This window comes from Lissotriton helveticus, chromosome 3_1 (assembly GCF_964261635.1).
Source record: "Lissotriton helveticus chromosome 3_1, aLisHel1.1, whole genome shotgun sequence".
Lineage (NCBI taxonomy): Eukaryota > Metazoa > Chordata > Amphibia > Caudata > Salamandridae > Lissotriton > Lissotriton helveticus.
In genome coordinates this window covers 1,034,858,409-1,035,900,502 of record NC_136061.1, presented here as the reverse complement: position 1 = coordinate 1,035,900,502, position 1,042,094 = coordinate 1,034,858,409, and the positions used below count along the sequence as shown (strand labels likewise).

The 1,042,094-nt window shown below is 46.2% G+C and overlaps 2 protein-coding genes and 1 pseudogene across 2 annotated transcripts; 2 read left to right on the top strand and 1 right to left on the bottom strand.

The window, feature by feature from the left end:
* Nucleotides 1-71,580: 71,580 nt before the first annotated feature.
* Nucleotides 71,581-1,024,882, top strand: METAP1D (methionyl aminopeptidase type 1D, mitochondrial). The gene is made up of 12 exons (XM_078681565.1): nt 71,581-71,681; nt 269,972-270,037; nt 454,725-454,772; nt 577,813-577,982; nt 600,283-600,432; nt 600,805-600,953; nt 602,205-602,247; nt 737,064-737,227; nt 1,022,694-1,022,791; nt 1,023,359-1,023,406; nt 1,024,095-1,024,173; nt 1,024,293-1,024,882. The coding sequence occupies exons 1-12, from the start codon at nt 71,675-71,677 to the stop codon at nt 1,024,360-1,024,362; spliced, it is 1,092 nt and encodes a 363-aa protein (XP_078537691.1). The 5' UTR covers nt 71,581-71,674; the 3' UTR covers nt 1,024,363-1,024,882.
* On the bottom strand, nt 891,680-942,464 carry LOC144825321 (zinc-regulated GTPase metalloprotein activator 1A-like; annotated as a pseudogene).
* A 2,323-nt stretch (nt 1,024,883-1,027,205) lies between the features above and the next one.
* On the top strand, nt 1,027,206-1,034,245 carry DLX1 (distal-less homeobox 1). Its single transcript, XM_078683839.1, has 3 exons — nt 1,027,206-1,029,717; nt 1,030,961-1,031,160; nt 1,033,213-1,034,245. Exons 1-3 carry the CDS (start codon nt 1,029,390-1,029,392, stop codon nt 1,033,465-1,033,467), a joined length of 783 nt encoding a protein of 260 aa, XP_078539965.1. The 5' UTR covers nt 1,027,206-1,029,389; the 3' UTR covers nt 1,033,468-1,034,245.
* Nucleotides 1,034,246-1,042,094: the final 7,849 nt, after the last annotated feature.

Below are 1,042,094 nucleotides of genomic sequence, written 5' to 3'. Positions count from 1 at the left end.
GAGTGGAATTTGTGACTGCTTACATGTGTTACTGTCGCTACCACTCCTGCCTCAAGTTCTCAAGAAGATCAGGGCCAACCAGGCCTAAGTGATCCTAGTGATTCTGGATTGGGCCCAGAGAGTCTGGTATCCATATGAGCATATGTCCTCTGATCAGGCTGCCCTTCCGGGAGGATCTCCTGTTGCATCAACAGGACAGAGTTCTGCATCCGGTCTATCACCTTCATTTTTGGACACTGAGCAGCGACAACTGAACACCTTCAATCTTCCCCCAGACATAGTTGATTTCATCTTGGCAGCCAGCCATCACTTGACACCAGTATATGCCTGTAGTTGGGACAAGTGTGAGGCTGGGTGCAACGCTCGCCAGATTGACCCCTTGTTCTGTCTCTTGCCTGGAAAGGCTGTGCTCTGAGCATGGTTAAGAGTTATCTTTCAGCCGTCTTGGCCTACTTATTGTTGCCTGATCAGCCCTGTTTGTTTAAATCGCCACTTGTGATGCGATTTTTGAAAGGGCTGCAATGTGTTTTCTATTCTCGTTTTTGTCATGCCTCAATGGGACCTTAATCTAGTCCTGACTCATCTGATTTTCCCTCGATTCAAGCTGCTTCACAGTTGTCTCCTATGCTCCTTACTATCAAGGCCATGTTTCTCATTGCCATCACTTCACCACAGAGTGTGAGTGAGCTTCAGGCTCTGTGTCAATCCCCCATAGACTTTCTTCTTCTCAGACAAGCTGGTTCAGTGGACAAGAGTATTCTTTCAGTCAAAAGTTGTGACGCCATTCCACATCTACCAAACCATCACTGTGCTGGCGTTTTATGCTCCGCCTCTCTGCTCTTAGGAAGGGGAAAGACTTAATCGATTAGATACTAAGAGAACCCCGAGCTTCTACAAAGGTTGCTCCAAAGACCACCGGGTACTGATCAGCTCTTTATGGTGTTCTCTGGAGCGAAGAAAGGCATGGTAGTGCAGAAGATACCATCTCCCGCTGCATAAAAATCTGATACGCACTGGATTAAAAGCAGTCTCTGGAAGGACTGCATGCTCATTCTACCAGGGTCAAAGCTGCTACCACTATGATAGCATGCTGAGTCCCTGTCCCAAACATATTCCAGGCGGCTACTTGGGCTTCCCTGTATATGTTCACGAAGCACTATTGTCTGGATAGTCAGGTTTGCCGAAAAGGGCATTTTGGTCCTTCAGTCTGGCAGGACTTTCTGGTTTAAGTCCATTCACAGACCTGCCTCCACATAGGTACTGCTTTGGCACCTATTCTAAAGTTGAGGAACCTGCAGCTGAAAATCTTTATCAGAATAACAAGTTAGTTACCTTCAGTTAATGCTCTTTCTGGTAGACACTCTAGCTATCAATCAATTAGATTCCAAGTATAGGAATCTACATTTGTCTACCGACTTGCATTTGGGGCTCAGCGTCTAAGCGCGAGGACAGTCTTATAAGAAACTGATGTCAGTGCGTTGGAGTGGTCGTGTCATGTCTGGACCGGAACAGGGTCAATGGTGCGCCGCAAGGTACAACCTTCCGGCACACAGAGGTACTGCTGAAAAATTTCCTGATCCGGTCTGATTGGTGAATATTCTAAATGCAGGTAATCTTCAGCTAGATAGAATCTCTACCAGAAAGAGAGCAACCAAAGGTAAGAAACTTGTTCATCCTCGCATTTCTTTTACTATCATTCTTTTTTTTTTTGTAAACAAATTTTATTCAGTTAATTCTCATCACATAAGTACCATAGCAAGGATGAAATAGTGCTCCCATGTTGGTAAAGCAATTATCGATAATGACGTTAATGCATGTACATTCTTATAAACATCATCATGTAGCGCGTCTCCGCTTCTTAAAGTGTTCCTGTGTACGTTCATCTTTATAACAGGCTCACGATAGAGTGGTCTAAATCTCTATCTTGGGTATCGATTTCATAGGCACCGACGCTAACCCTCACTTGCAGTCAATGAATTAACAATATGCCCCCTCCCTTACCTCCCTCCCCCCAACGCTACCCACCCCCTTCAACGCTACCCAACCCCCTCCCGCCGTCAGACATGTCACTCTATCATCTAGCTCTCAGTTTTGAGTAGTGTTTAACCTCGTAGGGCATCTCTTTTACTATCATTCAAGTGCTCCTACTTCTTTGCAATTCTTTTAGGCACTACTTCCTAGTTATAATTTATACCACTTTCCCAACCTATTTTTTTAACCACCTTGGCTACAGTTTAGTAACTAGTTTTCTCCCTCTTAGTAAGCAGATGACTTATCTCAGTGGGTGAAAGATGAGTAACTATAGAACCACCATTTTACTCAGAAAACCTCTGCTCACTAATGTTCGTACATCTACTATATTATTTTGCGAACACAATGGAATCTCTCAAACTGACATTGTGGATCTTACAGGGCAGAAGTAGTGTCTTTATTTCCACAATCAGAAATGTTTCCGTCTCTTGTGACTTGAGCTGGACACGATTATCAGTAACCAATGGATTAGGGTACACTTCCCTGCTGAATACCTCTTTTTAAAAATCAATCACAACCCTATTAGTAAGCCTTTGCCATGCATGTTACTTGATACCACTTGGAATGTTAGGGGAATTGCCTGACACAATAAAAAGGGCCAGAGATGTCAAATGGCACATTTTTCCCCCAAGAATGAGGTGGGCATTGTACAGGAGTGAACGGCCCTGGTATAACTTTCAACATCTTGTCACTATTAACCTCTTAGCAGTTCCTCACGAATCTATATGCCATTCTATCAAGCTCAGGCCACCAGAAGTGTTCTCTAATTCTCTTTTCATGGATGAAATTCCAGGATGGCCTTCTTGGACTACCTCTAAAATTCTTTGAAGCATCTTCCATGGGGGCACATATTTGCCATATTTGAATAAAAGCATTTGTACTACTTCTAATTCATTGGCAATATTCAAGAATGTTAACAGTTACTCTTGAACATTTTTTTTGTTGCCAAACCATCTACAATCCACATTTAATTTTACAATATGAAGAATTTTGTTCCTCTGCTACTTCCCATTCCGATACTACTTTAGAAAAAGGAGAAATTACTCCACTGAACGATAGCACCAGTTCTACTACTTTGTCACAATCGTGTTCCTCAATTGAAACATCCAACATTAATTTTGAGAGCTATTCAGTTTTTTCCCTGGACATATTCTACACCTCTAAATTCTCTTGTGATCTAGATGCTAGTCTAGCAATACGGGTAGTGGCATTTCTTCCACCTCCAGGTGACAAAATCCCCACAAGGTTTATACTCCGTGTGCAAAAGGAATCGAGTGCCCCATATATAAATCTGGAACTTTTCCACTGCCCTAACACACCAGCAATTCTCTCAATAACAGCATACCTTCTCTGTGATACTGAACCTTCTTGATGCAAATGCTACATTCCACTCCTCCCCCCCCCATTACGTGATAAACTAACACCCATTTCGACTAGCATCTAGTGCTATTAGTCACTGTTTACCCATATTGAAACATTTCAAAGTAGGAGCTTCAATAATATCTTTTTTGATTCAAACAAAAGCACTTTGTTGTGCTTCTGACAAAACAAAATCAACATTCTTGACATTTCTCAACCACATTCTCTTTGGTTCCATTTTTGTCTGCAACATTATGGACAAGCTTCCTGTAATATTCACATAGACCAGTGAATGAGAGCAGTTTCTCCTTGTTTTTAGGAGGTGGCACATTTTTAGGTTTCGCCTGGCGAAAGCTGCGCACCGCGCAGCTTTTCGGCGCAGGCGAAAGGAATCCGCCCTCTGTTCCATTGGCTAGCTCCATAAATGGAGGCTAGCCATTGGAACAGAGATCTGTCCGTCAATTGCGGAGCAGATTCGGGGGCGTTCCGGACTGTTAGACCTTGCATCTTTGGCGTTGTTTCCCCTATCTTTTTGCCTCTACCTCCTGTATTTTTGATGCTGTGCTGGATTTCGTTTTTGCTGGTTTAGATGCTTTGGACACTGCCACTGCTGATCAGTGCCAGAGTGTAAGTGCTCCCTATGTAAAGTGTTATTCTGATTGGATATACATGTTTGGCATATTTGTATCACCATGAAGTCCCTAGTAAAGTGCACTGGGTGTGCCAGGGCTGGTGATGACAAATGCTACTAGTGGGCCTGCAGCACTGATTGTGCCACCCACATGAGTAGCCCTAAAATGGTGTCTCAGGCCTGCCACTGCAGTGCCTATGGGCAGTTTAGAACTGCCATGTCCTCCTGGCCAGTGTCCCCACTGACCAGGCCTAACCCTTCCCTTTTCGTGCACATCAGCCACCCCTATGGAAGGCCCAAGGTACCCCCCTGGGCAGGGTGCAGTGTATGTGAAAGGTAGAGCATGTACTGGTGCAGGTAACATGTTCTGGCAGTGAATTACAGCCATTTTCGTTTTTCACTATTGTGAGGCTATCTTGCTCCATAGATTAACATGGGGGATGCTGGCTACAGTGGTTAACAGCATTTCTTCCCATAGGAACAAGATAGGACATAAGTATCTAGTATCCCTGAACTCAGAATTTAATAACACATCTTTTAGGAAAGGTTGATTTTAAATCCTGTGTTTGAGAACAGCACTTTTAGAAAGTTGCTGTTCTCTTGTCTGACCCTTCTGTGTGCCTGGGCCTGTTTGTGTATTGACTGTCTGGTTTGTGAGTGACAGGGGCTGGGGAATTCCCCAGCAGGATGGATGAGTCAGCACTAGGCTGAATGACTGCAGTTGCAACTGGAGTGGTGGGAGGAGTTAGCACCTGGGCTGAATAGGGCTGTGCCTGCCTTCCACAATGCTGGCTCCACCCCCCTGCTGGGCGGCTGAGGACCCTGCCCCTCACTCTGAAAGGAAAGATGCAGCCAGCAAAACAAAGTGATCAGGATCCACCCAGAACTGGTTCAGACCGGGCTCAGGGCCCACATGCACCAAGAGAACAAACACTTTAGGGGTATAAGTACAGGACCCCTGACAACAGAAAATTAGATCATCCTGGAAATCAAGAAGGAACCTCTGCCAAGGAGAAAGCTGAAACTGAAGAAGGAAGATTGTCCTGCTGTTGCTCTGCTGGACTGACCTGTTGCTTTGCTGCCAAGGAGAGGGGAAGGACTTTGCTGTGTGCTATGTGCTGTGTCCCCTGTCTTGAAGGAATCTCCAAGGGCCTGAGAAGAGCTGGCTCCCTGTTTTGAAGTCCCAGGAACAAAAGGACTTCACCCCCAGCTTCCCTGAACTCTGCTGAGAGAGTTCTGTCCCTCCTAGAGTGCTTGATCCAGTTGTGGGGCCTCTGGAGGTTGTACCTGTGCTGGGAAGCTTGAGACTAAAGCTTGAGAGACTTTTGAAACTGAAAAGTGTCGCATCGCTCGCTTGCGGAGCGCATCCCCGACAGTGCGAGAAGTTTCCCGCCGCTACGGAGGTTGAGATCGTCGCAGAGACGTCGCATCCTTCGTTTGCGGGACGCACCAGACCGGTGCGGGAGAATCGAACATCGCTGCGAGTATCGTCGCAGAGCCTGTCGTCGCTGGGTGAGAACGCCGCACCGCTTGCTTGCGGACCGCATCACGTCGCTGCAAGCATCGTTGCAGAATCATCGCATCGAGGAGCTGCGAGAGAGAGGATCACCGCTGGACCGCGCATCGTTGCCCCGGAGATCGTCGCAGCACCTACGAGATCGTCGCATTGTGCCTTTGCGAGAACAGACTTCCTACGGAACCTACGCACCGGAATCCATACAAGTGGCCTTCCTCCCCATACAGACCGGATTCGCCGCAACACGTCCGCTGCTGCAGCGGGGCTGTCGCATCGCCTCCCCAGGGTCTCAGGAGCAACGCATCGCTTGTTTTCCACCGCATCAGCTTCTGCTTTTGGAACTTTGTTGCAACTAAAGGTACTGTGAGTAAACGTGACGCAACTGTGAACTTTTCACGCATCTGTGGTTTATTTTACCGCAACTTGAATTTTAACGCAACCTTAAGAACTCTTTTTGAAACCATATTCTTGAACTGTGTATGTTGGATTTTTGTCGTTTTGGTCTTGTGTAGTTTAGATTAAAAATACATTTATTTTTCTAAACTGTTGTGGAGTCAGTTTGTGGTGTTTTCACTGTGTTACTGTGAGTGTTGGTACAAATACTTTACGCATTGCCTCTGGTTAGCCTAGACTGCTCGCGCCAAGCTACCTAGAGGGTGAGCGGGGGTTATCTCAGAGGGTTATCTCCTTGCCCTGACTAGAAGCAAGGGTCCCTATTTGGACAGTGGTACCTACCTCTGCCAACTAGAGACCCCCAGATCTAACACGGACATTTTTACTCATCCTGCCCCTTTTGTCACGTCAGTGCGGCGGTGGGCGGGGTTTAATTTTTTTGCTCGTCGAGGTTTCGTTTGGCCATTCTGCGGCCGACTGCCGCCGGAGGAAGTCCAGGTCCAGGTGAGTGCTTTAGTCGTTTCCCCCCCCCCCCCCTCCTCCCGCTGTCCGTGCATTTCCCGCCCCCCTCCCGCTGTCTGTGCCTTTCCCGCTCGTCTTTTACTCGTCTCGTCTTATGTTGCCTGCACAGCCCCCCCCCCTCTCGCTGTCCGTGTGCCCGCCCGGCCTCCCCCTCCCGCTGTCCGTGAGAATCTCTGGGTGCCAGTGTGTGTTTGGCCACGCGGAGCTTGTTATTTTATGCTTTAACGGGGAAAGCGGCAGTGTGTGCACGCGTGGCAACCTGTTGTATGCTTTCTGCATACCCCGTGAATAAATCACTATTGCAAATTCACTAGAGTTATATTTATTAAAATTGACACGCATTCGACTGTAGGCCTCAGCAAACAGCACATGCATTCAAGAGACAATCCTCTGCTATGTAACATGCATTCATACAGCTTTTGTAATGTAAGACGCACATTTTGAGGTGGATGGAGCACTTCACTGTGAATGTGGTTTTTCGTGTGTATTAAAGTGTGGTCAGTGAGGTGTGTGCTTGCCTAGTAATGTTTGTCTCACTGTTCTGGAAAGAACTGAAAACAAAATATATATATATAGCAATCTGCCGAAACGCGGCGGTCCGTTCTGGTATGGAGCATGACATTGTGTAATGCCTAATATATGTAGAGCATGAGGACAATGAAAACAAAAATAAAGAAGTGAAGATCTTACCCGAATAGGTGTTGTTGTCTGTTGGCCGTGTGCCGCTGCATGTGGGGCGCTTAACTGTATACCCTAGGGAATATATTTACATATATAGATCAGAAGTTTAAACCAGTAACTGGCATTTGCCCCATGAACTGCATTATAAGGAAGTTACACGTATTGCCCAGATATACAGGTACCAGGTGACTTCCTGTTCTTGGGGACTCCGTTTCCCAGACACTGTTTTTCGTAAATAACGCATTGGATTCTGGGATCACATTGGTTAATCAATTTAACGAAGACACAGATAGCAATGATTTGAAAAAGGGAAGGCCAGGACAGAACACGGTGTCCCTGAGCAAATTGGATCATCTGGTAAATTGACCCTATAATTTTCTGCTAATATAACCCACTCTGAGCCATGCTTTCCATCCTCAGAATCTCTACTTCATGAGAAGTGGGCCACGCCGCTGAGTAGGTTTGCCACTTGGCTTGCATTCTACCGGCACCACAATAAATTCAGGTCAGGGACCGGTGTCGGTAATCATTGAATAGCGTCAATGCATTGCTGGTATATCTTTGTCATTTTCCGTCTGGGATCACGCGCCCTGCTGCTGAGCCCCGGGCGGACCTGCTGCTGCAGCGGCTGCAGGCCATCACACCGCTTGCTGCTTTTTATATAATTATCGGGCAGGACAGTTACTTACGGTTGGGCACACTCTGCTGTCTGCGGAGAGTTGAGGCTGGTGAGCCTCACAGATAAAGCGAAGCGTACATCGCCTAACCCGGGTATTGGTCTTCTGATGGAAGCCGGTTAAGAGCAGAGCTAGTCTGAGGCAAGGAGTGCAAAGTCATTTCAAAACCACTGTGATGTTTCAAACATATCCGTAACACTCATGAAGGTCACCCGTTCTGTGTAAATTAACAAGCTTGCAATCGCTTTTCTTCCGGACATGTGATGCCAAGAGCTGCCCGAAGGGCATCATTTCATTAGTTAACATCTGAGCTGCACAGACATGTTGCCAAGAACAGCAGCCAGGATACATCAGTGTGCTTCCTATATAGGCTGACACGGGGAATTGCGCACTTGATCACACAGTGTGGCAAAAGCTCTCTTTACAGTGTCTGGACACTTTTTCCAGCCAGTCACTGTTTTGCTTCAAACTCCTCCTAAAATGTCAGTTTGTGGCTTGGCTCGCAGTGTTTGTCATTTCTGATGGTGGTGGGGAGTTACATTGAGGCATGTGAATATCTGATATGTGCACCTCCAGGCCCTAGCCCCCTTAGAGCACTGGGTCACTCCAACCTTCTGTGTTTTTCCCAGTGATTTATGCAGATTCTGTGACTTAGCAGAGAAAGCACACAGTCACTAAATCTCACAGTTTTGCTTTATTTTGAATTTACCCATGTGACATGTACATGTGATCGTCTCATTTTATTCACACTTTGTCCTTGCGTACTTATCCATTTGAGACAAGTCTGGGCTCATAATCCTACCAATTTCCACCTACGGAGTGCAGAGTGACTACGGAGTGCAGAGTGACTATGGAGTGCTAGGGACTGCAGAGATTAAGCTAATGGCAATGCCATTTATTTATCTGTTTTCAAAACCAACACATAAATACAAATTTTGTCATTTACAATGCCAATAGGTCTAACTTTTCCAAACCATTGCATTGTTAATGCTTGTTGTATCGCTTCAACCAGGGAAGGTTTGGGTACAATGCCATTGCCCGACAAACTATGTCCCAAGTACTCTACTTCCTGCAGAACAATTTACATTAATTAGTGAATGTTTTTTAGACACATGCACACCTCTTTTAGATGTTCCAGGTAATTCAAAACATGCTCCACGGATATATGCCAAAAATGTAGACAGACTAAGCCCGTACACACGTCGGGGACCCGGCAGGTGGTGCCTGCCTGATTTGGGTGGGGCCGCCTTCCCATTGATGAGGGGGACAGCTGCAGGCGTGGGGCGGCTGGCTGCCTGTGATGCACTGAAGCGGAGTGCAGTAAGAGCCTCCAGGACACGATAGCGGGGGTTCGCCCTGGAGCGTATATCCGGACCCGGTGGGATTCACACGGACACCTGCACACACACGGTGGGGCCTGCTCTGTTGACAGCAACGGAGTGACTGCATTTATCGCTGGTGCCGGCTTGGGAGCCCAATGCCGACATCGCCACTGGCTCCCAGGTGCATAGCACGGCAAGGCACTGAAGGTTTAGAACGGAGGGTAGCAGCACCTATCGGGGGGGGGCTTCCTGAGCTACGAACTGTTGACGGGCACACGAAGGGAGAGCACACAGACCCTGGGCACTGGCATGCCCTAACAAGGACCGGCCCCATTTGTCTTTATAGTATGGGGCGCACCAAAGGGAAACTGCCGGAGTCTGCTGCCACATGCCCACCACAGCAGGAAGTCTCGGACAGCTCGTCCCATATGCCCCAAATGAGCTGCATCCCGCCGACCAACTTGGAAAATCCCCGGACAAGCTGGGCTTAATCCTGCAAGAAGTGAGAGAATCTTGCAGGGCCATAGAACAGCAAATTGGCTCCCTGACAGCCGGCCTAACATTGCTGAAGGCAGATACATGACAAACTGGCCACTACAGTGAAGGATAATTGGCAACTCTTGACAGAACTGCAGTGCTCCCGCAGCACAAGGAGCACGCAGAGCAGATTTCACAATTGCAGAGTCGGGTATCTAGCCTACAGGACAGAGTCGAAGATACTGTGGGCAGGGCTAGAAGAAACAATCTATTCAAAGGAAGGGAAACTAGGGCTTTATTTTTATCCAGGTCCAGCATACATGCTCAGTAGTACGTATTGACAGAAATGGTATGTCGTTCCTATTATGTAGTGCAGGTAGTAGTATGTGATCTGAGGGATTTACATGGAGATGTACAATCAATAAACAGGAGAAGAGGTTCCTCCTTTCGGAAAAAAACCCCCACACACCCAGTCAGCTAGGTGTCTTGCTCCATCACCGGTCGGCGCTGCAATACCCGATAGGCACCCGTGATGGGGCCTTCTTGGCAGCGATCTTTATTCCTGATGCCATTGGGTGCAGTGTGTGTGAGGGCCCTAAAATAGTGTAGGTGAAGATGATGCGTAGGGATGTGAGATTAAAACAGGGAATGGTGGTCCACTCAAAACAATTTTAATGAATTGTGGCCACCACCATGACTAAAACGAAACAAGCATTGGCATAGCCAATAGGTCTCGCTTGTGGGACCTTATAATTATTTTGCAGCACAATATCCTTGTAACTAAATACTTTTAAGGTCCCACAAGCGAGACCTATTGGCTATGCCAATGCTTGTTTTAATAGTTTGTGTTTTGTGGGGTTCACAACACCTTAAAGGAAAGCAAAGAGAAGAACTTGAAATAGAGGGTCGTGTGTGATGTGACTTACAGAGGGAAGGGGGGACACACCACAGTGGCAGACAAGTGAGGAGGGGAGATTGGGAGAAAAGAGGGAAGGGGAGGTGAAAATTCAGAGCAGATTCAACTAGAAAAGTGTTATGGCCGATGTAGCAGGGCGGTGCGTATTCTTGCGTGTGGTGTCGAACCTTGCCGGACACCTGAAATCCCAGCTCTCCCACCTGAGCGCAGTGTGTGATCCTGGGTTAGCATTCCCGTTGATGGCAATACCTTATCTCCCCAGATTGGGAGGGCTTAACAAGTTTACCATCTAGTGTGAAGGAAAGTATTAGCACCTACTTGTAAATAGGTTTGGCATTATGTTATCAGGGAATAATTCTGCCGCTGAAAACAGGGAGGGCTAAGGCAAAACGGACAGATATATTGATTTTACCGCTTTTCACTGTACACCGCACTCGGTTATTCTTACCGTTAGCTTTTTTTTCTCTCAGTTGCTCTGGGTTAAAATCTGGTTTTAACTTTCTTTTCTGGGGCAAATAATACCACCGTTTTCATTTTTCAAGCTAAGAATTGGACAATTATTTATTGACTATATCAGCTGCTGGGCAACATACGCAACTGCTCCCCTCTGATTTACTTGGGATCATTTTGTAGTTTTATAAAGCGCTGAAAGTGCACGGCCACTGCCTCACGGCGCTGAGGTCCTGCTGTTGTATTGCGGTTGGATTGCAGTGGTTAAGCGCTGCCTGAGCTCTTGGTTCCACGGTGGCAAGCCCCTCGGCCCGGTATGTAAGAGAGCCCTGCGGCTTGTTTGACCCTTAAAGCGATTCACGATACAGCGCCAGAGCGCACGGAACTGTTTCTAGGCGCTGAAGTGGTGTTATCGTGACCCATCGCACTGCTGCTTCTTTGTACCAACCTTGGGAAGATGAGAGGCTGAGTGCAGCAGGTTGGTTCGGACTACACCCTGCACTATGCTATTTTGCGTAGTGTCAATCTCAGCTCTCGACATCGTGCGCTTTGTGCAGGGTGAATGTTCACGAGGAGGGGGCCGGAGAGATCCCTACAGTCTGCATTCCGAGGTTGGTGTCTGTTCTCCGGGTTCAGTGGGTGTCTGTGCTTGACGGTCCTGGCTGCGCCGATAAATTACAAGTGAGCATGTTACAAAAGCAAACGTTACGTTACATGAGACAATAGTGACAGTTGTGCAAGTATCAAGAGCAACAAAATACAAGAGGTAGCAAACTATATGCAATAGCATATCTGAGGGAACACGGCCTGGGGGAAGCTGGCTGGGGAGGGGGAGGAGAAATGAAAGGAAGGCTGTGTTTGCGGGGATAGAGAGGGGAGGTGCTGGTGTGGGGGGGGGGGAGGTGCTGGTGTGGGAGGAGTGCTGCTACGGCAAGGCTGTGTTTGCGGGGAGAGAGAGGGGAGGTGCTGGTGTGGGAGGAGTGCTGCTAGGGGAGGAGAAGCCCTGGCCGTGAATGCTCGTGCATGTTGACGTGAACTGCAAGAAAACGCTGGGCTGGGCTGAAACCCCTTAGTTTGAAGAGGATTTTGCCGACATGAATTCGATCCTATCCATTCCTGCGGAATGGGACAGGCTCGACCTAAAAAGGCACGTACTCTCACTCTGTGTGTGAGGTTATACGCTTGTGAAATGGGTCATCCTGTTTCTTGCCAGTTATCTATTAGATGGCAATTTTCCAGGACCAAATTTGGATCTACCTACACTTTTTGGTGGTGGTCAGAAAGTAAGTGAAGTGAAATTAAGACCACCCATACAGCACCCTAAAAAGTGGTACCTGTAGGTCAACAACAAAACCTGCAAAAAACTAATATGACAACATTACTATATCGCCACAAAGTGCTTCAGTTATTTACAATCTAGTTGGTGCACCATTCAACATCCATGCTGCCTCACACGCTTGCAGAACACAGTTGAGCTATTTATTTATTTATTTATTTAGTGTTTTGTAGAGCGCACAGCTACCTCCAACGGAGGTGTCCCGGCGCTGATGACACTGACTCAGGAGGGTCAGGGGAGAGTGAAAGGAAGCTATGACATGCATCATCTGTGAACTGGGTATAATAAAAACATTAAAAGGCAGCAGGGAAAAACAAGGGAAACCAAAAGCATCAGTCTGTTGGTGGCATAGTCGTGGAACTCACCCTATTTTGGTCAAGAACTTGCGGCATCGTGTACTAAGGTGTAGAGTCCTGATAAACAAGGAAAAGGAGGGTTTGAAACAACAGACCTCAGCCATGGTAACCTGTGGGCAACGCTAGGACCAGAGGCAAAAGCACAACTTCGACCTCCCCTTCTGTGTCTTATGGTAGAGTAATGGCGTCAAAGAGATGCTCTGAGTTAATCTTCTGTTATGGTAAATATATTGGCAGTTCAAAACAACCAGCGCCAGCAAGTTACATCTCCGACACCATCAAATAACGCTGAGCATTGCTCCAAAGTCCTTACGCGGAGGATTAAAAAGCAGATGCAGATCCCAACAACCATTGACAAGTAGTCTGATTTGCTGGGACGTGCAACTGCTGAATAAAACCACATGTAACCTGGCTGCAATTAACAGCGGCGGCATAAGAGTCCTTCTAGACCACCTCTACGGCCGCATGAACCGAGTCACTCAGGAGGGTAGCGTCTTGACCCATACTACTTACAGTTTTGTAGACGAAGAAACAGCAGTAGTCCTATCCCTCACTCTACCGGTCCGGGTGATGCCGAGTACGTTGTGGCTCGGTCAGTTATGCCCGGCTGCCTGAGTGGAAGGGGCGGTACTTCCGGTGTTTCCGGGAGAGACTGTCCGAGGGACTAGAATGCCAACCCCTTTCCGCAGGCGCCATGTTGGAGTGACCCTGTGTGGTAGTGCTGTCACTAAGCAGATCAGCCATAACCGGGGGCACCGTATTCAAAGTCGTGAAAACTTTGTGCCAATACCCTAGGGTGGCGTGTGTCCATGAAATAGTCAATTAATATTGACAATTTGCCAAAACTCGCGGAACAATGGAATGAGGGAACTTGACTTAGTGCAAGGGTGTAAAAATTCTGCAGTAGTAATAGGGTGTCAGTACTGGATGTACATACCAGGTTTCATGAAAATTATTAATCTGACATCAGTATTGGGAATTTCAGAACGGACATCCCATTTATAGGGGGTTCTCATATGATGACCAATACGGTATGCAACTAAGTGTTGAAAAAGTGCTAACTGAAGGAAGGAAGTTCGATCAGCTCAAAAAACAGGTTTAAATCAGGAGGGTCCAGGGGATCTCTTCCTTTAGCCCTCCCTTATCAGTAGCGAATCGTAAAACCCACCGCTGTTCTAGGCGGAACAATGACTTCTTTGGCATCCCCGGGTGTGTTTCAAGTATGCCCCATTGAAATGAGTCAGGGGCGTGTTTTGCCAGTTGGAAGTGTGCAGTCATTTTAGTGTTTGTTTTCTGACATCTGAAGTTACTTCTGTGTTCCATCATACGGACTTTAACCTGCCTTGTGGTCATTCCTATATACAGGAGTATGCACGGGCAACTCACTATATAAATGCAATTGGATGAGTTGCAATTGGTTTGTGTTGTAATTTCCCAGGTTACTCCGTTAGGGAACGTCAGTTCTTTAATGATCTTGGTCTGGGGGCACACTGAACAAGAACCACAAGGGTAATGTCCCCTGATCGTTGGAAGTTCCCATAATGTTCTCTACAAATTATTCTGTTGCTTACTTGGTCTTGTGTGTATGAGCATATCCTTTAGGTTGCTTGTTCGTTTGAACGCACATCTTGGTGTGGGTAAGCTAAGTGTCCCTGTATTGAGAATGTTCCAATGCTTTCGAATGATGTTCCTCATTCGGTTGGAGTCAGGGGAGAATGTGGCTACACATGTGATTGTGTTGTCTGGCTCTCTATGTTTTCCAGCAGGCTTTCATGGTTATTATGTTTACGCGCGAGAGCAACCACTTGTTTAGGGTATTCACGTTTTCTCAAGATCTCTCATCAAGGTGTCTGACTCTTTCTGGTAGTCTCAGCGTACTGCAATTTTTTTTAATACGAAGGAATTGCCCAAAGGGTAAGTTCCTTCTCTGGGCCCTAGGGTGATGACTGCTGAATAAAAAAAAGGCTATTCTTGTTGGTTGGTTTCCGATAGAGTAGTGGTGATCCTGTCTTCCTCTAGTTTAATCAGCAAGTCAAGAAATGGGATCTCCGTCTCTGAAATAGTGTTAGTAAATTTCAGGAATGGGTTCAATGTATTGATCCATGTGCAGAACTCCTCACATTTAGTGTGTTCTCCTTTCCATTGGATCAGAATATCGTCAATAAAGCTTCTCCACAACAGCACGTTCGCCCTGTATGGATTTCTGGGGTTGTTAATTTCTCTGTCCTCAAATGCTGACATGTACATACATGCCAGACTCAGTGCGAACGTGCTGCCCATTGATGTGCCCTGTGTTTGGTGGGAGAGTTGTGTGTCGTATTCGAAGACGTTTTCAGTCAATGCCATGGTGGCACACTTCACTATGAAAGCCACTGGGGTTGGTGAATCCCACTCGTTGCTACTGAGTGCGTCCTCAATTACCTCAAGGGTTGCCCTTTGGGGGATATTGGTATAGAGGGCCTCAACATCCAGGGTGACCAGTAGATCAACTTCTTCTGGATGTTGGGCCCCCTCAAGTAGGCGGAGGACGTCTGTGGTATCCTTGACAAAGGGGGGTGTTGATTTGACCAGTGGTTGAATGAAATAGTCAACAAATCTAGAAAAAGGTTCCAGGATAGACCCGATCCCTGACACAATGGGGCGTCTGGGGACCGGGGTGATCCCCTTCTGAATTTTAGGCAAGCAGTAGAAATATGGGGTCCTGGGTTCTTTAGCTAGTAGGAACTCTTCTTTCTGTTTGGTGATCCAACCCTCAGTCTCTGCAGAGAAGACCATAGGAGACATGGTCCTACTGAATCTGGGAGGTGGATCTTCCCTTATAGGAGTATAGTATCTCCTATCACTCAACTGTCTGCGACATTCCATATCGTAGTCCACTGTGGACATGATCAGTCGCCCCACCCTAATCGGCCTGTTTGATGGTATTGTTCACATAATTTGCCAGGCCCTTTACGGCGGCGGTTTCTCTAGATGATAGATTGTGATAGGAAGCAGGGGTAGTCATTCTGTTCAGATCCTTCAGTACTGCTTGCTCTAACGTCAGCACTTCATTGGGAACTACTGTTCGGTGTGAAAGTAGATGGTCTGCGTAAACCGGAGTCGCCCATTGTTGGTGGCGGTCGGTCCTGAAAGAATGTTTGTAATCTAATCTTGCGGAAGAAACTCTGGATCTCACAAAAATCACAAAATGCATCAGTTTTTGGTGTAGGAACAAAACTCAAACCTTTCTGCAGGACCTCCTCTGTTGGTGAGAGGGCTCTCGGGGAGAGGTTGATAATTAATCTCTCTTCCCCCTTGTCTGGCTCCTGGTCTCTACTGATTGTGCAGGCTGTTCCTGCCATTGAACTCTTTTTTGCCCTCTTCTGCGCCCATTTCATCTGCCCCAACCTCTGTCTAAAAAAAAAAAAAAGGTGGCTCAGCCCCATGTTGGAAAAAGGGAGGAGGGCCTTGTTGGTACATCGGGTATTGCCAGAACTGGGGTCCCTGGTATGGGGGTATGTTGTAAGGAGGATACACAGGAGGTTGATAAGGTCTTATTTTCCTAGTGTTCCAGCTCCCTGTACTGGAGTCACTGTTGGATGAAGGGCCCCTTCTAGATAAACCGGAGCTGTCATCCGAAGAGTAACCAGTAGCTGATGCTGTCTAATCAGCTTTTAGGTAAGGGTAGACCTTCTCTTTGCAGAATTTCTGAATATCTTTTTGGAGTTTCGAAATCTTTTGTTTTATTAGGTATTCCCTATTGTCTGCGATCTCTGCGTTGATCTCCGCTAGCTTGGTTTTAAATGCTGTGGTTTGGACAATGACTTTGCACTTTCTGCTGTCTGTATCCTTATCAGCAGTGCGTCTGCTATTCTTTTTGCCATATTGATTATAAGGATGAGCCAGTCCTAGTACATTTCCATGCTACTAGGGACCATTCTTTCTTCAATACAGCAATCTTCCAAAAATAAACGTGCAAAATTGTTCGCAGTCAGGCCGTTCGGGGCTATGTTAGCCCTTAGGTACTCTGTCATCATTGCACCATGCAGGGTCACCTTTAGCCATTCACGTTTCATGTTAGACAGTGAGGTCCAGTCTTCTTACTGGCTGCCTGAGGCAGAACTGCCATCAGGCCCCAGCAGTGAGGGTGCTCTAAGAATTTCTGCTGCTGCTTTGTCACCAAAGCTAAGTCCCTGGTAGTCCTCCATACTATTAGTCAGAGGTCCTAACGGACTTGTTAGGGGATAGTCATAATCAACATATTCCTCCTGTCTGTCGGAGCGGGCCAGGGGAACCAATTGCAACTACCTGGTAACCTAACCTATATGTTCCCACTGGTAGAACCCGTGCAGTCAGTCTATTCAAAGGAAGGGAAACTAGGGCTTTATTTTTACCCAGGTCCAGCATACATGCCCAATAGTATGTATTGACAGAAATGGCATGCCGTTCCTATTATGTAGTACAGGTAGTAGTATGTGATCTGAGGGATTTACATGGAGATGTAAAATCAATAAACAGGAGAAGAGTTTACTCCTTTCGGAAAAAGACCTTCAGACTCCCAGCCAGCTAGGTGTCTTGCTTCATCATCGGGTCTGCTCCTTATCGGGTCAGTGCTGAAATACCCGATCGCCACCCATGATGGGACCTTCTTGGTGGAGATTTTTTTTCCTAATGCCGTTGGGTGCAGTGTGTGTGAGGGCCCTAAAATAGTGTAGGTGAAGATGATGTGAGCTTAAAACAGGGAATGGTGGTCCACTCAGAACAATTTTAATGAAATGTGGCCACCACCCTGACTAAAACCAAAACAAGGCGCTTACTCTCACTCTAAGGTGTGTGAGGTTATACGCTTGTGAAATGGGTCAACATGTTTCTTGCCAGTTATCTATTAGATGGCAAATCTTCAGGCCCAAACTTGGATCTACCTACACTTTTTGGTGGTGGTCAGAAACTAAGTGAAGTGAAATTAAGACCACCCATACAGCACCCTAAAAAGTGGTACCAGTAGATCTACAACAAAACCTGCAAAAAAACACAATATGACAACATTACTATATCGTCTCAAAGTCCTTCAGTTATTTACAATGTAGTTGGTGCACCATTCAACATCCATGGTGCCTCACACGCTGAGAAATACAAGGGAAACCAAAAGCACCAGTCTGTTGGTGGCATAGTCATGGAACTCAACCTATTTGGGTCAAGAACTTGCGGCATCGTGTAACCGCAGAGGCAGACACTAAGGTGTAGTGTCCTGATAAACAAGGAAATTGTTTACAAGCACACGAAGGGAGAGCATACAGACCCTGGACACTGGCACGCCCTAACAAGGACCGGCCCTGTTAGAAATGGGGATCTCTGGTTGGCTAAGGCTTGCGCCAAAGCCAGGCAGAGACCATCACTCTAGTCCGGGAAAGGGAGTTACACGCCAAAGATAACCCCTGCTCCCCCCCCTTGGTAGATTGGCACGAGCAGTTAGACTTATCCCGGAGGTGATGTGTAAAGCATTTGCACAACACACACAGTTGCAACATACCAGGCACACCACACATGGTTATATATAAAAATAGCCTTTGTATTATCATAGAACACATTAGATGGTAGTCACACAATAGACACTGTGCCCAAAGCAATATTTACACGGGATTATTTACACATGAGCGGGCCACTTGCAGAATTATCACTTGGTAAAAATAGTACAAGTAAGAATAAATCATGAACTCAGAACACAGAGAGTAATCACTGGCAGGCACTATACTCAGGGTCAACCGGTAACCTAAATCATAACATGCACAGTATCACATAAGGCGATAACTCTCATCTGCGCCAACATCATAAGCCTAAATATAGTAGACCATAATCTTCTAGGCATAACTGGCATTAGGAAATAAACTGACTAGCATAAACTGCCGTAGGGAACAAATCTAACCTAGACCACAGTAGGGAATCAAATAAAACACAACAGTAGGTAAAACCTAATAAGCATAATAGCACATCTATAAGCATAAATCAATGTGTATAAAACAGGGGTCTTCAAACTGTGGGGCGTGACCCCCAGGGGGGCCGTGGAGCGATGCAAAGGGGGTCGCGCCTTCACAGTGTCACTTCTGCCCTGGCCTCCAGGGCTTCAGCCCCCCTCCTCCCCCATCCTGTGTCTCAGCCCGGGCTGCTGCAGTGTAGCTCGCGCTCCTGGGGCCTCGGCTGGGCAGTGTCTTATCTCCGGCCCGAGTTTTTCACAGGTCTTTAAAGACCATTAGCATATTTACATGCCTTTGTTAACTGATTACCAAAGCTTGGTTTTTATATGCTTCCAGTACCCCCTCGGCCCCCACTCTGCCTATTCCTTACATTTGTATTTTTACACTTACTGCTGTAGTGTGAGAATGCATTTAATGAAAAGAAATATAAAGTTGGGTCGCCAAAAGAAACATACCTGCTATGTGTTGTTTAAAGATCCTGCAGAGACCTGCTCTTGACACTAAATTGAGTTATAAATAAAAAAAGTATGTATTAATTAGTTATGTGACTTTTCTGTCTTTATTCTCTTTAATTATTAGTCATGGATCATTGAGGCATCCCTAGAACACAATTAAAAGAGCTTTCTTTCTATTTATATTTGCTGTTCTAAGTATTCACAGATAAGTGCAAAAAATACAGCTGTAGGTGACTGCTTATTTCTGGGCCATCAAAATAATGAGCTGGTAACCCTAATCATTAGACTGGAAGTTTGTTGCAGGATCAGCACATTATTTATTTCCTCCACCCTCGAACCCTGATTAATGCCATTATAGCAATAGTTTAACTTATATCTGAAACCCTACGCTTCAAGTTTCTGGGAATGCACCCTGCTTTCAGACTACTCACTTCTCATTCTCGCCTTCACGTTCACCCTGCACTCCCAGCGATCACCATGCACTCACACTGATCACCATGCACTCATAGCGATCACAATGCACTCACACTGATCACAATGCACTCACACTGATCACCATGCACTCACAGCAATCACAATGCACTCACACTGATCACCATGCACTCACACTATTCACCCGCTCACCCTGCACACACACTGATCACCATGCACTCACACTGATCACCATGCACTCACACTGATCACCATGCACTCACACTGATCACCATGCACTCACACTGATCACCATGCACTCACACTGATCACCATGCACTCACACTGATCACCATGCACTCACACCGATCACCATGCACTCACACCGATCACCATGCACTCATACCATTCACCCGCACACTCCCAGCGATCACCATGCACTCATAGCGATCACAATGCACTCACACTGATCACAATGCACTCACACTGATCACCATGCACTCACAGCAATCACAATGCACTCACACTGATCACCATGCACTCACACTATTCACCCGCTCACCCTGCACACACACTGATCACCATGCACTCACACTGATCACCATGCACTCACACTGATCACCATGCACTCACACTGATCACCATGCACTCACACCAATCACCATGCACTCACACCAATCACCATGCACTCATACCATTCACCCGCTCACCCTGCACTCACAGTGATCACAATGCACTCACACTGATCACAGTGCACTCACACTGATCGCTATGCACTCACAACATTCACCCACTCACACTGCACTCACAGTGATCACAATGCACTGACACTGATCACAATGCACTCACATCATTCACCCGCTCACCCTGCACTCACACCAATCACCATGCACTCACACCAATCACCATGCACTCAGTGATTACCATGCACTCACACTGATCACCATGCACTCACACTGATCACCATGCACTCACACTGATCACCATGCACTCACACCAATCCCCATGCACTCACACCAATCACCATGCACTCACACCAATCACCATGCACTCACACCAATCACCATGCACTCACACCAATCACCATGCACTCATACCATTCACCCGCTCACCCTGCACTCTCAGTGATCACAATGCACTCACACTGATCACAATGCACTCACAGCAATCACAATGCACTCACTGATCACCATGCACTCACACTGATCACCATGCACTCACACCATTCACCCACTCACCCTGCACCTACAGTGATCAAAATGCACTCACACTGATCACAATGCACTCACAGCAATCACAATGCACTCACTGATCACCATGCACTCACACTGATCACCATGCACTCACACTGATCACCATGCACTCACACTGATCACCATGCACTCACATCATTCACCCTGCACTCACACTGATCACCATGCACTCACACTGATCACCATTCACTTACACCATTCACCCGCTCACCCTACACTTACCGTAATCACAATTCACTCACACTGATCACCATGCACTCACACCATTCACCCGCTCACCCTGCACTCACAGTGATCATAATGCACTCACACTGCTCACAATGCACTCACACTGCTCACAATGCACTCACACTGATCACCATGCACTCATAGGAATCACCATGCACTCATAGCGACCACAATGCACTCACACTGATCACAATGCACTCACACATATCACCATGCACTCACAGCAATCACAATGCACTCACACTGATCACCATGCACTCACACTGATCACCATGCACTCACACTGATCACCATGCACTCACACTGATCACCATGCACTCACACTGATCACCATGCACTCACACTGATCACCATGCACTCACACTGATCACCATGCACTCAGACTGATCCCCATGCACTCACACCAATCACCATGCACTCACACCAATCACCATGCACTCACACCAATCACCATGCACTCACACCAATCACCATGCACTCATACCATTCACCCGCTCACCCTGCACTCTCAGTGATCACCATGCATTCACACTGATCACAGTGCACTCACACTGATCACCATGCACTCACAACATTCACCCACTCACCCTGCACCTACAGTGATCACAATGCACTCACACTGATCACCATGCACTCACAACATTCACCCACTCACCCTGCACCTACAGTGATCACGATGCACTCACACTGATCACCATGCACTCACACTGATCACCATGCACTCACACTGATCACCATGCACTCACACTGATCAACATGCACTCACACTGATCACCATGCACTCACACCGATCACCATGCACTCACACCGATCACCATGCACTCACACCGATCACCATGCACTCACACCGATCACCATGCACTCACACCAATCACCATGCACTCACACCATTCACCATGCACTCACACCATTCACCATGCACTCACACCATTCACCATGCACTCACACCAATCACCATGCACTCATACCATTCACCCGCTCACCCTGCACTCTCAGTGATCACAATGCATTCACACTGATCACAGTGCACTCACACTGATCACCATGCACTCACACCATTCACCCACTCACCCTGCACCTACAGTGATCAAAATGCACTCACACTGATCACAATGCACTCACAGCAATCACAATGCACTCACTGATCACCATGCACTCACACTGATCACCATGCACTCACACTGATCACCATGCACTCACACTGATCACCATGCACTCACATCATTCACCCTGCACTCACACTGATCACCATGCACTCACACTGATCACCATGCACTCACACTGATCACCATGCACTCACACTGATCACCATGCACTTACACCATTCACCCGCTCACCCTACACTTACCGTAATCACAATTCACTCACACTGATCACCATGCACTCACACCATTCACCCGCTCACCCTGCACTCAGTGATCATAATGCACTCACACTGCTCACAATGCACTCACACTGCTCACAATGCACTCGCACTGCTCACAATGCACTCACACTGATCACCATGCACTCATAGCGACCACAATGCACTCACACTGATCACAATGCACTCACACATATCACCATGCACTCACAGCAATCACAATGCACTCACACTGATCACCATGCACTCACACTATTCACCCGCTCACCCTGCACTCACACTGATCACCATGCACTCACACTGATCACCATGCACTCACACTGATCACCATGCACTCACACTGATCACCATGCACTCACACTGATCACCATGCACTCACACTGATCACCATGCACTCAGACTGATCCCCATGCACTCAGACTGATCCCCATGCACTCACACCAATCACCATGCACTCACACCAATCACCATGCACTCACACCAATCACCATGCACTCACACCAATCACCATGCACTCATACCATTCACCCGCTCACCCTGCACTCTCAGTGATCACCATGCATTCACACTGATCACAGTGCACTCACACTGATCACCATGCACTCACAACATTCACCCACTCACCCTGCACCTACAGTGATGACAATGCACTCACACTGATCACCATGCACTCACAACATTCACCCACTCACCCTGCACCTACAGTGATCACGATGCACTCACACTGATCACCATGCACTCACACTGATCACCATGCACTCACACTGATCAACATGCACTCACACTGATCAACATGCACTCACACTGATCAACATGCACTCACACCGATCACCATGCACTCACACCGATCACCATGCACTCACACCGATCACCATGCACTCACACCAATCACCATGCACTCACACCAATCACCATGCACTCACACCAATCACCATGCACTCACACCAATCACCATGCACTCATACCATTCACCCGCTCACCCTGCACTCTCAGTGATCACAATGCATTCACACTGATCACAGTGCACTCACACTGATCACCATGCACTCACAACATTCACCCACTCCCCCTGCACTCACAGTGATCACAATGCACTCACATCATTCACCCGCTCACCCTGCACTCACACCAATCACCATGCACTCACACCATTCACCCGCTCACCCTGCACTCACAGGGATCACAATGCACTCACACTGATCACCATGCACTCACAACATTCACCCACTCACCCTGCACCTACAGTGATCACAATGCACTTGCATCATTCACCCGCTCACCCTGCACTCGCAGTGATCATAATGCACTCACACTGATCACAATGCACTCACACTGATCAACATTCACCCGCTCACCCTTCACTCACAGTAATCATAATGCACTCACACTGATCACAATGCACTCACACTGATCACAATGCACTCACAACATTCACCCGCTCACCCTGCTCTCACAGTGATCACTCTGCACTAAAAATTTGGTTGCATTGTTCACTCTGTACCTCACCCTGCAGTCACACGAGCATACTTCTCACCCTGCACTCTTATGACACTCCACTCACCTGTCCCCCCCTTACTGCTCAATCTGTAGCTCACTCAAACAAGGCCATCACTAACCATGCACTAATTCGTCCCACTCTGCACTTACAGCCGAACCCAAATTCATTTGGTCACCTCACTCACCCTGCAGTCACTCCTTTTACCCTACTCGCACACTGTTGCATTGCTCACAGTGCAGTCACATGGGCACTCTTGTCACCCACACAGTGCAGAAGGTTAAAGTGCCTGGTACAAAGAAGATGTACCATGCACATCACAGAACTGAGTGTGAGTAAACTGAGTAGCGCTATAAAAAAAATGAAATGTTTGTCAGACAGGTGCTATAGAGAGATGAGGTGTATTGTTGGTGAGTGGTAGTGAGGGAATTCAAGGAGAAGGTGGAATGACTGTTGCACCGTGTGCGACCAGTGCTGGGGCCAGCCCTGGCTGGAAGTGTTAACACCCCCCCCTCCGAAGTTCGGGTCTAGTGGATCCCCTGCTTCTGCCTGTTATTTACATTTGTAGTGCGCTACTGTTACCAAAAGGTGTCCTGGGGCTAATAACCATCTGCCTGCAATGTGAGAGAGGGATCTGGGGTTGGGAGAGAAGAGAAGAGAGGGATGGAAGGAAGGGGGTGAGAGGAAAGGGGCATGGGTAAACTGCTTAACTCTGCACAAGACCACCAGGGATTGAAGGCACCCTTGCTGCTCCCAGCCATGGACAGGTGAGCTTCTAATGTGGCAGCGCATATTCCTGCGGATTGGGAGGCCCTTCACGGAGGTTGACTAGACATCTTTCTGATGTTAATTGCTGTATTTTGGTTATAAACTGGTACTGATGGGGTGAAATCTTTCCTCCCTATTACTGTGTTTAAAAAAATTCTAAATAATAAAGCAATGCTATCCCAAAATACGCATCACAGAACATTATTTACATTTTCTACTCACACAATTTAGTCAAGCCTGTCGCATAATTTGGTCCTCACCTTCCTCATAACCTAGAGGTTTAGAAATTTTTGTCAGGAGGGGGTCCTTACGTTTGAAAATGTTGACAGGGGGGTCTCAGCATCCAAAAGTTTGAAGACCTCTGGTATAAAACGTATAAAAATTGCATTTCCTAGCACCTATATAAATCACACTAGGGCCTGGTGTCTTATAAATCTAACAGCCCCCTTGGCCAACTGGCCCACCTCTACCGGGCTCAAAAGCCCTCTGACCAAAAGTCCGGGCGCGCTGCCAATGCAGCGACGGTCAGGGGTGCGCACTTGGCGCAAACCTAAACGTTGCAGCTGCCCACTACTTGCTGGGCAGCTGGGAATCTTAAAGGCAGGCCCTAAATGTAGCAGCTGGCACGAAGTGCTGTGCAGGAAAAGGTGGGGGCGAAGGAGTCCAAGACCTGTCCCCTAAAAAGAAAAGACCTAAACGGTACAGCTGCCCACTACTTGCTGGGCAGCTGAAAAACATTCAAATGAGGCATGGGCTCTCAGTGGCCCTTGGAATCACTATGCGAAATGTGGGAGCCACATGGGCTCTGGGAATAATCCTGTCCCCCAAATACTGTAGAGCGCGCTGGCGCTTTAAATAAATATGCACAATGGAGGGAGAGAACTTGCCCCCAACGTTGGAGCCACACAGGGCTCTTAAAAAAAGGGGCGAAGCGTGGGAGCCACTCAGGCTCTAGGTATAATGATGCCCCCTCAGCCCTCACTCACCGGCTATGCGGGGGCTGTCTCCGTGGCAGTGATCTCCATGCTCCAGGGACTGCCATAAATGTGGCAGGGTATGCTCAGACGTGAGTCCCTTGCTCACTTTGCCACTGGATTCAAGCAAGCCGGGCTGAAGACGGCTGTAATGCCTGAAACCGGTCCTCAGAAGCTTGTTTCCGGTCCAGGGAAGGCATGGCTTGGCAGTTCGGGCTGAACTGTTCCCATGAGGCACAGGGTCAGACTGATTTGCATATGGCCATGTCTGAACTGGGGTAGCAGAGTGGGCTAAAGAACGGTGATGGATTAATCCCAGATCTTTTGACTGGGTGTGAGTGTTTGATTGGTTCAGATGCTCCGTCCATCACCACCCCCTTTTGTACCGCTTTGGCCGCCATAAGTGTGGCAGGGTATGCTCAGACGTGAGTCCCTTGCTCACTTTGCCACTGGATTCAAGCAAGCCGGGCTGAAGACGGCTGTAATGCCAGAAACCGGTCCTCGGAAGCTTGTTTCCGGTCCAGGGAAGGCATGGCTTGGCAGTTCGGGCTGGACTGTTCCCATGAGGCACAGGGTCAGACTGATTTGCATATGGCCATGTCTGAACTGGGGTGGCAGAGTGGGCTAAAGAACGGTGATGGATTAATCCCAGATCTTTTGACTGGGTGTGAGTGTTTGATTGGTTCAGATGCGCCGTCCATCACCACCCCCTTTTGTACCGCCATGTTCCAGGGACCGGCATTGCGGGGGCACTCTACTAGACTGCTGATGCCTGCGGGGATCTCCCACCTTACGGGAGCCCCACCTAACCTCTGCGACATTCTTCACTCGGTCCCCCGTCATGGGACCTGGACTTGAGATATGGAGCTCACGCGGCTCCGGGCTCATTCTTCCTCCGGGGCTCCCTCTCGCTAATGGGAGCCCCGCGGAGCCCCGCAACTCTTGTGCTACTTCCGGCCCAGCCGCAGGCCCCGTCCATGTCATAGGTGGACTTGCCTGACTTCCGGGCGGCCGCGGCTGGGCAGCAGCGGCAATTCTCGACTTGGGGTACAATGAGGGGTAGGCTCCCTCTCCCCACAATTAAAATGGAAAGCGGGATGGGCACCCACTCACTCAAACGAGGGCAAAGTTGTGGGGTGGGCACCCACGCAATTAAAGGGACACACAACGACGCTGGGTGGGCACCTGCTTAATCAAAGCAACAAATAAACGCCCATAAGCGGGGTGGGCACCCGCGATTAAATAAGGCAATAACCGGGGTAGGCTCCCGCCAAAGATAAAGAATAAGCAGCCAGGCGGGGTGGCACCCGTAATCCTGGCAATTTCGGGGGAATCCCCCCCGGCTCTCCCTCCCTGGGGGAACATCCAAGGAATACAGCAAAGCGCTCACAGGGCACTAGGGTAGCCTAAAATTCCTAAGGCTTGCAAAGGGAGGCAGAAAAAAGGATCCAAGAAGACCTGGAACATCAGAGATGGAGCAAAACAGCTCCCAGCAAAGGAGAGTCCTCCAGGCATCTAAGGGCAGGGCAGAGCCCACGGAGGCAAGCCTTCCCCTGGGTCCCAGCAGCAGCACACCCCTGTTAGATTCAAGTCCACAAATAAGAACATTTTACATGGGGTCACAGCCCCTTCGTATACCACTAAATCCTTTGTCTCAAAGGTGCAGGCAAGGGGAGAACCAGATACAACTGGTTCAGGAGTACTTTGTATTGCTCAGCTCATCTCTGCCTTTCACAAGACAGGCCAGGGACATCAGACGCACCACAGGAGGTGGAGCCAGCATTGTGGAGGGAATGCACAGCCCTATTCAGGTCCCAGGTGCAACTCCTCCCTCCCATACACATGCAGATCTCCCTATTCACCACCGGGCAGACTCATCCTGGCTCCTGGAGCCAACTACACCAGCCAGCTCCTGTCACTCACAAGCCAGACAGGCAATTCACATCACACAGAAATACCAACTTCTAAAAGTGGCATTTCTAAACTAACCACAATAAATCTGCGCACACTATTGACCAGCATTTATTCTCACGAATTTGCACATACTAAACTTGACCCTGCACTCCCCTCATATCAGGAATTACCATGGACACATATCCCCCATGCATTCCTATGAGAGGGCAGGCCCATCTCAACACACGCACTTTACACTGGGCCACAGTGCTAAAGTGCGCAGAGGCCTAAAATCACTCCCACCATGGTCGAGTCTAAAGGCAAAAAGTCTAGGGGTGAACCTGCCAAAAAGGCCCAAGTCTAACTGGCCCCATTTGTCTTTATGCTATGGGGCGCACCAAAGGGAAACTGCCGAAGTCTACTGCCACATGCTCACCACAGCAGGAGGTCTCGGACAGCTTGTCCCATATGCCCCAAATGAGCTGGATCCCGCCGACCAACATGGAAAATCCCCGGACAAGCTGGGCTCAATCCTGCAAGAAGTGAGAGAATGTTGCAGAGCCATAGAACAGCAAATTGGCTACCTGACAGCCGGCTTAACATTGCTGAAGGCAGATACATGACAAACTGGCCACTACAGTGAAGGATAATCGGCAACTCTTGACAGAACTGCTCCCGCAGCACAAGGAGCATGCAGAGAAGATTTCACAATTGCAGAGTCAGGTATCTAGCCTACAGGACAGATTTGAAGATGCGGAGTGCAGGGCTAGAAGAAACAATGTCTGTATAGTTGGGCTGCTGGAATGCTGTGAGGGCCGATTTGTGGAGCAATAGTTGCATGAATATGTCGCCCCAGAGGGCCTGTCTGACCTTATGTGTGGAGAGTGACCACTGAATCCTTATGAGAAAACCAATAGAGGGTGCACCTTCACACCCAATGATAGCCCGGATACGCAATTACAGGGATCAGGACACACTGTTATGCCTTACTAGGGAGACGTCCAACATTTAATACGAAAATCACCGGATTGCATTATACCTTGATTTCACAATACTGGTCCAGCATCAGAGGGCCTCCTACCAAGCAGAAAAACAGAAGCTTAGAGCCCTAAATCTACAGTATGCCCTTCTGTTTCCCACCCAACTAAAGATCATGTACGAACAGAAAACACATTTCTTTGATAATCCAGTGGCAGTAGGAGACTGGCTGGATGTCTCATTCCCGCAGCGCATGTTTGAGAAATCGGTGCAGAACACGGACTGCGGCCCTTGACCAGGAGGGGCACACACCGTACCAAATCGACTCACAAAATTGGATCAAAGAGCCCATCACCTGAACAGGCCAAGGGAAGCAAAGAGGTGGCACTCGCCACGGCTGCAGCCTTTTGGGACTGTGGGCCTCACTCCTCGCTGGAGTTGTCTGAACATACCACCATGCATTCTGACTCGGAGAACAGTCTTACCTTGTTCCCCACTGTCACGCTGCAGACTGCAAATGATCTTTAATGTCGGTCTCCCACGCACTAGCACATTGTTTAGCCTATGCCAGTTTGCTTACAGGATGGGCTGAGGCCCCCGTGGCTCCCATCATCTCCCCCCCCAGGTTTGCCATCTCCCTCATTAACAACCACAGTCCGGTCATCAACACTACTGTGAGTAAGAGAATCGCACAAGGTGATGTAGCCGCCTTCCCCATGGCGTTTGCACACTGAACTCCGCGAACTGTTCAACACGTTGTGTATTCTGTTTGGTCCAACATAGTCTACAGGTTGGACTTTGCATTGGGTGTTAAAATGGTTTATTGGGATTCTGGATCACCCCCCCCTCCACTGAGCTAGGGCGGATTTCAGCTCTGTACGCATGCACATATGGCCATGCTGGGAACACATACTGTAGTCACTTGGAATGGCAGGGGATGGGGCAATACACAAGCGCCATAGAATGCATGCTCAACTAAATAGACTCAAAGTACAGATTACTCTGATTCAAGAAATGCATCTCACAGAATCCGAAGCCACAAAATTATGCAAGAAGTGGAGAGGCCAAGTGTTCACCACATGAATTCTGCATTTGCAAGGAAGGTGGGAGTCTGGGTACGGGGAGGAGTCCCATTTGTTGCTTTAGAGCAGCTCACGGATGCAATGGGCAGATATGTCATTATTCACGGCACACTCTATGGCACGCAGTAGTATAAGGTAGCATATATGCCCTGAACTACGACCATGACAAATTCATAACTAGTCTCAGCACGGTGCTGGCAGACTGGGCGGCATACCCATGGGTACTGGGTAGAGACTATAATGTGGTTATGGACATTCACCTGGACCATTCCCACCCCTTCTCAAAGGAGCAGCTCTTTCAAACAAGCAGACGCCCTTCGCGGGTAGTCTGAGGGCTGGTCACTGGGAGACGTCTGGCACCTCAAGAACCCAAACAGCCAAGAATACTCCTTCTATTCACCACCGCACCAATTCCATACCCCCCTAGACCGATTATTCTGCTCCCTTGCCAATACCACCCAGGCAGCCAGCGCCACCTACCTGGGGAAGACCTTTTCTGACCATAACTCTCTGGAGATCAAAATGAAATGGGGCAGAATCCCTACGCCTGTTCCTACCTGGAAGTTGTGGCCGCAGATGCTGGAGGACACTGTCTTCTGAGCTACTATGGCATCGGCCATTACCAATTATTTTGCTGAAAATGCCTACACGGCATCATCACGCCTTGTAGAGTGGGAAGCGTTCAAGACGGTCATAAGGGGCATCACCATTAGTGCTACTGTGGGGGCTAGGCAAGAAATCCACATGTGCCTTAACTCCGTGGAGGATTCCCTGAATAAGCTAGAACAAGAGGCAGTTAGCAACCTCACTAAAAAGGAGGAACTACAAGAGGCAAGCATACAGCATTCTGAACTACTGGAACGCCTCCGAGTAAGGGATTATCAATCCTATACTCAAATGAAACATACGGAGGCCGATAAATTGGGAGCGCTTCTTGCACGACTGCTACGTGACACGCGGCCCCCAACCCTTATACACGAGATAGCCTTGCCAGACAGTTCCAAGGTACACACACAGCATGATATAAACTTAGCCTTCTGTGGATATTACGAAGCACAGTATGTGGCAACTGTAGAAGCAGCCCATTGACACTTTTCTGTGGGACCTACGCTACCCCCAAATTACTCAGGCCGACAAAAAATAGCTGAGTGGCCCCATACCCAAATAAGAAATTAAAGAGGCTATCCGAGAATTCCCTCGTAACAAGGCTCCAGGTCTGGATGGCCTACTGGTGGAGTTCTACGACACCTTCTTGGATGCATTGGTTCCCCACCTGGGACGTCTGCACCAAACAGCGATGGAGGCTGGTGCCCTCCCCCTCACCACCATGCAGGCATTGGTCACCCCAATGGCCCGTTCTGGTGCCCACATGTTGTGCCCTTACCTAGTGCTAGAGCCCCTGGCTATCTGACTCTGGATGGGGGCGGAAGAAAGTTGGATCCAAATGGGCAACAAAACACATGTAATATCGGCATATGCTGATGACCTTTTCCTCAATACACATAATCTAGCTAGTGATCTGGAACCCTTACCATACATTCTCGAACATTTTGAATACATCTCAGGTCTTCCTATCAATGAGAAGAAATCCCAAGCATTCTTTTCCCAGCCAGGAGAACTCCCAGAGGCCATTCGCTTTGGGCAGCTAACCCTAACAGTAGCGCCAAATACCTTCAAATATTGAGGTATCTAAATATATAGGCGCCACAAGACCTTTTAGAGGGCCATCTGATGAGGGTGATAATGTGCTTTGATCCCAGATTTCCTTTTGGGTTTCACTGCCCCTTTCGGTAATGGGTAGAATAGCTATTTCCAAACTGCCATGCTGCTGCGCCTTTTATTTTTTTTCACAAATTTGCCAGTAACGATCTCTACCTTCAATTTTAAAACATTGGACACACTGCTTACGGACCTCATTTGGGGGTGGGGTGGCAGAAGGGTGGGACTGGCCAAATTACAGTTGAGGATGGACAAAGGAGGCTTACCGGTGCCGGATTTTAGGGACTATTGCTCTGCCAGTCAACAGCAATGGTTATCGTACTGGCTGGTGGGGTGTAACCTACATGAATTGGATTACGCACCACGGCTCCTGTCCCGTGGCACCCTCCACACTTTATTATTGCTACAGAGTAAAATCCCCTCCGGGACCCCTTGCTGCTGTACACAGCTCTCACTTACTGGAAGCAGGCACTACAATTCACGAACCAAACACTCCCTTACGCCCCTAACACTCCCCTATTGGGAATCCCTACCCCCACTGGTTTGGTCACTAGGCGAAAAATACTCACTTCGGGAAGGGGTCTCCACAGTTGGAACACTATTTGCAGATGGGATGTTGATGGACCACGGGAACTTCTCCTGGGAACAAGGGGTCCCCCGCTCTCTCTTCCTGTTGGATGCAGCACTGGTCAGATATGTTAAGAAGCACTGGACACCTACTGGTGTTGAGTCTCCGACACATGAGTTGGTATATGCAGAGTATCTTATGGGTAATGAACACCACCTCATTAAATGGCTGTACAGGGGTACCCGGGCACATGCAGGAACTCCCCCCCACAACGCTTAGGGAGAAATGGGGGAGGGACTTATTGGACAAATAATGGGCCTCTTTTTTGGAATACCCTAAAAGAGTATCTTGAAATGCCAAATTCAAGCTAATTCAATACATGCATGATCCTAAGTAGGGCTTACCTTATGCCACACCGTCTCAACTGCATGTAACCCACTGCCCAGGTTTGCTGCCCACGATGCCAGGCAGAAGATGCAGACATAATGCACATGTTATGGAGGTGCCCACGGTTAAGGGAGTTCTAGCTCGTAATTTCATTTGATAGGAACCATCACAGGTATCACTAACTGGGACACAGTGCGGCGGTGCTCATTGGGCCTCTACCGCCGCCCCAAGACACAAAGTACAGCTTTGATTTGCTAACCTGGCCCATCTAATAGCGAAGCGCTCAATTACTATGAGGTGGAAGCTGGCCCTCTCCCCAACAATACATTTGTGGCACGGTGAGGCGGTCCGATGGGGCAATGCAGAAATCACAGCCATCGGGAGGGAAGAATATAGGGGTCTGGAAAAATACTGATTTCCATGAAATGGGATCTGATGCTGGAGGCACTTCAAGCAATCAAACCCTCTGTTCAACAACGCACATAGTACTTACGTCTCCTCACACTAAAGAGCAGCTATAGTTGCCCCACTAGTCGCAAGGCCTGGTGATTAGGAATGTGCCCTACTGAACGAGACCCCCTAGCAAGGGACAGATCGACGACGAGTCATGCCTCTGACCCGCAACAACTTCATCTGGGTGAGCCAGAAAGGAGGGAGGTGGGAGGGTATTTATGGGTGGTTTTGTGACTTTAATGTAGCGTTTAGACATTAACTGACAGCCTACGGCTGTAAAGCCATAACAGCTTGAGGATGCAAAATACTGATGTATTGCACAGGCAGTAGCCTGGATTCTGAATGTTTCCTGTATGAATAGATATTTTGTCCCCAACCTATTCCCTGCTGAACTGTCTATGTATTGGATAAATCCACGCGTACCTTGGCACTTTGTAAACTCAATAAAGTCTGTTTTTTTTTAAAAACAAATGAAGGAAAGGTGTGACTGAGTAACCCTCTAAATCTCTAAATGATGATGGGTCATCCTGAGCAGAGTGGGAGGAGGAGCTGACACATTACACCTGAAAGAGTTGTGTCCTGTCCCCCCCACAAAGGATTACATACCTTCCTGGGGTGAGTCTGGAGCTAGGGCAGGAAAGGCAAGGTCGTATGCCATTCAAAAAGTCTCCCTACCTCAAAGACCCAACTAGGTAGAAGTACTGGACCTCTGACACCACCAACTCACAATACCTCTGGAACTGAGAACATTCTACAAGGAAGAAAGACTGCTGTGCTGCCAGGAGGGACTCCCACTTTGCTGAACTGCTGCTTTGCTGTGTTGGCCTGCAGCTTCTTGCCTGGGAGTGAGAAGGACTAGACCTGCATCCCTACATCAAAGACCCTAAGTTCTCTACAGTGGCTTTTTGGCTTGCCTCCTGTTTCTGAAGTCTCAGGGACATCAAATACTTCACTTTCATCTTGAACTCAGTACCTGGGCTTTACTTGCTGTAAGTCTTGCTCTGCCAAGTGGTGGCAATTCAGTCCAGGGCTCTTGGAAGTGAGTTTAAAGTGTTACATCGGCCAGAGGTTGCACATTGTCACCAACGCACCTCCCGCTGCCAGATCGGGATCGACCTATCACCACTGTTGCAGGGACCAGAACCTGCGCATCAACGCCATTGGGTCGATTGGAACAGATGCATCTCCTGTTGCAAGAGCGTGATTGACGCATCACTGCTGTTGCAGGGGCAGATTGGCGCATCTCACTCGGAACGGACGCATTGCCTCCAGAACCACCGCATCAGAACCCACTCATTGCCGTCACTCTGTGGAGACGATAGACGCATCACCCCTGCAACATGGATTAACCTGGCCCATAGCATTCAAAAACACTGTTTCGCTCTAAGGAACCAACGCATTGCCACAGTAGCAGGGAGGAATCCGGTGCAACACCCCAACTGTGTGAGAATCAAAGTCTCATCTCATGCTACAAGGATTAAGTACTTTTGTTCAGCGGGCACTCTGTGGGTCCTGTAGCCGCCCTGTGCTCCATTGCGGGCAGCCTGAACTCTGGACTTATATATGCGAACAGTGGTCCTTAAACAAGTAATCATAACAGTAGGATAAATATAGATTGGAATCAATGCTATATTCTGAATGTCCAGCCGGACAAACAATTTAATAATATAATAGATCCAATAACCAAGGTGGAGAACAAGAATCAAGTGGGACACAGTCCTGTGTCCTTCAGAGAACAAAACAGTTACAATTAGACACAACACAAAAAGACATTTCAGGCAAGACAAATATAGCTTGTAAGATGTAAATTAAGTCAACCTTAGAGCGAACAGACAGTGCACTTTTTTTTACAGTGGATTAATGTGCAAGCTGTTCCATAGCGGTCGACGACATTTCGATCCTTTAAAACAATAGTAGGATCATCATCAGGACATTGAAAAGTGCATGCCTGATATCCGAGAATTGCCTTTACATCCATATAATGTTCAGGAATTATTTGCAGCGTGCGTCACTCAGCGGATCGCCCAGGATCACGGTGAAGTACTGGTAACAAACGTGACAATGCACTTTAAATTATTCTCAATTTAGGAAACTCAAACTTATTCAAGGTAATCGGGAGTCGATGGTAAAAAAAACAGTGTCCTGCGACGTGACGATGCACGGTGTGCCGCGGTATCCTCATAGAAGCATGCCGAGTGGCTGTTTACACAGTTAGACTGAAGGCAACATAAACTGCATGCAAGTGGTTCTTGAATTTATCAGTTGAAATTGAAAAAGCGCGGGGACACACCAGCGGGTGTAACCAGGCGTCTCATAAACCCAAATTAAACTAAACCAAAAGGTGCTGCTGTTCTTCCATCTCTCTTTTCTTTCCTGCGACCAAGCTGACCTTTGAAGATCATCACTCCTGTTTGGAAGACTCCGTTCCTGGAATTTAGAGCGCTTGTTAACCTTGGGCTGTAGTTCACCGGTGATGATGAAGACAGCATACACTTAGACCAAGCAAATCATGAACACTTGTTGTATAAAGAACTATCCTGCAACATCATTACCAATTGAAAGGAAAAGAATTTATTTGCATTCATAAACCGGACCAATAACCTGGGTGGGTCGTGATTCATCAGAGGGTGGACTAATCATTGCCTCCGAGTCTTTAATAGAATTGAAACCTTCCATTATAATAGGAAAGCTGCTATGGAGGAGACTGGTTTCAAATATAACCTCTTAAAGGGTGAATTTGAGGACCAGTTTGCTGCGTTTAGGAAGTCCTTCATGGGAGCTTCAAGAGCGAAAACTTTTGAGGCCATCGTACCTCGGGCAGAGTGTGCCCCGAAAATTTGTGTGTCCATGCTTGCCTCTTGCATAACCCATCTTGCGATGGTCAGTGAGAAGACTCGCCAGAACGGATTCCTTAAAGCAGTTAACAGCTGCTTCTCCCCGTGAGAATGAAGCTCTTCTGTCATAGACTCATATGTCTTGATGCATCGTACAACACACCACTTGGGTGACTCAGGAAAAGCTCAGTAGGAAATCAAGCGGGAATGGCATTAAGTCTGACAGGTGACACATGGAATGTGACACTGGCTGGAGTAAAAAATCATCCCGTAATGTCTAGGGATCTTACATCTGATACTCCTACAGCAGATAAAACACAAAAGAAGGGCCAGCTTGGCTGCCAACTGCTTGTGGGAGAGATATCTGTTACTTGGCCACAGGGAAAGAAGGTTTAAGACCTTATTAACGTCCCAGAAGACCAAGTATCTAGGTTCCGGTGGAAGGGACCATCTAATGCACGGTGTGGCCCTTGGAGATCACCAATCTAAATATATTGCCCGATCTATAAACCAGTGCCTCTGAGGCCAAAGAAGCCAGGAAATTCAGGATCTGGACAATGTCTGTCCACACAGGATCCAAACTCTGTTGCAGACACCAAAACATCCATGGAGACCAGGTCGATCGATACCTTTTGACTGTACCATTCACTCATGCTCGTGAGAGGAGATCTGCTGCATCTCTTAAAAGGCCAGGTACTTTCCATCCAGACCTGTAATTCTCCACACCATAAGGTGGGGGGTTCCTGATTGTCACCAGATGATTGGGATTCCTGGAAAGATCGCTCAGGAGATGAGAATTTTGGTTTAGACTGATTGGGGAAGCCCAAAAAAGTTGCACCAAAACCGGAAACCATAATTGCAACTTCTCACCAGGGTGATCACTACCAGATCTACCTTCGGCCCGCGCACTTGAGCTACTAGTCGCATGATCATGGAAAAGGCATAAACCTGTTGTGTTGAGCAATCATGGAGGAAGGCATCAGTCGCTACTGCCCCATGATCCAGTCTCCAACTTTAGTAACGGGCAAGCTGATGATCGACTCTACATGCAAACAAGTCAATCCAGAACGGGCCCCAAAGGGCGGAAAGGGCCTTAAACACTGCTGGAAGAAGCCACCATAGGCCTGAGTATTGATAATAGGCACTCATGTTTTTCATTTATTTATTTATTTAATGCTATTTATAAAGCGCGGGCAATTACCCTTAGGCGTCTCGGCGCTGAAATTGCATTAAAGTCTCACCCTAGACAGAAAAAAGCAGGAAGTAAGTTACTGATTAAAAAGCCATGTCTTCAGTTTTTTTCTAAACTGAAGAAGAGTAGAACTGGTCCTAATATCAATGGGTAAGGTGTTCCAGAGTCTGGGGGCCGCGATTAAAAAGCGGCGATCACCCCAGGAAACTGTACGGCTACGTTGAACCACTAGCTGGTTAGAAGATGTGGATCTGAGCTTTCTCACAGGATTGTACGGAATCAATTGTTTTTTAAAGAATCGAGGTCCTAAATCCTGAAGTGATTTAAAAACCGTGCACAAAGATTTGAATTTGACCCTATTGTGAATGGACAGCCAGTGGTATTTTTTTAGCGTGTCCGAAATGGGGGCAAATCTGGGTTTTTTTGCAAGTACGCGGGCAGCAGCATTTTGAACATAAAATAGATGTATGTGCACAATATGCATAGCATTTCAATGAACTTAGATGTGTTTAACAATGTATATATAATTCCTGATGGATTGTTCTTAAATTATATTTACCCATGACAAAGGGCTGTTGCCCAAAATGCATTGGGTGGATTTTAAATCTGGTTACTCAAACTGACGTGGAAAAAAGCCAGGATGGGCACTCTTGGAGCATTAAAAGGTTTTCAATCACATTGCCTCCGTTGATCTTTATATTGAAGATGACAAAACTGGATGAAAAGGATTACTTACATGTTTATTGGATTGTTTACTGGGATTATGGATTGTCAGTAAGCAGTGCGGCTTCAAACTGGTGTGTGATGACGCACCAGGTATTTTGTTATTGAATCCGTGTCAGTGGGACAGCGCACTTTGACGAGCATGCATGCAAAAAATTGGCCTTGAGCATCATGTAAAATTGTTCAAAAGTTGTTGAAAATAAAAGGGAAGGAGTGCAGACTACTGACCCCTTGTCTACAATTTAATATATGCTGTCCCTTTGGATGTCTGCACCCCACATGTCTTAAAAGAAAAGACACCATCTTGGAGGCCATTTGAGAAAACCCTATTGGACTGAGCTCAACATGAGCCATATTATGATAACAAACATGCCGTATTTCTATTTTCAAAACATTCTATTTTCAAAATATTGTGTTTCCTTAAAACAAATTGTCTTTTGTTATAAATTTGTTTCGGTGAGGGCGTGGCTATGAGCATCAAGATGGCGGTCGCACCTTAAGTGCGCCTGGATCCCTCCGGCAACCGTTCATTGCTATTGCCAATCCCTGGAGCTAGAACCACATCGAGATACACCCAGGGGCTCCTGTTTACCCCAGGGAGGAAGTATCACTCTCCGAGATCGAAAACGGACAGTCGATCTCTGCAGCCAAGATGGTGAACCCGTGCTGCTGACGGGGTCCCAGCCCGCATTGGTAGGGTCTGATCCGGTGCTACACTGGAGGAGCTGCGCTGCGGAGCGGTTCCCGGGCTGTGACTACCCTCGCTCCCTCGCTGGAGTGCATTAGGACCGCAGGACCCCATCTGCTGGAAGCAGAACTGCCGTGTTCCCTGTCCTGCACTGAGGCCAGAAGACTGGTGACTCCACACCCTCGCCCGCATCGGGCCAACCAAATCCCCAGGTCAGTGAGGCAGGAGCAGTGTGGAAGTGTTAGGGGTGGCCAACAGCTGAGCCAGGCAAGTCATCCTCTGTTGCGAGGGAGAAGGTCAGACATCTCCTGCAGCAAGCAAAATGGTGTATCTGGGGCGCTAAAGGAGCCAAGACCCACAAAAACTCCTGTGAGGGACTGACAGGGCTGCGGGGCTGTTCCCTGGCCTGGTTCTGCTCTGCACCTGTACCACCTGTTGGGTGGAGAGAAGCAGAACCAACGCCCGAGCGGAGACACCGGGGTCCACCCTGCGCAGAGTATTGCTGTCTGGGCCAGCTGCGGGATCGTTTGCCAAAGTTGAATCCCCGGAGGGCCCTCTGTGCAGGACCTCCTGGCTCGAGCATCTCAAGACACAAACACGTTGGTGGATACCCTGGTATGCGCCCCTGCGGTCCAGTCAGAAGTGACCCAGCGGACTTGCGGTGGAGGCCCGGAGGAAGAACAGGAGCAGACCCGGCCTTCGAAATATAGCCCAGGGGCTCGGTACAACCCGGCCCCGCCGTGACCGCTCCTGCAGCTCATTGGTACTTAGGGCCTCCATGGGCATCATATCCTGTTGTGTTTCACCACAAGAGCAAATCCACAAATAAGAGGGACCTGCCCAAGTGGGGTCCAGAGGCGGCCTCATCTGCCTGAACGGGGACACCCAATTACGGATGTGGGCTACGCTTCACCCACCCAAATCCAGGGAACATTACGACTGGGTTCTTAGGGCCTATGGGGAGGACGTTTAGGTGGAACAGGCCTACAAATAACCGCTACCTGCGGCCTAGGGTGAAGGCGGCAAGGAGGAAGCCAGAAGGGGCCTGGCGATTCCCAGCAGGGAGAGTGAGTGTGAAGCGTGGGCCAAGTAGCTAAAGAGGAACAGGGTGGAACGAACTTACCGCACTCACAACAGGGACATACACCAACTGTGCACCTGAACTCCCTCGGTCCTGGATCGCCCACTTGGGAGCGGAAAAAGTAATTTTGCAGCCAAAGAGGTGAAAAAGGAGAAGGAAATACCTGGAGGAGTCTCCAGAGATTCCCTAATCGAACAGGCAGCGATCCCAAAAGGGCCAACGCCTGCAGGGCAAGGGAGATAGAGGGCCCAGACACAAGGCAACCCAGCACATGTTCTACTGCAACCACACATTTTGGCGACCAGAGCCATACTGGCCACTGGATGAGGGAGAGACCCACCCATCCCTTCACAGCCTCATAGCAGAACTGGTTCAACTCCCTAACGGCGGCAATATTCAGTAGCCCATGGGCAAGAACAGACCAGCAAATCCCCCTCCCTTCTCAGACATGAATGGAGCACTTTACAAAAACTGTTGCGGCCTCCAATGCCGTTCCCAGCAGTGTTATCCTATCATCCTGGGGGACTTGGCCACCATCCTTCAAGCAATCCGTATGTCCCAGGACTCAGTGGAGACTAAAATTGGGGAAGTACGAGTCAATTTGGCTCTCATACGCCAGGATCTTCGCAACGCCAGAGCTAAAACCACAGAGGCGGAATCTCGGCTGTCCTCTGTAGAGGACGAAGTCACTACCATGAAGTCTCAGATCTCAAAGCTTCTCTCTTAAACCTCGAATCTCGGAGCCGAAGATGCAGAAAATCGCTCACGCAGAAATAACCTCTGTCTGGTGGGCCTTCCAGAGGGCACGGAGCCCGCCCAAGTGGCCCCATTCATAGAAACCTGGATTAGGTCCTGGATGCCTGAGGGCCGCCTATCTGCATGGTTCATGGTTGAGAGGGCACACTGCACACTCGCGCCTCGCCTTCCCCAGAAGGACCGCATAGACCCATCACAGCACGCTTCCTCAATTTTAAAGATCGAGATGCCACTCTGCAAGAAACCCACTCCCAAGCCAACCTTTTCTTCCAAGGAATAAAGTTATGATCTTCCCGAACTACACTAGTGAGGTACAGGCACAGCGAAGATCATACACTGCATTTAAACAAAAGCTACGCGCACTCGGCCTCTCGTATAGACTTCTGTTCCCAGCCCGACTGAGAGTGATCCACAACAACATGAGTTTTTTCTTTGATACCCCGGAGTCAGCGTGGAGCTGAGCCACAGAAGAACACCCCTTGACCAGAGGGGCCATGACTCCCTCCGCAGCGCTAGATGGCAGTCCAATAATGATAAAAGACAGGCTTCCAGACCACCAGGCCATCGCACTATGTCTCACAGGGGGTGTCCAGCAAGCAGGAAGAAATCATTGTCACTGGAACAATGGCCAGAACTGACTCTGTATCTTTGGCTGGGGGGAGGCTGCATGCCCCCTCGGCCAAACAGGACTACACCCCTGAACGACCCTGGACCCGCGCCCCGACACTGGTAATGGAAGAGATTCCTGACTCTGAACTTTCACGCAGCCCAACGATTTGAACTAAGGCCCTGTGTGCAGCACAAACAAACATACTAAGGTCTTTGCATAGGCAAGGAATCCCATACTCCTAAAATTGGAAACATTGTCATTATGGAGGGGTCCATCACTCTGTCCTGGTTTACAATGTTTGCTGTTGTTTCACTTCTCTTTTACAGGGCGACAGATGCTTCTGGGGTTGAAGTATGGGGAGGGGGGGATGGTTGGAGGGCCTCTCGGTTTCGTTTTTTTACTTGTTTAGGGTTCTTTCGACTAGGCTTTATGCGAGAACACGACAAGACCGACCTGGACCAATCACACACCACTCCTCCGTGTGCACTGTTTCTACACCCCACCCACACGGTGTACTCCCGTCAGGGCCCCAACACACCCTGGCCCATAAGCAGCCACCGTTCTGGCATTCCCACACATTGCCGCCACCTGTCAAGACCTACAATCCCAGCGGATCCTGTCCTGGAACGTTAACTGACTCCTGGACAAGGTGAAGCGTACCGCGGTCCTGAAGACCTGCAACCGCTCTAGGCCTGATGTGCTTTTGTTGCAAGAAACTCATCTCGCCAGACAGGGTTGTGCCACAGTGTACCATGCAGGCTTCACAAGGGGTCTCGCGGGGTGATGATCCTCTCCCGCACACTCCCATTTTTTCTGAATCAAATAATCTGTGATCCCCATGGGCACTTTCTGGCCCTCTCAGGCGTGGTGGGAGGATGCCATCTCAACATGATCTCTGCCTATAGCCTCCAGCAGTCCTAAGCCTCTGTCTCCACAACCTGGGAAACCTATTGTCTTCTCCGCCCCAGGGTGTTACAGTGGTGGGAGGTGGATTTTAACGCAGTCATGAACCCTGAAAGTGACGCATCTGGCACTCCTTCCCCACAGGGGATTAGCTCAGCTAAGAAACTCACTGGCTGGGTGTCCTGTTTGGGACTATGTGATGTTTGGAGAACAAGGCACCCTCGCCTCCACCAATACACACACACATCAGCTGCTCAAAATACTCATTCATGTATTGATATGCTGTTTATGCCTGCCCCCGACTGTAGACAGATTGCTGATGTCCACATGCTCGCTCAAGGTCTCTCGGACCACTCCGAGCTACTATTAGACATAGGGCAGCCCACCAGCATCCTCTGCCCTAAATGGCATCTAAACGCCTGGTTCATGCAAGATAGAGACTGTAAGAAAGCCCTCAAGAGGGAGGTATGCCAATACTTTCTTGAAAAATGAGGGATCAGTGGTCTCGGAGAACACCCTCTGGGCAGCCGGTATAGCCACGATTGGAGGCATCGTCAAGGGATATGTCAGAAAGAAATACCAGGCCAGGGATGAACATCTCGCCCACCTGGAAGCACGAGCTATGTTATTGTAGGGAGCTGGGGGCACAGAGACCGCCAGCTCGATCTCATCCATGATGAAATACAACACATCTCTCTCGAGTTGGCTAAGCAAATGTGGTTTTCAAGATAGCCTGGCTGATGAGGATTATGAATCCGAAACCGGTCCCAGGATGCTTGTTTCCGGTCCAGGGAAGACATGGCTTGGCACTTCGGGCTGCACTATTCCCATGAGGCACAGGGTCAGACTGATTTGCATATAGCCATGTCTGAACTGGGGTGGCTGAGTGAACTAAAGAATGGTGATGGATTAAACCCAGATCAGTTGACTGGGGGTGAGTGTTTGATTTGTTGAAACGCTCCGTCCATCATCCCCTTTTGTATCGCTTTGTTTGCCCTAAGTGTGGCAGGGTATGCTCAGACGTGAGTCCCTTGTTCACTTGGCCACTGGATTCAAGATAGCCTGGCTGATGAGGATTATGAATCCGAAACCGGTCCCAGGATGCTTGTTTCCGGTCCAGGGAAGACATGGCTTGGCAGTTCGGGCTGCACTGTTCCCATGAGGCACAGGGTCAGACTGATTTGCATATAGCCATGTCTGAACTGGGGTGGCTGAGTGAACTAAAGAATGGTGATGGATTAAACCCAGATCAGTTGACTGGGGGTGAGTGTTTGATTTGTTGAAACGCTCCGTCCATCATCCCCTTTTGTATCGCTTTGTTTGCCCTAAGTGTGGCAGGGTATGCTCAGACGTGAGTCCCTTGTTCACTTGGCCACTGGATTCAAGATAGCCTGGCTGATGAGGATTATGAATCCGAAACCGGTCCCAGGATGCTTGTTTCCGGTCCAGGGAAGACATGGCTTGGCAGTTCGGGCTGCACTGTTCCCATGAGGCACAGGGTCAGACTGATTTGCATATAGCCATGTCTGAACTGGGGTGGCTGAGTGAACTAAAGAATGGTGATGGATTAAACCCAGATCAGTTGACTGGGGGTGAGTGTTTGATTTGTTGAAACGCTCCGTCCATCATCCCCTTTTGTATCGCTTCGAGGTCCTCCTCTGCCCTGGTCTATGGATGGGGTGATAAGAATGATAAACTCCTCTACTGGCTAGCAACCCGCCCTCTCCCCAACAGGATAATCTCTGAAGTTACTGACTTGGAAGGAAATGCACATCGGGCCCCAGAGGCAATTGCCCAGACATTTGCATCCTACTACAAAAGGCTCTACTCCACTACCCAGTCCCCAACTGCCAATCTTATCAAGCAATTCTTGGGAGGGATCCCACTTACCAGATTGTCCGAAGCGGAGACCCACTCGCGTGTTCAGCCAATTACATTGCAAGAGATAGAACAGGTCATTTTGTCACTGGTCACAAATAAGACCCCGGGTCCTGACGGGTACCCAGTAGAATATTAACTGGCCTTCAGAAACCTACTGGCTCAGTATGAGGAGGCAGTGGAAAGGGGTGACTTCGTGCATGACATTGATGTTGCAACAATAGTGGTAATACCCAAAACTGATCCTCCCTCCACCGAGTGCTCGGCATACCTCCCATTTTCACTCATTAATACAGAAGTTAAGTTATATGCCTCAAACCTAGTGAGGCGACTCAAAGGGGTAATTACGACCCTCGTGAACCCTGACCAATGTGGGTTTATGCACCGCAGAAGCATAAGACACTGTCTGCGACACCTACAGGTCACGCTGGCCCATAGACACCTGCTCCCACCGTACCTGGCTCTCCTGTTAATTGACTTTGAGAAGGCCTTTGATACAGTTGACTGGGGATAACTGGAAGCCGAGCTGGCCAGCCTGGGCCACGGTCCTTACTTCAGAGGTTTGGTCAGAGTGCTATATTCCAACCCCTTGGACTGGGTCATAACCAATGGTATCCTATCAGAGGAGTTTCACATCAGATGTTGCACACAGCAGGGGTGCCCTATTTCTCCCCTATTATTTGCCCTAGCCATTAAACCCTTGGCCCGACTTATTAGATCAGACGACCAACTCCAGGGATGGAGGTGGGGCTCATCTCATGAAAACCGCATAGCTTTATGTGCGGATGATGTGCTTTTATACATGGCCGATCCTATGCGCTCGAGCCCCCTGCTTGCAGATCCTTTAGCGCTTTGGATACGCCCCAGGTCTGAAACTCAACCCGGCCAAGTCCTTCCTGGTCCCTCTTGACCCGTCCGAGAGTAATTTGACTGGCAGACTTCTATACCCATCCGTCGTCTGAGCTTCCGATACCTGGGGATATGAGTAGTGTTGCGCCCGAAACTCACTTGGTCCCTGAACTTCACGCCGCTACTTAAGAGGACCAAAGATGAGCTGAGGAACTGGCAGACTCTTCCTCTAAATCCAATGGGAAAAATAGCACTGTACAAAATGATGATCCTTCCCCCTTTTCTCTACGTCCTACAAAATACCCCTCTGCACCTACCTAGACACTGTTTCCAGACTCTTGACAGAATGTCAAATGCATTCCTGTATGGGCAAGATGCTGCCCCGCATGGTGTGGATACTCTGTCAGCTTGCCCCATATGATGGTGGTATGGGTATGGTAAACCTATATCTGTATTACATAGCCACACGCTTACTGGTGATCAAGGAATGGATGTCAGGAGAGAGGGCTGATCCGGCCTAGCAGCTGGAACTTGATAGGCTGGGGCTCCCACAGATTCAAGCAATGCTATACGGTTCACCAATCCCTCGGAGGACTCTGCCCGTTACCAGATCTGTCCGCTGGGCCTGGTGATCCGCGCTTCGCTGCACCCGATGGCACCTCAAGCTGACACTGCAAACACCCTTCCGGCAGGGCTCGTGGTTGGGGGAGGTGTCACGACTAGAAGGTTTAAAAGAATGGGATTTGATTGGTATTTCCCAAATTGGGGACATCTGGAAGGGAGAGCTCCTCCTAACTGTTTAGGACCTCCAGCACTCATACCCATAAGATTTCATAAATACCTGCAGCTCTGGCATGCGCTCACAACACATATAGCCAAAAACATCACGCTCCCCGAGTTTAGCCCCCTGGAGGCAAAGATACTTATGGGGTATTAGGCCAAGGAGGCGTCTCCCAGGTATATACAGATCTCTCTGGAGGTTCAAAAAGACCTAGCCTTGAGAAAGTCAGGTTCTCGCAATGATCCCTGTCACCTCTGAATTATGGCCCTCTTAGCTAAGAGTTGTGCACCAGTAATTCGTGACATCTTTAATTGTTCCATCTCCACGGGCATTATCCCATCTCCCTGGAAAGAAGCAGTGGTCCGCCCTATTCTTAAAAAACCTACGTCAGACCCCGCAACCCTGAGTAATTACCGTCCCATCTCTCTTACCACTACTAGGGAAAATGCTGGAGAAAGTCATAAACAAACAATTGAGCTGCTACCTAGAACAGAATGAGATCCTGGACCCCTCACAGTGGGGCTTTCGCTTTCGCCTGGGTTTCAGTACTGAAAACCGCGGTTTTAGCAGTCACCGACTCACTAAGACAGACCATCAATTCAGGCGGTTCCGCGATACTCATCCTTTTAGATCTTTCCGCAGCTTTTAATACCATCTCTCATTCCAAGGTAGCGGAGAGACTATCGGAATATGGTATCAAAGGAACAGCCTTGAAATGGCTACAACATTTTCTCTCAGAGAGAACTCAGATGGTCACCCTAGGCCCTTTCTCCTCAGATAAGCTACCTTTAGACAAAGGGGTGCCAAAGGGCTCTTGTTTAAGACCTACACTCTATAATATATATATATATGGCCCCGTTAGCCCAGATAGTGGAACAGTTGGGTTTTGAAATCATCTCATACGCGGACGACACACAGCTCATATTCGCTATCGGGAACTGTCCAGAACTAGAAAAAACTCTCTTTTCTAATGGCATGAAGCTGATCTCAGACTGGATGATGATGAATTATCTCCAGTTAAATCCAGGCAAGACCGAGATCATGCTTATGGGAAAAGCACCAGCTATCTGGTCAGAAGACTGGTGGCCTATACAACTAGGTGCTGCCCCTATTCCCAAACCATCTGTGAGGAACTTGGGTATAAAAATTGACTGTTCCCTGTCTATGAAAGATCACATTACCACTACTACTGGCAACTGTTTTTACAGTCTCCGGCTTCTTCTAAAAATATTTCCTTTCATCTCCACCGCTCACCGCAGAACTTTGGTTCATGCGATGGTGACAAGCCCTTTAGATTATGGCAATGCCTTGCTGGCGGAGGTGGGATCAACCCTTTTGTGAAATTACAAACTGTTCACAACACAGCCGCGCGAATGATTCTCAATCGTCCTCCGGGCTCTCCTTCTGCCCCATAACTAAGAGAATTGCACTGGCTCGCTGTTAAAAAGAGATCCTTTTTCAAAATCTGTTGCCTCACTCGTAACGCTCTCAGGAAAAAAGGCCCTCGGTATCTGCCAAATAAAGTAACTAAATACTGCCCCAGTAGGAGGCTGAGATCCTCTACTCAAGAACTATTAAGAGTCCCCAGAATTCACCTGACCCGGACGGGTTGTCGAGCGTTTTTCTATCTAGCTCCCAGATATTGGAACCAACTACCGCAGACCCTACGCGCTACTTCAAATTATGGCTCCTTCAGGAAACAGTTGAAAGCCTTTACTTCAGTAAATAGACATTCCGGCTCCTCTCACCTCCAGATATAATTGCTAGTCAGCGCCGAGATGCCCCGGGGTGATTTGAGCACTTAATACATTTTAACCTAACCTATCTCTCGTTATGAATCCCCCCGCCACGCTAGACCACTTGCGAACCAAATGGGAGGGTTGTTTGGGCCCGCTGGAGAACGACAACTGTAGATATGCTGTTATGGCCCCCTGAGTGATTACCATCTCAGCTAGGCTGAGGCTAATCCAGCTTTACTGCCTCCATGGTGCATACCTCACCGCTGTTAGATTACACCACGCTGGCTGTCTGCCTGCCCCGAGCTGCCCCCGTTGTGCAACAGAACCCACAGAGTTTTTTCATATGACCTGGACCTGCGCTTCCGTGGCAAATTACTGGGGAAGGGTGCTGGAAGAATGGAGCAAAACGTTGGAAATGGAACTGCCTTGCAAACCCCAGGTTGTGCTCTTGGAGGACATTCTTGGTCACGGCCCTGATGGTGGCCAAAAGGGATATTGCTGCTAAATGGAGTGGCTCCTCCCCCCCGATGACCCTATGGCGGGGGGAGGTAGACTGGTGTGCCTCGCAGGAGCAACCAGTATATCTGGCACAGGGATGCCCAAAGAAGTACAAGAGAATTTGGGGTTAATGGCTGGGTCTGCTGGACACATCGGACATCGGACTGTGAGGGACTTCTGTTTAGTTTATTTTGATCTCATGCTTGGGGCTTGGTAGCTAATAGGTCCGAGAATCGTTTGGACTCAGATGTGGGGATGGGTTATTAATGTATAATTAGAAGTATGCATATGCATTTACTGTACCAACGAGGTCATGTCTTGTTTCTTTTCGACTACAAAAACGATCAAATTTGAGTATTAAAAAATTATAATAATTGCTTTGGTTTGTTTTGTGATTAGCAGTTTCCGTATTGATTTTTTATTTTCATTAGCAAAAGGATATTTCTTTGTTAGTTCAAGTATGATGACTCTGTCACATAGTTTTTACGTTTCACGATAGGTGAACGTCAGGTTTGAAAAGGTTGCACGTGCAGAGTTCACTAAGGTCATTTCTTTTAACTGGCTTATGGGTGATCATTATTGAGCAAGTGGTCCCAATGATGGCTGCAAGTCTGAGTCAGAGGTGAACCATACAAAACGTTTGCAGAATTATTGAGGTGGGTGTTTGGGGCAGGTTTTTTATACACAGTGTTTGATTATAGCACAGGATTTATTCACTTTTTGTTTCATCGACCTTTTGATGCTTTATTAAATTTGCGGTGTAAAGGCACATGTGCACAGCGTGGTAAATTCTTTATTAATTATCATTTTCAATAAATTGATAATAGGCATGCATGTTGTTGATAAAATAGATGTTTGTGCACAATATGCATAGCATTTTAATTAAACTTAGGTGTGTTTAACAATGTATATATGGTTTCTGATGGGTTGTTCTTAGATTACAGTTACCCCTAACGAAGGGCTGTTGCCCGAAATGCATTGGGTGGATTTTAAATCTGGTTACTCAAACTGACATGTGACATGCTGAGCTGTTGGAAAAAGCCTGGATAGGCATTCCTGGAGCATTAATAGGTTTTAAATCACATCGCCTCTGTTGAACTTTATATTGAAGACAAGGAAAATGGATTAAAAGGATTACCTACAAGTTTATTCGATTGTTTACTGGGATTATCAGTAACCAGTGCAGCTTTAAACTGGTGCGTGACGATGCACCAGGCATTTCTTGCCATAGAATTCGTGCCAGTGGGACAGAGCACGTTTACGAGCACACACACACAAAAAATTGACCAGAAGCATCAAGTAAAACTGTTCAAAATGTGTTGAAAATAAAAAGGAAGGAGTGCAGACTACTGATCCCTTGTTTACTATTTTTGAGATTGCCAATCTTCCACCTGGTTGTCTGACCCAGGGAGATGTTCTGCCATCAACCGAAACATGATGCTTCAGTCAGTACTCCCTAAAGTTCTTGACCAGATACAATAGGGCTCTGGATCCTGTACCCTCCAGACGGTTGATATAACAGACAGCAGTCACGCTGTCCATTTTCAGAAGGACGCAAGATTGCACCCGGTCTCTGGTTCAACATTTTAGGGAGGGGTAGAGTAGGAGAGAGTCTAGAAAGGGTTATTTTGCCAATCATGGGTTTTAATTGTATGGTGGGATTTTGAGGCGAGATGCTCCTTTAGAGCGGAGGTTCCTTTGTTGAATGTGTTTGGTGATTTTATTCCTGATAAAGAGTGGTCCCATTCCATGTATTGCTTTGTGGGTGATACAAAGCAGCTTGAACGTGGATCTTCTGGCAACCAGTAACCAATGCAGGGCTTTCAAGGCAGGGAAGATGTGGTCTCGCGGTTTGATATGCAAGAGTAGTCTGGCAGCAGAGTTCTGAATCCGTTGTAGCCTTTTCATGGTCGTTAAAGGTGATCCGAGGTAGAGGCTATTGGCGTAATCAAATTTGGACAGAACAAGGGAGATGGTAGCTTGGACCTTGTGTGGAAATCCCAAATGAGGGAAAATTAGTCGCAGCGTTTTTATAGTAGCAAAGCTTGATCTTGCTAGTTTATCCACTTGGGCATTCATCCACAGCTTGGAGTCCATGGTCATTCCGAGGTTTCTTACTTCCTTCCATACTTTAGGCAGTGATCCCAGTTCATCAGGCCATGCGGCAAGCGGGTTGTAATGTTTCCAATCGCCACACGTGAGTATTTCAGTTTTTGAAGCATTCACTTTGAGATGGCTCCAGGTCATCCACTGCTCTGAGACAGCTGAAAATGAGTGATTTTCTAATGTCTTTGGGGCATTCCAGTTGAAGGAGTATTTGCGTGTCATCTGCATAGTTATAGCACGTAAGGTGAAATTTATTGATCAGTTCTGGTAATGACTTCATATAGATGTTGAAAAGCATGGGCCAGATGATAGAACCTTGAGGGACCCCTGCTTTTGTGGAGTACGGTTTGGACGAGAAAGGTGGGGTATGGATGACATTAGTTCTGTTTCGAAGGTAGGACGCGATCCAGTCTAGAGCAGTTCCTTCTATGCCGGCTTCATAGAGTCTTTGTTTCAGAGTGTCATTACCAGTGGTAACCACCTTTGATCCTTTGTCCACTAAAATGAGACAAATTATAAGAAAGCACTGGTCCATTTTGGATACCAATGCAAGTAAGATGTCGATGCCACGCTTTGCGTTTAAAAGAGCCCCCAGCCTCAAGGATAAATTGGTCCACACACGTATACCAGTGATGCCCCAACCCAATTCCCTCCCAGTGGGTCATCATCCATGTGGAGGATGCTCAGTTTGCAGTCTTACACAAGTGAAAAAGAGTGTAATATTACATGATGGCAGAATCTGGTTTTTAAACAGGTTCAGCAATTGTATTATAATACGCCCAATGTGATTTATAGGTTGACCTGTAGTTGTGGATTGTATTACATTGGTCTAACCTCCCGTAAAGTAAAAGTGCGTATACAAGAACATCTCAGCACAATTAAGGAGAAGAAATTAACAACACGCTTAGTGCAACACTTTACTGAAAAGAGACATGACTTGAGGGACTTGAGATGGACAGTCCTTGAAAAGGTGGTGAAACACATAACCTCGAAACGATATTAGCAAGAAAAGAGGCTAAATGGATTTTTTCCGAAAGAGCAGACCGGGAGGGATTGGATGACTCCATTGAATGGAATATGGTCAGCAAATGCTGAGATTGGCAGTCCTATGCATGAGAATAGTGTGGCTTGCAGGATAAGTAGAGTACTCATCGTCTATTATCACCTAACCTCATTGACATCAGTACACAGTGACTATTTGTTAGTCACAAGGAGATCTGGTCATCTGGGGAACGCTCACAGTATATTAGAGAAATTATATTGATGGGCAGAGATTTGGGTCTAATTCTGAGTGTGGGTTTGACTTCAGCATACAACCATGAGAGTTAACATAACGCATTTGTCCTTCCCCTCCCTTGTTCTTTTGTCAATGGGCATCCATCATGATCGTGACAGATGAGTTGGCGACACATTCATTGATATGTGTGGAATATCACTAGGATTAGTGAGTTCGGTCCATTAATTTTGATATCAGGACAATGGAAGAAAACTATAAAAATGGAGATGTTATATAACGTCCAGACATACTCTGCATGATGATGTTAGAATGACGTTGTAGGTGTCTGGATTAACGGTTGTGCTAAGTATCTACTCATAAAGTGGACAGCTCTTGTCTGACTTTGCATAAATTGAGCTTTCCTCTGCAATGAGGTAACAGCACCAGCTAAGAAATTTGAATGTTGGCGTGAGGAATTGCAGTATGAAATAAATAATTTAAATACACACCCTGAGAGCAATGTAGGATGGCGCCACTTCGGAATATGAAGGGACGACAGTCTGTTTGAAAAACTTTATTCAGCAGCGTAGGACGCACTTTGCCTGTTTTAAGATGTCCGCCACCCAAGCAACAAAAGCGTGCTTACGCTGTGAGCCGACGCGTAGACAGGGCGTGGCTAGGAGTTTTGTAAATCCCACGGGAGTATGAGCCCAGTGTCGGAGCTCCATACACACCGGTGGAACTCAGCACGGGTAAGGAGACGGGTGTCCGAGGGTCCCACAGGTATGTGGGGCGTGAGTGTGGGTTAGGCATGGATAGCAGGAACAGCGTAGATAATCGCGTGGTTGCTATAAATGTGTGCAAAGCTCACGAAGGTTTTGAGAACCGAGAGGAATATTGAGTGATAACATCAGTGATTTAAGTAATATCAGAGACTGAAGGGTTTGCATGAGGGCATATTTTGCGGGTTGTAATGTTTCCAATCGCCACACATGAGTATTTCAGTTTTTGAAGCATTCAATTTGAGATGGCTCCAGGTCATCCACTGATCCACGGCACTGAGGCCGCTGAAAATTGGTGATTTTCCAATGTCTTTGGGGCATTCCAGTTGAAGGAGCATTTGCGTGTCATCTGCATAGTTATAGCACCTAAGGTGAAATTTATTGATCAGGACTGGTAATGACTTCATGTAGATGTTGAAAAGCATGGGCGAGATGATAGAACCTTGAGGGACCCCTGCTTTTGTGGAGTACGGTTTGGACGGGAAAGGTGGGGTATGGATGACATTAGTTCTGTTTCGAAGTTAGGACGCGATCCAGTATAGAGCAGTTGCCTCTATGCCGGCTTCATAGTCTTTGTTTCAGAGTATCATGGTCAACCATGTCAAAGGCAGCTGAGAGGTCCAAGAGGAGTAGCATAGCAACCCTGTTGCGGTCAACTGTATTCTTTAGGTCATCCCAGATGGCAAGGAGGGCATATTCAGTGCCTCTTCCTGGACGGAATCCTGTTTGGAAGTCTGAAAGTATGTCATTCTCTTCAATGAATTGTGACATCTGGGCGAACGCTGCTCCTTCTATCAGTTTGCCCAGGAACGGTCCATTTGTAATGGGTCTGTAGTTGTCAGGGTTCAGCGGGTTCAAGTTGTTTTCTTCAGTAAAGGGCGTATGTATGACTTTTTGAGTTCTTCTGGAAATATTCCAGTAGTTAAGGAATCGTTGATGATTCTGCTTACTGGAGTAGCAGCAGAGGTTGTTAAAAGAATTTTCTTGAAAGTTTGTGGCGGACAGGGGTTAGAAGGGCTGCTGGCAGGCCTGCTTGCTTTGACCAGGTCTATAAATTCATTGTGTGAGATGTGTTGGAAGGAACGGAGAGGCTTGATTAGAGCATTCTTGGATTGTTGTTTTGTACAAGGGTTAGTGCTGGTGCATTGTTTCTGTTTTAAGTACGATTCCAACGTGTCTGCTTTGTCCGTGTAAGGATTTGCCACTTTATCTAGGAAATCTTGAGTAACAGGATGAGTTCCTTCTAGGCATTTTGGTTTGCGAAATTCATTGAGTATTTTATAGAATTCTTTATTTGCACATTTAGCGTTTTTAATTCTGTCTGAATAGTACCGTTTCTTAGCTTTTTTGATAGCAGACTTGTATAATCTGTTAATTTTCTGTAGGGGAAGTTTGTCTTGTTTGGCGTTTGTTTTGAGCCAGGTACGTTGCAGCTTTCTAATTTGTTGTTTTATGTCGTTTATTTCTATGTTTCTCCAAGGCGCTTTTTTCTTTTGTTCTGTTGTGTGGTTTTGAGTGGTATCAGGATGTCAAAAGCTTCCTGTAGCCACTCATATAGCTTTTGAACAGAATTTATGGTTTCCAGATTTGTACTGGATGTTAGTTGTGTTTCCAAGTGTTCCAAATTGAGTTTGTTCTACGGCCGATAGGTGGATGGATGTAAGGTAGTTTTAGGTGAGTCGCTTAGCGTTGTTTTATGTTGGAAGGCAAGCAAGTGGTGGTCTGACCATGTGACTGGAGTTATAGTTTGAAAGGTAACTAGTTCAGTATTAGCAAAAATGACATCTAGGATATGTCCAGCAGTGTGTGTCGGATTGTGGACAATCTGATGCAGGTTCAATGCGGCTAGGCCGGTGATTATAGTTTTTGGATGGGTCATATTTGGTTTATCAAATCAAATGTTAAGGTCACCCAGAACGCATAGGTTGGAGTGTATCGTTATCAGGTTTGAAACAGTGTCTAGAAGTGCGTCTGGGAATGTTGCCTTGCTAGGTGGAGGTCTGTAAAGGAGCAGGAAGTTACAGGAGGAAGACTGAGTAGGATTGCATCTTGTTAGAAGAGCCTCACAATTCTTTATGAAGATGTTGTCAATTTTTGTGATATGTATTGTTTGCCTGAATACAACAGCTAGACCACCTCCTTTTTTGGCTATACGATTGTGGGTGATTATTTGATAACCTAGAGGAATGGCTTCATGCAGGACTGGAGCCATATCTTCTCTCAACCATGATTCGGTTATGAATAGTATGTCTGGTTTTGCATCGGTGAGAAGGTCGTAGATGTGATGCTTGTCTTTAGAGAGGGGTTGAGCATTTATTAGTAGACTGTTTAGTGAGTGGCTTTTGGTGATAGGGGGACTTTGTTTGGTAGAAGACTGATCAGTATTGTGTGGGTTTGTTGCAGGTGTGTTATTAGTGCTGGTATTAGCTGTATTAGGATAGCAATCGTGTAGCTGTTCTGTATCGTGTTCCTCATCCAGCATGCTAAGAAGGCATTTTGATGGGTCTGCATTTGTATGTGTTGGAGATGGTGTTTGAGAGTGAGTTGGAGTGCTGTATTGCTTTCGTGGTGTAACATTGTTGTGAAGTAGACATTCGGAAGCAAAGTTGTGAGGTGTGGCATGTTGCTGATATTTTTTGCGTGTGTTTAAGGCGGAAGGTGTATGAATCAGGGGAGGTGGGGCAGCATGTGGGTCATGTAGTAATGTTCTAAATTATCCAATGGATGAGAGTCAGTTAGAAAAGAGGTGCTATATTGCTGTATCTGTGTTAGGTGTGGTGGAAGAGTGAAAGCTTGGTATTGGAGTTTGTTCCTTTGTGTGGTTTGAAAGGTGGGTATATGTTTGTATTTTGTGATGGTAAGTATTATGAGGTGTTGTGCTTTGTAGATCGTGTTGTGCTGGTGTGTGTGATATGTTTTGCTCTTGAGGAGTAGTGAAAAAGAGTGCTGAAGTATTTGTTTCATGCAATAGATTTGGTTGTGAGAGGAGGTTGTGACGTAGTGGGGCTGGTGAAGTGTTTATGAGTCGAGTGTATGTTGTGTTTAGGAGGGAAAGAAGTAGAGGTGAGAGTGTTTATCTTAGACTGGTTTGTTGCAAGAGTAACAAAGAGTGGTGGTGTGCAGTGTGTGTGTTGTGTGTTAGTGTTATTATGGTAGAAGGGAGAGGAGGGTGTTTGTTCGACAACTGATGGAAGGATGATTATATGTTTGTTAGTGATAATAGGTGGTCTGTTAGGTGTAAGTACAGCAGGGAAAGTGTGTCTGAATGAGATGTAGTTATGTATGGTGTTGATTGGCGTTGTATTAGTGATGAGTGTATTGGTTAGTGGTATAGGATAGAGCTGTGTACTGTTTGTAGGTGATGGTGTATATGTGTGGTAGTTGGGATAGTAGGGTGTGTAGATGTGGTTTGGTTGGGTTTGTAGTGCATGGTGGTACATTAATCTGTGCATAGTGTTGTGCGTGGTGTACATTTGGTGTGAGTGTGTTGCTCTGTTTGTGGATGTGGATGGTGTGGGCTGGGTATTGCTAAATGTGAAAAAGGGCAGCATTTCTGGCCCTAGTTCCGACCAGTCTCGAACAGGCTCAAACAGGCAAGTGCACTTGTCCTCTCTGCTCTTAAGAGGGTCAAACAGGCAACTGCTCTTGTCCTCTCTGCCCTTAACAGACTCAAACCTCTGCCCTTAGCCTTGACGCCCGGGCTGAGACGCCCTAACCAAGGCCTTTTTTATAGCCCTAGTAATCAGGTGACCCCTTCAGCCAATGGGAACCCTAGCCCTATCCAATCACAACACTAGCCCTAAAATCTAGAACCAATAGGAAACCAGGACCTTACAGCCAATATTAGCCCCAGTCCAAGCACCCAATCAGTTCAAAAACCCTGATCTCTACGTCCAATAAAGGCCCTAGCCCTACCAGTAGTCCCAAAACAAGTCCATGCAACCAATGGCACAGGTAGCCCTAGTCCCTACTTCCTATAGAAAGCCTAACCCTAGTCCCAACCCTACAATGATTGAATCACAGACCCAGCAACCAATCAGAACCCTCAAATACCCAACCAATGAGGACATTAACCCTAATCCAATAGAAACACCCAATACAACCACCAATCAATGTAGACATGTACCAACCACTAGCAGACCATATAAGGTCCAAGTGACCTCAGACAAGGTTTATGGCCAGGGAGTTGGAAGCTGCTTCCTGGACTCTGCTCTCTGCAATCTGGGGCACAGGTAGGCTGCAACTCACAAGATGAGGAGAATTATTTGGGGGTGCACCCAGCAAGGCCTTAAGGGGCCTGGGCAGGTGTGAGAGGAAGGCTCAGACTTGCCTGGTAGCTAAATAGCCAATGGTCTGCTGGCCTGGGGTTGGGGGCTGAGCAGCTGCTTCTCCTGTTCAGAATCTTCTAGGAGACATACAGGCTCAATCCACACTTTGGACGTCAGCAGGTAAGGGCCTCGCTAACTGGAAATCTAACAATACTGTTTGAATAAAACTTTACTCCCTCAGCTGACCAAAAAACGAAGTGCACAGGCCCTAGTAATCACAGTTTAAACAGCTCACAGAAGCACCCTCTGATGTAGAAAATCCCTGTTGCTGAAGGGGGGGGGGAGGCAAGGGGGCTGGTCTCACTGGCTTGTGAACACAAAATGGTGGCTGGGAGTTCACTGTTTTAACATACAGGTCTTAGCACAGAGCAAATGAGAAATTTGGAGGGAAAACAGAATTGTCACCAAGGAATGAGAGGGACGAACTACAGAAGTTGGACTGCAAATCCCACAATTCAACACGCTAAGTGCAGTATGGGCACACACATTTGGACATCAGTGGGAAGAGGTTTTTTCGAGAAAACCTGTAGTTATATTGAGTTAATCCTCATTTACTCACTGAGATATGTGCTTTCCACATACTGAGAGGGAGAGAACCAGCTAATAAACTAAACCCATGGTGTCTAAAACACTGATTATTCAAATTACGGCCCGGTGGACGCATGCATCCCTCCTGACCTTTACATGCGGCCACCTGGTCCACTGCAGTACTGATCTGCTGTTTACCCGACTCAGCATTAAACCTTAACACATTTTAAATAAACAGGCAAGTATTTATTTAAAGTTTAATTGATGTTAAAAAAATAAGTAACTAGGGAATGCTGCACCGCTGAACTTTAGGAACACCTACAAGACATCTAGCAGCAAAGGTGTAAAAATATGATAGTCTCTGCAAAATTCAAATAGTGTATTTCGTTAACATGCAGAACCATTTGACTTTAGTACATCAGATTATATCGGTGCATTGAGAATTATTATTTTTCTTAAAGTGATGGTTTTTAAACAATAGTTTAGAAACATTCATTCTCTCTCTCTCATATATATATATGTCAATAGTGAAATAAGATGCAAGTCAGTTGTTATGTGTACTCTTTGGGTGGTCTGGGTTATTACTATACATGAACATTATATTTTATTAAATCAAACATAGGAAAAGGTTTTGGACAGCACACATCCTGAAGTCCTGTATTTCGAGGTCCTCATATATGTGATAATGACGAAAAAGGAGGGAAAGTGAAGTAAAACAATTGCCTAGGATCACACAGTTTGGTTATGTGGGGAAGCAGGGATTAATTCAAGGTTTTCTGGTTTCCCAATATGCAATTCAGCCACTAGATGTATATGCTTCATTCCCCTACATGCAAAACCCTGTTAACCCACTCCCACCCTACTGCTGGCATCTGTGCGGCCCTTGGTCACATCACAGACCAAACATTTAGGCCCCTGGGAAAATTTTAATGGGTAGCCATTATCTAAAAGAATTGAGGAGAAGCAACATTGAGGTAGTGTCACCAGGGCTTTAAGTGGAAGCTTTTTCAATATTCTATACAAGCCATAGTTGCTGCTTAATTATCTTATGCAACTAACAACCACTGACAAAGCCAATAGTCCTGACTTATAGGTATGATGTTACTTGTTGTCTCACATATCTGGATGCAATGACAGAAACAGCAAAATACAAGTCAGGCGGCACAATATGCTAAACACAGATTTTTAGCTTTACGTGTTAAGCCACACCTTTAATTGCATTGACCACGCCCCTCTGAGAGACCCCCCACCCCCTGTTTTTTCATCCCACTTAAAGCCCCGACAAGGGTGAGTCCAAGGTTCGGAGATCGGTCAGGGTGGTAAAAGTCAACTCTCACATTGTGGTGATCCAAGATGATTAGGTTTGGAATGTCACACGATTGAGGTGTGTAGGAGATGACAAAATTGCCGTTGGGGAAAGAGGTCTGTACAAGTTCAGAGAAAGGAGCTTCCCACTTAAAACTTAATCAACAAGATGTTTCCAGTAGAAGAGAGGAGAGACATTTGCCTGTGACTGTAAACAAAGTGGTGTAGGTTTAGATGACATTGCTGACAGTGTCAATGAACATGTTACATTAAAAACAATCCACCGTAAAATGTAGCTGGTATCGGTCCAAGTTGGTAATGTACTTTTTAACTGGCAACTTATGTTCAATTTAAGCGGAATTACTGCACACATATTAATTATTTTTTTCATTTCTTCGTTCTATTACTTTATTTAACCGTGTTTGTTATATTGATAGAAGAGGGGGAGCTGTGCTATATTCTTTTTCCTTTTTGGACATATATCTTCTATGTGTTTGCTTCAAACTGGACTAGCGCGAGATATGTACAGTATGTAGGTGCCTCGCGCCCCCAGTGCGAAGTAAAACATAAAAGGGTGTACACATAATATATAACATGGATTTACAAAGCTGCATGCAGAGAAAATAATATCTGAATGCTCTATAAGCACAGCTCAGATCATGGCACGTTGTTTTTAGGTCTCGCCTGCCGATGCGCTTGCGCATTCGAGCTGGCGAGAGATATAGGGGCTTATCCAGAGTTTAACCAAAGTGGCGATTTGATGCAGTGCACGTGCACTTTTAGGTCAATGCGCAAGCACAATGAGTTAAAATGCGCGTGCACAGCATCAAATCGCCAGCCATCTGTTCCCCAGCTTGGTGCCGCCAGCAGCTCTTCCCGCTCCGCCCCCTGCTGCATCAAAGGCTTTCACGGCCGGCCGTGCTTTCAGTTTCACGGCCGCCAGGCCGTGTCTCCTTTTCTTTTAACTTTCCGAGTTATTCTTGCCACTCGAAAAAGGCAGATTGTATTTTCCCTGTTGTGGAAAATTGGACTTTAATTAGTGTCTGTCGTGTCTGCCGTACTTTCACTTTCACAGACGCTATTATGCTTAGCTCCAGAAGCCTTTTAAAATAATTCCTGCACCTCAACCATCGCTAGTGACCTGTCTCTCTCATCATCTTTTGTTTACTCTCTTGAATCTCGTCTATCTCGCCTTTCCAGAAATTTACTGTCCAGATTCTAATGTCGGAAACATCTTTTTAGTACAGCTGCTTGTGAATTCTGTGTTTTTAACATCCGTGCAAGGCGCTTTAAGACTCTGCATTTTAGTATAACTAGTCGTCTTTGACCAATTTCCCGTTTTTAGAACGTATTTATAGTAATTAAATACCCTTATGCTCAGCTCTGGAAGCTTTAGACTAACAACAGTAACTCCGTTAGTAGATCTGCTGTTACAGTGATTGGAATCTGCTATGTGATTGGATATCCAGGGCACAGTCTGATTTTTAGCATTTAATGTAAATTCACCGCAAAACGTCTTGCTACTCGACAGCCCTCCCACAAGCTTCTCCCAGCGTGCGCTCTGCCTCAGGCTTTTTTTTCTCCTCCCCTAATTATTCACTGCCACGGCCGGCCGTACTTTCACGGCCGCTATTATGCTTAGCTCCAGAAGCCTTTTAAATTAATTCCTGCACCTCCACCATCGCTAGTGACCTGTCTCTCTCATCCTCTTTTGTTTACTCTCTTGAATCTCGTCTATTTCGCCTTTCCAGAAATGTACTGTCCAGATTCTAATGTCGGAAACATCTTTTTAGCTGCTTGTGAATTCTGCATTTTTAACATCCGTGCAAGGCGCTTTAAGACTCTGCATTTTGTATTTGTATTTATGGTATTTATAGAGCGCAAACAATCATCCCCAATGGGATATCACGGCGCTATCCTGACAGTAGTGAATAGGTAACAGATAACAGAGTGGGGATTGTGTTTAGTCAGATTTTGGAAAAAGAAATGTTTTTAGTTGCTTCCTGAAGGACAAATAACAGTCTGTTAGTCTGAGTTCCTGCGGCAGCTTGTTCCAGTTATTTGGCGCCAGGTGGGAGAACGCCCGTCCACCCATCCTAGCTGTTTTCACACAGGTGTTGCTTGCTCTAGCAGCCGTACAGGAACGCAGGTTCCTCGTTGGAGCATAGAATCTGATTTTATTTTTTAGGATGCAAGGGCCCGTATTGTGCAATGCTTTATGTGTTATGCACATTAGCTTGAAGATAGCTCTCTGTCTCATTGGTAGCCAGTGAAGCTCACGCAGGCAGCTTTTGGCTGGGTCGTACTTCCTTTTATTGCAAATTGCCTTTGCTGCAGCGTTCTGTACGACTTGTAGTTTCGTGAACAGATAGTCCGCCATTCCCATAAACAGGGAATTTCCGTAATCCAGCCTACTCATTAATAAAGACTGGACAAGTATCTTCCTACATTCAGTGGGGATCCATGGAAAAACTCGCCGGAGCATCTTGAGTATTGCAAAGCCTTTGCCACAGATTGTGGATACATGGGTTTTCATACTCAGGGTATTATCTAGAGTCACACCTAAATTTTTGGCCGTTGATGCTGGGATAGGGGCGGTGCCCAAAGTTGTGGGCCACCAGCTGTTATCCCATAGGTGTGTATGTCTACCAAACAGCAGAATCTCAGATTTGTCTGCGTTTAGTTTGAGACAATGGCTATGCATCCAGTTGGCTAGTTCGGTCAGGCAGTTCAGTAGCCTATTCTTAGGGTCGTCGTCTTCATCTAATGAAATCATTAGTTGGGTGTCGTCTGCGTAAGAGCAGATCCCAACACCCCACTTTCTCCCTATATCGGCTAGTGAGGAGACAAACAAATTGAATAGGGTTGGGCTCAATGAGGCCCCTTGTGGGACCCCATACTTGATGTTCAGGGGAGGGGAAACAAAATCACCCATTCGTACTGACTGTGTTCTGTCTTGCATGAAAGACTGCAACCATCCTAATGCCTTATCCCGGATACCCTTGGCTGCTAGGATCTCCAGGAGTCGGTGGTGTGGGACGGTGTCAAATGCCGCCGAGAGGTCTAGTAGAATCAACGCGACTGTCTTTCCCTGATCTACCTTGGTTCTGATATTGTCTGACACTGCCAGGAGTGTTGTCTCAGTGCAATTGTTAGCCCGGAACCCTGTCTGGGAACTATCCAATAGATCATAGGTCTCTAAGAATTTGGAGAGCTGCCTGTTGACCAATTTCTCCAGCACCTTAGACAAATAAGGAAGTTGGGAAATGGGCCGATAGTTTGCCGGGTTATGAATATCAGATCCTGCTTTTTTTAGTAAGGGAGTAACTATGGCGTTTTTCCAATACTTCGGGAATTCAGCAGAGTTCAATGATAGATTGAAGACTTTGGTTACAGCTGGGCAGATTGTTGATGTTAATTGTGAGAAAATATGATGCGGGCATGGGTCCAGTGGGGAGCCTGATTTTACTTCCAACATAGCTTTGCCCACTTCCTCCTCTGAGAAAGGGCCGAATCTAGGACAGCTAGCCAGAACTGGGGATGTTACACAAGGTTGTGGTTGCTTTGATTCGATGTTGGAAAAAGAGGCATAGATCGTATCAATTTTTTCACAGAAATAATAATTAATTTTATTGCAGCCTTCCTGCGAGGGGGTAAGATCCACTGATAAATTAACTGGGCTGCATAACTCTTTGACTATTTTGAATAGTTCTTTTGACGAATTTTTGCTTTCTGTTATCCTCCGTGAGAAATAGTCTTTCTTTGCTTTCCTAATAGCTTTGTTGTAGAGCGCAAGTTCCCTTTTGTATATGGCTCTTGTTTCTAGGGTTTTATTGAGCCTCCAATTGTGTTCGCAAGATGTACATTTCCTTTTTAAAGATTTTAGTTCAGGTCCATACCACTTCTCTGAAACTGTGCCTCTCCGTTTATGTTTAGAGAGCGGAGCTGAGCAGTGTTCCAGCGCACACTTGATATTATTCTGGAGCTCTTCTATTTCATTATTAATATTGGTGTTTCCTATGGATACCTGTGAAAATGATTCTGGAATTTTTCCACAGAAACTTTTTTCCAGCTCCTAGCTGATGCTGTTGATGGGGGCATGGATTTAGAGAGTTTGGTAGGTACTTTAATAGTGAACAAAATCATAGAGTGGTCAGTCCATATCAATGGTTTAACTGCATTGATGTCAATGGCTCCTATATTGGAGAAGATGAGATCTAAAATATGTCCAGCCCTATGTGTTGGCTGATTAATTATTTGTGTCAGCTGAAGGATATCCATGTCCTCCACTAACTGTTTGGTTAATGGGTTGCTGCAGCTATCAAAGTGTACGTTAAAATCTCCTATCACAAGGATATTCTTGTTTTTGAGACAAACCGGTAGTATTTGGGTAAAAAATTGGGCACTAAAATCTAAAGTGCTTGCAGGGGTGTTATAAACTATCACTCCCCCAAATATAATATTAGTGTTTACGGATACTGAAAATGCCATTGCTTCATGGCTGTTGGACTGTGTGATCGGTTCTTGTCTACAGGTAAGGGATTCCCTAAATAGCAGGGCTACCCCTCCGCCTCTTTTCTTCACTCTATTCAGATTGAGTATTTTATATTCCGCTGGAAGGGCTGTCGCGATGTCTGGGGTGCTGTGGGTATCAAGCCAGGTCTCAGTAATAAAAACTAAGTCTGGTCTGATTTCTGTCAATAAGTCCCATAGCTCTATCGCATGTTTGGGTAGGGATGTTGCGTTGAGATAGATGCATTTAAGGGCCAGAGTTGGGGTATTTTTTATACAGACTTCTGTCCCTATATCACTTCCCCATTGACAGTGCCGACAGCAAAAAGGGCCCATAGCATCATATGGTCCCAGTCGAGCACAATGTGTTGTATTTCTTGCCCCTACTTTGTTCAAACTCCTAAGCTCAGCGCTGGAGTACGAGATAGTGCAGTTAATATCTTCTGTGGGTAATTGGGCATGGAGTGTGGTCCCTAGTCCCGGCCTGTCGCGGACGGGCGCAGACGGGCTTGCCTTTGGCGCCCTGTCGGCGCCCCCGCTGCGCCCGTCCGCTGCGCCTCCTGTATGAGGGTGCCATTTTATCTAGAAAAGGGCGGGAGGGCGGGAGGGGCTTAGCGCTAGTATGCTAGCTCTTCTTCCCTTTCCTCACCCAAAATGGCGGCCCCAACCAGCCTCTACTCGGCTGTAATCAGGTAAAACAGAGTGCAATTTCCTTTTAAAACATAGTAATCAGTTTTAAAATAGCAAGCAATGTTTAAATACAGGTCCCGGCTTTCCGCCTCAGGACACTGTCTAATTATTTAAAACGATTTTCTGGAGTGCAAAAAACAGTTTGTGCAAATAGCAGTTTTTAAAACAAACAACAGCGCTCAGTTTACCATAACACACACACTAGCAATCAGTGGGGGAATGGTGGTTTCTGAGGTTTTATCTAGAAAAGGGCGGGAGGGCGGGAGGGGCTTAGCGCTAGTATGCTAGTTCTTCCTCCCTTTCCTCACCCAAAATGGCGGCCCCAACCAGCCTCTACTCGGCTGTAATCAGGTAAAACAGAGTGCAATTTCCTTTTAAAACATAGTAATCAGTTTTAAAATAGCAAGCAATGTTTAAATACAGGTCCCGGCTTTCCGCCTCAGGACACTGTCTAATTATTTAAAACTATTTTCTGGAGTGCAAAAAACAGTTTGTGCAAATAGCAGTTTTTAAAACAAACAACAGCGCTCAGTTTACCATAACACACACACTAGCAATCAGTGGGGGAATGGTGGTTTCTGAGGTTTTATCTAGAAAAGGGCGGGAGGGGCTTAGCGCTAGTATGCTAGCTCTTCCTCCCTATCCTCACCCAAAATGGCGGCCCCAACCAGCCTCTACTCTGCTGTAATCAGGTAAAACAGAGTGCAATTTCCTTTTAAAACATAGTAATCAGTTTTAAAATAGCAAGCAATGTTTAAATACAGGTCCCGGCTTTCCGCCTCAGGACACTGTCTAATTATTAAAAACGATTTTCTCGAGTGCAAAAAACAGTTTGTGCAAATAGCAGTTTTTAAAACAAACAGCGCTCAGTTTACCATAACACACACACTAGCAATCAGTGGGGGAATGGTGGTTTCTGAAGTTTTTATCTAGAAAAGGGTGGGAGGGCGGGAGGGGCTTAGCGCTAGTATGCTAGCTCTTCCTCCCTTTCCTCACCCAAAATGGCGGCCCCAACCAGCCTCTACTCGGCTGTAGTCAGGTAAAACAGAGTGCAATTTCCCTTTAAAACATAGTAATCAGTTTTAAAATAGCAAGCAATGTTTAAAAACAGGTCCCGGCTTTCCGCCTCAGGACACTGTCTAATTATTAAAAACGATTTTCTCGAGTGCAAAAAACTGTTTGTGCAAATAGCAGTTTTTAAAACAAACAACAGCGCTCAGTTTACCATAACACACACACTAGCAATCAGTCTATTCGTCTGAGTCGTCTTTGACCAATTTCCCGTTTTTAGAACGTATTTATAGTAATTAAATACCCTTATGCTCAGCTCTGGACGCTTTAGACTAACAACAGTAACTCCGTTACTAGATCTGTTGTTACAGTGATTGGAATCTGCTATGTGATTGGTTATCCAGTGGGGCACAGTCTGATTTTTAGAACTGGCCATATGTACACGGCGACACTGCTTCTTATGTATTTGATTGTATTCTTTTTTATGCTGCTGTCACTTTAGCAGACTTGATAAAGTATTGTTATGTCAAATTCCGTCCACTTCCAGAAGCTTCCTGCTGTCTGTGCACCTGTGAGGCAAGATCTCCATTGCTAAGTGGATGTGCACTGGAATAATTTCTTATTTGGAACAACGTGTTGGGATTAAAGGGACACACTGAACTTTTAACCAGGAGCACCAAGGACGTCACTTCCACCTCTCATTTCCTTCCACCTCCCTCTACTGCCACATGGCCAGAGTGTTCCTGATCTGAAGAGTGCCGTCTGCTCCCTGTTCCAAAAACTTCATTTCACCACTATCCATGCTGTTAAGTGTGTTAAGGCTGCCAGAACAGTAAATAGTATTGAAAACCAGGCGCGCGCTTGGCCTCACTCACACCCCATAAGCTTTCCCTCCCACTCGCTCTCTCCCCCCCCCCCCAGGCTCTTGAAGCACGGCGCTCCGCTGGTCATAAACAGGACCATCTGCTCATTCCTTAGCCCTTCTCGCAACCCCTCCCCCTTTCATGTTCTCACCCATCCACCTTCTCTCCCGGAGCCCTCTGCTATTGGCTTTGGATGACCCGACTCTGCCTTACAAGCGCCCCGCTGACACAACCAGCAGATCACCTATGCGTGCATTTCAAAGGGCTTCTATCAAGGGACAGCAGTCCTTCATGAGCCCCACCATTTGGCCGAACATTCACAAATGTGCACTTCAAGATTTCATGCTGCTGAGGTCGATTACATGCTACGGTGACCAGGGATCCCACTTTTTCACGATCTAGGCCACTTTTTAGGTCTCGCCCTGGAATTCGCATCCGAAGGATGCGTCCAGGGACGGAGACTTAAAGCTGCCCGATGCCGGGGAATGAGGGACAAAAAACTGTCACGAGCTTTAGCAGGCGGATTTGGCTGCGCGAACGCGCACGTTCCGTCCTGCGCCGTGCACTTCCCTCCCATACTCCCAGCAAGTCAGGCTAACGCGCATGCATGCACACGCATTTACACTTACACGCAGGCACCCAGACAGGCAACCCCCCACAGTCACACACACACACGCATACACACAGACTCCAAGACACATACACACACACGCACGCACGCTCACACACATACACAGCCCGCCACCGCACGCGCGCGCGCGCGCACACACATGCCCCCCCCAACAAGGCGAAGCCCCACTCACCGGCTTCCTCGGCTCTCACCGGCAGCAGGACTCTTCCTTCCTTCTTCGGCACCGGGGCGCAGGGTAGGCTCCTGCCTGCTCCGGTGCTCAAAACAATCGCGGCTCTTCCGTGGGAGGCGGGGTAGGCTCCCGCCCTCCTACTTCCTGTTTCCGGTTGTCCCGCCCGGCCTGCCTGACTTCCTGGTCGCAGGCCGGCGGCGGACTGCAGCACGCGCCATGCTTGTTCCAAGGAGAGGCCGGCGGCTTGAGCAGGGGGATGGGCAGTTTGGTGTTTGCGTGGTATAGGAAGGTGAGAGCCCAGCGGGAGGACGACAACTTGGAGTTTGTTCTCATTTCATTATATTTAATTACACCCCACACTTACCACGTACTGGCGCCCCTAGCACTCACATGCCACCTCTACACTCGCACATTAAGCGCGCATAGCCTCCCCCCTCCCAAGTTGAGGACACCCACGCTCACTTTAGTGCCTGGATGTAGGTTTTTCGGCGGGGATACGGAGGGTGGGTGAGGGTTTTCAGTGGGTTTATGTGTTGCAATAGCAGTCTGTTACGATGTGCCTAACCCCCTGTAATAATGTCACATTATTGAATGTGAGAACATCAGATATCTCATTTACTTGTTCTTGTAAGCAGGAAATTAAACACTGTGCCATCCTGAAATGTAAGTTCCTCGATTGTGAGTATTTGGTGCTTTTTGATGTTTATCACCATGGCAGTGCTTGTTGTATTCACATGCAGCTTGTTACAACTCGCTTGCTGACTGATCTATTCCCTTTGCGAAACGCTGCAGAGAAGGCAATCGGTCTAACTTCCATTTAAGAACCTGGTGGTAAAGGGCGGTCATGTGGGATAGCAGACTAACAGCAGCGAATGGCCTTGTCGATCCTTCTCGATCCCGGGTCCAAGAAATTCACGGAGCACAAGTTCTCGGTCTCGTGAGTGGGTTGATAGACGGATAATGAATGCCATCTGTGTGAGCTGCTACATTCAGGCGGGGTGCGTTAATCCTGTGGGGGGTGCCTGTGTTCGCGCCCCCGCCCTCACACTCCTCTTCTGCCCCCACTCTCCGGAACGCAGCCCCCAGGCCGCCAGACTTGTGTAAAAGCAGAAAGTCTGTCCAAGTCACAAGTGCGTAGCGCACGTGGCAGCCATTTACTGACACTTCCAGCAGGATAGTTCGGTGGGTTCGTGTGCCTGCCGCACAAGGTTTGCCTCGCCAGAGGAAGCTTTCATCCTCCCCAGGTTGATACATTCCGAGCTGCTGTGCCGTGTAATATTAACCCTGCCGTAACCACAGATCATCAGACACAACCCACCCGTGAAATTGCTCAGTGGGTTGAGGCACTGCTGCATGTCTGCAGTAAAAAAAAGTGGTTCCCTTGTTTGGCACCGCGGATAGCCAGTAGTAATCTGTATTCATGGTACAGTACGGCATTTGGCATTAATTTAATGCCATGATAAATTGCAACTCTTCATTTCTGAGCTGATTACCACAAGTGTGAATGAGCACTGATTTTAAATGACAGCTGCTGTTGTACTAAGGTTTACATATTTTGTATGTTTATTATTCGTTAAGTTGCAGTCTACACACAACATTGTTATTGCCTCTAGAGATGGTGAGTGTACTGATTTATAGTCTAGCCTGGATCATAAGGGTCAGGTATACAGGATCTAATGTACTCGACCAAAGTGCTTGCCATCCCTGCCCCATGGAAAATAAACCCTTCCACCTGATAAAAACCCAACATGGTTTGTCCCATATACATTATAGCATACAAGGCTCTTTAAAAAAAATATATATATATATATTATATACACCTTTACAAAAACAAATACAATATAATGCAGTTTTACCTTTTATGGGTTTTGTTTTCTAGACTGTTGAATTTTTACTGCGCACAAGCTGTGGCAGTCGGGACCTATATGAAATAACTTCTGATGAATGCACACAAATATGTATGAATTCTTAAGTTTTATAAAACGTTATGTTACCACTGTCAGTTCTTCCGTAGAGTCCAGTGCAGTCAGTCAGTGGTATCATTTCAGGATTAGCTTTTTTGCAAGTGTCAGTTTTTCATACACAGTAACTTTCCTCAAAATCGAGGCAGGTGTTACACTTGATTTGTTGTGTGTCGAAAGCCTCAGATACGTATAAATTGACATTCTAGCCAATCACAATGCATTGCCGATGATCCAGTATGCAATAGTGTTTAATATTGCTTTTCATTTACAGATGACTGCATTCAATTCTGGAGCAGCAAGTACATTTCCTGATTTTCCTCTATTGTTTATTTCAGCATTCATTTGCACCCCACCCACTCCCCCCGTTACTTTCAGACTTTTCTTTCTTAAACACTGCAGGTCCTGTCTGGCTTCTCCTTCCTGTTCGTGCTACTGAAGTTCAGATGCAGGATTGGAAGTTTTCTTTGCGTATTTGCATAAATGTGTTTTAAATTGGCTGCTGACTCCTGAAAACATGTAGAACTTCAAATGCCCGTGGGTCTTTTGTCTTTGTGTTACAGCTTACTGGTGGGCGTTTCAGTTGGCTCAGGATTTCAGCCTGATCCAGTGAGTGAAATCTGTAATTGTGGGCATGTGAACTTCTGAGGCCAAAATCAGTTGGTTACATGCTAACATGCAATCCACACCATGCACAGTTACCCCAATACGCGCACACACACAAGCACAAACCCACACGTTCATGCAGTTACATTCATTACTGTTACATATATGACCGCACAAGCACTCACGCACATATGAGCTAATTCAGACATGTACAGATATAAAAAAAATAAAGCAAAGACAGACAGATACAAGTGAGTGCAGAGTGACAGTGAGTGCAGAGTGACAGTGAGTGCAGAGTGACAGTGAGTGCAGAGTGACAGTGAGTGCAGAGTGCGTGCAGAAACAGTGAGTGCAGAGTGCGTGCAGAGTAACAGTGAGTGCAGAGTGACAGTGAGTGCAGAGTGACAGTGAGTGCAGAGTGACAGTGAGTGCAGGGTGAGTGCAGAGTGACAGTGAGTGCAGTGACAGTGAGTGCAGTGACAGTGAGTGCAGAGTGACAGTGAGTGCAGAGTGACAGTGAGTGCAGAGTGACAGTAAGTGCAGAGTGACAGTGAGTGCAGAGTGCGTGCAGAGTGACAGTGCGTGCAGAGTGACAGTGCGTGCAGAGTGACAGTAAGTGCAGAGTGCGTACAGAGTGACAGTGAGTGCAGAGTGCGTGCAGAGTGACAGTGAGTGCAGAGTGACAGTGAGTGCAGAGTGACAGTGAGTGCAGAGTGACAGTGAGTGCAGAGTGACAGTGAGTGCAGAGTGACAGTGAGTGCAGAGTGCGTGCGGAGTGACAGTGAGTGCAGAGTGACAGTGAGTGCAGAGTGACAGTGAGTGCAGAGTGCGTGCAGAGTGACAGTGAGTGCAGAGTGACAGTGAGTGCAGAGTGCGTGCAGAGTGACAGTGAGTGCAGAGTGACAGTGAGTGCAGAGTGACAGTGAGTGCAGAGTGACAGTGAGTACAGTCACTCAGCACCACCACATTATCACTCAGAACCACCACAGCATCACTCAGAACCACCACAGCACCACTCAGCACCACCACAGCATCACTCAGCATCACTTAGCATCACTCAGCACCACCACAGCACCACCACAGCACCACCACAGCACCACCACAGCACCACCATAGCACCACCACAGCATCACTCAGCATCACCACAGCCCCATTCAGCACCACCACAGCATCACTCAGCACCACCACAGCACAAATATGTTCTCTCAATGTTTCAAGCTTTATTACAAATGTCACAAAAAGATGTTAATATTTCACTTCTGTTCTTGGATTTCGTTACAATAAAATACACTGAACATAATCTTCACAAAAGTTATTTACAAAAGTTTAAGCTATTGCCATTATAAATTACAATCACTTTTATTAAGTATTAAAAAAAATTAAAAGCCATTGTTATTTGTAATATCAATACATCTAAGTCACGTAAATACAAATGTTGCATTACAAATGCTATAGGTGTCACATTTGCGAAAGTTATAACTATTGGCATTGTAAATGACAAAGCTATTAATTTAGCTATTTTCAAAACCAACACATAAATGAACATTTGGTGAATTACCATTAAAATATTTGACTTTTTTACTAAGATATTATTGTACTCTTTTATGCAAACAAAATTTAGATACTGCATAAATAACTTTAATAAAACATATTTTATATGTAGCTTTTTATGTAAAAAAAAAACTATAGCACAAAGCAAAAAACAATTGCCATTTACAATGCTAATAGCTCAAACTTAAATAATGCGAGACCTATTGCATTGCAAATGCTTGTTCACTTGGTGTATGGCCTATTTCAGGGACATCTTAACTCCAGTCCTCTGTTTGACAAAGGGGCAATTACATAATGTTGGAAGTGTTGCTTCCTTAAAGTGGAGTAATGCCTCTGTGATTATTTTTTAATTATGCATCAAGCTCCTAAACCAAACGTGCCTTCCTGGTATTTCATGGTGCTGGAGTCGATAACATGGTTCTCACTCTCTCCTCCTCTATCCCTCTCCCTGCTCTCCTCTCACTCCACTCCCTCTCTCACTCCACTCCCTCTCTCACTCCACTCCCTCTCCTCTTCCTCCTTCCCTCTCGTCCTCACTCTCTCTCCCTCCCCTCACTCTCTCACTCTCCCTCTCTCCGTCTACCTCTCTCCCTTTCCCTCACTTTCCTCTCTCCTCTCTCACCCTCTCCTTCTCTCTCTCCTCTCTCCCTCTGTTTACCTTCCCCCTGCTATCCTTTTTCTCCCATCCCCATCTCCCACTCTGCTTGCTCTCCTCTCTCTCCCTCCCCTCTCTCTCCCCTCCGTCCTTCGCTCTCATCCTCCCCCTCTCTTCTTACCCTCCCTCACTCCCTTTCCCTCTCTCCCTCTCCCTCACTTCCCTCTCCCTCTCTCTTCCCTCTCCCCGTCTCCGCCTCTCTCTTCCGTCTCCGTCTCTCTCTCCTCTCTCCCCCTCTCTTTACCCTCTCCCTGCTCTCCTTTTTCTCCCTCTCCCCATCTCCCACTCAGCACCACCACAGCATCACTCAGCACCACCACAGCATCACTCAGCACCACCACAGCATCACTCAGCACCACCACAGCATCACTCAGCACCAATACATCATCACTCAGCACCAATACATCATCACTCAGCACCACCACAGCACCACTCAGCGCAACCACAGAACCACCACAGCACCACTCTGCACCACCACAGCACCACTCAGCAACACCACAGCATCACTCAGCACCACCCCAGAATCACTCAGCACCACTCAGGATCACCCCAGCACCACTCCGGATCACCCCAGCATCACTCAGCACCACTCAGCATCACCACTCAGCGCTACCCCAGCATCACTCAGCACCACCACATTATCACTCAGCACCACCACATTATCACTCAGCGCCACCTCAGCGCCACCCCAGCATCACTCAGCGCCACCCCAGCATCACTCAGCGCCACCCCAGCATCACTCAGAACCACCACAGCATCACTCTGCACCACCACAGCATCACTCTGCACCACCACAGCATCACTCTGCACCACCACAGCATCACTCTGCACCACCACAGCATCACTCTGCACCACCACAGCATCACTCTGCACCACCACAGCATCACTCAGCGCAACCACAGCATCACTCAGCGCAACAACAGCATCACTCAGCGCAACCACAGCATTACTCAGCACCACCACAGCATCATTGGTTCAAATATGTTCTTTCAATGTTTCAAGCTGTTTTCAAGCTTTCAAGCTTTATTACAAATCACAAAAAGATGTTAATATTTCACTTCTGTTCTCGGATTTTCATCACAATAAAAAACACTGAACATAATCTTCACAAAAGTTATTTACAAAAGTTTAAGCTATTGACATTACAAATTAAATAAATTATTTAAGTATTAATTATTTTAAAAAATTAAAAGCCATTGTTATTTGTAATATCAATACATCTAAGTCACGTAAATACAAAACATGTTACATTACAAATGCTATAGGTGTCACATTTGCGAAAGTTATAACTATTGGCATTGTAAATGACAAAGCTATTAACTTAGCTATTTTAAAAAACAACACATAAATAAAAAAAAGTCATTTATAAGACCAATAGCTCAAACTTTCCTAATGTGAGCCCTATTGCATTTCCAATGCTTGTTACGCCAGGCCAGCACACACACTCATTCTCCAGAGCCAGCTGGTTTGTTTTCTTGGGCACCTCCGGAAGTACGTCATTCGGAGTCCGGAAGTGGAGCTTGCGCGGATGATTCGCTCTGACTGGCTCTGGCTCAGACAGTACCTGCCAACGAATTCAAATGGCGGGTAAGTCCCCATTGGGGTACATAGAAGGATACTGGCCGTGGGGTGGCTCGGATATATTGAGAAACTCTGATTCCGCCAATTTGCAACTACCCCTGCTCGGAAGGAATGGGCGCTATAGAGCTACCGGCTTAAAAGAGAACGAACTACACTACTCCAGCCGCCGTCTGTCCCCCGCGTTGGCTCCACCCCTTTCCGGTTGCAACCGCTACTCCTCAGTCTGCATGTAGAATGTCAGGGGCGGGTGCACCCAGACACGACTTGTATCGCGTTCGCTGGCACCCGAGCCGCCCGTCTGACACTCGTGAAGTTCACCGACCCACGTCCCCTAACCTAATAACCTGTGCTGATTCTGCCATACAACTGCTGTTGAGCTGCAATTGTCATTCATACAGGGTGTCCCTCGACTTATTGGGGCCCCTCCTGCTGTTAAGCACCGTGTTCCTTACCATTGCGACTCACGTGCGATATCTCCATTGTCACTGCCCCGGGGTCTTACAGCTGTACCCCCTACATTACCCTCCGACTCATCTTGAACGTTCTCCCCCACCCGTCAGTCACTCGCATTGTAACTCTTCGCGTGGCAGTTGAGCTGCAGACTCCACAGGAGCGGAGCCCATACCCTGTAGGCACATTCGGGGTATCCACGCCAAATACTACCCATTCCCCGACGGACTCCTCTTTACTAATCTGTTGCTTCTCATTTTTGGATGCCTTTTCTACCGCCTGGTACCTGTAGAGCAATCACCGCCAGGGGAGATATGCACATCTTTTCGAGTTGCACTGCTGACATTGGAGTCGAACTAACATTGGTGTGCAGATAGTTGAAAAAAGTAGAGTAGAATTGCGAATGGTGAAATAAATGTATCTGAGATTAATTCTAACTTTTAATTCGTCCACACCCTTTTTTATTTTATACGATTCCCGATTACATGTCTGTAGGCAGACTTATTGTTTCCAGTGCACATCATATACGTGTAGAAGACTTTAGGTCAGACCCTTGCAATGAATGGATGGCTTTATCTAATTTGCTTGGTTTCTCTTGAATTGTTGGCTTTCCTCAATATTCGTTTATTTTGTCCGGCCCAGGAGCATTTCTGTCTGTGTTGTAATTGTGCAAATTGTATCCTCGCACTGCAGACTTTAATTAATCCATTCCGTCTCCTACATTACAGTGCAAAAGTTGTATTTAATTATGTGTAGAGCCACGGGAATTATGCGGCAGGGCTGACTAAATTATGTGGCAAGAAAAGGCAAATTATGTGGAATAAAGCGGCACTTTTTTAGTAGTCATTATTTTATAATATTTAACCAACGTTATACTTCTGGGCAAATATTTCACATCATTAGTACCAGTTTAACAACTAGGTACAGAAATAAGCTACTGAAAGGTGACCAGTTAACCTTTGCGAAGGGTCTTCCACTGCTTTGGAACACATTGCAATATTTTTAGTAACTTTTAATCCTTACGAGCTAGAAACACATTTTTAATCTTAATTTTCAGATTATGTAGCAGACAATGGATTATGTGGTAAATGCGGTAAATCCATACATAGGCAAAACAAAGGTACGGCTGCAGAATCACATAATTCCAGTGTCTCTGACCAATTGGCAGTGACATCTTGCTAAATGCAGCAACCATCTTGAAGGGAAGGCTTCTCACAGTAGATGCAACCCATTCCTAGTGATAAATGCTTGCTTCAATATATGCATGCACTGCTATACTTTTTTCCTAAGAAAATGTTTGGGTTGAGCAATTATACTACATAAATAAGATCATATGAGATCTGGCAGTCACGTAGTGCTTGTATACTTCTATTGATGATACTTGTGGTATGACTTCTGTATTGTGGAAAGAGTTATACCATTTATTTTTATGAGGTGTTTAATGTTATAGTTGAAACGGCACTCTGACAGTTATTCACATATATGTTCATTGAGTATGCATACTACGGTTTAATTACTCATGCAAATATAGCTAAAGAAATTGAAGGGGAAAAAACCAACCCAAGGCAAAGCAACTGAGAAATATTTATATGTGACTAAGAGTTTTTAAAAAAAGTGAACATAACCTTGGCGTGCCTGAACTGTAGACAGTCCAACTACAGCCTGAAGGGAATGCAACTATACCTGACAAAACTGTTACAGAAGAACTGTACTATATACAACCTTTTTCTGTTCCATCTTTGTCAATCTGACAGTATACATAATTACCCTTGACTATACGTACTTGGTAAGGTCCTCCTGAATTTTTAGAGACCTACACCACATATTCTAGTTTTTATTGAGCTTTAAATTCTCAACTCGTTCTAATTTTAAAGTGGTAACATGTTTCAGCCCACACCGAGTCCGACCTGGTCTGAGACTTTCTTCAGAGCTAAGTGCGTATCCTTGCATAGCTATGCATGCATTCCATGCATATACGTGAGGCCTAAGGCTCTCACCGGAGTCAGCGCTCCATCAGTTAGGGATACCCTATCTATAGATTGTTCAAGGGTCATGCACGTTAGGTGCCCGGTGCCATCCTAGAGTCCATCTTGCGTCAAGGTACTAGCACCTCACCTTCTATAAAGGGTTGTGGTCAGTTTTTAGGGTTACATTTATCTCCTGTACATATGTCCTAAAGTACTTCATGGGCCAACAGCTGCTAAGTCCTCCGTCTCGATGATAGAGTACTTCCTTTCTACATCTGTCATTGACTAGGATGCAAAAGCCACTGTATTTTCCATGCATCTGGGAAGGACTACTCCCACACTAAGTGCACTTGCATCTCCTGTTACCCAGTTTTTTTTTTGTTAATGTCAATTTGTTAGAAATGTTGCTTTCACTATGTCTTTCTTAACTGCTTCAAATGCCTGTTCATGCTCACCCAGCCATACAGACGATTTGCCCTTTCTCAAAAATGACCTCATAAGTTCTGTCTAGTCAGCAGATGTTTTCACCAATTTGGTGCAATACACCACAAGACCATAAAGGACCTCAGTTTGTCCTTATCTCGTGGTCTTGACGCCATTCTGATGGCTTTGACTAGGTTATCCTTTGGCCTTATACCTTGGGCACAAATAATGTAGCCTAAATATTCCACCTCCTGCTGTAAGAATCAACACCTGTCCATTCTCAGTATTAGCTGTGCTTTGCTTAACTTGTGCGGAGCCTGTTTCAGGATTGAGCAGCTTTCTTTCACAGTGTCGTCCTGGAAGAACACCACATTGCTCTGGTACCCAAATACATGCGCCATCATATGCTGAAACACCCTGCCACACTAGCAAGACCGAACAGAAGTAGATTTAATTGAACCCCTCCTCTGTTGTTATGTATGCATGTAACACCTTAGACTCCTGGTGTAATCTTATCTGGTGGTATGCACTCTTGAGGTCTAACTTTGAACACTATCTTGCATCTTTCAAAGTGAGCGGGTTAAGAGATCATAGGTCAACACAAAAGCATAGCTTCCCATCTAATTTTTAATTATAACAACTGGTGAGATCCACTGAGCTGAGTTCACTAGCTCTATCGCAACTTCTTAGACCATAACCCTCAAGGCCTTCACTTCCTTTTGAAACAACACTGGTATTCTCCTTGCTCTATGCTTCACCAAAATCACTCCTTTCAAAATTATCTTCTGAAAATAACCCTTCAATGCACCCAACTTTACTTTGAATACACCCTTGAACTCATCCAACACCCTCTCCACATAATCATCTACCACTTCAACCACCATCACTTGATCTCTGCCCCTATTCAAACCATACTGGTGTACCCATCCTAGCAGTGGGGGGGGTCCCTCTTTCGTCACATAAACCTTCTCTTGTATCATCCTGTCTTTAAACATGATGTCTGGCTTCATGAATCCCAACACTTTAATTGAATTCTTGCAGGTTTTCAAGGGAATTATGTCCTTTGGCTCTAACTTACATCTTCCCCATGTCCTCTCTCACAAAGTCTCAGGCTCAGTGGTAAACATAGAACCAGAGTTTGCCATCAGCTCTACCAATTTGTTGTTTATCACAATTGTCGCTTTGGTTCTTTTCTTCCTTCCCTGCTTCTCATCCTCATCCCCTGCACTCAGCACTTTCTCCTTCATCTACTGTCTCCACACTGCCCTTCACCTTTCCCCTGCACAGTCTAACAAAGTGCCCTCTCTTCCCACACCTCCTGCAATCTTTGTCCAAAGCAAAGTAATTCTTAAAGTCAGACTCCCACCATGCACACGGTTTTGTTGTCACCACCCTTTTTCCAACAGCACCAGCCCCTCTATTTGTTCCACTCTGGTAGCTGTTTTCATTCTTCTCTATAAATTTGACATCACTCTTCATGTTCTCCATTGCTGCAACTTTTTCTGGTTATATGTTTTTTTTCTGTTCCGTCTCCTTCATGCATGCCGATTTATTCTTTCGCAGTCTTCACAATTCATATAGCTTCCTTTTTGCTTTGGGTTCCTGGCAACCCCAACATCTTTGTTGCACCTACTTATGGTAGCATTCTACAATTAATCGGTCCTTTTATTAACTCATCCATCATTTCTCCAAATTGGAACTTTATGGCCAATTCTCATAAACTCCTCCACCATCTTATACGATCTCTGTGGTTGGGCATAAAACTTGTATCATTATTGCACATTTATTGTCTTTTCAAATCTGTTCTCTAGCCATTATTTGTGTTCCTTATACACATCCGTCATGGACTAACCACGTGTGTCTACTGCAACTGGCAAAAATGTTAACATATGTTGCCCTTCTTTCCCCAATGCATTTATCAATAATGCTTTTTTCTTCTCAGGGTTGAAATTCTGGCCATCCAACTCTATCACTTCATTTTCAAAAGTATCAATCCCATCCTCATCGCCAAATAATTGTAGGCAAAACATGACTCCCACAGGTTTTCACATATATATTTATTGAGTAGGCAGAATACAAGGGATGAGTGCTGTCTGCCAGCCAGCAGCCTCACTGATCTTGTTCAAAGGCTCCATGGCAACTTTCTCAGAACTCAGATGGTAACATTCCAGACCAGTATTACACATCCATTTACAGTAGCATGCTTTTTCAGTGTGATGCAAGCGGTAATATAGCTCCTATAAAAACCAAGAATATGATTTTCAAGTGAAAAAGTCTGAGACTTCATGATCCAGCACCCATTTACAAGCACTCTAAAGGCATTTCTGACTAATGTGAAATGCCAGGCATATTCTCACTTGCTTTTCACAAGACTACAAGGCCTACTTTTTCTGCTTTAGCATCTGCAGACTGCTGGTCTGTGTCTCATTTCTCCCTCCTGACTACCTCCTTCTCCAAGCCTCTGGTTGCCTTTGTCCTGCATTGTCTTACAGCGCCAAGAGCATATAAAGAGTAAATGGGTTTGTGGTACCACTTATGCAGGAGCACCTAGCTGGTACACCAATCCCATTTCCTTATGTCAATACAAAGGCTATAGATGGCAGCTTGTTGTGTTTTAGTATATTTCTTTTTTCTGTACATGCCGGATTTGAAAGATAATCAATGGAGTAGGAAAGCTGCATGTTGTAACGTTTCGTTTGTGCTTTATAAAGAATGTATCCTTGCCAACCCTGTCAGAAGTGCTTTGATAAAGATCTATTATCTTCAGCACTGCAAGTGAGAAGCTGCAATGTGAAGCAGTCCTATTGCATGGCCACACAAATTAAAGTTTGTATCTATATATTTCTCTTTTCCAATTATCAGCAGATAATTCACTGCCAACTCACACAATTTCTTTAGAGTTGGCAGGTAAAAATCTACTGTGTGCACCCAGGTTTTTTAATCCACACAATTCAGTATCACTGCAGTTTGAATGGAAAATGTGAGGAGAAACAAACAAAGCAACCAATTTGTCAATAATACAAGCATTGGCAAACCAATCAGGTTAGAAGGCGGGGCGGGACTCTTGATGAAGGTTTGACTACAGAGCTACCCCTACATGGCCACACGGTCCCTTGAGAAACGTAGACTCCACAAAATGTAAATGGAGACCTACATGTGATAGACAAATTATTTATCACACACATAAGGAGCAGCTACTCTGCCCTTTTTTCACTGACAGGACAGGGAACCCCCTTTTCTGTACCCCAGGGAGGCCAACCCGAACCCCGAAGAAAGTCCAGGACCTTTTTTTGCCACATATGGACTGAAACATGTTGGCACTAGGGTCTTAGGACCATAATACTTCTACATCGACCCAATTTTTTAATAGTTTTAACAACCCTGACAGACCCAATAATAAAGGGAAACCAGGGATCTTTTGGAGGTTTTTTATCTTTATAGTCCCCCTGGCCTTCTACAAACTTCAAAGAGCTCCCAACACTGTGGTCGAGCCCACCCCAACTTATAGGCGTCGGGGTGACCCGATGATGAAGCATGACACCACTAGGGTGTGTGAGGGTAACTAAACAAAAAGGAATTGTTTCCTTGCTCACCTATTGGTGAAGTTACACGATTTCCCTCACACTTCATTCTTCACGTCTTCCCATTTAAGTGCATTTTGATTGACCATCGTCTGGTCATTTGGAGTATTTTTGTGGTTTTGTGATTTCATGTAGGAGGTGTTACTCCGACCCAGTTTCCTTTCTACCCTTCAGGCACTGAAAACGTTTTTCGAGAGCCTTCATGTGTATACAAATCAATAGGTCTCACTTTAGGGACCTATTTGCTGTGCCAATGATTTTTAACAGTGCTCCACAGCATCAGCTGGAAAGAAAAATGCCCTGCTGCATTATGACGGTTACAAAGATTTAAGAATAGTTACGGAGGACCACCCATTGAATTTCAATCCAATGTGGTTGATATGATTAATGAAAAAAGAATGGCAGGTAGCAAGGGTTATCACTGTGCCTCTTATAAACTCTTTTGCCAAAAATGCTGGTAATAGATTTTTTCTGAATGCTGGGAAAAGGGACCATAAGCAGAGAATCCAGATACGGTTGCTCTCTGCTGCTGAGCATCCCATCCCACACTCGGAGGCTGAGAAGTCTCTTCTCAGTGTGAAGATATTGTTTTTGAAAAGTAGTTCAGCCACACCTTCGTACTTTATTTTAATATTTTTCCTCAATAAACCACCAAATAAATAAATCCACTAGTAACGCGCCCTATTAGAAATGATTTCCTAATCAGCCTACAGGCTTGCCGCCTTTCCTGGTATTGGGTGTAAATGCCTGTGATGTCCTGATCGTTTTCTGCATCAATATGACTGCGGCGCAGGCAGCATGGAGTGCGCTGGCGTTGCATGGCATGACGGTAACTTTACATCCCTCACATGCCTCTTTCACAGCAGACACCAGGTGTGGGGAGTCTCTCTGCGCCCTCACACAGTTATATTATCTTACACTGCTCCTGGCTGTGACCTAAGTGCTGGGAGGAGCCGGCAAAGTTGTGCAAAGGGATCTGGCATTATGCTGCTGGTAAGCGCTTCCTGAAGAGGCTTCAATGATACGGCCCCCTATACATGCCAATGTCCCCTCCACCCCAAGCTGACCTCTGTGGCCTTAGATGCCAATGCCTCAATTTACAGCTGACAGTGAAACTTCTGGTCGGCAGCCGCAGACATGAGCACTTTACTTGAAACAGCTGCTGCCATTATGTGAGGGGAAGGTGTAAAAGGCAAGAAAATGAAGCAATTTGCTTCTATAAATAGCAAGCAAGGAGGGGGCAAGCAGCGAGCGTGAGGTTTGGTTGACGGGTTCTCTCACTGCAGTCAGAGAAAGAACAGGCACCCTTGTAACAGCATCTCACGTTTGATCTCGGTCTTTGAATGAACAGCAAATGTGATGGATAAGAACAAGAATTTCAGCCCTGTTTACAGTAAAGCTCAGAAGGAGTGAAAAAACGAGCGCTTGTGTGAAGTATTCTTAGATAAAGAAAAAAGAAGTTCCTAAAGCAGTTTCTAAAATGGGACAAGTGTAAGGCTACAAGTAATGGGCAGTGCTCCATTGGAGGGAGAAACCCACTAAAAGGAGGGACAAATAGGAAAGATTAACCACTTTGATGCAAGGCATTTTAAAGGATACTTGAAGAAACACATGAAAAGCAGTGGAAGGGCTGTAAGCCCACAAAGTATATACAACATGACTCGAAGAGACAGCACAAGCGATGTCTAGGCGAAACCAAAAAATGGTGTGGCAGTTTGGTTCCTTGAATATGTGCTATGGTTGTATGGGGTAACCCCGTTTTAGATGTCGCCTACCATACAACACAAGCTGTCTGGCTGGAAAAGACCTATTGTGGTCTTACCCAGAAGTTACAGTGGGCTTACAGGACATCCATTGTTTACCATTCATTGGCTTCCTTGTCAATATTATTTGCTTGCTTTCTTATTCAATTCCTTTCCTTATCCATCTTGTGTTTGTCCCTCTCCCAGAGCACAGCTCCATTACCATCCTTTGGTTTGGCAAACTTGTATCCTTTCCCTGCTTACTTTTACTGAACTCGTTTTTCCATTTTGCTTGAGCAGTCCGCGAGAGTGCATGTGTTTTCCAGATCTCTTCTTTGTGTGCTACTTCCCAAGCTCATTTTTGCTTTCTCGCTCATGCGCTTCTCTCTGCACCGCTGCATTGCTCTCCATCATTTGGTGCTTTACTGTGCCCCCTCTCCTTTGTCCCCCCGCTCCATTGTCCCCACACCCTTGCACTTTTATTTATTTTTCAGGGGGAAAGGGAGACCAGTCAGAAAATTGCAGGTGGCCCTCTACCTTTAAAAAAAGCTCCTTCACACAATTTCCATTTTAGACAAAAATCTCTGATGTCACAAAGGTGTATATTTTTGTAACAGTCAAAGTAATTCATTAACAGGTCTCCGATTATTATTGCAAAGCTCTCAAGTGTTCCAGGTTCATGTGAGTAGTTCATTTAGTCCAGGTTTTTTACCTTTCTATTCTGGGGTTTGTTGTTTTATATCCTATTAAAAAACTAGCATTGGAAATGCCAGTAGGTCTGGGTTATGAATTAAAGTGCCTCTTGTGTCACTAATGGGTTTAGGCTCTCCATAAGTCAAGGTTCAAATAATCTTTATTTGGTCAACAACATGACCCTAAAAACACATATTAAACAAGCATTTACAATGCAATGGTTTTGCCTTTGTTAAAGTTAGAGCTATTGGCATTGCTCTTGACATTATTTTTATTTGTTTTTTTTAACATAAATGGCATTGTCATTTACAATAGCAAATTCAACCACTCATCTAACCCATCTGAACACCCAGCCACTGATCCACCCGCTCATCTATCTACGCATGCGCTTGCCAATCTCTTCATTCACCCACCCAGCTGCCCACTTGACCATTCCGGTACCCACTCATCTATCAAAGCAGGCGCCCGCCGACCTCATCATACATCCGCTCCCTCGTCCCTCCCTCCAGCTGCCCACCTACTCATCCATCCACTCATCCTTCCACCTATTCATCCATCCGCTCACACATCCATCCGCCCACTCATCAATCTGCTCATCCTTCCACCCGCTCATCCATCCTCTCACTCATCCATCTGCTCATCCTTCCACCTACTCATCCATCCACTCATCCTTCCACCTACTCATCCATCCACCCACTCGTCCATCCGCTCATCCTTCCACCTACTCATCCATCCGCCCACTCATCCATCCGCCCACTCATCCATCTGCCCACTCATCCATCTGCCCACTCATCCATCTGCCCACTCATCCATCCGCCCACTCATCCATCCGCCCACTCATCCATCCGCCCACTTCTAGGATGGTCAAACAGTTTGGAAAATGTTTGCAAAAACTCACACACTCCTGAGCTTGTATTTTCTCACTGCATGTTGCACGGACGGCCCTCGCAATGCTCCTTTCCTGCGGTGGTAAATGCGCCATTCTGGCAGATTTTCCACTATTGTAAGAGCAATTTATGATCGAGTTTTCTATTGCAATGGCATTTTTTGGGTGCCCACGGTCTGCTTGTTTGACTCTGGCCTTCTAGGTGCCTTCATAACCTGGTCACAACAGCATCTCTGGGTCTCAGCAGCCCTTTAATACTCTAGTGTGCAATGTATCGATGCAGCGCCTGCTCACGCCCTGTGCACTGACGATGATTCAATGCAGTGCCTGCCCACGTTGCTGTGCACATGCAGGGCCTGTCTAGCCCCTGACCTTACATGCCATTGTGTACAGCTTTACAATGTATCAATGCATTGCCTGCCCACACCCCTGTGCACTACCTTCGCATGCTATTGTGCTCTGCCTGACAATGTATCATTGCAGTGCCTCCTCACGGCCCTGTGCACTGCCTTTCCATGCCAATGCAGTGCCTGACATGTATCAATGCAGTGCCTGTCTATCCCCCTGTACCCTGCCTTTACATGCCACTGTGCACTGCCTGATAATGAATCCATCCAGCGCCTGCCTACGCCCCTGTGCACTGTCTTTCTATGCCCCATGCTCTGCCAGTCCGTGCCTCCGTGCCGTACCTGGCCATGCCCCATGCTGTGCCAGTCTGTGCCCCCATGCTGTGCGTGTCCCGTGTTGTGCCAGTGCGTGGCCGAATGCTGTGTCAGTCCGTGCCCCGCGCAGTATCCGGCCATGCCCCCATGCTGTGCCCGTCTGTGCTCCCATGCTGTACCGGTCTGTGCCCCGTGCAGTATCCGGGCATGCCCCTTTCTGTGCCTGTCCGTGCCCCCTGCGTGCCCCCATGCTGTACCGGTCCGTGCCCCCATGCTGTACCGGTCCGTGCCCCCTGCGGTGCCAGTCCGTGCCCCCGTGTTGTGCCAGTCCGTGCCCCCATGCTGACAGTTCGTGCCCCGTGTAGTATCCGGTCATGCCCCCATGCCGTGCCTGTCTGTGCCCCCTGCGGTGCTCGGGCAGCAGGGCACAGTGTGAGGGGCAGGAACCGAGAACTAGGAAGAGAGTGAGGGACAGTGAGAAGGAGGTCGGTTGGGGCGAAGGAGGGGAGAGTGTGCAGAGCGCCAGGACTGACAGTGAGGAAGGGGCAGACAGGCGGCAGCGAGCAAGAAGGGAGAGCGAGCAACAAGAAGAGAAGGAAAATGACAGCGCAAGGGTGAGAGGGGCGGGCAGAGAGGGAGTGGCGGAGGGCGGGGAAAGAGAGAGAGGGGCACCGAGGGGAGAAAGAGACGGATAAGAAAAGCATTAAAAAAGAGGAGCGGGAGGGCCTTGGCGAAGGAGAGGAGCTGCCACAGAGACAGGGTGAGGGAAGGGTTAAGACTAAGAGAGTGCGAGGGGACGAGTGAGCCACGGAGAAACACCGAGGCAGACAGAGAAGACAGAGCACGGCGTGTGTATGAGAGAGACAGAGAGACTCGGAGAGCTGCTCTCAGACGGGGGAGTGCGGGGGTCCCACAGCCCCCATCCCTGCGGCCCGGGGCGGAGCTGAAGCCAGCGCCGGAGGAGGACAGAGGGAGTAGTAATCCGAAATGTGGTGTTGATTTAAAGACTTCTCTGTTCCTATTCTCCGGCGAGCCCTGCCAATTACAGAAATCTAACTGGGCCAGAGCTCAACTCCAAAACAGTGCCCCGGAGGCACGGGCCAGGAATGCGCTTGGAGGAATGTGATGTCAGCACCACATCTGAGGCGCCGTGGCGGGGGTGAAGATCGGAGGTTGCGTGTAACTAAACAGCACTCATGTAAACAACTCTCAGTCACACCTCAATCCCGTTCCTCCGAACCACTGCTCATCGAACCCAAACCGCACTCATCGAAGCCACTCTCGGCCAAGTCACACTCATGTAAAGCACTCTCAGCTGAACCACAATCGCATTTATCCTTCTCCTGTAACCAGCACTTAATTAAATTACAAACATCTCCTTTGAATCGCTGCTACATTCTCAGCCATACCCCTGTCATCCATACCCCTCTCATTTGAGATACTTTCAATTCAGCCGCAGACCAGGCACTCGTCTAATCCAAACTGCACCAATCTAAATTACTGCCCATAAGGCCCCCTTGGATAGTCCTCAGCCAAGCCCCCTATTTACATTGCTGGAATCAAAGTGCGACCACGAGGGTGGAGAGCGGGAGGGGGGACGGCGGGAGGAGGGACACGGAGAACTTTAAAACTCACCGGACTGCTTAGGCTTTCATTACCAGGCTCCGGGAGGAAGACAAGACCACACGGAGAGCGGGAGGGGGGAGAGCGGGAGGGGGGACGGCGGGAGGAGGGACACGGAGAACTTTAAAACTCACCGGACTGCTCCCAGGAGGCGGACTTTACCCGAAGGCATCGAACACGGACAGTGGGCGGGCGGGAGAGAGACGGCTAAAAAAAACAAGTCAGGTCCCGGGCCGCGCTGTGATTGGCTGACGTCACGGGGGTGTCCCGGGCCGGCAGCCAATCACAGCGCGGCCCGGGAATGACGTCACGGGGGTGTCCCGGGCCGGCAGCCAATCGCAGCGCGGCCCGGGACAAAGGGGCGGGGCTTAAAAAAAGCACCAGAAACGCCCCCGAATCGCGTTTTCAAGAGAAAGCGCGATTGACAGCCTCTGTCTCCCAATGGCTAGCCTCCATTTATGGAGCTAGCCAATGATAGACAGAGGCGGGTCATCACCCGACATAGAACTCAAGAGGTTTTGCTAGCGCATGCGTACTTCGTACGCATTGCTAGGCAAAACCTAAAAAGAAACATCATACAAATCAGAATCACAAATTAAAAGGACAAAAATTACATCATTATTGGCTTTCATATCATCATAGCTAAAATCATGCTACATATTTTTCCCTTAAACTTATTGCATGAGTTATGAAATTTAGCATTGCATAACAGATTGTTTGGCACTCGAGACGTTGTAGAATCAGTAAACCACCTTGATGTGTTTTAAGACATTTCCCTGATCAAATAGGACATACAAAATTGGTTCTAAAACCAGAGTATAAATTGCAAAATAACATAATGCTTAGTGGACTGTGTGGAGATACAGTCGTACGGACAACAGAGTAAAGAATCAAGTTCCACAAACGGGAAAAGCCACTTTAAAATCTTCTTTACGAGTTAAATAAAATCTGTGCGCTGGTGCCTTTTTCCAGACGCCAAAAGTCATTATACATATACTCCGTGACTCATCTTTGCACATGCATGCATTCCTCCATTCACGACTCTTTCTTGCATTCATCCTCTGTCATAGAAGTTCAGGTGACAGTTACACTGTCAAGGCAGACTTAAAAATCCATGTAGATTCGTGTTGCACTGGGTATCATACACACAAACGCAAATCTGCAGTCTGTAGCCTAAAGTTAATGATGGACTTGGAAGGTACTGGGACTGCAATCCTCCATGGCTGCCCACTTTCCATATGTGCTGCTGCCCAGGAAGGACACACACCATAAATTATCTCGTTATCTTGGACACATTCACAACATTACAATGCCCTGTGTGCACCTAAAAATTGAAGCTCAGGTAGCAGGATAAATAAAAAAAATGATCACAGTTGACTGGAAGGCAAGCACTTTTGTGTGGAAGCACACAACTTCTATCCACTCAAAATGTGTACTCCTGGCTCCCAACAGGTGGACTGAGCCAAATCCACTCAAATGATGCTCACATATTTGACTGGTGACAGCTGCACTGTCAAGCCAGACCACAAAAACTTTCAAATCCCATAATAGAAAGTAAAATCCTGGCCTGGATAATCTAATGACAAATGTAACTGGAAAACTTCAGAGCAGGTTATTTTGCTTCCAAGGGTTAATTGGCTATTAAGCACCCTGGTTAATACAGGACCTGGGGTTACATAAACTGCTTTGGGGCTGGTATCTTACTGGATGAGAGCTGCTTCATAGTTATTTACATTTGTTTTTATTGACGGTGAAGGTTTTGGTAAAGCGGGATTGTGCTGGAACCCACTGCTGCCTTACACCCCCCTTCCTAACCACTATGTAAACAAATGGTGTCCACCAGCAGGCATCTCTATCGTATGTTCACTTCAAGTAGACTGAAAAACGAGAGAGGGGCATTGTCAGGCCTCTCAAGGTGTCCCAAAAGGTAATTTGAGAGATTATTTCTATGTTTTGTCCTCCATACAAAATGCAGGGTATTCAGCGTTGTCCACCAGGTGTGTGTTGGACACAGGACAGACAACATGTAAGCGGAACAATCTCGCTGAAAACTGGAAGGAAATACAACCTAGTCTGATTTTCTACTAGCTGTACCCATTTACATACTGGAATTGTTTCTGATACTTGCAAAATTATTAAACCACCTTGGTTAAATGGTGCTATGGTTGCACACACTGAGCACTAAAGATTGTGTTCTGTCCATATGTATCTCTTTAATCGAACTCCAATATCCAACACATGTTTTGTCCAAAATAGATGCATAGAATATTGCGAGTATTTAGGTATGTCTGTGTGTGGTGCCACTTTGCCCGCTTAAGGAAAGTAAACAATTGATTGTGTATTGTCATGTTACGATGGTATGAGGAGCCATTGGTACTCTGCAGCCAGTTGACAGGCTCAGAGGAAGGACGTAGGGCAACTTGTTATGGTGTGTGTGTGTGTGTGTGTGTGTGTGTGTGTGTGTGTGTGTGTGTATGTCTCGTGAGTGCGTGCATGCTTGTTCTACTTTGGAATGTGATTTACAGAATGTTAGGCATGACGACACTCGACAGTGGCAGTTGCACTGGACTGTCGAGGTGGTCTGTTGCCAGGTTGTGTACTATGATTAAACTTACCTGGAACTTGCTCCTGCGTTGGTGTTTATTCAAGAAAGCATCACAACATATTTGGCAACGATTGCTTGTTGTGTTCTGGCGCCTTCTTGATGTGCTTTCCGTCTTCAAACACAACCTGGTGATCGGTGACTCCTCGTTTTGCCTTTTCCTGCGCTTGATGAGGCTCCTGCTGTTTTCTGTCGATCTCTGCTTATTTCCTGTGGTCCAGGTACTTTTATGGGGCATTTTGGCTGTTTTTGCTGGATTTCCGTTACTGACGAGTCGCGAGCCTTCTCAAAGGCCGAGTGCTCGTTATTCCTACGCAATACGTCCTGCTGAAATGCACGTTTGCTCGGCTGTGGAACGCAAGCGTGCGTAACACATTACGTCATCAACGTGCCGCCATATTGGTTCCTCATTGTTCTTGCATATGCGTCTTTTGCCGGTGAGATTCTTTGTGTTCCTGGTGTGAGGTACTTTCTTTCTTGGAATTTTATTTTAAAAACTGTGCGTGCCTCCGATCTTACTCTTCTTTGCACGCTGGATTCATTCACATTGGTTAATGTCTCGTGCAAGCTCTTCTCGGTGATTTGCACACCTTGTCTGTTATACTTTGGTCATGGACATTTGCTACAGTGACTTGCACACCTTATCTCCAATAACTGTTTTACTACGCAAGTCATTTTTACTGTGATTTGCACACCTTAATTTCGCTTTGATATTTATTCATGATATTGTTTTTTTTGTATTTTCAGTGCTTTAGGTGTGTATTTTGGGCGATTAATTGTTTTCTCATCATTTAAAATGAATACAAATGTGGTTGTTCCTCCTATGTTTCTCCCTCTCCCTAACACTCCTACTATAGATTGGGTGGAAATGTTAGATAACTATATTGTTGCTCTCGATGGGAAGAATTTTCACCCTGAAAGGAAAAAGGCATTACTTCTCAGTACCTTGGGAAGTGAGGGACAGCGTATTTTTAAGTATTTACCAGTGGCTATGGGTCCTAATGGACAACCAATGGACAATGCCTATAAATAAGCTCGTAAAAGACTTGAAATTGTTTGCTAAGGAGGTAAACTTAGTAATGGCACGATACAGGTTTTACACGCATCCTCAGGCTGAAAACAAAAGTACTGATGACTTTGTTTCCAGGTTGCACGAGTTGTCCATTAAATGACGGTTTGGCAATATGACCGACGAATTAATTCGTGATCAGCTCATTGTTCAATGTCGTCATAGGAAGATTCAGGAGAGGCTATGGGCTGCTTAAGATCCGTCTTTAAAGGATGCCATAGATATGGTCAAAGTTATAGAAGAATCCCAGAAATGCATAAAAGAACTTGGACGAGATAAGAATTCTTCTCAGATTGGTAATGTTGAATCTTATGCCACTGAGGACACTGGTGATGTGAATATTGTTTCAAAACGTGTGAACAAAAGTAACAGTGCTGTGAGTTCTTCTCTTAAATCTAAAGGAAAGGAATGTTGGCGCTGTGGTAGTCAATTTCATATGAGGGAATTCAAGAAGTGTTATACTATTGAACAAATTTGTAGGAAGTGCGGAAGCAAAGGTCATTACTCTAGAATGTGTAAACAAAATGATAATTCAGAAAAGAGTAAATCTAAAGTTAATGTGTTACAGTCCTCCGATACTTATACGCAAGTAGAGTGTTGGTGGTGGAAGGAAACACAGATCGTTTTGTTCCTGAAGTTGATGACGATGCTCGTAGATTAACGAGACCTTCTGTTGAGTTTACAGTGTGTGGACAGAAAGGGTTTTTAATGGTTAAGTCAGGGTCCCTGTTCACAATAATTCCTGAGTCCTTGTTCACTAATTTGTGGAAAGGAGTGATTTTATCTGATAAGGACATTAGTCCTGTGGGCTATCAAGGTAAAACTATTGATATTTTGGGCTACATGTTTGGGACCATTACTTTTGGAACCAGGAGTGTTGAGGGAAAAGTATACATTGCCAAGGATGGTCCACCAATTTTGGGGTGGATGCACCAGTTTGATTTGCACATAGGCATCAATCCCAGATCACCTAATTGTGTTATGGTGGTTGATGATGACATGCAAATTGGGGATATTTTGGATAATGCTTCTGGGGTTTTTGTTGGGTTGTGTTAAAGATTACTTACACAAAATTGTTTTGAAACCCAATGCCACACCTGTGCAACACAAACTTAGGAAGGTTCCATTGTCAGTCAGACCGGGTCTCAAGGATTTGCTTCATGAGTTTTAAAATAGTAAAGTTATTGAGCCCGTAGAAGCATCCCCATGGATTTCTCCAGTTGTTTTGACACTTAAACAAGATGGCCGGCTTAGATTTTGCATTGATCTCCGGTCACTTAATCGTGACATAATTGTTGACACTTTTCCTCTGCCTAATATTAATGAACTTTTACAGTCAGTGGGTGGGGGTAAGTTCTTCTCGAAGATTGATCTTAGAAGTGCGTACCATCAGATCAAATTACATCCAGAGTCTAAATCACTTACTGCGTTCATCACAACAGAAGGCACCTTTCCGTTTACGCGTATGCCGTTTGGCTTAGCGTCGGCCACGAGTGTATTTCAACGCATGATGTCGAATAGGTTAGGTGGGGTTGTCTATTTTCAGGACGACATTTTAGTGTCTGGCAAGACTGTAAGTGAACACAATGCAATTTTATGTCAGGTTTTAGGGAGATTGGAAAGCACTGGTTTGACTGTCAACAAAGACAAGTGCACATTTTTGTCTGAAGAGATTGAATACCTGGGGTACACTATTTCTAGTGGTGGTATCTGCCCCAAAAAGAATTTGTTGTATGCAATTGAAAATGCTCCTCCCCTAAAGACAAGGATCAACTCAGGTCGATTTTGGGCCTGGTTGAATATTATTCGAAGTTTAGATGTTTTGCTGATATTTCTGAGCCTTTAAGAGTCTTGTTGCGGAAAGGAAGTAGGTTTGTTTGGGAATAGGCATAGAGTGATTCGTTTTGCTGTATTAAGAATGAGATTTGTAATGCTGGGATTTTGTCTCCTTTTGATCCTGCATGTGAGTCCTATATCACAGCGGATGCTAGCCTTACTGGAATTGGTGTGGTTTTCTCTCAGTTGCAATGTGGTATTGAAAAGACTATTGCATTTGCGTCTAGGCCTCTCACACAGGCCGAAAGGAATTACTCGGTAATTGAGCGGGAAGCGCTTGCAGCAGTTTGGGGTGTGGAACATTTCAGGGTGTATCTGTGGGGAGTGAAATTTGTGCTAAGAACGGATCACAAGCCATTGATGAAAATCTTATCTGCGGGTGGTGCAGGAAAGGGGTCTGCACGTCTGGCTAGGTTTGCAGCTAGACTGCAAGAATATCTTTATGATATTGTGTTTATTCAGGGTTGGCGCAATGTACAAGCCGACTGTTTATTTCGAATGTCTATTGATTGGAAGTGTGTTGACAAAAATCTTGTGGAGAGCTTATATGATGAGGAGGCTGTTGCTGTGGTAGATGATGTTTGTGAGTGTTCCCTGGGTGTGTTCTCCAGAGCTCAATGGATGAGTGAGATGAAATTTGATTCTACGTTACAGGAGGTCATTTCTTTGATTAAAAAAAGGGGCTCCTCGTGAGAGTATGGTACCTATTTCACTTAGACCTTTTTGGAAGTTGCTTGATGAATTGTCTCTATCTGGTTCCGATGTAATCATGAGGGGTGACCGGTTTGTGCCACCTTGTGGGTTAAGGTTGCACATTTTTAATTTGGCTCATGAGGGCAACTTAGGGCAAGGCATGACTATCAGAAGAATCAAACGAGTTTTGGTGGCCAGGTATGGATGAACAGATTAAAGGTTGGGTACAGGCTTGTATTCCTTGTAAGGAGAGCAAGAAAAGGTTAAAAGTTGGTAGTCAGAGTGTTATGGGCCAAATCACTGATCCTGGAAAACCTTGGCGCAACATCTGCTTAAATTTCATAGGTCCTTTGTCTGGTTTGTCGGCTGATATGCGTTATGCTGCCTGGGTGGTGGATGTTCATTCTAGATGGTTATGTGTTGAGTTCATGAAGCTCAGACGCGAGTCCCTTGCTCACTTTGCCACTGGATTCGAGCAAGCCGGGCTGAAGACGGCTGTAATGCCAGAAACCGGTCCTTGGAAGCTTGTTTCCGGTCCAGGGAAGGCATGGCTTGGCAGTTCGGGCTGGACTGTTCCCATGAGGCACAGGGTCAGACTGATTTGCATATAGCCATGTCTGAACTGGGGTGGCAGAGTGGGCTAAAGAACGGTGATGGATCAAACCCAGATCTTTTGACTGGGTGTGAGTGTTTGATTGGTTCAGATGCTCCGTCCATCACCACCCCCTTTTGTACCGCTTTGGCCACCATAAGTGTGGCAGGGTATGCTCAGACGTGAGTCCCTTGCTCACTTTGCCACTGGATTCAAGCAAGCCGGGCAGAAGACGGCTGTAATGCCAGAAAACGGTCCTTGGAAGCTTGTTTCCGGTCCAGGGAAGGCATGGCTTGGCAGTTCGGGCTGGACTGTTCCCATGAGGCACAGGGTCAGACTGATTTGCATATAGCCATGTCTGAACTGGGGTGGCAGAGTGGGCTAAAGAACGGTGATGGATCAAACCCAGATCTTTTGACTGGGTGTGAGTGTTTGATTGGTTCAGATGCTCCGTCCATCACCACCCCCTTTTGTACCGCTTTGAGTTCATGAAGAACATAACCACAATCTCTACCATTAATGTTCTTGAGGGGCTTTTTCTACATGAGGGAGTTCCTCATATGATTTTGACGTACACTGGTACTCAGCTAACTTCCAATGACATGAAGTGTTTTTTTAAAAAGTGGGGGGTGAGGCATTCGTGCACTTCACTGTACAATCCTATGGGCAATGGGATTGTGGAAAGGTTAAATAGACTTGTTAAAGGTACTATCCAACTTGGTGTGGCTAGTGGGCTATCACTAAGGAGAGTCATTGTAGATATGATTTGGTCTTATCGTACTATGTCTCATAGTGTCACGTCTATGTCTCCTTTTCACCTCATGCGAGGACGCCTTCCAGGTTCAAGGTTAGTACCCGGATGGCTGGAAGATTGGGTGCATTCTGGTGGCGTGAGTGTTCCTGAAGTGGTTGGGGACAAAATTGAAGTCGGTGACTGGGTCAAAGTAAAGTCTGGCAGAGTCAAAGCTGGTTCCAACAAATTTAGAGGACCTTTTCGTGTGGCCAATGTAGGGAAGTTTTTTGTGGTTTTGGAAGGTGGTGAGAAATGGAATCTAAGGAGAGGGGCCTTGTATCAAAAGAGTGGTGTGTGTGTTAAACGTGTTCATTCCTGATCGTTCTTCTGATGATTGCTCTTCCAATGGTGGTTCGCAACAGTCCATTGAAGTTTTGTCTCAATTGCCTCAGTGTTCAGGTAGTGGAAATGAGAGTGGGGTCAATACTGAACCTGAACGTAGATTGCGCAGACCTCCTTCTTATCTTAAGGATTATATTACTCATTAAGGTTGTTTCTTTGGTTGCTTGTCCTTACTTAAAAAAAAAGTATCTGTTTTTTTTTCTTTTTGTTCTCTATGGAAGAAGATGTGTTATGATGTGTGTGTGTGTGTATGTCTCGTGAGTGCGTGCTAGTTGTTCTACTTTGGAATGTGATTTACAGAATGTTAGGCAAGATGACACTCGACAGTGGCAGTTGCACTGGACTGTCGAGGTGGTCGGATGCCAGGTTGTGTACTACGATTAAACTTACCTGGAACTTGCTCCTGCATTGGTGTTTATTCAAGAAACCATCACAACACAATTCTACCTGTTTTGGGATAGAACATGTAAAATAAGATAAACCTCCATATCTAAGGTCATCTATTTTTGTTTAATTTATAATTCAATATGCTAGGTGGAAGTCTTTGTAAAATAAATTCTATCATCACGCACAGTTAATAAACATACCTTCCTCAAAAAAGTCCATATGAGTAGTCGCTGTAGCAACGAGGATTAGTTGAAATACCAAGACAACATGATTGTGTGGAGTTTGGCTCTGTGTGACGTTTCCCGTAATTTTCCAACACCAAGATTATGTGAAAGACATGAGTAATAGGAACCATGATGAATTATAGTGGACTTATATATATTCCATCAGTGTCTGAAGCTTTTAGAGATATAAAAATATATGGGTGAGCTATGGATATCAAGATTATAACTCTAGCGACTTTTAAGTGATGTGATATCAAGGTGTACACGTCCTATGTACTGAGACTGCATCCCTCATTGGTCGACAGAACTACATTTCCAGTGATCCCATGTTTGCCATATGTTTATAAATAAGATTTTATAGTGATGTTTCCAAGAGACATGTCCGGCTTCATACATCTTCCATAGATTAAATCTAGGGTCTGGTTATGATTGTGTGTGGGGTCCACATCTTTTTTGGTAAGCCGTATTAATGTCATGGCAGTAAAGGTGATTTCACACTAGTGTTAGTCTGCCTCTGCCCATGTGTTAAAGTGCCAAAGATCTTTGGTTTTTGCGATGTCAGGACTTAAAGGTAAAATGAAGCCTTCTATATCTTCTGCAAATTGTTGTTACTGCCTGTGGTCATTACACCAAAGCATCAGAGGTTAAATCGGTTGTAGGAGTTCAGCATTTCAAAGCAAGAGCTACATAGTATTTGTGTTCTAGTTACACCATGTCTTTTATAATTAGTGCTCACTAACCTGCATTTCCTGTGCGCAGGGCCATTTTATAATTTTATAGCCATTGTAAATGGCAGTGGTGGTAATCAGACTGTCATCTTCCTTCAGCCAAGTTCTGGTGACAGCCATAATATTCGGTCTCTCATTTTGAGGCATAACACGTCCAGTGCCTGCATGACGATGTACCTCACATTTACCAAAATACCTGTAGCAGACGCTACATTTGGAAACTTAACATCAGGCGGACTAACAGTATCTAGCTCAAGGTGAGGTCAAGAGTTTGTCGATAGAGCAGGGATAACAGAGTGTTAATATTTGAAGGTAATATTTTGACTAATAAGGCCAATTCCCAGCCGGCGAGGGACATGGTGGCATCCCAAGTGTCAATGCTTGGCCTGGACCAATATACTTTTGGCAAGCCACTTAGCGCTTACACACAGCATTCTTTTTTTTTTTTATGGTTGCGGCTGACATTTCCTGCTTCCAGGTATTGGCCCATTAGAACAAGACTTGCACCCTGAGTGTCCATCAATATGTTAAACGGGCCTCTGTTTATCTGTCAGGGCAATGGATCAATCAGTGCAATTGACTTGGGGGTAGGGCGGTTTGGTTGTGGGATTTCTTAACAAAGCTATAGACTAACTGCTAAAGAGAGCACTACTCTATGCTGAAGCTTAAAAGCACAGTTGTAGGTAAAAATAAAACAGAGCAAACTAAATTTCATGTTAGGTGATTGTGGGGCATATGTATGAAGTTACTCAATAGAACGGAGAAGCACTCCTTTTGTATCTTCAACTTCTTTGTTGTTTCTATAAACCTCTTTTGAACTGGTCTTATCAAGCTTGCTGCAATGGTGGCACGTCTTGTCTGAACCGTGCCTAAACTCAAACCACCTTACCCCGATTCTTTCAGGCTCGACCACTGCGCACTGTTGCTAAGGTCTGTTATCACCTTAATTTTACAAAATGATTCATGCGTAGGGCTCCCGGTTTTATGGTATTTATTTCTTGGCCATTCCCGTCTGTATTTATCCATGTTTATTTTTGGGCCATTTTATCTGTATTTATCCATATTTTTGTTGTGTTTTGCGTATAAATGAAGTTGTAAAACTGTACATTTCCATATCTATTTAACTGATAGACAAGCACTCATACTTTGATGTCGGTCATGTTTTAGCTATTTAAGCTGCCAAGCATTACATAATACATTCACTGGTAAATAACAGCATTATACTATAAATGTATGTTAAGGTATTCCGTTATTTAAAGAAATGTCATCCTGTTTTTTAATTTCCCATGCTGTCTGTCCATCTCCTTAGCTGCTGGCCTATAATTCATCAAAGAAAGAATGGAGAGTCGCTTACAAGAGGCACAATTTTCTGTATTTATCCACTTTTAAAAGTAAATGCAGACAGACAACACATTGTTTTCTGCCTGTATTGATCTGTAAAAATCTGTAAAAACGGAAAATCAGGAGCCTTATTCATGTGTAAATAACAACTGAAATGGTTTACTAAACTCTTTTCCTGATTTCCATAATATAAACACAACACATTTAAAAGCTTCTACTTCAGCTTTTTACTTATTTTCACAAATGTTCGAACGATAAATTGGCTTTCAACAATTATATGCATATACACATTGATTATACAACAATTAATCATAAAAACAATTGTTTATTATATGTATCCGCTTGCACGAATTGGAAGCAGCCGTGTCTCAGTTTGTTGATCAATTTGTTTAAATACAATTCTTAAGTTAACCTATGTCACATATATTGTTTGTAGATTCAAGGCCCCGAAGAAGGGCCGGTTGGCCCGAAATGCATTGGGCAGTCATCGGAAAGTTGGAATAATTCTGGATTGTTGTATAATCAATGTGTATATGCATATAATTGTTGAAAGGCCATTTATCGTTCGAACCTATGTGAAAATAAGTAAAAAGCTGAAGTAGAAGCTTTTAAATGTGTTGTGTTTATATTATGGAAATCAGGAAAAGAGTTTAGTAAAGCATTTCAGTTGTTATTTACACATGAATCATTTCGTAAAATTAAGGTGGTAACAGACCTTAGCAACAGTGCGCAGTGGTCGAGCCTAAAAGATTCGAGGTAGGGTGGCATATGTATGAAGCCCTTTTCCCGTTCTCAAACGGGCCGATTCTCAGAATCGGCCCGTGTGCGAACGGGAAAAAGCCTTTTGGGATTTATTTATTTATTTATTTAGGACGTTTTCTATAGCGCTGTCAAGACCCGGAGGTAGCAGAGCGCTTTACAGTAATAGAATGACAAAAATCTGTATAAACATATACATAACATAAACATGAACATGACCATAACATATGTAAGGTATAAGCATTCAATGAGTGACATTGTAAGCGGAACATGGGTGGTGAGTTGCCGAGCTTCTTTGGTTATGGGATTCACTGTAGTCACATAGTTCAGGGGTTGCTTGCTGACCCCGGTTATCCACAGCCAAAGGAGCGGATCAGGAACAAGGATTTGAGTTGCCTTTTGAATTCCACAAAAGAAGGAATAGTTCTGATGTGCGGGGGTGTGGAGTTCCAGATTTTGGGGGCGTTTCCAGTGAAGGAGCAGTCCGCTGTTCTTTTCTTTCTAATTTTGGGTAGGATGAGCAGGAAGGAGTTCGAGCTTCTCAGATTCCTGGCTTGCCTGCTTTTTTGCGTTTATTTGCCAGGTATTCGGGTTTGCCGGTATGGAGGGCTTTGTGGGTTAGGCAGGCCGTTCTGAAGTTACTACGCATTTCTACTGGGAGCCATTTGAGTTCCTTGAGTGCTGGGGAGATGTGCTCCGATTTTTTGATGCCGCTAATCATTCTAGCTGCAGCATGTAGTGTTGTTTTGATCGGTGCCAAGTTCGATTTCGGGATGCCTGTTAGGATTGCGTTCCCATAGTCTAGTCTTGACAGTACTAGAGATTGAGTGGCCAGTTTGAGATCCTTCTTAGGAATGTAGGGTTTGATCTTGTTCAACAATCTGAGGTTAAAGAAGGCACCTTTGGCTGCATTCTTGATGTGTTTTACCATGTTTAGTTTGGGGTCTATGATGATGCCAAGAGATTTAACAGAGTGGGCTAGAGTAAGCTTTCCTTTAAGCGCATCGATTGCTTTTAGCCATTCGGTGATTTGAGGGTTGTCTTCCTTGTTCGAGATGAGGAGTGTCTCAGTTTTGTCTGGATTCAGTTTCAAGTGATTGTTTGTCAGCCATTGTTGAACATCTTTCAGGACATCATTTAGTCTATGTATGTCAGTGAGAGAGAAAGTTTCCAGATAGATTTGTGTATCGTCCGCATAGAGGTGAAAGCGGATGTTGGCTTTTCTGAGTAGCTTGGAGAGTGGTTCCATATAGATGTTAAAAAGCTGAGGCGAGAGCACCGAACCTTGGGGGACGCCCTTATTGACCTGTTGGATTTCGGAGGTGAAATTCTTGATTTTTATTATTTGTGTTCGGTTGTGTATGAACGAGGAGAACCTTTTGAGAACTACTTCGCCGAGGCCAGCTCTTTCTTGAAGAGCCTTGGTGAGGAGTTTGTAATCCACCGTATCGAATGCTGCAGAAAGGTCAAGGAGAATGAGGAGGCAGCATTTGTCTGAATCCAGAGATCCGTGGATATCGTCTATGATGTTCAGCATCGCTGTTTCTGTGCTGCATCCTTGTCTGAAACCAGACTGGAGGGGGTCTAGGAGATTGATGTTGTCCAGATGATGAGTCAGTTGCCGGAGTACACAGCGTTCCAATGTTTTGGCTAGTAGAGGGAGGTTAGATATTGGTCTGAAGTTCTTCAGGTCTGTTGAGTCAAGACCTGTTTTTTTCAGCAGGGGGGTAACTTGCCCAATTTTTAGGCAGTCAGGGACCACTCCGTTTTTTAGGGAGCTGTTTATGATGTTGCCCCATACAGGTGCAAGAGAGTGTTTCATTTTCATGATTAGTGAGGGAGGGATGGGGTCAGAGATATGAGCTGATGGTTTGGAGGACGAGATCAGCGAGATTATCTCTGCGTCTGGGACGGGGCGGAAGCTAAGCCAGGGGGTGCTCAAAGAGCCGGGTTAGAGAGCCTGAGGAGCAGCCAAACTGGTCTTCTTGGGGTGTGAATTGTTGGGATCAAGTGAAAGTTCAATTTTTGTGATCTTTTCGTTGAAGAAGTGGGCGAAATTGTCGCAAAGATCTTTGGACGCTAGCACAGAAGAAGACAGTGGTTTGGACGTTTGTTGCCTGATGATGCTGTAAAGTTGCTTCGGTCTATTTTTGGCTTTGTCCAGTGCCTCGCGGAAGAAGCTGGATTTTTTGTTTTTGATGTGGTTGTTGTATTTCCTTCGGGCTGCTTTCAGTTGATCACGAAGGATGGCCGTTGGGTTGTTTCTCCACTTTCTTTCCTTGGCTCTTAGAGTTCTCCTTTCCGCGTTGAGGTCAGCGCAAGTTTATCGAGTATGGACACTAGCTCGGAGTTGTAGCAGTCGATGAGCTCATTGGTGGAAAGGTGCGCTTTGTTGGCCGGAAGAAGAGAGCTTACCTGATCATCCAGGGGTATTTGAGAGAGGTTTCTTGCCCATTTGGGGGGTTCTTGGGGGGGTTTATGTGAGGTAATGGGGTGATTGATATGAAAGAGGATCATGTGGTGGTCTGACCAGTCGACGGGAAGAATGTGGTTGATCGTGATTGATTTCTTTTGTGAGATGATAGTATCCAGTGTGGCTCCTTTGTAATGAGTCTCCTCGGTGCAATGTTGTTGCAGGTTGTTATCGTGAAGGAGGCTGGATAGCGATTGGATTAGGGGATTGTGTGTCTCATTCCAGCGAAGATTCAGATCCCCAAGAATTAGGTTATTGGAGTCACCGAGTGCGCCCTGTGCAATCAGGTCGGAAAGTTGTTCTCCAAAAGGGTTGTTTTTACCTGGGGGGTGGTAGAGCAGGTGACACCGTAGAGAGTCTCATTGGTCTTGATGATGGTGGATAGGCATTCGAATGAATCGTAGTCAAAAGAGGTGGTTTCCGAGATGTCCAGGCTGTCCTTGTGGATGATAGCCACCCCTCCTCCCCTATGCTCTATCCTGTCTTCGGTAATGAGGGAGAAGCCAGGTGGTACCAGCAAGTCAAGGCAGGGAGGGGATATCTTATTTAGCCAGGTCTCTGTGAGGAACGCAATGTCAATATCGTGAGTGAGGATGGCTTCAGCTAGTTCTGTTGCGTGCAGTGAGGCCGATCTACAGTTGATTAGCAAGCAATTGGAGAATTGCTCTTGAATGCTGGCCGATTTATCTTTGATCTCCCTTGGTATGGCGGTGAGAACCGGGTATCTCTGAGGTTTAGTGCTGGGAGGGACTTTCCGGTGACCTGTGATTACTTGGATTTTGGATTTGGGAGAATCTAAGGCGGGGGTGTTGTATGTGGCGGCTAGAAGGGCTGCTTCGCTGTCTGACATAGGTGCTGCTGATATTAAAGGCCTTGAAGTCAAGTGTTTTGTGTCTGATAGGGGGTTTGGAGGAGTGTGGGAAGGAGTATGATTCTTGGACCTAGGGAAGGGGTCTCCGGATTTTGCAGTCTGCTGTAGGCAGGATTCCGAGATCTTGAGGGGGGGATAGTGAAGCTGGGTACTAGAGGTTTCTGTGGGCCTGGGAGAGCTGTTAGCTTTGCCGGAGTGAGCCGTCAGCGGGGGGCATTTGGAGGGTCTGCGGGCTATACCTAGGTTAGAAAGGATCTCCAGTAGGCCCTGGGTGATTGTGACAATCTGGTTTTCGAGAGCCGCGAGGCGTTGTGACACAGAAATGAGGGAGGGGATGGGGGTATCTGGGGTAGCGCCAGGTGTGTTGTGGTTCGGGTTGGGGGGTTGAGGGGTCCGGGGAGAGGACGGGGGAAGGGGAGGGGAAGGTGCAGGGGAGGACTTTGAGTGACTGTGAGCTGGGATGGGACTCGAGGGGAGGGGGGTTCCTGAAGGCGGAGGAAGGGGAGGGGAAGGGACAGGAGGAGGCTTTGAATGACTGTGAGCTGGGATGAGGCTCATGGGATCAGGTTGAGGGATCAGGGTGCGGTTGATGGGATCAGGTTGAGGGATCAGGGGATAGGGCGGGGGAAGGGGAGGGGAAGGGACAGGGGAGGTCTTTGAGTGACTGTGAGCAGGGATGAGACTCGAGGGGAGGGAGGTTACTGAAGACGGAGGACGGGGGGGAAGGGACGGGGGAGGCTTTGAGTGACTGTGAGTTGGGATGAAGTTTGTGGGGTATGAGGTTCCTGGAGGCAGGGAGTATTGTCAGTAGGGGGATGAGGGAGGCGGTAACTGGGGGAGGTGTGGCTGTTGGAAGAGGGGATTGAAGGAGGGGTTGGAGTTTCCTGTTGTGGCTGATTGGTAATAAATGCCCGTTGTGAGACAACTGGGCGAGGGGGGGCGTAGCAGGCAGGAAAGATTTCACGGAGGAGAGAATCATAGTCTTCTCTGTTAGTAGTGAGGGAGGGTGGAGAGGGGGTTGCGGCGTGGTGAGGTAGGGTTGGGGAGGTTGATCTTAATGTGGGGAAAAGGACGTCGAAGGCTTCAAGGTTCTCGTTATTGGCCTGGATAAGGACCGTGCCGTTGGTGTAGATGGTCACCGTAGTGTAGCCTCTACCGACCGATCTAAAAGGGAGTATAGTGGTAAGTTTGCAACTATGGGGAGTGGATGTGGTTTTGGCGATAAATAGTTGCGTTCTGATCACGGAGATCCAGTAATCCGGTTTCTCAGTATGGAATATAAGGTCCATCTTAGTTGGGCCATTTGCAGACGAGTGGTAGATGTCTGTGATTAGGGTTTCCCTATGTTGGCAAGGCCCTCGCAAAATAGGGAATCGCAAAATTTGCGATTCCCTATTTTGTGAAAGCATTAAAGGAATTGAAAATTGCGACTCCTTAAATGCGATCTAAAAAGAAAAGAAATCGCAAATTACCACCAACTTCAAGTTGGTGGTAATTTGCGATATCTTTGAAAAATTCACTTTTTGGCATTTTTCAAAGTGCCATGTGGCGCTCATACATGCCCTTAGGGCATGTATGTGCACCACATGTGCACCCATGCTCATTTCAGGGGTGCATCAGGGTGTCCTTATGACACCCTTGCACTCTTAAAATTGCATTCGCAATTTCCGAGTACCTAATGGGTACTCGCAAATTGCGAATGTCTTCCCATTCATCTAGGCCCATAGGAATGAATGGGAAGCCATTCCTTAATTGCGACTCGCAATTTGCGAGTCGCAATTATGGAATACCAAGGAATCGCAAAATATTTGCAATTTTTTTATTACATCTCGTTTTGCGATTCTCAAATAGCGAATCTCAAAAAATCGCTATTTGAGAATCGCAAATACAGTATTTGATACATATGCCCCTGTGACTTAGGTTTCATCAAACAAATGTTCTTAATTTCACCAGACACATGTCAAATCGTAAATCAGATTTATTTGGTTAAAAAATAATTTGGTAATTTCAGCCCAATAATCAAGGCTGGAAAATATAGTCTAGTCCCTCATTAGTAAGCACGTTCTAAATGATCAGCAGAGCTGGGGATGTACATGAATTCACCTTTAGGGCTGCTACAGGCATTTCCTGCTTTCACGTATGGCCATTTAGACCTAGACTGAAGTCCTGAATGCACCACAGTAAACTTAGTGTGTCTGCCGTTAAAGGGAAAAGTGAATGTGCTAGTCAGTGTAACGGACCTGCTAGTGACTTGGAAGCTATTATTGTTAATTAACGCAAATTCATATGAAGGGCCTTATTTCACATGTCTTTCCTGTACTTTAGGCCAGGGGATCTTACATAGTTTATGGTAGCTTGAGCTTTTTTAATTTAACCTTTTCATAGCTATATTATAATATTTGATTAAGTTAATGTAAAGAATGCTATAACCATATTAGCTTTCCTGGAGAGTATAATTTGTACAAATAGAATAGAACTCGGGTTGTGGAATTTTATAAAATATCTACTTGTCCAAGGGATGGTATGCTTCAGAAGTCTTGTTGTCCTGAAAAAAAAATGAAAAATCCACTTGTCCCGTTTGGTGATGTGCAGTCAGGTGACAAGTTAAGTTGCATTTTCGTTATAACTGCGCTCTTTGCTAATCTTTCTAATACTACTAGGACTCTTACTATATCACTGTTTGCTTTCTAGCAAGGCACTGCTTTGCCACGTTTCCACAAATCTACATTAATGGGCTGGCTGTACACCAAAAACAGTAGATGCAGGAGTGGAATGCCGCTGAGTTTGCAGGGAATGCAACTGACTTGCAGAAGGGTGAAGCAATGTATTATTAGACCAGCATTGACACTTAAGACATGAAGTGCGCAGTTGACACGTCATGATACTTTGAAAAAGATGTATGTTCTTACTATATGAAACCTCAATAAAATCTGTTTTAAAAAAAAAATGCAGGAGTGGAATGCCCCGTGAGTCTGGGCACACCTTCATATTTGGGATGTTTAAGGGTATTTGCACAGTCTCGACCTATATTTGACATGATTGAAAATTGCGATTCTCCTATTAACATGACCAGAGAATCTGGATTTCATTAAAGACACGGAGGCTAACATTATGCATTAATCCTTTAATGCAACTCACAAGCAGCCGCTTACATCATGAAACAAGAATTAGAATGCAGTGACAGCATAACAATAATATAAGCCATGAGCAACAACAGAGCTGCCTCTTTTAAATGCAATGAAGCAAGGAGAGAGTCGGGAGATCCAAGATGAAACTTGTGCTGGAGAACGATGAAGAAGGGAAATGAAGAGAAGACCAGGAAGATCCGTTATGACGAGTTATCTGAAAAGAAAGTGAATCATTAGAAGGGCTCTTTGCAAAGAAAGAATGCAAATTGTAAACAACAACAAGATTAAAACAATGTAGATATTCAATAAATCATGAGAATATAAATAAGTACTCCGTCCAAGGGAGGGGCGGGTGGGATAATGTTAGCCTCCGTGTCTTTAATGAAATCCAGATTATCTGGTCATGTTAATAGGAGAATCGCAATTTCATTACAAGACAGGAGGCTACATTATGCATGTTGGTAGCCTTGAAGAACAACGTCGGCTATATGTTCAATAGGTTTACAATGATGATGAGCAAAGGTGGAGGCATTGGACCAATCAGTAGCTTTAAGGATAACATCTAACTTACCACCAGACCAGAAGGACTAGCACCTCTGAGAGTGTGCTTGAAATTTCGAAAGATCAATGCCAGCAAGACTCATGGCTAACTTAACCCAACTGGCAATTGAACAGGAAGAGATAGGTTTAAACGGTTTGACAAAAGAAATGAGAATTTGATTGGCACCTGGAGGGCTAAGGTCTTTCATTCTGGAATAATATTCTTTCATACAATCAACAACACAAAGATTTTTTACAGTAGTCAAAACAAGGGTAAAAGATAGAATCTGACAGGGTTTTAGTTCTCCTAAAGATTTCAAACTTAACACCAAACATGGCGTAACATCTATTAGAAATATCCAGAGATTTACCATCGGATACTCTTCGACAAGAAATTAAACATAAAAGAGAAGCAAGTTTAATGGAATGACATTTCCTGTTAAGAAGAGAATTATCAGGCCATGAGCAAAAAAGGTCAAGCATAAGTTTGACATCCCACAAAGATTGGTATTTAGGCCTAGGAGGTCTTTTAAGCCTAATACTCTTTAAAACTCTACAAATAATAACATTGTTACCTACCGTCTTACCATTGACAAGAGAATGTCCAGTGGAGATAGCCGATCTAAAACAATTAATAGATCTATAGGAGAGGCTATTGTCGAAAAGTTCCACAAGAAAATTAACTATGTTGACGATAGGAGCCTCCACGGGATCCAAGTTCCTTTCCATGCACCAACGAAACTATTTTTTTCCAAATGTTATTGTATCTGTAGTGAGTTCCTGGAGCCCAGGACTCTCCGAGGAGAGTGAGAGCTGACGACGAAAGTCCAGACAATTCGTTAGATTGCCTGACACTTTCCAAGCAAGAAGGTTCAAACTCCCTGAAAGAACCAGGTGGTGATCTTCTCCGTTTGAAACCAGACCTTGCGTTGCAAGAATCAGGAAGGGAATGTCGCACGACAGTTCTAAAGTTGTGGGGAACCACGCCTGAGAAGGCCAGAAGGGAGTTATCAGGACCAGGGAGCACTGGTCCTGTCTCACCTTCTGAAGAACCCTCTGAATCATGGGGAATGGGGGAAAGGCATAAGGTTGAAGAAGGGACCATGGCTGGAGAAAGGCGTTCACTGCAAGAGGGCCCGGATCTGGCATCCAGCTGAAATATTGGGGCAGTTGGAAAGTCAATCTGCTGGCAAAAAGGTCCACATCGAAGGGGCCCCAAAAATGAAACGGAGAATTGAAAACGTTCACATTGAGTTTCCAATCGCTGAAATCTTTAAGGAATCTCGAATTCCAATTTGCGGAAAAATTCGATTTCCCGGGGAGATATTCCACCTTCAGTGAAATTTTGTGTTCCACGCAGAACATCCAAAGTCTCTTGGCCAAGTCGGAGAGGTCTGCAGACCTCGTCCCACCAAAGCGGTTGATATAAGAGACTGCGGAGATGTTGTCTATCTGCCCTGAAGAGAGTGTTTGAAACTCATTAGGGCATAAAGACCGGCAGGCAACTCTAAAAAGTTTATATGGTGAGAGGACTCGGCCCGAGACCAGACGCCACCTGTGTCTTGGTCGAGGAGGTGCGCTCCCCAACCATGAAGCTGGCGTCTGACTCCAAGACAAAATCTGGAATCGATCCGAAGATAGCTCTTCTGTTCCACGCATCCAAATTGTCCAGCCACCAAGAGAGTCCCGACCTTGCTTGGAGATCCAAGGTTACAAGGTCCCCGTTCCACAGTCCGGACCTGAGGACATTGGCTTTCACTCTCTGGAGGGCACGATAGTTGAGAGGTCCGGGGAAGATGGCCTGAATTGACGAAGAGAGTAAGCCCAGAAGTCTGGCCAATTCTCGAAGAGTGAGGGACTGCTGTCTTTGAGCAAACCTGATCTCTTTTCGAATCTTGGCTATCTTCTTGTTGGGAAGCAGGAGGAGACATTTCGAGGTGTCTACGATGAAACCTAGGAACTCTAGAGATTTTGAAGGGTTAAGAATGGACTTTTCCCGGTTTATAATGAAGCCAAGATCCTCTATGAGATTCATGGCGATCCTGAGATCTTCCAAGAGTTGAGTGAGTCTGGGACATGATGAGAATATCGCCCAGATAGATAATGAGGCGGATTCTTTTCGCTCTCAGGAGAGAGACGATTGTCCTCATGATCTTAGTGAAACACCAAGGAGCGGAAGAAAGCCCGAATGGGAGGGCTTGAAATTGAAAGGGGTGATTGTCCCATATAAATTTGAAGGAAGGGCTAATTTTCCTCTGCCATAGGAATGGTAAAATACGCGTCCTTTAGATCCAGTTTGACCAGCCAATCTCCCTGAAGAAGAAGGTCTCTGAGGAGGTGGATGCACTCCATTTTGAAATGTCTGTACACTAGGTATTTGTTTACCTCTCGTAGGTTTATAACCGGTCTCCACCCTTTCTCCTTTTTCTGGACTAAGAAAAGTGTGCTTACAAATCTCTTTTGAGACCAAGGAACCTCGATAATGGCGCCTTTTTGGAGCATAGAAGAAATTTCCTCCTTGACAATTTCTAGATGTTCTATTGGAAGAACCAAAGGATTGGGTGTATGTGTTTGACATGGAATATCTACAAACTCTATTCTGAACCCTTGAACTGTCTCGAGAACCCACGGGTCTTGAGTTAAGGATCTCCAAACGTGATAGAAGTGTTTGAGTCTTCCCCCGACCCTGGGAGGGGGAGAGGAGAGAGAAGGACTTACTTGGAGGGTTGCTGTTGGGAGTTCCTCAGGATGAGAAGCCTCTGCCGCGAGAACCTCTTCCTCTCTGTGGGTAGAATTGTCGATTTGAGGGGTAGAAACCTCTGCCAGTAGCACCCCTGCCTCTATTGGATGAAAAGGGCCGGTAGTTTCCACGGCCAGAAGAACAGCCCCTTCTTCCGGCCTGTCCAAAAAGGTTAGTAGAGGTTGGGGGTCTGGCAGACCTTGTCTTCGATGCATGGCCTCGGGCATTCTTTGCGAGTTTCTCTCTCTAGAGAATTTCTCTGCCATCTGGTAATAAACTTGGCGACATGATCATGGGGAAACCATTTAGAACTATTAGGGTGGGAGATGTTATTCGGGGAAAACATTTCGCCACCCATAGGGTCAAAAATGGCGTCCCTAGAAGAGGGAGAAGAGTCAGCCTCGGAATGGATATTAAAATCCAAGTCATTCAGATCCTGGTCATCTAGGTCAAAAACGAACTCATCATAAGGGTCATTGAAGACTTCGTCCGAGTCAGAGTCTGCGTCAACACAAGCACTATTAACAATTGTGTCGCAAGGGACACCCTCCAAATTAGTGTTGCTAGGGACACCCATCCTATTTGTGTCACGAGGGACACCGATACCTTTTGAGGCGCGGGGGCCTCCCATAGAGCGCGAGGTGCTAGGACCTCCCAGGTCAAGTGAGGTACCACGACCTCCAATAGTGCCTTCACAGTGTTTGACTTTTTTAGTAGATTTTGAGCATATAGGATCACGAGGAGTGTCGTCGTCTTGTAGGAAGGATCTTTTATGTGACATGACCTCCTTCAGGGTGTCCATCATGCAGGACCTCATCTCCCTTTGTAAGAATAACTTGAAAGAGTTATTGGTGTGGTTAGGGGCGCTAGCAACAGCGTCATCTGATTCCATATCAGACATAGGAAAATAAGAAAATAGATTAAACTATTAACCTATAAATAAAGCCTTGAAATGCTCCCTTTTCCTTCCTTTTTTTATTTATTGATTGAGTCTTAATTAAATAATTGTATATAAATATATAAATCCCTTTTTTTTAATTATTATTTTTTCTGTAACCTTAGAGATCGAGTGGGTATTAATAAATAATTATTGTTAAGATTATTATTTAAATTAACACAGTATCTGTAAAGAAATCAGCAAACACCTTCAAAAGTCAGATGAAGGGTGCCAAGACAAAGGGAACGATTTGGGGGGGGGGGGGGTGTAAGGGGTTAAATGCCCAGAAATGCGTCCAAATGAGAGGCGTAGGGGGTTAAAGGCCCAGAAATGCAGGCGAAGGAACAGCTGATCTACTCCCGGCAGCGGCTGCCAAGCGCGATGTAACTGACGCGCTCGAGCCAGCCTCTGTGGGAAGATTAGAGGAATGAACCTTTAGAGGCTGGGGGCATAAGCCGCCGCTGCCGAGGTCCATTCCTCGGAGCTCGAGGAGAGAGAAGGAGATGCGCTCGCGAGGAAGAGAAGCATTAATGCGGGCATACCATAAGGTGGAGAGGCGCCGATAACAATAAATGCGCCAAAGAGAAGAACAACGAGGGGGCCCTTGGAAAGGACCGAGCGCCCGAGAATAAGAGGTTATTAATCACATAGGTGAGGAAGGGAGGGCGGAGGGTAGGAAAAGACGACCACAAATTGGAAGTCGAGGGAGGGTAGGAGGGCCTTGGGAAAGGGACCAGAATGAATCCAGAGAATGCCACAAACAGAAACGTTATTTCTATTTCCAATCTTTATTTCGGCCATTTGGCCATAAAAGATGAACAATACACATATACATCACAGATAAATCAATTCATAAAGGGATAAAACCATTAGAATGCATATACAAGGAATACTATAATAACTGTGCATCTAGAATTTTAAGAAGGACCCAACATCTTTAAAATACGGTTACGCGTATGCCAAACCTTAGTAAAAAATGTTGTTAATGCGAAAACAGTTGGGCCAGAGACATCAGATTTTAAAATCCTATACATTGGTGCATATTCCCTACAGCCCATGTTCCTAATCAATGGGAGGAGCCAGTATTTTCTAGCTACCTTGTAGGCTGGGCAGAAGAAAGCCACGTGTAGGTCGGTTTCCTCCATGGCATCACAAGCCGGACACTGCTTAGTGGTGGGGGACGATGACCAAGTGCTTGTAAAGGACCGGAAGGGCAGCGTGCCGTATCTCCATTGGAGAAACAGCTTTCTAGCGAGTACAGGGGAAATGGGATCCAATACCTTCTCAAACCTATAAAGGTCCTTGCTTTGCAAAAACACAGAAGATAGAGACCCTTCTGCCTGTGTAGCTTGGGCCCTAGCCAATTTTTGTTCATGGTATATATTAGCCAGGGACCTTTTAGAGATGTTTAATGCGGCATTCGCTGGCTCCGTCCATAAGTCAGGGAGCCCTAATTCCATACAAGTGACTTGGATGTTTTTGACCCAGGGGATGCGTAGCGCTTTTGGATGGTTCAATAATTCGACCAATTCCGCCCTGTATTCTGCAAGGTCATTACTGCTCCACAGCCTACGCCAGAAGGCTATAGGTCTCAGGCTTATTTCATCGGCTAGCGGTCGTAGGCCCAAATCAAGCCTCAAGGGGAGGAGCGGGGTACTGGGCGGGAGTGCGGCTATCTGTCTTAAAAACTTGTTTTCCGTTAATGACAGACTCCGACAAGGTGTATGACCCCACAATTCCGCCCCATACATAATCGCTCCCCTGGCCTGGGCCTTGTATATCTGGATTAGTGCCCCCAATGGGCGGTATGATGAACCAGTCATCATCCGGGCAATACCCCCAGTAGTTTGTGTAAGTTTGAGGTTTGCCCTACTCTGGTGGGATCCCCAAGACATGGTTTCGTTAAGAGTCACACCAAGATATTCGAAGGTGGCTACTCTCTCGAGTCGTACAGCTCCCAGTTGCGGGTTCGACCGCAATTTTTGGTTCGGGTTCAAAACCATGAATTTGGTTTTTGCCGCGTTAATTTCTAGCCCCCTGTCAATACAGAAGGCTACAAAGGAATCAAGGATCCTCTGTATCCCCATTGGGGTTTTGGATAGCAGCAGGGTGTCGTCCGCAAACATAATTGCGGGCACCCTGCTGCCATTCAATTTGGGGGCGTCAGTATAGTCAGTGGCATTCAGGTGGGCGATTACCCCGTTGACGAAGAGGCAAAACAGGGTCGGTGCCAACACACAACCCTGTCTTACCCCCCGGTCAACGGGGAATCTATCGGTCAATTCCCCCGACCTCCCACATCTCACTCGGGCGTAATTATTGTGATGCAGCCTCTGTAAGATTAGTAGGATGTCCGGGGGAACGCCCATCTCTGCCAAGACGCTCCAAAGTTTCCCCCTAGGCACCAGGTCGAAGGCGGCCCGTAAGTCCACAACAAGCATTTACAATGCAATGGTTTTGCCTTTGTTAAAGTTAGAGCTATTGGCATTGCTCTTGACACTCTGAAGCTCCACTCTGAATCTGCACTCTGAAGCTCCACTCTGAAGCTCCACTCTGAAGCTCCACTCTGAAGCTCCACTCTGAAGCTCCACTCTGAAGCTCCACTCTGAAGCTCCACTCTGAAGCTCCACTCTGCACTCTGAAGCTGCACTCTGAAGCTCCACTCTGCACTCTGAAGCTCCACTCTGCACTCTGAAGCTCCACTCTGAAGCTCCACTCTGAAGCTCCACTCTGAAGCTCCACTCTGAAGCTCCACTCTGCAGCTCCACTCTGCAGCTCCACTCTGCAGCTCCACTCTGAATCTGCAGCTCCACTCTGCACTCTGAAGCTCCACTCTGAAGCTCCACTCTGAAGCTCCACTCTGAAGCTCCACTCTGAAGCTCCACTCTGAAGCTCCACTCTGAAGCTCCACTCTGCACTCTGAAGCTCCACTCTGAAGCTCCACTCTGCACTCTGAAGCTCCACTCTGAAGCTCCACTCTGCACTCTGAAGCTCCACTCTGAAGCTCCACTCTGCACTCTGAAGCTGCACTCTGAAGCTCCACTCTGCACTCTGAAGCTCCACTCTGCACTCTGAAGCTCCACTCTGCACTCTGAAGCTCCACTCTGCACTCTGAAGCTCCACTCTGAAGCTCCACTCTGAAGCTCCACTCTGAAGCTCCACTCTGCACTCTGAAGCTCCACTCTGAAGCTCCACTCTGAAGCTCCACTCTGAAGCTCCACTCTGAAGCTCCACTCTGAAGCTCCACTCTGAAGCTCCACTCTGAAGCTCCACTCTGAAGCTCCACTCTGAAGCTCCACTCTGAAGCTCCACTCTGAAGCGCCACTCTGAAGCTCCACTCTGCAGCTCCACTCTGCAGCTCCACTCTGCAGCTCCACTCTGCAGCTCCACTCTGCAGCTCCACTCTGAATCTGCAGCTCCACTCTGAATCTGCAGCTCCACTCTGAATCTGCAGCTCCACTCTGCACTCTGAAGCTCCACTCTGAAGCTCCACTCTGAAGCTCCACTCTGAAGCTCCACTCTGAAGCTCCACTCTGAAGCTCCACTCTGCACTCTGAAGCTCCACTCTGCACTCTGAAGCTCCACTCTGCACTCTGAAGCTCCACTCTGCACTCTGAAGCTCCACTCTGAAGCTCCACTCTGCACTCTGAAGCTCCACTCTGAAGCTCCACTCTGCACTCTGAAGCTCCACTCTGCACTCTGAAGCTCCACTCTGAAGCTCCACTCTGAAGCTCCACTCTGCAGCTCCACTCTGCAGCTCCACTCTGCAGCTCCACTCTGCAGCTCCACTCTGCAGCTCCACTCTGCAGCTCCACTCTGCAGCTCCACTCTGCAGCTCCACTCTGAAGCTCCACTCTGAAGCTCCACTCTGCACTCTGAAGCTCCACTCTGAAGCTCCACTCTGCACTCTGAAGCTCCACTCTGAAGCTCCACTCTGCACTCTGAAGCTCCACTCTGAAGCGCCACTCTGAAGCTCCACTCTGCAGCTCCACTCTGCAGCTCCACTCTGCAGCTCCACTCTGAATCTGCAGCTCCACTCTGAATCTGCAGCTCCACTCTGAATCTGCAGCTCCACTCTGAATCTGCAGCTCCACTCTGCACTCTGAAGCTCCACTCTGCACTCTGAAGCTCCACTCTGAAGCTCCACTCTGAAGCTCCACTCTGAAGCTCCACTCTGAAGCTCCACTCTGAAGCTCCACTCTGAAGCTCCACCCTGAAGCTCCACTCTGCACTCTGAAGCTCCACTCTGAAGCTCCACTCTGCACTCTGAAGCTCCACTCTGAAGCTCCACTCTGCACTCTGAAGCTCCACTCTGAAGCTCCACTCTGCACTCTGAAGCTGCACTCTGAAGCTCCACTCTGCACTCTGAAGCTCCACTCTGCACTCTGAAGCTCCACTCTGCACTCTGAAGCTCCACTCTGAAGCTCCACTCTGAAGCTCCACTCTGAAGCTCCACTCTGCACTCTGAAGCTCCACTCTGAAGCTCCACTCTGAAGCTCCACTCTGAAGCTCCACTCTGAAGCTCCACTCTGAAGCTCCACTCTGAAGCTCCACTCTGCACTCTGAAGCTCCACTCTGAAGCTCCACTCTGCACTCTGAAGCTCCACTCTGAAGCTCCACTCTGAAGCTCCACTCTGAAGCTCCACTCTGAAGCTCCACTCTGAAGCTCCACTCCTAAGCTCCACTCTGAAGCTCCACTCTGAAGCTCCACTCTGAAGCTCCACTCTGAAGCTCCACTCTGAAGCTCCACTCTGAAGCTCCACTCTGAAGCTCCACTCTGAAGCGCCACTCTGAAGCGCCACTCTGAAGCGCCACTCTGAAGCTCCACTCTGCAGCTCCACTCTGCAGCTCCACTCTGCAGCTCCACTCTGAATCTGCAGCTCCACTCTGAATCTGAAGCTCCACTCTGAAGCTCCACTCTGAAGCTCCACTCTGAATCTGAAGCTCCACTCTGAAGCTCCACTCTGAAGCTCCACTCTGAAGCTCCACTCTGAAGCTCCACTCTGAAGCTCCACTCTGAAGCTCCACTCTGCACTCTGAAGCTCCACTCTGCACTCTGAAGCTCCACTCTGCACTCTGAAGCTCCACTCTGCACTCTGAAGCTCCACTCTGCACTCTGAAGCTCCACTCTGCACTCTGAAGCTCCACTCTGAAGCTCCACTCTGCACTCTGAAGCTCCACTCTGCACTCTGAAGCTCCACTCTGAAGCTCCACTCTGAAGCTCCACTCTGAAGCTCCACTCTGAAGCTCCACTCTGAAGCTCCACTCTGCAGCTCCACTCTGCAGCTCCACTCTGCAGCTCCACTCTGCAGCTCCACTCTGAAGCTCCACTCTGAAGCTCCACTCTGAAGCTCCACTCTGAAGCTCCACTCTGCACTCTGAAGCTCCACTCTGAAGCTCCACTCTGCACTCTGAAGCTCCACTCTGAAGCTCCACTCTGCACCTCCACTCTGAAGCTCCACTCTGCACTCTGAAGCTCCACTCTGAAGCTCCACTCTGCACTCTGAAGCTCCACTCTGAAGCGCCACTCTGAAGCTCCACTCTGCAGCTCCACTCTGCAGCTCCACTCTGCAGCTCCACTCTGAATCTGCAGCTCCACTCTGAATCTGCAGCTCCACTCTGAATCTGCAGCTCCACTCTGAATCTGCAGCTCCACTCTGCACTCTGAAGCTCCACTCTGCACTCTGAAGCTCCACTCTGAAGCTCCACTCTGAAGGTCCATTCTGAAGGTCCACTCTGAAGCTCCACTCTGAAGCTCCACTCTGAAGCTCCACTCTGAAGCTCCACTCTGCACTCTGAAGCTGCACTCTGAAGCTCCACTCTGCACTCTGAAGCTCCACTCTGCACTCTGAAGCTCCACTCTGCACTCTGAAGCTCCACTCTGAAGCTCCACTCTGCACTCTGAAGCTCCACTCTGAAGCTCCACTCTGCACTCTGAAGCTCCACTCTGCACTCTGAAGCTCCACTCTGCACTCTGAAGCTCCACTCTGCACTCTGAAGCTGCACTCTGAAGCTCCACTCTGCACTCTGAAGCTCCACTCTGCACTCTGAAGCTCCACTCTGCACTCTGAAGCTCCACTCTGCACTCTGAAGCTCCACTCTGCACTCTGAAGCTCCACTCTGAAGCTCCACTCTGCACTCTAAAGCTCCACTCTGAAGCTCCACTCTGCACTCTGAAGCTCCACTCTGAAGCTCCACTCTGCACTCTGAAGCTCCACTCTGCACTCTGAAGCTCCACTCTGAAGCTCCACTCTGAAGCTCCACTCTGAAGCTCCACTCTGAAGCTCCACTCTGCAGCTCCACTCTGAATCTGCAGCTCCACTCTGAATCTGCAGCTCCACTCTGAATCTGCAGCTCCACTCTGAAGCTCCACTCTGAAGCTCCACTCTGAAGCTCCACTCTGAAGCTCCACTCTGAAGCTCCACTCTGAAGCTCCACTCTGAAGCTCCACTCTGAAGCTCCACTCTGAAGCTCAACTCTGCACTCTGAAGCTCCACTCTGCACTCTGAAGCTCCACTCTGCACTCTGAAGCTCCACTCTGCACTCTGAAGCTCCACTCTGCACTCTGAAGCTCCACTCTGAAGCTCCACTCTGCACTCTGAAGCTCCACTCTGCACTCTGAAGCTCCACTCTGCACTCTGAAGCTCCACTCTGCACTCTGAAGCTCCACTCTGAAGCTCCACTCTGCACTCTGAAGCTCCACTCTGAAGCTCCACTCTGCACTCTGAAGCTCCACTCTGAAGCTCCACTCTGCACTCTGAAGCTCCACTCTGAAGCTCCACTCTGCACTCTGAAGCTCCACTCTGAAGCTCCACTCTGAAGCTCCACTCTGAAGCTCCACTCTGCACTCTGAAGCTCCACTCTGCACTCTGAAGCTGCACTCTGAAGCTGCACTCTGAAGCTGCACTCTGAAGCTGCACTCTGAAGCTGCACTCTGAAGCTGCACTCTGAAGCTCCACTCTGAAGCTCCGCTCTGAAGCTCCACTCTGAAGCTCCACTCTGCACTCTGAAGCTCCACTCTGCACTCTGAAGCTCCACTCTGCACTCTGAAGCGCCACTCTGAAGCGCCACTCTGAAGCGCCACTCTGAAGCTCCACTCTGAAGCTCCACTCTGAAGCTCCACTCTGAATCTGCAGCTCCACTCTGAATCTGCAGCTCCACTCTGAATCTGCAGCTCCACTCTGAATCTGCAGCTCCACTCTGAATCTGCAGCTCCACTCTGCACTCTGAAGCTCCACTCTGAAGCTCCACTCTGAAGCTCCACTCTGAAGCTCCACTCTGAAGCTCCACTCTGAAGCTCCACTCTGAAGCTCCACTCTGCACTCTGAAGCTCCACTCTGCACTCTGAAGCTCCACTCTGAATCTGCACTCTGAAGCTCCACTCTGAATCTGCACTCTGAAGCTCCACTCTGAATCTGCACTCTGAAGCTCCACTCTGAATCTGCACTCTGAAGCTCCACTCTGAATCTGCACTCTGAAGCTCCACTCTGCACTCTGAAGCTCCACTCTGCACTCTGAAGCTGCACTCTGAAGCTGCACTCTGAAGCTGCACTCTGAAGCTGCACTCTGAAGCTGCACTCTGAAGCTGCACTCTGAAGCTGCACTCTGAAGCTGCACTCTGAAGCTCCACTCTGAAGCTCCACTCTGAAGCTCCACTCTGCACTCTGAAGCTCCACTCTGCACTCTGAAGCTCCACTCTGCACTCTGAAGCTCCACTCTGCACTCTGAAGCTCCACTCTGAAGCGCCACTCTGAAGCGCCACTCTGAAGCGCCACTCTGAAGCTCCACTCTGAAGCTCCACTCTGCAGCTCCACTCTGAATCTGCAGCTCCACTCTGAATCTGCAGCTCCACTCTGAATCTGCAGCTCCACTCTGAATCTGCAGCTCCACTCTGAATCTGCAGCTCCACTCTGAAGCTCCACTCTGAAGCTCCACTCTGAAGCTCCACTCTGAAGCTCCACTCTGCACTCTGAAGCTCCACTCTGCACTCTGAAGCTCCACTCTGCACTCTGAAGCTCCACTCTGCACTCTGAAGCTCCACTCTGCAGCTCCACTCTGCAGCTCCACTCTGCAGCTCCACTCTGCAGCTCCACTCTGAAGCTCCACTCTGAAGCTCCACTCTGAAGCTCCACTCTGAAGCTCCACTCTGAAGCTCCACTCTGCCATGGTTGTAGAGGCGTCCCGCGGGGACCACCGAGTATGCAGGAGTTGCAGGTGAAGGGAGCGCTGAATAGCGCCACCATTGCCGCAGAGCACACAGATTGATTCCGTGGAGTACCAAGAAACAGCGGTACTTTTACCGACGGTAAAGGAAGTCGAAAATACTCTACACGTGGAACTAGACCCATTAAACACGCCATGCGGTGATGAGGTGGCGTAAGAATAAAAAATGGTGACACTACGGCCCACTTGTAATTCACAGCGCACATAAACGGCGCTATCTAAAACAAAGTGGCACTGTTATTGCCCATTGCACCGGTCCCTTGCAAGAATGTTAGGACCGAAATAAGTGCTCTAGAAGGGCACTGCCTGTGCTAAAACAGGTAATTTGAATTTTCTCCTTGAAGGCGGTAGGTTCCTTGTTAATGCGTGACACAATCAGGCACTCCCTATTTAACCAACTGTACCAAGCATGGTAGGTATTTTGAGGCACACAGCTAAGAGAATCGTTAACTATAAACCCAAACATGCTGAGTGATGTATTTGAAACATCGGCTAAATTCACAGGTGAGGCTGCACTCCCTGCAGCAGCAGCCAATAGCTGTAGTTGTGAACATCACAGCACAAACCACCACCGCTCTCAGTATGCGGGCATAGTGGGCCCTTGTCAGATGTGTCAACTCCAACCAGTCCTGCTTATTATCCCACGTTCTATGAGGGGATGGTTAGCCCATGTTCATGTTATATTGAAACTACAAGTCCCAGAATGCAACGTCCTGTAGGCTATAAAAAGATACGACTGGCTAAAAGAGGCGCACGTGACAATATGAGCGGGTTCCTCAGAGTGAGAGAGAAGTGAACCGAAGGAATGACCGCAGAAGAGGTAAAACGCAGGCAGCAGCACGCGAGGCTTGTTGCAGCAGCACACGCGCCAGGCAGGGCGGACTTACACTGCTCGCCGAGTCTCCTGAAGGCCACGCTCCTCAAGGCGGCCGCCATGTTAGTGCAGTGGGAGTACATTCCGTTGGAGCTGGCAGAGGCCACCTTCTCCTCTCACTGCCCGGGACCAGCGTCCAGCGCGTTCCCCCTCTAGGACGGTGTGCTTCTGTTATTGCCACCACCGGTCGCGTCAGGGATAGGCGGAGGAGGAGGCAACCTTGTTCTGGGACCCGCCCTCCAACTGGCAGGCAGCAGCCCGCCCAGGCACGCGCCATGTCTTATTCACATGGCCGAGTACATGGCTGGCGTGCGTGTCATGTGTACGAGCTTCCAGGTTGTACACCTTTCGTCCCTCCCCTGTCCCCGAAACACCGGCCCAACAAAGTGATCTCTACTTCATAACAAGCACGGCCCGGCCGGACCAGACTCGGGGGCGTTCCCGGCGTCGCGTGACGTCGGCAAAAGCCAAAGAATGTCGGGAACGCCCCCGTGTCTGGTCCGGCATTGACGGACAGCCCCTCGTCCAATGGCAAGGCTCCATTTACGGAGCCAGCCAATGAATGAGGAGGGCCGACCCAAAGCACACTACAATTCTCATCAGGTTTTCGCCTGCGCGAAAAAGATGCGCAGAGCGCATCTTTTTGGCGAGGCAAAACCTAAAAATTGTGTACAGACTACCGCCCTCGAATTTTGCTGCCCTCCAATAAATAAGGTTCAATCTGAAAACCTGGTCCACTGTGGATACCCCCCTCCTAAATCCCGCCTGGTAGGGACTAAGGGCACCCACCTCCTCCATCCAATCCTGGAGCCGATTCAGCAAAACCCTACCAAACAGCTTCTGTGCTACGTCTATTAAACTGATGGGTCTGTAGTTGGCTGGGAGCAGAGGCGAGCCCTTTTTGAAGATGGCGACCACCTCTGCCCCCAGCCAAGTACTAGGGATCTCCATGCCGCCAAGGACTCCATTGAAAAGGGCAGTGAGGTAGGGTGCCCAGACAGTGGGCTCCTGTTTAAACATATCCCCAGGTAAGCCATCCAGTCCCGGCGCCTTTCCAGAAGCCAGACCTGAGATGGCAGCAGTAACCTCACCCAGCGTTATTGGCTCCCCCTCGTAGCCCGGCCAGCCCACCTCAGTGACGGCAGGAGATTCACCCGGCTCAGAGCTGTATAAAGACTGGAAGTGTGCCTGCCACACCCCTGGAGCAATGTTGGGCTCTAATGCCGATTGTAGGTTCCCCGACCCCCCGCTCACTATCCTCCAAAACAGACGGTGGTTTTGGATCGCTAGGGCCTTGGTGAGTTCTTCCCACTGATTTTCCTCCCATTCGGCCTTAGCGTGGGCAACAAGTTTCTTGTAAGCTCGCCTACTTTGTTTTAGGCTATCCCCCCCCTAGCCCCTCCTTAATTAGTCTGAGGAGTTCTGCTTTTGCCCTTCTACATGCTGAGTTATACCATGATATTTTGCCTTGCCGCACCTCTCTTGGCTTTCGTGAACTACAAGAGAGATGAGGGGCCGCAGTTTTTATAAGGTCCTCATGAGCCTTGTACAATTTGGCCTGGGAATCTTTGTTGTTTGCCTCGGTATCCAAGCACCCCACAGTTTCCAAGATGGGAGTTATCCCATCATAGAGCATGGGGAGTTTGTTCTTGCTTGTAACCAAGTGCTCCCACCTGATTCTTCTCCTGCTATTATCCAGGAGAAGAGCAGGTTTGTTCCCTTCCGTATTGATCGCGGGAGCTTTGGGACCAGGGTGGACAAGGTCAAGCTCAAGCGGGTTGTGGTCACTATCGGTCCATCACCCTAAAGTCCTGTATTGTCGGCCACTTCACTATTTGGGCCAGGACATAATCCAGGCGGGACTCTCTTCCCAGTCTGTTATAGGTGGTTTTACTGGGTATGTCAGATTTCATTCGCCCGTTACAAGCTCTGATTCCAAACTTTAGGGTGAGGGCTGTGATTTGTAGTGCTAGTGGGGTCCAAGCCTTCGGGGGGGGAGCTTCCACTAGGGGCACTGCCCATCTGGCCTCTTCTTCCGATGAGAACCCCTCCAAAAGACCAGGTAGTGGCTCAAAGTGAGAATTAAAATCCCCTCCCACCACATAGGATGAATCACTCGGTAGTTCAGATATATAATTCGAGAGTTCATCTATGGTCGGTGATTCCTTTGCAATTCCCACTGGCCTAGAATAGATGTTAATAAACACCAGTTTAGCTTGGTTAGGCCAGGATAATGAAACCACAAGGATGTCTTCGGAGTTAGCCGACAACCGTGTTGCCACGCAGCCCAGATGAGATGCAACCCAGGTCGTAAGCCCCCCTGATGGACGGCCTTTGCCTTCCCACCTAGCTGGAATGAAAAATGACATGTAGCCTTGGTGACCATAATCCTCTCTGGCCCAGGTTTCCTGGAACATACATACGTCTCCAGTCTCGATATAATTTGCCCAGTCCGGGTCACCCAATTTGTTGGCCAGTCCAGCAACATTCCAGCAAATTAACCTCAAGTGTTCAGGGGTGTTAGTTGCCGTGCCAGAAGGGTTGGAGGGGATGGTTTCAGACACTGTTTGAATGAGGAGTTCTGACGCATTACCAACAATAGGGGCAGGTGGCTCAGGAAGTCTACAGGAGCCATTATCCGCAAACACTGGCTCATTCAATATTCCAGATGCATTGTCAACGTTGTGGGCAGATGGATCAAAAAGTCCGCTGGTGCCATTATCCGGAATCACTGGACCATTCAGTGATCCAGGAGTTTTACCAACAGTCGGGGAAAATGGCTCGAAAAATCTGCAGGAGCCGTTATCCCGAGACACTGGGTTGTGAGCGGAGAGTCAATCAACCCCATCCAAGCCATTCAAGCAATTAAAACGGTTGAAGTGGAAATAGGGTGTATCCGGCAATTGAAGATTTGGGCGTTGTGCATAATCCTTGAGTCTGCGTCTATGTTCCACCCTTATCCATTCATCATGTGATGGAGCATAGTGCATGCGAATAGGAGGGAAGAAGAAGGATACTGGAAGGGTCTGAATAGTGGAATCCAGTGAACGATTTACGCCTTCACAAATATGCAAAACAGTGCCCGGATCTTTAAAAGTTACCAAAATACAGTCCCCTATTATTGTTTTTCTGGACCTCCCTAACCAAGGGACCCTTCTAACCATAATGATCTCATTATTGAAATGTGATGGTAGGGGTCGGTTCCAATTTAGCCATTTAATGACCTTTTTCTTTAGGGATTGGTAATCTTCATGTTCTCCTGTTCTTAGATGGGGAGCGCCTGCTAGTACCACCGTTAGGCTATTGGCTTCTGGCGGGAGATCTGGTCTCCGTGGTCTTGGGGCTGGCTGACCCGGGGGGAATGCAAGGGCGCTGCCAGCTTCTTGGTGGCCATCATTAGTCCCCATCTGGGAGCTTTGAGGGGCAGAGTCTGTTGGTTGTAAAGGCCTACTGGATGGATTATTGCGCGGTGCCTCGACTGAAATAGCCATTAGTGGCTGCAATAAACATTGTTTAAAAACGCTAAAAAACAATACAGTAATTATAGATGAAAATCTTAGGTTTAAATAGAAGCAAAGTAGGAAGAGTAAGGAGAGCCAACTTATCTGCTTGCGAACCGCATTTAAAAGAGGCAGCTCTGTTGTTGCTCATGGCTTATATTGTTGTTATGCTGTCACTGCATTCTAATTCTTGTTTTATGATGTAAGCGGCTGCTTGTGAGTTGCATTAAAGGATTAATGCATAATGTAGCCTCCTGTCTTGTAATGAAATTTACTCCTGGACAAAGGCAGGAGTCCAGCTTTTTTAAGGGTGTGGAAAAAATTTAGTGTAGTGAAAGTGGGTTTGCCATTGCTCCACCTTTTTTTTTGCATGAGCAAACATACGTGAGTATTGCTGTTCATGTCAAAATGGGATTCACGAATGTTTGCCAGCCTATGTCTGTAAATTCTTGTGAATTTCTCATGGTCTTAAAATGCAAACACATACACAATGACTAACGCTGGATCAGAGATTCATTCCAAAGTAACCATCTTTTACATACTGGACTCTGACGGGTAGAGAATTATCGGTGTGAGCTCCGGCTCGTTTCCAAGACCCCAACCTGCTGGTGGTGGTCGACTGCATACCTGCCAAATTATTTATTATGAGACTCCAACTGGATGGTGGATGTCTCATACTATACTATTGATTCCTTCATTCACTACATAGTTGGCTGTCCGTCTCGCACTTTACAGTCCTGAGGAAGACCCGCCCTTGACGCACCCCAGATGCACTGTCATTGGGGTCGAAACGTCAACGTTAACATCATACCTGTCTATACGGACTCCTTGACTCCATCACAGAGTCACCATTGTGTCTAGGATTCATGCAGAAACCACGACACAGTATATGTATAGAATTTTTTTTTTGAATCCAGTTTATTTATGTCACCTATGGACGTTTTGTATATAGTGTACCACCATTTCACTGATCACCACGCTTCACTTATTTTCACCATTGTCACTAACTCTTCAACAATTGAATTGTATTTATGACAGCCCTTCATTGAAAAAAACAAAAGTTAAAAAAAAGATTCTGTCTTTGAAAGATTTTCTTTTCTGGTGTGTTTGTATTTGTTTAGCTTCTATTTCTTTTTTCATTTGATAATTTACATTTGTTGAAATTGTTGCTTTCTGTTAAAATATTAATATGCTTCCACAGCAATTGTATTACCCGACAGGACCAATTGTTTTTTGTATTGTTAATACCCAGGTACTGAGGGACATAGGGTGACCGCATTAACTTTAAAGTTATCACAATGTTTTAACTCTGATTCTCCATTATTGTTTTTTAATATAGTCCTGTATCAAACACATGTTAACGAATGATAACTGAGAGAAATGATTTCTAAAGTTGCTCAACATATGAGCACTAGTCAATAAGAAAAATAGGAAAGAAATAAAGGCCTGCAACCTACAAATATCCTCATGATGGATTATATAATACCAACGATATAACAAAATTGTCCATAGCAGTGGGCGGGAGGGCAAAGATATAGACCGTGAAATAGAATAAAGAAAGATTCGGGTACTCAGACATGAGGGGCCTGCTTACCCCAATCACAAATTGCTTTGAATGGATCTTTGCTCCATCGAACCATTAGTGACTACTAAATATTATCTAAAAAAAATACTTATTTTCGCTTTTGTGGAAGAGTGTTCCAATATGAAAACAAGGAATTAAGTGGGCAAATCATAACAATTTTCACGTTCTAAATAGAAATTGATGCTGCACTTTGGAATTAAAATGTCCGAAAAATACGACATTTCCAGCAAAAGGGTCTTTTATTTTTTGGATCCATTTCAAGGGAAACAAATCAAAGAAAGGAGCGGAGAGTGTGAAGCAGCCTTGCCCCTGCCCTGCCCCTGTCCTGCCCTGCCCTGCCCTGCCCGTCCCGATCACAGCCCTAACCAGGCCATTTGCTTTTATTTCGAATTCTATGTCGGGACCCGAGGCTCCAATTATGCTTTCTCATTTCTTAATTAGAAATGCTCAGCAGCCAATTAGAAAACAGTAAGGAAAACACACTACAATACCCATGAACACCCAGAGTATCACATGGTAAACCATAGAGTAATCAGTATAAAACGCCCCACAGAGAATACCATATCCTCTTTCTTTGCTGCTCCGCAGCCAGTTGAGTGCTTTATTCTATCTCATGCATTGTGCTTGTTGATTCAATATTGCTATGTTTATTGCTATATGATTGCCTTTTGAATTACTGTTGTTTGCTGCCTGTGTGTGCGCTCTGTACGCGCTGCTTCTCGACAATTTTTGTTACCGGCCGTGCTTGTGCTGCACGCGTCGGTGTCTTGCGAGTGTTCTTCACTTCTCAGCGTTCCTCGTTCTGCTTTTTGTAGTGGGGAGCACGCGCTCGCCTCCCCGGTTCGGGCGCTTTGCGCCCGCGCCTGTTCTTGTCGTGGAGAGGGAGTTTGGGGACTGCGAAAGGCTATGCGATTGCATCGCGTAGTCCTTTCTTTGTATTCTGTTGGCAGACGGCTGTTCTGCGCATGCGCGGCGGCCATTTTGAGTGTTTATTTCCGTTTTCACACGGATTACAGCGTCGGAGCCCGCAATTAAGTGCTCTTTGCCCACCAGCCTGCTTTAATGTCCCCATTTACCCCCAAATGTACATAATTCCACTTTTGGGCTGTATAATTATAGGCTTTGCCTAGAGTGGCTGTTTACAGGAAGCCCTCCCTCCACTTTGTACTCAAATTTCTTTCTGTCAGGTTCACACCTGTTTCTTTTGGCTTGCTATAGGGGCCTTTGGCCACTCCCCCTGACTTTTGCCTTCGGCATTGCTTTGTTCCTTCCTCTGGTGGGCATTATTTTTTACACTTGGTGTACACATTGAAGAATACTATGAGGAAGATGAATATTATGACGAGGATGCTTCTGGTTCCATGGAGCGGGATTTAGTTGAAGCTCTGGACCAGGGCGTTCAGCATTCTGTAAATAAAGCGCTAGTTCTCGCAATTGCACCCTTGAAGCGCCACCTCTCGAATTACGCCTTGCCACAGGGTGGTTGCCTTCCACGTCAGGCCGTGCTTCTTCATCAAAATCACCCCACAATTCTCATAAATCTGACTTTCAGAAGTTGGCTAAGGCTTTGGCCAGTGAACATTCTGGTGGTAAATCCTCCAAGAAGGCTTTGGCCTCACACGTTTCACAGACAGATACTGATGACACAAACTCAACTTCACCTTCAGATCAGGATGGTCCTCTTCCTTCTAAGAAAGCTCGTAAGGAGCATTTTGTTGATGCACCAATGCATCCTCAACTTCTCACTTTCGAGCCATCAGATATTGTACACCCTAACTCCTCCTCTTGGCTTCCGTCACCAGCTGTGGCTGAATATGTACAGGCACATATTTGTCAGCCATTTGAGAAGGATGTTAGAGTTCGCCTTCAGTCAGTGTCCGCGTCCTGATTTGGCAGACAAATTGGCCGACACTCCGGAGGTAGACCCTAATATGGTCACATACCTTAAAAAATATGCAAAAGACCCAAAAAAGGGTATTGACAGGGCATGGCGTTCCTGCCAGGATAAATTGTTGGATTTGCTGGGTCCCCTTACGAAAATCTTGGACCTGGGTTTTCAGGCCAAGGAATCATCCGCTCTTGTGGATCCAGACGAGTTAATTGAATGGTCCCAGAGGGCTATTTGTCAACTAGGGAATGCCAATTGTGCAATGTCCTGCGAGCGTCGCCGCTCCATTCTACTTAAATTGGATCCCAAACTAGCGGAACTGTCCTCGTCCGAATCTGGCCCGTTAGCTCAGGGTTTGTTGTTTGGCCAGCCATTCCTGAAAGAATTAACAACATTTGTTGCGACCTTTAGTGGGCTGGATAAGGCTCAAGCGTCCCTTCACCCGGTTTTTGCTAGGGCTGGACGATACAGGGGACGATCGTTCGGCCGCATGTCTAACCAGAATACCTAACGTGGATTCCAGTCCCATCGTGGTGGAGGACAAGACTCTGGCTACAATTCCAGAAACTCCTTCTATCCCTCTCGTAAAGGGAGAGGTCAATACAAAAAAGGACGCTACGGTGGTACCCAAGGAGGACATCATGATTCCAACGCTTCAGGTGAGATTGATCCCAGCTTCAGAAGTTGTCTTAGGGGACAGGATTCAATTTTTTCTACCAAATTGGCGTCTGATCTCCAGCGATGCATGGGTGTTAGAGACTGTCCAGGGTTACAGGATCGAGTTCTACGATTCCCAACATCAGACCCATCCACCTACTCCCCTGGTTTTTTTCCCTTCAAGACCAAGAGTTCATTTCAGCGGAAATCGATTCCCTTCTGCAAAAAGGGGCCATTCTTCGAACTTCTCGCCACCCTCAGGGTTTCGCAAGCACAGTTTTCCTGGTCCAGAAAAAAGGGGGCGGTCCCGCGTGGGTACTCAATCTCAAAGATTTCAACGGAGAGGTGGTTTATCGCCACTTCAAGTTGGAAGGCATCCATCTTCTGAGTGATCTTCTTCGGGAAGGGGACTGGATGGTCCGTCTCGATCTGAAGGATGCGTATTTATCGATCCCCATTTATGGTCCTCATCGTCGGTTCCTGCAATTCCAATGGCAGGGGAGTTGGTTCGAGTACAAGGTTCTCCCGTTCGGCCTCTCGTCGACACCTTGGTGCTTCACAAATCTTCTGAGGCCCGTCGTAGAATCTCTGCGAGCCCGGGGTGTTCGTCAAATTTTCTATCTGGACAATATTCTAATCATGGTTAAATACAAAGGTGGTTCTGTTGGGAAATGATAATCACTTTGACAAAGGCTTAGTGCGCTCAATACAGATTGAAATATTGGTGAACAAAGTGCTCAGTGCATTAAATACAGTGACACATTTATACAGATTATACGGATTATACACAAGGAATTGGGATGGCCAGAGTGTTAAATTGAACTCCAAGGAGACAGGGGGTACATGTACATGCTCCTGAGCACTTTGTTCACCAACAGTCACATTCCTCACACGTGTTCTTAGCGGTCTTACAATTTACTGAAACCATTGACATCATTGAATGAATTAATTCTGATGTAACGTGTTTGCTTCTTTATAAATATAAAGAATTTCTTTATAGGTCATTGTTTTCAGAGAGTTTATTTCAATGTGAATTGAGCGCACTAAGCCTTTGTTAAAGAGACTGTCATTTCCCAACAGAACCACCTTTGTATTTAAACACGTTTACCCAGGTTCTGATGGACACAGGGTCACCCCTTTTTATGTAAACAACATTCTAATCATGGCAGATTGCCTCCGAACGCTGATGACACACTTCGAATGGTCCATCACTCTTTTACAATCTCTGGGTTTTCTGGTAAATCCTCAGAAATCGGTCTTCCTTCCCTCTCAATCGATAGAATTTCTGGGTTTCCAGGTCAATTCCCTCTCTTGCCAGCTCCTCTTGCCCAATCAGAAGATCCGTTCCATCACGAGGGAGTGAATTTAGTTTTATCCAAACAGAGTGTGTCGTTGAGGTCTATAGCTCGGATTGTCGGTCTGTTAGCTTCTTCGATTTAGGCAATTTTCCCGGGCCCTCTTCATTACCGGGCGCTTCAGCGCCTAAAGATCCGTCATCTCCAGAAAGGCCTTCGCTATTCAGATCTGGTCCCTCTTTCAGAGGAAGCGAGGTGGGAGATCCTATGGTGGTTGGAGCACATGGAATACTGGAATGGGCGAGCCCTGTTCGGAGGTGGTGATAGAGTCCGACGCCAGTCTTTGGGGATGGGGAGCCCGTTGCGGTCCATTGTCGACGGGAAGTTGGTGGTCTCAGGAAGAGTTGTCTCTCCATATAAATTGCCTGGAACTACTAGCGGGGTCTTTTGCGATCCGTTGTCTATCTCCGCGCCAGACCAACTGTTGCACACTCCCCCGCATGGACAATGTTTCGGCGGTCCGGTATGGCAACAAGTGGGGGGGGGGGACAAAGTCCGGGATTTTGGCGGAAATCGCCAAGGATTTTTGGCATTTTTGGCTTCAGAGCAAGATCACAGTTATTGCAGAGTATCTTCCCGGTCGCAACAATCTGATTGCAGACTGGAATTCGCGACATCTTTGGGATTTCAGCGATTGGAGGCTTCACCCTCGAGTGTTCCGCTCTCTCTCCGGGGTTTGGGGTCGGTGCCAAATCCATCTGTTTGCATCCCGTCTCAAAACTCAGCTTCCCCTGTTTTTCAGCTGGCGTCCGGATCCGGAAGCCCTGGCCACGGATGCATTTCTGCAAACCTGGCCATCGCTCCTGTGTTATGCCTTTCCCCCGTTTATGATGATTCCAAGGGTCCTGGCTCGCACAAAGCATTATCAGTCGGAGCTGATTCTGATCACTCCTCTATGGAGGGCTCAAGCTTGGTTCCCAGTTCTCCTGGAAATGAGTTGTGCAGTGCCGCTCCTTCTTCCCCAGCGGTGGAATCTCTTGCTGGACCCTCTCATCAATCCGCATCCCCTGATCGGGCCAGGTCATCTTCTCCTAGTGGCATGGCGAGTTTCGGGGATCGCTGGCAAGTCCCAGGCCTTTTGCGAGACGCTACCAGATTTATCAGCGAGGCTTGGTCCCCCAACACACACAAACGTTATGCAGGGGCTTGGAAACGATGGTGTGGTTGGTGTGCTCAACAGGAGGTGGATCCCGCTTCAGCGGATGTCTCTCTGATCGTTAATTTTCTGGCTTCTATCGCCTCGTCCGAACTTGCTTATCGAACGGTTAATAATTTTCGTTCTGCCATTTCCGCAGGTCATATCACTATTGATGGCAAGCCTGCTTGAGAATATCCTTTGATTTCTAAATTGCTTAAAGGTATTTGGCTGGTGAAGCCACCTTGTCCAAAATATGTTGACTTATGGGAAGTTTCCATTGTTTTGCGATTCTTGGAGGCCTGGCCGTCCAATTCTTCTTTATCCCGCAAGCAACTTTCAGGGAGGCCTGGCCGTCCTATTCTTCTTTATCCCGCAAGCAACTTTCAGCGAAATTGACTATGCTATTGGGTCTTGTTTCATGCAAACTCTTTTCTGATGTTTGTGCATTGGACCTAGCAGGTCGTAGTTTCTCACCTGAGGGTGTTACTTTTGCTATCTCCAGACGCACTAAGTGTAATACGTCTTCAGTTACCTATCCATCTTTTCCCAATAATCCAAAGCTTTGCGTGGTTCAATGTGTTAAGGATTATGAGGTGAGTTCTGTTCTTTTCTTCAAGATATGCAGGGTCAATTATTGATTGCTCTACAGAAGCCTTTTTGTCCTGTGACCCCAGCTACGTTGGCCTGTTGGGTCAGATGTCTCATGAATGAGGCTGGTATTGATGTTTCCAAATTTGGTGCACACTCAGCACGTAGGGCTATGGCTTCTAAAGCTTTTTCTATGGGAGTGACTCTGATTGACATCATGAAGGCCGCTGATTGGTCGTCTGATTCTATTTTTAAGACTTTTTATTATAAGCCTATTGCAAATATTGCTTCTGTTGTGGTAGATCAGCTTTAAACAAGCATAATCGGAGCCTCCGGTCCTGACATAGAATTCAAAATTGGCGAACATACGTGACAAGAATTTTCAATTCTATTAAGGACACAGAGGCGAGGATTATGCCACCCGTATTTCTGCATTTCGCAACTGTTGACATTGTTATTGATTATAGCAAATTGCATATTGTATTTTGTTTCTTACTGTTCCTTGTTTTCCCCCCTGTTTATTGATGTTTTTTCTACACAGAAAGAATGTGTATTGCGCTTTTATATCTCTTTTCAGGTTCTGATCCTAAATAAAGGCTTCTGTCTAGCTCGGTTTGGCCTACCTGACAGTTCTCTTCGGTTTCCAGTTTGTCTACAGCTGCAGGCATCCGGCCTTTCATCTCAGTGGATTTCTGTTTGCCGCTGGTTTAATCCTTCTACGACCTTCATATTGGACTGACCATTTTTCATTTTGAACTGTTCTTTAGGCGCCAAAGAAAGAGGATATGGTATTCTCTGTGGGGCGTTTTATACTGATTACTCTATGGTTTACCATGTGATACCCTGGGTGTTCATGGGTATTGTAGTGTGTTTTTTCCTTACTGTTTTCTAATTGGCGGCTGAGCATTTCTAATAAAGAAATGAGAAAGCATAATCCTCGCCTCCGTGTCCTTAATAGAATTGAAAATTCTTGTCACGTATGGTCGCAAATTTTGAATTCAAATCCAGCCCAGCACCTAAGCCCAGGCAGTGCCCCGCCCCATGATGAATCCTGATTACAACAGCATGCAGGCCTGACACTCACAGCATGCATTCCAACTTAAACGACTGGACCGGACGGTCCAGACTAGACTCACCCTTGGGGTGGCAGAGTGGGCTAAAGAACGGTGATGGGGTTGGCAGAGTGGGCTAAAGAACGGTGATGGATTAAACCCAGATCTGTTGACTGGGTGTGAGTGTTTGATTGGTTCGGATGCTCCGTCCATCACCACCCCCTTTTGTACCGCTAGACTCACCTGCAGACAGGGGCCAGAAATAATTACATTTCGTGCCTCGCTCTTTTTCTCTGTGTCGACTCGTCTCTGCCTCTGTGATCACAAGCTCGAGCCCGGCCCCAATGCGCATGATCCTAAAATACAGACCCACACGCGCAGACGCGGGGGCCGGGTTGATGAGACATCTGAGGCTGTGCGCGCAGTCGATCTGCCTGAGCAGCAGCAGGCGCATTTATTTATTAAATTATACATGGAATAATGCCAGCGTTAAGCACATTGCATTAATTATGCAGCAGATTTAGCTGCTACTAAACTAACTCGGGTCACGGTTAGGGTCCGTCACCAGGGCCAGGGTCCAATTCCAAACCGGCCCAATGGCACACAACCGGTCCCCTGGCACAAAACCGCCCCCCACCCCATCCAGCCTACCGGGCGATTGCCCTGTGCCCGGACTTACCAGTCCGGCCCTGAAAGGCACACAGGTTCTGGAGGAAACCTTGGTGAATTCAAGGGCAAAAACAACAGAGGGTGTTGTAGGGAAACGAGGCTGGCAAGAGAAATATAAAGGCAGCCAAACCAAGGTGTCTAGTAAAGAAAAGGTCAGATAATCTTAGGATAGGGGGAGAGCAGGTGACGGGATGACAGCACAAAGAAAGCAACCAGAGTTGTTTAGGCAGAATCAGCAAATTGGCCTTATGGCTCAGTGGGTTAATATTTACTCCAGACAACTGCTGTGGTCTGCTAACTACTAGTTCAGATTCTGGCATTACACTTTTTGCTTTCCCTCCATTTAAGGATATCGAATTGAGTACTATTACGTAAACAATAATCTCCATCATTTATAGTGCTAAAAACAGAAGAAAAATATTAAGCATCATCATTAAAACCAAATTATAGTTAAGTTGTAACACTCCTTAGCACACTTCTATCATAGTAATTATAAGTGTTTCCACATTTTTGAAACAATCACAATGCGTAGATGATATTAGTACATCAATATGTGTTTATTCTTGTTCACTTTGAAGTTTTCCACACAGCCGACACGTGTTTCGTCGCAACTGGGATAATACCCCACGACTTTTTCAAGGCTGCAAGATTTTAAAATAAAGAAAACAAAGATATATTGCCATCTGTATGTGTATATCAAGTCAAAGTTTCTAATTATAAACATCCGTCATCTGATCAATATGTTTATAAGTGTGGCCCTCACCGTGATACATTTCAGTGGTATGTATATACCGTGGGTTCAAACAGAATCATAATGTACACCATTTCTTCTCATTTAGAAGAAGTACTCCACACCTTGATAAGCTGTCAAAGTTTACAGTTTGAGCGCATTATGCATTTTCCCAGTAGAAATCACAATTTGATTAGACACAATTCCATTGTTGTGTAACACAGAATGTACCTCTGTTTCTTACAGAGGTCTATGAACCTATATACGATGGAGAGATCCAGAACTCGGATAGTCTTATTAAGGCGTGATTTATACCGTGTATTAATGTGATCATTGTGCATATTTTGTTCTCCAAACACCCTAAACCAGCACCATGTGACAGGTTTTTTAGGTACTATAGTGGTATGTAGTGCTCATATTTACTCTCAAGTGCAGATGATTCATGCATCGCTAGTATAACATTAGGTGACTGGTATATATTTGTAAATACCTATTTCCAGAACTGTTCTTTTTTTAGCTGTGGGAGTAATATATAAAAGTTTCTTATAGTCTATGTATTCTTATGTTTTATCATTTATCCCAAAATTCTGTTTTTATGCTTATTTACAGTTGTTGACTTACTCAGTATGCGGTGATAATTCCAACCCGCATAGGGGTTCTACGGGGGTCTTCTGTTTTTCAATATTCAGCGTATGTTGTCCACAAAGGCTCCAAATCTTAGTTTATATAGGAGGGCTGAAAGGAACATTATTGTTAAAGCTTTTATTATCTAGTAATTTCTCTTTATACTACCTAGATTACATATTATTTTATCCATTTTTTCATCACGGTAGTTTTATTGGTGGGGATTGTAATATACCTCCAAATATATTCCCATATTCTATTTTTGTTTAGCAATAATTACTAATGTTCGTTCATGTTAGCTACATAAGTGTAGTGGCACGTCTGGTCTAAAGTGCCAGAATGCATATTTCAAAGTGGTGTGAGAGGTTTCCATTAAAATAGAAAAGCTCTTCTTTGCTTCCTCCCATTATTTTATATTTAACATTATATACTTATAAGTACTGTTAAATCATGCTGCTCGATAGGGCTTAATGATTCCAGGTTTGTTATATTCATTTGACATATCAGTATGCTTTGAGAAATGGTACTATGTACATGTCTCACTAGTTTTGTGTTCTTCTTACCTTTCGCCCGTGTCTCCTCGTTCGTAAAGGCTCCCCGTTTACAATCAGCGTGTCCGCTCGATTGTCGTCTTTCAAACTCGCCGCGTATTTATTGCAAACACTTCCGTGTTCTAGCAGCATTTGTGATAGGCTGTTACAACCTCGTGACTCTCGCATCATCGTTGCTATGCCGATTGGGGTAGAAAGAGCACGTGAGCTTACTCGGTTTAGGTTTACTGGGTGTTTCTGATAATGAAACGCGGTCGCCATCTTAAAGCATCTATGCTAGAGACAATATTGGTCTATTTTAAAGATTTTCGTATAATTGTAGTCTATTTCCTCGGATTTGTATACCAGTAATGGCACTTGTTTTTAATACTCAGATTGTCGCTTTTTATCATTATTTCAAACGTATGTATGTGTAATTTCTATTGTTAGTCTAATTAAATACGTAATATATTTAAGAATAAAGCTATCCGTGTAAATATTGTGTCTGTTATATTTTGTTACTAATAAAGTACCGTTGCTATTCACTTCTATTTATTCCAAACCACCTTCATTAATGTCGAATTTTGATGAGATATAATTATACTGATTTAGTGAGGAGGCTAATATAAGAAATCCAGAGCGTCTCTAAAATTATCTTTATCGTATATACCGTTAACACCACTTATATGATGTGATTTATAGTGACGGTACATATTTTATCGTGATAAAAAACAGTAAGTAGATGTTTCTTATCGATTTTCCTAGTCGATTGCCATTAGTACATTAATGATATTTTATTTATTTATTTTCCTGTTTGGCGTGAGCCGTGAGTGCCAGATAATGCAACGGGACTTAAAGTGAGTTTCTGTATTCCTATATAGTGAATTCAGTGAGTGGTCCTTCACTGTTGGCAGTGTGTACCAGTTTTTACTATCATACACGCAATTGTGTATATAGTGATACCGACTAATGAACGGGATTTCAAGTGACTTTGTGTATCTCCATATAGTGAGTTCAGTGAGTGGTCATTCACTGTTGGTAGTTTGTCCAAAGTGTTACTATCAGATTCACAATTGTGTATATAGTGATGCATACTTGCTTGAGAAAATAGACTTCTCAGGTAATAGGTGACCTAATGGTCTCTCCATCATGTAGGGTCAGTACAAAGACTTGGTACTAACATTTTCTAAACAGATATATTTATCATAGAACATTTTTATGAGCCCCTTCATGGGATACAGTTATTTATACATTCATATGCGAACCTCATTACAGAATTATTTTACAGGCCGGTGTGTTTACATGTGAACGTATTATGTATGGAGTTTGTTTCTTTAGTCAACTATCTCCCTAGGAAGTAGTGTAGCTCATGGTCAATGTTTAAGCCCTGTTCTACGCTTCGCATCTTCATAATCCACAGGGCTTCTCTTTGTCTAAGGGTTAGCTCCCTGTTACCTCCCCTAGGATGTCTCGGTGTGTGTTCTATTCCAAAGAATTCAAACATTCGATGTGTCGTTTGTGCAGGGCAGATTGACATATGGGCAGCAACTGGGTATCGCATATCACCCTGTTTAACTGCCCTAATGTGTTCATTAATTCTTTCCCTGAGTGTCCGTATTGTGCTGCCTATGTATTTTTTACCACATTTGCAGACCAGGGCATAAATTACAAATTTTGTCATACAGTTGATGTTGGTGTATATGCGGTATTTTCTCCCATAAGGGCCCTCAAATTCTGTCACTTTTTTGTAGGCCCATTTGCATGCACTGCAGTTGTTACAACTATAGAAGCCCTTTGTGTGTTTATCTAACCAATTGTCCCGAGTCTTCTCACTTGTGTAACTTGGGCTCAGTAGGTTTCTAATTGTCTTTCCCTTTCTGTATGTAAGTGTAGGTTTCTCAGATATGTGTCTCTTCAATAAGGTATCTGTCTTTAGGAGATGCCAATGTCTGAAAAACAGAAGACCCCCGTAGAACCCCTATGCGGGTTGGAATTATCACCGCATACTGAGTAAGTCAACAACTGTAAATAAGCATAAAAACAGAATTTTGGGATAAATGATAAAACATAAGAATACATTGACTATAAGAAACTTTTATATATTACTCCCACAGCTAAAAAAGAACAGTTCTGGAAATAGGTATTTACAAATATATACCAGTCACCTAATGTTATACTAGCGATGCATGAATCATCTGCACTTGAGAGTAAATATGAGCACTACATACCACTATAGTACCTAAAAAACCTGTCACATGGTGCTGGTTTAGGGTGTTTGGAGAACAAAATATGCACAATGATCACATTAATACACGGTATAAATCACGCCTTAATAAGACTATCCGAGTTCTGGATCGCTCCATCGTATATAGGTTCATAGACCTCTGTAAGAAACAGAGGTACATTCTGTGTTACACAACAATGGAATTGTGTCTAATCAAATTGTGATTTCTACTGGGAAAATGCATAATGTGCTCAAACTGTAAACTTTGACAGCTTATCAAGGTGTGGAGTACTTCTTCTAAATGAGAAGAAATGGTGTACATTATGATTCTGTTTGAACCCACGGTATATACATACCACTGAAATGTATCACGGTGAGGGCCACACTTATAAACATATTGATCAGATGACGGATGTTTATAATTAGAAACTTTGACTTGATATACACATACAGATGGCAATATATCTTTGTTTTCTTTATTTTAAAATCTTGCAGCCTTGAAAAAGTCGTGGGGTATTATCCCAGTTGCGACGAAACACGTGTCGGCTGTGTGGAAAACTTCAAAGTGAACAAGAATAAACACATATTGATGTACTAATATCATCTACGCATTGTGATTGTTTCAAAAATGTGGAAACACTTATAATTACTATGATAGACGTGTGCTAAGGAGTGTTACAATTTGTTTGGAGGCTTATGCCTACTTTTGGGAAGGATCAAAGTGGTACCTTCTACCTTATAGCACCGTTATATATAACGTTTGGAGTTAATTGAATGTGAGAATTTCTAAGTGGCGCCAGACAGCCTATACAAAACCACTGCTTGTGCCTGACAAATTATAGTTAAGGATGGACTGCAGAAGCAGAGGAATAGGTATAGGAAAAGTAAACAGTGATACAAAATAAATTGGAAACTTTGTTGAAAGAGGAAAAGCTGTGTCGAGATCAGAGGGAGAAGTACCAGAGGACCTAGGTCAGATAAGCACTAGGAAATGACCTCTGGTGATTAGCAGAGCTGTACAAACGAACCCTAAATAAAATAATGTTAGCCAGATGAAGAGCAGATAAGTAGCCTGGAGGACAAGGGGAGCAATGAGAGCTTTTTCTTTTGGTCCAGTGAGGAAAGGTAGTCTATAGAAGCGGCAAAGTCAGAAAAGCAAATGTCTTTGTGAGCCAAAACGCCCTGCTCTTAATATGTAAGGTCATGAGCAGTTCTGGAATTGGAAAAACTTTACTTGGGAACCCATAAATTAGGGGATCAAAGTGGGCAACAAAAAGAGGACGAAGTCCCACGGGGCTGAGTCCTGAAAAACGGTCAACTTGTAAAAAAATGTTTTAAACTGTCACAAAAAAATGCCACAAAGAGTAAACATGACAGAAAATCTGTTCTGGCTTAATTGGTTGCAACGTCTCTATTTTGCATATTGTATGGGTTCAAAGCACGTGCTGCAGCGAGCTCTGTGTGCCTGGTAAATCTCAGGGAATAATAATACCAAGACCAAGGCGGAGCGGCAGTCCTTATACTTTTAGATCTGTCTGCCGCCTTCGACAAGGTCGATCATTCTATATTGATCGACCGTGTCGCATCTTTGGGGGTTAACCATTTGGCCAAAAACCTTCTCACATCTTTCCTGGCCAACCGCACGCAGGCGGTCAGATTGGGGGAGTTTTACTCACCCTTCTTCACCTTACCCTGCGGTGTGCCCCAAGGCTCCTCGCTAAGCCCGACATTATTTAATATATATGTAGCGGACTTGGCGAGGGTCATAAAGGCACACGGGTTGTCTCTAACCACCGACGCAGACGACACTCACGTGGTGCTGGCTGTACATAAGAATGGCCCAGCAGTTGCCTCGAGATTCCAGGAGGGGATGCTTGCCATCTGCTCCTGGATGTCGGGGAACTGCTTGAAACTTAATTCGGATAAGACCGAGGTGATGACTTTTGGCAACCTTTCTCCGGACTGGTCTCCCATTTGGTGGCCTAAGCAAATGCCCCCCCCCACCCCCAGTCCCGGTTGCCAAGGTCAGAAACCTGGGAGTAATTTTCGATAAGAAGTTATCTTTTAAACATCATGTTAACTCGGTGGTCTCATCCGCTTTTTTCATGCTGAGGAAAATTAAAAAACTACTCCCATACCTCCCGGCCTCAGCAGGGAAAACATTGGTTGCCACCTTGGTCTTCTCCAAAATGGATTACAGCAACGCCCTCTTTCTTAACTCACAAGAACAAATCCTAAATAAACTGCAGTCGGTCCAAAATGCGGCAGCAAGGGTCCTTCTTGGTATTCCTAAACATCATGCAACCTCCTTGGCCATACTACATCTGCACTGGCTACGAGTCAGGAGCAGAATTAAATTCAAGGCACTCTGTATCGCCTATAAGGCCATACATAAGAATGGGCCTCGCTTCCCCAGGGACGCCTTTAGGATCTATGCCCCCAAAAGATCGCTGCGATCAGCCTCCACCTTCGCATTACCTGTCCCCCGTACTAGAACTTCTACCTGGGGAGACAGACGCTTCCTGGTGGCAACCCCTAGACTCTGGAACTCTCTTCCTATAGCTATTAAAACTTGTCCCACGCTCATGGCTTTTCGCAGATCCTTGAAAACCTGGTTATTTGATCAATGACTCCACCAGCTGGCCTTTGCCCCATAAAGTATTATATGCGCCGAGACACCTCCGGGTATTTGTAGCGCAATACAAATCTCGAAAATAAATAAATAAATAATGGTAAGGAAACTCTGGTGGTTAAAGCACTTGCTGGAGAGAGCTCTGTTTTGTTTAGTCACAGTTTTGACGCATAAAGTAGTATAAAGGGTTAATGTGTCTCCTGCAAAGCACATCAGGTCACATGCAGATGACATATTATGTTGTGTAGACAGGGAAGTGGGCCACTGTTTTATTACTTGCAGTACATAATTTGAATTCTTTCTAATATAGCACAGTGATCTATGACCCGGCATCAAACATCTGCATGTAAACTGCAATACATAGATTGAGAACAAACATGGTTCTAAACCAGTTATTATAAGGCTGCTAAAAAGTTTTTAGGAGTAATAATTATGGACCCTCCCAGGCACTGTTATATTTTAAACCCCACCTTTGTAGTTCTACCAGCTGTACAATCTTGGCATATAATCCCTACCAGTAAAGACTATTTGTGACTCCTACACCTTGAAACCTTCTTTGTATTATGCCTCATTGTGTACCTTGATTTACACTACACACCTGTATGATTAATGGTCAGTGTATAATGTGTGTGTTTTTTGTAAAGCGCTCTGACACCCTACAGTTGGATGAGTAGCGCTATGAAAGTATTATATTAAAAAAATAAGGAATTGCTATTTAAATTGTTCTTCATGTTAATACTCATACGTACTTATACATCTGACATTTTTACAGTACATGCGTATGTTACATATAGGAGTTGCCGAAAATCAAAAACCAGCCTCCAAATTGCAGATTCTTTTAAACAAGTGATAACAAGCTGTGTGCCTTTGTTTCCCATTACTTTGACATTTAGGTGTTAAGATCCATATAGAGTATAATCCTTGCTGCACGCTAACAGAAAGAGGGCTGATGGCACTTTAAATGTTCTCCCAGTTTTGGGCTCAAGAAGGAAGAGAATATTAGAAACCCTGGCAGGGCAGCTTCCGCCATCCATTCTTTTAAGGTCGTTGAATAGCATCCTATTAAGTAGTGGTAAAGTCTGTTTTTATAAACTTGAAAAGAGCACAAGTGAAGTGTGAAGCACTATAATATCAACAACAAGTACTGGCTAATAGGGAGGAACTAGTGAACAGCTGGGATACAGCACTATAGAATATGGTGCTAAAAGTTCAGTGAGTGGTGGGATAAAAAGACAGGCTGGGCACAAGCAACTGAAGGGATTCAAAGCAGATATAGGGGCATTAGAGAACAGCCTGAGGTGGGAATTTATGATTATGGTGTGGCATTCAGTAGTGGAGGTATTTAGAGAAAAGGATCCAAATACCTGAGCAAAGTGGAGGGAGAGAGAGCGCAGGTCAGACTACTAGCGTTTGTCCATGGGAGCCTGATAATCCCCATGAGAGTCTGGGCTCCGGATCAGGATAAGCGAGCCACGCATGGTGAAACGCAAACTGTAGCAGCTGATTAGTTAGGTTACTTGAATGGGAACAGAATACAGTGAATTTAGGAAACTGGGTAAGACAGGGAGAAGGAGGAATGGGCAGCTTGGGGGGCACAGTGGGTGCACTTAACTCCATCATCGAGCTCCCACTGAAGAAAGGAAGGAATGGTACTCTTTCAGTACCACCTCCACTCGGAAATAAATACCTTTGAGTCGAGGCGGTAAAAGAAGCCTTGAGCATTCCTGCCTGCCTCTTGGTTGGGACTTGGTTCCCACTAGTTGAGTTTTTGTGCTTTCAGTAAGTGCCTCCTGGGACCTCCTGCCGTGCACTTGGCATTTCATTTTTATTAACCTTGACACTGTTAATCTCTAGCGGCCTGAGGAGGAGGCCCCTATCCTCCCACACATCACTTTGTCTCTGCTGCACCGTATGAGCCAATCTGGATGCCTCTGAAAACTGTTGGAGCCATAGATGCCAACAGAATCGATTCGCAGGAGACTCCTGGTTTAAACAATTTTATTTTATCAGTTTGCTGCCTGAAAATGCCTCTGCTTCAGTGAAGGCCTATGGACAAAAGATAGTGTCACAATCTTTTATTTATTTATTTTAAACCACCCTCTTTATAATTTCCGAATGTTAGCATGTATGGTCGCAGCCACGTTGAGGAGTTCACATATTATCAGTTACTGGTGCGATGCTTACTATCGGCTCATCGTTGTGCCCGCAGGGGCAGGTGAAGTGATGAGGGGCCTCTTGTGCTCTTAATTATATTCTCCTTTTTTTTGGCCTAGACTGCGTGTGCTAGGAGTTCTCCTAGAGTTATCCAACTATCCAACGCAAATAAGTGCAATTCTTACCTGCAGTGCTGTGACCTGACAGGTGCCCGTGTATCTCTTATCTCTACCATAAATGTTTCTACAAGCCTGTTATTTTCAGTCTTCAGAGCCTACTACAGAAATGAACAGATCTATTCCTTTAGACAGAAAGGGCTTTCCTGTGGAAAACTGCGTCACAAATGGCAGCATGTCATCTTTCTGCACAGAAATAGAGGAACGTCCCAGGGGTCCTTGAATCAGGAACTTTGGAACGCTATACATTATTGGTTTTCAGGCTCTCTGGTGTTATTTCACACGGAACTGACTTCAGGGGCTTTTAAGCAGTGAGGCATGTGTGTGTGTTTTATCAAACAAGTACATCTTATATCCTTAACCTTTTACGTAATTGATGGCATCAAGGGTCACCACATTCTCCTTGTTCAGCTTGCCTCAACTTGAGCTCGCAGGGCTCCTCTGACTACTCTTTCCGAGAATTTCAATACACAGCATTCCTGTCCACTCTTAAGGATTCGTAATGCGTGACATGCACCTTCTCTGACCCCACACACACAGGCCTTTACCACTGCAGGGGAAATTTGCACGGCACCACTAGTGGCATTTTTTCATTGTTTCATCAACTTTTAGCACCCGGAAGCATAACTAATAATATGGAAGCCGGCATCACTCACTGGCATCCTAGCAGTGCGAGGTGTCTGCCTCTCGGATTGACGGTGAGTACCAACTTGCTCACAGCTGCAGCCAGGCTTACCGTAATGACCTACAAAGAGGCGCATTTACTAAGATTTAAGATTACAATTGAAAAAAAACAAGTATGTAATTATATTAGACGCACAAGGGTTAAAGAGAATGCTTACTTGTCCGGAGGACTAAGTAGACAATAAAACTTCTTGTCCGCAACAAGAATCCTCATGTCCAGGGCGTCGGGCGAAACAAATTTCCCACCCCTGGTATGTCACTGGAAGATCATATGAAGCAATGAAGGAGAGCTATTGTATCAGGAGGTTTATATCCAGTGTTAATGGCTGAGGAAAAGTCAGGGAGCAAGTGTAAGGAAAAAACAAAGCACATGAATGTGACAGGGTATGGTGAGTCAGATGATGATTTATTGGAGGACATTTTAACTAAAAACCCTCCACCGTATCCAGAAGGACCTAGTAGTGTCACCCCGAGTGCACCAGTAATGGGAACACCCTTAATTCCACAAATTTTGCATGATACATCAGTTAATAGGGTGCTTTAAGACAGAGAGAGTGAAGCGTTAAGTAAAAATAGGGAAGTATTAATACAGAAAATAGGCCAATTAAGTTTGAGCCCTGAAGCATTTACTGTACCAGTGACTATAGGTCCTGTCATTCCATTATATGGAGATAAAATACATTGCCCAAAAGCCCCAAGTTGTTACAACTCCTTTGAATAGTTCTAGAAAGGAGGTAATAATAGATGATGATGAAGCCAGTGAGTGTGATTCAGTCATTTCATTAATGCATCTGTGGAAATCAAAAATAATTTCTGTTAGCATAAAGCTGAAGCCATCTTGCTTGTGGCATCCATTTTGTTAGCTATGTAAATCTTCTGTCTTCACTTTTGCTTGCCCTTCTATTCTGCTTTAGTCATCAGCTTTAGTTAACTCTTTCTGTACTGGTCCAAAGCAATAATGTGCTGAGCAAAGGCCTGTACCGGCTGAAATGCACATGGCCCAAGATGTAACTGTCATCTATTTCTGGCTGCTGTAAGCAGATCTGTTCCCCCTCCCACTTTGCTGACTAAGTGATCTCCCATCTGCCCATGTTTATCGGTAACTATTCCTGTGTAGGCCTGTACCTTCTATTTGTAACTACATGCTTACTCTGCAGCAAAGTCTGTATATAAGCACCATGGTCTGTGTATTCAATGCACTACCTCCTGGAACACTTGAGGGTGTTGTATGGACGTAGTCCTGCTCATAAGTGATTAATAAACTTGTTATTTGAATTCAAACTTCAGTGCCAATCTCTATTTTGTTGGTCTGCGGACCCGTGGACAGAGAAGGTTGACCCCTGCACCGTTGTGCTTATTAAAAAGCACATTTCCACAGATCTACCTATAAGAGAACCAGTAAGCGAAACCCCAAAAAGAGTTACACCTAGTAGTTCAAATGAGAAAAGATCTGTTATACCCTCAGGAACTAGAAGCTCAGCAACAGTAACTCCTGAAGATTTGGAAAGATGGGCACAGGCAATAGAAAAGCTAAGTACACCACCAAAGATTTTAGACATGTATAAATTGAAAGTAGACTTGGAAGAAATGATAGCTGGAAACGTAGGAATAGACAGGTTGAATCATTACAATGAAGAAGAGCTGTTTGTGTGCGGGAGCATAACTAGAAATGCAAAATTGTCTCATGAAAAATTGACAGAGCTTGCTTCGGAGATGGGAATAGATATAGGGAGATCAAAAGTATTATAAAACCCATATCAAGTGGAAATTACTGATCAGGATTTGGAGAATATGAATGTGTCTGGTAAGAAACTACAGGTGAAGGAGTTAATGAATATTTTGCAAAAATGAAGAGACATTGACAAATGAAGAACTAGGTGGACAAGAAAGAAGGAGGAAGCTCGGGCGAAGGAAGCGTCGTCTGCATTTTTGTTGAAAGAATCAAAAAAAGCAAAAAGATTGTGTCCCATGAGAGAGGTACCTGGTGTTGGATATGGGTAAAGATAGAAAGAACAACTCAAGAGTCAAATGAGTCTGTACATGCATACTATGAGCGATTGCTAAAGTGTTTAAACAGTATAGTGGATTTGAGAATATTGGAGATAAAGATATGGGACATTTTGTGTATAGGTTTGTGTATAGTCTGAAACCGGAGATTAGTCAAATGATTCTGCAGTACATGTTGTGTTGGCAGGGAAAACCGATAGATGATATTTTGAAATACACAAAGTATTGTGGAGCCGATATTGAGGCCAGGCAAAGAAAGTTAAAGAAGAAAATTATGTGGGCACAAGTAAAATTGGCAAAACAATATTGGAGATAAAGATATGGGACATTTTGTGTATAGGTTTGTGTATAGTCTGAAACCGGAGATTAGTCAAATGATTCTGCAGTACATGTTGTGTTGGCAGGGAAAACCGATAGATGATATTTTGAAATACACAAAGTATTGTGGAGCCGATATTGAGGCCAGGCAAAGAAAGTTAAAGAAGAAAATTATGTGGGCACAAGTAAAATTGGCAAAACAGCAGGAAATTAAGTTAAAGGGTGAAACTGATGGTCAGATGAAAGAACAGACTCAGAATGATCAAGTGGCGAATGGCGGTAAAATGAGAGGACGAATGAATAGAGAGGATGCGAAGAAGAAATTTCCTTGTCATGGGTGAGGAAAGCTTGGACATTGGAAGAACAAGTGTAAGAATATTCAGAATATTAATGGGCCAAATCAAAATTTAAATCCACAGACGCAGGATGAAGTACTTATGAATCAGTCTCAGCTGATAGGTAATCCACAGTGTCAGGTGCCTCCAGCTCCTATGCCAAATTTTTCGGGCCAACCAAAGTACAGTGCAGATGCCGGATTTCAAGGAGGAAGTGGTAAGAAGAATTCTGTGGTTTCACAATATATTTTACAGAATAATGAAGATGAAATTAGTAATTTGCAGTGACGGTGCCTGAGGGGGGAGGAAGAGGAGTGTTTACTTGACGCATCCTTGCCAGTAGATCAGTCAAGTCCATTTGTTGATGGGAAAGTCGAAGTTAATGATCACTTTTCTATTGGATACTGGTGCTACCTGTTCTACTGTGAGAACAGCAGACATCCCAAACCTACCCCTCTCTGGAAACTCGATCCAAGTTGTGGTGTATCGAATGAACAGATTAGATCCCCAATCACAGAGCTAATGGAAGTGCATATTGGAAATTTTAAAGACATGCATAGATTTGTAGTTTGCGACTCTAGTCGAGTGAATCTGTTAGGAAGAGATCTACTGTGCAAGATGAATTGCACAATTTATTGCACACCGAATGGGGTTGCATTCCAAACCCTTGTTGAAGATATTGTATATACAATCATGCTAGCTAAACAAGGCATAGAAGTAGATCAAATATATTCATTAATGACAATAAATGATTTACCCAAAGATCTGAGAACGACAGTGAATCCAAAAGTATGGGATTTCACAGGAAAATAAATTGGCTTAATGTCAAACCAGTGAAAGTGACAGTAAAAGAAGGTGCAGTTCATCCCAACACCCGACAATACAAGATAAGTCCAGAGGTGAAAGCAGGAGTTATTTCAGAAATTGATTGAATGATTAGACAAGGCATTTTGAGGGAAATAATGAGTAGTCCTTGTAATTTGCCTATAATGGGACTTAAAAAGCCTAGCAGAAAATACAGGATAATGCAGGATCTGAGAAAGATCAATAAAATTGTAGTACCTTGTTGTCCTGTAGTACCAACTCCAGCAGTGATCAGATACCCTGGAATGCAGGCTGGTTCACAGTAATTGATTTATCCCAAGCCTTATTCTCTATTCCTTTGCACCCAGATAGCCAGTACCTTTTTGCCTTTAGGTTCAAAAATCGTATTTTGGCATGGTGCCGAGTTCCTCAAGGGTATACAGAGAGTCCCTCAATTTTCAATCATATTCTGAAAAAGTGTCTGGAGACATTAGTCATACCCATAAATTCAGTTCTAGTACAATATATTGATGACCTACTCGTGGTATCAAAATCAGGAGAAGATTGTGTTACAAATTCTATTGCATTACTGAACCATTTAGCTGATGAAGGATACAACGTGTCACCAGAAAAATTGCAATTCTGCCAAACAGAAGTCAGATATTTAGGCCATAAGATTGAAAGAGGAGTGAGAAAAGTGACCCCAGAAAGAAAGAAAATTATCAAGCAAATGCAGTTACCGCAAACGCAAAGAGAGAGCAGAATGTTTCTTGGAGTGGTTGGATACTGTTGGCTGTGGATTGTTGGGAGTACCCTGCTGGCAAAGCCCTTGATTCAGATGACACGAAAAAAAAAAAGATCCAATTGTCTGGTCTGATGAGAGTGTGGAAGAGTTTGTCAGATTGCAAAATTTTCTGTGTGAGACCCCTGCACTAGGAATGCCCGACTATGGGAAAGAGTTTGCACTATTCTGTTGTGAGAGAGAAAGTTGTGCACTTTGTCTTGACCCAATGACATGGATTAAGCCGTCGTCCAGTGGCATATTTTTCTGCTACTTTGGATCCTGTGACTTCAGCTTTACCTGGCTGCTTAAAAGCAGTAGCTGCTACCTGTGTGAGTCTGGAGCAGAGTGAGTCAATTTTGATGGAACATCCAGTTAAAGTCTTTGTCCCACATTCAGTCGAGAATCTTTTAACAAGAACTCAAACACAGCACCTTACCCGTAGTCGGATGACTAAGTATGAAAGAGTGATTCTTGGAGCAGAATATGTTACTGTAATAAAGTGTACAATGGTAAACCCAGCCACACGATTACCAGACCCACGTTGTGAAGAAGTGAAGGATGAGGTAGATCTTGATTGTTTGGATGCGACTGAGATGTACACCAAACCCCGCCCGATATAAAAGAAGAACCCTTGAAAGACCCAGACAACAAATTTATTGTAGATGGCTCATGCCTGAGATTGGAGGGAGGAGGACTCAGTGCAGCGTATGGTGTATGCAAAATATATGGGGTTGTTGAAGCATCCTATTTACAGGGAGTCCAGTCTGCACAAGTAGCAGAATTGGTGGCCTTAACAAAGGCATGCAAAATTGGCAAAAATTGGAAAGTAACCATATTTACAGACAGTCAATATGGTTTTGGGGTTGTGCATGGCCAGTTATGGATGCAGATGGGATTTCAGACTTCTTCAGGATCCCCTATCAGAAATGGAAAAAATGTTAAAGAATTATTGGAAGCAATACAATTGCCAAAAGAAATAGCAGTGGTCAAGTATGCTGTACACCAATCAGGAAATGACTATGTGGCGGCAGGTAACCGATATGCTGACCAGATTGCTCAATATTGTGCGAGAAATAATATGGCATTGAACAGAAAAATTGAAACACGTGAAATCAGCTCCCAATTTATGTTTTTCTCAGCCCTAGAAACATGGGATGAGGTGAGACAGTTGCAGGATGAGGTGGAGGTAAGCAAGAAGGAAAACTGGATAAAATCAGGCTGTGAAAGGAGAACAGAGGATAAGGCATGGGTGTACACTGATGGCAGACCAGTCGTGCCAGACTGCTTACTCTCTCAAATGGCAAGAATGTATCATGGAGACACACATGTAGGTAGGGACGCTATGATCAGTTCAGACAGAATTGGTACTATTCAAAGTTTAGGGCAGTTGCAGAGAGCCTTTGATAGAGATGCTTAATTTGTCAGAAGCATAATCCAGGTAGGACGATTTGATCAGCTGGGGAAAAATTGAAAAGGCAGAAGGACCATTTACAAGATTACTGCTAGATTTCATAGAATTACCCCCAAGCAACGGAAAGAAGTATGTCCTTGTCATAGTGTGCTTGTTTCCACGGTGGGTGGAAGCATACCCCATGAGGAGAAATGACAGCCTCACAGTTGCCAAACTACTGTTGAGGGAGTTGATTCCTTGATTTGGTTTTCCAGTCACTTTGGAATCAGATAGAGGACCTCATTTTAATAATAAAATAATGTGTCTAATCTGTGATGCATTTAAAATTGATCAAAAACTACACTGTGCATACCGCCCAGAGGCTCCTGGAGTGGTTGAGCAATTGAATGGCACATCAAGTCAAGGTTAAGCAAAGTGTGTGCATCTATATCACTGAAATAGCCGGATGCATTGCCTCTTGTGTTGATGGGACTCCGAAGTTTTGCTGACAGAAAAATGGGATTGAGTCTCCATGAAATCCTCATGGGAAGAGCAATGAGAGAAGCATTTATTCCTGATCATAAATTAATGAATGTAACTGATGATCTGGTATTGGATGATTGTAAACAATTGGCAGACCTAGTGCGTTCTGTCTCACCAGGTTGGAGAAGACGCAGTTGCCAGGCAGCCAGCACAAGCGCATGATTTGAATCCTGGAGACGGTGGTAGTGAAGAAACATGCCAAAAAACATGCTTAGCACCCAGGGGGGATGAACCACAACAAGTCATACTGGTCACTACTACAGCAGTGAAGTGTGCAGGTTTATCCAATTGGATTCATGCTAGACACACCAAAAGCTATCAGGCCCCATTGAAAAGAGACAACTGAATGAACCAGTTGAAATAGATGAAGATTGTGACGTCGAAGAAACCAGAGCAATAGACTGAACAAGTAGACGAGGAACAACCAAGCACAAGTCAGGAGGGCTGGACACCAGTGGTTAACATACCAGAAGTCATTATTCAAACAAGAAGCAGAACAAGGTTAGACAGACAGGAAAGTAGTGAGGACCAGATAGGTGTAGAAGAACACGCTCAGGTAGAAGCGAATCAGAACACTTGAGACCCTGAGCAGGACCAGACCGGGAAAGAAGAACATACTCGGGCGAAAAAACATACCAAGGGTCCTGAGCAGGGACAGACGGGAGAAGAAAAACACGTTCAGGCAACAGAAAAGCCAATTGTAGTAAGACCTGAACAGGATCAGTTAGGAGAATAAGAACAGGTTCAGGTAGAAGAAGATCAATTTGAAATAAGACCTGAACACGATCAGATAGAAGGAGAAGAACAAGTTCAGGTGAATGAAACAACAAATCCAGGACCTGAACAGGAACAGGTAGATAGTGACTCCCAAGAAGAGGAAGAACGGATTGTGCCTAAACATAATGAGAATAAAAGAGCTCTAGAAAGAGACAAAGAGGGTGAAAGTGCAGTACAAGTTAAAAGGGCCAGAAAGGGAGACAACTTGCCAGGTGGAGTCAAAAGATTAAAATACTATCTGAGAAAAACAAATGAAAGACCTGAGCAAGTAAATGAGATTACTAGTCAAACTCATCTAACCAGTCGATTGTGAAAAAGAAGTGCAAGACTGAGAATTTTGAACAATAAATTCAAGGGTCCTGAGTGGCCCTACGTAATATTAGAAGAATTTGAAAATTTAGATTTGAGTGAAGAGACAGAGGAAGGAATAAATGCTTCACAGATTGATAAGGAAAAGGGAGATCCCCTTGCAATCTAGAGTTTGAGCTTGCAAACAAACAAAATAAAAGAAGAGAAATCTTCTTAGACTAAAATGGCTAAAGACAGGGTTACTGAACGACCAAAACGAAATTGCAAACAAAATTGCTGTAGAGTTTGTATGTGTAGCATTTTGTTAGTAATTACATTAACCCTGTGTGAAGTACTAAGCTACACTCACGTAGTTTGCGCTACTTCGCACTACGCGAATTGCACGTAGCACAGTGCAAACACACGTAGCGGTCATTTTTTGCTTGCGGTCCTCAACGTCAAGTAGGCGACCGCGAGCAAGCTAAATGACATCCCGGCGAGTCTTTTTCCTTGTTCGCGGTTGCAAGCGTGGAAAATAAACCGCCCGGCGAGATTCTCAACGCGGGGAGGTCAGGTTTCTCACTGCGATTGGTCGCGAATGCTCGCGCCGCTCGCCATGAGAAACTACCAGTCAGCATTGAGAAAGCTGCTGCTCGAGTGGACATCTACTCGAGCGGCAGAAAACGACCCCTTGCACTGTGCAAGATGCGGTTTGCACTGATTGCACAATGCTTGATGCTTGTCCGCACTGTGCAATCAGTGCGAACAGCATTTTGCACAGTGCACCAAGCAGTTCGCGTAGTGCACTTCGCGTAGCGATACTACGCGAACTACGCCCAGGGTTAAATTACAGTATGGATATTTCTAACCGTAGCAGTGCCTTATTTGATGATAGCTAACAGAAATAAGCATTGGCATTGCCAATAGTTCTCGCTTTTTGGACCTTATAAGTATTTAGTTATGCATCACAATATTCTTGGTGCAACAACAACTGTTGCATGGCTAAACACTTACAAAGTACCAAAGGCGAGAACTATTGGCTATTCCAATGCTTGTTGCTTTTTGGTGCTAAAAGAGAATGTTTATGAACCCATAATGACTGGCAAGACAGGATAGGTAGATAGATGGCATCAATTTGAAGTGGCATAGCCAATAGGCCTCGCTTTTGGGACCTTATAAGTGATTAGCCATGCAACACTTGTTGTTTAATCAAGGATATTGTGCTGGATAACTAAACACTTGTAAGGTCCCAAAGGCGAGACCTATTGCCTATGCATTGGGGGTGCCTTATAAGTGTTTAGCCAGAGCTATTGACTTTGCCAATGTTTCTAAGCTGTGCTGTAGAGAAGGGTGGCGGCTGTGCAGCATGCTGAGAAGTTGTAATTAAAAAGTGTAAAGAGCACTGAGTGATACTGTGTTGTTGTTGAGAAATGCTGTGCTGGCCCTGAGTGATGCAGTGGTGGTGTTAAGTGATGCTGTGCTGCCCCTGATGCTGCGGTGGCCCTGAGTGATGCTGTGGTGAGGCAGACTGATGCTGTGGTGATGCTGGTTATTGCTGTGGTGCTGCAGAGTGATGCAGTGGTAGCGCATAGTGATGCTGTGGTGGTGCTGAGTGATGTTGTGGTGGCGCTGAGTGAGGCTGTGGTTGTGCTGAGTGAGGCTGTGGTTGTGCTGAGTGAGGCTGTGGTTGTGCTGAGTGAGGCTGTGGTTGTGCTGAGTGATGCTGTGGTTGTGCTGCGTGATGCTGTGGTGGCTGCTGTGGTGGCGCTGCGTGATGCTGTGGTGGCGCTGCGTTATGCTGTAGTGGTGCTGCGTGATGCTGTGGTGATGCTGAGTGATGCTGTGCTGGCTCAGATTGGTGCTGTGATGCTGTGGTGATGCTGAATGTGTTATGTAGTGGAATTATGCAGTGTGCATTTGTATGTTGTGGTATTGCATAGCAGTTAAGTGTGTGGCGGTGTTTTTTTTAATGAAGAGTTGATTGCTTGTCTTCTTAAGACAGCTGAGTGCAGGAAGCAGCCTGCATCAGTTGGCTATATTGTCCATGTATCCGTCTGAGCTAGAAACAATTATTTTTTAACAATCTGTAAATTATGCAGCAGATGATGGCAAGATGTGTGACAGTAAATTGGAGTGCAGTAAAATAGCACAACGGTTAATGCTCGACCAGTACATTATAGCGAAAATACCTGGCGTATGAAACACATGTTGAGATACAGCGTGCATCTCCACCAAGGACACGCAACACTGAAAAAGAAAGAACCTACTCAACATAGTTCAGTCCAATTCATTGCAATACTTTGAATTGTTTATATCTAAATGTATGCGTTAGTAAACGGCCAATATAGAAATGAGCAAATACAATGTCTCTGCTGCCCCAATACTGCCCTCCAAAAACAGACAAGACCTATTTTGTGCCACCTGCAGGCCGGCAAGGTGGGGTGGGGTAGCAGAGTGCATGAGCTGCTATTTTAGCTCAAATACATCTACAGTAATCACAGAGAATGGCAGCAAAGGGAACCCTACCATAGTTAGGTTTAAAGTACACTGTGAAAGTGTCTAATTAAACAACAGTTTAAAATATTAGAACTGTTAAGCTGCCTTCAAAACTGCAATAACTAAAACTGAGACCTAGTTGCACTACCAGAGTAAGACGGTTGTTCAGCTGCGATCCAGGGAAACGTTTAAAACATACTGTAAATGTGAAGCAATGTTAATCAAAGGTGTACAAGATCATGATTCATTGCCAATGACGGTTACAGCGAGAGGGGCAACATAAAGGATGAAAAAACACGCTCCACAATGACATTGACTGTCTTCACGTAAACAACAATCTCTTAAAATCACTCTTCATCCCTGACAATTACATCAACGTCACGACCCCAAGGCACCTGCTGCAGTCGTCTCGCAAAAACATTACATAGACCCCATTTCATGCCTGTTGTCAGAAAGAAGGCATCTTTAGAATGGTTGTGTATGGTGTCCAAGGCGTGATAGTGAATCTGCATTAATGCGCCTACTTATTATGAAGGTATTTTTACTGTTAATTAAGAGATATGCCTAATTTCGAACGCCATGACCTCACATGCGTCTTATTTATATCGAATCCAATAAGTTACTATGCATTCTCCAGATCAGGCCGCACCATAGGTCCAAAAGGATGGTAGGGGCTCATCAGACTGACATATCTGGTTACATCTCAATGTACAACACTATATAGGCGCATATGAATACCGCTGTTGCCATTTGACCCCAAAAGGCAACTAACTATATGATAAACTAAACCAATCACCCTCAGACCTTTCCACATATGCTAATGCAAAGGTGCGCAAACTAGCAGTACCGGACCAGTTCACGCTTCGAGTATTAGATTCCGCTCCCCTTGACTAGGAATTATATCAAGCAAACGAAGCTATACAGCCGCTTGCTTCCCCTGTGCAAAAGAAAGCAAGCGAGGTGAAGACTGCTGCGCCCAGTAATTGTAACCTAGACGGAAGCCAGGTCCGTCGTGGACGACTGACAGCGCGGTCCCGGAGAGCTTGGCAGCCAAGTCTCCCTGAATGCGTCAAATTGAGGCCACTCCCTGCAGAGGCCAAACACACACTACGCTATGTCACCCAGCTCTAAGGAGAGAAGGCGGTGACAGGGTGACATCAAAACAAAAGACCAACAGGAAAGAGCCGCCTCTTCCGGCCAGCGAACATCTGGGCCCCAAAATGTAGCCTCCGGGCAATAGTACACATACTTGACAGGCAGGACATTGCACTAACGACTACACACTGGTCACCATAACACTTTGCTTACAGAAACAAGCGCACACCTCGCGCTGCAGCAGGGGGAGGGGGCCTGCGCGATTCCCTTGCCGGAGTTTGCAGCAAGACGCGATGATTGCGACAATATGGCGCCACCATATGGTGCCGCGTGCCCCCGCAAGAGAATCGCCAGATGTGCATGTGTTACCATTGCAAGCATAAAACAGGAAATTTTCAGTATTATTATTCAAACTTAGATGTAGTATTTTCAGAACTTCCCATTCGAAAGAATATGAATCCAGTACTTAGTAGTCAAGATGCACAGTTTATGGGTGAATTTTTCTTAAGAATGAAGTCAATAGTCCATAATAGATATATGCCGGACACATAACATCAAAGATGCTTGGAGACATATGCACCCAGCTGTGCCTGGTTTTACATATTATTCCGCACCCCACAAGGTATGCACTAGAATAGATTTGGCCCTAATCAGCGACAAATTATTACAGGCCGGCTCTATGATTCTTGGTCCCCGGATAACATCTGATCACAATGCACTAATAATAACTTTTGATACACGAAGCACGTGGACACCACCCAGGCCTTTTTCCTTTCCAAGACATTTACTCTCAGATCCAAATTATGTGATGCAACTTAAAACTCATCTCAATGAATTTATAACCATTAATAGAAATTCAACTGGGTGCTGCATGATATGGGACTCTTGCAAGGCAAGTATTGGAAGGTTTACTCAAGCTTATGTTTTTAGGCAAAATGCAGAACTGAAGCAACACAAGGTTACATTGCTAGATAGTATAATCAAACTAGAAGACTTACTTGCTAAAGCATTACAGCTTAACTCTCCAGCAGTCATGGAAATCAATCTAAAACTTAGCACATTGAGAACTGATACAAAATCTAATTTTATTAGGAAAAACAGTGCCAGGATCCATAAATTTAAAATGACTCAATATGAGGGTGGAGACAAAATTGGTAAAGTTCTAGCCTATAAAATAGCAGAAGATAGAGCAGATACTTTAATTTCTGAAATCCGAGGACAAGGGAATAAAATATATAGTCAGCCACAAGACATACTTGATCAATTCGCCGAATATTACAGAAACTTATATACCCCAGATAACCCCGCCGATATAGAACTAATTGAGGACTATGTAGAAGGACATCCAGTGAATACAGGGAATTTATTGGGCTTGGGTGCACTATCTACTGCCATATCACTGAATGAATTACAACAGGCTATTAACTCGTTACCAACAGGGAAAGCGGCAGGAGAGGACACAATACCCCTGGAACTCTATAAAATTTGCAGCCTAGAATTAGAACAGCCATTACTAGAAGTTATACAATCGATTGGACCAAATGGAACGGCTCCTAAATCCTGGAACAGGACAAAAATAATCTTTTTTTTAAAGAAAGGAAAACCTAAGGAAGAGAGAGGGTCATATCGACCCATCTCTCTGATAAACACTGACGCGAAGATATTTGCTAAAATCATGGCAAACAGATTAGCCCCACTTATGCCCAAAATTGTCAATCCACAACAACATGGCTTCATTTCTGGGAGAGACACAACAGTGCATGTAAATATGGCAATTACAGCGTTTGATATCGCGGAGGTTAAATCCACTCCACTCGGCATGATATTATTAGACGCCGAAAAGGCTTTCGACCGAGTGGGGTGGACATATCTTTGGTGTGCACTATCTAAAATGGGTTTTGGGGGATATTTTTTGAAGGGTATAAAAGCACTTTATGATAAACCCACTGCTTGCATTAGCTATGGGGGCCTGACCTCAACAGAATTTCCTATTATGCGTGGGACTCGGCAAGGTTGTCCTCTCTCACCTCTTTTATTTGCCCTTTCACTCGAACATTTTTTACTTGCCCTCCACTCTCAAAATGTGATTATCCCATTCAGCTTCAGCTCACAGGAGCTGAAAATGACAGCGTATGCTGACGACATTGCTATATATACCATGGACATTACTAAAGCACTAAAAGGAATCTATCTCGAGGCTGAGAAATTTGGGAAGGTTTCAGGTTATAAGCTTAACGTTCAGAAGACGCAAGTCTTATCGAATTATTCTCCAATCGTCCCTATACCCGAGATTTGCAAAGAGGCCACATATTTAGGGGTTAAACTAACAGTTAGACTACAAAACATTAACAATATAAACTATAATGATTTCATCAAAAAAACTACTCTTATTATGAAAAAATGGAACAAATTGCCCTTAAATATGATTAGCAGAATTAACCTTATTAAAATGAAAGTCCTGCCAAAATTCGTATATCTATTTCGATCTATTCCGCTGGCATTAAATAATACATTTTTTCAGCATCTAGACGGGCTCCTGAGTAGCTTTATATGGGGCTGCAAAAGGGCCAGAAGGTCATTAAAAATAATGAAAAATAATTTAAATAAAGGAGGGCTGAATGTCCCAGATTTCAAACTATATTTTTGGTCCTCATTCTTTACTCGCATTCGTTCTTTATTACATGGAGATAGAACTCTTTTTTTTCATTCTTTTATGCTGAAACAAGATTCCCTACTTTTCCTGTTCAGAATCAATGATCCGAACTACTACAAAAGGGTAAAATTCAAGACTGCCAGAGATATTGTTAAGATTTGGAATAATATACTAAAATTCTGCAAAACAAATTTCTATCATCCAAAACTCCCGCTGTGGGGTAACCCAGGTCTTCCGGCTATCTTTACAGATTCTATCACTAACAGTTGGGCATCTTCTGGGATTAAGACTTTGGAGGATCTATACGGCACGCAGGGGTTTTTAGAATTTAATACACTTAAGCAGCTGTATGACCTACCGGAAACTTCAAGGTTCAAATACATGCAGATTCACGATTATTTGATTAACAATAAAAAGATACAAAACATTTCTGACTGTGACATATGGACATGTTTCTATTCAAATAAGAATAAAGCAGTTATCAGCGAATCTTATAAAACACTCAGTCTCTTTAGAACAAATGATAGCGATAAACTGGCTGCGAAATGGAGTACTCAGTTAAATCTAAATATCACCCCTAACCAGATAGAACACTCTCTTACTAATATAAATAATCTTGTACGATCATCTAGCCTCCGGCTACAACAATACAGAACGACATGCATGTTATATCACACACCGGAAAGAATTACCAAATGGTCCTCAAATCCTTCTTTTAGTAACCGTACTAAATGCCCCAAGTGCTCGCTGGAAGCAGCTAATTTAGCTCATATTTTGTACTTCTGCCCCAAACTTAAGAACTTTTGGGGCGATATACTGAGTGTACTTAGATTAAAAAATATTTCGTATCCCATCAATACGGCTGCTTCGGTCTTACTAGACCTTAACACCTCTTTATCCTCACAATCATCTCTAATCACTATACTTTTTTCATGTGCTAAACTAACTCTGGCTAGGGCTTGGATAGACCCAGAACCCCCGACGGTTTGGAAGTGGTGGATTTTAGTAACAGAAATATATGCTATGGAGTTAGCCTTAGCAAATCTCAGGGGAACACGCTCATTGATTAAGTTTAACAGAATTTGGGGTACTTTTCTAGATTAAACAGTTTATGTTGTTGTAATTTTGTATGATTCTTAAGTCTTCTTGGTTTAATTCTACAAGGGAACTTCTTTTTTTTTTTTTACTGTGTTCTATTTCATAATCATTTTGTTTATTGCAATTATAATTTACTGGTTTTTAATATGTACTTTTTCGTGAACTTGTCTATGAACTTTTTGCTGTCTTTCGCTTTATTTTGTCATCTTGCACATCAATAAAAATATATAAAAAAAAAAAAAAAAGAATGAAGTCAATAGATTAAGTCAAGGCTGACAAGAATAACAACCTGTACATTACGTGAAGAAGAGAAAGTGTTTTTGAATTTAGTTGAGGAAAGGATGCAGGATTTCCAAAAGAAAGCTGCTGAACAGAAAACCTGTATGCCACCGTGGACTGGGAAAGACGGAATTTATGCACAGGGCTCATGTTGCATTGTCGCTAGACTTCGGAAAGAAAGGGAAAACCTGCCTCCAAGGTTAAAGACAGATGTTAATAACATATTCATTGGTTCCAGTGAATGTGAACAAAACTTCCTAATTTTGGGAGGTTGGGGACTAAAAGGGGGAATTTCCTGGGGTTTATTACGTGTGTGGGAATAACGATTACTATAAGCTGCCTGCACGGTGGTACAGAAGTTGCTACTTTGGCATCGTATTTCTGAAAATATATCACGTAAAAAGAATCACTGGAGGCAATGAAAGCACTAATGAATTAACAAGAAGAAAGCAAGCTAGTTTTTCAGAACTAATAGGTGACATTTTCGGTGCATTGATACCTTCAGTGGGAGTCATTCTAAATTCACATTGAATTTGCCATTTATCAACAGTGGTTGATCGTCTCTCGGCTGATACTGCTGGGGGTTTCTTGATGATTAATACAGAAATGGTTGCAATTAGAACTATGGTTTTGCAAAATCGACTTGCTCTTGATATTTTATTGGCAAAAGAGGGCAGAGTCTGTAGAATTTTGAAAGTCCAACATTGTTGCACTTACATGCCTGATAAAAGTAGGGAAATTGGAGGATATATTAAAAATATTACAAAACTTCATGAAGATTTGAAACCACTAGAGGTTGAAAGACTAACAAAGAGTATTTCTTCAATAGGGACTCAGTTTTCTGATTTAGGGAACGTTTTATTAGGTCAAATAATCTTTCCTTTAGTTGGTATAGCAATCATAGTCTTAACAATAATGATATGGTGTACATGTTGCAGAAACAAAAGAAAAGGAAGCTATGAAGTGAATGAAAAAAAGAAAGAAAAGAAAGTATGACGAGATTCAACTGGAGGAAATTAAAGGAAAATTGTATAAAAGGATGAAAGATGGGATCAAGAACCAGAAGGGAGAAAAAGAAACTGAGATATGCTAAAATTGGCATTTGATTGGGATGGGTAATTTTGTGATGGCTCAAAAATACCATCAGAGAGGGGATAGATGGAGCAAGGACGTGTAGAAAAGAGACTTGCTCGGAAGCAATCCTCTCATTTAACTTTCTTACATGTTCTTAATTACGTATTGTGTGAAACTAATGAGCACCACATCAAAATAAGGATCAGAGAAGCTTGCCTATGTGTTTCCTAACGTAAGTAACTCTACCGAAATTCTAAAATGGCTGCTAACATTGCGCGTGCATCAACTGCATCTACGCAGTATGATGAGCTGTCACTTGGAGGGAAATGATTGCGCTTGAGCAAAGGGTACTAAAATGGCTTCTTGAAGTCTCACAAGCTTTGCATCTGCGTGCTTGAAACTAAGTGGAGCTATTTTACCAATGCTAATGCGGGTTAAGTATTGATGAATAAAGAGAAATTGAGTAGAGATGGGTGGGATACAGTGAAACGATTTATTCTTAAAAGTAACGTTTGTTTTTCTGACTTTATTACTAGTGCACATTTGGGCCTCTCAAGTATGACAGAAGTAAGAAGAGCCATGTGATTGAATCGTGCATCTGCACATGCCTATTGAGAGTGAACCCGGAACTATGACTAGAAACTTGAATACAAGCCAAGGCCACAGAGTGCTCTGGCCTGGGAATTGAGCGGTGAAGAGTTCACTGGAATTAAAGAATATGAGGAAGTTATTATAAATGTTACAAATATAATGTGAATACGGGTGGGAATAAAGTTTGTGAATAAAAATTAAGGGCATGAATCTATGAACAATGGTGAGACTGAAAATGGTGACATGTAAGCACGGTGTGATGATCTTTCCCCCTTGTCTGACCAATCAGAGTTAGTATTTTATGATATTGGAACATTAATTGGTGGTACATGAGAAAAGAAAAGGGTATAATCGAGGTAGTTTATCTAGTTAAAAACACACACACAGACCGGGATGCTGTCTGAGAGGACCAGAGACGTCGATGCTGTGAGCCGTGGGTGCTGTCGGAGAGATGCTGTGAGATACTGATGAAGAACTGAATCCAGAACCTGCTGTCCTTAGTAGGCTTAGAAAGAAGATCGCGGAATAATCTCGAGGAGGAAGAGTGTGTCAGAGAGGGGTGCAACATGATCGTCTGTGTTAAAGAGGTCATCTATCCTGTCCTGAAGTCTTTGTCTACTGATCTATCTAAGGGGACCCCTACCAGCCCTTTGGCCAGGGAGTTGGTCTTCACACCATCCTAGGTAATTATCGATTTCACGAGGTTGCAGATGTTCTTTTCTCTCTGTCCTCTCCTTTCTGAGCATAAGTCATTGCAAGTTTAAAGTATGTGTTGATGATTTGATTAATTTAATTTTCTCTCCTATGAGTGATGGTGAATGCACTGTACTTTGGAGTGGTTCTCACGCAAGAATTTAGATAAAGATTTAAAACTATCTGTGATTATTTTGCTTAAAATATAAAAGTTAGAATTAAGTTAGAAATGTTCATCAACTAGTTCAACTAATGGTCAGAGTTGTCACAGTGATATCCAGTCTGCTGTATGTCAGACCCATGGTCTCTCCGCACAAGTAGATACTTCGACGGAATGTATGACTTAACCAAGCCTACCAATTGTCATATCCTCTAAGAAACATTGCCAGCGAACGTATCCCAATTGAGGAATGTGTACACAGGAATAGCCGGGAGACAGGGTGGGGGGGCGGGTGGGATCTGAGGGACGGTTTGAAAGCAGATGATAATACATTTGATTGTTACTACTTATTGATGTGTTGAAACCATTTATGGCTAACGTAGGAAGTGATGACCATCTGGATGCGATTATAATATGCCTAAGTTTAGTTACAGAAAACGGAAAAGACTGATGCAACGTAACCTATACACATGTACCTTGTAATAACTGTCACAGTCATGAATAAAGAGTTTTAAAAAAAACTAGCTCAACTAATGGTCCATCGACCAGAGGAAATAATTTTTTGATCAGTGAAAGGTTGGTTAGTTATAAGGAATAATCAATCTTGAGGTATAAGAATGAATAAACTTTTGACTCCAGTGGTTTACCCAAAATTGTGAGCGAGTCTTTATGGGCCCAGGTGAGTATATGGTACTGGAGTATCTGTGGCTGGTATGCCACTGGTTCATTAGCATGTTGGTACAAATGAGCTTTGAAACTGCTTAAAGCTTCAATAGTAGCAATTGTCCCTTTCTTTTAACTTCCTGTGAATCATTTTAAACAGCTATGGAACCAGCTGTCATTATTAACAGCATCAAAGATCACTCAAAATAACAATTTTCTGTATTTTCTCCATATTTGAAAGCCAATACATAACGAGAAATAGGTGTTCTGTGTAAAATCATTAAACATTGAAAACGGGAAGCCTTAATTTTTATTCGGGATCCTGGTTTTATTATATTTGTTTTCTTAGACTTCTAGGCCTATAATATGCCATAGTTATTTTCTGATGTTTTTAATCTGTATTTTGTGTTTTGAAAAAAAATGAGCCTTAAACTATTTTTTATATTTATTTAACTAACGAAGGTACACTAGTAGTTGGGTTACCAATGGCAATTGGTGCTAAATGAAGCACATACAATGCATTACTCTTATACAATGCCGTAACATGACATTCACATTGTAGTGCATGTGGACATCTACAACTGTTTAACTCTTCAATATGAAAACCTGTCCGCTTAATAACTTTTCTGCGTGTCAGTCTGCAAAGCTATTGACCCAGCAGCCATGGTTGATGCTTGACAGCATCAATGGTCAGTCAAAGGAACACCTACTTTTTGTATTTTCCCATATTTACAAATAAACGCAGTCGTGGAAATAGATGTTTTTCTGTCTGTAACTAGCTGTAAAAGTCAATAAAATGCTGAAAACTGCAAGCCTGAATTTTAAGTAGCCTCTAATTTTTATATTTTGGAAACAAGTGAACATATTTTTTAAAGTGGAAGTACAGTCAATAATGCTATAATACAATAGTGTAACAAAGCTCACTACATTTCCTTCTATCACTTAACCATATAGTATATATGCCTTGTATTAATGAAGTGAGTTTGTATATTTCACCCAGTGTGTGAAAATAAACATTTTAAATGTAGAAACCTGTCAGCCCAAAGTTACACTGTCACACATTCCACTTTATTTTCTTCCTTTATATCTCTTGTTAAACCTACACCCCAGTGTCAATATACTTAATAGAAAAATCATATTTTTGAATAAATGCTTGTGATTTCATTACAATGGGCTTTGCATTTAAAATGTTATTTATTATAAAACACATCCTAAATATTATTAGCACGTTGTCCATACAAAAACACAGATTTCTCAAAACATTGACAAGCATTTCTGTAGTCTCAGGGAAGCATAGAATTCTGAGTGGATGACGCTCACATTCTTGAATTCTTTCTATAGGATAGTAAAATCAATGAATAAATCATGCCATATGAAGACTATATAATAAGTAACATGTTGCCATCTCTGGGTTCAGGTAACTCTCATAAACCATTCTGCCTTCGGTCTTATGGTTTGTAAATGCCACTGGAACCCTTTAACAGCACTATAGGCACTTTATATATGAGTGTGTGTATGTGTGTATATATATATATATATATATATATATATATATATATATATATACATTCACAAAAAAAAACATAGGTTTCACAATCGTTATAGTTAGGAATTAGCATTTAAAAAACCTTTGAAATTATCTGAAAAAAACATAGGTTTCATACTCGTTATAGTTAGGAATTAGCATTTAAAAAACCTTTGAAATTCACTGAAAAAACCATAGGTTTCACACCAGTTATAGTTAGCTGAACATTTTACTCATACAAAACTATTGAAATTCCCACGTTATAGTTAGTTGGACTCACTATAACTCGCGCACCCGCAATCCACTGCTGATGTTGTCACATATTACATCATTCATGACATGGTCAGTGACATCACTGATGACATCTCAAATGACATCACTGATGACATCACTGATGACATCTCAAATGACATCACTGATGACATCATCCAGTGAATGTGTGTTTCTGAAAAGTAAAAATATGTTTTATATAAGAAGAACGAGTGGATGTATGAGTGTCTGGATGAAGGATATAGTAGGTGCTTGACTGACTGTATGAGTGAGTGATTAAATGTGTCTTACTGAATGCATTGGTTAGTGACTAAACTGTCTGAATGTGTGTATCAGTATGTCTGTTGTTGTGTAAGCTGCTGCATGTGTTGATCAGTAGCTATTTGAGTGGCCATATGGGTTATTGATTGGTTGCCCAAGTATTTGTATGTGAGGGTGAGTGTGTGTGTGGGTGGCTGGGAGGTGTGTGACTGTGCATATATGTGTGAGCAGTTGATTCACTTGGTATATGGGTTCAAGAGTGCATGTGGAAAGAGCTGTATGGGTGGTTGACTGTGTGCATGGGTGTGTTGGTGAGTGAATGGCTATCTCAGTGCTCCATGTCCAAGTAAGTACATATGTAAAACACAGTGCATGCGAGAGTTGGCATATATAAATGACTATACATGAGAGCCTGTGATTGCGTAAGTGACTGTATGGATCAATGTGTACTTGTATCAGTGATTGTAAAAGAGAGTAAGTATGTGTTAGTATATGTTTGAATAAGTAAGGTTTAGTGTGTATAACTGTGTAGTTGAGGAAATGCGAGTGTGATTGATTCTTTGCATAACTGACTAGGTGTGTGAGTAACTCTGTGGATGAGTGTCAGCGTGTGAGTGTTTGTATAGGTGTATGAGTGGATATGATAGTGTTCTATTGATGAGTGACTGTATGTATGAGTGATTGTATGGGTGAATGAGTGGATGTGTGTGTAGACCTAGAAATCAGTGAGTGCGTATGTAGTTACTGGTATTGGTGTGTCAATAATTTCAGGAATGGTAGTTTGTATTTAACACTGGGTGTATCAAAGGTTAGATTAGAGTGTGAGGAGGTGCATCGTATTATCACATGGATGATGTCATCAGTGATGTCATTTGAGATGTCATCAGTGATGTCATCAGTGATGTCACTGACCATGTCATGAATGATGTAATATGTGACATCATCAGCAGTGGATTGCGGGCGCGCGAGTTATAGTGAGTCCAACTAACTATAACGTGGGAATTTCAATGCTTTTGTATGAGTAAAACGTTCAGCTAACTATACCTGGTGTGAAACCTATGGTTTTTTCAGTGAATTTCAAAGGTTTTTTAAATGCTAATTCCTAACTATAACGAGTGTGAAACCTATGGTTTTTTCAGTGAATTTCAAAGGTTTTTTAAAAGCTAATTCCTAACTATAACGTGTGTGAAACCTATGGTTTTTCAGTGAATTTGCAACTTTTTTAAACAGCTAATTCGTAACTTTAGCGAGTTTGAAAACTACAATTTGTAAGTGAAATATTGTTTTTTAATGATAGGTAATTATTATATCTATTTTTTTATTTTTTTATAATTATTTCCTAATTCTATATTTGTAAAAAAACTATTTTTTACATGTTTTTCAAATATATGTTTTTTTTATTATTTGTGCACGGGTGCGCTCACGGTAAACGTACCGGCGCGCGCACCGGTACGCGTAGCGAGAGCGCTCTATTGCGATTAAAAAAATATGAATTTATGTATTAAAAGTAAATAATAATATATAAAAGTACTATTTATAATATTTAAGAACAGTATTTGAACTTTAAACGCATTCCCGAAAAACTAGCAAAACGTCACTGCTATGTGCCGCGTAAGCGCCCCCGGAAGCGCTCCAGGAAGCGCCCACGTACGTGCCGCGTTAGCGCCCCGGAAGCGCTCCGGAGCGCGTAGCGTAAGCGCGTCAAGCCATGTGACCTTAAAATAACACTTTTTATTGGTTCAGAATTTTTTTTTCTCCAAATATTGAGAACCCCACCCATTTCTCTCACTATTGCTTTGTACTTGGAGAGAGCAAGAGGTGTTCTGTGCATTATCTGCTTCTCAAAGTTTTCTGATCTACAGCAATGGCTGCAAGGGAGTCATCCAGCAGTGATTCTGAAGGTTTTTTTGCCTGAGGACCCTCCTCAGCACAAAGTAAAGGACCACTTAATTTGGAAGTTTTTTTCCATCCCTGAAGGAAAAAAAAGGTTAATGCTGCTAAGGTAACCTGCAAGATATGTGGCACTACTTTATCCAGAGGCAATCCTAATAGGAAATATAGCTTTGGAAATGCCACTTTAATTAGGGATGTCCAGAGAAGACACCCAAATAACTTTGCCAGGGAGAGTGTCAGGGACCTGGCACGGAATGCACCAAGAAATGGCGGCAGCACCTCCACTGGTGGAGCAACAGTTTCGGGAACACCACGTGGAAGAATGGTCCATAACATGCAGCCGGTCTTTGCAGACATAAAATTTCTATGCGTGGACTGTGATGAACTGCTCTGTTATGGGGAGCAGAGCATTGAACTCATTAGATTTAATGTACCATGTGTGTCTCTACCAACAGTATGTGTGACTCTGCCTAAGATTACAGTGATGGGTGAATCAAGCTTCACTTACAGTGTGATCTTAGGCAGATTAATATGATTTTAGATATAATGTACCATGTCTGTCTCTGCCAACAGTATGTGTGACACCGAGGGCGAGATCTATTGCATTTTCATTGCTTGTTTACTTTAGTTGCATCAAGAAGGCATTCAGATGTGTCACACATTTGCCATAAATTCTGAATGTTAGCACTCTAGTTGCTCATTATATCAAGCTGCACTCATAGTGTGATCTTAGGCAGATTAATAAGATTTTAGATATAATGTACCATGTCTGTCCCTGCCGACAGTATGTGTGACTCTGCCTAAGATCACAGTGATGGGTGAATCAAGCTTCAGTCACAGTGTGATCTTAGGCACATGATCAGAATGTTAGATGTAATGTACCATGTGTGTCTCTGCCAACAGTATGTGTGACACCGAGGGCGAGATTTATTGCATTTTTTATCTTTTTTTATTTTTTAATTTATGAATTTGCCATTAAAAGAAACCTTTAAACATATCTCTGGACCAGCATTACAAGCTGCGTGCGCAATCTTTGACATAGCTGTGTGTTTATACGGTAGACTTCTTTATAAATTGCGCAAGAGTCTTGTAAATATGCTCTTCTTTATCTTATATTCCATCTCAATTGATACCATTACTGAAATACTTTATGCATCTCCCACACCATTTCATATGGTTTTCTATCTGCTATTCCTATCCCTCTCCATACATTCACTGCTTCCACCCATGCTAAAGGTTGCACAAGGCGCTTCAAAAAAAGGAGCATATTTACAAGTCCAATGAAACCATTACACAATTTCTAAACCAGCATTGAATCCAAGCATAAAAAACAATTTATAAAGAAGTCTACCTTATAAACACACAGCTATGTCAAAGATTGCGCACGCAGCTTGTAAATATGCCTCTCTTTTTTTTGTATATTCTATCTCAATTTATGCCATTAAAAGAAACCTTTAAGCATCTCTCACGGCATTTCATATTCTTGTCTGGGGATCCAATTTTATTATTCTGCATGCATTTTCTGCTTGCACCCATGTCAAACATTGCGCAAGAGTCTTGTAAATATGCCCCTCTTTATCTTATATTCCATCTCAATTGATACCATTACTGAAATACTTTATGCATCTCCCACACCATTTCATATGGTTTTCTATCTGCTATTCCTATCCCTCTCCATACATTCACTGCTTCCACCCATACTAAAGGTTGCACAAGGCGCTTCAAAAAAAGGAGCATATTTACAAGTCCAATGAAACCATTACACAATTTCTAAACCAGCATTGAATCCAAGCATAAAAAACAATTTATAAAGAAGTCTACCTTATAAACACACAGCTATGTCAAAGATTGTGCACGCAGCTTGTAAATATGCCTCTCTTTTTTGTATATTCTATCTCAATTTATGCCATTAAAAGAAACCTTTAAACATCTCTAACGGCATTTTATATTCTTGTCTGGGTGCCAATTTTATTATTCTGCATGCATTTTCTGCTTGCACCAATGTCAAACATTGCGCAATAGTCTTGTAAATATGCCCCTCTTTATCTTATATTCCATCTCAATTGATACCATTACTGAAATACTTTATGCATCTCCCACACCATTTCATATGGTTTTCTATCTGCTATTCCTATCCCTCTCCATACATTCACTGCTTCCACCCATACTAAAGGTTGCACAAGGCGCTTCAAAAAAAGGAGCATATTTACAAGTCCAATGAAACCATTACACAATTTCTAAACCAGCATTGAATCCAAGCATAAAAAACAATTTATAAAGAAGTCTACCTTATCAACACACAGCTAACATTATGGAAAAAGTAAAAAATATAATTCCTTAATTTACAAAGACACTCACTGTGATACTTGTCAAAAATCTTTAAGCTCTCTATCTTTTTAAAAAGAATCATTACTCACCTTTAAAAATGCTTTGAAAGATGTAGAACAGTGTCAGTCACACTCAACAGATTTTCTTAAGCAGAATCTCTGAACAATGCTTCCTTCACTGGAGCCTTTCAATAATGGCACATATTCTTACTCATTTCAGACCCATATTCTTGTACGTAGCCAATAAAAATTGTTCCCACACAAATTCAAAACCAAACTGCTCATTTTAATTGGTTGTACATTTCAAGACTTTGAAACTCACATAACATTCATCCATCCCCCCAGTGCTCATTCACCAAGTAACCATGGTAACTCCCTCTTAACCCAGCACACAGTTCACAAGTTCATCATACTATGTTGCAAAACAATCCATCAAGGCTGTTTGACCTCTCAATCTACTAGCTAATCAGTGGAGATTTTTAACAAAGCTCCAATCATTTCTGGTTATTCATCTGCACTGATTCTCAACCACTTTTTTTCATAATCAAACTGCCATTTCATTTCCACAACTCATCTGACTAGAAGCACATCAACCTTCAAAATGACAAAAGTCTGGTTTGTGGGTCATAGCTATGTCCACTGGAGTCAAAAATACGCAGCTAACAGAGGTATTTACAATCTTGATTTACCAAATGTGGACATTATATGGATTGGACAGAGAGGATTGAGGAGTCACCAATTGATACCATTGGTAAAATCCTTTATGCATTTACCACACCCTGACCGTATAATTGTGCACTGTGGTGGAAATGACTTAGGCACTTTGACTGGGGTAGGTCTGGAAATGCTTTTAAAGGACATATTTGGGAAATTGATGTCACTTTTTCCAAAAACTGCCTTGGTATTTTCTAATATATGCCAAAGGCAAAAATGGAACTGGTCCAACCAATTTTGTCCACATATTGAGAAAGCAAGGAAACATGTAAATAAATCTGTTTCTGCTTTCCTCCGAGACTATGGTATGGGTTCCATTTACCACAACAACTTGCGTTACAACATGCAAGACATCTATAGGAGAGATGGTGTGCATTTTACAAATGAGGGGAATAGAGTTTTCCTCTTGAATATAAGACTCTGCATTGGTACCTACTTGTAGGTACAAAAAACACCCACTTAACACAACAGCTCTTTTCAGAGCTAACTTACCTCTAAACACTCTACATTATTTTTTTACTCTATTTTTTTACACTGTTTTTCCCCGTGGTGCGCTTAGGGTGCGCGTACCGGAGAGCGCACCTGAGAGCGCACCCAGTGCTTACCCCGCGAAAATAAAAAAAAATAAAAAGTTTTTTTGCCCTTCTAGGTCCTTTTAGGCCCCCCTCAGAAAACCTAGGGGGTTAGGGGGTGTCTACTCTGCCGCCTTTTAATTAAAAAAAAACATCAAAATCAAATTGACTTTATTTCGGATATATTGCAATCCATAAAAGTACACACATAAAACAGTTCATAATAAAACATCACAATTATCACAAAGTCAATCTAAATTACATACAACTCAAATGTATCTTAAAAAAGAGTGCATAGACAGAGTCAGAACAGTAAAAAGTGCAGTAGGGTCCTTATACAGAAAAAAGTGCAGTAGTGCCTTGAGCTGCAGTTAATGCACAATTACTCATCCAAACAAATCCTTAGTCTCATAGTCAATTTTAAAAATTCTAACACCTGGAGGACACTGTCAGAGTACAGCAGCTGTAAATACATAAGGGCGGGTCTGATTTGATTAAAATTTAATTTCTTTAAAAGAGTAACCAGATACCGCTTACGGGGATATTCATAAAATGGACATAAAAATATAAAATGCAGCATATCCTGTGGAGACTTCCCGTCGCAGCCACAGGGAGCTGCTGGTTTCTTAAAAACATCCGACTTGGGTCTAATTAAAAGCTGATGAAAGATGTTAAACCTGAAGCGAGTCAGCAAAAATTTCTCATGGGTGGTGAAGGAGCATGTCAGATACATTTCCATTGAATCACAAGTTCTCAACATGATATACTTTCTGACATTGGGTTTCAAAAGCTCAACTTCATCTCTTAAAGCATTACGGTTCAGGAAAAAAGCACTCTTAATTGCAGCAACATCACCCTTAACTATATCCCTCGGGTTATCAAACAGGTTCAGGCGGCCAAGCTTAAAAAATTGGGACTTCAAATATTTAAACCAGGGTACACACATTGCATGATCAAGAGACACGAGATCCTCCACTATCAGGTGGGTTAGAGGGATTGCATCACTTAACCATAGTTTTACCCACCACAACAGTGGTTTCAGTCCAACAATGTCCGATAAATGCAAACAGCCAAGTTCTTCATGAGCAGCTAGATTTGATGTGCTCCCAGGGACACACAACAGACGTTTTAAAAATTTATTTTCAACTATTTGTAGTTGTTCACAGTTTGTGAAGCCCCATATCTCACTTCCATATACTGCTGTGGCTATGGATTTAGCGTTATATAGTTTCATCATAGCCACATTTGGCTTTTTCCCCAACTTAGAGGCAAAATTAAAGATGGAGGCATTTACCCTGGACATTTCCCCCTTTTTCTTGGCCAAGTGTGGGGCCCAACACATCTTAGTATCAAATAGGACACCCAAGTAAGAAAATGTCTGGGTGATGGGTATCGGGACATCATTCAGTTTAAAATTGAACTTCTTTTTAGGTTGACGGCCAACATGCATTATAAAGGATTTAGAATTGTTGACCGTAAGATCCCTATCAGACATAAATTTATTAAACCCATTCAAAAGTGCCTGAAGACCTAATTCTGTTTGTGAGATTAAGACCGCATCGTCGGCATATAAAAGCAAAGGAATGCACCTCGCACCAGCTCTAGGACAATCAGATTTTATCTCTTGTAACTCAGCCTCCAGGTCGTTTATATAAAAATTAAAAAGGTAAGGGGTCAGGATGCACCCCTGGCGTACACCTTTATTAATAGGAAAGCAACCCGTAGTTTCCCCAGTCGATGAATACCTTACGTTGGCTTTTGTGTCATTGTGCAGATCCGCGAGGAACTCCACAATCCCCCCATCTATTCCCTTATCCTTCATGGTCCGCCACAGCCTCCCCCTGTTGACACAGTCAAACGCTGAGGACAGATCCATGAAGGCAAGGTGAATAACTCCCTTCTGTACGACAGTATATTTATTCAAAATAAGGAACAGGTTGAGACACTGGGTTATAGTTGAGCGCCCCTCACAGAAGCCGTATTGAGAAATAGACAAAATGTGGTTTTCATTCGACCAACTTATTAGGCGTTGAAGTATAACCCTCCCCATAATCTTAACCATTGAATCAATTAGAGATATAGGTCGATAGCAGAGTGCACTTCCCCTATCTCCCTTCTTGAATACAGGGACTATAGTTGATAGTCCCCACGTTTCCGGACATCCCACTATGGCCGCCGCATTAAATACGGCTACCAGAATGGGAGCCCAAAAAACTGGATCAGACTTGTAAAGATCCGGGGGTATTCCGTCAGGACCTGGCGCTTTATTAGCAGTGAGGCCCATAATGGCTACCAAGACCTCACTTTTGCCAAAAATAATAGGGCTATCCCTAACATGGGGGGCAACAGCCACAGATTCCGGGATTTCAGAATAGTATAAACTTTTGAAATGACCTTCCCATTCCTCTTTGGTTATACAGCACACGATTCCATCACCAGGGTCCTCTGTCAAGAAAGGTTTCTTGACCAAAGCCCAAAATTTGGTGCTGCTATTCAAGGTAGAGGGGTCAAGCAATTCTTCCCAGGCCTCTCTCTTCAGTAGCTCCTTACGAGAGACAGTAATAGCCTTGTATTCCCTTCTACAAAGTTTAACAACCTCCCTATCCCTCGGGGAAGCTGACAGAGCTAGCCTCAATTTGCGGGCAGCTACAGTGCAATCATGGCTAAACCATCTCGGTCCTACTTTAGCCTGGGTTTTATTAGGAGCCGATAGAAACACTGACACCTTCTCCGAAATATTTTGATAAGCCTCTAGAACCGATTGAGGTACACTTCCCCCATTGATACAAACGTCAATGTCCTCTGCACACCCTTCAGTAATGTTCTTATAGAGTAAATCCGCAGAGACCATTGACCATTTTAGCCGCCTCCTCCCATCTGTTGTGCCCAGTCTTCCTTGCACAGTACTCTTATGACCTTTTTTTACCCATGGACAGTTCAGACAGATTGTGACAGGATTATGGTCACTAAATTCACTAGGAAGGATGCAGAAAGAGTCTAAAAAAGTTTGCATAGTCCTTGATACAAGTATGTGGTCAATGAAGGTACCCCTTCTGTGCCCCTTAAAAGTAGGGATGTCAAAACGGTATGAGGGGTCCTTTAATGACATAGCCAAAGAGAGGTCAAAATCATTCAGTAAATCGTTGCACAGTTCCCCCTCTTTGGTATGCTCCATGTGCAGACAGTCTGCGCTAGCACAAGTCATTTCTGATAAACACTTGTGCAATGGATCTACACAAGGATGCAGATTAAAATCCCCCAAAATCATGAGGTTATGGCCCATTTTTCCCATAAAATTAGAGACAAACGAATTAAGAACATGAATATGATTCATACCTGCACTATCAAAAGCAGCATTGTAAAAGTTCATCAGTCCCACGAGAACATTGCCTCCAGATAGAGTTAATCCCATGACCCCTGGATGGTGAGCTTCAATTCTCCGTACTTCACATGGTATCAATATGGACACAAAGATTACAAGACCCCCCTTAGGCCTTCCCCGCAAAGAAGGCAAGGCTGGCACAAAGAAGGCCTTATATCCTTCTAAGAAGAGATTACAGCCCAGCTCCCAAGTCTCTTGCAAACAAATAATAGAAAATTGTTTGATGTAAGTAACCCAATTTACATCAGACATTTTAGCTGCAAGACCAGCAATATTCCATGAGACGATAAGATTTCCTACGGTATTAATCACCGGGTTAACTGAGTTTGTAGATTCACCTGAAGCCCTAGTCACCTGAGCCACAGGTCCCCCCAGTCAATCACACTGCTCAAGACCGGATAACATTTCAAATCTGTTCTGTATATTTATGTTCGACCCATATTGATACTGGCCGACACTCGGACTCCTAATGTGAATTCTAGAGGGCCCACCTGACCCACAGGGATTAGTAACGTTGTAAAGAAACTGAGATTCCTGCACAGGAGTATAAGGTTCAAGCCCCCGCCTGGTTAAATTCTGTTGTGGTAAAGGTTTACACAAATGCGCATAAAAATAACCCAGGGGGCGTACACAAATACTGTCCATATTATAAACCAAAGCAGAAGCTCTCAAAAGGATAGTTGCCACGTGCTGGGGGTGTTTAAAGTTTACGACTATACAGTCCCCTGTCCCAGTCTTGTTAGACGGCCCTACCCAATTTACACGTCTTACTGTCATAATTTGATCCGAGTAAGAGACTGGGAACCCACAGTTTTTATTGAGCCATGACACTGTTTTATTTTTCAAAGAGGTTTGGGATTCGTCAAAAGGAGATGCGGGATGGGTGCCACAGGAGGGCACATTAGTTAATACTACCACAAACGGGGCACAATCAGGTGGTAAATTAAGATAACGGTTGTACCTCGGGGGTCTGGGAGCTCTGTTGTTTATTTGCTTTGTAGATGGTTGCGGCTGAGCAGCTGCCACAGGGATATCAGGACGGATAGGGGCTACAGAGCCCGAGGCCACTGCAACAACAACATTCCCCCTTGCCTTATCACATGGATCATTAATATCGGCAAGTTCTCTCCCTTTCCTCCCAGAGTGTACACTTCCACTAGGTATGACACTATTCTGTGATAATAACAGAGCGCCCAACCTTGTCACTTCCTTAGCTAAGTTATCTATCTTACTAGTTAATGGTTTAATAAGCTCCTCCATTTTAGTTGTCAAAGAAGCTTCTAGATTTTTTATAAGCGAAGCAAAAAAATCAGGAGTTATATTTACCCCATTTCCATTACCATCATTACTAGTTCCCGTAAAAACAAAAGGGGTTGGTATTGCAGGGTTGTTAATTGCCTTACCATCCTTTTTTTTAGACTTATCTTGCTTCCCATTTACCCTTTGAGACAAAGTTCTACAAGTTCTTATGGCCCTGGTTTCTGGTTGGGTCTCCTGTAACACACTAGTATCAGGACATGATAACACCTGTGGATCAGAATGAACCTCCACGATTACTGACATGGGCACTGGGGGGTCAATAGTGATGACATCAGTTGAGTTAATTGCACTATCTTGTGATAGGCTAATAGGGGCATTTTCCAGTAATGTCTCCCCTGCCACAGTGCCTTTCCCCAACGATGCGCGTCTGTCATTATTAATCTGACTGACTTTCCTGACCAGGAAATTATCAAGAGTAGCAGGACCTACCAGTACCTTATCATTTTTGGGTTTCGACATAGTAAATACAACTGGAGCTACTTTTTGCAGACTAGTTCCTTCAATCTAAGCACTCTTAATTATAATAAAAACAACCTATAAAACAAACAAGTATTAAAAATTATCAAATGTCTTACAAGCTCCTGGCGCAATAAGGTCCAACAGAAGGAGGCTAAAAGGACCTGGCCCAGTCCAGTCTCCTCAGGCCTCTGAGGGCCACAGAGGGCCTGCCCTTTGCCCGGGCTTAGCCCGGCACACGCCCGCGCGCGTCCCGCGGGACGGTGAGGCGTGTTCTCCTTTATGCGCCTTCCGGCGCTGCCCTTCTGCGTGAGCGTGGTCCAGAAGCGCTGGGGCAGCTGGGGATTGTAGTCAGGGCGTCCCCCTGGCGGAGCCAAGCCCGGCCGGTAACACCACGATGCAGGAAATGCCGGCGGAGCCAAGCCCGGCCACAGTCACCACGGCGGAGCAAAGCCCGGCCGAGTACAACAGGTGAAAGTGCCTCCCAACACACCCCGGCGGCGTGCTCTCCTTTATGCGCCTCCCGGCGCTGCCCTTCTGCGTGAGCGTGGTCCAGAAGCGCTGGGGCAGCTGGGGATTGTAGTCAGGGCGTCCCCCTGGCGGAGCCAAGCCCGGCCGGTAACACCACGATGCAGGAAATGCCGGCGGAGCCAAGCCCGGCCACAGGCACCACGGCGGAGCAAAGCCCGGCCGAGTACAACAGGTGAAAGTGCCTCCCCTTTTAATTTTCCCCTTTCTTTTTCACCTCTTGTGTCTCGATTCTACCGAGACACAAGATGGCGGACTCTCCGGACTGTTTAGAATGTTGACAGACACCCGACAGCCAATCAGCTTTCCGCTCGCGCACTCCCGTAGCGCGCCGGGTGCGCTCCCCGGTACGCGTACCTGTAAGCGCTCGAATCGCGCATATAGATATATATGTGTTTTTGAAGTTAATTTTCAAAAAAACCACCGGAGCAATTTTCAGCAAATATAGCAAAGGCACATCTGCGTACCAGTCCCTACAATTTTGCCAAGTTTGGCGTAATTCCGTTCAGCGGTTCGGGCTGTAGACTTGTCAGATCGTCCTATAGAAATTAACATGGGGAAAACACGTTTTGGGACCCCCCTTTTTTCTCAGCCCCCACTTCACGAATCCCCCCGAAACTTTCAGGGAAAGAGTGCAGCGGAGCTGGCCAAAATTTTGGAAAATTACACACAAATTCCTCAACCGGCGCCAGAGTTATTCCCAATAGAATGTTGCGGATTTTCTATGGTAGCCAATCCTAACTATAACTACCTACTGGCGACCGCCAGTAGGTAATATATATATATATATATATATATATATATATATTACCTACTGTCGCCAGTAGGTAGTTATAATTAGGACTAGGTTTCCATAGGAAGAGCATTTTTTGTTTTGCTTATAACTTTGGCGTCATATGATGAATCTTCATGAAATGTTCCAAACAAATTCTTTGTTCATATCAGCTCCTATGTTGAAAGTTTGGAGGTGATTAGTCAAGGGGAGGCCGAGAAAAAAGGCGGGGTCCCAAAACATGTTTTCTCCATGTTAATTTCCATTGGAAACTTTAGACAAGGCTACAGGTCGAACGGGTGAACGGAACTACCCCAAATTTGGCATTGAGAAGGGTCTTGAACTAGAAAGCACGCCTTTGTTTATTTGGTGTAAATCCGTTCAGTAGTTTTTGAGAAATACGGAAATTTACAGATATCGGTATTTGGGAATTCTGCCATCTGATTGGCTGAGGGTTTACGAGCACGCGCTTGCTGCTGATTGGCTGCGTGCGGTTGCAACTAGGACGTGTTGGACGCCATTTTGTGATTCCTTTGAAGCGAGTAAGAGGAACAAAAGGGCATAAAAAGTGGGAAAGAGGAGGGTAGAAGCACTGTAACCTCTGTGGGGTGTTTAGGGTGTGCTATAGAGGGGGTGCGAAGCGAAGTATTCACCTGTACCGGTGTGAAAGTGCTGGGCTACGGAAATTAGGTGAGGTATTGCCTAGAGTGTGATGCTGCTACGGTGAGCTGGTGCGGGACTCGGGGATTAAAGCGTGAGCCCAAACTGTGGTTCTTTTGCTGTGAAGTCATATGTCCTGGCCGCTGCAGTACAGCTGTGGAAGTACTGTCAGCATGTGTTTTTACCTACTAGGATGAACTATTGACCCGTACTGGTCTGAAAGTCCTGTGGTACGGAAAATATGTGAAGTATTGTCTAGAATTTCCTGGAACTAGGAAGTGTTGGCCGCCATTTTGTGAGTCCGTTGAAGCGAGTAAGGGGAAAAAAGGGCGCAAAATGTAGGAAAGAGGAGGGTAGGAGCACTGTAACCTCTATGGGGTGTTTAGGGTGTGGTATATAGGGGGTCCAAAGCAAACTACTCATACCTACCGGTATGAAAGTGCTGGGCTATGGAAATTAAGTGAGGTATTGCTTAGAGTCTGATGCTGCTAAGGTGAGCTGGTGTGGGACTCAGGGATTAAAGTGTGAGCCCAAATTGTGTGCGTTATGCTGTGAAGTCATGTGCCGTGGCCACAGCAGTACACCTGTGAAAGTAGTGTCAGCATGTGTTTATACCTAGTAGGATGATCTACTGACTCTTACTGGTATGAAAGTCCTGGGGTACGGAATATATATGAGGTACTGTCTAGAGTCTCATGCTGCTAAGCTGAGCTGCTGCCGTACTCGGGGATGACAGTGTGAGCCCAAACTGTGTGTCATATGCTGTGAAGTCATGTGCTCTGGGCGCTGTGCCATACCTGTCCAAGTAGTGTGAGCATGTAGTTATACCTACTTGGACAAACTTTTGTTTCGAACATTGTAGCTTGTGTATTGTGCTTAGGGGGTGTTGTAGAGGGAGTGCAAAGGTAAATTCGCGCGTATCAAATCAATTTGGTATTTGTGAAGTGCTAACTACTCACTCCTACGGGTCTGATGGTGCTGGGGGCGTATGCAGAGCAGCTGACGGACTCGGGTAAAGCCGTTGAACTACTGACCCCTACCGGTCTCAAAGTGCGGGGTACGGAAATTAGGTGAGGTATTGCCTAGAGTGTCATGCTGTTCAATTGAGCTGCTGCTGGACTCGGGATAAAACTGTGAGCCTAAACCGTGTGTGCAATGCTGTGTCATGAGCTCTGGGCTCTGTGCCAGTCACAGACGTGGCTGAACACTATAACATTTTAATAGAAAGTCTATTCTACACCAAAAATGAACAATAACTAGCTCCCCTTTTAGATTATTTCGAGGACACCTGGGTGGGGAGACTACACAGATCAGGCCGTAGACGCCAACCAAAATTCCAAATCGCTTGGTGGAATGTAGATCTACCAACGTTAAACCAAGAAGCCAAAACAAACAATGCAGTGGAGGGTTGGCATAATGCCTTCCTAGCTTCAACTGGCCGAACAACTCCTACCCTACACAAACTCCAAATGGCAATACAAAATGAACAAAGTTTTCAAGAGTTCAGAATGGAGCAATATGTCTTACAATTAAAACCTAAACTATCTCGACAAACTGCTCAAATGTACCAATATTTACAACAACAAGTACAACTTTATCCTACAACAAGAGGACTAGAGTACTTAAAAATGATTGCCAAACCCCTAATCTAAACAAACAAACTATATAAACTAAAAACAACCCCCAAAAATATGAAATATAAACATACACTTTTCCTTTAATAAAATTAATTAATATTTTGTCTAATGTATATAACATTTTTTTAATGTATAGACAAAATAATTACATAACAAAACAACAATTATATAAAAATAACACATTTTCCCACCCACAATAAAATACATTTAAAAACACTTACCTTTTGCAGTGATGTAAGAAGAAAATCCACATTCTCCAAAATAATCCAGGTAATTATAAATCCATATTGTATAAAAATTAGACCCCAACAAAATGCAAAAATACAACTGTGCCAATCAATCAATCAATCAATCAAAGCATTTATATGGCGCACTACTCACCCGGAGGGTCTCAAGGCGCTGGGGGTGAGGGGGGAGGGGTGAGGGGGGTCCGCTACTGCTCGAACAGCCAGGTCTTGAGCTGCTTCCTGAAGACGAGGTGGTCCTGGGTCAGGCGGAGGTGTGTCTGGAGGGAGTTCCAAGTCTTGGCGTCGAGGTAGGAGAAGGACCTTCCCCCTGTGGTGGCTCTCCGGATGCGGGGGACGGCGGTGAGGGCGTGGCCGGTCGATCGAAGCTGGCGTTTGGGGGCGTAGAAGTTGAGGCGGTTGTTGAGGTATCCTGGACCTTGGTTGTGTAGGGCTTTGTGTGCGTGGGTGAGGAGGCGGAAGGTGATTCTCTTGTTGACCGGGAGCCAGTGCAGGTCTCTCAGGTGTCCGGAGATGTGGTTGCGGCGGGGGATGTCCAGGATGAGTCGTGCTGAGGCGTTCTGGATCCGCTGGAGTCTCTTCTGGAGTTTGGCGGTGGTTCCGGCGTAGAGGGAGTTGCCGTAGTCCAGACGGCTGGTGACGAGGGCCTGGGTGACCGTCTTCCTGGTCTCGGTGGGGATCCACCGGAAGATCTTACGTAGCATGCGCAGGATGTTGAAGCACGACGAGGAGACAGCGTTGACTTGTCTGGACATGGAGAGGGAGGAGTCCAGGATGAAGCCCAGGTTGCGTGCGTGGTCTGTTGGTTTGGGTGCGCTGCCCAGGGCGGGGGGCCACCAGGAGTCGTCCCAGGCGGAGGGTGAAGATCCCAGGATGAGGACTTCCGTCTTGTCCGAGTTCAGTTTCAGGCGGCTGTTCATCATCCACTTGGCTACGTCAGTCATCCCTTCGTGTAGGTTGGCTCTGGCGGTGGCGGGGTCGTTGGTGAGGGAGAGGATCAGCTGGGTGTCGGCGTAGGAGATGATGTTGAGGTTGTGTTGGCGTGCGATGGCTGCGAGGGGGCTCATGTAGACGTTGAAGAGGGTTGGGCTGAGCGAGGAGCCTTGATGAACGCCGCAGATGACTTCGGTGGCTTCTGATCTGAACGGGGGGAGGCGGACTCTCTGTGTCCTTCCGGCGAGGAAGGAGATGATCCAATCCAGTGCCTTCTCCTGGATTCCGACGTTGCTGAGGCGCTGCACTAGGGTACGGTGGCAGACAGTGTCGAAGGCCGCGGAGAGGTCTAGAAGGATGAGGGCCGCTGTTTCTCCGTTGTCGAGCAGGGCTCGGATGTCATCGGTGGCTGCGATCCGGGCGGTCTCGGTGCTGTGGTTGGCCCGGAAGCCAGACTGCGAGAGGTCGAGGGATCCGTTCGTCTCGAGGAAGGCGGCTAGCTGCTTGTTGACGGTCTTCTCGATGACTTTTGCGGGAAACGGGAGCAGCGAGATGGGGCGGTAGTTCTTGAGGTCGGTGGGGTCGGCTGATGGCTTCTTTAGTAGAGCGCTGAGTTCGGCGTGCTTCCAGCTCTCCGGGAAGGTAGCGGTGTCGAAGGAGGTGTTGATGATGTCCCGCAGGTGGGGTGCGATGACAGCGTCGGCCTTGTTGAAGACGTGGTGAGAGCAGGGGTCGGCCGGAGATCCGGAGTGGATGGAGTTCATCATGCGGATGGTGTCTTCGGTGCTGATCGGGGTCCAGGCGCGGAGGGTGGTGGTGGGGGGCGGTGGTTCAGTCGTGGCGAGCGTTGGTTGAGTGCTGAAGCTGTAGTGTATGTCCGCGATCTTGTTGTGGAAGTAGGAGGCGAGGGAGTTGCAGAGGTCTTGCGAAGGGGTGATGTCGTTGTTTCCGGCGTTGGGGTTGGAGAGCTCTTTAACGATGTTGAAGAGTTCCTTGCTGTTGTGGGCGTTGTTGTCCAGTTGTTCCTTGAATGCAGTTTTCTTGGTGGCGTGGATTAGTTGGTGGTGTTTTCGGGTGGCGAGCTTGAGGGCAGTCATGTTGTTCGGTGTTGGGTCTCTGCGCCAGGCTTTCTCGAGGGCTCGGCAGTTCTTCTTGGAGCTCTTGAGTTCGTCGGTGAACCATGGGGCTTTCTTGCTGCCGGGTCTGCTAATCGGGGTCTTCAGGGGGGCGAGGTCGTAATCCATATTGTATTAAAATAGACCCCAACAAAATGCAAAAATACAGCTGTGCCAATCCATCGAAAATCCAGAAGAAATCGATAATCCAAAATCCATCGAAAACGTAAAAAAATAAATAAAACCTGCTACAGGAAACCCGAATAATAAAGGAAGTATAAAATTAATATTAGTTGAGACAACTAAAATACACTTCGTTTTAGTAAAAAAACGCAAAACTGCCAAAAACGAAAACACTTTCTCCAAAAACCTAGAATAGAAAAAAAAACATTCCCACCCAGATAAAAGTTAAAACTATACAGTTTAAAACACCATTGCATACATCATTAACACACAAAATAACTAAATACATACAAACACAAGGATTCTAACTAGGCCGTAAATCTAAAACACGCCGATAAAAATAAATACCTAAAAAAACGACTAGAAACACCATAACTTCGAAAACATAACTCCACACACCCTAAATACAACACTACTACCTTCCAAACACACTTAAAATAATTAAACTATAAAGAAAATAACTCTTACCTTCTCAGACGCGAAGCAGCTGCCAACCGCGAGCTTGAATCTTCCCAAATGACCCAAAAAGACAAGGAGCGGTTACAAAATAAAAGACCCAAATAATGATATCACCCAAAATAGTTAAATAAATGACTAAATAATTAATTTAACATTAAATAATATTTAAATTTTCAAGAAACATTTTTCCAATTTTTTTTAAATTGTATATTTTTTTAATCTATTTTCTGCATGTATTGTACAATTATAATATTAAATATTATTACATCATATGTAATATTATAATTATAAAAATTATGTATGTAAAAAATAAATTACAAAAGCAATGTATACACTTTATTTATTTCAACCAAATAAATATGCAAACATTTAAACATTATTAATATTAATAATTAAATATTAATAATATACAAATGTACTTAATTAACAGTATATAATGTAATTCATTTTCTTTAAATTTATATTAAAATGTATACCATGATTTAAACATGAATCTAATATGTTAAACATATAACAAAATATGCACTAATGTAAAAAATGAAAAATAATAATGCATCCAACTATATGTACAAAATATATTCAAATGTGAAATATATTTACATTCACTATATTATTTCTATGTTGTTATAATGTACTTGTCTCAACATCTATACAAATGAAAATTAATTTATATAAAATAAACAAATACTTATATATTGGTATGACATTTATACTTTTCTTTATACTAAATATTTTCTTTTACTTATGTACTCTGTGAAGTAGTGTGGCTCACTGGTTAGAGGCAGCAGACCCGAGAGCAGAGGACGGCCCGGGACCAGGGTTCGATTCCCGGCGCGGCAGGTTTCTGGACCAGGGTCAGCGGACTCGATAATTCTCTCGCCTCGGTGCCCACTCTGATCAGCGTTCACACTCGGCAACTCTGGGCATTAGCTTGCCTCATCTTCACTAACGGCCCCACCAGACCGCCGGGGATGCCTGGTCTCACCCTGGAGATACCCATTAAGGGACCATCTCTCAGGGAAGCCAGGAAGGGTTTCGCAGCGGTCGAAGCGCCTTGGGACCCTACGGGTAAGTAGTGCGCTATATAAATGCCTATACATTTACATTTACATACACTCTATGAATTATATAATAAAAAATTTACAAATAAACTGTGTAACTTCTTTTGACTACCTTAAAAAGACTATTACTTCCAACGTAGTGAAACAATTTCTCTTTTTACATTTAAAATATATATTACAAAATGTTAAAAGAAAAAATAAATCTTTTTTTATTTAAACATAAAAAATATGTTTTCGATTATAATTATCTTAACACATATAACATTATATTTATAAATTAATATGTTAAATATTACTTACAATATCATTTAAATTAAACATAAAACACTTTATATACTTAACTAAAAAAAATATTTTTAAAAAATCCTAACTAAAAAATTACTCCCACTACAATCTAAACTTAATACTTACTGGACACTAAAAATAACTAATTTACTATTCCCACTCCAATATACATTAAATTGGAGTAGGTGCTGGACACTGAACCTAATTAATTTACTATTCTCACTCCAATCTACATTAAATTGAAGTAGGTGCTGGACACTGAATCTAATTAATTTAATATTCCCACTCCAATCTACATTAAATTAAGGTAGGTGCTGGACACTGAATCTAATTAATTTACTATTCCCACTCCAACTCAACATCCCACTCATAAAATTTCTAAATAATTTTAAAATTCTTAAATTTAATTTCTTTTTCAAAATTATATTTTTCATAATTAAATATAAATTTTTAAAACACTCCCCACCCTTATCCCCTATAAACCCAACATCCTGCTCCTAAAATGTATAATTAATTTAGAAATTAAAATTTTTAATTTCCTATTTCACAATATTTTTTTAATAATGAAATAAAATGTTTTAAAACACTACCCACCCTAATCCCCTATTAACCCAACATCCCACTCCTAAAATTTAAAAATATTTTTTAAATTTTAAATTTTAATTTCCTATTACCCCAAACATGTTTTCATAATTATATATACATTTCTAAAACACTCCCCACCCTAATCCCCTAATAACCCAACATCCCGCTCCTAAAATTAAAAAAAAATCAAAATTTAAAATGTTTATTTCCTATTTCAAATTTATTTTTTTCATAATTAAATATACATTTTTAAAACACTCCCCACCCTTATCCCCTATAAGCCCAACATCCCGCACCTAAAATTTATAATTAATTTCTAAATTAACAATTTTAATTTCCTATTTCACAAAAATATTTTTGAATTTTAAAATTTTAAATTCCTATGTCCAAATTATTTTTTACATAATTAAATATACAATTTTAAAACACTCCCCACCCTAATCCCCTAATAACCCAACATCCCACTCCTAAAACAATTATAAAATTTAAACTTAATTAAATACATCTTAAAAAAATACCAAACATCAAAATTACAAAAATATAACATATAAAACATACTAAAACGATATTTTTACTTTTCGATATTTTTAATTTTGACATTACTTACCTCGATATTTTACAAACTAATCACAACCGACATTTAATACATCGATATACAATGCATCGATATTTCTTACCTTCGATATTTAGGAGTCGATATTACTGCATATCGACATCATTGACTCGATATTTTGACTGTGCACCGGTGCAACCAGATCACCCTCCCTTGCCCCCCTCGTCCGTTTTGGATCCTCTCACTAGGATTCTAAGGGATGTACCAGAGAGCCCTGTGTCCAGTCCCCTTAACACTGCTACTGATGTATCTGTCTTGGACCTAGACACTAATTTGCTAATTCTCAGAGTCCCGAAAAATGGCAGGCTGAATGTTGCTGAGAAGAGAGCAAGCTTCAAAAGCAGAAAAGGTTGCCCTGTGTACAATGTCAATCATGTCCTGCAGAGTCTTAAACTCGATAGGGGACCTGGTATCCGGGGTTCTCTCCTCGCCCAACCCTTTAGTGCCGCCCTGATAATGAATGACTTGGTAGGATCAGCCTGGCTCCTCAACTTAGCATAATGGCTTACTACTACCAGGTGGCCTGAGATCCAGGAGTGGCTTGTGCCCTGTTCCTTGGCCCACACAATAAAGGTATGTACCCTGTGGTCCAAGTATATTGACTCTCCCTCTCAGGCCCCCACCACCATGCAGAACATCACAACGCAAGCCTTGTAACACTTCCTGTTCCTGGGTGCTAAAGAAAGTTTGCCTAGTTCCGTCAGTCGTCGTTCCACATGAGAAGGAACCAAAGGTGCAGCGGGAAAGGGGTCATCTCCTCTCTCACTCTCCAACACACCTCCCGGAAACGGCGCCACTGAAAACAAGAGAGAGCATCAGCTGCTACATTCTGCACCCCCTGGATATGTCTTGCCCTGGATTCCACATTGGTGTATAAGCAAGCCCGCACCAGTTCGCTCAACACGCACAGCACCAAGGGATAGTTCGCCATTTGTGTATTGATAGCCTGCACCACCGCCATGTTGTCTGACCAGAAAAGCACCCTTTTTGCTGCCAACACCTTAGGCCAGAGATTAAAAGCGACCACTAGTGAAAACAGTTCCAAAACCGTTACATTGGCCGTGATCATTCTTTTGTGCCACAAATTCAGCCATCTATCAGCACACCACTCGCTCCCCAAGGTTGCACCAAAGTCCTCCCTGCCTGCTGCATCCGTGAACAGGGATAGCTCAGGACTGCCCGCCCAGGGGGTTCTCCAGATGACTGATCCATTGAAATTGGCTAAGAACTCCGCCCACATACTGAGGTCTTTCCTCATACCTTAGCTCAACTTTACCATATGGTGCTTATTCTTGACTTTGGCAGTGGCCCTGGCTACCCTCCTTGTAAAGACCCTGCCAGCTGGTATCACTCATCCAGCAAAATTCAATTTCCCCAACAAGCTCTGGATGAATCCCAATGAGGCCTTATCCTGTACCAGGGCTGCCTGAATGTGCTGAGCTAACTCCTGAACCTTGTCTGCTGACAGCCTAGACTCACCAGCAGTGGTGTCCAATTTAATACCCAAAAATGTCAGCCGGACCCTCAGTCTTCCCTGGTGCATGTGGGACCCCCCAAGTGATTGGATAGTTTCTCAAAATCCCTGAGAGCATTCCTGCAGTCCTGCGTGCCCTCACCCCCAATGGAAAGATAATCATCCAAGTAGTGTGTAACCTCTTTCACATTGTAAGTCACCTGAAGTGCCCACTGCAAGAAGCAGCTGAAGACCTCGAAATATGCACAGGAGACTGTGCATCCCATCTGTATGCATCTGTCATAATAGTACATGCCCTCAAGTTTGAATCCTAGTAGGTTCTGGCTACTCGGTGGACCGGTAACAAGCGGAAGGCTGATTCGATGTCGGCTTTCGCTAACCAAGCCCTCTTCCCCGCCCTCCTGACCAAGTCTAATGCTACATCCGGGGTGCAATAAGTCACAGAGCAGGTAACCTCCTCCAGCCCATGATTCACTGATTTACCTTCCGGTTATGACAGGTGGTGTCTCGACCTGAATGACCACCGGGTCCTTCTTGGGCACTTCCCCCGGGGGGAGACAACAAAGTTGTCTAGCGGGGTGTGGGGGAAGGGGCCACCCTACCTAGGGCCCGTTCTTTTTCCACCTTGGCCTGCACTACTGCTGGATTCTCCTTCGCAGATTTAAGGTTGCCTGCTTCCCTGCTTACCAGGGGGGCGACATAGGGGATCCTAAATCCTTCCGTAAAACCAGCTCGCAGCAGCTGACCATCCTGCCTGTTGGGATACCGCCTGAGTAATGGCATGAGGTGGTCCAGGGCTACCGGAGATGGGCCCTTGACTGCGCACACGGATTTTGGGATGTCGGCATGGATAGGGAGGCCAGCCTGATTTCGGGGGGCAGGGTGAACAAGGAGAGAGCTGTGGAATGGTGCCAAGGGAGGAGGGGGGGGTGTGTGACCAGATAACCCTCAGTGTCCTGCTTGTTCTTGCCAGGTGGCTGCTGCTCCTGCTTGCTATAACAGGACGCTGCTGTTGTGCGTGAACATACATGTTCTGCCCCAGGAGCAGGCTCCGGCATTAAACAACCTCCAAGTCCCTGAGAACGTGCCTTTGAAACTTCTCCTCTGGCTCCATCCCCTCTGGGCCCCCCGAAATGGGTGTTTGAAGTTACGCCTCCCCGCCTGAAACAAACCCCTTCCAGCTGAGTACCCGCCCTGGTATTTGTTGTGATACTACTTGCTCTGCGGAGTGTGTTTGCCCATATGTTCCATCCAAAGTTGGACCGCTTTCTGGTCCCAACCCATCTCCAGGCACATGGCCATCTTTGTTCGAAACTCCCTGTGATAGTTATACCATCCCAAGCCTCGACACTTAATGGCCTCGTTATGAATGGTCCTTGAATGTTGTATCAAACCCGGGCCCATTTCTGGGTGTTTCTCCATTATAACTGCCGCCAGTATTGAGAAAGCCTCTAGCCAGTTCTCGATTGTTTTGTCATGCCAAGTTTAATACTTAACCTTCTTTTACTCATCTTTCCCTTCCAATTTCCACGTGTCCAGCCCATCTTGCCCATGCATTATTAGGGTAAAGATATCGATGAAGTCCTGCCACCAAATCCATTTCATGGCCGCCAGGGGGACCTGCCACGCTAGGGAGCAGCGACCAGACAGCAGGGGGGCGGAAGTGATGGTCTTAGGGTGACTGGTGGCGGTCCCCTCTGGGAGTCCTCGGGGCGGCAGGGGTTGCAGAGTCCTGAGCAGGAGTAGCAATGGGGGCACTGCGGGAGGGGTGGCTGGCGTGCCCGCAATTGACAACATCCATGGAAATTGCCAGCCGGGCAGCTGCTGGGACAACACCCTGTATTTGGGGCTCGCTTGACTGGTTCGCCGGTACTTTCGCAGTTGCTTCCTCCCCTGCCCCCCACCAATGCTCGGGCTACTGTGACTCTGCCGGGGGCCTTGTCCAGCAATACTGGATTTAAAATCCGCCATGAAACTCATCATTGTGTACATGAGCTCTTCCCATCTTGCCCATGGTAGCAATTTTGGACGAGACAGCATCACTGTCTGTCATGGCTACTGGCCCCAGCGCCGTGCAAGGGGGTAAATGTTGGGGGAGCGGCTTCTCGGGATGTCGATTGCGCTCTACCTCTGGGTGAGAAAAAACACTGCACCTGCATAAATGACGCCTTTGGCTGACCATTTGTGTGCCCCGTGTGTACTGCGTCCTCGCTCCACACCCCGTCTCGCTGTACTTACTTATTGAGTAAATTGACTTTGTTCGTGACCTGATGCGTTCAACCTACTGAAAGATCGACGATTCTCTGATTGCGAGGATGAAAACAAAATGTTAGCCACTGTCTCCTGCCCGTATGCACTCAAACTGCATCTACCCTGACGGGTTGGCAACCCCCCCCTAGTTTGTACCCCCCTCGCACACCTGCCCACCCCTCTGGGATTTAAGGCGATGGGCTCTCCCTTGCAGCCTCCCTGGTCCCGTGCACCATGCGTAGCGCATACCTGTTCCCGTTCACTGCAATTCCACTCTCCTGGGATATTGCCGCCTCGACACGAATCTCTCCTCTTAGCTGCAAGCTGCTCCTGTAATAGATAATTTGTTACCACCATTCCCCAGGTCCGCTCAGCCGCCCCATGGCGACCCTTTACACTTCCGCTAGAGCCACTGAGTGTGTACCCATATACCTTGTACCTGCTGGCAAAAAAACCTGGTACTCTTGTGCCCGCTCTCAATGCTGCAATCATGATGGGTTCGTCTTTGAGTAGTTTGCTGTGAACACACAACTATACAATGAACATAATTTATTGCCCAAGTTGGTTCCTTATGTGCTACAAACATCCTTACATACCAGTGCTCACTATCCACTTATTGCACTCTTTTCCACACATTCATGCCCATATATCCAGTTCAGCTCCTGTGTGCCCTAATTCAGACATGCCCAGTCTGTGTATGAACAGCTCTGCAACCTCATCTACTCTGATGGTAAACTCAGTCACAAGTAACATGGAATCCGGAAGCTGAAATTCCTTCCCATCAAATTTGACTATAAAGGGTTTATGTTAACAGCTTCCCATTTGTTTCACCAACTTACAGGCAGGTGCTTTCCAAGCCCTGGTGTGTTAAGCACGAAAAGTACCTGGGTTACAGAAAGTGAATTTTGTAAGCATGGACAAAAGGCCAGAACTTGTTCAATACCACACATGTGTGTGCCTCAGGCTCTGACCCCGCTAACGAGTCTGAGCCTTCTGTGCAGGGCGAAACTCGGTCTATAAACTGCCCTTGGTTGTTCCCTGCACCAGCCCCCCTCGTTGTAGTTGCGTGGTGCCTGGAAAGGTAACCGGGGAGTGCCCACGTGCTTTGTGACACCCCTCCCCTGCTCACCGACCTCACGACCTGGAAGAGACCCATAAAAAGTGGCATCCCTGGCACCCATTTGGCCGCATCGCATCCACGTGAGTTTGCAGAAGCGCCCCCAGGGTCTCCAGCCCCTCCCGGAGGCCCTGACCGCAATCTCATCCCGCCATCAGAGGTTGTGGCAAAATACGCCAACCCTGTATTGATGTGTGTACACAGCAACTGTTCGCCGTGCACACTTGCCTGGCAATCCACCAATTGCCGCCACTCGTGCTCCACTGGGGGGTGGAGAAAGTCTGGCCCTTGATGCACTGGGGAGGGCCCGCAAGTTCTCGTAGCACTCTGTCCGCGCCTGCTGTCCTGTTCAAATAGACCCAGCCATACCGCACCCAAACGTGATGGTTCTCCATGAATTTGTTTCCCTCCCCACCGCACATGACCGTGGCGGTGCACCTCTTGAGTACCTCCATCACAGCCACGAAGCTAGGACTCTGAAGTGTCTCCCCGCCACCGATGCTCCGCCTGGACACGGCTTACGTCGACCCCGCTCTTCCCATTCGGAATCGCCTGCACTGCCGAAATATGCACGGCACAGCGACCGCTGAGTGCATCCTGACACGGGCACCCACGGCCCCTTCAGCACTGCGATAAATTAACAACCCTGTCCTGATGATGATCCAGAGTCATTGGATCGAAACGCCGTCGACCCTTCAGTGCAACTAAAGGCGCAGCATTCGTGGTTCCAACCAAAGTGTTCTCAATTATTTTGTCAACCATACATTTATGTCTAGATCCACCCCAATCACTGTACATTATTGCTCACAATTTTGCGCCGTTCTCTTTCGCTGATACACCAATTGTCACTTGCGTCGCCACTTCATGTGTCACTTTCACATTCCCGCACCAAGGTCAATTTGCGTTGTTCACGCATTTTAGCTTACAGTGATGTTATAACTGTATGTTTTCTTATGTGATTTTTTTTCCCTTGATCTCAAATATATGATGCTGTTTGCTCATTCTAAAAATCTACCAAGAGTCTCCTGGTTTGTCCTCCTGTGTAAAGTTTTTTACTTACATACATAAACGTCCTCCTTAACTACACCAGTTGAGATATTGTTGTTTGTTTCAAATAGACCCACGGCATCAGGCACCCTCGCCACCCCAGCGTGTTTGTAGCTGGGGCGCGGCAGCTTGACTTCACCAATGCCAAGGCACCCTCTCCGCTCATGATGTCCCGTTAGTCGGGGCCCACAACACTTATATTTGCCACTCCAGCCTGCCATTTGCTGGGGCGGGGTGCAGCTTTACTCCTGTATATCCGGGGTGGTGTCCGCACGCATCAAGCTTCGGTGTGCATTCTCCCGACTAAACTTGGGCAAGGTCAGGCTTACTGCGTTGCAACACATCAATTTACACTCCTTTTACCTTCGCCCGTCATGCTCGGTCGTGCCTGAGGGCCGCTCAATAAGACGGGCCATCCTGCCCCCGCGACTTTTCCCGTGGGGTGTGTTGGTTCTTTGAATATTGGGTGATTTAGAATTGTTTTTTTGAGATTTATTTTTCTTCGTTTTCAGATTTTATCATAATTTTTATTTATTCAATTATTGTCTTTCTCCCCCTGTAGATATTTAACCTTCTTCATTTTTTTGTACGGGAGCGTATTAGCGTTACCTGTTTATCAGCTGCATGTAGGATATGTTATTCTTGTGATAGAAAACACGATGTCAGCATGGTTTTTCCCTCTCGGGCACCTTATGGGTTATACATCTTGTAGGCTGTAGTCCTTTTTTAGTCACCGCGCATGTTAGGGCCGATCATGTGATCCGGAAGGAACGATCACGTGGGACGCTGAGCGTTTAATGTTAGCTGGATCTGACAGAGTATAGAGGTTTTACGTGCATAACTTTGGAACACACAGGTTCGAGACCACTGCGTGTACGGTTACTTTGGGAAGACAGTGATCTGTTAGTAGTCAAGTCAAGTCAAAAACCACTTTATTCGATTATTGAAAATCATAAAAGTATGCTTCAGAAACTCCACAAAATACATATAGTTTCAAAAAAAATAAAAACATTAAAAACAGGTTGAAAATTCATTCGAGATTAAAATACATCCAAGAATTCATGGTACAATTGTGCTAGCCAATCTTAATTTCCTATTGCGAACTGACGCCACAAAAAAATTTGGCAACGCTAATCATAGTAAAAGGTTGATCTAATAATTGCAGGTACAGTAGTGCTGGCTTGGCCTGGACAAACCCTTTATCTTTCAACAAAGGTAATATATATCTCTTCCTAATACTAGAATAGAAAGAGCAAAAAAAGGTAAAGTGCATAGTGTCCTGGATTGACTGACCATCACACTTAGAGGGGGCCGCATCCTCTGGTCTGCACCAGACACTTTCTTCTCTAAGGATAAGATGGATCTGATTAAATCGAAAGCGGGTTAATAGCCACCGATGAAATTGATTTGTTACGGTTCTAGGTAAGGCTGCATGAATAAACATGTAATCAACAAATAGTGAGCCCTAACCGTAGATTTTCTTAACTGTAAGGCTTCACGCTCTTGTTCCCTATGCCTGACGAAATTAGTTTTCGCAAGACCTCTGCAACTCCCTCGCCACCTACTTCCACAACAAGATCGCGGACATACACAACAGCTTCTGCTCTCAACCAACGCACGCCACGACCCAACCACCGCCCCCCACCACCTCCCTCCACGCCTGGACCCCGATCAGCACCGAAGACACCGTCCGCACGATGAACTCCATCCACTCCGGATCTCCGACCGACCCCTGTCCCCACCACGTCTTCAACAAGGCCGACGCTGTCATCGCACCCCACCTGCGGGACATCATCAACACCTCCTTCGACACCGCTACCTTCCCGGAGAGCTGGAAGCACGCCGAACTCAGCGCTCTACTAAAGAAGCCATCAGCTGACCCCACCGACCTCAAGAACTACCGCCCCATCTCGCTGCTCCCGTTCCCTGCAAAAGTCATCGAGAAGACCGTCAACAAACAGCTGGCCGCCTTCCTCGAGACGAACGGATCCCTCGACCTCTCGCAGTCTGGCTTCCGGGCCAACCACATCACCGAGACCGCCCTGATCGCAGCAACCGATGACATCCGAGCCCTGCTCGACAACGGAGAAACAGCGGCCCTCATCCTCCTGGACCTCTCCGCGGCTTTCGACACTGTCTGCCACCGCACCCTAGTACAGCGCCTCAGCAACGTCGGAATCCAGGAGAAGGCACTGGAGTGGATTATCTCCTTCCTCGCCGGAAGGACACAGAGAGTCCACCTCCCCCCGTTCAGATCAGAAGCCACCGAAGTCATCTGTGGCGTTCCTCAAGGCTCCTCGCTCAGCCCTACCCTCTTCAACGTCTACATGAGCCCCCTCGCAGCCATCGCACGCCAGCACAACCTCAACATCGTCTCCTACGCCGACGACACCCAGCTGATCCTCTCCCTCACCAACGACCCCGCCACCGCCAGAGCCAACCTACACGAAGGGATGAAAGAGGTAGCCGAATGGATGAAGGACAGCCGACTGAAACTGAACTCGGACAAGACGGAAGTCCTCATCCTGGGATCCTCACCCTCCGCCTGGGACGACTCCTGGTGGCCCCCAGCCTTAGGCAGCGCACCCAAACCATCAGACCACGCACTTCATCCTGGACTCCTCCCTCTCCATGACCAGACAAGTCAACGCCGTCTCCTCGTCGTGCTTCAACATCCTGCGCATGCTACGGAAGGTCTTCCGGTGGATCCCCACCGAGACCAGGAAGACGGTCACCCAGGCCCTCGTCATCAGCCGTCTGGACTACGGCAACTCCCTCTACGCCGGAACCACCGCCAAACTCCAGAAGAGACTCCAGCGGATCCAGAACGCCTCAGCACGACTCATCCTGGACATCCCCCGCCGCAACCACATCTCTGGACACCTGAGAGACCTGCACTGGCTCCCGGTCAACAAGAGAATCACCTTCCGCCTCCTCACCCACGCACACAAAGCCCTACACAACCAAGGTCCAGGATACCTCAACAACCGCCTCAACTTCTACGCCCCCAAACGCCAGCTTCGATCGACCGGCCACGCCCTCACCGCCGTCCCCCGCATCCGGAGAGCCACCACAGGGGGAAGGTCCTTCTCCTACCTCGCCGCCAAGACTTGGAACTCCCTCCCGACACACCTCCGCCTGACCCAGGACCACCTCGTCTTCAGGAAGCAGCTCAAGACCTGGCTGTTCGAGCAGTAGCGGACCCCCCCTCCCCCCTTCCCCCAGCGCCTTGAGACCCTCTGGGTGAGTAGCGCGCTATATAAATGCTTTGATTGATTGATTGATAGTTTTCACCCAGTTTATATCCGCTTTGACCAACCCCTCTGGATTAAAAAAGATCTCTGGGTGCCCCAGGGTCAGGGAGGATGCTTTAACATAGGACAACCACTGTATGTCCTTTGATTTCTCTAGGTTCAAGCAGTCCCTTATAATCTTGTGATTCAGCGTGAGTTCAGGGTTCAACCAGATTTTAATCCAGAATAAAATAGGTGCCATGCTTATTTGTTAGTAGGATATAATGCCGTGGGAGGGCGACAGATAGCGTTTAGTCTAATATGGGTGCCCTGTGTTTATAGAGTTGGCGGACATCGCAAAAACGACTTAAGAGGACGGTGGGCCACCGTGTTAGGGACCAGCAGTGAGTGTTTACTAAGGAATGTCACAGTTTAACTTGGTAAGAGAGTGGACTCGATGTTTAAACTAACAGGCTTGGTTGAGTATACTGTTTAGGATTTGACCATCTTGTTTATTAGCACTACTGACTAAGTAATCTCTTCCACTGTATCTTGCTGGATTCTAATAGGAGGTTATCTAGTCACCATGATGTTTTCTGGAGACCACGCTTCAGTTGGACCAATAGTAAGTTACTGGCCCTGCCCCGTCTGTCTGGGTGCTGGTACTTTTTATGCTGTCCAGGGATAGCCTAGATGCAATCCACTTGTGAAGACCTTATTGGGCGATGCTTGAGTTGTGTGTTCAGTCTTTGATTGTGTTGGTTTATTTGTCTTACTAATTATTTCCGTGCATGTACCTGTGTGAAGGGCTTAAGGTAGCGCTTGTTCGTGGTTTGGTTTTAGTTTGATTTATTTTTCTCACTTGGAAACACAGTTTTTTTTTTGTGGGTTTTTTTGAGTGGTTAAATGACACTGTGGTTCTTGATTCTTCCCTCTCGTTCTCACCTCTGGTGTTGGTGGCAGTTACCTTGCACTAGGGTGGCGCAGAGACATTTTTTTTTTTGAACTAGATAGCCCTGACACTTTGTGGGCATATTTTTTTGTGTATGTATAGGTTCTCTAATCACCCTTGTCCTGAGGAGGCCAAGATTCCTGGAGGTCGAAACTCGTCCGCGTCGACACGCCATTTTTCGACAAGAGGAGTCTGTTGATACGTTGTACTTGAGTGAACATTTTTTGTTGAACACAATCTGAAATTTTGATTAAAAAAATTGTAGAATCGATTGTGTTAGTACACACCTTCCTCTTAGTGGACCCCTGAGTGAATAGGGGGGCACTCTCTTTAATTTAATAGTTTTTTCGTTGGGTGAAAAAAAGAAAAAAAGAATTGCTTCCGTGTAATAGAGTGTTTTTTTGTATTCAAGAATGTGTATATAGATATTCCTTTCAAACTGAGATGTATGTATGTATATATGTGCATTTGATACGATAAAATGTAAAAAATATAAATAGACTGATTACTTTAAAGTACGGATTACTACAAGTACATTTAGTAATCACTACGATGACTAGGCATGTGATCTTTTGTATATAAAATAATTCGAAAATAATATTGAGAATTGTGTTCCCTCAATCAGTTGTATAGGATTTCGGTATTGATCCCTCCCGACCATTCTTTCTCTTTGAAGCATCCTAAAGCCCCAGCGGTACTAACCATCCACTATAGGGCTGCCAGGTATGGTGGGTGAGGGGGTTGTGCGCTCAGATGCCACACGGGAAGGGGAGATTTTGTGAGGAAATGGGGGGAGGGTAGCACTTTCCTGGTGAAGCCGCAGCTGAAACGCGACCTGACAGGACTGTACGGTGAGAACCCATCACGACTGGACCAAATGGCTTGAAGGCTTGGCAAAAAGAGAGCACCAGCCAGTCTGTGTCTTGTTTTCGTCTGTCAGATGCCTTCTGACAGTGGTGAGTTTTGGGATACCGAGTCGGTAGCCTCATTACTCCACATTCATTTTGAGTTTTTTAGTCGCTGTTTAGGTTGTCAGATTGATGTGTGACGCTTTGTCACAGTTGAGGTTGGATAACGAGCTCAGCGATGTGATAGTCTGTGGGTTGCAGTCAATTGGGCTTGCAGAAGTGTCAGCAAGTTTTATCGCAGAGTCTTTTTTTCGTCTGTCAAATGTCTTCTGACTTCTGGCTCCCCCGCCCCCTGGCGCGCGGGAAATGACGCGGTGCGCTTGGACTCCGAGAGGGTCCCAAACACTAAGATGTAATTGTGTGCCATCATGTGGCACTAAGGCGGCCACCCTCCTATTGGGGCCCCCTGCGTGGGCCACAGGCAGCCACATTGCCTATCATTGTCAGTGACTGGTTAGGGGGGGAGCGATATGCTGAAACAGTGCCGCCCACATTGAAGAACGTGATAAGAGGGGGAGGCACTGACCACGGGGGGCCATACAATCAGCCCCCTCACAGTGACCGCAAGTCAGTCTTGTTCCGGCGCCAGCAGTATTACATACTACCCTTTGATTCTACCCTTTGATTTGTGCACCCTGTCCGACTTGTCTCTGCAGGCGCTGCATCACATTCATACTCTGCTCGTGCCCAGCAGCGGAGCCCAAGCTGATATTGGAGGCACTGAGGCCACCTTCCAGTGCATCTCGATTGCTTATTGCTGCAATGCAGGCGCAAAGGATGTGAGTTTGCTCCCTGCCTTATCTATTTTGGAGCAGTGCATCAGCCCCAAAAGTGTTAATTTTGGGGTGTTGATGTGGTGTCTGCCTGTAATGTATGTTATGTAGTCACAGACTTCACTCCAGAAAGTATGCAGTGTTGTGCACTGCCATGTCTTTTGGTAAAGGTCTGTGTAGTCCGCACTGCAGCATGGCTTCGAGCTTCCATTGCAAACATGTGGGAGTCAAGTATGTGCGATGTATGTAGTTGAATTACATCAGTTTCAGGTGCAAGACCAGTGAAATAAGACCCCAGAGCTTGTTCCAGTCCCGTGGCGACTTATAAGGTCAAGTTGCAAGTCTTAACTACAACAATAACTCCATCTGGTCAGTGTTGGTCCCACTGCCCAGCCAACTGCCATGTACACATTGGCGACCCTGTGCTTGCGGAGCTCCACTGTAAGCAGCGCGTGGAGTGCTGAGTGAGTGTCCTGCTCCCTGCCTGGATCTCCCCTCACCTCTGTCACCGCCCCCGTCTCCTCTCCCAAGCGCCGCGTGTGTCAGGAACTGATCTGCTGGGATAGCATATGTGCCTCTAAGTTCCTCAAAAGTGAGGTTGACCGCCTGCGCAAAAAGCTGACCCTGGGGTAATGCGTTGCTGCTGGTGTGGCGTCAACTCCACTCTTAGAAAGGCAGGTAAGCATCACGGGGGAAAAGGGGGATTACGCAGCACTGTCAGCGCAGATAACAGGACCAGCGCTACCGGACCACTCGGAGCAAGGTCGGCACCTGTGTGCACGAGGGTGCCCTCTCAGTACGTCCCCGAAGTACACACGCTCACGTCACCCTAGGCCACAGACACTTCACCTCAGGCAGCGTCTCCGGGGTGAGCCATGTCATCAGTAGGGGTCCCCCAGGCTGCCCATCACCATGGGCAACGTCAATCTCTCTAGCAACGCAATGTCTGCCCGTCACCCGGATCAATTTGGAAAGCCATCCCCACAAATCAAGGCACACCGCTCAAGTTAGCAGCATGGGTACATTGGTGAACACATATTTGAGAAGTAGTAGGCCACCAATTTTTGCGAGTGCTGTGCTGTATGACTCATGGGTGTAGCGGCAATTCACGCAAAAAAGTTGACTAAGCCTAGAGACAGGCTACCCAGGTCTAGATACTCAGTACCAGGTACTGTTTGACACTATCGCCGCCCTTTCCCTGACCCATTCTAGACTGCTGCTTCTAGGAGACTTTAACCCTATGGGACAATGGGACCCTAGGGAGTCACCTGAAGAACCTACAACACATATGTGAGAACTGCGGCCTCGATCAGCTGATACTGGAACCAACCCACTCAGGAGGACATGTACTGGACCTTGTGTTCGCAAACCAGACTGAGACAGAGGTGATTGGCATACTACCCCAATGTTGGACTGACCATTCCCTGATTAACTTTAAGATCACTATATCTACCCATGTGAATAAAAACCCCTGCCCAGCTACCTACCGAAAGGGAAGGACCAGGTCTAAATTACCAAAAGATAAAGCAGATCCAATCTTTACCAACCAGACACTCTTTGCTCCAGGTGATTCGGTGGGCCAGAATTATCAAACTTATTGTAATCATATCATTGATACCCTTGATAGACTTGTCCCCTTGAAAAAGATAAAGAACAGAAGGAAACCTTCAGCCCCCTGCTTTAGTGAGGAGATGAAACTTACGTAATCAGTGTAGACAAGCAGAAAGGAAGTGGCGAAGACTCTTTCTAGAATCAGATAAGAGACTGCTGAAGCTAGTGCTGGCTAAATATAAAGGGGCCATTGCCAAATCTAAAGCTCTTTTCTATCCCACCTCCATACTTCAATCACCGAACAGCACAAAAACTCTCTTTAACATCATAAGAGACCTTTCCAACCCGGCCTGTACGAGCAATAGGGTGGTCGCAACACAAAAACTTTGCGATGAAATCGCCATCTTCTTTGAAGAAAAGATTGCCAAAATTGTTGGGGGGCTTGTCCGGGGTAAGGTCAACAGTCAGGACGCACTACTCCAGACTGCAGAGGAGGAACCACGGGTAGTATCATCCATTGAGAGATTTCAACCTCTTACTGAAGAGCTTTTTAACAGCCTCGCTCTCAGTGTGTCCTCTGGCTCCCCCTTAGACCCCCTTCCTCATAAGATCTGGAAGGAGTATGGACCAGAGATATTTCCCTGGATGCGATTGATCTGCTGCCAGTCCCTGGAGGAAGGAGTAGTGCCGGAGGCTTGGAAGCAGGCAGTGGTAACTCCCTTACTCAAGAAACCCTCGCTGGATCCAACAAATCCAGCTAACTTTAGGCCTATATCTCTCCTTCCCTACCCCGTAAAAATTCTGAAAAAGGTTGTAAGCAAGTCTTTGTCAAGTTATCTTGAAGATAACCGTTTACTGGACAAGGATCAGTTTGGGTTCCGCCCAGGTCATGGGACAGAAACTGCACTGGCAACCATGCTGGACACACTGCGAATGCGAGCCGACAATGGTAACTCATCCGTGCTAGTGCTATTGGATATGTCGGCCGCATTCGACACGGTTAGCCACGCAGTTATGTTATGCAGACTGGAGAAACTGGGTGTGAAAGGCAAAGCTTTGAAATGGCTACAATCGTATCTGTCAGATAGACAATAGGTAATGATCATGACTCCGTATGCCTCCCCCACGTCCCTGGCTCATCACGGAGTGCCACAGGGTTCGTCGATCAGCCCTATCCTGTTTAACATATACCTGCGGCCCCTGATCCCTATCATAAAATCCTATGGGATCGACCTGATCAGTTACGCCGACGACACCCAATTGGTGTGTTCCCTTGAAGGGAAACATGCGGTGTCTATGGACACCTTTCAGGATTGCATGCGTCTGGTCTCCGGCTGGCTCAATGCAAACTCTCTGCAATTTAACGAGGGGAAAATGGAGGTAGTCTACTGCTCGACGGCTAAATTGAATCAGCAATTAGCGTGCGAGCTCAGGTTTTCCCCGGGGAACGATTTTTGTGTCCCAGTTAAAACAGTGCATAATTTGGGAGTACTGTTTGATGATAATCTTCAAATGGTATCGCAAACCAAAAGAACAATCAGCGTATGCTTTGCCCTGCTAAAAGCACTTAGACAGATTCTCCCTCTCCTACCCAATGAGTCTAGACCCCTGGTGGTAAGGAGCATAATCTTGTGCAGACTGGATTACTGTTACTCCCTATATTTAGGTGCCCCATCATACATTCTGCAGGGGCTACAAAAGGTCCAGTCTCTAGCGGCTAAGCTGGCACTCAATAGACCACGCAGTTCCTCCACCACAATGGCTTTGAGAGATCTCCATTGGCTGCCGATAAGGGACAGAGTTACCTTTAAATCAATGTGCATTGTATATAGAGCACTGCATAGCATGGGCCCTTTATCAATGCAGGAAAGATTCACGTGGTACAAGCCCACTAGGCTCCTCCGCTCCTCCAGTGTGAGTCTGGCAACAACCACCAGATTCAAGAAATCCAGGATGGGAGGCAGGGCTTTTAGTACAGTAGCATCCCAGTTGTGGAACGAGCTGCCCCAGAACATCAGGTAAGCCAAATCTCTGATATGTTTCAGAAAGAGTCTAAAGACCTGGCTATTTGCTAAAATCTGAGACTCCTGTGCCCAATACTCAGACCAGCTTTCTGCCTTCTCCATCTCATTAGGTTTTCTAAAAGCGCCAGGAGACCCGTAGGGTGGCAGTTTGCACTATACAAGAGCAATATACAATACAATACAATACAATACCCACCCTGTCCAGATTACCCTCCCGTACATCTGCAGAGTTTCTGTATAGTCCAATGCCCGGATACCATAATGTATGCGGATCAATCGGGCTCCTGTAAGGACTAGACCCCAGCAAAAAAGCTATGCACGAGTCTGATGGGAGAAGAATGCTTGATTTCTATTTATTGACGCGGAACCTTGAGAGCACACCAAATGAGATAACATCATTTAGTTCTATGCCTCTAATAACTGCAACCCGAAATTCCAGGAAAATAATTAGAAAGCAGGTGTGAAGCTACCACTGATAGCTTTATCCTGGGAGCGGCATTTAATCAAACAGGTAAATTTTTGTTGTTTTTTTTCTCCAACAAAATGTATAGTCTAAGCTTCGTAGTTATGGTATAAGTACAGATTAACACCATAAATCTGACTACCCTTTGGTAAATGTTGTGTAATGAGGTCGATCACACATGAAAGAAGTTAAAATGATTATGGCTAATCAAATGTGTTAATCGTTTTACTACCTTCAAACAAGTGATTTCAAATTAGCAGTCACTTTTACATCTACTTTGATAAAATGGAATGCAGATGGAGACTTTATGAACAATAGAATCATTATTTCTAACGTTTAAGAAAATAGCAAATCTATAACGTAGAAAATTATTCAGGAGAGGTCCCTTGAGATCACCCTTGCTCAAAATAGATAACACTATAATCAATGACAATATTTTAGAAAATACATTTATTTGTACATAGAAATCAATACTGAGTCATGCTGAAAGCACTCAAATGGCATGGTTGTTGCAGCAGATTTCTTTATCTAGTCGACATACTTTACCCTAATTCCAAAGTTAGTCATCGACAGTTAACTTTCCCTAATATTTTAAATTCAAAAGAAGCACTTGCATGGACATTTTTACAATATTTTATGTAATTTCTTTAGATTTTGAAACCCTCCAGGGGGGAAATATAACAATTGTGTGGAATTGAATGTAACCCTAATGGGTGGCGAAGAGCTAAGTATGCAATATTTTGAGACAACATTCTTCTCTTATATTCATGTGTAATACTTGAAATGCACACATAGCGTTGTATACATGTACTCCAGATGGTAAATCTGTACAGCCTATTTCTTTCCAATTTGCCACGCCTATAACTTCTAAGACATCATTCTAAGGTGGGATGAGGGTCTGTTCTTTCATGAGCACTTTCCTTATACGTAAGCCTGGTGCTTTCCGAAATCTGTTATTTAATCCTGGTTTTTCTGCATTATAGCCATGTTTACTCGAAGTCCTCAGCATTCCCTTTTTGTCGGGTATGGCATTTATCAGCATTAAGATTTGGTCTCACAACTCCAATGTTTGCCCTTGTGGTTCTAGTAGTTTGGGCTTCTCTTTAATGATCTGATCATTTTGCCTTGAATTTTACTTGTGCAGAATCACTGTCCTGATTTCTACCTGATTTCCACCAAGTGAATGTGTGTGTAAAAGCACTATGTTCACATTCAGAATAGGGGTAAAGCTTTTTTTTATGATCAAATGTTTCAATCAGGAAATGCTTTTTTGAAAATATAGCATTAATTCTACTCCAGCGTGCAAATAAAACTCATTAGTTTAATATTATTGCATAAACTATGTTCTACTAAATTCAGCATGGCAGTTTCTTTCCAGAGGCATAGGTTGGACAAGCAAATATTGGCAATTTGACAAAGGCAGCAGATCTGGCATTTATTGTCTGCTAGCTTTTTTATCTGTGTCAATGATTATTTTGTTATGTTATGGTTTTCGTAAAACTTTATTGTTGGGGGAGGTGCTGGTCCCGTTCCAGCATAACTTAAAAATATTGACTGAAAGAAAAACTTTTTTTTTGTCTAAAAAAAGCAGACATTGTCATATTAATCCCTGTCACTGAATGACACTAATTTGTATGCGGATGTGCTTCTTGTGAAAGAGCAAAATGTTGTCACTCAGTCAAGTTAATCAACAGATGAAGTTTCCTGAGCCTTGCCCCTTGCTGTATGCTGCAGTGGGTTCAAGAAAAATTAGAACGACACAACAACATACCAGTGGCTAACAAGGGCTGCGTGAAAGCCCCTTGAGTAAGCATACTATTTATACAATTGAGTAAAATCAAAAGGTCTTGACCAAACCCATACCGAGGAAAAAGAGTATATTGTGCATATTATTTTCATTAAACTTTAGTTTTAGTTAACACTTTTGCGCCCCAACACCTTTGGGTCATGTTCGCGCTATATAAATCTGCGAAAAAACGGGAATAAAAACACAGCTAAGAGAAACGTACAAGATTCCAGAGTTCTTAATAGACACAGTACATACAGTTTGGTGGAGTTGATATTGACAGACTTGTGGGGAGAGTGGGGTGGTGGTTTTGGGAAAATGTAAATTTGACTTTATTGTGTTAATGAGGTTAAAAAGTCGTATTGATGGTGATCAATGGTGAAGGAGGAGGTGGTGGCGTTAGTAGGATGAGGTTTGTAGGAAAACGAGGTGGGTGTTTTTGTCTTATGCAGCCCTTTCCAACCTAGGATGGGTAAGGATTTTGGTGGCAGATCATTAAGTGTGTTTGCACATATTGAGCTAGCCGGATTATTGTGCTGCGCGAATGCCCTGGTTAGGGGTTTTCTACATCATGCCAGGCTTGCCACAAGGGTGTGATGTGTAGCTCTTGTGGCTAGGGGTTTTAAAGATCATACTTGGCTTTCCACATCCTCTAGCTGTACAGCAGCGATAGTTAAGGATTTTCCACATCATACACTGGTTTGCTACTCTTTCAGAGAGACTGCTGTTCCAGAGCAGTCATACAGTGAGGTGATGATGAGATTTGGATAATTTGGACTCTATGCAGTCTTCTATGTGATGGCAGGGTTCCTGCTGTATGTAGCACTGGACCCCCAAGGGGAGATTGTATTGTGCGGTAGGTACGTGAGATGCAGATATTTGAGTCTGTAAATGCTCTGAGCTGCTGCTTTCACTTCCTTCTCTCTTAGCCACTGTGCCTCCTCTAGGAAGTGACCCATGTGGAAAATAACTTCCTCGAACACTTTGGACAGAAGTTAGATCATTGCTGGATTAGCCTTCCCAACAGCAGAGTTATTTACTGCAGCCAAAATGGTGTTTTTTCACACTTCATGGCTGTTTCTTCATAGGTTAGCAAAGTAAATTAATGGGGGGGTGGAGCTTGCCAGCTTGAAAAATGGCAGCACGGTAGCGGATCTCCTCTGAACCACACCACATATCCTTCATCACCCTGGCAATACTGTAACCTGCTCTTGTCCGCTTTGTGAGGGCTGGAGTGCAGAGGTTTTCCTGCATCGCCACATACCTTGGACAGGCTGGTGAGAGCAGCGGGGGCCACGTAGTGGCCACCGGAGCACGAGTCCTGCATCGCTCGAATTGGCGGCCAGTGGCGAGGAGTGATCCTGATTCCGGTTGATGTGGTGAGGACTGCGCTCCTGCTCACCAGCCTGCGGCGACGATCTCTGTGGGGGAGGCTGCCTTGAAGAGCGCGGGCCCTGCCAGGGGCGGTGAGGCCTGGTGATTGGCCCGGCCCGGCTTGCCTGGTGCCTAACCTGAGCGTGTCTAGACCTGCTGTGCGCTGTTCAGCGATTCGGCCGGCGTCCCTGAAGTGCGGCCTGCTGGTGTGGCGAAGGTTGGTGGTGCGGTGATGCCGACAATCTCAATTAACTCAGGAGTTAACCACACCTGACCTTGAGCGCCCTGAGAGGAGGGCGTGGCGACGCTGGGAGAGAGCCCTAAGTGAGAGTTGAGGCATGAAAGTCAGCGGCTGCTAATCCCTATCGGCTGTACACTGGGCTTGCTTCGGCGAGTTTCCCTGTCAGTCTGTGGGCAGAGCACACGCTTGGGAAGGAGCTGCTGCCCCTGAGCTTGGACCATAACGATAGCCCTGTCGCGAGTGTCTCCACGTGAGTAAGCCCCAACAGGGGGAACAGCAATTCCGACCTGCCGTGTGGGGTCCCCTTATGAGGGAAGTGCTGTCTGGTGCTCCCTCCGTACTGTATCTGCAGGGGATGGCTGCGCCTGTCTTCTCTCCTTTCTCCAGCTACTAGCTGCATGTGGCGGGTGGCGCATGGAGTGAGAGCTCACGAATCCTGGTGCTGGCAGGCACCATTTTAATTAAGTTCCTTTCCACATCGGGGCTCCCTGCTGCGCTGGCATCGAACCGTCTGATGGCGGGCTACGTGGTCTCAAGGCAATGGGAAAGGTAGACAAAAGCCAGACCAAACTCCAATTTGAGCAGCGCAAAATGCGCTGGAAGATTCGCAGCCCCACCCAGAGCAGATCAAAGCACCTGACGAAACGCCCTTGGATCTGCGAAAAATTCTGGCCACCATTCATGCAAGCCTCGGCTCAATTGATGGGAAAATTGACTCCTTAGTATACCGCATGTCAGAACGCCTAGATAAGCACGCTGAGAGATTAGACATGTCGGAGAGGAGAGTTCCAGAAGTGGAGGAGGCCCACACCGAAATCGACGAGGCACAAAATAAGATGTCCAAAGCCCTCGCTCTCCTGGAAGATAAAGCAGAAGATTTGGAAGCCAGGTCCCGGAGAAGCAATATTAGAATCACTGGCCTTCCGGAGTCGACTGCCACAGGAAATATGGAACTGTTCTTAGAGTCCCTACTAGTCACTCTCCTTGGACGAGAAGTCTCCTCTATGTTTGTAATTGAACAGGCGCACCGGTCCCTGGGCCCCAAGCCCCCTCCAGGTGCGCCCTCCTCGCCCTATCATAGCGAAACTCTTGAGCTACAGAGATAGGGACGCTGCCCTAAAAAAAGCCAGAGAACTTGGCAATCTGCAGTAAGAGGGCTCGACCATCTTGTTGTTTCTGGATTTCACCGCCAGGGTCCAGGAGGAGCGGAGGCTGTTCGCTCCGCTGAAGCGAGCTCTGCGGGCCCTAAATCTTGACTACACGAAGCTCTACCCTGCGCGCCTTAGAGTGATGATGAACGGCTTCTCAAAAATTTTATTGGAGCCTAAGTCTCTGCAGAAAGCATTGAGGGAATACTCCAAAACTCAGCAAAGCCGTTTGGAGTCTGAACAATTGCAGGGGGTTTAGGGGGAAAGATGGATGGAAATGACTGAACTGATAACTTAAGTTAGGTAGTTCTGGTAGATCCAGAATGTTGTGATGGAGGGCGGGGAGGAAAAGTTGTTGGGATTGCGGGAAGGATTCATTTCCTTTAATACAAATGTCCACTGTATTTTGCATTCCCTGGGCCCTGGTTATCCTCAATGCTCACTTTACCATTTTCTACTAAATGTCATGGGAAAAGGGCGTAGGTGATCTTGACAAACAGTATGGTTTATACCAAGGGCATTAATGAGAACTGGCTGGAAAAATGTGATTGTTGGCTGGAAAATGGCGCTTACATGCCAGTTTTATACTCTCTTGGTTGCAGAAGTTGTACAGAATGCCACCATTTGATTTTTTCACTGGCTTACACACACACTTAGCAGTTACAGAGAGGAAAGTCACTGGAGTGGCAACATCCGCCCCTGTGTGTGGTCCACTTGATGGCATTGAGCTGTCATAGTTTGTTGTTGGGGAAGGGGGGAGGCCATTCGTGTCCAGTTGGGGACGATGTGACGTGGAAGGGGGAGGGTTCTTATTGTTGATTGTTCGTTGAGTCACAGAGGGAGTATTGGTCTTATGGAATTTTTCAGACTTGACAGTCATTTGGCATGCGTGGACACCATGAGTGTGTTTTCGCACGTTCTAGCTCCCCGACTAACCTGAAGATAAGCCAATCCGACGGCAATATGCTCAGAGCTTTGACTTGGAACGTCAGGGGGCTTAATAACCACCAGAAGGTGCGGAATGTCATAGCGTATCTCAAACGTTACACCGCAGACATTGCCTTATTGCAGGAAACCCATTTATCAGTCAACAGCAGATTCCTAACACAGAAACTTCTACAAGGTCCCTTCCAGCTGGGTTCTCGACACATGCCAGGGGGGTGATCACGTGGGTTAATCTGAAATCAGGCATCAAACTTGCCCCGGTCTTAGAGGATGAGGAAGGGCGGTACGCGATTGCTAGGTGCACTGGGAAAGGCCTGGACTTGTTTGTCATTAATGTATACGGGCCAAATTACGATCACCCACAGCTCTACCGCTCCCTTTCCACATGCAATTTGATAGACACCGCCCTGCTGCTGATGGGGGGTGCGATCTTAATTGTGTTTTGCACCTGGCATTGGATAGATTGGGAGTCCAGCCTGGTGCGTCTCGTCTTCAGCAAATACCATAGCGGATGCTTTGACCCGCCTAGACTTGATTGATGTTTGGCGCACACTGTTCTCAGAGCAAGGGGGGTTCACTCACTACTCCGCACCGCACAAACTTCACACGAGAATAGACTACTGGTTACTGGCTTGCAGACTCTACCGAGAGGTTCTGGACTGTAATTTGCACCTCCACACTCTATTGGATCACGCCCCAATATTATTGACATTGCGTTGCCCGCAGAAGAGGCCCGCCCCTTTTACTTGCCGATTCCCCCCATACTCGTTGCTTGATGACGCTTTCAAGGCTGATATCTCTGAAGCTAATATGAATTTTTTTGATAATAACGTGGTTTCTGTTCCAAATTCGTCACAGTTTGGGAAGCCTTCAAAGTTTATAGCAGGGGCATAGCTATCTTGAAACACTCAGGGGTACTGGGCTATTAGGGGTAGACTGAGCACCCTGGAAAAGCACCTAGCCGATCTCGAGTTGGGTTTACAGCAAGAAGGGGCAGCCTGAGGGGCTGAGGAATTGAAAGAGGCAGTGGAAGAGTACCAGGCTGAGGCTGACGCGAAGTTAAACCTCTGGGTAAATATGCTGTAGCTAAACGCTATGGGGAGAGGGAGCATCCTGGAGCAACACTAGCAGCATTGCTACGCCATAGAAGAGAAACGTCATCAATTACGGCAGTTAGAGCAGAGGGGGGAGAGCTGCTGACCGAACCCGAAGCTATAGCCAACCGATTCAGGCAGTATTACACTGAATTCTACCGTTCCCTAGCGCTGGTGGACGAACATCAGACACAGGACTACCTAGAGCGCATTAAACTGCCCTGGCTCACAAACCAGCATTGCGAATACTTGATGAGGCAACTGGAGGCTTGGGAAGTGCACGACGCTCTGAGACCGATGCGCTCGGGCAGCGCTCCGGGTCAAGACGGCCTCACTGTGGCTTTCTACAAAGAGTTCAGAGACCTCTTAGTCTCCCATATGGTGATGCTCTTTGAAGAGATTAGCGAAGCAGGGGAGCTACCCCCAATAATGAAAGAGGCCATGTGTCACAATCCTAAAGCCAGGCAAGCCCTCGGACGCTTTCTGTCGCTTTTAAACAAGGATGTGAACATATATGCGAAGATCTTGGCCAATCGCCTTGCCCCCCTAGTCCCATAGTTGGCCAGCATGGAGCAGGCGGGGTTTGTGCTGGGACATATAATATCTGCACTTTTTTATGGAAGCTACAGCACCTCAACCCAGAAGTCAGAGCTACTGCAGTCTTTTTAGACACAGAAAAGGCGTTTGACTCGGTAGAGTGGGCATTCATGGGAGCGGTACTACGCAGGAGTGTGATTGGCGAAGTTTTTGTCAAATTGGTAGCGGTGTCGTATAACTCTCCATCTGCCAGAATTCAAATCGGTGACATGGTAACCTCCCCTGTAAAAATTTCCAGAGGCACCAGGCAGGGGTGCCCTTTGTCCTCCTTGTTATATGCTATAGTTGCAGAACCACTAGCGTGTGCGTTTAGGGAATACTGAGGGTTCCGGGCCATCCGCTTCCCAAATTAAAATCTGGTTGTGTCATCATATGCCGATGACACTCTGCTGTATGTTAGAGGTCCGGAGATCAATCTGTCCCCGGTCCTCAGAGAAGTGGTGCTCTTTGTAGAGCTCTCTGGTTTAAAAATAAACTGGAATAAGTCCATCATATTTCCCTTGACCACATGCACTCCGCCAGGGAAAACTATGGCAGGGCTACTACTAAGCTCAAGGAGGATGTGGAACGATGGATATGTCTCCCTCTCTCCTTACTGGGGCGAATATCACTAATGAAGATGTTAGTCCTCCCACTATGGCTGTTTCTGTTTTTAAATATCCCTATTGTCCTCCCGGCCCATATTTTTTAAAGCAATCACTTCTATTCTGACGAGGCTGACTTGGGCGTTAAAACAACCACGTGTTCAGTGGAAGGTGCAAACTCTTCCTTATGGTTTGGGGGGTCTGGGTCCCCCAGATATGGATCTTTATTACAGAGTGACCCAGAGCTTACATGTGTTTCATTGGATCCATCAGCACTTAGACCCTCCACATCTGCACATAGAAAAGGTAGCTGTCTCCCCACCGAGTATTCCTACATGTTTGTATCGCGCTCCTGATCGTCATACGGGTGTATTGGACTCAATTAACTCCAAGGTGCATGCTTGGCATGACCTCCTAAAAAGACAGGCGTGCAGCATACTGTATTCACGGATAGCCCCACTAGTGTGGTGCACTTGGTTGCCTCTGTTTGCTGACCAGGCAGTGACTTAAGCATTGGACACCGTTGGTATAGCCAAAGTTGGAGACCTCTTCTCAGATGGGAGAGTCTGAACGTGGGCGGGGGTAGGCACTAAGGGCCCAGCTGCTGCCCCCTTGGTACACTTCCAATATATTAGGGTGCGGCATGCCCTACATGAGCTCCTCGGCGATGAACTGAAGGAACCACCAGAGGTGGCGCCTTTCCCATTGCTGCTGAAATTGCAGTCTCCCTGCAAATTGGTGTCTCGCATCTATAGCACAGTACAAAATTAACGCAAGAATTTTTACACTAAGTCAAGGTTGGAGTGGCAAACTGATCTAGATATGGTCCTCGACGACGACACTTTGGGCTACTGCTGTGCTGCGTCGCGGCAGCTATCCCTTAATGTTCGCCACCAATTGATTCATTTTAAATACTTACAAAGGGTTTATTACACGCCTGACCGGCTATTCCGATATGGGCTTCGCGAGACAGCTGAGTTCGAAAGGTGCAAGGCTCAAACGGCAGACTTCTTGCTTGTGGCCTGGTCATGTCCGGGGGTTTCGCTTTTTTGGAAAAGGGTATTCCAGGAACTGAGTGCAATCACTGAGGTTGCGCTCACCCATGACCACTTCCTCGCTTTGTTGGAATATTCTAAGCGAATTAAGAAAGATATCCGAAGATTGGTTGAAATGGGCATATTACTTGCGAAACAAAGGGTTGCAATGCAATGTTCATGCGGCTCTCCTCCCACACTACAGGAGTGGTCACAAGATATGCTGTACTGCAGTACACAATCTGAGCTGTACAGTGACCTGCTCCCTACCCACCCCCCGGAATCGACCTAAGAATTTTTGGGGATTATAGCAAACGTATATAGGGGGGGTGGTTCTTTCAACTGTAGATCAGCCCACTGATATGGCGGATACCACATCTAGTTAGGCAGTCTTGTTGTAGAGATGTAAAGTATGCCTGATGGTTAACTGAATGAATCATCTGTAGTGAACTCTAATGTTTGCAAAATGTACTGTCATTCCTACTATTATCCATTGTTCTCACCACTGTGGCTCGGATATGTTTTGTTGTACTCTTTTTGCTTTGATTTTCTTTCTTTCTTTATTGGTTTGAGGTTATGATATATCCTATGATGTAAGCTATCCAGGATACTGATTTGCAGTGACGAGATGTACATTACTGTGATTAAAATCAATATAACAAAATAAAGTGAATTAATGATTCACTCTAGCAGCACTAGCAATCTGGATTTGGCATCTCTTAGCTCAGAGCGCTTTGAGGGGAGGAGAGTTACTGTGTGCCATTAGAAACAGTTTTGTTTGTTGTAAATTAATGTTTGAGCTTTTTTAGGTGGCCCTGCATGTGTTTAACTTGCCAAATTCTGGCCAAATTGCTCCTTTAAATTCTGTGGGCTCTATTGTGCTTCAGCTGCAGTTTCAGCAGTATTTTAGCTTGATTTTTCCCAGGGTTGGTGGTGGGTCAATTAGTCGGTTAAGATTGAAGCTTGTCAGTGCCTTGTGCAGCAGTAGTATACAGCTACCTTGAATTTTAGGGCTTTCTTCCAAACATTATCGGCTAGTTGCTGAACTTTATTTTGATGGTGCCCTGCAGTGGCATTCTTGCAGCTCTCTCTTTTATGTAAGCATATCCTAAGTCTGTTTCAAGTAAGACTGTGGTTGTTAATTGTGCAAGACTGAGTGTTTTTCTGTATACTTCTCTCTAATCAACTTGTGAGTGCTAAATCCACTAAGGTTCCCTATTTCTCCATGTAGTATCATGCCATTTTTGTCCTGCAGTACTTCCTCCAGCCTTTTTTAGGTCTAGCCTGGGCAGCGCATCCACTGCTGTGTGAGCCATGCAGTATAGGAGTATGTACTTAAAGCCCTGCACACTCTCCGCCCATATTTGTCATTGGCTTGTGTCATTGTCCTGCGTAAATGCTGCAATCAGATTCGTTATTAGGTTTGTTAGTCCCTCCTTAGTACCACATTGTCTTCATTTGTAATCTCCCAAGAGGACTGGCTCTTTTACATCAGTTGTTACACGATATGTCTTCTTCAGTCTGGAAGCACAATTTTTTTTAATGAGTTTCTCTTACTGCAGGAGGATCTCTCATGCACATTTGTGACCACCGGCTTGTTTATTTAACTCTTAACAATGCCAATAGCTCAAACTCGTGTAAATGCAAGACCTGTTCCATTGAAGATGCTTGTGTTTTCGTGTTGCTATGTTTGTTTTAGAACCTTCTTATTTTTTTGGGTAAACTTGTGTTATCCATGTGTTTTTGCAGGTGGGCTTTTTACACATTGTCAGGCCAAGATATCTGAAGGTGTTTTCTACTTTGATGGCCTAGTTTCCAAATGTTAGATGCTTACTGAGAGTTTTCTTTCTTTTGAGTGCAAAAATCATGAACTTGAGTTATGAAGGGGTGATTTTTAGTTTGTTCTTCAGCAAAAGGTTTCAGTTGAGGCCAGTTACAGTTAGTAGGTGTTTCGGGTATTTGCTAGAAGATCTTTACCAAAGCCAATAGCTCTCATAGGCCAGACTAATTGGCCTTGCCAAAGCTTATTATAGAGTGGTACAAACAAACTAATTTTCTCTGACCATCGGAAATGAGTTGTTGGTGAAGAGCGTGTATGAGTAGGCTAGAAGTGCTGACCACTCAGCCTAGTTTTTGAAACAATCTGTTGTTGTGTTGGGACTTGTTGTTTTGTTATTTTTCAGCCATTTTTTACGTCATTGTCAGACATCCACCAGTTATTAGGTTTATCCATGTTTCCTGTGGCAGGCCTGATTTTCTCAGTTTAAATGTTAGGTGGAGGACTGTCTGAGTAGAATATATTGTGGAAGTGAGTTATCCATGCTCCTGTTGGGATCTTCTTGTTAATATTTGCTTGAAGGCAATGTTTTCCCTTTGCCAACGGAATCCATTAACTTTTACATCATGTGCTGTGTCAACTTCTATGAGTAAAGATCACTACTCTTCATGGTACTGCTAGGTCAATGAATTGTTTATGATGTTATGATGGTGAAGGTAACCTATTACCACAAGTGCTCTCTCTAACGTAAACGTTTTTTTTTTTGCGCTGAGCTTTGTGATTGCTTTCAGGTCGCCTAGTCCCTCGTTGATGAGGAGAAATAGGTTTTGCATATCCTGCATTCTGTGTGGGGCTCCCTCATGGTTACTGTTTGCTGATTTTCCCACAATTGAATAACCCTCAATTAGGCAGGAGACTGGAATTTGGGGTGGTGTTGGGCCCATGGTCACGATATTATGCTTCTATCTGGGGCTGTAAGTATGTGCATTTTGTTGGAGACTCTTCAGTTTCATAATCAATATTCCCATTGATGCCTGGTGTGTTTGACAGGTCTAGTTGTGCTTGAATGCATATTTCTATTGTGGCGTAGTGGACTCGTGTTTTTAGTGGCAGTTCACGGTGTTAAGTTTGGGTAGGATGGTTACTGGGCTTGCTGGGGAGTTTGCTCTCTTTTCTTGGCCTGAACTGGTGGCGATCTGAGGCACACCTCCTTATTCAATTGTGGGACCAATTCTGTTTGGTTCCTTTATTAACCAGTTTCCTTCTCATGTAATGCTATTTTTGTGCAACATGCTTGGCTTTTGTTATGTTGCACCTGTGGGCTCTCTTTCATCTGTGGTTATGATCCATTATCGTTTAGCCCCTTGGCTGGCTGATCCTATTGGAGTCTGATTTCTTGTTCACAAACCGTCTTGGTACAGGTGCTCTGATGGGTCTTCCTCTCAATGATAAAGGTCTGTATGTGTAAGATTTTGGGAAACTATGTGACCTATACATGTTAGTTGGTCTTGCCTCGTTTAATAGCACAAGCTTATTAGCTTTGATACTCTTTTTTTTTACTCCGCATTGAACTACCACAGGCTAACCAATGCTGGTTGTAGCTGGATGGAGGTGTTGTCTTGTAGTTGCTGCTGGCATCCATATGTGTACTCTGTGTTTAATCTGTGGATCCACATGGGCACTTGCCCGGACATGACTCAGTTGAAACCAAGGAGAATTTCTTACATCTTGTTGTGTTTGTGTCTGCTTCACAATGCCCCATCATCGTAGTTTTGTTCATCTTTTGGTTTTCTTCTTCTGTCACTGTTGTGCCTGGTACTTGTGCCATACCGGCATGTGTTTTCCTGCCCTGTTGTTTTCAGATTTTCTAATTGATGTTGAGCTGCTTTTTCTGACCGAGGCTAGCTGCTGTGTCTTCTGTCAGTGATGGGGTGAATATTTTTGCTGGTGTCTGTCGTCTTGCACGTTCCACCTGTCTGGACACTGGCTCCTGTGCTCACTGATACATGTGTCTGATTGTGCCCTGCTGGCAATTCGGCATTTGTTCGGCTGGATTGTTTATTGTCAGCATGCTTGCTCTGGTATATCCTTTTTGAAACAATGTTGGTATTTTGAGGCTCGTTTTAACATTGATCCTGGATTTTGTTTTCAGTAACATTTAAATCCTGTCGTACATTTGTCTCACCACATTGGGCTCAGGGTACTTCTGTGGTAAGCTTGGATGTGCTTCTGAGTGAGTGGATGGACATCACTTGAGACCGGTGGGAGTTAGATCATTTTTATTTCATTCTTTTGTTAAAGATTGGACGGATTTGTTAGCATGAGCTGAAAGCCATTTTGTATTTCTGGCAGCCATCTTGTTTGCCATGTGCTGCCACGTGCTTGCCATGTGCTCTGTCCTCCCTCAGTGTTGACTGCTCTTGTAATCTTCCTAGAAACTAACTATATTTAGCATCTTCCACCTTAGCACATGCTCAGAAGAGCCTAGCTAGTAGAATGCAACTGCTCATCTTGTAGAACTGTCAGGCTATTTTTGCTGCTGTATGGAGAAGTAACTCTCCTCCCACTTTGTTGAGCAAGCAGATCTTGCATGCCCATATTAGACATTTTGCATGCTTACATGAGCCAGGACTGCCCCTTGGTCTTATGCTGACTATGTAACCCTAAGCATATATAAGGCCTCTGTTTTCTGTACTCCTCAGACTGCCTCATTCAGTTGCTAAGACTTCTGTGTGACGTAGTCTCCCTCATTTGAGGTTAATAAAGATGTTCTTTTTAGGGCTCGGCTGAACGCGCGGAAGCGCGTCTCCGCCGAGGCTCTTTTGTCGGCATGTGTGCTTCCCAGGAGACAATCCTGGCCGCGTGCATCGCCTTGGAGGCGATTTCAAACTGACACGCGAACGAGCGCTGCGGCCTGGCGCTGTCTCCTGGGAAGCACACACGCATGCGCATACACACACACAAGCGCCCACGCACATACATACAGAGACATCCACCCCACCCCCCCTCCGCACACATACACACACACGCGCGCACCCCGCCGTCGCACACATGCATACACACACAGCCACACACACAACGAGGGAACCGAGCCCTCCCCCCCCCCAGCCCTTTGTAACTTACTAGATGAATTCGGAGGGACTCCGCTCTCCTTCTGGCGTCGCGAGACGCTTTCACTCCGCCTTCTCTTCCGGTTACGTACGCAGCCCCGCCCCCGTCACAGGCGACTTTTTTTTCCCTTCAGCTCTGTGTGCGCGCATGAACAGCCGCCCGAGCAGGAGCCCTTAGACTTTTTTTTGAATGACAAACTCTTTCTCCCATGCTGGAAACATCACATTTTCAAATCAAACGAGCACGCTTACGTCCGTCATCAGTACAGCACAAACCCATGCGGACCTGCGTCTAGGCGCTGTAAGTAATGGATGTAGGAATATAGGTAGCACTATTCAGCTGAACGGTACTCCTATTATCAACCTCGAATGGATGAAAGGCTGAGTCGCCTCCCCTGGTAACTCATGCTGTGTTCTACAGGGTATGCACAGATGTGCGCAGCAGGAGCTTGAACCCCGCGATCTATTTCACTGGCATTAGGGTATGTGACATGGAGTGCTCGTTTTTTGTTTTAATTGATGCTTTCTGACGCCGCACACTGTGCCATCTCAGCCCACAGCCGGGGGTGCGTGCCCTGTTTTCTTTAATAAACACAGACCCCGCGCATTTTTTTTAAATCTCTCATGCCTGGCTGCCCTTTCCATCTTTAGCATTTATGACTTTTAGTAACTGTATGCACCTTTTGGTATGCGCTGGGGATCTCTCAGGGGAATTTCATACGAGGCTCTTTACACAATCAGTCTTAGAGATTGTACGGCTCTAGGAGGATAAAAGCCTGAGTCAGCCCTGCAAGGGCTGCACTTGTGACTCCAGGCTGTTGAGGGCGTCCACAGCCGTAGCTTAAAATAACCGATCCTTCCCCCAGGCACAATCCTCCTCAAATGTCTATTTTTTCAGACCAGAAGAACACATTTCCGTCTTGCAATTATTTGCACTGCTGACAGAATCTTGTACTTAAGGCTGCGCGGGCGATTCTTCATGGCTGGACATTTGTGGTGTTTGTTTGCTTGCAGTTTTATGATTCTCCGTGGTGACCTGTTGTTCTGCCTCGCTGGTACCACAGCCGGCTCGTGCCTGAATCACCACTTTTTTTTACAGCTTTCCTTATGTTTTTTAGGGAGATGAGAACGCTCTTCTGCCCTTCACATGCTGAGGTCATTCTCTGCCCTTTCCTTCTGGTCCTTCTCCAAAGCGACAACCATCACCTAGGATGAGAAATGGCGCTTTCCGTGAGGGTGGTACAAATCACCTACTGAAATAACAGGAACAACCAAAGTTCAGCTCTACGTTCCATACATTTTTTCTTTTACTAAGCGTTGTCAAAGGGTTGCTAGTAAAGGCTGACGAGTGGAATTGTAAGTGGTGAGTGTTTTTAAGGGTAACCTCGTGCCTTATTTCCGTTGATTTAGTTGCATATGCCGCGGTACGTTCCCCATGGATGTCAATAATGGGCAGCCACGTACAGGGGCGTAGCTCCCAGTGGTGCAGCAGGTTCATTTGCACCGGGGCACAGAGGTCTTAGGTGACCACTGAACCCTGATTATTTCTGTATTTTAAAATTCAAATATTTCATTAAGGTCTTTGAGCCTAAAGCATGTTCTGACTGGCATATGCGTCTCTAGTAGTGCACCAGAAACCATAGTAGACCTTCATTAGTAACTCCCCACATGTGAATCTTCAGGTTTTATAGACCGATTAACCAGGTGGCCCTAGAAAACTCTAAAATAAAGTGGTCTCTGGCTATTGATGTACTAGTGCAGTGCCTTCAACCTCACTGGACTGCTCCGGTGGGCTGCGTGGGTTGTGGGTGTGTGGTTGGGGAAGGGGTAAAAAATGGGCTGGTATTGTCCTCACAAACTGCACTGTTTCCATTATGAGTTTGCTTCAGAACTTCTACAAACAATCCTCCCCTTTCTTCTTGGATTTCCAGTGCTGGTGCTCTGCTAAGAGAAAAGTAGGGTATGCCTGTGGCTCATAAGCCTTTAGCGTTCCTTGCAGAGCCCTTGGACTATACCATTTCACGCTAAAGGGCAATATTTCTCTCCATGAGTTCCCATACCTGGCGCGTCATACAGTTTGGTGCAGATTGAGAGTGCAGATTGAGAGTGCAGATTGAGAGTGCAGATTGAGGAGTGCAGATTGAGAGTGCAGATTGAGAGTGCAGATTGAGAGTGCAGATTGAGAGTGCAGAGTGCAGATTGAGAGTGCAGAGTGCAGATTGAGAGTGCAGAGTGCAGTTTGAGAGTGCAGATTGAGAGTGCAGATTGAGAGTGCAGAGTGCAGTTTGAGAGTGCAGTTTGAGAGTGCAGATTGAGAGTGCAGATTGAGAGTGCAGATTGAGAGTGCGAGTGCAGATTGAGAGTGCGGAGTGCAGATGCAGAGTGCAGATGCAGAGTGCAGATGCAGAGTGCAGATGCAGAGTGCAGATGCAGAGTGCAGATGCAGAGTGCAGATTGAGAGTGCAGACACACGGACACCACCACTGCCATGCACACACGGACACCACCACTGCCATGCACACACGGACACCACCACTGCCATGCACACACGGACACCACCACTGCCATGCACAAACGGACACCACCACTGCCGTGCACACACGGACACCACCACTGCCATGCACACACGGACACCACCACTGCCATGCACACACGGACACCACCACTGCCATGCACACACGGACACCACCACTGCCATGCACAGACACGGACACCACCCGTGCTTAATTTGTAAAAAAAAAAGTGCCAGGGCTTTCATTTGTAAAAAATTAAGTGAAAGGGCACTCGTCAGGAGGCTACTGTAGTTAGCCATACACATTACGCGACTTTGAGCTATTGGCATTGTAAATGACAATGACTTTTATTTATGTTTTGGTTTTTAAAACATAAATAAAAGACCTTGTCATTTACAATGTCAAGACCTTAAACTTGCGTTCATGTACAATGCTAATAGCTCTAACTTTTGCAATGCCGAGACCGTTGCATTGTAAATGCTTGTTATATTTCAGCTTCTGTGCCAATTTCTTCTTTGTTGGTTTAAAAGGACCAGGTATCAGTGAGACCACAGAGAAGGTTTCTATGTTCTACACTTTCACTTTACTTTGGCTCATCTGTTGCTATAATGTCTATTCTCGTAGTTCCTTAAGCTCAATCAGTTTGACCTGACCTCTCCAATTTTGCTGGATGTAAACCTCTGTATGGAATTCTGTGTTCACTAGTTGCTTGGCCATGCATACCAGGGATCCCTGTGTCACTCTTGTTTTTCTGGAGGGAAGGAAGCTAAATATGTTGAGCTAGTCTTTAGCTGCTAAGATATATGTGTTGGTTGTAGGCCCCAAGCTGTATATTTCCTTATGCGTTCCATTCGGTGCCAGCCAGTGGTTGTAGGTTTAAGCTGTGTAATTGCCTGAATAATCCAAATAAAAGGAATTGTTCCATAAGATGTATGTGTTCTGTTGGGGATTCTGTTGTGCTTTTATAGAGATACTTTTTCACTTGGTTACTTGGTTGTTTAGTTGAGACCCTCACACCGAGACATGTCGGCTAGGAAGTTGGACCTGCCCTGGTAAACCCTGGAACTCTCTCCCTTCTTCCTTAAGACTAACCAGGAAGGACATGACTTCAGCGCTGGGAAGCCCGTTGGGTAGCCATCTACTTTATAAATGCCTAGAATAGCATAGCATAGCATCATTTGGTCTTAAATTAATTTGTCCTTTTTATCATCTGTGTTTTGTGGCTAGTGTATCCTCTTCTTTTGTGGTCCTTCTTGCCATTCTTCTTGCACTTCTTGTTCTTTTGCACTTTTCCACACCTGATGGTTCTGCAGTAGGTTGTGAGACTCACCCAAAAGCTCAACAAGGTGGCAGGGCTAAGGTCTGAGATGTGTGCTGCTGTATTATAGAAGTCAAGCTGGTGTTCAGCTGTTTTGCTGCTAGCAGGTAGGCCATTGGGCTGTTAAGCTGTTAGGATGTAGCATCTTGGAGGTTTGGAAGTTGGTGACAAATGACTGATGTGTTGGAAGTAGCTGGAAAGCATGGATGACATGACTCACCTCTCTGCATACAGCTCGATCAGCACAGTTTGCATGGTTCCTGTTTATTTCCTCATTCTCTTTGTATATTTTGTTTCTCCACTTATTGCTTGCTTTTACCTATTTTTCTTATTGCTTGTCTGTGTTCTCCCTGGCACTCATTACCTCCCCTGCTCACTCCCTCAGCTAGGATCTCTCTACTCCATGCCCTCTAGACACTCCATCTCCCCTTGCATCCTCACATAGCAATAACTGTTTGGCACCTAGCATTTAATTTAATTCTTTGTGCCCTTGTTCCTGCTCTGGAGTTGCTAGCAGGTCAGATCCTGGTCAAGGAGTGAAATGGGCGTTCCAACAAGGGGTTTGCCTTGGAAGTTTGGAAACGTCTACAAACACGCATGTTTGTGGACTTTCCCAAACCCCAAACTAACCTCTTCCCACCCTTGAAAATGGCTTTACTCCAGTCTTCAGGTGGTGTAACTCCCCTTACAGGTAAGGAAGTGGGACATGTACAGGTGTAGGGTAAGAGCTTTGGCCGTATGGAAATTTTGTTTCCATGCGGAGAAAAAAAATGATAATTTGCATAGGCGGCTTCATTCCGGCTTTGGAGATTTCTCTGTTATGTAGAATTCTGCACAGGCCACGTAGGACCCAGTGAGACGTCATATGTCATTCCCAATAGTAGGCCTGGAAACCTGTGCCTGTCACAGCTTTACAGGTGTACCACTGGGATATCTATGAACTGGAAAAAACCTGTAAAAATATGTTGTAGCAGAGATGTGAGTCTCTACACGTATTTTTATGTTTTTTTTCCTGAAAAGGGTCCAAAGTGCTTATATGTTAGGAAAAATAAAGATTGTAAAGAAAAATAAAATATACACAACACACATAAGTAATTATACGTTATGTACATGTCTTTGATATTAAGAATGATATGCGTGTATAATTGATGATATATTTTGTCTCCTAGGCACACAAAGTGCAGCCTAGTTGAACCAAAATAACACATTTGTCTTCCTTTTATTTTCATTTATTTCTCTCTTCGTGGTTGTTCATGAAGTATTCATCTGTAAAATGACAGAACAGGACACAATCAGTTACCCAGAAGAAACTATTTTGCCATCATTAATGCCTCTTTCCTTAATTAATGCTGAGAATATAGCTTGCCTGGAGTCAGAGCAAGCAAATCTTAATAAACTGTGTTTGAGAACGAACAAATATGGACTGTTCCATGACCCAGCGTTTGTTAACCTGCAATCTTTAAGTCGCGTAATATAGAGGAAGATGTAGTGAATAATACCAGACTAATGAAATGTTATATTTTGGTGTATAAGAATTTTCTAAAAATATAGATTATATATTAACCATTTTCTTACTAAGTATTGACCTGTAGAAAGATTTATGTTGGTTTAGCAGATCATTTGCTTGTCTGCTTTTCTGGCACGAACATTTTTTCATCAATTAATATTCAGTCTGTTATATACCAGCACGCGGTCCTCAGCGTCTGCTAACATGATACTGTTTTTAGGTCTCGCCTAGCGAATGCAGCGCATGCGCTACTTCGCCTTGGGGAGACTATTGTTGTCGTTTTGTTGCGCGAAGGGACAGGCGATGTGCACGCACACGGCGACAGGATATGTGCTCTCCGTACGCGTGCACATCTCCTGTCCCCGTGTAGGGCTGGCGTTACACAGCGCGCGCATCGTGCTTTTTCACTTTCCCTCCCCCCGTCGGCTCCACGGAGACAGCTTGTTTATAAGCTTTTGCAAAACTGTCTCCATTTAGGGCTGACGTTACACAGTGCACACATCGCGCACTTTCACTTTCCCTCCATCCCTCACTCCCTCACCCCGTCGGCTCCACGGAGACAGCTTGTTAGAAGTAGGTGCTCTCATCTTTTTTAGAAGACGTCCTACTTCCGTGCAGTAGGCGCACTGCTTTTGGCTTTCCTAGCAAAGCGCTAGCTCTTTCTCTCTGAGTATGCGTATTTTCGTTCCGGCTCATCCTGAAGTGACGGTCTAGTTGTTTTTTCCCCATTGCTTAGATATGTACAAGACCTACGTTCAGTGTTTTTCCGGTTTCTCGAATAATATCGAGATTCATGTGATGTCCGAGATCTGCGTGTCTCATGCTTTTCATTAGTGTTTCTAGCTGTGCACAGTCCAAGAACCCTTTCCAACACGCCGGCAGGTAAAGGATGTTACTTGTTTAACCTATACCTATATCTTTCCAGATCTGACAGTTGTGTTGACACACTAGCAAGTGAATTCTAGCATTATGGTGTCAGTGATCCCAACATATTAAGTATTACAGATCCGGTCTCTTGTTGTCTTAAAAATCCACACCAAACCATGAAGAATTCAAGGTACATAGTTTGGTGACATAAATATGGAGCTAACAAAAAGAGCTGGGCTTGATAGGATAGCACCAAGCAGTCTACTTGCTGGTTATTACACAGGGGGGTGATATCCATTCACTCAGCACGATTTAGATGGCTTTTCAGCATGTATTTTGGGCATGAATACTGAAGGAGCATTACTTGGATGGTCTAAGGAGTTCTTAGAGTCCTTCTTTTATTTACCATTTTGAAACGTTTGTCACTACATACACTATGCACGTAGTACGTGTGGTGGGAATTTCTCAGTTTTTCATGAAAATAGTTTTTCAAGTGATTGGTGGTTTCAATCTATTCCTCTTCAGATTCTCAGACCCTTACTTTTTGGATGGTGTCAGATACAGACCAGAAGTAGATTGGCCAGGTGAGGGTAGTTCAGTCTATGGTTGCTCTCCCTCTTGACCTGTATTTAGAGGTCTGACAAGATTTATGTTCTGTTTCTTAGGTTGCTATCAAGGTCACATCTGTCCTGTATGATTGTCTGTAAGCAGTCGAAACCTAGACATTTTTGGGTTCCCACCACATCATTCATTGACAGACTATCAAAATCCAAATAATAACTGTGTCGTATTCATAGAAACCTGGATTAGAGAAACATTGAAACCAACTGGGCTCTTCTCTTTTTTTTTATATTTAGCGTGCACACAGGGCGCTGGCCCGAAGCCACAGCTGGGGGCCCCGCCTAAGCATTCATCAAAAGAGTGCTTAACTATAAAGACTGAGATGTTATTTTAACAGCTGCCAGGGAGAACCCGATCCCCCAGTTCGAGGGCCGAAATGTTGCTATATACCCTGACTATACTCATAAAGTGCAAATACACCTAAAGGCATTTATTGAAGTGAAAAAATGCCTTAAAATGATGGGTGTCCGATATATGCTTCTATACCTGGCAAAACTGAAAGTCATGAAGGAAAGTCCCACTTCATTGAGAGTCCGGAAGAGGCATGGTCATGGTTGGATATGGCGAATCCCACTGGAAAAGGTCCCTGGTTGACTGCAGTAAAGGCAACAGCCGTAGGCTGCGGCCTAGAAAAACAAGCATTTTCAATGCAATAGGTCTCCCATTGACGCGAGTTCAAGCTATTGGCATTGTAAATGTTAACCCCTTAATTGCTGCCGTCGGCCAACGGTCGTCACGGCCACTACCTCCCCAGTGCTGCGCACGACCGTTGGACGTCCAGTTCAGCACTGGATAATGGACAGCGCAGCACTGGGGAGGTTTGTTTACAAGCTCTAAAGGGGTTAATGCCTTTTATTTATGTTTTAAAAATGAAAAAACAAAAATAAAAGGCATTGTTATTTATGTCAATAGCGCAAACTCGCATAAATGCGAGACCTATAGCGTTGCAAATGCTTGTTTAGGTCGGCTTTAGCCAGGACCGTTTGTTTTTCTTTAAAAACAATCCCTGTCTATATTTACATATAGTAGTTGTAGAGTCATTCACTTTTTGTTTCGCCCACCAGAGCATGCTAGCATGAACCAGTGTGTCAATCCACTTTAGCTATTAGTTCCCTTCTGTATGAATGACACCATTCTGCCCAAGCACAGTGTTATCACTCACATAGAAAATAAACAACGTTATTGCCAGAGAACGGTATTCCCCTTTCTCCAGTATTAGGGGTGTCTTTCATAGATTCACATGCTTGAATATTCCCCGTCGTCGAAGTGGGAGTCCCACGGTAAATAAAATAGCAATAATGCTAAATATATACATTAAGGTCCCAATAATAATGTTCGCCGCCGACACTCTTATTCTATCAAAGACTCCGAGTGGCCTGCAGTGTGCCCTCAACATCTTTGAGGAATTTTGTGGGGAGCATGGTCTTGAAGTTAACGTGGCCAAAACCAAGTTAATGGTTTTTAATCCTCGCCGTAATTTCCGTTCCAGGCTGACTATGAACCAGCGCCCCCTGGAGGTAGTCAAAGCTTTTACCTACCTTGGTATTTATATAACCAATGATCTCAAATGGTCCCAGCATATTGATCTAGCGACATTAAGGCATTAAGACATTAAGGCATAGACAATTAGCTGGAGCCCTAGGGGCAGAACACAGAAAATCAAAAACTAAACCAATCATGTCAGCCCTACAGGTTTATGAGGCAAAAGTCCTTGGCTCAGCACTATACGGGGCTGAGTTGTGGGGTTTTGGAAAGCTCGATTCATTACAGAGGTCCGAAAATAATTTCTTTAGGACAATTACTGGTCTTCCCAAAAGTACCCCCCTTCTCCCCCTTAGATATGAGCAGGCCAGAAATGCAGTGGTTGATTTGGCAATGCTTCGCCCGATATTGTATTGGAGACGACTCTGGACTACTCCAGAACTTAAGCATTATGCTGAAGGCTTTTTGGCGTTAATCAAGGGGGATGTTTTCCACAAGATCAAATGGCTAAAAGACCTTAGATCCTTGTTATGTTTGCTGGGTCTCCAAACCCTTTGGGACAACCCGCCAGGCGCACTTTTTCCTAGTAAAATTATTGTAAAGGAGTTGTATTGGGACTATGTGGCTGAGCGGGTCTGGAGAAATACTGACTCTAGATCTATGGCAGGATGTTATCTGGACTCTAAAATCTCTCCTGACCATGAACTTTATTGGGACAAGATAACAAAGCCATGGGATAGGAAGCTTCTATGTCAATTGAGGATAGGTGCTCTTCCGCTCAGGTCCCTAACTGGCAGGTGGCAGGGTTCATCAAATACTTCCTGTCCCGCTTGTGGATCTGCAAAGGAGACCATTGGACACTTTCTATTCGCCTGTCAAGCCTATGCCATCCCTAGGCAAATCTGGTTAAAACCTGCATGTAAAAACTTAGGTACCAACAGTAGCATTGTAGCTCTGAGAATGCACTAGCTCTTACTTGCCACTGGCTATAGCAGTAGCAACATTTATGGGGTGGGCTTGATCTATGAGGGAAAAATTGTTAGCCAAGTAACTGTTTACATTGGGATGGTTTTATTGAAGCTACCTGATGTAGTTTGTATTTTATATCTTATGTATATATATTTATGCCAGTCATAAGCTTTTATTCGATATGCAAGATATCTTGTAAGCACATTTGAATACAAACATTACAGTATCAAAAATAGAAAAACATGCCGTACAAGAAGCCAGTATAAAACACATTTAAGAGGGATAAAAGGGCGTGAAATGCCCGTTAATAAATTAGCTAAAAAATGAATTAAACAGCTACTGACAATCTCTTACAACGAATAAGCCAAAACTGCTTTAAAAATTTTGCTATTCCACACACTAAAGGGGGAGAAGTGTCTGTGGTTAGGATACGCAAGGCTACTAGGTGGTTACGCGTGCCCATTTTACGACATAGAGGTTTCAGCCAAGAGCTCCTAGGCCTTGCATAATCCGGGCATTCGAATAGAACGTGGGCAATGGACTCAACCCTGCTCGGGCAGCATGCACAATTAGGGGAAGTGCGGCCCGATGATGTCCATTTCGATACCACAGCACCTACTGGAAGGGATCCAACTCTGAATTTAAAATAAAGTGATCGATCAAAAGGGATGGTGATCATGTCCAGGTAGGGTTCAAAGGCAACAATGTCTTTAATTTGTAAAAAGGCAACCGTGGATTTGCAATGGTTGGAGTTTGTACTTAAGCGCTCCGAAATCCATTTCCAGTAATGTTTCTTAACCACTTCTTCTTCATATATATTTATGCTTTTTATGTAAAGTACTTGCTTTTATTTGTTCGAGGCAACCATTTAATACTGTTTTAATATTTTTGTATGTATTGTGCTTTTATGAGAAATGCTCGAATAAAGCCTCTTTGAATATATATATATATATATATATGAAAACATAATACATAATAAAAGAAGAGGAAATACAACTGAAAACCTCCAAAACGATTCCTACATAGGAATGCATGGTAAAGAGAAAAAAACTACTTGTAACAGATCAGTGTCATTATGTTAGTCCAAATCACAGCCAATCAGGCGCCAGCACCCTCTAGAACCTTCTCCTCAGAAGCTCAAGCCCTCAGATTTTCTACCGCACGTCGTGTGAAGGGAGTCTCCCTGAGCTCTGCTCAGTTTTTCACCTCAAATCTTCTAGTTCCTGTTTTTCTCAACATGTCAAGTAAGAAGTCTTTATTCAGACCTTGCCCTTCTTGTGGGAAGCTGCGCCTTTTTGAGAAGGACCCCCACCAAAAGTGTATCTATTGTTTATATCCTGATCATGAGGCTGGCAGCTGCAAGTTCTGTAGAACTTTTTCTACTAAGACTCTCAAGGACAGAGAAGGCCGTCTTCTCCTTTGGCTCCAGCGTCTAAAGGACAAGGATTCTGCCCTGTTAGATGCAGAAAGTTTTCACTCTGGTCCTTCTTCAGTAGCCTCTAAGCGTGGTAGTGTACAGGATTTTCCATCTCCTTTCCTCAAAAAGAAGAAATTAGCCCTGCCTCTGGCTTCTGTGGTGTCTCCTACCACTCCTACTACCACTACGCCCACGAGACCTGGCTCTCAGGCGTCTTCTGCTGCCTCTCGGTGTGTTTCCACACCTCTTAGAGTTCCGTCGTCGACGGGAGCGTCTACAAGCGTTCCGACGACGAGAACCGCATTGTCTGCATCATCGACGACGACGCTGACGACGGCATCAGCTTTTACTTCGTCGACGGTCTCATCGACAGCATACACGTCGACTAGAGTTTCCTTACCTTCTAAGCCTGTCCCGTCGACGATTCCCATCACCTTGTCGACGAAGAAGATAGAATCCTCGTCGACGAAAGTCGCAAAGAAATCTTCGTCGTCGACTACGATTCCGTCGACCAAGGCCTCGTCGACGAAGACTCCGTCGACCAAAGCCCCGTCGACGAGGACTCCGTCTACGGATGTTCAGCCTGCGTCGACGGCTGTTCCGTCGATGACTTCGTCTACGATGGATCGCCCGTCGACGGTGACCCTGACGACGACTCCGTCGACGATGAGTTCTTCAAAATTAGCTTCGTCGACAGTCAAATCAGCACCGTTGACGGTAGCGTCGACGGCGCCGTCGACGGAGGCACCGGCTTCCTTTGCCTCATTGCCGTTAGTGCCTTTGAAGTCCTCAGGATCCTCTGCTCACTCATCCCATCGTCGCAAGCAGGCTCCGTGCCAACAGCTCTCTGCTCCAGAGCCGCAACCACCTTCTCCAATGTTTGCCACTACCTCTGAGCATGACACTGACTCTGACAATGAAGGTGACAAGTTTGGGGCGGCCCATAGTCCCTCTGATTTGATTATCAAATGTCAGGAGTCTGACACTGACGAAGATGGCGGAGACCAAGAGTCTCAACTTGAAGAACAGTTGGTCCAAGTACCTATGGCTACAATACCATTAACCTTGATCTCAAATCTCCAACATATGCTGGATGATTACAACCATCGTTTCCCAGCAACGACGCAAGGTACTCCTGTACAATCTCCTGTCCCGTTGCTCTGCCTCCACCGTCTCTTCCGCCAACGTTACCACCCACAACTTCGTCTCAGGTTCAGACATCAATCAGAATCCACGCTACTGTTTATCCGCAGGATGCGGATGATGAGGCGGTCCCAGAACGTGAGGACAGAGAGGTCCCTGACAATTCGGACGAGGATGCAGGCGACCAGGATATGGCGGAGTGGGACGATTACCGAACGCAGACGCCCTCTCCTCAGCCAGGATAGTCTGGTGAATCACCTCCTGTAGATATCGCCAGTTTTCATCTACTAATGGACAAAACGGCTCAGCGTTTTAAATTGCCAAGATCGCAACGTGAAGAGGATTGCTTCCTCTATGATTTTAAAGATAAGCCTTATAAGCAGGTCCACACGATTCCAATAATCGATTTTGTTTGGAAGGAGGGAATTAAACTTATGCAAGCTCCAAACTCGTTACCTGCTCAAATACCGCGCCTTGAGAAGAAATACAAGGCTCCTACCGGTTCTCCGGCATGCTTGATCTCTCACCCTAAGCCAGACTCAGTTGTGACTCAAGCTGCACAGCGTCGAGCACGGAACCCAGCGTCTCCAATCACCGCACATCCCGATAGAGAGTGTCGACGTCTAGACGCTATTGGCCGCAAGTTTTCAACCATGGCTTCCACTTCTGTCCGAGCAGCCAATGCCTTAGCCATTTTGGGACGCTATGACCGGCAGATGTGGTCGGACATATCTGCTCTAATTGATCTAATACCTGAGGCTTCCAAGGCGGACGCTCAGCAGATCCTTCACAATGGGTAGAGAGCATCGGAAGAAATGATTGACTGTGCAGTCAATATTGCTGGTACAGGTTTCCGTCTGCTTGCAAGTGCAGCTGCCCTCCGACGCCAGGGTTGGTTAAAATCCACCTCCTTCTGGCAGGAAGTACAATCCAAGATACTTGATATGCCGTATGATGGTGAATCGCTATTCGGATCTCACATCGATGATGCCCTGGAGTCCATTAAGAAGGACAGCGATACGGCTAAGTCTTTGGGCACGTTGCAGTTCCGGAAGCAGTCCTTTCAAGGTAGGCGCGGACGCGGCACTTCTTCCAATTTTCGAGGAGGGCAACAGTACCGCTCCTTCAATCAGGGCAACCAGCGTTACGCCGCCACTCAGCAGAGTCGTCAGCAGCCCTCCAGACCCTATAGGGGAAAGTCCTCCTATCGCGGATCCACCCCTAAACGCCAATGACTTTTCTCATCCCCAAAGTGTTGGAGGTCGAATCTCTCTGTTCTATTCTCAGTGGTCCTCCATCACTTCGGACGCTGGGTTTTGGACATTGTACGGCGGGGTCATTCCTTAGAATTTGTCGAGATTCCTCCTCGTACTCCACCATTTGGCCCGCCTCCTCCACACCTCAAGGAGCTTTACCATCAAGTCCGTCTTCTTGTTTTAAAGGGTGCAGTCGAAGTGGTCCCGAAACATCAAAGGGGAGAAGGGTTTTACTCTCGATTCTTCCTCATACTCAAGAAGACCGGAGATTGGCGACCCATTCTGGATTTGAGGACTCTCAACCAATTCCTAAAGTGCCAATCTTTCCGCATGCTGACATTACTGGAAATCCTGCGTCTTCTATCCAGCGAGGATTTCATGACCACCATAGACGTTCAGGACGCGTACTTTCATGTCCCGATTATCCAACAACAACGCCAGTACCTGCGTTTCAAAGTGGGACAAACGCTCTATCAGTTCAAGGTCTTGCCCTTCGGGCTGCGAACAGCTCCTCGTGTGTTCACGAAGGTACTGGCCCCTGTGGTGGCTCACCTGCATCTCCAAGGCGTTCAAATCTTTCCATATTTGGACAATTGCCTCCTCAAGTCTCAATCCCACCATCAACTATGTCAGGACACTTGTCTTTGCCAGCAGGTGTTTCAGTCCCTGGGGTTGACCATCAACGTCGAAAAGTCACAGTTTGCGCCTCTGCAAACCAGAAACTTCTTGGGAGCGATCCTAGACACTAAACTTTCCAAAGCGTTCGTCTCGCACGAGCGACGACAGAAGATCCTACGTCTAGTCTCCCTCATTCGAAAAAGACAGTCCGTTTCTGTTCGGACGTTAAAATCGTTTTTGGGGTTGGCATCATCTTGTATCGCACTGATCCCAAATTGCAGATTGCGAACCCGTCCCATTCAGGAGGAAATGGACTTACAGTGGCGTCAGGTCTCCGGGTCCTTCAACGACCTAGTTGCTGTCACAGCCCGCATGAGAAGAAGCTTGCTTTGGTGGGCGCAGCCAACCAATCTGGAGACGAGAACATCGTTCCTCATTCAAGCACCAGATCTCACGCTCACGACGGACGCCTCTCTGGAGGGGTGGGGCGCTCATCTCCAAGGCCTGTCCATCAAGGGCAAGTGGTCTCGGCCCCAACGCACGTGGCATATCAACAGGCTAGAGTTGATGGCTATCTTCCTAGCGCTCAAGTCATTCCTACCTGTAGTTCACGGGGAGTTAGTGCTTATCCAAACGGACAATACCACCAGCATGCACTACGTGGACAAGCAGGGAGGAACCAAGTCTCCACATCTGTCTCGCTTGGCCCAGTCGATCTGGGATTGGGCTCTCCGTCTTCAGATCACCTTGACAGCTGTCCATCTGCCGGGCGTGTCCAACATCCTGGCGGACTCTCTAAGCAGATCCACTTCCTCAACACACGAATGGGAACTGCACCAGCCGACTCTGGATCTTGTGTTCCACCGGTGGGGTCGCCCAGCTCTAGACCTCTTTGCAACACCGGAGAATCGAAAATGCCAGTCTTACGCAAGTTGTACAAAAGGGGGTGGAGATGGACGGAGCAGACATGGCTATATGCAAATCAGTCCGACCCTGTGCGTCATGGGAACAGTCCAGCCCGAACTGCCAAGCCATGCCCCCCCTGGACCGGAAACAAGCCTCCGAGGACCGGTTTCTGGCATTGCAGCCGTCTTCAGCCCGGCTTGCTCGAATCCAGTGGCAAAGTGAGCAAGGCACTCACGTCTCAGCATACCCTGCCACACTTATGGCGGCCAAAAGTGGTACAAAAGGGGGTGGTGATGGACGGAGCATCCGAACCAATCAAACACTCACACCCAGTCAAAAGATCTGGGTTTAATCCATCACCGTTCTTTAGCCTACTCTGCCACCCCAGTTCAGACATGGCTATATGCAAATCAGTCTGACCCTGTGCCTCATGGGAACAGTCCAGCCCGAACTGCCAAGCCATACCCTCCCTGGACCGGAAACAAGCCTCCGAGGACCGGTTTCTGGCATTGCAGCCGTCTTCAGCCCGGCTTGCTCGAATCCAGTGGCAAAGTGAGCAAGGGACTCACGTCTGAGCATACCCTGCCACACTTATGGCGGCCAAAAGCGGTACAAAAGGGGGTGGTGATGGACGGAGCATCCGAACCAATCAAACACTCACACCCAATCAAAAGATCTGGGTTTAATCCATCACCGTTCTTTAGCCCACTCTGCCACCCCAGTTCAGACATGGCTATATGCAAATCAGTCTGACCCTGTGCCTCATGGGAACAGTCCAGCCCGAACTGCCAAGCCATGCCCTCCCTGGACCGGAAACAAGCCTCCGAGGACCGGTTTCTGGCATTGCAGCCGTCTTCAGCCCGGCTTGCTCGAATCCAGTGGAAAAGTGAGCAAGGGACTCACGTCTGAGCATACCCTGCCACACTTATGGCGGCCAAAAGCGGTACAAAAGGGGGTGGTGATGGACGGAGCATCCGAACCAATCAAACACTCACACCCAGTCAAAAGATCTGGGTTTAATCCATCACCGTTCTTTAGCCCACTCTGCCACCCCAGTTCAGACATGGCTATATGCAAATCAGTTTGACCCTGTGCCTCATGGGAACAGTCCAGCCTGAACTGCCAAGCCATGCCCTCCCTGGACTGGAAACAAGCCTCCGAGGACCGGTTTCTGGCATTGCAGCCGTCTTCAGCCCGCTTGCTCGAATCCAGTGGAAAAGTGAGCAAGGGACTCACGTCTGAGCATACCCTGCCACACTTATGGCGGCCAAAAGCGGTACAAAAGGGGGTGGTGATGGACGGAGCATCCAAACCAATCAAACACTCACACCCAGTCAAAAGATCTGGGTTTAATCCATCACCGTTCTTTAGCCCACTCTGCCACCCCAGTTCAGACATGGCTATATGCAAATCAGTCTGACCCTGTGCCTCATGGGAACAGTCCAGCCCGAACGGCCAAGCCATGCCCTCCCTGGACCGGAAACAAGCCTCCGAGGACCGGTTTCTGGCATTGCAGCCGTCTTCAGCCCGGCTTGCTCGAATCCAGTGGCAAAGTGAGCAAGGGACTCACGTCTGAGCATACTCTGCCACACTTATGGCGGCCAAAAGCGGTACTGACTGGGTGTGAGTGTTTGATTGATTCAGATGCTCCGACCATCACTACCCCCTTTTGTATCGCTTTTGGCCGCCATAAGTGTGGCAGGGTATGCTCAGACGTGAGTCCCTTGCTCACTTTGCCACTGGATTCAAGCAAGCCGGGCTGAAGATGGCTGGAATGCCAGAAACCGGTCCTCGGAAGCTTGTTTCCGGTCCAGGGAAGGCATGGCTTAGCAGTTCGGGCTGGACTGTTCCCATGAGGCACAAGGTCAGACTGATTTGCATATAGCCATGTCTGAACTGGGGTGGCAGAGTGGGCTAAAGAACGGTGATGGATTAAACCCAGATCTTTTGACTGAGTGTGAGTGTTTGATTGATTCAGATGCTCCGTCCATCACCACCCCCTTTTGTAGTCTTACGCAAGTTGGCATCCCTACCCCGGGTCGTGCGGGAATGCCCTTTTGATAGATTGGTGCGATCTATTCGCTTACGCTTTTCCGCCGATTCCGTTAGTGCCGCGGGTGCTGTGGAAGATGCGGAGGCAGCCTTGCCACATCCTATTGATCGCACCTCGTTGGCCCAGACAGGCATGGTTTTCTGAATTGCTTCTGCTGTCCCAGTGCGAGCCCATTCCGCTGCGTCCCCGTCCAGACCTTCTAACGATGGACAGGGGCCAAGTGTGCCATCTGGACCCCTCCACGCTACAATTGTCGGCATGGAACCTGAGCACCTTGAATTCGCAGACTTGAACATATCTCAGGAATGCAGGGCCGGGCTGAAGATGGCTGGTATGCCAGAAACCGGTCCTCGGAAGCTTGTTTCCTGTCCAGGGAAGGCATGGCTTAGCAGTTCGGGCTGGACTGTTCCCATGAGGCACAGGGTCAGACTGATTTGCATATAGCCATGTCTGAACTGGGGTGGCAGAGGGGGCTAAAGAACGGTGATGGATTAAACCCAGATCTTTTGACTGGGTGTGAGTGTTTGATTGATTCAGATGCTCCGTCCATCACCACCCCTTTTGTATCGCTTTTGGCCGCCATAAGTGTGGCAGGGTATGCTCAGACGTGAGTCCCTTGCTCACTTTGCCACTGGATTCAAGCAAGCCGGGCTGAAGACGGCTGGAATGCCAGAAACCGGTCCTCGGAAGCTTGTTTCCGGTCCAGGGAAGGCATGGCTTAGCAGTTCGGGCTGGACTGTTCCCATGAGGCACAGGGTCAGACTGATTTGTATATAGCCATGTCTGAACTGGGGTGGCAGAGTGGGCTAAAGAACGGTGATGGATTAAACCCAGATCTTTTGACTGGGTGTGAGTGTTTGATTGGTTCGGATGCTCTGTCCATCACCACCCCCTTTTGTACCGCTTTTGGCCGCCATAAGTGTGGCAGGGTATGCTCAGACGTGAGTCCCTTGCTCACTTTGCCACTGGATTCGAGCAAGCCGGGCTGAAGATGGCTGCAATGCCAGAAACTGGTCCTCGGAGGCTTGTTTCCGGTCCAGGGAGGGCATGGCTTGGCAGTTCGGGCTGGACTGTTCCCATGAGGCACAGGGTCAGACTGATTTGCATATAGCCATGTCTGAACTGGGGTGGCAGAGTGGGCTAAAGAACGGTGATGGATTAAACCCAGATCTTTTGACTGAGTGTGAGTGTTTGATTGATTCAGATGCTCCGTCCATCACCACCCCCTTTTGTAGTCTTACGCAAGTTGGCATCCCTCCCCCGGGTCGTGCGGGAATGCCCTTTTGATAGATTGGTGCGATCTATTCGCTTACGCTTTTCCGCCGATTCCGTTAGTGCCGCGGGTGCTGTGGAAGATGCGGAGGCAGCCTTGCCACATCCTATTGATCGCACCTCGTTGGCCCAGACAGGCATGGTTTTCGGAATTGCTTCTGCTGTCCCAGTGCGAGCCCATTCCGCTGCGTCCCCGTCCAGACCTTCTAACGATGGACAGGGGCCAAGTGTGCCATCTGGACCCCTCCACGCTACAATTGTCGGCATGGAACCTGAGCACCTTGAATTCGCAGACTTGAACATATCTCAGGAATGCAGGGACATCCTGGCTCATGCTAGGGCTCCGTCTACCATCAAAACTTACAAACTCAAGTGGAAGAGATTCTGTCATTGGTGCGTGGCAGCGAATGTCCATCCCATCCATTCCACTCCGGAGCAGCTTCTTCCGTTCTTCTTAAGTCTCGCTCAGTCAGGGCTTTCACATGCTACCCTGAGAGTTTTCCTAGCTGCAATCTCTCGTTTCCGACACGATGGCTCTTCTTCCCTCTGTTCGTCCAGAATCATACGTCAATTCTTCAAAGGGCTCTTCCGCAAGTACCACCTGTTCGGCGCCCTCCTCCATCTTGGCACCTCAATGTTGTCCTTTCTCAACTTATGAAGTCACCATTTGAGCCCATCCATAAGGCGGATATCAAATTCCTCACCTGGAAAGTTGCGCTGCTTTTGGCTTTGACTTCATCTCGTCACGTGAGCGACCTTCGCGCTTCGCACCAACCCCTCTTTCCTACCTAAAGTGCCTACGGATTTTCATCTGAATGAGCCCGTGTTCCTACGAACTTTCTTTCCGGACCCAAAGTCTCCGGCGGAGCAGCGCTTACATTCTTTGGACATCAAACGATGCCTTAAATTTTACATTGCCAGAACTGCCTCCTTCCGCAAGTCCGATCAACTGTTCATTGCTTACGGACGACTGCGTAAGGGGCATCCAGTCTCCAAACCAACTATTGCCCGTTGGCTTTCTTCAGCCATTACCTACTGCCATCAACAAGCTGGCAAACCATTGCAGTCTTCAGTGAGGGCTCATTCTACGAGGGTGATGTCTTCATCCACCGCCTTGTTTGCCGGTGTGCCACTTCGTCAGATTTGCCGTGCAGCGACATGGTCCAGCAGGCACACCTTCACCAGGCATTACTGCTTGGATGCCATCAATGAGGCGGATACCGCAGTGGGACAGGCAGTGCTTCGTCATCTTTTCAAATAAGGTGAGCCTCTGTTCCCTCCTCCTTTCTGTTTTCTGTGATTGCTAATAATGTTTACATGACTGTATTATTACTGTCTTTGGTGTTTTCCATATGTGCCTAGCAATCTCAGCTCTACGGAGGTTACTGCTCTCTATTCTATTCAAGCATGTGAATCTATGAAAGACACCCCTAATACTGGAGAAGATCAATAGTTACTTACCTGTAAACAGGTGGTTCTCCAGTATTGGTGTCTTTCATAGATTCACATGCGAACCAACCTCCTCCCCTCAGAGGCTCTCTTCTCCTCATATACTCTTGGTCACTTTGGTGCTACGAAAATCTGAGGGCTTGAGCTTCTGATGAGCAGGTTCTAGAGGGTGCTGGCGCCTGATTGGCTGTGATTTGGACTAACATAATGACACTGATGTGTTACAAGTAGTTTTTTTCTCTTTACCATGCATTCCTATGTAGGAATCGTTTTGGAGGTTTTCAGTTGCATTTCCTCTTCTTTTATTATGTATTATGTTTTCATATATATTTAGCATTATTGCTATTTTATTTACCGTGGGACTCCCACTTCGACGACGGGGAATATTCAAGCATGTGAATCTATGAAAGACACCAATACTGGAGAACCACCTGTTTACAGGTAAGTAACAATTGTTCTTTTTATTTAAACATTTGTGAAGACTCGAAGCCCCAACACACTGTAAATGGTCCCTTACTACCACAGTCTGTGTGCTGAATCCCTCACAGGTACTGCAAGCGACACCCATCTTTCAAGGGTCTTTAAAGCAATTCAAAGGTGCTTCTTTGCTGTGCGTGTACAAGCAGGGCCGAACATTTGAATGGGCTGTAAAGCCATCCTTGGATGTTTTTTATCCGTGCCTGTAGACTTGCGTGTAGACATATTTGATTGGTCTTTGTAAAGCACTATGCAAAAAGATTCCGCATGACCATCCGTGGGTATGAATGTGGAATGTGTTTTGCAATACAGTTGTGCAAAAACTATTTCCAAAGAAAACACGCATTGGGAAAGACAATTGGCCTGCAGCCAACTTCAGAACTATTTGCTTTGCACATCTTTCTTGCATTTGTTTCCTCCATATTGGCATGCCCTATCATGACATCCCATATGCTGCTACTTAAGCATCATTTTCATTTTAATGCACACAGCTAGCTCACTTTTGCTTGTTTACCTTTTGTCCCATTGTTGTCCAGATTACATAGGATTGTCCATGTACTATAGAAGAAATGTTGAAGCAGGAAGGAGGAAATGGTTTAAAATTATGTTCAGCTAAGGGAACTGAACCAATTTTGGCAAGGTTATTTCTTATAAGCTTGTGTCTGTGTTTTGAAAATCACACAGTGGCTTAGTTGTGGGGACGTGTTCGGTGCTTGAACGTCACTATGTATTTACCCACGAAGTTTAAAGCCAGTACTAATGATCTTCAGGATTCTAAACAATATACTCCTGACACTTTTATCTGACTTTAAATGAGATTAAAAGAGTACAGATTATGTATAAGGTGGCAAAGTTACCCTTGCCATGACCTTTTTTTAACAGTTCGAAGTAAACTACTTCAGAATGTATGAAATGTGTAATTGTATGGACAGATATCACCAGGAGTGAAAGCTAATGGAAGGAAAACAAAACAGAATAGAGTCACTCTCTGTTACTTTTTCTTTCTTCAAATTATTTTCATTATCCATAACACAAAATGTTTTGAGTCACTTCCCCGTTACCTATAATGAACTCCATTATAGCTCTCATCAGAACATCTTTTCTCACTCCCAGCTATCCAACAGTACAAATATAGAATGGTGAACAGATCTTTGCAACAAATTGAAGGTTCATTTTCACATTACTTCAATGTCAGAAAATTGACGTTTTATAACTGTGATTATTGTTAAAATGCTGCGTAAATTTACTGCTTCCAAAAGAGTAAAACACTTTTAAAAGAAAGATGTTTAAAGGCCACGGAAAAAAAGCTTTGCAGCAAAACACGCTTAACAAGTGCAACATTGTTGTGTCTTTTCTATCTAATTTAATGCGTTTTAACAGATTAGAAACAGAAGTAAACCTATAGTGTACTCTAATAAAGATACACAATGTCCTAAATTCACCAAGACTAATTGTAAGTAGTTTTACAAATCTGCAATTGTGCTGTGAACAAGAACGTTGCATATTTTTAGAATGTATTAACTGTATTTACTCTCGTGAGCATTTGCCCACATTTGTACAATTATGGGATTAGGTATTTGCATAGTTGAGCAGATTGTGTCCACCTATATTTTTGTAACGGTGTAGAGCAGAATTATTCAACTCCACCTTTAACAATAATGTGTGTGGCCCTGGGGTAACCTTAAGGGAGTGTGCACAACCCATATTAATGGTTCCTACTCCATCATGCGGTGCAAGCCCACTTTGTACCTGACATGATGTGCATCATCGGCAATACTCACTGAGGCTCGTAACTATATAAAACAGATCCTGGTGGAAAGCGAATCATTACCGCGGGTATCTAATCAAGACATAGGAAAGGCCTTCCACAAGTTTTTCCATTCTATCTATACCAATGATACGATTGATGATCCTGTAATAAGGAAAAGATGGCTTGATAAGATCTGCCTCCCTAGTCTCACGACTGATCAAGAAGATGGTCTGGATAGGGAAATTACTGAAGAAGAAGTGAGTCAGATGATTGACCTCTCTAAAAGAGGGAAGGCGGCCGGGCCAGATGGCCTTCCAGGAGAGTTATATCGTTCACTTAATGATATTGTCATTTCAGTGTTGGTGAAACTTTTTAACTCTATACTCTTGAAGGGTGAAAGCCCTCCTGGGTCATGGAGTGAAGCCACAGTCGTCCTAATATTAAAACCTGGGAAATCTCCGACTGACTGTGGCTCTTATCGTCCAATTTCACTTTTAAATAATGATTACAAACTCTTCGCCGCTATTCTGTCAAAAAGGTTGGGGGGAGTTATGGATAACATCATTCATAGAGATCAGAAAGGTTTTATCAAAGGACGCCAATAAGCAGACCTTGCTTATGATCTCATAGGCGCTATCGATATCGCGTCCACCTTTACTCTCCCACTGGCTGTCCTAACTTTGGATGCAACCAAAGCCTTTGACAGGGTTAATTGGACCTACCTGTCTGACGTAATGAAGAAGTTTAAATTAGGAAAAGGACTCTGTCGTGTTATAGAATTGCTGTATAAGGCCCGACAGCTAGACTACTTGTCAATGGGTCATTAACAGACCCATTTATGATTACTAGGGGTACGCGACAGGGCTGCTCCCTCTCCCCTCTCCTGTTTAACCTGTATATAGAACCATTTGCACAGGTGCTTAGAGAAGACCATAACATCGTCTCATTTAAATTAGGAAAGTGGGAGAGGAGAGTGGCTCTGTACGCAGATGACATCCTGATTTTTACAGCTGTTCTTGACACAGCGTTTTCTACGGTCATTTCCTGTGTGGAAGAATTTGGCAAAATTTCGGGATACGAGATAAATGCCAATAAGACCGAGGTAATGGCATGGAATATGGATGCCATACACCATCAAATCTCCTTTACTATGAGATACTTAGGTATTATAATAACTCAGGATGTTGGGAAGATCCCTGAATTTAATCTTGATCGTACCTTTAAAGTCTGCCAAAAACAGCAGAAATCTTGGGCCCACTTTCCTCTATCTATTCTGGTTAGGATAAATTTGGTTAAAATGTCTATCTTGCCCAAGCTAACATTTCTCTTTAATTCCATTCCACTAGCATGCGACACCAAGCAAATAGCGAAATGCCAGGGAGAACTAAATTCATTTGTTTGGAAATATAGAGCCACCAGGTTAGCTTGGAAAAAGCTTAGGCGGAAGAGGGAGAAAGGGAGGACTGGCAATGCCTGATTTGCAATATTATGCGTGGGCATTCCAGTTATCTCATTCCAGAATGTTGTTGAAAATGCGTACTATTACAACCGTGGGAGAGATGTTCAGGGCCATGTTAAAGGGAGTTGGATTGTCGGAAGCGGGTTATTTGTTTAAGTTCGGGGACCAGAAGTTTAAAAAAAAAAGTCAAATTGAAAGTCCTTCAGTCATTAGCCCGGAGTTGGCTAGCAATAAGAAAGAGAGTACGGTTGGGATACTTCTCAAATCATGCACCTTTATGGGACTCTCCGGGCACCCCTGCATGTTTCCAGGACAGTGTGAGTATCCCGTTGCGAGATTCGGGGATCTTAACATGGGGGGACCTGTTGGAAGGGACCTCTCTGCCCTCTTGGGAAGTTCTCCAGGAGTAAGTGGGGCCCGCCGCTCTAAATTTAAGTACTATCAAATGAGCAGCTGGATACAGTCACAGGCTAAGCGCAACACACTAGTAGGGAGGGATAGTTACTTAGAAGAACAGCTGGTGACTAAGCCGGTAGGCAAAAAGGAGGTCTCATTTTGGTATTGGGCTATTGAGGATGAAGCAGGCGGAGAATTTAAACTTGCCGATGAACTGTGGGGAGTGCAGTTGAATATGCAATGTGAGTCGATTTGGATGGACTCTTTTAACACTTAGAATAGTTATACCTGCTTGGCTTAGGCGAAATCACATTTTCACAGCCCACAGAGCGTATCTCTCCCCGCTCAAGTTATCGAAATATCAGCCCGGCAAAGTATGTAACAAATGTGGATTGCCGGAAGCATCGGATATACACATATGTAAAGACTGCCCCCTCATAAGCTATTTTTGGGATTGACGAGAGAATTGTGGGCCCTTCAAAATCTTTACTCTTTTATGCAATTCTTCTGGCAAGAAGGCAGATATGCAAGTACTGGGTTGATTCAACAGCACCGACCCACTCAGAATGGCTGACCTCTTTGTATGAAGTATCTAAGGTAGATCTGGCTAGATCCTGTAATAAGAACAAACTTGCATTTTGGGATCTGCTGAGGTATTGGAAGTTTGAGTCGTTCCCCCCCCCGTAGAGAGTAAGGGGTAGAGAGAGGTAGAGGTAGAGGGGTAGGGGTAGAGAGAGGTAGAGGGGTAGAGAGAGGTAGAGGGGTAGAGAGGTAGAGATGGAGGTAGAGGGGTAGGGGTAGAGAGAGGAAGAGATAGAGGTAGAGGGTTAGGGGTAGAGAGAGGTAGAGGGGTAGGGGTAGGGGTAGAAAGAGGTAGAGGGGTAGGGGTAGAGAGAGGTAGAGGTAGAGGGGTAGGGGTAGAGAGAGGTAGAGGGGTAGGGGTAGAGAGAGGTAGAGGGGTAGGGGTAGAGAGAGGTAGAGACAGGTATAGAGAGAGGTAGAGAGAAGAGAAGAGGCAGCTAAGGGAAAGAGCAGGAGAGAAGGAAAGAAGGGGAAGGAAAGCGTGGGAGAAGGAAGGCAGGCAGGTTAAGATGAGGACGGGAGTGTGACAAGAGGCAATAAACCAATTGCGAGGGGTGGGGGGAGTGCGGCCCAGAGCACACACAGCTTTTCCCTTGCGGGAGCGAGCAGCCCCATCTGTTTGAAAGTTAATTACAAACAGATGGTTTCAAAGCTCGCTACCGCAAGGGAATTGCCAAACGTGCAGGCGTTGCCAATGAAAACAATGCAATGTGTGCACTTTTGTGGCCTCAAAACCGAATCAATTACAAGAGGTCTCCTCCTATGCAGCGCACGCGCGCCGGACACCGGAGGCGAGACCTAAAAAGGAGGCTCTGTGAATAAATTGCTACCTAGGCTCACACAATTTGGATACGTAGGGAAGCTGGTATTTATTCCAGGTTATCTGGTGTCACATTTTGAAATTCAGCCACTAGATGGGTATCTGAGTCTCTGTCTCTCCTGTTGTCAATGAAAGGTCACTGTTTTGGCTTTTATTATTGTAGCACAGAGCGGAAAATCCGGCTTAGAAATAGCAGACCAAATGCCACCATGCCAAGCCCCTGTTGAGATCCTGATGGCTTCCAATGTCAGATGATAATCATTCTGGCAAGCCCTAGTTGGGTCATGTCTCATACCCTAGCCAGACTGCTGCCCTGCCATGTTATCTGTTCTATGTGCTGCAACCTCTGTTTCCTGGGAAAGGTGCATAGACAGTGGTTATCCACCGTCGCTCCAACAAATTGTATGGCTTCATAGGGAAGCAGAGAATACTTCTGGGAGTTATTGGAGTGGCATAATCTTTGTATAAGCATCGTCACAGATTTTGGAATGCTGCACGGTCATGTCTGGTTACGATGCTTTCACAAGTCAGTCGTCCAGGTGTGGATTCACATACGTAGGTCGCTATAGATGATTAAGTGCATTTTACAGGGCTGGTGTGGGCATTTATGCGGTACTAGATGGACCATGGTTGTATCCCCTGTAAAAGTGCAGGTATACAGAAATATGCCTCATTAAAATGCCAGGTTTAAACAACTTGATTACTTAAGCCAGGCGGGATAGGGAACCAGCTAGTTACAATGGACCCTAGCAGCCCGCCTTGTAGCCGAGTCTGCTGATGTCTATAGCACATTTTACAAAAGTAGCAAACACGCTGATTTCTGCTCATTTCGTTTTGAAAGAGAAAGGCGGAGGAGGAAAGATGGGGAACTAAAAGGTTTCTGTGCCTGTAATACTGCCAGCGAGGAGCAGGATTAAAACAAAAATACAATTATTAAGAACTATGAATTTACGACAATTACGAAGTGAAGTAACTGTATGCCCCTGCAGTTCAATGGTTGTTGCAGCAGCGCGAGATCCAAATAAACGAACAGTTGCAATGCAATAGATCTCACGTTCCTGAACGTTTGAGCGATTGGAGTTGCAAATAGTAATGCAACACCAATAGCTCAAACTTTCAGTAATGCAAGACCTATTACATTGCAAATGCTTGTTTTCCGTTGCTGCCAAGTGGTCCCATGCAATGGGTTTCTCGGTCAGTGTGTTCTAAATTTCAAGCCAGCGACGGTTTGCATGCTCAGATTTCGAACTCACATTAACGTTGTTAAAAACGAAACTGTAAGTTAAAGGATACAAGTTGCTGTAGGCGAAATTGCTGGCGTCACATGACATTAGAGCTCACCAGCCATGCCCGTTGTAATGTTGAGCCTCAGACACAAATTGCAGAAGGAATGGACACGGACTCCCAGTGAGGTTAGGTCAGTAACTAGCCACGAGCACGTGCACCCGGGCATTTTTATTCGCGGGGTCACATCACTTGTGACCAATGTTCCCTCTAATTCTTTTCCTCTGTGTGCGGCAGTGAAAGGTCTTTGTGCGCTGCAGCCTATGCTATGTGCGCCAAGACCCGGATCACGCACATGGGTGCAGCAACAAATATCAGTGCAAATATCACTCCAAACGTTTGCTTAAAAAACTAAAATGCAGTGCATTCCACACATACAGCGCCACATGATGTGTCTTAAGGCAGGTTTGCAATTTACATACACACCATTACATGAATTGGTTACACAGGCAAGTACACTTCAGCTTTAGAAAAGCACAGGACTCTAATAGTGGTACCAATATAAGATTTCACTAAAGATTACCAACTAGAGGTCTGTTCGTATGATAGGGAAATGATGGGAGCCTATACAAGATCGCATACCTGGGGATACATGCAGGGGGCACATGTTATGCCCCCCTGTGTGCATGCCCCCCCTTGTTCCTGCAGGCCATTTCCTCCTTCTCCATGAATTCCCTCACTACCACTCGCCAACAATGCACCTCATCTCTCTATAGCACCATTCTGACAAACATTTCATTTTTTATAGCGCTGTTATAGTTTACTCACACTCAGTTCTGTGATATGCATGGTACACGTTCTTTGTAGCATGCACATTAACCCTCTACGCTGTGTGGGTAGCAGGAGTGCCCATGTGAGTGCAGGATGAGCAATGCGACAGTGTGAGAGTAGGGTAAGAAGTGTGACTGCAGGGTGAGTGAGGTGACCATATGAATTTGAGTGCAGATGTAAGTGCTGAGTGGGACGAATGAATGGCGCAGATTGGTTAGCTCAGATGCCTCGTGCATTGAAATATGTCAGCCATCTTGTTTCTGAGCACCTCCGTGGTAGCAGTAGCATTCTTAGTTCATGTTGTGACATTTTTCAAAGTTAGTAGTTTACTCAATTGAGTATCTCTGTCTAGTCAAATGTTCTTTATCTACAATCTACTGTTATATCCGATCCTGCTGCCTAATTTGTGGCATTGTTTCCTAATGTAGGGGGGACGAGCAACCAGACTGAGGGAGGAATGAAGGAATTTTCACAGGGTCACACAATTTGCTCAAGTAAAACAGCCAAGATTTTCTCCTTATATCAATTATCTTTCCTAATAATTTGCCATATGTTGACAAAGCCTAAAACCACCCCCCTCCTGTCCCTGAACACCACTGCTGCAGGTGGTGGGCAATGACGAGTCATTTTTTAGAACTCATTTTTCATTATTCAACTATGTTCCAAAGCTCGATTGGCAAACACCACCATTGATTGTAATCAGTGTAGAGGATGTTTAATGGGAAATATCACACAGTGAGAGAGAAGACGAGCCAGAAAGATCTGCACAAAAAAGGGTTATATGCTCAAATGTGGAGACTTAACACAGTTGATGCTCATCAGGGATTTTGCAACCTCCCCGGCACACGGGTTTCAGGTATAGAAGCCTTGGATTTTTCGGTTGGAGGTCATGAAAGTCTGCTCAGATAAGTGCCCGAATCTAGCCTTGCCCACTCGCCTCGCCTTGTCTTTTTGCAAGGGCCTTCTTTGGTTTGGTATGGCAGTGACTGTTCCAAAGCCATGCCCCTCTTTTCTTGGCCCGCCCCTCTCCAAGGCCTCTAATCCTTTCACATGGTGGAAATATTTTAAAGGATGGCAGGCCTGTTTGTGGTGTGTTTTTTTGAGGGATGCAGGCAGTGCTTAATTTGAGCCGGTGGTTTCCGAAGCTCAGCACTGGCAATTAATCTTCAACACCGGCGCTTTTCATGAGCACCAGTTAGAGACACATTCATTTACGGGGAGCTAAAGTGATTTGCCAAGAATCACAGGATGTTAACCCAACGCCAAGACTCAAACCTGGATCCCCGGCCCTGAAGTCGGCAGCTCTGGCCATTACACCACATCCTTTCCCCACTTTCATGGTTAGTAGTTGGCTTTGTTTTAGGCGATGCTAACAAGAGAAATGGGCTGGTGCAAGCTGCCTCCTGATGAGAACCCCGGCACTTATTTCTTTACATATTGACCACCGAATGCAGGCTTTTTTCACTTCATCAATTCATTGAGGTGTATTTATCACCACTAGATCTGAAATTGCTGTAGCCCTGTAGCATTTTGAGGCAGGCAAATGTTTGTCACAGTGTTGAAAAACAGCCCAATACCAAACTGCCTCAGGCAAGTTTTTTTCTGAAAGAGTTAAACAATGGTATGCTTTAGGAAAATTCAAAATATATTGATAAATAAATAAAAAACAAATAGTGAAGGCTGACACAAAAATGCTCAACTGCTCTGTCCATCAATCACAATCTGTCTGGTTCACAGATCTTATAAATCTGTGCAACAAGTCCTTCAATCAATAAGATTTGTTTTTCGGTTTGCAATCCTGTTCTGAAAATGAGCTTGCATATATCACACTTTGTAGACACACCTCAAACGTCAATTTTCCCCAAAGCTTTTGACACCTTTGACCAGTCTGCACCAAATCAGAAAGGAAGAACCAGAAGTGGATAATATAGGATGCTGCCAAATAAAGTAAAGTTCCGACAATCAACTGAAAAAATATTTAGCAAAACAAAAAAGTGCATTTTCTATGGCTAGGGGTTAGAACCACAAATGCAGAGTCACATCAACACCTGTACCACTTTACAAGCACAAAAATGACTTGACTTTTGCACGGCTGTTAATCTCCTAGGGAAGATAAGACCGAGAAAGGTCTGTGAATACAGCCACCGAGCTAATCTACAAAACACAAAGATATTCCAGCCCTGTGTTCTATAGACCTTGTGTGACGTGTTGATCGAGGACATGTTCGAAATCACACTTTTTACGCAAAAGGACCCGTATCCACTCCGTTAGTGGCATGCTTCATCATCGTGTATCATCCTGGTATACTAAGTAACAGAAGAGGCTCAACCTCAGTGAAGGCAGCACTTAAATATTTCTTTTGTAGAGGGAAATATCTAGTTGCTTCCATCACATCTCTATGGATGTCCTTACCGAAGCATCCAGTATGTCAGCTTGATTCAGCCATCCAAATCAAGGCCATTACTTAGCCGGAACGGTATGAACATATTTTCATGCCTGTTGGGTAAAACCAAAGGGAAGATATATATTAATGCAGACACAGCACAATACGTTTCCTAGTTTCTGCCCAGTATGAACAAGGGAAACGGTATGTAACTTGCTACATACAACATATAGAGACACCACACATAGCATACAAATTGCTCGAGTGGGGCAGACATCACTGCAAACACACTTGTGTTATTTATCTATCACCCTGAATCTAAACATACAAAGCCTCATAGAAGTAACAAGCATTTGCAATGCAATCGAGTCAGGATGTCACATAGCGCAATAATGTGAGGAGAAGAGGGAAGGCCACATGCCAGGTAAAAGCGCCAAGAGGCTTCACCCCAAACCCACTCTTACCTGTGAAGCGCTCACTGGGGCAGGGTGCGCACCTGGAAAAGGCTCGCAAGCCCTGGGGCAGGGAGAAACTCATGGGAAACAGGTTAGGAGCTTCAAAAGTGTGGGCGGGGGCTGACGGTGTCAGCCACTGGCGGAAGCTGAACACCTCCGTGATGGCACAGCTGCAGGTCAGATAGTGTGCCTTTTGTCAAAGTAATCATGTTAATTGCAGCGCATGACGGGGGCTGCAATTAACACGATTACCTTCACAAAAGGCTTACAATCTGACCGTTTTCGCGCCGCACGCATTTTAAAAGCGGCGGCGCAAAGGTCCTCTGATGTCTGTGCGCGCTCTACATTTTTAAATGCGCGCTAGGGGAGGCATAAGTGCGCGCGTGCCCAGGCGCGCGGCTTAGAGGGAACAGTGCTCGTGACACCCGTGATGGATGGGTGTCAGGGTGCAGTGTGTCCAGCCCTCGAGGAAGTGGCTGGGATTACAGCTTCCTGCGGAACACTAGAACATGTCCCGCAGGACACTACATTCCTTACCAACTTTATTAAAGAACAAACAAAATGTTAGTCCAACCTGTGGGGACAAAACAATTAACTAAAACACCAAAGGGTCTATCAGTCTTCTGAGACAGGTGGCAGGAAGACGTCATACGTGGGCTGATGACTCTGCCTGCAACAGGACCTTCTCGGTTGGCACTCATAGTTTAACCTGAAGGGTTCAGGACACGACCGCTGTCTTGGAGACGTCCGCTGTATAGCGACAGTTCACTTGTGATGCCATGTCTTGCATGGCTTCCCTTTTATTGACGTCGGTGATGGTCTGTGGTGAATTCACACAGTTCTTTCAATGGGATGCGTCATGATCATGGATGGAGTTCATGATGACGGTTTGTGGAGGTGTTGCCTAATCAATTGTCTCTGTGGAACCTTTTGGCTGCAACAAATGACCTGTCGGTGGGGCAAAGTCTCTTTTCACTCTCCCGCCTGGAGAGGCCCATTGCCGGGGTTGCTGCGGGACTGCAGGAAGGCTACGCTTGGGCCGCCTGTGTGCCGACTGGGGGAAGCTGCAGGACCACTGAGGAGCTGTTACTTGGTCGCACACACAACCCTCTAGGGTGGAGATGTCTTGGCCGATGGGAGTGGTGTTTGACGCATGTGCTGTTGGCTGGCAGTTGCCAGCCATGTGGTGACTCAGGATGGTAGGTGGTGGTGACTTGATGGGAGAGTTGGATGTCAGGAGGGACTTGGCAGCGCTGTGCCTCCGCCTTGCTGAGGTTGAATTTCAGTGGTGGCATGACACGTAGAGTGTGTGGATCCTCTCCTGTTTGACTTGTGGCCACTGCCGACTCTGTCTTGAGGCGGTGTGAGGAAAGACAGTCAGTGCTGATCTTCACCCATGGCATCTGCAGTCAGGAGCAGGGATGCCGTTCGACTTAGACTACTGACACTCTGGGGTGGACGGTCGACTGGGGAAGCGTTGGGATGATACACGGTTTGCTCTTGCTGCGGCTTACTCTTGGTTCTCCTTTGAGGCTGTATCCAGGGATGCTGATTTACGCTCACCTGGGGAAGCGTTGGAATGAGACTCGATTTGCGCTGGCTGCGGCTTACTCTTGGTCCTCCCTTGAGGCTGTATCCAGGGATGCCGATTGACGCTCACCTGGGGAAGCGTTGGGATGAGACTCGGTTTGCGCTTGCTGCGGCTTACTCTTGGTTCTCCCTTGAGGCTGTATCCAGGGACGCTGATTGATGCTCACCTAGGAAAGCGTTGGGATGAGACTCGGTTTGCGCTTGCTGCGGCTTACTCTTGGTTCTCCCTTGGTGGTTGTCTGGTGTGTCAGGATGTGCTCTTGGTTTGCTGTACAAGTCCTCGGTCTTCTCCCGTTGTTGGTCTGTTCAGCCCACCTGTGTTCATCCGGTCTTCGGGGTGACAAGGCTGTAACTCTCTTTTTCTGCGAGGGCATTGCGCTTGGACCTTGAGGAGGCGCCGGCTTCTGCCTTCGTTTCGGGGTGCTTGTCCGGACTGGTCAGTTGAGGTGACGTGCTCCTTGCTTGCTTGGTGACTTGATGTCCGGTCACGTGTTGCCGGTTGTCTGAGCTCCTATTGCTGTGGCAGCCTGCCACGTGGAGTGTGCGACTCCTCTCTTGCCTGGCTTGGGTCACTGCCGACTCCGTTTTGATGCAGTGCGAGGGAGTACACTCTGTGTGGTCTTCAGCCTACTGCAGGGCTTCGCTGGTGTGATGGAGATGTGGATGCTCTCCCTGCGTTCCGCAGTACTTCTTCGTGGAGCTGTCTCTATCTCCTGGGCGCCTGCCCGTGCTGTCACGGTCACTGGCGTGGCCTTCTGTGTGCCTCTGACTGTGCGTGCTCCGTCTTCTTCTTGGATGCCTTCTTCTGGCACTTCGTGTGCCTGTGGTGTAACTTGCAGTTGTGCTTGTTTACCAGTAGGAGCGGGTGGTGCTATCTGTTCTCTGGCAGTGGCGTTAGGCCGCTACTTGTGGTGTGCGCTCTGCACCAGTCTCTCTTGTGCCGTTGGTGTGGAGGGCTACCTTGCGACGTTGCTGTCTGGCTGGTCTTCCCTTCTTGCTGCTTGTGTTGGTGCGGCACCAGGTTGGGCTGGAGAATCTTCCGGCTTCGTGAGGCCCTTGGGGATGTGCAACTGTCTTTCTCTTTTGACAGCCTAGGCAGCCCTCAGGACCGGTGGTGCATTCATCATCCGCCCTGGCTGTGTCATTTCTGCTGCTAGTGCGTGTCGCAGCAGTGCTGTGTCTACCGCCGTGCTCCTGCAGTGGGGGTGTCGCCGTCTGGCTCGAGCGGCCAGTCTGTGTCCCGGGGAGCTTTGGACTTCTTGGGGTCTGTAGCTGTGCCGTGTGGGTGTACCTGGATTCCTGGCCGTTCTGCAGTCGTGGTATTTGTGGCTTTCCTGTGACCGTCAGAAGGGATTTGCATCTCTCTTGCGCCGTCGAGGGGAGCGCGCTCTTTTCCCTTGGCGCTTCTCATGTACAGTGGTACCTGGGAGATAGGTGGCAGGTTAGTACGTCCCTGGACTGGCGCCTGCACAGCTCTCCTGTTCCTGTAACTACTCCAGGAGGTGGCAAGGTTTGTGCAGTGGTGGCTCCCGGACGGGTATCAGTGCTGTGCTACTTTGTAGATCAGTGTGGGCTTGTGGCTGATGTCAGACAGCGGGGCTAGCCTTACTTTGTAGAGACAGTACTCTATTGCAGACTGTGGGGCGGGCAGGGAGCCTCCTCGGGCTTCAACAGGTATGGGGGCATGGGTCTGTGCTCTGCACTGCTGCGTCTCTCCCGCGTCTCCCGGCCTTCTCTCGTTGGCGGCGTCACTTATGGTCTCCGCCGAATGTGGCAGCTCTCACCCTTCCTGGATGAAGCTCAGGGCTTGTGAAGCGATATTTGTGCGGGTGTCTGTCCGCTGGCCAGCGGGCCCTGTCATTCCCTCCCGGGGCAAAAAGCAGCTGCCCGGGAAGGCGAGTGTCTGTGGGGCCGTGAGGCAGGGTCGCACCAGACTCCTCTCACCTGGGCGTCCTGCGGGTCCTAGGATGGCGCTATCTTCTCCCCCCCCACGCTGGTGGTGCTGTCGTGGGCAGAGGCACTACTCCCGCTGCGCCAATCGCAGCACACACGGTCGCACCAAGCCTGAGGCTGGCCGTAGCAGACCTCACTCTTCCGCCGAGGGTTCGCTGCTGGGACGGCTAGTGTGAAGGGCAAGCACCAGGATGGCATGCGGGCGAATGCAGTGCAGACTGGTGGGCTTGTGTTCAGGAGTGTCAGCTCCACTTCTGCCCCGATGAACCATGAGGCTGCAGTCTTTGCACGCGTGGGATAGGACCCACTCTTGTCGCCAGTGTAATGTTGGGCCTCAGGCCCACATTGCAGAAGGAATGGACACGGACTCCCAGTGAGGTTAGATCAGTAACTAACCACTAGCACGTGCACCCGGGCCTTTTTATTCGCGGGGTCATATCACTCGTGACACCCGTGATGGATGGGTGTCGGGGTGCAGTGTGTCCAGCCCTCGAGGGAGTGGCTGGGATTACAGGTTCTTTCGGAACACTAGAACGTGTCCCGCAGGACACTACACCTGTATCTGCCAGTGCTGCTACAGCTCACATACGGTGTAGTTTTAGATATTTTTAAGCACTGCGCAAACTGGTCTTGTCACATTTTAAGGGAGAGACCGATTCTGCTGCTACGCTTATTTTGACCATTACCTGTTGCCATTTAAGAAAAAAAAAACATGCCAGCCGTTATGCATATCACAAGCTTCCTTTCTGGCTTTTCAAGTTGTGTGATGTTACATTCTTTAGTCTGACACGCACGTATAGAAAGAGCTAATACATTTATTTACACAGAGCAGCAATTCCACCTATATGTAGAGAGACCCTGTCTGTCACATTTAGCTAACAGAGGCATTCTTCTCTGAACCTGCATCCTGCCACTGGTATAGAAAAATCAATGGATGCTGCATAAAGTGAGATTTGTGGTTTGTACACACCATGGCTTGAAAACATTAAGGGTATCTTGAATGCAATTCTCTGTAACACAGGCTAGCTATGTAACCCACTCTCGTAGGGGCATGCCTTTTCGCTTGCTACTGTACTAGACACGTTTTGAGTCTCTATTAAGTGACACTCAACAAAAGCTGGTAGCATTTAATTTACAGGCCCTGGTTACATGTATTACCATATACTAGGCACATACAAGTAAATAAATATGACAATTAGGCAGATGCCAATTGTACCATGTGTTAGGGCGATAGCATAAGCACTTTACCACTGGTTAGCTGGGAAAAGGTGTGCTAATGCGGGTTCAGCAACACAAGGCAAAAACCTTGGGTAAACCCTACAAAAAGGGCCAGGTCCAACAATGTTTTATGAAACAGATCAACAATAAATTGAGTAGTCACACAGCAATGGTATTATCTTATCAATTCTACCTTTTCAGGTATTTTGAGCAATAGACAAATATAAGATAGACAACTGTAATTAGAACTAAAAACAAAACTTTTCAGGCCAGATGTATCAAGCGTTTTTCCCATTCGCAAACGGGACGATTCACAGTATTGGCCCATTTGCAAACGGGAAAAAACCTTTTCGGATGTATTATCTCAAAAGACATTTGCAAAATAGGGAATCGCAAAAATTGTGATTCCCTATTTTGCCAATGCATTTAAGGAATCGCAATTTGCCTTTATTCATTCATTCCCATTCATTCATTCATTCCTTATTTGCGACTCACAATTTGCAACTCGCAAATAAGCAAACGTCGACATGGTAGCCTTCACCACATGCATTAATTCGGTTCCCAAGAATAACCATGAGTCTTTTAAATGTTTTATTTATATTTTCCAAATGCTGCAATCTTTGAAATATCTGCCACAAAGTGTGTAGTCAGATACTTGATACATGTAGAAGACCAATTAATGTTTAAACTTTACATATGCCAATTGTGTCAGGTTTAGAGACTAATAACATTTTAGACTGATTGAGTTTGTAACTTTTCGCACTGGCTGTACATTTCAATCATGTATAGAGTTTGTACTACTGAGGTAATAGTTATTGAGACAAGAAGCGATACTACATCAGCATAGGTTAATGTTTTGATATCAGATGGATTGGAAGATACGCCTTCCAGGACAGGATCATCTATCAAAACGAATTATTAGGGGCTGCTAAATTAGGTCAAAGAGAATAGGTGATATTAAGCAGCTCTGATGAGTCCTTACTCTAAATTAAATTCTGAATATAATTCAATTGATTAAAGACAGTGCCTTAACTTATGCATGCAGTGTAATGAAAAGAGAAATTAATTTCTTCAGAAAACCTCCATCCAAGTGTTTTGTACAAAAAACAGCCATCTCTCTTTATTGACTACCTTTTCACAATTGATCCTTAGAGCGAACTTTGAACTTCTGAGATACTTTACAAATCTAATATATGAAGTAAAGTATGCATATATATCCAACCCTTCATTTAAAAAGAGTCTGACTGTGATGAACTGGGTTTGAAACGGTCTTTTCTAATCTTAGTGTTAAAATGTGGGTTGGAAATTTAAAGTCTGCATTAGGTAAGGAAATGAGTCTAGAAATGTAGAAATGGAACACAAGTTTAGATAGTTCAATGGCCTATTTCATTGTGATCAGTTTACAACTGTCATGTGGCGGCTTTCTGCCGTTCCAGGCGCCACAGGACACATGCAGGCGTCGGGAATACTCACTTCCGCCCGGAAGTGGTGTCCCGGTCTGGTCCTCCGCCTCACTAGCACTTCCGGGGGACTACGCTTAAATGCGTGAAGCACCGCCGGATCGGTGCTTCTGAATCCGAAGTTTAGTACGGAGCCCAGCAGACGTCGGAGGACTATTCTTCTGCTCCTCAAGACTCCTGGAGGTTCCGCTACACTACGAGTCACGGTAACGCCTTCCCTGGGCCATTACGCGTTACGTGACTTTTCCTTGCCGCTTTTGTTTATTCTTCGTTACAGCCGCGCAGGAGCGCTGCTGCATTTCCTTACTTGTGTTGCCCCTCATTTGGCAGCCGCGCAGGAGCGCTGCTGCATTTCCTTACTTGTGTTGCCTCTCATTCGGCAGTGGCGCAGGAGCGCTGCTGCATGTTCTCTCAGTAAGCGCAGGAGCGCGGTGACGCTCTTTGCTGGTGTTGCTCTTTCTTTTGGCAGTTGCGCAGGAGCGCTACTGCTAGTAACCTTGCGCGTGAAGCGTAGGAGCACTGTTGAACTATTGCATGTGGCGCAGGAGCGTTGAACAAACATGCACTGGGCCGCGCTATAGCGCTTACCCTGGAGTCCTGATATTGTACCCTTACGCGCAGGGGCGCATTCTTCTTGTTTGTTTTGTACTTTGGTGGTTCTTGCGCAGGAGCGCTTTATTTCATTTCCTCACCAAGGCACCTGGACGCTAAGTTGCTGACCTCTTCCTTGGTTCTGCACGAACAGTGTGTCTTGGTAAGTACCGGAGACAGGGGCTCCGGTCCTGCATGTGTTTTCTGGGGTGTTATGCTGCAGGAGTAGTACCTCGTCCTAATTGGGTCTTTTGTTGTTCCCTCAGCTGTGCCAAGACCCTACCCTACGTCCCTTCCACCAAAGGCCACTCCTCTTGCTTATTTGGCCCCCATCCCTGGATCCATCTTATCCTTGTCGGGTGTCACTCCCCGCGGGGGTTAGTTGGGAACAAGGGCGGTGGTTCGTGTCGTCTCTGCAGAATCGCTTCACAAGCTCAGGTGAGTCTTGTGGGGCGCCTGACAACAACTTGTTCGTTGCATTTCAATATAAATGTTTGCAAGAAGTGGTGATAATTCCATGTTACATTTTCTATCAAATTAATCTTTGGGCTTAGTCAGCTTTAATGTTGCATGCAGAAAGAATCCCAGTGGTATGTTGCTTCGCTGTCAATAAAAGGCTGAGGCAGAGAGAGCTGGCAGTGAAGACCTTTTTTATATTTTTGTAGGACTTGCAGTGCTCAAAAAGTAAAAGTGACTGACTTGAAGAGGAATGAAGTGATTTTGCTACTTATTTTTTGAGGAGCCAACTATTTCTAAGTTCTCATAAGCATCTTTAGCAAAACCTGCCTTTTTAGCTGAGAAAACTTTGCATGTGATGACTTGTGTACCTTCACTTTAAGTTGAAAAACTAAAATCAAAATTCCCGCATCCAATGTAATGTTACCTATAAAGTCAGTAAACCTGGTTACCCCTCAATGGATGTTAGATCCTATATGCCATTGTCTTTGCTCAATGTAGATTATAAAATTCTAAGTCGTATTCTGGTGAGCAGATTCTTACCACATATGCCTTTTTTAATTCATACTGATCAAACGGCCTTCATTCCATGGCGTAATACGGCATATAATATTCGGTGCTCATCTCTCTCCTACATTTTGATTTCGTGGATAAGGAGATGGCAGTTGTCACGGCAATAGACATTGGGAAGGTCTTTGACATTTTAAGCTGGGAGTTCTTATATTGTAAAATGGCTCGAATGCGTTTCGGTGCAAGATTTATTCGATGGATCAAACTTCTCTATATAGGTCCTAAAGCGCCAGTGCGTGCTGGGAGAGTGGTATCTGAACCCTATTATGTGGGACTCGTGACTTGATAGGGTTGTCTGATGTCCCCCTTATTATTTGTTATCGCAGTGGGGCCACTGGCCAGTTGTGCCCAAACCAGAAATTTTTCTCATGGCATGGAGATCCATACGGAAACCTATTCTGCAGCATTATATGCTGATAATATGCTGCTCTTTCTCCGAGATGCTGGGTTGGATTTGCCCGGTTGTATAGACCTATTTAACTGCTTTGGCATAGTATCTGGGCTACATATTAATTAGCAGAAATCTCACTTGTTTCCACTCTGCCAAGAAGCCTCACAACTCTTGAATTTACATGGACTCAATTAGATCCCTACCTGCATTAAATATTTAGGTACTACTATATATCATAGCGATCAAGATTTATTAGATGGGAATATTGGAGCAGTTGTTCACACTTAGCACAGATATTAATTTTTGGACGAGTTTTCCATTATCTGTGACTGGCAGAATAATGATAGCAAAGATGTTGGCACAACCAAGATTGCTCTATTTCATTAGCACGTTGCCATTGGTGGTGCCTCGTCAATTGTTTAGCAAACCGGAATCGCTACTACTGGAATTGTTTTGGGGAACAGGTAGGCGTAGAGTAGCACTAACAAAATTACAAGGCCCTGTAATGGAGGAAGAGTTTGCGGATCCTGATCTTCAATCTTATTATCTGGCGCCTCAACTACAATGGTTGAACAAGTGGCTTTACTGTCTAATGAACCCTGAGGAGGGTGTTATTGGCTCCATGCCTGATTTGCAGGATTTATTGAAAGTCTTCTTGCTTCCTCGGCGTAGACTTCCAGCAATTTCTCAAGAGCTCTAGTGATGCATCAGTGCTGGCGACGTTGCATGCACCGAACCCAGATCCAGGTACCTATTTGCCTGATATGCCATAAAAATGGATGAAAATAGTGACCTAGGTAGGAGTGTTAGTCGGGATTGAAAGGTGGACTACCTTTGGGGTTTAACCATCTTAGGGATTTATAGCAGGATGAAGTATTGCTTAGGTTTGAAGACCTGACTGAAGACTTTGATATGCCTAGAGGACACATTTTAGTGCACAGGGAATTGAGTGCAACAGTAAGGAATTATTGGAGAAATGGAGATGCTGAACCTGCCTGCATCAGGTGTCAACAGCTATATACAACAACAGGGTGTGTAAGAGCTGTCACATATCTATATCGTGATATTCGCCCAAACATTCTTTCTCCTCTTGCAGAGTTGAAAATAAAATGGGAGAGAGACTTAGAGCTCCAAATTAATGATGTGGACTTGGAAGGGATTGTAGTACATATACCAGCTATCTTTAGAAATGCTAGGTTCAAATTAATTAATTTCTATATCCTGCATAGAGCTTATCAAACACCTGGCAGGATTATCAGGTTTTATGTGAATGCTGCTGCAAAATGCTTATATGTGGGGAGTTGGGGCAGAAATGTTCAACATGATATGGTCCTGCCCTTCATTTACGGAGTTCTGGAGGGAAGTAATAGAATTTATTAATGGAATAACCTCCCGGGATGTCCCTTGTACACCCTCCATCTGCCTCCTAGGGGGATACCTTGCCCCAAAAATAACAAAAACACTACTAAATTTACTGAGCTAGGTTTGATTCTGGCAAAACGAGTATTGACTGTGCACTGGAAATTGGCACATGGTCCTCAAATTACTAGATGGTGTAAGGAAATTGTTAAATGGGCAAGTTGGGAGAGTGCTGTGTTGTTTTGTGAGATAAAGAGAGGGCGAGGAAAAATCAAAAGGGTTAAAGCATGGGAAACCTGGGGGGTAGTTTGTTGGCCCCGGAAGTAGATATCGATTTGGTGAATAGCTCCCTGACTCATTCCAGGTGAAAGAAAGGAAATCTAGTTTAATTCAGATATATTAGGTGAAAATGGGTACTACTGTGATATACTTGTTTATGTGGAATATTTTGGCACTATATTTAAGACTGTTTTACTTTCTTAGGGTAACTGTGGGTGGTGGGGTTGATGTTATAGTTTTATTGTAGAGGTTTTAGTGGACCTAATATATGTATGAAATTTACAGTAGTTGAAACATATTTGAATGATTGTGGATGCATGCCATATGATGTATATTGATTATCACTTTTAATCTATTAATTAAAGTTATCTGGGTATTTTTCCATTTTAATCTATTTATTATAATTATCTGTGTATATCTCCTTTTTAAAGCAAATAATTGTGTGTATAGTACACATCATTATTATCTGTATAATATGCCTATCTCTATTGTACTAATGTCTATTTAATGAATCTAACTAAAGCTAGCACTAGAAAAAGGTAATGTTGATCATGTGTGGTGAGATTGTAACTATGCATGCCTCTGTAAAAGGTGCATTTTAGATGTGTTCTTTGGAAAGTGCTGTGATGCAGGGTAACAGTCAGTCATTTTTCATGGTTTTGCCATTGGGAGGCGCAGGCGAGGGATAGCCAGTCACACGTTTTGATTTAATTTTCATGACTCTCTCTAGATACATGTCTGACTCTCAAAGTGTTTGAGACTGAATATATGTAATGCTATCCCTGTGTATTTTATGCACCTTTGTATGACACTGTTCCTGTGTGTATTGTTAAGATTGGCCACTTTCTGAAAGATGATGATCTGAACCTTCAAGGAAACAAGCAGAGAACCATGCTAATGTTACAATATCAATAGTACTTCCTTGTCAGCATGACCTTTCCTTCTGCACCATTGGCAAAGCCTTCATCAGTGCCTACTGGACCCTTTATTTATTTATTTTGAAGCTTGTAAAGCGCGCGGCTACTCCCAGTGGGAGTGTCCCGGCGCTGCAGACGGTAGGCTAAACAGTAGGGAGGTGACAGCTAAGGGCTGGAGAACAGCCAGGTTTTCAGTTTACTCCGGAACACAGACTCGGAGGAAATAAACCTAAGATCTGAGGGGAGGCTGTTCCAGAGTTTAGCGGTCACAACTGCAAATGCTCGGCCCCCCATTCTGGACCGGCGGAAGCGTGGGGTAACCAGGAGGCGAAGATTGTTAGACCTAAGAGCTCTGGTCGATTGGACAAGTTTGAGCCTCTTTCTCAGATAGCCTGGGCCCAATTCATTGATGGCCCTAAATGCAAAGACCAGTGCTTTAAACTGAATGCGTCGGGTCACTGGCAACCAGTGTAGCTTCCTCACGTATGCAGTAACCGAGTGGCAATAGGGGATATTGCCAATCAGTCTAGCAGCCGCATTTTGCACGATCTGCAGACGATCGATTAGGTAAGCTGGGGCGCCCACATATAGGCTGTTTGAATAATCCAGATGTGAGGTAATCAGGGCGTGTATGATGGTCCTGCGAGAGTCCAGAGGAAGATACGGAAAGATTTTCCTAATCATACGCAGCTTGCCAAAGCAAGCTGCCGTAACTTTGTTGATGTGAGTTTTGCAGGATAAAGAGTTATCAAATTGAAACCCCAGATTGCGAGCTGCTTGAACTGGTACCAGAGGAGGATTGAGCTCCGGAGGCCACCATAGTGTGGCTGAAAGTGGGGATTTCTGATTGAAAAATAAGACCTCCGTCTTATCAGTATTAAGTTTAAGATTATTGGAGGTCATCCAAGAATAGATGTTAGTAAGGCAGTGGCGAAAACTAGCCAGACTGCCGTCAGAGTGATCTCTAAAAGAAAATACCAGCTGAGTATCATCAGCATAAGAAATCACTCTGACCCCCCAGGATTCAACCACTTTTGCCAACGGAGCAAGGTACACGTTGAAAAACAGTGGGCTCAGTGCAGAGCCCTGCGGAACATCACAGAGCAAAGGTTTTGCTTCAGACTCAAAAGGTCTGAGAAAGACCTTCTGAGATCGCCCCGTAAGGAAGGATCTTACCCAGGCCAATGGAGTGCCCCCAATACCAACATTATGCAGACGGTCCAGCAGTATGTCATGTGAGACAGTATCGAAAGCTTCAGACAGGTCAAGGAGGACCAGCATGGCCTCCTCGCCCATATCCACACACTCTCGGATAGACTCAGATACCTCTAAGAGTGCCGTCTCAGTGCTGAAACCTGGTCTAAAACCAGACTGAGAATCATGCAATAGTTGTTTGGCTTCAAGGTGTTCTGCCAACTGTTCCTGTACTGCCTTCTTTAAAATATTTGGTGGCTTGGGAAGAAGAGATATCGGTCGATAATTACTAAACAGAGATGGATCAGCATCTGTCTTCTTAATAATTGAAACCAACATGGCCTGCTTCCACAAAGAGGGAAAAAGGCCTAAGCGTAAAGAGGTGTTCCAGATGGCAAGAAGTGGGCTAATCACAAGGGAAGAAAGTTTGCTAAACACCTGTGCTGGGGCAGGATCGAGAGGGGACCCGGATTTGCACCGGTCAAACAGAGTCAAAGCGGACTCCCTAGTTAGGTTTTTAAATGAAGCAAAGGTCCCCTCCTGCCTGACATTAGAGTCAGACGAGGGTCGAGCCCTATCTTGATTAAACGTGGATGAACTCTTGACAATCTTGTCGTGAAAGAAGTCAGAGAGGCCATCGCATAAGGACTGACTGGGGGTAGTCTGTGACACCAAGGCGGGAGGATTAGAAAATTCCTTAATGATGTTGAACAGGGTTTTAGCTGAGTTTTGTTTTTTTAAAACTCTTTTTAATGAGTGACCGCACATCAACTTAGCACTACGTACCCCGGAGGAACTACAATGGATACAACATAGCATAATCAGCGATCCAAATAGCATTTCAGAACATAACCCCGAACCCCCAACTCACCCAAACCCCCCCTTTAAGGCCCCCACCCCTCCCAACCCGGACCCCCCCCCTAGCACAATGTCTCCTTACGTCTGTAGAAAAGTTCGCAGATACATATCAGTGTGTACAATATTCCCCCGGCCCCCTTCACATCTGCCCCTCTGTGTCCCTTAGCTGCACAGGTGGTTCCAGCCACAGTCCCCTGTAGTCCGCCCATCGTTTCCAAATTTTGTAGTGTTTCTTAGGACAGCCCCTGGCTTCGAAGACTGGCCGCTCTAACCCCATACAAAAATCAAGGCCCTTTTTCCATACTACCACCTTGGGAGCCCAGGGGTCCTTCCAAGCCTGTGCCACATCTCTTTTTGCAACTGTTAACCCCACTAAGAGTAGGTGCCTCTTATAGACATTGCCACCCACGCCTTCCAGGACATGAAGAAGCGCAAGCTTGGGGGAACGAGACAATTCCCATCCCAGCACCTCCGACAAACAGTTCCACACTCCGGCCCAAAATCCAGCCAAACCATCACAGTTCCACACCGTATGCAGGAAGGTGCCCATCTCATGACCACATCGCAGACATGTAGGGGAAGCAATCAGACCAGCTCGCCACAATCTCTCCCTGGCATAGTACACCCTATGTAAGTATTTAAACTGGACAAAACGCAGGCGCATGGCTATAGCTGCTCCCCTGGGGGCTTCGAGGGCCTCCCGCCAATCTTCCTCCTCTAGGTCCCCCACATCTCTCACCCAAGAGTCCCGCAGCGATTGTAGAGTGGAGGAGCAATGTGTGACCAGCGTTTGGTATATGCGGGAAATCTTTTTCTCTGCCAGATTTCCCATGAACACCTTTGCCTCTATCGGGCTGAACTCGGGCAAGGAGCCCAGTCCCTCTAGCGTAGGTGCCAGGGCATGGCGGAACTGTAAGTATTTAAAGAACTGCGTTCGGGGCATACAGTATTCTTCGCTGAGCTCCTGAAAGGATTTAAGGGTCGTGCCCTTCAAAATATGTCCGAGTGTGGAGATTCCTATAGAATCCCAGCCTCGGAATCCCGGCAATGACGCCAACGCCGGCAGCTGCCCGTTGTGCCAGAGCGGGGTCTCCTCCGTAAGTTTACCCCACCAGCCCATGCGACGCAACGCTTGTCTCCACACCTGAAAAACCACCTGGGTAGCCCTCGGCAGCCCCTTCCTCAACCGCGCGGAGTATAAAATCGTATGCAGCGTATCCGGGTCCATCAAGTATCTCTCGAGTGCATATGCTGGGTCCCCCCTGTCTCCATACCACCATTCATTCAAAACAAGGAGGTGGGTAGCTTGATAGTAGGACAAAATATCCGACGACGCCAGCCCCCCACAGTACGTAGACAGAAAGCAGGTGCGCAAGGCAACTCGCACCCCCCCCCCCCCCCCCCCCCACAGGAACCGACCCAACGCCGAATTGATTTGCCGAAACCAGGATGGCACGATCGAATAGGGATGATTCTGCAACTGATACAGAAGGCGCGGAAGGGCAACCATCTTGAAGATAGCCGACCTACCGTATAGGTTGAGGGGCATGCGAGACCAGGATTTCATTTCGGTCTGAACCCGGTCCCAGACCGGCACTATGTTGCGTTCCCAAGCAATAGCGGGCGTGGTTGTCAGGAACACCCCAAAGTACTAAAGCCCCCCGATGCTATCTGCAGGGGTGAGGCCCAAGGTCCTACCTCGCAACGGTTGCCCAGCACCCAGAGGGTAGACTTGCGCGGATTGAGATACAATCCTGACACTTCTCCAAAAATTCGCATGATTTCCAAAACTCTTGGTCCCGTTTTATTCACCTCCGTAAGGAAGAACAGGACATCATCTGCATACAATGCAATCCTGTCCGATGGGCCTGCCTCCCACTCGAAACTCCGCAGTTGTGCGTCAATCCGGACCCACGCCGCCAGCGGCTCCATAGCCAGAGCGAACAGGTACGGCGAGAGGGGGCAACCCTGCCGTGTGCCACGCCCAATGGGAAAGGCCGCTGACGTGGCCCCTGCCACTCTCACCGAGGCCGTCAATCCCGTATACAGCAACTTCAGATATGACATTAATTGCGGCCCAAGATTAAGGCGCGGGAGAAGTGAAAAGAGGTAGACCCAACTCAGGGAAACGAAGGCCCTGTCGATGTCTGCTAGTAGCAGCGCCGCCTGGGCCCCAGTTTTCTCAATCGCCTCAACTGCTACATGCGCGCGCCTGATGTTATGTCTCGTCGCTCTACCAGGCATAAACCCGGCCTGATCCGGGTGGATCAGCTCCGTAATATAGGGAAGAAGCCGGTTCGCAAGCACCTTGGCCAGTATCTTGGCCTCGACGTTAAGAAGAGAGATTGGCCGGTAAGACTCGTGCTTATCTGGCGGCCGTCCAGGCTTACAGAACACAACGATTTCGGCGTGTCGCCAGTCCGCCGGCAGGCGTCCATTTTCTCTCGCCACCTCCAGGGCTTCCTTATAGTGTGACCCTAGTTGAAGATTATATTTCTTAAAAAACTCGTTTGGAAACCCATTGGGCCCAGGGGCCTTACCAGTGTTAAGCTCCCACAGGGCCGTGCTCAGTTCCTCAGCCGACAACGGGGCCACTAGGCGTTCTCGCACGTCCTCCGGAAGTGCACGTGGCGGGAGGTCTGCAATAAATTTGTCAATATCCAGCGCTGAGAGATGCTCCTGCGGAGCATATTGGGCCGCGTAATACTTGGCGAAGCTGTCCGCTAGCGCCTTTGGGGCCGAGATTGAGGCCCCAGTGTCGTCTCTGAGGCCCGGTAGTGCCTGCGCCCGAAGATTATGTTGGCAGAGTCTATGGAGCATGGTACTGGACTTGTCCCGCCATTCATAAATCCTGCTTCGGGTCGCCAGCCATATCTGTCGAGCTTCGTCTAGCAGCAGGGACGCATAGGACTGCTGCGCCAGGAGCAACTGTCCCACTTCCCTGCCATCCTGAGCTATACCGCACTGAGTCTCAAGCAATTCCACCGCCGCTGCAGCCTTCACCAATTCCTCTTTACGTTTCCGACGAACCGCCGCGCACCAGGCAATATCCACCCCCGAAGCGTGGGCTTTAGGGCTTCCCAGAGCGTTCCTACATTAGTCACTGTGCCTATGTTATCTGTCCAATAGTGGGCTATGGCCTCCCCCATGTGATGTTGATATGCTTCCTGCTGCAGATTCCATACTGAGAGGCGTCACCGAAACGGCTGCCTCCCCCTATCTAAGGTGACATCCACCGTAATCGGAGAGTGATCGGACAGCCCCCGCGGTAAGATAGACGCCGCTTCTACCCTCCCAATAGTGGCATGAGGGACAAAAATGTAATCGAGCCTAGAAAAGGACTTATGGACTGCTGAAACGTATGTGTACTCCCGGCCATGGGCATGGAGATAGCACCACGTGTCCACCCATCCCATTCCCTGCACCATGCGTCCCAATTTGGTGGGAGTGTCTGGAACTTGTCCATCTCCCGGTCTACAGCGGTCCAGCCGGTTCTGCATAACATCATTCCAATCACCCCCTATCACAGCCATATCCTCAGGGATCTCCGCCCACACCGTATACAACTTCTCAATCAAAGACCACTGCAGCGGGGGCGGGGCATACACACTCCCAATTATTAGCGCCTCCGAACCAATCATACCTTTTATAAACACATATCGGCCCTGTGGATCAATCCAATGTTGCGAGTGGACGTAGGACAGTCTGCGGTGGACCAGAATTGCCACTCCTCGCGACCCCCTTACAAACCCAGCATGATAGAACTGGTCATATCCGTATCTCTGCAGGCTAAGTGTTTTATTACCCGACAAATGCGTCTCTTGTAGCAAAAGAATGTCGGCGCGCTCCCGTTTCCCCAGCCTCAGGACCGCCCCCGCTTTATTTTATCAAGCATCCCCCGCACATTCCAGCTCAACACTCGCATAGAGGCCCTAGGCATCCCCAGACCAAAAGTTTCAACCGCCATCCAGTCGCAAGCACATCACAGGGTACAGCGACGGGCAAGGTAGGCATTTACACACCAAGAATAACAAGCGAAGCGACATTGTGCAGTGCAATCCACCCCCCCCCTCCCACACCCTCCTTCTCACCCCCAACCCCCAACCCCCCCTCCCTTTCCATCCCAACGCACTCTCAACTACCCAACTTCCCCCCTCCCCATACCTCAAAAACACTGAAGTACCTGTCGCGGAACAGGATATCGCCAACCCCCTACGGGAGGCTGGAGACCATCTATTCCAATGGATCCCCATGAACTACCCACTTAACCCCCTTTGACCCCCCTAAGAATGAACGCCTCTAAACTCGGGGATGGCGTCTGCCTTTAGATTTCCCTCCCCCCCACCCTCACCCACATCCCATATCTGCTAAGCAATTGTCAAGCACACGTCTCTAGCAGTGATTCCTAGGGCATCCACCAGTCCCCGCCGGAGGATCCATGGCTGCTCGAACCTCTCACGCAGACCTGTGTTACAATTCCGCAGTCCGTGTCCTCCAAGCCCTCATGGATCTGGCTTCTGGTTGTCGGAGGTAGCAGTCCCTTCAGTTTCGGCCTCTTTGGAGGGAGAGCGTCGCTTAGGTCGGGTTCTCCAGTTGCTCCTACTGCGCGAGCGTCTCGGGGTCCGCGGTTGCGCTGCGGCCGAGGATGAATCAGAGTCTCGAGCCGGCGGCGTGTGCACCCTAATGCGAACAGTCTCATCAGTCCAGGCGAATACATCTTCCGGAGTATTGAAGAACTGTGTGCGGGACTGGAACATCACCCGCAGGCGGGTAGGGTATAACAAAGTATATGGGATCTTGAGGTCTCTCAGGCGCGCCTTAGCCGCTGTAAATGATTGCCGTTGTTGCTGCACCAGCTTGGTATAGTCCGGGAAAATCAGAATCCTCTGATTATCGTACATGAGGGGCTCCTTCACTCGTGCTTGTCGCAGGATAGTGTCTCTGTCGTGATAGTTGAGTAGCCTGGCTATCACCGGCCGGGGGCGAGCGCCAACGGGCGGCTTCTTGGTAAGCGCCCTATGTGCCCGCTCAATTATGAAGCAGCGCGAGAGGGACTCCGGCGGGAGCCACCCCTCCAGCCACTGGGTCAGGAAGGCCTCCATATTTCCTTTTTCACAGTCCTCCGGAAAGCCAACGAACCGTAGGTTGTTGCGTCGAGCTCACCCCTCCGCATCTTCTACCCGGAGCGCCAGGCCCCTCTGTAGGCCTTCCATGTTGGCCACCTTTTTCTTCAGGGTCGCCACATCGTCTTCCACCCCCGTGAGTCTGGTCTCAGCTTCAGCGATGCGGGCAACGGCATTCCGTAGGTCTTGGCGTAGTAGAGTAACATCCGCCCCCACCGCCCCAATCTTTGCATCCAACATGTCCCTGGATTGCGTAATGGCCACCATGAGAGCTGCGTTGTCCGGCCCCGGCGCCTGCTGGCCTCCCGAGGCCCGGCACCTCCACTCGGCCCCGTGAATTTGTCGATGGGCCCTTGCTTCGAGGTTCCGCCGCCATCCCACCTCTGGTCATGGTCAAAGGCCGCGTGTCTCCGAGTTCTCGGTAGCGTGCCTCCGGAGGAAGACCACTCGCCCACACTCCAGGCCCAAGTGGCCCCGTCAGTTGCCCCTCCCGCACCCCACACTACGTTACTCTGCCACCATGCACCACGTCGATCTTCCTCACTCAGTGTCCCATGTGGGCTGTACCACAAGTTAGAGTCTGCACCAGGGGTCAAACAATGATATGTGTGGCCACAGCCGCCTACCGTCCGGGCTTGGTGCAGTGCCGCCGCCGGCACCTCCTCCGTCTCCCTCGAATGTGTGGTGCCAACGCCTTGTGCCCAGGGTGGCTGGTCAGGGCCCACGGGCCTCACCTCCACTCAACCCCGTTTTGCCCTTCAAATACTGGAAATAGGCCGTGTTTTCTGTGGGCAGGGCGCCCTCCCAGGCCCGCGCCGAAGTCCGGCGTGACCGCCGAATGAGAGGCGCCCCTAGCCCAATGCGGAAATCCCCGTGGTCCAAAGTGGGGTCCCCAGCTCCGACCCCCAGTCCGTCTTGGATGGCCCCACACGCCCCCACAGAGTCAGGGGGGGTGGGGGGGGAGAAGGATGGCCGCACCAACCGCTTGCAGGGCCAAACTGCCGCTGCCTCTTGCTTCTGCCGCGGTCCCGCTGGCCGCCCTGCCACTCCCCCCGCTCCACTGGGCCTCCACTCACTGTCTCTGGGGCTGCTCACCTTCTGCCAGGCTCCCGCACGCCACCAGCCGCGCCGCGGAAGGACCGCCTCGGGGGATCGCCGAAATCCAGGCCCCGGCTGTCCCTCGTTGTCCAGGCCGCCACTCCGTCGCGTCTTGGGGCGGATCTCCCGATCACAGCAGCTGGGCGCACTCCGGCGTCTCACGCTGACGATGCGGAGACAGCTTCATCCGCGCAGCGGCCTCCGGCACCAATTCTTCCCAGCGCCTCTCGCTCGCCACCGCTCACCGTTGGTTGGCCGTTACCGCTGGGGACCGCGAGATGCGAGGTCCCCGGTGCCGTTTCTCTGCCCAGGCCGCTCCGTCGCAATTGCCAGTTCCCGGCCTTCCGGATCTCCGACGGAGCCCAAAATTCAGTCGGGGCCCGCCTGTCACCTTCAACAGCAGGACGCTTCGTCGGGACCCGGGCAGGTGAGGGAGAAGCAGGATAATTATTCGGAACGGCGGGACGGAGCTCCACTAAGCTGCGTCCGCCATATTGGCTACCTTGGCCACGCCCCCCCTTAGCTGAGTTTTCAGCGCCTTTAATTTTCTCTACGAAGAAGTTCCTCATAGTGGTCCGTTTTAATTTGTGAAAACTCTTTAATGCAGCTTTGTAAATAGTTCTTGCATCCAAGTTATACGTCAATCGCCATTTGCGTTCTAATTTTTTGCATCTACTCCTTTCCTCACGTAGAGTGGAGGAGAACCAGGGCGCAGACGGTCTTGACCTGGAGGAGACAAGTGGTCGCAATGGGGCAATGTAATCAATAGAGGAAGAGAGGGAGATATTAAATTTGGCTACATCTGCATTTAGATCATTAGAGGGTTTGTCCTATCCGTTTGGAAAAGATAGGCTCCAAGGCGGCAGAGGTGACCTTGTGCCAATTTCTCCCTAGATCCCTGCCTAATGTTGAGGGGCCAGATGGTTGAGGTAAAGTTAACTCAAGTGGAATTAGGTAATGATCCAGCCAGGTAAGAGGAAGTGGGGGGTAGGTAAGAAGCCCAGGGTGATTAGAGAAAATTAGGTCAAGGGTGTGGCCAGCTGAGTGTGTGGGACCCTGGACCAGCTGAGTCAGATTTAGCCCACACATAGTATCTAACAGATTAATGGCCCGTGTGCATGAGATATCATCGATGTGGAGATTGAAATCTCCCAACACCATGAAATGCGAGTGTTTAAGTGACAGATCTGCAATCACTGTTACCAGTGTGGAGAGTGAAGCGGGAAGAGCGCAGGTGGGGTTATACATCAGAACGCCTGCTAGGATAACTGTAGAAGTATCCGAGATGGTAAAATACATGGCTTCAATAAGCCCTAACTTAGGAATTTTCCTGGTAGTCATATTTAAATGAGATCGCAGGATAGCGGCGATACCCCCATGCATCTTAGAGCCCTCCCGATTGATTCCCACAAAACGATAGCCAGGCGGAGTAGCTAAATAAATATCAGGGTTGGAGGAGTCTTTTATCCAAGTCTCTGTTAGAAACAGGATGTCCCAGGCGTAGGTAGAGAATGATAGCCAGATCTCACTGGCATGTCGAGGAAGGGAGCGACAATTAATCAATCCAGCCTTAAAAGTTGCAAGGCATTTAGCCGGTCTGGAGTTTGTTGTTAGCAATTTGGTCAATTTGGTGGAGGGTTCTAGTACATAGGAGCAGTATGAGCAGCTAACTGACTTATTATCCAGCATAGAAGGACAACACCGTAGTGTCGAAATGCAAGCCCCGTGTCTCAGTTTTAAAAGCTGAGATCTGGTGCTGGCGCTGGCTCGGTGGGCCAGGCGCGGACGGGCGTAGACGGGCTTGCCTTAGGCGCGCCCGCTGCGCGCGTCCGCTGCGCGTTGCGAACTGCATGGGATTAAGTAGGTTTGCCCGCTAACCCCTGACTCCACCCTCGCGACCGGAAGTGTAGCGCGGTCGCCCTCCCTACCCTCCACAACAATCGGGCGGAGCCCGTGGTGGACCGGGGTAGGAGGGAAAGAAGAGAGCGCTCAGGTTCGGGTAAGTGCAAATAGGCAACAGTGCAATGATGCAGTTTTAAAAGCAGTTTTAAAAGTTTTTAAAAAAAGAAATAGAGCAGTAGCAGCTAGCGCAACCAACCAACAGAGTAGCGCGCGACCCTTGTGTCAACATTTCCCCATCTCTATATAATAGTAGCAGGTGCCAGTGGTCGTAAAAACATCCGTGTGATAATCCGGAAGCATACCAACTAATTCTGGTACCTACCAATTTTGTTAAAGTACTTTCTGCACATATCTAAAGTGTCTTGTATATTGTGAAGAGTATAGCAGAGCATGTTAATCCCCGTTTTATTGATTATACAAGAGTTTATGAATCGGGGGACAATATGTGCCCATCATCTAAATTAGAGAATTAGATGTGATATCGACTGACTAAAGGTTACTCTCTGTGTTTCTGCCTCGTGATCAAAAACATGAACGTAGTTAACTAATAAAGAGGATGGGTCATTGATAGTAATGAAACTGTCTGCAGTGACTGAAAACAAGTATGTTTGTTTCAATATTGTAACATATCTTTAGCTGATATGCAGTTAGTACTGATGGGCCTTTGTGCAATTCCTTTGAGGTCCAAAGGGTGTCCATATCATACACAAGTGATGTTGCGTTAATGTATGAAAAATTAGGGTACCGCAGGCCAGAATTACTATCAGGAATAATGGTTCTTGACAGGGCTTTAAGTGGGCCGGTTCTGTAAGGGTCTGAGCACCTGCAGTTATTTTCAGGGGGCCTCAAAACATGTCTCTATCGGGGTCTATTATCGAGCCTCGCAGAGGTAGTCCGTTTCCTTTTTTTTTTTCTTGGACTGCAGTGAGAGCATGCACACGTGTGCATGCTCATTTTGCACACTACTGAGTAGTGGATGTCAAGGCATGACGTCATGCCAGGTGAGCCGCGTTGCTGTAGGAGGACTCTGTGGCATGTTTTGACGGGGTGCTGGCTTTGTTAAAACTCACCCCTGTGAAGCCGCGTTGCCTTCTGGGAGCAGTGCTTCTAGTACACTCAGCCTCACGTGAAGCCACCCGATACAGGAGGTGTCTGCCTGGGCATTTCCCGGGATGATGAAACCGGTCTTGGGGTACTGGAGAGGGTGTATGGTGTTATCCGTACATAGCCGTGCTGTAATAAGGAGGGGAGAGAGCGAGCCTGAGCGGGGAATTCCAAATCTGATGACACTCTGAGGAGTCCTAGAGCTGACGGCTTGTCAGAGCATGGGGTACTGCTACACTAGTTATCTTTATTTAGACCCCGCCCCTACTTGGATGGGCCATTCCCCTTTAAGAGGTTTGCCCCGCCCCTTTTAGAGCACCTCCAGTTTTTTTCCTACTTAAAGTCCTAGTTCTAGATTAAGAGAGTTTTATAAGGGTAAGTGCTGCCTTATACATTATTTTTGAACAAGTATCCAAATATACAGGCCTGCAGTTTGGTGCTCCTGGAATGCATACTTGAAGTAACAGTACTTCATCATCATAATCATTTATAAAATGCTCTACCATCTGAAGTCATCCAAGTGCCAAGTTATTGCAGTCGTTAAATTAAGGTGCAATTATTCAGAAAGCTTTCTCTTGGGATTCTTGTAGATTCCAGTAGAAGTATGAAACATTTCCTAGCTATCGTAACCGAAAGTTTCAATTCTATTGAGGACTCGGAAGCGAGGATTATGCTATTCTTACTTCACTTAATTGAATAGCTGCCATTGTGAAGTCAAGTAAACAAACTACTATTCCCATGAACCATAGGGAATAAACAGACAAAAACAATAGAGAGAGTCCATAGCTAGAGTGTCTTCTCTTTTGCACCAATTACAGGTCACCAAGGTGATGATAGTCCTCTGTCCCTGTCAACTCCTCTGCTTTCGTCGCTCGGTCAGCCATCCAGGACGCTTCAAGAATCTTGTTTGTTGGAATCGCCTGCAAGTAGCAAAGTCATAGCGTAAGTGACAGAAATGGTTAAGGAACAACCCTGCAGGAAAAACATCACTGGTACAGTCACAAGAACATGTTAACAGACCAAAGTAGGTGAAAGCAAAAAACCTTACTTACTCCAGTACGAGGGAGGGAAACTGCAAGGAACTTGTACCCTGGGTGGGATAATCTTCGCCTCCGAGTCCTTATTAGAATTGAAACTTTCTGTTACGATAGCTAGGAAATGTTATATTCTATGTCAGGACCGGAGGCGAGGATTATGCTCATTTAAAGCTTGCTCACCACCAACTGAGCCTTATCAATAACCGGTTTAAAGTAAAACCATTTAAAGGTAAAGTCTGAAGACCAATCTGCTGCATTCAGAATGTCTTTGGAGGCCATCGCCCCTCTAGTAGAATGAGCTCCAAACACACGGAGATCTATCCCAGCCTCCTGTATCACCCACCTGACCCAACAGGAAATCGTGGGGCGGGACACAGCCTTGTGAGGCCTTCTTAGTGCAATGAGAAGCTGACGCACCCCAGGAGGTCGAAATTCTTCAGACATCTCCTCATATGCCTTGAGGGAAAGCAGGATAAGAGATAGATGTCGTCCCACACTTGGTGCGTCTGCGGATTGTAAAGGTAACTCCTGTAGGTGAGAATATCCTCCCCAACACATCCAGGGCTCTGACATCCGAAACTCGTCTGCAAGAGACCAAACAAAGGAGCATGGCCAACTTCGCAGAAAGTTTCTTCCTAGACAGGAATCTCTTTGGCTGCCAGGACCGTAATATGTTCAAAACACGATTGACATCCCATAACTGAGAATAGCGCGGTTCAGGAGGCAAAGAAATGCGAATACCGCGAAGGAGACGACAAACCAAAGGGTGTTCCCCAACGGGAGAGCCGTCCACCATGGTGTGGCCGGCTGAGATGGCGGAGCGGAAGGTATTAACAATTCTGTAAGCCAAGCCTTCTTCCGCCTGGGCCGCTAAAAAATTCAGAATGGAAGTCACATCTGCTGCCACGGAATCGACACGCCGTCGCAGACACCAATGACACCATCTTCTCCAGGAGGAACGATATCGCTTAACAGTGCTGTAAGCCCAGGCCTTGTACAGCCGCTCCCGAAAGGCCTGGGACCGCCCATCGCCCCCTGTATGGCCATGTCATCAGGGCTAGTGATCCCTGTTCGATCAACGGGTGAGGAACTCCGTCGGGACTGAGAAGCAGCATTGGAAAGCGGGGAGAGGGATTGGAAAATCCCAAGAAAGTTCCAGAAGAACTGGGCACCAAACTGGTGACCTCCATATCGGCGAAATGAGCACCCCATCCACTCTCTGCCGCCTCACCTGAGCCGAGACTCGGGTAATCATGGCAAACGGAGGAAAGGCAAAACCCGCTTCCTCCTGCCAGTTCTGCAGAAACGCATCCGTTTTCTTCGCTAGGGGATCTAGTTTCCAACTGAAGAACCGGGGAAGCTGGTGATCCAGGTGGGACGCGAAGAGGTCGACTGAGAAGGGGCCCCAGAAGCTCTGGAGATCTGCAAACACCCCTGGAGGAAGTTTCCAAAGACTCACGTCGTGGAAGTGGCGGGACTGGAAGTCTCAACAAAAACAAACTTCCCTTTTCTTATTTAATTTAAATGGAAAACATTTCCAATGTCTACAAACCCGAACACCAGGTTGAATCTAGTCAGGCTTTTCACAATATTCGACTAGAAAGTCGGCATGTAACTCCGTTCTAATTACTTTTTTCTTTAAATTCCATAGATCCTTCCATTGCTCTTCATTACTGTCTGTCATTGTAATTGTATTTATAGTTTTCACTGAGCCATTTATAATTTTATTAAAATGATCTTCTGAAAATCCGAAGATCTTAAATGTATCCATAATGAATTAGGATAATTCCAACAGTCAATTCACTCTTATGGTGGGATGGAGAAAAACTCCCCAGTTTACAAGCTGTACTTAGGTAATACTAAAAATATGGGAGTTACCCTGCTTTTCGAAAAGGGATGGGTATAGGTATCAACACAAACAAACTTCCCTTTTCTTATTTAATTTAAATGGAAAGAATTTCCAATGTCTACAAACCCAAACACTTTTGCAGTCCGGGCTAGATACACGTACAGACGTTTTTGTTAGGTCTAATCTAGTCAGATTACCAAATTTACATTACAATTTGCATACAGTGCCCCATGACTTAAAACACAACAAATTCTAAGGAATGTTATCTCAACCTATTTTATTTGTCAGCAAATACTTATATATAAAAAAATTTATATCACAAAATTTGTTTGAGGGGATTACACTAATTACGATAAAAAGCCATTTGCCTTGCGGCATATCTAAAATGACCAAAGAAGCAAAATAGGAATACTCAACAATACAAAATCGCCTTACACAAGATGTATTTATCTTGAAGGTATTATGATTCAGAGTTCTATTGTTGTATTATGAACAGTGTAGATAAATCGTCTGATTTAGGCATAACTAGTAATGAATGAACTATCACAAGAGGATCCAGCAGTATATAATGCCATCCAACATAATACTGCCACTAAAAGGATCCGAGGCAATAATAATACTTACCACACATCAGTAATAATAAAAATCTTTTCAGAATTGAACCATACTTTCAAACTTAATCTTCGAAAGGTTTTTAATTGAATAGCTGAAGCCAATTGATAAAGGCCCATATCAGTAATGATTCAGGTATGTGATGGTACTCAGTAACTATTGTACTGATTATCCATTTTTTATAGAAAATAAATATAGTGTAAAAAGCTGACCCAAGTTTGGCCGAGGGGTTTATCTACAGCTTACCAAATATAATGATTAGAGATGTAATATGAATAATGCCTCACAGACGAGATTTATGTACTTGTACAGAAATGGTTTGGACTAACAACAAGATCGGGAAAATAAAGCTGCACTGGCTATATGAAAGATCTACAGTGGGATTGCATTATATGTTTTTTGATTAGCAAAGGGCTATTTTCCATAGACTATTATAACAGCGATGATATAAGCAATGGGGAAATTATGCATAAATTTACCCAAAAATATATCTTATGGTTTAACAAAACAAAGGAATGTGAATAGAGGTTGGATTCCAACATGATGTTTGTATTCCATTTAGTTCCAATTTGTATATAAATCTCTTGAATATTTTGTCCTGGAGAAGGTGATGATCCGTTGTGAACACCGAAACGCCGCGTCAACAGTCTTTTTTTTAAATTGATTACTATGTATAACGTGTATTTTAAATAAAATTGATGACTAATTATTTGTAATAGATTGTATTAACCATTTTTGTGATATAAAAATTGTTTTGATATAAGAATTTGCTGACAAATAAAATAGGTTGAGATAACATTCCTTAGAATTTGTTGTGTTTTAAATCATGGGGCACTGTATGTAAATTGTAATGTAAATTTGGTAAATTGACTAGGTTAGACCTAACAAAAAACTTCTGTACGTGTATCTAGCCCGGGCTGCAAAAGTGTTTGGGTTTGTAGACATTGGAAATTGTATCCATTTAAATTAAATAAGAAAAGAGAAGTTTGTTTTTGTTGATACCTATACCCATCCCTTTTCGAAAAGAAGGGTACCTCCCATGTTTTAGGTATTACCTAGGGACTGGAAGTCTGCCACCTGGTTGTCCTGACCGGGGAGATACTCCACTGACACGGAGATCTGACGGTCCAGGCAATACTGCCATAGGTTTGCCGCAAGGTCCGAGAGGGCCTTCGAGCGCGTGCCCCCAAGATGATTTACATATATCGGACCGCCGAGATATTGTCCTTCTTGAGGAGGACACAGGACCTGATCAAATTTTTGTTCCAGCACCGGATCACAAACGAGCCCGCTTAAAGCTTCAGACAGTAGATGTGCAACTGTTGCTCTCGCGGAGACCACACACCTCCTGTGGTAAAGTCGCCACACCTTGCGTCGGACTCGATAATTATATCTGACACGGAACCAAAAATGGCTCGTCCATTCCAGGCTTCCATGTTGGAGAGCCTCTACTGGAGTTTCTCCCTGGCGTCCGCTGAAAGATTCACTTTGTGAGAATAAGAGAGGCCCTTGCGTAGGTGCATAGTCTAGAGGCGCTAAAGGGCTCTGTTATGGAGCGGACCCAGGAATATAGCCTGTATTGAAGCCGAAAGAAGGGCCACTATGCGAGCAATTTGTCTGAGCGAGATCTGATGCTGGGCGAAAGCCCTCCGAATCTCGTGACGGATTTTCATCATCGTGTGAGAGAGAAGGCTGAGGGTGGACTCTACAGAGTCGATGGAAAACCAGAGAAAAACCACTGTCTGAGAGGGAAGCAGAGTGGACTTGACCTCGTTGATCAGAAAGCTGAGGCTCTGGAGAAGATTGTTGGATGTCTGAAGGTGGCGAGAGAGGGTATTGGGATCTTGCGCCATCAGAATGATATTGTCGAGGTAGACAATGAGTCTCATACCCGAGGCCCGTAGATGCTTAATGACCGGACGGAGAACCTTGGTGGAACACCAAGGGGCGCAGGACAGGCCGAACGGAAGAGTGGAGAACTCTTATATCCTGTCCCTTCAGCAAAATTGTAGAAACCGCCGGTGGGGCTGGAAGATTGGTATCGCGAGGTAGGCGTCCTTGAGATTGAGGCGCGCCATCCAGTCGTTGGTACGAAGAATATCACGAAGCAGATGGATACCCTCCATCTTGAAGTGGCGGTAAACCAGCCACTCGTTGAACTCGCGCAAGTTGATGACCGGTCACTGACCCCCATCTGGCTTGTCCACCAAGAAGAGGTTGCTGAGAAAGCCTCTGGGGTGCAGCCACGATTCCGTAATCGCCTTCTGGAACAGAAGGGACTGAATCTCGAGGTCGACTAAAGCGGAGTCTGCCGCTGAGAAGCAGAGCGGGCGTGGTGGCACTGGTTACGCAGGTTCCCAATGAAACTCTATATCAGTGTTTCCCAAACTGTAATCCGCGGACCCCCAGGGGTCTGTGGCACATTCCCAGGGGCTCCCCAGGCAGCAGTTTGAAAAGCACTGCAAAGTTCCTGGTAAAATTTGCAGTTTTCGAGCAACAATAAAAGTGTCATGAAAATGCCAGTGATTAATGTATCTGCTGGAGAGAGTTGAGAGTTTTGTTCAGTGGCAACTTTGACTTATCTAATGTAGCACAGAAGGTTAATATACCTACTGCAAAGAATGTGTACCATGCATTTAAAAACAACTAACTGTATTTTATGTGCATAGGTCAGTGGGTTACTGCTTTTGTCACAGATATTCTTTTGTTACTGTGCAATTCATAAGGGACTATTGTAATCTAGCACAGTGACCTATAAACTCTCATCAAAGAGCTACTTGCAAACTGCATTGTCCAAGTTAGTAACTTATGTTTTTCCCAGTCTATAATTATCCGGATGCTGCTAAAAAGGTTTATTTGGGTGGAAATACATTTTTATTGTTAAAGTCAATGCTAACCACTGTGTTATATTCTGAATCCTGAGTTTGTGCTTCACCAGACCAAGCACTCTTTAAAAATGCCAACCAGTATGAATGACATGTGAATAAAACACCTTGTAGTCCCCTTTGCCTTTTGTAACATTTTCTAAATGCTGATTTTCACGTATGATTCATTGTCTCTATGTGTGTGAAGTAAAGTGCTTTGACATCCTACAATGGCATGAGAGATGCTATAAAACAAAGTAAATGCATGTGACAGATGGGCTATGTTGGCCCTGTTGGAGGGTGATAATAAGGGAATCATAGAAGAACTCCAACAAAAATTGTTGTATCCTGGTGTATAGTTAGGTCTTCATTTACTATTTTTGAAAGCTAATACAATTTATTGTATAATGATAAATGTTTTGTAGACTGCAACATTGTTTCCTACATTTTGTTTGGGGGGTGAGCCTCCCAGAGCCCCCTTTGTAGTGGCGAGGCTCACTCACTGCACTTGGTGTGCACCATATAGGGACTGGTCTGAGAACATTTCCCAGGGCTGCTTTGGGTTTCCAGTCTGGCCCTGGCAGGAGCCTCGTACTGCAAAAAGAAAGCAACCATTCAAAAGTTAGTCTTGGAGATGCAGCACCACCCTTCCCATTAAAATGTTTTTTGCAATTTCTTTCAAAATAGAATATTAAGGGGATATTTACGCAGGGCTGCATCAAATTTACAAGAATATGGTGCAGCCCTGCGTTTCCCCCTGCACTGGCGCTACACTTAGCTACACTTAGCAGTGTTGTGCCAATGCAGGCACCCTTGCACCATAGAGTGTCTGCGTGCAGGGGAAGATTATTTATGTGCAGGAAGTTCCCACTTCCTGCACATGAACAATTTTGAAATGCTGTTTTGTCACTTCTATGTGTGCTGCCTAATGCAGCACACATGGAAGTTATCAATTTTTTTTTAAAGATTGTTTATGTGCCAAAAGGGTCACCTTCCTTCACATAAACAATCCAAGGCGTTTTGCTTTTTCCTTGGGGAAAAGCAAAATCGAGGAGAAATAACGTATTTCTCCTCGTTTTGCCAAGTTAAGACCTGGTTTTCCATGGTCTTAATCTTGGTGCTGCCTCCTATTTACTCTGCCCCTGTTAATAGAGGACAGCGCCAAAATCAATAGGTGTTGGGGTGGAAGACCCACTGCAACTCCCACTGCCCACCCCTTTCACGATAAGCATTGTGTGAAAGGGGGGCTTATTTACAAGGCAGCGCTAAGCCACGGGAACATCACAAAAACTGACATTCCCATGGTGATAGGGGCTTGTAAATATGCCCATAAAATCCTTAGTAATTTGAGTATTTTTTTTTAATTAGTTATAATGTTTGAAAATTAAATCCTACAAATTGCTTGGGGGTCCCTGGCGTCCAGTGGTGACTCAATGGGGGTCCTCCGCAGTCAAAAGTTTGGGAACCACTGCTCTATATGAAACCCTCACACAGTTTGCCAACTCAGGCGTCCCCTGTGACTGAAGTCCAACCTTGAAAAGATGCGCCAGACGGCCCCCCACTTTTAGAAGGGAAGAAGGGAGAACACTCACTGGAGGAACTGGAGGCTCCACCACCTCTACCGCCTCTGTTCTTGCCTGGTCGTCCACGCATGGGGTAAAAGTTGCCGAAGAGGGCCTGGTCTTGATATTGCCCAGAGGAGCCTTGACCTCTATGTTGGTTAGGGCAGCCGGACGAGCGGCCCCGTCCTCGTCCAGCTCCTCGGAAAACCTGAGGGCGAAACTCCTTCCTAATGGAGGATTTGGCCTTGTTCGCCGTGGCGGCCACTTTCCCATCCAGGGAAGGGCGGGGGCACTCCGCTCGAAGACAATTACGGGTAGAAGGCTCAAGGGGGCGACAGATCCGACTGGCCATGTATTGAGCAACCTTGTCGAAGGGGGCCCAGTCGGAGGACCTTGGGTGGAGAATGTCATCCGGATTTAAAATGTCCGCACAGAGGTTTCGCTCTTTGGTGGAAGAAGCATTCTGCCCATTAGAGGCAGGAGTGGGGCAAGACGGGCGACAAGGGCCTGAAGGCTCAGCATCACCTCCATCATCACCCTGGTCTCCATCACCAGTGGTGGCGACCGACACAGGAGGAGTAGTGCTGGCCTCGAAAGCCTTTTTAAGGCAGTCAAACGCACCGGAATCCACTCCAGCATCTTTAGAAAGTTTGGCTGGAGGAGGTTGGTGATCCACGTGCGAGCCACTAGTGGAAGGAACAGCTGGAAGGGCTTGAGCGGCCCTAGAGAGCCTGTCACAGGCCGGGTCAATTTTGCGGGACAACCTCTCCGGAAGGGGTGTCATAGCCTGCTCCACTGCCTTGTATATGGAGGCGTCCACGGCATCATAAAAATCCTCATCCCATTGGAGGGCAGAAAGCGGGTCCTCCTTCCACTGGTTGTCCTGATTGACGTCCTTTTGAAATTCCGCTCTACTGCAAGAGGTAGGTAGGTAAACAGGTAAGTAGCTAGTTCAACTAGTGTAATTGCAGGTAGGATAGAACCACGCAGGTAAATAAACAGAGGTGGAGTGCCTCAGTGAAATGGGGGGCTGGGTGTCAGCCGAAAATATGGGCGGGCAATGCTCGCAATAACTGTAGGGCTTGAAGGCCAGAACCCAACAGCTCAGGTGCCAAAGTGAATCTACAGGGCGGTCTGCTCAAAGGGTTCCAGCAGGCACTGTCTGCAGTACAGACTCAGGAATATTAGAGCCTCACAACCCTAAAGTAATACTGACCCCCCCAGGGGAGGGAAAACTGCCACACTCTGCCTAATGGCAGAAATACAGACCCACTAAAATGGGCGTTCAACAGGGGTGTAATGAACAAACACTGCCTAATGGCAAACAACACAGAGACAGACCCGGGTCAGGGGCGTAGGAGCAGACAAGACCAGGACAAACCCTGTGGCGATGCGGCTCGGGACTCTGCGGTGCACTGAATGCGCGGAGTCGGCACGCACGCCGCGGTTTGGGGCGTACTCCTGCGCCCTCTGGCGGTAAACGTGGGTTACCGCAGCCAGCACCACATACGCAGCCGCTAGGGAGCACTGTCGCTCCCATGGCTGGAAGCGGGTCGCCGAGTAGCGGTATACCTGCAAAGAAAACCTGTCATATGATATAAATGATTTGGATCAAGACTGGCAATTAAGACAGGCGTGTGACCACAAAGGCACAGTGGCGCGCGCCGCAGACACACGAGCCATGAGGTAAACGCCGCCGATCCAAACACGGGGAATATGAACACAAAACCCCCCACAGCGCAGTGCGCTACTTTCAACACCGTCGGAACCGCCATGAAACACACTAGGCCAGTAAGCAAACTACTAAGCCAGTAAACAAATAAGCAAGTAACAAGGTTATTAGGAGAACAAACAAATAGGACGTATCTTGGCTACAAGCAGTGAAGAAAGAGGATGAGTTGACAGGGACAGAGGACTATCAGCACCTTGGTGACCTGTCATTGGTGCAGAAGAGTGGACACTCTAGCTAAGGACTCGCTCTATTGTTTTTGTCTGTTTATTCCCTATGGTTCATGAGAATGGTAGTTTGTTTACTTGACTTCACAATGGCTGCTATTCAATAAAGTGAAAGAATAGCATAATCCACGCCTCCGGTCCTGACATAGAATTAATATCCTAGCAGGCCTCGAAAAATCTACTACTATGGCCAAGGAACTACTCACCAGTTCTGGGGAACAAAGAACAGGTGTTCTGTTCAGTCAGAGAGTGAAGGTGCAATAAATAACGATGGCTTCAAATCTTGTTTTTATCTCCTCACATTTGCTCTGTGTTTGAAAGACAGAGGTCAGAAGTCAGTTTACAATTACGTTTCCTTCTCTGACTGCAGAGTTCCAGGTTCTAGTACAGTGAACTGTCTGGCCTTCTGTACAAAGTTTTCCCAACACACATTTTAAATAGTTAATAAGTCAACTGTACAAACATTTCAAAATATATTTCAGTAGTTAGTAAAGCCAATTTTTGTGTTCTTCTGGGTGATGAAAAAATATTGTAATAGGATGAAAAACAAATCAGAACATTTGATGTGCAAATGATAAATATGTTTTCTGAAACCCATTTTTCACAGATGATTGTTTTTACACTAAATAGTTTCATTTGTAAATCTGTAAGATAGTGGGAAGGTTTTTAGCCATTTCTTAGAAAATTAACTGTCTGTAAATGAGAGTGTGCTACCACATCATGCTTTAATAATATCTGTATTAATAGTGAATATTTAAACATGAGCTGAGAAACACACCTGCTCCTGCTCTGATGGCAATGCTATTAGTAAACTGAGAGGCAAGTCAGGGATCATGTGTACCCTATATGTGGGCTAGATTCTTATTGCACATGGAGCAAACATTCACTCTGTTTAATCAAACAAAAGAGTTTTGTTTTGTGCAGCAGAAATGCTGAAATCACATATTTGATGGTGCATGCATTTGTGAGAATGAAGGAAAAGGCCACTCTGTAAAATAATATATTTGCCAATGATCAACCGGTTTGAGACCAGTTTACGGGTCAAGTACATTACAGTTAGGTCGAGTAGCTTATTCAAGTATGATTTTTCGAGGCCTGTCTGAGTGGAGCTAACATTTGAGGCTTCAAATGCACCAAGAAGTTGAATGGTCTGGGCATGTTATTACTGGAATGTCCTCCCTTACTGAGATAATTCGCAAAATGTATAGTTGCACAGGTGCAAGCTCATCTCAATCACCATATTGCTGTCCAGTCACAATTCAGACTTCCATACTGGGCATGTACTGCTCTGGCTTGCACGTTGGGCACAGACTGGTCAGCCTTGCATGTTGAACACAGTGAACTAATAAGAACTTATTTTTTATTTATAGTGGTGTACCTCCTTCCACTGGAAATCTCTACAGCTATCAATTCCATCAGCCATGCTGCTTCACTTAACCACCTCAAAGTGATGTATAAGGAAAACACAACAGAGTTTCACGCATTCCCTAGAAGAAGGAAACAAAAAGTAAAACCGCACAATATGTCCCCCTCTTCTTCAACCCCAGTCGCCATCTAAATGGCAACGAATAGCTGGATACTTTAAAATGGGCACAAAGTATCAAGTTACACTTGATCTTTTTATTAGGGATGTGCAAAAATATTCTGTGTAAATGTTGCAAATTAAATGAAATCTGCAGATATTGTTTTTAAATTGCAGCAGACAAAATCAAATTAAAGATGTTATGCTGGGAAAAAATCCCCACCAAAGTACAGCCTGTTGATCCACTTCCTTCTTCCAAGGCCATTCTTCATGTTCATATTTAAAGAGGTGTCTTTCATCATTGCTTTCTTTATTCTTCTAAAAAAAAAATAGGCGAAGAGCATATTGTCTAACGCTTTCTTTTTCTTTCAGCTCACTTGCACCACTTGGGAGCCTTGATCAACAGTCAGCTACATAAGTATTCACTCTTCCTCAAAGGTATGTGCTTGCAATTAAGTCACCTAACTGCAGTTTCTTGATCAAATCTTTTCCGAACTCTTGTTTGTGAACAACTTTTTTGTTACTTATAGTCTGCCCTAATCTTAACGAAAGTATTTGACACAATCATCCTCAACTTTTTTACATCCCTAATAAAAGCTCTTCCTTAGTGAACAACTGTATCAATCTATTCTGCCTCATCAGCAGCCTGGACATCATAGGTTGGTGATCCACTGCATGGTCTGAGTCAGCACAACCACATACACTAGCATATGTGGTATAAATCTTTCCCTTTGTAGAGTCAACTTAACATAGGCACTTCATCATGAACATTGATTCATTAAAATGCCTGGGGTAGTGGAAGTGACCTCACACCTCAATGACATCTCAGGAAGTAGCATAATATGTCCTTTGACCCTTAGTCCTATGAAATGATGCTTTAATCCTGATGACATTATAATAATTGATATCATTGAAACCTAGTGTATGCCTGTTGGACTTGGCCCTTTCTTCGGGGTCAACATGTCTCAGGCCTGCCATTGCAGCCTGTGTGTGCAGTTTTAAACCTCCATTTCAACCTTGCAAAGTAAGCCTTTTGCCAACCCTAAACCTTTATTTTAATACATATAAGCCAACCCTAGGGTAGTCTTTAAACAGCCCATACAACATGGTTCAGTGTATTTAAGAAGTTGGACAAGTACTTAAATTTGTTTTTCACTACTGCACAGCCTACCTCTCCCATAGGATAACATTGGGCTAACTTAATATATGTAATAAGTGATAACTTTCGATTGGGAGCAAGTAGGAATGTCGAGTTTGGTGTCTAAAGAATTGTGATTTAAAACTCTCTTTCATGGTAAAGTCAGATTTATAAGTCACAAATCAGAAAATGCCTTTTTTAGAAAGTTTGTCCAAAAAGTGCGCTGGTGCGCACCCATATGTCGCACTGCTACATAAGGAATGTATCCTCATCAACAACTTTTCTTTTCCTTTTTAAAACGTTATCCTTATTCTTCAAGGTAAACCAATCTGTAATGTTTGAAAAATTATTCCAAATTCATCCTTCATTACAACATCACAGAGAAAGCAGCGTGATTCTAGCATGAAACTTTTACATTTTCACATATCTCCTGCATGCCCTCCAGGCCTTCAACAACGACACATAGAAAAGAATCATAGAGGCAAGTCAGCTCACAAAATGTTTTATTTCATTTCACTCAATGCATTTCAGGCCACATGGGCCCTTCGTCAGGGTCACAGAGATGGATAATAAGAAACGTCTCCACCATTGTTCAAAACACACTCTGCTTTATAATGATATAAAAATCAGAATATGAATAAAAATAATGCTGCAAATATAAAAACAATCCCACCTATTTAACCTAATTGCTATCTGAACCCAAAAACTCCCAATACTAATCCAGTCCCTCCAATAATTTTACTTCTGTGCCAGCATGTGAACATTAAATGGTAATCCCACTAATACACTGCCCGTCCTCCCGTTCCCTCGAACTGCATGACTTCCCACTGTTACTGGTTAGAAAAAGTCTATAGCCGAGTAAACACTAAATAAAAAACCAAGATGATTAAATATAGCTGTAACTTACAACCCACATCACAAAGGACTTATCACCAATAATGTGGATGTATTCTTTAATTTTATTTTTCAAAAATATATATATTTTTTGTTTTTATATATAGCAGTTTTTTACACAGTTGGATCTATTTTATTTCCATGTGATTCAAACTTTATATGGCAGTATTTACAAGAAATTCATAAAAAACACATAATAGACACACAGTTTGCATTAGACAAAATGGACGATGGAGGCAATGCGGTAGATAAACACACTACGCGCGTTTCGGCTAGGTAGCCTTCATCAGGTGACCCGTCTATTGCACTATAATTTAAAAACATATAGGTGAAAGTCAAAAACGGAATATATATAGTGGGTTTCTGCGAACAACAGTGTAAGTGAAGACACAATAAATTTTGAAGATATAAAACTATAATCATAAAGTTTAAAAAAAACACATGATTATATATATATATACTGGACCTGTTGTACTGTATTTAACATTGCCACATATATAGTACATATACCTTTATCTAGTATGTACAAAGCATACGTTTACTCGATAGGAGCGAGAATATACTAACATTCTTAGCATGACTAAAATAGCTTCACTCCAGCCGTCTATGAGGAAATGCATCATATAATCATCTGTGCACATATCATCTCAGACATAGTGAATAGAATAAATGTAGCTAGTAAGCACAAATAATGCACATTATATTGTACATGAGGAAAAATGCATTGAAGGATTTTAGATGAATGGAAGCACATAGTTGCCACAATTGTCTATATAAGGAACGCAGCTATGGATCAGAATTAAGATCCACTACTAGTAGGTACTTACATATACAGCCCAGAAATGGGTGAAAGACTCACTCAATCGTTAACGCCTCATTTTCCTGTATAGCTATAGAGAAGGAAAAATGTAAAAGGGACGGGACATGGTGAGGGTATAAATGAAAAGAAGATGTCTGGGTGAACCATCGAAAATATCGTGACATTAGGAGTGACAAAGATGAGAACATATTCACGTGATATTGATCGTATTACAGTGAATACACAGTAGTGATTGCTATATGGATAATAGAGCGCACAAAGGTTCAAAAGAACATGAAGCACATAGATCAGAGGTGTAGTGGGAGGATAAGAGAGAAACATCATAATGATGGGTGACTTCCCAAGAGTGAAGAAAAAATCAAGAAAAAGTAGTGAACCATAGGGATAAGGTATATTATCTCCCATCGGTGTTGTTAATCACCATAATTGCGTCTAGCGATACTTACCATCCGTCGGTATCACAACGTATACATTAAATCAATTGATAATGTAAATGTAAATGTATGGGATTTGTAAAGCGCACTGCTGCCCGTAAGCGTCCTGGCGCTGAAGACCGCTGGGGAACCCGTCCTGGCTTTCCCTGTGAAATGGTCCCTTCTGGGTATCTCCAAGGTGAAACCAGGCATCCCTGGCGTCTGTGGGGGGCCGTTGTAGAGATGAGGCAAGCTTAATGCCCAGAGTTGCCGAGAGTGATCCCTGGTTAGAGTAGGAACCGAGGCGAGAATTATTGAGTCCGCTGACCCTGGTCCACGACCCTGCCGCGTCGGGAATTGAACCCTGGTCCCGGGCCGTTCTCTGCTTCCGGGTCTGCCGCCTCTAACCAGTGAGCCACACCACTCCTAAGCAGATGGGATAATGTTCCTAGTAAATGAGAAACGATGAGACCAGTTAAATGTATATATGTCAGGTAAATAAGTGTGAACTATACGGTGTATCATGTCCGCACATATAGTAGACAGCCATATACCTTAGATGCAGATTGATGATGAATAATATCCTTTCTGGTAAATCTAGTACTCCAAGGCAGGAGAGGCACAGCGTATTCAGAAAAAGAGCCTTAGATGAAGGCATACGATCTATAACAAGAACAGCACTACTGAAGATTTTACATTGTAATATAGCAGAGGGATTAGTAAAAGATAACAAAGGGCGATTTAGATACCTGAGTGACACAGGTTCGCGCCGACCGGCGGCCAAAGAATAATGTTGTAATGTAGCACGGATATCTGAAAGATCAACCAGGTTCTGTAAGATGAATCAAGTATCTGAAGTATCTACATATGTACTAGAGATAAAGTCTAAGAACAAAACCGGCCGTCTTAGAACGCATATGCATGTATTAGTTATAGACCCGCCGCTTATATATCAACATCTAAATGTGATATATATCAGGTGTATATTCACATAATTTATCCAGTCTGGACATGCAACCAGGGATCTACCGATTTTTCCTTCATTCTCATAAACTGATAGAATTGCTAGTGTGTGTAAAGCACAACGGCTTCATATTATCGATGTAATCTAATATAGATCAAAGCGTTCTGTGTTGCTCAATGGGCGTGCCTTAAAATGCCCATATGTGGACGATAAATAAAAGGGAATACGCAGAGGTTCACTGTGGTCAGATGGTGTACATTGCTATCTAATACTTTAACACATAAACAATTGAATTAGAGGGGGAAAAGAAAGAGGAAAGGGAGATCGGGCACGGTAAACTACTGATAGCTCACACTATAAAACGTAGCCCAAACCAAGGGAGGGACTACTAGCATGTATCTTACCATAGCGATAACGCAGTGATGGCGGGATATGGCCCTCGTGCTTTCGGACATTCAAAGGAAGCCAGCGTTTTGCGCCGGCCGAAGTCGACGCTTGCACATAAAAGGCCGCCATTTTTATAGTGATGGCCCTGTTAATTAACTCGAAACATAGATGACGGACTTCAGTGATGATACGGGAGAACGATAGAGACAGAGAGCAGACTATTTTTGACGGCAACGTCGATGGTTAGAGAGGTATTATCGTCCGAAATCGGTTTTCGCCCATAGTAGGGGCCGAAATATCCTAGGGTTTAATCCGAAAAAGTAAAATAAAGACAAATAGTGTGAATAATATAAAGAAAAAGAGAGGAAAAAACCAAAGTGCTTATAAAAAATAAAATTAAAATTAAAATTTGAAACAAGGAAGATAGAAGCAAATATATAGCTATATCGGAAAAGTTGAAGGTGGTAACGGAAATTAGACAGTAAGAAACAAACTGAATGTGCTTTCATCCAACATGATGGTTTTTACTCTGACAAGTAAGATGAATGGGCATTACCATAACCTGTCTATGTGTATATATAATACAATACATACAAGTTTAAATTTTTTGCGGTACCTAACACTGATTCATAGAAGAATGCTAGATGTATCCTACAACATTGTCACAACCGACCAGAGGTAAATAGAACAAGATAATCAAATAATAGCCTGATCCCAGGGTATCATTGAATTTAATCCTTTCGATACAGTGTCTAGTATGAAGATAAAGTATACCTCTCGCTTTTTTCTTATTTTGTCACAGCAGATCCCTGCTGTGGGTCTGATCTTTTCAAGTATATACCACCGTATGGCCTCAGGTGAATGACGGTGTTCAAGGAAGTGGCATACCATAGGAGCTGCTAGTTTCTGGGTACGAATCGCTGATCTATGCTCTGTAAGTCGGACATTCATAGACCTAGAGGTTTCTCCAATATATGCTTTCTGGCGCGGGCATAGTAGCAAATACACAATGTTTTTTGATTTGCAGTTAGTGATGCCCTGACTTTCCACCGTTACTCCATTTTGGCAAAAAGCTGTGGTTTCTATTGCTAAAGGGCATGATTTGCATGTTCCGCTTTTAAAGTTTCCATGAATTGGTAGCAGGTCAACAATACTTTGTTGTGACATTTGTTTTGCAGGGGGCATGCGTGATCTGACTATCAAGTCTGTAATGTTCTTATTCTTGCGGTAAGCGAACATGGGCTTTTGAATGGTTGCATTCTGTGGTTTGTTCGTGTTCAATATATGCCAGTTTGAGCATATTATTTGTCAGATTTGTTCATTGAGAACAGAGTGTCTTGTGACAAAGACCAAATTGGTATCTCTAGTGTTAGAAATGCCGGCCAAGAGGTGCTGGCGATCGTAGAATCGGGCACGTTTATACGCGTCACGTACAACGCGGTGAGGGTACCCTCGGTTCATGAATTTCTGTTTCATTTCACAAGCTCTTTGGTCATAATCGTCTAATTTAGTACAGTTGCGACGTAGTCGCAAAAATTGACCAAACGGAATCCCATTTTTCTGTTTCAAGGGATGAAAGCTTGTATGGTGAAGGATGGTGTTGGGAGCTGTTGGTTTAGTGTATAGGTCAACATAAAGTAGATCATTTCATGCTTAATCATAATGTCCAAAAATTCAATTTGGGCATTGCTGCTGTGAGAGGTGAACTGAAGGTTGTCATCACAGAGATTTAACCATTGGATGTATTCTGCCAGGGTATCTTCATTATTATCCCGGATGAAGATGATATCATCTATATATCGTGACCATTTGTGTATGGTCTCGAAAAAGGGGGCCTCTTCTCTGAATACAAATTGATGCTCAAAGTGTGCAACATAAATATTTGCTATTGTGGGTGCACAGGACGCGCCCATGCTTACACCTTTTGATTTTTTGTACAAAGTACCACGAAATTCAAAGATGTTCTCTTTGAGAATAATGTTTAAGCAGTCAATAATGAATTTAGGGTTGCAATCTACTTGATATGTCTCAATAAACCAAGCTACTGCTGCAAGGGCCCCTTCATATGGAATGTTAGAATACAAGCTTTCTACATCTAAGGTTACTAACCATTGTGTGTTATGGTTATACGGTGTTTCTTCCAATAGATTGATTACTTGGCATGTATCTTTTATATAGCCAGGTATATGTTCAATATAGGGACATAAGATGGCATCAAGGTACTTGGAGATTGGTTCAGTGACCGTGCCAATCGTGCTTACAATTGGCCTCAGAGGGGGATCCGAGGCGTTCTTATGGACTATAGGCGTTCCATATAGGCAAGCCAATTTAGGGTTCTCTACATTCAGATAGTCGTTTTTTTTTTACATATGATGTCATTGTTCAAGGCTTGCGTGGTAAGGCGAAGTATTTTGGATTTAATGCTGGAGGTGGTGTTTTTTGTAATTTTGGTATAAAACCTAGTATCCTGTAACATGTCCTCAACTTTAGTGATATAGTTATGGGTATCCATGATAGCTATTCCGCCCCCCTTATCACAGCTTTTGATGGTTATGGATGTCGAATTTTTGAAGGTGGTTAACACCTTGAACGCTATGGGGATTTTTCTCCTGTGCTGGAACTCCTTGAACCCCATTATTCATGACGAGCTGGGCTCGTCATCAGCGTAGCAGGAGGCTACTGCATGACGAGCCCAGCTCGTCATGAGCGTGGAAGGGGTTAATGCCTCAGGTTCTTCATGTGAAATATTGTAGGGAGTTCTAGGAATATATTTGGTAGCTTGAAGAAGTTTATTGTATACAGCCTTTTCAAATATTTTCACCTCCGGTGCCACTTCATCCAAGGTAGGGGTGAAGTTAGATTTAGGCGCTAGACCTGATTTGTTGACCTCTTGGTTAATTGATGTATTCTCTGTGAAGAAGAACTTGAGAGGGATCTTGCGGAGGAATGCCATGAGGTCTGAAAAAAGTTCAAATTTATTAAGACCCGAGTGGGGGACAAAGGACAAATCTTTGGATAATAAACTCAAGCTAGGTTGATTAAAACTTCCCACTGTTACTCACTTCTGTTGAGCACCCTCATTATTCTAGTGCAGATTACCATCCCTTCAGTGTATTTTGATGAGAAAATCACCTGAAAACCGTAAAGCGGCTGTCTCATCATAACGTGCAACTTCATTCGGCTTTACCTGCTTTTGGTCTGAACCAAGTCTTTTCAACCGTAGTTTTAAACTCGTACGCTATAGGAATCAGGTGTGGTTCTACCCCATGACCAGGCCAGATACAGATTCAAATTCTTAAAGAGCCAGCTCCCAAAAAGCTCTTGTAAAGCTGTAATGTACTAAAATATTCCCAATTGAATACCCCTAAATCACGTCACCTGATTAACCCAACCCTGTAAAAACGTGCTCAAATAAAATGTGCTCAAATAAAATGTCGACCCTCCTGCATCAAAACCTTAAATCAATTAAAAATACATAAAATGCAACCTAAAGAACATTTAAAAATACTTTCCTTCTTTCTTTCTATTTCAAACTGTAACACTTTTAGAAAGTTGGCATTTTCTTGTACCAACCATTTGGTGCCTGTATCCTGGGTCACATGACTAGGTGAAGCTGGCAGTTGGTCTTTGTGTATTGCGCCCTTACAGTCAGACAAAGGAGCAAAGGTTTTGGCTGGATGGGCCATCTCTGACTTGATGAGTGGGAGGAGCTGTTACCTACCACACTTGCACATCACAAATGCGCTGCCTGACCATACTCACAAAGGTATTTCCACTAGTCTGTTGTGACCCCAGACAAGCTGGGACCAGGACAAAGAGGCAGGAAATTCCAAACAACTTTGAAGTGGAAACTTCCAAAGCCTTCTCCTTCTTCAAAGTCGGCACTAGGTATTAATAGTGGACCCTCAGATCCAACTCTTCAGTACACCTCTGGACCTGGGGAAGACTCAGGACTGCTGTGCTGCTTTCTATGAAGGATGGCTACTTTGCTGCCCTGCTCCCTCAGTAAGAAGGACTGGATCTGCATATTGATCTAAGGACCACCAGAGTGACTTCAAGAGATCGTTGGCTGTCCTCCTGATCAGAGTCTCCAACCACCTTAAACCCAGTACCTGCACTATAATTGTTGTGTGTCTTGCTCTCCGAGTGGTGCCACCCTAGTAGTGGGCCCGAAGGTGCTCTGCCAGTCAAAACTGCTGCATCTCCTCGCAGCTGCATCTGAACCGTCGCAGTGCTCCGCATCCCTGATGCCGGACCTCCCACCGCAGTCTCCTCAGAATCGCCACTGTGCGACACTTCTTCACCGCACACCTTAGCATCGCAAGCCCCTCATCAACGGCATCCTTGACGGTGACGTGGTACTCCGCATTACAGCTCTGCAGCTTCTTCGGAACCACTGGTGCATGACCTATCTTCGACGCAGGACTTCGCATCACAAACTCTTGTTGACAGCATCCTTGACAACAATGCAGGACTCTGCACCGCAGCTTCCCCGGAATCGCTGCTGCATGTCGCATCATCGACGTGGAATCTCGCAATGCTCTCCAAACCAGGATTTAAGGTACTTTGTTCAGTGGGCCTAACTTAGCCCTTGTATCCGGCCCTCACTCCATCGCTGTTGACCTTAACTTGTGACTTAGTCGCGTCCCGGTCTGGCGTGACCTTATAACCACAGTTTTATTTATTTATTTATTTATTTATGCGATTTTCTATAGCGCGAACTTTACTCGAAGGTGTCCGAGCGCTTTACATGAGCACCAGTTGAAAAACATAAGGATTTAGGATTACATGCGTTACAAAAAGGATACACACGGAAAAAAATTGCAAATGTACAAGATGTAAAGTCACACAAGGAGGAGATACACGTGGATATACTCTAAGAGTCACATAGGAATGGTAGATAGTATAAAGGTCTACTGCATATACTAGTGATTAGAGTTATCTCTATATACATAGGGAAGGGATATGACTGGATATACTCTAAGAGTCACATAGGAACGGTAGATGGTACAAAGGTCTACTGCATAAACTAGTGATTAGAGTTATCTCTATATACATAGGGAAGGGAAACGAATGGATATACTCTAAGAGTCACATAGAAATGGAAGAGAGCGCAACGGTCTACTGCATATACTAGTGATTAGCGTTATCTCTATATACATAGGGAAGGGATACGAATGGATATACTCTAAGAGTCACATAGGAACGGTAGATGGTACAAAGGTCTACTGCATATACTAGTGATTAGAGTTATCCCTATATACAAATATATACACACATAGTAGATATCCTCAGGCAGAGTTCCCTTAAGTGGGGTCGTAGGGGGAACGTGGTCACAACACCAAGGGAGGGTGGGAGGGAATCAAGGGTAAGGAGAGAAGGCAATGCAGAAAAGGGAAGAAACATTTGAGGAACATCAAGGGGGAAACAAGGGTAAATGGTAAAAGACGAAGGAATGGACAAGAAGACAGGCCGGGGACCAGGGAAAAAATGGCAGAGAACAGCAGCAAAATGGCGGGCAGGACAGAAGGAAAAGTGAGGGAGTCCAAGAGTCTGTGGTCCACAAATGCAGTGCCTCAAGTGTTTCCCGTACCGGGGTCTGTAATTATGGTCATCCGACTCTCCGATGCGTCTTATAGGAGTGCCCCTGGATTCAGAGGGGGGACGCAGCATAGGACAGGATTCCCTGGCGAGGAACTGGCTGTTGAGATGGTCCGGAGTTATCACGAGGCCTTATGTCCTCCGCAGGCACCATTTTAGAGTCAGGCGGCGCTGATTTCAGAGTTCAGGCTCAGTTAGTATAAAACATTGTCCTGCATGTCTCGCCCGTTTCTGTGCCCGCGCTGCTGCGGGAGGCGGGATGTACTACAGTGTCCACGTCCCCAGCTGGGCACCTCGTTGTCCCGGCAGTGCCCATCCTGCAGATTTCCACACATCCCGAACTCTTTTTTGAAGGCAAAAGTCGGCAGATATTCACTGCCGTGGTAAAATGTCGGAGGTGCGGGGTTAACCCCAAGACAGGCCAGTGGTTTCTTCAGCTCAGCTGCAGCTTAGGCAGAGGGGCAGCAGCTCGTGGTAACAGATGCAGTATATGTTGTGGGAGAGGCAGTAAGCGCTGGGCCCAGGTCATCAATTAGAGGCGCCGATCGGCATTTACGGGTCACCTCCGGGCGCCATTTTAAAGTCAGGCAGGCGCGGGAGAACCGATTGCGGCGGGGCCGTCTCCGGTGTAAAGCCGTTACCGAGGCCCCCGGGGTAGTGTTCCACTAGTGGCAGTTACTGTGTCCCTCGAAATGCGCACTTTAGACATACCTCCTACAGAGGGATGCAGCCATCGGCGCTCTCGGCAGGACTCCGGTCGCCATTTTGGCCACCGCTGCCGTCTCTCCGCACCACAAATCTACGCCGCTCCAGTGGCACCAGCAGCGATCGGAGCAGCCCCGCAGGTGCCCCACACCTTCCGCTTCAGGTAGGGAGGGTGAGCATCGCGGAGGGTTTCCTTCAGACGCTGGGATCCAGGCCTGAGCAGCGGGTGGACCGGGAGCCGAGACGGTCCACGTCCCGTCCGTCTCGGCTCCTGTCTGTCTACCTGGGTCAGTCGGAGGGAAGAGGACGAGATGTCTACCAAAGAAAGCAACCACAGTTGATGCTTTGTCCTTTAGGCACTATTTTCACTTCTTAAAATTGCATATCTCCGGTTCTGATAATTGGATTTTTGTCGGTTTGGTGTCAAATAATCTATTTAATTTTACTCTATTTTTCAAAATTTGTGTGAGATTTCTTTGTGTTGTCTTTTCACTTTTTTACTGTTTGAAGTGTTGCAAAAATACTTTGCACATTGCCTCTAGGTTAAGCTTGACTGTGTTGTACCAAGCTACCAGAGGGTTAATCACAGGTTAATTTTAGAGTTTGCTTGTGACTTTACCCGAACAGAAATTGTGGTTGCTGCCTGAGTAGGTGTTGGAAAGTGGGTTATTGGTAGGGGTAAGTATGCACCTACCACTAGTATTAAGGCCAACAACACAGTATAGGATCTAGTAATGGTCTCAGTAATTTAGCCCTTTGCTCAATCCTTGGTAGCTGACAACGAGCAGTCCAGCCTAACTTAGAAAACAGGAGTGTAAAGGATTTGAAAACATGAATTCATCAAACAAGTAAATCACAAAACACAATAAACATCCCACAACAATTTATAAAAATAGGAAATCTTTTAATTAACAAAAGGACACCAAAATGACAAAAATCCAATGTAGGGAACCGGAGATATGAATTAAAAAATATTAACCAATCTATAGTGCTTAAAAACATATATTGCCACTCTGAGACGTCTGTTTGCGCTTGACCCGGCCTCCATGCTCCATTATATACTAGAGACTTATAGGCAGATTGTACCTCTGGCCCTATTATCTACTAGACATTTATAGGGTCTTTCATTGCCAATTGTAAGTGTACCCCATTACATGTACCTTTTAAAACATAGTACTGGCCCTGGTTAGCAGAGCCTAGGGTACAGTCAGAGTCAGTTACCACCAGCATCCTTCCGCAACAAATGGGGGTGAGCAGAGTAAAAGGATGACTTTGTAACAGTAGGGTTCTACCCTCCCAACCAGTAAACAAATTTCCAACAATACCCCAAAGGGGAAAACATTGCTAAATCACAGGGAGAGGAACAAAAAAAGAGCACAGTCAGATGGCTAAAACATGAACAAAAAAGAGGTTGAATAACCCACTAGTAGTAAGTCTTAGGGACTGTGAATGGCATGCAAACTGTGTTGTTAGCTTGATTTACTTTTTATTGATAATAAGTGTTAATGTATTATTGTGTTTAAGGAACTGTCAGAAATGTAAAACACAGAGGTGACGATTCTATTATAAAAAAAAAATCAAAATTATTTGCAGTCATGGACAATAGCAACAATTTAAAAAAAGTGTATTTTTTTATTTGTATTATGCTATTTTGTATTCTATCGAGTGTGTATTCTGCAGCTAAATAATCCTGCTTATCATCTCATCAAGCCTTCACTCTGCACTGAATATACAGGCATTAGTTTACTGGAACCTGGCCAAGAAAAGCCACCAAACCTGAATCTTTATGGTTCACACTTTATGCCGGTACTTGATCTGCTAGACCTATAACAGGTGTATGTACTCACGCGCAGCTTCCCATCCTACTTCTGATGATTTAAATTTGGAGCAAGAACTATTTTGTTTATTTGCTTTTTCACTTAAGTTTCATTAAAAAGAAAAAGAAAAAAGAGAGAGATTACAATCAATCAAATCCAGCGAATCACAGGCAAACACACTTTCCTAGTCACATTATTTCTGTGCACAGATTTGGCACACAATTTTATTCCAAAATGTTACTACAATGTTTTCACTTTCCCAGTGAAGAGAAATGTACATTCATTCAAAGCACGTTTATGGGAAATAAAACCTATGTGTTCCCTCTGTATATAATTTTCGAAAATATGCATGGACCTTGGCATGCACTGTGTACAGCACTGCGTACAGCAAAAGCAAAGAACAACTTAAAAATGTAAACTCCCAATGGGATCTGCAGAAGGTAAACAGTGTTCATCAGAACACTATTTACTTTCTGTGCTTGGTACTGCTTTAGCCACCTCTCAGGCCAGGGGTCGCAAAAGCAGTGCTAGTGGGTGCAGAGAGCAAGGCAGGGGTCGCAGCTGCGACCTCTTAATGATGCCCATGTGCTTCATTCAGCCATTAATTTATTTATCATCCCATGAAATTATATTTTCTTCTTGACCATTGCCCTCACATATATTGTCAAATCTACGATACTCTTAACTTTGGCATCAACCTCTGCCATCACCAGAACAGACTTCAGTTTGGGCATCAGAAGAACGTTTGGAAACTTTGAAAAACTTTTCCTTCATTGCTTCATAGGAGGACCAGCGGTTACAAGTATTTCACCCACAGTTCCACAGCGTCTGATTCAATTTTAGCTTTGTACTGTTCAGGCTTCTAGCACTGCAGAAAAAAAATTCCCATTCTTCAGAGCTCCAGCTGGACCAACCTGCCTCAGTTCCACGGAGGCGGTCAAAATTTCAGCAGCATCCTGCGCATGGAGATTTTTCTTCTGAAAGAAAAGTGACGAAGACCCTTCCTGTGCAACGTAAAAACTTTTTTGAGTGCCAGATTTTTACCGGGACCAGTCCAGTTGCTGAATCCAAATAGGGCTGTATTGCGGTCGGCCTTACATTGCAGCCAGGTCCTGGTCTAATGCTTCTATAGACTATGGTTGGATTTTGTTTTTTTGGTGCTTTCTTTTAAATATTTCAAGATTCATATTTGTGGTTCAAATATTGGATTTTTGTTGTTTTTGTTTTTATTTTACTCGTAAATTTCTCTCTTTAAAAAAAAATTGATTGAGGACTTTAATTGAGTTTTGTCTGACTTTTCCTGCTGTATATGCATTGCTTAAATACACATGGCCTTTTGCTTTTAAGCTTGACTGCTCAGTGTCACATGACCTGGGATTGAGCAGAGGTTTATTTTTTTGTAATTTGTGTGATATCTAGCCGGTGGTAGCCTTATCCTTTGAAGTGGTCACTTGTCCAGACGGATTAAGTTTCCACTTTCCTACCATGTTTATCCCCTTAAAATGTTATATTTTAACATTATATGTCACTCGCCACTATGATACTGTTATTTAGACTGCTCAAGTCTAGTTTCAGCCTTGCATTTGCTCGCCACCAACATGGGACATAGCTGTTCTTCACTCTGTAGGCTCAATGACATCTGATTCACAGAGCTGTTTCATACCTTCCCTCTGAAGGGTCTGAACCACATCTTTCACACTTGTGGGATAATTAATATTTTATGCTCTTGGAACGGAACAATCCTATAAGCTAAGAGTTCACAAATCTTCACCAACACCTGAAATCTTTACTGAAAATGTCAGCAAAAGTCTCCTTTAAAGCATTAAAAACCACTTTTCCAAAAATAAAATCTGCATCACTTGAGGATGACCTTAAAGACCAATTTTATGTGTAGCTCCTTTTAGTATGTCTACCATAACACTTCTCTGAAAACAACTCATACATTTGGTACTCTTTGATTTGGATTACTTCCCCCTACTATCTGTTTGCCTTTATAACTGAGTCCTGAGAAAAGATTCAAGGTCATTTCACAGCAGGAAAGTCACTGGACACATGCTCTGTCAGTGACTGTCCCATGGTGAATCTGCTACACTGTTCGCCTCCCTCCTTAGTCCCCTGGCATACGTTTTTTCATTGTAGTGCCACTTTTCTCCCGAAGTAATGTATGTTTGGGCAACAGCTAGGGTGATTAGATTTTGAAAAACACAAACTGAAACAAGTCTGAAAACAATACAAGAAGGACTAAAATTTTACACCAACCTAGGAGCCAGTGCTTAATCTGAGTCTGTGGTTGCCAGTGGGGCCCACTGCACCCATTTTTGGGAACTGGCACTTATTTTCCTCATCTGACCAAGAGCAAAAGCGAGACAAACACACAAAGTGGAAAGAGTGAGGAAGACAAAGATTGAAAAATAGTCACATGGGAGAAAGCGGGAATCTGAAAGAGTGATTGAGGGGCAGGGAGTGTCTAATAGGGAATGAAAGAGATTTGAGATGGATTCAAGACAGGGCAGTCTTCGTATTCGGAGCATCAACATGTAACAGCTCCGACCGCGGACTTCTGAGCCGATCGGTCGCACCGCCACTCAGTCGCTCTCAAGTAAAGCCCTGCGAGGAGCACAGAATTAATTAAATGACAGCGCTCATCAACATAAAAACACAAAGAACGAGGCACTAAGTGAATACATTAAAGGCATCTTTTAAACCCAATATAATGCGTGCCAAATTAATTTCTTTCTGATAAGAGCAACTACCTGGCTCTCCCTTGAAACACATAAGAAAGTGCATCCCGTTGTTTTCAGTCAACACTCTCTAAAAACCAGGACAGGTGCTGAATCTGCCGGCGCAGCTTGTTAAAAACCTGGTCGCTTTGTTCTAGGAACAGTGGCTTCCCGAACGAGAGTTTGGAAGCCGCTCTCTTTTTGGTGTACTGCAGATGGGAACATGTCAGGTGCTGTCCTATCTGCAGCTGGAAGCCAGCACACCCTACGATGCCTCTGCCATACTAAGCATTTTTTGGTCTCGCCTACGCAGCGCTGCATTGGAGAGAGACTTTTAGCCATCGGCACAGCTATGGGTGTAATAACGTGCACGCGTTGCATTGCTTGCAACCGCAACGCGTGCACGTCTGGTGATTCCCTTGTGGGAGTGCGAGGCTCCATATGGTGGTGCCATATGGTCGCAATCATCGCGCCTTGCTGCACGCTTCCGCAAGGGAATCGCACAGGCCACCTCCCCATGCTGCCAAGCGCTTGTGCTGGTTTTACAAGTCTGGTAAACCTTTGGCCTGTCTTTCCGAGTACAAGGTTCAGCCGCTTGACCAGATCATATTTGCCTCATCTTGATTTCCTTTCAAGACATTGCATTGTTGTCATTTTAAGGTTCCTAATATCCTCAGAGGGCTAGGGGTAGCAGTGCTATGAAGCTGTGAGTTTCACCTTTTCCCTGGGTACCCACAGCTGCTGTCGTTTCAACAGCACATACATTGTTAACACACCTGAAACGCACTTTAATTTACTGAGGCGGAAAGGTTTCTGTTGTACGTAGTAATGATGACTGAAGCAGGTTGAGGCTTGATAGGAACAGGTTTATTCGCAGCACAGGATAAACAGCTTTACACCATCTGGCCAAGCATCAACTGACCCACCTATGATTCTTACTTAGAATCATAACATAGGAACACACTAGGAATTCCAAGTAATAAACAGAGAAAGCAGACTAAACACAATAAAGCTATTTACAACATATCTCCCTCCCTTAAACCCATAAGAAATCCCCTCCCAAAAAACCCATAAAGAAAACAAATAAAACAGCTATTGAATATAATCACTAAGATATGTAGTCGGGCGACGAAATCTAACATTTCTAGAAGTAGTCTCATTTGTAGAAACAGATTCATTGGAAAGTAAAGGTGTAGAAGAAGAGACAGTGTCACCAGAGCAAGAAGGTGTAGAAATAGGGACAGCCACATCATTAACAGCAAACGAAGAAGAGAAAGTATCACCACTACCTACCTCCCCCCTTACACTGGTTTGTGAACTAGAAATTCCATCAGAATGAGCAGACAACATGTAACCATTGTTAGAAGGAACAGAAGAAGGTAGAGTGGTTTTCATATCAAGCTCACAAAGCCTCTTGTACAAAGCTACCCTCCTAAAATTCCACCACTCGCCATTGTCCAGAAAAACACTGTGAGGACAAACACGTTTAACAGAAAAAGGACCCCTAAATTTCGAGAGACCCTTAGAGAATCTCCCCGGCTTTACTTTGACCAAATCCCCCACACCTATTGACACAGAAGTGCCATCTAATGGAGTCTTCATCGGGGAAACTTTGTCCAGATGTTTTAACCAAGAAGGTGTCAGTTTAGTAGTTACAGGAGGACGACCACGCATCAACTCAAAAGGGGACTTACACCCTTGTTTGTGGGGAGTTGAACGGTACGCCCAAACAAGTTCTTGAACTTTATCATTAGAAAAACAACCAAACTCAACAGACATCTGTATGATCCCTTTAATCAACATGTTGACCCTCTCACACATTCCATTACTCTGTGGGTTATATAAACTGGTTCGGTGATGACGAATCCCACACTCTTTTAAGAATGAAACCATTTTTCCAGAGGTCAGCTGTGTGCCGTTATCGGTTATTAACACAGAGGGAAAACCCTCATCCAAGAACACACTTTTCAAAAAAGTTGATGGTAGAATCAGTATTAATGTCTCTAACAAACCGAACTGTAAGCCACTTAGAAAAACAATCGATAATTACAATGGCAAAGCGTTGGTTGAACGGCAACTCATTCATGGGTCCAATAAAGTCTAGAGACACAGTGTGCCAAGGAAAATTCTCAAAAGAAATATTATTTTCATTCTGAGAGCCAATCACTTTCAAGCGTTTCTCCCCCTCTTTGCAAAAACAACATTGCACCACACAGTCCACAGCATCAGCGTCAATGGAAGGCCACCAAAAATTCTCTTTAACTCTTCGTTGGGTGAGAGTTTGGCCTAAGTGACCCTCATGAGCTAAATCAAGTATTTTTTTTCTAAGAGAAAAAGGAGGAATAAATCTGTCACCACGCATCAACACGTTGTTGTCAGACACAGACAATTCATCTAGAACTCTAATGTAAGGCCTGAAAGAGGGTTCAACGGTACTCTCCCTTCTTGACCCCTTGATAATGAGATCCACAACCTGACTCAAGACGACATCCATTTCCATACCCTTGGACCATTCATCGAGCTTAAATGACTCTGCACATAGAAACAAAATGTCCTGTGTAAAGGCAATCACACAGTCATCCTGGGGTATCGCCAAAGGCCTCCCACATTCACTGGATTTCATGGGTAAACGAGACAAGCAATCAGCCTGAATGTTCTTCCAACCCTGAACAAATTGTACATCAAACTGAAAGTCTTGTAGGCGTGAAGCTAATCTTGCCAATCTGGGTGATCCCTTGCCAGTGCCACCGGGAGCCAGGATATTCACTAAAGGTTTATGGTCAGAACACAACACAAACCTAGAGCCCCACAAGTACGTCCTGAAATAATAGGTGCCCCACACAGCAGCTAGAGCCTCGCGTTCAATAACGGAATAATTGGATTCTGACGCAGTCAAAGGCCTGGAGGCAAATGCAATGGTCTTTTCGACACTCCCATGCCTTTGTAAAAGTACAGCACCCAACCCAACTCCACTAGCGTCAACAATTAAGATTGACGAACGTCTGGTATCGAAAGGAGTGAGAACATTGGCAGAAGAGAGCTATCTCTTAATTGATTTAAAACAAACTTCTTGCTCACTTGTCCATGAAAACTTTACCCCCTTCTTCAGTAAACTCCTTAAGGGTGCAGTCTTACTAGAAAAGTCCCTCACAATTTTTGGAATAAAATTCAATTAAACCCATGAAGGATCGTAATTGGTCCTTGTCTACAGGAGAGGGAGCAAGATCTATTGCCTCTAACAAATTTCTTTTAGGTTTAATACCTTCAGCTGAAAGAGAAAAACTTAAATATTCAATCTCAGATACTAAAAATGCACACTTCTCCTTCCGCAAGGTGAGGCCAGCTTCATCTATCCTGCGCAAGACCCTTTGAAGAATATTGTTGTGTTCATCAATTGAGTCTCCAAAAATCAAAATATCATCCTGGAAATAGATGACTTTTTCCAACCCTTTAAATACCTCAGAGACCATTCTCTGAAAGACACTCGCGGCTGAAATCAGCCCAAAGGGTAATCTTGTGAATTGAAACGTTCCTTCACCAGTAATAAAAGCAGTTAGATGCTTAGACTCTTCCTCAAGTCGAATCTGGTGATAGGCATGTTTCAAATCAAGTTTGCTGAAATATTTAGCTCCTTTCAAGGTAGAAACTAGTTCTCCAATATTTGGCAAAGGAAAGACATCTGCTACAACACATTTATTTAGTGACCTAAGGTCCACACAAAATCTAATTTTGTTATCGGGCTTCTGGGAAATGACCACAGGAGAAATCCACGGGGATGCTTCTACCGGCTCAATAATCCCTCCCTGCAGCATTTCTTCCAGAACAGCCTTCACTTCCTTGCGTACTGTAAATGGAACCCTCCTTGCTTTGTGTTGGATGGGAACACTACCTTCCTTCAAAATAATTTTGTGAGAATAACCTTGTAATTCCCCTAGCTGTTTTCTAAAAACATTGCTGAAACTTGAAAGTATGTCATTCACATTAAAGTCATCCACAACCATTACGGGATCTTCTGCTCTGGGATTTATAACTATGTGTAGATCATATTGATGAACACGACCTAGTATTGCCGGTCCATCAACAGACACATACATTTTACCAAGTGTTGATCTATTTTTAAAAAGGATTTCAGCTTTGAAATATCCAAGAAGATCTATCTTCTCCCCTTGATAACCAGAAGGGAAAATATCCCACTCTAGTAAAGTCTTATGACCCCAATGTTGTTTAACCAAAGACAAGGGAATAATGGTCCACTTAGAACCAGTGTCAACCATAAGGCTAATAGGTTTTTCTTGAATAATAAATTCAGCCTTGGCAATTCTTTCCCTTTTGTCTTGACAAGTAAACACCGAATCATGCAGAACTAGTAATTTGTTGACGTCACGATTCAGATCACCATAATCATTCACAACAGTCACCCTAGGGTTGTTTCTATTCTTGCACATTTTTGCAAAGTGAACTAGTTTACCACACTTTAAACATTCCTTGTTGTTATCGAAACAAAACTTCGCATCTGAGGAATGGGTATCACTACCACACCTAGAACACACTTTAGATTGTGGCTTGGTGTACTGCTGAGCATAATTCTTCTTTTGAACAGTATACCCTTTCTTTCTAACAAGAGCAACAGCACAACTGTCAGTGTCACTATTATCACTCGAAACACTTATTTTGTTGGAAACTTCTGCAACCTTGAGATCAATACCACTTTTCTGTAATTCTTTCATGCATTTCTCACTTTCCTCCACAATTTTTGCAAGTTCAATGGCAACTTTTTTTTTTTTTTTTTTTTTTAATAAAACCTTTATTGTACAAAGAGTGCTCACAAATACGGGCCTACAACCCAGCGGGCTGGCCACCACATAGTAGAAGCAAAATTCGCAATACAAGTTTGTCCACAGGATATGACAGCAAAAACACAGGAGATAAACCAAAAGCCATAGAGCAATCAGCAGGGACAGGATATTGGAAGGTTGATTTTCTTTTACGGGAACGGGGAGTACAGGATCATGATGGGCAGTGAGTCAAACAACAAGGGAGGGGCCGTGGTGAGCCGCGATCCGGCGATCAGAAAAATACAGGAGAAGGCCAACACGAAGTAAACATATCGATAAATACAAGCACAATTGAAGCACCACAAGGAGAGGCAATGGCGTTCGCCGTCCAGCGCCCACCCACCACAGCAACAACCCGACTTAACAAACCTAAGTAAAAAGACCCCATCGTAAAAGCAACACGATACGCACCCCAACAAAAGGAAGGAAGTCCCCCATGAAGAGGGAGGGGAAGGAAAAAAAAAGGGAAAAAGAAGGGACTCCTACCCACCCACGCGCCCCCCGGCGACAAAGCAGGAAAACAGAAACCGGTACACGGCATACATTAAAGGTCGATGACAGAACACATAGCGAACCATAATCACAATACGACCAGAAAATCAATGCATCAGAAACACCCCAGGGGGACACATGACGAGACAGGGTCCCGAAAAAGCGAATACTCAAGAGCCATAGAACAAAAAAGGGGAAGAAAAAAGGGGGGGGGGGAAAGACCCCCCAAAGTGACAGACCCCCCCACCCACCCCTCAAGCCCACCCTGCACCCCTGCAGAAGGCTATGGCCTACCCCCCAGCAGCGTGCCTGTCGCCCTAAGTAGAACCCGAAATATAGAAGAGCAAAGAAAGACGGAAACAAAAGACAAAAACGGGGGAGGGGAGGGGAAGGGAAAAAGGGAAAAGAACACACACGGGAGAGGGCCAAGAGACATTATTATCTGCATCCACCCACCCGCCTGAGACAAAGGGCAGAGCCCTCGGGAAGTCAAAAAGTATCAGGATACATTCCAGGAGTACCATAAAGTCACATATAAGCATACCGTTACATGCCGATCATCCAACCAGTACAAGACTACCGCACACAGAGGCAAATTTGTATCAGCCCTGTCCTTGTCTGTCCAAAGTTGTAGCGGTCCGATCCACTGAGAACCAGACCGCGAAGAACCGAAGGCATAGAACAGGGAGATCAGACGGCAGTCCAGATAAGACACGTGGAGTATAACACGGAAGATCCAGGAAAGTCATGGAACATCGCACACAATGCAGGCACAGTTTCAGGGACAGTTCAAAAGAGGCCGACCCAGCTGGGTTGGCACAGGAACCATGGCCGGTCGGTCGAGGCGAAAAGAGCCAGGAAGAGTCATCGAGTCCAGGCCAGACGGAATCCGGCCCCCGGACCAGCGGCAAAGGAGACAGCACAGGACAATGAAGGGCAACGGAACTCCGCACACCCACAGACGCAGCTGTCGCCGGGGCCACTTTTCCTAGGATAGTTCCAGCCGCACCCTGCAACGGTGAAGCCACACCCGGTTTTGAGGGCCCGAACGGCCCGAAGAGAGGATCCACCTCCAGGGTGAAGACGGGTGCAGCCACAGAAACTCGCCAGGAGTGCAGGGCGTCCAGGATATCCTTAAGTGTAGGAAAACCTTTACAGTATCCGGCACCCGGGCCATGCGGCGGGCCTCCAGCGCTCGTCCAGGCCCGGCTGAGACACTCAGGGTCGGCCGCCATCTTGGAAGCCCGGCGAGGCCGCGGCGGCCGCCAACCTCCGTCGGGGCAGCAGCGAGGCAAATGAAGACCAGCCGACCGGCGGCAGGGCACCCCGGGGCAGGAAGAGGGGCCACCAGAAGATGGGGACTCGCCGGCTCCCCAATGCCGCCGGTCCCGTTTTCCGAGTCCGGGCGGAGGAAATCAAAATGGCCGGACCGGAGAACAAAGGGGGAGCAAGCCGGATATACGAGTAGCCCCGTCAATGAAAGGCAGCGCCTCCACCCATGGCCTCCGGCCCACCGGAGCCGGCCAGCAAGCACAGCCGGCCTACACGCACAACGGCCTCCACGACCATGTCCACTGCGCCATCAAGGGCCGATCATCGCGCTCCGTCCCATCCGGGCGCCGCCGAGAAGGTCCAGGCCAGCCCGCCCCGGAGGCCCCGAGGCGAGCGGGAGCGCAACACAGGATCCACGGCACCCAGGACCACCGGAGCAAAAGGTGAGTGCCTGCAAGGCGTCTTAGCACTACAGCACAGCAAAGAGGGCTTCCCGGGGCAGGATAACGGCAGGATAAATGAGAAAAACAGGTTGGCGAACGGAGCCGAGCTAAAACGCGGCCATCTCGGACGCGAGCTTGGCTCCTCCCAATGGCAACTTTTAAAGTCGGGTTTTTCGCTGCCCAAAGGCGTTCCTGTATTTTCCGATTGTTGCATTGAACAATCAATTGGTCGCGAATGTGTTCATCTGTCATCTGGCCAAAGTTACACTTTACCAAAAGTTCCCGTAGGCGCGCAACAAAATCATCTATGGACTCATCCTCACGTTATTTGTTTTTGTAAAACTTAAACCTTTGTAGAACAAGATTCTCTTCTTTGGCAAAGCGAGTCTCAAGTCTAGCGACAGCCTCTTTATATTCGTCGAGAGGGGACTGTGAACCAGAAGGTAAAACCTGGGGTAAATACTTGAAAATTTGCTGCCCTTCTTTCCCCAAAGTTGTCATTAAAAGTGCTTTTTTCCTCTTAGGAGAAAAATCTTCTCCGTCCAATGCCTCGATGTAATTGTAAAACATTACAATCCAATCCTCCCAGGAAGTGGAGGGATTCCCTGGCTCAGATAGAAATTGTGGAGGAAGTGCCACATTGACCTGCTGTGACACCGTAGATTGTGATGAGGTAAGTAATAATGTAAAACAACACAAGCAGTGTATACCAGGGATTTTTTTTTTTTATAGACGATTTTTCACACTACATTTAGTAAGGTTCATAGGTTTGAAGGGATATCAAAATTACTAAGGCAGAACAATTAGACGCTATTTGAGGCTGACAGAGGTTTCTAGCAATGATTTTTCACATAAAACTCAACAGGGCTCATAAATGTTACTCTTACTTATTTTCTTTAAATACAGGAACTTGTAGACTTGTAGAACTTGTGTGATCTTGTCACACGGCGAGATTGTGCTGACGATTACCGGCTCCGTAGTTGTGGCTGGGGCGTACCGCGAGCACTGTCACACTGACATTGACAGATGACCCGCACGCAGCGTTCAACATGCGTGTGACGATCAGCGTCGGCTCAGGAGTGACGCAATCTCAATCTCTGTTGTGCGTTCGGTGAAGGCAGCGCTGGGGATAGCTCGTGCAGGGAGCAGGCGGGAGAATGAACAAGAGAACGCTCGCGGCAGCTAGGCAACAGCGGCAACCGTTGAGTATGGTCGACGGTATGTGTTGTATTTCCAAAATAAGTAACAAGCGCTCACCTTCCCAAATAGTTAACGCGACATCTGTTTTCTATCGAGATGAGATACTGGTGATTCATAGTATGCACACGGAGTTCTTTTGCGGTGAAAGCCGTTCTTATCCTGTAAACCACTGATTATGGATTCCACTGCGCTGTAGTCTTTCTGGCCAGATACTAGTCCTTGTCGCCAAAATGTTGTACGTAGTAATGATGACTGAAGCAGGTTGAGGCTTGATAGGAACAGGTTTATTCGCAGCACAGGATAAACAGCTTTGCACCATCTGGCCAAGCATCAACTGACCCACCTATGATTCTTACTTAGAATCATAACATAGGAACACACTAGGAATTCCAAGTAATAAACAGAGAAAGCAGACTAAACACAATAAAGCTATTTACAACAATTTCACAACCTCCTTAGGTCAAAATGTTTAGGAAGGTTCGGCAAACGTGATATAGGGGCAGTCACGGCAAAAATACGACGAGGCAAAACTGTTATTTTTTCACTTTCCCGTTATTCCGCTTTGCTTCCAGATAACATCAATATAGACTTATGTTTTCGGACGGAAACCTTTTCCATCACGTCTCTTTGTGACTGTAAACTAATGGCATGCAGGGCTTAGGTGGAGGCGAGTATGGGCTTACACCTCACAGTATCCGAATTCTATTACCTGGTTTGAGTTAGCGGTAGAGTGAAAGGTTTGAGTAAATAACTGAAGACCTCGATCTTCGTGCCTTGAAGTTGGGTTGGCATGAAAAGGGTTGTGAAATATCGTTCGTCCCCAAAGACACATCACGGCAGGTTAGCCTAGAGGGGGAGGCTGTCAGGCTGCAGGACACATGCTAAATACGTTTAACTTTGGTCCAGGCATCAGATCTGAGACTGCTCGCCACCGCAGCACCGCACACTTCTCTCTCTGTCCTCCCCCAGGCGTCCCGTGAGGAGGGCAGTGAAAGAGAGTCCGCCTCGGCAAGGGAGGCCGGTCTCGCGGCACCGGAGCCCTCTGCAGCATCGCGCGCCAGGAAGGACCCGCTCTCCAGCTGCAGGCGCACGAGGCAGGGCTGCGTTCATTCAGCTGCGGGTGCGCACGCTGGTTCCTCTCAGAGCCCCTTTGAGTCTTGCCTGCCTGTAAAGTGATGGATTCCCCACGCCTCCGGAGGACCGGGCTGCTGACGGTCCTGCTAAGACAAGGTGAGAGAAAGAGACTCTAAGCCTCTGGGACTTCGTCTCAGTGCTTAATTTGAGAGAAAAAAGAAATGAAAAGTGCAGGTTTCTTATGAGCGCAAAGTCGGTGCTGTCGAATGGTTAGCTAACGTTAGCTATGTAGCTTTGATTTCACCCTATGCTTCCTTTCTTCCCTACGATACCAAAGGAAATGATGGACGGAGCATTGGAGCATATCAAACACTCAACCCGAGTCAACTGATCTGGGTTTAATCCATCATCATTCTTTAGCTCACTCCACCACCCCAGTTCAGACATGGCCAAATGCAAATCAGTCTGACCCTGTGCCTCATGGGAACAGTCCAGCCCAAACTGCCAAGCCATGTCTTCCCTGTACCGGAAACAAGCATCCTGGGATCGGTTTCTGGCTAATCCAGGATTGGTGCACTTCCCCACTTAGGGAAAAATGCTATTCAAAGAAAGATGAGAAAAGAAAAGTAGCGCTTCCTTGGCAAACGCTGTAAAGTGCTGCTAATGTGTTTGGGGGTGAATATAATCAATCAGGCCAATTTGTGACCACTCTCTCTTGCTTTATTTAGTTATGTATTTATTGTTCAAATTGTAAACCTTTTTTCTCTCCTCCCGAGGCTGCATAGAAAAATGTCAGAAAAAAACATTTCTAGCAAAAGTGTTTCCTCTTTTTTTGGATCCATTTCGCAGGGGAACGAATGAAGGAAAGCAGAGGAAAGAAAAGTCACGGTTTTCAATAAGTGACCTGGAGCACAACAAAAAGGTAGAGAAAAAGAGAAAGAGAGGGGGGCGGGAACGAATGAAGGAAAGCAGAGGAAAGAAAAGTCACGGTTTTCAACAACTGAACTGGAGCACAACAAAAAGGTAGGTAATAAGAGAAAGAGAGGGGGGCGGCTGCTAGTGGTGGAGCGTGAGAGGTGGACACTGTACTTGACTTCTCTGGGCAAGAGGGAAACAACAGCCCTTTTCGTTCTGTGCCCGCCCGTCCTTGAACAGCCATGAACGGCCGGGCTATTTCAGCCGTCCTGGGACTCATATCTAAAATAATAAAGTAGGGGAATGGACTGCATTAAATTAAAGAAGTAGGGGCATGCCATGCCCTGCCAATCCCGCCCACTTCGACCACTGCCTGTACCTCGGTTCTCTTGTCCTTTCGTTCCACATTGCACATTATGTCTAGCTTCGAATCAGGCGAAGGATTAGTAGCCTCCCCATTATTTTGTGCCTCAGACTTTCTCTCAACGTCTCAGAGGTCATCCAGCTCTGCTTGCGTTTCTATCTCGGCTAGCACATTAGCCTTTAGTTCCATTCCCTGTTGCGCGTTTCTCTGGCCCCTGCGTTTAACTCTAGGAGCTGATGAAGGGGTAAACTGGTCTGGCATTTCGTTATTATCTTTCTTCGCTGTTCTAGGCTGTTTTGTGCACATTCTTTATTCTCACCCCTCAAAAGAGGCAGCAAACAAGCCGGAGCAAACAGGTACTGCCGAGGATCATTAATCTTTCAGGGTTTAATAGTCTTATGGCATTTCTTGGTCATGCAGAAATTCTTAAATGCCCCCCTTCCAGCCACTTCACAAATACCTACAAATGGCTACCCCCTTGCTTCCTGCCTGGTAGTCCTAGCAGCCACAGCACTGTAATACCTCTCTCCTGCAACCGCATTATAACAGCGCTGTCTTGACTGTAATATGTGAAATAGTTGAGAGGAGAGCACAGGTTACAGGAAGCCGCAGGGGCCAGGAGTGACCGCGTAGTTGCAGTAACTTTGCCTAATTTGGCCCATCTGTTTTCGACTTGCCTTCTCTTTAGATCCATCGCCGAGGTCTCAAGAGGTTATCTCCTTTTATCGAACGTGGTTGCGGGGCACGTCTCTCGCGCCTCTCCTGCAGTCAAGTGGAGCCGTCACTGATCCATTTCGGTTGTCACCGCCATTTAGCCAGCCCGCAACCACGAGTTATGGGTCACGGTGTGTAAAGAAGCGAGGGAGTCGTAGATAGGAAAATTCTTATTTATTCTAGTGCCATAGAAAGACCCACTGGTGCACAAGCTCAGGCGTCCTGTCAGGTCAGCTCCAACCGCTTCTCTGACATTCAAACCAAAGCTCATACCTCAGCAAGTTTCACATTACACAAAATAATTCTAAAGTGATGAAACAATAAAATTGACATCATACATTCTATCTCTATCATGAAAAGTGAAGAAAGATATATTTACTTCATGTATCTTTTCACAAAAAAATAAACAAAAGTTACTCCAGAATATAATCATCTACTTTTTTTAGGAAGTCTGGTACACCTTTTCTACAAAGTAGAATCATCATGAGTAGAAAGATCACTATTAACAATAACATCAGAATGAAAAGAATCAGGATCACAAGAATTACCTGAATGAAAAGATTCTACAGAGCATAATTCATCAACCAAACATTACCACCATCACCATCCCCCATTTCTCCCAAAAATCATTCTTGACCTTGTTTGAGAACAGTAATAGAACTTTTACTCCACCATCCTTTGTCCTTCAACAAAACAGTGGAATCAGAGACTCTTTCAACCTTAAAAGGAACTGTAAATTTAAAGCAATCAACCACCTTTACATTTTTGCTCCTAGAATTGTGATAATTGTCATGATAAGATTTCCCATAGATTTGAGAATCAGTTATGTTGTTTCTAGCTTTAATGATGGAAGACTCAAAAGTATCTCCCTGAATATTCTTTCTAAAGAAAGGCATTATCAAAGATCTAGCTTGTCTGCCTCTCATTAAAAAATACGGAGAAACTCCTGTGCATGTGTTAGGAGTTATATGGTAACTCCAAATCTTTTCTCTGAGGAACTCAAATACATCAAGATTGCTTTCCAAAGCAGCCTGAATTCCTTCTTTTATAAATCTGTTTGCCCTCTCAATGTGTTTATTTGAACGAGGACTATAAAGTGGTGCTCTTTCAGCACGTACATTAAACTTCCTCAAAAATGTTTGCATTATACTTGAAATGAATTGCATGCCATTATCTGACAAAATAGAAACAGGTGCCCCTTCAATCCTAAAAGCATATTCTAGAAAAGGAATAACCTCATCAGTTACAGGATGTTCCACAAAGGTGTAATATAGCCACTTAGAAAAATCATCAATAAGTACAATTACATTTTTTTTGTCTTTACCTAAACATTCGTACGGCCCCAAAAAGTCAATAGAGAGTTTTTCCCAAGGACCCATGGGAGCATCTCGGATTGACAAAGGTTCTGTAGAAACTTTCCAGTGTTTGTCTGATTTAACACAAATTGAACAGTTATCCACAAATCTTTCAACAGATACTCCCATTCCAGGCCACGAGTAGTGTATTTTAAGCAATTCTTTTGTTCCAGACATTCCCGGATGTCCAGAATGGGCTAATTGGATGAGTTTATTTCTAACACCAAGCGGTGGTACAAACAAATCCTGCCTCAATAATATATCATTTCAATGCTAAGTTCACTAGCAACCTGTGCAAAGCTCCTGAGGGGAATTTCTAGCTTCTTGCACGACGGCCACCCATTAATCACAAAATGTTTAACTTTAGACAAAATGGTATCCATAGTTGCAAATTCATTCCACTCCTTTTCAGAAACAGCTAGGTTACATGAATCAACGGCATCTATTAATGCAACAACGCATTCATGCTGATCAATAATCTCATCTCCTGATTCAATAACCGGTGGAAGTCTAGATAAATAGTCCGCTGTAAATTTTTTCCCACCAGGAATATGTTGAATTTCAAAATTAAACTCCTGCAATCTAGCAATTAACCTAACCAACCTGGGTGAAGCTTTTCCACTCAAGACTCCATCCATCATATAACAGGTGGTTTGTGGTCTGTGACGAGAACAAAAGGTCTTCCCCATAGAAATCTTTTCAACTTCTCTACAGCCCACACACAATCTAGAGCCTCCTTTTCAATAGTGCTATAATGTACTTCCGCACCCCTTATACCTCTTGAAATAAATTAAAGGATTTTTTCTTTACCCTCAACAATCTGTGTGAAGACAGCACCTAATCCTATAGCACTGGCATCAACAGTAATGTAAGATTTACCTTGAGGATCAAAAGTGTTAAAACATGGTGCCTTGGCAATACGCTTTATTACGTTCTTAAAAGCTTCATCATGGATATCTGTCGAAATGAACGGAGAACCTTTTTTGAGAAGTTGTCTAAGCTGCTCAACAACCAGAGTGTAACCCTTTACAAACTTAGCATAATACTCACTCAACCCAAGAAAGGAACGTAAAGAATCTTTATCTTGTGGGTTACTCGCTTACTCTAAGGTATTGATGAGATCATCCTTAGAAAAAATACCATCAGGAGTAATTCTGTGACCCAAATAATTGATTTAATTAACCAGAAATTTACATTTGTCCCTGCTCACAGTCATGCCTTTGCTGTCCAAGATTTTTTAAACTTTTTCTAATAAGAAATTGTGCTGGTCACTCGTCTTGGCAAAAATGTAAATATCATCTTGGAAAGACTGCTCTCCTTTTAAACCTTGAAATAAACTTTCTATTAGTTTCTGAAAAACGCTGGCGGCTGAGGCCAGCCCAAATGGCATTCTCAAAAATCTATAAAGCCCGAAAGGAGTAATAAAAGCTGTAAGGTCTTTTGAAGATTCGCCAAGAGCCACTTGATGATAAGCAGACTTCAAATCTATTATCGAAAAATATTTTGCACCATTTACAGCAGCTAGCATTTCTTGAATTCTTGGTAAAGGATATGTATCAACTACAATGTTTTTATTGGGTGACCTAAGGTCCACCCATAACCTGAGATCTGAATTTTTTTTAAGAGCAATAACAATAGTAGAATCCCACTCAGAGCGGTCAGTGGATTCAATGATGCCCTCAGCACACAAAGAGTCTAAATGTGTTTTCAGTCTGTCCCTTACTCCTAAAGGTACCATGCACACTTTATGTTGAATGGGTGGAGCTCCTTTTTTTAGTTTTATTTTGTGCGTGTAACCTTTCACTTGACCAACCACATTAAAAAAAACATTTTTGTACTTATTAAGAATTGTATCCAAAGAAGATTTCTCTAAAAAGATATCATTAATTGAGATATCCCTCAGCTGGATGGGACGATCAGACCCTGGACATAAATTTACACCCAACTTACCTAAATCATACCACCCAACAATGTTTTTACCATCAACAGCCACATAAATCTTAGTAAATATTTTGCGGCTTTCAAACTCCAAGGTAACTTCAAAGAAGCCTAACATTTTAATATCAAAATTGCCAAAAACCTTCGGATTATTATCCGAAACAGTGAGACTGACACCCACCCAATTCTCATTAAAGAAAACATCAGACAAAATGGTCACAGGTGAACCTGAATCGGCCATGGCTTCAAAAGCTACATTACCAATCAAAACAGCTCCCAAAGGAGCTTTAAAAGGAACAGAAAGATTATTGATAGATCCCTCGAATGAATCATCATAAATGGTTAGAAGCAATTTTTGCATATCCTGCTCAACATTTGAAATATTATTCACACTAGTACTAGGACATCTCTTAGGTGCTTTCCATACTGATGAAAAATGCTCAATTTTACCACATTTAGTACATTTCTTTTTTAGAGCAGGACAATCATAAGAATTTGCCAAATGTGATTTGGAGCCACACCTATAAGAACTCAAATTGTAATCTCTACTTGTTTTGACATTACTCTTATTATGAGATTGAATAGTACAAACAGAAGTATTGTTAGTAGTTTTCATTTCTTCAGCAGAAATAATCTTTGAAGATTCAATAGATCTTTCAATGCCTTTGGTTAAATCTATGACTTCAGCTAATGTAGGATTACGAAATGCAAGAAGCCTTTCTTATATTTTTTTTTACACACAATTGAATACAAATTGATCTCTAATGGACAGATCAACATTCGCTCTAAATTCACAATTTGCAGCTAAAACCCTCAGGGCTGCCACATATTCTTCAACAGTTCCATCAGACAGATGTTTTCTCTTATGAAAAGCATGTCTCTGAATCATGACATTTGGCTCATATTCAAAATGTTTCTCAAGCTTTGCTACTGCCTCCTTAAATACATCCCAACCATCTCCTCCGTCACTTGGTGGCACTATAGGTACAAGATTTTTGAAGATTTCAATTGCAGCTGTGCCAAGATAACTAAACAAAATGGCTTTCTTTCTTTCAGCTGAACATTTTGTGCCAATAAATGGCCACTATATAGTTTTCAAAAGTTTCAAAGCACTTCTTCCACCATAATTTAGGTTTTCCTGGTATTTGCAAAAATATTGTGGTTTGGTTACAAATTTGAGAAGATGCCATGTCAATTTTTTTGGGGAGAAAAGAGAATAAACAATAAATAAATAAAAATAATAAAGAGATAAAATAGAAAATACAGGTAAGTATTAGGTAAGTAGACAAGTGTGCATATCACTGTTGAAGAATTGTTGTGTAAATATGCACTTTTAAAGTAGGTAAATATTAAGTAAGTAGACAAGTGTGCATATCACTGTTGAAGAGATCTTGTGTAAATATGCACCTTTAAAGTAGAGCAGTGTGCATATCACTGTTGCAGAAGTTCATAAAGAAGAAGTGCACCATAATGTAGTTACGATGTGAATTGCAGTAAAATTATGTTTTTCATCAAATTCCTTTCTTCGTTTTTTTTTTATAAGAGGAAGTGTGCGAATCACTGAATTTGTGAAATTGCCAATGACAGCAAAATTAAACGAAGCTTGTAACGTATGCAGTACTTAAACAGTTCTTAAATCAGCTGTTCTGTAATTCAGTAAAAATCATATCCAAAATGACACGACGTTGCGTGTGCACGTAAAAAAAAACGTCCTTCAAATATGGCCGCTAATGACGTGTAACTGTGGCTAAAGTGACAAATGCTAAGCGCTCACCTAGAACTGTAGTCAGGCACACGTCACAAACCTTCTCGTGTGAGGAGCTTTGAGCGCGTGGTGAACATCAAGCGCGAGCAAACTCACGAGCGAGAGCGGCTCTCCATGCTCATAATAAATAGGTAACAGTACCTTAGATTTTCCAGGACTAAATCAGAGCTGCTTCAAAAACGTGAAAACATCAGAGGCAATGACGTAGCAGTAGCAGAAGTATTCAAGTAAATGCAGATTGATATCTTCATCAGGAAGTAGATGGAAAAATCAAAACTCGACACAGTGGGTCGGCACAACTTCAAAGGAACCTCGTCGCCATTGTAAAGAAGCGAGGGAGTCGTGGATAGGAAAATTCCTATTTATTCTAGAGCCATAGAAATACCCACTGGTGCACAAGCTTAGGCGTCCTGTCAGGTCAGCTCCAACCGCTTCTCTGACATTCAAATCAAAGCTCATACCTCAGCAAGTTCCACATTACACAAAATAATTCTAAAGTGATGAAACAATAAAATTGACATCATGCATTCTAACTCTATAATGAAAAGTGAAGAAAGATATATTTACCACGGGGTGGCTCCGTGCTTCATTTACTTGAATCACTGCAGCCAGCTGATTTTGCCGCCCTTTAGCCACCGTCTGATCAACTGCGGCTCATGCCTCCTCGGCATCTCAGCGTCGCCGCGGAAGAGGGATTGAGTGGAAGTAGGGGGAAAGCTGGAATGCTTTGCGGCTACGTGTGTGGGCCACGCCTGCCGCCCTTTCCCAAATGCACAAAAAGACTCTATGAGATGTTTGAGGCCCCTCCTCCGATGGGAGTGACTTACAGAGGCACGGAAGTGACAGTCATTCCCTCAAGTGAGACTTATTCTTTCCAGAGAAGAGTGTTGATGGGTTTTTTGTCCTCTCCATTGTGCAGATCTCCTCTCAGATATAATGGTAACATTGGTCATGGCACCTAAACTGTGACATAAAGAACTTTTTCTTGTGTACCAAACCTTAAGCCTTGAGCCTTTCAGCATCCTATTTCATCTGCTGCATTTCACCACTGTGCGGGGACAAATGAGGATGGACCCCATCAAAGGCAGATTCATAATTTTGAGCAACTTTAAGAATGTCAGGTGCACCCTTTTAAGGCTGTTTTAAGGAAATGCTGTTGCAGGACTCCCTCATTCCACAATCACTAAGTCAGTGGAAGTGCTCTGGTTGGCTGTTCACTGCCATCATTTATGCACAACTTAATTGAAATCTTCTGTGTTTTTTGGGAGGGCCTCCAAATATCTGAGAAGTGTCTCCCACAGTGCTCTATAGTTCCTCCGTAGAACAGCTTTTGTGGTAGCTGTCTTAAAAGCGGTTGACTTTCTTCCTGCATTATCTATGTGTTTGCTGCCCTTGTGAGAAGAAGCAGATGTCTTGGAAGCCAATGCATTTTTCATCCAAACGGCTGATGCAATCTCAGAGTCCAGCTTGGGTTCATGATGCAGGTACACAGGTGATCCAGTGGCGTACCAACAACAGATACTCCAATACCATATACTCACCTGGGCCCATATACATACACAATTTGAGTAAACCGCTGGAGTCAAAATTTATTCATTTTTATACTTCAAGACTGATTATTTCTCACTCTTAACCAACCTTTCACTGATCAAGCAGTTCTTTCCTCTGGTCAATGGACCATTAGTTGAACTAGTTGATGGTGAAAATTATAACTTAATTCTAACCTTGACTCTTAAAGAAAATAACCACAGACTCGTGTAAGTTTTAAATCTTTATCCAAATTAATTGCCTGTGAACCACTTCAAAGTATAATACAGTCACCATCACTCATAGGAGAGAAGATTCAATTAATCAAATTAACAACATATACTCCAAACTTGCAATGCTCAGAAAGGAGAGGACAGAGAGAAAAGAACATCCGCAAATTCACGACATTTATAATTACCTAGGATGGTGTGAAGACCAAGCCCCTAGCCAAAGGGCTGGTAGGGGTCCCCCGGGATAGTTCAGGAGACAAAGGCTTCAGGACAGGATAGATGACCTCTCTAATACCGATGGTCACGTTGCACCCCTCTCTGACACTCTCTTCCTCCTCGAGATTCTTCCGCGATCTTCTTTCTAAACCTAATAATTTAGGATATTAAGCTCTGTTTTCGATTCTTCATCAACATCTCTCTCTACTCCGACAGCATCCCGAGCTCTGCAGCATTCAGCATCGACGTCTCTTTAACTAACTAAAAACGATCTCAATTATACCTTTTCGTTTCTCAAGTACCACCCATTAATGTTTCAATATCGTAAAAATACTAACTCTGATTGGTCAGGCAAGGGAAGAAAGATCATCACACCATGCTTACATATCACTTTTTTTATCTTCAAACATATGTTAATTGGCATTTCGTAAAACATACATCGCTAGGTTCACAACAACCGGAATATCAGTGTCATAGAATACAATACACATTGTCACAAGAAAAGCAAGGCGGAGGGCACTTATGCGAACAATGTTGTGCCTATCTGCTGAAAAAAGAAGAGTCTATAGTGAGCCGTACAGTTTCAGAAAGTTCATAGGCACAGAATGTCATGTTCCCCCAAACAGGTGTTCATAGTCCATTGTGTCGTGACCGGCTTACATTTCAACCTTCCAACCAGGAAGGCACTCCTAGGAAAAGATAATAATCCAAATGACTAAACCAGAAGAACCCCCAATTCCCTATCCCTCCCCCCACCCCCAATAACTAGGTGGATGGTGGCGACATTGCGCAAGGAAGTTGGGTGGTCGATGGGGGCACACCGCCAATGGCAGGCCCTTCGTAAGAAAGGCGACTAAAGGTGCCCATTTATATTCAAAACTTTTATAATCGTCACAGAGTATTCTTTAGTAGCCTTTCTTTCCAGACACAGACGTTTCCATAGTTGTGAGTGCCATACAGAGAGGGAAGGAGCCGTCTTCTTCTTCCAGGCTCCCACGATTGTTACATTCGCCGCTCCTATACAAGTCCACATGACGGCTTTATCGGCCCTGGTCTGGTGTTCTAGGGAGGGGCTCACAAAGTCTTCGAAGGATACCCTCCATAGTGGTTGGTATGGGGTACCCCAATACGGGTTTGATTTGTGCTAGAATTTCTTCCCAAAATGGACGTATGGTGGGGCAGTCCTACCAAACATGTTGGAAGTTCCCCAGTAACCCACAACCCCTCCAGCATCTGTCAGTCGTGTTCGAAAAGATTTGCTTGAGTTTGGAGGCAACTCTGAGTTATGGGGAGTGATTGAATTTTTGATATATTGGACCAAAGGGCCGTCCATTCTCAGTCCTGAATATCACGTTGTAATATCCCTTCCCACATAGACATGTAACGTGGTTGGGCTGAGTGTGTGTTGGAAAGCAAATAGTTATAAAGGAAAGAGATCATTCCCTTCATGGAGCCCACCGTTCTAACGTACTTCTCGAATCCCGTTTTCTCCCTTGTGGCTGTGTCATGTATGTGGGGGTTAAGTGCCCAGTGTCTAAGTTTAAGGTAATGGAAATGTTCCTCTGGTGGTAAGTGGAAATCCCTTTTGCACCTTTCAAAGATGGGGATGTTGGGGTTGTGGAACAGGTGATCCAGCATGAGGCAGCCACCCTCTCTACTGGCGTCGAATGGGCCTTCGTGTAAGGCTGGAGGAAAGGCTAGATTGAAGTGGATTGGTGTGTATGGGGAAGGGAACGTGGTACATCCCTCGCCCCCCTGACACAGAGTCCCAAACTTTCAGTACGGTGTCTGTGGGGGTGCTAATGTACGCATTTGCGGGACGGTCTTTCTTGGTTTTCCAAATGAGATCCTATATTGTTCTCCCCGCCACTCCCCTATCCATATGGAGTCAATGCTTCCCTTACTCTTTTTTAAACCATTCTTTCACAATCCGCAATTGGGTAGCTTTGTAATATAGCCCAACGTCGGGTAATCCCACTCCCCCGTTTGTTCTAGGATGCCGCAGTATGGAAAAGGATAAGCAAGCCGACCCCTCTGCCAAATGAACTGTGTAAGCAGCGATTTGATTTTAGGGAGGAAGGTAGCATTTAGATTGATAGGTAGGGCTTGAAACAGATAATAGTTTGGGCAACAGTTTCATCTTAACTGCGTGAATGCGGCCAAGCCAAGAAATAAATAGGGGCTTCCATTGTTTTAGATTGTTATCAATTTGACGAAGGGCTGCCGGAAAATTGGCTTTATAAAGCCCCTCCACCCGTGGGGTTAGCTGGATTGCCAAATATTGGAGGGAGCGGTTGGTCCACCGCAATGGGGATTGAGACTGGAGGGCCTGTGCCTCAGTGTCTGGCAGGGTGAGATTAAGGACATAGGACTTGTCAAGATTGGCCTTAAAGCCTGCTACCACTTCGAATTTGGCTAGTTCTGTTTCCAATGCTAGACGTGACCGAGACATGTCCGCGAGTATCAGGAGTACATCATCCGCAAAAAGCGATATTTTGTGGTCATCCCCCCAAAGGGAATCCCCTGAATCACCAGATTGTTTGTAATGGACATTGCAAATGGCTCAATGCTTAATGCAAAGAGCAGGGGTGACAAAGGGCACCCATGCCGTGCCTCTCGTAAGAGAGAAGGAAGCTGACATCACTTCATGGACCTGTACCCGAGAGCGGGGCTGTGTATAGTTAGCCTGGATCATGCAAATTAATTTGTCTGCAAAACCATAGGATTTGAGGACGCGAAAGAGAAATGCCCAATCCACCCGATCAAAGGCCTTCTCGGTATCAAGCCCCACCAAGACCGCTGGTATCTCCCGTTTGGTGGCTTTTTCAATGAGATTAATTATACGCTTGATGTTATCGTGTGTTTGCCGCCCTTGTATAAAACCAGATTGATCGGGATGGATTAAGTCAGGCATTAAGTCCTGTATCCGATTGGCAAGGATAGTAGAGTAGAGCTTTGCATCTAGGTTTAGAAGCGCTATGGGGTGGTAAGAGGCACAAAGTTGTGCATTCTTCCCAGGCTTAGGGATAACCGTGATAACCGCTCCAGCCATCGAGGGGGTCACCTCTCCCGTCTCCGCCATCTGGTTGAATAGGCGTGTGAGGTGGGGAATAAGGTAGGGGGAAAAGGTTTTATAGAAGTGGGCTGTGAGGCCGTCTGGTCCCGGCTCTTTGTGTAGCTTAAGGTCTGCAATAGTCTCGCCTACGTCCTCCCTGGTTATAGGGGCCATAAGTTGATCATTTGTGGCTTGTGAGATACGAGGGAACCGCAGAGCCTGGAGGTAGTTATCTTGCAATGTCGAGTCTTTTGATACTATGGTACAGAGTGTTTCATAGAAGGAGCAAAAAAGGTCAGCTTTGTCTCTATCCATGTGTATCACTCCGTTATTCCCATCTCGTAGGCCTCCAATGTATTCCCACTTGCGCGTCTCCCGTAATTGACGCGCTAGGTGCCTGCCTATTTTATTCCCCTGCGTGAAAGAGGTATGTCGTAGTTTTAAAAGGGTATATTCTGCCCTGTTATTGTAGATTGCTTTCAGCTTGCTACGCAATGCCGTAAGGGGGCGCAAGGTAACCTTAGAGGGTTTGTTTTTATGTGCTAGTTCCGCCTGTTCTAGCTTGTGGAGTTAAGCTTGATACATTTCTCCCGTAGGACTGCCTTAAAGGCATCCAAATTGTTGCTCAGGGAGGTGTCTTCAGGCCTGTTGGTTTTAAAAAACTCTGTGATCACTTCCCGCAGTTCAGTACGGAGTACCCTGTCTCGTGTGAGAGAAACTGGGAAGTACCATTTAGGGGTCGTAGAGGGGGCCAAGCCCCACTGTAGGCAAATCACTGACGGACAATGGTCCTAGATGGAGAGGGGAAAGATCTTAGCCTCCTGAAGCGTGCCAAGTAGTCTTTGATTAATATAGATATAGTCCAATCGGGAATAAGTGTGGTGAACGTGAGAGTAGAATGTGTAGTCTCTTGTCTGTGGTTACTGGGTCCGCCATGCATCTCGTAGACCTAAGTCAAGTAATCTCTGCTTTAAATCTACAGTGAAGGAGCCAGTGTCAGATCTGTGTGGGTGAGTGCTATCTAAGTCCGGTTGCCACGTGAGATTGAAGTCCCCCATCAGAATCGTAGGCCCTTCTGCAAAGTGGTCTATTTTGTCTAGCAGGATATTGAGAAAGCTTGTTTGCCCCGTGTTAGGGGCATACGTAGCAATAAAGGTGCACGGTGTGCCCCGCAGGGTCCCCTTAACCAAGACCATCCTACCCTCCTTATCAGATTGGATGTCCAAAGGTTGAAATCTCGTTGAGGAGTGAAATAGGAGCGCCACCACCTGTGTTTGGTAAGCGCTGATGACCTATAAATAAGGGGATATTTTTTGTGTTTAAGCCTCAATTCGTCGGTTCTCCGGAGGTGAGCCTCTTGGAGCGCCACTATGTCGAAATGCTGATCTGTGAGATGCTTCCATACTTTTTGCCTTTTCTGCGGGGAGTTAAGGCCCCTGACGTTCCACAAGGCTATCCTGATTACCATCTTAACAATTGGGACTCACCCCTCCTCTCTCCAGACCTGCCACCCGCGTCCCTCCGTAGGAATGTTAAGGACAAGATCACCCTGCAAAAAGCCATAGTAGACATGCAACTGCCCTAGTCTCCTTGTGTTCAATAGGTATGTAGTGCCCCACCAAATCCCTGTCCCCCCCAGCAAAGTAAAAGAAAAAGGAAAAATAACCAATCCCCAACAATACCAACTGAAACTCATGTTGGATGGAAGATGGTATCCCAACTGTAGGTGAGATCACCCACATGGTAGGGTTGGCGGATGCGTGACCAGAAATCCCATCCGCGCCCATCTCAGGGTGCTGTCCTGCAACTCAGGTTGTCGATAGCATCAAACTTGGACCTTGGGTGGAGGCCGAGTGCCTCCATCATGGAGTCCTCCAGAAATCATAGACCGGAGAAGTCCTGGTATTGCAACCAATGGATTTACCATTTGGAGGCTAAAGTATGCAGTCTTTATAGATGCTTGAGAGCAAGAAATCCAATACTGTCCTCATTTGTGATTCCCTCTTGAGGTCGTGGCCCATCCCGCAGAGGAGGAGACTACACGGCCGGATCCCCGTGTACTGTCAGCTGTAGATTCAGGATCAGTAGCAGGAAGACCCAACAGGTCCAGACCCTTTCGAAGCTCAGGCCAATGGGAAAGGTCCAACGGTATCTAATGTTGTCGTCTTGGAGCCTGGATGTGATGGGCCGGTACTGTTGTTGCCTCATTAACGTTGCGGATGCCACGTCTTGATATATGCTCTACACTCGTGCCCCTGGAAGGAGATTTAGTTCTTTTGTCTGGCGGCTGCAAGTATGGCCTCCTTTAACTTGTAGGAGTGGAATTTCGCCAGAATATCTTGTGTGCTTCCGGTCCCCAGTTGCTGGTCCTCCGACCCTATGCAATATTTCAAGCTTGCTTTTTAGAACCTGTGGGCTAACAATTTCTGCAAAAAGGCCTACTAGGCAGGCTTCTAAGTCTGGTCCTTCTGCCCCCTCCTCCAGGTTACGGGTCCTTAGGTTGTCTCTGCGTGCCCTATTTTCAAGGTCTTCTGCTTTCAGTTGGGTGTGGTGCAACTGATCCTGGAAGGTGCAAATTGTATCCTGCATTTAGGAGGTGCACGTGTCTACTTCCTTGGTCTGTTCCTCAAGCTCTAATACTCTTACCCCCACAGAGTTCACATCTTACTGTAGGGAGGCCATTTGATCATTCAGGTCGCTTTTCAACTGGTCGATAGAGCCCTTAATGTCTTGGCTCATTTTCTTCCGAAGCTTCATCTTGAGGACACGCAGCGAGGCCTTGAGGTCTCTTTGGTAAAGGCCATGTTGTCATCGCGTTCTACGGAAGGAGGCTTATCTGTTAGAGGGAAGAAACGGATGACCCCAGTCGCTACTTTGGTGACAGTTTTCTTAGGCGGCATAGAGAAGAGCCCACCGATCTCCACTCCATCGCCGCCCCAGTCCTCCCCTGCTGCCGCGCTGTGGACCTTTACAAGCTATGGCAGAGTGATGTCAGCAACTCAGCTCGCAGGCTCCCTCAGCCACTCCGTTGCACATCCAATATCTCAGTCCTTTGACTCACTGTTCATGTGGGGTCTGGGGTAGGCCCAGTTCTTCCTTTCACAGTGCCCGAACACCTTGCTTGAGGGTCGTGGCGCACCTCCCCGAACAACACCAGCCTCTGCTACTGCAGGAGGCAATTGCAAAAACAACAAGTGATGGACTGAATGTGGATCAATGTCACACACTCCCCCAGTCAAAAGATCTGGGCCCAAATCCATCGTTTTTTTGCACTCCACACCACCCTGGGTTAGACAATGGCGATATGCAAATCAGCTCTGACCCTGTTGCCCCATGGGAACAGTCCAGTCCGAACTACAAAAGCCATGTCCTTCCCAGAACGGAATCAAGCATCCGAGGACCGGACCGGTTTCGAGGTAACACCTCTCTTCAGCCCGGCTAGCTTGACTCCAAGTGGTGTGGAGTGCCTGGGACCCACGTCTGGGCATCCCCAGCGCACTTAGGGCGGCAATTGCAAAAACAACAAGTGATGGACTGAATGTGGATCAATGTCACACACTCCCCCAGTCAAAAGATCTGGGCCCAAATCCATCGTTTTTTTGCACTCCACACCACCCTGGGTTAGACAATGGCGATATGCAAATCAGCTCTGACCCTGTTGCCCCATGGGAACAGTCCAGTCCGAACTACAAAAGCCATGTCCTTCCCAGAACGGAATCAAGCATCCGAGGACCGGACCGGTTTCGAGGTAACACCTCTCTTCAGCCCGGCTAGCTTGACTCCAAGTGGTGTGGAGTGCCTGGGACCCACGTCTGGGCATCCCCAGCGCACTTAGGGCGGCAATTGCAAAAACAACAAGTGATGGACTGAATGTGGATCAATGTCACACACTCCCCCAGTCAAAAGATCTGGGCCCAAATCCATCGTTTTTTTGCACTCCACACCACCCTGGGTTAGACAATGGCGATATGCAAATCAGCTCTGACCCTGTTGCCCCATGGGAACAGTCCAGTCCGAACTACAAAAGCCATGTCCTTCCCAGAACGGAATCAAGCATCCGAGGACCGGACCGGTTTCGAGGTAACACCTCTCTTCAGCCCGGCTAGCTTGACTCCAAGTGGTGTGGAGTGCCTGGGACCCACGTCTGGGCATCCCCAGCGCACTTAGGGCGGCAATTGCAAAAACAACAAGTGATGGACTGAATGTGGATCAATGTCACACACTCCCCCAGTCAAAAGATCTGGGCCCAAATCCATCATTTTTTTGCACTCCACACCACCCTGGGTTAGACAATGGCGATATGCAAATCAGCTCTGACCCTGTTGCCCCATGGGAACAGTCCAGTCCGAACTACAAAAGCCATGTCCTTCCCAGAACGGAATCAAGCATCCGAGGACCGGACCGGTTTCGAGGTAACACCTCTCTTCAGCCCGGCTAGCTTGACTCCAAGTGGTGTGGAGTGCCTGGGACCCACGTCTGGGCATCCCCAGCGCACTTAGGGCGGCAATTGCAAAAACAACAAGTGATGGACTGAATGTGGATCAATGTCACACACTCCCCCAGTCAAAAGATCTGGGCCCAAATCCATCGTTTTTTTGCACTCCACACCACCCTGGGTTAGACAATGGCGATATGCAAATCAGCTCTGACCCTGTTGCCCCATGGGAACAGTCCAGTCCGAACTACAAAAGCCATGTCCTTCCCAGAACGGAATCAAGCATCCGAGGACCGGACCGGTTTCGAGGTAACACCTCTCTTCAGCCCGGCTAGCTTGACTCCAAGTGGTGTGGAGTGCCTGGGACCCACGTCTGGGCATCCCCAGCGCACTTAGGGCGGCAATTGCAAAAACAACAAGTGATGGACTGAATGTGGATCAATGTCACACACTCCCCCAGTCAAAAGATCTGGGCCCAAATCCATCGTTTTTTTGCACTCCACACCACCCTGGGTTAGACAATGGCGATATGCAAATCAGCTCTGACCCTGTTGCCCCATGGGAACAGTCCAGTCCGAACTACAAAAGCCATGTCCTTCCCAGAACGGAATCAAGCATCCGAGGACCGGACCGGTTTCGAGGTAACACCTCTCTTCAGCCCGGCTAGCTTGACTCCAAGTGGTGTGGAGTGCCTGGGACCCACGTCTGGGCATCCCCAGCGCACTTAGGGCGGCAATTGCAAAAACAACAAGTGATGGACTGAATGTGGATCAATGTCACACACTCCCCCAGTCAAAAGATCTGGGCCCAAATCCATCGTTTTTTTGCACTCCACACCACCCTGGGTTAGACAATGGCGATATGCAAATCAGCTCTGACCCTGTTGCCCCATGGGAACAGTCCAGTCCGAACTACAAAAGCCATGTCCTTCCCAGAACGGAATCAAGCATCCGAGGACCGGACCGGTTTCGAGGTAACACCTCTCTTCAGCCCGGCTAGCTTGACTCCAAGTGGTGTGGAGTGCCTGGGACCCACGTCTGGGCATCCCCAGCGCACTTAGGGCGGCAATTGCAAAAACAACAAGTGATGGACTGAATGTGGATCAATGTCACACACTCCCCCAGTCAAAAGATCTGGGCCCAAATCCATCGTTTTTTTGCACTCCACACCACCCTGGGTTAGACAATGGCGATATGCAAATCAGCTCTGACCCTGTTGCCCCATGGGAACAGTCCAGTCCGAACTACAAAAGCCATGTCCTTCCCAGAACGGAATCAAGCATCCGAGGACCGGACCGGTTTCGAGGTAACACCTCTCTTCAGCCCGGCTAGCTTGACTCCAAGTGGTGTGGAGTGCCTGGGACCCACGTCTGGGCATCCCCAGCGCACTTAGGGCGGCAATTGCAAAAACAACAAGTGATGGACTGAATGTGGATCAATGTCACACACTCCCCCAGTCAAAAGATCTGGGCCCAAATCCATCGTTTTTTTGCACTCCACACCACCCTGGGTTAGACAATGGCGATATGCAAATCAGCTCTGACCCTGTTGCCCCATGGGAACAGTCCAGTCCGAACTACAAAAGCCATGTCCTTCCCAGAACGGAATCAAGCATCCGAGGACCGGACCGGTTTCGAGGTAACACCTCTCTTCAGCCCGGCTAGCTTGACTCCAAGTGGTGTGGAGTGCCTGGGACCCACGTCTGGGCATCCCCAGCGCACTTAGGGCGGCAATTGCAAAAACAACAAGTGATGGACTGAATGTGGATCAATGTCACACACTCCCCCAGTCAAAAGATCTGGGCCCAAATCCATCGTTTTTTTGCACTCCACACCACCCTGGGTTAGACAATGGCGATATGCAAATCAGCTCTGACCCTGTTGCCCCATGGGAACAGTCCAGTCCGAACTACAAAAGCCATGTCCTTCCCAGAACGGAATCAAGCATCCGAGCTTGATTCCGGTCTGGGAAAGATATGGCTGTTGTAGTTCGGACTGGACTGTTCCCATGGGGCAACAGGGTCAGAGCTGATTTGCATAAAGCCATTATCTGACCCAGGGTGATGTGGAGTGCAAAAAAACGATGGATTTGGGCCCAGATCTTTTGACTGGGGGAGTGTGTGACATTGATCCACATTCAGTCCATCACTTGTTGTTTTTTGCAACTGCAGGAGGCAGCCATCCAGAGCGTCTCCCCACCCAGGCTTCTCCACATTGCTATTAGTCCCTTCTCCGTTCAGGCCTTGTCAGGGGTGCGGTCACACAAGAGGTTCCCCTCGGAGGAGTAGCCCAGCCCCCGTGAGAACGGACGGCCACCACACTCGCCCCAGCAATAGCAGGCCCTGTGGTCTCCAGTGGGGAGCGGAGGATTCTCACCAAGGCATTGGTGCAACGATTGGATCCGGGAGTTAAACCATGCGGCGCTCAGTACACATCATGAGAGGGGCCCGACATGTTACTAGTCCGCCATCTGAAAGTCAGGCACCAGTTCCCCTGCTCTCTCAGGCCCACTCAGTACACGCTGTTCCCCCGAGTCCTGCAGAAGTACTCCTGTCTCTCTCCCCCCGTGTAGTAGGTTCGACGGTACTGCCAAAACTATTGAGGCACCAAATTCACACTCGCACCTCTCATACCTCTAGCTCGTGGCCGTAGCGATTATTCTTCCTGCGAGCCGCGGGTGAGAGGCGATTGCTCCTCTGAATTTGCTCACTACGCGGTGGTGTCTGGAAGAGGCACTCAATCTCAGCACTATCCGCCGTGCCGGTATCACCCTGTGAATGGTCCCCGATCTCTCTGGATGCAGTGCGAGGTCACAAGATGGCTGCTGGCACTGCGGGGACCCAACGGCACTCCGGCGTCGTCTCAAAATAGTCGTTACGCTAGAGCTGAATCGTCATGCTGGGGCTCCTCTAACGTTCAAGGTGTTGCAGTTTCACTCGGCATTCATGAAATGGGCTCCGTTTGCGTGATGCGGCCAATATCGCCTGAGACACTGGCGCAGACCGGGAGCCGAGAAGATCACGTCCGTTCGGCCATCTTGCCCGGCCACACCAGGCATATCACTCTTTTTAGTTAGCCCTTTGTTAATAAACCCATCCCCTTAATTTTTATTCTTATTTTATTTTCCCACCGCATTCACATTACATCTGTTACAAATGTTTAACTTTAATATGTGGTCTTATTCATTCAGTTCTTGTACTGCCGGTTCTCAGGCTTTAGGCAGGCTGTGGCCTTGTAATCTTCTTGACCCACAGGTCATCCTTCCGGGCTGACTTCCACTTGTCATGCGCAAAAACCATGTGACACGGCTCACTCCAGACATATCCAAGAGGCCCAAATGCGCACTAGTAATAAAGTCAGAAATAAAGATGTTACTTTCAAGAATAAATGGTTTCACTGTAAACCACCCATCTCTACTCAAATCCCTTTTACTTATCAATACTTTCCCGGCATTGGCATTAGTAAATTCACACAATTTAGTTTCAAGCAAGCAGATGAAAAGCACATGACTCTTCAAGACTCCATATTAGTATCTTCTGCCCATGCGCAATAATTTCCCTCCAAGCGACAGCTCGTCCTACTGTGTAGATGCAATTGACGCACACGCAATAAAGATTTCCCGTTTGCAGCCATTTTAGAAAACTTCTTGAATTATTCATGTTAGCAAACACATTTGCAAGCTTCACTAACCCTCGTTTTTATGTGGTGCGTATTAGTTTTACAGAATAAGTAATTAATAACATGTTAGGGAGTTAAATGAGAGGATTGCTTCCGAGCAAGTCTCTTTTCCATGAGTCATTGTGCCATCAATCCCCTCTCTGATGGCATTTTGAGCCATCACAAAATTACCAATTCCAATCAGATGCCAACTTTAGCATATCTCAGTTTCTTTTTCTCCCTTCTCGTTCTTAATCTCATCTTTGTTTTCCAAATCTTTTATCCTTTTATCTAACTTTCCTTTCATTTCTGTTAACTGAATCTCCTCAAACTTCCTTTTCTTTCCCTTCCCATTCACTTGATATCTTCCCTTTCCTTTGTTTCTACAACATTTACACCATATCATTATTGTTAAAACTATTATTGTTATACCAACTAACAAAATAATTATTTGACCTAAAATACTTTTTCCTAAATTAGAAAACCAAGTCCCTATTGAAGAAATACTCTTTGTTAGTCTTTCCCATACACTGTCAACCTCCAGTGGTTTCAAATCTTCATGAAGATTTATAATATTCTTAACATACCCTCTAATTTCTCTGCTTTTATCAGGTATGTAAGTGCAACAATGTTGCACTTTCAACATTCTACAGACTCCGCCCTCTTTTGCCAATAAAATATCAAGAGCAAGTCGATTTTGTAAAACCATAGTTCTAATCGCAACCATTTCGTATTAATCATCAAGAAACCCCCAGCAGTATCAGTCGAGAGACGATCAACTACTGTTGACAATTGACAAATTCTGTGTGAATTTAGAATGACTGCCACTGAAGATATCAACGCACCACATATATCACCTATTATTTCTGAAAAACGAGCTATTTTTCTTCGTGTTAGTTCATTAGTGCTTTCATTGTTTCCAGTGATTCTTTTTAGATTGTATATTTTCGGAAATACTATCCCAAAGTAAGAAACCTCCGTACCACCTTGCAGGCATCTTATAGTAAGCATTATTCCCACACACATAGTAAACCCCAGGAAATACCGGATCAGTTCCCCTTTTAGTTCCCAACCTCCCAGAATTAGGAAGTTTTGTTCATATTCACTCGAACCAATAAGTACATTATTATAATCTGTCTTTAATCTACGGAGGCAGGTTTTCCCTTTCTTTTCAAAGTCCAGAAACATTACAGCATGAACCTTGCCAGTTGCATAAATTCCTTCTTTGTCAGTCCATGGTGGTACATGGGCTTTCTGTTCAACAGCTTCCTTTTGGAAATCCTGTCTCCTTTCCTCAACTAAATTTAAAAACACTTTCTCTTCCTCACGTAATATACAAGTTAAGTTATTTTTGTGAGCTTTGACTAAATCTTTTGATTTCATTGTCAGAAAAAATTCTCCCATAAACTGTGCATTTTGACTACTAAGAACTGGATTCATATTCTTTCGAATAGGAAGTTCTGAAAATACTACAGCTAAGTTTGAATAATAATACTCAAGTTTCCCTGTTCTATAGAACAAACTTGTTAATATACTACATGAAATACCATATGATAAAGGTAAGTGGTGATATGGTAGCACTTCTGATACTGAAGCTGGTAATTTCATACATACATAAGAATAACTAATCTCCATTGTATCTACGTATTGGAATAACAACTTTGTGAAGACATTTAAAGATGTGTCATTATCTGATACTGTGTGATGCACATCTATCTCATCTGCTGCTTCTAATTTTACCCTATCCCCTTTTATTGTAGCTATCTTTCCACTATTAACTGTATCATTCTTTCTGTTAGCTATCATCAAATAAGGCAATGCTACTGTTAGAATTATCCATACTGTGATTACTAATAAGATGCTACATATACAAGCTCTACAACATCTTTGAGTGCAACTTTGTTTTGGTCGTTCAGTAACCCTGTTTTTAGCCATCTTAGTATAAGAAGATTCCTCTTCTTTCTTTTCTTCACTTGCAAGTTTAAACCCTGGGTTTCAAGGAGGCCTTACTTTCCCTTCATCAATCTGTGCAGCATTTATTTCTTCTTCTGTTGCTTAACCCAAATCCAAATTTTCAAATTCTTCCAATATTACGTAGGTCCACTCAGGACCCTTAAATTTATTGTACAAAATTCTCAATTCTCAATTTTGGACATCTTAGAGTGTTTTTCTTAATCGACTGGTTAGACTGAGTTTGACTAGTAACCTCATTTACTTGCTCAGGTCTTTCATTTGTTTTTCTCAGATTGTTTCTTAATCTTTGACTCCACCTGTCCAGTTGTCACCTTTCCTGACCCTTTTAACTTGTACTGCACTTTCACCTTCTTTGTCTCTCTCTAGAGCTCTTTTATTTTCGTTATATTTAGGCACAAAACGTTCTTCCTCTTCTTCAGATTCACTATCTACCTGTTCCTGTTCAGGTCTTAGATTTGTTGTTTCGTTCACCTAAATTTGTTCTTCTTCCTCTATCTGGTCCTGTTCAGGTCTTATTTCAAATTGATCTTCTTTTGCCTGAACCCGAACCTGTTCTTCTTCCCCTAACTGATCCTGTTCAGGTCTTACTACAATTGGTTTTTCTGCTGCCTGAACGTGGTGTTCTTCTCCTGTCTGTCCCTGCTCAGGACCTTTGGTATGTCTTTTAGCCTGAGTATGTTCTCCTTTCCCTGTCTGGTCCTGCTCAGGGTCTCGAGTAACATTGTTCACTTCTTCCTGAGCGTGTTCTTCTATACCTATCTGGTCCTTACTAGTTTCCTGTCTGTATAATCTTGTTCTGCTTCTTGTTTGAATAATAACTTCTGGTATGTCAACCAATGGTATCCAGCCCTCTTGACTTGTGCTCAGTTGTTCCTCATCTATTGGTTCTGAATCTATCACTCTAGATTATTTGACTCTGCAAACTTCAGCTATTTCAACTGGCTCGCTCAGTTGTTGTGCCTTTTCAGTGGGGCCTGGAACCCTTTTGGTGTGACTGGCATGAATCCAATTGGGTAAACGTGCACCCTTCACTGCTGTAGTAGTGACCAGTATGACTTGACGTGGTTCATCCCACCTCGGTGCTAAGCACGGTTTTCTTGCGTGTTTCTTCACTACCACCCATTCAAATCATCCGCTTGTTTTGGCTGCCTAGCAACTGTGTCTTCTCCAACCTGATGAGAGACAGAACGCACTAGGTCAGACAATTCTTTGCAATAATTCAACACGAGATCATCAGTTATATTCATTAATTTGTGACTAGGAATAAATACTTGTCTCATTGCCCTGCCATTGAGGATTTCATGGGGACTCAATCCTGTCTTTCTGTCAGAAATACTTCGGAGTCCCATCAACACAAGAGGCAATGCATCTGGCCATTTCAGTGATTGGATGCACACACTTTACTTAACCTTGATTTGATTGTGCCATTTAATTGCTCAACCACTCCAGAAGCCTGTGGGCGGTATGCACAGTGCAGTTTTTGCTCAATTTTAAATGTTTCACAGATTAGACAAATTATTTCATTATTAAGATGAGGTCCTCTATCTGATTCCAAAGTGACTGGAAAACCAAACCGAGGTATTAACTCCCTCAACAGTAATTTGGCAACTGTGAGGCTCTCATTTCTTCTCGTGGAGTATGCTTTCACCCATCGTGAAAACAAGCACACTGTGACAAGGATATACTTCATTCCGTTGCTTGGAGGCAACTCAATAAAAACTAGCTGTAATCTCGTGAATGGTCCTTTTGCCTTTCCAATTTTTGCCCTAAACCTTGGATTGTACCAATTTTGTCTGAATAGTCATGGCATCCCTACCAACGTGTGTCTCCATGATACATATTTGCCATTTGGGAGAGTAAGCAGTATGGCATGACTGGTCTGCCATCAGTATACACCCATACATCATCCTCTGTTCTTCTTTCACAACCTGATTTTATCTAATGTTCCTTTTTGCTTATCTCAACTTCATCCTGCAACTGTCTCACCTCATCCCATGTTTCTAAGGCTGAGAAAAACATAAGTTGGCAGCTGATTTCACTTGTTTCAATTTGTCTATTTAGCGCCATGTTATTTCTAGCACAATATTGAGCGATCTGGTCAGCGTATCTGTTACCTGCCGTCACATAGTCAATTCCTGATTGGTGAGCAGCACGCGTGACCACTGCTATTTCTTTTGGCAATTGTATTGCTTCCAACAATTCTTTAACATTTTTACCTTTTCTGATAGGAAATTCTGAAGAAGTCAGAAATCCCCTCTGCGTCCATAACTGGCCTAATCCATGCACAACCCCTAAACCATATTGACTATCTGTAAATATGGTTATTTTCAAATTTTTCCCAATTTTGCATGCCTTTGTTAAGGCCACCAGCTCGGCTACTTCTGGAGACTTGACTCCCGGTAAACAGGATGCTTCAACAACCCCAGATACTTTACATACAGCATATGCTGCACTGAGTCCTCCTCCCTCCCTTCTCAGGCATGAGCCATCTACAAATAATTCATGATCTGGGTCTTTCAGAGGTTCTTCCTTTATATCAGGGCAGGGCTTAGTGCACATCTCAGTCACATCCAAGCAATCGGTATCTACTTCATCTTTCACTTCTTCACAACGTGGGTCTGGTAATAGTGTGACTGGATTAACCATTGTACACCTAATTGCTGTAATATTTTCTGCTCCATGAGTCACTCTTTCATACTTAGTCATCCGACTAGGGGTAAGGTGCTGTGTTCGAGTTCTTGTTAAAAGGAACTCGACTGAATGTGGGACATAGACTTTAACTGGATGTCCCATCACAATTGACTCACTCTGCTCCAGACTCATACAGGTAGCAGCTACTGCTTTTAAGCAGCCAGGCAAAGCTGAAGCCACGGGATCCAAAGTAGCAGAAAAATAGACCACTGGACGTCTACTTAATCCATGCCTTTGTATCAAGACTAAAAGTGCACAACTCTCTCTCTCACAACAGAATAGTGCAAATTTGTTCGCGTAATCAGGCATGCCCAAAGCAGGGGCCTCACACAGACAATTTTGCAATTTCACAAATGCTTCCACACATTCATCGTTCCAGACAATCGGATCCTTCGCTCTTTTTCATATCATCTGAATCTATGGCTTTGCCAGCAGGGAAAACCCAACAATCCACTGCTGACAAAATCCAACCACTCCGAGAAACATTCTTATCTCCCTTTGCGTTTGTGGTAACTGCATTACGTGATAATTGTAATTCTTTCTGGGGTCACATTTCTCACTCCTCTTTCAATCTTGTGGCCTAAATATCTAACTTCTGTTCGACAAAATTGTAACTTTAATGGTGACACTTTGGGCCCCATTAGGATGGTGGGTGGATCGCCCCCGCTGGGCCGGCGGTAGCCACCGACGGGGCGATCCAGCATATTACTATGGCTGGGGGTCCGCGGCGGACGGAAAGACCGGGCGGAAAAGGGTTCAATATGGTGGTGGTGTCTGTTAGACACCGCCAGCCATATTTGGATGTGGCCTGGAACATGCCTTTCTGTGGGGGAAGGCATGCAGAGTCTGCTTGCGAGGGACCATTTGCCGGCCCCCAGGGATTCCGGGGGGCTCGGGGTGCACATGGGGGGGTATGCAGTTCCATGCACAACATGGCAGGCACCGTGCGGTGCCTGCCATGTTGTGTATGGAAGTGCACAACATGCCTTCCTGGCATTGTGGCAGGCGGTGCTTAGTGCACCGCCCGCCACAATGTCAGGAATGCAGGATGCGCCCGCCTGTGTGGCGGGCGCATCCTAATGTATGTAACGGGAACCCTGCACCGATGGCGGGCGGTAGCATTCCACGGGAGGAGTCCGCCCGCGATCCTAATGGGCCCCTTAGTGTCCTCCCTCCACTAAATGGTTCAGTAATGCAATGGAATCTGTGACACAATCTTCTTGCGATTTTGATGCCACTAATAGGTCATCAATATATTGTACCAGGACTGAATTTCTGGGCATGACTAATGTTTCAGACACTTTTTCAGATTCTGGTTGAAAATTGAGGGACTCGTTGTATACCCTTGAGGAACTCGCCACCATGCCAAAATACGTTTTTCAAACTTGTAGGCAAAAAGATACTGGCTATCTGGGTGCAAAGGAATAGAGAAAAAGGCTTGACATAAATCAATTACTGTAAACCAGCCTGCATTCCAGGGTGTCTGATAAAGAATTACTGCTGGATTTGGCACTACAGGACAACAAGGCACTACCATTTTTTTGTTCTTTCTCAGATCCTGCACTATCCTGTATTTTCCGCTAGGCTTTTTAAGTGCCATTATAGGCGAATTACAAGGACTACTCATTATTTCCTTTAAAATGCCTTGTTTTGGTAAATTTCTGAAGTAACTCCTTCTTTCACTTCTGGACTCATTTTGTATTGTTGGGTGTTGGGATAAACTGCACCTTCTTTTACTGTCACCTTCACTGGATCTACATTTTGACATTAACCCAATTTATTTTCCTGTGAAATCCCATACTTCTGGGTTCACTGTCGTTTTCAATTCTTCTGGTAAATCATTTATTGTCACCAAAGAATACATTTCATCTACTTCTGTGCCTTGTTTAGCTAGCATGATTTTATATACAATATCTTCATCAGGGGTTCAGGGGTTTGGAATGCAACACCATCAGGTGTGCAGTAGATTGTGCAATTCATTTTGCACAGCAGATCTCTTCCTAACAGATTTACTGGACTAGAGTCGCAAACTACAAATCTATGCATGTCTTTAAAATTTCCAATATGCATTTCCATTGGTTCTGTGATTGGGATTCTAATCTGTTGATTCCAAAACGCCTACAACTCGGATAGAATCTCACGAGAGGGGTAGGTTTGGGATGTCTGCTGTTCTCACAGTAGAACTGGTAGCCCCAGTATCCAATAGAAAAGTGATATCATTACCTTCCACTTTCCCATCAACAAATGGACCTGGCTGATCTACCGGCAAGGGCGCGCCAAGTACGTATTCCTCTTCCTCCCCCCTCAGGCACCGTCATTGCAAGTAACTAATTTCATCATCAATATTCTGTAAAAGATATTATGAAAGCACAGAATTGTTCTTACCACTTCCTCGTTGAAATCCGGCATCCACACTGTACTTTGGTTGGGTCACAACATTTGGCATAGGAGCTGGTGGCACCTGGCACTGTGGATTAACTACCTGCTGCGTCTGATTCATAAGCACTTCATTCTGTGTCAGTGGATTTAAATTTTGATTTGACCCATTATTATTCTGATTACTCTTACACTCGTTCTTACATTGTCCAAGCTTTCCACACGCATGACAAGGAAACTTCTTCTTTGCATCCTCTCTGTTCATTCATCCTCTTAATTTACCACCATTTGCCGCTTGATCACTCTGAGTCTGATCTTTCATTTATCAGTTTGACCATTCAACTTAATTTTCTGCTGTTCTGCCAATTTTACTTGTGCCCACATCATCTTCTCTTTTAACTTTCTATGCCTTGCCTCAATATCATCTCCACAATATTTTGCGTATTTCAAAATATCATCTATCGGCTTTCCCTGCCAACACAACATGTGCTGCTGAATCATCTGACTAATCTCCGGTTTCAGACCATACACAAACCGATACACAAAATGTCCCATAAACTTATCTCCAATGTTCTTGAATCCACTATACTGCTTAAACATCTGTAGCTGTCGCTCATAGTACGCATGTACAGACTCATTTGGCTCTTGAGTTCTTCTATCTATCTTTACCCAATCTGTTTCTTTGGGTGGGATTTTTCCTTTCGGAAAAGTAATTACTTGATGATATTTCTTCATCACCTCCTCTGAGGGTGCTCCTGTTTTCGAGTCCCTTGGATACTCCTCACTTGGCCAATCAATGGTAATCTTACATTTCGTCCACAAATCAGTAGGCACCACTATGTCAAACAAACCATCCAGATCCTTTAACAATACCTTCGAAACTTTCACAAATCTTTCAGCTTGTTTGTACCATTCAACTGGTTTCTCTCTTAATCTCGGGAAATCGTTCGTAAATGATAAAATATCCTGTCTGCTCCATGGAACATGAACATATCTACCACCAGGTACCTCTCTCATGGGGCACAATCTTTCTACCTTTTCTGATTCTTTTAACAAAAATGCAGACGGCGCTTCCTTCGCCTGAGGTTCCTCCTTCTTTCTTGTCCACCTAGTTCTCCACTTGTCAATGTCTCCCCATTCATTAACTCCTTAACCTGTAATTTCTTACCAGACATATTCATGTTCTCCAAATCCTTATAAGTAAACTCCACTCTATACGGTTTTTGTAATACTTTTTATCTTCCTATATCTATTCCCATCTCCGAAGCAAGCTCTGTCTATTTCTCATGAAACAATTTTGCATTTCTAGTTATAGTCCTGCACACAAACAACAATTCTTCCTCATTGTAATGATTCAATCTTTCTATTCCCATGTTTCCAGCTATCATCTCTTCCAATTCTACTTTCAATTTGTAAATATCCGAAATCCTTGGGGGTGTGCTTTGCTTTTCTATTTCCTGTGCCCATCTCTCTAAATCTTCCGGGGTTACTGTTGCTGAGCTTCTAGTTCCTGAGGGTACCACAGACTTTCTTTCTTTCGAATTGCTAGGTGTAACTCTTTTCAGGGTTTCACTTACTGGTTCTCTTATCAGTAGATCCATTAATGAAATGACTGAATCACACACACTGGCTTGATCATCAGATATTACTACCTCCTTTCTAGGATTATTCAAAGGAGTTGTTACAACTTGAGGTTTTAGACAATGTATTTTATCTCCACATAGTGGAATAACAGGACCTATAGTCACTGGTACTGTCAATGCTTCAGGGCTTAAATTCAATTGGCCTATTTTCTGTATTAATTCTTCCTGAATACTACTTAGCTCTTCCTTTTCTCTGTCTTGAAGCACCCTATTAACTGATGCATTATGTAAAATTTGTGGAATTAAGGGTATTCCCATTACTGGTGCACTCGCTGTGACTCTACTGGGTCCTTCTTGATACGGTGGAGGATTTTTAGTTAAAATATCCTCCAATATTTCATCATCTGACTCACCATATCCTGTCACATTCATGTGTATTGTTTTTTTCTTACACTTGTTCCCTGACTGTTCCTCAGCCATTAATACTGGATATAAACCTTCTGATACCATAGCTCTCCTCCATTGCTTCATCTGACCTTCATGTGACTCACGTAAATATCGAGGAAAAGGTCTCAAATATCTCCCACTCCTGTTTCTCTCTTGTTCAAATTATTCAGTCTCCCACTCTTATAAAGCCTCATACTGAGTTGACCTAGGTCTTGGTTCCAACTCATTCATTTTTATTCTCAAATTCTGAAAAATTCTTCCATTAAACGTACCATTCTCTGAGAAAGCTAGAACTCCATCACCTTTGGTATATTCTATCCAATTCTCCACCCAGACACAAGTATGATATCCTCTTTCCATCATCATAAATGAAGCAGGTGTTTTCGGCGGTGGAATAGGAATTCCCTCTCTAGTCAACACAGGTTTATCTTTCTAAAATAAGTTCTTAATTTTCTTTATTAATGACATCTCTCTCTTTCCTCCGTACATTTTGGATACACAGTGTTTAAAAGAATGCTCCACAAACCATTGAAGTCTCCTGAAAGTGCGACTCACACCCGCAGTCAAATCAGAATCTGACATATAATTTTCCTTTTAACCAATAGTAGTGCGGCTTCTATCTAACAACCAACCAGACTCAGGCTTACCCTCGTGGTCTGACCAATGCTAGCGCCTCCTTTTTGTGACGTCAGTTTCACTCCTTACTACTGACTCCTCCTTTACAATATGCTTCCTTTTCACGCCCGCTGTTTCAACCAATCCCAGCCCGGCTCCCTGTGACGTCAGTACTACTCCGGCGACTGACCCTCCCTTCAGAAGGTAATACAAAAACGTATTTCTTTACTTTTCTTAAAATAAAATCCGCTAGTAACAACATAAAAACATTCGCTGCTCTGCTTGTTCTACTAAAACAAAGAATAGATCTTCGAGTATTCTGGAGTCTCAGAATTGCTCCTTCCCTTATTGCTTGTAAAAACCTCTGTTTACCCTTCATTGAAGCTCGAGAGAACCTGTTACTCCTTCAGTGTTACCCTTACTAGGTGATATATGACCAAAGATTCACCAGCGAACGTTCGACTATCACTCACACTCTACTCTTATACGAAATAGTCCCTAATTTTAACACTGCCAGCCCTGCATAGCTTCTCAGTGCTATTCCAACAGACGAGTAACCTCACTGCAGTGTGGCTTCGATCACCACCCGCTTTTCATTCCCCGGGAATTTTCCAGATGACATAAAGACTCGAACTCTTTTTGTTAAACATAAATCAATAATTAAGAATCAATATTTATCACCAAACTAGTCAATAATAACCATAGCTCTGCTACCATGAAACTGATCCAGCGGTGTACAAACAACAGATTTGAGTAAACCACTGGAGTCAAAGTTTATTGATTTTCATACTTCAAGATTGATTATTTCTCACTCTTAACCAACCTTTCACTGATCAAAAAGTTCTTTCTTCTGCTCGATGGACCATTAGTTGAACTAGTTGATAGTGAAATTGATAACTTTATTCTAACCTTTACTCTTAAAGTAAATAACCACAGGGGGGCGTGGCCAAGATGGCGACCTGATCGGGCGCAATTCCCGGAGGCCCCTCGCTGAGGGTCCCCCTTCCCCGGTTACCTGTGCTCAAGATCCCCAATTGTGCACCCCAAAATTATGGCACAGCTTGAGTGCGCGAAGCACCATCACCGGGAGCGGCCTGAAGGTTCAGGGGCGGCTCGGTGACTCTTATCTCGGCAGGGCGCCTTCCGACTGAAAATGGCGCCAAGGCCGTGATCACCACGAAAAGCCACTGCGGCTGGCAGCCAACAGACCCTGGTGGTGGAGAGATGCGGCCAGACTAGGTACGAGCTCCTGTGGGGGATGCCTGCAATCCAGTGAAGGCTAGCGGCTGAGTGGGACAATGAGCTCTGGCCACGGCGGGACGGCAAGCAGGAGACGGAGGGCTGGGAGATGCCGAAATGAAGTCCGAGGCTCAGGGGCCCACATCGGCGAGTGCTGGGTGCCAGCGATGGCCGCAGACGGCAGCACCGCAGGGTGGAAACTTGGGGACTGTCTGTGAGCCAAGAGGTAATCCGTGATGCAACCCTGATTCACGGCACCCTTGATGGGAGAAGTGGTGAGTGCGCACCTGCGGGCCCCTAACTAGGACAAGGTCCAAAGCACAGGAGAGCGTCGGGAGAGCCTCTACAGGCTGAGATATCGACCTCAGCCTCCCACAGCGCTCGTCCCGGAAGAGTGAGACTAACAGCAGCTGAGTTCCGCAGAACCTGTAACCTGGCCCAATTCTCACAGTCCCAGAGGGGTAGAGCCGACTATCGGGGCCTACAAGCAGCGAGTAGAGCGCAGCCCACGTGTATGGCGTGCCTCACAAGCGGGCCCTAGCAAGAAGCAATACAGCGGCCTGGAGCTGGGCTGCGCACTGCGGCCTGCACTGTATTCCCACGTCTAGACAGACCGGGCCCGCCTCAGCAGCGAGAGCCGGCTGCCACCGCTGGGCACTTAACGGCTGGGCCCCATTACATGCAGCTGGCCAAGGAGACAGAACACATCGGGGGCCCGACAGGGTGCACATTGCATACCCAGCAGTGGGAGAGAATCGCCGAAGTAGACAGTTTGCCCGGCTGAGGCCTACCAAGACACCTATGCAGACCTCAGCAATGTCGCTGCGCATGGGGGGTCACAGGTGAGGCAATCGGATACGTGGAGCGGCCTGGTGGGTGGCCCGGACCGGAGAGCTCACGCACATTGTCAATCCCACACTGAACTGTCACCAGAGCCCTTGGAAGAGGGCGGGAGAGCCCCTTGGCCCCTTTTCTACAACTAGGCGGGATCGTCAAGGTAATTTAATGCTGGGGGGCCCAGTCAGTGAGGCCTAAGGTGGATGAGCAGACACGAGAAGGTGACGCAGGAAGACCCTTGCAGGACAGAACGTAGTGGGGGAAAGGCGATCTAGCCTCGTTCTTTGGATAGCTGGACCCCTTGGGACCCCCTGCGCAGTTGTGCAATTGCAGATCAGCAGGGCTAGTGGAGGGCCGCAAGATGGCGAGTATGAGGAAAGAGGAGGAGAGATCGCTCAGAGAAATGCTCACCAAAACCCCTACAACAGGGAACAAAGAGGTTCTTGCCTCGCCGGCATCCCAACCCCATCCTGAATGGGAGCCAAAAGACATGCCTATCACCAGAAAGTTTCTGGAAATGCTCTCTAACACGCTCCGGTACGTTTTTCAGACACTGAAACAGGAGGTGGCAGGCGAAGTAAGAGAAATACTTCGGGATGTTGATGAACTCGGGGAGCGCATAGCCGCCATTGAGAATGGTGAACATTCCAAAAACGAGGAACTAGAGCTCCTACAGCAAGAAATCATCCGCCTTAAGGATCAGCAGGTGGACCTACAGGCGCACGCTGAGGACTTGGAGAATAGGTCACAACGCAATAACATCCGCGTTAGGGGGGTTCCGTTGCGAGAAGAAGGGGCAGACGTGGCCAGATACCTCCAGGGCCTCTTCAGAGAAATCCTAGGTGAGCCATCGGACTTTGAGATTCGCATCGATCGAGCACAAAGAGTGTGAGCTGGGAGGCGTGCGCCGGCTCCGCCGCCTGATATCCTTGGCTTCCTGTCGGACTTCCTGTTGAAAGAACGTATACTGCGGTAGGCAAGGCTGAAACAACCTCTCAAATACCAGGGTCACCCCGTAGCCCTCTACCAAGATCTGGCCTCCATCACCCTGCAGAAGTGGAAAGCATTCAAGGAAGTGACAGCATACTTAAAAGACAAAGAAGTTCTGTATTCATGGGGACATCCCTTTCGCCTAATCTTTAAATGGAACGATAAGATACAGAAGTTGCGCTCCCTCCAAGAAACTTGCGAACTTCTGGGCCTAGCACGCCACAGCCAGGCGTCCTCCCCAAATCCCTCACAGCAGTCGATGGGGAACGGATGGCAGAGAGTAAGACGTATGACCCTCCCCCACAGCTGGATCAAAGCCAGGTCCAGTCGCTATATCCCAAGAAAGGGCATCTGCCCTAGAAGCGGTGCTGAGGGACACCTCGACTCCCGAGTGAAAGTAAAGAAGCAAATGGGGATCTCACAGCACGGAACTATGGCTGACCAGTGGACAATGGTGGTTTGTTGGGATTGTTTTGTTGGGGTTAGAGTGGAGGTAGGTAGGGCAGTGGGGGGGAGAGACAAGAGAAGAGGGGTGGGGGAGATGGTTGGGGTTTGGGTTGGGTAGGGGGAAGAAGGGAGGGACGGGGGGACAGAACCGGTGTGTTACCCGGGGTGTGATTTCAGGAAGGGCGTGTAACAGTGTCAGAAATCCGCTGACAAGGCTGCATCACTTCACACTGACACTATGTCGAGATCCACTATAAAAGTTGTTACCCTTAATGTAAAGAGGCTAAATAACCCCATCAAACGAAGAGCTATTCTGTCATATTTAGAGAATATGGGTGCCTCGATCTGTCTCCTACAAGAAACACACTTGTTGTCTAGAGACTGGCATAGAATGAGATTCCGGGGTTTTCCCCAGCAATATTACTCCTCTACTATAGACAAGAAAGCAGAGGTGGCTATACTGGTTGCTAGACACTACCATGGCACAGTGGGTGATAAGGTGGCAGAGATCAAAGGCAGACTACTGGCACATACGGTGAGTGTGGGTGGAACGACTATGGTTATAGGGTCTCTCTATGTCCCTAATTCAGGCCAGGAAACCTTTCTCAAGGGCGCACTGTCAGAACTTCTAAGATCTCAGGATAAGCACGTTGTCGTGGTGGGGACCACAACCTTGTTATGGATTCAGAATTAGATAGGTCGGGCCACAGCTATGGCTCTACAGGGGCAATTTCAACCGAGGGGAGTAAATGGATGAGTCAGAGGGGACTACTGGATCTTTGGCGGGAGATCCACCCTAGGAGGGCACATTACTATTTTTCCTCACATGTGCACCACTCATATGCCAGGTTAGATTACTTTATTGGTTCCTCGGAACTTAACGCACTAGTAGACGAGGTGGACATTGTCCCAGCAGCGCTCTCCGACCATGATGCTGTCTCAGTGTCTTTCACAGTCCCTCACAATAAAACATCTAGAGGGAGGTGGCGATTAAGGGAAATCTTACTACACAGAAAGTGGTTGATCCAACAGCTGCATAAATGCATTACGGACTATCTCACAACAAATGACAAGCCTGACACACCTTTATCCGAGCTATGGGGGGCTCTTAAGGCGGTGGTTAGAGGGGAACTGATAGCGATCTAAGCAGTAGAAACCAGAGAACGAAAAGAAAAAAGGGAAACACTTACGTCCAACGTAGTGCAACTCGAAAGAGTGCATAGTCGCACAGGCGCTCCCAGGATTTGGAGGCAATTAAAGGCGGCCAGGGCACAGCTCGTAGGCCTAGACACATATCGAGCTGAGTATGCGGCCATGCGGCTCAAGCACACATATTATGCAGGAGGTGACAAAACAGGGCGTCTCCTCGCGAGCAAACTCAGAGCTCCCATTCAATGCTCCAAAATCGCCGCACTCCATGGCGCTTGTGGAATAAGTTTGGGAGCGATGAACAGATAGCAGAGGCATTTAGGGACTTCTATGCTTCTCTCTACAGCAAAGACCAGACCATCGACCCGGACGGAGAGGCGACTACGGCCATAAATGCATCTGGAGCAGCAGCTCTAGATGGTCCAATTCGGATCGAGGAAGTGATTGGCGCGATCTCCCGCCTCAAACCCCTGAAATCTCAGGGGCCTGACAGCTTCTCAGCTGGCTTCTATAAATCATTCTGCTTGCTTTTTAGCACCAATTTTAACTTGACTCTTCAATTCCTTTCAGGGGCCAGGTTCTATACCTTCGGACATGCTAGAGGCAGACATAATTGTACTGCCTAAGCCGGGGAAAGACGTCACTCAGTGTGCCACTTATAGACCGATTTCCTTACTTAACCTGGATCTAAAACTTTTCACAGGGGTCCTCGCGGCCAGATTGGGTCAACGGCTACCTTGCATCATTGAGCCAGATCAATCTGGTTTTATTCCGAACCGACAATGCAGCGATAACACTAAACGCCTCATGCACCTAATCAATAAGGCCCGCTACAATGAGATGGATGCTATGCTACTGTCGATCGACGCTGAAAAAGCGTTTGATAGGGTTGACTGGGAGTTCCCAGACAAAACGCTGGTACACTTTGGCATTGGAGAACGCTTTAGGGCCTGGGCCGCGAGCTGCTATGATAAACCGAGGGCGTTGATATGGGTGAATCATATAAACTCACGCCCATTTGACATAAGGCGGGGCACGAGGCAGAGGTGCCCTCTGTCGCCCCTCCTTTTCGCGTTATACATAGAACCCCTAGCCCAGAGGATCCAAGATACCCCGGACATACTAGGTATTCCTTTTGGAGGGGAGCACCATACTATCATTCTGTATACAGACGACATCCTTGCAGCTTTAGATGCGCCCAAGTGGTCAGTGCAGGCTTCCTGCGAGAGTTGGAGTCCTTTGGGAAGGTGTCTGGCTTCAAAACCAACACGGGGAAATGAATGGTCCTTCCCCTTGGGTGCAACGTCCTGTTGCCACAAAACGCATCTCCAGAATATGGGGTTCTAAGGTCGTACGCTTCGATCTCATACCTGGGGATTGCTCTGATCCTGACTAAGGAGCAGACAGTCTCCCTGAATTACGCAAAACTCACCTCTCAAATACAAGGAGATCTGAGACGATGGCAGCAACAACCACTGTCGCTACTTGGCCGCATTTCGGCGATAAAGATGTCCATCTTACTCAAAATATTGTATGTTTTTCAAACCATCCCAGTCGGGCCCCCATGGGAACACTCCGAAAGCTACAAGATGCCATACAACAATTTATATGGGCTGGGAAGAGGCAGCGAATGTGCAGGGACCTCTCTCACCGGCCTCCAGACGTGGGAGGGCTAGGGATCCCTAACATCCTAAAACACTTTCAGGGAGCCCAACTTCGGTACTTAGTGGAATGCAGCCGGCCTGAATCAGAAAAGAGATGGCTCTTCCAGGATAGAGCGATGGCGCAGGCAGCCCTATGGAGCTCCCCGAGCTTTATCAGATGCTCTGTTCACCGACTCTCAAGCAGCGCTCAGCAGGTCAGAAACGCTGGGATAGGGAGCTGGGGAGGGTTCTTTCTGAACAGGACTGGCAGGCCACAGGGTACAGAATTTCGCTGCCAAATTAGCATTTTCCCGTCGATGTCTTGACTCGTCATCTGCAGCACTTAAAGACTTGCACTGGCTGGCTATTTCTCAGCGGGTTGAGTTTAAAGCTTTATGCTTGATCTTTTGGTCTTCCGGGCCCTTTATGGCTTGGGACCGCTGCCCCTACAGGAGATGTTCTCTTGGTACATCCCTATTAGATCTCTCCGCTCTGCCTCAGCCTACTTGGTAGTTGTCCCCAAGATCCGGAGAAAGCGGATGGGTGGCCGCTCCTTTGGCTTTACGGCATCCAAGTTGTGGAATGATTTGCCACTGCCGCTCAGATGTCTAGGAGACCTTCTCTCCTTTAAAAAAGAACTAAAAACTCACCTGTTCCCTAGGATAGTGTAGTTTGCTGATATAGTATTGACTGTGTTTCAGGATCTGTTAGATTACAGCGCCAGGATGCCCGTTGGGTGACAGGAGCGCTTTATAAATGTGTTATACATACATACATACACTATAGAGCAAACCACACCGCTAGAAACACTGCGAGCAAGGAAGCGGCGGTCAAAATAGCACCTTATTGGTACATAACACCTGTCCGACTCAACAGGGGTAACCCAGACCGCAGTCCGACTTGCTGGAGGGGGTGCGACGAGGAGGGCACACTGACTCGTCTGTTATGGGAGTGCTGAGAAGTGACGGGATACTGGACGGAGGTTCTAAACGACATCAACAAACAATATGACACTGAAATTCCTCGTTTTCCAGCTTATACACTCTTGGGGCTGCCCAACGCACTTACATTTCCATTGAAATCAGTTAGGGGAAAACAGATGGGATTGGCAATGGGGGCGGCTGTTCAACATATCCTATCGCTCTGGGGTACACAGACTCGCCCTTCGCACAAGGGGTGGCTAGATAGGTTATGGTACATAGTTGGTATGGAGCGCATCCAGGCTACTCTCACCCAATCCATGTCCTCTTTTAACACTATATGGCACCTGTTACTAGATCTACTGGTGCTGGAATTTAATGAAGTCACATGCCCGAAATATCTTCGCCTCCTGCGACTTACATCATCAGAGGATGCCAATGAAGAATAGATATACTTTGACTATGATAGACACGACCACACTCGAAACAACTACGGCACACCGGTTCCGAGAGGGGGTGGGTTGAGGGGGTTAAGGGGTCTGGCGTTTTATTCTTTGGTCAAAATGAGTTTGCTTTGTGTGTACCTAGCAGGGGCCTTCGCCCTGCCGGCAGCTTTGGACATTTGCCTCACAGACGAACTCTAGCTTCGAACTGCGAAGACGTTGGGTGGTTGGGCCGGGACTGGAGAAGGTCCTGCTTCCTCAGACAGAAATATGTGGGGTTTATACTATGTTTACCTTAATGCCTGAAACTCAATAAAACAAAGTTAAACAAAGTATATAACCACAGACTCGGGTAAGTTTTAAATCTTTATCTAAATTAACTGCATGTGAACCACTTCAAAGTACAATACAGTCACCGTCACTCATAGGAGAGAAGATTCAATTAATCAAATCATCAACATATACTCCAAACTTGCAATGACTTATGCTCAGAAAGGAGAGGACAGAGAGAAAAGAACATCCGCAAATTCACTAAATTTATAGTTACCTAGGATGGTGTGAAGACCAACCCCCTGGCCAAAGGGCTGGTAGGGGTCCCCTGGGATAGTTCAGGAGACAAAGGCTTCAGGACAGTATAAATGACCTCTCTAATACAGAGGGTCACGTCGCACCCCTCTCTGACACTCTCTTCCTCCTCAAGATTCCTCCGTGATCTTCTTTCTAAGCCTAATAATTTAGGATATTTGATTCTTCATCAGCATGTCTCGCTACTCCGACAGCATCCCGGGCTGTGCAGCATTCATCATTGACGTCTCTCTTACTAACTAAAAACTACCTCAGATATACCTTTTCGTTCCTCATGTACCACCCATTAATGTTTCAATATCGTAAAAATACTAACTGTGATTGGTCAGGCAATGGGGGGAAGATCATCACACCACGCATAAATATCGCTCTTTTCAGTTAGCCCTTTGTTAATAAACTCATCCTCTTTATTTTTATTCACATTTTATTTTCTCACCCGCATTCACATTACATTTGTTGCAAATGTTTAACTTTAATATGTGGTCTTATTCATTCAGCACTTGTACTGCCGGTTCTCAGGCTTCAGGCAGGCTGTGGCCTTGTACTCTTCTTGAACCACATGTCATCCTTCCGGGCTGACTTCCACTTGTAATGCGCAAAACCCATGTGACACGGCTCACTCCAGACATGCCCAGGAGGCCCAAATGCACAGTAGTAATAAAGTCAGAAAGACAGATGTTACTTTCAAGAATAAATGGTTTCACTGTGTACCACCCATCTCTACTCAAATCCCTTTTACTTATTAATACGTTCCCCGCATTGGCATTTGTAAATTCACTCCATTTAGTTTCATGCAAGCAGATGCAAAGCACATGAATCTTCAAGACTCCATATTAGTATCTTCTGCCCATGCGCAAGAATTTCCCTCCAAGCGACAGCTCGTCATACTGCCTAGATGCAATTGGCGCATGCGCAATAAAGATTTCCCGTTTGCAGCCATTTTAGAAAGCCACTCGAGTTATTCATGTTAGCAAACACATACGCAAGCTTCACTAACCCTCGTCTTTATGTGGTGCGTATTAGTTTTACCGAATATGTAATTAATAACATGTTAGGAAGATAAATGAGAGGATTGCTTCCCGAGCAAGTCTATTTTCCATGAGGCCTTGCTCCATCAATCTCCTCTCTGATGGCATTTTGAGCCATCACAAAATTACCCATCCCAATCAGAAGCCAACTTTAACATATCTCAGTTTCTTTTCCTCCCTTATTCTCATCTTTGTTTTCCAAATCTTTTATCCTTATATAAGTTTCTTTTCATTTCTTCTAACTGAATCTCCTTAAACTTCCTTTTCTTTCCCTTTCTATTCACTTCATATCTTCCCTTTCCTTTGTTTCTACAACAGTTACACCATATCATTATTGTTAAAACTATTATTGTTATACCAACTAACAGAAGAATTATTTGACCTAAAATACTTTTCCCTAAATTTGAAAACCAAGTCCCTATTGAAGAAATAATCTTTGTTAGTTTTTCCCATACACTGTCAACCTCCAGTGGTTTCAAATCTTCATGAAGATTTGTAATATTCTTAATATACCCTCTAATTTCCCTGCTTTTATCAGGTATGTTGAACTTTCAACATTCTACAGTATACGCCCTCTTTTGCCAATAAAATATCAAGAGCAAGTCAGTTTTGTAAAACCATAGATCTAATCGCAACCATTTCCATATTAATCATCAAGAAACCCCCAGCAGTATCAGTCGAGAGACGATCAACTACTGTTGACAATTGACAAATTCTATGTGAATTTAGAATGACTGCCACTGAAGGTATCAATGCACCAAATATATCACCTATTATTTCTGAAAAACAAGCTATTTTACTTTGTGTTAGTTCATTAATGCTTTCATTGTTTCCAGTGATTCTTTTTCAATTGTATATTTTCGGAAATACTATCCCAAAGTAGCAACTTCTGTACCACCATGCAGGCATTTTATAGTAAGCATTAGTCCGACACACGTAGTAAACACCAGGAAATACCGGATCAGTTCCCCCTTTTAGTCTCCAACCTCCCAGAATTAGGAAGTTCTGTTCACATTCACTGGAACCAATAAATACGTTATTATAATCTGTCTTTAATCTATGAAGGTCGGTTTTCCCTTTCTTCTCAAAGTCCAGAAACATTGCAGCATGAGCCTTGCCAGTTGCATAAATTCCTTCTTTGCCAGCCCATGGTGGTACATGGGTTTTCTTTTCGAAATCCTGTCTCCTTTCCTCAACTAAATCCCAAAACACTTTCTCTTCTTCACGTTACATACAAGTTAAGTTATTATTGTGTGAGCTTTGACTAAATCTATTGATCTCATCGTTAGAAACAACTCTCCCATAATCTGTGCATCTTGACTACTAAAAACTTAATTCATATTCTTTCGAATAGGAAGTTCTGAAAATACTAGAGCTTAGTTTGAATAATAATCTGAAGTTTCCCTGTTCTATGGAACAAACTTTTTAATACACTACATGAAATAACATATGTTAAAGGTAAGTGGTGATATGTAAGACCTTCCGATACTGAAGCTGGTAATTTCATACATACATAACAATCACTAATCTCAATTCTATCTACGTATTGGAATAACAACTTTGTGAAGACATTTAAAGATGTGTAATTATCTGATAGTGTGTGATGTACATCTATCTCATCTGCTGCTTCTAATTTTACCCTATCTCCTTTTATTGTAGCTATCTTTCCACTATTAACTATATAATTCTTTTGGTTAACTATCATCAAATAAGGCACTGCTACTGTGAGAATTATCCATACTGTGATTACTAATAAAATGCTACATATACAAGCTCTACAACATCTTTGAGTGCAACTTCGTTTTAGTCGTTCAGTAACCCTGTTTTTAGCCATCTTAGTTTAAGAAGATTCCTCTTCTTTCTTTTCTTTACTTGAAATTTCAAACCCTGGGTTTGAAGGAGGTCTCATTTTCCCTTCATCAATCTGTGCAGCATTTATTTATTCTTCTGCCTCGTAACCCATATCCACATTTTCAAATTCTTCCAATATTGCATAGGTCCACACAGGACCCTTGAATTTATTGTTCAAAATTCTCAATCTTGGACTTCTTAGAGTGTTTTTCACAATCGACTGGTTGGACTGAGTTTGACTAGTAACCTCATTTACTTGCTGAGGTCTTTCATTTGTTTTTCTCAGATAGTGTCTTAACCCCTTCGACGCTCATGAAGAGCTGAGCTCGTCATGAACCGCGGGTTTTTAAAAAAGTCAGCGCACAGCGGGAAAATGCGCCGCATGCATGGTGTTAATCTTTGACTCCACCTAGCCAGTTGTCACCTTTCCTGACCCTTTTAACTTGTACTGCACTTTAGCCTTTTTTGGCTCTCTTAGAGCTCTTTTATTTTCGTTATATTTAGGCAAAATCTGTTCTTCCTCTTCTTCAGATTCACTACCTACATGTTCCTGTTCAGGTCTTAGATTTGTTGTTTCTTTCAACTGAACTGGTAGTTCTTCCTCTATCTGGTCCTGTTCAGGTCTTATTTTAAATTGATCTTCTTCTGCCTGAACCTGTTCTTCTTCTCCCAACTGATCCTGTTCAGGTCTTACTACAATTAGTTTTTCTGCTGCCTGAACGTGGTGTTCTTCTCCTTTCTGTCCCTGCTCAGGACCTTTGGTAGGTCTTTTCCCCTGGGTATGTTCTCCTTTCCCTGTCTGGTCCTGCTCAGGGTCTCGAGTAACCTTGTTCACTTCTTCCTGAGCGTGTTCTTCTATACCTATCTGGTCCTCACTACTTTCCTGTCTGTTTAATCTTGTTCTGCTTCTTGTTTGAATAATAACTTCTGGTACTTCAACCACTGGTATCCAGCCCTCCTGACTTGTGCTCGGTTGTTCCTCGTCTATTGGTTCTGAAGCTATCACTCTAGATTCTTCTACTCCGGAACCTTCAGCTATTTCAATTGGTTCGCTCAGTTGTTGGGCCTTTTCAGTTGGGCCTGGACCCTTTTGGTGTGACTGGCATGAATCCAATTGGGTAAACCTGCACGCTTCACTGCTGTAGTAGTGACCAGTATGACTTTACGTGGTTCATCCCACCTGGGTGCTAAACACGTTTTCCTTGCGTGTTTCTTCACTACCACCCAGTCTCCAGGATTCAAATCATGCACTTGTGCTGACTGCCTAGCAACTGTGCCTTCTCCAACCTGGTGAGAGACAGAATGCACTAGGTCAGCCAATTCTTTGCAAGAACACCAGATCATCAGTTATATTCATTAATTTGTGACCAGGAATAAATGCTTGTCTCATTGCCCTTCCCATGAGGATTTCATGGGGACTCAATCCTGTCTTTCTGTCAGAAATACTTCGGAGTCCCATCAACACAAGAGGCAATGCTTCTGGCCATTTCAGTGATTGGATGCACACACTTTACTTAACCTTGATTAGATTGTGCCATTTAATTGCTCAACCACTCCAGAAGCCTTTGGGCGGTATGCAGTTTTTGCTCAATTTTAAATGCTTCACAGATTAGACAAATTATTTCGTTATTAAAATGAGGTCCTCTATCTGATGCCAAAGTGACTGGAAAACCAAACCGAGGTATCAACTCCCTCAACAGTAATTTGGCAACTGTGAGGCTCTCATTTCTTCTCAAGGAGTATGCTTCCACCCATCGTGAAAACAAGCACACTATGACAAGGACATACTTCATTCCATTGCTTGGAGGCAACTCAATAAAATCTAGCTGTTGCCTTGTGAATGGTCCTTCTGCCTTTCCAATTTTTCCCAACTGACCACTGTTTTCCTGCCTGGATTTTGCTGCTGACAAATTAAGCATCTTTGGCAAAGGCTCTCTGCAACTGCCCTAAACCTTGAATTGTACCAATTTTGTCTGTATAGGCTAATCATGGCATCCCTACCAACAGGTGTGTCGCCATGATACATTCTTGCCATTTGGGAGAGTAAGCAGTTTGGCATGACTGGTCTGCCATCAGTATACACCCATACATCACCCTCCTTTCTTATTTCGCAACCTGATTTTATCCAATGTTCCTTTTCGTTTGTCTCAACTTCATCCTGCAACTGTCTCACCTCATCCCATGTTTCTAAGGCTGAGAAAAACATAAGTTGGCAGCTGATTTCACTTGTTTCGTTTCAATTTTTCTGTTTAGCGCTATGTTATTTCTCACACAATATTGAGCAATCTGGTCAGTGTATCTGTTAACTGCCGTCAAATAGTAAATTCCTGACTGGTGAGCTGCACACTTGACCACTGCTATTTCTTTTGGCAATTGTATTGCTTCCTACAATTCTTTAACATTTTTACAGTTTCTGATAGGGGATCCTGAAGAAGTCAGAAGTCCCCTCTGCATCCATAACTGGCCAAAGTCATGCACAACCCCAAAACCATATTGACTATCCGTAAATATGGTTATTTTCCAATTTTGCATGCCTTTGTTAAGGCCACAAGTTCGGCTACTTGTGCAGACTTGACTCCCGGTAAACAGGATGCTTCAACAACCCCAGATACTTTGCATACAGCATACGCTGCACTGTGTCCTCCTCCCTCCATTCTCAGGCATAAGCCATCTACAAATAATTCATGATCTGGGTCTTTTAGAGGTTCTTCTTTTACATCAGGTCGGGGCTTAGTGCACATCTCAGTCACATCCAAGCAATCGGGATATACTTCATCTTTCACTTCTTCGCAACATGTGTCTGGTAATAGTGTGACTGGATTTACCATTGTAAACCTAATTGCAGTAACATTTTCTGCTCCAAGAATCACTCTTTCATCCAACTAGGGGTAAGGTGCTGTGTTCAAGTTCTTGTTAAAAGGATCTCGACTGAATGTGGGACATAGACTTTAACTGGATGTCCCATCACAATTGACTCACTCTGCTCCAGAGTCCTACAGGTAGCAGCAACTGCTTTTAAGCAGCCAGGCAAAGCTGAAGCCACAAGATCCAAAGTAGCAATAAAATAGACCACTGGACGTCGACTTAATCCATGCCTTTGCGTCAAGACTGAAAGTGCACAACTCTCTCTATCACAACAGAATAGTGCAAATTTGTTCGCATAATCAGGCATGCCCAAAGCAGGGGCCTCACACAGACAATGTTGCAATTCCACAAATACTTCCACACATTCATCGTTCGAGACAATTGGATTATTCGCTCTTTTTCGTGTCATCTGAATCAATGGCTTTGCCAGCAGGGAAAACCCATCAATCCACTGCCGACAATATCCAACCACTCCGAGAAACATTCTTATCTCCCTTTGCGTTTGTGGTAACTGCATTTGCCTGATCATTTTAATTCTTTCTGGGGACACTTTTCCCACTCCTCTTTCAATCTTGTGGCCTAAATATCTAACTTCTGTTTGAAAAATTGTAACTTTCCTGGTGACACTTTGTGTCCTCCCTCCGCTAAATGGTTCAGTAATGCAATGGAATCAGTGCCACAATCTTCTCGCGATTTTGATGCCACTAATAGGTCATCAATATATTGTACCAGGACTGAATTTCAGGGCATGACTAATGTTTCCAGACACTTTTTCAGAATCTGGTTGAAAATTGAGGGACTCTCTGTATACCCTTGAGGAACTCGGCACCATGCCAAAATACGTTTTTTAAGCTTAAAGGCACAAATATACTGGCTATCTGGGTGCAAAGGAATAGAGAAAAAGGCTTGGCGTAAATCAATTACTGTAAACCAGCCTGCCTTCCAGGGTATCTGATAAAGAATCACTGCTGGATTTGGCACTACAGGACAACAAGGCACTACCATTTTATTGATCTTTCTCATATCCTGCACTAGCCTGTATTTTCCGCTAGGCTTTTGAAGTCCCATTATAGGCGAATAATAAGGACTACTCATTATTTTCTTTAAAATGCCTTGTCTAATCATTTGTTCAATTTTTTAAGTAACTCCTGCTTTCACTTCTGGACTCATTTTGTATTATCGGGTGTTGGGATAAACTGCACCTTCCATTACTGTCACCTTCACTGGATCTACGATTGACATTAACCCAATTTCTTTTCCTGTGAAATCCCGCACTTCTGGGTTCACTGTCGTTTTCAATTCTTCTGGTATTCATTTATTGTCATCAAAGAATACATTTCATCTACTTCTGTGCCTTGTTTAGCTAGCATGATTTTATATACAATATCTTCATCAGGGGTTTGGAATGTAACACCATCCTGTGTGCAGTAGATTGTGCAATTCATTTTGCACAACAGATCTCTTCCCAATAGATTTGCTGGACTAGAGTCACAAACTACAAATCTATGATGTCTTTAACATTTTCAATATTCATTTCTATTGGTTCTGTGATTGAAGTTCTAATCTGTTGATTCAAAACGCCTACAACTTGGATGGAATCTCACGAGAGGGGTAGGTTTGGGATGTCTGCTGTTCTCACAGTAGAACGGGTAGCACCAGTATCCAATAAAAAAGTGATATCATTACCTTCCACTTTCCCATCAACAAATGGACCTGACTGATCTACCAGCAAGGATGCGCCAAGTACGCATTCCTCTTCCTCCCCTCTCAAGCTCCGTCATTGCAAGTAACTAATTTCATCATCATTATTCTGTAAAAGATATTATGAAACCACAAATTTTTTTACCACTTCCTCCTTGAAATCCGGCATTCGCACTGTACTTTGATTGGTTCACAAAATTTGGCATAGGAGCTGGAGGCACCTGACAGTGTGGATTAACTACCTGCTGCGGCTGATTCATAAGCACTTCATCCTGTGGCTGTGGATTTAAATTTTGATTTGGCACATTATTATTCTGAATACTCTCACACTCGTTCTTCCAATGTCCAAGCTTTCAGCACGCATGACAAGGAAACTTCTTCTTTGCATCCTCTCTGTTAATTCATCCTCTTAATTTACCACCATTTGCCGCTTGATCATTCTGAATCTGATCTTTCATCTGACTATCAGTTTGACCATTCAACTTAATTTCCTGCTGTTCTGCCAATTTTACTTGTGCCCACATCATCTTCTCTTTTAACTTTCTATGCCTTGCCTCAATATCGTCTCCACAATATTTTGCGTATTTCAAAATATCATCTATCGGCTTTCCCTGCCAACACAACATGTGCTGCTGAATCATCTGACTAATCTCCGGTTTCAGACCATACACAAACCGATACACAAAATGTCCCATATACTTATCTCCAATGTTCTTGAATCCACTATACTGCTTAAACATCTGTAGCTGTCGCTAATAGTATGCATGTACAGACTCATTTGGCTCTTGAGTTGTTCTATCTATCTTTACCCAATCTGTTTCTTTGTGTAGGATTTTTCCTTTCAGAAAAGTAATTACTTGATGATATTTCTTCATCACCTCTTCTGAGGGTGCTCCTGTTTTCGAGTTCCTTGGATACTCCTCACTCGGCCAATCAATCGTAATCTTACATTCCGTCCACAAATCTGTAAGTACCACTATGTCAAACAAACCATCCAAATCCTTTAACAATACCTTTGAAACTTTCACAAATCTTTCAACTTGTTTGTACCATTCAACTGGTTTCTGTCTTAATCTCGGGAAATCGTTCGTAAATAACAAAATATCCTGTCTGCTCCATGGAACATGAACATATCCACCACCAGGTACCTCTCTCATGGGGCACAATCGTTCTGCCTTTTCTGATTCGTTTAACAAAAATGCAGACAACGCTTCCCTCGCCGGAGCTTCCTCCTTCTTTCTTGTCCACCTAGTTCTCCAATTGTCACTGTCTCCCCATTTTTGCAGAATATTCATGAACTCCTTTACCTGTAATTTCTTACCAGACACATTCATGTTCTCCAAATCCTTATCAGTAAACTCCACTCAATACAGTTTTTGTAATTTTTTTTATCTCCCTATATCTATTCCCATCTCCGTAGCAAGCTCTGTCAATTTCTCATGAAACAATTTTGCATTTCTAGTTATACTCCTGCACACAAACAACAATTCTTCCTCATTGTAATGATTCAATCTTTCTATTCCCATGTTTCCAGCTATCATCTCTTCCAATTCTACTTTCAATTTGTAAATATCTAAAATCTTTGGGGTGTGCTTTGCTTTTCTATTTCCTGTACCCATCTCTCTAAATCTTCAGGAGTTACTGTTGCTGAGCTTCTAGTTCCTGAGGGTACCACAGACTTTCTTTCATTCAAACTACTAGGTGTAACTCTTTTCGAGGTTTCACTTACTGGTTCTCTTATCGGTAGATCCATTAATGAAATGGCTGAATCGCACTCACTGGCTTGATCATCAGATATTACTACCTCCTTTCTAGGATTATTCAAAGGAGTCGTTACAATTTGGGGTTTTGGACAATTTATTTTATCTTCATATAATGGAATAACAGGATCTATAGTCCCTGGTACTGTCAATGCTTCAGGCCTTAAACTAACTAAATTGGCCTATTTTCTGTATTAGTTCTTCCCTATTTTTACATAGCGATTCCTTTTCTCTGGCTTGAAGCACCCTATTAACTGATGCATCATGTAAAAATTGTGGAATTAAGGATGTTCCCATTACTGGTGCACTTGGATTGACTCTACTGGGTCCTTCTTGATACGGTGGAGGGTTTTTAGTTAAAATATCCTCCAATAATTCATTATCTGACTCACCATATCCTGTCACATTCATGTGTTTTGTTTTTTCCTTACACTTCTTCCCTGACTGTTCCTTAGCCGTTAATACTGGATATCAACCTTCTGATACCATAGCTCTCCTCCATTGCTTCATCTGACCTTCACGTGACTCACGTAAATATCGAGGAAAAGGTCTCAAATATCTCCCACTCGTGTTTCTCTCTCGTTCAAATGATTCAGTCTCCCACTCTTTTAAAGTCTCATATTGAGTTCACCTAGATCTTGGTTCCAACTCATTCATTTTTATTCTCAAATTCTGAAGAATTCTTCAAAAGCTAGAACTCCATCACTTTTGGTATATTCTATCCAATTCTCCAACCGCACACAAGTATGATATCCTCTTTCAGGAAGCAGGCGTATTCGGGGGTGGAATAGGAATTCCCTCTCTAGTCAACAAAGGTTTATCTTTCTTAAAGAAATTCTTAATTTTCTTTATTAATGACATCTCTCTCTTTCCTCCATACACTTTGGATACACGATGTTTAAAAGAATACTCCACAAACTCTTGAAGTCTCCTGACAGTGCGACTCACACCTGCTGTCAAATCAGAATCTGACATATAATTTTCCTTTAAACCAATACTAGTGAGGCTTCTACATAACAACCAACCAGTCTCAGGCTCACACTCGTGGTCTGACCAATGCTAACGTGGCCTTTTTGTGACGTCAGTTTCACTCTTTACTACTGACCCCTCCTTTACAATCTGCTTCTGTTTCACTACCGCTGTTTAAAGCAATCCCAGCGCGGCTCCCTGTGACGTCAGTACTACTCCGGCGACTGACCCTCCCTTCACAAGGTAATACGAAAATGTATTTCTTTACTTTTCTTAAAATAAAATCTGTTAGTAACAACATAAAAACATTTGCTACTCTGCCTGTTCCACTAAAACAAAGGATAGAACTTCGATTTATTCTGGAGTCTCAGAATTGCTCCTTCTCTTACTGCAAGTAAAAACCTCTGCTTACCCTTCATTCAAGCTCGAGAGAACCTGTTACTCCTTCAGTGTTACCCTTACTAGATGATATAGGACCAAAGTTTTACCAGCGAACCTTCTGCTATCACTCACACTAGACTCTTATACGAAATAGACCCTAATTTCAACAGTGCCAGCCCTGCGTAGCTTCTCAGTGCTATTCCAACAGATGAGTAACCTCACCGCAGTGTGGCTTTGATCACCACCTGCTATTCATTCACCGGGAATTTTCCAGACAACATAAAACAAGACGCGAACTCTTTTTGTTAAACATAAATCAATAATCAAGAATCAATATTTATCACCGAACTAGTCAATAATAACCTTAGCTCTGCTACCAGAAAACTGATCCAGCGGCCTACCAACAACAGATACTTCAATACCATATATTCACCTGGGCCCATAAACATACACAATTTCAGTAAACCGCTGGAGTCAAAGTTTATTAATTTTCGTACTTCAAAATTGATTATTTCTCACTCTTAACCAACCTTTCACCGATCAAAACGTTCTTTCCTCTGGTCGATGGACCATTAGTTGAACTAGTTGATGGTGAATATTATCACTTAATTCTAACCTTTACTCTTAAAGTAAATAACCACAGACTCGGGTAAGTTTTAAATCTTTATCTAAATTGATTGCATGTGAACCACTTCAAAGTACAATACAGTCACTGTCACTCATAGGAGAGAAGATTCAATTAATCAAATCATCAACATATACTCCAAACTTGCAATAACGTATGCTCAGAAAGGAGAGGAAACAGAGAAAAGAACATCCACAAATTCACGAAATGTATAAATACCTATGATGGTGTGAAGACCAACCCCCTGGCCAAAAGGCTGGTAGAGGTCCACGGGATAGTTGAGGAGACAAAGACTTCAGGACAGGATTCAGGACAAAATAGATGACCTCTGTAATACCGACGGTCACGTCGCGCCCCTCTCTGACACTCTCTTCCTCCTCAAGATTCTTCAGCGATCTTCTTTCTAAGCCTAATAATTTAGAATATTAAGCTCTGCATTCGATTCTTCATCAGCATCCCTCGCTACTCCTACAGCATCCCGGGCTGTGCAGCATTCAGCATCGACGTCTCTCTAACTAAAAACAACCTCAATTATACCTTTTCGTTCCTCATGTACCACCCATTAGTGTTTCAAAATCGTTAAAAATACTAACTCTGATTGGTCAGGCAAGTGGGGGGAAGATCATCACACCATGCTTAAATATCACTCTTTTCAGTGAGCCCTTTGTTTATAAACCCATCCCCTTAATTTTAATTCATATTTTATTTTGCTACTCTCATTCACATTACATCTGTTACAAATGTTTAACTTTAATATGTGGTCTTATTCATTCAGGTCTTGTACTGCCAGTTCTCAGGCTTCAGGCAGGCTGTGGCCTTGTACTCTTCTTGAACCACACGTCATCCTTCCGGGCTGACTTCTACTTGTAATGCGCAAAACCCATGTGACACGGCTCACTCCAGACATACCCAAGAGGCCCAAATGCGTACTAATAATAAAGTCAGAAAGACAGATGTTACTTTCAAGAATAAATGGTTTCACTGTATACCACCCATCTCTACTCTAATGCCTTTCACTTATTAATACTTTCCCCGCATTGGCATTAGTATATTCACTCAATGTAGTTTCAAGCAAGCAGATGCAAAGCACATGAAGCTTCAAGACTCCATATTAGTATCTTCTGTCCATGCACACAATTTCCCTCCAATCAACAGCTCTTCATACTGCGTAGATGCAATAAAGATTTCCCGTTTGCAGCCATTTTAGAAAGCCACTCGAGTTATTCATGTTAGCAAACACGTACGCAAGCTTCACTAACCCTCATTTTTATGTGGTGTGTATTAGTTTTACACAATTCATAGTTAAAAGCATGTTAGGGAAATAAATGAGAGGATTGCTTCCGAGCAAGTCTCTTTTCCATGAGTCCTTGCTCCTTCACAGGGTCTTGTTCTGGTGACTTATACTTCATCAGAACCTTAAAGTCGCAAGCTTAGTTAATAAAAGGAGAGACACATTTCTCTACCGGTAGCTCTGTGAAGCTAAGGACTAAAGAAAAATTTAGGGGTGGAATAAGGTTGTAGTGTCTCCATAATAATTAGCACAGATTTCTGTATTACTTCCACCAGAAAGTTCAACATAGCTGTTCCTCTTAGCAGACCATCCTAAAAAGTTGTGATGTCAGCTATTGATGACAACTTTGATGGAGAACCCGTTAGTGGTATATGAAGAAAGTGAGAGTGTACAACGAGTATTATAATTCTGTATCTGAAGTATATTGGCTATTTGGAGAAGTTGAGGGATATTTTTTCTTCTTGTGACTTTGAGGAAGTTTGATGGCAATGACTGAACAACAGGGATCTCCAGAGGAGAATGACCATGCCTCCCAGAAGAAAGGATTAAAACAACTTGGAAAATAGGCATCTTTCTGATAGAAGTATGCCTTTGAACTATAAGTGGTTTTTGAGGACGAAGCAGAGGCTGCAAAGGAAACTGAAGTGGGTCTTCAGATTTTCATCATTTGATGCCTTAGTGATAGTTGTCCTGACAGAAAGTGAAAAACAACTTTCAATGCTAAAAGCACCAATGTTGATGTTTTTGCTGTCAAGTGTGTCCACGTCAATCTCCTAGACATTGAAAACTTGATGCTGAGTGGTGCTCTGAAGCATGCCTTTACGTAGGGTATTTCAATGTTGTATGCCCTCATGGTGTGGGAAGAGTAGATGACTCTTTTGGTGGATATCTTTTTGATTTGGCATTGCTGTCGTATTTGCAGCCAGTAGAACGGGTCTTCAGTAGCAAACACTTCGGCATTATATCATGTCTTTTTTTTTTATAAATCTTTTTATTAAGTATTGTCAACACTACACATCATACTTAACTTGGTGAGGAGTCAGTACCTTTCAAGCAACTTAGACTTCCTATTACATAGAAGAAATTCAAAGTGTATGGTGTGGGACAATTAGAGGGGGGTGTGGGACTATCGTCTGCAGTCCTGTGTGTTGGTGGGGTACATATATCGCCACAGTAGGAATTCCAGGACCCCCAGACCCTGCTCCATTTTGTAGGGCACCCCCTGGCAACGTAAACTTATTTTCCTCTGAATATGCACCAGTCTAGATCTTCTTTCCAAGGGTATTATATCATGTCTTGAAGTTAATGCGCATAACATCAAGCAGGAGCCTCGGTAATGGCGGCAATGGCCCGAGCGTTGGTGATGCTGCACCTTCTTTTCTTCAGATATCCCTCTTTAAGTGTTTTAAGCAAAGTGGGCCAAGTAACAATGAAAGAGACTCCTTCCCCTTCATTTCTTCTTCTGTTCTGAAGTCCTCTGAGTTTTCCCCAAAGGCGAATCCCTTTTTGATCCTTTAGAGCTTTATTTGCATTTGTTTTTAAATAAATTTCATAGCCTATAGAAGAAGGCAAAGATGGTAAACAGTAAAACAGATCGCATACATATCATGTAGGTCAGGTGCTGCCCTCATCCTGTCCGAGCAGGGGATTTTGAAAATGTAAAGGCATATTAAGAAGATTTCCATTTTTTCTGGTGGAAAACAAAGAAGGTTGACACACTTAAACTATTGAATAAAATGATAAAATGTCGAAATCTGAGGAAAAATACTCATGGAAATAGAATAAGAAACCCTGTAAGTATTCTGAGATTCTCTGAGCAAGAGCCGGAAAAACAGATCCGAGGCTTGGAGGCAGATCTAGTAGGAGACATGCTAGGTGAAGGAAGCTACTGGTTCAGTGCATGTTTTTCACTTCTCTGTGCATTGAGGCAGCCAGTCTACTCTGCTTGGATGTTGCTCTGATAGCACGTATGAGATTCATGCTGCACTGCTGCCGATTGTGTATATGTATGTATGCATTATTTACAATAAAACAACGAATTCGAAAAAGCGTAGTCTGTTAAGCCATGAATGTTATGCTTGCTTTTGCAAAATGACAGTTTTATATCTCCTACAAATATAAATGTGAATTTTTGGGATTTTATGTGGTACGGTATCCCTAACATATGCACCGTGGTGTAAACATTCTATGTGAGTTTTTTTTTTCTGTGGTGATAATTCTACCATTGCAGTCCTTTTCCCCGTCCCCCCTGTGCCTGCATAACCTTTTTTTATGCCGATCTACTGTGTCTTTTTTAATAGTGGGCTGATCTCAATGGTATGTGTAAATGGTGACCCTTATATGATCTCGGCTTCAGCGTCCACCTCCTTTCCTGTTTCTTTTTTTACTGTTCAGTACCCTACCGTGTCCCTGTGTTGTTTGCTCCTGGGATCGACTCAGTCGCACCCCTGCTAATATTTTTCCTTCCTTTGCTGCGCTCTTTGTTACTGCTCTGTAGTGCAGCTGGCGAAATGTCCATCCCAGTGTAGTACGCAGTAGAAATGCTGCATATCCCCCCCCTGCAGTCAGGATTTTACTTTTTTCCTAACTGCACTGAAGAGACCGACTATGCGGTAATAGGATTCCAAATAAGTAATATTTCTTTCTGTTAAAAGGACAAGAGCTGTCAGTTGTCTTCTTTAAAGCTTAGTGATGTTAATTGTTCTCCCAAAAAGACATTTTTTGTTTATTCTACTGATTTTTTCATGTTATACGCCCCGGTGATTAAATGCAAGCCATGTAACATTTTGCTATGGTGTCTGGAAATGTTGGACCCTTTCTCAATCTTAAACTCTTCTCCTTATACAGCATGTTTCCTCTATATAACAAATGATGATTTAATAGCGCCTGCACTTAAGTGGTCAAATTCGTAGAGTCCCTTCTCGAGCTTAAAATGTGTAGTTGTATGATTTAGAAGGGCATTCGTAGTTGGAATTTAAAAGATAGGCAATGAGTTGTCCTTCTGCAGATCATTTCCTTTACCCCTTATTGCTTTTTGTAGAAAGAAACAATTTGGCAAAAGGATTGTGTTAATTTATCTTTTTTTGTTTGGGTTATCCCATCACTGTCAGTCTCAGGACCATTACATTTACCTGGTGGCGCCTATGTTTCATCAAACTTAGACAGGCAGACTACCTGGATGCTTGCCCAGATGAACTGTTGTAACTGGTAAACATGATACTCCTGTTAAGGAATTCGAGACCTTTGGTCGCTGAATTCCCAAGGGGCCTGAAAGAAAGCTGTGTTCAAGCATGAAATGCTTCTTGGCTATTCTGTGAGCTGTTGTTCTGCTGTCTCACCTTATTGCCACGGGCTAGTGTACCTCATAATCAGTAAGAACTCTTTGGCTCATTTGCAATTAAGGTCAAGGATCCTTTTAAAGATAAAATCAACCAGAAAGGCAGGTAAAAGCAAATATAGTGGCAGAACTTGGGTTGTCATCTTTTTATTGTTACTGCTTACAAAAGACGAGCTGCAATTACCCAACAAAAAAAGATGCAGTTACCTGGGACAATGCTGTTAACCTGTTCACTAGGCAGCCTTTGTTACCAAAAATTCGTTATCTATCTATGTATAGATATAGAGCTCTATACATCAGGAACAGAGACTACAGCACTTACACTACATTTTCCTCCTTCTGCAGCTTTAATTATTTCATCACTAGTTCAGTGACTAATAAATTCACTATTTTTGGTAAAATTGTGGTATATTTAAGATTTATTTCTTGAGATATTGTTTACTCAGTTGTTACGAGAAAACGAGAAGGGTTGCAACTAAATACAATGATTGAAAAATAATGAATGAGCTCGGGACTGCTTGGGATGGAAATATGATTTACGTATTTGATTTAGACACTATTTAAAGCTACTTCTATAATATTAGTTTTATGTTGTAGGCACATCAAACCCTCCCAACAAGTACATTGCACCACAATACAATAAAAAATGTTTTATTGTTTTTACTTTAAAATTCATCCTTTCTTTTCAGATATTTTTAAACATTTCCATTACATTAACTTGTGGCCTAGCAGTTTCTAAATGCCACATACATATCTTTTTTAAAACGTTAGGATCTTTTAAAAGGTAAATGTTTCAGTCGGACATACCTTTCCCTATACTTCACTGGAATTACTAGGAACGGTGATTAATTCTAATGTTGGAAATGCATAATGCAAATAATAAATCAAAACAACCTTCAAATGCACTTTGCACGTTTACGTCTAACTGCATTGTCAAATCTCTTATCCTACGATACACATGTTCCCTTCTTATCCCCTTTGGATACTGTAGGTAAATGCATTGATGGGGTTCATATGACCCACTTTTGTGGACTTTGCTTATTGATATATAGTTGCTGGTGCATAGTATATGATTATTTGATGTAATGGCAATGAAAGTGCCAGAAATCCTTAACTGACAGCACTTTCATCTAGCATACTCCGTAATTAACTGTCGCATAGCTCATTGTAATGATCACAGTTGTATCGAATGTTGACTTAAATTATTTAACACAAAACCTACATCTACATTGTTTGAATCAGTCAAACAAATTGGAGGCACGTGTACGTTTGTATATACATCTCTAGAGAAATTAGTATACATTTTATGTTAAAATAACATGCAACTATATCAACACACCTGAAGTTTTTGCTTTCTCTTAGACCTTGAGATGTCACTTTGTAGAGGCATATCCATATAAATTAACAGTTAATTTGCTTTTGAGAGGACCTTATGTCTTAAAAGCCTATTTCTAAATATTAACGGCCCGTATTCACTACACATATTTTTATTCATTTTTTCTCAGTAAGCAGCCATTCTAAGCTACACATTAGTTGTACAAGTTGATCCATATATACTTAACCTTTTTCTCACAATACTGTGGATCCTGTATGTTTCACCTTCACATTTCCTATACACTTCACCTGGAAATGTCGGCTACAACAAGCAGGCAAAATACGAGGGAGAAAATAACCAGGGGAATCTTGACCATATTCTCCAGCTAATTCCTCATTTCTAAGTTGGACCACTATCCCTCATATCAGTAACTTCAGTATGAAAGGTGAATTCCCAGAGTCATTACCAGAATAATCGGTCCCATACTGAAAAATGTTTAACATTTTGCCTTTAAAGCCATATGCCACTTCTTACATAAACATTCAAATTTGCAATGCGTCTGAAATATGATTCTGATGGATACTTCCAACAGCGGATTCCTCAGCTTTTGAATACCCCTTGGCGCCTGACTAGGTCTGAAAATGTTTCTCAGTAACTCTCTCATGCGTTGGTCGGTCGTGTTGTGTGCCTCTGAGTCAGGTCCATCCACCTCTGGATGTGATATAAGGGCCCCTATATAGCTGCCACCTATGCCTGATGACGTCAGTTCCCTTCTTTCAATGCCTTCTGATGAGGACCCAAAGCTCGCTTCCTCAAATTCTGTCAGATTGACAGACCATTTTTCTACAACTTTTCCAGTGTGCAAGAGATGTCCCATCCAAAAACTTAACGGTTCAAACTGTGTAAGAACTGCCACAAGCAGATGTTGGTGACAGCCCCCACGAGGTCTGTCACTGGTGTCTGGACTCTAAACATGACTATGGGGCATGTGACAAATGCACGCAGATGAACCCAAAGGCTATCCTTGACCACAAACACCGTCAGAAGTCCAAGAAGACACAGTCTTGGGCAAAGCCGACTACCATACACATTCCCACTCCTGAGGCTGCTGTCTTAAACAGTCTTCTTTGAGGTCAAGGTCATCAGGTAAGTCAAAGAAGCATAAGAAGTCGAAAGAAGGCTTCCTTCGTCCCACAGCTCTCAACGCAGGGAGCCGTGCGACTCCCCGATACCACAAGGCCGCCAACTGAGTTTCCGTCTCCGGAACCAATGCTGCCCCTCTTCCCATTGTGCCCCAAATTCCTGGATCCAGCTGAAATGTCACTACAACTATATGAATTCAAGGAGGGCATGGACAAAACTTTAGGATCTGTCCGGATCCCTCTAGAATGCCTTTAGGCCCCAAGGATCATAGGTAGCCTCCAGTCGGGCTGCCGATTTGTCCCCAAAGGCCAACTGTTCCACTTGACCTCTCACAATGAGGTCACCCCTGACCTCTGGCACAACACTGAACCTTCCACATTTTACAGCGCTGCAACCCATGTCACAACCCCATGTGTGAACATCTGCACCAACGCCAGTGGGGAGAGCCGATAGTGTTATTTTAGACTCCAAAACTCACCCAGAGTGACCTCCATCGATGTTGCATCCACCCAAACATCTTTCCCACTCCAATCCCAGAAATACTGTATGATGATGATGATGATGATGATGATGATGACAGTAACTTGTATGAAGACGAGAACCTATTTTTCTTAGCATGTGTGGCTATAAATACACATGCTCTATATACTCCTGTGTTGGGCACGGACAATTGCAACGTTTATCTTTGAAGAAGTTTTTCTAGTCACAAGGTTTCTCCTCTGGTCTTGGATGCCATGCACACAAACTCCATTGTAAGATATCTTTTCTCCACCATCTCGTTTGGGCATGATTCATGATTGTCGATTCTCATTGTGGTCTCGAATATGTTGCCTTCCACTTCTTTGCAACAAGACTTCTTTCACACAGCCTCCACCATCAATGTCGATCCAATTTCTTGTATCAGCATAGCATGCTTTGGCCTATCATTTGAAGAATGAAGATGCATCTAAGGTAATAGAATGGATGCCTTTTAAGAGATGCCCACAGTGACACTCTAAATCCCCAAGGCCGATCTCCACGCCATCTGCAATCTTTCCCTCTCGCCAGATCATTACAGGAACCTCAGCGACTGTTGCTTGGTGTTTCGCACCAACAAGACTCTACTGCAAGACCAAGACCAATGGTAGGCCCACAGCAGGATGGCAGAATCCTCTTAGAAAACAGCAGACATTTTCGGCGAGGCTGATTCCCTCAGCGCCAAAGAAGAGAAGCAAGCATTCACTGCTTGACCTACCAGCACACCAGCCCAGTCCTGTGTTCGTCAACTTCGACATCTGACCCATGCATGGAGGATATCTTGGAGGAAGAGGAAGAAGCTCCTAAGGATGTTCCATCCACCACAGTCAGTTCTGGTCCATGCTCGAAGACCGCCACGTGTGAGTACTGTCGATGCCCCAACCCCCCCTGAAACTGCATCACACTGGAGCAGAGCACCGCACCTCAGGGAGACTGGCGTAGAGCCCTGTGCTGAAGCCAATGCCACCCTTGGGTGCACCACGTCCCCTGAGTGGTGGTCGATGCCGGAGCTGAGGAAAGACCCTTCCAGGGTCTGGCCCCGAGCCAAAGGACCCTGATCAGCATAAAAGCATCGAAGTTAGCTCAGTCATCGAACCAAAAGCTATCTCCGGCTCTGGAGCAGTTGCCAGCGGCACTGAAATCATCTGAGGCTCCGAAGCCCTTCACGGTCGAACACGAGGAACGCCCAATCCTTGAGAGGCTACAGCAGAAGCTGTATGAACCTCAGAGGAGGCCCACCCAGGCATTGGATGGATCTTGGCCTCAAAGAAAACTCTACCCAAAAAGCACAGGCTTTCCTTTGCTGATGTTCTGCCTCTGAATGCTCCTAATCCCTTCTTACCTCCCAAGAGTTCGAGAAACAAGATTCCTCCTCTTACGCCTCCTCCTCCTCCGCCACCACCTCCACCATTCCCTCCATCTCCTATGCATTCTTCCCGGGGTTCCCCAGATGCCAACTCTGATACTGGCAGTCCTAGTTCTTATTCTCCAGCTGGGGTCTCCGAAGCTGCATGGGAGGACTATGACATTGATCTTCGGGCAGACCCAGGCCTAGAGCATATCTCAGTCAGGGCCTCTCCTCCGGATGACATACAACAGCGTAATTCAACTTGCTGGTGCCCACAATTTGGTGGAGATGTATCCCACCCCCAGGAAGATGACATTTTTGTAGAGACGCTCTTGAAGATGGAGCGCTCCGTCTAATATCTCCCCATGCTCAAGAATATGATTAAGACGGCCTCTGAAATTTTTAAGGAAGCAGATGAAGCTCACGTGGTCGCACAATGCATTGAGAAAAAATATAAACAGGTGACTTTTGACCTACTCTACATCAGGGGTCATGTCCCACCTGTTTCCCTAGTAGTTACTCCTGTTCGGAAGAGCACAACAGGCCAGGCCACCGAGGACGCTCCGCCTAAGGAGAGCAAGTGAATAGACTCTTCAGGGAAAAGTGTGGGTATGGGTCAGCAATTGTTTGTACGATAGAGATCAGAGATGGACCTTCGGGCATTGCGCCTTTTTTAGAAATTTCGTAACTTGATAAGCTTGATCAATGCCAAGAAAGTGTGACAGAGGAAAGTATTCTTAGCGTTGCCACCAACCTTGGTGAATTAACGCATCAGCGGATTGGTCCGTGCTGTATGTTATGGATGACGAATCGACGATTGATTTATGCTGTATGATATGGATGGCACTTTGTCGAGTGCCTTTTACTAGTGGATCTCTGCACCATTGAGGTTATTTGGGACATAGACAGACTTCCAAACCTTTATAGTGATCTGCACTTGGATACAAGGTCTTCCTACATTCCGGGCATACCACATCATGGTACTGAGCCAGATGACCTTTGTCCTGAGGGGACACTGCAATTTATAAAAGTTCCAGATCAACAATATTTTACTTTGTTCTCTGATTATTGACTAAACCTACATACTGCTGTGTCATATGCACATGCTTTTCTGAGCTAAATCATTTTAAACCAGTTAGTACTTGTGTGTATCTTCTGTATATGTTTTAGTACTTATGCACAAACCTGAGCACTGTTTTGCGTGTACTTGCTTGATTAGTGTTTGTACCATTACCTGCATATACATTGGAGGTTGATATAGATCAACAACAGAAACATCTGTCAGCTATTTGTTGTTATTTATAGAAAATGCAACCTGAAGGAGAGTTGACCACCTGGGGGTCATTACGTATGCGGCACATTTTCCTGGTTAGCTTTGGGCGCATCTTTCAAAATGTGCACCCAACACTAACCAGGAAAATGCGCTGCGTTATAGTGAATATGCCGCCCACAGGGCAGCCGCAAACTCATTCAGGTGAAAAATGGAATGGCTGCTTTGAAGCCGCTCCGTGTGTTACTGTGCAGTCGGCAAACCGCCTCCACTTTGAAGTGGGATTTGAGATCCCCTTGCAGGTGGGTGTAGTGAGTGACTGCTCCTGCCTTGGACACAGTTAAGGGGTATCAATTAACCTTTTGTTCTTCTTACGGTTGCCAGATCAGCCCTCGCTGTTTAAGTCATTGGTTCTGATGCAATTTTTAAAAGGGCTACATCATATTCGTCCCTTCTCCTCTTGTGAAGCCCTGGTAGGACCTTTATTGGACCTTGACTTATCTGATCTACACTCCATTCAAGCTGCTCCACAGTTGTCTCTTACAGCTCCTTCCCATCAAGACTGTGTTCCTTGTAACCATCGACTCAGTACGGTGAGTGAGTGAGCTTCAGGCTCTTTGTGTTAATCCCACTTACAAAACCTTCTTCCCAGAAAAACTGGCTCTGTAGACCCAGGCCTATTTTCTGTCATAGGTTGTGACGCTGCTCCACGTTGGACAAATCATCACCCTGCCTGCATTCTATGTCTCACCCCTTAAAGGAGGAAGAGGAGAGACCCTTGGACCCAAGAGAACGCTCAACTTGTACATAGATCGTATCAAAGAACACTGGCTGGACAATCAACTCTTTGTGGGGTTCTCTGATGTGCAAAAAGGCATGGCAGTGCAGAAGAGAATCATCTCCAGCTGGATCATGCTCTACATAAAGATCTGCTATTCATTGGCCAAAAAGCAGTCTCCAGAAAGATTGTGTGCTTATTTGACTACGGCCAAAGCTGTTATCTCTGGATAGCCAGACAACTAAGGGATGTAGCTGCCAGGCAGCTACGTGGGCATCACTCTATATATAGCCACGAAGCACTATTGTATGGACAGTCATGATTGCAGAGAGGGGTATTTTGCCCTCTTGGTCCTGCAGGACTTTCTGGTTTCAGTCCATTCACAGACCCGCCTCCAAATAGGTACTGCTTTGGTATTTATTAACAGAGTACAGTTATCATCGTAAAACATGAGGGATATTCCAAACAAGTTCCATATCAAACGTATCACCAGGGTGTCACGTGATCCTCAGTGTAATGGGAAAGTTAAATTATTTAATTACATTTTTGAAGGCTTTGTTAAATCGGCATTATTAATTAATGCCCCTTATATTAGCACCATCTGAATAAGACTGAAGGTATACAGGATAAGTCCACCTGCTATGACAAGTGTCAAACCAAATGGGATCAATTACTTAAGTGTGTGCTTTGTGGTTGCAGAAGCAACTGCCAGGTCAAATCCAAGGCAATGAGGGGATGTGAAGAACCAAATTCAAGAGACGCAAATGAAGTCAAAGGAAGGATGCAACAGAAAACACAAAACCTAGAACTCTTGAGATCGACATTGGCGATTATTATCAGAAGAATCAAAATTGCTGGCTACATTGAAACAAGTCTATATTTTACCTACCTCTGAACATTTTCAAAGATAAAGGCAGTGTGGGAACTCGTGATGCTAATTTTTGGACTATTACAAGTGGTTTGGAAGCCCATAGAAGAGTGTGGAAACAGCATTAAATATTGGAACATGGCTACTCAAGTGTTTTTTTTTTAATGGGACGCTATGGCGAATCTGCATTAAATTCCTTTTTAGTATGTGTTGGGATATGTATTGTGATTTACTGTTATTCATAGACTCAACTCTTACCCGAGGGTGTGCCTAGCCTCTTTCCACTAAACTATGAAAATCTAAATGAAATAACTACTGGGGGGAAAGAGAGCTATAAGGCTCTCACCATAATTGGATTCCTCTCAGATCAAAGAAAGAGGTAGATTGGCTGCAATTCACTATTTTATCGATTGTATGTATTTTATTATGACTGCAGCCCGATGATGGAGATTAATTATGCGCACATAAATCCATAAACGTGAGCAGTGCTGGGGAGTTATAGGTACAGCCAATTAACATTTTATCTTACTGTTGGAGAGGGCTTTAAATATGTTTTGTTACTACTAAATTATTGCATGTGCTGGCCAATACTTTTTTGCTGCTGATTTCCTTTTCCGCAGGGTTCCACTGTCTCCCTTTTCTTTCCTATTTATTCCATCTTCCCATATTCTCTGCTAGGCAGGGAGGTGGAGTGTACCGGAGCATATTGGAATTAACATTAAAGAACATCCCTTCGAGTGCTTTGCTGCAGATATGAGAAGTCTAATTTGACAATTTTTAGTCCCATCGAGCTTGCACTTGCAGTGCTCTTCTCTCCCCATTCTTGTACGTTTTCCTTTCCAAGCATCTACATAGATTATGGCATCTTTTGTGTAAAATGGGTCATCAATATTTGCATTAATGTGCAACATTTCGATTTGAAAAATTACTAGTGACATAAGGTGTAATGTAAAAAGGTTGCACTGGTAAAATCGATGATATAGAGCCAAATGTTACAAGTACATTTTAAATGTTGGTGATGAACTCAGCTTTTTCTATTTTTAAGTTTCGTCTTTCCTAGCTGCCCACATGCTTAATTTGAATAGAAAGTACTGCTGACCCATTGAAATGGTGTCAAACAACTTCCACTGCTCATCTGCATAATGAAATACACACTGAGAATTACATCTTAAGTATAGGAATCAGTGAACTACAAACTAATGTTTCGCTCATTTAGATTATGAAGTAAAATACCAGACATTAGTGCTAATCATAGTATTATGTATTGAGCCATGCAAATTACTATGTCAGTCAGAAAGAATTATAATCTTAAAAAGCTACTGGTATTTCACATTCAGCTGTTAATCTGTGCGGCTCACAGCAAGGTGCATACAGGTGCACAGGGATAAAACACAATTTATTTTTATGCGGCTTGATACGTGTCCATTAATTAAATAACTATGAATAGCATTAACTGCTTTACTTTGATGTGCATACAACTTATGTGGCAAAAAATGATTTACGGACTCCTCAGTAGTAGCACCTTTGCGCGCTTCATGACTTGATTTTAGTTTGCATAATTTTTATGTTTCGCCTGCACAGCGCTTGCGCTGTGCTTGTGATTAGATTTCGCCTCCACAGCGCTTGCGCTGTGCTTGTGAAATCTCTTGTTTTTAATAATCTTAACAGGGGGCTCTTATCAGTTCCCAAATTCCAATTTCTCGTGTTTATTTGCTTTGGTGTGGAACTTTTTTTTTGTTGACTTCCCCTGGCTGCACGCATTTAAGATACTTTGCCTAAAGCAGTGGCGACTCCTCCGCTATGGTGGAGGAGCATCGCCCCACTGCTTTTAAGCAGTGCGAAGAAGAAACATAAAATGATAATAACTTTGAGTTATAATAATTTTATGCTTCGTGCTGCTTTGCGGGTGGGCAGGGTTGCTCTGCTCTCTGAGCAGGGCAGGGGAGGAGTGGTTTGCCCACTCCTAAGTGTGTAGTGACTCGGGCTGCCCAAACCAGTCATGCGCACTTTCCCTGTTCTCCATGCAGGCGGCATTACAGCCTGTGTGGAGAACAAGCTCAGACCCCCATTCCCTGGTTGAGTGTCGAACCAGGACACTCAAAACCACTCACCCCCCCCCCCCCCACCCCCCCCCGCTCAACATCCCACCCGCAACCCACCCGTCACACGCCACTGTCCTAAAGCTGTTCACACTGTTTAAGCCCCATTCACCGTCAAGATAAGATCTCTTCCCACAGAAAAGGCAGACAGCTTCTAACAGTATGCTGTGCAAAGAAGATGCATTATCCTTAGAACATTTGTGGAATTTCCTATTCATGCCTCAGTACCTTTCTTTGCACTTTGTAAGCATTATTGGATTGTTTTTTCAACTTAATCTATTTGGTCACTATGATCAAATTCTAAATGTTGTAATAAACATTGAGCGTTAAAAATAAAGTTAAATACAAGAGCTATGCTATATTTTACTACTAAAAAGGCAGGCGCAACAGGGTCATGATTTGAATTGTGTAGCATTTTCTGAAGCACCGGCCCAACAGTTGTTAGAACTCCTCTAAACACATAATATTGATATATGACTAATAAAAAGGCAGTCATAATTCCAGTTATCTTGCAATTGAAAAGGAATTGATGTGAATGGTGCAGCAGGTGCAGTGGCTCTGGCGCCAAAAGCTCTACGGACCCCCAACTAAACCCAGATTATTGCTAATTGTTACTACTAAACAAGACAGTCACAAGTGTATTTATTCAGCAGGCAGTAGGGTCATGATTTGAATGGTGCAGTAGCACCAGGATCAACAGCTCTAGGCACCCCACTAAACACCTAATATTGTTATATTTTACTACTAAACAGGCAGTCACAAGTGCAGTTACTTCGCAGACAACAGGGTCATGATTTGAATGGTGCAGCAGGTCCAGTGGCACCTGGCCCAAAATTTGTCAGAACTCCTCTAAACACCTGATATTGCTATATTTTGCTACTAGACAGGCAGACACAATGGCAGTTATCTTACAGTTAAAAGGGGCTGGATTTGAATGGTGTAGCAGGTGCAGTGGCACCGGGGCCAAACGCTCTACGGACCCCACAAAACACAAAATATTGCTACATTTTATTACTAAACAGGCAGCCACAAGTGCAGTATCTAACAGGCACTAGGGCCATGATTTCAATGGTGCTGCAGGTGCAGTAGCACTGGAGCCAAAAGTTCTCAGAACTCCTCTAAGCACCAAATATTGGTATATGTAACTACTAAATAAGCAGTCGCCAGTGCAATTACCTTGCAGGCACTAGGATCATGATTTCAGTGGTGCAGCAGGTGTAGTGACACCTGGGCTCAAAGCTCTAGGAACCCCTCTAAACACCAAATATTACAATATTTTACTACTTAACAGGCAGTCACAAGTGCAGTTACTTTACAGGTCATAGTGTCATGATTTGAATGGTGCAACAACAGCAAAAGAAACAAATCACAGAGAGAATGCTGAACAATGCAAACATTCACCCCCAGTCACAAAGATCTGGGTTTAACCATTGTTCTTTTGCTCTCCACGCCTCGCCAGTTTGGACACAGCCATATGTAAATCAGTCTTGACCCTGTTACTCATGGGATCAGTCCAAACTGAACTGCCAAGCTAGGTCCTCCTTGGACCAGAAATAAGCATTATTGCCCCAAAACTGGTCCTCGGATGCTTGTCTCCAGTCCAGGGAGGACCTGGCTAGGCAGTTGTTTATTTATAACAAAAAGCATCCTTGCTCCGAGCCAAGACCTTTAGTCGGGCCACCATTGTTTATGTTCTATGGATAGCTTCGCAACTGCATGGACGAACGACAAACAACCGCATTTGCACAATGTGTGTTCAGACCTGGTACAGAATGTTCAATGTGTAGTGATAATGTTCTTACTAAGTGGAAATTGTAAGCATTGTAGTTTCAGAGAAACTAATCCTGCATTGTCACGCACGCAAATGTGTGTTAAAAGTCATCGTATGAAAGAGAAGTCATGCTATTAAACGTGTAAATGTTCAAAATGGCAACGTTCCTCCCTGGGCTTAACTAAGACATAACACACACCCCGCAAACATAAGTCGACTGATAAGCTAGCTAAATTCAAAGAAAGCCATGTTAATTAATGCTACAGTATTTATATAAAAACATTATTTTAAAATCCTACCTTAAAATTAATTGAAAAAGGCAATCATAAAGTTTGAAAGCTAAAGCATACAGAAAGCCATTACTAAAAATATAAAACCTAATAAAAACCAAATTTAAAATCAATTTAAGAAGTTAAAAACGGGCCGAATTAAAAGCTCCCACCAAATGGGATAGCCAATTGTTTATGTGTTCCGAGTGGTACAAGAAACATTTCTGTTCCTAGCAACCGCAGACGATTCTAGAGGCAAACCTCGGAACAGGTTTATGGAGCAAATTTTTCTCATCCAGCCCCCACAACAGCTGCTGAGGGAGTGACCACAGCTAGTGGTGGTTACACCGACTCAGAGCCTAGAGCCAAGTCACCTGGAGCAGAAGCTTCCCAGTAAGGCTTGTAGAACACTGGCAGTAGCAATAGAATATGCAGTGGACAGCCTCACAAATGGGCCCATAAGAGGTCCATCGGAATTTCTGAAGGCTTAACCAATTGCAATCCCAGGCATATGTCCAAAGCACACTCAAAAGTGCACGGTAGACAGCGGAATACAGGCTGCGCGCAGTGAAGTCAAACAGGCTGAAATGATAAGAACTAATGCTCATTCAGTTCCTGAAGCAAAGGTCCAGAGCAATGTACCATGCGTTCAGGACACAGTAACACGTGGTAGTTCCAGCTTCATTTGGTTTCTAAATAGGACATCCCTTGCGGAGCAGAAAAATGTAAATGAAAGTCCCGACAATCAGGAGAAAACAATACTTGTGTACAACAAAGGACAATGGAAGAAACAACCGTCACAAGATTGGCAACCCTTGACTTCATTCTACAGCAGCCTTGACTGTTCAACATCAGGTAACTCCCATTAAAGAGCAGTCTGAAAGCCGGACACATCACGGTTGCTGGGGAACCTTTCAAGTAGCAAGATAAGTTTGCCACGGAAGCATTATAGGTCCCATATTGCGAAACGTCCTTGCACACTAAGGATCCACTTAAAGTATTCTCACAGTCTGAACTGCTGAGAAAAACTTTAGTTTCCCTATTTCGACACTGAAATTTGAAAGGTAGTTCCCAAATACTCGTTTAAAAACCCTTCTCCTAACGCTTCATATCTGCCCACTTGATGGTTTTGCAGACAGTACTGAAAATGAAATGTTGAAATTGGCAGGGCGATGTACCCATGCCTTATCCAATCCGCTGATGGTGTTTCAGCAATGGGAAAGGTATCCTCTCTAGTTCTTCTATGTGTAACTTGTAGCCTGCATCTTATCGTGCTATGAGTATTTGCTATTTTGTAAAGTGGTAAGGAGCAAACAGGTTTGTGTCATTAACATGTCACTACGACACGTGGCCAGGATGAAGTGTTTTTAATGCTTTGCTAATTAGTATAATAGACCTATGCTGTGATTGTCCATGTTGTAATGCGGACATGTCTTGTTGAACAATGTGTATCGCTGATGACACTGTTACCCAAAGAGTATCTTCTAGATGATAAGGTGGTCATTCTGTTGTCAACCACTGCCAGAGCTTTTCCTAAATTGGCCTTGTCAATTTCTCACAGTCTAGCAGCTGCTTCCTGCTGAGAGACATTCCATATTTCGTTTTACAATATGCCATATAAGAAGTGTTTTTGATGTGGTTTACGAGGACCTAATAAAAAGTCCCTGAGTTCCAGGTTATCAGATACAAGGGACAAGTGTTGTTTTACCTGGGACAACATTGAGGTTTTTAGCCAGTCAAGGCACAACTTACCAACACTGTAAGTTTTCACCACCCCGAGTGTTCAGACTGCACCTACCGCATGTCAGGACTGCTTGTATTCAATCCCTCAATGTCCCCTAAGAATCGTCCCTGACATCGGTTCGGGCCTGGCGGCCAAACTAACTATCCTTTCCAGTTAGGATCTGATGAATTGTTTGTGACAACGCGTATCATGGTATCCCATGTATCTTCACTGAATATTGCAAACTTTTGCCCGTTTTCAAAACGTGCGAATGTGGGTATTCGTGGTGTGTTTAAATCCGTAATCTCGGCTAATCCAAGACATGTGGTTTGTTGCACAGTTTTCTTCAGGAAAATCATTTGTTGTGCTCTAAACAGGGCCTCAGTTCCCTGAACCTGCCAGTGCTTTGCCCCCACTCGATTTTACATCAATAGTTTCCCTCCAAAAGTCAAAACCCTGTTCAGACATCTAGGAAAGAAAAGAAGCAGAGAATATCAGCTTGGTGTCTGTTTGCATATTTTTCTTTGCAGGTTATGGTGCAAGCCTGTAGTAATAAGATGCATGTGCCGCTATTTACTTTATCTACACTATTTTTTCAAAACATCTGAGCTAAAACAACATGTTTCGTGTGTGTTGTCACTTTTTTTATTTCTTTTGTTTTTCTATTTTTTAGAATCAACAATTTGGTATATTAATTTTCCAAATTTACATTTTTAAAGACCTTATGTACACAAAAGAAAACATTCATATTTACATCAACAAAAAACAATTCCAATTCTACAATTCAAAAAAGTTAAACATTCAAGCCACCATTCATTCGTCTATCATACCACAACAACCAACAAAAAACAATATGCTTTTTAAATAGACTTTTCATTAAGCCAAATAAAAAAGAAAGGGTTCCATGAACTACAAAAAATAGATCCCCTTTTGAGAATACTAACTGAAGATGGCTTAACTGAGAATAATTTTATTCCAGTATTTAAAAAGCATATTGTTTTTGCAAAAGAAATAAAAAAAGTGACAACACACACGAAACATGTTGTTTTAGCTCAGATGTTTTGAAAAAATAGTGTAGATAAAGTAAATAGCGGCACGTGCATCTCTTTTGTTTATTGTAGCTTGTGGCAAGCTGTGCCGTTGGGAGCCCAGACCCAGTGGTGGTTTCTCTGTAGTAATAAGAGGCAGGGTCAGATGTATAATTTCCAGAAAAATAAGCAAACTTCTGTGCAAATGTTTTTGAACTATGCTGTGGTGGTGTAGGGCAGTGCTCCCATTGAGGGTGTTCATAAACAGCACGCAGAATATTTGCTTAATCCAGAAAATGATGATCATAATATTGGAAACAAAACATTTAATCGTAATTAGATTTACCTTCATACAATTAATTAGAGGAAAACACCGTAGAATGCTCTATATCTTCCAGCATTTCGTGTACTGTATCAATGTCCCAATTGTCAGAAACAGTACTAGGGTTAATGGCATCATTTAATGACAGGTTTGGAATTTGAAAAAGTTCAGTGGGGCCATACACATCATATGATGCCCCATCCCAAACAATCCCATCAGGAACTGGAACAGCTGAAATGTTCACCAGGGAAAGGTCTCTGTACTCTTGGTGTGTAGATGAATTTAGTTTAAGAACCAAGTTCACCAGTTGTATTGTAGACCATTCTGGGAGATACTGTTCATTCAGAATTAGGAAACAGACAGTCACAAATCCGATCAAATGGACCTGGAAATCTAACAAAATTGTAATCAAATGTTGGCCATGGGAAAACAAAATATGTGCTGGTCTGCCAAATATAGAAGACACACACTTTCAGAATGAATGGTAGAGGTGGCAGTGGCGATGGGTCTGACGTATCTGAAGAGTTGATGAAGTAGCCAGAGGCAGTTGGATCTATTTTTGGCAGCTCAGCAGGTTTTGTAGAATGGGGGTGTACTCGATCCGTGGTACATTGACGTGCATTGTGTTCTTTTCAGGTTTCCGATTTGAAATGTGTTGTCTGTACTAGTTAACTGTACAGTTGTAATTGTAACAACAGGTAGAAGGCATACTTTGTTGTTGTTGATTGTTTCTCGTTGGAAAGAGAATGCTTCTATAGTTATTAAAGTTTGAACTTCCTGTACAGTAGTAAGAGGAGTCGGGTAGCAACCCAGGAGCCCACGTGGCTTACTGTTGAGGAATCGCCAGGACAGGTACAGGTAATCTGTAAATGGCTCAAATTCATTCTTGTCTACAATTTTTCCCTTACCAGGTCCCTAACCTTCGGGGCCCAGACAGGTCTTGCTGGCACTTCCTTCACTACCCCAGTAGCGCTGCGTTTTACGTAGACATTGCTATGTTGGTCCCGGAAGTCATTCAGTTCCTGCAAAACAGCCAAACGTTCAGTGATATCAAGCGGTGTCTCCGCTGCCACTGTGCTGGGATTGTTGAGGTCTGGGACCCACATTTTAGCTCCATAAAGGATTTAATGGGGAGTCTGAACACCCAGGGATTTTCTAAGGCAGGCTGTTGGGTGCCCTCTGGACCCCATATTAGTGATGGACCCAACTGCGACCTGAGCCTAGTACTCTAGCTGTTAAAGTCAATGTTTTTCCTCCCCACAACTGAATTTCCCTCAGGATGGTATGGAGAAGAGGAACGCAGCATCACACACAAACTTCCGATGGCCTCTTTGTAAGCCCAAGAGCTAAACACCAGACCCTGGTCCGAATGTAATGTGCCTACTGTGTATGTTCCGATGAAGACTTGCAGATCCTTTATAACAGTTTTAGTGTCAACCCACCGCTATGACCATACCCATGGGAATCGAGAGCAAGAATCCACGGTTGCCATAATGTACTTGTAAACCTCTTCTGATGACAAAAAGTGGTCAAAATAAAGACAAGCCAATGGCATGTTTGAAATCGGTAGAGGTTTCATTGGTGGACGTGCCACGGTGGAACCATTCATCTGCTTGCAGATATCACAGTTAAGGTTGAATTCCTTGGTCTGTTTGTAAAGACCTAGCCACCAGTAGCATTGGGGAAACATCACTTACAACGCAACTTTTACCACGCAATGCTTTTACATCGCAGCTATTACAACGCATACCATTACAACGCATTGCGCTGGGGGTCGCTCTAGGATAGGGAATAGGTTAATTTACTATCCAATAACCTTCCCTAGTGTCCACGGGGACTGGAGTTGGAATAGTAAATTAAACTATTCACTATCCAGCACCCAAAAGCGCTATGCGTTGTATTGGTATGCGTTGTAAAAACCGCGATGTAAAAGCATGCGTGGTAAAAGCATGCGTTGTAATGTCGTACATCCGTAGCATTGTGCAATAATGAAATTATAGCAGCCCCCCCTGAATGTGCAGGTGCCAGAACCTCATGTGCAGCTAGTATGAAACCCATTCTGTGATCGGTGTTTGATATTACTCTTCCCTCCCTCCAAGAATATGAGCATATGGAATGTTCTGTGCATCTAACTTTTAGGAATGCTTGAGTGGGAAGCCTTTCTGCAGGTGAGTATCGTTGCGAGCAGCATTAACAGACACGTGATGTCTCTGTCTGTCATCGTACTTGAACGAGTAATTGCAGCAACTGCAGCAGTGCAATTTGTAGCTTTTGCTGCTTCATCAGCCGTTGAATTCCCTGGAACGTGAATGCCAGTATGTTAATGACTCAATGTGTGTATTACATGAGTCCGCTGCAAGCACTCTTTCAGCTTTGCCACTTTTTCCCAAAGTATCTTGTGCTTTATTGTGCGATCCTTTGAGTCTCTGATTCCATTCGTTGCTCCAATAGTGTAGATATTCATTGTGAGACTGGACACACTAATACTAATCACACATGATGAGTGTGGGGAATCCGGGATCCGTATTCTCCTGTACTAGAAGTAGAGCCTTCAGCTGTGTGGTGCAGTCACTAAGTGACTGCGTGTGTTCTTTCTCTGGATGGAATTCTCCATCATATATGCGCCCTTTCACAATTGCGCACGCTGCTAACTATTGGTGCTTTGTCCCTACAGAAGGCTGGGCTGAACCATCATTTTTTGTGATGTAATCATAGCGTTATAGAAGCATTATTTCATTAGGCAGAGGATAGTCTTGTTTGTACTGCAAAAAGGCTTGTGTTTATAGTGTAGAGTCAAACTTGTAGTCGACATCCGTTGTTATGAGCGAGTTAGCCCATTGTATCCTTCCTGGATTAATGCTTTAGCGTTTGAAACGCTTTCTCTGGTGACAGCCTTTAAGGTTGGCGCTGAAGTAATAACAATCATGTGTTTCCCCTGAGCAAGGGCTTGCTCTCTCACCATAGCAGTGTGTACCACTGTCAGTATTTTTATGTAGGCGCAAAACACATTTAAGCATTTGTGTATAAGTGTGATATATATGCAATCGGTAGTGTGTCACTTTCATTGAACGTGTGACGTAGGTGTACCCTGATGTCTCAGCGAGGACGAGGATCACCAGATTTATGGTGTTTACAGTGTATGTAAGTGCTTTGAAGCTATCATGTCAGCTTGTACAAATTGTAAGATATCTATAAGTGTGTTCCTGAGTCCAATGTGTACTAGAAAACCTGTATTAAGTCATAGAACAGTCTAACTCATTCTACGTAATCTGGAATGTAAATTCTGGCAACATTTACGAATCCCATTATGGATTGTAATCACTTACACATAGTTGGAGTTTGAAGCAGCCCACACTTCTCTAAGAAGTGGGACGCAAGGTTTTTGCCTTCACTAGATAAAGCATATCCCAGAAAAAGGACGTTGAGATAGGCAACTTTTAATTTTTTTAAATTACATTTATAGCTCATGTGAGCAAACCCAAAAGTATACGGTCTACTCTTATCAAGTCTTCCATGAGGTCATCATCCGTCAAGTAGATGTCATCGACATATGACAGTGCCTTGGCATCAACATTTTGTAATAGCTCTATTACTCTGACCGGAAAGAGCTTGCGGTTATTTTTATACCCGTGGGGCAATCAATAGAATTACCTCTGAGAGCTTAGCGCTGAAAATGCAGTTCAATATCTCCTGCCAGGCACTATATTTTGGCAATAAAATCCATTCGAGATATCAAGTGTTGTTTTGTATTTCTCCCACACTATTTTGTTCATTAGAGCTTCACTGTGTGCATTTTATACTACAAATGTGCGAGTAGCTGTGTTTAAGTGTCTGTAGTCTAATACTTGATGTTATGATTCATTGGGTTTTATTACAGGAAACAAGGGATTATTCATTGACGAGATGCAATTTTCTATTACACCTTGGTATATGAGTTGTTGGAGGATTTCTCTAACTTGTTTTTTAGCTTCATGCTTAATTGGATATTGTCTTTGAGGTTGTGGGGTTGTCTTCAGTGGTATTTCATGGTAAGTGGAAACCTGGCCACATGGTTGTGGTATAACGCAGGAGCTAGGGCCCACTCCTTCGTGTATGAGTGTTTGATTCTGGAACGAGGTTCGAAAAAACAGGTAGGATTACAGTTACCCCACTTGGGCATTCCATCCTTCTCAGCCAAAGAATATCGTAACATTGGGTTAAGTCCTCCCAAAAGAGAACATTCATGTTTCTGGGTATGCCCCCCACCAATTGGAGTTGTATTTTGTATAGATGATGTGGGACGCTCACCCTAGTATCAGGTGTCTCCACCACGATATACTCACTCAGCACTACTCCCACCAGACCATCAGGTTCTGGCAAACTATCGCGACTTCTGATGCGTTGTCCAGCATTGTCACTGCACATTCTCCACTCAGAAGCAGTTTCCTCAATATCCAAGGCGTGCCTGAACCTAAGTCCGTCTACCCTCTACTTTTTTAATTGAGGCTCGGATGGCTTCGATATATGTTCTTGTTTAAAGATGTAGTCTGATGAGCATTGTGAGTCCTTCTTCATGTTAATGTGCTCTTCTGATCTTCCCTGAGCCCCATGATCTTTAATGTCTATATGGAGCCATTAGCTGGGATAGTGCTTCCTTTCGGCATCGGACTTGTCACCTATGCAGATGACACACAACTGGTGGTGGGTCTTAACCACCCTGAGGGATCATCTAGCACTTTGGGCATTTTCCTTGAAGTGGTAGCCGAATGGGTGGCAATTTCTCATCTTAAGTTAAATGGGGACAAGACAGAACTGATGTTCCTGGGTATGTCTCCCTCACCCAGATCAACTTTGGTGTGGCCTACCTGTCTTGGCACCATGCCGGTTCCTAAAGATCAGATTAGGAGGTTGGGCATGTGGCTGGATAGTGCTCTTTGTTTTAACCACCAAGCTACCAAGCTTTCCGCCATCTGCTTCGGTCTGATGAGGTTGCTGAAGAAAATTCTGCCTTTACTCCCCTTCCAGGCTCGTAGGATTATGGTGCAAGCTCTCATCTTGTCCTGCTTTGATTACGGGAATGCTTTGTACTTGGGCGCACCACTGGCCACCATCAAAAAATTGCAGGTGACCTAGAACTGTGCGGCCCGCCTAATTCTGGACCTTCCCTGGAGGCACTCAGTGTCATCTGCCCTGAAGAAGCTCCACTGGTCGCCAATCCAGTCCGAATTCTATTCAAGGCTATGTGTTTAGCTCATAGAGCCATGTGGATATCAGGTCCTGCTATGGTTTGTTCCTTAGTGACCCCCTATCAACCCTCTAGCATTCTGCGTTCTAGTACAGCCTTCCTTGCAACCACAAGGAAAGTACGACGAGCATATGGGGTGGACGCTCTTTTTCTTGGAATGCCGCCACTTTTTGGAACTCTCTGCCACCCATTTCGCGCAGCGAACCCGATCTACAGACTTTCCGCAGACTCTTGAAAACCTTCCTCTTTCACTAACTTGTACAGCATGGCTTCGTTTTCCGCCTGCCTGGTCCAAGCGCTACGAGGCCTCCGGGTTGAAGTGCGCTATAAAAATCAAATTTTCATTTCATCTGTGCTCTGACCATCCACCTCTCTCGAACGTTTAGCAGAATACCCCTGAAAGCAACAGGATGAACGTGTATCAGTATCCTGATACCTATCAGGCGGTCTAATGTTGTCACGGTTACGCAGATTATAGTGCTTTTCAGTGGCTTTCTGTGTAGGAGAAACACCCTGTGACTTTATTTTGTCTTTGTTTTTCTTATTCTCGGGTGCTTGCTTAGAGTTATCCTTCTCAGAATTACTCTTTAATTGTGGTTTCCCATATCTGGCTCCCAAATTATGTCTACCCAGCGTAGAATAGGTTTCTTCAGTAAGTTTAGGTAACTCATGTTCCTGCTACGCAGGAGACAAATCCTGTATGTTCTGGTGTATAGCCAATGCTGCTGTTTACTTAACATAATGGCGGATACTACAGCAACATTGACCATCAGTTTACGTCCTAGGTCCAGGGCAGGTGCTGCCCTGTACTCAATCTGGATCTGTTTTAGCACTTTAGGTAAACAGCTAACAAAGGTGTACCATGTGTTCTGGTATATACGGCAGCAAAGACTGTACCGCAAGTTGCAAAGTCTTGTACCAGGGGAGCCATCCCCATTGGCAAGCAAATTGTAAGCATTCTGTGTTTTCCTGCAGGCCTGTACGGGGAAACATCGCCTCAAGCTAGCCTATTTTTGTGCAACCTAGAACGGAATCTCCTACTGTCTGAAGGAAATTTTTCCCATTACTGCATTTAGTGTTTGTGGGCGGATGCCCGGAGTGACCAATTGTGGTTGTGAAGCTTGGGCAGTCTGCGCATGGTTAGGTATAAATGTTTGCATAACGAACTGTGTAAGACATATATATATTGTTACAAAATCTTTGTATAGTGTCCCAACCTGTGCTGCTGTTAAATTATCAACATTAGGATGCGGTATGTAGCCAGCTAAGAATGGCCATGTGTCTCCCTCATTGCTAAAGGGGTTGAGTCTAACGTTTTTTGTTGTGTGTGGTAGGGAGCCATCAAACCAATTTATATGTTCTTGATATTTCTGTTTCTTCATATGGTGCACAATTTTCTGGTATTTTACCCTCTTTATAGGTGCAAATACCCATGTGGTGTTATCTGCAGCTGAGAATGTAACCCAAGAACAGAACATCTCTGTCCTGTTTGCTTTGTGAGCCTCAACCACAGAGGTGATATCTCCATCCGCAACTGCAAGACCGGTTGTAGTAGTTTCTGAATAACCGCATGTCTGCGGACCTCTGCAATGTTTTTTTTTTATAACTCTTTATTCATAGCTGTGCAAATCAGAAGAAAAACATTTACATTTCAACATACTTGTACATCAGCCACCTTTTCCGTTTTTCTCCCCAATCATATCGCCCTGCAGCCTCAGGGCAACCCTCGAGGAACGTACTGTGTGATGCGTAATATATTGTCCTTAAATGTCTGTAACATGTTACATCTTTCCATCTCGTAGTACAATTCAGCAGTATACCTGCTACATTATCCGATAATACATTAGGAAGAGAACAAAATAACACACCCAACTTCCCGCCTCCTTCTCCAACCCCCTTCCACAGTCAATCCCACCCTCCTCCTGGTGGCAACGGGGTCCTCCTTGAGCCGACCTCAACCAAATCTATCTAATATGTACACTGTCATGTGCTGAATCTTAGTAAGTCGTGTGGTTACTCGGGCACTACCAGATCTCGCCAGATTGACCTCTATAATGTTCACTGTCCCTGCGATCCGTGCCCGGGTCCCGGGACTAGATCTATTTCTTCCAGCGCCATTAACATAATCTCCCAATCTTGTGATATAGGATATTTCCGTAGACCCCGCGCCTCCTCCCTCCGGAGAGCTATCCACTCTGCTCGTCCCCATTTCACTACTTCCACCTGCCACAAGGGTGTCCCCGGTGATCTGGGAGATTTCCACCTCATTGTTAATGCTCTGACTGCCAGCAGTAGTGCCAGATCAAGGAATTTCAACTAGGCCCTCAGTGACTTAGGTCGCCTACGAAACCCCATTAGGCAGGGCAGTGCTTCTTCTGGCACTGGCAAATGTGTGACCGTCCGTAATGTCCGGCACACCTCCGACCAATACCCTCATATTCGAGTACAGGACCAGACCATATGGAGGAACCCAGCCTTGTCCTCTCCACAACGTGGGCAACAGTGGGGGGAGATCGGAAACATTTTGTGTAGCCTTTTGGGGGTCAAATAGGCTCAATGCAGGACCACCACCTGTATAAATCTGAACTTAACGTTTCGTGAAACCCGCCTAGGGTGTTCCAGGATCAACTGCCACTCTTTATCTGTCAGCATTGTGTCTGTGTCTTGGACCCAGGTGTTCTCAAGTGTCGTGATCGAGATTGCTGCATGCGTTCTGATCCCCGTATATAGTCAACGGACCAAATGTCCCCCTGCTCCCATGTAGTATAATAAATGAACCAGTTCATGTTGTGCAGGTTGGAGTCATTGTGGCGCCCAGATGGTTCTGATGTAGTACGTGACAGTGGCATGCAACAGGTAGAGTCTGGGGGGGGTGCCCGTGACCTGCAAGAAGGTGTCGTGATCTAGTAGGTTATCGTCACCAAAAAAGGCACCCACTCCCGTTATCCCGGCCGTTTCCCAGTGGCGCAATACTCTGTCCGTGAGCCTACCCTGTGGTGTTGGGATTCCCAGTAGGGGGATGTTTGCTGCATACGCTACAGTCGATGAAGTGTATGCCAGGGCTTTCCGCCAGCACATCAAAGCCGTGCGCAGAAGCGGATGACAATCTCGGGAGTAGGAGGGCGTGTAGTTCTCCTCGTCTCAGCCTCTCCAGTGTATAGTCAATTTCATAGAGATTCCGACCCTCCGTCCAGTAGGACAACCACTGGAGTTGGCTAGCATAATAATAGCCTTGGAAATCTGGGGCGCCTAGTCCCCCCCGATCTAGTCCCCAGCTGCAGCTTTCGTAGACTAATCTGTCTTCTACCGACACCCCAGATGAGGCTAACTAAGAGTGCATTGAGTGTATCAAATATTTGTTGAGGCAGGATTACAGGGAGATTAACGAAGAAATACAGCGTGCGGGGGAGCATTACCATCTGGGATATCGTGATTCTGCCCATTACAGATAAGGGCAAAGAAGTCCAGAAGCCCACAGAGTTCCGAAGACGCGTAATGGCTCGTTTAATGTTCCCGTCAATTTGGTCGTCCGGCGACCTATATACCTGGATCCCCAGGTACTTAAATGTAGTCTGTGCCACTGGGATTAGGTAAGCTCCAAAAGGGATGGAGACAGGGCTTGGCGTGTCCCTGAAATAGAAGCCATGCGATTTGTCTGGGTAGATCGATATCAGGTTATGTGTACCTCTAATCGGGATGCCCATCTGCTCACCCTGGGCACACAAGGCTATAGCCAGAGGCTCAAGGGCGAGTACAAATAAGAGTGGGGACAGGGGGCAACCTGTCGGGTGCCTCGGTGTACTGAATAACTATCGGAGACATGCCGTCTTGTGCGCGTCTTAGCCGAAGGATTGGTATAAAGCAGTCTGATCCACGCCAAGAAGGAATCTGGGAGTCCGAACCTCTCCAAGGTTGCAAACATAAATGACCAAGACAGAGAGTCAAATGCCTGTCTGAGGTCCAGCGCAATACAGCCAGCCCTGGGGAATTCCCGCGGCGTAGTCGTCATGAGTGCCTGCAACCTCCGTGTATTCAAGGAGGTGCACCGTCCCGGGAGGAACCCACACTGGTCACAATGGACAAGGGTAGGAAGGTAAGTTTGCAGCCTCAAGGCAATTGCCTTGCTAAGTATTTTATACTCCGTGGAGAGCATCGACAGGGGCCTATAATTCGTCCTATCCAGGGTATCCCTGCCAGGTTTAGGTATAGAGATAACTAATGCCTGCATCGTCGATTCGGATAAGTGTCCCTCCTCGAGCACCATCCGGTATACTTTTTCCAGAACAGGCACCAGGGTGTCGGAGTAGGTCGCATAAAATGCCAGCGGGAGCCTGTCTATTCCCGGTGTTTTATTGCGGTTAAGAGATTTGATGGCAGTCCGTATTTCATGCTGTGTGATGGGCCCTTCTAGTTTCCGTTGGGCGTCAGCCGACATAGTCGGGAAGGGGAGGTCACTAAGGAAGTCGGACATTCGGTCCGGATCCTCCCGGCCAGAGGGGGCGTATAGCGTTTTCAGATGGTCATGGAATTCTCTGTTGATCTCTAATTGCGTACGAACCAAGTCGCCCGATTGTGCACGTATTTGGGTTATCACCGGAGGGTCGGGTTGGTCCCGCACCAAGCGGGCCAGTAACACCCCCGATCTGTCCGCCTCCGTATGTTGTTGGCGTAGATATTCTTTGTGGTCTATGTCCCTCAATGTCCCTCAATGTTTCCAACGTGTCTGCATGATCTATATTCTCCTTTTGCAGCTCCACTCTCTTCTCAGGGTCTACGCTCGCTTCCCTTTCAAGTGTCTTTAACCGATCTTCTATCCTGCAGAGTTGCAGGTGAATTTCCTGTCGGGCTCCCACCAGCTGGCCTATTGCCGCACCTCGCACTACGACCTTCATGGCGTCCCACACCACCAGATTAGAGGTGGCGGAGTCCCAATTTTCCATAAAATATTTACTCAGGGTATCGGACAGGGTCGTCCGGAAGGGACCGTCCTCCAGGAGAAGCGGGTTTAATCGCCAGGTAGGAACCGGGGTCGGAACTCGGACCCAGAAGAGGCTGAACGACAGAGGTCTGTGATCCGAAAAGGTTTTGGCTAAATACTCCGGGTTCCCTACCTTCGAGACAAGTGACGCGGAACACATGAACCTGTCAATCCTAGTGTGCAACAAGTGTATATGTGAATAATAAGAGTATTCCTTCAGCTCCGGGTGTAGTGCACACCAAATGTCTGTCAGGCCCCAACCTTCCGCCCATGCCCGGAACAACTTCATCTGCAATGTTAATGCCACTATCTTCATACATTATTGTATATGTATAAAAAAATTACAGAGAGGGTGACACAATGGAAGTAGATTTTTTGAAGAGTTCAAGCTTGAACAACCTACAGCCAATACCTACAGGTTACCTGCTCAGCAGAGGAGGATGGTCATTACAAACACGAATGTCTACGGTTAGGAGATAAGTAGGGGCTCCTGAGAAAGCACAAAACAGGCGATCCATCTAATAAGAACCTAATCTACCAATGTTGGAAGCACCATGTTGTGTAGTTTTCACTTTCCAGTAGGATCTGCAAGTTTGTTGGGCAACATATGACATCGCGGTAGCTACTTAGATGCCGCCCTCGCGCGCTGACGTCAGTTCTGTACACGACTGTCCGCGCAAGAAACACAGAGCCATGCAAGACACTGACCTCTGGTGCACAAAACTAGGGCTCTAAAAGGATATCCTTAACCCTAGAAATCAGTTCGTAGAATGGGGAGGATGGGTGGGGCGGTAAGGAATCTCTAAGTAACCTATGTTTCTTACAGATATATCGTTACCGAAGGTAAGTAACTTGTTCATCTGAAAGAAACAGTTAGTTATAGATTTCTTACCTTAGAATAGATACCCCAGCATTACCTACCCTGGAGGTGGGTCTGCGCACCAAGTTCACACCAGAAAGTCCTGGATAACAAAACCTCCAAAGAAGCCGTCTCTCCGGACTTGGCTGACAAGGCAGTAGTGTCTCGTAAACGCGTGCAGCGATGCCCACGTGCTGCCTGACAGATGTCATTTAGAGGAACTCATCGTCCCAAAGTAGTAGTGGCTGCTGTCGCCCTGGTGGAATGGGAGCGCAGCCCCAAAGGAGGCTCCTTCTTTGCTAAGGAATAGCAGTTTTTAATACACAAAAAGACCCATCTGGAGATGGTCCGTTTGTGTACAACCCGAACTTTCTTGGCAGCCATGTAGCCAACAAAGAGCTGGTCATCCACCCAGAACTGTTTGGTGCGATCCAAATAAAAAGAAAGCGCACGTTTTGGGTCCAGACGCTGGAGCCTCTTTTTCTCTTTCAAAGGATGCAGAGGCGGAAACAAGGTGGACAAACTGATGGTTTACCCAATGTGAAAGGAGGTGACAAGCTTTGGAAAGAAGGATGGACGAGTCCTGAGGACAACTTTGTCCGGATGCACAGACAGAAAAGGAGGCTTTGATGAAAGGGCCTGAGCTCACTCACTCTTCTGGCAGACGTGATGGCCACCAAGAATGCAGTCTTAAGAGTTAAAAGACTCAAAGGACAGGTGTGAAGCGGCTCAAAGGGAGCACACATGAAATAGGTTAAGACCATATTCAAGTCCCACTGAGGCATAACGAAGGGAAGAGGAGGAACGAAATGCGTTGTGCCTTTTCAGAAATGATTTACAGCCGGGGACTTGAAGAGAGACAGCTGATCAGGAAGCCGAAGAAAGGCAGAAATGGCCGAAAGATAGCCCTTGATGGTGCCCAGAGCAGAGCCCTGCTGGTCCAAAGAGAGCGGTAACACAAGATCTTTAGTAAGAGGGGCAGAAAGGGGATCCACAACCTTTGTTGTGCACCATGCCGCAAATTTGTTCCATCGGCAGGCGTATACCGTCTTAGTGGAATGACGCCTGGCTGCCAAGATTACATCACAAACTTCAGGAGGTAAGTCAAATGACATCAATTGCTGATGCTCAATCTCCACGCAAGGAGGTGGAGGCTGGAAAGGTTTGAGTGGAGGACCGTCCCCTGCTGCTGCGACAGAAGATCTTCCCAAAGAGGCAGTCGGATCGATGGCCATGTTGAGCAGCTCGGGATACCAGACTCTTCGTGCCCAATCCGGAGGCACAAGAATGACTTGGGCTCGGTCGCGCTTGATCTTCTTCAGCACTCTCGGCAGTAGTGGTATAGGCAGAAAGACATACAACAGACCGCAATTCCACTCACGAGGAAAAGCGTCACCTAGCGAGTGCCGCCTTGGAAACTCTAACGCGCAGAATTGATGACATTACGCGTTCTCTTCGTTGACGAATAGATATAACCAAGGCTCTCACCACTGTTGAAAGAGACCTTGCACCACCTCTGAGTGAAGACGCCATTCGTGATCCTTCATACATCTGCGTCTGAGTTCGTCTGCTCTGTCGTTCAGGGAACCTGCCAGGTGTTGAACCACCAGGGAAATGCCCTAATGTTCCAGTCATGTCCAGAGGCGAAGGGCCTCATGACATAGGGTCCACGACCCCACCACGCCCTGTTTGTTGCAGTACCACAAGGCAGTGGTGTGGTCCGTGAACACATACACTACTCTTCCCCGGACAGAGGGAAGGAATGCCTTCTGTGCAATACGAATTGCCCGGAGCTCCAGAAGGTTGATGTGGAGCCCGGACTCCGCCGGAGACCAGAGGCTTCTGATCTCCGCATCTTCCATGTGGCTGCACCATCCCAGAAGGGATGCGTCTATCACCACTGTGTGCTCAGGTTGGGGAAGGGAGAGGGATCTGCCATTGACCCTACCCTGGTTCGTGAGTCACCACTGCAGTTGACGTGCAGTGCCCTCCAAGATCTGGACGCAATCAGACAGATTCCCCAGATTCTGCGCCCACTGGAACTTCAGGTCCCACTGGAGAGCCTGCATATGCCAACTGGCATGATCGACCAGCAGGATGCAGGAGGCCATGAGGCCTAGCAGCCTCAGAGTCATCCTGACCAAAACCCGGGACAGAGGCTGAAAGATCGGAATCATAGCCCAAATATCCCGGACTAGCTGTTCGGGAGGATAAACCCGAAACCGTGTCCTGAACCGCTCCGATAAAGAGGAGCTTCTGAGACGGGATCAGGTGTGACTTCGGCACATTGATGGAGAAGCCCCGCGAATGCAGGAGGTCGGCCGTCGTCTGGGGGTGGGAAATGATAGTCTGGGGGAAGCCTGCCTTCAACAGCCAGTTATTGAGATAGAGGAAGACTGGAACCCCTGATCTGCGCAGATGAGCTGCGACCACCGCCATTACTTTTGTGAACACCCGAGGGGCGCTGGTAAGGCAAAAGGGGAGCACGGTAAACTGAAAGTGCTCATGATCTACCGTGAACCACAGGTAACGCCGGTGGGCCGGTAGGATGGAGATGTGAAAATAAGCGTCCTGCAAGTCCAACGCTACCAACCAGTCTCCAGGGCCAAGGGCAGACAAGACCTGAGCGAGGGTTAACATTTTGAACTTCTCCTTCGAGAGGAAGCGGTCGACGTTCCTGAGATCCAAGATAGGACGCAGGCCCTTGTCCTTCTTGGGTACTAGTAAGTAGTGGGAGTAACAACCACAACCTACTTCTGGGACAGGAACGCCTTTGATGGCTCCCTTGGCCAGGAGAGCTGTAACTTCCTGTTGGAGAAGGCCCAGGCGATCCTCCGACGTGCGGTGGTACTGTGGTGGCATGGCTGGTGGGGTAGCCTCGAAGAGGAGGGAGTAGCCCCTTCAGACTATCTGCAAAACCCACCTGTCCGACTTGATGGTGCTCCAGTGGGGGAGGTGATGGCGGATCCTGTCGCCCACTGGTGTTTGGTGGGCCTGAAATGTCGGACTAGGAAGGCTTGGAAGCTGCTGCAGAGGGGGAGGGGTTGGTTGGACTGGCCCGCCCGCTGGCCTCCTAAACCACGACAGTGGTTCCCACGTCCCCAGCCGCGCGAAGGTTGGGGATCTTGTGTCAGCCTGTGGCTCTGGGCGGAACGTTATGGGGGCACCCCTTCCGTAGCCACAAAAAGGGTGAAAAGCAGACTGCGCTGGGTGGCTGGAGAGGCCCAAGGACTTGGCCGTAGCCCGTGAGTCCTTAAAACGCCCTAGAGCGTTGTCCGCTTTGTCACCAAAAAGGCGATCAAAGGACATGTCCATTAGAGTTTTCTGGACATCCCCAGAAAAGCCAGTCAATCTCATCCAGGCGTAGCGTTGAGGGGCTACCGACGTGGAAATCGTCCTGCCTAGAGAGTCAGCATTATCCAGGCCACAAAGGATGGTAAACTTCGCCGCATACCTCCCGATGGCAATAGCCTGGGAGAGCACTGTCCAGACCTCCTCTGGACACTGAGGCAGCACCTGCGCAACCGTATCCCACAGAGAGTGGGAATAACGGCCCAATAGACATGCACTGTTTACTGAACGCAGTCCCAAGCTGGCGGAAGAGAAAATCTTCTTCCCAAGATGATCCAGCTTCTTGGATTCCCTCTCCGGTGGAGCAGTAGGGAATGCGCTCTTTGAGGTAGAGGCTTGGACCACCAAGCTCTCAGGGGTGTGCTGTTGGGAGTGGAAAGTGGGGTCGCCCAGAGCCGGGCTGCGGTGTCCGGCAATCATCCTATCCACAGGAGCAGCCTTGTTGGGCCTGGACCAGGTGCCCAAAAGTACATCGGTAAGGGCTTAATTAAACGGCAGCAGGGGCTCCGAAGAGCTTGCTTGCTGTTGAAGCACCTCTGTCAGGAGGTTAGTTCTGACCACTGTATGGAGTTTGACGTTGAGAGCCTTGGCCGACCTACGCAACACCACTGCGTATGACACTCCTACCTCCGTAGCCACGGTAGGAGGAGACAACATGCCAAGGTCAGGGGAGATGTCCAGACCACTGGCATCTCCCAGTTCCTCTCTCCAGTCCTGTTTACTGCCCAACTGGTCAGTCAGAGGGTCACCTGACCCTCCTAGTCCTCCTCCTCTTCCTCTGGGAGCCAATCTAGCCTAAAAGGGACCCCAGGAGCACAAAAAACCCTCTCGGCGCCGGATCCGGCGTTGGACGATGGCAGTCATGCTCCGGGTTCACATCAGGATGGAGGCTGTGGTGGAAACCCTGAAACCAGTCCTAGGATACTTGTTTCCGGTCCAGGAAGGACCTGGCCTGGTAGTTCGGGCGTAACGGTTCCCATGAGGCACAGAGTCCAGACTGATTTGCATATGGCCAGGTCCAAACTGAGGTGGCATAGTGAGCAAAAGAATGATGGATTTAACCCAGATCTCTTGACTGGGGGGGTGAATGTATTGATTTGTTCTGCATTCTGTCCATCAATTGTGTGTCTTTTGCTTTCTCGCCCTAAGTGCTTCAGGTATGCGCAGACGTGGGTCCTGGGCTCACTGTGCCACTGGACTCAAGCTATCCTGGCTGAAGAGGGTTGAAACCGGTCCTAGGATGCTTGTTTCCGGTCCAGGGAGGACCTGGCTTGGCAGTTCGGGCTGGACAGTTCCCATGAAGCACAGGGTCAAGACAGGTTTGCATATGGCCAGGTCCAAACTGGGATGGCATGGTGAGCAAAAGAATGATGGATTTAACCCAGATCTCTTGACTAGGGGGTGAATGTTTTGATTTGTTCTGCATTCTGCCCATCAATTGTGTGTCTTTTGCTTTCTCGCCCTAAGTGCTTCGGGTATGCGCAGACGTGGGTCCTGGGCTCACTGTGCCACTGGAATCAAGCTATCCTGGCTGAAGAGGGATGAAACCCCGAAACCGGTCCTAGGATGCTTGTTTCCGGTCCAGGGAGGACCTGGCTTGGCAGTTCGGGTTGGACGGTTCCCATGAGGCACTGGGTCATGACAGATTTGCATATGGCCAGGTCCAAAATGGGATGGCATGGTGAGCAAAAGAATGATGGATTTAACCCAGATCTCTTGACTGGGGGTGAATGTTTTGATTTGTTCTGCATTCTGTCCATCAATTGTGTGTGTTTTGCTTTCTCGCCCTAAGTGCGCCAGGTATGCCCAGACGTGGGTCCTGGACTCACTGTGCCATTGGAATCAAGCTATCCTAGCTGAAGAGGGTTGAAACCCCGAAACCGGTCCTAGGATGCTTGTTTCCGGTCCAGGGAGGACCTGGCTTGGCAGTTCGGGCTGGACGGTTCCCATGAGGCAGAGGGTCAAGACAGATTTGCATATGGTCAGGTCCAAACTGGGGTGGCATGGTGAGCAAAAGAATGATGGATTTAACCCAGATCTCTTGACTGGGGGTGAATGTTTTGATTTGTTCTGCATTCTGTCCATCAATTGTGTGTCTTTTGCTTTTTCACCCTAAGTGCGCCAGGTATGCCCAGACGTGGGTCCTGGGCTCACTGTGCCACTGGAATCAAGCTATCCTGGCTGAAGAGGGGTGAAACCGGTCCTAGGATGCTTGTTTCCGGTCCAGAGAGGACCTGGCATGGCAGTTCGGGCTGGACTGTTCCCTTGAGGCACAGGATCAAGACTGATTTGCATATGGCCAGGTCCAAACTGGGGTGGCATGGTGAGCGAAAGAATGATGGATTTAACCCAGATCTCTTGACTGGGGGTGAATGTTTTGATTTGTTCTGTATTCTGTCCATCAATTGTGTCTTTTGCTTTCTCGCCCATCCAAAATGGGACAATGTCGCGCCAGATACTGGCAGTGCACTTGGTCGAATGCTTTCTCAGCATCGACCGTTAACAGCATTATTTCGCTCTCGACCTGGTTGGCTTTATTTATGACATGGAGGAGTCACTTTGTGTTATCCTCACACTGCCTCTGTGTGATGAAGCCAGCCTGATCAGGGGCTACGAGATCCTGCATAAAGGGATTGAGACTGGCTGCTAGGACATGGTGAATATTTTCGAGAAATGGGGCGATAGTTCAAGCGAAGCCGGTCATTTTTTCCAGACTTAGGAATGACGACAATGGTCGCCTCCTGCATCGAGGATGGGAGTGTGGCTGCATACAGTACTGAATTAAAAAGATTTGTGAGAATAGGCGCTAGTTCAGGGCAAAAGATTTTATAAAAGCCTTTTGCGAAGCCTTCAGGGCCTGGGAATTTAAGAGGCTTCTGTCTGGTGATAGCAGCTATGGCCTCCTCTATGCAGTGAGGCCGCCTGCACTTTAGTCAGCCCGTCGTGGTACGGTTTGGAGTTAACGGCCCGTATTCCCAAGGGGGAGGAATTGCTTGTATTAGGCATTGTAGAACTCTCTGATTTGGGATGAAATTAGATTGTCTCCCTCGACAAGCACCCCCTCAGTGGTCTGCAGGGAAACAACCCTTGCCGACTGTCTCTGGGCTCTAAGCTTGCTTGTCAGGAGCCTCCTGCATTTATTCCCCCCATGTAGGAGTGATTTAGTCTAAGGAGGGAGTACTCTGCCTTATTTAAGTCCAACCCCGCCAGCTGTTTTCTGCCCATTTCCAACTTGCGCCATATCCTCGGAACCCGATGCGGTGATGGATATATTCCAGTTTGCGCACCTGCCTTTGGAAGTTCAGCGCTCTTGGCCTTCCGCAGCTTATTCTCTGCCGCTACGAGCACAATAAACTTGCCCCTAATAACTGCCTTCTGGGCATCCCAGAGTATGGACACAGACATGTCAGATGTATAATTGAGTGTAAGATAGTCAACAATGGCCTTCCTAATCTGGCTCACCACCTCAGGCCTCTGAAGCCGCTTCTCCTGGAGTTTCCACTGTCGAGGAGCGTCTCCTACCCATGGCGTATGCAGCTCCAGAATGAGCGCTGAGTTATCAGAGAGAGATCTCGACTCGATCTCCACAGACTTGACTAGACTCTGGAGTTCCCAGGAGCCCAGAAAATGATCTAGGCGGGTGTAAGACTGTGCATGTGAGTAGAAAGTGTAGTCATGTGTATGAGGATGATGTTCTTTCCACAAGTCCACCAAGCCCATCTCATGGAGCCAGGCTGCGCTGTCCCTTGTAAGGGCCCATACCTCCCTCTCTCTGAACCGAGGGATCTATGTTGTTATTGAATACCATGTTGAAGTTGCCCCATACTAAGACTATTCGGTCTTGTGAGGTAAGGATGTCTGCTATGGCCCCCCTAGGAAATGTTCCTGGCCTTCATTGGGGGCATATAGGCAGCCCAGGGTGAGTGTCTGGGTGCCTAACTGAATGTGATAAGCCAGGAGGCGCCCAGTGAGCTTTATCAATGTATATCCAACCTTTTCCTTAAAAGTATTTGAAACCGGGATGGCCACCCCTGCCCTCTTTCGACCTGTTGAAGAGAAAAATTGGTGAGGGAATGCTCTAGGTTTTAATCTGTACCAGCACCCCTGCAATCAGATGGGGCTCCTGGAGAAGGCGGATATCTGCCACAGAACGCTCCATTTTCGAAAGGACTGCCCACCTCTTGACAGGGTTGTTAAGCCCCTTCACTTTCAGGGAAATCACCCTCAACAGTTCACCTGACATCCAAGGGCAGATGCATGGTAGCTCAAAATTCCAAGACCCCAGCCCGCTTCACCCAGTAGTATGAACTAGCATCAGAGTGTCCCCCTATGTGTGTTAACCTCATCATGTATATACTAGAAGCTAAGGATATTGGTATTGTTTGAACATCCCCAACGAGAAACAGAACTAGGAGAAAACTAAGAAAAAGGCATCAGAACAGAGTCCCTGGAAGTGACATGGCATCCAACAGCGTCTGCATCAATTCAGGAAAAAACTGAGAGTGGGGTCCATAGTTATCCAGTCTCCAGTGTGGAGGTGTGTCCCCCTCTCTCGCCCCCGCCAGCATCCTGGATGTGTGCAATAACACCGGGGAGCCCCCTCAGGTGGTATCTTGTAACACCGGATCCACCACAAGGCTCTCTAGAACTGCCTTTCTTTCCTGAGCTGTCGTGGTTGTGTCAGGCCTCAAGAACCCTGTTCCGCAAAGTTTCTTCTTCCAGCACGAGCATCTTCAAGTTCCAGAACCCATTGTCGCTGCACTGAGGGAGGAGCCATCAGGAGCATCGATTTGCAGCAGGTCACAGGGCGCCCTAAGAGAGCGGATCTGGTGAAGCTTCCCCTCCCACGTAAAGACCAAGCGAAAGGGATGGCCCCAGGAGTGCATGATATTCTTGTCACAGAGAAAGGAGAAAGGGTGGAACTCTCGTCTTTTCTGCAGCGTGATTGCCGAGAGGTCCTGGAAAAGCTAAAGTGCATGCTCCAGTACCCCAGTGGGATTCCCTCACGGCCCAGGGAGCACCGCAAAGCTGGGTAGGCCTCCTCTCCAGGCAACAAGGGCCCGGGGTCAATGCAGGTTCTTCTGGACCAGTCTTCGATAGTGAGCCCAAGAGTCCCAGGGAAGATCAGGAGCCGCCCCCCTGGGCAGTCTACAGCACTCCTCACCAGTGCAGTTCCCTAATGCCTCATTCAATTGTCCTTGTGGCGTGGGGAGGGGGTCTGCACAAGTATCAAGTCCATGCTGGTCCCAGGGGCAATGAAGGGGGCCCCCAGGATATCCTACTGGCCTTGTGCCCCCCCTCTCCCTCTAGTTCACTCCCTGCGTCCCCCAGGTCCACTGCAGAGCGTGCTCCGATGCTGTCCTGCGCTGGCTCCGCCATGTCCACATTCCGCACCCGACCAGGCTCCGCAGGCCCCATGGCAAGCCGGCCTACCCCGGGTCCGCTGCCGTAGACATTCCCCGACACAGGTGTCTCAGCTGGATGAACTCTGAAGGGAAAGAGGGCAAGCCACAAAACAGCTGCTCCCTGCGGGCCTTTCACTGCTGCAGTCAATCCGTGGCACCAAAGTTACGGCGTGGGCCTACTCTCACCGCCGCAGCAATCCACGCTGCATACTATGCCTCAAGGGCGGCGGGTCTCTGCCAATGAACCCCGCAGCAGCCGGTATCCAGCCCACTCAAGGCGCCACAAGACGGTGGCAAATTTTCTCCAAGGCCGATCGCCCCCCAGGAGACGTCTCGTCAGGGGCCGGACACCGCCCCCATGATCCTCAGCCCGCAGGCTGCCCTCAACTGCAGCTTTTCTCACAGCCCCACCTCGCGGACTGGACTCGGCACGCTCCGCTGCGTCGTGGCGTCTCCGCACTCCACAATCCATAACCTGTCCACACTGATCTAGTGGAACCCTCAGCGTCCCAGGACCCAACAAGCACTTGTTTGCACTTGGGCACCGAAGCAGCAGGATAAATTGCTGGGGTTGGAGCATAAGGACCACAAAGTACGTCCGCTTACTCTGCCATCTTGGCCACGGCCCCCGAAATATTTTTTAGAGATGCAAATAGAAGAGGTGGAATCCTACCTCTATTTCGGTATGCATTTCTCACCTAAGTTAGAATGGAAAACACATTGCGAGCTGGTGAAATCCAACAACATGCCCACCATATTGGTGGTTAATAAGTTTAGGAAGGAATATGGTGATTCCAAGTTGATGCCAGCTGTGCATCCCATTCAAATAAAGTAATCTGGCACCATACAACCATTTTGACTGCATCATGGCTTTAAACGCATAACTGTCGGTTATTACTGCGTTTAAAGCCATAGTGCCGTCAAAATGGTTGTATGGCCAGATTACGTTGTCTGAATGGGATGCACAGCTGGGAAGGAATTGAAGGGCAGGGCCTGAAAAGGGTGTTGAAGATGCCAAATCGGCAATAGTACAAGCACTGAGGCTGGAGTTAGGTATAACTTCATTGACCTGCTTTTCGGAGAGGGCTGTCCTAATCTTCTGGAATAAGTGGAATACGTTGTTAAAGCCAAGTGAGCTCAAGATATCTCAGTTGTGCAAAGATGACATTCTAAGAATTGAAATGAACTGGGCTGCAGGTGTAAGGAAGCTACTGTCATCATTGAAAGAGGGATAGCTACTGAGCCCTCCCAGTTGTGATGTCTTGTTTCATGTTTCCAAAAAATAAATAAGGGATAGAATGGCAGGAATTTCAAGAAAGAGGGATATTAAGTGTATTCTAAAGAAGAAATCTACCACATTTGTTGCGCTTCATGGCAAATTGATACAGCATTTGCCTATTTGTCTGATCTGGCCAATCCAGTTATGAGCCAGGAACTTTTACGGTTTCGAATTGAGATAAACTCCATGTATCAAAGAGCGGGTTTGGCCAAGAGACTAAAGGCAAATGGGGGCTTATGTGACTGTGGTATAAAAATGAAATCCAACAATGAGCATACGCTATTGGATTGTTTGATTTTTTTAAAACTGAGCGTAGGAAATGTTAAAAACCATTTAAAGTAAATATGGAATATCTAACCGTTGGGAAGCCTTAAAATGTCTTTCTTACATGTAAGAGGGGACCTCTGTTGCTGCCTAAGGGGGCTTACCGACATTTGTCCGCTCTGCTGACAGGACTGCTAGAACTCCAGCCGGGACTCCAGCCTCATTCCAGCCTTCCTTGCCTTCCCTGCTGCCCCCGCCGCCGCTGACCAATCGCGGCCGCCGAGAGGGGCCGGGGGAGGAATAAACTACATCTCCCAGCGCCCCCGGAGCTGCGGGGACGCCGCCTGACACCAGGGACTTCCGCCGGAGGCGTACTTGAGAGCGCCCTTCCCCCCGCGTCGCGGGACGCGCGCGGGCGACGCCGGGCGGAGCCCGGGCAGAGGGCGGGCCGTCTGTGGCCGTCCGTGGACGACAGGGGACGGGCGGGCCACCCCCCTAAGAACATCTCAACCGTAAGTGTCATACCTAAGCGCAAATATGGGTGATTCCACTACCATAAACACCCACATTGATATATCCTCCCAGGATGCTGACACCTCTGCCTCAGTCTCCCTGATTACATCTTTTGAAACATTAATTGACACCGCTTTCAATGAAATTGTAGAGACAGAGAGGAGGTTTTCAATGGGTCCCTATATGACTAATAACATACCAAGTGCTTCTGGCAACACCCATATTACCCCCGAGATTACAGTGGTTAAGCCACCTCTTCCACCTGCAGCCGTGCCTACTGTATCGGAAGACGAAAACACAGTTATATATATAGCTACAGATTCTGCTCTATTAAGAACTACAGCAGTTAGCCAACTGGCACCTTTGTCTAAAGAAACCACCCCTATTAGCATACCTGTTTCCCAGGGGGATGTCATTACCCTGGATGTTACGGAGCCCAGCAGTAACAAACCAGGAGGGTGGAAAAGGAAACGATGCATCACTAAGCAAAGTACCAATAAAAGAAAACAACCCTCATCAAACAAGCGTCAGCCTACTCCCCAAAGCCTGTGGAACAAACAAAAATCTCTGGGGGTGGCAACTGTACCCATGGAGGAAAAAGACTCTATGGATATAGACAATACATCTTTTTCACCCATAACCCACCCTGATGGGAACGGTAATACTGTTTGGACCCAAACAACACTAATGGGAGATAATTATAACTTTTCCAAGCAGAATGGGAATTTTATTGAAACAATAGTAGACACTATTTTTAATCGAGTAGAGAAACTTATGATCAACCAATTTAATAATGTTTTTAAAAGACTGGACAGACTGGACAACCTGGTCAAAAATGTTGAAGCCAAAAGAAAGGGGTCTATTAGCCTGGACCAAATTAGAGCCGACCGTCTTTTAAAGGATCTTGAATCCTTAAGTAACACCCTTTCATCAAAAACACAGGCTGCTTGCATTGTATTGAATAGGGGAATAAAAAACCAGGAATCATCATTATTATCGCCCATTACACAACCTCCAGCCCAACCACGAACTGTTAATGCAGGGGCTAAGTGTGTAAAACCTAGTATGGCTGTTCAAACCATCCCTACCCCTGCACCAAGAAAAATCACCCCTTTGGCCACTACTAACAAAAGTGTAACCAGCAAGGATGACTACCTTACCCAACCTATTACAGCCACAACATCAGCTGTAAACGACAACATAGGTTCTACCCAAGTAAGGTTAAATAAGTCCTACAAAAACGAAGGGTCGGTGCGTCCTTTACACTTACCACCGGATGCCTGCCCATTTGTTCTGATTTTGGCAGGAGTACCAGTGCTGAGGGAGGATCAGGGGGAAACTTGGGTTCAACTTCGAAACAAATGTATAGACTGGCTAACTAAACATAAAGGGGTCGGATATGACATATCAAGAGAAATAATATCAGCCCGTAGGGTGCCTTGGATTGGACCTCTACCTAAAGATAAGGACGGAGATTGTGTAGTTCTTAATTTCAAAAATCCAGGAACTGTAAGATATCTGCTTAATATAAGTGGTAATTGTTCAGCAATTTCTACGGTTGTAACTATGCTACCTTTAAGCTATTTTTACAGACAGCCACCTATGCAATTCCAACCGCCTTTAATGCATTTTTATCCTCCACCAAGGCACCCTCAGCCACCAGCCATGCATTTCCAGCCAGTTGCTTTCCCCTTCAATACATTTAATAGATTTGCAGCCCTGTCAGGTTTAGATATGTTGGACTGACCATCTCTAATTAAGCCAGCCTACTCAGTTGCTTCCTTATCACCTGCCACCAACGGAAACCAGACAGATATAAATTCCCTGATAGGAAAACCTGTAAGAGGCCAATCTACGAATCATAAGTCCTCGGACTCTGTACTTTCCGTTGTGAGTTGGAATATAGCGGGTCTTAACTCCAAACTGAAAATTAAAGAATGGCTCGACTGGGTGAAAACTAATTGTGACTTGTTGTTGCTCCAGGAAACTTGGTGTTTAACTGACCCTACAATGGAGGGCTTCTGCTGCCATAACTCAAAGGCCTTAGCCTCATCTATGGGACGGCCAAGCGGGGGGCTATCCATTTGGTCAAAGATAAAACCAGGGGTACAAATTAAAACGATACCAACACCAGGCAAAAGTTTTATGGCTGTAAAATACATTAACAGGATGATTTTATGTATAATTAACTTTTATAATAATGATTTTGTTAATCATCCCAATGGAAATTTTTTGTCCTTGTTTGGTTTTATTGATGATATCGTTGAGGGTTCGAAATATGGTCATTATGATGGTATTTGTATAGGGGGTGATTTTAATGCACATATGTATCGCACGAGTGCTCCGTGTCAAAATGGTGAGGAATTAAAGAACATATTAGCCTCACGTAACTTAGTAAATGCCATGGAAATCGCTGGTACTAGCGCCGAAACAAAATTCGCACCCACCTATATAGGCCGAGGCTCCGCCTCAACGATTGATTATGTATTTCTTTGTCCATCTCTGTGTAATATAATTAGAAAAGCTGAGGTTATTTGTAGCACATATAGTGACCACTATCCGCTAAGAATACATCTAGACCATCCTCAGACAAGAAAGGCTGCATTAAAGGTTGAGAGTGGCCCACAAAATCTGGTACTGTCTACTGACAGACTTAGACTAATATGGAAAGGGGCGGACAACAAAGCTATTCTAGCCAATGTAATCAGAAAGCACCCAGTGTTAATAGACATCTGTCTGTCCTTTGGGAGCACCGATGAAGTGTTGATTGGGGCATTTGGTAATCTCTGTGGGGCAGTGAGAAGGGAATCCTCTAAACCATCTAGGCCCAACACAGACCACAGCCCACGCTGGTTTGATTCCGCGTGTTCTAAAGCCAATAGGGAATTGAGGGCGGCCTTACAACTAAATCCTAGGGATTTTAACCTAGTGAGAGAACTAAGAACTAAATATAAACTCGCCCTACGGACAAGAACAGAGGCTTTAGTGGTTAATCATTGGGAGTTACTAATACGGAATGTCTCTATAAAAGACACCGCGGGGTTCTGGAAAGAAGTCAAATCACTCAGGTCTTTTGGTTCTAACATCCAACCAATTAACTGTAACATCAATGGAGAGGACTGGGTGGAGCACTTCTCTAAAATCTACAACATAGCTGCCCCTAGCATAGATTCTATCTTCCCTATAAACAATAATGATCAACTGAACTTCTCAATATCTGAGGTGGAGGATGCAATCTCTGACAGTGCTAGTAATAAAGCCCCTGGCCCTGATGGTCTTTCTATCGACCAGATCAAATCGGAAATTAACTTTTGGGCTCCCTTATTATGTAACTTATTTAATCATTTGACCGATAGCTCCATCCCCGAAACTTGGTCGAACAGCGTCATCGTACCAATATTCAAGAAAGGTGACAGGGCCGATCCGGCCTGTTACCGACCGATTTCGCTGATCGACAATACATTAAAAGTCCTTGGTAGGGTATTATTTAAGAGAATAAGGGATTGGGCCGAAGATAATAATGTGTTACACTGCAGCCAATTGGGGTTTAGAAGCCATGTGGGCACTGTTGAGCAGTGTCTCAACTTGAACCTAATCATGGCCAAATATATTATCGTTAAAAAGTCCCCACTTTATTTAGGTTTCATGGATCTGAGTTCCGCTTTTGATTTTGTTAACCGCTCTAGGTTATGGTCACAATTGCTGGAATATGGTTTAGATGATTCGTTAGTACATTTCCTTTCATATTTACACAGGGATCTCAAGGCAAAAGTACGCATTAACAACGAAGGTGAATTATCTGGTGACATTTCCATCCAAAGAGGAGTCCGGCAGGGTTGTGTACTCGCCCCTTTACTTTTTATTTTATATATTAATGGGCTGAGCCCTGCTCTGAGTAAGAACACTAAGGATGTCCCAATTATTAATGGTTCCCCTATCACTACCTTACTTTACGCGGATGACGCTGTATTGATGGGGCGTACCCCAAATGCGTTGCGCTCATTAATTACAGGGTTTGTTGTTTTTATGTCTGATTTAGGGTTAAATACCAATTTTAAAAAATCATTTATCATGAATTGTGGTTTAAAAAGATATAATATCCTTTCAATCAAAAGTGGCGAAAATGAACTAAAATGTACAAGTACCTTCCCCTATTTAGGGTTATTATTCTCTAATACTGGCTCGTGGCAGCATCACACTGCCCTCGCAAGAAATAAGATTGGCAAATCAATTAATTCAATTCTATCTCTTCGCCAACCGAGAGTGGCAGATGTGATTACCCCATTGATAAATATTTATCGTACCCAATGTCTGCCAACTGGGACATACGGATCCGAAGTGTGGGGATATTGTAATAGCTTGCCTCTGCAGCTAGAGGAAAACAGATTTTGCAGGAAGGTATTGGGTGGTATTTCTTGCACGCCTATTTTTATCTGCCACCAAGAACTTAAGCTGTCGTACATAGCTGATTTCATAAAGTCAAGGCCTACGCTTTTCTGGTTAAAAACCTGGACAAACCCAGCAGCTTCCTTGACCCGTAGTATAATTTTGGACTGTTTATCTCATGAACGATCCAACCTTATACCTTGGCTAAATGCGGTCAAGAATAGTCTAATTAGTGTTGGACATGGTTCCCTGTTTAGCTCACCAAATACCATTGTGCCCGCCCATAAGAACATTGTAAAACGGGCACTATATGAGTTATACAAAGAGGAACGCTTGAGAATTGAATTAATGAAACCAGCTATTATTAAATATCTTCCACTAACTGTGACTAATAATATTGTTTTAAATGAATCCTCCAAACCCTGTAGATATCTGACATTACCGATAGGTAGATGGAATCGGAGCCTCTTATTTAGGTTCCGTGATGGCAGTATTGTAAATTTATTGAGCTTTCCACTCGGCTATAACAAAAATCTAGAAGAGCTTGAATGCCAGTGTTCTGTCGGTGGGAAACAAAGTTTATTGCATTATTTTATTTTCTGTGGCCACTATAAATTGTATATCCATCATTACCTACTGCCAATTTTCAGAAAATACAATCTAAGAGATTTTAAATTGGCATTTAAATTTTTGCAAATGCTACCAACCGATGATGTCACATTTACCGTAAGCTGTTTCATAAAATCCTGTGTTAAATCGAGGGCAAGTATGGAACATGCATAACGGTCTTCGGACGCATAACGCACTTTAAACTTAAATACAAACTATATAGAAACTTATGAATGTTTTTCTAAACTGTTTGTGGTATAACTCTATGTAATATGTACTTTTGCCATATATGCTGCTCATGTCTAATTGGGATGTATTTTAACATTTTTAACTTTGTATATGTCTTCACGTATTTTAAAAGATTCATTCTGTATGTACTTTTATGGATTTTTCAGAATCCGAATAAAGATCATTTCATTCATTCATGTAATTTTCAGATATGACTTGTGCAATAGCTGTTTTCTTATTAGAAGCAGGAAACTATGGGAGGCCCTTTAAATGGGGGCAGTGATATGTGCGTGCAGTTAGTGGGAACACTGTGTGATACCAGTGGAATCAGGAGCGCTATGCCGATGGATAGCTTCTGTAAACAATGTTAAGCTGCTCCTTTTTATGAGTAACATTTGGCTATTTAGGTGATGTTTTATGAGATTGACCGTAATGCTTTGTTCGAGGCATGTGGGCTGCTAAATTCATATCTATAGCATAGATCCCCACCTAGTGTTGGGTCCGGATGATTGCACGTTGTTGTCCTGGAAGAGTCTTCGAAGTATCACGAGATAGGTGGCTCCTCCCCTGGACTACAGTGCGCATGGGCATCGACTCCATCCCCAGATTGTTTTTTTCGCCATTGGGTTCGGATGTGATTTCGACATCTCCTGTTCGGAATCGATATAAAAACACCTTCGTTTACCCCGTCGGTATTGTTCGCGTTCGGTCTCGTGTATACTCCAACTCGTCGAGTCGGATTTCTGGGGAGTCGGGTGACTCTTCGGTGCTCGAGGCCCAGTCGACGCAGCAAGACTTTCAACAGTATGGAACGGAGTCCGTTCAAGAACTGTCCCGTGTGTGGTTCGAAGTACCCACACATCGACGTACACCCTGTGTGCAACAAGTGCCTGTCGCCGGACCACAACAAGACCAACTGTATGGCCTGTTCGAGGTTTAGATCAAAGAAGACGATCAAGCTTCGGCGCGTGGCGCGCCTCGAGGCCCAGCGGTCGGCCCCGGCACCGGTGGACATCTTCGTAGATCCCGAGGCAGGCGAGCAAGAGCTTCACCTGCAAATTTCACCTACATCGGCGGAGGTCGAGCACGATTACGGAGCAGACGTCGAAGGCCAAGACCTAGAGGAAAACGTCGATGAGGTAGGGGACGACGACGAAGCATATGGGGCCATGGAAGATAGCTCGGAGGAAGAGCTATGCCCCGTTCGTACTCTTACAATGGCTCAGGTCACGGGATCGCCACGCGGCCTTACCCAAGACCTTACACCTCGATCCACGGCCCCGTCTTCCGGCCCGGCTACGGACACCTCAGCGGAGCCGCCATTAACAAAATCGAAACCGAAACCATCGGTATCGACGAAAACAAAGATGGACGACGCGCCATCGAAACCGAAGACGTCTGCTCCCCCATCGACGCCGTCGTCTTCGGAGGCCTCAAAGTCTACAAAGGCTGTCGACCAGGCAAAGGTGCCGAAAGTGGTCAAGGAGCCAAGCTCGAAGACGGTCGTCGTGCAGATGTCGAGCAAGGTGGTCGAGTCGAAGTCGAAGAAGACTGTCGAGCCTGCAGCGGGCAAGGCTGCCGAGCCAAGAGGCAAAAGGGCCGTCGAGACGAAGTCGGCAAAGGGCACCGAGCCGAAGTCTGGAGTGCCGTTGCAAAAGGCAAAGGCTGCCGATCCGAAGCCATCGGCGGAAGGTGCGCGAAGCGCAGTTGTCGATGAAACGCCTGCGCCTCAGGCGGCCACACGGAAGTCATCGACGCTCGGGTCTTCCCCTAAGGGTGGACCGCGGTCATCGGTTGGGTCGACGAAACCATCCGCTTCCTTTACGAAGCAGGTCTCGGACTCCCTCAAGCGGATACGGGACAAGGCGTCGACGTCGGAGCCGAATGCGCCTTCGGTACCAGCGCCGATGGCCCCGCAAAAGAAGACTTCCATGCCGATCCTCTACACTCTACCGCCTAAGGTGGTGCCGAAGGCCTTTGCACCACGGTTGGTGCCCAAGGACTCTGAAGTGTCGAAGCAAACTCACCCGAGTGGAAGTTTAGGTCATCGACAACCTTTACTACAGGAGCAGTCGGCGCATTTCATCGACGCCGATACGGGAAAACTCACGCTCTACAAGAGGAAAATTACATCACAGCCTCTGGAGTCGTTTGTAATTCCTCTGAAGCGGAAAAAAACGGCACCAGAAACGCCAGTACTTGTTGAACACTTTATTCCACAACCTCAAAGGGGTGCAACACCTTCACCCACTTGCTCAAATGGAGATGAGGATGAGCAAGATGAGGAGTATAATTTTCCAGCAAACACGGACCCTGATGAGTAACAGGACTCGTGGATGGACACTGGGGATCAAGGGGACCAGCAGGCTGTCCATGACCCTCAGGTTTATTGTGTGAAAACATCTCCCACTGAAGACTCTGCGGCATGTAATGCCTTGATTGAACGGGCAGCTACAAACCATAAGGTGGAAATGCATGCTGACCCCGTGGACGTTGATTTTCTATTTGACACTTTCTCAGCAGCAGAAAAAACTGTGAAATCTCTTCCTATGCTGAAAGGGGTCCTTAAGCATGCCGCAGACATCTTCAAAGAACCCACGAGAGCAAGGGTTGTCAACCCCAGAATAGAGAACAAATACAAACCCGCACCTGGCGACCCAACTTACATACGGGGCCAGTTGCCTTTAGACTCTTTAGTGGTCTCTAATGCCCGCAAGAGGGCGAACTCCCAAACAACGGGTGAAGCTCCTCCCCCGGACAAAGAGTCAAAAGTGCTGGAGGCATCGGGGAAGAGGGTGGCAGCTCAGGCAGCCAACATCTGGCGCATCTCAAACACGGAGGCTCTGTTGGCCAGATACGATAGGGCACACTATGACACCCTAGAACAGCTGTTACAACACCTTCCAGACCAGTTTAAAGAGAGAGCTGAGATGCTTATACAAGAGGGCAAGCTCATCTCCAACGCTGCGATAAAATGTGTGCTCGACGTTGCGGACACGGCAGCGAGAGCGATCAACACTAGCGTGATGTTGAGGCGTCAAGCATGGCTCCGCATCTCAGGGTTCAAGCCAGAGATACAGACTACTATCCTGAACCAGCCCGTTAATCCAGACAGGTTATTTGGCCCAGAGGTTGACACCACCCTCGAGAAAATCAAAAAAGATACTGAGACGGCCAAATCCATGGGTGCTCTCCAGTCTCAGCAATTCAGAGGGAACACTTTTCGTCGCTCAGGCAATAGAGGTGTTACCAGAGGACACTTGGCACAGCAAACGCCATTCAATAAAGGTGGGGCGCAATCCTCGTACCCCAAGCAGGGTAGAGGAGGTTACCGGGGAAACAGCGCCAAGGGCAGAGGCAGAGGCAACAACAGCTTCCGTTCCTCCGCCACCAACAAACAGTGACTTCCTGTCACTGCCCCCCGACCATCCAACACCTGTCGGGGGGAGACTCCAACAGTTCCTGCCGGTCTGGAAGTCCATCACCACTGACAGGTGGGTAAGGAAACTTATCCAGTACGGCTATTGTTTGGAGTTAACGTCCACTCCACCCAACATACCACCAAGGCACCGTCCTATGTCAGCAGAGCATTTGCACTTATTGCAGCAGGAGGTGCTCGTCATGCTGCAAAAAGGCGCAATAGAGCTCGTGCCAGTGGAGGAAGAAGGCACAGGGGTGTATTCCCTGTACTTCTTAATCCCAAATAAGGACGGCTCACTCAGACCCATTCTGGACCTCAGGCCTCTGAACCTCTACATTCTTTCGGAACACTTCCACATGTTGACACTGCAGCAGGTTCTTCCATTGTTAAACCAGGGAGACTTCCTAGCAACCTTGGACCTCAAGGATGCTTACTTTCACATACCACTCCACCCATCCCACAGGAAATATCTCGGGTTCACCATCCAAAACAGGCATTACCAATTCAAGGTCCTACCCTTCGGAGTGACCACTGCCCCCAGAGTGTTCACGAAATGTCTGGCGACAGTTGCGGCGCACCTCAGGAGACAGAACATACATGTCTACCCTTACCTGGACGACTGGCTCGTTCAGGCCAAGTCTGCACAACAGTGCGCCGCAGACATGTCCCACACCATTCACCTCCTTCACAGTCTGGGATTTTCTCTAAACTATCCAAAGTCGCACCTTCAGCCAGCCCATGTGCGGCAATATTTGGGCGCGACGATAAATACTCTGGCTGCCACAGCTCAGCCGAACCCAGCGAGAATCGACAACATCCAGTCGCTCATCCAGAGGTTCAGTCCGCAACACTCCCTTCCAGCGAGAGTGTTCATGCAGTTGATAGGCATGATGGCCTCCTGCATCTTCATAGTCCCGCACGCACGGTTGCATATGCGTCCGCTCCAAGAATGCTTGGCACATCAGTGGACTCAGGCTCGAGGACAGTTGAACGACCTAGTGTTGGTGACCGGTCGGGCATACAACTCTCTGCATTGGTGGAATCCACACAACCTTTGCAAGGGCCGACCGTTCCAAGAGCCTGTGCCACAGATTATCCTGACGACGGACGCATCTCTCCAGGGATGGGGAGCTCATGTGCTCCACTACACGGTGCAGGGACTATGGACAACGCAGCAACAGAGGATGCACATCAACTACCTAGAACTGATGGCAATCTTCATGGCACTCAAGTCCTTCAAAGTACATCTGTGCAACAAGGTCGTGTTGATCCGGACGGACAACATGACGGCCATGTACTACATCCAAAAGCAGGGAGGTACACACTCTCCACAGTTGTCTCATCTGGCTCAGAGCATGTGGAAGTGGGCCATTCAGAGGAACATCTTCCTCATGGCGGAACACCTCCCCGGCAAGGACAATCAGATGGCGGATCTGCTCAGCAGGTACAGCCACCAGATTCACGAGTGGGAGCTACATCCATCGGTACTCCGCCCGTACTTTCAGCAGTGGGGTCATCCAGAGATAGACCTGTTTGCCACGAGGGAAAACGCAAAATGCCAAAGCTTTGCCGCCAGGTTCCCTCACCCACAGTCGCAGGGCAATGCGATATGGATGAACTGGTCAGGCAAATTTGCGTACGCTTTTCCCCCAGCACCTCTCATTCCGCTGGTGGCAAGAAAGCTAAAGCAACACTCGATGACGCTCATCCTGGTTGCTCCAACATGGGCACGCCAACCATGGTACACCACGTTTCTAGAACTCTCCGTGGTACCGCATCAAAGGCTGCGCCTCACACCCAGGCTTTTGACGCAGAACCATGGCGACATTCAGCATCCAGATCCGCAACAGCTCAATCTGGCGATCTGGCTCCTGAAGTCTTAGAGTTTGGCTACCTTAATTTACCTCCCGAATGCATGGACATCATACGGGAGGCAAGGAAGCCCACTACCAGAGCCTGCTATGCAGCAAAATGGAAGCGGTTTGTCATCTACTGTACAGAATACAATATCAACCCGCTAGATGCATCCATTCCTAACATCATCTGCTATTTGTTACATCTTTACAAATGCAATCTAGCATATGCTTCCATTCGGATACACTTATCCGCGATAGCAGCTTATCTTCAAAACAGGCAGCATCTCTCTGTTCTCAGGGTGCCTGCCATCAAAGCCTTCCTGGAAGGGTTGAAACGGGTCATTCCTCCCAGGACCCCGCCAGCTCCTGTATGGAACCTTAATGTGGTCCTCACCAGGTTGATGGGCCCACCTTTTGAGCCTCTACATTCATGTGAGATTCAATTCTTGACATGTAAAGTGGCTTTTCTCATTGCCATCACGTCTCTTAGACGTGTTAGTGAGCTACAGGCGCTCACGATACAAGAGCCATTTATACAAATTCATTCAAACAGGGTGGTGCTCCGCACTAACCCCAAGTTTCTTCCTAAGGTGGTGTCGCAGTTTCATGTCAATCAAACCATTGAACTGCCCGCATTCTTTCCCAATCCAGAAACAGTAGCAGAAAGAATGCTCCACACGCTAGACGTCAAAAGGGCGTTAATGTACTACATTGACAGGACGAAAGATTTTAGGAAAACTCAACAGCTCTTTGTTGCCTTCTCAGCCCAGCACAAAGGCAACCCCATTTCCAAAGCAGGAATAGCCAGGTGGATCGTTAAGTGTATTCAGATTTGCTATCAGAAAGCTAAGCGCACTTTAACGGTCCCCTCCAGGGCACACTCCACACGCAAGTTGGGGGCCTCCATGGCATTCCTCGGTAACATTCCTTTGGAAGACATTTGTAGAGCAGCCACATGGTCTACACCACATACGTTTACCAAACATTACTGTGTAGATGTGCATTCCAAACAGCAGGCAGCTGTAGGGCAGGCTGTTCTTAAAACACTTTTTCAGACTTCTGCAGCTGGCACGGGCGGCCGCCGTTAATGGAGGGCCTGCTATGTATTCTATGCTATAGATATGAATTTAGCAGCCCACATGCCTCGAACTGAATATGCTACTTACCAGTATGCATCTGTTCTTGGCATGTAGGGCTGCTAACATTCATATCGCCCGCCCTCCTCCCCGGCGCCCGTAGCGGCTGCAGACTTTTCTTGCATTTAACCATTAGCATGGACATCGCTTACGCTATTACACTCCATCTTTGCCACAATGGCTAAAAACAATCTGGGGATGGAGTCGATGCCCATGCGCACTGTAGTCCAGGGGAGGAGCCACCTATCTCGTGATACTTCGAAGACTCTTCCAGGACAACAACGTGCAATCATCCGGACCCAACACTAGGTGGCGATCTATGCTATAGATATGAATGTTAGCAGCCCTACATGCCAAGAACAGATGCATACTGGTAAGTAGCATATTCATTATCGTGTTTTAGGTGTATATTATATCATGTGCCATGTTTTATGGACCACGGTCTAAAATAAACATATTTATAATGATGACTAGGGTGACCAACTGGCATGGGTGCAAATTCAGGACGGTGAGTGTAAAAATTCAGGACAAAGGGTCAAAATTCAGGACAGAAATTCAGGACAGGAGGTCGAAATTCAGGACAGGAGGTCAAAATTCAGGACAAATGTTAAGTTTTACAGACACATCAGAAGAGGTCGCGCAATAGTATATAAGTAAGTAAATAGACAACCACTTAAGTACAAGTGAAAAGAAGTTTATATTAGGTTGAGACAATTGTGCACTTCATGGTTTTTCAGTATGCGTGCAGCTTTGAGCAAATTTGTAGGTCTTCTCTTTGTCTTCTAAGTTGCAGACAGAAGAGGCCCATCAAGGACTTCACCCCTGCTGTATTTTCTAAAGCAAGGGGTGGGGCAGGGGAGGGCTCACAATGCCCCTGTACATAGACGAATTGAAAAAGTGGAAGTCATAAGTCATGCATGATGCACAGTGCCACTGTAATATTGTGTTGTTTCAGGGCTTTAAGTGGGATGAAAAAACTGGGGAGGGAGTGGGGGGTCTCTCCAAAGGTGATATTCGATTTAATTAAGGGCATGACTTAAAACATCTAAGCTTAAAATCTGTGCTTAGCATAGTGTACTGCCTGGCTTGTAATTTGCTGCTTCTGTCATTGCATCCAGATATGTAACACAACTAGTAGTGTTCACCTACAACCCAGAACTATTGGCATTGTCAATGGTTGCTAGTTGCATAAAATAAAAAAGCAGCAATCATGGCTTTGTTGAATATAACGTTGAAAATGTGTCCGTTTTAAAACGATGAGACAGTGAAAGACCCATTACCGTTTTTTTAAACTTGTTTCACCACCTTTTCATGAACTGGATTCTCACCTAGCAGCATGGGCATTTTTGTTTATTTCTTTCACCTGACTGAATGTCCTGCCCTAGACCGAGGCAGGAGGAGGCCCACCACATGCAGTAAGAGGGCCCGTTGTCATTCTGTATGTGGCAGTCAGCTCAGAGGAGTGGCAATCTGCTCAGAGGAGTGCGAGGTGGACCCATCAGGGAGCTGAGGCTTCTGGCAGGGATACAGTGACGTTCCCCAATGCCAAAAATTACGGACAATAGGTGTCCCTAAAAGGGATCCTCCTGGACAACGGACGTGAGATCCAAATTACGGACGGCCCACAAAATTTACAGATGGTTGGTTGGTCACCCTAATGATGACACTGAATCCTGTGAACTGCAACCTGCTTGTCTTACCCTAATTAAACAACTAACATATGACCCTGACATTGATACCCTTGGGTCTGCTGTTTTTCTCTACCGCTTTTTTTTCAGCTCAGAAAGCTTTTTATGCTGAGTTCCAGCTTTAAGACAGGCATGTCATGTCAACAACTCTTCAAAGCTATAGATCTGCATAGCCTCTGTATTTCATATTGTGGAAGTCATTCTATGCACTGTTTTGCTTCCATTCCTACGTGGTGGCTCTAGAACTGCCTGGCTTGCATGCAGAGTAGGGATTCACAAAACTGGGACCCTTTTGGATGTCGTCATTAGTTGCTGACGAATTGGTGAGTCATTCAGGCTGAGAGTCCTCTCATTCTACTCGGCATTCCACACCCACCACCCCTGCCACCATTCTCAGATCAGCTTACAGAGGACTGCCTCTTCCCTTGTTCTAGTAGATGGAGGCTCTTTTGACCATAGGAGTCATCAAAAGGGTGCTATCATCAGATGTAGGTCGTGGTTGCTACTCCTCTACTTTCTGTCTTAGATCTGTGCTCTCTTTGTGTCTTCCTGAGGAAGGAGAAATGAAAGATGCCAACACTGGATGGTAGCATTGGACCTGCAGGACACCTACTTTCATATCCCTGTCCTGCAAACCCATCAGCGTTACCTGAGGTTTACGGTCAGACAGAAGCGTTGTCAGTTCACTGTGCTCCCCTTTGGCCTCACCAATGTCCCACGGGTGTTTATTAAAGTGATGGTGGTGCTTACAGCACATCTGTGGAGGTCAGGGGTCCTAATTTTCCCCTACCTCGAAAACTGACTGTTGAAGGCGGGCTCGCCTCAGGCAGTAGTCACCGACTTCCAATTCCCATACATATGTTGAAGTCAACTCTGACTCCTTAGACCCTCCCTTTCATCTAAGCCATCCTGGACACTGCAATTTCGTCCCATCTTCCGGTATGGAGATTCCAGGACATTTGGACTATGATCCCAATGTTTCAACCTCAGTCCTGTATTTCAGCGAGACTGACTCTGACACTGCTGGGTCTGATGGCCTCCTGCATCCTGTTAGTGAAGCACGCTTGATTGCTTATGCAGGCTCTACAGTGGGATCTGAAGTCACAGTGGGTGCAACACCAGGGGTATCTCTCCGATCTGGTCCTTATTTTGAAGGAGACTGCAAAAGACCTGGAGTGGGAACTAACTGACCACGATTGGGTCTGCGGCAGACCCCTCTCCCTTCCCCACCCAAAGCTAACAGAGGTGACTGATACATCGCTCCTGGGATGGGGTGGCCATCTGGAGAAGAGGATATCAGAGGCCTTGTGTCTTTGGCAGAGATTCAGCACCATATCAAACTGCTGTAGTTGAGGGCAATTCGCTTTCCTGTCCTGCATCAATTCGAAGCAGGTCCAGGTGTTCACGGACAACACTACTGCCATGTTTTACTGTAGCAAGCAGGGCGGAGTGGGGACTTACACCTTGTGCTAGGTGGTTCTGCATCTCTGACTTGGCTGGAAAGTCAGGAAATGTTCATGGTCCTATAGCATCTGGTGGGATTTCTAAACACCATGGCAAAGGATCTCAGCCATTGATGCCTCATGGATCCACAAATGGCATCTGCATCCTTAGGTGGCTCAAGGTCTCTTTCAGGACTAGGGAGCACCCTGGCTAGATCTATTTGGCACCACCAAGAACATGCAATATCAGCAATTCTGGGTGCTGGTGTATCCAAAGCCTCTCTCGCTCAGAGAAAAATTCTGATTAGACTGGAATACGGGACTCGTATACATCTTTCCGCCAATATCTCTTCTCCCTGAAGTTCTGAAAAAGATAATAACTGACCAGACACAGTAATCCTGGTGGTTACGAATTGGGTGAGGACAGTATGGTATCCAGAACTCCTGAGCATGTGTATCTATCCTCCGACCAGGCTGCCTCTTTAGGAGTATCTCCAGTCGCAACAACAAGGGAGGGTTCTGCACCCTTACATGAGCAATCTCCACCTTCATAGATCTTCTTTAGATTGAGCTGCTACAGCTGAGTGTCTTCTATCTCCCCCCGAAGTCTGTGAGGTCATCTTGGCAGCCAGGCATCTATCAACAAAAACTGTATATGTGCCATTGGGACAAATTTGTCCCACTTTTTGCATTCTTGTCAGAAGTGATGTTGTTTGTTTTGAACTTAGCCCTGCAAGGCTTTGCTCTGGGCACAGTTAAGGCTATCTTTCAGCCATTTCTACATTTTTGTAGTTTCCGGACCAACCCTCCCTGTTTAAGTTACCTTTTTATGACCCGTTTCCTGAAAGACCTTCAGCACATGTTTCCTCTCAAACTGTTTTTTATGCAGCAATGGGATCTTAATTTATTTTTACCTATTTGATGTGTCACGCCTTCAAACCCTTGCATAGCTGCCCTCTATGTCTTCTGACGATCAAGACAGTCTTCTTGGTGGCCATCACATCAGCCAGCATGGTCAGCAAGCTACAGGCTCTTTCTGTTAACCCTCCATACACCAGCTTCTATTCAGACAAACTGGCTCTCTGAGCAAGTGGCTCTTTTCTGCTGAAGGTGGTGACACCTTTGCACGTTAGCCAAAACATCACGCTACCAACTTTCTTTGCTCTGCCTCACTCCTCTAACTAGGAAGAGAGACTCCACATTTAGACCCTGAAGGGGCATTGTGTTTCAATATCGATCACTTGAAAAGAACAGTGGGTGGACGATCAGCTCTTTGTGGGGTTCACTAGAACGAAGAAGGGGAAAGCAGAGCAGAAACAGACCCTCTGCAGACGGATTGTACTTTGCATCAAGATCTGTTGTGCATTAGCCAAGAAGTAAACCACTGAGGGTCTTTGGGCTCATTCCATCGGAGCCAAAGTTGCATCTACTTTGTTAGCTCGTGGAGTCCCTATCCTTAACATCAGTCAGGCTGCTGCATGGGTATCCATGCTCACAGTTACCAAACTCTACTGCCTTAACAGGTCTATCATGATGACCATTTTGCCCTTTCAGTCCTTCAGGATTTTTTCTTTTTTAATCTTAGCCAATTCACAGTCCCACCTCCAGGAAGGTATTGCTTTGGATCTATTATCTGGTAGACTGGTAGAGAGTCTTTCTAGCTGCAGATTCCTTATCTACCCACCCCCAGCCTCCCTGTCCTGCGAACTGGACTTTTCCACCTAAAAAAGTCCTTATAGCCCCTTGGAATCTGCATACTGGTCCGTCAGCCTTCTGACGTGGCTCTGTGCTTCTGCGCAGAAATAGACTCAGAAAGAAACTGATGTCAGTGCTCTGGGGTGGCACCTGTATAGGCACCGTGCATGTCACACCTGGCACGGACCACACATACAACGCCGATGCAGAGCTATTCAATACCACCTACCGGTGTGTAGGGGCACTCCTCAAGATTTTCCGGATCCAGTCTGATGCCCGGGGAATATTCTGAGGTAAGGAATATGCGGCTAGATAGAGTTTCTACCAGATAAGGCGGTAACCAAAAGTAAGTAACTTGTTCTTCTGGTTCTAACAGATAATCACTAATCTTGATGCTTACTGATGGATGGATGATACTATTGTAATTCTGTCTCATGGGTCCCTACTTGCAAAACGGGTCATCTTGTTGGAGTGGGACACTGACCTGGAAAATGGTACTAATGACTACAAGGGCTTGCATCCTAACAGATGCTACCACAATGTCATAACCAAGGCTTTGGAAGCAATGGCCATTGAAACCTGAGCACCTTGCTACAGAATGTACCAGGAACTCAATAATCCTAGGACCTGACCTGCAGTTTGTCTAGGTATTCGAATCGCAGCTTAAGTTCTTAGATCTTATCTGTCTGCCGAAGCCGCACCCTCCCCACTATTCTTTCCACTTTTGGAAAGATCTCGGGCCTTGTTATCAATCAGAGGAAATCGCATGCTTTTTACTTTCAAGAGGGACCCCACACAGATGAGTTACAATATGGTACCTATACTCTACCTGTAGCACACACCACATTTAACCCCTTCACTGCTAGGTTTTTTCCCCTCCTGTGCTAAGCCTTTTTTTGGCTATTTGGGGTAGTGCGTGCTTAGGCCCCTGTAACGTTTTGGCCACATAAGGTATCCACGCCAATTTTGCGGCCTTTTCTTCCAACATCATGGGGATTCTAAAGGTACACAGGGTTTGTGGATTCCCTTGGAGGGGTCCCAGAAATTAGGCAAAATCAGTACATTTTTTGTTTTTTTCAGAAAAATGGGAAAAACGGGCTGCAAAGGAAGGCCTCTGGGATTTTCCCTGCAAATGTTATCAAAAAAGGGTTTGTGGGGCTGAAGTCACAATTTTCCCAGCTTTTAGGGAATGACAGTCTTTTGTCAGAGAACCAACATTGTTCACACAGTTTTGGCAGTTTTCTGGGACATAGCCTATTTTTGCTATTTGTAGTGCTTCCAACCTCCTTCCAGTTAATGGTAAAAATGAGTATGAAAGCAATAATTCAGAAAGGGGTAATTTGTCTAAATCCATGAAGGTTTCTTTATAGAAACGAACAGTTACATTTTGGAAAAAATGAAATTTAGTTGCAAAAAAACAGCCTTTTGTGTCAACGTTTTCCCCTGTAACTTCTTATAATTATGACAGTTATTTGCAAGCAATATACCGTTACATTTGCTGGACCTTCCTGGTTGTGGGGATATATAGGACTTGTAGGTTCACCAAGAACCCGACGAACCCAGAGCCAAAAACTGCGCAGCAACTTGCAATGGAATTTTATTATGTACCGGGTTTAGAGCAATTATTCTTCGAAAATGTATACATAGAAAAATCGGTATGAAAGACACCTATGTATTTCTGAAATGGGTACAAATTACAGAGTTTAGAAACAGTACATATTTGCACATTTTCAACATTTGGAATACTCATACTAGCATGAGAATTATTGGTCATTTTGCAAAATGACTTATTTTTTACACAATGTCTTTCATTTGGAAGGCAGAAATGCATCAAAACTCAAAAGGTAATAACAGTTGCTTTACAGATCTGATTTACCCTAAGTCTCCCGATACAAATGGTACCTCACTTGTGTGGGTCGGCCTTGTGCCTGCTACAGGAAACGGCGCAAAACACAACGTGGTCATACCTCAATTTTCGCAGTGCAAAATTACCTTTTTTTGGCAGTGTGCCTAGCTGTAGTTTTTGTACCCTAGCTCGGCCGGTACCTAGGGAAACCTAGCAAACCTATACATTTTTGAAAAGTAGACACCCTGGGCAATCCAGGATGGGGTGACTTTACTGCTTCCAACCAGGTTCTGTTACCCAGAATCCCTTGTAAACCTACGAAATTGTTTAAAAAAACGCATTCTCCTCACATTTCTGTGGTGGAAAGTTCTGGAATCTGCGTGGATCAACAAATTTTCACCAACCCAGCATTCCCCAAAGTCTTCTGAGAAAAATGGTACCTCACTTGCGTGGGTCAGCCTAGTGCCTGCGACAGGAAACGGCACAAAACGCAACGTGGTCGCACCTCAATTTCGCAGTGAAAAATGGCCCTTTTTTGGCAAAGTGCCTACCTGTAGTTTTTTAACCCTAGCTCTGCCGGCACCTAGGGAAACCTAGCAAACCTATACATTTTTGAAAACTAGACACCCAGGGGAATTCAGGATGGGGTGACTCGACTGCCTCCCACCAGGTTCCGTTACCCAGAATCCCTTGCAAACCTAAAGAATTGACCAAATAAAACGCATTTTCCTCACATTTCTGTGGTGGAAAGTTCTGGAATCTGCGTGGATCAACAAATTTCCACCCACCTCGCGTTCCCCAAAGTCTTCTGAGAAAAATGGTACCTCACTTGCGTGGGTCAGCCTAGTGCCTGCGACAGGAAACGGCGCAAAACGCAACGTGGTCGCACCTCAATTTCGCAGTGAAAAATGGCCCTTTTTTGGCAAAGTGCCTACCTGTAGTTTTTTAACCCTAGCTCTGCCGGCACCTAGGGAAACCTAGCAAACCTATACATTTTTGAAAACTAGACACCCAGGGGAATTCAGGATGGGGTGACTCGACTGCCTCCCACCAGGTTACGTTACCCAGAATCCCTTGCAAACCTAAAGAATTGACCAAATAAAACGCATTTTCCTCACATTTCTGTGGTGGAAAGTTCTGGAATCTGCGTGGATCAACAAATTTCCACCCACCTCGCGTTCCCCAAAGTCTTCTGAGAAAAATGGTACGTCACTTGCGTGGGTCGGCCTAGTGCCTGCGACAGGAAACGGCGCAAAACGCAACGTGGTCACACCTCAATTTCGCAGTGAAAAATTGCCCTTTTTTGGCAAAGTGCCTACCTGTAGTTTTTGAACCCTAGCTCTGCCGGTATCTAGGGAAACCTAGCAAACCTATACATTTTTGAAAACTAGACACCCAGGGGAATTCAGGATGGGGTGACTCGGCTGCCTCCCACCAGGTTCTGTTACCCAGAATCCCTTGCAAACCTAAAAAATGGACCAAAAAAACGCATTTTCCTCACATTTCTGTGGTGGAAATTTCTGGAATCTGCGTGGAGCAACAAATTTCCACCCACCCCGCGTTCCCCAAAGTCTTCTGAGAAAAATGGTACCTCACTTGCATGGGTCAGCCTAGTGCCTGCGACAGGAAATGGCGCAAAACGCAATGTTGTCACACCTCAATTTCGCAGTAAAAAATGGCCCTTTTTTGGCAAAGTGCCTACCTGTAGTTTTTTAACCCTAGCTCTGCCGGCACCTAGGGAAACCTAGCAAACCTATACATTTTTGAAAACTAGACTCCCAGGGGAATTCAGGATGGGGTGACTCGACTGCCTCCCACCAGGTTCTGTTAACCAGAATCCCTTGCAAACCTAAAAAATTTACAAAATAAAACGCATTTCCCTCACATTTCTGTGGTGGAAAGTTCTAGAATCTGCGTGGATCATCATTTTCCACCCACTTCGTGTTCCCCAAAGTCTTCTGAGAAAAATGGTACCTCACTTGCGTGGGTCAGCCTAGTGCCTGCGACAGGAAACGGCGCAAAACGCAACGTGGTCGCACCTCAAGTTCGCAGTGAAAAATGGCCCTTTTTTGGCAAAGTGCCTACCTGTAGTTTTTGAACCCTAGCTCTGCCGGTATCTAGGGAAACCTAGCAAACCTATACATTTTTGAAAACTAGACACCCAGGCGAATTTAGGATGGGGTGACATGACTGCCTCCCACCAGGTTCTGTTACCCAGAATCCCTTGCAAACCTAAAATATGACCAAAAAAACGCATTTTCCTCACATTTCTGTGGTGGAAAGTTCTGGAATCTGCGTGGATCAACAAATTTCCACCCACTTCCCATTCCCCAAAGTCTTCTGAGAAAAATGGTACCTCACTTGCGTGGGTCAGCCTAGTGCCTGCGACAGGAAACGGTGCAAAACGCAACGTTGTCGCACCTCAATTTCGCAGTGAAAATGGCCCTTTTTTGGCAAAGTGCCTACCTGTAGTTTTTGAACCCTAGCTCTGCCGGTATCTAGAGAAACCTAGCAAACCTATACATTTTTTTTTTTTTTTTTGGTTAAAGACTTTTATTGCAATCTGCATTACTTACACAGCATTTACCTACAACCCGGAGGCCGGCTGCTATAGAGAGACATTTTGTTACACATTTCAGTCATTATTCGCTCTACAGCGTCCTTGGTCGTCATTTGCACATTTCCAATCAGCAGAAAATATACGATTACTTTCCCAAATAGTTTTGTAACAGTCTTATTTTTATATTTTATAACTATAACTAAACGTGTGACTCAGATAGTAGAACAGGTGTTTGTCTTTTTGGACACTTATTACTTCTCAGTGCATTAATTGATGCAGGTAGCAAACATTCACATCTCAAGATCCCCAGTTCTTAGCATTCCTTTTACGGGACGTGCGGCCAACCCATCAGCGCTATATCAACTCTATTTGTATGTGATAATTCAATCTAAGTGCGTCTCATTCAACATCCCCCTCCTCCTCTGAGCTGTCTATATCTTCTTCTGATAGGGGCTCACATATATCCCCTCGATAAGTGTTCCATGGCATCCATATCTTGTTCCATTTCCTGGGGTTTGCTCTCATTTTATAGACCGCTCTTTCAATCACTAATAGTAAGTCCATATTTCTACACCATTGCGCCAGTGTCGGCGCCTCTACTGCCCCCCACTTTTGCGCTATATCCCGCTTGGCCACCATTATCCCTACGATTGCCCAATGCTGCCCCTGACGAGTCAAATCATTCTGTTTCCATACATTCAGTAGACACACACGAGGGTCTGGTGTTAGGGATACTTCCAATGTTTGTGAGATGGTGCGCAGAACCTGTCGCCAGTAGGTGGCGATAATTGGGCACTCCCAGAGTGTGTGAAATAGTGTGCCTGGTTCTCCGCATCCTCTAAGGCAGGTGGGATGGTCAGCTCTGTGCATTTTGTGTAGAGTAGTTCTCGTATAGTAGACTCTATGTAATATTTTAAGTTGCACCAGCCGATATCTCGATGAGATACCCGCTTCTTTTGGTGATGCCATCGCTGCGTTCCAATTTGCGTTGTCCATCTCACCTAGCTCATCTTCCCATTTTGCTTTCAGTTTTACTAGCGGGTCTTGCAAGTCATTCATTATTTTACGATAAGTCAGGGAAGTCGCACTGGCTTCCATAAAATCAGTCAATAGGTGGTCCTCCAGCGGGGACGATTCCGGCACCTTTGTACCTATCTCGATGGCTGTCATTAGTGCATGCCTGATTTGTATGTATCGATATGTTTCATTTGGGCCTAACTGATATTGCCGCTGGAGTTGCTCAAACGGAACAACTCCATCTTTTGTCCACAGATCTCCTACTGTGGAGATCCCGATGTTGTCCCACTGCGTGAAACCCCTACTGTGTCTTAGCTGACCCAGTGCTTTGACATCCCACAAGGGAGTCATTTTGGTTATGGTGCCTCCCCATTTGAGTCTTGCTTGTGCTTTGTGCCAGAGTGCCACTGTGTAGTTCGTAGGTCCTATCAGCTTTGCAGCGATGCCCTTGTCGTATAGTGGGGCCAATAAGCTGTGGGTACCCAGCTGCGCTCTGTCTGCCAGGTATGCTGGTTCTCCCTGTGGGGCGTGAATCCATTGATTTATGACCTTTAGATGCGCCGCCCAATAATATAGCTGCACATCCGGCAGCGCTATCCCCCCGTCGTACCAATCTCTGACCAGCTTCACGTTCGCTATGCAGGCGGGTCGATTACCCCATAGTAGTCCAGTTATCGCAGCCGTTACTTTTCTAAAATATTCAGGCGGTATCAGGATTGGGGTATTTTCTAGGACATAGAGAAAGCGCGGTAGCGCCATCATCTTGAACAGCGCTGCCCTTCCTAGTAGTGTTAGCGGAAGTGCCTTCCAGTGCTGCACGTCCGCCTTCAGTCGAGTCAGTGGCGGTAGTAAGTTTAGGTCGTGGAAAAGCCCTTCATCTTTTGTAACATGTATCCCAAGATATTTAAAGGAAGAGTCCGCCACCGCCAGTGGGCAGTTCGCGGACATAGGTGGGAAAGGGCCCTTTAGTACATAGAGGATAGATTTCGTCCAGTTAATTGTATATCCAGATGCTCGGCCATGTTTGTCACAGAGTGCTAGAAGTGCCGGTACGCTCCTCTCCGGTTCTGACAGATAGACTAACATATCATCCGCATAGAGGGAGATTCTGTCCTCCCAGTTATCTCCCCAGGATATTCCCTTCAAAAGCGGGGAGGTCCTGATCACGGCTGCCAGTGGCTCTAAAACCACTGCAAATAACAGAGGAGATAGTGGACATCCTTGTCTTGTTCCTCTAGCCAATGGTATCTCGCGTGAGATATGTCCATTTGCTGTTACATGCGCCACCGGGCTCGAGTATAGGAGTTTTATCCATGAGAGAAATTTGGGGCCAAACCCCATGTGTGTCAGCACCGCGAAGAGATACTGCCATTCCACCATGTCGAACGCCATCCTGGCGTCTAATGACAGAATGGCCGCCGGTCCGGTCAGTAGGGGGGCCCTAGCCAGTGCCCCGTGCACTCTTCTAAGGTTTAGAGCCGTACTCCTATGCGGCATGAACCCTGACTGATCCGGGTGAATCAGTTGCTCCAGGTGGGGCATCAGTCTGTTTGACAAGAGTTTCGCTAGAATTTTGGCCTCTGCGTTTATTAAAGATATCGGCCGGTATGATGTACACTCTTCCAGCGGCTTGCCCGGTTTCGGGATTGCCACGATCGTTGCCATTCTCTGGTCATAGGGTAGGACTTTTTTTTCTAAACTGTCAGTGTACATAGCCAATAGTGGCTCACTTATGACCTCGGATACGGCCTTGTACCATTCAATGGGGATACCATTTGGGCCTGCCACCTTCCCCGAGTGGAGCGCACTAATTGCTAGCTGTATCTCCTCCTGTGTCAAATCTGCTTCCAGCTCTTCTATTGCTTCTCGGTTTAAGGATTGCGTTGGTACATTGCTAAGTGCCATCTCCGCCATCTCAGGTGTTACCCTGGTTTCAGGCGTATATACCTTTAGGTAGTAGTCCGCTAGAATTTCAACTATCTCCGACGGTCGCGTATGTAATTCACCATCAGCGCTACGCAGCTGCAGGATATGCCTGCCTTCTGCCTGCTTTGTGTCTAACCATGCCAGAAGTTTGCTTGCTTTGTCTCCTATATTGTAGACTCTATGCGCCGTTTCTTCTATATTTCCTACTACTCTGCGCTTTAGATGATCAGTGTGGAGCCGTTGACTTAGTTGCAACGTGTGTAGCATGTCTACCGTCGGGTTGCTCATGTGTGCTAGGTTTGCACTGTGTAATCGCGTCTCTAGGTCCACTTATTCTTTTTTCTGTTCCCGCTTGTGTCCCGTGATAGTTGCAATGGCCTGACCCCTCAATACCGTTTTATAAGCCTCCCACACTATCGTTGGCGACTCGACTGAATGTGTGTTTTCTGCAAAGTAGTGTTGAGCCACCTTCCTCAGTTCTTTTCGTATGGGCCGTACCTGCAAATATCCCGGGTAAATCGGGTAGATTCTCTTACGATTTTTTTCTGGGCAGATCAGTGTTAGTGTAAGTGGCGAGTGGTCCGAGACGCCCCTAGGTTGAATGTGAACGTTGTCTATGGTGAGTGAGCCCCCTCCTAACGTGAGGAAGTAGTCAATACGTGACAGGCTATTATGTACTGTAGAGTAGTACGTGTTTTGCTTTTCATCTGGGTGCAACTTTCTCCAGATGTCCACCAGCCCCTGTGCTTCTAAAAAATCATGTAGTTTAGAAGGTCTCACCGATTGCACCGATTCGGGAATCTGTCTTGTGTGTCGTGTGCCACTGCTTTGAAATCACCCCCTATGATGAGGTCCCCGTCTGGCAGTTCAAGTAGGAATTTCCCTAGGTCCGGAAAAGCAATTGCGTGGAGTGCTGGAGGGAGATATACCGAGACTATATTGACCGGCTTACCTTCCCAATATCCATACACTGCCGCAAAGCGGCCTTGGTCGTCTGTCTTTGTGGATTGGACAATGAAGGGTGATGACCTCCGCAGCAGGACCCCTGTCCCACGCGACCCGGAGGTAAAGGCTGAGTGTACTATCATCCGATAGCCTCTCCGGTTCAGCGCCTGCGTAGCTGTGCCCTGCAGGTGTGTCTCCTGTAGTAAGACTAGGGCTGGGTTTATCCTTCGGATGTTTTGCAGGACCAATCCCCTTTTTATCTTATCCCCCAGTCCTCTAACATTCCACGACATCAGGGTCAATGGCGTTATCGGTCCCACGTGTTGCTCATCATTTCTATCACTAACCTGTGAATCTCGCGCCATGTTCCCTTTGTGTTAGGTGATGTGTGTCTACCAACCCTTCATGTTCCAGCGTTGCTTGTCGGCCTATCCCTTCCCGCCCCTCCAACCCTTCCCCTCTGGCTTCATGCTCTCCAGGAGTCGATGCCGTCGGGCCATGTGTGTCCCGAGTATCATAATGAACAGTACTATTGCATCGCGCGAGAGTCCCTCTGGATGTCAGTGTGCCTATTTCCCACCTCCCACCTATCTGAGTCAACAATGTAAGAAAAAGAAAAACAATCCCGTCCCTAACTCCCCCCCTCCCTGCCCCCCTTCTGTACGGGCTCCCAACCGCCCGCCCCCCCCAACTTAGCAGAGTGCTTGACCCATCCCCAATACAATTTACTTGCTCGTCGGGGTGGAAGAATCTCCGGAGTCGTCGGCCCCTTTCCTCCTCTCTGGAGGACTTTTGCCCAGTGTCCGTCGGCAGTCTTTTCAGGCGGGCATACTTCTCATTTATCTTTGTAGTTGCCGGGCGGTCATTGTTCGTCAAGTATATGTTCGTCTACGTCTGATCCAGCTGGTGCCACTTCTTCCCTTTCGCTCCTTGACTGTTGTGAGTTCTGTTATCGACCATTGCTCTGTGGCCCCCGTGTTCTATTCGATCCACGAGGTCTATTGGTTGGTCTCCATCCCTCCAACCAGTCCTGGGCGATCTCCGGGGTTTCAAAGAACCAGGTTTTATTGTCCGCTACAATACGTAACTTGGCTGGGAAGAGCATCGAGTAGGGAACCTCTCTTTTTCGGAGTTCTTTTTTTACTTCTATAAACGTTCTCCTCTTGCGCGCGACTTCCGCCGTGTAGTCCGGAAAGAAGGACACCGTTGAGTTCATGATCTTGACCGGAGGGGAGACTCGTGCTGCTTGTAGTATTGCGCCCCTGTCGCGGAAGTTAAAGAGGCGAGCTATGATAGGCCTCGGGGCAGCGCCCGGTTTTGGTCGGCCTCCCGGGACACAATGTGCCCTCTCCACTGAGAAATATGAGGACAGTCCTTTAGGTTTGAGTTCTTGCTTAATGAGGTCTTCGATATACAGGTCCGTCGCCCTAGTGCCTTTCGATTCTGGAATTCCAATTATGCGGATGTTGTTCCGTCTGGAGCGTCCTTCCTGGTCGTCCAGTCTTTCCCTCAGTACCTTGTTCTCCGCCGACATCTGTACCATGGCTGTTTGCAGCTCTGACATGTCTTCCACTAATGACTTTGTGATCACCTCCATTGAGCTGACTCTTTCTGACATCTTATGGAAGTCTGCCCTGATCAGAGTTATTTCGGTAGAGATCGTTCCGACCGTGGTCTGTACCTGCGCCAGTGCTTTCATGACATCGTCAAGCGTTGCCTTCTTTCCCCCATTGGCCTCTGCTGTTTTTTCGTCTGCCCCTTTGCCGGCACCCGGGGAAGAGTTTCCTTTGTCATATGCAAATTTGTCAAGGCGAGATTGGGTAGTGCCGCCTTTGGTGCTTCTGCCCGCCATCTCGATTATTGTTTCCATGTCATGCCCAGCAATACATTCAAGGGTATCTCTGAGGGTAAGTCCTGCCGTCCTCTTACAGTTCTTTTAGGTGTCTCTTTGCCCACTTGTCATCCGTCCGTCTCCGAGCCAGTGTGCAGGCCGCAGCTTTGTCGTGCTCTTCTTATCGCCCCCGTGGCTGGCTATCGGAGGGGGTCTGACCCTAGTTGTCCTCGCATCACCCCCTGACATCCATGTTGGCGTGACGTAGATGCATTTTCCCTCTTTAGGGTCAGTGTTCGTGCCCCTCACTCGACTGGCCCTGCCTCTCAATTTCTCCCACAGCAGTTCGTAGTGTGTGTGTGTGGGGGGGGGGGGCTGGAGGCCACGGGGTAGCCGGGGTCAGCTGTGTTGGTGCCGAGTCTTTGGCTGATGTCCTCCGGCGTCGCCGTCTTGCTTGGCGACCTGCCGTCCCCCAATATATGTCGGAGGTCTCAAGGTGTCACCGGCTGGCTTCAGGCATTACATGGGGTCCCTACTGACCAGTCGGCTTCTGCACTGTCTTGTTCTCAGCCCTCAGCACGAGGTTGCAGCCTGATGTTTATCGTGGGACTTCATTAGGCTCAGTGTGCTTCCGTCTGCCTATAAGGCTTCAAGGGGGGGCCTCGCTTTACCCTGGCCCTCGTCCGGCCGTTGCGTGATGGTTAGGGTGCTTGCGGGGCTCAACTAGTGGGTCTCGCTCTAGGGGCCGATGTACTGGGCCCTGCTCCGGTGAATGCTAGTTGTCGGCCCCCACTCACAAGCTGCTCCCGACGGTCCCAGCCGGGGGGTAGTCCTCTGCTGCCGTGGATTGTTCGCTGGTTCTGCAGTGCAGGCGATGCCCTTCTGTCCCTTCCCGGGGCCGGCGCCGGAGAGTGCACGCCAAGATGGCGGATGCGTGTCGGGAGGCTTCCCTCACGCGTCTGTGGAGCCAGCTGCCCAATTTCTATTTAACTACGCAGAGTCTTAGAGGGCCGGCGTGATCTAATCCCCTGTGCTTCTCGGTGCGGGGTTCTGGGGGTCTGTGCGCTGTTGCAGGTCGCGGCCGGGTACTTCCGGTGATTCTTACCTGGGCCGACTTCACTTCCTGTCGGGTCGCGCTGGCATGCGACCTCCCGGCTTATTGCTCCGGCACAGGCCGCGATTCCCCGGATCTCGTACTCCGCCTCCCGGCCTCGGATTTGAACCGGAGTCACCGCCGTTCTGTTCCGCCTGGCTCCGGGCATCAGTCTCTCCAGTTTGAGGTGTGTAGTAGCTCGGATTACGTACCGGATTGATTCAGAGGCCGTTCCGACCACGGAGCTCCTCTTTTAAGCAGCCGCCATGGTTGGCTGCTAGCCACGCCCCCCCAAACCTATACATTTTTGAAAACTAGACACCCAGGGGAATTTAGGATGGGGTGACACGACTGCCTCCCACCAGGTTCTGTTACCCAGAATCCCTTGCAAACCTAAACAATTGACAAAAAAACACATTTTCCTCACATTTCTGTGGTGGAAAGTTCTGGAATCTGCGTGGATCCACAAATTTACTCCCACCCAGCGTTCCCCCAGGTCTCCCGATGACAATGGTACCTCACTTGCGAGGGTAGGCATAGTGGCTGCAACAGGAAAAGGCCCAAATCGTATGGTGGATACTTTAAAATTACCTATAGCAAAACTACCTGCTTTTTTGGGGGGGACCTGAGTTTTTTGCCCCGGGCTCGACGACCATCTTGGGAAACTACAAAACCCAAACATTTCTGAAAACTAGACAGCGGAGGGAGTCCAGCGAGGTATGGCATGCGTGGGTCCCCCAACGTTTTCCTACCCAGAATTCCCTGCAAACCTCTAATTTAGGTAAAAAAACACATTTTCCACATATTTATGTGTGAAATCACCGTGCCGGCACAAATTTCCAACCCCACAGCGTTCCCCTTAGTGTCCCGAGTAAAATGATACCTCACTTTTGTGGGTGTCCAAAGCAGAACTGGCTAACTATGTATTTTTAAAAAAATGTAGCGTTTAGAATTCTTGGTGCTATGTTGTAAATACCACTGTTTTGGGCTCTTCCTAGTCACAGGCCTTTGGCCCACCCACACAAGTGAGGTATCATTTTACTCGGGAGAACAAGGGGAACGCTGGGTGGTAGGCCATTTGTGCCGGTACGGAGATCCCACGCAAAAATGTATGGAAAAAGGTTTTTTTTTTACCTAAATTTGAGGTATGCAGGGAATTCTGGGTAGGAAAACGTGGGTCAGCCTAGTGCCTGCGACAAGAAACGGCGCAAGACGCAACGTGGTCACACCTCAATTTCGCAGTGAAAAATGGCCCTTTTTTGGCAAAGTGCCTACCTGTAGTTTTTTAACCCTAGCTCTGCCGGTATCTAGGGAAACCTAGCAAACCTATACATTTTTGAAAACTAGACACCCAGGGGAATTCAGGATGGGGTGATTCGACTGCCTCCCACCAGGTTCTGTTACCCAGAATCCCTTTCAAACCTAAAAAATGGACCAAAAAAACGAATTTTCCTCACATTTCTGTGGTGGAAAGTTCTGGAATCTGCGTGGATCAACAAATTTCCACCCACCCCACGTTCCCCAAAGTCTTCTGAGAAAAATGGTACCTCACTTGCATGGGTCAGCCTAGTGCCTGCGACAGGAAATGGCGCAAAACGCAATGTTGTCACACCTCAATGTCGCAGTGAAAAATGGCCCTTCTTTGGCAAAGTGCCTACCTGTAGTTTTTTAACCCTAGCTCTGCCGGCACCTAGGGAAACCTAACAAACCTATACATTTTTTTTTTTTTTGGTTAAAGACTTTTATTGCAATCTGCATTACTTACACAGCATTTACCTACAACCCGGAGGCCGGCTGCTATAGAGAGACATTTCGTTACACATTTCAGTCATTATTCGCTCTACAGCGTCCTTGGTCGTCATTTGCACATTTCCAATCAGCAGAAAATATACGATTACTTTCCCAAATAGTTTTGTAACAGTCTTATTTTTATATTTTATAACTATAACTAAACGTGTGACTCAGATAGTAGAACAGGTGTTTGTCTTTTTGGACACTTATTACTTCTCAGTGCATTAATTGATGCAGGTAGCAAACATTCACATCTCAAGATCCCCAGTTCTTAGCATTCCTTTTACGGGACGTGCGGCCAACCCATCAGCGCTATATCAACTCTATTTGTATGTGATAATTCAATCTAAGTGCGTCTCATTCAACATCCCCCTCCTCCTCTGAGCTGTCTATATCTTCTTCTGATAGGGGCTCACATATATCCCCTCGATAAGTGTTACATGGCATCCATATCTTGTTCCATTTCCTTGGGTTTGCTCTCATTTTATAGACCGCTCTTTCAATCACTAATAGTAAGTCCATATTTCTACACCATTGCGCCAGTGTCGGCGCCTCTACTGCCCCCCACTTTTGCGCTATATCCCGCTTGGCCACCATTATCCCTACAATTGCCCAATGCTGCCCCTGACGAGTCAAATCATTCTGTTTCCATACATTCAGTAGACACACACGAGGGTCTGGTGTTAGGGATACTTCCAATGTTTGTGAGATGGTGCGCAGAACCTGTCGCCAGTAGGTGGCGATAATTGGGCACTCCCAGAGTGTGTGAAATAGTGTGCCTGGTTCTCCGCATCCTCTAAGGCAGGTGGGATGGTCAGCTCTGTGCATTTTGTGTAGAGTAGTTCTCGTATAGTAGACTCTATGTAATATTTTAAGTTGCACCAGCCGATATCTCGATGAGATACCCGCTTCTTTTGGTGATGCCATCGCTGCGTTCCATTCTGCGTTGTCCATCTCACCTAGCTCATCTTCCCATTTTGCTTTCAGTTTTACTAGCGGGTCTTGCAAGTTATTCATTATTTTACGATAAGTCAGGGAAGTCGCACTGGCTTCCATAAAATCAGTCAATAGGCGGTCCTCCAGCGGGGACGATTCCGGCACCTTTGTACCTATCTCGATGGCTGTCATTAGTGCATGCCTGATTTGTATGTATCGATATGTTTCATTTGGGCCTAACTGATATTGCCGCTGGAGTTGCTCAAACGGAACAACTCCATCTTTTGTCCACAGATCTCCTACTGTGGAGATCCCGATGTTGTCCCACTGCGTGAAACCCCTACTGTGTCTTAGCTGACCCAGTGCTTTGACATCCCACAAGGGAGTCATTTTGGTTATGGTGCCTCCCCATTTGAGTCTTGCTTGTGCTTTGTGCCACAGTGCCACCGTGTGGTTCGTAGGTCCTATCAGCTTTGCAGCGATGCCCTTGTCGTATAGTGGGGCCAATAAGCTGTGGGTACCCAGCTGCGCTCTGTCTGCCAGGTATGCTGGTTCTCCCTGTGGGGCGTGAATCCATTGATTTATGACCTTTAGATGCGCCGCCCAATAATATAGCTGCACATCCGGCAGCGCTATCCCCCCGTCGTACCAATCTCTGACCAGCTTCACGTTCGCTATGCAGGCGGGTCGATTACCCCATAGTAGTCCAGTTATCGCAGCCGTTACTTTTCTAAAATATTCAGGCGGTATCAGGATTGGGGTATTTTCTAGGACATAGAGAAAGCGCGGTAGCGCCATCATCTTGAACAGCGCTGCCCTTCCTAGTAGTGTTAGCGGAAGTGCCTTCCAGTGCTGCACGTCCGCCTTCAGTCGAGTCAGTGGCGGTAGTAAGTTTAGGTCGTGGAAAAGCCCTTCATCTTTTGTAACATGTATCCCAAGATATTTAAAGGAAGAGTCCGCCACCGCCTGTGGGCAGTTCGCGGACATAGGTGGGAAAGGGCCCTTTAGTACATAGAGGATAGATTTCGTCCAGTTAATTGTATATCCAGATGCTCGGCCATGTTTGTCACAGAGTGCTAGAAGTGCCGGTACGCTCCTCTCCGGTTCTGACAGATAGACTAACATATCATCCGCATAGAGGGAGATTCTGTCCTCCCAGTTATCTCCCCAGGATATTCCCTTCAAAAGCGGGGAGGTCCTGATCACGGCTGCCAGTGGCTCTAAAACCACTGCAAATAACAGAGGAGATAGTGGACATCCTTGTCTTGTTCCTCTAGCCAATGGTATCTCGCGTGAGATATGTCCATTTGCTGTTACATGCGCCACCGGGCTCGAGTATAGGAGTTTTATCCATGAGAGAAATTTGGGGCCAAACCCCATGTGTGTCAGCACCGCGAAGAGATACTGCCATTCCACCATGTCGAACGCCATCCTGGCGTCTAATGACAGAATGGCCGCCGGTCCGGTCAGTAGGGGGGCCCTAGCCAGTGCCCTGTGCACTCTTCTAAGGTTTAGAGCCGTACTCCTATGCGGCATGAACCCTGACTGATCCGGGTGAATCAGTTGCTCCAGGTGGGGCATCAGTCTGTTTGACAAGAGTTTCGCTAGAATTTTGGCCTCTGCGTTTATTAAAGATATCGGCCGGTATGATGTACACTCTTCCAGCGGCTTGCCCGGTTTCGGGATTGCCACGATCGTTGCCATTCTCTGGTCATAGGGTAGGACTTTTTTTTCTAAACTGTCAGTGTACATAGCCAATAGTGGCTCACTTATGACCTCGGATACGGCCTTGTACCATTCAATGGGGATACCATTTGGGCCTGCCACTTTCCCCGAGTGGAGCGCACTAATTGCTAGCTGTATCTCCTCCTGTGTCAAATCTGCTTCCAGCTCTTCTATTGCTTCTCGGTTTAAGGATTGCGTTGGTACATTGCTAAGTGCCATCTCCGCCATCTCAGGTGTTACCCTGGTTTCAGGCGTATATACCTTTAGGTAGTAGTCCGCTAGAATTTCAACTATCTCCGACGGTCGCGTATGTAATTCACCATCAGCGCTACGCAGCTGCAGGATATGCCTGCCTTCTGCCTGCTTTGTGTCTAACCATGCCAGAAGTTTGATTGCTTTGTCTCCTATATTGTAGACTCTATGCGCCGTTTCTTCTATATTTCCTACTACTCTGCGCTTTAGATGATCAGTGTGGAGCCGTTGACTTAGTTGCAACGTGTGTAGCGTGTCTACCGTCGGGTTGCTCATGTGTGCTAGGTTTGCACTGTGTAATCGCGTCTCTAGGTCCACTTATTCTTTTTTCTGTTCCCGCTTGTGTCCCGTGATAGTTGCAATGGCCTGACCCCTCAATACCGTTTTATAAGCCTCCCACACTATCGTTGGCGACTCGACTGAATGTGTGTTTTCTGCAAAGTAGTGTTGAGCCACCTTCCTCAGTTCTTTTCGTATGGGCCGTACCTGCAAATATCCCGGGTAAATCGGGTAGATTCTCTTACGATTTTTTTCTGGGCAGATCAGTGTTAGTGTAAGTGGCGAGTGGTCCGAGACGCCCCTAGGTTGAATGTGAACGTTGTCTATGGTGAGTGAGCCCCCTCCTAACGTGAGGAAGTAGTCAATACGTGACAGGCTATTATGTACTGTAGAGTAGTACGTGTATTGCTTTTCATCTGGGTGCAACTTTCTCCAGATGTCCACCAGCCCCTGTGCTTCTAAAAAATCATGTAGTTTAGAAGGTCTCACCGATTGCACCCGATTCGGGAATCTGTCTTGTGTGTCGTGTGCCACTGCTTTGAAATCACCCCCTATGATGAGGTCCCCGTCTGGCAGTTCAAGTAGGAATTTCCCTAGGTCCGGAAAAGCAATTGCGTGGAGTGCTGGAGGGAGATATACCGAGACTATATTGACCGGCTTACCTTCCCAATATCCATACACTGCCGCAAAGCGGCCTTGGTCGTCTGTCTTTGTGGATTGGACAATGAAGGGTGATGACCTCCGCAGCAGGACCCCTGTCCCACGCGACCCGGAGGTAAAGGCTGAGTGTACTATCATCCGATAGCCTCTCCGGTTCAGCGCCTGCGTAGCTGTGCCCTGCAGGTGTGTCTCCTGTAGTAAGACTAAGGCTGGGTTTATCCTTCGGATGTTTTGCAGGACCAATCCCCTTTTTATCTTATCCCCCAGTCCTCTAACATTCCACGACATCAGGGTCAATGGCGTTATCGGTCCCACGTGTTGCTCATCATTTCTATCACTAACCTGTGAATCTCGCGCCATGTTCCCTTTGTGTTAGGTGATGTGTGTCTGCCAACCCTTCATGTTCCAGCGTTGCTTGTCGGCCTATCCCTTCCCGCCCCTCCAACCCTTCCCCTCTGGCTTCATGCTCTCCAGGAGTCGATGCCGTCGGGCCATGTGTGTCCCGAGTATCATAATGAACAGTACTATTGCATCGCGCGAGAGTCCCTCTGGATGTCAGTGTGCCTATTTCCCACCTCCCACCTATCTGAGTCAACAATGTAAGAAAAAGAAAAACAATCCCGTCCCTAACTCCCCCCCTCCCTGCCCCCCTTCTGTACGGGCTCCCAACCGCCCGCCCCCCCAACTTAGCAGAGTGCTTGACCCATCCCCAATACAATTTACTTGCTCGTCGGGGTGGAAGAATCTCCGGAGTCGTCGGCCCCTTTCCTCCTCTCTGGAGGACTTTTGCCCAGTGTCCGTCGGCAGTCTTTTCAGGCGGGCATACTTCTCATTTATCTTTGTAGTTGCCGGGCGGTCATTGTTCGTCAAGTATATGTTCGTCTACGTCTGATCCAGCTGGTGCCACTTCTTCCCTTTCGCTCCTTGACTGTTGTGAGTTCTGTTGTCGACCATTGCTCTGTGGCCCCCGTGTTCTATTCGATCCACGAGGTCTATTGGTTGGTCTCCATCCCTCCAACCAGTCCTGGGTGATCTCCGGGGTTTCAAAGAACCAGGTTTTATTGTCCGCTACAATACGTAACTTGGCTGGGAAGAGCATCGAGTAGGGAACCTCTCTTTTTCGGAGTTCTTTTTTTACTTCTATAAACGTTCTCCTCTTGCGCGCGACTTCCGCCGTGTAGTCCGGAAAGAAGGACACCGTTGAGTTCATGATCTTGACCGGAGGGGAGACTCGTGCTGCTTGTAGTATCGCGTCCCTGTCGCGGAAGTTAAAGAGGCGAGCTATAATAGGCCTCGGGGCAGCGCCCGGTTTTGGTCGGCCTCCCGGGACACGATGTGCCCTCTCCACTGAGAAATATGAGGACAGTCCTTTAGGTTTGAGTTCTTGCTTAATGAGGTCTTCGATATACAGGTCCGTCGCCCTAGTGCCTTTCGATTCTGGAATTCCAATTATGCGGATGTTGTTCCGTCTGGAGCGTCCTTCCTGGTCGTCCAGTCTTTCCCTCAGTACCTTGTTCTCCGCCGACATCTGTACCATGGCTGTTTGCAGCTCTGACATGTCTTCCACTAATGACTTTGTGATCACCTCCATTGAGCTGACTCTTTCTGACATCTTATGAAAGTCTGCCCTGATCAGAGTTATTTCGGTAGAGATCGTTCCGACCGTGGTCTGTACCTGCGCCAGTGCTTTCATGACATCGTCAAGCGTTGCCTTCTTTCCCCCATTGGCCTCTGCTGTTTTTTCGTCTGCCCCTTTGCCGGCACCCGGGGAAGAGTTTCCTTTGTCATATGCAAATTTGTCAAGGCGAGATTGGGTAGTGCCGCCTTTGGTGCTTCTGCCCGCCATCTCGATTATTGTTTCCATGTCGTGCCCAGCAATACATTCAAGGGTGTCTCTGAGGGTAAGTCCCGCCGTCCTCTTACAGTTCTTTTAGGTGTCTCTTTGCCCACTTGTCATCCGTCCGTCTCCGAGCCAGTGTGCAGGCCGCAGCTTTGTTGTGCTCTTCTTATCGCCCCCGTGGCTGGCTATCGGAGGGGGTCTGACCCTAGTTGTCCTCGCATCACCCCCTGACATCCATGTTGGCGTGACGTAGATGCATTTTCCCTCTTTAGGGTCAGTGTTCGTGCCCCTCACTCGACTGGCCCTGCCTCTCAATTTCTCCCACAGCAGTTCGTAGTGTGTGTGTGGGGGGGGGAGAGGGGGGGGGGCACGGGGTAGCCGGGGTCAGCTGTGTTGGTGCCGAGTCTTTGGCTGATGTCCTCCGGCGTAGCCGTCTTGCTTGGCGACCTGCCACCCCCAATATATGTCGGAGGTCTCAAGGTGTCACCGGCTGGCTTCAGGCATTACATGGGGTCCCTACTGACCAGTCGGCTTCTGCACTGTCTTGTTCTCAGCCCTCAGCACGAGGTTGCAGCCTGATGTTTATCGTGGGACTTCATTAGGCTCAGTGTGCTTCCGTCTGCCTATAAGGCTTCAAGGGGGGCCTCGCTTTACCCTGGCCCTCGTCCGGCCGTTGCGTGATGGTTAAGGTGCTTGCGGGGCTCACCTAGTGGGTCTCGCTCTAGGGGCCGATGTACTGGGCCCTGCTCCGGTGAATGCTAGTTGTCGGCCCCCACTCACAAGCTGCTCCTGACGGTCCCAGCCGGGGGGTAGTCCTCTGCTGCCGTGGATTGTTTGCTGGTTCTGCAGTGCAGGCGATGCCCTTCTGTCCCTTCCCGGGGCCGGCGCCGGAGAGTGCACGCCAAGATGGCGGAGGCGTGTCGGGGAGGGAGGCTTCCCTCACGCATCTGTGGAGCCAGCTGCCCAATTTCTATTTAACTACGCAGAGTCTTAGAGGGCCGGCGTGATCTAATCCCCTGTGCTTCTCGGTGCGGGGTTCTGGGGGTCTGTGCGCTGTTGCAGGTCGTGGCCGGGTACTTCCGGTGATTCTTACCCGGGCCGACTTCACTTCCTGTCGGGTCGCGCTGGCATGCGACCTCCCGGCTTATTGCTCCGGCACAGGCCGCGATTCCCTGGATCTCGTACTCCGCCTCCCGGCCTCGGATTTGAACCGGAGTCACCGCCGTCTGTTCCGCCTGGCTCCGGGCATCAGTCTCTCCAGTTTGAGGTGTGTAGTAGCTCGGATTACGTACCGGATTGATTCAGAGGCCGTTCCGACCACGGAGCTCCTCTTTTAAGCAGCCGCCATGGTTGGCTGCTAGCCACGCCCCCCCAAACCTATACATTTTTGAAAACTAGACACCCAGGGGAATTTAGGATGGGGTGACACGACTGCCTCCCACCAGGTTCTGTTACCCAGAATCCCTTGCAAACCTAAACAATTGACAAAAAAACACATTTTCCTCACATTTCTGTGGTGGAAAGTTCTGGAATCTGGGTGGATCCACAAATTTACTCCCACCCAGCGTTCCCCCAGGTCTCCCGATAAAAATTGTACCTCACTTGCGTGGGTGGCTCAAGGGCCCGCAACAGGCAAGGGCCCAAAACCTAATGAGGCGACATCAAATTTACCTATCACAAACCAACCTGGTTTTGCAAGGGGGTTCCCATGCGTTTTTGGCCCGGGGCTCGGCGGCCATCTAGGGAAACCTACCTAACCCACACATTTCTGGAAACTAGACACCCGGGGGAGTCCAGCGAAGTATGGCTTGCGTGGGTCCCTCATCATTCTCCTACCCAGAATCCACTGCAAACCTCAAATTTTGCAAATAAATTCACTTTTTTTCTTACATTTCTGTGTGGTAAAGTTGTGGAATCTGCGTGCTTCCTCAAATTTCCTCCCACCCAGCGTTCTCCCAGGTCTCCCGATGACAATGGTACCTCACTTGCGAGGGTAGGCATAGTGGCTGCAACAGGAAAAGGCCCAAATCGTACGGTGGATACTTTAAAATTACCTATAGCAAAACTACCTGCTTTTTTGGGGGGGACCTGAGTTTTTTGCCCCGGGCTCGACGACCATCTTGGGAAACTACAAAACCCAAACATTTCTGAAAACTAGACAGCGGGGGGAGTCCAGCGAGGTATGGCATGCGTGGGTCCCCCAACGTTTTCCTACCCAGAATTCCCTGCAAACCTCAAATTTAGGTAAAAAACCACATTTTCCACATATTTATGTGTGAAATCACCGTGCCGGCACAAATTTCCAACCCCACAGCGTTCCCCTTAGTGTCCCGAGTAAAATGATACCTCACTTTTGTGGGTGTCCAAAGCAGAACTGGCTAACTATGTATTTTTTTTAAAATGTAGCGTTTAGAATTCTTGGTGCTATGTTGTAAATACCACTGTTTTGGGCTCTTCCTAGTCACAGGCCTTTGGCCCACCCACACAAGTGAGGTATCATTTTACTCGGGAGAACAAGGGGAACGCTGGGTGGTAGGCCATTTGTGCCGGTACGGAGATCCCACGCAAAAATGTATGGAAAAAGGTTTTTTTTTACCTAAATTTGAGGTATGCAGGGAATTCTGGGTAGGAAAACGTGGGTCAGCCTAGTGCCTGTGACAAGAAACGGCGCAAGACGCAACGTGGTCACACCTCAATTTCGCAGTGAAAAATGGCCCTTTTTTGGCAAAGTGCCTACCTGTAGTTTTTTAACCCTAGCTCTGCCGGTATCTAGGGAAACCTAGCAAACCTATACATTTTTGAAAACTAGACACCCAAGGGAATTCAGGATGGGGTGATTCGACTGCCTCCCACCAGGTTCTGTTACCCAGAATCCCTTTCATACCTAAAAAATGGACCAAAAAAACGCATTTTCCTCACATTTCTGTGGTGGAAAGTTCTGGAATCTGCGTGGATCAACAAATTTCCACCCACCCCACGTTCCCCAAAGTCTTCTGAGAAAAATGGTACCTCACTTGCATGGGTCAGCCTAGTGCCTGCGACAGGAAATGGCGCAAAACGCAATGTTGTCACACCTCAATGTCGCAGTGAAAAATGTCCCTTCTTTGGCAAAGTGCCTACCTGTAGTTTTTTAACCCTAGCTCTGCCGGCACCTAGGGAAACCTAGCAAACCTATACATTTCTGAAAACTAGACACCCAGGGGAATTCAGGATGGGGTGACTCGACTGCCTCCCACCAGGTTCTGTTACCCAGAATCCCTTGCAAACCTAAAAAATTGACAAAATAAAACGCATTACCCTCACATTTCTGTGGTGGAAAGTTCTGGAATCTGCGTGGATCAACATATTTCCACCCACCCTGCGTTCCCCAAAGTCTTCTGAGAAAAATGGTACCTCACTTGCATGGGTCAGCCTAGTGCCTGCGACAGGAAACGGCGCCAAACGCAACGTGGTCGCACCTCAATTTCGCAGTGAAAAATGACCCTTTTTTGGCAAAGTGCCTACCTGTAGTTTTTTAACCCTAGCTCGGCCGGCACCCAGGGAAACCTAGCAACCTATACAATTTTGAATACTAGACACCCAGGGGAATTCAGGATGGGGTGACTCGACTGCCTCCCACCAGGTTCTGTTACCCTGAATCCCTTGCAAACCTAAAACATTGGAAAAAAATGCATTTTGTTCACATTTCTGTGGTGGAAAGTTCTGGAATCTATGTGGATCCACAAATTTACTCCCGCCCAGCGTTCCCTCAGGTCTTCCGATAAAAATTGTACCTCACTTGCGTGGGTAGCTCAAGGACCCGCAACAGGCAAGGGCCCAAAACCTAATGAGGCGACATCAAATTTACCTATCACAAACCAACCTGGTTTTGCAAGGGGGTTCCCATGCGTTTTTGGCCCGGGGCTCGGCGGCCATCTAGGGAAACCTACCTAACCCACACATTTCTGGAAACTAAACACCCGGGGGAGTCCAGCGAAGTATGGCTTGCGTGGGTCCCTCATCATTCTCCTACCCAGAATCCACTGCAAACCTCATATTTCGCAAATAAATTCACTTTTTTTCTCACATTTCTGTGTGGTAAAGTTGTGGAATCTGCGTGCATCCTCAAATTTCCTCCCACCCAGCGTTCTCCCAGGTGTCCCGATGACAATGGTACCTCACTTGCGAGGGTAGACATAGTGGCTGCAACAGGAAAAGGCCCAAATTGTACGGTGGAGACTTTAAAATTACCTATAGCAAAACTACCTGCTTTTTTGGGGGGGGACCTGAGTTTTGTGCCCCGGGCTCGGCGACCATCTTGGGAAACTACAAAACCCAAACATTTCTGAAAACTAGACAGTGGGGGGAGTCCAGCGAGGTATGGCATGCGTGGGTCCCCCAACGTTTTCCTTCCCAGAATTCCCTGCAAACCTCAAATTTAGGTAAAAAAAACAAATTTTCCACATATTTATGTGTGAAATCACCGTGCCGGCACAAATTTCCAACCCCACAGCGTTCCCCTTAGTGTCCCGAGTAAAATGATACCTCACTTTTGTGGGTGTCCAAAGCAGAACTGGCTAACTATGTATTGTTTAAAAAATGTAGCGTTTAGAATTCTTGTTGCTACGTTGTAAATACCACTGTTTTGGGCTCTTCCTAGTCACAGGCCTTTGGCCCACCCACACAAGTGAGGTATCATTTTACTCGGGAGAACAAGGGGAACGCTGGGTGGTAGGCCATTTGTGCCTGCACGGAGATCTCACGCAAAAATGTATGGAAAAAGTTTTTTTTTACCTAAATTTGAGGTATGCAGGGAATTCTGGGTAGGAAAATGTTGGGGGACCCACGCATGCCATAGCTCGCTGGACTCCCCCAGGTGTCTAGTTTTCAGAAATGTTTGGGTTTGGTAGTTTCCCAAGATGGCCGCCGAGCCCGGGGGCAAAAACTCAGTTGCCCCCCCCCCAAACAGGTAGTTTTGCTATAGGTAATTTAAAAGTCTCCACCGTACGATTTGGGCCTTTTCCTGTTGCAGCCACTATGCCTACCGACGCAATTGAGGTACCATTTTCATCGGGAGGCCTGGGAGAACGCTGGGTGGGAGGAAATTTGAGTATCCACGCAGATTCCACAACTTTACCACACCGAAATGTGAGAAAAAAGTGCATTTTGTAGCGAAATTTGAGGTTTGCAGTGGATTCTGGGTAGGAGAATGATGAGGGACCCACGCAAGCCATACCTCGCTGGACTCCCCCGGGTGTCTAGTTTCCAGAAATGTGTGGGTTAGGTAGGTTTCCTTAGATGGCCGCCGAGCCCAGGGCCAAAAACTCATGGGAACCCCCTTGCAAAACCTAGTTGGTTTGTGAAAGGTAATTTTGATGTCGCCTCATTAGGTTTTGGGCCCTTGCCTGTTGCGGGTCCTTGACCCACGCACGCAAGTGAGGTACCATTTTTATCGGGAGACCTGGGGGAACGCTGGGTGGGAGGAAATTTGTGTGAGCCCAGTGATGGCGCGCTTTCCCACACAAAATTGTGTGAAAAAACTGATTTTTTCCAGCTAAAATTGAGGTTTGCAAGGGATTCTGGGTAAGGGAACGTTGGGGGATCCACACAAGCCATACCTCCTTGGAAGCCCCTGGCTGTCTACTTTTCAGAAATGTGTGGGTTTGGTAGGTTTCCCTAGATGGCCGTCGAGGACGGGGCCAAAAACCCAGGTGACCCCCCTTGCAAAAGCAGGTGGTTTTGACATAGGCAATTTTGAGGTCGCCTCACTACGTTTTGGGCCCTTGTCTGTCGCGGGCACTTGGGCCTCCAACACAAGTGAGGGCAAGAACAAAGGTTAGGGTCCTGTATCTGAACTCGCTTGGACCACTCAAATATGCTAAACAAACAGAATAGCCAGACAGATTTATTTTCGGATTTTTTTGATCCCACCCAGCCAATTAGTTCTGGAGGGTCATCAATTTTATTTTAGATTTTTTGTATTTTTAGAAAAACATTACACAATCTCATTTGTATATATCATCAAAAAGACAGTCAGCAAACAGTGAACATGTACATATAAACAAGTGAAGTGTGCAATAATATACAAGTGCTATACAAGTGCTTGAAAATAAATATTGTCAGTTGGTACAAGCAACACCAAGAGCAGTAAATCAAATACCTAATGATCAATTCACATTAGAAACCAGTCCTTTATATTAAGTACAAGTAGATAGGCGGACAAAACAGTTCAAAAGCAATGCCTGCGTGTCTATCTAAGCCAAGGATAGGAAAATAAATTGATGGTTTACAAGGCTAGGGATAACACTGTATAGGTTTAAACAGCCCTAGTGGCACCCTTGTTCTGTTTCCAAGGCTCATGGTCAACGCGTTTCGAACCACGACGTTATTACGGGTTCTCCTCAGGACATGGACTGGATGAAGCCCAAACTGGGAATGACGGGAAATTGTCACTCAGAGATTGTTGCAGTGTGATGGAAGGCCTCCCACGTGTCGCGGTTCTGTGTGGAAGAGCTTTGTAAACGCAAGTTAGTGGTGGAGTATCAAGTGGAACAATGATTTAAAAGGAAAGTCCAGCGGGAGCCAACAGTTTTGTAGGGGACCCGCGGCGTGGCTCAGGGATCTCCCATGCGTCTCAAAATAGATTAACTCGATTCGTGGGGCTCATATTACTGATTGTTCAGCGCGGATTTGCTGTGCGGCTGGCACGATCTGTTCTCCTCACTCCGCCCGCGAGTGAGGAGTGACAATTTCCTGTCATTCCCAGTTTGGGCTTCATCCAGTCCATGTCCTGAGGAGAGCCCGTAATAACGTCGTGGTTCGAAACGCGTTGACCCTGAGCCTTGGAAACAGAACAAGGGTGCCACTAGGGCTGTTTAAACCTATACAGTGTTATCCCTAGCCTTGTAACCCATCAATTTATTTTCCTATCCTTGGCTTAGATAGACAGGCAGGCATTGCTTTTGAACTGTTTTGTCCGCCTATCTACTTGTACTTAATATAAAGGACTGGTTTCTAATGTGAATTGATCATTAGGTATTTGATTTACTGCTCTTGGTGTTGCTTGTACCAACTGACAATATTTATTTTCAAGCACTTGTATAGCACTTGTATATTATTGCACACTTCACTTGTTTATATGTACATTTTCACTGTTTGCTGACTGTCTTTTTGATGATATATACAAATGAGATTGTGTAATGTTTTTCTAAAAATACAAAAAATCTAAAATAAAATAGATGACCCTCCAGAACTAATTGGCTGGGTGGGATAAAAAAAATCCGAAAATAAATCTGTCTGGCTATTCTGTTTGTTTAGCATATCCAACACAAGTGAGGCACCATTTTTTTCGGGAGACCTGGGGGAACGCTGGGTGGGAGGACATTTGTGTGAGCCCAGTGATGCCACACTTTCCCACACAAAAATGTGTGAAAAAAACTATTTTTTCAGCTAAAATTGAGGTTTGCAAAAGGATTCTGGGTAAGGGAACATTGGGGGATCCACACAAGCCATACCTCCTTGGAAGCCTCCGGGTGTCTACTTTTCAGAAATGTATGGGTTAAGTAGGTTTCCCTAGTTGGCCATCGAGCATGTGCCAAAAACCCAGGTGACCCCCCTTGCACCACCAAACTGTTTTGACTTAGTTATGTTTTCAGTGCTACAGCGTGAGATTTTTGGCACAATATTGCATGGAAATTGTGACAGAAATTGTCAAGTTTACTGGACATTGTGGATGAAAAAATAACTTGATATTCACAAGAGAGACATCACCATGTACTCCTATGGGTTAACAATAATATCTGCATTTAGGAGGTTATTCTTAGATGGAATGTACACCTTGACAGAGAGACTCAAAAGACAAAGATTCCAACACAGCTATCAGTTTTTCAAACACATACACATACTGGTTGGATTTGGCACGAGGGCGAGTGATGGTTCAGTACCTTTAATTTGATTAACAAGATATTTCACAAAAATGAAATGCACTGTCAATTACATGGACAAAAAAACTGAACCAATGACTCGCAGCTCGTGAGCTGTAAAGCCACGACAAGGCACCAACCGTTTTACAGGCCATTCACGCGCCTTTCATACCTGATACACACAAGACCGTTCATAAAACCAAGACATTACAACATTTACAAAAAGGGACAAAGTACAACCTGCTTCAAAAAGACAAAAAAGACAAATATTAATGCACAGCCATCTACCCCTCAAGCACACACACATACTGGTTGGATTTGGCACAAGGGTGAGTGAGGATTCAGTACATACAATTGTATTAGCAAGTCATTTCACAAAAGTGAAATGCACTGTTAATAATTGAAAGGACAAGAAACTGAACCATTGACTCACAGCTCGTGAGCTGTAAAGCCACGACAAGGCACCAACCTCTTTACAGGCCATTCATACACCTTTCATACGTGTGACACATACAAAACATTCACACCGCCAGCCGCGGGCCCATCACATTACAACACTCACACCAGCAAGGCGGCGCCTTCAAGGGCCCATCACTTTCACAAGCCCACATTCCAGACACAGCAACTACACAAACTGATGGATTGTGTGGAGTGGCACTCAGCTAGCAATGTGTGTAGTGACCAGCAGCAAGTCAATACTCACACACCGCCAGCCGAGCACCAATCCACGCACACCGCCAGCCAAGTGCCAGTCCACGCACACCGCCAGCCAAGCGCCAGTCCACGCACACCGCCAGCCAAACACCAGTCAACGCACACCGCCAGCCAAATGCCAGTCAATGCATACCGCCAGCCAAGCGCCAGTCCACGCACCCCGCCAGCCAAGCGCCAAATCACGCACACTGCAAGCCAAGCACCAATCCATGCACTTCGCCACCCAAGTGCCATTCCACGCACACCGCCAGCCAAGTGTCAGTCCATGCACACCACCAGCCAAGCGCCAGTCCACACACACCGCCAGCCAAGCACCAATCCATGCACATCGCCACCCAAGTGCCATTCCGCGCACACCGCCAGCCAAGTGTCAGTCCAAGCACACCACCTGCCAAGCGCCAGTCCACGCACACCGCCAGCCAAGCACCAGTCCACGCACACCGCAAGCCAAGCGCCACTCCACGCACACCGCCAGCCACGCGCCACTCCACGCACACCGCCAGCCAAACACCACTGCACGCACACCGCCAGCCAAACACCACTCTACGCACACCGCCAGCCAAGCGCCAGCCTACGCACACCCCCATCACATTTTGATTTTTTTTTTTTTACAAAACAAACACAAAGAAATTGCAAATATATACAAATCTAGTAACACAAAATCTGTAACTAAATACATTGCACAAATGGCAACCTTTAAACAGAATACAAATTTCAAAAAACCAGACCAGGCAGCTCATTTTACCACTCATGGATACTCCCAAAAATTATTTTGTGTGTGGTAAGCTCTATAACAAGCAGGCACACACAGCCCAGGGTTAGAAGGACACCCAGGGCAGAAAAGACGAGTCTCCTTCCGCAAACCTCTTCGCCAACAGACTCTACATCTCCTAGTGGGAAAGTCTTTTGTAGATGTGGGAGGAATGTAATCAGGAAAGTGGCGATCTTTCAATCGAGCCACATCCCCCACCACTCCAAATCTAGGAACACTTACTTGTTTCACAACAACAAGGCTAGATATCACAGAGTGCTGAAACTGAAGAAATGTCAACTTGGACGCAGGAGAACACTCCTTGAACACAATAAAAGCATTGAAAGTTGCTAAGTTGAAAAAATGGATGGGCAACTTCTTATACCAAACATAAGCCTTCCGAATAGCTGTGTAAGGTTCCAACCTCTGATCTACTCTGTCAACATCACCCATGTACTTATTGTAGTCCACAACGCACACAGGTTTGTACACATCAGCAGCCTGGCCCCAAACAGGCACAGATGAAGTACTCTCATAATGGATAGTAGTCAGCATGTTTTTTTTTTTAAAGGAACTTATAGAGCGCACTAACACCGATTGGTTTCATGGCGCTGTAGAGAAGGCAAGGAGCAGGTTCCGGAGGGCTTTAGTTGTGTGCTTAGTTTTAGTGATATGCTTGCCTATAGAGCCAGGTCTTAAGTGCTCTTCTGAATTTCATGAGGTCTGGGCAGGTCCGGATCTCAAGAGGAAAGGAGTTCCACGGGCGAGGGGCAAGTGTCGCAAATCGACAGCCGCCTGTGCGCTTCCGTCTGAAAGAGGGGGTGTAAAGAAGGGCAAGATGGGCTGAGCGCAAGTTGCGGGAAGGGTTGTGCCTAATTATCAATTTATCAATGAATTTGGGGCTTTTGCAGTGCAGGGATTTAAAAATCGTGCAACCTGTTTTAAAGGTGCAACGCTGGGCCATGGGGAGCCAATGAAGTTTCATGAGTAGTGGGGTGACAGATTGCCATCTAGGTTGATTCAGAATCATTCTGGCTGCATAATTCTGGACCATCTGTAGTCGCTTCAGTAAATAGAGAGGTATGCCAAGATATATAGAATTGGCGTAGTCCAGGTGAGACAGCACCGTAGCTATCACCACCTGGGTGACGGCCTCCGGAGTAAGGAGGCGGCGTATCTTCCTAATCTTCCTGAGTTGGAAACAGCACTTGGAGACCACCTGGCCCACTTGTGTTTTCAGTGAGAGATCGCCATTTAAGGTGACTCCTAGTGTCTTTGCCGATGATGAGGGAATCGGAGATGGCCCCATATCCGGCGGCCAGTAGTGCAGGCCCCAGTATTTGACACTGTCCCCTGTGAGTACCAGCTCAGTCTTACCCGGGTTCAATTTCAGGTGGTTTTAGTCCATCCAAGCTTGAATGAACCTCATGGTAGACTGAAAGCTGGTAATAGAGATGTCGGTATTATCAATCGTAAAGAGCAGTTGCAAATCGTCTGCGTAATTGAAGACTGTCACTTGTCTATCTCTGAGTAACTGAATCAGGGGAAAGATATAGAGATTGAACAAGTGAGGAGACAGGGAGGAGCCCTGTGGGACACCGCAAGAGATTGTCTGTTTGTGGGCAGCCAGGTGTCCAAGGCGGACTGCCTGAGATCTGTTCTCCAAGAAAGATTTTAACCAACAGACCGCCGTGCCCTGGATACCGGCCTGGATGACACGGTCGATCAGGATGGTATGATCGACCGTGTCAAATGCTGCCGAGAGATCCAGGAGCACCAGGGCCTGAAGGGAGCTGTTGTCCGCTCGATCGCGGAGTGTATCCAGTACCGTAAGTACCACAGCCTCCGTCGAGTGCACGGGCCGAAAACCTGCCTGGTGGGGCTCAAGGTAGATTGACTCCTACAAAAAGTTGGACAAACATTTGGCTACGTGGGCCTCCATCACCTTTGCTAAGAAGGGGAGCAACGATATCGGGCGGTAGTTAGCCATGTTGGATCAGCCCCAGGTTGCTTCAGCAAAGGTACACCTGTCCCGTTGATAAAAAGTCATTCAGAAGGGTACAGGCAATTTCAGGGAAGGCAGTGAAGCAATCTTTTAAAATATGAGGGGGGCTACTATCTGAAGGGGCACCGGATTTGACTTTCACAAGCAGCTCTTGGAGTTGCTCCGGGGTAATAGGGGGGAGGCTGCTAAGTGTGTCGTTATTTTTGCCAGAGGCAGGGAACGGAATGATGGAAGTGGGGGATTGTGAAATGCTGGCTTTGATATCCGAGATTTTCTCAATGAAATAATCATTAAGTGAGTCACAAAAAGTCTGGGTGGGGGTCAGTTTAGGGCGGACACTGTCTAGATTGGTTAGTTCGTCCAGTATAGAGAAGATGTCCTTCGATTTGTTGGTCGAGTTAAGGATACGTGAGGAGAAGTGAGCCAATTTCTGCGCTTTCAGCTCGGTCGAGAACCATCTCTGGGTGTCTGCCCGCCGTGACAATTTTACTTTCTTGCAAGGGGCATGTGCATCACTAACTGCTTGCAGCCATCCGGAGAGGTTGGCTACATGTATATTGATATCAGGATGGGGGATGGGATGGTATTAGTAAGTGTCTGCAAGAATTCTAACTTGTCTAGTGCATTCCATTTCCTAGCCCACCCTCCAGCCATTGTGGTGGCTATCTTGGTGGTAGAGTAAACAAGATTAAATTTGATTAGGAAGTGGTCGGACCAAAGGCAGGGGAAAATAACCGGGGTCGTGATCAGCGGGGAGTTGGTCCAAACTTGGTCCAGGATATGGCCTTTTGCGGTGGGTTGGCAGAGAAACCTGCTGGGTAAAATTCAAGTTTGTGAGAAGCTCTGTGAGTTCACTAGAATGTGGGCCTTCCAGAGGGTCGTTGAAGCAGTAATTGAAATCCCCTACCAAGAGCACCCTGTCGTGGTCCATAGCCAGGTTTGCGATTTGCTCGCTTAGTGTAAAGGGAAAGGATGGCATATGATTGGGAGGTCTGTAAATGAGCACACATGCGCAGGTTCCATGGGAAAGATCGAGTTTTAACACCAGATTTTCTACATCCGGAAGATTCAGACAAGTGAGAGCGTTTACTTTCAGGTTGGAGTGGATAATTGCCGCGACCCCCCACCAGGTTTGCCCGGCGGGCGATCAGCGTGTATAATATAGTAGTCCGATGGGAGTGCTGCTAGTATGTCGGGGGCGGAATCAGGTGTCAGCCAAGTCTCAGTTAGTAGAAGGATATCAGGTCTGTCTGTAGTTAACAGAAGAGAGATATCAAGCTGATGTTTCACTAGGGAACGGGTGTTAAGATAAAAGATAGCAAGGGAATGGGAGCAAGGCTCAGTCTGTATGCTGTGGTTAGATCTCGTAGGATGCGTTGGACCCATAGGTTCCAAAGGGGAGGTGCAGTCTACTAGAATTCCCTGCCGCATAGCCCGATTGCAAGTGTCCCTAGCCAGGTGATCTTGGCCTACCTTGTATTTGATAAGGTCATCGCGAGAATATGTGATCCGACAGGCAGCATGGCAGGCCACCGGCCTCGTCCGGTCGCGGACGGGTGCAGACGGGCTTGTACACATCCCTCCTGTCCACAAATGTCACTGCTAGTAGTTCTTCACTACGCAAGGAACTGCACTGACCCCTCTGAAGTTTCTTGCAAACAATCTCTTTCGGAAAACCTTTGCGGTTAGAGCGGATTGTGCCACATGCAAAAGTGTCCACTTTAAACAACTCCTTAAACAATTGCACAGCAGTGTAGAAGTTATCAAGGTACAAATGGTGACCTCTGTTGAACAGTCTTCTAGCAAGATCCCACACAATTTTCTCTGACACTCCAAAAGTGGACGGACAACCAGGGGGGTCAATAGTGATATCTCTACCAGTGTACACACGAAAATTAAAAACATATCCTGTCTTACTCTCAGACAACTTATACAGTTTAATTCCATAGCGTGCCCTCTTGCTAAAGATGTAATGCCTAAAAACCAAATGACCCTTGAACAAAACCAAAGACTCATCAATAGATATTTCTTTCCCTGGAATGTAAGTTTCTGAAAAACGATCAACAAAGTGATCAAGTGCAAGCCGAAACTTAAAAAGACGGTCACAGTCAGGGTGACTACGTGGCAACGCCAAAGAATTATCCACAAAATGCAACATGCGTAGCAAAAGTAAATACCGATCACGAGTCATAACTGCTAGAAATATGGCTGTTGCCATCAAGGGACTGGAAGACCAATATGAAGCCAAGTTCGGCTTCCTTACCAAACCCATCAATAAAGTCAAACCCAAAAACTTCTTCAGCTCTTCCAGATTTGTGGGAGTCCACCGGGTAGCTCTAGAGTGGGGCCTAAGTTTGTCACTGTTGTCCCTCAAAAACTGTTCGGCATACAAATAGTCTGCTCAACAATCTCACCCAAAAATACATCATCCATAAATAACTGAAAATATTATATGGGCCAAAAATGTTCACAATCCACTCTACACCCTGCATCACCGATAAAGGCAGGCAACACCGGCTGCACCATGTTAGGATCAACCCAGAGTCCAGCACTTCCAGTAGGCAGGCTAGCAGCCTCAGGCTGCAATCCAGATGCCTCTTGCACCATCGGCACAGCAGTATCCTCCTCTAAAACAGGCCCTTCATCTGTACTGAGAGAACCTTCATCATCGGATGATTCCATGTGGAGAGAAAACTCACTGCCAGAATCTTCACCTCCCTCCTCTCCCTCAGACGCACTGTCAGTGTCATAATCCGGCTCAGTGGAAGATTCAAGAAGCATACCTACCACCTGCTGAGCAGTCATTCTATGGCTAGCCATAATGATTACTAATAAAGGTAACTTGACACACAAGTCAACAACTACAATAACTATGTAAAATAAGCAATGAACAGAATTCACCTTTATCAAAAATATCTATACATTGCAAAACAATACCACTCACTTGCCAGAAGCAGCTAAACTCACCACCACGTAGTCTGCACAGACACAGTATGGATCAACAATATCCCACTAAAAAAGAATGAGAAAAAAATAGACATAAGACAATGCAAAACACATCACAAAGATTTTCATGCTCAAAACACTAACTAAATGCCGCTAAGACACCACTTACAAAAAATAATTCATACATTGCAATATTACTCATTTGGAGTACATACAACGAAAATATTTTTCTTACCTAAAAAATGCAACTACACAAAACTACAGAACAACCACTGTCGAAACCGCAAACAGGAATCAAAAGCTTTAGACTAGATTAAAAAGAAGAAAAAAACATTAGAATCACATATACAAAAAATACACCAGTCCAACCTGCCAAGGTAAGGGGTAGGTGGGCCTAGCAGTATAACATCAATAGGGGAGCAACCCTTGCCCTTGAGGCCACCCCCACCAAGACAAAAATTAAAAAAATTCTGGTGTCTACTGGCTTCTGCCCCCCTTGGGGACAGATGGGACTAAACACATACTGCTACTCTGCCACTCAAAGAGGGCAAAAAAGGCCACAATCATCCTCCCATAAAGGAAGGGGAACGACCCATGACCAAGGGGCGGATGGATCCCCAACCTAAAAATAAACCCTGGTGCCCTAGTGGCCCTACAAAAAAAAATAACAGCAGAACTGCCCTTCAAGGTGATACCAAAGGGGATGATGGACGGAGCGCATGAGCAATTCTAACACTGACCCCCAGGCAACTGATCTTGATTTAATCCATCATCATTGTTTAGCTCACTTCACCAACCCAGTTCAGACATGGCCATGTGCAAATCAGACTGACCCTGTGCGCTTTGATTGCCCTAAGTTGGCAGACGTGGGTCCCTTGCTCACTTTGCCACTAGACTCAAACTAACCTGTCTGATAACGGCTGATTAGCCAGTAACCGGTCCCATCTTGGTTGTTTCCGGGCCAGGCCAGGTAAGATATGGCTTGGCAGTTCGGGCTGGACTGCTCCCAAGAGGCATAGGGTCAGACTAATTTGCATATGGCCATGTCTGAACTGGGGTGCTGCAGTGAGCTACAACCTAACAACATGGGCATACCAAAATGGCAAGGCAAAATATTTGTTCCAAAAAAGGGTAGTGACCTTTGCCCAAGGGGCCACTTCCCACTACATTTACACAATTGGCACAGTGTGTCAAATAAATTATTAAGGAAAATGTATAGGCCCCCAAAAGGGGAGCGACCCTTGCCTAAGGGGTCGCTCCCCAAGACTACATTTTAAAAACTGGGCTCCCTAAAATGGCCCCCATGGAAGTGACCCTTGCCCAAGGGGCCACTCCCCAGCACATTGGCCAAATTAAAAAAAATGTTTAATTCTGCCCCTCCTGGCGATTTATATTGCCCCCAAAACATTTAAAATATAGGCACCCTAAAATGGCCCCCATGGGAGTGACCCTTGCCCAAGGGGCCACTCCCCAGCACATTGGCCCAATTTCTTTAAACAAATTTAAATTCTGCCCCGCCGGGGGCAGACTAAGCAATCTACATTGCCCCCAAAAGGGGAGCGACCCTTGCCTAAGGGGTCGCTCCCCAAGACTAAGGGCCCGATGTAGGTAATTTTTTTTTACCGGTTCGTAAATACCGAATCATACCGAATCGGTATTTATGAACCGGAAAACCACATGTAGGTAAATAATCGGTAAAAAAATACTGATTCGGTAACATTCGGTATCCACACTCGGTAATTACCGAATCGGTAATCACCGATTCGGTAATCTCGGATTGGTAACACCCATTCAACCCTATGGGCCTCCAGTCCCATAGGAATGAATGGGAGACACCGAATCGGAGATTACCGAATCGGTATTTACCGAATCGGTACATTCCGATCTCGAAAATTCGAATACATGACATGTGAGCCAGTGAACCAATCAGGGACACCCACCACACCCCACAACAAAGCATCAGAGAAATCAACCAATCAGATGCGAGTTGGCCACACCCATGCAGGTGCAGAGCAACAGAACTGCAGAGAGAGCTGGAGGTGAGACAGAGGAGCAGGCTGCACTGAGCCCAGCATAGCTATACCATGGAGTCCCAGGAGGCACAAAAGGATGGAGGTGACAGAAAGAGGAAGGTGAAATTCAGCCCAACTGAGCTCCAGGTGCTGGTGGAGGAGGTTGTGCTGCATTACAGTCAGCTATTTGGGAGACAGTCTCTGCAAGTAGCAGAGTCTGTAAAGAGGAACACCTAGCTGGCAATACAGAGCAAAGTCAATGCCCTAGGAGTGACTCATCGCGAAATCGATGACATGAAGAAAAGGTGGTATGATCTGAGGATCACCACCAAAAAGAAGCTTGCCACCCAGAGGAAGGAATCAGTAGCCACAGGTGGGGGGAACAACGTGCACCAAGCCTCACTGAACTGGAGCAGCTTGTGGAATCCACCATGGAGCCTGGGAGCATACACAGGATTGGGGATGCTGATAGCTCAGCCAGAGCTGCAAGAAAGAAAGGTAAGATGCAGGGAAATGTACCCCACCCATTCCCTGGCCCCTTCCCCAATGTGGGTGACTCACTCACAATCCAGCACACATGACAGTAGTCACCAGAAATGCATCATGGTAGTCGTAGTCATAGGTACATTCATCAAAGCTGCCAACACTGAACACTGCATGCCATGCCACACTACACTTCCCATACACAACCAGTCGAGGCATATGAAAATGTGTTTTAGGATTTTGAGTGATGTAAACACACAGCTGATCATTGTCCATGTCTCTCCACAGGAGAGTCATCGCGCAGAGCAGCGCAGGGAGGGTAGTCAAGTGCACCAACAACGGCAGCGAGGGAGAAGCCCACAGACACAGCAGGACCTAGCACTGTCCCTGAGGACACAACGCATGCACCCACAGCAACGGAGCAAGACACCACTGCACAGCCACTGTCGCCCCTGCTGTTCGAGACACAGACTCCGGCAGCACCTGCTGATGCCACTACACCAAGCTCAGGGTCCCCTGTGCATGTGAGGCCAAGGAGGCAGGACGTACCACCATTAAGAATCATGGAAAGCTCGGATGAGGAAGTGGTGGAGGCTCCCAGACCGAGCACACTACCACTGGCTGGCGATGCAGGCCAACAGGGGTCAATGGGATCTGGCCGTGCAAGTGACCGTGGCCGTAGGGCACGTGAGCAGGATGAGGGGCAGAATGTGCAGGGGGTCTTTGCTGGGCTGGAAGCCACAATGGTTAAGGTCCAGCGCATGCAGGCCAAAGGGATCATGCCAGTGCACAGACAGGTGCGCATCCTGAACAGCAGGATGTCAGACATCGATCGGTGGATAAGTGCCATGGCAAAGGGAATGGAGTCCATGGGCAAAGGAATGGAGGCAATGGGCAAAGGAATGGAGTCCATGGCAGAGGGGGTGAGGGACATGGGTGTGCGCATGGGTTCCCTCTGTGACAGGCTGGAGAGTGACCACCAAGAAAGGCGCAGGTATAGGTGCGAGGTAAAGCAGCTAAATCTGTCAATTAACTGTCTGGCTACTTCTACCACACTGCTATGCCGCCGGTCAGTGAACATGCAGACTGAAATTGTGCACTGCTGCAGTGACTTGTCCAGGGGGATGGGGAGGGTGACCTCTGCTATGGAGGTAATGCTGACACAGCAGACAGCCACTGCTGATAACACGTGTGTTGGGGACACAGAGGAGTCCACAAGCAGGAGTGGAGCCAGCACGCCTGTACAGGACATTCGTCGGAGCAGCAGACTCCATGCAGATGACACCGGTCCCACTGCACAGGTTGACCCCCAGTCCCGTGGCTCCCACAACATCATGCGTAAGCGCAAACATTAAGAGATCATAATGAACACAGGACAGGTCACAGTGAAATGAACTTTGGCCACCCAGTGTGCAAAGTGAATTTAATTTGATAAATGTGGTCTTGAATAGTGCAATAGTGCATATTAAAGTGAGTGTTTCAAGACATGAACATGCCTGTGTGTCATCACTCTATTAAAAGTATCTGCTGGTGATTTCTGCGCGTCGCAGTCTACCATCTGTTGCAGGTGCTGCTCCTGCTGCAGTGTGATCGGCTTGTACAGTCCCATCATCTATGTCCTCATGATATGTTAGTTCAATCTCTGTGCCCTTTTTGGTGGCAAGATTGTGCAGCATGGCGCAGGTCGCTATAATCTTGCAACAGATAATTGGCGTGTATTGCCGTGCACCTCCACACTTATGGAGGCACCTAAATCTACTTTTCAGCAGTCCAAAAGTGCGTTCCACCATGCAACGTGTTGTTCTGTGTGCCACGTTATAACGCCTTTCGCTCCTGGTGGATGGGTTCAGGTAGGGGGTGAGCACAAATGACCGCAGGGCATATGCACTGTCACCTGGGTGGACTATCAGGGTGTCTCACACATACTTTCCCAGCAGGTATCCATCACCAAAATCACCAGCCACAAGGCGTCTGTATATCCCACTGTTCTGGAATATGTAGGAGTCGTGGGTACTCCCTGGATATTTGGCTACAATGTACGTAATTATGTTGCCAGCGTTGCAGATCACCTGCACATTGATAGAATGTGTGGACTTCCGGTTTCTATTTATGTGTTCAGTTGCTGCAGGTGGGCATAGTGGGATGTGCGTCCCATCGATACAGCCTATGATGTGCGGGAACTGGGCAAGTTGATAGAAATCGGTTTTCGTCCTTGCAAGTTCTGCAGGTGTGTCAGGGAACTCGATGTAGTGTTCCATCCTCTGCATCATGGCGTCTAGAAATGTTCTGAAAAACCGTGACAGGCAGCTCTGGGACACCCCACCTACTGTGGCTATCACGTGCTGGTAGCTACCAGAGGCAAGAAGGTGTAGGCAGCACAGCCCCTGCACATGGGGTGGGATGGCGTGTGCTCTTGGGGTTGGGTGTTCCAGATATGGGTGGAGGTCCCCAATCAAGTCCAGGATGGTTCTGGGGTGGAGTCTGTACCTTTGCAGGATCTCAGCTTCAGTCAGTTGGAAGAGGGTGATCCGATGCCTATACACATGCTCCTCCCTTAGCCAGACCTTCTCTCCTGCTGCCTGTATCCGTAGCCGCCTTGCAATAACGTAAAAAGCCGCCATTGTGGTTGCACTGTTGCATTTTGGGGCCTTTTTATATATCCTGTTCCTGGTTTCCACCTGCTTCCAATCCATGGTAAAAACCGATTCTAAAATACCGAATTTCATGGAATTCGGTATTTTTTGGATTTGCTACATCTCAACAGGCCATTTTTACCATTTCTTACTTACCGACTCGGTAAATATGAATTCGCTATTTTCCGAATCGGAAATGTACTATTTCTTAATTTCCGAATCGGTAAATATGAGTTCGGTAAATTCCGATTCGTTTAATACCGATTCGGTGTTTTACCGACTGGTATTTACCGATTCGGTACGTTTTTTGTCACATACATCTCGATGCTCATATACCGGTCGGTAATGGCCGGAGTTACCGAATTTCGGCCGTTACCGACCGGTATTTGGCTACCTACATCGGGCCCTAAATATTTTAGCTGGCATCCCTAAAATGGCCCCCATGGAAGTGGCCCTTGCCCAAGGGGCCACTTGCCAGACCAATGGCCGAATGTGCGCCGATTTCTAAAAAATAAATTAATATTCTGCCCCCCCCCCGGGTGGCAGAGAATGCGAATGTATGTGCCCCACAATGGGGAGCGATCCTTGCCCAAGGGGCCGCTCCCCGAACTAATAAAATTTGCCAAAACTTTTTTTTAAAAATCCCTGCCGTCTAGTGGGCATTCCTGCTGTACGATCGCACGATAGTGCAGCAGGAATGCTCTAAAGAGGCATCGAGGGAAAGGAAAACCCTTTCCTTTCCCCTGATGCCTCTTTAGTTACAATCCCCCCTCCCCAGCCCCCAAACTTACCTTGTTTCTCCTCCGATGCGCAGGAAGAAAATGGCTTCCCTGCGCGTCGGAGGAGAAAGGGAACCTCCAATGACGTTAGCACGGCTCGCGCGCTGACGTCATTGATGACGCGGGCAGGGGGGCGGGCGGAGGCAGGGGAAGGTCTTCCTCTGCCTTCCACGGGGGGAGCAGCGCCAGTGCTCCCCCCGTGGGTGGGGCTCATGACGAGCTGAGCTCGTCATGAGCACCCGAGAGATGTATGCCATGACGAGCTGAGCTCGTCATGAGCATACAAGGGGTTAAATACCTAGGAATACAGGTTTATAGGTCACAGGTGGACCAACTGGAAGGCAACTTACTGAAGGCCATCACTGCCTTTCGCTAGAGTGTGACCTTTTGGATATCCCTACCCCTTTCGGTGATGGGACGGATTGCCATCTTTAAGATGGTGGTGCTCCCCGGGCTATTATAATTTTTCTTGAACCTGCCCATAGTGGTCCCGCATTCAATATTCCGCACCCTGAACACTATCCTAGTAGAACTCATTTGGGGTACGGGTTGCAGGAGAGTGAGCCTCCAGAAACTACAATTAGAATCCCACAAGGGAGGCTTGGGGGACCCCGACTTCAGGGCATACTACTATGCTTGTCAACTCCAGTGGCTGTCCTACTGGACAGCGGGTAGGAATCTGCCAGAAATTGCATATACACCAAGAGATATCGACCGGGGCACGCTACATTCCCTGATCCTGCCTAAAGCCAAAATCCCCCCGGAGTGTCCCCCACTGCTGAAGACCGCTTTACAATGTTGGAGGAAAGCTCTGATGTATACCTCAGGAGCAGCTCCTTATTTAACCAATATCCCATTATTAGGTATTCCCACCCCTGGGGGCAGGCTTACTAAGGTAAGAATACACGCCTGGACAGAGGCAGGTGTGGAGGATGTTGGAGCTTTCTTTGGCGATGGTAACCTCCTTGACCACGACACCTATGTGCAGATCACTGGAGCGCCTGAACGTTTATATATAGATCATGCAGTAGTATCACAATATATCAGGAAAACATGGGCGTCACAACGCATGAAACCTCCACAACATGTCTTAGTCCATCTACTATACTACATGGGGAAAGGAGACCATCTCGTCAAATGGTTATACACTGGCATCAGGGCACATGCTGCAATCACACTCACTTTTTAAAGACTGGGGCATCCAAGTCTGCCCCTACCAACCTCCAGCCCACCCAGCACTGCTATTAAACTCGAGCGCAAGGTCAGGTACCAAAGATTGCTCAAGGCCCTCAACCTCTGTACTAAGAGGGGCAGTTGGCTACTCAGCGCTGAGAAGGGCTTTCAACCAAGGCACACAGCATGGATCTCCTAGGGCTGAAAGGACACGCGGACGCAACTCCTGGAACGCTGATCCAATTACAAGAACCATAAACCTTGCCACAGCAACTCAATGACATAATAACAATCTAGACCCCGGCAACAATAGACAAAGAGAACCGGCGACACGTCTCTGCTCGTGGAATGTTAACAGCTTAGCGTAAAAAATTCAAGACCCAGAATTCCTGCAATATCTTAATAACTTTGATATTATCATGCTACAGGAAACATGGCTCATGGAACCACTATACATACACGGGTTCCTTTGCTTTGACCGTCCAGCCGTTAAGGGTAGCAAAACGGGCCATTCTTCAGGGGGGCTAGCAACCTACATCTCAACAACATCCATATCAACAGCTGTGGCAACTGGCCCGGAAACAGGTGTAACTTTAGCTGTCAAACTCACTCTTTCCCTAGCAGGGGCACAAAACAAAGTAACTCTGTTCAACGTATACATCCACCCAAAATGGACAGCAATTGACTCAGCAAAGTTAACCGATCAAAGAACTTCCTATATAGGGAGCGCCAAAATTCGAAATCTCATACTATCGGGGGGCTTGAACCTATATCTAATGGGATCATCCAAAGCAAAGGAAGATTGCCTCCAATCGTTAAATTACAATTAACCAACACAAGGATCCTTTACGCATGGGAAGCCTAACAGGGTAAACAGACTCCTCTTAGGGCCCTTAATGGAAGAACAGATGGTGATACTCCTCCAGTAGCAAGCTACCATACTGAACTAACAAGCTTGCTTTTAGATTATACATTTGTCAGCCTCTCGTTGTTTCCACATGTTTAGAATCATAGGCTTTAGAATGGGCGACAAAGGGGACAGCGACCACCGTCCACAAGAGACTATTCTAGCTGCAACTGCTCCGACTAGCATTTATCCTGCTCCACATGTAGGCTCAAGCTACACAACGAATTATAAGAGGATCAAGTACACGACAGAAAGCATAGAGTCCTTAACAGACTCAGCAATCAATCTTTTACTCGCACAACCGCTCGGAAAGAATCTGATACAAACCTGGGAATGCTTCACAACTAATCTCAGCAACTTAAAGGCTACAGACATAAAAACGAGGAGTTTTCCAGTGCAGGCAAAAGAGAAAAAGATAACCAAGGTTCAAAGAGCACAAATAAAAGCACTTAAGAGAATCATAAATGGCTCTATAAGATCTCTATGCCACAAACCAGGGGACACTCGGCAACAAAGAACTCAACTGAAGAAGCTGAAATGGAACATCAACAATAACAATGAACAGGTCATCTGGGCAAAACTCTTGCACAATATGAAGCATAATGCCAGCGATCGTTTCTGGAAAACAGTAAATACTATCATACACCCGCATCATGGAGGACTTACTTCCTACATTATGGAGGAAACCTGGGCAAGCTACTTAAACTCCCACTTCAATAGCCAAAGCAACAGTCAGCCCATACCGGAGCAGAGCAGAGCAGACACGGACTGATATTATACCAACATCAGATGAAGGGAAAGAGGCAACAACAATTTCCCTGACTGCTCCGCCACTATCCGATTAATGGCAAGTGACATATCCAATTCTCTCGACTTAATCCATCATGAGGAGGAAAGTCCAATCGTCACTGATCATCTAATAATCAGGAAACAGATCAGGAAGGGAAGAAAGGAAGGAGCGCCGGGCCCGAATGGAATTCCACCAGCAATGTTTAAAGAAAGGCCGGAAGATTGGGCAGAAATACTCCATCCACTATTTCTGGAAGTACGACGACTGGGCACCATCCCAGATTCATGGAAAGGTTCAAAGATTATACTGATCCATAAAAGTGGCAGCAAGGCCCTGCTAGCCAATTATCTGTTAGTAGCACTGATCGATAATGAGGCCAACTACTTTGCGGGAACACTGCTGGAGGAATTGACTACTTGGGCAGAAAATAATGAAATAATCCTGCTAAATCAGACAGGATTCCGAAAAACTCCGGCACGATATCCAACATCCTGGCAATCTCTTTGATAACGGACACAACAAAATTGAGGAAAACCCAGTTGCATGTCTGTTTCATCAACTTCAGCGCCGCATTTGACAACGTGGAGTGGTCGAAACTGTGGACTAAGCTAGCCAGATGGGGCATCCCAAACACCCTTCTATCAATGACAATGCTTTTACATACCGATACCTGGGTACAGGTCAAATTAGGATCAGGGTCTCATCTCTCAAGAAAAGTTAAAGCAACGAAAGGACTTAAACAGGTCTGCGTGCTGGCCCCTATCTTATTTAACTTATTCATGGCAGACTCAACACGACACTTAACACCTGTAACGCACACCTGCCCAGACTAGGGTGCACCTCATTGCCAATCTACTATACGCTGACAACGTAGTCCTACTTAGCCATACAGTAGTTGGCTTGCAACATCTTAATGGTCTGCAGGTCTACGTAGAAGAAAATAGCCTGTCAATAAACTTAAATAAAACCAGGACCATGACAATTAACAGCAAACGAAAAAAGAGCTACCTATGGCACCTGGGCGGCAAACACATTGAACCAGCGGAAACTTATAAGTATCTGGGTGTCTACTTAGATAAAGAAGGATCATTTACCCACCAACAAGGGATCAAAAGGAAAGGGATGATCCTTGCCTTAATTATGAAAGGTCTATCAGCCAAACTACTGGGCCCTACGCTGAGCCCTCTTTTAGTGGCAGCACGGGCTAAAATCCTACATACAATCACATATGGTAGTGAAGCACTGCACGGGAGAGATACCAATCTTCTGGACAAGACGCTTCTAAAAGCATACAGAACTATGTTCAGCCTCCCGAATTATACCTCCCCGGCGCAACACAGACTGGAGTTTGGCCTGATAAAGCAAACCGGTTCCAGATATGGAGTATACATCAACTGTTGGAATAAAATCAGAATATCAAACCCTAACTCATTAAACCACCTGCTGTGGCAAGATCTCCAACAGAGGGAGAATTTGCCCGCAAGACTGTACCTTCAGGAGGCACTGGCAAACACAGGCTTATCGCCCTTATGGGATACACAGTGTCACCATTCAATTCTAAAAAAATTAGTGTGGAAGTCGTTGAAAAAACAGTCACTGGTGGAGGACAAAGCTGCTTTTTCTGCCAGAGCACATGCTTGGATGACTTTGAATTCGTACAAGACCCTAGCCCCGCAACAATACTTTAACCTGGGCTACTCAAAAGCACTGAAATTAAAATTCCTAAAGCTACGACTCTGAGTGATACCATGCACGCAGCATCTTCCACCATAGAAAAGGGTGCAGACTTTCACAGTATGCAGTCTGTGTAAAAACGGCCACGGGGACATCATCCATACCATTTCTTCTTGCACGGAGATGCTTCAAGAAAGGAGGCAACTGCTAAAAAAAACTTTAATCAAAGGAGGTTTCGGACAAGGAGGCAGGAAGTTTTGGCCTGCTTCGACCCAACATCACCACAATGGAATACTAGAGTAGTTAGATTTCTCGAAGCGGCCAGGGCAAAAATGCCAAACTGACACTAAAGTTTTTTGGGCAAAGGAGTCTTTGGACTATTATTTTCACAGGGGGAGCATCAATGGATGCATGCGACTGGGTCACTTACATAGGTTGCTCCTGCATGTCTAAATCTGTACTTTTTTTAACTTGTAAGCAACAGAAGTGTATCATATTTGTATTATGAGGACATTTTATTACTGTGGTGGAATATTTTATATATGGTTTTATTTTTTGCATGTATTGCAATGGTTTTAAGTAACTCTGCTAAATAAACAAACGGAACTGAACTGAACAGCAATCACACTCACAACTCTTAGAACAAAGTGGGCGGAGGACGCAGATACAGAACTCCCCGACAAAGCTTGTGCGAGCATGCTTGAACATCCCAAGAGGGTATCCCGTAATGTTAAACTGAAATTTATTCAAACAATGATCCTACATAGATCCTACTTAACCCCAAAGAGAGTACACCGTATGTTCCCGGAGGCCCAACACTGCTGCCCCAGATGCAAGGGAGATGAGGCGGATTTTATTTATATGCTGTGGGCCTGCCAGCGTATACAAGATTATTGGTACGGGGTTCGCCATTCCCTGGAAGAGGCTACACACATAACAGTCCAGGACAGTATCCTAGAGTGCCTCATGGGTCTCCGTAGGCACACTAAAGCCCAGAAAGTACAACAGCGATTCCTGGACCTTGCTCTTATACTAGCCATGAGGGCCATCACTATGAGATGGAAATCCCCTAGATGTCCGTTATTGTCTATTTGGCAGGAAGATATGGTACTATGGGGCAGTACTGAAAGCGCAGCACTTAGAAGAGAAGAGGCAAGATGGTTGCAGAAACAGCCTTTCTCCATGGAACGGGACATCATGTTAGAAGACTTTAAACAGCTAGATCTAATACCTACACAAGGCAATCCCACGCAATAATCCAATGTCACACCTTACAAATAAGGGGCTAGACCTTTACAGTCGCCAGACTTCATACCAATGAATGCAAGCAGAGTATGGCCAGTACTGGTATATTAATAGCCCTAATAGGCAACTATACGTATCTGAAACGGCAGACCAGGAGGGTGGGGGGTGGGGTAGGGAAAAATGTTCTATGTTACAGTTAGATTAAATATAAACTTGCTTGGTATTACCAAACTCGATGCCATATTGTCTAACATGTATACAGACGGTCCCTTTCTGTCCGCAAGAGCGGACATCAGACAAACCACATATGTAACTGAAATGTATAAGATGACAGAAAATGTATTATGCATAAGTTGGAAAATCAACAAAAGATAAAATGCCAGAAGCATCAATAACGTCACTATATTATGCAGCCATGGTTCTCAATAAAATATGTTTTAAAAAAGTCCTTAGATCTTAGGCCAGGAGCACAAGAGAAAGAGATCAAACTCCCCTTTCATGCCAAGAATGTGTTTGGTTCCTTCATAAAAAGAGGTCTTACAGCATTACAGGAGGGCTACAATTACAACTAAATTGCTGAGTGTCCTCCAAGCAGTACTATCTCCACTCCTCTAAAAGCAAGTGAGTAAGTACCTTCTAGTCTTTGAAGGAAAAAGGTTCCAGGAGCCCTGCTACAGAATCCTCATTCTCTGCGCACCAGCAGTCAAAAAGAGGTAGGCACTTCAGAGAGAACAAAAAACCTGCTCCATTGATCTCAAGAGGCTGTTAATATGGATGTATGTCATCACAACGCATGCTTTTACTACGCATGCCTTTACAACGCAGGTTTTACAACGCAAGTCGTTACAACGACTTGCGTTGGGGGGTGCTGGATAGTGGAATAGTTTAATTTACTATTCCAACTCCAGTCCCCGTGGATAGTAGGGAAGGTTTTGGATAGTAAATTAAACTATTCCTTATCCTACAGCGTACTCCAGCGCAAGTCGTTGTAATGACTTGCGTTGTAAATCCTGCGTTGTAATGGTAGTGCGTCGTAAAAGTTGTGTTGTGATGGATGTTTCCCGTTAATATACCCAGCCATGTTGTTGATTTAGAGATGACAGGAGATGGAACATTTGTAAGTAACTGCATTCATCCCACACGGCCTTCATGTTTGTCAACATGAAGTTGGTTTCCAGACGAGACAGGTATAGTTGCAGGAAATCCCGCTGATTTCTGGAAATTATCCCTGCATTCAGTCACAGATTAAACACATAATTTTGGGACATTAGCGCTTGGACTTAATTCTCAGCGCCACATCTTCCTGTTATTTTAATTGTATATGCTCGGCCCTGAGTCCCACCCTGTTTAACCTGTATGTCTCCCCGGTGGCCACCATTGTTGAAGGCTATGGAATCCAACTAGTGTCATACGCCGATGACACACAACTGGCCATCTCACTGTCATGGGCACCGGACGTTGCGGCGGTCAGCTTCAGTGCCTGCATGCAGGAGCTTGCATCCTGGATGTCTGACAACTGCCTGAGGCTGAATGGGTCCAAAACTGAGGTGCTCGTGGTAGGGGGTGGTCCGAGTGTGTGGTCATCGGCATGGTGGCCGGCTTGCCTGGGCTCTACCCCAGTGCCTTGTCAACAGGCAAAAAATCTTGGGGTTATGTTTGACTCTGCCCTTACATTTGCTCCCCAGGTAGACCGGGTAACCGGGATGTGCTTTGGTATACTCAAGAGTCTACGAAAGATCCTGGATCTACTTCCGGTCGGTGCCAGACAGACTCTTGTGCACGCCTTGGTTACATCAAGATTGGATTATTCCAATCTCCTCTATCTGGGAATAACAGCAAAAAGCCTCCACCACCTCCAGGTACTACAAAATGCAACAGCCCGGCTGGTGCTAAGGCTCCCAAGAAGAACTGCTTCTAGAGCTGTTCTAAAAACCCTCCATTGGCTTCCGGTAAGGGAGAGGATAACTTTTAAAGCACTATGCGTATGTCATCGTATCATCAATGGCAAAGCACCTAATCCCCTACTATCCCTCATCACTCCCTATAGCCCTGGACGCAGGCTTAGATCCTCTGACACCGGGTTACTCGCTGTCCCCAAAATTCATAAAACCCGAATGGGTGGCAGATCCTTCAGGCTACTGGCGGCGAAGAGCTGGAACACGCTTCCGAGGGAGCTACGTCTTGAACCCTCCGAAGTAAAATTCCGCAGAGCTCTAAAAACACATCTTTTTCGCTCAGCTCTGATATAGCCTCCCCGTCGTGTCTCTTCACTCTCTCTCCTAACGCGGGGACACGCCGGTGTGCGTAATGCCATGTGCTTTATAAAACTCCAAAATAAATAAAAAATAAATAAATTTCAAGTATGAACACAATGTCACTCTGTATTACGTTTAATTCATGAAAACGTTTATGAAAATGAATGTGATCTATTTTCAAAGAACGACAACCAGTGTACATGTATGCACTACATTTTTAATAGAACATCTTAAAGTTCTTTAGTGAAAATTGTACCCGAGCCAACTCTTTCTGAAGGTTCGACATCTGTTGAAACCAGAAGTGTAAGACTGCGTAGACTTCCGGTGTATTTAAATGATTTCTTATGTTAGTATTATTTTTTAAGTGTTAAGTCTCGCTTTGAGTTAGTATGTATTTTTCATCATTTTTCTTTTATTTGAAAGGGGGAAGATTACTTTTTATTTATTTATTTAAATAATTTTTATTGGTATAACAGTAAAGTACCAAAGTTAGCAGAAAAACATAAGATGGAACAGTAGAGTGATAAAACGTATTTCATCAAAAGATATTATAGCAAGGAACAATCTGATACAGAGATAATGAAAACAAGGGGTAAAGAAACCATCTCATGAATGAGAAAATGAGTAAGAATAGTTATGGGTACATATTAAAACAGGTGGTAATGGAATAACAATTTTAAAAGTAAGGAGTAAGAAGAAAGAAAAATGTGGAGAAGAGAGAAGAAAACAAGAAAAGAAAAGGAGAGAAGAGAAGAGGGAAAGGGGGAAGAATGAGACAAGTAATTAATGTATGGAAGGGTTGGAAGATGGGAAAGTAGTAAAGGGAATCCAAAGTAAGTCAGACTTGATTTTCTGAGATAACGTTGATGATGAGACAGTAGGGATTCTATGTTCATTGCAAATAAGGTTCCACCACATTAACGTACACATTTTAGAATTATCTTTCCAACAAGTTAAAATAACTTTAAATACAAGTGAAATGAAAAGGTCAAACAGTTTCAACTTTGGTGAGGAGTCCAAAAGATCATCGGACATGGACCCAAGAAATACATTTTGAATTGAAAGGGGATATTACAATTAAATATCTTAGAGGATATAGACCAAGTGGATTTCCAAAATTTAAGAACATTGGGACAGTAATATATTAAATGTAATAATGAGCCATCCGAGGAGAGACAAGACCAACAAAGGCGAGAATAAGAGAGATTATTCTTATGAATATGAACCGGAGTGCAAACCGCTCTGTTGTAGAGAAAAAACAAAGATTGAGTGATGTTAGCAGCTTTGGAGGTAGTGAAAATCTTATGCCATAGTTTATTCCATCAGTTAGTGGAAAGGGATATAGAGAGGTCTTGTTCCCAAGCTAATTCTATAGTGGATTTTGGTCTATCAGATATGGGAGTAGACAAAAGCTTATATATAACAGAAGCTTTGGGAGTGGAGTTGGGTAGAATTGTGGTCAAAGGGGTCAAGGAAGTAAATGGAGTGGTATCATCAGAAAAATGTTTGGATGACAAGAATGGCCGTAGGGCATTGGATATTTGTGAGTATTGGGGAAAGTAGGATAGCGGTAAATTGTAACGTTCTTGTAATGCAGTGAAGGGAATGACAGAGTTATGGGATACTAATTGATGGACATAAAAAATACCCTTTTCTTTCCAATGTTTGAAGTAGAATGATTTGTGTCGAAATGTTATGAATTTATTATACCAAATGGAAGAGACAAGAAATGCTTGCTGAAAGGTAGCACCATCTGTAAACAGTGAATGTATCAAATGTTGGGAGTATTTTAAAATGGGGTATTGAGAAATGAAGGGACAATTGGACATAGAGCTGATGTCGGAAAAGGAAAATTCATGTAGTAAGGAGCGCTCAAAAGCCATCCATCTGGGCAGTGGTGAATCATGATCCTGCTTATTAAAAGCATTGAATTGTCTAAGTAAAAAAGCGGTATGATATAATTTAAAATTAGGAAATCGTATACCTTCAGTTTTTGGTTTAATTAATTTAGATAAGGCAATACGAGGTGGTTTATTATTCCACAAGAATTTAATACAAAGAGAATCAAGTTGTTTAAAATAGTAATTGGGAATTTTAAATGGTAACATAGAAAGTAAAAAAGAATGAGGGGAACAATCATAATTTTGATGTTATCCAATCTACCCCACCAAGATAGAAAAAGAGGAGACCAGGAATTAAATGAATTTTGAATCTTAAGTTTTAGTGCATTAAAATTGTGTGAAAGAGTGTGAGGGATATTAGAGGAAAACCATACCCCCAGGTATTTAATTTTAGAGGGACACCACTTGAAATTGGTGTCAGAAAACATGTATTGATAACAGGTGGAGTTTAAAGGTTAGACCTCAGTTTTGAAAACATTTAGTTTATTGCCAGAAACTTTAGAGTATAAATCTATTTCTTGTAAAAAAAGGAGGCAGAGAGGTAGGAGGGTTAGAGAGATAGACCAGGATATCATCTGCATATGCAGACAATTTGATTTAGTTGGATTTATGTTGAAAACCAGTTATTAAGGGGTTATGACGAATGCGTTCAAGGAAAGGTTCAAGACATAGAAGAAATAAAAGAGGGGAAAGTGGACAACCTTGTCTAGTACCTCTATGTAAATTAAAATATGGAGACAAAAGACCATTGACCGAAACAGATGCCCGGAGTTCAAGATATAATAATTTAATAAGTAAAATAAATTTAGAACCAAAACCAAACCAATGAAGAGTTTTGAACATGAAAGGCCAATTTACACGATCAAATGCTTTTTCTGCATCAAGGGATAATGCATCTAGAGGATCAGGATACCTTTTCCCCAACGCAAGAACATTGGAAAACATCCTAGCGTTATCTGAGGTAAGTCTACCTCTAATAAAGGCAGATTGGTCAGGTTTGATTAGTTGGGGCATAACGTTATCCAATCTAGAAGCAAGAATTTTTGCAAACATTTTTCAATCATAATTGATTAATGATATTGGCCGATAATTTTTGCATAGGGTATGATCTTTATCTGGTTTGGGGATGATTATAATAAGAGCATCTAAAAAGGATCCCTCAGGTTTTGATTTAGATATGAAGGAATTAAAAAGTTCAAGTAGATAAGGAGCAAAAGTAGAGGAGAAAGAAGAAATTAGTTCAATGGAAAAACCGTCCGGGCCAGGGGCCCTGGCCCTCCTTAAAGATTTAATGGCATCAAGGATCTCCTGAAGAGATATATCTTTTTCAAGAAGAGACATAGCATCAGGCACAGACGTGGGAGAGGGAAGATCATCAAAAAAAGACTGAGTATCACATTCAGAGGGATGTGTATCATCCATATATAGCGAATGATAATAGGATTGGAAAGCATTAACAATATCAGAATCCGAATGAAGTAATGTATTAGTGATAGTGTTATGGAGAGGACCGATGGTTTTCTTTTCCGTTTTAATTTTTAAATAGTTGGCCAACATTATACCTGCTTTATTTTGACCCCTGTGATATTTGGATTTTACTTTAAGTATAATATTGCACGCATCAGCTGTAGCTAGTTTATTTAAATCTGACTTGCCTTTATAAGGTCTCGGAGGTGAGACGGAGAATTAGATGTGAAGAAAGAGTGTTCGAGAGATTTAATATGTTTAAGAACTGAGAGATATTGGGAGTTCAGTAATTTCTTTTTTTTTGGCCATGTATGTAATGGTGAAAGCTCTAAAGGATGCCTTAAAGGCGTCCCAATTGTTATGGATTGAAGTATCACTGGCTTTATTAAATAGAAAAAAATCATTTATGAAAGAGGTAGCCTCAGACATGTAGGATTGGTCAGACAAAAGTGAGTTGTTAAATCTCCACCGGGCATGTTTAGAGTTGGTATGGGATAAATCAAATGACGAGGAGACAGGGGCATGGTCAGAAATAAATATGGATCCAATTTCTGAAGATTGAACAGAGGGTAAAAGGGATTTTGAAACCAAAATATAATCAATACGTGACATAGTATGATGAACATTTGAGAAAAATGTAAATTCATATTTATCAGGATTGCAGGTTTTCCATACATCAAAAGGTGGACTAGAGGCAATAGCAGATTAAAATGATTTGTGAGACTTATCAGGTTTAAATTGGCATCTTAATTTTCTGTCGGAAAAAGGATCAAGCCAATTGTTAAAGTCTCCAGCAACGATAATATTGGGGTTGGTAATGGAAGATAATTTTAAGTTAATCATATTCCAAAAATCAGGGTCAGGTTTAACTGGTCCATATATGTTGAAGAGAAAGGGAGAAGATGTGTTGTAAATGTTTTAACTATGTATTCCTCTCTTGTGGCCCTTCCTTTGTGCCCTTCCCCATTGCTATTCTAGAACTTAGGTTAGTTCTTAGCTTGTTCCTTTGACCAGCAGCATTCCAGATCTGGCAGTTACCAGTCTGGTCAGCTGGAAGTTGTATGCTGTATTTGATTGCTCCAGGAATAAATCCACACTTACGATTTGAAGACGACGGTGTCCTGGTTCATTTATGTACCATGCAAACCTATTCTTAAATCTACTAAAAACAAAAAATGCTGTTTAGAATGAAAAAACGAAAAAGTGCGATCTCAAGGGGGCCGCTTTTTTTATTTATTTTTTACTTGTGGGGAGATGCTCTAGTTAAAGTTATTCTATGGTGTGTCCCACTGAGGGGTTAGAACCTACACAATGGTTCTGGCCCCCTAAGGTTGCTCTTGGTTCTCCCCCTGCACCTGTATGGCATTGGGTTGTATCAGGCTACCACGGAATTCTGAGATATCAGAGCCTAAATCTCTAGCCCAAGTCCTGTCTGAGTTAAGGAACTCTGAGGTAACTGATGCGATTAGGGCCAGTTCAGTCAAACCGAAGACCACGTACATGTTCTTGCTATAAAAAAGAAGCATGTGTTTTTACGTCTGGTCATCTGATTAGCGAGATGACAACAAGGTGGTATCAGCGGTTCTATAGACAGCCCTCAATTCTTGGGACATGCAAGTACATGTTACAAACATGAGGCCTCCTTTAAAAGAGTGCATTTACTGAAACTCTACAACAAAAATGTAGACATCCTGTACACCTCTTCTAGGTTCTGATGCCTCAATATGAATGAAGGTGGTAGAAGACATGCAAGCCAAGGATGGAGCTCCGCCATACGTCAGTGTTGATGCTGCTGAAAGCGATGCAGGACCCGTTGCCGATTTAGGGTGATCAGCTTGCCACAGTATTTGCCAGCTTCAACATCGAGCAACACCGCCATGTATTTCTCCTTGGTTGTGTGCAGAATGGTACACACGTATTCCCGACTTGTTAAGATAAAGCTCTCAGCATGTCAGAGATGCTTTTTGTGTGTTTTGGCACAGTATATTCCTAGTAACTAGGACTTACAAAGGGCGCAGGTAGAGCTGCTGCATTTCCACTGTGCCAAACATACATGCTGGAATTGCCGCCACTGAATTCCGATGAGGCGGCTCAGGCTTTTGGTGTTCGCAACCACCACTGGAGAGAAACACCCAGTGCCATGGTGGCTTTTCCACCTAGCCGTCTGTCTGTAATCTTTGAAAAAGACCAGTAGTGGAACTCAGCTTGTGCATTTTGATGTGTATCCATAAACCACTACTTCCTTTGTAGAAAAAAGGAAGAAGGTTTTTTTTTTACAATAAAAGCATTTTAATGTCTTACCATAATGTTTTTATCAAGTATTAAACAGGGGAAGTGATATATGTAGTCAATTAGCAAAGTTGCTGCCCGTCAAACTTTGACCTGGGTTCTAATTGTGGGTTTGGTACTTGTTATAAGCATTGTGTGGGTGTAGGCAAATCACTTTATTATGTATGCCTCTCATTGGTGTGAATATGGAGTTCCAAATCCGGTTCTATGACTTAGCAACAGTGGGAAATAAAAGTTGTTGTTATCTAATAAAGGGAGGGCTGGCTTTCCCTGTGTTCACATGTTTTGCCTGTGTCTCCAGACTGGAGCACGGACGCAAAATGGCGGATGTTGAACTTTACTCAATAAGACACCATATACCTTGGTCCTGAATGAGCAGCATCACAGAAGCTTCTGTCCAATAAAAGCTCCCAGCAAAGTGCTCCTTTACTTCAGATGCACTCTGCACCTCCCGCCCCCGCAACTCTCCCCCTGCCCCCCCAAAAAAACAAATCCGCACAAAGTAGTAGCCCAGGTAGTATTATGTATATGGAGGTCATGATAAGATATGCTTAAAATTATGTTTGTATTATTCTGCCTTCACTGTTCAGGTGCACTCAAAATCGATGTATGCTCGTGGATGGAGAAGGGTATATGCATTGCCATTGTTTAAAAACAATTCTCTGTATTGCTCTTTGTTAAAACAAATAAATAAGGATTTTTGAGAATATTGTATTTAGGCTGTCAAGTTTCTTTGGTTTCCATGGTTACACACCTAAGCACGCTGCCTTTTGAAATTTCAAACGTGGAACTCTTGAGTCACTTATAATTGTTTGTTTTGTTGTTTATTATAGTGGTAATTCTGTGTTTAGTTGAAATCTGTTACGGTTCACACCACAGGCTTTGGTTTATGTATATTTTACTTTGAATGACTGACAGTGATTGAACCTTTCCGATGGCGTGCTTGTTTTTTGTCACAAATGATGCACGTCGCTTGTCCTGGAAAAGTAAACAATTTCATTCTGTATCACTGTTTTATAAACAGGGGCTTTACATCTGAGACGAGAATCGTTTTGTAATTTCAGGAAAGAAGGTAAGACATATTTCAAAATAAAATTTTACAGTTGATTATTGCACAACAGCAGCTGGCCATGTGAATCAGACACATGTATAAGAAGAAAAATACGGCATGTGTGTTTATGGTGGAGTGCCTTGCAATGTGAATTGCTGCCGGGGACCAAATATTTACTATGGCAATAAATGTTGGTAGCATTGTGTGGAACACCCCCTGAATGCCTTTTATGTCTACTGCACAAAGATTCTTGGTGTGATCCCCTAGTCTACCCCAATGGTACTGCTTACAGTTTCATCACCAGGCATATGAGAATGGCAAAATCATTTAACTTTTTTGCAAGTTGTATATCTATCATAAATTGACAAGACTCATTGAATTAACAAATTGGTTCACCTTTACAAAGGAAACCACAGAGCCGTGCCGTACAAAGCATTACCCGGAGGACCTATCTGTAGCCCCTGGATATAGCCCTACACTCTGAGTCCTTGTTACATTGGGATCCCAACATATATCTTATGCTTCTCAGATTTCAAGTGAAATGCAACAGCCAACACGTGTTTCACCCCCTCTCGGCACGGCAGCCTGGGGCTTTCTCAAGGTTGTTGGAGTTAGCAGAATAAAAGTAAAACATCTATACGCAACAGTGGGGAAATAATCAAACAACATAAATATAAAGTTGGATGTGCAGAACAGAAACAATAAATAGCTGGTAGGCAACCATAGACGGCATGTAGCACATTGCACATTAGTACTGGCAGAGAAAGTTTCATGTTTATTTTATTTTATTTTATTTTGAGAGTTTTATAGAGCGCGAACATCAATGATACTAAAATAACCACAGTACACAAATGCATACACATTACATGAGTATTAATAATACAGTGTATCCAATATGTATACATATGGCAAATCGATATTAAGTTATAAGATGTGCAAGAAGAACATGGATACATGTGGAATCCAGTAGGGTGCACGTATACCATGGTTCACAGTAATATTGAGAAAGTTGTATGGAAAGAAAAGAGGGCAGAAGAAAGGGGGGGGGCAGGGAAAATATAAGAGGGAAGAACACATGTCAAGTAGTGTGCATATTACTGCAGCCTGTTTTATTCGTGATTAATCCCTTAATTATTAGTATGTAGGATGCTAAGTGCATTGAAAAAAGAGGGGTGGACTGGCCCCAAAAGCAGTCAGTGAGTAAGAGAGAAATAGCAAACTACCTTAGAAAGTAGATGCCCGGTAGTCTAGCGTGCCGTGCAATGGACATACTATGTTTAGTACCTCCCGTGAATATCCTTATGTAGGAAGCTATGTGCATAGATGGAGGGGTGGACTGGCCCTGAAAGCTGTCTGTGAGAAAGAGACAAACAACAAACAACCAGATGCCCGGTAGGCTAGCGTCCAGTCCAAAGGACATATTAGGCTTAGCACCTCCCGTGTACATATCCTTATGTAGGAAGCTATGTGCATAGAAGGAGGGGTGGACTGGCCCTGAAAGCTGTCTGTCTGTGAGTAAGAGACAAACAGCAAACAACCAGATGCCTGGTAGTCTAGCGTCCAGTCCAAAGGACATATTATGCTTAGCACCTCCTGTGAATATCCTTATGTAGGAAGCTCTCTGCATAGAAGGAGGGGTGGACTGGCCCTGAAAGCTGTCTGTGAGTAAGAGACAAACAACAAACAACCAGATGCCCGGTAGGCTAGCGTCCAGTCCAAAGGACATATTAGGCTTAGCACCTCTCGTGAATATCCTTATGTAGGAAGCTATGTGCATAGAAGGAGGGGTGGACTGGCCCTGAAAGCTGTCTGTGAGTAAGAGACAAACAACAAACAACCGGATGCCCGGTAGTCTATCGTCCAGTCCAAAGGACATATTATGCTTAGCACCTCCTGTGAATATTCCTATGTAGGAAGCTCTCTGCATAGAAGGAGGGGTGGACTGGCCCTGAAAGCTGTCTGTGAGTAAGAGACAAACAACCAGATGCCCGGTAGTCTTGCGTCCAGTCCAAAGGACATATTATGCTTAGCACTCCGTCAGATGGGAATCAAGCAGTAAGAGGTTTACCAGCAAAAAGAAGAAGAACTATGCAACATCAATGTTTTCGGGGAGACGTTGGGGGGTCACAAAAGTCGTAACCTAAATTATAGGGTATATTCCATAAGGATTGGTACGCTTAAATGAACTAATGTGTCCAAAAGCAATATAAACTTGACTCAGCAAGATACCTGCTTCTCTGCAGGTGAAGTATTACTTGTGGGCCCAGTAACGATCAATTCAAGTGCAGTCCCGATCGGTGAAATTCGTATTCCTAGTCAAGACCGCCCAGTGTTACTGAGGAGACTATCACAGGAATCAAACCCTAAATGTCACAGTATAATCTATAAATAAAGATACTTCTAAAAGAATAATTGGGAGTTTGCAAATAGTAGAAATGTGTGTCATCGAGGTACCTCTATCCCAGCGCATGGTCCCAGCAGAAATCAATTCAGCAATGGTCTAGGTCGGCAAAGTCCATACGGGAACAAGACCGCCAAAGGGTTTACTGAATTTTACTTCCAATTGGAAGTTGGGGACAAAATAAGACATTGAACTCCAAGTCCGAGCCCCAGCTGTCAGGTGCTGGAAAAACACTGCCGCCATGTTATGTGTAAAGTATGAGAAGGAAATAACAAAGCAACAAAATGGTTGAAAAGAGAAAGAAGCAAAGCAGGGAAATAAAAAGATGGCGAAAATCAATCAGGCTCTGCTGGGTGGTCAGAGCGCATATTTAGGATGCGAAAATATCATAGGTCTCATATTTATAGTGTGTGAAAAGGTGTTTTGCTGTAACAGGAATCCATAACAGCCATATCGGTAAAGGAATTCACTTGATAGGCTAGTGAGTGAAAAGTAATAGGAAGCAAAAGAAAAAATTTTAATGGCTCAAACACGGGTGCAAAGAACATGGTCCTGGGGAGCATCTCGGCCATCTTAGATATAGTAGACCATACAAAATAAGTAAAGAAGGTAGCGAAGTAGCTGTGGCGTGAATAATAGGTAGGTAAGGTTGGGTCATGAATTGCACAATTTAGGTATCGAATATGGAATTCCTAATCATAATCAAAGGTTTTAGGTGAAAGAATCATAAGGATATAAAAGATGTCTTCAAAGAGGCTGGACTATAGCAGTACATATATCTCTACAAAGGAGAAAGTACCATTTATTTAAAAAAAGCTAAATATATGAGAAGTAGCATGAGTTGGTCTAAGACAACAAGCCCATTACGAGAATATGATTGATAAACAGATCAACTCCTAGCTGTGAAAAAAGGATTGAGCAAAGTGTTAATTTGTACAAATTCACTACACATAATGGCAACAGGCAAGAATTGTCAATGAGAAAGGTTTAGTAATCATATAGCCAATAGTGCATCTCAGACGCTTTGTTAAGGCCACCAATCACTGTGCGATGTTTGATTATCAGTTTGCTTTCTCTTTGTCGTAGTTTAAGTTTGCGGTTGCTACTACATTTAGATTTGGGAATCAATTCAATTCCTGCAAATGAGAAATCATGTTCTCGTAATAAGCGTGTATTGTTTCTGTTATGCAAATCCAACTTCATATTTATGTTGTTTGTTTCTTTCACCACTGTTGTGTATTCATTACATGTTTTACTGTCATTCTACTAACTCCAACAGCCTTGAGAAAGCCCCAGGCCTGCGCACTGAGAGGGGGCAAAACACGTGTTAGCTGTACAGTTTCTCTTTAAACTTTTTCAATGTACGATCCTGCAACACTCATCTACTAAAATAAAGCAGTGTGTTTGAAATTTCAATTGGATCTACAATTTTCATGCAGCGTGTTACCAAGGATATCAATAAGCCCAATTTGATCTCTCAGCAGCTGCGGATCCAGCCCAAATCAGGATCTATTGTCGAAAGCTGGGTGTCAGCATACTTTTGCAATACCAAGTAGACCTAGTTATGATACTTTTCTCTACTTTACACATAATTTTCCATTGTTATTGCTTTATAGTGCTTTTTAGGTCGATGTACATGCTCATTGCCCAATGGATGTAGATGTAGGTGTTGTGTTGTGGCACATATTGGCTTATCGTGGCAGCATTGGATGTTAAAAACTCTTTCCATTGTGTTTTTGTTTGTTTCTATCTGGCAGATCAATGTGGGAGGTGCTACTGCGAGCATGGTGATAGTGTTGTGTTTAACGTTTTCTTTTAGAAGTTAATGTTTGTTGCTACCTGTGCTGTAGCCTTCCTTAATGTTTGGTGGGAAGTATTTGTAATTCTAATTTGACTTTAAGCATTTACAATGTCTAAACCTAGCAAGTTTGGAAGCAGAGCACTGAGTATGTTTACACCGAAAGAGTGTGATCGGAATCCGTGCTGTAAGTCAGTAGATAACATGATCAGAACTTGTGCAACCTTGTCCCCATCCGGGTGCCGCCTACTCCTATCCTTTTGCAACAAATGAGCAAAATAACTATTGAAACATCTGTCCAAGTTGTAGAGGTTAGCAGGATTTCACCTATTTCGTCTAGGCTTAAAGAGACTAATTTGAATAGGGATTCAGGTCCCAATTGATCCACAGTCTGACAAGTCCTAATTGGGTCATGGCTAATACTCTTACCATACTGACACCCTGAAGATACAAGGGTGGGACTTAGAATGGCTATAGGAACAAGACTGATCAGGCCTGCCCCATAGCACTGTCCTGGCTCACACCTCCGTTCAAGCTTATGCCTTATTTTATTTATCTTATAGACCCTTGCTCTTTTGTGGGTAAATTAGATGGTATCTAGAAACCTTTTAGGCCTGGCTTAAAGACAGCTTTAACTGTCTTCCCAGCCTCATTTTCCAAAAAATATCATGCAAAAAATATATACATTTTAGGGGCTTCCAATCAATACTCTTTCACCATTGGTCAGTTGACTTGTCACTCAAATTATACTCCCTCCCACCCTAATAGAAGGTATTTATCAACACACTAGCCTACTTGAGCCATTCAATGCTTTCACTTTGAGTGACTGCATTTTACCCTTGTATATATGCACATACACCTAATAAATAGCTCTCCAAAAGTAGAAATTGTTAGACATTAGCACTTCCCAATGACTGATAGTCCTATGTATGGTTAGGTTACATCAATTATTTTTATAACTCTTAAGACATTTATTGTAAATTCAAATGTTAATTTTTCACTATAAACCAGCTTTGGCATACTTATTTATCTGATAGAGACTTCTAGTTGGAGATTCCTTACTGTAGAATTAAACCAAAGTGTCAGACTGGACCCTAAAAACGTTTGTGAGCAGTTCCCTTTCACACCTGTAGGTGACGTAATTTGGCTCCGTGTGGCATCCTCCCGTCGGAAGCCATGTTTGCAGTGCCTATGTAGGTGCTTCCGCAGCGCACTGACGTCAGTTCTTTTCTTTCGCTGCCAGTTAAAGCATATGCAGATAGAGCTAATCCTAGTCAGTCTTTTGAGAGTTTTTATCAGGGTGTGGCGAATGTCATCTATGAAGGCCGGCTTCAAGCACTGTGGCGCCTGTCACTGATTGATGTCGATGATGGACCCATCCCATGTTAGTTTCTGGTGCCAGGACGTGAAGACCTGCGTCGACCTTCGCGTGATGACTCCGAAGGCTTTAAAGGAGCCATCCCAGGGGCTTGGCCATGCGGCGCTCCAGAAGACGAAACCCAGGATGTAGGAGAACCTCCCCGGGAGCCGGCAGAGCACTGGTCACAGCTTCTTATTTATTTATTTTATTTATTTATTTATTTTTAAAATTTCTAAAGCGCACAAATACCTTACGGTGTCTCGGCGCTAGGCTGAACAAGGCCAAGCAGGGAAAGCCTCCCCGTCCCGGGTGTTTGGCAGTGCAGCAGGCCGGAGGACAGACCCCAGGGCAGGGGTGTACGTCCAGTGGCTTTGCTAAGTGGTGGTCCAGAAGACGGACCCCAGGTGGGGATGCCCCATTCAGAGCTTCTGAACCAGGCCAGGGTAGTGCGGCAGGCCGGAGAACAGAGCCCAGGGTAGGGGAGGCCTCACTGGGCCTGCAGGAGTCAATCCCAGGGGCTTGGCCATGCGGTGGGCCAGAAGACGGAGCACAGGATAAGGGGCCCTCACCCCGTGGCCCCCCTGTGCCGATTAGAGATTTAGAACCAAGCCAAGCAGGGAAAGCCTCCCCGGTTCCGATGGACCCTGTCCCAGGCCCTAGGCAGTGGGGAAGGACGGAGCACAGGGTGGAAGCACCCACCCCAGGCCTCGGGGGCCCCGGGCAGAGTTCCTGGACGCGCCGGCACAGGGGAGGCCTTCCCGGGCCAGCGGGACCCCGTCCCAGGCACTCTGCCATGTGGCAGGGCTGAGGGCGGTAATCAGGATAGGGGTGGCCCCCACCCCAGGTCCCGCCGTGGGCCCAGGTCCTGGCAATCTGGTCACTGGCTGAGAAGAGCCAGACCACAAGTGGGTATCCTGTCCCTAGAAATCCAGAGAAAGACTACACTCCTTTCTTGTGATCCAAGCACACTGAGTGACAGAGGGGGCCGGAGGCGCACATTCACCCGGCCTCCTGGAGCCCTGGCTGGGTTCAAGGAAACAAATGAGCCCTGATCACGACTTGCAGGGCAGCCCAGCCCTCTGGTACCCCCCCTAGTGGAAAGCATGGTGTGCGACCATACGGCCAGGCTCAGGGGACCTTGCGGCCTGGATGCTCGGAGCCCCAGCTGGGCCTGAGGCACGGGGCTGCGAGGAGACACCTGACGGAGCACTGACCTGGGGCCTGCAGGCATCCTATCACACAGGCGAAGCCGGGATGACTCCCCCGGTCCTGATGGAACTCTACCCTGGGCCCTTGGCGGTGCAACCGACCGTAGAACGGATCCCGGTCGGAGCTCCTGGACCCAGCCACTCAGGTGAAGGCTCCCTGGGCCCGGAAAATTGATAATCACACTTGTTCTGCCATTTTTGTTCCCTTAGATTTTGGAACCTATCTCAGCCATCACCCAGGGAAACCTAGCCAAACTAAGGCTATCCAGGGTGGGCTGACTTGTGTGGCTCTCACCATGTTTTATTACCCAGAATGCCTTGCAAACCTCAAACATTAACTATAAAAAAACACATTTTCCTCACATTTCTGTGATGGAAGGTCTGGAATCTGCAGGGAGCCACAATCTTCCGTTCACCCGGCATTCCCCCAGGTCTCCCGAAACAAATGGCAGGGGCTGAAAAATGTACCAGAAATATGACATCCTATTGGTATAAAAAGCAGCGGGATATCCTGGACGTGCGTAGAGGGGGTAATGGTTACATCCTCCGCATGCGGCCATTGTGGTGGAGGACGTAACCTTTACATCCTTTTTCTTTTTTAGATATATCCTTATTAGTGTTTTCTGTTTTTCATAATTGCATACATACAGGTATTAGTATGAAATTGTATATTACCATATACAGCATTTTTATCCTTACTTATATCAATACATCTTTGGGAACTCTGTGTGTATTCACAATTCTGTCCACAAGCTTGTTTTCAAAACAGTGTAATGGCACCATAGTACTTTCAAATCGTTGTTCCTGTTCTAATGTAGCGTCATATATACTGAGGAGTGAAACATTTCCTAGCTAATGTAACGGAAAGTTTCAATTCTATCAAGGACTCGCAGGCGAGGATTATGCTATTCTTTCTTCACTTTATTGAATAGCAGTCACTTTAGAGTCAAACAACTACTATTCCCATGAACCATAGGGAATAAACATTAAAACAATAGAGTATCCAGAGATAGCTTGTCCCATCCGGAGCACCAATCAGGAGTCCTCTGTCTCTGACTATGCTTCCTCTTTCGTCGCTCAGTCAGCCAGCAAATTCACTTCAGGAGTCTTGTTTATTCAAATCCCCTGGAAAATTAAAAGAAGGCGTAAGCGACGGGAGTGGCTAAGTTTTAGCCCTGAGGAGAGAATATGTCAAAGCATGTACATGAGCACAATACAGTAAGTCAAATCAAAACATGGTACTTACTCCAATACGTTGGAGGGAAGTAGTCAACCAAGTTGTACCCTGGGTGGGATAATCCTCGCCTCCGAGTCCTTAATAGAATTGAAACTTTCCGTTACGTTAGCTAGGAACTTTTTTCATTCTATGTCTGGACCGTAGGAGAGGATTATGCTTGTTTAAAGCTTGCTCACGACAAAATGAGCCATGTCAATAACCGGTTTTTCAGTAAAACTGCTTAAAGGTGGAGTCTGAAGACCAGTCTGCTGCATTCAGAATGTCTTCTAGACGAGCTCCCAGGGTAAAAGCTTTGGAGGCCATAGACCTCCTGGTAGGATGAGCACCAAACGCTCGTAAATCGATTCCCACTTCCTGCATGATTCCACGAACCCAATGGGCAATCGTGGGGGAAGACACCGCCTTATGAGGCTTTTTGAGCGCAATGAGCAACTGGCATTCCCCAGGAGGCCTCAAGTCCTCCGTCATCTCCTCATAAGCTTTGAGACGGGCGACTACACATAGTTATGGGGAGTCTAGAAAAGCAGGATAGGAGACAGAATTCGTCCCACACTTGGTGCGTCTACGTATGGTAAATGTTACACCAGTGGGAGAGAAAATTCTACCAGACACATCCAGAGCTCTGACGTCTGAGACCCGTCTGCAAGAAATCAGTTGATTGGGAGATATGATTGAGCCCTAGACCTTGGCTTCTTCCGCCATATCTAAAATTTTGATATCGGGCCGCAAGACATCCAATAATTTATCTTGACAGGCGCGCAGGACCTGTCTATGCCCTTTTTAGGGTCTTTGACTAATTTTTGTAGGAAGGTAGCCATTCTGGGGTCAATCTCAGGGGTGGCGGCTACTTTCCCCTCCAAAGAAGTGCGGGGACACTCTGCCCTCTGGCAATTACGAGTTGTAGGTTTGAGCGGACGGCGGATCCTACTGGCCACATACTGGGCAACTTTCTCGGAGGGTGCCCAGTCATAGGAACGTGGGAGTAGGACATCGTCCGGGTCCAACATGACCGCACATAAGTTTGTCTCGCTAGCGGCTGGCGCCAACTTGGAAGGGAGCCAGGGACAGGAGAGGTGTCCGCGTTGCCCGGGTCCCTGGGGTCCCTGCCCGCCGAGGTAGTGGGGATTGCTGGTAGCACGGGAGAGGGGGTTGCTGGGGAACACAACTGGCAAGGAAACCCTGTTTAAGGCAGGAGAATGCGTTGGGATCCGCCCCAGCGTCCCTAGCACGTTTGGACGGTGGTTGGTGTGTGTCTGTTGCTGGACCACTGGGTGAAGGGCCTGTGGACGAGGCTTGCGCTGCTCTGGCCAGGTTTTTCACAGGCTTGGTCAACCTTGCGGGATAGCCGCTCCTCAAGAGGAGTCATGGCCTGCTCCACCGCCTTTTGTATAGATTCATCAACTGCTTCATAAAAGTCATCGCCCCTGGGAAGAGCCACAAGAGGGTCCTCTTCCCATTGATCGTCTTGATAGACGTCGTCTTGAAAGGTCTCCATGGTGAGGTAAGTAAGAGACCACGTATCAAGTATGACCAGATATAAGATAACAAGGTGGCAAACCTCAATAAGGGAGGCTGGGTGTCAGCCAAAATATGGGCGGGCAGTGTTCGCAATGAAAGGCCAGAGAGCCTGGGACCCCAACAGCCCTGGTGCTGAAACTATATGCGCAAATAACTGTAGAAGGGTTTGGACCATAACCACTGAGTTTGAGCCCCAATATCTCAAAAACAAAACAAGTGCCAACACTGATCTAGAAAAACTAGATAAAATACACTGTCACATCCCTTAAAACCTTTTATAAAGATAACTCATCCTCATCACACAAACATACCATTCCTTTACCTTACATTCCTACAAATGTAACATTCACATCATGTTCAACACTCATTCAACCCACTTATACCATACCAATTGCACGATATTCTCAATCACACTTCCCTAACATACGACCCAAAACCCTAGCCCACTTCCCAAAACAGTTTGTCCAAAAACGTTTTCACAATTCAATCACAAAAGCAATCAAAAAATCAAAGCCAAAGATCCAACATGTTTAAAACTATTCAGAACTTTTTCATTCTTCGAATGACATGCACAAAACAATTGGCCACAAAACAAAGGTCGACGCGTTTCGAACCCTTCCGACTCCAGGGTTCTCTTCGGACCAGAAAGCTGTAGAAAAAAAAACAAATGACACATTTCTTTAATCTCGGAGTCATCGCATAACTCCCCTCTGCCTCTATATCTCACCCTAAAAGGGTGTACCTCTTACCTTGCATAATTATCACTGCCTGATCAGCCGATACATACCTTGTAAATACAATGTTAAATGCCTGCAACAACAATGTAAATTCATAAGGACCAATCTCATAGTCTTGAATGTGGAGTCACTACAATTATAAAAATACTGGATGCTTACAGTTCTTTTTTATGATGAGGACATGCAATTTTCAAGATATATATCTCTCTCTCCCACAACTCCCTCCTTGGTTTTGTACTGCAGAAAGTGAATCTAAAAATATACATACAGATGAGGATTTGTTCCATTTCAAAAAGAACTGATAGATTTCGCAAAACATCAAACGGAAGGATCATACCTTATTTATTTTGTGGAGCCTGACTGCTCCGAGCCTGTTTCTAAGCCGTCTCAGCCGCTTCTGGTTTCCTACGACGGAAAAGCGAGTGTTAACTTAATAAGCGATCGGGCTAGGTTCTTTGTGTAATTCCTATCATGCTTTGTGACTTCACTCACTTGGAAGATACATGCTGTTCTCTTCTAAACTCTGTCTTAGTGTAGTGTTGATGCTCTGCTTATCAGCTCCAGTACCGTTTATCATCTGTAATCAAAAACTATCAGCATTGACAAGGAGGGATTTTTTCTACTCTCTGTGGCTTCTTTCTCCTAACTGGGACCCTCTTAAGAAGACACATGACACCTTTCACATGTATATTAAGTACAGTGTAGCACTGGGGCCACAGGGACATACAGCCTTTCCTCAGGCAATCAAGAAATAACCAAAGAGACGTTCACACCATCCAGTACTTAACAATATTAGATAGCCCATCTACACCTTCACTTACACAAGTGGGCATCAAAACAAGTAACAGACAAAGAACCACTGCCCAAACATCCCATCCACGGGCACATAACTAGCTTATGTAACATTAGCATACTTTTAAGGACACTTTAGACACTCAGTCAGTATTTCATGCACACAGCATTGTTAGAAAGTGTGCATCTCAGTTGGCATGGCAATGACACGTCTTTTACTTCACTTTAGTCATGAAACAGAGACATTTTTAACAATACAGTTCAATTACCTGACACTATCATGCATACAAAACCACCTCACTGTCAGCTGTAAGTCTGTTTAATAGTAAATTTCATCACAAGAGTGTCAGTGAGAAAACAGGTACCACATAAGATTAGATATTTTAAAATGTCCTATTTTCATGCTTATTTGACACAAACACATCCTTCGGCTACTCCAACTAGTAGTGGTTATTCCTTAAGTTGGCAAAGTCATCCGCAAAGTGGAGCATTGGAAGAAAATAGTCTCTAGTGGAATCATTTGAGATATAAAAGAAATGTTTGAGTTGAGTTGTAGATCCTCTAGCTTTTACATATATTTTTCCAGATCTTTGCCTGTTGAGTTGAAGTTTAAAAAATATATATTTTATTGAATTTTCACATTACAGGTAAATCGAAAAACATAGCAGTGGCTTTACATTCCTCTATATCTGCCAGAGGTGAGTTAGAGCCACATTCAAGTACATAAGATGTACATACGTAAATTCACAATCATAATTGTATCAACATTTAGAACCCTTCATGTGCATGGCAGTGCGGCAGGCCGGAGGACAGAGCCCAGGACAGGGACGCTCATCCCGGGACCCGGCTGGCCCGGTCAGAGCTTCAGGGCCTGGCCGCGGTGGGGTGGGGGTGCCCCTCCCCTGGGCCTGCTGGGGCCCCAGTCAGAGCTTCTGAACCAGGCCAAGAAAGGGAAGCCTTCAGGGCCCAATGGACCCCTGTCCCAGGTGTTTGGCTGTGCGGCAGGCTGGAGCACAGAGCCCAGGGCAGAAGTGTCTGCCTCGTGGAGCTTGCGGGGGCCCGGTCAGAGCTCCTAGGCCCGGCCGAGCAGGGGAGGCCTTCCCTGGCCCATAGGAGCCCGTCCCAGGAGCATGGCCATGTGGCAGGCAAGAAGACGGAGCCAAGGCACACACCCCGGGGGCCGCCGGGGCCCCGGTCAGAGCTTCTGAACCAGGTCAAGCAGGATAAGCCTCCCTGGGCCCGATGGGCCCCTGTCCTGGGAGTTTGGCAGTGCAGCAGGCGGAGGACAGAGCCCACAGCAGGGGTGTCCGCACTGGGGCCTGGCGAGGCCCCGGTGCCCAGTCGGGGTTCTAGACCCGGCCATGCCAGGGAGGCCTCCCCGGACTCACGGGAGCCTGTACCAGGAGCTTGGCCATGCAGAGGGCCGGAAGACAGAGACCAGGATGGGGGGCCCCACTCCTGGGCCGGCCAGGGCCCCAGTCGGAGCTTCTGAACCAGGCCATGAAAGGGAAGCCTCCCCTGGCACGGTGGACCCACGTCCCGGGTGTTTGGTAGTGCGGGAGGTTGGATGACAGAGCCCAGGGCAGGGTTGTCTGTCCTGGGGCCCGGTCGGAGCTCCTAGGCCTGTTCGGAGTCCCTGGACCCGGCCGTGCCAGGGAGGCCTCCTCGGACCGATGGGAGCCAGTGCCAGGGGCTTGGCAATGCAGTGGGCCGGAAGACGCAGACCAGGATGGGAGGCTCCACACCTGGGACCTCTGGGGCCCCAGTCGGAGCTTCTGAACCAGGCCAAGCAACAGAAACCTCCCCAGGCTCGAGGGACCCCTATCCCGGGTATTCGGCAGTGTGGCAGGCCGGAGGAGAGAGCCCAGGGCAGGGGTGTCTGCCTTGGGGCCCGGTCAGAGCTCCTGGGCCCAGTCGTGCTGGGGAGGCCTCCTCGGACCCACGGGAGCCTGTGCCAGGGCTTGGCCATGCAGTGGGCCAGAAGACCGAGCCCAGGATGGGGGGCTCCCCACCCCTAGTACTGCTGGGTCCCCAGAAAGAGCTTCTGAACCAGGTCTTGAAAAGGAAGCCTCCCTGAACCCGATGTACCTGGTGTTTGGTAGTGCAGCAGGTCGGAGGAAAGAGCCCAGGGCAGGGCTCTTCGCCTTGGGGCCTGGTCGGAGCTCCTGGGCCCGGCCACGCTGGGGAGGCCTTCCTGGGCCTGCAGGAGCCTGTGCCAGGGGCTTGGCCATGCAGTGGGCTAGAGGACGCAGACCAGGATGGGGGGGCTCCACCCCTGGGACCGCCGGGGCCCCAGTTGGAGCTTCTGAACCAGATCAAGAAAGGGAAGCCTCCCTGAACCCTATATACCTGGTGTTTAGTAGTGCAGCAGGTCGGGGGAAAGAGCCCAGGGCAGGGCTCTCCGCCCTGCGGCCCGATCTGAGCTCCTGGGCCTGGCCACACCGGGGAGGCCTTCCCGGGCCCACGGGAACCCGTCCCAGGGGCTTGGCCATGCGGTGGGCCAGACGGAGCCCAGAATGGGGGCGAGACACCCCAGGGCCTGCCGGGGCCCCAGTTGGAGCTTCTGAACCAGGTCAAAGAAGGGAAGCCTCCCTGGGCACAATGGACCTCTGTTCCTGGTAATTGCAGTGCGGTAGGCCGGAGGACAGAACCCAGGGAAGAGGTGTCCGCCCTGGGGCCTGGCAAACGGAGCTCCTAGGCGTGGCCAAGCAGGGAGGCCTTCCTGGGCCCGTAAGAGTCCATCCCAGGCGCCTTGCCATGTGGCCGGCCAGAAGACGGAAACCAGAATGGGGGCGCTCACCCCGTGGCCTGCCGGGGTCCCGGTAAGAGCTTCTGAACCAGGCCAATCAGGGGAATACCGGGAACTGTGCCAGGTGTTTGGCAGTGCGGCAGGCTGAAGGACAGAGCCCAGGGCAGGGGTGTCCACCCTGGGGCACGGTCGGAGCTCCTAACCCCTGCCGAGCAAGGGACACCTTCCCGGACCCGCAGGAGCTTGTCCCAGGGGCTTGAACATATGGTGGGCCAGAAGACAGAGGTCAGGATGGGGGGGCATCATCGCAGGGCCAGCGGGGGCCCCGGTCTGAGCTTCTGAAACAGGTCAAGCAATGGAAACCTCCCCAGGCCCAATGGACCCCGTCACAGTATTTGGCAGTGCGGCAGGCCGGAGGACAGAATCCAGGGTAGGGGTGTCTGCCCTCGGTCTTGGCGGGGACCCAGCTGGAGCTCCTGGGCCTGGCCACGCTGGGGGGCCCTCCCTGGGCTCCCGGGAGCCCATCCCAGGGGCTTGGCCATGCAGTGAGCCGGAAGACGAAGCCCAGAATGTGGGGCCCCGGTCAGAGCTTCTGAACTAGACCAAGCAGTGGAAGCCTTCCTGTGCCCTATGGACCCAGGCCCTTGGCAGGGTGGCAGGCAGGAGGACTGAGACTGGGTCCGGAGGGCCCGTCCCTCCCTGGGGCCCGGCAGGGGCCCTCGAACGGGCGGAGCTCCTGGACCCGGTATTTTACTGAATAAAGTTTTGATGATGATGATGGATGGATGCAAACATGGTTGCTAATCTGGAAGCTTGGGCTTCTACCTTTCTAGAGGTTAGGTGGAGGAATTCCAAGATACTATTGTTCTGCCAGATGAGTATTTTCACACATCATCACCATACATTGAGGTGGCGGAACTGCTTTGTTCCCATCACAGGAGCCTCTGCTCAACTTTTACTGGGCAATCAGAGTAGGAAAATGTCGACTTCTCATATGGAATTCTGAAATTCTGGTTCTCAGAATCCATATTTGTGAAATATTCTGTCTTAACTTCCACTCGCCACAATGGAAGATCTGCCAGTTTATGTATTTTCCATTGTTTTAGGAATATGCAGTCATTTGAAATATTGATATTCTATGGGAGTGGCATGGGGGTGTTCATTGATATTGTTGGAAACACCCACAAAGTAAGAACATTGTGGATTTGCACAATCATTCCCAATGTATTTTTCCATCGTGCTGACATTTAAATTTCGATCAGAAAATGTTGTAGTAAGCGTGCATCTGTGATGTGATAGTGGCAAAAGCAAATTATTTTAAGACATCTAGAGGAAGTGAATTTCTCACCAAAAATGCGGTTCCTCTAAAATGGCAAAATGGCCACTATCGACAGAAGACACTTGTGTAAAATGTCTATGAATTTTGTAATTTCCATGTGTAAACCTACGATTTTAGTGAATCACAAACAATAAATAACAGTACTAAATTCCTTGTGTATGACTTGCAGCTGTATTAATTCTTTTGTGAATCGTGCCCTACATCAGCTTCAGTACTGGTGGGGTTGAATAAACCAATCCACAATGAAAGGATAATGAGTGTAACAACAAGGTGGGACTACACTTCCAGGCATGCCAGGTTCCAATTGCTACTTTCTGAGTCTGGTTGAATTTCTAACAGCATTATGAAAACATCCATTTGAGGATGCAAGAAAATAATTTACATCAGTGGTTCTTATCTTTCTGACCTCAGTTGACCCCCAATGAATCACTGTTTGAACTCAGGGACCACGTCGTAGCAATATCTACTTTTCGAACGCTAAAACAATAAACAGTGGCGACTGGTAGGAAACGGTGGCGCGAGGGGTTTAAAAAAACGAGAAAAGGAAAAAGAAACTTACCTGCTCGTTGTGCTGGTCGCCAGCTGCCGACTTTCCTCCACACAGGAACCAGGCACCAAGGCTCCCAGCCAATCGCAACGCAGCGTTGTGATTGATCTGAGCGCGATGCAGTGCTTAGACCTGGAATGGGAGCCTGGGCATGTTGTCCACTCAGGCTGTAATGCAGCCTGGTTGGAGAACATGCAAAGTGGCCTGAGAGGGCCGGCCAAACCTACATGCGCACTTAAGGTGCAGCCACCACTCCTCCCTGTGACGCGGGGAGCCCATCCCTGCCCCGCCGCTTCAACTGTAACCTCAATAAGAAACAATAAAATGATAATAAAGGAGTGTTGTTATCATTTTATGGTTTATGTATTGAGCTTGCATCTTGAAGCAGTGGGGCAACGCTCCTCCACCTTAGCGAAGGAGCCGCCGCTGACAACAAACAATAAAATCTCAAAAGAAAGAGAGAGGCCCTTTTTAGACCAAAGAGGTAGGGCACCAAAACGACCAAGGTCAAATAATAAAATCCTCTTTGGCACGATCAATCACTCAATTTTCATACAACCTATATCACCAAAACATAAACTACAACTAGAATACAATAAAAAAAACTAAAAATGAGTGAGAATATCTGCACTCAAACAGAGCCAAATTTATTGAGCCAATATTATATGTGTATTTATTTAAAAAAAATGTCACATATTCGTTAAAAAAATCAATACACACAATTACAAAATTCCATCATGCCAAAGAGGATGTTATTATTTGACCTTGGTAATAAACAAAAAAAATACAAACGAGTATACATCAAGCAAATACTCAAATTATGAAGTATTTTATTTAATTCACAAACAAACAAATATTTTTTTTAAGTCTGTATTTTTATTTTAATCTGATTGCTGGATTTTAATGTGATTGTATTTCTTAAGGACGAAGACTCTAGTATATGTCTTTGTCTTTTTGCTCCTAATACAAGCTCTGTTTGTCACCACATACCGGTGCTTCAATTGATGCAACCAATCGTCCATACTAGATTCTGTTTGCTATACTTGCACTGCTCCCTTTATTAAAATTTAAGGATTTTACTTAATTTTTGGTCCCTAATTTCAAATCCTTTAACATTTGCAGAGCATTTTCAATTGTAAATGTTGCTTTTTTATGTATATATATTGTTCTAATCTGATAATGTTAATTGTCTAAACAGTCGCAGACCCCCTCAGTAGCCCGACCCCAGATTAAGAACTGCAGCTTTGCATAGAAGATTCTAGACCAAGGACTTTAAATATAGTGATCTTAAAAAAAATATTCTTATTTCTTTGAATTAACCTCGTTTTTGGTCGATAGTGAGAACATATTCTTTAAAAAAAACTGCCACATTATCATAACTTGTAATTTTTCTCATTGAACCAAACTCTACTGTATTTCCTATTAATCATTTCGCTGACTTTAGTTGGAACTGTTACTCCATTAAATGAATTGTGCTGCGCAAACTGTAACCTTCTGATACTTGAGACATGCCTTGTCCTCCTCTGGTTGAGTGTAAATGGAAGACACAATCGGCGGCTATTGATGAGGAGCGGCTCGGTGCCAGACTCCTGAATGAGCGATAGGAAAGGTCAAGCCGTGCCACGACCTGGGCACTATTTCTTGAATGTTGTTATTATTGGCCGGGAGCGCCCTAAGGTCGCCGTCCTTCCGGTCTACAGAAAGAAGAGCGCCGAGTCCTTCCTGGGTCTCCTGACCTCGTTCAGGCCTGGCATGGCGCGCGCTAATGGTGACACAGGCTTTCAGAACTGCGCCTTGTTTAAGTTGTTAAATATTACCCTTGTGAATGGCTGTACTAGAAGAGAGCAACGATTTACGAGACTTCGTTTGTGTTACCTTTCAGTTTTATAGCACAAGTACACATTATGTTCAAGATTTTAGGGACGTTTTGCACAGTGCATTGTGTTGCTTAGCATAGGGTGCCAAAACGATGAGCCTGACAACAAACTGTGAGTTATCTTTACCTTGCCTCTAGCAGATGACGGTTTTTGATACTCGTAGACAGAAAATATTTATTTGGACGAGTTTTAAGGTGAGCAATGTAATACGTTTCAGCTATGTGATGAGATTAATCGTCTGTGCATTTAAAGTGTAACTGCTCAAAAGGTGATAAGAGAGAGGTGGCGATACTACAGTGCAAAGCTGTACTTTCCATAGCTGCCAAGGTTTCAGATTGCTATGTGTGACATTTTCAGAATGTCAGTGTAATCATGAGTGACATTTCAACAACTATGAGTGACACCTTCTCGTGGTCAAAATCACGCAATGAAGAAGACGGAAACATATACATATTAGAAATTACACCTATTTGAGCAACTAGAAACTCTAAGATCTTGAAACTGGTGCAAAGCAACTGATCTTTGCAAAATACATTGTAACCCTCTGCGCTACTTTTTGGTGAATCAAAACTGCTACTTGACAAGTAACTCTCCAGCAGGAGCTTTCACACCCATAAATTATGTCTAAGCACAGCCCCCTCCCTCAGCTCAGCAGGTGCGGCCGAACCACAAGTAACTAAAGGATCTCTGTGGCAAAAGCATTAACCTGCTGAGCTCTCTACGTAAATTACAGTTCGGTGATGTCAAAGTACACCTTCTTTGTTGCAGCATTTTAACCCTCTGCACAGGCAGGAGCATTTCGCTCTGCACCTGCAGTGGTTATAGAAAGATCAGAGCTGGCCAGATGTAATCTGAAACCAGTTCTGCTCAGTGAAGGTGCACTGTGTCTTTCCATAAAGATAATGCAATGGGACTCCCTGCTTTCCACGGCCTGCAATTTCCATCCAAGATTTATGGCTTCCCTTTCACTCCCCCTGATAGATTCAAACCCATACAAAATAAAACCGCGTGAGAGGCAATTTGGATTATGTGTTTTAGCTTTCAGTAATGAATTAGACTCGCAGCTCTGCCAAGTATCACGCATCATGCGTTAGACTAAAGCATTTCAGTGTGGTGGTCCGCATCACCGCACTGAAATGCTAAGTCACGCATTTCAAGCAGCTCCTTGAACCTATCAAGCCAGAACTATGTAATTAGCACAATCGGGAAAGAAAGCAGCGCATGGTCACGCTGCTCTGGCAGAGTCTAACAGAGACTGACTGTTGCAGGCGTGGGGCCTGGCTTATCTGCGCTCGGCTCGCTGATTCACGTGACCTGAGGCATGTCAAGGAGACTGCAACAATTGTGCAAACATTCGCGCTCAGCGCCAAGACAGGCCTAATGAAAGGGACCGGTGTACAGGGGGCAGTTATGAAATTGCTTAAAATTTAAGTTTGACTTAAGTCCGTGGAGCCTGCCGCTGCTCGCATCTCTGTTGTGCCGCCCTCTTATCAAGGAGCCGCTTGCATGATCCGGAACTGAGTTGGAGGATCGCGATCGCTGCAAATTGTAGTTGGTAAAAATATTTGGTTGCAAACCATTAATACATACCATAGCAAATCGCTATTTGGAAGGGACACCTTAAATTCCGCGTTCCAAATAGAAGTTCCTAAGGTTCAGTAAAGTTACCAAATCACTAAATGGGTTTAGGACATTCTTGTTGTAAACCCTTCGATTTACCTAATAGCAGGGTTTGCAGCCAGACAATGCACATGTACATCTTGCCCTAATTTCTTTTATTTTGCCTGTTTCAGATAGGATTATCTTAATACCTCTTGAACTAATGCTAACATACACGCCAAGTATCTGAATTGTGCTTTCTTAAAACTACCTCCTTAATTGATTTCCTTTTGCATTGGTGTTAAAAATGTACCCCCCTTAAATCAATTACAAAATGAAGATCGTATACAGTTAAAAAACAAGTTTGTTAATTGGACGAATGATAACATTAGTGTACAAGCGCTACCGTGTGTTACACAAAGACACCAATATGATGAGAATGGTGGGATAGGCCGCTCAACTAAGATTTCTTTATGTGATTATGTTCCTATTAGTTTTAGGCACCCTATGTTGGCTGGTAATTTGCTTACTCACTTCAGGAAGACTTCTTGTTGCCTACTTCCATGCAAGTTGCTCCGCCAAGATACTTTTATAGATCACAGATGCTCAAGCATCACTCCAGAGAAGCAGCCATCTGAATACCCAAATTGAAGCAGCTTGCACCATTTTTAGATGATTGTAACTCTCCACCATCCTTATCTCTGAGCATTATTCTCTATCTCTAAGGGTATGGCACAACTATGAATAGGGCAGTTTCTCCTATACCATTTTCCTGGACTGCCGCCACCATTGATCAGTGTTAATTCATGGAAAACTACAAGCCTGGGGTTAGAGCATAGTGATAAGCCTTGCCAGTCTTTCACCTCACAATATAAAAAAATCTCTTCAGCTTGGATTGCCGTTCTAGTAACATTGTCTTTGTCAGGAAAGCCAAAGGATGGATTGCATTAGTAATGCATTGTGCTGTGACAGATAGATCATTGGGTGCAGGTAACGGCCAGGTCTTGGAAATGAATTGCAAAAAGAAAGGGAATTATCTTTTTGCTAATGTTTACAATGACATTTGTAATCCTACTGATGTTACTATTTTTAAGTTATCTCACGTTTTGGAACATTTTATATCTAATGATTTATTCCATCATGGTGACAGGTGAATTAATGTTAGGTTGGATGAACTTTCTGCAGATTTGCTTAATCAATCTAGATGTGAACCCCTCATGAGATGTATTAATGTTACCTTGTGTAATATGGTCAATCAATGATCTGTGCTTTTGGGGTTGATCTCCACTTGGAAATTATGTAATGCTCAAACCAATTTTTGACCAGCTGTGTTGTACAATCTGGTTAATCTATTATAGAGGATTATGTGTTTGTTTCTAGCCACTTGATAGGACACATTCTCGATTACAACGTTGAGGAAAGCAAGCACAGGTGATCAAAATCAAATTATGATTTCCTTGTCTCTACGGTGATGTTAGGATTTGCATTGAGAAGGTGATTGAAAGGGGTATCGAGAAGGTCCTTGAAAGCGGTAGACTGGGGTGAGAAACGGTCAAATCCTCTTCTGTCTTAAGGAGGCTTATTAGTATTGCTATATCAATATTACTGCCTGTTTGCAAGATGTAGTTTCAGCAGCTGCTGTCTTGAATGCTTTTAATTCGATAGCATAAGGGATTCATTTTGAATTCCGAGTTTCCCCTCTTAGCAGGCTTTGCAAAGTCCCATGTAAATGGTTTGACAATGGTTGCAGTAAGGCCAACCGCAATATGAGGTTTGCTTTGCAATGCTCTTCTTAAGGCCATTATGAAGTGAAGAGTTGCAGACATGTTTAAAGGAGAGCAATTAAAAACACCAACTTTCTCTTCAGGAGAAGCTCGGGAGAATCTGTGTAGTACTAGTGTGGCTAAAGATAACAATGTAAGATGATTAGCCAGAGGTACTTTCAAGCCCAGGAGCCTGACAGGGTTCAATAGATCTTTTTAAGCATAATATGAATTTTTGTGGGCTCTCTCATTGGTAACATTTTTATATTCTGCCAGCTACAAGGGGATCTCTTGATCCTGGACCTCATCCATCAGCATATGGGTTTCTAAAAAGGGTACTAGAGGTGATCCAAAATGTTATCTCTTACCACATTAATCGATTTAGCTATTAAGTGGTCAGAATTCTGATGGGTAGAATTCAGGCATGTAGCATGGGTGGCTTAAGAATAGGACTAGGCACTGTGCCTTAATTCACACCTATTGTGTCCCCGAATACACTGTTGCCCTTAGGAGCTCTCTGCATCAAGCCTTTATGGACCTTATCTCTGCATTTGACCAAGTCACTCATCAAAGCTTTGGTCTATTTTAAATATCATGGGAGTAGAGCTGACAATCTTTGCCTTTTTATGTCTTCTCCATAGTAGGTTATAAGCTAAAATCTGATATGGACCAGGAGAAGAATGCTCTCACACTTTTGACTTGGTAAGGGGTATTCATTAAGAGTGTGTGCTGATCCTTTGTAGTATACACCAATCAATTAGAGAGCCACCTTAAGGACCCAAAACAAGATAAGCCCTGAATCCAGGTTCCAATGTAGTACCATTACTTCTGTATGTGGATAATATTGTTTCTGATGGATACATCCGCCTGTGGATTCCTCACCTTATGAATATGAATATCCCCTGTGCCACAATTCCGCAGAAATTTTTCTGAGCTCTCTGCGCCGACGAGGTCTTCATAGCGTCATGTCTCCGCATGCCGTCCCCGGAGCCATAAGAAGACCACGTCGGCGTGATGACGTCAGTTCCCTTTTTTCCGCGCTGCCGACGCTAACGGGTTTTTGTAGGACTCTCCATACTTTCTTTGGATACTTTGTATTTTTGATTGTATCTCTTCCTCTATTGTCATGTCTGCTCGGAGGAAGTCAGGTTTAAACCTTGTAGAGAATGCGGCAAACATATGTCGATTACTGACCCGCATGAGGATTGCCTTTGGTGTTTGTCTTCGGACCATGATGTCGAGGGATGCTCATCGTGCAGGAAGATGAACCCGAAGGCCTTAAAGGAGAGAGAAGCCAAACTTTACATGGCTAAGGTGAAAAAAGATAAAAGGAGTCGAAAAAGATCAAAGTCTAGTTCATTGGCGTCGCACAACTCCAAGAGGAAGCATCAGAAGAAGAGGAGACATGCTTCTCGATGTCGTTCTTCGAAGTCGGTAGTGTCGAGGTCGCCTTCACCTGCTCCTTGACGTTGAGAGAAGGACTTTGTTTCACCTTTTACGTCTCCTCAGGCAGCTCCAGTTCTTTCTCCTTCTTATGTGGGTACTCCAGAGCAGGCAATGACGCTGAGATTCTCTCCATCGAATCAAGCTGGTGATGACGAGGTTCCTTCGGCTCCGGCGTTTCCACCTGTGGCTCCAGCGGCTCCGATACCAGAGGTACCGCGATCGGATTCGGTACCGGCATCTTACCCTCAGTTTCCGACGCCGGGTTCCGATCCTTGCCATTTTTTGAATGCGATGCATGGTGTTTTCACCAAGGCTTCGTACCCCTCTGGAGCACCTTTGGGCCCCATGAGTCCGTTGGCTTACAGTTTGGGTGTGCCTCATTATTATCCTCAGGCCCACTTTATACCGTTTATGCCAGCGACGTCGTCCTGGTCTTTTCCGGCTCCGAGGATGTCGACGCGTATGGGCAGTCTCCGGCTCCATCGCGTGAAGTCTCTCGGATTCGCACGGCGCCACTTATGGATCCACCTTTGATGCCGCTCCCGGAGCCGCCGACGCCGCAACCAAGAATGCGCTCGAGAAGAGAGGCGCAGAGGTTAGTGGAGGAAGAGCAGTGCCGGTATGAAGAGAGAGAGGAAGGAGAACTGTATGATACTGAGGATGCTTTTGAAGACTTGTGTGAAGCAAGTGAGCTTGACACTTCCCCAGAGTGGGACTTTGCTTCTCAAAAAGCTTCTCCCTCTTAGGATGTTGCACCATATCACACAGTTATTAGGAAGGCTGCAGAACTTTTGGATTTGCAGCTTCCTGTAGCAGAGTATAAACCTAATATTCTCACCGAAGTGCTTCATTCTCCGTCTTCGGTGATTGAGCTTCTTCTACCGTTTAATGATGCTCTTACTGAGCCGATACTTGAGGTGTGGCACAATCCCCTTTTATCACCTGCAGTTTCGAGGTCGGTCTCAAGAAGATATAGACCTGCTCCAGGAGATCCGGTATTTCTATCTTCTCACCCTTCTCCTGAAAGTCTGGTGGTGCAGGCTTCTTGCTTGAAGCAGTCAACAGGGACATTTTCGCAGGCCCCCACAGACAGGGACTCTAAGAAGCTAGAGCAGTCTGCGAAAAAGGTATTTTCTTTAGCAAGTATGGCATTAAAATCTACCAATGCCACTTGTCTCTTGGGCAGGTATATTCATGCTTTAATGGACAAAGCAAATTCTCCCTAAGTTATCTGAGGAAGATATGGGGAATCTGAGTGAGGTGTTGGTCGATGCTCAAGCGGCTGCTCGCCAGGTCATCCAGTCTGGTTTGGATACAGCGGATTCTGTTGCCAGGGTTATGGGCACGTCTAATGTAACAAGGAGGCACGCTTGGTTGAAATTGTCAGGGTTCTCTCCTAATGTGCAGGCTGCTCTTATTGATTTACCATTTGATGGTTCCAAGCTGTTTGGTGAAAAGGCGGACTCTGCTCTGCAGAGATTCAAGGACAATAAAGCGACTGCAAGGTCTTTAGGTCTGCAGACTCAAACAAGAGGCTATGGATATAAAAGATACCGTGGTTTTGGGAAGTCTTCCTTTCGTGGATCCAGGCAGCCTCAGCAACAGCAACAGCAGCAAAACCCCTTGTATAAGAGCTACAGGGGCAAAGGCAGAGGTCGCCTTGGTGGAGCCGGACGTCAACCCTCTTCCTCTTCCTCCTCTACCTCCCCAACCCCTGCTGGTAATGCAGGAAAGCAGCCCTAGATCCGCCATCCTGGATCATGTGGGTCCAGTGGGAGGTTGGCTTACCCATTTTCTGCAAGATTGGAGGTTAATAACTTCTGACCTTTGGGTTTTAGATCTTGTGGAAAATGGGTACGCCCTTCCCTTCAGGGAATTCCCTCCTCCTTACCAGGGGTTTTGCACGGAGGATCATTTGCTTCTCCTTCAGAAGGAGGTTCTTACCCTTTTGCAAAAAGGTGCGATAGAGGTGGTTCCGGAGCAGGAAAGGGGACAGGGATGCTACTCCCGGTATTAACTGATCCCCAAGAAGGATGGCAGACTGCATCCCATCCTGGACCTCAAAATCTTGAATCTGTTTCTCAAGCAGGAGAGATTCAAGATGCTCACCCTAGTGCAGGTTCTTCAGGCGCTGCAACAAGAGGACTGGATGGTGTCCATCGACTTGCAGGATGCGTATTTCCACATCCCAATCCTGAAGTCGCACAGACAGTCTCTCCGTTTCACAGTTGGGTCGCAACACTACCAGTTTATGGTCCTTCCGTTTGGTCTTACTACTGCACCTTGAGTCTTCACCAAGGTGATGGCAGTGGTGGCTGCCCATTTCAGGAGGTCGGGGATTCCAGTTTTCCCCTATCTGGATGACTGGCTGTTAAAGGCAGAGTCTCCAGAGATGGTGAGTCATCATCTGCAGGTTACAACCTAGCTGTTGTGCAAATTGGGTTTTTCCATAAAAGTACTCAAGTCTCACCTGGTGCCCCCTCAGCGCAACCTGTTCATAGGGGCAGTACTGAATACCACTGTGTGTCGAGTATTCCATCCTCCTCAAAGGATTATCGACATTCAGGCAATGATTCCCTTGTTTTACAATGGAGCGGTTGTTCCAGTTCTGAAGGTCCTTCGTGTGCTCGGTCTATTCGCTTCCTGCATCCTGCTGGTCAACCATGCACGCTGGCACATCAGGGCGCTCCAGTGGTGTCTCCGCAGGCAGTGGTATCAGCACAACAGACATCTCAGGGAGTCTGTGAGGATCTCCAGAGAAGCTGCAGCTGATCTGTCTTGGTGGAGAGGGGAGGGGCAATCTGTCTCAAGAAAAGCCCTTCCATCTTCCTCTATCGGTGGCCACAGTGATAACGGATGCCTCTACCTTAGGGTGGGATGCTCATCTGGAGGATCTGGAGTTCAAAGGTCTTTGGCCTCCAGAGGAAAGGTTGCTTCACATCAACCTTTTGGAATTGCTGGCAATACTTTTGGAGCTCAAGGCCTTCGTCCCTTCCATCCGCGGTCAGTCGGTTTAAGTCCTGACGGGCAAAACTGCGTGATGTGGTATGTCAACAAGCAGGGAGGAGTAGGGTTGTACCGTCTCTGCAGAGAGGTGTTACGGCTCTGGTCCTGGGCTCAGAACCATTGGGTTTGTTTGATGGCAAACCATTTGGCCAGGGTGCTGTACGTGTGTGTGGACAGTCTCAGTCGGCAGTTCTCCGCCGACCATGAGTGGAGGCTTCATCCGAAGGTAGTTCGGCATGTCTTCCAGACGTGGGGAACTCCTCGGGTGGACCTGTTTTCCACTCTCGAGAACGCGCACTGCCCGTCATTCTGCAGTCTCCAGTTTCCGAGGCAGGGAGTGTTGGGGGACGCGTTTCAGTTGAGTAGGACTCGCAACTCCTTTACGCGTTTCCTCCCATACCCTTGATTCCTCAGGTTCTGAGGAAGATTAGCCAAGACCGGGCCCAAATTATATTGATTGCTCCGGATTGACCAAGAAGGGTGTGGTACACGGACCTTCTTCACCTTTCGTCGCACCCTCCGCTCCGTCTCCCTCTCAGGGCAGACCTCCTCTCTCAGATGGAGGGGCAAGTTCTACCCCCCACCTCCAGAGCCTGCACCTTCATGCCTGGAGATTGAACGGGGCACCTTGAATTCTTTTTCTCTCCCGCCAGACGTGGTGGACGTTATACTATCGGCCAGGCGACACTCCACCAAGTTCATCTATTGTTACAGGTGGTCGCCTTGCTACAGTGAAATTAGCTTTTGGTGTGGCCTTTTTATTATACTGTAAGGACATGATATCAGTAAGCAGAACATACAGGTAAAAGGGACAATTATATAGAGAATAATAAGTTCAAAATAAGGGCAGCATTGCTTTGGGTGCTTCAGAGTAGTAGTATACATAAGTGGTTCATAAGGCAATTAGGGTCTACAGTTCACAACACTTTTAACAGAGATTGAAAAAAAAAATTTAAGAAATTGTGGGATGGTGATTCAGACTAGACATTGGTACTAGGGTCCACCGTGCATCAAGTAGGCATGAGCCAATTCAATGGTTTAATGCATCAATTCAAATAAAAAATGTACAAATATTTTGTTTTACCTACATGTGGATTCCTCTCTGATTCCACAGGAGGAATGTTTGTTGTCAAATCAGGTATTGTGGTGCAAAGTTTAGAATATCTTTAATGCTGTTACAGGGCTTCAATCCTGGTGTCTCGTGAGACTTTGTCTGGACTCTCATGAGTAGGATGAGCTCAAAGCCTAAATCTAGCGGTTGATGAAGAATGGGTTTTGATGTTGAATGGGTTTAGATGTTTCGAATATTCCACTGGACAGTAATCAGTGCTTCATGATTCTGTGGGTGCACTGTGGCAACAAATGATGGACGAAATGCTGAATGAATCAAACATTCACTCCCAGTCAAGAGATCTGGGTTGAATCCATTGTTCTTTTGCCCAGTTTGGACCCGCCATATGCAAATCAGTCTTGACCCTGCTCATCAAGGGAACAGTCTAGCCCAGACTGCTAATCCGGGTCCTCCCTGGACCGGAAACAAGCATCCTGGGACAGGTTTTGTGGTAACACCCTTCATAAACTAGGATAGCTTGAATCCAGTGGCATAGTGAACAAGGGGCCCATGTCTGGGCATACCCATCCCACTTACGGCAAAAAGTGCTGAAGCGAAAAATGATGAACGGACTGCTGACAGAATCAAAACATTCAACCCCCAGTCAAGAGATCTTGGTTTAATCCATCGTTTTTTCGCACACTACGCCACCCCAGTTTGGACCCAGCCCTATGCAAATCTTGTTTCCTGTCCAGGGAGGGCATGATTTGCATATGGCTGGGCTTAAAATGTAATGATTCAGAAAAGGGGGTGGTGATGAACAGAGTGTCTGAATTAAGCAGACCACTCTTACCCAGTCCAAAGATCAGGGCTTGATCCATCACCGTTATTTATCTCACTGCCCCATCCCAGCTCAGAACCTGGCTATATGCAAATTAGTCTGTCCCTGGCCCAGTGCATCATGGGAACAGGGCAGACCAAACTACCAAGCCAATTCTTCACCAGAAAGGAGACAAGCTACCGGGGACCGGTTTCTGGCATTTCAGCCTCTTCGGCCCGGCTTGCTTGAATCCTGATGGAGCAGTGAGAAAGGGACTCATGTCTGAGTATACCCTGCCACACCTATAGTGGCCAAAAACGATTCAGAAAAGGGGGTGGTGATGAACAGAGTGTCTGAATTAAGCAGACCACTCTTACCCAGTCCAAAGATCAGGGCTTGATCCATCACCGTTATTTATCTCACTGCCCCATCCCAGCTCAGAACCTGGCTATATGCAAATTAGTCTGTCCCTGGCCCAGTGCATCATGGGAACAGGGCAGACCAAACTACCAAGCCAATTCTTCACCAGAAAGGAGACAAGCTACCGGGGACCGGTTTCTGGCATTTCAGCCTCTTCGGCCCGGCTTGCTTGAATCCTGATGGAGCAGTGAGAAAGGGACTCATGTCTGAGTATACCCTGCCACACCTATAGTGGCCAAAAACGATTCAGAAAAGGGGGTGGTGATGAACAGAGTGTCTGAATTAAGCAGACCACTCTTACCCAGTCCAAAGATCAGGGCTTGATCCATCACCGTTATTTATCTCACTGCCCCATCCCAGCTCAGAACCTGGCTATATGCAAATTAGTCTGTCCCTGGCCCAGTGCATCATGGGAACAGGGCAGACCAAACTACCAAGCCAATTCTTCACCAGAAAGGAGACAAGCTACCGGGGACCGGTTTCTGGCATTTCAGCCTCTTCGGCCCGGCTTGCTTGAATCCTGATGGAGCAGTGAGAAAGGGACTCATGTCTGAGTATACCCTGCCACACCTATAGTGGCCAAAAACGATTCAGAAAAGGGGGTGGTGATGAACAGAGTGTCTGAATTAAGCAGACCACTCTTACCCAGTCCAAAGATCAGGGCTTGATCCATCACCGTTATTTATCTCACTGCCCCATCCCAGCTCAGAACCTGGCTATATGCAAATTAGTCTGTCCCTGGCCCAGTGCATCATGGGAACAGGGCAGACCAAACTACCAAGCCAATTCTTCACCAGAAAGGAGACAAGCTACCGGGGACCGGTTTCTGGCATTTCAGCCTCTTCGGCCCGGCTTGCTTGAATCCTGATGGAGCAGTGAGAAAGGGACTCATGTCTGAGTATACCCTGCCACACCTATAGTGGCCAAAAACGATTCAGAAAAGGGGGTGGTGATGATTTTTGTCCACCCTAAGCGTGGAAGCGTATTCTCAGATGTGAGACCCTTGCTCATTGCACCATCAGGATTCAAGCAAACCGGGCCGAAGACGGCTGTAATGCCAGAAACCGGTCCCCGGGAGCTTGTTTCCTTCCCAGTGTAAGAATTGGCTTTTGTAGTTTGGTTTGCCCTGTTCCCATCATGCACTGGGACAGGAACAGACTAATTTGCATACAGCCAGGTTCTGAAACTGGGATGGTGCAGTGAGCTAAAAAACGGTGTTGGATCTAGCCCTGATCTCTTGACTGGGTGAGAGCTTTCTGCTTAATTCAGAGACTCTGTCCCTCACCACCCCTTGTTGTAAATATTTTTGTCCACCCTAAGCGTGGAAGGGTATTCTCAGATGTGAGACCCTTGCTCATTGCACCATCAGGATTCAAGCAAACCGGGCCGAAGACGGCTGTAATGCCAGAAACCGGTCCCCGGGAGCTTGTTTCCTTCCCAGTGTAAGAATTGGCTTTTGTAGTTTGGTTTGCCCTGTTCCCATCATGCACTGGGACAGGAACAGACTAATTTGCATACAGCCAGGTTCTGAAACTGGGATGGTGCAGTGAGCTAAAAAACGGTGTTGGATCTAGCCCTGATCTCTTGACTGGGTGAGAGCTTTCTGCTTAATTCAGAGACTCTGTCCCTCACCACCCCTTGTTGTAAATATTTTTGTCCACCCTAAGCGTGGAAGGGTATTCTCAGATGTGAGACCCTTGCTCATTGCACCATCAGGATTCAAGCAAACCGGGCCGAAGACGGCTGTAATGCCAGAAACCGGTCCCCGGGAGCTTGTTTCCTTCCCAGTGTAAGAATTGGCTTTTGTAGTTTGGTTTGCCCTGTTCCCATCATGCACTGGGACAGGAACAGACTAATTTGCATACAGCCAGGTTCTGAAACTGGGATGGTGCAGTGAGCTAAAAAACGGTGTTGGATCTAGCCCTGATCTCTTGACTGGGTGAGAGCTTTCTGCTTAATTCAGAGACTCTGTCCCTCACCACCCCTTGTTGTAAATATTTTTGTCCACCCTAAGCGTGGAAGGGTATTCTCAGATGTGAGACCCTTGCTCATTGCACCATCAGGATTCAAGCAAACCGGGCCGAAGACGGCTGTAATGCCAGAAACCGGTCCCCGGGAGCTTGTTTCCTTCCCAGTGTAAGAATTGGCTTTTGTAGTTTGGTTTGCCCTGTTCCCATCATGCACTGGGACAGGAACAGACTAATTTGCATACAGCCAGGTTCTGAAACTGGGATGGTGCAGTGAGCTAAAAAACGGTGTTGGATCTAGCCCTGATCTCTTGACTGGGTGAGAGCTTTCTGCTTAATTCAGAGACTCTGTCCCTCACCACCCCTTGTTGTAAATATTTTTGTCCACCCTAAGCGTGGAAGGGTATTCTCAGATGTGAGACCCTTGCTCATTGCACCATCAGGATTCAAGCAAACCGGGCCGAAGACGGCTGTAATGCCAGAAACCGGTCCCCGGGAGCTTGTTTCCTTCCCAGTGTAAGAATTGGCTTTTGTAGTTTGGTTTGCCCTGTTCCCATCATGCACTGGGACAGGAACAGACTAATTTGCATACAGCCAGGTTCTGAAACTGGGATGGTGCAGTGAGCTAAAAAACGGTGTTGGATCTAGCCCTGATCTCTTGACTGGGTGAGAGCTTTCTGCTTAATTCAGAGACTCTGTCCCTCACCACCCCTTGTTGTAAATATTTTTGTCCACCCTAAGCGTGGAAGGGTATTCTCAGATGTGAGACCCTTGCTCATTGCACCATCAGGATTCAAGCAAACCGGGCCGAAGACGGCTGTAATGCCAGAAACCGGTCCCCGGGAGCTTGTTTCCTTCCCAGTGTAAGAATTGGCTTTTGTAGTTTGATTTGCCCTGTTCCCATCATGCACTGGGACAGGAACAGACTAATTTGCATACAGCCAGGTTCTGAAACTGGGATGGTGCAGTGAGCTAAAAAACGGTGTTGGATCTAGCCCTGATCTCTTGACTGGGTGAGAGCTTTCTGCTTAATTCAGAGACTCTGTCCCTCACCACCCCTTGTTGTAAATATTTTTGTCCACCCTAAGCGTGGAAGGGTATTCTCAGATGTGAGACCCTTGCTCATTGCACCATCAGGATTCAAGCAAACCGGGCCGAAGACGGCTGTAATGCCAGAAACCGGTCCCCGGGAGCTTGTTTCCTTCCCAGTGTAAAAATTGGCTTTTGTAGTTTGGTTTGCCCTGTTCCCATCATGCACTGGGACAGGAACAGACTAATTTGCATACAGCCAGGTTCTGAAACTGGGATGGTGCAGTGAGCTAAAAAACGGTGTTGGATCTAGCCCTGATCTCTTGACTGGGTGAGAGCTTTCTGCTTAATTCAGAGACTCTGTCCCTCACCACCCCTTGTTGTAAATATTTTTGTCCACCCTAAGCGTGGAAGGGTATTGTCAGATGTGAGACCCTTGCTCATTGCACCATCAGGATTCAAGCAAACCGGGCCGAAGACGGCTGTAATGCCAGAAACCGGTCCCCGGGAGCTTGTTTCCTTCCCAGTGTAAGAATTGGCTTTTGTAGTTTGGTTTGCCCTGTTCCCATCATGCACTGGGACAGGAACAGACTAATTTGCATACAGCCAGGTTCTGAAACTGGGATGGTGCAGTGAGCTAAAAAACGGTGTTGGATCTAGCCCTGATCTCTTGACTGGGTGAGAGCTTTCTGCTTAATTCAGAGACTCTGTCCCTCACCACCCCTTGTTGTAAATATTTTTGTCCACCCTAAGCGTGGAAGGGTATTCTCAGATGTGAGACCCTTGCTCATTGCACCATCAGGATTCAAGCAAACCGGGCCGAAGACGGCTGTAATGCCAGAAACCGGTCCCCGGGAGCTTGTTTCCTTCCCAGTGTAAGAATTGGCTTTTGTAGTTTGGTTTGCCCTGTTCCCATCATTCACTGGGACAGGAACAGACTAATTTGCATACAGCCAGGTTCTGAAACTGGGATGGTGCAGTGAGCTAAAAAACGGTGTTGGATCTAGCCCTGATCTCTTGACTGGGTGAGAGCTTTCTGCTTAATTCAGAGACTCTGTCCCTCACCACCCCTTGTTGTAAATATTTTTGTCCACCCTAAGCGTGGAAGGGTATTCTCAGATGTGAGACCCTTGCTCATTGCACCATCAGGATTCAAGCAAACCGGGCCGAAGACGGCTATAATGCCAGAAACCGGTCCCCGGGAGCTTGTTTCCTTCCCAGTGTAAGAATTGGCTTTTGTAGTTTGGTTTGCCCTGTTCCCATCATGCACTGGGACAGGAACAGACTAATTTGCATACAGCCAGGTTCTGAAACTGGGATGGTGCAGTGAGCTAAAAAACGGTGTTGGATCTAGCCCTGATCTCTTGACTGGGTGAGAGCTTTCTGCTTAATTCAGAGACTCTGTCCCTCACCACCCCTTGTTGTAAATATTTTTGTCCACCCTAAGCGTGGAAGGGTATTCTCAGATGTGAGACCCTTGCTCATTGCACCATCAGGATTCAAGCAAACCGGGCCAAAGACGGCTGTAATGCCAGAAACCGGTCCCCGGGAGCTTGTTTCCTTCCCAGTGTAAGAATTGGCTTTTGTAGTTTGGTTTGCCCTGTTCCCATCATGCACTGGGACAGGAACAGACTAATTTGCACACAGCCAGGTTCTGAAACTGGGATGGTGCAGTGAGCTAAAAAACGGTGTTGGATCTAGCCCTGATCTCTTGACTGGGTGAGAGCTTTCTGCTTAATTCAGAGACTCTGTCCCTCACCACCCCTTGTTGTAAATATTTTTGTCCACCCTAAGCGTGGAAGGGTATTCTCAGATGTGAGACCCTTGCTCATTGCACCATCAGGATTCAAGCAAACCGGGCCGAAGACGGCTGTAATGCCAGAAACCGGTCCCCGGGAGCTTGTTTCCTTCCCAGTGTAAGAATTGGCTTTTGTAGTTTGGTTTGCCCTGTTCCCATCATGCACTGGGACAGGAACAGACTAATTTGCATACAGCCAGGTTCTGAAACTGGGATGGTGCAGTGAGCTAAAAAACGGTGTTGGATCTAGCCCTGATCTCTTGACTGGGTGAGAGCTTTCTGCTTAATTCAGAGACTCTGTCCCTCACCACCCCTTGGTTTAAAATATAATGGCATGGGGAGGAAAAAAACGATGGATTTAGGCCCATAACTCTGTAATGGGGTTACTCTTTGACATTGTTCAGCATTCTGTCCATCAATTGATCTGTTTGCATTCATGATTCTGTGTAGCACAGCACACAGACCTTCTCAAATGAAGACAAACACTCAGGGGGGGGGGTTCAAGAGGTTCAACGTATTGAGAGCAGGCTTTATGTGAGCATCACCAGCGGTAAGACAAGTTTTGAAGGGTGCCCAAAATAGATGTCCATGTAACGTAGTCTTATGTCCGCACGTGTAAGATTGTGGTGGTGTTCCACCTGAAATAGGATGTGCTGCCATGTAAGGCTTGTTTAGCTGTTGCATGGCCACTGTTGCTATTTACATATTTTCATTGTATGCAATTCCATACTAAGAAATGCGTCAACTGGGAGGCACTATTTTGTGTCACTTCCACCTTGTCGAGCTCTTCTAACAACCAAGCTCCCTAATCACCTTCTATTAAAGTTGACCCCCTTCAATCCATGCTTGAAAGAATATAGCCAGATGGTTTTCTAATTATATGTAATGGGTTTTACTCCTAGGATACAGAGGGAGTTTCCTCCAACGGTCATCCCTGCCGTTTCGATACCGACCGACCTCGGGTTGGCGGTCCGAAACTGCAATTACAATGCAACCGCACATGGTTCGTTCGCAGACTCCCATTTCCCTATGTGAGCTTGTGAGGCGGTCGAAAACCAGCCGCAGCACAAGATCCCACAGAGAAATTGGGGTCACTGTGAATCCCTGCAGCGTGTGGCAGGCACGTCAAGGTGCCTGCCACATGGTGCAGAGATTTAAAGGGGGACACCATAGGTGCCTACTCGGCCCCCAACCGGAAGCTGCTGAAGAAGTGGGGTTCTACTAGGGGTTTCAAAGTCACTTTCCGCCAGGCTTTCCATGTCGGAAAGCCCGACATGAAAAGCCTATCGGAAATGAACATAATAATCCCAACTGCAGAAACGCTGTCCTTATGGAATTATGGTGGCTATTCTGAGTGGTTGACAGGCTCCTTTTATGCAGATTTGGCAACTTTGGGAGATCCTTTTTTGCTAGGTACTTGTCCATGAGTCCTGACCGAGGATATACAAATTTACTTTTGAGATTAGTTTAGCAATTTATGAACTTTTTAGCCTCAGCAGATGTGTTCAGTTCTCTATCTTCCTTTCACAAAGAAAGGATGTATACCTTGTTTAACTCTTACACCTGTCACGTGGCCGATAAGGACATTGTCGACATCGCTAAGTTAGCATGAGCCCAGCAGCCATGATGCGGCTTTTGAGCATGTTACTACATGGCTTTATTTTTGTAAGACTCTGTTTATCCCTTTCACATGAGAACCGTCTGCTTTGTTCGTTCTCGGCCTGTTCCTGGAGTTTAGTCTGAACACTGTGAGCAAGGTCGATAAACAATGGCCCTTGTTATTCTGTTCTGATCAGTACCTAGCACCTAGACAAAACATGCTAACACAGCTGCTGCTGGAAACTCGTGCTTTGATATTATGGGGATGCATGTTTAGGTAACACACACATGGAGAGGGACCTTTCCAGGGAGAAGAGCCATGCGGTTCCTATGATGTAGATATATCAGCTAGACACTAAGGTGTGTGGTCTGCTGACAAAGCCCAGAGATCTTCTATTATATAATAAAGCTTCTTCTTACCAAGGGCAGGGTGGTTAGGCCTGATAGTCCTTTATCCACTGTCTTTATATGATGATATCTCCTTTATAATATATTGGCTTCCTGCAATGCTAACTGTGTTAGGTGTGTGCATTTTGCTGCTGGTTTTGGCTCGTATACTGCATTTTAGAGCAAAATAATTAAAATAAACATTTTAAACTATAGTCGTGTTTCTATCAATTCTTATTGTGGACATGTACGAGTGAGTGAGCAAAAAGGTGTGTCTTGTTACCGTGATTCCTGAGAGATCCGGAAGTGTTGTGTTTTGGGGTGTCTAATCATTTGCTTCTTCATAAGTGTGTAGGATAGCAAGTGAGACACTATAGCTAGTCGGTCCTGGGTTCGGGGCACCAAGGTGGTGGGAAGGCTTAGCCCCCATACACCGAGGTCCCATATTCCTGCGCATAGTTCTGTGTATGTGCAGAATCCCTTCAACATGGCGCACCAACGTTTGGTCTGGTACTTATTCGCGAGACCCCTGAGTAGTGCTTGTGTGTGTCCACAATACCCTGTCACCACCTTCCGGAGGCGCCCGTGGTGTGAGGGCTTAACCTCCTATATGTCATTTTTTTAGGTTTTTAAAGCTTCAATTTTAAAAGGTTCTTCATTCAGTATTGACCCGCTTTTTCAACTACCATTCTTTAGTTCATTATTTTACTCTTTACTATTATGGCGGTCGCTATTACGGCACCCAACTGCGCTGCGATCACAGCCCATTTAGCTCAAAATGGGGTCCCTAATGGTGGGGCTGATTTTATTTTTGTAGTTTAGGAGGATGCAGCATATCGCTTCGAGGTTTTATTTTCTTGGGTTACCTTTCCGGCAGTGGATGGGAATGACAATTTGTTTCACGAATAAACTGCCTCTGCGGACCCGCAGGATTATCGATCTTATAGATTACTTGAAGTTCTGTTGACGGCTTGGCATCACACCATATGGTTTAATGGCTCCCTACCTCACCCTGTTTATGTGGTCTGTTTAGGCCCCATATCAGTTGGTGGGGCCACATGGCCCATTTTGGCTGGGTTTACACCACATCCAAATTACCTTAATGTTCCTTTCGCAGAGCTACGTCAATTACATACGTCGTTGATTCATATACATAGAGCTGTAATACAGTTTATGTCACGTAATATTCAGGTGGCTCCGCCTGGAGCTGCTGCACAACCACCAGGGCATGATAGTGGTCTTGTTATTAGCCCCATCATGGTTAAGAGATGGGTAAACGTCCTCAGTATAAGGAAGATTTCCCTTATTGGCTTGAAGAAATATTTGAGCAGCTCTAAGCTGTCTTTCCGCATACTACCCCTCTTGAGAAACACAGGATCCTTACCATGAGTTGCACCACATGTGGGAAAGTGGTTGCGGTGGTATATTCGCTGTGCTTTGGCACCCCCTCCATGACCGTTCTTCCGTCTGTACTTAAAAATGTTCAAGATGAACACAGGGCTGAGGCTGCCCTTGAATTGGGGATGAGAGTGGTCGGGGTGTTCCCCATTATTTCCGATATGATCCTTACTAACATAAAGGGGAAAGCTGTTAGCCTACAGGTGAGTCAGCGTCTAGAGGGAGTTGCTGACGTGGATAAACAACGTTGTTGTATTTCGATCTAGGACCCTAAATTCGATATTCCCAAATTATGCCCTAGTATGGCTATAATAAATAATATCCTTATAAAGGCATAAGAATCATATCCATATTTAGTCGTAGCCGAAGCAGTCCAAATTAATAAAGGCTACTTCCCCAGACTCCTAGAGAGTACAACGCGTTCTTTAAACAAACCAAACCTCCAGCAACCTGGGAATTTCCCATGCTTCTGTTTTGATTTGTCCTAGAACTCCTGCGAGCACTGAAAGAACGGCCAGTTCTTAGTGACATCTTTTATTGACGTCTTATGTCCAACCTTACGCCAAACCCGGCACCTTTCAGGTATAAATATACCAACGTTGCCTTAAGCAAACACACGGTGGTTTGGAGCAGAGCGGCTATCTACTTGCCCGAGAGCCCACGGACGCCGCCCCTCCCTTTTGACGCACTGAGAGAGACGCTGTCTTTTCTCCTGCCGAGAAATCCAGCTCCGGTGTTTCGAGTCGCCCTTGCGGGTTGCTGGGATATCGAGTCCTGAGAGAGAGATACCAGACCTCCTGCATTCTATTACCCAGGTACGGAGCTGACTAAACCCTTAAAGAGAATTCTTGATTCAGATTCTTGGCAAAACCAACTTAACTTAAACTGCTACTTACTTACTCCTTCCCACGTATTAGGCTTAGGTCAGGTACACCGGGGTAGGCGTATTTAGAAGCACCAGTTGAGCACGTTAGTCAATGTTTTTATGTATGTATATATTTTATCTATTTTAAAGTATCATTTTTTTTTGGTAAATATCTTTTTATTGCAGCAAGATGGGTGATACAATCAAAGCATTTGTGTCATTCCCTCTGTTGCCCATTATAACTAGTAATCTCCAGTATGCGCGCCACACAGCCGTTTAGCTCACACCCCGGAGGTCGAGCGGCGCAATAGTGGATAAAGTCTTGAGAAAGGAAATACAGCATGACTCAGCGGCAACCAGTTACCTGGGAGATGGCAGTGCTACTTTTCGGTTCTCTCGTTCCCCCCTCCATGCGCAATGTCCAGTAGGATCAGTAGTTCCTCTTCCTCATTGCTGAACAACAACCCCCCGTCCGCTCATCCCTCCCAACCCCACCCAAACCCCTCCCCCCCTCTAGAACTACCGCTCCCGCCCCCAACTCTGCCCCCCACCCCCCCAGATGTGCCAGCGTATCACCAGTGCGAGTCCACATCCATCCCGACCCAACCAGACACGAAGCAGACCATCAGGAGCAATCAACAAACAACTTGAAGTCATCACCTAGGAAGTAGGGGAGCAAGTGAGGGAGTCTAGGTCCCCCTCTCATCAGGCGGCTGGTCCGCCGGAGCAGGGCTATGCACCGGGGTGTCCTCCTCATCTAGGCCCAAAAGTGTGAAGTCCAAGACCAACCCCTCCCACGCCCTGGCCCCCTCCAGAGCCGCGTCATTGTCTGCCCTAAGTGCAGATTGCATGCGGAGCTCCCCCTCACACCGGGCCCATTTGAGAAGCTCAGACTTCCACTTCTCCACCGTGGGGCTCCTATTCGCCTTCCATTGGGAGGTTATGGCCCGCTTCGCTAGGAGTAGACCCAAGTCCAGGAACTTGCTAGTAATCTTGTTCTTCGATGTGTGTGGGAACCAGTGTAGTATGCAGTGTGCCATGGTGAATTGCAAGTCTCTCTCCGTAACCTCCCTCAGGCTGTCCACTACCTCCCGCCAGAAGGATCCCAACTCTGGGCAGGACCAGAACATGTGCTGGAAATCAGCCAAGTCCGCCGGACATCTTGGACAGGCCGCCGGGTGGGCCGGGAAATATTTATACAGTTTGTCAGGGGTCAGGTAGGCCCTGTGCAGGACATAGAGGTGCACCAGCTGAAACCTAGCGTTGCGCGTCCCGTTGCGGACCCGTGCCACTATGCCATTCCACGCCTCCTCAGGGATCTCCGTCGCCAGGTCCGCCTCCCATTTCGCCTTCAGGGTCAGCAGTGGGGTAACCGTCTCCGAGACCATGCGTCTGTATAGGCCTGTGACTGCCTTGACCGTCCCCGCCATCATCACCACGTACTGGAAGCCCAGAGACAGTGGCGGCTCCGTCATGCCCGTCTTCCAGTGTCTGTGGATCGCCGACGTTAGTGCCGCATGAAGGAGGAAGTCTCCCCCCGCCAGCTCAAAGCGGTCTCTCAGAAGGTCAAAAGGCAGTAGTACCCTGTTCTCATAGAGGTCCCCTATGGACGTGAGTCCTTGCAGCTCCCATCCCCCTAGCCCGTGCCACGAGCCCCCATGCGGCAGCGCCCCGCACAGCCTGAGCGGGATCTCAGGGGCATAAGGGACCGCAACACGGCCCCTCCGGCGATATCTATTCCAGCATTTCCGGCCGTCGCAAATTCCTGAGTGAGGTGGAAATCGGGAGCCCCAGAACAATCCAGGATAGCACCTGAACTGGGCCCGCCGGCTCCCCTAATCCATCCTCCCCTCTTCTGGCTCTCGCGACCCATTGCGTCAGCCATTGCAGCTGTGCCGCTAGGTAGTATAGCTCGTAATCTGTCACCGCTAGCCCACCTTCCTCTCTAGGGCGGAGAAGCGTACTGTGTGCCACCCTGCGTCTGCCCGCCCCCCACAGAAAGCCGATTACCATCGACCTCAGCCGCCGGAAGTAGCTCGCCGGGATCCAGATCGGGAGGGTCCTGAAGAAATAAAGCAGCCGCGGCAGGGTCACCATCTTAAGAAGCGCCACTCTCCCCATTAGTGACAATGGGAGCGTGCTCCAAAAGTCGAAGTTCTCCTTAGTGTGTCTAATCGCCGATCCAATATTCCCCTCAAGGATATCCGCCGTATCAGGGAAGATCGAGGTCCCTAGGTAGCGCAGACTCCTTTCTTCCCACGTCACCCCCTCCGTGGACTGTGGACACATTCTACGCGGGCGGGCCGGGAACAGGTAGGACTTCGCCCAGTTTACTCGGAGGCCTGACACCCTGCTCAATGATTGGAGGAGGCTTTTAGCTCCCCGCAGCGATTCAGTGGAGTCCGCTAGGAACATCAGCAGGTCATCTGCATATAATGCGATGTGATGCACCTGCCCATAAACATCCAGCCCCAAATATGCCCGACCCAACCAGGCTCGCGCCGCGAGGGGCTCGACGGCTATGGCGAACAGTAGGGGGGAAAGAGGACACCCCTGGCGGGTGCACCTGCCCACCGCACACATCTCAGAGACAACTCTCCCAGTTCTGACCCTCGCCGTCGCGTTCCGGTAGAGCAGCTCCGTCCAATCCACGAAGCCCTCGACCAGGCCCAGCGTGCGCATGACATGGAAGAGATAAGGCCACTCCAGGCTGTCAAAGGCCTTCTCCATGTCTACTGCAAACACCACCGCCTCATCGCCGTCATAGGTATCAGCCTCTAACACATGTAGGAGCCGTCGTACGTTAAGCGCCGTGTTGCGGGCCGGGATGAAGCCGGACTGGTCTGCGTGGATCAACATGGGCATATGGGGGAGCAAACGCATCGCCAAGATTTTACTCAGAATTTTATAGTCCAGATTGAGCATGGACAGAGGGCGATACGCCGTCCGGTCCCACGGTTGTTTGCCCGGTTTTAATAGGGGGACTATGAGCGCTTCGCTAGTGGTCGTCGGCAGGTTGCCCAGTCGCTTCGCCTCATTGTAGAGCCATGTCAACCTGGGTGCCAGGAGGTCAACATAGGTGAGGTAAAATTCCGTCGGGAGCCCATCAGAGCCCGGCGTCTTGTTCCTCGCCATACCCTTGATGGCGACTCTCACCTCCCTCTCCTCAATTTTGTCCCCGAGTCGCTTCGCGTCCTCCTCCCCCAGCTCCGGCAAGTCTAGCCCCTCCGTGAAGCTCTGGAAGTCGTCCACCGACGGCAGGACCCTGCTGCGGTATAGCTCCGTGTAGTAATCATAGAATATCTCATTAATCCCCCCTTGGTCAAACCGCGCCACTCCTGAGTGGTCCTTGAGCTCAAGGATGACCGAGCTCCGGCGAGCCGGATTGGCCAGCCAGGCCAGAAGCGCTCCCGACTTATCACGCTCCGAGTGTGCACGTGTGAGGTAGGGTTTGTAGTCGAAGCACCTGAGGCGCTCCACTGTCGCCGCCACTACTTCCCGCGCCTCAAGTAGTGCCTCATGCGTGCCCAGCCGCTCAGGCCTTGCTCTTTCCAGCCCCCGCAGCTTCTCGACCCCCTTCGTGATGTCATCTAGCAAGGCCCTCCTAACTCCTTGAAGGCGTCCCATTCAATCGCGGCTGAGCCCGCGGAGCCCGCATTGACCTGAAAGTACGCCTCGATGTTCGAGGCTATAGCGGTTCGGAAGAGCCGGTCGTCCAGTGCCTCCGGGCGTAGCTTCCAGGCAGGGATTCTCGGGCGACACTGCGACCAGCGCAGCTGCACAAGTAGCGGGTTATGATCGGAGATCGTGCGCGTGAGATATTCACTGTGGCACACCTCCGCATGCACGTCCTGGGAGCTCAGGAAGGCATCAATGCGTACGTGGAGCTCGTGGAGAGCGGAGAAAAACGAGTAGTCTCTGTCCGACGGATGGTTAGCCCTCCATGAATCGACCAGATCCCATTGGCGTTGCCAAGCAGAGCGCGCAAGTGCCAGTTTGCCAGCTGGTGCGTTAGGTAGGGGGGGTGCGATCTGTCCAGGGTAGTGTCAGTCACGCTATTAAAGTCCCCGCCAAGGAGCAAGGGCTCCACCAAAAACGGGGCCAGCTTGTTGGAAAGCAAGGAGAGAAACGCAGGCTGGTCTACGTTTGGGGCGTACAGGCAACCCAAGGAAAGGTCTCTCCCATCTAATTTGCCCCGCACCATGACATACCTCCCCTCTGGGTCAATTAGTTGCTGAGTGCACTGGAAAGGAACACCTGCCCGCACCCAAATGGCCACCCCCCTAGCATATGCGGAGTAGCCAGTGTAGTAGATCTGCCCCCTCCATCTCCGTTGTAGTGCCTTCCCTTCCTTAGCTAGTAGATGTGTTTCCTGGAGGAAGGCGAAGTGAATGCCCCGTCTGACTAAACAGGAGTGGATCTTGTGGCGCCTGTGCATAGTATGCATCCCCTAACATTCCATGTGAGACATTTGTAGCCTAGGTCGGGTCCCATTGTAGATCCCATCGCGCTTCATTCACTCTCTCAGTGACCCCCCTGGCACGCCCGGGTCCCACCCCCATTCCCCCCCCAATCTGGTCAAATAAACTTCCCCAACTCCCACACCCCAGGACAGACAACCAACGTGGAAACCCCATCCAAACTCAAGCAACGAAAATGTACTTCAATAGAATAGGGCTAGGGTGGCCAGTACGCCTACCCGAACAGGTCCGAAGCCCCCCGCCCCCGCCCCACCCCCACCCCCCCCCGGAACATTCAGGAGGAACCTCCCGGCTCTACCCCCTCCACATCCCGGTGATGAGCCTCAGGAGGTCTCCGCCCCTTTCCGCAGAGCGTCCGAAGGCAGCTTCCACCCGCAACCCAGTACCTTACAAATTTGTCCAACGGCTTGTCGTCCACATCAGCCAAAGATGCCGTCCGCTGTTTGGGGAGTCACCACCGGCAGGTCCGACTCCGAGAGATTGTGTCCACTACTGGAGCCAGGACTGGGAGCACTGACCTTCGATTGCTCCGACGCGCCGCTGGCAGGGCTGGCGCCTCCCTGGCTGATGGCCGCCACTGCCAGCACCGCCTTAGCTCTTTCCTGCTGCCATCCCGATGGGGAACCAGATCTCCGCGTCGGCGTCGTCTCAGTAGAGTGCCTACCAGGCGAGGTCTCCGGCGGGGCGTCCACGTCCGACTCCCCCCTGGTATCTAACCAGCTCCAAGCCTCCTGCGGTGTGGGGAAAAAGTGGGAACGTCCTCCAGCAATGACCCGCAGCCGAGCCGGGAACAAAATAGCATAGGGCAGTTGCAGTGACCTCAACTTCCGCATGACCGCCAGGAAGGAGGACCGTTGTCTTTGTACGTCTCTGGTGAAGTCCGGGAAAACCATGACCCTGCTATTATCAATTCTCAGGTCCGGCAGGTCCCTGACCCTTCGGAGGATGTGATCTCTATCTCGGAAGTGCAGGAGGCGCATCACTATTGGCCGCGGCGGGCCTCCCAGCTTGGGAGGGCGCGCCGGGACTCTGTGGGCCCGCTCCAGGGCGAAAAACTGGGAAAGTCCTTCTGGAGCCACCTCAGTCCGCAGCCAGTCCTCCAGGTAGGCGACCGCATCCTGGCCTTCCACCTTTTCTGGAACCCCCACGAGGTGGAGGTTGTTGCGTCTGGAGCGCCCTTCACTGTCCTCGGCCCTGAGTTCCAGCACCCGGACCTTCTGCGCCACCTCCGCCAATGATGCTCTCAGAGTAGCCACATCCCAAGGCAAGTCTTTCAAGGTTACCTCCGAAGTCGCCACCCGCTCCTTCAGCTTCCTGTGGTCATCCTTCAATAGGGTCAGGTCCGAGCCGATGGTGTCTATACGCTTTTCAAGAGCTTCCCGTGACGCTACTATCGCCTGCATTATGTCGCTCAAGGAGGGATCTCGCTGGCTGGTCGAGCTGCTCGCTCCAGCCGTCGGCGCACCTTCCTCCACTAGGTGGCCCGGGTCGTCCAGCTTCAGTGCGTCGAAGCCCTTCTTTTTGCCTCCTCGCGCCATTCTGCCGGTCGGGAAGGCTTACGTATCTCAGCGGTGGCCACCAGTGAATCAGGGCACTCCCGGGCCCCCCTCCGGTCCCGCCTCAGTCGCTCGGCTCCGCGCCTCCAAGCCCTCGTCAGACCAGGCTCCAGTCCAGTGGCCAACTCAGGGAGCGAGCTTCCCTCCACCAGGTCGACGAGGCACCAGGGCCCTCACTCCAGTTTCTTTGTTATAAGTGGTGACCGCCCTCATGCGTGTCTCAGGGCAGGTTCGCGCCTTCAAGCGCCAGGCCCAGGTCAGCGTCCGGCACGCAGGTGCCCCTGGTTAGGAAGCAATCTCCCACCGCTAGCAGTCCAGGTGCCCCTGCGGTGGCCACCAGCGAGGCGATGCACTCTCGCCCTCTTCTCCGGTCGCGCCTTAGTCACTCGGTCCTTCTGCGCCTCTGGGCCCCTGCCAGGCGGGGCCCCAGACCATCGACCGACTCAGGGAGCAGATCTCACTCCGCCAGGACGGCGGGGCATCAGGGTCTCCGCTGCAGTCGCCTGGTGAGTCCTCCCACTCCGGGGGTGTCACAGCCTAAGTACGCGCCTTCGAGTGCCAGGCCTAGCGCAACTTCTGGTGCGCGAGTGCTCCCGGCCAGGAGACAGTCCCTCTCCGCTAGCAGCCCGGGTATCCCACTGGGGTGGGTGCCAGGCCCCTCCGCTGCCGCCAGCCACACCGCCGAAGCTTGCTCACCGCTTATCTCGATGTCACTGCAGGCGCCCCGCTTCCCAGGGCGGAAGGGGCACCAGGGATATCCCCCGCAGCGGCAGGGTGAAGTCAGTACACCGCGAGGCCGCAGGGTCTCCACTGCCGGCAGCGAGGGCAGACTCTGTCACTCGCGCGGCGCCATCTTGGGGTCAGGCAGTCTGTCGGCCCCTCAATCTCCGGCCTCGTCCGTTCTGCGACGCCAGGCGATGCCTCTCACCTCTCACAGGCCCGAGGGATCTCCGTAGTCAAGAGGGGAAACTTTCGGGGTCTCACTGGGTGCTCTTCCGCTGTCCGTTCACCGCCGCCAGGCACATCAGGCTGAGACAACGGCCGCCATTTTGTCCGCCCTTCGCTCTGGTCACCTCGCCTCTCGAGAAATATTCGGCGCAGGCAGCTGCCGGGGTTCTCGGATCACCAGAGTCAGTCCTTGTGCTCTCGAGACCCTCCCACGTGAATTCAGGGGTCCGGGGTTCGAGCCGGGGTACAGGATATGCTGTGGTGCGAGGCGGGCGCGGAGGAGCTCCGGAGTCCCGCTTCCACCTACATCGGCGCCTTAGCCACCATCTATTTTAAAGTATCATATGGCTAAGAAACCATATCAATGCTTTTACAGTATTATTTCAAAATACTCCTTTTACTGTACGCACTTTACTTTACTATAAGTATTGATATTGTGGCAATTCATTTCTCTTGCATGAGAAAGAAGACTGCTCAATAAATAACACCTTTTATTGAAAAACACCCGTCTCTCTATTTCTCTGCACTCTGGTGAAACTAAGTACACACGATTGACTGAGTGAAATAGCTGTCTATTGTTTTCACACGACTCTAGAGATACACTCTTATTCTGAGGGAGAAAAGTTGTCATGTTATATGGTTGTCAGAAGCTAATCCCTTCTTGTCTATCCAGGGAAGTTAAACTCCTCCTTGTTTATTTGAGAAAGTTTCTAGTGACCTCTGAGCTAGCTGGCAAAACTAATTAAGTCTAATATAGTCAGTAGAGACCTAGTCGACCTCAGTCCTACGTCTACACTGCTGTTTATATTATTCCAATGCGCAGAGCCTATTGGGAATATAGGAACTACACTACATGGCGCCCAACGTTTGGTAAGGCGATAATCTAACGCAAGACACTAGAGTAACCTAGTCGTGCTTTTTCACACAGAACCCTTTTTCCGTAAAAACTCCAAAAGACGTCTGGAGTGGGTAAAAGGTTAAAATCCGCCGGAACTTAGTAGGAAGAGATTCCTATGTATAGTTTTGGTTTAGTCAACGTTGAAGGATACAGTGTTCCAAAATATTGTGCACCTAATCTTTGTTTCCTTGAAACTTGATCTGCAACAAAAACCTTTCAGTCAGTAAAATGCCGGAAGGCGATGAAGAAAGAGATGCTTTAGCGTCTCCACTGTTGTTAGATGACACAACTGTCCAACAGAATGACCCGGATGCTATACCCATCCCGGCAAATATAAGAAGAACTATAACTATTAAACTTATAGAAAAAGGACTGACATCACGAGGTGGTACAGTCATATTCGTGGTAGAGGCCCATGAATATCGGCAGACAGAGGTATTCTATTCATGGATAAACTTTCCAGCAGCAAACGCTGTAACACACAAATTCCACTTTTACAAAATAGAGGAACCTCCGGATGAATACACTCCTTTCGAGGATGTTGAAATCCCACTAAATTACCAAGAGCACCTGCTCTGGATCAAAGGCGCCCTAAAACATCATAATCACATCACCAGGCTCGGTCCACTAGGTAGACCAGGAGCAACGTGGCCGGTTCTAGCCAGCTACACACCACATCCAGACATTGATAAAATGTCAGACCGGGAACTTTTAGCTCAGCTAAAATTATTAATTAAAATACATAGACAATTAGTCCAATATGTAATGCGGACTTCAACAGTCCAACCAGCGATTAACATTCCTCAGCTGACCCCTCATCAGGGGAACACAAACAAAATTACACCACAGAACATACAATCATGTCTTGGTAAAATACCCGCAAAACGGGAACAAATTCCATTCTGGTTAGCACAAAAAATAACTCAAATTGAGGCAGTATTTCCTAATACTACAGCTCATGAAAAACACAGAATTCCGACTATCTGTCTTCCAATGGGGATCGCACCACATGTGGAAGACTGTGACACTTGGGGCACAGTCTTTGCTTCCATCTACACAAAAACACATGGTGTTCCGTCCATGGCGGTAATACCAGATGTGCTAAGACAGATTCAAAATGAATACGGTCCAGAACCTGCTTTAACTCTGGGTATGAAATTACTGAAAGACTTCAAGCAGGTCTCGGCTATATTACTAGCCAACATAAAAGGAGAAGCAGCATCTGTGGCGATCCGCCAGAAATTGAAAGAAACAGATATAGCAGAACAACCATTTGAACTTGCCAGAATCATAGAAAAATCCTAAGAAGAACTAGGAAGAGATAGTTTGGGTGGGAAACCAGTAAAACCCCAACTAACTGAAAATCCTGAAAAAACCTTTATTAAAAATAATCTAAATACTCCAAAAAAGAGTTGGGATGGAAATAAACAATCCACTCCCAAAGAAAAACGATTCCAGTCCAGAGGAAGGTCTCCTCAACGGAGAGAAAGATCTCCTGACCGAGGAAACAAGTCTCCCCAGAGGGAGCCCTCTGAGAAAAGATACAACCTTAGAAATAGGGATAATTTGAAAAAACCTGATAGATATCAAGATATTGATACACGTCCCTCTCGATCTTTTCAGACTTCCTCGCAGAAATCGGAAAGAAGAGGACGGTCAGAACACAGGGAAGAGCACGTCAAGTCCAAAGACAAGGAACCTGCTCATCAAAGTAAAAAATTACAATTTCCAAGAACGAAGGTAGCCAGTATTAAAATAATTAAACATGCCGAGGATACTGAGGACACAACTGAAAAACGGAAAGTGTGCCCAGACAATGCTAGACAGCGCAGCAGAAGTGACCATAGCTTGTAAGATCCTGATGAATCTTCTGGAGACAGTGGACACGAATGAATACATTCAGGTGGAAACTGCAGATACCAGGGTTAGCAAACCTCATAAAATATACGAAATACCATTGCGTATAGAGGGAGATAAGACTAGGAAAGTAAGGGGTCTATTTTGGGATAACCTTTCAAAAGGCTATGACATCCTTTTAGCTGAGAAAGACTGGCCACCAGAGTTTGTCAGGGAGTGCCCTCATGGCGAAGAAATGATTATGCCTGCCTTCTCAAATCATATTTCAATTCATAAAAAATCCATATATGCAAGAAAATGGGCAGTGGCCCAAGCTCCTGCATTATGCAAAAATCATGTAGGATGGGATGAGGATTCTCCTCCTCACAAAATCCAGTTAAAAAGTCAACCCTCTGCACAAAGGCAGTACCCAGTTAAACAAGAAGCTAAAAAGAAAGTCAGGGAGATCTTAGATCAACTTGAATACCAGGGGGTGATTGAAACATGCACCTCACAAATGAACAATCCTTTGTTTCCTGTCTCCAAGCCAGACGATTCATATCGTCTAGTTTTGGACTACAGACACTTAAACTCCTGTTGCAAAACATTTGCAGTACAAAACTCACACAGTGCAGCACTAATGAATAACATTGTGTACAAAAAGTACAAAACGACGTTGGATATCTCTAATGGATTCTTTTGTCAAAACATTGCACCTGAGAGCAGGTATTTGACCGCGTTCTCAATAATGGGGTCGCAGAAACACTTCTGTCGACTCCCACAGGGATTCAAGAATAGTCCAGGATTATTCTCAGCAAGGGTAACAGAGTTACTACAAATATATGATGATGAAGCATTATCTTATGTCGATGAAATCTATCTCACAGATGACGACCTGGAGACTCACTTGAAAAGAGTGAACACCATAATACTGGGGTTCGCAGCTGAGGGTTACAAATTCAACGTTGAAAAGTCATGAATTGCCCATCTAACTGTCCTGTTTTTAGGATATGAATTATCAAGTGAAGGCAAAAGCCTAGCAGACAACTTCTTAGAGAAGTGTGCTGTACTCCAAGCACCAAAAACGCTGAAGAACTTACAATCAATACTAGGTTTCCTGAATTTCGGAAGAACATACATTCTAAATTATGCAGAGAGGGTTAAACCTCTCTATGAATTAATAAAACCTGATTTCAAACCAATCAATTGGACTCAGAAACACACAGAAATTTTAAGATCATTGCAAACAGACATGTTAGCTAAAACAAAATTACAAACTCGCGAAAACGTACGCAACCTTGTAATCCGAGTCATCCCGGGAAGATGCGGATTCACGTACCTGACCTCTAATGAGGGAGAAACGGTACCAATAGCTTACAAGTCACACTTGTACACACAAGCTGAAATGAAATTCAGTTCTACTGAAAAAATTCTAATAGCGGTTCAAACTGCTGTAGCAAAAGAAAGAGCCCAAGCACAAGTTAGAAGAATAACTGTTTTAACAGCAGAATCAGCCCTTGAAGCATTAACAAGCCCACGCAATTTGACTGCTGTGGCATTAGATCCAAAATGGATACAATGGGAAAATTCTCTTGCTGCAGAAGACGTGGAATACTATTTTGACCCGAAAATGAAAAAACTAAAAGATCTAGAATATGAAGAAGAATATCCTCTGCCAATCGAAATTCTACCTCTCGAACAGTACACATGTGTAATCTACATGGACAGATTTGCACAACATTACGATGTAGAGAAAAATCCTACAACGCAGCGTGCGCGATTGTTAAAGGTCGCTGGCGCTTTGGTAAATTTAGACCAATAGTCACTAAAACTGAATCACTCAGAAACTGCTCAACTCAGCGAGCTGAAATAGGATCTTTAAAGATGGCGCTTGAAAATGCCGATCGCGAATTCCCCACACTAATAGTGTGCGATTCGCATTATTGCGTCAAATCTTGCAATAATGACTTGCAGAACTGGGTTCAAAACGATTACAAAGATGACACAGGTGCCACAATAAAGCATAAGAGGCTTTGGGAACAGGTAGTTCTTTTGCAGAAAGAACTACAAAAGACTCACGTGATACATACACTGAGTCATCAACGTGATGGCGTTCACGTTGCAGAGAATTCATTGGCTGACACAGCCACAGCGGGAGCAGCTCAACCGGCTTCCGTAGCCACAAAAAAGCGTTCAGAAAAATACATAGACGGGGAAACCATGCTAGACGGGGAAACCATGCTGGCGGTAAAAGCGTCTTTGAAAGGCGACTATGCAGCATTACCTGTGAACTATCCACTCAATAATACATACATAATAGATGCAAACTCCGTTCCTTTTGATCAAATCCCTGGAGTGGGGGACAGAGTAATTCCAAACACGAATAGGAGAGTCTTATTAATAGCAGACGCACACATGGGTGAAGGTCTAAGGCACCAAGAGATCAAGGAATCTCTGAAAGAATTACAATCAGAATACTGGTGGCCGGGGATGAGCCTGCAACATTACAGATTTGCAATGAGCTGTCCAAACTGCAACAGAGATTGCAGTCATGAACCGACCGGAGTATTGCCAGGACCCTTTTATTAGAAAGCATCAGGCTATCTATACGAAAAAATCCAGCAGGAGAAATGCGTCCCCATAATATTTAAGACTAAATTCACTTAAAATTTAGACACCAGCGCTCGGCTGACTCCAGAACTGTTATACAAAGATTTGCGAGTCCTTATCGGCACATACGCAATTGGCATGCTACATTCTGACCAGGGTCCTGCGTTTAGCTCTAGGGCTTACAAGGAGGCCATGGCCAGCATGGGCATTGCATTGCGGTACACTTGTCCCTTCCATCCTGAGGGAAATGCGGTAGTGGAAAGAAAAAACCGGGACATAAAGCAATCTATAACGGCGAGGGTATTAGGTTCGGGTGATGGGTGGGTCCAACATTTAACAAGTGTCCAACGTAGGCTTAATAATCTGCCAAGAATTTCTCTAAAAGGTCTCAGTCCGTACGAACTATTGTTCGGTACTAAAATGCATATTCAGGATCTTGATAGTCACACTTCAGTGGTAGAAGAAAAATGCTTTGATATCAAAGACCGTTTGGCTGTTTTACAGGACTTAAATGAAACAAGACGAAACCTGAGCAACATAAAGTTAAAGCAACAGCCAACAGCCACTGAAGAAAAACCACCTGTCCCAGCAAGACCTGTCTGGATTCCAAAGATTGGGGATCTGGTCAGAGAGAAAATCACGGTGAAGAAGGAATTTGGGCCTTCTTACAGAAAAGCAGTACCTGTCTTAGCTGTCAGCGGAACAAGATCAGTTGTACTACCGCCCCTTGCTGGTAAAAAGGAGAACCGAGTTGTATCCATCGACCTGGTAAAACCACAATCATGTGGCCAATAATAAGTAGTAGGCCCAGTGGACTCCCAAGAAATAGCAGAGTACCAAAATTTGCTACAATACAAGAGGTTCAAACTGAGAGACTAATCACATTTGATAAACCTGCAGTGAATAAAAAAGGACTATGCAACAAAGCCATGGAACTTGTGCCTCTTGAAACCCAAAGTGCAACAGTTCGTGAAGAAACACCAGTCTACAACGATGTAGCCTCGGACTATGCTAATGAAATAAAGAAAAATCCAAAGGCAAATGAAAATCCGGAAGCAATTCCAACAATTGACAGAACTGCATTTGGCTACTTCATCAATTTCGATGACTTTTCTGAGGATCCAAGCGAGCCTGAATTAACGCCAGCAACAAAAACTTTCGAAGACAAAGTGACTGAACTCCTTCATCAACTGACAGAAACCTATCTGATTTCTCCATGGATTGAATTTTGGATTGTGTTAGGTGTACTTTTCCTCCTGCTTTGGCTCATCATGGTTCTATGTTTGGGAAAATTAATTGAAGGAAAATACAGTACAATGGACACAGCAAGTCAGAACATCAACTTGGTCCTAAAGTCTCACAAGTAATCTCACATCGAGAAAAGAGAACTGTCATCAGTGAACATCACAGCCAATCAAAAATCCCCGGTGGGGTAGCATGGGACAAAACGGATTATGAAATCTATGGCCCGATTGAGCTCTTGAAATATCCACACATGTTCAAGGTTTCCTTAAGTGACTTTGTAACACCAAGTACTTTTTCTGATGATTGGGACTTTGAAAACATTAATAATATGATGTCAGATTAAGTAATGTCAGCAAAATTTACAGAACATGATTATTTACCGGGTTCATCAAATATGAAGAAATGTATTGCTATAATCATTTTGGTCATCACTATTTGCATAAATCTGCTCAACCTAGAAATGTTTTTAATTATAACCAATGGGAACATTGTGCAACACCGCCTAAAAGCAGCTCGAAAACATTTTATGAGAAATTCCCATACTTCTCAGGTTTTAACACAAGTGATGCAGAAACGTTTTATTTTAAAATGTTAAATAAGACAGGAATGAAAACAATGTTGACAAATACTAAATTGATTTATTCTGAAACATTTTATGAAAAAATGACTACATTTGGTTTTGAATTCTGGAAAAACAACATTGAAACAAAAACCATCTGGGGTACAAAAGAATGGCATGTCCAAGGTTTAGAAGCATTATTTAGAGCCTGCATGATCCCAGAACAACTAATATTCTTGAATGACACCATTCAACAGACTACTTGTCTTAGCTTAGCTAAGATAAAAGACTTAAACAAACCGTCTATTCCGAAACCCATACCTGATAGTAATAGCACTACAGACATGGAGATAGACGTATCCCATATTTTATACCAAACCAGAACACATCCTGATTGGAAAAAATGGTTGATCTGGCCCACTGACACAAATAACTGTCAAGATAGATTCCTGAACAAAACACAGGGGTTCAAAATGACCAGGCCAGACCCAAGATAATCCCAGAGACAACATCCAGGGATAGTTACAACATACAGTGTAGGGAAACTATGCCTCGAATGTCTACAAAAATCCACACTGGCAGAAATTAAGCAACACTTGACTTTACTTAAAGACGGTGCTGACTTGCGTGATTTCATTCTGGGACCACGGAAACAGCGTCAAAAACGTTTCATAGCGGCCGTATATACGCTGCATACAACGAGGCTTGGAAAGTAATGCTAATTGAAACAGCAGAAAAATACGAGAAATTGATCGTATTAATTTGGAAAAATCACTTTCTGTTGTGGACAATGGGTTAATGACTCTGTCCTCCAGAATATATTCACTGGACAGTATTGTATCATCTGCTATTGATATAATAGAGCAGGACTTGCTAATGTTACAACATGGTCAGTCCCAATTGCGTTCTATTGTACAGCTTGGCTGGACGTTGCAAAATCTGCGTTCAGGCTACGTGCCATGGCGTTTAATCAACACCACGTCATTATTCTCTATCTTTAACCTTACTGATAAACAAATCAGTTTGGCACAAAAAGGAGCAGACTATACGATTCTGAGCATTGAAAAACTTGAGAGATTACCATTGAAAATGTCAGAAAGACCGGTCATTGAATGGATAATACACGGAATAATTACAATTCCGATAACAACTTTCCAATTTAAATATTGCCAAGAGTATAGACCAGCGGGCCAGTATGAAAGGTTGGGTAAAGGGTACATCAAGTCCACATGGAAATTACCTTATACACACACATGTTACAGTGAAAAGAAAAACAAAATATTTCTTAGTGGTAACAATTGTAAAATATCACTAAGCGGTACACTTCTGTGTCAAAGTATTAACTTGCATGGGGCCTGCGAAGGGTCTTCGAATAACCTTTCATGTCACCTGCACGGCACTCCTGCAACACAGAGAGAGACATTCTTTAGACAGCTTTCTAACAGGAGCTATATTCTAATAAATGACCACAGCTGTTGTGGCATGGTGCCAGGAAAAGCCTATCTCGTGAGCGTTAGTTCCATGGTCACTTGCTGTATGCAAGTATTGTATCCAAACAGCACTCCAGACATGGAGGCGGCAATATGGCCTTATTTGAATATCTCTTCTATTCGAATTGATACTTTAAGCAGAATGAAGTCTATTCTTTTACAGACAACTGTGCCTTTGGCCTCGTCCAAAGAAACGTATGATCTGCAAGTAGCAAGGACAACGGCAGAGATACATTCCCTATTATCAACAAATTGCCCCGTGCATTTCGTAGAAATGTTAAGCCAAATCTTGAACATGTCAGATACCAGTGGCATCGCACATGTATTTAAGACAATTTTTTCGGGACTGTTAACACCCTTTGAAACAGTTCTGGGCATCTTTCCTAATTTTGTCCATTCTGTCTTTGGCGGCCTACCTCTACTTTTGGGACTCGTGGCAGGAATTTTATTTTTGATCCTTCTGCTTCTATATGGCAAGCCAAGCCGCAGACAAGACTCCAGCAACGATGGAAGAAACGATCCTAGCTATACGCTATCAGGACCGCATAACTAAAGTCCTTGGATTAGCCCGGCTAAGAGATCTGAATATGACCTGGTTTCTTTCATTCAGACCTATCTGGCAAAATTGCATCTTACCTGTGCTACGATGTATGCAATGCGGAGCAGAATGCGTGTTGGACTACCATCAGCAGTACCAATGGATACAGATACCTTGCTAGGTCCTGTAACGGCTCATGCATTGTGTTGTCCCCAGCGGCTACCTATTCTGAATACGGCATTCGTTGAAACTTCACCACTACGAGTATGTGGCAGTGGAGTACGAGATGAGAGCAACATCACACAGGTACAACCTTCTGTGAGCATTGCTGATCCTGACATCGATGATAGCAATCATTCTCACACATGCACTGTTTCGGCATTTTCAAACTTGGTCGAACTTTCACCTGATGTTGTAGACCAATTTTTTGCGAGTCTGTCTGATATGATGTTCTCCCCTGAACAACGGGGATAACTTTTGTAAAGCAACGAGCACACAGCGTTCCCTGAACTCTTAATTCGGCCTTCAGCTTTGATAAACAAAAGCTACTGAAAACATTTGGTACGATTTTTTGCCCTGAAAGCGAAATTATTTATTTTTTTTCACTTCCAAAATATTTACCCTTTTCTGGCACACAGTACTCTGCTTAAAATAGAACTATTCTTAGAGAACAGAGCTTCTATTTTAGGAACTCTAGAGACAATATTTTACCTCAGCCTCTAGCACATGTACAGCATTTGTATAAATATGTGATGGAATGGGCTCGACCTTCTTTTCTGTATTCAGAGCCATTTCATGTGTACATTTTCGCAATTCATTCAGCTGATATATATATATGCACTTAACTGGATAATACAACTGCTTGAAAAGCGTACAGTACCAATACTCATTTTTCATGTATTTACCATATACCATTTCAAATGCGATTATGTATTTTGGGGTGGGTTGGAAAACACACATGCATCGTTATATGTTTACTATTGCTTAGTTTTAGTAATGATGGACATTAGATCGTGGAGTGGGTGTTGTATTTCGATCTAGGACCCTAAATTCGATATTCCCAAATTATGCCCTTATATGGCTATAATAAATAATATCCTTATAAAGGCATAAGAATCATATCCATATTTAGTCGTAGCCCATGCAGTCCAAATTAAGCAAGGCTACTTCCCCAGACTCCTAGAGAGTACAACGCGTTCTTTAAACAAACCAAACCTCCAGCAACCTGGGAATTCCCCATACTTCTGTTTTGATTTGTCCTAGAACTCCTGCGAGCACTGAAAGAACGGCCAGTTCTTAGTGACATCTTTTATTGACGTCTTATGTCCAACCTTACGTCAAACCCGGCACCTTTCAGGTATAAATATACCAACGTTGCCTTAAACTGCTACTTACTTACTCCTTCCCACGTATTAGGCTTAGGTCAGGTACACCGGGGTAGGCGTATTTAGAAGCACCAGTTGAGCACGTTTGTCAATGTTTTTATGTATGTATATATTTTATCTATTTTAAAGTATCATATGGCTAAGAAACCATATCAATGCTTTTACAGTATTATTTCATAATACTCCTTTTACTGTACGCACTTTACTTTACTATAAGTATTGCAATTGTGGCAATTCATTTCTCTTTCATGAGAAAGACTGCTCAATAAATAACACCTTTTATTGAAAAACGCCCGTCTCTCTATTTCTCTGCACTCTGGTGAAACTAAGTACGCACGATTGACTGAGTGAAATAGCTGTCTATTGTTTTCACACGACTCTAGAGATACACTCTTATTCTGAGGGAGCAAAGTTGTCATGTTATATGGTTGTCGGAAGCTAATCCCTTCTTGTCTATCCAGGGAAGTTAAACTCCTCCTTGTTTATTCGAGAAAGTTTCTAGTGACCTGAGCTAGCTGGCAAAACTAATTAAGTCTAATATAGTCAGTAGAGACCTAGTCGACCTCAGTCCTACGTCTACACTGCTGTTTATATTATTCCAATGCGCAGAGCCTATTAGGAATATAGGAACTACACTACAACGTGAGTTGCCAAAGATTATTGCTAAAGTATATAAGTCCTTAGGACAAAATAATCTGGGAATCAAGCATTTTGCACAAACTCAACAAAAGGCCCAACCTGAGAAGGAAGGACGACCAGTCTTACCTAAAAACAACTGCAATAAGAATCGGCGGCAGCAACAACAGAAGCAAGATTTGCATGCTGGTTCATCGACACCTGTTGCTTCTGAGTGTAAATATGATTTGCGTGACCGCCCTAAAATTAAGACACCGTAGAGGTTTCAAGTTCCTGAAACGCGCTCTCCTCGTTCCTTATAGGACTCGTCGGATTCATAGTTCGGTGGAGGAAAGCGCCAGGATCGCAGACAAGGCGAGACCACTCAGCAAAGACATGATCCGCCACACCAGTTTGACGTAAAAGCCAAACTGAAGGGACTGCCTCCTCCGACGGTGAGAATCCTGCTCCTCGATTGGAGATGGGCGGTGACACTCCTCGACAGCTCAGCGGAAATTACGATAGTGCGGGAGGCACTCCATCCTTGTCTGGAGGCGAGAGCAACTGATACTTTCATCACAGTGGAAACAGCAGACACACAAGTTGCACCCCCGATAGGCTTTATGAGATAGACTTCCAAATTGAGGGTGATGTTAAACGTACAATTAATGGAATCTTTTGGGACATCCTTACCTCCTCCTATGACATTTTGTTGGCGGAGAAAGATTGGCCTCCTCCATTTGTTTTGTCTTCTTCCCAAGGGGAAGATATTATACTCCCTAGTTATCCTGTTACGTCTCTGAGGAGGCTAAACAAGCTTACGCTGCGGAATGGGCTATGGCCCTAGCGCCGGCTGCGTATCATAATCAGGTGTGCTGGGATAAAGATTCGCCGGCACATCAAATACCTTTACGTTCTATGCCCCGGCTGCAGGCGCAATATCCGATCAGACCTGAAGCTAAAGCGTCCGTAAGTGAGATTTTGACCCAGTTGGAATATCAGGATGTCATTGAATCCTGTGTTTCATCCATGAATAATCCTCTTTATCTTTCGTATAGTTTTGGATTTCAGACATTTGAACAGTCACGTTCATACATTTACCAATAGCTCTGCTTTAGTGAATAATATTGTTTGTAAAAAATATTAAACACTTGATATTTCCAATGGTTTTTATAGTCACAATTTAGCTCCTGGTAGCCATGACTTGACCGCATTTACCAAGGTCGGCAATCAGAAGATCTTTACGCGTTTGCCTATGGGCTATAAGAACAGTCCTGGGGCTTTTGCTGCAGGTGTTGTGTCTCTATTACACGACATAGACCGTGATGCGTTGTTGTACGTTGATGACATTTATTTGACGGATGACGAAATGATCCTGCATCTGGTGCGTGTGGATCGCATCATTCTCTACTTTGTAGACTTGGGTTACAAATTTAATTTTGCCAAGTCACACATCCCCTGCTTGGCGGTCCTCTTTTTGGGCCATGAGCTCATTAATGAAGGTTGGCCCCCCACTTTCTGGAGAAGTGTGCACAATTGCAGCCTCAGTCTACTTTGAAAAAATGACAGTCGTTTCTGGGACTTTTGAATTTTGAGAGGATTTATATTCCTGATTATGCCCAGCGTATCAAACCGCTTTATGCGTTGATACGAACCCTCTTTTTCATCTGCCAGCTGGCTTCCGGAACATACCTCTATTCTTCGCTCTTTGCAGTCTGATCTGTTAGCGACCAACTTATTGTTAATACGTGATAAGTCTACGAACTTGCTCATAAGAATTGTACGAGGGACAGTGGGTTTCACTTATTTGACATTCAATGAAGGTGACACAGTACCAATAGCATATAAATCACATTTGTACACATCAGCGGAAATGTGATTTTCCATAGTTGAGAACATTTTTACTGTGGTTCACATTTTTACTGTGGGAAAATGTATTCTTATGGTTTCGCCTGTATCTACTTTAGAAGTAGTAACTAAGGCAAGTGTACCAAATCCTAAAATGTTGCATCCCCGTTGGATACAATAGGCGAGTTCTTTGACATCTGCTGATGTCACATTAATTTTTGATCCCTTATTTCAGACACAGGAGTTTTTACAATATGATCATGTTCATACTCCTCTGTTGTCGTTGCTTCCCTTGGATCAATACAGTTGTATCATCTATACCGACGGATCTGCTCAACCAGCCGTCGGGTCAAAGCATGCTTATTCAGCGGCTTGCGCTATTGTGGCTGGTTCAATTGTAAATGGTGAATTTAAGTCTTCTATAGTCCTTACGCAGGTACTTGGAGACCTTACGGCTCAATTGGCGGAGCTGCGTGCTTTGATTTTAGCTCTAGAATTTGCAGACCCTGATTGTTGTGTGCGACTCCTACTACTGTGTGCAAGCTTTCAATGACAACTTATTCTTTTGGTCTCAGAATGACTATCAAGACTCTAAAGGTTGTGCACTAAAGCATAAAATGCTTTGGGTCAGAGTGGCAGAACTTAAAGAAGGTTTGCTGCTCACACAGGTTATTCATGCTCTTGGCCATAAGCGTGTGGGAACACATGCTGTTGGTAATTCTTTGGCTGATGAGGCAGCCAAATCTGCAGTAGCCACATGTTCAGTAGCAGCAGTTACTAGGTCCATGACTAAGATTGATAATGATATTCTTGCGACAGTAGCTGCTACGATGGGTGGGACAGACTTCCCACAAGGCCACTCGGCTGGACGGACCTGTGAGAGGGAGCTGGAGGAATAGGGGTGTGGAGGGCTCTGACGCTGTGAGGTTGAGCTCCTTAAAGCACCTACACAACACGCCCTGGGTCTTGAGGGCCTTGCAGATCCACGGTTACATGTGATTGACCCTGAGGGACATTTAGGTGAGTCGCGCACTGAGGTCTGCACCTTATCCCACCCCCTAAGACATCACCTGCTCTTCAGGCTATACCACGTCATAATAACAGCCTGAACGTGGCGAACAGTACTTGGTTTTATACCATGAGCACATGATTTGATGACACTGACTGAGCTGGAAATTGGGCCCTATACATGTATTGAAGCACTGTGCCTTTTCTTATTTGGCCTACCCTAGTTGGCACTCAGGTCAAAGGTGTGCTATCTACAATTCTCTACACTATGCAACACTACGCCATTGGTAGCCGGCAGGGTGTCCGATCTGGAAGATGGGGCTGCGCAATCCGTCAAGAGATTGGACCAGGTGGAGAAAATTCTGAAAAATGTGGCAATGAAGAAAGAAGATGTGGAGGCAAGAAGTAGGCGCAACAATATGCACATTTTGGGCGTCCCTGAGTCTACCAATACTGGCCGCATGGATATTGTTGTAGAAACCTTACTCGCAGATTTATTTGGCAAAGAGTCATTCACTGCCACCTTTCTGGTTGAGAGAGCGCACCCCACGCTCGAGCCTCGACCTAACCTGGCGCTCCACCGAGACCGATTATAGCTCGCCTCTAGAACTTTCATGACAGAGACACCGCATTGCGTTTGGCACGAGAAACTGGCACTTTTTCCTGGTAGGGATCCACAATTACACTATTCCCAGACTTCACCGTTATGGTTCAGGAAGCGGGGAGGAAGTTTACCGGAGTGAAGGCCACGCTTCGAAATCTAGGTCTCAGGTACGTCATGATCTACCCAGTTAGACTGCGAGCGGACATTGCGGGGAGGTCTTGAGTGTTTGACACAACCACAGCGGTCCAGGAATTTATAGAGGGACTATAAAGGTGCTGGTGGTACCCAAGGAAAAGATCCCCCCAGAGTCTCCTCCCCCACCCCCCACATAGCGGCTTGGCTACCAGTGTGGAATTCTTCTCAACGGAGTGATCCGACATGTTGAATTATGCATGGTCGGTCAGACTAACACTGAGCTTTGCTTTTCAGGGCAAATGATTGTTTATATTTGTTTTTACTCCTCTACAAAGTTGGGTAAGATGGTGAGGCATTGCCTCCCCCCAAGTGTATATCACATTGGATCGGATATACTGTTTAGAATGTATGATGCTTCATTCCCCATAATTTGGGGTTGTTTTCTATTACATTCCACTTATTAGGCATTGGGGTGTTTCCCTGAGGTTGGGTGTGCAGGGATGGGTGGATGTGGTTTGTATGATGTACTGCAGGTGGCGTGCACAGTCTCAGTTTCAAATCTTGTAAATGACTGTATGGGGTAAATTGACAACCTTTCTGATCTAACACTTCTCTCTTGGAATGTCAGGGGCTTAATAACGCCAGGAAAGGGAAGCAGGTGCTGAACTATGTACAGAGGCACCAGGTAGATACTGCGTTTCTTCAAGAAACGCATTTGCCGAAAACAACAATAACGCAGTTTGCATCTTCCTGGGGCCCCCATAGATACTTTGCGAATTATAGCACGTATGCTAGAGGTACAGCTGTCCTTATACATAGGCGCCTGCCTTTCCAATTCTCAGGAGTTCGCACCGAAAGTCAGGGCCGGTACACTATGGTGGTGGGGCACCTTTTGGGACGCCAGATGGCATTTATCTGCATCTATGCGCCTAACATAGATGATCCAGATTTGTTTCACACATTACATTCACAAATCCTTCAATTAGACATGGATTACATTTGCATGGACGGAGACTTTAATCTCCTATTAGAACCTGCTCACGACGGCACATCAGACTCCCCCGATACAAAGCTTTGGGCACGCCGCGCCTTGCTAGAGCTGTGCGATATACTAGGCCTCATAGATGTGTGGCGACATTGTCAACCTGAAGACTCAGCATACACATACTATTCCGCGCCCATCTCACTTGGACATAATTGGATTTTTGGCTTGTGACCCCAAATTTGGCTGCTTGGTATAATGCATCCCAACATCTACCCAGAACCCTCTCTGACCACTTCTCGGTGGTATTGACACTGCGGGTCCCGCGGTTGGAGGAATGGTAGAGGCAGTGAAGGTTTCCTAATTAGTCCTTGCTGGACGAAGTTTTCCATTCTAAGCTACACAAGGCTATTATTGAATATTTTTATATACATAATGGATTGGTTCACTCCTGGGCCACACTTTGGGAAGCATTTAAAGCGTACCTATGAGGGATATGCATCTCCAGGCATGCTGGAGTCCTGCTTGACTTGAGGCGCACATTGACACGCGTTGAGCAGCAGCTGACTTCACTAGATCAGGAACAGATGGAACGACCAGGACCAGCCCAGTAGGGCTGCCATTCAACACTCTTGATGGAGTTCAGGGAAGCTGCGGAACGCGAGGCATGCCTTTTAAGTAAATATGTTACCTCGCGCAGGTATGGGGAAGGTGATAGGCCTGGTCGCACCTTGGCGCGAGTCTTGAACCTCTCCGTGGGGCGATCATTTGTCGCCAGTCTCTGCTCCTCACAGTGGCTGATTCTGACCAGCACCCCTGACATTCGGGAAGAGTTTCTTGGCTATTACTCTCAGTTATATTCGACGCGAATAGCACACAGTGAAGAAGATCGTAGTGCATATTTAGCCGAAGTTGCATTAGTGTGGCTTGAAATGGCTTTGCAACAATTTTTGGCTGAACTATTTACCTCGGGTTGAAATAATTTGCGCCATTGACGCCATGAACGGCTCGACCGCACCAGGACTTGATGGGTTCACTGGAAACTTTTACAAGGCCTACAAAATAATATAAGCTCCGTACCTGTTTGAGGTCTACAATGAAGCTCTCGAACGGCGGAAACTTCCCCCTACACTGTGGGAGGCTGTGATCATATTGCTCCCTAAGCCAGGCAAAGACCCGCTCCTCTGTGGGTCATATAGGCAGGCCACTGTCATTATTAAACCTGGATTATAAGATTATGGCAAAAATTATAACACTAAGACTGGCTCTGCTGCTTGATCGGATTATTTCACCTGCCCACACAGATCCACAGCCTTAAACCGCCATACCCTCTTTGCCAACTATTAACAGGATAGACCCTGAAGTTCTGGCAGCTGCCGTCCTACTTGATATGGAAAAGGCCTATGGAAAAGGCCTTCGACTTCTTGGAATGGCCTTTTTTTTTTGCCTTCATGAGAAAGATGGGGATGCCGAAAGGGTTTATTGAGCTCACTGCGTTGCTTTACACTTTGCCCACTGCTCTACTCAGGCTGAATGGTATGCTATACCCCCAATTTCAACTTACCCGCGGCACCAGGCAGGGCTGCCCACTCTCTCTGTTACTTTTTATTATGGCACTAGACCCCCTGGTTAGGCAATTGCAAGAACGGCACGTACACAGAGTGTTTCAATTTAAAACTGGTCCTCTTCTGATTTCCCTCTATGCAGACAACATTATAATATATGTTCGACACCCCCAAGAGAACCTGGACCCTCTTGTTAGGGAGGTTATCTGATTTGGTGGATACTCGGGTTGGGTATAAATTGGGGTAAGTCAGGAATCTTTCCAATGACGCCCGGCATTGCTAGGTGGGAGTGCGAATTCCCGCTGATGTGGTGGAATGACTCCACTAGGTATTTGGGGATACAAATTCTTATAGAGGCAGAGCAGATTGTTCTGCTAAATTACAGCCCAGCACTACACACGTTAGACCAGCAAGTGGAGTGTTGGATAAAGCTCCCCCTCTTTCTGCCGGGAGAGGAGCAATCATCAAAATTGTCATGCTCCCCAAATTCTTGTACTTATTTCAGAACATACCCAATCCGTTACCCAACAGTTTTTTTTTTAACTCTTCGCTCACATCTCATCAGACTGACATGGTTAGGACGCTCTGAACCTGCCATATGAGAGGGAAGATCTGGGGGTCCTAAACTTCCAGATATATTATTTAGTTGCACAAAGCAGTTTTGCACACTCCGGGTATCATTCAAACGCACATATCCCTTACTCCAAATTGAAGCGGACCTAGGACATCCTGCTCCGCTTAAAACGGTTTTGCCAAAGGGATTCCCCAGAGACCCCCGAGACATACAGACCATATCAGCCACTTGCTGGGCCTGGAAGAAACTAGCACGAGAGACTGGCAGTTGCACACTATACTCCTCTGCACTGCCGATAGTCAACAACCCATGGTTGATCATCACAGAAGAAAAGCTGGTACAGCGCACACTTATTGCATACTCTTTAGACACTAGTGGAGATCTATTTCCGGGTGGACACGTTTTCTCTAGCTCTGAGGACTTTAGGGTCAGTGAAGCATCTTTTATGGACCACTTCATACTTAGAAAGCTTAGCAGCGCACTAAGAGCTCTGATCACTGAGTTCCCGTGGGAACCGGAGTCATTTCCACAACTGACAAGGTTTTTTTTTTTATAAATCTTTTTATTATTTTCAAAACAAAGAAGGGATAGACATATCAGGTGCCATACATTCCGACATGATAATAAGGCGAACAGGCGTATAAACAGGATAGATACTAAGCAACGAAAAATGATTGAGACACATACGCTAATGTATGAGAAGCAGGATATGCAACAGTACAATATACGATTCACATTAAGCGCAAGTCCTCAGAGCCTGCCCACCCATAAATCAGGATAATAAAAGAAGCATGAGCACCGGATACTAGAATACAATCAAAGTCAGGATGTTACACCAACTACGCTTGTGAAAGGAAGTAAAAGAAAATACGAAGAAAAAGAAACCATACAAACAAAAAGAGGATAAAACAATAAACCCATCCCCCCACCCTGCACCCCTGCATATAGCTATCGGCTAACCCCAACTAGCAGTGTGCCTGTCGCCCCTACTAACTAAATACTAAAAGTAGAAAATGGAGGAGGGCATCTACATACATGCCCCCGGTCTCCTCTCCCCCCCCGCCAGAAACAAGAATCCCCAGACTGAAGTCAAGAAATCTAGTAGGCTGCAATTACGTATCACAAACTGGGGAAACTTCAAACACCGCCCAGCCTCCCGAAAGCATTATGTTGGCAAACCCCATGTCCAGCAAAAATCAATGTCGAACTCAGTCACTCAATCTCATCCTTGACCCTTCCGATCAGACGTGTGAGTCCCTTCCGGACGAATTGCGGCTACCGCAGGATAGTCAAAACACGAAGAAACTGCAACAAAGTTCAAACCAAGAGGCAGCGGAGAAATGAAAGTGTTGAGAACTCCGGCAGGTCCAGAGACTCCCCTAACCGTTGTGAACTCCCAACGTTGTTTCGTCTGCCATCTTAACGGTGCCAATGAATTGGGAAGGGGCGCAATTTCAAAACAATAGCAGTTCTCATCAAAAGTCTCTGGAAAGGGAGCATAGGGTAGTCCTTCCTTAGTCGACAACGATCGTAGGCCAGACAATCCATTTGCGACAGCAAGCTTGCTCTCATCACCAAAAACACTGGTCAGGGGTTCCGACACCTCCCATAGTACGGGGTATGCTTCCTCCATCGAAGTGGCCATCTTGGGTATCTCGAGTCGCTTCATTTCTCGTAGTGGAGCAGGGTCCGGTCCAATCCACCCAATTTCAGACAAATGCGCTATCATTTTATGAATGTGGGCAAACATGAAGTGACCCTATGACTGCCAACACAGTTCGTAGTGACAGGTCACTCTCGGTCCGTCCCACCACTCCTCGCTCGGTTTCGGTCATATTCACGTCCCTAGAGAGCTCGGTCTCCCCGGGGGTAATAGATGGATGGGGGAACGGACAGCTGCAGAGGGGAACTTCTCCTTGGTCACAATAACAATCCGGACACAGCCGCCGCAGGCAGAGATCCCAACCCAGCGTACACCGGCGGGGCCCAAACCGGGCCACCGGGCCAGGGATCTCGTCCTCCGATTCGATTGTGCGTCGTCACCCCTCCTTCGATATTCACCAAATCAGCCAATTGTCGTCAACATCAATGCAAAAAATCCTCCACTTCGGTAGACCGGACCCTGTCACACAACTACAGCCGATGTTGTTCAACTGAAACTTGTCTGGGCCAGTACTCGAGACCCCGGCTTCCAAGCTAGTCTAGGCCACAAACTTCCACTCGACGTATCTTTGTCTACCAAGATGGTAGAAATCTCGGGCATCGCACCATTAAACTCTGGTACGATTCATACACCCGGAGGCAGGGCGCAAAAACAGGATAAATATCAGGATCTTCTGGCAGGATTCGGAGGTCGGCGGAGCCGGGAGTCTACGCGGCCATCTTGTTTGCTAGCGTAGCTCCTCCTGACAACTGGCAAGGTTGATTATAAACACAGGGGGGACAACCTAATTTCAAAGCTATACAAAGCCTGCATGACATTTAACCCCACTAGAGACGCCAAAGTCCGGGAGATCTGGGAGCGTGACCTCGGACACTCTATTGAGGACTCACATTGGTCCTTTTGCTGTACCCAGACTAAGGAAGTCTCCCTGAACAGCTGACACAAACTGAACCATTTTAAGTTCCTATGGAGGGTATACATGTCCCCTGCTAAACTCAACTCGATAGATCCTTCTCGACCACACTTATGCCCTAAATGCAGAGCGCGGTACAAAAGGGGGTGGTGATGGACGGAGCACCTGAACCAATCAAACACTCACACCCAGTCGACAGATCTGGGTTTAATCCATCACCGTTCTTTAGCCCACTCTGCCACCCCAGTTCAGACATGGCCATATGCAAATCAGACTGATCCTGTGCTTCATGGGAACAGTCCAGCCCGCACTGCCAAGCCATGCCTTCCCTGGACCGGAAACAAGCTTCCTAGGACCGGTTTCTGGCATTTCAGCCGTCTTCAGCCTTTTTTGCAAATCAGTCTGACCCTGTGCCTCATGGGAACAGTCCAGCCCGAACTGCCAAGCCATGCCTTCCCTGGACCGGAAACAAGCTTCCTAGGACCGGTTTCAGGGTTTCACCCCTCTTCAGCCAGGATAGCTTGATTCGAGTGGCACAGTGAGCCCAGGACCCACGTCTGGGCATACCTGGTGCATTTAGGCCGAGAAAGCAAAAGGCACACAATTGATGGACAGAATGCAGAACAAATCAAAACATTCACCCCCAGTCAAGAGATCTGGGTTAAATCCATCATTCTTTTGCTCACCATGCAACCCCAGTTTGGACCTGGCCATATGCAAATCTGTCTTGACCCTCTGCCTCATGGGAACCGTCCAGCCCGAACTGCCAAGCCAGGTCCTCCCTGGACCGGAAACAAGCATCCTAGGACCGGTTTCAGCGCATCATGCTGACTTTGTTCACATGACCTGGAACTGTGAGAAAATAGGAGGGTATTGGAGAGCAGTATATACAATCCTTTCACATATGACACACCTTGACCTCCACCCCACACTAGAGGTGGCCCTGCTGGGGTATGTACACAACATCCTCAAACAGTTGCGCCGATTCACTTATATTGTGTTCCTGCTTGTTAAACGTGAAATAGCGCTACACTGGGGCAATAAGTTCATTCCTACCACAAAGGCCAGGCTGAATAGCTTCATCTATTGTAATACAAATTGTGAGCTGTTTGCATCAACCCATTCCGTGACATCGAGGCCCAAGGACATATGGAGCCCTCTGAGGAATTATCTGCTGGAGATTGAGTCGGCCACACCGTCGCAGCCGCCTGCAAGGATAGTTCCCCGTGGGGTGGTTTGACCCCAGCGCCCGCGCTACTATATGTTACTTGAAAATGCACGGGGACCTTCAAGAATGGGATAGATGATTAGAACCTAGGTAAATCCATGTACAAAGTGTCACTCTCTGAATGTGTTTGTTTTGTTTTTTAAGTTGATAACCACCTATTGTGCTGCATCTACTGTATCGCTACATTGAGAACATGCCTCATATTGTTGTGATTTTGCATGAAAATGGTAAATAGAGGTTAAAAGAAAAAAGGATATGGAATTTCAATATTCATGATTTTGGCTCTAGGCAGTGTCCACCAGTAATCCCATTTTTCTCTCCTTTTCATAAATCAGGCAGCATCACAGCTTGGCTGGCAAGCAGCTCTATAGTCCGACCGCATAATATGACCAGAGCACAACTATTTTGACATATGAGAAACAATACCTTAACATCAGCTTCTTCACTTGTAGAAAGTTCCATGTAGCCCCAATTTCTTGCTGCCTAATGTTTAGCAGTGAGACCTGCGAGTTGTGTTGTAGTGGTAACCTAAAATACCTTACTGCAAGTTTATACCGTTGCCTGGTTGTTGGCATCTTGCAATTCTCAAAGCTAGTGAGGTACTTTTATTTATATGACGTGTATCTTGGCCTAAGAGCTCAATACAGACCACATCTTTGTGTTATTCTATTACTGAGCACAATTAGAAAACTTAGATTTGTTTTACAAATGTCTCACGTATGATTTCTATAAAGGTTCGTCGTAAATGCTGTCTAATGAATAAAAAAGTAATATGAACATTTTGAACAGTTCAAGACTGACTAGCTACAGCTGGTATTCCCATGACCCTGGAGCTCGGGTTATAAAGAGAGCTCTCCCTCCAAGATAAGGATCACAGTGGGAGAGAAAAGGGAAGAGGGCAGAGCAGGTATCAGTCATGTGATGACTATCAGAATGGTGTAGCCCCTCCTCTCATATTTGACAAGCCTGATCCAGCATCAAACTGTCTTTAATGTTAGCCTTCTCTCTTCTTCCCGGGGCTCTATTAGACCCTCTGGAGGTCAAAAGATGAAGCAAGGTTTTTGAAGCAATGTTCTTCGAAGTGGAACGGGAGATTCTTGAGTGAAATAGATGGGCAAGCATAAAGGCAGACTAAGGCGGCTGTCACAGACCTGGAATATAGACTACTGGGATAGATGTGGCTGTAATGCAAAGGAAAGAGTGGAAAAGTTGGAGAGGGTAACTCAGCTAGGATATTCTGAGTTTTAGACCAACTGCTGCTGGGTACATCTGTCCATCAATTGTTGTTTTTGCATTTGTCACCCCGAGTGGGATGGGTATGCTCAGAAGTGAGTCCCATGCTCTCCACACCACTGGAGTCAAGCTATCCAGGCTGATGACGGCTGATAGCCAGAAACCGGTCCTTGGATGCTTGATTCCGGTCCAGGAAAGCCATGGCTTGGCAGTTCGGGCTGGACTGTTCCCATGAGGCACAGGGTCAAGGCTGATTTGCATATGGCCATATCTGACCTGGGGTGGTGTGGAGTGCAAAAAAACGATGGATTTAGGCCCAGATCTCTGTACTGGGGTGAATGTATGACATTGTTCTGCATTCTGTCCATCAATTGTTGTTTTTGCATTTGTCACCCCGAGTGGGATGGGTATGCTCAGGCGTGAGTCCCATGCTCTCCACACCACTGGAGTCAAGCTATCCAGGCTGATGCCGGCTGATAGCCAGAAACCGGTCCTTGGATGCTTGATTCCGGTCCAGGAAAGACATGGCTTGGCAGTTCGGGCTGGACTGTTCCCGTGAGGCTCAGGGTCAAGGCTGATTTGCATATGGCCATGTCTGACCTGGGGTGGTGTGGAGTGCAAAAAAACGATGGATTTAGGCCCAGATCTCTGTACTGGGGTGAATGTATGACATTGTTCTGCATTCTGTCCATCAATTGTTGTTTTTGCATTCGTCACCCCGAGTGGGATGGGTATGCTCAGACGTGAGTCCCATGCTCTCCTCACCACTGGAGTCAAGCTATCCAGGCTGATGACGGCTGATAGCCAGAAACCGGTCCTTGGATGCTTGATTCCGGTCCTGGAAAGACATGGCTTGGCAGTTCGGGCTGGACTGTTCCCATGAGGCAAAGGGTCAAGGCTGATTTGCATATGGCCATGTCTGACCTGGGGTGGTGTGGAGTGCAAACAAACGATGGATTTAGGCCCAGATCTCTGTACTGGGGTGAATGTATGACATTGTTCTGCATTCTGTCCATCAATTGTTGTTTTTGCATTGTCACCCGAGTGGGATGGGTATGCTCAGACGTGAGTCCCATGCTCTCCACACCACTGGATTCAAGCTATCCAGGCTGATGACGGCTGATAACCAGAAACCGGTCCTTGGATGCTTGATTCCGGTCCAGGAAAGACATGGCTTGGCAGTTCGGGCTGGACTGTTTCCATGAGGCACAGGCTCAAGGCTGATTTGCATATGGCCATGTCTGACCTGGGGTGGTGTGGAGTGCAAAAAAACGATGGATTTAGGCCCAGATCTCTGTACTGGGGTGAATGTATGACATTGTTCTGCATTCTGTCCATCAATTGTTGTTTTTGCATTTGTCACCCCGAGTGGGATGGGTATGCTCAGACGTGAGTCCCATGCTCTCCACACTACTGGAGTCAAGCTATCCAGGCTGATGGGGGGGCAGAGTGGGCTAAAGAACGGTGATAATTCAAACCCAGATCTTTTGACTGGGTGTGAGTGTTTGATTGATTCAGATGCTCCGTCCATCACCACCCCCTTTTGTACCGCTTTTGGCCGCCATAAGTGTGGCAGGGTATGCTCAGACGTGAGTCCCTTGCTCACTTTGCCACTGGATTCAAGCAAGCCGGGCTGAAGACGGCTGGAATGCCAGAAACCGGTCCTCGGAAGCTTGTTTCTGGTCCAGGGAAGACATGACTTGGCAGATCGGGCTGGACTGTTCCCATGAGGCACAGGGTCAGACTGATTTGCATATAGCCATGTCTGAAATGGGGTGGCAGAGTGGGCTAAAGAACGGTGATGGATTTAACCCAGATCTTTTGACTGGGTGTGAGTGTTTGATTGATTCAGATGCTCCGTCCATCACCACCCCCTTTTGTACCGCTTTTGGCCGCCATAAGTGTGGCAGGGTATGTTCAGACGTGAGTCCCTTGCTCACTTTGCCACTGGATCAAGCAAGCCGGGCTGAAGACGGCTGGAATGCCAGAAACCAGTCCTCGGAAGCTTGTTTCCGGTCCAGGGAAGACAATGGCTTGGCAGTTCGGGCTGGACTGTTCCCATGAGGCACAGGGTCAGACTGATTTGCATATAGCCATGTCTGAACTGGGGTGGCAGAGTGGGCTAAAGAACGGTGATGGATTAAACCCCTATCTTTTGACTGGGTGTTAGTGTTTGATTGATTCAGATGCTCCGTCCATCACCACCCCCTTTTGTACCGCTTTTGGCCGCCATAAGTGTGGCAGGGTATGCTCAGACGTGAGTCCCTTGCTCACTTTGCCACTGGATTCAAGCAAGCCGGGCTGAAGACGGCTGGAATGCCAGAAACTGGTCCTCGGAAGCTTGTTTCCGGTCCAGGGAAGACATGGCTTGGCAGTTCGGGCTGGACTGTTCCCATGAGGCACAGGGTCAGACTGATTTGCATATAGCCATGTCTGAACTGGGGTGGCAGAGTGGGCTAAAGAACGGTGATGGATTAAACCCAGATCTTTTGACTGGGTGTGAGTGTTTGATGATTCAGATGCTCCGTCCATCACCATCCCGTTTTGTACCGTCTCTTTATGTAGGCATATACTGCGTAGCGTTAGCTCGCCATATGTATTCCCCGAACATTTAACGTGATATATTTGATGTCAGTGTTAGGGATTCTCGTGGTCATGTCTGCAGTTGCTTGTATAGAGGTCGCTTCTGCACTGTTCTGTCCTGCTCTCGAGGCCCCTCCTGGTAGTACAGTCGCCCTCCATTTACCTTGTATCGTCCCGTCCTTTTGCTCCTGCAGGGGTTCTAGGGAGATGGTTTAAAAGGGGGAACCTGAAACCAAACTTCGGGAAACATTCCCAACTTAAGGGGCCTATTGCTCGAAACAACAAGTCCAAACTGTACATCTCATACTGTCTCTAGTTCGTTACGCAAGGGGGTGGCAAGGCTTCGTCGTTGGGGGTCAGTGCCGTAGCTGCCAACTCCATGTGTTAGAATTGTAGATGACTGCTGATGTCTGTACTTCTTTTCCGACATGCAGGACGTTCGGCGGTAGGCGACGTCGTGGGATGTTCTGGTTGCTGTTGTGATGTGACCTTTTGTGTTTTGCACATGGTTGCGGACGAGATGGTGTGGACTGCGTTGTCCGAGTTCATCGTGATCATCATATCACTGTTTCAGAGGTTTGTGGGGTCACTAGTGGTGGTGTGACCGAGCCGTCTCAGGAGGTTCGTGCATCACTGAGTTCCTCTTCTGATGTGAAGAGATGCAAGCCTCGCTTTCCCCTGCCTGCCGTGTCACTGCCGCTGCTTGTAGGGCTCTTCTGCACTCCGCTAATATTTGTTCAAGGTAGGGGGAGCTCTTGGTGTTGGGGACCGATCGATGGCTCAGTTGCGTGACAGCGATCCGCTTGGGCTGCTGCCGCCGCCCATTGGGGGGGGTCGTTGATTTTGCGTGTTTCTGCGTCGGCCAGCTCTCCTATGTATTATTCCACCCAATTTCTTGCCTCTGCCAGAACAGCGAAGAAGTGTGTGGATCCTCCATGAATGATCTTGAAGCGGGCCGGGAATAGGAGTGCATATTGTATGTTTTTTTGACGTAAGGTGCGTTTTACCGAGAGGAATGTGGCTCGTTGTCTCTGAACTGTTTGAGAGTAGTCCTGGAATAGCATCACCTGCTTGTCCTCGACTTTGAGTGTTCTCGCTTGCCTTGCTGCTCGTAGCACTGTATCTCTATCCTGGTAGTGAAGCAGTTTTAGCAGAGACGGTCTGGGCGGAGACCCTGGAGGTGGCTTACGGGTCGGAACTCTGTGCGCTCTCTCTACTGAGAAGAATGGTTTTAGGTCCTGCGTTTGGGTGAACGTTTTGATCCATGCTTCCACGTACCGTATGGGGTCTGCCCCCTCCACCCCATCCAGCAGATTTAGAACCCGGATGTTGCTCCGGCGGGAGCGCCCCTCCAGGTCATCTGTCTTACGTTCTATGAATTTCACTTTGGTCTGTAGATCTTTGATGGCCTCCTGATGTGACTAGATTTGTAGTTCCACTGTCTGTAATGTCCTTTCTCCCTGCTTGACTCTATCTGCCAGTTTTCTATGGTCGCCCGCAGCAGGTTGAGGTCCGTGGCGAGTTCGCCAAATTTGCACTCCATGGTCACCGGGGACTGTTCTATCGCTGCCAGGACTTTGTCTAGCTTAGCAGACATGGATTCCGAGTGCAGGGGCTTGCCATTCTGCTTCACTTCTGAGGGGCCCGGTGAGGACTGTCTCACTGCTGCTGGGCCTGGCGTTGTGCCTGTGATCCGTTGTCTCCCCACGTTCGTTTCGGTCGTATATTGATCCCTTTCTACGTTCTCTATGCAGCGACCTTGTGATTGCCTTTCCGATGGCAACGCGGTCTGCCTCCTCTCCCTCTCCCTGTGGATCCTTCTTTTTGTGTGCCGTGAGGACACCTCAGCGAATGCTCGATTGTTGGCGATGACTACTGCTGATGGTATTTGGGAGTGTTCTGTATTGGCTCGCTCAGAATTCTCCCAGCGCTGCAGGGGCCCGGATAAGCCAGACTTCAGAGATGTCGCGTTAGGGGGGGTGTTATTATACTGATGGCACTGGTAACGCCCTTCTCGTGGTCTCACCCGCTGTCTCCTGACTCAAAATTGCTCCCGAATGCGCTGAGGGATCCCACCATGATGGGTGCTTCAGTTCGTGACTGTGCCCTGTAACTCCCGGGCCAGGTACCCGTGTCTGGGGGTGTCCAGCGGAGCCGACAGCCTCCTGCAAGTGTCCCTCTGCTACGGCCCCCGTGCCCTTCTTTGGTTGTTGCCGTTTTGCTGCACTTTCAAGTTCCCAATATCGCGCAGGGGGGCTCAGAAACCGGTCCTTGGAAGCTTGTTTCCGTCCAGGGAAGGCATGGCTTGGCAGTTCGGGCTGGACTGTTCCCATGAGGCACAGGGTCAGACTGATTTGCATATAGCCATGTCTGAACTGGGGTGGCAGAGTGGGATAAAGAACGGTGATGGATTAAACCCAGATCTTTTGACTGGGTGTGAGTGTTTGATTGTTTCAGATGCTCCGTCCATTACCACCCCCTTTTGTGCCGCTTTTGGCCGCCATAAGTGTGGCAGGGTATGCTCAGACGTGAGTCCCTTGCTCACTTTGCCACTGGATTCAAGCAAGCCAGGCTGAAGACTGCTGTAATGCCAGAAACCGGTCCTCGGAAGCTTGTTTCCGGTCCAGGGAAGGCAAGGCTTGGCAGTTCGGGCTGGACTGTTCCCATGAGGCAGAGGGTCAGACTGATTTGCATATAGCCATGTCTGAACTGGGGTGGCAGAGTGGGCTAAAGAACGGTGATGGATTAAACCCAGATCTTTTGACTGGGTGTGAGTGTTTGATTGTTTCAGATGCTCCGCCCATTACCACCCCCTTTTGTGCCGCTTTTGGCCGCCATAAGTGTGGCAGGGTATGCTCAGACGTGAGTCCCTTGCTCACTTTGCCACTGGATTCAAGCAAGCCGGGCTGAAGACGGCTGTAATGCCAGAAACCGGTCCTCGGAAGCTTGTTTCCGGTCCAGGGAAGGCATGGCTTGGCAGTTCGGGCTGGACTGTTCCCATGAGGCACGGGGTCAGACTGATTTGCATATAGCCATGTCTGAACTGGGGTGGCAGAGTGGGCTAAAGAACGGTGATGGATTAAACCCAGATCTTTTGACTGGGTGTGAGTGTTTGATTGTTTCAGATGCTCCGTCCATTACCACCCCCTTTTGTGCCGCTACATAAAGAGACAGCAGGCGCACATAGCCCTCCTGCAGGAGACTCATCTGACAGCGACAGAGGTAGAACGCCTGCGTAAAAAATGGAGGGGTACCATCTGCGCCACAGCGTACTCCAGGGGGACTCTGGTCTGGATTAGTCCGGGAACTCCCTTTAAAGAACAGGTGCAAGTATTAGATAAGGAAGGGCGATACGCAATGATAGAGGGTTTATTAGAAGGGCAACCCGTACCAATAAGGAGCATATATGCCCCTAATGCAGAGCAGGCCACATTTTGGAGTCGCCTCACGGGAACCTTATCTCATCACACGCTCATCCCGTGGATACTCGGCGGTGATTATAACTGCACCTTAGACACTAACCTGGACAGATCCCACCCCCCACCAGCACATTCACGAGCATAGAGGCAAACAGAACTCTTTAACATATGGGTGAAACACTGGGCGTTGACGGATATGTGGAGAGCACGAAACCCCACCACCAAACTGTACTCTTTTCACTCCATCCCCCATAACCTACGAGTGCGTCTAGATAGATTTTTATGCTCTACTGCCCTACTCCCCAAAGTACAACACTCGGATTATCTAGGAAGGGTGCTATCAGATAATGGCGCACACACACTGACCCTTAACCCCTTGCATGCTCATGACGGAACGGTTCCGTCATCAGCGTCGGTGCTCCGGTGCTGATGACGGAACATTTCCGTCATGAGCCAATACGGTTTTAAACCCTTCAGCACTGCAGCGAAATTCACGCAGCACTGAAGGGGTTAAATGCAGACCGCCTCACCCCCCATACCCACCTGGAAGTTTCCGCGAGAATGCCTCACAGACCAGGTGTTCAGGCAGGAACACGGGGAACATATTCAGGAACACTTCACATTGAACGCGGGAACGGCAACATCTCGGTTGATCAAATGGGATGCATGCATGGTTGTAGCGAGGGGACATTGCATACAGCAAATAGTAGGGGTGCGCAGAATCGTAGAGAAGGCGCTACAAGGGGCAGAACACACCTTAGCAGACTTCTCGAAAAAAGCGGATAGAGGCGAGGCTACCTCAGAACAAGTGGCCATGGCCAAGACAACTCAGGCGGAAACGCTGAGGGACCTCTGCAAATGTAATTTTAGGGTATATGCCGCCAGGGTTCATCAAGAGGGCAATAGGGGAGGAACACTCCTGGCCTGGCTCGCCAAACAAGACCCAGAGGTGAAATGAATCACAGAGATAAGGGATCAGATAGGTACACTCCGGCACTCACAACCCGACATTTTGCACATCTTCCATAATTATTATTCTAACATCTATCAAGCCCCAAGACAGAGCAACCCTCAAGCAACCACTAGATTTCTGCACTCATTACCACTGCCCCAGGTCCCACAAGCGAATAAAAAAACGTTGGAGAAGAGGATTAAATCCGCGGATGTAACTCAATCGAATAGGGCGCTAGCACGGAACAAAGCCCCGGGAATGGATGGCTTTCCACACGTATATTATAGCACGTTCTCAGCCCAATTGATCCCGCACATGGTCACCATGTATAACGAAGCACTAGATAGAGGTGAACTACCAGGATTCCTTATGGAATCGATCATAGTCACATTTCTAAAACCACATAGAGATTCATTGCTCCCCTCTTTATACAGACCAAATACCCTTCTCATTGCGGACTGCAAGATACTAGGTGAAATATTGTCAGAAAGATTCGCCGAAATTCTGATACCATTGATCCATCCGGACCAATGCGGTTTCATCCAGCGGTGTAACACATCGCAAAACTTACGCAGGCTATTCAATATACAAGACAGGTCGGGGAATCAGTTCCCAATGCGGCTTGCCTAATACTAGATCTCGAAAAGGCATTCAATACTCTATTGTGGCCGTATTTATTCGAGGTCCTCAGCAAAATTAACATCCAACCGGTCCTGATAGAATACGCAAAGCTCCTTTACACACGCCTCACCTCTCGAGTCAGAATAGGCAAATACATCTCTCCAGGGTTCGCAGTAGAAAGGGGAACCAGACAGGGATGCCCACTATCTTCTCTCCTGTGCGCCCTGGCGGTCGAGCCCCTGGCGATGCGCCTGAGACGGGAGGGTGAGGAGTGGCGAATTCCACTAGCATACACAATGCACTGTGTGTCTCTATATGCAGATGACCTATTAATCTATGTCCGTGACGCCACTCAAGATCGGGCATCTATCTGGGGGGCACTCGGAGACTTTGCGTACGCCTCGGGCCTCAAAGTGAACTGGGAGAAATCCACGATATACCCTCTGAGCCCTCACTTGGCCCCATTCGAAGTACAGATTGGACCTCAGTCGGTTGCGTGGAACGCTGAGGCACCCAGATATCTGGGAGTGAGGTTGTGCCATACCCCCGAGGACTTGAAAGAAGGGGGCCATCGTAAGGTGTTGGCAGGGATTAGATCGGCAGTGGGATTCTGGAAAACATTGCCCCTAGCCCCCCTAGGACGAGTGGCACTGGCGAAAATGATAATGGTCCCCCGACTACTATATCATTTCACTAACCTCCGAGTTATACCCCCACGTTCCTTTTTAAGGAATTAGATAGCCTTCTCACCGAGCTGATCTGGGCGGGAAGTCGACACAGGGTTGCGCTATCAACATTATACTTTCCCACGGCAGAAGGAGGCTTGAGAGCACCATCATTTGAGGCATACTTCCTGGCGGCCCAGCTACAGTGGCTGTCATACTGGACGGCAGTGTGCCATACATGGGAGACCACCACCACGGAGGGGCACACACCACTGCCGGCAATCCATAGGTTGTTGCTACCGGGCACTAAGCCCATGCATACTCGATTACTACAGGTGTCTATAGCCCGTACTTGCATGATGAGAATACATCGCATGTCTAAGGGTAGGCTCCCGTATTCACCTCTCCTTCCACTGGTGGGTTTCCCCAGGGAAGAGAATGGACTGACCTGGCAGTCACGGAGGTAGAATCCCTGTTTGAGTAAGGCTAAATCAAAACATATGCCCAGATGACCGAACAATATGATCTCCCGCCCGGGCAATATTTAACTCATAGACAACTTATAGACAGTAGCCGCCGGTACTGGAACCCAAACGAAGGGGAACCCCCCGAAGCACCCAATGTTACACACCATTTTGCACATGGGAGTGGGACGACATCTGGTCATGTGGCTCTAAAAAGCTGTGCAGGAACTAATTATCCTCTTCCTACAGCCCTTACGTCAAAAATGGGAAACGGACATAGAAAGGATAGTCAATAACAAAGAATGGAACACAGCCTTTGAGTACCCCAAAAAGATTTCCAGGAATGCGCGGTTTCGGAACATACAGTTCAATATCCTCCACAGAGCTTATCTCACACCACGCCGTCTCCATCACTTCTACCCAGACACACACTTTGCATGCCCCCGATGTCAAACCCCCAATGCGGACTTGAAACACATGTTCTGGGACTGCCCCACCATTCACAATTACTGGAACAGGGTCCATCGGACGCTCAGGGCAACAACTAACATCACGACTATGTCCACATGGGAATCATGTGCTCTCTGCATCTTCCGCAGGCGGAAGACTGAAAAAGTGCAGTGCCGCTTTTTGTGTCTGGCCATCCTACTAGCGAAATGGGGAATAGCCATGCACTGGCGGTCCCCAATGGGACCCCCAGAAGCAGCCTGGGTAGGAGCTATGAAAAAATGGGGGAAGGCAAAGGAAGAGACACTCAGGGAGAAAGAGATAAAGGGAACCCGTAAACATCCTATCTCCCTAGAATGGGCGCAATTGTTACATACGTTCACACATGAAGCAAACCCACCGGAGACACCTATAGACTCACAACCCCAGAGCCCGCCAGTCCCTCCTGCCAGCTCCAACGCCGCAAGAGAACCCACCGCTCCAGAGCCAACCATAGGTAGACGACACGCATAAAATTTCCCCCTACACAGCACTGGAACACCGCGTGAATGAGGCTCACATCCCCAACCCTCCCCCGCGCACATACTACTATGCCTCCACACCCTACTAAAGGAATGATACCATCAACACTATCGATCTTATTGATATTTGGTCCGATGGCTCCCCCCCCTTCTTTTCTCCCCACAGTTTACTCCAACAGTTGAAATTTCGCAAGTTCGCGTTAGCGGGCAAACTCCGCCAACAGTTTGTTTGGAACGCATTTAGGCAAGAATAGATATGACATCGGGAAGTCCACACAACAGCGAAAAAGTCATATACACCCATGGGCAACAAGCACCATCCGAACATGAAACAAAGTCGCTGATGAGTTCAGGACAACGAGAAGACGCCTCCCTAACAGTCTTTTACCACAAACTAAACAGTGCTAGCATTGTGAAATAGCAAAATATATGTAGACACGGACTAAACAGTTATAAAATTGTGAAATAGCAAAATGTACGTTGACGATCACAAGTACTTCGCACTCCCTTGTAACTGTGTTTAACACATTGAACTGATGTACAGTCAAAAAGCCATAACAAATGTAAAAACCCAGTAAACAAATTTAAACAAAAAAACTCCTGCTCTGCTCAACAGATGTTTGCCATTTTAGCATTGTTGTAATAATCAATACTTGTTTTTGCTTTTGGCAAAATTTGTTTTGAAATTGTCTCTGATTTAAAAAGAAATTCTCTATTGCTGCTTTGGTACTGTTTGCTAAAATAAATTTCTCGCATTTTCTCTGACAAAAGTGTGTTGCTTAAGCCACTGCTGCAAATTGTAACTGCAAAATTACTCACAGAAACCTTTTTTTACCTTTTGAACACTAGGATGTTAAACTTAGTGGGGCTCCATCACAGCTCATATTAGGACTGAGACTGTGTCCTAAACTTTTTTTTTTTGGTCCAATTTTTATTCGTTTTCCAGTACAACAAGCAGAGTATATCATTGGGGTGCTCTAAGTACAGACATGTATTTGACATTACCTAGTACTGACAGTATTTGGTAAGGGCAAAAACAACAGTTGATGGACAGAATGCAGAACAATGTCATACATTCACCCCAGTACAGAGATCTGGGCCTAAATCCATAGTTTTTTTGCTCACCACACCACCCCAGTTCAGACATGGCCATATGCAAATCAGCCTTGACCCTATGCCTCATGGGAACAGTCCAGCCCGAACTGCCAAGCCATGTCTTCCCTGGACCGGAATCAAGCATCCTAGGACCGGTTTCTGGCTATCAGCCATCTTCAGCCAGGATAGCTTGACTCCTTTGGCTTAGTGAGCACGGGACCCACGTCTGGGCATACCCTTCCCACATAGGGTGAACAGCAAAACACAAAAGATGATGGACGGAATGTTGCACAATGGCAAACCATTCACCCCCAGTCACAGATCGGGGTTTAATCCATCGTTATTTTGCTCACCAAGCCACCCCAGTTCAGACATAGCCATATGCAAATCAGTCTTAACCCTGTGCCTCATGTGAACAGTCCCTTTGTGCCTGTTTTTCCCTCTTTGCATTCCACTTCTTTCTCGGAAAAATAAGTGTTGGTCCTTAAACATGTGTGGTGAATCCCTATCAGCACCACCAGCTAAAATTAAGCACTGAAATCACCATATACTTGCATGTAGTAAATATCTGCATACATACATGCGAAGTTGATCTCTAGTGCCTTTCTCCAAGCTCCTCTTGACTGTGAGTCTAAATAACTTGACTGCATTGTCTAAAACCTTTTCACTTGCCAGTTTGAATGGTATGTTCATGCCTTGTGGAAATTTGTATGGATTGATATACTACGCCTTCCTGACAACATGAAGAAGCTCTTCTCTGATTTAGTGCACAACAGTTCGAGTACCTCAAGACGGATTCTAAAATGTGGCCTGTGGGAAAGCATAATCTAGAGGCAAGACAGAGTTCAGGCAACCATTCGGTAAACAACAAATCGTAATCCAGGGTCTAGTTACAGTGGAGACAACAGATCAACAAACAAAATCAAATCATAATCCAGAGGCAAATCAGCATTCTGGCAAAAAGGTCACGGTACTGTGAAGGGAAACATAGCAACAAAGGTAAGGGATGCGATAACAGTAAACAGACTGAAGCGACAGCAAAGAAGCTGGTGGATCACTGAAAGTTAAAAGGCACCCTGCTAAGGGAAGTGAACTGCTTATAGGACCCTGACCTGGAAGTCCCTTCCCTTGACCTTCTCCAGTGGTAGTTCTGAGGCCCCAGTCGTCCTAGATCAGTCTTCATTAGCCATACTTACTTTCTCATGCAAATTCTATGATGACCATTCGTAGAACCACTCAGTCTCCACATAATTCCCTTATTCCTGACAGTTTCACAGTGGGATCAATATTTGGTCTTAACCTTTCTTAAGGCTTCACCACTCAGTATGATGCACAGTTGCTTAGTTTGCTTACTTACTTTGAAACTGTATTCTTACTGACAATCGCTTTGTCAGTCAGGCCAACCTCCATTTACTATTTTTTTTTACCCGTACAAGCTGGACCATCTATCTACTCATCATTCCTGCCAAAAGTTTTATCTCTCTTCCACTTGAGCCAGTCTAGCATTCTTCCACCTTTCTTTCCTCTTCACTTTACCAAGAAAGAGTAGACATTAATTGGACTTGACAGCAGGAGTGTCTCCTCTTGCTTACTATATTTATCATAGAACACAAGACAGAGTGCACAATCAGCTGTTTGTGGGCTTCCCTGGAAAATCAGAGACAAAACCTTGACCAATCATACTTTTTCACATTGAGTTACCATTTTATGAAGATTTGTTACACCTTGTTTATGTTATGTTCTATTGTGTTGTGTTATTTAAACCTTTCTTAAATTATGATATTTAAACCTTTTCACAACTACAGTGATGTTTTTAATCTTTTGATTTATGTTTATAAGCACAGAACCGTAAACGTTATATTACGCACATACACAATATGGGAAAATCAATAGGTACATTTTACTCTTTGTGTCATAAACAATATTTAACTCTAGGGAATATCCTTTAAAATGGAGAAAAGCTGTTTATGATAATGCGCTGTGTGCCACTAAATGTAAGACTGTGTCATAACATCTATACAAGTATCAATACAATTTTCTGTTCTAGTTGACCCAGGCATCTGAAATACTTGCAAAATATGCTGTTAACAAAGGTGGTTGTATTGTTCAAACTAATGCAGAAGTTCTTCTGCAATAAACATGCAAAGCTTTTATCGTAAGAAAAACAAAGGTTTCAGTATTTCAATCCTCAGTCCTTTATTTGCATTTCAATTTAACATGAGCTTTATGCAAGTGCCCAGCTTGCCTGTACTGTCAATGTGGCAGACACATTTGTCGGAATGTATCGAGACGTGTGTGTATTTGCCTTCAAACGCCATTGCAGCCTGTAATTCGGGAAACGTTAGTGCCTGGTGTCCATATCCTTGACTTCCTGAAACAGAGAAATGGGTTGAAAACATCTGGCGAAAAGGAGTCTCCCTTCACCAGCTTGCTTCCTGTGAGCCAAATTGGAGGGCCTCCTCCATGCAAATAGGTTTCAAAATTGAGTCTGCCCTTTGACTGTCTCAATAATTACATGCCTCTCTCTGTATTATATTTGGCTGCCAGCAGAGTTAACCCCTGAAAGTAAAGGCTGCGATTGGCGCCTGCTGCAAACATCAGCAAGTGAAGGCGCTGTTGTCTGGGGAGCCAAAAGTTAGATCAGATCTTCATTACAATTAATTCTAACGCATTTGAAATGCTCTTTCAAGTTACAGAGAATCTGATTACAAGTTGTCAACGCATTTAAATCCTTCATGTACAGATAAGACAGACACACTGGTTAAAAAATAAATCCTGGTGGTCTGTGATATAAATCAACATCTGTCAACGGAATGGATTTGCTTTAGTTTAGTGTGTGAGGACCCTTTCCTTCCAGTTTCTGTGTTTGCCTGAGGCATTTCCTTGTGGTAGTCTTTTTTTGCAGCATATTGCAAATGAAACCCGATCTCTTCTTTTGCTACACATTTCGTCAGCTCTAGAGAACGCTTTTTAGTGGGCGAAGTGTTCACTTTAAAATTTGACATCTTAGACGCCTGTATTAAGTAAAATGTATTTTTGGACACACAATCCTTGCAGTAATGCAACATGTTGAGCAACCTAAGTGTTTTAGCACACAGAAAAGGTAGTGGCCTTAAGTGACGTTCTCAAACCCTCAAGGTTATGACTAAATATCCAATGGCCAACTTAAGTGGGTGCCAAACCAATACCCTCATAATTGTGTTCCTTTTGACCCAAGGAGATTTTTAGATAAATTCACAAGTTGTAGTGGCAGCGGGAAAACTGATTCTCTACTGATTCTAGTTTGTGTTTCATAATGTGTGAAAAAGACTTGAATTCAACTTCTGTGATCTTGGTACAAACCATTGGGGTTCATCGGAAAGACCCAGTAACCCCTAGATAGTTGGGGGCATTTCGATACTATTTAAAAAATGTTCTTCTCATCTAGAGACAAATATTATATCATTTTTTTAAAGATGAGGACTTGCATTTGTCATGACTACTAAACTCACTTAATGATTATCATTTAAAATTACTCCTTTGTTGCTTTTAGCCAGATAATACTTTCACCAGTCTTAGGAGGACATCCATTTTCATTTGAATAATTTCCCAACAGTAATAGAGGTATAGATAATGAAATAAAAAAATTAAAAAAAATTCTTTACAAAAAGAAATACTGGTAGTCATTGTAATTTTATCTGCTTTACACAATTGTTGCAAGTATATCTCATTTTGGAAGCATATTTTCCAAGTAAGATGTTACACAGTTGCTCTATCCGTTATAATATTCTGCAAATAGTTCAAATTTTAACCATTCCTATATTAGCCTTCTTTTGTACTGTTGACATGTGTCGGCATCTGTAGGACAACCAGACAAGATGCACTAATGCTATGATTACTGGGGGGTAATCCCCATTACTCTTAGTCCTACTCGTCCTCGACCCAGTCATAACACATGAGGTATTCCACACGACAGGAAACAAAACAGGAAACGCTTTCTGACTCCACCCACCCTCCTGTCAGGTGCTATAATACACCTCACCACCAGAAGCAAATCCTGATGTACCAAGCACCAAAGGCCTGGAAAGGGAGTGCGGGCGGGATGTATGACTGGGTCGAGGACGAGTAGGACTAAGAGTAATGGGGATTACCCCCAGTAATCATAGCATTACCTCTACGTCCCTCGTCCTCGACCCAGTCATAACACATGAGGCATACCAAAGCAACCCCACAAAGGCCATTGGCACACCACAAACAAAACAGAACAGACACCAAGGCGTGCAGCAAGACAGATGTTTATTAACAAAAAGACAACAAACAAATCAGACAGGGGGGGAGAACCCCCACAGCTCGCAACACACCAGAACCAAAATTAGGGCGGCCAGACAGAGCACAATTCAAGCGATAATGCCGCACAAAGGTAGACTCGGACGCCCAGGTCCCAGCCCTACAAATCTCCTCAAGGGGAACACCATGGAAAGCCGCCCAAGAAGCAGACACACCCCTGGTAGATCTCGCCTGAACCCCAGACGGACAAGGCAAACCAGAGCCCTGGTATGCCAAAGAGATCACAGCCTTGATCCAGCGACCCAAAGTAAGGCGGGAGGCAGCCTTACCTCTACCGGCCAAACCAAAGGTCACAAAGAGGGAGTCAGAAGACCGAAACCCAGCAGAACGGGCCACATAGACAGACAGGGCCCGTCGAACATCCAAAGAATGGAGCAAGATGTCAGAAGGTGAGGAAGGAGAAGGACAGAAAGAAGGAAGAATCAACTCCTGGGAGGAATGGAAACGGGAACGAATTTTTGGCAAAAACCCAGGGTCCAAAGAAAGGACCACCGCATCGTCCAGAAACCGCAAAAAGGGGGGAGAACAGCGCAACGCCGTAAGCTCCCCCAACCTCCGAGCAGAAGTAACCGCCACCGAAAAGGCAACTTTGAAAGACAGGAACTTCAACTCCACGGACTCCAAGGGCTCAAAGGGAGGGGATTGCAAGGCACACAAAACCAAAGACAGATCCCAAGGAGGAACCGGAGAGCAGACAGAAGGAGCAGAAAGAGAGAAACTCCGAAACAGACGGGAAACCAACAACCCGTCCGAAGGCAGAAGAGAAGCCGGATCCCGAAAGGCCCTGATAGCAGCCCACTGACCCTTCAAAGTGGACTGCGCATAACTCTTCTGAAAGCCCTCCAAAAAAAACTGCAGAACAGAGGAAACAGCACAGGAGGCAGAAGACAAGCCCAGGGCAACACACCAAGCAGAAAAAGAAGCCCAGTGCTTGGAATAGGAGGACAGAGTGGACTTCCTACGAGAAGCCTGCATCACAGTGATGAGGTGATCCGGCAGACCCCGGACTCCAAGAGACAGCCGTTCAACCTCCAGACCGCCAAGGTGAGAGGAACCAACAGGGAGGGAGACGGGGAACCCAGAGGAGACGGGTAGCGGGGCAGGATCCACGGAGGGTCCACCGCCAGACCCAGCAGCAGAGGAAACCAGGAGCGGCGAGGCCAGTAAGGGAGAACCGCCACCACCTGAGCCCCCACCCGCTGAACCTTCAGCAAGAAAGCAGGAATCAGAGGAAAGGGGGGGAATGCATAGAGGAGCCAAGGGGGCCAAAGGACAGTCAAGGCATCCACCCCCCAAGCCCCCAACTCCGGAGACCTGGAGCAGAACAGGGAAAGCAGGGCATCGGTCCGTGATGCAAACAGGTCCAGCACCGGAGTTCCGAATCTCCGGCAGAGCAACCGGAAAATCCTCGGGGCCAGACACAGGGAGAGAGAGGACGGGTGTAAAAAGAGGGTCAGCACCGATCGCACCCGATGCCCAGGCTGCTGGTGCAGGGCGACTCTTTGTTTCCTTCTTGAGTAGTTACCAAATAAAGAGACGGGCACTGGAAGTAGGAAGACAAGGAAAAAGGTTTATTACTCATGAGGAGAGCATGTCCTTTGGGACACTTGCATGGTGTCTTCGGGAGGTGCTCTAACAAGTTTCTCTGAGGCTTCGTCTTTTATACACAGGTTTATGACACACACACATCCGTCATTATAATCAAGGCATTGTAAAGTATGGGGGTATTCCAACACATGGCTACAGTAGGCCCTTATTCTCCATGCAATAGGAGGGGGCTGTCATGCGGCTGAGTGTTCTGCTGATTCCATTGGAATGTGTGCTCCTGATCGAATCTCAGGGGTGGGGGTGGTCATGATCAATAGTGGCTCCTTTCAAGAGAGAGAGACGAGTGCATACAGTAGTGGACAATGAACTGTATCCTCAGGCTAAGGGATGACCAGCGGTCCGTGCAGACATTCAGGCTCAGAGGAAGAGGTCATCGAAGGAGGGGTATTCATGGAGGGACAGGAGGTGTTGGTCAGGCGCGGGGTGCGATTCTTTAGGGACAGAGTCATGCGGGAGGGGAGAGCTCATGACTCGCGCATGTGGGGGAGGGGGCAGACAGGGGCATGGGGAAGCTTGCAGGGTCAGGGAAGGGGCGCTGGCGATCGACCGCAAAATGAGAGACCATGATACCTAAAATGGCTGTCGTGTACGTGTGTGCATGGGTCTATGCTAGTGGGACAACACAGTCAGAGTTTTAGCGGTACCTATTCTGTTTACACCAAGGGGTACTGTGAACATAAATGAACGCCGCTTATGTACATACATATTGCTATTTTTAACAGTCGCCACTTTTTACATAAGCACGTTCAATTTCTACACAGTCGATGTGATAGGCAAAATATAATACATGTTACTTTACATTTGTTGAGTTCTAAATACAAGCCTGAAGATGGGCATAATATTTAGTCAGGGTTTAAAGGGACTTTTTTCTTCGACGACATCAATATACAGTAAAAAGTGCCGTATGTGACCTTTGGGCTTGAGTGATCGATGAAACATTTTTGTAAGCAATAAAATTGAGGGAGAAATGCAATTCGATGTAAACAACTAGTCAAGGGGTGAGTAGAAAGTTCTGGAAGGGGGGGTCTTTAGCGAAAATGTCTTTTTCAACGACGAGCCACCACTGGTAGACTCTGTTAGTCCGTTTTTCTTTTCGTTGGCGCTTTTGAGCACCGGCGGTGGAGCTATAAATCCAGCTCGGAATCATCCCTACGCGTTGCAGGGTGCGATCAGTCCTCTGCTGTTAGATCACAGTCCTGTTTCCTAACTCATTTTCTTAGGGGTGCCTCATGCTGGGCACTTGCGTGTCTTTCTGTTTTTCCGTGGCAAAATCCCAGTCCATAGTCAAAGTTTATATGAAAAAGTTTGTTGAATAACCGAGGGAAGAGAGGGCGGAGTGGGGCCAGACCTTCGAACACACCAAGGGAGCAAAGGATGATGAGCAAGCAAGCCCAACAGTCGGACTCGAAAAAGGGGGGCGGGGACTTTCAGGCACAAGTGGGTCAGCAAGTCGAGGGCTTCAAGACAGCCCTTCATTCTTTCATCTGCCGAGATTGAGAGTTGCGCCTCGTCCCGCGTCTCGTTGCTCTGCGGCTCCACCTTTGGTTGCGGTCACGTGTGCTTCATGATCTGTGGCCAGGCTGTGCGTCGCGTCCAGCTCCTCTCCTCCGGTTATTATATCTTTAAATGAGTAGAAAACAAGTTTTTAGAACAACTGGCAGGAGAAGACATTTATACATCTTAATTCCGTCCCCAATCCTGTGTAGGTGGGGGATAAGTTCATCGGTCACAGTCAGAGGTCGTTATTTATGGAGACTGTAGGAGTGCATTGCTCATGGAATTCATCAATGTACAGTGCTCATTCGTGGCGTTCGTGGAGAGAAATTGGACCTTTACACACAGTGCAACATTATAGACAATTCAAAGTCGAGTCCTTATGTAGAGACTCGTTCTTCCCTGTAACCCAAGTATCGACAATCTTACATTTCCCTTCGGGGTTGGCTAACTCTTGTATGTGGGGCGTTATCGTCATGAAGAAAGGGGGTGGACGTAAGACATGCCCTTCTTGGGGAGTGAACGTTAATCGGAGTCATTAATTTCGCTTTCGAGGGTAGATGACATGAAGCTGGGGTAAATCGGGGGAATGGGGACGTTTGGACAGGGAGCTGGGGTCGATCGGGAGAAGTGGGGTACTCTGGACATCCATGCTTAGGTGCAAGGGGGTGGGGCAATCGAGGCATTGGGGATCGCATTTTCTAACGAGCTGAGAGACAGAAGACCATTGACGCTATAGTTCCCTTATAAAAGGCCAGATTAGGGGACATCCGTCGTCTTACCCGTCCTTTCCTTCATTTCCAACTCGGGTTCTATTGTTTGCAGAAGGGAGAGGTAATAATATGGCAAGTCTCAATCGTTTTGGGTTTGGTCAATTTTGCTGAACACCTTTGCGTTCGAGGGAACCCAATTATGTTTTGTGCCGGAGGGGCACAATGTCCTGGCGTAGGGGGGGGGGCTTTAGAGAGAGAGAGAGTGAGAGAGAGTGAGAGAGAGAGAGAGAGAGAGAGAGAGAGAGAGAGAGAGAGAGAGAGAGAGAGAGAGAGAGAGAGAGAGAGAGAGAGAGAGAGCGAGAGAGAGAGTGAGCGAGCGCACCCTAAATGGTCCATTCAGAACACGTATGACATAGAGAGAGAGAGAGAGAGAGAGACGTGTACAATAATGGGCCGTTCAGTGCGCGCACAACACAGAACAACAAGGGTTAAGTAACACAAAAACACAGGCAGAGGGATGACATATATTCATGCATCATGTACACACAAATTCAGACGGGGGAGACAGCACATGTATCACACACAAAGATCCAAGACAAGACATAAAACAGTTATTGGCCAAAATTATCTTTTCCTGTACGTTTGTGCGCCTCTTAACATCCTAAGCTCTTTTTACCTTTTGTTCTTCTCTTTTATCGTTCGCTGTCTTCACTAGTGGCTTTCTTTGTACACACTCACACCGTTGGCAATTGGTCACGTACTAACCTGGTCGGGCTAATGCTCACGGTGGTTTATCCGAGTCATTTTTAGCAAGTGCGTTTCCAGGCTGAGACAACAGTTGGTGTCAATTGGAGAGCAAGGGGGCAGCTTTTAGTTATATGCCTATGTTATGTGGATGCGAAAAAGGCGGTAGTAGGTTTTCAAATATTGGCAATATCCCTAGTCCTCTCGGCGGGGGATACTTGTGTAACCCCTACCTCGAAATACCCTAAACTTTTCCCTACTTAGTTTAAAACGTAAGAATGCTTAATCATGCGTGTACATTATTCTTCTCTTTTTTTTTTTTTTTTTATTCGGGGTTTGTCGCGGTCAGGTACTATAATCAGACTCTTTTTCCCGTCTCTTCGTCCGCTGGATCACCATTTTCGTCGGCATTTCCGAGGTGACCTGCAGAGAGAGGGAAAAAAAGGGAGGGGAGAGCATGCTACATTGATATGCACTCGCGCGCATAAACCCAGAAGGGTTTTGACTTACTGCGTACTCGGCCTATTTCCACAGGATGCAGTCACTGCCAACCGGGGCGTTTAAGCCCAGGTGGACCGCTAGTGTGATTTTTCTTATACAGGTAGCATATAAAGTGTGGGCTAAATACCTGGATCTTCAGCGGTTGCCTTTGGCTGTATAAAAAGGAAAAATACACAACTAAAATTCGACCCTTCATATTTGCAATATTTCTACGGGTTATACCTTTTCAACCCTTTATGTAATCGAGCTTGGTCATTCCATCTGCATTTCAGTTATATCGAAAAATAGGGGTTATTCATTCAAGACTTTATCAATTTACACGGACACTTATAGTTGCTTTCTCAAAAAATCTTTAATAAGAATGTCGATGCATAAATACGGGCCTACAACCCCGTGGACCGGCCACGGAGCAGGCTGGAGCGGAGTCGGTGGTCGTTTATTTCACATAAAAGGTGCGAAAAGCGCAATAAAATCATATCGAGACTTCAGTGTGAGCGAGTGTCGTAAGTGTTGGGCTTCCAACTTTTAGTAATCATGATGTGCAAAATTCAAACAACAATTCATTGTTCGAATGTTCAATCCATACCCATCTGATGTCAATTTACCGTCTGAACACATAATCAGCACCCATCCAATATCAATTCATCGTCCGAACCTATAACCAGTACGCATCCCATATCAATTCATTTCCCGAACTGACAGTACACATCTTGAATCCCTTAATTATCCGAACACGTAATCAGTGCACATCCTATATCAATTCATGCGGTTAAAAAAAATAAAAACCCTCCATACATAACTCATGACACCAGGGCCGAACAATCGGGGTACAACAAGGAGTTGAAAGTTTCATTTGCATCGGCGCCATTTTGAGTGCAGTCAGGCAGAACCAGGCATAGTCTAAATGTCTATTAACTCGTGGTTGACCCAGAGCTTCCTTTGGCAGTCCAAAAGTTCCGTTAAAGGGCAAAAGAATGGATCGGTGGTTCGAACCATTAGTCAAAAAGGGGAGGGAGGCAACAATGTTCCTACCGGGTCATACTATGCTTTCACCGGAACTGATCCGACTGTGGTCTGCAGGATTCTAGTCATTCAAACTGAGGCTGGCGCCAGCATGGGAGCGCCGACGTCCTGCGGCTACATTTCCATCGTTCCGTGGGCAATCATGGCAGTCACTCCCCATCTGGGGTATTTGCGGGAGTCGGGGACTCCCGCGGCTCCTCTAGAATCTTCAAGGTTGTGGAGAACTATGACGGTGGAGTCAGTAAGTGACCGGGCCATTCCTTCATGCTGGGCCCGCTCTTGCCAGGTCGACCGCCATTTTGAGAGTTCGGCAGCCACCGGCGATCGCGGGGTAAAGTGAGCGGACGGGCTCCACCCTGCCGGGCGAGGCGCCGCAGCATCGCCACAGTGGAAGAACCCTTTTCCGGGCGCCTGGAACGTTGAGGGTGCAGTTGGGAAGCCTCCACCTGAGGAGGCGGGAGAGGCCTGTTTGCACCGTCTCTCCCTCCCAATGCACCCCACGGCGTCTTGCTTGACATTTGTTATGGCCGGACCAGGCGATGAGGACGGGGGGGTCGGAGGCATGTGCAAGACATCCCCCCCAGTGTTGTCGCAGCCATTATAAAAGAAAGAAGTGGCGCCTGGCGTGTTGTTGCTGCCATTACGGAAGAAAAAAGAAAGAAGTGTCGCCTGGCGTGTTGTCGCTGCCATTACGAAGGAGAAAAGGAAAAAATGTCCCGTCCGTCTTTGGGCCGGGCTTCCGGTGGATGTCGGCCGGACGCCCCTTGCTCTGGCCCCATAAACGGGTTCCTTGGCTCATCGGCTGCAGCCGGATCCATCGGCCCCAGCCCCCGGCCGTTGGTGGCCGGACCGGAAGAGCATGTGGCGGGACTACCTGCAACTCTCAAGGGCCACCGCGGCCGGACTGGGAGAGAGAGGGGAGGGTCGAAGACATTCCCCCCCCTGCAACTCTCCGGTGTTGTCAAGGCAATCCCCTGGCCGGGTCCCGCTGGCCTCGGCCTCTCCTCCGGCTACACCCTACGTTAGGATCTCCTGGCCAACTGTTGGCAGCAGGACCCGCCTTATATGGGTTGCTTTCGGCTGGGCGTGGCCGCAACTCTGCTCCACTTTGGAAGGTTCCAGAGTGGGGGCGGATGTTCTGTTGACTTGCATTTTCCCCAGTTTATCGTTCTTATTGTTTTCCGGTTTCTCATTACGGGTTACTAAATAGGTTTTACCATTAAGTATTGTTATCGTTTTACTTGTTCGTTATTTAATAAAAAGTTCATTTTTCATCAGTGGCGTACTGAATTCGTTTTCCTATTCCCTTCTTTCCAGGTTGTTTCATGCTAAAGTTTTTCTGTTAACAGGTTACAGTGATCACTTTATTATCTCATATGTCCTTTTCACTAGGGGTGCTCTCTGGTCGGGCCAGATGATCTTCCTCTAGTAAATGGTCCGGGTGAAACTGGCGTATCAACCAGTGGGGAGTAGATAGGCATGACAGATTACAACGGGGGACAAAGGTCCGCATTACCTACCCTTCACTATTTGCAAAGACTAGAGTATGGCGACTTCTGTGCTTGTTTGCGAAATAGAGAATACCTCCAAAAAGAACCAATTCCCAAACAGTCAATGTTCAGGCAAACAATCAATCAATGAGGAACGAAATAGGTACGACGTGTTAAAGGTTTGCGTTACCCACCCTTCGCTCTCTGCAAAGGGAGAGAGAATATTCCTATTCTTCCCCGTTTGCAGGCAGAGAAGATTCCTAAGAGAACCAACTTCGAACAATTCAATGCTCGATTCAATCAATCAATCAATGGGGAGAAAAAAATAGGCACGACGTGTTAAAGTTTTGCGTTGCCTACCCTTCACTATCTGCAAAGACTAAACAGAGTCTGGCGACTCTGTGTTTGTTTGCAAATAGAGAATCTCCCAGAAGCAATCAATAGGCAATACTAGTATTTTCAAACAATCAATCAATCAATCAATTTCGCAATTTGTCGTGTGTCACGACCTTACCCGGACCGGACCATGTGGGCAGTTTCTTCGCCTTCCTTTTTCCAGCGCCCGATCGTTCTCTTTCTCCATGTTTTTACCGCAGCATTCCTGTGGGATTCCAGTCAGGACAATAGGTCACTCGAGAGAGAGGTCCGTTCGGAATCGGTGAAGCTCATTCAATCGGCAGCCGGACGAGGGCCCTCTCAAGGCAGGTATACTCCAATCATTTAGATGTTCACCCCATCGTCTGGACCTCTCTTACCGGACCCTATGTCGCTGATGGGCCCGCGTTTGGGGCGCCAATTGTAAAAAGAGGGTCAGCACCGATCGCACCCGATGCCCAGGCTGCTGGTGCAGGGCGACTCTTTGTTTCCTTCTTGAGTAGTTACCAAATAAAGAGACGGGCACTGGAAGTAGGAAGACAAGGAAAAAGGTTTATTACTCATGAGGAGAGCATGTCCTTTGGGACACTCGCATGGTGTCTTCGGGAGGTGCTCTAACAAGTTTCTCTGAGGCTTCGTCTTTTATACACAGGTTTATGACACACACACATCCGTCATTATAATCAAGGCATTGTAAAGTATGGGGGTATTCCAACACATGGCTACAGTAGGCCCTTATTCTCCATGCAATAGGAGGGGGCTGTCATGCGGCTGAGTGTTCTGCTGATTCCATTGGAATGTGTGCTCCTGATCGAATCTCAGGGGTGGGGGTGGTCATGATCAATAGTGGCTCCTTTCAAGAGAGAGAGACGAGTGCATACAGTAGTGGACAATGAACTGTATCCTCAGGCTAAGGGATGACCAGCGGTCCGTGCAGACATTCAGGCTCAGAGGAAGAGGTCATCGAAGGAGGGGTATTCATGGAGGGACAGGAGGTGTTGGTCAGGCGCGGGGTGCGATTCTTTAGGGACAGAGTCATGCGGGAGGGGAGAGCTCATGACTCGCGCATGTGGGGGAGGGGGCAGACAGGGGCATGGGGAAGCTTGCAGGGTCAGGGAAGGGGCGCTGGCGATCGACCGCAAACTGAGAGACCATGATACCTAAAATGGCTGTCGTGTACGTGTGTGCATGGGTCTATGCTAGTGGGACAACACAGTCAGAGTTTTAGCGGTACCTATTCTGTTTACACCAAGGGGTACTGTGAACATAAATGAACGCCGCTTATGTACATACATATTGCTATTTTTAACACGGGAACCTCCGACTCAAGGAATCTGCAACCACGTTGTCCACACCCCGAATGTGCAAAGCAGAGAGGGCCACCAGATGACGCTCGGCCCAACTCGCAATCGCACACGCCACCAAGTTCAGGGAAAAACAGCGGGTACTGCCCTGGTGGTTGATGTAGGCCACGGTCACAGTGTTGTCCGACCTCACCAACAGGTTGCACCCCAGAAGACGATCCTTGAAAAGGCGAAGCGCCCTCTCCACCGCAGACAGCTCCTTCCAATTCGAAGATCGGCGCGACTCCGAGGGGAGCCAACGTGCCTGCATTGCCCAAGGACCCAAAGTCGCACCCCAGCCGGAAGCGCTGGCATCCGTCGTCAACACCAAGGGGGGCGGGAGATGGAACCACAGACCCTTCGACAGATTTGAAGAATTCAGCCACCACTGCAGAGCAGCCACCAACGCCGGAGACACCGGCACAGGAATCGAGAAGTCCCGGACAGGAAAGGGCCCCCAACGATGAACATGCCACAACAGAGGTCGAAGATGAACCCTGGCCCAGGGCACCGTGAACACAGTGGCAGACATGTGTCCCTGAACCACCAGCCACTGCAGGAGAGGAGCCGAATCCCGGGCAAGCAAAGCCCTCAGCAAAGACTGAAGACGCAGAATCCTTGACTCCGGGAGAAAGACTTTGCCCAGAACAGAGTCGAACACAGCCCCAATGAAGGTCCTCCGAGTGGCAGGGTCCAGGTGACTCTTCGGCAGATTGACAAGGAAGCCATGATCCTCGAGCGTACGCATGGTCAAGGAAAGGTGGCGAGACATGACCTCCGGAGACGATGCCTGCAGCAGCCAATCGTCCAGGTACGGAAACACGGACACCCCCAGGAGATGGAGATGAGCCACCAAGGGAGCAGCCACCTTGGTGAACACCCTGGGGGCAGACCGGAGACCGAAGGGAAGGACGCAGAACTGCCAGTGTTGACCCTCCAGGCAGAAGCGCACGAACCGCTGATCCTCCAACGCCATCGGAACATGCAGGTAGGCATCCTGGAGATCCAGCGAGGTGAACACCCAACCCTCCTGGATCAGGGGAATCACCTTCTGCAAAGTCTCCATCTTGAATGGGATCTTCTGAACAAACAAGTTCAGGGCCCGAAGATTGATGACAACACGAAAACCCCCCGTGATCTTCGGGACCACAAAAACGATGGAATAAGTCCCCACTCCTCGTTCCAGGTGGGGAACCGGGACAATCGCCCGCTTGTGGAACAGCAACTGAACACCCTCCAGCAACGCCAGACGGCGAGAAGGATCCGAAGGTAAAGGGGTCACCACCACACCCGAGGGAGGAGGAGGAGACAGGAACTCTATCCGGTAACCCTGGGAAAGAACATCCAGCACCCACTGGACGGAGGTCGTCAGCAGCCAAGCATGGAGGAACAGCCGCAGTCTCCCACCAACCGCGGGCTGACCACCAGCGAGAACGGGCATCGGAACGGCGTAGTTAGGAACGAGGAGCGCCAGACCCACCATCCGGCTGGGGCTTCTTCTGGAACCGCCTAGAAAAGGATCCACGTGCACCACGCTGGCCTCTAAACGACGACTGCTGGAACCTGGAAGGCTGGCGAAAGGACCTGGCAGTCGAGAAGGAGGACCCCTTAAGAGCAGGAGCATGACGGAAAGACAATGAATGCTTCCTCTCCTTGAAGACCTTATGGAGCTTGACCTCCAGGGCGTCCCCAAAAAGAAGGGTACCAGAAAACGGCAACCGCAAGGCCATAGAACGCTGCGCAGCATCCGTCTTCCAACCCCGCAGCAGCAAGTTCCGACGGGCAGCAATAGAGGAACCACAAGAAAGAGCCGAAGCCCTGACTGAGTCAAAGGCAATGTCAGAAAGGAACTCCGTTTGACGCTCCATAGACTCCAGTAAATCAGGACAAGAGCCCCCCTCCTGCATAGTAGAAAACAGAGTCTTGAAGTCCGCCAACAAGGACTGCGCAACATACGCACAATACACCCCAGACCTCAGAGCCAGGTGAGAGCCAGCATAAGACTTCTTCAGGGCAGAGTCAATCTTTTTTTTCAACGCCATCCTTCAGGATATTATCATCCGCCATGGAAGGTCTACCAACCAGAGAAGCAACCACAGAATCCACCTGCACCGAATCAGGCAGGGCAACCTCCGCATCTTGCAAGGGATACAGCTTAGACATGAACCTGGGCATAGTAACATGGTCCGGGTCCTTCCACTCCTTAAGGAGGACATCCATGACAAAGGGGTGGATGGGCATGGAAGAAGACACAGGCTTCCGAAACTGCGGCAGAACAGTGTCCAGGGAGGTACTGGGCACAGAATCCACAGGGAAACCCATATTCTCCCGAACATGGCAAAGAAGAACAGGCATCAAGTCCTTCGAAATGTACCTGCCCTGCAGATCCACCGCACCCAAGGTGGACTCATCAGAGGAAGCGGAGGAAGAAATATCCGAATAGAGGGGGGCAGCCACCTCAGAGCGACCCCCAGCACCCTTCTTGGAAGCCTTGAGACCGGATAGCGTCTCCAAAATCAGGCGCTTCAGCCGCCTAGAGCCACCCAAACCAGCACTCCGACCAGCAGGGGCAGAATCACTACTGTCGGAAGAGGAGGAGGACGACCGAACAGGAGAGACATGCTTTCTCTTCCTGTGGTGCTTCCCCATTGCAAACAGCTCCACGAGACACAGCAAACCAGCAAAAGGAAAAAGCACACTGAACGCACAGCAACTCCAACAGAACTTCACTGGAAGCGAAAGAAACAGCGGATTCCCGCCATAAATAGGAGGAAAACACTCACCCCACAGCTGCAGGCCCACGGAAACGAGGAGGAAGAAGGAGGAGCAGAAGACGAGCCTCCCAGGAGCAGCCGGCGAAGGAAAACATCCAAAGTCACCCAGGCCGAAAGAAGAGGATGACGTCATCACCCCGGGCCGTCCAGCCAATCGGAAGTGGAAGCAGGGAACCCGGAGCCCACCCGGGCGCCCGCACAGGCAAAAATGAGGAGGCGAAGCCGGGAACGGCAACCAGCCGACGTCCGACATCCGAGCCCCCGGGGAAGGAAGAAAACGGCCCCACGCCATCCCGGGGCAACTCACAACCGAAGGGAGGACGTGCCAGGAGCCACGAAGGTGAGCGCGCCCTGCCAACCAGAACCGGCAAGAGCAGGACGCGAGGGGAAGCTGCGCGCGTCCAACAGCAGCCAGCCCGCCCGAGCAATCCGCCAACCAGGGACAGAAAGCCCCGGGGCGCCCCACCAACGTGCAAAGACGATCCCAGGATCCAGGAGCACGAAGAAACCCACGGGGGCCCGAGAAGCCCCGCAACCCAGGGCCCCCGCCACGAGGAAAGCACAGGAAGCCCAGCAGCCCGTCTTTCAAGGTCCCACGGAGGTCCATGAGCACCCCCAAGGCCCAGCAAAGGAGGACACCACAGGACAGTCGTAGCAGGTAAGTGCCCGGCACTCACCCAAGCGTCACCCATCAGAAGTCCAACCGACAGGAAACAAAACAGGATTTGCTTCTGGTGGTGAGGTGTATTATAGCACCTGACAGGAGGGTGGGTGGAGTCAGAAAGCGTTTCCTGTTTTGTTGCCTGTCGTGTGGAATACCTCATGTGTTATGACTGGGTCGAGGACGAGGGACGTAGAGGTAATGTGAAGAACTTTGTAGTGGCACAATAGCTTAATTCTATGTCAGAACTGGAGGCGAGGATTATGCCTTCTTTCTTCACTTTATTATTGGCAGCCATTCAAAACAAACAACAAGACTACATTTCCCATGAACCCTGGGGAAACATGTAGTCAAAATAAATGTCCAATGAGAACAGTCCTGGGTGCACCAATGAGGGTCCTCCAGGCTCCAGATAGTCCGCTTTCCCTGGTTTTGCTTCCTCTTTCTTTGCTGCTGCGCAGCTGAGATAAGTGTTCCTTCATTGCTCTGTGTTTTCGTGCTGTTTGCTATGTGACATTACATTGCTTTGCTTATCGCGCTGTTAGCACGTTTTCATGTTGCCTTGTGCTGTGCCATAATGGATTTTGGCTATGATGAGGAGTCACATGGAGGGGAGAATGCCCTGGCCGACCTCCAGTGGGACGACGCGTTCTACGACGCAGTGGATGCGTCCATTTTCAGAGCGGTAGGGGAGGCTATAACCCTCCTGGAGGAGAGGTTGACACAGCAAATTGACCAAGCGCTGGAGCACATAACTAACTTTCCTGTGGCTCCGCCAGCTTTACCTTCCTCTGCAGTGCCAGTCTCCTCTCCCCATCCAGCTAAACGACCTCGAGAAGCAGGTGTGGACACCTTGGTGTTTGACAGACTAAGGCAAGCATTCATGGCCACTCAGCCAAGTCTACCGCAGGCGGTCCCTTCCCCCTCGCTCCCTCAGGGTGTCCCTCTCCCCTTGGTCCCTCAGGGCGCAGGAGATAATGGCGATCCAGGTCCTTCCAGACCTTCCAACCCGGATCCTTTGCCATATGTGTCTGACATGTTCGATCCTGATGAGATCGTTCACCCACGCTCTTCTGACTAGGCCCCAGCGGACAAGGTGGCGGAATATGTAGCCGCCAGCATTAGAAAGCCTTTAGAGAAGCAGGCACGCAACTGTCTATGGGCAGAATGCCCCGTCCGTCTTTGGACGGCAAAGTGGCTCTTACGCCGGAGATTGACACCCTCATGGTGACATTTCTCCAGAAATTCATCTGTGACCCCAAGAAAGGGATAGACTGATCCTGGCGCTTCTGTCAGGATAAGCTTCTTGATGTCCTAGGTCTGCTACGAAGATTCTCGACATGGCAGAGGAAGCAAAGTCTTCTGGCTCGCTCATCTTCCCAGAATCCCTCTTTGGATGGGCGCAAAGAGCCATAGTTTTCCTGGGCAATGCCAACTGTGCCATTCCGACCAAACGCCTCCTCATCAAAGTGGACCTCAAGCTTGGGGGATCTCGCTGACTCGGAGGACAGCGCAGTTGCACTAGGGGGACTGTTTGGCGACCCGTTCCTGAAGGAATTAGGGAAATTCGTCAACACCTTCGCTTCCTTGGACAGGGCACAGTCCACCATAAAGAAGGTCTTTCTTCTGGTTTTCCGGGGGCCAGTCGAGGCAGGGGCCGTTCGACCGGCCGCTGTGCCAACAATCAGCCGAGAGGGCAAGACTCCAACAGAGGCAACTACCAGGACCAGTCCCGCTTTGGAAACTTTTACCCCACGAGAGGCAAGCATGGCAAGGGACGTGGTTATCGAGGAGCTGCATCCTCTTCCAACGGTGAGTATCCTTCCTTTTTCGCTCTTAAAAATAAGGGGGAGACTGGGTGGGGGGTGTTGTCCAGGCCTGGACTTCTGTCACAGGGGATCAGTGGGTTCTGCAGACGAACTAGGGCTTTCGTATAGAGTACCTGGGGGTTCCTTCCCAGTGCCACAGACCCCTCCCCATTCAGTTTTCACTTCAGGATTCGGCTCTAGTGGACAAAGAGGTTTCCTTGCTGCAGTCCAAAGGGGCGATAGTGCCAGCTGTCTTACAACCACAGACAGGGTTTTGTCAGCAACCTGTTCCTCATGGACAAACCGGATGGAGGGAAGCGTCCTGTCATCAATATGAGCAAATTCAACGAGTGGTTGGTTTACCGCCACTTCAAGATGAAGGGCATCCATCTTCTCAGAGATGTACTGCGTTCAGCCGATTGGATGGTTCGACTCGACTTGAAAGATGCTTTCCTGGTGATTCCCATTTTTCCTCCCCATCGGAGGTTCCTCCAGTTTATTTGGCGAGGCAAGCCTTTCGAAATTGCCTCCCTCCCGTTCGGCCTGTCCTCGGCCCCTTGGTGTATTAGCAAGGTCCTCAAAGCGATGGTGGTGTGGCTGAGAGCTCGGGGAATTCGGAAGATCGTGTACCTCGACGATCACCTTCTTATGGACGCCTGAACTTGTCAGCTTCATCGTCATCTTCAGTTGACTGTCGACCTCCTCCAGGGTCTGGGGTTTGTCATCAACGAGGCAAAGGCGATGCTCTCTCCTTCTCAGTCTCTGACCTTTCTGGGTTTCTTGATAGACTCAAGGTCATCTACTCTCAGTCTTCCTCCTCGCAAAGTCGCGAAGATTTGCCACGAGTTGAGTCGTGCCCTAACCCGGAAACAACTTTCCCTCAGAGACTTGGCGAGATAGTGGGCCTGCTCTCTTCTTCCATCCAGGCGGTTTTTCCAGGACCCCTGCATTATCGCGGGCTGCAGCGTCTCAAAGCCTTGTACCTTCGGCAGGGTCGCCCGTACTTCCAAAAAGTGGCTTTGTCGGAAGAAGCCAAGGAGGAGATCCACTGTTGGCTTCTACATATGGAAGCCTGGAACGGTCAAGCTATTTTCGGTAATGCTCCGGATTTGGTTATCGAGTCCGACGCCAGCAACATGGGTTGGGGAACCAGGTGCGGCGATTTTTCTACCGAGGGTTGTGGTCTCTAGACGAACGCAAATTATATATCAATTGTCTGGAACTACTGGCAGGTTCCTTCGCAGTGCGTTGTTGGACCCGGGAGTCCATTCAGTCTTCGGTGCTCCTCAAGATGGACAACATATCAGCAGTACGCTACATCAGCCATCTGGGCAGCTCCAGGTCCAAAGCCCTTTCCGATCTAACGGCCAGCTTTTGGCAGTACTGCCTGGACCACCATGTATCTGTGACGGCGGAGTATCTTCTGGGTTGGGAGAATTTGGTGGCGGACTATCAGTCCCGCAACTTCCGGGACTTTAGCCTTTGGAAATTGGACTTCGGCGTCTTTCAGACGTTGAACAACCGGTGGGGCCCTTTCTCGATAGATCTCTTTGCCTCGAGGCTCGACCATCAGCTGCCTCGGTTTTACAGCTGGAGGCCAGACCCCTTAGCGGGGTCCACAGATGCCTTTCTCCAGGATTGGTGCCTGGAGGCACGGTACGCGTTTCCTCCCTTTGCGATGCTTACCCGGGTGACGGCCTAGTCTCGGCACCAGGGAGTGGACCTAGTAGTCTTCTCTCCCCTGTGGATGTCTCAAGTATGGTTTCCAGTCCTTCTGGAACTTTCTTGGGATTCTCCAATCCTACTTCCCCTTCTGCCTCATCTGTTGCTCAATTCCGACGGAGTACCTCATCCTCAGATCTTTCAGAACTCATTACAACTTGTAGCGTGGAGGCCTACCTGCGACGATGGGAAGTCCCGGGCCTTTCGGCAGAGGCTGAATATCTCATCTCTAAGGCATGGGCGAACAGTACCGTCAAACGATATCGATCCGCCTGGGGCAGATGTTCCCATTGGTGTTTGCGAAGGGGTGCCGTTCCCTTGGACGCTGATTTAGTGTATGTTCTCAACTTTTTGGCTCACTTAGCCTCTAGTGACTTGGCCTACTGCTCTATTAACATCTTTCGATCTGCTATTTCTTCGGGTCATGTCCCCATCAGCAATTCCCCGGTCTGGGAGCACCCTCTGGTCTGCAAGCTCCTCAGAGGCATTCGGCTGTCCCTGCCTCCTGAGCGGCGTAACTCTGCTCTTTGGGACGTTAATCAAGTTCTTAATCTTTTTCTATCCTGGCAACAGGTTTCTCTCAAGGAAGGAGCTTTCTGCCAAGTTAGCTATGCTGCTGTGCCTGAACGCTTGCAGGCGTGTGTCCGACGTCAGAGCCCTTGATATCACCTCCAGGGTGTTTTCCCCCTCTGGAGTGACCTTTACCGTACACCCGCGCACTAAGTGCCATACCAGGGTGATTTCCTACCCAGAGTTTCCAGATCCTCCCAAATTGTGTGTTGTTCGCTGTTTGAACCATGATGGATTAAACCCAGATCTTTTGACTGGGTGTGAGTGTTTGATTGGTTCAGATGCTCCGTCCATTACCACCCCCTTTTGTACCGCTTTTGGCCGCCATAAGTGTGGCAGGGTATGCTCAGTCGTGAGTCCCTTGCTCACTTTGCCACTGGATTCAAGCAAGCCGGGCTGAAGACGGCTGTAATGCCAGAAACCGGTCCTCGGAAGCTTGTTTCGGTCCAGGGAAGGCATTACTTGGCAGTTCGGGCTGGACTGTTCCCATGAGGCACAGGGTCCGACTGATTTGCATATAGCCATGTCTGAACTGGGGTGGCAGAGTTGGCTAAAGAACGGTGATGGATTAAACCCAGATCTTTTGACTGGGAGGGAGTGTTTGATTGTTTCAGATGCTCCGTCCATTACCACCCCCTTTTGTACCGCTTTTGGCCGCCATAAGTGTGGCAGGGTATGCTCAGACGTGAGTCCCTTGCTCACTTTGCCACTGGATTCAAGCAAGCCGGGCTGAAGACGGCTCTAATGCCAGAAACCGGTCCTCGGAAGCTTGTTTCCGGTCCAGGGAAGGCATGGCTTGGCAGTTCGGGCTGGACTGTTCCCATGAGGCACAGGGTCAGACTGATTTGCATATAGCCATTGTCACGGCTGCTATTCCTCAGGGTCGGAACGATGCTCAAATGGGGTCCACCTCCTGACGTCCCCGCACTCTGACTGTTTAACGTCCAGAGTGTAAAGGCAATCAGGCGAGGGAAAACAGGGTAGGGATAGGAACAGCAGGGATAGGGACCTGGAATGACAAGAAGGGACACGTTAGCCCACAACACTCCAAATCCCTTGATCATATCATAAGGGCTATTATGGACCCTCACCTGATAAGACTCAGGAAAAAACGACCCTTCCCTCTGTTGTGTTCTTTCTCAGGCTGAGGAGAATAAATACACGTTATAATCTTTCTACAACCTACTTGTGTCATGTGCAACATTCACCCGCCTTCACAACCCGCATTCACTCACCAGTTGCCAAAAGAAGGGGAACTGAAAAGGAATCCTTAAGAAGCGTCTGGTAGATCAATGTCTCTCCCAGGACCTTATTGTTAGATAAGACAGCAACCACTGTTCTTTATAAAGAAAAAGAAACGAAATCCAAAAGTAGCCAGACGGCTCTTCCTGCTCAAAAGGGGAGGAATGGCACAAGGTCGATAGTTAACAACAGGAGGGTGCAATCCTGCGTCTCCTGTACAATGTTCTCAGCCGAGAACACCGTCTAAGTCTTGGTGTGCGTGGAGGGGGAAATCCAAGCGTCTCCAACGAACACACAAAAGAAAAGTCTAAAGAAAAGCAAAAGCGCGGAGGGTGAAATCCAGCATCTCCCACGCCACCTATGAGTCACAGCACCAGCCGGTGTCTGCAGCGCGGATGAGAGCCGCGTCCCGTGAGTGACAGCGAGGGGGAAATCCAAGCGTCTCCTGTTCACTCACCATTCAGGATAAAACTGTACCACAGGAACGCGGAGGGAGCAATCCAAGCGTCTCACGCGCCTTGCGAGAAGAAACACTAGACAGTACCAGCCGGTAACTGTCTTTACTCGGTAGAACACAGCTTGCTCCACAGCCACAGAGCAAAACGAACCACACCTCCCCAGCAGTTCCGCGGGGACAGGGCGTCCGCAAACATCAGCTCCAAATGGACAAATCACAAGCACCAATAGCAGGCATCCATGGGAAGATATGCCTTCTGAGGCCATCCCCCTTCATGCTAGGCATTCTGGGAGATGTAGTTTTTCACCTAGGTAGGCACCTTAGTCAGACCCTGACAGTACGCCCCCCTGCCCTGTGCCTCCTAGCGCCCGGCTTCCTCGGGTTGCGGGCAAAGAAGGAGCGGACCAGGCGCGGGGCGTGGACGCCATGGCTAGGCTCCCACGAGTCGTCCTCAGAGCCATAGCCCTTCCAGGAAACGAGAAACCACAGCTTCCCCTGCCGGAACTTCGAGTCCACGATACGTCGGACCTCGAACTCCAATTGTCCATCCCTCAGAACCGGCGTCGCGGCCTTGCGTCGCATTGAACCAGCCGGCTTCAACAAACTGCTGTGAAACACCGGGTGTATCCTCATAGACATAGGCAGCTTCAGTTTGTACGCCACCGGGTTGATTTTCTTGATGATGGCATAAGGACTGATAAAGCGGGGATGGAAAATGCTGCGGTATCTGAACCGAATGTTTCTGGTGGACAACCAGACCTTGTCCCCTATCTCGTACACAGGACTCTCCTGTCGATGTTTGTCTGCCCATTTCTTGTATGAGCCTTTTGCATGAACAAGGGTCTTTTGAATCCGCTGATGTGTTTCCAACAGAGCCTTCACATGCGCAGCCACGTTGGGTTGATTCTGGACTTCACCGGGTATTGTCAAAGGCAAGGTGTTGGCGTGGAAGCCTGTATTGGCCTTGAACGGAGATTCTCCTATGGCGCTATGCCATGCATTATTGTACGAAAGCTCCGCCAACCAGAGAAGAGAGACCCATGAGCGACTAGCTTCTTCCGAATAACACCTCAGATATTGTTTGAGCGTTTGATTTAGCCGCTCTGTCTGCCCATCTGTCTGAGGGTGAAAACTGTGGACAGAGCGTCTTCCACCCTCAGTGCCTTACACCACATGTGCCAGAACCTGGCCACGAACTGCGGCCCCCTGTCAGAGACAATCACCCACGGAAGGCCATGAATCCGTACCACTTGTGTTAAGAGCAATTGAGCGGTTTGGCTGGCAGTAGGAAGATTCTTGCACGGTATGAAGTGCCCCATTTTTGTCAAGCTGTCCACTACTACCATTATCGCGTTGTACCCTTGGTCCATGGGCAAACCTACGATAAAATCCAGGCTGATTGTGTGCCAAGGACGAGATGGAGTGGGCAACGGTCTGAGCTTCCCACGACTCATGGAATGATCCCCCTTCGCTCTCGCACAGGTGTCACAGTGTCCTATCCATCTCTCTACGTCTTTTGCCAGAGTGTCCCACCAGAAATGGCGTCTCACGAGATGGACAGTTTTTCTCACCCCAGGATGTCCTGCCAAGGCTTCCCCATGGCACCAGTTGAACGCCTGGAGACGCAGATCATGGGAGGTAAAAACAACTTCCCACCATGTAAGGGTACTCCATGGTGGATGGTTCGGAGACTGTTCTGGATTGCCCAATTCCGCCATTGGACCTGATCTCTGTCTTTCTGTACTTGTTCGATGAAACGATCAGCTGTTATCAGACACACCACCTTTTCTGGGTCGATTATTGCTCTGATTTGCTCCTTTGCCGGCACCATGTCTCCCCCTTGTCTAGAGAGGGAATCCGCTTTCTTATTTTCTGATCCGGGACGGAACGTGACGATGAAATTGTATTCCGCGAAAAACAGCATCCACCTCATTTGTCGTTGAGACAGGTGGCGAGCAGTTTTCATAAACAGCAGATTTCTATGGTCGGAGTACACAGTTATAGGATGTTGTGATCCCCACAGGTAATGTCTCCATTCTTGAAATGCTCGTTTTATGGCCAGCAGTTCCTTTTCAGATATAGTATAGTTGGCCTCGGCAGAGTTCAATTTCCTGGATAGAAAGGCAACTGGATGCATTTGACCTGTCTCCCTGTCTCTTTGTGATAGAACAGCCCCCACTGCTGAATCTGAGGCATCCGCCTCTACTATGAAGGGCAGGTCCAATTGAGGATGTTTCAGGATTGGGGCAGTAACAAACGCTTCCTTCAGTGACTCAAAGGCCTCCATGGCTTCCGTATTCCACTGGAATGGAACCCCTTTTCTCAGCAGTTTAGTGATGGGAGAGGCCAACAAGGAGAACTGGGAGATAAACCGTCTATAGTAGTTGGCGAAGCCAAGGAAGCACTGCACCTCTTTCACACAGGTTGGCACTGGCCAGGCACGCACCGCATCGATCTTTCTCTCCGCCATGTGAAATCCTCTCGGTGTCAGGATAACCCCCAGGAATTCCACCTCCTCCACACTGAACTCACATTTGCTGAGTTTACAGTAGAGCCGGTACTCCAGCAACTTCTGTAAAACCAGGCGGACATGACTGGCGTGTTGTTTTCGTGTGTCAGAGTAGACCAGTATGTCATCGATATACACGATGACAAACTGATCCAGGTACTCTTTCAGTACATCATTAAGAAAGTACTGGAATGCCGCCGGGGCATTACAAAGCCCGAACGGCATTACCAGATACTCGAAAAGGCCATATCTGGTTTTGAAGGCCGTCTTCCACTCATCACCGCTGCGAATTCTGACCAAGTGATAGGCACCACGGAGATCCAACCGTGTATAGATCACAGCCTCCCTCACCTGGTCCAACAGCACTGGGATGAGTGGAAGAGGGTACCGGTTCCGTATAGTCTGTTTGTTTAGCTGGTGATAGTCAATGAGGGTGCGCAGCTCCCCATTGGCCTTCGACGTAAAAAACAGAGGGGACGCTGCTGGGGACCTGGAGGGCCTGATGAAGCCTATAGCACTGAAATGTGCCAGATATTCTTGCAAGTGTTTGGATTCGGGTTCGGACAAAGCGTACACTCTACAAGACGGAACAACGGCTCCTTCCACCAGATCTATTCGGCAGTCGTACTCCCGATGTGGTGGCAGTACCTCGGCTTGACTTTCACTGAAAACCTCACTGTACTTGTGATACCTTTTCCACCGCAGTAGCTATGTACATTGTCTGAGTCAGAGCTACAGTGTGTGATGTGGATGTATGTAAGCATACGCTCCGACACTCATCAGAACGAAAGGCTAAAGTTTTCTCCCTCCAGTCGATAGAAGGGTTGTGCTTTTCCAACCATGGGATACCCAATATTAACTCATATTGTGGAGCCTCTATTATATTCAGTACTATGCTCTCAACGTGGGTTATGGTACTGTTCTCCAACACCAGCACCTATTCCTCCGTACGCTCAATGATGGGACCGGATTTGAGAGGAGTGCCATCCACAGCCAACACGGTTTCTGGGTTGGCGATGGACACCCTTCCCAACCCTAGACGACGCACCAAGCCCTCGTCCACAAAATTCCCCGTTGCCCCCGAATCCACCATGCTCCACACGGCATGTACTTTGCCCTGAGACTGTAGAGAAGTGGGCAAGGCAACGTGCGTAACAGGGGCTTCACCCTCACCCGAAGCCAACGATGTCAGCCTCCATTCCTTCGTTTCCAGCCCTTTACTGGAAGGAATGCTTTCAGCATTTCTTTCGGGATCGGCAGCGGTGAGAGCCACTTTCTTTCCCGAGAAAAAGGTCTTGGATCTTTTGGGTTTAGAAGGACACTCCTTGACATAGTGTCCCTTCTTCCCACAGTACATACAAAGCCCCTGTGTGCGACGGGTCTCTCTTTCTGCTCTGGTAAGGGGGGACCTGATGGCTCCAACATCCATTGGTTCAGGAGTACTATCACTGGTCCGTGGACTGGACGGAAGTACTTGTCCCATGGTTCCAGAAGGCCCGTCATGTTTTCTACGATCGCCTCCTCGCTCTCCCAGACGATGGTCCAAGCGGAGCGTGAGGTTAATCAAATCAACACAGGTTGCGGGTTGTGGGTCAATCTGAGCTATTACATCTTTCAACTCATCCGACAGGCCTTGGTAATACAACGCCATCCTTTTCTCTTCGGGCCATGCTGTTTCGGCCACAAGACGATTAAAAGTGGTCATGTAAGAAACCAAGTCTTTCCTCCCTTGTCGGAGTCCCAGCAACTCCCTGTCTGCGCTCAGTGTTGTTGCACTCCGGTCGAACACCCGTTCAAACTCTCGTCGGAAAGCTGTCCAGTCATTCAAAATGGGATCGTCATTTCTGACAAAGGGAACTGCCCAGTTCGCCGCATCCCCTGATAGATAGGAGATGGCGAACGCTACTCGGGACATATTGTTAGGGAACGACGCCGGCCTACACGAAAAATGAAGGGTGATTTGGGTCAGAAAAGCTTGAATCTTCTGAGGGTCGCCTGAATATCTCTCTGGGCTAGCTAACGGTATCGGTGGAGGAACGGTTACTTGGATAGCTCGGCCACCTGTTGCAGCGTCAAAAGGATTGGCCTGTTGCCGATCCAGCCTTTCCTTTAAAGCAGTGGTCTCTGCTTTAGAAGCTGCCAGTTCCCGTTGTACTAACACCAGGGCCTGAAGCACGTAATCCATAGATGCCATGGTTTGAGCCTCTTTCCGACCAGGAGGAGTATATACGTGGGCTTGTGATTCTGTCACGGCTGCTATTCCTCAGGGTCGGAACGATGCTCAAATGGGGTCCACCTCCTGACGTCCCCGCACTCTGACTGTTTAACGTCCAGAGTGTAAAGGCAATCAGGCGAGGGAAAACAGGGTAGGGATAGGAACAGCAGGGATAGGGACCTGGAATGACAAGAAGGGACACGTTAGCCCACAAGACTCTAAATCCCTTGATCATATCATAAGGGCTATTATGGACCCTCACCTGATAAGACTCAGGAAAAAACGACCCTTCCCTCTGTTGTGTTCTTTCTCAGGCTGAGGAGAATAAATACACGTTATAATCTTTCTACAACCTACTTGTGTCATGTGCAACATTCACCCACCTTCACAACCCGCATTCACTCACCAGTTGCCAAAAGAAGGGGAACTGAAAAGGAATCCTTAAGAAGCGTCTGGTAGATCAATGTCTCTCCCAGGACCTTATTGTTAGATAAGACAGCAACCACTGTTCTTTATAAAGAAAAAGAAACGAAACCCAAAAGTAGCCAGACGGCTCTTCCTGCTCAAAAGGGGAGGAATGGCACAAGGTCGATAGTTAACAACAGGAGGGTGCAATCCTGCGTCTCCTGTACAATGTTCTCAGCCGAGAACACCGTCTAAGTCTTGGTGTGCGTGGAGGGGGAAATCCAAGCGTCTCCAACGAACACACAAAAGAAAAGTCTAAAGAAAAGCAAAAGCGCGGAGGGTGAAATCCAGCCTCTCCCACGCCACCTATGAGTCACAGCACCAGCCGGTGTCTGCAGCGCGGATGAGAGCCGCGTCCCGTGAGTGACAGCGAGGGGGAAATCCAAGCGTCTCCTGTTCACTCACCATTCAGGATAAAACTGTACCACAAGAACGCGGAGGGAGCAATCCAAGCGTCTCACGCGCCTTGCGAGAAGAAACACTAGACAGTACCAGCCGGTAACTGTCTTTACTCGGTAGAACACAGCTTGCTCCACAGCCACAGAGCAAAACGAACCACACCTCCCCAGCAGCTCCGCGGGGACAGGGCGTCCGCAAACATCAGCTCCAAATGGACAAATCACAAGCACCAATAGCAGGCATCCATGGGAAGATATGCCTTCTGAGGCCATCCCCCTTCATGCTAGGCATTCTGGAAGATGTAGTTTTTCACCTAGGTAGGCACCTTAGTCAGACCCTGACAGCCATGTCTGAACTGGGGTGTCAGAGTGGGCTAAAGAACGGTGATGGATTAAACCCAGATCTTTTGACTGGGTGTGAGTGTTTGATTGGTTCAGATGCTCCATCCATTACCACCCCGTTTTGTACCGCTTTTGGCCGCCATAAATGTGGCAGGGTATGCTCAGACGTGAGTCCCTTGCTCATTTTGCCACTGGATTCAAGCAAGCCGGGCTGAAGACGTCTGTAATGCCAGAAACTGGTCCTCGGAAGCTTGTTTCCGGTCCAGGGAAGGCATAACTTGGCAGTTCGGGCTGGACTGTTCCTATGAGGCACAGGGTCAGACTGATTTGCATATAGCCATGTCTGAACTGGGGTGGCAGAGTGGGCTAAAGAACGGTGATGGATTAAACCCAGATCTTTTGACTGGGAGGGAGTGTTTGATTGTTTCAGATGCTCCGTCCATTACCACCCCCTTTTGTACCGCTTTTGGCCGCCATAAGTGTGGCAGGGTATGCTCAGACGTGAGTCCCTTGCTCACTTTGCCACTGGATTCAAGCAAGCCGGGCTGAAGACGGTTCTAATGCCAGAAACTGGTCCTCGGAAGCTTGTTTCCGGTCCAGGGAATGCATGGCTTGGCAGTTCGGGCTGGACTGTTCCCATGAGGCACAGGGTCAGACTGATTTGCATATAGCCATATCTGAACTGGGGTGGCAGAGTGGGCTAAAGAACGGTGATGGATTAAACCCAGATCTTTTGACTGGGTGTGAGTGTTTGATTGGTTCAGATGCTCCGTCCATTACCACCCCGTTTTGTACTGCTTTTGGCCGCCATAAATGTGGCAGGGTATGCTCAGACGTGAGTCCCTTGCTCATTTTGCCACTGGATTCAAGCAAGCCAGGCTGAAGACGTCTGTAATGCCAGAAACCGGTCCTCGGAAGCTTGTTTCCGGTCCAGGGAAGGCATAACTTGGCAGTTCGGGCTGGACTGTTCCCATGAGGCACAGGATCAGACTGATTTGCAAATAGCCATGTCTGAACTGGGGTGGCAGAGTGGGCTAAAGAACGGTGATGGATTCAAACTCAGATCTTTTGACTGGGTGTGAGTGTTTGATTGATTCAGATGCTCCGTTCATCACCTCCCCCTTTTGTACCGCTTTTGGCCGCCATAAGTGTGGCAGGGTATGCTCAGACGTGAGTCCCTTGCTCACTTTGCCACTGGATTCAAGCAAGCCGGGCTGAAGACGGCTGTAATGCCAGAAACCGGTCCTCGGAAGCTTGTTTCCGGTCCAGGGAAGGCATAACTTGGCAGTTCGGGCTGGACTGTTCCCATGAGGCACAGGGTCAGACTGATTTGCATATAGCCATGTCTGAACTAGGGTGGCAGAGTGAGCTAAAGAACGGTGATGGATTAAACCCAGATCTTTTGACTGGGTGTGAGTGTTTGATTGGTTCAGATGCTCCGTCCATTACCACCCCCTTTTGTACCGCTTTTGGCCGCCATAAGTGTGGCAGGGTATGCTCAGATGTGAGTCCCTTGCTCACTTTGCCACTGGATTCAAGCAAGCTGGGCTGAAGACGGCTGTAATGCCAGAAACCGGTCCTCGGAAGCTTGTTTCCGGTCCAGGGAAGGCATGGCTTGGCAGTTCGGGCTGGACTGTTCCCATGAGGCACAGGGTCAGACTGATTTGCATATAGCCATGTCTGAACTGGGGTGTCAGAGTGGGCTAAAGAACGGTGATGGATTAAACTCAGATCTTTTGACTGGGTGTGAGTGTTTGATTGGTTCAGATGCTCCGTCCATTACCACCCCGTTTTGTACCGCTTTTGGCCGCCATAAATGTGGCAGGGTATGCTCAGACGTGAGTCCCTTGCTCATTTTGCCACTGGATTCAAGCAAGCCGGGCTGAAGACGTCTGTAATGCCAGAAACCGGTCCTCGGAAGCTTGTTTCCGGTCCAGGGAAGGCATAACTTGGCAGTTCGGGCTGGAGTGTACCCATGAGGCACAGGGTCAGACTGATTTGCATATAGCCATGTCTGAACTGGGGTGGCAGAGTGGGCTAAAGAACGGTGAAGGATTAAACCCAGATCTTTTGACTGGGAGGGAGTGTTTGATTGTTTCAGATGCTCCGTCCATTACCACCACCTTTTGTACCGCTTTTGGCCGCCATAAGTGTGGCAGGGTATGCTCAGACGTGAGTCCCTTGCTCACTTTGCCACTGGATTCAAGCAAGCCGGGCTGAAGACGGTTCTAATGCCAGAAACCGGTCCTCGGAAGCTTGTTTCCGGTCCAGGGAAGGCATGGCTTGGCAGTTCGGGCTGGACTGTTCCCATGAGGCACAGGGTCAGACTGATTTGCATATAGCCATATCTGAACTGGGGTGGCAGAGTGGGCTAAAGAACGGTGATGGATTAAACCCAGATCTTTGACTGGGTGTGAGTGTTTGATTGGTTCAGATGCTTCGTCCATTACCACCCCCTTTTGTACCGCTTTTGGCCGCCATAAGTGTGGCAGGGTATGCTCAGACGTGAGTCCCTTGCTCACTTTGCCACTGGATTCAAGCAAGCCAGGCTGAAGACGGCTGTAATGCCAGAAACCGGTCCTCGGAAGCTTGTTTCCGGTCCAGGGAAGGCATGGCTTGGCAGTTCGGGCTGGACTGTTCCCATGAGGCACAGGGTCAGACTGATTTGCATATAGCCATGTCTGAACTGGGGTGGCAGAGTGGGCTAAAGAACGGTGATGGATTAAACCCAGATCTTTTGACTGGGTGTGAGTGTTTGATTGGTTCAGATGCTCCGTCCATTACCACCCCGTTTTGTACTGCTTTTGGCCGCCATAAATGTGGCAGGGTATGCTCAGACGTGAGTCCCTTGCTCATTTTGCCACTGGATTCAAGCAAGCCGGGCTGAAGATGTCTGTAATGCCAGAAACCGGTCCTCGGAAGCTTGTTTCCGGTCCAGGGAAGGCATAACTTGGCAGTTCGGGCTGGACTGTTCCCATGAGGCACAGGGTCAGACTGATTTGCATATAGCCATGTCTGAACTGGGGTGGCAGAGTGGGCTAAAGAACGGTGATGGATTAAAATCAGATCTTTTGACTGGGAGGGAGTGTTTGATTGTTTCTGATGCTCCGTCCATTACCACCCCCTTTTGTACCGCTTTTGGCCGCCATAAGTGTGGCAGGGTATGCTCAGACGTTAGTCCCTTGCTCACTTTGCCACTGGATTCAAGCAAGCCGGGCTGAAGACGGTTCTAATGCCAGAAACCGGTCCTCGGAAACTTGTTTCCGGTCCAGGGAAGGCATGGCTTGGCAGTTCGGGCTGGACTGTTCCCATGAGGCACAGGGTCAGACTGATTTGCATATAGCCATATCTGAACTGGGGTGGCAGAGTGGGCTAAAGAACGGTGATGGATTAAACCCAGATCTTTTGACTGGGTGTGAGTGTTTGATTGGTTCAGATTATTATTATTATTATTAAATTACACTTGTATAGCGCTATCTACCCGGAGGCCTCGTAGCGCTCATGACTGACACTTTATTAGCGCGGGCTCAGGGCAGATCAGCGTGCTTTCGCATACAAGTGTGTTTTAAGGGTTTTCCTGAAGGAAAGATGGTTAGTGGTTTCCCGGAGGGACAAGGGGAGGGCGTTCCAGAGCCTGGCCGCGGTATGTGAAAAAGAGCTGCCGCCCCATCGAGCCTTCTTGACTCTGACGGAGGTGGCCAGCTGGAGGGAGCCAGAGCGGAGGGAACGCAAAGGAACATAGGGGGTGACCAAGGTCTGTAGAATTGCGGGGCCAGTGTGATGGAAGGCCTTGTGTAAAATACACATAGCCTTGAACTGTACTCTCGCTGCAATAGGGAGCCAATGGAGTTCTCTTAAGGCATTCCTAGCTGACTGCCAGCGAGGAAGATTGTAGAGAAGGCGGGCCGCACTGTTTTGGGTGACTTGGAGCTTTTGAATGACAAAGGAAGGGGCTCCCATAAAAAGAGCGTTCCCATAGTCCAGGCGCGATAATATCAGGGCCTGGACCAGGATCCTCCTGGCCTGAAAAGGAAGCAGGGGGAGCACCTTCCGCAACATCCTCATCAACCCAAAACAGGTGGCTGCAATCTTAGTGGCTTGTACCGAGAAGTTCAAGGCTGGGTCGAACCAGATCCCCAGGCTTTTTATCTGGGGCTTGGGAGTAGGGGGCTCACCCAGACATGGTGGCCAGATGGATGCAAAAGCGGAGGGGGAAGAATTCCCCAGCAGAATGACGTCCGTTTTCTCTCTCAGATGCTCCGTCCATTACCACCCCCTTTTGTACCGCTTTTGGCCGCCATAAGTGTGGCAGGGTATGCTCAGACGTGAGTCCCTTGCTCACTTTGCCACTGAATTCAAGCAAGCCAGGCTGAAGACGGCTGTAATGCCAGAAACCGGTCCTCGGAAGCTTGTTTCCGGTCCAGGGAAGGCATGGCTTGGCAGTTTGGGCTGGACTGTTCCCATGAGGCACAGGGTCAGACTGATTTGCATATAGCCTTGTCTGAACTGGGGTGGCAGAGTGGGCTAAAGAACGGTGATGGATTAAACCCAGATCTTTTGACTGGGTTGTGAGTGTTTGATTGGTTCAGATGCTCCGTCCATTACCACCCCCTTTTGTACATCTTTTGGCCGCCATAAGTGTGGCAGGGTATGCTCAGACGTGAGTCCCTTGCTCACTTTGCCACTGGATTCAAGCAAGCCGGGCTAAAGACGGCTGTAATGCCAGAAACCGGTCCTCGGAAGCTTGTTTCCGGTCCAGGGAAGGCATGGCTTGGCAGTTCGGGCTGGACTGTTCCCATGAGGCACAGGGTCAGACTGATTTGCATATAGCCATGTCTGAACTGGGGTGGTAGAGTGGGCTAAAGAACGGTGATTGATTAAACCCAGATCTTTTGACTGGGTGTGAGTGTTTGATTGGTTCAGATGCTCCGTCCATTACCACCCCCTTTTGTACCGCTTTTGGCCGCCATAAGTGTGGCAGGGTATGCTCAGACGTGAGACCCTTGCTCACTTTGCCACTGGATTCAAGCAAGCCGGGCTGAAGACGGCTGTAATGCTAGAAACCGGTCCTCGGAAGCTCGTTTCCGGTTCAGGGAAGGCATGGCTTGGCATTTCGGGCTGGACTGTTCCCATGAGGCACAGGGTCAGACTGATTTGCATATAGCCATGTCTGAACTGGGGTGGCAGAGTGGGCTAAAGAACGGTGATGGATTAAACCCAGATCGTTTGACTGGGTGTGAGTGTTTGATTGGTTCAGATGCTCCGTCCATTACCACCCCCTTTTGTACCGCTTTTGGCCACCATAAGTGTGGCAGGGTATGCTCAGACGTGAGTCCCTTGCTCACTTTGCCACTGGATTCAAGCAAGCCGGGCTGAAGACGGCTGTAATGCCAGAAACCGGTCCTTGGAAGCTTGTTTCCGGTCCAGGGAAGGCATGGCTTGGCAGTTCGGGCTGGACTGTTCCCATGAGGCACAGGGTCAGACTGATTTGCATATAGCCATGTCTGAACTGGGGTGGCAGAGTGGGCTAAAGAACGGTGATGGATTAAACCCAGATCTTTTGACTGGTTGTGAGTGTTTGATTGGTTCAGATGCTTCGTCCATTACCACCCCCTTTTGTACCGCTTTTGGCCGCCATAAGTGTGGCAGGGTATGCTCAGACGTGAGTCCCTTGCTCACTTTGCCACTGGATTCAAGCAAGCCGGGCTGAAGACGGCTGTAATGCTAGAAACCGGTCCTCGGAAGCTCGTTTCCGGTTCAGGGAAGGCATGGCTTGGCATTTCGGGCTGGACTGTTCCCATGAGGCACAGGGTCAGACTGATTTGCATATAGCCATGTCTGAACTGGGGTGGCAGAGTGGGCTAAAGAACGGTGATGGATTAAACCCAGATCGTTTGACTGGGTGTGAGTGTTTGATTGGTTCAGATGCTCCGTCCATTACCACCCCCTTTTGTACCGCTTTTGGCCACCATAAGTGTGGCAGGGTATGCTCAGACGTGAGTCCCTTGCTCACTTTGCCACTGGATTCAAGCAAGCCGGGCTGAAGACGGCTGTAATGCCAGAAACCGGTCCTTGGAAGCTTGTTTCCGGTCCAGGGAAGGCATGGCTTGGCAGTTCGGGCTGGACTGTTCCCATGAGGCACAGGGTCAGACTGATTTGCATATAGCCATGTCTGAACTGGGGTGGCAGAGTGGGCTAAAGAACGGTGATGGATTAAACCCAGATCTTTTGACTGGTTGTGAGTGTTTGATTGGTTCAGATGCTCCGTCCATTACCACCCCCTTCGCTGTTTGAAGGCGTACGAGGAAATGACAGAAGAATTTCGCCCTCCGGGTGAGCGGCAACTCCTCATTGCTCTCCGCAAGCCCTTAAAAGCGGTCTCTTCTCCTACCATTGCCCGTTGGGTACGGTGGGTTATGCAAGAAGCTGGCATCAGCCTCCAAGAATTTGGTGCACACTCAACTAGAGGTGCGATGGCTTCAAAAGCATTTGGCTTGGGTACCCGTTTGGAGGATATCCTCAATGCGGCAGATTGGTCTTCAAACTCCACGTTCAAGAGGTTCTATTTCAAACTGGTGCTGGATATGGCTCGCTTCGTTGTGAGCGAGCTTTAAACTAGCATATTCCTCGCCTCCAGTCTTGACATACAACGAAAAATATCCTAGCTAACGTAACAGAAAGGTTCATTTCTATTAAGGACTTGGAGGCGAGTATTATCCCACCCTAGGGATCGCTTCCAGGATACCCCACCCCGTATGGGAGTAAGTAAATGGTTTTTTGTATTTTTTCCTTTTTCACTGGGGTTGAGTTGCTTATCTTGTTATTACATTTTTCCACACATCCTAGAATGTTCATGTTGCATCTGTGTATGCTTTGACTACGATTATGATGGCCCGTTTCTGCCTGTTGATATTTTTTTCTGTTCACATCATTTCTTTCTGTGAATTGATGGCTCCCTTTGTCCTTGTAGGTTCAGACTGGCATAAACAGGATGCCTGAGGTCTGGATTATCGTCTGTCATCGCGCTCAGAAAGAGAAAGAGGAAACAGGGAGGGCGGACTATCTGGAGCCTGGAGGACACTCATTTGTGCACCCATGACTGTTCTCATTGGACATTTGTTTTGACTACATGTTTCCACAGGGTTCATGGGAAATGTAGTCTTGTTGTTTGTTTTGAATGGCTGCCAATAATAAAGTGAAGAAAGAAGGCATAATCCTCGCCTCCGAGTCCTTAATAGAATTGAAACTTTCCGTTACGTTAGCTAGGAAATTTTTCATTCTTTATCTTCAGATATAAACCATAATAGACAATGAAAGGCCCTGAATATCATAGGAGCCATGCATGGTATACAGCTTCTATTTGGTTAGTTTCATCTTCTGGGTTATTCTTTTCTTTCTATGATAGTACTGTCTTTTTGACCCTACAAATAAGGATCCAAGAGAATGGACAATGTGAGATATTTAAATATAATGTTATAGATACTACCTAAAATGCCTGCTGTTTTGGAGATGCTTCAAAGAGGCATACTTGTCATGATAATGGGCAATGGTAAAGGTCTTCTTAGAAGAATGCTATTTTTAGAATTTCGGTACAGTCCTGAAGTCAAAGAGTACTGATAATCAACAAGTTATACTCCATATTAAAGATCAGTAAATGTGACAGGGGTGTTAAAAATATATTGTACTGTATCAATATGGAATAAGGCCGATAGCTTTAAGGAAAGAGTTTCTGTGTAGTGTTCGGGTACCATGTGAAGGACACAGGTTTGATAAATGGACAGAGATCTGCTGATGAATTCCCAGGTTAAGTCAGGGGCAATATGAATGATTAGATTATTAACAAATGATGTGTGCGAGGCTTAAACCATTTCAAAGATTAAGATCCTCTATTTTTTCTTTTTTGCTTTTTAGATCTAGTGTTAGTCGAAACCTTTTGATTTTAATAAAATGATATATGTATACCATACTTACTTTTAGGTCCTTTCAGACATCCCTCTTTATTCATTGGTCAGTTGTTGTGTCGTTCACATTTCTCTTCCACCCACTACAGCATACTGCATGGGACGCTGAGCCAGCATACTTCAGCCATTTGCTGACTTCACTATCTCTGAGTGACCTATTTTGCTTTTGCACGTGTGTGAATCTGCTTGAAATTAGTCTACTGGTCGAATAATCTTTCTTCATGAATAATCCAAAGAAATGTGACAAAATGTTCTACACCTGAATTTCTTTATTTAAGTAACCGAACACATTTCATCCTTGTGAGGTACTTTTTAGGTCTCGGTACTATCCGGTTCGGAAGAACCGGAAGTAGAGAGATCTTATGTTTCTTAGAGGGGCTCTATATCCCGCCTCTAATTTTGGCTCTCTCCCATTGGATTGCTTCCTAAATGGAGGCCAGCCATTGGAGGAGAGAGCCGTCACTCCAAATAGGCTCCGTCTTTTTCGGATTTGGGGGCGTCATTTTTGCTGTTCTTTAGCTCGTGACGTAGTCCGTCACTCAGGCCAGCAAACCACGCCCCCAAATCCGAAAAATCTCAGAGCTTTATGCCGCCATTTTGTTTTCTTCCTCGCTGTTCTCTCCTCGCTGTCCTCTTGTTCTTGTCTTGCCTTCTGCCCGCGCCGTGTCTATTTCCCGCCCCCCTCCCGCTGTCCGTGTCTTTTTCCCGCCCCCTCCCGCTGATGAGGTCGCAGCTCTCACAAGAGCCGGGCACCGGCCTTCTGCTTTATGTGCGCCTGCTCGCATGCCTTCGGAGGTAAGGGGCGACGGATGCGGGACCGCCGTGTGGTGTTCTGGGAGGTTTAATGATGTCTTCTCCCAAGGTAAAACGATTTCCTGTCTATGTATGCCATTTAATTTCTTACGAGTGGTGACGCGCCCACACTGCCTGCTCTGTCCATGCGGCGCTGGAAGCCCCGTGCAGCAGGCGGAGGCAGTCCGAGCCTTGCCCCCTCCATCTGGTTTAAAGAATGTCTTGAGGTTACAGTAAAATCCAATTGTATTATTTCTGTTTATGCTAGTTGTGAGTGTGATGGCATTTAAGCCCTTACGTGAGTGAGTATACCACTTAAGTGCCGACTAGAAGCGGACCTGGGGTGCCCGCTTGTACAGACTGTCGTATTCTGTAGTGGCTGAGAGTCAGCTGCACTGCACTGCAATCCGCTTAGCTGCAGATACTTGTGCACCAGCTCCTGGTATGGAACTGCAACACTTGTGGGCTGCAGCGGGGACGCAGTTGTTGTAATGGAATGGCTGTAGCTTCTACTTCCGCGCTGCTGCTTTGCGCACGTCGACGGTGAAACAGTGGTAGTCACGGGGCTAACGATTTAAGCCCGTTTCTGCACGTTCAAAAAGTACTTTACAAATGTATGTAAAACCTCCTGGGTCCAAACCAGAGCGTACAGCAATTGTAAACACAGCACAGACACTTGCACTTCCTAGAAGTAGAAATGGAACGCGGCAGCCATCTGAGAATGGCGGACCTTCCTATTGGTAAGCTATAAAATAAGGTCTTTGAATTATTTATTGTAAATACTTCTAATTTCTTGGAAGCAAATCATATCACCTACATTCACAAAAAAAGTCTTGCATTGCGAAGAAATTTAATGTAATCATCCCCCATTTTTTTATTGCATTCTTTGAACGTGTCCCCGTTGAATTTGCCTAACTTTACCGATGTTGTAGTTAAACTTGCTCAATTTGACGTCATTCTAACATGGCCGTTCAATTTACACACTAAAACGGAAGGCCAGGGGTCCGAGCATTCTCAGGAAGAAGCTGCCTTGCATAGACATAGAAAAGAAACATAGCAAAGTTGTCGAGATCATTTACAGTGGCAGTGAAATAATATAAAATAAATAAATAAAACACACTTTCGGTGTCCATTTTGCTGTAAGCTCTTCACTTGTGTTTGTTGAAAACATGCATCGACATCAGAGGGCTCAAATACGTCAGGACTCAATGGTGGCTGTCTTACTAGCTGGCACTAAAAGTAGGCATGAAGCCAAGGCTCGATCCTGGTTCGATCTGAATTACTTGCTCTGACTCGGCCTATGCATGCAGCCCTACCAAGTAACACGCGTCATGGGTTACAATAACGCCTTTGAATGCTAGTGTCTGCATCACTGCACTATAAAATGCCTTGTCACGCATTACAGCCTCATACCTCCAGAGTGAGTGTGCAGAGTGAGTGTGAAGAGTGAGTGTGCAGAGTGAGTGTGCAGAGTAGTGAGTGCGCAGAGTAGTGAGTGCGCAGAGTAGTGAGTGCGCAGAGTAGTGAGTGCGCAGAGTAGTGAGTGCGCAGAGTAGTGAGTGCGCAGAGTAGTGAGTGGTGAGTGCAGAGTAGTGAGTGCAGAGTAGTGAGTGCAGGGTAGTGAGTGCAGAGTGCAGAGTAGTGAGTGCAGAATGCAGAGTAGTGAGTGCAGAATGCAGAGTGAGTGTGCAGAGCAGTGAGTGCAGGTGCAGAGTGGTGTGTATTGGCATTGTAAATGACAATGCCATTTATTTATGATTTAAAGAAAAAAAAAGAAATGTCATGAGCAATGCCAATAGCTCTACTTTTAATGATACCGAGACCATTGCATTGTAAATGCTTGTTTTTATATGTTCCTATTATTATCAGCATGCATGATTGCTAGTGCAGCTGTGGAACACATCGCAATGCATTTCAGTTGTGTACTGATAATTGCTAGTTACTGCAGACCAGGTGTACACTCAGTGAACATGATTCCGTGGCAGGACATTTAAACAGGATGGCCTGTGCCGCGTTAGAGGGCGCTACTAGAAGTGCTGGTCAAGACTCGAGGCATGCTGTGGCCTCCCAAGCTACAAGCTCTGAAGTCAGTGCTGTGTTCCCAGAGCACTGTCTCGCCTGTTTCTCAGAGAGGATCTTGCTTTCATACAGCCACATCAAAGAGCTTAGATTTCGGGAGAGAAGTCACCCATTACGCCCCAAACAGTCCGATGCGCGCAGAGACTAGGCCCCTCAGTCCTTACTGAAACTTCATGAGCATGAAGTGCATTGACCAAGGGAGACTTTGCTGTATGTTGGGAGGGCCGTTTATCTTTTCCCCAGGGCAGCCGCGGGCCGTGGAGGGAGTTACGGTGGGGCAGGGAGGCGGGGAGGGGGAGGGGCAGGTTGGAGAGGGCTAAAAAATGGCACCTGGATAATTACAGGTAAGTAAACAATTTGATTAATAAAACGAATTTCGTAGCGCGCACTGCATCGCATTTTGCGATGCAGTGCGCGCTACAAAATTCGTTTTATTATTTAAATTGTTTACTTACCTATAATTATCCAGGTGCCAGTTTTTAGCCCTCTCCACCCTGCCCCTCCCCCTCCCCGCCTCCCTGCCTCACCGTAACTCCCTCCACGGCCCGCGGCTGCCCCAGGGAGCATGAGCTCTACAAGCTGCTGTTCTGGGTTATACCAATGTACCATCACAGGAACGAGGCTAGATGCGGCGTAACCAGAGCCGCCAACTTTGGAATTTGGGGAACCGGGTCTCAGCTGAACACATGGGCGTCCCCCTGGATCCAGGCCCGGTTCTAGAGGATGGGCCCACATACCTGGGCCGACTTTCCTGCTGGGGCGACACCTGAAAGGCTGCTACAGCAGCCCGAGTGTGAGTCCCAGCAGGTCACAGAGTCAGCCGTTCCTTTGTCATGGGCAGTATGACAATGGGCCGGCAGAGGAGGCACAACATGGAGCATCTCCCCCCATCCCAGGCTTAAGGAGATGACGTTGAGTTCTTGGGGAGCTGCTGATGCTTTCAAGAAGCACAATCAGCAGGGGCCGTGAGCTGTAGTCCCTCACAGCAGGTCACAGCGATCAGATAAAAAGCTAAGGGGCGTGGGTGGGGGCGTCGTTTGGGGAGCGGAGTTGGTGCCAACATTCTTAGTTTAAAAACTGTGAAGTGACAGACCGGATTGAAATTGAAAGTTTCATTCTCATGAATTTGTGCAATGCGTAGAGTGCTGTATACAGCTAAGAGTGAAAATACTCTGGAAAAAACACTAAGGACTGAAATAACTACATTTAAAGAACACTATAACTAAAAATGGAAAAAAAATGAAAATTCGATTTTGACAATGTTGTAGTGGAAAAATGTAACTAACCCTCCATGTTGAGGCTAAGGGAGACGTAAGAGCAGAGGAGAGTTAAAAGAGAGAGACAGAGCCAAAAGGAAAAATAAGAGACGGAGTGGGGAATAGAGACAAACGGAGAGGGGGAGAGGAAAGAGGGAGAAATGATTGCCGAGAGAAGATAGTGAAAGAGGCGAGGGGGGGACATTATTATAGATAAGCACAATGAGGCTGGGAGACGGAGGGAGACAGAGGGCGACAGATAGATGGAGACAGACAGAGGGAAGGGGGCAACAGAGGGAAGGGGGTGACATAGGGAGGGAGACAGACAGACAGGGAGACAGATAGAGGGAGATACAGGGTGGGAGACAGACAGAGACAGACAGAGGAAGAGAGACCGAGAGGGAGGGAACGAGAGGGAGACCGAGAGAGAGAGAGACCGAGAGAGGGAGACCGAGAGAGAGGGAGACAGAGAGGGAGGGAGACAGAGAGGGAGGGAGACAGAGGGAGAGAGACTGAGGGACGGAGACTGAGGGAGGGAGACTGAGGGAGGGAGACTGAGGGAGGGAGACAGAGGGAGAGAGACAAAGGGAGTGAGACAGAGAGAGAGAGACAAGGAGACAGAGGGAGGGGACAGACAGAGGGAGACAGGGAGGGAGACAGAGGGAGGGAGACAGAGAGAGAGACAGAGACAGAGAGAGAGACAGGGAGACACAGGGAGGGAGACAGAGGGAGGGAGACAGACAGAGGGAGACAGACAGAGGGAGAAAGAAAGACAGAGGGCGATAGACAGACAGAGGGCGATAGACAGACAGAGGGCGACAGACAGACAGAGGGCGACAGACAGACAGAGGGCGACAGACAGACAGAGGGTGACAGACAGAGGGCAGGAGACAAAGGGAGTGAGACAAAGGGAGTGAGATGGTGAGACAGGGAGAGGGAGGGAGACAGAGGGAGGGAGACAGACAGACAGAGGGCGACAGACAGAGGGAGGGCGACAGACAGAGGGAGGGCGACAGACAGAGGGAGGGAGGGAGACAGACAGAGGGAGGTCAACAGACAGACAGAGGGAGGGAGGTAGACAGACAGAGGGAGGGAGACAGACAGGGAGGGAGACAGACAGAGGGCGGGAGACAAAGGGAGTTAGACAAACGGAGTGAGACGGTGAGACAGGGAGAGGGAAGGAGACAGAGGGAGGGAGACAGACAGACAGAGGGCGACAGACAGGGAGGGCGACAGACAGAGGGAGGGCGACAGACAGAGGGAGGTCGACAGACAGAGGGAGGGAAGGAGATAGACAGAGGGAGGTCGACAGACAGACAGAGGGAGGGAGGGAGACAGACAGAGGGAGGGAGGAAGACAGACAGAGGGATGGAGACAGACAGACAGAAGGAGGGAGAGAGAGGAAGGGAGAGAAAGGGAGGGATAGAGAGGGATGGAAAGGGATGGAAAGGGAGGGGTAGAGAGGGAGGGATAGAGAGGGAGGGAGAGAGAGGGAGGGAGAAAGAGGGAGGAAGGGAGGGAGAGGGAGGGAGAGAGACGGAGGGAGGGAGACAGAGAGAGGGATGGAGAGAGAGGGATGGAGAGAGGGATGGAGAGAGAGGGAGAGAGAGGGAGAGGGGGAGAGGGAGGGAGACAGAGGGAGAGAGACAGAGGGAGAGAGAGGGAGGGAGAGAGACGGAGAGGGAGAGAGCGGGAGGGAGACAGAGAGAGGGATGGAGAGTGAGGGATGGAGAGAGAGGGAGAGGGAGAGAGACAGAGGGAGAGAGAGGGAGAAGGAGAGAGAGGGAGAGAGAGGGAGAGAGAGGGAGAGAGAGAGGGAGAGGGAGGGAGAGAGAGATAGACAGAGTGAGTGAGACAGAGGGAGACAGAGAGGGAGAGGGAGGGAGAGAGAGAGATAGAGAGGGAGGGAGAGAGAGAGATAGAGAGGGGGAGGGAGAGAGAGGGAAGGAGACAGAGAGAGAGGGAGGGAGACAGAGAGACAGACAGAGAGTGAGAGAGAGAAAGAAAGATGTGTGTATGCCGGGTCTGGTGGCTCAGCGGACGAAGGCGTCCGCTGCAGGGACCTGTGTTCAACCTCATGGTTATAGTTTTTTTTGTTGCTCTAACCCCCACCTCCCTCCCCCTCTGACCCCGCCCCCACCAGTGCGGCGCCCGGCCACAAACCACACTGTAAATTTTTTCCGGTCATTTTTAGTTTTTCCCTCTGCTTTATTACTTGCCAGGTTGTCTGATGTGGCGCCTCACAAGATTTTTCTCTTCCCCCTATGGATTTCTTTGTTTATTTAAGCTCTTTGTCTTATTAGATTTTTTTTAATGTATTTAATATTTTTGCTCAATCATGTCGGGGGATGGTGATGAAGTTAAAATGTCCCCCCCCCCCCAAAACATTTCTGCGGATGCCCATGGCTGAACACCCTGTGATTTTGGGCAAATCACTTAATCTCCCTGTGCCAGCAAAACAGAAATGTGTCCTGTGTAAGGTAATTGGTGCTCACGTAAAGCGCTCTAATATCTTTAGGTTGAGTTTCAGCTTTATAAAATGCACACAAAATAAGAGAGCAGGTTACGCCCTCCCTGTGCCCAGCGCTATCTGAAATATCTGCCATTTGCCATTGAATTAATGTATTCTGTGTTGTATTTTTTTGTCAGAATATTTGTTTTACACATCAAAGATTGTGCATTACATGTGTTCTCTCAGTGACAGGCTGGCATTTCATCAAGACTAAATCTTCTTTAAAGACAGTTAGACGGTGGGCTCACAGAATCTGGTTTGCAGCTGAATGACTGCTTTATACTGAGATATTATGTTGTGCAGTTAATAAAGATTATTGAGCAGTGTGTGATTAACTCAAAGGATAACTGAGCATGTTTATTGCTAGTTGTGCCCATTTGGGCTCTAGATGTGCACTCTACAGCGTAATACTTGCACTGGCAAAAAGTGGTAATTACATTAAACTTTTACACATCATATAATATAAAAAAAAGTATTGGCACAGTCAAAAAGTTGGCAGCCAATGCCGGACCTATTGACTTTGCCAATGCTTGTTTAGTGTGTTTGAGATCTACTGTTTCAAATGTCCCTTTTACAATTATTGCGTGTACCTGGGTTTTGATGTAGAGGTGATGAGGGAGGGTCCTTAAACTCATTAGTAGCCAAAGGGAAAGTAATGATGTTCTATGGATATTTTGTTTCCAAACACTTCACTTTCATTGCTTTTACTGTTACTCTGCATGCACAGAGACTCTTTTTGTGTTTTTTTGAGATGTCAGGATGCCCGAGGCATATAATACCCGGAGACTGACCCTGTGTGAGCCCTCTGAAGGCAACTTTACTGTATTTGTCTCTCTTTTTAACATCCCTTTATAAATCTGCGTCATTGAATGTCTGAGGTATTGCCCAAGACTAACCAAGTTAGCCTTTAGTTTCTATCATTATTTTCAACGTGTCTTTGTTATGTCAGTGCCTGGGTGGTATGTCAGGGGCTTAAGGACAATACACTCCGTTTGTCCCACCCCCCTTGTTAGGTTAGTGATCTGGGGCTTGTGTGAAAGAAGTACCAAGCAAACAGAGGCGTGCCTAATCTTTGAACACTTTCTCCCCACACTAAAAAACCAATTTGTAGGAATTTGGGGTTTCGTGAATGTGAACACGCGCTTAGAGTACTTAAATATGATATCCACCCACCGGTTGATTTTGCTGTTTCCCGTTTTTAAATAGCATGTGGATCAAGCGCAGAACTTTTAGAACTACTCAATTCTAGATTCAAGCTTTTTTAACAGTTACTTTTGAATCACTTGATAACTATTTAGTCGGTTTAATTCTTACCTTTTAACTATGACCATTTTTAATGTAAATTATGTGTATATGTATGAAATGTCTTCTTAACCTATTTACTAAAAGTTTTTTTTTGTTTACTGTGTATTTTACTATGTACTTTTATGGCCCACTGTGGTCGAAATAAAGTTATCAATGATGAAAATTGTTAGCCCTTCCGTAAGCCACTAGTCGCCCTCTCCTGGCTTCTCCTCACACAGTAGTTAAAATCAATAGCTGCATTGATTTTTCTCATTAAACTCATAAAGAACGCATGGTTAATTCCTTCAGCTTTAGTGGCTTGGTGCCATTTTTTGCAGAAAGTCCACATCATATTTTTAATCCATTGCCTGTGTCTCCAACCTCAGTCCATGGCCAGGCCCACTAGTGGGGCAGGGCGCTGAAGGAAACCAGAGCTGCACCCGGACACAATGGCAGGCAGGGCTGGCCTGTAGCCCGCGAGTTGAAAAGTCAGTCAGGGATGTTATGAATGGCTGCCTCTGTATAACTCCCCTGCCTCAGCATGAGGGGTGCGTTTCAAGGTCCACTAACCAGTCTACCGACCAGCATTTATACTTTTAAATTTGTGTATGTCACGCTTCATGAGTGATATTTTATTGTATTGTAAACGCTTCCTGTCAATTAATGATAGATGCATTGATCGATTAGTGTGCAGTCTAAAAGAAAGGTCACAGTTGTTTTGCTTTCACCTGCACACTGCACCGTTTTGCACTTTGGGTTCCTCGGGTGCTGTTTTGTAGGGCATGGAGTATCTAGACTAGAGTCTTCTTTTGTAATAGCGAGTGTTACGCTGATTTGCCTGACACAAACCCCTTGCATGATAATTGCTTCAGTGTATTCTGCAAAGCAGGAAGCCAGAATTTCCGTTGAAAGCAATTCACACGAAGCCACTTTTCGGTGAAGTGAACTTAATGTTTTGATTTTGACACATAGATATAGTTAAACCAATGTTTCTTTTCCCCACAGGTTATTTTACTGGCTGTCAGAAAGTTGTCTCTTCTCCAACCAATCACTTCTGTGTACTTGGACACCAAAATATAGAACAAAGAAGATCATTTTTCTTCCAGAGACAAAGAAAAGCTGCTTATAGTATAGTTTATCCAGCCACCGTCTCCTCACCTCATCCTGTGCCCCAGGTATGGTAAAGACCATTATCTGATTCTTTTTCCACTCAATATAAAGGTTGACTGCACTAGTGATCAAGTACGGTCTGTGGCAGCTGGGTTTATAAATCCTAGTCTTGTTACCTGAGATTTGATATATGAACCGTGTTAACAGTTTCCAGGAGCAGGATACTCAAGAGGAGATCCGAATCTTATAAAGTGAAAATTAAACCCACTGTCACAACAGGCAAAACAGTTACAAATTATATGAGCAAACATATGAGTATGTATTCAGTGGACGATCTTGAATCATTCCTCGTGCTTTTGTACAGTATGTAATTGTTTCCCAACTAGGAATATAGCATCTATGGATACCAATAGGTACACACATGCCTCTGTGCAGCGCTGACATGGCATTTCAATTTTTATTTTTACAAATATTATTTCAGTTTCATAACATCTTATGCATCAGTGTACAGTGCCCTGTTCTGTGTCATCATACATTCCTGCTAGGCCGTGTTTCAATACACATGAATATGCTAGTTCAACAAATCAGTGGTAAGCAAATGCGTCGGAGTGTACTATGTGTTCTCATTACCATTTCACAGTAATCAGTGGCACTTTCCCCTATTCCAAAGTTCTCACCTGCACTCAACATGAATGGACTAACATGACATTCAAGTTGCCTGTCAGTTTGGGAAATAGTAGAGGCAGCAAACATAACATTTGTTACCAAGGCAACATTTTAAAAGTGTATAGTTAATGTTATGTACATCCTTGGGATTAGGCGGTCCTTGGTGTTGTAGACCATGGACAGGTCCAGCATGATTGAGAGTGTAGATTTACATTTTTAAGTTGCACTCTCTCAGTCACAACCCTGCCCCTCTGCTTCCCTGCATCAAATAGATGGTGCTGGAGGGGAGCTGTTACTTAAGCCCTCTTCGCTCACCTCCAAACTTAACTTAAGGTGTGAGGAGGGCGAAGAGGGCTAAAGTAACATCTCCCTCCAGCCCATGTATTTCACGCTGATTGTGCGTTATGGATGCCCTGGGGGTTGCGTAGTTATCTAGGGATTCGGGTGATCACAAATAAGTGCCACGGTGGTGGGTGGGTCTTGGGACCTAAGACTTCCAAAAGGAAGCCGGGACATTTACATACCTATAAATCCCGGTCTCTCTCAGTCTGTTATTTTGCTTTGTTATGGACACAGCGAGTGTAGGAAAACACCTCTCCTTTGCCAAGTCTGCCTTCTGGCTCACTGAGGTAGCTCAGGGCCAATAAAGGGGATTTAAAGAAAGGGTTTATTTAAGATTTTTCCGGTTTTTTTTCAAATAAAAAACACAGTATTTTTACAAAAGTCATGATTTCGTGATTTTCTTGCAAATCGCAAAATCCTGGAGGGCCTGCACAATTGGGCCACACCACAGTATCTATATTTGGCTTTTATTTAACAGTGGGACGATGATACCATTCTTTAGTTGCTTAGATATTTCCATTCTTGGATTGAACAATTCACTAGATGCCAGATATGTGGTGTGAAGATGGTGACACTCCTGAAATAACCATGCTGGACAAATGAGTGTCTGTTGATTTTAGAACCCTCGGGATGACTTTTATATCAGCATGGTAAGGGGTGTAATAGAGAGAACTCTGTAAAATGTTGTATTGTAGGAAAAGTAGTAAACCTGAAACTAGACCTTTTAGCTGTCTCTGCCAGGTAGGTATTCAGATATTTTTGTATTTTTTTTGTTTCCATATAAAAATTTTAATAAATCTTTAAAATATATTTATAGTTTCCTAGTGTTCTTGATTGTGCTTTTCCGTGATAAAAAAGGTTTTGGGTTCCACTAATTATGTCTGTGATATCTTACTGGATTTATTGAAATCTAGAACACATTTCCCTCAAGCAATGCTCAGTGAGATGTGGGGTGGTTGTAGTCCATTGGGCTTTCTGTCTTTGGTTAGCACATTGACAAAGCCCTTTGTGTCTAGAAACCCCATTACCAGACTGTTTTAGGAAAGAAATCCTGAAAACATATCAGTTTCAGTATAGAAGTGCAGTTTGTGAATAGCAATGTCATTACTTTTTTGTGGGTGGGTGCATGTCCCTACCTAAACCCCTCCTTACCCCTCCCTAATACCTTTGTTAACCCTCTCTAATCCTTCCTTACTCATCCCTTAACCCCTTCCTTTTAATAGTAAATATTCCCTATTTCCCATCAAATCTCCTGTCTCTCGTCCTTCCACATTTGCATGTCTCAATACATAAATTATAGGAGAGGTTTTGGTGTAGACCTCCGCATGTAGGTTAGCTAATAAGTTTGTTGCATGTTATTACTAAACGTACTACAAAAATACTACAGTTTGTGATAGACCCCCAAGATACAGGTGGGAAATCACACCTGACCATTTTAAACTGTGCATACTTGTTTTTTCACAATTAAACTGTAAGAGTTTAACCCATACATTGACTGGTAGCTGTAATTGTGTATGCCAAAAATATCCCTGCAGACATTGTCATTCATTTTTGAACTCCTCTAATTGTTGTGTAACAACATTCTGTCATAAAAAATATTTGTCCTTTTAGGTAATTCTCCTAAACTCTCATGTGTTAAATTATGCCACACCGCCACTATCTGTAAAATCTTCTCAACATCTTCCATACTTCTTGCAATGGACATGGACGTCACTTTTAGATAATTTGAATGTCTTCCCTTGTCCTATGTCGTGTGGATAACAGTTTTCAAATCTGCATCAAAACTATATAAAAATCCAACCCCAGCCTAGCCCCCCAGTAATCAGTGATCCTAAACCCCTTTTGATATGTATTTTAGGTACTGGTCACATTTGTATTGTACATCTTGCACATGTTGGATCATAATGCCCAATACTACCTTGACTAATATTAATCTGTAACTGGACATGATTATTCATTCCTGTATGAAAAGAACTCTTACATCCAATTATATATCTGACAACAGAATATTTCCCTTGCTATTAATGAGGTTTTTTGCCACTTAAAACATCCCAACTATTGCATTTCTTTGCTGACCAATGATACTACTCACTTTAAAAAATATATTTTTTTTTTATTAATTTCAAAACATTTAAAGTCACATACATTAATTGGTCAACATTTCGGCTGCTTACATAGTATATTAAACTATTAAGGAGAGTATATCAGATTCAGTCACGGTACCTCCAGATATTGCACTCTATTACGTTGTAGTACCATTTCCACTGTTGGGGAAATACATAAGTCACCCAGATACATATTCCACTTGCCCCATTTTTTGTCCCATTTCTTGGGACACCCTCTTGACTTAAACATCTCCTTCTCAGCGATCATGCACTTGTCAAATTCCTTTGCCCACATTCGGTGAGAAGGTTTGTCAGCCGCTAGCTACAGTTTCGCGACCGCCTGCTTCACTCAGGTGTAACCCAACGTGGTTAGTTGTTGTTCCACTTCCGTGAGGTCAGTCTCTTCCCATATATTAAGAAGGCCAAGTCATGGTGTAAGGGTTAATACCTTCCCTAGTTCTTGGATATGTGTTGTGGCCCCCTCCCAAATAGGTCGTACAATTGGACAGTACCAATTAATATGAAAAAGGTTGCTTCTTGATGACAGTCACGAAGGCATAGTGTGTCAGATCTCGAGCTTATTTTTGCTAGTGTAACCCCTGTGAGATAGGATCTGTGTAAGATTTTAAGTTGGAATAATCGTAAACGAAGAGTGATGGCCGCCTCCCTCAGGGACATTAGCGCCTCTTGCCAGTCCTCATAATCAATGGGCCGTAGGTCTGTCTGCATCTCTCTCGGAGTATGTAGTACGGGTCTGGTAGGTTGTTGCACAATTTCCTGTATGTTAGTGATATGGCTTTATTGAGAAGTGGCCTATCCAACAGCCGGTCCTCCAAGGGTGACAACTCTGGTATTTCGTTCATGTCTATGAGAGATGTGGTGAGGGCATGTCGAATCTGCAGGTATCTAAAGATCTCCCCTTGAACCAGTTCATATTTCTCCCTCAATTCCCCAAATTTGAGCATAGTCAATGCGGGATGTGCTCTTGTGTGCATTTGAATAGTAAGTGTATTGAGTTCCGTCTGGCTGTAGTGATCGCCATATATCAGTTAAGCCCATAGCTTTCATAAACTCCTCCATACGTGTATGGGGTGGTGTCGATGGTCGTTGTAGATTTCTATCCCTTAGGTCGTCCATTGTCATGTTAAAGTCACCCCCCAAGATCAGGGTTCCCATGGGGAGGTCCACTAGTATATTACCTAGGTCTACCAGCGCTTCTTTACCTTGTGCCGGTGGGAGGTACACCAATACCACATTTAGTTCTTTCCCCTCCCATTGCACCTCTAGTACTGCAAATCTGCCCCATGGATCTGCCCAGGTGCACATCGGTGTGAGTGCCAGACTTGTTTTAACTAGGATACCTGTCCGACGGGAGCCTGAGGTGTATTCTGCATGAATCAGGAGCTTGTATCCCCACCGTGTGAGGGCTTCGCATTTGTTACCCACTAAGAGCGTCTCCTGCAGCAATACTACGTCAGGGGCCTGTCTTTTGAGATATTGCTGCACGATGCCTCGTTTAATTTTGTCCCCCATCCCATTCACATTCCAGGTTAGCACGGAGAATGATGTTTTTATCCTAGCCTCTCTCATATGTGAAGTGGGTAAAAAGACAGGCGTACTCGAAGTTACCCCTGGGCTCTTCATTCATGTTTCGCTGTCCTGGCATCCCATGCATGCATTTGCCCAGTAGTGTGGCACACAAGCACCCGCATGATTCGTGACTTTCCTCTCTGTAAAGCTAGTAGAAATGGCCGAAATTATGTGTGACTTTTTACACTTTGTAACTTGTGAACATACATAAACCTGTACCCCTTTCCCTCCTCCCACAACTCCTGCACCTCCCCCCTCCCTGCCCCCCTGTTAGTGGATTTCGAAGTACCCACACCCCAACCGGGCACAGTGCCTGCCCAAAATACTAGTAGGTGCTGGCAGTCAGCCCTCACTCCCCCGCCCTAAGCTAACATTGCACAGTGTTTCATTGCGTCTGAGGGTTTGTGTCCGGCCCCCCTTAGATCAGAAATCTAACGTTTGTTTCACAACCATGCTCAGGCAGACGGCAGAGACACCAAATCTCTGTGTAACCAAACCCTTAAATGAAGAGGATTTTCCTGGGAATTCCCTCTGCCCGCCTTGCCATCTCTAAGTCACTTATCTGCGACCAGTGCGTCTCTGTCAAAGTTCGGGAAGCCTTCTTTTCAGCTGTGTGTTGTCACTACCAACCCCGTCTGGGATCGATCTTCGCCCAGTTCAGTCCCCTGGGTGGATCTATTCGATCTGTGGCCGCCATTGCGTTCTTTGTATGGTTTTTCAACTCAGTGCCATCCCTCCAGCCAGTCCCATGCGTCGTCAGGTGAGGAGAAGAACCACGTCTTACCCCCCCCCGACTCTATGCAAAGCTTTGATGGGAAGAGCATGGCATACTTCACTTCCCTGTCTTGCAACTCTCTTTTTACTGCCAGAAAACTGCGACGCTGGGCTTGAACTTTGGTGGTAAAGTCAGGGAAGAACGTGACCACACAGTTTTCCAATTTAAGTAGAGGTCCGTGCTGTTTGGAGTATCAAGTCTCAGTCCCTATAGTTGAAGACGCGGGCGAGCCCTTGGTTTAGGTCGCCCCCCCCCCCGGGACACAATGTGCCCTCTCAATGGAAAATTAGGTCGAAAGCCTCTTAGGCTGTAGTTGCTTTAGGATCAAATCCTCTACGAAGAGGTCAGCTGCTGGCCCTTCCGCTTGCTCCGGCACACCAAGGATGCGTATGTTGTTTCTACGTGCTCTGCCTTCATACTCATCCAGTTGTTTTTCCATCGCGATGTGCTGTTCTTGAAATTTGATCACTTGCTGTTGAAACTGGGAAGTGTCTTTCCGCAGTTCAGTTGTCATATCTTCTAGGCCTGTCACTTTGGTGTCCATTTTACGAAGACCCGCTCGGATGAGGGACACCTCTATGTTCACCGAATCAATGCGGGCTTCCAGGGATGTGCGCACCCCCATGATTGCTTCCATTATGTCATGGAGCGTTAGGTCTTGCTGCGGATGGGGGTTGTTTTGTTTTTCTGGGGCTTCCAATTGCGCCGTGTCCTACCCCTCCCCCGCTTTATTCCAGTTAAATTTGTCCATTTTATTTTGGGCCTTTGGTTTGGGCTCCCTTCCGCTCGCCATTTCCTGGCCCTGCTGTGGCGGTGCTCGTAAGCCCTCCGAGATGAGTCCCGCTAATCCCCGCCGCCTGCCCAGGTGGGCGGTCTGTCCCACTAGTGGCCTGTCGGGTTTCCCGGAATCTGATCCCCGACACCCCCGCCACTCCGCGACTCTCAGCTCCTCGTTCGGTCAATGGCTTCTTGAAATATGGGGTCTTCACCTTCGTGTGCCCAGGCTCCTGTCTTCTTCACCAGGTGCTGTACTGGCTCTTAGTTGGTCAATTGGAAGCTTTATCTCCCGGAGAAATGGGGTCTGTCGAATTATATTCCTCCTCACACTGTGGGCTGAGAGGCCTCACTTGTTTGTAGTCCTCTAATGGAGCTCATCTGGTCCCTAAGCGTTGAATCAGCCCTCGGGTACCAGCCAGCGCCTTACCTTGGGGATCCAGTCTTGTTGCACCCGATGGTGCGCCGTGGCACTTGCGCTAGGTAAGGCCTTTCTGCAGCACCGGAGGGTCTCTGCTCATATTCCAGCCACCTCGGCCCGCTTTAAGGTTGCCCTGCCCCAGGCGTCCGTAGACTCTGTTGCCGCTCGCTCTCTCCTAGATGCGGGTCAGATATGTGAAGGTCCGGCTAATATCCCAACGTTTTAGGGGGCCGCGCTCGAAGCGCCGGTTCAGCGGGCCCTGCAGGCTTCCAGCGCCGTTTCAATTTTTACCCCTCGCGGCTCACCTCTACCTTTCACGCCGCTGCAAATCCAAGGCTGCGATGCCGGAGACCCGGGATTCTGACTTCAGTCTGCTCCTCTTCCCACTCACAATATTGGCACTCCACCAAAGATCTGGGGAAGCTGGGGAGCTTCTGCAGGGATCTCAGTGCCCCCTCCACTTCTCTTTAGATCACCGCCATTTTCTTCTAGTTGTGAGCCGCGTCTGTTCGACTTTGCCTTTATTCACTGTTTTTCGAGCCGATTTAATGTCACTCTCGTCGCCGATGGGGTCAGGGGCTGGAATCCACCTCAGTTCGGAAGATTTGCAGCTTAGGCAACCGGATAAGTGCAGGATATGGGGCGAGGGCTTCGGAGAATCACTAGTGGGCGGTCATTCTTCTCGGTTGCTAGCGACACCTCGATACTACTCACTTTTGCTGTAATTACCATATGACCAAGTGGAATAATACATGTGGACGCACACTTATTCACATTACTTTCATATGCTGAAGTTCTGATTAATGGGAAAATTTTGATCACAATATCTGCAAGTCATATTTAAAACATCATATTCTCCTTGCACAGTCACATTAATTCCCTCCGAAAAACACCCCATTTATGCTGAGCAACATGCCCTAATGTTTTCCAAGAGATAATGTAAGCATCTGTCCAATTGTAATTCAGAACAGATATATTACATGTTGTACTTTTGCAAAACTCATTTATAATATTTGTAGCGCATTCTGCAAATATATTTTTTTAATGAAATGTAACATTCTCTTGCTCTCCTAGTCATATTGCACAAATGTTAACCATTAAATCCAGTGAGCATACTTGGTTTCGCATCGCACATCCCATTTGTTTTCACTGTAAGAATGCAAAAATAAAAGAAATTAAAATCAACATTTTTAAGACCCATTTCATATTCAATTGCGTAAGCTATGACTTTGGCATAGCTCTACAAGGCGACTTTCCTTCCCACCGGTGACGCTGGTGAATTTGGTTCAGTGCATCAGTGATGAATATGAAAGACAGGTTGTTGTAGCCCCGCAAAACACTATTCAATGTGTAATTGAAATAGAGGTATTTGCTTTTGGGATACTAACAATCCTGTTAAAGGATCAGGGGCACCGTGGTATCAGTAAGGAACCTTATTTCTTTATTCACAGTATCACACACACTGTACTAAAAAGAATGAACACTTTTTAGTAAAAAGTATTTATTTCTAAAAGGAATAATCTTTTTCTCAGTGTGTCTAAAACAACTACATAGAATATTATAAAAACAGCAAGATGGCACATTATAAATAACAAGAATAAAATGAATGTTACTAATATGGTTAAAATGTCATCTAAAACCTGACATTTACTTCTAACGCTATATTAAGAGAGCATGGAAGGTAGAGTAACTTGCAATCCAGAGTTTCTTAGGGAGAAGAGCCGCACTGCATCCCTTGTTGATAGCAAAAGCTGTCTTTGTCAGCAGAGGCATGAAGACAGTTTTTCCAGCAAAGGGCGAACACAGGCTGCAGTCTTCCTCTGGGACTCTGCTTTATTGGCTTCAGGTGAGTTGTAGCATCTGAAAAGTGTGCTGGCATTAGGAGAGACCGTCTCTAGCAGAATCTTAGGCTATAATCTGGGCGAAGGACCTCTCCTGACAAGTGGTTCAGTGGCACTCATTGTGTACTAAATCATATTAGAAATTGGAATTTCTTACAAGTTTAGGAATGTCTGACCTAGATTTTGTGCATCAAGGTGTGTGTGGGTCCTAGACATTTCTTTATGAACATATAAGGTAAAAGGATGTCAATTCAGACTACACTATTTCAGCTAAATATCTGTATGTGTTCTTATTCATCCTTGACCTGATGAAAAGTATATTTGACCCAGACAAATGTTGTCTCAAATGTTGTATCTATGTCATTGATCTAATGGTTTGACACTTTCATAGTTAATACGGTCAGGCGACATCTTCGTCAAATGGCAGACATAAAGATTCTGCAAAATTCAAGGAACATGGCAACTTCCACTGTCTAAGATTGAGAAGATGGCGATCTCCATTATACAAGATGCAGTCAAGGCCTACATAACATGGATTTGCATTTTAGGGGCTTTATGTCATCCCCGGCTTGTACGTCTGAATGCGGCCTCATAGGGGCATATATAACCAGTAGGGATTTATCTAGTGTGTGGGGAGATCCATGCTCTCAAATTACTACGGCCTAAAACACCTAGAGTAAATATGAAGTTAAGCAAGCTAGGTATATAAAATTCAATAAGAAAGCATTCAATGAATTAAACATATAAATGAAGCACAAAATGTAGGCAATCAACATATTAACATGGCAGAAAATGACACCTGTAGTGGGAAGTATAGTGAAGCGTGAATATTTCTAATCCTTGTATTGTTTCAGATACTTAATGTGTCTGTCCTACCCACATTGTTTTATGCGTGTTGGGGATTCAATTTACTAGTGATGATATAACATAGGTCATATTAAAAATGTGCAGTATATATACACAAAGATTTTTTTAAAGTATTTTAGAAGGGAAATAGGTCTTCTTTAGTTCATAGTTCACGTAGACTTTTGTGGTATGCTTGCTGAATACTCGTTGTCGGTCGACATCGCCGGGTGCACACACAGCATACATATGATCCTTGCAGGCTCATAGTTGGTTGCTCATGTGAGCAATCAAAGATAATTGCTGCTCCTCTCCAGGGGATTTGAAGGATAACAGTGAAGTCAAGCCACTCATCTAGAGCTTTGTCAAAGTGCCACCGGTGATATTGCTCTGTATATGTTATATCATTTAGAAGGGACTGATGCATTGCTCGGCATTGTCTCTGGTGCTCATATCGAGGCTGAACAATTGTCTCCACAGAGGGATAAGCCACTGGGGGCTGTTCCAACTCTAAATCCAATATGACATTGGTTGGACAGTTTATGCACCAGAACACAGGTTCCACTTGTGTAGCATCCATTTTATGAAATGTGAGTATACAGTGTTTGATAACTTCAGATAGCCAAGCACGTCCTATGTAGCGTGCTAAGTCTCTCTGCAACTGCAGAGAATAAAAAAATGACAAAATCAGTCCAAATACTGCTTTAAATCCAGTCTAAAAAAAGATGCACAACACTTGTTGTTACAGATGAATTAAATATTGTTTGGAGATTATAAACTTCAACCACTGAAGTCAAAGGGACTTCTTTTTGTAATAGAACACTCAATAGCTTGTTTAGATCATCAAAACGCATATATGTCATGTTTATACTATGCCAAGGGCTGTTCCTACTGCTATTTTGAGGTGGTGGGTACAAGGTCATTCCACAACACTGCATTGTTTGTGGAAATTGTTATCAGGTATGGCTTGCCGGGTTCCAACTCACAGCAAGTATCGTTTGTCAGAAATAAATGAGAACCCTTATTCAAGAGTTCATGATGTGTGGGAATGGGTGCAGTGGGGAACTGATAAAACACAACCTAACCCTGGCTTCAAAGCACTACACATTCCATGCAATGAAAGGGTGTCGCACAGAAAGTAGTGTGCAAGGAATTTTTTCAATTTGATGTACTAATGTAATGTACACAGGGTCATCTTCATTTTCATGGAATCCGATATGGGTAATAGGTCATTTCCATGAATGGGACAATTGTGAATTGTCCATAATTTCCTACCAGCCTATGGATTCATATTTTTGACAGTCATGAAAATGAAAAATGGTAACAGGTAAGGAAATAATACCATATATTAACCAGTTAATAGGTGGAGTGTCACTGGCTATAAATGGTGCGTCTTCAACTTGTTCTATACTTAGTAGTGTGTACGTGGATTCTTTCTTAGCCATTGTGTTTTTTTAAGTGAGCATCTAATTATATGGTTTCAAACATGGCTGTTTCATTTAGGAGTTGCCAAAGCACAAAACCTGATCTGAGTGTTTGTATTGCCCAATTTAGTTGTATAATTACTCTTAACTGAGTTTGCTGGTGTTGTAGTAAGCTTAAGTCTTCTTTTAGTCTAAGACTGAGGACGGAATGTGATCTAGCGATTAAACTCTGTTAGAAAGTGTGTGCATTCCATTATCAATAACTTTAAAAACTGTTTCCACATTTTCTTGATCTATTTGCCTAATTCTTTCTGCAGTTTTTTTCTCTGAATATTTGTTTAATTCATTATAAATTGCATTTATTCCTGTGGCAAGGAATCTTTTATTTCTTTTAGAACGTGGTCCCAGAAGAAAGTCAGAAAAACCAATGTTTTAAATAAGAAAGAAAAAGTGTTCCTTTACCGCTGAAATAATAGAATGTTCCAGCTGTCATTGCCATAGCTTACCTACACTATAAGTGGTTACTACTATAGGTGTTTGTGTATTATAATGTGGGTCAGGGCGATCAGATTTAGGTCCAGGAGTGTTGGAAAGAAAACGCTGAATGCAGGTATCAGAATCGTAAAGCTGAACAGGAAATTGGGTTGAATTAGTAGTTACATTTTGTATCATATCATTTATGTGTGAGTCATACATGTTCAGTTCAAATTGCAAATTCTTGAACCTGGTAAAATTGGTTTTTGGTACCAAAGGTTTCTTGAAGTCCTTCATTGTTCCGAATCTCAGAGAGTTAATCTGCTGGTTAATCTTGTTTAGAAAGATTATTTCTTTCGGTATAATACAAGCTCAAAATAAGACTTCTTTGCCTTGGATTTACCAAACTTTGGTTGCGCAAATACTTTTTTCCATGAACAATTGCTTTCCAATACTCGTAGCCTTAAATAGCCAGGTTTTGACTAAAGTCAGTATAGTAAATCAACTTGTTGGGTTTTCAGAAGCTACTGTGGCTTCTGTATGAAATGAAAGGCAAAGGGTGTGATCTATCAGTACTATGAAAAATAAGTTCATTTCTTTAGAGAAATTATAATGACTATCGGGTGGCGGGCCTCACAATGTTCCCACTGTGTGTAGTTGTGAATTTATCTAGAATAGCCAGCCCAGTGTATGAAATAATATACATAGTGGTGATAGCAATACATTTCTTTGTAATTAGCTGCAATCAAATAGGGATCTTCATTAGTCAAACTAGCAAATGTCTGTGTAAATGCCTGTAAATCAGAGATCATTCTTTTAAAAGTCTCAGTGTCTCAATCATCTGAAATAGAACCAGGTATTCTAACATCATTCATTGAAACTTTTATCACAAAAGGCAATGGCAATGTCTCTGTGGGTCCCATAATCTTATATGGAAACTTTTGCCAGGCTGTGCCCTGGGGCACAGGATAAGCTGTAATGTTCACAGTATAGAGACCTCTTCAGGCTCTGTGGGATGAGGAGTGTTGTTGCATTTCACGCAACCCAGCTAAGCAGCTGTCTGTCAGCGATTAAGTGTCCATTCTGTAATAGTAGAATGACAAATATCATTGACAACAATATGATGAAAAGTTCCCAAAATGATCCAGGCATAGGACCTCAGAGAAATCAAATACTTGTCACAAACTCATTGACGAGCGTGAAGCAGTCTCTGGAAGTGAGTGACTGGAGAAGGGGTTGTAAAGTCTTCTGTGAAATATCCAGAGCCATTTTCAATATCATTGGTCTCTTGAAAGAGTACAAGTACAAATGGCGTAGCATCAGGTGGAATTTCATAGTAAACCATGGAATTGAACTGCTGTGTTTCTTGCACTCAGTGTTCTGCGTAGAGTGTTGAGTTCAAATATTCCCAGTTGGGAACTCAAGCAAGAAATTTTACTGCTTTGTTCAGGGGTAAGGTGTTCACAGTAAGGAGAGGCTGGTAAGCACTACTCTAAATGCTTCTTGGTGTCTGTGGCTAGGTCGGCTGCCGAGTACAGGCCAATTAGTGTTTTTAACATGGTTGATAGACATCAGTCTGTTTCTCTTTGAGCCAGGCAAGGTAGGCAGAATAACAATCTTGTTGCATTTTACACCAAGAGCAGTAACGGGTGGTTTGTAGGATGGTTCAAAAGCTTGCTTGTCATGAATTTTCTCTTGAACTAGGTCTCAAACTTTGGGAACCCACCCATCAGCGGCAGCGATCCCTTCTTTCAACAGGTGGTGGCGTCAGAGTGGTTTGTATTAGCTTGTATCTGACTTCTTAGATACTTTGTATAACATTCAAATGTTTCTCCAAGTCAAGTGTATCATCATCCTCCACCTTCCCAGAATTTTCTAAGCTAGGCCCATTCATAGGAATTCCAAAGAGAACTTCGTATGGAGTCATCCTTCCAATACTCGCCTAGGCAAGTAATTTATTGCTCTTTGAACTCCATAAAAGTTATGGTACAATCTATTAGTCAAATCTCAAAGAGATATATTAGTGATAGATTCCTTACCTTAGAATATCTCCAGGCGTCAGACTGGATCCTGGAAATGTTTCACTAGCAGTACCTCTGCGCGTCAGTAGGTGGCTTTGTGCGGCTCAGCGTCCGTCGCTGGCATCGTATGCGCCGAGATGACATCACGCAGACTACTTAGGCACCCCCCATGCACGCTGACGTCAGTTCTTTCTTTTTCCGCACCAGTAAGCGCAGATCTGATTAGACCGCGTACCGTAGTCACGTTTTGACTACCTTTTTGAGACTTTTTGTCTCCTGTAAGTCTCCACTGGTGCACGTAGGGATGCCTGAGTTTAAGTCTTGAGGGGCCTGCCGTCGCAATATGTCGGTGGCGGACCCCCACAGCGTCTGTCTCTACTGCCTGGAGTGCAACCACCACTCTCGGTCCTGTATGGACAGTCTGGCCATGGCCGCGAAGGCCTTGAGGGAGCGGCGCCGGAAGCTGCTTGAGGTCCGGCACTCGTCCCAGCTCCTCTCTCGGTCCAGGGGCCGCTCCAGAGAACACTCGCGAGGCCACTATCATCGCTCTTCGGGCTCCAAGTCTTCACCCTCGGATTTGGGTAAGAGACGACACAAAAAGAAGACGAAGAAGCGTTGTCGCTCTCCGACATCCCCCTGTCAGTCCCCTGATGTAGAGGATGGGAACCCGGTTCTGCCCCTGCAGCTCCTTCGGAGCCAGGGAGTCCCACGGCCTACCCGCCTTATCCGGGTCCGTCGGTGACTCCTGCACAGGTGCAAGAGTTTCTTGCCACCATAGACCGCCTGTTTAGGTCTCAGGCTCCCACCGGCACGCCCTTGGGCCCAGTGGTCCTGTGTCAGGGTCCTGTCGAGGCTCCGGCACCGCAGAATTCTGTGCCTCTGGCTCCGGCCACGGCGCCCAAAGGTCGCAACTTGCCGGCTCCGACCCCAACCTCGGCTGTGCCTCAGGCGCCACAGTGGATACCATTTGTTCCGCCCCAGCTCCCGGTCAATTTTGTCCCTACCTGGGATCCGCATTGGGACACGGCGCCGGTTTGGCCCCGTCCGGCGCCATTTGTTCCTTCCCCGGTCCCTGTCCTGATGCCGCGGTCTGTAGCACATATGGAGGAGGTGGAGGACGACAGGGAGTAGTCCGGGGACCCTCTTGCTCGTCAGTGTGACTCCGAGCAGGACTGGGCGGACGACTTAGAGGAGGCCGGCGGCCTTGATGTCTCCTCTGATCTGGGGTTTGCCTCTCCCCACCTACCATGGAGCAGGGCGCTTCTTACACGGTGGTGCTCCGTCAGGCAGGTGAGGTCCTCAACCTTGATATCCCTACGGTGGGCCTGAAAACTAATCTCCTCACTGAGGTGCTCCAGACGGCGTCCACTTCGTCAGAGCCCCTGCTGCCATTTAATGATGCCCTCACTGACGTCTTACTGGGCACTTGGTCGCGGCCAGCGACAGGGGCCCCTGTGGATAAGAACATCGCCAGGCGTCATCGCCCGGTGCCGGGTGACCCTGCCTTTCTGACCACTCATCCTACGCCCAAGAGCCTGGTCATCCAAGCTTCGACGTCACAGAGTGCTTTTCCCTCGGCTCTGCCGGATAAAGACTCTAAGAAGCTGGAGCAGTTCGGCAAGCAGTTGGTCTCTTCGGCCAGCTTAGGGCTGCGGTCGGTGAACCCTGCATGCCTATTGGGCCGTTATTCCAACGCGTGTGGGATACGGTTGCACAGGTGTTGCCTCAGTGTCCTGAAGAGGTCCAAGCTGTGTTGTCCCAAGCTGTTGCCGAGGGTAAAGATGCGGCTAAGTTTGCCATTCTGTGTGGGTTGGACACCGCAGATTCACTAGGTCGGGCACTCTCTACGACTGTGGCGCTGCGTCGCCACCCCTGGTTGAGATCTACCGGGTTCTCGCCAGATGTCCAAAGCTCACTCATGGACATGCCCTTTGATGGCACCCGCCTGTTTGGCGATAAAGCCGACACTGCGCTGGAGCGTTTTAAGGACTTTCGGGCTACGGCCAAGTCCTTGGGTCTCTCCACCATGCGCCCGGCCACGTCTACCTTTTATTCCTTTCGTGGCCACGGAAAAAGGCGCCCCTGCCAGCCCGTTCAGTCAGAAGCCTGCGCAGAACCAACCTCAGCGTGGCCGTGGGCGTGGAGCCCGCCTTGGCGGCACAGGGGGCTAGCGTGCGGGTCAGTCAACCTCCGCTCCTGCAGCGTCCGCCTTAAAGCCTTCCTAGCCCGAGCTTTGGGATGCACCCCACGCCAGTGGGCGACAGGATTCAACATCACATTTCCCACTGGCTTTCTGTCACTTCCGACAGGTGGGTGCTGCAACTCATCCTGAAGGGTTACTCCCTTCCCTTCAAGTCTACCCCCCCCCAGCCATGCCACTTCAGTTCCACTGCATGTCGGGGGATCACTTCACGCTTATCCAACAGGAAGTTATGGCCCTCTTGGCCAAGGGGGCCATCAAGCGCATTCCTGGGCCAGAGGTAGGATGTGGTTGTTATTCCCACTACTTTCTGGTCTCCAAGAAGTACAAAGGGGGCTTGCGCCTCATCTTGGACCTCAGGAACGTCAATCGCTTCATCCGGAAGGAGAAGTTCAAGATGTTGACTCTGGCTCAGGTCTCCGCTGCCCTCGACCCTGGAAACTGGATGGTAGCGTTGGACTTGAAGGATGCATATTTTCACATCCCCGTCCTGCCGGCCCACCGGCGTTACCTGCGGTTCTCGGTAGGCCAGGAGTTTGCTGTGCTCCCCTTCAGCCTTACCAGCGCCCCTTGGGTAGTAATGGAGGTGGTCGCAGCTCACCTGCGCAGGTCAGGGGTGTCAGTCTTCCCCTACCTCGACGACTGGTTGTTGAAGGGGACTCGCCCCAAGCAGTTGTCACCCATCTTCAGACAACAGCCGACCTCCTGCATTTGCTGGGGTTCTCCATCAACGTGCCGAAGTCGCACCTGAGCCCCTCTGAGAAGCTCCCCTTCATCGGAGCGGTTCTGGATTCGATGCGGTTTTGGGTTTATCCTCCCGAGTAACGAGTCCGGGATATTCAGGCTAAGATTCTGATCTTTCCGCCTCTATCCCAGGTTTCAGTCACGATGACCCTCCGGCTCCTGGGCCTGATGGCCTCCTGCATTCTGCTAGTGCAACATGCCAGATGGCACATGCGGGCTCTGCATTGGGACCTGAAGTTCCTATTCAGGGCAACCTGTCCGCTCACGTCCAGATCTCAGAGGGCACTGCACGACAATTGCAGTGGTGGCTCACCAATCGCGATTGGGTAAATGGCAGATCCCTCTCTCTTCCCCAACCGGAGCACACAGTGGTGACGGATGCGTCACTCCTGGGATGGGGAGGCCACTTGGGAGAGTCAGAGATCAGCGGCCTCTGATCTCCGGCAGAATCCCTGCTCCATATCAACCTTTTGGAGCTTCGGACGATCCTACTTGCACTGAAGGCATTCCTTCACTCTGTCCAGGGGAGTGTGGTGCAGGTGTTCACAGACAACACCACCGCTATGTGGTATTGCAACAAACAGGAAACAGGGTGGGTGGGGTCGTAGACCCTATGTCAGGAGGCTCTGCGCCTCTGGACTTGACTGGAACATCAAGGCATCACCTTGGTGGTTTAACACCTGGCAGGTTCTCTGAACGCCAGGGCGGACGAACTCAGCCGCCGATGCTTGATGGATCACGAATGGTATCTGAACTCGGATGTGGTGCAAGGTCTCTTTCTGCAGTGGGGAGAGCCTTGGTTAGATCTATTCGCCACCGAAGAGAACGCTCAATGTCATCAGTTCTGCGCGTTGGGATTACCAAGGCGGCATTCGCTCTGCAGCGCTTTTCGTCGCGAGTGCAGATGCGGTCTGTTGTACGCCTTTCCGCCTATACAAGGCGATGGCTATAGGATCCACTTTCTGCCCCTCTTTCCGAGGTTCTTCTGTTCCTTCGTTCTTTGGCCCAGCAGGGCTCTGCTCTGGGCACTGTCAAAGGTTATCTTTCGGCCATCTTCGCCTTTCTACGGCTTCCAGATGAGCCTTCTCTTTTTAAGTCCCCGGTTGGTAACCGTTTCCTGAAAGGCATTACACAAACGTTCCCTCCGGTGCCGATCATAATGCCTCAATGGGACTTAAACCTTGTCTTGACGTATCTGATGTGCGCTCCCTTTGAGCCCCTTCATAACTGTCCTTTATGTCTTCTCACTCTAAAGACGACTTTCTTGGTAACTATCGCCTCTGCCAGAGGAGTGAGTGAACTCCAGGCTCTTTCTTCCACACCTCTTTCCTTTCTGTTCATCTGGACAAGGTGGTTTTAAGGACCCGTCCTTCTTTCCTGCCAAAGGTTGTCACGCCCTTCCACATCTGGCAGACCATCACTTTGCCCACCTTCTTTCCGCCTCCGCATCCTTCAAAAGAGGAAGAGAGGCTCTACCGTCTGGACCCAAAACGTGCGCTCTCATTCTATCTGAAGTGCACAGAACAGTTCCGGGTAGATGACCAGCTCTTTGTTGGCTACGTGGGTGCCAAAAAAGGTTGAGCCGTGCACAAACGGACCATCTCTTGGTGGGTCATTCTCTGCATCAAGGCCTTTTACTCGTTGGCTAGGAAGGAGCCTCCTGTGGGGCTGCGTGCCCATTCCACCAGGGCAACAGCAGCCACTACTGCCTTGGGATGCGGCGGTCCCTTGCAGGACATTTGTCAGGCAGCTATGTGGGCCTCTCTGCACACGTTTAGCAAGCATTACTGCCGTGACAGTCAAGTCCGGAGAGACTGCTTTTTTGTCCGTTCTGTTCTCTGTGACTTTCTGGTGTAATCTTGTTTGCAGACCCACCACCGGGGTTGATATTGCTGGGGTGTCTATTCTAAGGTAAGGAATCTATCACTAACGTGTCTCTTTCAGATGCACAAGTTACTACTTGTGTAACGATATATATCTGTAAAAGACATTGGTTAGTGATAGATTCCTTATCGCCCCACCCATCCTCCCCGTTCTGCAAACTGATTTCTAGAGTTAAGGTCTTCCCTTTTAGGGCCCTAGTTTTCTGCACCAATGGTCAGTGTCTTGCAAGGCTCTGCGTTCCTGGCGCGGAAGGTCGTGTACAGAACTGACATCAGTGCGCATGAGTGGCACCTAAGTAGTCTCTGTGATGTCATCTCGGCGCATACGACGCCAGCGACGGAAGCAGAGCCGCACGACGCCACCTACTGATACGCAGAGGTACTGCTAGCGAAAATTTTCCGGATCCAGTCTGACGCCAGGGGATATTCTAAGGTAAGGAATCTATCACTAACTAATGTCTCCTACAGATATATTGTTACACAAGTAGTAGCTTGTGCATCTTGTGTAATCATACCATTGGCATGCTCTACAATGCCATTTGATTCATCTTTGTTCATGTTTCTGAATTACAGACAAACTTTAAGATCAGACATTGAATCCCTGTAAGCCTTAGAAGCGAATGCAGGACCGTTATCGTAATGAAATGAAGGAACTGGTCCAATTGCCACTGGGCACTGCAAATTTTTTACTACTACTGAAGCGCTTGCATTTCTCTGTGGTCAAAGCCATTGCAATCGAAAATAAGAATCAGTCGCAACCAATATGTATTTATATCAGTAAGCTGAGTGGAGGGTACAGATGTGATCCAAATAAATCACCCGGAAGGGGATGTTGGAGATCATGAGAGGAGTTGATGAAGGTCTTTCGACAGTGAAGGGTTTAATCTACTGTCAAATTTCACACTGCCTGAGGTAGTCCTAGTCTGTTTATATAAAGAAAGCCATCAGTAGTGTTGCTGTAGCACAGTTACAGTTGCATTTATTCCTGCCTGGGCAGAAGCCAATCCCTGAAAGGCTTTGATCAAATTTAATCTAGACAGACTATTCGGTATTATTCAGTCTCCCACTCCTGTGTAGCTTAACTTCAGGAATGTTACCTGAATTAAGGGTATAGGAGCATTTGGTAGGAAATCCTCAAAGCGGTTTCACACCTTGCTTGGTTGCCTTTATGGCTCTTACAATATCTGTGTCGATCTTTGTTTGAGATCTGGTTAGAACTGCTACTCTGACAGTCTGAATTGCAGCCTTTGCCACTAAGCCAGCTGCACAGTTCCCTTTGGTGTGAATGCCATCACTTTGATGGCCCAAAGTGTGCCTCACATGTACCAGTGGAAACGTATCTTTTAAGATAGCCATCTTTCCCCAAAGCTGTTTATTCTTTATAGGTTTTCTCTTTGAATCATTGAAGCCGTTCAGAGATCAGTGCTGCAAATTGACATTGTAACCTTGTATTCCGAAGGGTGAATCGACACAATAAGTGTGGGAATTTTAGGTGACGGAGGCATTACACACAATGCACAATTCTCCTTTCGATGGGGCCTTGGCTTATCAGACATCTATCTCTATTACTGCGCAGCCCACCTTGTACCGATAAATGTATGGTTCCCCTGGGGGATGGGACGACCCGGCCTACCGCCTGGAGATTTATTCCCTGAATTTGGATGGTCAAATGAACCTCCTCCCCCTACTACCTACATGCATGCTAGTGTCCCTTAGCTGCTGCAGGGTGGCCCTTAGACCTATTGACTGGGACCGTCGTCTCACCGAGTTGACTCCCTTTTGGAGGGGCACGTTGCTGGGCCAGCTATCTGCTTGGAGGGCTTCACCCCCTGGGACCAGATTGGGATCTTGTACCTAGGCGATGTCTTCAGAAGGGGTCGCCTCAAGACATTCCAGGATTTTAGGCCCCGATATTCCCTTTTCCCAGGGAAAAGAGGGGGGGCTTCTTGTGCAATCCAGCCAGTGGTACTCCCAGATCGCCGCTCAGTCAATCCTCTGGCCAGTCACTGGGCGTGATCGTTGTCCTTCGATGAAGCGGCCTGAGAGGCTGCCGGCAGTAGAGAAGGTATCAGACCCCTTCACAGGAATCTTTGTTAAACCCTTTCATGCTCATGACGAGCTCAGCTCGTCATGCAGTACAGTGCTCGTGTGCTCATGACGAGCTGAGCTCGTCATGACCACACCCGTTTTTATTGCTGTCCAGCACAGCAGGAGAATCTCCCTAGCAGCGATGCGGTTAATCTGAGGATCTTCGGAGTGCCTGTTTGAGGTCAAATCAGGTTCTAATGAAGCCCCGCCAGTCTGCGCTTGACCCAGGCTGAAGAGCACCAGAGAGCAGGCTTCAAATACGGATATTTAACAAAGAGCAACTGCCATGTTCAGCATCGAAGCCACGCCCCGGTCTTTCACTTTTTGGGGTTAATAAAATTAGTCCCATCGACTCATTATAAGTCATGATTTGTATTATTATTATTAACATGGTTTGATAATTCTTTTGACAATGTGTTTCTGTTTTATTAATTTTACTTGGAATGGTTTGTCACATTATGTGCATATTCTTCACTAATTTACAAAATGAGATTTTTCCGTTATTATCTGATGACAGAATCATTTTGTTTACATGTGTGTGGGTGGGTGAGAAAGAGTGTGGTGTGGGGGGCATAATGGATAAAGGTGTAATTTTGCCACCAAGGGGTTCTATAAGTAGGCAGAAAGCCGAGTGGTTTGTAAATGTCACCAGAACGCCAAGATGTCAAAATAGAACCATATTACACATCACACCAATTTTGTATTTTTTATATTACATTTTAATTTGGGACTGCTAACTTGAAATGCTGTTTTCTGCAAGATGCTGTAGGCATTAATTGAAATTTAAATGTTTAGTTTGTTTACGTTTCTAGAACAAATTTTTAATTAACAAAATATTACCATGGTGAGGTCAGTGAATTTGTGTTCTTTTGCTGCAGCATTTAGCACATAATTTTGGATTTACAGCATTTGCAATATATCCTTGATGGATTTCAGATCCAGAATTACCCTTAAAGAGGCCTTCATTTGTTACACTTAAAGCATTTACTTTGTTAACGTGCAAACTGCTTAGATGACCTACAACTTCGTGTGATAAAATATTGCTAATTCTTTGTGCGGCGGGCGGAAAGAGCTGTGTTTACTATTCTTTTCTCTGACTTCCTGTTTTGTATATTTTGTAATTCTAACTATTGAAATCTTGTCAGGGTACAGTTGAAAGGAGAAGGTCGCAGTATTGCAGAGGTTTTCTAAACATACGTAAATAAAGATACGTGTTTGATTTACAAAGTAAAGCACAAATATCGCTAGATATATGTAACCGTCCTGGAAAGAACATTCAAGTCAGGTGATGTCTGGGGTCAGCAACCCCTCTCTAAAAATTGTTCCAGCACCACAGTTTATACCATGCTCACCGATGGTGTGTATTACTGAAAAATTATAGTGTTGAGGGACGCACCGTTTCACAATATTGTAATTAAAAAATCTTGATTTATTGAATCCATCCAAAAGTACATTTTGTCTATTGATAGTAAACGCTTTTATTTAACCCATTCAATGGCAACATTATTCAAATGTCTTTTAATTTAGACCAGCATTTTTCTTTAAGAATTGCTGTGACAACCGGAGCATAAGTGGTGGCATGTAAACATCGTGAAGCCTCGCACGTCGCTTTGCTTGTAAGAGACTTGCGTGTAGCTACACTGGCTTCCGTGTTGTTTTGAAAGTGTTATTCCTACTATTATTTGGGGCAGCGGTGGATTTAGGTAGGTATTTTGCGGATAAAAGCCGAACAAACATGTACCAGATATGTTCACTTATTTTTCCTTGTTGATTAAAGTATGAGTTTGCAGTAGACGCCGGGGTGTAGTTGTCTTTCATACAGCAAGGTACATTTCAAGTCAGAGCAAAGACGTCTCTCCTAATTTGAGCGCGCGCGGCAAGTGCCTCACGAAAACGCGCGCCTATCTGAGCGCGCGCGCGCGGCAAGTGCCTCACGAATTCGAAAACTCTAGGCTAAGAGGATGTCTAAGGCAGCGGTGACACTACTGGCAGTGTTAAGGTCAAAGGGCGGCGGAAGAAGCACAGAGGGCCCCGGGGCTTTCCTCGAAGGCTTAGGAAGGCCGTCCCTGTGTCTGAAAGGGCACGCCGCTATGGGGCACACGGCGCTGTCTGACAAAATGATCCCATTGTCACGCTTGTTTCTGATCTCCGTCTCTTTCCATTCCTTTTCCAAGCACATAAAGAAGCCAGACTATGTGACGACGGGCGTTGTACCCGACTGGGGAGACTACATAGAAATTAAGAGCGAGGATCAGATTCAACGACTCCGTCAGGCCTGTCAGCTGGCTCGCCGCGTCCTCCTCCTGGCCGGCAAGAGTCTGAAGGTATCAGCCACAAAGCCGGAAACTCGGATTCTTTTTTTAATTATTTTAAATGCTGTTTATTGTGTGGAGGGTTTTGTTTGTGCCAGATAAGTGAATTCTTAAATCATTTCCTAAGAGGGCCGCAGCACTACACGGAGCGAGTGTTTGCACCTGGTAGTTTCTCGTAAAGTGCGCACTGCAATCATTTCATAACACTGAGTGTAAGAGCCAAAGGTTGAAATATACAAAGTGCATCAGCGTCACGCACTACATACATCCGAGTATGTCTGAACACACAGCACACACAACTTCACCCAAGCACACGGCCAATCTTCACGTGATGCCGAACCCCATTGCCTTTCCTTACAGGATGCTTTCTGTTTAATGTTCCAGGTTGGCATGACAACCGAAGAGGTGGATTCTATTATACATCAAGAAATAATTGCCCGAAATGCCTACCCCTCTCCGCTCGGCTATGGGGGGTTCCCCAGATCATCGTGCACCTCTGTAAATAATGTGGCGTGTCATGGTATTCCAGACAGGTATTTTATCTTGTAAAACTTATTATTTGATCAAAATAAACAATCTGTGTAATATTCCCTTATGATGTTACGGCCTTATCAAGAACAAAGCTGAATGCAAGCCTTCTCTATTATCCTGCGTCTATGTTCAACTCAGCTGTTTGCGTAGATTACTGTGTGTTGCACACGCAATGTGTAAATGCACAAACCATGATGGCGCCCCACTTATTTGACATTTATTAGTACTGCAGCATGGATCAACATAATATCCCATTAGGCACACATTAACACAAACACTGTGCCATGCACACCCAGTAATGTTAAAAGTAGCGCTATGCCTCAAACAGATCAGGTGTGTAGCTCCTAACACGTGCAGTCGTGCACCGTGCTCCACGTGCAGTATGTTGGTTACTCGACGTTAACACTAGCACTGTGCGCTGCATGTGTCGTGTTGTGAAGAATTCGACCTGGATCAATCTAAGATACAAAGTGCACACCTCAGCACTGTACCCCACACCCAATGTGTTAATGTTAATTGAAGAAAACACAAGGTGATGATGGACAGAGTGCTGAAACTTTTCAGACACTCACCCCCCCCCCCACCCCCGTCACAGATCTGGGTTGAATTCATCATTCTTTAGCTCACTAAGCCACCTCAGTTCATACCCAGCCATATGCAAATCAGTCTTGACCCTTTGCCTCATTGGAACTGTCCAGCCGAACTGCCAAGCCTAGTCTTCCCTGAACCGGAAACAAGCATCCTGGGACTGGTTTCTGTGTTTTTGCATTCATGTTAATTTAAACACTGTGCCCTGCATGCTATTATCTATCTATGTGCTGGAGTGCTGCGGCCTGTGCAAAAGTTTACACTAGTTCTGCGCGCACAAACCTCCACCTCGAAAAGTCACCCGTTCTTTTGCTTGCTAGTTCTGGTAGTGACTTCGAGGTAAATACTCCAGACCAAAAAAACAAGCTTATTTTAATATTTGTTTTTCTCTACAGTTAATAAGACAAAAAATCCAGTAAATATTAGATGAAGCAAACAGTGTGAAATTGTTGGTTAACAGTTAACAGCCGCCATTTCAATTACCTGCGATTATATTTGCTCTTTTGCGAACGGAGCCCTTCGATTTGTAATGACAATCTTAGCCTAATTATGTTACATGCTCGCCTTCTGATTGATTTTTTTCACTTCTGTTATTTGCTGTTTATTTTCATACCTCACTGATTCACGACCAACTAGTGCCATTTATTTTCCTGTTTATGTTTCAGCCGTCCACTCCAGGATGGGGATATTATTAACATCGATGTCACAGTAAGTCATTTAGATAAGACAAATTGTTTTTGATGAACTTGAGAATGGCTGTTGGTGGCAAGGGACAGGACGAATGGCAGTTTGGAAGCGTAAACTGTGCCGCCGGATGTGCTGTTTTCTTTCAGAGCCGAGGGCCGAGCAGCTGTTTGCTGTTTTTTCCAAGTGGACCCCAGTCTGCCTTAAATTTAGGACTGGAGCCGGAGGAACTGAGATCAATGTTGGCCTAAGTGAAATGTCATCCCAATCCTGGGATGTGTCATGTTTCTGAGAAGGTGTAATTGTTATTGATCTAGCGTGTGGTTAATGCAGAGCCCCCAGTCCCGAGCAGCTGCTGAAGAAAGATATGTATGAGATGAGCTAACATGAAGAAAGGCAGCATTTTTCCTTCACTCTGCCGAGATTGATCTTCCCCTTCCTGCTGATTCTGAGTGGGGCCTGTCATTATCTTACACTGTCATTAAAGGCTACATTGGCCTCTGGATGTCAGTCTATTTGGACAGCAACTCTTTTGCTGGCAGTCTTCCTTACGTTTATTAAAATGTCTGAAGGTAGTGGTGTGCCTTTTTTTCTGGCACAAGAATTGTTAACCCTTTGCCAGCGAGTAGCTTGTAGCAGCCATCGGGTAGGGAACCCTCAATAAACATAAATTAGGAGACTTGCCGTACATTATTAGCAACCTTTTGTGCTGTAAATGCTGTCACTATCCGGGTAATTCAGGGTCTGACCTTTATGTTTTCTTATTTGGTGTTTAGACGACATGAAAAAAATGAGATAACAGAGATTTGTGTTCATTTAGGCTCCTTTTATTCTTAGTTTAAATCTCCGCTGCATATTTTCCAAATCGCTGTTATTTATTTCCTTAAAAGCTTTTATAAAACCCTACATGTTGCAATGTGGTCATTTCAAAGCACTTTGCAGTACCGAGATAGCAGAGCTTAATGATAGTGAGGTGATTGGAGACGAGATTGGGCAGGGCACCCTTAGCGTTTGACGCTTTAACTAACTTTGTCTTTGGGAGCACTCCTTGCATTATTGAATGACATTAACAGCTTTACAATCACCAGGACTGTTCTCATTTGTGGGAGCAAAACAGTACCCCAAAATTTGGACACCCTAAAATGTATTCACCCCGATATATTACCTCATCCGGCTCTCCCACTGGTTGAATTGTGTTTTAGGACACCCCTTAAACATTGATTAGCAGAATAAAACAGTTCAAACAAATAACTGAGCCCAGTCAATTATTGAGGTCTAGATAAGTGTAAAGTTAAAAGGTTTTATTACAAAATTAGAAGAGTAAGCGGTACACAATACTGCCATAAAGGCTCTCAAATGCAAAATCATAAAGTATGCAAAATCAGAACTATTATAAGTCCCAAATTAGCAGCAGTTTTTATGTTTCACTGATTCAAGCAGTGCATTTGATTTAGTCAACCACGCTAAGCTGTGAAAGACATTGACAGACATGGGTGCACCACCTGATATGATCTCTTTTTTGTCACAATTGTATGGTCATTTAATTGCCTGGTTACATTTTAGTGTAAACAGTGAATGTACCACAGGGTTCACCGTTACAAGGGGCATACGGCAAGGGTGCGTTCTCGCTCCCTTTTTATTTTTATTGCATTGAAATGGGGTGGATGAGTTCTAAAAAAAATTGCCAACAGATCCTCCTAAAGTTGGCAATCGCTCGACCTCATACTTTTGTATGCAAATGACGCAGTATTAATATCTAGGACAGCTGGGGCATATCAAAGTAAGCTTAACACAAACATGTTATAACTTGTGGTTCAGGAAAAGAGATGAAGAAAACCCATTATGTTAATGGTCAGTCATTAGCGGAGTCAACAAAAAAGAGGGGGGACCAGGAGCCTGTTCAGGTCCAGTGTCCGTGCTCCACAAAATACCGTTAAATCATAAGGGACACTGTTCCGAGTTGAGGGTGCATAGTCTCACCTTCTCAACAACTAGAGATAGAAAGATTAGGAATAGAATAGAAGGTGAGAGAAGAAGGAAAAAGAGAGAGGCAGAGGTATAGCCCAGTATCAAGGATCTAATCCCCAAGGGGAGGGCCAAGTCTTGCCTCTTAGTCGTCCTCACACACCCCGAAGGATGTCATGCTTCATCATCGGGCCGGCTCTGCAATGCCCGACGGGTCCCCCGAAGGGTCTCTTTCGCAGAGATCTTTTAAGAGAAAAGCTGTTAGGTGAGTGCGGGTATGTGAGGTGGATCCAATGGGACGGTGGTGAAGTGCGTGCAGGAGTGGGTAAATAAAACCACGTAGGGGTATCCACAGGAAAATCCTTTAATGGTGTGGTGCCCCTGGCAGATTAAAAAAACAAAAGGTTGGTGAGTTACTATAGGGCTCAATGTGCCCGTGTACCTAAAAAAAGGTCGACATGTTTCACGCCTGGTTTGTCTGGGAGATCAATGGCGTTTCTTCAGGACCTAGCTGATGTGATAGTTGTGCACGATAAAAGTGGGGTTCTGGAGTGAAAATGGTTACCAACATAGGTGAAGGGTGGCTTGGGTGCGACCACAGGGCTAGATTCCCTAAAGTGTGATGTAAATCTCGGCTTGTAGATAAACCCAAGACACAAAGATACCTAGCAGGGATGACAAATCAGAAAAAGGGAAGAAAAAAGAGAGGACTCATGCTTCAGATGTCACATGGCAAAAATGTCAATTCAACCTTTGCACATCACATGAAGTAGCGTCCATGATAGCACAACTAGACTAGAGAACATTTGAACAATGTGACTGAAATTCATACAAAGTGCTTTGACACCAAGTTGCAGTCAATCCCTTGGTGGAGCGTGCAGAGGTACCACTGGGACGCAATGCCATTGGGGGTAGTCATGCAGTATGGCTAGAGCCTGAGGTACCCCGCCCAACCCCCGGTGGTCATGGCTGTAAAGATTGTGTGTACAAGCAGCGAGGAAACCCAAAGGAACAACCAGGTGTCCTGCCTGGTGCGCGTCAACCCTGGGAGGAATCGAAGATGTGAACGTCCTCCGTCGGTGTGGCACACAACCAGTGCTGGAACCACCTTCAATTGTTCAGTTTAAAATGGTTACCAGTGTCGGTAATGGCCAGACATGATAAAAGCATACTCAAGGTGGCACAGATCCACACTGACCCCAACTCCACCCTCAGAGGCACCCTCGTCTACCAACCCCTCGGACCCTGCTCCCAGTTCAGCGACTCCATCTCCGACTTCATCAGCACGCACGCCCTGACCTCCACCGACTACATCCTCCTCGGAGACCTGAACTTTCACCTTGAGAACAACAACGACAGCAACTCCACCACCCTGATCGACAACATCGCCAACCTCAAACTGAGGCAACTCGTCACAACGCCCACCCACTCCGCCGGCCACACGCTCGATCCAGTCTTCTCCTCAAGCCCGCAAGTCTCCGTCAGCCACACCACCAAACTCCTCCGGACCAACCACCGCTGTAGCCACTTCACCTTCCAGAAACCCACCACACACCACCGCACCCAACAGATCCCCCGCCGCCGCTGGAGCAAAATCACCGAAGATCAACTACATGCAAACCTCGCTCTCAGCCCACCCACCGAACCCTCCAACACCGACGTCGCTGCGCACAACCTCAGATGCTGGATCGAGGACTGCGCCAACACCCTCGCCCTGCTGAAGAATCACCCCACAGAGACACCAGCAAGAGGGCCAGCTGGTTCACCCCAGAACTCCTAGATTCCAAGTAAGCCTGCCGGAAACTAGAGAAGAAATGGCACAGTGAACAAACTCCAGACAGCCACGCAGCACACAAGGACTCCGTCCGCAACCACCACCACCTCATCAGGGCTGCTAAGAAGACCTCCTTCAAAGACCGCCTCAACAACAACGCACACGACAGCAAGGAGCTCCTCAACATCGTGAAGGAACTCTCCAACCCCAGCTCCAACACCAACGACATCCCGCCGTCGCAAGCCCTGTGCGACTCCCTCGCCACCTTCTTCCACCGCAAGATAGCAGACATCCACAACAGCTTCAACACCCATACAGCCCCAACAGACAGCTACACAACAGACCCTCCGCACACCATCGACCATGTCCCCTTGCTAGCCTGGACCAGCGCGAGCGTCAATGACACCATCAAGACCATGAGCACAATCCACTCCGGCTCTCCGTCAGACCCATTCCCGCACCACGTCCTCAACAAAGCAAGCAGCTCCATCACACCCCACCTGCGCAACGTCATCAACCTCTACCTTGAGACCGCGACCTTCCCAGAGAGCTGGAAACACGCCGAGATCAACGCCCTACCCAAAAAAAACAAGAGACCTCAACAACTTCCGACCCATCTCTCTGCTCCCCTTCCCGGCCAAGGTCATAGAGAAAATCGTTAACAGACAGCTAACACGACACTTTGAAGAGAACAGAATCCTGGACCCTTGCCAGTCAGGGTTCCGCAGCAACCACAGCACCGAGACCGCCCTCATCGCCGCCACCGACGACATCAGGACCCTGCTAGACAACGAGGAGACTGCAGCACTCATCCTCCTAGACCTCTCCGCCGCCTCCGACACCGTCTGCCACCGTACACTACGCGCACGCCTCCACGCCGCAGGGATCCGAGACAAGGCTCTGGAATGGACCACCTCCTTCTTCTCCGGCAGAACCCAGAGCGTCCGCCTCCCCCCGTTCCGTTCCAAAGCCTCCGAGATCATCTGCGGCATACCCCAAGGATCCTCCCTCAACCCGACACTGTTCAACATTTACATGGCCCCGCTCGCACATGTCGTTCGACAGCACGACCTCAACATAATCACCTATGCCAACGACACTCAACTGATCCTCTCCCTTACCAAGGACCCCATCACCGCTAAAGCCAACCTCAATGAAGTAATCAAGGCCGTCGCCGACTGGATGAAGATCAGCCATCTGAAGCTGAACTCAGACAAGATGGAGGTCCTCATCCTCGGCACCAACCCGTCAGCCTGGGACGACTCCTGGTGGCCAACGGCACTGGGGGCAGCCCAACCCCCACCAACCACGCACGAAACCTGGTAATCATCCTCGACTCAACGCTGTCAATGACCAAGCAAGTCAACGCCTTCTCCTCCTCCTGCTTCAACACCCTCCGCATGCTCTGCAAGATCTACAGATGGATCCCGACAGATACAAGAAAGACAGTCACCCAGGCCCTCGTCAGCAGCAGACTCGACTACGGAAACGCCCTCTACGCGGGAGCCCCGACCAAGCTCATCAATCAACTACAATGCATCTAAAACGCCTCGGCACGACTGATCCTCGATGTACCACGACACGGCCACATCACCCCCACCTGAGAAACCTGCACTGGCTCCCCGTCAACAAAGGATATCCTTCAAGCTCCTCATCCACGCACACAAGGCACTCCACAAGACAGTCCTTGCCTACCTCAACAGACGGCTCTCCTTCTACACCCCCAACCGCCAGCTACGCTCCGCCGACCTCTCATTCGCCACCGTCCCGCGCATCCGAAGAACAACCACCGGCGGGAGATCCTTCTCCCACCTTGCCGCCAAAACATGGAACACCCTCCCACTGAGCCTACGACAGACCCAAGACCTGATGACCTTCAGGAGGATACTAAAGACCTGGCTGTTCGATCAGTAGCGGCACCCCACCCCTTCCCCCCCAGCGCCTTGAGACCCTCGCAGTTATGTAGTGCACTTAAGAAATGACTGATTGATTGACATAAAATATGGAGTGGAGAGCAAAGCCCAGCTTACCCTCACTTGTATGGGAGAGGTCTCCCAAGGCTTTAGTCCGCTGGATGCCCGCACCCTTTTGGCTATAAATACAGAAGAGAGTCCGAAAGCGGACGCATGACAGTGACTAACACCTTAAAGATAGCGGAACAGGTCAAAAGTGTCTATTCTATGGAGAGTTGTCCGTGCAAGCCACCACAGTGACGGTGGATATTACTTAAGGTTGTGTCAATCAATCAATCAATCAATCATAACACTTGTATAGCGCGCTACTCACCCGGAAGGGTCTCAAGGCGCTGGGGAGGGGGGTAGGGGGTTACGCTACTGCTCGAATAGCCAGGTCTTGAGTTGTCTCCTGAAGGTGAGGTGGTCCTGGGTCAGCCGAAGGTGGATGAGGAGGGAGTTCCATGTCTTGGCCGCCAGGTAGGAGAAGGATCTGCCTCCGGCGGTGGCTCTTCGGATGCGTGGTACGGCGGCGAGGGCGAGGCTGGCGGATCGTAGTTGGCGGGTGGGCGTGTGGAAGGTCAGGCGGTCATTGAGGTACTTGGGGCCCAGGTTGTGGAGAGACTTGTGTGCGTGGGTGAGGAGCCTGAACGTGATCCTCTTGTTGACGGGGAGCGAGTGCAGGTTCCTCAGGTGGCCGGAGATGTGGCTGCGTCGAGGGATGTCCAGGATGAGTCGGGCGGAGGCGTTCTGGATGCGTTGTAGTCTTTTCTGTAGCTTGGCTGTGGTTCGGCGTAGAGGGTGTTTCCGTAGTCCATCCGGCTGGTGACGAGGGCCTGGGTGACCGTCTTCCTGGTTTCAGTCGGGATCCATCGGAAGATCTTGCGGATCATGCGGAGGGTGTGAAAGCATGAATAGGAGACGGCGTTGACTTGTCTGGTCATCGAGAGGGAGGAGTCCAGGATGAAGCCTAGGTTGCGTGCGTGGTCTGTTGGCTTGGGGGCGGTGCCCAGGGCTGGGGGCCACCAGGAGTCGTCCCAGGCGGAGGGTGATGGTCCCAGGATGAGGACTTCCGTCTTGTCTGAGTTCAGTTTCAGGCGGCTGTTCTTCATCCACTCGGCGATGTCTTTCATCCCTTCGTGTAGGCTGGTTCTGGCGGTGTCGGGGTCTCTGGTGAAGGAGAGGATCAGCTGGGTGTCGTCGGCATAGGAGATGATGTTGAGGTTGTGTTGGCGTGCGATGGCTGCGAGAGGTCTCATGTAGACGTTGAAGAGGGTGGGGCTGAGTGATGATCCTTGCGGGACGCCGCAGATGACTTCGGTGGCCTCGGAGCGAAACGGGGGGAGACGGACTCTCTGTGTTCTTCCAGCGAGGAACAAGATGATCCACTTCAAAGCCTTCCCTTGGATGCCGGTGTTGCTGAGGCGTTGGACTAGGGTGCGGTGGCAGACAATGTCGAACGCGGCGGAGAGGTCCAGGAGGATGAGTGCCGCTGTTTCCCCGTTGTCGAGCAGGGCTCGGATGTCGTCGGTGGCTGCGATGAGGGCGGTCTCGGTGCTGTGGTTGGTTCTGAAACCGGACTGCGAGGGGTCGAGGGATCCATTCGTCTTGAGGAAGGCGGCAAGCTGTCTGTTGGCGATCTTCTCGATGACTTTGGCAGGAAAAGGGAGGAGCGAGATGGGGCGGAAGTTCTTTAGGTCGGTGGGGTCCGCTGTTGGTTTGTTCAGTAGGGCGCTGAGCTCGGCATGCTTCCAGCTCTCCGGGAAGGTGGCGGTGATGAAGGAGGTGTTGATGATGTCTCGGAGTTGGGGTGCGATGGTGGAGTCGGCCTTGTTGAAGACGTGGTGGGGGCAGGGGTCAGTCGGAGATCCGGAGTGGATGGTGTTCATCGTGCGGGCTGTGTCTTCGGTGGTCACTGCGGCCCAGGTGCGGAGGGTGGTGGTGGGGTGCGTTGGTTCGACGGTTGGGTGCGAGGATGGTGTGCCGAAGCTGTTGTGGATGTCGGCAATCTTACGGTGGAAGAACGAGGCGAGGGAGTCGCAGAGATCTTGTGAAGGGGTGATGTCGTTGTTGCCGGTGCTGGGGTTGGAGAACTCCTTGACGATGCTGAAGAATTTCTTGCTGTCGTGGGCGTTGTTGTCCAGTCGATCCTTCAGAGATTTCTTCTTGGTGGTGCGGATGAGCTGGTGGTGCTTGCGGGTCGCGTGTTTGAGGGCGGTCATGTTGTCAGTGGTCCGGTCGAGGAGCCAGGCTTTCTCGAGGGTGCGGCAGGTCTTCTTGGAGTCCTTGAGTTCATCGGTGAACCAGGGGGCCTTCTTGCTTCTGGGTTTGCTCGGAGGGTTCTTCAGTGGTGCGAGGTCGTCGGCGCAGGCGGTCAGCCACTGCGTGAGGTTGCGGGCTGCTTCGTTGGGGTCCGGTGTGCTGGTGGGTGGGTTCTGGCTGAGGGAGGCGGTGAGCTGGTCGGCGGTGATCTTGCTCCAACTTCTGTGAGGAACCTGTTGCGGGTGGTGGTGGGTCGTGATTCTTCTGAAGGTGAAGTGGACGCAGCTGTGGTCGGTCCAGTGGAGTCCGGTGGCGTGGCTGAAGGTGATGTGCTTGCTGGAAGAGAAGACTGGATCAAGCGCGTGGCCGGCGTAGTGGGTGGGGGTGTTGACCAGTTGCTTGAATCCGAGGTTGGCGAGGTTGTCCAGCAGGGTGACGGTGTTGTTGTCGTTGTTGTTCTCCAGGTGGAAGTTGAGGTCCCCTAGGAGGATGTATTCGGCGGAGGGGAGAGCGTGAGGGCTGATGAAGTCCGTGATGTCTTCGCTGAATTGTGCGCGTGGTCCCGGGGGTCTGTAGATGAGGGTGCCTCTGAGGGTCGTCTTTGGGTCGGTGTGGATCTGGAAGTGGAGGTGTTCGGCGGCGTTGTAGGTGTTGTCGGTGTCAGTCGTGATGCGGATGGTGTTCTTGTGGACGATGGCGATGCCTCCTCCGGTCTGGTTGATTCGGTCCTTCCTGATGATCTTGTATCCATCCGGGATGGCGATGGCGATGTCGGGGGCTGAGGAGGCGTTCATCCATGTTTCAGTGAGGAAGGCGACGTCCGGAGATGTTGTGTCGAGCAGGTTCCAGAGTTCGATGGCGTGTCTGTGGACGGAGCGGGTGTTGAGCAGGATGCACTTGAGGTAGTTGCTGGAGCTTGGCTTAGCGGGCGCGGTGCATGGTCGGAGGCAGGTGAATTTGCAGGTTGTGCAGGTGAAGGGTCCGTGGAAGTGGCTCGGGGCGGCCCGGCAGCAGGCGGGGTTCCGGCCGGCATTGAGTGCGTTGAGGGTGGCGGCGTCGTAGGTCTGTCGGGGTGTCTTCCGTCGGTGGGGGCTAGGGGTCCTGGCGCTGGGCGCGGTCCAGGGGCGGACGGGCGCAGACGGGCTTACCTTTGGTGCGCCTTCGGCGCACAATCGGCGCGCCCGCTGCGCGTACGTGCGGTCGCCATTTATGGCGAAGTGGGAGGGAGGGAGGAGCAGCTGGGAGGCGGGAGCGGGGAGGGCACAGAAAAAAGGGGGCATGGCCGCTAGGACGGCGGCGGGAAGCGGGGAGCGGGGCGGGCACAGGGGGACAGAGGTAACAACAATGAGCCGATAGCAGCAATGAAAATAGCAGTTACAGAACGAAAAAAGAAGGTTAAATACACTTAACAGCAGCAATGAAAATAGTAGTTACAGAACGAAAAAATAAAAGTTAAAAATAAGAAAAAATAGGGTTAAATACAGTTAACAGCAGGCAAAGCACACGCACGCAAAATGCGGAGGGAAGGCAGAGAGGCAGTCACAGCAGGGCTGCGGGCAGCAGCGAGGCAAGGGGGCACACACACAGCTGGTGGCCGTGCGGCGCGGGGGTGTCCTGCGAGCAGGTCACACTTACCTGCGCCGCGCGGTCGCCATTTATGGCCAAGTGGGAGGGAGGGAGGAGCAGCTGGGAGGCGGGAGTGGGGAGGGCACAGAAAAAGGGGGCGTGGCCGCTAGGACGGCGGCGGGAAGCGGGGAGCGGGGCGGGCACAGGGGGACAGAGGTAACAACAATGAGCCGATAGCAGCAATGAAAATAACAGTTACAGAACGAAAAAAGAAGGTTAAATACAGTTAACAGCAGCAAAGAAAATAGCAGTTACAGAACGAAAAAATAAAAGTTAAAAATAAGAAAAAATAGGGTTAAATACAGTTAACAGCAGGCAAAGCACACACACGCAAAATGCGGCGGGAAGGCAGAGAGGCAGTCACAGCAGGGCTGCGGGCAGCAGCGAGGCAAGGGGGCACACACACAGCTGGTGGCCGTGTGGCGCGGGGGTTCCGGCTCATTAAGCACCTACCCTCTGCCAGCGACTGCCTGCAAACAATGCATCATGTGCCTCAGCGTACTATTAATAGTCTGGGTAGAGAAGAGAGGCGTCTTCTACTTCCTGTTTCGCGTACCTGCGGCGCTTAGACATTGCCTTGACTCAAAGCGCATGTACAGGAAGTAGTGTCTCCATCCGTGTTCTCAGTGGATCTATTACTTAAGCGCGTGAGTGTGGAGTTTAGTAGCACCAGACACAGGGTCAAATACCTGATCTAGGTGAGGAGGTGTGAAAAGACACCTGATTGTTTTACGTAGAGAACAAAAATGACCCATGAAGCCTTTTCCCCATGCAGAAATTCTGGTTCCTATGACTTGCACAATGGATTCGGGTGCAAGGCTTAAGTTATAAACTCCACATATCTCGTGTCCCAGGTTATCAGAGGTGCTCTCATTGTCCTGGGTAATCAGAGGTGCGCTCACCGTGCATGTATTCAGTCAAGGTCATTAGGTGTATTGTGACAAATGGTATGCCCCTCGTGTGTTATAGGGGAATATGTATGTCATGTACAGGTGTTAGATTGCGTGACCTGGTTTTCAGATTTACATAGCGTACAGGGTTATAGCTCCACCTAGGGTATTTTATCATTAAGCCCCCTGGTCTGGGTATGTAAACAAAACACCCAGCGTTATTCCAGCCGTAGAAGGGCTTGTGTGTTCCAAGAGGGTCTGGACTCCAGCACTGTCCATGCCAGTTGTTCCCAGTTGTGGCCCACCTCTAGGTAGTGGTTAGTCAGCTTGGTAGCTGTCCTTCCTCGTCGTATGGTGCTCTTGTGCTCGCTAATCCGTGTCTTAATCGGCCGATATACCTGAGACCACAGCGGCATGTGATGAGGTATACACAGTAAGTATGGGCGAAATTTGCGAATTCGCGGTCCGCGAATTTGTGCGAAATTGCAAAAAAAGTCAGCGAGTTCGCGAATTTTCCCGCGAACTCGCGGATTTTTGTGCCACTTGCACAAATATGTGACCACGTGTGCCTGTAACTTTGCCAGTGCGCCAAAAGGCACGAGGTCCCTTGAGTGAGCTGGCCATTATAGTGGGGACGGGCGGGAAGACGTTTCATACCGCTAGTGTGTGGTGGATGGGGCCAAGCGGGCGGGGCTTCTATGCGAGTTCACATGCATCTTGTTTATAAAGGGTCAGAGACCGAGCAGAGCAGCAAATGAGGAAAAAGCAGCCACCTGGTCACAGGAGCTACAGGGGGATGGCGCTCGGGAAACTCATGGATGCAAAAATACGTTTGGCACAGGACCCCAGAATCCTTCGAATGTCCAAGATAGCTCTTCTGCACGTGTTGGTAGAAAGCCATTCTGATCCTGCTCAGTGGGTTCATGGCGCATGCAGCTGCTGTTGCTGGACAATGTCCCATCTAATACTAAACTGCCCTGTACAGGCATATGCTGGCGCTGGGCAGTAGGGTGCAGTGACATGCGGCTGCTCCACGCCTGGAACATGCGCATACCGGTGCCAGGGGGGACACGTGTTTATTGGTGCTGTGTAGAAAGTTATGACTTTACATTTTGACTGCACCAGACGGTGGTACCACCTACACGGATCAGGAGCATCTAGGCACCAGACTTCATGGTGCAAGAGCATAATGGTGCTGTGCGGTATGGGTATATATGTATTGGGGGCAGAGGGACACTTAGCACAATGTGTGCTCACACCCAGAGGGCTCCCAGGCAATTGAGCACAAATGATTTTCACACTGAGAAGGCTCCAGGGCAGTTCAGCAGCACGGGGGCTCACGCCCACTGGGCCCCGGGGCAGTTCAGTAGCGCGTGGGCTCACAACCCCTGGGCAGCTCAGCAGCACAGGGGCTCACACCCACAGGGCTCCAGGGCAGTTTAGCAGGGCCACCCTCTGGTTCATCACTGCCACCCTCTGGTTCATCACTGCCTCCCTCTGGTTCACCACTGCCACCCTCTGGTTCACCACTGCCACCCTCTGGTTCACCACTGTCACCCTCTGGTTCACCACTGTCACCCTCTGGTTCATCACTGCTGCACCCTCTGGTTCATCACTGTCACCCTCTGGTTCACCACTGCCACCCTCTTGTTCATCACTGTCACCCTCTGGTTCATCACTGCCACCCTCTGGTTCATCACAGCACCCTCTGGTTCACCACTGCCACCCTCTGATCCATCACTGCCACCCTCTGGTTCATCACTGTCACCCTCTGGTTCATCACTGTCACCCTCTGGTTCATCACTGCCACCCTCTGGATCACCACTGCCACCCTCTGGTTCACCACTGCCACCCTCTGGTTCACCACAGCCACCCTCTGGTTCACCACTTCCACCCTCAGGTTCATCACTGTCACCCTCTGGTTCATCACTGCCACCCTCGGGTTCATCACAGCACCCTCTGGTTCACCACTGCCACCCTCTGGTTCACCACTGCCACCCTCTGGTTCACCACTGCCACCCTCTGGTTCATGACTGCCACCCTCTGGATTACCACTGCCACCCTCTGGTTCATCACTGTCACCCTCTGGTTCATCACTGCCACCCTCTGGTTCATGACTGCCACCCTCTGGTTCATCACAGCACCCTCTGGTTCACCATTGCCACCCTCTGGTTCATCACAGCACCCTCTGGTTCACAACTGCACCTTCTGGTTCATCACAGCACCCTCTGGTTCACCACTGTAGATTATGGGGAGAAAGCACACCTGCCCAGCCTCAACCGGGGGCTGGTTAATGTGTTACTGAATTTGAGCTTCAAGTCCGGCACCTGCATCCTTATCTGTAAGTGCTTCCTGTTGTGGTTTAATTTTTGTGACAGCCTGGAGCACTGTGCCATACTTGTAACTATTCTCTGACCCTGCTTCGAGGGTCAGAGCAGGGTCAGAGAATAGTTGCAAGTAGGCAACAACTCTGGAGGCGCCGCTCAGGAAGCACTTACAGGGTTACAGCAGGTGCCAAGTTGAAGTTAATTTCTTTGTAACCATTTAGTAAATGGTTACAAAGAAATTAGCTTCAACTTGGCACCTGCTGTAACCCTGTAAGTGCTTCATGTACTTCAATTTTTGAAAATCCGTCCCGAACGCGATTTCGCAGATTTTTCTGCAATTTCGCGAGATTCGCAGACCGCGAAATTGCAGAAAATCCGCAAATTCCGCGAACGGAACGGATTTTACGCCCATGCTTAATACACAGTTCTTTGTGTTACAATTAGAGTGCCCCAGTTGCTCCCAGATGAAGTTGTCAAGGATCAGTGTTTTTGTCTGAGTGGTGGTGGAGCAGGCATTACAGTTGCCATACGGATAGTGCTCTGTAACAGGTGGTAGATTCTAGAGTGTGGCGTTCTGTGGGTTCTTTTCTTGTTCAATGGGCGTGTGTTAATCAGGGTATCTCGTAGGTTAGACGTCCTTTTAAATGCAAAACGTGGTTGTTCCAAGAGCAGTGTGTAGGTATTGAGGGTCTTCCAATTCGGTTTGATAATGTTCAGTCTGTTGGATAGCGGTGTAAATGTGGTAACACACATGATGGTTTTGCTTGGTTCTTTCACTCTTGTTTCGAGGAGGGCCTGTCTATTATTATTCCTTGCTTGTTTTCTTGCCTTTTCCACTACCCTCTTCGGGTAGTTTCTGTTCAGGAGATTCCTCCCAATGTGGTTGGCCTCAGTTTCAAAGTCCTGGGTGGTGGTGCAGTTACGTCTTATCCGCGGTAACTGGCCGGACGGAAGGTTCTCATGTAAGGCCTTGGGATGGTGGCTTTTGAAGTCTAAAAGGCTATTGCAGTCCCTGGCCTTCCTATGTAGTGTTGTCCTGAGTTCGCCCCTTTGGAGGATGATCTTCAGGTCCAGGAATGGGATGGTTGATTCACTTACTGTACCGGTAAACCGGAGGTGTGGATTGAGTTCATTGATCCATTCCAGGAAAGCGTCACATGTGGTCCTGGACCCTCTCCATAGTATCAGGACGTTGTCTATATATCTCTTCCATGTAATGAGGTTCTCTTTGTACGGGTTGTCGTCAGAGAAAATGTTCCTGGCCTCAAAAGATGCCATGTACAGGTCCGCCAGGCTCCGTGCGAAAGTGCTGCCCATACTGGTACTTTGTATCTGGTGGAAGATCAATGTTTTGTAGATAAAGAAGTTTTGTTTCAAGGCTATGGTGGTCAGGTCCACTGGGGTGTTGGACTGTAGGTCAGCTTCCTGCAGTATGTTTCCCACGACCTCGATGGTGGCATCCTGGGGGATATTTGTGTAGAGTGCTTCCACATCCAGGATTAAAAGTGGGTCAATGGGTTCGATATTTTCCTCATTGATGACCTCTATTAAATTTAGCACATATTGTGTGTCCTTGAGGTACGCAGTGGTGGTCTGGACCAAGGGACGAAGGAAGTGGTCTCTAAATTGGCTCAGGGGTTCCAGGAGAGAGTTGATCACGGATACTATTGAGGGAGAGGTGTGGCGCCGCGGCCAGGGCGACTGACGCTGGAATCTGGGGATCAGGGTTCGATCCCCGGCTCCGGCGGCAGGTTAGCCCAGCACCATGTGACTCTGGGCAATAGCTCGCTTAATCTTCCCGACGGCCCCCAGCGCCTAGAGACCCTTACGGGTGATTGTGCGCTTTACAAATGTGGATTATTATTATTATTATTATTATTACTATTGGTCGCCCTGGCGGTGGGGTCACCCCTTTATGTATCTTTGGGAGGACGTAGAAGTATGGCATCCTCGGGTTATCGTTTACCAGGAAAGCCGCCTCTTGAGGAGAAATCCAGCCCTCTGCGCTTGCCTCATTCACCAAAATACGGATCCATTTGGAAAGTTCCTCTGTCTGGTCCTCGTTCAGTTTCCGATAGAATCTGGTGTTGTTCAGTTGTTTGTGACACTCTGCCTCATTGTCACCGATGTCCAGGAGGACTGTGGCGCCCCCTTCGTCTGGCGGTGTGATAATTATGGCTTCATCCTCTTTCAGTGAGTCCAAAGCCTGACGTAATCTGCTTGGTAGATTCTTACAGGCAGTGCCCTGTTCCTGACGGTTAGTCTCCTTCAGTACTGCCTTTTCAAATGTTATGATCTCGCTAGGGACCATTGTGGTAGTAGGAGTGAATTTCGGTGGAAGTCTGAGTTCTGAGTCTTGTTGTTCCGGTGTAGGTTTCCCTAGGAAGAATGCTTGTAGTCGTATCTTTCTGAATAGCTGATGGAGTTACTTGGTTCATTCTGAATTTGTCCTCCTTAGGCGTGAGGACAAAGCCTAGTCCAAGTTCCAGGGCTGAGGTCTCTTCCTCGCTCAGCACTTTTTTAGAAAGGTTGACAACTAGGGTCTTGGGTGTGTCATGCTCCTGGTTTGTCTCTGTTGTTGTTGTCCGGCGTCCTGCCACTGCCCTTGCTTCTGACCTCTTATTTTTCCTCTGCCTCGCCCCTGCCTCTGTACTGAAAAGGAGGTTGCGGGTTTGGGAAGAAAGGTTGTGGGTAGCCAGGTTGTGGATATCCTGGTTGCGGTCCTGTGAACGCCAGGTACCACATGGGGCCCTGGGGTGGGTTTGGTGTGTGATGGAATCCATACATTGGAGGTGGTATTGGTGGTGGCGGAGGGAGTAATCCAGGCTTATTCTGGTTTCTGCCCCAACTCCTGTCGCTCAAATTGCTCTAGCCCGATTGCACTGAGTTGTTTGAAGTCGTGGAACCGTCATCAGAGAGGACATCGGTGTCTGTAGTCTGGTAATCGTCTTTGATATATGGGTAAACCCCCACTCTATCGAATTTCTTCACATCCTTCTGCAGTTTGGTCATTTTCTGTTGGAGGAGGTAATCGCGGTGCTCGTTCATCTCGTTTATCATATCGTGGGATTTGAATGATGATATATTGATACCCATCCTCAGAACGTCTTTGGAGATCTTAATCTTGATGATCAATGCTTCCGAGAGGCGTTTAGTCGTACTGATAATCAGGATGAGCCAGTCGCTGGTGCATTTCCACGCGGTCTGGCTCCATTCTCTCTTGAATACCAGGTCATCAAGGAAGATGCGTGGTGCAGTGCGGATAATAGTCCATTAGGGGCTGCGTTGGCTCTGAGGTATTCGGTAATTATATGGCCATGTAACGCCACCATCACTTGGGCTTTCTTGAGCGAGGCCAGCGAGTTCCAATCCCCCTGGAGACTCGTACCTGCCATGTTCCCATCTGTGTCTAGTAGTGATGGGGTCTTTAAGATTTCTGAAACAATGTCTTTGCCAACTTCATCTGGGAGCAACGGGGGCACTATAATTGTAACTCAAAGAACTGCGTGTACCTCATCAAATGCCCCTGTGGTCTCAGGTATATCGGCATGACCTCACGTCCGATTAAGACACGGATTAGCGAGCACAAGAGCACCATACGATGAGGAAGGGCATCTACCAGGCTGACTAAGCACAACCTAGAGATGGGCCACAACTGTGAACAACTGGCATGGACAGTGCTGGAATCCAGACCCTCTTGGAACACACAAGCCCTTCTACGGCAGGAACAATGCTGGGTGTTTCGTTTACATACCCAGACCAGGGGGCTTAATGATGAAATACCCTGGGTGGAGCTATAACCATGTACGCTATGTAAACCTGAAAACCAGCATACGCAATCTTACACCTGTACATGACATACATGTTCTCCTATAACACACAAGGGCCATACCATTGGCCACAATACACCCAATGACCTTGACTGAATACACGCACGGTGAGCGCACCTCTGATTACCCAGCACAATGAGAGCACCTCTGATAACCTGGGACACGAGATATGTAGAGTTTATAACTTAAGCCTTACTCCTGTATCCATTGTGCAAGTCATAGGAACCAGAATTTCCGCATGGGGAAAAGGCTTCATGGGTCATTTTTGCGCTCTACGTAACATGATCAGGTGTCTTTTTACACTCTTCACCTAGATCGGGTATTTGACCCTGTGTCCTGGGCTACTACACTCTACACTCACACGCGTAAGTAACAGATCCACTGAGCATGCGCACACACGGATGGAGACACTACTTCCTGTACATGCGCTTTGAGTCAAGGCAATGACTAAGTGCCGCATATACACGAAACAGGAAGTAGAAGACGCCTCTCTTCTCTACCCAGACGACTATTAATAGTACGCGGAGGCACATGAAGCATTGTTTGCAGGCAGTCGCTGGCAGAGAGTAGGTGCTTAGTGAGCCGGCACCCGACGCAACCGAAAGTAATATCCACTGTCACGGTGGTGGATTGCACGGACAACTCTCCATAGAATAGACACTCTTAACCTTTTCCGCTATCTTTAAGGTGTTAGTCACTGTCATGCTGTCCGTTTTCGGACTCTCTTCTTTATTTATAGCCAATAGGGTGCGGGCATCCAGCGGACTAAAGCCTTGGGAGACCTCTCCCATACACGTGAGTGTAAACTGGGCTTTGCCCTCCACTCCGTATTTGATGTGCCACCTTGAGTATGCTTTTATCATGTCTGGCCATTACCGACACTGATAACCATTTTAAACTGAACAATTGAAGGTGGTTCCAGTACTGGTTGCGTGCCACACCTACGGAGTCTGTTCACTTCTTCGATTCCTCCCGGGGTTGACGGGCACCAGGCAGGACACCTGGTTGTTCCTTTGGGTTTTCTCTCTGCTTGTACACACAATCTTTTCAGCAATGACCGCCGGGGGTTGGGCGGGGTACCTCAGGTGCTAGCCATACTGCATGACTACCCCAAAGGCATTGCGTCCCAGTGGTACCTCTGCACGCTCCACCAAGTGATTGACTGCAACTTGGTGTCGAAGCACTTTGTATGAATTTCAGTCACATTGTTCAAATGTTCTCTTATCTAGTTATGCTGTCATGGACGCTACTTCATGTGATGTGCAAAGATTGAATTGACATTTTTGCCATGTGATGTCTGACGCATTAGTCCTCTCTTTTTTCTTCCCTTTTTCTGATTTGTCATCCCTGCTAGGTATCTTTGTGTCTTGGGTTTATCTACAAGCCGAGATTTACACCACACTTTGGGGAATCTAGCCCTGTGGTCACACCCAAGCCACCCTTCACCTACGTGGGTTACCATTTTCACTCCGGAACCCCACTTTTATCGTGCACAACTATTATCACATCAGCTAGGTCCTGAAGAAACGCCATTGATCTCTCAGACAAACCTGGCGTGAAACATGTCAACCTTTTTTTAGGTACACGGGCACATTTAGCCCTATAGTAACTCACCAACCTTTTGGTTTTTTAATCTGCCAGGGGTGCCACACCATTAAAGGATTTTCCTGTGGATACCCCTGGGTAGTTTTATTTACCCACTCCTGCACGCACTTCACCACCGTCCCATTGGATCCACCTCACATACTCACCTAACGTCTTTTCTCTTTAAAGATCTCTGCGAAAGTGACCCTCTGGGGGACCCGGCGGGTATTGCAGCGCCGGTCCGACGAGGAGCAGAAGCCCGATGATGAAGCATGACATCCTTCGGAGTGTGTGAGGGCAACTAAGAGGCAAGACTTGGCTCCCCTTTGGTATTGGATCCTTGATACTGGGGATATACATCTGCCTCTCTCTTTTTTTTTCTTCTCTCACCTTCTATTCTATTCTTAAACTTTCTATCTCTAGTTGTTGAGAAGGTGAGACTATGCACCCTCAACTTGGAACAGTGTACCTTATGATTTAACAGTCATTAGCGGAAGCAGAGAGTATTTTGTATGTGGGGCTTCAGTTTTCCAACTCGGGCTCGTGAAGTCCACATCTGAAAATTGGAAGACTGAAATTTATTTGAACCTCGTGGCAATTTTTAGATTTGCATCGAAAATTGGGAATAAACCCATTAAGGAAATGCTACAACTATATAAGAGTAAATGTATCAGTGTTGTAGTTTATGGTACTGCTATATTGGGATGTCTAATTGTAAGGCATTACCAACATTGGAGAACAAGTTTTTACGCAGACTATTGGCAGTACCCAGTTCCACTTCATCCTATATTGTTCATAATGAAGTAACCACTCCTTACATTGAAGACTCCACATCTATGCACTTCTGACTTGGCATAACATTTGGACCAAGGTTGGAACTAAGTTTACTAAAGATATAATCAATGATTGTCTAGCCTTGGATTGCAGAGACAAAATGCCTTTGTTCAAACATGTAAAAAGCCTTTTAAAGGTAATAGACAAGAAATTAACTCTTGTCGACCCTACAAGTATCCTATCCTATAGCAAAAAATAAATAAAAATGCTTCTTGTGGGCCATAGAGAGGCTATTCGGGAATCCAGTGAGAATGCCAAAAGAACAGTGCAGAGATATATTGGAAATAAACTGTGTAATGAAATTCCCAGATACTTATTACTATTAACCAAAACACAGGAAAGATTCTTTCTTACACGACTTAGATTAGGAACACTACATTTAATAATAGCATTCCCAAAAATGGGTTAGTGTAAAAAGGTGTTACCAAAATGCCCTTGTAATTGGATAACTGCCCGATCTACTGAGCATTTTTTATTGTTTCACCATATCAGGAAACGGTCTTTAAAACCATTATTTAAACCACATAGGTTGTTTCATTTTAAAGAGGCTTTTAACTACTTATCCAATTTAAATATCATGGAATTATGTTTTGCAGTTTCCACATTTATTACCTCGGCTATTAAGCGAAGGAAAATATATGTCTATTTAGAAAATCTTTCTTCTTTTTAAAACATATTTTTATTGACAGTTATGAGTTTATTACAGTTGCACAAGCAGTATTTGCAAACATTTTCCGTATAGTTCTTATTTATCACTTAGACAGGTTTACATACATTTCAATCCTGGGGCAGAGCATAATGCCACGAATCTCGTGTGTAATCTTAGTTACCGCCAACCTTTATGTACCTACTAGCCCCACCGCCCCAGTTTGCTTGTGATTTCTGTGACCCCTGCCTACCGCTACTTCCCTGCTTGCCTCGGTGGGAAATTTCGACCGCCGACCAGGGTTCAGGCAATATCCTCATCAATTTATTCATAGTCAATTGAACACAAACTTTTAAACCAATAAGAGGAAAAAAGAAAACAAAGAAAATTCTGCATGCATTTGGGACGGGGAAGCATCTGATTCTGAGAATGCACGTATTAATCTTAACAATTATATGATATTTTCCGTACGGTGTGCGTGTCTCCTGGGGGGGTGGGCTCTCACCCAAAGTCCTTATTCTCCTACCTACCGCTTTTCTTTCGAAAACCTATCTTATGAGCATGATTAATACAAATGTCTATCTTATATTTTTGTATATTTTACTGTAATTTAACTTGATTATTTTAAACAAAAATGGTATTTTATGTATCTTTTATTGATTTATTTCTGAATAAAGATCTATTGAATTGAATTGAGCAGCAAAATCAAAAAGAAGTCGGACAGCATCTCCAATAGAAGACAAAAGCCCTCGTGCTCACCCCCTAAATCTAGGGGTTCTTATACACAGTCCTTGCATAACAAATTAGTAAAACTGCAATATCAACATAGTCCAAGCAAAAAACATTATCTCATTGACAAATCAAAATACAGGAAAAATATACGTCATTACCGCACTACGTAAACACCATCCCTTTTTAAAAACGTTTTCACTTATTCAGTTCTTTGCTAATACCATCCGGAGATGTTCTAAACACTGTGACGTATTAAATCAATGGATCTTTCAGCAAATGAATGGACAAGTATTCACAATGGAAGGTGGCAGAAGCGACCTTGATGTTTCAAAGCATAGGGAACAGGTGAAAGTTAATTGAAAGCACTGTCATCACAACAATGGAATTAAACCATTACACAATAATCTGACAGTGCTGTGTGGAGGCTGTGGGGAGAAGCTGCATGCAAGGGGGAGGCAAGAGTGAGTGACAGGGGTGACATCCATCTTATCCAAGATGGCGTTTAACAGGAAAATGTGTCATAATTATAACACTACTATGCATCACATAACATTTGTATCATCTGTCATCATGTCCATTCAACCAATATATTCACAGAATCAATTGTAAAAAGTCTTATTCATTTTCATTATTAATGCACAAAATGTAAGCCCATGGAAATATTCTACCAATCCCTCACTCTGATTATTTTATATTCACTAAAACAGCTAATAAAACTGTATTGATTAGGAACTGATTTCCTTCTGCATCACGTTTTGGTACTTTCTGTAATTTTCTTCCACCATCTTTAACTGGTTCTATACGCAATCCTTGCTATACTACATCTCAATGGTTTCAGAATTTTTCTCTTGAATTAGTTTGAGTAACCATTATATTTGCAACTTGAAATTAGGCATCCATAGAATTTTAACTTGAGAAACAAAATAATTGCACAATTTATTCTAATTATTACTGAGGTTAGTATTAGGTAAATAGTCCCCTCTCCCAAATTATCAATCTATTCACCATCTTTAATAAAAACCTTTTCCTAGCTCTCTAACCCATGAGCCTACATATTCTAATAAGCCATGCCCTTCAAAAGATTGAAGCTAGCGAGAAATGTAAGTGAGATTCATGATATACGTGTTAATAACAGGACTGTTATCAGGTATCAAAGTACAGCAACTCCGAACTTTTAGTACTTTGCAAACACGGCCTTCCGTCTCAAGAAGCATATCAAATTCTGAGCTGTTCTACATAACCATAGCCCTCATAGCCATTAATTCTCTATTGGTTTGAGTTAGTGCACCCACAGTTCTTAAGGCAACTCTATTCACTAAAGTAGACACATATCTTATAATTAACAGTATTCCTTTCCACATCCATGGGAGGAAAAATTGCACCTAATATATTGAATACTACCTGTCCAAATCCTCTCTTCTCTCTCCTCAGACCAACTGGATCATCTATTTCACTTAAATGATAGACCCTAGGAAACATCAAAGCAAGATAAAACGATCCAACCCCCTTTTGTGACAAATTAAAATAAGGAGTCTTACCACACATGTAATAAATCACTCTCAGAATCGGCTCTCCACAAGTCAAATAATCACCATTCAAAACATAAATTCTTTCACTCACACTGTCTCCCAGCAATTCAACCTTGCTAACTTTAAGAGATTTGCCCCACACCATCAAAATGTCACCTCTTCTTTCTCGTTTCATTCTCAGTCTAGGATGCATTTTTGACATTCTAAATCCCTCCCGTTCATTGATTTGCTCTCTTATAGTTTCTTCATCTCTCCAATCTCTCATAATCTTCACTCTTCTCTCATTATATTCCCTAATAAATTCATGTTTTTCTGCATTCAGATTACACACATACCCCTGTTTAATTATTTTAGTCTCATGCTTAATTTGTGCAATTATTATTAAACATTTATCATATTAAATGCCTTGATTGGGCTCTCTACTCCTCAAAATATGTAATCGTCCAACAACACATTGAAATCAAACAAGTAAGGAGACAAAAAAATCATAGTTATTTTAAAATGCTGACAAACACTGTAAAAAATTGGGAGCTGTGAATAGGTAACTCGTTCAACTACAGAAGAAGGAAGAAAAGTGCACCCAAAACAATTCTAAACCTGCATAATCTCTGAATATTCATGTACCATTTTAGTATAAATGTTAGCTTGAAATCCACTAACTAAACTTTCCCTGTGTTTTTCAATCATGTTATGCTTCACTTTATATGTGCTGTAGTAAATCAACCCTTGTGGAGGCATGTCCCACCAGAGATATTAAGCACAACAACAAGCTAACTAGAATCAGTAATGATATTAGCAGTTTTTAAAGAGACCTCAGGAGCAAACATTGACATTGTGATACCTCCGGAAGATTGGATATCACATTTTGATGGCATTTTTAACCCAGACGCTAAATAAGTAATCAAGGATAAAAAAGGTGATTTTATATTGGGGGAACCCGTCCAATCATCACCTATAACGTTAGAAGAGATTGAAATAGCCCTGCGGAAATGTGCGAATGGAAAAGCTGCAGGCTAAGACTGGGTACCCATCGATGTTTTTAAGTATAAAACTGACTTCTGGACACCGATTCTATTGAATATTTTTATCCTACCCTTGGGGGCATCTTACCCGCAACTTGGGTTGAAAGTATTATTGTACCCATCTTTAAAAAAGGGGTAGAGGGAAGGCACACTGCTACAAGCCAATATCTCTTCTTGATTCCACGTCTAAACGTATGGGTGGAATCATGCTAGAAAGACTCGAAAACTGGGCTAGTGAGAATAATATTCTAACTGATGCCCAGTATGGTTTCAGAAGAGGCATTGTCACGGAGAACAGTGCCTAAATTTAGAACTATTAATAGGGAAATATATTAGCTAAGGAGGGAGCACTACATTTCTGTTTTGTTGATCTTACTAGCGCTTTCAACTTAGTCAATCATTGTAAATTATGGGAAACTTTGAAAGCATTAGGAACACCCATTGATATAATTATTTATTTGTCCCAGATCTACACCCAATTAACATCTAGGGTACAGTTGGAAAAATGGGGGAATGCACACCTGATTTTAGGGTCACGTGTGGCATTAGACAGCGCTGTGTACTAGCACCCTTCCTTTTCTCTTTTTATATAAATAATGTTGACCCCTTTTTACAAAATCTAATTGTGGATGCCCCGAAAATTGGAACTCGCCCCACGCCAGTATTATTATTTGCTGACAATGCTGTCCTAATTTCAAGGACAGCAAATGGCCTGCAATCCCCTATTGAGAATTTTGCTCTGTGCATGACTGATAAGGATCTTAAATTAAACTTAAAGAAAACATTTGTCATGACATGTGGGAAAAACAAGCCTAAGAACAAACTACATTATGTGAATGGGGATGTTTCAACCTTTTCTTAACTGGGCATGCTTTTTAACAGGAGTGGTACTTGGAATACCCATATTGAATTATGTAATATGAAATTCTTAAGGGTTATAGAGAGTATTCTAAGATTTTCAGCAAAAATAAGCAACAACCCCATCCGAGAGATCTTGGCTCTTATTAGGAGTAAATGTATTACTGGGGTTCGCAATGGGGGTGCAATTTGGGGGAGAGCCAATATTGCCCCCCTACACGTTTTAGAAAATAAGTTCTTAAAGAGACTGTTGGCAGTTCCAAGTGCAACAGCTAATTACATAGTACATAAAGAACTTTCAGCCCCGTATATAAGTGACTCCATAAAATCGATTGGCCTCACTTTCTGGCATGGAATTTGGGTTAAGGATGAAACAAAATTTACAAAAGAATTAATTACGGATTGTTTAACCCTTAACCAAAGTAGAAAACTACCGTGGCTGGAATATATTTTTGGACTGCAAAAATATTGGTAAGTTACCATCGATAAGAAGAACCGTATACTTATACAGGATATTAGTAAAACAGAGTTGAAGTCAAGATTTTTAAATGTCGCCGAAAATTAAAGAGAAAAGTGGCAGCCATAAATCTTGTGTTGTTTCCTATTGTGAACGCCCACTTATGAGGGGCACACAACCATATTTAATACTGGTGAGAAACGTACAACAGAGATTTTATTTTACTAGATTGAAAATGGGTTAAATACACTATTTAGTTGCATTTCCAAAAACGGATAACAGGCATAATAAATTACCAAATTGTGATGGAAAATTCAAACAATCCACATTGCATTTTATTATTTTTTGTAATTTTTATAAAGATATCCGGAAATCAGTTTTAAAACCCCTTTTTTATCACATAGACTTTTTAATTATAGATACGCTTTAACCTTATATGCAGTCTGGAGAATATGAAAATTATTAATGCTGTCTCTCTCTTTGTACAACTCGCAATTAGGAAAAGAAAAGACTATTTGTATTTAGACATATTGTTAAAATCAGGATGAATTTGTTGAGTCTAGCTCCTTGTTCCGAGTTAGTAGGTGGAATTTGCACTTTATATATCCCAACGTGCTTTTATGCACAAGCACTTTATATCTCATGTATGCATGCTTTGTAACTCGACAAACTTTAAGTATTATTGATTTTTAAAATAATGGTATCTTTGCATTTTGTACACTAGATGTTTCTTATGTATTAGTATGTGTCCTATTTTTAAATGTTATTGAGTTCTTAAGTTGTGAAAATTGTATACCTTTTTATGACACAATATAGGAATGTCTCTTGATTAGTATGCGTTTGTGGTGGTATCTGCTGCACCGAATAAAGCTAATTTGATTTGATTTGATATTAGCAGTTTAAATTCAAATAATGTTACAGTATCTGCTTTACTCCATTTTCTTCTAAGGCAAAATGTAGCTCACAAAATACAAAATTAACAGAAAGTTTATTGAAAACAAATAAATATCTAATTTCTTCTTATCTCTTTAAAACTGTAATCAAAAACAAAATCTCAAAAAGTCTCTTTTTCTTTTGATACATTTTCAGTTTATGCTGTTCACAATTTTCTTTCATTTGATTTATTTTGGGCAAAACCCAGATTTCACAGTCTTTAAGCATTTCATGGCGGTGGTTCTCCTTTCTCCAATTCGCTTTCAAACTTACATTCAAAACTGTACTGGCAACAATTCACTGGGCTGTAGGTCAACTCCTTCTGACACTGTAGCTAGACATACCCATTCAGGTGATGCATACCTTTTTGTTTGGTGTTCTCTTCCTCACTGGTCGTTTAGCAAAATGTGATTCCCTCCCACTATTTTCTGAGTCCGGTGCAGTTATTTCAGGATTTTCATTGTTTGACTTTAGTCACTCTGATTTCTCTGGCTGTTGGTGTTTTCTTTTGCAGGTTCTTTATAGTGGCTTGTTTTCTTCCGCTTTCTCTCGTTCACCTACTTTTTCAGTCAATGATGAACTTGAATTTTGATCAAAATCAACAGTATGACTCACTGTGAATTGTTTGCTTCTGCTGAGAGTTCTTGTGACTCGAATTTTCAACTGCATGTTTTCATTGTTTGGATCAAAGACTACGTCTTCTTGCTTCAACTCATGTCTTTAACTTTGACATTGCAACAGCTCTTATCCCTGCTTTGGAACTGGACTGGATCACCACTGGGAGAGGTACCAGGTATTTCACCAGAACTCTCACTTTCACTGATCTGGACTTTTATACCTCCATTTTCACCAGTTTCAACACTTTAAAAAATGGTCACCCCCTTCTGGATCCACGCTGCAAACTTGAGCCCAGGTGCCATCACTCTTTTTGTGTTAGCAGCGTGGATCCACTGCAGGATTCTTACACACTTTGCCACAGTGTTTTTTGCCAATATCACCTGATGGTGTCCACGCCAGCAATCTTCAAGACAGTTCTTCTTGATGTGTTTTCGAACCACTATTCAGTCTCTTGCGTTCAGTCCATTGCATAATATGTATTATCCAGGATTTTGGGTGTCTTTCATAGATTCACATGCTTGAATCATTCCCCGTCGTCGAGACGGGAGCCTCCGGTATATAAAAAAGTAATGTCCTAAAGACATACATAGAAAAGAATAGGCCCAAAGGTCTCACCTTAGTAGCCTATCCACGTCCTTTTGTAGGAAGGACCAAACAGAGCAGGGCCCAAGGGTCCCACCTTGGTGGCCAACTGTGTCCTTTTGTAAAAAAGGACCAAATAAAGTACAACAGCCAATCAGCTACCACCTCCTTCTAGAACCTTCCTGCCAGAAGCCCAAGTCTCTCAGATTTTCTACCGCACGTTGTGCTAGGGAGTCTCCACCTGAGTTCTCCTCAGGAATTTCTCTTTTTCTTCAAAAAACAACTTTTATTAGTCTCTAAAGTCATGTCTGATAGTCAGAAGAAAGGTCTTTTCCGGGCTTGTTCCTCCTGCAGCAAGAAAAGACTTCACATTGACGATAAACATGATAAATGTTTATATTGCCTTTACCCTCACCACCAGGCAAAGGACTGCAAAATATGTCGGACCTTCTCCAACAAGACCCTCAAGGACCGAGAAGGTCGACTTCTGTTGTGGCTCAACAGGCTCAAGACCAAGACTGATGACTTGGTATCCGAAGGTGAGAGTGTGTCTGGAGTGTCGCAATTTTCCTTGAAGAGGCCAAGGGTTTCTTCCCCTAGCCCCACAGACACCCCTCCTATGAAGACTTCTAAAAAGTCCTCAGAGGGCAAGCCATCTGTGTCTGGCAAGGACCTGCCTGTCCCAGGGAAACAGCCACTGGTCCCGGCGACGACGACGACGGCGTCGATGGTGCATTCAGCACAGAAAACCGTCTCGACGTCGACGACGACAGTGTCGACGACGATGGCCTCATCGGCTTCCTCCTCGTCGACGAGGACTACGCCTTCATCGTCGGCGAGTAGACCTACGCCGTCGACCATCCCGGTCACTCCATCGACGACGAAGATCTCGTCGTCGACGACGAGACCGTCGTCGAAGGCCTCGACGATGACGACACCGTCGACGAGGACAACGCCGTCGACGAAGTCTACCTCGTCGACGAGGATCATCCCGTCGACGGTGGGAAAGCCGTCGACGACGAGTACACCGTCGGCGGTGGGGACTTTACCGTCGACGAAAATGACGTCGAAGAAGACATCGTCGTCGCAGTCACCGTCGACGACGACTAAATTACCGTCGACGAGCATATCTACCATGGCACCGTCGCTTTCGACGTCGACAGGACCCTGGAAGGAGTCTGCACTCCTCTCCCACGCCATGGATGCTTTTCCACCGCAAGTGAGCCATGTCACTGTGAAAATTACTAAACGGCCTATTACGCCGCACCAGATCTCGCCCGGTAGGATACAACAACTTCCTCCGGCCTGTATACTACAAGGTCAAGAGTCGGACGAGGACTCCTTTACGCAGGCTACTAGTCCATCGGACCTAGTCCTGAAATGCCAAACCACGGACGAGGAACCTGAAGAGGAGGAAGACCTTCCACAACAACAGGACCAGCCTCCGCCCCAGGCACAGGTTACTCCTATGGTGTGTCTCCCCGCATCCATTGTCTCGGACCTACAATTCCTCATACAGGATTATAAGGAAAGGTTCCCGGAGAAGAAGTTCCTCAGGTTTGCGGTGGCAGGACAGCACTACCAATTTCGTGTCCTTCCATTTGGCCTCAAATCGGCCCCGAGGATCTTTACCAAATGCCTCTCACCAGTAGCGGCATTTCTTTGTCAACAAGGCCACCAGGTGTTTCCATACCTGGACGATTAGCTGGTGAAGGCACCGACGGCAGCCGCCGCAGCCTCGTCCTCCAGCGCCTGTCTGGATATTTTCCACCGCCTAGGACTAACCCTCAACACTGCCAAGTCAACTCTGGAACCCACCAAGGTCATCACATTCCTTGGAGCGACTCTGGACACGGACCGTGTCAAGGCTTTCCCCTCTCAGGAGAGAAAAATCAAGCTCATCTCCTTGGCCAAGGCAGTGGCTTCGCGGAAGACTCTTCCGGTCCGCACGTTCAAGTCTCTCCTAGGCATGATGTCCTCATGCATCCTGCTCGTTCCACACTGCCGCCTAAAAATGCGCCCACTACAGGAGGCACTGACAAAGCAATGGACTCAAGCCACAGGTTCTTTCAAGGACCGCATACGAGTCACTCGACCCATTATCAATCATTTGCAATGGTGGACATCTCTCCACCACCTCTCAAAGGTTCTGCCGTTCCTGCTCCCAGCGGAGCCACACGTAATAACTACGGATGCGTCCCTGGAAGGCTGGGGAGCTGTCCTCCAGGACCTCCAGATCAACGGCAAATGGACAACACAGGAAACCAAGCTCCAAATCAATCTGTTGGAGTTACGGGCGGTTTTCCTGGCTCTACAGGCGTTTCTTCCACGCATTCGTCACTCCCCAGTGCTCGTCAGGACGGACAACACCACGACGATGCACTACCTGAACAAACAGGGGGGGACGCGTTCCATCTCGTTATCTCGAGAATCGCAGAGAATCTGGAACTGGCTTCTGACACATGGCATAGTGTTGAAAGCGGAGTACGTCCCGGGCAAGGACAACGTCTTGGCGGACGCACTGAGCAGGGAGAAGTCTCCTTCCCACGAATGGGAACTGGACAGGGAGGTGCTGGACCATATCTTCCAGAAGTGGGGCACCCCGAACATGGATTGGTGTCAGTACAACGCATGTTATTACAACGCGTTCCGTTACAACGCGATTTTTACATCGCAAATACCATTACAATGCATGCCATTACAACGCATGGCATTACATAGCAGATGGTATTACAACGCATACCATTACATCGTAAGTATTGGTAAGTATATTTTTTTTTTTAAAAATGTAATAAAGTTAATTAAATTAATTTAAAATAATAAAAATAATATAACATTTTTAAAACAGTAAGTAAATATTGTTATTAATTTAATTAAATTAAATAAAAATAATTTAATTAATTTAATTTATATAAAGTCGTAATACCCCTGTACCCCAAAACCCATACACTGCCCTAAAACCTAAAAACACCCCTGTACCCCAAAACCCAAACCCTACCCTAAAACCTAAAAACACCCCTGTACCCCAAAACCCAAACCCTGCCCTAAAACCTAAAAACACCCCTGTACCCCAAAACCCAAACCCTGCCCTAAAACCTAAAAACACCCCTGTACCCCAAAACCCAAACACTGCCCTAAAACCTAAAAACACCCCTGTACCCCAAAACCCAAACCCTGCCCTAAAACCTAAAAACACCCCTGTACCCCAAAACCCAAACCCTGCCCTAAAACCTAAAAACACCCCTGTACCCCAAAACCCAAACACTGCCCTAAAACCTAAAAACACCCCTGTACCCCAAAACCCAAACCCTGCCCTAAAACCTAAAAACACCCCTGTACCCCAAAACCCAAACCCTGCCCTAAAACCTAAAAACACCCCTGTACCCCAAAACCCAAACCCTACCCTAAAACCTAAAAACACCCCTGTACCCCAAAACCCAAACCCTACCCTAAAACCTAAAAACACCCCTGTACCCCAAAACCCAAACACTGCCCTAAAACCTAAAAACACCCCTGTACCCCAAAACCCAAACACTGCCCTAAAACCTAAAAATACCCAAACACCCCAAAACATATACATCAGTACCCCAAAACATATACTCCTATAGTCATACTTATTTTAAAAAATACTTAAATTAATATATTTAATTTATAATATTTAAAAACGAAATAAATATTTTTTTATAATTAATAATAATTAAATCAATAATAACATATTAAATAAAATAAAAAAAAAATTAAATACTTACCAATACTTACGATGTAATGGTATGCGTTGTAATACCATCTGCTATGTAATGCCATGCGTTGTAATGGCATGCATTGTAATGGTATTTGCGATGTAATAGCTGCGTTGTAACAGCATTACGTTGTAAAAGATGCGTTGTAGCGGTAACACACCCCCGAACATAGACCTCTTTGCCACCAAAGAGAACGCCAAATGCCCAAGCTTCGCAAGCAGGCATCACCACTCAGGAACCCTCGGGAATGCATTTTCCATCGCATGGCGCAACGTCTTTGCGTACGCCTTTCCGCCATTCCCACTGATTCCCAGGGTTCTCAGGAAGATGAAATCGGAACCCTGCACTCTGATCCTCATTGCTCCGTCCTGGCCGAGGCAGCACTGGTTCACAGAGCTTCATCGCCTCTCTGCCCGGCCCCCTCTTCGCCTGCAGCAGTTTCCGGCCCTGATCACGATGTCTCAAGGGCAGGTTCTCCACCCGAACCTGAGCTCTCTGAAGTTATCAGCCTGGCTCCTGAATACCGAGAATTCAGCCATCTGAACATCCCGCAGGATTGCAGAGATGTCCTTGCGAAAGCTAGAGCTGTCAGCACTAACAAAACCTACTCACTAAAATGGAAGCGATTCTGTTCCTGGTGTGTGGATCAAGGCTTGCACCCCTTCCAGGCCACTCCACAGCAGCTGCTACCATACCTGTTACACCTTGCGCAGTCTGGCCTTGCGCATACCTCCATCAAAGTGCATCTAGCGGCGATTTCAAGGTTCACAAGAACGGCTACAGGCCCATCTTTGTGGTCGGACAGACTCATCAAACAATTCCTAAAAGGTCTATTCAGGTCCTTTCCACGACCACGGCCTATTCCTCCATCGTGGCACCTCAATGTGGTTCTTCATCAACTAATGAAGTATCCCTTCGAACCTATCCACAAGGCTGAGATCAAGTTCCTCTCATGGAAAACGGCCCTCCTCCTGGCACTAACCTCTGCCAGAAGGGTCAGTGAATTGCAGGCTCTATCCATCCAGGATCCTTTTCTTCAATTCAGAGAGGACAGAGTCATTCTGAGGACTAACCCTCGCTTCATTCCAAAAGTCCCTTCGGACTTCCATCTTAATGAACCGGTGGTGCTTAGATCGTTCTTTCCGAATCCTACAACGGCAGCTGAAAGAACTCTACATTCTCTCGATCTAAAGAGATGCCTTAAATTCTACATCGATAAGACACGACACTTTCGAAAGTCATCCCAGCTCTTCATTGCCTTTAGTAGACCAAGACTGGGCATGCCCCTGACAAAGCAGAGCATCTCCAGATGGATCTCTTCTGCGATCACCTTTTGTCACGACAAGGCCGGACGGCCTTTAGACTCACGAGTCAAAGCTCTTTCGACTAGAGCCATGTCCACGTCTGCGGCGCTGTTCGCTGGAGTGCCGATATTGGACATCTGCAGAGCGGCGACATGGAAGTCCCCGCACACCTTCACCAGGCACTACTGCCTGGATACTGAGCTGATGAAGGATGCAGCAGTGGACCGAGCAGTGCTTCGCCATCTGTTCCAGTGAGGTGAGCCCTACTACATCCCTCCATCCTTTACGGGTATGCACATTCTCTTACTGTATTTATATGCCATTGCATTTGGTGATTTGTAGTCATGTGATATGTTTTATCTACATGTTCATACCTGCTCTTCATACAGAATGTGCATAATGTATTGCTCGCTACTCTGATTCAGGCATGTGAATCTATGAAAGACACCCAAATACTGGATAAGAAATGCGTTACTTACCTGTAACTGCAGTTATCCAGTATTAGTGTCTTTCATAGATTCACATGCACCCTCCCGCCTCCCCTGGCAGGGCTCACCTTTCTCTCTAATGAGTTTACGCCTAACTAGCTTGGTGCGTACGAAAATCTGAGAGACTTGGGCTTCTGGCAGGAAGGTACTAGAAGGAGGTGGTAGCTGATTGGCTGTTGTACTTTATTTGGTCCTTTTTTACAAAAGGACACAGATAGGCCACCAAGGTGGGACCCTTGGGGCCTGCTCTGTTTGGTCCTTCCTACAAAAGGACGTGGATAGGCTACTAAGGTGAGACCTTTGGGCCTATTCTTTTCTATGTATGTCTTTAGGACATTACTTTTTTATATACCGGAGGCTCCCGTCTCGACGACGGGGAATGATTCAGGCATGTGAATCTATGAAAGACACTAATACTGGATAACTGCAGTTACAGGTAAGTAACGCATTTCTTTTGTTGCTTTTGTTGCCACATTCACCTGGTGAGAGGCAGATTTCCCCATATCAGCCAGATGTTTACAGTAATGTAACACAATGTCATCAGTTGTTGACACTAAAGCAGCTGAAGGTATATAAGCCAATCTCATTGCTCTACCCATGATCACTTAATGGGGAAACAGACCAGACTTTTTGTCGGGTGAACACCTGATGTTCATTAAAACCAGTGGAAGTGCATCCGGCTACTTTAAGCCAGTTGAAGAACAGACTTTAGCCAAGTTGTTCTTGAGGGGCCATTTACTCTCTCATTCCACACCAGACGATTGAGGATGACAAGTACAACTGATTTATTTGAAAGGCAATGCAGATTATTTGTAAAACTTAATTTCCGAAGTGAGTCACAATCTGTCTCAATAGAAGTTGTAAATGGCCAAATCTAGTAATCAACTGCCTCAACAAGAGTTTAGCAACTGTAATACTATGTTATCTCCAGGTGGAGTATGCTTCAACCTATTTAGAAAACAAGCAGACAGTGACCAAGATATATATCAGATACAGACTTCTAGCCACAGATTCCTTACCTTGAAGTTATGCCCAGGTGCCAGACTGGATCAGAAAACGTTTCGAGCAGTAACTCTGTGCACCAGTAGGTGGCGTCGTACTGCTCCATGTCGGTGTTGTCTGTACTGGAGATGACGTGTGTGGTTCCTTTATAGACGCCACACCAGCGAGCTCACCAGTTCTTTTCTTTCCACACCAGTGAGTGCAAATCCGGAGAGGACCACCTCGACCTGCTCCATCAGGAAGTACAGTCTCATTTGGCAAAAGGAGCTATAGAGAGGCTGCTGGCATCATGAGTAGGTCATAGCTGCCATTCCCTTTACTTTCTGATGCCCAACAAAGACAGAGACTCTGCCCTATTCTAGACCTGCGTATATCAGCTTCTTACTGAAGCAAGCATTGGCATAGCCAATAGGTCTCGCCTTTGGGACCTTGTAAGTGTTTACCCATGCAACAGTTAATGTTGTTGCACCAAGGATATTGTGCTGCATAACTAAGTACTTATAAGGTCCCAAAAGCGAGACCTATTGGCTATGCCAATGCTTGTTACAAATTATTACATTTATTAAGACAGCCCAGGAGGGAGGAATCGTGCTCTCTACAACCGTTTGCAAACAACTGTGTCGAAATGGGTCTCCATAGAGCCCAAGCTGCTTTAAAAGCATCTACTGGTATCCCATCGGAACCGGCTGCCTTTCTGCCTGCACTATGATGTAAAGCGAGGAGAGCCTCCTCATAGTAATATTTTGAGGAAGAGGGCTCCAATGTGGGTCTCCCTCACACACAATTTAGCAATAATCCCCCGGATTCCATTAAAAAAATATCAGACCAATGGGCTACCCATGCTTAACATGAGCCAAAGAAATTAATGGCTGGAATTAAATCTTTTTTTTAAAAAGGGCATTAAAATGTTTACCAAAATAGCATATTATCCTTCGTTTCAGCAGCTTTGGGTCAATTTGGCCATGCCTCTTCCAGCATCACTTCTTCCTGGCAGCTAATACAGGATTTTAATTGTTATGGAGTGAGTTAATAGCCATATGGTAATACCATCCCAACCGGAGCTAGAATAACCACGTCTGCTTCACAGGAAATGGCCATGACTATATATTGAAATTGTCTGCCCATATCAATAAAAAAAGTGACAAAAGGCTTCTACAGGCGGTATCAAATACGTGGTTATAAAAATTGAACACCACCACGTCAGGGCCCCCCTTTGTAGCCAACCACAGGAACTGGGAATGGGGTCCTACGGATGAAAACCTTTAAGCAGTAACAGGTAAATATTAGATATTAATATCTGTAGTCCCCTAACCCCCCTTTGGCCTGCCTTGCTGGGGAAAGCACAGCACCCAGAAAATGTGAGGAAAAACCCTCCACGTGGGTTGGGTTCACACCAGGTTTCCTGTATGCATATAGCATCAGAACCAGAGGCAATACACAGCCAATCTGGAGAGCCTAACTTATTCTGTAACCCACACACATTCCACGTACCAAATGTATAGACTTCTGCAGTCATATTCTTCCATTAACCACTTTAATATTATATTTCAAAGAGGATAAAATGCTGGCTTATGCTGATTTTCGAAGTTTTTTTTACTGGCCTTCGACTTAAAGATACTGGCCATATTGGAATTCCTTTTAATATATCTGTAGAAAACATGGTTCCTATAGGTGTGAAAACGTTACAGTGGAACAGTCTCAGCTGGTAATCTGTGGTCACTTTGTGCACTGTTAGCCATGTACATTTTTGATTAGCGTATCTCCGTACGAAATAGGCATACTTTGTATAAAATGGTAATTCCATACAATTTACATGGTCAGGTTTAAAAATGTACTTTAGAAGACTATTTAGTTGGGTGGCTGAGAGGGTAAACGTGAAAGGCATCATGAAACAGCTGAAAAAGCAATTAGATGTAAGAGGTATATAATTTTTGAGATACCAAATATTTAAAGACAAGGTGTGATAAACGTAGTTTTAGAAAAAGGTTCTGCCCCCTACGGAAATGAGCACAAGTGGCAAAGACATTGTTAAAACTGGCATTTTTACAGGTGTACAAGGTAATATTACAGACTTAAATGCTATTCAGTTACAACCACCGCACGAATCGGGATTTGCACGTAGATGTATTTAGTCCTCACATTATTTAGGGAAGGGGCTTCGTTCCCTCTACCCGAGGCAAAGGGAGGCTGAGCGAAGTCACCCTGTGCCCCAGCATTCAGAAATACTGTAAGCATGTAACTGGCTTCCGTGCATTTTTAAACCCCTTCCCACTGGCAGCACCCCCCTTATGTGCGCGGGAGGCTCAGTATTTTTGAATCTCTTAAAAGAAGCATCAGGGAGCTTCACAACATTTATCACTTTTACGTCCCAATTAACACCAAGCACATCTTATTTCTCTATAAACGTAGTTTAGATGTGTAATACAAAGTTGAAGTTTAGAGGTGTAATACAAAGTTCTGCGTGTCTCTTTAAAAACAGTGTACCTTTCCACTATTTCTGATGTATACTACCTAATGAAATGAGGAAAACCTTAACGTGATTTTAAAAAAAATTGTGAAACAAACCCAAAATGTTCTTTTTAAATGTCAGCAATTATGCTAAATGTTTCGGGAGAATAGGCTGGTTCAGTTCTAAGTGGAGATTATTATTACGGTTTAATAATCCACACTGTGATGTCACTGCCTGTGACAGTATTGCGAAATGACTGCACTAAATGGTCCCTTAGTATTTTTACCTAGACTTGTGCCCTGGTTACAACTAAGCAAAAGGTAGTGGAGTAGGCGTTACGTCCAGTTCTCAGTTGGTCATAAACATCGTGATGTAGTCTCACAGGCATGTTTAAGAGAAAGGTGTTGTGTGAAAAGGGGAGGGGTACATTGTGCTTTCACGGCGGTGCAACCACTACCTTGAAAAAAAAAAGCATTGGCATAGCCAATAGGTCTCGCCTTTGGGACCTTATAAGTTTTTAGCCATGCAACAAGCACATCACATAGTTCGCTCCTTTAATCTGCACTTTGAGGATATAGTGGGCACAAGATCACAAAAAGAGTGAAAGCGTAGTGTGTGTCACAAGGTCACAAGACATACTAAGCATGAGCTCATTGTGTGAGATAACCTAGGAGTGAGGGAGGGGATGCAGTGCGTGTGACGTAGTAGAAAGTAAGAGAGGGCATGATGCACACGTGTTGCATCTCAGGTAATTGTCGATTGCATGGCCCACAGTCTGCCATTAGTTCAGGAAGACTGAGATCATAATGGGTTTGACTGTGCACAGTGGGCACGCAGGCGCATAGGATGGAGGGGTGTGAGGGGGAGGGCTGCGGCTGGCAAGCCGGGCACATGCAGATCATCACACATCACCAAAAGCTCACAACCGGAGGCACTTGCCTTTAGTCAGCGTCGGGTCCTTTCTGTTTTTTGGGGGTTGGGGGATTGTCTGGCTGCCTCTTTGGGAGAGTGCGTGAAAGCGCGTGTGTGGCAGCAAAGGGTAAGTGCGTGTTAAAGCAGCGAGTGAAGCGATTGCGCACTTCAACCTCAGACGCACTGCTGAAGGCCAACAATGAATCACAAATACACCAAGTTGCTCAAATATTTAATCTTTTAGTCCAGGTACTCCAAGATATTCATCTTGATTCATCAAGTTACACGGTAAACAATTGTATAATTAGCTTCTAAATTGGCAGATGTGCCTCAGTCCTCTTTCTATTGCATGCCTTATACAATATTCATATCCTTAGTGATTATTCTCCAATGCATTTCGGGCTTAACTTATAGCCCTTCTTCAAGGATTCACTAAAAGTTTAAAAAGACATGACCGTTAGATTATGCGTCCCAACTGCATTTCACATTTCAACAAATTACTAATTTACGTAACCCTGACATTATCGATTGACGTTTTCCCGCTATACCTATTAACATACTTAAACCAAGCTCCCCTCTAAGTTCCCAACTGTTGTTATGCCTCTTTTTCATACGAACACATTATACCACATTTAAATGACCAGTTTCCCGTTTGTTCACCCCTGTATCACAAGCTTTCAAATGCTACCCAACTACCGTACGTCCTACCTTTTGATATGTCATTACGGACTTTCATTTTCACAGTGCAGCGTTGTGTTTAACTTCTAACGTCCTCATATTTAAACTAATACTCCACGGACTTCTCCCCTTCAATTAGCCAATGGCGTTACCCAGCAGTTGCACATCATTAGCGTTGATACTTCTAGATCTTAGTGCAGCTTTTGACACCGTGCTGCACACAACGCTGCTGTCTCGCCTCTCGGATATGAGAGTGGTAGGATCTGCCTTTGAATGGATTAAATCTTTTCTTGAAAACAGGAGTTTTCAAATGCATTGTCCTCCATTCAAATCCTCCCCCAGGAAGCTGAGACATGGGGTTCCACAGGGCTCCAGTTTGAGCCCTACCTTGTTCAATCTCTATATGGAACCCCTGGCCCACATTGTGCAATCTTTCGGAGTGGATATTGTCACGTATGCTGACGATACCCAACTCATGATTAAACTCACGCACAATCAGGAAGATGCCACCAATTTCTCCAACTGCCTTCTGTCAGTAGCAGGCTGGATGAATAACAACTGCCTACGCCTTAATGGCGACAAGACGGAGCTTTTAGTCATCGGTAAATCCTTTTGTGACTGGTCACCTGAGTGGTGGCCAACTGAACTGGGCGCAATTCCTTCTCCATCGGAATCAGTCAGGAACCTCGGAGTTATGATTGATGCTGATCTCTCTTTTAAACACCTGGTCAGCAAAGTCACGGGTAGATGCTACAGCATACTCAAAACTCTTCGCAAAATCCTCGACCTTCTTCCCATCAACGCTAGGAGAAGCCTCATCCACGCATTAGTCACACCTCATCTTGACTACGGTAATGCCCTGCTTTTAGGTTTAAGTAAGAAAGGCTTACACCAACTGCAGTGTGTACAAAACGCTGCTGCACGCCTGGTTCTCAATCTGCCCCGCAGAGCATCTGGGAAGTTGGCTCTGTCAAGACTTCACTGGCTCCCCATCAGGGAGCGTATTAAGTTCAAAGCGCTTTGCTTTGCCCACCGCATTGCCCAAGGAAAGGGCCCAAGATACCTGCAAAAGCTCCTTACCGTCCATCGCCCCATCCGGAACCTGAGATCGGCCGGAGCAATGCTGTTTAAACTCCCTCGCATTCGCAAGGCCAGGATGGGAGGCCGTTCCTTTAGGTTTTTGGCAAGTAAACACTGGAACGAACTGCCCATAGATCTTCGTATGGAGCCCTCAGAAACAAGATTCCGTTCAAAACTTAAAACCCATCTTTTCCCTGCCAATTACAATTATTGTTTCTAGCTTAATTTTCCCCCTCCCTCCGGTCTTCTGCCTTCTAGGGTCTTACAGCAATTTACAGCGCGGGGACACACTGTTTTAGTGTAACCAGGCGCTCTATAAATGGCAATATTATTATTATTATTATTACTCGCCTGAACCACAACTCCCATAATGCGAAATATGCACCAGCGATCATTTCATGGGTAACCAATGTGTCAATCATTTTAAACTGTTTGAGCTTTAACACGTATGCCCCGCCCTCCCTTAAGAATGTATATCATACGTCAAACCAATTTTTTCAAAAAGTCCAACTCCGATAGGAGCAAATTGTAAATTACACAGCATGTTAAGAAGACGTCTTTTGACACTGCGAGTGTCAACTTTTTATCTCCATGCTCGTCAAACTGCTGTTGAAAAAGGATAGATGATGATTCCGAAGTCTTATCGTGTAACATTGTAACTTAGTTTCATATCCAGTAATTGTGGGTGACACTTGTGTCAGGACAGAATCAATATCATACAGCGAAGGTTTGAACAAGTGCACCCCGTGGTAATATAACTTCATTAATTCAACCATAGTTCAAAGTTAATTGCGTGCAGCCCGACCTTGGCCTGCCCTAGAGCCAGGTACTCCAAGATATTCGTCTTGATTCATCAAGTTACACGGTAAACAATCGTATAATTAGCTTCTAAAACGGCAAATGTGCCTCAGGCCTCTTTCTGTCGCATGCCTTATACAATATTCATATCCTTAGTGATTATTCTCCAATGCATTTCGATCTTAATTTATAGCCCTTCTTCAGGGATTCACTAAAAGTTTAAAAAGACCTGACCATTAGATTATACGTCCCAACTGCATTTCACATTTCAACAAATTACTCATTTACGTAACCCCTACTTTTTGATTGACGTTTCCCACTGTACGTATTAACATACTTAAACCAGGCTCCCCTCTAAGTTCCCAACCGTTGTAATGCCACTTTTTCATATCAACACATTATATACCACTTTAAATGACCAGTTTTCCGTTTGTTCACCCCTGTATCACAAGCTTTCAAATGCTACCCAACTACCGTCCTTCCTACCTTTTGATATCTGTCATTACGGACTTTTATTTTCACAGTGCAGTGTTATGTTTATCTTCTAACGTCCTCATATATAAAGTAATACCCTACGCACTCCTCCCCTTCAATTAGCCGTAATGACAGATATCAAACGGTAGGAAGGACGGTAGTTAGGTAGCATTTGAAAGCTCGTGATAGAAGGGTGAACAAACGGGAAGCTGGTCATTTAAATGTGGTATAATGTGTTCGTATGAAAAAGTGGCATAACAACGGTTGGGAACATAGAGGGGAGATTGGTTTAAGCATGTTAATACGTATAGCGGGAAAACGTCAATCAAAAAGTCGGGGTTACGTATATGAGTAATTTGTTGAAATGTGAAATGCAGCTGGGATGTATAATCTAATGGTCATGTCTTTTTAAACTTTTAGTGAATCCCTGAAGAAGGGCTATAAGTGAAGCCCTAAATGCATTGGAGAATAATCACTAAGGATATGAATATTGTATAAGGCATGCGACAGAAAGAGGCCTGAGGCACATCTGCCGTTTTAGAAGCTAATTATACGATTGTTTACCGTGTAACTTGATGAATCAAGACGAATATCTTGGAGTACCTGGAATAAATGGATTAAATATTTGAGCAACTTGGTGTATTTGTGATACATTGTTGGCCTTCAGCAGTGCGTCCGAGGTTGAAGTGCGCAATCGCTTCACTTTTCTTTTCAAGTTTTCAAACACGTGTCTCCAGGGCAGGCCACGGTCGGGCTGCACGCAATTACCTTTGAACTATGGTTGAATTATTGAAGTTATATTACCACAGAGTGCACTTGTTCAAACCTTCGCTGTAAAGCAGCGAGTGAGACATAGTTGAGGGCGTGTTGAGGTACTCCGACTTAACACATAGCCTTCTTTAAGGCTGTTTTTATTTTTTTTGTTTCACAAGTACGAGTGGTGCGCGCGTGGGAGAGAGGAGGAGCAGGAGGTGAGCCCGCGAGTTGTGCGTGTGCGCGCACGCTTTTGAGAGCAGTCTGCTCATTTTCAAGCAATGCACTCGTGCTTGTGGCGCTCCACTGCTTGCTCCCACAAGGTGGATGCCGCCACAGGCACAAGTGTATGCTTGAAAATGAGCAGAGCGACGGCTAAAGGCCCTCCTCTGCAGCGCATGTGAGCTGCGTGGGCGAGACCTAAAAAGGAGAAGATCAAGATGCTCACATTGGCTCAAGTTCTGTCTGTCGTAGGCCCGAGAGACTAGATATTAGTGCTGGACTTGCAGGATGCCTATTGTCATATTCTCGTCCTGCCTGCCCACAGGCATTACCTGCAGTTCAAGGTAGGCCATGTACATTGTCAGCTCCCCTTTGGCCTTACAAGCGCCCCATAGGTGTTCGCAAAAGTGATGATGTGGTGGTTGCAGCACATCTGCAGAGGTCAGGGGTTCCAGTCTTCCCTTACCTCGATGACTGGGTATTAAAGGCGGCTCATCCCAGGTGACCGTCTCCCACCTCCAGACTACGGTGCTTGCAGCTTACTGACCCTATTGGCTGATGGTATGGCCAATAGAAAAGCCATTTTGATGATGAGCAAACAAAGGGAAGAATTGTCAAGAGGTTCGGATGACACACACATGAGAAAAGATTGAGGTCCCATTGTGCATGGTGAATTGTCATGTAGGGAACAGATGTTGAAGTCCCTTTAAAGGATTAGTTACAATGGGTGACTTGAACAAAGGTGGTAAGTCTGGAAATTGCAAAAAGGCCGAAATCGTTGAAAGTTAATCTTTTACAGTACCCAAAGCAAAACCTTGCTGAGCCAGGGAAAGAACACACAACAAAACCTGGGACAAGAGGGAGGAAAGGGGCTCAATATGCTGAAGTCACACCTGACTCACTCCCAGATGCTCCCTCTCATCTGAGCTGTTCTGGACACAGTGCAGTTTCGGGCCTATCCTCCGGAATGGTGAGTCCAGAATATTCGGGCTATGATTCTGACTTTTCAGCCTCTATCCTAGATTTCAATGAGGTTGACTCTGACGCTGCTGGGTGTCATTACCTCCTGTATCCTGCTAGTGGCGTATGCTTAATGGTATATGCAGGCTCTGCAGTGGGACATGAAAGTCCCAGTGGGCGCAGCATCAGGGGAGTCTTTCCAACCATGTCCAGATCTTGGAGGTAACTCCTAAAGACCTGCAGTGGTTGCTGATGAACTGCGATTGGGTCCGCATACCCCTCTCCCTTTCCCAACTGGAGATTACTGTAGTGACAGATGCGTTACTCCTGTGCTGGGACAGCTATCTGAGAGTGGTGGAGATGAAGGGCCTCTGGTCTCGGTCACACTCCCAGCTCCACATTAACATGTTGAAGCTGTGGACGATCCAACTGACGTTGAAAGTCTTTATTCCTTCCTTGTGGACCTTGTTACAGGAGACGCTGCATCTCTGGGCATGGCTGGAACTTCAAGGCATTCAATGCCTCACAGATCACAAATGGTGTCTCCATCTAGAGGTGGTGCAAGGTCTCTTCAGAGAATGGATAAGAACCTTGGTTAGATCTATTTGCCACAGCTAAGAATGTACAATGTCAGCACTTCTGTACGCTGAAGTTTCCTAGGAAACTCTTTCTTGGAGACCATTTTCGTTTTGATTGTAGCTCATGCCTCCTGTGCACTTTTCTGCTGATGCCACTCCTGCCCAGAGTTCTCAAGAAGATCAGGAACACCTTGACCCAAATCATTCGTGTGGCGCCAGATTAGGTACGGGGAGTATGGTATTCCGAATAACTGAATATCGGTCCTTCAATCAGGCTGCCTCTTCAGGACGATCAACTGTCACAGCAACAGGGAAAGGTCCTGCACCCAAACCTGCGCATGCTCCAACGTCATGCTTGAAGATTTTAGCAGTTGCAGTTGTCAGTTTTCGATCTTCGCCATGTTATTCTGGCAGCCAGGCATACCTCAACTAAGACAGTATACGCCTGCCGCTAGGAAAAATTTGTGGCTTTGTGTGTCTCCAAAGATATTGCTCCCCTTTCCTCACCCTTGTCCCTGGTTTTGTTGTGTGTTCTTTCCGTGGATCATCACGGCTTTGCTTTAGGCACTGTAAAAGATGTTTCTTTCAGCTATTTCGGACTTCTTGAAGATGCTAGACTAACCTTCATTTTTCAAGTCACCTGTTGTAAATCGTTGTTTAAAGGGACTTCAACGCCTGTTCTCTTCATGACAATTCATCATGCCCCAATTGGACCTCAGTTTCTGGTCCTGGCTTTTCTGGTGTGTGTGCCCTCCAAACCTCAACACAACTGTCCCCTTCGTTTTTCTCTCCATCAAAATGGCTTTTCTGTTGGCCATAACATCGGCCTGGACGGTCAGTATTCTGCAAGCACTTTCTGTGCACCCTCACTACACTACATTCTACCTGGACAAACTGGAACTGAGAACCTGTGCCTCATTTCTTTCAAAAGCAATAAAACCTTTTCATGTGGGCCAGAATATCACCTTGCCTAGGCAAGCCTTCTTTGACCTCCCCATCCTTCCAAAGAAGGGGAGAGATCACCCACCTGGATCCAAAAAGAGCGTTGTCGTTCTACATTGATCGTACCAGAGGACGATTGACTTTTCGTTGGGTAAACCGGGGCAAAAAAAGGAAAGGCTGTGCATCTCAAGATGGATAGTGCTTTGCCTTAAAATCTTTTAAACATTGGCCAAGAAGCAATCACTTGACAACTTGCACAATCATTCTACCAGAGCCAAAGCTGCGACCACTGTGTTAGTTCGTGGAATTCCTGTTCTGGATAACTGTCAGGCTGCAATATGAGCGTCTTAGAACACATTTGCCAAATACTATTGCCTGGACAGTGAATTAATGACCAACTCATAAAATGCAAACAAATGCTCATGGGCGTCAAGGTGCTAAAGCGGTTCCACTGCCAGCAGGGCGGGAATATCAACCCCCTACCAGAAACAGTTACCAGGCAAAGAGCACGGTCTTCAAAGACTTACTAAAAGGAAGATGTGCCTCAAGACGAGATAGATATGTGGAGAGTGTTCCAGAGCTTAGAGGCCGCCACAGGAAAGGCTCCTCCTCCCCATGTTGCCCTCCTAAACCTGGGAAAATTAGCCGATGTATGTCGGCAGAACACATCGGTCTAGTGGGGACATAACGTTGGAAGAGCTGTTTAATTCCCTATGGGCCCAAGTTGTGAAGCGCCTTATGAGCTATGCATAGGGCCTTAAACAAGATTAGTTTTTCAGCTGGGAGTCAATGCAATTTCCGAATAGCAGCTGAAATTGAGTGAAATTTCGGAAAATCCAAGACAAGTCTCGCTGCAGCATTCTGGACAAGCTGCAGCTTATTAATAAATGCCTTATTGATGTCCAGGTAGAGTGCATTACAGTGATCCATCCTGGACAAAATCAATGCCACAGCTGCTTGTTTCTGTGCGGGGAAAGAGAGAAACTGAAATATCTTCCTAAGGGTCTTTATAACCCAGAAACAGGATGGTACAGTCCTATTGATTCTGCCGATTAACAACATTTGGGGATACCTATTGCCACTGCAGGATTCCTTGTGTGCGGATTGACTTCGCCGTGTTTCTGGCCCTCAGCGCCCTTCATCTCTGCAAGTAACTCGCCGGACCGGCTACGCGGGTCCCGCAGCGCACTAGACCTTGCGGGAGTTGCTGAAGAGGAGGGGCTGCTCTCACCTGCTGCCAGCGTTGCCAGATCGGGGCTGCGAGCTAGGAAGCAGGGACTCCATTGTCCAGGAGTCCCTGCGAGCCCAAACACCAACACCTGGGCTGCTCTCCCTGATCGCCCCACCCCCCCGCCTACGGAGGTAAAAGTGGACGCCTGGAGCTGACCTACGGGATACCTATTGCCATTGCAGGATTCCTTGTGTGCGGATTGACTTCGCCGTGTTTCTGGCCCTCAGCGCCCTTCATCTCTGCAAGTAACTCGCCGGATCCGCTGCGCGGGTCCCGCAGCGCACTAGACCTTGCGGGAGTTGCCGAAGAGGAGGGGCTGCTCTTACCTGCTGCCAGCGTTGCCGGATCGCGGCTGCGAGTTAGGAAGCAGGGACTCCATTGTCCAGGAGTCCCTGCGAGCCCAAACACCAACACCTGGGCTGCTCTCCCTGATCGCCCCGCCCATCACCTCTCCTATTTAGGGAAAGTATCATCCCCGCTGCGCGGGAGCGCCCGGGGCGAAGCCCGGGCAAAGGGCGGACCCTCTGAGGCCCTCAGAGGACGAGGAGGTCGGGTCGGGTGCACCCCCATACCGACATCATTTTTACATCACGTAGGACCTCTGACTCTGTTTTTGGTTACCATTCTATTGCTTTGGTACTGTATCAGAAGGCTACTAGCCTTGTACTATACTGTCCTGTGGTTACCGGGTCCCTGTAACATTCGTCCCAAATAAGATATTTACAACTATATTAGCATGTCTACCAGAGGTAGTAGAAGTAAGACAGCTGCGGGAGGGGCATCTGTGATTGGACCAATTGATAATTTTATAACAAGGACTAACGAAGCAATCGACCGTAGCTCCTCGAGCGTAGGGTCTCACAAGATTTAGCAAATGCTAAACGTTCTTCCCTTGGGAGCATTATATTAGCAAGAACCCCAGTCAGCTCCAAAAATCTAAACACAGGCTGTACCCGTGATATTCGAGTTGACCTTCACACCATACCTAATGAGATCAACCTATCGGCAACTGATCCCCTAATCGACTCTGACACCGATTTAAGCAATGAATTAGAAAGGACAACAGAATTAAATATAGATTTTACACCAGAAATAGTAGAGGAAAATAATAAGGAGTTGCATTCAAGAGCTAGGCAAGAGGGTGCTATTCGAAAGCAAACAAAACAAATGAGTAAATCCATTCCCCTCGCTGCTAGAACACGTAATGTAACAAAGGGACAACACAGGAAAGGAATAACCAAACATTTAAATGCTAACGGAATAAATCCACCTATAGAGACATCCAGTGAAGATACTCAGGGGATCCTCCATGTGCACGTGGACAAGCCCGATGCAACAACAGAAAATGACCAACTAGTTGAAAGACTTGGCGATTTTCTAAGCATCTTTATGTCGCCAATAGAAACTAGGCTTGCCCGTATCGAAAAACAGCTAGAAGAACTAATAGCCCATAACAAAAAAGCTCCTAGCGCCACTCCAATAACTAGTGCAGGCTCAAAGACAAGTACTAGTAAATCTATATCCTCCAAATTAAAGGTTATCCCAGTTCTAGACACTACGACAAAATCAAAATCTACCATCTCTACAAGTAAAGAAATTGGCACAAATAAACCTGTTCCAGTAAGTAGTTCTACTCTTAGCACTAACATGAAAACAAACATCACAAACACGCAGACAGGGAAGACGCATACAACATCCCAAAGTGGGAGAAAGACACTTCTCCATACCAGTGGCACAATGCCAACTTTCCAAAGGCCCCAGATGCCATACGATCCACCTTATAACTCAAGGCAGATACCTCCATGTATTAATCTGCCACCTGAGTGTGGGGCCTATGTGCTGGTTTTGGTTAATGTCCCGATACTTAGGTATGATCAAGATGAAACCTCCTCACTGAAAAATAAGATCTTACATTGGTTGATAGCCAATTGTAATTTCCCAATGGAATGTTCAGGAGAAATTATTCACACCCAGAGAGTAGGTTGGGTAGGTCCTTCGAAGAAAAAGTTTGAGGGGGACTGCATAACGGTCAATTTTAAGAACCCGCAATGGGCCGAAAAAACTCTGGCTAGGGCCCCCCCTCCCTCTACCTGGGAATTTAATACCACCCTTCTCCCTCTGGGTTATTTTTACAGACACCTGATCACTACCCATCCCATCATGGTAACCAATCCGATTACTCCTTTTTTTGATCAACATCTGATATCTGAAAGTAATTCTCCTTTTTTCCATAAAAACCCCAAATTCACCTACCCAAATGGTTCTGCACAGTGGCATCAAGGCCAAAACCACTCACACTTGATAACTCACCCGTACTTGTCTACAATACCACATAAAGAGCACAGAGACGCTCGATGGCGTCAAGTTGCCGCGGCACCAGGCAATTCTTATAGCATCCCAACTTACAACAGATTTAGTGCACTGTCCGGTTTGGACTTTAATTATCCTTTTTTTGTACTGAGCACTTGTGAAGTATTGGAAAAAATATTGTTTTAAATTCTATGTATTATAATACAAGAAAATCTATCTACCTATATATACAACATGGCAGCCCTTGCTTTTGTTTAGATATGATTTATCTTCTAATTGTATTTGTTTCATTTCAGTAACTGTCATTAGGGTTAATGTAATGCACCCTTTTAGATCACTCAAAACATTTGAAAATATTATCCTGCAACTAAAACATTTAAACAAAGTTTTGAGGATTCAAGTCAGCACTCCTGTAGCCAAATAATTATAACAGTTAGGGCATAAGTAAAAAAACCCTGCCAGTCTCAAAGGAAATTTTCTAAATCAGGCTCTATTGATTCTAGAGCTGTTTACAAATTTAAACATATGGCTTTATAAAGACAGGGATTCCAAAAATGTATAGTCCACTTATTTGTTTTTTTCTCCTTTTTCAATCTTTATTATTTTCAAACAAACAGGTATTTCCAGCAACAAGTAGAAATCATCAGAAATCACCAACACGTGTTTCGTCCTCCACAAGGACTTTTTCAAGGCAAATCATACGTTGTAAGGAGGGCTGAGAATGTGGGTTGAGGAGTATGGGGTGAGAGGATCACCACAAGTAATGGCTGACCCTAGTTTTAACTGAAAGTCAGCCGATGCGCATATAAGATATGCTAGCGCAATCCAATCATAAACAACTGATACCGAGTCGTAGTTCAAATTAACACATATCTACACCCCAAGCAGTCTTGATAGTCGCGCTATCAAGACTGCTTGGGGTGTAGATATGTGACGACCATTACAACTTTTACCATGCTCTACAACTTATTATGGTTGGTTAATTTGAAGCATTAATTCGCGCTGAGTATTCGTATTTGGAATCCGGCAGCACTTTTTATATTCTTGACGGAGAATACTATGGACCGCAACCTTCCATGGTTGTTAATTTGAACTACGACTCGGTATCAGTTGTTTATGATTGGATTGCGCTAGCATATCTTATATGCGCATCGGCTGACTTTCATACTCCTCAACCCACATTCTCAGCCCTCCTTACAACGTATGATTTGCCTTGAAAAAGTCCTTGTGGAGGACGAAACACGTGTTGGTGATTTCTGATGATTTCTACTTGTTGCTGGAAATACCTGTTTGTTTGAAAATAATAAAGATTGAAAAAGGAGAAAAAAACAAATAAGTGGACTATACATTTTTGGAATCCCTGTCTTTATAAAGCCATATGTTTAAATTTGTAAACAGCTCTAGAATCAATAGAGCCTGATTTAGAAAATTTCCTTTGAGACTGGCAGGGTTTTTTTACTTATGCCCTAACTGTTATAATTATTTGGCTACAGGAGTGCTGACTTGAATCCTCAAAACTTTGTTTAAATTCTAAGTGTACCTTTGGGTACGCTAGTGGCACCTCAGGGTGGTAGGTGCTTTGAGGTTTTCTGGCACCCTATTTGGACTATTTGTGTGATAAACATATACATTGTGTACATAATTGTTGGAGATACTACAAGTGTGTGTAGAGTGTGTGCGGACGTTTCCCTCTAGGGAACACTACCACCAGTTCTTTTGTATATATTGTGTTGTGTATAACTAAAACATTGTTGATGTTCCATTAGATTGCCTCGTTCTCACTGAGACATTGAGGTCAGGATGCTGCTACTGCTTTACTTATTAGATCAATAGCAATTTTAAATTCAACATCTTGCTGATAGAATTCTTTCTCGAAGAGAGAAGTGGCATCTTGTACTTCATAAACTTTGGATGAAACAATGTCCCTCATCCTGCCGGGTATTGGAACCTTCAATGAATCCGTATTAGGGTTACATCTGTCTGATCACAACATCTTTTTGGTAAGAAATGATGAGTGCAGGATAAAGTGTGGCTGCTGCCAAAAGAGACACCACAGGGCATGGCCAGGCGGAGAACGCAAACCAGTGCTGGCAATAAAGTCAGACCGGCCCGGCGGGATGGGGGAGCGGGGGAGGAGCTGGTGGGAATCCCTGCTGCTGCTCTTGTTACAGGGGGCTGATATTGCGGCACTTCTGCAAAACTGGCCCACAGTATCAGAAACGGACCCCACCACTCCAATACCGGCCCCCACACTTCCAGCCCACCGTGAAAACATCCGGTGCCCACTACGGCCAGTCCGGCCCGGCCACATTTCTCTCTCACTAGGTTTGGTCTGAGTGGAATTCTAAAAGTTTCCTGAAAGATCAGGACACTCTAGTGTGTACCGGTCTCACATGCCTTAGTCATTAGTTTGTTATCAACTATGACACCAAGACTCATTGCCAAAGCAACGGCACAAGGACATTGTCCAAACTTTCCTATTCACCTTGAATGGGTCCATACAGATTGTTGGCTACCAAAGACCAGACCCTCAGTTTTGCCCCATTCAGTCAAAGGTAGTTATTTACCATCCAGGATGCCACAGCCTGCATGAAGTTGTTCAAGTTGGCTGCGGAGGCCTATATATCCTTTGTGATAGACACAATAATTTGTGTATCATCAGCCAAGGATACTGCCTGCAACCCAAAGGATCTAATCACCTTGGCCAACGGGGAGACATATATAGTGAACAGGGTGGGGCTCAAAGATAAGCCCTGCGGAACTCCACAAAAGGTGGATGAGGGGTCAGAGTAGAAATTGTCCACCTTTACTTCCTGTGATCTATCTGTCAGGAATGAGGACGAGAGCTTCAAGGCAGAGTCTGTCACCCCAATTTCTTGTTGGCGTCAATCAGCCTTGTCGGAGAGATTGTATCAAACGCCGTGGATAGGTCCAAAAGAATCAGCAGCGCGGTTTGCCCAGCATCAACCAAGATGCAGATATTGTTGACTGTGGATATTAATGCAGTCTCCGTCCCTTTGCAGCTCCTAAATCCATCCTGGGAGGAGTCAAGCAAATGCTGTCGTTTCAAATAAGTACTCAGCTGGATATTTATGTTTTTCTCCAAGATTTTGGCGGTAACAGGTAGTAGGGAAATGGGCCGATAGTTTGTAAATTCCAATGGATCAAGGTTGATTTTCTTAAGTAGAGGCTTAACAACCGCTGTTTTCCAGCTAAGAGGGTAGCATCCCGAAGAAAAGGCTGGATTGAGAGTCGAATTAAGATGGGGTTAATAGTGTCCCTTCCCAACTACATCAGCTTCGGGGAGCAAGGTTCCAGTGGGGAGCCTGATGTGATTCCCTGGAGAAGCTGGTCGGTCTGTTTATATGATAGAGGGAGGAAGGCAGGCAAACAGACATCCCTCTTCTTAGTGTGGGAAGGACTAGAGATTGTGGAATTAATGTTTTGGGCAGAGATCAAAAGTTCAGAGTTAAGACTATCCAGAGAAGAGTAGATCTAAAAATCTTTGGAGTGAAAGTATTTAGAAATACCACCACCAAAGTCCTGCGAGCTCTTGTTATATGCTGAAGCAGGCTAATAGATTGATCAATTTAAATAGACCACTAGGGGACTTAAGTGATGCTGTCTTCTGCACAGTAACAATTTCTCTAATTTAATGCCTGCTTTATATTCTGCCAACTTGACTTTATGATTTATTCTTTCAATCGGGCCAGAGTGTTTATACTAGATACATTCTTGGCGGTGACAGGCTTGTCTGAGTGTTCTAAGCTTCTCTGAACACCAGGGAGCTGTGGGCTTTTTCTGCCTACATAGAGGTCTTTGAGGGGAGCAAGAGAATCAAAGGCAGCCATGAGACAATTTGAGTACTTTATGTTTGCCAGAATAGAGTCATTATGTTCAGTCCATTGTTGGTTATTAAAAGCCCAAAGAAGTGATTCCTTGCTTATGCATTTATAATTTCTTTTAAGCACTTTATTATTCCCCTTACTGGCGACTTCACTTATTGCTGGGAAAGGAAGGAAAAATGGAACAAGTTACTAATGCACAAGTTACTTACCTTCGGTAACGATATATCTGAAAGAGACAAGTTAGTGATAGATTCCTTACCTTAGAATTACCCCCAGGCGTCAGACTGGATCTGGAAAGTTTTCGTCAGCAGTACCCCTGCACGTCGGAAGGTGGCATTGTGCGGCTCCGCATCCGTTGTAGGCGTTGTGATCGCCGGAATGACGTTGCTGCAGGTACTTAAAACAATGCCCTCGGTCGCTGACGTCAGTTCTTTCTTTTAACGTGCCAGCAAGTGCAGATCCAAAGAGAGTGGTACCCCCAGTCAATTTTTGACTGAGTTTTTTGGGACTTTTGTCTCTGTCTTATTTGAGTCTTTGACTCCTGGTGTATAGGGTTGCCCGGTTTCAAGTCTTGTGAGGTTTGTCCCCGCATGATGTCGGTGACGGAGCCGCACTGCGAGTGTCTCTATTGCCTGGGGCACGACCATGACCCTGCGTCGTGCCCCGACTGCCGAGACATGGCTCCGAAAACTTTGCGGGAGAGGTCCCGAAAGTTGCTTGAGGCCCGGGAGTCTGCTCCGCGCCATTCAAGGTCCCGGGGGAGGCTGAGGGACAGGTCGTGGAGCCGCCACCATCGTTCAACAAAGTCTTTGCACTCGGGGTCAGGGAAGATGAAGCACAAGAAGTCGAAGAAGCAACGTTGCTCTTCGCCTTTCCCTAGCCTGTCACGCGACACAGCTCAGGGTGCAGGTGGTGCCTCCCCAGCGGCTCCGGTGGAGCCTACGCAGTCGCCGTCGGCCTACCCACCCTTCGCGGGTCCGTTGGCAATTCCAGCCCAGCTGCAGGAATTTCTGTGAGCCATGGCCTGCCTCTTTGGCCCGTCGGGCCCTGCCTGCGTGCCTTTGGACCCCGTGGGTCCGTCTGGGGGTCCTTGCCTTTCTTTGTCGGCGGCTCCGGCCATACATCGTCGAGGGTCCCGGCCTCAGCACCGCGAGACTCCTGATGGATGTATGCGTGGATCAAAGCGATGTCAATTGACCTTGTACGACTTCCCCCGACGTCATCCCCAGCTTTCACCCCGACACGGAGACCGTGCCGGACCGCTGTCGATCAACGCCGATTCCGACGCCAATGGGGAATTTCTATCCCTATCTCCATTCTCCTCCATCTTTCCCACCTGCCCAGCATGTTATGGAGGACGGGGAGGACTGGGAGGGGTCTGAAGACCCTCTCGCAGCCCAATGCCAGTTAGACCCGGACTGGGCAGATGATTTGGGGGACGCCGGAGTTCTGGAATTCTCACCAGAACCTGGCACACTGTCTCCTTCTACCGTGGCTACGGAGGAGGGTGGTACTTATTCCGTTGTGTTGCGTAGGGCAGCAGAGGCTCTTCACCTCGAGCTCCCTAGAGCGGTCGTCAGGACTAATCTCCTGACAGAAGTGTTTTGGCCGGCGGCTTCCTCTGCAGAGCCACTGCTGCCCTTTAATGATGCACTTTCAGATGTCCTTTTGGGCACCTGGTCCAGGCCCAAACCAGTCCTGTGGATAGGAACGTGGCCGACGCCATCGTCCGGCCACGGGCGACCCCATTTTCCTCTCCCAACACCATACCCCTGAGAGCTTTGTTGTCGATGCCTCTGCGTCCCTAAGCGCATTCCCTTTGCACCTCCATATAGGGAATCCAAGAAACTGGAGACGTTTGAGAAGAAGATTTTCTCTTCCGCCAGTTAAGGGCTACCGTCTGTGAACACTGCATGCCTCTTGGGCCGTTATTTCCACTCTGTGTGGGATACGGTGGCGCAGGTGCTACCTCAGTGTCCGGAGGAGGCCTGGACGGTGCTCTCCCAAAATATTGCTGAGGGCAGAGATGCAGCTAAGTTCACGATTCGGTGTGACCTTGACACTGCTGACTCGCTGGGCAGAGCGATTTACACGACAGTGGCGGTTCGCTGTCACGCCTGGCTGAGGACCACTGGCTTTTCAGGGGATGTCTAGAACACTCTGATGCACATGCCTTTTGATGGCACTCGTCTTTTTGGCGTCAAGGCAGATAGTGCGTTGGAGCGCCTTAATTACTCACGTGCTACTGCCAAGTCCTTGGGCCTTTCAGCCAACCGCACTCCTTCGGTGTCTGCTTTTCGCTCCTTTCGTGGCCAAGGAAGGGGCGCCCAAACACGTTTGTTTCAAAGCCACAGGCATGTGCAGCAACAGTCTCAGCACAGCTGCGGACGTGGGACCCGCCGAGGTGGGTCGCGGGGCCAGCGGGCGCGTCAGTCCATCACCTCCCCTGCCACCACTGCCTCCAAACCTTCCTACTCTGGTGTTTCAGGCCCATCAAATGCCAGTGGGCAGCAGGATTTGCCATCACCTAACCCACTGGCGCACCATCACTATGGACAGGTGGGTTTTACAGATTGCCCAAAGGGGCTACTCCCTCCCCTTCAAGACGACCCCTCCAGCCATACCACCTCAGTACCACCGCATGTCGGGGGATCACTTGACACTTCTCCAGCAGTAAGTTGCGGCCCTCTTGGCCAAGGGGGCCATCGAGCACGTTCCGACGCCAGAAGTAGGTCGTGGTATTTACTCCCACTACTTCTTGGTTCCAAAAAAAGACAAGGCCTGCGTCCTATCTTAGACCTTCAAAATGTCAATCGCTTCCTCCGGAAGGAGAAGTTCAAGATGCTCACACTTGTCTGTCCTAGACCCGCAAGACTGCATGGTAGCGTTGGACTTGCAGGACGCTTATTTTCATATCCCCGTCCTGCCCGATCACCGGCGTTACCTCCGGGTCACCATAGGCCACGAGCACTTTCAGTTCATAGTGCTCTCTTTTGGCCTTACCAGCGCCCCTTGGGTGTTCACGAAAGTGATGGCGGTAGTCGCAGCTAATCTGCACAGATCAGGAGTTTCAGTCTTCCCCTATCTCGACGACTGGTTGCTGAAGGCGGGCTCAGCCCAGGCAGTCGTCTCCCACCTCCAGACTTCGGCCGACCTCCTGCATTGGTTGGGGTTATCCATCAACGTGCCGAAGTCACACGTGATTCACTCTCAGAAGCTCCTCTTTATCGGAGCGGTCTGGACACGGCGCAGTTTCGGGTTTATCCTCCCGAACAGCGAGTCCGGGACATTCGGGCTATGATTCCGATCTTTCGGCCCTTGTCCTGGGTTTCCGTCAGGATAACCTTGAGGCTGCTGGGCCTCATGGCCTCATGCATCCTCCTGAGCAATCATGCCAGATGGCATATGTGGGCTCTGCAGTGGGACCTGAAGTTCCAGTGAGCGCAGCATCAAGGGGACCTGTTAGAGTACGTCCAGATCTCGGAGGGCACTGCAAAACAGTTGCAGTGATGGCTCACGAACCGGCATTGGGTCAGTGGCAGAGCACTCACCCTTCCCCAACCGGAGCACCCAGTGGTGACGGATGCGTCCCTCCTGGGATGGGGCGGCCACATGGGAGAGGCGGAGATTAGAGGCCTCTGGTCTCTTGCAGGGTCCTGGCTCCATATCAACCTTCTGGAGCTCCAGGCGATCTACTTGCACTGAAGGCATTCTTTCCCTCTGTCAAGGGGATAGTGTGCAGGTGTTCACGGACAACACCACCACCATGTGGTGCTACAACAAGCATGGCGGGTGGGGTCCTGGACCCTACATCAGGAGGCTCTGCATATCTGGACATGGCTGGAACGTCAAGTCATTTCCTTGGTGGTTCAACACTTGGCAGGTTCTTTGAATGCCAGGGCAGATGAACTCAGCCGCAGGTGCATGATGGATGCCTGTTATTCTCTGACTAAAAAGGAACCTCTGGTGGGGCTACACGCGCATTCTACCAGGGCAATGGCAGCTACTGCTGCATTGGGGCTTAGTGTCCCCCTGCAAGACATCTGTCAGGCAGCCATGTGGGCCTCGCTGCACACTTTTACTAAGCATTATTGCCTTGACAGCCAAGTTCGGAGAGACAGCTTCTTTGGCCGTTCTGTTCTCCTTGACTTTCTGGTGTGATCTTGGTTCGCAGATCCACCACCGGGGTTGGTATTGCTGGGGTATCTATTGTAAGGTAAGGAATCTATCACTAACGCGTCTCTTTCAGATGCACAAGTTACTTACCTTCGGTAACGATATATTTGTAAGGGACATTAGTTAGTGATAGATTCCTTACTGCCCCACTGTAGCGGGGAGGCGGGCCGGGAATCGAACCTTACCCCGGTGCACGAATGGTGGAACATTGACTCACGTCCTACCTCTCTTTCACCGTCTCAGGATCACTGGGAGACGGAGTCTAACAGCTGGTGGACTCAACCCGAGTCAAAAGGAGAGACCTGTTCCTTTTACGGGGCCGGCATCGAGGTAGAGGAACGCCCACCAGTCGAGTCACTACTGTGTCAGCCAATCAGCTTAAGAGTAACCGACAAGCCCCTGGATGACGTGCACCCAATCGCGTCGCTAAGAGGACAGGAAGACGGAAGAGCGGTGTGTCCCGACACCGAGGAGGAGAAGAGCGGAGAGCGAGCCTACGTGAAGAAGACCGGAGGAAGTGCGGAGGAGCGAGTAGCTGAGCCAGGAGGCCAACGATTCTACGCAGCGCCCAGCCACGCTCGCGGAGGAGTGTGGCTCTCCCAGGTGCGTCACCGTGTGGCAGGGTGGCAGGGGAGGCGGGGAGCTTCTATGTAAATTTGTACAAAGTCCCTTTCCATTTCCTTGTTGTTTCCCCGACTTTACTTTCCGCTCCTCTCTCCCTGAACCTTACCGCTTACCTCCCCGACCTCTCCTCACCCTGCGCCCTCACATGCACCGACCACAGTGTGTATAGTCAGCTCACTTGTACCTAGAGGCACCGGTGTCCTCACTCCCCTGGCTACCCCTGGGTAAAGCTAAGCCCTGAAAGCCTTACTAAGAGTGTTCTTTCTCCCCGCATGTGGCGCTGGAACACCACGAGAGACGATGACCGCGTCGCCAGGGAAAAGGAGCAAAGGCGTGCAAGTCCCGGGAGGTCCACGACCTTAGCTGACACCTTGGATCCGGCGGTCTTAGCCAGGGAAAGACTAACTCAGAGGAGAAAAAAGACGTTTATTAAAATAAAACCTTCACTACCACGCTCCAGTCTCAGTGTCCCTCCTTCTGAATCTCCACAACTGGTGTCAGAAGTGGGATCTGACCCTCCCATCCCGGTAATAGAGATGGACCAATTAATCCAGCACATTATAAAGGGTTCAAGAGAAACAGGAATGGGCGGTGGAACGCCAGATGACGTCAGCGCAGGCCGACAGGGAGTCGTTCAAAGTAGCTATGACTGCCCAGATGGAGGGACTACAGAAGGCGATGCAAGAGACGGGGGCTGGACAGCTCGTAGAGAGAAGGGCACCCGTACCCCATCCCTCCGGAGTGTCTCTACAAAAATATACTCCTGGTGATGACCCGGACGCATTCTTAACTAATTTCGAGAGGGCGGCCAGAGCCTGTGGTTGGCCAGAGGAAAGTGGCTGTTTTTTCTGGCTCCCCTCCTGTCTGGTGAGGCCCAGGCGGCATACCAGGTCGCAAACTCCACGGGCACCACCCCCTATCAACAAATAAGAGCACTTATTCTGGATCACCTTGGAATGGACTCAGAATCCTACCGAGTCCGATTCCGTAAAGAGAAGGGTCTGCCTGGTGAAAACCCGAAGACCCTATTCTTCCGCCTAAAGAATACAGCTGACAAATGGATCAAACCGGAAGGGAAAACTAAGGAAGAAATAATGGACTGCATTTACCTTGAACAATTTATGGAGGCCCTACCCTATGGGACCCAAAGGTGGCTACGGCAACATGCGGGTCTTACCCCTGCACAGGCGATCGAAATGGCCTCCACCTATTCAAGGGCACAGCCAAAGACTTATCCGTGGGAAAGTGAGAAGGCGAGACTTCAGACAGCGGCTGTGAAACATGAAAAAAAGGAAAACCAGTACCTGATCTCCCCAAACCAAGACCCTTCAAAGTCGAGTACCCGGTAATGCGGGGTCCCCAGTGTTTTGATTGCGGGGAATGGGGCCATATTGCCAGAATGTGCCCAAGAAAAAAACAAGGAGAAGAACCCATGGAAGTGGGCTACGCCCCAAAAGCGGTCATGTATACGGCAGAGATGGGCCCCTCGTTTTACGTAAGGGTTCTAGTTAATCAACGGTGGGTTAGAGCCTTGCTAGACTCCGGCTGCCGCCAGTCTGTCATACAAAAGGCATTATTATTCTCACACCAACTCATTCCTGGGTCACAAGTCTTCATAAGGTGTGTCCACAGGGACGTAAAGCCCTATGCTGTAGCCAGGGTCACTATACAGCCAGAAGGTAGGAGACCTTGTGTAGTTCAAGTAGGAGCAGTTGAAGCCTTACCGGAAGACCTGATACTGGGGTTGGATAATCCCGATTTCATGGCCTTTTTTATGGATAAGGCTCAGGCCCAAGGGGAGCAGAAACCTAACACCCACCACAACCTGATAGTGGCAGAACCATGGTCTCTAGACCGGAATTTCCGTTTTGCCCAAGCCAATGACACTACGTTATTTAACGCTTGGGAGGCGGCTCATGCAGACCAGGGAAACCCCAATACACCATATCCTAGGTTCAGCATTGTGAACGATCTTCTTTATAGGGAAGGGAAAGAAGGGGATCCCAAACAGCTGCTAGTGCCCAAAGATTTTCGTGAGCAAATACTGTATTACGCCCATTCCCATTTAACAGCGGGCCATATAGGAGCAGAAAAAACCCTTCAAAACATCCTCAAGTGTTTTTTTTGGCCTGGTGTCTACAAAGAAGCAACTGCAAAAACAACAATTGATGGACAGAATGCAGAACAATGTCATACACTCACCCCAGTACAGAGATCTGGGCCTAAATCCATCGTTTTTTTGCACTCCACACCACCCCAGGTCAGACATGGCCATATGCAAATCAGCCTTGACCCTGTGCCTCATGGGAACAGTCCAGCCCAAACTGCCAAGCCATGTCTTTCCTGGACTGGAATGCCAGAAACCGGTCCTCGGAAGCTTGTTTCCGATCCAGGGAAGACATGGCTTGGCAGTTCGGGCTGGACTGTTCCCTTGAGGCACAGGGTCAGACTGATTTGCATATAGCCATGTCTGAACTGGGGTGGCAGAGTGGGCTAAAGAACGGTGATGGATCAAACCCAGATCTTTTGACTGGGTGTGAGTGTTTGATTGGCTCAGATGCTCCGTCCATCACCACCCCCTTTTGTACCGCTTTGGCCGCCATAAGTGTGGCAGGGTATGCTCAGACGTGAGTCCCTTGCTCACTTTGCCACTGGATTCAAGCAAGCCGGGCTGAAGACGGCTGGAATGCCAGAAACCGGTCCTCGGAAGCTTGTTTCCGGTCCAGGGAAGACATGGCTTGGCAGTTCGGGCTGGACTGTTCCCATGAGGCACAGGGTCAGACTGATTTGCATATAGCCATGTCTGAACTGGGGTGGCGGAGTGGGCTAAAGAACGGTGATGGATCAAACCCAGATCTTTTGACTAGGTGTGAGTATTTGATTGGCTCAGATGCTCCGTCCATCACCACCCCCTTTTGTACCGCTTTGGCCGCCATAAGTGTGGCAGGGTATGCTCAGACGTGAGTCCCTTGCTCACTTTGCCACTGGATTCAAGCAAGCCGGGCTGAAGACGGCTGGAATGCCAGAAACCGGTCCTCGGAAGCTTGCTTCCGGTCCAGGGAAGACATGGCTTGGCAGTTCGGGCTGGACTGTTCCCATGAAGCACAGGGTCAGACTGATTTGCATATAGCCATGTCTGAACTGGGGTGGCGGAGTGGGCTAAAGAACGGTGATGGATCAAACCCAGATCTTTTGACTGGGTGTGAGTATTTGATTGGCTCAGATGCTCAGTCCATCACCACCCCCTTTTGTACTACAAAGAAGCAACAGCCTATTGTAGGACGTGCGAGGTCTGCCAGAGAAAAAACCTACAGAGACCCCCGGCTGTTCCCCTCCAGCCTATGCCCATTATAGGAAAGCCGTTTGAGAGGGTGGGCATGGACATCATTGGACCCCTCCCACGTACATTCAAAGGGAACACATACGCTCTAGTACTGGTGGACTATGCCACCCGTTTCCCAGAAGCCTTTGCCCTTAGAGCGCCTACAGCCAAAAACATAGCCGAAAGATTCCTAGAACTCTTTTCACGAGTGGGGTTCCCCAAAGAGGTCATAACAGACCAAGGAACCCCCTTTGTATCCAAACTTATGAAAGAGGTCACCCAGATGCTAAATATACAACAAATACGCACGTCTGCATACCATCCACAGACAGACGGCTTGGTGGAGCGCTATAACCGCTCTCTTAAAACCACCCTAAGGAAAATGTTGTCCCTAGAAAGTCAAAACTGGGACCGGCTACTCCCATTGGCCTTATACGTTCTGCGAGCCCAGGTCCAAAGCTCCACTGGCTACTCAGCTTTTGAGTTGCTCTATGGCCGGCAACCCCAATCTTTGTTGGAAATAACGCGGGAAGCTTTGGAAAAAGAGGAGCAAGAGGATTCTAGATCACTCCTAGAATATACTCAACAGTTGCGAAGTAAAATAGGGAAACTTAGGGACCTTGCCTACTCCAACATAGAACGTAGCCAGCAACGCCAAAAGAAAACATATGACAAGGCAAAAAGGTGGAGGACCCTAAGAGTAGGAGATTGGGCATTAGTCCTTCTACCCACCACGGCCCATAAATTCCAGAGGGAGTGGAAGGGCCCTTATCCTGTCATCCAGGTGATAGGGAACACTACATACCGACTCCAAATCTTCCCAGCTAGGAAACAGTGTTTTCATATTAATTTACTGAAGAAGTGGCTAGGGCCCCCACCTCGAACCATCCAGTTCAGGCTTCCCTCTCCCTCAGAAACCACGACACTGGAGTCCTTACCCATAAACGACAAACTCAGTCCCCTCATGAAGCAGGAGCTTGAGTACACACTGCGACCCTTTTCTGATCTATTCTCCGACCAACCGGGGTGTATCTCCCTGATCGAACATAAGATCGAGACTGAGCCGGGAAAGACAGTAAGGTTAAGGCCCTATAGGATTCCCGCAGCCAGACGGGAAACCGTGAGGAAGGAAGTCCAGGAAATGCTAAGACTAGGGGTAATCAGACCATCTCGCAGCAGTTGGTACTCACCAATAGTAATGATCCCAAAACCTGATGGGTCCACCCGGTTTTGTATGGATTTTAGAGCCCTCAACTCAATTTCATCATTTGATGCCTTCCCTATTCCCTGGGTGGATGAGTTGATCGAGCGCATAGGGGAAGCACGGTATATAACCACGCTGGACCTCACGAAGGGATACTGGCAAGTACCCCTACGGGAGGAAGATAGACACAAAACAGCGTTTTCCACCGATGAGGGTCTCTTAGAGTTCAACGTGTTGCCGTTTGGGCTACATGGGGCCCCGGCAACCTTCCAGCGGCTCATGCACCAAGTCCTCCTCCCCTACAGGGCGTTTTGCTCGGTGTATCTAGATGACATTTTCATTTTCAGCACATCATGGGCCGAGCACCTGGTCCACCTACAAACCATAATGCACGCGTTAAGAGAAGCAGGGCTACACATAAACGCCAAGAAATCCAGAGCAGCCTACGGCAAGGTCAAGTACCTGGGATACATGCTGGGCGAAGGGGCCATAGCACCCCAGGAGGAGAAGGTAAAAGCTATAAGAAACACCCCCTTTCCCTCTTCCAAAAAGGAAATGAGAGCTTTTTTGGGCCTTATCGGCTATTATCGTAGGTTCCTCCCCAACTTCGCAGAGGTAGCCACTCCACTGACCAACATGCTGCAGAAGGGAGTAAGCCACAAAACCCTCCTGAACCCCACTGAAGAAGCGAAAAAAGCATTTGAGGACCTAAAAAGGGCCATAACTACCAGCCCCGTCCTGATAGCTCCCGACTTCGAGAAGACCTTTCTGTTAGCCACTGATGCTTCTGATAGGGGTATAGGGGCAGTCCTTTCTCAACTGGGAAAAGACGGGTTGGAACACCCCATTCTGTTTATAAGTAGGAAACTACACGACAGGGAGAGAAAATACCCTACAATAGAAAGGGAATGGCCATACGGTGGGCTGTGGAGAAGCTAAAATACTATCTGGAAGGGAAACCTTTCATACTCTTCACTGATCATGCTCCACTACAGTGGATGTATAGACAAAAGTCCATTTCTTACAGCCATTTTCTTTCACTATACAACACAAAAAGGGAAGAGACAATAGTAATGCAGATTACCTGTCCAGGACATACACTCTCCCCGATCGGGAGAATCCAGGGGGGGAGGAGTGTAGCGGGGAGGCGGGCCGGGAATCGAACCTTACCCCGGTGCACGAATGGTGGAACATTGACTCACGTCCTACCTCTCTTTCACCTTCTCAGGATCACTGGGAGACGGAGTCTAACAGCTGGTGGACTCAACCCGAGTCAAAAGGAGAGACATGTTCCTTTTACGGGGCCAGCATCGAGGTAGAGGAACGCCCACCAGTCGAGTTACTACTGTGTCAGCCAATCAGCTTAAGAGTAACCGACAAGCCCCTGGATGACGTGCACCCAATCGCGTCGCTAAGAGGACAGGAAGACGGAAGAGCGGTGTGTCCCGACACCGAGGAGGAGAAGAGCGGAGAGCGAGCCGACGTGAAGAAGACCGGAGGAAGTGCGGAGGAGCGAGTAGCTGAGCCAGGAGGCCAACGATTCTACGCAGCGCCCAGCCACGCTTGCGGAGGAGTGTGGCTCTCCCAGGTGCGTCACCGTGTGGCAGGGTGGCTGGGGAGGTGGGGCGCTTCTGTGTAAATTTGTACAAAGTCCCTTTCCATTTCCTTGTTGTTTCTCCGACTTTCTTTTCCGCTCCTCTCTCCCTGAACCTTACCGCTTACCTCCCCGACCTCTCCTCACGTGCGCCCTCACATGCACCGACCACAGTGTGTATAGTCAGCGCACTTGTACCTAGAGGCACCGGTGTCCTCACTCCCCTGGCTACCCCTGGGTAAAGCTAAGCCCTGAAAGCCTTACTAAGAGTGTTCTTTCTCCCCGCATGTGGCGCTGGAACACCACGAGAGACGACGACCGCGTCGCCAGGGAAAAGGAGCGAAGGCGTGCAAGTCCCGGGAGTCCACCACCTTAGCTGACACCTTGGATCCGGCGGTCTTAGCCAGGGAAAGACTAACTCAGAGGAGAAAAAAGACGTTTATTAAAATAAAACCTTCCCTACCACGCTCCAGTCTCAGTGTCCCTCCTTCTGAATCTCCACACCCACCCATCCTCCCCGTTCTGCAAACTGATTTCTAGAGTTCAGGTCATCCCTTTCAGGTCCCTAATTTCAATGCACCAGTGGTCAGTATCTTGCATGGCTCTGCGTTCCTGTCCCGGAAAGTCTTGTACAGAACTGACGTCAGCGCACGAGGGCGGCGTCTAAGTAGCTGCCGCAACATTATCCTGGTGATCACGATGCCTACGACGGACGCGGAGCCTCACAACACCACCTTCCGACGCACAGGGGTACTGCTGACGAAAACTTTCCAGATCCAGTCTGACGCCTGGGGGTAATTTCAAGGTAAGGAATCTATCACTAACTAATGTCTCTTACAGATATATAGTAACTGAAGGTAAGTAACTTGTGCATTATTCCCCTTACTGGCGACTTCACGTATTGCTGGGAAAGAAAAAGAAAATGGAACGGCGTAATGGTCAGATCAAGAGAGGGGAAGGGGTTCATTCACCCTAAGACGATGATCATTGGAAAAAATGCTGTCAAGAATGTGTCCTGCATCATGGGTGGCTGTCTTTGCTAGTTGAGAAAAGCCACAGCATAACAACATTTCTTTAAAAGTCTGTGAGACTTTACAGGAGGCCCTGTCCAAATTAAATTTAAAATGTCCCAAAAGAGTAAGATTTTGTTTTCCAAGGTAGGGTTCTATAAGGTTTGCAAACTCCATGATAAAAGTCAGGTCATTCGTGACAGGCACTTTGCCCATTCAGTCCTTCAGGAATTCCTGGGCAAAATCTATTTGCAGACCCACCTCTGGTTAGGTTTGCTAGGGTATCAAGGTAAGGAATCTGTGCCTGTAGGTCTTTACCAGATGAACAAGTTGCTTACTTTCAAAAATGCCTTATCTGGTAGAGACTCTATCAAGCGGCTGATTCCACCCGAGTCTCCCATCCTCCCTGCTCGGCAAACTAATTTCTCCTTATAGGGTAACTCTTATGAGGTCCTTAGTTTCTCTTCCAGGGGATCCTCATCAATAGTCATAAGCATTAGAATATTCCCGCCCATGTGCGGGACCCCGGAAACACTATATTATATGTGCCCCACATATATATACTCATATATATATAAATACATATATATATATATAACATGCAATAGCAGCCAATAAAAACAGAGCTGAAATATGCTGTGTAGAATTTCCACCATACATGTAATCATAATAAGCATTAGAAACATGAGAAACAACAAAAAAGTTTGTTTAGAAATTGTTTTAATGCTCAGAAAGCAATAGAAATTCTTATAACTCACTGGAAGCATAGAAAGCGCCCAGGCTGCATTGCAAATACACAGTCTAAAAAGACTGAAAAGCTAACCTGTAGCTGCATAGCAATAAACTGACACCGTGCCTTTAAGGCACTCATGACCCCCAGTATCCCATCATGCCTCAGGGGTGACAGTTAGGTCAGTTGTTCTTTCCGGCTCCTTCAGAGAAGGACCCTGGTTACACAGCTCCACTAATTTTCCTGTTTTTTGACAGAAAAACTCTTCACTTTTGACAATTTTTTGTTCTTACTCGACATTTAACATCTAGTCAAGTAAGATACTGTCTTTTTCAGTCATTTTGGTGAGCATTTTCTCCTGAAAATGCCTTCACTCTTTGACAAATGCCCTTCTTGTGGCAACAAGAAGGCCAAGTCAGACAACCACGACGTCTGTATCCTGTGTCTGCCTGAGGAACATGATCCAGGCACCTGTCCTCATTGTGAACACCTGTCAGGAAGAACTTTAAAAGACAGGGAGAGGATTCGCATTTATGGCCTAGCTCATAGGTCATCAAGAGGAAGATCTCCGGTGAGGAAGGGCTCCAAGAAGACTCATTCCTCTTCCAGAAAGAAGTCTTCACACCCCCCACCCTCAGCGTCGGGCTCGGCGCTGAGAAAAGAACCACCGGTGGATCATTCATCGTCTAAACTACCGTCGACGGCGGGCTCGCCGTCGAAGAGAAGCCAGGTACGTCGACGACGTCGAAGGATCCAGTTCCATCGTCGAAATCCCCTCCGTCGGCGTCAACCGGGCGACGTCCGACGTCGAGGAAGGGAACTCCGCCGCCGTCAACCGGGCGACGGTCGGCGTCGAGTTCCAAGACCCCTCCGCCGTCGTCAACCAGGCGACGACCGGCGTCGAGGGAGGTCACCCCTCCGCCGTCGTCATCCAGACGTCGACCGCCGTCGAGAAGTGTGACTCCTCCGCCGTCGTCGAAGAAGCGACGTTCGGCGTCGAGGACCAAGACCCCTCCGCCGTCGACAGGGAAGAGTCGATCGGCGTCGAGGATGCAGTCTCCGTCGGTGTCTCGTCAGCTCTCGGCGTCGAGGGTGTCCAATACCCCTCCACCGTCGTCGCACAGACATTCGACGTCGAGGCAGAAATCTCCGTCGATGGCTGATCATCACCGTTCGACGTCGAGAGAAAGACCTCCGTCGACGAGTAGACATCGTCACTCGACGTCGAGGCAGGGTGCTTCGTCGACGACAGGACATCGTCGTTCGACGTCGAGACCTCCGTCGACAACTGGACAGCGTCGTTCGACGTCGAGAGAGAGGGCTCCGTCGACGGCCGGTACTCGCCGTTCGACGTCGAGACATGGAACTCCGTCGACGGCTGCTCATCGCCGCTCGACGTCGAGAGACCATACATCCTCGCATAGACATTCAAAAACAAGATTGTTTGATCCGCCGACTCCCCGAAAGCACTCGACCACGAGGGAAGAGCGCTCGGCGTCGAGATGTTCAGATGTGGTGATGGTAACGGAGTCCGCTTCCCGTCATTCCACCTCAAGATCCTCTGGCTCCTCAACTGCATCGTCGAAGTCCAGAAGTCCGGTACGCAAGTCACCTGAGCGTCGGACGGACCCTTGGGCGGATAAAGTCAGACTTTCACCTAAATGGTACAGGTCTTTGGATCATTGGAGAGATTCTGGGGCTGCAAAACGTATGCAGGACTACGCCAGCTCGCAGCACAGGTCTCCTCTTCAGGATCTGGTGGAGGAGATGGACAAGCATAGCCCTGCCAGGCGCAAATCTCCTGTGAGAACACCTACCAGATCTCCCAGAAGGACCCGATCTCCCAGAAAAGAACCAGAGGAGCGGGTCAGGTCTCGCTCTCCTAGACGAGAAGAGCGTTCGAAACGATCAAAAGAGAGGAGGCACAGTGTCCACCGTAGACGTCGACGAACTCCGTCTACTTCCTCTACCTCTTCTTCCAGGTCTTCCAAGAGGGACTACTCCCCTACTTTGACGGACAGTCCTACGTCCCGATCCTCCCCAGTGGATGACATTGGCACGTATCTGGATGTCTTGCAAAGAGGAGCTCAGAAGCTGAACATTGAAATGTCTGTCCCTCAGGTTACAACGACAGTCATTTTTGAGACTTTGCACAAAAAGGCGATCACCCGTCCTCTACTGCCATTAGTCCCGGGGATTATAGATCCTGTCAAGGAGGTATTCCTAACTCCGGCGGCTATCAGAGCGGTGCCAGCCCGCATCCAAAAGAAATACAAACCGGCCTCTTCTGACCCGGTTTTTGTAAGATCGGACCCGCCAGCAGACTCTGTTATTGTGGCGGCGGCGAGGAAGACACACGCAGTGGCAGGTTCTTCTTCCGTCCCCCCAGACAAGGACAGCAAGACTCAAGACTCCTGGGGTCGCAAAGTTTGCAGCTCAGCTGCGTCGACTCTTAAGGTTTCTAGTGCGGCTGCACTTCTGGGTCGGTACGACAGAGCCTTATGGGACTCTATGGAAAGGTTCAAAGCCAAGCTGCCAAAAGAAGACCAGCAGGACTTTGAAGAGACCGTGACTGAAGGATGTCTGGTGGCGAATCAGATGATAAGCACGGCTGCGGATGGTGCTGTCCTGTCGGCGCATTCCTATTCTCATGGGGTTTGTGCCAGGAGATCGGCATGGTTGCGCTTGACAGGCCTGAAGCCGGATGCTCAACATCGCATCCTTAATCTCCCCTTTTCGGGTTCCGCTCTTTTCGGTGAGCATGCTGACGAAGAAATGACCCGAATGAAGACGGAACTGGACACAGTGAAAGCGGTGGGCTTGGAAAAGAAGAAAGAGTTCAAGCGTCGTTTCAAGCCCAACAGGGGGAGAGGGGCTCAACAGAGGGTTCAAACCCCTCAATGGTCCCAAAGTAAAGCCCAAGGAAAACCCCAGTTTCGAGGTAAACCTGGCAGAGGTAGAGGAGGTCATCAACAATCCTCTACCACTACAAGAGGAGGAAAAGCCTGATCAGTGGCTTCCTCTGGCGCCGTTGCCCACTCCAGTGGGAGGAAGTGCTTCACAACACCTGGCAGAGTGGGTCAGCATCACCAAGGATCAGTGGGTGCTGAATATACTGCGCAATGGATACAAACTACGTTTCCTTGCTCCTCCAAAGAACATACCTCCAAAGAGCGCTTCCCCTCACCAACTAAGTTTGCTCCGAAGAGAGGTAAAAGTCCTACTACAAAAGCGAGCGATAGAGGAGGTTCCTCTCGCTCAAAGAGGAAAGGGAGTTTACTCCAGGTACTTTCTTGTCCCCAAAAAAGATCAGGAGGACAAGTTCAGACCAATACTCGATCTACGACTTCTAAACAAGATCATCATCAGAGAAAAGTTCCGCATGCTGGCTCTTCACCAAATATGCCCACATCTTCAAGTCGGAGATTGGATGTGTTCGGTGGACCTGCAAGATGCGTACTTTCACATCCCAATTGCTCAGCAACATCGCAAGTACTTGAGGTTTGTCGTAGGGAACAAACACTATCAGTACGCAGTGCTACCCTTCGGTCTCAAGTCCGCACCACGAGTCTTCACCAAATGCATGGCAGTGGTGGCGGCTTTTCTGCACAAGAAGGGACTCTTCCTATACCCATACTTGGACGACTGGCTCCTAAAAGGTCCGTCTCCGGTGCGGGTAAAACACGATCTACATCTGTGTCTTCTCCAATTGCACAGGCTCGGTCTCCATGTGAATCTGGAGAAGTCAGTCCAGCGGCCTACACAGTCGATTCACTACCTAGGCTCCGTTCTGGACACAAAAGTGGGAAAAGCGTTTCCTTCGGAGGAGAGACTTTTTTCCCTGAACCAGAAATGTGGAATTCTGCTAGAATCTCGGCTTCCAACAGCCCGACAAGTAGCATCCCTGCTGGGTTCCATGGCATCCTGCATCTTTCTCATCCCAAACGCCAGGCTGAGAATGCGGCCTCTACAGCAGGCCCTGGAGGATCAATGGGACCAGGCGACAGGTCTTTGGGAGGATCGCATCAAGCTCTCCCAAGCGACGAAAGACGCCATCAAATGGTGGACACGGAGAAAGAATCTGCTAGTGGGGATTCGGTTTCACCAGCCTCTTCCAAGCCAGTCGATAGTGACGGATGCCTCTCTGCAAGGTTGGGGAGCGCATATGGGTCCGCTTCAGATTCAAGGCCTGTGGTCTGCGCAGGAGCAAACATACCACATCAATATGCTGGAACTCAGAGCGGTATTCCTGGCTCTCAAAGCTTTTTTACCAGCGATAGAGTCCAACTCAGTCCTAGTTCAGACGGACAACACGACCACCATGTTCTATCTGAACAAACAAGGAGGCACAAGATCTCGCCCTCTGTCTCGAGAGGCTCAGGCAATCTGGCATTGGCTCCTCTCTCGAGGCCTCACGATAGTGGCGGTGCACCTTCCAGGCGAGTTGAACGTAAAAGCAGACGCACTCAGCAGGCACTTCGAAGATCAGCCAGACTGGGTGCTAAACGACGAAGTGGTGGACGAGCTTTTTCGTTGCTGGGGTCGTCCAACCATAGATTTGTTTGCAGACGACGAAAACTCCAAATGCCACGCCTTCGCGTCCAGGTTCCACCGGCCAGGGACTCAGGGGAATGCTCTATTGATGGATTGGTCAGGGACATTCGCTTACACGTTTCCTCCCCTGGCTCTGATTCCGAGAGTAGTTTCCAAGCTCTGCAGGTCGAACATGGACATGATCCTGATAGCTCCGGATTGGCCACGGCAGTGGTGGTACCCGGACCTTCTACATCTGTCTGTGTGTCCACACAGACGACTCCCTTGCAGGCCGGACCTGTTGAGCAAGATGAACGGGAGGATAATGCATCCCAACCTCCCATCATTGAACCTAACAGCATGGCTCCTGAGGTCCTGCAATATGGGCATTTGAACTTGCCTCCTGAGTGCATGAACATTTTAAAGGAGGCCAAGAGACCTTCCACGAGAGCGTCCTATGCGTTTAAGTGGAAGCGGTTTTTCATATGGTGTAGAGATCATCACCTTGACCCGACTAAAGGACAGGAGGACGTCATCTTGCCATACCTCCTTTCCCTAGCTACTGCTGGTTTGAAATACGCTTCTATTAGGGTGCATTTGTCAGCCATAGTAGCATACAGAAAATCACCAGATCAGGTTTCTTTCTTTCAGGTTCCAGTGGTTAAGGACTTCCTCCAGGGGTTGAAGAAAGTCTATCCCCCTGTGCGAAATCCTTCTCCTCCATGGGAATTAAACCTGGTGCTATCCAGGTTAATGTCACCACCTTTTGAGCCCATCCACAAGGCCTCTTTGCAACATCTATCTTGGAAGGCGGCCTTTTTTGTGGCGATTACCTCTGCTCGCAGAGTCAGCGAGATTCAAGCTCTCTGTGCGAAAGAACCATACACTATCTTTCATCACAATAGGGTAGTCCTAAGGGCTCATCCTGCTTTCTTACCTAAAGTCATCTCTGATTTTCATATAAATCAGTCCATTTCCCTCCCGTCATTTTTTCCAAATCCTACGACCCCAGCCGAGCGGTCACTTCACTCCTTAGATCTTAAAAGAGTGCTCAAGTTCTATTTGGAAATGACCAAAGGGTATAGGAAAACGGATCAACTGTTTGTGAACTATGGTTCAATGCGAACAGGTTTTCCAGCGGCCAAGAGGTCCATCGCGAGATGGATTGTCCCTTGCATTAAATTGGCTTATCAGCTTGCAGGCAAGCCTTTATTGCAGTCACCCAAAGCGCATTCCACTAGAGGGAAGGCCGCTACAGTAGCCTTCTTGCACGACATTCCAATGTCGGAGATATGCAAGGCTGCGACTTGGAAATCAGTTCATACCTTTACGAGACATTACTGTCTCGAGTCTGATTCCAGGGCCGATACTCAAGTAGGACAAGCCTCTTTGAGGAATCTATTTGGGTAGCCTACGGCCTATACGAGCTTAGTGTTTACTAGGCTTAATATGGTTTATTACTGTATTGTTACTCCTTTGCCCGCAGGGAGATGAGGTGAGGCTCGCTATTCTATTCTAATGCTTATGACTATTGATGAGGATCCCCTGGAAGAGAAGGATTAGTTACTTACCTGTAATCCTAGTTCTCTTCCAGGGGTATCCTCATCAAAGTCATAAGCAACCCTCCCGCCTCCCCGGGCAAAGGACATTCTTTAATAAGGAGATATTGTTAACTTATTTGTTATTGGGTTTATTTTCAGTCTCCGAAAAGAACAACTGACCTAACTGTCACCCCTGAGGCATGATGGGATACTGGGGGTCATGAGTGCCTTAAAGGCACGGTGTCAGTTTATTGCTATGCAGCTACAGGTTAGCTTTTCAGTCTTTTTAGACTGTGTATTTGCAATGCAGCCTGGGAGCTTTCTATGCTTCCAGTGAGTTATAAGAATTTCTACTGCTTTCTGAGCATTAAAACAATTTCTAAACAAACGTTTTTGTTGTTTCTCATGTTTCTAATGCTTATTATGATTACATGTATGGTGGAAATTCGACACAGCATATTTCAGCTCTGTTTTTATTGGCTGCTATTGCATGTTATATATATATATATATGTATTTATATATATATGAGTATATATATGAGGGGCACATATAATATAGTGTTTCCGGGGTCCCGCACATCGGCGGGAATATTCTAATGCTTATGACTTTGATGAGGATACCCCTGGAAGAGAACTCGGATTACAGGTAAGTAACTAATCCATCTGCACACTGGTACACCAGCAAAATTTGTGGCTCTGCTCTTCTGACATGAAAACAGCACAAAATATAAGTCACTGCTGTCAGCACGCTCGGGTGGTGCTTATATTGGCACCGCACAGTCACTTCCTGAACTAACGACACTAATTACAAGCATACAGAGGCGCTGCTCAAAAACTTAAATTTTCCAATTTATTTTCTACATTAATTTATATTTTTTCTTATTCAATTGTGTATATTTTTTATGTTTTTATTGTGTATATCTAGTATCTCTCACTATCTGTCTCTCTCTCTCCCTCTCTATATATATATATATATATATATATACATATATATATATGTATATATATATATATATATATATATATATATTTCTTCCAATCTTCATCTTCATCTGATTCGAACAAGAGAAAAGGCACACACGAAGTATCCAAAGCAAGATGCTTTATTGGTGCAAGGACCCCCCCTCCGACAGACGTGTTTCGCCTCACGGCTTTCTCGATGTCAGTTTGTTAGTACACAAAGTGTCCATTTTAAAACCACCTTACGTCATGAATTTTCATAGACATAAAAGACGTATAACTGCGAGAGTATGTATGGCAGCCATCTTACAGTGTGTTTTCTAAAGTATACAAAACAAACAAAGTGCAAAGTGCTTGTGCAGAAAAAGAAAAATAATACTATATACAAACTAAATTTGTGTAATATTACATTACAATTTTAACAGCACTAATGCATGTGTGTATACATACAGTACAGTCATCAATTTATAATTCATTTATCTTTTAGTGCTGTTTCATAATTGTGCCCTGAATGGGCAAATTCTAATCCAGCATAAGGATTTGTAAAGTTTTTACTCCCCTAGAGCAATATTCTTACAATAAAGTTAGTAAAGGGGAAGAAGAAGAGAGAAAAGAGAAGAAGAGAAGAGGGAATGGTTAGCAAGAGGAAAGAACACAGAAGACAAAGGAAAATATATAAATTTTTCCTACAATAGTTCATATTTACAAATGCCTTATTACAGAAACTCAGGTCTCAAGACAGTTTTTATTCTAAATGGGTCCACAGTTCTTCATCTTTATTAAGTCCTTCTGGACTCATGCTTTGTAGGTCGATTATATATCGGGACTCCAGAGCCCTCAATTTCCTAGCCCGGTCTCCACCCCTCTCATGTTTTTCTACTCTGTCTATGCAATAAAATTGCAATAGATTCCTGTTGTTCTGGTGGTGTGTTTCAAAATGAAGAGCAACAGGGTAGGCAGTGTGCTTATTTGTAATTGCGCGCATGTGTTCTAATATACACTTTTTAGTTGCATTGATCGTGCTGCCAATAGATCTTTTTTTGCAGGGGCACGTCAAGCAGTATACGGTAAAATCAGAATTACAGTTAAGGAACTGTTTTATGGTACGGACAGGCCTGTGGTCCCCCGGTCTGCCTTCAAAGGTAGTCTTCTTACTACTGAATTTTTCAAGCTTTGCAGTTCTTACAGGGGAAGAAGCCATTGATTCCCAATTTATTTTTTAGAAATCCTGATTGGTTAAAGTGGCTATGGATTAACTGATCCCCAATAGATGGGCTTCTCCTGTAAGTGATGGGGGGGCGGTCTGGGAGATGATGTTTTAGTACTCTGTCTGTCAGGAGAATATGCCAGTTCTTTTTGAAAATTTGAACAATGTTGGCGGATTTCTTATTGTATTTAGTAATCATACGGACAGGGGTTCCACTGGGGTTTATGTTCTTATTTTTGGCCGAAAGAAGATTTTTTCTATCTATTTTCTGTACTTTGTTTTCTGCCAATTTTAAATCTCCACTAGTATATCCTCTTTCTTTGAAGCGTTGTAGTGCTTCCTTTTTGGCTATGTTAAAGCTCACATCCGTGGTACAATTGCGTTTAAGACGCAAGAGTTCTCCGTAGGGTATACTTTTGATTAGACTTTTAGGGTGATGGCTTCCTGCGTGGAGAACAGCGTTCCCCGCCGTCGGTTTCCTGAAAAGACGTGTTAGTACTGTGTTGTTCTCTACATAGACCTCTAGGTCAAGATAATTTACTGTTTTGTCGCGAATTGTTCCTGTAAAATTTAGGTTCAAAACATTATCGTTTAGGGTAGCAATGTATTCCTCAGCCGAGGGATGAGTGCCACGCCAGACGATAAAAAGGTCATCGATGTATCTTGACCAAAATATAATCTTGTTCAACCATAGATCGTTGGTCTCCCCCCAGGCTACGTGCTTTTCCCACCAGCCGACGAATAAATTCGCATAGCTGGGGGCGAAGCATGTACCCATCGCTGTGCCCCGTTTTTGTCGGTACAGTTGGCCTGCAAAGGTAAAGATGTTATTTTGTAAGCTGTAGGTGATCATATCTAGTAACATGGCATTATGTTTAATGAATTTAGGATGCCTTTTACCCAGAAACCATTTAATTGCTGTCAAACCATCTGTATGACAGATGCAAGTATATAGGCTGGTAATGTCCAAAGTTATCAATAGCATGTCCTCCTCCCAGGTAACTCCTTCAATTAGTCTCAAGAAATCTTGAGTGTCTTGTATAAAGGATGCCTGATCCTTTACTATTGGGGCCAGGAAGGAGTCTATGTAAATAGCAGTATTTTCTAGCAGGCTATTGATGGATGCCACAATTGGTCTGCCCGGAGGATTGGTGTAATGTTTATGAATTTTTGGAAGGTGATAGAATGTTGGTAGAGTTGGCGTATCACAATAAAGGAACAGATATTCGTCTTGGTTTAGCATGCCTTCATCTCTCCAGTTCCCTAATAGTTTGTGATATTGTTCTATACATATCACGTAATCCTTCCGATGAATAGCGGTGTAACATTCTTCATCTTCCAGCTGTCGCATAGCCTCCTTATGGTAGTGTTGTTTATTCATTATCACCATATTACCGCCTTTATCGATGGTTTTATTTCGATATTTTTATTGTCTTTTAAAGACTTCATGGCATCCCAATATTTTCGTGGTATGTTGTAATGTTGGATTCCAGCGCATGATTTTCTTGCTAAATCTTTAAGGTCTGATATTACTGCATCATTAAATACATCAATGGTATCGTACATAGTCTGTGGTACAGTTCTAGACTTTTTTTTTATTTAGTATGTCCACCGATCTGGGGGATTCCCGCTTGTTCGAGAAATTCTTGGGTGTTTCTTTCTTCATTCTCGCCAGCACTTATGGTTTCCAGTGATTGCATTGTTGTCAAGGCTCGAAAATTGTCTTCTGTGAGTTCCTCGACTTCATCAGGATCATCTACCTCAGTTGTGGTAGCAATCTCATTTCTTGGATTGGTTAGAAATATTTTATGTAGTTTTAATTTTCTGGTATATTTAAAAAGATCTATCCGGACTTCAGCATAGTCGTATCCTGTGGTTGGGCAGAAGCTAGGTCCCAGTTGCAATACCTTCAATTCGTCGTCTGTTAGAGTTCTGCTTGAAAGGTTTACAACTGTTTTCGTTGACATCTGGCTCACCATTTGCCCCTTCTCCCCCTGCTTCTGGTAATTCTCGGGGTGGCCATTTCTTCTCCCGCTTTTTCTCCCCCTCCTTGTTTTCCTTTTTTTAACGTTTTTCAATTGCTGTTGCGGTGGGGGATGCGTTCTTGGTACTGGTCTTTGTCGTGTTTCCCTGATTAGTTGATATTCCTGAAAAAACGGAGATTCCATTGCCATTGTTGTTTCTCCATCTGTTCTGTTTTTTCCTGCTTTGCTTCTTGTTTGCTCACCCTCGGATGCCTCGGATTCTGATGTTTCTCGACCTCCGCTAGCTGTGGCTCCGCTTTTGTTCAGTTTTTTCCTGGCACCATCATATTTGCGGGTGAAGGTCAAAATTCGGCCTGATTTATAATCTTGCTCATCACGCTGAAATTTTGTTTGTTTTCTGCGTCTTATTGTTTGTTCATAATCCTTAAGGCGTTTTAACATTACGGTCTTTAAGTCGCTCGCATGCTTTGCATCTTTTTCTTTGCTGATTAGATCGTCCAACCTCTTTATTTCCAACAGGGATTTTTCATGATCACTCCACGCATAGTGGATCAACATTTTTACCATCCCTTTGGCTGACTCCGCGGTGTATGCTGCCCAATCCTTCAGGAGTTGGGGATCTGGATTCTCGTACGCAGGCACCGTAAATATTCTAAGTCCTCTCGGAATGCGGTCGCAGTCTACATATCGTTGCAGAGAGGTGGCCTCCCACCACTTTCTCAGCTCCCTCTCGTGGGCCTTTTCAAGTTGCTGAAATAGTATTGTTACATTGTTCGGGGGAGTTTCTGCAGCTGCCGCGATTGCCGCTTCCGACTGTCTATTCTCGGACCTTGATTTAAAAATGTCAGTTGCCGCTTCTTCTCTCTCGGTTATGCTGGACATAATAGCTCTTATCCAGGCGTACTGCACACGCTACTGCACTCCCAAAAAAAAAAAAATATATATATATATAGCAATTCCACACCTTATCACGAAGATCCAGTGAAGAGACCAACAGCAGGGGAACCATGGAAAACAGCTTTTATTCCACAGGCAAAGGCGAGTAACTATCCCACAATCCCGCTTTAGGCGAATGCATTTCGGCGTATTTTTCCGCCTTCTTCAGCGCCAGGGGTGTGTTTAGTTCAGGGAGGGTCGTGCTTCTTAGATGTAATATCTGCCCCCGCCTGATAGGTTGCTCAGCGCACCACTCCTTAAAGGTGTATACCTTGCGCATACATCCTAGGTAGGGCGTTAATGGCTCAAACGCCTACCTGTCCCAGCATGCATTGTCCATGTTAGTATCTGGATATATATATATATATACATATATATGCATAAAACTCCACGAACACCACTTCCTGATCCACCCAGGACCGGCGAGGCAAAGCAGGAGACGGACCACGTATTTCACAGGCTCTTACTTTATTGCAGCTGGTAAAAACAGGAGGGCAATACGCGTTTCGGGCTTCAAGAGCCCTTGTTCACATATAATTTTAGTGAAAAAATCTGAGGTTTCAGGGATGCTTTAGTTAGAAATTAGTATTTAAAAACCTATAAATTCACAGAAAAAAACAAAGGTGACAGGGATGTTATAGTTAGGATGACATTTCCCTCATACAAAACCATAACAATTTAGCTGTTATAGTTAACTGAGCTAACTATAACATCGCACCCCTGCAATGCACTGCTTATGATCTCACATATTACATCACTCATGATATGGTCAGTGACATCACTGATGATGACATCACTGATTACCCTTTTTTTATTTAAATGAGAAAAGAAAGGAGGGGGGTGATTCGGCCCCCCTCACTAGGCTGATTTTGGCTCTGGAGACCCCATCCCCTGGGGCTAGGCCTTTCTTTTTTTGTATTATTCAGAAAAGGGGAGGGGGGGCTGTGTGGCGCACCTCCCAAGGCCAATCCCGCACCGTGGACCCCAACCCCCTCGGCATGGCCATTTTTCCTAATCATTTCAAGGGAGGGGGGCCCGGCGGCTCCCCTCTCCATGCCCGTGGCCCAGCCATTTATTTAAAAAAAAATTGAAACAAAAGAGGAGGGCCAAGCCACCCCCTCCCAGGCCATTTTCGACCCCTGGTACCCCATCCCCCGGGGCTTCACCAATTTTTGGGGACTGTGGGGGGAGCATCAAGGCCCCTGACGGCTCCCCGCTTCCTGCAGGAGCTAGCATTGCTTTTGGGCAGAGGATCTGCAAACGTGCAATTTTCTTCGCTTCATGGAAGCAAGAGCATTTTCAATACTCGCGCTTCCATGAAGCAAAGCAGAGTTTGCTCCTGCCAAGCCAAAGCAAACTGCAATGTCCGGGTCGTCGGCACCCCAGGACATTGTTGGATCTGGCCCAGGGCCATTTACCGCTCCCTGAGGGGGCTGCGCAGCCCCCCTCCAACAATAATAAAGCCCCGGGGAGGTGGTGGTCTCCGGGGGCTGTGTGGGAAGGCTCAAACCCCCCCACACTTTCTTTTTTAATATAGTCCCAGGGAGGTGGCGGTCCCTGGGGCTCCCGCATTTAACATAATTACCCCCTAGGCTGCGGGGGGAAGAAGCCCCCTCACACATTTATTAAAAAAATAAAGCCCATGGAGGTAGCGCTCCCCGGGGCTGCCGAGGCCCGCAAGGCCCCTGCATGTATTTTGATTATTGCCCCTGGGACATGACCCACTTGGGGGCCTAATTAAACGAAGTGCTGGAGCCTGTGCTTCGTTTGTTTTTTTAATTTTCAGCTGGATCCGTGGACCCAACGCGAATCACGCCCAAAATATTTAAAAAAAAAGATTTTTGGGCCATGGGGGTCCCCTGAGCAGGCCTAGGGGGAAATGTTTAAATTTCTTAGGAACTACTGAATGGATTTACACCATTTGACAAAAAGAGTGCACTCTGGTGTAATTCCTATCAGCAGTTCGGGCTGTATCTGCATCAACATTTTCCTATGGAAATTAACATGGAAAAAAAGTATTTTGGGACCCCCCCCTCTTTCTCAGCCCCCGCTTGACGAAGCACCCTGAAACTTTCAAAACAGCAGCTGAAGTGAGTGGGCCGTTAGTTTAGAAAAATTCACGAAGATTCGTCAAACGGCGCCAAAAGATATTGGCAAAACAAAAACGCTTTTTGAATAGAAACAAGGTCCTAACTATAACTACCATTTATTTCTTCAAATATATATATATACATATATCATAAAGTGGAGGTCTAGTCCAACTGCTTTCGTTATGGTTGTTGTGAATCTTACATCATGGCACCAATATTGTCTTTTTTTATTTAATGGGATGCAAAAGTATTAGCATTGCACATGAAAAAAATTGTACATTTGAATATGAATTGATTCAAAATATACCACCTTCTAATACTGATACAATCAATAAACTGTGCTCTGCAAAATTTCCCCCAAATAAAAAAATCACCTGTCTTCATGATGGTGAGGAAACAATGCATACTCTGAGCACCTGATTTTTTTACATGTTGTCATGTTAGTGTGCATGCATTGGTGAGGAAGCTGCATTCCACATAGTTGTAATAATAGATCTAGCAATTCCAAAGGAGATGAAAACTACAATTTGATTATTAAGATTTGTTCAAATTTCCTTTTCAATGAAACTGAAGTAAATAGCTCTGGGGGTGGAATTAATTGAATCTCCAGCTTAGTACTATGATATCTAAAAAATTAATTTCAATAATTATGTAACTGTGGACTTTCCCAGTCGGTTATATAGAGTTATCTAAACACTGTGAGCATGTTGGTGCAGCATTTGTTCCGAATTTGTTTAGTTTCAACGCAGTATTTTAGAGCACTTATTTATTCACAAACTGTATTCTGTGAAAGTTGGAACTGTGGAGAGCAGTGTACTATAGCTAATGTTTTTTTTATCCACGCTGCATGGTCTCAATTGCCCCTGTTGAGTATGACCATTTCTGTGTAATATACTCAATTTATTTTAATGATTAAAAGTTTCTAATACCATTGCCCAACTTTTATATGACCACTTAAGTTCTGTAAATCTGAACAATGATCTAAGTCTGTAATGCCTGTGTTATACTGAGTTGTTTGGTTATTATTTGTAATTGGTTGTATGAAAAACAATATAAAAGAAAAATACCTGTTCTCATCCTCTACATTTAATACCTGTGATGCAGCAATGTCCTTAGTGCCCTTCCTCCCAAAATAGATCCTCAACTTTTTCTATTCTAACTTATGGAAGGTGTGGGTTGTGCCAATTCTCTACACTTTGACCCTGAGGATAAGCTTGACTGCTCAATGCCAAGCTACCCAAGGGTGAGCACAGGTTATCAAACAAGCCCTGTCTAGGACGGTGGATTCTGCCTGGCTTCTATGTGTGCCAGCCACAAACTACCTGGTCTAACAGTGGCCAACCCAGTATTTGTAGAGAAGTGAGGTCCTCATATATGGGACCATAATATGGGATTACATTAATAAATTGTTGACCTATTTTAACAGGTATGTCATATAGATATGCTTTGCCCTTCACACTGTGTTAAGTTAGCATGAGCTTATGAGGAGTTTAAACGCCATTTTACCTTTCTACTGCTTCTGCACACGGCATATATTGTTATTAGAGCTTTGAGCCTAGTAGAATATTTTGCTTCCGTCCTCTGCCCTCACATGCCCTTGCCCTTTGTCCCCACCCTGTTTTTCTGTAAACCTCTTCCCTCGCCACTTGAGACTGATCTATTTTGTCTGATGCCCGATGGAGCTACCTGGTTTAGCTATAGGGGAGATGGGCCGTGGATTCCCTCCTTGGTCGTCACCTACCCAGTCGGTCTTCAGACAGACTTCCTTTCGTCTCTACGGTTGTCTCTTCCCTTATCCTCACTTTCCCTCCTCCCCTACGCCTCACTACTTTCTCTCTCCTTTTTCTCCTCCCCTAATTGTATTGCTGATTGTTTGATATAATGTTTACTTGTTGATCTTTTTCTGGTATATTGTTGAACCGCATTGTTGCACTTCCTTTCGTCTCTCCTGTCGTCTCCTACCGCATCCTCCCTTTTATTTATGTCTCTCCCTCCCTCCTCTCTCAATGTATTGAGACTGAACTATTTTGTCTGATTCCCGATGGAGCTACTTGGTTTAGCTATAGGGGAGATGGGCTGTGGATTCCCTCCTTGGTCGTCACCTACCCAGTCGGTCTTTAGTCAGACTTCTTTTCGTCTCTCCTTATTGTCTCCTCCCTAGCTCCTATCCTCTCTCCCCTGAATCTCTCCCCTTGCCTGCTACTCTGCCTACCCCCCTGTCCTTTGTGCCCTTTTGACTAAGCACTCCTTCTCCCCTTGTTAGGGAAATATCCAATATTTATACTCTGGAGTCTCAGCGAACCCGCTGAGTGAGTTCATTGCGCCAAGGGAGCCACTCACACTTGAGGTATGTTATGGCACCCCTTGCCAAAGCACTCCCTCTCCCCTTTTTGGGGAAAGATCCAGTATGTAGGCCTTGGAGTCTCAGAGACCCCTCTGAGAGAGTCCACTGCGTAAAGGGAGCCTCTCGCAATAGAGATAGGGAAGGGATACCACTTCCCCTGGGATCACAGCTTACTGGACTTTGGACGTTGCCTTGACTCGTCTACCGGTTTGTGTCCCCGTCACCCTTCCCCTCCTCTCCCCATGCTGTGCCTCACACCCTCCCCTCCTCTTTCCCGCCTTCATTATCTGTCTACTTCCCCTGCTCCAACCCCCCCTCCCCTGAATATCTCACCTTGCCTGCTTTTTCCCTTACGTATTTGTGTTTATTGTTTATCTCGACCTTACAAGTAACTATGTTGCCATGCTCTAAGAACTGTGTAACCTTTGTAACAATGTAACCTGTAACTATGATCTGATGCTCATTTAAAGCGCTCTAATACCTTCGGGTCTAGCCAGCGCTATATAAAACTTTAAAAATAAAAAATAAATAAATTAATTATATGTTTTGCTATAGTATCAGCTTTGCTTGGTAAGCTATGTCTGTACAGTGAGTGCCGAGGCCTGCAAGGTTATTTCAACACAGTGGTTGTTGTGAGGTCGGATCTTCACCCGTTCTAGACATAACATACATGCAGCTGAGGCCAACTCTGGCTTTAGGCGTGTTTTATATTGCACTACACAGAGCAAACCACACACTTGATGATGCTTCGCATGCAGAGAGCTGGTGGAAGATGATGTGATCCCTTACCACTAGGATCAGAGGTATGGGGCCGCCCTGCTAAAACCCAAAGAGACCTTCTTTAGATATAATATAATACACTAGCAAGGGAGGGTAAGATTTAGGTGCAATTTAGCCTTCTTCCCTCTAGAATTTTAACATGCTTTCTCCCTTTGTATTCTATGGACTAGTAACTATGCTGCTTACTTTGTTTCTTATAATATGTTTTCTTGTATTAGCTAAGATACTGCGCTTGAGAACATTGCATTAGAAATAAACATTTAAAACGTGCACGTGTCTTCATTGACTCCTCGTTCTGGATTGATATGTTAGTATACCGAAAGAGTGTTCATGTGTTCCACGTTACCTGATGTGTTCTAAGTCCATGTTCTGGGTTGTCTAAACATTGGGAGTTTGTAAGAACCAATGAGACACTGATTGCTAGTCTGGTAGGGGATTTTGGGTACTAAGGTGAGTTTTGGCACACCCTAATTCACTAAGGTTTCAAGTCTCTGTGCACAGTTCTGTGTAGGAGCAGAATCCCTGCGACATGGCGCCCAATCGTTGGTGGTCTTATTACATGACACTTGAGTAGTGCTATATTCAGTCCTTAACACCTTCGCTATTGTTTCCGGTTAACAGTGGTGTCGGACAAACCTACCTATACTTACATAGGTCTTTTCAAGCTTGATTCTTTGAAAACGGTTTCCTTGAGTTACTACCCAGTTGTGCTACAAAGTTTACTTTGCACCTAAACCTTTCTGTGTCACTATGGCCGCGGTGGACATTCCGAAACATTGTCGCATTGCGGTGTGCAATCACTTGCAGGCTTATGATGTCCCCGTGGAAGGCATAGCTGTGATTATGGTTGTGAGTGCGGAAGTAGCTTACCCATATGAGATTTCTTATTCGTGGGTGACCTTCCCAGCTGTGAATGCAAATACTAATGTGTTCGACACGTACACTGCAACTGTCGTGCCACAGGACTACACTCCATATAGGACACAGACAGTTCCGATTAACGCTTGGCAGCACCGTGTTTTGTTTAATGGCGTCCTACCCCACTCTTTGACAGCCCCGAGGTTAAGTCCGTTGTCCATTCCAGGCGCAACTTGGCCTGTTTTGACTGGATTTTCACAATTAATGTAATTCGGTTGTTAGTGCAGTACATTACCCGCAATCTCCCGGGCAGGGCCCCGGGTGCTGCGGCGCTTCCTGCCGGACAGGTCGGCATGAAGCTCAGTCCCGTGATGGTTAACGCTGTAATGGGCAAACACCCCCAGAATAGGGATGATTTTCCTTTCTGGCTTGCCGAGAAGTTTGACCAGCTGGAAGCAGTATTTCCTAACACGACTCCTCGTGAAAAACACAGGATTCTGACAATTAGCATGCCAAAAGACTTGGTCCCGGAACCTGGTGACTGTGAGACATGGGGTAAGACCTTTGCGGCAGTATACACGAGGTGCTTCGGCACTCCGTCAATGACTGTCCTTCCTACGGTCCTTAAGCATGTTCAGGATGAGCACGGACCCGAGGCGGCAGTTGAATTGGGTAAGCGCATATGCAGTGCTTTTGACGTAGTTTCCGATCTCGCACTTGCGAATGTCAAGGGAGATGCTGTGAACTTTCAGGTGTCTAATGCTTTGCAGGCTGTACCCAATATCGACAAACCCCGACAGTTAGCAAGAATTATTGTGGCGGCTTATAAAACAGTAGGCCGTAATAGTTTGGGACTCAAGCCTTTCTCAACCAAAGAGAAAAAACAACCCCCGGGGCAAAAGTCAGGAAATGACTAACAGCCCAAGGCTAAGAAGCAACATTGGCCGAAAAAACAACAAAAACAGGGTAAACAACAACAGCAGAAACAGGAGTCTCGTCCTGCATCTCCAGTGCCTGCATCTACAGAACGTATTTATGACTTGCGCGACGATAAAATCTCCTGATCGTTTTCAGGCTTCTGAACAACGCTCTCCTCGTTCTTTTCAGGAATCATCGGTCTCGTCGACCGGTGGTGGAGGAGGCGGCAGAGGTCGCGGCGGCCAGCAGGGACGCGACCAATCCCGCCCGAAAGACGGTAAAGGCAAGCAGGACGATTCAACACCAAAAAGACCCCAGTTTCAGAAGAAGAAAGTTGCAGCTTTAACAGCGAGATATGCCACAGATAGTGAGAACGCAGCTTCGGAATCAAACATGGGCTCTGACCTTGCTGGACAGCACGGCGGAGATTATCATAGTGCAAGAGGCCCTGCGTCCACTACTGAAGGTGACAGCGACTGACCGTTATGTTGTTGTGGAGACAGCTGACACTAGAGTAGCTCCCCCTGATAGGCTTTATGAAATTGTCCTTTTAGTTGAAGGTGACATACAACGTACCATAAAAGGGGTATTTTGGGAAAATGTTACGACTACCTATGACATTTTGTTAGCGGAGGCTGACTGGCCCCCACCTTTTGTGATCGCAGCTCCGAGATGGGAGGGGGTAATCCTCCCTAGTTTCGCGCACACTGTCTCGAAGGAGCATGCGCAGAATTTTGCAGAATAGTGGGCTAAAGCCCTTGCGCCGGCTCTGTACCGTACAAACTGTGGTTGGGATAAATTATCTCCACACCACGAGATTCCTTTACGGTCTATGCCACAGCCTCAACCTCAATATCCCATTAGACGCGAAGCTAAGGCTTCCGTTGCGGAAATCCTTGAACAATTGGAATATCAAGGTGTAATTTAAACATGTGTGTCACTGATGAATAACCCTCTTTTTACTGTGACCAAGCCTGACGGATCATATCGTTTGTTATTGGATTACCGGCATTTGAACTCGCATTGCCGTACCTGTGCAGTACAGAATACTCACGGCTCTGCCTTAGTGGATAGTCTTGTGCGTAAGCGGTTTAAAACCACATTGACATATCCAACTTTTTTTGCCCACCATTTGTATGGACTAAGTTCCCAATGGACCAGTTTTACGAGCGGCGGTGAACAAAAACAGTTCAAACGTTTACCAATGGGCTATAAGAATAGTCCAGGCGTTTTTGCTGCCCGCATAGTCTCTCTCTTGGAGAGAGTGGACCCAGATGCGTGTTCGTATGTGGATGACATTTATCTCACAGACGACGAACTTTGGGCGCATCTGTGTCGAGTTGACCGCGTAATTTGTAGCTTTGCGGACTTCGGCTACAAGTTTAACTTTTCAAAGTCACACATTGCAGAGTACACAGTGTTGTTCCTGGGCTACGAGCTCAACAATGAAGGTCAAGGTCGAGGATTGGCTCCTCACTTCTTGGAGAAATGCGCACAACTGCGCGCTCCGTCAACACTGAAGAAATTACAGTCCTTGCTGGGATTTTTGAATTTCGGGCGTACTTACATTCCTGAATATGCCCAGCGTATCAAGCCTTTGTATGCTTTGATACAACCTACTTTTACCAAATCGTGCTGGCTGCCAGAGCACTCAGCTATTTTACAATCTTTGTAGGCTGATCTTCTAGAATCTAAATTCTTACTGACTCGTGATAACCACACCAACCTGGTGATAAGAATCATCCCTGGAGCGGTGGGTTTCACTTACCTTACTTTTAACGAAGGAGACACAGTACGTATTGCTTACAAGTCACACTTGCACAATTCGGCTGAAATGCGATTTTCCTCTGTGGAAAAGGTTTTAACAGCAGTGCAGATGGCGATTCTTAAGGAACTTGCACTGTCACAGGGAAAACGCATGTTGGTTGTTACCCCGTTTCCTGCATTGGAGGCAGTTACGAAAGCCAGTTTGAGTTTGAGTTTTGAGTTTGAGTTTAAAATTACTTGTAGAGCGCGCGTCTACCAGCGGTTTCTTGGCGCTACAACTAACAGGATCCGGGGTTAAAAGAATGGGAGAACTGAAGGAATGTTATTCAAAGGACTTCGTAAACAGAAAGGTCTTGAGGTGTTTACGGAATTGAGGGTACAGGGTGATGGTACGAAGTTCAAGGGGAAGGGAGTTCCAGAGGGTTGGGGCAAGGGTGGCAAATTTAGAGCCTCCCCACTTCTTTCTCCGGTAGCGTGGGATGGTGAGGAGGGACTGGGAGGACGAGCGTAGTTCCCTGGTGGGAACGTATGGAACGATCTCAGAAGAGATGAACACTGGTGCCAGGCCAAGTCGGGCCAGAAAGGTAATGGAGGCGAGCTTGAATTGAACCCTGGCTCGCACGGGGAGCCAGTGTAAGGATTTCAGAAGAGGGGTAGAATGGTGGAATTTTGGAAGTTTAAAGGCCAGGCGGGCCGCCTGGTTTTGTATCTGCTGCAGGCGCCGCAAGCTATATGCAGGAATACCGGCATATAGGGCGTTGCCGTAATCCAAGCGGGACACCACCATGGCCAGAATGATGAGTTTGAGAGCAGAAAAGGTGAAGAAGCGAGACACCCTGCGTATAGTGTGCAGTGCAAGAAAAGAAGAAGATACCACAGAACTAACCTGGGAGTGAAGGGTGAGTTGAGAATTGAGTTTTATGCCTAGGGTTTTGACAGAGGAAGAGGGTACGGGAGAGGGGCCAAGAGAAGGGGGCCAGAAGAGAGAGGACCAGGGGCTGGATGAACCACCCGTCAACACCAGCTCGGTCTTGTTGGGGTTAAGTTTGAGGTGATTGTGGTTCATCCAGTCCCTGATATGGAGCATGACAGTGTACCAAATTCTAAAGCTTTGCACCCACGGTGGATACAATGGGCAGCATCACTGACATCTCCGGATGTCACGTTTATTTTTTAATACCTCCTTACAGTCGCAGGAGTATTTGCAATATGAATTAGTTCATCCTGCACCTTTGGCTATGCGGCCTTTGGAGGATTTCCATTGCATCATATACACTGATGGTTCAGCGCAAATTGCACATAGTTCTAAACACGCATACGTTTCCGCTTGCGCCATTGTGGTAGGTGCCATGGTGAATGATGAGTTCAAGTCCAGAGTCGTGCACATGCAGACTGTAGTGGACTACACTGCACAATTGGCAGAGCTTCGTGCTCTGATGCTTGCATTGGAGTACGCTGATCCTAGTGCGACGACTCTTATTGTGAGTGATTCTTACTACTGTGTCCAGTCTCACAATGAAAACCTGTTCCTTTGGATTCAGAATGATTTTCGTGATTCCAAAGGTAGCACAATAAAACATAAAATTATCTGGGTCCGAATGAGCTTAAAGAGCAGTTGCCACTTGTGTTTGTAATCCACACTCTGGGTCATCGGCGCGTGGGAGTCAACGCTGTTGGCAATTCGTAGGCAGATGAGGCCACGAAATCAGCAATATCTTCATATTTAGTTGCAGCAGTTACACGGTCCGAAAGTAAGATTGATGATGATATCTTGGCGGCTGTTGGTGCGACTGAGAAGGGAAGTAAATATCCTAAGGGATTCCCTTCGAAGTATTCCCCTCACTTAAGTCCTGATAAAGTACCTTATTTAAAAATACCTGACGTTGGTGAGAGATTGATTCCCAACGCAGATCGCAGACACACATTGCTCACAGCTGCCCATGAAGGAGTTGCGTCTGTGCATGCGGGCGTTTCGGCTACTGTGGCTCAGTTACAACAGCGTTTCTGGTGGCGGGGACTGTACAAACAGACGCGTGATTATGTCATTCAATGTGACATTTGCCAGCAGATTAAGCCTTCAACTGCTGCGCGTCCGCCCCAGACACAGTTGTACATATCTAGTAAACCACTAGGTTGTGTTTATTTAGATCACGGCGGTCCTTTTTCGTCTGATACTGTGTATAAGTACATCTTAGTAGCAGTTGATTCATGCACACGCTTTGTGTGGGTATGGCCACACCGCAGCGCTGATTCACGATCTGTCATAAGAGACTTGCGTGTCTTTGTAGGGGTTTTTGCCTGTGGTACCTTCCATTCGTATCAGGGTCCGGCTTTGGCCTCTAAGGCGTATAAGGATGCCATGACTTCGTTGGGGGTCCAAGTCAAGTTTTCATCTCCATACAGACCTGAGGGTAATAGTGTTGTAGAGCGGATGAACCGTGACTTAAAGCAGTCTTTGACAGCTCGAGTTATAGGCACTGACAGGAACTGGCTGGCCCACCTCAATGGCGTGCAGCGTGCCCTTAATAATCTCCCTAGACGGTATCTGGGTGGGCGAACCCCATACAAGATGCTCTTTGGTATCAAGATGTATGTACCGGACCTTGACGGTCTAGACTCAGCGGCTGTTGCTGCCTCCTTTGACATAGATGAACATTGCAATGTTTTACAGACTCTACAAGAGACGAGAGAGAGTCTTGCAAAGGAACATTTGCCCTCGACCTCGGACGATGCGTGGCAGATCCCGGTAGTTGGCTGGCTACCCCAAGTTGGAGAACTGGTTCGGGAGAAGATCAAAAACAAGAAAGAATTTGGTCCCTCTTATCGAGCTCCAGTTCCTGTGCTTGGTGTGAAGGGCACAAGAACAGTCATTTTGCCACCACTTCCAGGTCGTAAGGAAAACAGGTATATCTCCATTGACAATGTCAAGATACACAGAGTGGCCGATTCTTCTTAGTATGACACCGGCAGTCTCATGTCCTTCGATTGTGAGAAATTCTGTTTTGGCCCCGGCTGCTAATCCAGTGCCTGAGGTTGCCCTCGAGATGCCTGCAATTTCTAGTCCTTTTTTGAGTACACTGCCTGGTACTCAACTTGATGAAACTGACTACACTTACCCAACTGACTTATTGATGCCTGATTTACAAACATGCTTGGCCACAGAATCCAGATTTTCATTTGACACTGTTTCACACACATCAAGAAAGCCTTCAAGGATTACTGTTTATGCAAGATTATTTAAAAAACATTTTTTAATTCCCCCTTGGACGTATATTTGGCTGGTGCTTTTTTCGATTTACCTTTTTATGTCAATTGGTTTTGTGTTTTATTTTTTCCGTCTCGTCAATGGACACTATGTCGAGGAGAGAACTTGCATTCGACATATCAATGGAACATTGGCAACCCATTCGTCATCACACAGATTGAAGAGAGACTTGGCTTTTGTTAACATCACTGCCTGGCCTGTCCTGGATGGGATTGTATGGGATGCTGTAACATTTCAAATCCATGGCCCCACTGAATTTATAAATGTCCCTAATGTACTTAAAGTTAACATGGGGGATGTAGTTAAACAAAATATACGTTCTGATGATTGGGATGTTCAGGCCGTAGAAGCGTTGTTTTCTGATTCGAAATATTATGCTGCATTTGATGCTGAAGATTTGTATTTCGAATCTGCTAATTACGGTGATTTATATTGTTACCAACATTTTGGCAATCACTACCTGCATAAAACTAATACCAGGAGGAACACTGTAAATTATACACAATGGGAGCATTGTCCGGCTCCTATACAAGGCAGTTCTTCTACCTTTTTGAAAAGGTTCACTTATTTTACTGATTTTGACCAGTCTAATCCCAATACATTTTATTTTAAAATGACTGAAAGATCCACATTCAAAGTTAGACTTACCGATACTAAATTATTGTACTCGAAGTCCTTTCTAGACCGGTTAGCTGTTGGAGGGTACGAGTTGTGGAAGGAAACAGTTGACCTTAAATCTGTTTGGGATTCTAAAAGTTGGCAGGTGCAAGGCACTGAGGCTTTGCACCGTGCATGTCTCATCCCGAATCATATGTTGTTTTTGAATTCTACAATTTCACAGACTACATGCTTTTGATTGGCTACCGCTAAAAAATGAAATGCTCCCTCTTTCCCTGACTTAGAAGAATATTCTGGCTGGGGTAATAATACAAAATTTTCGATCAGAGAGTTGCAAACTCTGTTGCTAAATTCTTCTTTTAACATATCCAGTTTGGATCCCAATGGCTGGTTGCTCTGGCACAGAAGTGCTGACTCGTGCCAGCGTCGTTTTCTGGGTTTGGCTCAAGGCTTTACGCAGGTCAGGGTGGATCCCCGTTTTGAAAGTGACCATTCTGTGACTACCTATTCTGTAGGCAAATTATGTCAGAATTGTCTCAAACATTCTACCTTGGCGTCAGTTAAACAGCATTTATCTATCCTGACTGACGATGTTGATCTGAATGATTTTATAAAAGGCCCAGCTAAAGGTAGATCTAAAAGATGGATATATGCTGTTTATAACGGATTCTGGAAAACATCCCAGATTGAGGCGGCTACCCGCCTTAGGGCTATAGATCAAGCTAATTTAGAAAAAATATTAGCAGTTGTAGATAATAGCATTAACAAGATTTCTTCCCGCATTTACACGTTGGATAATCTTGTGTCATCTGTTGTTGATATTGTGAAAGATTAGGTGTCTGTATTGTACCATGGTCAAAATCAATTGCCAGTTTGCATGGACCCTGCAGACGCTTAAGGCAGGAAAAGTGCCATGGCATTACATGAATACCTCTTCCCTATTTGCCCTGGTTGATTTGACTGACAGGCAGCGTTTACTTTCGATGGGAGATGCCTCTTTTTCCATGTTGCACATTGGGCGGTTGGAGTCTTTGCCGTTTTCTGGGGCAGAGGCCACTGCTGCAACGTGACTTGTCCATGGATTGATGGCTCTCCCGTTTCCTCTGTTCGAGTTTAACAACTGTGTGAAGTGCTTTGCCATGGGTAGATGAGGGCCTCTTGGAGGTTCTTGTCTCCATGGAGCCTGGTCGCTTCCTTTTACATATAGATGCCTTGGGGAGGGCGGGGAGGTTTGTTTGAATGGTGGGGAGTGAACTGAGGCACCGGATCGCTCGTTGGTGTGTAGACGTGTCCGATTGCGCGGCTCCTGTTATCAGGACGAGCCCAGTTTGGCCTGTGTTTTGAGAGGTGCCCTCGTGCCTGCTGTCGTTCCCACATTCACATTGCTGGCAAATGGGAGTTATTTGCTGTTGGACGGTGAGGATTGCTGTGGGTTAATGGAGGGAGTGGCTTGTGTTGTTGCCGTCGGTGAGCGTGTGGTTTGCCGAGAGAATGTGGAGTGTCCACCCACGCATGGGAGACTGGATGTTTCCATCTGGCCCAGGATTCCGACCTTGGAAGCAGAGTTCAATAGGATGAGTCACATGGGAGCTCTGTTGTCCCAGGGGGAGGTTGCCCTCACATCTGCTCGTGAAACATTTGTCCTTCACGTAGCTAACACCCGCACAGAGGTGCATGCTTTATTAAATACTGACTTGCCATTGTATTTCGGTGAATTAATTCACACAATCTTTTAATGCATCCTCCACAACTGGGCTGGCGCACTTTTTCAAAGTGGTTAGCAGCGGCCTTGTGACTTCATTTCAAAGTATATTTGGAATCTTTCCTGCTTTCTTTCATTCGATCTTTTCCAGCCTATTTGGTGGATTTCCCATTCTACTGGCGCTGGCTGCAGGCATTCTTTTTCTGTTTTGTTTTATTCAAAATGGATGCACGTCCTGTGTTTCAAGACGAGCTGTCGCGACTGGCACTGTTTCGCAACAGAATGCTTGAGTACTATGGAGCACTGCCACTTGCCACCTTAAGTGCAGCTTATGGATTATCATTTCGATTCACCTATTTTACATGTGTCCAGCCTGTCTTTCATGGCCTGAGTTGCGATTTCGACTGGCCCCTGGATTTGTGTCTCTGCAATACGGTGTCTCATGATGTGGATTATAACCAGCTCATGAGCCCCTTAGTTGCTCATGAATTGCTTTGTTCTGACGGAGGGATTATGGCCTTTGCAGCGATGCATGGAATACTGGGTCGTTGGAATGTGTTCGCAGCGGCGCAAGATTTCTTGGCACACAGCTTCATTGAAAACCCACCGAGTTGCCCTCTGATGGTGCTAGAGGCTCCGGTAATTGAAGAGCATGTATGTTCTTTTCCGCTATTAAATTGGATGGCCGAACTATTTTCGGATGAGAACAGTGATTTCCTATTGGAAGCTGTTGCTGCTTATTTTGCATATTCAATGTTAGGATGAAGTATGTCATTACCATTTATTGGAACATTTAAAAAAAAAAAAATGTATTCTTATTTTTTCTGGCATATGACAAATTTCTCTGCCCCAGGCCTATTGACTTTGCTGAAGCCAATGACTGAATTTTCTTGCTTATGAGATTTTGTTTTTGGGTGAATTTTTTTTATTTTTTCACTTGCGCGAATTTGAACTGACTGTCGTTCTTGAACTCTGCTTTCCATGAATTTGCCCCGCCTCTTATCTTATCTTATCTTATCCGTGCTCGGATCAAGGGAGGGTGTCATATAGATCTGCTTTGCCCTTCACACTGTGTTAAGTTAGCATGAGCTTATGAGGAGTTTAAACGCCATTTTACCTTTCTGCTGCTTCTGCACACGGCACATATTGTTATTAGAGCTTTGAGCCTAGTAGAATATTTTGCTTCACACGAGAATGATATGTTTTGCTATAGTATCAGCTTTGCTTGGTAATCTATGTCTGTACAGTGAGTGCCGAGGCCTTCAAGGTTATTTCAACACAGTGGTTGTTGTGAGGTCTGATCTTCGCAGGTTCTAGATATAACATACATGCAGCTGCGGCCAACTCTGGCTTTAGGCGCGTTTTATATTGCACTACACAGAGCATACCACACACTTGATGATGCTTCGCATGCAGAGAGCTGGCGGAAGATGATGTGATCCCTTAACACTAGGATCAGAGGTATGTGGCCGCCCTGCTAAAACCCAAAGAGACCTTTTCCCAGGATGCTTGTTTCCGGTCCAGGGAAGACATGGCTTGGCAGTTCGGGCTGGACTGTTCCCATGAGGCACAGGGTCAGACTGATTTGCATATGGCCATGTCTGAACTGGGGTGGCTGAGTGGGCTAAAGAATGGTGATGGATTAAACCCAGATCAGTTGACTGGGGGTGAGTGTTTGATTTGCTCAAACGCTCCGTCCATCATCCCCTTTTGTATTGCTTTGTTTGCCCTAAGTGTGGCAGGGTATGCTCAGACGTGAGTCCCTTGCTCACTTGGCCACTGGATTCAAGATAGCCTGGCTGATGAGGATTATGAATCCGAAACCGGTCCCAGGATGCTTGTTTCCGGTCCAGGGAAGACATGGCTTGGCAGTTCGGGCTGGACTGTTCCCATGAGGCACAGGGTCAGACTGATTTGCATATGGCCATGTCTGAACTGGGGTGGCTGAGTGGGCTAAAGAATGGTGATGGATTAAACCCAGATCAGTTGACTGGGGGTGAGTGTTTGATTTGCTCAAACGCTCCGTCCATCATCCCCTTTTGTATCCTCCACAACTGGGCTGGCGCACTTTTTCAAAGTGGTTAGCAGCGGCCTTGTGACTTCATTTCAAAGTATATTTGGAATCTTTCCTGCTTTCTTTCATTCGATCTTTTCCAGCCTATTTGGTGGATTTTCCATTCTACTGGCGCTGGCTGCAGGCATTCTTTTTCTGTTTTGTTTTATTCAAAATGGATGCACGTCCTGTGTTTCAAGACGAGCTGTCGCGACTGGCACTGTTTCGCAACAGAATGCTTGAGTACTATGGAGCACTGCCACTTGCCACCTTAAGTGCAGCTTATGGATTATCGTTTCGATTCTCCTATTTTACATGTGTCCAGCCTGTCTTTCATTGCCTGAGTTGCGATTTCGACTGGGCCCTGGATTTGTGTCTCTGCAATACGGTGCCTCCTGATGTGGATTATAACCAGCTCATGAGCCCCTTAGTTGCTCATGAATTGCTTTGTTCTGACAGAGGGATTATGGCCTTTGCAGCGATGCATGGAATACTGGGTCGTTGGAATGTGTTCGCAGCGGCGCAAGATTTCTTGGCACACAGCTTCATTGAGAACCCACTGAGTTGCCCTCTGATGGTGCTAAAGGCTCCGGTAATCGAAGAGCATGTATGTTCTTTTCCGCTATTAAATTGGATGGCTGAACTATTTTCGGATGAGAACAGTGATTTCCTATTGGAAGCTGTTTCTGCTTATTTTGCATATTCAATGTTAGGATGAAGTATCTCATTACCATTTATTGGAACATTTAAAAAAAAAAAAAAGGTTATTCTTATTTTTTCTGGCATATGACAATTTTCTCTGCCCCAGGCCTATTTACTTTGCTGAAGCCAATGACTGAATTTTCTTGCTTATGAGATTTTGTTTTTGGGTGAATTTTTTTTATTTTTTCACTTGCGCGAATTTGAACTGACTGTCGTTCTTGAACTCTGCTTTCCATGAATTTGCCCCGCCTCTTATCTTATCTTATCTTGTCGGTGCTCGGATCAAGGGAGGGTGTCATATAGATATGCTTTGCCCTTCACACTGTGTTAAGTTAGCATGAGCTTATGAGGAGTTTAAACGCCATTTTACCTTTCTGCTGCTTCTGCACACGGCACATATAGTTATTAGAGCTTTGAGCCTAGTAGAATATTTTGCTTCACACGAGAATGATATGTTTTGCTATAGTATCAGCTTTGCTTGGTAATCTATGTCTGTACAGTGAGTGCCGAGGCCTTCAAGGTTATTTCAACACAGTGGTTGTTGTGAGGTTTGATCTTCGCAGGTTCTAGACATAACATACATGCAGCGGCGGCCAACTCTGGCTTTAGGCGCGTTTTATATTGCACTACACAGAGCATACCACACACTTGATGATGCTTTGCATGCAGAGAGCTGGTGGAAGATGATGTGATCCCTTACCACTAGGATCAGAGGTATGGGGCCGCCCTGCTAAAACCCAAAGAGACCTTCTTTAGATATAATATAATACACTAGCAAAGGAGGGTAAGATTTAGGTGCAATTTAGCCTTCTTCCCTCTAGCATTTTAACATGTTTTCTCCCTTTGTATTCTATGGACTAGTAACTATGCTGCTTACTTTGTTTGTTATAATATGTTTGCTTGTATTAGCTAAGATACTGCGCTTGAGAACAATGCATTAGAAATAAACATTTCAAACGTGCACGTGTCTTCATTGACTCCTCATTCTGGATTGATATGTTAGTATACCGAAAGAGTGTTCATGTGTTCCACGTTACCTGAAGTGTTCTAAGTCCATGTTCTGTGTTGTCTAAACATTGGGAGTTTGTAAGAGCCAATGAGACACTGATTGCTAGTCTGGTAGGGGATTTTGGGTACTAAGGTGAGTTTTGGCACACCCTAATTCACTAAGGTTCCAAGTCTCTGTGCACAGTTCTGTGTAGGAGCAGAATCCCTTCGACAGGTATTATGTTTCTGCATTGGGTATCTTGCTTGGGTTTGGAAGTTACACAGAGTTCTGTTTTTTGTCAATCAGAATAGCTGACCCTGCAGAGAGCAGATGAGGAAGATGAAAACATTGCTGATTTTCCCAAGAACAGGTTTACCTTATGCTCTTTGCACTTAACCAGGTGTTTTTCTTGTAATATAATTATATCTACATTTGTTCTTCTAAGCCATTCAAAAATGGCTTAACACTTTTTAATTTTTTTTTATTATTTATGCCATTAACATTGAAGCTTATGATGCATAACCCCTTTTGCCCACCATTATTTAGCAATTGAATAGCTGTGAACGGGTGTGAAAGGCCTCTCAGGATCAAACAACATGCTTAACTGAATTGAGAGGCAATACCCCCTCCAAGGAGTCATTCCCACCCACTAGCTTGTGCCAGGCGTAAATGTTTCTAAGAGGAATAGGGTCAAGATGGATTTGCCTATGGCTGGGTCCAAACTGGGGTGGCATGGTGAGCAAAGAAATTATGGATTTAACCCAGATCTGTTGCCCTTAGTGTGAAGGGTACGCCAAGATGTTGCTCCCATGCTTGCTATGCCACTGAGTTTCAAGCTAGCCTGGATGATGAGGGGATGATACCCCATAACCGGTCCCAGGATGTTTATTTTCCGATCCCTGAAAGGCCGGGCCTGGCAGCTCAGGCTGGACTGTTCCCATGGGGAGCAGGGTCAAGACAGATTTGCATATGGCTGGGTCCAAACTGGGGGTGGCATGTTAAGCAATAAAACAAAGGATTTAACCCAGATCTGTGACTTGTGGTGAATGTTTGATAATGTTCAGCATTCCGTCCATCATCTCTTTGTGTTGCTATAAGTCGCCCTTAGTGGGAAGCGTATACCCAGAGATGGCTCCTGTGCTTGCTAAGCCACTTGATTCAAGCTAGCCTGGCTGAATCCAGTACCAGGATGCTTGTTTTCCGGTGCAGGGTGGGGGGGCCTGGCCTGGCAGTTTGGGCTGGACTGTTCCCATGGGGAGCAGGGTCAAGGTTGATTTGCATATAGCTGGGTCCAAACTGGGGCGGTATAGTGAGCAAAAAACAATGGATTTAACCCACATCTGTGACTGGGGGTGAATGTTTGACAGTGTTCAGCATTCTGTTTATCATATTTTTGTCTTGCTATAAAACCCCTCTAGTGGAAAGAGTATGCCCAGACGTGGGCCATGTGCTCGCTATGCCACTGTATTCAATCTAGCCTAGCTGACGAGGGTAATACCCTGAAACCGGTCCCAGGATGCTTGTTTTCCAGTCCAGGAAGGACCTGGCCTGGCAGTTTTAGCTGGACTATTCCGTTGGCAAGCAGGATCAAGACTGATTTGCATATGGCTGGGTCCAAACTGGGGTGGCATGGTGAGCAAAAAAACAATGGATTTAACCCAGACCTGTGACTAGGGGGTGAACATTTGACAATGTTTAGCATTCCGCCTATCATCTTTTGGTGTTGCTATAAATGTGGCTTCTCCAGGCTCCCTCTTTAGATCACTCCTGGACCTTTTGAAGATCAGAAGAGGGCTGACTCTGGTGTCTGAGACCTGAGGAGAGCCTAGAAGACTTCTCTTGCTTTCCATCATGTACCCAGGACAAATAAGTGGATTCCAAGGGTCATAAGGCTGACCTTTTAAAGCTACAGGGATACTAGCAGCTACAATAGGCCTTTCCTGCAACTGTCCAGCTTACTAGTGACACTGAGGGGGCGTTAGAAGTGTACTTTTGTCATGGATTGGGACTTAAAGGACTAAAGTCAGAAGGTAAAATCTTTGACCCAGACTAACCTGGTTGGTGTATCTGGCCCATGGTCAATCGTGGCCAGTGTCAAATTGCACCTAGGTTATAGGCTTCTTCTACTTAAAACTATGAACATTCATATCTCTGGTTCCCCTTATTGGATGTTTGCCATTTTGGTGTTATTTTGTTTATTATTTTGTTTATTACATTTTACTCTACTCTTTTCTATTCAGTTTATGCTTTTATTGTTTTGCATATTAACTGTATGACAGTTTTTGTACTTCAGAAATACTTTACACATTGTCCTCAGTTAATCCTGTATGCCCTGTGTCATTGCTACCAGGTGGTTGAGCTCATGTTAATTTAGTGGCTTTTTGAGGGTCCACCAAGAGATGGGATTATTCCTTGAGGTGGCCAGTTAGCCCCCGAAATAATAATCCAATTTCTTACAACTACCCAGCAACAGCTAGCACGTTCTCATTTTTCTACCATAAATGTTATAAAAAGCTCTAACATATACTTTGCTGGCAATTTGCCCATCATTTCACTGTGGGGGAACTCAGTTCTTGGATTTCAGTTAGGTTGGAGAAATCTGAATATCTGTTTATAGATTGAATCATTTTAACCCCAGTACTTTTTCAATCTTGCCGATTGACGTAATTGTGCCTTTGTCTCTTAGCTTTTAATTTTCTCAAGCACGTGTTTAAACACCCATCTTCTCTTAACGTCTCCTATGATATACCTGGGAATATCAAAAAAATTAAATTCATTATCCACATGGATTGATTTTTTAGATTTCCTTAGTCTGTTTCATTATGGAATTCTTAAGGTTTAAGAGACTAGTGCATTGTGGAGTTCCTAGTTTTGGTTTGTTAAATAGAAATCTGTGCTCTTAGTATGGAAAGGGCTTCTGGCGCTGCAGGAGCGACATACTTTTTAAACAAATAGGTCACATAGTTGATCTTTCTTTGTCCCACGCCTTTTCCTTCTGGGACTCCTACAATGCAAAGGTTCATTCTCCGTGACCAGTTTTCAAGATCTTTAACATTTTGCTTTAATAAGGTTGTCTCTGTTGTAAGGAATTGATGCTGACAATGTAACTGTTTATTTTTTTTAAAACCTTTATTGATATCAAAAGAAGACAGGTCGAGGCCCACAACCAAGCCGGCCGGCCGCAGTGTACAAAACAATCAGGAGTCAACAGGCAAATATTACATAATCAATCATCAGCACAAGCAGAGGCCGTACAATCGCAATAGGGGAGAAGAGATACAGAAACTAAAGGGCTAAAACACAGGAGTAAATAAGGCTTAATTTTATAATATGGGGAGAGGCCGTATGACAGGCTCACTTGCAATACGGAGGCATCCGACATCCCGTAACCAACCTCAACATTAAGAAGGGGGCATGGGGCAAAATATCAGGGGGACAACACAATGCAGTCAAGAAATCAGGATATGTGAGACACAGTCAGCCCCTGAGCATTATCCTCGTAACACGCCCGCCACCCGAGACACTACCAAGTCAGAACAGAGGGATCGGAAAGATAATGCAGCAAACCCCGCCCGTCATAGTACCCGTCTGGGACACAGAAAGGAAAAAAGGGGGGGGGGGAACTAAGCAGGGAGGGGGGGAGAGAGGAAGGGAAAGGAAAATGGAGGAAAGAAAAACAAAACAATAAAAAGGGAATAAGGAAATATGAAAAAGAAAGGCAGAAGACACGCCGACACAGGCCCCCCACGACGGGAAGACAGGAGACAAAAAGGATTAGCGGCCCAAGTGGGGGCATGGCGATCGGGAAGAAAGACAGCCGAAATATAGCAGGATGAGTAACGACGCCATACCCCCACCCGAAACACACCATAGGAGGTCGGGACAGACGCGGCCTCACGAAAAAGAGATACAAAAGGGCCATAGAACCAGAAGACAAACAAAAATTAGAACCCAACCCACCCGTCCCACCCTGCACCCCTGTAGAAGGCTATGGCCTACCCTTCAAACAGCGTGCCTGTCGCCCTAAACCAGAACCCGAAATATAGCGAGAAGAAAGAAAGAAAAACAAGACAAAAAGGCAACAAAAGCGGAGAAAAAAAGGACAGGAGGGAGGAGCAGAATAACTATAATCCTAACGGTCGGCCGCAGCCCCCCGCCCAACCCGACAATCACAATCAAAAACAGACCAGGACGACACCCCATCACGCACCACAAAATATTAGGAGAAGGGGACCTCCCACCTTCCTACGATCATAAACAATTGTGCAACGAAATCATATACCGGGAATCAAGCAGAAGTCGTACATTTCACCCCCAACCCTTTCGAGCGACAAACCCCACCCACCACATGGCAATGTATAACCACATACTAAATACGAAATCAGCATATAATCGAGTGGAATGGTGACTAGCATAGCTACATGGGGGGTAGATAGATCCACAAGTGAGCAGTAGTCCAAACTGAAAGTATCGATGCATCAACAATCGAAGCACGAGCCATGAAAAACAGGAGTTCAATTGCGCCACTGGAGCGGGCGAGGTGGTCCCAATTATAGACACAGGCAAAGTCATCGAAGCAGGCACAGGAGGAAGTCCACCCATAGTTTCAGGCAACAATGTCGAACAGGGTCGCAGTACAGCATCCAAGTCCCCGGGGCCCGAACCTTGAAAAGCAGGGCGCCCCAAAGTTACCAGCACACTACACGATCCTCGATCAGTGGCAGAGACACTCAGGTCAATCGAGGGGGGTGAGGCAATGAAGTCATCGAAACAAGAGGGCGACAAGAAGAAACGGCCGCCCAAAATGGCGGCAGATCGTGGCGGACCCATCGAGACGCCCAGGGCCAGGGAAGCGTGCAGGGATCTCAGGGCTTCCAGGATATCTCTGACTGTCGGCTCACGCCCACCAGATCCGATCTCCACACAATTAGGCACCTCGAGCCCGCCGCCACAGGGCGACTCTCGTTCCGGAGGGCCGGCCGCCATTTCGAGAATCAGCCCAATCGCCGCCCACGAGGACCCCCGGAAATAACAGTTCTCAAAAGTAGGACTTTACAAGCGCCGGGGGTCCCACCAAGGGCGGCCTCGATGGCAAAAGGATGTCCGCCCAAAACGGGTCTCCGCCAGCACCAGCACCGGCGCCCCAAACAAGCGGAGTCCGGGCCCCGAGGACCAGGGCCGCCGGACAAAGCAGCGGCGGGGGGAGACCCCTTCTCAGAATCAGGTCCCGGGGCTTCTCACCCACGTCGGCCGCGCGGCCACCAGGGCAGGCCCGGGTCAGGATCGCCGGGATCTTTGCACATCGGCTCCCAACACTGGTTCTCGCTCTCGGCCGGGGCCGAGAGCCATCGGATCCCACCAGCCAGGTCCCGGTCCAAGTCCCGCGGAGGCCCCGATCCTTCGGAGGACACAACTCCGGAGCCACTGCACGCCGAGACCCCGGGGTCAGATGGTAAGTACAAACAAGCCGTTATGTTTCCAATTCCCCAAAAATGTGCCGTCCCGGGACAGGGTAAAAGACAGGATAAGCAATCAGGATGGAGGGCTGCGGGAGCCGAGCTAAAGGGCGACCATTACGGCCGCGAGCTAGGCTCCTCCCCCCGTATTTCACACATACTTGACTCTAAGCCATCAGTTTGTCCTTTAAGGAATTTCAGGTGCCTATGCCGACTGATTGCCAGTAGTTACACAATCTGCTAACATTTTTCCATCACCTTTTGTGTCATTGATTGGTGATCATAGTATGGATTGATGTGAAAGTTTCATTTTGAAAAGTCATAATGTTTTTTGACTTATTGGAGTAACATTTAAAACGTATTAAATATATATAGGCTCCAGGGGACTTCTTCCATTAAACATTGATGTTCATGGAGTTGACTTTACCTAAATTGTCATGAGAATGTGTTAAGCCCAGCGTTTTGTTGTTTCCTTTCCTTTGTATTTTATTAGAGACCGTACTGTATTCATCCTCCTCTACTCTTGAGATGTTTTGAAGTGGACTATTGCTGCGGGCCACAAGCTTTACTGGGAGAGCCTCATTCTGAGATAGTGATGTCACCAGGATTTCTTTTAGCACTTTCTGAAATGTAGGGTAGTGGCCAATTTTCTTGTAAGGGTGATCCAACGACTCAAGATCCAGTGCTGTTGACAGTTACCTCGAAGATGTTTAGTCAGCAAATCCTGGCTCTAATTCCGATTGTTCATTTTTATTTGATTTTGTTTTGAGACCTGTGCGCGGCTTGTATTACTAGCCTTTCAATTCGTTCTGGATCCTAATTAGCTTAAAAGTTGGCCTCATCAGACTTCTGCAATGTCTTTAGGGTTTCAATTAAATAAATTAAATAAATGTAATAAACTCTCTCAGTCCAATTTATTATCATTCAGTTTTTCAGGTACTACCTTTCCCATGTTGGTACCACCACCGACCCTCTCCCACCTCTGCCAATATTCCTCTCTCACCTTGCACCATATTTCTTACTTTCCCCCCCTGCTCCCTGACAAGTTCACAGTAGCTGAGGTAGCTAGGAGAGCTTGATAAAGGATAAAGCGTAAAAGAGGGCTTGATAAAGTAAGCGCTGCACTATTCACAGGATCCATCAACTTAATTTCCACCAAGGAGGTTTGAGCAGACCTGCCCAACGTTGATTGACAATGAAGTATTCATAGAGCGCCATTCCATCTCTTACTAGCAACCATGTGCCCACACAGAGATTTATCCTAAAATTACACCATTAATCTTGAGCACTGTGTCTTCAGAGTAACTTTGTTTCATTTTCTTCCATAAATATGTGTTGTCAGAGGCAGAAAGCTTCTTCTGAGAAACTTAGAACAGGTGGCTTTCAAACTTATCCACACAGAAACTAGGTTCTTACAAACAGCAATTTTCAGCATTTACGCTTGATTTGTTACAAATTCTGTTTGGCTGCCAGGCGAAAGTTCTGACTGTTATAACAAATGTGTCTACAACAAGTTATAGTAAACAACAACGTAAGTTTACTGGAGGCAACACAGCGGTCATCCATATCCATACCACCTACAATACAATCTCAAAACAGGTGTCCAAGATCATACAAAAAAACTGGAGGATCCTAGGAACTGGAAAACTCAACTGGAACAAATCCATGTTCTCCTATAAAAGACCTCGGAGCTTCAAGGACAGCTTGGTAACCACCCGTCCACAAACAGGAATACCTCACCCGCACTGTTCTTAATGCATGGGGCTTACCTAACATGACTGGCCACTTTCCCTGCGATAATTGCAATGTATGTCATCTCACAAAACCAGTAAAATCTTTAAATCTGGAAACTGGTAAAACCTGGCAGATTACCAGACATACGAACTGCTATTCCTGCATCGTGATCTACATGATCACTTGCCCCTGCGGTCTCCGCTATGTCAGCATGACCAGTCGCAAAATAAATGTCTGCATCTGTGAACATAGGAGCAATATCAGATGCAAATGGAGTACAACGAGGATGACAGACCACTTTTTGGAGACAAGACACACCACCAACGACCTGAATTGGGTGGTCATTGAACAACTAGACACCAATACCCTTAACCTCCAGAACCACCTCTTCAAGAAAGGGCAACGGTGAGTCTATTGCCTGTCTACCAACAGAAATTATCTCAATGACACGATCCCCTGGAATGCACTTACCTAACCCCTGTAATCTGGCCAGTCTTAACCTATCTATGGCACCATTTCATCCACACACTAAGGATACAGACGAGTGCCATTCCATGCTGCAGCTGCACACTATTCCATACATACACATACATACATACATTCTGCTTTCAGTTACGGCCCCATTTATAAGACTGATACCTCCCCAGGTATCATTATTCACACACCCATTGCCACCAGTTGCGGCTCCTATCTTTAGAGTTTAATACCTCTCGTGGGTTCTCCTTTTTGATTGCCAGTTGGCTGATATGACCTCACTATCACCCACAAGTCTGCACCGGTTCAACAATACTTGTTTCTCTTGACTCCACTGGTCACCCTGAGCCCTATTTGGCATAGGGACTGGGCTCACCTACCAAGTAGCATTTGTGCCATCTCCACATAACTGTGTGTTCATTCAGGCTCCAAGTGCACTGCCGTCTCCCAGTCCGATTGCGTAGCTATACGCTGCCCCATTATTGATGCCTAGATGGCTCATATAATGCAATTATTACCACCTGCCTGCTCAGAAATATTGATGTCTTTTGACTAATCCCTTCGACTGAGCCGCGTTTGACATATGGGCTGAGCTCATGTTCCTAACCAAGTGATATTGGTACACAACTTCTCATTCATTTAGGCACCGTGACCATTGATCCTTTTCTATTTTCTTTTTCGCAGCTATACGCTGCCTCACTTCTGCCGTGTGCATTGGAAGTAACCGACATGCTCTAGTGCTCCTCTCTGGGAGCATGTCCGGACGTAGCCACGTCAGGTGACACAACGCAGGGTGCGACCACGCCCTCAGCCTCCCAACAAGCAGCTCTTATACCGGGACTTCGCCAGCCTTCGATACCGTCAGGATCCCGAGCCAGACCACAGTAGGTTTCGCAATCAGATGGACATCCTTGACGAAGTAAGTATCTCCTGGTAGCGTTTATGGGCAAATGCCTCCGACCATTTTCCTGTCTTGATGGGTTAATTCCCCTTCATTTTCTCCTGCAGTGTGTGACTACAGGAGTCCGCACCCTCCGGGATCATTTACGGCTGCAAATCCTTTGTAGGTCTCATAAGCCTACTTTCTCTTGCCATTTGCTGTTAATATATGCCTATTACGTTTTAGACGTAACTAAAGACTGTTACATGGTATTTTGGCCTCGCCCATACTGGGGTCATTTGCCATCACGTGTGCTTCTCTTCACTATGAGGTATGTTTTGAGTGCACTACTCACTTTGTGTGACTTTGCATACACAAAGTGTATTCTGCATGCCCTTGTGTGAAATTTTCAGTGGATTCTTAATTTCAACTAGATGGCTGTACTTGAATGAAAATCGCCAGCACCATTTCACTGACCTGAGGTAGTGACTGCACAATCGCAACCACATCCATTTTTAATTGATGTCTTGTTTGTCTTCTTATGCTGTGCTTTTTTTTCCGGTAATTTTATTCCTGACAGTCGGAACAGTAAGTACAGTAACATCACTACACCATAGCACACCTAAGCGCGTGTGCTGTAATATATTCACCATTTTATCAGTTTTGGTCCTGAAGAAAGCCTCAGCACCCCTTGTCGAGGCTGAAACATGTTGACCATCTAAGGGGTATATAGAAGATCAATCATCATCTGCCCTGTTTTTGAACCGTGCCCTTGAACCTCAAGAATAAAGGTAGTTATTGAGTATCCTAGGGGTACTTTTAAACCACACTGTGAGCACTCCCTCCAAAAACCTGCTCCGCTGTAACTCAGGCGTCGCAGCACAGCGAGGTTGCATTTAGCAGCCCGGCTGGGAACCCGATGATGAAGCATGCCACCAACTAGGTTGGTGGGTGAGGGTTCTTCTAAAAAATCCAATGTTTTTTCCCCCATTCCAGTGTATGACATAGCATCATCCTTGCATTTGGATCCCCTTCTGGGTCAATCCACGTTGTTGTTTACTGATTAAATCTGAGGAGAAGGACATTCCTTTTGTTTTCCTCACTCTCTTTTTGTTGTTCTTGTACAAGTTATATGCAGAAAGGTTAGCATGATAATAGAAAGGTACCTTGCTGCAACACATTTAGACTCACACAGTGTAAATAGCAACATCAGGAACATTTTAAAACAAAGGAAATTGCAGCTGTTTTCTTGGAAGTGGTCTGGGAGGGTTGGTTTCTAACTGCCTATGCAATCACTCAGATTTCTATTGATAAGTCATATATATTATCTTGCTGCAAAACACCCACTCATCATTTTCTTTGAATGTGAGAATGTTGAACTTCTCCCTGCAAATCTAACTCTCCACTGCCTGGGGAATACTCTCTGTCACGGTTACCATTGGTAACACTATTCCTGTCCATCAGTAGATCAGGAAGGATGTGGTAACTAACTGCCCTAGGAATGTTAGTCTGCTTCATCTACAGTCTCCATATAATTGTACCATCTCCCTCTTGCTTGTATATGTGGGTGGATAGAGCTGGGTTTCTGTGATCTACCTGAAGCAGATCAAAATCAGTCTTAGAACTTAAGGATCTGTTTTCTGTAAGACTATAACTAGGGTATTTATTTCTGTTGTTTGAGCAGTTACATCGTCTAAGGGTTTCACCTGCATATATTTAATTTAAAACCCTATGTCCTTAAATACTTCTTTTACGACTTCTATAGACAGCTGAGTAGCATAGTTTTGTGCCAACTGCAGGCTGCATCGATCCTTCTGTGTAGAACGTGTGATATTCACTTAAAGACCTGATTTACTTTGTCTGTGGTTGTCTGTTAATACGAAAAAACTCTTGGCTTCTCAGTGTTGAATCTTATGCAGATTGAATATCCAAATGTATCTGGCTGATAGCACCCATCTGACATGTAATTCTCTTGGGGTTAGTATGCTAGCTTTAATAGCTGCTTCCTGAGTGGGAATGGTGGCATGATAATCTTTTTACTCTGTGCCATGCTTCGCTCTCTGATTATATCAGTTTGAACTGTGGTGTGAATTTTCTCTACCCTGACAAAGAGCTCCTCTGTAGCTGAATTAATTTGTAACATATAAGGGTGATATGTCCTTCATTTTACAATATGTAGGTACATCCTGCCTTGCTTGAAACTATCCCGATTATCAAATTACATTTACTGTCATGCGTCTTCAAGTAATTAGAGGCAATAATATCTTTGTGTAATTCTCCAAATATAAATGTTTGTTTGTCTTCCAATGCTTTCATCTGAATGTGAGGACTACTAGTTGATAAAGTGACGTAACTCTTTCTGCATAATGTGGAATTTATATTCAAACAAAATTCAGAAAGCCACCAGTCCTGTAACTTTTTTATGTGTTCAGAGGTCCCACATGTTTCTTGAAACTCAAGTATTGGTCCCTTTCGTGCACTAGACAATTAATTGCTGCTTCATACTTCATTGTTCTTCATTTTCCTCATCATTGCTACGAGGTGGCATAAAGTGGTCTCGGGGATCTGGTCTTTCTCCACACCACAGAGCTTGGAGGTGTAGGCTTCCATGAGTCGCCTTAATGCTAATGCATTTCCTACAACTCCTCCAGAGTCTAATGTATGGAGAGGTTTACGAAACGTATGTTTTCCACCACCAGCCTTTCCCTTAGATCATTCATTACGTCCCAAGGAGGTAAATCATGCTTAGTGCGACAGAGTATCAGACATCTTGGCAGCTGTCCCAGAGGACATCTTTCCAACCCTGCAACATCTTATCACGGACGGCTAGGACACAGCAAAGTGCACCATTTACTCAGGCTTAGCCATGACAACTGTCTGGGTGTAGCAGTTGGCACAATGCTAGTGCTTCTGCGCCATGCCTTGATTCCCTGCACGGGCTTCTCCTCTGGCCTCTAAAAATACTTGATTGACATGCCATTAGATGGTCCTAAACTGTTTAGGGCGAAGGCAGACTCGGCCTTAGAAAGATTTAAGGAGAGCAAACTCACTCTTTTGAAGCTTCGGCAGCAGATAATAGCAGCGGCAACACCAGTACATGCCTCAGCAGCTGCAGGCCTCCCAGCCTTTTGATGTAGTGGTACAAAACTCAGGAAATAAAAGGAAAGAGGACGTACTACTGACTACGTTTACAAAACAAAACATGAAATGAAATCAATAAATGTGCCAACTAGAAACTTTACTTTAGTCTTCCAGTTGTTTAGACAATTATGACTGTACTTTTCATTTGTAGCACAGTCCATAGGGGAGGTAGTCCATACAGAGTACACACATGAGGGACAATCTTGCCCTCTTCGTCCCCGTGTGTATCCACAGATTCCTTAGTGTATTTCAAGTTTGGAAGACCTTCTCCAGTTAGAAGTGTTGATGTGTTTCAGTCATGTTATTTAAGGCCTCTTCAGGACGGTGGAAGAGTAAAAATACCTATAGGAATAATATATACACAACATTTAACATTAAATCTGGTGCATATACTCATTTGGTGTGCACCAGTGTGTTAAAATCAGATGCATGTACCTGTAACTCTGGAACATGCAGAGTTTGGGATGAGATGCACACAAATTAAAAAAAATTACCTATGCCCGAGTGACAAAGTGCGCAGGGATTATGCCTTGGGACCTTACTCAAAGAATGTATTAATCTTAAATTAATAGAAAAAGAGCCCTGTCTATGATGGCATGCATAACTGGGGCGAAGTGAACACGCTCACGTAGAAGCAGAGCATTTCAGCACGGTCAGTGGTGGCTAGTGAAGTTTTGAACTGGTGAGGCGTGTGGCCGAATCCTAAATTTTGCTTTAATGAGTCTGACAGTCCCTACCAAGGTTTGGAGAGGCAGAGGAGATTCTCTACTGAGAAATTATTTAAGAAATGAGATACGGGGTCCATTTTGAAGCACTGTCACTTTAATAAATGGACCAAAAAGAAATACTTTTACAGACATTTCTAAAGAAAGACTGAAAATATTTCAGAGAATTCCTGTCAAGCGAGTATTAGCTCTTAAGGGGGTGTATGCACCAAATAAGAGAGATAGGGTCTCACTCACCCTTGGTTGTTCCATATCTCCCTCTTTCTGTCTCTATCTCTCTCAATCTCTCCCTCTTTTTCTTTGCTTGTATCTCTAATTCTTTGTCTGCGACTCTCTCTCTCTGCCTCTCCCCCTCTGCCAATCTCTTTCACCCCATCTTTCCAGCAGTTTTTCCCTCTCTCTTTACCTGTCCCTCGTTCCAGACCTGTAGCACGTTCTATCAGAGGAAATATATGCTGGTCTGTGTGAGCATCATAGGTCTGACATACAGCCCCCACCACGTTCTTCACCAGTGCCCTCAGCTTTGAGGTCACACGGCGGTAATGCACAATGAGAATGCTTGAATCATGCCACAGTGAAAGGAATCTTATAACCTGTACATATCTTTTTATACAACACCACACACTTGTGTACTCATGCTATGGGCCACAAGCACTTTATTTTTCTATCTTCTCGTGTCTAATTTTATTTTCTCTTTTGTTGGCTGAGAGGGAAAATGAGACTGAGATGAGGAGGCTGGGCAGCAGTTTGTGGCTTTGGCAGATCACCCACAGCTGGTAGGATGCAGGGGCCATGACGCCAACAAGCTATACTTCAGGACTTGATATCTACCTGGAGCTCATGTCTGTGAGCTATCCATATTAAAATAAAACCTTGAATTGCTAATTTTCGAAGAGTCACTGTCTTCCTGTGGCAGTGATTTTGCACCTTGTTTTTCGTAAAAGTGATTACTTCAGAAAGCACACACCTCTGATTTGTGGCCTTCAACGCACGACCACATGTCAAAGCCCATGAAATGCTTGCACTGCGTCCTCATGAAGGACTTCATTCAAATAAAATAACTATGTCTGGTTCATACTGTTTTGTGGCCAATACTTACAAAACTATTAAAATAAACTTAGCTTGTAGTCGGCGATCCTCTCTACTTGGCGGGTCGACTCTTCAAAATCCACCCGCACCACACACGCTGCCTGACTGCCCTGAAGCCTTGAACATGCTGGGCATGCCAACGTGAAAGTAGGCATCATGCATCTCGACCAAGAAAATCACTGCTTTCATGTTGTTTATAATAGTAAACAGCATATGAGCAGTGCAAGAATTGGCTGGGACAGGTGAACACAACAATCCATTAGATATTGTCACATAACCTTAATCCTGATGATGTCACAATAATTTACAATGCTCAAGTTAAATAATATCATAATTATTATTATATATTCTTCTACGAGAGAACAAAGTGTGAGGGTTCTCTTCCGTGAGAAACGTCTTTTTTTTTCAAATGGGTTTTACGAGTGCATTCCAATCCACAATTTTCACTTAAATTTGCTAAAAAGCCATAGGCTCTAAAAAAACACTCACTAAATATTCAAGTCGTTTCATAGTGTGCCAAGCTACTGAAATCTGACAGTCCCATGAGTTCACCCAGTTATGTTTTTAAAATGTCCTAGGGATGTTCACTTATGTCAAAAAATGACCTCCACTGCTTGGACCTGCATTTTGCCAAGGTGGCCCCCTTTGCCCAAACATTTAATAAAATATGCTAGTGCCAGACGTTTCCTAATTCTGCTTCTCTTGCACTATGAAGGCCCCTTATGTCAAAGGTTATGTCTAATATGTCAGTGACCACATTTTGTCATGGATGGCCCCATGACATTGCCACAGTTATCTTCACATATGCCAAGTATTTCCTCCAGTGTGCCATTACAAGCAATTTGCCACAGGTGCCAACTATGCCAAGAAATTCCTCAAGGAGGCCAGTGCTGGCATTTTTTCTTGGGTGCTCCATGCCAAAATATACCTACAAAGTGCGAGCAGTAGCATTTTGCCCTGGGGTTCCCATCTGCAAGTATTACCTCCAGTATTCCAGTGCCAATATGTTGTCTGAGGTGCTTCTATAAGCCAAGGCGCATGTCAGGTCCAACAGTGAATCGGCAAGCATAACAAATAATACTCACTTACATTCACGTATTCATACTCATTCTATCATTAGCACTGATGCACTCATTCATTTTCACTTACTCTTGTGCACTCACTCGCACGCTGAATCACTCATTTGCACTCTCACTCACTCTTACTCACTTATTTTGACACACACACACACAACCACAATCCCATATACAAACATACATGCTCACATATATACACGCTCTCTCCCCAAAACTCACTCACCCACATGCACGCACACAACATACATTAAAATCATTTTATTTTTCTTATCCAAGATGCTAGTGAAGGTCCAGATCTTGCTGCTTCACTTTTGTTTTTACACTAATAGAGAATGATAAACGATTATTTAATATTAATTTAATAAAAATTAGCAGAAAACGAGGTTAGAGCCTGACTCTGATAATGCAAGATACCCCTGTGTTCTTGGCTCTGATTTTGCCTCCTCTGAAGCCAAGGGTTGCGTAGGCAGTACAAGAGGCAGCAAGGGGCAAGCTAGTGGTCGCAACTGCTACCCCTGGTCACCCCTAACTGACATTCATGGTTATGCCTAGTTTATGCTGTGGCTTTTTTCTATGTGTAAAGGTTTTTAACAAAAGGTGTTTTACCCTAAATCAGGATGCAAGGCATTTGAACTATGGTAAAATCACATTGAGAAGACCTCATGATTATTAGGAGAACTTTTTTCATGTGGAAAGCAATTGTCATGTGCAAACTGTGAGACAGTAAAACATTTTTTTCACACACTCACATAACATGTATCTAATGTATGCAAGCCATTGTAATGAAAATAAATGTAGCTCAAATAACACGTTATTTAGGATAACAAACACTCATTCATACAATTATTATGACAGTGCAGATGACAAATTCGAATTTATTACCACATTATAGCAACAGTGACACAAGAAAAACACCTTTACTGCCTCACAGATTGCTTGTAACAGTTACTTAACCCTGCAAAACAACTCAGCTAATAGGGTACCTCGTCAATGTGATCTTTACCTTGCTGCAGAAATGTCACTTAGCATCTTGAGTTTGGTTAAATATCTTTGTTAAAACAAATTAACTTGAACAAATACCATGGACTAAACCACATATGCAAACAAGCAGAGTATAATCCCTTGATTCTTCGCCTCTTGTAAGACATGGCCACGCCCCACACTCAGCAATGATATTAATTAGCATATTACACTCTGTATATGTATACACACTACTTATAGATATAGTTAAAAACTGATATCTTGTTCTGGCTCAAATGCACAAAAGTACTGAAAGCTTCCAATCTGCTCACACCTCTCACTCACACTACCACAGTTTGAACTATGTTTTCTTTTTAGTGAATTTCATGAAACATTTAATGATTTCCCTAATTTCCAATCTTCAGATCATTCCAAGGTTCAAACTACTGTGAATGGCAAAAAACCGGCTGCGTATAGCCTTTGGCTGTGCGTAGCACGGATTGGCCCAGCAAGCAACCTGCCAAAGGCAGCCAATCCTTGTCGGTGTCAGTGGTTGGTCACTGCAACCAACTGGCTGCTGGGTGGCAACTCTTCACTGGTTTCTGACCAGCGCAGTCCTTTGACTGTGCCAAGGTTTCTTATTCAGTTCTAATTTGTTTCTTAGTGGAAAAATTGGTTTAACATATTTTCCCTTTTTCGTGGTCGTAATGCAATTCATTAACTTCTGCAAAAATTGGGGCCTTTTTTGCTTCTAATAAAATGGTGACCACAAGATCACTTTTTTCATTAAAATCTTAATTTTTATCAGAGCATACCTGTTCTATTTTCAGGACATTTTTGTACGTATCTCTGTGCATCACATCACTCCCCTTTGGTCAATCACCTTTCATGGTGCCCTCCTATGGCTGCAGAAATCTGTTTCCATGGTGTGAAGTTTACAACTTAAAAAAATCACAAATTTCAAGAAACCCAAAAAACCTTTCAGTATGAACCCCATTCAGCAACTTTTCAAAAATTGTATTTCTCAAAACTACAGAATGGATTTATACAAAGTAAATGAAAGTACAATATCCGACCAATGTTCTGCTTTCATGTCAAGTTTGGTGTAAATCAGTTCAGTGGTTTTTGTTGTAGGTGCAATCAATATTTTCTGTGAGAGCTCAAAAGAGAAAACACCCTGGTTAAATTTAATTCTCCTGCACATGTTTTCAATGGGGTCAACAGTTATATGACAGTCAAAAAAGTATTTTAAATTGAAAGTGTGTCTGAACCCACAAATAAAACACCTTATCTTTCATCAGGTTCCACTTCCACCTCTCCATCCTCGGAGAAACACTTACACAAACAACAGATAACAAATACACGCTTGCAACTATCACTCAGTGTCAAGTACCGGACACAATATAGGTCTGTTGAGTTCCCTTCAGAATTCCCCAAGGAAAGCATGACTCATCCCTGTAGCCATGGTGCCACTCTGCGCAGAATAATATATCTGAAAGGTGGCAGGTGTCTCATCTAGAGGGTCACAGCTAGGAGGAAAAAAACACATGGGCAAAAATATCCTTTTGCAATGTGTGTAGAATTTGATTGCTGATGTAGATTGTGTTGGGGATAATCAGGAAGACTCCAAACTCCCCCTCAGAAGGGATAAAATAGCCAAAAATGTAGGGGAACAAAATACTAGACATGAGAAAAGGGAACATTCACAAGGAATGGTTCAAAATCTGCTGGGAAAAATCAGAGACAAAAATAGGAAACAAAATATTTTGTTATTCATCCATCTTATCCAATTGCTGCCTTTATTTGGCAAAAACAGGAACTGTTCTCGAGGCAAGAGACTGTGCCGCGTTTAGGATTGGGAATGTCATGTGGTTCCCAATGGTAAATCCACCATTTTGTATTGAGCACTTTATATGGTTAAGCTTTGCCTTCCACTATAGAATAATGGTGTCCATGAAGCCATGATGAAGAAGCTTGGTCTGTCACCGCTTTTCACACTCGATACCTCCAGCTGCTCACAAGGATCCTCAGGTCCCTCGTGAGCAAGGAGATGTAGGAGTGATTCTAACAAACAGAAGCACCCTGTCTTAACATGGCACGGCAAACACCAGTGTGCTGAACAGGAGTGTGTCAAAAACTATTTCTCTGAAATCTTGACAGATTTGAGTAAGTTTTAGTTCTGTGTTTATCTCTGGACATTCTGACAGACACATTCTTGCTCACTCTGTCAAGTATTTCTCACACTTTCTCACTCACACTCTTAAACTCTCTCAGAATTCTTCTCACTCTAAACTTTTTCTCTTAAGATCACTCATCTCACTCACACTCCTCACTCTGACAATCCACAAGCTCAAACCCTTCTTCCCTGCATCCAGTCGCATCACAATCATCTCATGGCTGCTCCATGTCCAGGTTGTAGTTGGACCGCAACCACCAGAGAATGATACCGGTCCAGTATCAGGTACAGCTTTCACACCTTGACCAGGTGTAGAATAATTTCCTTGCCCAAGCCTGAATGCCCCGTGATGCACCAAGGCTGCCTGTCTCTAGCTGTGACCTGAGGATGTTACAGACACCCTCAATAGGGAATATGTTTCAGTACCCTGGAAATGAGAAAAGGTTCAGGAGAGGGACAATATGCTTGGGACCCCTCATTGAATCAGTATAGGCTCACCTGCTGCACCTCCTTAAGTCCTTCGAGATAATTCACAATATCCAGGAGATAGTTCAGATATTGCAAAAAAGATCCTGCTACTCCAGAGGATTGAGGGAAATGAGAATGTGTCCTTGATGTGTGACAGCTGCTGAACTCAATGAAGAAGAACAGTTCTGGAATATTACCAGTACCCTGGAAATGACAAGAGCTTCGTGAGAGGAACAATAGTATTGGGATCCAAAATTGTATCATAATAGGTTCACTTATTGCACCGCCTTACACACCTCCAGAGAATTCAGTCTCCTGCAGGCAGTTCAGAGATTGCAAAAAAGATCCTGCTACTCCAGAGGATTGAAGAAGATGAGAATGTGTCCTTGATGTGTGATCGCTGCTAAACTCAATGAAGAAGAACAGTCCTGGAATATTACCGGTACCCTGGAAATGAGAAAGGCTTCAGAAAAGGAACAATTATATTGGGACCCAAAATTGTATCAGTATAGGCTCACTTTCTGCACCACCTTAAGCCCCTCCAGAGAATTTCACAATCTCCTGCAGGCAGTTCAGAGATTGCAAAAAGATCCTGCTACTCCAGCGGATTCAAGGAGATGAGAATGGGTCCTTGATGTGTGACTGCTGCTGAACTCAATGAAGAAGGACAGTCCTGGAATGTGACTAGTTTTTATCAGGGAATATAAGCACTGATGACATGTGAGGCACCCAGTATGAGGGCTGAGAGGGATATGAAACCTAACCAAGGTGGTTTATCCTACCACCTCGTGTAAACTAAATTGTCTTCAGGACAATTTGCAGTAATTAATGAGTGATAATATATTACGGAGAAATAGTCTTATTACGTGTACTCGGCAGGCCTCTCTTCTTCTAGGGAAGAATCAGGCATTAAATCCCACCTTCCCTCTTAATTAAATACCTATGCAGGAGCTACAGTAGTAGCCCCCCTCTGCCCCCCTACTTCCTTGCTTTATAGATGTTGCAGCATATCATTTTTACTTTGTGGATCTAATCGAATTCTGTGCACCTAATCAAATTCTTTGCACCTAATCGAAGTCTGTTTCTTTTTCTTTATTTGATCTAGGTGAATGTCAATCTCTCCCTTCCTAATACCCCAAAATGATTTCTTCATATAAAGTCCCACTTCTTCCTCCTGCAATCTTTCCTACTTCTCCCACTGCAGTTTGTTGCAGGGATGTATGTGCACTCATCACTGCTCAGGATTTGATAATAACAAAATGGTTCAGGTGGTTAATGACTGACCAAGGTTGCATTATATGAACACAGCTGCACAGTTGCATTCATGATAAAGGCAATGTAATGTCAGTCATAAAGACTCCACAAAACATGCACAACATGAGCAATCTAAAAATTAAAAGTGTCTCTGAATGAGTGTCCAGATTTTCCATATGGCCCTCATAAAGCTTGAGTGAAGCAGCATAGATAAAGTCAGACCTCAAAGGGCATAGTGACCTCTTAACAGATATGGAGTGGGCCAAGGTGAAAGCACAGCAATCTTGATTAGCTCATCCATCACCTGGACTGACTTGGAGGGAAGCATAACTGTTAAAATGTAAGGGGAATTGGAGACTACAAGATCAGTGGCGAATACAAGGGTTAAAAGACTGAAAACAATAGAAATATGGTTCGTAGTTACAAGTTGTTGGGTGGTTGATGCCTCAAAAACAGGCATGAGTTGGGAAAACAGCTTGATTTGGGAATCTCTAGGAAGCTGCCTGTGCTTCTCAAGATTTAACAAGACTGCAGAAGAGAGAAGTTCAGATCGCAGGATGTAGCAGTCACTTAGTATTCAGAACTTTTGGGAGATGTGGTGGGCAAGGGGAAGATTGTGCGGCGATATTACTATTTTTAAAAGTGTAGTGATCAAAAGCGAGACACGCTGATTTTAAAATCCTTTCACCTAACATTAACCCCACCATGTCCTGGCTTGGGAGTGCGTAGAAGTGTAGGGAGAAATCAGCGACCGCCATCAACACATATGTGCAGGACAGGATGGATGGTCGCAGATGGTTGCTTCCATTGCCCCTCTAGATCAACCAAGATGGGTTCCAGCTACCCAAAACTCACCTTGGTATAGGCATGGTCACTCGTATTTCAGTAGAAGCAGCAAAGGGTATGGCTGTCTCTTCACCTCCAAGTGGTGTGCAAGTCTCTACAGCCGTGTCCATCTCCTTGTCTCTACATATCTTCTATATATTCTCTTCCCCCACTTGCAATGCCATTCACTCGATCGATCAACCCCATTAACCACTGTAGCAAGATCTCCACTGTGTATGTGTGCATATGTGTGACAAGTGCTTTCATGTTCTGTGGAGTGTTAGGAGTGTGTAGGTGGGGGGTGCACACACATACTTGCTGTTGTTTCTTTTTACCGCGAGGACATTGAGAGTTGGCCCTGGGAACCTATCTTCATAGCTTAGCAGGAGTGTCATAAACATTAAAAATAGTTTTATGGTTTTGAATTTTAAGATTGGCTAAATGTAGAAACAAGCCTCCTAATAGTATCCTTAATGTCATCTTGCTCCGAACTCATATTAAGTCTTCTACCCCATTTCTGATTTTTCCTAGCTATGTCGTCTTCTTTGAATTCCATAAATATTTCATAATAATCTTTGAATGATTTTTATAAAGAGACCGAACAGCTCTCAGGAAAGTTGCCCCAAAGCCTATGTGCTTTAGGACCTCCGAAAAATAACAGAGGCAGCCCAATCAAAAGCTTTTATTGTGTTGTGTAGGATTAATGCCAGCGGCAAACAATGGCCAGCTACTAAATCGAATAGAGCTGTGGTCCTGTTAATCTTATCAGAGGTGCCTCTGTCATGTACAAAGTCATGCTGCAGGTCGGAGACTATCTTTCCCAAAGATGCTCCTCAAAAATGTGTCAATCTTTGAATCCATTTTAGTGTTCCGGTTTATTATTGATACTGAGCAATACGACCCAAGGTTTAGGCAACTTTATTTTTCTTATGAAAGACTGTTATGTTTGTAGCTGGCCAGGATTGTGGGGGATCACAACCAGCTTGGATTGCCTTAAACAAAATCAATAGCGGTTCCGATAGGATGGAAAAAATGTATATAAAACTAGTAGAACTCCATTAGAAACAACCGCTTTGCCAGCTTGTAATGACTGTATGGCCGTTTTAATTTAGCTTTGCTACATTCGGAGTATCTACAACTGATTGTTTTCCTTGTAGGCTGTTTAGGCTGCCATATTTTGGAAGGTGGGGCGGAAGGGAAAGCTTGGGTCCTGTCACTGACTGGCCTAGACCACTCAAATTTATCAAACAGAAACAATGGCCAGACAGGTTCTATTTCACACTATTTCTCTCAAAATTGGAGCTCAGAGGGAAACTTCGGACTCAGGTGCCCTCCACTCATATCACCTTATTCACAATAACCTGATCCTGATCTGAATAGGCAATGTATTCCTTAACATCCTCTGTTGACTCATTAGTGTGGTTACACTTAACCTTCCACCCACTCTAGGAGTTACAACAAGGTGTGCCTATCTTTAAAATATCCTCATACATTCTGTGTGTGTCTCCTCATATTTTTATATATTCCCTACTCTCAGTCGAAAGCTCATGCAGATTCATGCAAGGGCAAGGAGAGAGGTAAGCCAGAAAACCCACCAAGCCAACCACCCACACATTTTTTCTGGCTTACCTCTCTCCTTGCCCTTGCATGAATCTGCATGAGCTTTCGACTGAGAGTAGGGAATATATACACATATGAGGAGACACACACAGAATGTATGAGGATATTTTAAAGATAGGCACACCTTGTTGTAACTCCTAGAGTGGGTGGAAGGTTAAGTGTAACCACACTAATGAGTCAACAGAGGATGTTAAGGAATACATTGCCTATTCAGATCAGAGTCTATTTCACACTATACCATGCCTAGCAAAAAAATTCTAGGTTGGACGACTATTTGATTTAGTCATTTATACTTTATAAAAAAAAATTTAGGGGATCATTTCATATATCATAGGAAGAGAACAATTGTCACACAGTTATTAACACATAAAGACATTAAAAAAATGATAATACATAATACACAAAATCAATGTGGTAAATTGCTGTACACACCAAATAGACAACTATACAATGCCTCAAATTACTTCATTCTAAGGCACACAGCACAGCACCAGACAGAGATAACTGTCATGTAAACCAGCACAACGAAAGGATAACGGTATCGCTACGGCTGTAGCGAACAAAGTGAAGAGCCTATTGGCCATTGCACATCCTGAAGTGCCCTCCTTGCCTCACATTGAGAACCCGGCTGTGTCCTCACGGAGGTTTTTATCTTTACCTTCACAACTTCACTGCGACACATCACTTTCACTAAGGAGGTGCTTCTCATCATTCAGATGTCCCTACATCATTAGTCCTGAGGAGACCCCCCATTGATAGAAGGGTCGAAACGTCGTCGACAAACACAAAGAACGGACCATTACCCAGCTTGTATCATTGTGTACCTATGCTGTAGAAAAAATTGTGTATGAATGGTCGTTTTTTACTATTTATGGAAACCCTGTACATATTTATTCACCTTGTACATTCACTATTTTTTGGTTCCATTTTTCACTTGGGGACACAATGCACAAATATTGCGCTTTTGACTAAAAGAAGTGTATATATAAATTAATTGTTTTTTCATAAAATATACTATATCGAGCAACCTGTATAGAGAGTTTTCTTGCCCTCTGACTTTACTAGGTCCTGTATACTGCGATTGATCACATGTATTGCCTAAATCAGTTCCATTTATCCACAGGAACCATTGTCTCCTTATATATAACTAGCACCCTGGTTCCGTTGTGAGTAGGGTTCCCCTGTTACTCCTTGTGAGTATGAGGAATTAAGCAGAGCAAATCTGTACGTCAGTAACTGCATCTATGAAGCAAACCCTACTTAACTAGGAACTATGAGGCTGTCAGCGTATTGATGAATAAGACTTGTCTGAAACTAAACTCTGGAAAGCATGAAGTTCTGCTTTTCAGTGCCCAGCCTTCCTTCTGAACCCCTATGAGGGGTCCGCAAGAACTGGGCTCACGCCCTACACCAATCAGGAAAACCCAGTACCTGGGTGTTTTAATCAATGACAAGCTGACCTACACTGACCAAGTTAATGCTGTTACCAGTTCTACTTTGTTCACCCTCAGAACAATAAAGAAGATATTACCCTACATTCCACTCAATGCAGCACTATTATAAAAATCATAATACACAAACTTTGCAAAGTGAAAGCTTGAAAAGCTGAAAGTACATTTTGCACACGTTAGCCACATGAAACAGAGACAAGTGTAGTAGGAGCACCATTAAAGCGTTCTTTAAAAATGTGAGATGAAGCAAAACTATATACAAAATAACACTGATACATATAAATGAGTAGTATAAATGAATTTCTAATGCATATGTTGCTTATTATCGTATGTTTATGGAATTTTGCTGTTAAAGTGAAATGGCAATCCTCATCTGCAGCAGCTGCAGTGAAATCCATGCAGTGAGATCCTTTGTTGGCATGAGAGAGGGAAGGAAACTCTAGTAAGGTAGTCTCAGGCATTCGCTTACCGAAGGTAACATTGAAGTTGACTTGCACTACCCGCATCAACCAACAGATTGCTCCAGAGGTAAAAAAATAAATACATTGTGACCAGATCATTGGTGCAGTCCCAAGCTCCTCCACTCAGAGTACGCAGTAACCCAGGATTTGTCCTGCGGCTTACCAGCCCTGGGTGGCTATAATGCAGGTTACATTGTTTGAACCACGTACTCCACCAGCCCTGCCACCACAGGCTCCGTCACTAGCCTGACGGACATTGTCATCACTCAGACTGCTTGCTCACCCTTCAGCCATTCCTGTATCTCCGTCTCCATCCTGGGCAGTTTTGGTGGCACTCGATGATTTGGGTTGTTTGCTGGCTTTCCGTACCTTTGTACAGAGCAAGAATCCTATGGTTCTTCTGTGGAGACCTCTAACCAGCGCTCATTGATAACAACTACTGACTGCATTCGTGATAGTAAGGGATGATGACTAAACACCATCTGGATAAGGCTCATGGCCTATTAGCCTGCTTCCTCCTCTGCATATACACATGTCAAGCTGGTTACTGCAGGAGTGGCTCATTAAGCGTCTACAGCTGAGCTAGCCAGCTACCATCTTTTCTGCCTACTGTAATGTTGATTTAATGCAAACATGAGTCTTTATGAAATAACTACATGCTCTAAAAAACTTTTTTCCTTTTGCTCCTTCAATCTATATTACCATAAAAAAGAGTTATTTTGTGAGCACAGGTCAAAATATTGTGATACTACTGAATTATACCACCTGTTTGGGAAATTGAGTCAATGTCAGTCACAGAATTGTTTTCTTATGTTTGGATGTCATAACAGCAACCGTTTTGATAGTGAACTTTTTCCACTAAGCTTGTCAATATGACTTTAAGGAGTTCCACTGAAGACAATGGAGTGGATCAGAGCCAATAATGGCTGGTATCGGTCTTCTGCTTCCACTTTCCAATATTATTCATTGCGTTTCTCTAGTTTAATAGCTACCATTCTAACCTCAATGAGTAGAATGTTATCGTGGCTTTAAAAACTTTTAAAATCTCTGAAGCAGACTATGATGCTATATAATACGTGTTACTTCTTTGAAATAAAATACAGATTGTTTGACCAAGATTTAATTGTCTGAGCATTACCTAATTAAAAAAGTATCTTTTTATACAATGTTTCAGAAATGAAAATGAAATCTAAAACCTGGTGGGGATACATCCTTTACAGAAAACATGAATACAGCCCAACCCCATGGTTCAAAAGAGTATAGTGGCACAAAGTGGAGTTCAGTGGAGTAGAGTGTTGCACAGTTCAGTGTTGTTGCGTGCAGTGTGTTGCAGTAGAGTGGCAGAGAATCTCCTATAGTGTAGTGTTGTACAGTGGAGTATTATTATTTGTGAGAAAACAGTGCATAGTAGAGTGGTGAGTTATAGTTACTGTTATCTCGTTAGCAAGTGTGTAACGTTTAACACTTCTTATAATATTTTAAAGGCTGTGGATAAATTGTAAACAAAAGTTATAACTATAATTGTAGACTGTTTAAAGTTTGTGTAGTTTAAGCTTGGTTTGTATATGGAAAAAAAGTTTTTCTAACTATAACTAAGCTTTAATCCCTTTTTGTTGTTTTTATTCATGTATTTATGTATACTTGATTATCTCTTTCTGGAATAATTTTGAAGACTAAACCTTTAAACCTCTTAACTTGTTTCCATGTTTAATAGTCCCATCCTTTCACTGATTTTGTAGCCCTTCTCAACTTTGCCAATGTGTTTTTCTATGGAGGAGACCAAAACTGATCACAGGATGCGACACGTTTTCTTACCAATGTGGAATGAATTGAAAACGATCTATATCAATACCACTGTTAATAGAAAACATTACTGTACTGGAGATTTTGCTTAGAATCACCCTTGCTGCTCCAGATTTGCATGCATTTTATTGTTCTGAAAGAACATATTCTTGAACTGTATAACAGTAAAGCTGTGACTGAGAGTCACATAAACAATTTCAGCAGTCTTGACTTCCACTTTCTCACACAGAATTACATGTATGTCTGTTTACTCATTTGTCTGTGTGTTCATCAAAAAAGTGAAACTAAATTATCTCAAAACTTTGACTGGTATGTGCTGCTCCACTACGGCTCCTGCAGCCAAAAAGAAAAGAAAATTGAAACGATAATAAACCGTGGTTTATTATTTTTTTTATTTTGTGTCTTGGAGGTAGGGCCAGGGGGATAACAGGCACCCATGGAGAGTGGCATGCACTGTTATAAGTATGCATGACTGTTTAGCCGGCCGTCTCAGACGGCCAAGCAGTCATGCTCACTTTGCATGTTCTCCACCCAGACTGCATTACTGCCTGGGTGAAGAACATGCCCAATCCCCCAGTCCCTGGCTGAGCGCCAAAAATGGCGCTCAGACCAATCACAATGATGCGTTGCACCGTTGTGTTTGGCTGATGGGAACCTCAGTGCTCTCAGTCAAAACGCTGCATTGCAACGTTGTGATTAGCTGTGAGGATCCTGGGTGCTTCCTGACAGAAGACTAATACAAAGCTCCCCCCGCAGGAAGGAGACTCCCGGTGCACAGCATAGAAAAGACATATATGATTATATATACAGTTCATCCAAAGATCAATCAGGAATGCTGAACAAGTTCCTCAGTGATTTATTCCATAAATCATAATTTCCAAAACATGATTCGTCAGTGCTTCACGGTGCACGAAACCAACATCATCCATAAACGATATCATCCAATGATTACAAATCCCAATGCATTTCGGGCAGACGTAAAGCCCTTCCTCAGGGGATCGCTCTATGAACATAAAGGAAAACATAATAATGTCAATGCCATTGCCACAAAGTTGTTACACCACAACCAGGTCCTCAAAGTAGTGCTAAGTACAACGAGCAGTGTGTGAAAGAAAGAAAAACAAACCTCACCCAGTGTGCTCAAAGATCTAAAAAAAAGTGATAGTCGATCAAAATCAAACGAGTGTACATGAGTCAAAACACGCTACTGTGCGTGGCCGTGCACATTAACCAAAAGTACCCGAAAATAACACGCTGATGTCTAGGCATGCCGAACGCATAAAGTGAACATGCATGGTACTCACATAGAAGATGTGTTTAAAGCGCGACGGCATACGTCACCTAGAAAAATTATAAAGTTGCGCGTCAGAGACCAGCCAAGGTCTACTAGCCTGTTACATCAGTTAACAACGTCCTCGGAAGAGGTACTCACATTACGCAGGGTCCACAGCCGGCCTCAGTGTGTAAACGGCTCACAGCCAAGAGATACGCGAGTGTCCATGCAAGTTAGTAAACGCGTGTAGTATGAAATAAAGATAGGACTAAAAAAGGATAATGAGCGCCATCTTTGAGTGGTAAAAAACGAAAGTGCACCACATGAAACCGGTAAACAGTGCGCTGAGCGGAAAAACCCAGATAAAACGTGCATGGCCTGTAAACATGTGAATAATATGCAATAAAGTAAAAATATAACACATGAAAGACAAATGTATGTTTGAAAAGACACATGGTGTAACGGGCATAAATGGGACCAAAAAGTTACACAAAAGATGTACAGTTCAGATATAACACAAAAATTCCATCCGATCGTTCAATCCGTGTGGCTGCATCGTCGCCATGAAGCGGATCCAGAAGTTCTCTCTCTTAAGTAAAGTGTTTTTGTTGTTGTGTGTCAATTTCACTTGCTCCAATATGAGAAATTTCAACTGGGCTACAGTGTGTTTTTGTTCAACAAAATGAGCAGCAACTGAGGACTTGATGTTGCCATTCCTGATATTGCTCTTGTGTTCCAGCAACCGTGCTCTGATTTTCCTTTCAGTGTGACCCACATAACACTTCCCACAGGGACATTTTAACATGTAGATCACGTTAGCAGAATTGCATGTGGCATGCACTTGATGGGGTGACCCTTCATGGGGTGGTTGGTGACACTCCCAAGTATGCAGTTGTTACAATTGCTACAGTTGTAGCAAGGTCTTAAACCTTTGAAGGTTATCAGCTGGTTCTGCTCCCTTGATTTCGACAAAATCTCCTTAAGGTTGCGTCCCCTGGTGTACGCAAATAAAGGTGGCAATGTGAAGGCTCCCAGGAAATCAGGTTCCAAACTCAGTAAAAACCAGTGGTTGGAGATGATTTTTCTGAACTGGCTGCTCATGACAGAATACTTAGAGACAACTACCATCCGGGTGTTCTCAGTTTTGGGCCGTACCCGTAAGAGGTCTTCTCTATTCATATTGCCACAACGGGTAATAGCATTCTCCAGTGTCTGTTGAGGGTACCCACGGCTTTTGAACCTGTCAACCATGTTGAGCATTTCTTGTTGGCACACATCGTCAGAGGATACTATGCGTTTGACACGCATCAATTGTGAGAGAGGCAAATTTTGTTTCAACCGAGGTTGGTGAAAGCTCTGATGATGTAGAATGGAGTTTCGGTCAGTCAGTTTGCGAAAGATGGTCGTGGTCACTCTGCCAGCTATTCGCTCAATTTTCACATCCAGAAAGTGAATGCACTCCCTGTCATAGTTCCAAGTGAACTGTACTCGATCATTCACCAGATTCCAAGAATTGAGAAAATCTAAGAGCTCTCTTTCTGTTCCTGCCCAAAGCATGAAAATGTCATCTATGAATCTCAGATAGAGCTTACCCTTGAGTAGCCAAGATGGTTGATTCAAAACATAAGATTCTTCATAAAATTTCATAAAAAGGTTAGCATACGCCAGAGCTGCGCAATTGCCCATAGCTGTCCCGCATAGCTGGTGAAACCATTCATCAAGTACTTTGAAGTAACTGTGGTATAGGGTGAATACCAACAGCTCTAAGAGTAAAACATTCAAGTCAGCATCCAGGTCAGAGTTAACTAGTTCATGTTCCACAGCTGTTATTCCAAGATCATGAGGTATAGAAGTGTACAGTGAACAAACGTCCACTGTACACAATATCAACTCCTGGTCTTCAAGCGGTTCAACAGCTTGTTGCAATTTGATGAGAAAGTCAGTGGTGTCCCTGACATGTGATCTCGTCTTTTGTACAAATGTCTGAAGATATCTATCCAGAAACTTGCCAGTCATTTCATGAATACTCCCTTAGGTCGAGACTATGGGTCTCATCGGCGGTCTTGTGGGGTGCTTATGCACCTTAGGCAGCATGTATAGTGTAGGAGGTCTAGGATTCATAGGGGTGAGATAGCGTCTTACTCGATCATTGATGGTCCCATTATCAAAGGCCTGACTGATCATGTCGATGAGAATGGAGGCAAATTCATTGGGAGGATCCGTTGTTAGAGGAGCATAAGTGTTCAAATCCGAGGTGTGAGCACGAACCTGTTCAGTGTAATATGTAGTGTCCATGATCACGAGTGCACATCCCTTATCTGCAGTTTGACATGCAATTGAAGTGTTGTTCGCTATTTTTTGCAGCATATTCTTTTCACTTTTGGTTAGATTGTCATGTTTGATCCTAGACTGAAAGGGAAGTCGTGCAATGTCTCTCTTGACTAAATTTTCGAACATGTCGATAATCTTGTGACTCACGGGAGCCATGAAAGTACTGTGTGGCCGTAGTCCACGCAACATGTCTTCCTCATGCATGGGTCTGGTTACTACATTGTCAAAGTAGTGTCTCAAACAGATGTTCCGAAGCAGCTTGAAAATGCTCACCTCTAATTCAAGCGTGTTGGTGTTGGTTGTTGGCACGAAAGATTGACCTTTCTGTAGAACGCGTATTTCCTCATCATCCAGTCTGGTGGAAGAAATGTTGATCACCAAGTTATCATGCTTCGTCATTTCCGACGATTGCTCCTGGTGCCTTTGGCCTTTTCCTTTTCTACCTCTGCGGGTCTTGCCCCGCCTGGGTCGGTGGATTGATTCGGGCCCTGCTCTAAAAAATGAACCGCAGTGTTGGAGGTTGACGGTTGTTGCTGTTCAGCAGCTGGTTTGGTCGCTTTCTGTGTCCTAGTGTCACCTTCGGAAGATGAAGTCTCGTTCTCAGAATAAGGATTGTATGGACGATTAGGGCACGCCACAGATACTAAACTTGTTTTACATTGGATTGACCGAGCTGTGCAAGTCTGTCCCTATTCTTTGCTTCCTGACAGAGCCATGTTCACTACCAGCTATGTTAATCAACAGAAGGATGAGAGTTTTGGTGTGTTACTTGATTGCTTGTTGGATACCACCCTTGCATGGCTGGACACCTCACGAAGGCTCTATCTGAAGGGAAAGTCCCTGACATGGATGGTGTGGCCACTAAATTCTACTACGAATATGCTGACAAATTGTCTCCCTGGCTGTCAGCTGTATTTGAGGATGCAAATGAGCGGGGTATTTTACCCCCACCCTATGAGGGTCGTCTATTACTGTTCTTGATAAGCCTTGTAGATGAGCGGATAAGTGTGCGTCTTACAGACGCTGTTACTGATAAAAATAGATACCAAGATTCTGCAGCCTTATATGAGGGGAATGGTTTTATCTGAGCAAGCAGGCTTTATTCTGGGTCGCTCAACATCTGATAACTTCATGTACATTCTTTCTCACTCACCAGATCGACCCAGCCCTGCCTATTGTTGCACTTCTATTAGATACTCACAAAAAAATAACATTTCTTAGCCAGGTCATACGTGTTAGCAGTACTTGATGAATGGGCATGGACTAGGGCCTTGTAGGCTGGATTTCATTATTATATAATGCACCCAGTGACCAGATAAGGATAAATGATTGTTTTTCCCCATTCAGATCGAAAGAAGTACGAGACAGGGATGTCCTCTGTCCCAGGTCCTCTGATTACTATACTAAAGAAGCAGCACTCCCACAGATAGCCTTGGATTGCATGGGAAAAGTTATCTATTATCCCGGTGTGCAGGCGATATCACATGCTATGTTACAAATCCTTGTGGCAATCTTCCTTCGATATTAAGGGAATTTATACGATTTGGTCAATTCTCTGGGTTGACGATTACATTGTGTAAATCCCAGGAGATTCCCATCACCCTGACCCCAGCTGAACTCAACTTTGAGTTATCTCGGATTGGTGTGAGCATCCGGTTAGATACCTTGGTGTAAAAGTTCATAAAAATGCAGATCTAGTTCTTAAAGAGAATTATGGACCTGGTAGTAATGGAGATACTGATACCAGTCACCAGATGAAAAAGAAGTACATTAAGAGAGTTCTTTCCTGAATTTCTGGTTGTACTCCCAGCTCTATACTTGCGTTAACTCAGGTAGTAGCAACTGCTAATCCTTAAGGCCTAATCACCAGATTTTACAGTGCCATAGGTAAGTCTTGACAGGTGACAGAAACTGTGAATAGGAGTTGGTGAAGTATGAACCTAGTGGTGGTAATCTCCAGTTCAAAATGGCACTATTGCAGACCCCAAAATGGGAAAATGTTCCTTTATAGTTGACATAGATTAATTCACTTTAAATTTCTGCATAGGGGCTTGGCCAAGATGGCTAGCTGGCGGGGGTCCCTACTGGGGGTACAGTTGCTGTGACAGGAGGCTGTAGTGAGGATTACCTCGGCCTGAGGGGGAAGGTGGCGCCCGGAATTGCAGAGAGGCTGATTCAGGAGTTGGCCCCTGACACGGTGAGAAACTGTGGATGGCGCACGGAACCCCTGGTGCCGCAGGTGAATGGAAGCGAAGGTGGATGGCCCCTGCTGGGACCAGCAGTGTCTCCGGTACCCGACCGCTGGGCTTGGACTGGTGGGTTGCATAGAGGCTGCTCCAGGACGGGAGAGCCGAGTCTTATCCTATCGAGTGGTGGAGGCTGGGAGCCCCAGTGAACTGTTGGATGCAGTGATTTGACGGGGAGGCCATCTCAGATGCTTGGCCCACACTGGAGCGGTGAGGGACACTGATGGGACACTAAGCCCCCAAGGCCCTGGTGAATCGGACAAAGGAAGGGGTTATTAGTTGGTGCCGACTGGGCTTCCTGTGCCCGCTTGTGAGAGCTGGACTCGTGGGCTGAAGCAGGTGGCTCGCACATGAGAGAAAAGTCCTGCTCTGGTGTGGCCCAGGCTCTGGCGGTGAGTTACAGAGGCCGTTTCAGAGGCCTGACTTTCATGGGAGCAGTGCTTGCCACCCTGAGCTGGTGAAGGGGGTGATCTGGTAAAGGGATCAACTTAAAGGCCCTGAGCACCTCCTGCATGGGGTGTGTTGAGGTGGGGGTCCTCACAGAGGCCTGCAACGCACTGGATTAGCATTTCCCCCAACGCCAGGCCTCCAACGCCAGGCCTCCAACGCCAGTTGCCCTTGGTTCATTTGCGTGCAGGCAGTGTCTAAGAAAGGTGCTAACAACAGCTCCTGTTCTCTTCACACCACCCAAAATGGCCTCGGGCCTGCGAAAAAGGACACTTCCATAAAGGATCTCCTAGGCATATCTAGCCTCAAGAAAAATGAGGTGCGCTCTGATTCCGCCAAGAACGTCTGCCAGTGATGTGACCCCAGCTGCGGACGCAGCTACTGCAGAGGAACTGGTCTCTCGTTGGTACCCTGCTGGATGACTTCAGAGCCCTGCCGCAGGAAGTAGCCACGGACATTACAACCCACAAAACTGATTTATCTGAGCTGGGGGACAAGGTAGATGACCTGGAAAGAACGGGGTGGGTAAAGAGGAAGAAGTCCAAGACCATGCACGCGAGCTGCTGGAGCTGAGGCACAGGAACGAGGAGCAGTGCTACCGTATGGAGGATCTGGAAAACAGGTCCAGACTCTCAAACATTTGCATCAGGTGGTTCCACTTCAGGCGGATGCGGGGAGACTGGAGGATCAAGTGGGGCGGCTCATCAAGCAGGTGGCACCAGAGTTAGGCGATAAGGACATCCCTTTAGATGGCACCCACAGGGTTGGATGCCCAGCTGCAGGGCCTGGATGGCCACAGGGCGTCCACTCCGACACACAAAAGAAGATCATGGTGGCGACACAAGACATGTCTGTTATATCTTTCAAAGAAATGCAGGTTGAAATCTTCCAGAACCTCTCTCCGCTTACCATCCAAAGACGCAGGGCTTTGCGGCTGGCCACTATAAGTGTGGCCACCCTTTTTCAGCTGACCTTCATATGGAATTATAAACGCATGTGATGTGCACGCTGGGGGAGGCGAGGTCTGTCCTGGGTTCCGACATGTCCTCAGATGGCGAGCCCAACGGCACGCAAAGGAAACAGGTGGCTCGGGCTGGGAGTAGATCACAATATCGGCGATGGACAGGGAAGGACCTCCTGACGAAGCCTTCGGACTCCGAAAGTAACAAGGAAAGGGAGGCGCTCCTGCGCCTGCTCCAACAACGTGATGAAGTGTCAGAGGCTGGGGGCTCATAGGCCCATGATGGGGCTTGTTTGGCGACTCTTGCATTACTTCACCAGGAAAGGAGGGAATCTCCATTTGCGGTGGCCTTGCCTGGCGGGGCCTCCACTTTTATCTTGGGTCTGAAACATGGAGACGGCTTTAAGCCAGGCTGACGGACCCACCTTACCTGGTGATGTTTTTTCCCAGCTAGGGGATCATTGTTCTAAAATGGGTTTATTTTTTATTGTTCTATTTGACTGGGTCCCCCACTCTCTCTCCATCCTGCCTACCGGATGAACTCTTGCTGTATACTTAGGGGGTAAGTTACGATGCTGTTCTAATGGCCACCCACTGGTTGCAATGGAAGAAGCAGCTCTATGGGAGTGCTTGCCCCGCTCCAGGTTTGTCCTCACTTCTCGCTGCCTTGCACCTCTGTGGGATGGGGTGTTCATTGGGGAGGCTAAAGTTTGGTGGGCTCCCTTCTATTGGGTTACTGTGAGAGGTCCCTAATACTTTCTCAACTGCGCCCTCTGGGGTTTGTACCTATAATTCGGTTCCGGTAGGTTTCTTTTTCTTTATCTGCTCTACAGCCCCTTTCTTCTCTCATCAAGGTGCCCTTTCAGCTACACTCCCAGGCTCTCTACTCTGGGAGGTTTTGGTGATCTGTACACAGGCCAGCTACACGTACAACAGATATGCATGAACACCTTCTTAAGATATTGAGCCTCAATGTTAGAGACCTTAACGCCCAGACGAAGTGGTTGGCTTTGCTTACATTTCTCAGGGAAACTAAATGCGATGTATGCCTATTTCAAGAATCTGTTGTGCATAGACAGGATGCGCATCAGGTCAAGGTGGTTTGCTCGTCAATATTTTTATTCCATCCCGGGGAAACTGGCGGGGTTGGCCATTTTGCTTACAACACATTTTCAGGCAAAGGTTTTTTCGACTCAATCTGAAGTCCCGGGCTGGCTGCTATCACTGCCGGTGGAGGTTGGAAATCAATCAATCATATCATTTGTAAAGCGCACTTCTCACCCGTGATAGTCTCCAGGCGCTGGGGTGGGGAATGGTGCTACTGCTCGAAAAGCCAGGTCTTGAGGAGTTTTCTGGGGTCAGCAGGTCTTGGGTCTGCCGTTGGTGGATAGGGAGGGTATTCCAGGTCTTGGCGGGGAGGTGGGAGAACGATCTGCCACCGGAGGTCTCTCTTCGGAAGCGGGGGACTGTTGCGAGGGCGAGGTCGGCGGAGTGGAGCTGGCGGGTGGGGGTGTAGAAGCTGAGTCATCTGTTAAGGTATGTTGGTCCGGTGTTGTGGAGTGCCTCGTGTGCGTGGGTGAGGAACTTGAAGGTTATCCTCTAACTTGTTGACCGGGAGCCAGTGCAGGTCTCTCAGGTGGGGTGTGATGTGGCTGCAGCGAGGGATGTCGAGGATCAGGCGTGCAGAGGCGTTCTGGATACGTTGAGTCATCGCAGGAGTTTACCCGAGGCTCCTGCGTAGAGGGCATGTCCGTAGTCCAACCTGTTGCTGAAGAGGGCCTGGGTGACCATTCTTCTCGTTTCAGTGGGGATCCACTTGTAGATCCTGTGGAGCATGCGGAGGGTGTTGAAGCAGGAGGAGGAGAACGGCGTTGACTTGTTTAGTCATGGAGAGGGTGGAGTCGAGGATGACCCCTAGGTTGCGTGCATGGTCGGTGGGTGTTGGAGCGGTTACCAGTGCAGTTGGCCACCAGGAGTTGTCAAAAAACAAACAGTGTGGAGGGTCAAGGGGATAGTTTACCGACCTGTCTACTCACTCCCCAAAATGACGAATATATAACAACACAAGAGTAGACCAAGTCCAAAAGGTGGTGTGAATAACTGAGCAAGTGAACATGCAACCATCGAGTGAGCATGCAGGTAGTGCCAGATACTGTTGACTACCCGAGGTTTTGAATAAAACCCATCAGACCGCCCCTTTGGCGGAGATTCATCATTTAGGGCTTTGAACATATTCCAAACCTCTACCTGGCCATTTTAGTGCCAGGGTAGCATAGAACCTATGTGTACAATGTTCCTCACTGTAATGATGTTGATAAAGTGCAGTGCTCAAATAATAATGGTGAATAAAATTAACTACTGAACCTTAAGAACATTTCAAAAAGGTCAGAGTGTCAAAGGTTTAAAAACACGCCCTGTAGTTGAAGATGGATACTACTCCGTGGCGCTGAGCAAGGTGGTCAACATGTTTCAGCCTACAGGGGAACTACCCCGGCTTTCTTCAGGACCTTTTCACGTCAACTTGCTACTGCAACAAACAATAATATGTGATTGTGAGGAATAATAGAAAGTAGTGCTTGTAAAAAGTCACATAGCTACCAGGAACTTTACATTCCAACGTTCACTGGAGGATGAGAGACAGGACTTCTTCCTATCGTGAGACAAAAGTTCACACAATCAAAACAGGATTAGGTCACCTCCATGCACCCGCATGATCACAAATACACCACCCAGATTAACACACACACATGAAATTATATTCCGATTAACTAGAACAAATTATATCCCGTTTTACTGAGATAAACAAGCATATTAGCCACATCACTCAGAGGCATTTCCCCTGGTGATACTCACCCAGCTTTGTGTGGGTGACGACCCCACCTCACCCGGCGACCGCTCGGGAGAATGAGGCCCCGCTCTGCAGTGTAGACAAAGGACACAGTAAGTGAACAGCATCTTCTGTGTCCAGCCAAATAGCGCTACACAAAAACCCAACAGACGTGCAACAAGAACCCAAATATCAGCCCACTGAGTTGCTTGCTCTAAGTAAAGTCATGAAATCGCAAGGGACCACAGACACCAGAGGATAAGCTTCAAAATACGCCTATAGGCACTGCTGAACAGCTATAAGTAATCACATTGTCAATCATAAAAGAGGATTTGATAGAAAACCCCAGGTATAGAGTATAGATGTGCACAATAGGTTACGACCATCATTCTATACACCATGTCTTAGATACCATGAGTAAGTACTGTGGAGCTCTATTAGTCAAAAATTACCAAGCTCTTATAGTATATAACGAGTGACTCACATTAGAATATGAGGGCATTTTTGCTGGAAAAACGAGTAGTAGCTAACAAGTATGAGCTCAATCAGTACAGCGACCTACTTCTTACCTGTCCGTCGGTACCCCTGATGTTAAACGAGCGGAAGTGGAGGTGTGTCTCCTACCGCCCGCCTTCTTTTTATAGAGGAACTGAATATTTATTAATTAGTCACACGGGGACTAATTACTCACCACGGCAAGCTCGTGATGGCCAAATCTAGTTGTACAAAGAGTTCTAAGAAGAACGCCTTTACGCCGAGTGGGAGACCATTGCCTAACTCGGCGAGCGCGACTGCGCATGCGCAAGGCCGGAGTCACTGCTCGACCGAGTTTGCGCACTGGACGCGAAAGCTCAGTGCAAACAACAAGCCAACAGATCTCATTGGTTTACACAGCGGGCCAAAAAGTGTCCAAACCGCAATACACTGTTGCCAAATGAACTAAATACCAGAAACCCAAAAATATATAAGGGCTGAAAGTGCCACAATCAATTAGTTGGAAACCGATCGAAGCAAGTCATTTTGTGTACATATAACAAACCATAATAGGTGATTGGAGTTGTCCCAGGCCGAAACGGTGGATCCGAGGATGAGGACCTCCGTCTTGTCCGAGTTCAGCTTCAGTCGGCTGTTCCTCATCCATTCAGCGACGGGCTTCATTCCGTCGTGAAGGTTGGTTTTGGCGGTGTGGGGGTCCTTGGTGAGGGAGAGGATCAGCTGGGTGTCATCGGCGTAGGAGATGATGTTGAGGTCGTGCCGGCGGGCGACGTCGGCTAGCGGTGCCATGTAGATGTTAAACAGAGTTGGACTGAGGGATGAGCCCTAGGGTACGCCACAGATGATCTCTGTGTTCTGCCGGAGAGGAAGGAGGTGGTCCAGTCCAGGGCCTTCTCTTGGACCCCGACGTTGTTAAGACATGTTCGTAGTATGTGGTGGCAGACCGCGTCGAAGGCGGCTGACAGGTCCAGGAGGATGAGGGCCGCCGTTTCTCCGTTGTCCAGCAGGGACTTGATGTCATCGGTGGCGCCGATGAGGGCAGTCTCGGTGCTGTGGTTGCTGCGGAACCCAGACTGGGAAGGGTCCAAGATGTTGTTCTCCTCGAGGTAGCGGGTCAGTTGTTCGTTGACGGTCTTCTCGATTACCTTTGCCGGGAACGGGAGCAGGGAGATGGGCCGGAAGTTTTTGAGGTCATTGGGGTCCGCTTTGGATTTCTTCAGTAAGGCATTGATCTCGGCGTGCTTCCAGCTCTCCCGGAAGGTTGCTGTCGTGAGGGAGGTGCGATGGATGTGTTGGCTTTGTTGAAGATGTGGTGTGGGCATGGGTCTGACGGAGATCCGGAGTGGATGGTGCTCATGATCTTGATGGTGTCGTCGTCATCGTTGATGTTGGTACAGGAGAGCAGACGGTTGGTGCTGATGGTGGTCGTGGGGGCGGAGGTCTCATTGGTTGTCAGGGCGGTTGTGGCGTTGAAGCTGTCGTGGATGTCTGCGATCTTGCGGTGGAAGAAGGTGGCGAGCGAGTCGCACAGGTCTTGCAAGGGTGGGATGTCGTTGGTGTTGGGGTTGGAGAGTTCCTTCACGATGTTGAAGAGCTCTTTGCAGTTGTGCGCGTTGTTGTCTAGGTGGTCTTTGAAGGAGGCCCTTTTGGCAGATCTGATGAGGTGATGGTGTCTGCGGGTGGCGTTCTTGTGGGCTGCGTGGCTGTCCAGTGTTCGTTCACGGAGCCAGATCTGCTCCAGCTTTCGGCAGGTTTGCTTGGAGGCCCGGAGACCTTCAGTGAACCAGCTGGCTTTCTTGTTGGTGTGACTGTTGGAGGGTTTCTTGATCGGGGCGAGTGTGTTGGTGCAGTGGTTGATCCACTGTCTGAGGTTGCGGGCGACGGTGTCGGGGTCGGTGGGGACGGCAGGTGGGCTCTGAGCGAGGGTGGTGGTTAGCTGGTCTTCGGTGACTTTGCTTCAGCAGCGGCGAGGCATCTGTTGGGTGTGGTGGTGCGTGGTGGGTTTCTTGAAGGTGAAGTGGATGCAGCGATGGTCGGTCCAGTGGAGTTCGGTGGTGTGGTTGAAGGAGACGTGGGGGTTTGCGGAGAAGACGGAGTCAAGCGTGTGACCGGCGGAGTGGGTGGATGTTGTGACGAGTTGTCTGAGTCAGAGGTTGGCTAGGTTGTCGATAAGGGTGGTGGAGTTGGTGTCGTTGTTGTTCTCGAGGTGGAAGTTCAGGTCCCTGAGGAGGATGTAATCCGTGGAGGCAAGGGCGTGTGTGCTGATGAAGTTGGATATGGAGTGGCTGAACTGTGGTCGGGGTCCGGGGGGTCTGTAGAGGAATCACACTTACACTATGGCTTCAATATATGCACCCAACGATTCACAGGAAGCCTTCCTTAAAAATGCTCTGGCCAAGGTTTTGGCTTCCAAGCATGAGGATTTAGCAATAGGAGGGGTCTATAACATAGTACATGCCTCTCGGATGGATAGATCGGCATCAAGAGTGTGGAGGACTGTGGCGTTCTCGGAATCCAAGCAGAACTGGTTGGCGAAAGTGAGATTGGTGGAGATATGGCACTTTCGTAACCCCTCTGCGAGAGAGTACACCTTTTATTCAGCAGTACACTAGACCTGTGCCAGTTTAGACCGCTTTCTGACTTTCTCTTGCATGTCCCAGGTCGCGGTAGCGGCAGAAATAGGAGTGGTGGCGTTGTTGGACCACTCCCCTCTCACGCTCTCATTGAGATTACCACGGGGCCCAGCTCCTCAAAGTGGGTGGCGATTGAACCACAGATTACTCACATACGACCCTAATGTTAAGGAGATTCGAAAATCCATTCAGGATTTTCTGGACGTAAATGACGATGGCTCCACACCAGTCACACTACTGTGGGATACACTAAAGGCAGTCCTCCGGGGACAGTTCCTTGCTATCGCTCAAAGTAAGGCCAAGTGAGAACAACTAGAGGGTATGGTTAAAGAATTACTGGGGGTTCACCAACGCACAGGTTCTTCTCAGACCAGGCATCTGCTTACTGTGGCGCGGAAACAAATGAAGGCACTGGACATTGACCAAGCGGAATTTGCACTCCTGCACACCAGACAGAAGTATTATGAAGGAGGAAATAAGGCAGGTAGATTGCTTGCACACAAACTGCGCGGTCAGGTGGACAAACGCCGGGTTGTGGAAGTTGAGGGTCCGGAAGTGGGGGATTGCAGCCAGATGCCCTTATAGCGGCCGAATTTAAGCGTTTCTACTCCGCACATTACACTGTGGAAACAATGGACGAGGCGGCGGCCATAAACTATGTCACGGGGGCCCCTTTGACTCTACTCACAGACCTGGACGTTGATGTTAGTACAGAGGAGGTACTCCGTGCAATTTGGAAACTTCCTTTTGGCAAAGCCCCCGGGAATGATGGCTTCACCTCTGAATTTTATGAAATGTTTGCGCTTACCCTCAACCCCCTCCCACCCCCCCTTTTACTTTGGAAAGGTGTCAGGCTTTAAAGCCAACCTGCAGAAAACACAGGCTCTTAGCCTGACGATCCCTAGGGAAGACCGGTGATGACTGTCGGGGATGTTTTCCTTTGAGTGGGCCTCCAATTGGGTGACATATTTGGGCCTTCGCATCTTCTCCACACCTAAGAGAATGGATCAAGAAAACTGTGCCACCCTACTTAACATGACGAGATCGGAGCTCTCGAATTGGAAAGCATACACATTGTCCTGGTTGGGTAGACTGGCGGCAGTTAAAATAACCCTACTTCCTCGGATTAGAAAGGTAGTGTCAGGGGGCCCAACTTCGCTACATAATAGAATGGTACAGAATGGCATCCGAAAAGCACTGGTGTTTTATCGATAGATCAGTTGCCGGGATCCATGAGTGGAAAGTGCCTTGGCTTCCAGAGAAATACCGACCTGTCGGAGTGTACATCTCCCTCATAATCATGGCGACAGTGGGGGTTTGGGATAAAGTTCAGGAAAAGAGACACCCCTCCACACATACATCTCATCTGACCCCTTTTATAGGCCTTACTGAATTCCAACCGGCATTGAATGGGGACGGTTAAGTTAAGCGGCAAGAAGCTAACTGCAAGAGACTAGGAGACCTCTTTGAGGAGGAGGGAGTAATGGACTTCACTCAGCTCCATTTCGGTATGACCTAGCCCCTGATCCCTACTGGCAATACATTGCCCTGAAACATTGGGTCACACAGCCCCACATACGACCCCATGCTTGCAACCCACTGACAGAGTTCGAAAAATGGTTTGCCCCACACCTGCTTTCAGACATATATACTTTTCTCACTGCACCTTTACACCACTCTAAATCCCCAGAGCAGGTGGAAGAATGAAGTGAGCATGAATTCTCTATGAAGGAATGGCAGTACATTATAAACAGAGCAAGGGCTTCCTCATGCAGCACTGGTGGTAAGTAAATGTTCCTCAAAATTGCCCATTATTGGTATTACACTCCGTTGAGGGGTGCACGGTGGATGTTAGGTGGGGACCCACAGTGCTGGAGACAATGTGGACAAGAGGGCACCTTAACGCATTTACAGTGGGGCTGCCCAAAAATCCAGCAGTTTTGGTCAGCCGTCCTATCGGACATCGATAACATCTATGAGACGGAGCTGCCTAGATTCCCAAGCTACATATTGTTGGGCTTACCTAACGCTCTGACTTACCCCCTAAGTTCTTGTTGTGGAAGAACTATTGCTTTGGCCTTGGGGTCAGCCAAGCAGACTCTTTTATCCCAGTGGGGCACAATGGCAGTTGTGACCCACTTGGACTTGTTGCACAAAATGTGGAAACTTGTGTGTATGGAAAAACTGACAGCAGGAGCCACGCGCATGCTGCAGCGTTTTGATAGAACATGTGGCACATCCATCAGATTTCAAGCGAACGAGTTTGTTGAACCTACATGTCCAGAATTCCTACGCGTGGTTCCCTCACTCAGGTGGTCCATACTGAGGAGTATTTTGTTTAGCCATGTTGTACAAGCCACGGACCCAGGAGTGACGCACTCAAGTGTGGCAACCCTTCTCTTTGGCTGTCAAGCTCTCTCCTTCCCCTTTTCTGTCTTATAATTTGTCCCTCTTCTATTGTTCTCCATTCTCATTTCTGAAGCAGTTATTATTCTCCTCCAGCCTATGTATGTAGGTTGTTGCTGTTGTTCTCTGTTCTTGAAAATCAATAAAAAGATTTAAACCATAAATTTCTGCATTGAATGTATTGTACCCCGATAGACAGTGATGCAATTGGGCTGGATGTAGATGCGACCTGCCCCAGATATTTTCACTTGTCATGGGCATGTCCACAGATTTTGGATTACTGGTACCAAACCTTTAGAACCCTCTCTAAAATGAAAAACCATCTGCTGACTACCTCCGCTCCTTGCCCTGTTGTAATATAATGTGGTAGAAGCCCCATACCCAAAGTGACGGATTAGCTTTCAGATTTAATATATTGTAATGAAACTGTGGACATCTACTTTTCTATCCTCCCTTCTACATTTAGGCCCAAGGATATCTATTTGATGAAAGACCCGACCCTCATTTCTCTAGATGTCTGGATTTCATCTGTCCTTGGTCCCAGCCACATCGTATTCAATTATAGAAAAGATGCATACCGAAGGAAAATTCCATAGACTTAACACTAAGGATTTTTGTGCTTCGGCATTATGGACAGATGTTAGTACTGATTGCAACATCTCCAAATAGACTTGATTAGAATTAATCATCATGTAATATATGTAATCATGTTCTGTACATGTTATTTAACATGGTATGACTTTTAATATGTGCGGACTGTGATCTTGGTTTACCTACATTTGTGTTGTAATTGTTTTAGAAAAAAGACAACTGAAATAAATCTTTCAAAGAATAAAAGGATAATAAGGGGGTCTGTCATACTGATTTTGTTGGGGTAGTACTGAAAGGTCTCCCACATATTCTGTTTGTTGTGGATGTCCTTTCCTCAAATCGCATACGCGTTGTGTGTGTTGGTGCCCCAAAAATATAGGTCAGCTGTCAAGGCATCTTTGAATAACTTTTATACATTTATTTTTTATCTGTACAAGAAAAATTTATTTAGGGCTACATTGAATGCTCCATACCATTGTATCAGTGACTTGGATAGCATATGCCTTTACTTGTTATTTTTAGTAGGTCCAAGAAAAGGTATCAGAACGGATAGCCTCTCTTCTCTTCTCCCTTTAATGTTGAACATCTCTTAGCTGTATCTCTAGCAGTTTGCTTTGTTTATGTTTAATATATTTGACCTGTACCTTTTTTTCGAGGAGCAAATGCTGATTCCGTTTGGTTGTCATGTAATAGTTCTAGTTTGTAGAACTACACTATATACATAAATTAAATAACGAATAAAAAGTTATATGAAAATACACTAGAGGCAGTACAAGAGCGAGCATTCAGGATTTGGAACCTCTTCTTGTTAACAGGATCGTTAGACGGTTCTATTGGAAGGAATACGAACTGCAGATAAACTGACTTTTGATACTAATTGGAAGACGACAATAACCAATCAATTATATGTTGTTTAAATGTAACTTAAATCTCTCTGCAGGTGTTTTACGGTGGCTTTCATGGTGACACTTCGGAAACATACCTGGTAGGCAACGTGGATAAAAGTGGTCAGAAATTAGTGGAGGTTGCCAGAAGATGCCGAGATGAAGCAATTGCAGCCTGCAGACCAGGGGCACCCTTTTCTGTCATTGGAAACACAATCAGGTAAACCACAATGGCAAAGAGGGAGTTGACAGGGTGGGCAAAGGTTATTGGGAGTTTGGTGTGCTGTGATTCAGAAGAAGCAGTTGTGCCAAGTATCAGTAGCTGAGCTGCCAGGCTATATTGCTAATATGTGAGCAAAACGCTTTCTTATGTAAAAATGATGAGTGTTCTAAGGTCAGCGTAAAAACACATAGGAATACTCGGATATTAGTGTTAGCAGCACTTTCCGTAGACTTTGTAGTTACATTTGATTTTAGAGCAGTGCACAGTGCCAACCAGTAGCTTGTAGGTAGTAAGCTGCAGAACATATTCCTACCCTAGTGTTTCCATTGTTTAAAAGCAAGTAACATGATATTTGGTGAGCAGTCATGCTTTTAACTGTTTTGGAAGCAATAACATATTCGGAATGTTTCATAGCCTTGGGGAAGATACAGACGATTTTAGACAGAAACGTGGTACTAGTGACCTCAACCTGGGCTCTGACTAGAGGACTTGTGGCAGCCGGGGCTCTGAGTAGAGGACTAGCTGTTCTCCAGTATTAGGGTGTCTTTCATAGATTCACATGCTTGAATATTCCCCGTCGTCGGAGTCGGAGTCCCACGGTGAATAAAATAGCAATAACATACAAATAATATGTATATGTAAAACATAACAGATGAAATACACATTAGAAAACAGGCAGTAAATGCCTAGACATAACTCCTCATAGGAATACATGAATAGAGAAAAAACACTTGTAGCCTATTCCTGTCATTATGTTGGTCCAAACTGTAGCAAATCAGGCGCCAGCAGCCCTCCAGAACCTTCTCCTCAGAGCTCAGCACCTCAGATTTTCTACTGCACGTCGTGTGAAGGGAGTCTCCCTGAGCTCTGCTCAGTTTTCTTCAATTTTCTTCAGTTTTCTTCAATTTGTTCTTCATAATATCACAGTTTTGTAATGTCTTCTTACATGAAGTCTACCTTCAGACCCTGCGTCACTTGTGGGAAGCTGAGACCTTTTCCTGTGAACCCTCATGAAGAGTATATGGACCAGCACTCTACCTGTCTCTGACATGGTAGGAGGAGAAGAGGTTGTTCTTGTGCTTAGACTATACCCCCCCTTCTGATGTGGGAGGATTTTTTTGTTTGTCCTGCACATTAAGGTTTTAAGTGATGCTTCTCCTCTACTTCACCAGCTGAAGTAACATCACAATTAAGGGGTCTCTGGCCTTCTTTGAGTCTGCCTCCCACATCTACGCCCACGAGATTTACTCTCAGGCGTCTATACTCACTCTGCGCACTTTTCTAAGTGAAAATGTGCCAGCTTGTCGACGATGCGGTCAATGTACTTTCTGACGACAATCTCTGCCGTCACTGGTGCTCTGCAACGACAACGCCTCCAGGCATTCGTCGGCGACAGTGAGGACCGTGCCCTCTTGTCGACTGCAGGCTTGTCGACCACTGGGAGTTTCGTCTATGGTAAATTTCTTCGACAGTTGGCCTCGTCGACGGTAGGCTCGTCGATGATAGGCTCGTCGATGGTGGCCTCGTCGACGGTGGCCTCGTCGACGGTGGGCTCGCCGACGGTGGCCTCGTCGACGGTGGGCTCTGTAGACGATAGGCTCGTAGACGGTGAGCTCCGTAGACGTTGAGCTCCGTAGACGGTGAGCTCCGTAGACAGTGAGCTCCGTAGACGGTGAGATCCGTAGACCGTGAGCTCCGTAGACTGTGGGCTCCGTAGACTGTGGGCTCCGTAGGCTGTGAGCTCCGTAGACGGTGAGCTCCGTAGACGGTGAGACCCTGTCAACTGTTAGATTCGTCGACGGTTGAGCCCGTTGACAGTTGGTTTCCCACACTGATGACTTTTATGCACAATGCTTTTGTAGACGATTTATTTAGTCGACGGCAGCTTTCCGCTACATCCACGTGATGGCGTGATGGCTTTTTACTTCCGCCATTATTCTTCTTGGACAGCACATAGCCGGTTGAGCATGTTTTTTCTTCAGATCAGAATTATGTATTTCTGACAGCAAGGCTGCCACGGCCTGTACCATGGCGGGATTACGTCTTCTCTTACAACTGGAGTTCTATTGCATTCACCTCCGGTGAATATTGGAGGTTTTCCCCTCCTTATGAAGAGAGCGGCGAATCGTTTTCCCCTTTCCCCTCGTCCTGGGGAAACCACAGAAACAAGTTCGTTCAGTTCCTATCATAGACTTTATTTAGCAAGAAGGTGTTAAACTCATGCAGAGGCTAAACTCTGTGCCGGCGGTTTCTTTTTTCCACGCCTCGACAAGAAATGTGAAGCTCCCCACTATTCACCTGCTTTTCTAGTCTCTCAGCCTACCCTGACTCAGTCATTACTCAGGCGGCACAGCGATTATCTTGCAAGCCAGTTGGGCACGTATGCCGCCAGATGTGCTCTGACATGTTGGCGCTAGTAGAACTTATTCCAGAATCCTCCAAGCCTCACGCTTTGAAGATCCTGCAGGAGGGAGGGAGAGAGAGAGAGAGAGAGAGAAGTGCATCAGAAATGATACAATGTGCAGCGGACATTGCGTGTACAGGTTTTCGACAGCTCGCAATAGGGGCAGTCTAGCAAAGACAATTTTGCTTCAATGCTACGTCTTTCGCAAGGAGGTTCAGACTTCAATACCTCACTTGCCTTTTGATTGAGGATCCCTTCTGGCCAGCATGTTGATGAGGCACTGCAGACCATCTTAAAGGACACAGATACTGCCCGCACCCTCGGGATATAGAATCGCAGCGTTTTCGTGGTGCCGAGAACGTAGCTCCACGTCCTTTTTTCAAGGGAGTTCCATCCAGTATTGGCTCCTACAATCAGAACCAACTGCGTTACTCAAATCAAACGCAGTCACATAGGCAAAGTACCAACAGGTCCTACATAGAAAATCATCGTACAGCCGAGGCAACTCTTCTAAGAAACAATGGATTACCTTGAACCCACCTTTATTCCCTCCAAAAACGTCGGAGGTCTAATATCTCACTTCTATTCCAATTGGTCAAAGGTGACAGAGGACCGTTGGGTTTTTAAACGTCATGCCCAAGGGCACACTCTAGAATTTGACAAATTTCCCTCTTTCTACACCTCCAAAGGGACCTCCACCTTCTCATCTACGGGAGTTGTTTGCACAAGTATCTATATGGATACAAACAGGGACCAGCGGAGTGGTTCCGAATCTCCAACAGCGTTAGGGTTTACTCTCAGTTCCTCATCAACAAGCAAGTGAGGAAAGTAGCGCATAATTTTAGATCTTTGCACAAACTTTACAAATGTTGTCCCTCAAGAAAGTCCTAAAGTTCTTATGCCAGAACGACTTTATAACTACTCTCAACCTCCAGGATGTCTATTTTCATGTACCAATCCTTCCTAAGCACAGGAAGTGGCTACGCTTTACAATAGGTACAAAACATTTTCAATTAAAGTCCTACCTTTTGGACTGAGGTCCGCTTCACGTGTCTTTACGTAGATCCTGGCACCAGTGGCAGCTTATCTACGTCTGCAAGGCATACAAATTTATCATTACTGAGACAACTGTATAATAAGGGCTCGCTCTTATTTACAAGCAGTCCAGCACACCCAGACTTGTCAGTCACTGTTTCAAAACCTGGTTTTCAATAAATCATGACAAGTCCCAACTAGTACTAGCTCCGATATGAACGTTTCTCGGAGCATCAATCAATACAAACCTAGAAAAGGTGTTTGTCTCACACGAACGACGAGCCTGCAGCTCCCACTTGGTGGTATTTCTACGTACAAAAAAAACAAACAAAAAAACCTGTTTCAGTGGATCCTCAAAGTCATTCCTGGCCACGGCCTCCACCTGCATCCCGTTGGTTCCCAACTACAGATTACACATGATAAAATTGCTAGAGGAGCTAGACAAGCAGTGGTTGCAGGTCTCCCGTTCATTCGAAGATTTCATTCAAATCACTCCTCGGATGCAAGAGGCCTTTTGTTTGGTGGGTCCAAGAAAGAAATTTGTAGAAGGGGTGTGCGTTTCCTTCAAGAAGCGCCAAATTACACAATCACCACAGACGCATCCCTCGAGGGTTGGGGAGCATATCTTCAAGGGCTGAAGGTCAGCGGGAAATGGAACCCTCAACAAAAGGCTTGGCACATCAATCTGCTAGAGCTAGGTGCCATCTTCTTAGCCCTCAAATCCTTTCGTGCAATCATTCAAGGGGCCACAGTATTGGTTCGCACAGACAATACTTCAAGTATGCAGTACTTAAACAAACAGGGAAGAACGAGGTCGGTTCTTCTATCTCAGAAAGCCCAAGAGATATGGTCTTGGGCGTTATGACACAGGATCAAACTCTTGGCTGTTCATGTGCCGTGAGTTGCAAATGTGCTGGCGGACACCCTCAGCAGGTCAACAGGTGTCCAACCACGAATAGGAACTGCATCAGCCAACGGCGGATCGAATCTTCCAGCAGTGGGGTCATCCCGATCTGGACCTCTTTGCGACAAAAAAGAACAGCAAATGCCTGTTTCTTTGCAAACTGGCATCCCAACAGAGACTCGCAGGGGAAGGCGTTTTCGATAAACTGGTCTCAAATATATGCTTACGCCTTTCCTCCGATACCGTTGGTTCCGAGAGTTCTCCGGTAGATGAAGCAAGAGCCGTGTCGTTTGATTCTCATCGCCCCCAGGTGGCCTCGCCAATACTGGTTTACCGAACTTCTTCTCCTCTCAGAGTGCGATCCAATACAGTTTTGACCAATACCGAATCTCCTCTCCATTCAGAATGGTCAAATTTGCCATCCGGATCCAGCTTCTCTAAAATTAGCAGCTTGGCGCCTGAGCACCTTGAATTAGTTCATCTGACTATCTCGGCGGATTGTAAGGAGGTACTGCCTTACGCGGGAGCACCTACTAAAATAAGGACATACAGACTTTAATGGAAAAGAATCTGCATTTGGTGTTAATCTGCTAGGGTTCACCCATTGAATGCAACGCCGGACCAGATATTACCTTTTTTCTTGCACTTGGCAAGATCAGGCTTTTCTCATGCAACGTTGAAGGTCTTTTTGGCAGCCATTTCAAGGTAACGTCAGGATGGGTCCATCCCTCTTTATTCTTCAAGAATACAACAGTTCTTTAAGGGACTATTCAGAATGTTTCCTCCTGTACGTCGCCTGCCTCCATCATGGCATTTTAATGTAGTATTAGCGCAGCTCATGCGCCACCCATTTCAGCCAATTTTCAGGGTGTATTTCAAATTCTTAACATGGAACGTTTCTCTTTTGCTAGCATTAACTTCATCTAGAAGAGTCAGTGATGTTCAAGCTTTCACCGTCAATTCACCTTTCTTACAATTCACGTCCAATTCTGTGGTGCTACGTACAAACCCAAGGTTTATGCCTAAGGTGCCTTCGGATTTTCACCTGAATGAACCAGTCATCTTAAAGACGTTTTTTCCTAATCCACAATCCCCTGAGAAAAGGGCATTACATACCCTTGATATCAGAAGATGTTTAAAATTCTATTTGCAAAGGACCTCTGTCATTCTCAAATCCGATCAACTGTTTATTGCCTATGGAAAGATACGGCAAGGACAATTAGTGTCTAAACAAACCATAGCTAGATGGATTTCTGCAGCTGCTGACTTTTGCCACCTTCATAGCTTATGGACGTTTCCACAAAGGGCGTCCAGTTCCCAAACCTACAATTGCTTGTTGGGTTTCCTCGGCCATCGCTTTCTGCCATCAACAGGCAGGCAAGCCTCTACAGTTCAGTGAGGGCCCATTCTACCAGGGCGATGTCGTCTTCAACTGCCCTTTTTGCCGGTGTGCCGCTGCATTAGATCTGCACAGCAGCCACGTGGTCAAGCAGACACACGTTTACGAAACACTACTGCCTGGGTGCCATCAAAGAAGCAGACACTGCAGTGGGACAGGCTGTGCTTCGCAATCTTTTTCAATAAAGTGAGCCTCTGTCTTCCCTCCTCCATTATGGTTTACCTTATTACTGTATGTCTTGCATGACTATATACATATTTGGTCTTATAAGTCTATGCATGTGTATCATGACTGGGAAGTTTTCTTTGGATATTACTGCTTTCTATTCTATATTCAAGCATGTGAATCTATGAAAGACACCCTAATACTGGAGAAGAACAATTGTTACTTACCTGTAAACAGGTGGTTCTCCAGTATTGGTGTCTTTCATAGATTCGCATGCGACCCACCCTCCTCCCCTCAGAGGCTCTCTTCTCCTCATAGACTCTGTGGTCACTCTTGTGCTATGAAAATCTGAGGTGCTGAGCTCTGAGGAGAAGGTTCTGGAGGGCTGCTGGCGCCTGATTGGCTACAGTTTGGACCAACATAATGACAGGAATAGGCTACAAGTGTTTTTTCTCTATTCATGTATTCCTATGAGGAATTATGTCTAGGCATTTACTGCCTGTTTTCTAATGTGTATTTCATCTGTTATGTTTTACATATACATATTATTAGTATGTTATTGCTATTTTATTTACCGTTGGATTCCCACTCCGACGAAAGGGAATATTCAAGCATGTGAATCTATGAAAGACACCAATACTGGAGAACCATCTGTTTACAGGTAAGTAACAATTGTTCTTATGCCCTACTACTCAGCGCCACCACACTGCACCTCCCCCGGCCAAGCAAAGATACCATCCCACACAACAGTGTCACCCTGCACCCCCTACACCTCCTTACCTCCAGAATCCTCACGGTCCTTCACCAGCACCCTTCCCCCCAACCTTTCTACCACAGCAGCCCAAAACGTCCACATAAAATGATTAAGCAACACCCTGAAGTACTCATCGTGGACTTCTACTATAACACCTATAAAGGTGCTAAGAGAACAGACCTCATCATCTTAACAACCCATCCTGCGAAATGGACTGCAACCCTAGCAAAATACTTACACATTATTGAAGCCACTAACACCCCACATGGACGCAAATTAAACAATCTCTAACTCACCCATGTTTAAAGGCAAAGCCGCCGCGACCATCTTCAAAAACGGGACCATTATGATAGAAGTCAATGATGCCAACCTACGAACTTTTGAATCCATATTACCCTTGATAAAAAATGCAATATCAAGGCTGGAAATCCATTCCCTCTCTAGCCACACTCCCTCACTGAACACAAAATAAAATAAAACACTTGCGAGGAGCACCATGAACCCCACTCTCTCCCCTACTACTCACTCTCAACTCACCGAAACACTCACGACTCACACCAAAAATTCAGCTTACTCCTTCACAATACAGCTTATCCCTTCCCCATTTGAGACAGAATTCAATATAAAATGGAGGTCATTGATCCGCACGACTACACCTGGAGCACAAAATATGGTGGACCCACCCACTAGCTAATATCACAGCACCAACTTAGGTCAGGTCAATCCCACTCCCCAAACCTCCAATGTTCCATCTTGCACTCCCTTCCTCTCCCTCCCAGACCTCTCAGGGTGTAGACAAAGCTGCCCATGACTCCAACCCTCATTACCTACCCTCTGCTCACACCAATGCATTTAGGACATCATCCCAAAGGGACCGACGCGACTAACCCACCAGTCCCACCCCTATTAACAAAGAACTAAGCAGCATCTCCAACTGCACCCCCACTGACTCCCTGCCTTCAGCTCACACCGGCATGCACTCAAGGACTCTGATCAACCCTACCTCCCACAACATAAAGCGACTCTCCGATTCAGGGACACAAACTAGAGACAGCCTACCCCCGTTCAACAAGAAACGACCCACCTGCACTACCAATGTTCATGCATAAACTAAATGAGAGACTAAGTTGCATAGAGAACCAACTAGAAAGACTACTACAAGGGCTCAACCTCATCACAAAAACCTAAACGTAGGTTCAGTTCCCACCCAGCACCCTCACTCCCTCCCACACGCAACAGCACACACTCCTAAATAGGGCGAAGACACAACCAGGCAGCTGGACAACAGCACCCCTCAAAAACAAAGCCGTAATGCCTAAATGAACAACGCTCCATGATGTCACTGAGTGAGGCGGCGGAGCTAGCCAAATCCTACAACCAGACATTTAAGAGGCACAACCCCTCATCAAAAATCCAGGTTATTACGGGACTAGGAAGAAACCCCACACCAACGCCAATGACCAGACCACCAGCGCACCTCGTCAATATACCACTGAGCTCATCCCCCCAAAATCTGACTAACCTCAGAGAGATCAAATGCATGGTCATAAACTGCAGATCGGCAACAAGACATGCAAGCAGAATCAATCTTAAATCAAAATGTTGTTATCGCATTCCTTACAGAAACATGGCTTAATGATTCCTTCTACCTGATCATAGGCATGCTAGTTCCACCAGGATTCTCGATCATCAGGAAGGATAAAATGGAGGAGGCATCACCATTATCCATAAAAACATCAACATGAGTGAAACAGACACCTTCTTCTACAAAACATTAGAACATTTCTACTCCACCATAAGGGTGAAAGCCACCACAACAATCAACTGTCACCTCCTCTAACACCCACAGGGCAACACACTATCCTTTGGCGAACACCTAACAGATTTGATTGCACTCTGCTCACTCTCACATTCCCACAACATCATCCTAGGTGACCTCAACCTTCACTGGAGCGATAAAAGCAACGCTTTAATCTAATCCCTCAATAACCTATTGCTCAGTAACAACTTCTCCCAGCATTACAAAGGTAGCACCCACATTAGGCGCACCCCAGGATGCCATCATAGCTCAGGAAGGTATACTAACAAGTGACTACATCCTCCCTGTCCACTAGTCGGATCATCACCTCATCTTATTTCACTTTAACAAGACATCTTCCCTCCTAACTCGGACACGAAAAACTCTCCAATGGAAGAGAAACATCAGACAAGTTCCTCTACAAGACTGCAAAGAAAAAATGGCATATCTACTGCCCCCCTTATCAGAAAACCTCTCAATAACAGAACTCACCATCCGCTACAAACCAAAAATGTCCTCCATCCTTGACCAAGTAGCACCTCTGAAACTGAAAAAGGTGAGAAACACTCCCACGAGATCCTGGTTCAGTAAAGACCTCAACACGGAAAGGCAACAGCTGAGAGCAGCCTAAAGACTCTTACGAACAAACCCACAGCCCACATGGACCAGCTCAGGAGGGAACGTAGAAACTACAAAAAGCACATGATGAATGAAAAAGCCTCCTTCTTCCGCAACACTCTAGATAAGGCCAAACTGCTCAAAAGAGCTCTTTAACATCATCAATCAACAAACCTCCAAGCCAGAAATAAGAACACCCTCAGATATCCAAAGAATGATGTGGAAAATGTGCTCCCTTCTTCAATGATAAAATCATGAAGATAGAGCTCTCTCTCAAGCACAACCAGCCCACAATCGGGGACCCCACCCCCAGAAGTGAAGACAACAACCCACTTCTCACTCCACACCCTTCTCAGCAGCGATCACCCCTCAGGACAACATTGAGAGCATCCAAACCCCAGGGTCCCACATAAACCAGAGAAGCTGGCAGACTTTCACCCCACTCACGGAGGAATACATATCTTCTCTGCTGGCTGTGTCCAAACCCTCCCCCCATTTTTGAGGACCCACTCCCAGCCTCCCTGCTAACAAAACTCAACCATACACGATCACCCCTATGGACTAAGATAATAAACAGCTCCCTGAAAATTGGAGTGATACCAGACTGTCTCAAACTCGGTCAAGTCACGCCAAGAATCAAAAAACCATGAGCAGACCCGAGCAACCTCAATAATTTCAGACCAGTGTTCAATCTCTCCTTCTTAGCCAAAACCCTAGAGAGATGCGTTCTCGCACACCTTGACCAACACATCGAAAACAACAATCTTTTGGACCTCCACCAATCGGGCTTCAGAAAAGGATGTAGCACAGAAACAGCCATTCTGAACATAATAGACGACTACACAAGTACCAGGATATAAACAAATGCTGCCCACTCATCCTCCTAGACCTATCAGCGGTGTTCGACAAAGTCGACCGCAAGCTCCTCTTGGATTGCCTTAAAAAAAGTTGGTGTGGATGTCGTGGTTGTACGGTGGTTTGCATCCTTTCTACATAACTGCACTCAAAAAATAAAAATAAATAATCAGATCTCAGATACGACAGCGATAACCAGGGGAGTACCCCAAGGCGCTGTCCTCTTACCCACACTATTTAATATTTACATGGAACCTCTCACCGCCATCCTCAACCAAGCTAAAATCCTGTTCCATTTACATGCAGACAACACCCAGCTCCACATGGAAATCTCCTCACTTGAAGACATTCACTGATTAAATGCTGCCCTCAAAGAAGTACAGCACTGGTTATCTCGCCACCACCCAAGACAAGACGGAAATTCTATTCATATCAAATACAAAGCAGCCCACCCAGAAGCTAGAATGGATACATGCCAGTGATGCTTTTAACTTTTCTCTCTCACTAGATGACTGTCAAATCTTTAGGGATCACTCTGGACTCCACACTGACCATGAAAGATCATATTGAGAACAATATGAAGGGTGGCTTCTGCAACCTTGAAACTTCTGAACAAAATCAAACCCTACCTACTGCAGAAAGATCTCAAATTTGCCACAAACGTGATATTGCTGTCGAGATTAAACTACAGGAATGCCTCTCTTGCAGACTCTGCCAAATCTCACCTTGCACCCATCAGAACCACTCTCAATGCAGCAGCCAGAATGGTCACAGGAATCAAAAAATTCGACCACATCTCCCCAGACCTGAAAGATCTGAGATGGCTCCAGATTGAAGCTCGCGGCAGCTTTAAACAGCCTGTCTTACCCACAAAGCCTACACATCGGAAAACCAACCTATCTCGCCTCTAAACTCAAAAGGGCATGCCAGACAAGAAACATCAGAAGCTCAAATACCATGCTCCTCATTCTGCCCAAAAACAAAAAAACTTTTGCTCTTTCCTTTTCAAGCAATGCCCCAAAAATGTGGAACTCCATACCAATACATATTAGGACCAATCCTTCCTTCCCATGCTTCGAGACAGTTAAAAGATCTCCCCTCGCAACAGGCATCTCAACTAGTGGATCATTAACTGCCAAACGAGAAAACATCCCCACCTAGCTCTCCGAGGACCTCTCCCGAAACTTCTCCTCTCCTGTACTCAACCACGGACTTGCCTTGATCTGACCTACCTGAGTTGATTTATCTTGTTACCTTAATATTTAAACACTCGCTGAGTTGTTATATCTTGTTACCTTGATATAAAGCGCTCTGATATCCTCGGGTCCTGTTAGCACTATATAAAACTCTTTAAAAATGTTTAAAAAAAATAAAACTTGCAGAAGCTTGAAGGAGTTTCTGACCCTTTCCTTTCAGCACTTCGTGAGTGAAATGTAATAATGTTAATATGATGTTCTGCCCCATTGACACCCCCTCCTCCCCCAAGTGGTACTGCTTCAGAGCTGGTGCGCTTTAATGATGCACTTGCTGCCAACGTTTGCAGTTGCTGTCATCTTTGAGCTCGACCCCTTTACATGCCCAGATATACACTTGAGCATAGTTGCAGCTTGACATAACAATGACTAGTACTGCTTGCCGTCTTTGTGTAGTACACCGATCTAGAAACATTATCTTCAAGGATTTCAGGTGAAAAACAGCCTAATTTCACTGCGGTCCAACAGAAAAGGGTGTGTCAATTAAAACATCAGGATTTTTAAGTTGAGGGTATAGAGTTGGGCCCGTGCCCAGTTCCTGGGGCCATGTGTACTCAATATTTGTTTGTTGCTTTCTGAAAATCGATATTTCAGTTTTGGGTGATCTCATTGTTTTTAAATCACCCATCAAGGAATTAGGTTTTTCTAAAGCAAGGGGCAACATTGTGATTCTGTTCTTTCGACCTTTTTTCATTGTGCTTATACAATGACAACAATGACTATGACAATGAGTTTTTAATTTGATTACTTAAAAAAAATTACAAATTTACACAATTCAGTTTAAAAAATATCATGCTAGGAAAGCAGCGTTGATGAAAAACTTACAAAGTGTATGCTATTCTTTTTTTTTTTTTTTAAAACCTTTATTGTACAAAAGGCGCTCACAGATACGGGCCTACAACCCACCGGGCCGGCCACCACAATAAAGATACATACGAGGCAATACAGGAGAGAGAACAGGATTTCTAAATAGCTCATATGAGAGGCAAAGGCAACAAGTCTTTGAGTCACCATCACGGACAGGATAAAAGTAGGTTAATTTTATAATAGAAAAAGGGGGGGTGTCACAGGATAATGTCAATCTGTATGGTCCAGAGGGCCGTGGTGGGCCGTGAGCAAGCCGAAGTCTCGAATACAGGAAAAGACTAACAGAACAATACATTTTGGCAAAGGCAGAACTTGAGTCCCACATCAAGAACAATCACAATCGCTGCTCAGCACCCACCCACCACTACCAGGGCACATAATAATAAAACAGCGAAAAATACGCTTACAAAACTAAAAGCCCTCCGTTACAACAACCCAAGGGAGGAAAAGAAAAGGGGGTGGGGAAAGGGAAAAAAGGGGAGGAAGAGGATATCAAAAAAGGGGAGGGGGAAAGTGAGGGCGCAGCGTCAGTGCACGCCCCCCACGGCTAACAAAGCACCCAATACTAATTCGGCACATGGAACTAGTGGCAACATGAGAAATGAATGCGTAATAAACCGCGACAGCAGACATACCAAAAGGGCCACGCCAGCACAAACACCCCGGGGGGCTACGTGCCGACACCGCGCCACGAAATTAGGGGATACATAAGAGCCATAGAACCAAAAAGAGGAACAGGGAAAGATACAATAAACAGACCCCCCCACCACCCCGCACAGCCCACCCTGCACCCCTGCAGAAGGCTATGGCCTACCCCCCAGCAGCGTGCCTGTCGCCCTAATTAGAACTTGAAATATAGAGAAATATAAGAAAGGAAGAATCACTTAGATTAAAAAGGGGGGGGAAGGGAAAACAGGGAAAAACAGCGGGAGAGGAGCCACATAATCAAAACCCCTTCAGCTCCCACCCCCCCGCCCGAAAATACTCAGAGCCCACGGGAAGATGATAAACTAACGGATAAGCTCCAGGAACGTAAAGACGTATCAAACATAATCATACAATCATGAACGGATCACCCAACCATACCACAAAATAACAGTCCACAGAGGCAAGATCAGCTCAACCCTGTCCTCGTTTTTCGCAAACTGTAATCGTCCAGCGTACCAGGAACCAGATCACATAAAACAGGAGGTGAATAACAGGGAGTCGAATCAAAAATACACTCAAGTTGTAGCGATCGTGACCCGGATGATCCAGAAAGTACAGTAACCACTTCAGGCAAAGCAGGCAAAGTTCCGATGAGAATACGGAGAAAGCCGGTCCAGCGGCATCGTCACAGGATCTTCGTACGGCCATGTGAGGCAAAAGAGGAAAAGGAGACCCATCGAGGTCGGTCCAGACAGGATCCAGCCGGGGAACCTCCGAAGCAGAAGGAGGCACAGGACGAAGAAGGGCAGCGGGCACCCGTACATCCACACCAACAGCAGCCTCCAGGTCCACGACCCCCAGGAAGGTTCCAGCAGCACACAACAGAGATGAAGCCGCACAAACCGAGGGGGGTCCGGCAGGCCCAACAAAGGGACCCCCCTCCAGGATAGCGGTCGGTGCGGCCATGGGTGCCCCCCAGGAGCGCAGGGCGGCGAGGATGTCGCGGAGCGTAGGCTCACCTTTACAGTATTCAGCAAACGTGCCGCGCGGCGGACCCGCACCGCCGGTCCCCCCAAGGCCAAGAATCATGGGGCCGGCCGCCATCTTAGAAGCCCGGCGGGGCCGCTGCAAACACCGACCCCCGCCCGGATATCAGCGGGGCAAAACAGGACACCGGCCACCACCAGCAGAAGTGCCACCAGGGCAGGAAGGGGAGCCACCAGAAGAAGGCGATGCGCCGGCACCCCACACGCCGCCGGCACCGTTCTCCGAGTCCGGGCGGAGGAACTCAAAATGGCCGGGCCGGAGAACAAAGGGGAGACGAGCGAGATGTACGGTTAACCCCGTCCATGGAAGTCAGCTCCCCAACACCAGGCCGCAGGATCGCCGGACCAGGCCCGGGAGGCCGCAATCGGTCTATTAGCACAGCGGCCCCTCCGACCGACTCCACATCACCACCAAGGGCCGGCCACCGCGCCCCGTCCAGCCCGGGCGCCGCCAAGGAGTGCCAGGCCCGGCCGCTCCGGAGGCCCCGAAGCAGACAGGGGCGTAACTCAGGATCCGTGACACCCAGGAATCACCGGAGCAAACGGTAAGTGCCTGTGAGTTATCGTCGTTCCACTGCACATCGTGGAATACTTCCCGGGGCAGGATAAAGTACAGGATATTTGCTGCAGACAGGAGAGTGATCGGAGCCGAGCTAAAACGCGGCCATCTCGGACGCGAGCTTGGCTCCTCCCTCGTGTATGCTATTCTTAGTGGATATGTATAACAAAGTGCAGAGTACAGTTGGAGTCATTAATATGTAGTAGTGGTGATTAGAACACGAGTCACTAAATAATGTGAGGGTTAATAAATTCCAGATGGGGTTGGCAAATTGGTTCAGATTTGTGACCTCCAACTGTAGCTAGTTACGATCTTTACAAAAGTGTGCAGTCATGAGGGACACATCTAATAAAGTGCAGGCAGCTATTAAAATCCTTGGTGCAACATTTTATCCATTTGGCTTGGGCATGCCCTGGAATAGAATGATACTGGAACTCCAGTCTTGGATGTCATTGATGAATATTTGGCTTGCAAATAGAACGCAACCCCCCTTGTTGCATTACTAGGGTATGTTAAAGATGTCCCCCCTTTAGGTGCGGAGGTTAGCTGCATTTTTGCTCCTGACGGGGAAGAGAGGGGTGGCGATGTATTGGGGTTGCCACCCATTTTCCTGACTAGATGCCTGGATTAAGAACACAGCTTATTGCCAAGACCAACTAATGGACTATTGGGACTTAATGCCTGTCCGATCGCACCCCAAAGATATCTAGGTTCCTTTTGAGGCCTACCTGCGGCAGCGGGTACCTGTGGTGGCCAGCGTTGGCTTGAATGATGGCAATTTAGCTGAATGAGATTCCTCCCCTCACTCCTGCTAGTGGAGCTGTTGAGAAAACGGTGTAGTGGCATAGTCTTCTGTTCTTTGCCGGAACCCTATTACTGAGCTATTGATTATACCTACTGTTGATGCCTTGGAGTTCTATCTATACACTGTGACAATCCTGCCCCATCTCCTTTTTTTTCTCCTACCTTGCCTCCCCCTTTTCTTTTTCCACTTGTATGTACTTGTAAGAAATGGGATATGGTAGATATTCTCAACCAAATATGGGGGCCACAGACTACCCCAATGATGGTCTACAACTCTTCTTCTGCATTTTAAAGCCTCTATATAAGATTACCTCGACAACAGTACAATTGCTTTCTTAGTATGCACACCGTAAGATGTAATAAACAAAATATATGTTAAAAGAAATCCTTGGTGCAATATTGCAAGAGTTGGGCAGGGCGACGGTAGAACTTTTAGCAGTTTTTTCCCTTTAGCAAAGAGTGTGCATAAAATATAAATTTCCCAAACTTGTCCATGTCTGCCACAGTTTTTAGGCTGTATAAGAGATGAATGGCCTCTTTATCTAAACAAGCGCACTATTGTAGAAAGATTGGCTTCAACAGGGTTCGGCAGGCATATAAGAGCGCCGGACAGCAGTGTAATATATGTACCAAAGATTCCCTTCTGTAATTGCACAGTCTGCACTGTATGATGGTTTCAAAGGATCTCCAAGTCTGGTTCAACTCTCTAATTGTGAATGGCACTAGTCTTGCTGATAGGATTTGGTTTAAGGCAAGTTTTCCCTCTGCCTGATGGAGCTTGGCTGTAGGATTTGTTTGGGGAATTGTTAAGGAGTCGTGTAAGGCCTTTGTCTGAAGAGCTTCCATGTCTAGTTCACTCCGTCGAGTGACGATGTCCAGTCGTCGACGGAGGTCTTTCTCTCGACGTCGAACGGTGATGTCCAGCCGTCGACGGAGTTTTCTGCCTCGACGTCGAATGTCTATGCGACGACGGCCGAGGGGTATTGGGCACCCTCGACGCCGAGAGCTGACGAGACACCGACGGAGACTGCATCCTCGACGCGAGCGACTTTTCCTTGTCGACGGCGGAGGGGTCTTGGTCCTCGACGCCGAACGCCATTTCTTTGACGACGGCGGAGGAGTCACACTTCTCGACGCCGGTCGTCGTCTGGATGACGTCGGCGGAGGGGTGACCTCCCTCGACGCCGGTCGTCGCCTTGTTGACGACGGCGGAGGGGTCTTGGATCTCGAAGCCGACCGTCGCCCGGTTGACGGCGGCGAAGTTCCCTTCCTCGACGTCGGACATCGCCCGGTTGACGCCGGCGGAGGGGATTTCGACGACGGAGCTGGATCCTTCGACGTCGTCGACGTACCTGGTCTTCTCTTCGACGGCGAGCCCGCCGTCGACGGTAGTTTAGAAGCTGAATGATCCACCGGTGGTTCTTTTCTCAGCGCCGAGCCCGACGCTGAAGGTGAAGGGTGTGAAGACTTCTTTCTGGAAGATGTATGAGTCTTCCTGGAGCCCTTCTTTACCGGAGATCTTCCTCTGGATGACCTATGAGCTAGGCCATAAATGCGAATCCTCTCCCTGTCCTTCAGAGTTCTTCCAGACAGGTGTTCACAATGAGGACAGGTGCCTGGATCATGATCTTCAGGCAGACACAGGATACAGACGTCGTGGTTGTCTGATTTGGCCTTCTTGTTGCCACAAGGACATTTGTCAAATAGTGAAGGCATTCTCAGGAGAAAATGTTCACAAAAATGACTGAAAAAGGTAGTATCTTACTTAACTAGATGTAAAATGTCAAGTAAGAGCAAAATATTGTCAAAGTGAAGTATTTTTCTGTCAAAAACAGAAAAAAATAGTGGAGCTGTGTAACCAGGGTCCTTCTCTGAAGGAGCCGGAAAGAACAACTGACCTAACTGTCACCCCTGAGGCATGATGGGATACTGGGGGTCATGGGTGCCTTAAAGGCACGGTGTCAGTTTATTGCTATGTAGCTACAGGTTAGCTTTTCAGTCTTTTTAGACTGTGTGTTTGCAATGCAGCCTGGGAGCTTTTCTATGCTTCCAGTGAGTTATGAGAATTTCTACTGCTTTCTGAGCATTAAAACAGTTTCTAAAACAAACTTTGTGTTGTTTTTCTCATGTTTTCTAATGCTTATTACTCATGTATGGTGGACATTCTTTTCAGCATATTTCAGCTCTGTTATTTATTTGGCTGCTATTGCATGTTTTATATATATATATATATATATATATATATATATATATATATATATATATATATATATATGTATATATATTATATATGAGTGTATATATATATGTGGGGCACATATAATATAGTGTTTCCGGGGTCGCGCACATGGGCGGGAATATTCTAATGCTTATGACTTTGATGAGGATACCCCTGGAAGAGAACTAGGATTACAGGTAAGTAACTAATCCTTAAGGTTTTTTGCGATAATGGTCCTAGGGGCTGCTCCAGGTTTAGGTTGGGGAATCGGTGCCCGGTGTGCCCTCTCAATCGTGAACAGGGGTGGTTGAGGATAAAATCCTCGAGGAACAGGTCCATACTCAGTCCTTCTGAGCCCTCCGGGACCCCGACCACTCTTATGTTGTTGCGGCGGGCTCTCTCTTCCTGATCCTCGAGTTTGAGGGCCATCTGACAATGTTGGTGAACGAGCTGTTGGACCCGCTCCTCAATCTTTTTAGTGGAGGTTAGAGCTCCAGAACGTTTGTTTCATTGAGCTTGACCCTGTCCGCAGTTTTATTCATGTCGGTCCGTAACAAGTTCATTTCGATGGACACTTTATCGATTTTAGTTTCAAGCATGGCTCCCAGCACCTGGATGGCCGCCATTATCGAGGTGAGAGATGGCTTGTTGTCTCCAGTCTGTCCACCCTGGGCTCTGTCGTCTGAGGGAGCCTGCTTCGGTACCGCATATTTGTCGAGTTTGTTAGTTTGTACCGCCGTGCCACCCTTAGGCTTCATCCTAAGGGCGTACGTCTTCGACCCAGTCACCTGGGGGGAGTGTTCCGCAGCTCTATGGACACCCCGAGGCGGTTCCACAATGGGCGGCCAATATTCCAATCTGTCCAGTCCGGGTGTGTGATTGCTGGTCGTATCCGATGTGGCACCCGTTTGACGCTGCCTACGATAAGCACGAGTGCATATGTGGGGCCGGCACTACCTACAAGTCCCTTGAAGCACCACCGTTACTTTTTAGGATGGCGGCTGCCACCACCACTTACCGCCACGTGTGAGGCCTTCCCTCTGCTTTGTCCGATATTGGCCTCCTGTGGGGGCACAACAACCCAGTGTGCCCTGTGGGTCTGGTCTGCCTTCGGCACGGGCGGTGCGTGCACATGGATCTCAATTGCACCCTGTATACATTGCAATGTCAGTTGCCCCGCGCACAGGGGAGAACAAGGCCTCCTGCACCCAACTGGCGCTGTTCCCCTGTGTGCCTGTTTGAGAGCTTCGTTAGAGGGCCGTCAGGCTCGGGAGAGTTGATGTTGGTATGTCCACGGTGGGGGGATGGAAGGTAGAGACTGTACGGAGATTTGCCGCCCCAGTCCCACAGCTGGGCAGTGTCCAGTGTGGTTGTGGGAGCGAGCCACAATCCGCCCCCCTCCCCCCGCCCCCGTCCGGAATCCCGCGGCGTGCAGTGCGGCCTCCGTAAACTCCGAGATAGTGGGCCTCCGCTCTCCATCTCAGCCGCCGAGTCCCGGGTGGACTTCGGTGTAGATGATGGCGGGCTGCCGAGCACTGCAGAGGGAGGTGGGAGCGAAGAAGGGGGAAGGCAGCGCCGGTCCGCTCACCGACAGGTGAGCCGCAGTGCAGCGTAAGGAGAAGGCGGTCGAAGGTTGTACCTTCGGTCTTCGCGCGGGTCTTTCCTAGCAGCCACGACACCGCCTCCGAGCTGGGGAACGGTCCTAAATTGTCCTTTTTTGGACCGGATGTTTTGCTGTGATTGGGTTGAGTGTCGTTCCGCCAACGCTGCGGTCGTTCTAGGGTCACTCCTGCAGGATTTATAATGGATTTCGGGGCTTTAGGGCTCGGCCTCGGCGGAACTCTCTCTTCAGGCGGCCATCTTCACCAGCGCCAGGCCACGCCCCTCTGTAAGATTTGTTGACCAAGGGTTGTTGGCTCTTATGAAGATTGTTTTTATGAGTGCCTTCATGGTGTTGTTGGGAGCGACTGTTGTCTGGACAAAGTACTTTTCCAGAGCGGACATGCATTCGAGGTTTTGCTGAACAAGGCCGAATTCAAGCCTGATCAAGATGTACCTTGTGTGGAATTTAAGGTAGACAAGTTTCTCAAAGGCTCTGCATTTCATCTTTTCGATCTTTTGATGGGTTATATATGAGAGGGCAATGATGTCCCCTGTTGACCCTCCTGCTCACAACCCTGTTGGGTAGAGGGGCCTCTTAGTGGAGGCCCAGTTTGCTAGCTCCTGCAGTAGTGTGCTGGCACAGGCTATGCCCTCATTATCCCACAATGCTATTAGGATCGTTGTTAACGCCCTTCTTGAAGATGGGTTGCAGAAGAAAGCCCCTCTATGACTCTGGGACATCTTCAAGGATCCTGCATTCGGCAGGCCCAAACATACATGTCCTCTCTAAACAATGACCCTGGTAGGCCATTGGGGCCAGTTGTGGCATTCTTTCTGATCCTCTTCAGGACGTTATGGACCGCCAGTTCGCTCTGTGTTAAGTGCACCGTTGATGCCGCATCTCGTCTCTATGTCGGGCTCTTCAACTTTGCTGGAGCTGAGGTTCCTCTATTGCAGTCCCCTTGGCATCGGTTGTTGAGATATTGCCAAAATTGTTGGTGTTTATTGCCAACTATCAACTCAAATATTTGAATCTACTTGGCCTCCTTTGCTTTCCTCCTATGCTCCCATACAAGGTGCTTATAATTCTTGGCAGGCATCCTTAGCAGTTCCTTTGAGGAGATAGTTTTCATTTTCCTGTGAGCCGTTTGTTTCGCCCTTAAGTGCTGTGTGCTTTTGTTAATCTCTGCTGCTGGACCGAGTGTGTGAGTTGTGTTGCTTTTTGCTGCGGTCAAAGGTTTCTCTTGTAAAAGTGCACACAGTTCTGGTGTAAGAACTGACCAGCGCTTGATGATAGCAGATGTTTGATGCCCTGGAGGCCAGCCTTCCCAGCTTGCATTCCAACTTTCGAACTTCCTAATGGACGTGGTTGTCCATTTAATCCTCTGCAGGAGTTTATAGTATTCTACACCATTGGTGCTTCCCAGTGTGCATAAGGGGTTGCAGGTTTTAGCTGAAACATCCAGACCTGGAGGGCGGTATGTTTGCTCTTGTTTGATTGGATCATTTCATAACTAGTAATGCGTTTGCTTAAGCCCTGACTCAGGAAGACATAGTCAAATGTAGGTTGATTATTGAAGGAGGGTGGGTAGGCAGTCCACAGATTGTTCTTCTTAGCTATGGAGTATTTGCTGATTCAAAATTATATATCTGCAGGAAGGTGTTAAATCTCACTGATTCACTGAGCACCCTGAGACTTGTGTCATCCCATCCCAGATGATGTATGTTGAAATCTCCCAGTAAGATGATTTCTGAGCCGGTTTACTGGGTTATTAGTTTTTCCAAGTGGCAAATCAACTCGCCCAATTTTTCTAGGATGCACGTGACATGGGCATTGACGTACACTTTGATGATTATTGTGGGCGGGTGGCCAGCGAGACCGATGAGGACTTTTAGGGTGCCTACTTGGAGCATTCCCGATGTATGTTTAAATTGAGTGCATTGAGAAGAATGTTTTTGAAGATTGATAGTTTTCAAACATGAATTTAAAAACACTAATTTTTCACCCCACCCTGACAATAAATACCAACAGTGAACTAAGAGGCAAGTTAGTGGCATGTGTTGCTATTATACATTAACAGCATTATAGTTTTATAAATCTAACAGAGCGGGTGGTTTTGTACAGCAGACATCTCAAGTCATGTATTTTTTTTTCACAACAAAATTTTATTGATTGAGCTGAGCAGAGTGAAAGAAGTGGTTCCCCACAGTCAGGAGAGCTCCACCAGGCATAGTAGTACAGTTTACATTGTCATAGCGAAACCAATTTAGAGTAGAATAAACCAAGAAAATTAGCCCCCTCCCCCACCCCTACCCCCACCAACTCCCAATGCCCAACTGCCCCACTACCCGCCCCTTATCCCTCCCTAACCCCATGCACGTGCAATAGAAGCTCGATTGTACTCGTTCGTAATGTGACAGGCATGACACAGTTACAGGCCCGTATTGCACCCCCACCTATATTTCTTCCTCATGTTCCACAGGGGGATCCAAAGGCAACTCTCTATAGTCTGCCCACCTCTTCCAGATCTTGAAGTGTTTACGGGGGCAACCTCTCGCCTCAAACACAGGTCGCTCCAGCCCCATATAATAATCCAGGCCGGCTCTCCATGCACACAGGGGGGGGGCTCGGTCTCCCTTCCACGCTCGGGCCAGGTCCCGTTTGGCAACTACCAACCCCAAGAGCAATAGGTGGCGTTTGTATAAGTTCCCACCAACCCCTTCAAGTATGTGGAGTAGCCCTAATCTGTGTGTGCGTGGGAGGTCCCATCCCAGAACTTCAGACAGGCAACTCCATACACCCCTCCAGAATCCAATCAGTCTAGGACATGACCACACCGTATGCAGCAGCGTACCCACAGCAGCGCCGCACCGCAGACATTCCGGCGAACCAATTAGTCGAGCCTTCCAAAGCCGCTCCCGAGTATAATAAGACCTATGCAGGTACTTGAACTGGATCAGTCTAAGCCGCATTGCTATCGCGGTCCCCCGCGGGGACTCTAGGGCCTCTCTCCAGTCATCGTCATCTAGGGGACCGATGTCAGCCTCCCAAGCCGCCTTCAAAGGGAGTAGGGTAGAGGAGCAATGAGTCACCATCGTCTGGTAGATGCGAGAGACCTTCTTATCTCCAAGGTCTCCCATGAATACCTTCGCTTCAACAGGGCTAAATTCAGGGAGCGAGTCCAAATCCGCAATACTGGGAGTAAGTGCATGACGAAATTGTAAGTAACGAAAGAATTGGGTTTGGGGCATTCGGAACTCAGCACTGAGTTCGTGGAACGATTTAAGAGTAACCCCGGACATGACATGTCCCAACGTCGAAATCCCAATCGCGTCCCAGCCGCCGAATCCCGGCAGCGTGGACAGTTCGGGGAGTCGTCCGTTATGCCACAACGGCGTTTCCGCAGTCAGTCTACCCCACCAACCCATGCGACGCAACGCCTGCCGCCATACGGCAAAGACAGTTTTCGTGACGCACGGCAATGTCCGCCGCAACCGGGCTGAATAAAGGAGCGTGTGCAGTGTACTATCTCCCATCAATGAGCGCTCCAGGGCGTACGCCGGGTCTCCCTTGTCACCATACCACCACTCATTGAGTATTAGCAGCTAGGAGGCTTGGTAATAAGACAGCAGATCAGGGGTGGCTAAGCCACCGCAATACGTGGAGAGGAAGCACGTCCTTAGTGCCACCCTGGCCGCGCCCCCAGCCCACAGGAAGCGACCTAATGCAGAGTTAACCTGCCGAAACCACTGGGGAGGGATGGGATGGGGATAGTTCTGCAAGTGGTATAACAGACGCGGAAGAGCCACCATCTTGAATATTGCGGATCTGCCGAAAATAGTTAGAGGCATCCGGGACCATGTTTTAATATCCGCTTGAACCTTTTCCCACACGGGCACAACGTTGCGTTCCCATGTGGTGTGGACGGATTCCGAGAGGAACACCCCCAAATACTTCAAGCCTCCGGTTGCCAACTGTAAGCCCATTGCCCAGGGATCTGTCTCCCCTGCACCCCCCAGTACCCAAAGGGTGGATTTACTTAAATTCAAATAGAGGCCCGAGACCTCTCCAAAGATGCGCATGATTTCTAAGACTCGGGGCCCCGAGCCACCTAAGTCCGTGAGGAAGAAGAGGACGTCGTCCGCATACAAAGCGATTCTATCAACAAGAGTTTCAGTCCATACAAAGCCCCGGATCTGTGCGTCAATGCGCACCCAAGCGGCCAGAGGCTCCATGGCTAGGGCGAATAAGTATGGGGACAATGGGCACCCCTGACGGGTCCCCCGGCCAATGGGGAACGTCGCCGAGATGGCCCCAGCAACCCGCACTGACGCCGTAATATCGGTGTACAGCAGTGAAATATACGACAGGAACACCGGGCCTAGGTTAAGACGAGACAGGAGAGCAAAAAGGTACGCCCAGCTGACGGAATCGAAAGCCTTATGAATATCCGTCAGTAGCAAAGCCGCTCGTTCCCCCGTGGCCCCCATGGCATCCACCGCCGCCTGCGCGCGCCGGATGTTGTGCCGTGTCGCCCGATGAGGCATAAAGCCTGCCTGGTCAGGATGGACCAGGTCAGTCATATATGGGAGTAAGCGGTTTGCCAGTGCCTTTGCCAGTATTTTAGCCTCTATATTGAGCAGGGAGATAGGGCGATACGAGTCATGTCTGTCAGGGGGTCTACCCGGCTTTTGGAAAACCACAATTTCAGCGTGACGCCAGTCAGGAGGCAACCTACCCCGCTCGCGCGCCACCTCCAGTGCGCACCGATAGTGGGGTCCCAGGAGGAGTTGGAATTTCTTAAAAAATTCACAGGGGTAGCCACTCGGTCCAGGCGCCTTCCCTACATTGAGTTGGCCCAGTGCCTCCCCCAGTTCGTCGGCCGTAAGGGGAGCATCAAGTGCCTCCCTGGCCTCACCGGATACAGCCCGAGGCGGTAAGTCGTCTATGAATTTAGCTACGTCATCTACTGGGAGGCAGTCTCGCGGGGCATATTGTGCCCTGAAATAATCGGCAAAACTCGCCGCAAGTTCAGCCGGGTCTGTAATCGCTAGTCCGTCCTCAGCAGTGAGGCCCGGCAGTGTGATCGGTTGAAGACTGTGCTGACATAGCCTATGGAGCATGGTACAGGACTTATCTCCCCATTGGTATATTCTGCTCCGCGTGGCCAACCACGCCTGCTTAGCCTCATCCATCAATATAGAAGCGTAGGACTGTTGTGCTTGGAGAAGCAACCGTATCGCTACCTCGTCTCCCCCTCCCTGACTCCGCTGCTCCAGGTCCTCCACTAGTTTGGCAGCCGTAGTGGTCGACTCCCGCTTTCTGTGACGGGCCGCAGCACACCACGCGATGTCTACCCCCCTTATAGTGGGTTTCATAGCTTCCCACACCACCGCCGCGTCCATGCCGTCAATTAAATGTTCCCGCCAGTAATGGGCGATGGCCTCCCGCAGGTGTTGGACATAGCCGGGCTGCTGAAGATGCCACGAGGACATCCTCCACCGGAAGGGTTGTCGCTTCCTAAGGAGTCCCACTTTGTCTGATACTGGGGAATGATCTGACAGTCCCCTTGGCAATATCGCAGCTTCGCGCACCCTGCTCAGGCAGACACCAGGCACAAACACATAATCGAGTCTCGAGAACGAGCCATGAACTGCAGAAACATACGTGTAGTCGCGCGCTGCAGGGTGCATATGTCGCCATACATCCACCCATCCCAATCCCTCAGCCACAGCTTGCAATCGGGTAGGGGAAACTGGGCAAGAGCCAGCGAGCACCCCCTGTCGCCTCTGACGGTCCATACAAACATCCATCACCTCATTCCAGTCGCCCCCAACCACAGCCAAAGACTCCGGGATATCATCCCACACCGTGAATAGCTTCTCGGACAGGGCCCACTGCAGGGGGGGAGGGGCATAGACACTACCAAAAACCACCGGCTCAGTACCCACCATACCTTTGACAAATATATAGCGGCCCTGTGGGTCCGCCCACTGCCTCTCATGGACGTAGGCCACTCTGCGGTGTACCAGAATAGCAACACCTCTGGACCCCCTGATGAAACCAGCATGGAAGACCTGATGATAGCCAAACCTCTGCAAGCTAAGTACCTTAGAGCCCATCATGTGTGTTTCTTGGAGCAAGAGCACATCAGCAGATTCCCTCTTCCCCCAACGCAAAACAGCTCCCCGTTTAATCGTATCAAGCATCCCCCTGACATTCCAGGTGATTATCCGTAGGGACTCTCCGGGGAGTCCATGAGTCATGTCAGCCATAGTCAAGTGAGGTCCGACAAGTAGATCCCCCGCGCCACCCCCACACACCCCGAACGGTCTTCAGAACATTTGTAAGCAGCACGTGCATTTCCCCCCCCCCATCCGTCCCAGACCCTCCCAACATCAACAAAAACAACTCCTATCTGACCTCCCCTCCCAGTCATCTTCATCCCCACAGTTCCCTCCCCATTCCCCTGCCCTCAACACCCTCCACCCCTATACCTCATAGAACACTGAAGTACCTGTCGCGGCATGGGCAGCCCCGGGCCCAAAACAGAGGGCCCAAGACCAACCATACCAATGGATCCCAACCCCCTTTAGGAACAGTAAAGCCCGCCCCTCCCCTAGCCAACACCCACAACGTGTGGTGGTTGGAGGCCCCCATCAAGTCACCCCTGAACCTCCATCCGCAACTCCAATTACAGCTGAACCACACCCAAGAACAAATACTGTGGGTAGCGCCCTCACGTCCCAGGGACGAAGCCCGGCCGTGGGCCCTTCGGCAGTCTGAGGCCACTGCATCAGCCAAGTAGCGTGTCCCTTCCCAGGGTCTCAAGAATTATCCTCGGAGTGGTCAGATGCAATAGCTCCGCTATCCTGAGTCGCGCTGGCGGATGCGGACCTCTTCCTCGACCGGGACCTCCGATGTCGTCCGCTCCGGACCGGTTGACCTCTCCGTTCCTGCGACGAATCTCCAGGGTCACCAGGATTCAGACCCGGATGGGCATGCGGCCTGATCGGCACAGATTCGTCGGTCCACTTGAAGACGTCCTCAGGAGAATCGAAAAAGTGAGTCCGGGACTGATAGACAACCCGCAGGCGGGCCGGGTACAACAGGGAATACTGAATCTTCAGACCTCGCAATTTGGCTTTGGCATCTAAAAAGGAACGGCGCTGCTGCTGCACCAATCTGGTATAGTCGGGAAAGATCATGATCTTCCAATTTTCATACATAACGGAGTCTCTGGCTCTCGCCTCTCGTAGGATAACGTCCCTATCATGATAGTTCAACAGTCTGGCGATTACAGCTCTGGGTCGCTCACCCTCCGGCGGTCGCTGCGCCAAGGCGCGATGTGCTCGTTCAATTATGAAGCAATTGGAAAGGGCCCCTGAGGGGAGCCAGCTTTCTAGCCATTGGGTTAGAAACAGTTCCATATTATCCTTCTCACACCTCTCCGGAAAACCAACAAAGCGTAGGTTGTTTCTACGCGCGCAACCTTCAGCGTCCTCCACTCGGGTCGCTAGGTTCTTTTGGATGTGTTCCATCGCCGCCATCTTACGTTTCAGGGTCCCCACATCGTCTTCCACCACCGAGATCCGCGACTCCGTCTCCGTAATTCGTTCCACGGCGTTTCGCAGATCTTGGCGCAACAGGGTCACATCCGCGCCTACTGCCCCAATCTTCGCGTCCAGCATATCCCTGGACTGGGTGATCGCCGCCATGAGCGCCGCATTATCTGGCCCTGGTCCACCACCGCCAACGGGGGCTCCAGACCCCCCGCTGGGCCCTGTAAATTTGTCGATGGGCCCCTGCTTGGGCGGGCCACCACCTCCCCTGGTCATGGCTATGTGTAGCTGTAGGGCCACAGTATGGGAAGGATCTGCAAAGGAGCGTAGGAGGTCTTCCACAGACAATTGGGACTGTCCGTGGCACCGCGGCCACCGGAGACGAGCTGGACTCCAGCCAAGCCCGGGCAGCGTCACCGATCTAATGTAGGCCGGTCACCAGTCCCTCTCTTCGGCCACGCAGTGGACCGCTCCGGATCCCGCGGCCCATGCGGGTCTCTGGGTCTCTCCACAGCCCCCCTGCCGGCCACGCCAACCACGTATTAGGGAGGATCAAGATATCTCGTAGGCAGCCTTAAGCAGGACCCGCACTTCAATTTGTAGTATGGCCCAAGGGTTCGCCTCTGAATGCAGCCCAGCAGCGCCACTCACAGCCGGCCGCAGTCTCCACAGTCACCGAGGCACCCGGGCACCTCCTGCAATCAGCACCGGCCCTGGCTGCGGCCGGCCCGGGGAGCGCGAAAATCTAGGTCCCGGCTTACCGGCAGCGATGTAGGCCTCTGCGTCCACTCGGGTCGCTAGGTTCTTTTGGATGTGTTCCATCGCCGCCATCTTACGTTTCAGGGTCCCCACATCGTCTTCCACCACCGAGATCCGCGACTCCGTCTCCGTAATTCGTTCCACGGCGTTTCGCAGATCTTGGCGCAACAGGGTCACATCCGCGCCTACTGCCCCAATCTTCGCGTCCAGCATATCCCTGGACTGGGTGATCGCCGCCATGAGCGCCGCATTATCTGGCCCTGGTCCACCACCGCCAACGGGGGCTCCAGACCCCCCGCTGGGCCCTGTAAATTTGTCGATGGGCCCCTGCTTGGGCGGGCCACCACCTCCCCTGGTCATGGCTATGTGTAGCTGTAGGGCCACAGTATGGGAAGGATCTGCAAAGGAGCGTAGGAGGTCTTCCACAGACAATTGGGACTGTCCGTGGCACCGCGGCCACCGGAGACGAGCTGGACTCCAGCCAAGCCCGGGCAGCGTCACCGATCTAATGTAGGCCGGTCACCAGTCCCTCTCTTCGGCCACGCAGTGGACCGCTCCGGATCCCGCGGCCCATGCGGGTCTCTGGGTCTCTCCACAGCCCCCCTGCCGGCCACGCCAACCACGTATTAGGGAGGATCAAGATATCTCGTAGGCAGCCTTAAGCAGGACCCGCACTTCAATTTGTAGTATGGCCCAAGGGTTCACCTCTGAATGCAGCCCAGCAGCGCCACTCACAGCCGGCCGCAGTCTCCACAGTCACCGAGGCACCCGGGCACCTCCTGCAATCAGCACCGGCCCTGGCTGCGGCCGGCCCGGGGAGCGCGAAAATCTAGGTCCCGGCTTACCGGCAGCGATGTAGGCCTCTGCGTCCTTCAGGCACTCCAAGCGCCTCCCCTGTGTGCAGCGAGACAGCCCGGCGCCCAGCCACAGTACCTCGGAGCCTCCGCCGCCCAGGGCCAGCCCGCCAGCCACACAGTCCGCCGGTCCAGCGACGCTCTCCACAGCTGCTCCAAAATCGAGGCCCCGTCTCGGTGGCAAAGACCAGGCCGCACGTCTCCGTCAGCAGCGCAGCCCCGCCGGGTCGCCCAGGGAAGCTGCTCGTGAAGCCGGAGGATTCTCAGCGCCACCACCAATACTCGCCCCGCTGAGGAATGGCGGAATGGGCTCAGGGGTCAGGATAAGCAGACGGATTATGTCCGGGCCGGCGGGAGCTCTACAAGGCTGCGACCGCCATCTTCGCCCGTCAAGCCACGCCCCCTCAAGTCATGTATTTTGACGTCCTCATATGTGATAATGAAGAAAAAGAAGCAAAAATTAAGTCAAATAATTGACTAGGATCACACAAATTTGGTTAAGTGGAGAAGACGAGATTATTTCCAAGGTTCTGGTTTCATATTGTGTAATTCAGACACAAGATCTATATGCTTCGCTTTCCCTACACCCATCTTCCTGCCAACCTCCTATCCCCACCCCGACCGCCACCCTGCTGGCATCAATGTGGCCCTCGGCCAGATCACAGTGCAAACTTTGTGGCCCCAGGGAAAATGTTTACAAGTACCTATTGTCTACCTTATATTGAATTTATTTATTTATTCAGCTTATAAAGTGAACTGTCACCTTGCAGGCATCCTGGCGCTGGCGGCTCAAAAGGCAGGAGGATGTATCAAGGACAGGTCAGGCATCTAGGTCTTGGGGAACAGCCAGGTTTTTACACTTTTTCTGAATGGGAGGAGCTCCCTAATTTGTCTGATCTCCCAGGGGAGTCTATTCCACAATTTGGACGCTGCCACCCCAGAAGATCTACCTCTTGACCTAGCTTTCCTAAACCTAGGTACCTTCACCAGTCTCGCCGATGAGGAGCGGAGCAACCTTGTTGGGGTGTACCAGTCAAATTTGTTTCGCATCAGCACAGGCCCTATCCCATGAAGGGCTTTAAAAACAAGGCAGAGAGATTTAAATTGCACTCTCTGTCTCAAAGGGAGCCAGTGAAGTTCTTCCAAAGCTGCCGACGCAGAAGATCTTCTAGGCAGCCCTAAGACTAACTTGGCTGCTGCTGACTGGATCCTTTGTAATCTGTCCAGCAGGAAATTAGGGGAGTCAAGCAGAAGGGCGTTACAGTAGTCAAGCCTACTAAGAATCGTACAGCTTGCCACTTGTGCACGCGCCTGAGAAGGTAATAATGGAAAGATTTTCTGAAGGGGCCTAATGATCGCAAAACAGCATACTGTCGTTTTAGTGCCCTGAGCTTCTATAGTAAGCTTGTTGTCAAGCATGATGCCCAGATTACGGACAGTTTTCACCGGCCGGACTGCCGTTGAGGTTCCAGGGGGCCAGAAATTGCAAGGAAGGGGATGAGGGATCCTGTTCGCGGCGCAGAATAGCACCTCGGTCTTTCCTGCATTGAATTGTAGGGAGTTGTTCAGTTCTGTTCTGAATGTTGAGATCTTCAAAGCCACAAGGGTTCGTTGGCTCTGAAGCTCCTCCCTCGCATGTACAATGCAAAGCTAAAAGCGAAGGCGGACAATCCTTTTCCTCTCCAATGGCAATGTGCTTATATGCAAGGTCAATTACGTGTCATCTGCATAGTTTACTCACTGACATCAAGACGAACGAATAAACTCAACCCGTGCTTGTAGTCAAATGTTAAAGAAACTGGTGGAGGCAATGCAGAGTTCTGTGACAATCAAATTCACATACTTCAGATCGAAAGGTGATGTTACACAGTGTGCTCGATCAGTCAGAAAACATTGTATTAGAATGAGTGATAACACAAGAGTAAAATATCTGCTATTCCTATTTTTTGCATTTTTGTGATTAATGTTATAATGTATGGTGTAGGGTAGTGCATCCCAAACGTTTCAGAACCACGATCCAGTTTTTAGAACAACAAACTTTGTTACCCACAAACCTTTAATAAAAATGAGGCAATACGATTTTTCAATGCAACTAAAGCATCGTGTGGTAGTGCCTTGTTATTTACAGTCAACACATTTTCCATTGAATTGGCCACTAACTTAGAGCAGACTTACAATGTTACTGATAAGATTATATAGCATTCAAGTTATAATGTGTGCAAATCAGGTTTATGTGAATATGTATTATTTGTGCATCACCAAGTAAAGTGTCTTGGTTTGTTTTTATCCTATTAAAATCTGTTTCCAGCATACTTTAGAATTACACTTTCCTAACTACTGAATGCATGCATTTACAGGTATTTACATTTTGTTATGTGTTGCAAAAAAACGAAATCCTACAGCCTTTTCTTTCACACTCCCTGTACTCCAGCAAGATTGTCACATAATTCACTTCTGAAGCACAAATCCCCATGTTAAAAGAATAAGCAGCAATTTGTCAGAAGACATAGCTTGACATTTGACAACATGAACACAGAATTTGAAGGCATCTTTATTTATTGCTCAGACTTTCTCGACCCACCAAAAATCAGCTGGCGATCCACCAGTGGGTTGCAACCCACAGTTTGGAAAATGCTGGTGTAGAGGAAACTGTTCCTAATTCTAACAGTACCATGGCAATACCTTCCTTATGCACAAATTTGCTGATGTTATTCACTGTGAAGGTGTGCGGTCTTAAAATTGTTCCGTAAATTGCTGAAAGATAATTTATAAAAGCCCGCTTAGAGAACTTTAGAAACCAGTCATAAGCTAATAATTTGGACTAGTGGAGAACTTTTTAAATAGAAGAGTAAACATTGCTAACTTTAGCTCTGCATGCACATCACCTGGTCCAGTCAGGTATTCATCAGCAGACAAATCCTCTATGCAGTATTTTGGTTATTCTGTAAGGCTTTGTAGATCAAGTGATACACATATCCTTTTCTTAACCTCAATAGAAGTTGTCTAACTTGTACCCCTGAACATTCGTTTACTCCTCTCTGGCTTCTGCTGTGGTTCAGTCGAGCTCGAAACATGCACTACTCATTCCACTTCTGAATAAACTCTCTGTGGACCCTTAGTTGTGAGTAACTTAGACCAATATTTCTTGTACCATTGCCTCCTAGAATAATAAAAGACGTTAATAGGCAGCTCTTCCAATTTATTGATTTAGCAATCCTCTTAATACCTCCCATACACGGTCTGTGCCCTACACAATAGGGTTTTGGCTTTGTTATCTGTTTCCAAACCCAAACATATATACTCTAGAACAAAGCAATAGATCAGTTCTTATACTTTTTTAACCAGAGGGCTGCCTTTGATACAGTGTCTCACAACATCCATCATTTGGCACTGGATGTCATTCAGTGGAAAGCACTGGAGTCACTCACCTTACTTTTTGATAACTGAAACCCAAGGCGTTCAACTCTTTAGTCTCCTCTCGAGTGCTAGACCAATTACATGCCTCATTGCACAGCATTAAGCCCTACTTTGTTTAATCTGTGCGTGCCTTCCCTGGCTACTCCAACGACACACAGACAGTTAGCTTCTGTAAGAAAGAGACTTGATCAGTGGCCAATAATTTTAGGTGTTGCATGTCCGAAGTCGCTTAGTGGACGTCCTCTAATACCATAAAGCTGAACATATATAGAAACTGGGGTCCTAACTCTGGGTGATCCAGCCTCCCTCTAGTGTTCAGACTGATGGCCAGCACATCTGTAACAACCTGGTTATCCTTTCAGACACTAATGTCAGGTCTACCTGTTTTTGTTATCTATGCCTACTGCATAAGAATCTGCCTTTCTTGTCATTAGGCCAACACAAGATGGTTATACAGGCTGTGATTATGTCCATACTGGATTTCTTCCGCTCTGTATGTCAGACTCCCAGGAACTTTTATGAATAGACCCCGCTTATCCAGAGGAATGCTGCCAAATTTCTTCTAGTATATCTCACCATAAATCCACCTCTTTTTATCTGCAAGGCTTACACTACTTGGCAGTACAAAGAAGAGTTTATGTATCTGTCAATAAAGCTTACTCTGTCAAGGGCCCTTTATATATCAGAGCTCATATTACTTCTTACTGTTCCTCACAAATTCTTTGCTCTTCCTCCAGGGTGTAACTCGATGTCCCTGAAATAAAACAAAGCTCAAATGAGTGGAAGATTCTTCATTTTTCTTTTTACTGAAAATTGGAGTGAGTTCTCTCTGAAAATAAGAGGCAAATCTAATTAATTATCTTTTTTTTGTAAAACATTTTTTATTATTGAGAAATAAACATCAGCAATACAATGACATTTCCAAGGAAGCAGTACGTTAGGCTTCACGGGAACAGAAGATAAATCACAATATACATAAATTGAATGTGGAAGGTCTAGGGTGAAGGGGTATCATTGATATTGGGAGTCAGGGGAGGTTGACATATATCTCCTTGGTAGGAATTCCACAAGCCCCAAACACGAGACCATTTTTGGGGACATCCAAGGGCCACATATACAGTTTTTTCCCTAAACATTGCCCAATCTAAGTCTTTTTCCCAGTCTCGCACTATAGATGGAAGGGGAACTCCCCATCGCTGGGCAATGTTTCTCTTGGCTAACATTAGACCCAGCGAGACCCATTGTGTCCCAAGCAGACATTCAAATCAGTTGGTTCCCAAATGTTTAATAGACACCTACGGGCTTCCACATGGAGTTGCACGGACAAAACAGTATTAATGATGTCATGAACGTTGCGCCAGTAGGGTTCGATCAGCTCGCATTCCCAGACTATGTGAAAAAAGGTTCTAAGCTGGCCGCATCCCCATCTACAGGCTCCCCAGTCTGCCCTCCCCATCCGCACCAATTGAGGCACCGTTACATATACCCTGTGTAGGAATTTTATTTGGACAAGGCGAAGACGAGCTGGTATCGCCACTACTCTGGGAGAGGAGATAGCCTCCTGCCACTCCTCATAATTAGTTATTTTTTAGGAGGAAATTCATAATGTGGCTGTCTAACTAGGGTGCTCTCAAGACCTGATTCCCTTATAGCGCCAAGAGACCCATTGCCTGGGTAATCCTGATTCACAAATATCAAATCAATAAATACAGTATGGTATGGGATCTTTTATGGAACTTGCCATCTTGTGTGGTAAACTATGCTTGCACAGGTCCTATATGTAAAACGTGAACACTTTCATTTAGTATATTCTGCTTCATATGGGATGACCTATATCATTTGCTTACTGTTTCTCTCGAGTTTTGTATATTAATTTTTTGACAGACACTATGCATTTTAGAAAAGAAAAATGTACTCCGTTCATTGCATTATTCTTTTGTAAGCATGGTCAAATTACTCCAGTATTGGAACTTTCATAGATTCACATGCCTGAATCATTCCCCGTCGTCGAGACGGGAGTCTCCGGTATATAAAAAAGCAGTGCTTAGCAGTATAGCAAACTGAAAAGAGGCCTAGGCTCATTTCCCTTTTGCAACCCATAGCCTTTGTTATGTAAAAAAGGCCCAAACTTTTCCCTGAACCAATCAGAGCTCCTCACCCTCTAGAACACTCCTGAGAGAACCTTCTGCCCCTCAGATTTTTCTACCGCACGTTTTGCTAGGAAGTCTCCTTTGAGCTCTGCTCAAACTCTGTGTTTTTTAACTTCTTTAAAGAACTTTATTCTTAGGAATTCTTCTGGTTTCTGTTCTACTATGGATTATCTTCAAATACATTCTTTAAGGAATGTCTGGAAAGGAGAAGAAAGGATCATTTAGAGTCTGTACAACTTGTTCCAAGAGGTTGCACTACACTGATGAACCTCACACTGACTAGATTTACTGTCTATACCCGCAGGCCACAGACCGCAAGGTATGTCGCATTTTCTCAAGTAAGTTCTGAGAGGTCGTGGAGGGCACTTTTTAATAGGGTATCAAACGCTAAGGCCAGAAAGGAGGTTTTCCCCAGTGACAGTGATGAGGCGGCGTCCTCAACATCTAGGAGATCTCATAAGAGATAAAAATCTCCTCAAACTCATTCCTCAGGGGAACGTCCTGAGAAGGCCCTCAAAAAGACCACTCATGGGTCTTCTGGGCGCAGTCCTTCAAAATCTCCTCACTCTGTGGAAAAGGAGAAGAAAGGACATGCTTTTGGGGAAAGATCATGTTAAAAAGACGACTTCTTAGCTGTCAAAAGCACTTCCTCTGGTCAAAGAACCCTTCAGGAAGCAGTCTTTTATACCTCTGAGGTAAAGACTAAGGCAGCCTCTCCGTCGACGGCGGCATCATCTACAACGGCATCGTCTACAACGGCATCGTCTACGACGGCATCGTCTACGACGGTGGTCGTCTACGACGGTGGTCGTCTACGATGGTCGTCGACGATGGTGGTCGTCGACGATGGTGGTCGTCGACGACGGTGCTCGTCTACGATGGCTGTCTACGATGGCCGTCGACGATGGTGGTCGTCTACGATGGTGGTCGTCTACGATGGTCGTCGTCGACGGTGGTCGTCGACAACAGTGGTCGTCTACGATGACCGTCGATGATAGTGGTCGACGACGGTGGATTGACGACGGTGGTGGTCGTCTACGATGGTCGTCGACGACGACGGTGGTCGACAACGGTAGTCATTGATGACGATGGTCATCTACGATGGTCGGTCGACGACGGTGATGAGGTCACCATCAACGGTGACTATGTCGTCGACGACGGATAGCTTTCTATACCTGGTGTCGACGATGACAATCTCCTCAACGGGCTCGTCGAGGAAAATTCCAAGATTAGATATCATCAGCAACTGCTTCAAGAGCAGGATTCATAGGAAAAGAATCTTTTCGATACACTAGTAGTCCCTCACAATTACATGTGAAGTATGAGGAGAAGGACTATGAGGAGTGATATGGGGAGTACCAATATTCTCAGCAACAGCACTATCACCATGAGTGCCAGGAAGGAATGGTTGGAATGCCATGCTTCATGATGATAGATCTGCAGTTTATGCTGGCAGACTATGGAAAGAGGCTTCCGCCGGCACCAGCTGCTCAGGAAATCCCATCCCTACAACTCCAGTTAGAAACAGGGAGCCACAACAAGAAGTTAGGCTGGCAACTCCTCGAATAATACACCACCAGAATCCGGTCACCACAGATGATGATGACCAGGAAGAGGGAGAAATAACAGATCCCAACAAAAAATGGGATGATTACTTGAATCCATCTCCGGCATCTCCCTCACCAGGACTGGTGGATTCTCAGCAGATTCCATAATATAATGGAAACAGCTGCGAGAGAGTTTAGCTTCCTATGTCGACAATACGCGGATTACTTCTTATACGATTTCATGTAGCCATTCAAAACCATCCAAAATCTCATTTCGTGTTTTAGCAAGTGGCGCAACAGGAATCTAAGAATCCCTCTGCGCCTATATCAACACCTCCTAACAGGGAGGGGAGATGCTTGGACAACGCAAGACAGAGATTTTTGTCCAGGTCTGTTCTCTTAGGCAAAGCAGATAATGCCCTTGCTATTCTGGGCAGTTAATACAGGCATATATGGTGCAATATGGCGCCTAACATGGACCTCTTCCCAGAGAACATTAGACATGAGGCGAGCGACGGTGCTAACGAGTCAGAGGTGGTTACGGTCGACTGCCTTAAGACCAGAAGTCCAAAATTAGGATCCTGAATCTCCCCTTCGATGGAGAAGATTTATTGGGAAACAAGTGGATGAGGCATTTCAAGGTATCAAAGGAGATACAGATACTACAAATACCCTGGGTACACTATGATACCGTTAGGTGCCTTTCCGAGGCGACTGGGAAAGAGGCCAGTCATCCTACAAAGGGAGTTATCAACAAGGGAAGATAACCCCTTTTATTCCTCATCATCACAACCATATGGTCAACAATAGGAGGTACAACAAACAAGGAACTATACAAAGTCTGCTCCTAGAGGACGAGGAGGTCGTCAAGGGAAAAAACATTGGTAAAAGACAATGACAACCTCAGGGATCTGGCTGCATGTTGCATTTCCTCTCCACGAGTTCCATGGGTGGGAGAGTTGCTTCCCATCTATATTATTGACAGAAAATAACAGACAGATGGGCGTTCAATATACTAAAATTCACACACTCTTCAGTTTTCTTCGATTCCCTCCTTCCAACACTGCAGACAAGTCAAGAGACTAAAAACATCTATCTCAGATGCGTTTGGAGATTCGGACAATGCTCCGAAAGGGAGCAATAGAACCGGTGCCGATCTTCCAAAAACAAAAAGGTTTTTTACTCCTGTTTTTCTTCCCAGTTCGGAAGAATGCCCTGCAATAGCGCCCTATTCTAGGCCTGAGAGTTCTGAATACTTACCGTAAGAAGCAATTTTTTCCAAATGCTGTCCCTAGACATTCGGCTACTCTTAAACCCAGGGGATCATATTACCACTCTAGACTTACAGGATGCTTATTTTCACATCCCCTTCATCCTTCCTTTAGACTGTATCTTCGATTGGCAGTAGCCGGATGACCAATAATCTTTATATAGTGTCTGACTCCAGCGACATTTCTCTGGGCAATATTGGACACGGAATGCAACAAAGCGTTTCCCTCCGAGGAAAGACAACTGAGGATTGTGTCCCTCTTCCAAGAGTTGGTAAAAAGAAAGTCTCTTTCAGTCCGCAGGTTCAAATCCTTGCTGGGCACGATGTCCTCTTGTATTCCCCTGGTACCTTGCTACAGGCTAAGGATGAGACCATGGCAGGAACAGATCGATCTCCAATGGCATCAGGCGGAGGGATCCTTCGACGATACAATAAGGGTGACACCAGTGATGATACAGGCAGCAAAGTGGTGGACACACAAAAAGCCAATGTGTCTCAAGGACTGACGTTTCTGTCAAGAGCGGCTCCACTAATGGTAACGACGGACGCGTCGTTAGAAGGATGGGGAGCTTTCCTTCAGGACCTTCAAGTCAGCGGTCGTTGGAAGGCACAGGAGCAGCAGTTACACATAAATCTGCTAGAGCTCAGAGTGATCTGCTTGGCATTACTGGCTTTTCTGCCAAGGATAAGAGGTTCGCCGGTGTTGGTAAGAACAGAGAACACTACGGCAATGCATTATGTGAACAAGCAAGGGGGAACGAGATCTCTCTCCCTGTCTCAGGAAGCCCAGGAGATATGGGAATGGGCTCTTCAGCAAGGAATATCATTGGCAGCAGAACACCTCCCGGGGGATCAAAACGTCAAGGTGGATACTCTCAGCAGGCTAACATTGTCCTGCCACGAATGGGAGCTAGACCAGGGGATCCTGGACAGCGTCTTTCGAAGATGGGGAACACCGATAGTGGACCTCTTCGCTACAAGGGAAAACAGAAAATGCCACTACTTCGCAAGCTGGCTTCCCCAGAAGGGATCTTGAGGGAATGCGTTTTCCATGGCATGGTCCGGCATCTTTGCCTATGGTTTTCCTCCAATTCCTCTTCCCCCCGCGTACTGGTGAAGATCAAGAAAGACCTGTGCAGGGTGATCCTAGTAGCCCCGTGGTGGCCCAGACAACACTGGTTCACGGAACTGCGGCTGTCGGAGGACCGTCCAATTCGGTTGCGCCTTATTTCATCGCTTCTGACAATGTCCATGGGGCAGGTGCTCCATCCGGACCCAAAATCCTTGCGATTAGCAGCCTTTCTCCTGAACACTGTGAGTTTAGCCATCTGAACATCTCACATGAATGTAGGGAGATCCTGTCCAAGGCCAGAGCGGAGAGTACCAACAAAACCTACAGGATGACATGGAAGAGGTTTTGTCTGTGGTGTAAGACATGATGTTCACCCTCTTACTGCTGCACCTCATCAAATTATACCTTACATTCTGCCGTTAGCAAAGTCACGATTAGCACACGCCTCCATCAAGGGGCATTTGGCTGCGTTATCCCGCTACAGGAGGTCATCGTCGGGCCCATCTTTATGGTCCTCAGGTATTATCAAACAATTTATGAAGGGGATATTCAGAGTCTTTCCTCCAGTAAAGCCTCTACCACCATTATGGAATCTGAATGTTGTACTTTCTCAATTGATGAAACCACTGTTTGAACCGATACATAGGGCAGACCTGAAGTTCTTGTCCTGGAAAGTGGCTCTTCTCATTGCATTGACTTGAGCGAGAAGAGTAGGTGAACTACAAGCGCTCACGATTCAGGAGCCTTTCTTACAGTTTCAGGAGGATAGAATGATTCTCAGGACAAACCCGAAGTTCATTCCGAAGGTGCCAACTGATTTTCATTTGAACGAACCATTGGTGTTGAAACGTTTCTTTCCGCATCCATCGACAGTGGCAGAACGAGTATTGCACTCGCTGGACGTTTAGAGATATATGAAATTTTACTTGAAAGAAACTAAGGCGTTTCGCAAGTCTGCTCAGTTATTCGTCGCCTTCAGCGCACCCAGGAAAGGTTTCCCACTGTCAAATAGGGGAATTGCCAGATGGATTTCCAGTGAGATTGTCTACTGTCATCAAGCTGCTGGAAAGCCTTTGAATGCACGAGTCCGTGCCCATTCCACGACGGCGGTGGCCATATCCACTGCACTGTTTGGAGGAGTGCCAATCCAGGATATCTGCAGAGCAGCAACCTGGGCATCTATGCACACCTTCACCAGGCACTACTGCTTGGAGGCAGTCGCAGAATCGGATGCGGCGGTGGGAGAGGTGGAACTGCGGAATCTCATCCAGTAACGGTGAGCCTTTCTTGCATCCCTCCATCCATAATTTCTCTTGTTTACAAAGTCTCATTTTATATAAGTATGTATATGTGTATATGAGATTATGCCTCATTTTCTAATGGTATTGCCTGATTGTGTAATATATCAGGAAAATGTGCTTTGTTTTTACACTGCTCGCTATTCTGATTCAGGCATGTGAATCTATGAAAGTTCCAATACTGGAGTAAGAAAACAAGTTACTTACCTGTAACTTTAGTTCTCCAGTATTGGAATCTTTCATAGATTCACATGCACCCACCCTCCTCCCCTGAGAGGCTCACCTCGGATTTAGCACAAGAAGTGTTTTATATGCACAAGTGCGCGAAAAATCTGAGGGGCAGAAGGTTCTCTCAGGAGTGTTCTAGAGGGTGAGGAGCTCTGATTGGTTCAGGGAAAAGTTTGGGCCTTTTTTACATAACAAAAGCTATGGGTTGCAAAAGGGAAATGGGCCTAGGCCTCTTTTCAGTTTGCTATACTGCTAAGCACTGCTTTTTTATATACCGGAGACTCCCGTCTCGACGACGGGGAATGAATCAGGCATGTGAATCTATGAAAGATTCCAATACTGGAGAACTAAAGTTACAGGTAAGTAACTTGTTTTCTTCCTCGTAGCCTCCCATTCGTTTAACTCTCCAGTAGTTTTCTGTTTTAATAAATAACACTCTTTTTGACTACTGGAATCAGATAGTTCATAATGAACTATGGATACTTCAGTCATTTCTTTCATAGCCATCCCAGTCTATTTTCCAGTTTATGTTTCTGCTTCTTGGTTCTGTAGGTCAGAAGTGAACCAGAGTGGTGAATGCGTACCTGGCCATATGTTTTGCTTTGTGTCTGAGATCAAGTTCTTTACAGCAGAACTTAGTTTAGCTTGACTAGAATGCCATAGAATATTCCATGTGAGCCTTTGGTTAGGCTATTGACCGGTAGCTATCTGAATATCTGTTTCACGCTTCTTTCAAGGGAATTCTTTAATCTTTGATTTAGTTGTCATGTTATGGATTATTTCATTTTTTTAATATTTTGAATAGTATGGTTCAGGATCTATCCAACCTGTTACGTTTGGAATTCCCCTGAAGATACCATAATGTTGAGCAATGTTTAAATTAGTGGTATGCTTCTTGTTAGAGCTAGGGCCCATTACCCACTAAGTAAAATGACTGGTGTCAATATTTTTTGGTCTGTATGAACAATGTGGCCAGATATTAAAATATAAGATGAGACAATAGTTTTGACAGTAGTAATATTTTGCCGCACAGGACACATAAATAAACAGACGATTTGCTATGTTAATTTCTAAATAATACATTTGTCACATGGACAGGTTACAATGATGTTTCACAACCAGAAGTGTTTTTAAAACAATATAATCCATTGGAATGGCTCCCTACCTGTGTATTACTGACCGTAATTAACCGATATGAGATCATTTATGGGCATTATTGATTTCAACCTGCTTAATGTAACATGCTTATACATGTAGTCCATGGCTTGTCTTATTCAGTGGAGCCAAGGTTTCAATATTCTGTGCAAGATGGAATCCTTATGACGTAACATTATGGTTCCTAGTCCTCATAGTACAATATTATTATTATTTTATTATTTTTGATTTTTATATAGCGCTAGCAAGACCCAAAGGTATCAAACCACTTTATATATACTGAGAGTGAACATGAGGAGATTCATGTAGGTCGGATCAGTCATAAAAGGTGTAAAAAACGAAAACCTACATGATTAAGATATTAGAAGATAGTCACCAAGGGTACATAACAGTACATCATTAAGGTAATTTAATTGAGACAGATGGGAGACTGAAGAAGTCAGAACTGCCTTGGAGGATTAGGTCGAAGTGGGTAGGGAACCATATTTCAGTTTGGCACGTGTAGAAGCAGTTGTTGAGCAGCAGCGATTTGAAGTCCTGTTTGAAACAGGAGAAGGAGGGGTTGCAGCGGAGAACTTTGGGGAGCGAGTTCCAGATCCTAGGAGTATTGCCAGAGAAGGAGCGTGCCTGGGAGGATTTCTTGTTCAGATTAGGAGGCATGAGAAGAAGAGAGTTGGAGCTTCTCAGTGCCCGACCTCTTCCTGCTCTGGAATGTTTAGTTTCAAGGTATTTGTTTTTTTACATAAATATTATTATTAAGGTCTTTGTGAGTGATACAAGCTGTCTTGAAAAATCATCTTCCTTCAATGGGAAGCCGAATGAGACTCATGAGGGTACGTAAGATGTGATGAAACCATTTAGTACGTGTGAGGAGCCTGACAGCTGCATTTAGGGCTGTTCTTAGAGGAACAAGGTGGCTTTTCGGGGTTCCTGTATGATGGCATTGCCGTAATCATGCTTTGAAAGGACTAGTGATTGTACTCCTGTTTTAAGATCGTCAGGTGGAATGAAAGGTTTGATTTTCTTGAGATGTTTTAGTGTGTAGAGAGCCCCTTTGGCTGAGTTGGTTATGTGCTCCTTCGTTGACATGTTTTTGTCCAGGGTGACACCCAAGGACTTTACGGAGTTCAATATTGAGAGTGAACAGTTTTGAGCATACAGATTCAGTGGTAAGGGATTGTTTTGGGGGGAAAGAGTAGTAGTTCTATTTCTTAGGGGTTGAGCTTTAGGTGATTGTTGTTCAGCCAAGTATGTATCTTACTTAGTGTGGAAATTAGATGTCATTGGGTGATTTGATTTTGTAGTACAGTTCAGTGTCATCGGCATATAAGTGATATTTGACCCTGCTTAGCTCAGAATAATTGCAAGAGGTTCCATTAAGAGAATAAAGAGGGCTGGGGAGAGGACTGAGCATTGAGGTACCCCTTGTGGAACTGCTGCGGGCTTAGAAAGACAAGTTTTGATTTTAATTTGTTGCGAGCGGTGTTGCAGATAAGATGTGAACCATCTCAGGACTGTGCCATTGATACCTGTACAGTTCTTGAGAGTTTCTAGTAAAGCTGGGTGATTTGCAGTATTAAGTGCTGCACATAAATTGAGTAGGATTAGGAGGCAGAACTTTCCTTCATCTAAGGAACTGTGAATGTCATCTGATATACTGAGCACAGCAGTTTCAGTGCTACAGCCTTTTCTGAATCCTGATTGGAATGTGTCATGGAGGTTAAATTTGTCTGTGTGTTAGTTGACTTGTAACAGGACACATTTTTCCAGCACTTTGGCTAGGAAAGGAAGGTTGGAGATAGGTCTGAGATTATTGAGGTAGTTGAGGTCCTCCCCTGTTTTTAGGTCTCGCACCAGGCGACGCAGCGCGAAGCGCTGTCGCCAGCGAGATCTATTGTTGCTGACTTGCCTCGGAAGTGGGACAGGAGATGGGCACGCACAGGGGACGATTGGAGCTGGTGCACACGCACTTACAGACATGCGGTGTGCACATCTCCTGTCCCCCTTCCGTTCACGCAAGCCATCTGCATGCAGTAACAGCACCTCGCAAGCTTGATGCAATTTCACTTTTGTTTTGTTAATGCGCACGCGTGCTCAACTCGGGATATCCTTAAGCCCGGTGAGCGACACGCTTTTTTTTCTAACAGCCTGGCTATTCTATAAACCAAATCACATTATGACATAGTAAGTAACACACCTTCACCCTTATAAATATTAAACAACATCAGAATATACAGAACGGTTTTCATGCTGTATCGTAACAAACACTGTGAATTGCGTTAGCTGTGCAAGGGGAAGAGATGCGACAAGCAGTTTCAAGGTGTTTACCTTATGCCGCACAGCGTGAGGAGTGAGGGTGATGCGCCATCCAGCATTTCACACAGCGCTCTCTCCTCCTCTACTTCACCGGCAGCACGTATCCGCCTCTTCCACACCTCAGACCTTGCTCGCAGAATGCAACCTGTGCAGCTCCGAGGAAACGAGAGTCCTCTGACTGCCAGCCTGCCCCCTTCCCCTTCCCCTACACACTGACACGCACACGCACGCCCCATCCGTTCCCCCATGATTAAAGCCGGGGGATCTATGATCCAGTGCCATCCCTTTTCCCTTCGGGATGAGTCTTAATAGCCCTGTGACCTACTGCGCTAAAACCCTTGCCCTATGGGGCATTCTGTTGTTTAATTGCTCTCCGCTCGAAAGTGATTCCTTATGGCCCCACAGCCTGGCCTCTTCCCTTAAACTTACATTGATGTCTCCGCTGAGATTCATTCCTACACCCCTCGGCCTCCACCTGCGTTCTCTAAATATCCCGTACAGCCATACAGACAAAGTAGAAACTCCGACACAGATGTAGATCCCGTATGCCATAATCTCAGAGTCAACGGAGGCAGGGTGACGTCAGACAAGGACAGAACAGGTCAATTAAACAAGCATTTTTCCAAAAGCTGTCTGAATGCAGCAGAATGCAGTGTCTTGCACCAGGTCCAGTTATAATCATGGATGGCAGCCAGACAAACTTGACTAGTATTGTGGTGATTATTCATCGCGTCACATGTGTATGTGAGCAGTGATGTGAGCGGTGTTTGTGTCAAGCTGATTTAAATTTAAAAAAGAAGGAAACAGCCCGAGGCGCAGTTGGGTTGATGGGTCACGCCCCATCGCAATGTACGGTAGGCAAAAAAGGGTCCACAATGTAATTACTCTATGATGTTTACTCCACTGGACATCTATACGCTCTATTAAGGTGTAGGAGGGCGCAACAAGAGTTCGCAGAGATAACTGGTTTCAAAATGCCATATGCATCTGACATACTGTTGCAAAATTGTGCCTTTTTGATTTAATTGTAACTTTTTTTGTAATTAAATGCTTATTAGCGACTCTTACAGCTGCTTTTTCACCTCTGCCTTTAAAGTTAACATTACCAACCGCATGAAGACTAACTCTTTCAATCGAATTCTAGCAAAACTAAGGTGTTTGTGACGCAAATCATATTTGAGGTCATTCCGGAAACCTATTTACAATGCTGTTGAATCCCCGTGACGCTTCAAGGACAGCACAGCATGGGTCGTAGTTTTTTTTTACAAATAACATTAGAGCTGTGGAACCTCACGCTAAAACTCCCTGCTGAGAGCGCACCCGTCAATTTGTCTCGACGTGTGAGGTGTTTGATTAAAAACTCACACATCGGAGATGCAGATTTTGCAGCTGCTTCCGCCTAATAACGTAGCGCCATTCAGGGATCTTTTTAAAAGTGCCACCCCGGATCTGGAAATCTGTTCAGGGCGGGCACCCGCAATAAAACTCCTAAACTTCAGAAGTTCCGGTTCTGATAGTTAAACAGAAACACTTCCGGCGTAACTGTACATATGTTCTACAGGAGCAGTTGCAGCTAACTTTTATGGATCAATTCTTCATTTCAAAAATAATTTTCTTTAATGTAACCAGGGGCAGACAGGGACAGAAAATAGTCCCGGGCACTAAAATAAAAGTGGCTCACTTTGTGAATTAGATAACTTAAGGTCTTGCATTTGCAAGAGTTTGAGCTATTGGCATTGTAAATGACAATGCCTTTTATTTATGTTTTTTGAAAAGCTGCAAGCGGTGCGTAAACACTCACTTTGTACTTCTAGTCCTTGCTAACGAGAAGCAAGGCTGGCAGTAAAAGAGGTGCAGTTATTGCAAGCCTAGCATCTTGTAAGCAAGGACTCTAAGTACAAAGTGCGTGCTCGCAGGTTTTCAAAACACACAAATAAATGCATTGTCATTTGCAAAGCCAATAGCTCAAACTCTCGCAAATGCGAGACCTATTGCATTGCAAATGCTTGTTTTGAGAATGGGTGTGACTAGTTGAAGGGTGTCAGGTGCACGGCGAAATGAAAAAGAGGTTTCAAAGATTTTTGTAAAAAATGGGGAGATGATATGGTTGAGGTTCTGTACTAGGGTGGAGGGGAGGGGATCAGCAGTGTGGGATGTGGGCTTCAAGTGTGCGAGTTTATTCAAAATGTCACTCTCTGTCATAGGTTTGAAGTCTGACCACTTAGTATTGTTTTTCAGTGGTAGTTGATCATTGTTGTCTTTGTGTTTTAGGGGGTCCTCCGGACCATAGTTTGGTCTTGGGGGAGAGTTTCGCTGGTGTGACAATGGAGTAAGTGGGCTGGGATGAAAAAGATGTGCCTTGGATAAGAGATGGTTCAATTTTTGCAACTTTGTCAGTGAAGTGGTGGCTATTTCGTCTCAGAGTTGGACGGTGGCTGTTGTTTCATATTTGGAGGTACTGGTGATTTTGTTGTTTGATTTTGTTGAAGAGCTCCCTTGATTGTTCTTCAAGCAAACAACTTGGTAGCAAAAGAAATTGACATCTTCCCTAAAGATGTGTTTCTTGTAGAAGTGCCATTCGGCTCTTAGGATTGAGAGGTGTGCCGAAGAGGGTCTTTTCCTCCATAAGCTTTGGGTCAGTCTAAGCTGTCTCTTATCTTTGTGAAGATCTGCGTTGTCCCAGGATCTAGATTGGATTTTTCTGTTTCTCTTTAGTTTGAGCGGTACCACTTGGTCAAGAACATCAGTCATTGCTGAGCTATAGTGGGCGGTGAGGTCATCTACGGTGTGATGGAAAGGTTACGAATGCAATTGGGAGTTGACTTTAGATTCCAGCTCAGTTAGTGAGATTTGTTTGATGGACCTTGCCCTGTGTGTAGGTTTGATGGATGGGGCTGTGCCAGAGGTGGGGTGGGCAGTGAGACTGAACAGTATTAGATGGTGGTCTGTCCAGTCAATGAATGTGATGGATCGAATGGAGACAAGGTCACTTCTGGTAATTATGGCATCTACTGTAGAGCCTTTATTGTGGGCCTGTTCATTGCAGAGTTGCCTGAGGTCGTTTAATTCAAGAAGGTTTGTAAGGTTATGGATGGTGGTATCTTCTGTGCCATTCCAGTGCGGGTTGAGGTCGCCTAGGAGAACATTGTCAGTTTTGGAGATCTGTGTCATTAGCTCAGTTAGATCTTCTGTGAAGAGCAGGCGATCGCTATGGGGATGATAGATGGTGTGGAGTTTGGTAGGAGAGGTGCCTTTAGTTGTGAGTTAGACTCTGAGGTATTTGAAGGTCGAGTAGTTTGCGGACTCTAGGGTGTTAAGTTGGAGTTCATCTCAGTGGAGGAGCGCTAGACCTCCACCTATTCGCCCTATTCTGTCCTGTCTAATGATGGCTTGCCTGGTGGTGTGAGCAAGTCTGGTATAAATGCTGAGTGTTCGTTGAGCCAGGTTTCCATAAGGAATGTAATGTTGATTCTCTGCTCAAGTATAGTTTCAGCTATTTCTGTAGTGTGTTTAACCACCGATCTGCAGTTCAAGAGCATGTAGGTTAGGGAATTATGATTATTGTTTGTGGAGTGTAGTGTCTGTATGGTGGTGTATTGAGCGGGCTGTGTAGGAGACATGTTCACTCTGGGTATTCTAGTTGTGCCCAAGATTACTGGGATTCTGGATGAAGGCTTGTGGTCCATTTCCGGGGTTACAATAATGTAAGATTTGCTGAGTAACCTGCTTCCATAGGGAATTGGGGGTTGTGGGCTCAGTAGTCTGAGACTTGGATGTGCTTTATAGGGGTTACATTTCACTTATCTTAGATTGAGATTGTGTTACTTAAGCCTGGATCGCAAGTTTGTTTTTGCGTGAAACATCATTAGTTAGAGAATAATGTTTTTGTTCTGTTTGTCTCAGGAACAGGGTAAGCATGTTGGGGGGCTTCTTGTACTGTATGTAGGTGGATAGGAGTCAGGTCTGGTGTTAGTTGAAGGCGAGTAAGCAACAGTAGTGCGGAACACAACTGTCGTGGGGCTTGAAAATGAAGGGGGTTCGTATGGGCTGGGTGGGATCTACATTGAGAGTCAAAGTTGTGTTCGAGTGGGGCTCAGTGGTTGAAGATGTTGCATTAGGGCTGGAGCTATCCAATCCTGTGTGTGCGTCACAGGGCTGTTTTCGGTGTGGGTGTCGCCCCAGTATTGGAACTTTCATAGATTCCCATGGTTTGTATCATTCCCCGTTGACGGAATGGGAGCCTCGGTCGTATCACAACCATAGGAACAAAAGAGAAAAAATAGGCCTAGGCCTCATCTCATTTGTATCCTATTATCCTCTTTGTGTAAAAGAGACCAAACTTTTGTCAGGACCAATCAGAGCAGCCTCACCCCATAGAACCTTCCTGAGAGAGCTCAGAGCCTCAGATTTTTCTACCACACGTTGTGCTAGGGAGTCTCCACTGAGCTCTGCTCAGTTTTCTCATTCTTACTGGTTATTTCTTCAACTTTTCTACTACAATCAAGACATGTCTGACAAGGAGAAGAAGGCTTTATTCTGGTCCTGTGCGTCTTGTGGAAAAAAGCGACTTTTTGTGGAAGATAAGCATGAAAGCTGTATCTATTGCTTATACCCGGACCACAAGGCCACAGACTGCAAAATTTGTAGAGCCTTCTCTACAAAAACACTTTGTGACAGAGAGGGACGGCTTTTGACCTGGCTTCAGAAAATGAAGACTAGGAAGGAGGTGCTCTCATCAGATGAAGAGGATTCAACATCTCTGGCTTCCTCTCACAGATCCAAGAAGAGGGGTAGGTCTCCTCCTGGTTCTTCTTCAGCCGAGCCCCCTACCAAGGCACCTCATAAGATCTCTGACAGGTCTGAGAGGGCTAGTCCCCTTAAATCTCCTCACAGAAGTGAAAAGGAGAGGCAGGGACAGGCTGCTGGATTGGTTACTGCCTCTAAGGACAAAAAGGAGGTTTCTATCACTTCTCCTCCGTCCAAAAAGGAAAAGACTGGTGACAAATATTCTACAGTCACTCCAGGGACCGTGCCTGAGAAAAAACAGCGTTCGTCGACGACAAAAACATCAGGTACGTCGACGACGATTGCTTCTATGAAAATTCCCGCTGTTTCCTTGGCTCCGTCGACAGGCTCGTCGTCGGTAGTGGTTTCAACGTCGACGACTTCGTCATCGTTCAAGGTTCCTGGTTCGTCGACGATAACTTCTTCCACGTCGACGATGATGGTCTCCGGAAAGGTGCTGTCGACGGCCTCGTCGACGACGAAAACTACGACGACAACGACTTCGACGACGGCACTGATGGTGATGACGACGAGTTCGTCTACGAAACTGTCGACGATCATTCCGTCGACGACGACCAAGACTCCGTCGACGAGGTCCACTGTGCCGTCGACGATTCCATCGACGATACTGTCGACGACTGCCGCACCGTCGACGACGGCTCCGTCGACGGGTCAAAAAATGCAATTTCCTCTGCAGAAGATGAAATTACACCTGAAATGACGTCTCCTCGACGAGTTTCGTCGCATCCACCGACAATGCTTCTGGATGACGAGTCGGAGGAGGATGAGGAAGATGGAGGCCATTATGGGGATGCCTACAGTCCCTCAGACTTAAACGTAAAATTGCAAGAGACTGACACGGAAGAATATTATGAGCATACATGTGGCCAACAGATGCATCACAATGTTCCACAAGAGCGACGTCCACCTGGTTTAGGGCAGGACATGGTGGCCATGCCCGCCTCTCTAATCTCTGACCTACAGATGATGCTGCAGGACTATAGGACCAGGTTTCCTTCGGAACCTTCAATGCAGTCTGCGCAACCTCCACCTCAGGTGTTGCCACAAGCACAACCAGTTGTCGTGCTGCCTCCTTCGCAAGTGGTGCCTCTCACACCACCAGCGGTCATACCTATGGTCCTTTCCCGGACACCGGATCCCGGACCCGCCAATACTGTTCAGCAGGATACCTCTTCGGATGATGATGTACAGGTGGATCCCTTGACTGATCCATTGCAGGACCCAGACTTGGATCAAGGTGACAGTGGGCTACAAGATCCAGACGCCACTGATCGGGATACTTCTATTTCCCCTCCAGTTGATATAGGGGGGTTCCATAACCTCATGGAGAGACCATCAAAGAGGTTTGGACTACCAATTACGAGGGAAGAGTCTGAATGTTTCCTTTATGACTTCAAGGAACAATACAGAAGATCTGTCAAATCCATTCCCATAATTGAGCATGTGTGGGAGGAAGGTATGAAGATCATGCAAAATCCAGCCACTGTTATTCCGGTTCTCCCCAGGCTGGAAAAAAAGTATAAGGCTCCAGAGGGCAGTCCAGCTTGTCTTCTTGGGCAGCCGAAGCCTAACTCGGTGATCTCACAGGCCGCTCAAAGCAAATCCAAAAACCCATCAACACCTTTGACTACGCCTCCGGACAAGGACGGTAGGCGCCTCGATAACATGGGGAAGAGGTTTTCTTCCATGGCCAGCTTGCTTGTTCGAGCAGCAAATGCTCTCGCCATTCTAGGCAGATACGATCGCCAGATGTGGTGTGACATGGAGCCGTTTGTGGAACAACTGCCAGACTCCGCGAGGAAAGAGGCCAAGAGAGTGCTGATGGAGGGAGAAAAATCATCCTCCAAAGTTATCGACTGTGCTATGGATATAGCTTCCACGGCTTTTCGTGCCTTAGCAGGGTCAGCAGTGCTACGTCGCCAGGGCTGGTTGAGAGCCACCTGGTTTCGTCAGGAGGTCCAAAATAAGATCCTGGACCTCCCATTTGATGGAGAGATGCTCTTTGGTAAGCATGTTGATGATGCCCTGCAAAATATAAAAAAGGATACGGACACGGCGAAGTCTTTGGGATCACTCAACGACCGTAAGGTCCCATTTAGAGGCGCTCGTGGCAGAGGTTTCTCTTCGTATAGAGGCAACACCCAACAGAGATATTCCTCGCAGTCTTCGCAGTCTTATAAGACTCAATATTCAAATCAACGGCAGGGACAATCGGCGTCTTACTCTCGCCAACCTCCGCGAGGGCGTCAGAACCGTCAGGGACGCGACAACGCCAAGAGGCAATAGCGGCCTCCTGGCTCTACCTACTGTTCCTCCCCTCCCAGTCACATCAGTGGGGGGCAGGATATCATTTTGTCTGAACAGCTGGAAGTGTATAACATCGGACCAGTGGGTCCTGAATATTGTTCAGAGTGGCCATACGTTGAAATTCCAAGATCTTCCTCCAACAAGAGCTCCGGGCGCCACCCGCACAAAACATCTGGGACTGCTCCACCTCGAAGCCCACCAATTGTTCCTCAAGGGGGCAATAGAACCGGTACCTCTCTCTCAGAGGGGCAGAGGTTTTTATTCCAGGTTCTTCCTGGTTCGGAAGACTGCAGAGACTTGGCGCCCCATACTAGACCTACGAGAGCTCAACACTTATCTCATCAAGCTCTCTTTCAGGATGGTCACTCTTCAAGAAATTCTTCCTCTTTTGAACCCAGGCGACTATTTGGCGTCTCTGGATTTAGAAGATGCGTATTTCCACATACCGATACGCCCAGCTCACAGACAATATCTGCGATTCACAGTGGGCAAGAGCCATTTCCAATTCAAGGTGCTTCCGTTTGGCCTTCGGTCTGCACCTCGGATATTCACCAAAGTGTTGGCACCAGTAGCAGCTTTTCTACGAAAACAATCCCTGGAGGTTTTCCCTTACTTGGACGACTGGCTCGTCAAGGCTCCATCTTTCAAGGAAACCTCTCAAGCTGTTTCGACTTGCATTCAGTTGTTCAGTCACCTGGGCCTTCAGCTAAACAAACACAAGTCAGTTCTACAGCCCTCCAGATCCGCAAGGTTCTTTGGGGCCATTTTGGACACGACGCAATGCACAGCTCGTCCTTTGGAAGAACGTCAACAGAAGTTGATCATATCGGCTCGCCAACTGTTCCACAAGAAATGCCTTTCAGTCCGACAATACAAGTCCCTGCTCGGGTCGATGTCATCCTGCATACCATTAATACCACATTGCAGGCTGCGAATGCGTCCTCTGCAGGAAGAACTAGACAAACAATGGTGCCAAGCAGAGGGATCATTCAACGACAAAGTGTTGGTGACATCAGAAATGAGAAAGGCATGCGAATGGTGGCTAGTACAAGACAATTTCGCACAAGCTCTGACATTCAGAATGTCACCATCCCCCCTGATCATGACCACGGATGCCTCTTTGGAAGGCTGGGGAGCAGTGCTCCGAGAGCTTCAAGTCAGCGGGCACTGGAGTCCAGAGCAGCGCCAGTGCCATATCAATTTTTTGGAGCTAACGGCCATTCGGCTGGCTCTGCAGGCTTTCCTTCCCAGAGTTTGAAATCATACAGTGCTGGTCCGGACTGACAATACGACGGCCATGCACTACGTCAACAAGCAAGGAGGAACGAGGTCGCAAACTCTGTCCATTGAAGCTCAGAGGATCTGGGATTACGCGATTCTTCACAACATCAGTTTGAGGGCCGAACGCCTGGCAGGCTCTCTCAATGTCAAGGCGGATGCCCTGAGTCGCCAGACAGAGGTGAATCACGAATGGGAGTTGAATCAGTCCATTCTGGAGAGTGTGTTCTCGGTCTGGGGGACACCAACCATCGACCTTTTTGCCTCTCCGGTGAACGCCAAATGCCGGTTTTACCAAGCAAAGTTCACCATCAGGGATCTCTGGGGAACGCCCTTTCGATGGCCTGGTACAGCGCATTCTTTTACGCTTTTCCGCCAATTCCCCTCATTCCTCATATACTCAGGAAAATGAAGGCGGAACAATGCAAGATGATTCTCATTGCACCAGCGTGGCCCCGGCAATTGTGGTACACAGAACTCCTTCTGCTCTCCCAGGCTCATCCTATTCGCTTGCGACCAATTCCGTCCCTCTTGTCGAGGAATCAGGGACAAGTTTACCATCCGGATCTGAAATCGCTGCACTTGACAGCGTGGCTCCTGAACACAGAGAGTTCCGTCATCTGAATCTCTCCCAGGAATGTAGAAAAGTTTTTCCCAGGCTCGAGCACCGAGCACTAATAAAACTTACAAGGCTAAATGGAAGAGGTTCTGCCTGTGGTGTCAAAGACAAGGTCTCCATCCTTACAAATCTCTGCCTCATCAACTATTGCCATATATACTATCATTGGCTAAGTCTGGGTTGGCGCATTAGTCTGTGAAGGTACATCTTCCAGCCATATCGAGGTTTCGGCGTAGTTCTTCAGGCCCTTCCTTATGGTCCTCTAGGATTGTTAAACAATTCTTAAAAGGCTTGTTTCGGATGTATCCTCCAGTTCGCCCTCCTCCTCCAGTTTGGGAGCTCAATCTTGTCGTGGCTCAACTCATGAAAGCTCCGTTTGAGCCGGTGCACAAGGCGGACTTGAAATTCCTGTCTTGGAAACTTGCCCTCCTCTTAGCTCTAACATCAGCGAGAAGAGTTAGTGAGCTTCAAGCCCTCTCCATAGTGCATCCATTCCTTCAATTCAAAAAGGATGTGCTTATTCTTCGCACCAATCCGAAATTTATTCCGAAGGTGCCGTCTGAGTTCCACTTGAATGAACCTTTGATTTTAAAGTCTTTCTTTCCGCACCCTTCTACGCCTGCGGAATGCACATTACATTCTTTGGACGTTCAAAGATGCTTGAAATTCTACTTTAGAACGCACACGACCCTTTCGGAAATCCTCCCAATTGTTTGTGTCCTACAGCGCACCACAGAAGGGGTTTCCTTTGGCAAAGAGTGGCATTTCCCGCTGGATCTCCAGTGCTCTTCAATTCTGTCATCAGGAGGCGGGCAAGCCACTGGACAGGAAGGTCCGTGCACATTCCACAAGGTCTGTGGCATCGTCGGTGGCTCTCTTTTCTGGAGTCGCCATTAAAGACATTTGCAGGGCAGCAACGTGGAACAGTACTCATTCCTTCACGAAACACTACTGCCTGGAATCTGCAGGACGAGAGGACGCGGCTGTTGGTCAAGCAGTTCTGCGGAATCTTTTTCATTGAGAGGTGAGCTTTCCCTCCGATCCCTCCGATCCCTCCATCCTGGTGAGCACATGTTGTTTCTTGTTTGGCTAAGCTATAAGTATTGCTATATTGTTATGTGATGCCATGTATCTACAAAATGTGTCTTGGTAATTTACTGCTAGCTACTCTGATACAAAGCATGGGAATCTATGAAAGTTCCAATACTGGGGCAAGAAAACAAGTTACTTACCTGTAACTTTGGTTCCCCAGTATTGGTAACTTTCATAGATTCCCATGCGCCCGCCCTCATCCCCTGGGAAAGCTCAGTCTTTTTACAGAGATAGTGGCGGTTTGCACAACGGCTACGAAAATCTGAGGCTCTGAGCTCTCTCAGGAAGGTTCTATGGGGTGAGGCTGCTCTGATTGGTCCTGACAAAAGTTTGGTCTCTTTTACACAAAGAGGATGATAGGATACAAATGAGATGAGGCCTAGGCCTATTTTTTCTCTTTTGTTCCTATGGTTGTGATACTACTGAGGCTCCCATTCCGACGACAGGGAATGATACAAAGCATGGGAATCTATGAAAGTTACCAATACTGGGGAACCAAAGTTACAGGTAAGTAACTTGTTTTCTTATGATCGGAGCAGTGGAGGTCAGACAAGTGCTGTCTTGGTTATGATGCATGTTGGGGGTGGAGGTGGTGCATAGTGTAGCAGTAAAGTCCTGGAGGCGAGTAGGTACTTGGTTGATGGTTGGAGGCAGAAGGGAGGGTGATGTTTGAGGAACGGGACCATCTTGTGTTAAAAAGTTGAAAAGTGACGAGAAGTGTCAGTGAAAGGTGATATGGAGGTCACTTAAATTAGTATGTTCCCTGTCCTGAAGATGGATATAAAGCCAACATGCTTAAAAGACTAGTGTGATAAGGGCAGTAAGTTCACTATATGTCCTAGTGTCAGACCTTGCCTTTAGCACCCCGGGTATGGTGATCTAGGAAACTTAGGTCTACAGTCACACCAGTCACTCACGCCTGTGCTTCAAATAAAGACCCTAAGGATTCAAAAGTGTGAGTGCAGCTCTGGCCTCCAAGGCCTCATGCACGGACTATGTCAACAAACTATAAAAGTAGCTGCCTTCCAGTGCTCTAATAAAAATAACAAAAAAAGTTACCTGTTGAAAAGAACATGGATAAATTGTCACTTTATGCAAATGATTATATATGTTTCCTATGGTGATTGGTTCCCTATTAAAAGAACAATTAACTTTTAAGAATATAGCGAGATTTCAAATTAATGAAGTGAAAGCACAGAGCATAGGCATAGATCATACCACAGGCAGTATAGTGAGTGCCACCATCTTGGGTTTGGCGGCAGCACTCGTTTTGTTGGCTTCACCCAGTGCCATCTGACGTTCTTTACTACGGTTTTCGTTTTCCTGGATGTTGTGTACACGCGGACACTGTGTTATGAAAGGATCTTGGTTGACTTCAGCAGCGCAGCTCAGCGTCACACAACTGGATATTTCTTCCTGCATGACATTTGCTGGGTTCATCGACCAGTTCTCATGTGGAAATGTTTGGATGTAACTCTCTTTGAACACTGTGACTCTTTGAAAGTTTTAGCTTCAATATTCTGGTGAGTTCATGTTGATGTTTGACTTAGCTTAGATGCGATGTGCACCACCTCCAACATCAGCCGCCGGTTCCTTTCTGGGAAAAGTAGTTCGACAAATCGATTATTTTCACTGTGACAATTGTTTTTCGGAATCGGTGTCTCCTGTTGAGTACAGTGGACTGAAGATCATCTTGTCACGTGGCTTATCGACTCTTTGCTACACGTATTTGTGTCTGCAGAAATTTAGTATGCTGTGAGAAGTTTCGGGTGAGATATCGCTTACCAGAGTTCCTTCAGAGATAACACAGAATTATTATTTTACAATGGTTTATTGTTTATTCCTATTATGTTGTCTTATGAAATGCTTATGTTATATTTTTCTTTACTATGCCAGTCTGTTGTTTATTTTATTTTTCTCTTGTCTTCAGTGCACATGATCTTGCTATTCACTCATATGTATTCTATGGAATTTAGTGAGGTTATTTTATGCTATGAAATTTAGTTAGGTCAGCGTTGATTCCTAGCCTACTTCTTTTGCCCTGCGCTTGGGTACGGAATTTTCGTTGGGTTAAGGGTCTTGCTCCCTGTTACTGCATTGTCATGTGTGCTTGGTACTGAGTTATAGGACTATGTATCTTTGTGCTGCGTGTAGGGTTGTGTATTTCGAGGTAGTTTTGACTGAGACTTTTTGTCCGGTCAGGTTACAGCTCAGATTTTTTTACGTTATAGGGTTAGTTGCCCTAGACTTTACTACTTAGGGGCCGGTTCCGATTTGAGTCAGAAATCACTCCGACCTAGCCGGACCCGGGGTGTTTTCCAACCGATCCGGACTCCTGCAGTCCGGCCGAGCGAGTACGATGCGGCCGTATGCTGTCAGACTCGTTTCGGTCGGATTCCGGTCGTACAACACGTACATGGGCTCCCCTTGAGTGAATGGGTACGTTGCGGACAAGTGCGCCCCCTACAGTGGGTACGCATCGGTGCCATCTGCACTGTACATGCCTGTGTTGGGGAGACCCATCTGTGTCCGAGCCGTAAGGCTGCGGGTAACAGGAGTCCGATGCGGACCCCCAAAGTCCAGCTCCAGGAGCTATTGCGAGCCGGAAGCTCTGACTCAATCCGGCTGTCCGAATCGAGCATCGTACTGGCTCAGTCGGAATTCGCCTCCATTGCGCGCCACGGTTAGCTTACAGCCGAGACTTACGGAGCGGTTCGGACCCAGAAACGATTCGGACGGAGATTTCGCACTTGTTCACATCGTACTTCGACGTCCGGACTCGTCTACGAACCGGACGGAAATTCAGCCTCCGAATCCGACCCGCTAATGCCGAACCTGATTCGGAGCCCTTCCGACCGAGATCGAAATCGGCCCCTTAGTGTGTGTTTTGCCTGAGACTTGTTGTCTTGTCAGGTGTACAGCGCAGTTTTTGCGTTATACTGTTGATTGCTTTACGTACGGTTGCTTTGCCTAGACTTTTTGCCTTTTGCAGGTTTACAGCTAACTTTGTTGCGCTATAGGGTTGATTACTTTATTTTCTATGATGTAGTATATGCTTTGCCTGAGACAGGAGGTCACATCAGGTTTATTGTTCGCGTGTTTGTCTGAGTTTGATTTACAGTACAGTGAATACGTTATAGGTTTGCTCGCCTTACAGTTTACTGGGTAGTGCATTTTACCTTATACTCGTGGAGTGCGTATGTGTGTTGCCTACAATGGTATTTCATGGCATACGTAAAGTTTAGTGTGCGGTGTGCTTGCTTCCTTTGTGAGAAAATGGGATGTGTTAGAGTGTGTTCAAGGTTATTCTTTCCATGATTTTGTGCTGTTTCATAATTTATTGTTTTATGACTTCGGTATTGTTCTATCATCCCATTCAATGTTTTATTGCATTTAGGACATATTTGAATGTTATGTCTATTATTTGATGATGTCAATATTTTAGTAATTTTATTTTAATAATTTTAGTAATTGCTATCTTTACACTTCGCTGTATTTTCTATTTGTTGAATTTATTTCTTCGCATTTTTACATGCAATGTTCTTTGCTTTGTTTTCATCTTGGTTATAAGCTTTATCTTCGTTCATACCTTATTTCAGTCATTTGTTGGTCTAAAAAAAGGGGATATGTTGTGACTTGATTGTCGCCTCTCCTTTCTCTTATGCACATCTTCCCTACTGCTCAGCCAGAATGAGTGATGTCATGGAATGCTTGGGTGCCTTGTGATGTGCTGAATTGTAGTGTAGTTCCTATCTTCCCAATAGGCTCTGCGCATTGGAATAATACCTACAGCAGTAAAGGCCTAGGCCAGACGTTAACTAGGTCTACTACTGTCGATACTAGACTTAAGTTTTGGGTTTGCCAGCGTAGCTCAGAGTTCGCTAGAAACTTTCTTGAATGTTCAGGAAAGAATTAACTCCCCTGATTAGACAAGAAGGGATTTAGTTTCTGACAACCATAGAACATGACAACTTTGCTCTCCCCTAATCAAGAGTGTATCTCCAGAGTCGTGTGAGCACAAGGCAATTATTTTACTCAGTCAGTACGTGCATTCTTAGTCTCATCAGATTGTAGAGAAAAGGAAGAGACGGGCATGTTCAATAAAAAGGTGTTATTTATTGATCAGTCTCTTTTCTCGTACAAGAGAAATGGATCGATATTATTGCAATACTTATAGTTAAGTAAAGTGCATACATTAAAAGCAATAGTATAAAATAATACTGTAAAAACATTGATATGGTTTCTGAGCCATATGATGTTTAAAATGATTAAAATATATTTACATACACATATACATTTGACTAAACGTACTCAACTGGTGTTTCTAAATACGCCTACCCCGTGTACCTGACCTAAGTCTAATGCGTGGGCGGGAATAGAAAGTTACAGTTTAAGTTAAGTTTGTTTTTGCCAAGTGAATAACTAAAGAATTCTCTGTGAGGGGTTATTCAGTTCTGTACCTGGAAGTTAGGATGAATGAGGAATGGTATCTCTTTCTCTGGTCTCGATATTCCAGGCTGCCTGCGAGGGCTGCCCGAAAGCGCCGGTGCTGGGTCTCTCGGTAGGAGATAGCAGCGCGTCTCTCAGCGCGTCAGGAAGGCGGGGCTGCTGCCAGCGGGGTCTGCTCTGCTTCTGGGCTTCGGCAAGTATGGCTGCTCCGTCTCGTCACCACGCGTGTGTTTGCATAGGGCAAGATCGGCAATATTTATACCTTAAAGGTGCCGAGATTGACGTAAGGATGGACATAGATGCGTCAATAAAGATGTCATACGACTTGCTCGTTAGCACATTCTTTTACTGAAGTTCTCTGTGAAATCAAAACAATGGCCGCACGGATTTTCCAGGTTGTCATAGGTTTGATTTGTTATGAGAACGTCGTATGCCTTATCAGGGGCTGGAGGAATGTCGCTTGTCTAATTAGATCTCAAGCGTTATGACCTAATCAGATAACACGTTCCTGTGCCGTAGTGTGACTGCGTCAGATAACGGTATCTGCATCATGGGGGCTTTTCTTGCCTCATGGGCTGACTGTTAGTTAACTTGATAGTTAGTTTAACCAGAATAGGGTCAGGAATAGGGGGATTGATTCAGAACCTATAGGAATACATGACACCCACTCCACGCTAACTATGGTCATATTTACTAATCTATGCATAGTATAACATAGTACAACATACTATAGAGTATAGTGTATACCTCACCACCCCAAAATACATAAATGCATTTTGAAATTTTCAAATATACTGAAAAATTGCAGTCATATATATTGTATGCACTTAAGCTATGAATTAAACGCTGAAGTAAACACGCATTTGTAGACATTATTGCTTACTTGGTATATGAGAAATACACATGAAATGGCTCTTAATATGGCTATACAGAAAGAAAGTTCGAGACCATTTCATCACATAATAAAATATTTGTGAACATACCAGCGGGCAACTAAAGTTTATAAAGTATCTAAAAATAGAAATCTTAGTTCTCTAGGAATAGTTTCTTACTTTAAGCAGAAGATAAGTGTCCCGAAAATTTTGTAAAAAATAAATTGGGGCTGCTAAAAAATTGCTGTCCGTGAACTGGTGGGAAAAATTGTTCATGTGACTTTATTTTTAAAGTTGAAGGCCGAATTCAGGGAACGCCGTGTGCGAGCTTGCTCAAAAGTCTCTATTTCTGTTCCGGAGAGAACATCATATCATTAAGGCTTTCGAAAAAACTGTCAACAGCTTCATGGGAAAGTTCCACTAAGTCGGAAATAGGTGTAACCATGCATTCGTGCGCATGATTTTCTCCATTGACATTCTGATTCGCATTGCTGACAGAAGGTCGTACCTGATTAATGCTGCTTTCATCTTGAACTTCACTACTCTCCAATCGTAGTGGTGAAGACTCCACGAATGCCGTCATCAGGATTGGCAGCCTTTGAGGGCAGCACAAAGCGTGAACCTTGGTAGGAACCAACAATGTATCTGCATCCACTGGCGCATCCGATTGTAGCGTCAGACAGGTGTCTAACACGCATTCTTCTCCGCATAGCAGACATCTCAATACAGGTAAAACACATCTTTGCCACATTGGTCGAAATGATAGAAACCAAGTCATGTTCAGGTCTCTAAGCCGGGAGAGTCCCAGGATTTTTGATATCCGGTCCCGGTATCCAATGGCTAGGATTGTATCTTCCATTGTCGCAAGAGTTTGATCTGTGACATGGGTTGCCATAACGAAAAATAAGGACTAAGAATAGGATTCCTGCAATTAGTCCCAGGATCAGGGGAAGTCCGCCAAAAATCGAATGGACGAAATCTGGAAAAATACCCAGTATGGCTTTGAATGGTGTTAATGCCATCGAAAATACTGTCTTAAATACCTTTGAGACCCCAGTGGTATCAGAAATATTTAAGATTTCGCTCAGGATTTCCGCGAAATGTATGGGGGAATTAGTTGATAATAATGTATGTATCTCTGCAGTCGTCCTTGCGACTTGTAGATCATACGTTTCTTTTGATGACGTGAGCCTTGTAGGCGTCTGAAGAAGCACTGTTTTCATTCTGCTTAAAGTATCTATTCGAATAGAAGTAATTTTCAAACTGGGCCATGCCCTTGCCTCCCTGTCTGGAAAGGAGCTGGGGAACAAAGAACGTCCACAGCACTTGACCTTCGCAGTCGTAGTGACTAGATAAGGAGTCCCGGGCATAAGACTACAACATTTGCGGTCTACAATAAGAATGTAACTTCCATTATAGAGTCTTTGAAAGAATGGTTCTATTTCAGTTGCAGGTGCGCCTTGCTGGTGACATGAAAGGTTGTATGAATTCCCTTCACAGGCTCCATGCAAACTAATTCCGTTACACAGAAGCGTGCCGCTTAGTGACATAGCACAATTGTTGCCACTAAGAAACACTTTCTGTCCTTTATTACTGACACATGCATGTGAATAGGGCAGGTTCCAAGTTGTTTTAAGGTACCCCTTTCCCAATTTCTCGTACATGCCAGCCTGTATATATTTTTGGCAGTATTGAAACCTGAAGGTTGAGATTGGAATATTTATGATTCCGTGGATTATCCATTCACTGACAGGTCGTTCTGACATTGTCATTGGTAATCTTTCTAGTTTTTCAATGCTCAAGATTGTATAATCAGCACCCTTTTGCGCCATACCGATTTGTCTATCAGTAAGGTTAAAGATTTGGAATAGTGACGTTGTGTTGATTAAACGCCAAGGCACATAGCCTGAACGCAGATTTTGTAACGTCCAGCCAAGCTGTACAATAGAACGCAATTGTGACTGACCATGTTGTAATAACAGTAAGTCTTGCGATAATATATCGATTGCTGAAGACACAATGCTGTCCAATGAAAAAATTCTGGAGGACAGAGTCATTAACCCATTGTCCACTACAGAAAGTGATTTTTCCAAATTAATACGGTCAATTTCCCGTATTCTCTCTGCTGTTTCAATTTGATTAACCTTCCAGGCCTCATTGTATGCTGCATATACAGAGGCTGCTATGAAACGCTTTTGACGCTGTTTGCGTGGTCCCATTATGAAATCACGCAAGTCAGCACCATCAGTTAGTAAAGTTAGGTGTTGCTTAATTTCAGGCAGTGTGGAAGTTTGTAGCCATTGAAGGCATAATTTGCCCACACTGTAGGTTGTTATTATCCCTGGGTGATGTCTTTGGGGATATCTAGGGTCTGGCCTGGTCATTTTGAACCCCTGTGTTTTATTCAGGAATCTGTCTTGACAGTTATTTGTATCTGTGGGCCAGATCAACCATTGTTTCCAATTAGGATGTGTTCTGTTTTGGTTTAATATATGGTTTACGTCTATCTCGTCATCCGTATCAGAGCTATTGCTAAACATTGTTGGCTTTGGAATAGACGGTTTATTTAAATCTTTGATTTTGGCTAGGCCAAGACAGGTGGTTTGTTGAACAGTGTCATTTAAAAATATCATTTGTTCTGGGATCATGCAAGCTCTAAACAAAGCTTCTAAACCCTGTACTTGCCATTCTTTTGTACCCCAAACACTTTTCAAATCAACATTTTTGTCCCAATAATTAAATCCTAAAGTATTCATTTCTTCGAAGAATGAATCTGAATATATCAACTTTGTGTTGGTTATCATGGTTTTCATCCCTGTCTTGTTTGACAATTTATAATAAAATGTTTCAGCATTACTTGTGTTAAAACCTGAAAAATATGAATATTTGTCGTAAACGGTTCTTGAGCTCCCTTTTGGAGGTGTTGCACAATGTTCCCATTGATTATAATTTAAAACATTTCTAGGTTGTGCAGATTTATGTAAAAAATGGTTACCATAGTGGTTATAGCAATACATACTATCATAATTTGTAGAACCTTGCAAATAATCATGTTTTGTAAATTTAGCAGACATTACTAAATCAGACATCATGTTATTAATGCTTTCGAAGTCCCAATCATCAGCAAATGAGTTTGGTTTTGCAAAGTCACTCAAGGAGATCTTGATTTGGTGTGGGTATTTCAGGATCTCGACCGGACCATAAATTTCATAGTCAGTGTTGTCCCAGGCTACCCCACCAGGTATAGGATTGGCTGTGAAGTTGGCTGAAGAAAGTTCTCTTTTCTCGACGTGTGAAGATGTGTGTGGTTTGAGGATCAAGTTGATGTTCTGACTTGCTGTGTCCATTTTAGCATATTTTCCCTCAATGAAGCGTCCCAAAGTTAATACCATGATGAGCCAAAGTATGAGGATAAATGCACCAAAACCCACCCAAAATTCAATCCATGGAGAAATCAGATATGTTTCTTTCAGTTGGTTCAAAAGTTCCTTAGCTTTGTCTTTTAAGGATTTTGATGATGGCTGTGTCTTTGATTCACTGAGGCTTTCAGAGGAATCATCGAAGTTGATGAAGTAGCCGGATGCAGTTCTGTCAATTGTTCCAATTGCTTCAGGATTTTTGTTTCTTGCATTTTCACTTGGTACTTCATTATAGATTGGTGTGTCCCTGCTAAATGTTTTTATTTGGGTTTTCAGAGGTCTGAGTTCTATTGCATCGTTGCATAGTCCTTGTTGTTTTTCTGTAGGCGTTTCGAATGTGATGAGCCTCTTCGTTAGGACCTCTGTACTGGTAGCAAACCTTGGTGTTCTGCTACTTATTGGGAGTCCACTTGGCCTACTGTTTGTTATCGGCCACATGTTGTGGTTTTACCAGGTCGATGGATACAACTCGGTTCTCCTTTTTACCAGCAAGTGGCGGTAGTACAACTGATCTTGTCCCGTTGACAGACAAGACAGGAACTGCTTTTCTGTAAGAAGGCCCAAATTCCTTCTTTACCGCGATCTTCTCCCTGACTAGATCCCCGACTTTTGGAATCCAGACAGGTCTTGCTGGGACAGGTGGTGATTCTTCAGTGGTTGTTGGCTGTTGTTTCAACTGTATGTTGCTCAGGTCTTTTCTTGTTTTGTTTAAGTCCTGCAAAATAGCCAAACGGTCTTTGACATCAAAGCTTTTTTCTTTAACCACTGAAGTCTGACTGTCGAGGTCAGAGATAATCATTCTAGTCCAAAATAATAATTCGTACGGACTGAATCCCTTCAGAGAATTTCTTGGCAAGTTATTTAGACTACGTTGGACACTTATTAGATGTTTGACCCACCCAGCTCCCGAACCTAATACCTTTGCCGTTATAGATTGCTTTATGTCACAGTTTTTTCTTTCAACAATTCCGTTCCCCTCAGGGTGAAATGGACAAGAGTACCGCAATTGCACGCCCATGCTGACCATGGCCTCCTTATAAGCCCGAGAGCTAAAAGCAGGACCATTGTCCGAATGCAGCATGCCAATTGCGTATGTGCCGATAAAGACTCGCAAATCTTTTATAACAGTTCTGGCGTCAGCCGTTCGCTGGGGCCACATCCATATAAATCTCGTGCATGAGTCCACTGCAACCAAGATATATTTATAGTTACCATCCCTTTGTAAGGGACCGCAGTGGTCTAGATAAACACAGGCTAAGGGTTTATCCGAGATTAGAAGGGGCGTCTGCGCTGGACGTCTCACCGTTGATACTTTCATTTTTTGACATATTTCACATGCTAGAACATAGTTCCTCGTTTGTCTTCTCATTTGTGGCCACCAGTATCTCTGTTTTAATAATGATACTGTGGCTGAGACGCCAGCATGAATAGAAGCAAGCCCTTCGTGTGCCGCTATTATTAGTCCTAACCTATGTTCCATGTTTGGAATTGCCCTATCCCCCACTCCAGGGATTCGAGCAAAAGGAACATTGTTTGCATCAGTTATGTATGAGTATTTTACTGGAAAGCCTTTAGGGAGTGGTTCTATCGAATCCTTTTCTGAAGCGCTGACAGCTTGTAATATTTCGCTGTCTATTTTTGTTTTTGACCGGGTGATGGCAGCTACGGAAGCCGTTTGCACAGCTGCCTTCGCGGCCTCATCAGCCAATGAATTCCCTGCAACGTGAACGCCATCACGTTGATGACTCAGTGTATGTATCACGTGAGTCTTTGGTAGTTCTTTTTGCAGAAGAACTACTTGTTCCCATAGCATTTTATGCTTGATTGTGCCACCTTTCGCATCCTTGAAACCGTTCTGAAGCCAGATCTGCAAGTATTCATTGTAAGACTGAACGCAATAATACGAATCACACACTATGAGTGTGGGGAATTCTCGATCGGCATTTTCAAGCGCCATCTTGAATGCTAGTAGTTCAGCTCGCTGAGCTGTACAATCTCCTAGGGATTGTGTTTTAGTGAGGGTTGGTTTAAATTTCCCTTCGTGCCAACGACCTTTAACAATCGCGCACGCAGCACTGTAAGCTTGTTTACCCCCTACTGCGGGTTGTGCTGATCCGTCTGTATATATTATACAGCCGTAGTGATCTAGAGGCAGAATTTCGGTTGGCGGAGGACATTCAAATTCATATTGGAGAAATTCTTGTGTTTTTAAGTAAGGATCAAATTCGTACACCACGTCTGTTGCAGCAAGAGAGTTAGCCCATTGTATCCATCTCGGATGGAGTGCTTTAGCATTTGGAATGCTTGCCTTTGTTACCGCCTCTAAGGCTGGTATTGGTGTCACGATTACTATTCGTTTACCTTGTGCCAGGGCTCGTTCTTTTGCTATAGCTGTCTGTGTTGCTGTAAGAATTTTTTCCGTTGGGCTAAATTTCATTTCAGCCTTAGTGTACAAGTGTGATTTGAATGCAATTGGTACCTTTTCTCCCTCATTAGAGGTCAGGTATGTGAATCCGCATCTCCCTGGGATGACTCGAATCACAAGATTGCGTGTGTTATCACGTGTTTCTAATTTTGTTTTAATTAGCATGTCTGTTTTTAAGGATCTCAAAATTTCTGTGTGTGTTTGAGTCCAATTGGATCTTTTAAAGTCTGGTTTAATTAGATCATAAAGGGGTTTGACCCTTTCTGCGTAATTTGCAATGTATGTTCTTCCGAAATTTAGGAAGCCTAGAATTGACTGTAGGTTTTTTAGTGTTTTAGGAGCTTGGATTACGGCACATTTCTCTAGGAAATTGTCTGCCAGGCTTTTACCTTCACTTGATAACTCATATCCTAAGAACAGGACTGTCAGATGGGCAATTCTGGACTTTTTAAAGTTGAATTTGTAACCCTCTGCTGCGAACCCAAGTATTATGGTGTTCACTCTTTTCAAGTGAGTATCCAAGTCATCATCTGTTAAGTAAATGTCATCGACATAAGATAATGCTTCATTATCATATAGTTGTAGTAATTCTGTTACTCTCGCTGAGAATACCCCCGGGCTGTTCTTGTACCCCTGGGCTAACCGACAGAATTGCTTTTGAGTGCCATTTACTGAGAATGCAGTTAAATATCTGCTCTCTGGTGCTATGTTTTGACAAAAGAATCCATTGGAGATGTCCAAGGTTGTTTTGTATTTTTTGCGCACTATGTTATTCATTAGTGCAGCACTGTGTGAGTTTTGCACTGCAAAGGTTTTGCAACATGTGTTAAGGTGTCGGTAATCCAAAACTAGACGATATGAATTGTCTGGTTTGGAGACCGGAAACAAAGGATTGTTCATTTGTGAGGAGCAAGTTTCAATCACCCCCTGGTATTCTAGCTGATCTAGTAATTCATTTACCTGTTTTTTAGCTTCTTGCTTAATTGGGTACTGCCTTTGTGCAGTAGGTTGTGATTTTAACTGGATTTTGTGAGGAGGAGAATCCTCATCCCATCCTACATGATTTTTATATAAAGCAGGTGCTAAGGCCACTGCCCACTTTCTAGCAAGTGTGTATTTTTTATGAATCGGGATTTGATTCGAGAAGGCAGGCATAATTACTTCTTCGCCATGAGGGCACTCCCTGACAAACTCTGGTGGCCAGTCTTTTTCAGCTAGAAGGATGTCATAGCCCTTGGAGAGGTTATCCCAAAATAGTCCCCTTATTTTCCTAGTCTTATCTCCCTCTATACGTAATGTTATCTCGTATATCTTGTGGGGTTTGCTAACTCTGGTGTCTGCAGTTTCCACTTGAAGATATTCATTCGTGTCCACTGTCTCCAGATGATTCATAAGGACTTTGCGAGCTATGCTCACTTCTGCTGCGCTGTCTAGCATTGTCTGAGCCCACTCTCCGTTTTTCAGTTGTGTCCTCAGTATTCTCGGCATTGTTAACTACCTTGATACTGGCTACCTTCTTTTTTGGAAATTGTAATTTCTTTTTTTGTTGAGCAGGTTCCTTGTCTTTGGACTTGGCGTGCTCTTCTCTTTGTTCTGATCGTCCTCTTCTTTCCGATTTCTGCAAGGAAGTATGAAAAGATTGAGAGGGACGTGTATCAATGTCTTGATATCTATCAGGTTTTTTAATATTATCCCTATTTCTAAGGTTATATCTTTTCCCAGAGGGGTCACTCTGGGGTGACCTGTGTCTCTGGTTCGGAGATTTCTCCCTTCGCCTAGGAGACCTTCCTCGGGACTGGAATTTCTTTTCTTTTGGATTGGATTGTTTGTTTCCATCCCAGTTCTTTTTTGGTGAATTATTATTAAAAAATATTTTTTCTGGACTTTCAGTCAGTTGCGGTTTTACTGGTATTCCACCTAAACTATCTCTACCTAGTTCTTCATAAGATTTTTCTATGATTCTGGCAATTTCAGCTGGTTGGTCTGCTATATCTGTCTCTTTTAACCTCTGGCGGATCGCCACGTTTGCTGCTTCACCTTTTATGTTGGCTAATAATATAGCCGAGACCTGCTTGAAGTCTTTCAGTAATTTCATACCAAGAGTTAAAGCTGGTTCTGGACCGTATTCATCTTGAATTTGTTTTAGCACATCTGGTATTACCGAAATGGATGGAACACCGTGCGTTTTTGTGTAGATTGAAGCAAAGACTGTACCCCAAGTGTCACAGTCCTCTATGTGTGGTGCGATTCCCATTGGGAGACATATAGTCAGAATCCTGTGTTTTTCTAATGGGGTGGTGTCAGGAAACACCGCCTCTATTTGGGTGATTTTCTGTGCCAACCAGAATGGTATTTGTTCCCGTTTAGCCGGAACTTTACCTAGGCAGGATTGGATGTTCTGTGGTGTAATTTTATTTGTGTTCCCCTGGTGAGGGGTCAGCTGTGGAAGTTTAATCGCTGGCTGAATTGTTGAAGTCCGCATTACATACTGGACTAATTGTCTATGAATTTTTAGTAATTGTTTTAGCTGTATTAACAGCTCTCCTGTAGACATCCCTTCGATGTCTGGGTGTGGTGTGTATCCGGCTAAGACCGGCCACGTTGCTCCTGGTCTACCTAAAGGACCGAGCCTTGTAATGTGATTGTTATGTATTAGGGCGCCATCAAATAAGAGCAAATGCTCTTGGAATTTGAGTGGTACTACCACCTCCTCGAAAGGAGTGTAAATGTCGGGTGGAACCTCTATTTTGTAATAGTGGAAGTACTTTGTTACAGCATTTGCTGCTGGAAAATGTATCCATGTATAGTATACCTCTGTCTGCCGATATTCGTGTGCCTCAATTACGAATATGACTGTGCCACCTCTAGGTGTCAGTCCATTTTCTATAAGTTTTAAGGTTATAGATTTCCTTTTGGCGACCGGGATGAGTATTATATGCCCGTCCGCATCTAGTGCTGCAGTATCAGCTGCTACTATTTCAGCTGCTAATCTAACTGCCTCTCTTTCTTCATCACTGTCTCCCATTTTACCGACAGGATGGTATTATGTTTGTTTGCAGATCAGGTTTCTTAATGGAACAAAGATTAGATGCACAATATTTTAGAACTGTTTATCCTTCAACGTTGACTATACCAAGAACCTTACATAGGAGTTCCCTCCTGCGAGGTTTTGGAGGATATTACCTTTCACCCACTCCAGACGTCTTTGGAGTATTTGGGAAAAGGGGTCTGAGTGAGAAAGCACGACTGAGTTACTCTAAATGTCTTACGTTAGTTTTATCGCCCTTTCCAAACGCGTTGGGCGCCATGTAGTGTAGTTCCTATCTTCCCAATAGGCTCTGCGCATTGGAATAATACCTACAGCAGTAAAGGCCTAGGCCAGACGTTAACTAGGTCTACTACTGTCGATACTAGACTTAAGTTTTGGGTTTGCCAGCGTAGCTCAGAGTTCGCTAGAAACTTTCTCGAATGTTCAGGAAAGAATTAACTCCCCTGATTAGACAAGAAGGGATTTAGTTTCTGACAACCATAGAACATGACAACTTTGCTCTCCCCTAATCAAGAGTGTATCTCCAGAGTCGTGTGAGCACAAGGCAATTATTTTACTCAGTCAGTACGTGCATTCTTAGTCTCATCAGATTGTAGAGAAAAGGAAGAGACGGGCGTGTTCAATAAAAAGGTGTTATTTATTGATCAGTCTCTTTTCTCGTACAAGAGAAATGGATCGATATTATTGCAATACTTATAGTTAAGTAAAGTGCATACATTAAAAGCAATAGTATAAAATAATACTGTAAAAACATTGATATGGTTTCTGAGCCATATGATGTTTAAAATGATTAAAATATATTTACATACACATATACATTTGACTAAACGTACTCAACTGGTGTTTCTAAATACGCCTACCCCGTGTACCTGACCTAAGTCTAATGCGTGGGCGGGAATAGAAAGTTACAGTTTAAGTTAAGTTTGTTTTTGCCAAGTGAATAACTAAAGAATTCTCTGTGAGGGGTTATTCAGTTCTGTACCTGGAAGTTAGGATGAATGAGGAATGGTATCTCTTTCTCTGGTCTCGATATTCCAGGCTGCCTGCGAGGGCTGCCCGAAAGCGCCGGTGCTGGGTCTCTCGGTAGGAGATAGCAGCGCGTCTCTCAGCGCGTCAGGAAGGCGGGGCTGCTGCCAGCGGGGTCTGCTCTGCTTCTGGGCTTCGGCAAGTATGGCTGCTCCGTCTCGTCACCACGCGTGTGTTTGCATAGGGCAAGATCGGCAATATTTATACCTTAAAGGTGCCGAGATTGACGTAAGGATGGACATAGATGCGTCAATAAAGATGTCATACGACTTGCTCGTTAGCACATTCTTTTACTGAAGTTCTCTGTGAAATCAAAACAATGGCCGCACGGATTTTCCAGGTTGTCATAGGTTTGATTTGTTATGAGAACGTCGTATGCCTTATCAGGGGCTGGAGGAATGTCGCTTGTCTAATTAGATCTCAAGCGTTATGACCTAATCAGATAACACGTTCCTGTGCCGTAGTGTGACTGCGTCAGATAACGGTATCTGCATCATGGGGGCTTTTCTTGCCTCATGGGCTGACTGTTAGTTAACTTGATAGTTAGTTTAACCAGAATAGGGTCAGGAATAGGGGGATTGATTCAGAACCTATAGGAATACATGACAGAATGTCAGGTGGTGTGTGCAGGCTGAGCAGCAGGGAGGCTGCTCCTGGTGGGGTTACCTTACATCTTACTCACCATCTTATCTACCAACTACATCTTCTGTAATTGGAACAATAAACCACCTTGTTGTGATTTACCTCTTGGCTACATGTGGACTTCTTTTACCCACAACATTTTACTCAACACCCGATTGAACCTTTCTACTAAACCATTTTCCCTACGATGATACACATCAACGTGACAGTGTTTGATACCTTCTATTATTAAAAACGTAGTGATTTTTGCTGACATAAATTGCAGGCCATTGTCCGATACCAAGGTTCCAGGACAGCCTTGTCTCCTGAAAATCTCCTCACAAAATGATATAACATTACTGCCTTTGATCTCCTTCATGAATGCCATTTAGAAAAATTGTAAATTAATGCTAAAGCATATCTGTTTTCATGTCCCAAATAATCAAAAGGCCCACAAATATTAATGGGCAACTTGCAACCTGTAGAAACAATGGGAGATTCCATGACAATATGGGGCTTGTCACTGCATGTGCACGGTACATATTCTCTCACTAATCTATCAACATCACCATCCTTTCCTGGCCTCAAAAATCAGTGCGCGCCTTGCGTTTCATGGCAGAAATTCCTCCATGACCTTCATGTAAAAGTTTCTACAAGTGGCACCGCAATCCTTTAGGAACTACTAATCTGTCACTCCTCCTGACAATTCATTTTAACACTTAGAGCTCGCCCCATACAGATATGTATTCATTAAGATTCTCTTTTTCATCTTCACCCACATCTGAACCACTCTGAATCATTTCCATAGCTAATTTCAACCGGTGGTCTTCCAACAATTTCAGATTCCACTCATCCTCCCAAATAGCACCCTTGCGTGTCTCATTAACTTCTGTCACTACCCACTCCTCATCTTCAACTTTCTCAACCCGTCCAGTGTTAGCCTTAACAAACAATCTGCACTTAAGATTTTGCTTACAGGTACGTAACACTTACAGCTAGGTTCATGAAAGGAAATTGCACTCGCAAAGGGCCAGATTCTGAGAATCTGGCCCTTTGCGAGTGCAATTTTTGCATTTGGGATTCATCATCCCAAATGCAAAATTCGCTATTAAAGAATTCGCACATTTGCGAGGAAATGCATTTAAGGAATCTCTATTTGAGATTCCTTAAATGCAATTCATTAACCATTTCTACATTGCGAATTCGCAATTTTTGGTCGCTATTTACCACGAAGTCTGACTTCGTGGTAAATAGCGGAAAAATAGAAGAAAGCACTTTAGTGCATTTTTCTCTATTGCATGTTACACACACACATGTCCTTTGGACATGTGTGTGCGCAACACCTGTGTAAATTTACATTTCAGGGGTGCTACAGGGTGTCCTTTGGACACCCTGGCACCCTTGAAATCGCAATCTTATTTGCGATTAGCTAATTGCTAATCGCAAATAAGGAATTCAGTGGGAATCGCAATAAATATTGCGATTCCTACATGAATTCCGTTTTGCGAGTCTGTAATAGCGAGTCCTTATGAATCGCTATTATAGACTCGCAAAACGGGTCTTTCATGAATCTAGGCGATAGTGAATGAGTATTCTTGAAAACTGTACAACCATTCGATTATACAGGGCATGGCTCTCCCAGCACCCTTGGTGGTGAACAGGTCTATTAATGGTTTGTGATCCATCCGTAATTCAAACATACATTCGAAAATGTTGTACATCCCATCAACATGCCGGAGCTTTTTTTTCAGTCGTGGAGTTAGTGGGCTCAGCTCCTTTTAACATACGAGATGCAAATGCTACAGCTCTTTCATGCCACTTTCTTGTATCAACACAGCACCCAATCCATATGCACTAGCATCAATGACAACTATGGTTTTATCATTAGGCTCAAAAGGTATTAACATATACTCCTTGCTGATTGATTTCTTAATATCAACAAATACTTCCTGGCATACATCACTCCACAAATACTGCACCCCTTTCTTCAACAAAGCTCGCAGCCCATAAGCTTTACCTGCAACATTTCAGACGAATTTGGCTTAATATTCTTCTAATCCTAAAAAGTATCTCAATCGTTCCTTATCTTGTGGGGCAGGCGCCTTATCTATAGCCTCAACCGGTTTCGTCTTCAGTTTAATTCCTTCACACAATAGAGTATGCCCAAGATACTCAAATTCGTTCGCCTCCAATTTGCATTTTTCCAATGAAATTGTCATACCAGATTGCTCCAATCTCAATAAAACCTCCTTTAACTTGATATCATGCTCTCCCTCGTCTTCTCCCCACACCAAAATATTGTCTTTGAAACACAATACGTTTGAAAACCCACTTAGTACTCTGCATGACTGTGCAACAATGAAGACGTCGATGCCAAAACGAAGGTGATGCGTACAAATTGATATGCACCTTCTGGTGTAATAAATGATGTCAAGTGTTTGGGCTCTGCCTGTAGACATATCTGGTGGTTATGCGCTGGAATGTTCTAGTGTAGAGTTATATTTTGCCCCTCTTACACTCATTAATATGTCACTTAAGAGTGGGAGAGGATGACGATCCATCCATATGCAACTGTTTGAATCCCTCAACTCAACTCACATTTGGAGCCTGCCATCAGCTTTCCTTGCAAGTACAAAAGGGCTCAGCCAATCCGAAGCCTCAATGGGCTCAATGACACCAGACTTGCATAATCAATCTGTAGTATCCTGCATATTATATTGTAAGGTGTTTTTACCAGCCCTGCTCTGCCAGTGTCTGTGCTCTGACTCATTAGAATGTTGGAGTCTGATGATGCCTCGTAATGTTGGGATTGAGAGAGGCAGAGCGACAGTTGGTCATGGGCTGAGCAGCTGACAGGCAGCTCCTGGTGGGGCTCTGATCTACAACATAACTACATGATGTCCTGTATCTTACTACTTGTTAACTACTTGAATAAAGCATCTTGAAATACTACCTTCCTGAGGTAGTACTACCTTCCTAGAGGTAGAGTGGACCTTCATTATTACACAATTCAATTCTGTTTTTAGTTGACCTTGCAAAGCCAAAGGAACATTGCGCACTTTGTGAACCTTTGGTACAATATTCTGTTTAAGAATGATACTGTGTTAAAATAAAAATTAAAAAAACCAATTTCCTCACTGAACAAACTGGGAAACTGGGCACACCATTTCTCCGCTACCCTCTGTGCTGTCAACAACACCTGGTCAGGGTGATTGGGATCCAGTTCAATCCAGAGAAGCTTCTGTTCTCTCCATCCCAATAAAGTCTTGCCTGGCTCACCCACATATACCCTACAACTGGTACTCCTTCTCTTGTACTTTAAATCAGCACAAAAATGCCCTAACATTGGTCACCTGACCCCACAATACCTCTCCAGTTCTACATCAGCTGGAGTTAATGCAGGGTCCTCAATACGTTTCCCACACAGTTTTGTCGATCAATGTGTATAGTGAATACACAAATCAGTCCACATGTTTACCTTCACACCATTCATTTCTGCTTCACATGTTGGTGGTTTATATGGTCTCACTGTGGAATCATCACCTTCTTTGTCCACATCGCAGACCACCAATACCTCTACATCCTCATCTGAGTCACATTTTGAGCACACATTCCTAGAACATCGTTCCTCCACTAAAACTACACTGGGTTTCATCAAAATGTTCCCATCCTTGCACATCCTAGAAAAATGCCTGAATCTTTTTCATTTGTGCTCTTGTAGTTCTTTCCTGAATTGCATAATACATTGACTGCTTTATTACTGTTCTGTTATATTCTTGTGCAGATCTTGATTCAATTATTTAACATAACGAGAAGTATTTTCGATTCTATGAGCTATCAGAATGGCCTTCTCAGGAGAGAGATCTTTCAAACCTAGTAGCTTTTATTGAATGTTGGCGTTACAAGTCCTCTTTATCATCTGATCCCTTATTATTTACTAATGTAACTCTTTAAATCTGCATGAAACAGCGTCCTCAATGCTGTCACATATTGCTCTATAGATTCCCCTTGTAACTGTGCCCCTGAAAAGAACTTATGTCTTTCTACTACTATACTTGTTTTTTTCCAAAATTCTCCTCAAGAGCCTTTATTGCCAAAGCATGCACATCCCCTTCTACCTTTTCCTCTTCTTGCACTTCCTCCAGCACAGGCAATGTTTTCAATATTCTTCTACCCTCTAAACCTAAATTATGTTTCAAAACAGCCTTCCTCTTAGCCACGTAAACATCACCTCCAATAGCTTCCAAGTATATCTAAAAAGCCTCCCACCCATCCTCGCACATTATGCCAGGTATCACTGGATTTTTCAGAGGTGGAGGTACAGTGTTTTGCAATGCCATTATGATACAATGAGTACAATACAACTAAACAAAATAACAAAAGTAGTTACTGTGGTCTGCAGAGATATAAAGTACAAACAAAACAATAAAAGTAGTCCCCATTGTCATGGAGGTTCAAAATAATAAAATTAAAATAAAATAAAGAAAGTGGTCACGGTTGTCATGGAGGTTCAAAACGATAAAATTAAAATATAGAATGTGGTCACTGTTGTCACTCCCTGCTTCACTAATCATGATAAGTTGCAACTCTATCTTACAACCTAGTCCTGTGCACCAGAATACACCAATAACATTGAGCTCCTCCTAAAGATTACACCAATCCAACCAGTAGACTGGCTGCATGCAGCGCTGGACGAATGAGGTGATTCCTCAAAAATGTTCACCCAATGTAGTACCTCCCTCAAACTCCTAGGCCAATGTCTGAAAAGACTTGTTCCAGTAACTTAACACACACATAGCATATAAGCCGGTGATCACCTCATTGACACTGTAAGTTTCATCTATAAAACTTTGGTACGCCCACCATGCAGTTCACAACTCCTCTGCGCCTCACTCACTGAGAATGCCTTGCAGTCTCATGCGCACCTCTTTCTGTCTGCTTTAATGCTTGACCGCTTCGCTGAAAACGCCTTGTGGTCTTGTGCGCTTGCCATGCATTGCTGACTATGCCACTCCGCATCAATGTGAATGAATGCACTCGCTTCAACGTTCTCCCTTCACGATCTCCATGCCTGTAACTGCAGCCTCAGGCTATACTTAGCGCATAATAAAAAAAACACGAAAACACCAAAGTATTCACAGCGCCGCCCAAAATGGTTGGATTTTTATCTCCCACAGAGTATCCAACGTCTCTAGCGTTACTCATATCCTCACTTGCACGTTACCTTCCGGACCAAAGATGACACCCGGGTTGATTGTCATGCCGCCCCAACGGTTGTATGATGGGACAACAAGTTCCACAACCCCTCAATCCTAAACCACGAGGTCTGAATAACGACTGCGTCTTAACCACACATTGCTTTACCACGTATGCCTTTACCACCAATTTTCATGGTAAAGGCATGCATGGTAAAGGGGTATGCGTGGCTAAAGTCGCTACCCCCCCTCCCCATTGCCCTAGGGTTCGAACTCCCCCACCACCTACTCCCTCCCAATCCCCACGCTGTGTCCACCCACTGCCCTAGTGCCTAAAATCCTGTTCTTTAACCTGACCCTAGCCAGCCCTGACCCAGCCCTAAAAACTGCCCGCCCTCCCTTAAGCCCTGAAAACAACCCCGACTACCCATTCCCCTCCCCCTGCTTTGAGGCCTAACACCCTAACCCCCAATTAAAAAAATGACCTCAACACTTCCCCGCCCCTGAAAACGACTCCCAACCCCCAACCATGAAAACTACCCCTGACCCCCCAGGCCTGAAAACTTGACCAACTCCCCCTAGCCCTGAAAATTAGCCCCAGCCCTGAAAACTACCAAAACAACCTCCAACCCCCAGTCCTAAAAACTACCTCCAACACTTAAGCCCTGAAGACGAGCCCAGATTTTGCCCAGCCCAGAAAACTACCCCTAACCCACCCCCAGCCCAGAAAACTACCCCTACCAGCCCCCAGCCAACAAAACAACCCCAACCCCCCAGCCCACAAAAGTACCTCAACCCACCACCCCAGCCCCACTCACCTCACCGCAGAGCTCTTCCTGCTTCCATCCATCCGTAGCTACACTAAAACCGACCCACCCCAGCCTACAAAACATTCCCGACCCACCCCCAGCCCACAAAACATTCCCGACCAACCTCCCAGCCCACAAAACAACCATTGACACCCCAAGCCCACAAAAGTACCCCAGCCTACCCTCCAGCCCCACTTTAAATAACCCCGGCCCACAAAACAACCCCAACCCCCCAGCCTGCAAAAGTACCCCGATCCACCCCCAGTTCCACTCAAAACAACCCCGACCCAACCTCATCCCCCAAAACACTCTGACCTCCCCCAACCCCACTTAAAATAACCCCGACCCAGCCCACAAAACAACCCCGACCCCCCAGCCCACCAAAGTACCCCAACCCACCCCCACCCCACTTACCTCCCTGCGATTTCTTCCTGCTTCCATCCGTTTGCAAGCCCTACCACACATTGCCATAACTACGCACAGTATCAAAAAGTGTGGTTGCGGCAGCAAACAAAACTTTTCATACAATTATAGTAGCAGAAAAACACAACACAAATTTAAATGTGGTCTAAGTCCACTTCCATGACTTTGTATTGGTCAAGGATATCTGATGCAATTCAATTCAAAGCATTTACAGATATGAGCTATACAATTGTTCATTGGAACAAAAGTGCAATATTTTACAGTGCTCTGGGTGAGGTAGGAAAAGGAATGGGGATGGAGTGTTCAAGTGGAGGTGGGGAACAAGGAAAGGTAATAGTGACATATATACATCAACGTAGTTTGTTGTATACGTTTCCATACAAGGATAAATGTTCCCAATGTAATATATAACTCAACAGGACCCAGAATCGATTTTTATATGGTGTCACTAGAGTTTGTATTTCGAATGTTGTCGACGTTTCGACCCCTTAAGACAGGACAGGTAGTGGTCCTTTGGGTGGGGTCTTCATCAGGACTTGGGGAGCACCTGTGGGTAAACAAACAGTGTGTGAGTGTGTATATTACAAAGGTGTGTATGCTACTGGATAAATGAGGTATGAATACCTACTTGTGGAAAGGACGGGGGAGGAAATCCGCCGTGTTCACTAAAAATGTTGGGCTTGGGTAAGCTCCTAATTGGGGGGAGGGAAGACAAAGAGACCTCATGTAAGACTGGGTGATGTATCCCAGAAAAAAATATAATTGATAGTATCTCAAAGGGGGCGGGGGAGGGGGGTTACTTACTTCAATTAATTAGAAGTGGTCAGAAGGAACATATACGTGTTTCCTACAATGAGGATAGCGGCATATCAATGGCAAAACTGAAGCACGGTCCGCTTGCAGGTATTGGGAACAATCCTTTCATGCCTGCAAAGAAATCGGGTGTATCAGCTGTGGTAGACTGTGATAAACGATTAAATAATCACAGTACCAAGTGTTTACAGTAAAAAAATATATAAATCAAGAACCCTCTAGGGGACAGAAGACTACATGAAAAGTGAGCCCATGGCGGTAAAAACGGCTGATAATACGCCAATTGTTCATGCGACTAAAAAGGACCCAAATGATCCTGACATCCATTAACAGTGTGGGGTATAAAATGAAGAATCGATCGTGTGGCAGTGCTAAATTATGATAAGCATTCACAGTACACCGGTATTTAATGTTTCATTGGGAACATTTAACCTTGTATGGAAACGTATACAACAAACTACGTTGATGTATATATGTCACTATTACCTTGCCTTGTCCCCCACCTCCACTTGAACACTCCATCCCCATTCCTTTTCCTACATCACCCAGAGCACTGTAAAATATTGCACTTTTGTTTCAATGAACAATTGTGTAGCTCATATCTGTAAATGCTTTGAATTGAATTGCATCAGATATCCTTGAACAATACAAAGTCACGGAAGTGGACTTAGACCACATTTAAATTTGTGTTGTGGTTTTGTGCTACTATAATTGTATGAAAAGTTTTGTTTGCTGCCGCAACCACACTTTTTGATACTTTACTCATTGACCCAGGTCAGGTAGTATATATGGGTTACCTCCTTTATATACAACATAACTACGCACATGCATGCGTAGTAGGGCTTGCGGAGTCAGAACAATCGTGGTTTAGACCGAGGTGTCCTGACTGTTCCCCAGCCCCCAACAGCTTGCTTCTTCTAGTAGAAAACAGCTTTGTATCCCATCCTCTGTTGCCAATATTAAAAAGATGATGCTTTAAGTGACATTGATGGAAGAGCTTTATTAACCCATTAACTGCGGCGGTAATTCCGCCGCGGTGCGGGTGTTTCCTTGCGTAGGCGGGGCCGCGTCGGCCGTTGGACGTGCGCAGCACTACAAAGGTAGTGCTCGCGGCGGCCAATGGCCGACGGCAGCATGCAACGGGTTAAGCTAAGAGAAAACGATCAACCCCTGGCGAGTCTCCGCTGCAACTGCTCATTACAGACCCAACACTAAAGTTCCATCTGATGTCAGATAGAAGCCATTGGCAAGTGACATCACATTTAGTAAATATTACAACAGTGGGTATTTAATAGAAGTCTCGCCATCATAACTGGGAGGAGGTCCCTTGAATTGTAGTCATTATTAAGTGGGCTAAAAGTTGATGGTTACAGTAAAGACAATAATGTGGGTCTTGCTTAGGTATTGCTTTACCTTTTTGAAAGACTTTAACTGATGGATTTTGAAGAGACCGTGTGTCCTCAGCTAACCTTTGTTTTAGCTCAATAAGTTATGTAAGTGAATGATACCCCTCAGATACCTAATGTACATACTAATGAATAACAATGAGAGAGCATATTCCTAAGGGACCCCACAAGTCGGCGGCCGGTGCTGAGATAAAAAGAAGGATGGAAACACCCTGCACAAACTTCTCGATATAAAAAAGTATACTTCTCAAACATGAGCGTATCCTCTGATGCCTGCTTAAGATATTTAAGATAGCAAGGTGTCCTGTTGGTTGGCGTCAGACACCACTGACAGGTCATCTTGAAATGTAAAACACTTAGTTATGGTTGTGAGGTTCTTGTCTCCTGTTTGCCTTGGGGGTGAGTACTTCAACGGTGCTGTATAGTAGGTTTTCACTCCAATCGCTTAATAAATGTAAACATTTCAATACCTCAGTGTCGTTGATGTTTATTTAGATGCATTTCTCTCTGATGAGCAGCCTGGTTAGGTTCGCCTCACAATGTCGCCTGCATCTCCATGAATCTAATTCCTCCGTTGAATTGTTTATGTTTTTGACTCGTTCAAAGGCGTTCTACAATCCATTTGAGTTGTTTGGAAAGGTGTGAGAGGCAGTGATTTGAAAACGCAGCTCTCCTTTTCTTTCTAAATCTTCGAATGCCGCACAATATCAGGCCCGCGTATTTATGGCTTTTGGAATATTGTAACTGAGTCTGAATCAAACTTTAGTAAAACCTCTTTGGGTTATATCTGGGAAGCTTTTATTGAAGACTTTGTACAAAATTGTGTTTTTGACAGTTCTAAATTATAGGCTAACTAGCATGGGAAAAAAGGCATAGTGTCTTTCTGTTCTTTTATAGGAAATGTTGAATCAGACCCCTACTGGGAAAATAAATTTAATGCATATCTCAGTATCTTACTGTCCACGAATATAATAGAAATGAATTCAAAATGCAGTTTTATTTTTTGCAAATAGGATGAGTCGATAGATGCACCTCGTATTTCTGAACACCTAGGGTTCAACAAATTTGCTGGTGGAGCTTTTGCATTTTAACAAAATGTATTCTTCTGTTGAAGGGGGCACAGAGCAGGAGATTCGTATTCAGGCATTCTATCGAGCTCTGCATTCATGGCTGTGTCTAAAGGGCATGTCAGCCTTTGATTCTCTCTGAGAGGTAATTATCCTTTTCCTGTCACGGAACAACAAATGATAGCTAACTACAGAGGCGCATTTGCAGTAGTCACATTCATCAACTGCAGGGGAAAAAAATTCAATTTAATTGTGCGACACAGCTGCACATAGGCTTTCTGAGCATTTCTGTTGTTCTCCCTGTCTTGCTATTCCTCCCTCTAGATCTATTTTTTTTTTACTTTTTCCTGATTATTTTTTTCCATTTTTGTCTCTTCCTCCATTTTTACTCTGCACTTTCTTGTTAAAGTAATTTTCCTTTGTGGCTCTCGTTCGTTTTTCCCCCATTGAAGGCTATGAATGTAGAAAATTATCACAATTACTCATATAATTGGGCCTCTTTGTAGCAAGTGCAACTCCAGTAGCCTTTCTCCATCATGAAAATGGTTTCATTATAGGGTTTTTCATATTCTCTGACACCGTCTACACAGAGGAACAGGCGTGCAGATGAGATGTACTAGGAACAGTGCAGATCACTAGGGTCACAGTAGGAATAATTAGCTCTGCTATGGAAAGAGCATCTAGGCCTTTTACTGCTACATAAATGTACTGTCCATGGCTTTTAGTCACAAAAAAACTTACTAACAAATGGAGCTCCCGCCTACTACTTTGAAAAAAAGATTTGTATCAACACTACAATTTTCCATCATTAAGACTAATAACACAGGGCCTACTATACATCAAGGGGAATGAAAAGAAAAATCTCACATTCAAGTGGCGGCTGGGTGCTGACCTTTGTTCCCGCTTTTTGTGTACGACTTAACTCTTCACAAAAAGGAGCCACACGCCACGCCAACATGCAGGTGAACTCCAGCCAGCGGCGGCTAAGCATGGCTCTTAATTGGAAAGTCGCGAGATCTCCATGCAGGGGAGTGCATGGCATTACATATGCACTGCATTAATTCTGCATGTATTAATGGGGAGGAGAGCACGCCTGAAAGTGACATTGAATTTTTGATACGTGGTTGCAGAGGTCACCCTCCTCACCCCGTCTTGCATCGGATACAAATGTAAATGTAAATCCGCAAATCCTACTATCAGAGAAACGGTCGTTTATTCCGTCTGCCTAAAAATCTGTAGTCGTCTGGAATTTTAAACTACACTGACATTTTATCCTTCGCTAAACCAGGGCTTTGTCTTTAGGCTAAAGTGTTCTAATGAAGGGATATAGACTGAGGTCTTTGTTCAAGTATTTTCATTTACAACCAAGGCAGAACAAATCAAACTCAAAGATTTGTATTTCAGCCTATGTCTGATCAGCTTTTAATTAAAGAGAATTAAGTCATGAGCAACAAAATGTATGTGTAGGATACGTTTGAAGCACCATATTTTTGGTTAATGTTGGTCTTCTGACATCTTTGCACAATACAAATTTAGGCACCATGTCGTTTGAGCTTTGATTTTCAAGTCATGTGTTATTTTACATGGCCTCAATTGGATACTTTAAGTTTCATAATGTTAAAATTATAACATATTAATTTGACGTCTAATTATTAAGTCAAATAGTTGAGCTTTTCCTATTAATTTTCAATATAAACACACTACATTGACTCATTCTGAAATGTGGTATATTTTCTACTTTCTTTCTGTGCCGATCAAGATTGAATGTACGAAATTATCTGCAGCCTTTTAATAATAAGTAGTTTGCAAATATCCCCATAAAATTGAAGTGCCATTGCCATTAAAGGACCATAGCACACATTACCCATTAGGTTGTTTTATACCTCATTCACATTAATTGAAAAAACGTGATTAACGAGAATGATGTAATACTGTGAATTAACGGCCTGTGTTTGAATTGATGGCTGTGACGCTATTCCTAGGAAATGCTGACTTTGAAAATGCTGTTGTGTTCAAAATTATTGTAACGACAAATGCCACACATATACCACCTGCACACTTCTATGTATATGTACAGTGCACACCCCCAAATACTTAAATGCACATACATTTATAGTGAAATAGTGAAATTCCCTATAAGAGCAATATATTCATACATTAACACATGCATATATATATATATATATATATATATATATATATATATATATATATATGTATATATATATACATCTAAGTGTGTGTGTGTATATGTATGTGTGTGTGTCTATGTATTCCATCAATGGTACTAGGATTTGAATTAAATATTTGATTATAGATATGCTTTAGTTTTGATCTGTCTCCATAAAATCCTTAAAATATTTTACTTTCTAGTACATGTTTTGATATTGATATAGAATAATATAAAAGGAATCGTTAAAAACTCATCTGTTACCAGTAGATTATTCACATTTAAACAATAAGCGAGTCTGGCAAAATAAGTCATTTTAATGTCATCTTTGATAGATTTTCCTTGACAGCTACTGTAAATTACAATTACACCGCTTCTCTCTGCACTTGAAAGTAAGCACGGCAATAAATTATCTTTTATTTCAATCCATCATGTCTGCTTTTCAGAAACAGAGCCTCAGATAAAAGTTTAAGTCTATTGTAAGAAAAATACAGTGATTTGCTTGCCATTCAGAAACAGAATATGTCTTTGTTTGAGCAACAATATTTGACTTTTAAAAAATCCGAACAATTGTATTCATTCATTGACTGGGGGTTAAAGAAATATAAAAAATTTAGAATTAATGCATATCAGTACTTATATACCGCAAACATATTTTGAAATGTGGGGAGGTAGTAAGTGTCTATTAATTTCTTGGTTTGCAAAACCATGTTTCTCTCTCAGATTTGCTTTGGATGAAAAAAATCAATGATATTTCAGAAAGGATTTGGAATACAAAAAAATAATTTAGCGAAAAATGCACCCCAAGTTTTAGGAGTCAATATGGCAGAGCAATGTATGTTTGGAATATTGCGAATCTCCTATTCGCCTGTTTTTATACGAACATGTTTTGCAATATGTACGGAGTGTACTCGTTCATCTTGAAAATATTTCAGTAAGCTTTAGGACTGTTACAGTGAAACAGAATGGCCGTTTGCAATGCTTATTTAGGTCAGTATTTGAATGAGCCTTTAATGTATAGAGCTCTGGATTAATCTTCGTGTTAATTCCAAAATTGAAGATGTACGGTCATTTTCTTTGCAATACTGTATACAATTTGTACATTCAAATTAGTGACACTCTGTCATACATGCATGAAACTGTGATGTCATACGTATGAACTTTTACAGCCGATATGTGGCATGTACACCTGATGGTCGACAGAATTATGTTTTCATAAAGTTAACCTCAGCTGGTTAACAAACTTGGTAACTGACTTTTCCCAAATCTTCTGATATGCATTGGTCCTGCCAAGTAGTTAAAAGACTTACAATATGGAAGTTCATCCCCTTACAACTTAATGCTACACAGGTCTAAGTTAATATTGGGAGTCCATTTGAGAGAGGAATACTTCCAGCCTTTCTGGGCTGCTTTCTGGCCTTGTTCAGTCGATAGCCAACTCATCTCCAGTTGGTCATGTGTTACATTCCTCCTGCACATGTAAATATTTTTTATTAATCTGTTAATAATATTTAATTTTCTAAGCAGTTGTGGACCCCTTGAGTAGGCTGCGTGGACCTCCCAGGAGCCCCCGGATCACAGGTCACGGAAGAACCATTGGTCTAGAGCATAGTTATATGGCTGTGGCTGGCCTGATTAAAAAAAATGTGCATGCAATGCTCAGATTTCGTAGCATGGGAGTTTTACATACTCTTTAATCTTGTTTGATGTAAAGCTCACCGGATTGTAAAAATTACTGTTTCGCAATTTACATTTACAAATGTCTATGATATTTATTTCTCAGTGATCATAAAAATAAGTTTAAAAAAAGTGTGTGGCTCACATTCTAATGTGCAGGGGAAGGTCAGTCAAGAAAAATAGATGCGTACCATGGGACCAGATTTCAAAGCACCCCGCAGCTTGCAATCTCTATTTGCACCAGCTTTTTCACTACTGAAAACTACAGAACAGTGCAGAGTAAGCAACTGAGGCAATCAGGGCCCCTTTCATCCTCATTATGAGGTTGCTGCGCGTGCTTCATTTTCTTTGCGCATCAAATACTGCATGGCATAGGTATAGTGGCTTTCCAGTGCAAGCAGTTCGCTGAGGTTCAGTTCTTTGTGTGTACTGTACAGAAGTGTATACTCATGAAGTCCCTCACACAGGGTTCTTTTATGATGAAATCTGCATGGGATTGAATAAAGCAGTGCAGTCCTACTGGGTACAGTCATATTCTGCACTACAATAACGGGGAAATGCTGTGAATAGGTGTACTGAAAAGTCATCATGTTATCCCTGGGAAAACATCTTGTGATAAAATTGCTCACGTCATTTTTTAAATCTAAACTTCCCAAAGTGTGATAACGAAATAACCATATGGAGAGTTCATTTCAAGCTGAAACAGGTGCAACGATATGAATGTGTTGGATCAATTATGAAAGCATGCACAGCGATTTAAAGGCCATTTCCTTTTGATCTTTGTCTGGCCGTGCTTGCAAAACAAGATACATCAGAATTGGCTCCATACTTTCTAACAATAGTTAATGTTTCTTGTGAATTAGAATCGAGTCTTGCAATTCTAAAGCTGGTGTTTATTACTACTTAATAAGAAGAATTTGGTGACCATTTCATTTTCAAGCCAATATCTAAAGAACTTCCCTTGGCTAAGATGTTTCAGGTTAAAGTGACCCAATCTCATATTTATATTTATGGCAGCAGCCCATCGTTCCAGGCTTCGCGTGATACCAAACCTAAACTGATAAATCTACAGGTATAGTTTTTGTCCTTGAGGGATGTGAGTTGGTCAAGTGGCAGTAGGCTCAGATGGAATTATCTGAAAATGCTTTTTGCCATTCCAAAGTGAAAGGTGCAACTGCTTAACCTGTGGTAGTTTCACATGGCTTTCCCACTACTCTACTAATGTTCCATACTCATGTGCCCCTTTCACTGAGGGGTAGGAGGATTGTGGTCTACAGTTTCAGAGGTGGGTAAAATACATTTTACTAGATCACCTCACTGATGTGAGACCCACCACTGTAACTCAAAGATGCTGCTGTCGAGTTAGACTCTAGATAGAGAAGAACTGTTTGGGCTTGTATTGAAGTAAAACCGGGGTTATGCAGCATCACAGATTTAGAATGCCCCCTTTGTGTGAGGGAACTTTTAAGGACCTATCCCAGGGGTAGGGTAGTAGGTGCAGAATTTATAACACACCCCCAATAAAAATGTCACTTGCCACCTACAGATCAATGTTGTGCTAAAATTTCCCATAGAACAGAAATGTAAAGTAAATTAGCACTCCCTCATCCCAAGTTTGTGGCGTTGTGCCTAACAAATAAGGTTTCTAATTCACTCTAATCTAGGCTCTAAAATGAGATGTTAAAGATAAGGAATGTTCTTGTTTCCAAACTGAATGTGGAATATACTGCAGACTCTACAATACATGTACTGAAAATATGGAAATCGAGATGGGCAGAGGCTTTACAGAAGAATAAAGTGAAGCAATCGACATTAGTATGGAACTAAGTAAACTTGGAAAGTGGAGATCATTTGATCGGGGTCAGCCTACTGGGAGGGGAGAGTGCTGTGAATATCTCACATATGTGATATGGCCATAGAGGAGCTGATACCGGTGAAAAGGTTTTGGACCTGGACCTCCGTGCAGGATCCCCCGAAACATTTAGCCTCCACCCCTTCTGTTTTGCTGAACTCATTTTTGTTGGCTTTTAGGACTCTGTGCAATTTTCCACTGCTAGCCAGTGGTAAAGTGATTGTTCTTGCTCCTTTAAACGTGGTAAACGTGGCTTACACCCAATTGACACATTTCATTTACTTAAAAGTCCCCAGTAAAGTGGTATTACCTGTACACAGGGTCTATAAATGAAATGTTACTTGTGGGCCTGCAGCACTTATTGCGCAACTCACTCAAGTAGTATTTTTAAACATGTCTCAGGCCTGCCATTGCTGCTTGAGCGCAGTTTTAAACTACAAATTCGACCATGCAAAATAAACCCCCTGCAAGCCTAAAACTTTCTTTTTGAAACATTCATGTAGGAAGACAGACTCCTAACAGACCATTTGAGTACGAAAGTTATCTCACAGATACACTGGAAAATAATAAACAATCAGCCAGAGCCTATGGTAGCCCTTAAGGAACACTTGACAAAGAGGACTGGCAGGAGGCGCTGGCATCCCCCAGGGAGGTAGCGATCCCCTCAAAACTAAAGCTAGTGCAACTGAAAGTTCTACACCAAACTTACTACAACCAGACACTCCCACACAAACTGGGCACTACCAACAAAGTAGCTGCGAAATGCCGTGATGGGCCCTCAGGAGACATATGAAAAAAGAACATTTAATTAAGGAATGAAGGTGGAACTACGCTGTCTCAGTAGTTTTTGAAGAATGATGGAACAAGGAATTGTATAACAATTGGTATTAAATGAAGAAATAGGATCATTCTACAGTGAGTGGTTTAGCATGAGGGATGTTTTCCAGCTCAGCAGTGCAACAGACGAGTGCGTAAATCTGTGATCGGAGTTATCACTTTTAGAAAGTTGGCATTTTCTTGTCCTAACCATTTGGTGCCTGCAGCCTGTTCCTGGGTCACATGACTAGATGTAGTTGGCAGTTGGCCTTTGTGTATTCCTCCCAGACAGCTCCACAATAGAGGGACTAGTTTTGGCCGGATGGGCCGTCCAAGCAAGAAGGGGGAGCAGACCTGTGTACAACCCCACTTGAATTTCAAAGACATTGCCTGAGAACACACACAAGAACTTCACACTAGCCTATTGTGCCCTTAGACATACTGGAATCAATGCAGGAAGGTAGGAGATTCCAGACTTTTCTTTGAGGCAACGCCTCCAAAAGTTTCTCCCTCGTCAAATCTGTTACCAGATCTAAATATTGGAACCTCAAACCCACTGTTTGGATCACTTCTGGACCTGCTACTTGAACCAAGTACCACAAGAGTGATTCAAAGTGCTAGCTGACTGACCTCCTGTTCTGAGCTACAGGGACCTAAGAAGCTCCAGAAACCTATCCTGCATCCCCCTTACTGCGTGGACTGAACTGGACCTGCCTGTGTCCTGCTGCTGGCATGAGTCATGATCCTCAGGAGGTGCCCCCCAGGTTCAAGACCATTGGCTGGCCCAACTGTAGGTTTGTTCAGAACTGATGCAGCATGCCACAACTCAATATAGTGTGGCACAGTACCTTGCATCACAGCACCTTCCAGTCCCTGATCGGTGGCATCATCATAACCACACAGTGCGGTGCAACTCGACGCAGGACCTCGCACATCGCAGCCTGTGCAGATCCTCATCGGAACCAGCGCAGTGCAATGCAACTCTACGCATGACCTCTCATCAGAGTCCTCGAAGCTCCTCATCAGAACCAACGCAATGCTCCGCATCTGATAGAGAATTCTAGCCATAGACTCCTTACCAAAGAATATTCTCAGGTGTTAGACTGGATCTAGAAATGTTTTGATAAATTCTCTTTGCTTGCCGGTTGATGGTGTTGTTCAGCTCCTCATGACGTCGAAATGCGGGGTGCGTATTTCGGCACCAACCCAGTGCTCTGACCTCAGTCCTTCTTTTCCATGCCATTGGCACAGATCCAGATCGAGCTCCCATCAGTCATTTTTTGACTGACTTCAAACTTTTTGTTGACAACTTGAGATCCTTTTTCTACTTTTCTGCCAATGTCTCCGAAGAAACCCACCAGATTCAAACCTTGTGGAGCATGTCATTGACGGATGGCAGTGACAGACCCATACTTGTTCTGTTTGTGGTGCCTAGAAAAGGACCACGACTCCTTGTCTCATGAGGAGTACATGACGATGAACCCAAAGGTCATTCTAGAGTGGCCATGAAGCTTTTGGCTGCTTGTCACAGGACTCCATGCCACTCCAGATCCCATTTTTTTTTGCTGAGTTTTATATAGCGCAAACTTGACCCGAATCGGGTATCCGAGCGCTTTACATAGCACCAGTTATGTTACATGAGTACACACATTCATTTTTGTTTGGCACCGGGAGATTAAGTGATTTGCCCAGAATCACAGGATGTTCAGCGTCATTGCCGAAGACTCAAACCCTGTTCCCCAGATTCGAGGCCGCCCGCCCTAGCCGTTAGGCCAACTCCTCACCTCTTCACGATGGAAGTCTCTGGACCGGTCCCAGAGTAGCTTACATCTGTCTTCCTCTAACTCCAGGACTTCTTCTGGTAAGTCCCACAAGAAGAAGTTCAAGAAATCGAAGCGCTGTTTGACTTCTCCACTTTGCTTCCATTCTTTGGATGACGCAAGGGAACGACACCACAAATCCCAACCTCACTAGCAGCAGGTGGTCCCTGTGCAGTCAGTATCTGAAACTGGGTGCGCTCTGCCCAGCCACAAATTTCCTGGAGCCGGAGCACCCCCCACCCAGCTTCGAGAGTTTTATGAGGTTATGAGCCTCATTTTCGGGTGGTAAAAACCCTCTTAAGCACCTTCGAGTCCCACAGGTTGGGAGTGTCTTCGACTGGAGATCTGCCAGCAGATTCGCCCTCTGTGCCAGTCGACCCCTTAGGATCTGTTGATGGATCCGGGTCGGCCCCGGCTGTGACTTCGTGACCTCCTCCGGAAACAATTCCAGTGGTGCAATTTCCGGTGCTGCCAATGCCCATTGGTGGTGCCAAACTCATTGTGATTCCCGACTCCGATACAGAGCTGGACTGGTTTCATACTATGTCAGTTGTGGCGCCCACCAGGCCCACACAGCCTCAATTGTCCCGGTGCATTCCCTATCACACCACTTGATTAGGAATCCAAGAGAATGATACCTTCAGAAAGAGGATTTTTTTTCTTACCAGCCTGGCACCACATGCATATTGGGCTGTTATTCCCATACTGCGTGGGATACGGTTGTGCAAGTGCTGGGTATCATCCCAAATAAGGCTCCGGCCATACTTTCCTAAGCCATTACAGATGGGCAAGATGTTGCAAAGTTCATGATCCGATGCGGGTTTGGATATGACCGACTCACTCGACCGGGTCATTGGTTCTTCTGTGGCGCTTAGACGTCATGCCTGGTTGAAGAATACTCGCTTTTCAAGGGATATCCAAGCCTCATTCATAGACATGCCCTCCAATGGAAGCCAGCTCTTTGGAGACAAAGTAGATTTGGCATCGGAGAGATTCAAAGATAGTAGGGCCACTGCTAGGTCACTGGGGCTTTCCATATCCTCCTGACAGCTGCATTCCACCTTATGCCCCTTCTGTGGCTACAGTAGGGCCTATCAGCTGTGCCCTTTCCCATGTAGCCACCATGGCCAGCAGACTCAGTACTTTTGTGGCGACGGTTGTGGCTCCCAAAAGCCTTGTGGGGCCGGAATATAGAGGTCTTCCCAATCCGCAGTCCCCCCCCCCGTGGCAGCCGCACAGTCTAAGCGTCTTTAGTTTGCTCTCAGCCCAGCGTGGGTTTTCAGTTGGTGGCATAATCCGATACCATCTGCACCAATGGAGCGACACAACATAAGACAAATGGATGCTTCAGATTGTTCAATGGATTTACACCCTCCTGTTCCAACAAACCCCACCGCCACTCCCTCCCTCTCCAGATCGTCTGACAGAGGACCACCTTGCTTTCTTGCGACAGGAAGTACTGCCCCTTCTGGCCACAGGAGCCATCAAGAGGATGCCAGCATTAAAATTAGATCATGATTGCTATTCCCGCTAATTTCTGATGCCAAAGAAGGATAGAGGCCTCTGTCCTATCCCAGATCTCCGCTCACTCAACTACTTCTTGAAGAAGTAATCAGTTAAGATGCTCAATCTGGGTCAGGTCTTATCTTCCCTCGACCCTGGAGACTGGATGGTAGCATTGAACTTGCAGGATTCTTACTTCCACACTCCCATCCTGCCTACCCACAGATTCTATCTGAGGTTCATGGTGGGCCAGGAGCATTATCAGTTTCAGCCTTACCAGTGCTCTTCATCTGTTCATCAAGGTGATGGCGGTGGTTGCAGCGCATCTGCTGAGGTCAAAGGTTCCAGTCATTGACAATTGACTGTTGAAGACGGGCTCTCCCCAGGCAGTCATCTACCACCTCCAGACTAAGGCAGACCCCCTGCATTCGCTGAGGTCCACTATCAATATGCCAAAGTCACACCTGACTCCCTCTCTGATGCTCCCTTTCATCTGAGCTTCAGGGCACAGTGCAGTTTTGGGCTTATCTTGTCCCCCAGAACAGCGAGTCTGGGATATTCGGGCCATGATTCCTCTGTTTCAGCCTCTTTCCTGGCTTATGGTGTTACTGACTCTGAGGCTGCTGGGTCTTATTGCCTCCTGCATCCTGTTGGTAACACATGCCCATTTGGTGATGCAAGCTCTGACGTGGGACTTGAAGACCCAGTGTGTACAGCATCAGTGAACCGACTGGCCCAGATATCAGAGGGAACTGTAAGATACCTGCAATGGTGTCTCATGGACCGCGACTGGGTCAACAACAGACCTCTCTGTCTCTCTTCCTGGGCTCACAGTAGTGACAGATGTGGACCTTGTGGGAGAGGTGGAGATCAGAAAACTCTGGTCTCCGGCAGAGTCTCAGCTCGACATCAATCCATTGGAAGTGAGAGTGATCCAACTGATATTGGAAGCCTTTCTTTCTTGGATCAAGAGAAGGCTAGTTCAAGTGTTTATGGGCAACACCACTGCCATGTGGTACTGCAACAAACAGGGTGGGGTGGGGTCGTGGACCGTTTTTCAGGAGGCCTTGCTCCTTTCGACATGACTGGAACTTCAGGGCATTTCCCTGGTGGTTCAGCACCCGACAATCTCTCTGAACACCAGAGCAGACAAACTCATCTGTAGATACATAGCGGACCACAAATGATGTTTCCATGTGGAGACGGTGCAAGGTCTCTTCCTAGACTGGGGAGAGCCTTGGTTAGATCTGTTTTCCACCGGCGAGTATGCGCAATGTCAGCACTGTGCGCTAGAGTTTCGAAGTAGACGCTCTTGCTCAGAGACACATTTTGTCTAGAGTGGAGTTAAAAACTCCTGTATGCCTTTCTGCCAATACCACTTGTGTCCAAAGTTCTCAAGAAGATCAAGAACGACTGGGCCCCAGTCATCCTAGTGGCTCTAGACTGGGCATTGAGCATGTGGTATCCAGAACTCCTGAGCTTGAGCATCTGTCATGCAGTCAAGGCTTCCCTTTCTGAAGGATATCTATCTGCCATATCAGCTTTTCTATGGTTGCTGGATCGGCCTTCCCTGTTTAAGTCACATGTTGTTGACTAGATTCCATAAAGGTTTGCAGCATATGTTTCCTCTCACACCCTTCATTATGCTCCAGTGAGACTTGAATTTAGTTCTTACTTTTCTCATGTGTTTCCCTTTTGAGCCAATGCCCAATGCCCTCTATGGCTCTTAACTCTCCAAACTGTCTTTCTTGTGGCGATAAAACCTGCCAGGAGGGTTAGCGAGTTAAGGTACTTTCCATTAACCCTCCCTACACTTGGAGATGTGGCGAGTGGCAGCGCAAGATGGCTACACATTAGAGTCGCTCCTCAGCAGTCGAATCCTGCAGCATCAAGGACATCGGAGGGCTCGGCGGTAGCTGGCGGGGAGCCTGAGAGACCCTGCCATGTCTTCTGAGCTGTGGAGCCCCCTAGAAAAAAACAGGGGCCTCTGGTGATGGAACCAGAGGCGCTCGGCCATGGAGACGTTAGGTCTCAAGATGGTATCGGCGGGTGCTTTGACACACGAAAGAGCCAGGCAGTGATATGGGCCTCATCGTGTGGCCAAGTTGGTGAATAGGTCTTCGTGCGGGGACCCCCAGAGACTTGAAGACATATGGTGTTGTGTTCCGAGGGAACTGGACAATGGTGGTGGCCTGTGATGACCGGGGTGAGGCGGTCTACTGCCAACTGCGTGCAGTGGCCCTGATCTGGTGAAGACAGCCCTCCTGGAGTCGCCCATCAGAGGGCAGATGGCTGTGGGCCCTCACCGATTATGCAGGAGATTGGGGGACTACTCTGGAGAGGTAAGGGGGCCCTTCTTTAACTCCATATTTGGGAATCTTGTTGACTTGACTCCACCTGGGTCTCCGGGGGAGGCGGTGATGGAGACTGTAGACTGCTTGCAGATTCACACACCTATAAACAGGGAGATGTCTAGGGCAGAATACCTAGCCCACGCACTGACTGATCATAATCCGGTACTTCTTGACCTGGCATGGGGGATGAGCACCTCACCGATCCCTACATGGAAACTGGCAGCATCGTCATTATTGGAATCAATCTTTAGGGAGCCCCTGGCAGTGCTTATTAGTCATTGTTTTACTGGGAATTCGGGTAAAGCAGGGAGTGTGGTGGCTGAATGGGTAGCATTTACGGTGGTGGTCAGGGGATTCTGCATTGGACAGTTCATAGGGTTGCGCAGGTCACTGTCCAACTGATTATCAACACTAGAAAATGAATTAACACGCATTGAGCGCTCCCTCCTGACTGACCTGACAGCACGTCCTCGACTATTTGAACACTGGGAGGAGATCGGCGGTGATTACAGAGCAGTTGTGCTCTATCACCTTTATGGACAACTCTCATGCAGGGGGAGCGAGAGCAGGGAGGCTACTGGCTTGGCTGATTCATGAGGACCCGCACTGCCATTCTATTACCCGCATCACAAATGATTGGAGAACTCTAGTGCATTCTCAGGATGAGACATTGGTAGTCTTCTTCTCATATTGCTGAGACCTATACATGGTTCACCAGGTGTCTGGGGCTGAAGTGCTGGACTGCTTTCTGCACAGGGTACAGCTCCCGCGTCTGGAGGCAGATGACTAGGAGGCTTTGGGAGTTTCCATATTGGAGGATGAGGTCAGGGCTGTCATAAGGGACTTAGCTGGCAGGGAAATTCCTGGCACGGATGCCTTGCCCTTGAGTTTTACAGCACATATGTAGAAGACCTGGTCCCCAGGCTCCCTGCGTTTTATGGCCATGCCCTAGAGGAGGAGTGCCTGCCTGCCTCATCACAGGAAACTTTGATTATGTCGGTGCCTAAGCTGAGGGGTGGAGATCATGATGACGTAGGGGCGTATAGTTCATTATTGATGTTAAACATTGATTATAAAATACTGAGCCAAATACTTGCGGGCCGGCTGCATGATTATCCACCTGCACTCGTGCATAGCAACCAGAACGGGGTTATCCCAAAGCTCAGCACCTCTTCAATATCTGTCGACTGTTCCTCGTCATGGCAGAGATACCTGAGAAGTATGCTCTAGCGGCTCTGACCCTTTCAGAAGACAAACCAAAGGCCTTTGACACACTGGGATGGTCATACTTGCAGAAACAGATGAAGTGCATTAACTTGGTCCTGCGTTGTGGGGTGGGGGGCGGGGCGGGGGCATCTCATCTCTGAGTCTTTTGGGATATACTAGGGCACATAGCATTTGTGCCCCCTGTCCCCTTTGCTCTTTGCATTGGCAGTGGAACCCTTTGCCAGTACTATGATAATGGAGGCTGTCCCCTGGGGGATAATACTGCACAATGAGATGCACGGCGTGTGCCTATATGCCGATGATATTTGGTCTACGTCCGACTCCTAAAAGTGGGAGTGCAGGGGTGCAGGTCTGTGCTGGAGGACTTGGGTAAGGCATCGGGACTCCAAACAAATTGGGGGAAGACATATGCGTTTCTCTTGTCACTGGGTTCGGCATAAGTGCCGCGCCTAATGACAAACCGCCATATCCAATGGGCACCAACACAGTTGAAATACCTGGGAGTGAGAGTGTTTTATACAGAGGAGGACATGAGCGAGACCAACCTGAGATCGTGGCTCTGAGGAATCAGGGGAGCTGTAAGGTTCTGGCGGTCCCTTAAACTCCCCACTATGGCTAGAGTAGCCCTCACCAAGATAATGATCCTCCCAAGAGTACCCTGCTATTTTGCTAATCTTCCAGTCTAGATCCCCCTGTGAATATTTCAGGCCCTTGATGCTGTGCTTCGGGACTTGATGTGGGATGGGGGACGCAACAGAGTGTCTCTAGCAACCCTGTGCGGGTCTGCCAGTAAAGGAGGTCATGGGGTGTCTAACATGGAACTGTACTTTCTATCGGCACAACTACAGTGGCTAGCATACAGGGGTGTGAGGGACGGGGGGTGGGGTGGTTCTGCTGAGCCCCGCTTCGGGGGCACCCTTATAGCTCGGTTGTTGGGATGGTTCCCAATTGTGGCCCTTTACCTCGCAAAGCTACTGACATTTGCAATGAGATGGTGGAGGGCTTTAGCATTGTGGCTGCACTACCCAGTGCTTTATGCCCCGGTGATTCCACTAGTGTGCCTCCCCACTTGCTGAAATGGCTACTTCACTGAACGAAGGCTGGATCCGTGGCTAACAACGGGTATATAAAATGGATGTATGACATTACAACGCATGCTTTTACCACGCATGCCTTTACAACGCTGATTTTACAACGCATGCCTTTACAACGCATAGTGCTTTGGGGCGCTGGATAGTGAATAGTTTAATTTACTATTCCAACTCCAGTCCCCGTGGATAGTAGGGAAGGTTTTGGATAGTAAATTAAACCTATTCCCTATCCTAGAGCGCCCCCCAGCGCAATGCGTTGTAATGGCTTGCGTTGTAAATGTTGCGTCGTAAAGGCACTGCGTGGTAAAAGTTGCGTTGTAAAGGATGTTTCCCATATCAAATGTGGGTGACTGCTATGCGGAGGGCACATTACACACATTGGACTCCTTAGTAGAGGAAGGGGGATTGCCCAGGACTCAATTTATCACGTACGGGGTGACAGAGGCAGCCCTGAGGGGCATATGGGCTGGGAGGATGGCAGATCCCTGGACTCATGAGTTTCTACAGGACCTTTGTCATTGGCGGCAGATTGATTTCATGGCCCTATCAATTGGCGCTAAAGATGACCACTGACAGTCTTCATTAAAGTTGTGACTGGTGGGAATTAATCTCTTTTCTGTTCCTTTTTTAGTCATATGTTGCCTGTCACTGTTCAGAAATGGACCTAGTACTTCAGGCAAACGCCTGCCATTTCAAGTCCATGGACTGTGCATACCTTTGCAGTTGTTTGCTGCATCTGGCAATTTAGAACAATATCGAGTTGCCACCCATCTCCACCAAAGCGTTCTGATTTCTTTTTTATAGAGGATAAAGGGTCTCTACACATTGAGTAACACACACAGAAATGGTCACAGCAACATTTACGTAATGGCAGGGAATGTATTTCTGTTAGAAGCTAATGACTTTCTTTTTTTCGGATTGAGTTGTCAAACACTTGCTTGCATAAAGCAGTCACCTAGCCCTGGGATTTAACACACCTCAATTATACCCCCACCATGAGGTTTCCCCGATCCACTAGGCTTCTAGGTTGAATCAAGCTAAATAGTCGGCCCCAAGGACTGGGTCACAGCCAAGGTATTTAAAAAACATGAATGAACTGATGGCTACAGGGCTAAAGCAAATGTGTTTTTGTTGAAACCATTTTTATTGATTTAGCAGTTACCAGAAGTCAAAGTTTTGCATATATTTTACATCATTATGCTGATACTTGTATTTGCATTTTAACAGAACATTCCCCTTTCCTGCTGATCCCCCCCTCCCAGGTGAAAGGTCAGATAACGGAGATATAATGGAAGAATTTTGGTAGAGGTCTAAGGGGTGAATACGTAAATAGCATAACAGTTCCCCCGTCTTTTACAGAACAGTTGCACACGATTTTCCCATTTCACCCGTAGCCCCTCCCGTATCTTTCCTCAAGTATCCGCCAGAAAGAAATATATGACAGTTTTGTTTAGTCAGATGTACCCTCTTGAACAGGCATGTCCCCCTGTATATTCAGCTCTGTCATCTGTCTCCATGCTCTTACATGATCTTCTAGTTTTTCATCTCATCCAACCTGTTTCATTCTAACTTCTTCTGCAGGGGCCCATTCCACCATATCCTGTCACCATTCCCCAAGACTTGGTGGGCGTGCTTCAGCCATCTAATGGCTATGAGGCACTTAGCTAGTACCAGTCCCAGATTCAGGAACTTACGACTAAGTGTCTTATTAACTGGGGCCGGCAGGAGGCCCAATAAATCTCACTTGGAGTACCCTCAAATTTCCACCCTGTGGCTCGTTTAAGTGAACTAATTATCTCCTCCCAGTATGTCTTTATACAAGTACAACCCCAAACGACATGCAGAAAGTCTGTTTCCGGAGCTCTGCAGTGTGTGCATTCATCTGATCTGGTGGCGTAGATATTATGTAGAATCTTGGGGGTTAGGTACAATTGATGAACAAAGTTGAATTGAATTAAAATAAATCAGGTATTTAAAATGATTGTATGTGCCCCTTCTTGAACTTTCTGCCAGTCTCGCTGGGTAATATCATCTCTGAGGCCCTCCTCCTATCTAGAGTGTGCTCTTGGGGTAATCCTTGGGGCATCCTCCCTTATAGCCGTATACAAATGAGTAATGAGCTATCGGCCCCGTCATATCAAGCAACCTAGTCAACATCTGGGAAGGGTTGGGTTCCTCTGGGAAGTTTGGCCAGAGTTCTCGTGCTGTGGCTAACATTTTGTTATATTGCAGGTATTGTCTTGTGACCAACACAAAGGAGTCAATGGCATCCTCTCTGGTAATATATTGACCTCCCAAGTAAAGGTCGCCTAGGACTTCACAGCCTCCAGATTTCCATTTTTTCATAGACATGGTAGTTTCAATGTACTGGTACATGCGCTCCCAACATAAAGAATTATCCAGTATAGGATCTTTCATAGATTCACATGCTTGAATCATCCCCGCCATCAAGGTGGGAGTCTCACAGTAAATTTTAAAATAGCAGTAATAAATCTTATCATAGACAACAATGCATTGCACCGTCACTGCATTAGCCCATCTATGTCCTTTTGAAAAAAGAACCAAAGTCAAAACACAGCCAATCAGACATCAGCACCCTCTTGAACACTCCACAGACCTGTAGATTTTCTACTGCATGCCATTGTGACCGGAATTCTTCTCAGTTTTTTCTCCTCATATTGGATTTTTGCGATGTCAGTATTTTCTAAGAAAGGACTCTTCAGGCCTTGTGGGTCATGTGGTAAGAAGAGACTGCATGCTAAAATCCCCACAAGAATTGTATTTACTGCCTGTACCCTCTTCATAAGGGAAAGATCTGCAGAACATTTTCTTCAAAAACTTTGAGAGATAGAGAAGGCAGACTACTAATTTGGTTAGAGAGGCTAAAATCTAAATTATCTGTGGTCTCTGATGTTGAAGGCAATGTAAGTTTCCAGGCTTCTGTCCAGCTCTCTAAGCAGAGGGATTGATTTTTGGAATCCCTGAGGGACATAAGAAAGCGTCAAAAAGATCCATCATGAGTCTGTGCAGACTGCCTCAAAAAAAGGGACGCTTCCGTCCCCTTCTGAGGAAAAATCTGCCTCAAAAACTGCCTCTAAACATTCAAAGACTCAGTCAGAGTCTGGGAAGACATCGTCATATTTGAAAAAAACGCCGTTGGATTTAGTCTCCTAGCAGTTGTCGGCGATGCTTACACCGTTTATGGAGGTTTTGTCGACGAAGATTAGTTGGTTGAAGTTTTGTCGTCGTCAACAGCACTATTCCACCATTGATGCTAATCTCTTCGTCTGCACATGAACTGTCAATGTCTCAACCACCGACGGCACATCCACTGTCGACGACACCTTCATCGATGACGCCTCCGCCATCAATGACAACTTCTTCATCGACTGTAGTTACTCCGTCTACGGCATCCCATCACTGACTACTGTTTTTTCTACGTCGACGGCATCTGTTTCATCGTCCCCAAAGATTTTGTCGACGCCTCAAGCAAAGTGACCTTCTACCTTACATATCACACCTATTTTGTCATCGAGATTCTTGTTGCCGATGTCGATGGGTTTCTACCAGGATCCTTCATGTATCTCCCCTTTGCCTCCTAGTCAGATTCTAGAGGAGTCTGAGGATGATGGAATGTTCAGTCCCACCCACAGTCTTTCTCAACTGCATGTGAAATTTTAGGAAGAGGAGGATGAAGATGAATTTTATAGGCCACAGTATAATCAACCAATGGATAGATAACCAATTTTTATGCCACGCCCGTAACCTATGATACAGCTGCCTGATGCTTTGGTGCAAGTACTAACAGCTATGTTGCATGATTACCATATCTGTTTCCCTAAAGCAGCAGGATATGTGCAAAAAGAAAAATCTCTGCCACCTGCTTTGGATTTTAGACCAGTTATAGTGCCTCCTCCGGAATCACAAGATTTTGTACCTGTGCAGCATGATCAGGTCCCACAGGATGATGATGATGATGTAGAAGAAGGTGAAATGCAGAAAACTCCAACAATTATTGACGAGTGGGAAGATTACCTTATTCTTACGCCTTCTCTGCCAGCTCCGCAAGCTATTGTCTCTCAACCTGAGGATATTGGGGGCTTCCATGCTCTGATGGAAAGGGCGGCAAATCTTTTTTACTTACCAATGCCTGTGAAGCAGACTGACATTTTTTGTGTGATTTTAAAGATCAGTCCAGAAAATCTGTGCGTGCAATTCCCATTATCAATCATATTTGGGAAGAAGGAATCAAAATCATGAAAGCACCATATTCAGTGTCAGCAATCCTTCCCAGGATTGATAAAAAATATGAAGCTCCTGATGATGCACCAGCATGCTTAGTGGTATATTCAAGGCCAGATTCTGTAATTGCCCAGGCTGCCAAAGAAGATCACAGAATTCTTTGGTACCCATTACTGCTCCGCCTGATAAGGATGGACAGCGCTTACACAATATTGGGAGGAGGTTTACCACCATTGCTGGTCCGTCAGTGTGTGCTTCAATTTCCTAACAATTCTAGGAAGATATGACCGCCAAGTGTGGTCGGATGTGGCATCATATCTTGAATTGTTACCAGGATATCCGAAATAGGAGGTAATAATGATTCTTCCCTAAGTTGAAAGATCGGCCTTTAAGATCATTGATATATCTGTGGACATAGCTTCTCTTGCTTTTAAGCAATTAGCTGGCGCTGCAGTTATTCATCGCCAGGGATGGCTGAAATCTACCACCTTCCATCCTCAGGTGCAGAGTAAAATTTTAGACATGCCGTTTGACGGCGATGCACTCTTTGGAAAACGTATTGATGCGACCTTGCAAGCGATCTAAGCGGATAGTGATACTGCTAATGTGTTAGAAATGCTCCAATATAGGAAAGCACCTTTTTGAGGAGCTTGTGGCAGAGGATCTTATTCCTTTCGGAAAAGCTATCAAAAATACCAACCACAATCATCTCAGACTTACCGATATGGCTATCAACAGCAGCAGTCGTATCGAGCACCACTGCCTGCTGCATATTCCAGACTACAACCCAGGAAGAAGCAAACTACCCAAGCCAGAGGCAATGCTAGAAAACAGTGACAAATTTCCAGCACCTGCGATGACTTCGCCCAGGATCAACCTCAATTCGACAAGTATTTCTCTACACTACAATCAAAGGAGCAAAATTACAACGGACAAATGGGTCCTGGACATCATAAAGTATGGTCATACTCTAGAATTTGTAACAGTTCCACCTCCTCATCCACCCCTAAGACAGCTTCCAGCTCATCTCAAAATGCTCAGAAAGGAAGGGTATATTATGTTCCTGATAAGAGACATAGAAAAAGTACCTTGTTCTCAGTTGGGAAAAGGTTTTTATTCCCGCTTCTTTCTAATAAAGAAGAAGTTGGTGGAATGGAGACCCATTCTGGATCTCACAAAATTAAACAAATACCTACAGAAAAAGTATTTCCGCATGGTCACCCTTAAGGAGATACTTCAGCTTCTCAGTCATGCGTACTTTATGATAACTCTAGATTTACAAGATGCATATTTACCAATTCATTCCAAACATAAAAAAAATTCTCTTTCACTGTGACAGGTGCTCATTTTTAATTCAAAGTCCTCACGTTTGGTCTTTGTTCAGCCCCAAGAGTTTTCACCAAGTGCCTGGCTCCAGTTGCTGCTCGTCTTAGACTTCAAGGTCTGAAACTGTTTCTTTACCACCACCACTGGCTATAGAAAGCACCGTCTTATCAGTAGGCCTCGAAGGCAACTTCTATCTGCTTACTTATGTTTTTGCTCCCTGGGGCTAACACTCAATTACCAAAAGTCGGTTCTGCAAGAATGTCTTTCTTAGAGCGCTCCTTAATGTATACTGGGGCCTGACTATGGAGGGCTTTGTGAGCGATACAGAGGCCCTTGAATCTGGCTCGCTGTTTAATGTGGAGCCAAGGCAACTGCTGCATTAAAGGTGTTGCATGTACGTGTCTTGGGAGCCTGTAGATCAGCCTAGCTGCATCGTTTATGGCTACTTGTTATTTACTTAGCAGCTTCTCAGGAAGTCCAATATACAGGGCAATGCGTAGTCTAGACGAGACAGAATCATTGTCAACACCACCATCTGCAGCATGGCAATTGAGAGGAGGGATGCTAGTTTCTGCAGTTGTCTCAGTAAGCCTACGCAGCTCCTGACCACGGTGGACTCTTTGTTTGATATGGTGAGCTTGTCATCTATTTTGATGCCTAGGCTCTTTACGACAAGGACTGGTGTAGGTGTGGTACCCAGCTCTTGTGGTCAAAAGAGGTCAGTCCAGGGGTTACTTCCGATGGTAATGGCTAAGACCTCTGGTTTGTCTGAATTGACTTTAAGCGAGTTGGCTGTAATCCGGTTGACTATATGCCTAAGTAAATTTTTCATGCGCGCATGGGCATTAGAGGAGTTGTCAATCTGGAGGGTTGTGTGTCGTCTGCATAGTTGAACACCTGGCGCTTTCAAAAATGCACATCAATTTCGTAGAGTTGCGGACCATTTTCCTAGCCTTACAGGCATTCGTCCCAAGAATATGAGGGGCTTCGGTTCTTATACAAGCAGATAATACTAACGCAAGCATTACCTAAACAAACAGGGAGGTACACACTCCCATATCCTGTTGCTGGAAGCACAGGAAAATCAGGAAGTGGATTCTCTCACACCACATCTCCACCATGGAGCAAGGACTACGAAGTAAGCGTTAAAAGATGTTTATTTTCCACAGGTTACATGGAAGCCATGATGCATTTCAGCCCCAGAGGGCTTTGATCACATGACGCGCTCATTGTTCGACACGTGATTTTTGTATAGTTTTTTCCCCCTGAATCTAAAGTGACAAGTGCCCAAAAACTAAAGAACAAGGATGTAGCTTTTAAACGTAGACAACATACGTCTTGTTTGGTATCAAAACTGCTGCCTGCCAATGGAAGCTCCCACAAACATTGTATGTGCATATTGGCTGGTTATTATACATTCACTTTATATCATTTAGTAAAAATGTATAGCAACAGATTATGGTATAGATACATATTGTTCTCAACAATTTCTGTAGTCACAATAAAATCATTCTATTAAAATATTAAAAACCTGTAAAACGTGATCCATTTGTACAGTATCTCATGTGCAAAAACAGCAAGATACAGTACAAGCTTTTTTTATATTAAGATTGAACCCACTCCAAATTCAGAATAAAGTGCATATTTCTGCAGTTTCCTCAACTGATGCTGCTATGTAAACATGTGCTACCAAAGTTCAAAGGTATGCTTCTTAAAGTGCAAGTGGTACAAAAACCTCCAAAGTGTCTAAATTGTGTAAAAAAGTTAAAACGATCATTTTATAATACCAGCAAATTTGTTTTCACTGTTTTAATGTGTTGGTCATGCTGCATATTTCCAACTTCATATATTCAGTTATTTCCAGTCATGGTACGAATAGCCAGACTGCAATGTTATGTATGGCTAGTGTTGTCCTTTTCATAAATCATAAGTATGTATACAGGTCCTCAGTTATATTAAGTCCCCCCGGATGCTTGGAGTCTAGCTCCAAAATATATCTTATTTCTAGCCTGCGTAGAGCTTTTTCCCCATTTCCGGCCCTTTTGGTGGTAGGTACAGCATCGATTAGATAATATCTCAGATTTCTCGGATCGTAGTGGTGTTTCTCACCGAAATGCAGAGCTACCGTATACATTTGATCTAGATTTTTCATGGCTCGATGTGCTACAGTATTCTCTTGTGCCCCTGTACTTTGGTACTTCCAGCGTACCTCAAACCACAGGGGCATTCGAGAACATACACCACATGGTCGGGTTTGCAGGTCAGAGCTTTCTAAATGTTTTTCTCCGGCTTGCTGAATGGCGTTGGATAGGATGTTCTTGTGATACCATACTGACATGCTTTGCATGTTTTGCATTTCAAAAACCCTTTTCTCTGAGTCAGCCAGTTGCCAGATGTTTTATCTACTGGGGTGTTTTGTACTAACTCATCTTTCATAGAGGGGGCTCTACTGTAGGTCATAGCTGATTTAGTTGGCAACAGAGGGCCTATTGTTGGATAATTTAGTACGATAGGCCAGTTTCTCTGAATTATGTGATATATCTCTTTTTCCTATCTACTAAACCCCATTATCACCCTGAAGGTTTCCCCTTAGGTGTATGAATTGTCTCTGCCGGTTGTTGGAGTGGGTGCTTTAGGCTGACTGGGTTTGAGTAGCTCTGTCCTTGATGTCTTCATGCTTTTTGTAATCACCGCATCAATGCATTTTTCTTGAGTACCACCTCTCTAGAAACCTAGCTTTGCTAGCTTGTTGTGCTCTTATCATTTCCCCGTAGGGGATTTTGTGTATGAGGAGTTGTGGGTAGGCACTTGTTGCGTGCAACACTGAGTTCCCAGCTGTAGGTTTTCTTTGTGCCCTGGTCTCAATTTTTCTTTCTTTGATATATACGTCAACATCCAGGAATACTACAGTCTCTGAACTAATGTGAGCTGTAAATTCCAAATTTATATCATTGATATTTAGACTGTCGACAAATTTTTCTGCCTCCGGCACGGTCCCGTGCCAGACGAAAAACAAGTCATCAATGTATCTTAACCATAGTTTTACATTGTTTTGTAGTACAGTCCCATAGTTTTTTTGTAGGACCAGCTCCTCCCGACAACCCATATGGAGACAGGCATAGCTGGGGGAGAAGCCCCCATTGCTACCCCACACAGTTGTTGATACAGGGCACTCTGGAATAAAAAGATGTTATTGTTTAATTAATCATGTTGGTTAGCATTTTGCTGTGTTGCTCTTGTGGTACAGGTCTTCTTCTGTGATAGTGTTGCACAGCCCTAATACCGTCTTTATGGTTGATGCTTGTGTAGAGTGCTGTAATGTCCATAGTTATTAAAAGGAAGTCCTCTTGCCAATTAAAATCGCGGATTTTGAATAAGAAATTGCTGGTGTCTTTTATGTAGGATGGGAGTTTTTGGACGTGCTCCTGCAAAAAGTGGTCAACATATTGTGACTTTTTTCAGTCAAGCTGTTGCGCGCTGATATTATTGGTCGTCCTGGAGGTCTGAGGGAATTTTGTTGTAGCTTAGGGATTAAATAAATTACTGGAGTTATTGGTGAGTCCTTTTTTAGGAATTTATATTCATCCATTGTGAGTAAGCCTGCACTTTTCCATGCCAGAAGTCTGTTGTAGTAAATATTGTAAGTTGCTTTCAAGGACAGCGTGTCACTTTTGCGGTAGTAATTAAGGCCTTATAGCTTTCTTGTCGCTTCTTCAACATATTCTGCCTTCCCCCAGATAACTAGATTACCACCTTTGTCAGCGTTTCTTATAATTAGCTGTGGAGTTTTCTTTAATTTGTCCATGAGTTGGCGGTATTGATTATCCTGTCTGTTGTATTTGATTTTATTCGTATTTCTTATTTTATGGTTCAGCTGTTTTATACCAAGGATGACTTGTTCATGAAATATGTCAATAGAGTCTCTTGCCATTATTGGGGTAAAAGTTGATTTAGGTTTAAATCTTGTCGTCTCTTTGGGCAGAATGTTTTTGTTGGTGTCAGATCTTTCAGTATTTATTGGAGTGGCAATGTCAGTTACCGCTTGTTGATTTTCTTGAGCTAGTTCTTCTAATTCTCTTAGTATTGGCATATCTGTAGCGGTAAGATGTAAGAGGGGCAATATTTATGGATGTTCAGTTGATTCCTCCTCATGTGAATCAAGGTTTGTTCTTTTATTGAGTAGATAAAAATGTTTGAGTTTGAATTTTTGTATCCCCTTAAAGATGTCAGTTCTAGTTGTTGCATATTTGAATGATTTTTTGAGGCAATATGACAGACCAAGAGTAAGTATTTTTTTCTCTGCTTCATTCAAATCGACGTTGGCTAAATTAACAACTGGGTTGTTGGAAACCGCAGAATTTGTTATCTGCGTTTCCATTTACGTGTGTTTGGTCTCCTTTGTTCTCCGTCGTTTGGCGTGTCTCCTGTCCCTTCTTCTTCTGATTGTGCTGTTTTTTCTTGTTTGTTTTGTTGGGGTTTTGGTCGCAAAGTCTGCCTGAGTTCTTCGCATAAAAAACCCAGTTCTTGTTCTAGTTACAACTTGGCCGGGACCTGCAATCCTCGAAAGTTTCTTGTTTCTGGCTCAGTCTCGCTCTCTAAGGCTGAGCTTAGATCGGAGGTGGATGAATCTGCACAGGCCCCCCTTAGTGGCAGTGTTGGGTTTGGTTTTAGCTGCGTATGTTCCGCTGTCTTTGGGAATTTTCAAGAAGTCATAGTTCTTTGCGAAGGTGAAAATGCGCCCGCATTCACAATCAGCTTTGTCCCTGTGGAACTTGAATGTTTTGTGAATATATGAAATAGCCAGTACTGGATTAGAAAACGAGTTACTTACCTGTGACTTTATGACTTTAGTTATCCAGTATTAATATCTTTCATAGATTCACATACGGCTCCCCCTCCTCCCCCGAGAGGCTTCCCTTATTATTATAAATACTCTTGTCACTTGTGCTAGAAAATCTGAGGGTCTTGCCTCTCTGTGGAGTGTTCTAGAGGGTGCTGATGTCTGATTGGCTGTGTTTTGACTTTGGTTCTTTTTGCAAAAGAACATGGATTAGCTAATGCAGTGATGGTGCAATGCTTTGTTGCCTACGGTAAGATTTATTATTGCTCTTTTAAAATTTACCATGAGACTCCCACCTCGCAGGCAGGGATGATTCAAGCATGTGAATCTATGAAAGATACCAATACTGGATAACTGAAGTAACAGGTAAGTAACTCTTTTTCTTCTGGTAGGCCAACTTGGCCGTCCAAATAACCTGTCAACCTTTTCTCCCAATTATCCCCCTCATCAAACCAGTGGTCTACATTTTGTAGGTTCGCAGCCATATAGTAAAATTGTAGGTTAGGAAGTTCCACGCCCCCTCTGTCCCATGTTTGTTGCAACATCCGTGATTTGAATCGTCTCTGTTTTGTTGACCACAAAAGATCCACTATGAGACTATTCAGCTCACATATGTACAGTCTGAGATTTTGTTTAATGAGTCCTGCATGATGTACAGATAGCGGGGTAGGATCACCATTTTAACTAGGGCTGACCTACCCATTAGCGTTAATGGGAGATCCTTCCAGAATTGGACCGAAGCACATAACCCCATCAGGACCCTCCTTATATTTAAATCTAGTAATCTCTGTCTTTCTAGAGATAACCTAATACCTAAATAGCGGATCTCTTCCAGGCACCTGGGAAGGGAAAGTTGCTGAAGTAATGCGGGGTCTAAATTCGCCAGTGTCCCAAGTGGCATAATTTGTGACTTTTGGACATTCACCAATAGGCCAGAGGGTGCTGAAAATTCTGATAATGCTGCCTGTAACACTGGTAGTGCCCTATCCGGTTCCTGTAGGTAAACAAAGGCATCATCTGCGTAGAGTGAGACAATGTGGAAGGAACCTCTGACTTTGATTACCCATTGTTTTAGTCTATTTCAAAGCAGCACTGCGAGCGGTGCCTTCACGAAAAGCAAGGGGGATAGGGGACATCCCTGCCTGGTACCTTGGCATAATGAAAAAAGCTCTGACATATAGCCACTGGTGCAAACTCTGGCAGTCGGTACAGTATACAGAATTTGTACTCGTCTTATATATTTGGGCACGAACCCCAGTTTTCTGACTACCTGACCCCACCTCACCGAGTCAAAAGCCTGTTCGATGTCAGCGAAGGCGAGCGTATTTAGGCCTGTATGAGTTTCAAGGCTCTGAGTGTATGTTCTACTGTGAAGAGCCTAGACAGCGGCTGCAAGTGCATAATTTTACCAATCACCTCCTCGAGGAACAGTCCAGCAAATTGTCCCTCTGTTTTTTTAGGGAATCCAACAAAGCTGAGGTTGTTCCTCCGGGATCTTCCCTCTGCATCTTCCACTCGGTCCTCAAAGCGGATGGTTAGCTTCTGTAGTGAGGATACTGTTTTGCAAAGTGACACCACTTCAGATTGTAGGTCCTCCACCACCTTCTCAGCAGTAGTCACTCGGTCCACAACTCCTCGTAGGTCCGCCCGCAAAAGGGTTATGTCTATGGCAACGGAGTCTATTTTGTTGACGAGTCCCATGTGAGTAGTGTGAATTGCTGCCATAAGATCAGATAATGTGGGTTCTTTGGGCGGGCTACTGTGTTTTGACTGTTCGGCTGATTCTATATGCAGTTCAACGGTATGTCCCGTCGGTGCGAGCACCTGGGTGTAGTTATCAATTTTATTGGTTTGGCGGTTTTGGTGATCTTGTACTTGCCCATGATGGGGCCGTCGCTCACTGGGAGACAGGTCCTCTTCAAACCGGGTATTGTATAATATGTCCCCGAAATCAGAGGTAATTTTTGGGGTTACCGATGCGTTTTTGTTATTTTCAGCTGCATCAAGTGCGTGTAGCAAAGTTGTAATATAGTGTGGGTCCACCCCCCTGGGCCCGGTAAGCGCAGGCCAGTGGAGTTTCAGTGTACACTCTGGATCCAATGCTCCCAGGGCAGGAGTTCACTGGGCGCTATGTGGGCCACCCGTGGCCCAGATGACCTAGGATAATGTCAGTTTGCGGGGGGCCATCCACACTCCCTTGGGTCAGGTGAGGATCAACTGTTCCAAGCCAGTACCGTGGGGAATCCCCTCCCAGTGATGGCCCGGGCACTGCACCTCTTAGTCTCGCTGCTTGTCTGACCAGAGCATCCCTCAAATGTACAAAGGGGGAGGGGCGAAGGCCTCAACCCTCTCGGCTTCCAGAGTCTGCAATCAGCCCCCCGGGGGGCCTTCGGGTGTGCTGACCCCTGGCTCACAATCAGGTTGGGCCCAGCATGAAAGCAGTGCTTGTGATCTCTGCTCACCTTGTGTTTTCCATGTCCGTGGAGATGGGCCTGCAGTGACGCAGAGCCGGAGCCCGCCACCCTCACCACACATCTGCTGGTGCACGGGAGCCGCCAGCGCCCCCGCTCTGGACCGGGACCAAACGCTCCGTCTCCTCGCTAGGCGTCTGCAGCACAGGCCCTATGCTGGGCACCTCCCGCCTCCATCTCGGCAACCTGATGAGATGAGCCCAGCGACATCACCGGCACGCACCGACAGAGCACCCGTGGCCAGCCAGCAGTCGCCGTGTATGGTGATACATGTATGAGGTCCAACAGCTCGCATGGATCCCAGCACTGAAGTGAAAAATCGTGCTTGACATCAAACTGTGATTTAACTGAGAGCGCCACTTACCATCACAATCCTCTGCAATTAGCATTAAATTCAAAGCTGTTATATATTACTGATTACAGGGGTTAATCAGATGGCTGAGGGAATCATTCTGCCCGATGCTACCAAGCCATGCATGATGGGTATTGCTCCCTGATAACTGGTGCGAGCATACCCCTTGGACACGCGGATTGGCTTTGCATTCTTCTTGGTAGACGGAAAGATATTGGCTCAATCCTGCGTTCCTGGCTCAGAGGCTCAATTAGGAGGAGCAGGCATCTACTGTAAAGTGTTGCCTTTATTGAGAGATTCCATAGGCATTTATCCATGAGAGCTTAACCTACTGCAATGGCAGGGCAGGTCTTAGCAGCTGAAGGTGAGTAAAGCATGTGGCACAAAATGCCCAAAACCCATTCTAGGTGATTAAGATGGGGAAACCACGAGCTGGTAAGGGCAACACACAAGTGATATTACTGCATTCCTCATTGGAATTGTCTGGAGGTGATATGATCTCAGTTTGGCTGGATGCTGGTGGCAGTGCTATGTTAGACTCAATTCTCAAGGCCATAATTGACGCGAAGATGAAACTACAAAATAAGATAGACTCAGTGTGAGAAGTTGGCCTGGTATATGATGTCCACAGTTCTGTGGGCACCCTGTATCAGTCCAAACAATCCCTTATGGTGGTGGTTGTAAGTCAACCTTATAGACAAGCTATCCTAGGGGTAGCATGGACTAAGCAGCCTTAAAGGCTTAACTCAAGAGGACATGTGAAGCCAGCTGTTTTACCATATACAATCCTGTAATATCAAATGAAAGGACACCACACAAGTTATATATTATCAAAATATATGTATTTATTCTTAGAATAATCCCCACTACTCTTTATGAGCAATGAAGCACAAGCGTTTAAATAAAAGCACAGTATAACATAGACAAGTTGCACGTTTTGGATGAGGCCGGTGGCCACTCAAACAATATATCAAAAAAGTGGTATAACAATCACTAATCGATGGGGGGTAAGGCCTAGGGCCTTGTGAATCGCTGGGACTACACTGGACTAACAGCAGTTAGGACGGGAGTAGCCCGCGGGATTCGGGTGCAGTGCGGGAAGCACGGCTTGCACCAATGTAAAGTCAATGGTGCGTAAAAGTTACAAAGTTATTGCAAAAGGAGTCTTCCGACTGGACTAGGACTACCAAACTTTAGACTTAGGCACTAGAGGTGTGTACCAGTGTAGGAACACCGGCGCTAGTAAGTTACCTCACCCACAGGAAGCGGGTGCACAGGTGCCAATGTGTGTCGGGTTTCGTCACGCAGTTCGATGGTGCCTGAGGATGAAGATGCTGCAGGCGTCCAGAAGAGAAGTGTCCGGTGCGATCCAAGGGTGGATCGAAGTTGATGGGTACCTGAAAGCAGAGGGGACAGAGTCTGGGTCACTAGCCAGTGACTAGGAAGGAACCAGGAAGGAACCAGGCGATGTCGGGCGCAATCAGGTTGATGTCGGGTGCCTTGTCTCCGCTGCCACGTGGACTCTGGGGCACCGAGGATGTCCTGGAGTGGATCACGAGCTGTCCCACGAAGGCTCTCGCTGTCGGCGGTGTCGGCTTCCGGATCGGAGTCAACAAGCCTTGGCAAGGGCAACCCACGCAGGATTCGAAGAAGGCTTAACACTCGGACCAGCAAGGTCAGAGCGGGTGCTCCTTTTCAGGGGAGCGAGGGCCAGTCTGGAGCAACCAGACCAGCTGTGTAAATTCTTAGGTTCATCGGTTCTGGGGCCACTAGCCAACGGGCAAGCGACCGGACCAATACGTCGAGCAGGAAGATGCAAAAGGGCCCCACGCAGCACTCGTCGAGTGTGGAGGGGTGAGCTTCGGTGCACAAGCTGCTCGGGGCTGGAGCTTCTCAAACTCCAATGCACAGCTTTGAGGGAGCCTCGGGTGCTGCACGGTCAGCGCTTTGTTGTTCCTCCAAGATGGCCGCTCCCACGCTTCAGGTCGCCTCCACGGGTCTCAGCTTTGCAGGGACTGTGGATCGGGCTGTTAGAAGGCAGGCACTCTGGGTCTTGTCGATCTCTGTCGCTCGAGTTCCGGCGGGAACTGCAACAAAGCAAACGTCGAGGGGCTGGATGGTGCCTGTTTGCACAGGGTGGTCACTCCTTGACCACAAGGGAGATTCTTCAGTCTTCCACGTCGAGTGGGATGTCGAAGGGTCCAGAGTTTTGTTTCATAAGTTTCAGTCAGGATAATCTGATGTGCATTGGCACTGCTCGCACCTATATTCCAAATCTGGGGGCTGGATTACCTGCTAGGACCCTCCTATGGGTGGGACCCAGGAAGGGGGTGGTTACACCCCTTTCCTTTGTCCAGTTTGCCGCCAAGACTGGGGCTGGAGTGCCCCAGAACCGGTTTGACTGGAATCTGCCCAGTGACACCTTGTGTGCCCCAGGCAGTGTCTAGTTTCTTTCAACCCTCCCTGCTACAATCCACTATCTCCTGTCTGGTGTGGTGTGACACCTCCCTGTGACTGGAGATCCTTTGATCAAGCCTCCTCTGTCGAGTTTCGGTCAGCAGCAGGAGGCCAGACATGTGTCTGTGGCAGCAGCATCCATTTTGTGATGCTGGGGCTCTGGTTAGGATTAACCGCGTTTTCAGTAAAGTAACATGTCTTCTCCCTCTAGAAGGGTGGAATGTTACCCCCGTCGCCAGAACTGGCGAGGGGGTAGTATTCCAAAGTGTATGACACCAAACACGACATGTTTTGATAAAGCCAAACCAAAGTTAGCATTAACTGCGAGGATTATAATGCACTTAAGAGTATATGGTATGGCAGTATCACTGGAACAGCAGTAAGGAAATGGTTCCGAACACTGCAGACAGGCTCAGCTCATGCTAGAGCACCATCTCACATAAAACCAAGCACTCTGCCTCCAGGATTGTAAAGGCCTGCCATAGGAGTGACTGATAGGTATATATGTGTCCAGATATAGGTTTAGATATAGGTATACTATATCTAAGCAAGGGGTGATTACACCACCTTGCCCCAGCTGTGTGAACAGTCAGTTGTGTCGATTTAAGTACCAGCCAGGGGTGGCAAAAGATATGCTGCAGCCCCTGGTAGGCCTTGGATGCACCTATGCCCTGAGCACCTATAGTGCATGGTACAGGGGCTGACAAGGTGTCCAGTACCAAATTGGTTATGTACCTATAGTACATGTCTGTGAATTTAGAGAGAGAACAGCAGGCTGTGGGTCTGATTAGCAGGCCCACAGCCACATTAAGTCGAAAACCAGTGAAGCAAAAAGCAAAAATTGGGGTGACTATAGGATAGCAGACCCTACTCTCCTACACAACCCCCCCCCTGACGCAGGGACATTAAACTTAACCTTGACAAGATAAGTCTTCATGTTCTAAGTAGAAGTACCTGGAGAGACCATCTGCATTACCATGGTCAGTCCCTGGGCGGTGCTCCACTGTAAAGTCCATCCCCTGTAGGGAAATGGACCACCTGAGTAGTTTGGGGTTTTCACCCTTCATCTGATTAAGCCACAAGAGGGGCTTATGGTCTGTCTGAATTAGGAAGTGAGTACCAAACAAGTATGGCCTCAGCTTCTTCAGGGCCCAAACCACAGCAAAGGCCTCCCTCTCAATGGCTGACCAACGTTTCTCTCTGGGGGTCAGCCTTCTGCTAATGAAAGCAATGGGCTGGTCTTGACCATCTATATTAAGTTGTGAAAGCACAGCTCCCACCCCCAACTCAGAAGCATCTGTTTGAACAATGAACTGTTTGGAGTAGTCAGGACTCTTAAGAATTGGTGCAGAGCACATGGCCTTCTTCAGGTCATCAAATGCCCTTTGACAGCTAACTGTCCACTGAACCTTTTTGGGCATCTTCTTGGATGTCAAGTCATTTAATGGTGTCACAATGGACCCATAGTTCTTTACACATTTTCTGTAATACCCAGTCAGGCCCAAGAAGGCTCTGACTTGTGTCTGGGTAGTTGGAGGAGCCCAGTCCTGTATGGCCTGGATCTTGCTCTCCAATGGTTGAACTTGACCCCCACCTACTAGGTGGCCCAAGTACACAACCTTGCTCTGCCCTATCTGGCACTTGGTAGCCTTGATAGTCACGCCTGCCTTTTGCAGGGCCTCCAGAACCTTCTTCAGGTGGATCAGGTGATCCTCCCAGGTAGAGCTAAAGACAGCAATATCATCTAGATATGCTGCACAAACGTCATCCAACCCAGAAAGGACTTAATTCACCAACCTTTGGAAGGTGGCAGGTGCATTCTTCAAACCAAAGGGCATCACCACAAACTGATAATGCCCACTGGGGGTATAGAATGCTGTCTTGGCCTTTGACTCCTCAGCTAACCTGATTTGCCAATAGCCAGCTGTCAGATCAAATGTGCTCAGAAACTTGGCAGAAGCCAATTTGTCAATGAGCTCATCTGCCCTTGGAATGGGATGAGCATCTGTCCTAGTGACAGCATTGAGACCTCTATAGTCCACACAAAATCTCATTTCTCTCTTTCCATCTTGGGTATGAGGTTTTGGCACAAGGACTACTGGGCTGGCCCAGGGGCTCTCTGATGGCTCAATCACTCCAAGTTCTAACATTTTCTGCACCTCAGCCTTGATACAATCTCTGACATGGTCAGGTTGCCTGTAAATGTTATTCTTCACAGGTAGACTATCACCAGTGTCCACCACATGGGTGCACCAGGTAGTCTGACTGGGTGTGAGTGAAAACATGTGTCTATGAGCTTGCAAAACTTGTCTGCAGTCCATCTGTTGCTGGTCAGTGAGGCTGCCTGCCAAGGCTACTCCATCAACTGAGCCATCATCAGGGTTTTTAGAAAGCAGGTCTGGTAGAGGGTTACTCTCTTCCTCCTGATCCCCATCTGTAGCCATGAGAAAGCCCATGCTTTCCCTGTCAACAAATGCTTTCAGTCTGTTCACATGGATCACCCTGTGGGGGTTCCTGGGGGTTTCAAAGTCCACCATGTAGGTGACCTCCCCCTTCTTTTCCAGTATGGTGTAGGGTCCAGACCATTTGTCCTGGAGTGCTGCTGGGGCCACTGGCTCCAGCAACCACACCTTCTGTCCTGGCTGGTACTCAGTCAGAACATCATTTTGGTCATGCCAAGCTTTCTGTAATTCTTGGCTGGCCTCCAGGTTTTTGGATGCTTTCTCCATGTATTCAGCCATCCTGGAGCGGAGACCAAGTACATAGTCCACAATATCAAGTTTGGGCTTTTTGAGAGGTAACTCCCATCCTTCCCTCACAAGACACAATGGACCCCTCACAGGGTGGCCAAACAAAAGTTCAAAAGGGCTGTAGCCAACCCCCTTCTGTGGGACCTCTCTGTAAGCAAAGAGTAAGCAGGGTAAAAGGATATCTCATCTACGCCTGAGCTTTTCAGGTAATCTTTTTATCATTCCCTTTAGGGTCTTGTTGAATCTCTCAACAAGTCCATTGCACTGTGGGTGATAGGGTGTGGTGAACTTATAGTTCACTCCACACTCCTTCCACATTGCCTTTAAGTATCCAGACATGAAGTTAGTACCTCTGTCTGAAAGTACCCCCTTTGGAAAGCCCACTCTGGAGAAAACTCCAAGTAGGGCCCTTGCCACAACAGGAGCTGTTGTGGTCCTCAGGGGAATTGCCTCTGGGTACCTGGTGGCACGATCCACTACCACCAGGATGAATCTGTGACCAGATGCTGTTTGGGGATCCATTGGTCCAACAATGTCAATCCCAACTCTCTCAAAGGGCACCCCCACCACAGGTAGAGGTATAAGGGGGGCCTTTGTGGTGCCACCTGATTTGCCACTGGCTTGGCAGGTGACACAGGAGCGACAAAACTCCTTGGTATCTTCTGACATATGAGGCCAGTGAAAGTGAGGGACAAGCCTGTCCCAAGTCTTGTTCTGGCCTAAGTGTCCTGCAAGGGGAATATCGTGGGCCAAGGTTAGAAGGAAGCCCTTAAATTGCAAAGGTATGACCAACCTCCTGGTTGTACCAGGCTTGGGGTCTCTAGCCTCTGAATAAAGGAGCCCATCATCCCAATATACTTTATGGGTACCTTGAGCATTCCCTGCAGCCTGCAGCCTCAGCAGCAGCTTGCTGTTTGAGGGGTTCAAGTGAAGGGCAAGTCAACTGAGCATGCCCCAGGTCTGCCCTTGAGGGTCCCCCTGTCCCCAGAAACTCAACCTGATCAGGTTTCAAGCTCTTCAGAGACAGTCTCATCTTGGATCACAGAATCACCCTCCTGTGAGGTCTGATCCTCAACCTGGGGCAAGTGGGAAGGCACTGCCTTGACCCTCTTGCTCCTTCTCTTGGGTTGTGGTTGGTCTATAGTTTCAAGATCCACCACAGGTTCAGGTAGGCACTTCTTGGCCTGGGACCTGGTTACAGCAAGGACATGTGCTGAAATCCCTAGCATTTCTGCATGAGTCCTGTACTCCACTTCTGACCATAATGATTCCTCCAGATCATTGCCCAACAAACAGTCAACTGGAAGGTCTGCACTAACAACAACTCTTTTGAGGCCAGTTGCCCCTCCCAGGAGAAATTAACAACAGCCACACTATGTGTAGTAGTGGTGTTGCTAGCATTGGTCACTAGGTAATTCTCACCTAGTATCATCTGTTCAGGGTCCACAAAGTTAGGTGTCACCATAGTGACACTGGCACAAGTGTCCCTGTAGGCCTGAGCCATTTTGTCATTGATTAAAGGCGTCTGCCTGTACTTGCCCAGGTTACTAGGACTCACAGTAGAGGACATAGCTATGTCCCCCTCACAGATCAGAACTGCCTGAGTAGGGATCCTGACTAAGCCAGTCTCCCCCTCAGATCCCAGGGTTAACCCTACTATCCCCTTGGGTTGAGTACTACCACTGCTAACTGTACTAGAGGGTACAGGTGTCTTAGGGACTGCAGTAGTAGCCACTGGGTTCCTTTTAGTGCATTCACTTCCCCAATGAGAAGTGGATTTACAAGTATTGCACCAAGGTTTCTTTGGGCCATCATTCTTCTTCTTTTTTCCATTTTGGGAACCACCCTCCTTATTATTAGTTTGGGGGCCTGGAGAAGACTTCTGGTCTTTATCTTTCTGATTACCACCCTTCTGGTCTGCTTTCTTCTGATCACCTCCTTGGTTCTGGGGTTTCTGCTTAAACCTTGTTCTGACCCATTTGTCTGCCTTCTTTCCCAATTCTTGGGGAGAGGTCAGATCAGAGTCTACAAGGTGTCGATGCAACAGCTGGTTTGTACAGTTATTAAGGATCTGCTCTCTCATTATAAGATTGTACAATCCTGTATAGTCTGAAACTTTACTTCCCTGCAACCAACCCTCCAGAGCCAAAATCAGTCCAGTCTTGAGTCTGTGCTTTTTAGGTGTCTCTGAACAACAACCTGTATTGCTCAGTGGTTAGGCCAAACCCTTCAATAAGAGCACTCTTCAAGACAGAGTAGTTTTTAGCATCCTTAGGTCTAACTGTGAGGAGCTTATCTCTCCCTTTCTCAGAAAAGGAGAGCCACAGATTGCTGCCCACTGATCTTGGGGGACCTGCTGTACCATGCAAGCCCTCTCAAGAGCAGTTATCCATTTGTGGATATCATCCCCATCTCTGTAGGGGGGCACAATCTTACTCAGGTTTCTATGATCATAGGACCTGTCCTTATCTCTTGGGATAATGCTGCCACCAGTGGGGATCTCCCCACTTAACTTCTGCTCTCTTGCAAAAGCTAATCTAGCTTGGGCCAGGGCTAATTCCTCTCTTTCTATTTGGAGATTACCTGCTCTCATCCTGGCCTTATGCTCTCTTCTTTGAGGGGAAGTCATTCCTCTCTGTGATTCTCTCGAGGCACTAGAAATGTGAGAATCCCTGGAAGGGCTTCTCTCTCTCCTAATGCCTGGGAGAATCCTGTTATGTACTCTGGGGAGGTGCTGGCCCTCTCCATTTCCATGTAGGTCCAAGTTGGCTTGGCTAAGCCTTACCACTGGTACCTGGTTAACTCTTCACCTTCTGATTCAGGGTCTGCCTCCTCATTTTCTACTTCTGGGGAGGTGTTCTCAGTATCTAGGGGGTTCACTCCATCTCCTGATCCTGAGGGAGCTACTCTAGCTTTCTCAAGGTCTTCCCTTTCTAGGATGGCTATCATGATAGGAATGGTAGGGTTGTGACCCTTTCTCAGCTTCCTTGCAGTGCACAAGGCACTCAAATCTCTGTGGCTGAATGTGTCATAGTTGGAGGTTGCCTGTGGAGGGTCAACCGTCACAGGTAGAGAGCCTGTAGCTTCACCTGTGCCAGACATGACTCTAGTGTGGTGTAAGTGATGCACCTACCTACACTAAGTGTTTTCCTACTGTACCTTGCTAGTGAGTTGTAGTTAGGGTGTGCTAAGCCCTTCTACCTACAACTACTAAGTTCAGTAGAACTTAAATATGCTAAGCTTTTATTTATATGTACCTATGGTACTTAATGTGATCTTTCAATTTGATAAAAGATTGCAAAGGTAAAACAACAGCAAGCTCAAATCCGTACCGCTGCTCACCAATGTGAGAAGTTGGCCTGGTATATGATGTCCACAGTTCTGTGGGCACCCTGTATCAGTCCAAACAATCCCTTATAGTGGTGGTTGTAAGTCAACCTTATAGACAAGATATCCTAGGGGTAGCATGGACTAAGCAGCCTTAAAGGCTTAACTCAAGAGGACATGTGAAGCCAGCTGTTTTACCATATACAATCCTGTAATATCAAATGAAAGGGCACCACACAAGTTATATATTATCAAAATATATGTATTTATTCTTAGAATAATCCCCACTACTCTTTATGAGCAATGAAGCACAAGCGTTTAAATAAAAGCACAGTATAACATAGACAAGTTGCACGTTTTGGATGAGGCTGGTGGCCACTCAAACCATATATCAAAAAAGTGGTATAACAATCACTAATCGATGGGGGGTAAGGCCTAGGGCCTTGTGAATCGCTGGGACTACACTGGACTAACAGCAGGTAGGACGGGAGTAGCCCGCGGGATTCGGGTGCAGTGCGGGAAGCACGGCTTGCACCAATGTAAAGTCAATGGTGCGTAAAAGTTACAAAGTTATTGCAAAAGGAGTCTTCCGACTGAACTAGGACTACCAAACTTTAGACTTGGGCACTAGAGGTGTGTACCAGTGTAGGAACACCGGCGCTAGTAAGTTACCTCACCCACAGGAAGCGGGTGCACAGGTGCCAATGTGTGTCGGGTTTCGTCACGCAGTTCAATGGTGCCTGAGGATGAAGATGCTGCAGGCGTCCAGAAGAGAAGTGTCCGGTGCGATCCAAGGGTGGATCGAAGTTGATGGGTACCTGAATGCAGAGGGGACAGAGTCTGGTCACTAGCCAGTGACCAGGAAGGAACCAGGAAATGTCGGGGGCAATCAGGTTGATGTCGGGTGCCTTGTCTCCGCTGCCACGTGGACTCTGGGGCACCGAGGATGTCCTGGAGTGGATCACAAGCTGTCCCACGAAGGCTCTCGCTGTCGGCGGTGTCGGCTTCCGGATCGGAGTCAACAAGCCTTGGCAAGGGCAACCCACGCAGGATTCGAAGAAGGCTTAACACTCGGACCAGCAAGGTCAGAGCGGGTGCTCCTTTTCAGGGAAGCGAGGGCCAGTCTGGAGCAACCAGACCAGCTGTGTAAATTCTTAGGTTCGTCGGTTCTGGGGCCACTAGCCAACGGGCAAGCGACCGGACCAACGCGTCGAGCAGGAAGATGCAAAAGGGCCCCATGCAGCACTCGTCGAGTGTGGAGGGGTGAGCTTCGGTGCACAAGCTGCTCGGGGCTGGAGCTTCTCAAACTCCAATGAACAGCTTCGAGGGAGCCTCGGGTGCTGCACGGTCAGCGCTTCGTTGTTCCTCCAAGATGGCCGCTCCCACGCTTCAGGTCGCCTCCACGGGTCTCAGCTTTGCAGGGACTGTGGATCGGGCTGTTAGAAGGCAGGCACGCTGGGTCTTGTCGATCTCTGTCGCTCGAGTTCCGGCGGGAACTGCAACAAAGCAAACGTCTAGGTGCTGGATGGTGCCTGTTTGCACAGGGTGGTCACTCCTTGACCACAAGGGAGATTCTTCAGTCTTCCACGTCGAGTGGGATGTCGAAGGGTCCAGAGTTTCGTTTCATAAGTTTCAGTCAGGATAATCTGATGTGCAATGGCACTGCTCCCACCTATATTCCAAATCTGGGGGCTGGATTACCTGCTAGGTCCCTCCTATGGGTGGGACCCAGGAAGGGGGTGGTTACACCCCTTTCCTTTGTCCAGTTTGCCGCCAAGAGTGGGGCTGGAGTGCCCCAGAACCGGTTTGACTGGAATCTGCCCAGTGACACCTTGTGTGCCCCAGGCATTGTCTAGTTTCTTTCAACCCTCCCTGCTACAATCCGATTTCTCCTGTCTGGGGTGGTGAGACATCTCCCTGTGACAGGAGATCCTTTGATCAAGCCTCCTCTGTCGAGTTTCGGTCAGCAGCAGGAGGCCAGACATGTGTCTGTGGCAGCAGCATCCATTTTGTGATGCTGGGGCTCTGGTTAGGATTAACCGCGTTTTCAGTAAAGTAACATGTCTTCTCCCTCTAGAAGGGTGGAATGCTACCCCTGTCGCCAGAACTGGCGAGGGGGTAGTATTCCAAAGTGTATGACACCAAACACGACATGTTTTGATATAGCCAAACCAAAGTTAGCATTAACCGCGAGGATTATAATGCACTTAAGAGTATATGGTATGGCAGTATCACTGGAACAGCAGTAAGGAAATGGTTCCGAACACTGCAGACAGGCTCAGCTCATGCTAGAGCACCATCTCACATAAAACCAAGCACTCTGCCTCCAGGATTGTAAAGGCCTGCCATAGGAGTGACTGATAGGTATATATGTGTCCAGATATAGGTTTAGATATAGGTATACTATATCTAAGCAAGGGGTGATTACACCACCTTGCCCCAGCTGTGTGAACAGCCAGTTGTGTCGATTTAAGTACCAGCCAGGGGTGGCAAAAGATATTCTGCAGCCCCTGGTAGGCCTTGGATGCACCTATGCCCTGAGCACCTATAGTGCATGGTACAGGGGCTGACAAGGTGTCCAGTACCAAACTGGTTATGTACCTATAGTACATGTCTGCGAATTTAGACAGAGAACAGCAGGCTGTGGGTCTGATTAGCAGGCCCACAGCCACATTAAGTCGAAAACCAGTGAAGCAAAAAGCAAAAATTGGGGGGACCATAGGATAGCAAACCCTACTCTCCTACACTCAGTATTACTATTTTATGTTGGTGAGCGCAAACTAAAAGAAAATAGCAAGAGGGTTACTGGTGTAGAGACTGGTACTGTGGTGCTCACTCTGGAGGGATCTGAGTTGAAGGGGGTGATGACAGACTTATTGGAAAGAGTGGAATTTCTTAATTATATAGAGCAGAAGATGCTGGAGGCTGGACCTTCTTAATTAAACTGAGATTTGTGGGTATTTCTGAAGACAAAGAGGGTATGGAACAGGATGCCTTCCTCAAGGAGTGGATGAGAAGAACTTTAGGTACAGAAGGCTTTAACCAGTTTCTTTACAAGTGACAGGGTGCCTAGAGTTCTTAATAGATCTCCTAAGCCGGGTGAACTTTGATAGCCAAGTTGTTGCAGTTCCGAAATCACGATGCAATCCTATGATTTTCTAGATACGTGGGCTTTCAGGTTATGGATAACTCCCACATTTTGGTATTCCCTGATTAAACGGCTACCATCCAATAATGGTGCAACTCTTTTCAAGCAGTGAAAACCAAACTTTAAAAAACTAAATTCAGCATATGTTTTTGTTTTACGCAAGAACGAAGCTCATTGCTGGGGAGTATAATGTCTTAGGACTGTAAGCACTAGGACCCTGTGTCCGTTGCGGACTCAATTATAGAATTATGTAATCATTTGGGAGGTGTTAAGGTATGGTTCTTAATGGTTATGAGATCATGAGAAGTTAAGTATGCTGGTTGTACGCTGATGAATAAAGACGTTGGCTACAAGCTCCGTGTGTGGCGTGTTCTTGTGCATGCTCCCGGGCTGAGGAGGACGCGACAACTGGCGACGATGGTGGGATGCGGGCCTGAAGAAACAGGACTGCTTTCCCTGAGAGTTTGCAAGGATAGAGTAAACTGCTTGTGTGTGCCACGTGTCCCCCAAGCCAGTTTAAAGGAGTTTGCAGTTGGCGTATGTGGAGTGCAAGCTCCACTCCAACCCATACAAGGCCTTGTGGAGAAGGTGCAGGCCTAACATAGTAACACTGTTGGAAAAGCCCATCAACACTTGCTGGCTAGACTGAAGAAGAATACTGTGCAGCGCCACAAGGCTGGGGAGGACACAACAGTGAGCAGACATTGTTCTTCACCAAGCCTATGGAGATATGTTCGTGGGCCGAGATGTAGGAGGTGGTAATTATCCAGTATTATGGGTGTCTTTCATAGATTCACATGCCTGAATCATTCCCCGTCGTCGAGATGGGAGTCCCCGGTACATAAATAAGTAATGTCCTATAGACATATATAGAGAATAGTAGGCCAAAAGGCCTCACATTAGTAACATATCTAGGTCCTTTTGTAAAAAGGACCAAAGTCCAGAGAAGAGCCAATCAGCTGTCACCTACCTCTAGAACCTTCCTGTCAGGAGCCTCAGTCCCTCAGATTTTCTACCGCACGTTTTGCTAAGGGAGTCTCCCCCTGAGTTCTGCTCAGGTTTGTTTCTTCAAAGCTTTTTTCTTCAAACTTTTGGAATTTTTCTCTCAAGTGAAAGCTGTACACTATGGCTGACACTCCTAAGAAAGGTCTCTTCAGAGCTTGTGGCTCTTGTGGGAATAAAAGGCTCCACATAGATGACCAACACAAGGACTGCCTATCCTGTTTGTACCCTGAGCATTCAGCTAAGGACTGCAAGGTATGTCGAACATTTTCTACAAAAACCCTCAAAGACCGTGAGGGATGCCTTTTGATTTGGGTCCAAAGACTTAAGGACAGAGATAATTTGGATTCTTCTGAGGGAAGTGAGGGCTCTTCAGTCTCCTCAAAAATGTCTCTGAAAAGGCCAACGGTAGCTTCTCCTAGCCGTCTGGACGCTCCTCAAAAGAAGACACCAAGAAAGTCTTCAGAGGCTCTGTTAAAATCAGCTTCTGACAAGGAGGTTCACACCTTCAAGAAGCCAGCGCCGTCAACGACGAGGACCTCATCGACGACATCATCAGCGTTCAGGAAAGTTGTGTCTCCTGTTTATGTCACATCGTCGACGACGACAGTCTCGACGACGACAGCATCGTCGTCATTATCTTCATCGACGACGACTACCCCATCGTCGACAGCGGGTAAGGCTTTGTCGTCGACGATTGTCATTAAGAAATCAGCGTCGACACCCAAGATCCCGTCGACGATTACCTTGCCGACAACAGCGTCGACGACGAGATCATCACCGTCGACATCAGTACCGTCGACGGAGGGACCGTCGACGAAGACATCGTCGTTGAAGTCGTCGTCGACGACTACACCGTCGACGAAGGCACCGACGACGGCTGCCTCAATGCCATCGACGACAGATACCTTTAGTACAGTCGACGACGACAATCCCGTCGACGACAGATTTCCAGAATACGACAACTGTCGACACTGCTTTGTCGACGATCACTCCATCGACGGGCCCATTGCCGTTGAGTGATTCTGGATTTCAAGCAGCTTCTGTCCGTCTCAAAATCACCAAAAAGACACTAACGCCGGAGTTAACTTCCCCTAGCCGTGTGCAGCGTTTACCACCAGCATGTCTCCTTCAGGATGAGGATTCTGATGACGGGGATATGTTTCAAGCCACTAGCCCCTCAGAACTAAATGTTAAATGTCAAAGCTCGGATGAGGAGGATGTTCAGTAGCACATAGTTCAACCACAAATTACGCCTATGGTCTGTTTACCAGCATCCTTGGTTACAGATCTGAAGTTCCTCATTCAGGACTACAAGCAGAGATTCCCAGAATCTCCAGCTCCTCCACCTACCACGGCAGTACCATCTCCAAGACCACGACCGCCGCCTTTGGTTATCCAGCAGGAAAGCGTGAATGTGCCTAGTTCTCAGTCTTCGGACGAAGAAGAGGAGGGAGAACAACAAGAGGAAGGTGAAGTGCAGGACGATCAATCGGTCCATGAAAACTGGGACGATTATGTTATACCTTCCCCAGCATCTCCAGTGCCCGCAACCTCAGATTCTCCGCCGGTGGACATCGGTGGTTTCCACAATGTGGTAGAAAGGGCCGCTAAACGCTGCCAGATTACGATGGAATCACAGGAGCAGGACTGCTTCCTGTACGATTTTAAAGTACCTCTTAAGAAATCGACGAGGTCGATTCCAATTATTTTTTTATTCAAATCGTTTTTATTAGGGATTAAAGGGCATACAGAAAAATACAAAATAAACAGAAGAGACAGAAAACAATATACGAATGGATATAAAAGGTGCATTAAAATGATAAACTGTCTGATTCACAACATGCGGGCAAAAAGTATACCAAGAATTATTATTAAATCATGAAATGCCAAGAAAAAACGCACAGTAGATACATGTCTGACAAATTATCCCTACATGGAGCCATATTCTTAACACACCAATGTGGTACACCGATTTTGACGAGCTGTTCAGGCGTCTGGCGGCGGTGGGCGCCATCTTGGGAGTAGCGGGGTCAGCGCTCTAGTCGCGCCGGACTCCCACCCTCCTCAATCTACATAATGTGTGTCGAGGCTAGACGGTGCAGCGGGCTGGCGCAGCGGGCGCGCCGGGCGCGCGCCGAAGCCGCGCCAAAGCCAAGCCCGTCTGCGCCCGTCCGAGCCTGTACCGAGCCCAGGGCCACCCCCCTGCACCTTCTGAGTCATTAAGGTTAGTTTATACATCTAATGATCTGATGGCCCTAAACAACATCTTACATAAAGCGCATGACACCCCGACATGCTTATATGCTGACCCCATTGGAGGCCCATTCATGTGTACACTTTGTAAAAATACTACTCAGGAAATATCGACACCTCAAAAATTAATACATGCGGCACTCGTGAACGTTCGTTCGCTTCCTTGCCATAAAATAGACATATTAGAGCTGCTTACAACTTATGCTATCGACCTCCTGTTTGTAACGGAAACTTGGGGAGACGAAGCATCTGGACCAGACTTCAAAGCTGCTATGCCAGAAGATTACTGTGTCCATAGGCAAGATCGCATACTAACAAAAAAAGGTGGAGGGATTGCTATAATATATCGCAACAGCCTCCGAGTTAAAGCTATCGATCTAAAGCATGCGAGTTGTGAGGCATTTGCCTTCACTGTCACGCTTGCCACCAATCAGTCATTTACGGGCACCCTTTTGTATCGACCTCCAGGTTCTCGCAAGGCATTCCTTTCACATCTTCATCAACTGAGTGAGTTAGCTGTTGAACATAAATATTTCACCATATTAGGTGACTTTAATTTCCATTTAGAATCCCTGACTGATAAAGACACAGATCAGCTTATCAACGATCTTTCCTCTGTGGAGCTTGGGCAATTGATTACGGCTCCGACACACAAGGCAGGACACACGCTTGAGGGTATCTTCACCAACAATCCACACATTATCATGAATAAAATATTACCCCTTACATGGTCTGACCACTCCGCCATTTTATTTGACATTAAAATTAAATCAACGGCATGGAAAAACACATCGCATAATTCTTATCAAACTACTAGAGACTGGAGAAATCTAGATCATACTTATCTTGCACAGATTCTTACTGATGCTTTCGCGGGCACAGATATTGAAACTGATCCAAATATTGCAGCCACCAGATACACTTCCATTCTGGAAGAGGCATTCGAATCACTAGTTCCACCCAGAACATCCAAATACAATAGGAAAACCCCTTCTGCCCCTTGGTTCACTGAACATCTTAGACTACAACGACAACATTGCCGTAACTTAGAGCGCCATTGGCGCAAACATTATAATCCATCAGACAAAATAATACACAAAGCTTCGCTCCATAACTATAAACAGAGAATAGTTACAGAAAAAAACATCTATTATACCATCCAAATAGATCAGGCTAAATGCAGCATGAAAAAACTGTTCGAAGTAGTTAACCATCTTGCTGAACCATCAAACCCGCTCACTGAAACATCTCAAAATCTTTGTAATACACTGGCTGACTTTTTTTCTGAAAAGGTTACATCCATATTCAAGGACTTTACCCCAAATTCCAGTATCATCGAACCAATCAATATACAAACAAACGTGAATTCATCAGCTCTAATGGAATTCACTAAGATTCATCCACAATGCATCCATAAATTAATCTTGTCAATTAAATCTGGTTCCCCATTGGACCCTTGTCATCCTTCTATACTTAACACTATCCCAGATATTATTACTTTACCATTGACACACATTTGTAACGTTATGTTTTCAACTGGTCTATATCCAACCATCTGGAAAAATACCATTATTAAACCACTTCTAAAAAAACCATCGCTTGACCCATTACTATCTTCCAGCTATCGTCCGATCGCTTCATTGCCGTTCCCAGCTAAAATCTTTGAATCCGTCATAAATAAACAACTGTCTGACTATATTCAAAGTAACGATCTTTTAGATGACACTCAGTTCGGCTTCCGACAAGGTCATGGGACAGAAACTGCCCTGATTAAGGCCGCAGACGAAATAAGAACCACGATGGACAATGGCGGACAGGCTGTGTTGATATTGCTGGACTTATCGGCGGCTTTCGACACGGTCGATCACTCTACTTTGATCGGCCGTGTCGAGGCCATCGGTATTAAACACAAGGCTAAAGATCTTATTGCATCTTTCCTGGCTGACCGTAAACAGGCAGTTAAGTTGGGTTCATTCACCTCCCCTACCTTCATCCTTCCTTGTGGAGTTCCACAGGGGGCCTCGCTAAGTCCGACCCTTTTTAATATCTATGTTTCGGACTTAGCGAGGGTAATAAAAGCATACAACATTAACCTAACAACATATGCTGATGATACACAGCTGGTATTATCCATACATAAAAACGGTCCCATGATAGCAGCAAACTTCAAAGATGGTATGAGGGCAATCAGCAGTTGGATGGCTTCCAACTGTCTAAAATTGAACTCATCAAAGACGGAAGTAATGCTGTTTGGTAAGGTTCAGCCTTTGTGGTCTCCCTTATGGTGGCCGGAGGAAATGGGCACTCCACCTGAACCAGTCAGTAAAGTCAGAAACCTAGGAGTAATATTTGATGACAAACTCCTTTTCCATCATCACGTGAATTCTGTAGTCTCATCATCATTTAACATCTTAAGAAAAATAAAGAAACTTCTCCCATATCTTCCCACAACGACAGGAAAAACACTAATCTCTACACTGGTGTTTTCACGCACAGACTACTGCAATGCCCTTTTCCTCAATGCACAAGAAAAGGTCATCTCCAAATTACAAATGATACAGAATGCCTCAGCTAGAGTTTTACTGGGCATTCCAAAATTCAGTTCTGTTTCCAGACATTTGGACCAACTGCATTGGCTTCCGATCAGAAGTCGCACAAAGTTCAAGTCCCTTTGTATTGTCTATAAGGCAATAAATAATACTGGACCTAAATTTCTTAGGAACTCACTCAAGCCTTTATTAACCCCTAGAACGCTTCGTTCTAATACTGCTCATCTGCTTCATATACCCAGAACAAGGAAAGTTAACTGGGGAGACAGATGTTTTACCATCGCAGCTGCAAAATTATGGAACTCCCTGCCTTTAAGCATAAAATTAAGTCCCACCTTGATCATTTTTAGAAAGCAACTAAAGACATGGTTGTTTTCTCAATGACCTGACCACCTTAATTTACATAAACTATTGCTTTAGAGTTCTATATTATTGGTATTAGACTTAGTTCTCAGCGCCGAGACACCTATGGGTAATTGCAGCGCTTTAAAAATCGCATAAATAAATAAATAAATAAATAAATAAATAAATAAATATAAGATGAAGAAAGAAAAAGGCAAGTAGGGAGGAGCGAAAGGACGAGAGAAAATAATAGGGTAGGGAGAGAAATAATATGATGTTAAAGGATGAGACAGGAGAAGAAAAAGAATAAAGACTACAGGTTACAGCAGCAGCAGCGTAACAGGACATCATAAAATTGTCTATAATGGCGTCTATTTTGTCCAAGTCATGCAATCCATTGCTATACAATCAGTAGACCAAAACAGGTGTGAGACAGTGGATAGTATCGCGTACTGGCCTAAGGCGGGTCGTAGCATGTCTCCCTTGAATCAAGCGAGCTCCATTGTTTAGTATGAGGTTTCCGCCATGGTGACGAGTATAGGACATCATTATCCGCACCTCTCAGGGAGTTTAGCCAATCTTGCCACATTTTGAACGATACCTCGGAGGCACTTTTCCATTTATTTAAAACTACTTTGCATGCAAGTGTAAGCATGAGATCTAATAGGAGTCTGTCGTGTTCAGATGGTAACCTCGGGTCAATTGCTCTTAATAGGACATATGCAAATTCGTTTGGCGGTCTAAATTGGAATATTCGTTGAATGTAGGTAAAGATCCTATCCCAAAACTGCCGGAGCATCGGGCAATAGAAAAACATGTGGGCCAGGTTGCCATCGTGAGAGTTGCAGTTCCAACATAAAGGGTTGTCACGGAGCTTAAGTCTAAAAGGTTTTTCGGGTGTCCAATACGTCCTATTGATCAGCATAAATTTTGTTTGGGAGAGTAACAGGGATATTTTACTGGAAAAGGGAGTGAGGTGAATCCTGTCCCAATCGAACTGGATATTAGAAGAGTTGATTTCGTTCTCCCAATCCATTTCGCACTTCTTGTGCTTTCTCTGAGGCACAGGGGAGAGAATTTTATAGATTTGTGATACCATATGGCCTAAGGACGAAAGTTGACATAGTTTGCTGCATAGTGTGGGTTTGTGTGGTAGGATGGCTCTGGCAGAGACAAGGGCTTTGAGACGCAGAAATTTATAGAAGTCAAGTGGTTGAAGATCAAACCGTGTTTGTAGGGCGACAAAGGCTAGAGGAGAAGGCCCGTCATAGATATCCTCCAACAAGTTCAGCCCCTTCTTCGACCATTCCTCCCAGTAGAGGTATTTGCCTTCTTCTTTAAAGGCTGGGTTGAACCAGAACGAGGTTAGGGTGGATTTTGAGAATTTGGTTTTGACTTTGCAATGTCTCTCTAGGTTAAGGAGCGCTCGTTTAGTATTAAGGAAGATATATTTGAAATGAGGAAATGCCGTGGCATCCATGGACATAATGGCAGAGAGCGGGAGATTATTGAGAATAGCCTTTTCAACTTGGTTCCAGATCGGAGTATAGTCTTGTAATGGTAGGAACCAGTTTGCCCCCTGCTTACACAAGTAGGCTGTCTGATAGCATCTGAAATTTGGAAGTCCAATCCCCCCTTTGTCTTTTGGTAACTGGAGTTTCCGTAGAGAGATTCTCGGTTTCTTCCCCTGTCACAAAAAGGTGTTAAAAAGCTTGTATATCTTATTGAGGAAATCATCAGAGAGTAGCATAGGTAGCATACTTATCAAATAATTGATGAGGGACGTGAGCATCATTTTTAGGGTTTCCACTCTCCCCCACCAAGACAGAAATTTTGGAGACCAACCATCCAGGAGGGAGGAGATTTTCTTGTGGAGGGAAAGCTCATTTAATTTGAGGGTGCTAATTAAGTCCTTCTCGAATTCAATTCCTAGATACTTGAAGCTTTTTGATTGCCAGCATAAACCTGAGTCCCTTAACACGCTCTTATCTCCTATATTATTAAGTAATTTAACCTCTGTCTTATCCTTATTAAGTTTGTAGCCTGAAACCTCAGCAAATTCCGCAATGGAGGACATCAGTGCCGGGATAGCAAGGTCTGCATTTTCCGAGACTACCAAGATATCATCTGCATAAGCCGAAATCTTCACAGTAAGATCTCCAAAACAGATACCCCTGATTAGCTCGTTATTTTGAAGTGAGTAAAGAAACGGTTCAATTGCCAATAGAAAAAGGGAAGGAGAGAGGGGGCAACCCTGTCTCGTCCCTTGTTTTAATTCGAACGGGTCTGACAGACACCCTCCCGCTCTCACGTTCGCCGACGGGTTAGAATATAAGGCCGTCACCATACGAATATAATCGTTCCCCAGGTTGAATTTCTGCAAAGTGGCTTCTAAATAGGCCCAGTCGACCTTGTCAAAGGCCTTCTCGGTGTCTAATGTCACCGCCACCGTGGGGGATGAAGTGAGTTTTGCTTTTTCTAGTATGTGAGCTAATGTTCTTGTGTTGTAACTGGATAGTCTGTTTTTGATGAACCCTACCTGAGATGGATGAATGAGCTGCGGTAGGACCTTTTGGATCCCTTTTGCCAGAATCATGGCGTAGATCTTACAATCAAGGTTGATTAAAGATATCGGCCTGTAATTCTTCGGGGACGTCGGGTCTTTCCCTTCTTTAGGGAGAATCGCAATGATTGCTTCAGCTGGCGTGCCTAGGACCTGACCGCAGGAGCTGAAGTGCTCATACAAGTCTTAGAGAGGTTCTGTCAATGAGGGGGAGAAGTTCTTGTAGAATGAGGCGCTGAAACCGTCAGGGCCCGCCGGTTTTAAGAGATTTTATGGCTTGGTTAATGTCTTCAGAAGAAATGGGCCTATTGAGCTCGACCTGGTCTTCCGTCGAGAGAGAAGGAAGCTTACAATTGTCTAGATATGTCTGCAGTTTAGAGCCATTGATCTCTGGGTTTTTGCTATATAACTCCCTGTAGAAGTCCTTAAATATGTCTGCTATTTCGGCAGGGTCCGAGTGTGGGGTACCTAGTTTATCAACTATGTTTTGAAGGCCGTCTTTTGTAGTTTGAATTTCAAGTAAGAGGCAAGGCCCTTACCTGCTTTATTCGCGTGACAGAGCTTGAAGTTCTTGTGGTGTTGGAGCCACACCCCCGCCCTTTCGCTGATTATTTTATTGTAGTCGTATTTTTTGTTCATCAGTTCGTTTAGTATCATGGGGTCCTTAAGAGCTATGTGTCTTGCCTCCAGCCCTAAGATTTCCTTTTCCATTTGCTCTAAAGCGATATTGGCATCCCTATTCATCGCTGTACGAATCTTGATTATTACTCCCCTTAACGTTGTTTTAAGTGCCCCCCCCTAGTCAGATCTGTTGTGTCACCCTTTTTATTGTGAGTGAGATATTCATTAATTGCAATTCTATAGTCAGCCTGGGGGCCTCCTTTTTCAAAACCGCGTAATTGAATCTCCAGAGAGAGGGTTTCTTAACCACGTTGTTCAGTGCCAGAGTCATCGTGATGCATGAATGGTCTGAAATCCCCCGTGCCTCAATAGAAGTATCTACGATTTCGGCAATGGAGTGGCCAGAAGTGAGTAAATAGTCTATGCGTGAGTAAGAGTCGTGGGTTGGGGAGTAAAAGGTGTAATCTCTACCTGACGGATTCAACAGCCTCCATGAGTCAATTAAGTTGAAGCGGGAGCAAAGATTGAGGAGTGCTTTGTGCGAGTTGTTTGGTCGGAAGGAGCAACAAGAGTCTCTATCTAACAGTGGGTCCATGGGGAGGTTGAGGTCGCCCCCAAAGATACGTGTCGCAGTGTCTGGTATTGTTTCGATATGGGCACAGAGTTCCTTCCAAAACCCAGGATCATCTTTATTAGGGGCATAGACGTTAGTCACGTGAAATTCTATATTGTCCTTGGACAATTTCGTGGAGACCCATCTGCCTTTTGTGTCGGCTGTGCAGTGAAGGACATCAATATTAGCTTTCTTTGCAATTAAAGTGAGAACCCCGTTCTTTTTTCCTAAGGCATCCGACCCAATTGCCTCGCTGTACCATTTGTTTTTCATAGCGTTAAATTGGGGCGAGTCGATTTTAGTCTCCTGTAATAGTACAATGTCACCCTTTTGTTTGTGTAGATAATCTAAAATTTTCCTTTTTTTGATTGGGTGATTGATACCTTTCACATTGAGCGACACTATATTTAAGGCTTGTTTAGTCAGGGTCATTGGAAGGGAAGGGATAGTGTGTTACTCTATTCATATAGCAGAGTGTATGGACCATCATGCGTGACTCGTAGGCAGGACTAGAATACCCTAGATTGGACAAGCTACTAAGAATGAGTGCATACTGAACATTCTCATGGACTCTGAGATGTGGAAAATTGCTGCATAGGGACGTGTAAAGACGAAGTGTTAGAAGAAGAAACACAGAGAAAATAATAAATAACAGTAAAAGTAAAACCAAGAGCCCCCCCCAACCCACCAAGACCCTACGCCCACCCGCCCCACCCCAAAAGTACACTGAGGACATTACGACCAAGGAGGAGCCGCCACACCAGGTCTCCTCCCCCGTGGCATTAATGGTGTCGTTGTTTGCTTCCAATTTGAAGTGAAGCATGGTATAAGAGCAAACATGAGAACATTTCAAGAACATGGATTGGATACAACATTCCAAGCAACTATATATAACTAGCGATTTGGTCGCGTTTGTGCCACCTAAAAGGAACACACTAAAGCATTTGTTATAACAATTCAAGGATACTACAACGGTACTACACATTCGGATACCACTACCGTAGAAGCTTTGAAAAATAACTAGTGTGCATTTGCAATTCGTAATTGACTCCGGTGTAAGATGATTAGTAGGGCTTGTTTTAGATTAACCAAAGGAGCCTTAAGGAGCCTTAAAGCCGACTTAGTACAACAGTGGCCGTTATGAGAGCATTATAGCCAACTTGAATCAATTGAGCATTAAGAACATAAACTTTTAACATTACAACAAGCGCAACGCCTGTACCAGCTACACCGAGGCAGGATGAGTGCCTCAAGAGTAACATCCACTGCCTTGGGAACAATTTGACAAATATTGATCAGCCGTGACGGATATTCGCACAGAGACCAGACCACCCCCTCTTAGTGGTTAGACACGGATAGATGTGTGAAATTCAACTTGAAACAGTATAGTTCATGTAATGGTCATCTACCAAGTCCCTCGTGTACATGCAGTCTGGGTTACATCCCAGTGTTTTAAACGTTTATGATGGACATTTAAGAGGAAAATAGCGTCCTACTACACCTCCGATCATATTTATAACCTGAGGCGAAGAGAATGATCAGATATAGTTAATCAATCATGACCCTCGTTTACTTACAGTCTGGGTATCATCACAGCGCCTTGGACATTTAAGAAGGAAAATAGCGGAAAATAGCGTCCTACCACTCCGCTGACCATCTCTTTAACCTGAGGCGGATGATAATGATCAAGACAGTAAGGATAGTCCGGCATCACATTTTTGTTGACCAGGCATCGAATTGAAGTCCAACGAGTTATTTGCCGGCACCAGGAGCAGTCGGCGCAGCTGTGTCCATGGCTACCTCGTCGGGACCATCCAGGAACTTCCTCAGACTCGAAGGATCAGTAAATATTTGCGGCACCCCTTGGATTGTCACCCGGAATCGTGCCGGACCCACAAATCCATATTGGTAGCTGAGCGACTGAAGACGCGGGTGGAGGGCTAGGAAGTTCTTCCTCAGGGTGACGGTTTCTTTGCAATAGTCCTGAGATATGTACACCTTATTGGCCTTCCATAGTATATGATTGTGCTTGCGCATGAACGTTAAAATTTGCTCCACGTGCTGGTACCTAAGAGGTTTGCATACGATCGTTCTCGGGCCTCTCTGTCTAGGCAAGATACGGCCTGGGACCCTGTGGGCTCTGTCGAATCCCAGCGGAGTAGCAAAGGAAAGATTGGTGGCCTGCGGAAACCATGATTCCAGGAAGGATATATACGAATCATCTTTGTCCTCCGCCCCCCCGGAATACCAAAAATTCGTAAATTTCCTCTGCGATTTCTGTCCTCCAACTCAGAGATGCGTCGTGACATGGATGTTGTAGAGATTGAGAGATCCTTAAGGGACTTAGTTACCTTCACTTCTGAATCTTCGAGCTGGCTGATTCTACATTCAGTTTCCGAGAGCCTAGCATAAGTGTCTTTAATGTCTTGTCGTACCGCCGTGATTTCTTCCTTCGTGGATTTTGTAATTTCATGAACTTACGCGAGTTTGAGGAGAATCGTGTCCAGCGTTGCGTTAATATCCCTTGAACCCTTGGTAGGTGAGACTGGATTCGGTGGTTCAGCTTTCAGTCGTTTTTAATTCTTGGCCTCCTTTTCACCCATGTTGGAAAATTGAATGGAAGGCTGGACCCGCTATTTAAAGGCCTGTACTGGTTATGTGGTCTGTGGAGTAGTTATAGGCCTAGAGGAGTAGAAAGGCGCTGAATAAGGCCAGTCGTATTTGTGGACTGCTCTAATGTAGGTATTCGGGAGGTCTGAGCCAGATTACCGCCTAGTGAGCTAAGAGTGACCTAGATGGTTGCAACATGAGTTAAGGCAGATCATCCAAACGCCAGAGTGACCATAGACCGTGGTATCCAGATATAGTACCAGAGGTAGATAGATCCAGGTAGTTTCAATCACTTTCAAGCAATTCCCAGCACTTTTCATGCATTTTCGGGCACATCCTATTATTTCCAATGGGGTTGTCACAAGCGTGGGCCAATTTAGAGTCAGGCAAAAGCAGATAAGACTGGCTTCTGCGACATTATCAGTAATAAGCCAATTGCATTGCCCAGTAAGAGTCACAGTAATAGCACTGCGCACAGTCAGTACATTCCCAGATGTGATGGTGGGAGGGTTTCACTCGTTGAGAACTTAATTACGCGCGTGTGGCAGGCGAGGAGGCAACACAATACAGACGGTGAGTGCAGAGCCTCTTCAGTCCTAGTATTGGCAGGGACAGAGATCCGTCTAACTGAGCGTTTTTGTAATTACCAGGCCACCCGGTATGACAAGCGCGGGGTCAGGCCGGTAATGAAATGGACGGCCGCCATTTTCTGATTGCTACGCTCCGTATCTTGATTTCGACAGATGGCGTTCATGTGCACAACGCATCGTTTAAACTTCTTTGTGCACAACCCACAGTCGCTGAATGGAGCGGTGTGAAGCAGCGACGGCTAGAACCCGTATTGAGGTGTGGGGCTGGTGCTTACATCAGGCTGCTGAGAGAGCCGGATAGGAGGCTGCCATTATAGCCATGCGGTCAGAACAGACGCTCTCGTCTCGGAGGTCGGGCAGGCTCTTCAGGGGGTCCAAACAGCACCGCTAGTACCGTAGGTAATTCCGCTGCCTCACTTCACCATTTGAGCGCGTGAGTGATAGTTGGAGAGCACAGTTTTCACAGGGGATTTAGGCGCCACGGGAGGAGAAGAGGGTTCAGGCAGCCATCTTCTCCGGCGTCCAAGCCACGCCCCCGGACGATTCCAATTATTGACTATCTGTGGACACAGGGGGTTCAATTGATGCAAAATCCCGCTTCAGTTTCGCCAGTAGTCCCTCGCCTGGACAAAAAATACAAGGCTCCATCATCGGCACCGGCCTGCTTGACAGGGCATCCTAAGCCTGATTCGGTGGTGACGCAGGCGGCACAGAAGAACTTCAGAAATCCCTCATCTCCCTTATCGGCGCCACCGGATAAGGAGGGAAGGAAATTAGACAAAATAGGAAAACGATTTTCCACAATGTCAGCGATGACAGTCAAAGCGGCAAATGCCCTAGCGCTTCTGGGATGCTATAATAGACAACTGTGGGCAGATATAGCCCCATAGCTGTCTGAACTACCGGATGCCTCGAAGGAAGAAGTAAAAACGATACTTCTAGAGGGTCAAACTTCAGCTTCAGAGATGATAAACTGTGCAATGTATGTGGCAATGACAGGATTCCACCAACTAGCCGGGGCAGCGGTGTTAAGGCGGAAGGGATGGCTGAAAGCGTCCTCATTCAGACCTGAGGTACAGTCCAAAGTTTTGGGTATGACATATGACGGGCAACTTCTATTTGGTTCCAAGATTGATGAGGCACCACAAAATATTAAAAAAAGACACTGACACTGCAAGAGCGCTGGGCACGCTCCAGTTTAGGAATCAGTCCTTTCAAGGAAACAGAGGAAGAGGACAATCCTCCTACAGAGGTGGTTATCAAAACAGGTCATCCTACTCTTCCAATCAGAGTAGACCTCAATACCAGCAGCGACAACAACATCAGGGCCGACAGTCCTCATATGGAAAGTCATCCTTTCGGGGCAAAGGTCAAAAGAGGAACAACGGAGGACGACAATGACTTGTTTACCCAGCCAGTCCAGACCTCATCTCAATTATTAAGAATTGGAGGAAAACTAACCCACTTTCTAAACAATTGGAAGAAAATTACTACGGACCGTTGGGTCCTTCAATTAATACAATTTGGCCATTCCATGGAGTTCGAGAGTACTCCTCCACAAACTCCTCCTCGCTCAATGCTCCACAAGAATTTACGACTGCTTCTGCGAGAACTCTCTCTTATGCTAAAGAAAGGAGCAATAGAGAAGGTGCCACCATCACAGAAGGGGAAGGGATTTTATTCCTGTTTCTTTCTGATCCAGAAAAAAGAGGAGAAATGGAGGCCGATACTAGACCTCAGGGCATTGAACAAATTCTTGAGGAAGCAGTCGTTTCGCATGGTCAAGTTACAAGAAGTTCTGCATCTTCTGGAGGAGGGAGATTTCTTGGCGTCACTGGATTTACAGGACGCATACTTTCATATCCCAATTCACAAAAATCACAAAAAGTACCTAAGGTTTGCAGTAGCGGGCAGACACTTCCAGTTCCGTGTCCTGCCCTTTGGTTTCAAATCGGCGCCCTGCATCTTCACCAAATGTCTCTCCCCAGTGGTGGCATACCTCAGGCAGCACGGTCACCAAGTCTTCCCATATCTGGACGACTGGCTTATAAAGGCACCATCCTTCACAGACGCTTCCAGATCCTCCAACGCCTGTATCAGTCTCTTCGAACATCTGGGTCTTACGCTCAACCAAGAGAAGTCGACCCTGCAGCCTTCTCAAACCATCACCTTTCTGGGGGCAACCCTAGACACATGTTCTGTAAGAGCGTTCCCATCACAGGAGAGAAAACGCAAACTCCTTTCTCTAGCCTCGACAGTGGCCTTGAAGAAAGTGTTGACGGTTCGTCTCTTCAAGTCCCTTTTGGGAATGATGTCATTGTGCATCCTACTGATACCACATTGCCGTCTGTGGATGCATCCTCTGCAAGAGGCACTGTCTACGCAGTGGGTGCAATGCTTGGGGTCGTTCGACGACCACATAAGGGTGACAGCGCAAATGGTCAAGGCTTTACGCTGGTGGATGTCGCCAAAAAAACCTATCTCAAGGATTGACATTCCTACTTCCCGCGGCTCCTCATGTCATCACGACGGACGCCTCCTTGGAAGGTTGGGGGGCCTTCCTGCAGGAGTTGCAGATAAGCGGCAAATAGTCAGTGGCAGAGAAAAAACTCCATATCAACCTTCTTGAACTGAGAGCAGTTTTCCTGGCCTTGCAGTCATTCCTACCAAGGATCAAAAACTCCCTAGTGCTCGTCAGGACTGACAACACTACGACGATGCACTATCTCAACAAACAGGGAGGGACGCGCTCGCTGACACTCTCTCGTGAGTCGCAAAGAATCTGGAATTGGCTCATACGCAACGATGTAGCCCTAAGGGCGGAATATGTCCCAGGCACAGACAATGTGCTCGCCGACGCGTTGAGCTGACAGAAAACATCGTCACACGAGTGGGAACTAGATCAACAAATTATCGACCGGATCTTCTCCAGATGGGGCACGCCACAAATCGATCTATTTGCTACGTGAGTGAACGCCAAATGCCCACACTTCGCAAGTTGGCATCCCCAGTCAGGGTCTCTAGGGAATGCATTTTCCATCGCATGGTGCAACTTCTTCACGTACGCCTTACCGCCATTCCCGATGCTTCCCAGAGTCCTAAGGAAAATGAAGGTGGAGCCTTGTACTCTAATTCTAATAGCCCCAACTTGGCTGAGGCAACATTGGTTCACGGAGCTCCACCGTCTATCCCTGAAACCGCCGATCCACCTGCGGCAGTATCCATCTCTGCTCACGATGAACAACAAACAAGTTCAACATCCGGATCTGAAGTCTCTCAGGTTAGCCGCCTGGCTCCTGAGTTCAGAGAGTTTCGGAATCTGAATATTCCACAAGACTGTAGAGACATTCTGGCCAGAGCAAGGGCGGATAGCACGACCAAAACGTATTCCCTGAAATGGAAGCGCTTTTGTGTTTGGTGTGCATATCAAGGAATTCGGCCTTTCTCCTCCTCACCAGAGCAAATCTTACCTTATTTATTACATCTGGCACAGTCGGGCCTAGCCCACTCCTCCATTAAAGTACATTTGTCAGCAATTTCTCGTTATAAAAGAACTTCAAGGGGCCCATCTCTCTGGTCAAACAGGTTGATTAAGCAATTTCTAAAGGGATTATACAGGTCTTTCCCGCCAGTAAGGATGTTGCCGCCTACCTGGCATCTCAATGTGGTTCTTAATCAGCTCATGAAACACCCGTTCGAACCAGTACAAAGAGCTGACCTGAAGTATGTCTTGTGGAAGACAGCACTCCTCCTAGCGCTCACATCTGCAAGGAGGGTGAGTTAGCTACAGGCGTTTTCAATCCAGGATCCTTTTCTACAGTTTAAAAACGACAGAGTAATCCTGAGAACCAATCCTAGGTTTATTCCAAAGGTCCCGTCGGACTTCCACCTAAATGAGCCGGTGGTTCTACATTCCTTCTTTCCAAACCCAAGCACAGCAGCTGAGAGATCACTACATTCTTTAGATCTCAAACGATGCTTGAAATGTTATATTGACAAAACGAAAACCTTCAGAAAATCTAACCAGCTGTTCGTAGCTTACAGCAGACCTAGGAAGGGTCTACCGCTTACCAAGCAGAGCATCTCCTGATGGATTTCTCCAGCCATTGCTTTCTGTCATGACCAAGCTGAACAGCCATTGCATTCCGAAGTGAGAGCGCACTCCACGAGAGCTATGTCCACTTCTATGGCACTCTTTGCAGGGGTGCCAGTCATTGACATTTGCAGGGCGGCAACAAGGAAGTCGCCGCATACCTTCACTAGGCACTACTGCCTGGATACAGAGCTGATGAAGGATGCAGCAGTGGGACAAGCAGTGCTACGCCATCTATTTCAGTAAGGTGAGCCTTCCTCCGTCCCTCCATCCTACTCTTGTATGCACATTTCTCTACTAATGCTTATTGTGGATGTCTATTGATGGTTCATAGTTGCAGGATATGTATTATCTAATGACTTGTATATGCTATTCCATCAGAAATGTGCACTTGGCATTGCTTGCTACTCTGATTCAGGCATGTGAATCTATGAAAGACACCCATAATACTGGATAAAAAATGTGTTACTTACCTGTAACTGCAGTTATCCAGAATTGGTGTCTTTCATAGATTCACATGCAACCCTCCCGCCTTCCCTGGAAGGATTTACCTAATTCTCTCAGTAACACGCCTACTTAGCTTAGTGCGTACGAAAATCTGAGGGACTGAGGCTCCTGACAGGAAGGTTCTAGAGGGAGGTGACAGCTGATTGGCTCTTCTCTAGACTTTGGTCCTTTTTACAAAAGGACCTAGATATGTTACTAATGTGAGGCCTTTTGGCCTACTATTCTCTATATATGTCTATAGGACATTACTTATTTATGTACCGGGGACTCCCATCTCGACGACGGGGAATGATTCAGGCATGTGAATCTATGAAAGACACCAATACTGGATAACTGCAGTTACAAGTAAGTAGCGCATTTCTTCAGCAGTTGCTAGGTTCGACATCGTTCTGCAGTGGCCTTCATGGCAGAAGAGATCAACTAGGAGGATGCTTGATGGTCTTACCTATTCTCAGGCAACTGCATGCTGTAAGCAATCTGTGGCAACAGTAGTAGCTTTGAACAAGTTGTGGGGCTCCACAGTATCGGTCAAAGATGAAGAGGCAAGTGAGGCAGCTATGCACAATGACCCAAAGGACTCCGCAGTTGATCTCCTGCAAATGACACCCCCTGTTAGGCAGATGACTTGGGCCAGTACATCTTTTTTGAACCACGCTGAAAGATTGCATTTGTAATGAGTAATTTTGCTGATGGCCTTTGAAGGCATGATTCCATTTTAGTCGTCATAAGAGGTTGAAATGATTTTCATTACTGTAGGTTTGGAGCAGCTGGGCGGCGCAGCATTGGAAGAGCTGGGCTCATGTGTTTGTCTTGCCCCACACTGCAGTTGTTGTAAACTTGTCTCATGTTCTGAAGATGGGGTTTGGTCTGACACATCTAGTTCCACGAGATCAGACGAGTTTGGTTCATATTAAGCTCAGGGTAGTTCTACATCCGGTCCTGAGGAGGAAGTTTCAGTTCGATGATGGGGATTGGTTTTTCTGTTATTTAAGCTGCTGGTAGTCCTGAGGAGGCTGCTATGCCTCCTCAGGCTGTTATATTGAATTCCTTGTATTGGTCTGAAGAAATGGCTGAACCCAAGACTAAATGATGGAGTTCAAACATTACTGGGGGATGCTGTGTCCTCCTGTTCATGTAGGGAAACGATGAAAGAGTACACTGATTACACACTACTTAACTGGAACATCTGAGGCCTGGGAAACCCTGCCAAGAGACATCAGATACACAGATACTTGTAATGGGGGTATATGCATGTGACTATATTGCAAGAGACACATCTCATATACTGTGAGCAGAGGTGGAATGGGCAAACAGTACAGTATTTTCCTTATATTTGCAGGGAGTTCTTATATGGATACTCCCTGGAGTGCGCTATCTAACCATGGAATGTAAAATAGATAATGAAGGTGTTATATTTGTGGATATGGTTATTTGGATGGTAGGGCACTACATATTGGCAATATTTACTTATCTAACACAGAACAAACTACCCATGTAGAGCAAGTCACTACTCTTGGACCTGTACCCCTAGGATCCTTATGTGATTGGCGGAGACTTTAATTCCATAATGAGCGTAGAAAAGGACAGGTCACACCCTTCCGGGCAGGGACCCTGTCAAGATGGTTAACCTAGAATTTGGTTGCAAGGGTAAAAGGATTGGAGCTTTAAGATTGTTGGAGGGCTCGCAACCAGTGAAGAGCTAATACTCTTATTATTTATCATTACACTCATTGATATGTTCTTTACTACACCATCATTAACTAGCAGAATCATAAGAGCTTAGTACTTGGCAAAAACAATATAAGATAACAATCTGTTAATAATGGCTCTACAGTTGGGGACAACATGCACAAAGATACCTATCTGGCGCTTGCAGACATACGTGCTCAAGGATGCTGCATTCAAACTTCCCCTGTAGGAATATATTGCCTAGTTCTTCACTACTAATGTAGATTCAGTCGCTAATCCCCTGCTGATATGGAATGCCTTTAAGTCATAAACGAGGGGTTTGTATTAAACAAGTGGTGGGAGTACACGTTCTTTGCTTGCTCAGCTTAAAAATCTCGAAAATGTTATGGCTTCCTTAGAGCGTGATGTACTCAAGCAGCCTATCCTTCACCCAAGACTGGCAACGTTCCCCTAGAAACATATGTGACAGGCTTGGTTGTCAGATTTTCAAAAAATATTTAGGTCAAAGACATGCTAACCTGAGGACTCTGGTAGGCCTATCCTCTGGAATGGGGAGTCCAGTATATCTGGGCTATGATTCAGATGTTTCATCCTCTATCCTGGATTTCAGTGAGACTGACTCTGAGGCTGCTGGGTATCATGGCCTCCTGCATCCTGCTGGTGAAACATGCCCATTGGCACATGTGGACTTTGCAGTGAGACCTGAAGTCCCAGTTTGGGCACAGCTAAAGCTTACCTTTCAGCCATCTCTGCTTTCTTGTGGTTGCCGGATCAAATGTCCCTGCTCATGTCACCTGCAGTGACTAATTTCCTGAAAGGTTTGCAATACATGTTCCCCCTACACCTTTCTTTTTGCCCCAAGGGATCATAATTTAGTTCTTACTTTTTTAATGTGCTCACACTTTTTATGCCCATGCACAGCTGCCCTCTAAGACTGCTTACCATCAAAACAACCTTCCTTGTGGCCATAACATCTGCCAGGAAGGTCAGCTGTTTTCTGTATTACCCCAGTACTACCTTTTTTGCAGACTAGCTGGTTCTTAGGACTCGTGCCTCCTTCATACCCAAGGTGGTAACACTTTTTCACATCAGCAAAGCATCACACTGCCCACTTTCTTCGCCCCACCCCACCCCCCCCCCATCCTACCAAGAAAGAGGAGAGACTCCACCACCTGGATACAAAGAAAGGGCATTGTCATTCTACGTTGATCGTATGAGAGACTGTTGGGTGGACGATCAACTCTGTATTGGATTTGTGGGTACGAAGAAAGGAAAGCAGTACACAAGAGAACCATCTCCAGATGGAGTGTCCTCTGTATTAAAATCTGCGTTGCAGTGTCCTGAAGCAATCACCTGTGGGCTTGCAGGCTCACTCCACCAGAGCCAAAGTTGCAACCACCACGTTAGCTTGCAGAGTCCCAGTACTGGAAATCTGTCAGACAGCTACTTGGGCATCGCTCACACATTTGCCTACCATTACTGCCTGGACAGTCCGGTTCGATGTGATGGCCATTTCGCCCATTCGGTCCTCCAAAACTTCTTAGTGTAGCATAGTCCGCAGATCCTCCTCTGTGAAGAGATTGCTTTAGTATCTATTCTAAGGTAAGAAATCCGCAGCTAGATGTCTCCATCAGATGAACAAGTTAAGTGCTTTTGGTAACGCCTTATCTGTTAGAGACTCTATCTAGCGACATGTTCCTTACCGACCATCTCATCCTCCCCATTCAGTGAACTGTATATCTAATCTCAAAGAGATCCTTCTGCACCTTACATTGGCACACTGTTCAAATTACTTCAGTATAACTACGTGCTTCTGGTGCGGATAATAGTCACAAAACAGGTCAGTGCACTGGAGTGGCTCCTATAAAGGCACCATGCATGTCACTTCTGGCCTGAACAATGCTATGTGGAGCCAAACAACGCCACCTCCCGGCGTACACTGGGACTGCTCAAAAAACCTTTCGAATCCAGTGTGATGCCTAGGGAATATTCTAAGTTAAGGAATGTGCAGCTAGATAGATCCTCTACCAGGTAAGGCATTACCGAAGGTAAGTAACTTGTTCTTTGGCAGCAAAACTTTACAGTATGTATTTGGGTTGTGTAGCACAGGCACGTCTCTACATGAGGGAGCACTGCTGTTTATTACAGAATATTTTTTAAACCCTCAGATTCAAACCTGAGTTGACTCAACCTTACCTCAAACCGTAATTTTTAACAGTTATTTGAAACATAAAGCTGGTGACACTATGTATGCCCGCAAGACCACGCTGTGTGTGCTCCAAATGTTTAATACCATTGCTAAAATTGCTGATAGTGGCTACTTGGACTGGAGGTTGGGTAACTTTGATTGGGGCACTTTCAAGACAGGTACCATCGTGATCTTTGAAGAGCTGCATGCTACATATGAAATACCATTAGGGCAATTCCTTATCCATGCAGCACTATCCTAATCCATTGTGTTTGCTTGGGGTGGGGAACCAGAGGTAGAAGCACTGACACAGGAAGTTTTTACTTGGGGACTTGGCGACAGTTCATCACCGCAGTGAATAAGGTCATTAGTGCAACCAAGGTTAAGGTTTGGTATCCCTTAGAATGAAATTGGAACGAAGACCTTGGGGAAGAGTTTCCAAACCCCAAATGCCTTCATGCCCTGTAGCATGTGAGATGGGTTTCTCAGAATGCCTGGATGAAGCTCCTACGATTTAACTATGCTCATAATACTTACTTAACTCTGGCACACCTGCAGGCTATGTACCTTAACACTGCTTTTATTCCCAAGATGTAAAGCAGTAGGAGTTGCTTTTTCACTTTGTCTGCTCTTATCGAGTGCTCAGAGCATAGTGGGCAGCTGTTGCGAAATGTATTTCAGAATGGACCCGTAAAAGTAATCTGAATGTGCCTAAAGTGTTTCTCTGCGGCGTATACTCTTCCCTAAATTGGGCAAATCAAACAGCAAATTTGTAAACAATGCATTTGTCCTTTCTAAAAAGTAAATTGCGATGGACTGGAGATCTTTGTTGCCACCAAACTTCAACATATGGAAAGTAGATCTACATAGATTTGCCTGAGCAGAGATGGATGCTGGTGCCCACCAGACTGATGGACTGACTAGATCTAAGCTAATACTGGATTAGGAGCCTTGTTACAGGCCATTAATCCCTAAAATGAGGATAAACTGCCATAGAAGGCGACTTCTTCTATGCATTCTGATGATCTTGAACTTCCGTGCAGAATCGAAATGAAAATAATTAGTCCAACAAAGGCTAGGTAGGACAATCTAAAGGATTACATACACAGCAGTAGCCCTGAAATAGATATTCTTGAACATTTTAGGGGTCGGCAGCTGCAGAGTTTGAGGGTAAGGGGGTTCTTGTTGATTCAAGCCTTGATTAGGGCAAAGAAGGTTTTTATTTGCATTTTTGTTTGATTCTTGTATCAGGGGCACAGATATGATAATGCTGTAATTTACTGTACATAGGAGAACTTATATGTTGCATCACATGTTATTAAGAGAAATAAGAAGCAAAAAAAAACGATTCTTTAATTTTGTACAAGGTCAGGGATATTTCTGGACTTGCACATCTGGGTTTACAAGCATGTGCTGTTTCGCTGGAAGGGGAATTTTCCATGTTGAATGACATACTTATGCTCTTTCTAATGATGTGCTTATCACCAGAATGTCATATTTAGTTCCCTTTTGCGCCATGTCTCGTGGTGCTATAAATGCCCCCTCCACATTGTCCATACCCAACTGCTGATCTCGTAGGAATCTTAAATCCTTGATGTAAACCAACCACAACATTGTAATTATAGGCTCTCCTGTCCAAATGGATAAACACATTTGCAGGAAATATTAGAGACAGAATACTCCTGTTGGCATGAAGGGCAGGTGTCAGTGGCAGTGGCAGGCTCCGCACTCCAATTACAAAAGCAAGAGGTGTTGCCCCATTGACAAGTTGAGGAACCAGTAAAACGTTGCACCATTGACAAGTTGAGGAACCAGTACAAAAAACAATCTATCTGTGAAACACGCTACATACCCCATACATCATTCAAACCAGCTGCGACTTATAGGATCATTCATGGAAATCCACCATTAGCAGACAGACAGATAAAACCCATGCTTTAACCCTCTCCCTGTTCTCTAGGTCACTCTCGCATCCTTAAGATCCAGTTATGCATCGGTGCCCACACACTTGACCCTTTTTTATTAGCCGCCCTACTTTTTCATGCAAACATTGCTATTTCAATATAATATATGGCAAGCCATTGCTGAAACCGGGGGGAGGTCCGGGGGAAGGTAACAGGGGGTTTGGAATTGATCCAACCAAGCATTCTCTAGACACAGTCTAAAGACTGTCATTGCTACAAACATTAATGCGGCTTGGAACTACTTCCTTATGAACCCCCAATAATATAAGCTGTTGGGTCATTACAATATTTAGAGCTAGCTTTTTCTCAAGAAAATCTGATATTTCCCTAAAGCACCCTCAAAGCCAAGCCAAGCATTCTGCAAACATATGCACCTGATTGGCGCCATAGAGATTTCACAAAGGGCAGTGTGCCCCAGAAGACCCTCCCATATTTGCTATTCGACCTAGAGTGTACTATAACTTAAAGATTGATTTAAAATGCTGGGTTTGTAAATTTGCGGAGACTAATATAGACGGTGCAAGATTCATAGATTCACCAAAAACTCCCTTCCCTATCTGCACCTTATATTGCCACCACCTATCCTGTTTATCGATGTCATCCGGCATCAGACTGTTGAGAACCTGATATAAAGGCCCTATGGAGGTCTGCCTCCCTATTATCATTTCCACAAGCCCTGGCCTAGAAAACCACAGAGCCCCTCCTCCCCCTTTCTTCCTAAGGAAATCACAAATCTGCAGATACTTAGAAAATTCATTATGTCCCAAAATAAAATTCCGTTTAAGAATCTCAAATGTAGTCAGTTCATTCTCATAGAAAAACATTCCCCCAGCTTAAAAGGGCCTTGCTCTTTCCAACTGCTCAAGTGGGAGTCCCCAAAAATCTCTGGTAAAATAGGATTATTTTGTATAGGGATTTAGTAATTAAATCGATGATGCCCACTTTTCTCCGGACAATCGACCAGTGACTGAAGAGTCAGTCACTGCACCTCCTGATGGCTTCTTCGCCTCTGCACCCATGTCCATAATACTGAAAAAACTGTTATAATTTGAAGGTATGATTTGAGTGCAAGTTATTGTTTATACAAATGTATTAATTTTATGAGATGACTTTGCAAAAAAAAGTTCCCTGAATTTCACCACTGGTTTTAGGTTCCAAAGTCTATGACATTTTGAATTTTAATGGAAATGTTATACATTTGAGAAAAAAATGTAAGAGAATGAAAAGATGGCCACCTTAATTAAGTTTCGTGCTCACTACACTGAATTGAATGTGTTGGTAATCAAAGTCAGTAAAGGTAAACCTACATTTTTTCAGGATATATAGTGGCCTTATTTACAAAATACAGACGCAACCCCTTAGTAACTATATCTACATGTCCATAATACAGTGTGGGCACAGAGGCAAAGTGGTTCCCTCATTTGCATGGAGTCACGCCTCATGTAAATAAGGGAATACCAAATTAAGAGTCCATTGGTGCTACATATGCATCAGCTCTATCTAAATTGCAAAAGGTGCCTTACAAGCACGTGACCCCTTCTGTAATACCAACATGCCCTGCGGCATTTTACCTTGGGGGGTGCCAAAAATGGGTGCACAAGCACATTGCGCTTGTGGGGCACTTTACTTAAAATGCCCCTAAGTTTTTAAAATACAGGTGACAAGTGTGATGAATTTGAAGCCTCGCACACCATTTCTTCTCTAACCTAGTGCAACAGAGCAGGTAAAGATATTTAGTGAAATGAAATGAATGAAATGAAATGAAAAATTACATTTCTATAGCGCATAACTACCCGGAGGCCTCGCAGCGCTTTAGACTGATTACTGTGTCGGACCTACGGGTAGTTAGTACGCTTTTGCAAACAGGTGGGTCTTTAAGGCCTTCCTGAAGGATTGTAAGTTACTGTCTTCTCTCAAGGTCACAGGCAGAGAGTTCCAGAGCCTTGACGCTGTATGGCTGAAAGAGCGGCCGCCCCATCTGGCCCTCTTGACTCTGGACGAAGTTGCCAGATGCAGTGTTCCAGAGCGAAGGGCTCTGGAGGGGATGTAGGGTGATACTAGAGGATGTAGAATGGCCGGGCCTGTTCGATGAAGAGATTTATGTAAAATACACATGGCTTTAAACTGTGCTCGGGCAGCCACCGGGAGCCAGTGGAGATCTTTTAGCGCCTTCCTGGCGGACTGCCAGCGCGGGATGTTAAACAGCAATCGTGCGGCACAGTTTTGGGTGACCTGGAGCCTGTTGACCACTGCCGCAGGGGCAAATACAGCATAAAATTGAATTTGTGTTACTGTTAATCACTAGAGTTTTTCAACTTAGGGTTTTAAGTGACATCATACACATCTCCAGCTTCATTCTTGCTATCTGTTTGATGTTACTTAGAGCCCTCCACTAAGCAACCCCATTACTGACATCTAGACATCTGTGATTCTTTATAGTTCAAAATATATATTCAGACTCTCCCTCCTGGACCTGCAGTGGGCACATCTGGTTCCTTAAGCTAACCAGATCTTGTGTAGTACCTGAAGAATTCCATAAGATGCAATTCAAAGTCAGACCCTCCCAACTACAAATTAGAAAATATAAGAGCTGTTTTAGGAAATCTCATGAAGTCCTTTATTAAGAAATATTGTGTTCATTATCTGAACAGACAAGGCCATACTTACCAGTTGTAATTGTTTTTGATGGCAAGGAAAGTGTTGATATATAAATCTGAAAGAAACACATAGTGACAGATTCCTTATCTTAGAATTACCCCCAAGCATCAGACTCGATCTGTAAAGTTTTTCGTCAGCAGAAGCCCTGCGCGTCGGTAAGCGTTGTCGTGCGGCTCCGCGTGCGTCCTTGGTGCCGGGATGACGACGCTGGAGCTACTTAGAAGCGCCCACGTGCGCTGATGTCAGTTCTTTCTTTTACAGCGCCAGCAAGCACAGATCAGGGAAGAGCAAGTACCCCCAGCCAATTTTTGACTGAGCTTTTTCAAGGCCTTTTACCTAATTTCTTCGAGTCGATCGACTCCTGGTGTCGTAGGGATGCCCGGCTTCAAGAACTGTGGGGACTGTCACTGCTTGATGCTGGTGACGGACCCACACCGCATGTGTCTCTAGTGCCTGGCCTGGTGCGTGACCATGACTCCAAGTCATGCCCCAACTGCCGGGCCATGGTGCCAAAAACGTTGCGGTAGCGGTCCCGAAAGTTGCTGGAAGGCCAGCAGTCGGCTCCGCGCCGCTCATGGTCCCGGTCCCGTGGGAGGTCAAGGGACCAGTCGCGGACCCGTCACCTTCGTTCCTCTGGATCTAAGTCTTCTCACTCTGGATCATTTAAGTGGAAGCATTCCAAGAAAAAGTCGAAGAAGCGCTGTCGCTCTTCGGCTTCCCGTCGCGGCTGAGGGTGCGGGTGGTGCCACCTCCTCGTCACCGCCGGCCTACCCACCTTTTCCAGGTCCTTCAGCGACGCCTGCACTGGTGCAAGAGTTTCTTGCTGCCATGGCCAGACTCATTGGGCCGTCTCGCCCCACCGGTGTGCCTTCGGGCCCCGCGACCCAACTGGAGGTCTGCCCCTTCCGGCGCCAGTGGTTCCGACCCCGGCGCCGTACAAGACGGGATGGTATGAATGCCAGTGCGGTGGTGTTCCTACACAAGAGGAATACCTGTGAGAGAGGAGGAAGAATGATTGGAGGAAGAATGGTTAGTGGTGCCCACATTGGGTCAAAAGTCTACGTGAGCGTGTAGCGGTAAGGGCAAGGGACCTTACCAGGGTAGTAGGACCTCCACCGTGCTGGCATTCATACCATCGCGTCTTGTACGCCGCCACTCCCGGGTAATACCCTGCTACCGCTTTTCAATTTTAAATTCACTCCGGCGCCAGTGGTTCCAACCCCGGCGCCGTACAAGACGCGATGGTATGAATGCCAGCGCGGTGGTGTTCCTACACAAGAGGAATACCTGTGAGAGAGGAGGAAGATAGGTTGGAGGAAGAATGGTTAGTGGTGCCCACATTGGGTCAAAAGTCTAGGTGAGCGTGTAGCGGTAAGGGCAAGGGACCTTACCGGGGTAGTAGGACCTCCACCGTGCTGGCATTCATACCATCGCGTCTTGTACGCCGCCACTCCCGGGTAATACCCTCCTACCGCTTTTCAATTTTAAATTCACTCACGGCCGCATGTCCCTCCCGTTTTTTACTGGCACCAACCTTTCGCACAATCCTGCCCTTTCCATGCATGGCCCTTCGTCCACCAAACATTCTAATTTTCTCGTGTTTACTGGCACATCGACCACCGACTGTTTTTAAACTGTACACCGCATTGATCGGCACTACTATGAAAAGTAATGGTCGGTTGCTCTGTTTTCCACTGCAATTTGGGCACCACATTGATCGGCACTATGATAAAAATCAATGCAAACTACCGTGTTTTTTCAAATTGTATAACGCATTGACCGTGAATATATGTTAGGCTGCCTTTTTATCCCACTATTAATTGGGCACTGCATGGATCGGCGCTACCATGCAACTTTATGCAAACTCTCCTGTTTCCCACCACAATGTGTGCACAAATAATGCCTTCATGTCACCCTTGGCACTTATGTAAGTTACTGTAATTATGGTCTGCCCTACCATTAATGCTTATCTCCTTCCTTCCCCCCCAACCTTTTTCCTGAATGGTTTTCCCTCTGTAAATAGATATGATTGTGCCATATGTCGTGTACCCCCATGCAGGCTTGTTTTATGAATAAGTCCTGATGATGATCCCATGACTCCTTGCCCTAAGGGATCGAAACGTCGTCGACACCCAATGTACCATATGTATCAGAAACAATGTGGATTATTTATTTATTTTTATTTCCGGTTGTACAATGGTACTCTAATATGATCTAAATATGCCTAAACTGTATGATATGCAGAAACTCCCGCTCTTTCCCCGCCTGCGAAACTTTCCCTAACTATTTTCTGTCGTGTGCTTTTGTATGTAAATTGGATACAGGCTGTGCCCCACTTGCAACTGTACGTGATTTTACTTCAATGCACTTACTATCTCTGTCCGGCTGGACAAAGAACATATAGACTATTTAGGTTATGTTCATTATTTGCTCGAACTCCGTAACTGTCTAGGGACCACTGTCTTTAGTAATAGCTTACGCACCCAAGGTCCCTGACCTATTGCCTTTGGGTTCCCTTGTTGTTCAAAATAGCATGTAGCACAATCAGTCGATTGCAAGGGTTCTTTGCACCCCTACCACTTGCCTCGAAGTGGGTCCCCCCGTTCCCATTTTTTACCTCTTACTCTCTTTCAACTCTTTCTTCTGGGCATGTCAGACCACACCCCACTCTATTCTGCTGAGTACATTCAGACATTTTTGGAGGGCCCATCCTTACTTTCAGAAACCACTGAGACTCCAGGTGACCAAACAACTGCATTAACTGAACAATTGGAAAAAAGTTAAAAGAAAGAAGTTAGGCTTCTTCTTATGATACGCTTACTGACGGAATATCTGAAAGCCAATATTATTCTAGTGGGGTTGCAGGTTCGCAATGTCCCGGGAGTATTTTCTGATAACCCCAAATATACCACCGGTTTCAGCTATATTAGTACCTCATGCTCCAGGCACTGGATAGTGCTAGGAATTGATATAGGTACTGAGGAAATAAAGAAACTTAGTGTTGAGATACAGGATCTGGAGCAACAAATCAAAGATAAAAACAACAACAGTGAGAGCAAGAAACTTCTAGAAGAAGTCCAAAAAACCATTGACGAATTCCACAGATTGGAACAAAATAAAAAATCGAACCAAGTGAGGAAGGACATCAAAGCATTCACACAAGAGCGAGCATACCCATACCTGGCTAAGGACTACTATACCAACAGATCCTATAGTGGCCCGCAGAACCATAGACCGTGGGGCCGATTTAACAAATGCCAAAACGTATTAGGATTTTCGGATACCTCCGCGGAATCATCAGATAATTCAGACCAAGGTGACGGCCCTAGCACTTCAAACAGGAATACTTTTTTAGGCAGAGGTCAATCGGACACCCAAAAGAGAGGAAGAGGGAAGCAGCTACCACAATGGCCCAACCCTCCCGGCAAACGCTTTACTCGTCGCCAACATTACCAATGGTAACTGAAACCTCATCCAGGCCTACATTACCCTTTGGTACATCCATCCCTGTACTCCACAATGACTCACACTCCCCATTTTTAACCTCACTGATCATCAACTCTCCACAGACGAGCAATCTATATGGAACAAAGGTCTCTTGTTCGTGCCTACCACGTGACCTAATTTCCTTGATGTAGAAACTGAGCTTCTAAAGTTTTTTAGGAAAATTAGATTACATAGTTACTTCCTCCTGAATCCTACCCCTACTAAGAATTCCAACACTCCTTTCAGGCCTCCATCTACTGTCTCATCCACAAGTGGTATGATCCCTGGAGAAATCATCACTTTTGAAAAGTTGGTCCTTAATGTTGTGACTTTAGAAAGACAAAGCATTTGTACCCTATAACATCTCATTAAATGAGAAAAAAACCTTGTCTACACTGAAATCCAACAACACTCTAGTCATCAAACTAGCGGACAAGGGCGGCGGTATTGTCATTCAAGATATCGACAAGTATAAGAATGAAATACTACGCCAGCTTAATAACACCAATCACTATTGCAAACTCCCCTACATGCCCACTAAAGAAATAACAAAGCTTATTGTCCAGGTTACGAATGAGGGCCTTGAAGCCGGTTTCCTCAGCAAAAAGGAACACCAGTTTCTCAATACCAAATCACACAGAATACCTGTGATATACACCTTGCTCAAAATCCATAAAAACCTAGAAACCCCACCGGGCCGCCCAATTGTCTCTGGTTGCGGCTCGATTTTGTAACCTCTGGGCCAATATGTTGACCACTTTATTAAAGACTTTGTGCCCATTACTGAATGCTACATACGCAACAGTATGGCAGTGATCAATTTGATTGAGGAGTATCCGTTTGACCCTGCATCCAGCACAATGTGTACGCTGGATGTAGAGTCACTCTACACCAACATCCCCCAAATCAAATCAATGCTTGTCATTGAAAGGACATTGAATAAACGCCCACGCCCACATGCAGTACTGACATTATTTATATTACAACTTTGGGAGATTTGCCTGACTAAGAACGTCTTCCTTTATAACGACCAGTTCTATGGTCAAGTGAGGGGTACTTCGATGGGAGCAGTTTTTGCTCCCAACCTAGCTATCCTTTACATGGATGACGTAGAAATGAGATGCATCCTCAATTAGATTAACCCCTTCCACAGTGGCATTGCCCTGTGGAAGCGGTATATAGACGACATATTCATGATCTGGAATGAATCACATGAATCATTGCTGCAATTACACCATTGGCTCAACAACAACTGTAGTGGACTCCAATTTACTTTGTCTGAAAGTAAAGAGACAAAACCGTTCCTTGACCTCAAAATACACCATCATGACGGCCAACTCATAACCAGTCTATACAGAAAACCCACTGAGCGCAACACTTTGCTTAACTACAGGAGTCACCACCCAGGAGCGCTTGCGACTCACTTCCTTACTCCCAGTTCCTCTGGATTAGAAGGAACTGTTACCATAAAGATGATTACTTCAGTGAGGCCTAAACACTAAGCAACAAACTAGGTACTTAATGCAGGAGCACTAAACCTTGAACGGCCAATTTCTGCCTTTAGAAAGGCGAAAAACATCAGAGACCATTTGGTAAGGGCCGCTCTTCCTTCTAACGAACCAAGGGGCATGCTCAATGACCTTTGGGGGCTCCCACGCCTAGCTGGCCACGCCACATGTGGCGAATGTATTGCATGTGACACAACTATCAAATGAAAAAACTTTGAGTATGAACAGATAGAATTTGAATGAAAATTGTTTTCAAACTGCAATACTGTCAATCTTGTTTACGCAAGTATTTGTCCATGCGAGAAAATTTATGTAGGCCAAACATCACAAAAGGCGAAACTTTGGATCTGTCAACTCCGCAGCAGGATCCGCTGCAGGACCCCAAACGCGCCATTAGTGGATCACTTTGTGGCAGCTGGACATACCGAAATGCAATTCAGATGGACTATCATCACGACAATCAAACCCCCACCTAGAGGGGCCGACATCCACCAATTGCTAAATAAGGAAGAACTGAAGTGGATATTAAAGACTAACAGTATCAAAAGTGGTTTAAATCGCCTTGAGGATTGGACTCCTCTTTTGTAAAAAACTGTAAAAATTGGAAACTGCAATTCCTCCCTTGTACTCTTGAGTTACTGTTTTGTACTAATGTATATATGATTATTGTTACTGTGCTTTTTTTCCACCTCGCCGTATTCACCACAAACCACCCTCCACACACTAGCCTAAGATGGCCGCTGCATTCTCCCATTCTCACTAGCACTCTTTTCCAATCACTTGTCACGTGATCTCGCGCGATCTTCATTAGATGCAAACCACCGCGCTCACTTGACGCAGAACACTGATCCCCCCACTGGAGCTGCGCTTTTCGAATCGAGTACCACCTCGGTAAGTCCGCCCTCCCTCCCCTAGGCTCCCCCCAAGTCTCTGCTGCGAGAGCCCAGAACTCCGGCTGACCGCTTTACAATACGGAACGAACTGCACTTCCTGACACGTCTTTCTCCCACAGGTCGTCTTCCGTGTTGGTCACTGTTACCAATAACGCACCGGTTTACCAATCCTTGGCACCCAAACGACTTCCTGGTAATTTCTTCGTGGAAACCGGCGCATTCCATTCCCAAACTACCCCGGTAAAGTCCCTTGCCCTTACCGCTACACCCTCACGTAGACTTTTGACCCAATGTGGCCACCACTAACCATTCTTCCTCCAACCATTCTTCCTCCTCCCTCACAGGTATTCCTCTTGTGTAGGAACACCACCGTACTGGCATTCAAACCATCGCGTCTTGTACGCCGCCACTCCCGAGTAATACCCTGCTACCACGTTTCAATTTTAAATTCACTCACGGCCATATGTCCCTCCAGTTTTTTACCGGCACCAACCTTTTTCAAAATCCTGCCCTTTCCATGCATGGCCCTTCGACCACCGACTGTTTTTAAACTGTACACCGCATTGATCAGCACTACTATGAAAAGTAATGGTTGGTTACTCTGTTTTACACTACAATTTGGGACCCATATTGATTGGTACTATGATGAAAATCAATGCAAACTACCGTGTTTTTTCAAATTGTATAACGCATTGACCGTGAATATATGTTAGGCTGCCTTTTTATCCCGCTATTAATTGGGCACCGCTACCATGCAACTTTATGCAAACTCTCCTGTTTCCCACCACAATGTGTGCACAAATAATGCCTTCATGTCACCCTTGTCACTTCTGTAAGTTACTGTAATTATGGTCTGCCCTACCATTAATGCTTATCTCCTTCTTCCTTCCCCCAACCTTTTTCCTGAATGGTTTTCCCTCTGTAAATAGATATGACTGTACCATATGTCGTGTACCCCCACGCAGGCTTGTTTTATTAATAAGTCCTGATGATGATCCCATGACTCCTTGCCCAAGGGATCGAAACTTCGTTGACACCCAATGTACCATATGTATCAGAAATAATGTGGATTATGTTGTACAATGGAACTCTAATATGATCTAAATCTGCCTAAACTATATGATATGCAGAAACTCCTGCTCCTTCCCTGCCTGCGAAACTTTCCCTAACTATTTTCTGTTGTGTGCTTTTGAATGTAAATTGGATACAGGCTGTGTCCCACTTGCAACTGTACGTGATTTTACTGCAATGCACTTACATGTTTGATTAAAACTCTGTCCGGCTGGACAATGAACACAAAGACTATTTAGCTTATGTTCATTATTTGCTTGAACTCCGTAACTGTCTAGGGACCACTGTCTTCAGTAATAACTTACGCACCCAAGGTCCCTGACCTATTGCCCTTGGGTTCCCTTGTTGTTCAAAATATCATCTCCCCCACTGGCGCAACATCACTTCCGAAGAGTGGGTGCTGCAGATAGTACGAAGGGGCTACTTCCTCCTCTTCGAGACTACCCCTCCAGCCATGCCACCTCTGTACCACCGCATGTCGGAGGACCATCTTGTGCTTCTTCAGCAGGAAGTCACGGCCCTCTTGGCCAAGGGGGCCATCGAGCGCGTTCCTGGGCCAGAAGTAGGTCTTGGCTGCTATTCCCACTACTTTCTGGTCCCAAAGAAAGACAAGGGCCTGCGTCCTATCTTGGACCGCAGGGACGTTAACGGCTTCCTCCGGAAGGAGAAGTTCAAGATGTTGACGCTTGCTCAGGTTTTGTCTGCTCTCGAGCCTGGAGAATGGATGGTAGCGTTGGACTTGCAGGACGCTTATTTCCACATCCCGTCCTGCCGGCCCACCGGCATTACCTGCGGTTCACGGTAGGCCATGAACATATTCAGTTTACCATGCTCACCTTTGGCCTTACCAGCGCCCCTCGGGAGTTCATGAAAATGATGGCGGTGGTCGCAGTGCATCTGCGCAGATCAGGGGTTCCAGTCTTCCCCTATCTCGACGACTGGTTGTTGAAGGCGGGCTCTCTCCTGAAACGCTGGGTTTATCAGATGACCACTGGGGAAAAACAACAAACCAACAAAGGGGCATCTACTGAAGAAGCACATCACCAAGAATGATCACTGGATAGATAATATTCAGTGTACCAAAATTGGAGACCCCCTTGAAAAATTCAGTGCTCACAAATTTCTTGATCCTCATATTTCAGTTGACCTTGCACCATGACGTGGTGGTTTCGAAGGCCGACAATGATATGAACCTAAATGTATTTATGATTTCAATAATGAAGCACGAAAGACAGGATGAACTCTCCCATTTTAAGGCAACCACAAATAGAAAGCAATAGTGTTAATTTGATAACAAATGGACCACAATATTGTGGTCAACACTTGACTGGCAATGAGTGCACATGATGAAATGAGGAAGATAGTCAAACCTTAACACAAGGCACAAAATAAGAATCTGGTCGTGAATTTTCAGCATTTTCTTTCATCTTGGCCTTACAGTGATATAGACTTTCTGAGACCATTTGTCTTGTTTTCTGTAGATGATTTGTGTAATCAGTAGCCGTCGGTACCAGAGGATCAGTGTAAGGTAAAAAAGGCAAACCTCTAGCATAAAAACTTTGGAAGCAGAATCATGTCAAAAGCTTGGTAGAGCTATGAGTTGCATTCCTATAAGAAAATTCAGCTATTAATATATACAACTCCTAGTCATCTTGAATGGGACTACAGTGACATTGTAGCTATTGTTCCACACTTTAATTAGTTTATGCTGGGTGCCTACTAAAGTAAGGGTGAATGCCAGAAGAAAGAGCCTTTTCAATTTTGCCCTTTACCAAACGAACTGAATAATTCCAACCACTCAATGAGGAGGAATTAAAGGCTGATCAAACGTGAGTGATGAGTTTGGATAACGGGAACATAATGCATCACCAAAAGGTTCTTTGAACCACAAATGTAGGTTATACTAAAGTCGTACTGAACAAAGAAAAAGAACCATGTTGCTTGACTGATATTCCTACAGTGAAGATTTTGTAAACTTTGTAAATTCCTATGATCAATCTTATGAAATGAAGAGTACGACAACTTCTGGATACTGTAGAGTGTCTCTTTAATTGCAGCCACCAGAGGACGCGGGACAGATGACCTTTCACATACAGGAGTTCTCTGGCCTGGAGTTCTCATGATGCACTTAACATTCTCTTCGGTGCATCATCACTAGTTAAAGGGAAAGTTACAACACATCTTCTCTTCACAGAACAGCAGAGTAAAAGACGAAGAAAAGAAAAAGGAGTTAACAATTATCAGCAACTATTAACAGTGGCTAAAAATACAAAAGATAAATGACAGTGCTTAAGTTAAGCATCAAGAAAAATGAAACGTGAGGCTACAATATAGATAATAAGTGCAACATGAAACATCAGGATAAAATGTAGCCCAGAAGGCATTCTAATTAACCTGAAAGCTCCCAAAGGAGTGACGAAAGAAGTCAAAGCTCTGGAATCCTCATGTAGCAGAACCTGGTGATAGGCTGATGATAAGTCCATCACACTGAAAAAATAGTAGCATTGTTTAACTTGGCCAAGGCTTTGTTGATATTGGGTAACGGTTGTCTATCTACCCATATGCAAGTATTAAGACTTATTAAGTCTACACACATTCTAATTTGTTTACCGTTGTCCTTGGGCGGCAAAACAATTGGGGCAAACCATTCAGAGGACTCTATCTCCACTATGACTCCAGAATCAAGTAATCTGTTTAGCCCCTCTTGTAATTTTGCTATCATTAGATAAGGCACCTTTCTCACTTAATGAACTACGAGTTGTGCCTTAGATTTCAATATTATTTTATGTTTAAAACCATTAAATAGGCCTAGTTTTTATCTAAAAACAATAGGAAACTTCTTAAAAATATCTAAATCTTCACCTTGTTGTGCAACTAACATTACTTGTTCACAAGCATTAGAATTTAAAATAATACCAAGGTCCCTTTTGTGATGCCATCCAAGCGAATTGCCCCCTCTTTTGGCAATGTAGACTTTCCCTACAGTCACTCTGCCTTTAAATGTGATGGATTGGGTGGAATATCCAACTAAATCAGTGCTCTGTCCACCGTAACCCACAGGGTTGATGTTGAGGGGGGGGGAGAATGATATTGTCTTTTCCGCAGGTGGAATCCCAGATTTTGTCACTGATTAGGGTGTATTGAGAACCCAAATCAGCTAAAACAGAAAAGGCTTTGGTACCAATGCATATTTCACACCTAGGCATAGTCACTACATCCGAATCAACTCCCTCTACATCCTGTATAGTGTCAGTGCAAGAATCAGAAATGTAGTGAATAATTTGCTGGGGATATGTTGTTTCTTCATCAATGACATTTACTTTAGTATTCCTACACATGCATGCATAATGTCCCCTCTTACAACAATTTCTACAAATTACACTTCTAGCGAAACAGTTTGGATAGTTGGGACCATGACTTTGGCTGCCGCACTTGGAACACTTCATTTTGGGATTTCTGCTGAGATAAGTATTTCATTTGGGTTTTTCATTCTTTGCCGGAGTCTTGTCTTGTTTGCTTAAAGTGTTTTTAATTGCAGCTATATGTGAATCTGGGACATAGTTTCCACACTCGCTAGGAATTTGTTCAGCTATGGGCTCACATTCAGCATTTCTTTCACCCAACTTGAGGTATTTTCAATGCTTTCAATAATGCTGATAGCCTCCTTGAGATTTGGGTTCTTTGCCAGTAATTGTTTCTGAACTCCAGAGTCATTGGTGCAGCAGACTAATTGATCTCGAATAAAGGAGTCAGTCAATTGTTCAAATTCGCAGGTTTGAGCCAACAACTTGAGTCCTGCCACATAGTACCCAACCCTTTCTCCTTTAGCTTGAACTCTCATAAAGAATTTGCGCCTTTCCATAGCAACATTAATTCTAGCACCAAGGTGTTTTTGAAGCAACAGGACAGACATCTCGTCAACATCTCCAGGTTTTCCGGCTCCTCTACCAATGGGTATGGGGTCCAAACTGTCATAAATGCTCTTCCCCTCTATTCCAAGGTTATGAAGTAAAACTGCTTGCTTACTTGCAGCTGAAAATGTTGCTCCCCCTATGGTTCTTAAATACGAGTCAAAAGGGGTTTCCATATTTTCCAGGGAAGAACAGGTTCTCCACGTTCTGACAAAAAATTGTGGTGGCTGACTCATGCCACTAGACTCCATGCTAGAAATAAGGTTAAATCAACAAGCTAACACAATAAATTAATACAGTAGATTAACACAAAAAATGTCAAATAACAATCTAACATAACAAGGTAAAATAAATAATTAAAAGAAATGATGGCTTACTGTTGGTGATCATCTAAAAGTCAAAGTAATGATCTCTTCAATCTTTTTCACAAGGCAAAGTCAGGAGCCAATTGAAGCAAGGTTAAGAAGGCTCAGGAGAGTAATGTTAAAAGAAATGAGAAAAGAAGTTTAAATTGTCCAAAAGGCCACCATGAAATACCTTGAAAATGATTTTGTTAACCTGGATTCAGCGCAGTGAAAAAACGACTCTTCACAAAATGTTTAATATATATTCCAGTCTTCACAAGCAAATAGACTTAGCGCTCTAGTCTTTCCATGTGTCAAAGGAAGTGTCGTGAGAGTGCTTCCGCTTACGAGAATATGCTGACGTGCCTGCTTACATCAGCAGGGAGTCTTGCTCGAAATGAGCCGCAAGCGATGCCGTCAGCAGGGAGTCTTGCTCCGAATGATGCGCGAGCGGTGCGGTTGCAATACACAGTGAGTTCTCTTTCAAAAAGGCCTCCCGCACGTACTGTTGTTGTGGTAGAAGCCTCAATATCTATTTACTGCATTGAACATTAAGTGCAGCCAGTACGATGATATTGCTTTAACCACATTAGTGCTAAGGCAATTTCCCCTGAGTGCTGTTACTCCAGATTTCCCATTGTTCATGACGAGCTCAGCTCGTCATGAGCACACGAGCAGTGTACTGCATGACGAGCTGAGCTCGTCATGAGCATGGAAGGGGTTAAACAGTCCTGTGTCACAATAAATTAAACTGACCTTATCCGAAATATGTATCTCACCCGCCCGGGTTAGAGATTAAACTTGAAGACGATTTCGACCACCCGGTCCGAAAATCGCACATTGGGTTCACTGGTGGCTGCAAACTCGTCGCCAATATTGAAATGAAGAGTACGACAACTTCTGGATACTGTAGAGTGACTCTTTAATTGCAACCACCAGAGGACACGGGGCCGGTAATATACAGTCTCCAGTTCTCTGGCCCGGAGTTCTCATAATGCACTTAAAATTCTCTTAGGTGCATCATCACTAGTTAAAGGGAAAGTTACAACACAATCCGAATTTCAAAAGTCTTCTAGTGCCCATCAATCAGTGTTTTCATTCAGCACAAACCATCTTCCTGGCTACTAACTCTCCTTCAAGATTTAAATAGTACAGTTGACTTTCTAACAGAACATGGGAGAGATAAACACTGGATGTCCTAATCTAATACTTTCATGCAATTGCAACAACCCTCACTGCTTTGTCAGGAGCACCAAACTCTACAGTTAATTTCTGTTCGCTGGGAGGATGGCATAATATTGGAGCTTGAATAAACATCTTCTTGAGCACATTGAAAGCCCTTTCAGCTTTAGCATCTTAATGAAAACCTCAGTTTGTGATTTCTTTCTTTATAACTTGAATAATGTCACTGGGTAAGTCTGAATTTTCTTTAATGAATTGACAAGAAAAAATTGCAAAACCATGAACTGTTTGGCTTTCTATGCAACGGGTGGGAAAAGTCAGTTTATAAATAGCTGATTTGTTCTTTAGGTTTGTTGATAAACCTGAAGCATTGAACCAAAATCCAAGCTACTCGAGGTCCTCTTGGTTAAATTCATATTTCCAGCCTTAAAGGCTAAATGAAATTTCTGAATCTTGGAAAACGCTAAGTTCACATGGTGTTGATGTTCAGTAAGAGTCTTCGAGAAAATCAGAATATTATTCTGGTAACTCAGTACAAAATAACTTAGGAAATCACACAAGGCTGAATCCATGAAATGTTGGATGTTGAAAAATAGCGGAAGTATTGCACAAGTGAATGGCATTATACAATCCTAGAAAGATTACTTTCAACTCCTCATCTTCCTTCACATGCAGCTGTAACCCCTGGCTTTCCCTTACAATCCCTGACAGTACTTTTGCGGCCTCAAAGGTGGCAAAAGTAGTGTCAAGAACATTGAGGCAGCTCACTCGTTTGGTTGTTGGGGCTCCACACTCCTTGTTTAATACCCATTTTTTTGTATTACTCTAACAGTGAATAATATTCTATTATTTAATATACATGTAATAAATAATGGAGCACGAGGAGCTGGAGTAAGACTGAGTTAAATAGAAAAATACTTTTAAACATCGTGTTTGCTTGTGAGAGTTTCTGTGAGAGTGCTTGTGAGAGTTTGTGTGAGAGAAACAGTGTGCATGTGAGCGTTTGGGTTTGTACACGTGAATGTGTGTGTGTGTACGTGAATGTGAGTCAATGACAGAGTGAGATTGAGTCTCAATATTTACTTAGTCTGAGTGAGTCACAGTGACTGAGAATGAGTGAGGCAGTAACAATGACTGCAAGAGAGTGTGAGTGGACGTATGATAGTGAGAGAGTATAAGTGGGTTAGTGTAAGACTCAGTGAGAACGAGAGTGAATGAGTGAGAATGAGAGTGAATGAATGAGAATGAGTGGGAGTAGTAGTGAGTGAAAGGGTGTGACTGAAAATGAATGAACTCACTTATACTCATTCATTTTCAGTCACACCATTTCACGCAAACAAATGAATGTGAGTGAGCGAATGTAAGGGACTGTTAGTAAGAATATAGTGTTAGGCTTGTGAGTCTGCTGTTGACCTTTGCGTACTGAAGGTCATTCTTGGTTTATAGAGGCAATTATGGTAAAATACTGCCACTGGCATGCTACAGACAGGCACCTGTCACAAAATACTGGCACAGTTATACTGGAGGTATTTCTTGACATAATGGGGACCCACGGTAAAAATAATAGCCATTATTTATTAATTCAAATCTTATATAAAATCATGCACACAAAAAATGTGTCATCAATACATTACATTGTAAAACTGTTTTAAAACCAACCAGTTTAAAAGAACCTTTCCTTCAGTTTAACACAAATCTTTTTTGTAACTAATGGTAAAATCACATCTATACCGTAAGCAAAAAGTGACACTTCACTGTTTGGTGCCCCGAGGTTACATCATTTTAAAGTTCAGATTACAAAAATCAGCAACGGTTTCCATGATTAGTATGATTATTCTGGAGGATTACGTTAACTGGCTACCTCCTTGAAAATGTAGTCGCTCAACAAAGATCGGCAATGCTTTGGGAATTGAGGCAGTAGTTTGAGTCCTCTTTACATTGTCTGATGTTATTTGTGAAAAAGATCTGCTTCAGTAATACCTGCCTCTTGCTTTTCATCCCAGAAAAACAACAAATGATGTGCAATATTTATTCCTTCTCATAGTCACAGAACCTGCATCTGAAATTTGGAAATTGATAATTATGTCAGTACTGCCTTAGTTCTTTTATTGGAGACTGCAGGATCCGCATGCAAATGATTGAGAGTATCATTGACTTACATATTTGCTCTGTTAGATATAATACTTTTACGATTCCAGTTTGTAGTGCAAAGTATGTGCTTTTGGCCAAATTGGACTAAGCAGCATTACTTGTGGTTTTAAAGTTGATTTAAAAGCTGCATACGTAAGATCACTTTCTCAGAGGGACTGCACCTCCAGATCCCTTATAGACTTTGTTAGATAGGTAGCCCATGGGTTCTATGTTGGGCAGTCACTGACAGAAAACACCTTATGTCTTCTTTTATTGTGCCTTTTTTTGCTTTATTTACCAGAAAGTTGTATACCAGGAAGATCACTTTACACGCCATATCTTGGCAAACTAAGCCAAATTCTAATCGAGTTTGTGACCTCTGGGAACTCCGGGGTTGATGAAAAAGCTTTTGAAATGTGTTACACACTGTATTAATTCAAATGTTGAAGCAAAATGGCCTGGATATCCCTGATGTCCATAAAGTATTGATGGTATAAAGTTTTTCTCTTGTTACCCTCAGAATGGATGTGGCTGACGGACAGAATGAAAGACAATTACTTTTATTTGATTTGATTTAAATTACAAAAGGGCAGCACATTCACCAATATGCATAAAATACACAAGCAATTACTGATGGACTGTAAAGTTTGCGTTAAGTCTGCAGAGGGTGTGTGTGACTGTGGCTCCTCTATGCTTCATTTCAATTGTTGATATCTTGGTGTGCCTTTTTCACTAAGCCAGATGCCCAAATATTTATAGGATGCAGTGTACCTCCCGGTGAAAGGTCCAGAGTACCATACTTTCTTTTTGTTTCCAGATAATTGCCAACAATTATGACTTTTAATTTGGACTGACTTATTCAAGCTTATTTTCACAGTTGTATGTATATAATTGTTTTAAGGCCACTTGCAGCCTAAAATAAGTGTGGTCTAATATTACATTGTCATCTGCGTACTGTAACATTTGTAAGCGGTAATTCTGTATGTCTGGAGGGAATGATCTAGCTCATCCTAGAGATTCACTGATGTCAGCGGTATGAAGACTGAAAATAAGGGGAGTAAGTGTTATGAACCCCAATGTACCCCAATATAGGCCTAGGTAGTTACACAACCTTTTATCTACATCTGTCCTATGGTTCTACATAATGGGTTTGGCGCTGAATTTTTACTTAGTTAGGTGCTACATGACTGTCGTGGGGTTTTCTCTGAAAACTATCCTCATGTATTATGCATGAGGATTCTCAGTATCACAACAGGATTACCATCTTCTGCATAATAACTTTGTATAAAGTTCATCTCTATCGTCATCCTTGCCCGATATGCCCACAGTATGCTTCTAGGTAGAGTCCTTGAGGAGACCTTTTGGGTATATAAGCACTACATCGTTACTGGGAAAACTAGAGGAGAAAGACCTCCATGCTGACACTCTGATGCAAGAAACTGAGGTCCCTGCACGCAGACACTCCATCACACGCAGTGGTCTGACATCTCTTGCGGGGTGTCCATCTCGAGACCAAGACGGGGTCCTTCGCTCTACCACATCTGTTAATGGGGTTGGCTCTATCCTAAGGGGATTCTTGGCTATACACCTACATACATGCTAGGACCAACTAGTTAGGGTTTGCATCGTAGCAGTACGCATTATTACTAATATGTATATATATACCTGCATATATTCATTGTTTTAGCACTATGGTAGGATTCTACCTTTTCTTTACTCTATTGGTGCTCATAACCTTATATATCTGTTGTCTAATGGTTGTTGCAGCAAACATTTTATACTAGAATGACGCTGGTTCAATAAATACTTACTGAAAATATCCCCACCGTTTATTCTGTGTATTTCTCTGAGACAAAGTAAGCACGCGTGACTGAGCGAAAAGTACTGTACTGTTTCCACCATCCCTGAGGGGTCAGGGTTGTCATGTTTATAGTTGCCAGAAACTATATGCTCCTTGGTAAGAGGGGCTCATAGTGGCACTGTGAACTAGCTGGTCTACAGACTAACATATCTTTTGGGGGTGCCTTTAATGAGTCCCTTTGTTTATGTTGTCTAAATGCCCAGACCCTATATAGATTTGTAGGAACTACACAACACAAGTACACAGCCTTGCTTCATGCCCCTATTAGTGCTTATCATCATTGATACAGTGAGCCCCGTCCCAACTTTCACTCACACCCATGTTTCTGAATATAGTGAGATGATGGCCTGGAGTAGGCAGGATGGAATGCCTAGCTCCACCAGCTTTTTCCAGAGAATCTGACTGTCAACCTTGTCAAAAGCTGCAGTGTATTCAATATAATAAGTGAATATTGGCTGTCCTTTTTGGGCGATTGCGCGGTGAGCCAGCAAGGATATTATCACAATGTTGTCCATAGTGCTACAGTTAGATCTGTAGACTGTTTGCAAAACAAAAGGTATGCTATAGTTATGATTGGACCAGTTTTCTAGCTCCTGAAGTAAAATTGTCGCATATGCTTTGCCCTCAACATCTAACGGCGCAATTAAGCAGTAGCAGGCTGGGTCTGATCTGCTGACATTATTTTTATGGGAGGGTAAATGATTGAGTCGTGCCAAAAGTCAACAACTGTGCCTGTAAGGAATGAGGACCTGAACAGAAGGGTCAGACAGGGCTCCCAGTAGCCTATGCCAGATTTGAATCGGAGTCTTCGTATTCTTTTCACACCCGGGGCCCCACTTTCTGTTATATTGCTTACAACTAGAGCGATACTTTCTGTGTGAATTATTCAGTCACAGAATTTCAGGTCTGCCTTCATGCTCTTTTTTAAATTGGAACAGCGAGGATGTATAATTGAGTTTTCCAAAATGCAACTTTTGTTGATGTAGAGTTGTGAGATCCATCTCTCCCAATTGGCAAGAGGCACTCCATTTTCACTTTGTGAGTATTCATCCCAACATAATCTGCTGTTATATCACCAGAAAGGAGATTGATATTTAAGTTTTTAAATTTTATAGGTAATGAGCCATTAGTTTTCCGCATATTTTGCTTTTTCTACCGCAATTTTCTTTTCTAATCTTCTTTAAGTTTGTGGAGAAGGGCTGTGGCATGGAAGTCTGCTTTTCTTTCCTTGAGTTTCTTTGTAATTTGAGGAGTTGTTTTTAAAGTTCTTTAGTTCTAAAGTAAACCATTTGTTTTTGCCCGGAGACAAAATGTATGTAATGTTATCATTGTGTTTGTAATCACTTAATAGTGCATTTTGCAAGATGAAGTAATTTCCCTCCAGACTGTTGATATACCTTCTGGTGTCTCCTGCCCCAAGGTTTTATCTTTGAGTAGTCTGATGGCATTTGATGTTTTCCAATTAGTTATTTTCTCTGCATTACTTGTGGTCTATTTTATCCTCCTAAATTTGCTGTTGGCAAAGCCATTACCAGGTGGGCAAATGGAATGGCTCCTCGTAGGTTGAGGTCTAAAGTTCTTTGAGTTGGAAAATGGTCACATTCAAAGTGCTGTAAAATTGACAAATCATGACAATGGCTAAAAAGCAAAAATCGAAAGACGTACGCAATAGCGGCCCATCCCCAGCCAAAGTGGCGGGGTAGGCAGGAGGAGGGAGCTGTGGAGGGGAGAGGGTTTGAGGTACAAAATAAAAATAAAATAAAAAGCTAACCTGATCGCGGCCTAGTCCACTGCATCGCGTTCTTCCGTCTTCTGGGCACAGGCTCCCAGAATGCACTGCGGCCAATCCTGACGCTGCATGAAAGAAGTGTCAAGATTGGCCTGAGTGCTGGGACTTTGCACTCCCAGGCAGACTGGGAGCTTGTCCCTTCTTTCTCCAGCCCCAGCAACGTAGCAGGGGCTGGAGAAAGCTTACCTACGCTTGAAGGTTTGGCTGGACGGAGAAGGCTGTCCAAACCTTCATGCACAGAGAAGGGTGTGCACTACCACTCCTCCACCACAGTGTCAACCCCCTGGACCCGTTCCAAGACTTGTCAGAATCCTGGGGGCGAGTCCAGGTGGATTAAAAAAAAGATGATAAACTGATTCAAAACCGGTTTTATTATCGTTTTATTTGTGGGTGGTGGACATACGTGTAATCCAGTATTGACGCTCCACTATTAGATTGATGTGTAATGTTGCCTGCTGAAGAAAACTTACTGCATGATTTCAAAGGAAGCAACAAGAGACTAGTAAGGCATTCATCAATTTGTTTTCCCAAATGGTCTTGCCTCTGAAGATTGCTTGCTGTGAAACCAGTGGGGCTTGTGACTGCTGGATTTGTTGTTAATTTGTTGTTTTATTACGTATTGTTACGTTAAAGTCTCCGTTTATAAACACCTCTCAACCGGTGAACTTGCAAACAGTGTCTAAAGCTCTTCTAAAAAGTCCCTGACTGCATCCGTATTATGTATGTTCAAAAAAACATTAATAAGGAAAATCTTGTACGGTGTAAAATTAAAGTAAAACATTTCGATTATGACAGCTAGAGAGAATGGACAGGTCACCTCCAAAGATTTGACATTGATTTCTGTAGCAGTGGCATACTAAAGGTGATTCTTGGCATTTGCTGCACCTGTGGACAAATGCTGGTGCTGGCACATTGGAGATAACTCATGTCATAAGAGTGGGCACCCGTAGCATATGGGAGGGAAGCAACTATTACAAAATCCTTGCCCTCACATGCTAGATGTACCTTTTGACTTGGGGGTCATCTATGACATATAGGTGACATTAATGTCAAAGTTCTGGCACAGGCATATTGTATGTAATTTTTGGCATTAGGTGCATCAATGGCATTTGAGGGACACCCATGACAAAATGCTGGCCCTCACACTATGAAGGTAATGTTTAATATTTATACGGGCACCCAGAGCAAATTTTGAAACAAATTAGGTCAGCTCTAGGGGAGTGTCAGGTTTCACTTGAAAGGACTTGAACGAGAGCCCTTTCAGAGCACATGGGTTTTTAGCAAATGTATGTGAAAATTGTACTTTAAATGCACTATATAGCCCCATTTCTTTCTAAATGTTTTGGAAAAGAACCCCCTTGAACCCTCCTAGAACAGGTCTGACTCGCTCGCTTCACTCGTTCGCTACAAATCAGGGAAAGGTTTACCCACCACCATCTTCAAAGATCAAGTGAGCTCTCCATTATAGGTGGTAATATAAAACAGAAATGTGTCTGTGTTGTGTTGCTATATTAATCATTCAGTTATTCTGGAACTTTAGCAATGTAATTTATTGTGGAATTCAACACAATGCATCAGAGCACACACAATCGTTGCATCTATAATCCAACAAGGAAGTCAAAGAGAAGTGAAAGCAATAGGAACTTATTATTCGCACACAATGTGTTCCAATAGTACTGAGCCGGTGTCCTTCCAATTAAATTTTGAATAAGATCTTGAATCAAGTCTTTTCGTTCACTTTTATTTCCACTTTTCAAAACACGAAGCGCAACAGCAGCCGACATACGTTTCACCCCCTGGGCTTTTTCAAGGCTGCAGAAAGACATGTACAAAACATTTTTGTAGACTGTGACATTTTAAAGTCACAGTTAACAACAGAAATGAATAAATGCCCTCTTACTGCATGGTGTGACTATAGGCGCAAATCCACCAGGCGACTCTGCACAGAGTTAGAATCATTGATGTATGACAACCACCCATTCTGTGTGGTCATTCTGACCAATAGGTGTTTCATTGTTCTATTTTACATTGTTGTGAGTAGAAAGAGTGCAAATTGCGTGTCAAAAAGAGCCTCAAACTTAAAAACGTGTCTATTAGTTAACCCACGACTGGATTATTATTCGCCTCACCTATAGTTTGGGAACTTTTATGTCCGATTGGTGCTGGTACCGCTTTGTTATAATAGCCTCCGTATTGTTTGTTGCTGAAATGAATAGGAAGGTGATCAAACCCTGTTACGAGGTATATCTATAAAAACCTCTTTTCTGAGGCAAACCATACTATGTAAAGTCAGAGAATTCTCTTTGCACCAAAAACGTGCCATTTTGAAACTGCAACATGGTTATTAATCATACCGAGGCAAGGGCTCTTAACCAGACGCCAACACATGAAAATTGGCCTCCATATTAATTATTGCTGTACTTAACAGAACGATATACACCTTGTCATCAAGAGGTGTAGCTTATTATAACCCTTATTTCGAGCAAACAGTACTGGCATGTGACAGTAAACTCACATTACACTGAAAATGTGTCATTTAAAGCAGCGGTATGAACATTATACTTGTCAAAGCAAAGGCTTCTTACCCGAAAGGTTTACGGATGAAGTTTCACCCAAAAACGGGCAGTAGAAAAGTATTTTCGCTATGACAGTGCTTTTCAAGTGCTACTTCGCATCACTGAGGATCGATTTCATGAGCCATTAAAAAACAAGCATTGGCATAGCCAATACGTCTCGCCTTTGGGACCGTGTAAGTATACATGGACATGTCTTTTCCAGAGTATCTTACTTTTAGCACCTCTGCCTTAAATTAAAACTGCGAAGTAAAATGCTTAGGCACGTTTCAGAACGTTTTTCATCAATACCTGCACCTGTGCTGGTTTCAGAATTCGGAGGAGATATGTCAGTGTGTTATTTCTACCCATTAACTTCCCAACTCAGACAGCAGCGCTTTAACCATGGATATTTCTAAACACACTAGCCCCCCCCCCCTTCCCCATGCTCCCATCATTTACTCAGGCAATGTAAGAGTAATAGTTATTTCGCTGTCCACAGTCCAGCCTTGTTGAATGCTCTTTCACCTTAGGCTGAAGTGCACTTACGAAGAAAAAATATATACATGTTCTCCTCCAACAATTTCAATGGATCAGAATAGTAGAAATGTCTAGCTGTAGAAAGCCCAGGCACTAAGAAACATGTTAATCACCATAACATAAGAACTTCATGAGAGGGCACATCTTTTGCTTTTACCCTTGGAGACTGTATTTATTTTCAGTGAATTGGGAGTGATCGCGCTTTTCAGGGGAGGCATTAAGTACCTTGGTGAATGTGTATTGGGAAGCGATCAAATACCCACCCAGCTTACAATTGCCTGCCATGACGTGGTGAGCTGCAATGTGGATTTCAGCTTAGCACTGCTTATTGTGCCCATGCACATTCCAGTGGATCACTGAGGAAAAAGTGCATCTGTTTCTCAAGTTTGGTAGAACACGTGGATAGCAATTTAAATCTGTATATACTCTCAGTATTTGCATACCAGGGCTTCCTTTCATTAAAAGGGAGAGTGTGTCAGCACTTCTCTGTGGGGTGAATACTTTCATTAGGAGAGCACTGGCTCCAAGGAACTGCAGCTACTCTGGAATAGTCTGTTTGTTTCACGCTTTCACATGACTAATATATGGTCTATCCAAAACAGCACCAACATATAGTGTACATTACAGGAGGTTATAAAACCACAACAGGGGGCGCATTGACTGCAGTGTTTTTCTGAGACTGCATGATTTCCTATGAAGCAGGATTGTTTTGACGATTCTCCTTGTGTCTACTAGGCAGTTAAATAACTTCATTAGACGAAATTAAAATCAAGACAAGTGGAGTAATTTTTACGTAATGAGATTTACTGGTTGTCTACTTTCGTGACACTAGTCTTGATTTTACTTTCTTAATTAACCTTTCATATAGAACTTCATGTCACATCCCGTTAGTATCACTCTCTACAACACGTTTAATTGTAATACTTGTACAACATCACTTGTGATGTCATTGGAAGAAAGACTGCAAAATATGGACGTCTTTATTGAAACAACCACTACTGGAGAAACATATTTGCCTTTAATGGCAATATTTTAAAACGTTCTAATTACAGTCAGGCTGGTGGCAATGTAGATATTTACAGTAAACTCAAACTGTTAACTTTATCCGTGTACATCACCTGTTTGTTTCTTCAGACACTGAACTGGTAAAGAGTTGCTCAAGGATGTCCTTAGCCAAATTTCTACCAATGAAGACCATTCGATTTGTTCTTTCATCATCCTTCTCCCAGTTCACCAATGTCTCCTCGAGGTTGTAAAGCTCGTGTACACCTTGAACTATTACTTGCTGCGTCTTGCCCTTCAAAGACACTAGCCCTTTTAATCGTATGACTTCCATGAGGTTACCCGTCCTGTCTCTCGTGGTCTTTTCCCACAGAAGGTCTGAATTAATATATTGAGGTGTTCTTCACTGATGCTTCCTGGAACCTCAAACGTGACTGTGACAGTGCTCAGGTCCAGGCGCGCAACACCCATTGGGCTCACCGGGCTTCAGCCCCCCCCCCAGCCCCCCCCCCCCCCGACGTCTTCTTCAGTCTTCAGCCCGGGCTAATTTGACACGCACTGAAATGACTGCGCATCGGAGCCGAGAAAGTCATTTTTATGATGCTTTCTGAGAGGCCCAGCAGCCCGAGCCAGCCAGCCTCTTAGCAGTTTTAGGGAACCCCCAGCCCCCACCTCTTGTTTTCCTTTACTGGCACTGAGGTGATATCCTTGCCTGAAGGCAGGGATTTCACCTAATCACTTGATGTGTTCAGCATGGGGTGGGAGTGGGAAGATGCACACAGCAGGGGGAAAGGGACGGCCAGTGCAGGTGATGCTTTTCCTTTGTAAATTAATTTCTGCTGGCGTCATAGCCCAGGGTTTGCTGTCTGTGCACTTGTATGGATGTGTATTCCATACAAGTGCACAGACATCACACCCTGGGCTATGACGCCAGCAGGAATTAATTTACAAAGGAAATGCTTCACCTGCACTGGACATCCCTTTCCCCCTGCTGTCTGTGCACTTGTAGGGAATTCACATCCAGGGCGCTAAAACACACGCAGAAGCAGAGGAGGCCCTAGTAAGGAGAAACCAGGAAACATTTGGCCCGCACCTGTCCACACTGTGAGATTTTCGGGAGGGGCTGGATGCCAGGACACAGTGCTGCTGATCAGCCCAACGTCAAAGAGGAGAGTTCCCTCTGATTATGCAAATGTAGTGTAAGGTTGCAGAGTTCATTTTTTGGGGTGCTAGTTGGTAACTTTAGGGTTCAGGGTGGGTGTGGGTTTTAGGGTGCCAGGGAGTAATTTTAGGGTTCAGGGTGGGTTACGGATTGGGGTGCCTGGGGGTAATTTTAGGGTTCTGAGTGGGTATGGGTTTTAGGGTGCCAGGGGTAATTTTAGGGTTCAGGGTAGTAATGGGTTTTGGTGTGCCAGGGGGTAATTTTAGGGTTCAGGATCGGTATGGGTTTTGGGGGCCAGGAGGGCAATTTAGGGGTTCAGGGTGGGTGTGGGTTTTGGGGTGCCAGGGGTAATTTTACGCTTCAGGGTGGGTATGGGTTTTGGGGAACCAGGGGTAATTTTAGGGTTCAGGGTGGGCATGGGATTTGGAGTGCCAGGGGGTAATTTTAGGGTTCAGCGTGGGTATGGGTGTTGGTGTGCCAGGGGTAATTTTATGGTTTAGGGTGGTTAAGGGTTTTGGGGTGCTATGGAGTTAATTGTAGGGTTCAGGGTGGGTATGGGTTTTAGCATGTGAGGGGGGAATTTTAGGGTTCAGGGTGGGTGTGGGTTTTTGGATGTCAGGGGGGCAATTTTAGGGTTCAGGGTGGGTAGGGGTTTTGGGGTGCCAGGGGGTCATTTTAGGGTTTAGGGTGGTAATGGGTTTTGGGGTGTGAGGGGGGGACATTTTAGGTTTCAGGGTGGGTGTGGAATTTCGGGTGTCAGGGGGCAATTTTAGGGTTCAGGGTGGGTATGGGTTTTGGGGTGCCAGGGGAGAATTTAATGTTCAGCATGGGTATGGGTTTTGGGGTGCCAGGGGTAATTTTAAGGTTCAGGGTGGGTATGGGTTTTGGGGGGCAAGGGTGTAATTTTAAGGATCAGTGCGAGTATGAGTTTTGGGGCTCCAGGGGTTGATTTTAGGGTTCAGAGTGGTAATGGGTTTTGGGGTGCCAGGGGGTAATTTTAGGGTTCAGGGTGGGTATGGGTTGTGGGGTCCTAGGGGGGTAATTTTGGGGTTCAGGGTGGTAATGGATTTGAGGGGGCAAGGGTGTAATTTTAGGGATCAGTGCGGGTATGGGTTTTGGGGTGCCAGAGGTAATTTTAGGGTTCAGGGTGGGTAAGGGTTTTGGGGGGTAAGGGTGTAATTTTAGGGATCAGTGCGAGTATGCGGTTTGGGGTTCTAGGGGGATGATTTCAGGGTTCAGGGTGGTAATGGGTTTTGGGGTGCGAGGGGGTAATTTTAGGGTTGTATGTTTTCTCCGCTTGACCTGAGCATTAATCAATCCTGATTATCTGCCATTTTAGCCCCACCCCATTGATTAACATTAGCCACGTCCCTTCATTTGCCATGTTAGCCCCCCCCCGAAATTAAGACCTAGTTGCGCCCCTGCTCAGGTCTAAGTGGGACGAGTGGTCTCCAACTGCCGAAGTTTTACCTGTAAACTTGTGCTCGATAACTTGTCGAACGAATGTAGATCTAGTACATCCGAAAGGTCCATCCTTGACCTCTGCGTCTCCAGGAGCTTGACACACCCGTTGATTGACCTGACGGCGGCTTTCAACGAGTCCAGTTCTCCCTGCAGCACCAGGTCTGTTTTATTGATGAAGAGGTCGGCCAGGGCCACCTGCCTGGTCGCCTCGTTAATCAGGCCTCCGCCCTTCTCCTCGGTCGCCTGCCGCAGCCTCTACTTGGCGTCCACGACGGACACAATGCCATCCAGGTACAGCTCGCTGCCCAGCTCGGCGTCCACCCAGAAGACGGAGGCCAGGCCGGTGGTCTCCAGCAGGATGTAGTCGAAGCGGCCCTTCGTGTGCATGAGGTTCTCCATGGCCTGGACGCCGCTGTCCTTGACGGAGCAGCAGAGGCAGCCGTTGTGCAACTCCAGCCACTCCTCGTACAGCTCCCCGGCCTGGCTGACGGCCAGCGCCTTCTCCAGCACGCTGCCCTCGGCGAACTCGTTCAGGATGACGGCGATGTGCTTGTGGTGAATTGTATTCCATTACTACACCATGAATGTTCCCATTTTCAATGTGTGGATATTAAATATCAGTGAAGACAGTAAATACCTAGGCAATTGATTGGTCAAACAAGGACCTATTACAATTCATGGATATATGAAGTTACTCAGTGTACTAAACATTTAAATTAAAATATACATTTTATTCTTATAAATTCATAATAAAAACAATCTGATCCAAAATGTTGAAACATATTACTTTTGACAACATATTAACAAATATATAATATATACACAAAAATGAATGCAGTATACAAATTTCAAACATACAACATAAAAACATATAGAGATAAATTCATTGTTGCTTATTGGAGAAACGTGGCTAGATGTTTGGACAAGTTCTTATTTTTTGTCTGCGCGCGTTTCTGCACTTAAGCGCCTTCTTCAGGACAGCATCCTGAACAAACATAAATGGAAACAATGTATAACATCAATACATAAAACTAAGTACACTGAGTCAGACATGCCTCTAATAGACAACACATGATATAAACGAAACATGCAATGATAACGACAATTTTCTGTGTAAATCAGGCATGCAACTAAAAGTGCGAAAAAATAAGGAATAAAGTATATCAATGAAATAGGAATAGAACGCAGAACTGATCTAAAGAAGATAAGACCCATAGTACCAACCGAATAAAGGATGTGAATGTCAAGCTCAATAAATGTTAATAGTAGATAGTAAAAGAAAAGGACTGAAATTGCTGAAGAAGAATAAATGAAAGTTGATATAAAGATGAAACGGCTTGATATAGCACAGGCTTACCTAAAATAGGTATGCAATTGGAACCAAAAAAGAATGTTTAGACCCAAGATAACTCAATTACCTATAAAGGAAAGAGAGTAAGACAGATGGACCTTTAGACTGACCAAAATGAGAGAAGAAATGTGATATTGATATGTGATACCTGTGTACCTACTTGTAGAAACATAGATGACCATGGATATATGGAATGTCAAATATTCATTTGAAGAATAAATAATGCTGTAAATAAAAAATTAAAATAATTCTATATGGTGTGAAGATGACATCCTAGTGTTATCGTAAACTAATAGATACAAAAAAGAGAGGAAAGATTCTTCACCTAAAACCAGATCAAGATTTCTCCTATAGATGAATAAATCTGATATGATATCCAATGCACCAGGTCAACCCAGCCGGGTCCTCCAAAATGGTTCCTATCAAAGGAGGAATTCTGTGAAGGAAATATAATCTAAATTACAATTATGTTATTGTTGCCAGAAATGCAATTGATGCATATATGTATTTATAGATGTTTACCTTTCTGGCATAGGTAGCACAAATACTTCTAAGTTGGCTGATCTAATCAGAGCCGTGTGATAGTTTCAATAGAGATAAAAGACACTCTGAAAAGAGAAAAGAATATATGTATGGAAATTTTTATGACAACCTAAGACAATAGATAGTATAGTCTTAACCACATCCAGAATACACAATATGGCCAAAGGGGGTTGTGATGGTGTGTCTAATCCGACCCAAGTAAGAAGAATAGAAATGACTGGGCCGGTCAAAATGCATGCCCAAATGAGGCACTGCTAAAACGTAAGCCGAAAACTGAACTAGCAGACGCCATATGCTGGGCTCGACAAATCTAAAAAATCTTACTTGACCTGCAGGTCGAGTAAGTACACTTTTCAACTTGACCTAACCTCAATTGAACTCGACCCACAAATTGGAACCTGGCACTGAAGCAGCAGATATCACTCGCCAGGCCGGTCAAGTAGGCCTGAAAACTGTCTCGCCCTTGAAGAAATATACACGCATTTGCGAGCGGTCGGTACATTTCTCGAGCCCTGATATGGCATATATAAGTTTGCACATAGCAAAGGTAAAGGACGCTATGTATGCCTCATGAGTGGTATGGTTATTAAACACAACCTGTTCTATGGAGCAATACAATAGCGATGGCCCAACTATCGGAAAATGAAGGTGTATTTACATATGGCAAATAACAGAAGCCAGATGGCACATGTAAGATAGCACATAGCAATAATGAAGGACACTAGGCATGCCTAATGGGTATTAAGGGTATTAAAAACAACCGATTCTAGGAAGCAATACAACAATAGTGGCCCAATTAGCGGAAAAATGCAGATGTATTTACATATGGCAACTAAGGGTAAAAACCGCTGTGGAAGCCTTGAGGGCAAAGTCGGCGTATGAAGGTAAGTGCTATATTAGCTGATGCTCAGCATACGAGGGCTTTGTTGCATAAATACATAACAACATGGACGCCCTAATGTTCATTATTTAGGCTAGAGTATGGTTATTAAAAACAACAAGTTCTAGGGAGAAAAACAAAAATAGTAGTCCAATTATCGGAAAAATGCGGATGTATTTACATATGGCAACTAAGGTTGAAAAACGCTATAGTTGTATTTTCCCTGCCCTAGGACGCATCGTGCTCTGCAAGGGGGCCCTCTGTGTCTCAATTAATTTACCCACAGCTTGTCTGTATGGGGCTGCTCGCTTTATCAAATTTCTGGACTTATCATAGGTAACTACAGTTTCTTAGGTAACTACAGTTTCTTTTTTGTGTTTATTAGGTTCTGCACTACACTATCTTGTTGGATTCTTCCTTCACTCTCTTTTTTCTTCACTCCCTTGTACCCCCCATTTGACCCCTTGTCTTGGTCACTGTTTGACATGGATCAATTAAAAACCTTTGGGTTTAGTGATGAAGAGTTTACAGCATGGAAGTGCATGGCGAGTTCATGTTTGAATACCTTAGAGCCAGAGTAATTCTTCAAGGTCTCAGGATTCGTAATATTCCCGGTCTTTTTGTCCACATTAGACAATTTTTAGAAAAGTGGACACAAATGGCTCTTGCGACTTAATGATTTTGATTGTAGAAACTGCAAAGGAGTTAGTGGCATCCTTAAAAAATGAACTAGCAAATTTAGAAGAAAAACTCCGTAAAAATAATGCCTTAGACGAGGCTAAGAAAAAGTTGGAATAGGCTGTCATGGAATTGGCTTCATTTACGGATTATTTAGTTAAACGCAAGACAGACAAACTTTATAAGGATATTCGTTATAATTCCCAAGAAAAAACATATCCATATTTGGCGAAAAAATTTATAAACAGAACCACTTTTCCAATGATGACAATCCTCATCCCCAGTGGGTGCAAACATTTTCCGATACTTCGGATTCTGATGGTGAAGGGATAGGATATCAATATGACCAACAAGGACCCCATAAAACATGTGAGTCAAATCGAGGCACAATGCAATCTTTTTTAGAGCATTATTTATTCTTCAAATGAATGTTTGACATTCCATATATCCATGGTCATCTATTTTTCTACAAGTAGGTACACATGTATCACATATTAATCTCTCATTTTGGTCAGTCTAAAGGTCCATCTGTCTTACTGTCTTTCCATATTGGCGAAAGTACACCTTTTGTGCCAATGGAAGAACATTTGGTGAAAAGCCCCCTATCTAGCCAGGAGGGGTCTCTAAGTATGATTTGTGGTTGTGTGCAGGGCTAGTGGAGGCTGAGCTTTTGCCGCTCTGCTACTTTCGAAGACTGCACAAATACACCTGAATTTAAGCCTCTGAATCACATAGTGCACTGATTTGTTAAATGGGAGCTTGGAAGCAAAACCATTGTGTTTAGCTTAAAAGGGGTCTCATGGCAACTCTAATTGTACTGTTTTCTGAATACTTTCTTTCCCAGGTAGAGTTTCTACAGAAAACCTGAAATTGGTGCTTATAATTTACCTTTTGTATTCCTCCTTTCAAATTACGTTTTTTTCCTTCCAGCGTTTTGAAGCAGCTTAGATGAAAAAGCAAACTTGCTACCCAAAGTTGTTACCTGCTTCTCCCTGAAAACATTTAATTAGCACACATTTACATTTCCCTACTGACATCAAGAGGTAACGTGCCATAAATCATGTTGGTGTGACTTGACGGAGATAAGACCTGCTAAACCAATCAATGAAATCTTCATTTGGATTAAAACAGCTAAACCGTTAAAGACAGTTAAAACATGCTAAAATCGTTAAGATCACAGTATAATGAATAAGGCCAATATAATAATAAATACATTATGGATCCATATCTAAGTTCAATTAGAAACAATACAGAGGAGCAAACAGTCATTAGGACCATTACATCAGTCAAAAATTATTGAGTTTCTTACTTTGATTGTGCTATTTAAAAACATGCCACATGATAACTAGTTGTAAAATGAGTTAACCTCTGCAAATGCGGTAAAGCAGGCCTCGCACTTCTGAAATTAAGCTCCGCCACGATCGGTTTCAAAAAGTGTTTGCGTATGGACACATAAAAAGGACATATAATGACAAAGTGCAAAGTACGTTGAGCTGAACAACCGTCGCATTGGCAACAAGTGTCTACTTCATCATGCTCCCAGCCCTTTGGAACACGAAACAAATGATGTATTAGATTGAACCTGAAGCAAGTAAGCAAGAAACACTAATTGTTAGAGAGCCCATAGGTGAGATAGGGTTCTAATAAGGGCGAGGTTTGGGCCAAGACATAGGATCTAACCGATGACATAGTTAGAGCTCTAGATTCTCTAGCTTCAGATTTTAATGACATGACTGCCTGCCTGACCAAGTAATGTCAGCCTTAGATATAGATTCTGGGTGGCTGAACAGATCAGAGCAACAAAGTTTAAAGAGCTTCTCCATGACATATGTAAGCCATGGAAATCTGTTGGCATAGTCAAGGTATAGACAATCTTTAATAATGACTCTTATGAGCTCAAGATCCTTTTCAATCCAAACTGCTGACCACAAAGATAAGGAGTGGAACTGTATTAGATCAGAAACATAGCTAACCGCAAGCTTTTCATGAATCTTAAAGGAGGACACACTGCAGGGTAGAGAGAGTAAGTGCTTAGAAACCTATTCTCTGTAGTTTAGAGAAGTGATAGGTTAGAGTACCCCCAGATCTCAGCGTCATATGTTGCAATGGTGACAAATTTAGCTTGATAGATTTTTATCATTGCAGGCACACACTTTTGCCCAATTTCAGAAGCTAAGTCAAAGACCAAACAAGACTTTTTGAGAAGACGTATCTTCTGGTGCTAAACAGGGTAGACCAACTGAGAGAGGAGTTGGAGAGGATACCGAGGTAGGAAATTGTGTTGACTTTGCTGAGCATATTGTCTTTGTTGTAATGGCTTTGCTTTTGGTGCTTTTAGGGCCCAGTACCATGATATTTGACTTAGAGTAATTTGTGATAAGATCGAGGTTGTCCATGAAATCGATGAAACTGCTCAAGAGCTGCTGTAATCCAAGAGCAGCTCTCGATATCAGGACAGCGTTGTCAGCATATAGCAGACCAGGCATCGGCCATACATTCACCCTAGGTAGATCATACCCTTCCACACATAAGTCCATTGGCGGGTTATGCATAAATAAAATACATTTTCAAAAAAGGTGGCAGTATACAGCCTTATCTGACACCACGATTCAAGGCAAATTTCGATGTACACTCCTGTGGGCCCATAACCGACAGTAGCTGCTGAACCAATTTGAAGAGTAACTAATTAAAAACAGCTGATGCTAAATTAGAATGAAACAACAGCTAAATAACTAATACCAAATAATAACTTGCATACCTCTTATGGTGCTACCATTACAAATTGTACAATTTCAGATATCAGGTCTGAGTTATTTCCTCTTATATCTCCATAGGCTGCACTTTGAATAATTACATTTAATTGATTATATAATATTCTAACCCAAAGAAAACTTTGAAAAATTAGAGACTGAATGATGCAGTTTATAGTACAATTTTCAAGTAGATTTGCAAAACAAATTCTCCAAAGGTTTCACGGTCAGTAATGAATGAGCTCTCATGTTATAGTTTTTTACTTTAATTGTGCGCCAAGCAAGTGTGACCCTCCAAAGGGGAAATGAGGATGCCTTCTCCTACCAAAAAAACTCTGGGAATGACCGATGCATTTTTCTATACAATATTGCTGAAAAAACTTTGAAATGTCATACATTTTTATAGACAACTCAAATGATGTATACCTATAGTACGCAGTTTGGCATGAGCTCCTGACATCTTTCAATACATTTATTTCTTCACTTCTACCTTTCATTTAATGAATAAGAATCTACTTGGACATGTGGTAAAATGGTACACAATCTTATTCTCATTGCAACTGTATTATTGAACATAAAAACTGTAACAAAAATATGATGTCATGAATATTCTGAGACCGAGTATGACAGGTAAGAATGTTGTTTTATTTACAGTTTATTTCATTTTAATTATATCTTTTTTTAATTTCATTTTCTTTATTTAGTAACAGGTTGTTGGGTTTGTAGGGGAGTTGGGAGAGAAGATTTTTTAATAGATACTTTATCATTGTATATGTTTTTTTATTTTACATAGTTTCATTTAGTTTTTGTTTAAATAGAGTTATACTGGTATGGTTGTTGATATGCATGTGCTTATTTTTTATTACTTTGAAGTTAGAATTGTACTTTGGTTTGCATTAAAGATATATTTATTTATTATAAATGTTTGTAGCATAATATTCATATTATTTCTTTGTTGTGTAAATATTTTTAATTTTAATTGTTATTGGTCTTTGTTTTAATCTTTAAGATTTATTTTGTGATTTAATGTTGAAAGTTATTTTACTGCTAATGTAATTTTTTATTTCAATTTTTGATTAGTATTTGTATTAATGTATTTTTTATTTTATTGTATATTTGTATTTTCGATAATGTTTGAATGTGCTGTTTTTAATTGTAATTATTAGTATTATTACTATGTATGTTTATTTGAGAATTTTATTTGTTTACATATGATGTTTGAGTTACGTATTTATTTTATTTTTTAAGTTATATATTTTTAAGTTCTACGTTTTAGTTTATAAAATATATTTATATTATATCTATGTTCAGCACTTCATATATGAGTTCGTGAAAGGAAAGGGATGCACTCTTTGAAGGCTGAGGAGTGCTAATTGTTTATTCACAAATCGACAGCGAAGTGGAATGTGTTGGAATTATAATTAGGGATGCTCAAACTCAAGCATGCGACACCGTTAAAGTGGCTGGAGGTGCATGATGTGATTTAACCGTGTGGCAATGTATTTCTATATTATAGGGAAAGTGAACAGTCACACTTATCTCACAATCTCAGACCAAAGATCGCAGAGCTATGCCTCAGGTTCACTTGATCACAGCGACTTAGATACTAGAGCTACAATCCAGGCTTGAATTTGAAAGCAGTAGTAGAGCTAAACAATGTCAAGTATTATGAACGATATGACTCATTACTCAAACTTTAACTCTGTATATGTCGGAGAAACACAGTCATTATCATGTCTGATATCAGCATAACATTTTCCTAAAATACACATATTTTGGCCTCCAATCATACCTTCTAGCAGTTGATTAGTACATTTGTTTTCTTCAAATACCAGCTTGATAGTTTCTGAAAGTAGAAATATTTTTCTCCCAATTGCCATGTTTTTATTTATGGTCAATAAAGCAATCACTCCCCAAATAAAAGCTCATCAGTGTTTGTAAATAGGTTACTTTGACCCTAGGTTCCAACTTTAATTTTTAGTAAATACAAGTTGGGTGATAAATATCAGCTTGTAATTTTTATTAATTTTTTGCATGTACTATTGCTCGACATAGACATGATCTGTCTCACATGCCCATCAGTCATCATCACACTCTAGAACTGCTCACTGTGAGCCAGACATAACTATCAGATGCTAGAGAGGCCTATCAAAAGGCAGCGTTGGCCTCTTTTTAGAAGAGTTCACCAGATAATGGTGGACCTTCATTATACCGGGGATAACCCCAGTGTTGGCTGTATAAGATAGACTCTTGGTTCTGGAGCTGATATCATAGCAGCCTGTAATATGGAGCCCAAAATTATAGGATTAGGCAACTAGCCCAACACACACAAGTCCACCACCATCACCTTAAGTCCAGTCGCAGATACTGCACAACCCGCATTATTTCATGTGGCTCTGACAATGTATGTTTGTACATTGACTGCCCTGGTCCGTACCATAGTAATTATATATCTGTCATACTGCCGGAATATAGTAACAATGTCTGTAAACATTTCTGAGGGAATTGTGGGTTGTCTTACTCTTAGCAGAGCCTGTAGGCTAACCAGCACCAACCATTTTTGGGGGCTGCTGGGTATAAAAGAAAAAACTACCTATTTAGTCTCAGAAAGGTCATGAAGGGAGGTGGATGTATCCTGAGAACATTTATTTTTCTTCCGCTGGTATGTGTAGTAGATTCTTAGAAGGCATTGAAGATGGAGGTGCCAAGGAGCTGGTCATGGATGGGGAAGGACATATTATGACAGCCTTCTTTTCCCCTCCACAGAGACTGAGGATAAACCCTTTAGTGTATGGGATATTAAAAATTATATTGTGTAAGATATTTAATTTGGGTTTTTGGGTGCTACCATATTCATATTATATATATATATATATATATATATATATATATATATATTAATTAAAAAAACCATAGGTTTCACACATGTTATAGTTAGCTGGACATTTCACTCATACAAAACCTTTGAAATTCCCCCGTTATAGTTAGTTCAGCTAACTATAACTCGCGCGCGCGCGCGCAATCCACTGCTGATGACGTCACATATTACATCACTCATGACATGGTCAGTGACATCATCCACACATACACACACATACTTGCTGCATTCCTTAGCTGTGATTATCAACTATTCTTCTATTTCATATTCCTATTCAAAGTGCAGGCCTTTATCGAGCCTTTTTATTGTAACAACTACCCCGGCCGAAGGCACAGTGAAATTTGCACACTATCTCCCTTTCTTGGCGTGAGTTATCAATTATTCTTCAATTTCATATTCTGATTCAAACTCAAAGCCCTTTATCGAGCCTTTTTGTTGTAACTACTGTTGCAGGGATTCTGCTCCCACACAGAACTGTGCATAAAGACTTAGGACCTCAGTGAACTAGCAATCAGTGATTCATTGGTTCTTCGTCCTATAGCAAAAACACCAATGACTAGTCAAACCAGAACATGCGACTTAGATTACCTCAAGTAAGGTGAATTACAAGAGCACTCTTTCGTTATAGTCTTACACCAGTCCAAAACAAAGAGTAAATAAAGACACGTGCAAGTTTGAAATGTTTATTTCTAACGCTGTAATCTCATGCGCAGTACCTTACATAATACAAGCAAACATATCAGAAACAAGGTTGTCAGCATTGTTACTATTCCATAAAATACAAAGGGCGAAAGCATCTTATAATGCTAAAGGGAAACAGATTTAAAATATACCTAGATTTCACCCTCCCTACCTAGCAGGTTAGTTTATAACTACAGTAGGTGTCATAAAATTACTTGGGTGGACCCATACCTCTGGTACTCAGCAGTAGTGGATCATATTGAGTTCTGCACAAACTGTTAGGATACGAATGTTCTCCAACTGTGTGTAATCATACCTGCACAGTGCATTATTAAACGCGCCAGTATCAGAGGTGGCCACAGCTGCATATGTGTTATGGCTCGAACGTGCGAGGATCATTCCGAATAACAGACAGTGTCCAAGATAACCTTGATGTTCCATGCTCTCACTATACACACTAAACTAGCGAGGCAGTCTACAAATGTAGCATAACAAATTATTCTCATGTGAAGCAAAATACTCAGCCTTCTCTAAACAATATCGCAAGTGTGTGTCGTGTGCAAAGCAGAGCAGGAAAGCAAAAATGGCATTTAAGCTTCTAATAAACCCATGCTAACTTAACACGGTGTGAGTGCAAGGCTCAGCCCCACGGCACCCTTCCTTGATCGAAGCATGTGATATAAACGTGGGCGAATTACGAACGCAGAGTCCAAGCCTGAAAAGCAGATTCAAGTTCAAATTTTCAAAAAATAATTATTCGCTGTTTCATAGAAAGCAGTAACTAAATAATAAAGAATAGGTAGAAAAATCAAAGAGTCTTATTCCAACAGCGTATAAGCACAGTATGTATCAACAGCCTCCAAGAGGAAATCATTGTTCTCATCTGAAAACATTTCAGCCATCCAATTCAATAGTGGGAATGAACATACATGTTCCTCAACGACCGGAGGCTCTATCACCATCGGAGGAAAACTCAGGTAATCTTCAATGTAACTGCGTGCCAAGAAGTCATGCGCCGCTGCAAAAACATTCCAACGTTCCATTATTCCATGTATCGCTGCTAAGGCCATAATCCTGCCGCCAGAACAGAGCAAGTCATGAACCACTAAGGGGCTCATCAGCTGGTCATAATCCGCGTTGTGAGACACCGTACTGCAGAGACACAAATCCAGGGCCCAGTCGAAATCGCAGCTCAGGCAATGAAAGACAGGTTGAATGCATGTGAAAAAGGAAAATCGAAACGATAATCCATAAGCTGCACTCAATGTAGCCAGAGGCAGCGCTCCGTAATACCTAGGCATTCGGTTGCGGAGCAGCAACAGCTGAGGAATATTGTCCTGTGCTGCAGGATGTGCATCCATATTTAAGTAAACAAATTAATAGAAGCACACCGGCAACTAATGCGAGTATTAAGGGGCATCCACTAAAGATGCTGGAAAAAATAGAATGAAACAGTGCCGAGAAGACACCAAATATAGTTTGAAAAGAAGTCACTAGGCCACTGCTGATAACTTTAAAAAAGTAAGGTAACCCCGTAGTCGAGGACGCATTAAAGATAGTCTGAATTAACTCCCCAAAATGCAGGGGCACGTCTGTATTTAATAAAGCATGCACTTCTGTGCGGGTGTTTGCTACATGAAGGACAAATGTTTCTCTAGCAGATGTAAGAGCAACCTCTTTTTGAGACAATAGCGCTCTTATACGGCTCATTTGATTGACTCTGCTTTCAAGGTCGGAATCGACGGCCAGATGGAAGCTTGTTTCCTTCCCAGTACAAGAATTGGCTTGGTAGTTTGGTTTGCCCTGTTCCCATCATGCACTGGGACAGGAACAGACTAATTTGCATATAGCCAAGTTCTGAGCTGGGATGGTGGAGTGAGCTAAAAAACGGTGATGGATCAAGCCCTGATCTTTGGACTGGGTAAGAGTGGTCTGCTTAATTCAGGCACTCTGTTCATCACCACCCCCTTTTCTGAATCATTTTGTCCACCATAAGCGTGGAAGGGTATACTCAGATGGGAGTCCCTTGCTCATTGCACCATCAGGATTCAAGCAAGCCGGGCCGACGACGCCTGAAATGGCAGAAACTGGTCCCCGGAAGCTTGTTTCCTTCCCAGTACAAGAATTGGCTTGGTAGTTTGGTTTGCCCTGTTCCCATCATGCACTGGGAGAGGAACAGACTAATTTGCATATAGCCAAGTTCTGAGCTGGGATGGTGGAGTGAGCTAAAAAACGGTGATGGATCAAGCCCTGATCTTTGGACTGGGTAAGAGTGGTCTGCTTAATTCAGGCACTCTGTTCATCACCACCCCCTTTTCTGGATCATTTTGTCCACCATAAGCGTGGAAGGGTATACTCAGATGTGAGTCCCTTGCTCATTGCACCATCAGAATTCAAGCAAGCCGGGCCGACGACGCCTGAAATGGCAGAAACTGGTCCCCGGAAGCTTGTTTCCTTCCCAGTACAAGAATTGGCTTGGTAGTTTGGTTTGCCCTGTTCCCATCATGCACTGGGACAGGAACAGACTAATTTGCATATAGCCAAGTTCTGAGCTGGGATGGTGGAGTGAGCTAAAAAACGGTGATGGATCAAGCCCTGATCTTTGGACTGGGTAAGAGTGGTCTGCTTAATTCAGGCACTCTGTTCATCACCACCCCCTTTTCTGAATCATTTTGTCCACCATAAGCGTGGAAGGGTATACTCAGATGTGAGTCCCTTGCTCATTGCACCATCAGGATTCAAGCAAGCCGGGCCGACGAAGCCTGAAATGGCAGAAACTGGTCCCCGGAAGCTTGTTTCCTTCCCAGTACAAGAATTGGCTTGGTAGTTTGGTTTGCCCTGTTCCCATCATGCACTGGGACAGGAACAGACTAATTTGCATATAGCCAAGTTCTGAGCTGGGATGGTGGAGTGAGCTAAAAAACGGTGATGGATCAAGCCCTGATGTTTGGACTGGGTAAGAGTGGTCTTCTTAATTCAGGCACTCTGTTCATCACCACCCCCTTTTCTGAATCATTTTGTCCACCATAAGCGTGGAAGGGTATACTCAGATGTGAGTCCCTTGCTCATTGCACCATCAGGATTCAAGCAGCCGGGCCAAGGACGCCTGAAATGGCAGAAACTGGTCCCCGGAAGCTTGTTTCCTTCCCAGTACAAGAATTGGCTTGGTAATTTGGTTTGCCCTGTTCCCATCATGCACTGGGACAGGAACAGACTAATTTGCATATAGCCAAGTTCTGAGCTGGGATGGTGTAGTGAGCTAAAAAACGGTGATGGATCAAGCCCTGATCTTTGGACTGGGTAAGAGTGGTCTGCTTAATTCAGGCACTCTGTTCATCACCACCCCCTTTTCTGAATCATTTTGTTCACCATAAGCGTGGAAGGGTATACTCAGATGTGAGTCCCTTGCTCATTGCACCATCAGGATTCAAGCAAGCCGGGCCGACGACGCCTGAAATGGCAGAAACTGGTCCCCGGAAGCTTGTTTCCTTCCCAGTACAAGAATTGGCTTGGTAGTTTGGTTTGCCCTGTTCCCATCATGCACTGGGACAGGAACAGACTAATTTGCATATAGCCAAGTTCTGAGCTGGGATGGTGGAGTGAGCTAAAAAACGGTGACGGATCAAGCCCTGATCTTTGGACTGGGTAAGAGTGGTCTGCTTAATTCAGGCACTCTGTTCATCACCACCCCCTTTTCTGAATCATTTTGTCCACCATAAGCGTGGAAGGGTATACTCAGATGTGAGTCCCTTGCTCATTGCACCATCAGGATTCAAGCAAGCCGGGCCGACGACGCCTGAAATGGCAGAAACTGGTCCCCGGAAGCTTGTTTCCTTCCCAGTACAAGAATTGGCTTGGTAGTTTGGTTTGCCCTGTTCCCATCATGCACTGGGACAGGAACAGACTAATTTGCATATAGCCAAGTTCTGAGCTGGGATGGTGGAGTGAGCTAAAAAACGGTGATGGATCAAGCCCTGATCTTTGGACTGGGTAAGAGTGGTCTGCTTAATTCAGGCACTCTGTTCATCACCACCCCCTTTTCTGAATCATTTTGTCCACCATAAGCGTGGAAGGGTATACTCAGATGTGAGTCCCTTGCTCATTGCACCATCAGGATTCAAGCAAGCCGGGCCGACGACGCCTGAAATGGCAGAAACTGGTCCCCGGAAGCTTGTTTCCTTCCCAGTACAAGAATTGGCTTGGTAGTTTGGTTTGCCCTGTTCCCATCATGCACTGGGACAGGAACAGACTAATTTGCATATAGCCAAGTTCTGAGCTGGGATGGTGGAGTGAGCTAAAAAACGGTGATTGATCAAGCCCTGATCTTTGGACTGGGTAAGAGTGGTCTGCTTAATTCAGGCACTCTGTTCATCACCACCCCCTTTTCTGAATCATTTTGTCCACCATAAGCGTGGAAGGGTATACTCAGATGTGAGTCCCTTGCTCATTGCACCATCAGGATTCAAGCAAGCTGGGCCGACGACGCCTGAAATGGCAGAAACTGGTCCCCGGAAGCTTGTTTCCTTCCCAGTACAAGAATTGGCTTGGTAGTTTGGTTTGCCCTGTTCCCATCATGCACTGGGACAGGAACAGACTAATTTGCATATAGCCAAGTTCTGAGCTGGGATGGTGGAGTGAGCTAAAAAACGGTGATGGATCAAGCCCTGATCTTTGGACTGGCTAAGAGTGGTCTGCTTAATTCAGGCACTCTGTTGATCACCACCCCCTTTTCTGAATCATTTTGTCCACCATAAGCGTGGAAGGGTATACTCAGATGTGAGTCCCTTGCTCATTGCACCATCAGGATTCAAGCAAGCCGGGCCGACGACGCCTGAATTGGCAGAAACTGGTCCCCGGAAGCTTGTTTCCTTCCCAGTACAAGAATTGGCTTGGTAGTTTGGTTTGCCCTGTTCCCATCATGCACTGGGACAGGAACAGACTAATTTGCATATAGCCAAGTTCTGAGCTGGGATGGTGGAGTGAGCTAAAAAACGGTGATGGATCAAGCCCTGATCTTTGGACTGGGTAAGAGTGGTCTGCTTAATTCAGGCACTCTGTTTATCACCACCCCCTTTTCTGAATCATTTTGTCCACCATAAGCGTGGAAGGGTATACTCAGATGTGAGTCCCTTGCTCATTGCACCATCAGGATTCAAGCAAGCCGGGCCGACGACGCCTGAAATGGCAGAAACTGGTCCCCGGAAGCTTGTTTCCTTCCCAGTACAAGAATTGGCTTGGTAGTTTGGTTTGCCCTGTTCCCATCATGCACTGGGACAGGAACAGACTAATTTGCATATAGCCAAGTTCTGAGCTGGGATGGTGTAGTGAGCTAAAAAACGGTGATGGATCAAGCCCTGATCTTTGGACTGGGTAAGAGTGGTCTGCTTAATTCAGGCACTCTGTTCATCACCACCCCCTTTTCTGAATCATTTTGTCCACCATAAGCGTGGAAGGGTATACTCAGATGTGAGTCCCTTGCTCATTGCAACATCAGGATTCAAGCAAGCCGGGCCGACGACGCCTGAAATGGCAGAAACTGGTCCCCGGAAGCTTGTTTCCTTCCCAGTACAAGAATTGGCTTGGTAGTTTGGTTTGCCCTGTTCCCATCATGCACTGGGACAGGAACAGACTAATTTGCATATAGCCAAGTTCTGAGCTGGGATGGTGGAGTGAGCTAAAAAACGGTGATGGATCAAGCCCTGATCTTTGGACTGGGTAAGAGTGGTCTGCTTAATTCAGGCACTCTGTTCATCACCACCCCCTTTTCTGAATCATTTTGTCCACCATAAGCGTGGAAGGGTATACTCAGATGTGAGTCCCTTGCTCATTGCACCATCAGGATTCAAGCAAGCCGGGCCGACGACGCCTGAAATGGCAGAAACTGGTCCCTGGAAGCTTGTTTCCTTCCCAGTACAAGAATTGGCTTGGTAGTTTGGTTTGCCCTGTTCCCATCATGCACTGGGACAGGAACAGACTAATTTGCATATAGCCAAGTTCTGAGCTGGGATGGTGGAGTGAGCTAAAAAACAGTGATGGATCAAGCCCTGATCTTTGGACTGGGTAAGAGTGGTCTGCTTAATTCAGGCACTCTGTTCATCACCACCCCCTTTTCTGAATCATTTTGTCCACCATAAGCGTGGAAGGGTATACTCAGATGTGAGTCCCTTGCTCATTGCACCATCAGGATTCAAGCAAGCCGGGCCGACGACGCCTGAAATGGCAGAAACTGGTCGCCGGAAGCTTGTTTCCTTCCCAGTACAAGAATTGGCTTGGTAGTTTGGTTTGCCCTGTTCCCATCATGCACTGGGACAGGAACAGACTAATTTGCATATAGCCAAGTTCTGAGCTGGGATGGTGGAGTGAGCTAAAAAACGGTGATGGATCAAGCCCTGATCTTTGGACTGGGTAAGAGTGGTCTGCTTAATTCAGGCACTCTGTTCATCACCACCCCCTTTTCTGAATCATTTTGTCCACCATAAGCGTGGAAGGGTATACTCAGATGTGAGTCCCTTGCTCATTGCACCATCAGGATTCAAGCAAGCCGGGCCGACGACGCCTGAAATGGCAGAAACTGGTCCCCGGAAGCTTGTTTCCTTCCCAGTACAAGAATTGGCTTGGTAGTTTGGTTTGCCCTGTTCCCATCATGCACTGGGACAGGAACAGACTAATTTGCATATAGCCAAGTTCTGAGCTGGGATGGTGGAGTGAGCTAAAAAACGGTGATTGATCAAGCCCTGATCTTTGGACTGGGTAAGAGTGGTCTGCTTAATTCAGGCACTCTGTTCATCACCACCCCCTTTTCTGAATCATTTTGTCCACCATAAGCGTGGAAGGGTATACTCAGATGTGAGTCCCTTGCTCATTGCACCATCAGGATTCAAGCAATCTGGGCTGACGACGCCTGAAATGGCAGAAACTGGTCCCCGGAAGCTTGTTTCCTTCCCAGTACAAGAATTGGCTTGGTAGTTTGGTTTGCCCTGTTCCCATCATGCACTGGGACAGGAACAGACTAATTTGCATATAGCCAAGTTCTGAGCTGGGATGGTGGAGTGAGCTAAAAAACGGTGATGGATCAAGCCCTGATCTTTGGACTGGCTAAGAGTGGTCTGCTTAATTCAGGCACTCTGTTGATCACCACCCCCTTTTCTGAATCATTTTGTCCACCATAAGCGTGGAAGGGTATACTCAGATGTGAGTCCCTTGCTCATTGCACCATCAGGATTCAAGCAAGCCGGGCCGACGACGCCTGAATTGGCAGAAACTGGTCCCCGGAAGCTTGTTTCCTTCCCAGTACAAGAATTGGCTTGGTAGTTTGGTTTGCCCTGTTCCCATCATGCACTGGGACAGGAACAGACTAATTTGCATATAGCCACGTTCTGAGCTGGGATGGTGGAGTGAGCTAAAAAACGGTGATGGATCAAGCCCTGATCTTTGGACTGGGTAAGAGTGGTCTGCTTAATTCAGGCACTCTGTTTATCACCACCCCCTTTTCTGAATCATTTTGTCCACCATAAGCGTGGAAGGGTATACTCAGATGTGAGTCCCTTGCTCATTGCACCATCAGGATTCAAGCAAGCCGGGCCGACGACGCCTGAAATGGCAGAAACTGGTCCCCGGAAGCTTGTTTCCTTCCCAGTACAAGAATTGGCTTGGTAGTTTGGTTTGCCCTGTTCCCATCATGCACTGGGACAGGAACAGACTAATTTGCATATAGCCAAGTTCTGAGCTGGGATGGTGTAGTGAGCTAAAAAACGGTGATGGATCAAGCCCTGATCTTTGGACTGGGTAAGAGTGGTCTGCTTAATTCAGGCACTCTGTTCATCACCACCCCCTTTTCTGAATCATTTTGTCCACCATAAGCGTGGAAGGGTATACTCAGATGTGAGTCCCTTGCTCATTGCACCATCAGGATTCAAGCAAGCCGGGCCGACGACACCTGAAATGGCAGAAACTGGTCCCCGGAAGCTTGTTTCCTTCCCAGTACAAGAATTGGCTTGGTAGTTTGGTTTGCCCTGTTCCCATCATGCACTGGGACAGGAACAGACTAATTTGCATATAGCCAAGTTCTGAGCTGGGATGGTGGAGTGAGCTAAAAAACGGTGATGGATCAAGCCCTGATCTTTGGACTGGGTAAGAGTGGTCTGCTTAATTCAGGCACTCTGTTCATCACCACCCCCTTTTCTGAATCATTTTGTCCACCATAAGCGTGGAAGGGTATACTCAGATGTGAGTCCCTTGCTCATTGCACCATCAGGATTCAAGCAAGCCGGGCCGACGACGCCTGAAATGGCAGAAACTGGTCCCTGGAAGCTTGTTTCCTTCCCAGTACAAGAATTGGCTTGGTAGTTTGGTTTGCCCTGTTCCCATCATGCACTGGGACAGGAACAGACTAATTTGCATATAGCCAAGTTCTGAGCTGGGATGGTGGAGTGAGCTAAAAAACAGTGATGGATCAAGCCCTGATCTTTGGACTGGGTAAGAGTGGTCTGCTTAATTCAGGCACTCTGTTCATCACCACCCCCTTTTCTGAATCATTTTGTCCACCATAAGCGTGGAAGGGTATACTCAGATGTGAGTCCCTTGCTCATTGCACCATCAGGATTCAAGCAAGCCGGGCCGACGACGCCTGAAATGGCAGAAACTGGTCGCCGGAAGCTTGTTTCCTTCCCAGTACAAGAATTGGCTTGGTAGTTTGGTTTGCCCTGTTCCCATCATGCACTGGGACAGGAACAGACTAATTTGCATATAGCCAAGTTCTGAGCTGGGATGGTGGAGTGAGCTAAAAAACGGTGATGGATCAAGCCCTGATCTTTGGACTGGGTAAGAGTGGTCTGCTTAATTCAGGGACTCTGTTCATCACCACCCCCTTTTCTGAATCATTTTGTCCACCATAAGCGTGGAAGGGTATACTCAGATGTGAGTCCCTTGCTCATTGCACCATCAGGATTCAAGCAAGCCGGGCCGACGACGCCTGAAATGGCAGAAACTGGTCCCCGGAAGCTTGTTTCCTTCCCAGTACAAGAATTGGCTTGGTAGTTTGGTTTGTCCTGTTCCCATCATGCACTGGGACAGGAACAGACTAATTTGCATATAGCCAAGTTCTGAGCTGGGATGGTGGAGTGAGCTAAAAAACGGTGATGGATCAAGCCCTGATCTTTGGACTGGGTAAGAGTGGTCTGCTTAATTCAGGCACTCTGTTCATCACCACCCCCTTTTCTGAATCATTTTGTCCACCATAAGCGTGGAAGGGTATACTCAGATGTGAGTCCCTTGCTCATTGCACCATCAGGATTCAAGCAAGCCGGGCCGACGACGCCTGAAATGGCAGAAACTGGTCCCCGGAAGCTTGTTTCCTTCCCAGTACAAGAATTGGCTTGGTAGTTTGGTTTGCCCTGTTCCCATCATGCACTGGGACAGGAACAGACTAATTTGCATATAGCCAAGTTCTGAGCTGGGATGGTGGAGTGAGCTAAAAAACGGTGATGGATCAAGCCCTGATCTTTGGACTGGGTAAGAGTGGTCTGCTTAATTCAGGCACTCTGTTCATCACCACCCCCTTTTCTAAATCATTTTGTTCACCATAAGCGTGGAAGGGTATACTCAGATGTGAGTCCCTTGCTCATTGCACCATCAGGATTCAAGCAAGCCGGGCCGACGACGCCTGAAATGGCAGAAACTGGTCCCCGGAAGCTTGTTTCCTTCCCAGTACAAGAATTGGCTTGGTAGTTTGGTTTGCCCTGTTCCCATCATGCACTGGGACAGGAACAGACTAATTTGCATATAGCCAAATTCTGAGCTGGGATGGTGGAGTGAGCTAAAAAACGGTGATGGATCAAGCCCTGATCTTTGGACTGGGTAAGAGTGGTCTGCTTAATTCAGGCACTCTGTTCATCACCACCCCCTTTTCTGAATCAGATGGAAACATCCAGCTTCCCATGCAGAGGAGTAAACACAACTTTTTATAGCAAACCACACGCTCAGTTACCATAATCATGTAAGCGATGCCTGCTAACATCGCACAACAATCTGCATTATTTCAAAGTAAATAACTCACGTTTGCCAGTAAACTGAACATTGTTATGATAGCAGGTGTCGGAGTGCCTTTCAAAACTCAGGCCAAATTAGGCACATCTTGATTACAAGAGCCATGCAATTGTATGTGTCTACAAATTAAGGATTGATCTGGTGCTATTGTGCAATCCTCGCCATTCAGATAAACTTCTTTTCCCTCCCTCAGGCGCCTATATGTAAATGGTAATAACCAAGCTTCATGGAGATAAGCGCTGCCTAAAGATCCATATCTGCCTATAGCATAGTATTTCATGCAAACCTCAAACTTAAACAGGCTAAAAGTAACGTTATGATACCGTGGATAAGCTACACAGCTAAATCGGATCTCCAATGAGTGACCACTTGTAACCATTCTCATAGCGCGCCCTGTGCTCTAATTTGACAGTGAGAGAGTGATCGCACCATAGTTTGTACTGCTAATCATTCTCAGCATACGCTACGTATACGCTTTCACGTTACGCGTCGCATCAAAGCTTCCGTGTGACTTCATGTACGGCGCCCCATACGTGAAAGACCCAAATGTTTTTAATTGTTTAAAAACATATATTTATGTATTTAATGAACATACTAATAGAATACATTATATAAGGTAGGTATGAAAATAGTTTTTTTAAACTTTGAACAATCGTATATTACTTTTAAAAGCAATTACACAAATCACGGTGGAACGTCATGCGTACTCGCATCGTAAGAGCACCGTAAGCACAGTGTAAGCGTACGCAAAGCCATGTGACTTTAAAAGAAGAGATTTGATTGGTTCATAACACTTCCTATTCCAACTGTTGAAAGTTCCGTCCCATTTTAATCATTCTACTTTGACTTTCTAAGAAGAAACATCTCTTCTGAGAATCTTGTCAAATAGAAGGAAGATTACCATAATAACAGCTATGGACTCATCTTCCAGCCATTCTTCAGAGGAATATTTCATTCCTGAAGAACCTCCAAAGAAAAGGAAAGAAGCTCTAATTTGGCAGTTTTTTACTTTTCCAGAAGGGCAAAAAAAGGTTAATGCTCCAAAAGTAACCTGTAACAATTGCCAAACAACTCTTTCAAGGGGTGATCCATCTAAAAAATACTCCTTTGGCACAGCAAATATGGAGCGACACGTGAAGAACTTGCACCCCAACAACTTTGCTTGAGCTGCAACACGGAGGTTGCAGGACAACCCACCTGCTGCTGCACCAAGCACATCAACTGCTGCACCAGCATTTTCAGCAAGCAGTCCACACCCACAAATTGATCCTGATTTTGCTAAAGTTAAAATTCCATGCATTTATTGCAATAAACGTTTGTGTCATGGGGAACAGTCTATTGACCTGATAAAACGCAGGAAGCTGGAGCATCGCTTTCCTCGACATTCGTTTTTTTTCTTCATTCTTTTGTTCCTGTTGGACACTTTTTGAGTTCCAGTTCAATTTTTTTGGTTTTAAAAAACTTGTTGACAAAACACAAAAAAAAATAGAAAACTAAAAACACAAAAAATACCAGAATTATAACGATCTGCTCCTAATAACCACACGGACACAGAGTTAAGAATGGGAGGATTTAAAGTCCAGAGCGCCGGGAACGCTACTTGCCCTTTGCTAGACTCGCTGCAACTCCCGTGGCCGCCTAGGTTCCCAGAATGCACTGGGCGCACGCTCTGGTAAACTAGAGCGTGTCGCCACACGAATGTTTAAGGAGCTGCAAAGGAATCCCATCCCCCGGGACTCAAAAAATAACATTTGGGACCGTGTGGGGAACCCCAATACTGCCACGGTCCCAGCCTGATCCCCGCGTCGTTCGAGAGCTGGCATTGCTTTGTCAGAGAGAGCAGTTTATATGCTCCTCTCTCTAACAAAGAGCAATCTGCTTTCCTACTTAAAAAAGACAGCATATTAACTTGCTCTCTCTTTCAAATAGGAAAGCGGTTTGCTGTGCTAAAGTGGAAGCCGCGACGCTCCCGCCCCGCCCTACCATAGCAAACAGCAGTGCCCCGGGGGTAGGCACCCCGAGACACTGCAGGAGCAGGCCCTGGGAGGTGTCGGACCCCAGGGCCATCAAAAGCTCCAGGAGGGAGGCCGCGCGATCCCCCTCCCAACATTAAAAAGCCCCAAGAGGTGGTGGTACCCGGGCCTGGGGGGTCCGTGCCGTCACGGACCCCCCTATTTTAAATATTACTGCCCCAGGAAGGTGGCGGTCCCCGGGGCGTGTGGGGGGCGTGAGCCCCCCCCCCGCATACTTCAAAATAAAACCAAGGGGGTGGCGTTCCCCGGGGCACCTTACAAGCCCCCCATTATAGAAAAAAATTGCCCCCGGGAGCTAATTAAGAATAAAACGGACTTCTAGTTTTTTTTTTTTTCCACCGCGTACGAGTACCATACGCGTACCCTGCATTTTTTTTTTTGTTTGAAATGTTTGGGCCTAAAGATCCATGTGGGACCACCTGAGCAGGCGTAGAGGGTCAACATGTTTCTACCCTGCCCCCTTTCCTTATTTTTCAACATTCTTTTACAGTTTTCCTGTGACTCGGTGCTACCGAGGCACAAGATTGCTGCCAACACTTCCTGGTTTGGAGTGTTGACAGAAAGTTGACATCCAATCAGCATGCAGCTCGTAATTGTACGGATTTCCGTACGCGTGCCATACTTCGTCTCTAGATATCACTATGATTTTACTTTTTATTTTCTCAGGAACTACTTAACATATTTACACCATTTAACAAGAAGCACAATCTGTGAACCGAACTCTACCTCTCTGCCAAATTTGGTGTAATTCCGTTCAGCCGTTCGGCCTGTAGCCCTGGCTAAAGGTCCCTATGGAAAATTGCATGGGAAAACACGTTTTGGGACCCCCCTTTTTTCACGGCCCCCACTTTACGAATCACCCCCAAACTTTCAGGGAAGGAGCGGAATGGAGCAGGCCATTTTCTTGGACAAATTCGCGAAGATTCGTCCACCAGCACCAAAGTTATTCCAAATAGAATGTTGTGGATTTCTTATGGAAAGTAGGTCCTAACTATAACTACCTACTGGCGACCGCCAGTAGGTAATATATATATATATATATATATATATATATATATATATATATATATATATATATATATATTTTTTTTTTTAAACATCTTTTTATTACAAACAACACAACAGCAGTACATCATTGACACCATCAGTGTACATATAATTAGACCAGTGTCTTTGAGGTTATCTATTGTGATCGGAGAGGATATAATATCTTAAAGGGTGACCCCCATCATATTTTTAATACCACAGTCATAACCCTCAGTAAATTTGCCATTGTCCCCAAATACTTCCCATTTCTTTGGGCAGCCTCTACTTTGGTAAATCGTATGTTGTGCACCCAACACCAATCTAGATCCTTCTCCCAGTTGCCTACCTTTGGTAAGGCTTGTGCGCCTCAAACCCTGGCTATATTACGTTTCGCCTCCACTGCCGCCAGTGACAGCCATATCCTAATGTGTCTGGGCCTTGTTAACTCCCCTGGAACCATCAGTAGGAACCATTTTGGTTCCAGTAGGATCCCCGATCCCGTCAACTATGCCATAATTCTCCAGATTTTCCCCCAATATGTCTGCATCACTGGGCATTCCCATATGAGATGGTAAAACGTTCCTTCCTGGCCACAACCCCTGTGACACTTTGACTAATCCCCTCTCCCCATCCTGAGTAATAATCTCCTCGAGCAATAAATGTGGTAGAAGACTTCCAACTGAATTAAGCAAAAAAGGGGCGCTTTTCGCCACTTCCCTCAGTCCCTGCAAGGCCTCTATCTGTTCTTCATCCTCTATCGGGCCAAGATCTCCCTCCCGCGTCGTCTTCAACGAACCCCATGGGTCTGGTGTATTTTTTTACCAGTTTTTTTTATATATTACTGAAATTGCCTTCCACTCCAAAGGGTTGATCAGGGGCTATCCTCCAACAGGGAGGACTCCGTCAGGACTTTGCCTTCAAAAACATGACCCTGAAAGGCATGGCCCAGCTGCAAGTATCACAGCCATCGCCCGGACCCAGTTTGTGCTTTCGTTGAAGGGTCTCAAACTTCACAAAGGCTTGATTCCTCCAAACATGCCCAATTTTTTCTAGGCCGAGCAGCTCCCACTTCCCAAAGCCCTTCCGTCTTCCCACCCTGTCCAACTGGTCACTGGCCCACAGAGGAGTCACTACTGTCAGCCTACCTCTCCAGCCCAGGTGTTTTCGTTGCCACACGCCAGGATTTGATTACTGTTTGTGTATGTGCCAGCAGCCCTCGGCTCGCTCTTCTATCATAAATTAAGTGGGTATACCCTCTGGCTCCCTTTTGTGCCCTATCCACCCTACAGGTTGGTTCCGATCTGTCTCCAAACACCCAGTCGTTCACCATCACCAATTGGGCGGCCCAATAATACAATCTTACATCAGGGACCGCCAGTCCCCCATCATAAATACCTCTCTGCAGTTTATGCAATGCAATACGTGCCTGTTGTCAATTCCATACAAGAGGGAGTGCAACTCTGTCTCATTCATCTGGAAGATCGATGTGGGAATCCGATATGGGGCATTCTGTAGGGCATAAAGTAAACCAGGCAATGTCATCATTTTAAACATGGCCATGCAACCCGGCAGAGTCAAGGGCAACGATCTCCAGCGATGGGCGTCTCTCTTAAATCTATCCAATTGGGGCGCCAGATTCCTTTCATATAACCTCCCATGATCTCTTGTAATATTAATCCCCAAATATTTAAACCCATTCAATTCCAATGGGACCCTACACCTTGAGGTCAAGTTAGGAGGTCCGCCCGCCAAAGGATACAGCAGTGACTTCTCCCAATTAGTAAGGTAGACTGAATAATCTCCGAATGTGCGGAAAATGTGCAGAATTCTATCTCTGGATTGTCTGGGACGCTGGACATATAAAAGAATGTCATCTGCATAGAGGGAGATGCCCTCCTCCTATTCTTCACCCACTGGAATGCCCCATATCAGTAGATCCTGCCGGACCCACCCAGCCAGCGGCTCCAGCACCATGGCGAACAGAATCGGAGACAGGAGGCACCCCTGTCTCGTCCCCTTCTGCAGGGCGAACTCCCGGGATATTGAAGAGTTGACCCTTACTCCCGCCAGCGGTTATTCCTACAGCAATTTTACCCATCCAATGAACTACAGTCCTATCCCCAAACGTGCCATGACCGCCCACAAGTAGTTCCATTCTACGCTATCAAAAGCCATTCTGGTGTCTAAAACAGGAGTGCCGAGGGTGGTGAGCGGTCCAATCCAGTAAGATGTAGCACTACGTAAGTTGAGCCTAGTACCTCTTAGGGGCCTAAAGCCTCATTAGTCTGGGTGTACTAGGGAGTGGATCACCGTTCTCAGACGCAAAGCGAGCACCTTCCCCAGAACCTTCACCTCAAAATTCAGGAGCAAAATTGGTCTGTATGACTCACACCTTGTTGAAGTTTTCCCATCTTTGGGTATCACTGTGATCAGCGCTCTGCGCTGATCTACTGTTAAAACTCCCATTTGGCTGGCTTCCAGAAACATAGTAAGGAGATGGGGCCCGTTTTGTCCAACCAGCCTTTAAACAGTTCCGGTGGCAGGCCATTTGGTCCCGCTGTTTTCCCGGACTTCAGCACTCGTGCCGCTGTGCTAATCTCCTCCTTTTTCAGGTCTCCTTTCAACCCCTCTTTTTCTTTTTCTTTGATAGTCAAAACCTTAAGTTTAATATTCATATTTTATTTAATATGAGGAGAAGTACAGTGAGGAGAAATCTATCAATTCCAGACTCTCTAATCTTCTAATGCCTTCATCTGATAGAGACTTCTAGCCTCACACGCCTGGGGATAATTCTAAGGCAAGAAATCTGTGGCTAGATAGATTTTCTACCAGATAATGTGTTAGCGAAGGAAATTAACCTGTTCGATTATGCCAGCGATGCCTATATTATGCTTAGCATTGTCATCTTATGCCACTGTAACCCTTATACCAAAGATGCCTAAAGTATGCCAAAGCACTCTTTATGCCAGATTTAGCCAGATTTATGCCACTACAGTGCCTCGAGTGGCCATTATTATTGGCCAACAAAAGACCAAGGAATCACACAGTATTGCACAAAATCTGGTGGGTTACCATAATGCCAGTGATTGCCACAATTATGCCAGGAAAAACACTATTGTGCCAGGAAATAGCTTCATTATGCCAGGAAATAGCATCATTATGCCAAGGTAGCAACCACAGTGCCATGAATGCCCACAATGTGCATGGGCACCATTATGCCATGGGTGGCCTCTAATACCCAAATGGGGACAATATACCCCCTCAGCCCCCAATATTCCAGGACCACCACTATGCTGGCGGTGTAGAATCTGAAATTTTTTCCAAGTAGGAATCCAGAAGCCAACCAGATTTTAGTTAAGCAATATTTGTTTCCAGTAGATGGAGTCCTAGGACAGGTTAGTGAGATGGAGTTTCTGATTATAGCATTTTATGGAGAAAAATAAAGACCAAAAAGGTGCACTAAGATCGAAACAGGGGATCCAAATGGTTATTAAGCTCAGCTCTAGGTATTTTTGGCCAGAAGGGCACAATGTGGGATACCATTATGCCAGAAGTGGCTTCTATAATGCCAGTAGGGAGAACATGAGAATATGCCAAAGAGGCTTCCAGTTTGCCAAGGCCACTATGATTTAGGAATGGCTACAATAAGAACATAAGCACCCAATATGCCATTGCTTTACACATTACACCAGGACCACCATTATGTCAATGCCATTGAGCCACAATATGCATAGATTGCTCTCATTATGCCACAGACCAACAACAAGCAAAGAGCAATTTCTGACTTTCCACAGAACAGCCACTCATTTCCTGATGATCTGGCTCCCACTCCTTGTAGAAAGGCTGCTCCCTCCCCATAGTCCGTCATATGAGACATCTTCGCTCAGTGAGTTCTAGCTTGTCCACCAATACATTCTGCGACTTGTAGTTTCACTTTTAACACTTGTTAGCTTATTTTTAAACAAATAGAATGCAAAGTGATGTTACCTGTAACACTAGAACTAGATAAAGGTGTCACACCTGAGATGGGACAACTTGTGGTTGCTCAGTGGACTAATGCATCCGCTACAGAAATCTGTGTTTGACCTCATGTCCACAGGTTTGAATCCCAGTAGCATCACTCAGCCTTTCATCCTTCTGTGCTTGATACAATTAATATTATTGAACTGGGTAATAATAAGCACTGTTTATTGGGTAACAATAAGCACTGTTTATTCTGTACCAAGATGCTGACAGGGGTGAACGTTTACTTACAAAAAGCATGTGTATGTTATCCTAGGCCTCCTCATCAAATGGCCTCTCACTGCCAGCAGAAGGGCCTCTTATAAAGAGCGGGAACTCTATCATCATAGGGAGCATCTCAATCCACATAGGTCTGGTTATGAGTCAGGAGAAGTTGTATTTTCAAGGGAGATACTGCTGCACCTGATTCAAAGCTGGTTCGTGTTTCAAGGCCTGAGATTACAGGGCCGTCAAAAACAGGACCTAGAAATTTCATCCCTAAACCCTGGACCCGGTTTTATCGGAAGGAGTCTGCACCTCATAAAAACAGGCTATCTGCTTACCAGGAAGGGCTGTATACAGAGCCCCTGACTGACCAGTCCACCGGGAAGTAGGGGGGCCAACAATGATCCTCCAAGACTCATCAGGCCGTGGCCCATCCCTTCAGAACCCACCCCAGAGCAGCAACAGAGCCCTGTGGCAGAGGTCCGGCCTGAGAGATACACCTTGACTCCAAGTAAACAGGGGGCGATGATAGCCAGAGATCTCCCCAACTTGCAGGTGGGCACCTCCTGTAAACTACCTAAACACCTACTCCACGGGCATCAAATGCCCTGGGTCAGAGAAGGACATCTAGTACATAAATCAACCCAGCCTGTCATCAGACCACCTCTCTCGCCCCCACAGGCCCGGGAGAGGCCTTGACCCGGTCAACTATATCACAAATGTTTGCAATAATCCAAAGTTGTTCTCTGATGTAAGTAGATGAAGAACAACGCTGGAACTTCTCATGGTAAGTAGAAGCTTTATTAACAGAGAGCAGATAAAGCGAACACCTCGCCAGCTGACCAGACCTCCAACTGACAAGTATGAAACTCAGCTTGGCTAGGAAATAATGTATCAGAACATAACATGGACTATTTGCCCCTCCTTGCCTAGTGCACTCAATGACAACGCCTTTAACCGCTTTGTAGAGAATTCTTGACCATCCAGTGCGTCAAGATAATTATCAAACATCACAAACCAATGTTCCCGTGGGTGTGCGTGTCACCATAGTCAAGTATGCGCTACTGACACTTGTACATTAGCACCTTGCAACAATGGAGGGCGAAGCTTTAATAATAATGGTGCAGGCACACGAACTTCTGTGGTGTGCGCATTACCGAGCAATGAGTGATGAGCACTTGAAATCTTATCAGTTAGGTGTGCGCATCACCGACGATGATTATGCACTTCTAGCAACTGTATCCAGGTACACTGGGTGTTACGCGCTGACCGCGACGATTTCCCTTTTCAAAATGGCCGTGGGACATTGCGAGATGACGTCACTGCATTGCGTGTGAGCGCTGTGAATCGCAAGTCGAGGAAGACAGGCGCTCTGCTGCTTAGAAGTGCTGTTGCCTGTTCACAGCGAAGGTATTCTTACACGCTGCCTAGCAATGTTGAGCGTGCAGAGAGCCATGAGAGTACAGTGGCTAACTCACGGTTTAGTCGCTGACATCACCGCTGCTCCCGGATGCAGCCAAAATCTTCAGGATGTGTGCTGGTACACGTCACAGCTTCAGATCACTGTTTTCAATAATCGGCGCCCGTGCGGTGTGGCGTGGGTTGTTGTTGGGAGGTGTCGCCTGTCACAAACCACATGAGACGGGTATCTGCTCTGCTGGGGGTTCTTCCTCTCGTCCGGTCAGCACAAATCGTCACCAAGTGATGTAAGTAGATGAAGAACAACCCTGGAACTTCTCATGGTAAGTAGAAGATGTATTAACAGAGAGCAGATAAAGCGAACACCTCGCCAGCTGACCAGACCGCCAACTGACAAGTATGGAACTCAGCTTGGCTAGGAAATAATGCATCAGAACATAACAGGGATTATGGAAGGATGGGCAGGTGGGAACACAGAAGAAGGGCTACAGCAAAGGAACAACAATATTATAAGTTAACATTTACAACATTCTCACTGGTTAAAACACAGCCTTTTCTACTGATCTCACTGCGAGTTGCGCCAGGTTATTCTCACGTCAACTGTAAGAGTAGTGTTTGCGATTTTCATATATGTGCAGTTTGTGTGTTGTGTACTGCTTATTCTTGAATGCTCCTTCTCGTGCTGTTACATAGCTACACTGGGGATTCTAGATTGTGAGGACAGTGAGTCAGAGGAGCCGGTGGAGCAGGAAGGGCGTTCAAGTCTGTCTCCTTTTATCTTTGGTGTTTCCAGCATACTTTAATTAAATTCTTGAATCGTCATACTTAACAATTTGGCAACGGTTACTTCCAAGCTGGAGCACCAAGAACCTATGTGGGTCGGAGTACATCGTTTATGCCTTGGAGGATCCTAATCGTTTTGACCAATTTTGAAGCTGATTGAGGACCATAATTCTCCTGAGCACTACTTCTATTGCTTGGAAACTACGTTCCGCTTTTGTTTGGATTTCCAACTTAAACTCAAACTCAAGCTGGTTCAGGCAAAGGATTTTGTTTACCTTCAACTCCGCTACTCAACTGCCTTCGAATCCTGCTGCCACCGCACTCCATTTGCTGTTTCCGTGGTCCGGAATCTTGCTTCCTGCTGCACTCCTTGAAGATTACTCATCACTGACGTTCTTCTTCAAGACGTGCTCACACGTCATTGTGTGACGTCCTATGTACTCCGTTCTACATTGGAGAGTCTCGTTTCCTGGCAACATTACCTAGGATTTACGCTGTGTATGGTGCGTATCCTAGCAACACTCCGTCTCTCCGAGGAACATTCAGGCGCGTATTCAGACAACGCTCTGACCTTTTCAAACATTTTAACGCGTCGCCGGCTTCATGAAACAATACTCCTCTTCCACTAAGGAACATTTTACGCCTACTCATCTCTCAGGATCTTCAAACTCTTCAGTATTGAGTCTACTGTTGTCATCCAGATGTAACGTATATTATTTTACTTTCTCCTTGTTTTCTCAGTCAATTATTATTTATGCTGACACGCACAGCTTTTATATTATCCTATTATTCCTGTCTTTTCATAGCACGTCTGCTTATCGCTGATACGCACAGCACATTAATTTAAAAAAAAAAAAATGTATTACTTGTTAAAACTCACAATACTCAAACATCTCTTGGCAAATTTATATTATCTGTAATAAAGAGTACACAAAATTACTCATTAACTCCGCCTCCAGAATTTAGGCCAGCTGGTGGAGAGCCATGCATGAAGTGGTCTGATTGGAAATCATATTTCCAAATTACCTGGATACCATCGATTTAGAAAGCAAAATGAAACCAGAGCAAAAGAAACACATTTTTTTATATTCTGTTGGTCCCATGGGGTTGAAAGTTTTTGAACAACTACCAAATGATGTAGGTGTTGGCGACATTAATATCTTTGATGCTGCTATTGCTGCGTTTGATAAATATAACGTATGCATTGGCATTGTTAGGTACACATTTTTCAAAAGGAAACAAAATACTCATGAAATTGTGGATGAATATGTGGCAGCCTTACGCAAACTCCTTAGATTACAAATTTGAAGGGTTGCAAGAACAGTTTATCAGGGATCAAGTTGTTATGCATGTGAATGATCCAGCTATTCAAGATAGGCTTTGGATTAACGGTGATGCTGATTTATCTGACATTCTTGCCATTGTAAGAAAATCTGAAATGTCACCCACAGCTTAACAGAGGTTAAATGTGAGGTTTCTAATAAGCAAGATGATGTTGTAAGCAAAATAAAAAACAAGGAAAGTGTTACATCCCTACTGACAAAACTAATGACAGAGAGAATGTTGGGAAAAATTTATAGTATCAACCGAACAAAAAGAGATTTTCAGATGCTATTTTTGTAACAGCGAAACACACTTGCCACATAGCAAACCTTGTCCCGCTCTTAAAGTGAAATGTTCTGCCTGAGGAACAATTGGCCATTATACCAAAGCGTGTAGGTCAAAGAAAACTTCAAAAGAGGAGTTGGCATAACGGCTACGGCCGTTGAACTCGAATCGGGGGAACTGAGTTGAGTCTCGGCAATGACGCTGAACGTCCTGTGATTCTGGGCAAATCACTTAATCTCCCCATGCCTAAAAAAAATGAATGTGTCCTCATGTAATGCAACTGGTGCTATGTAAATCGCTCTGATTCGGGTCAAGTTCGCGCTATATAAAACTCTGTAAAAAAAAAAAAGTATGTTGAGGAAAGTGATGATTCTGATATTGAAGAACGAGTCAATAGGATTTTACAAAAGATTAATTTTTATTAATGGTTAATGATGATGATGGTGTTAGGAAAAAACCTATGTGTTTAATGAAAATTGGGGGTGTTCAAATCAACATATATGCGGATATAGATTCACCTTATACTATAATTAATGAGGATGTGTGGAGGAATCATTTTGTAAAACATATTGGAGAAAAGTTGTTTCCTACAAACATTAGGCCAGAAAGTTTCTCTGGCGAAAAGATTGATATGCTAGGCTACAGATCTTTACTTATTAAGTTCAAAGATAGGCAGAGTCAAGGGCATTTGTACATTGCAAAAAAGGGTCCATCTGTATTAGGATGGCATGATCAAGGCAACCATGGGATGATATTAAATCCAAATGGTTCTGAGCCTGTCATGATCATTGATAATGGAGGAGGAATAAGGAAAGTCATATTAAGGAAATTTCCAAAGGTATTTTCAGGAAAAATTGGTAATCTTACTAATTTTGAGCTTTGTATCACCCTGAAAGACACTGCTCAGCCTAAAATTCATAAGGCTAGAAACATTACGTTGTTGTTGAAGGATGAATTACAAATGGAATTGGATAAGTTATTACAAGCAGGTATTATTGAGGATATTGAAACAGCAGAATGGTTGTCTCCGTTGGTTATTGCCAGGCGGAGTAATGGCAAAATTAGGCTATGCATAGACTTGCACTATCTTAACAACAACATTATCATTGACAAATTTCCATTGACAAACATTTCTGAAAAGCTTGCCTCTGTGGATGGGGTCAAATGGTTTACTTCCCTTGATCTATCTGCGGCATATCAGATTTCATTGCAGAGGATTGTAAAAAGTACACTGCATTCATCACTCCCAAGGGTTGTTTCCAGTATAAGAGGATGCCCTTTGGGTTGGCGTCTGCAGTCTTTCAGAGGCTAATGCATCAACTTTTTGGTAAAATAAAGAATGTCAAATGCTTTCAGGACAACATCTTAGTCTATGGTAAATCTAAAGAAGAACATGATTCTGTTTTAAATGCCGTATTAGAGATTTTGAATAATAGGAATCTCACTGTTGAGTTTTCTAAGTGCAAGTTTGCCAAAACGTCTGTCTCTTATCTGGGACATGTTTTGAGTGCAGAAGGTATTTCACCCAAACCTGAATTAATCGATGCAATCATCAAAGCACCAGCTCCATCAAACAAGGAGTTGAGATTCTCCTTAGGACTCGCAGAGTTTTACTCCAAGTTTGTCTGGGGGTTAAAACAAAGATGTAGATTTTGTTGGTCTTCTAGTTGCCAGCAGGAATTTGAAGAGATTAAAAAAGACATTGCCAATGCTTCTGCCTTAAGAAATGTTGACCCTGATCTTGATAACATTGTCTCGTTGGATGCAAGCAATAAAGACTTAGGTGGTGTGTTAATTCAAAAATATTCAAACGGTCTGGAGGGGACCATTGCTTTTGCATCTAGGGCCTTGTCACCTTTAGAAGAAAAATTCTCTGTAATAGAAAAGGAGACCTTGGCATGTGTTTGGGCCCTTGAACGTTTTAGGTCATTCGTGTGGGTTAAAGCATGTGTTGTGAGGTCTGATCACAAACCACTTGTCAAATTATTAACTACTGAGGGCATGTTTAGAGCATCGGCTAGGATAGCTAGAATGTCTAGGAGACTCCAAGATTTTATTTATACTATTGAATGTGTTCCTGGGAAAAGCAACGTTACTGCTGACTTTCTTTCTAGGATGCTTTTGGACATTGAGGAAGGTGAAGTGTCTGAATGGGAAGATGTTATGATTGCAGATATTATTGATCAAGGCATAACATGCATTAAGAAGGAAGAATGGATTGAAGAGTGTTCTCGTGACAGGGTTCTAGTTAAACTGTGGGAATATATTAAAGATGGTTGGCCAAGTAAATCTAGTCTTACCGTGGAGCTAGGGCAGTTTTGGGAGGTGAGATGTGAATTGGCTGTTGAGGATGATATAACAAAAAGGGAAGAGAGAGTAATTCCTCCCAGGAGCCTTTTGAAGAAGATGGTCACCCTATGCTATGAAGGGCATTTGGGTATTGTTAAAACTAAACAAAAGGTCAAATAGTGGTTTTGATGCCCTGTTCTTGTTTTATTTGTAGAAAGATTTGTAAGGAATTGTGTTGCTTGTCCTTAAGAACGTTGAAACCATCTATGTGTGAACCTATTGTTCCATATGGTCCTTGGGAAACTTTAGCCATAGATATTACAGGCCCCATTGGAGAGAATCACAAGTTTGTCATTGCCTTAATTGATATGTTCTCCAGATGGCCTGTCATCACAATTGTTGATAGAGTAGATTCAGATGCAATATTGGAACTTTTGGATGAGGTTTTTCTCAACAAGGGTATTCCTAAACTTATAGTTAGCGATAATGGTGTGCAATTTGTTTCTGGTAAGGCACAAGATTACTTTGCTACGGTTGGCATCAAACGCAAGACCACATCTCTTTACAACCCCAGCGGCAATGTCATGATAGAACGCTTCAACAGAGGGATTAAGAATGCTGTTCAATTGGCCATGAAAAACAAGGAGAAATGGGAAATTCAAGTTGTTAAAGCGTTATGGGCTTACAGAATTATGTAGTACATAGGGTTTCGCTCTAGTGTTTCTAAAATACCTAATTGGAATGTTTTACATGAAGAATGTACTTCATTGTATGTTCTATGGTTTTGGTATGTTATGTGGGTTCTATTCTATGGCAGTTACTGGTTGCTGCTGTAGAGGAGAGTACGCTCTTGTTGTATCTCATCCACTTGATTAAAGGATTTACAACTGCTACTGGATTCCTTATCTCCTATTTACTACAACCTTTGGCGACGATACCTGTCTACCCATCGTGTCCTCTACATTCTCGCTACCTCATGTGGAATTCTGACAAGAGCGGACAAAGTTACGACTTCTTCTTCCCGAGTACTTTTGTGATGTTCTCAGCATTTGGCAGCAAAAATCATCTTCATGAGGTGAGATCTTAAGAGTCTTCTTAGACTACCTGGCATTACGTCTTCTTTCTACGCTTCTATCACTCCGTTGGGTGTTAAACCTAAAAGGGACCTGTGTCAAGCTATTCATTGTGCACCTCAGCCGAAGGACAAGGACCAATTACGTTCCTTTATAGGGCTAATCGAGTATTACTTGAAATTTGTAAAAAAAAAACTTTTCTGATAAGACTGCATGTTTGAGGTCTTTACTTAAGCGTGGGGTCAGTTTCTCTTGGGATGTTCAGCATGAGGAATGTTTTGTTAACATCAAAAAAGAAATTTGTAATGCAAATGTTTTGTCACCCTCTGATGTTCATAACAAATCTATTGTCACTGTGGATGCCAGTGCGACTGGCCTTGGTGCTATGCTCTCACAAGTCAAAGGGGGTTCTGAGTTCACAGTCGCTTTTGTTTCAAGGACATTGACAGACTCAGAGAAGAACTATTCGGTCATCGAAAGAGAGGCGTTAGCCGCTTCTTGGGCAGTAGAATATTATAGAACGTATCTTTGGGGCATGAAATTCATTCTAAGAACGGATCATAAACCTCTTATCAAGGTTCTTTCTCCAGGGGGCACTGGTAAAGGGTCTGCTAGGCTTGTGAAACTTGCTGCAAGGCTCCAGGAGTTTCAATATTCTGTTGAGTATATTCAGGGATGGAAAAATGTACAGTCTCTCCAGAATGTCTTTAGATTGGCGTACTGTTCATGATTCTGTAGTTTCTGGAAGTGGTGAAGACATTGCAGTTGCTTCTATTGAAGATGTTGTATTTGTTGGAGAGGGTGCTTTCGATGCTAGTGACTGGGAAAAAGAAATGCTCAATGATCATACGCTCCAAGAAGTCATTAAACTTGGTTCTAGAAGGGAAAGTTCTGGTTCTATTTCAGTAAGGCCGTTCATCAAGGTGCTTGATGACCTTTCCATCATTAATAGTAATATGTTAGTTAAGGATGAGAAGTTTATACCTTCTTTTGGGCTCAGAAGTAAACTGTTGGCTTTAGCCCATGAGGGTCATTTGGGCCAAACTCTCACTCAGCGTAGGCTCAAAAATCATTTTTGGTGGCTAGGCATTGATGCTCAAGTTGTGGAGTGGGTGGAGAACTGTGTCATTTGCAGGGAAGGTGAGAAACGTCTCAAAGTTGGACCGAAGTCTGTTGGGACGCATATACATAACCCAGGCTTACCCTGGCATACCATTTCTCTTTACTTTATGGATCCTATGGGTGAACTTACTGAGAAGGACAGGTTTGCTATTGTTGTTGTTGATGTGTTTTCCAAGTGGTTAGTTGTACAGTTTACCAATGATGTTACCACTGAGAGCACTATTAAGTTCTTAGGTAGTCTCTTCAAAGATGAAGGTATTCCTTCTGTCATTATCACAGACAATGGCACACAGCTTACATCAAGAGAGATGCAGGCGTTTTTGAGGGGTGTGGCATTTCACACCATCGTACGTCTTTGTATAATCCACAGGGGAATGCTATATGTGAGAGGGCCAACAAAGTTGTCAAGGGTATCTTTCAAATGGCTTCCTCCAATGGTCATATTGTAAGGAAAATAGTTAATGAAATGTTGTGGGCTTATCGCACAACCCCTCTAGCTCATGGTCAGGATTCTCCTTTTCAGTTGATGAGAGGGCGTTCTCCTGGTTTGAAATTAGTTCCAGCTTGGATGAAACAGGTGGTTACATTACAAACGAAGGACCCAACCATTTCCTCTGCCTTAAATTCCCCACCTCCTTTTAGGGTGGATGATTTGGTCAAAATCAAAAGCGGTAGAGTGCAAAGAGGGTTATCAAAGTGTAAAGGGCCCTTTAAGGTCAAGAAGGTGCTTGATCATTGTGTCATCCTCAACAACGGTGAGTGTTGGAATTTTAGAAGGGTGGCTCTGTACAAAAGGAACAGTGCCGTTTCGAGCAAGGACCTTGTTCCTTTTCAGGAAAAAATGGTTTCTTTTTCGTCCAGTACCACTGGTTATCTTTTGGCACCTCAGACATCTGTGGAGTTCTCTCCTTCTTTACCTCTTTTTGATGAATCTAACAACCTTGGAGGTGGAGATGCTCCCATACCTGTACATTGCTCTTCTCAAACTCCTGATTTATCTGGTGGTAGTCTGCCCAGTGAACGTAGTCCGAGATTCCGCAGACCTCCAACATATTTACAGGACTTTCTGGCAGATGCATCAAAGTAAATACCGGGAGCAAATGGGCAGATTCTCAGAATCCTCCCAAAGGCAAAAATCGCAATTTAAGGAATCTCTAAATTGAGATTCCTTAAATTGCGATTGCATTTAAGGAATCCCAAATTGAGATTCCTTAAATGCAATGCATGAAAGTCAAAAAAATAGCGAATTCGCTAATAGTGGGAGCAAATTACCATGAAGTTGGACTTCATGGTAATTTGCTAAAACTTTGAAAAAAGCACTTTTGTGCAATTTTCAAAGTTTCATGTTGCGCACACACATGCCCGTAGGGCATGTGTGTGTGCAACATATGTACATAGATCAATTTCAGGGGTGCAACAGGGTGTCATTTTGACACCCTTGCACCCTTGAAATTGCATGAGCAATTTGCGAGTACCTAATGGTACTCGCAAATTGCTCATGCAATCTCCGATACATTCCTATGGGCCTGTAGGCCCATAGAAATTAATAGTACAGCATTCCTTAATTGCGACTAGCAATTTGCGAGTAGCAATTAAGGAATGTTAAGGAATCGCTATTTTGATAGCGATTCCTACATGCATAGGCTTTTGCTATTCCTAAATAGCGATTCCTTAAAAATCGCTATTTAGGAATAGCAAAAGGCTACGTTGATGCATCTGCCAGTCAGTTTGCTAGTTTTAAAAAAAAAAAATTATTCTGTTATTTTTTTTGTTTTATTTGTAAACAATAGAAAGAGAGAAGATGTGTAGTACATAGGGTTTCGCTCTAGTGTTTCTAGAATACCTAATTGGAATGTTTTACATGAAGAATGTACTTCAATGTATTTTCTATGGTTTTGCTATGTTATGTGGGTTCTATTCTATGGCAGTTACTGGTTGCTGCTGTAGAGGAGAGTCCGCTCTTGTTGTATCTCTTCCACTTGATTAACCCCTTCAGCGCGGGTGACAAAGCCAGCTCGTCATGGGCGTTACCTGCGCTGCGCGCATGACGAGCTGGCTTTGTCACAAACAAGCCATTTTTGAAATTTCAGCGCACGGCGGGAATTCGCGGTAGCGCGGAAGCGGTTAAAGGATTTACAACTGCTTCTGGATTCCTTATCACCTATTTACTTCAAATTTCTGTGCATGGTGCCTAAGGCATTTCTCCTTTTGTTGTCATGAGAGGCGAGAACGAAAGTTAATTCTGATTGGCTTTGGCATCCTGTTAACAATGATATTTCCATGGAAGATATTAGGAAAATGATTGTGGACACCCATTTGAACTATAAGGAACAGTATGATCTGAAAACCAATTCCAAATATATTATAATGGAGGTAGGAATGTTAGTTAAAGTGAGAAATCCAAGCAAATTCAAGAAGGGTGAGAGTCAATTTTCTGAGCCATTAACTGTTGTTGTGGTGGTACGCAATGCTTTTTTGTTAAGTGATGGCAAGGTTTGGAATCTGAAAAGAATTGCTATAGTAAATCAAGACTTAGCAAAGGACGATAAGTTCACTAAGAGGTTGGACTTGCTTGATGATTACAACGTTTGTGAGAGTATTGCAATTAATAATACTATGAACGATGCTGTTGGTGGTAATGGTTCAAGTGTGGTGAGACAAGATGGTGAAGATGGTTTATTGAATGAAAATGTTGAAAGTGCTAGCAGCAATACATTGCTCAAGGCGTCTTCTGGTGAAAGCGGTTGCAGCATTACGTTAACCGAGGCGAGCAATAATAAGTCTTCTAATAAAAGCTGTTGCAGCAATACTTTGCCTGAGGTGAGCAATGATAAATCTCCTGATGTTGGCAAACGTGTAAGGAGTAAACCCAAATGGTTATCTGACTATGAATGCGATCTTGATACTGTATAGCTTTGCATTCATTTTCACATTTATTTATAATGCACAACTTTGATGCTGTATATCCTTGCATTCATATTAATATTTATTTATGATGTATAACTTTGTTTCTATATTTTTTACTTGTATATTTTGTTGGGGGAAGATGTATTGTGTACTGCTTATTCCTGAATGCTCCTTCTCGTGCTGTTCCCTAGCTAAACTGGGCATTCAAGATTGTGAGGACAGTGAGTCAGAGGAGCCGGTGGAGCAGGAAGGGCGTTCAAGTCTGTCTTCTTTTATCTTTGCTGTTTCCAGCATAATAAATACTTTAACTAAATTCTTGAATCGTCATACTTAACATTATGTTAAGTCCAGCAGGTGCTTTGTGCACAATCTAACGAGTTGTTACCACACTGTTATCCACGGTGAGAGACTGTGTCTTTCTTACAATATGTGACTGTATATATTAAGTAATGAGAATAGGATTCATTTCACTGATTTACGTCTTTGTGCCCATGGTGTACTAATGATTGGCCATGAAGTAGCACAGAATGTGGCATTATCGACTTGTTTTTGGACGTGTTCCCTACTTACCATGAAACCATCTTTTGTTCCTGGTTGATCAGTGGGGAGAATGATGGATTTAACCCGGATCTCTTGACTGGGGGTGAATGTTTTGATTTGTTCTGCATTCCGTCCATCAATTGTGTGTCTTTTGCTTTCTCGCCCTAAGTGCGTCAGGTATGCCCAGACGTGGGTCCTGGGCTCACTGTGCCACTGGAATCAAGCTATCCTGGCTGAAGAGGGGTGAAACCCCGGAAACCGGTCCTAGGATGCTTGTTTCCGGTCCAGGGAGGACCTGGCTTGGCAGTTCGGGCTGGACTGTTCCCATGAGGCACAGGGTCAAGACTGATTTGCATATGGCCAGGTCTAAACTGGGGTGGCATGGTGAGCAAAAGAATGATGGATTTAACCCAGATCTCTTGACTGGGGGTGAATGTTTTGATTTGTTCTGCATTCCGTCCATCAATTGTGTGTCTTTTTAGGCTCTGTCAGGAGGCAGCTTCGGCAAGCCCATGTCTCCTGTTAGCCCTGCCTAACACAGAACCAACAAACGCTACCAGTGGGGAGAGAATGTAGATTAATGGCCGGGGCTGCAGACTTCGGAGCTGGAGACCCAGGTTCGAGTATCGGTGTCAGCTCAACAGGCTGTGATTCTGGGTGAATCACTTGTTTCCCTGTGCATACCAAAAATGAATGTCCCCTTAACTGGTGCTCCAGCCGGTGTTGATGATTAAGTGCCAGTGCTGAGCACCGGAAACCACAAGCTCAAATTAAGCACTGCCAGTGGGGCAGCATAGATTTCTCATTTTAGACCTGCGTGCTTCCCCTACCCCTCTACAGCAAATAAGAGACTATTGTGTGATAAAGTTTGGATACTGATCCCAATCCAGTGATGTCATCATAGGTCAGGGGGTGCATAATGTCATTTCCCCACCCCTGGTGATTCCCAAACATCCATTGTGATGACATTGAGCTGTCTTCTCTATGGTTTGTGGCCTGATGTATAAAGCCTTCGTTTCAGGAGATGACAAGCTAAGATCTGTTAGGTAATTGAATAATATCTGTTCCTGTGTGTCATTCTCGCACACTCTTGTTTCTAAATCTTCAAGTTACAATCTCACCTTTTACTTTTGTTTTTGATTTATTATTCAGTGGCAGTAAGGTATGTTTCAATGGTTTGTGAATAATAGAAAAAACATAACCCGACCACAATTTAGTCATGATTTTCTGTCACAAACAATCCCCACCACGTTATATGTTTTATGTTCTAACTAGATACCCGCCAATGGCGACAATACGTGTTACATGTTACTTGTGAGCCAGTCCATCTGGGCGAACAAAGTCGAACCGCCAAACTCATCACAAATGCCCGACGTGATGATCCTCCAAAGAACGAAAATTATATATGTCTTTTATTATATGTAATCTGTAAATACCAATTAAAACATTTAAAGAAACATAGAAACTGTATTAGTCCATAGACCCCTTCTTTTGCTTTGGTTGTTTGATGTCTCATGTTCCAGTAGTTAAAGATGGTCTACTGGTACTTTCGTGTAGCTGTTGAGGTTCATCTGCGATCTAACACGCGATTGCAGCAAAAATATTCTAATAAACATTTTAGGTTGACGTGTGACATTTAACTGATAATGTTTGTACAGTAAAGAGGTTATCTTCTGTACTCAGCCTAAACATAATATGTGGACAATTGAGCGAAGCAGGGCTGCTTACAAAAAATGCACACCGTCAAATTGAAGACATCCTTTTACTTAAAGAGTATATGACCCCAAGCATAGCAGTGTAAGAGAAACACCATGTCAACTTGTTTGCGTTTCGCTTGCACCATGGCAGCCTGGTTGTAGTTCAAAGTCAAGTCAAATGATCTTTATTCGGAAGTTATAAACATCCATAAAAGTACACACAGGTTAAATAAAAGTACATAAAAATAGTTGGTAAAATTATCCAGTACCTTGTACAATTGATCATACATGAAATAATATTAAAAGTTGCTTACGCACATACAAAAATAATCTTTTTCAAATGCCAAAAACTATATATACAATTTCCAATGTGCAAAAGTCAATTTGTGCAAAGATGAGCAATGTGCAAATATTCTATGGAACGTCCCCGGTCATCCATGTCTGGAGAACCAAGGCAACTACATATCTAAACATCAATAACAATACAATACTCAGAAATGCAAAGGCTAATGTACAAAAGTGCAATGTGCAAATATTCTTCAGACAGATTCCATGGTTGCACGGGAGCGGACACAGGCTTTAAGAAAAGTGCTCACAATGAATATCACCTCATCAGAGGACAACCTACGAAAGATTTTCATTGCCTGATTCAGGTCCCTGAGCCCGTTTCTGCAGCAATACGGTTTTAAGTATTGACAAGTATAAAATTTATAAAAACCGCAAAAGAAACAATAATGTATCAAGCTTTGTTTGGTCCCCGCGGAGCAAGGACAATCCAACTGTTCCAGATGTTTGTTCTATCCAAGGGGGAAACTTAATAAATTTACAATGCTTCCATCCCGGAAGCGGAACAGAAGGCTCCTGTTCCACCTGGCTATTGTGGTGAGCAGATATCTTTGTGGTGAAACTAGGGAGCCGTTATCAGGCTCAGCAAAGGAAAGATATTTAGCAACGGAAGGTTTGGGGTGTTCGAATCTTGCCCGCTCCTCCCCATATAATACATATAATGCTCTTTTGACTATGTTTTTATGTGAGTGCTGGATGTTATTAGTGGAGCTAAACAAGTGGCCCTGACCCACACTAAGCAGGCTGTCCTCGACTGCTTTTAACCATGGTACATAGTGAGACCTCTCACTTTGTAAGCAGTCAGTTATTATACTGCGAGTTAAGTGGGCCGCGGGGTTTAGCCAAATTTTAAGCCAAAAGAGGGCTGGCCTAGAACGGATAAAATCCTCTATATATGGAAGTTTGAGCTCATTATGACAAATGAATGTTGGAGCACAAAAAACTCCCCCCAATATTTTTCTGCAGAGCCTATTTTCCTCAATCTGAATGTGCGTGCAATTAGAATATCCCCACACTTCCGCCCCATAGGTTCCCGTGGGTTGACATTGAGTGCGGTAGATCTTTAAAAGTGAGGTAATAATGTCAGCCTGTTTAGGTTGCCGAAGGGAGAGAATCGAGTTGATGGATTTACTGATTTTGTTTCTCCCAAAGGACACATGGGGTTGCCAAGAGCCCGTGTTAGAAAATAGCAATCCTAAATATGGGAAAGTGCTTGTGCATTTTAGGCTGTTATCCCCTGTTTTAATTGCAGTTATATTGTATTTTTTGGGCCTGCAATTCATAATAAAGGATTTTTTATAATTTGTAGTTAGACCCAGATCTGCCATAAACTTAACAAAACCTGAAATTAAAATACGTAGGGCATTTGGTGTGCGACCTATTAGCACCGCGTCATCCGCGTACAACAAGGCGGGAATGGAGTTGCCATTTATGATTGGAACATCATTAGTTATAGCGCACAGATTACTACTCAGCCCATTAATGTACAAGATAAAAAGCAGGGGGGCGAGCACGCAGCCCTGTCTAACCCCCCTGCCAATTAAAATGTCATTCGAAACCGCACCCTCACTGCGATTGCAGCAAAAATATTCTAATAAACATTTTAGGTTGACGTGTGACATTTAACTGATAATGTTTGTACAGTAAAGAGGTTATCTTCTGTACTCAGCCTAAACATAATATGTGGACAATTGAGCGAAGCAGGGCTGCTTACAAAAAATGCACACCGTCAAATTGAAGACATCCTTTTACTTAAAGAGTATATGACCCCAAGCATAGCAGTGTAAGAGAAACACCATGTCAACTTGTTTGCGTTTCGCTTGCACCATGGCAGCCTGGTTGTAGTTGTTGCAGAATAATGTTTCAACAATGCGATGCAAAAAAACAGTAAACCTGCAGGAAGAGAAACAGAATTAATAGTGAACATCTTTAGTTACAACACTATGGAAGTTGGAAACAGGGGGAAGGTGTCCTGACGTACTCAACAGAAACCCAGCTTGCCCTTGCTTAAACGAAGGGAGGGAATCTTTCATGGTTTATTAAAGTAATACCAAATTAATGGGAATGCATTCATGATTTGTAAATGCGCACATTCTCAGCGCCGGGACACTCCTGGGAGTAGCTGCGCGCTCTATAAATTCCAATTAACATAAAATAACATACCATAAGGTACAAACCTCCAGTTACTGCCTCTCCTACCTGGAAACAGCTTCCCTCTGGGCATTGAGGTGTCAGCATGAAATGAGTCTCAAGCGTGCACAAAGCAAGCTAAGCTACCAGAGACACAAATTCTCACCATGGCAGAAATAGAATCAGTAATGGTACAACCATGGAAACGATACAATTTCCAACTGGATGCAAGTGCCAAATGCATTCTTTAATGTACACTGGCTTACATTTAGGAGCCAAAAATAGAGAGAAATTCAGTTAGTAATAACAAATGTTCAACTAACTGCATTTCCATACATCCTCTTCCAAAAACGGTACCCCACTTGGGTGGCCAGCTTATAGCTCACAACAGGACAAGCCCAAAATGCAAATTGTCCCATTTGGCTGATATGAGTAGTTGCATTATTTGGGTCTTGGCATGGCCTCCACACAGAAAACCTACTAAACTTATATATTTCTGAGAGTCCAGAATGGTCTGACTTGTGCGGATCCCAACTTGTTTTTTATCTGAATGCCCTACAAATCTCAAACTTTGGCTAAAATCAAGCATTTTTCTCACATTTCTGTGAGAGAAAGTCCCAGAATCTGTTGGGATCCACTGCGGTAATCCCCCCCATCAATCTGCCACCTGGCAGGAAGTAGAAAGACTGCTGGACCTGTTCCAGCACTGCAGCACGCTTGATGGGGCCACCCCCACCCCTTTTTTGACTGTGTTCCCCTTGTGTCTTTTGGGCTTTTTGATACCTTCCCCCACCGCTAATGGGTGGGGGACTGAGGGGGTGGGGGACAGATTGGAATAAACTCCCCAATTGGCCCTTGGTGGCAGAAAGTCAGTTGGGTGAGTCCACGGCCCGATACCTGGGTGTGCCGACCCATCCCTTCTTTTTTAGGTCGAGCTATTAAATCCCGCAGGGATTAATTAGCTCGACCCTATAGCAGGGGAACAAACTCTCTTGACCAAGTGGATTTCTCCGCGGATTTCTCACAATTCATGTTAACTCTTGAAGCGTGACGCTTCTCCAGCGCGCGCTTGGCCTCGCACACCACATCAAAGGCTTCTGCGCCCCCTCACTCATACGCCATCCCCATATGCTCCTTCCCTCCCTCCCACTCGCTGGCTCCCCACCCCCCCCACCAGGCTCTTGAAGCGCGACGCTTCGCCAGCGCTTCCCTTCCACTCGCTCACTCCCCTTCTCCCCGCCCCCCACCCGACTTGTTTTCTTTGTAAACTTTCACATGCACGGGCGCCATGCTACATGTTTTAGTGCGGTGCCCTCTTTTGTGCTTATTTTAGTTTTTTACATTTTCCACAGCCTGCCGTTGTTCTCCCCCTGCAGCCGGCAGAGGCACTCTGGCATGCAGCAGTACCGTGTCGAGTTCTCCCAGTGACACAGACTAATACGGATCCAGCCGCTTTTGCTTAATACCTTCCAAACACCGACGACTGGCCTACTTCTACATAGACTGCGAGTCCCCAGCTCTTTGCCGGCACCTCTACACAGCCTCCTGTTAGACAACAGCAAACCCTATGCCGGCCTCCAATAAGACATTCCAAACGCATCTGGAACAGAAAAGTGTAAAGTCTACAGCCATTTACATTTTTTATAAATTCTTACTCATCTTTGGGTTAAAAAAGAAAAATCTGCACAGCGTGCTTATTTTTAGCCTAAGGACAATTTAATATTACATAACCGCACCCGAGCCAGCAAAACGTAGAGGAATAAAGCTCCGCAAACCAGCTCCAAACTGCTTGTTTCTCTACATTTCACTTTGACTGTTAGCTTGAACTGCTGATTTCTAATCCAACCGTAGCTATTCATTTACTTAAATATAACCGAAATCCTTCTCCTAAAGTGTTTGTTTTTCCGACTGATTTCCTTTCTTTCTTTATCATAACAAGCGGCAAGCCCTTTGAAAGCACAACAACAAACCGTAGGATGCAACATTTAAGACTTGCTTTTTTGACCCATTTTTCCTGTGCAGTACAGTTTATTTAGAAGAATTACGCCTATTATATCATCGTGGAGTCCACGTCAAAAAAGCACACACTGCTTTGTAGAAATAAAACCGAGTTTACGTGTTAAAATAAGTAGGCACAGTATGTTCACTATATGATATGCATTAAAAAAAACTCTGTATACTTCATGCAGCAAAGACTGAAATAATCACAAAGAACCCATGATGGCGCTCAAAATTCAAACTAGCATTCATTCAGAAGACTGATACGGAAATTAGCTCCGCGAATCAGACGGTGCAGCATTTGGGCATTAACCTGCATTATTGCCCGGTAGCTTTAATTTTTGCAAGTCTAAACTTCAGGTGTCCTCGGGGCTCACAACGTAGAGAAAAATGTAGTGCTTTCAGAAACACTGAAAAATTTAGCGCTTTCAGAAACACTGATGGGAATGCCATTAACAAACTCGTTATTATGTAAAAGCTGACCTTGGTGGAGAAGTGTGGCTCAATGGTTAGAGGGGCAGACCCTGATGCAGAGGTCTAGCCCGGGACCAGGGTTAAATTCCCCGCCTCGGCGGGTCTTGGGCTCAAAATTCCACGGACCTGATAATTCTCGCCTCGGTGCCTATTCCAATCATGGAGTCCCACTCTGCAACTCTGGGCAATAGCTTGCTTAATCTCCACAACGGCTCCCACAACGCTAAGGATGCCTGGCCTCCACCTTGGGGGTGCCCAGGAGTGGACACCTCACAGGGAAAGCCAGGATGGGTTCCACAGCGGTATTCGTACAAGCGCCTTGAGACCCTTGCGGGTGAGTAGTGCGCTATACAAGTATCAATTTACATTTACATATATATGTGAAAGCTATATTTGTTTAAAAGAGGTGTCTGCTTTTCATCCGTTCCCCCTCGCTCCTGTTTTGTTTTCCCCATCCCTTTGTTCACGCCTCCTCCCGTTCTCTGTGTTTTCCATCCTCCCCCTCCCGTTCTGTTGCCTGTGCGCTTCTCCCCTGCCCCCTCCATGATGCCCAAGTTTTGAGCTGCATTCATTTCCTGCCCTTTTGGACTGGTTTGACTTGCTAAATCGGTGATTAAGTGTCGCCCCATGCTGACTTGTGGATGCCGACTGTGACACAAGTCCATCTTTACCAGCCCCCCTTGGATAACTTTGAAACGAAAGTTATTGCATATTGTTTTCTGGACATTTTTTACACAGTCTGTAAATTATTTATACATGTGTCCTCCTTTGGGCTATTTTTTTCAGCGTTTTGGCACATTAAGACTGCACCAGTAAAATTAAACATGTACTAAGAATCTCTTGAAGCATCGTGGGACTTATTTATAGTTTTTTTTTTTGCAGTTTTATGTAGCACAAACTCGACCCGAAAGAATCAGAGCGTTTTACATGAACACCAGTTGCATGGTTGCGCCAACAAAATGTGCATTTTTCTGCGCCCACTGGAGTGCATTATTCTGTCCATATTAGTAGAATGGCGGTAATGGGAGCGCTGAGATGCACACTTCGCCAGATAGTCCAGAGTCGCCTCTGCAGGGGGCTAATAGATGTGCCATTTATGAGAACATACACAGTGATAGGGGGCCTGTGTTTGTTGCATGGATGATTTAGTTTAACAAGCATTTGCAATGCAATAGGTCTCGCATTTGCGAGAGTTTAAGCTATTGGCATTGTATCAACAATGCCTTTTATTTAGGTTTTAAAAACCAACACGTAAATAAAAGGCATTGCCATTTACAATGCCCATAGCTCAAACTCACCCAACTGCGAGACCTATTGCATTGCAAATGCTTGTTTGTATTTACTATTCTGGTGACTAGTGGGCTTTCTGCCATACCTGGGGGCCTGCAGATGGACAGTAAAAAGGCGATTTTTTTAATTTTAAGGGAGGGAGCTCTGGCCTGTGCCCAGGTGAGCTCCCCCCCCCCCCAAATACATTCCGTTGTCTAGAGTGTTGATTACAACTTAGGGATCCACCAAGCAGTTATCACCTAGGGAGAGGTATCACTGGAAAGAGGACATAATTCCCTTCCCATCAGTAAATCTTCTACTTAGATCAGTGCTCTGGGGCAGAGTTCTGTCCCGGCGCATCAATCAAAGTGAAACCATTTAGCACCTAATGAGGCCGACGGGTTTCGCTTTCAGCCACTCTGACGTCAGTGCGCACATCACACTGCTTACCACAGTGATTGAAAAAAATAATGTTGGCACACAGGGGAAGCTTTTCTCTTTTACTCATGTCCATATCCAGTTCCTACTGTGTGGACCCAAATAACAATATATTTTCCGTGTCTGTTGGATTTCATATTGGTAACAAGTTGAGTGGACCCTTATATGATACCACTTGTAGATGGTCACCGTATGGGTCATAATGCTGTTGGCCAGGCTGTGGCCGTTTTGTGGTTTCTAGGGTGGTGATCTTAGATGGTAAAAAAGTGCCAGGCCTTGAGGTTTTTTTTGTGTTGTGCCTGGGGGCCAACACAATGTTCTTAAATTGCCTGACTTCGACCCATTCATTCTGGGGCCACAAGTTGGTCAGGTCGCACACTATGTGTCATACAGTAATATATGGGGGCTCTGTGTGTCTCACGCCTGTAGCTTAGTGCAGAATTCTTAGCTTGCCTGACTTTTTGCATCATTCGCCCTGGACAAAAAAAGTGTTGGTAAGGCACAAATGAGCCCATTCATGGATGTGTGGTTGCATTGAGTGTGCCAGTGACATGGCCTAGCAATGACATGACCTTTCAGGAAGCTAGTGTTGAGTAAGTATGTATTCACTCATGCATTAGATGCATAAATTACATAATAGTCATGGGTAGTCATGGAAATAGTGCGAGACATTTGTGCATGGTTGTCTGAGTAAGAGTCACGCGGTTTACCTGAGCAAATATTCTGTCCAGAGGTTGTTTGGAACTCATACTAACTTCCATTACTTTTTCCCACTTTACCATCAGATGTATACACTTTTGGAAGGAGTCGGTACTGTCAGAGTTGATGCCTAATGCCCACTGGCACAGCAGTATTGGTAATTGAGTTGAAATGGTTGGACAGCGCTTTGCTAGTATATCTCTGATTATAGTTCAGCTATCCTTTGCTGATCCATTTGGTAGTCTCGTTGAGCCTGGATATTTGTGCTACTTCCTTTTTATTTGTCCATTTTTGTTCTGGGTCTAGGGGAACGATAGAAACACTTTTGCTATATGCAGTCTGTCATTTCACCACCACCATTTTACAGGCATTCTATGAGCTAACCACTCATAAAATAGAAAGACTGATTTAGGTCCATCAGTGAATATTTGTACAGAGTAGATGGCTTGTGGTTTAGACCTAAATGATAAAGATCTCTTTGGAAGAACTCTCTTGGACTGGAGATTCAAAATGCTTTTCCTTATGTGTCTCCTTGCACCACACTTTTGACCTTGGATGAGTATCAGAAAGCTGAAGCGAGACATGAGAGGCATTTTGATGTTTAGCCTAACTTAATTGTAAATAGGCATAGTTTTTTCACTAGAGAAAATGAATGGGAGAAGCGTGCGATTTTATGCCAGTACTGAGAGTGCTAGCCGCCCAGTGTGAATTAGAAAATTTCATAACCCAGTTTATTAGAGACCAAAAATACAGGAAAAGCTACCAACATTCACACATCCTACTTTTGAAGAGGTGGTGGATTTATCTACAACCATGAAACATTTGCAAGAGCCAGGAAGGACGCTGAGTAAATCTGAAGATGGTATTGTATGTGTGCAAGCGTTCATTTTTGTATGATTAGGTCTATTAAATTGCTAGACAGGTCTTGATTTAAAAACAATACACCTAAGTCTGGTTAAGTTGCCGTTTTGGGGGAAATGTATTTAGAATGTTGATGACACCATGTCTCATTTTATTTCTGACACCGGAGGAAGAGGCAATAGTTCTACTGGATTCAGAAGGGAATCCAAAGTTACCCTGGACAAAGTCACACCCCCCTCTATTGTACCCTCAATCGGATTCAGACAGAACACTCCCTTTACCACAACCAGTGCTTAATTTGAACCAGTGATTTCCGGTGCTCGGCACCGACACTTCATTGCCAACACCAGCACTTGACAGCTGCCAAATGGTGGTGCTGTTTTTTTGTAATTTAAAGATGAGCAGAGCAACAGTTGCTTACTGATTCAGTATACATTGCAAACTACTAATACCTGCCACCCAAATCTTTCAGCTTTCAATACTCTTTATTTCGTTTTTTTGTGCTACCATAAAAGAGGTACATCAAATAAAAGAATATCAATTAAAATACAATTCATAAGGATAAAATCAATCACTTAAAACATGTTCTTAACAGTCTCATAAATATAGGTTTAAAAGTACATTTACAAATCAAGATAGGATACTAAAGGTGTCATAAATTTCGCACTATTTGTTAATCGGGGTATTTTCTATCTAGTGGTATGTCTAGTAAAGCGATCATTCGGTTGGTCTAGCTGGTTCTTTTTGTACATAGGTGGTATGGCTTCTTAAGATCCATGAAATCATTAGAAATCTTGATACTGCAAATACCAAAGTTGGTGCAGGATTGGTTTGAAGAATCCTGAGCGCCACCTCATGATTTCTGGTACCCAGAGTCTATGTCAGGACCAGAGGCTTCAGATTATGATTTTCCTTCTTCGCTGTTTATTACAATACAAACTCACAGCAGCCCAGAAAAGCTCAAACAAATGCTTACATATCCCAAAACAAAGGGAAAAAGCATTAGACCAAGAAATAAAACATGTGATTTCTGGATAAACAAACTACGAATCCCATCAGTCCATGAGAGTAAACACAGGATTACGTTCAACACACTAGAGCCACCCAATAATCCCATGGGAACTGGGTATCGTTGATAACAAAAATACAAAGCGTCCCCCCAGGAATTGTTTTAAGAAAAAGTTCTAATTTTCAAACAGTCACAAAAGGGATCATAAATCCACTAGTGCAGGGAATGACACACAAAATATATTTGACTTTTAATTTTGTGTTATTAATTGGATTTGCAACATAAATACTACAACAATTCCAAACGTATTTCATGGTAGTATATAACATCTTTTGCTTTTAGTACGGAAAATCAAAGTACCATACATAACATAACTTTTTTGATACACAAAATCCAGAATCACAAAGGATTAGTGAATGAGCAAAACGATGTTGGGCGTCGACGTTTCGGTCCACCGTCGGTCTACACGATCCACAGGACCATCATCAGGACGAAAAGTTGCACATATATATCTAAAAATAAATATATCTCATATAAAATATCCTTAAAGTCCCTACACCTATGGTATTGTCTACTCACCCCAAAGGAAAACAGTGAGAGGTATACACAGTGTAAATCTACCCACCTCATAAATATGATATACTTAAATGCTCAATCTAAAACAGTGTGTCCCAAACCACGTGTCTCAACCACAAGTGACCATCACCATTACTCAATCATTCTAATTTAAAAGACATATATTACCTCTAACTTCCAGCCGGAAGTGGCTATATGTCCAAAAAGAGGGTATTGATGTCCAAACAATCTAATACATAAATGAATAAATAAAACACAATTGTGTAGGAACCTAATGTCGAACTTTATACAATTCAATTCTCGCATGATGAAAAGATATACTTACAGGAAGGGGCGTGGCTAGGCGCGCAATGAGGACAGCAGCACCCGGGTAGAGCTCCGAGCTGAGCCTCCCCTTCCCCGGGCTAATTCGCCGTCATTTACCGCCGAAACTGCCTGAAATTGCAGGCGGACCACCAGCTAGCCCTTCTCGGCATTCTGGCCGACTTTCGATTTTGCGGACCACCACCGAAGCACCGGACTTTCCTGAGGCTCCCAGGCGGGACTCGCTGCTGCGCGACCGGCGAGGACAACCACGAGAGGCCGGGGACTGAGCCGTGAGTCAAGGCCCCACCACGCGGCCTGAGATCCGGACTTGCCTGCTCCCATTCTCGTCGGGAAACGGACCCCGGGGAGCCCCCTGGCGACTTGCTCCCTGCACCCCCCTCACCACCTGCTGGAGCGGAGCCAAGCGCAACGAGACGACAACACAGGTACGCCGGGGATCCCGCACTGGCGGCGGCCCGGACCTGGGCTGTAGATGCTGGGCTGTCTGCCCGGGCGCTACACAGCGGACGGGCCGGGGAGTTCCAGGTGCAGCTAGATCAGCAGGGACGACGGCGAAAGCCCGAGGCGGAGGCCCACTGACTTGACCCTGAGACACGGCCTGAGGTGGCGGCCGAGCCTCGGGCCCTGAGTCCGGACATCGCCTGGACCCACTAGCGGCTACCTCTCTCCCCTCATTCCGAAGCGGACACGGGAGACCTGACCGGCTGACGCCCGGCGGGGCGCCACGGCTAGGCGGACGGCACCTGGACTTGTGGAGCGGCGGGCAGGCTGACCACCCGTACAACCGTGGAGGCGAGACCAGTGCCCGGGGAGCAGACCAGCGATGGAGGTAAGAGGGCCCCGCCTGCCTGAAAGAAAGACAACGCGGCGACCCCACACCCGCTGACACTCCCTCCACGGGCGAACCCGGGGCCACACAGAGGAACTGATACCCCCGACGGCCGGATCACGCCAGCTGTACACACGTGGTGACAGTACTTGTACCCCACCGGGCCCTGCACCCCCTCACTGAACGACCTGGGTGGGGAAAAACAACTCTACTGGATTGGAACCCCCCGCTTTCCCCCCCTTAATCCTAACGCAGCAAGCAAACCCGGAGGCGCAGTGCTGGCTCGTTGCGGAACTCCGGGGCGCGACCCACCTTTCGGGAAGCGGGGAACTGCATGAGGTGGACGCTGAGGGTCCGGCCCACTTGCAGCACTGTGTATTCTCTGGGGGTCACAACGACACTGCACTACGCGGTTAATGGGCAATACACAATCACCGCGTTTGATGTTCCTGGACTCCCCGGCGACCACGGACCGCGAGCTGACCCCTCCCGCTGGCCTGGAGGGGACCTGAGGCCCCTACACCTGTGAGATCGGACTAACCTAGGGACTCGACTACCGGCAAGAAGCACACGGCACCTAGTATTGACATTGGCAACCTGCAGCAACACACCGCTGTACAAGTACACCCCTTACGCTGGAAACACGCAGGGGGCAGGTTGCGCTGCCCTGTGGAAGCAGACACCGAGTGCACCCCCCCTGTGCCCTGAAGTCGTAGCTGGACCTGGGAACGACGGTCACCCCGTCCCCTGTCTTTACCACCGGTGGAGCCACCCCGCACATGTCCGGAGGGGTGAGAACCCGCACTGGTACCGGAGGAGCCCAGCCGAAGGGAAGGTCTGACAAGTCATCACGCAAGATGGCGGCGGACCAGGTCACATCACGGTTGGACAGCATGCTCGCTGCCATGGAACGCTTGGAACAATCCCTACAACAGACCAGGACGTCCCTGTAATCTAAGATAGACAATGTCGCCATAGACCTTACCCACCTACGGGACGACGACAAGAAACTGGCTGATCGCACTAAAACGCTGGAGGGAACGGTAAAAGACCTTGGCCCCGCAGTCTCACAAACTGACAAGCAAGTACAGGATCTCCTGGCTAGAGTAGAATTCCTGGAGGACCGTGCTGAGGATGCGGAAGGGAGGGCGAGACGCAACAACATCAGACTCGTCGGGGTCCCGGAGAAATGGGAAGGCGCCAGACCGACTCAACGTGTGGAGGACTGGATACGTGAGCTGTTACCTGAGGACACACTCTCGTCGCAGTTTGTAGTAGAGCGAGCACATCGCGTGCCCACGAGACCTCACACCACCGGTTCCAACCCAAGGCCGCTACTCTTCAGGGTCCTCAACTACCGGGACAGAGACACCATTTTAAGGGAAACCAGACGACTCGGGGTGGTCCGGATTGATAACACCACGGTGATGTTCTTCCCAGACTACACCATACAAGTACAACGCCAACGCCATGATTTCCTGGAAGTGAAGCGCCGACTACGAGAAGCAGGCCTCAAGTACTCCCTACTCTTCCCCGCTAAGCTGAGAGTAGTGGCGCGAGACAAAACCTACTTTTTCAACAACCCTGTAGAAGTGAGTGACTGGCTAGACAGTGGAACGGACACGGCGCCGAGAAATGTGCAACATCCTGAGACGCGACCCCGCAGGCGTAGGAACAGAGGCCACGCAAATGGCCGCCCAGACGATGCGACTCACCACTCCCCACCGCTGGACCAAATGCTCCAGGAACAACGAGACGTCCTCAGGAGAGTCTCCCAACTAAGTGCCTCGCCGACCTCAGACAATGCTCAGGCCACGAGCCCGCAGATGGCTCAAAGTGATGATGAAGCTATCTACGGGATTCCAGACTCTCAACTTTCGGTGGAGCTTCCGGAGGTCACGCCACAAACGGCTGACATGCCCCATTGAATCACGATATATGCAACCAACGGCTGGCACCGGGGCGGCAGAGGTGGGATTCAAGGACGAACAATCGCTGAGATGCTGCGGACACGGCTGCACCTGGAGAAGCCCCTCGCCGCCCTGGAGGCTGTCAGAGAAGCCCTAGCGCAGTGAGTACTCACCCAGAGGTATGGACGCTGAAAAGGCGATGAGGGGGTGGGATTGTTAAGTCATCCGTCCATGTCACGTGGACGCACTCCTACCCCACACAACTGGGGAGCACACCTTGCTTCTCTCACTACTATATACATAGACACCCGGGGGCTGAACCACAGGTGAAGACATGGCCTAATCGGATGCCACATTTGACTGCATGGTGGGAACCGTTTGTAGCCCGGGGAGGGGCAACAGATCGATCTCACTTGTTTGGACATTGAAGAACTACCTTATTGATACCTAGCTCAAGCTGCCCCCTAGACTTGAACGTTAATCTTTCGCCCTATTGGCGTGTTTGGACGGCGACATGTTCCGTTGCCGACCTCTTGGTATTTCCTACTGTTTAGCACTGTTAATGAACCCAGTTACATTCCTTCTTCCCCACATCAGAGAACTGCCTATGCCCTTGATGGAAATGTCGAAGTCTGTGTCTGCGGGGGGTGCGGGGGGGAGATGGGAAACCTTGTGGAAGCGGTCGCCTGGGGGATGGGTGACAGGGGAGGCGGATGCCTCATGCAGAGATAGCGGTTATGGCTGAGATTAAGATATGCACATGGAATGTGAGAGGAATGCACACACCATCGAGAAACACATCTAAACACAGCTGAGGTCCACGCGCTGCGCAGGAGATGGCGCGGACAAATCTATGCCACTGAGTACTCCTCCTATGCCGGCGGGGCGCTCATATGGATAAGGCCGGGCACTCCCTGGGCAATCATGGACACGCAGATAGATGTGGGAGGCCGGTACGTGATAGCGAGGGGCAGACTTGATGGGCACCCGATAGTACTTGCCTCCATATACTCCCCTAACATTGAGCAGGGTGGGTTCCTCGACTGCCTCTTCACAGCGCTAGCGCCCTGGCATGGGCTTCCGTGGATACTTGGAGGCGACTACAACAGTGTCCTGGACATACACTTAGACAGGTCCACTGCTCCCCCACCTAACGCTCAGGCACACGTCACGACGAAGGCTCTCCTCAACTGGGCCCAACAATGGCGACTACAAGACGCATGGAGGACCCGCAACCCCACGACACGCACATATTCCTATTGGTCAGGCGCACATGCACTACATGTCCGCCTGGACAGATATATGGTTTCCCCTGACCTCCTCCCGCTGGTCCTAGATTCTCAATACATGGGCCGCACCCACTCGGACCATAACCCTCACACACTGACCATTGCATGGGACATCCCGCATCCCCCATTCCCACCTGGCGCCTCCAACCGGACCTCTTACTCGACGCGACGTTCCGAGACTCCCTGCTCACGCAATCAGCCCAGTACTTTGAACTAAATGCTGACAAAGCGTCCTCTCCCCAAACTGAATGGGATGCTTTTAAAGTGGTGACACGGGGGTACTGCCTGGGAACACAGGGACACATGAGATGCCAAATTGAACGAGATCTGACACGACTGGAATCGGAACTGTTGGACCTCGAAGGCCCTGCGGGGGGAGGTGCGAACACCCGACTGACTGCAGCCAAGACGGAACATGACCGCCTACTAGACCGTCTGAAATGTGTCAACTTTGCGGCACACTCTGCTCGAATGCACAGGCAAGGTGACCGACCGGGCAGACTGCTGGCCTGGCTGATCGCGCGGGAAGACCGATCGGCTCCAATATCGACCATACAAGCCGGAGATGGCAGGTCACTATACTCTCAGCGCCAAATACACGAGGCGTTCACGGAGCATTACACAAACATGTACCACTCCCGACTCCATGTCTCACAGCCCACCATTGTAGCCTATCTCTCTGCCATACGATTACCCACCCTGACCGCGGCACAGCAAGATGACCTCGGAGCACCACTAGATCCCGAGGAACTCCGTGACAACATCTTTAACCTCTCGAACGGTAAGACTCCAGGACCGGACGGCTTACCGGCCGAGTTCTATAAGGCCGCCTCAGACATCCTGATCCCGCAACTGGTGAAGATGTATTCCGCGGCTGTTGACGACTTTAACCTGCCCCCGACTCTTAATGAGGCGACGCTTGTCTCCTTGCCCAAACCTGACAGGGATAGCACGCAGATGGGGTCTTATCGCCCTCTCGCACTTTTGAGAACAGACTATAAAATTCTTGCCTCCACACTTGCCCGCAGGCTGGCCCCCATCGTTCCTACGTTGGTACATCAAGACCAAAACGGATTTGTACCGACGAGACACACGTCCCACAATATCCGACGGCTATTTCGCTTGCAGGAATACGCCACGAGACAGTGGCCACGAGCGGGGAGCCTTGTGCTCGACCTGCAGAAGGCTTTTGACTCGGTGGAGTGGCCCTACCTGCGAGCGGTGTTGGAAAAGTTTGAGTTGGGGTATGACTATCTGACGATGGTAGGCCTCTTATACCACAAACCCACGGTCCGGGTTCGCACTGGAACTTTACTCTCTGACCCTATTCGCGTGCGGAGAGGCACCAGACAGGGTTGTCCACTGTCACCCCTGTTGTTCTCCTTAGCTGTGGAACCCCTAGCCATGATGCTCCGGTCGCAGGGAGCCAACTGGGGAATACCGTTGGCAGACGGACTGCATGTAGTGTCATTATACGCCGACGACCTGCTCCTATACGTCAGGGACCTCAACGACGTCCCAGAGTCCCTCACTACCGTTTTCGGCACCTTTGAGGGAATGTCGGGATTGCGAGTGAACTGGGCCAAGTCGGGGGCCTACTCCTTCGACCCGAGCGTTCCCGAATGTGACATACGCATCGGGGGTGGAAGATTGCAGTGGTATCCCAGCACGTTTAGATACCTTGGGATACGCGTCTACCGAGACCCAATGGACATATTGGAAGGCAATCTGATGAGGGCGATCGCCTCTACCAGAGCACAGGTGGGGTTCTGGAACACACTACCGCTCAATGTCCCTAGCCGCATAGCCTTAGCTAAGATGATAGTGCTACCACGGCTGTTATACTATTTTGCGAACTTACCAACATACGTGCCTGCCCGGGTGTTCCGAGACATCGAGGTCCTGCTACGACACCTGATTTGGAACAAGGGCCGACCCCGGGTCGCGTTGACGAAACTCTATATGCCCACTACAGAGGGCGGACTAGCAGTTCCGAACATGGAGCTATATTATCTAGCAGCACAAATGCAGTGGGTGTCGTGATGGTTGGGTGGTAAGAACCTAAGCGACACGGCTACAGACACCACCATTTGGTCCCAGTTCCAGATTCAAGTACTGTTCCACCCGCTGACTCGGGCTCCCCGACCACCGCAACTACTGCTCGCAGTGGCGCGCAGATGCTTCCTCCGCTGCTTGCGCCTAACACGAGCAACGACACCGTATGCGCCGATATTGCCGCTGTTAGGCACCCCGACGACGGCAGGGACCCTGACTGCTGTACGGCTGAGTAGCTGGATCACCGCAGAGGTGGAAATGATGGGCGACCTTTACTCCGATGGCACCCTCTTGCCCTTTGCGACCCTTGTGGAGGACACGTCCCTCCCAGCTGGTCAGTTCCTAACACACGTGTCTCTCGTTCACGCGTTGACTACCGCTTGGGGAGACATGTCTAGCGAGCCACCGACCCACCACTTCATACAGTACTTGCATGTCATGAGCAACGGCACTCACATTATTCGTTGGTTGACACAAGCACTCCTCCTACATACATGCCCGGCAACTGTACACCTAAGGGAAAAGTGGGCGACAGACAGAGGACGGGACTGGACGGACAAGGAGTGGGCTATGGTCCTGGCTGGCCCAGTGAACATCCCCCGCAGCCCTCGCTTTAAAATCATACAATTTTATATATTACACCGCGCGTACCTCACCCCTGACAAGATAAATACTTCTCAGTAACAGACACTGCCTGCGGCCGCTGCTCTCTCATAGGTGCGGATCTCCTTCACATGCTCTGGCTCTGCCCCGCCCTCCAGCAGTACTGGGACGGTGTGACCATGATACTCCGACATTGCACCGGGGAACAAGTACCGAGTACGTGGGAAGCCTGTATATTAGGGTTGTATAAGCGCACACACCTAAATAGAGTCCCGACTTGATACTGGGATCTCGGCCTTATCACAGCCAAACGACTACTTACTAGGAGATGGAAGGCAGCCACACCCCCCCACCTCCGACACTGGTACCTGTCATTGACGAACTGGGCACGAGCTGAAAGCTCTGTTCTGCAGCGGGAAGAGACAGCAGGGCTCAGAAAGTTCCCCATTGCACAACAATGGGAGGACATACTGCACTCCTTCCTGCAGAAATGCACGGAACAGGGAATCACGTGAAGAAACATATACTGCCACCCTCATTCCCTGATACAGCACCGCACTGGACACCCATGATACACCACACGACTTCCCATCGCCATCGGACTCAGCACGCTGTCTGGCTAGTATTTTCATATCTCACACTGTCGATTACTTACCCCAATCCCGGAGCCGCACCGTCACATGAGACACGGAGGCAGGTGCCCGAACTGTACACCGGAATGCCACACCCTCCAACCACTCGGGGGACCCCCCCCACCCTCCTACTGGCTCCGCTGCACAGGCGACCCGTAATTTCCCGAGCCCCGGCCCCCCCCCCCGCCTACCTACCCCGCGAGACGCGACTGACATGCTGACTCAGATTCTACCTCTTCGACACTATGGCGAACTCTACATACACCTACCCCTACCTACCTCCTGTGAAACCCATGTCCCTGTTTTGTAGTTAGTTGTTGATTTGGTTTCATCTTCCATTAGACCATATCCGTACACATACAACTTCATGCTTTTACACCATTTTGCGCTGCAGGACACCCTCGGGTGTGACAGCCGCGGCTTGGACACCCCGCCTGGACATCGAGGTGCAGAACAACTCTTTCCGCTGAAATGGACACACATGGAGGTTACACGCCCCAAATGCACTCAGTCGCTGAACACCCTCTACGCTCCCTCACACGGCGCCATACCCGTCTGAGTATCGACCCACACGGAAGCACTCGCAGTTGCAAAATATTGGAAGTGACGGGCACGGCCGTCACCGCAGCCACTGAAGAGGGTAGATTCAGCGCAACCACCTCGAGCCACTGAATGCATGCCGAAAAACCCATAGACCACACAATTACTAGACACTAAATGTATACATATCATGATGTAATGTGAAATGTTGATATACGCTGCCGGACCCCAGGGTTGCCGGACTTGAAGCTGTGTTCACTCACTTTATATACCACAAAGTTCATTAACTGCAGCTGGCCCGGCTGGGTTGTAAGCTATGGTGCTGTGTACACTGCTATACTTACAGATGTTTAATGTATATTGTCACCTACATCTCCTACAAGTCAATAACACTCACTTAGTGTAAGGAAGTCACAATGTTTATCTGGAAGGATCAGGTATTCGAGTTCACTGCCCTTCCGTTCGGACTTTCCTTGGCCCCTTGGTGCTTCACCAAACTGCTGCATCCGGCGGTGGAAGTTCTGCGGAGCCAGGGTATTCGGATTATTGTCTATTTGGACAACATCCTCTTGATGGCCCAATGCCCCGAGAAATTGGGCCTTCAACTTCAACAGACAGTCTCCTTGTTACAAGGTCTGAGTTTCATCATCAACAAGGACAAATCTGTCTTCTCTCCATCCCAGAACGTGGTATTCCTCGGTTCCTCCCGGAGGATGGCCAAGATTCGGCATGTGCTGCGACAGACAATTTCCAAATCACACACCTCCCTGCGCCAGATTGCCAGAGTGGTAGGGCTGCTCTCCTCCTCCATCCATGCAATCTTCCCGGGACCCCTCCATTATCGAGCCCTTCAACGTCTCAAGGCGCACCACCTCCGGAGAGGCATGACTTACGACCAGCTGGTTCCCCTCTCAGGGGAGGTGAAAGAAGAGATGTCCTGGTGGCTTACCCATATGGAGGCCTGGAACGGCCGGGCAATCTTCGGGTCGACTCCAGACCTAGTGCTAGAATCAGGATGGGGTGCCCGATGCGGGGAATTCTCCACAGGCGGTGCCTGGTCGTCAGAGGAACAGGAGTTACACATAAACTGCTAAGAGCTTCTGGCGGGGTCCTTTACAGTTCGTTGCTGGACCAGAGAGTCAGCGAGGTCTTGTGTTCTCCTAAGAATGGACAACGTCTCTGCGGTTCAATATGTCAACCATCTGGGCGGTCCTCGGTCTCGAGCGCTATCGGACCTGGCAAAATAATTTTGGGACTATTGTCTCGCTCATCATGTATCCGTGACAGCGGAATACTTACCGGGCCGGGCCAATCAGGTTGCGGATTGGCACTCCAGATATCTACGGGACTCCAGCCTGTGGAAACTAGATGTTCAGGTATTCCGTTGGCTGAACGACCTGTGGGGTCCGTTCTCGGTGGACCTGTTTGCGTCCTGCTTGGATTATCAGCACCCGCGGTTCTTCAGCTGGAAGCCGGATCCTCTCGCGGAACCCACAATGCTTTTCTAAAGGACTGGAGTCAAGAGAAGGCTTATGCGTTTCCCCCCTTTTCGATGGTGGTGCGGATGGCGGCCCAACTACGCCGCCAGAGAGCAGAGATGGTAGTAGTGACGCCATTCTGGAGGTCCCAAGTTTGGTTTCCAATTCTTCTGGAACTTTCTTGGGATTCTCCAATCCTACTCCCCCGGTTTCCTCGTCTTCTTCTCATTCCGGACGGGGAGCCACATCACCTCATAACACAGGGTTCTCTCTGCCTTATGGCATTGCGGCTTTCAGGCGACGTTGGTCGCTCCCAGGCCTTTCGAGATCAGCTGAGGACCTTTTGTCAAAGGCTTGAGTGGTCAGTACCGCGAAGAGATATCGATCCGCTTGGACCAGGTAGTGCGTTGGTGTCTTCGACGGGATCTGGATCCCCTGGTCGCAGGCGTCGTTCCCATTCTGAATTTTTTAGCGGAGTTGGCGTCAGACGGCCTAGTGTATCGTACCATTAATGCAATGCGTTCTGCGTTTTCGGCGGCGCACCAGCTGGTAGAGGGAGTCCCGGTCGGGGAACATCCTTTTGTGTGTAGAAAAGCATTCGGCCTTCATTGACCCCAGACCTGCGCTATTCAGTCCTTTGGGATGTCAACGTCGTTCTGAATCTTTTTCTTTCATGGTAACCCAACAAATATCTTTCTTTGAAAGAACTGTTGGCTAAATTGGCCATGCTTTTGTGTTTGGTGTCTTGCCATAGGGTTTCGGATGTGCGAGCCTTAGACATTTCGGCAGGAGTTTTTTCTCCAGAAGGGGTTACCTTTACAGGGGGACTTCGCACAAAGTCCGCGTCGAGGACAATTTCATATCCAGCATTTGTAGACGCTCCCAAGTTGTGCATGGTTCAATGCCTAAAGGCATACGAAGACATGACGACAGAGCTTCGTCTTCCGGGCGAAAGACAATTGCTCACTGCCTTACGAAAGCCACACAAAGTAGTCTCCTCCCCCACCATTGCCAGGTGGGTGCGGTAGGTCTTGCAGGAAGCAGGCATTAACACTAAGCAGTTCGGCGCTCACTCGGCTATAGGAGCCATGGCTTCGAAAGCTTTTTCTTTAGGTGCTCGTTTGGAGGACTTGATGCGTGCGGCGTATTGGTCCTCGGATTCCACCTTTAAGAGGTTTTATTTCAAACCAGTGATGGACATTGCACATTTAGTGGTAAGTAAGCTTTGAACTAGCATAATCTGAAGCATCGGGTCCTGACATAGAATCGAAATTTGCCTAGCTTAGTAACGGTAAGTTTCAATTCTATTAAGGACACGGAGGCGAGGATTATCCCTCCCAGGTCTCCTTTGGGTGAGATCCCGCCCATATTGCAGTAAGTAGTCAGGTTTTGGCTTTACCTGCATTGTTCAAGTTGTGCTAAGATTCAGTGTGGATTTGTATTAAGCGTGTAGATTTGTCTTACGATGCTTACGCTGTTGTGTCTCTTCCGCTATGGAATGAAGGTTCAAAACAGGACCAGTAAGATGGAAAGAGGAAGATGGCACAAGATGGACGCCCTATCTAAATGTTATGGACATTGTGAAAGGACTAATACTGGGTTTACTCTCATGGACTGATGGGATTTGTAGTTTGTTTATCCAGAAATCACATGTTTATTTCTTGGTCTAATGCTTTTTTCTTTTGTTTTGGGATATGTAAGCATTTGTTTGAGCTTTTCTGGGCTTCTGTGAGTTTGTATTGTAATAAACAGCGAAGAAGGAAAAGCATAATCCTCGCATCTGTGTCCTTAATAGAATTGAAACTTACAGTTACTAAGCTAGGCAAATTTCGATCCCTGCATGTAGGAACCAGCCATTTCGACCTAGGCCTAGCTTAAGCAGGGCAAGAAAAAAATAAATGAGACACTATTTCTTTGGCGTGCCCCCAACTAGCGCAGCTCTGGTACTTAAGATCCACATCTCTTTTCCAACCAGATGTAAATCCACGAAGGTCAACGTAGCCAATCTAAATTGCACATAAAGTTATTTAGCCACCATACGTTCAATGTTGTCCAAGAATGATTCAGTTAAAAAAGAATCTTTATACTTAAGGAAAAACTGATTAAAGTGCCATGTGCATGGGAGGTTAAAAGATTAGACAACTTAAACGACCAATACTTATTTTTGAAGTCCTTCGCACTTATGCCGGGACAAGAAACCCAAGGATCCAGTCACATATGAACAAGACCCATTCCCTCAAAGCAGTCTCTTATATGCTTAGTCCATGGGAGATGAACAGCTCAGGGGTGTCTCGGAGCCTTCTCTAAAACATCGGGGTTGTACTTGTAAGAGGTCTGAAATTGATCTAACCCCTGTGTCTAATCTCAGAGAGATCAAGGGGGTACTTACAGGGAGACTCAATAATGTCCTCAGAAAACAATTTTCCTCACGATCCATTATTTTGGTCTTTTTGAATCCCCAAATCTCTGCACCATAAAGGGCTGCTCCCAGAGCTTGACTAGAGTACATCTATAATACCAGAGAAACAAGTTTACAGATGGACCCCTTGTGTAGTTTCAATAAACCTCCGACATAGTGAGCGAATTTTAGTTTACATTTTGTAACATTGTGGCCCCAGTCCAAATTTTTATCTAGGGCCTTGCCCAGATAATGAAACAGGTGCACCCTTTCCAGCGGAATGCCGTCTAAAGTAGGATTTGTGTGCGTGGGACGGCAGGGGTAAAGCACCACGTATTTTGTTGTATTAATATTTATTTCAAGCCCTCTAAGTGGCTGCTAAATTCGTCATCATCTTTTGGCTCCCCATCGGAGATTTAGCTAGGAGCAGGTTGGTGAGAGGAAGTGCCAGGACCCTCATGTTTGCCAACTTGGGGGCATCATTATTACTTACATTGAGATGCTCAACAATGTTGTTCAAATATAATGTGAAAAGGGTGGGGCCAACACGCATCCCTGTCTTACACTCTTGGCTACAGAAAATGGGTCTGTCAGATCTCCCAGCTTCCCACAGCGCACCTGGGCAAAGTTGTTTGCATGTAACCTCTATAATTATGCACAGGTATTCGGGAACATCCATCTTTACAAGCACCTGCCACAATCTCTTTCTTGGGACCATGTCAAAAGCTGCTTTAATATCTACGAATATTGCGTACATTCTACCCTTTTCGATGTTGACAGTCTTCCAGTAGATCAACTGGAGTCTAAATAGTTGGTCTATCGTAGAGGTGTTTGACCGGAAGCCAGCTTGTAGGGGACATAAAACAGCGTGGTCTTCTAGCCAGTGTTGGAGCCTAGTGAGTATGACCCTGCTAAAGAGTTTCTGCGTGGTGGCAATAAGGCTGATAGGCCTATAGGTAGCAGGATGAAGCGGTGAACGCTTCTTAAAAATAGGGAAGATTTCAGCCGCTGCCCATGACGGCAGAAAATTTAATCCGTTTGAAATGGCATTAAAAATAACTGTTAGATATGGTCGCCAAATATTGATCTCTGAGAGAAATAAATTGGCTGGTATTTTATCTATTCCTGGTGCTTTGTTGGGCACAATCTTTTTAATGGCTGATGCAACCTCAAGGAAGGTGATTGGATGGAACGATTGGTTTTCTGCTAGTCTTACTGTATTGGCACTGCATGGACTAATTATAGTAGCAACCTGCCTACTGTCCCCATGTGATGATGAATAGAGGCAAGAAAAATGTTCAATCCATGCATCAGCTGCGATATTGTTATCAATTTCCACAGAGCTCTCCCCATTCCCTGTAGATACTATGTTCCAAAAGAGGGTTTGATTTTTTATCTCTAGCAGCTTCAAGAAGTAGGATACACTTCCTATTATCCAACTCTCTTTTTGCATTTCTAAGTGACTTCTTGTAATTGGCCCTTTTCTTTGTAATCTCCCCCGTAGCCTCCAATTTCAGAGCCCTAACCAGTGGAGTTTGAGCTTTTCTGCACCGGGAGTCAAACCAGGATAAGGCACTCTTCTTTGGGTTTTGTTTACTTGAGACTTCGACAAGTTCATTTTTTAAACATTCAAATAGGGACTGGTGTACCGCTCCAACCTTGTTCTGGACAGCTTCTTCGAACACGTCCATGTCTGTTTTACAAAGTTCCCTAAATGACTTTTCCACATGTGAATAAATAGACCATACTGCCTGCTTAGATCGGACCACTAAATGCCATTGGATCCTCCATCTGTTGGGGGCTAGAAGGCACTGGTTATCTAGGTGGCTGGTACGACTACCAGAGGAGGCAACCTTTGGAAGGTCCAGGGATAACTCAAGAGCATTGTGGTCGCTATGATGTCTAATGGCCACAATCATGTCCTTTACAAGAGGACAAATCCTAACATCGACTAGGAAGTAACTCTTAAAAGTATGCAGCTTGGCTCTATCAGGCCTCGTCCTCCCATTACAGGCTCTTAAGTTGTTATTTAGCACCAAGGCATTGATTTGCATAGCAAGGCGGGATCCTTTCTTAATTGGATTAAAAATAAGATCAGGAATAGACCAGATCCCGTCGTCTTTCAAGGAGTTGGTAAGGTTTGTGTTTTCTAGGGGTTCAAACTGACAGTTGAGGTCACCTCCACTATTATCAATACCCCCGGCCTAGGATCACTCAAGTGTGTTGCAAGTTGCCCTACTGCTTGTGCTTCTTGTTTATTTGCTGTTGGTCTCGAATAGATGTTATAAATACAAGTAACACACATGACATCATTGGATAAAACCTCAACCCCCAAAACTATGCAGTTAATATGAGTGCCTACCTAAATTGACCGCTCCCGGACGGTCTCCCCTACCAGTAGTCACTGCCACATTGCTAAAGAAGGCATAACTGGCTCTATTTACTTTTGTCATGTGCTAGGTTTCCTGGAAGAGGCAGATATCAAATGTATTCCTGGTTGACTACATCGTCATCATTGTGTCCACTGTCTTTGTCTTGCACATGGACAGCGGGGTTTGTGTTCACTGGGCTCCGTATACCGTATACCGTAATCTGGCAGCTCCAAATTGCCAACCTCCCCATCATCACAAGGGTAAATGACCTGATTTCGGGGAAATGGTAGAGCCCCACACTGCCATTACTTGAGGTGCCTACACTTGCAGTATGCTTTCCAGTCTCGATCATTAAGGATGGCGCCCTTGAACTCCTTGGGCTCTTACTGTGGGTGCCTTCCCTTCTGTCCCCTATCGGAGAACTATTCATAAACAAGGGCTTCTCTACAGCATTAAGTCAATTGACATGGTCCAAAGGGCCAACCCTGTTATGCACGGGTACATTGAAAAGTGTGACAAACATTGGGAGCTGCTTAAGGCTGGATGCTGCGGAGGGCATACAGTTACTATTGAAAGTTGAGTTTGACCCCCCTTCCGAATCAAGTTGGGGGGTTGTAATAATACCCCAACGGTAGGAGGGTTATTTCAGAGCCCCTCACCAGGAAAGGGTTAGCACCAAATAGCAATTTATAAACCATAGTAGGGTGTCTAAAATTAATGATCCCTTCTCAATCTACCTATTTCTGCAGGTATAATACCATTAGCCATTGTGGGCAGATAGTCCTTAAACTTTCCCAACCAGTTTAAACACTAGGGGCCAGATCTAGGTAAATAGCATTTACCGATTCAAAAATACCGAATTTTACTGATTCAGTATTTTCGAATCCGTAAATGCTATGTAGCAAATCATTCGGTAAAAATTACCAAATCGTTAAGATTCGGTATTTACCGAATCTGTATTTACCGATTCGGTAATTGCCATTCATTCCTATGGGCCTGGAGTCCCATAGCAATGAATGTCAATTACCGAATCGGTAAATACTGATTGGGTAAAAGGGGAAAAACATTGAAGGGTGGCAGGGTTTCACTTTGACACCCTGTTGCACCCCTCAATTGTGTATGGGTGCACATGTTGCAGACATACATGCCCTAAGGGCATGTATGTCTGCAACATGGCACTGAAGCAATTTGCATAAAATTGCTTTTTGGGGTGTTTTCGTTATTTACCACCAACTTGTAGTTGGTGGTAAATAACGAATCCTAACATGGGATAAGCACTCATTTAAGTGCTCCCTACATTAGGAATGCGGTAATTTACCGAATCGGTATTTAAGAAATCGGTAATTTACCGATTCCTTAAATTACCGATTCGGTAAATTACCGAATCGTTAATTTCGGCCCCTACATCAGGAAAGCCTATTACCGGTCGGTAATGGCCGAAAATTGTTAATTTCGGCCGTTACGACTGGTAATACTCTTCCTACATCTGGCCCTAATTCTTATGTTTTATGTTAAATTCATATTGACCATCCCTCAGTGCTGGAACGCTGGCCATCACCACCATATACGGGCAAGCTGCTGAGGGTAAGTTTATCAACGGGAGCTTCCTTGTTTCAGTTGAAGGGGGCCTACCCCCCATTCTCTTGCAGATTCGGTGTTTCTGGGGCCCCTTGACTCAGGTTTCACCTCATGGTAGTCTGGACATCTCTAGCCCAACCATTTGGTTTGGTTGTGGTTCCTAGGCCCAGTGGTGGTGTTAGGAGTAGAAGTACCTTGATCCTCCTATGGATGGGACTGTTTGGTCATTAGTTCCCGAGGGGCAGCTGCCATGCTTGCAGACATGAAGTCCTTATTTAGATGCAATTTTGAAACTGTTTTAATAAAAGTGTCAATCTCCGCCTGCTTTACCAAAACAAGGGACAATTGGTCCAGTATAATTCCCTTGACCTGCTCTGTCAGAGCATCTTTAAAATTGTCTAGCCAATGCGGCTTCTAGGGCCTCCTTATTATTGGTAATGTTAGAGGATCCAGGCGATGTGTATACAAAATCAGCAGGAGTCCCATCATTATTGGCCTTCATCTTAGCAGCCCGCTTGGCCCTTTTGGGTGCGTGGTTTAACTCCCCCATTGTGTTTTCTTGATTTGGGCAGGTAAAATATTGGGGAGTGTCTGGGTGGCCTCACTTACTGCAGTTGGCATTTGGTCCATTACCCGGAACTACAGAACGGATCACACTCGCTGAAGCCGGTGCTTGGATCTCCTACCGTCACGGACGCACTCGTCCCGTGCAAACGTGTCTCTTTATTTAGAGACGTGAGGAGGTGTTGGCATTCACTCTCCCGATGTCTGTTCTTGATCATTCACCCGTTTGTCCGCAACCGGGTCGGAATTATCACCGGTTCGTCGATTTACTTGCCCTCCACTAAAACCAACAGCCCTGAAGAGTCATAACTGTAACACGGTGTGACGAAACACGTGTCGGCTGGTTTATTTCTTTCTGGATTGACTTATAAATTCTCATCTTGAAACTTGCGATGTCAACCTTCATTGTTTCTACAAGAACATTGTGTTAGAAGTTTGGTTTTTACACTAAAACCTGCTACACTCTCACGTGTGCACAGGACTCTTGTTCTTATTGGTCGTGTGGGTTTTCACCCACACTCATGCAGGGGTTGTTTTTGTTTGGGCTTGTTCTCCCCTGACCTGCTTGCACCATGTATTCACTAGCCACAGTTTAGACTCTTATACTCACTCGATAGAGTGCCATTACTTCCTGTAAATAATCTAAACCCTCCACCGATACAGAATAATATTGGGAAGTTTCTGGGTGACCTCACTTACTGCAGTTGGCATTTGGTCTTTTAGTTGGTTAGTCGCGAGCCCCAATAGTAATTGTAGAAGTAATTGTAGAAGGGGGTAGAGGTAAGGGACTTGGGCCGAGGTTTGGTCACCTCCGCCCAGGGAAAACGTCTCTCAGTGAGTTCTATTTTGGTGGCGAATACCCCTATTGCCTGTTGGAGCATCTTGTCAATGGATGTGGATTTAGGGGGAGGGGGAGTAGGAAGCCCCCCCCCCTCAGCTTTCTTCTTGCCCATGATGATTTTCAAGAGTGAAAGTAACAAGGCCTTCCCCTTCTTTTCTTTCTTAGTATGATGGGGTATCTGGAATGCATCAATTTTCCCCTCAAAATAAAGAGAACAACATAGATAAGTGTTTAGCATATCAAACTTATATTACAAGGGATGGACGTGAGGGAGAAACACCACTCTGTGTAACCTAGCCCATCACCACGTGTTGACAGACCTTTCATTGAGTAGGAAAGTAGCAATGTGAAAGACTACCTCAAGTTACATAAAATATAAAAAAAGAAACAAAATCAACATCTCAACAGTTCTCCCAATTGGAGGAGCACAAGACCTGTTCTGACTCTCTAGGAAATATCCAGGAGTATCACACCCCTTTTCTGAGACTAGAGGTCTCGAGCTGAACACCCTTCTTCCCTCCAAATTCCCGGAGGCGCGCACGTACCTGTGCGTTCGGGTGAGTAGTGGGGTCGGTAGCCTCCAGGCGTCTCACCCTGGGTTGAGGGATTTTCCGCTCTGGCAAGAGGCTGCCCCTCCTCAACAACAGTCTCCCGAACCTGGGCAGAGCACGTCTTCAAGACGGGACAGGGTCTACCCTTCTCCAAACGACGATCCAATAATCCGGCTATCGACGTCAGCGTCCAACGACAGGTAGCTTTCAAGTAAGATTTCTCCCAAAGGCAGCACAAACTTGCTGCTCTCTGCCTCAGGTCATACACATTCCCCAAGCATTACTTCATTGTGCGCCACGCAGCCCCTCAGGCTTAAACTGGGCATCAGTTTTCTTTAAACTAACTCTCAGCTTCCTTTGCCAACCAACGATACCTGGATACAAAGTCATGGGCGGGGTGGCCCTGCCATACTTCTTCCTGATGATGACCACCCAAAACATTCTTATAATATTGGGGGCCTCAAACAGTATGAATTACCACACTTGTAGCAGTGGGATGGTTAGGAGTTGTGTAAGTACTCCCATTGGCAGCGCAGGCATGGGCAATGGGTGGTGCAAGCTGTGGTGGCCTCCTGACAAGGCCACCGCAGCTTGCATTAAGCACTTACCACAACATTTTTCTGATCCTGATCCACACAATGACTGATATGATGAATGCTACCTTTATGATGATGAAAACCTGTTTTTGGACCTCCAGATGCCAGTGGCCTTGAAACATCCCCTGACACTTGCCTCAACTCTCCTCCAAGTCCCTCTGTGGAGAAATCTGCTTTTTCCCATGGGAGGGCAGCAGAAGTCCATTACTTTAACTACCCTCTTTAGAGTTGAAAATCTAACATCCTCACCGAAGTTCTACAGCCTGAGCCGGCTTCAATGAGGCATTCATGCGAATTTAGACGAAACATTCGGCAGACACACACAAGCTCTGGGGGACTCACCTTTCTTCCGGCAGCACCCACCACCTGAGTGTCTTATAGTTCAGCCCTCCACCAGTAAGCTGAACCCCAATTGTTACCCATCCACTCCACCAGACAGGGAGTCAAAATGCATGGAGGCATTTGGAAGATGCATGTTCTCACCCCTCAGATTTGCGCTTAGGTCAGTCAATTGAGGTTGTCTCCTAGGGCTTTATTTGTGTGGAGTTTGGGACAGGGGGGCCGATATTTTTCCTGCAGTCCCAGAATACCTTTCTGCTAACCTTCAACAAATGAGTTTGCCTGGCCAAGATGCAGCCAAATATGTAATTAGGTCGTGCATGGACACTACCAACTGTCTGGTAGGGAAGTTGGTACCAGCATAGTGCCTTGATAAGCTCTTTTGCAGAAGGGAACTATAGAGTGGGTGCTGACTTCAGAATCTGGAATGGTTTCTACTCATGCTACTTTCCTAGACCTCTGTCCCGTGAACATCTTCCTCAAGAAGGATAAATTCAAGATGCTTACTCTGGCCTAAGGTCTGTTTTCCCTGAATCCAGGTAACTGGACAGTGGCATTGGACCTGCAGGATGGCTTTTTCCATGTCCCCATCTTGCAGTGCCACCGATGCTACCTGCAGTTCCAATTAGGCCATGGGCGCTATCAGTTCTCTATGCACCCTTTCGGCCTCACCAAGGCCCCTCAGGGTGTTCACAAAAGTGGTGGTAGAAGTCACTGCCTAGCTTCAGAGGTTGGGAATACCAGTCTTCCCCTACCTCGACAACTGGATGCTGAAGGTGTGCTCACCTCAAACAGTTGTGGACCACCTCCAGACGACATCCTTTCTTGTGATCTTACTGGGATTCTCCATCAGTTCACCAAAGTCACACCTGACTCGTTCACAGAGTCTCGCCTTCAATGGAGTCATTCTTGACACTGTACTCTTTAGTGCCTTCCTTCCACGTCAACAAGTCCAGGAAACTCAGGCTTTAATCCAGATGTTTCAATCCTTTAGCTGCATCTCAGTGAGAGTGGCTCTGAGACTTCTTGACCTGTTTGGCCTCCTGCATGCCAGGTTGAATTTATGTGCTATGCAGTGGGATCTGAAGGCGCAGTAGTCTCAGCACTAACAGAACCACTCAAATTTCATCCAGTATAGGACGAGATTGTTAAAGATATGCAGTGGAAGTTGCTGGACCCGTACTGATCCTGTGGCAGACCCCTAACCCTAGCATACCCAGAGCTAATAGTTGTACAGATGCATTGTTACTGGTTTGGAGAGGCCTTCTGAGAGAAGTGGAGATAAGGCAACACTACCGCCATATGATACTGCAACACGCCGGGTGGATTGGGGTCATGGGACCTGTGCCAGAAGGCTCATGCTTCTGGAACTGGCTGGATTGTCAAGGCATCTCCCTGATATTCAACACTTTGCAGGATCTTTAAACACCTAGATGAATTAACTCAGCCGGCATTGCCTAGCTGATCATGAATGATTGGTACACACTGAGGCGGTACAGATCATCTTTCAACACAGGTTTGATCTTTTCACCACTGCTGAGAATGTGCAGTGTCCAAATTTGGTGCGTTGGAGTTCCCAAGACGGTTCTCACTCTGAGATGCTTTTTGATTCGACTGGAGCTCAGGACTCCTATACACCATCAAGCCTCCACCTCTCCTACCCACATTTCTGAACAAGATCAGGGACAACTCAGCACAAGTCATCCTAGTGGCTTCAGAGTTAGGCTAGAGGAGTGTGGTACCAAGAACATCTATCCATGAGCATCTGCCCTCTGATTTGGCTGTGCACATCCTGCCAATGAGAGAGGAGCTTGAGGAGGACAGGGAACCACTCCTCAACCTACTGCATAGCAATGAAGTTCATGGCTCTATATTGACTTTGACACAGCAAAAGCCTTGGAACTGTCTCACGGCCCTGGTCCAGAGCATTGAAGCCATGAGGAATCAAAATGGCGGCCCACAGCTTTTAAACTAACGATGAGGGCGCCTGAGGATCTGTGTGTGATGTTTCCCGTCGGTAGCGGTGTTCAATGAGCTGGTTGAGCTGAATGGAGGCGGCAGGCTACGGTGCTGAGGGGATTGAGGGGGCCTGACAGGGATCTTTGCACTTTGGTGTGGCAGGCCTGAAGAGAGGAGCCCAAGCGAGCCGGGCCCCAGCGGTTAGCGTGCTGAGCTGGCGCTACCAGCAAAAAGGGGACATATGGACAGGACTCCAGTCAGCGCTGATACAGGGCCCGCACATTGAAGCGAGGGACCCAGATCTATTAAACTCAGTACGAGAAACTCCCTCAAAGTGGAGGGAGGCTGGGGATACAGTAAAGTAAAAGTAAGTAAAGTTCACATTTGTAAAGCGCACAATCACCCGTAAGGGTCTCTAGGCGCTGGGGGCCGTCGGGAAGATTAAGCGAGCTATTGCCCAGAGTCACATGGTGCTGGGCTAATCTGCCGCCGGAGCCGGGGATCGAACCCTGATCCCCAGTTTCCAGCGTCAGTCGCCCTGGCCGCGGCGCCACACCTCTCCACTCTTCTGCGGGCCACTCTTTATACAGACGGCCTTCGCCTTCCTCTGTGTTATGGGAGGATTGAGTGAGCACATACAGATGTCAGCAGTCTGCCCAGTAATAGGTCCTTTGTATCCATGCCTCACCAGCCGAGAACCTAAACAACATTGGGAGGGAAGCAGAGGCGGAGACAAAGGGCCCCTGCGTGCCGACAACCTAAGGTGTGGGAATCCATGTGTACTGAGGAAACTTGTGGTTGCCTAGCTGTAGACTAGGCCACACAGAGTCTGCACCATCCTGAAGGCTGAGGGAGCATACAGCAGCTGCCCACTGAGAGGGCTAGAGATGGACAGGCGAGGGGGCCTGCTAGGTCCCCTTCCTCTGCCGCCGCCCTTTCTTTCAGCCTGAGGACTGGCGCCAAAGGGGGGAAGACCCGCACACCTAAGAACGAACCTCCTGGAACATGGTGGACTCGTAGAAAACTGTGCACGAACATGCAGAGGGCTTGGAGGATCCCCCGGCCAAGCATGCAGCGATGATCCTGGAGGATAGGAGAGACACCCAGTCAGCGCTGGAAGGTCAGATTCTGATGGTGGATAATGAGGTGGGCTTCCTGTGAGAGGGTCACAAAAAAACTAGCCCAGTGAGTGCAGGAGACAGAATCACAACTTAGCATCATTCACCTGAACGTCAAACCACAGACCTCATGTCAAAATGTGTGAACATGGAGAGGGAGATGAAGACTCTAGTGGACCACGTGGAAGATGCGGATGGTATGTCTCGTCGACACAACGTGAGCCTGGTAGGAGTTCCGGAGGGAATGGAGGGCCCAAGTGTGGAATTGTTTGTTGCACGATAACTGGCAGAGACTGTACTACAGGGACAACCTAATGTTTTTTTTTTTGGTTGAAAGGGCATACCGAATACAAGTGAAGCCACCAGTACCAGGTGTAGACCAGTCCCCTATCACAGCCAAACTCAGGAAATTCAGATGTAATCTTGCAGGCATCCAGGAAACTTCGCCTATGAATGCTGAGAGGCCGTGAAGTAAACCTGTACCCGGACTACACCACCATTGTCCAGCTGCAGACAGGAGCATTTGTGCCACTCAAAAAGATCCTCCAATAGTTGAACTTGAAATATTTGCTAATATCCCCAGCGAAGCTGAGGAGTATTTATGGGGACAAGGCCCACTTCATCCTGATGGTACAGGAGGCATTGTTGGAACAGCTGGTTCTTGTGGTTGGGCCCACCACCTAGCACTCGTGGAGAACCTGGATGGTGACCAGCTCCTTCCAGCTGCTGGAGGAAGGCACAGGAAGAACAAATCAGAGCAGAACAGGAGAAGACGGTACAAGAGATCGAAGTCTACCAAATAACAGGTGAAGAGCACTAGTTTCGAAGAAGGAGACCAGTGACGCTCAACGTGCTGAGACTGCCAGACACAGCGGAAGAGAGATTGCCAAAATTCACCCAATGTCTGCTGTGGATCTTGGGTAGGAGAGCAAACAATATTGGAGAATGGACCTCCATGTGCTCCGCTGCCCTAGAAAAACTGTCCAAGAGTGAAGCCGCAGATGGGCAGACGCACATGACCTATGGTAAGCTTTTGCATAGACCATGGGGCCCGGAGGGTGAGGCCCCTGTGAAAGTAAGTAAGACACTCAAAGACTGAGAAACTGAGAAAGCAGAGACAGGATCTGTGACTCATACGTAGCCTAGTGGCTGCGCCCCAGCCTGGGGCGCCTAGAAGTTGAAATGCTCCTTTTATTTGGGGTTTACACATACCATGAATTGGAGAGATGGTCAGTTGAAGGATCAAGGCAAGGTAGGGAGGGGTAGTTAGTGGGGAAGTTCACAGAGCATCAGAGTATTATCACAACAGGGCAGAGGATAGGCAGGTACACCCGGGCGCAGGGTGGGAATTGGAGATTAGGAACCTGAATCCGCCATGACACAGACACCACAGTTGAGGTTGCTAACGTGGAACGTTAATGAGCTGTGCAACAAGGTGAAGAGAGGCCTGGTCACCATGGCACTTAATAGATACAAAACTGACATAGGGTTTCTGCAGGAGACGCACTTCCTGGCCAGCACTGCAGTTTACGGAAAGTGAGGTACAGGATGGCATGCTGTGCACACTACTTCTCGGATTCTTGGGGAGTGGTGATTCTCGTCAAAAGATCGTTACCGTTCCATGTGTCCCATACATGGACAGACACTATCTGCCGATGCCCTGACAGGTGAATGGGAGGGAAGTTACTAAATGTGTTAGCATTATATTTCCGAAAGATCTGGATACTCTAGAATGGCACTGTGGGAGTAATGTGGTGCTGAAGTGCCTGGTACTTTTCCCATATAGGACTTGGGGACTAAACAGAGAACTTTGAACCAAATCTGCTCAAATGTATTCATAACTAGAGATGTTCTAATTCCTGCAAGTTGAGCCATTTGTAGATGATTTCTTAGATAATTGACAATCAATGCTTAAAGACCATAGACATAGTCTGAGCGGGAGTTAACAGTGGGAGTTAACAATGGCTTCTACTTGAACTGGTCGATCAATTGCCTTCAGCCAGAAACTAGGATTTATAGAATGCTGCAATCTCTGCCCAGCCATAGTCAGTCTCTGGATCAATCATTTGTTTTGTTTCCTAGAGAAATTCCAGGCCCCAAACTGTATGCTGTGTAGCTTAGAAATAAAATCCCTTTTGTATTAGGTGACCTACTCATGCTGGTGCCTACCAAAAGTCTCCATTTAATTTACAATTTACAATCTCAGGAGAAAAAAAAGAAAAGTGTGCTCTTACAGAGAAATAAATAAAAGATAATAAAGAAGTTCAAATTCTTTTTTAATGGTGAAGTGGTTTGCACAATACAGACCACCCTTACACGGGAATCAGAGTCACTGCTTCAAAAAGCTTTAATTCGGTAATGAAAACACTTCAAGAAAAAGCCTTTTGTACTTTCGACACCAAGTAGCATATTTTAATTGATTAGTTCAGATTGGGGAGATGAACGTGCCAACAAGTGTTAACATTAATTTTAAGATCTGATAGAGACTTCTAGCCACAGGTTCCTCACCTTAGAATTATCCCCAGGCATCAGACTGGTTCCAGAAAGTTTTCGTAAGCAGTACCCCTGCGCACTGGTAAATGGCATTGTTCAGCACCCGTGGCATAGTCTATGCCGGAAGTGACGCTAGTGGTGCCTGTATAGGTGCCACCCCAGCTCGCTTTCTGCATCAGTCAAAGCAGATCCGGAGAGAGCGACCCCCAGTCAAATTTTGACTGACCTCTTGTCGAAGTCTTTTGGGGATTTTTCTCCTGGTGTGGCTGAGTGTCCACTAGAAAGGGCGGCTTTAAGCCCTGCGGCACCTGTCATCGTCAGTTTGCCTTTGGTGCCTCGAGCTCAACCACAATGTGACGACGCTCATCGACTACCACGCCATGCACCCCCAAAACCTTGAGGGAGCATTCCTTCAAGCTCCTTGCTGCCCAACATCCGATGCCGCAACAGTCTTGATTCAAGTAAAGAGGAAGGTCCTGGGATTGGTTATAGAGCCCAAGATCCTCATCACACTCCAAGTTGTCGGTTAAGTCCCACAAGTGCAAGAAGAGTAAGATGTCAAAGAGGTCTACCACTTCACTCCTCTTTCAGAATCATCCGATGAGACAAGTGAGCATCGTCATTCGAGGCTTGGCTCCGCGGTTGAGCCTGCACCTGTGCCGGCCCCATGTCTCCCCGAGTTTCTGGGAGCCGGAGCAGCCCGTGCCCAGCTCTATGAGATCTATGAGGCCATGCACCTCATATTTGGGTGGCCTGTTCCCATCTAATAGAGACATCCAGCCGCAGATTCCTTAACTTCCGAATTCTCCCCAGGTGCCAGTCTGCATCCGGAACGTTTTCAGCAGTACCTCTGCGCGCCGGTGGACGGGGTCGTACAGCTCCGCGATGATGTCGACTCCGGTCATGACATCAGTGGAGCCATATAAGTCGTCTCCGGTGCGGACGTAGGTTTCATCTTTTCCTTGCTGTAAAAGAAGTTGTTCCGCAAGTCAATTTTTTTTGTGACCTACTTGTGTCGGTGGAACAGTGTGCCTTTGACAAATGTCTACAGGTTTCAAACCTTGTGGGTCTTGTAGCAAACATCGTGGGGTCGATCTAGGAGCCAAAAGCCGGTCTGGAGGACATTGTTCTCCAGGGAAGTCAAAAGGTAATCGGTGGTTGACATTGCAGCATTGTCAAACTTCACCTCATGTAGACTCCATCTCCCATGGCTCCTCCCGCTCGACGTTTGAGGAGGCTGTACGCTTCTCTACACCGTGGCTCCTCATGTTTTCAGGAGCCGGTGCGTCAATGGCTCAGATGAAGAAATATTATAATTCCTTGCACCCCATCTTTGGGACCTCATCTCCATCTGGAGCACCTTTAGGCTCCTAAGAGGTAAGTGGGGCGCCGTCGGAGGGTTTGCCCTTGGTGACGGTTGAGCAGTTGGAGTGGAGGCAGCATGTCCACGGTCCTTTAGGATCTCGACTTACGATGCCGGACTTCAATCAGCCGACTCTGATACTGATGTCGGCGGCATCAGTCGAAGTTGTTTCTCCTCCACCATGAAGGCGTCGTACGACGTTGGATGTGGAGTCGACTATTCAGACTGAGGGGGATAAGCAGGTTTTGATTCCTTCTCAGAAAGTGGTTGTGGAAAGACAGCCTGTGCCGATCGAGGCAGGGCCCCTCAGCCCCTTTCTGAGATGAGTGTACCTCAGATGGAGCAGAGCTGGTTGTCTTCTCTGGAAGAGGCTAGTGGCCTAGATTCTTCTCCAGCTTCAGGGTTCCTTTCTCCCCCTGGCCTTGCCACAGTGGCAAGTTCCGCCTTTGCAGACATGCTAAGGAAAGTGGCGACAGTTTTAAACTTGTCACTTTCCGCGGTGCAAAGGTCCACAGACCCTTTGATCGAGGTCCTTTTTCAGGGATAGACAGAGGAGGAACCTGTTTTTTTATTTGGGGAGGCCCTTTTTGATGTTTTATTAGGTACTTGGGCTAAACCTGAGTTGGGGGCATCACTGGACTGAGATATTGCATGTAGACACCTGCTTGCATTTGGTGACTCAAGTTGCGACTTCTTCTCAGGATGTAAATTACGTTCCTAAGACTCCAGTTGGTAAGGAGTCTAGGACTTGTGATGCATGTGGTAAACACATCTTTGCTTCGGCAAGCTCAGCCTTGTGATCCACAAATAGATCTTGTGTGCTGGGGCGATATTCCAATACTTTATGGTATTCGCTTCAGCGTTTGTTACAATCTCTTCTGGATAATGTCCACTTGGAGATTGGTGTTTTGATTAAAGACGGTCAGCAGGCTGCTAGACTTACCATTAGGTGTAGTATAGACACCATGGACTCTGGGTCGCGCGATGGCATCGGCAGTGGCATTAAGGTGTAGGGCTTGGTTGGCAACTTCGGGTTTCTCGGAGGCTGTCCAGTCGACTTTGGTCGACATGCTATTTGTGGTACCCATCTTTTTGGGAGTCAAGCTGATGCAGCGTTAAGACTCTTCCTTGAAGGACAGAGGTCTTTGGAGTCATAGCTTTCCGTTGTTTGTTATTGGTGTATCTTGTCTTTATAATTGAGATGTAGGCATTTTCTATCAAAGCGAGTAAGGTTTGTTAGGGCATTTTACATGGCCGTTGTTGGTTTGACCACTTGGTGTCCTGCGAGAGCAGGTGTTTTATTCTCAGTACCAATTGTTCCTTTTTTTTTAATCTGGTATTGATTTAGATGACCGAGGGAAGTTTCCCTTTGTCCCTTGGCCTCTGAGGATGAGCTTTGTGCTCAAGAGGTTATTGTCAAGAGACGAGTCCTTTTTTTTTTTGATAATCGAATTTTTTTATTGAAATTTTCAAAACATAGAAAATCATTGTTAGCGTATTACATAAGAGCAGTGTATTCCTGTCACCTTCATGTCCTCAACATAGATACATTAATATCCCCAAAAACAGGTACATCGTCAACCCGATAGTGTACATCTTAGGGAAGGTGGGTCTCTCAAGGCGGTAGGAGGCCAAACCATTTGCCCCACACCTTAGTAAACATGTCGGGGCACCCCCAGGCCTCAAAGAGGGACTCTTCTTGGACCCCACACCAATCCACACCACTTCTCCATTTTCGCAGCGTCGGAGGCGCCGCTTGGGACCAACCAGCGGCTATGTCCCGCTTTGCTACTGCCAATGCGGTCCCTAGGAAACGTTTATCAATCCTGGTACCATCCAGACCATCGAGTATCCCTAGTAGGAGACGTTTTGGGTCATGAGGCACTTCCCACCCCAGGGTCTGGGTTAGCTCACGCTCCACCCCCCTCCAGAAGGGTCCCAGGGCCGGGCACAGCCACACCACATGGTGAAAGTCTGCAGGTGCAGCGTTTACAAGCCGGGGAGGCCCTCAGGCCGGCTCTAAAAAGACGCGCCGGGGTAAGGTACGCTGCTTGGAGGTAGTAAAGTTGTATCAGGCGCAGCTTGGAGGAGGTCGTGAGGATTTTGGGAGCCATAAGGGCGTCTCGCCAGTACACATCATCAAGAGGGCCTACCCATCCCTCCCAGCGCTCCTTAAGCCGGTCCAGGGAAGTTGGGGCGTTGTTTACCAGGGCTCGATATATACGGGACACCCCTCCCCTACCCAGGTTGCCCATCATCACCTGAGCTTCCAGGGGGCTGAATTCCGGGAGAGTGGCAGGTGTTGGGAGGTGTGTGCGGAGAGCGTGACGGAGTTGTAGGTATTTGTAGAACTGGGAGTGGGAGAGGGCGTGCCTGTGTTGCAAGTCCGAAAAGGAGCGCATATGGTCCCCCACCCAGACATCCCCGAGGAGCGAGATCCCCACCAAGTCCCAGCGACGGACATCCTCTAGGGACGAGACCTCCCTCAGCCAGGCGCCGTGCCATAAAGGTGTCTGCCTGGTCAGCCGCCGATCCCACCTCACGTATTTAAGGGCTGTGCGCCAGGCCGTAATCACTAATCTGGTAACTGGGGGCAAGGCCTGGGGCAGCGGGGAGCCGTAGAGGAAGCCCTGGAGCTGTGTAAAGTCGAGAGTTATGAGTTCTATCCGGTAGGCCGGGTCAGACCAGCCTCCTGCAAACCAGTCGTGGATCACGATGAGCCTCGTAGCCAAGTAGTAGAGGTGGAGGTTGGTAACACCCATGCCTCCATCAAAGGGGGGGACACGACAATGAGATAGGGACAAGCGCGGACATCCACCGGCCCACAGGAATCTGATGAGGCAACTGTCCAATTCACGAAATCAACCCCCTGAGAGCTGTACCGTGGTGTTTTGCAGAATGTAGAGAAAGCGGGGGAGGACCATAATTTTAAAAAGGGCGCTCCTACCCAGCGGGTTAAGGGGGAGGGATTGCCAATTCCTGAGGTCAGTCTTCATCCGGGTCACCCGGGGAGCGATGTTGAGGGCCCATTCCAGCTCAGGGAGGAGGGTCACCCAGAAACCAAGGTATTTAATTTATTGCTTCCGAAGGGGGATCCCCTCCTGCCAGTCGAAACACGCCCGGGAGTGGTGTAGGGGGACCAGGGTAGACTTCCTCAGGTTGAGTCGAAGCCCCGAGGCTTGTCCGAACGCCTTGAGGGCCTCGAGAGCCCTAGGGCCGGATTGTTCCAGGTCCTCCAGGTAGAGCAGGACATCGTCCGCATGTAAGGCGATTTTGTCCACCTGTCTCAGATCCCAAGCCCAGCCCTTGATAAGGGGGCTCTGCCGAATGAGCGCCGCAAGGGGCTCCATCACCAATACAAATAGAAGAGGTGAGAGAGGACAGCCCTGACAGGTGCCTCTTCGAATCGGGAACGGATCCGAGAGCTCACCATTAACAAGCACCCGGGCTCTGGGGCTATGATAAAGGATGCCAATCAGTCGGCGGAAGGGAGGGCCAAAACCCATCCTCTCCAGGACGTCGCTCAGGTATCCCCAGTCCACCGTGTCAAAGGCTTTCTCGAAATCAACTAGAAGCAGCGCGAGGTAGGGGGACAGCTGATGCCGGTGAGCCAGTGCCAGATGAAGGCGACGAATACAGTGGCGGGTGCCCCTGGCGGGCATGAAGCCACACTGGTCAGGGTGGACTAGGTCGTGTAGCAGTGGTCGAAGTCGCTGGGCCAGCGCAGTGGCGAAGATTTTCACCTTGGTGTTGATCAAGGAGATCGGACGATAGTCCGAACATTCCAGGGAGGGAGGCCGTGTCTTAGGGATGACCACGATGGTGGCCACATCCGATTCGGCGGGAAAGGAGCCCAACTCGGTTACTTGGTGGAAGAGCTCTGTCAAATGGGGAACAAGGTCGTCCCGGAAGATCGCATAGTACTCCTGGGGGAACCCGTCAGGTCCAGGCGTCTTGCCGGAATGCAGCAGGGAGATAGCCCCATGAATTTCTTCTGGGGTAAGGGGACCGTCCAGAGCCTCTGCGGCTTCTCGGGAAAGACATGACAGTTGGATTCCAGATTCCACCAGTAGGTCCGTTAAGGAGGAGCTGGGAGGGTGCGATGCATATAGGGACTCGTAGTAATGGGCGAATGTTTGTGCGATGGCAGACGAGGTCACTCGGCGGACCCCTGTGACCGTCCGGATCTCTGGGATGATACGGTCAGCCCTAGGGTAGGACACCAAATTGTGTAGAAGTTTGCCATTCTTGTCCCCCCAGCCGTATTTGCGTGCCACGGAGGAGCGCCAGAGCATTTTGGCCGACTCCAAGGAGATCCGACGAATCTGGTCACAGACTATTGCCAGGTGTCTAGAGGAGTTGCCGGTAACATCCATTAACTGAGCAAGCTCCAGCTGCATCGCCCGGGACTCCAGCTGCGTCAATTGGACGACCTGAGGCGCACGCTTAGCGTGCACCAATCCCCTGGCCACCCATCGAACCACCGCCTTGCCCGCCTCCCAGAGGGTTCCCTGGGAAGGGACTGAGCCCGTGTTGGTGGAGAAATAGTGACGCAGCTCCTGACCCAGCGACTCCACCAAAGTGGGGTCCTGGGGCCCGTGGTGGGGGATCCTATATGGATTGCGGCGGGGGAGTGATCGGAAATTCCTCTGGGAAGGATATCCGCCCGAAACTAGTTGACAGTCCGTGGCGGGCATGAGGACCAGGTCTATGCGGGAGTGGGTATGGTGAGCAGCAGAAGAATGCTTGTACTGTTCCCCACGGGGGTGCCAAATCCTCCAAACGTCACACATCGATGAGGTCCACCCCGCGAGATTCCTCGCAGAGGTATACCAAACTCCGCTGTCGGGAGGCCCGACACATCCCGGGAGGGCTGCAAGACCGCATTGAAGCCACCCCCAACGACAGTGAGTCCTTGGGGAAGGGAGGAGATCACCCATGTCATGCGCCAAAGAGTGGATGGCAGGAGAGTTGGAGGGGCCTAGGCCGACAGGAGGTTTACGGGGTCCCCCTCAATCAGGTCTGAGAGGGCTACGCACGTCCCTTGCGTGTCCGATTCGGCAGTGACCAGCGTGAAGGGAAGCCCCCGCTTAAGGAGAATGGCCACCCCCCGGGAACCCCGTGCGAAGCCGGAGTGCCAAAGTCGGTCGAACCCGAAACGGGCCAGGAATTGACAGTGGGAGCCCATAAGATGTGTCTCTTGGAGGAGCAGAGTGTCAGGCATGTGACGGTGAGCCGCCCTAAGCACTGCAGACCGCTTAATACGGTCCAGGAGGCCATTTACATTCCAGGAGAGAATGTGGAGGGGTCTGTTATGGACGGGAGACATGTATGAGGAGGGTCGATGAGTATCGCGAATGCGCGCTGAGGGCCCTAATGGGTCGAGGAAGGAGTCCCTTCCAGGGTAGGGGCCCTTGGGTAGGGGCCGGAGAGATGATGGTATGCGTGCCAGTAGACGAAAGTGGAGAGATCAGTGTGCTACCAATGAAAACCGAACCTGGCAGCCCGTAGGCGGCCCAAAACAACAAACTAAGAAAAAGCAAACTTCTGGGAGACAACGGCCTCCACCCCCTCCCTTCCCCCCAACTCCCCCCACCCTACACTTCGTGAACTGAAGCATCTCTCGCCCTAAACAGTTCCTGAAAAAGAAAATACCAACACCTCCTGGGGAGGTGGGAAGCTAAACTAGAACAGTTAGCAAGTACTACAGTGGGACATGGTTGAGTCGGACCCCCCTCCATGTGATCGGATGAAATGATAACTGCTAAACCAGACAAGACGCAAATAGGTTGCCAAGACCCAGAACAGACTCAAATTAAATGACCCCTCAAGGCAGTCAGAGGGACTCTCTAGAGTCAGTGTGTGAGGTCTTGGGTAGACATGGTGGCAACGAGGCCAATGGTGAAGCTTCAAGCATCCGAGGCAAGTACACTCAGGACCCAGACTCGCCGTCCGAGCCATGGATCACCGGACTTCCCGACAAGTCCGAGTCTGACAGCGCACGTCGTAGGGTGGTACTGGGGCCGGGGGCGCTGCTCAGGTCAATCAGGGACGAGGCCTGTGGTGGAGGGTCAGGTCTCTGTTCTTGGGCCGGAGCCTGTGGACCTCGGGGCGATGTCCCCGGCGATCGGGAGCCCCCGGCTCGACAGCCCCCCCTCCGTCGCGATCTGTTCCTACGTCGCTGAGGCCTCGGTGCGGGCCGACGATCCTGCCGCCCCAGAGCCCCGCCGGAAGGAGAGTGGGACCCCCCAAACCTAAGGGGACGTTCCTCTGTAAGCCAAGTCCATGCCGCCTGAGGCGAATCAAAGAAAAAGGATTTGTTTTGAAAGATAACTGTGAGGCGGGCCGGAAAGAGCAGTCCATATCGGAGGCCCATCGCTCTGAGCTTTTGCTTGACTTCGTCGTAGGAGTTACGCTGTGTCTGGACCTCCCTGGAGTAATCTGGAAACACCTAGTGCAAGGGCCCCAGCTCCCGGGCCGCCCCCAATATGGCATCCCTGTCGCGGAAGTTGAGGAGCCGAAGTATGATGGGGTGCAAAGGGGCACCGGGCGGCGGCTTGGGGGCAAGGGAGTAATGGGCCCGCTCGGGGGAGAGTTTCTCCTTTGGCATCCAGGAGCGGAGCCAGGTCTCCATAAAGGTGGCAACATGGTCCGTCTCCACCCCTTCAGGGAAACCCAAAAGGCGCAGGTTGTTGCGGCGCGCCCTGTTTTCGGCATCTTCTGCCCTCCGGTGGAGCTCCGAGGTCTGCGACTGGAGCCGGGCCACTTGAGACTTGAGGGTGTTCATGTCGTCTTCCAACGTGGAGGTGCGGGTCTCAACCTCGGTGATGCGTTCTGTGGCCTTGCGAAGGTCTTGGCGGATTAAAGCTACGTCTACACGAACTTCGCCGATCTTAGTCTCCACCGATGCTTGAGACGTGGAGATCGCCTGCAGGATGGTGGAGAGATCACCCCCGGCCAAGCCAGATCCCGTCGACTGTCCACCGCCAGGGCCTCGGTCGGTCTTCGCGAATTGTTCCATCGTCGTTTGGGGCCTGGTGCCGGAAGGGCACGAGGTTTCCCCATGATCTCGGGATAGGCGGCCGATCTGTGTTGGGGAAAGGCAGAAGAGTTGTTTGGTCAGCACCCCCTGCCACCCGACGCAGTGGCCAAATCTCGCCCTTACGCCAAGTCCGTCAGCTCTTCGGATTCCCAGTCCAATGTGCCGGGGAGGGACAGGGAGGAGGGAGGAAGGAATGCCACTCGACAAGATGGCCGATGTAGCCCCACCGGGTTGCCAGGCAGTGTCTCCCACCTGGAGGGGGGCAGCCGAGCCGGCAAGGCAGCCACCAGGATGAGCAGTAGGGGTGCGCCGCGTCGGATGATAGGGCCAAGCCCCCGTGCCTCCAGCGAAACCCGGTCTACCCCCGCCCCGCTGAACAGCGGCCCTCTCCCCACCAGTCCAGCGGGGTAGGCGAGGCTCAGTCACTCAGAAAAGAGGGGGGAACCCGAGGGCCGGTCCCCACAGGGTCAGGAGCTCCTCCACGGGCGCAGTGATGACAAGCCGGGGAGTCCCGGGCCGCAGGTCCGACCATCCAGGCCTCCGTCGCTCCTCACCCCCCAATCGCTCCTCACCGCTAGGTGTCCCTCGCCGGCTGTCGCCTCCGCAGGGGCTCTGGTGGGGGCGCTGACAGGCCGTCTCCACAGCTCTCTTGGTCTCGTGGTTCAGGAGGCGGCACCACCCCACAGGCCATCACTCCACCTCGGGCCGCGTGGTGGTCCAGCCACCACCCGCGTGGGCTCAGGACCCTCCGAGGCCCCGGTCGCCGCCTCCGCTCACCGCTGCTGGCTCCCGCGGCAGAGGCTGTCCCCACCGGTCGCCGCTACTCCCCCGAGCAGGGGGTTCGTGTGCACAGGCCCACAGGCTCAGGCTGGTTGTAGTTCGTGTTATTCGGGGGCCGCCATGTTGGCAAAGGCGGCCCCGGCAGTGATAACGGCAGTGGGCTGATGTGGGAGTCGCCGCGACCCGCCAGAGACACCAGGGATACAGCGGGCGCCGCCTCACCCCGGAGGAAGGAGCCGGTATGTGCAGGGCCGCGATCGGCCGGTCGGTAGCCCTCGCTAGCTTGTTTGCAAAGGCGGCCCGGAAAGCGAGGAAGACAGCAAAGCGGTGCGCGAGCCGCGGCGGCCCACCGGAGTCACTAGGGGGGCAGTGGGCGCCACCCCACCGCCGACAAAGGAGCCAGCACACACAGGGCCGCAGCCGGCCGGTCCGCAGGCCGTGTTAGTTGGGGGCCGCCATGTTGGTAAAGGCGGCTCCGGGCAGTAAGGAGGCAGCAGGTTGATGCGGGAACTGCCGCGGCCCTCCGAGACACCAGGAGGACAGCGGGCAGTCTCAGAAGCAGTATCTGGCGGGCAGATGGGTCAGCGGAGGTCCGGCAGCAGTGGATGCAAGGCGGATGACGGAGCACTCTCAGAGTGCGACCGCCATCTTGACGCTTCAGGCCACACCCCACAAGAGACGAGTCTTATTGTATGGAAGATTTTCTTACGCAAGCTTCTTTGAAGCAGTCCAGTATGTTAAGATGTGCATGATTTCGACCTTTTGTTGTCTCTCATAGAGACATGTTGGCATGCCAGTGGTAAGTCTCGTATGCTCTGATCTTTACCGTTAAAGTAATCAGCATAGTATTTCCTCACTGTTCTTGTGGTGTGCATATTTATTATGGCAATGGTGGATTCAAGGCCTATGTTTGGTATTCTTTTGAATATATGTTCTTTTTTTTTATTTTATTTTTTATTGAGCAGTACCATCAAGAATCAACAAGAATTAGCACATTATTGGGAAGACAAAGAAAAGCAAAATATTTTACATTGAAAGCACATCGCGTCTTAGTTAAACACCCAAGATAGACAAAAAATTAATTACTTAAACATAAAAAAAAAAGATCCCAGACCCTTGCAAATTTCTTTATAGAGCACACCCGTTTGGCATAAGCCTCTTCAAAACACTTTGTACGTTGCATTTTATTCATCCATTTCCCAAATGTAGGTATTACCATTGATCTCCAGTTTTGTAATATCAGTGAACAAGCAACTAACATCATAATGGCCAAAAAGCGCCCTTGCGATTCAGAAAGTAACACTTCTTTGCTACCTATGCCAAACATAACTGCTTCTGGAGAAGGTTTATAAGTTTTCCCTATTGCGGTACTAAAATACACAAATATTTGTTCCCCAAAAACTTGAAGCTTGGGACAAGAGAAAAAAATATGCCGCCATCCTCCGGCTGCCAAGGTCCCGCAGCAAAAACAGCTATTCCGCACTTCTGGATAGATTTTATTTAACACTTCTGGAGTATAATATACCATCCAGTTAGCAAAAAAAGCCATCCTTTTATAGTTAGATGCTCTCAGGGCTTTATTACCTAAAGACGAAATCTTTTGCCAATCTTGATACGAAAAAACACATTGATTACGCCCCTCAACTTTTTCCAACATCTTTCGTACCAAAGGAGATTCATCCTGCTGGTTTAGTAAACAATACCAGTTCCCGACACCAGTTAATCTTGCAACATATAATGCTGAGGCAATTTTACCAGGAGAAATGCAAGAAATAAAATTATACTTCTTTAAAAAGTTGATAATTTGAAGAAATTCAAAAAAGGAAATGTTATTCGACCCCATACATCTGGCTTGAGCTTCCTGCCAGGTAATCACCCTACCCTGGATGGCTAGTTGGCTCAGAACCCCTAAGCCGGAGTCGTTCCATTTTTTCAATAGGGCAGAGTGAATATATAATCCTAAGCCACGGCACTCTGTTAATTTTAACGAAAAAAAAACAGAGAAATCTTTTCGCTTAAAAACCCTACGTAAACGATATGAAAATTCTACCAATGTCTTATAGCGAGTTCTTTTGGGAAATTTTGCGGTGTTTAAAAAAGCTGGAAGTTGAGATCCGGCTTCCTGGATCATTTTGCTGAGAAAAAAATTATCCATCTGGTAAGGTTTAGACAGCAGACATGCTATATAGTCAAGTAATGCTGCTTCATAATATAATCGAATATTCCGGCGAGCAAGCACACCCAACTTGGTATCTAATTGCAAAATCGGGAGCCTCACTCTGGCAATCTTTTTATTCCAAACAAAAGTTCTAATCATAGCATCAATTTGTTTAAAAAAACCAACATGAACTTTAACCTTGATATTTGTGAACAAAAAAATCAAAAGCGGTAGGATGGGCATCTTAACTAGCGCCACCCGTCCTATCAATGTCAGGGGAAGATTGGACCATTTATTCAGAAGATTTTGGATTTTAGTACTCGTAGTCTCATAATTGTTCTTAAAAAAGTCCCTATAATAAACTGGGACGTATATTCCCAAATATCTGATGGGTGCTGTTTTCATTGCCTGGTGTATTAATTCATCTGAAAGACAACCCGAGCCGGAATTTAGCATCACAATTTCTGTTTTGGAAGGATTTATTTTAATACCCCCTATTTGCTCAAACTTCCGAAATTCCGACATAATAGCCTGTATATTTAACTTTTCAGGATCTAAATATCAAATAGCATCATCTGCAAAAAGTTTTCGTTTTGGCATCCCTTCAATAGGGGCTCTAATATTGCTATTCATACGTATTCTAATCGCGAGAGGTTCAATAAAAAAGGTAAACAAAAGGGGTGATAAGGGGCATCCTTGCCTTGTTCCCCGATTTATCTCTATTAGACCAGCTTGATCCCCATTAATTATAATCTGCGCCTGAGCCCCCTGGTAAATATTTTTGATCATAGTTATTAGAAATAAAGGAAACCCAAACCTAAAAAGTGCGTAAAATAATGAATCCCAATTAACTCAATCAAAAGCTTTTTCTGCGTCTACCATCATGATACAAGCAGGGGTGTTGTTTACATTTAAAAAGTCCAGTGCTTGAATCAAAAAACGGGTATTAGTTGACATCATTCGGCCTGCAATAAACCCAGTTTGATCCTCGTGAATTACTTCCTTAGCTACGGAAGTCAAACGCAGAGCCCAAATATTCACAAAGATTTTATAATCAGTATTAAGTAGACTGATTGGACGATAAGAATTTAGATTGTTGGATGGTTTGCCTTTTTTTCACAAAACTAAACAACTATTGCTTTTTTGAATTCCGGGGGCACTATGTTGCCCATTTTAATAAAGTCAAATAGTTTAACCAGAAAAGGGGTTAGATCTTTCATAAAGCACTTATAAAATTCGCTTTGAAATCCGTCCTCACCAGAAGCTTTAGCACCTGCCAAAGATTTTATTACTGCCTCTATCTCAATAGCCGTTATTTTTTTTTGGAGCATTGTTACCAAATTATACGTCAATTTAGGGACTTGTAGTGCGTCAAAATAACCCTCGATCAACTCATTATCAACCGAATACTTAGTGGTGTAAATCTGTTGAAAATGATTTTAAAAAATTCGAGGAATTCCCGCTCTATCAGTAGCCACTGCATTCGATAAAGGGTCTATTATTTCGACGATATAAGCGGATTCTTGTCGAGCTCGAGTTGACCAAGCGAGCATCTTACCCACCATTTGGCTCTCTTCATACACCTTCTGTAAATAGGACTGGGAACTGTTTATTTCTTCCAAAACAAAAAAATCTCGTAAAGCCTTCCTAGCCTGATCCAACAAAGATGTATTTAATACTCCCACAGGATTAGCAGCATTACTCAATGACTGCTGAAGTTGTGATATCTTATCAAGGCGTTCCCTTATGTTCTTAGCGGAAGTGGAAATCATCCTCCCACGGGCTGCCGCCTTAAAACCCCCCAGACTGAAAACATATCGGCCGTCCCTTCATTGATCGAAAAAAAATCTTTTATCCATTCTTTAAATTCATTAACCCACGTTGGGTTCTGCAGAAGGAGCCGGTCCGTCTGCCACTTGGACCTGGCCCTTCTGTCAAGTCCCAAATCTATACATACTTTCACATAAGTGATCGGAGAAGGCATTAACACCAATATCAGCCTTACTGAAACTCAAAGAGCGTGATACCAAAATGTAATCTATACGAGATGCCGATTGATGTCGGCGTGAAAAACAAGTATATTTCTGAACAGTTCGATTTAAGAATCGCCAAGCATCAATTAGCTGAAAATCGTCTTTCAATGTATCATAAAGTTTCTTAGTTTTAGGTTTCAATTGTTTTTTCCCAGTGTTAGAAGTATCTAACTTCAAATCCTGAATATAATTAAAATCGCCCCCCAAAACAATTTGCCCCGTTACTCCTAATAACAACCTATGTAGCAAACGTAGTGTGGATCTATCATCAAATATTGAACCGTAATAATTAATGAAATTCAAGATCTGGTTATTTAATGACACTTGTACCCAGATCCACCTCCCTTGAGGATCTCTCGCTTCCTGAAGAAACACCCAATCAAACTCACAGGAAAAGTAAATCGTCACCCCCCTCATTGCCACCCCCGCTGAAGCGGAAAAAAACCTAGAAAACATTCCCGGGATATAACAATTTGGAGTATTTAATTTCAGATGGGTTTCCTGTAAAAAAAGAATCTGAGGTTTTAAAGTAACTAACCATCTGATCAATCCCCCATATTCACTTCTATTCAAAATGCCATAAACATTCACGGAAAGGATTTGCATATTACTCATTTAAAAAAAAATTCTTTCTAAAAAGCTCCGTATTCTATCATTCTTTCAATTCTTTCAAAAAAATTCCTCAACCATCTCATAAATTCCGTATAGCAACTGCTAATTTTTTTGTTTTTTAACCCCGATAACCCACCCTCAACCAAAAGTCCTCCACCCCCAAGGAAATGTGGATACTCCCGCTGTCCACATACTCCACCCCCCAACACATACAGGTGCCCTGTTATTGCACCTCAAAGTGACCCCCTGCCCTCCATTAACAAAGAAAAGAAAAGAAAAAGAGGCTAAACATAGAGAAAGCTCCCAAAAGAACAAACTTTTTTTTTCTTTTTTTTTTTACATCCTACAGAAGGAAGATTCTCTTAATCCTACGAGCTGCAGTTCAACTGAGCATGAAACTGCAAAAAAAGAAAGGAGCACAGACTAATATGAAAGCGAACTAGTCCATTATTTTCCAGCGGAGATTGTCTTGAGTAGCTCCTGTGCATCTTCTAAACGAGTGAATAAGTGAAATTTTCCATGTAGAAGCACTTTAAGTTTGGACTGTTGTGCAATCGAAGCTTGTGCCCCTTGAGACTAAAACAAATATAATAACTTGACAAACTCCTTCCGCCTCTTAGCAGCCGTTACTGACATATCAGCAAAAATTCTGCATCTTCCTCCATTTTCAATTTCGAATTGCCTAGCCTGAATAGCTGAGGACAAAACTTTTTCTTTGACCCGATAATCTGCAAAATTGACGATTATTGTACGAGGAAATTTCTCATTTGGGGGAAGATGGGCGGGGACCCTGTGTGCTCTTGTTAATATTAAATCTCCTGCAAAGTTTGGTAGCACTGCCCTCTTTATAAATGTTTCCACCCATTTAACAGTGTCGGCCCCTTCAAGTCGTTCGGGAACACCAACTATCCTAAGGTTTGAGCGTCTGGAAAAGTTCTCAAGTTCCTCAATCTTTATTTCCATGATTAATTTTTCCTTGTGGCTGCTTCCACCTGCTGGAGGACCCCTATCATTTGATCTTCCAAAGTAGAAATCCTTGACTCAGCTTCAAGAAGACGGCCCGGTAAGCTGGAAATGACCTCCTCGATATTTCCCAGACGCTGCTGAATCAACTGAATCTCTATTGACTGCGCTTTTTTCATATCTCTGATCTCATCTAAGATCATATTTAACATTGTTTTAACATCCATCTGATATGAGATCTCCCTCTCTTCCTGAATTAAGAGGACCAGTGCCTCGTACTTGACCTGAGGTTCCTTTTCCTGAAAATTAGTCTCGGTGAGAAGTAGGCTGGAGCTGGAACTGTGGGCCAGAGTGAGTTGAAAGCGTTAATTGTTCTATTAACGACTGTTGATCTGATCGATCTGATTTATCTGTCTGATCCCTAGCCGGGACCTCCATTACTGAAGTGTCTTTAGATTGAGGTTGTATAGCATCAGGCCCAGTTGGGCCAGGGGAGAGGGGAGACAAAGGCAGAGGGGTTACAGTTACCGCAGCCATCTGTACTCCATCATAATGGGTAGGATTCGGTGCATCATGAGCTAGATCTTGCATCAAAATCTGTAACGAAGAAGACGGGGTCTCAACTAGTGAATGTTCTGAAGTTGAGCCCCCTACACCCCCAAAGTTATTTGCATAGTATACTGCAGAGGAACATCTTTTCTTGTATTGCTAGTGGATACAATGAGAGGAACAGTCTTTTTCACAAAAAGAGGAAAGTCTCTAGCATTTTTCATCTCCTGGCCCATCCGGGCATCCGAGCCGGCTACTGAAGAATCCTGATCTCTAGAAACGATTTCCGTAGGTACCATCATTTTTATTGTTTTCAAAGGAGAGTCCTCAATCCCAGAGCTCTGTGAATTAAAGGAAGACTCTGCAGGCTGCAATTTACTGCCCCCATTTGACTTCGCTTTCACAGAGCGCGCTTTATTTTTTGCGGCAATTAAGGCATTCGCTTTTGCCGCTGCGGCCAGCAGCTTATGTTGCTTTCTCATGGTATTTTCTTCCTGCTCCCCATAAAACTCACTCAAGAAACACATTCTCCGCCTTTTTATTATTATCTGCGCCCCTTTAGTCTCAAGAATCTGTGGTATAAGCAGCAGAAACTTTTCTATCTCCTTTTTTTTTCCTCTTGCGCCTTGGAGGACCAATACCAGAGTGTTCACCAACTCAATTTAAAAGGTGCAGCTTAATAGTTCTCGCCCCACACTCGCCCCACTCTCCTCAAAAAAGAAACCATCAACAATTACTGGCAGTGTACTCACATTAAGGTCTCCTGCCTCATGTTTGTGCAATTCCTTCTCCTTATATTTCCTCTCAAACGTCCTACCAAATGATTAAGAGGCAGGCTTCAAACTTTTACTACCTTCACCTGCTCAGCAAACAAGGGACCGGCAGAGTTGGGGTGAAAAACGCAGACGTTTAACCTTGCTGCCCTTTAACTGCCCTTTATCAAGCCGTCACGGTTTCCTCAGGTCTCCGCTCGATTTGGAACCATTTCATTGAAAAACGGGACCGAACAGCATAATGTTTTGCCGCGACTAAAGGAAAAACCTGCAGCGTCCCAGCTCAGCGTCTCCACACGCCTGAAGCTCTGCTCGCCATCCGAGCGTGAGGGGGAGGGGCGTCAGCGCACCTACGCGCCAGCGGGAAGTGCCGTAGCCTGCATTCTCTTGTGGGACGCCTTCGAATATATGTTCTTGAGGTTCATCCTTTTGAACTATGTGTTTTTATGGTGTTGGTTGTTTTCTTCTTCTGAGCAGACTGCATATGCACATGTTTATTATTTGTGCTTCACTTTTTGGAAAATTGTGAGAGTTAGCTCAGAGTTTATGGTGTATTCTTTGGAAGACACAAGTTAGTTGCCTTCTCTGTGGAGGGGATAGGCAATTCATTTGTTCATTCCTAGAACATATGGGGTGAGCTCTGTATCTTACACTGTGTGAAAGCTTATGTCAGAAACAATATGATGGAGACTTCTAGCTGTAGTTTCCTTACCTGCTTTTGGTAATACAATTTATGGTGGAGTTTTTAGGCTTTATAAGAAGCTCTTCTAGTTATTCTCCCACAATGCTTTGCATCTGTCTTGAGATTATATACTACCTGTCTTTTTGGGTATATATTTATTTGACACGGTGCTTTACAAGTACTTGGGAAATCATGACTGTTACTTCTTGAGGTGGACTTGTGATCAAATTGTGTATTGTATCACAAGTGTTGTTTCATGCCCTTGTTGTTAACAAGGATTCATTTTATATATTATTTCCTTTTAATGTTTCGTCTTTTCCCTTTTTAATGGTTTGATACTGCACTAATAGTTGTGCTCCCTTTTCTTCTTTCTTTTGCCCTAGCATTTTGAGCCTGCCCGCAGCTCAGAGTCATGTTCAGACTTTCAGACCATGACACTGAAGGCCATGCAGGCTCAGGCTTTGTAGATACCTGCGGTCCTGCAGTAAATGTGGCCAGCAATGCTCTTTGTGTTGTCAGACCACTCAGAGTCTGTTGTGACACAATTTTATATATATTATGTATATGTCCAGGTGATACACCTTTGTGGGAATTTTTTTACAGTTGGCATCATTGATTAATATGAATATTAAGTTCAAACCTATTAGGGTCATTTTTGTGTCTTTACAGTGCTTTATGTAACATTTGAGTGGTTGTTTTGTTCAAACAATGTTCTCAATACCATTGAGGTATTATTGCTCATCTTTCTTTGGTGTTCATTCATCTTAGTATAATGGAATGAGTTCTGAGAGTCCTAAATTTTGGAATTTATCAGAACAGTTCTTTCTCTGATATTTCTTTATTGTTCTGAAGAATGCGTATTACATGACTTCGGTCTTGTACTCAGCCCTTTTAGTCAACGAGTTTTCTTTCCCCTTGGGGAATAGATATTAATGTCTGATAACTGACTGATGGTTCTTTAGGCTATTTTCCCCTTTACCTTCAAGGACCTTTTCTCTTTGGCCTGTAGGGTTGTTTATTATTTATATGTTCTGTGGCAGTGATCAGAGTTTCTGTTAAGAGCCAAGCTCTTGTTCGGCTATTCCTACGTACATTTGGTCAGTTGTTAGTTATGACTGGCTGGTTCTCTTTGAGACCTTTTGTAGGATTCGTTCGCAGACCCTCCTCCTGGGGGGTATAGATATGGTATTTAATTAAAAGTTAAGGAATCTGCAGCTAGATTCCTCTAAAAGATGTAAAAGTCACTTACCTTCGGTAACATAATATCTGCTAGAGACATAGTCTAGCCACAGATTCTTTAACTCCCTGCCCATCCTCCCAACTCTGGGAATGACCTATGAGGTAGTGTTATACCCTTTTTTCAATACTGGTTTTATATACTGGGGATCACCAGCTCAACTTACGTTTGGACTCAACAGACCACTTGGCCTGGCCACATAGTTTTGTTTAGATTTTGTCATACGATCCATTTCCAAATGTGTGTGGCCGGTAGGGTGGGGGGTGTTTTCTATTTCACACTGGGTTGGACACCAATGGGATGTATGGATTTATTTGTTCTTTCTTTGAATGTCTTTGTTTGGTATCATCATACCTGGTATTGGCACAATCAATATGTCACGTAATGGTGTGATTCAACAGACAGCTTGGGGTTGTTTTGGTTTGTTGTGCTATTATCATGCCACTCATTCCCACTGATGAATGGGCTATAGAGTGTAAGGTTGTCTTCCCTTACATGAGGGTTAATTACCAAGGCACAGGGTTTTAAAGATTGTTGTTGAATGGTGTCTAGAGTATAAGGTTTTCTTCCCTTGCATGGTGGTTATTCACCAGGGTGCAAGGTTTCACGAACCCTGTGCTTCGTTGATTCTTTTGGGGGGTTTTCTTCAAAATCCATGTTGAGTATTATCCCAAAGATGGTGTGCAATATCATGCCATTTGATATTTCTCCTTTATTGATGTTTCAAAGATTTTTAATCTTTTTGGCACACAGTTTCCAAAACCAGTGACTCCATGTTCTGGCGTGGAAGCTTTCACAGAAGAAACTGACATTTGTGTGCCAGAGGGGACTTATATGGCTCCACTGACGCCATGACCGGAGTCGACGTCATCGCGGAGCAGTACGGCACACAGGTAATGCTGAAGAATTTCCGGATCCAGACTGGCGCCTGGGGAGAATTTAAAAGTTAATGAATCTACAGCTAGACTGTGTCTCTACCAGATATTACGTTAACGAAGGTAAGTAACTTTTACTTTTGGTGCACATTTAGGCCCTGCAGATTTTGGATAGCCCTCACTGGTTCTCAGCTAACGGCTTCACCCCTGGCTCCAGTGAGGCACCATGGATCCACGGACGGATCGGGAATGGCGCCAGTCATACCACCTTGACCTTCCACGGCACCGGTACTGATGCTGATGCTCCCGGCACCGCCGTTCCCATTCTCATCCCAGCCATTCCTTCCAAGCGCCCGAGCCCTATTTTTATGGGCTGGGACTCAGGGATTGAGAGAGGTCGTTGGACCCTGATCAATACCAGCCCCTAGACACCAACATGGTCTGGTGGGAGAAGTTGGTGGACACCAGCAGACAGACTGGATACCTCACCAGATACTGGCATGCTCTCTTCTCCAACCGTGGCTACGGAGGAGGGGCCTTCTTTTGCTATGGTGGTGTCAAAGGTAGCTGAGGTCCTGGACCTTAGCCTACCCTCAGTGGCTGTGAAGACTAGCGTCTTGACGGAGGTGCTTCAGCCGGGAGTGACCTGCTCAGAAACACTTTTTTCATTCAGTGAAGCCCTCACAGACCTCCTGATAGGGACTTGGGCAACAAATCCTTCACAGGGGCTCTTGTGAACAGGATGATTGTCCTCTGCCCCAGTGGACTCCAATTTCCTCACACAATACCCTATCCTGTAGAGCTTGGTAGTCCAAGCCTCCACCTCCTGTGTAAATCATGGTGCATCCCTTACCACGCCACAGGATAGAGAATACAAGAGGCTAGACACCTTAAGAAAGAAAATGTTTTCTTCCACCAGTCTGGCACTGTGGTCCATGAGCACTGCATGCCTTTTGTGCCATTGCTCCCATTTCTTTTGGAATTTGGTTGTGCAGGTGCTGCCTTTAGTCCAGGAGGATGCCCGGGCCATGCTCCCTTAAGCTATGGGAGAGATGCAGCTAAGTTCACAGTTCAATGTGGGCTGGACTCTACTGACTCGCTTGGCAGAGCTGATTCTTCATTGATGGCCTTATGGCGCCATGTCTGGCTGAGAACAACTGGCTTTTTCAGGGATTTCCAAGCGTTAATTATGGACATGCCCATTGATGGCGCCTGTCTCTTTGGAGACCAGGAGGACTCAACTCTGGAGCATTTCAAGGATAGCAGAACTACTGCCAGGTCCTTGGGCCTTTCCCTTGCACCTCATCGACCCCAGTCCACTTTTTGTTCCTTTCATGGCCATGGAAGGGGCTTCCAGTCAAGTCTTTACCAGCCCAGGCATGACGGGGCACAAGCTTCCCATCCTCTGTGTGATCAAGGACGTGCTACTCACAGGCATGTGAGTCAGACAGCCGGAGGTCAGGCCAGTCCACCACTCCCCTGGCAGCCACAGCCACTAAACCCCTTTAGTTTGCCTTCTGACCATCATGGGCACCCAGTGGGAGGCAGGATATGCCATCACCTGCCCTGATGGAGGTCTATAACATCAGACAGCTGGGTTTTCATATTGTCTGATGCCCCTCCCTTCCTGACTACCCCTCTACCCATGCCACCCACTGCAAAGGCTGATGGAGGACCAACTATCCTTGCTCTGTCAGGAAGGGCGGCTCGCTTGGCCAAGGGAGCCATAGATAAGGTGCTGATGCTAGAAGTATGTTGTGGTTGTTATTCCCGCTACTTTCTGTTGCCCAAGAAGGACATAGGCTTATGTCCTCTCCTAGACTTGCACTCCCTCAATTTCTTCCTCACGAAGGAGAAGTTCAGAATGATCACGCTCCGTCAAGTCCTGTCTTTCATGAACTTAGGTGACAGAATGGTAGCATTGGACTTTCAGGATGCATACTTCCACATTCCTGTCCTGCCCGCCCACAGGCGTTACCTGCAGTTCACAGTGGGCCACAATCTGTTTTCCATGCTTTCTATTGGCCTTACCAGTGCCCCTCAGGTGTTCACCAAGGTGATGGCCGTGGTTGCAGCCCAATTGCAGCGATCAGAGGTGCCATGTGTTACCTTATCTTGATGACAGGCTGTTGAAGGCAGGCTGCCCCCAGGCTATCTTCTCCCACCTCCAGACTACAGCAGACATCTTGCACTCACTGGGGTTAACTATCAACATGCTGATGTCACACCTGACTCCCTCTGTCAGATGCTCCCTTGCATCGTAGCTGTTCTGGACATTGTGCAGTTTCAGGCTTATCCTCCAGAATGGCGAGTCCAGGATATTGAGTCTATGATACAGATGTTTCAGCCTCTATCCTGGATTTCGGTGAGAATGACTGAGGCTTCTGAGTGTCATGGCCTCCTGCATCTGCTTGTGACACATGCCCGCAGGCATATGCAGGATCTGCAGTGGGACTTAAAATTCCAGTGGAGAGAACTGAACAGGGCTTGCAGTGGTGGCTAACAGATTAATATTGAATCAATGCAGACTCCTCTCCCTTCCCCAACCAGACCACACAGTAGTGAAAGATACATCACTCCTGTGCTGTGATGGGGCGGCCATCTGGGAGAGGAGGAAATCAGTGGATTCTGGTCTCTGGCGGAATCAGGACCCCACACCAACTTGTTGTAGCTCCGACCGATTCACTTGCCATTAAAAGCCTTTCTTAATTCAATCAAGGAAAAGCTGGTTCAAGTGTTCATGAAAAACACCACTGCCAGTTGGTACTGCAGCAAACAGAGCGGGGTGAGGTTGTGAACCCTATGTCAAAGAGGACGTGGTTGAAACAGCAGGGCATTTTCCTGGTGGTTCAACACCTAACAGGTTCTCTGAACAACAGGGCAGATAAACTTAGCTTTCGATGCCTAGCGGATCACGAATGGCGTCTCCATCCAGAGGTGGCGCAAGGTCTCTTTTGGCAGTGGGTAGAGCCTTAGTTAGATCTGTTCACCTCCGCTGAGAATGGACAATATCAGTAGTTTTACATACTGGAGTTTCTAAGACTGCACTCACTCAGCTGCACTTTTCATCTTGAGTGGAACTCAGGCCTTCTGCACCCCTTTCCGCCAATACCAAGTCAGTCTTATGGCTCCGGACTGGGTATGAAAAGTCTGGTATCCGAGCTTCTACATCTGAGCAACGATCATCTGATCAGGCTGCCCCTTTGGGAAGATCTTCTGTCACCCGAACCAATCAACTCTATGCCTTGTTGCATAGAGATTGTACGGTGACAGTTGACAGCATTAGACCTTCCTCTTGATGTCTGTAATTTTTTTTGGCAGCTGGAAGCATACATTTGTAAAATATTGTACAGAAAGATCTATTAATCCTCTTTCTACCTCCCTCTCTCAAGTCATTCTCTTTATTTTGATCATTGCCCAGCATAGCTCTGCTCTGTGCACTCTAAATGGATACCTTTTGTCCCTTTCTGCCTTCTTGGAGCTGTCAGACCAACCCTCTTTATTTAAATCCCCTATCATAAATAGATTTCTCAAGGGGTTTGTACATATGTTCCCATCCTGCCCCTTTCCTTAGGCCACAGTGGGACCTTAATTTTGTTCTCACCTTCCCGATGTGTGCTCCAGTCAAACCTCTGTACAGCCCTCTCTGGCTGCTTAGCATCAAAACAGCCTTTTTAGTGGCATTAACTTCTGCCAGGAGGGTGAGCTAATTGCAGGCTCTGTCATCCAGGCCTTCTTACCTGACCATCTTCCCTAATAAGTTGGTGCTTCGCACTAGGGCCTCTTTCTTACCGAAAGCGGTGACACCATTTCACGTGGGACAATCTGTCACCTTGCCCACTTTCTATGCTCCTCTGCACCCCTCTAAAGAAGAGGAGCTACTCCACCGTCAGCACCCAGAAAGAGCATTGTCGTTCTACCTTGACAGCACAAAACAGTACCTGGTGGATTACTAACTCTTCGTGGGGTATGTTGATTCAAAGAAAGGTTGTGCAGTGCAGAAGATGACTATTTCATGATGGGTCATCCTTGGCATCGAAATGTGCTAATCTCTGGCCAAAAAGCAGCCTCCTGAAGGCTTAAGGGCTCATTCCACCAGAGCAAAGGCTGCTACCACAGGAATGCAACATGGAGTTCCAATCCTCAACATTTGTCAAACAGCAAAGTGGGCATCCCTGCACCTGTTTACCAAACACTACTGCTCGGACAGTCAAGCCTGAAGAGACTGCATTTTTGTCCGCTCTGTCCTGCAGAACTTCCTGGTCTAAACTTGTCAACAGTCCCTCCTCAGGCCAGGGCTGCTATTGCTTGGCTATCTATTCAAAGGTAAGGAATCTGCGACTAGATGTCGCAGACGGACAAGTTACTTACCTTTGGTAATGCCTTATCTGGTAGAGACATGATCTAGTTGCAGATTTATTATCGACCCACCCATCCTCCCTGCACTTCGGACAGGTTTTTAGAATTAGGGCAGACCCCCTTACAGGGACCTAATTGTTCAGAACCACACCAATGTCAGTGCACTTAATGGGTGTGCGCGTCTGTTGTGGAAAGTTGTGAGAAGTAACTGACGTCAGCACGCCGAGGTGGTGCCTATATAGGTGAAACAGACGTCACAACGGCGGAGCCCACCGACGCCACCTACCGGCGCGCAAGGTTACTGCTCAAAGAAATATCTTGCGGATCCAGTCTGATGCCCGGGAATTTCAAAGGTAAGGAATCTGCAGCTAAAGTATGTCTCTACCAGATAAGGCACCAATGGTAAGTAACTTGTCTGATTGGGCCCAAGTCATCCTTGTGACTCCGGACTGGGCTCAGAGAGTTTGGTATCCGGAGCTGTTGACCATGGCTATCGGTCCTCTGATCAAGCTGCCTTTTTGGGCGGATCTTCTTTCGCAGCAGCAGAGGAGAGTTCTCCATCTGAATCTGCCAAAGCTCTGCCTTCATGCATGGAGATTGAAGGGCGACAGTTGTCAGCTTTCGACCTTCCGCCTGAAGTCTGCACTGTTATCTTGGCAGCCAGGTGTCCTTTCACTAAAACTGTATATGCCTGCCATTGGGGCATGTTTGTGACATGGTGTGCAGAAAAACAATTTAGCCCTCTTTCCGCTCCCCTCTCATAAACCTTTTTTTGCCCACTAGGGCTGTGCTCTGGGCAGCCTCAAGGAGTATCTGTCTGCTATCTCAGCCATTCTTTGGTTGCCACATGAGCCATTTCTCTTCAAATCCACTGTTGTAAATAAGTTCTTGAAAGGTTTGCAACACATTTCCACCTTCGCCCTTCATCATGCCTCAATAGGACCATAATCTGGTCCTAACCTTTTTTGATGTGCGGTCCTTTAGAGCCAATGCACGATTGTCCTCTCGGGCTCCTTAACATCAAGACTCACTTACTGGTGGCAATAACATCTGCCTGGAGGTCAGTGAGCTTCAGGCTATGTGATCTAAGCCTTCGTACCTGAACATCTACCCAGCCAAGCTCATTCTTCCCACCAGAGCTTCCTTTCTGTTGAGAGTTGTCATTCCCTCTCATGTAGGCCAGTCCATCATCCTGCCTACTTTTTGCGGTCCACCACATCCCTCCAAGAAAGAGGAGAGGCTTCACCATGTGGACCAACAAATTGCGTTGTCATTCTACCTTGACTGCACGAAAGAGTTCTGGGTGGATGGCCAACTCTTCATGGGTATGTCGGAGCGCTGAATGAATGAATGATGATCTTATAGAGCACCAACTTTTCCCAAAGGCGTTAAGGCACTAGGGATAGAACAAACAGTCATGGATAGTAGGGATGAAGCTTCAGATATTGAAGTGCGAAGAACCATGTTTTTAAAGATTTGCGAAAAAGTAGATGCAACTCTTGACAAGAGATCATTAGAGGGAGAGTGTTCCAGAGCTTAGGGCTGAGGGCAACGTGCTTATTCCACCAGAGCCAACCAAGACTGCAACCAATACATTAGCACACAGAGTCCCTGTCCTGGACATCTGCCAGGCAGCAACATGGGCCTCTCTATACACGTTCACAAAACACTACTGTGGACAGTCAGGTCCATCGGGACGGGCACTTTACCTGTTCGATTCTGAAAGACTTTTTGCTGTGAAATTGTTTTGCAGACCCCACCCCCCACTCCCCCCCTCCCTCTCCTCCCGGAGGTATTGCTTGGGTATCTATTCTAAGGTAAGAAATCTGCGGCTAGATGTCTCTATCAAATGAACAATTTGCTTACCTTCGGGAATGCTTTATTTCTTAGAGGCTTTATCTAGTTGAAGATTCCTTATCTACCTACCCATCCTCCCCGCTCTGCAAATGAATTTCTAGGGACAGGCCTTTCCCTTTTCAGTGCCCTAGCTTTCCACACCAGTGGTCAGTGTTCTTCGTGGCTCTGCGCTCTTGACTTGGACAGCCGCAAAAAGAAAATGACGTCAGTGCACTGAGGTGGCTGGCACCTATATAGACAATGTGTACTTCACTTCTGGTGCGAACGACACCTAATGACATGTGGAGCCAAACTGCACCACTTACTGGCACACAGGGCTACTGCTCATCACAAATTTCCCGACCTAGTCTGACACCTGGAGATAATTTGAAGGTGAATAATCTGCTGCTAGATAGAATCTCTACCAGATTAGGCATTACCAAAGGTTAAGTAACATGTTTTTATGGCATTGATCTCTAGAAAACTTGTTTTTATGACATTGATGTATACAGTGTAACATTGACAAAGGGGTATATAAAATAAGACACATTTCTCATTGAACCAAAGCACCGCTGTTAGACCTAGGTTTTTCTAGACTACATAGGGTAGCCTGGCACAGAGCAGGATCAGCTAAACCACCTCGAGGCTTTGTGTAGTGCTTACAATCTCACCCGCAGTAACCCAGTGAATGACCAACCAAAATAATGACACCACACCAATTTAGAAAAATACCGGTTCCTTTTATAAAATTCTTTGATGTATCTTTCTTTTCTTTAGAGCCGGGTTTCAGTTTCAGATCATATAACCTTATCACATTCAATTATTGGTTCATCGCAAAATTCATTTGGCAATTTCAGTATTTCTCTACCCCCAAGTATGAAGGTCACGTTGAGAAATCCCTACAACTTAGAGTTGCAATCTCTTACATTCCCCATCTATTCGGGTTGATAATTAAACAGGCTTCTTTACAATAAATCATATCTGGTACATTACATCTCGCCAGGTGCAGCTCCCCCGCACAGCTTCATACAATCACGATTAGGCTCTGGTGCGAGTAGTTGAATTACTGGAGAAGACAAGCAAGATATTACATCCCTGAAGAACAGCTCTCAACACCCTACAAACTTAATAAACCACTGAGCCCATCAGAGTAAACACAGGTGCTGCCAGCCTTTTGGATATCGTGTCCTCCACCCTCCAGGATGTTCACCACCAATCACCTTTTGTTCCCCCAGAACTCTCTGGTGATCCCCACTTGGTTCGCTACCTCCCATTTCCCTGAAGCCCCTCGGCTTCCAGCTTACTCTCCCTCACAAGTTCCGTTATGGGCAGGTAGTTTCTCACATGGATCACCCCCTCACTGAGAGGATTGTCTCGGGTTTGCTATATCTCCTAAATGAGTGTCACACAGGTAATTTGCTGTCTCCTTAAGTGTCCCCGGTTGTTCAGCTACTTGGGGTAAGTTCCGGCAGGGACTCGTTTGCTCCTCCCTGCCCGACCACTCTCCCACGCTTACTTGTGGTGTCTTGGCTTCTCTGCCCACTTGTGCTGCGTTATACGAGTGTCGGCGGCCACTGTCTCTCCCTTGAACCGCTGCTCCGTTACCGCTGCCTCAGTCCGCCGCTTCGAGCCGCTTCCTGATCCTCGCAGACGCTCTCCTCAGGCACGAAGGCTCCGCCCCCGTCCGGCCTCCTCCTGCAGTCTCCCCGCCTCTTCCGACGCTACCTCAGGTTCCTCCGGGTGGCAACACGGTTCAGCTGGGCTCTTCCTCCGCTTCCGATCCCACGACAGGGATCCCACACGGCAGTGGCGCTTCCTTCGGGTAAGGTCAACAGCTGGTTCCGCCCCTTCTCTTTACAATGTGGACTCCGGGCTCATGTGCTGCAGTCGCGGCAGTTTTATCTCCTTGACCCCTGATTCCTTTACCATTCAGAGTGTCACTGTGTCCAGGTTCGCTTCCACTGCACACGTGCCTTCAGGGCAGGACTTCACAGGTCACTTGAGAGCCACGCTGCGAGAGTCACTGATGGTTATAAAACTTGCCACGGAGTCTTCTGTTTCTTTTTTTTTTTTTGAAAACCTTTATTGTACAGAGAGAGCTCACAAATACGGGCCTACAACCCACCGGGCTGGCCACCACAGAGCAGAATGTCAGGATCAATGCACAGAGTATCACAGTATACAAAGGCGAAGAAACAGGAGAAATGACAAGCATCCTAGAGCGGTCACAGGAGACAAGAATTAGAAAGGTAGCTTTCTTATTTTTTAAAGGACGGGTTAGGGAGTACAGGAGTATGGCGGGCCGAGAAACAAACCAGAGGGGTGGGGCCGCGGCGGGCAGCAACACAACGATCGTAAAAAACACAGGAGAAACAAATACGAAATAGGCATACCAATAAGCACCGGTCAAAACAACGGACATGAGGAAAGGCCATTGCACACATCATCCAATGCCCGCCCACCGCAGCCACCACCCGTCCCACCGAACAGCACAGAAAAGGACCCAATTACGAAAACAATACGAAATGTACCCCCAATAAAAGAAGAGAACCCCACAAAAGGGGGGGGGGGAAGGGAAGGGGAAAGAAGGAAAAGGAAGGGACTCCTACCCAAACACCCGCCCCCGGGTGACGAAACAGGAAAACAATAACCCGGTACAAAATAGACATTAAAAATAAAGAAAACACACCCAGCAAATCAGAATCATCGTGATACCGGAAAAATATCCCAGAAAGACACCAGGGGGACAGACGACGAGACAGAGCCCCGAAAGAAGGGATACACAAGGGCCATAGAACCAAAAAGGGAGAAGAAAGGAGGAAAAAGACCCCCCAAAAAACAGCAACAGACCCCCCCACCCACCCCACAAGCCCACCCTACACCCCTGCAGAAGGCTACGGCCAACCCCCCAGCAGCGTGCCTGTCGCCCTAAATAGAACCCGAAATATAGAAGAAAGAAACAAGGTAGAAACAGGGCAAAAGAGAAGGGCCAGGGAAAGGAGGGAACAATACACACGGGAGAGGGCGAAAAAACAGGATTATCTGCAACCATCCCACCACCTGTGAAAAGGGGAGAGGCAGGGCCCACGGGAAGGTAATATCAGGATGAGTCTCAGGAGTCTCACGAAGTTACTCAACATCACAACAGCACAAGTCGGTCCTAGTTCAAAAACAAGACTACCGCCTATAATAAGTCATTTCAGCCCTGTCCGCTTTTGTCCAAGGTTGTAATCATCCGAACAAACAAAGTCCAAACGACGAGGGACACAGGGTTCAGGAGTAAGTCCAGCGGCAGTCCTGAGAAGAAACGTGAAAGAAAATACGGAGGATACAAAAAAGTTACGGTACAACCTTCGCACCGCAGGCACAGTTCTAAGGACAGGTCCAACGAGGCAAGCCCAGCTGGGTCGGCACAGGCGCCCCGGCCGGGGAGCCGACGCGATGAGAAACAGAAAGGATCATCGAAGCCTGGACAGGATGCAAACGGACCGCAGACCAGCGGCCGAGGAAACAAAGCAGGTCGACGAAGGGCGTCGGAGAGTTTCCAATCCAAGGATGCGGTCTCCGCCGGAGGCACAGAGACCAGGAGCACACCAGCCGTACCCTGCAACGAGGAAGCCAAATCCGACGATGGGGGCCCGTATAATTCGAAAAGTGGGTCGGCCTCCACAGGGGAAACAGGCGCAGCCACGGAAGACCGCCAGGAGTATAGTGCATCCAGGACAACTTGAAGTGCAGGAAACCCTTCACAAGATCCGACATCCGGGCCGTGCGGCGGGCCCCCAGTGCTCGCCCAGGCCCGGCGGAGACTCTCAGGGTCGGCCGCCATCTTAGGAGCCCAGCAAGCCCTCGGTCGTCGGGGGCCCCGGCCGGAGCAACACCAAAGCAAAAGGAGGTCAGCCGAACTGCGGCGGGGCGCCCCAAGGCAGGAAGGAGACCCACCAGAAGAAGGATGGTCGTCGGCCCCCTCGTGCCACCGGCCCCGTTCTCCGAGCCCGGGCGGAAAATCCAAAATGGCCGGGCCGGGGAACAAAGGGGGAGACCAAGCCGGATAAACGAGGAGGCTCTCCCGCAGGAGGCAGCGCCCGCACCCCAAGGCCCAGGCCAGTCGGGTCCGCCAACGGGCACAGCCGGCCTATTCGCACATCAGCCTCTGCAACCAGATCCACAGCGCCAGCAAGGGCCGACCATCGCGCTCCGTCACGTCCCGTCGCTGGAAGGAGGTCCAGGCCAGTCCGCCCCGAAGGCTCCGAGCGGGACCACCGCACAGGATCGACAGCACTCAGGATCACCGGAGCAACGGGTAAGTGTCCGCAAAGTGCCCGCAATACAGAAACACAGCAAGGAGGGCTTCCCGGGGCAGGAGAAATACAGGATAATCGAAGAAAACAGGCGGTTGAACGGAGCCGAGCTAAAACGCGGCCATCTCGGTCGCGAGCTAGGCTCCTCCCCCTCTTCTGTTTCTTAATATGGTTGCTGTGGCAGTGGGGTTTGGTCAGCCTATGAGGGGTCACTTCCCAGTAGAGCAACAGCCGGCCCCAAAGGTCGATCTTGTCACTACTAGTGTGATATCCTCCTCCTCAAGTCACCTCTCTCCGCATTGGTCACTTCTAATACTGTCCCAAAATGGCTCCCTGGTCACTGGCCTTTTATAGGCTGGCCCCAGACCCCTGGAAGCTACTAGTTGGTTCTGGAACCTTCCTCATGCTAGCCTATGGGTCTGCCACCCTTAGGTGACCGTTATGGCAGTTAGTAGCCACCATTTTAGGAATCATGTTCTAACAGTTGCTTTCTATGAGGAAAACTAGGCCTTGGTAAAACAATAGGCCCAAGAAACACCTAGCCCCCACGAGAACACTGTAAAAATTCTGGTGGACATTAAAAAAAGAAAATACATAACTGGATTCACTGGAATGCCAAAGGGGACAAAATAAATAATAATTGTGAGGGAACTCACAGGGGCAGACAGGTCTAACACGCGTCCCCCCAGCTGAAAGTGGGGAGAGCTACCCAACCCCTTGGGAGTTCTCAACACTAAGGCGGAAATACCTAGAGAGACCGTCTACATTGGCGTGGTCCACTCCAGGCCGATGTTCCACCCGGAAGTCCATTCCCTGTAGGGAGATGGACCATCTCAACAACTTGGGATTCTCCCCCTTCATCTGCATCAGCCAACGAAGGGGTCGGTGGTCGGTCTGAACCAGGAAGTGCGAGCCAAACAGGTATGGACGCAACTTCTTCAGAGCCCAAACCCCCGCAAAGGCTTCCCGCTCTATAGTACTCCACCTCTGTTCCCTGGGGAGTAGTCTCCTTGATAGGAAGACCACGGGTTGATCCAAGCCCTCATCATTTAGTTGCGATAACACTGCCCCAATGCCATGTTCTGATGCATCTGTTTGGACAATGAACTCTCTGGAAAAATCAGGAGCCCTAAGTATTGGAGCAGTACACAATGCTTGTTTTAAAGTCACGAAGGCTCGCTGACAAGCCTCCGTCCAGACTACCCGTCGAGGTTGTTTCTTGGAGGTAAGTTCAGTGAGGGGTGCCACAATGGTGCCATACCCCTTCACGAAACGACGGTAGTAACCAGTGAGGCCCAGGAAGGCTCGGACCTCAGTTTGGGTCTTGGGGGGCTCCCAGGCCATGATAGCCTCGATCTTCGCCTGGAGGGGCTGCACCGTCCCTCTGCCCACCAAGTGGCCTAGGTACACCACCGACCCCTGACCGATCTGACACTTGCTGGCCTTGATTGTCAAGCCAGCCTGTTGCAGGGCCTGGAGAACAGCTTGCAAGTGTTGCAAATGATCCTCCCAGCTACTACTGAAGACAGCAATGTCATCCAGATAAGCAGCAGAAAAAGCTTCCATACCAGAAAGGACCTTGTTCACCAGCCGCTGAAAAGTGGCAGGGGCGTTCTTGAGCCCAAAGGGCATCACGCAGAACTGGTAGTGACCCTGAGGCGTGGAGAAGGCTGACCTTTCCTTTGCTCCATCAGTAAGGGAAATCTGCCAGTACCCGGAAGTAAGGTCAAAGGTACTTAAGTATTGGGCAGCTCCCAGCCGGTCAATAAGTTCATCCGCCCTGGGGATCGGATGAGCATCAGTCTTTGTTACTGAATTTAGTCCTCGGTAATCCACACAGAATCTTAATTCAGGTGTGGGGCAGCTTTTGGTACCAAAACCACCGGACTGGACCAAGGGCTATTGGAAGATTCAATCACTCCTAGCTTCAACATCTTGGCTACTTCACCATGGATGCTGGCCTTCACCTTGTCTGACAGCCGGTAGATCTTAGACTTCACAGGTGAGCTGTCTCCTGTGTCCACATCATGGGTACACAGGTGGGTCCTTCCCGGGACAAGGGAGAACAGTGAGGAAAATTGCTCCAGGATCTGGCGGCAATCTCTCTGCTGTTCAGGAGTCAGGGATGGTGAGAGAATCACTCCCTCCACCGACCCATCCTTTTCCTGAGACGAGAAAAGATCAGGGAGAGGCTCGCTTTCCTCTTCCTCTGCTCCATCGGTCACCATCATCAAGACGACCTCGGGCCTCTCATGGTGTGGCTTGAGGCGATTGGCATGAAGCACCCGGTGGGGCTGTCTCGGGGTCTTAAGGTCCACCAAGTAAGTGGCCTTACCCTTTTTCTCCAATACCTCAAAGGGGCCTGTCCAACGATCCTGGAGGGCATTTAGCTCTCCAGGTTCCATCACCCACACTTTTTGTCCAGGCTCCAGTTCCACTGGGTGAGCATTGTGGTCATACCACTCCTTCATTACTGCTTGGCTGGCTTCCAAGTTGTCAGAAGCTTGCTTCCACAACTTGGCCATTTGGCTCCGGAAGGCCAGCATGTAGCTCGTCACGTCCTGGGGAAGCTTCCTGGGAGTCTTTTCCCATCCGTCCTTCACCAGGCTGAGAGGACCCCGTACAGGGTGCCCATACAGAAGTTCGAAGGGGCTGAAGCCCACTCCCTTCTGTGGCACTTCCCTGTAGGAAAACAAGAGACAGGGTAGGAGGACGTCCCATTTCCTCCGCAGGCTCTCAGGCAGACTTCTTATCATGCCTTTCAAGGTCTTATTAAACCTTTCAACAAGACCATTGGTCTGTGGGTGATAAGGAGTGGTAAACCGGTAGGTAACACCACACTCCTTCCACATAGCCCGCATGTAAGCTGATAGGAAGTTGGTCCCCCTGTTGGACACAACCTCCTTGGGGAAACCCACTCGGGTGAAGATCCCCATCAGAGCCCTTGCCACTGCAGGTGCAGTAATGGTCCTCAGAGGAATTGCCTCTGGGTACCTTGTGGCATGATCCACTAGAACCAGGATGAACCTGTGACCAGCTGAAGTTGGTGGATCTAATGGCCCTACAATGTCGATGCCCACCCTTTCAAAGGGGGTGCTAACGACTGGAAGTGGTTCCAGGGGAGCTTTCAGCTTCACCCCTGTTTTCCCACTAGCTTGGCAAGACACACACGTCCGACAGTAGGTATCAGACGCCACTCTCATCCGAGGCCAGTAAAAGTGGGGGACAAGCCGGGCAAAGGTCTTGTCCTGACCCAAGTGACCTGCCAAGGGTATCTCGTGAGCCAGTTCTAGAAGAAAGGCTCTAAAACATTGAGGGACCACCAAGGCCCTGGATGAACCATGTCCGGGTGCCTTGGGCTCACTGTAGAGGACTCCATCCTCCCAGTAAATCTGGTAGTTCCCTACAACGTTCCCTGCTGCCTGGGCTTTGGTCTGTTGCCGCAGCCCCTCAAGAGTAGGACACTCCTTCTGAGCTTTGCAGAATTCCTCCCTGGAAGGTCCTCCCTCCACATGCCACTCAGCAGGGATGGGTAGGTTCTCCAAGGAAGTAACATTCTCCTCCGTGGACTCTAGATCCACCTCCGCAGGTGGCCTATCTATCTCACGAGGTAGAGATGTTGAGGCAGGTTCCTCCTGCCTACTGTCCTTCTCTTCTCTGGCAGCGGGCTGGGCCATTGTTCCAGGCTCCAGCGTAAGCGAACTCCCCCTCCGGGTAGTCGCGGACCTTGTGCTGACACAGGCCCAGTCAGGTGTACCCAGCATCTCAGAATGAGTCCGGTATTCCACCTCCCTCCAAGCATTGTGCTCCATGTCATTCCCCAGCAGACAATCAACTGGCACGGCAGGGCTTACGGCAACTCGAAGTGAACCTGCAACCCCTTCCCACTCAAAGGGAACCTCGGCCACGGGGTAGTGGCCCATTCTGCCGTCAGCCATCGCGGCGGGGTGGAGTACATTGGGAATCACCTGCTCTGGAGACACCAGTTGACTTCTCACCATAGTCATACTGTCTCCTGTATCTCTCAGAGCTTCCCCTCTCTGGCCACTGATGGCGATCCACTGCCCATACTTGGTAGTATTTGGGGGCACCTGAATCTTAGGAACCATCTCCCGTTCTCCCAGGGACACTAAGGTGACACCCGCCCACTCACCCCCCTTATCTAAGGGCAACTCCTTCCCGAGCGCTACACTGGCTACTCCCGGGGCTTTGCCTCCGGTGGGAGGGGGTGGTCTCTTTGGGCATCTGACATCTCCCTTATAATGTCCAACACCACCACACTCGAAGCAGTGGACAACCCTTGGCTGCTGGCTTTGGCCAGGATGAGGGTTTCTGGGCGGGTTAGCCTTAGGGGTGAAACCTCTGCCCCTTCCTTGAGAAGTATTTTGTGGACCTTTTGAGAACTCCCTCTTATTATCTCCCCCCTCTTTCTTCTGGGGGGTGCCCTGTCCGGACTTCTGGGAATCCCCTCCAGTCCCCTTCGAGGACACCCGGGTACTAGCCCAGATGTCCGCCTCCTCAGCAAGCTTCCTGGGGCTGGTCAGCTTGCTGTCCACCAGGTGTTGTCGCAGCTCGGGAAAGCATTTCTCGAGTAGGTGTTCCTTGAGTATGAGGTCATATAAACCTTCATAGTCCCCTACCTCGCTGCCTTTCACCCAACCCTCCAAGGCTTTTTTTTGCATAATCCAAGAAATCCACCCAATTTTGTGTGCTTAATTTGTGACTCCCCCTAAACTTCTGACGGTATTTTTCCGGGGTTAGCCCAAACTTTTTCAACAGCGCCACTTTCAGTGTAGGGTAGTGGGTTTGCTCATCCCGCTCCAGGGCCAACAAGGTATCCCTGCCAGCAGGTGGCATGTACTTATACAGCCCACCCCCCCAGTGGGTTTCCAAGATCCCATGGGCCCTTAAGGAGACCTCATAGGCGGCTAGCCACTTGGCAATATCATCACCTGGGGTGTAACTAGCAATGACATCCTTGGGCAAGTAGGGTCTGGGTTCTCTGGTGATCTCTTTGTTTTCGCTGCCACCATTGTTAGGATTGGGGGACCCTAATGTTAAGGCTTTAAAGTCTAGCTCCTTTAGTGTGAGTTCGTGGGCCAACCTCCTGCTCTCCTTCTCCATTTCTAATCTGGCTAACTCCAATTTCATTCTCCTCTCTTCCCTCCTGTCCTCCAGCTCGGCTTCGGTAAGGCTCCTCACTGAGACACTGCTGCCCTCCCTTGAAAATGTCCTGGGACCTGTCAGCAGATTCCCCCCTTCAGTTTGGTACAGCAGGTCTGCCCCAAGGACAGTGTCTTTATCACTCTCTTCTGTTTCCTGATCCTCCTCTGTATGAGCTTCCACCCATGCCCTCAAGCTTGTCTGCAACTCGCTTTTCTTGGCACCTTTCTTGAAGAACACCCCCTGTCGTTGACACCACTCTCTAAGTTGGGCCACAGTGTAGGTTTCTATCTCTTCAAGGTTCAATTCCATTTTTCAAATATGGTATCAAATGGGCACTCAGGCGAGAACTAAGAAGTGTAATCTGAGGACAACCTCCACCCACCACCAGGAGTAAATTTGGAAAATCAAAATTTAAATTTGGGAGACCGCTTGGAGAAAACTCCAGGTGTAGGCCCGTGGTAAGCACTGTGTTACTAATAAGTGGTTGTAAGCACAAACCCGTTATCCCACCGCTGAAGCACCAATTATGTTAGACCTAGGTTTTTCTAGACTACATAGGGTAGCCTGGCACAGAGCAGGATCAGCTAAACCCCCTCGAGGCTTTGTGTAGTGCTTACAATCTCACCCGCAGTAACCCAGTGAATGGGCAACCAAAATAATGACACCACACCAATTTAGAAAAATACCGGTTCCTTTTATAAAATTCTTTGATGTATCTTTCTTTTCTTTAGAGCCGGGTTTCAGTTTCAGATCATTTAACCTTATCACATTCAATTATTGGTTCATCGCAAAATTCATTTGGCAATTTCAGTATTTCTCTACCCCCAAGTATGAAGGTCACGTTGAGAAATCCCTACAACTTAGAGTTGCAATCTCTTACATTCCCCATCTATTCGGGTTGATAATTAAACAGGCTTCTTTACAATAAATCATATCTGGTACATTACATTTCGCCAGGTGCAGCTCCCCCGCACAGCTTCATACAATCACGATTAGGCTCTGGTGCGAGTAGTTGAATTACTGGAGAAGACAAGCAAGATATTACATCCCTGAAGAACAGCTCTCAACACCCTACAAACTTATTAAACCACTGAGCCCATCAGAGTAAACACAGGTGCTGCCAGCCTTTTGGATATTGTGTCCTCCACCCTCCAGGATGTTCACCACCAATCACCTTTTGTTCCCCCAGAACTCTCTGGTGATCCCCACTTGGTTCGCTACCTCCCGTTTCCCTGAAGCCCCTCGGCTTCCAGCTTACTCTCCCTCACAAGTTCCGTTATGGGCAGGTAGTTTCTCACATGGATCACCCCCTCACTGAGAGGATTGACTTGGGTTTGCTATATCTCCTAAATGAGTGTCACACAGGTAATTTGCTGTCTCCTTAAGTGTCCCCGGTTGTTCAGCTACTTGGGGTAAGTTCCGGCAGGGACTCGTTTGCTCCTCCCCGCCCGACCACTCTCCCACGCTTACTTGTGGTGTCTTGGCTTCTCTGCCCACTTGTGCTGCGTTATACGAGTGTCGGCGGCCACTGTCTCTCCCTTGAACCGCTGCTCCGTTACCGCTGCCTCAGTCCGCCGCTTCGAGCCGCTTCCTGATCCTCGCAGACGCTCTCCTCAGGCACGAAGGCTCCGCCCCCGTCCGGCCTCCTCCTGCAGTCTCCCCGCCTCTTCCGACGCTACCTCAGGTTCCTCCGGGTGGCAACACGGTTCAGCCGGGCTCTTCCTCTGCTTCCGATCCCACGACAGGGATCCCACACGGCAGTGGCGCTTCCTTCGGGTAAGGTCAACAGCTGGTTCCGCCGCTTCTCTTTACAATGTGGACTCCGGGCTCATGTGCTGCAGTCGCGGCAGTTTTAACTCCTTGACCCCTGATTCCTTTACCATTCAGAGTGTCGCTGTGTCCAGGTTCGCTTCCACTGCACATGTGCCTTCAGGGCAGGACTTCACAGGTCACTTGAGAGCCACGCTGCGAGAGTCACTGATGGTTATAAAACTTGCCACAGAGTCTTCTGTTTCTTAATATGGTTGCTGTGGCAGTGGGGTTTGGTCAGCCTATGAGGGGTCACTTCCCAGTAGAGCAACAGCCGGCCCCAAAGGTCGATCTTGTCACTACTAGTGTGATATCCTCCTCCTCAAGTCGCCTCTTTCCGCACTGGTCACTTCTAATACTGTCCCAAAATGGCTCCCTGGTCACTGGCCTTTTATAGGCTGGCCTCAGACCCCTGGAAGCTACTAGTTGGCTCTGGAACCTTCCTCATGCTAGCCTATGGGTCTGCCACCCTTAGGTGACCGTTATGGCAGTTAGTAGCCACCATTTTAGGAATCATGTTCTAACAGTTGCTTTCTGTGAGGAAAACTAGGCCTTGGTAAAACAATAGGCCCAAGAAACACCTAGCCCCCACGAGAACACTGGAAAAATTCTGGTGGACATTAAAAAAAGAAAATACATAACTGGATTCACTGGAATGCCAAAGGGGACAAAATAAATAATAATTGTGAGGGAACTCACAGGGGCAGACAGGTCTAACAACCGCCAGTTCTGAAAACAGATGATGTGTGTAAATAGAAGCTGCCAAAAGCACGAGTGCAGACCAGACCTAGGAAATGCCCCCCCTAATGTATATATTATTTTTTTTATTCTCTTGCGACATTAAAGAAGGTGACTTAAACACTGTCCATTACCAAATGCTGAAAACAGAATCTCTAGAAACCTACCTCACATACCCTCAGTGACAACACAACAGCACCTATTAGGAATATAAAGAAAGAACATGGCATGATAAATGTATCCACCGCTGACAGAACCCACAGTGCACAGATTGTGGGGGCTGTGGGCGCAGAGCTAGATCTTCCCTGTGCAGTACACACTCTTGTTCTTCCCCAGTGCTGGGTATGGTCTCTGCTGACCCTTCACTGGAGCCTGCCAGAAATGGTCTGTGTTCACTGCACCTCCCCTCCGTGCGTGCTGACCACGCCATGGTCTTCTATCCTGTGCACAGGTTCGGGACTTTTGGCCACACCCTGCAAACTCTACGGTGGTTAAACCCAGTATGCCAAAGTATAATGCCTCTGACTATGTCACGACTGTAGTATATAAATACCACGAACTTTCAGTTGCAGTCCTTGACGCTTTCAGTATTTAAAGACTTCGTTTTAAAGTACTCAATTGCTAACAGTAAAAACAGACATTTTTTTAAATAAATGTAGGCATTGTTCATGCTGGTATGGGCCCTCCAATCAGGGAGAAGCCAAAAACATAAACTAAATCCCACTTTTGACCATATTCCGAATTACAGTGAGTGGGGCGGTGGAGTCTTACACTCGTTCCGATGGTCCCTCAAGGAAATTCGGAAAGCAATAATGCTAATTGGTGTATGTTACATGCATCCTTTCTTCTCTTCATCCACCCCTTAGCATATATTCTGTCAATCTGTCCATCCATACTTCTCCCTCTCCATCCTGATTAGTCCACCCCTGCATCCATTTCTCCATCAAAGCATCCGTTGCTTTCTACATCCTTCTCTCCATCCCTGCTTCTCTACCTTCTGTCTTTCCTTCCATGCTTTCTTGTTGAATGTGTTCCCCCACTCCACTGCTCCATCATGCTATTCTCTTGCAGTCGTATATTGTGAGCATCTGGTGTCATTAAATGAAACAATGATGAAAAAAAAGGACTTTGAAATTAATTTATGATCCAAACTTTATTTATTCATGCTTCCCACAGTAAATGCATTCGATGGTAGCCAATTTGAGAAAGCCAAACTGTTTGGTCCTCTTGGGACTTCTTCAGGGCTGATGAGTTATTGGTGAGTGGTAAAGTATACAATTCCTGTAAGATCCTAGTGTTATCGATATAGTTGTATCTGAAGGGCTTTGTGATCAAATAAGTGGTGTAGGATGGGTAAAGACTCGAAATGCTGTCAAGTGACAAACAGTTTAGTCAAAAGCAGATATGTTTCAGAACCATTGCCGTTCTTTTGCAACCCTGCTCTGTGCATTTTCATCACAGCTTCTCGTGTAACCTTTATTTCACTGTTTACAAAGTGTGTCTTGCTCGCATCCTAACCAGAGACGAATTAGGAGAGAATACACTTCCGGGTCATGGACAATGAAAAAGCTGCATGGAAATTCTATGAAACGGTGGGATCATTCCGCGACGAGGACAAGCACAGCATCCCCGAGTCCTGGGAGGGGACTGTACAGATTATGGTACCGCTGAATACCAAGCAGTGCTGTGGCTACCTCTGTAAAGTGGCTCGAGCAGAAAATGCCTTATTGAACAGGAGATCTTCACGAGCAATGGTCCCCGTGTTACATAGAACCTAGGCACAGAGCGGGCTTTAAAAAGAACGCAAAAGGTATGAAACATGGCTGCTTTTGGTTGAGCTTTTCCTAACTTGACAGAATTTAGACTCTTTAAAGATTATCCGTCATACAAGTATTGGGTCATAAAACCCCTCAGATACGACCATATCGAAAAGACTAGGATCTTACAGGAATTGTACACTGTGCCGCCCATCAAGAACTCATTAACCCTGAAGAAGTCCCAAGAGGACGAAACACAGTGTCTTTCTCAAATTGGCTACATTTGAATGAATGTATTGTGGGAAGCATGAATAATAAAGTTTGGTTCTTAATTACCTCAAGAACCTTTTTTCATCACTGTATTATTAACTATACTGATTGAATGTTGATCCGCATTATGTGATCACGTGATTGGCTGTACATTTTTTATGCATTGAGTGCTGAGTAATATTTTTTCCATTGTTAATCCAGAGCGTCTTCCTATTAGGGTTGTTTATGGTGGCTGGCCCCTCATCCTCGTGCCCTCGTCTCAGCAGTAAAGTGTTTGACGTGAGGGGAGGGGCGGTCTTCTCTGATTTGCCTCAGCCATCAGATTGTAAATCATGTGTTGTGTTTATGAGCCTCGGGTTAGAGCCCAGCGACTGCCATCGAGTCACAGGTTGTGAAACAGTAAAGGTATTGGATCCTACATCTGACCAACCCGGATCTCAACAATAGGAAAAACAGAACAGGGTGGCTGGACAGGATTATTCGTGAAACAATTCACCAGACACACAGTCAATCTGTACCGTGTGACCGAGTCACAGGAGCCGTAACAATGTGTACAAGTGTCCTCCCCTGCGCATGCAGCCCGGTGCACCCACCCCCTCCAGCTGTTAAAGTGGGGGTGTAGGCCCCCTCGCCCGTGCTGCCTCAGTGACCAGCATCGCTCTATGTAGACAATGTTAGGCTGCTTTAGTGTGGGCTCTACGGGTTTCTTTAAAAGAGTTGCAGAGCTCAAATGTGATTGAATTATTAAATTGTTCATTTCCAGCAACTAGTCCGCGTCCCCGAAAAGTCCATTGACCACTTCCTGGCCAGATTGTTTTGCTTTTAAAGTTATAGCAAAAGCACAGAACAGTATTGGACAGAGTCTGGAGAAAGTCACAGGACTTGCCTCCCAGGCGGGCACATCCTACTTCCGCTGTTCTCGCGCTTTGCCGGGGGTCGGGGATTCGTGTACCAAACAGCTGCTCTACTGTACAACCTTTGAAAGGCGTGACGCAACACCTCAAACGTCAGTAGCGGAAAACTTTCTGGATGCCCCGGAAGTCGATCACATCTTTTTCGAAGTTTCATACAGACGAAGGGAACAGTGCAAACGTTATTAGCTAAGCAAACAAGCATTGTCGAAGCCAATATGTCTTGTTTCCATTTCGAGTCCAGTTTGAAGAAACCATTTTAAAAAAACACGGCTACAGTAGAAATCCTATTATAAAGGATTGGTTTTCTTTATACAATGCACCTGTGGGGTAAATATTGTAATGTGCGGCAATTCACAGTACTTCTGGGGTGTAAAAGTCCCACGTCTGACGTAATGCAGTGTTTCCGTTGGAGTGACATGATACCAAATAGCCATGGATAGCATGAGATGAGCGAGAGATGCTCCCCATGGCGCAGTGAATGCCCCCTTCAAATATATTTTAAAGAGCTGGTAACAGTAGGTAACGCATGTGCGCCGTTCAGTGAGACCTATAAGTGGTTTTCCTATGAATGAACCTATAGATGATGGACCGCCCGCTCCTCCGTACGATATGTACATTGCTGCAACCGTGTATATCTTGTCTCCGGTGTGTTCATGTGAAACGTTACAGGGTTTTAAGTGGTTTTACTAACGAACATGATTGCTGCTTAGCAGTGAAATAAGACACAGATACACGATTACAGCCACAGACGTGTTATATTGCTGTTCAGCCTGCCTCGCGTGCTCCGAAAATGATTGTACATAGCCAATGCGCCCATAGCAATTGTATTCATCTGATTGCTACGAACGTACATAGGACAGTGTGATTATAATGTATTTCACAGGCGTGTTATGTATCACTTGAAGTGGCGTGTGATGACATTGCCGTGCGGCAGCCAGTAGTGTTGAAGAATGAAAATAGCCCCATGTAGGGTACATTCAAGACACCCTTCTCAGGAGTGCTCGCCTTACAAGCAGCAAATGGTGACCCCACGTTCAGTTTTTGCTTTTGCAATCGAAGCGGGAAGTTGTGAAAGTTTTAGTGGCAGCGTTTACCTGCTTGGCGCTTGTTCGCCACTACGAGTGTGGGGCTGGCTCCCTTCTATCGGGTCTGTGGCTTCCGCACCGCCACAGGCCTCTTAGAATGAATGCATGAATGCTGCCATCCTTGCTAAGCCTTCAGTCTCCCTTCCAGTGGGGGTCTGCCCTGGGACATTGCGTGGGCCTCGGAGAGGGGTGGGGGAGGTCAGAGCAGGGACCTGAGCCGTGACCTGGGGTCAGGTGCTGTCTGCTGGGCAGGCAGGTGTGTGCCAAGCCACCGGAGCACAGGTAGGGGAGGCCTGGCGCAGTGCTCCTCTACCCAAGCGCGCCGGGGCCTTCCAAGGGACCCCGACCCCAGGCACGTGAGGCTGCTTGCAGCCCGCTCAGCTCTCTCGCTCACCGAAGTTGTAACACCTGCTTGCCTCTGCTGTTGTTGTGAGGTGCTTTGCTGCTGTTTTCAGGCCGCCTGCCACGTGACTGTATTGCTTGTCTTGTACGCACACATGAAGTGATGATTCCTGTTTTCTCTGTCTCCCCTCTCGTGGGCCGGACCCGATGGCGTGGATGCAGCCGCCTGACAGAGCAGAGCGGGTTCCAGGTCTGCCCCAGCTTCGTGGGCCACGGGATCGGGTCCTACTTCCACGGGCACCCTGAGGTCTGGCACCACGGTAAGCAGCGCGGGGGTTCATGGTCTGGAGGGCTCTGGTGGGCCGGGTGCACGCACCTCCCGGGACGTCCTTGGCGTTCTGTAAATATTTGGAGTCTGGGGCGTTGGGGGGGGGGGGGTGGAGGCAGGCCCCAGAGGCGAGCCTCGGCGTGCAGAGGGGAGGGCGAGGGTCTCCTGCTGGGCTCGGGGGCCCCGTGACCTCTCTATGCACCCTGCGTGCCTCCAGTGTTTCTCAAATGCACCCGCGCGTGACTTTATCCCCACCCTGGCAGGGGGTGACTGTTTCCAATGCATGGAACTGACATACATGAATGTGTGAAATGGTGAATCTGGGAATGATGCTGACTGAAAACGTGCTCAGTGCGAGGCGCTGTACCCTCCATTCCCCGAGGCAGGGGTGGGTGCTGGAATGGAAGGGTGGGTGGGGGCTGTTGTCCTTTAAATGCCAGTGGTACCCTGTGAAGGTGCTAATGTGTGCTCACAATCACGCTCTCCACACTCCTGCATGCCGAGCTGACCTGTTCGCTTGCGTCCTCTCCCCTCTAAGGCCGTGTCTTCTCTTTTGCAGCTAATGCCAGTGACCTGCGGATGGAGGAGGGCATGGCGTTTACAGTAGGTCAGCGGCGCCTCTTCTTACTTCTATGCCACAGCGATCCCCCAGGCTGCGCCCCGAGGCCAGGGTGCGGCGTGTGCCCGCAGGGTCGCTCCGCTGTGTGGGCGCTGTCCCTGGTTCACGCGCTGGCATCATTTACTGGGCAGCGGATGCCACAGCGCCGCCTGCGGTGTCTGTGCCCTCTTGGGGCTAGCTCTTTAACCCAGGCTGTAAGCATGTCTTCCCCTACACGGCAGTAACGGGTTCGTTGTCCGTTTTGCGCTCTATCCTTTTTTTGCATTTATATAAATATTTGGAAAACATCTGAACGTTAAGACCTCAAGGCCGTAATAAAATAATAAATTGGTTCATCGTTGTAGAGCGCATTACCATAAAAATAAAAACAACACGGGCACACTTCGATGGAACGAACTGTTCGAGTGATTTAAGTATATTTACAATAAACTGCTGGACCCAAAATATCCCAAGGGCCCTGTAGAAGCTTGGTGCTGGTAGGATTTTGTGTCACAGCTCCTTGGGGCCGCTTTTGGTAGCTGTGTGGAATGATAGAACCGACTGTGGAAGTGGAAGGCGCGTGTCCCCCGCTCAGTTTATTAAGCAGGGCATCGCAGCGCTATGGAAGTCTGTGCTGACATCACACATGCAACGCGCTGCCTTTGTCAGGCCAGTGACACTCTTGTGTTTTTTTCAGAGCCCATAATAATGGAGGGGTCCCCGGAGTTCCGTATCCTCGAAGATAAGTGGACAGCGGTATCCGTGGACAATAAAAGGTGGGCCTGGGGAAGGAGTGGGTGAGTGTGTGTGTGTGGTGATGTGGGGGTTGGGGGGGAGATTATCGGTCCACAAGGTTCGGACATTACCCTCTGCTAACTCTTAATATTTCTGGCAGATCGGCGCAGTTTGAGCACACCGTTATCATCACAAGGGACGGGGCTGAGATCCTGACGGACACACTATAGCGCCTGAGGAATTCCCGAAGCGCATCTGCGCACCCAGACTGGCGGAGACCCTTGTGGAGAGGTTCTTTGTGTGCTGGCTCGGGGATACACATGTTCAATGTAAAGTACACACTGTTTCTTGTCTTGTCAACAAACACATGATCAGGTCTGCATCGTGTGCGCGGCGCTACGGCTCACTGAATAACATGTGTACGCCTGGGGACCACGAAAATACGTTTAATCTACGCAGGTCTGTCCCAGAAGGTGGCACAATATGTTGCCAGAGCTGCTGTTAATTTCGCAGTCACCTATTTTGATTTTGCTTCATGCACTCATGGGTTTCTCCAAACCCTGTTCGTCAGCTGTATTTACCAACAGAAAACAAACATTTCTGAGCTTTCCCGTCTGCGCCTGCTAAAAGAGGGCCGTTTACCGTGTTTTTTTTTGTTGCAGCTTCTATTCGTGCATCCATATGATAAAAGTAATTTTTCTTTCCATCCCCTGTTTTGCACTTAAATAAACTGTAAGGTTTCCAAAAAGATACAGTTGTATTTCGTTGTCCTTACTTTGGTGGTGTTTTAATATTTATAAAGTGATTGTGAGGTGTAGTATTTACTGAAACCCTGAACAGATGTTGTTTGCGTTTGTGTAGCGCGGTCTATGAAGAGATAATACAGTCTACTTTTTGTGTGAAGTCATCTGACGCAGAAAAAAACGACGCTGTGCGCACTTAAAATAATGCAGCTGGGAAATATTAATTTCAATGAATCTGTTCTTGCAAACAAACACAAGTGCACCCATACACTTATTTTGGGGCCTCGTATTTAGATACTGTTTTAAAAATCCATTTTTGTGTGTAGTAAATCTGCGTCTCCCCCAAGTCAGATATCAAATATCATAAAATGACATGTAGGACGATGGGGAATGGGAGGGCACGGAAGTCTTCCCATGGGAAGCATACAGGGGGGTCGCCAGCTTCGGACACGGGGGAGCGGGGTGAATCTTCTCAAGTGTGTAGTGACACCGCCGTCAGGCTGTAATGAAATGCAACATCCTCGCAGAGGGATGTGTGGAAAATTAAAAATATTTGAACGGGGCGAACAGAAGTGTGTCTCGTCTCAGGGGTGATGGAGGGGAGCCTCTGTTCCTGCAGAGGTAGAGCTGGGACAGCAGCAGGCTGTGCACACTTCATGAGAGAGTGGCTGGGCCCCAGCCCCCTGTCTGGGCAAGGGAATCGGTGGCAGCGGTTGCAGCATCTGCCTAGGCGCGAGTATCTGGGAATACTTTTATTCGAGTTGCAGATCTGTTCCCAGCTGTTGAGGTAGCGAGCTGTTTGTATTGTAATAGCTGTAGCCCACATTACCGCGGATGCACAGAGCGGTACTGGGAGCCGCGGAGGCAGGGTGCGGGTCGTCTGGAGTATCCCAGGGGAAGCCTTCGCGGGGGGCTCCCAGCGGCTGAGCCGGTAACCCCTCCTTTGATGGAGAAACGCCGCATCTGGAGGCCATCGCCACACATGGCCGCCGCCACACATGGCCGCCGCTCTCCGCAAAGAGGCCCGCTGCCCCTGCGATCAGCTTCCTGCCCTCGGGTCGCGGAAGGGACTCTGCCCAATCTCGCATCCTGGCGTCGGGTGGAGGGCTTTGGGAACAGGTGCTGGTGCGTCAAACACAACAAAACTCCTTTAAGGGGCTTTGATGTTTGTGTCAAATGTCCATTCGGGCGTTGTCAGAGTGAATTGCACTGAGTTTTCCCGGCCGCTCTTTATACATGTACGCGTGGCCTGAAAACACCAGCTTTCTTACGGGGCACATTTAAATAAACTACATATGACTGAGCCGCGTATTTCTGTTCCGCTGTGTGATCGTAATAAACACACTCGTGGCCTTTAGGGAGACTTCACTAACCCTCTTCCTGCCCAGTGTCACTGATCTGGCAGTTTACATTTAACACCCTTGTCCCTTGCCGGGTAAAACCTTCCGTGCAGCACACTAGCGCCTCTGGGAGGAATGGGCGCTTTCTGTGATCACCGACACGCCTCAGTGCAACGAACAGGTGAGCGCTGACCTACTGCCGGGCCCGTTTAAGGCTCACAGCCCGTGCCCGCCACATCAGGAAACAGCTCCACGGATTGTAAGGGGATAGCCTGGAAAGGTGGGGCAGCCTGTGACATCCCTCAGCGGGGCGAGGAGGGGGCGATGGCCTCCCAGAGAGGCCCGGCGCCGGGATCCCCTCGCCAGGCCGCGGGCCTGAGCCTGCCACCCCAGGCACCTTAGGTGCAGCCGAGAGGGTTCAGCCCAGGCCACATCACATCGCAGGCTGTTTAACGCCGGCGAGGCTGCGTGTTGCTATTAGCGTTAAATATATGGCTAATTATGCGTATGAAAATTAAACATCAGTGTTATGCTAATGGGCCGCCTTCAGCTGCGGATCAGAGCACTTGAGACTAGCATTTAATCAAACGAATCAGTAACTAATACTTCTGCACGTGTGAACTTTCACAAGATCATTTTCATGTTACGGCGCGGCGCGGAATTACGAAACGAGGAACCGTCAACACTGGGTAATTCTGCGGCCGCTGATGGGGGATTCCCCCGGGGCGGCGGCGGCCCCGGCCCCAGCCCGGCGTTTCCTCCAGCAGTGAAGACCCGCCACTCCCCTGGACGGGGTTCGCGGTTCTTCTGTTTGTTTGAATGCAGCCTGACGCCTCTGGGGTGGAGAAAACACAGGCAGGCATGGGCGACTCTGTGCAGCGCCGCATTCCTCTCCTCCTCCTCGAGGTGCTTATGAGGTGCGAGCTGAGCGGCGGGGGATTTATTTGTATTTATTTAGAATAATGCGCATCCCTGGTGGAGGGACACGGCCGTTCTGAGGTATGTTTGACAGAAGAGGGGGCGCCCCTCACGCTCTAGCCGCGTGCCGACAGAAGCAAATAAAAGGATTCACGCGAGAAAGAGCCCATTCAAAGATGCGCCCCTGAGAGGCCCGCCGTGCGCCGCTTTGTCTGGACGGTCTGTCATCTCATCTGTTGGCGCGGTGTGCGGCAGATGACAGAGTTTGCGTTTGCTGCCGGGTCTCAGTGGGGGTAGAGGTGCTCGGGGCGGGATGGGAAGGCGCCAGGGGTGCGGTGGTGCTTGTGCGCCTGCCTGTTCCACATGCCATCATTTGCTTCACAGTGCCTCCTGCACTGTTAGTTCATCCAGGTAGTCATTTTCCCTGACTGGAGGAGACACAGGGTTCAGTGGCGCACGTATGCCTGCGACGGGGCTGTATGGCTGTAGGTACTGAAAGCATTCCTGCCTGCTCTGCTGCCTGCACAGTTCCACGCCTCCCTGTCTGCAGCCCTAAGTGTAGTCTACCCTGGGGTTGTATTGGAGGACCGTGGTGTTTAGGCCATCTGCCTGAGCTGGGGGAGGGCTGTGCCATAAATCCTGCCTGCCTCCATTGTATCTCCGCACTGCCCATTGTATTGCAATGTGTTTTTGTTCATGGGGATGGGTGTAGGTGGCTGAGAGAGTTTGGGTGAGTTTTGTTACCATTCCTGCTTCCTTTGGGCTGCCTGCCTCCTTCGCGCCATTTAGCGTGTCCTCTGCATTGCACCCTTGAATGTGATGTGCTGGTATGTGCGCGTTCTATGGGAGTGCTGTGTGCGTTAGCATGTGTTTTTGGCTTTGCAGGGTTTGAGTGGGTGAGGGCTGTGCACTGAAGCCTGCATGTCCCTCCTGTGTCCTACCAGCATTCTGCCCTCCGGGTTGCCCGCTTTATTGCGATTGGTAGTTTTTTCCTGGCGCACTTGCTCTGGGGATTGGTGTGCCCTTTTGGCTGATGGCGTCTGGTGAGTGTGTGTTGTGATCCCTGCCTCCTTGGTGTCCATGTAATAACACACTTTATTGGATTGTGCTGTTAAATTGAAGTAAACCAGATGCTGTTGTGAGAGTAACGTGTTTTAGCAGCGGTGTTTGGACTGGTACAGGGGCCAGATGAGGGCCGTCGTGTGATTACTGCCTGCTCTGTGTTGCCAATTACATTACCTGCCTGCGTGTCATCTATTTCGTTAAACACTTTATTAAACTGTGATCTAATAGGAAAGGGCCAGGGTTTGCGTTGTGGGAGTAGCGTGTGTTTTAGCACCTGTGTTTGCACTGGTCCAGGGTTCTGGCAAGGACTGGGGTGTGATTCCTGCCTGCTCTGTGTTGCCAGTTACATTCCCTGCCTGCGTGGCATCCATTTCGTTATACACTTTATTGGACTGCTCTTATATTAGAGTATGCGGTTGTAGTGAGAGTAGCCGTGCTTTAATACTTGTGTTCGGGCTGCGCGGGGTTTAGATGAGAGCTGTCATGTGATTCTCGCTAGATCCCCTGCCTGCATGGCCTCCTTTTCGTTGCACACTTTATTGAATTGTGCTGTGTTATTAATGCGCAGAGGCTGCTGTGAGAGTGGCGTGTGCTGGAGCACTTGTGTTCGGGCCGCACAGGGTTCGGGTGAGGGCTGTGGTGTGATTCCTTCCTGCTCTTTGTTGTCGGTTACATTCCCTGCCTGCATGGGGGTTGTTGCATTGCACGTTGTATTGTATGGTGTTGTTCTATGCGTGTTCCAGGGGGCTGCAGTGTGTGTGCGTGTTAGCACGTGTGATTGGGCTGGCAGTGTCTGGGTTGGGTGTGTGTTTACTGCCTGATCTTCCTGCCTGCTCCCTCCCGCCTTGTACAGATGATTGTACTCTGTTGTTATATTCCAGGATCACAGGCTGTGGGGAAGTTGCCCCTCTGTACCTCAGCTCGCTCTGTAGTCCAGAAGAGCCAGACCGGCAGTGACCAATCAAAGCCGGGCATCCAGGCAGCGGGCCAATCAGCGCCTCCGGCTCATGAATATTCACGGCGGCAGAGTGAAACCTTTTAGGCGAGTTTGTGCCTCTGAGCAGCATCATGCTCCGACTTTTCAAAGAGACAAACTCCATTTTCTTATGAATGGAAAGTGAAAAAATCTGATCCGCTTAAATTGGGTCCGCCGGTGTCCCCGGAGCACACGCGCGGAGGCAGGGGCGGAGGATGACGATGACCGCCATGCCGGAGAGCCTGAGCAGCCCGGTGTCCGGGAAGGCGGTCTTCATGGAGTTCGGGCCCCCCAGCCAGCAGCTGTCCCCCTCGGCCATGGCGCACGGCCACTACTCCATGCACTGCCTGCACGCGGCGGCGCAGCACGAGGGCTCCTACGGCGGCACCGCCTCCTTCTCCAGACCCCTGGGCTACCCCTACGTCAGCCCGGCCGGCGGCCACCCCGCCTCCAACCCCTACCTGGGCAGCAGCGGCGGCGGCGGGCAGCCCTCCTACCCCGGCGGCGGCGGCGGCCTGGGCCCGGGCCGGCTGGAGGACACAGGTACGGGGCCGGGGGACCCTGCGCGCGCGCTGCTCTCCGTCTCACTCTGGGCGCTATACACCCCCGCTCTGGGCGCTATCCACCCCCCACTCTGGGCGCTATCCACCCCCCACTCTGGGCGCTATCCACCCCCCACTCTGGGCGCTATCCACCCCCCACTCTGAGCCCTATACACCCCCCACTCTGAGCCCTATACACCCCCACTCTGAGCCCTATACACTCCCCACTCAGAGCCCTATACACTCCCCACTCAGCCCTATACAACCCCACTCTGCCCTATAAACTCCCCACGCTGAGCCCTATACAACCCCACTCTGGGCGCTATACACTCCCCACTCTGAGCCCTATACAACACCACTCTGAGACCTATACACTCCCCACGCTGAGCCCTATACACTCCCCACGCTGAGCCCTATGCACTCCCCAAGCTGAGCCATATACACTCCCCACGCTGAGCCCTATACACCCCCCACTCTGGGCGCAATACACCCCCCACTCTGAGCCATATACACCCCCCACTCTGAGCCATATACACACCCCACTCTGGGCGCTATACACTCCCCACTCTGGGCGCTATAACTGCTGCGCCCACAGCCTGAGATCCTATAATACGTCCGTCCACAGAAACGTGTATTTCTCTCCTGACACCCCCAGCCGATTGCATGGTAACCACACTGTACACCCCTCCGCTTACTGCCACGGCCTGAGCCGACGAACATCCATCCTCACCACCACCCCTGGGGCCATGGGTACCTGCCCGGGGCAGGAATTGCCCGACTCTCGCTGCAGTTATCACTCTCCACCAGCTCGTAGCTCCCTGCAGCATCCTTCTCCCTCCCCTGTGCGCGGGACAGCTCTGAAGCCCCCCCGCCCCTGGCACCCAGACACCCACCCCTCCGCCCTTGCCTCTTACCCCGGAGCCGCCGCTTCCCGCTCCCTCCTCGCTGCGCCGATCCCGGCTCCTGCTGCCCGCCGAGCCCCGCGCAGCACCGACTGCCACCGCAGCCCAGATGTGCGCCTATTAGTCTCGGTAATTATTTATTGCGTAGCGCTATAAACAATGTATGCAATTAAGGGTAATTAAACCTAAACTGCAGCCGGTAAAAATAGCAAAGTTTCGCTGAGGAGCGGGCTGCCAAAATAGCCGAGAGCTTTTGTGCTCTCACCTGCTCTTTGGACTGGCCTGTTCTTGGGCTGTGCGGTGATTATTGTGACTGTTATTGTTGTGCTGCTCTCCCTGCAGGGCCCGACTCTGAGAAGAGCACGGTGGTGGAAGGCGGGGAGGTCCGATTCAACGGCAAGGGCAAGAAGATCCGCAAGCCCCGGACCATCTACTCCAGCCTGCAGCTGCAGGCGCTGAACCGACGCTTCCAGCAGACCCAGTACCTGGCGCTGCCCGAGCGGGCCGAGCTGGCCGCCTCCCTGGGCCTCACGCAGACACAGGTAAGGGAGCGCCCCTGCTGAGTGCCTCCAGCCTGGTTGAGGGAACCGGACCTGGCTACGGGAAACCATATCACTCCATGCCCCAGGCCTGGGTAGGGGCCCCTTATCACTCCATTTGCCAGAAGGGAATCCACGTCACTCCATGCCCCAGGCACAATCCATATCACTCCGAGTTCCAACCCAGGTAAGGGGGCCCCCTCCTTACTTCATGGCACAGGCCTTGTCAGGGGCCCACCCTCATTTCATGACCCCGGGGAACTGCCCCATTTCCCTGTCCGGAGAAGGGAACCCACCTCGCTCCATATGCCCCAAGCCGAAGTAATGGCGTACTCTCCACTGAGGGCCTCCAGCCTGGGTAAGGGAACTCACCCTGCTTCGTGTCCCAGCCTCATGTGAGGGAACCCACCTCATTATTATTATTATTATTATTATTATTATTCTATGCCCAGGTCCTGGTAAGCGAACCCACCTCACTCTATGCCCCATGTAAGGCAAGCCGCCTGACTTTATGTCCCATCCACGGGTAAGGTAACCCACACTGTCCATACCTTCAGCCTTGCCACCGCCGCAGGCATCGCCCAGATTTAGCGAAGAGCCTGCCTCACTTCCTGTCACAAAGATCTGGACACAGGGCCCCTCTCAACCCATGCCTGCAGCTTTGCAACCCCTGGCCAGTGCTTCAATTGATCAAGGAAACGTGCAGGTACTCACTAGCCCAAACTACCGGTCTGCAACGGAGACGTGATGGTACGGTCCCATTGGAATCATTGCACCCCTGCAGAGAAGTGCAGCGGTTCTCCCCATAAATTAAAAAAAGGTGCAAGAACTCAATACCTGTGAGTACCTGCCCATTGAAATCACTGGCCCTGGGCCTCCCGACTCACATCCGTGTACGGGTCCCTGTCTGCCTCCACGCTCACCCAGATCCAGGTGAGGGGCACACCTCACCCCCATCTCCACCCACTCAAGCCAGGGTAGAAAGGTTCACCAGGTGAACACACGGACCCCATAACTCTTCTGGGCTGTCTGTACTCCACCCATGCGTCATCTTAGTAACATGCACTGACAGTACCTGAGGTCACATTGGCACCGAGGGGCCGGCCAAGGCAGACGCTTCATTTAAAGACCACGTCTGGAAACATTACTCCAACAATGGCCGCCTTCCTCGCGCGCTCATTTCTATATAGACTTTAAGAACTATTTCGTACTGCTCAACGTTACAGTAAGAGGTTGTCCCCTTTGTGAAGTAGCACGGCGTCCTGACCATTGCTTCACGGCACACCGTTATCTTGTGGCTGTGTGTGTGTATTATCTCGCCAGGCATCACAAGCATCGAAGAACGCGACCCGTGATCCCACACATGCAAAAGGAACATACACAAGCCACAGTGCAAAGCAACACTCAGTCACAATCACAGGCTTAGGGTCACCTAAAAACAGACGAGACACAACCACAGAAGCGCTCTGCGCACACTGGCTTCAAGGCGCATACTAATACATGTGCATGTACACGCGAGCACACACCTCACAAAAGGCAGATGTCAAAGGCTCTGAAATAGTGTGCGAAATATTGAGTCATTGCAGACATTATAGCAGAATTGCACCATAATCGATTTTTATCCCTGTCTCCACAACACACATGGTTAGCTAATAAGTCCGGTACAAAATATTGTGTTTTTTTTAATCAATTTAAAAAAATATGTGTGACCTGTGCTTGATAAGAACGAGTGCCCTTTAAAAAGTTTTTCTTACATTGGAATATTCGTTTATTCTCAAGAGAACAGTTTTCTCTGCTGTGCAAACCTACTCATTTCTTAGGCAATGACATCTGTGGAAGGCGCCTTACTCTTGTTAAAAGGAGCAGTTTCGCGCCTTTGTATTTTGCACGGTCAGTTATAGTAAAAGTTATTTTCGATGTGTTTTGGCAGTCGTTCTTGTTCAGGTAGGCCACGGAATTGTCCGGGCACATCGCGCTGCTTTATTAAAATAGACATTCAGCCAGAGTCTGTTGTGCCCCAGATCACACGTGGTAACCGTTTCTCTCTGTTCCCAGGTGAAGATCTGGTTCCAGAACAAGCGCTCCAAGTTCAAGAAGCTGATGAAGCAGGGAGGCGCCGGTCTGGACAGCAGCGCCCTCGCCAACGGGCGGGCCCTGGCTGCCAGCTCGCCCCCGGTGGCCCCGGGGTGGAACACGGCCGGCTCGGGCGGCAAGGGCTCTTCGGGGGGCCCGGGCGCCTACATCCCCAGCTACACCTCGTGGTACCCCTCGGCGCACCAGGAGGCCATGCAGCAGCCGCAGCTCATGTGAGGAAGGCAGCACGGCAGAACTGGAGGCACTGAGCCCGAGGGCGGAGGGGGTGCGGGGCAGGACCCCGGCGGCAGACACCCCTCGCCCCCACAGCCTGTGCGTGACTCCCGTGCGCTCTGCGGTTGTTTTTTGTCGGGGTGATGGGCTCCAGTGAGGAAAAGAACTGGGAGGGGTCTGGGGTTATTTATTGACAACACGGACTTGAAAAGTCTATCGATGAAGCACTGTTCGAAACACGCCACTGAAGTACTGTTGAAAAAGAAGACGCTTTTTAACTTTTACAATGACTTTTCTACGTTTACAGAAGAACGGGGAGCGTACCGGAGCGGTATTTTATTATTTTTTTGTTACATGTCCAATGGTGATAGATTAAATGCGATGTATTGCTGCCGGGAACGGGAACTTTGCCTGACTCGCGGCACACTGAGTGCCTCCCCCAAGGAGGAGTGCCAATAATGGACAGTTTGTGACACTTCAGCTTTAACCCCTACAGAGGTGTCCCCGGGGGCGCGCTCCGAGCCGCGGCCCGCTGTACATACCCGTTGCTGTTCTGTAAACACACTGCACATGTTTAGGCTCGTCTGTTTTTGTTCGTGTGCCGCGAAACCTGTGGATTCGCGGATCCGTGTCAAATCCGGAATATGTGATTGCCGAAGCGGCAGCGTTTTCGTGTTCTTTATGTCAAAGTTTAGTTTTCTATTGAAAATGTTAATTTATTGATTTGTATCTTTAAACAATCTGTACATAGATTATAAAGTTTCTTTATTGGCAGTAAAATATGGGTTCGAAAAAAGGACTTTGTGGTTTTTTTTTTAATACTGTTAGCAACTGTCTTCCATATGTTGTGTTTGCTGCAATTCTCATTTTCAGGCCACTAAATGTACCAGCCACATCTGTACAACCCTGTCGCACAATCGAAGCAGCCAAACCGCAGCCGAAAATCACTCGAATCCAGTCGGTGGTGTGTCTTCCTGAGTCAATAAACGTGAATTGTAAAAGAGCGCGGCTGTAACCTGACTGCAGCGCGCCTGGCTTCGGCTGTGCGGGGAATCTGTGGTGTGTGTGCGGCGTGGAGAGCCCGCCGCCCTGACCGGCACCATAACCTAAGCAGCAGCGTCCTCCGGAGCACGGACTCGCAAGCGCCGCGAGGGAGGGCTTCAAGGCCCGCTTCTGAGCGCCTCTCTGCACCGACCGACATGGGGCTAGAAACCCGGAAAGCCTCTCTTCCCACCACCGCGGAACCCGCACAGTCCATAAGGTATAAAGGGCAGACGTCTGATTAAAGTCCGTGTATAGCGCCTCTCTGCGTATGCGTATCCGTGTACCGCTGGGCGTTTCACAGTGTCGGCCTCTTACAGGAATATTCTTTTATTGGGGCCTTTCAGGGGAGTGGAATCTGCCCTTAACCGTGCATTTCTTCATTTACATCAGGGCTTCGCTGTGCCACTGAAGCACGGATTCCTACAGCGTTTATTCTCCATGTAACATAATGTGTTGAGGAGTTTAACACGGCCTAGAAAGGATCGAGCCTGATTTACCATTGGAAAAGAAATGCAAATATTGTCTTGCTTACAGTTTTGAAACTGTTTGACGAAATGCAATTCGTATATATATATATATTTCATATTCACTTAAACACCACAGTTAAAAGCAAATTATAGTTCAGAAAATTATATATATATATATATATATATATATATATATATATATATATATGCACTGCTCTCTGTCTAAACTTGGGAACTAACCAGAGTTCATTGCTTCCCTTTTTTTGCATATATAATATGTTTGTGTATGTATTTCTATATATGTTTAGATACATATGTTAGCCGCTGGACCAACGTACAGCCTACATATACACACATGAGCATTTCGAAATTAATTAACTAAAAAAGCACAAAGCTTCCATATATTTTCATTGAAACCCTAGTCACGGCATCTTACTAATCTGCAAATTACCTTGTATGTTTTTAATACATGATTTTCAATACTGCACTTTATATAATATATATATTTAGATACACACCGTATAAATGTTCCCATTACTGAGGACGAGGAAGAGTCCGTTCTCTCTTCGGGAAGAGAGGCAGGTCGTGTGCTTCCTTGACTCGTACTATTACAATAACACGGAGGGAAGGCTTTGCTCTGCTGGAGTACATATGTGAATGTATATTTATGAGCACAGCTGTTTCCACGAACATATTTTATTTGACCACGTTTATGTTTACTGGCATGGCATGTATTTATGTTTGACCAGGAAACTAAGTGTTGCACACTGAAACATGTTATTCGAAAAATATGTACTAATAACCGTTCATTTAGGCATTTATTACTTTTTCTTAGTGCAAATGTCAAATTCCAAGTTATTACCTGGGAACAGGTTAACTGACGAGAAAACCCTGCTTAATGCCTCGCAGATTCCATTCTACAATCAGTTTACAGAAGAAAGCAACTGGGCCATACTCACAACCCCTATTTATTAATATTTTAGCTCGCTGTAGGGAATTTACCTCTTGTGTCCTAGTTATGATTCACAACACCCACGACACATTATATATTTCCTCTCAAGAAGCATTGCCCAAACACTACTCACTAATTGTAATAATTTGCACATTACACCAGGCCTATCTTCAAATATACAATGTAAGCTATGCACAGAATAGGAAATGTGGCCACCAAAGCATACCATCAGAATCAGTTATAGGGATAAACCTGCATTCACACATGTATCTTCAGTACAGGGGTCGGTTTCTGTGTTATTACCACAGTGCAGCATATTTTTTGAAGTCTCTGGCCTCTGCAAATCAAGCGCCAGGCCCGATCATCTACAAAAGAAAACTGGGTCCATCTCAAGGCCTATTTAATGATTTCTGATCTAACAGAATACTTCCAATGCCTTGTGTACTGCTTGTGGTCCAATTCCTTTGTTTATATCCTCTATACAGGAACACATATTGGCATACATCGTGCATACAGGAATAGTGTACTATTTAATATCTTTGTGAGGTAGGGGCATCATCCATGAGTTTTCTGATTCATATAATGTCACTGCTTCTATCTATCTATCTATACAATGCAGTTTACCCTTAGAGTACCGCATTGATTCTGTAAAAAACAGCAGGGAACCCTAGGTAGTTCGCCAGCATTAAGAGGAGAGCAGCTCCTTTATGTTCTTGTAATGGTAACCAGCTTTTGTCATTTTTCAGCTCGGCGTGGATGGCAATTGCTAATCCGATGCTTAAAGGCTTTGCCCTAAAATGGAAAAGGACTTTGTCACTTTCTACCTGGTATGAATGGCACTATGCTAGTCGTATGCTTTAAAACTCTGCCAGAAAGACCGACATTTGGGGTGAGCAGATTTGGAGTGTTGTTGGTGTTGTAGAGTGCTCAATGCAGAGGAGATGCCCAGCACCCAAAAATTAGCAAATACCCAGGGCTACATGTTCTTTTTTGCACACACACATACATACATGTGTGTGTATCTGTGCGCACATATAAATACAATCTAGATGCATTATTACTGCTTGCATGTCACAGTGACTCTAGGCTATAGTTAGATGAAGGCCCTGGTAAGATGCCATACTGGTGGCTGCAGGATGGGAACTGGACTAGTAAGTACATTATGTAACATACCCCCCCCCCCTCAAGTCATAAAAAAACACAGATAAAAGTTAGTTATGGTTCAGCGATCACAAAAACCAAGAACGCACTGACATTTGCCAGCTACTCAGACCATAATCTTTTTTTAACACTTGCCTTCGGCAAGCAGGTGTACTGAGCATGATGGGGAGGAGGGCTATCTTATGGTTCGCCTTCTGTATTGCATATCATAACTGGCACATTTCAGTGTTTCTTTTGTATGTGGTGAACCATAATTGGCTTTTAACTGCGTTTTAAGTGAACACATATATATAAGTCTGTGTGTGTATCTATATATATATATATATATAGATACACACACACACAGATGGAAAAAATGACTGTCGTTATGGTTAGGACTTGGTTTCCAGTGAAAAGTACATTTTTGGTTTACCTACAACTTTAGTGCTGCAAGGCAAAGCTTGGTAACATTTTCCAATTAAACTAAAGCATGTGGCCAAGTTTTGCATGTCAAGTTTGGTGCCACCAGAGTGGACTCTGCATGCACTACAGGAGGCAATATGCAGCTGGTTCTTTGGTGGGGTGCTTGAACCGGGCCTGCCCCTAGAGCCCACTGCTATTGGCAGAATGTACCCATGTCGGTTACACAGTGCAACTGTAGTTGGGTGTATAGGAGGATGGGCGTGTTGCATTTAGCTAACCTCTACTCTACCCGGCTGAAGGCCATATGTTGTGAAGTTCGGCAACAAGGAGGCTTGGTGCAGGGTCAGACCCCGTGGCCAAAGATGCAATAATTAGGTATGTGGGAAGTTGGACATAAGGCATAGAGAATGCTGCCCATTCCAAAACTTGGATGCGGGGAGGTGAGGCAAATGACTTGGCCACTGTCAAGGCCCTATAGCCAACACTGGCTTATGATGATCAAAGTCCATGTACTGCTGGAATTCGATGCATGGGATGTGGGGCAAAGGGCCTTGTGGCCATCCTCAGTGGGGGTTGCACAAGGCAACAGGCAATGAATCCTATTATTATAACCCCCAACACCAATTAAAAACGTTGCAAATGATAATTTAAGGTTTCTATTTCCCATAGTACATCAAAAAACACTCAGAAATTCCATTAAGAAAAACTGTAGTTAAAGTGAAGTTATGATAACTTAAGAGCGAAGAACCCCGGACATTGGCATGCTGCAGTTAGCTGAGCAAGCCATAATCATATTTCCTCACCATTGAAACCATACATTGCACCCAAAATACAATGGGTATAACCTCACAAAATGTATACCAATAGGTAGCAAGTCTTAACAATACAACATAATTAAATGACAACACATATCCAAGCTAAAATACTATACTGTTATATAGTGATGACATTGATGATGTCAATGTTAAGGTGATATTCAATATCATCAGCGATGTCATTTGTGATGTCATGTGTCAATCCATGGGTGAGGTAATTAACCGATTTCTCAGTTTTGTTTAGTAACCACAAATTCATTTTAACTGTGTTTTTAAGGAAGTTTAGTTTTATGTTAACATATGTTAACGTCTATAAGCAGAAGACACCATACTGCATATACATATAGAAACACAAACACACATATACAGAGAGACACATTCTAAACAACTTTATTATAAATATTTATAGTTGTGGTGTATGCATTACATGATTCGGTACCTTTAACACACAACATGTAGTGGTATAAAAAACTCATATTTCAGAGGCACCCTTTAAAAATGCAAAGTAGGTTGTGGCTCACTGTGAGATATGGGTTTCATCATCATAATGACAACCCCAAATCATTCGTTACAGCTTTAAAACTGTCAGTTGTTTAATCAACATTCATTCGTGAAAGGTAAAAAACAACCTGATCATTCTAATTCCAGCCAATGTCCACTGTTAGTTGCACATTTAGAGAGCAGGTTCAACAACCTCTTCCTTCTACAGACAGCGCAATGTGTTTTTAACAAATAACAAAGGATTATCTTTTAAATTCCACATGCTTAACCACTTCGACGCTAATGACAAAGCCAGCTCGTCATGGGCGTTACCTGCCCTGCGCTCATGACGAGCTGGCTTTGTCACAAACAAGCCATTTACTCCTTTCTCAGCGCAGGGCAGGTAAACGCGGTAGCGCTGAAGGTGTTAAGTACTCAATGAAGTCATTCTTTGTGCTTTTTTCTGTAGACAACCATGCAATATAATGATTCTTAACCCTAAAGGCAACAACCGTCCAAATCCCCGCCTGGGCACAACATGTCTGGAAAGGGTTTATACAATAGAATATCTTGGAACAACCCTAAACCAGAATTTAACATGGTCGGCCCACATAACAAAAGCTAGTACAAAATTAGCCCAGAGGGCGGGAAGCATCACGAGAATTGCTAGGGAATCCCCACTTCGCCCGTTGGCACCTGCCATCCATATTTATAAAGCTCAGGCTCGGGGGGGAATTATCTATGGTAGCGAGCTGTGGGGCCACACCTCGACACACACTATTCAGACCATAGAAAACAAATTTATAAGACAGTTGGCTGCCCTCCTCCCAAGTACTCCACTTCTCCCATTAAGACTAGACCTGGCTTTGAGACCTATTACGGAAGAACTGGGCCTCAAACCGTGACCTACTGGCGTCGCCTGTGGAGTAGCCAGGACCTTGTCAACTACAGAGAGGAGCTTCAGGAATTTCTTAAGTTACCCAACGCCACTAAAATTCCTTGGCTTAAGTACATCAGGAGCATGTGTGTGACTCTTGGAGTGCCTGAGTTATGGTCAGACCCGGAAAGTGCGTCCGCAAGGATTTCCAGAAAAGCACTGTCCACTTTGTTTTACAACTTTATGCTTCAAAAAACATTGGATACCACCCGGGAAGGCTCCCTAACTGACCTCTTCATTAAAATCAAAGACTCATACAGTCACGAATGTGTTCTGGATGGCATGACACCGGTGTTTACACGGAAGATCTTCCTACAATGGAGGTATGGGTCTCTCCCCCTAAGGTCCTTTACAAAGGCTTGGGTCGGTGGATCAGAGACAGGGGCGTGCCTGGCTTGTGCATATAAACTGGAGAGTGACTTGCATGTGGTTCTGTTTTGTGGAGCCTATACCAGAATCAGGAGACACTGGCTGGTCCCTCATCTAAAAAAACTTGGGCTTCAGTACATATGCTCCGGCTTATAGAGTCCTAAAGACGGATCTATCTTCGTCAACAGTGTTTGCTATGGCAAAATTCTTGACTGCAATGTGGCGGGCACGTGCTAGAATAATTAAGGACACTACAACTTTGTTAAACATCTCTCCCACCTCCCTTGTATCTGGCATAGCTACTCTTTCTGATACTGTATTATACATAGCATTTGGTACATCCATTTTTCTAGAACTGTACTTTAAAATAGTATATTTGTACAATGTTTTTTACGTCTTTTATACGTATTTTAATGATCATTTACCCTGTATATATCTTTTATGATCTTCTATGATCGAAATAAAGATTTTTTTGAATTTTGCAATATAATGTAGTATATCACTTACTGTTTTCAATAAACATTTCTCAACTGGAGAAAACATCCCTTTCAAGGTAACTGCCCTAAAGTAAACTTATAATGTAAAAAATGTAAGGTGTAATATGGTCCTGTATTGCAAAATCGGGGTTCTGGTGACATTTACGAATCACTTGGCATCGTAGTTTATGATGACACAGAGTGTGCTGTGCTATTTATTTTGATTAAGTGTGAGTGGGCTTGACTCATCGGATGTCAGGCTTCGATAGGTCTCGATGCTCTTCTATCAAAAATGAAACTAAATAGTATATTACACTTTTGGACCTGTGTGTATGTTTTATATCATATCGTGGTGTTATTTCATGTGTCGAAGTTATAAACAGAAGTACTCACCCATAATGAGAATACAAGGGTCTAATTCTGTGCATAAGATCAAATCATATTAAATAGGATTGTGATGGTGGGCATAGTTGTTTTCTATGCAAAGTGCACACAACCAGTAAACAAATATGCAAAATGATCTACAAGGCATTAGGCAGTGATTTCTCATATTTGTTGTAGTGTACTATATTATTACTAATAACTTGACAGTTGTCCTGTATGCTGCACTAATAAATGTGTGAATAGAATGTAATTCGTTAGTGAGAGAGGGAGATGTTCCTACTGTAATGTATTATTTATTACCATTGTTGAGTGTGAAGACGGCTATGATTTCAAGAAATCCCTTCTCTCATCAGTAGTAATATATAGCATATTACACTGTGCATCCGTGTATATGGTTGATGTTATGGCATTTTTCAAAACTATTTGCTTTAAAAACCATATTTAAGCAAACCCAGGAAGGGTGCAAGGGGTTACATTTATGCAGTATAGTAAAATTACATTGAACACGCCTCTGGTCGAAAATGTTTTCGTGTGTATTTGTAACAGCAACGCGAGGCAGTAAACACTGGTTTTCTCGTATCAATTTGACTCTACTGTAATAATAAACTGGAATGTGGCCTTTGCACTGTGGTTATAAATGAGTGAGTGTGCATTTATTGGGATAGTTGCTCTAAATAATGTGTTAGTGGCCCTCATTTATTTGCAATGCCCTGTAGTGGGATGCATAGATATGTATACAGTGCAAAAACACATTTTAAACCTCAGTTATAGGGCTGGCTCAAGCTCGACAAATCACTGAAATTCCCAATTATGGATCCTACGCTCGCAACACGTCATAACTTGCATCACCCATTATGTTAATCGCTTTTTTGCTCTTACTTTTTATGTGGACTGCTTGCAAATTGGTGTTTTGAGTATGGCATTTGGTACAAGTTATTACATGTGATGTATGCGTTGGTAACCATAACTGGCGAATTTCAGTGATTTCCTATATTTGAGCCAGAACCATAACTCAGTTTTAAACTGGTTTTTTTTCAGTGTATTATTTTTTTTATATATAAAGTAATTAACCCCCCCCACCCCCACCCGTGCACAGCCGAAGGGTATTGGCAATAGGTTCAATCCCTGCAACTAACCTGACGT

Bases quoted from the DNA above. Each gene is read 5' to 3' on its own strand.
- METAP1D (XM_078681565.1), top strand. The intron at 600,954-602,204 runs GTATTTTATCTT...TTTATGTTTCAG, and splicing joins TGTCATGGTATTCCAGACAG to CCGTCCACTCCAGGATGGGG. The intron at 1,024,174-1,024,292 runs GTGGGCCTGGGG...TATTTCTGGCAG, and splicing joins GTATCCGTGGACAATAAAAG to ATCGGCGCAGTTTGAGCACA.
- DLX1 (XM_078683839.1), top strand. From the start codon at position 1,029,390: ATGACGATGACCGCCATGCCGGAGAGCCTGAGCAGCCCGGTGTCCGGG. The intron at 1,029,718-1,030,960 runs GTACGGGGCCGG...CTCTCCCTGCAG, and splicing joins GGGCCGGCTGGAGGACACAG to GGCCCGACTCTGAGAAGAGC. The intron at 1,031,161-1,033,212 runs GTAAGGGAGCGC...CTCTGTTCCCAG, and splicing joins TGGGCCTCACGCAGACACAG to GTGAAGATCTGGTTCCAGAA.